At 40.1% G+C, this 1153433-nt stretch overlaps 12 protein-coding genes, 1 long non-coding RNA gene and 2 pseudogenes across 60 annotated transcripts; 11 read left to right on the top strand and 4 right to left on the bottom strand.

Moving 5' to 3' along the window:
* Nucleotides 1-8591: 8591 nt before the first annotated feature.
* Nucleotides 8592-22764, bottom strand: TMX1 (thioredoxin related transmembrane protein 1). Of its 2 annotated transcripts, XM_079912572.1 has the most exons (8): nucleotides 22244-22764; nucleotides 19124-19239; nucleotides 17738-17783; nucleotides 15803-15931; nucleotides 13553-13598; nucleotides 13353-13454; nucleotides 13171-13237; nucleotides 8596-10511 (listed from the first exon to the last, which is right to left on the bottom strand). In XM_079912572.1, the coding sequence occupies exons 1-8, from the start codon at nucleotides 22612-22614 to the stop codon at nucleotides 10330-10332; spliced, it is 1059 nt and encodes a 352-aa protein (XP_079768698.1). In that variant the 5' UTR covers nucleotides 22615-22764; the 3' UTR covers nucleotides 8596-10329. The 2 variants fall into 2 exon arrangements, with proteins under 2 accessions (XP_079768699.1, XP_079768698.1); XM_079912573.1 differs by lacking the exon at nucleotides 13353-13454 and having other exon boundaries at nucleotides 8592-10511.
* A 62235-nt stretch (nucleotides 22765-84999) lies between these two features.
* On the bottom strand, nucleotides 85000-85776 carry LOC307182320 (cleavage and polyadenylation specificity factor subunit 7-like; annotated as a pseudogene). Its single transcript has one exon. The product of its transcript is annotated as a cleavage and polyadenylation specificity factor subunit 7-like (transcript).
* A 49659-nt stretch (nucleotides 85777-135435) lies between these two features.
* On the top strand, nucleotides 135436-245365 carry TRIM9 (tripartite motif containing 9; the record flags this gene model as incomplete). Of its 24 annotated transcripts, none has more annotated exons than XM_079913363.1 (13): nucleotides 135436-136272; nucleotides 197507-197602; nucleotides 199840-199962; nucleotides 213488-213598; nucleotides 214718-214871; nucleotides 222976-223133; nucleotides 224325-224463; nucleotides 236477-236665; nucleotides 239208-239249; nucleotides 239674-239697; nucleotides 240525-240828; nucleotides 243130-243292; nucleotides 245303-245365. In XM_079913363.1, the coding sequence occupies 13 exons, from the start codon at nucleotides 135451-135453 to the stop codon at nucleotides 245363-245365; spliced, it is 2388 nt and encodes a 795-aa protein (XP_079769489.1). The 24 variants fall into 24 exon arrangements, with proteins under 24 accessions (XP_079769489.1, XP_079769479.1, XP_079769502.1 ...); XM_079913376.1 differs by having other exon boundaries at nucleotides 135451-136272; nucleotides 240525-240774; XM_079913374.1 differs by having other exon boundaries at nucleotides 135451-136272; nucleotides 236513-236665.
* Nucleotides 245366-270674: 25309 nt separating this feature from the next.
* PYGL (glycogen phosphorylase L) lies at nucleotides 270675-323840 on the top strand. Of its 2 annotated transcripts, none has more exons than XM_079906350.1 (21): nucleotides 270675-270992; nucleotides 276066-276167; nucleotides 279043-279121; nucleotides 282283-282386; nucleotides 290447-290578; nucleotides 293722-293833; nucleotides 294150-294232; nucleotides 298852-298995; nucleotides 299500-299592; nucleotides 300287-300433; nucleotides 300771-300934; nucleotides 301407-301521; nucleotides 302099-302200; nucleotides 302335-302482; nucleotides 302585-302643; nucleotides 302749-302890; nucleotides 304774-304981; nucleotides 306271-306405; nucleotides 306827-306893; nucleotides 308928-309100; nucleotides 322958-323840. In XM_079906350.1, the coding sequence occupies exons 1-21, from the start codon at nucleotides 270750-270752 to the stop codon at nucleotides 322968-322970; spliced, it is 2565 nt and encodes an 854-aa protein (XP_079762476.1). In that variant the 5' UTR covers nucleotides 270675-270749; the 3' UTR covers nucleotides 322971-323840. The 2 variants fall into 2 exon arrangements, with proteins under 2 accessions (XP_079762476.1, XP_079762477.1); XM_079906351.1 differs by lacking the exon at nucleotides 270675-270992 and adding an exon at nucleotides 271276-271512.
* Nucleotides 323841-334859: 11019 nt separating this feature from the next.
* On the top strand, nucleotides 334860-376984 carry LOC307182257. Of its 2 annotated transcripts, none has more exons than XR_013827158.1 (5): nucleotides 334860-334978; nucleotides 336221-336328; nucleotides 347436-347507; nucleotides 347629-347751; nucleotides 376521-376984. It is a non-coding gene; the product is annotated as an uncharacterized lncRNA (long non-coding RNA). The 2 variants fall into 2 exon arrangements; XR_013827159.1 differs by having other exon boundaries at nucleotides 347629-347744.
* A 1315-nt stretch (nucleotides 376985-378299) lies between these two features.
* On the top strand, nucleotides 378300-483326 carry NIN (ninein). Of its 10 annotated transcripts, none has more exons than XM_079914966.1 (32): nucleotides 378300-378426; nucleotides 378930-378983; nucleotides 387129-387332; nucleotides 398051-398132; nucleotides 409802-409971; nucleotides 428657-428696; nucleotides 430331-430521; nucleotides 434354-434500; nucleotides 434985-435152; nucleotides 435629-435765; nucleotides 436103-436243; nucleotides 436498-436672; nucleotides 439452-439562; nucleotides 439936-440025; nucleotides 443344-443482; nucleotides 445343-445464; nucleotides 446596-447101; nucleotides 448024-450168; nucleotides 451467-451592; nucleotides 451701-451770; nucleotides 453768-453983; nucleotides 456742-456855; nucleotides 459984-460106; nucleotides 462466-462579; nucleotides 463384-463530; nucleotides 464789-464968; nucleotides 465985-466134; nucleotides 467091-467138; nucleotides 468842-468943; nucleotides 472973-473173; nucleotides 477054-477167; nucleotides 479257-483326. In XM_079914966.1, exons 3-32 carry the CDS (start codon nucleotides 387150-387152, stop codon nucleotides 479464-479466), a joined length of 6462 nt encoding a protein of 2153 aa, XP_079771092.1. In that variant the 5' UTR covers nucleotides 378300-378426; nucleotides 378930-378983; nucleotides 387129-387149; the 3' UTR covers nucleotides 479467-483326. The 10 variants fall into 10 exon arrangements, with proteins under 10 accessions (XP_079771092.1, XP_079771095.1, XP_079771098.1 ...); XM_079914969.1 differs by having other exon boundaries at nucleotides 465985-466074; XM_079914972.1 differs by lacking the exon at nucleotides 472973-473173.
* A 39774-nt stretch (nucleotides 483327-523100) lies between these two features.
* On the top strand, nucleotides 523101-552083 carry SAV1 (salvador family WW domain containing protein 1; the record flags this gene model as incomplete). Of its 2 annotated transcripts, XM_079914282.1 has the most annotated exons (5): nucleotides 523106-523585; nucleotides 526646-527089; nucleotides 541812-542082; nucleotides 544798-544941; nucleotides 550645-552083. In XM_079914282.1, exons 1-5 carry the CDS (start codon nucleotides 523492-523494, stop codon nucleotides 550844-550846), a joined length of 1155 nt encoding a protein of 384 aa, XP_079770408.1. In that variant the 5' UTR covers nucleotides 523106-523491. The 2 variants fall into 2 exon arrangements, with proteins under 2 accessions (XP_079770409.1, XP_079770408.1); XM_079914283.1 differs by lacking the exons at nucleotides 541812-542082; nucleotides 550645-552083 and having other exon boundaries at nucleotides 523101-523585; nucleotides 544798-544940.
* A 510-nt stretch (nucleotides 552084-552593) lies between these two features.
* Nucleotides 552594-641559, bottom strand: ATL1 (atlastin GTPase 1). Of its 2 annotated transcripts, XM_079914280.1 has the most exons (14): nucleotides 641472-641559; nucleotides 631118-631287; nucleotides 592075-592322; nucleotides 589931-590065; nucleotides 589361-589465; nucleotides 583991-584041; nucleotides 581806-581862; nucleotides 566094-566186; nucleotides 564857-564995; nucleotides 560821-560948; nucleotides 559626-559682; nucleotides 558745-558816; nucleotides 556677-557108; nucleotides 552594-553547 (listed from the first exon to the last, which is right to left on the bottom strand). In XM_079914280.1, the coding sequence occupies exons 2-14, from the start codon at nucleotides 631149-631151 to the stop codon at nucleotides 553437-553439; spliced, it is 1662 nt and encodes a 553-aa protein (XP_079770406.1). In that variant the 5' UTR covers nucleotides 631152-631287; nucleotides 641472-641559; the 3' UTR covers nucleotides 552594-553436. The 2 variants fall into 2 exon arrangements, with proteins under 2 accessions (XP_079770406.1, XP_079770407.1); XM_079914281.1 differs by lacking the exons at nucleotides 556677-557108; nucleotides 641472-641559 and having other exon boundaries at nucleotides 631118-631415.
* MAP4K5 (mitogen-activated protein kinase kinase kinase kinase 5) lies at nucleotides 641457-780650 on the top strand. The gene is made up of 32 exons (XM_079914284.1): nucleotides 641457-641927; nucleotides 642135-642351; nucleotides 664585-664642; nucleotides 698477-698567; nucleotides 699048-699112; nucleotides 702028-702083; nucleotides 706795-706842; nucleotides 707260-707302; nucleotides 708075-708147; nucleotides 711571-711702; nucleotides 713842-713904; nucleotides 716138-716219; nucleotides 717381-717497; nucleotides 729692-729770; nucleotides 738949-739007; nucleotides 740509-740576; nucleotides 742003-742045; nucleotides 742680-742833; nucleotides 743764-743861; nucleotides 744030-744071; nucleotides 744960-745044; nucleotides 750253-750332; nucleotides 750633-750693; nucleotides 753999-754113; nucleotides 754487-754545; nucleotides 756997-757100; nucleotides 758932-759109; nucleotides 766849-766917; nucleotides 769333-769425; nucleotides 771951-772021; nucleotides 774658-774713; nucleotides 777108-780650. The coding sequence occupies exons 2-32, from the start codon at nucleotides 642244-642246 to the stop codon at nucleotides 777193-777195; spliced, it is 2538 nt and encodes an 845-aa protein (XP_079770410.1). The 5' UTR covers nucleotides 641457-641927; nucleotides 642135-642243; the 3' UTR covers nucleotides 777196-780650.
* A 14516-nt stretch (nucleotides 780651-795166) lies between these two features.
* Nucleotides 795167-864245, top strand: CDKL1 (cyclin dependent kinase like 1). Of its 2 annotated transcripts, none has more exons than XM_079913232.1 (10): nucleotides 795167-796295; nucleotides 805319-805606; nucleotides 839963-840084; nucleotides 850477-850549; nucleotides 852924-853014; nucleotides 853603-853803; nucleotides 856663-856745; nucleotides 860345-860401; nucleotides 861551-861706; nucleotides 864118-864245. In XM_079913232.1, exons 2-10 carry the CDS (start codon nucleotides 805439-805441, stop codon nucleotides 864223-864225), a joined length of 1059 nt encoding a protein of 352 aa, XP_079769358.1. In that variant the 5' UTR covers nucleotides 795167-796295; nucleotides 805319-805438; the 3' UTR covers nucleotides 864226-864245. The 2 variants fall into 2 exon arrangements, with proteins under 2 accessions (XP_079769358.1, XP_079769357.1); XM_079913231.1 differs by lacking the exon at nucleotides 795167-796295 and adding an exon at nucleotides 804218-804727.
* A 3075-nt stretch (nucleotides 864246-867320) lies between these two features.
* On the bottom strand, nucleotides 867321-877407 carry DMAC2L (distal membrane arm assembly component 2 like). 2 transcript variants are annotated; one of them, XM_079913234.1, is made up of 5 exons: nucleotides 877322-877407; nucleotides 871508-871619; nucleotides 870014-870222; nucleotides 869258-869429; nucleotides 867321-867477 (listed from the first exon to the last, which is right to left on the bottom strand). In XM_079913234.1, the coding sequence occupies exons 2-5, from the start codon at nucleotides 871612-871614 to the stop codon at nucleotides 867363-867365; spliced, it is 603 nt and encodes a 200-aa protein (XP_079769360.1). In that variant the 5' UTR covers nucleotides 871615-871619; nucleotides 877322-877407; the 3' UTR covers nucleotides 867321-867362. The 2 variants fall into 2 exon arrangements, with proteins under 2 accessions (XP_079769360.1, XP_079769359.1); XM_079913233.1 differs by lacking the exon at nucleotides 877322-877407 and having other exon boundaries at nucleotides 871508-871800.
* A 77-nt stretch (nucleotides 877408-877484) lies between these two features.
* L2HGDH (L-2-hydroxyglutarate dehydrogenase) lies at nucleotides 877485-927274 on the top strand. 5 transcript variants are annotated; one of them, XM_079913225.1, is made up of 10 exons: nucleotides 877485-877695; nucleotides 884174-884289; nucleotides 884970-885121; nucleotides 890299-890430; nucleotides 904930-905092; nucleotides 906368-906402; nucleotides 914788-914955; nucleotides 915850-916007; nucleotides 917110-917241; nucleotides 925263-927274. In XM_079913225.1, the coding sequence occupies exons 1-10, from the start codon at nucleotides 877556-877558 to the stop codon at nucleotides 925456-925458; spliced, it is 1392 nt and encodes a 463-aa protein (XP_079769351.1). In that variant the 5' UTR covers nucleotides 877485-877555; the 3' UTR covers nucleotides 925459-927274. The 5 variants fall into 5 exon arrangements, with proteins under 5 accessions (XP_079769351.1, XP_079769352.1, XP_079769355.1 ...); XM_079913226.1 differs by having other exon boundaries at nucleotides 877508-877695; nucleotides 905002-905092; XM_079913229.1 differs by lacking the exons at nucleotides 884174-884289; nucleotides 884970-885121 and having other exon boundaries at nucleotides 877543-877695.
* LOC307182103 (histone PARylation factor 1-like) lies at nucleotides 910223-912135 on the top strand (annotated as a pseudogene). The gene is made up of 2 exons: nucleotides 910223-910813; nucleotides 911192-912135. The product of its transcript is annotated as a histone PARylation factor 1-like (transcript).
* Nucleotides 927275-933747: 6473 nt separating the features above from the next.
* SOS2 (SOS Ras/Rho guanine nucleotide exchange factor 2) lies at nucleotides 933748-1034603 on the top strand. Of its 2 annotated transcripts, none has more exons than XM_079912198.1 (23): nucleotides 933748-933974; nucleotides 960956-961081; nucleotides 963742-963873; nucleotides 964809-964973; nucleotides 973704-973907; nucleotides 978062-978205; nucleotides 981123-981233; nucleotides 984849-984947; nucleotides 999396-999523; nucleotides 1000007-1000662; nucleotides 1000759-1000840; nucleotides 1002242-1002364; nucleotides 1006598-1006701; nucleotides 1008527-1008749; nucleotides 1012126-1012245; nucleotides 1012422-1012584; nucleotides 1016774-1016891; nucleotides 1017855-1018027; nucleotides 1021172-1021288; nucleotides 1022547-1022808; nucleotides 1023342-1023383; nucleotides 1031516-1031625; nucleotides 1032634-1034603. In XM_079912198.1, the coding sequence occupies exons 1-23, from the start codon at nucleotides 933888-933890 to the stop codon at nucleotides 1033141-1033143; spliced, it is 3999 nt and encodes a 1332-aa protein (XP_079768324.1). In that variant the 5' UTR covers nucleotides 933748-933887; the 3' UTR covers nucleotides 1033144-1034603. The 2 variants fall into 2 exon arrangements, with proteins under 2 accessions (XP_079768324.1, XP_079768325.1); XM_079912199.1 differs by having other exon boundaries at nucleotides 1000448-1000662.
* A 182-nt stretch (nucleotides 1034604-1034785) lies between these two features.
* On the top strand, nucleotides 1034786-1042524 carry VCPKMT (valosin containing protein lysine methyltransferase). 2 transcript variants are annotated; one of them, XM_079912213.1, is made up of 6 exons: nucleotides 1034786-1035248; nucleotides 1035345-1035455; nucleotides 1035623-1035695; nucleotides 1037519-1037638; nucleotides 1038606-1038710; nucleotides 1040821-1042524. In XM_079912213.1, exons 1-6 carry the CDS (start codon nucleotides 1034872-1034874, stop codon nucleotides 1040833-1040835), a joined length of 801 nt encoding a protein of 266 aa, XP_079768339.1. In that variant the 5' UTR covers nucleotides 1034786-1034871; the 3' UTR covers nucleotides 1040836-1042524. The 2 variants fall into 2 exon arrangements, with proteins under 2 accessions (XP_079768339.1, XP_079768338.1); XM_079912212.1 differs by lacking the exon at nucleotides 1040821-1042524 and having other exon boundaries at nucleotides 1038606-1039981.
* The last annotated feature ends 110909 nt before the right edge of the window (nucleotides 1042525-1153433 follow it).

A 1153433-nucleotide genomic window follows, 5' to 3' on the forward strand; every position in this document is an offset into this window, starting at 1 on the left:
ACACAACCCCACCCATTAGCAGAGAGGCTGCCTAAAATCATAATAAGGCCACAGACACCCCAAAACACACCACCAGACGTGGCCCTGCCCACCAGAAAGACAACATCCAGCCTCATCCACCAGAACACAGGCACTAGTCCCCTCCACCAGGAAGCCTACACAACCCACTGAACCAACCATAGCCACTGGGGACAGACATCAAAAACAGCGGGAACTACGAACCTGCAGCCTGCAAACAGGAGACCTCAAACACAGTAAGATAAGCAAAATGAGAAGACAGAAAAACACACAGCAGATGAAGGAGCAAGATAAAAATGCACCAGACCTAACAAATGAAGAGGAAATAGGCAGTCTACCTGAAAAAGAATTCAGAATAATGATAGTAAAGATGATCCAAAATCTTGGAAATACAATAGACAAAATGCAAGAAACATTTAACAAGGACATAGAAGAACTAAAGATGAAACAAGCAATGATGAACAACACAATAAATGAAATGAAAAATACTCTAGATGGGATCAATAGCAGAATAACTGAGGCAGAAGAACGGATAAGTGACCTGGAAGATAAAATAGTGGAAATAACTACTGCAGAGCAGAATAAAGAATAAAGAATGAAAAGAACTGAGGACAGTCTCAGAGACCTCTGGGACAACATTAAACGCACCAACATTCGAATTATAGGGGTTCAAGAAGAAGAAGAGAAAAAGAAAGGGACTGAGAAAGTTTTTGAAGAGATTATAGTTGAAAACTTCCCTAATATGGGAAAGGAAATAGTTAATCAAGTCCAGGAAGCACAGAGAGTCCCATACAGGATAAATCCAAGGAGAAATATGCCAAGACACATATTAATCAAACTGTCAAAAATTAAATACAAAGAAAACATTAAAAGCAGCAAGGGAAAAACAACAAATAACACACAAGGGAATCCCCATAAAGTTAACAGCTGATCTTTCAGCAGAAACTCTGCAAGCCAGAAGGGAGTGGCAGCACATATTTAAAGTGATGAAGGAGAAAAACCTGCAACCAAGATTACTCTACCCAGCAAGGATCTCAATCAGATTTGATGGAGAAATTAAAGCCTTTACAGACAAGCAAAAGCTGAGAGAGTTCAGCACCACCAAATCAGCTTTACAACAACTGCTAAAGAAACTTCTCTAGGCAACAAACACAAGAGAAGGAAAAGACCTACAATAACGAACCCAAAACAATTAAGAAAATGGGAATAGGAACAGACATATCAATAACTACCTTAAATGTAAATGGACTAAATGCTCCCACCAAAAGACACAGACTGGCTGAATGGATACAAAAACAAGACCCATATATTTGCTGTCTACAAGAGACCCACTTCAGACCTAGAGACACATACAGACTGAAAGTAAGGAGATGGAAAAAGATATTTCATGCAAATGGAAACCAAAAGAAAGCTGGAGTAGCAATTCTCATATCAGACAAAATAGACTTTTAAATAGACTATTAGAAAAGACAAAGAAGGACACTACATAATGATCAAGGGATCGATCCAAGAAGATATAACAATTGTAAATATTTATGCACCCAACATAGGAGTACCTCAATACATAAGGCAAATACTAACAGCCATAAAAGGGGAAATCGACAGTAACACATTCATAGTAGGGGACTTTAACACCCCATTTTCACCAACGGACAGATCATCCAAAATGAAAATAAATAAGGAAACACAAGCTTTAAATGATACATTAAACAAGATGGACTTCATTGATATTTATTGGACATTCCATCCAAAAACAACAGAATACAAATTTTTCTCAAGTGCTCATGGAACATTCTCCAGGATAGATCATATCTTGGGTCACAAATCAAGCCTTGGTAAATTTAAGAAAATTGAAATCATATCAAGTATCTTTTCCGATCACAATGATATGAGACTAGATATCAATTACAGGAAAAGATCTGTAAAAAATACAAACACATGGAGGCTAAACAATACAATACACTACTTAATAATGAAGTGATCACTGAAGAAATCAAAGAGGAAATTAAAAAATACCTAGAAACAAATGACAATGGAGACACGACCCAAAATCTATGGGATGCAGCAAAAGCAGTTCTAAGAGGGAGGTTTATAGCAATACAATCCTACCTTAAGAAACAGGAAACATATCAAATAAACAACCTAACCTTGCACCTAAAGCAATTAGAGAAAGAAGAACAAGAAAACCCCAAAGTTAGCAGAAGGAAAGAAATCATAAAGATCAGATCAGAAATAAATGAAAAAGAAATGAAGGAAACGAGAGCAAAGATCAATAAAACTAAAAGCTTGTTCTTTGAAAAGACAAACAAAATTGATAAACCATTAGCCAGACTCATCAAGAAAAAAAGGGAGAAGACTCAAATCAACAGAATTAGAAATGAAAAAGGAGAAGTAACAACTGACACTGCAGAAATACAAAAGGTCATGAGAGATTACTACAAGCAACTATATGCCAATAAAATGGACAACCTGGAAGAAATGGACAAATTCTTAGAAATGCACAACCTGCCAAGACTGAATCAGGAAGAAATAGAAAATATGAACAGACCAATCACAAGCACTGAAATTGAAACTGTGATTTAAAATCTTCCGACAAACAAAAGCCCAGGAACACATGGCTTCACAGGCAAATTCTATCAAACATTTAGAGAAGAGCTAACACCTATCCTTCTGAAACTCTTCCAAGATATAGCAGAGGGAGGAGCACTCCCAAAGTCACTCTACGAGGCCACCATCACCCTGATACCAAAACCAGACAAGGATGTCACAAAGAAAGAAAACTAAAGGCCAGTATCACTGATGAACATAGAGCAAAAATCCTCAACAGAATACTAGCAAACAGAATCCAACAGCACATTAAACGGATCATATACCATGATCAAGTGGGGTTTATTCCAATAATGCAAGGATTCTTCAATATACGCAAATCAATCAATGTGTTACACCATATTAACAAATTGAAGGAGAAAACCATATGATCATCTCAATAGATGCAGAGAAAGCTTTCGACAATATTCAACACCATTTATGATAAAAACCCTGCAGAAAGTAGGCATACAGGGAACTTTCCTCAACATAATAAAGGTCATATATGACAAACCCACAGCCAACATCGTCCTCAATGGTGAAAAACTGAAAGCATTTCCACTAAGATCAGGAACAAGACAGGGTTGCCCACTCTCACCACTCTTATTCAACATAGTTCTGGAAGTTTTAGCCACAGCAATCACAGAAGAGAAGGAAATAAAAGGAATCCAAATCGGAAAAGAAGAAGTAGAGCTGTCACTGTTTGCAGATGACATGACACTATACACAGAGAATACTAAAGATGCTACCAGAAAACTACTAAAGCTAATCAATGAATTTGGTAAAGTAGCAGGATACAAAATTAATGCACAGAAATCTCTGGCATTCCTATACACTAATGATGAAAAATCTGAAAGTGAAATCAAGAAAACACTCCCATTTACCATTGCAACAAAAAGAATAAAATATCTAGGAATAAACCTACCTAAGGATACAAAAGACCTGTATGCAGAAAATTATGACACTGATGAAAGAAATTAAAGATGATACAAATAGATGGAGAGATATACCATGTTCTTGGATTGGAAGAATCAACATTGTGAAAATGACTCTACTACCCAAAGCAATCTACAGATTTAATGCAATCCCTATCAAGCTACCACTGGCATTTTTCACAGAATTAGAACAAAAAATTTCACAATTTGTATGGAAACACAAAAGACCCCGAAGAGCCAAAGCAATCTTGAGAACGAAAAATGGAGCTGGAGGAATCAGGCTCCCTGACTTCAGACTATACTACAAAGCTACAGTAATTAAGACAGTATGGTACTGGCACAAAAGCAGAAAGATAGATCAATGAAACAGGATAGAAAGCCCAGAGATAAACCCACGCACATATGGTCACCTTATCTTTGATAAAGGAGGCAGGAATGTACAGTGGAGAAAGGACAGCCTCTTCAGTAAGTGGTGCTGGGAAAACTGGACAGGTACATATAAAAGTATGAGATTAGATCACTCCCTAACACCATACACAAAAATAAGCTCAAAATGGATTAAAGACCTAAATGTAAGGCCAGAAACTATCAAACTCTTAGAGGAAAACATACGCAGAACACTCTATGACATAAATCACAGCAAGATCCTTTTTGCCCCACCTCCTAGAGAAATGGAAATAAAAACAAAAATAAACAAATGGGACCTAATGAAACTTCAAAGCTTTTGCACAGCAAAGGAAACCATAAACAAGACCAAAAGACAACCTCAGAATGGGAGAAAATATCTGCAAATGAAGCAACTGACAAAGGATTAATCTCCAAAATTTATAAGCAGCTCATGCAGCTCAATATCAAAAAAACAAACGACCCAATCCAAAAATGGGCAGGAGACCTAAATAGACATTTCTCCAAAGAAGATATACAGACTGCCAACAAACACATGAAAGAATGCTCAACATCATAAATCATTAGAGAAATGCAAATCCAAACTACAATGAGATATCATCTCACACCAGTCAGAATGGCCATCATCAAAAAATCTAGAAACAAAAAATGCTGGAGAGGGTGTGGAGAAAAGGGGACCCTCTTGCACTGTTGGTGGGAATGTAAATTGATACAGCCACTGTGGAGAACAGTATGGAGGTTCCTTAAAAAACTACAAATAGAACTACCATATGACCCAGCAATCCCACTACTGGGCATATACCCTGAGAAAACCATAATTCAAAGAGTCATGCACCAAAATGTTCATTGCAGCTCTATTTACAATAGCCCGGAGATGGAAACAACCTAAGTGTCCATCATCTGATGAATGGATAAAGAAGATGTGGCACATATATACAATGGAATATTACTCAGCCATAAAAAGAAACGAAATTGAGCTATTTGTAATGAGGTGGATAGACCTAGAATCTGTCATACAGAGTGAAGTAAGTCAGAAAGAGAAAGACAAATACCGTATGCTAACACATATATATGGAATCTAAGAAAAAAAAATGTCATGAAGAACCTAGGGGTAAGACAGGAGTAAAGACACAGACCTACTAGAGAATGGATTTTAGGATATGGGGAGGGGGAAGGGTAGGCTGTGACAAAGCGAGAGAGTGGCATGGACATATATACACTAACAAACGTAAGGTAGATAGCTAGTGGGAAGTAGCCGCATAGCACAGGGAGATCAGCTCGGTGCTTTGTGACCGCCTGGAGGGGTTGGATAGGGAGGGTGGGAGGGAGGGAGACGCAAGAGGGAAGAGATATGGGAACATATGTATATGTATAACTGATTCACTTTGTTATAAAGCAGAAACTAACACACCATTGTAAAGCAATTATACTCCAATAAAGATGTAAAAAAAAAAAGTAATCATACTCTTTGCATGTCCGCAAAAAAAACCTTCAAAAATAGCTCAAATTACAATGCAAGTTACATAGTCTATTAAGCAGTAGGGCTATTCAACTGAAATCCCCTTTCATAAACATTAGATTAAGAAACATTCCATATTGAGCTGTTTGCACGTGCTAAGTTATAACTGGCATTTTCACATACATTATCTCATTTAATCTTGACAATAAACAAAAAATAAACTAAAAAAAAAAAACCCACATATTTCAGAAGACATAAACATACCTCAGCCTTTACTTCCTCCTCAAAGGGGACAAAATGGCAAAATAATTCTTCCTTACCACCTTCAAATTTACACTGCTCCCGTTCTCAGGAGAAGACTCAAGTTACTGTCAAAAGGACATGTAAGATTTTGCATACTAAACACAAAATCCACATAAAATAGGATTTAAACTTGCCCCTAGTAAGCGAGGATGGAGTCAAGCTTCCCCTGAAGCACAGGGCTGCAAAGTAATGCAGAACTTAAAATCTGGGTTCTGGTGTGAATGATGACACCAGTGCTTACCATGAGAGTAAAGGCAGAAGAGTTTTTCTTTTCCTGCTCCCCCATCTCAGTAGATTGAGGACCCAAGTGAGTTCCTAGTGACACTCACACAGCTTACTGTCAACATTAATAGCTTTACTATTTGACTGTCTTCCTTCACAAGGAATTAATATTCTAGGAAACTTGCCCAGGAAGCTAAAGTTACAAATAACTTTAATGTTCAAGAATTTCCCCAAAGTCATTTATCTGAACACTAGACTACTCAACTTTCCCTCATTTCATAAATATGAAAATCAGTGTCCAGAGAGGCGGCAGTTGCATTCCTGTTCAGGGGTGGAGACAAGATTTGAAGCCAGGTCCCTTGACCTCTGCCCAGAAGTCTCCCCCCAACACTACACTTCGTATCAAACTAACAATAAGTTCCAGGCCCCAAAGAGTTGACAGTCAGCTTTTCGAGACAACAGATGAGAGCAAGGTTTATCTTGTTGAAGGTAGAGAACCTCAGAAATCACTTTACTCACAAATCGAGGCCTAGAGATGTATTGTGGTTGCTCCATGTCCGTTAATTGGTATAATAAATGCAAGAAAAGAAATATTACAAGATAGTATATGATTTAACTGCCAGAGAATGGTAAAAACCCACAAAATAGTTTCTTTCTGAAATAAATGACTGTGGGCCAGAAAGGACTCACAGGATTTGAGCTGACTCTTGAAGCAACAGATGGAATGAGGCAGGCTCAGAGAACAACAGTTCATTTGTTAAAGTAGTTTCAGGAACACTAGTTGGGTTGGGGCTGGAAAGATAGGGTTAAGAGCATTTACAATTTCCAACCAAGTATACACTTGATTCTGTGGAAACAGAAAGACTAAAGTTTAGAGAAGGTTTCTTAGGAATGCCTGGGTAGCAATATGTTGAAACTTCCTAAGTACTTACTTGAGTTGATACATTCTAACCCACTAGCAACCTTCTTTCTACTACATGCTTTAGTAAAGCACTGAAGCTTAGGAAGTTTAGAAAAACACTTAATTACTTAAGTTATTCTTCCAAGTGAAGTATCAAGATAGTTTCAAGGAATTTAAAACATAACTCTCTCAATTATGCTTAGATTTAAAAGAAGTTTCAGATAAATCAAACCTCTATTTGCTCAACTGACTTCTTATATTTTCATTTTCAGGATACAACCAGTCTGAGTTGTGATACTACAATGGGAACAGGCTTATAAGTAGTGTCACACATAGCCAAATGGGTAAAAAGGAAGGACAGCTGATTTCATTAATGGCCACAATACAGTACTGATATTATCACCATTTGTAATGAATGAATCAAAACTAAAAAATCATTAAAGGAGAAGGAACATTTTAGATGTTTAGTTCAAGTATGTAACTGAATCTTACTACTTATAGAGTATCAAAGTTCCAATTTAAACTTATGTTTTTCTAATTTCAATGGCTCTAAAACAGGTGCAAAAGTTGCTGGATATGAAATACCAACATATCTAAATCTGCAAGTAGGATATTCAATTTAAAATTTACTTTTAGAATTACACAATTATACTCAGTATGACCACTCATTTAAATTCCAACCCAAAACAATTATGATTAACAAAATACCCACATCAAAAGTAATTTGTCAATCATACCTCAGTAAAGCTTGGGAAAAAAAATTATCGAAAGAATTCTAACTTAAATTATGCAATGAATCAGAATATCCTAGGTAACTTTAAAATGAGTTAAAATGTTCATTCAAAAATGTTTATCTAATCACGAGTCCAGTACTATGCCTTTTTATGCATCGGGCTCAATAAGAACACAACTGACTAGAGAGAAAACTGCTTTCAAAAGCATCATTTATGGTAATAACCTCGATTCTTTATGCAGTACCCAAAACACAAGACTGCAAGTACTGAATTCTGGTATTTCTGAATATATTTGTTGCAATATCTGATAAGAGTGAAATTTTTAAATTTATATTGTAATTTCATATATAAATTGCTAAATCTGCAGTACTCGTGCTGAAAAAAAAAAAGCATGATTTGAAATCTTGTGGTTTCTGATTGTACCTATTTCTGCCCTAGCTCTCTGAGCCTGTTCACATGTAATGCTCAGATATCACATACTGTAGTCAGACTAAATGAATTATTACAGGAAAAGAGCACAGCTCCAATACTCAATGAATGAAGAATGTTCCCCATGGAACCTTCATTCAAACTACTGTCAGTCTTGCTCATTTAAGTATTTAGGCAATACGTGGTAGAATACTGCATTTTCTAGTGGAGTGATCAGATTTCAATACTTTAGTGCTGGAGCTGAATGACTGAGGCATCCTGGGGAGCAGCGTTCTCCAGGATGCTGATATTGCACCTTATTCCCTCCTAGATGATCTGTTGCTAAGCTGCCATGTGGAGCCCCTTTAAACCAATGCAGAAACAAAAGGGGTCTGTTAAAGGTAAAATGATCCCAATATAGTTTCTGTAAGCCTCTGGTGTGACAGAAAATTGATTATTCAGATGTCTACAGTGACAATCCTGAAGACACACAAGATCATCTCTTTTCTGAAATATCAAGTCTCTACATGTTCAGCCTACTTGTAATCTTCTGTATATATTGTTTTTAATCACTTAAAAACTTAAAACTATATTGTCATGTATACAAGACTAGAAAAATAGAACGCTTAATTAACGAGAAGCATTTCTCTGTCATCTCAAGTGACAGAAACAGATGTGTATGACTCTAGCCTTTTGATTACACATATCAAGTATATACACAGTGACACAAATATTCACTTGAACACTGTAAAATGCAAATTAATTAAGCATCGTTAAATATGCAACTAGAAATCACACTTGCCTTCAGCTTCAGTGAAGTGCTTAGAAAAGTTTATTTTGTGCTTAGATTATTTTTCTAAAGCATCACAAAGTTACACATCCAAACTCTTCAATGGTAGAATATTTAATATTCTAAAGGAGAGGCCTTTAAAGAAAACTGTTGTACATTATGATATTGTAAGTCTAATGGATTCACACAGCAGCAGAACCTAGATGAAAGGGGACATTACAGAAATTGTCTATTACCATAATGGAGAGGTGATCCATTCTAAATATTTATGCTTTTTCCCCTTCTTGTAGCTAACACAGTTTTCTACTGCTGCCGCACACATCCGCCCACCCCCTCTTTTGCTGTAAGGTGAAAACTCTTCAACTCTTCAAGGAGTAAAAATATATTAAATGTCCCACCTTGCTGATACCCACCTGTGAAATAACACACAACAGAAAGTACAGTAGAATACGGAGTCTGTCTTTTCAAAAACATAAGCCTTTTATGAGTTTAAGACATCAGGCATACATTGACTTTGTAAAATCAATTAAGAACTTTCTGTATGAGGACAAATATACATTGAAAACATACACTACAAGATGCTTTTTCCTGAGTAGAATGCTAACTTTATATCAAATTAAGCTTCTGTGAATTTTCAAAATGTAAAATACCAAGGCTTTTCCACAAAATCAAGTAAAAATCAGGAATGTTCACCTTCACATCCAAAAAAAGTTCAAGTAGAGGTTCAACAAGAATGATGTAAAATCTGAAACAAGTAGCCAAGATTTTAAATTATCAGTAGATGCCTCTTCACTTTTAAGGATTCCTCAGTAAACTTCAGTTTGAAACAATTTATTAAAACATGAAAAACATTTCCAGGAAATTATCCAATTTGGAAAATGAAAAATGTAACTCATGGTAAGAAAAATACAAATCATACACTGAACAGAGGAGAACAAAAAGGCAACCAACCTTTCATAGGAATCAAGACAACATCATGGGCTTATAAAATCTTCCTAAACATATCCTGTATTATCATATGTAGAAAACTGTAACTAAAGTAAGGTAGCTTTTATTAGTTGCATACTCTAAAGCTATGACTACATTTTGGAATTTACCTCTAAAAGGACCTCACAGTTGTCACTGAAATACACATTTCTTGAGACAATGGGCAAAGTTCCCATTTATGGGAAATATGTTCTTTTTTTCACACAGTGAAACTGAGAAAAATTATATCAAATGAGAAATCTTTTTCTCTAAAGTAATCTCCTTAAATACCTCAATAATGCAATACTTGGGAAATGTAATTTTTCAACTCAGACTTGAAAAGGTTATTATGAAACAAACATACAGAAATCTTATTGCTTGGCACCAGATTTTTCAAAAATTAAACTACTGTTTGAACCACCATACTGTTCTCAAATCCTGATTTTTCAAATAATGCTACTTTTATTTTCTGAAGGTAGACTGTTCAACCTAATGACAATCTAGACTGAACCCTGCAATGTACAAGCAAGTCACAGTTCACTTCAAAAAGAAATGATCAATCTTCTGTTTTTGTCAAAATCATATGAATATACTTGTACAAATTAACTAGATTTATCTGTGGCCAATGAAGGAGCCACAGAACGTTGTCTTATGGCATTTTGTGCAAACTCTGTGTTTATTCCTTCTTTGCTTTCAGGTTCCTCTTCTGAAACATCTTCTTCATCAGCCTCTTGTTCTTCCTCCACTTTTTTCAGAGGTTGAGAAGATTCTAGTAATAATTTTTCTTAAAGATAAAAACCAGAAATGTTCTTTTGTTGATGTATTAGAGTTGTGTTAAGAGTACAATCAAGACACAATTCATATGCCCATAAATTGCTTTGGCACTTATTTATCAATCATGTTTGGATTTCCAAAAGGAAAAAGCTATCTTCAAGAACAAGTGATACTGTAAAAATAACTGGTTTGGAAGATCCATTTTACTTACCAAATTCATTCTTATTATCCACCTATTCATAAACTGAACTGAAATTAATGAACCAGAATTAATGCTGTGCATATTGTTGTAAGAAAACAGACTGCATTAAATATAACTATCTTATATTAACTTGCTATTAAATCTTCTAGCTAAGAAGTATACTAAGACAAACTTCAATACCACCCTTGTTTCAGCTCCCAGGAGAACAGGAATCAGACACTTAAGTTGAAGGCTATTTTCCTAGCTATGTTTTTTTCAAGTGGTTTCATAAAGATGCTTCCACTTCTCCACATATGTAATTTTATTAAGGTGTAATTACAAATAATATAAGATACATATCTTAAGTATACAGCTCAATTAATTTTTTAATATACACACACACCACATATACCCCCCCCTCCCTTTGTTAATAGGGACTGTTGCTAGTTAACTTAAACTTAGAAGACACCATGTTACTGAGATCCAGAACACAGAATTTGGCCAATAAGCTTTTGTCTGTTCAGTGATCCGAGACTGTCCCTAATCCTAGGCAACCCGGAATGGAGCGGGAAGAACACGGGGGTGCAAGGTAGAAGAAATTACGGGAAGGAATTACCGTAAAGTGGACAATCTGTTGTTTGGTCTGTCTAGCATCCCTTTTCCTGTTGGGTTACCCCTTCCCTATGCTACATCCCAGGTGGCTGTGGTGGACACAAATGACAGTTTAGAGCAGTGGTTCTCCACCAGGGGTGATTCTGCCTCCTAAGGAACACTTGGCTATGTCTGAAGGTATTTTTGGTTGCTACAACAGAGAGGGGTGGTGCTACTGGCAACCAGGGGGATGCTGCTGAAAATTCAATAATGTACAAAAGACAGTTCATCACGATTAAGAATTATCCAGCCCAAAAGACCAATAGTGTCAAGGTTGAGAAACTCTGGTTTACAGTGACTGTTCCAAAAACTGAGCCCTCTATACAAGTGGAATACACCAGAATTTTTCCAGAAGATAGGTGAGTACAGGGAGAAGTATATTTCCTTCTTACTCTGGGATTATGAGCTATAGCTTTCTATAGTCATTCTATTCTCAGGACTAAAAAGAGCCCAAAATGGAGCAAGCAAAGTTATAGAGAACTGAGCAATTCAGAAACATAAAAACATTTGAGCCCCAGGATCCAATCAACTCTGCCCTCAGGCTTCCTGACTATGTGAACCAATAAATTCTGATTTTGCTTAAAGTTAGACTCAGTTGGATCTTTTCCTAGCAACTCAAAATCTAAGCCAAACACACATAATGGAAAACAACTCAAAAAAATCCTGTAGCCTGCTGTAGAAGGGGTAATATCACATTAAAGTATGGATTAGTATCAGCTGTGTCACAGATTACTTGAGACAAATCTGTTATTAGGTTTAAGGTTTTTGAAGCAAAATAAATATAAAAGGTACATTCACTGACTTAGTTGTCTTTTAAGTAATCTGTGCTTATTATATTTTTTCCTACAGGTCAGTGACCCTTGGTGGATAAAATTATTCCCTCCCCTACCTGTGTTCTTCTTAGCATCAATGCAACTATCTAAGAAATTTTTTAAAAACACTATCAGTTGTTCGACAGACAAGGAATACTGTAAATGCAATCTCCACTGATTTCATTTCAGGAGTTCTGACCTCAGTTTAAGTCCTAAGTCACGAAATACAACAGAAATGTCAGGCCAAAAGTCTGGTTTAGGTTCTACTCTCAGCTCTGTCATTTCTGTGTGAACTTGGAAACACAGTTCATCTCTCTCAGCTTTAGTTTCCTCAACCACAAAATGGGAAGAGTATCACTTATGCAGTCTACCTAAAGAGCTGCTGAAAAGCAAATGGGACGACAGAAAGTGAAAGCTCTTTACAAACAGCAAATAAGAGGGCCTTCATAACAGTATGATTTTCAAGATTAAAAATAAATGATTGGTAGGTAATCCTATTAAGATAAACAGCAGTGAATATTCTAATTCTATAAACCCATCGTGTAGTAAAATACAATGGCAATGAGAATCCTCAAGCAGCTACAGGATTTGCTTTTCCCAATAACCTAACAGAAAAACTCAGACTTGACCAGCATACAAAGAAAAAGCTTCAAATGTGGTCACTATACCAATGAAAAGACTTCAAGAGTGGAATATATTCAACTTTTTTTGACACAAGTATATTCAAATGGATCCATGAATATCATGGAATTTTCAAACAAGCTGACATCAGGTCAATGGTTATCAAATATCTATAAGTTATATGCAGTGTTAAAATTCTCCACACTATAAAAACCAAAAAAAAAACTATGTTTCTAAATCCAATGGGCTGTCATTCTTACATGAGATATACATCCCTCTTCCCCCACCACTCCATATTTAGAAACCTAAGCTAGAAAGGCAACCTGTTTTATGTGTGATTGTGTTTATTACAGAAATCAATGGGATTATAGTGAATAAAAATAAACATTTAAAAATATACTTACTGGAAGGGTATGGCTGTGGTCTGCGCCTTTTTGAAGGACAAAGGCAATCTGCCACAAATATCATGCACTGCAAAAATAAACAGAAGAAGTATGAATGTACAATATAAAGCCAGTGAAACTATATTGAATTATGAAATTCTAAAATATTTTTCTTCCCAGTACTCTGAAAATGAAGTGCTTACAAGTCCTAATAATAGTCCCGAAAGCAGAGTTGCTAAAGCAAACACTGTATATGATCCCCAAACCGGTAATCCAAGGTCTTCAATAAAATAGTTATGGTAAGTCTAAAATCAAAAGAAAAAAATAAACTAAAAACATGGTCATTTCTTAAAAAGTGACAGTGTCAAAATGTTTAAAATAGAAATAAAATTTTAGCCCATACCCTGATCCACATAGACAGCTGAAAGAGTGCTGACATACTACTCATCCTAAAATAAAGAGACAAGTGAAAAACTGAATCAGATACACAGCTTTGAAGTAGAATACATGTGTGTTACCTATATCTTCTATTTTTCACTCTATAACTTCCCCAACACAACAGATTTTATTGCTGATGTTACTCAAGATTAGTGATACATCAGTGATTTCAAGCCCATAATAAGAAGGCTTATTAATGGAAATTAACAGTTTCTGAATTTTTGCCACTATGTGATATCCTCATAAACAAAACACTTGATCATTTTTTTTTTCCTTTTCTCCTATTGTTTTGACTATAACCTTTCACCTGATGATTTCTCCAATATACTTTGAGTACAGGTTACAAACTCTATGGAACAAACTGGTTTGAAGTTAGGCACACTGTAAGCAAATGGCAACTCTTATTCACCCTTAAAATCTTCCAAAGAAGTAGAGAAGGGAGCCTGAAGGAAGACTGGGAGCACTTGCTGAGTTGATCCTTCCCACCTAAGAATTACCCTCCTTTTGTATTAAAATTAAACTTACAACAGCATTAGTTTGATATAGTTTAATGATATACAAAATAATCACACAAGAAATAAATGCTAAGTTACCATATAAGTAAAATGGTAAAAGTAAAAATAACAATTTTCACATAATTAAACCCAAGTAGCTTTGATGGGCAGTTAGAAAAGAGGCCTGCTCCAAAACTTAGCTTTGTGGGTTCTCTCTAGCAGAAGTGGGGCCACTTACACATAAACTAATTCACACACAAGCCAGAGGTCCTGCATGCAGGATGGCCTAATCCAATCACTGATCGCTGGGTGGATGAACCTGCCAAGCTGACCCTGGAAGCGCCTCTTACTCAGTCTACCAATAAAAAAGGTATGGACTGCTGTCCGGAGGAGTCAGCGGAGACTTACAAGCGACCCCCACTTCCTCGACCAGAGAGGGGAAGAATCATTTATGACATGAGATTTCAAACAAAAATCAGATACATTTTCAGTCCAACACAGACAGGTACATTAACCATGTTGCTTCTGTTCTTTAAAACACAAAATAGGAATAGGAACAAGGAACTGAAACATGAATCACTGTGTTGTCTCACTGTAGTCTGTGCTGATTAGATTCTATCAGGAAGAGCAGGTGCCTTATTTGGGTTGGGCATGGTGGCTCAGTGGGGGAATTCTGACAGTTCAATTCAGAGGTGTAAGGAAAAGGTCCTAAAGATGAACTTTCTTTTTCAAAATACTGCTTAGGGATGATCATGCCCCCACTCCCAGATCCAGAGCATTATCGCTTACACTCTCCATCCTCCAAAGGCAAGTGTGGTAAGAGGACAGGAAGAGACAGCTTAGCCACACCAGGATGAGCCCATGGTGGCCTCAGCAAAACTCAGTATTCCCAGAGGTCTCTCAAATGACCCGTGAGGCCTTGCTCCCCAAGAGAGATTCAGAAAATGTGCTAGTTATGCCCAATCCTACTGCTCCATAGCAAGCTGCTCTGGAGAAATGTACCCTCTACCTACATATAAAGCTCAGTGGTTAGTCATGTCATTAGGCTCATTGTTCATCCATACTATTCGTACAAAAAGCTATCAGACAGGTGGAATAATTCAATCACATTAAATCAAGAACTTAAATCTAAAGGTAGCATGAGTAGGCATATGGTTGCGGCTTCTCATCCAAATGCTAAGCTCAAATGATAGGGACTTCCCTGGTGGTCCAGTGGTTAAAACTCCACACTCCCAATGCAGGGGCCCTGGATTTGATCCCTGGTCAGGGAACTAGATCCCGTGTGCCGCAACTAAGAGCCCATATGCCTCAACTAAAGATGCCACACACCGCAACTAAGACCTGGCACAGCCAAATAAATAAATATTTAAAAAAAACAAAACCAAAAACAAACAAAAAACCCCTCAAATGATAGTTTTACCTATTGTATCGCTCACACTCTTAGGGGGATTTATTAGTTTTTGATGATACAAATGACCATATTTACAGAACTAAAATATTCCTAAAAAGACTTAATTCTATAGAAAGCCTCCTTCTACATTAACAAGGATCACAGTATCCACTGGACTTAGAAGATAAAGTCAAACTGAAAATATCACATAGTAAATCTGAACATATCTTAAGAGTCCTAGAATTAAAACTAAGTAAATATGCTTTATTTACATGAAATATATGTCCCAATTAATCCTGAAATAAATAAGAGAAAAACCCCTCATACTTACAAAACAGAACCTGGACCAACCCATGATGAAACAGGTTCAATACTCTTCCACTCTTTTTCACTTATAAAGTTTATGAAGTCCTTCTTAGTCCTTGGGCCCTGATAGCGCCTAAATTCACCATTTTTACAACTAAAGATCACAAGTAAATATTAATCAGCACCAAATAAATAAACTTTGTTTTGCTATTTCTATAACCCCATTTTACAATCAATCCTAATCTTCAAAATCATCAGCAATGCAGAAGTAGCAAATTACACTAATTACCTACCCTTGACATCTTAGCCCCAAATTTAATTAAACACTGAGGTTATACTTTTAAACAATCGTAAGTCTTAAGACTGTTATTGTTACTCTTCCAAATAATAAAACTATGAAACACAGTAAGTAATTATATGTCAATTATGTCTCAATAAAAAACTGGGGAGAAAAAGAAATGCAGTACGTAGATATATCTCAGAAAATCACTTTTAAGCCACAATACACACATTAAAGAGATGACTTCATGAAAAAGCAGTTAGAATCGCGTCTGACATTTATTATTTATTAGCTATTGTTAAAGAACTTTCACAGCCATCATGGTTTAAGTCGCTGGAGGCATCTGATGCAGTGACATTCGGCTTTGCGTTCTTCCTGACACCCACCTCCTCCTTCCCATTCCTAATGCATGGAGCTCTGTCATAGGATCGTAAGTGCTCTCCCTGTTCCCACATCTTCACCATTTCTAAATTACCTTAAATAATACTGCCAGTCTAACTCTACTTAATTAACACTTCAATTTTTATCACTTTAAGCACAAAAACTTTCCATAGCTCCCCACTACCTACAGTAAGATCAGAGGATCCTTTATCCACCCAGAGCCAAAGACAACAAGGAAGCCCCCACTCAAAAACCCAAAGTTTTGCGGAGAAAATGACATTTGAGCTGTTTTTGAAGGATAGGTAGGATTTCAGCAGGCAGAAATTAGGGGAATGAGCATGATAAACAACGTTACTAAAAGAAAAAGGCAGGAAATTCCAGAAAATTTCAGGGGTTGTTAAGACAAGGGGGAGACTGACTAGCCAGTTAAGGGGCATGTGGAGAAAAGGACTGAGTAAAAACGGAGAGAAGCACTTACAGAGACAGAGAAGAGACATTTAAACATATACAAAGGGAGTCGTGGCAAATAAAAAGGTACAGGGAAACAGATACAAACATGAAAAAAAGACAAGGAAAATCAAGATACACACAGAACCGCCAACTTCTTGTTTGTGTAACTTTTAAGTGAAGGAGAGAAGTGCCTCCTGGCATTCAACCCACCAGCTAGATGAACATTAAGGTTCAGGGCAGATACAGAGATTTAAGATTTCTTATGGCCAGTTCAGAAGATAAAGACAAACTAAAAAACCTGACACTGAACACTACATAATCTTGTTTATTCTGACTTAACAACCATTTCACCTACCACTGTCCCCAAGGCTGAGCTACAGCACTTTCTAATAGCTAATGTTTGAACATACCATGATCCTAATTATAACTGTTTATGAGACTGTTCTCAGGATGGAATGCTTACTCTGCACTCTTGAAAATGCTACCTCCAAAGTTGAGTTTAAACCGCATATTCTCCAGGAACCAGTCCAAAGCAGCGATTTTTTTCCCTTACCAAATTTCCTACAGTACTTACCACAACTCTGCGCTCATAATCACTTACTAGCTGAATGGTATCACACCATTTCTCGTGCACATCATCTTCTAAAACAATTACAAATCTTTGGGATCACAGATTGTTTCATGCATCATTCATCTGTCTAAAGGCACTTAGAATAGCACTAAGCAAAGTAAGCCTTCTAGTAAACTTATTGAATATAATGCTCTTTAAACATGATCTAGGCTGGAGGTCTACTATTCTGATTACACTATGATTCATCTTTCATAACTACAGAATCTTCAAATACTTACTGATAAACAGTAGGAAGAGCACTTATGATAAATCGTCCGCTTAGTCCTACAAATGATAAAGAAAGATTAGAAATAAATACAAGAAAGAACACACAGCAGGTTTTATATGGGCCAATCACTTACCACTTAAAAGCTGACTCTGAATTACTTGAATACTAATAGGCAAAGAATATGAAATTATACCTAAAAATAGTTGAGCTCTGTAATATAAACAATGAAAGAAATTCCAATTACGTACTTAAAGCAACTGAAAAAAACCTCTACTATACATTATCTCCATTTAAAAGTATGTAAAATCTGAATATTGAAGACATTTGTGAATATATATGTATAAACATTTGGTCAATTATACTACTATAAGATTACTAGCTGAGTCATGGGACAGCACAATATAACTGCGGTCTTAGGTCTAAAATCAAATGAAACTGCATTTGATAATCAAAAAGCAAACACAGAGTTTCTAAGGTATTGTTAAAAATGGAAAATATTATGAATCTTCCAAAAGGTGGGCAATAACAGCATCAGCTAACATTATCAACCATGTGTTAAACACTAAAATAACTAAGAACCAATCTATGACTCAGTTTTATGATCTGTAAAACGGGGATACTATCTATCCCACAACGTTGTACAAGGACTACATAATAAATGCAAAACACTTGGAGCAGTACCTGTAACAGTAAGTGCTCACCAAATATTAGCGATTATTACCATTTGGGATGGGGCAGAATCAAGAATCCAGGTTTACTGTGACCAAGAACAGGTAAGAAGAAGCATCTGTAAGGGCAGGGCCTGACACTTCTCCAGGGGGCCAAGTCAGGAGGCCACAACCATGAGGGCTTTGTAATTAACAGCCAATGTTCTCAAATCACAGTTAAAGGATTAAATTTGAAATCCAATTGCAGAGATTTAGACGACTCACACAGGGAATGTGACCTTGACTCTACAAAGAACCTCAACCACATGCTCCTTATTCTGAAGCTTGGTACATTTGCAAATGCTGGGTTAACCAATGTCCACCTGAGCCACAATATTCTAGGGCTTCTCACAGACGTCTTACATACTAGTCTGGGGCCTGAGATGCAAAGGAAAAAAGATCACAGGCAGTTATGTGAGGGAAGAGTGGGGGGAGGGAGATGTCTCCAAGGTCCCTTAGAGCAATAGAGAAAAGAAGTAAGCTGCCATACCCAACCAGGGAATCCACTTTCTGCGGCACTTCACACTGAGCCCCCATCAGGGAGGTGGGTAAGTCAGCCTAACCAGCTGAAGACAGTTCTGTTTTTAAAAACTAGTGAAAGGTAGAGTTAAGATCATGCAATGTGGAAAACAGACCAACAGATCATCCCAATCTGCAACGAAACAAAATTAACCAAAGACTTACAGTACCTGGCTGCTCTGTGACATCTACTTTTGCAACATTAACCTCAAGATCTTCTCCCCATTCGGCAAAACTTTCCCATTCTGGTTGAAGATTCTGACAAGCAGGACACCATGGAGCATAACTAAGAAATAGTTTTTAAAAAAGTTAAACACTCTAATATGATCATATTGGGATAAAAATTCTAAAATGTGTAACTTGTGAAGAATATTTTATACTAAAAACAAGATAGCAAAGTGCTTAATTTTGTGAAGATGAAAAGGTTTTAAGTGTGAGTCGAACACTCTGGAAATCAAGAACTATGAATTGATAATGCTAATCACAGAAAAGTAATTCTGAGAATAAGTTTTTAAGACACAAGGCCTTTTTCAAGTGCAAAACAGCTCTTTAAAAACCTTTGGGGGCTTCCCTGGTGGCGCAGTGGCTGAGAGTCCGCCTGCCGATGCAGGGAACATGGGTTCAGGGGACACGGGTTCGTGCCCCAGTCCGGGGAGATCCCACATGCCGCGGAGCGGCACGTCCGGAGCCTGTGCTCTGCAACGGGAGAGGCCACAACAGCGAGAGGCCCGCGTACAGCAAAAAAACAAAAAACAAAAAACCTTTGGATTTCTCTTATTATAAGGTGGGCAGAAAGCTCAAAGCCAAATTTGGAGTTCATCAGTTTTAACAATGGTATGTGCAGGAGTCACAAGTGCCAAGGTGCTAGTAAAAAAAGAGGAAGCACCCACGGCTGTGGTGAACAGGAAACACGTGCCTCATCTTAAGGAAGGAAACACTACATAGCTTGACAGGTCCAGGACAGCTGGCCCAGTGCAGCAGGCTATTCCAATTTAAAAAGAGCTGAAAATCTGCATTTTTATGTAAAAATGCTACCTCAAAACTTAACCCAGACACAAACACTAGGCCGGCCAAATGAAATTCTCTGCCCAGACCTTGGTCAATCTCGGGTTTATAAATCTGTGGCCAAGCATATTAGCATTTTAATTACTCTTCTGGTATTCATTCTTAAAAGGCCCTGAATCTTTCCTAGGATTTGATTTTTCCCATTTTATTGTATATTATCTCATAATTTACCTCAGTTTTTTTTAATGGAACCAGGAAGAATAAAGCCTGTACCTGTTAAACACAAGAGTACAGTTTCTGTACTTCATTCTATTTTCTTGACTTATTTTATGAAAATAAAATTCCTAAAAGTAATATGCATTGTGGAACAAGACTAGTACCATACACAAAAGCCAAAGTCCGTAACAATAAATTGAATTACAATGAAAATATCTCTGTAACATAACTCCTGATCAGGGCAGATTTAATGCAGATAACTAACTTGTAGTAAGAGCTGACTATCATTAGAAATACTACATCCTTTTTCAAGTTTCTTTTGTTTCTTCGGTGCTTTTTAGAGACAACTTCATATTCAGTAGGCTAGGGGAAAAAATACTACGGTATGCTCTTAATTTCATACAGATGCTCTAATTCAAATCCCCAAATACTTCACTTCTGACTGCTGTATTGATATAGTTTGATCAAATGAGTTAATAAAAATCTCCTTGAGTAATACTTGATTTAATTTGCATAAAAGTTCATAATCACAATTGTTCAACACATTATTTATGAAACTGTGAATATTTTATGGGCACTATCTAAAACAGGGTACTGAGGACAATGAAACCCAAATGCTGTCCCTGGTTATATTTCCTCTCCCCTGCACCTTCAATGGTGCCTGAAAATTCATTTCACTGAGTTACAGATTATATGCATACTATATAAACATTTCCCCTATTGTATCCTGCATATAGATGTTCTATGCCTTGTTTGACTTTATGACTCAGGAGTTACTGATGTGACCTTGTGGGTTCTCCCTTGGGGATGTCCACCTCCACCTCCCTCCTTAACTGGCAACCCAACCACCCAGAAAAACACCCGCCTGAACCCTGTTAAGGAATGGGGTTATTCTAACAACATCTACATGTCTACTCTGTGTTAGTTTCTGGAGACAAAAAGAAAGCCACTATGGCAATACCTGGACATATTAATTAAAGCTTTTAGATATGTCTCTCATCTGTAAAATGCGGGAAATAATACCTATCTTATAGAATTTGTAAAGAATTAAATATGATAATGTATGTAAAGAGCTTAGAAGTGTTTAGTACAGTTAACAGTCAGTAATGGTGTTTTTTACTAATGAATAATGACTAGTACCACTAATAATACTGCCACCACGGTCACCACCACCACCAATTTAGTGACTAAAGCAAAGGCAGACAGTTTATTATCTACCGATGCAGAAGGGACGTTATTATAACGGAATCACCACAGACACATGGTTTTATCTGAACAATAAGTGACGAACTGACGCTCTTTTAAGAGTTTATAATCACACTCATACATTAATTTTTTTAATGCAATACCATTTAGAGAGGCATAAGAGTAATAACCCAAAACATTCAGTACTTTGCAAAAACACACACCCAAAAGAAAAATGAAACGTGGGAAAAGAAAAAACAACAAATGATAAAGGGAACGCAGATATTTAAATAACGCAACTTGAATTTACTTGGCATTTACAATAAAAATATGCCTAATCCATAAAATAACATTTAAAATAAACTAAAAGAGTCTCAAATTCTAACACTGTAAGTGGACTACTTTTTAAGGATAATGAGACAAAAAGAGAGGAGAGGTTCACTCAGTTTCCTCCTTTGTAGAGTTTGGTGAAATAAGTCTGTTAAGTCTGTGAAGACTCATTCCAAAATGAATAATTGTATAGGAACTAGACAGACCAACCACCCTCAACCCCAAAGCCATGAAGAAAGAGAATTCAAAGCTGAAAGTAACCTCACAGGCGCACCTCAGTCCTAGCAACCGAACTAGGGTGCACACTTTAGAAGAAACTTAACAGAGTATCCCCTGGTCAGAAACGAGGAGGGGGTGGGACCACGGCTGCGGAGGATCCCAAGAGGAGTTAGGGGATCGCGAGGAGTCGGGGGCTCCCGCCCCGCGCCTCAGAGTCGCAGTCCCGGGTAGTCTGGGACTCGCATGAGACGAACGGGGATGAAATCGGGGGTCCAGACTTGGAACTAGGACCCCGGCCCCCCGAGGGGGCCCCGAGACCACCGCCCGGCACTCACAATTCTATCATCCACTCTCCTTCCAGCAACTCTCTCCAGTTCTCGTCCGTGATGATCCGCACGTCGCTCCGCCGCCCGTGGGTCCAGGGAGCCCCCCAAAGCAACAGCAGCAGCACTGCCACGGGGATCCTGAGACTCCCGGAGGGCGCCATGTCGGCCGCTCGCCCACCCACAACGAGCGCGGCAGCCCTCACTTTGCGAAGCGGCTCCGCACTTCCGCCCGCGCGGGCTGATCGGCTCGTGCGCATGAGCGCGGCGGCGCTCGCGCGCGCGCGCGCGTCTTGAGAACTCTCAATGCGCATGACGAAGCCAGGTCCTAGTGGGTTGGTGGAGCAGAGAAAAGGGGAGCGCTCCTGTTCCCTAGTGCGCATGACAGAAAAGGGTCTCTCGTCCTGTCTTCTGCTACGCTCTAAACCGTTTTGGAGGAAGAGTGAACGGAGGGCGTGGTATAGAAAGTGGGGCGGGACTTCGGAGAGGAACGGCTTAAAAATTTGCCTCAGGATTTTGGCGCCGAATGATTGGCATTTATACTTAACGAAGGCAGTGGGTAAGTTTACACTAAAGCAGTTTCCAGTTAAATGCCCGTCAGAGTTTTCTTTTGTTTCCTTTGAAAATTTTTGTTGGGAAGCTAATGGATGTTTATGAGTCCGAATATTGGTTTACTTCTGGGGGATTACAGACTGTAAAGGGGTACAAGAGAACCTTATGGGTTCACTTTGTATTCTGTATCTTGGTCTGAACCATGCTTACACAGGTCATACCTAAAAAACCATTGAGACTGTATAGCTCAGGGAACTCAGTGCTCTGTGGTGACTTAAATGGGAAGGAAATCCAAAAAAAGAGGGGATATATGTATACTTATAGCTGATTCACTTTGCTCTACAGCAGAAACTAACACAACATTGTAAAGCAACTATACTCCAATAAAAATTAATTTAATCAAAAAACACACACAAAAACGTTGAGCTGTACGTGTTTAGTGCACTTAGGATGTGTATTACGCACTTTAGGATGTATATGATGCCTCAGTTTTTTGTAATGCAGTAGTTACAGAGATGCTAAATCAGAAATTCAAAATGGAACAAGACGCAGGCTTGTAACGAATATTTAAGGGGTTTTTTCCTCAAGCATTTGTAAATACAAATGCAAATCAAAATGTGCAGTCTTTAGAAAGTATTAATCAGTCAAATGAAAATAGTTGCCATTACACCTCCTCACTTCACATTCTCTCCTAAACTCAATCCAGTTGGCTGATTTCCCCACCCCTTCGCTGAAATGACCTTTCTAGGACACTAGTAATCTGCGTGTTAACATTATTTTTACTTGACTGCCAGCAGCATTCTGTCACCACACCCTTCTTGAAAGGCACAGTGTGGTGCCTCACTTGCTTTTTTTTCTCCTCACTAGCTGCTCCTTCTGAAATTCTTGGCCGTCCTCCCGTACTTGACTTCCAGACATTGGCTTTCCCCAGGATGCTGTACTGGCCCCCCTCCTCTTCATATCCACATGCTCCTCCAGATAACCTCAATTCTGGCTTTAAAAGCTATCAATATGCCTGTCGTTCCAGCCCTGACCTTTCTGGGAACTTCAGACATGTATGTGGTTAAAAAACAAAAGTCAACCAAGTAAATTGAAAGATCTGATTGTCTTGGGACTTCCATGGCGGTCCAGTGGTTAAGACTTCGCCTTCCAATGCAGGGGGTGCAAGTTCGATCCCTGGTTGGGGAGCTAAGATCCCACATGCTTGTGGCCAAAATATCAAAACAAAAAACAGAAGCAGTATTGTAACAAATTCAATAAAGACTTTAAAAATGGTCAACATCAAAAAAAAATCTTAAAAAAAAGATCTCATTGTCTTTATTTGGTGATTCATGAATCAGGCAGCATCCCATCTAGCAACTAGAAGGGCTCTCCTAGAGGTTATACAGAATGGAAGGCTTTTATAGGAAGAAGGGTGAGGTAAGGGAGTTATTAGCAAAAGAAAATAAAATTATTTTTTAGGAGAGGAGAACTGGCAAGGGTTTTATCATGAGATTGCCTCTTCTTTAAGTCTGGATTTGCTCTCATGGGGGGCAAATTACTCCATTTTAAGACTGTTATTTCTTTTTTAACAATATTCAACCCATGGCTGGACAACTCTTGGATATCTAATAGGTAGCTTAAACATAACAGCATCAAAAAATAAAATTCTTGATTCTCCCTCTCCTGGTTTTCCATCTCAGTTAAGAGCCCCAAGGTCCATCTGGTTGCTCAAGACAAAAATTTACATTTTAATTCTTCATTATTGTTCGCTCTTTTCACCCCCTCTTCATGTACTCCATCAGCAAGTCCCATGAACTCTACCTTCTCTAATTTCCATCTCCACAGCCAATACCCTAGTCCAAGTTTCTATCATCTCTTGCCTCGACAATAATAGATTCCTAACTGATCACCCTGTGTCCTCTCTCTTGCTTCTCTAAATAAGATCTAGCAATTTCTCCTTAAAACCCTCCAAGAAGTTCCCACTGCACTAAACATTAAAACCAAACTCCTTAAGCTCATTACTATGGCTTAAAAAGTCCTACATGATCTGACATCTGCCTAACTGCTACCTCGTGTAGTACTGGCTCTCCTCCTCCCTACCCTGCTACACTCCAGGGGGTTCCTGAATAAATCAAATTCATTCTCACACTAGAGAATTTGCATTAGCTGTTCCCTCTGCCTACACTACTTCCCCGCCAGTCTTCACATCACTCCTTTATTTTTTTTCTAATATCACTAGACCATCAGTACTTTATTAATATTTTTTTAACATCTTTATTGGAGTATAATTGCTTTACAATGGTGTGTTAGTTTCTGCTTTATAACAAAGTGAATCAGTTATACATATACATATGTTCCCATATCTCTTTCCTCTTGCGTCTCCCTCCCTCCTACCCTCCCTATCCCACCCCTCTAGGTGGTCACAAAGCACCGAGCTGATCTCCCTGTGCTGTGCGGCTGCTTCCCACTAGCTATCTATTTTACGTTTGGTAGTGTATATATGTCCATGCTACTCTCTCGCTTTATCACAGCTTACCCTTCCCCCTCCCCATATCCTCAAGTCCATTCTCTAGTAGGTCTGTGTCTTTATTCCCATCTTGCCCCTAGGTTCTTCATGACCATTTTAAATGGAATATTTTAATACATGGTCCTTTGTGACTAACTTCTTTTATTTAGCATAATGTATTCAAAGTTTGTACATGTTGTAGCATGTATCAGTACTTCATTTCTGTTTATTGCTGAGTCACATTCCATTTTATGAATATATCTGTTTATCCATTCATCAGTTGATGGACATTTGTTCTGCTCTTTGGCTGTTTATGAGTAATGCTACTATCAACATTCACAAATTTTTGCAGGAACATAATGTTCTCATTTCCCCTGGGTACACACCTTGAAATGGAAATGCTTGTGGTGTAGTATCTAAGAAACTGACTATTGCCCAATCCAGGGTAACTGATGTTTTTTATCTAAGAGTTTTATAGTTTTATCTCATACATTTGTGTCTTTGATCCATTTTGAGTTAATTTTTATGTATGGTGTGGGATAGGGGGTCCAACTTCATTCCATAGCATGTGGATAGCCAGTTGTCCCAACACCATTTGTTGAAAAGACTATTCTTTCACCATTGAATGGTCTTGGCACCCTTGTCAGAAATCAGTTGGCCATAGATGTTCGAGGGGGGTTATTTTTCCCCTGACTTTTCAGTTCTATTCCATTGATCTGTGTGTCTCTCTTGATACCAATAGCACACTCTCTTTGTTACTTTAGTTTTGAAATTGGGAAGTATGAGTCTTCCAACTATGTTTTTTTTCAAGATTATTTTACCTATTTCGGGACCCTTGATTTTCCATATAAATTTTAAAATCAGCTTGTCAATTTCTATTAAAAAGTATGTGGGGATTTTGCAAGAGAATGCGTTAAATCTGTAGAACAAATTGGGGAGTATTGCCCTTTTAACAATATTAAGCCTTCCAGCCCATGAACATGGGAAGTCTTGTCATTTATTTGGGTCTTCTTAATTTTTTTCAGCAATGTTTTATAGTTTTCAAAGGCTAAGTTTTGCACCTCTTTTATTAAATTTATTCTTAAGTATTTATTCTTTTTGATGCTAATGTGAATGGAATTGTTTTCTTAATATCATTTTTGTTTTGTTCATTTCTGCTGTATAAAATTACAGTCGAATTTGGTATTTATCTGTATCCTGCAGCTTTGCTGAATGTGTTTATTCTAAAAATTACTAGATAATTTTTAGTGGATTCCTGAGGATTTTTTGTATACAAGATTATGTGATCTACAAGTAGAGATAGTTTTACTTCTTTGTTTCCAATTTGGATGCCTTCTATTTAATTCTCTCACCTAATTTCCCTGGCTAGACCTCCAGTCCAATGTTGAATAGAAGTGGCAAGAGTAGATATCCTTGTCTTGTTGCTGTTCTTAGGGGGGAAGCATTTAGTCTTTTATTATTAGTATGATGTGAGTGTGGGTTTTTCATAGATGCCCTTTATAAGGTTGAGGAAGTTTCCTTCTGTTCCTAGGTGGTTGTGTATCCTGAAAGAATGTTTAATTTTATCACATGCTTTTTCTGCATTTATTAAGATGATCAAGTAGTCTCTGTCCTTTATTCTATTGATATCATTTATTAATTGACTTTTGAATGTTAAACCAACCTTACATACTGCTCACCATATGACAGGCCAGTAAACCTAGAGATGAATTGTTGGGGCACAGAATAGTGACTTTATTTGGAAAGCCAGCAGACTGAGAAGACGGTGGACTAGTGCCCCAAAGATGCTAGTTTCTTTTATAAACAAAGATGCTAGTTTCTTTTATAAACAAAGATGCTAGTTTCTTTTATAAACAAAGAGGGGGAGATGAGGAGGTAAAGTAAAAAAGGTAATGCACAATAAGTTGTTGCAATATTTCCTGGTTCCAGCTAGACTCTGGAGGAGATGCGGTAATTTCTTCTTCCCTGCAGCAATTCACAGGTGAGCCTGGTCAGGATTTTTCCTGTGAACTTAAACAAAGGTATTTTTGCTTGACGTTCAGGCATGGGCGGCAGGGTACCTGGAAATGGGCCATTATGTATACTTTAAGCTATAGGCAACATCCCTTTAGTGATTAACTTGTATTATAGCAATAACAATACAATACAAAGGTTAAAGTAAAAGAAACAGACCCAATATGGAGTCAGATCTGTTATTCCCTATTACAGTTATGGTGTTTAGTTTTTTTTGTATATTGCTAGATTCAGTTTGCTAGTATTTTGTTGAGGATTTTTATATCTGTATTCATAAGAGATACTGGTCTATAGTTTTCTTGTGATGTCTTTATCTCATTTTGTTATCAGGATAATACTAGTTTCATAGAATGAGTTGAGCAATGTTCCCTCCTTTTCTATTATTGGAAGTATTCGTGAAGAATTTCTTTTGTCGTCTTCTTTAAATGTTTGGTAGAATTCTGCAGTACAGTCATCTGGAGCTGGGCTTTTCTTTGTGGATATCCAATCTCTTATAGATTTATTCAGATTTTCTATTTCTTCTTGAATCCGTTTTGGTAGTTTGTGTCTTTCTAGGAATGTGTCTATTTTATCTAAGTTATCTAATTTGTTGGCCTACAAGTGGTCATAGTATTCCCTTATAATCCTTTTTATATTTGTAAGGTCAATATTAATGTCTCTTTTTTTTTTTTTTTTTTTTTTTTGCAATACATGGGCCTCTCACTGTTGTGGCCTCTCCCGTTGCGGAGCACAGGCTCCGGATGCACAGGCTCAGCGGCCATGGCTCACGGGCCCAGCCACTCCGTGGCATGTGGGATCTTCCCAGACCGGGGCACGAACCCACGCCCCCTGCATCGGCAGGTGGACTCTCAACCACTGCGCCACCAGGGAAGCCCTAATGTCTCTTCTTTCATTCGTAATTTTAGCAATGTGAGTCTTCTCTCTTTTTTCTTGGTCAGTTTAGCTAAAGGTTTGTCAATTTTGTTGATCTTTTCAAAGAACAGACTTTTACTTTTGTTGGTTTTCTCTATTGTTTTTTAATTCTCTCTTTCATTATTTTTTTCTTTTTGCATGATTTGGATTTAGTGTGCTTTCCCTCTCCCCCTAAAGTATTTTATAGTAGAAGACTAGGTTATTGATTTTCTTAATGTAGATTTTGAACCGCTGAGTTTCCTCTAAACACTTCTTCAGCTGCATCCCATAACTTTTGTTATGTTTGTTATGTTGTGGCCCTCATTTCATTCATGTCATAGTATTTACTAATTTCTCTTTTGATATCCTCTTTGTCGGTTATTTAGAAATAACGTGTGTTGTTTATTTCCATATATTTGTGAATTTCCCAAATTTCTTTGTTATTAATTTCTAATTTCACTCTATTGTGATCAAAGAGCACACTTTCTGTGATTTCAGTTCTTTCTAATTTGTTGACACTTGGTTTATGGCCTAACATATGGTCTATTCCAGAGAATGTTCCAACCCTTGAGAAAAATTTGCATTTTTCTGTTGTTGGGCAGAGTGCTCTATAGATGTCTATTAGGTCTAGGTGGTGTATAATGTTGTTCAAGTCTTTTAATTCCTTGCTGACCTTCTGCCTAAGTGTTGTATTATTGAAAGTGGGGTATAGAAGTCTCCAACTATTGTCTCTTCAATTCTGATAGTTTGTATTTCATGTATTTTGGGGCTCTGTTTTATGTATGTTAATAATTGTTGTATATTTCTGATGGATTGACTCTTATAAAACTTCCCTCTTTATATCTAGCAACATTCTTTGTTTTACAGTCTATTTTGTCAGATATTAGTAGAGCCACTTGCTCTGATTTTATTAAATTAACACTTGTTATTAGAACCCTGGGGTGTCAGATGGATAGCTGCCTTCTGGCAAAAGACCACCAGGGAAATTGAATAGAGAAGTTTATTACTCACAAGTCCTGAAGGAAGTATACAGCATGCCGTGAGGGCCCACACAGGGAGGGTGAGGGAGGGTGCAGGCAGAGAGAAGCAGGACTTGGGGCACATGCCTCTCTTAGGGTCAGTGGGTGGAGTGCTTTGGGGTTCCTGGGCAATTCAAACCAAAAAGAGCAGGGTTTTAGTAAGCTTCTCAGGGGTCTTATCTAAGGGGTGCACAGAGTGAAGCCCCTGAGAGGATGAGGGGGACAGTTTATCACAAGGGCCACTGGGGGAGTCATATCAGTAACCTACATTTACTTGTGACCCGCGGGGCTGTTACCTAGGGCATACACTCACAGGACGGGCTAGAGTTAGTTCAACGCCCCTGCAGGCTGCTGGGTCACACAAAACGTATGCTGAGGCAGCAATATTATAGAGTAACTTAGCTAAACTCTCCGAGAACTACACTAACAGTAAGATAACATCCTCAGATGGTCTCACAGCTCTTTAAGCCAAGATTAGGAAGATTAATTATTCTCTTCTCCCATTTGGATACAGCAAGGCAAAAGTAAAGATCATTCTAAATGTATGAGGTTGGCTTTAAAATTTAACTTTAAAGACGCTTATTAAATATTTTATAATGTTCATGCATAAAATATTTAAACCCAGCTAGAGAAAAATGTAGCTTTTCAAAGGGATACTATCATGTGAAACCCTAAATTAGAGTTAATAAATGAAGATTTGGCCATCTGAAGGGTTACTAATCACTGACATAATTACTTGGCAAGTTGCAAAGTATTTGTAGCTCAAGGTTAGCTTAATATATGTTATTGCAGTTGTCCAAAAGGCACAAGCAAAGCTAAAGCTATAGACACCAGAGTTAAATTCGGAAGTCTGGCCAATTGTAGGAGGAGAAAGAGAAGTGTGTTCACTTAGCATTAAAATCTCTGACACAAGTAGCAGCTCTTCCCACACAGATGGCTCAAGGCATAGAAGAGATCATAAATGATGCAGAGTCAGGACAACAAGAAATGCTTGAACTGAACCAGGACAGAGATGGTTATCTGAGCACACCATGGGTCTCACAGTTTCCCTGCCCATGAGAGTTGGCAGTTAATACAGAGCAACATTGCATCTTAACTTATTTTTACCTATTATATTAATTATAGTAGGTTAAATATCAAATTTTATATATGAATAGATATACCATACTTATATGTAAATATGTCTCTGAAATTCAATAATTATGGAAAATGACCCCTTAATTGTTGTTATGGACTGAGTGTGCCTCCCCAAAGTTCACGTGTTAAAGCACTAAGCACCACTACCTCTTCCCTGTTCCATGCAGTGGTATTAAGAGGTGGGGCCTTTGTGAAATAATTTGGTTTAAATGAGGTCATGGGGATGGAACCCCCTTGATGGAATTAGTACCCTTATAAGAAGAGGAAGAGAGACCAGAGCTTCTTTTCTCTGCCATGTGAGGATAACAGCAAGAAGGCAGTCACCTGCAAACCAGGAAGAGGACCGTCACCAAGAACCCAAACTGCTGGCACCTTGATCTTAGACTTCCCAACCTCTGGAACTGTGAGAAATAAATGTCTATTATTTAAACCACTAAGTCTGTGGTGTTTTGTTACAGCAGCCTGAACAGACAAGGACTGTCATTTAAAAAAAATTAAAGGCAGCAAGTCAGTATGCTTTTGTTTTTTTGTTTGTTTTAATTAATTTATTTATTTATTTTTGGCTGCGTTGGGTCTTTGTTGCTGCGCGTGGACTTTCTCTAGTTGCGGTGAGCAGGGGCTACTCTTCATTGCAGTTCTCATTGCAGTGGCTTTTCTTGTTGCGGAGCACGAGCTCTAGGCACACAGGCTTCAGTAGTTGTGGCTCGCGGCCTCTAGAGCACAGGCTCAGTAGTTGTGGCGCACGGGCTTAGTTGCTCCGCGGCATGTGGGATCTTCCCAGACCAGGGCTCGAACCTGTGTCCCCTGCATTGTCAGGCGGATTCTTAACCACTGTACCACCAGGGAAGTCCCTGCTTTTGTTTTTTAATATTTCCATTCTAAATAATATTTGGACCCAATAGCATAGTAGTATCTGTTTTTACAAAAGCCTAATATATTAGTTATCTATTGCTTCCTCAAATTACTTCAAGTTCAGTAACTTAAAAACAATAAACATGATCTCTCACAGTTTCTGTGTATCAGGAATTCAGAAGTGGCTAAATTCCTGGTGATTCTGGCTCAGTCTTTCATGAGGTTATTGATAATGGTGCAGGAGGTAACATTCAATAACCATTGATAATGGTTATTGATCAATGGTGCACCATTGATCATGGTGCAGTCATCTGAAGGTTTAACTGGTACTGGAGGATCCACTTATCAAGTGGCTGTCTGTCATGTGCTGGCAAGTTGGCGCTGACTGGTGGGATGCTCCAGCACCTCTCCACGTACGTCTCTCCATAGACTGCTTGAGGTCTTCATGACTCCAAGAAAGCAAGCCAGAAGCAGTGATGCCTTTTATGACCTAGTCTCAGAGGCCACTCGCCATGAGTCACTTCTGCAATATCCTACTGGTCTTAAAGGTCAGACCTGTTCATTGTGGTAGAGGATCATACAAGAGTGTGATACACATAGACAAGGATCACTGGGGGCCATTGTGGAGTCTGGCTACCATACCTAATAGCTCCATTTTAATGGTCATGATGGCTTAGGTCTGGTGGCCAAGAACCTGGTTCTGGTGTTAGGTAGACAAGTATTCCAGTTTTAATTGCACTACCTACTTACTCTTTCTAATCCTCTGTTTCCTCATCTGTTGTATGGAAATGGTAGATCCATCTCACAGGTTTGCTGTAAGCATTAAATGAGTTAATGGACACAGAATAATCCTTTCTGTCAGATCATGTCATTTCGTAACTTAAAGTCCTCCAGTTGCTTCCCATCAGACTTAGAATTCATCTGGTCTGACAGATCCAGACCTAGCTACTCACTGACTTAGACACTACTGCTACTGCTACCACTATCATTACTACTACTAGTACTACTACTACTACTACCACTACTACTACTACTACTACTACTACTACTACTGCCACCACCACAACCAGCACCACTACCTAACCAGCTCTGATATGGTTTCTTCTCACTGTCTCCCTTCCTCACTCCACTCTATCCACTGGCCTCTTTTCTGTTCAACCATACTAAGTTCCCTCCTACCTCAGAGCCTTTACACTTGCTGTTCCCTGTACCTGGAACATCCTTTCCCTGTGTGTTTTCATGGATCATTTGCCCACTTCATTCAGGTCTCTGCCTGAATGTTACCTCCTCAGAGACCTTCCCTGGTCATTCCTTTCATCCCTTTATCGCTCTTTGTTTTTCTGTTTATAGCTCTTATCACTACTTGACATTTTATTATGTATTTGTTTGCCTATTTTGATTTTTGTGGCTCTCCTTCATTAGTGTGTGAGTTCCATGAATACTATGTCTCCTTCACCACCTTATCCTTAGGGCTTAGAAGTATGCCTGGCTTATAGTACACGTTTCATAAATATTTGTTTGAAAATTAAAGAAAGCATGCAAATTACTCAGCACATTGCTTGACCCACAGCATCATGAGGCGTTCAGTAAATCTTAGCTGACTTCAACCTCATCGTCATCTACATCCTTCCCATCTTCCCCAACCACCCTAATATCTCAAATGTATATGGTGCTTTACAGTTCTCAAATTCTTTTGTCGTTTATAGAGAATAGGTAATAATACTTTAAAGCAAAGCTGTAATTGTGTAGCTATAATTGAAATGCTCTGACAAGTAATGAAACTGGAAAGTGCAGGGGGAGGATTTGTCTCCTATAAACAGCTTTTTTTTTTTCAAATGGCCCTGCCTGAAAATTGGTCTTTTCCCACCAAATGAGCAGGCTTTCCTGAGGACAGATCAATGTATTATAAACTGGTCATCTTAAGTTCATTTAAGACTTGACTCTTCAAAGAGTCTTTAATGGTTGAGCAGTGGCCTGGATCTTTCTAGGCCAAACTCTGAAGCAGAGGATCATGTCTTATGACTTTTCAACTTTTGGAATTCTCCTGGAAGGTTAGTCATTTCTTCCACATGCTGGCCTGCTTGCCAGTCTGGTGCCTTCACATAGATTAAGAAAAGGAAACCTTTCCTCCTGCAGGGGACTTGACTTGGCAGAGATAGCGGCTGGGGCACAGGGCACTGTCTACAGACAGTGAATTTGAGCCTCACTTACCCCTTGGCTGGAGACCTCGGAGCACAGTGGCGGGCAGTGGAAGTCTCTGCTTCCTTTGTGCTGCCCACAGGCCGCCCATCTCCGCTGTCATCCTAGGAGATGACTATCCTGCTGAATCCTACTGAGTAGAACAAGTCTTGGCTGAGTCTAGCCCAGTGGGGACTGTACAGCAAGGTGCTTAAGAGTCAGGGTTCTAAAGTCAGATTCCTGGCCTTGAATCCTGCCTCTACCAATTAGTGATCTGAGAACTTAGGCAAGTTATACAATCTCTCTGTGCCTCAGTCTTGGGCTGTTGTGAGGCTCATGTGAGTTAATATATGTAATGCATGCTCAATACACATTATTTATTGATATAGAGTGGCCCAGAAAACCTAGGAGCATTGTTCAAATAGTGCATCCTTGTGCATTTTTGAGCAGCTGGATGAAAATATAGTAACATCTAAGAATGCTTCATTTTGATGCCTTCCACTCACCCTTTCTGGAGTCAGAGACTGGCATTGCGTTGAGTCATTCAGCAAGCATTTGAACACTTCCTGTGCACAGTGGTGGACAAACACATTTAAAGAGATAACCCCCACCTTCAAAGTATGTTCCCTAATTCTCAAAAAGTGAATCAAACTAAGAGAACACTACTGTCCTAAAACAAATGTGACCATATCAGGAAACATGGCATATTCTGGTTTACCGGCATGGACTCAGGCTTTAGAGATAGATCATCTTTCAATTCAAGCTCCCTCACTTATTGGTTGTGTGACCTCAAGTAAGTTACTTAACTTCCACGAGCCTCAGTTTTCCACTAAGTAAAATGAGGCGGGGAAAGTTTCAAGGGTTACTGTAAGGATTGAGATAATATTTAGAACGAAAGGGGTCTGGTACACAGGAGATAATTATTCACTGGTAGCTTTTGTCCTTATCAATCATCTAATTTCCATTGTAAAGATCTGTGATGGCTTCTAATATCCCACAGGTGAAAGTCCAGATACATCCCATTCCAGGCCTTTGGGAATCTGGCCACACCTACCTTTCTACACACTACTTTCACCGTGAACCTTACAGCCCAAACACATGGAACTACTTACAGGTTACAGAGCCTGCCGTCACACATACCCTGCCTTCTTCCAAGGTCCCCTCTGTCTAGACGACCCTTCTTGCTTCTTTTGCCAGTGAACTTTCATTCTTGTGTAAAACAGATACATTTAGTTTAAAGAATAATAAAAAATAAACATGTTCTTACCCCCAGTTTAAGAAATAGAAATAGAAGGCACCTGAGCACTCCACACTTTTAAAAAAATCAGCACTTGTGATACTTGTATTTTAAAAGCAGAGAAGATGAAATCCTTATGTTTATGTACCACCTCTACCATGAAGACACCAGGGAACTCACCTGTGGCCTAAAAGCCGTAAAGGCTCCCTCCCAGTCACTCTGCAGAGCTGCTGTTAGCAATTAAATATTGAAATACAATTTGATTAATAGAATATTATGAAGAAAAAATAATATGTTAAATTTAAGCAGTTTTTTGCTACCATGTATAACTTCTTTTGAAAATCTACGGCATGATTCCTTTGTTAAATATGGTGGCTTTTGGGGGGGATTTGAGGGTGTCTTTTTATGTTTTCCTTGACTGGTCATAAGGAGCCACTAGGTGGCAGAGGACACGTCTTTAGATTACAGTGAGAAAACATGAAAATATTTTCAGCTGGAAACAGGTTTTGGAAAACATAAAAAGCATCACTTCAGGGCTTCCCTGGTGGCGCAGTGGTTAAGAATCCGCTTGCCAATGCAGGGGACACGGGTTAGAGCCCTAGTCGGGGAAGATCCCACGTGCTGCAGAGCACCTAAGCCTGTGCGCCACAGCTACTGAGCCTGCGCTCTAGGGCCCGCGAGCCACAACTACTGAGCCCGCGCGCCTAGAGCCTGTGCTCCACAACAAGAGAAGCCACTGCAATGAGAAGTCCACGCACCGCAACACCTGCGCACCACAGCAGAATAGCGTCTGCTCGCCACAATTAGAGAAAGCCCGTGCACAGCAACGAAGACCCAACACAGCCAAAAATAATAAATAAATTTAAAAAAATAAATTTATTTTTAAAAAAAAGCATCACTTCATAGGTTAACGTGTTGCACTAGTATCCCATGGCCCTGCAGTTAGCAATTTTGGCCTATTGCCTATATCGTAGTAACAATAACAGCAATAATAATATCAAGACCACAGTATTTATTGTACAATAACTGTGTATGAGGCACCAGATGAAGAGGTGTCCAGATATGATGCTGTTTAATTTTCACAGCATCCGGAGGAAGCAAAAGCTGTTAATCACCTTTTTGCAGATGAGAAATCAGTCTTGAAAAGAGAAGAAACAATATACCCAGGACATTGATAAGCAGCAGAAGCCAGATTCAAACCAGGTCTGTCAGATTTTAGAGCCTCTGGGGGATTAACAACTTCACAGACTCTCAGAGCTGGGAGAACATTTAATTGTTTTTGGAAGGATTAACCACTGTATGATATCATGTTTTGGAAGTCATGTTAATATCTGTGAGCCTAGTCCTTAAAGGCCTTATCAGATAAAGAGTTTATTAGGCCTTATCAGGTATGTGGGCCCAACCTCTTATCTCTTTCCCCATTTAGTGACCATTTGAACCCAATTCCTAATCATCATGTTTAATCCGTTCCCTCAAAATCTTTCCATTGTGCCTGTATGTCAAAAAAAAGGCAATTTATGAATGAAAGCCAAATTTTCCCCAGTATTTTGAAGATCTTTCTCTAGTCAAAAAAATTTTAAGTTCCTTGCAACAGTGTAATTGACAAGAATATTATAATGGTGTCAATATACACATGTAGATAGTAAAGTGAAATCAAACATCATTAAAAAATTAGGTTTTGCAATCCAGTGTGCTCATCTTCAGAAAATGATACCATGTTCTAAAGCCTCAAAGTAACAGAAGACATCCATTATAGCAAAGAAGCATTTTTCTTTATTTCCTAAAAGCACTGAATAACAGTCTTAAAGGTATAATGGGAAAAGTGAGAGATTATGGAGACAATACTGGTTAATGTTAAGCTTTGTGGCAGTGTGTGACTATTTTATAAATCTGAAATGGGGCAGCGATTACTTAGAAATATCACAGGGCTACGTGATTCATAGGGCTGGTCCTTCTTCTAATTGATAAAGTTTTCCTTAGTGTCTTTATACTTGTGTTTCCTTTCTATTTTTTTACTTTGGGGAAAAAAAATAAGGCAGAGGGGTGGAGGGAGTGAGGTGATAACCTATACTTGCATAGATGTTAATTGAATAAGAGAGTGTCTCCAAATGTTCATGTTCCTGGATGTGAATGTGGGAGCGTAGGCTAATAGAAGGAAGCTTAAATCTCATGTCTTTACTTGTTATGACATTGTCCTCAAATCATCTAGATTGAATGATACCTTACACTAACTTCATATTATGCTTTATAGTTGAGAAGGTGCTTTCAAAAACATCAGCTTATCCTTTGAAATAAAGAGAGGAGAGAAGTGCACAGATTAGAATGGCGATGGGTAGTTCATTAGATGTTGATAGTTTGTTGGATGTTAAATGTGATGCTTATTTGTATTTTTAAACTAGATTGTAGTGTTTTTATTTTTGTTTTGAAGATCAAATGATAGTAGGCAAAATTTTTAAAAAATACTCCTTTATTTGGTTTCCTTTTAAATATTCAATCTTTATTTTGGTCACACTTAAATGTCTAATATGGCTGTACATTTTTTTTTCAGCAGATTTTTTTTTTAGTTTTCTTTTTTCTTTTTTAATTTTTAAAAATATTATTGAAGTATGGTTGATTTACAATGTTGTGTTAATTTCTGCTGTACAGCATAGGGACTCAGTTATACATATATATATATTCTTTTTCATATTCTTTTCCATTATGGTTTGTCACAGGATATATATTTTTTAATATATAAATTTATTTATTTATTTTTGGCTGAGTTGGGTCTTTGTTGCTGCGTGTGAGCTTTCTCTAGTTGTGGCGAGCAGGGGCTACTCTTCGTTGCGGTGTGCAGGCTTCTCATTGTGGTGGCTTCTCTTGCTGCGGAGCACAGGCTCTAGGCACGTGGGCTCAGTAGTTGTGGCTTGCGGACTCTAGAGCACAGGCTCAGTAGTTGTGGCACATGGGCTTAGTTGCTCCATGCATGTGGGATCTTCCTGGACCAGGGCTTGAACCCGTGTCCCCTGCATTGGCAGGCAGATTCTTAACCACTGCACCACCAGGGAAGCCCTGTCACAGGATATTGAATATAGTTCCCTGTGCTGTACAGTAGGACCTTGTTGTTTATCGATCCTATACATAATAATTTGCCTCTGCTAATCCCAAACTCCCAATCCCAAACTCCCTCCTCTACCCTCCCCTCCTTGGCAACCACAAGTCTGTTCTCTATGTCTGTGAATCTGTTTCTTTTTCTTTTCTTTTTTTTTTTTTTTTGCCGTATGCGGGCCTCTCACTGTTGCAGCCTCTCCCGTTGCGGAGCACAGGCTCCGGACGCTCAGGCTCAGCGGCCATGGCTCCGCGGCGTGTGGGATCCTCCCGGACCGGGGCACGAACCCGCGTCCCCTGCATAGGCAGGCGGACTCCCAACCACTGCGCCAGCAGGGAAGCCCTGTTTCTATTTCTTAGATCAGTTCATTTGTGTCATATTTTAGATTCCACATATAAATGATTTCATATGGTCTTTGTCTTTCTCTTTCTGACTTACTTCACTTAGTATGATAGTCTCTGAGTCCATCCATGGTGCTGCAAATGGCATTATTTCACTCTTTTTATGGCTGAGTAATATTCCATTGTATATATGTGCCACATCTTCTTTATCCATTCATATGTCGATGGACATTTAGCTTGTTTCCATGTCTTGGCTATTGTAAATAGTGCTGCTATGAACATAGGGGTGCATGTATCTTTTCAAATTATAGTTTTGTCTGGGTATATACCCAGGAATGGAATTGCTGGATCATATAGCAACTCTATTTTTAGTTTTGGGTTTTTTTTAATATTTATTTATTTGGCTGCGCTGGGTCTTAGTTTTAGGAGGAGAGATCTTTGTTGCCCACATGTGGGCTCCTTTAGTTGTGGCATGTGGGCTCTTAGTTGTGGCATGTGGGATCTAGTTCCCTGACCAGGGATCGAACCTGGGCCACCTGCATTGTGAGCGCAGAGTCTTAAACACTGTACCACCAGTGAAGTTCCTCTATTTTTATCTTTTTGAGGAATCTCCATACTGTTTTCCATAGTGGCTGCACCAGTTTACATTCCCACCAACAGTGTAGGAGGGTCCCCTTTTCTCCACACCCTCTCCAGCATTTGCTATCTGTAGACTTTTTGATGATGGCCGTTCTGACTGGTGTGAGGTGGTACCTCATTGTAATTTTGATTTGCATTTCTCTAATAATTAGCAACGTTGAGCATTTTTTCATGTGCCTCTTGGCCATCTGTATGTCTTCTTCGGAGAAATGTCTGTTTAGGTCTTCTGCCCTTTTTCTGATTGATTTGTTTGTTTTGTTGTTGTTGAGTTTTATTCGCTGTTTGTATATTTTGGAAATAAAGCCCTTGTTAGTCACATCATTTACAAATATTTTCTCCCAGTCTGTAGGTTGTCTTTTCATTTTGTTTATGGTTTCCTTTGCTGTGCAAAAGTTTATAAGTTTGGCTTAGGTCCCATTTGTTTATTTTTGCTTTTATTTCTATTGCCTTGGGAGACTGACCTTAGAAAACACTGGTACAATTTATGTCTGAGAATGTTTTGTCTGTGTTCTCTTCTAGGAGTTTTATGGTGCCTTGTCTTATAGTTAAGTCTTTAAGTCATTTGGAGTTTATTTTTGTGTATGGTTTGAGAGTGTGTTCTAACTTCACTGATTAACATATGGCCATCCAGCTTTCCCAACACCACTTGCTGAAGAGACTGTCTTTTCCCCATTGTATATTCTTGCCTTCTTTGTTGAAGATTAATTGTCCATAGGTGTGTGGGTTTATTTCTGGGCTCTCTGTTCTGTTCCACTGACCACTATGTCTGTTTTTGTATGGCCGTACATTTTTAATGTGCCAATAAGTTGTGCATGTATATAATTTAAAACTTTTCTAAAAACAAAATAGGTAAAACTTTCAAGAATCCAATTTCTTAAAAATTTTGGAGTAACAGTTGCTATCACACTGATCGTAAATTTTACTGACAAGCAGTTTTTAATATTATTATTTCCTTAGGCTAAAGAAATAAACAGAAGTATGTTAGGGATTAGCAATTTAAAGCTGTTAAGTGTCACTTTAATAATTAATTGATTTTTTCGTAAATGGTTTACTAGCTCCTTTTTTTCTGTTGTTTTGTAAAGAAGTTATATTTACCTATAACAATTTTGAGAGACTTCTTGTCAAAAGAGATCTCTCTTATAACTTTACAATTTAAACTGCTGTTCATTTAGAATGTAATTATCCTGTATAATATTATTTTAGCCTACTTATTTCTTCTAGCTGTTGGGTAATATTCTATTTATCCGTTCATTGTTTAGGAAGAGATTACTGCCTGTATTTTTATGTTTTGCATGATTTGTATATGTATTGTCATGCAATAAAACCACTAAAAGTCAGATGTTTTATATATTTGTACCTTTCTCCCCTTCCCTGAGCCTTTGTAACAATTTTTGTTTTCCTACTAAAAATAGCTACTTTTTGGTATCTAAGCATCAAGGGTCATCACTCCACTGAAAATGGTAGTGTAGTTTTAACAAAAAGGGGGCAGCCTTGACAAAGGCATCAAGGAGAAACAATTTCATATTGTATAAAACTGCCTCCCCTACCCCATTGTACTAGAGTAAATAAGGCTAGCTGCTGTGACAGTCAAATCTCAAAATGTCAGTGGCTTAACACAATAAAAGTTTATTTTTGCTCTCCTGTCAAGTCTGATGAGGGTGTTCAGGGCTGGAGGACAGCTTTCAGTGTGGTCATTCAGGGTCTCCTTCCCCCATATGGCTCTAATTTTGCTAGGATCTCAGACTTCTCTGTTGGATCCTCTGCCTCCAACTGGCAAATAGGGACTGAGAAGATACAGAGAATCACATAGGAAGTTTGCATGACAGGCCTGGAAATGGTCAATATGGTTTGCCCTTGTTTCGTTGACCATAACTCACTCATGTGCAAGGGAGTCAGGGAACTGTGATTTAGCCGTGTGACCAGGAGGTAAAGGAAAAGCTTTTGTTGAACATGTAGTGGTCCTTGCCTAGCTAGTGAATTCTGTTACTGAGAAGTCTCAAATGGTACATGGCTCTGGAAGGCTTGAAAGCAGACAGTGGTTATGGATGGGCATGAAAGAGGAAAAATGGACATGCAGCAGCTGAAGCCAGACTCAGATTTACCTGTGTCCTCTGAGGGCACTTCCCAGATGCCACAATGAGAGCTCTACTGCCATCTTTCCAGCTCTCCTTTGAATTCACTTTCCATTGCCTTTAGCATGACCTGGCCTCCACCTCTGTCAGCCAGAGAACTCATAATCAATCAATGTGGCCAATATTCATTAGTAGAATGAAAACTGAAAACCTGAATAAGAAAATTAATGAGGCTATGGGCTCATTAAGCAAATGTATTAGTGAATAGTTTAGTGATATCTGAACTAGATTACAATGTTGTTTTTATCCTTATGCTATGAAGGACACTTGTGCCCAGCACTGAATTTGGTAATTGTGTTGTTCGTTATTGAAAATGACATTCAAGTGTATTGATCACCTTTTTAATCTTTGAAGCTGACTGAATGTAAATTTGATTTGATGGTTTAAATTTGAATATGTCATAAAAGGGCCTTAACCCCTTTTATAGAGATTAAGAGAAACCTCTTCCCATTAACTTGTTTTATTTTTGTTACCATGGAGACCACAAGAGGCACAATCTTCATAAATTCATAATGCAGATGAATTAGCCTCCAAGTAATGAATGTTTGTATACATTTATTCACTTCAAATAATGTTTGAAGTGATTTACATTTATGTCAAAAATGAATATGGATTTTTTTTACTTTCTTGAGTTTCATAAATATGCAGTCTAGGATCATAGGTTATGAATATAAAATTAATTCACTGAGATACCCACTTTATGAGTCTAAGTTATTAATTAGTTCATCACAAAATGCCATAGCAAAAAAGCAGTTTAATGATATAAATTGCTTTTATCAACTACAGATCATTAAAATGCACAATTATAATGAAAAGAAAATCTTATACATAATATCAAGCTTAACATTAATACTCTATTCTAAAGTATCTAGTATTCTATAGGATATATATTTTCTGTTCTAAATTTTGGAATAATAATTATTATTTCAAAGTATATGCATAAAATTGGAATTACCAAAAGTCATGAGCGAAAGTAATTTGCTGCTGTCAGTTTAGTGTTAGTAATGGTTATGACCAGCAGTATTTACCTAACTCTCATAACAAACTCTTTGCTTGAATGGTAACATTTCCTCCCTCACCCCTAAATAATTGTGTCTTTCTCACTGAGAGTTACGACCCTCTCAGAAATCTCTGCGAGGATTCTGGAGAGAATATGGATTTAGCCCAAATGGCTGTTATAATTCTATAAATTCATTCATCTTAGCCAGAAATGACATCTCATGTTTACGTTAATTTAAGAAGAAAAGTTCTGATATTGTCCTCAAAGAACATTCAACAAGATTCTGCATATTAGCTTGAGTTCAGATGCAGCCTCCTTCTGGGGGCAGAGGGAGGAAGCAGCAGTCTTTTTAGCTTGGTGGGGATTCCCTCTCACCAGCCTTCAGCCATCCAGGCTAGAGTCATCTATCCCTTCCTAAAGCTACTCTCCCCACTAGAGACCTACAAAATAGTTTTTCCCACAGCCAGTAATTAGCATGTAGATAGAGATGAATTTTGGGTCACTGGGGGCTGTTTTGTCTACACTTCCCCAGAAGAGAAGCAGAAAAACTTTGGAGCCTCAGTTTGTTACCTCAGCTCAGGCATTCACAAATTATGGAAACTTGGTCAAATTACTAAACTTCTCTTTTCCTCATTTTCCTATTAACGTAAAATGGGGATAATAAGAGTACTTGCTTCATAAGCAGTGGTGTGAGGGCTTGTATCTGCAAAAGCCAACTGTTAAATTTTCAGGAATTTTGCACATCATTGTTAAATATAGCCCCTATTAAAAATTAAATTATATAATTTAATAATAGGTTATATTAAATCAGGTAATAAATAATCAAAACTCATCACTTCCTAATTATTTGACTACATTTTACTATTATCTATGGTTCTGAGATTATTTACATCTGTTGAATCTATATGGTGCAAATAGCATATAATGGTGAACTACTGTGAATTTCTGCCCAAGCCCTACGTTCAGTGACATCAGATTGGTAGCTTGAAATTGGCCATGGTGGCAATGTAAGTTCTCAAAATGCGTTAGCCATTAGTATTTCTGAGGTGTGTTTATTTCATTTTTCGCATCTCTGTTCTTTCCAACCTTTCTCCTTGAAAGGTCTCTTCTTTTCCTCTTCCCTCTTTCCCTTCCTCCACCCCCAAGCCCAAAGCAGGGGGTATGGGGAGGTATGACAGTAACTGGAAACCATTCTAGGTCCCTTTCCGTTTCCTTTCACCTCTACTGACTTGACTTTAAGCTCCGCCTGCACCAGATCACAGTGTATATCTGACTTAACAGTGGATCTCCAGAACCAAGCAATGAGCCTACCCTGAAGCAGCCCTCAAATAATCCCTGCTCTGTAGATCCACCTGAGGACAAGGAGGGGGAGTGTTGTAGAAGCCCTGCAGGACACACGTTTGCAGTCTTCTTTCTGCTCACTCTCTCTTATGACCCTTTTGGTTCTAGAAAGTCAAAGCTATAGCTGGGAACTGCTGCTTTTCAACACTGCTGCCCTCCCCAGACCACTGCCAAGATGAACTAGAAGGGTTCTAGAAGATGTTCTAGAGAGTATATTTGATTAAATGACCTCAAGCAGCTGTAAACAGCAGTAGACTAGGCTGTGAAGAAGTATGCAGAGATAATGACTTACTAAGGTTTTCATTTGTCCCCAGTTCTGGAAACTTCATCTTTGCCCTTCCTCCTCTATTTTATATGCCTAGTCAAGAGCTTTCCTATGTAGCAATTGTTGTCAAATTGGCTCTGGTTTTGAGAATCAGCTATTCATCCTGTTTGTCAATTTAATGACCTGCTTTGGTTCATTTTACAGTTAAGTATCCTTCTGCCCCATGGCCTAATTCAGTTTTCATTAATTTGCCTTTTAATGAAGAACTTTGAGATTTAGTTTTACCATGTCTTGGCTGCGTTCTATTTTAAATTATAGGTTACCATTTTGCCCTGATTCAAACTACCGGTAGCACCTGAATTTTGAGTTGCAGTTGAGCATGTAAAAATAGATTTGCTATGGTATAACTACCTTTAATTATACTTTTAGTAAACAGAGTCAGTTACAGATTCCAAAATTTAGAGAACTATCCAAGGGATTTTTTTTCCTCGGAGGGATTTTTATGACTGACTTTTGCTGCAATCCTCAGTGATCTTCCTAGTGCTTTTCATGATCAAAATAGTTCAGGGTTCTGTAACTGGCCCTTTTATCTATGCCACTGGGGCTACTTTATCTAAATACGTACACTTGTATCTTCAAATAATTGTAGATAAAAAGATGAAATTCTAAGTAAGACCTTTCCTTTAATGACCTAGTCCCTTAAAAGTTTTTTGTTTTTTTTTTTTAATCGATTAAACACTTTCTCTCAAGATTTTGCCGCCCAGATCATCTTAAATAGGCCGTGGATTGGCATTAACCCACCATCTGGGGCAATTTAGTAGTTGCTTTTTAGGTTAAAGGTGGCCTTCTTCAGGGGCAAGTTAATTGTCTAACCAGCACCTGGTATTGTCCCAGCTGCAGAGCAGATGGTGCAGTGAGCAGAGGGCAGCTGCGGGGCCCACCCCATGGTTTCACCTGCTTGCAGTCCACAACACACTCTCTGTCTCTCTACTGGGGGCTCAAAAACATTCTCTTCCATCTCTGCCTCCTCAACCCCAGCAGAGTTCTGAAATAGAAACTGTCTTTTTGTGTAATAAAAGATAATGGAATGACTTCCACAAGTGTTGCAAAAAATTTCTTTGAGTTTAGGGAGGAGGCCTGGGTGAGAAGTTCCCTAAGGAACAGGTGTTAGGATGTGTTTGAATAGTGGGCCATCTGCTAGGCTGTGGCAACCTGCTGGGTGTAGCTGGCTGCCTGACACATCAGGGTGTCACTGATTAATACATCACATGTATTAACACCATGCTTGTAGGGAATGATGCCCAGTGTGGTATGAAACTGAAATTAAAATAATAGATCTGTAACCTGTTTGTTCTGCTTGGGGTGGCCTAATGTGTGATTTAAAGTATATCATACTTGGGAGTATAATAAGATTTTCATTCACTTACTTAGTAAAGCTATAAAACCTGTTACTTCTTCTTTTATAACAGTAAGGTCTAATGGCATGAATCTTTCAAAATGTAAAATATCCTTCTCTACAAAATATAATGCAATCAAGCAATATTCTACTCAAAAGCACATCTCCCAAAGATCAGATTATCTCTTTAGTAAAAGGTTCTTCCGTCCTAATCCAGAATTTTTTAGAGTATTACCAGAAGTTAATATTCTCTTTCGTGAATGTAGTATATATCCAAAGTGTATTACTTTGTCTTGACTTCCGTTGAATGACATTTCTGTCTCATAGAAGTTCTTGTTCATATTTTCAAAGGGAGTAGGTGTATAACCATTTGCAGCCATTATATAGCTTTTGAAATATGTTATGTGTTATCTGGGTGATCTGTCTGCTACTCACACATCTTTCAGACAGGCTGGCAAATTACTAGTAGCTCTCTCCATCTTGAAATACAGTTGACAGAAACTGAAGGAAACACCTTACAACTACTGGAGAAAATCTTATAATTGGGTTATAATTTTCCTCTCTGAAGGGAAAATACCATTTAGACATAAGAAATAGGCTGGGAAATATAAACTGAGCTTAGGAGCAACTAGCTCTGTAATACATAGACAGCTTTTGGTAATCCTCAGTGAAATTAGAAAATCTCTTCTTCGTGATGGAAGTCTTACATGAAAACAGAGCACCGTTTTCTGTGTTTTCCTTTGTCGGATCTCTCCAGTTCTCATAGGAATTATGCAGGTAAATAGTAATAATGTGCTAATAGTCCTAGACATCAGAAGCATCATTGGTTATGCTGTTGGTTTGCGAACATCTATTGCAAGTTCCATCTCGAAACTCAAGTCATAGTCTCAGGCTTTCCTTCTCCCTCTAGCAGAGGGCACAGGATCTGGGATCAGACCCCTGGGGTTCCGGCAAGTTGAGAAGAGTGTTTTGCCCATCTATTTAAATGCTCTGTGGGCTCCAGTCTGGTCAGCCTGGACCTTAAGACACAATTGGTCTGGGCCTTCAGGAAGCAGCAACTGGGATGGAGAGAGAGGAGGGAAAGGAGAGGGAGACAGGTAACATGGGCCCAGCAGCCACCATCCACGGGAAGAGTCCATCCTGATCCTGGACAGGAGTGAAGGGCAGTTCTTGCAGTCAGGCCAAGTCTACAGAACAGGTGTTGGAACATTAGTGACTCCCTGCATGAATTAAAACCCAAACTCCCCAAACTAAAGACATGCTCATCTTTATAAAGTGCAGCAATCTGCCAGTGCATCGGTGGGCTTCCTCTTGCAGCATCAACCTATGATGACAATCAACATTCAAGACAATTATTATTCATAAGAAGTAAAATAACATTTTAAGGATTTGTTAGCTGCTCCTTTGTTAGGTAAAGTGATTCTACAGAAATTCTGGTTCACCCTGATGAAATGCAAGGATTATGAAAATTAGACAAACTAAAAATACTTCCAACAACAACAAGAAATTAAGTTTAAGATGTTGTATGCATCTAACTAAGAAGAACAGAAATCTGAGCTGTGTTCAAAGGAGGTATCTTTTACAAAAGTAGGGGCAGATATAAAAATAGAAATTTGAGCAGTGGCTCACAGCCAATTTTATATCATTTGGGTTGAGAACAAATGGTACCATAACATCTATCATTAGAAAAGAACATATCCTACCCAAACAGAGAATGGGAGAAAGTGATTTATGAGGTGCTTTTGAAGAAAACATGCCTTCTGGAAAGCAAATGAGAGACAACCAATGAAACAGCTGTAAACAGTGACTACTAAAATTCAGGAACCAGACCAATATAAATTGAAACATTAGTGTAAGATGAATAGGTAAGAAAGATACCTTAAGGTCAATACTCACCTCAGGCTCTTTGTATTCAAATGACCATAACTAATTAAGTCTCTGCCCTTTTATTTTCCCAACATATATAAATGCCACCAATAACCTAAACTTAAAGTTATGTTGTCTTCATATGTTTTCAATATATTGAAGAGAAACAATAAAAAAAAATCACCCACTAAAAGGAGGTCTCTTAGCCACCTAGAACTTTCAAGTTTGGAAACACTGAGTCATCTAAATTGATGTTCAAGGACATGGTAATTTTCATTAATCTGGAAGCTGGATTCTAAGGTAAAGGAGGTACCATCTACTGGCACTCACTTCTGGGGCAGCACAAGAGTTATGTCTCTGATGTTGCATCAGCAGTTTAACATAGGAAATGCAGAGCCCATCCCTGTTTTTTGAGTAAGACCTTGGTGGCACATTTCCTGGACAGAGTGGACATGTGATCCTTCATCACTTCCCTCATCTTCTCTTGTCTCAGCCTTCTTCTCTGCTACCACCAGCCCATGTGGCCACAGCAGAAGGAACTAGCTCCAGCAGAGAATGGGAACAAAGCTGCTTTTTGTCATAGGATCTGCCTCTACTCTTGACCTGCCTTTGGCAAGTCTCCTTCTGAAGGAGCGTGGCTGGACCAGGGCAGCAGGTGACTCTGGACCTCCCACCCCTCTGTCATGTGTACTGGATGGGGGGAGGTGGTCATCCCAGGAGAGGAGCACATTGTTCCCTCCATGGCTTTAAGAGGTGTTCACTTTTCCACATTTCCACTGAGAGGGGACTGCTGAGCTCAGGTACCACTGAAACCAGGGAACACACACAGCTAGCTATCAGCTGACCACCACAGACTTGCCATGCCCGAGAAGCCAGCATTTCTGGTTTAAAAAAAGGAATGCTGTATGCAAAATTGTTTAGCCAAGAAAAATGAGTACTATTTCTTTCCCATTATGGTAAAAAGTGCTAGACTTCAAATGTGATAAATACATGAACTGGCCCAACCATTATTTTTTCTTAAATGACATAGGAAATTTATCCAGATTAAACTTAGTTTTCATTGGTACTTCTTTCTGTTTGGAATTTTCATAAAGAAGTGAAATTTATTTTGTACTTTATATTTATAAATGCATTTCATTAAAATTTTCAAAAGTTCCTAATATAAATGGTACCATTTTCTATAAATATAAAAAGTATAATAAAATAATATCTCTATACATAAATACTACAAAATAACAACAGTGACAGACACCAATTAAATTAATCAAAAGAAATATAAGTATGGTAATCATCCTTTAGTGAGATACAATATAAGATATTGTATCTTTAGTGAGATACAGTATTTACAAATTGCTTTCAATCCAAGTGTATAGGGGGACTCAATTAAAGGTTGAATTTTCAAGAACAAAAATAAAGGTAACAAAAGAGGAGTAAAACAAAATAAAGACTAAATAAGATTTTACATATCAAAACCGAGTGAGATTATTTAGGAATTCCAGACTCCCTGGTCACAAAAGCCAAAAATCAACCTTTCTACTACACTAATGTTCGAACCTATATATATATATATATATTTTTTGGAAGTATATGGGGAGAAATCCCACATAAATTGTTTTTGTAGAGCCTCAAACAACAGTTAACTGATGACAATTATCAATAATATTGGTATACCTTAGAATTCAGTGTCTTTGTGGGGGAGAAGGAAAATTGTTTAACAGCTTATTGTACCATTTAATGCCACAAAATTAGAATACTTTAGTAAGGTTATGTACATAAAAGAGCTCTAACTTAGTTAATAGGAAGAAAGGATCCTGTGTTTTATGTTCAGTAGATTATGCTGCATACTTTCTAAAGTTTTTTCTTAAACTTCTGCAAGTTATGATCAATGAAAATAATACAGTGCATGCATGTTGACAGAGTCTGTGGAGGTCTATCAGCCATTTGAAACTTAGTTTTGAAAGACTTTATTAAGCTCACCCACACTTCACCTCACCAGGGGTAATTAATAAGTTCTACGTTCACCCACTTGCCATTTTTGCTGGGGTTTTCTTTTAATAAAGTATGGTATATATTGTTTAGAGCAATGTTCCCTCTGGAAATAACATATGATAAATAGTCAGAAATTATTAGCCACAGGGGAGTATTGGATTATGGATAGGAAAACTTGGAGATGTAAAACCTTCCATGGGGACTAAACTCCCAGGAGACACAGCCACCTCCAGCATCTTTATTTCCTTCTGTCTCTTCCCACAGGTTCTGCTTTGCTTCCATCAAGAGAGTCCTGCTTGGCCTCCTGTGTCATATAGATGGGTAAGAAAGTCCAAGTTTCAAGTTCAGTCAGAAAACTATCAAGCAGTTTTGAATGTGGTCTCATACGCTGCCTACAGCCATGCTTTACCAAAGTAATTCTTGAAAGAAGCTAGAGAAAGAAGGATTCAATGATTACTGAAAAAATTCAAGCTAAACATGGAAAGAATTTCATGGAGATTGATGATATACTGGAAGTGGATATTGAACAAGGTCATGAGATAGCTACCTAATAAAAAGGTCTTTTCTTAATATAACTTGTATTATGACAATATGACAATCTTTTATGACATAGTAGCAATTTGACTAAGGCAGAACACTGGATAATGGGTTATCAGTTCAAAAATGTTTTCTACAGTACCTATGATTTTGTAAGAAATATCTCTGATTTCACTTTTTCAAAAAGCCGGTAAAGCATTATTCCTGTGTTCCTAAGAGACATTGTAAGCATAAAGCATTTGGACCCCGATGTACCCATTGACTGCTGGAATATATGGAACAATGGATTTCTCAGACTGTTTTCCAAGCATACTAGATTCAAAAAGGAAAATAAATCTCCTTTTTCCCATAGGCAAGAACATCTTGCATTCTTCAGACTTAAATTTATTCCAATCTATTTTCTATTCATCTAGTCCATTCATTTGCCAAAGAATTATTTCCTAATACACCATAAAGTATGAAATGAATGGATGAATAATGGAGTGAAGATAACTAATAATTATACCTCATAATATCTACAGTAGAAATTATAAAAGTCACAGATTTAAAAATCCCCTGCAAGATAAATATTCTTTCTTTCTACTCTGCGTTCTAACATAGAGAAAGTTAGCATTTTGGAGTTAGGTTGCTACTTGAATCATGACTGGTGACATTTTTGAAAAGGAAATGCCAAACTGTTTTAAGATTTCAAACAACAGAAGAATCAAGGGATTAGAATTAAAACTGGGGTAGAAAGAAATCCCTGTCACTTAGAGATTGACGCTTTCATTCATCTTCTAATTATTTCACTCAGAAATGTCTTCCATTATACACTGCCTTAGTCATCCCAGTTATCACTGCTCTGGGATTGAACCCTAAGTCCCTCCTACTCTTTTTCTGCACACAGCCATCCATATATTACTAATTTTATTCCTGATGGCCTTTCAATTACCCATATTCTTCCCCATGAAGGAATTCAAGGTGAGTACTGTTCCCAAGGAGTTATCTGGTTCCAGTCTGTTACCTTCAGGTAAGTAAATAATGAAAGCAACCATCTAAATACATCGTGATCTTCTCCACACTAACAAGCTTTACACCTGGAGAACAATATTAAATTTGTTCCAGGATAGAATCTGATGTTTAAAATTGTCCTAACATAGCATGCTATGTTCCAGTATAATCAGCTTTGGTAACTTCTAGTTCGTTCCTTCCTCAAGCCCAGCCATTTGGTACATTTTTAGAATCATCAATTCATTCACCATCTTGTTTAATCAAGACACTTCAGTGTGCCTGCTGTAATTCAACAGGAGACTTATAAACTAGTGTTTCTCAAGTATCTGTGATAAAGGAGGATTTTTTTTTAAATTTCCCCACTGTTGCAGACAAATTGTTTGGTAAAAGACAATGAAAATGAATTACTAGAAAATGATACTGGATATCAGCAAAATCAAATTGCTATTAAAAACCATCTAAGACTTGACTCTCAATTTCTGTACTTGTCACAAATCAGCCTCAGGGCATAGCCCATGCCTTCCTTGCATAACACTATTCCCAAACATTCTTGTTACTTTATCTCAGGGTTTTGTTCCCATGTGTGAATCATTATCATGCCAAGAACAGGGAGGTGGGAGCAGACCACCTGGGCACATGCAATAGGAAGTTGTATTGTCTGTAGACAATTTTTTTATCTTTCTTTTTATTTATTTATTTTTTGGCCATGCTGAGTGGCATGTGAGATCTTAGTTCCCCGACAAGAGATCAAACCCGTGCCCCCTGCAGTGGAAGTGCGGAGTCCTAACAACTGGACCACCAGGGAAGTCCCTGTAGACAATTTTTAAACAATCATAAAACTGAATAAAGACCAGAGTACAGACAGCAGAAGCAAAAAGAACTACAATTCTGCAGCCTGTGGAAGGAAAACCACATTCACAGAAAGATACACAAAATGAAAAAGCAGAGAACTTTGTACCAGATGAATGAACAATATAAAACCCCAGAAAAACAACTACATAAAGTGGAGATAGTCAACATTCCAGAAAAAGAATTCAGAATAATGATACTGAAGATGATCCAGGACCTCGGAAAAAGAATGGAGGCAAAGATCGAGAAGATGCAAGAAATGTTTAACAAAGACCTAGAAGAATTAAAGAAGAGATGAACAATACAATAACTGAAATGAAAAACACACGAGAAGGAATCAATAGCAGAATAACTGAGGCAGAAGAAAGGATAAGCGACCAGGAAGACAGAATGGTGGAATTCACTGCCACAGAACAGAATAAAGAAAAAAGAATGAAAAGAAATGAAGACAGCCTAAGAGACCTCTGGGACAACATTAAATGCAACAACATTTGCATTATAGGGGTCCCAGAAGGAGAAGACAGACAGAAAGGACCTGAGAAAATATTTGAAGAGATTATAGTCAAAAACTTCCCTAACATGGGAAAGGAAATAGCCACCCAAGTCCAGGAAGTGCAGAGTCCCAGGCAGGATAAACCCAAGGAGAAACATGCTGAGACACATAGTATTCAAACTGACAAAAATTAAAGACAAAGAAAAATTATTGAAAGCAACAAGGGAAAAACGACAAATAACATGCAAGGGAACTTCCATAAGGTTAACAGCTGATTTCTCAGCAGAAACTCTACAAGCCAGAAGGGAGTGGCATGATACAGTTAAAGTGATGAAAGCAAAGAACGTACAACCAAGATTACTCTACCCGGCAAGAATCTCATTCAGATTCGATGGAGAAATCAAAAACTTTACAGACAAGCAAAAGCTAAGAGAATTCAGCACCACAAAACCAGCTCTACAACAAATACTAAAGGAACTTCTCTAAGTGGGAAACACTAGAGAAGAAAAGGACCTACAAAAACAAACCCAAAACAATTAAGAAAATGGTCATAGGAACATACATATCAATAATTACCTTAAATGTGAATGGATTAAATGCTCCAACCAAAAGACACAGGTTTGCTGAATGGATACAAAAGCAAGACCCATGTATATGCTGTCTACAAGAGACCCACTTCAGGGCTTCCCTGGTGGCGCAGTGGTTGGGAGCCCGCCTGCCGATGCAGGGGACACAGGTTCATGCCCCGGTCCGGGAGGATCACACATGCTGCGGCGCGGCTGGGCCCGTGGGCCATGGCCGCTGAGCCTGCGCGTCCAGAGCCTGTGCTCCACAACGGGAGGGGCCACAGCGGTGAGAGGGTCGCGTACCGCAACAACAACAACAAAAAAAAGAGACCCACTTCAGACCTAGGGACACATACAGACTGAAAGTGAGGGGATGGAAAAAGATATTCCATGCAAACGGAAATCAAAAGAAAGCTGGAGTAGAAATACTCATATCAGATAAAATAGACTTTAAAATAAAGAATATTACAAGAGACAAGGAAGGACACTATGTAATGATCAAGGGATCAATCCAAGAAGAAGATATAACAATTATAAACATATATGCACCCAACATAGGAGCACCTCAATACATAAGGCAACTGCTAACAGCTATTAAAGAGGAAATCGACGGTAACACGATAATAGTGGGGGACTTTAACACCTCACTTACACCAGTGGACAGACCATCCAGACAGAAAATTAATAAGGAAACACAAGCTTTAAATGACACAGTAGAACAGATAGATTTAATTGATATTTATAGGACATTCCATCCAAAAACAGCATATTACACTTTCTTCTCAAGTGTGCATGGAACATTCTTCAGGATAGATCACATCTTGGGTCGCAAATCAAGTAAATTTAAGAAAATTGAAATCATGTCAAGCATCTTTTCTGACCACAACACTGAGATTAGAAATCAATTCCAGGGAAAAAAAACGTAAAAAACACAAACACATGGAAGCTAAACAATACGTTACTAAATAACCAAGAGATCATTGAAGAAATCAAAGAGGAAATCAAAAAATACCTAGAGACAAATTACAAAGATAACACAACAATCAAATCCTATGGGATGCAGCAAAAGCAGTTATAAGAGGGAAGTTTATAGCTGTACAAGCCTACCTCAATAAACAAGAAAAATCTCAAATAAACAATCTAACCTTACTCCTAAAGCAATTAGAGAAAGAAGAACAAAAATCCCCAAAGTTAGCAGAAGGAAAGAAATCATAAAGATCAGATCAGAAATAAATGAAAAAGAAATGAAGGAAATGATAGCAGAGATCAATAAAACTAAAAGCTGTTTCTTTGAAAGATAAAATTGATAAACCTTTAGCCAGACTCATCAAGAAAAAGAGGGAGAGGACTCAAATCAATAAAATTAGAAATGAAAAAAGAGAAGTTACAACGGACACCACACAAAGCATCCTAAGAGACTACTACAAGCAACTCTATGCCAATAAAATGGACAACCTGGAAGAAATGGACCAATTCTTAGAAAGGTATAACCTTCCAAGACTGAACCAGGAAGAAACAGAAAATATGAATAGACCAATCACAAGTAATGAAGTTGAAACTGTGATTAAAAATATTCCAGAAAACAAAAGTCCAGGACCAGATGGCTTCACAGGTGAATTCTATCAAACATTTAGAGAAGAGCTAACACCCATCCTTCTCAAACTCTTCCAAAAAATTGCAGAGGAAGGAACACACCCAAACTCATTCTGTGAGGCTACCATCAGCCTGATACCAAAACCAGACAAAGATACTACAAAAAAAAGAAAATTACACACCAATAACACTGATGAATATAGATTCAAGAATCCTCAACGAACTACTAGCAAACAGAATCCAACAACACATTAATAGGAACATACACCATGATCAAGTGGGATTTATCCCAGGGATGCAAGGATTCTTCAATATACGCAAATCAATCAATGTGATACACCATATTAACAAATTGAAGAACAAAAACCATATGATCATCTCAATAGATGCAGAAAAAGCTTTTGACAAAATTCAACACCAATTTATGATAAAAACTCTCCAGAAAGTGGGCATAGAGGGAACCTACTTCAACGTAATAAAGGCCATATATGACAAACCCACAGCAAACATCATTCTCAATGGTGAAAAACTGAAAACATTTCCTCTAGGATCCGGAAGAAGACAAGGATGTCCATTCTTGCCACTGTTATTCAACATAGTTTTGGAAGTTCTAGCCACGGCATTCAGAGAAGAAAAAGAAATAAAAGGAATACAAATTGGAAAAGAAGAAGTAAAACTGTCACTGTTTGCAGATGACATTATACTATACATAGAGAATCCTAAAGATGCCACCAGAAAACTACTAGAGCTAATCAATGAATTTGGTAAAGTTGCAGGATACAAAATTACTGCACAGAAATCTCTTGCATTCCTATACACTGACAACGAAAGATCAGAAAGAGAAATTAAGGAAACAATCCCATTCACCATTGCAACAAAAAGAATAAAATACCTAGGAATAAACCTACCTAAGGAGGTAAAAGACATGTATACAGAAAGCTGTTAGACACTGATGAAAGAAATCAAAGATGACACAAACAGATGGAGAGCTATACCATGTTCTTGAATTGGAAGAATCAATATTGTGAAAATGACTATACTACCCAAAGCCATCTACAGATTCAATGCAATCCCTGTCAAATTACCAGTGGCATTTTTACAGAACTAGAACAAAAAATCTTAAAATTTGTGTGGAGACACAAAAGACCCCGAATAGCCAAAGCAGTCTTGAGGGTAAAAAATGGAGCTGGAGGAATCAGACTCCCTGACTTCAGACTATACTACAAATCTACAGTAATCAAGACAGTATGGTACTGGCACAAAAAATAGAAATATAGATCAATGGAACAGGATAGAAAGCTCAGAGATAAACCCAAGTTGACCTATGGTCAACTAATCTATGACAAGGGAGACAGGGATGTACAATGGAGAAAAGACAGTCTCTTCAATAAGAGGTGCTGGGAAAACTGGACAGCTACATGTAAAAGAATGAAATTAGAACACTCCCTAACACCATACACAAAAATAAACTCAAAATGGATTAGACACCTAAATGTAAGACTGGACACTGTAAAACTCTTAGAGGAAAACATAGGAAGAACACTCTTTGACATAAATACCCCCAAGATCTTTTCTGATCCACCTCCTAGAGTAATGGAAGTAAAAACAAAAATAAACAAATGGGACCTAATGAGACTTAAAAGCTTTTGCAAAGCAAAGAAAACTACAAACAAGACGAAAAGACAACCCTCAGAATGGGAGAAAATATTTGCAAATGAATCAACGGACAAAGGATTAATCTCCAAAATATATAAACAGCTCATGCAGCTCAATATTAAAAAAACAAACAACCCAATCCAAAAATGGGCAGAAGACCTAAATAGACATTTCTCCAAAGAATACATACAGATGGCCAAGAAGCACATGAAAAGCTGCTCAACATCACTAATTATTAGAGAAATGCAAATCAAAACTTCAATGATGTATTACCTCAGACCAGTTGGAATGGGCATCATCAGAAAATCTACGAATAACAAATGCTGGAGAGGGTGTGGAGAAAAGGGGACCCTCTTGCACTGTTGGTGGGAATGTACATTGATACGGCCACTATGGAGAACAGTATGAAGGTTCCTTAAAAAACTAAAAATAAAATTATCATATGACCCAGCAGTCCCACTACTGGGTATATACCCAGAGAAAACCATAATTCAAAAAGACACATGCACCCCAACGTTCACTGCAGCACTGTTTACAATAGCCAGGTCACTGAAGCAACGTAAATACCCATCGACAGATAAATGGATAAAGAAGATGTGGTACATATATACCATGGAATATTACTCAGCCATAAAAAGGAACAAAATTGGGTCATTTGTAGAGACATGGATGGATCTAGAGACTGTCACACAGAGTGAAGTAAGTCAGAAAGAGAAAAACAAATATCGTATGTTAATGCATATATGTGGAACCTAGAAAAGTGGTACAGCTGAACCTGTTTGCAGGGCAGAAGTAGAGAATCAGATGTAGGTAACAAACGTATGGACACCAAGGGGGGAAAGTGGCGGGTGGTAGGGGTCGTGGTGTGATGAATTGGGAGATTGGGATTGACATATATACACTGATGCGTATAAAATTGATGACTAATAAGAACCTGCTGTATAAAAAAATAAATTAAATTTTAAAAAAACTGAATAAAAATCAGTCTGCTTTTGAAGTCACTGTGACTGTGCTGGTCTTGAACTAAATATCCACAATTTCCAGATGGTGTGGCCAGCCGAATTATGTAGTGACAGGTGACAAGTATCAGAGATCTTTAAATGGCATTCCTTTGAGGATTAGCAAATCCTGTCTTCTCAAATTCACCAGTATTCTTTTTATTTGTACTTATTACAGGCTGGATACATAGTAAGAAATCAATAAGTTCTTTTTTTTTGTTTGTTTGATTAAATTTTTCCAATGTGTAAACACACACACAAAAAATCAGTCTGCTTTTTGTTATCATCATTCAGTCATTGACAATTCTAAACAATGTCAGTAATAAGATCTTCTCCTTGATAAAAACACTCTTCTCCCCTCAAAAAAATCTTTTCCACACACACAGAACCCACTATGTGCACTTTAATCAATTTTGTTGCTGTACCCTACATGGTCTCTAGTTTCTCCACAAACTCTGTTATCAAATAGGACACACTATTAAGAGTCTGACCAACTCAGAAAATAATGGAAGACCTATTCTTAAGTGTTCAGACATTAAATTTCTTCAATATATCTCTGTTTTTAACAATATTTAAGCAATAGCACTGCCATTGCTAGTTGATATTTGGCTTTTGAGATCAACTGTACCCAGTTCTTCTTTTCTCTAGTGTTTAGTCTTAAGCTACACTTCTGTATCTTAAATTTTCTATTTGAGGAGATTTTTTTTTAATTTCCCCTAATTATACCATGGGATCCTTTTCCTTCTGAAATCTGCCCATTGTTGGATTAGTCTTCCAGTTGGTTTAAGTCAACTTAAAAATTGTTCCCGCCTCCTAGAATCAGGAAGGGCACAGTCTTAAGTTAGTTTCCCTAGAAGCAGAGCCTGCAGTAGGGATTTAAGGTGTTTTATTGAGGGACTGGTCTTCAGAAAAAGGGATTGGGAGCTGAGTGAGGATGTGATCTCAGTGGTCTAGCCTTGGCCTGAGCCACTGGGTTGTGTGTGCCTGTATGCGGAGGGTGCTCTAGGGTAAAAATCACAATGCAGAATCATCCTGCCTGTAACAGACTATCATTGTCTGTCCCCAGGAGGGAAGTATATAACCTCCCAAGCGTCCTAGCCATGGGACTTGAAGAAGATGGAAGATATAGGTCTGGTTCTAGGTTATGTGGGGGGAGCACCAGCAGCATCTACTATATGTGCAGTGCTCAGGTTCACTGGCTTCCCACATTCAGTTCACTCCATCTAGATACAACCTCTCCAGGATTCTAGTTGGTCACAATTCCTGGGGAAGCTTGCAAGAGGAAGGTTAGAGGAAGAAGGTAGATTTCTGCTGTGGCAGTTGGTCCCAAGGCTATAACTAATGTTATTACTGCCTTTTTTTACCACCTGGCACAAGGAGCCTTAAGTGACCACATGGCAGCCACAGAAATAAGTGTAATAGGTATCTTGATGCACCACCTGTTGGAAATACCCCCCTTTTGTGAACCAGGACTTCTAGACCCACAGGGCCAAGGGTTGTGAGAAATGGGAAGCACAAAGTCCCCGAGTGGGTCACTGGGAATACCGGAGAGCAGTGCTACTCCTATTTCTGTCCCTTGGTTCCCCAGTCCATGTTGTTCTTCCACCTGTTTGGGCCATAGTACCATAATATGGCTTTTGGTCTACATCTTGAAGGATAACACCCCCTCCTCACAGGGTGTCTACCTCCAACTCGGCATGTCAGCGGTGCCTTCAAGTGTCCTTTCCACAGCTCTATCAAGCTGGCAACTTCTGGATGATGAAATATGTGATAGAGCCAGTGGATCTCATGTTCTTGTATCTTTTCCCACACTGGTGGTCTTTGCCATGAAGGTTCACTTAGTCCAGGGTGGTGTTTTTCAGGATACTGTGTCAGGTTATCAGGCAATCTGTGAACATTTGGATAGTGCTGCTGTACTGTGGGTAGGAAAAGGCAAACCTATACTGAATTATGTGTCAGTCTTGATCAGTGATGAATCATTGACCTTTGCAGGGTAGAAGGCACCTGATGGAATCACCCTGCCGTCACGTTGCTGGTGTGTCTCCTCAAGGCTTGGTACAATATCAGGGGGGGAAGTTTGGGTTTCTGTTGCTAGAAAGTGATACATTCAGCAGCAGGAATGGCTCCATGTTCTGTTGTGCCCAGACAGGGTCTCCACATATGCCTCAGTGGCTATTCTGTTCTTGAGCCCAATAAGTAAGCCCCGGGGTGGCCAATGACAGAGGCTGGCTGCCATCTACTGACCAAGTCATCTTGTCTACTTGTTTACTTAGTGTTTCTTCTACAGTGGATGCTCTCTGGTGGGCATTATTGTGCAATATGAAGATCTTACACTTTGTTCCCACTCTAAAGTTCATTCACCTGCCTCTTTCACAGAACACTTTTGTTCCCATACCCTCTTGGTGGGCTGAGCTAGGGTATATATATACACATATTTTTATATATATTTGGAGAGAGAGAGAGTGTGCATTATAGTTATAGTTATATATATAAATCTATTAGTTTACACCAGTATCTCTAATTCAGTCCAATATCCGGGTGATAATTCTAGTTTTCTCCCTTTCTATATTTGTAACTCCCTTCTCCAACATTGAGAAGTCCAGTTCCCATTTTCCTTAATAAGGTTATTTATAGGAAATTTATAATTTCCCTATATGTAATCTATCTCATATTGCCGTTGTTGCCCCCTACCCATTATGGACACCCTCCTCACCCTGCTTGGGCTCCAATACCTGACACCAGTTCTTCCTTCCAAATGGATGCCTTCCTCATTCTGCTGAGGCTCTAATACCTCATGCCAGTCCTGTCCTTCTGCATGTCCTTCACTCTATTCCGACTTTGACACCTCTCAGAGGGAGGTAGCGGCCTCACACAGTCCCCAAGTCTGAACCACATGGTCCAAACCGTCTTTACCAGAGCTTGACAGTAGAGACATTGGTTCAGATAATGAGGTAGAATTACCTTGTTTTTTTTCATTATCTTTTTTCTTTGTGTAAATCTCTCTCTAGACTCACCCATGAAGGGGACAGGGCAAGAGGAAAGGACTGTTAGCAGGGCAGAATTGGAGAATTTCAATACCCTCAACTATTAGGTTTCTAAACTCAGGCCCAATAAGTGATGAAGATGTAAAGATAAAAATGGAAAAGTATAGAAGTATCATTGTTGTGTGCCAGTATATGAGACATATTAATTTTCTTTGTTGTAACAGACACTATACAGAACTCCTTGAATGCATGTCAAAATATTCAGATTAACAAATTACAAGGTAATCACAATGGCCACATGCAGTGGATGAGAACTGCCTTGAGTAACAGCCTTTTAATTTCCATCTACCACTTAACACCATAAAATTGCCCTCTTAATTTTATTATTCCACATACTCCTGGAAATGCTTCAGTTTCAAAAGATAAAGGCAGGGGAAAACTTTCTCAAATGAAGTACTTCTTGCTGTAATAATTGTATTTTCACCATAAATGATGAGATCATGCCTATATCTCCTTGGCCTTAAGAGCTGGAAATGGACATTGAACTGCAGTTATTGCTGGTAGGTCAGTCACGGAATAAAAGCAAGAGCAGATTTTGAAATGTGTTAAGACTAGGGTCACCAAATAAAATACAGGTTGCCCAGTTACATTTGAATTTCAGATAAGCAAGGGATACTTTTAGGACAAGTATGTCCCAGATATTGAATGAGGTATACTTATACTAAAAAATTATTTTCTATTTATCTGAAATTTAAATCTAACAACATGTCCTGTATTTTTATCTGCTACATCTGGCAACCCAAGATGAGAAGAGAAGCCCAAAAATTCTAATCTATTTGTTTTTCTAAAGCCGTGGAACAATTTCAACCACTTTACTCAATAAAAAGAATATAACCCAGAGAAAAGCAACTGGCACTAAGCTGGGAGTTTTTCCAGATGTTACCAGGATTGAAATTAACTGGTAAAAATGGAAGAAACAGACTAGGGGAATATCCGAATCCTAGGAGAAACGGGGAGAGTGAAAGAGGGAGAAACCAAGAAGGCAGAAGGAAATATAAGGAAGAGAAAAGAGAATAAGAAAGAAAGAAGACAGAAGGGGAGAGAGAGAAACTACTAGGAGAAGGAAGGTGGAGCCACAGAGGAGAGGGCGTAACCATTTTCACCAGCTTAGCAGAAGCAGAATGGAGACAAAGTCCACCATGGGAACCCCATGGCCATTCCGTCTCCAGCTCCAAAGCAAAGATATCTCCCATCTCAGAAATCATGATGAGATGCATATCAGATGAAGAATATAGCCAACTTAATGTCCCAGCCCCCAAAGGGACAAGCAATTATATCTGTGCTCCAGAGTCAAGCCATAGGCCCCGAGTGATTTCTTATTATGAAAAATGCTTCTGTAACATCTCCACATATCCACTTTCTTCAAAATGAGCCTCTCTAAATATGTAACAAACATCCTTTCTTATTCATGGCTTTGGAAATTATTGCAGTAAAATGTACTGGAATAGAGTCATAATAACATCCCAAAAGATCCTACCAAGAAATCAGATATTTTGATACCACATACCACAAACAATATCCTAGAACTTAGTTTTCTTACATAGTAGAAACTTCTAACATTGTGTTTACATTGTAATAGTAACAAGATAGCATTATAATTCTGGCTGCAGAGTTTAAGCAAATGAGGAAACTGAAAAATATCATGGAAGCTTTAGAAACTATCTGATCCAAATATCTCTCCCAACAGATGCAGAAATTAACTATTAGGTCAACATCTCATCTAAGTTGAGTTTTAAGAAGTCTAGATCAGTTACAAAGTAATGGTATCAGACACTCTGGTGTCCCGCCCATAGTTCCCACCCTCACCAGGTTACTCTAGCATGGTTTCCAACTGCCAGCACCATCATATATTTGTCTGAGAACAAGAACTCCTGCTGCTGGAACCAGCAAGATAAAACTTTACTGCCATCACTTTGTGATGGTCAGTGGGTGGGAAAATTAGCTCTTCCTGGGATCAGCCCTCAAGCACTCCCCTATTCCTTAGGTGAGATAACTGAGGTGTGCATGAGATCCAGGCTGGCTCCACACGTTCCTCCAGTGGGATCAAGCACAATCTCCCACATGGATAGCTCCCTGGATAGCACCCTTTATTGGCTGACTTCGCTTCTTTGTCTCATTTCTTCACTCTTTTATCGGTGCTCTTTTCACCTCCCAAATCAACTATCTGCACTTGAGTCATTGTTTGCTAGTGGGGAACCCAAACTAAGGCAGTCAGACTTCTAGAAGCCTGTTGTATCTCCAAATTTCTGATCAACATGATAGGTTATTAGAATGCGTTTGGTAAATAAATCATTTTATTATACTTTGATAATATACTATTGTGCATAATAACAACAATAATTGCTACTTGGATCACAATATTTTCAAAGAATTTATATAGACATAAGTATATATTGCTAATTCAGTATTCTTTCATTCATTCATATTTTTTCTTTTAGATGAATTTGTGAATTAGTAAAATATCAAAAAGAAAAGTGAAACTTTACTATCAGTAGATAGAAATCATTAGGCCCTTAAGATAAAACAAGAAGAAAAACATAACTGCTTTAAAAAAAAAAAAAGTGAGGTGAGGCAGACAGAGAATGAAGTCCATCTAAACACTCTGGCATCATTTAAGTTGCTAATTATTTCTTATAGCAGCTAAATGGGCTAGGTTACCTTTGTCTGTGACCTACTAGATCAGTCTAAAAACTCTAGAATTAGAAAGTTCAGAGGTTTCTTTGAACTCTAAACATTTCTTCTTAAGTAGCCTCAGGAAAGTCATCTCAGTGTTTCAAGCACTCTACTTCTCAGGCAAGAAAGGATTTAAGAAAATTAGGAGGAAAGAGACACTTTATTCAAGCCCCCATGGGGTAGACAGTTGATATATTTTGGGCTGCCCTACTCTTGGATCACCCTTCCTATATTGGGAAGTTCTCCATCTTTTGAGTCCTGTCCTTCCCCTGACAGAAGCCAGAAACGCTTTCCCACCTCCCATACAACTAGGCACCAGCATGTGATAGGGGCCTCCCCAACCAGACCTACTCATGCAACACCTCAGTTCAGAGACTGGTGACCCACCTGAGCTAGTGCTACACAGATTCATTCTGGGGAAGGTGAATTGCAAAGACATGGACTTCCAGTGGCAGAGAGGGCCGAGGTTCAGCTGCAAGCTACAGCTTGTTTTGGGGGGCAGCAGTGAGCTCTGGTCTTGCCTCCATCTGGTGACTCCATGGGACCGTACTGTGCGATGATTTACGTGTTGCTCCTGAGACTGCACACCTCAGATGAGACTTGAACCCAGCCAAAATTCACATTGGGACTGGAACCCACAGGCTGGGACTCAAACCCACTGTCTTTTAATTGAGATTGCACACCTGGTCTCAGGACTTAGTGAAGCTCAGGTTCTTTATGTCTCAGTGCAGAAGGAATTCAGAGAGAGGCAAAGTGATTGGTTAGAAGTAGATTTGTTGAGAGAGAGACACGCTCCATAGACAGAGTGTGGGTCATGCGGTCCATCTCAAAAGGCGAGGGCAGCCCCGAAATACGGGGTGGTTAGTTTTTATGGGCTGGGTAATTTCATAGGCTAATGAGTGGGAGGATTATTCCAGCTGTTCCAATATTTCAGGAGAAGGGGTGGAGATTTCCAGGAATTGGGCCACTGCCCACTTTTTGGCCTTCTATGGTTAGCCTCAGAACTGTTATGACACCTGTGGGTGTGTCATTTAGCATATGCTAATGCATTACAATGAGCATATAATGAGGGTCAAGGTCTACGGGAAGTCAAATCTTCCGCCATCTTGGACCTAGTTGGTTCTAATCAGTTTATGTTGTATCCTCAACGGCTCTGACATTCTTTTAAATGTGCCCTGTCCCCTTCCCTCCTATTTCATTCTGGGCTATATAATCTTTAAAGCTGATTCTCTGGTCCTTTGGAAGAGGCTTTGTGCTATCAAAATCACTTGCTACATTTCTTTTATGCTTAAACTAGCTAGAGTTTGCAACTCTGTGGCCTGAAACTAAGAACTAGCTGACATACCCTTTATAATATGCAAAGCTACAATGCAGGAAATTTGAAGGTGAATGGAATCTTTTCCTCAAGGAGTTTATATAGCACAGTGGAGAGAAAAAAAGCAAGTGACCACATGTACAGTAGACTCTGAGAAGGCAGAAGAATATTGTAGGTAGACCAAACCCTTTGGAGCCATACTGCCTGGGGTTCAAATCATGGCCCCACCATTGTTAACTTTGTTTCAATGGACAAGTTACTTAACTTCTCTGTGCCTCAGTGTTTTTATCTGTAAAATGGGGATAATAATATAACTATTTTATAGGATTTTATCATGGAGAGTCCTGAATGTTTTCTCACATCCATTCTCTCCTTTCTGGGCACGTGGCCAATCAACTAAAGATTTTATTTTCAACCTCCCTTAGAACTAACTCAATGCAGCTATGTCACTAAGTGTTAACCACTGGAATGAGAGCAGAAGCAACGTGCAGTACCCTGGCTCTACTTGGTTAAAAGGAAATTCGTTATCCTGGACTTACTTCCCTTTCCTCCGTTTGAAAATGTTGATTACGGGTGATGAATGGTGATGGTGAAACTTAATGTTGAGGATGGGCCATCCTGCTTGTCTGGGTTCATGGATGACTCTGTGGAGCAGAGCAACCCTTCTACCATCATTGCAGTGTTATAAGAGAAATCAATGGCTGTATTAGTCAGAGTTCTCCAGAGAAACAGAGCCAATAGGAGATAGTTAGATACATACATACATACATACACACACACAGAGAGATAGAGATATGTTAGAGGAGATTTATTATGGGAATTGGAGGCTGAGAAATGCTGTTGTTACTGAACCAAACTTGGGTCTGCTCACCTGCCACACAGCAAAGCCAGTCTACTGACACCAGGGTGTGATGAAGGAAAGTACAGTGTGTATTGCAGATGCCAAGCAAGGAGAATGGGAAGCTTACGCTCAAAAGATGCAAACTCCCCAATTGCTTTCAGGGAAGGGTTTTTAAAGGCAACGTTAAGGGTGAGGGTTGCAGGGTGCATGATCAGCTCATGGACTTTCTTCTGATTGGTTGGTGGTGAGGTAACTGCGTGATGTTTTGGGAATCTTAATCATCATCCTTCTGGTTCCAACCAGTCTGAAGTCTATGTGCTTGTGGTCAGTATGTAGTCATCATCATCCGCCTGGGTAGATGTATTAGTTTCTGCAGAACAATTCAAAGATATGTGTCAGATTGTTATGTATATCCCTTGAGGAGAAACTAGGGGTCCTGTGATTCTGCTTTATCACTGAACTATTGTTTAAAGTATCACTGCTTTTCTGGCTTGATCGCTTTTCCTTTATTTCTGCATTCCCTCACTTCCGTAATCAGTAACTTCTTGTGTCTGCTGTTTGGAACTCAGGGAAGACCTAGGAGACTAAAGCCTTTTTCTTTTTTTTTTTTTTCCTTATTGGCTTTTTAACAATTTGTTGCTTATTAAATATTTAGCAAGACTGTGAGGAACAGGGCTATGGTATCATATGAGTGGCTTTCAAACTTTTCTCCATAAAGTTGAAGAGTTCAAGGTGATCCTACATGACAATGATGCCCCAAAGAGTTAAGACTATAAATATGCAAAGTATAAAGGACTTGCCGCTGAAGGGCCAGAGAAGGCATATAGGAAATGCACTACAGTGCAATAGTTTTGTGTACTACTAATATCATTATTTATAGGTGAATTAGTTTTTCATTTCATTACAAAATGCCATCATTAAGTTTCAGTAAGTTCTAAAAGTGAAGCCTTTTTCTATAAACAAGAAACAGGGGACATAGAGGGACTTTTATATCCAGGAAGGCCCCACAAGGTGCTTGAGTTCATTGTTTGCAAACCGGAGAACCAGTTTGCAGTAATTCAGTCCAGATCTGAAGCCCTGAGAATGGGGGTTGGGAGGATAAAAGGTGATGAGGGGACACACTGGTGTAAGTCCAAAGGCCTAAGAACCAAGGGCTGCTGTGTCTGAGGACAGGAGAAGACAGACATCCCAGCTCAAGAAGGGAAAAAGAGAATTTGATCTTCCTTCACCTTTTTGATCTCTTTGGGCCCTCAAAGGATTGGATGATGTCTACGGCCATTGATGAGGGCAGATTTTCTTTATTCAGTCTACTGATTCAAATGTTTATCTCTTCTGGAAACACTCTCAAAGACATACCCAGAAATAATGTTTTACCCGCTATCTGGACATCTCTTAGCCCCAACACATAAAATTAACCATCACAATGTCTTTACTTTTTAAGCCTTTGCATCACTGGGGCTCTTTATCACAGCAACGCTGGCTTTTACCCTAAATACTATAGTTATTACAAGGATTACACGTTTTACCTGAGCTTAGAACAGTACCTGGCTTAAAGTAAGCACTATATACATTTTGCTTGTATTAGCCCCATTTTTTTTCATGTGAAGATATTGAGGCCTAGATAGATTAAGCAATTGAATCATGGCTATACTCAAAGTGTCAGAATTAGGATTTAAACCCAATCTGTCTGCTGTAGAATGATGTATAAGTTTCAACTTATAAATGTCTTTGTTATTTAAACAAGTTTCATGCTTAAATAAAAATATCAAGGTCCTAATTGATATTGCCATCCCTGAGAATTTACATTTATTAGGTTCCCTTGAAGATCAGGAGGGGGCCTTTCTATCCCAGGCTTCCCTTATTCTCTTATGAACAATGAAATGAGTCATCAGGGGAATAGTAAGTGAGTGGCAGTGTCTCTAGAGCTGGCGTCCAGGAAGGTGATCATGAGAGAAGGATTCTAATTCTTACTGAACAGGCTCTCCGTGGGGTCTAGCTAGGAAGGGAGAAAGTAAGGGTAAAAGGACCAAGGGGGGGTACTTCCCTGTTGGCGCAGTGGATAAGAATCTGCCTGCCAATGCAGGGGACACGGGTTCGAGCCCTGATCCGGGAAGACCCCACATGCCGTGGAGCAACTGAGCCCGTGCGCCACAACTACTGAGCCTGCGCTCTAGAGCCCACGTGCCACAACTACTGAAGTCTGCACACCTAGAGCCCATGTTCCACAACAAGAGAAGCCACCGAAATGAGAAGCCCACACACTGCAACAAAGAGTAGCCCCCGCTCGCCACAACTAGAGAAAGCCCGTACACAGCGACGAAGACCCAACGCAGCCAAAAAATTAATTAATTAATTAATTAATTTTTTAAAAAAAGGACCAAGGGGCTTTGAGCCCAGGTACCAGCTCTGTGTCCCTCTAGGGATATAAAGAACAGGTGAAGCACAGGGAAGACTGGGAAAGACAGAAGGATGAGAAGTAGCAGTCACACAGGGTATTTCAGACCAAGCATAAAGACTGTTTCAGCCTTTGCCTTGATGGTTTGTACAAATTTGGTTTTCCCCTCCATTTTTTAAAAAATAAATTTATTTATTTTATTTATTTATTTTTGGCTGCGTTGGGTCTTCATTGCTGCGCACGGGCTTTCTCTAGTTGCAGCGAGCAGGGGCTACTCTTCGTTGTGATGTGCAGGCTTCTCATTGCGGTGGCTTCTCTTGTTGCGGACCACGGGTTCTAGGCACACAGGCTTCAGTAGTTGTGGCACGTGAGCTCAGTAGTTGTGGCTCACGGGCTTTAGAACCCAGGCTCAGTAGTTGTGGCGCATGGGCTTAGTTGCTCCGCGGCATGTAGGATCTTCCCGGACCAGGGCTCGAACCTGTGTCCCCTGCGTTGGCAGGCGGATCTTAACCACTGCACCACCAGGGAAGCCCTCTTCCCTCCATTTTAATGGTCAATGAGATCTCCCTATCATCTCATTGGGAGAGGTATTTCTTTTATGTTAACAGCTCATATCATTTCACTATATCCTGCTTGCAAAGGATTTAGTCATTTAATGGTTCATTTGCTCAGTCTGATGATTGAAAACCTATACAGATTGCTTCTCACAGCTTGATTGCATATGGATCTAATGTGACTTTTGATCAATAGCCCTACTGTACAGCAATAGTAGGGGACTGCCAGGATTGCAAGGGAAGGAAAGGAGAGCTAGAGTTTATTGAGCACCCACTATGTGCTTGACATTTTAAGCATATAATTTTCTTTACTTTTACTACCTCATGACATTTTATCATCCCAGTTTTCAGACATGAGAAACCCAGGTTAAAGAGGTTACATAACTTATATGTAACCAGGGTCACAAATATAGCAAGTGGAGGAAATGGTGTTCAAACTCAACCCCCTCTGACTCTGAAGTCTGTGCCCTCCACTCTACTCTGCACACACCCGTGAGGATGCTACCATTCAGACTGAACTGAATTTTCTCTATAAAATGGGGAGGATAAAGTTACTTACCTCATGTAACTGAATAAAATGAAATAATGTATGCAGTTAGCATGGTGCCTGGCACATAGTAGATGTTGAATGTGCTTGGAAACACGTACTCATTTTCTGTATGTGACCATGAATTGATAGAGTTCTAATGGCATTTCATTTTGCATTGAAATCTATGAAGCTGACTGATTTGTCATCTTGATCTGCCTCCCTAAGCTGTGAGTGGACCCTTGGGCTAATTGTTCCATTTGGTAGTAAATGACGTATTATCGTATGAAGACAAAAAAATAATATGGTAGTTGAGTTTTCTTGGTTGCTGCAAAAGGTAAACAAAAGCAAATGGGTGGAAGTTATAGAAAGGCGGACTTCAACAATATTTAGAGAGAGAAGTCCAGTTGTCAGATGTTTCCTAAGGAAGTAAAGGCCACTGAACATGTCCAAGCTGACTGGGGGACTCCCTGATGAAGGTCGTGTGTGACAGCATCCTCTACTGGGCAAGGCACCAGACTACAATGTCTCACCCAGTGTCTTGGCCAAGTTTCTATTGCTTTTTTGTAGGTTGCAAAGAACAGTTCCTGGGTGATTTCAGGACATCTCAATCTTGAAATTTATATGAATTATGCTTGATTGAAGACTTTTCTTCTTCAAAAGTCAGTTTTCCCATTTGTTTTTCCCCCGCTGCACCTTTTGAGGGATGAACTGTGTTGAGCATCTGCTCCCAGATTTCTGTCCTGTCCTCCAGCTATGAAGAACACCCCCGTTCCCCTGTGGGCGGGAGGCTTGGCTCTCCTTTTAGAAATTCCCTTCTGTGCTGCGCTAATCACATCCTCAGTACATTTTACATCTTATTTTTAGGAGCAAAGTATAAAGAATCCTAGCACCAACAGCAGTTTCTGTGGCAACCTGCATCGCCCCCTTGCTTGTCCAGCTGTGCAGAATTAAATTCTAAAAGAGGCCATTTTACATCATGTAAAGGAGATCCAAAGTGAGGGTGCTTTTTAAATGCAGGTTTTCTTCTAAGTTAAGTGGGAACCAGCCAGGAATTAGGTTGGGAGGTGGGTGGGTGAATAAAAGAAACAGAACCTTTACTTAGAACTAGAACTCTTATAAAGTGCCAGGTGTTCACAGGCATGCCCTAGTTGCCCTGATTTTTTTCCCACAGGACATCATTTTAGATACAGAAATAGCATTTAGAACAATGAAAACTAGGTTTGAATATTTATATCTGGGGAGTTTGTTGCTAAGTCCTCCCTCCTCTTCCTCCTCCTCTCGTGGGGTCTGCCTGCATAACCTTCCAGGTTAGACTTGATTAGAAAATGACACGCTTTTCATGTTTATCTTGACTAGCTCTTTCAAGCCAGCTATCCAAGCTTCCAGGAGGCTTTCACCAAACTCTCCCTTCCTGACACAGTCAAAACAGGTTGAGTCCCCCTGGGCCAGGCCGGAGGGTGTGCCTGTAAAAGTTGTGCCCTGAGAATGTGATTCAGGGGACATGGAAAGACCACCCATCCAAAATAATCTCCTCCAAGGCCAACTGATGTCCCAGATTATCGTAATAACCACTACTTTGTGTTGTCATTCGGTTCCATCTGATTCTGGGAAGTTACAAATATGATTCTGGGAGGAATAACATATTCTAATGAACATAGTATTTTACATTCTGTTTGCTTCTAGGAAAACATGACGTGGCCCATAATTAAAAAAAAAAAAAAAAAAGACATTTCTCCTAAGACCATTAGTTTAGAGACCACAAAAAAGAAAAAATAAATATGCCCCAAACTTAGACTATGCTTAAACATTGATTGAACTCCAAGTTTCCTGAATTCAAGTGAGTGTTTTAATTATGATTCATTACATGATTATCACCTGTTAAAAGATACCAGTTTGTCAGGAGAGAGACATTTTTCTGATACAAAATACTTTTTTTAAATTAATTTTTATTGGAGTATAGTTGCTTTCTGATACTAAATTCTTAAAAGGGATGCTTCTATATAGGAAACAGAAAATTAACTTTTTTAACAATGATTTATGAAAAGATGCAAAATCATTCTCCACAGGACCATTTATAATATTGACCTTTGATAAAATCTGAGGTTATAACCTAAAAGTAAAACTCAGTAAAGCTACCAGTGTAATTAATGCATTAAAACATTTTACAGTCAAAATATATTTTATCCTTGAAGTGTTTTTCTCTCCATTAGGTACAGATTCATCAAAGGACAGGGACACATTTTATCCATCTTGGCATCCTCAGTACCCAACACAATAGCTTACATACAGGTGGTACTTAGGACATATTTGTTGAATGAACTGATAATAAGACCAGTTCTTCAAAGTATAACCTGTAACATCCCAGAAAAATTTACCGTGGCACTGGATTTAAAGAGTGTTACTCTTTCTAACGGGGACATGAGAGAGGAGGGGAAGTCTTATTTCTGCATCTCCATCCCCCTCGCCATGCCTGCCCCAGCAGCTGCTCAGCTCATGTCAGCATCCTCTTATTTGGCTCTATGGATAATTTGGGAGTTTGTGTAATCTTTTCTGGTAAAAGTCGTTGAGGCTGGGGAGATGACATCATAACAGGTGCCGGCATTAGGAGGAAGTCCGGCCAAGTGGCCCCTGAAAAAAGGCATGGCCAAGACTGGAGTGAGTGACGAGAATGCTGGCATGCTTCTTCCGGCAGCACAAAAACAGAACAAGCTCAGAGAAGCTCAATGACTGAAGGCTTCCTCACAGTTTCTGAGAATGAGAGTTTCTCCTTTACCCATCACTGGAATCATGGGTCCTTCTCTGTATTTCTCTAGAGTTCTTCTCAGTATCCATAAGATACTGAAGCATACAGTTTTGTATTAAATGTAAGGGAATGGTAGAGGCAACAGTGTGTACTAATCCGATGATTTACAAGCAATTGAACCCATTCAATTGAACTTGGCATGTGTTCTTCGGTGGAACCTATGTTTAGGTCACTTCTCCCTCTCCTGCACCTGTGTGGCTCCAAGGATATCTCACCAACGTGCTCTTTGGCTCACTGAAGAAGCAAAGGCTGCTTTCCCTCAGTCCCTTACTTTTCAGTTGAAATGATTTCTGATTTTCATAGTCAGTTTCCTAACATCTACCTGGGATTTTGCACACAGAATTTCTTGAAAGTAAAGTTCTCCCTTTCCTGGGAAGATTCCTTTTTTTTTTTTTTTTTACAATATTTATGTCCATAGTTTTATTTCTGCGTACATACTTTTTTCAAATATGAATTATACTATATATTCAGTTTCATAATTTGTTCTTTTTCTTTTAATATTCCTGGGAAGATTCTATCCACACCAAGTCTCTTCTGTTGTTGCTTCTCTGAGATTCTCCCACTCTTTATCGAAATGCCCCAAATTCCCTAACAATTCCAGCTTGACTCATTGTCTTACCTGACGAATTTTCACATATTTAGTGGAGGACTTTAGCCCACTCACATTTATTTTAACCACCAGTATATTTAGTCATATTTTTTACTTTATATTTTAAATTCTCTTTTTCATGATTTCCTGTTTGCTTTGTTTGTCCCTCTTTCCTGATCTGTACTGGATGGAGTTTTCTTTTTCTTTCCCTCTACAGCAGGGATACTTTTTCTGTTATGGGCCAGATAATAGATATTTTAGTCTCTGTAGGCCATACGGTCTCTGTCACAGCTCCTCAATTCTGGTGTTGTAGTGTGAAGCAGCCAGACAATACACAAATGAATGAGCATGGCTGTGTTTCAATAAAACTTTGTTTACAAAATAAGCAGCAGGCCAGACCTGGCCTGTGTCCATAGTTTACTAACCCTTGTTGTGGAGGATTAGAAGTTCTATATCCTTCATTTTTAACAGACATACCTTGCATTTATTAGAATATACATTCAAATTCTATGAAAGATAATGTAAATAATATGACTTAAACAAGACAGTTTATTTCTTTAATTATATGTGAGCAGTCAGGGGCTGCTTTGGCAACACTGCAGTTTTGGCACCCAGGATTCTACCTCGTTGGTCCTAGTCACTGAGGTGTTGCACTCACCTGTACCTACATCATCATCCACATTTCAGCCAGTGGAGAGGGGGCATGGGAAGTGGAGGACACGGCCCTTTTCTTTAGGGGGCACAGCCCTGAAGATGCACAAATCACTTCTACCTGCATCCCTTTGATTAGAAATTTGTCATAGGTCACACCTGGCCTATAACGGAGCCTGAGATATGTAGACAAACTGGGAGGCCATGTACCCAGCTACAAATCCTAAGACTGTAGAAGATGGGGAGGATAGATACTGGGAGGCATCTGGCAGTCTCTGCTGAAACTAAAATTTTGATTTTCTGACTTGCTTCAAAGATTAATTAGAATCTATAACCCCTCATCCAATCAAAACAAGACCTTTAGCATATATTTATTTAGCACAGTTAAAATCCAGTTGTGTTTTTACTGCTGTCATCTCGCTAGATTTGGGTTCTTCTAACTCCCTTGGGAGTTTTTGGTGCTCCATGCCCCTTTTTTAATAGATGTGATTGGTTTCTCAATGATCCTTTTCTAAGATCTTACCTTTAAACTTTCAGGACAATTATTCCACACATCTTTCTCTCTTTTTTTTTTTTTTTTTTTTTTTTTTTTTTTTGTGGAGAAAGAAGAAGCAGTACATGGGAAAGCCTTAATATTTTTGCTTAGAAAGACCTGGGTTTTAATTACCGTAATTTACATATGAGTTTTGTGTTTAGTGGTGGACAGTGTGAAATGAAATATCTGCTAATGAGACATGACACTAAGGGAAGGAACAGCCCTCCACAGACAACATGTCGGTGAATTAATTCGCTTCTGTCGTATCTCTTCTGAGAACCTCAGTCGTCATCCCCCGTTATGAATAATTTTACATTTGTATGTATGGGTGTCTGACAGTTTGTTTACATGAACACTGGGAGGAAAAGCCAAAATTATTTGGCTTAGCATCAAAAGCTGCCTCTATTTTTGTTGTCTGCACTGCTCTGATTCAATGCATTTTAATACGTTTTTAACAATGCATGAATTTGAGTCAGAGGAACTGGAGGAAAGGCTAGGATGACACATTACTTATTACAGGCTATAAAGGGATGAGACGTCATCTATTGCTTGCCATGCCAACAGCGCTTAAATTAATGCCCTTTCGCCTTCAGAACTGAATTGTTCTCATTACGACCAGGCATGAGCAACTTGCCATGATTTGGTGTGTTCCTTTAAGAGGTTTTAAATCTGAAGTCATGCTTGAGTTAATCTCCAAGTTCTATGTCACCTAGATTTTATCAGCTTTCTTCAAGGTCCAGGCTTTGGAAGATTTCTTCCCTACATGACCATTAGACGTTTGTAGTTCGTCATGTGGGAATATATCTTAACCCATGCAAAGGCAGACAAGAAATGCAGTATTGTTTTCTTTAGAAGCTGGAGGAATCCCTTTTTCTGCATGCTTGCCCTCCTGCTCTTTGGCTTACAATGTTGAACCAACAGTGTAACAAACTAAAATTTAAAAGCATTGGGGTATTTTAGTTTTTTTAATAGGTGAAAAAGTAATTTGGACTCTCTTATTTAGTCTTACTGAGTAGCCCCTGTATCAGGGACAAACCAGTATTGTTAAGCTGCCTGCAGTTTCTTCCTGTTGCTAGAGGTAGAATTTGAATTTTAACTGAAAGCCTGCTATCTGGGGGTTCATAACTAATTTCTGAATATTAAAATGGAAACAGAAGCTATTCTGCAGGCAAGCCCTTTTTAGGTTTTGCATTGTGGATAGATGTAAAGCAAATAATTCCATATTAATTTGGGGAAAGCCCTAAACCACTGAAATAATACAAATATAGTTGCCTCAGACTGGAATGTTTTCATTCAGTTTAGAAATAGGAATGTGATGTGTCTTTAGTAAGACTGTGTCCTTGTGGAAAAACCTCTTTTTTCTAAATATATATTTGAATTGCCCTGAATGTGTCCCAAAAGGATAGTTATTTAGGACTGAATAACCTACACTTTGGTTAATATGTTGCCTATTATTATGATTGCCTTGCAGTGGAGGGAGTAGGACATCAGACCACACTGACTTTCCACCCCCCGCATTAGTCATAAATGGGGTGGAAAAAAGAAAGGTGGGCTTTAAGCTGAGGGAAGGGGAACTCTCTCTCCTAATGGCTGAGAGAGATGGGGAACTAAGCTGTTGGAGAAAGAACAAGGAATGAGCTATTTGTGGGGCATAAACAGGTGCCTGTATATAGCGGCAGATCTGGAGAAATGATCTGTAGGGGACCTCTGTGAAGGGGCATGGACCATGGGCTCTACTTAAATTTTTTAGCCCCAAATTTCCCAAATTTATTCAAATAAGGAATCCTTCTGTTGCATAACACTTGTTAACATGTCTTAGAATACTTTCCTGAAGAATACACCATGGGAAATAGCATTAGTCAGACAACCTCGTAGCATGTGTTGGAATCATCCAGATGGCTTGTGGGAACACAGATTTCTGGCCCCACTCCCAAAGTTTCAGATTCAGTAGGTCTGAGGTGGGCCTGAGGATTTGCATTTCTAAAAAGTTCCTGGGTACATGCTGATGCTGCTGGGTCCAGGAACCACATTTTGAGAGTGAATCGCAGACCAAAATGGTCTGGTTCCTTCTTTCTCTTTCTAGAGTAACACAAATCAAATCAAGAAGTAGTCACTGAAATAAAGACCACAAATATGAAAAGCCCACATCTAACATTATAGTTAATGGTAAAAAACTGAAAGCTTTTCCTCTAAGATCAGAAATAAGGCAAGGAGGCACACTCTTGACACTTCTATTCAATATAGTACTAAAAGTTTTAGCCAGAGCAATTAGGCAAGAAAAGGAAATAAAAGAGATGCAAATCAGAAAGGAAGAAGTAAAATTGTCCCTCTTTACAGAAGACATGATCTTATATGTAGAAAACCCTAAAGACTCCACAAGAAGACTCTTAGAACTAATTAACTCAGTAAAGTTACAGGATACAAAATCAACATACAAAATTCAGTTGTGTTTCCATACACTAACAGCAAACAATCTGAAAAGGAAATTAAGAAAAAAAATCCCATTTACAATAGCACCAGAAAGAATTAAATATTTAGAAATAAATTTAACAAAGGAGGTTACTTGTATAGTGAAACTACAAAACATTGATGAAATAAACGAAAGAAGACACAAATGGAAAGTCATCCCATGTTCACAGTTTGGAAGACTTAATAATGTTAAAATCCTCATGCTATCCAGAGCAATCTACAAATTCAAAGCAATCCCTATGAAAATTCCATTGGCATTTTCTACAGAAGTAGAAAAGCAATTCTGCAACTCATATGGAATCATAAAAGGCCATGAATAGCTAATTAATCTTGAGAAATAATAAAATTGGTGCCATTATACTTCCTGGTCTTAAAATATATTACAAAGGCTATCATAATCAAAACAATATGGTACTGGTATAAAGACAGACCTACAAACAAATGGAACAGAATGGAGAGCCCAGAAATAAGTCCACACATATATGTTCAACTGATCTTCAACAAGCACACAGTAGGGAAAGTTTAGTCTCTTCAGCAATTCGTGTTGGGAAAACTGGATATCCATATGCAAAAGAATGAAATTGGACTCTTACACCATACAAAAATCAACTCAAAATGGAATACAGACTTGAATGTAAGGCCTGAAACTGTAAAATTCCTAGGAAAAAACATATGGGAAAGCTTCATGACAGTGGTCTACACAGTTTCATAAATACGACATCAAAACACAGGCAACAAAAATAAAAATAGACAAGTGGGACTACATCACACTGAAAAGCTTCTGCACACCCAAGGAAACAGTCAACACAGCAAAAAGGCAATGTACAGAACGGAAGAAAATATTTAGAAACCACATATCTGATAAGGGGTTAATCTCCAAAAAATACAAGGAACTCCTAAAACTCAATAGCCAAAACACTAATATACCAATTTAAAAAATGGGCTAAGGACTTGAGTAGACACTTCTGCAGAGAAGACATGTAAATCACCAACAGCTATATGAAAAAATGCTCAATGACATTAAACATCAGGGAAATGAAAATCAAAACCACAGGGAGAGAACTGCTGAACAATCATCGACAGGAAGACACTGGAACTCACCAAAAAAGATACCCCACATCCAAAGACAAAGGAGAAGCCGCAATGAGACAGTAGGAGGGGCGCAATCACAATAAAATCAAATCCCATAACTGCTGGGTGGGTGACTCACAAACTGGGGAACACTCATACCACAGAAGTCCACCCACTGGAGTGAAGGTTCTGAGCCCCACCTCAGGCTTCCGAACCTAGGGGTCCGGCAATGGGAGGAGGAATTCCTAGAGAATCAGACTTTGAAGGACAGCGGGATTTGACTGCAGGACTTCGACAGGACTGGGGGAAACAGAGACTCCATTCTTGGAGGGCACACACAAAGTAGTGTGCGCATCGGGACCCAGGGGAAGGAGCAGTGACCCCATAGGAGACTGAACCAGACCTACCTGCTAGTGTTGGAGGGTCTCATGCAGAGGCAGGGGGTGGCTCTGTCTCACCATGAGGACAAGGACACTGGCAGCAGAAGTTCTGGGAAGTACTCCTTGGCGTGAGCCCTCCCAGAGTCCTCCATTAGCCCCACCAAAGAGCCCAGGTAGGCTCCAGTGTTGGATCGCCTCAGGCCAAACAACCAACAGGGAAGAAACCCAGCCCCACTCATCAGCAGTCAAGCGGATTAAAGTTTTACTGAGCTCTGCCCACCAGAGCAACAGCCAGCTCTACCCACCACCAGTGGACTGGACAGCTACACGTAAAAGAATGAAATTACAACACTCCCTAACACCATACACAAAAATAAACGCAAAATGGATTAGACACCTGAATGTAAGACTGGACACTATAAAACTCTTAGGGAAAAATATAGAAGAATACTCTGACATAAATCACAGCAAGATCTTTTCTGATCCACCTCCAAGAGTAATGGAAATAAAAACAAAAATAAACAAATGGGACCTAATGAAACTTAAAAGCTTTTGCACAGCAAAGGAAACCATAAACAGGACGAAAAGACAACCCTCAGAATGGGAGAAAATATTTGCAAACGAATCAAGGGACAAAGGATGAATCTCTAAAACATATAAACAGCTCATGCAGCTCAATATTAGAAAAACAAATAACCCAATCCAAAAATGGGCGGAAGACCTAAATAGACATTTCTCCAAAGAAGACATACAGATGACCAGAAAGCACATGAAAAGCTGCTCATCACTAATTATTAGAGAAATGCAAATTAAAACTACAATAAGGTATCACCTCACACCAGTTAGAATGGGCATCTTCAGAAAATCTACAAACAACAAATGCTGGAGAGGGTGTGGAGGAAAGGAAACCCTCTTGCACTGTTGCTGGGAATGTAAATTGATACAGCCACTATGGAGAACAGTATGGAGGTTCCTTAAAAAACTAAAAATAGAACTACCATATGATCCAGCAATCCCACTACTGGGCATATACCCAGAGAAAAACATAATTCAAAAAGACACATGCACCCCAACGTTCACTGCAGCACTGTTTACAATAGCCAGGTCACTGAAGCAACGTAAATACCCATCGACAGATGAATGGATAAAGAAGATGTGGTACATATATACAATGGAATATTACTCAGCCATAAAAAGGAATGAAATTGGGTCATTTGTAGAGACGTGGATGGATCTAGAGACTGTCACACAGAGTGAAGTAAGTCAGAAAGAGAAAAACAAATATCATATATTAACGCATATATGTGGAACCTAGAAAAATGGTACAGATGAACCGGTTTGCAGGGCAGAAATTGAGACACAGGTCTAGAGAACAAACGTATGGACACCAAGGGGGGAAAGTGGCTGGGGGTGGTGGGGGTGGTGTGATGAATTGAGAGATTGGGATTGACATGTATACACTGATGTGTATAAAATTGATGACTAATAAGAACCTGTAGTATAAAACAAACAAACAAAAAAATAACAACTAATGCTAAGCTTTCTTTGGGTTATTTGTATGGAAATATGTTAATATAAATGTTTCAGACATCACATGAAATTTCGAAAAATCTTATTTGTTCTCATATAATGTTATAAGTCATAATTCTAGTTATTACTTTAAAATCTATATCTCAGAAATTAAAAAAAAGAACCTGCTGTATATAAAAATAAATAAAATTTAAAAAAAAAACCACAGGGAGATATCAACTCACACCTGTCAGGATGGGTATTATCAAAATAACAAAAGACAACAAATGTTGGCAAGGATGTGGAGAAAATTTTAACACTTGCACACTGTTGGTGGGAGTGTAAAATGGTGCAGCCACCATTTTATGGAGATATGGTTATATTTTATAGAGATACCTCAAAAAATTAAAAATAGAACTACCATATATCCTAGCAACCCCACTTCTGGGTATTTATCCAAAAAAATTGAAATCAGGATCTCAAAGAGCTATTAGTACTTCCAGGTTAGCAGCACTATTCACTGTAGCTAAGATATGGAAACAACCTAAACGTCCACTGACAGATGAAAGGATAAAGAAAACGAGGTCGGAATTCCCTGGTGGCGCAGTGGTTGGGAATCTGCCTGCCAATGCAGGGGACACGAGTTCGATACCTGGTCCCAGAAGATCACACATGCCGCGGAGCAGCTAAGCCCATGCGCCACAACTACTGAAGCCCGCGTGCCTAAGAGCCCGTGCTCACAATAAGAGAAGCCACTGCAATGAGCAGTCCGCGCACCACAACAAAGAGTAGCCCCTGCTCGCTGCAAGTAGAGAGAAAGCCTGCGCACAGCAAGACCCAACGCAGACAAAAATAAATAAATTTATTTTTTTAAAAAAAGAAAATGTGGTATATACATACAATTGAATTCAGCCTTAAAAAAGAAGGAAATTCTGCAATATGTGACAACATGGAGAAACCTGGAGGACATTATGCAAAGTAAAATAAGCCAGTCACAGAAGACAAATACTGCATGAATCCACTTATATGAGGGATCTACAATAATCAACTTAATAGAATCAAAGAATAGAATGGTGGTTGCCAGGGACTGGGAAGAAGGAGAATTACTAATCAATGGGCATAAAATCTAATTAAACAAGATGAATAAGCTCTAGAGATCTGCTGTTCAACACTGGCTATAGTCAACAAGAATGTTTCGTAATGTTTTGTTAAGAGGGTATATCTCATATTAAATAGTCTTACCACAATAAAAGAAAACAAAACAAACAAAAAAGAAGTAGTCATTGAACTTGTCATTGAACTCATAGCATAAGCAGGGCATATAGGATTTGTTCTGCCCCAGAAACTCAAAAGCATACTGGTGAAGAAGATCCCAGAGACAACGATTTAAAATACAGTCACCCCTCAGTTATAGCAAGGGAATTTTAAAAATTAATAAGCACTTACTACATTATCCACACTTCCTGGCTATTTTGACCATTTTATAATGCAATAGTGTTTTGTTTCAAGTGTAAAATAATTGAAAGGAGTTTTACTTATTAATATTAGCTATAGTGAATTTTCTGCCATCTTGCCACCTTAAGAGCCATTTGGGCATGCTGGCTTATGTTGTCACAGCGGTCCAAGATCTAGTCAATTAAGTCTGAAGAAACCCAGTTAGTCATTAGGTGATTTGGAATTATAACAGTAAACAACTGGCTTTGTTGATTGCTTTGGCTGAATTGATTAAATGCCTCAGAGATATAGTAGAAACACTTCAGTTTGTGTGACAGCATTGCATTTCTGCTTTCCAGTAATTATAGCCTCTGTTGAGCCAATATTTCCAAAGGAAATGCTGTGAAATATTCTGAATTGGCGTCTCATTTTCAGTATATGATTATCTTTACTATATTTACCTGAAATAGGGAATTAGCAAAACAAAGCCACAAATAAAGCAGAATAGATGAGCTTCCTGTCCCCAGCCAAAGTTCACCTGGAGAAGTTAAATATAAACACAGTATTTCTATATCTGTGAGGCAATTAGAAAGTGATGTGCACTAACAGCCCACAAATGCAACTTGGGCTTTCCTCCAAGTTGCTTTAGGCATTGCCTCTTGGCACATCTGTCTATAGTGATGAACTTTAAGAAAATGTCACAGGGCTTCCCTGGTGGCGCAGTGGTTGAGAGTCCGCCTGCATAGGCAGGGGACACGGGTTCGTGTCCCGGTCTGGGAAGATCCCACATGCCATGGAGCGGCTGGGCCCGTGAGCCATGGCCGCTGAGCCTGCACGTCCGGAGCCTGTGCTCCGCAACGGGAGAGGCCACAACAGTGAGAGGCCCGCGTACCGCAAAAAAAAAAAAAAAAAAGAAAAAGAAAATGTCACAGTCACTCATTCTGTGTTTCAGAGACTTAGGGCACCATTCATCTATCCATCTTGTAACGTGCATCTTAATGACTGTGGTGACCCTGAACTTGTGCTGCTCAGATAGCCACTGTGATGGGCATAACTGAGTGTGGCCCTCATAGCTGCCCCTCTGAATGCACCACCACATTTGTGCCAAGGTCGCAATTCCCACAGGCTGCTTCCAGTCAGTGACTGAGCATGATGAAGATACAAATGTGTTCTGTTCCTAAGAAACGCAAGACTCCTCCAATGGCTAACTTAGCTCGAGGACTTCCCGTTGGCTTGGCTGAACCTCTGGGAGCCACGCTGCAGGCTGAGACTCTTACCACCCAACCTTCCTACCCCTCTCCTTCCACAAGAGTCAGACCTTTGTTTCCATCTGAAAGCTCTTTCTGCCTTTTCCTGCTCTCCCTTCCTTTGTCCTTCACAGCTGTTACCCTCTCTTGCACATCTTACCCCATCTTGGCATCTACTTCTTGGAGGACCCGAACAAACAATGACCTTGATTTTTATGCTGTCACCCAAAACAAAATCAAGAAAACCTGTGGGAAAAATAATGCTGGGCCTAGAGTAAAAAAAAAAAAACAAAACCAGAAACGAACAAATAAACAAAAAAAACCAACCAAAATCTAAAAGTTTAATAGTTTCCTTGTGAGAGCCACAAATTCTCTGTAAAACCAGTTGATATTTTCTGATGTTACTTCCTTTGTATTTTGCATGTCAAAACTATCCACAGCAGCATGTTACTATGAGAAGAAAGTCTGGCTTCTCCTGATATGCACTCTCTCTTATTCAAAGACTGATGCAGAGTTATTGAAAACGATCTTTCCTGCTTAAAAATTTTTCCCGTTAGAAAATCATTATGAAAAGTATAGAACACTATTTTTTAAAAAATTAAAATCACCAGCTAGTTCCAGCATCCAAAGATACCCATAGTTACCATTTTAGTATGCTTTGGTCTGTGTTTTTTCTATGCATGTATTGATGTCTACGTAGGTGAGATAATACTCTCTATATAAATTTAGTATCCTGCTTTTCCCCATGGTATTAAATTTTTTATGGAATACTTTTTTTTTTGGAATACTTTTAATGTCTCACAATATTCCATTGTACATTATCAAATGATTCACTTAACTATTATCTTACTGTTAGAATTCAGATAATTTCTAATTTTCTGGCTATTATAAACAGCCTATAATGAATATATGTGTTCATAAACTTTAGCCTACATCTTGGGATTTCTTTCCTCTGTATAGATCCCTAGAAGTGTTCCCTGGTTTCCTGATAAGCTTGCAGCTTGAGGAGAATCAACAAGTCTACTCCCCACATTCACATAACATGTTAGAGGGATACAGGCCTAGCAGTCAGAAGACTCACTGCTGGGCCTGTATCCTTCTAACAATACCAAATCTCTTTACCTCAGAGTCCACAAGTGTAAAATCAGGGAGATGAATTAGATAATCCCCATTGTTCCATCCATATTTAGTATTTCTTAAACATTCAATTAGTGGACCTAGCTCCTATCCAGTGCCATAATTTTTCTTATACCTTTTAGGGCTGTATAGACACAAAAGTACATGAATGATAATAATGGATCTAGGGTATTACTATATTATTATCTTTATACCATAGACAACACTCCTTTATATAGAAATATAGTTGGCTCTATAACTCTGTTCTCTCCAACCCATATAACTTATAGCTATCTGTGTGTTTTTAAATTAATTTTGGCTTCTAAGTATTAAGTGCTATATTATAGCTATGTGAACCTACTCACTGAGCCTTTTACTATTAACCCAAGCAAAATTAGATGTTAAAATATCACATTTGAAATTTTTCTTTTGTGTTCCCTAAATTTACATCTGGCTCCACCTTCATAAAAAAGACTGTATTGGGCTTCCCTGGCACAGTGGTTAAGAATCCGCCTGCCAATGCAAGGGACATGGTTTCAAGCCCTGGTCCAGGAAGATCCCACGTGCCGCGGAGCAGTTAAGCCCATGTGCCACAACTACTGAAGCCCACGTGCCTGGAGCCCATGCTCCAGAACAAAGAGAAGCCACCGCAATAAGAAGCCTCCGCACCACAACGAAGAGTAGCCCCCACTCACCGCAACTAGAGAAAGCCCATGCGGAGCAACAAAGACCCAACGCAGCCAAAAAAAGAGACTGTATTAAGTGTTTCTCTGTGCATGACCTTATGCTAGGAACTGAGTTATAAAGATGTTATTTTTGATGTCAAGGGATTTCTAATTTAAAAACCACAACACTGAGGACAAAGGAGCATCTAGCAACCAGTCTGGATCTCAGTGCCTGCCAGGTACTGAAGGCCTCTCGTGGGAGGTCAGGAAAGGGGGGCTCTGAGGAATTCTGGGTTTCAAGAGGCTGGAGCCGGTGTAGTATTGTGCTCCTCAGAGAGAAGATCTGTGGAGGAAATGGGATTCTGGAAACTTTTCAAACTGAAGTGGTGAGGTTTGGGGTTTGCCAGAGAGAGAACATTTCAAGATCTGGGATCTAAATCAGGAAAGATTATTTTTCCTGATAAAGGTGGAAACAGAGCCATCTAATGTTTTACAGATTGAAAATATGTCAGATTCAGAATAAACAGGACTGTTAGTAACTTAGGAAAGGCAGGTCTTAGCAAATGACAGTGCAAACAAGCAATGAGAGTGTGGAGGATTAAGGCTGAGCACTTGGACACACTGAAATGCTTACATAAGAAAATGCAATTACTTTCAGGTGCACTAGACCTAATTGGGTCCCCTTATTGCTTTTAGTAACAGCTGCTCTTTATGAAATACAGTAGTTCTGGCGATTCGCTCATACATTGTATTGTGAGCTTTACCTGGCTCTGGCTCTGCCATCGAGGACTGCATGAGGGGTATGGGGAAATGTTTTGTGGGAAAAATACTGCCCCTCCCCTAAATGGACTTGGGGTGGAGAGTGAAATGTACTTTCGAGAATGCTAATATTACCAATCATCATTTAATTCTAAGCTGGGATATGTTTTCCAAGTGAGGAGAGGCTAACTGATGCCCAGTGTACTGTGCTACCCATTCATGAACTCTAGGAACTTGAAGCTCTAGCACAGAAGAAGAGCCTTAGATGGGGCTCCCCTGAAAGCAAAGTGTGAGACACAGACTGGAGTGTGGAGTTGAACTGGGAGGTGACCCCAAGGAGTGGGAGTGAGGCTGCTGAGAGAGGGAGACAGAGCAGGAGAGAGAATAATGCACAGTGACTTTTGACGTTGGAGGAGCCTGTATCTGAGGCCAGTAGAGGGAGAATTTTTACCGCCATGGACGGCAGGTACTCATCTCGCCACAGGCCCTCAGAGGAACTGTGGCCAATGTGTCCCAGGATTATCCCGCTGAAGGACAGAGAGGTGGGGGGATTCATTCACTAACTGCTCGTTCCTCATTCCCTGAAGTTTGTCCCCTAAGGCATTAACACACCCCACTTCCACATCACGTCCACGTGGACTGAGCAGACTTTGGAGAAAAGCTTCTGGACCCTCTTTCCGCGGAACATAGTCACTGGTTAGCTTCTCAGTGTCTGTCCTATAATAAACCAGTACAAACATGCCCTTCTGGCTCTTCTCTCCACACTTTGCCCAAGCAGTTGTGGCATTTCTGCCTCATTTGTTGTAAGTTATTTTCATGTCCAACCAACAAGAACCCGGCCAGCAACTTATTAAGTGTCCCTGCCTGGAAGTTAAATCCTGAGTCATGGGAGGGTGCTCCCAGGTCAATAAATGCTCACTATACAATGCTCCCCCTTCACACTCCACCTCCCTCTGTCCATCACCCTCAAGATCCACTCCCACACTTGTTTCCATGTTCCTGTCAGTACATTTTAGTCCTTCCCCTAAGAAGGCTGTCTGCTCCTGCAGCGGGGACTGCTTGGGCAATGCAGAGAGCTGACCCAAATTATTAAAATCTGATGGCATCCGTGTCTTGACTACTGATAATAATGCTGCTCTGAACATTGGGGTGCATGTATCTTTTCAAATTAGAGTTTTCGTCTTTTCCAAATGTATGCCCAGAAGTGGGAGTGCTGGGTCACTATGGTAGCTCTAAGCAACCTAAGTGTCCATCAACAGATGAATGGATAAAGAAGATGTGATATATATATATATATATATATATATATATATATATATATATATAAAATGGAATATTACTCAGCCATAAAAAAGAATGAAATAATGCCATTTGTAGCAACATGGATGGACCTAGAGAGTATCATACAAAGTGAAGTAAGTCAGACAGAGAAAGACAAATTATCATATGATATCACTTATATGTGGAATCTAAAAAAAATGATACAAATGGACTTATTTACAAAACAGAAACAGACTCACGGACATAGAAAACAAACTTACGGTTACCAAAGTAGAAAGGGAGTAGGGGAGAGATAAATTAGGAGCTTGGGATTAACAGATACACACCACTATAAATAAAACATATAAACATCAAGGACCTACTGTATAGCACAGGGAACTATATTCAATATCTTGTAATAGCCTATAATAGAAAAGAATCTGAAAAAGAAGAGATATATCTGCAGACACATATATATATATACATATATATGTATAACTGAATCACTTTGTTGTATACCTGAAACTAACACAACATTGTAAATCAACTATACTTCAATAAAAATAATCTGATGGCAACGATGGAAGCTGGGGTCAATCTTGAAAAGGACAAGTATCATCTTACCTCTGCCTCAGGTAAAGCCCTTGTGTCACCTGTTGGCAAAGGGGGTGCTGCTCTTCTCTAGCAAGATGGAAGGGAATGTTTCTTCCCACTCAGAGGAATCCAGGGCTTCAAAATTCTCAGATACATCCACCTACATGCTTGATGAAGGTGAGGAGATGCAAGTCCATTAAAAAAATTTCCTTCCAACCAGACTCCTTTCTCAATGGTGCCAGTCCCATTCTTTATTCTGGTATCTCTTGGGCTCCTGGTTCCTTTCTTGGAAATAATCATCATGCTGATCTTCATTAAGGAGCAGGTCCTGGTGCCTCCTGCTGCTCTCTTGGGACCAGCTAGACAATCTCTGAACAGATGTCTTTTTCTGGAAGAGCTCCTGCTGGCACCCACACTGTAGGACTTGGCTTCAGTGCCATGAAGCTCTTAAGCTGGGAGATGAGGGCACAGCAACACTCATCACTGACGACCTGAGACTGTTTGATAACAGTAATAGCTGCAAGCATCGTCTCAATCAAGTCACTGTAATCCCCTGCACGGGCTCCAGAAATCACTTTGGAAGTGGCACTGTTGGAAATTGCTCTGTTTTGCTTCATGATCTCTCCAAATTCAGCTTCACTCACCATAGAGGGTGGAAAGCCCAAATCTTGGCTGCAGCGGTGGATAGAGGGGCCAAAGGCCTTCATGTAAATATCTGGTGGAGGCCCCACTGTAGCATTTGGTGGGGGAGAGAAGGCTGGATCGAGGTAAAGGCGGTGGGATGACCCAGGAGAAGGTACAGCTAAATAAGGAGATAATGGAGGGGCATGAGATGCTCATGGTAGATGCCAGAAGGAAGAGGAGGGACTCCAAAGCTTGAGGAGAGAAGTGGTAGGGATGGAATTGGGACTGGGACCAAACCCATCAGGTGAAGGGCTGAAGGAGGGCAATTGAAGTCGGGCAGCACACTGAGGGGCTTATCCATGTGGACGAATGAGAGTACAAGTTGCTCAGAGTGTGGCCCATCCACCAGCAGAACCACTAGAATCTCGGTCATGGTCCCATGGAGCTTTTTCCACTCTTGAGACTCAAATACATTCACCTTCTGAGCCCCTGCCTCAAACTGTGGCAGGTTCTGCCAGGTGGCTGACCTCACATCCACTTTTTCTCCATTAAGCACTTTTCTGGCAAGAATTTCCAACAGTTTTGCGGACAGTTTTCAGAGGCTTCCACCTCCTCAGCATACCCCCTTGGACTGGCCATTTGCTCCATTCTCTGTAAATTTCAACTCCACCACACCACAGACTCCTACAAAGTGAATAACCTGGCTCAGCTGCTTGTCTGTGGTCCAGCAGGAGAAGCTGCTCACATAGACAGCAGTTTGTCTGTTACTCAGGCCACTGTAGGTATGCAGAATTACAGGGCTTATTGGGCTTCGAGTTGACTCCTGGTGAACAGGAAGAGGTGACTTAGTACTGCTGCTTCTATCATGTGAGGGCTGTAAGGTGGACATCAACAAATGGGATTGCTTTTCCCATAACACCCAAATTGTGATGTGGTTTCTGCCGAAGGAGGCACGGCAACAGGGTCCTACAGTGCCCACGGAGGGATGGTACTTCTGCCCGCACGGCAAGCTGCATCTCATATGAGAAGGGATGGGGCATATAAGGTGAGACTTGGCACGTGAGAGGTAGGGTCACTGGAGACCTCTGGCTCAGCGGTGAGAGACTGAATTGGACTGAATTCTTCCTCTGTTCTCTGGACATTTCTAACATAGCCCTTAATCAGTCACTGAGGGAGTCTCCCCAGGGTCAGAGAGGCACATTGCCTTGGGACAGAGGCTACAGGTTGTAGCATTTTCCCCCCATCCCCCAACCCTAACCCGACCTCCCCTCAGAACATGACAGCTGTCCAACCCGTCCAGTGGTAAGTGATGTGCTTATCCTCAAAGGGCAGTTCTGGGTGTCTTTAAAATGTAGAGATAACAAAATAAGGTGATAATTTGAGGAAAAGATATAGAATGCCAGAAGAGCCGTTTACCCAGAGAATTTTGTCTCCCCATTTTTATTTTGTTTTTACTCAATAAAACAACTTTTAGCTTTAATTACTGAGAGCAAACAGAAAAAAAAAGTCTTGCCCCTCTGTTGTCGGTTATTTGTTTATCTTTCTGGTAGGTTGAAAACTGTATAAGAAACTTGATGCTGTCAGTGTTTTATACTGCACTGTATTTTTTTCCTCTTGCAACAAAACATTTTAAAATGAGAAATGAGGTATGAGCTGTTAAACAAAAACTAAAAGACAAATGTGTGATTCCACTTATATGAGTTAACCTAAAGTAGTCATATTTATAGAAGGAAGACTGGTAGTTACCAGGGGCTGGGGGGAGGGGAGGGTGGGGAGTTAGTGTTTAATGGGTGCGAAGTTTCAGTTTGGGAAGATGAAAAGTTCTGGAGATGGTTGGTGGCAGTGGTTTCACAATGTGAATGTACCTAGTACCACCAAGCTGTACACTTTAAAATGATTAAAATGATAAATTTAATGTTGTATCTATTTTACCATGATACAAAAGAAAGGAAGAAAGGAAAAAAGAAAGAAGGAAAGAGGGAGAGGGTGGACGAACCCAGAGAGGAGACAAACACTTATCTGTAGACAGAAAAAAATTCCTCTCGCAAATCAGGATCACATCTTTCAGTCATGGAAGGGATAAAAACAAGATAGACTCCTACCAAATCTGTACCCAAGGGCAGCCCTTAACAGGCTCCCTCTCTGATGAGTCTTTCCTTCTGGAACAGAAAGCAAAAAAACGAGTATTAAATTGGATTTTTATGCCGTTCGATATTTCAGACTCTGGGTGCGGTGTGATTGCTGTATTTACTGAATGCCTGCAGCGAACCAGACACTCTGTAAACTTCAGAGTCACTCCTATCAGATAGATCTTATTATTCTCTCTCTCTCTCTCTTTTTAACAGATTAGCAAACTGAAACTCAGAGAGGTTGAACCACTTCCTGAGACCTTAATGGTCTATTAGGCTATTAACGGACTAGAAGCAGAATTTAGTCCTGGCTAGGCCTGTCTCCCAAACCCCACCCCACCACCCTCTCTTTCCTTCAGTAACACTTGCAATGCTCTTTGCTGGCTGGACTCATACCAAGAAGGGACATGGTTCAGGAGGGTGCAAATTTAGTTCATTTCAACAAATGTGACAGGATTCTGGTCACTGTGCTAGAAATTGATAAGTGGTGTGTGACCTTGTATTATGTATTTCCATATAGTCTATAAAATGCCCTTCTGATTGTGACAAGAAAACTAAAGTGGACAAAACATTTTGAAGGAGCCAGCTCAAAGGTGTTGCCACTGGCCGTATGGAATATCATTTGGAAAATCCATGATACCCCTAGTGTTACTCAGAGAGAGAGATAGAAAAAGAGAAAAAAGGAAAAGATCTTTATAGAAGAATAACTTAGAGAGAAGGAGATAATAAATAGAAACAAAATGATCTCATTAGAAATCATCATTTTGTAACCCTTATATAATAATTGATTCGGGCAAGGATTAATAAAGGATGCTAAAACCACTGGGTGAAAGTTTGTTGGAGAATAAGATAGTTATATTATTCAAATTATTACCCCACAGATTCTTCTTTAATCAAAAATGAAAAAATATGTTTACAGTGAAGATATCTGGCAGACGCGCCTTAACCAAGTGATCAAACTTGTTTCTCAGTAATAACAGAACAAAATTTACATTCTGTACCTCTTTCTCATAAGCTACAGGGGGAAATACACAATGTCATTTATGTAGTTGTCTTGCCAAAATGTTTAACTTGAATCTTATCATTAGGACCAATCCAGAATTGTGGTAAATCTATAAGACAGTAACTCAGCTTCTTCAAAATGTCAGTGTCAGGAAAGAAAGAAGAAAAGGCAGAGGGATACTATTCTGCATTAAAGGAGACGAAAGAGATGTAACAGCCAGACATAATGCATGAATCTGGATTTCATCTTGGATTATTTAAAATTATTTATTTATTTTGGTTGCACCAGGCCTTAGTTGCGGCAGGCAGGCTCCTTAGTTGCAGCACATGGGTGCCTTGGTTGCAGTCTGCAGGCTCCTTAGTTGTGGCAGTCGGGCTCCTTAGTTGCAGCACTTGGGCTCGTTAGTTGCAGCATGCATGTGGGATCTAGTTCCCTGACCAGGGATTGAACGAACCTGGGCCCCCTGCATTAGGAGCTTGGAGTCTTATCCACTGCACCACCAGGGAGGTCCCCTCATCTTGGATTTTAAAAATATGTAAATGCCATTTTGAAGATAAGTGGACTGTATGTTAGATGATATTATCAAGTCATTGAAAGTGTCATTTGGGGTGAAGTGTCATGATATTTGCAACTTATTTTTAAATGATTCAAAAAGTATGTTTTTATATATTATATGTTATATAAATATAAAAGTTATATACATATATAAATATATAGAGACAGACAAAGGCAGAGACTGAGTAGAAACAATGACCTACCTATTAGCAATGAGCATCACTAGGGCCCACACTGTGGTCTTGAAATACTATTTCTCACTAAAAGAAACCAGAGCCTCTGGAAAAAATGGCTAATTCCAAGTCTGTGGCAGAAAATGACAAGATGAGCCTGGAATATCTTGTCTATCAAATACCGAGGAGGTTACCAAAGACTTTTAGGATCACCTCAAAACATTTCACAGCCCACCTGAAGAAGATTTCACTGGCCAAAGATGAGAGAACTGGAGCTTCAGTCATGATAATAGTAATTTTGATGGATTAAAACAAATCAAATATGTTTAAATCTATGAGCTCAAAGAGAATTGATCACCTTCAGAATGTGATAGGGCATCAATTCATTATATTGAAAAATGGTTTAAATAAAAACAAAGAATCTATCCTGCCTTTCTATATGAACTATATACCACTGGGTAACCAAATAATAGATTGGGGGAGTATCTCTTTATAATAGTGTTTCAACTAACAAATGAGTAGAAATTATTAAAATTAGAATATCTCCATTCTGCAAACCAAGTGAACTACTAGATAACAGGCAATAATAATCACCAATGGCTGCTGACATCACACCGAGGAGACAACCAGATGTGCCTACTACAGAATTGCCCGACACCTGCTTGCCTTGACAACAGGATCAACGTGATCCAGCTGCCAATTTGCAGGAAATACATAGGACAGAGAACCTGTTGAATTACACCATGAGCATGCACTCAACAGAATCCAGGCTGTGGGAAACTCTGCCAGTCGAAGGACGCAGATAAAATGTAAGGGAGAGAAAGAGATCATTAAGGTAAAACTTAAAATATATTTTGTAATAGGCAAGACTAAATTATAATGTCCAGGGACATTTGATCACAATTGGGTGATAAAACTATTTGCAAAGCAGCAATTACTGTAAAAGTAATTGGGGAAGAAAGTGTTCATCATTGGAATGAGGCTCATGGACAGAGCTTCTGAAGTGGAAGCCAAAGTTTTATTTTCTGACCTGGGTTGTAGTTACAAAGCTGTTCACTTTTATAAAAATTAATTGTCATACATTTGTTTCATGTAGTTTTCCATATCTTTATTTTATATTCTAATAAAATTAATTATTTTGAAAGAGAGAAAGAGGGGACTTCCCTGGTGGCGCAGTAGTTAAGAATCCGCCTGCCAGTGCAGGGGACACGGATTCGAGCCCTGGTGCAGGAGGATCCCACATGCCGCGGAGCAACTAAGCCCGCGAGCCACAGCTACTGAGCCTGCGCTCTAAAGCCCGTGCTCCACAACAAGGGAGGCCGATGCAATGAGAAGCCCACGCACCGCAACGAAGAGTGGCCCCCGCGCACCGCAGCTAGAGAGAGCTCGTGCGCAGCAACAAAGACCCAACACAGCCAAAAATAAAAATAAATAAATTTTAAAAAATAAAATAAAATAAAAGAGAGAAAGATACTTTAGGAGACACAGCAACCAACTGCAATCTGTGGACCTTGTTTGGATCCTAATTTGAACAAACTAATTATAAGCTATTTATGAGATAATCAGGCAAATTAAAACATTGACTAGATCTTTGATGATATTTAGGTATTATCGTTTAATTTTAGATGTAATAATGCTATTGTGTGTTTTAGAAAAAGAGTCATTATTTAAAGATACACACTGAAATATTTTAGATAATGCCTAAGGTTTACTTCAAAATAATACATTGGGGGTAGAAATGGCAAGTAGATGTATAAATGAAACAAACTGGCCAAAGTTGATAACTGGTGAGACTGGTTGCAGAGTACATGGGGAGGGGGGTCATTATAGTATTCCCTCGACTTCTGTGCATGTTTGAAATTTTCCATAATGAGAAATTTCTTTCATGATTTGAACGAGTAGTTTATAAGCAAAAGAAAGCTGGACCCCTAAGTTCTGGGTGTGGATGGCTCAAGCAGCTCCCTCTCTCTTCAGTGAACTGCTCTGAAAATTCTCCCTCCATGGAACAGTTGCTTAAGTCAACCAAAACTTCAGGGCCAGGTGTCATTTGTCAGATAAAATGTCCCTCCGTACTGAATATTCCCAACACTTCTTTCAGATCAGACTGGCCAAATAAAACATGTTTTCAGTTCTCTGTGGAGGGCTGAGGACTGTGAACCACAGCCTCTCTGCAGTGTGCATCCTGTCTAGGAGCTGAAACCCAGATTGGTACCTTGTAGGACAGAACCTTCCATTCCATCCTGCAGAATTTCAGGTCCAGACCCAATATCTGTCTCTGAAGTGCCTCCCACACTTGTTGAACAGCTGCTCAATCTCAAGTTAGCACCCAAAGTAAAACATAATAATATGGGTTGTTTTTTAAGGCCTCGCTGCCTCAATTTTGTCATGCTGACATCAGCACCATATGCCTACTGGTGTGGCAAATTGAGAAGAAAGTGTTTCTATGGCCATGCTGCTGATTTCAAAAATAGCATAGCTAATGAGCCAGCTGTGGTTAGACAGAAAAACATTAATAATCATTTCTGCAGTTTCTTTCATCCTAAACAGTTCTCACATATTCCTCTCTATCTTTTCAAAACTGTAATACAGATGTCATACAGATGGCCCATTTGATGGGTTCTATTCTAAACAAGCCACCTGGGAGATCACTGTTTTTATCAAAAGGTAGGGAAAATAATTTATCCCAGGTCAAATGGGCAGCGCTAAAAGTAAATTATGATTTTGACAAAATGATGTACGTTTTATAAGACAGTGTTATCAGTTCATGAAGATACAGTGATGTGTCCCCCTGGAACTTAAAACTGAGGGAAATAAAGATTCATTTGAGCATTAAACAGTGCAATCAATATATAGTGATCAGAGCTGAGAATATAAATCTGCTTAGAGACCAGACAGCTGTCAGGTCAGCAAGACTGGGCTGTCAAAGAATGAATATATTATGATACCTAAAGAGTATGTTCACCCAAAGTGTGTGTGGCGGGGGGCGGTGTGTGATGTTGGTCCATCAGAGAAATACAGGAAAAAGTGTCACTCAGACAAGTGTTGGCTGTGTGTGTCTAAACATTGTTCAGGGGACGGGAGCCTTAACCAATGGCTCTGAATTACTTGAGTCTTATGGCTCAAGATCATGTGAGCCGGATGCATCAGGCTTTGGAAACTCAAGGCAGAGGTTGCAAACTGGAGTACTGGGCACCTAACCTCGCTTACAGCTGGATTCGTCTGGCTCTGTTAGGTTCTTTTTAACTGGAAACTTTTTTTTATTGAAAAGATTTTACGTAAGATTATCCTTTTATTACTTTTATTGAAAAATCCCACATTCCCACATGGCAGCAGTCAGCTAGAGCTGTGTAAGAGCTGTCCCCTGCAGACGGCTCTCTGCTGTCCGCAGCCCACACCAGGCCCCTTCGCTCAGCTCGCTTACGTCCCTGGCCCCTGGACACATCTGCACTGGCCACCCCCAGCTTAATACCTTCAGCTGGCCTCATTTCCTGTGTTTTGAATCCATGCTGCTCACAAAATCTTCTTTTCCGGCCTGACTTCCCTTGTTGGTCTTCTACAGGGAGAAAATGAGCTGGTCATTCAATGTGAGGATTCCTGACTTTGTGACAGTTTTATGTTTCAAGGCTCAGTAAGACACTGGCATTTTGATTTTACACATCAATCTCCGATAAGTCAGCCCTAGAGAGATGGCTCCAGTCTTGGTGTAACAACAAAACCAAGTGTCATTCTCCAAGGCTGACAATCAAACTTCTGTTGCTGCTAAACTCCCTAATGCAGTGACTTGGGACTAAACTATTCAATGTCACCATATGGAATCCTGCACAAAGAAGACATTTTCCAATTTTTACTTTATTTAGAAGATACTGTCTGGTCTAATTTTGTTTTATAAATCACATTTGCTTACACTATACTTTTGTATGTAAGGGTGTGTGTGTGTGTGTGTGTGTGTGTGTGTGTGTGTGTGTAAAATCCAAAAATGGGAGATTAGGTTAGTGGAACAGCATACAAAATGAAAGTTTTGGTTCAAAAAATACAATCTTTGCCTTTCTAGCACTTCTTCCTGCAGAGTGCTGAGGGTATGTTTTTGCTTCCTTTATCCTTTCTGTTAGTATCACATTTCATGACTCTATTAATTGTGAAAGAATTAGTGCTTTTTCGAACTCAAACCTTATCTTCTCCACTTTGAATGCCATTGCCTCTGCAGTCACCCACTAGCCGCCTATATTTTATAATTTAGAAAATGTCCACCTACATATTGCACTTCCATTGTGTCATCTGGCAAAAAGCAAGATGATTGGGAAAGAAAATCTTAAAAGCACTTCCTACACGTTCACACATTGCAGAGGCTTTACATCATAGGCATTTGGGAGTCCCACTATGTCTGAAAGAACTTTGGAATGATTCGTGCAGGAAATAACTTGGGAAAAGATAATTCTGAAAGATTCTCCTTAGCATGAGTACTGTATTGCTGACTCATGTAACAACTCTGAAATATTTAAGATCCTCCAACTCTTTCCCATTTCAGCCATAAACATAGACATCTCATTCATTCATTCATTTAAAAAAACAAAAGGTTACCAAGCATCTACTATGTGCAGGTAATTAAAGATATATCTAAAGCCAATAGAAAGCAGTTTTCCTAGACTTAGTATCAAAGATCATAATAATGATGATAACAATAAAACAGACAAGGACATTTTTGCCTTTATAACCATGTGAGTGGTTTCACTTGTTCTGTTGTCTGTACTTCAGGCTAGAACTGTTTGGCAGCTTACAAGAACTTCCAGAAAGTGCCAAGTGGTTCTACACTTATGACTTCTGTTTTCCTCCCATAAAGAGGTATCTTCGGACATCAAACTGGAGTTTGCTACAAAATGTAGGCTGAAGCCGGCAACTGTTTAGGGAACATTCCTTTTTTCTTTTAGTTTTTTTTTCTTTTTTTTTTTTGCCCGCGCCACTCAGCATGTGGGATCTTAGTTTCCTGACCAGGGATCGAACCCGCACCCCTGCATTGGAAGCATGGGGTCTTAACCATGACCACCAGGGAAGTCCCAGGGGAATATTTCTGAGTATTGCTTCTAGATAATTTTTAAAACACAACAGAATATCAGAAACTCTTTTTCTATCGATCTCTGTCCCTCCTATATCATTTCTATGTATCACTTATGGTGGAAGCATCTAAAAATGAAGTGAATATGTGGCATACTGAGAAACAATAACTAAACATATTTCTTAAAATTATGTTTTTGGAATCACAGATGCATTTGCTTAATACATTAGTCACACATAAAAAGATCCTAACTGAGTAACTTCTCAGACCTTTCATTTCTGCAAAACGGAGCACTTCAAGGCTGACCGTTCAATCTCTAAAATACATCTTCAACGACAGGAAGAAGTACTTGGGTTAATTCTTTATCAGGGTTACAAACTCAAGTTTGTTTTAGATCTTGCTTTCTAAGAATCAAAGAGAAGAATGGAAGAACAGAAAAATGACCACATTTTTGAAGGGCTGAATATTGATGTATTAATTACAGAATTGACAGTCCAGCTCCAGTAACTCAAATAAAGCATCTGGCATTGGCCTGGGAATGGGTTTTATCCCATAAAGATATTACATTTGTTGCCTTTAATGAGTACATAGAATTCAGATAGAGATAGGAACATCAGAGATACAATTTTAATGTAAACATTAATGTAAGTGGGATCTATTTTTTTCCTAAAATAGATCTACTTGACTAAAAAATTGTTTCCTGTAAACTCTGTCAGCAATAAATCAAGGAATTTAGTCACCTAACAAATAGTGGTCTGGAAGCTATGTGAGATTATGTGTTCTTAAAACTTTTAAATAGCAAAACGTAGTAACAAAACTATGTTTATCATAGTAACAAAACAATGACTCTGTGAGTTTTATGTGGGAACCCTGCAATTAATTTTAAAACTGCCTTAGCAACCTGGAGGTAAGCTTAGTGATGTGACAGTCAATGAAGACATTTGATGGCCTCACAAGAGTGGATTTGATATGGTATTTTATAACAAAAGGGGAAAAAATATCAAGCTGAATGCCAAGTATGACGCATTCTGTAAGTTACCACAGAATGATAGCATTACATACATTGCATACATATTTACCTGTACTACTCAAAGCCACTGCCCAGCTGCTCTAAACATGAAGGACAGAAGGCAGATGACTCCCCTGCCTGGTATTTACTTTGCAAAGCAAGGACGGCAGTGAGTCTAATCTACTCCAGAATCTTTGGCTTCAGAATTAGACACTTAGGGTCTTTGTGACCTTGGCCAGTTTCCATAACCTGAGTTTAAGATTTTTATATATAAGATTAATAAAGTGAATCTATAAAAATAAAGAGAAATACCTTTCCTGCGAGACTGTAAGAATCAGATGAGATAACGTACTTAGCAGGGGGCCTGGTACATAGTAAGTGCTCAATAAGTGAGAAGACTTTATATTACCCTCTCTATGCCCTGTCTGCTACTGCTGGAAGCAAAGAAACAGATTTGCTTTGCTTTACCTCATAGATGTGGTCACCACAGCTGAACTGCAGCAGCTTCTGGTTTCTTCCTAGAAGAAGAAAATTTTATATTAGCAATATAATGTGTGTTTTCCTGAGGAGGATTGACTGTGGGGTGAATATGTGTATCCCCTTCCATGTGGCAGTGTGTGCCGGCCTCCCAGTGTAATTGAGACAGCCTCTTGGTTACATGGGAGACACAGGTGAAGACCATTTTCTCATTATGAATGGGATTGAACTTTTCCCTGATGGGTATTTCTCAACTCAAGTGTTGCTCAAATATCACCTTCTCTACAAGGCCTCCTCTGACCACCACGCTGAAAATAGCAGCCCACCTCCCCATATTGATTCTCCTTGACCTTCTTCATTAGTCCCATTAATCTAATGGGAAATATTGTTTTCAAATTTATTACGCCTATGGTTTATCATCTGTCTCTTCCAGTTAGAATGTCATCTTTCAGGGGACAGGAATCTTTCTCTGTTTTTTGCCTGGAACACTTGATAATTTGTTGAATGAACAAATAAATCAATAGATTTATTCATATTTGCTTGTATATGCACAGAGAAACTCCGGAAACTTTCCTGAGAAAATAACAGTTGTTACTAGGGCAGCGAAAGTGGAAGACGTGGTTTGGATAAATTGGGGATGGAGTGGGAGGGAGATTCCAATTTTTGATTTTTGAACCATGTGAATTATATATATATAATAGATATATAAATCAGACATCACTATTTCTAAAGTTGCCTACCATCTCTGATAGGCCTTATTTCCTTCTCTCCACTGTCTCTAAAGAGACCTCTCTCTCCCATCTCCTTTTCCTGCACCCCCTTAATTTCTCCGTTAAACCTCAAAATAACAAATTTTCTTCCTGCTACATATACATATGCGTCTGTACGTAATTTTTCTATATAAATGAATGTTGTAAGAAAAGTGTGAAGTTGAACTTCAGTTTCAAAACAGAGATACTCTACTCAAATACAGAATATGACCAAGTAAAGGTTTGCTAAACAAAAGCAACAACAAAAAGTTGAATCCAAAGAGGAAGGTCAACCAGGAAGAGTGATGGTGACTTTAGAGAGTTTGATAAACACATGGTATATGATGCTTTGCGTGCATCCGCCCTTGATCCCAGTGGTCACGTGGTGGATGTCCACTGTGTAGTAGGTGAAGTGACCTCTGTGCTGGGAGCAGGTGCTCTGAGATTCTCCCTGAGGCCAGATATCTGCTTCTGGGCCGCACGCTCCACCATTCTGATCAGAGGACTTCTTGGTGTTGGGGCATCTGAGGCAAATGTCCCAGAGAGACTGAGGGAACACAAACAAGCAGATCTGCAACATGATGCAAAGAAAACAGAAGGGGCACGTGAGTTGGCATGTGTTAAGTGTTATGAATCCATTTACATAGTCACCAGCGGAAGCAACATAATCCAAAGTTTAGATGAAGCCAAGAGCCTTGCCTTCCTTCAAATCTCCAGGGAGTCAGAATATAAGTAAAAATTTTAAATATAGATGCTTTCTTCTTCCCTTCCAGCCTCTTTTCCACCTCCCTCCCATGTTTTCCAGCCAGTTTTAGGCAAGTGAATTATTATTCTAGCCAAATTCCTCTAGGAAGGAAAGAACAAGCTCAATCCATCTTCATTTCTCTCTTCTGACAAAGTAGGTAAGACAGTGATGACATCAGTCTTTTAACTCAAGGGATTTTGTTCACAGGGATTTAATGAATATTCGTTAATACGCTGTGATAAGCAATGCAAAAATATGAGGCACAGCAAAATGATAAAAGCCACAAATTACAAATTCCTAAGCCCTTATTATGCAGAAAACTAATTTCTTCTTACTACATTAGGTCTGACCATTCTCAGACCCAGTGCCTTTTATGTACTTCTATGAATTTTAATTATGTATAAATGAAAACCTGAAGAAAGGAGTCATTTTAAATATAAAGATCTATTCCTAATTTCTTACAAAACCATTTTTCTTTACAAAAAATGTTAGTGAACAGTGGTCCTCCAGCATCGACAATGGTCAGAGTCACATGCCACAATGACTTGTAAATATTGTGTATTAAAACGAAGTCTAAAAAGATGCTTTAAATCCACTTCTCAGATTGTGCATTCTATTTAATCCACTAACCTAGAAAGTCATGTTAATGAAATTGGAAATTGAAATCAACATTTTCTAAACTGCTGCTTGATATTTTTCAGTGTTGGCTATTGCTTCTATCCTGAAGCACTATCATGAGAATCTCCCCTCAAAACTGTCACATGATGCCAGAGAAGCACATCATTCAGTTCTTTGCTTTTTCCCCCTACTTACTCACCACCATGGCTGTAGTTATTTTTCCACTGTGGGAGTCACACAGTGGGTTAGGAGCAGGCCCCGTCTCATCTCCAGGTTACATAAGCACCCCCCCAAAAGGGGCAACCCAGATCCTCTGAGGAGCACCGGCAGAGAGAGGGCTCAGACCCCAAATAGCAACTTCTGCGCTGAGCAGCGAAAAGAAGACACAATTCCAGTTATGATGTTCAGAGACTGCAGCGGTCTTCAAAATTGGGCTTTCCTAGAGCACTTAACAGAAGTCACACTTCACCGTCAAGTACTGGAGGAAGGGCCAAGACAGCACCAAAACCTCCAGCAGTTGCCATGGCAGCAGCAACAGGACAGGTTTCCAGAAGCAGGTCTGTCTCAAGAGTTTATAACACAATCACATGCTGTCTGTGTTTAGCACAGGCCGAATGAAGACAGATACAGTCTGTTTTCCAACTCCCTCCGTCAGTTTGCATTATGATTATGTGGTGAAATTCCGGCAAGGGAAGTGTGATGCATCCTCTGACCTGGGTCTTCAGGTTTGCCTGCAACAAAGAAGGCTCAAGCCTTTCTCCCCAGCTTGTGCAGGAAATGCAGCATAAACCAATCACTGACTTGGGCTTAACCTGGTTGGCTGAAATTTCTGGTTATACTGTAACATTTACCGGTTAATGCAGTGTTTGATCTAATAGCAAAGCTGATTCTACCACTATAGCATTACTTGGAAATATTAAGACCTAATCCAGATGGTACAAGGAAATGTTCTTTGAATCTAAATTCATTTCAGAAAAAGCAACAAGGAGTTATTTCTTTTTCTCTTTGTTCCTAAGTAATTTGCAGGGAAAATTAAGCTCTGATTGCAGATGTTGACTCTTCCCTGGGACAAGAGGCCAGACCCTCAGATGTGGATCCTTTCTGTAGATGAATTTTACCCTTCCCCAATCCCAGGGAGACCAAGTTGCTTTTTTATCGTGGTAAAATACACATAACTTAAAATTTATTGTCTTAACCATTTTTAAAAATTTATTTTTATTTATTTATTTTTGGCTGCATTGTGTCTTCCTTGCTGCGCGTGGGCTTTCTCTAGTTGCGCTGAGCGGGGGCTACTCTCGGTTGCGGTGCACGGGCTTCTCATTGCGGTGGCTTCTCTTGTGGAGCACAGGCTCTAGGCGCGTGGGCTTCAGTAGTTGTGGCACGTGGGCTCAGTAGTTGTGGCTCGCGGGCTCCAGAGCGCAGGCTCAGTAGTTGTGGCTCACGGGTTTAATTGCTCCGCGGCACATGGAATCTTCCCGGAACAGGGCTCGAACCCGTGTTGGCAGGCGGTTTCTTAACCACTGCACCACCAGGGAAGTCCTGTCTTAAGCATTTTTAAGTGTACAGTTCAGTGGCATTAGATATGCTAACAAAGTTGTGTAACCATCACCACTATCCATTTCCAGAACTTTTTCATCATCCCAAGTAGAAACTCTGTACCCATTAAACAATAACTCCCCACTACTCCCTCCCCTCAGCTCCTGGCAACCACGATTCTGCTTTCTGTCTTGATCAATCTGCCTATTCTGGATACTACATATAGCTGAAATCACATAGTATTTGTCCTCTTAAGTGTCTGGCTTCTTTCACTTAGTATAATGTTTTCAAGGTTCATCCATTGTTGTTGCATGTATGAGAAGTTCCTTTTTAAGGGTGAATAATATTCCATTGTATTTATATTCAACATACACACATTGTATGTATATTTTGTTTTTCCATTCCTCTGTTGATAGCCATTTGAGTTGTTTCTACCTTTGGCTACTGTGAATAATGCTGCTATGAATATTGATGTTAAGAACCTATTTGAGTTCCTGGTATCCGTTCTTTGGGGTATATGCCAGAAGTGGGATTACTAGATTGTATGGTAATTCTATGTTTAACTTTTTGAGGAACCATCAGACTGGCTCCCATGGTGGTTGTACCATTTTACATTCCCCAAAAGTTCTCCCTTTTAATACCTTTGAAAAGATATAACCTCTGTGTTACTTTCCCAAATTTCAAGGCACTGGGGAAAGATTGCCAGTAGAAGCATCACTGTCGACAGTACATTTCCCTGATGTCACGCTGAAATCCTAAGTTAAAGTCAGTAAACATTCGTTGAATGCCTACTATGAGCCAGGTAACAACGGGCCAGGCATTAAAGATACAAAGAGCACAAAGCTTAGTGAGGAAGATAGACATTTAAATGCAAAAGTATAGTGTGATGAATCTAATAATAGAAGGATATACAAGGCAATAAAGGGGCAGGAAAAGCTTTGCAGAGGGATGACTGAGCTGGGTTTTGAATGACGAACAGGAGTTTGCCAGATGGGAGGAAGGAGAATAGCCCAAGCAGGGAATAGTAAATTCAGAGAATATCCAAGAGAACATGACACTCTCAGGGAACGAGGGAGAGTTCATTATGGCAACAGCTTACTGCTTTTACTGGTTTCTGGCCTATTGGTGTCCCCTCAGAAGTTCTGTGGACAGGGAAGGAAGACATGCATATGTGTGAGCATATGTTCATATATGTACTTGCATCTGAGGGTAGGAAGAGGTGGGACTTTACCAGGTGGTATCTGGAGTCTTGTGATTTGTGGCCCATAGCGATGCTGAGTGAGGAAGGTGATTGCAGGGTGAGAGCTGACACTTTGAGGCATTGAAGTGGTTGTTACCAAACAAAACATTAAGGCCCCCAGAGATAGGATATATGACTTAGAACTTTAGAAAAATCCACTTTTGACTGATCCAGTTTCAGCAATATGGCAGACTAAGAAACCTGAAAACCCTCCCACTGCAACCCCTAGAAAGGGTTTGTAAAATACAATAAAAATTGTTATAAATGCAAAGCCAAATTAACGCACACACAAAATAGGGACATCTCCTGGTGCCAGAAAGGAGGTCAGTGGAAGCCAGAGCAGTGACCTGAAACCATTACCGTGGGGACAGGGATGCAGGATGCATGGTGAAGGATAGGCAAAGTTTCCTTGCTCCTATAAAGCCAGCAGGAGAGCAGGAGTGAGAGTCAACAACAAGGAGTGTGATCTGATGTAATGTAACACAGTCATGGGAGTGCCAGCCCATCGCCTTTGCCATGTTTTCTTGGTTAGAAGCAGGTCCTGGGTCTCACTCACAAAGAGAGGGGATTATACAGGCCATGAATATCAGAAGACAGGGATCATGGGGGACCACTTTAGGGTCTGTCCACCACTGTCCACAGACCTTCATTGGTGCCACATCCCAGGAGTATCTGTCGAGACGTTTCTACCAACATCAGAGTTCAGACTTCCTATGCCACCTTTGGGACGCTAAAGACATACTTTGTCCCATGGCCATTGCCTATAAGTGTTGAAGAATACAAGATTTATTAGTTTTTATTTATTTTTGAAAATACTACATGGTTATGGAAACATTCCAAACAGTGCAGACAAGGATAAGTACAAAGGACAGATTCTCATCTTCCTTTCCATTCACAAACCCCATACTACTACTCAGAAGTTATCTTTGGAAATGGTTTCTGGATAGTGTGTGATATCAAAACTATCATCATTTCAGGAAAACAAAAGCACCATCTGTCCAAGAGAAAACTGGAGTTGTCCTGGAGTTGTTCAGCTATTTAGTTTTTTGAAGTTCCCAAGGTGAAGATGAAAGAGTAAGAGATTCATTAGAGGGGCAAGAGGGGCGACAGGGCAGCTGCAAAGGTGGCCTCCAGTCTGCCCTGCTGTCCTGTGACTTAAACAGTAAAGTTCAGTGGTAGGTTAAGAATAGAGTGCAACCAAAAGGTTACTTATAAAATAAGAGAATTAAAAATTAAAAGGAATGAAATAAATAAATTTACATAGAAAAAACCACAAGAGATTATTTTGGAGTAAAGACAAAAAATATTAACATGAAAACAGTACAAAGTATAAAAGTAAATAAAGGTCAAAAGTTAAAAGATACCACATTGAAAGTTAAAAGCCAAAGAATTACAAAAGTTAGGCGTAATTTTTTTTAGAAAATATGGGTGAAAAGATGAACTGACAATTTACAAAGAAACACAGATGGCCTGTATATGTGAAAATATTATAATTTAATCTTCCTTGTAACCAAAAAATAATAATAAAAATCACAATATACTATTTCTCACATATTAGATTAGCAAAGATTTAGAAGTTTGATAACATTCAGTATAAACATGATGAAAACAGTCCCATACACTGTTGGTCAGAATATACATTTCTATGAACTGTTTAGATGGCAACTTGACAATATCTACAAAAATTTACTTAGCTACTTGAATTAGCAATTCCATTTCTAAGACTGTATCTTAAAAGTATATTTGCGTGGTGTGTGTGTATAAATACATAAGATAGATAGATAGATGCATAGATGCATAGATTCATAGATAGATCATCATTGATTGAAACAGAGAAATGGTAGAACAACCGACATGTCTATCAATTGGGAATTGGTAACATAAGTTACTATTATCTCCATTAAATACGATTTATTCCCACAATATAGCTTTCTCCCACCTGAAATGGGCTTCTCTTCATTCTCCTCCTTCAGGAAGCCTTCTCAAATTATTCCATATCCAGTCACCAATTTGGGGGGTTCTGATTTCTCCCAATCTATCCCAGTTTCAACAGTGGTTCAAGACCTCAGTTGACACAGAACTGGTTTCAAATCCAGGAGAAAGAAGTATACCTGCAATCAATTATCCATGGTAAGGGAATTTTTTTTAAAAAAAAGCAGGAACCTGTCAGATTGAGATGAACATGGCTTTATTTTGATCTTGAAAAAATATCAAGCAATTGATTTGTGTGACACAAATTGATTTAACTGTCTGTCCTCACTTTTATACTTTTACACTTTTATACTTAAAGCCTATGGAAAATAGATACTACAAAAGGAGAAGATGCCAATGTTAACATTTTAAATCCCTAACTTTTAAATCCATCAGCTTTTCTTTCTGCTTAGTGCCTTTTCTAGAATCTCATCTTTTCCTTGCATTCTGTTTTTTTTTTTTTAACAGTCTTCAATTTTCTGAAACAAAGGAGGATTGATTAGAACCTTCATTCATGCTTCAGGTGCCCCATTCTTGGAAGATGTGCTTCTTCAAAAATCCTTTCTAAACAAGCTCTCAAGTCAATTACTCTCCTCTTTTGGTGATGTAAAACAAAGTGTACCATTAGTCATTTAGCAAGAGCAAAATGTCTCCCTTTGTGAAAACCACCAACCATTTGGTTTAAAAAACTAAAGGATAAATCAGTTCTAATGGGTGGAACTTGATAATTTTTCCATACGTTATTACTAAAGTTGACATGGCCGAAGTTGCCAAGAGGAAGCAATAAGCAGTAACACTAGAGAAGGAAGAATAGTTCTTGAATCCTCATTAAATGTATCTTTGTTTTAAAGTTTGATTGTTTTTCCACCATGAAATTAATTGACATTTTCACGTATTATTTTTACTTACAACTAAACAGCTTGAAGAGAGTGGTTTTCAAAATACTCTTCCCAAAATCAGTCTATGGAAAAAGTAGCATTCCCAAGTAACTTTTTATGACACTTGGTTACCAGTGAGACTTATCCACGTGCCCTTTTTATACCTAGCAAAGCAACAAAAAGATGCCCACATCTGCATCATTTGTCTTCTATGATAGTGGACCTTGGCACGAGTAACATCAATTACAGGAAACTGGAATCTCCCAGAGCAAAATGATCAAAGTTCACATTGCTTTCTCTGATTCCAGCCTGGATCTCCTAAGGTCATTGCCCATATTCAAAACATACACTCCTTTCTCCTGGCAATTATGCTGTATACCAATGGAGCTTCCTCTGAGAAGCTGAAAATTCTATTAATTTAATTCAATCTCTTTTTTGCTATTTAGCAATGGTTTCCCAAAAAAATTAATTGAAAAGGCTGTAATGGCAGCCAAAAGCCACTCTTACTGGATAGCAGGATGCCGTTATTTTATATATATACATATATGTGTGTGTGTGTGTATATATATATATATGTATACATACATATATATGGGGAGGAGAGTTTTGTTTTGTTTTTTTGCCTCACTAGTCTCCTTTGTTTTTGTTTTTGTTTTAAGATGTTGGGGGTAGGAGTTTATTAATTAATTAATTAATTTTTGCTGTGTTGGGTCTTCGTTTCTGTGCGAGGGCTTTCTCTAGTTGTGGCAAGCGGGGGCCACTCTTCATCACGGTGCACAGGCCTCTCACTATCGCGGCCTCTCTTGTTGCGGAGCACGGACTCCAGACGCGCAGGCTCAGCAGTTGTGGCTCACGGGCCTAGTTGCTCCGCGGCATGTGGGATCCTCCCAGACCAGGGCTCGAACCCGTGCCCCCTGCATTAGCAGGCAGATTCTCAACCACTGCGCCACCAGGGAAGCCCCTGTTTTTGTTTTTTAAGTAGTTTTTTGTTTTGTTTTTTTTTACCTATCTGGACAGGTCATGACAGAAGACTGTTTCTTTTATAATAAAATTACATTCATGTTGTGGTTCTTTGAGTTGTTGAAAAATGTCCCCTTTTATATCCACTAAAGAGAGGTGTGATTCAAACAGAGGGAAGTATAAACTAATTTAGCAGTAACCATGAGCCAGGTGCTTTACATATGTTAGCTTATTTAGTCCTCCTAACCACTCTGTAATTTAGGTGTTATCATCTCTGTTTTCTAGTTGAGGAAATTAAGTCTCTTTAATAGATGAGATAACTTGCCCAAGACCATGTGTGGAGTCAGAATGTGATCCCACATGGGTCTGATCCCAAAGCCAGAGCTCTACCTCTTTCTTATTATCCAGTCATATTTTAATACAATCTATTTGAATGACACTTATAAGAAGCCACCAATATTCATCTACTTTAATTTCTATATCTATGATTATTTTCTCCTGTGTTTTATTTAGTCTACTACTTGCTTATATTTGACCCTTCTCAGTTGTCCAAAATGTAGGTATACAATTAAACTACAGTCCCCTATTACAAAACCCAAAACTTCCGTGACTTAACAGGCAAGAGAGGCAAGCTCTTTGCACAGACTCAGGACAAGCATCATGGTTTAAATTCCAGGCCCTGCCATCAGGCAGGCCTATTTCAAATCCTCAGGGCTTTTTTGAGGACTGAACAAGATCATGTATTAAGCATCTGTTAGATGTACAATAAATAGAAACTTAATTTGAAAAATACAGAGTGGCAAACAAAGCAGACCCAATTCCCACCCCTATTAGACAGGCCATGGAAGGGGAGAAAAGGAAGGAAAGGTGGAGGGAGGGGAGGAGGGAAACAGGAAAGAGCCTTAGGGCATGGAGCTCAACCAGCTGAGAACGCAAAGACCAAACCTTCCACTTTACAAAGTGAAGGGCTGTGGCTTTTAATTGTATCTGGGGCTTGGGAAAGCTTTTTTCTCCCATTAGAGAACCTTCGCATTCCCACTTGAGAGAGGAACAATCAGGCTTGGCAGATAACAAGCCTCCCTGTGATGACCACAATGCTGTAACATCAAACCTGTTGACAGAACAAGCTGACAGGTTCATACCCTCTATGCGGGATTGCGAATTCTCAGATGTGTTTTGCCACCTTCAAGTATGGACAGATGTATTTGGGGAAAAAAAATGACTTTATAGCAAATTAGATTTTTCATGTATTGCTGAGCAACCCCTACAGTTTCGACAGGTGCAAGAGAGGCAGCAGAGGTAGGTTTGCAAATCAAGCCACGATGCCTCCCCCAACTGTGCGAGGTGAATGATCAGCAGGATATGCGTGTAGGTTCCTGCTGGTATTTGTTCCATCAGGATAGACGTGACGAGTGCTGCTTGGAAGAAGCCTTCCTAGCTAAACTCACCCCACGTCCATCTTTCAGCCTTTGCGGTACATTCTTTTAGGGAGCTTCCTGTGTGCACGCACTGTTCTAAGTGCTGTATGTGTAATAAATCACTTTATCTTCACATCAGCCTATGAGGTAACCACTATATTATCCCCTCTTTACAAACAAGGAAACAAAGCCGTTAAATAGCTCACTCCCAGTCACACACCCAGGGCCTTGTACTGAGAGGCTGGAAATGCTGGGATTCAGTCCTGTCTCGCTACCTCCTCATAGCGAAGGCTACATTCATCCAGTTCATGTTGTGGTCCCAGCCCTGTGCTAAGCATCTTCAGTACATTTATCATTTAGTACGACACCTGTGGGAGGTAAACACTATTGTTAACCTTACAAATGGGGAAACTGAGGTTTAGAAGGGGTAAGGAATTGGAGTTGCAGCCAAAAATAAAAACTCAATCTGTCTGACTCCAGAGTCCAAGGTCTTAACTACTACAGTGCTCTGCTTCTGCCCCTTACTAATTGTCTTGAGTATCTGATCTCTCTCAGCCTCAGTGTCCTCATCTGTGAAATGGGGATACCATCAATAACTATCTCAAAGGACCAGTGTGTGGGTGAAACAAAGAAAGGTATGTGAAAATGATCTAAGAACTATACTGTGCTATGCAGTCTTAGTTACTATCATTTTTTCTGCATTGCTCTAGATTTGCTCCTTAGCTCTTTCAAATACTTATCCAACCATTCCCCCAACTAAATGCTAGTTTCTCAAGGGTAGACACCATGACTTCTCTGCTTATAAGTTTATCTCCCATAGAATTTGGCCCTTTCTGGGTACATAGTTGGGGCCTGATAAGTGCTCCTTAAATAAGCACAGGCATGTGAAACAGCAATGCCAGAGGTTCTGTCTCAGGAGGAAACTTGGTTAAGCCATTTTGCAAAGGTTAATTCAGGCTTTTAGCCAAGAATTGTCCTATTTATAATGATCACGAAAGACGTATACATTCCTCTACTTTAAAAAGTACATAAGCTAATGTAAATCAACCTCAAATCAATGTTGGAAAAGACTCAAAGAAAAAAAAAGCTCTGTCATTTCACTAAATCCCTTAACCTGCAGCATCCATCCCCCACAGCTGTTCCAAAGGGTCCTGTGCTTAGGACAAGGAGAGTCTACTCTGTGGAAGGACGTGATTGATGTAGCAGGACTAATGAAAATGACTCCCCTTTTCTTGACTCTTCTAACCCATTCTCTACAAAGATAAACTTGTAAATCATGTAAATAAAGGTATTCTACTAGTAGTTTTAATCAGTGTGTGACCATTATATTATCAATTCACACTTTCTACAAGGCATGTGGTAATTCATACTCTTCTCCAACCAAATTAATTCAATCCTTCCCAAAGCTGAAGGCTTTGGCACCTGTGACCCCTCATTGATTTATCAACATGATACATTTAGAGCGTGAAAGGGAGAAAAGAGGAGGCAAATCCCTTGCCTCTGTCTCCCCCACCAAGTGGTTTTGTGCAGGAGAACCCCAGACAATCCCTGTAGCACGGCCATGTCTTTAGTCTTGAATGAGGTAATAGCAAATATCTGAGCCTTCCTTCAGACACGACAAGTTCCTTATATCAGGGTCTTTGCATTTGCTACTTCTTCTGTTTGGGGGTGCTTGTCCCTAGATTTTCCTTAGCTGCCTCCTCCCCATCTTTTTGGTCCTTTCTCAAGAGGCCTTCACCCCTGGCTAAAGTAGCCCTCCTGACTCAGTCCCACCCTATAACCCTGATTAATCATCTCCACAACATTTCTCAGGGTCTGACGTTACCTTATTTGTTTAAGTTTATTGGGCATAAGCTCTCTTGGGTATAAGCTCCTTGAATGCAGGAAATGCTGCTGCATCCCCAAATGCTTGACACAGAGTAGGTGCTCATTAAATGTGTGTGGACTAACTATAGGAAGACAAGTCCTCCTCTCAGAAACCCCACCTTTACCTCCATCCCCATCTGTAAGCCAGAAAGGAGGTACAGAGGACATATCTAAGGAAATGGCACTCCCTGGTCCTTGGTGGTGATTGTCTGGTGGTGATTGGAGCACCATGGCTCTGCCTGTGGCAGCCTCGGTTCAAATTCTAATCCACACATTTGGTGTATTGTTTCAAGGAGTCTATGTCATGACTGCCAGGGTGCAAATTCCTGCTCTGGTTCTAACTAGCTGGGTGATCTTGGGCTAGTTATTTAATCCCACTATGCCTACATTTCTTTACCCTTGCAAAGGGGGGATATATCACCTATCCTGCAGAGTTGTGAAGGTTCACTAAGATAATGAATGTACCCGGCTGAGCCCAGTGGCTGGCACAGGGTCAGCACACAATGAATTGTAGCTTTGAATTTATTAATGATGGAAGCTAATTTATACTTGTGCCACTAGTCTCTCTCCCATAGTAGACCTCACTAACTGATTATGCCATTCCTTCTTTTAAAAAATGGCCTCACAACCTTCATATAACACCACCCTCTCCTAGACAGTCACTACCAATCAATCATTTGGAGTTGGCGTGCAAACTGAAACCTATTAGCCCTTCCTGATTCAGGAAGCTCTTAAAAAGCTGTCAAGCAGGGTTATTAACATTGAGCTTGGTGTCCAAAAGTAAATTGGTAGTTAATTTTGCCACTGGAAAAGTGGCAAATTCAGCAGGATACATCCATGGGCAAATTCACTAGCGTGGGAGAAGAGAGAGTCACGGGAGAACCCACTCTTGACAGATGAGGATAGAGGGGAAGGCCCTGCCCCTCCCATTAGGCTTGGTTCCCTAGAGGTTATTGAAATCAGGGCTTTTGGAAGGCAGGGTGCGAGCAGTGCTCAGATTTACTCTCTGATATATTCCTTTCCATGAAACAGCTCTGCTGGAAATTGGGAGTTCACCAGGAAAAAAATCATCCCTCATGATTGGCTCCCTTTGAATTCTTATTAAATATTCCAAACACCTCCTAACAATTTCTGGATTCCAATCAGTATCAACAGAAGACTATAATGTTTACTAACTTATTTTTAAGTGATAGTCTAGCAGGTTATTACTGGGGTGTGTGTGTGTGTGTGTGTGTGTGTGTATGTATGCATGTGTGTACCATTTTATAAGTGACAATGAGGTCATTGAGGAGCTTTTCCAAGAGCTAAGGAGCCTGCCAGCTTGGATGGATAGCAGTGACACTTTCAGAAAAGAAAACAAAGCGATAAAGCTGGAATATAGAAATAAAAACAAAGTAACTCTTGTGTTTGTTTAATTTACTTCCATAAATCTGGCTCTACCCAAGGTAGCAAACTAGGGCTTCCCTGGTGGTGCAGTGGTTGAGAGTCTGCCTGCCGATGCAGGGGACACGGGTTCGTGCCCTGGTCGGGGAGGATCCCACGTGCCGCAGAGCGGCTGGGCCCGTGAGCCATGGCCACTGGGCCTGCACGTCCGGAGCCTGTGCTCCACAACAGCAGAGGCCACAACAGTGAGAGGCCCACGTACCACAAAAAAAACACAAAAAAAGTAGCAAATTAGGAGAATGCCAGCTTTCTAGCATCCCCGGGTCCCCTTTCTTGCTCATTTTTCTTCATTCTCTAAAGGACCCAGTGCCCCAACTTTCTCCATTAGTTTCATCATCAAAATCTTTCTGCAGGAAATTAGTTGTAGAAAAACTATTTCATACCAGAGTAGAAATGACTAGTGGCTTAATATTTCCTCTTATAGGCAATACACAGATTTTGTGACTTAAAGACATGGGCTAAATTGTGTTCACCCAAAATTCATTATGTTGAAGTCCTAACCCCTGGTAACTCAGAATGTGACTGTATTTGGAGAAAGGGTCTCTAAAGAAGTAATTAAACTTATATGACATCATTGAGGTGGGCCTTAACCAATATGACTGATGTCCTTATAAGAAGAGGAAATTAGGACACAGACAGGTACTGAGGGAAGACGATGTGAAGGCACCGGGAGAAGACAGCTATCTACCAGCCAAGGAGAGAGGCCTTAGAAGAAACCAACCCTGTTCACACTTTGATCTTTGACTTCTAGCCTCCAGAACTGTGAGGAAATAAGTTTCTGTTGTTTAGGCCACCCAGTCTGTAGTATTTTGTTATGGCATCCCAAGCAGACTAATACAAATAGCTTAGAGGAGTTGGTAAGACTTGTGTTAGAATCGCAACTTTTCCATTTAGGAACTGTGAAATCTCAGTCAGTTAACTATCTGAGCTTCAGTTTTCTCAACCATAAATGGAGATGATAATGCCTGTCTCATGAGGTGTGTGTGAGGATTTTTTTTTTAGTTTCTATTGGAGTAGAATTGATTTACAATGTTGTATTAGTTTCAGGCATACAGCAAAGTGATACATATACATATATATCCACTCTTTTTTAGATTATTTTCCCATATAGGCCATTACAGAGTATTGAGTAGAGTTCACTGTACTATACAGTGGGTTCTTATTAGTTATCTATTTTATATATAGTAGTGTGTATATGTCAATCCCAATCTCCCAATTTATCCCTCCTCCCCCTTTCCCCCCTGGTAACCGTAAGTTTGTTTTCTACATCTGTGACTATTTCTGTTGTGTAAATAACTTTATTTTTACCATTTTTTTTAGATTCCACATATAAGCGATATCATATGATATTTGTCTTTCTTTGTCTGACCTACTTCACTCAGTGTGACAATCTCTAGGTCCATCCATGTTGCTGCAAATGGCATTATTTCATTCTTTTTTATGGCTGAGTAATATTCCATTGTATATATGTACCACATCTTCTTTATCCATTCGTCTGTTGATGGACATTTTGGTGTGAGGATTAAATGAGACAATATACATTATTGGTTAGCACAGTGTTGGCATGGTACCTGGTACTTAGCACTTCATAAAGTGCTAATTACTATTATTACAGTAGAATTTTAACTTGATACAAAGTACTGACGAAATCAGTACTTCTGTATATCACTTGTCTTTACACCACAGATACTCAAAAAATATCTGTTACTGGATCACACTGCAATGGTGGCTTCTCACTACTAAGTGGCCCTTAATTCCCATACAGTTGGCATCAGAAGCTACAGATGTGGTCTTGGTCTCCAAAATGTAGACAAGAGTTATGGGAAAATATAAGAAAAATCCGTACTGCAGTAAAAGAGGCAGATAAGAGTCTACTAACAAATGAAATAAAATTTAAACTTAAAGAACAGTGAGTAATTATGCTAAAACCACTAGTTTATTAAACCATTTATACTAATAAGTAAGTAGCTTGTTTCTAATTAACTTTCTAAGGAAGCCTCTTAAGTGTAGGTTCTCAGGTAAATGTCTTGACTTGGAGGACAGTTATCTAATAACTGTGGTTTCAGGCCAGGCACATTAAATTTCAAATAAGCATTCTGCATTTTAACACTTAAGTTATTTTTAGTATAAATGGTTACTCTAGCAATCAAAACTCCCTACATGGGAAAGGAAGACAACACTAAAACTTATACCATTCTCCTGCCCCACAGTTTTACAAAAATTGTTATGAAACAGATCACTGAAAACTATTTTCCGTCAAGGCAATCTACACAATCAGTATAATATGTCCGGTTGCCTTGCATCCCTCCAGGAAGCAGGAACAGAGCCACTTTGGACCTCTGGGTTCTGGGATTTTAGAGGTGAGCACATTAGTATCCACTGCATATTTTGAGGCTTTTCCTGTGCTTTTATCTATAAATGGAAATAAAGCTGAGGTTGAAGCAGCCAGGTACATAATGCCAAAATATAAAGCCAGATGTAGGGCTTCCCTGGTGGCGCAGTAGTTAAAAGTCCACCTGCCGATGCAGGGGACACAGATTTGTGCCCCGGTCGGGGAAGATCCCACATGCCGCGGAGCGGCTGGGCCCGTGAGCCATGGCCGCTGAGCCTGCGCGTCCAGAGCCTGTGCTCCGCAACGGGAGAGGCCACAACAGTGAGAGGCCCGCGTACCGCAAAAAAAAAGAATAAAATAAACAAACCAGATGTAGCCTTCTTCTGAGTCTTATTCCCAGTGTGCACAGACTACCCCTGGCCATTCCTCCTCAGCAGCAGAAAGCTGCTCTGTCTTCTCTTTGTCTCTGTATCCCAACTCTGGCATGAGATGTCTCCATTCATTAATCTGGAGTCCATAATGTTACCCATCCTGCAGCTCTGTGTTCTATTCTGTCCTCCTCACTCCTCTTGCCAGGCCCACTCATTTGTTCTTTGGTACCCAAAGCCCACTACACCTCCCCTTCTGACTTAGCTATCTATCTCTTATCTATTTCCCTGTGCAATACAGCTGATTGCATTGTGCAACAGACGCAAGAAATCCTGAGTAGAGAGGCTGAGTACCAGGTCCCATTCTTACATCAGGCCTCTGGAGCCTGGCTATTAAGAGTGTATCATTAGCCTGATAATTTAGCATCTCCCCAAATTCAAAATTCACCCAAAACGAATATATATTAAAATATTTGGAGAAGTAGCCTAACAAAAGAAAAATAGAGAAAGGTTTGATTTTCTAGACTTCTATTTTCTCTTCAAGAAGAATGTAAGCAAGTAAACTCCTTTTGAATTGAAGTGAAATTCTCTGTTGTAAATGGTTCTTTATGTGAGCCTTGCAGAAAACCATTTCTCAACATCTCCATCAGAACAGAAATGACCACAATGACACATTCCCTCAGCTCCTGTTAGCCTGACACCTCCCCATTGTCTAGCAGAAGAGAGAAGAAAAACTGACTTGTGGTTATTATAAATGCTATAACTGAAACTTTATTGCATATATATTTTCGCTCACTAAATTGCTGAACCCAGTAAAGATGTATTTGTTTTCTGCTTTTCTTAAGTAATGATGAATCAATAGGTCTATTTAGCTCAGCTTCTTTACATTTAAATCCCCTAGTGAAACATGAGGGTGGAAGACAGGACCACACTTGATTTCCTTTGTATTACATTCTTCTATCTCCGAAAAGCTTCTCTGACTGTTCAGGTGACCTCACTCCCTAGGCTGGCTTAGCTATTCACAGGTAAACTTGGTTTGCAAGTGCACACCCATAGTCTTTGATTCACTGATTCCCCACATCACTGATTGTGTGTCTGACTGGACTATGCTGTCTCTCCTTTCATCACATTGTAATTTGTCAGTCAATTTTATCAATCAGTCAGTGTGATTTTTATTTTTTTAATTCTTTTAGGCTATACTAATGAAAGGAGACAAAAGCCATTAATGATTTAATCCTCTGAATTTTTTTTAGTGGTTCACGGAGGAATTTGGATTGATACAACTGGATGTGACAGCTTCCACAAATGTCCTGCAATGCCTTTTGCAGGACCTGATAAAATCTTCATATGCTCTCACAAGCAGATCTATTATCTTGTACAGGCAAAAGAACCCACTAGAGAATATAATTATGACTAGTTCAATCACAGAATTCCCTTAGAATAATAATTAAAGGAATAAAATGAAATTAAAAGCAGCTAATATAATGTAATGCTCCCCATAAGCATTTAGTAGATACTCATTAACAGACAATGAGACAAAGAAGATACCAAAATGTGACTCGAGTCTGCACCTTCACAGAGTGCAGTCACTGACACAACACAGACACTTATGATGCCAGGCTTAATCGTCTCCTGCAGCAGGTGATGGAGGCTTGAACTGGGGAAGTGTCATTTAAAAGGGAATATTTTTTTTGTCTTTAGCAGTGGTAACATCGATGGAACAGATTCTTTTTTGTTGTTGTTTTTACTGAAAATCTCCAAACTAAGCAAATACTCACCTTTGTTTGGTGGAAAACTGCCTTGTCAGCATTAACTAGACTGCACATACTTCCAAATGAGATGTTCGGTGTTCAGTTTAATAATGTATTGGGTCTATCTCTGCCCTTAGTAGCAGGAGAAGAATTTTTTCCCTATTTACTCCTAAAGGGAATGGATGTTTATCTGTCAGTCTCCTGGGACAGGAAAGGACAGCTCACTGCCAGTCATCTTTGAATAGGAATGGAGGTGGGTCTTGCAATGAGGGTGGGAAAGGACTTTCTCTAGAGCCAGAGGTTGGACTGGCAATCTAAGGTATGGTGGTGGTTGGAGATTTTAATTTTTAAGGTTGAGCTAACCTACTACTACTCAGAGGCCTATCCAGCCATGGGCCTAACAGTAGCCACTTTTGTGGGTGTATCTAAGCTATTCTCAAAGGTCGATTGACCTACACAGGCAAAGCCTGGCTATTTCTTCTTCTTTATCACTTGCAAATCTTATCCTGAGTCTAAAAACAGAATGAAGTTTCTTATTTGCCATTGTATCCCCTAGCATCTAGCATAGTTCTTGGCCCACATTTTATTGGATTGATTTTGTAAAATTCAATGAAATTACCAGTACAGGAGTTTTATCTATATTGAATAAAAGGAGCTAGTCCTTTAAGTGACTTATTTCTAACTTGAGCTGCATTTATGGACAAAGTCTAGATCAACTGGCCTGCTTTCATTTTTGTAAAACTAAATTCATTGGTCATGTCATTGAAAACAGGTGAACCCACTGGTGCTCCCAGACAGACACAGAGGAGAGAATCACGGATTCGCCCTACTGTCGCTCTGTGCCTTGTCTCCATTTCTCTCAGCACAGGCTGTGGCTGAGCCAGCATAAAACATCACAGCCAATACTGTTTCTTTTTCTAATCCATGGAAAGAGCACATTTTCATGGGGCTCTTGGGCCTACAGATATTAGACCACATATTTTTAAAAACCAGATGTACAGTCATAAAAATAAAAAAGTAATTAATGAATGAAAGATACAGTTAGTACATCTTGATCTGAAGATGGAAAGAAAGTCATGTGTTTAGAAACCTGGTACATGAAAGATACTGTGTTAGAGGATTTCCCCAACATTTTCTTATTTAATTTCTCAGTACGACTCCTTGAGTTAGGTATTATGTTTCCCACTATATTAATAAGGAAATTGAGGTTCAAAAGCAGCATTAATTTATCCAACAAATATTTACAAAGCGCTCATTATATCTCAGGCACTGTTCTCGGTGCTGGAATATATAGCAATGAGAAAAACAATGTCCTCATGGAATTTATGCCCATGTTCTTGTGGCTAATAAGTGGGTTTACATCCAGATCTGTCTGATCCCAATATTCACGCTTTTTTTCACTGCACATGGCAGCTGGAATGGAGGAACTCAAAGAGACAATTACAATATTTGTGTAACCTGAATAAATTCTATGTGACCCTGCCTTGGCTCTACAATAAAAGAGCTAGTGTACCCAAAAAGTAAAAGTACTTCAGTTCTTGGTTCTAAGTTATTTATTCTTCTTTTTATGACTATTATTTTTTAATTTTATTTATTTATTTTTGGCTGCGTTGGGTCTTCGTTGCTGCACACAGGCTTTTCTCTAGTTTTGGCGAGCAGGCTTCTCATTGTGGTGGCTTCTCTTATTGTGGAACACAGGCTCTAGGCACGCGGGCTTCAGTAGTTGTGGCACGTGGGCTCAGTAGTGTGGCTCGCGGCCTCTGGAGCACAGGTTCAGTAGTTGTGGCACACGGGCTTAGTTGCTCCGCGGCATGAGGGACCTTCCCGGACCAGGGCTCGAACCCATGTCCCCTACATTGGCAGGCAGATTCTTTATCACTGTGCCACCAGGGAAGTCCCTAAGTTATTTATTCTTTTAAACGATTAACATATACTATTTTTTTTTTTACTTAAAATATATTGTTAAATTCCCTTTTTCCTGTCTAGACTCTGGAGAGTATCAGATTTTTGTTAGTTAACAAGGAATTATTCTGACTCTTTCAGAGGATGCTAAGGCTCATGGACATGTTTCTGCCCTTTTGGAAAAAGTCCAGCTCCTTCTTCCATACATATGTTCTTGTGTCCTATACACTAAAATAATAACTCTGGGTTGATTCCCTTTACGACAAATTTTGTTTTCAAAAGACCCCAAACTCCAACTTCTCTGCTTACTATGTTCGCTACTAAATGTTCTTCCCAACCCTAACTGTTTCTTCTGAAACCCAGCCCATGAAGGCTTCATAACCTCATCCACACATGCTCCCTCCTCTGACCCCCATGACACTATGGAACACATTTATGGCACTCACAGTCTTATACTGTGATCTTGAGGGATTTTGTCTTATTCTCTAATAAACATTCACTCTGAGAGGGCAGAGATGTGTTCCTTTAGTCTCTCATAATCAACAAATGAGCAATAAATATTTTTAATTGATTGTGTTATTTTTAAAAATTTAAGCCCATAATTATCTCTACCCAGATTTTTTTAAACTGTCATTTTAGAGAACCATCTATTTTCAAACCCACAAATAAACATGCCACTCAAATAAAAGCCCATGTTACAGTTATTGAATCTGTAAGAATGTAAAAGAGGATTTTTCATTCAACCCATAAATAATTATTTGTCCTCTACACTGCACAAATAATAATTCCAGGATAATTGGAGGTTGCAGTGAAGAACCATATGTACATCCAAATTTGTGAAGTGTTATAAAATAATTTAATAGCCAATCAATTAAGGGGTGATTGCAAGCAATTCAAAGAGATTTGAATTATGGAGTTGGAGCAAGAAAAATGATCTTACTCATTCAGGCTCTCATCAGAAGTAGATCAGGAAAATTGGAAAATCTGGGGCTCAAAACCCAGCAATAAATGAAACTATCCTAAGATCTACATAAAGGCCTTCTAATACACTATCCATTGGTGGCATCAAGGAAGAGAAATATGGAGCAATAAATATTAGCCACTTCATAAAAATAGCACCTCATTTTCTATGTTACTACCCTACAGATATCATTGAAGCTGAGAAAACATTGCGTAAGACAACGCTACTATTAGAAATTATGACAACAAAATATTCCCTTACAAGTTGGTTTGGCTACTCCTATGTATGAACTGAATTATAGCCCAATGCCATCTGCATGACCCTGGGCACGCCACTTAACCTTTAAGAATCTCTGTGTCTGTAAAGATAAAGTCACTTACCAGGATTATGAGAACCAAATGACATCTAATACATGAAAGTGTTCATGAAAAATGGGGTATCATACCAAAGGTATTATTTCTTCTCTGCTTAAATATTAAATCAATATGTTTACTACATTAAACTTGTATTTTATTTTAAGGCATAAATAGATATTTTCTGCTTGATATTTGAGTAAAAATTCATACCAAAGAACAGAAATTAATAATGAAACGTCTAGTAGTACTACAGCCATATTTTAGCAATTTTCCTCTCCCAAAAGAGTTTGAGCTCTATTTAATCCTATTTAGATGTCATCATGTAGCAAGTGGTTCTGACTTTTCACTTACTGCAAGAACTCGTACAGGATGCTTTAAGTATTACGTGTTCCCCAGAGCCTATTCTCATTCTCAGTAAGCCTGGGGAGAAAATGATATGAAACATTTTTTCCTTGAAGACTATAGGACACATGCTCTTCCTCCTCCTCCTCCCCATCCTCTTCCTCCTCCTCCTCCTGCTCCTCCCCCTCCTCCTCCTCCTCCCCCTCCTTCTCATCCTCCTGCTCCTCCCCCTCCTCCTCTTCCTCCTCCTCCTGCTCCTACCCTTCCCCTCCTCCTCCCCTCCCCTTCCTCCCCCTCCCCCTTCCCCTCCCCCTCCTCCTCCTGCTCCCCCTCCGCCTCCTCCTACTCCTCCTTCTCCCCCTCCCCTTTCCTCTCCTCCTCCTCCTCCTCCCCCTCCCCCTCCTCCTCCTCTTCCTCCTCCTCCTGCTCCTACCCTTCCCCCTCCTCCTCCCCCCTCCTTCCTCCCCCTCCCCCTTCTCCTCCTCCTCCTCCTCCTGCTCCCCCTCCCACTCCCCCTCCTTCTCCTCCCCTCCCTCTCCTCCTGCTCCTCCTTCTCCTCCTCCCCCTCCCCCTCCTCCTGCTCCTCCTTCTCCTCCTCCTCCACCTCCTCCCCCTCCACCTCCTCCCCCTCCCCCTCCTCCTACTCCTCCTTCTCCCCCTCCCCCTCCTCCTCCTCCCCCTCCCCCTCCTCATCCTCCTGCTCCTCTACTTCTTCTTTATCCCGTTCTCTTTTGCCTCCTCCTTCTTCCCAGAAATATAATTTGGATATGAAAGCCAGAGTTTCATAGAGCTTCAAAGGACCCAAGGAACCATCCAGGCATTCTTAAGACTTGGAAATTTGGGACCCACATGGTACAGGACATGCACAAGATCATATAGCTCAAACAATCCTGAGAAATCTAATTTTAGAACTGTAATCTGTGCTTTCTTCTTCAAAGAGCAGCCAAGTTGAAAGAATCAGTCCATTCAAGTCTTCACATTCAAGTCCAAGATCTTTACAAATTTCCTTAACTTGTTCTCTCCCTCACCAACATTAAGCAGTATGTAAACAATAATTTTATTCTTGTTTTTCTGATAGCTCAATGTAGGGGAAAGAGAATTGGACCAGAAGTAAGAAGTCCTGGCTTAATGTCCTGGCTCTGCTCCTTAATTTTTAACCTTGGATAAGTCACTAGATTTCTTTAAGTCCCTGTTTTTGTACTTGTAAAACTAAGATGCCTGTCTTAATTACCTTACAGAGTTTTAACAAATTAGAAGGTGAATGTGAATACCTTTTATTCTATTAATATATCTCTTAATGTGAATATCTTCTATTAAATTATACAGTTCCGAGTGAACACGGGCACTTTTAGTATTTATTATTTGATCTCCTGGAAGGTTTCTGAAGATTAAAAGAGAAAATTTTATGGGGCAGAAATACAAACCACTTAAATGCTCTTTGTAAAATGTAGGATAAGAATGATGTCAGATTCTTGAGTTGATTGTCCTATGAGGAGCTTCAGCGCACGTCCCAAGCTGAGGTGTCGGCTCAGCCGTTTCACGAGGAACTCTGGTCTGAAGGGCTGGGGGCAAGGCCTCTGCATGGGGCCCGTTATGAGCAAGTGAAACAGACTAAGCACAAAGGGAAAAAAGGTGGATGGGCTAAGCCTGAAGTGAGATTGCCAGATTTATGTCCTTTCCAAATGAAATGTGGACCCTCTAGCAGCAGGAGGTGTGAAGAGAGAGGACCTTCAAGATGGTGCAAAAGTAAGATGTGGAGATCACCTTCCTCCCCCAAGATACATCAAAAATACATCTACATGTGGAACAACTCCTACAGAACCCCTACTGAATGCTGGCAGAAGACTGCAGACTTCCAAAAGCCATGTGGCTGACAGGGTCTTGGTGCTCTGGCCAGCTGTCAGGCCTGAGCCTCTGAGGTGGGAGAGCTGAGTTCAGGATATTGGACCACCAGAGACCTCCCAGCTCCACGTAATATCAATTGGTAAGGGCTCTCCCAGAGATCTCTGTCTCAACACTAAGACCCAGCTCCACTCAACAACCAGCAAGCTCCAGTGCTGGAAACCCCATGCCAAACAACTAGCAAGATAGGAACAAAACCCCACCCAAGAGCAGAGAGGCTGCCTAAAATCATAATAAGGTCACAGATACCCCAAAACACACCACCAGATGCGGTCCTTCCAACCAGAAAGACAAGATCTGGCCTCACCCACTAGAACACAGGCACCAGTCCCCTCCACCAGTAACCCTACACAACCCACTGAACCAAACTTAGCCACTGGGAGCAGACACCAAAAACAATGGGAACTACAGACCTGCAGCCTGCAAAAAGGAGACCCCAAACACAGTAAGTTAAGCAAAATAAGAAGACAGAAAAACACACAGCAGACAAAGAAGCAAGGTAAAAAGCCACCAGACCAAAGAAATGAAGAATAAGTAGTCTACCTGAAAAAGAATTCAGAGTAATGGCAGTAAAGATGATCCCAAATCTCAGAAATAGAATGGAGAAAATACAAGAAACATTTAACAAGGACCTAGAAGAACTAAAGAGCAACCAAACAATTATGAACAACACAATAAATAAAATTAAAAATTCTCTAGAAGGAATCACTAGCAGAATAACTGAGGAATAAGAACAGATAAGTGATGGGCTTCTCTGGTGGCACAGTGGTTAAAAGTCCGCCTGCCGATGCAGGGGACACAGGTTCGTGCTCCGGTCCAGGAAGATCCCACATGCCACGGAGCAGCTGGGCCATGAGCCATGGTCACTGAGGCTGTGTGTCCGGAGCCTGTGCTCCACAACGGGAGAGGCCACATCAGTGAGAGGCCCACATACCGCAAAAAAAAAAAAAAAAAAAAAAAAAAAGAACGGATAACTGACCTGGAAGATAAAATATTGGGAATAACTACTGCAGAGCAGAATAAAGAAAAAAGAATGAAAAGAACGGAGGACAGTCTCAGAGACCTCTGGGACAACATTAAACACACCAACATTCGAATTATAGGAGTTCAAGAAGAAGAAGAGAAAAAGGGAATGAGAAAATATTTGAAGAGATTATAGTTGAAAACTTCCCTAATATGGGAAAGGAAAAGGTCAATCAACTCCAGGAAGCGCAGAGAGTCCCATACAGGATAAACCAAAGGAGAAACACACCAAGACACATATTAATCAAACTATCAAAAATTAAATACAAAGAAAAAATATTAAAAGCAGCAAGGGAAAAACAAATAACATACAAGGGTATCCACATAACGTTAACAGCTGATCTTTCAGCAGAATCTCCGCAAGCCAGAAGGGACTGGCAGGACATATTTTAAATGATGAAAGGGAAAAACCTACAACCAATATTACTCTACCCAGCAAGGATCTCATTCACATTTGAAAGAGAAATTAAAACCTTTACAGACAAGCAAAAGCTAAGAGAATTCAGAACCACAAAAACCAGCTTTACAACAAATGCTAAAGGAATATCTCTAGCAGGAAACACAAGAGAAAGAAAAGGTCTACAATAACAAACTCAAAACAATTAAGAAAATGGTAATAGGAACATACATATTGATAACTACCTTAAATGTAAATGGATTAAATGCACCAACCAAAAGACGTAGACTGGATGAATGGATACGAAAACAACACCTATATATATGCTGTCTACAAGAGACCCACTTCAGACCTAGGGACACCTACAGACTGAAAGTGAGGGGATGAAAAAGATATTCCATGCAAATGGAAATCAAAAGAAAGCTGGAGTACCAATTCTCATATCAGACAAAATAGATTTTAAAATAAAGACTATTACAAGAGACAAAGAAGGACACTACATAATGATCAAGGGATGAATCCAAGAAGAAGATATAACAATTGTAAGTATTTATGTACCCAAACATAGGAGCACCTCAATACATAAGGCAAATGTTAACAGCCATAAAAGGGGAAATCAACAGTAACACAATCATAGCAGGGGACTTTAACACCCCACTTTCACCAATGGACAGATCAACCAAAATGAAAATAAATACGGAAACACAAGCTTAAAATGACACATTAAATAAGATGGATTTAATTGATATTTATAGGACATTCCATCCAAAAACAACAGAATACACTTTCTTCTCAAGTGCTCATGGAACATTCTCCAGGATAGATCATATCTTGGGTCACAAATCAAGCCTTGGTAAATTTAAGAAAACTGAAATCGTATCAAGTATCTTTTCCAACCACAATGCTAAGAGACTAGATATCAATTACAGGAAAAAATCTTTAAAAAATACAACCACATGGAGACTAAACAATACACTAATAAATAACCAAGAGATCACTGAAGAAATCAGACGAAATTTTAAAATACCTGGAAACAAATGACAATGAAAACACGACGACCCAAAACCTATGGGATACAGCAAAAGCAGTTCTAAGAGGGAAGTTTATAGCACTACAATCCTACCTCAAGAAACAAGAAAAGTCTCAAATAAACAACCTAACCTTACACCTAAAGCAATTAGAGAAAGAAGAACAAAAAAACCCCAAAGTTAGCAGAAGGAAAGAAATCATAAAGATCAGATCAGAAATAAATGAAAAAGAAATGAAGGAAACAATAGCAAAGATCAATAAAATTAAAAGCTGGTTTGTTGAGAAGATAAACAAAATTGATAAACCATTAGCCAGACTCATCAAGAAAAAAAGGGAGGAGACTCAAATCAACAGAATTAGAAATGAAAAAGGAGAAGTAACAACTGACACTGCAGAAATACAAAGGATCATAAGAGATTACTACATGCAACTCTATGCCAAGCAAAATGGTCAACCTGGAAGAAATGGACAAATTCTTAGAAAAGCACAACCTTCCGAGGCTGAACCAGGAAGAAATAGAAAATGTAAACAGACCAATCACAACCACTGAAATTGAAACCGTGGTTAAAAATCTTCCAACAGACAAAAGCCCAGGACGGGGTAGCTTCACAGGCAAATTCTATCAAACATTTAGAGAAGAGCTAACACCTATCCTTCTCAAACTCTTCCAAAATATATCAGAGGGAGGAACACTCCCAAACTCATTCTACAAGGCCACCATCACCCTGATACCAAAACCAGACAAAGATGCCACAAAGAAAGAAAACTACAGGTCAATATCACTGATGAACATAGATGCAAAAATCCTCAACAAAATGCTAGCAAACAGAATCCAACAGCACATTAAAATGATCATACACCATGATCAAGTGGAGTTTATCCCAGGAATGCAAGGATTCTTCAAGATACGCAAATCAATCAGTGTGATACACCATATTAACAAATTGAAGGATAAAAACCATATGATAATCTCAAGAGATGCAGAAAAACTTTTGACAAAATTCAACACCCATTTATGATAAAAGCCCTCCAGAAAGTAGGCATAGAGGGAACTTATCTCAACATAATAAAGGCCATATATGACAAACCCATAGCCAACATTGTTCTCAATGGTGAAAAACTGAAACCATTTCCACTAAGAGCAGGAAGAAGACAAGGTTGCCAACTGTCGCCACTGTTATTCAACATAGTTTTGGAAGTTTTAGCTACAGCAGTCAGCGAAGAAAAAGAAATAAAAGGAATACAAATTGGAAAAGAAGAAGTAAAACTGACACTGTTTGCAGATGACATTATACTATACATAGAGAATCCTAAAGATGCCACCAGAAAACTACTAGAGCTAATCAATGAATTTGATAGAGTAGCAGGATACAAAATTAATGCACAGAAATCTCTTGCATTCCTATACACTAATGATGAAGAATCTGAAACAGACATTAAGGAAACACTCTCATTTACCATTGCAACAAAAAGAATAAAATACTGAGGAATAAACCTACCTAAGGAGATAAAAGACCTGTATGCAGAAAACTATAAGACATTGATGAAAGAAATTAAAGATGATACAAACAGATGGAGAGATGTACCATATTCTTGGATTGGAAGAATCAACATTGTGAAAATGACTATAATACCCAAAGCATTCTACAGATTCAATGCAATCCCTATCAAACTACCAATGGCATTTTTCACAGAACTAGAACAGAAAATTGCACAATTTGTATGGAAACACAAAAGACCCCGAAAAGCCAAGTCAATCTTGAGAAAGGAAAACGGAGCTGGGGGAATCAGGCTCCCTGACTTCAGACTATACTACAAAGCTACAGTAATCAAGACAGTATGGTACTGGCACAGAAACAGAAATATAGATCAATGGAACAGGATAGAAAGCCCAGAGGTAAACCCATGCACATATGGTCACCTTATCTTTGACAAAGTAGACAAGAATATACAATGGAGAAAAGACAGCCCCTTTAATAAGTGGTGCTGGGAAAACTGGACAACTACATATAAAAGAATGAAATTAGAACACTCCCTAACACCATACACAAAAATAAACTCAAAATGGATTAAAGATCTAAATGTAAGGCCAGACACTATAAAACCCTTAGAGAAAAACAAAGGCAGAACACTCTATGACATAAATCACAGCAAGATCCTTTTTGACCCAGCTCCTAGAGAAATAGAAATTAAAAGCAAAAATAAACAAATGGGATCTAATGAAACTTAAAAGCTTTTGCACAGCAAAGGAAACCATAAACAAGATGAAAAGACAACCTTCAGAATGGGAGAAAATATTTGCAAATGAAGCAACTGACAAAGGATTAATTTCCAAAATATACAAGCAGCTCATGCAGCTCCATATCAAAAAAACAAACAACCCAATCAAAAAATGGGCAGAGGACCTAAATAGACATTTCTCCAAAGAAGATATACAGATTGCCAACAAACACATGAAAGGATGCTCAACATCAGTAATCATTAGAGAAATGCAAATCAAAACTACAATGAGGTATCACCTCACACTGGTCAGAATGGCCATCATCAAAAAACCTACAAACAAAAAGCTACAAACAATAAATGCTGGAAAGGGTGTGGAGAAAATGGAACCCTCCTACACTGTTGGTGGGCATGTAAATTGATACAGCCACTATGGAGAACAATATGGAGGTTCCTTAAAAAACTAAAAATAGAACTATCATATGACCCAGCAATCCAACTACTGGGCATATACCCTGAGAAAACCATAACTCAAAAAGAGTCATTTGCCACAATGTTCACTGCAACACTATTTACAGTAGCCAGGACATGGAAGCAACCTAAGTGTCCATCAACAGATGAATGGATGAAGAAGATGTGGCACATACATACAATGTAATATTACTCAGTCATAAAAAGACACAAAATTGAGTTATTTGTAGTGAGGTAGATGGACCTAGAATCTGTCATACAGAGTGAAGTAAGTCAGAAAGGGAAAAACAAATACCATATGCTAACAGATATATATGGAATCAAAAAAAAAAAAACTTGTTCTGAAGAATCTAGGGGCAGGACAGGAATAAAGACGCAGATGTAGAGAGTGAACTTAAGGACAGGGGGATTAAGAAGTGTAAGCTGGGACGAAGTCAGAGAGTATCATTGACATACATACACTACCAAATGTAAAATAGATAGCTAGTGGGAAGCAGCCACATAGCACAGGAGATCAGCTCCGTGCTTTGTGACCACCTAGAGGGGTGGGATAGGGAGCATGGGAGGGAGACGCAAGAGGGAGGGGATATGGGGATATAAGTATATGCATAGGTGATTCACTTTGTTATACCGCAGAAACTAACACAACAATGTAAAGCAATTATACTCCAATAAAGATGTTTAAAAAGAAATAGAATGATGTCAGAAAGATAACAGAATAGGAAGCTGCAGCCTTCGTTCCCACACAGAGACACTGACTCAACAATATATAGACCAAAATGCCTTCACAAGAACTTCAGAAACGAGTCAAGATGTTGCAGAACGCCAGGTGAGTGCAAAGCCAAGAACAGCTGCGCTGAAATGAGTAAGGAAAGCCATTGCATTCTGTCTGCATTTGCACCTCACCTCAGCTGGCACAGCTTGGCACAATAGGGAGAGATCACCCAACTCGTGGCTTCTCCCTTGAGAGGGAAAGAGAAGCTTGGAATGTGCATTCAACATTCTGGCTTCTCAGGGGCTCCCCAAGGGACTGACTTCTGTCTTCCTGATATTTTGAATGCCTGGGGGTCATGGAGAACAAAAGAGAACTCTGGGACTTGTTGCAGCACCAAAGAACCTGCAGTACCACAAACAGAAAGCATGAGATAACAAGCTCCTAAAAAGTAAGCCAGCAAATCTCTCTGATTGGGAAATTATCTGCATAAGCCCACAGAAGATGGGTTCCCAGGAAAGGCTTGAGAGGTCCCCAGAATCTCTGGCCTGTCTGATTGGTGAAGGTCTTCCCTTGTACAAAACTGTTCCATAAAGACTGGAAGAGGTGGCTATTTTTTCAAATATCCCACTCTCAGAGGAAAAAAATTACAAGGCATACAAAGAAACAAGGAAACATGGCCCAATCAAAGGAACAAAAATAAATCTCCAGAAATTGACCCTGAAAAAACAGATGTCTATGAATTACCTGACAAAGAATTCAAATTGGTGTCTTAAGTTCAATGTGTATAGAACACAAACAAACCACTAAGTGAAATCAGGAAAATATGCATGAAAAAAATGAATCATAAACAAAGGATGGAAACTAAAAAGGAACGAACTTAAGATTCTGGAGTTGAAATTAGGTAGTATAAAAGGCAGAATGGGTCGAACATCACAAAAAATGGGGGAAAAAATGACCATTTCATGAGATGAAGATTCTCTTCATTGCCTTCTTATGCACACAAAATGGTTATTTTGGTTTGGAAGCACATCTGGAGACATGAATTTAAGTGCAAGTATTTTATTTGGGGGATGATCCTAAGGAACACTGTTAAGGAATTGAAATAAGAAAAGACAAGAAGGTAGCCAGTAAAGGGTGAGTTATTAAGGCACTTTGGGCAACTTGAGCTGATCCTACTGGGGAACTCTGGGAGGCAATGTGGAAAAAGTCTCAAAATTATCTCAACCAAGAGATGTTAGGAACCTAGTTATTTATCCACCAACCCCTCACCTACCCAGCATCACTTGTTGGGGGTGCTTCCAGGGGCATTAATTCTCCAGGCTTCCCCTGTGTCTTGACTGAGCATGCTCCTTGGCTAGAAAAATCTCTCAAAAACTCACAGTTTTTTGCACTAAGTGGCCTTTGGCATGAAGAGGTACATGCTAAAGAAAAGTGGACAGAGCACCAACAGCATCTACGACAATGCAGATCTCACCATCTAAGTGATTAAAATGTGACTAACTGAATAGTTTGATTTTGGTCTTTTGATTGGAAGGAAAGAGAGCACACTTCAGCTAACCAAGAAAAGTTAAATGTATTGTAAAGATACCAGTAAATTTGTGGCATACCAGTACAGAAACCAAAGTAATGCCAGGTCTAATGGGAACTATAACAAATAAACAGGTAAGAAGCAACATAGCTACTTTGTCTCTTTTAAGGGCTATACTCATGATTTGTCTCTGCCTATCTCTTCCATTTATCTCTCTTTACTACTATATTAGTCAGGTTAGGCTGTGCTGTGTTACAGTAACACAGAACCCTCACGTCTCTGGCTTAACACGCAAAAGCTAATTTTCCTCAGTTGTTCTTCAGGCAGTGAATCACCAATTCTGATAGCTGCTTTCTATGTGCAGATTCAGGGATCCAAACAGCTTTGATCTATGGTTCAACAAAATCTCAACACATTTTCCATAACTTTGTGCAGGAGATTTTCATTAACTCAGTCTGGAAGTAACACACATTTCTGCACACATTTCTATGGCCAGACCTGGGCACAAAGTCTTGCCTAACAACAAAAGTTTGCATAGTCTCCCATACATACGCCCAGGAGGGAAAAGATATTGCTAAGCACTGATAACATCTGCCACGCCAGACATGTTCCTTGAAACTTTAGCTTCCATATAACCATACTGGCTAATTTGGCCTCTAGTACACTTCATGAACTTTCTGGTTTGCACCTCCAATCAGTTTCCCAAATTCAAAATCCCAAGAGAAGAATTCCTATATTCCTATATCCTATATTCTCCTGTATTGGTCTCCCAGCATTACCAAAAGTAATAACAACTAAATTTAAAAGAAATTGTGAATGACTCCTGACTTTGAGACTTAAACAGAGAAGAGCTTGGGGCAATGTTTACTGAACACCTACGGCAAAAGAATTCTGCTGTCAAGTTAATTTTTCTAGCAAATTATCTGCTTCTTAAAGGCAGGGAAAAAATATTTGAAACCTTGTAGAAAGTAGAGAAATTCACCAGGAAGACAGCTCCAGAGAACACTCTAAGGTGCAATGGCATGGGAACTGTACTGGGAAGCTTAAGAAGAAACTAGCTCTGGTTTCCTATCAGGATAGAATACATGATATATTGTCAGATTAACACTGTAACAGCATATGTAAAGTAGAATTCCGAAATTTCAGATCAGAAACATGAGATGCTTTTTAATTCTGGCATGTAACAATGAAGATTAGATAGGAGAAAGGGAATTACAAGTAACAGTAGTCACACTCCTTCAGAAATTATTTCAAAATTCTTGTAAGAATTATTTTTTAGATACTTTTCAAGTTATAACACACTTGTAACACGTTTGTTACAAAAAGTGAAATAACCTAGAACAAAGTGTATAAAGGCTAAGCCAACATTTTTCTTTGCTTTTTGAACTTTTTAACCTTATTGATGTTTGTTTTTAACTTTAATAGATGTTCCCACACAGCTTACTTAGAATCTTTATTTACCATTAATTGACCATAGATATATGAGTCTATTTCTAAACTCTATTCTGTTTCATTGATATATATTTCTATCCTTAAGCCACTAACACAACAGGTTAATTACTGTAGCTTTTTAGTAAGTCTTAAAATCAGTTAGTATAAATCTTGCAAGTTGGATCATTTTCAAAATACTTTTGGCTGTTCAAGCTTCTTTGCATCTTCAAGTAGATTTTGGAATCAGCTTGTCAATTGCTTACCCTCAAAAGCAGCCTTCTGAAAATTTTCATTGGAATTGCATGGAATCTATAAATCAATTGGGGGGAAATTGCCATCTAAACACTATTGAGTCTTACAAATCTATGAACATGGCATATCTCACCATTTATTAAAGTTGCTTTCATTTCTCTCTGAAACATTTTGTATTTGTCAGTGTATAGATCTTATACATATTTTGTTAATTCAAATTCATGAAATTTTGATGCTGTTATAAATGGTACAGTTTTAATATCGGTTGCTAATTGTGCATTGCTAATATATTTTTGTATATTCGATGCTTCCTCTTCATTCCGGCTAAAGAGAAAATGAACGATTCCTGGTCCTACGTGTGCTCTGAGAATTGTTTATATTACAAATCCAATAATTGCTCTTTCCTCAGAAGTTGTTATTGCCCATTCTTGTGGAGAGTAACCCTATACATTTACACCTTGTGTTCAAGCACTCAAGCAAATCCACGTGCAGATTCCTTGAAACTGTCTGTCTGATTCTTTCCTCTCTCCAATTCTAGCTTCCTTCACCTCCCCAAAATTGAATCTCTTTCTCCTCAACTCAGGGAGATTGGTGGGCTTGTTTGGATTCCTCCTCTGTATCACAGTCTGGAAATTACCATTTGGTCAAAAGCCTGGTTGAAGGTAGGGCTCACCTCTTTGTCTGCCTTCTCTCAGGAATTATAACCCTACACTGTCTGTTATCTGGTGTCTGACAATAGTTGATTCCTATAGTTAATCCTGCTTTTTAGTCATTTATGGAAGGAGGATTATTCCCATATGGCCAAAAGAGGGAATTTTGCCCCTTTAATTTTTCATGTAATAATTCGTGTTGATAGTTTACCTGACACTCAACCATACTAAGATTCCTGGGGAAATCCTAAGATCCTAACCTTTTGCTACAGCGTTGAAATCTGTTTGCTAATATCCTGCTTAGCATCTTTACATCTATTACTTAGGTGGTTTAGGTCTATAGTTTTTGATTTATTGCATTCTCTGTTAAGTATATTATTATATTGTGTTCTTAAACTTATGATGACTTTATAAAGTGGACTAGGGAACACTCTATATTTTTCTTTAATTTAGGTTATTTCAATAACATTAAAATTACTTGTTCTTAAAAAGTTAACTAGAGCTCATCTGTACAACCATGCTATCCTTTTTAATGATAAATCAAAACTTAACCTTTCAAATGTCTTTTATGGAGGTTGGTCTATTTAAGCTTTCTACTTTGAAGGATTAATTCAGTTAATGTAGTATTTTGCCAGGAAAGTATCCATTTCTTTAAGTTTAAAATTTGTTGTCATTGAGTTTCACATAGTACTGCCCCCAGGTTTGTTAATTGTGAGTTATATTGTACTTTCCATTATATTAATAGTTATATTTCCTTTCCCAGGCCTCATAATGCATGCATATATTTACTCTTAAGTGAAAAAGAAAAGATAATAAGTAATCCCTCCAACAAAAATATTCTATTTCTCACCTATCTTTTCACATTTTTTCTCTCTCCCCAATTCTTAGGTCCTCAGAATACTTTTACTTTCCCATCATCTCCTTACGCATCTTGTGGACTCTAAGATTCATTTGTTATTTAGTTTAAAATCCTTCTCAAGTATTTTTCTTAGATGGAATATGTGAGCGCTGTATTCTCTAAATTCTTGCAAAATCTTTTTTTAACCTGACAAGTGATCTCTTGGCTGGCTATAAAATACTTAGACGTCTTCTTTTACTTCTAGTAGGCTGTAGACTTTATTTCACATTCTTCGTGCCTTCAGGGCTGCAAAATAGAAATCCAATGCCAATCTGATTCTTTTCTTTTTATAATTAAGTTGTTTCTGTCTGAGAGCTTGTAGATGTTCTTTTTTCCTTGGAGTTCAAGAATTGTATCTGTATGTGCTTGAGTCTTTTTTTTAAATCAATGTCATGTATAATTCTAAAATCCTTTCAATCTGTAATCTTATATCTTATATCAGGAAAATTATTTTTTTCAGTTGTGATCTTTCCTCCATCTGTGCCTTTTCCTCTTTCTAGGATTCCTATTATTCACAAGTTGGGTCTCCTGGATTTATTCTCCAGCTGTTTTACCTTAATATAAGATTCATTAAATTTCCATCTTCCCAGATTCTCCTGTCTACCCTTTCCAAAGTACTAGTCCCATATTACTCGTAGTTAGAAACAGTATTTGAATAAGGTCATGTTCCAGTAGTACTAAATGGGCAAAACACTCTTAATTTACTGTAATTATTGCATAATTAAAAAGAAAAAAGAATATCAACAATAAATAAATATGCAAGTTATTAAAGGATGGCACAAACATCACAAGTTTAAAATTAAATATTAATGGGTTAAGTTACCCCATTAAAAAGTTTCCTAAAATTTCTTTTGAAATAGAACATCACCTCCATTATTTTCAAATAATGCAATTTTTACAAACCACATTCAACAATACCCTTAATCACAAAATAAATACAGAATATGTTTATCTATTTGTCAGAGAATCTTAAAGTGCCAGAGCCTTTAATCAGCTCCTTTCATGATTCCCCCCGCCCCCGTACCTAAGGATTGATGGCACTAGAAGAGAACGTGCGGAGAAGAGAGAGAATTCTTTCTCCTCTGAGTGTTCATTCTTTAGAATCAGAGACAGTTATGTTAATAATCAAGCACTGTAGTCAAAAGTAAATAGGAAAGCACCTAAATTTTTCATTGGAAAACACTTATCTTTAAAAAAAATGGAAAAGCTGCTAGTACATTTTAAGTTTGCTCAACTTATTGCTAAAGAACATCATTTGGGTGAATAGTAAGTTTCAGAGGCACTTTACACAAATGAGAACATCTACAGTCACTCCAGGAATGATAAAATTGCAGGGCTGTCAATCCTCATGCTTCAGGGCATGGGCTGATCTCCAGCTGGAAGAGAGAAGATAGTCCCTATAGTATTTCTATAGTATCAACTACATTCAGATTTTTATTTCCTTTAAATACAACTCATTGGAGGGTTGTAAAGTACATTATGGCCAAATACTGCAACATGAGGGGAAAATATAAAATATTTTAGAGAAACAAATTCAAGAAAATGCTAAACTATCAGAGAAGGTAAGCAGAATAAGCATAGAAGTTAAAAGAAGATCATTTGGTTTACAAGCAGCTCATGCAGCTCAATATCAAAAAAACAAACAACCCAACCCCAAAATGGGCAGAAGACCTAAATAGACATTTCTCCAAAGAAGATATACAGATTGCCAACAAACACATGAAATGATGCTCAACATCATTAATCATTAGAGAAATGCAAATCAAAACTACAATGAGATATCATCTCACACTGGTCAGAATGGCCATCATCAAAAAATCTAGAAACAATAAATGCTGGAGAGGGTGTGGAGAAAAGGGAACACTCTTGCACTGTTGGTGGGAATGTAAATTGATACAGCCACTATGGAGAACAGTATGGAGGTTCCTTAAAAAACTACAAATAGGGCTTCCCTGGTGGCGCAGTGGTTGAGAGTCCGCCTGCCGACGCAGGGGACATGGGTTCGTACCCCGGTCCGGGAAGATCCCACATGCCGCAGAGCGGCTGGGCCCATGAGCCATGGCCGCTGAACCTGCGCATCCAGAGCCTGTGCTCCGCGAGGGGAGAAGCCACAGCAGTGAGGGGCCCACGTACCGCAAAAAAAAAAAAAAAAAAAAAAACAAATAGAACTACCATATGACCCAGCAATCCCACTACTGGGCATATACCCTGAGAAAACCATAATTCAAAAAGAGTCATGTACCAAAATGTTCATTGCAGCTCTATTTACAATAGCCAGGACATGGAAGCAACCTAAGTGTCCATCAATAGATGAATGGATAAAGAAGATGTGGCACATATACACAATGGAATATTATTCAGCCATAAAAAGAAACGAAATTGAGTTATTTGTAGTAAGGTGGATAGACCTAGAGTCTGTCATACAGAGTGAAGTAAGTCAGAAGGAGAAAAACAAATACCGTATGCTAACACATATATATGGAATCTAAGAAAAAAAAATGTCATGAAGAACCTAGGGGTAAGACGGGAATAAAGACACAGACCTACTAGAGCATGGACTTGAGGATATGGGGAGGGGGAAGGGTAAGCTGTGACGAAGTGAGAGAGTGGCATGGACATATACACACTACCAAACGTAAAATAGATTGCTAGTGGGAAGCAGCTGCATAGCACAGGAAGATCAGCTAGATGCTTTGTGACCACCCAGAGGGGTGGGATAGGGAGGGTGGGAGGGAGGGAGACGCAAGAGGGAAGAGATATGGGAACATATGTATATGTATAACTGATTCACTTTGTTATAAAGCAGAAACTAACACACCATTGTAAAGCAATTATACTCCAATAAGGATGTTAAAAAAAAAAAAAGATCATTTGGGGTATTTATCACACACAGAGCCTGACAGAGAGTAGAGCTCAGCAGTTGTTGAATGAATGAATGAACAAAGAAAGAAAGAAGTCCCAGCCTCACCAATATTTGACCTTCAGAAATTTGCTTATCCTCAGTTTACTCATCTTTAAAATGGGGATAATTATACCCATCTCTTCTTGTTATTACAGAGATTGAACTAGGTATGCATGTAAATAAATTAACTTACGTCCTGGAACAGTGTGAACACTAAAAAAATGATACTCATTTAAATCTCCTGGGTTTGATTTAGCTAATCCTGACCAAATAGATCTAACAAATCATCTCAATATATTTCATATTTCATAGATTTCATATATATCTGTCACAGGTCTAGAGACTGGGAAGTACAAGGTCAAGGTGTTGGCAAATTTGGTAACTGGTGAAGATCCTCACAGTGGTGGTCTTCTCATGGTAACCTTACATGATGGAGGGGACAAGGGAGATTTCTTGGGCTACTTTTATAAGAGCACTAATCCCATTCATGAAGGTTCTGCCAAGGGCCACACCTCCTGATACCATCACCTTGGGAGTTAGGATATCAAGATAGGAATTTTGGGGCGACACTTTCAATCCATAGCAGATGTTATACTGTGATAAGCAAAGTTCAAACTCATAAAAAGAGTAACAGCTGCACACCTTGAAATGTCCAAAGCACTGGCTCAAGGCTACTACAATCAGCCAAATGCATATAAAAGTCATTTGAAGGATTGTAAATTATGAGTGGTACTGACGCTCCTTTCTAACTATTTATTAATTATTAACTACTTGTTATTAGCAAATTCTCTTGGGACCTATAAATTAGATGTATCCTACAAATAGATAATGTTCCAACCTCGAAGAAGTTCAATGTTTATAAACAGAGTACATATGCCTTTGGATGCTCTGGACTCAACTAGTTAAAAGCTAGGTTAAAAATAAATCACATAGAAATCAACTATACTCCAATATATATATTTTTAAATATCACATAGTATTTGTAATTAACATAACTTAAAAAACAATGAGAAATTTTTTCCCCAAATAATGATCAGGTGCTGTTTTTACTGCAATTGAAGGTGGGAAAGATAACCTAGTTTACGGACTATTTCTCCAAGGGCAGGGTTATAAAAAGTACTTTTTTTTTTTTTTTTTTTCCTGCACAGTAGAGTGATTTAAATGAGCTGCATATAATCAAGTTATCTCTTTTTTGGAAGGCGGAAAATTGGAAGATTTGTTAAAACTTGGAAAGAAATTTTGTCATTTACTTCATGAATCACTCAGCAAAACAGCCATGTGCAACTTCAAATAAGTTATTACCTCAGAATATCACTAAGTCACTTAACCTAAATATGAGTTTTTTGTTTTTTGGATTTTCTTGTTCGCCATCATCAAATCAACAGTTCTGCAGGCAAGGGGCAGGACCAATTATCTCCAGCGATGTTTGGGGAGAGGGAGAAGAATGGAGCTTAATATATGAGGACTAACACTAGAACTAGGCCCCCACCATCACCATCACCTCTCGCACTTCACTAGAAGAAACAGAAAGAATCCATCATTCTGGAAGCTGTGGTAGATGCTCGGGCCACATTACATTGAATAAAGCTATTTGGAGTCACACACTGAGACTCGACAGTGACACAGTGATTCATCTACAGAGCTAGTTTACTAAACTATGGGCACTCAGAAATAAGCAACCCATTCCTGCCTCAACTGAACCAAAGGTTCTACTGGCCTTGTGAAAGCTCAGCCAGGTGCTGAGAGCCCCGGTGAGAGGACAGCTTTGGGGGGAGGAGGACTGAAGAGGGGACAGAAGCTCTTTTACATGAAGAGGGGATATAGAGACACGTTCACACCGCAAGGTAAGAAGCCTCTGGGCCAAGCCTGAATTGAAAGCGTGAAATGAAGGGGGCATAGATTTTAACTAATATATTGAGCCTTTACGTGGGTCGCGTAGTTTAAATCTCACAGCAACACTAGGAAATCGATACTGTCAATCCCCTTTTAGACACCAGGAACAGGGAGAAAAAGAAGCAAGAAGGCTCTTGCCAGGCCTGCGCCGTCAGACCCCCGGGATGCAGGAGCGCAGGGGCCGGCTTCCGCGGGTTCCTGAGCGGGAGAATGGCCCGGCTCGGGTACAGAAACCTAGGCCTGGGTGAGGCGCCAGCAGCGGAAGAAGGTGGGGGTCTCCCGCGCGGCGCAGCACTGGCGAGCGGAGATCGGAGCGGAGACTACAGCTGCAAGCCAAACGCAGACGCCGGCGACAGGCACCAGCCCCTCTGCCAGCCCCCTCGCAGCGCGGAGGGGTTTCTCACGCCCCGCTCTTGGGCGACTGAGCCGGAGGTCGGAAGGAAGCGGGGCGAGGGATGAGTCATCCCGCCTAATCCCTCCTTCCCGGTGCCCTCGCCCCCGCACGCCGGCCCCCTCCCGAGATTATGCAGCCCGAAACGAAGACTCCCCTCATCCTCAGAATCCTCCACCAAACCCCCCGTGGCCTGCGGAGGAGAGGAGAAGGACGGGGCATGTGGCCAATGAGAGCTTTGCTCTCTCGCCCGCCGTCCAATAAGCCGCTGCTTACAGGCTGGGGCGGGACTAGAGGGGCAGGAGGGGGCGGTCCCGGGTTGGCGCTCGGCGCCGCGGTTCGGTGGCTCACAGAGAGAGCGCCTCACAGGGAGTCGGCGCCTAAGCGACGCGGGAAGGCGCCACTGCCAACGCCACCGCCGCCGCTGCTGGCCAAGGTGCTGGACACGACAGGCCGGCCGGCCACCTCGTCAGTTCAGGATCCAGTTGCAGCCGCCGCTGCTTCGCTCCCAGCAAGGTCCCCATGGAAGAGATGGAAGAAGAGTTAAAATGCCCCGTGTGCGGCTCCTTCTATCGGGAGCCCATCATCCTGCCCTGCTCTCATAATATATGTCAGGCGTGCGCCCGCAACATCCTGGTGCAGACCCCGGAGTCGGAGTCGCCCCAGAGCCGACGGGCCTCGGGCTCCGGGGTCTCCGACTATGACTATCTGGACCTTGACAAGATGAGCCTGTACAGCGAGGCGGACAGCGGCTATGGCTCCTACGGGGGGTTCGCCAGCGCCCCCACTACCCCGTGCCAGAAGTCCCCCAACGGCGTACGTGTGTTCCCCCCGGCTATGCCGCCACCGGCCACACACCTGTCACCGGCCTTGGCCTCGGTGCCCCGCAACTCCTGTATCACCTGCCCCCAGTGCCACCGCAGCCTCATCCTGGATGACCGGGGTCTCCGCGGCTTCCCCAAGAACCGCGTCCTGGAAGGGGTAATTGACCGCTACCAGCAGAGCAAAGCGGCGGCCCTTAAGTGCCAGCTTTGCGAGAAGGCACCCAAGGAGGCCACCGTCATGTGCGAACAGTGCGATGTCTTCTACTGTGATCCGTGCCGCCTGCGCTGCCACCCGCCCCGGGGGCCCCTAGCCAAGCACCGCCTGGTGCCCCCGGCCCAGGGCCGCGTGAGCCGGCGGCTGAGCCCGAGAAAGGTCTCCACCTGCACAGACCACGAGCTGGAGAACCACAGCATGTACTGCGTGCAGTGCAAGATGCCCGTGTGCTACCAGTGCTTGGAGGAAGGCAAACACTCCAGCCACGAAGTCAAGGCTCTGGGAGCCATGTGGAAACTGCACAAGGTGAGTCCTAAGAAAACCCACCCCTAACTCCCCGCGCCTCCGATCCTCCGGTTTTGCAGCAGACGGTCCCCCTCTTCTACGCACAGAGCCTCCAACTGGGGCGCAATGCAGGTGCCTCCAATATCTGCTTCCCCCGTCTGGTGCATTGCAGGAAGCGCAGGGGACCGTAAACGGCGCACAGGGGAGTTGAACCTCTCCAGAGAGTTGAACCTCTCCAGAGAGTTGTTTCGGGGATGCGTAGAGCGGGTCTCCCGGTGCACGCAGCCTGCGAGCCAGCCTTAGGGCGCCCCCTCCCCGCCGCGGACGTGCAGCTCTCGGCGGCCACCAGCGTGCGGAAAGGCGATGAGTAGCTGGGCCGATCCGCGACTGTGCTCAGGGCCGCCAGGGAAGCTCCAGGGCAGAGCCGGTTGTGGGGCTCCGGCCGTGGTCCCCGGGGAGGAGGTGGGCGCGGCTGGGCGGCGCGGACCGCTGGGTGCTGGAGCTGCTGGATAGGCTGGAGCCTGGATTCGCAGAGGGGGCGGGGAACACGCCGCGAGCTGAATGCTGATAAGTCGGCGCTGGCCCAAGCCCAGCGGCAGCGCGGTAAGGATGCGGGTCCGGGTGCTTTGCGCACAGAGGTGTGCGAATGTGGAGTGGGGTGGAGAAAAAAAAAAAAGAAAAAAGAAAAATCCTGTAGTCGCCATGGCAACACGGCCTGAAGGCTGCGGCCCTGACCCTCGCGGAGGGGATCTAGGCTGGAGTAGCAGGACTGGAGGTTTCTGCGCGGTCGCGGCCTGAAAGCTAGGCAGGTGCATCTCCCAGTCTCCCAGGGTAACCCCCTCCTATCGATCACCCACACACCCATTTGTCCAGAGTCCAACCCTTTTCCTCACAGTCAGTAGTTGTCTGTGAAAATTTGGGGACACCTGTTACCAAATTTATCTTTCTGATGTCATTTGATGGTACCTCCGCCAAAGCTAGCCTCCAGAACAGGGCCTTTAACGACTTGTTAGGTGATGCCACTCCTCTGTTCAAAATCCTCCAATTGCCCCCCGCGTTTCTTAGACGGTCCTTAGGGTAGTCCACCAGGACCTCACATGACCTGTTCCCACTTGGCCTCATCGCCCTCATTTCCTCCCATTCCCTCTGCTTCAGCCACGCAGTCCCTCTTGCTGTTCCTCCACCAACACCAGGCCCCTTCTGAACCCGGGGCCTTTGCATTTGATGTTCCTTCAGCCTGCATCTGAACAGTTCACTCTCTTGCCTCCTTCAGATCATTACTCAGATGTCACGCTTGCAGTGAGACCTTTCTGAACCCCTTGGTTCCCTCCCCGCTTTATTTTCCTCAGTAGTACTTACCACTAACTGGGATGCTATATATTTTAACTATCATGTTACTTTTGTATTTATCTATTGCCCCCCCCCCCAACATACACACACAAAATAAGCTTCGTGAGGAAAGAGATCTTTATAATGTTATTGCCCACACTGCTTAGAAGGAAGGGAACCACTCTTGAGGAGATGTACATGGATTGGACTTTTACTTTTTAAATAATCGACTTAGTTGGGTGTGCAAAGGGCAAGGCAGGGGTTCAGGACTCTTGTAGGGAGGTTTTCTTCACATCATTGAGTTGCAAGCCCCAGGATGAGGCAGGGCAGTAGAGATGGTGTTCAGGCATCAGCTCTGCCCCACTCAGGGTTTCCTGGCATTCCTTGGAGACCAGAAAGGCTAGCCTTTGAGAGAGGCCTTGGGGTTAAGGAGGGGAACACTGATATTTTATTTGCAGCAAGAAAAAATAAAATAAAATAAAATAAAACATCACCATATTCAGCAATCAGGGAGCTCAACTCAATACTGAATGGGATCCATGTTTACAGTCATTTATGTTCTCACATATAGTCTATTAAACTGTATTAGTACTGATGGAGAGACTTAATTCAGCACAAATTTGAGCTCCCCTCCTAGGTACATGCCACTATTTTTTAAACACTTCAGTTTGTTTAAATGATGTGTAATTTTGAAAGTTTTCAGAACTTTAGTTCATGGCCAATTTTTTCTTCATATTATGATTTCACTCTTAAGCTTCTAACTATAGCCTATGTTAAATTGCCCTACAAAACTCTCCTTGGAACTAAGAAACTAATCACCTGTCTGGAAAAAGAACTTAGAGGCACATGCTAATTAGGATGGTCAAACCACTGCATTATTCTTCTGTGAAGAAGAGCCTATACTTTATCCATTAAGACCAAAGGCAGCCTTTAAATCTCTGCCAAGCCCTGTGTAGATTTGAAATGTTAAACCATTTGTTTTATCGGTAATGGACATTGTGAGTAGACACTGTGGTGTGGACAGGGTTGAAATTTGGATGTCTGCTAAAAAAGAATAATGTAAAGCCCTTCAGACATGACATAAGTAGGCTAGGAAGGGAATATTGGTTCATTTTTTAAAAAGACCATTTCTTCTCTGATCTTTTGCACATTTTTTCAAAAGAGTAAATAGTTATATTTTTGTTCAGTCAATATCAAGATTATTAAACTGCCAATAAATATAAGGCAGAAGGATGACAGATTTTAACATTCACTTATCATCTGTTAGATGAACAACAAACATTATTCCCCCACCTTATCTCCTTAATAAGGTAATGTGATAATGTGCGATTTTCTCCTATGTCTATTTATCTTCCATCCTCACAAAAAGCTTATGGGCCAGAATTTCTATGTCCTTCAAAACATAGGAGAGCAAAGAATTACACTAAGTAGTTCTCCCAAAGTTGGGCAGTTAGTTATCCACACAAGTTATCACCAGACCTGAAAGTTTTCATTAATATTTAGTCATTTCCAGTGATAAAGAAAATCCTGTAAATAACTGTTTCCCTCAGAAAGTCATCATCTTACACATTTAAGACAAAATGGCTGAAGTTTATCTTTTAAATGGTATTAAAAACAACTAGTTGAAATTCATTAGTCGTCAATTGACTAAATTAAAATACGTTTCAGATATAGATGGCCTTCAAAATCCATGCAAAATAATGCAGGAAGTGGCCTTATAGGGCAAATATCTGGTGACACTTTTTATTTAGTATCAGCACTTGCTCTATTCCTTATCAAACTTGGGTTGGTATAAAGAATTGCTACTCACACAAAAAAAGATTTTGTAGACATTTTCATATAGGCAATTGGAAACACTATTATTACTTTGTAATTTTGGCAATTCGTATTTCTAAATCTAACATTATCCTTGAATTCTTGGTGTATTTTATCAATCACTGAATCAGTAATACATTTGTAACCGTTCCTTTGTGTTTGTACTGTTGAGCAAGAATTTTCTTTTCCTTTGTACTCTAAACACTGACTATTCATTCTGAATCTTGTCTCAAATGTTATTTCTCTATTACCTTCTTTTTTTTAAACAAAGATTTGCAAGTTAAACATTTTAAAATAAATCATCAGTTATTATGGTTTCACCTTCAAAGCCTTCTGGAAAAAATACCTGCTTTGTAGTATGGTGGCATCTCATCAAAAATTTGTGTAGTAAATGTGTTATTTAATGTAACCAAAGTGGTGTTCAGTTTTATATATATATATAAATATATATATAATATATATATTATATTATAATTATATATTATAATATATATATTATATATATTATAATATATTACATATAATATATGTAATATATATCAGCAGTAAATACAATATAATCTAGATGTCTGTATGGTAAATGTAACAGGTAACATATGTTCATGTTTTTAACTTCTTAAAAATTTACTTTTAGTATAATCAGAACGTTCTGTGAGCACTGTAAATATTATTACAGGTATTAAGGAGAATGTTACAGAGGAATGAATTGTTCCTCTTTGTGCTGAGGCAGAAATAGAAAGAACTAGATGAGGTTCTGGGTTCCAGACCTGATGCTGCCACTTACTCGCTGGTAATTTTAAGCAAGTCTATAACCTCTCTGTGCTTCCTACACACAGGATGTAAAGCACCTAAAACTATATTTGCAAAAATATTTTGAAAAAGTAATTTAGATGTTTATAACTTACTAATTTCAGTTTGGTAAAATAGAAAGTTTTTGCATAAAACGGAAGTTATTGTCTCACTAGTCAACAGTTACTGCATAAAAATCTCATCCCCCAATTTGGGATAATTTGCTTGCTCCTTACAGAGCACAAGGTGCCATACAAAGGCTACTCTTAAAGGTGGCCTAAAAGAGTGAGCCAGATCCTCATGCGTCCTCAGAGAATAGTCACTTGAATTAACCCCAAGGAACAAGGACACACACAAAGTTTTATTTGTTTTTTTGCGGTACGCAGGCCTCTCACTGTTGTGGCCTCTCCCATTGCGGAGCACAGGCTCCGGACACGCAGGCTCAGCGGCCATGGCTCACGGGCCTAGCCGCTCCGCGGCATGTGGGATCTTCCCGGACCGGGGCATGAACCCGCATCCCCTGCATCGGCAGGCGGACTCTCAACCACTGCGCCACCAGGGAAGCCCTTATTTGTATATTAAACAAAGGTATTTTGTTTTTCAATTACAAAGCTAAAATGATAACTGATATGATTCAGTTTTGAAGATATTATCACTTTTGAAGCAGCAGAAATTGTTCTTCCTGTATATACCATGAAAAGATGCTATTAACTGGAATTTCAGATCAATTCACAGTTTTCATAAAATTAGAGAAAACTGTCACAGCCATCTGTCATTGAGTAATAAATATAATGCACAGGCAAAAATTATCCTTACCATGAGTACAATAAATTGCACTTCTCTCACCTAAGCACCTTTCAAAGTGTGTGTATTCGTATAACCTAGCCTTGGCACAGAGGAGGCTAGAACCTATTCTATGATAAATGTTTAAGAAAAAAATAGTTCTAAATAATATTGTTTTTTATCAGTTTTATCAGAGGTTGTTGGTAGTAAGGAACAGAAACCCACTTAGGGGATCTCAGAGGATTTCATGGGAAATAAAATCAACTCAAAAGGAGACTGGAACTGGAAATCTAGAGATTAAATTCACATCTGTGTATCAGTCAGCTTGGACTAAGTTATGCTGCAGTAACAAACAATTTTTTTGTTTTAAAAAACAAAAAAATAATTTTTTAATTAAAAAATTAATTTTGTAAATTCTCAATGAATTACAACAATATCATATAATTTCTTACAATAATACCCACTGAAAGTCAGCTCTGGCCCTTCTCCACATCCTCCTTATTCTTGAACTTAGGCTGAAAGAGCATGTTTGGAACACACCAACCTTAGGGCAGAGAGAAGGGAGTAGAGCAGAACCACTCAATAGCACTTAAAGTTTCCACTCAGACATTGCATGTCTCTTCTGCTTACATTCCATTGGCTAAAACAAACCATGTGACCAAGACTGACATCAGTGCTACAGGAAATTCACTCTTCCAACAGAGAAAGGCACCGAGAAGAGCCTTGTAGAGGAGGACAGAGAACGTTTTGAACAAATAATACAGTCTGGCATATGCCTAACTCTCTCATGCCTGCTTCTCTCTCTGGATGGGTTTCCTTGGGCTGCACGAGGCCTGACATGACTCCTCCAGCCCCAGTGCAGCATGACATTTCTGTTCAAGTATCCACTCTCATCTAACTACTGTCTCTGTGTCTCTTAGGCCACATTTTGAAGTTTAGAGAAAGAATGTGATTGGCCCAACTTGAGTCAGGGGTCTACCGATGACTGCCTAGGTCACAAGCCTACCCCTTTAGTGAGGTGTATGCAGAAGACTTGGGTGAGACAAGTGAGGCACTCACCTTGGGTGAAAAACATAAGGGGGTACCAAAAACTCAGTAATCAGGATAAAAAATATTGTAAGGCAATATCTTAAAAAACAAAGATGAATACAAAAAATCCATGATGAGCAGAATATCACCATTTTAAATGTTGATCAGTAACAGTGCCATGCTAAGCCATATTGGAGCTTGAGTATGAAGGGAAAATCAGTACTATTGATCCTATCTTTGTTTAAGATTTTGCTCTTCTGTTCATCATGTATTTTGGGGCATTCATTTTTATTTTTAAAAATATTCCATTAAAATATTAGTGTTGACTACTGAGATTTTTTGGCACCCTTTTAAATTCTGCATCAAAGGAGAGTGCCTTACTCCCCTCACCCTAGTCCTGGCCCTAATGAACAGATACTTGATACAAACCTGGCCCCTGGTTTCACTGTTCAGCTGGAGGAAAGCCCAGGGCACAATGCCTTTGTGAGCAGCAGGGACAGGGAGGCACTGACCGGCGCCTCTTGTACAGTCTAAGAGGAAACCATTCTGAGTGCAGAAGAAAGCCTTTTTGCTCTCCCTGGATCTTCTGCATTTTAAATACAGCACTAATTTCTTGAGATGCTTCAAAAGTGGAGCAACAGGGGCTTCTCTGGTGGCGCAGTGGTTGAGAGTCTGCCTGCCGATGCAGGGGACACGGGTTCGTGCCCCGGTCCGGGAAGATCCCACATGCCGCGGAGCGGCTAGGCCAGTGAGCCATGGCTGCTGAGCCTGCGCATAAAAAAAAAAAAGTGGAGCAACAGAGTTGATGAAGAAAAAGAAGACAGAAAAGGGTAGAGAACACTGATAGCTATAGCTCAGTGCTTCCTCTCCCCAGTAATGCTCCACCACCAAGCAGTTTGTGTGGTTATTCCTACTGCTATTATATATTATGGTAAATGTGGCCACCTAAGAGCAAAGTGATCCCTCGCTTGGCTTGTGTATGAGTGAAGGAAGGAGGACAGAAGGTGCCAAAACACAATTTTGCACTAACTTCAGGTGCCTCTTGAAAAGTATGTGATTGGGTTGGGAGTGGGGGGAATCATATAGTTTCATTTCAGTAATTCCATCTATTTGTTAGAAGAAAAGAGTGTATAGCAACCATAGAGTTTAGTGTTTTGTGTTGTTTATGTTTTGGTCTCATAACAGCAGTATTCTTCCTACTTAGTTAAGTGCTTCCCCACACCACCACATTCCTGCCTCTGCTCAGTCCTTGTGATTCTGGTGGGCTGCCAATCCAGTGTTCTGCCTTACCTGGCCAAGTGGGAGGGCATGTGACATAGGCCTGACCAATCGTCACACCCTATCCCACTGGCCAAAGTGATTAATTCAAAAAATGAGCACATGAAGCAAGCCAATCCAATCAGAGTCCTCTTCTGAGGTTTATAGATACTGAATCAGGGACAGAAGAGCATTGCTTTCCTCTGGGCTTGTTGCAGCTAGAATAAAAGCCAGAGGTGTCTGTGTCCCTGCCTCTTCCTCTTCCTCTTACCTTAGTAGAAGAAAGTAAGGCAATCCCCAGAGTTACAGAGGTAAGAAACAGAGACTTCTGAGAACACTGTTGAGTCCCTGGAACCCTTTATAACCCCTTTCTACCCCCTCCTGCCTTTCCAGTTAAGTGAGTCAGCAAATCTCCCCCTCCTTTTTCTCTTTGGCTAGTTTGTATTGGTTTTCTGTCACTTTCAACTGAGATTTAGCACGTATAAACATTTGTATCTGAAGATACTAATTCTTATTCATTTTAAGTATTATCTCTAGAATACTATAGTTGGAAGGCTGCATTCTGATGCCATAAATACAAAAAAAGCAGTTTTGATTCAATGAAGCAGAAATTATATAATATTTAATCTAACTCTGTCTACTCGTTGACCACTGTGTAATCTTCACTAGTTTTTGGCTAGTCTCTATTCTTATTGAGAGATTGCTTACAAAGAAGCCTCAGGGATTTTTTTTTAACCAATTCTAAATTACTTGGCATATACGGTGACGTTACGGTTAAGACCAACAGGCTGGACAAGGAGGTTCTGAAATCAAACTTCTGCCCAAAATCAATGTTGTTTGTTTTCAAAGGCAAGAAACTTCTGAAGACACACATGTTGTTTGACCCATTCTCTAGGTGGGAAGTTTTTAAGTGTATTCCCTCGAAGTTTCCATAATTAAATAAGTTTGAGACTCTCTACTCTACACATGCTCTTGGTGATCCACACTCTGCATTGATATATCCATATACCGATCGATCCTGAAACAAAGAAACCTGCTTGGTTCAACCTAGAATTTTCCAAACTTTTTGACTTTGGAAACTCTTTTCTGTTTGTTCGTTTCCTTTTTTTTAGCTTTATTGAGACGTTATTGATATATATATAAATTTAAGGTGTACAACATGATGATTTGATACATGTATATACTGTAAAATGATTACCACAGTAAGATTAGTTAACACTTCCATCCCCTCGCATAATTATCATTCTTTTTTTAACTTTCAAGTATATAATACAGCATTTTGAATTATAGTCACCATGCTGTATGTTAGATCCCCATAACGTTTATCCTATAGCTGGACATTTGTACCCTTTAGCCAACATCTCTCCACTTCCCCCCACCACCACCCCACCCCCAGCCCCTGGCAACCACCATTCTACTCTCTACTTCTTTGGGTTCAGATTTTTTAGATTCCACATATAAAGTGAGAACATACAGTATTTGTCTTTCTCTGTCTGACTTACTTTACTTAGCATAATACCTTCGAGGGCCATCCATATTGCCACAAATGGCAGGATTTCCTTCTTTTGATGACTGAATAATATTCCATTGCATGTGTGTGTGTAGGTGTGTGTGTGTGTATATATATATACCACATTTTCTTTATCCATTCATCTGTGGATGGACACTTAGGTTGTGGAAGCTCTCTTTGCTTCCACACAAGTTTGGGAGACATCATTCTAGGCAATGACTAGCCAATAAGTCAGTAAGGAGGTCAGTGTTCTTAATTTCTTGTGTGTGCAGAGTAGACTACTCTAAAACTCCATCCTGCTGATAAATGTCCCTAATTAGCCTATCCTTAAATCTTATGTTAAATCTAAAATATTAAAAGTTAAATTTATGTTATTCCTTAAATATTAAAGTCAAAGACAAAGAGGTAAAGCAATTATATAAATTTTGTAGTATGTATGTACATATATTTAATATATGTTGCTTCTCTTTCTATTATAAACAACTGAAAAATGATTTTGGACATCAGTAATACTAATGTAATATAATTAAAAATAACTGCTTTGATCTACTTCTGACTGCTTTTACACTTTGTATACATGATACCCAATGACTGGCTTGATTGAGTTTTTCATTAAATTGTGATAGAAATAGATTGTTTTAAACATTCTTTTATAAAGCAAAAAAGGACAATTTTTGCGCGCAGGCTCAGCGTCCGTGGCTCACGGGCCCAGCCGCTCCGCGGCATGAGGGATCTTCCTGGACCGGGGCACGAACCCGTGTCCCCTGCATCGGCAGGCAGACTCTCAACCACTGCGCCACCAGGGAAGCCCAAAAGGACAATATTAAAAGGTCAAAACTGGTGCTGCTCTTGGTAACAACAGAGCAGAACAATGTGTGAAAGCTAAGAGTAGTACTGTAGTACTTTGCCTGTTACATCCCAGCCTTCCTAATATTTTCATATTGACATCCAGGATCAATTTTTAACCTTGGAAAAGGAGCTAGTATAAAATGGCCACCAGCAGAGAACCTAGATTATCAGAGACCATCTAGATTTTGTCAACAGCATGTCTAATTCATCCCCCAAAACATCTCAAAGCCAAAAACCACTGTCCTGGGGTGTTCTCACAGCAGTTTTATCCCTAACCTGAAACTGGGCCCCTGTCTTAAACTGAGAACTATCTCAGAGTAAGATTACTAGGAAAAACCCAAGCAGACCGCACAGAATGCACTTAACATCATTGTCAGGGAAATTGTCATTTCACTTCTGTTTGGCCCAGACTTTGCCATCTTTTTAACTTTTCTGGTTTACGTTGCAGATACAGCCATAGTCCCACCTGCCTGTCTAGGTTACCTCTTCCTTCTTGACCTTCATGGCCTTCCAGCTTCCCCACCAGCCCTCTCCCGGTCCACCAGGCCTCCCTCCACCATTTTCTTAGACTAGACCTTCAAATCACCCCACTAAGCTTGCCAGGCGCAGCTCACAGGAGCCAGCCTCAATAGCCTTGCCCCAGGGCAGCATGCCCGCCGGGAACCTGGGTGCAGCTCTGCGTTCCAGCAGAGCCTCTCCTGCACCAGCAGAACTCCCACCCCAGCTGGGTTTAATTACAGACACTTTTTTTCCTTAACTGTAGAAAGAGTTTTCTTCATTTTGACTGACTGATTTTAAGCTGAAAGAGCAAGAAAACTCATCTTGAATTTCTAGTCATGAATAAAGAAACATCACTGACTTTTCTGTTCTCAACACACCTGTCTCTAGAGACTCATCTACCCCATGGCTTCAACTCCCACTTGTATCTGCATGTCTGGAACAGAACCGGTCATTTCAGTGCCCTGCCCGTTCACAGTGTGGTCCCAAACTCTGTTCTACCTTCTGTGCGCCCCACCCACCAACCCCCGCAGAGCTCCCATCTTTGTGTTCTGACACTGAACATCCTCCCACTGTATTATAATTGCATATTTTAGAATCTCCCATTGGACCCTAATAACTCAAAGTCATAGACTTTTCTTATATATCTGTTTTCCCCCATTTCTGCACTCAGAAGATGTTTTAAAAAGGTTTGTTTAATGAAAAAAATAACCAGTACGAAAAAGATTAATGATTAGCAACATATCCTAATATTTTGTTTCTCATACAAGCCTGACTGTAATAATTAGACTTGAAAACCTGTATTTCACACTTTTTGTTAAAAATGTACTGAACACTGGGACTTCCTCGGTGGTCCCGTGGTAAAGAATCCGCCTTACAATGCAGGGGACATGGGTTCGTTCCTGGTCAGGGAGCTAAGATCCCACATGCCGCGGGGCAACTAAGCCCACGTGCCACAACTACTGAGGTCTTGCGCCTCGACTAGAGAGCCTGCGTGCCGCAAACTACAGAGCCCACGTGCTCTGGAACCTGCGTGCCACAACTAGAGAGAGAAAACCTGCAGGCCGCAACTAGAGAGAAGCCCGCACGCCGCAATGAAGAGCCCGCGTGCCACAGCTAAGACCCAATGCAGCCTAAAATAAAATAAATAAAAAATTATTCTTTTTAAAAAAGATGTATTGAGCCCTTACTACATGCGAGGCACTGTTCTAAGCCCTTTCTAGCCACTTTCTCATTTAATCTCCAGAATTCACATATTTTCCTCTGAGAAAACTGAGGCACTGGGACTTTAAAGGTTATAAAGTCGTACCGGTTGTAAGAGGCAGAGCCAGAGTTTGAATCCGGGCTAACTCCAGAGCTCCTGTGTCGAACTGCTCTTCTGTCCTACCTTCTGATAATCCCAGGAAACATACGACTGCAAAGCACAGTTTTATGTGCTTACAAATTCAGTGACATAACTGAGATCTTTTAGTTCTCATGTATGAAAATTAGTGAGAAATTAAAAGTCATTTGTCTCCTAAGTCCCCTTGTGACAAAATAAATTTAAAGAGGAAAATAGCGGGTAGAGGGAAGGGAGAGACAAGTACGTTGTGTGTTCCATAGACCAGATCATCGGAAGTGTGCTGGATACCTCGGCCTTGTCAGAACCAAGCAAGCGACAGATAGGCAGAAAGGTTCTATCAGCTCAGCCAGGGGTTCATTGTCCTCTTCTAACAAAATAATCATCTTAAAATTTATAGGCAGAAATGATATAAAAGAACAAGTATATTTTTTTGGCATTTTAAGTATATTTCTGTAAATCTAAAACATTTATAAGTCTATCCTGGAAAACATCAAAATGCATTCAAACCTGTAAGCAGTTATTAATTCTGTTTACTTTCAGTTTTTTCTTGCACCTTTTGCCAAGATGGTTAAAAAAAATTATGTGTATTCCTGTTCAGGAAAAGACCTAACCTGCCTTTTACCATAAATATAGAAAGGAATATGTGACCTGGAAAAGCCTATTGTTTAAGAATGGATTAAAGCACAACCAAATAAAATGGTTTTTCATAAGCCTTGCACATTTTATCCTAATAGCTCTGATCAAAAAGAAACTGTTCCTTAAAAAATTATCTTGGGAAGTAGAATGCTGAACCTTGTGCTTTGGTATGGGAATAACTACCTTCTGTCATTAGCCAGTACACATAGATGGTTAATCCTCATCTACTGCTGATTTATTCATTGAAGCTGACTGAGATTTTTCTTTATCCTCTCTTTACTCTTACTTTCCTTGCAGCTTGCATGTTAAGAAGCAACTGTTTGACACCAAACACTTATCACTCTCTGCCATGCTCCAGGAAGAGCCTGTGAGAGGGCCGTGCTGCTCTGACCTGTGTGGTATATCAGTCTAAGATATTATCTAGTCTCTGAACAAAGCCAGTTGCAGAGAGAAGTAAATGTGAACGTGGGGGATTAAACAGTTTCTACCTAAGGCAGGTCTTCATAACAGGCTTTTTGATTTTGTAAGGAGCAAATGCTCAGAAGGTCAGATATACACAGATTCAGTTATAATTATAACTCACCCAAAGCCAAAGGGAAGTGACTTTATAACATAATCTACCAGTTTTGATCATCTGTACTTTAATTTCTTTTCATCAGTGCACATAATCAACAGCTGATTTTACTATAGATGTGCTACTTACTGAGGGTATTTATGCCATCACCCAGACACACCAATTCATGAACTTGAGAAGATGGTGTCACTTGTGCTGTGCCATCCCTACCCCCACGTCTGTGACATGTTATCCCAGGAGCATTAGTCGCATAAAATCAAATGTAATATTGGACTTCCATCCAATCTAATAAATCTTACATGGCACAGATAAATCTGTGGTGCTTTTAACAAGCAGTTATTATTGATTTTATTGACCATCAATCATCTGGCCCAGACTCAGCAAGGAAGTACGATAAACAGCTTTTAGCACACAGTCAGTGCAGTGTGGAGAAGCTCCGTGTTTACATTCAACTCGTGTTATCTGGCTACCTTCTGCCACTATGGAAGCAAATCTCCCGTTGGTGGAACTAAAATATTATTCAGAAGTTAATAAAATTTTCTCTACATTCTACTTGGAGGAACAAAAAATACGGAATATAGGAACTTGTATGAGCACTGAATTTCCAGGCTAGCTTCAACAAGCATGATAAGCAAGTGTACAGAGTGTAACTACCATTCCCTTACCATTCAAAACTGACACGTTTCCACGTGAACAAAGAATGGTTGCTCTGGTCACTGTATATAGAAATTTTGTGGAAAAGTTTGACTTGACAGTAAGGTCCTGCTATGTAGGTTAAAAAACATATTAATAATTATTGGTATTAATTGGAAAGTCAACACACGAATATTTTACATTAATTTAAAAAAACAGCAAGACAAAGAGAAAATTAATGCTTCCAGCATTGAGAATATCCTTGATTCTTGTTTTCCAAAGAGGCTGCATCATCTTACATTCCTACCAGCAATGGATGAGGGTTCCAATTTCTCCATATCCTCCCCAACACTTGTAATTGCCTGGCTTTTTGCCTAGAGCCATCCTAGTTGATGTGAATGGGCGTCTCATTGTGGTTTTGATTTGCAATTCCCTAATGACTGTGATGTTGAACATCTTTCCATGTGTTTACTGGCTATCCTTATATATTTTTAAGAGAAATGTCTATTCAAAGCCTATACCCATTTTGAAATTGGGTTACTTCTCTTTTATCGTTGAGTTGTAAGAATTCTTTATATGTTCTGAAGTTTACTCACTTTTTGAATGAAAGGAACAGAGGTGTGAGCCTCTCATCTCTCAGAGACACAGGAAATAAAAAAAAAATCAGACACAGATATGAGTGGGAGAAAAAACTTGTCAAGACTGGCCTACCAGGACCTACTGCTGCTTCTTTACCCAGTAACCTCTATCAGCCGGTTCTGAAGCAGAGCTCAGATAGGCTCTACCAGGATTGGCTCATGACAAATAGGAAACATGGAGAAACATGTTTCTCCATGGAGAAACATTCTCCATGGAGAAATCCAAAAACATGGAGAAATCCAAATTATTTCCTCCAAGGAGGAAATAATTCCGTTATGAAAATCCCTGAATATGATGGCTGTGCCTCCTCTTTACTTCAAGTGCCACTCCTCCCGACGTTAGTGATGGAGTTCACTTTAGTACAATATCATAAAGTTCCAGTGGTTCTGCGGTTCCTGTTACTTACAGGTTACCATTGTGGTATTCAAACAAGTCACTTCAGGGTGTCAAAGTGGTGGACGTTTCCCCTGTATTTGAGAGTTATAAAATGATAGAATCGGGATCTTTTGCCCAACCCCCTCAACAGTCAGAGAAATAAATCCCAGAGCACTTCAGTAAATTATGTACAGTATGTATTACCAAAAATGCCTTTGATTTCTTAGAACTTATATTAATTGTTCTGAACAACCAAGGACCTATTTTCAGTTGCTTCTGTGTGTATGTGTGTGTGTGTGTGTGTGTGTGTGTGTTTGCACGCACATGTGTGTGAAGCTCAATTGAAACACCTTTTCTCTCTTTTGGAGGCCTTCTTGTGCCCCCAGACAAGCATAATCACAGTTTTTTTCCCACACTCCATGACTACAACTATCAAAGTTTACCTTAACCTTGTTGTTCTCTCTTGAAGGAGAGATTATATATGTCTATACTATTGAATAATGTTCCTTCATTATAAATGATAGTCCTTTTTTAACATTTGCCTTCAGTACGCAGTGCCTTTGCTCAAAGCATCGATCTAATGGTAGGAATTTCAGCATAAAGGCCGGAAAAGGAAGAATTTGTAGGCAACAGGCTTTCCTTTGTCCCTCTCGCAGGGAGAACTGCTGCATTACAGCATGGCTGTCCCCTGATTGGCTCCTGCCCTGGCCAAAAGCACAAAAGAAGTTTATGAGACGATGCGAAAGAGTCTCCTGTTGCTCCTCTCCCCCTTCTGGTGCACTGCTTGCCAGCTTTGTTGGCACCTTACTGGCCACCACCCCTTTCTACTCCTCCCCGCCCCACTCCCACTGTGGTCTCCTGTGAATCTCCTGGTTTCCGCTCACCTGTCTGCGGGCCCAGCTTTGGTTTCAATGTATGCCCCTTCCTTCCACCCATCTCCATGCCTTGCTCTGACCAGTGTGTTTCCAGTCTGCTCATCTAGCTTCAGACCCTTGATAGCAACTTCCGGGGAGTCTCTCTGCCCAGCCCATCTGGCCTGTGCACCCTCTGCCTCCAACCTAACACTGACTTTCCCAGCCCTGGCTTCCTTCCCAGTAAACGTCCCAGTGCTGACAGCTCCTCAGCTCATACCACGTGGGTAGCAGCTGCAGGGCCGGCACTGATCCCAGCAAAAGATTACTGTAATGTACTTGGCCGATCACCTGTAATGTTAAAATAAGATTACAACGTATACATCTGGGTTGTATACAAATGAACTCACATGACACTTTTCTTTTGAAACATGCCATAAAATGATTTAACTAGATACAAACACAGAATCCATTGACTTATAGCCACCACTGAAATGAAATATGGCGCTGTTTAGTAGAACCTGGAAGCTCTGCTTACACTGAAGGCAGGAATTAAAGAATAATTTATAAATTTTATCTGCAAAACTGGGAAGGAATGAATTAGTAGGTAGAAGATTATTACCCAGTTTGGAGGCTGGCCAAAGACGGTCAATTACTCTCTTCTGAGTGGAGCCAAATAGTTCAATTATATTAAAATTTCACTCCCTTAGGTCTTATATTTACTTTTATAAGAACAAAGTCATCAATTTACAATTCACGTTATTTAATTTGCATGTTATGAGGGCTTTTGGGTTATGGTCAGTTATTAAGTTTTTTAAAACTATGTATAGAAGGTTATTATCGTGAGATACAGCCATCAAAAATTAACCCAGTGTTTTTAGAGAAATTCTATAGTTAGTATATCTGAAGGGATTGGTATAAAATTTGCATAAATATTAGATTTGAAAATTAATTTCATTTAGCATTTGTTCGTATCACATGATTTTCTTCAGGGATTAAATCGTATTTATCAGTGGTCTACTAAACCCACTACGTTCCTACTGTTCTTTAATCTTCCCAGCCATGTTAAGGAATTTAGATGGTCTGTATTCAGAGCTCAATCCTCACTGTAACTTCCTCAAGGCCTAGTGTGGGCTGAGTGAGGACCTTACTGTTGTTGAATCAAGTTCAGGATACTGATGGTGCAGCGTGAGACCACTGGCTGTTTAGCCAGCTCTGAGCTCCGGGTTTATTCAGCTGCTCAACTGGGGAAACTCATACAATGAGGGAGATTTCCAGTTTGATCATAAAAACAAAGCACTTTTATGTACGCAGAAAGAGGAGTGGATAATGGTTACACAGATAATGGCGTGTGACCATTTTAACTCCCAAGCACCTCTGAGAAGAACTGGTTCTTGTAATGTATTAAAACAAAGGTCACGGAACAGTTGTTGCTAGAACAGGATTTGCTGTGTGAACTGTGCTATGAGATGTGATGTCGCATCAGTGTCTTTTCCACCATGAACTATTTCTTTGATTTAACAGTGATCATCATTATAACTGGGTTAGGAGGGCTTCATCCATGTTGAAGTTGAGACTCAGGGCCAGGACTAAAGTCTGACAGCTCATGATCACCTTACCTCAAACCTTAAAATACCCTATTGAGGCCACCATGTCACCTACCAGAAACATGAGACTCCTTCCTCCCCACTCCTAAAAGCAGTTGACCATGTATGCCATTGTGAAGTTGCCACATCAGTGCCTTGTTGGCTGAGAGCAAATGATGGCAAGCATTTTAAAACTATATATAAGCTAGAAGAATCTGAGTTGCACAGCAGGAATTCAGGTAACAGACAATAAAATAGGAGAAACAGGAAATAGAATGAGCATGGCGGAATGTAAAAACTAGTCTCTGGTTAAGCCCTTTTATAGTAAGCGCTGTAACGAGAGTTAGAACCAAAGGACTAGAGCCCAGCTGAAGAGGCCTTTTCATGATAAAGCTGTAGTGGAAGTGCCTGCATGGTACTGGGCCAGAAAAGTTAGTATAGGGCCAGAAGAGCTGTGTTCTGTTCCTGGGTCTGCTATTATTCAGGCAACACATGGAGGAGTTAAGAACACGGACCTTGAAGCAGACTGCCTGGGTTTAAACCCTAGATTTTCTACCATTTAACTGCATGAACTTGGGTAAGTTACTTGACCTCTCTGTGCCTTGGTTTTCTCATCTGTAAAATGGGGATAATAATCAGATTGATCTCCAAGGATTGTTGTGAGGATGAAAGGAATGGTAGATACAACACCCTTGGAACAGAACCTGATCAGAATAAGTGCATGATTAATGTGAGCTATTGTTACCTGTTAAATAGGACAGGAAATAATAATAAGTCATATATGTATATGACTTATTTTTAGGAATTGGCTCACACAGTTGGAGGCTGAGAAGTCCCATGATCTGCCAGCTACAAGCTGGAGACACAGGCAAGCTGGTGGTGTAGTTCACTCTGAGTCTGAAGGCCTTCGAACCAGGGGAGCTGATGGTGTTATTCCCAGTCTGAGGGCAGGGGAAGAGCAAGGTCCCAGCTCAAGCAGTCAGTCATAGAGACAAATCTTCCTTTCCTCCACCTTTTTGTTCTATTCAGGCCCTCAGTGGATTGGATGATGCCTGCTCACACTGGGAAGGGCAATCTGCTTTACTCAGTCTACCAATCCAAATGCTGCTACTCTCATCCCAAAACATCCTCACGGGCACACCCAGAAATAATGTGTAGCCAAATAGCTGTGATCCAGTCATGCTGACACATAAAATTAACCAGCACATGGGGTTAGTCAGAAGCTGGCCAAGAGCAGTGAGAAATTCAGGTAGGCTTGAGAGCGAGGGTAGCGCAGCCATCCACATTGCCGTCTGCTCTTCCGCAATGGCTGCTCCAAGGATTCCTGACTCTCACTCACCTCTGGGTGTTTGTGAGGAATTCGGGCCAAGACTTCAAGGAGGACAGCAAAAATGGAAAAAAAGATTGACAGGCAACAAGCTGCTAAGGACTGCTTCCAAAATGCAGCCCCAAGTGGGCATGTGTTCCTGTAAACTTCATGTAAACAAAACCATATTTTTAAAATTTTTTTTAATTAATTTATTTTATTTTATTTATTTTATTTTTGGCTGTGTTGGGTCTTTGTTGCTGCGCGTGGGCTTTTCTGTAGTTGCGGCGAGCAGGGGCTACTCTTCTTTGTGATGTGCGGGCTTCTCATTGTGGTGGCTTCTCTTGTGGAGCATGGGCTCTAGGCACGCGGGTTCAGTAGTTGTGGCTTGCGGGCTCTAGAGCGCAGGCTCAGTAGTTGTGGCACACGGGCTTAGTTGCTCTGTGGCATGTGGGGTCTTCCTAGACCAGGGTTCGAATGCTATCCCCTGCATTGGCAGGCAGATTCTTAACCACTGAGCCACCAGGGAAGCCCAACAAAATCACATTTTAAATGTACTAGAAACATTTCCTACAAAGAAATCTCCGGTATATATTTTTCAAATGTAAATATCTGTTGTAAATCTACATTGCCTAGATTCTAGGACACCAACAAGTTAATAACAGGCTTTAATTTATTTTTAGGAAAAAAATGATAAACAAGAAAAAGAATTTTAAAAAGAATTACAAGGTACATCCCAAATTCAGAAACATTAACATGGGCTTTCCTGGTGGCGCAGTGGTTGGGAGTCCGCCTGCCGATGCAGGGGACATGGGTTCGTGCCCCGGTCCGGGAGGATCCCACGTGCCGTGGAGCGGCTGGGCCCGTGAGCCATGGCTGCTGAGCCTGCGCGTCCGGAGCCTGTGCTCCGCAACGGGAGAGGCCACAGCAGTGAGAGGCCCGCGTACCGCAAAAAAAAAAGAAACATTAACATGGAGTAAGAGTGGGGGAGAGGTCCATCAGGAATTTATGAAAGTGATAACCAAGTCCCAATATAAACAGAAAAAGCAAGAGACACAGAGTTAGAGGTCCCTGTTCTGACCTCTTGGGCAACCCACTTGGCTTCTCTGGACATCCAGCTTATGTATAGAATAAGGATGTAAGATTAGATGAGAGCTAGAGTCACCGTCAGTGTCAAATTTAATTGGGATCTAGATTTATTGATGTTTCTCTGGTTCATTTCCTGACAAGAGTTTCTTGGATAAAACTCTCTGCTGCCTGCTGCTTGTGCCTTTGTGAAGAGACACTTTAATTTTCCTACTGTTTCAAGTTTCTCAGTTGGGGGCTTCAATATTTGGGGATCAAAAGAAGATGGACCGGGTAGCTGCAGCATCTTCCGTTCCCCTCATATTACCCTGGCCTTGGAAGTGCCCCAGGGGCTCCAGAGCCGTGTGAGAGGGAGGCTGACAGCACAGGGTGGAATGGGCAGAGGCAGCTAGGTGGGGAGAGGGGAGCACGCGCCACCCAGCTTTGACTTCTGCTTCTCTATCCTGGGTGGGACAACCCACTGGCGGGTCTGTAATGACCCCTGTCTACAGATGACACTCACTGTCACCTCCTTGCAAGAGAAAGAAAAGGGCAGGGCGGAGGGGGGTGGTCAAAAAGGAACAAAAAAGCTACTTTGATTATTTACTTCCTAAAATGAGAAGATTTGATTGAGAGAGATAAAAGATGAAAACAAAATGGGTAAATGTGCTTTAGCCTTCTCCCTTACCCACCATGAGGATTTTGAAGTTTGAGTCTTGATGTGGAGTTCCTTATCTCAGTGCAAGAGCCACTAATCTTCTAAGGGGAATGTTCATTTTAGATGCCAAATTTCTTCAATTTCAAGTGATTATTATTTATGCAGAAGAAATTTATCACTGCTGTGGTTCAGTGGCACACTGGAAAAAAAAAAAAGTAAAGCCCTGATTTGTAGGGTTTGCCATGTCTGACTTCAAGCTATCCTGATGTGAAAGCAATGACCTTGGAGCTGGGATGAGAGTCAGAACAAGCCAGCTCCAGCACACCACCACTCATTGTTAGTGCTTTTGCTTTATGTCAGACCCAGGAAGTGCCAGATTGCAAGTTTTCTGAAATTACTTCTAAAATTATTTGAGTCTGCAGCTGCAAAAAAAAAAAAAAAAAGGAAACGTTACAGCAAGTTTTAGTGGAGAAATCGTGAATGTACAACTCAATGAATTTTCACAAACTGATCACACCTGTGCCTGCCAAGGGTCCAAATATCCTGGCTTCTGACAGCATGTTAATTGTGCCCGGTTTTGTATTTCACGTGAATGTAATCAGACAGCACACACTCCAGCATGGCTTTTTTTTTTTTTTTTTTGCTTATCTTTATGTTTGTTGGATTCATTCGTATTGTTGCCTGTAGTTTTAAATCATTCATTTTCATTGTTTTATAGTATTCCATTTTAGGAATATTCCACAATGTATCCATTCTACCATTGGTGGACATCTGGGCAGTTTCCAGGTATTGGCTATTACGAGTAGTGCAGCTGTAAACATTACACTACATGTCTTTGGGTGTACGCACGTAAGCAGTTCTGTGCGTTATATCCCTAGGAAGGGAGCTGCTGGGTCATAGTGTACACATAAGCTCACCATTAGTCCATGCTGCCAAACAGTGTTACCAGGTGGCGGTGCCCTAGTGCGTTCCCACCAGCAGCACCCCCTCATTCTCACCAACACTTGCTATTAATTGTGTTTGCATTTTAGCTATCCTGGTAGGTATATAGCGGTATCACAGTGTTGTGATAGCCAATGGTATTGAAAAGGTTTTCATATGTTTTCTGGTCATTTTAATTCTTCTTTTACATGTAGTCAGCTAAGTAATTTGCCCACTCTTCCACTGAGTTGTCTGCCTTCTTATTACTCACTTGTCTTTTAAATTTCTTTTCTTTCTTTTTTTTTACTCACAGATACTAAAAGAACCCTAATTCTGAAATAAGCTGCTTTTCCTTGGGGCCCACAGGTGCTAATTAGAAAAGATTTGCCACCTCTGCTTTCTCTACACTGTACATCTCCCTATCAAGTCATCAGATTTTGTGCATATTTCATAGTGTCACTTAGCAGTATTATGAAGCAATTTAGGGAGAAGGGCGTTTTAAGAGCAAACAGTGCAAATGCAAATACATTTTCAAAAGAGAACAATTCTTTCTTAAATAAAAGTAGAGCTATTCAAATAGTCTGTTAGAAAAAAATGAGTTGCAACCTAAATAATCTCAAAAAAGTAATTCTGATTCCATATTAAATATGAATTTTTTTAAGTTTCCAGAGGTAAGGCTTCTTTTTCCTTTCCATTATCTCAATAGAAAGGCTTTGTTCCTTATCCTCAGTCTTTTTTTTTAGAACCTTGTCCACTAAAAATTGAATTCCTCTTACCTATTGTGTGAGCTGTCTTATTTTTTAAATCCTTATTTAGGTATGGGAGTGCAATCTATTCACCCATAGCGGATTCTATGGCAAGAATATAGAAAATTATAAAGAATAGTTCACTATTTCAGAGCTTAGGGAACTTTCCTTGGATGGCTGGATGTGGGACAGATATACCAGCAGGTTTGCCATAGAAGCCTAATTACTTTATCCTCCTTCAGTATTTTTTCTCATGTAATAAGGCAAAGTATGAAGATAACTATTTTGGAAGTGAGAGTTAAGTTTCCCTATGAGAAGGCAGAAATAAATGTCTTGAAATATTTCAGAAAGAATTGGGGATATTCCCAGTAATTTGAATTGGATCATAGACCTAAAAGTATAAGTTGGAACCGTAAAGCTTCTAGAAGAAAACGTAGAAGAATATATTTTCAGTTTTGAAAAAGCAAAAATTTCTCAAAGAGGACACAAAAAATGCTAACCATAAAAGAAAAAAATATAAATTAATGTCATCAAAATTTATAATTTTTCTACAAATCAAAAGGCATCAAGATGTAGACTAGGAGAAAATAAAACATATATCAAAGAATTTGAATCTGGTATATATATTCCTGCAACAAAAAGCAAACAATCCGATTTTAAAATGACAAAATACTTGAATAGACACTTTACCAAAGAAAATAGAGGAATGGCCATTAAGCACATGAAAAAGTACTCAGCATCATTAATCATTAAATAAATGTGAATTAAAACCACAATAAGATACCATTTTATATTATATTATACATTATAATTATTTTTACATTATATTTTATATAATTTTTATACAATAAAAAAGACTGACAATACCAAACACTAGCAAAGGAATGAAGCAACTAGAAATTTCATCCATCACTGGTGGGAGAATAAGTGATTTTTGGAAAGCTGACAATTTCTCATAGATTTAAACGTGAATCAATAATGAATTTATCACTATTACACTATGAATCAATAATACCACTCTTAGGCATTTACCCAAGAATAATGAAAACATATGTCTACAAAAGACTTGTGCAAGAATATTTATAGTAGTCGTATTCATAATAACCTAAAACTGGACACAACTCAAATGTCTATGAATAGGAGCATGGATAAACAATTGTAGAATATCCACATAGTGGAATACTACTCATCAACACAAAGGAATGAGCATGCAACAGAACGAAGGAATCTCAAAAACTTGATGTTGAGGAAAAGCAACTGACACAAAAGAACATATACTGTATGGTTCTATAAAAAATAAGAAGAGTGTGATATGTGCAGAGAATGTTATGATGTTGACCTAAGAAGTAATGAAGGAATAAAGAGGTTGGCAAGGTGGTAACAGGAAGATTGGCTGATATAGGACTTTGAAGGGTAGTCTAGAGAATGAGAATTGACTAAACAAAATAATAATATTTAGACTCTTGACAGGTAAGTAATATGATAAAAATGCTTTCTGAAGACTATCCTACCAGTCAAGTGCATTTTTCTTTATAGAAGAAAGAAACAGAAAGCTAGAAAACCCATTACAGATTCTGAAGTTTTCCAGGCAGGAGGTGATTTGTCTGTGTATTCCAGTTTAGTGGAATTTTTTTTTGAGTGAAAGAGCCATAAAAATCTTGAAACTGGGACAAAACATTTCTTTTACAGAATTTATTCCACATTTTCCACTTAATGAATTATTTGGAACCTGGTTTTAGAGCCTTGCTAGTAATTATTCTAAAGAACCTACACTGATAGCGGTAGCTAGAGGAATATTAAATTCCCTAGTAAAGCTGTATTGTTTTCCCATTCTTCTCATTGTGCCCCCAATTCTATGTCCCCAATTTGTGGTGGACAATCGAAAGTAAATTTTGAAAGACAGGACTACCCCATCGTGTATTTTTAGCAGATGGCCTGTAACTTCCTATTACTAAGGAAGGCACCTGGGTAAACACTATGCTTATGGGGTCCACTATTGCTCTTTCTGTAGAACTTAATTCAAAAGGCATGTGGTAACCATTGTAACATCAGGCAAAGTTGTAGAAGAGGTGATTAGAGGAAATGAAAAATCCCAGCCCTTCTTATCTCTGATTTTCTGTGCTCCACTCTTTCCCTCCTTGGAGGAAAGAGCTGATTTCCCAAAAACCATTATGGGGAGGATGGGCATTGGGCTGGTCCTAGGCCTAGCCAACTTAGCCTCCATTTCATCACTTCTTCCTTAAAAACACATTCTGGGGGACTTCCCTAGTGAATCAGTGGTTAAGAATCCGCCTGCCAATGCAGGGGACATGAGTTCGAGCCCTCGTCCGGGAAGATCCCACATGCCGCGGAGCAACTAAGCCCGTGTGCCACAACTACTGAGCCTTCACTTTAGAGCCCACGAGCCACAACTACTGAGCCCATGTGCCACAACTACTGAAGCCCGTGCGCCTAAAGCCCGTGCTCTACAACAAGAGAAGCCAACACAATGAGAAGCCCGCGCACCACAACGAAGAGTAGCCCCTGCTCGCTGCAACTATAGAAGGCTCGCGGGCAGCAATGAAGACCCAATGCAGCCAAAAATAAATAAATAAATACCTTTATTAAAAAAGAAAACAAACACATTCTGACCTGCCCTACAGAACGTGGAGACCTGTGCAGTCAGCCCATGAGTCCCAAAATCCTTGTTTCCTTCTATGAGCTCCAAAGAAAAATGCAAATCATCACGAGAATTCTTACTTGTATGTGGAGAGCTAAGAATATAATTTTTAAGCTTAAGAAACAGCAATATTTTTCTTATTCTTTAAGCATCTTATAACAAATCCCAACCAGAATTTTCAGGGCATAGGTCATTCATATTTAGTGTGATTGGGACACACCACATGCAGCTGAATTGAAGGCACTTAAACATGATGGAAATTTTCTTCTTTTACATAAAAGTCTGAGCTGAGTGTACCTGTTCTGCTGAAGGAGTCATCAGGAATGTAGGTCCCTTTGGTCTTGCTGCCATCATCCTCACGGCCCAGGATTGCTCACCACCACACCTGCATTCTCACCACCACCATGGCCAGAGTTAGTTCTAGGGCGACACCCAGAGGCTAGGAAATACAGTCTTCATTCTCGTGGAAAGAATTCACATGCAGCTGAATCAATAACCTAATACATACGTGATCTCATTTAGTCTTCCCAACTTGTAACATTGATAGAATAGGCAACGCAGGAATAACTCTTCCCATTAGGTGGATGTGAGACTCATAGCACCTCAGTAACTAGCTCAAGGGCACTCAGATAATAAGTTGTTATGTCTGGACTAGACTAGCATTTCAGCTCTGAGTTCCAGTGCAAGACTGTGTTGTGCTGTAAGTCCAGGACCCTCTCAGCCGTACTGAGGAAAGTTGAAATGTGCTAGCCCAGGCCCCTAGATCACCATGGGACTTTTCTTCATTTTCACTTGTTTTTCAAGTCTCTTTACTAGGCTATCAATTGTTGCCTCTTGCTGTAATCTGTTTATAGAAACGTTACTTTCAGTGAATCGTAGACTTTGAAACAAAACAATCAAGGTTGTTAGAATTTAATTTAAAATCAGAGTAAATTGTCTTGGAATCAGGGCCCAACTTTCTCTCCTTTGAGTAAATTATCTTGAATTGATCTTTAGCAGATAAATTTGTGTATCAACTTGGCCCTGTCGACATCTTTTCCAACCCACCTCTTCTTTCTTACTGAGTTCCAGAGAGATGCTTTAGCCTTGTACAAATGTTTTGGTCTCAAAAGAATTTTTTTAATTTATGGATTTTATAACCTTGGTGATTTTTTTTAGTCAACAGAGTATATTACTAGAAGAAAGATGAGTAAATTCAGATTAAAAGACCATGATTTTGATTTTATAACAAAAATAAAACATAATTTTCATATCTTCTGAAATTTGCTGATGTGCAATGCTATTCTGCCCATGTACTGTATGTCATATTTTCAGTGGGTCACGAATGAACAGTTGACAAGCAGATTTTAAAGATAAAATCTAAGAAAAAAATTTCAAATATGACAAAGCAGTATTTTTAATTTAATGTATTTTATTTTAGCAGATAGAATATTACTCTAAAAGATAGGGGACTCAAGTTTTAATAATATTAATTATTATGACTTCCCAGAAAACAAATCCCTTCATCTTTAAGAGGAAATAGTGTGACTTGCATTATAACCTTCCTGAAGACAGATAAAAGAATATTTGTAAATTTCTTTGGGTTATTTTAGAAAACAGAAACATTTCAATTCTGTAATATGAGCAGCACTTCTAATAATCAGGCTAATAACAGTAATAGAACAATTCATTAGCTCAGTCATTTGCTGTTGAGACCACCCAAGCAATTTGCTTCCCATTGAAAGTGTGAGCAGCAATTTCTGTCAAAGTGGGGGGTGGTGGTTAGGGTGATGAAATAAGGATCAGAAGACTTAGAGCACAACATCAATGGCCATGCGGGTATAATATGTCTGAAACCCCATGCTGGCTTCCCAAAGAGCCTTATCAATAAGTGCTCCAAAAAATGAACGTCTCCAGAATGATTCTGTTAATGAATGGGAAGTGGGTTCATTTACTCATTTTTTTATCTGATGGGCAGAAGCTAAGCCAAGCCAGATGAATATTAAGGTACAAAATATTGCCTTAAATCTCTATTTCACCGTAATAAGTATTTGCTTTCTGATCCCAGAAGCTGGAAACACTGACCTTCGATTTGAAGAGGATCAGAGAAAGGGTTGGGAAAATTGCCTTGTGTATGACAAGACAACAATGATAGAGGAAACAAAGAAATAAAAAGAAAAAAACTGTTGGCCAGAAAAAACAAGATCTTGGCCCAGTTACAATTAAGATCCTTCCTGGAATTGTGAAACTTGAAGGATAATGGCATAAGAATAACAAAAGAATAATTTTCTTTGATGGTTTGCTGAGCTGGTGCTCCAAACCAATGCCTAGGTCATCTATTTTGTATTCAGAGTACTGTGCCCCCTGAGGGATAGCTCACTGTGTCCAGATGAGGTGACATTTCCAAATTGCCTGAAAAATGTTGGACTCATTTGTTTAATGTCAAGGTTTTATACATGAGATTATGAGATCTGGGATCTAGAGTGTAGTAGACCTGGTGCTGGGGATTATGCAAAGATTAGTTTGTTTATTTTGTTTTTAGAAATTCAGCTTTGGATTTAGGTAGTACAGTTGCAAATTATACATTTGTATAGAATGAATGTATTATGTGCTAGACTGAGGGCTAACACAAAGAATTTGATATTTAAAAATTTTTGAAACCAAATAAATACCAATTAATGTTTTTCATTCCATTACATGATAAAGATTCACTGACTAAAAACTAATATCTGATCTGGTTAGAGAGGTTTTAATACTCTGGAATATTCTAATGTTTTAGCTGGATCAGTGATTATGAATGCATAGGCATTATTTTGTCCCATTGTAAAGGGTTTTTTTCCACGTCTGTAATAAATAGAAGCGAGCAAAACATCAGAGACAAGTGAAATGTTGAGTAGTAAGGTTGATTCCTGAACGTATTTATCTGAATTTATACATCCTAATGAAGGTTGTCCCCTATGGGAAAGGAGTGCATAATTAATCTTTTCAGGCTTGTCTAAAATTGTTTATGAATAACAATTGATAAGTCTCACGAATTTATATATCTAGTAAAATATAAATATTATAATTTCAAATTTGTACAAGTTATATTCATGGATTCTAAGATGTACATTGTATTAGCTTCCTATCCCTGCCATAAAAAAATCATACAAACTCAGGAATTACCTGGCAGTCCTGTGGTTAGGACTCCGCACTTGCACTGCAGGGGGCACAGGTTTGATCCTTGGTCGGGGAACTCAGATCTCACATGCCGCACGACCAAAAAAAAAAAAAAATTAATTAAAATAAATAATAAACGACAACTCACTAAAAAAAAAATTATACAAACTTGGTGGATTGAACAAACACAGGTTTATTACCTTTTACAGTTCCATGGGTTAAAAGTTCGATACAGATCTCTCTGGGCTAAAATCAGGGTGTCAGCAGGGCTGCATTCTTTCTGGAGGCTCTAGAGGGGAATCTATTTCCTTGGCTTTTCTAGCTTCTAGAGTCCACCCACCTTCTTCACTCATTGTTCCTTCCTCCATCTTCAAAGCCAACAACCTTGCTCCTCTCTGACGATTCTTCTGTAATTACATCTCCCTCTGACCCTTCTGCCTCTGTCTTCCACTTCAAGGACCTTTGTGATTATAATCTGGAATAATCTCCCCATCTTCTGATTGGCAATGTTAATTCCATCTGCATGTATTCATCTATATGAATACCTAACATGTTTGTGGGTTCTGGAGATCAGGTTGTGGACATGTTTGGGGGCCATTATTCTGCCTACCACACACATTTTTTTTCACATTTTATCATTTCTGCAATCAGGATATGACTTACAATCAATGTGATTTTTAACAATTGCTTCATAGTTTAACTGGCAATGCTTTTCTTTCTTACTGGAACATAAAATGATGGTGCTTTTTAGGATCGATGGCATTTAGACCTAATGAAATAACTTATGGTAACTTCAAAGTAATATGCCAAATGAGTACAAGTAATGTTTAATCCTTTCTTTTCTGTGTGAGTCATAAATCATACTCTCAAAATGATGTCAAACTTCTTTCTAGAGAAAGATGAACTAATTCTGTGATGGTCCCTGGACTTCAATTACTAAATTTTAAGATAATGAATTTTTAAAATTCAGGTTGACCATTCATCTATCTTTAGAGATGATGGCTGATTAAATTGACAACTTCTTTTATTAAAGATTTTAAGAAAGCAGATGCTTGTAGATTCATTTTTGCCCATAAATATTTCCTGTACATTTGATAGTCTTTATCTTCAGGTGATAATTTGTAACCCCTGTCATCCCTAAGAGTACTCGTTCTGATCAATCTTGCAGTTGAGCTTGTGTGTCTGAGAAACTCCCAAAGAGTGTGAAGTATGAACTACAGACTGAGTGTTGAGTGAACTTTTCTGCATTTGAATTGAATGAAGCCTCATCCCCTGTTGTCAGTGTGTACAGGGCATCGCTTCTCATCAGTAAGAGCATCCCCAGCTCCATAAAGACTAAGGTCTTTAAAAGAAAGTATCAGGAAGAAACAGATGATTTCCCTCAGGACTTTGGGAGGAAATGGGCTTGACAACTTGACTCATCTTGGGACCCTTAGGAGTCTGATAAATAGTGTGAGAGTACCTGAAATAAAGCTCATCTAATTATTATTAATAAAACATTTCATAAATATGAAATGAGTGCTCAGTGCAAGGTATTTTTCAAGATTCTTTTCAACTCTTAGTTTTTTGTTGGTTTGTTTAGTCTACAGAGAGTAAAATGACAAGTTCTTTCCATCAGTGTCAGGAATGAGGTATGGGGCTTATACTGTGCACCAATAAAGTGATGTGACCTGTGAATCCTAACTCTCAACACTTAGAGATTTACAGCCAACGATGTCTGTATCTGGGGTCAAAAATGAGGGTTAAAGAGGAATCTGCTTAAGTAATGGAGTCTGAGTGCATAGTGGCAGCTGCTAAACTGAATTATAGAATCTTGGCAACCTCTGTGCCTATGTCAAAACTCTGCTTTGAAATCAGGGACTTGTATCAATTGAAGAGTGTTGACATGTCGGAGTACGCTGCTTCAGGCAACAGAATCAGTGTCTCCTTACCATTCAAAATAAAATCCATAGGGATTAAACACAAATTAAATGTTGCTAATAGCAACGATAGCCAAAATACTAAGGGACGAGACTGTTGATGATTAAATTTAATTCTCCTGAGAAGAGGAATTCCAGCAGACACACAACAGGGGGTAAAAATGTTTTGAAGACTCTTTATTAACTAAAAAGCAATTCCTAATCTTTTTCACAGGCCTTGGCTCTTTTGTTATTTGTATAGTGTCTCCTCAAGTGTTAGGGAGTTGGCAGTTTGCTTTACAACATTTATAGGTCTTTTTTCCACCCTACTAATGATTTTGGAAAAATACATGTTGAGAGAATTAACTTAATGACAAGCCACATAAGGTATTAATAGAATTCAGTAGCTGGATCATTGTGCCTATTAGATAAAAAGACCGTGAGTATGGGTTGTTTGCTCCATCTTTTCTTCAGGGAGCCTACGTTTATACCTCACTAACAGTCCAAGTTTAGGATGATTTAGCTATTTGCATTCTACTCCTCTGCTAATTACACCCACACTGGCAAGCTAGGTGAATGCATCTCTTCCTGGGTGTTTTCTGTAAAAATCTCTCACTCTCAATGTGCAGCAGAGGCCTGCCTTCACCTCACCACCCCAAATTCCTCTTCAGTGCTTTCCTCACAGCGGCGGTTTGGCTAAGAGAATCACAGCTCCCCTGAGTGCCACTGGGGAGGCCAAGGAGGGAGGGAATGTGAGTAGTTGAGAGAAAGGAAAGGAGCAACAACAAGGGAGAGGGGCATTAAAGAGAGAGCACAGGTGAGAGAGATGACATAAAGAGGAGGAAGGAGAAAAGATAGATACATGTTCAGGGACAAAGAGGCTTTCCTGTAGTTACCTGGTTATGATAATATTTTTTTGTAACTGGCAAATCAGAACATATCAGTTCCTTACTAAAAACCTTCCAATGACTTTCCATCGTACCTAGAATTAAATCCAGGCTCCTTACCATGACCTTCAAAGGCTTACATGATCTAGCACTTAGTGACACCACTTAGTGACTAAAAGCAATTCGTCATCTCTCACAGTTTCTGTGGGTCAGGAATCAGGAGTGGCTTGGCTTCGTGATTCCGGCTCAGAGTCTCTCATGAGGTTGCAGTCAGATGTTAGCTGGCACCAAAGTCATCTGAAGGCTTGTGTAGGGGTGGAGAATCCATACCCAAGGAGGCTCACTCAGATGGCTGGCACATTGGTGCTGGTTGTTTGCGGGAAGCCTCAGTTCCTCTCCATCAGCTTCTCCAAGGGGCCTGGGCTTCCTCACAACCTGTCAGGTGGGTTCCTATGGGTGAGCATCTCTGGAGACAGGGAAGGAAGGAGGGAGAGAGAGAGGAGAGAGAGACGGAGAGAGAGAAGAGAAAGAGAGGGAGAGAGAGATTGGAAGCGAAGCAGAAGGAGGCTTTATCCTCTTTATGACCTAGCCTTGGAAGGCACATAAGATCACTTCTGTCACACTGCAATGATTGGGACAATCCCAAGCCCTCTCTAGCTTCAAGGAGAGGGAACATAGACCACTTCTCTTGGCGGGTCACGTTGTTAGAAGTACATCTAGGAAGAGATAAGTATATAGATACGGCCATCTTTGAAAAACACAGTCTTCCACGGGGAGGATTCCCTGTGGTTATATGGTTATAATAAGTATTTTATGTAAACGGTAAATCAGGTAATATCAGTTGGTCTAATGGCTCTCCATCAGTTACTTTCAAGAACTCCTTACCTACAAAACCTTACATGACCTAGCCCTTCACTGTGAACCCTTCTTCTACTCCCCTTATCCCACCCACACCCCTCTCCAGCCACGCTCATCTTTTTGACACTTCTCACACCTGCTAAGCACATTCCCTCTCCGCGGATTGGTTTTTTCCCAAATTGTCACATGATTTGCTTCCTGGCTTTATTCAGGTCTCTGTTTAAAGGGTACCTTCTGAGAAAGGCCCTCCCTGTGAGCCCCTCACTACATGCCCACGTACACACTCACTTTCTCTCTCTCCTCTCTTTCCCCTTACCTCACTCTATCTGTCTTCAAGGCACTTGTCACTACCTGACATCATGGATAGAGAGATAGATGGATAGATGGATGGATAGATAGATGGATAGAAAGAGAGAGAGATCTATATCTATATAATGTCATCTATTAGATACAGATACTGCTTTGTTCTCTTGCCTCTCAGCAGAATATGTGTTCGATGAGGGCAGGAACTCATTTTGTTCACCAAATGAGTTCCAATACACAGAACAGTGTCTACCCCAGAGTAAGTGCTCACTCTGTGCGTGTGTGTGTGTGTTGAATGAGTGAATGAAAATAAAAAGGGATGGCACCTGTTCCTGAAGGCCATTCCCAGGTTCCTCTGATCAACGTTGGCAGCACCGTAATGAGTGTGTCTGGGAGGATCAGGAAAGGCAGCGCTCCACAGCATGTACACCTTCTAGCTGCTAAGTCACAGTGAGACCCAGTGTAATCTTTTCAGTCTTGATGAAAGAATAAGAAAAGCCCATCATGGTGCTTACATTAAACTAAGTTAACGTAAATGATAAGACTGAGACGGGATGACTTTTAATTTGTGGATTCAGAGTCCAACCCAGCCCTTTGCTTTGCTTTTGCATTTGTTGCTTGTGCCAAAATCAACAATCTCTGAGGCTTTTTGAAGTAGTGGAGCACTGTCTTAATGATGATATATCAAAGAGTTAAAACTTCAGGGTAAGTAGCATTCCGTAATGGATTTTAAAGGCAGGCTTGCCTAGTGTATCACTGGGTTCAAGGGAAATGGTACGGCTAAGGAGCTGAGAGTTCAGACCTTTTCTGAAAGCCAGCAGAATAAAAGCAAGAATAATGCCTATGCTTACTCATTTAAGAAATTTGGCAACAACTTGATCAGTGATGGTTCTGCTTACTACGGGAAGCAGAGAAAGCATCAGGACATCTCTGGACCAGATCTCCTCACTGCTGTGCTGCAGCCATGCCGAAAGGCTCACAGTTCCCAACTAAGCCGGGCCATCTTACCCCTCCACACCTTTGCTCGCTGGGAACGCTACAGCTCTTGAGCTTTACCTCCTGACGCTCTCTTAACCCACACCTTCCAAAGTAGAACCAGGTGCTGCATTCTGTTAGGTCCACAGTAGCCTGACGCACACCTCTCACGGCACCATAACACTTTTTTTGCATTTATGTAAGTTCGCATGCCTGCCTCCTCTCCTGGATCACCAGCTTCTCCAGGACAGTCTGGGGTCATGCTGGTCTTTGTGTCCCTACTAACTAACCAATGACTTTGACATAGGACACACTCAGTAGAAGGATTTGATGGATGGACAGGCAGACAGACAAGGGCATGAACTTTCTTAACAGTGCTCTGTTGAGAACGGCTCTTGAAAAAATGAGGGAAGACGTGCTCAGCACCCTGCTGTCATTCTCACTGGGGAAAAGCATTAGTGGCTCTCTTCCTAGACTGTCACACTGAATGTGGCTCCTGTCTGTAAAGTCTGTGAGATGAGAATTCTCAGGACAGGCCTTCGGGGACAGAGCTGCCCGACCTCTATATCACCTGCAGTCAAACCTTCACGCGGCAGGGACTGCCCATGTGATGATCCTTCCCTAAGCTGCCAGACATCCAGTTTAACCCTGAAAACCTCTGCATGTGCAACAGTTGGAGAATTTAATTTGGTATAGCTAGATATTCATTTTTCTAACATTAATGATAGAGCCTTGTAGGAGTAAAATTTAGGAAATGGCATCTTGGAGCAAGCTATCAATCAGGAAGGAAAATATTACCTTTCAGGGCCTGAATGAAGGCATGGACTGTACAATGATAAGATAGCTAAGGGGACTTTTTAAAAAGAATAAATTATGTAAGAGCATATGTATGCGAAATAGATTGTTCTTTTAGGTGTTTCTTTAAATTACAACGAAATATAAATATTTGTTAAAAGCTATGTATTTCCATTGAAAATATTTTTATATGAAATGTTGCTAAAAGCTATATACTTCAATTGAAAGCTTAGTTCTTGTTCTCTAAAATGTGTTGCATTATTCTCACTTGGGGGAAAAAAAATGAATCTCTCAAGATTTTCCCATAGCAATTGGTTGGTACCCTTCTTTGGCCATTTTTCTTACCAGATACAGATCATATGTGCAAGTCTTGCCTATACTAGATCTCATGTCCCTTGTCCTGTTTGTGTTTGTACAGCAGGGCCTAGACCAGTGCCTTGCACATGTTAGATGCATCCGGAATATTTTAATTAATTACCAATCAAATAACTTGCTGCAGAGTGTTAATCGTCCTCTCTTGCTTCCTAACTTTGCAACACTGCTGGTAAGAAATCAGTCCCATGATTTCATCATCCTACAGGATGGTTTTCTAAGCATTATGTTCATTCCTCAATATTCAGCCATTGCCCAGTGGGCCTGACCTTGCCATCAAGGAGCTCCGGTGGGGACACAGCCATGGAAGAATGAGTGCTGAGGCAGGGGTAGATGAAGGTGCTGTCTGAGTGTAACTGATGGTCTCACCTGGGGCAGGGCAGTCAAGGACAGCATCTCAGAGGAGGCGATGTTTGAGCTACAGGACTCAAGAGATAACACACTATGCAGACAAATGATGCTCCCAATGTGTGCCTCCCCAGGGACATTCCCTTCCCCGTTATCGGAGGTGACTCTGTCCTGAATTTGTATTTATCATCTCCATGCATTTCTTTATAGTCTTACTATAAATATACGTATCCCTGTTTTCCACCTTTGTATGTGGTACCATAGTGTTCATGCAATAAGAACCAATGATTTACTAGGCACCTAAGATATGCCAGCACTGTTGTAAACACTGTACATATACTGAGCCAGTTAATCGTCACAACAACTTGATGATGTGGGTGCTATGGTTATCCCATTTTTACTAAGAAAGAAACAAAGGCTCATAGTCTTCCATTTGTCCAGGGTTTCACAGATAATTAGTGGGAAAGCCAGGATTCAATCAGGCACTTGTAAGAAGTAATATCGAGAAATCCCTTCTACACTTTTTCCAGTTTCCTCAGTGGTAACATTTTGCAAAACAGTAGTACAATATCACAATATAACAGGATATCGGCACTGATACAATACACCAATTTTATTCCGATTTCCCAATTTTACTTTTACTTTCGTGTGTGTGTGATTTCTATATAATTTTAGCACTAGTATAAGTTTGTATAGACACCACCACACTCAAGATGATCAATAGGTTGGACCCCACAAGTCTCCCTCCTGTTGTACTTTTAAAACCACACTTTCTCTCTCACCATCCGACCCCCAACCTTCTCCAACCCTCACCTCTAACCCCATTCCTAACCAGTGGCAACCTCTAAACTGTCCTTCATTTCTAAAACGTTAGCATTCCAAAGCCCAAATTTTTAACCTCTCTATTATATTACAATTTGCTTTTTTTCCAATGAATATTTTATTTTCAAGATTGATACATTGTTTTTTTATTCTCTTGTTCATTCATTGTAACTGTGGTGTGCATACTCACTGACTTACTTAACTTTTCTTCTGTTGATGGACATTGAGGTTGGTTCCAGGATTTTTTTCACCAGTATGAACAATTCATGAATATATCTCCTTGTGCAGACTGTTGCTTCTTCACACTTGAATTGGGGTCTGCTTTTGATGACCAAAGAAAGATGAATGAGAAAAATTATTTGTTACAGATAATGCACCTATTTGTTATAATCAAACTCACCAGAACTGTCTTATCAGAGTCATTCGCTGTCCTCTTTCTCACAAATATCCAAATTACTAGCTCACTTCTAATGAAGGTGTTTGAGTTAAGGCAAACAATGTCACAATACAATGACAGTAGCGTCACATGTCCTCTATTTTAATGGGGATTTATGTTACAGTCTCCTTAGTCTGGACTACCTGGAAGGTCCATCTAGTTGGAAGGGACCTTCCAGGTAGTCCAGACTAGTTAGGTCTTGAATGCCCTCTACAATCTTCCCATCAAAGCTTGACATCCTATACCAAACCTCCAGGGTCAGGTAACTCTGCCCTTCTCCAGGCAGCCCATCACACCTCCTGATAGCTCGGAGAGTCAAAAGTTCTATTTGACATTAAAATGAAATCTGTCTAGGCGCAGCACTGCCATCACCGCAGCTGTCGGCGCCGGAGACCATGGCTCCACGCAGGCGGCGCTCACGCCTCTGCTCCCTGGCCAGCCCGCGCCCACCCAGCTGCCAGGGCTGTCTCCAGGCTCCCACCACTGCTGCCGCATGGTCAGCGGCACCGCTGCCGCCACATGGTCAGCAGCGCTGCTGCTCGCCTTCCAGTCAGTAGTGAATCAGGCTTCTGACACCACCCATTACAGATAATATTCTCAGAGGACAAAAGTGTCCTTCTGGCAGCCAAATCCAATGTCTTAGAAGCAAGAAGAACTATAGTCCTGCAGCCTGTGGAACAAAAACCACATTCACAGAAAGGTAGACAAGATGTAAAGGAGAGGGATATGTACCAGCTAAAGGAACAAAATAAAACCCCAGAAAAACAACTAAATGAAGTGGAGATAGGCAACCTTCCAGAAAAAGAATTCAGAATAATGAAAGTGAAGATGATCCAGGACCTTGGAAAAAGAATGGAGGCAAAGATCGAGAAGATGCAAGAAATGTTTACCAAAGACCTAGAAGAATTAAAGAACAACCAGACAGAGGTGAACAATACAATAACTGAAATGAAAAATACACTAGAAGGAATCAATAGCAGAATAACTGAGGTAGAAGAACAGATAAGTGACCTGGAAGACAGAATGGTGGAATTCACTGCCACAGAACAGAATAAAGAAAAAAGATGAAAAAAAAATGAAGACAGCCTAAGAGACCTCTGGGACAACATTAAATGCACCAACAGTCACATTATAGGGGTCCCAGAAGGAGAAGAGAGAGAGAAAGGACCCAAGAAAATATTTGAAGAGATTATAGTCAAAAACTTCCCTAACATGGGAAAGGAAATAGCCACCCAAATCCAGGAAGCACAGAGAGTCCCATACAGGGTAAACCCAAGGAGAAACATGCTGAGACACATAGTAAACAAACTCAAAAATTAAAGACAAAGAAAAATTATTGAAAGCAACAAGGGAAAAATGACAAATAACATACAAGGGAACTCCCATAAGGTTAACAGCTGATTTCTCAGCAGAAACTCTACAAGCCAGAAGGGAGTGGCATGACATATTTAAAGTGATGAAAGGGAAAAACCTGCAGCCAAGATTACTCTACCCAGCAAGGATCTCATTCAGATTCCACGGAGAAATCAAAAGCTTTACAGACAAGCAAAAGCTAAGAGAATTCAGCACCACCAACCAGCTCTACAACAAATGCTAAAGGAACTTATCTAAATGGGAAACACAAGAGAAGAAAAAGACCTACAAAACCAAACCTATAACAATTAAGAAAATGGTAATAGGGACATACATATCGATAATTACCTTAAACGTGAATGGATTAAATGCTCCAACTGAAAGACACAGGCTCGCTGAATGGTTACAAAAACAAGACACATATATATGCTGTCTAAAAGAGACCCACTTCAGACCTAGGGACACATACTGACTGAAAGTGAGGGGATGGAAAAAGATATTCCATGCAAATGGAAATCAAAAGAAAGGTTGAGTGGCAATACTCATATCAGACAAAATAGACTTTAAAATAAAGAATGTTACAGAGACAAGGAAGGACACTACATGATGATCAAGGGATCAATCCAAGAAGAAGATATAACAATTATAAATATATATGCACCCAACATAGGAGCATCTGAATACATAAGGCAACTGCTAACAGCTATAAAAGAGGAAATCGACAGTAAATAATAGTGGGGGACTTTAACAGCTCGCTTACACCAATGGACAGATCATCCAAACAGAATATTAATAAGGAAAAACAAGTTTTAAATGACATATTAAACAAGATGGGCTTAAATGATATTTATAGGACATTTCATCCAAAAACAGCAGATTACACTTTCTTCTCAAGTGTGCACAGAACATTCTCCAGGATAGATCACATCTTAGGTCACAAATCAAGCCTCAGTTAATGTAAGAAAATAGAAATCATATCAAGCATCTTTTCCGACCACAATCTTTTCTGAAATCAATTGCAGGGAAAAAAACATAAAGAACACAAACACATGGAGGATATACAATTCGTTACTAAATTACCAACAGATCACTGAAGAAATCAAAGAGGAAATCAAAAAATATCTAGAGACAAATGACAGTGAAAACATGATGATACAAAACCTATGAGATGCAGCAAAAGCAGTTCTAAGAGGGAAGTTTATAGGAATACAATCCTGCCTCAAGAAACAACAAACATCTCAAATAAACAATCTAACCTTACACCTAAAAGAACTAGAGAAAGAAGAACAAACAAAACCCAAAGTTAGTAGAAGGAAATAAATCATAAAGATCAGAGCAGAGGAATTCTCTGGTGGCGCAGTGGTTGAGAATCTGCCTGCCAATGCAGGGGACACGGGTTTGAGCCCTGGTCTGGGAAGATCCCACATGTCACAGAGCAACTGGGTCCGTGAGCCACAACTGCTGAGCCTGCGCATCTGGAGCCTGTGCTCCACAACAAGAGAGGCCACGGCAGTGAGAGGCCCGCACACCACGATGAAGAGTGGCCCCCGCTCGCCACAACTAGAGAAAGCTCTCACACAGAAACGAAGACCCAACACAGCCATAAATATATTAATTAATTAATTTAGAAAAAAGAAAAAAAATATCAGAGCAGAGATAAGTGAAATAGAAACAAAGAAAACAATAGCAAAGATCAATAAAAGCTGGTTTTTTGAAAAGATAAACAAAATTGATAAACAATTAGCCAGACTTATCAAGAAAAAGAGGGAAAGGACTCAAATCATTAAAATTAGAAATGACAAAGGAGAAGTTACAACAGACGCTGCAGAAATACAAAGCATCCTAAGAGACTACTACAAGCAACTCTATGCCAATAAAATGGACAACCTGGAAGAAATGGACAAATTCTTAGAAAGGTATAACCTTCCAAGACTGAACCAGGAAGAAACAGAAAATATGAACAGACCAATCACAAGTAATGAACTTGAAACTGTGATTAAAAATCTTCCAAAAAACAAAATTCCAGGACCAGATGGCTTTACAGGTGAATTCAATCAAACGTTTAGAGAAGAGCTAGCACCCATCCTTTTCAAACTCTTCCAAAAAATTGCAGAGGAAGGAACACTCCCAAACTCATTCTCTGAGGCCACCATCACCCTGATACCAAAAACAGACAAAGTTACTACAAAAAAAGAAAATTACAGACCAATATCACTGATGAATATAGATGGAAAAATCCTCAACAAAATACTCATAAACAGAATCCAAAAACACATTAAAAAGATCATACACCATGATCAAGTGGGATTTATCCCAGAGATGCAAGGATTCTTCAATATATGCAGATCAATCAATGTGACACACCATATTAACTAATTGAAGAATAAAAACCATATGATCATCTCAATAGATGGAGAAAATGCTTTTGACAAAATTCAATACCCATTTATGATAACAACTCTCCAGAAAGTGGGCATAGAGGGAATCTACTTCAACATAATAAAGGCCATATACGAGAAATCCACAGCAAACATCATTCTCAATGGTGAAAAAGTGAAAGCATTTCCTCTAAGATCAGGAACAAGACAAGGATGTCCACTCTCACCACTATTGTTCAACATAGTTTTGGAAGTCCTAGCCATGGCACTCAGAGAAGAAAAAGAAATAAAAGGAACCCAAAATGGAAAAGAAGAAGTAAAACTGTCACTGTTTGCAGATGACATGATACTATACACAGAGAATCCTAAATATGCCACCAGAAAACTACTAGAGCTAATCAATGCATTTGGTAAATTTGCAGGATACAAAATTAATGCACAGAAATCTCTTGCATTCCTATACACTAATGATGAAAAATCTGAAGGAGAAATTAAGGAAACACTGCCATTTACCATTGCAACAAAAAGAATAAAATACCTAGGAATAAACCTACCTAGGGAGACCAAAGACCTGTATGCAGAAAACTATAAGACAGTGATGAAAGAAATTAAAGATAATACCAACAGATGGAGAGATATACCATGTTCTTGGATTAGGAGAATCAATATTGTGAAAATGACTATACTACCCAAAGCAATCTACAGATTCAATGCAATCCCTATCAAATTACCAGTGGCATTTTTTATGGAACTAGAACAAAACATCTTAAAATTTGTATGGAGACACAAAAGACCCCGAAAAGCCAAAGCAGTCTTGAGGGATTAAAAACAGAGCTGGAGGAATCAGACTCCCTGACTTCAGACTATACTACAAAGCTACAGTAATCAAGACAATATGGTACTGGCACAAAAACAGAAACATAGATGAATGGAAGAAGATAGAAACCCCAGAGATAACCCCACACACCTATGGTCAACTAATCTATGACAAAGGAGGCAAGGATATACAATGGAGAAAAGACAGTCTCTTCAATAAATGGTGCTAGGAATACTGGACAGCTACATGTAAAAGAATGAAATTAGAACACTCCCTAACACCATACACAAAAATAAACTCAAAATGGATTAGAGACCTAAATGTAAGACCGGGCACTATAAAACTCTTAAAGGAAAACATAGGAGAACACTCTTTGACATAAATCACAGCAAGATCTTTTTTGATCCACCTCCTAGAGTAATGGAAATAAAAACAAAAATAAACAAATGGGACCTAATGAAACTTAAAAGCTTTTGCACAATGAAGGAAACCATAAACAAAATGAAAAGGCAGCCCTCAGAATGGGAGAAAATATTTGCAAACGAATGAGCGGAAAAATGATTAATCTCCAAAATATATAAACAGCTCATGCATCTCAATATTAAAAAAAGAAACAACCCAATCCAAAAATGGGCAGAAGACCTAAATAGACATTGCTCCAAAGAATACATACAGTTGGCCAAGAAGCACATGAAAAGCTGCTCAACATCACTAATTATTAGAGAAATGCAAATCAAAACTACAATGAGGTATCACCTCAGACCAGTTAGAATGGGCATCAACAGAAAATCTACGAACAACAAATGCTGGAGAGGGTGTGGAGAAAAGGGAACCCTCTTGCACTGTTGGTGGGAATGTAAGTAAATTGATACAGCCACTATGGAGAACAGTATGGAGGTTCCTTAAAAAACTAAAAATAGAATTACCATATGATCCAGCAATCCCACTACTGGGCATATACCCAGAGAAAACCATAATTCAAAAAGACATATGCACCCCAATGCTCATTGCAGCACTATTTACAATAGCCAGGTTATGGAAGCAACCTAAATGCCCATCAACAGATGAATGGATAAAGAAGATGTGGTACATATATACAATGGAATATTACTCAGCCATAAAAAGGAATGAAATTGGGTCATTTGTTGAGACGTGGATGGATCTAGAGACTGTCATACAGAGTGAAGTAAGTCAGAAAGAGAAAAACAAATATCATGTATTAACGCATGTATGTGGAACCTAGAAAAATGGTACAGATGAACCGGTTTGCAGGGCAGAAGTTGAGACACAGATGTAGAGAACAAACGTATGGACACCAAGGGGGGAAAGCCACCGGGGGGGGGGGGTGGTTGTGTGATGAATTGGGTGATTGGGATTGACATGTATACACTGATGTGTATAAAATTGATGATTAATAAGAACCTGCTGTATAAAAAAATAAATAAAATTAAATTAAAAATTTTTTTTTAAAAATGAAATCTGTCTTGTCATAAACACTCATTAGCTAGTGTCACCCTCCTAGGGCCACACACAAAAATTTGTTGTCTTTGAATATTCAGAGACAACCTTCATGTCCCGTTCCATCATGTATCCCCCAGTTCTTCTCAGAGCATAATATCCAGAACCAAACCTGGTGCCCAAGGTAGGATGTGGATGATGGCAGGGAATGAAACTGGTTCCTCCCCACGGACCTGAGCTCATGAGCTGAGCTGGGGCTCGCAGACTGAGACCAGCAGATGAGTCTTGAAAAGCCCCAACAGGGTCAGCCAACACAGTAGTTAAGAGTTTTCCATATTTTCACATGATGACAATCAACAGGAGGTGAGAAGCAGCCACTCTCTTATACAAATGAATTCTCTAGTTCACCACAATCCTCACCAATCCCAAGTATCTCTCCGGTGCAATATTAGGCTAATGTTAGAGATAGCCTGGATTTTTCTTCCTTAAGCAAAACCAAACAACTACTACTATTAATAGAAACTTCCATGTGGCGGAGATAATAGAGAGTGGCCAAGTAGCAGCTACTCACCTAACCCATTTCATTCATTTTTCACAAGTTAAGATTGGATTTAGCCACATAATAGTAAACAAGATTGGATTCAATAAAATAAAATTTTTTCTCACTTGCATAATATAAACACAGAGACAGGTAGTCAGCTTATGGTGGCTACACTGTCATCAGAGACCTATGTTCCGTCTATTGTTCTGCTCCACCATCCTTATTGTGCAGCTTCTACCCTCCAAGTTGCCTGATAGTTCAAAATAGCTGCTAAAGTTCCAGTCATCGAGGTCACGTCCCAGACAGGAAAAAGAAGAAAGGGAGGAAAGGGCTAAATGGCACCTGAGTCAGTTCCCATTAAAGAACTTCCTCAGAAGGCCTCTCAAAAACTTCAGCTACCTCTCATTGGCTAATCACAGCTGCAAGGGAGGTTCAGAAATAATTTTTAGCCAAACACATCGTTGCCCCCAATAATATAGTGATCTGTTAGGATGGAAGAAGGAGGAACTGGCCATTAGGAAAGCAATTAGTAGCCCCTGGAAGAATTTGAATTGTTGACCTTTCTAAAGATGCAGCTCTATATCAATGCATCCTGATTTTTTTCCTGCATTCACATCATTCTGTGACCTCTGCTGAACCTGTTTTCTAAAATTCCTAAACCACTTTTTTAAAATTAATTTTTATTGGAATATAGTTGCTTTACAATGTTGTGCTAGTTTCTACTGTACAGCAAAGCGAATCAGCCATACATATACATATATCCCCTCTTTTTTGGATTTCCTTCCCATTTAGGCCTAAACCACTTTTGACATTATTCTGCAAAATCACATCTTACAATCTTGGACTTGCGCAATTTTTTTTAGATTTTATCAAGGGCAAAGCATATAATCTGGTTCAATTCAGACTGTGGCTCCAATCAGAATCTCTTTGGATCCTCAGTCTGTCTTTTAAATTAAGTATATGCAAATATAGTATCCTCTTTGCTTTTAAGCCATCCATACTCCATTGAAATCTAAAAGATAAACCAAACAGGACCAACATTATGCCTGAACCGTGCATTATACCTTCAGAAATCTCCCTTTGTTATTTAAAAAGTTACGCTCCACCAGCTAAGTAATAAGCTAGCTAAATTTTCTTTTTCTTTTCTAGAAAGATATCACACTAGATTCATTTAAATGCCTTTTAAAATCATACTATCAAGTTGGTTTGACAGTACTTACTTCCTGTGAACCATTATTGGCTTCTGGGGATCACTGTTTTCCTTCTAAGTAAATACAACCCTACATTTAATAATTATCTTGAAACTTCATGATTTCTATTAGCTTATACTGAAAATAGAATTGCCTACATTTGAAATTTTATTTAGATTTTACTGCTTCATTTATCAAAAAGACTTTGAGATTGATTTCTTAAGCAGTTGCTTTATTGAGATATAATTCACTCACCCTTTTAAAATTCACCATTTCAAAGTTTACAATTCAGTGGGTTTTAGTATAGTACTCACAGACTTGTGCAACCATCACTACAATCTAATTCCAGAATATTTTCATCACTCCAAAAAGAAGTTCTGTACCCATTAGCAGTCACTCTCATTTCCCCCTACCCCAGCCACTGGCAACTACTAATCTATAAAACTTTCTGGCTCTACAGATTTGTCTATTCTGGACTTTTCATAGAAATAGAATCGTACAACATGTATCCTCTTGCATCTTGCTTCTTTCACTTGGCATAGTGTTTTCAAGGGTCATCCATTTTGTAGCATATGTCAGTACTTCGTTCCTTTTTATTGTTGAATAATAGTCAGCAATAATACTGCGTAGGTATAACATTTCATTTATCCATTCATTAGTTGTTGAACATTTGGATTTTTTTCACTTTTTGGCTTTCATGAATAATGCTGCTGTGAATATTTCTATACAAATTTTTGTGTAAACATGTTTTCAATTCTCTTGAGTATATAGCTAGAAGTGGAATTACTGGGTCATGTGGTAACTCTATAACTTTTTGAGGAACTGCCAAGCTGTTTTCCAATGTGGCTGCACCCTGTTACATGCCCACCAGCAATGTATGAGGTTTCAATTTCTCCATATCCTCCAACACTTGTTATTGTCTGTCTTTTTTATTATATTCATCCTTGTGGGGATGAAAGGGTATCTCAATGGGTTTTGGTTTGCATTTTAATTTGATTTTTATACGCACAGCATTCTTAGCATTAAAGAAGACTTTATTTGCTTACTCTAGAACTAAATGTTTTTCAAATCTTTCCCTTCTATATCAGCCAGGGTTCAATCAAAGAAGCAGAACCACTAGGAGATATGCCAGTTAGTTAGTTAGTTAGACAGACAGGGGGATTTGTGACAAGGATTTGACCTCACACAATTGTAGGAGGAAGTGATTAAGCAGTCTCTGTAAGGCTATTATCTGCATTCATATCTGACCCTGGAACTTGAAGTCCACAGGGCAGAACTAGAGGAGACTGAAACACACAAGCGCAAGCTGGAGCTCATGAGGACGGACCGAAACCCATGTCAGTTCTTCTTGCTTCTGACCTTGGTGATGTGATGCAAGTGTCTTGCAGAATCTGGGGCCTTTTATCATAGAACTAAACCACACACACACCTGGCCCAGGAATTGGAGAAGCTGGAGGGTCCAGGGGAAGGTGGAGCGATTGCTGGCTCAGTGGCTGCCTCATGCCAACTAGTTGAACCAGCATATAAGTGACAATGTGTGTAAGTTACCAAATGACTGATAATTCCCTCCCCCACTCCAAATCTCCTTCACGGATCTCTCTTGTGGCCCACCCTAACTGGACATCCAGGAAAGGGAATTCTGGAGAATGCAGTTCTACTTTCCTTCACACATTTCAAAGCCACCACCGCTTCTCAGTTTCTTTCTACAAGAAGAGAACTGAAAAGTAGTCATATAATTAGTGAGATGCCTAGTTCTATTAACTCTGTATGCACATCCTATAAAAACAGGTAAAGGATCTCTAAGTTATAAATCCTAATATTTGGTTTCCTGACCAAATTTCACATAAAACTTCTGTAGATAAGTGTCCATCATCGGATGAATGGATAATAAAGATGTGGCACATATATACAATGGAATATTACTCAGCCATAAAAAGAAACGAAATTGAGCTATTTGTAATGAGGTGGATGGACCTAGGGTCTGTCATACAGAGTGAAGTATGAAGTAAGTCAGAAAGAGAAAGACAAATACCATATGCTAACACATATATATGGAACTTAAGAAAAGAAAATGTCATGAAGAACCTAGGGGTAAGACAGGAATAAAGACACAGACCTACCAGAGAATGGACTTGAGGATATGGGGAGGGGGAAGGGTAAGCTGTGACAAAGCGAGAGAGTGGCATGGACATATATACACTACCAAACGTAAAATAGATAGCTAGTGGGAAGCAGCCGCAAAACACAGGGAGATCAGCTCGGTGCTTTGTGACCACCTGGAGGGGTGGGATAGGGAGGGTGGGAGGGAGGGAGACGCAAGAGGGAAGAGATATGGGAACATATGTATATGTATAACTGATTCACTTTGTTATAAAGCAGAAACTAACACACCATTGTAAAGCAATTATACTCCAATAAATATGTTAAAAAAAAAAACTTCTGTAGATGGAATTGATCAAGAATGCTTCTGAGTCAACAGGCATTTCAACACTACCCCAGATGGTCTAGTATTTGATTCTAGCTTGTTCTCTATCTTCTCTTTCTACCTTTCTATCTTGTTCTTCTCTCCATCGTTCCCACCATTCTCTGCCTTCCCCTCTCGGATGCCCCCCCACAAGCTTGATGTCTCTGCTGTGCTCTGCCCATGAGACCACATATTCTACCCACTCTGGTTTCTTCCTTCCCCAACACCTCTCCTCTCTCCATACTTAACTCTAATCAATTAGCCATCAGCATACCAGAGTTCTGTCACTTTAAATATATAACTAGAAATAGACGGAAGATGATATTCTAAATATAAGACATTCAGGTAGACAATTCCCATAAAGCTGATTCACTCTAGTAATAACATTCTCAGTCAGAAATTCAGAAATTTCTCAGTCAGAAATTCAGAAACACTATAGGAGTTACAATGTATGCATTTTAGGACCTCATATAAGCAAGTTAAGCTGTTACCATTATTAACCATGAGCTTAATATTTTATGCTGGGAATATATATGTGTGATATATATGTAATTAGAAGTGGCAGAAGAAGAGACCAGCCCTGTGTTCACCCAGAGAAGGTTGAGGCCAAGTCTAGAAGAAGCAGGCAGGTCTGTAGCAGAGCAGGCTTGGCTCAGCTCCTGGGAAAGGCTCACGATGAAGGGACACCAGTTCCTCCACCCACACCTGCCAATTGGACCAGGCCCCCAAAGGCCTCAGAGGGCTGCTCTTACCCTAAGGAGGAAGATGCCCAATGGGAGGGATGGGAGGAGAGGAACTTTATCCTAAAAAGATCATTTCAGGTTTGCCTTTGTGGCCAGCACATTTGTAAAACTAATGTAACTTCAAGGTCCCCTTTCCTCATCAAAATTCTTCCCAGTTTTCTCAACATTACCAAAAATTCCCTTAACTACAAAGTCTTTCATTTGACAACTAGAAATAAAAGATTTAAAAGGGAACCCTTTGGTTTAGATAAAATTTTAATGTGAATGAATTTCAATGACAGGATAATGGCGTATTTGGTCGATCATTCAATCATTCTTAAGTGACTGGTATCCTATCCTCCCCAAGCTATGAGAGGAAGGAGAAGAATTGACATCAGGGGCAGGCTGAGAGGACAAGGAAAGTGCACAACACAGAGAGGCAGACTTTACCAGATTTGGCCATAATTATCTTCTGCTGGGTGGGGAGAATGACAGGTGGGATACTGAGGAATTGCTGTGTAATACTTGCAGTGAAATTTAAAATCCGCTTAGCATAATGCAGCTTAGGCTGGGGAGGGAGGGGTTGATTTAGCTATCAAGTTCACACTTTGCAGAGGGTCCTCATCACAGTCTTGAATAATCAGCATCCTTATTCAAAGCTGCATACTCATTCCCTTCTCAGTTCTCTGCTGAGGACACCACCTCACTCCAACAGAACTTCCTGCTCCAGCAGTGAGTCCCACGGTTCAGAAGGAAATGTGGCTTAATGAATTCAGGAATGGAATTAATGGAATTCGCTTTGTTAATTATATACTGCTAGATTGGTGGCAATTTTTTTCTTACAAATCAGAATTAACCATTATGAGTTGTATAAATGTTATTAGGAAAATATGTTTATAAAACATTATTTGAAACTCTGAACAATAGGTTTTGAAATGAAAATAAAAAACCTGAAAATGTTCCTACATATCTTAACATATAGAATAAATAATATATTTTAAATTATTTTTAATTGATAAAATAAGATTACTAAGAAGGGGAAATGATGGTAAAGAGAAAAGAGTATTCTTGGACAATAGCAGCACCTTATTTTAACAGAGATAATAAGCAACTAAATTCATATCATACTTAAGAACAGCTCCGGGAATCTCGTCTTTTCAAGAACTAATAGTTTCTGGAAATAAGAGGAAAGACATTTGGGGGTGAGCACTTGTCATTTGCTGTGAGGTGCTCTAAAATCTATTCCCTCTACCTCGGATGAAAACATCATTGAAATTCACAGGAGGGCTAGGCTGTGCAGCCCACGCTTGGCGGGTGCAGAACGCAGCGAGCTGCAGCTCCAAACAGGCCTCTCCCTGCACATTGCTCTGTCTGCGTGATGTCACCTCACATAACCCACCCTTGCTCATGCAAGCTTTTAACAGGCTTTTCTTTGGAAATGATTGCACAGTTATTTAGTCGTTTACAAAATCAACCAATTCCCATGGTGAGATTTATTTCTGCGGGAGTCAAATCTTAGATTCTAACTAGCAGAGCGAAAAGCTGTTGTCATGGAAACCATTCCCATTTCACTAGGCAGGAGCTGCAATTCACTTGCCTGGAGATGGATTGACAAAGACGCAGAGGGAAAGGGTAAAAAGAAATCAGACGTAGCTTAAATCCATTTTTCTGAACAATATTGATGATCGCTACTAATCTTACTTAGGATGGAAAATTGACCTGTAAATACTGGATCCTAACAAACCTTTCAATGCTGGGGGGAAGAAAAATCGAAGTATGTTTTAGAAGCTATTTAAGATAACCCAAAGAGTTTCTCTTTTGTCAATGAAGAGGATCATTTATTAGAATAATAAGATTGTGTTTTAATTTGTTCTCAGAATAATTGAAGCCATGGTAGTGAGAGAGAGAGTTATGTTAAGGATAATTCAGTGTCCTTATATTTAGGCTTTATAAGTTAAATGTTAGGACTGTCAGAGAAGTAATATGTGGATTTATCATGAATATGAAAGGATCGCATGCATCTCAAACTCATAGTCAAACCAAGCACGTCTACACACAAGTTCTTCTTCCTACAAACTTATGGCATCATGAGTTGACCAGAAAGGACATGTGTATTTCGAGCCTTATGATATTCATGCCTTCCTAAAGGACGGGACATTTCTAAGGGTAGGTGGAGGTACTAGCAGAGGTGGTGTGAGCCATCCCATTTTGTACTCCATGGGCCCAATCATTCCTCCTCCCTCTGAGAAATTACCACTTTTCAGATTAGGCATACATTTCCCCCTAAAGGACCTTCAACCAGACACATCCTTTATTTTATTTTATTTTTTTATTGAAGTATAATTGATTTACAATGTTGTGTTAATTTCTGCTGTACAACAAAGTGATCGTTATACATATATATGCATTCCTTTGTATATTCTTTTCCATTATGATTTATCAGAGGATACTGAATCTAGTTCCCTGTGCTATACAGTAGGACCTTGTTATTTATCAAACCAGACACATCTTTTAAATTACAATGATGTCATTGTGAGAGGGCACACAGATCAGAGTTAGCGGATGCCATGTGGCCAGATTTCAGGTGCTGCTGGGTATCTACAACAGAAGTGAAGTGACAACACGGTCAGAGGAAGGGTTGAGAGATGACGGTCTTCATCCAAGGCAGCAATAGCTCCCAATATCAAGTATTACAGAAAATTGAGTGAAATATTTCTAGTAGTCAACTATAAGATCCTTGAGGGTTTTGTGGGTATCTGTTTAAATTCAGAGATTCAGTTGAAAGACAAACAAAGTCATCTGAAAAAATACTAACCCCACAGCATGGGGTCTTAGTAAACAAAGATTAATTATATACAAGGAGTATTTATCCTTGGGGAAAAAAATGTTCATTTTAAAATAAAAAGCGTAAAGTATCTCCAGTAAAATATACAAACCTTAAATTTACAGCTCGATGAATTTTTATATATATACAAACTTTTACACTTATATATATGTTTCTACCACCCAGATCAAGATGTAGAACATATCCCTACACATAACACTTTCACCATTTTCCTGACTTCCATTATCATGGATTAGTTCTGCCTTTTCTTAAACTTTACATAAATACAATAGATATATTTTTGTGTCTCACTTCTTTTGATCAGCATAATGTTTTAAAACTCATTTATGCTTCGCATATATCATTATCTTGAATGTGTTCATTGCTAAGCAGTATTCTATTGTATGAATATACAGAATTTATTTATCCATGTTACTATTGATAGACATCTGGGCAGTTTCCAGCTTGGGGCTATTATAAATAAAGCTGCTATGAACATTTTATCTAAGTCTTTTGTGGACATATGCTGTCATGTAGCGTAGCTGTATATTTAACTTGCCTAGAAAGTGTCAGTTTTCTCAAGTGGTTTTGCCATTTTAACTCTCATTAGCCTCTGTGAGGCTCTCCAGCCGCACCAGCACTCAGTGTTGTCAGTCTAGTGGGTGTGTAGTGGTCTCTCTGTGTGTGCCCTTTTTTCTAAAGAAGCTTTTTAAAGAAGCTGTGCTAATATCTGCCTCAATGTTATAGGAGGGTCCTGAGGTCAGAATAAAAATTCAGATATTGTGATTAACACTTCCCAGCCTCCCAATGACCCCATGACTTTGAAAACTGTAGCTTTTCCAAGATAAGTAAAATTTCAAGTGAGCTGAGATTTCAGGGTATATATAAACTGATGGTCATAACAGGTTCAAGTGGAAAGGAACACTGGTATCCAAAACACACGTCAGTTTAGGCTTGAACAAATAGCCACTTGCTCTGAAGAGACCAAAAATCTGTTTCCGGTCCCTGTTTTAAAAAAGCTGAAATTCAATAGCTGACTCCAGCCTCATGGGGAAGCTTCGCCCTTGGTGATTAGCCGCAGGGCTATTGAGACAGCTCAATCTCCCAGAATTTCTAGTTTATGAGGAGGTCAGGTGCCTCAGATACTTCACATGTGTATGAAAGGGCTGAATAGCCAATTACGGTTCCTTAACCTTGAAATGTGTCCGCAGATTTCACTGGGCCAAATTCTTTGTGGTCATTCTCCTTTTCTTTGGAAGCTAGTCCAATGTCAAAGGGAGAACAGAGAATGCATATTCTAAATACATTTACAATATATAAGATGAAGCAATCTGGCCATTGCCCAAGGGAGTGAGCCTCCAGCTTCTAACTGACTGCCTTCTCAGGTGTGTTAGGTTTCTATTACCACAACCCTTCATGACTTAAAACAATGCCGATTTTTTAATCTTATAGTTCTGTAGGTTAAAAGTCCAACACACAGGGCTGAGTCCCTTCTGGATACTCTGGGGAGAATCAGCTTCCTTGCCTTTTTCATTTTCTAGAGACCACCTGTGTCTGTTGGCTCATGGCCAGCTTCAGAGCCTGCAATGTGGCTTCTCCCTGATCCTTCTTCTCTCGTCACATCTCTCTCTCATTGACTGTAGCCCAGAAGGTCCTCTACTTTTAAGGACTGATGTGATTAGAATGGGCTCATCAGGATAATCCAGGATGATCTCCCCAAACCAAGGTCCATAACCTTAATCACATCTACAGAGTTTTTTTTGCCATGTGAGGTAAGATGACACAGGTTCCAAGGATTAGGGCATGAACATTTGGGGAAGGGGCATTATTCTGCATACTACAGCAAGAAATAGAATCAACACCCAGGGATTGAACCTGGTCACCCTGATTCTGATGGCTGAGCCCTGCTCTCAGTGACACTACTAAGGCACAGGTGCTCCCTTGGAGTGAACATTCATTAATGCTGCGTAATGGTGTAGATTCCACAAGTGTGACTTTTATTCCTCCCAAGGTGTCACAAAAGCTGAAGAATAGATGGTATGACACCTCTTGTATTTGTTTCCCAGTAAAGTTTAAAGGAAACTTGTGACTTTAATCTCAGTTGCAGGATTGCTTAGCTGTGAGCTACTCTTTGATGTTATGAAAAATATTTTTAAAAGAGTTAGAGACCACTGTATCTTGCCATGCAACTCATAACTTAATACTGGAAAAAAAGACACTGAAATTATTGAATGTTCAGAACATAAGAAGAGTCTGCCAGAGCCATCCTGATGTAAGCACTTAAGTGCAAAAAAGCCTCTTCTTTCTTTTATGATCTGGCCACCATTGTGATTTACCTTTGAAAGTATATTAGAGTTGGGAAGGATTCTATTCTGGGTCTAGGAGGTACAGGATAGGGAGAAGGGAAAAAAGTATTGCTGGTTTTCCAAGTTCCATCTAAGAACAATATTTCTAGTAGGAACAATGTTATAAAGAGTATGTGGGTTTCCTACCTCACCCAAATAATCATATTTTTGACTGTAATATATTTTCACAAATTATTTCTCCTCATTAATATCTAGATAAATTATAAATTCAGTTTCAGTTTCCAGTTTGATCCAAGGATTATTTAGAACGGTATTTTTTAACTTCTGAGAGATACATTAAGTGAAGCATTTGGGGTACTGTAGTGGGAAAGGAGAGTCCAAGTTATTAGTTAATTTTGACTCAGTAATGGACAAATGTAGGTTTACATGTGATGAAGATGGGAAAGTAGCAGCTTGCAAATGGAAAAACATAGCAAAACATCCAAATTAATTGGTGAGTGTGATTAAAATATTGAAAGAAATCTGATAAAGCCACACATTTTTTAAAAAGGAAAAATGGATTATAACAAAGAGAAATATAAACAATATTGATGGAATACAGTCAACTATATCAATTAATACCATAAGTGTAAATAGCCCAAATTTCCCTATGGTAATAAAAAAAAGTCAGATTGAGTTAAAAACAAAAGTAGTTTTAAAATGAAAGATGAGCAAAATTTTACACGAGAGACAGGAGGGTATATATATAGTAGTATCATATGAAATTGAATTCAAGGCCAAAAGAACTAAGTGAAACATAGAAGGATAAGATCTAGTGTTAAAAGGTATAAAGAAGATATAACAAAGAAGAAAGCCACAGATACAGAAAGGAAAAACTCCTAAAAATAAAGGAGAACATGATCCTTGTGGGAAATTTGATATCTATTTGTTTTAGAAAATTATGTCAAGTAGACAGATAATGAACAAAAATATAAAGTATCTTAATAACCCAATTAATAAGTTCAAGTATGTTTACAAATATGTTACAAAGGTTTATATTATGCATATCATCTTTATATTATACATATCCTGTCCTGTAAGAAGAGAGGATATTCATCTCTTATGCCTGTTACATGTTTACCAGAAGCTATCATGTACTTGTATCTGTCCGCAAAATAATGATTATAAATTCGAAAGAGTAGAGATTTTGTGAACCAGACATTCTGACCATAATCTACTAAAACTAGCAACCTACGACTTCACTTCCTCTCCAACAGGCAACCTGAATTTTCCAGATCTCTTGGGGACCCTAAGGTAAGCAAACACGTGTGGTGAGGCCAGCCTTGTCTAGTCATCAGCAGTGGGAAGAAACTAGCTTCTGTAATTAAACACTTAGGTAGCACCCCATGGACGAGGACCTCTTCTAAGGGCTTCACAAATAATACCAGTGAGAACTTATACCTTAACTAGGAAAAGATCGATAAGAAGCTTTTGAAAAAAACCCACCCACCCACGCTGGTAATTTTAAAATGCAAATTTTAAAAATGAGGTTCCATTCTTTGCCTATCAGATTACAAAGATAGATACAAATTATAATATTTAGAGTGAGATATACAGACAATAATACTTGCCTATATATTACCTTCAGCAGGAGTGTAAATTAGAAGATTACCTAGAGGGACCTTTTGATAACATGATTTTTAAAACCTTCTAACTATGAAAGTTTGCTGATCAAGCAATTTCACTTTTGGAAATAATCAAGAATGTGTCCAAATACTTCCTACACGAATTTCATTTTGGCTCTTTGCAACAAAATGGAAACAAACTAAATATCCTAAAATAGGAGATTATTTAACTAAATTATGATGCACCTGCATAGTGGGTTACCCTACAGTTTATCGGTGAATAGCACAGATTCTGGCCACAGACTTCCTAGGTTTGAATCTCTGCTCTGCTTCTTAACAACTGTATGACTTTGGACCACTTAACCTCCCTTGCCTTCAATCTCTCACCTATCAAAAATATGAATAATAATAGTAACCACCTTTGCTGGGTTATTTTGTGAAAAAGATGAGTTAATATGTGTAAAGCTTTGTGAGAAGTGTCTGCCATGTAGTAAATGTTATCAAAGTGTTATATAGCTATTATATAGTCAGATAGATAGTGTACTTAGTCAGGTGGAAAAATATTTATAGCATATTAAATGAAAAGATCATATTTCAAGACATCAATAAGTATATGACTTGATCCCAATTTTGTTGATATACACTATATGGAGACATATGTAATTGACTATAAGTGTATACAAAATTTCAAAAGATAAACATCAAGGGTTCATTATCAAGGCTATTAGTAGTATGTCTCTGGTGAGATTGAGGGTTTTCTTTTTTCCTTCTAAGTCTCTTTATTCTCTGATTTTTCTGAAATGAGCATATTCTGCCTTTGAAATAAGGTGGGAAAAGTTTTTTCTTAAAACAAATAAAAAGTCTTGCTCTTGCCAATTCTCCTCACTGGAAATTTGAAGGGGTGAGTAAGAAGTCATTCCTGTTTTGAGCACTTAAAACTTGAGTCTCTGAAAAAGCACAAAGCGTTTCTATATGAAAAATAGTTCAGTGCTTTTTTACCTTTTCATGTATATTTCTAAGATCATGTTTTAAACTATTTAGTGAAAAGTGCTTATTTTAGAACTGAGAGTTTCTATCTGAGGTATTTAAATACTATTAAGAACTGAAAATTTATAGATCTTAAATCTGTTTTGCTTGTCTTAAAACAATTCCCTGGTAGTAGCAGACAAAGCAGAATGCTGTAATACCACCTGGAAGAACATGATGGACCAGTGTGGACGTGAAGGCAGCCAGGGGGATCCACAGAGAAAATAGCTTTCTGGAAAATCACTCAGAGCCTGCTGGTTGGGGCCCTAGAATTCTCCTAGGAGAAAAGGCAACACACACACAAAGGAGATCTATCCTGTACTCCATCTCCAGGATGTAAAATCCAATATTTGCACGAAGGCTTAGCCCAAGGAAGGCATATTTCTGATTCTTGGCTGTAAATACTTAGTAACTGCCTAACGACACACATGTGGTGGCTTAGAATATCCACAGAAAGGCGAGCTCTGCCTTGGGAAGAGTGGTGTTGACCTTACAGCCTGTGTGCCTGCTACTTTATTAAAGTTTCAAGCCTTCAGTCACAACAGTTTCTGCATGAATTCTTTCACAGCTTGCAGCACTCTGAGCAAAAGCCATAGAGACATTGAAAATCAATTTCCACCAAGAAACTATGAACGCTGGGGTGAGGCAACAGTTATTTTGCTTTGCGATGAGGTAAAAAGTGGCTCCTCTATTTCATTGCTGAAAAAACCTTCAGTGTTGATTTGCATCTCCATTTTGAGTGTTTTCTGTCTAAGACAGAGAAAGATCTGAAGTTTAGTGGATAAAGGCTGTGCAGAGAACCTCTGGAATCAAACTCTGGCCAGAACTGGCTATGTCTTACTAGGAAAGCAGATACTTCTCATTTTCCCTGAGAAGTGGAGAAGCTACATTTCTGTTGTTAGTTGTTAGAATATTCCAGCTTTCTTCTGCTTTATTAGAGAGCCTATGGGAGAGAACTTTTAAAGGGGACATTATTAAGCTCAGAATGGTGGAAGTTTCAATGCAATGATGGTTCCTTGAGGCAAGAGATTATGTCTACTGTCTTTATTATTGTTTTCCTGGCATGAATCACTGTGCCTGGTCCATGGTAAAAACGGAAGGTTGATTAAATTAATAAATCATGAAGGGAAAGTTATAATTGCTATCTGTATTAATCAGTTTTGCTGCAGTAACAAACAACCCCCAAAATCTCAGTGGCTTATAAACCAAAGGTTTATTTCTTGCTCATATTATATCATAGGAAGTAGTCTGAAGTTCCATTATACATGTCTTCTTTCTAAGGGCCACAGCCACCATGTGGGATATGCCCTGTGGCATGCTGACCTGACTTATACCAGCCCACAGCTCAAAAGAGTTGATGGTGCACATCTCTCCCCAACTCTGTTCAGTGATGCCATGTTGGTGGCCTAAAATTAACTATGTATTTACAACATGGGAATTGGCAAACACTGCAAATCAAAATTTGTTTGTTTCTTGGTTTTGTTTTTTTAGGGCCAGTTTATCAATACATCCCTGGATCTGTGTGACAAAGAGCAAAAGAGCTGGTAGAAAATCACAAGGCCTCTTTAAGCTAAAGCAAACCACATGGCCAAGGGTGACAATGGGGCAAGAATACATGCTACATCTACAGGAGGTCCTCCAAGTCCTGTGGCAAAGATGGGGAGGGAACAAACAATTGTAAATACTACAATATACCCAACTGTCTAGATAATTGTAATTGACCAAACCCCACATTGGGACATGTGGTATGACAAAGTGTTTTAATGATTTATGTATGTGTATTTTAACATAATTCTCATTGTAAAAACAATACTATTTATTAAATGCTTATAATATGCCATGTGTTGTATAGAACTTTATATAGTACATAATCCTCATCACAGTACTATGATACAGGTACCGTGATTATCCACGTGTTGCAGATGAGGAAACTGAAGCCTAGAAAATTGTTTTTTTAGATAGAGTCCGCTGGACACAGATTCAGAGAGTTGAATAGGGATGGTTAGCTGCTCAGTGGTCTCCATAGATCCACCTCCAAGGAAGTGAGAAGGCCAGGATTGAGCAGAGGGAGGAGTTGACCTGCAGGAGCCTCAGCCAATCCTGCAGGGAGTTCTGGAGCTGGGATGACCCTTCAGGATTATTCTCAAAACAAGGTAAGGGGGTCCCAGCTGATCCCTATCCATGGGACATCCCTGAAAGGAGGCATAGCCTTGAGCAACCCAGTTTGCTATGGCCAAGAGCAATTCCTAGCATAATTTATCAACAGCAGATAGTCCCAGCTGGAAGAAGGGTGCAGCAGCCTGGAAAGGGAACCTGGGCAGAGCACCAGAGAATGCACTGTGGTTAGGTGATATGTCCAGGGCCACACAGCTAGTAAAAGGCTAGGATTGAAACCCACATCCACCTGCAAAGGAGGCAAGAGTATACAATGGAGAAAAGACAGTCTCTTCAATACATGGTGCTGGGAAAACTAGACAGATACATGTAAAAGGATGAAATTAGAACATTATCTAACACCATATACAAAAATAAACTCAAAATGGATTAAAGACCTAAATGTAAGGCCAGATACTATAAAATTCATAGAGGAAAACATAGACAGACACTTTAAGGGAGACTAGGGTCATCCCAGGGATGCAGTCTTGAGCTATTAGAAAGTATGTTAGTGTTTGTTCAAGTCTTTGTAGGCCAAAATTGAGTCCTATAAAGTAAACAAGAGGACTCAGAGGAGCCTGGCTAGATAGAGTTTGGTCAAGGAGAGACTCTTTGTCGCAACCAATTAGCAATAAGCAGCAGTTTAGTGGACCAGTGCCCTACCCTTAAGACCACTGTGATACAAGCCTCATCCAAAGCTAAGGGCCTCCCCATACACCACTGACGAGATAGCTCATACACACACAGTCACATACTCTCACACACTCTATACTCACATTCACACTCACATATACACTCACATTTACATACAATCACACGTAGGCTTTCGCACACACATATGCATACACACTCACATACACAGCCTCGCACACACATGTTCTCACACTCACATGCGCTCACACACACACACTTGCCCCTGGACTGTGTGTTTCAGTTCCCAGGCCCAGCTACTCAGTTTGAAGATTGCAGCCCCAGCCCTGCTGTTAAGTAAGAGACAGGGTGGCAGCTCCAAGCAGGCCAGCCTCTGAGGCCTCCCACCCATCTAACTACCGTGAGCTGGGGCTGGGATAGATCCAGGATCTCCCACCAACAGACCAGAGGAAAGAGCCCTTCGTGGGGGAGGAAAGGTACAGGCAGGAACTGAAGTTCTAAGTGGAAGGAGAATCAGGCCCCTTGGGTAGCTCAGCTTGGAGGTTCCCCAGGTTCTACTCACTTTTCTCTTCCTTGATCTCATTCCACACTCAGCCCAGTCCCTGCCCGAGATCTCAGGTCAGTAGGTGATAAAGCCAGCATTGGACCCCAAACTAAAGCTTCTGGCCCTCTCCCATGAGACCCCTCTCTTTGACAGGGGTCCTTTTTAAAGTCACTAAAAATGCTTTAGGAAGGAAAAAAGTTGACCATTTCATAGGGTAGCTAGTCTTGCTGTGGTTTACATGTAAGCTGACTGTTAAGCATAATCAAATTCCCTAATAATCATAATCCCCTCCTCAACTCACATTCTTTCGTTTTACATACTCTCACCATGGGTTGTTTCTGTTTCTTCCTCTGTGGGTGGGGCAAGAACTCTCTTCTCAGGAGGCTGGAGCAAAGGGCACAGCTTTGGAATCAGACTAGGGTTTGTGTTCTGGCTCTTCCTTGAACCAGTGAGTGGTAAAGCCTTAACTCAGGAGTATCCACACCTTTGAACCTCTGCAAAATGGCAGGGAGGTGATTGGGGTTAAATAGGACACCTGATAAAAGCACCCATCAGAGTTCGTGGCTCATAAGAAATGACCAATATGTTGACACCATTTGAATTTCTTGTTTTTACTTTTTAATTATATAATGTCAGTAATGTAGTGAGAATCAAAAATCAGTATTTCTTCAATAAAAATTGTTATTCTCCCGGTGGGCGGGGGTGGGCGGCGGGGGGCGGGTCCTTCTGAATCGCATTGCATCGATCCTCACTTTTCTCCTGTGTTTTGTGGTGACCTTGGTATCTGGCAAAGAGGGGGCGTGGGACACAGTCCCAAGCGGGGTGCACTATGTCAGAGCTGCCCAGGGTGGCAGCAAGGTCGTTTGGGGGCCATCAAGGTGCCTTTACACATTTGCCGCCTCACCTATTTTGTACCAAATCTTGGTTGACCCTTTTTGACCCATCTCGTGGTTATAACTTCAGATCCCAGACAGCAAGGAAGCTTCCTTTCATTTGTTCCAATTTGTCTCCATCCAGTATTTGTAGTAAATTGAGGGGGGGAAATGACAGAAGAATAATGTTCACGGCAGGGAAAGGAAAGAAGACGGACTTTCTGTCTGGGAAAGCTTGGTATCTAGGAGGATGCACTGAATCCGTTACCGGTTTCCTGAACCTAAATAATAGTGGTTCTGAAACATCCTCCACAGGGGCTCCCAGACTGAGCTCTGACCTCTTATAACATACACTCCTTTGCGAGGCTAGGGGAGCCAGCCAGGGTAGAAGCTGGAGGGGAAAAAGCCCGGGAGAAGGAAGGGAGGAGGTGGAGTTCTTTGTTTCTCTCCTTCAAGCTCCAAACAACTTGCCATCTTTCTGGGCGATCTTGGTTATTCCGAGCATTCTCTGAGCTCTGGACTGGAAATTTGTCAGTGCTTCTTTGGCTACATCATTGTCCCGCTCCCATTCACTTTCTGATCATGACATCTTTTCAAAAGTAAATTGGAAAACAAATATCCAAGAAATCAGGATGTCATTGCTTAGGCATTATAAACAGCTTCTGATGGCTACAGGTACAGCCAAAGATGCCAAAATGAAAACACATACTACGTATTTTCATCTTCAGTGTTCTGGTGTAAATTTACAGGGCTGCTCTGTGGTCCTAAATACAGAACATCTCTGTTAGCATAGAGCAGGAATGTAAATGCTTCTGGGAAACAAAATCAATCAAAAATAATGTTCTTCTACATCAGATGTGGCTTATAACTGTAATCAAAAGACTGTCCTATAAAAGCAACGCACATATAAATCCTTACAAGAAGAGCATTGTCTAGTGATAGATAGTTTCCAGGATTTTTCATTGTCTCCTGCTCTGTTTCCACAAGGTGGCAAATCTTAAGAGAAAGGTTTCTAGATCTTTATCTTATAATGCAGTTGTTTATCAAATACCAGAACAATCATCAGCCAGGTAGAAGGCCTGCACATAGACACAAAGGGAGGAAATCCACAAATAAATTGAGTTTTGCAGTTTATGTACTGCTTTACCGTATAAAATCCAGGGAATGGTTGAGGCCAGCACTCTTTTTCTACTATAGTATAATCTTCTTCTAAGTATATAGCAGCACCTGGTCAACAATGCTTATTGGGTGTCAGGTCTGACTTCCATTATATACACACACATTTAGTTGCAAGGCTGGACTGTAAGAAATCAGGTAGCTCCAGTTCTGTGCAGCTGAATGAATTTGACGTCTCTCCTCAAACCTCCAAATGTGGTTACTAAGGCATGGGTTACAATAAAAGGGGGAAGAAAACTGTGGTAGCCCAGCCAACTCTGACTCATTTAGAAGAAGAGAGAATATGAGTTCTAAAGTCACAAGAACAAACTTTTTCCTTTAGAATATGATTCTCCTTCTATTGCTCACTCTTCCAAATAAGACTCTCTTTACCTTTTTCATCCCCTGGGCTCCTGAAAAAGTTCTTGAGACAACTTTTAACCCAAGTTATAGTGCAGCTGGGACCCAGTAATAAATCATTGAGTAGCCCTTTCAGCAACTCACTGTAGGATCACTTTTTACTTTTTCTTTCTGGGCTGCATCGGTTTAGACTCCCAGGGTTTGAGTACCTCGATCAAAGTACAAGTGATGAAGGGTATCCTCCTGTGCCAGGAACCTGCCCTGTGAATCCCACCCCAGTCAGTTCACAGGTGTTTGTGGGCAGGAAGGAAGAGGTGAGTAAGAGTTAATAACAGCCGACATTTATTAGCATGCACCGTGTGCCAGCAGGGTTCTGGACTTTAGATACAGTATCTCATGCCGTGCCCACAGCACCCAAGAATCGTAGTGTTCTTCTCATTTATGGATGAGGTCAAACTATGTGTAAGATATGAACAGCTGGTAACTGACAGCATTTAAGAATTTGGAATAGTTCCCCTAACCACTATCCTTTATTAGCAGGAGCCTTCAGGCTGATGAATGCCTTAAGCCTTCACAGTAACCCAACTACAAAATATTATTATTCCCACTTTTTCCATTGGAGTAACTCAGGCAGAGGTCACTTTCTCAAGGTCACGTTTAGAAAGGGACAGAGCCAGAATCTGAACCCTTCCAAAGTCTGTGCTCTTACTGCCTCCCCACAGTGCTTGCACCAGGCCTGTGGCATGCACACTTTTAAAGAGATTCAGTGCCTGACTGCATATGTAATAATGCAAATATAAGTGAAAAACATCCATAGGACCAAGAGATATAATTTTAAGATTCTGCCCTTTAGCTGAAAGGACAGAATGGATGAGGCACTGTGTTGGCAAGGAGGAGAAAGGGCTTCAGTGTTCAGAGAAAGTGTTGTGGGGAAAGGCAGCATGTCTCTGTAATTTATAGGAGGGATGGAAGGACTTGCCCAGTCTGCCAGGAGCAGGAATTTTGTACCAAGTACAGTGGTAATGGCTGCAAGTAACGGTAAACTCCAGTACAGGGATTAAACTCGGAGGTAATTTTCCCCCCACCATAACAAGAAGTTTGGTGGTAGGAGACTTCAAGTGCCGGTTCAGATGCTCAAAGATGCCATTGGAACCCAAGCAACTTTCTCCTTTCACCGTCCTCCCTTACCACGTTGGCCTTCTCTTCTTGAGAGTCACAAGGCATCTGCCATAAAGTCAGCAGCCAAAGGGAAAAGGTTGCACCAGCCACAATGGTCCCATGTTAGCAGAAAAGCAGAATCTTTCTCAGACCCCTCCAGCCCCCATCCAACTTCCACTTAGGTCTCGTCAATCAGCAACAGAGATTGGGAGCCCGTGTGGAGGATGTTTCAGAACCACTATTATTTAGGCTCAGGAAACTGGTAATGAATTCAGTGCATCCTCCCAGAGACCAAGTGCCACCCGCCAGCAGCAAGTACTTACCTGGACACCTGGGCCCCCCCAGCAGAACTGCATCCGCATGTGGACGGGGTGGTGTGGAAAGTCAGAAGAGAGTGCACCTTGCTTTAGGAGGCTAGTGTGGAGAGGAGCTGGGGCAACAGGGCTGTACTTGAGAGAACGACGAAGACGCTGATGAGGAAAAGCATCATCCTGCCCTCTGTATCTGTCGTTACATTTAAGTGACCCCCGAGCATGGCACAGGCTCTCACCCTTTCTTCCCTCATCGTGTTCTTAACTGTCTTCATTCTTTCCGCCCTAATCCCAGATCAGTAGCACATGGAGCTAAATAATATTGATAAGTATCAGATCATCTGACTCACTGTTTTTTTTTTTAATTAAATAAATTATTGCTGAATTAAGTAATTAATGAGATGAGGAACTTCCAGGCAGATATCAGCTGGGGAGGGCCTTTGACTGCGATGGCCAGAAGTTTTCACCTTGTCAGAGGAGACAGTCCTCAGGGGCCTCTGGAAGGAGTCGGGATGCCGTTATTACCAGCATCCTCAAGTACAGATGTTGGCTCAGTGGCCCAGCTCAGACAAGAGGAATCTGAGGAGGGCGAGGTCTCCTGGGTCTTGGATGAAAACCACCCTGTGCGGCCTTGTGGCTGCCTCCTATGATGAGAGCTCCATGGTTTCCTTCTTCGTCTCTGCAGAGCCAGCTTTCCCAGGCGCTGAACGGGCTGTCGGACAGGGCCAAGGAAGCCAAGGAGTTCCTGGTGCAGCTGCGCAACATGGTCCAGCAGATCCAGGTATTGGCAGCACTGGAGGCGGAAAGCACGCCCCGCGGGTTAAGATGTAACTGTGGGGCGGGCAGGGAGGGGTTGTCTGTCTCTTTTATTTTCTGTTTTGTGGGAAATTTCCTATGTATTTTTTTCCTGATCTTTCTCTTCTAATACATACGAACACACATACAGGCCAACTTCAAATATACCCCTTCTCAAGGTGGTTACGTTTCCCCAACAGGCCAAAGACACAACCCCGTTTTCCAACTGGTTCCCATCTTCCACACTGACCTCCTAATTCTCTGCTGCTGTGCAAAGAAAGATACCTATTTCTTTGTGAATGCAGTCATTATTGTTAAGTTTTTTTAATTCTATAGGTTCCCAAAGCACCTTGCAATCATTATATCTTATCTAACGGTAGCCAACAGGTCACATTTTCTTTTTTTCGTCCTTCTTTCCTTCCTTCCTATCCCATAATAATGCTTCTCCTCTACTTAGATACTTAAATGTTTTTCAACCGTGATCCCCTGGCAACTAGAATTTGCACAGTGACCAACGGATCAGCTGACATTTGAGAGCTGTGAGCTCTCTACTATAGCTGAAGGGGAGAAGCCAGAAATTGCATGAGATGCTAGAATAATGACCTTCTTCACTGTTTACTGTTCTTATGTTTTGAGGTTTGCCTCACAGAAATAACCTTAGCTCTGGCCTCCAATAGATTGGCGTTCTGAGTTAATATTTAACCTGTGTCAAGGCAGAAATGGCTTTTTAAATGTAAGCCTGGCTTCCAGAGCATCTCACACTGATTTCTTTGCCTTTAGCTGGCGTGCAGGCCCATGTTAAAACTTTTGATTCCCTAACAACCTAACAGTTGTACACTTCCTCCTGTTTTCCAGAGTAGTAGAGTTGGTCCTTTCTTTGCTTTTGCTGGCATAAAGTGTGCAGCCGCAGGCTTGCCTCTGCACCTCACCTCTTCATCAGAGCAAAGCTTTCTTTCTGCTTTAAATCAGAGCCTGTATGAAGACAGCTCCCCACTCCCTACCAATACTACCCTGCTTGGGACACAGAGAGCTCTTCAATGATGTTATCCAGGAGAGTTCTGTGAGAGCTCAAAAGCAGTTGCTACGAAAACCAAAACCTAACATTTGTAGAAGCCATTGCTGAAGCAATTACAAATGCACACCTTATACAGGCGTGTATAAGACCTTGCATTTGAGACAGTGGCTTAATACCTGTCCATAGATCCTTATATTAGGAGACACAGTTCTTGATGACTTTGGGAATAAATTAAAATTTGATAGGCTAAGCTGTTCCTTCCTTTCCAGCCCCCCAAATTTTACTCCGTTTACTCAGTTGACTGCTATTTTTTCAATACTGTTACTGTATATGTGACGAGTATTCAGCTTTCATTTGCTGTAAATTACAATTGTTTTCCAGATTATGGTTTGAGAATCAAAATTACATATGTAACTATTGAAAGGGTTACCTTTAATTTAGGGAGAGAATTGCTTAAAAGAAATGTCTGTAGCATGTGCAGATTTAAATCACGTAAAAAATTTTAGATCCAACGTTCAATTTAAACGTCATGGGAAAGCTATGATCCATTTCGAACATGCTTACTGTTCCCCACAAGCTGGTTGGTTCACATCTGATTTTTACAGCAGGCTGATGCCTGTTACGTATACCAGTTATTCTTCACTGCCTACATGCACTCATGACTTGCTTTTTTAATGAGAGGAGCAAGTGCTTTTGCCCATGATTATTCTGTTGTCATTGGATTATTGTTCAATATCGAAGACGATTGCCATCCGCTTTCTTCTTTGTCCCCCTGGATTCGATGATTCTTTCTCCCTCATGCCTCAACAATACCCCATTCCCCCAGCAACCAGCCTTTCTGAATGCCACCTTCCACCATGCACAGCTGGGCGCGTGCCAGCCCTCAAAAGGATTCATGTTCAACTCTACAAACTAGAACTTTATTTTACTTGATATAAGTCAAACTGTGGAGATGATTTCCTTCTGATAAGAATAAATGTATGAAGTAACATTTATTCCTTTGAATCTAAATTTAACGTGAAACACTACCACTGTGGAACAAAATTTATTCCGTTATTTATAAAAAGCAAATGTGCACTGTGGACGGGGCTCCTCTTCCTTCCCTTCAGCAGGGATTTCCACCCCACAAGTGGACAGGGGTTCTGCTGTCTCTGGCAGCCCCAGGTGCCCAGGCGCCTCGCGGTTGACAGCTGTGCTCTGTCACGCAGGAGAACAGTGTGGAGTTCGAGGCCTGCCTGGTAGCTCAGTGTGACGCCCTCATTGACGCCCTCAACAGGAGGAAAGCCCAGCTGCTCGCCCGTGTCAACAAGGAGCACGAGCACAAGCTAAAGGTGAGCGCTGCGCACCGGGGGAAGCAGAAGGCCCGCAAGCCCGGCTCCCAGGCTGGGACAGGCAGATGTACGCCCGCCCGCGCCTTGGATGGCCAGTAGCCCGGCCGGGGAGAAGCAGGCACGTCCCTTCATTCACCACTCACTCCCTCCTTGACATCACCGATACTCACTGAGTGATTTCTCTGGACCAGGAATTGCTCTGGGTACAGACATAATAAATAAATAAAAATCCCTGCCCTCCTGGGGCTTATGTTCTACCAGAAGGGATAAACGGGAAGCAAGATAAGTAAGTAAAATATGCAGTATGTTAGTAAAAAGTGCTAAGAAAAAATAAGGAAAAAGGGATGGGGAATACAAAGGATGGGGGTTGAAATTTTAGACAGAGTGGCCAGAAAAACCATGCAGAGGCAAATGTATTTTTGAATTGGGAAATGGAATCTGTACTTTCCAGAAAACAAACAAGATTTGTCTTAACTTCTGAAGCAAACTATGCAACTGAACAGCTGTACAGACTTTGGTCATCACACAGTAGAAGCAATTGGTTGCAAGTCTGGGGCCCTATCGGCAGGAGGACTGATCTTCCTGGAGACATCTGATACCCCATCTATTGCCCCCTTGGAGCAGGGCAACAACACGTGAGAGCAGGCTGGATAGACATAGACGGGCAGCGGCCAGCCGAAGGAAGCAAGAAGTAGACCATCCGGAGAGGGCCACATACGTGGCCAATAGCCTCAGGGTGGCTACCAGTGGGTAGTGGGTGGGCAGTGTGCCATGTTGGCCTGGCATTGGGGTGGAGGGAGAAGTGAGGTCTGACCATTGGTTCTCTGTTGGGGTCAGGCAGTCAGCATCAGGGAGCTTCAGTACTGGGCAAGAGTGAGTAGACACAGCCTCGGGGGAGCTGGGGACTGGTGAGCAGCCCAGGAAGTGGCAGATATCCCCAGCAGGCTTGGAACAGGCTTTAGTCCCTGAAGAACAAAAGGAGATCCCATTTCTAAAAGAGTGGGATTCCAGTAGGAGAGCCAAGGGAGAGTTTCAAAATGAAGAACTAAGACAACAGAGCTTACAAGATTTGGGGCCAAAGCTTGGTGGCAGGGAAGCTTCAGACAGGGCCAGTGCCCAGTTCATGGTTACTAGAAACAAGGCAAGAAACTAGTTGCTAACTGGGGCACGAGACCTCAGCAAGACCTGCAGCAAGACGGCAGTGCTGAGCCCTGAGCAGCAGAGTCACCGTCCTTAATCTGCGCCCAGCACACAGCAGCACCCAGGGCCCAGGGGACTCTGCTGTGAGCATGGGGAGCTGGGCAGCATGAAAAGAGAAACATTTCCCCAGGGAAGCTTAACAGATCTCTCCAAAGTTGAAGGAAACCCCAACTCTATCTTCTTCCTTAAGGTTCCCTCCTCTGCTACCCACCTGCTGCTCCTCAAAACGCATTTAGATCCACATACCCACTTCTTCCTTCCCCAAAGCCAGGGCAGTGATGTGGCCGGAATATAAACCTTTCTCCTCTGCCTTTGTGACTTACCCACCTGTCACTCTGAAGGTGCCTGTGACATGGAGGCTGAGCTGCGACAACAGGGTCCAAGCCAGAAAGGGCCTGTGAGGGCTGTGCCCTACAATAAAATTGGCCAGCCTGACCTCACCGGTGCTGTGTCAGGGCCATGTCCCTTTGAGTGTTCCCGATGTGACACAGAAGAGCAATTGCATCAAGGAGAGGCACAGCAGATTCTTTGTTAAAGAAAATTGCATGTCTCGAAGTTGGAATCTGAACCAGGAGTTAGGAAAGAAGAGTGCCCAGGGACTGAATGTTCAGAGAGCCCCGGTCTGTTGGCTTGGACAGCAAACCAAGGCTGGGGGTCTTACCGCTTCTTCCAGAGAGGCTGTTGCTGTTTTGGGGTGGTGGGCCTAACTGGAAGACCCTCTCAGTTTCATCTTAGAATGAATACAAGCCCCTGAGGGGCACCACACCAACCCCAGCCCTGTGGAGCCTTCGCACTGAACTGCAGGTGATCAAGAGAGCCCTGGGTTTTCCTCGGGAGACACCCACAGTGACCCGGGTCATGCATGACTCACAAAGTGCTGACTCAGGGCGAGTTTTACTTAGACGACTTTCTCTAGCTCATCAGTTTCCAGGCTCCTGTCCCTTAGTGTCTGTGATCAAGTTTTTTGCTTTTGACTTTTGTAAAGGGCCACTGGACTGTGTGTGTGTTTCATGGTAACATATGTAGTCATTGCTAAACTGTGCGGGAGACAAGTGTGGGTGTATTAAAGATGCTGTTTTTTTACCCAGAAAGTTCTCTGAAGGTTGTACCATGTGGATGCTAATCTTATACATTTAGCCGCAACAACCTGGGAAATGGGTTTAAATCATAAGCATCTTCATCCAAGGTAAGTTAGGCCTAAGTGAAAAATTCTTCTGGAGTCACCTTTTTTTTTTTTTTCTTGTGGTACGCGGGCCTCTCACTGTTGTGGCCTCTCCCGTTGCGGAGCACAGTCTCCGGACACGCAGGCTCAGCGGCCACGGCTCACGGGCCCATTCGCTCCGCGGCATGTGGGATCTTCCCAAACCGGGGCACGAACCCATGTCCCCTGCATCAGCAGGCAGACTCTGAACCACTGCGCCACCAGGGAAGCCCTGGAGTCACCATTTTTTATCTGAATTAAAATCTAGAAGTGCTGTGAAATGTGATTCTGTAGTTACCCAGGAGCAACGCAGAATGAGCATCCTTGTGACCAAGCCCTGGCTTTCATAACAGCAATAGCTGACGTTCGGGGATACCTTCTTTGAGGCAGCACTATACAAACTGTGTTACAGGAATCAGCTCCTCTATTCCTCACAACAATTCTGCAAGGTCATTATTACTATTATCCACATTCTAGAGATGAGGAAACCATGGCACCATGACATTAAGAACTGGTCCAAGGATCCAGAATTCCAGTCCTGGCAACCTGGCTTCAGAACCCAGAATGTGGACCGTGGCCCCCTACGGCCTCTGGCTGTTAGTACAATGCAGAGAGAAGGCATACGGGGATTGACCTAATCCGTTCACCAGTCAGCCAGCACCTACCTAATGCACACCTGCTAGGAGCAGAGTGCTGGGCACAGGGGCAGGGGGAGGGGGACACAAAGGTGACTCGGGATTCTGGGGCTTACAGTCCTGTGGATGAGCTCAGTCACACCCACAGATGACTCCAGCACAGGTAGAAAGTGAGTTTCCAGGAGAAGGTGGCCATGTCGTTAGAGTTGTGAGGAGGGCAAAGTTACTTCCAGCTAAAAGGGTCACAGAGTGCCTCATGGAAAAGCTGGCACTGCAGGAGCCCAAAGTCTGGGAGGCGTGTGTTGATGGCGACTTGCATTCTTGCCTGCAGGGATGGGCCAAGCTGTGCGAGAAGAAGAGGGTGATCAGCACAGTGCACCCTGGTCTTGGTGAATCCAGTTAGTCATGAGGACCGATGGGTGCTTTCTGCTTCCATCTCCTGCTCTAACGCTACTAAAAGCATTATCACCATAGCCCTTCCTTTTATCACCCTTTGGAAACCCAGAACTTTTATTGTTATGGTGGAACTTAAAATGTCATTTGAACCACATAGAGTAATAGAGTATCTAAAATAAAACCACAGCTGTCTTCGGGCAATGAGCTGGACAGCTGGGATTTTCCCTCTAATAGTGGACCAACCGTTTTAATACGTAGCCATAAAATTTTAACTTTTTCCTTAACGGACGTCTCTTTTGTGAAACGTTGCGGACACTTTCCTGGCATCTTTAAACAGAAACTGGGAACAGTTTGTGTTAAGTCATAGGGTGACGATAGTGGCATCTCCGGGTTTTCTATATGGGAGAGATGTAAGGGCAGCAATCTGGACAGATAGGGGATCAAGGATTGAGAAAACATCATTTATCCATATCAAAAAATGCAGAGCCCCCTGTCTCCCTCTCCTTAGTGCTGCCTCTGCAGGACGGGACTGTGTGGAAATCAGTTATAGGCTGTGCTGTGGGGACGGGTGGGGATGGCACAGGAATAGCCGGAATGCATCTCGAGGACCCCACGTCCAGCGTCAGTTCATCGGTGCTGGTGATCTGACTGGCCAAGCACACTGATGCACTCAGGGACCACTGAGCAGAGGCAGCTGCCTGCCCTCATTACACCCGGGGTGGAGTTCCCTGCCCCAGATCCCAAAGGGCTACTGAAACGAGAGACAGGTGGCTGGCTGTGGCCCACGGCAGCAAAGCTGTTCTGTCTTCTGTCTCGAGTGATTTGTTTCTCTGCTGTTTTCAGCTGATTGTATGTCGCTGCTTCTGAAAACAGCCAGCAAGGTCGACACCGCGACTGCTGATGTCAGCCTCCGAATGTCTCCCTCCCTCTGTTTTTCTCCTCCTGCCTCTTCCCTTTCTTGTCACTTCTGTTGCTCCTCAGATTTGTGAGAAAAGACTGGCCTTTTATAGACATCGCTTGCCAAGCACAGTACTTCTTTCTGTCTTTGTTGGCTAGCCCATCACTCACGGTCTGGCAGGGGTAATCTTATGGTCTTCCGCTTCCCTTTGGCAGAGTTCTCTTGGGGGCCTGCTTTTTGCTGACAAAGAGGAGAGTTGTATGTGTGTGTTTTTCTGGGAACTTTCTCTTCTTGAGCCATGCAAAAGACTAGGGGAGCTGGAAAGCAAGTGTGCATAAAGGCAGTCTTTATAATCTACTCATGCCCCTCTCTGAAAGCACTGATTGCTTGAGCAGATTGAACAGTTCTGGTTCTGAGGCAAGATGGAGCTGAGGGATGAGAAGCCCAGATTCTGGGTCATAGAGAACAGGGCGTGAGGACAGACTTTATCACTTACTAGGTCTCTAACCATGGACAAGCCTACAGCTCCATTTCTTTCACGTGTGCGTAAAATAAGGCTAGACGTAGTCGACACCTCACAGGGCATTGTAAAGCACTTAGCACAGTACTCAAGGTATTAGCTTTATGGTTGCTGTCATTGGAAGACTGGAAATATGGTCTCACTCAGCACACTGAAGAAGTGCTCCTAGGGACTCATTTTCCATAATACCAGAGTTCATATTGTAAAATTAGCCTATGTGCTGGTGTGATTGTCTCTGAACCTAGGAAATTCTTTAGCGGCTTGAGTATAATTGATCATCGCATAAAATAGTGCACCAAATTTGGTGAGCTATTTTTAAAAGCTGAAAAAAAGGCTTTGAGGCATATGCAGATGTGACCATATTTTAGGAACACTGTCTGAAATATAAATTATAGTTAATGCTGTCCTGTGGTTTGAAAACACACTGGGAGCCAAATGTCTGTTTTCAGGGTGTGGTAAACTAATCAAATGTCAGAAAGCTACTGGAGGGAAAAAGTGCTTTTGAGCTTTCAAAAACTATCACTAACTCACATTTGGTGCTACTTGGGCAATATTCCCACTATCAGCAGAGTCAGCTGCGTCCCCAGTTTTCTTGTATGAACTGTGTATTTTGTCAGTATCCTTCCCAGGTCTTCCTTAGCTGAGTAAATATCTTCATTGCCTGTGATCCTCAGAGGGAATTTGTGACAACACTTAAAATGTGCCATTAATGAGATCTATGCTTTTTTTCAGGAACTTTACAAATGTCATTTTTCTTTTGGTAAGCCCAAAGAAATATCTGAGAATTATTTTCATGTATGTAACATTCAGAATTTGAAATAATTCCACAATCATCTTAAATGTGTTCTCTCCCCAATATTTTAGAATGAATTCATGTGTTGAATAGTACACAACTATGATGATAGGTGATAAGTGACAGGTGTCTTCTTGGTTTCTTGGTTCCCTTGCAACTCTAGAGCCTCTGAAAGAAAAAAAATAATTATAACTATTCAAATATATTCTGAGAAAATCTAATCTTTAATTTCCATGTGTGGTTGGTAAATTAACATACCAATGACATTACTCAGTGAGAATGCTGAGGGAGAATCATAAAGCTTACTGTTTTCCAGAGCTTTCACGTTTACAGAGGGCTTCCATGTCCCCACTGTAGTTATCTATGGAATGCTTGATTTTGAATCCAAGTGTACCATTGGGTTTTGTTAGATTCATTATCACGATTGGCACTGTTATCTTTGTTATTATTTACCATGTATTGCCTGTATGTCCCCATCATGCTAGCAAAAACATTAGTTATAGGGCCATATCATTAAGAGTAGAAATTTACACTAGGGATATTACTGGCTTACTTAAGCCATTTTGCCAATGCTTCATAACAGGCAAGTAATCCTTTGATTCAGGTTGAGAGAGAAAGAGAGAGAGAGAGAATGGAAGAAAAGGAAGAAGGTAGTCAGGAAGGAAGGAGGGAAGGAAAGACGACCAAGCTCACAAAGAATTTAAAAATAATTAGATAGGATTTGACTGTTACAGTCATTTCTAGAAAGTAAAGCAAAAACTAGAAAGAAAAAGTCAATAACCCACTCAATTCCCATAAAACTACTGGCAAGGAGTTCCATTAGTTCATTACAGTGAAGACATTTGGAAAAATTAGGCACACTGGAACACTTGAAACCTTTGCCCTCAGCAGAAGTCTTTTGGGGGTCAACTTTCATAATTTAACCACAGTTATTATTGATTACAAGCCTATCACTAATGGGGAATTCATTCGGCAAATTCTGTGGTCCTCTGCTTCCCACCGTGTAGGAGCAAAAGTCACAGAGGGTGTGTAAGGAATAGAGTGCCCAAGGTGCCTGTGGAATCGTCAGGATGCCACCACACACAGTTGGAACTCACCAAGGTTAGAGGACATACCTTTAAACACCCTCAACCCACTCTGGCAATGCCAATGAAGCATAGTCACAGAACTTGTTTAATGCCCTTTGCCTAAACCCATATATGAGTGACACTCTTAGCTCCAGAAGACACTTAAAGCACACTTTGAAGATGATGGAATAATCCACCGTATCTCACATCTTACAAAACACCATACTGGATGCATCACTTTCATTGCGGAACAGCATAAATTGTAAATGTTCTCCTGTGTGGGTGGGACCACACCAGGATGCTTCTCTCTCTCCAAATACCTTGTATTTCTTCCTTCATTAACTTCTCTGTACAAGGATACAGTATTCTATACACTAAGAGCATGCTTTGGATATTCCACTCAATGTTTATTGGTGAGGTTATTGGCGTTCACACTTCTGAGATAGAAAGTTCACAGTTTTACTGTTAAAATCTCAAGCCTTCCTCAAAACAGGTATGTGTTTTATTTATTTAATAGGTCTAAATGATCCTTTTATTTTATTTATTTATTTTTGCGGTACGCGGGCCTCTCACTGTTGTGGCCTCTCCCGTTGCGGAGCACAGGCTCCAGACGCACAGGCTCAGCGGCCACGGCTCACGGGCCCAGCCGCTCCACAGCATGTGGGATCTTCCCGGACCGGGGCACGAACCCGTGTCCCCTGCATCAGTAGGCGGACTCTCAACCACTGCACCACCAGGGCAGCCCAATGATCCTTTTATTGATTAGAAACTCAAAACCTCAGACTTGTCTTTGAAATAATTAGTTGCCAATGTGGTTAAATTAATAACACTAGTACAGAGGATGGTATCTAGAGAATGGGGGAAATAGCTGCCGTATTTCCATAAACCATGTGGGAGAATGGTGGCATGTGAGACATTAAAAATGTTCTTCCTTAATTTAAATGCCTCTAAGTTTCAATGAATGTAATAATATAGGAGATAATATTCTACTCTAGGAGAAGATCAAGAGAATTATTTATTTTACTAGATGAATCTAATGGTCAAAGTACTTCACCTGTAACTCACCAATGAGTTAATTCCAAGTATCAGTTGGGCATCTTGCTTCAGGACATTATGGGACACATAGAAAAAACTATCCCCACTGACCAAAGGGACCTGTGAAGAATAGATTCTTCAAGACTGTATCTTGAAAGTACTTGTATCTTAGAAAAAAAAAAAAGAATTGCATTATACTTAGAGGAAATTGTTTTAAATGGTGATGGAAATGTATAGATTCTATTTAAGAAAGAATATCTTGAAATATGAGAGAGAGAATGTTAGTATTTACTTAGACTAAAAATTCATTAGTCTTATCCCTCCAGACCCCATGATGAGAGAAAATACTATGAGAAAAAGTATTTATTAAAAAGAAGATTTAAAGAACAATTTTTAAAGAGCCACATGTAAGAGGGAGAGGTGAATGGAGGTGGAGGAAAGGTGTCAAGGTCAATATTGGATAAAATAATGAAATTCCCCTTAATTAACCTCAGTTCTTGCTGCTCTTTGTATCACCTGAGCTGAGTGGCGAGAGATTGGCCTGTTCAAGATGTGGCGGGAAAATGTAGTTGTGGATAGGCAGAATGGAATTTCACATTTGTACTGTATAAGGTCTCGTGGGTTACTCTCTGACACTAAAAAAGTCTAAGCATTCAAAGGGGCACAGCAGTCTGTTCTCAAATTCTCCTTTTCCGAAAAGGTACAGTGTCATATCCTGACCCAAGAAATGACCTTTATAAATTTGCCACTCAACAAAATAAAGCTCTTCAAGTGATCAGTAGGATTTGCCATCCAGAAGAGATGGTGACTGCTTATAAAATTGTGGAAGCCTTCTCTGAAACTGTGGACCACGGATTAATTGTCCCCTGAGAGCTGGTTTAGGCTTTAACGCACATGAAAACGGGAAGATTGTTTCCAAGTTCCTATTTGTGTCACTCCCGCAACTTGTACATTTCCTTCTTAAGAAAAGAAAATCCGGACTTCCCTGGTGGCACAGTCATTAAGAATCCGGCTGCCAATGCAGGGGACACAGGTTCAATCCCTGGTCTGGGAAGATCCCACATGCCACGGAGCAACTAAGCCCGTGTGCCCCAACTGCTGAGCCTGTGCTCTAGAACCTGTGAGCCACAACTACTGAGCCCACATGCCACAACTACTGAAGCCCACGGGCCTAGAGCCTGTGCTCCGCAGCAAGAGAAACCACCACAAGGAGAAGCCCCCGCACTGCAACAAAGAGTAGCCCCCGCTCGCCGCAACTAGAGATAGCCTGCATGCAGCAACGGAGACCCAACGCAGTCAAAAAAAATTTTAAATAAAAAATAAATAAATAAAAGAAACTACTTAAATCCAGCCAGCTGCAAACATGGTGCCAAGGGTTTCTCCAGAGCATCAGAGCCACTGCGCAGAAATGTGGAACTCAAAGAAAAAGTGATATGGCCTGGCTTCCTAAGAATTGTTTTTCATAAAAAAATATAATGTAGAAATAAATAATAATAATGTGGTAGAAATAACACAGAGTAAAGAAGGTAGCAAGTAAGAAAGCTGATAAAGACACTCAGAGAGGGACTTCGCTGGCGGTCCCGTGTTTAAGACTTCGCCTTCCAGTGCAGGGGGTAGGGGTTTGATCCCTGATCCGGGAGCTAAGATCCCAAATGCCTTGTGGCCAAAAAACCCAAAACATAAAACAGAAGCAATATTGTAACAAATTCAATAAAGACTTTTAAAAATGGTCCACGTCAAAAAGATCTTTAAAAAAAAAAGGGGGGGGCTTCCCTGGTGGCACAGTGGTTGAGAGTCCGCCTGCCGATGCAGGGGACGCGGGTTCGTGCCCCGGTCTGGGAAGATTCCACATGCCGCGGAGCAGCTGAGCCCGTGAGTCATGGCCGCTGAGCCTGCGCGTCCAGAGCCTGTGCTCCGCAATGGGAGAGGCCACAACAGTGAGAGTCCCGCGTACCGCAAAAAAAAAAAAAAAAAAAAGACACTCAGAGAAAAAAATATTTATACTCTTAAAAGATTTAATTATCTGGCTGATTTCCATAAGATGGGAAATCTTGCTAGATTAATTAATTGAGAAACTAAAAGTTAATTATGAGGGACTTCCATGGTGACGCAGTGGTTAAAAATCCGCCTCTCAACGCAGGAGACATGGGTTCGAGCCCTGGTCTGGGAAGATCCCACATGCCGCAGAGCAGCTAAGCTCGTGCGCCACAACTACTGAGCCTGCGCTCTAGAGCCCGTGAGCCACAGCTACTGAGCCCACGTGCCACAACTACTGAAGCCCGTGCACCTAGAGCCTGTGCTCCACAAGAGAAGCCACTGCAAGGAGAAGCCCACGCACTGCAACGAAGAGTAGCCCCCACTCGCCACACCTAGAGAAAGCCCGTGCTCATCCACGAAGACCCAACGCAGCCAAAAATAAATAAATAAATATATAAATAAATAAAATTTTTTCAATCTTATAAAAAAAATGTTACTTATGAAACACCCAAAAATGCTGCTTCTGGGAACCCCACTGTTTAATTTTTAACAGTGATTTTTATCACAGGCTACTGTGATCATTGCGAAACGGTTCATTAAAATGCTTTAAAAATGGACCAGCATCCATTGTGGCAACAGTGGGAGTTGAGAGCCAAGAATTTAGGGATGTTGAGTCCTTCCAAGAAGCTTGAACCATGGACTACAGGAGCCAATGGCAAACAGCCTTGAAACTCACAGACTCTTGGCAGTGCAACAGTGAAGCTTCTTAAGAGTAGTCAGAGCCCCCAACCCTCCCACAGCTCCCGTTGCACCAAGAAACCTTGCTTGAGAAGGAAACTTATAGAGGCAGACATAGAATTTTATGAGCCCTGAGTAATGTATTTATTTCAGCACATTGAGGTTGTAAAATTATCATTGAGCTGAATGTTCTGGAAAGTAAACACAATTCCGTCTTTTTTGCCTCAAAAGCAGACTTACTTTGGGTTACAGCGCTCAGATCCAGTCTGTGCTTGTTGTTTGGACTTTCAGTACCAGTCAGTTCTGCATGGTCTAGAGCAGATGCCATTTGGATAGTGAATGGTGACTGCTGAGGTTTCTGCTACCTAGCAGCATTGATGCACAGGCAGCTGAAATGAAAAACATTTTCTGGGAACAATTTAGTCAAGCCTCATATAGCAGAGAGGAGTAGCGTATTAGCTGTAGGTCACCTGTGTTGCATTTTTAAGGGTTTAACCTGTGGGTGTTTTTTTTCCCCTAAGAAGCAGAAACTTAACCTTTCTTTACTTTCCGATTTTAAAGTAAAATAATAAAATATAGTAATTTGCATTCCTTGAGCCCAGACCAACAGACGGTGGTGGTAGTTTGACAGAAACATACTAGATGTCAGAAGAAAATAAATCAAACAGTGAATTTAAAATTTGATCTCTCCACCCCCGCCAGTCAAAATCACAAAACAATCCCCACATCGAAGTTGGTTTCTTTCACCAATTCCGATAAAGAGATTTTAAAGCCTACATTTTATTTTTTATTTTAATTATATTAAAAGTTTAAAAGCAATAACAAATCAGCTGTCAAAATATTAGGAGACTCCAAATAGTCAAAACAATCTTGCAAAAGAAGGGCAAAATTGGAGTTCTCACACTTCCTAATTACAAAATGTACTGCAAAGCTATGAAGTATAATACTGGCATAAAGACAGACAAAAGACCACTATTGAATAGAGCCCAGAAATAAACTCTCACACATATGGTCAAATGATTTTTGACAAGGGTTCCAAGACCATTCAATGGGAAAAAGGAAGTTTTGTAACAAATGATGCTGGGGAAACTGGCTATCCTCATGCAAAAGAATGAAGTTGCGCAGGTATAAAAATTAACCCAAGGTAGATCAAAGATTGAAATGTAAGAATTGAAACTATAAAACTCATAGATGAAAACAGGGCAAATGCTTCATGACACTGGATTTGGCAATGATTTCTTGGATATGACACCAAAGGCACAGGCAACAAAAGAAAAAGTAGAAAAATCGGACTTCATGAAAATTTATAAACTTTGTGCATCAAAAGATAGCAAGAAAACCAAACAATCCAATTTAAAAATGGGCAAAGGACTTGAATAGACCTTTCGCCAAAGAAGATACACAATAAGCACATGAAAAGATGCTCAAGGCCTTCCCTGGTGGCGCAGTGGTTGAGAGTCCGCCTGCCGATGCAGGGGACACGGGTTCTTTCCCTGGTCCGGGAAGATCCCGCATGCCGCGGAGCGGCTGGGCCCATGAGCCATGGCCACTGAGCCTGCGCGTCCGGAGCCTGTGCTCCGCAACAGGAGAGGCCACAACAGTGAAAGGCTCGCATACCGCAAAAAAAAAAAAAAAAAAAAAAAGTTAAAATAGTAAGTTTTATGTATATTTTATGAAAATAAAAAAATCAGAAAGGAAGATCAACAATAATGAATGGATGAACTGTCAAAAAATTAGGAAGAACTTTGTGTCAAAAAATAGGTTAAATTATGATAAGCCATGCAATCAGATATTTATGTAACCAGTAACATTTATTGATGACGGCAACACGGGAAATGCCTATGATATGGTGTTAAGTGGGAGGAGATAAAACTGTCACATACTATAATTGCAGCTATAACTAAATCTAGCTCGGAAAGAAAACTGAAAGGAAATATCAAAATGCTTTAACAATTTGCATTGGAGTGGTGAGGTGATTTGCTTTTTTTTTTTTTTTTTTTTTTTTACCTATTTTCCTATTGTTTTTGAAAGAGGGTGTCATAATCTTTCATGGAAAATAAATTTATAATGAAAACTGAAAAGAAGGAACAAGGAAAAGTTTTAAAATCATTGTTATTAAAACCGCTTTTAGTTATTACCCATAAAATCCAGAACGGTGGTTATTTTTGAGGCTTTTGCCAAATAGTATAAATATAGAGGATGAGTAATTGAGGTTCCTAGAAAACCCTTGTTCAGCTCTATGCTTCAAAAACTGCTTCAGGATTTGGGTCACTGAGCAGAGGACACAGAAGATGAACGTTTCTAAAGAAGGAAACTTTTCAAGGACTGCCATGCCCTTGACACTGGGCAAAGACAACTTCCTGGAGAGAAAAACTGCATGTTCAGAGAGATGCCTCTCTAGGTTAAGGTAGACTCATCTCTCGGCAAATTGCCTTTGAAACTGCTTTCCAAAGTGAAGCAGTGAGTGTTGCTAAGTGGATTATAACTTGATTCTGTATCCATCTTTCTCTGGCATACTTGCTGTCATTAGCTCATTGTCTTTCAGCAAGTTCCACCTCTAGCCCTACTCTACCACCCACCCAGGGGAAAGAGAATTGGAACAAGAGAGGATCTGTGTTCAGATGATGTCTGCTCTTTAGAAGGGACGGGTAGAGGGCTTCTGTCCCAGAGCAGAAGCTGCAGCTGCACCTCAGGTTACTCAGCTCCTTGACAGGCTCTCCATGACCTCCCACTTAGAGCAGCTCCCGGAAGAGGGGAGTGAGGGGGACCTGTGGAAGATGTCCCTTGAGGCACCAAGGTAACCCGCTTCCCAGAGGTCCAACATCTGCGTGCCTTTCTGATGGGTCCGGTTGTTATAAGCCCCTCCCCATAAGAGCCATTATCTAATCAGTCTTCCAGAGCCATTGTCCACAGCAGACATTGCCACGCCACAAATACTCTCATAAATTTAGTTCCATTCCATGATGCTCTTGGATTCTGGTTGAAAGAAGCTTTCCAAAGTCCCAGTTTGCTTTCTTTTCTACCCTCTGCCATTTTGGACCATTCTGTTGTCTCATCAATCCTAGGTGGTTCGAGATCAGATCTCTCACTGCACAGTGAAGTTGCGCCAGACCACGGGTCTCATGGAGTACTGCCTGGAGGTGATTAAGGAAAATGATCCTAGTGGCTTTTTGCAGGTAAGTGTCAACTAGCTTCTGCTTCAGATTCTCAATGCCCCACGAAACTGAGTCTACGACGCCAAGGCCAGACTCCCAACGGCCCTGGCTGGGCATGGGCCCCTGCACATCAGAACCCACCTTTGTGTGGCCGTGCGGACATGGGTGCCTGCAGAACTTCACTGGCTTCTCAGAAGTCTCTGCCACCACGTGCTACAAGATTGAGAAGTGCATGGGCTTTTAAATTTGTTTTTGTTTGATCATGAAAACATAATTCCCTCTAAGTTCCTCCAAAACAGAGTTATTGCCTTGCTTAAGAATTGGGTCCCTTTACTAATATCCTGGACAGTTTTGTCAGCTAGAGATGTAATTATACAAGGTTTCTACCTTTTTTGACACCTTCTGGCCAGTAAGTCAGTGATTTCGCAAATAAGTTGAAGTTTTTTCATTCCTTGGATGTCTCATGATTTCTTCAGAGTTGTTTTAGTGACATGTTATGATGTCAACTAAATTTTACTTAACTTTTGATCCCAGTGATTAAGGGACCTTTTATTAAGGAACGTGTAGATTCCTTCCAACTGACATTCTACCAAACTGGCCAAGAACAACAGAGGGGACCTAAATATAAGAAACAAAATAGTTCTCTACCAAAGAATAAAGTCATACATGAAGATGATGTGCTTAAAGTGTAGGAAATTCTATATTACAGGTTAGCATATGCAACCTCTCTGAACTATTTAATAAAACTAATTTCTAAGTCTTGACAGGATACCCACAGCTCATATCAGAAACTTAGGGCCATTGGTTCTAGTAGATTTAACTAATTGCTAACATATCATTATTTAATGTTGTTGGCTTTTAGTTGATAAGTCATAAACAGCATGATCATGTATCCAGATCATATATTAGAGCAGTTAACAGCAGCTAATTATATAGAGTGCCTCCCTCTGACTCCCAAAAGTGTTCAGATTCTCATGATAAATCACGGGTCACCCTCGTCATAAAAGGCTCCTTGCTGCCTGCACAGAGACAGGAAGGGTGTGAGTCCCAAGGCACTCGGTGGGCTGCTCTGGGAGAGCCGAAGAGCTCTGTGTCCATTGTGGGGATGTATTTCTTAGGCTGTGGTCTTTGTTGTGATAGATTTCTGACGCCCTCATAAGGAGAGTGCACCTGACTGAGGATCAGTGGGGGAAAGGCACGCTCACTCCCAGGATGACCACGGACTTCGACTTGAGTCTGGACAACAGCCCTCTGCTGCAGTCTATCCACCAGCTCGACTTTGTGCAGATGAAAAGTGAGTGCCTGTGCCACCCCCCTGCCCAGTCATAGCAGTACCCCAAGTGGATCCTGGTGCTGGAAGCAGGATAAAGGCGGCTTGCCAGATTGCAGCAAACAAAAGGTAGCCTCCAGGTTTATAAATCAGCTGAGAGGTGGGAAAGTCCACACACACACACACACACACACACACACACACACACACACACACACACACCTCCCTCTGGTTAATGTTACAAAAATCTGGAGTGGCTCCTCTCTTATCATGTAATAGAAATGTACCCTTTTAGCTGGGTGACCTGCCTCTCAGAAAGTCAGATAAATCCAGATCAACTCAATGCTTGCGTCTTTGAGAATCTTAGAGATTTCACGTGCTCAGCATTAGAGAATAGCTGACATAAAAAGAGGAAGAAAGAGAGAGAGCTGTACATAAAATCTTGTTACAGATAGTAACCCAGATATATTGATATAAATCAAGGGAGTTAGAATTGAGACTGCTTCCACAGGAGTAGAGATAGTGGCATACAATTGAGTGTAGATTAGCGGGAATTTGAGAGGATCACTCAGCCTGCCTATAGTGGTCAGGAAAATGAGACCCTGGACACAGAAGGAAAATGAAAATATGAAATAAATTTTAACTTTTTAAACATTTTGGTCCATGCAATTAGGGGATATGGCAAGATCTGTTTGAGATTTGGGGTGGCTGAGGGGAAGTACAAGTACTTAAAATTATCTTAAGGAAAATAACTCTTTGAAAAAAAGCTAAAAACTCAAACCAAACATGCAATGATATTTTTATGGCAGTGTAAGTAATAGCCCATTTGAAAAATATTTCTGATTTTTTTAAAACTTCTTATTGTGAAATAATTATACATTCACAGGAAGTTGCAGCAATATTAAGGAGAGGTCCCCTGTACCCTTCAGCCAGTTTCCATCAGTGGTTATATCTAGCGTTTAACTATCACATAATATCAAAACCAGGAAATTGACATTGGTACAGTGTGTGTGTGTAGTTCTGTGCCATCAGGTCACATGTATAACCGCCTCTGCAATCGAGATACAGAACTCTTCCATCACCACAAAGATTTCCCTCCTGCTGCCTCTTTTAGTTACACCCACACGCCTCCCCTCCCCCATCCCCAATCCCTGGCAACCACTATCTATCCTCTATCCCTCTAACTTTGTCATTTTCGGATCTTTTTTTAAAACTGAAGAAATTGATTTGCTCTTTGCTTCTCCCAATTTAAGCATCCGTGTAATAAATAACTTAGAATTCAGTGCTTTAACATTTTTGTTTCTTAAGAAAAACCTGCATGCGTCCTTTTATTAGACAGAGAGAGCCATATAACCCAGCGAGTGTTAGGGCTGCAGACTACATCATGCAGTTACACTCATCCCTGTCCCTGGTACATGTACTTCCCTCATTTTTTTAATGGATTTTGACCCTCTTTTATTTTCAGTTTTCTCATCTTTTTGTTTCATCTGTATTGCTTTGGGATAATGCCTTAATTTTCGAAGTAAGTAGTGTATAGATGATAAATAAAAATGCCTCATTGTAGTAACAAAAATAGTTAGCATTTACTGACTGCCTACCAAACCAGACACACTCCTAATTGCTTTCCATGGATTAACTCATTTTATTCGCACAATCCTAGTAGGCAGCTGAGAAAACTGAGGCACAGGAAGACTGGGTTACTTGCCTGAGCTCACCCAGCTAGCAAGTGGCAGGGCCGGGATTCAAACGCGGGGAGCATGTTTCCAGAACCCACACCTACAACTTCTGGTTTGTGCTGTAAAGTTAATGCCTTACTAAGTGGCTTCTTCAAGGAATAACTGAAGTCTTCTCTTAAACTTAAGAAATTTAACTTTTTGTTGCAGCAGTGCTTTCAAGCTTTAAAATTTTTTTTCTTTAACCTACACAGTAGCCTGTGATGTGTCACCATCCAAGTAGTATAGAGAGCCTGAGGTAAAGCCCTCTTGATCAGCCTCTCTCTTTGCCCAGTTCCTTCAAGGAGGTAGAATCATTGAAAGGTTATGTCATAAGTAGCTCAGAGGAGAAAATGTGTCCCAAAAGGGCAATGTAAGGGCTTTTGGTGGAAGAGAAAAAAAAAAAAAGAGCCAATCCAATTAGCCTTGGTGATGGGGCAGGAGGAGGGGCTGGTAGAGGATAGACGCCTCAGGGCTTTCAGATGGTTTAATCAGCTGGAGAGCCCTCTCCTCCCGCATCCGTCCTGAGTCATGTCCATCTGCCATGGTGGACTCCAGGCCAGCTGGCACGATGGTAACTATTGTACTGGAGTGAACTGGCCCTTCATCTGATGTGGGAACTGCAGGTTCACGTGTCGTGCATCACAGACCACATTCCTAAAGCATTCTCACTTGGCCATTTAGGGCTGCACACAGGAGTTAAGTGTGGACACGACTGTACACACAGGAGAGAATGTCACACACACTAAAGGCCAAAACGCAGAGAGCTCTCGCAGCAAAAATTCACCTGGAACACAAAATTATCCAGAACAGTTATTTATGAATTTAATATAGCAGGTCATTTGGTATGAGAGTGGATTATTCCATTTTCCTTTTCAACACTTCATGTTAATTTAATTTACTTCTGTTAAGTATCCCTCTGCAGAGTTCATTTATAAGCTTTGCTTTGTGCTCATTAAGTTTAATTAATTCAGTGAGAGCCCAGTCCTCTTTAGAATCTGAATAATTTTTATCTGTCATGCTTTCAATGGAAAGAAAAAGCCAAAAGGTATGACACAGTAGAACTTGATTGACGGTAGTTAGGACTTCTCCTACTGGCCCCTTTGATATCTGTTAGTATATACACAACCTTGCCTTGTGTAGTGTTGGTCTTTTTATTTTCTTAGGGTATTCATAGTCAGTTTAATAAACTGTGCTTTCACAGCTTGTCAGTAAAAATATCTCAAGAAATTACACCCCAATATCCATGTACAAATGGCCAAATTTAAGTAGCATTTGGAATGGTGTTAATCTGACCATTGTGAGACTAACAATACTTTAATTTCAATATATGATATCTAATTGTGCGAAGTGGATTAGCAGAAACTTTAAAATATTTTCAAAGTTACTAGAAATATGTATTTAAAGCTATGATTCAAACTTACAGCTAGAATATCTGTTTAATGCCTGACTCAAAATCTGAGCATCTCTCTGGTTTTGAAATTTCATCTCAGGTGACTTTTTTTTTTTTTTTTTTTTAACGGTACGCGGGCCTCTCACTGTTGTGGCCTCTCCCGTTGCAGAGCACAGGCTCCGGACGCGCAGGCTCAGCGGCCATGGCTCACGGGCCCAGCCGCTCCGCAGCATGTGGGATCTTCCCGGACCAGGGCACAAACCCGCGTCCCCTGCATCAGCAGGCGGACTCTCAACCGCTGTGCCACCAGGGAAGCCTGCCTTTCTTTTTTTAATATCAAAGAAGATAGGTCTGTGGTTGGTTTTTAAATATTTCCACTTAGGCCAGCTGCTACTCAGCTAAAATGCATTGCCTAAAATTATTCTCTTATTAGTTAAGGATTTAACTGATCTGCTCTTTCTGATTCCATATCAGCCTCAAGCAATTGAGATTTGAGTAGAGAATGCTGGTACCCTCTTTGTTCAAATATTCCTAAATTGTGATGGCATGTTTTCCAGTTGCATTTTGATTAGAAAATCATCTTACCCTCTTTCCAGACTATGGGAGTTGTGCTTGATCTCTCAGGCTTTTCTTTTGTAGAAAACAACTGATTAAACTTTGTTTTCTGTTTTTATTATGGAGTAATGAACACGTTTTTCCTTAATTCTAAATTGCTATTTTCAACGCTTACCAGGTCATGGGAAGGAAATTTTAATGTTTTTTTTCCTAGTCTATCAAGGGCTCTGCTGCTTGGCTCAGAATAGATTTCAGACACCTACCCTCTCCCAGAAAAATATTACCCCAGAATTGCCTAAGTACACAAAGTGGTCCAAGGTTCATGAGTCAGTGCTGAAATGAAACACCAGTGTGTTCATTCCAGCCCAGGATGAAACATTGACCTAATGGTCTATCAAGCGTTTTTAGCACATAAACCAATGGCTGTTAATCCCTTGAGTGCCTCTACTCACATAAGGACACATTTATCTTCATTAACTAGTGTTGAATGTTAAAAGCCCTGAGTATGCACCAAGGTCATGGGCAAGGACAGTATGATCTGAACAGACCCTGCTATAAATCATGGAGAACGAATGCACAGAGCTTTGGCAGTGATGGGAATGAGCACGCGTGCGGACTTGTGTGGAAGCTGTTCATGGTCTGAGGGCCTGGAATTTGTGTCCTCAAAGCCCGTGTTCACATTTATCCTTAGCAAAGTACTAGTGATAGCTTTCCAGAAACAGCCTGTCCTTCCTCTAAAGTCTAAACTTTCCTCAGATGCCATTTGTATTATTCAACCACCATAAAAAGGAAAGACAGTCTACAAAGGAACCTTCAGAGAACATGACGGAGTAAAATTGCTTTCCCAACCACCATAGCTCTTAAGGTGAAATGTTTCTTTAATCTATACCAGCAATTCTTGAGAAGCTTTATTGTTCACATTATAGGAACCAAAAATGTTTCATTCTCTTGGAATTAGGCCTACACTTTCCGTCTCATTCACTATTACTGAACCCCAGACTGGACAGGCAATAAAAACATCCAGCCCCTGGAACCAACCAGCTGGGCATCAAAACCCAGCTCTGCCACTGACTAGTGGTGAACTCTTTCTGTGTTTCAGTTTCTTTCTCTAAAATAGGGATAATAACAGTACCTACCTTGTGGGGTCGTGCTGAAAATTAAATGAGTGAACACATGTAAGCCTCTGCCCACAGTCTGGCCCTCAGCAGTGTTTCCACAGCACGGGATCTCTTTTCTCCCATTGTCCTCACCACACTCCTGTGAAACCTCACAGAGGAATTCTGGATGGTTGTGAGCGCTCTCAATCTGAAAAGTACTGGGAAGAGGGAAAAGTAAACAAATGTGAAAAACGTGAGAAATAATTTGAACTAGAATGGCCTTTAAAAGGTAAGACATTTAAGGGCTTCCCTGGTGGTGCAGTGGTTGAGAGTCCGCCTGCCGATGCAGGGGACACGGGTTCGTGCCCCGGTCTGGGAGGATCCCACATGCCGCGGAGCGGCTGGGCCCGAGAGCCATGGCCGCTGAGCCTGCGCGTCCGGAGCCTGTGCTCTGCAGCGGGAGTAGGCCACAACAGTGAGAGGCCCGCGTACTGCAAAAAAAAAAAAAAAAAAAAAAAAAGGTAAGACATTTGAAAACCTTGGTATAACAAGCCACTGTGGCAGAATTTAATTTTGAGATGAGGCTCCACCAGACCCCAGGGAAGTCAATAAGAACACCTACCCTCCTGTGTCAAAGAGAATTTTTAGCCTGAAGCTTGATTTTACAGGCTAAAAGGATGCTGAGTACTAGAATTCTGATCAGGTCAGGGGAAACTAGTTCTTTAGGAAAAATAAAGATGTCCAGGAATGATCATGAAGGAGTTAAGATAGTTATTGTAGCTCCAACTATAGGAATTTCAATAAAATAAAACCTTCTCTCTCAGAGTTCAGCCCAGGAACTGTAATGCTGTCCATTTCCAAAACACAAGAGATAAATCAATTTGAAAATACTTTATATTCTTGTAGGTCATTTATTTTATACCTAATAAAGTGAAAAAGGGTAATAATAATATAACACCCAGTATAAAATCCGTTGTTCTGAAATGCCACCCTTAGTCTTTGCTAATGAGGCTGTAATTATGTCCCATTTCCTTTTATATGCAACATCACTTTGGGGTAAATAAGGAAAAAGAAAAAATAATTCTCAGCACATTGAGAAATAGATTTAGATACATGCAAATGTTTCTGGGTTCCTTCCTTCTCTCTCTTCCTTTCTCTCTCTCTCTCTGTCTCTCACTTTGCTTTCTTTCTTTGCTTGTTTGTTTAAATTTGGGACACTGTTAAGATCTGAAGATTAGTGACTGGTTAGACTTTTTTCTCTCTTCTTGGCCTTTTAAAGTGTATCCACTGAGGACTTATGAATGAAGTTCACATGCTTTAATTATATATGACACCATGTATTTCAATTAATCTTTTAATTATACCTATGTCTATATGGGAAATTTGAGGTTTCTTATCAGAGACATTGCAAGTATTTGTATGATTCAAATTGAAAACATCTTGTGATCTTATTCTTTGATTTTAAAATGGATGAAATGTAAACTTGCCTGAAACATGAACAAAGGGAAAATGAAGACTGATAGGGCACATAATGAAATAGAGTCCAAGAAATTGTTGTTTTATGGAAGGCTGTAACCATTAGGCACAGCTAAGAGCAAATGTCCCCAGGGAGAATCGTTCCATGTCTCTAGAAGCCCTTTGAAGAATGGTTTGCTTAAACTTGTCAGATTTTACTCCACTGTTGATATGTTAAGATGTATTCTGTTTATACGGAAAAAAATTTAAATGACAAAGTAAGTTCCTAACTGGAATAACGACCTTAAGTTAACCTCCAATTACAACTCCTAGATGATACCTGTTACATGTAGATGGTCATTAGAATCATTCGAAGCAGTTCTGTCTTCTGTCTCCTCTTCCCAGCCAGTCCTGTAGTCTATGTATTGAACAAGGCAGTGCATTTATTTCCTTTCCTCCAATTCCAGATTTCCTCTGAGGCTGCAGAGCCATTGTTCCCTGATAAGATCCCACCTGAACCCTGTGCAATTGAAACTTGAAACGTTATTTCCCTTCCTAAACTGATGACCTCCAATTACCTGGTGGTAATTTTGATTTAATTATGTTTGATCTGGTAACTCAGGCATGGTTTTCTTGTCATGTACCAGCCTTCTTAATTATAAGATAATAGACCTGCTTCACCTTCATATCACTTATAGTCACTTACAGTCACTGCTTTTGTTAGGTAATCCACCATAGAACCTGTTTTCTAAACTGCTGTTAAATTAACCATCTTAGTCAGGGTGACTGGCAAGGAGATTTAATTCAGTGCATGACACTCCAAGTCCAGTTTTGGTACAGCATACCAGGTGTTCCACAGTTAACATTTGTTCACCTGAATGTCCCTGGACGTGGTCCACACCATTCTCTCCTGTGTTAAAGTCCTACAAAAATAAATTCATGTTCTGGTGCTGAAAAATAATTTTAAGCAGTTAGTAAAAACACTGCTCCCAGATACATAAATTGAGTTCATATGTTAGGAGCTAGGATTATTCATTCGCTGACATTTCTATGTCTGTATGTCTGAAGGCTCAACTAATCTGCAGTTTTAAGTAATACAAGACTCAGCACAAAATGGGGGGGGGGGTGGTATTGTGACTAGTAACACTGTGACAGATTCTCACAAGGTCACAAGGACACTCTGACCTTCCCTGCCAGGCCCCATCTGTTCCCATACTCCTCTCTAGGTTCACAGTTGACTGCTCTACACCTACAGAAAGAACAGACTTGAGCTAGTGCCATTTTCAAGGTATAGCTGCTTTGAAAGAATGGTGTCAAATTCCTCAGAAGTTTCAAAACTGAGAAATCACTGTTTGTATCACTTGGTACCAAATTTTCAAAAATCCAGAGCTATAGCTTCTTATGTGCACAAAACCTTGAGTGGAATCACTAATAAAAAATGATGGAACCTTAGAAATATAGTGGTTTCAGAGCTATTTCTCAGCATAGGCAGTTCCCATTTTATTAAATGTGGTTTAAGGCTCAGAATAAACTCTATGATAAATTCATCAGCCATGTTATGGGGGTGAAACAGGCTTCAGTGGGCTGGACGGGACATCCATTTCCTACGTGAAACACTTCTCTTAGGGGTGATGTCTTCGGTGCTCAAGGGGGTGAGAACAGAGCCATTGTCTCCCCGCCAGGTAAGGTAGGAAGTACCACCATGAGCTGGGAAAAGGCAGCGCAGTAGACCAGAAACCACGGCCACTCCTGGAGACTCTAGGAGGGATCCTGTTCAGGCGCCCCCCACCTCCATACACCCCAGGCTAGCTGCTTAGCCCAGCCACTTGGCCTAAGGAAGGGCGTGCTTCTCATTCCTAGATACTGAAAATGTTGGCAGCTCGACAGAAGCCAGTGTTACACTAATTTCTGTTTAGCTTCCTCTCCAGTCCCAGCGACTCCCATCCTACAGCTGGAGGAGTGCTGCACCCACAACAACAGCGCTACGCTGTCCTGGAAACAGCCGCCCCTGTCCACGGTGCCCGCCGAAGGATACATTCTGGAGCTGGATGACGGCAATGGTGGTCAGTTCCGGGTAAGTGGAGAACCTACGGCTTGTCAGCCAAAACCGGTGACGACCTCGGAGGACCCACTAGGGAGTCTCCGACCCATCCCGGCAGGGCCTGCCTGCTCTTCATCTGAGGCCTGCTTTCTCCCTGTCCCATCAAAGAAGGACAAAGGAGTCCCTGAATAGAAACTGCTCCACTCTTCTGAAGAGAAAATATTGATACGTGCAGTACTGCCAGCTCTGGTGTCAGATTGCCTGCATTCAAGTCCCAACTCCCCCACTTGGCTCTGGGACTGTGCCCATTTCCCAGCTCTCTGAGCCTTCAGGTCCTCATTTGTAAAAAGGGGATGACAATAATATGTACCTCGTGCACTGTTGTTAAGAGCCACTTAGATAATTCATATAAAATTCTTAGCATACTGCGATCTCAGACCCCGGTCTACTGAGTATCCCACTGACAAGTTGTCATTTTAAGGCTGTGCTTTTGATGCGAATTATTTTTACTCATTACATCAGCATAATGTTGCAACGTGTACAGCTAAAGAGAGAGGCATCTGCCTAACCTATGCTAAGGATGCATTATGCTAGGATTTATTTTAAGCTTTTGAAATGTCATTCTTCCTCCCTTCCCCGTTTCCTCCCTCTTCCTTCTGTACTGTGGTGAAAATCTGAATACTCATGATTTCCCTTCCTAAACTTCAAAACTCCTATGCTTTGTGACAGTTTCTGAAGTTATCAGTGGGTTATAAACATAGCATAGAGACCACTGCATGTTTTCAAACCTGTTTTTTACAAATCATACTGATGAATAAAGAGCTCAGTAGGTATAATATACTGAATAAATGCCAATAATAATAATAAGCATAATGCTAACTGTAAGTACCCAGTTTTCATCTTTTAAGCCCTATCTGCTAATAACTAGCATTCCGTAAGCTGCCAGACCCATGCTAAACACAAGGCACTACGCTAGTCAGTTTGCACGTATGACCTCATATAATCCTCACACCAGCCTCATAAGGTAGGTATTTTTGTCCCCATTTTACAGAGAAGGAAACTGAGGCTAAAAGAGGTCAGTTCAGTGCCCAGTAGCTCACAGGATGAGCTCAGATCAGGCAGACCCCAAAGCACCTGCTCCTGTCCACCCTGCAACATTGCCTCCTGACCAGCCCCGGGCAAGGGTTGGAGTTAAATGGTGGCCTGTTCTTTTCTGCCCCTCAGGAAGTGTATGTTGGAAAGGAGACCATGTGCACCGTGGACGGTCTTCACTTCAACAGCACATACAATGCTCGCATCAAGGCCTTCAACAAAACAGGAGTCAGCCAGTACAGCAAGACCCTGGTCCTCCAGACGTCCGAGGGTAAGGCCCTTCAGCAGTATCCCTCAGAGCGAGAACTGCGAGGCATCTAGAATGGCTGGCAAGCCCGGAGGTAACCCCACCACTGCCCACATTCGCAAGTGTTTCCATGACTTGCCCTGCATTCTGGCACAGAGCCGCTGTTTCTCTCCTGCCTTTAGCGAGCCCATGGTATGTGGACGTGATCAAACCAAAGAGTCCACAGCGGCAGTTCCAATGGCCTTGGCCGGCGGCTTCCTTTGATAACGCTCTAAATAAGCTGCAGCGGAAGAAGCTGAAAAGTGAAGGCCTCAATGTGCCGCGGTGTGTGAGACAGATGTATGTAGGCTCTAGGGCAGGCTCCCATTCTCCACGATACACACCACTGGCCAGTTTTGCCCAGACGATTCTCAATTGCTTTGTAGCACTGGCTTGTGTCTGAGGGCGGGGCTGAGGTCCTTTCCAGCTGCGGATTTATCTGACTGAACGTGTTTCCAAGGGGTGTGGGGCGCAGGAGCCTTTCCGAGAGGGCCTGTCGGCCACTCCTGGCTTAACCAGCAAGTTCCGTTTCACACGCTGGGACCGAGGCTCCCCGTGGGCACCAGCCAGGAAGAGGCCAGCGCCTCTGCGTTACCTCGCCATTTTCACCTTTGCCAGTCCCTCTAGGCTTGGTTAGGCTGCCCGGGGCCTCCGCACAAGGTCCATCTCCAGACAACTTTCGCTTCTTGGCTATACTGTAAATATTTTGGCCATCAAAGGCAAGCCATCCATGTCAGGAGAGGGGCTTGCATTTGATGGCCAGGTATAACCTCTGAGGCTGTTAACATTTTCACTCTAAAAGCAATTGCAACACATGAAATGAAACTTATGACGAGGTATTTGTGGTCGGTGCCAAAGCATTTTCAGACCTTCTGGGTGTCACTTTAATCATAGAAGCCACCCCCATCCCATGGCATTCTCCGTAACTTCCCTCTGCAGAACTGATTATGTTGATTTTGCTCACATTCAAAATGTTAGCAAAAAGAACTGTGCTCCGCTTCCCACAAACCTCAGCATGTGCCAGTCACCCCTAAAATGGTTCACATGGTTAAAAATAAGCACAACTTCAAATCCCACAGCAAGGTTGAAAGGCCCCTAGTTGTGAAAACCACACTTGGGGAGCACTTGTAAGTCTGAATGATGCTACTCAAAGAGAAGGATCTGGTGAAGGGGAAATGCCCACATACCTATCCCGCTTTGGGTTATAGGGATGTGGCGGCCGAGCCTCCCCTGGGATGATCATTTTAGCAACTTCTCTCTGGGAAGAGACCTGTCAGCTGAGAGCAATTGCCTCTTTTCCCAAAGCACCATGCTAGATGCTAAAGTCCTCCAGAAGTGTTCCTAGGTGCAATGCAGAAGGCCCTTGATGGGGATGGCCTTGTTTCCCATGTGTGTACAAAGCGGTTTGATTGAAGAGTGAAGTGCATGCTATCAGAGCAGGGTGACAATCTGCAGCAGCGTTGTTAATCTGTGTCACCAGACCTATGGGAAAACTATTTCTATTCATAATGCATCATGGAAATCATACTATTCTGCTAAAATCAGTTATTAGCATAGCAGCCTGAGCACTTATGTCTCTCTTTTCATCCTGCAGGAGGATGTAGTTTCTAAGTTTCGATTAATGTTCATAAGATTATGGTGTCTAATAAATTACAGGATTGGAACTGCGATCCTTGGTACCACAGTCACAGAACTGGGGGTCATTTTCTAAAAGAAACTAACGGAACAAGTCCTCTTCCAACAAAGAAACTGTACTGTAGAAATTAATTTCCTCCATGAATTTTATATATTGTGTACAAATATAAGGTATGTATCTAAATACAAAGAAAACCCTATCATCGTGTAGATATCAGTATTCTCTGTTACTGCACAGAAGTGATTTTCTCATGATGAAATAAAGTTCACACACATACTTTCTCCATAACTTTGGTTTGTTCTATTTGTTTCTCCCTCATTCTAATTCATTCCAACAGTGAGACAAGATTTAGAAAGCAAGAAAAAATATAACGAATAGCTTATTAGGAAAAAACAGATTTGATCGATCTGTAACAATTGAGAAAGCCTGTAGAACTAAAGAATTATACCTCTTTTTTTTGTTTTTTAGAAAGCAATGAGAAAAATGCCATTAACAAGAGTTTTAATAAGTTAACTGAACTTATACTTTATTAATCTTATTTCTTACCATTCCTGGAAAGATTTGCTTTGGAGATTTTTTTTCTTTGCTACTGTTGTGGGTGATGGGATGGTTGGTTTGCTTTCTACTTTAATAAAATCTTTTATGTTCTTTTTAGCAAGAGTTGACCCCTTTCCAAGGTTCAAAATAAAAAGTCTGTATCACAGAAGGGTACGATCTCGTATGTGTTAGCAAGTCTAACTCGTATTTACATGCATTTAGTCCAAGGTTTAAATCACCTATCACTTATACTCTCTGAACTATTAGAGAACCTTCTGCTGACCTAAAGGTAACTTTATGCAGGGGAGATCAAATGTCCACATTGTTGTGAATTCTGACCTTTTTTTTCAAAAGCAAATTTGTTTGTCTATTTGTTGGGCAGTATTTGATAAGTGTCTGATATGGGTATAGAGTGTTGAGCAGAGGTCACCCCAGCTGTCACGGAGCTCACAGTCTAGGAAGAGAGGCAGGCCTTAAAGAAATAGACATGTAAATATTGCATACTTACAAATTACGATAAACACTGTGAGAGAAGGAAAAGGGACCGTAAGGAAGACATAATTTATATAAGGGAATCAGTCAGGAAGACAATGAAAAATAATTTAATGCAATGGAATTATAAAGAATGTGTTATCAAAAGAGAAAAGGAAAGGAAAACAAATTAGTATATGAGTTCAAGTTTGCTTAGTTCCCTGAAAGCAAAGTTCTTGGGAATGTACCTAACACAGCCATGAGAATAAGGCCAGTTGCAGATCTCAACCAAATTACCCTGACTTAAGAAGAAACTGAACTGTAAGCAATGAATAATTTTAATGAAATTTTAAAATAAGGCCCACAACCTGGTTGTATATATCTTTAAAGTAATTCATTTAATAGCTGTGATGGCTGTGTCACGGTCTCTGAAACCAGCTACAAGAGTATTTGTTTAAAATATTATGTGACAAGGCCTTGTTAATACATAGAGTTCTAGGGCTCATTCTGTGTCTGGGAGACTATCCTCCTGACCCCCACCCCCAAAGAAAAATAGACATGGGTGAGAATAGGACGGAAAAATTTTTGTTCATTTTTCTCTATTTTCCTTCTACCTACCTAAACAGACTACTTTTTTTTTTCTTCTTTTCAAATCTGGAGAAAAAATAAGATAGACCAAAGATAATATTCCTGGTGCTCAGATAATTCACTGAGACTATTATCTGGCTGGAGAAAGGTCTTTCTCTGACTTCCCTCAGCTCTCAGAGCCAGGCAACTGCTTCACACAGCCTTCTCAGCACAGGAGGAGCTGCAGCTCACCAATCCTTCAGGGGAATTAGAACACAGAGGGTTGCACCTTCTGTGCAAAAAATACTCTTTAATCCAAATCTTTGTGAAAAAGATCATTTCACTGGACACATTCTTAGAAGTAGAATCACTAGACTAAAGAGTATGAACGTTTTTAAGCCCTTGATCTATGTTTGCAAATTGCTTTCCGGATAGATTTTACACCAGAAATGTATGAGCCGTTCCATTTTTAATATCACCTTAATTCTACTATTTAGAGTTTAATTTCGACTAACAAGCAGCCTCTTCTAAAAGTAAAAATGTTTCTAACAGAGGGTTTTTTAATTCGTATTTTCATAGACATAATATTCTGATTGTCTTACATCTAATAGCTACATGACATACAACACACTACAGGGAAAATGAACATGATCTAAAGGGAAGGAGAGACTTCTCAGAGAAGGGAGAGAGAGAAATCCTAACAGAGGGAATAACTGTAGGTAAGGTAAAAACGTCAAATTATGCCTTGAGCTGACTTTGCAAAGGAGGCCTCATTCACTCACAAACATTAATTGAGCGAGCCGATTTGACGCTCACAGCGATGCATACAGCATGGCCCTGCCCAGTGACTATGGGCTTTACTCTTCCTCCTTCCCTGAACTCCATGGCACCTGGCTCAGAGTGCCTAAAACTGTGGTACCACCTTACCCCTCGAGAACTAAGATTTCCACCCTACAGTGTAGGCAGTCATCTTACAGTCAAGATGGAAGCAACAATGACCTGTGATTGGTAGGAAAAGGAAGGACAGAGTTCAGGCACAGAAGCTCCTACGTTGTTCTCACGGCAGAGCCCTTGGTGTCACTCGGCTCTCCCTCTTTTTGTGCACAATTCCGCTGAGCTCATTGACCCATTTGCAAAGATCACAGCAGACCGGAAACCTCACATTAGAAGAGAAAGGAATTTGGTATAGAAGTGAATTGAGGCTGTTGGCAGTACTGAGCAAGGAAGGTAACTGGAAAAACTGTGAACAATCCAAAAAAAAAAAAAAGGGGGAGAGAAAGAGAACGTTCTGTGGCATATGCTCAGAAAGTCAGAAAGTCTATAATGCATTTTAGAAAGATTTCCACCTAATACATTTAAGAGTCAGTATATATTCTGGAACTCTTGATAATGGAGTATTAAGTATATCAGAAGGCTTTATGGAATTACAGTATAAGTACCCCCCCCCAAAAAATACTATGGTAATTTTGTGTAGAGCTTCCAAGAACTTTCTTCATTGCCCATTAAAAGATTCCATGAAAAAAGACAGCAATTTGAAAGCCGGCAAATATTTTTAGGGTACTGAAATCCAGCAGAGGAATTGTATAAAAGCTATCCATTTACTATAAGGTCCTAAAAATAGGGATTCTTTTCTCTTCACCCTAAGACTGCTATATACCTCTGTACCCACTGCTATTGTTTAAACCTCCCTTCTGTTCTGTTGCTGCAACATTCCAGATTTGCCCTATGTATTACTTTCCCATTGCTGCTTTAACAAATTACCACAAGCTTAGCTGCTTAAAGCAACACAGATTTATCACCTTACAGTTCTAGAGATCAGAATCCTAAATGGGTTTCACTGGGCTAAAAGTGAGGTGTCAGCAGGACTACGTTCCTTGGAGGTGGTTCTAGGGGAGAATCTGTTCTGTTTCTTTCCCAGCTTCTAGAAACCACCGGCATCCCTTGGCTCACGGCCCCTTCCTCCATCTTCAAAGCCAGCAGCATAACGTCTTCCAATCTCTTTCTGACTCTAACCCTCCTGTTTCCCTTTTATAAGCATCCTTGTGATTTATTACCTTGGGCCCACCTGCATAGTCCAGGATAATCTCCCATCTCAAGATCCTTAACTTAGTCACATCTGCAAAGTTCCTTTTGGCATTTTAGGTGCCATAGTCACAGATTCCGGGGATTATGACGTGGAGATTTTTTGACGGGCCATTGTTCTGCCTACCGCACTCTATGAGGAAAGTGTTATTATTATTATTCCACTCTACATATGGCAAAACGGAGCCTTCCCTCTCCTATCCTGGGAGAGGATAAATGACGTGCCAGGTCTGGGCCTTTCAGCTCCTTTCAGCCCAGCACAGTACACTTTGATGCTGACATTAAAACAGTGCTATTTGCACTCAACCAAAAAGAGGAAAAGAGGAAAAACTACCCTAAGTCTGTTTGCTAGATGTCTGAAGACAGCTTGTAGAAGCAGTACTGTGTAGCTGCCTGACATGTTCATCCAGAAACCCCAGGCAGAAATTGGACTTTAACACTTTCAGTCATGTTAGACTTTTGCTCTAAAAACAATATTCCTGCTTTAAGAAGGAGATGTGAGAATGACTGTCATTTCCAGTATCCAAGCACGTCCTTGGGTCCTGTCCTTTTTCCATGTCTTCCCTCTGGCTCCCCAACCCCCCGGGTTGAGCTTCTCTCCAACGTGGACACTTTCAGCTGGCAGTGATGGGTCACTGCCTGGGAAGGAAAAGGATGTCAGAGCCACATCTTCGAGGTCCTTGAAAGACCCCACCAAGTGAGGTCTGGGACTGGGAGCCCTGCTTGGGTTGAAACCACAGAGTTATTTATTCACAGAAGCTCTCAGCCCTCCAGATCTCAACTGTGAGGAAAAGTGGGAAGCATAATCAGGGATCATGAGAGAATCAGGCTGTAGATAAGGCTGTAAATTGTAGCATTCTCTGCACACAGGTGCTCAGAGCACTGAGCAAAAGTGCTCTCAAGCATTGTCTTACTTGAACAGCCGTAAAAGCCATCTCCCCAATGCTTTCCAGGACTGTTTTATCTAATGACAACAAAAGGGTTGGGACTCTTGAAATCACATCTTAGAAACTGCTTTCTAAAAGGGGACATAGAAAGTGTTATTCATAAAGATTAAAATGCCTTTTTCTTTCGCATTAGGCTCTCAGCATCACAGCACCCTTTCCAGTGTGCTAGCTTCTTGTCCCACACATCACAGAAAATAACCCAGAGAATATTCAGTGATGCAGGCAGAATACAGGCCCAGAATGACCCCAGATGCATCTGTTCAAAAGTCTCTTTGCAGATATTTTATAGTGATTTGGGGCCAGGGTAAGTGCTGTACTCTTAAACCTTAATGTACTGAGACACACGCCCACCCTACTTCCCACCAGAGAATATGTAACCTTGTGGAGGGAAAAGAACCTCATCTGATCTCAGCCTGCCCACCTTGTGTGGTCAGAATCCCAAAGGGGAGGGTGACGTATTTGCCTTTCAATTCCTAACCACCACAGTCCACGGAATCACTCTATATAGACAAGAAAGATTCATCCTCAGTATAATGCAGGGTGTGGAGAATGATAATTAGGTCCTCCACACAATCCTTGGTCACCCCTGAGACCACTGAAATGTGCCCCATGGCCTATAGCATCGACCTTACCTTTTATACGTTTCCAAGGCACAGAAGAGAGCAATGGCCTTGTCAGCCCCCAAATTTTATCTACCAGGAATTGATGTGCCTGGGGCCCTTATCCTGTCCCATCACAGGTGGCAGTGTGACTTAGATGTGTCCCTTAATCTCTCTGGACTTCACGGTTTTGTTTGGCGGGGGGGGGGGGGGGGGGATTGTTTTGTCTCTAAAACTATAAACTTAGAGCAGATGACCTCTAAGTTTTTACAGTTAATACCCCCTGGTTTTCTTCTGTGGCTTCTCTCTTCAAAATCACGGCCGAAAGCTGTTACTATTTCAGGAAACGCTATGGACTGGCGTAGCCGCCTCCTACTTGCCCCAGGGGTTCTAGTGGGTCTCAGAGGTTGCCTGTGACACTGAAAATTCAACACTAGTAGGAAGTAGCCGGTAAAGGATCACACAAGGAAAAGCGTATGGTCCACTCTGCCTCGGCTGTAGTTTTCATGACTCCGAGCACCAGAGCCGTCCCTGCAACCCCAAATAAAAGTATCTAGTTAGAGGGATATGCATTTCCAGGACAAATTCCTCAAGGTAGGTAAACCATACCTGAACAAATCCAGGTAGATTTTATGAAATCCAAGGTGAGAGGCATCGTGACAGCTTTCAGAGCCCAGAGAAGAGGTGCTTTGCTCTTTCTAATTTTGACAACATGCACGACATCCCAGAGAATTGCCTGATTTTCCATAAGACCGAATTGGATCCAAACCCTGTTTTCGCTTTTGGAGAATGTGCTTTGCACTTGACACTCTGGGGAGCAGTTTGGTCCTTTGGAATCTTTTGTATCTCTTTGAAATATAGGAATTTTCAGTTCTTCTGATGATAGTTCCTTATGAATCATGCCCTGGTGTTCTAACTTGGAGTGGAGGACTTGGTGACAGAGTGTGCAGCTGTCCCAAGGGTGGAAAGAGCCTGTTGCCTTTCTTCTTTTAAAAGGAGCTTTTCAGAACGGAAGTGTTTCTCACTTCTCAACTGCAGTTCATGCCACACTTAAGAAAGATTATAATACCACCTTTCACTGTAAATTATGTACCAGTGGGACATAACTGTGACTTTGGATGCTCATTAGATCATTTAAGGACACTCAACCCCTTCATTCATTTCTTTGTCTCTTTTCAAGTCTTCCCAACAAAAGCAAATTATTTTACAGCTGGTTTATAATTGAACTGAAACTCATCTTTAACGCTGCTCGTGCAGCTCTTAGTGACATATCTTGCCTTACTGTACTCTGAAATACAACCATCTTGTTGAACCAGCACCCAAGGACTGCTTAAGTTATAAAGCTGTTCACTACCAGACAGGAAGATAACCAAGAATTCTACCAGAGCACAATACAAGCTGGGTTAGCCTATGGAATCCCTGTCAGTTTGCCTTTCCTCTTTGAATTCCAAAAATAATACCTCAAAGACTGTACTTTACATTTCCAAATATTCCACATCTGTAGAAATCTTTAGTGCACTGTACATGTTGGAATCAGTCAAGAAACTCTACCCTCAGAAGTATAAAAACCAATTAGTAGTATAAGATACAGATTTTCTCTAAATACGGTCAGTTCTCCTCCCAACTTCATGCGTCCCATTTCCCAGCTGCTCAGGTTTAATGCAATGTCTGCTAATGAACAAATAAAATAAATATACAGTAAGGCAAAAAAGGAGCACACCACTTAAATATTCTTTTTTTGCCTCAAACCCAAAAGTCAGTAAATAATAAGTGTGGTCCCCAGCCAATCTTTGCTTTGATGATTCTTGATTACTTCTTCCAAGCAGAGGCCCCAACTCCAGAGTCCGGCCAATCCAGGTGGGAAGGGAAAGCAGTCCAGGCAAAGGCAAGAGGAGAGTGATGGTCACTGACAGAGTTGAGGGAAAGTGTGTCTCGTCACACTCCCATTATAAACACTGTCCTCATCCCAGAGTTACTGATATGCCCGGAGCTGCCACACCAGTATTCCGTTGGCGTTCTGTTTCCCGTTGCTCTTTCCTGCTAAACTGCTTTTTGCTCAGCAAAGCTCTTCAGCAGACAGGATCACTGCATGTGATGAAACATGACAAAAAAATTAAAGATCTTTGAAGGGGCTATTTTTCTTCCTCCAGCGACCTATACGTGAAAAATTAATAATAGTTATCCTGGTTATTAGCTATGACCTGAAACATAGCTTCATATCATGTATTCTGAAAAAAGCACTAACCCAATTCCTCTTTGTCGTGACTGACAGAATATTAATGGCTGAAAAGCCTTCTCCAGATCTCAGTAATTGTGCTTTGAAGGAGAGGTAAGGAAGTGGCATGTACATCCTTCCTGCATCCTGGGTATAACACAGAATACACTCTTGGGTAGCTATGTGTAGGCTCAATGTTAGTTGTGTGATTTGGCTAAACATGGGTGTGGCACCACTGTTCCCAATGTTGTCTTACTGTCTTTGGTTCATGTCTTTGAACATGTCCAGAGGGGCACGATGAGGAGAGTAAAGATTTGAAATCCACACCCTAGAAGAAAGGTTGGAAATCGATTCTATTTATCCCAGAAAAGGGATGATTTAAAGGGGGCCGGTGACTGCTCTCAAATATTTGAAGAACTAGCGCGCTGTTCTGTACGGCCCCAGATAGTAATGGTACGATTAAGGAGTCGAGTTCCCAAAGAGATCTATCCAGACCCATGTCAGCAATGACTACAAACAGGAGGGGGCTGCCGGAGGCCATGAGATCCTCAACCTAGGGGACTTCAAGGGGAAGCTTGTGATTGCTGCTCAGATGTTATCGAGATAAGTGTCTTCCCTCTTAGACTCCTGCAACCTAAGGTAATATCAAGTGACTTAGATGACCTGTAGGCAACTGACCCAACACTTGCACCATGTGCCCATGGGGAAGGGCACAGAGAGTCTGCTGGGATCAAGTGGAAAGTGCTCTCTTGCAGTTCATTTGGACAATTTTCATGACAAGGTAGGAAGTTTTTTTTAGGAGCTTCTTAGAGAAAATGGGGTAAGAGCCCAGCTGGTAGGGTATGGGAGGCCATAGGTGGGAAAAATTCAGAGACAGAGATGGAGTGATTGGGTAACATGTATATTAAATAAGCTTGCTTGAATAGAGAGCATGGTTCAAGACTGAGAGGAGTCAGGGACAATTGGGTCATCAATAAATAACGGATCTACATAAAAGGATAGAAAAGCTAACCATTTTAGTGTCAAGTTATTAATCCCATGAATAACCATAGCTGCCCTCAGCCCAGTCCCGCAGAGTGGTACCATCACCAACTCCAAGTGCTTCTTCCCGGTGCTGAGAATAGAAAAGGGGAGTATGATGGGATTGGATATGCTCCCTGAGTCTGGATGCAGTACACGTCTCTTCACTGGTTTTCAAATGATTACTCGAGAGTTCAGTATACCCTGAAATTCATTCTACTGTATGTGTCCTTTCCCTTAATTTTCAGGGCAACAAGTATTTTAAGGATAATGAATTAATTATTATTACTTGGTGAAAAATACATTTCCAAGCAAATTCTTGTTAAAAATGTTTTACTGAGAAAAATATAATTGTAAATTCTCTCCCTAAAAGAAGCCCGTATCAGTTTGTGGTGCTGTGCAATTGTCTTTCAAATTTTTCCATTAAACTAAAAGACTAATTCCCCCCTGAGATCATTATAATGTAAATCATTTCTGAACAAGGAAATGATCACACATGCCAAATTACCCGAACCATCTGAAGTTTAGGTAGAAGAAAATTGGAATGTATTATTATTGGGAACACAAAGCCTTAACTCCATAAGTAGCCATTTCTTTTCTCTGAAAATCTGCTTTACACTTTTCTGTAAAAAAGTAAAAAAGAAAAGAATTTTCCCCAAGGATAAGTCTAAAGCCTGAAAAGCTAATTTTGATATGTTCAGAAATGAAAATGAGACCGGGTTGGCAGTATTAAGCTGAAATGCTCCACCAATGCCCTTGCTCTGAGCTCTTCCAATAGAATCCCGTTCTGCACACACGTGCTCCACTGAGCACGCGCAGAATAGCGTTTGGATAGGATAAGGCTGTGTTCAACACAGAGGAACATGCTAACAGACTCAAACAGAAAAATATTCCCAGGAACACTCTCTGGCCACCAAAACAAAATTATTTTTTCAATGAGAAGCAAGTTCCTTGGTGGTTTTGGACATAGAATACTACCATCATGCCATCTGTATTTCCTAAATTATTATTATCAAACTAAGCTCTAAGAAGGCCCCTATTGGTAAAACATCTGTCTCTGACCAGATAACCCTACTGCATACAACCACCTATTGTTCAACAAAAGAGAAAGGAATGATTTTAGTAATTTAGAGGAGCTACCTCTAAATTACTCTAAATGTTAGAACCAAATCAAGTAATTGATATGTCCTTACTCTGGGATAATAGTGATCTTCATGCAAGACCTGACTATCTGAAAATAAAGACGTTTTTGCCACAAATGCACCTCACCACTGCCCATGGTCTGTTTATTGTTAGAGAACCAGAGATGTTCAAGGGCATCGTTAGGGTCTCATCTTAATGCAGAGACAAAGGTAAGGCTCCTTCCCTGATTACTTGTTCAGCCCTATCTTCCTCTCCTATTCAAAGAGCAAGTCTTGAGTGTGCTGGTATAGAAAAACCACCTCGTCCATTTAGAAACGGAAAAAATAAGAGACAAAAGGAAAACTATGGAACAGCAAAGAGTTGGTCAAAATCGTCACCTCCTAAATAGAAACTCTTTAAGAGGCCATCGTTGTACAGGTAGTAACATCCAAGGGAGCTGGAGAGGGTGAAGTATTAATCTTCTCTTGGTCATCAATGGGTAAAATTTACCTCTAAGGTTTCTAAATTCAACTCGAAAGATATTTAATTAAACGGAAACTTCCAATACCTTCTCTACCACTAAAAATTGGGAGAAGAGAAGACAATTGTCTGTGATATTTGAAGTATCCTCTGGTCATGGGTTCCGACCTGCCGAGAATTCCCTCCCAGTCTCAAACCACATTGGCAACTACGGGGTGGATGAAGCTTTGTGAAAATGCATTCGTAAGGCAGGTCTTGGGGAAAACTGTGCCCAGCAGGTGGCAGATTTCTGATCTCTAGTTTGCGTTGATCTTACATTTAGACACAGATTCAGAAGAACAGACAGTCCCTTTTCCAGTGCCTTCGGAAAGATTGCCGCTCCGTAGAATGAGTCCTTTCTCCTCCACCCTTAATCTACAGCCCAGCTTCCCCAGGAGATCCTACTTTGATTTCCGATCCTCACCCCATCAGCTGAGCTTGCATTCCTCTTTACAGTCTCTCAATGCACCGGGTGAGCTGAGCTCGTCTGACCTTTCCTCTTGATCTCTGTGCCTTGAAGGCATCTCTGAATACCTGTTTCGTTCTTGGCGTCCATGTGCGTGCAGAGGGGGATGAGCTAGTCTCTGTGTCTGTGGCCTGCTTCCGGTATGAGGAGCATTTGGATGAGGGAGCTTTGTGGCATCCTTGTGTGTGTGGTGTGAGGACCAACCCATCGAGCTGTGGTCAATGTATATAATGGTGTCGGAAAGTGATGAGTGAAGTTGTTCTTTTTGCACAAGCTGGTACCACCATGGGAAACCTGCTCTGTCATCACATGCAGTGGCATAGCACGCGCAGGTGCTGGCTGAGTGGAGGCTGTGGCCTTAGTATGGAGGTTTGCAGCCCTGCTGTATCCAGGAAACCAGCTGTGTCTGGGAGACTGGATCAGTGCACCCAGCCTGGAGTGGTCTGATTAAACATAGACTCAAGAGATCTTTATTGAAAAAATAAAAGTAAAAAACTTGCCGACAGCAGAATACATCATACAAAGCAGACACACCAGAGAGCAGCAAGTGAAAGTATTTCCTGCCGAATCCTGCGCTCACTGGTCAGAGAGGGTCATGGCTGATTTTTTTCTAAGCAAAGGGGAGGAACCACCACCAGCTAAATCAGAAACCCTCAACTAGCCTAAGGCCCAAAGATGGGAGTCACTGAAAAGTCTGGCCTCCCCAAGTTTCCCACAGCTAAGAGGGTTGTGACACGGCTTCAGGCTGATTTCAGGAAGCTGGACTAGTGATACTATGCCATGAACTCTGTCTAGCCAATAGAATCTTAAAATATCTAAACTGCAGTCCTATTTGATCTCTTCAGGACTATATTGTAATCAGGGATACTTACGATGCACATTTCACATTTCCAAAGGTTTCTTTTGTTTGTTATTTTATTCTGTTTGCTCATCCCACATCCTGGAATGAAGAAGCCCACAGCATGACAGTGCAAAAAGGATGCAGGGACTTCAAGCGCTCTTTAAAATGACATTTTTCTTTGTGCTTTTATGTTTCTTAATGTTTTTCTGTGCGCTATTGGCTTTTAGACATGCTTTGTTATGGAAGCCTTTTCACTTGTGTCTAATGTACTGAAATATTGTTATAGTCTTTGTAATGTATATTGTCTCAAGAATAAAATATGTGGGTTTGGGGATATCTGATGGCTGTATTTGACACCATTGTTCTAGTTGTATCGTTGAAACTTAAATGTACGATGGTGTGTTTAAAGTAGTGTAAAAAAGATTTCAGAAAACTTGTTTTGAAAAAGACTTGCACAAGGCATGATTCATTTAAAAAATTTAAAAGCCCTATTCAGATTCTACAAATTTATGTCCAAAGCTGGATATCAGATTCAGTTTTAAAACTCCAGGTGTTCTGTACTCACTAAGTTCTAACCTGTGAATAGGAATTGAAGTGATAATTGATACAAACTAAACATAAGTATTCAGCCATGAGTTGGAGAAAATGATTATTCTGCATATCAATTCATCCTAGAGGAAAAAAAAAAACCAAAAGTAATATCATAATCCTTACATTTTGTTTTTAATTCAATCATTAGTCCTTTCTAAGGTGCTTTCTTAATTCTTCTAAAATTCTTTTAATTCAGTGTATTATCCTTTATTTAGCACATAAGGGCCTTACTGAATTGAAAAAACATTAAATGATCCTTTCTAGGAGATACCCTGGTGCTCATCAAAAACACATTTCCTAGATCAGTCACTGACAGCACTTGAAATTGTAGTTCACACACCTTTGAACATTTTAAGACTAGACGGCTTCATCCACCCTGATGAAACTTCTCATGGAGTAGGTAAGGGGATGTTAGGGAAAGAGGGAGACGGTTGCAAAAGTCGCACAGGTGATTCCAATACATCTCTGAGGTCACTCCCACCCCCTTCAGCACCATTTCCCCCTCCCTCCCTTAGGTGAAAAGGACTCATGTAGTAAAACAATCTAAGAAAGAGATGAGGTCATTTTCATATTTACGACATTTAATTCATGTCATTATTAATAATTACCAGATGTATGTATTAACATAGGGATTACATTACACATCTAGTTATATAATTATCATGTGACTTGAGCCCAAGTAACAGCAAAGGCTTCTGGGCCTAACCAGAGTTAGAAGTACATGGAATAGTGATGTAGAATGGAGTTTTATCAAGATTCAGTGATTTCTCCATTTCAATTGGATGAATTTTTCTCATTTTCTTCTGAATACGGAAACTTTAGTGGAAAAGATTAAACTCGGAAGATGATGAAAATTTAAGCCGTACAGTTTAGAAACAATTGGAGGAGATTTTATTAAATGAAAAAAAAAAAAAAAAAAAAGATGTACTATTCATTTTGAAAGAGCAGAGAGGCAATTTTTACCCAGGCAAGTAAACTAATATAGAAAGGGCTTTGGTTTTTCATGAATCAGGCCTCTGGTGACTCTCTTCAGCTGGTGCTTTTTACATGTATACAAATAATTTTTATTGACCTGGTTGTTGTTTCATAGCTTTGATGTGTAGTATCTCTTTATAGGATGCAATTTTGAGACACAATCTGCACCTTACTCTCAATTAGGCAAGTATACCTATTGTAATTGTTATCTTTTACATATGTGCTTGATGTGCTCCACTCCCTTCACAAAATAAACGGTGGCAGCTTATTCTATGTCAATAGAATTGTCTAATTGTCGTTCAAATCCCATTATAGCAGTTTCTCACGTGCGCAGAAAAATGAGTCTGTATTTTGAAATCTTATGCCTCAGAGAGGATTACTTTTCCCCCAGCTTTCTTGTACATCAATGCAAAGCACTCTTTATAAGCAGAGCACTTGTGGGCAAAGGTACTAATCAGACTGATACAGTTTCAAACTGAGTAGTGTATGCAGTTTTAAACTGAGCCCTTTTTTGGTATGAGTCTATCAAGAGAGACATGTTTTCTTATCAATGTCAATTTTGCTTCCTATTTCTCTCTCCCATGCCTTTCACTTGGAATGACAACAGTTGATATTAAAAAGCTGTTGGCAGGTATGGAATAACCTTATTCTGTTACAAATAGCAAAGACCAAAGTGCATGTGTGGTGGCTCACAGATCTGATACATCAGCAATTTCGTCTGTCCAGAGCAAGTTCTGGGCAGGTGACATTTAGAACTCGGGCACAGCGCTGCGTACAAAGACGTCATTCCATCTGCACCTAAGGTCCAAAACATTTTACACGGTAGTTTTAGGAGTAACACGGAAACTGCATTTGTGGTGAAGGAAGCAACCTGTCTTACATCCAAGTCACAATCACTCATGAAAATTAGTTTCTGTTGCTGATAGCTTCGAAGCTTTTGAGCTTTCGCTAACACTGAGGAAATTTTCAAAACGAGTAGACCTGAGCACTTCTGCAGAAGGGACATTTCCTTGTTTCACTGAGTGTGTTTTATCCCTCCTCCATCTAGGACTCTAGCTCCTAGCCTCCCCGTCTCAGGGTTACACAGGCATCTTAGCGCATCCCTCTCCCCTTATGTCTCTGGTGTACTGTTCTGCCAGTCACCGGGTGAAGGGACTTGCACCTTCCAAAATCGATGCCACTGCGCTTCCGGATCACCCGGCTGGGAGTGCAGGCTGAGCCGGGTAACCCCTGCTGAATCGGTCGTGTGTCCTCCGTCTGCTTCTGGGCGCAGAGAGCCCTAGCTCCCAGGAAGTGCCCCCTGTCTGCTCACTCACAGCCCCTTCTGGCCCTGGACACCTCCTTCCCGCATGGAAGCATGAAAACGGGACAAGACGCTCCTCTCCGGCCCAGGAGTGCGTTATGGCGTGAGCTCAGTGGGTCCGTCTTAGTAACCGCCCTCCCTTCTGTTGTTCCCAGTGGCCTGGTTTGCTTTTGACCCTGGCTCGGCGCACTCTGACATCATCTTCTCCAATGACAACCTGACTGTGACCTGCAGTAGCTACGATGACCGGGTGGTGCTGGGGAAGACTGGCTTCTCCAAGGGTGTCCATTACTGGGAGCTCACGGTGGATCGCTATGACAACCACCCAGACCCTGCCTTTGGTGTGGCTCGCAACAACGTGATGAAGGATGTGATGTTAGGAAAGGACGACAAAGCCTGGGCAATGTATGTGGACAACAACCGGAGCTGGTTCATGCACAACAACTCGCACACCAACAGGTACCCTGCAGCCCCTACCCCCCAAGCAAGCCTTCTTCACGTTGGCTTCTGGTCGAGAACGAGAGCCCGAGTTCAGAGACCTGTTAAACAGACAACATGAAGGAAGACAGGCAGGCGATCTTTATGAAGTAGAAGTCTTACTGCTCTTGGCTGAGTCCCTCCTGGAGTTTTATTTTATTTTATTTGCATAATGACAGAGACATGAGTACTTTCCTAGGTCCCTCATTGCTACGTTCCACCCAGGGCTGGAAACTAAGAATCCTCATGCATATGTATTATAGAAAAACATTCCCGGATTCTAAAATCCAGACTTACAACTTCCCAGAGAAGCACTGTTGGACAAGAGACTTAGTTTCTCTGAACATCGGTTTCCAAATCCACCAATTAGGAAAATCATGTTTTTCCATGCATAAATGTTCCCGTGATTACATGAATCATGCAAAAATGCCTCCCATCCACCTGAAAATAGAAGCCACTGTTCTTCTTATTATGATTATTATCAATGCCACTTCTCAGAATAGTAGCCATTCATTAAACGAAGTCGTGTGGATGCCAATTTGGATAGTTTTGTACTTGAAGAGCTCTCTTATTATTGTATGGACTCAGAGTACCCAGTTTGCTGGGGAAAGAGAACAAAGGTAAATAAAGGTTTTCCTTTAACACCAAAATATAGGCAAGTATAATGTAACCCATGCTATCATATTTTTTCTAGACCTCCTTTTTCATACGGTGTGCGTTTTCTTCCTCAAATGTATTTGTCACACGTTTCCTAGGTAGAGAAGTGTCTTTTGTGGATCCTAGTCCACCTTATTCTCAAAGATTTCCCCAGGATACATTCATTGGTGTCTCTGGGAAAAAAACAAAAATACAGTTGTCGTCAATTGGATCACAAGGAAAGTGAGTCAGGCAGTGGTAGGCAGTGGACTCCACTGTCTCAGCTTTTTCTGTATGCTCATCACTGCCCCTTTTCCAGCCAGTAGGACTCCTAGGTCCTTCACTTCCTGTCCCCTTGGATAGTTTCTATACAACTGCATTCAGTTGTGTATTATTCACCATCACTTGAAGTGAGCACACATGCCATTCCAGCCTGATATCAAATCCTACTAGATATATATAAGCCATTGTCTTCAGTAATTCACATTGGGGGGACCCTCTGTCACCAGATTCCCTGATGCCATGTACCACGCTTACTTTTCCCTTTTAGCTTCTTTATTTTGGAGTGAAGGAGTGAGTAATAACACAACTGCCACGCTATGCAGAGAAACACTTTCTTAAGGCAGAGCACATCTGCTTGCATGCAAACTGCATGTCACCAGTGCCCTCATTGCCGAAGCTGTGAATTTCCAAGATGAAATTGACACCCCTGTGTTTTAACCACTACGGGCAGTCTGTGTTCTGCGTGCCGGGGGGAAAGAACAACACTCTAACATTTCTGTGCTCTGCTGAGATGAGGCTGAAGTTCAGTATTGCTAGCTCTCAAAGAGGAGGAAAAAGGCAAATCTGATCATCCATGCTCAATGGCTTCTGTGAAACCATCAATGGAAGCGTAAGACACAATTCGTGGTCAAATGACAGTCACTCCACCTCCTACAGTATAATTAATGATTTCACCTTACAGAGAGGAGATTCCTCTTCTCCGGTGTTGGCGTTTTATGAAGAGCCTCCAACTTCTCCAAATTCAGCATGCCCCAAATTACCATCTTTCTGGAATGAGCTTTTCTGTTTCACGGAGAGCAGAAGGGCCCAAATCCAATTTTTCATGCATGTGTTTTAGGTTCAGCTTAAGTGCTTCTTTGACTTTCAAATTAAATCATTTTGTATTTAATGACGCTTAATCCACACCATATGTGCAAAGCGTGAGACCCAGCTCTAGGCAGAGCTCTGATAGCCCAGAGGCTACTTTTTGCTCCTGGCCTTTGATGCTTTGTTTTCTACTAGACGACAGCCTGTAGAGACCCTGTATGAAGGAGTTCGCTCTCGGCAACGGCACGGTGAACCTATACATTCTCAACAGGGGAGTGAAAATTGGTTTTCCAGGGAGCGAGCAAAAGATCTTACTTCTTATATATATAAAGCACAGATATACGTACAGCCCATCAGCAGATACACAGTATATCTGCGGTATTAAAACTGTAAGTGAGGAGGGGCGATTAGGGGGAAAAATGTTTTAAAAGGCTCCTGGGGTGGGGATGAGGAACAATACTTTTAAACAAGTTAAAAAATACTGGTTTAACCATACAAAACGGGAAGCTTCTAGAATGATGACAGGCAAGTGAAACCCCATGTTTTCTTTTCCCACAGAACTGAGGGAGGGATCACAAAGGGGGCCACGATCGGGGTCCTCCTAGACTTAAATAGAAAAACCTTGACATTTTTTATCAACGACGAGCAGCAAGGTCCCATCGCGTTTGAGAACGTGGAAGGGCTGTTCTTCCCGGCAGTCAGCCTGAACAGGAACGTGCAGGTGAGCTGCAGACTCTGCTTCTGAGGCTGCCCACGGGCAGCGAACTCAGCCCCTGCCCACCGAAGGCCCAGACCGAGACACGGAGGAAGGGGGGGGGAGGAGCGCCGGGTGGGATGGACGTGACAAGTGAGATGATTCCAGATTGGCATGAGCCCCTCGGTTATATTTAGACACAATCTAGTGAACAGCAGGTGGGAAACTGGGATTCTCTGCGTGGCTGGCTAATTAATGATTGTCCCTCTGAGCCCTAGATTCCTCTCTAGTAGAAAGGAAACTCTTGAATCAGCTGGCATGAAAACAAATGAAATGACTGATGCAAAGCGCCGTGAGTGCCAGAGAAGTGAAGGTGCGAGCCTGAAGTGCTAGCATGATGCTCAGAAATTTGGGGCGATTTCTGTGCACTCTTATCAGTTCTGTCAGGCGCTTCGGGGACGGAAAACACATACTGATGATTTACTGTAAATAAAAACAACAAGTTCTTCTCATTCATTCATTCAACAAATATCTATTGAGTGCCTTTAATATGTCAGGCACTATTGAAGTATTATGAGTATTGGTGTTTACCAGTGAAAACAAAACAAAAATCTTTCCCTCTTAGGGCTCACATTCTAGTTATAGGAGACAGACAGTGAATAATAAGCACAACTGCTATGTTAACTATATAGTATGTTAGAAGGCGATATCCAGTGGAGACAAGACCGAGGGAGGGCAGTGGCCATCTTAAGCAGCGTCGTCAGCATAGGTGGACCTTACTGTAGTCACAGGTGAGCTGAGCCTTGAAGGGGGTGAGGGAGTGAGCTGTGTGGGGCTTTCCAGGCAGAGGGAACAGCCAGGGCAAAGTTTCTAAGGCACGAGGGGCCTCACTTAAGCAAGGAAGGGCCAGGAGGTGGCAACTGGGGCAGATGAGGGGCAGTGGGAGAGAAGATCAGAGCCATGCGGGAGGGTGTGCCCTGCCAGCCTCTGCCGGGACGGGACCTTTCACTTCCGTCCTGAGCTAGAGCTCATCATCGACTGTGACCCTCATTCAGCAAATGGCTGCCTTACGATAGGATACATAGGGCTTGAGAATCAAAACACTGCTGGCGATTTTTGCTCTATATAAAACCACGTCTTGGAAGCTATTTTAAAAATCCATTGTTGTTTATCAGTATGTGCAGTAGAAGTGATTGCAACCCAGTGACCTCTGCCCTTCTGTCTTGCTGCAACTAGATGGGTTTTTCTGGATGGCTGACATCTAATCAATCAGAGTGCAGCCCCTACATTGGACAAAAGAAAGCTATAGATTTCCCTAGAAGTGTGTCTTCGAAAACCCTCATTCAAAGTTTTCCACATTTTCAGCTTTTTCCCTTGCAAAGAATATTGTACTCGACGCTCTTCAGGGGTTTCTGAGTATCTTTAGAGAAAGACTGTTGGGCTGGGGAAGACAGGGACAAGACAAGAAGGGGAGAGATGACAGACAGCAGTGCATGAAATGGTTCTAGCCTGGTCCGTGCAGCTCAAGTATGAGGTTGGACAAAATTCAGTGAAATATTAAATAAGTGCCCACGTTTCTTCATACCTGGCAATCATGTAGTCCATCCCTAAATGAAAGGCTTATCCTAACTGGAATAACTAGTGGACAAATAACAGGGGAAGAGTTGTCTGTGCATCTGCTTTCTGTCCATGGACATGGCAGTGATCACCGCCGTGTGGCCAACAGGCTTTTCTACCTTCATATCCATGCCTGTGTCTTCAGTCATAGGAACACAATCTCCCCAGAATCCTTTGAAGAAGCAAGTGGCTGCGAACCATATTATCAAGTGTCTCCAAGAGTGGGGAGCCCAGCATGGTGGCCAGGTTCTTAGCACAGGCTGAACTCTACTAGAATTCTCTTCAATGCCTGCTAGAATAGATGTTACAGAAAACTGAACAGATCCCCTTTTGAGTGAGGAACACACCCGCTGTGCTCTGGGGAAGGGGTGCAGGGGGGGATCCTGCAGTGCCTTTGGGACTCACAGTCTCTTCCCACAGGTCACGCTCCACACGGGGATCCCAGTCCCCGACTGCTACTCCAGCAGAGCATCAATAGCCTAAAGATGTGCTGTGGAGGCGCCAGCTGCCTGTTCTTACCTCCACCTGAGAGCAACAGCAAGGAGCTCAGCCAGAGCTGGAGGGAGAGGGAGGAGGAGAGAGATGCTGGTCCTCGCACCCCGCAGCCCCCCTTTCCCTCCAGCCTCTCTACTGCTGTAAAGCCTGCTTTCTCTTCCATGTTCAGCAGTTCTAACCAACGGAAGACCTAGACAACCCACCATGTCACTTTGTTTCCACAGCCAGATTTTGCTTTTAGTTACATTGTTTTTTTTACGTAGGTGAGTTATCTTTTCTTTCTCCTTTGATCATGTCATTGGTGACTTACTGACCTGGCACTGCCAAGAGAAAATTCTCCTGATAACTTTTTTCTTAAACTTTCTGTCAAGGAGGTAGGTAGTAGGGAGAGGTAAGGAAGAATGAGCTAAATTCGGAGCTTGCCGTTTAGAACGTTCTTGAGTGTTCTTACCCTGCGACCTCTCATGCAGCGTTAGCTCTGCAAAGCTAGTCTTTTCAGCAATGAAAAGTTTTACTATCCACTAAAGCACAAAGATATCAGCGACCCGACTACACAAAGACGAAGGGGTAGAGGCTCACAGGACAGCTAGGTCATTAGGACGGGCCAGAAACCCTGGTCGCTGAATGAAATGGGAAGGTCTCTAAATAGAGGCAGGGCAGGGGACTTCATGATCTGGTTCATTCATTTAATACAAGTTTTTAATTGAAAACCGACTCTGGACCAGGCACTGTTCTAGACAATGGAGACAGAGTGGTGAATACACAGGTGTGGTCTCTGCCCTCCTGGAGCTTATATGGTCCTAGGAGAACAAACCAAAAATAAAATTATTACAAATTGTTATTAGTATTAGGAAGGAAATAAACAAGGGCCAAAGAGGCTCCTTGGTAAGATCTTTCAGATCCCCTAGAATGATGCTAAAAATCCATGCATTCTGGCCACAGCACCAGAAACATACCAACTCAATGCCTTTTCAACTGTGCTATTTTAATGACGGTACTTGCTGCCCTTCACCACAGAGTCCTTTTTCAGTAGAAACGATGTCAGCATTCTTATTTGTTAATACTGCGGTGATACTAAGCCTTAAAAATAAATGTGAAAAAAAATTAATGACCAGAAGGAGGAAGACTCATTGTCCATAACGGAGGATCTTAAGTTGCAGTTCACAGCATTCACATTCTCAGGATTAATGCGCTTGTCTCCGTGTAGACTCACTATCTGTGCCTGTTACAAATGAACAATCCATCCTCTCTGCTGCCATTCACAACCCAACTTTCTGGAATTGTTCAAATAATGTTTGGGAGGAAAGGAAATTGTAGGTCATTGCTATGATGGATAGCAGAATACTAAGCTTATTACTTCCGTGTAGAGATAGACTTATATAAGCTACCCTTCCGATCCTTTTGTTTGACATGAAGTTTTAGAAAATGTAGCACCTAGAAGGAGGTTCTGGTTAGTTGTCTAAATATTTGCCAGGGAGCCAAGAAATTCACCATGGAAAAAAAAAAGAAAAAGAATAACAAAAGGGAAGAGGTAGGATGGGAAGGCTAACAAATTAAAGTTTGGGCAAAAAGTAATATATGTAAATAGCTACTAATTTACTTTTGGGCTTACTTGATTTAGATTATTCCTATCAGCTGTGGTGTTTTTCTAGTTAAGTGTACCTGATTTATTGAATGGGTGCTATCCTATTTGTGTCCACCTTGGTTTTTCTTGGCTACAGAAACATTCTGTTGCAGGCCAACACTAATTTGATATATGATTTATTCTCCAATGAGACTCGATGGCTGGGCCGCTGTAGACTCATAGTTCCTCTTGTTCCTTATTAAATTCATCCTGCTAATTAGATTTCTAGTGACCGGTAACACGTAGTTTACACAGAATTGCAGTTATAGATGCATACAGCTACTGTACTAGAACAGATGGATATTTCTGGTGTGCCAATAAATGATTTTTATGAGAGAACATCCTATGTGTCTTTAGAATTTCTTAGTGTTTGCCTTTTGGGGACGACAGTTCGCCTTTGTCAGAGCAAAGTGTCATGGGAAGGTCCCGCAGAGCTCGGGAAAACACCTGCCCTTCATTCCATCTCCTCAGGAACCTTGCACCGTCGCCTAGTGGTGCTGACCTCCTGAATCCTAACTCAGTATGAAACATTAACAGTGAGATGCTGTTGAGGGTCTGCCTCCAAACACTGGGCACTTACCTTAACAAACCTGCTCCTAGAAGCTCCACAAACTTGTACTGCAAGATACAGTGTCACTGACTTTTTCTAACCTGGTTCCTTCACCACTTCTTGGAGTAGCTAAGCAATACGATTGTTTTTAAATAATTACAACAACTAGCCTTTTCAAATGAACAGCCTCGGTTTTATATTAAAAGGAAAACATGACCTAAAAGCATATCGAAAGCACGGGTTAAATCCATTTCACCTGCCTTCCCGAATCTAGGTTGTTTTAGGACCCGGCTCGCAGCCTGAACTATAAGATGTTTGAGGGAGTGGTTTTCCAGGAACTTGGCATCAGCTGTGTCTAATTCCAGCTGAGCTGATTAAGACTGGATAGGATTACCAACCCCTCAACTGGGCATGCGTGAGTGTCCTCTCGGTGACCTTCTGAAGGCGCAGAGGCCTGTAATTAGTTACAGCTGGGCAGAAGGACACTTACCGCACCTTTTTCCAATCAGCTTTCCCCATGCCCCCCACGCGCCCCACGAGCCCCATACCTCAGACCAACCTGCTTCCTTATGCAGTTATCCCATAAATACCCCAGCCCCTTGCCTTGGGTGGGGAGGCGGGTTTGAGATTTGTTCCCTCCTCTGTTTGCTTTCCTGGAAACCTCAGCATCCCAGCGTTTTGGTACGCTGTGCCATGGGCAAAACAAACCTGGTTCAGAGCTTCCCTGGTGGCGCAGTGGTTAAGAATCCGCCTGCCAATGCAGGGGACATGGGTTCGAGCCCTGGTCCGGAAAGATCCCACATGCCACGGAGCAACTAAGCCCGTGCGCCACAACTACTGAGCCTGTGCTTTAGAGCCCACGAGCCACAACTATTGAAGCCCACGTGCCACAACTACTGAAGCCCCGTGCCACAACTACTGAAGCCCATGCGCCTAGAGCCCGTGCTTCGCAACAAGAGAAGCCACCGCAATGAGAAGCCCACGCACCGCAGCAGAGTCGTCCCTGCTTGACACAACTAGAGAAAGCCCACGTGCAGCAACAAAGATCCAATGCAGCCAAAAATAAATAAACTAATTAAATTAATTTTTTAAAAAACTTGGTTCAGTAACAATATGATCCAGGTTGTAACCTGAGTGGAACCTCAGGCAGTTGTTAGGAGCTGCTGCTCTGTGTCCGTCCAGGTTTCTGCACTCTTCTTTCCTCACCGCCTACCCTGATATTTTGTTCTTCTTTCTCTATTGGCCCCATCTTCTGGTTTCCTTCTCTTCTGTTTGCTACCTAATGGGACACTTTAGCCATGTTTTCCTCTTCCCGTGGTGTTGAGGTGAATAGAACTTCTGATCCCCCTCGAATTTCCTCATAGTAGTGACTAAGTGATTTGCAAGAAATCACCCTATTTTCTGGAAATGAGATCCTCTTTTTCTGCCTCTAATGTGTGCGTTCATCTTTTGCCCATCTATTCAACTCACTGATAAGAAAGGAGGGCTTGCCATTGAATCAGAATTTCTGATTATGGAGCAAAGAAACTATAGTAATTAAAGAAGATCTTAGATCACACTACCTTATAAGTTTTATGAACATGCTAAAGATATCTGCGTATATTCTTCAACTATATGAGCCAGCTACTTCCACTTAGACTGGTGTTTAGGGAACCTTGGGTCTGACATAATACATCACACATAACTGAGGCTCCTTAAATCGTGTCTTTTTCTGAAGAACCAGTTTTGGGGATACATACAGAATTGAGGGTATCAAATAGGAATGAACAGTTGGAAGCACCTAATTAAATACACAGAAACATCAGCCTGGTCATTTGGACTCCTTATCAGCTCCACTCTGCCACAGCTGTGCTAGGGAACGCTGCATGTACAGAATTAGATAAAACAGAATTAGATAGTGGCAGTGGTTGCATAACCTTGTAAATATATTAAAAATCACTGAGTTGTACACTCTAAAGGGGTGAGAGGCCATGTTGGACATGACCAGGGCTCTCCTTACAGCCTTTATCAAACTACTTAATAGTCTGTTCCTATTTCCCCAAACCTGTCCTCTGAAATAAAGCCTAAGGCAGAGACGGAGCGGTATTGAGGACCGAGGCGCTGACCTCCTGGCTCTACCTTTTCTTCCTCTTCCCATATTCCCTTAGTCAGTGGAAGGACTTTGGTTTGCTTCCTCTTCCTGTGTGTTGAAGACCGCCTCTACATTTCGTCCTTGGCCTTCCTATCATGGACTTTAACCCGCCCCTTTCCTGAGGGTCATAGTGGTGGAGAGAGTAGAAAACCTGGCTACCATTAAGGAAGCAATTCAAAATAGGTCTTACATCCCCCCAGTGGGTATGAACCTTGCTCACATCTTTTTTCCTTCTCCCACCAGGTAGAAATAAACATTCACCGTGAAATCTAAAAGGGCTAATATTTTGGTTTGTGTTCTCGCCCTTTTTCCCCCAATATTTTTTCCTAAAATTCTCTAAGCAATGAAGATAATAAATTATAATTCCACTAATAAGCATGGCTGAATGTTCAATTACCTGTTAACTTACAAAACGTGTTTTGCTGTATGGCCACGATTTTTAATGTGTATGATGAAGGAAAGCATAAAGCTAAAGAAACCACCTTGGGCTTCCCTGGTGGCACAGTGGTTGAGAGTCTGCCTGCCGATGCAGGGGACACGGGTTCGTGCCCCGGTCCGGGAAGATCCCACATGCCACGGAGTGGCTGGGCCCGTGAGCCATGGCCACTGAGCCTGCGCGTCCAGAGCCTGTGCTCTGCAACGGGAGAGGCCACAACAGTGAGAGGCCCGCGTACCACAAAAAAAAAAAAAAAAAGAAAAAAAAAGAAACCACCTTGATGAGAGAAACTTCATGAAGGTATAAACCAGTGAGTCATTCTCCACCCTGGCTAAAACTCTCTAATAAGAGCAATATGTCCAACTATGCATTTATATATGTTCTGCACAAAGAAAGGGGCACAAAGCAAAGCATGTAAAAGTGCTTTGTGCAATAGAGATGAAAGACATGTTAAATATAATTATTAAGTGACCTCTACCCTCTGCACTGTCAGACAACCTGAGAGTGGTCAGGTACAGCAGCTGAGAGCACAGCATCTGTTGGTGACCGTCTGAATTCTGGTCCTGGCTCCAAGGTGTACCAGCTGCACGCCCTGGAACAAGCAATGAAAACTCACCCACAGTTTCCACATCTCTAAAGTGGAGGTAAAAACAGAATTGTTTTGAGGGTTAAACCAAATAATAAATGTAAAACACTCCGAACCGTACCTAGCCCGTAATGAGTGTTATCAACTGTTAGGTATTATTCTTTTCTGTGCCATCTGTTGGTGATGTCAGTTCCATCCCTTCCCTAAGATACCAACTGAGTGTCAGTAATGATTCTTACCGTCATCTTCTTGGGTGACAATGCCTGTCTTTAGAACTTAACAAAAACTCTTTGTCAAATTCTTCCAATTTGTAGAATGTAGGCAAGGAAATTCTGAGAAAAAGCAGTAAGTTGACTTATATGACACATTAAAATCTATTTCAAAGCCACAGTAATCAAAATGGTACTGTATTACTAAACTCAGCTATAACTCAGAAATAGATATTTCAATGAATGTTGAACACGGAATCACAAAGGAAGAAATGCAAATTATTCCAAAATGTTGAAAAGTATTATCTGAAATTTAGTGAACTATTTGGAAACTATATTTTTAATCATATCACATCTCAGATATTAAGATGTTAAACATGAAATATTTAAAACTTTAATAAACCAGGAGACAATGCAAATATTCATCTGATCTTTCTCAAGGACGCTTAAGTCACTGTGGATTACTTTATGCAATAGGTTTATCAATTTTCTAAAACTCCTCTCCAACTTATATTTTATGTTTTAAACCCTCCTTTGTTATTCCTGCCTATACACCATAGCCATCTGTCTTCTTCTTTAATGAACTGGGCCCATCTTTATCCTGTCTAAACCCACTTTCTAGTACTATAGATTTATTGAATGTATTGATTTATTGTTATGCTGCCATTTAACAAACTACTTTTAAGGAAAGATGGAGTTATTAAATATGAACTACTCTACACTCCGTTTCTGGACTGTATTTTCAACCTAACAGTTAATGAGTTTCTAATGAGCAAGTCATATGAAGTAAATGAGGATCCTAATTGTTCTTCTGTAAAGGCTGATTTCCACATTTGATCTGTGAGAAGACTACTCCACTCAATATATTTTCCTAATTGCCTGGTGAACAGCGTGGCTGTCAGATGTGAAGAAATAAGTCTCCAGGCTTATCGGTTGGTAGGCTTAAAATGATGAGCAGGTGAAGGTTAATTGCAGCGTCTCAAGAGGTTGGTTTCATGCTTAGCAATAAATGGGCTTTGCAGAATATGCAAACTTTATCTAGGTATAGTGATGCTCTCAGACCTGCTATGCCTGCAGAAAAAACGAATCTCAAATATCTATCAGAAAGAAATCAGTTAATCTTAGAAACTCCTGAGGATCAGTCAAAACTCCATGCCACTATTAAATTCCCTGTCTTCAAGATTTCAACTAAGACCAAGAATTAAAACAATGTAGTTAGGTATACTGTGTGTGTTAGTTGTCCATCATCCAAGTTGAGGGGACACTTTTCCTTGATGTTGAGAGAATCTGAGCATCTGCTCTCCATGGCTTGGGGAGAGAGAATCCCAGCGGATCAGGTGAAGCACTGAGAGCTAGTTCAAGGGCAATCAGGATGCCACATCAGGGACCCAAAGGGAACAAGAGAGAACAGGATACAGGGGCACACTCAGCAACAAGGAGATTCGGATGCATTTCACATGTGCATTTTTTTTCCTAGAGGTCTCAAGTGTTAGGCTTCATCCTTAAGCCTCTTGTCGAGCCTTTGGCAATAACCATTGGAAACTCAATCACTGGGGCATATTCCTAGTAGAAACTTTCAAAGATACTATAAAGGACAACAAAGAAACATCGGTTCTTCCACCAAGTGGGTCTGACTCAATATGATATTTTTCATGGTCTGAATCATCTCGGGGCTAGGCTAATAATAACATCATCATAATAATACCCTATTTTCTTATTTCTTGAATACAAGGGTGGTTTGTTTTTTTATTTTTGTTTTCCACACTTTAACATCTCTGCAATGAAGATACAGCTCACACGTATCAAAAGAAATTCACCACTGGTAAAGTGGTGATTCTCAACCTTCGCCACGCAGTGACGTCATCTGAAGGACTTTAAAAATACTGATACCAGGCTACTAATTTAATTGGCTTGAGATGCAGCCTGGGAATGTGGGCTTTTTGAAGTTCCCCAGGTGATTCTAACATGCAGCCAGGGTTGAGAATGAAGGGGTAAGGGATGAGGGGGTGGCATGCACTCAGAGACAGTTTTTATTGCCTGTACATTTGGGAAATTAATAAGTTGTGGGGATGGGGAGACCATCAGTTCATCAGTCTGTTACTTCTGTGGAGTTATTTGCATTGATAACTTGTAAACTTAAATTCACATCATAATTTCCACTTAAAAGATCTTCTAAAAGATCCCACTACAAGGCATTCCCTGTAGTGTAGTTAGGGCTCCACACTTCTGCTGCAGGGGGCCCGGATTTGATCCCTGGTCAGGAAACTAAGATCCCTCAAGTCACGTGGAACGGACAAAAAACAAAACAAAACAAAAAAACTCACTACAATGTAGTATAGAAAAGAAAAAATATATTGTGTGTACACAAAATTAATCACATACTGGATAATGCAACTGAAGGCAATAAAAATAGCCAAAATTCTGAGACCAGATCACAGCTTTTCAATTGTTGGGACCAACAGATGTGTTAAAAAAACTATCCTTCAGATGTCCAAATCTGTCAAAAGCTTCCAGCTACTTTCCAAAAAGTCTCTTTACTTTAGTTATGTGTAATTCAGTTAGCAATAATACAAACAAAATAGCCAAGAGGGAAGTACAAACAAGCAAACAAACAAAACCCTACAGAACGCACAGTGTTCTTTGGTATGTGTTTAAATTATTCTGCAGCATCACAAAGATGCTGACAAGGTCCAGATCATCAGCAGGGGTGACCTGACCGTTACATGTAGCTGCCAGTAGCCATAATTGAGAGATAGGCATTCTAGACCCCAACTGTGATTGTCATTCTGAGGAGGAAAGTAGCATGTATTTGTGGGTATAAATATACACTGTGGTAAATTAGATTTTTTTTTTAAGGTTGTATACATTTTATGTTGTATTTGGTTTTGTCCAAAGAACTGTCAATAATATTGTCAGTGGTGCATCTTACGATCTATAACAAATTTTCTTACAACTGAGAAATACTCTAATAATATAGTAGCTATATATTGGATCTCATTGTTTTCCATGCAATGCCCAAAGGCTTTAAGTGAATCATCTTACTTAATCTTCATCTTACCTACATATTTTTATTATAACCATTCTAGAAATGAGAAAATTGAAGCACAGAGCGGTTAAGTAACTTGTCCAAAGTCACACAGCAAGCAAGTGCCAGGATTTGAACCTAGATGGCCTAACTTCAGGGCTCACGCTTTTAACCACTTGGTGATAGGGCACTGTGATTGCTGCACATAGGGTGTACCCCATACAATACCTTCAGTAAGTAGTTAATGAGCACGTATTAAATGCTATAAACATTGTCATAACAACTGGAGATACTAGCGAAGAAAATAGTCAAGGTCTCTACCTTCTTAGAGCTGATATTCTAACAGGGAAATGCAAATAAGTAAATAAAGCTCAAGGTAATTTTAGGTAGTAATAAATACTATATCAGAAATTGAACAGGCTGATGAGATGGAAGGTTTTGGGGTGGTCAGCAATGGCTTCCCTGAGGAGATGACGTTTGGGCTGAAGAGGCGGGGGTGGGGACGGGGGGCTGGGGGGTGGGCACAGGGGGCAGGGGGGTGGATTGGGAACGGCAGGGGCAAAGGCCTTGGGGCAAAAGGAAGCTTTGTGTGTCCAAGGAACTAGAGTCAGTTCGGCTGACAAGCAGTGAGAGGAGGGGAGAGAGAGAGGAGCGCAGCACCAGGTGTGTGTGTGCTTGGGGCGGGATTGGGCCAGACCACTGAGGCTCCTGCAGGCCAGGTGCACCAGCTGGGAGTCTGGTTACAAAAAAACAAACTTGACTCTGGCTGACCTAAAGACACAGAAGGAAGGTACTGGAATGGCAGGGAGCAGCTCAGAAAGATGGGATCCAGGGCAGCTCTAGGTATCAAGGGAGCAGGAACTGATGCGCAACGGCCTTCTCCAAGCCCCCGAGACCGTATACTCCCGCAGTGCCTCATCTCCTAGTCTCTGCTCAAGATTTGATTCCAGAAAGACAGTGTCCGCTTTGGCTTCGCTCCAGTGTCTGCCTCTTAGCTGACGTCAGGACCTAGAACCCCAACTACTGCATCCGATCTGTGTGCTGTTTCCAGAAAGGTAGGGGACGCGTGCTGGCACCCAAATGAACAAAGCAAAGGGACAGGTTCTATCCAGGTCATGTTTTGAATGAATGAATGCTGCTTACGTCTGTGCCTTCAGTTTCTGGGATGCAGGGTCGGGGGTGGTTTGGGGGGCGGGCGGTGTGTGTTTACAAAAGCAAATGTTTTAGAAATGGTAGGAAGAGAGGAGGCTTAATTTCAATCTCTGCAGAGAATGAACAGTGAAGGGGGATGTTCTCTTCAGTACTGACTTTATATCTCAGGATACTAAACGCTCACAACTTATTTAGCTCAGAAAACAACAGAGCTTCTATAACTCAGTCGAAACTGGGACCACAGCCAATTCTACCTAATAGAAATTTCCAAGCAATGAACACAGAAATCGTTGCCTCTAAGCTACTCAGAACTGAGCTGGGAATTTTTCTCGTGGCATAAAGAGTCACACGGTCGAGTTTTAAAAATTATTCTTTGGGTCCTGCTCATCTGAAAATCTGCCTCAACATGAGCTGTAAAGTCACAAAAACCAGTTTCCCAGCCCACATCAACCACTTATTAGATATAAGCTTAGACACGTTAATTAACCTCCATCAGCCTTAGTTTGTGATAAACTGGAGATAATAATGCCTACACCATAGGGTGATTGTAAGGACGGAGTTAGAAAATACGTTGCGTGCCTAATACAGCACCTCTTTGGGATTCCTCTTGATTAAGCACTTGTTGATCCTTGCCGTGAGAATGCTCTGCATACAATTAAAAAATGCATTGCTAGGGGCTTCCCTGGTGGCGCAGTGGTTGAGAGTCCGTCTGCCGATGCAGGGGACACGGGTTCGTGCCCCGGTCCAGGAAGATCCCACGTGCCGCAGAGCGGCTGGGCCCGTGAGCCATGGCCGCTGAGCCTGTGCGTCCGGAGCCTGTGCTCCGCAACGGGAGAGGCCACAACACTGAGAGGCCCGCGTACCGCAAAAAAAACCACCATTGCTAGTATGTTTACATTAGTGTGGATGTGGAGGGGGAAGAAAGTTGACGCAAGGTTTTGGCCTTGAATAAATTTAAAAGATTTACATTCCTTGGGAATATGGTTCATGCCAATGTTTCTTAGGACAAGTAATAATAATCATCGTTACTATTACTTTAGTGCTCACAATGTCCCAGGCACTATTCTAAGCACTTCATATTTATTTACTTATTTAATCTATACAGCAACCCCATGAGGTTGGCCTTATTATTATCCCACATTTTAAAAATTAGAAAGCTAGAACAAATAAAGTTTGTGTATGTGCCCAAGGTCACACAGTTGGTGGGTGACAGAGCTGGGAGTTGAACCCCTACGTGTTGGTCCTGGGGCCTTCACTCCTAACCATTCTGCTTCACTTTCCAAATAGCAAAGAAGCACTAATCTACACACTACCTCACCCATGGGCAACTCCCTCCTTTGCATGCAAGTTGTTCCATTTGGAGTAACAAATTAAGCCTCCAGTTATAAAGTTATGTGTGTTGCATGGATCCACAAAGAAATCAAAGAATGGAATGGTGGTTGCCAGAGGCTGGGGGAGGTGGGAATGAGGAATTGCTAATCAACAGACATAAAGTTTCAGTTAAGCAAGATGAATAAGTTCTAGAGATCTGTTGTGCAACACTGTACTTATAGTTAACAATACTGTATTGTGCACTTAAAAATTTGCCAAGAGGGACTTCCTTGGTGGCACAGTGGTTAAGAATCCGCCTGCCGATGCAGGGGACACGGGTTCGAGCCCAGGTCCAGGAAGAGCCCACATGCCGCGGAGCAACTAAGCCCGTGTGCCACAACTACTGAAGCCCACACGCCTAGAACTACTGAAGCCCGCACCTAGAGCAACAAGAGAAGCCACCGCAATGAGAAGCCCACGCACTGCAATGAAGAGTAGCCCCTGCTCGCCGCAACTAGAAAAAGCCCACGCACAGCAACAAAGACCCCACGCAGCCATAAATAACTTAAAAATAAATAAATAAAAATAATAATTTGCCGAGAGCATAAATCTCATGTTGTGTTCTCATCCCAATAAAACAAAACAAAATAAAATTAAGTAATAAAATGAGAGGTTTATGCCCAGGACCTGGAGGAATTCTGAAGGAAACCTGGTCTCCCTGAAACCTGGCCCTTGGCCTTGGCCTCCTCGGAGGATCGCTAAGCTATTGTAAAGATGCTCTCTTCTCTAGGCTTTATTGTCCTATTTCGTGTCCTGGAGGATAGAGGACAAAGCCAACTCCAGGCAAAATTCCGAAGTAAACAAGGTGTCTCTTTGACACATTCTCTTTCCTTTCTGTGTCCATCACTTCTCACCAGGAATACAGTATCCAAAGCACTGAAAATTTCCAACAGTGACAACTTACCCCATGCCTCAGGAGCTCAATCTCTTTTCCATTTCCCTCATTTATCAAATCTCCCAGTCTTCAATTTCCAGGTTATTGCTGTGACAGGGTAATAAACTCCAATATAGTTTCTTGCAACTTCCTACTAAGATATCCATAGAAGCTTCTTAACATATAAAAGTTTCAACAGCATTAAAAATCCTATCAACCATCTGACAGTGCCTAAAAAGAATTCACACCAATGTCAGCATAAAGGGGGCTGACAATTGTGGCCAAAATGCAAAAGGAATTTATTGAAATAAACAGGCTTTACCCCCTGGGACAGAGCAGCATGGTCACCTGGGAAGGAGAGAAAAAGAGGCTTGAGTCACCCCACTATCAGCACCCAGCTCAGGAATGCAGGTCCTGCACAAAATAACACGCAGGGACCTACGCCCTGCTGCAGCCAAGAGGGGAACTACCTCTTTTTTTTGGTTTTTTTTTTGTTTTTTGTTTTTTTTTGCGGTACGCGGGCCTCTCACTGCTGTGGCCGCTCCCGTTCCGGAGCACAGGCTCCGGACGCGCAGGCTCAGCGGCCATGGTTCACGGGCCCAGCCGCTCCGCGGCATGCGGGATCCTCCCGGACCGGGGCACGAACCCGCGTCCCCTGCATCGGCAGGCGGACTCTCAACCACTGCGCCACCAGGGAAGCCCGGGAACCACCTCTTTTGTATGCATTCACGACTATACCTCTCAGCGCACCCATGACAGCTGTATGCAGACAGGATGCTCTGCCGGGGAGGTGATGCTGGCACCTGAGGGCAGGGGCAGAAGATCTTCAGAGGCAAGCCATGCTCAGGGTGTTTTGCTAATATTCTTGAGGACAAAAATGATCTTCCTTAGTAAGACAGAATGAAAGAGAAGGAGTTAGGAGCAGGGAGACTAGAGAGAAAAGAAGTTTTTAAGCTGCAGCCATTGCTGGCATTGAGGACACTGTAAACAACTGCTTTGGGTGAAACTGCTTTTTTTCTTCTTTTTTCCCCCTTTTTTGTTAAAATGCCTTAAAGGGACCTCTGATTATACAACAGGAAAGCCCCAGCCCATCCCAGTAGGGGTGGCTGAGAGAATGCGGAGCTAAATAGCTCTCTGCAGTAACGTGTTTCATCTTTGTGCAGGTAAGGTTTGGGGAGAGAGGTTTGTTTGCTTCATTTTAAAGGACTTCTTTTTTTCTCCTGGCGGCCCAAAGATTACACTTGGTGGTCCCAAAAGAAAGAGGAGATGGAAAAAGCCACTCTAATCGAAAAGGGTGGTCTCTAGGAACATGGAAGCAGAATAGGACCCAAGGAAAGAAACAGTCAGTAAGGAATTCCCTCTGACACCGTTTGTCTAATGGTCTCTGGCCTCGATGCTGTCTAAACTCTGATTTCAAGATATCTCCTGTGTTGTGACATAATTCTCTTCTATTATCACCCTCCCTGCCGAGTCTTTAGAGAAGCCTAACTTATATAACCCAGTGCCAGTTTTAAGCGAGAAGTGCCTCACTGCTTGAGAGTGAGTGATCTGGGGATCGGAGGGTTAAACTAAAATGCCCGGGAATGACTGAATAAGCCAGCACCCAAGTAACATGTATAGTGATTCTTCCAACACATGTAGTGCACTCAGTAAGGAGGACTAAAGAAATAAAATTTTCTTAATTTTATTACATATTTGTACTTATTTTTAAGTTTCCTTCTGTTTCCTATATTAACTCTTTTTTGATTGTGTGTCAGTTCTGTCTGTTGAATCCATGCGTGTCAATCTGTTGGCTTTCCTTAAATGTTTCGCTGTATTTGTGTTGAGGGTATGTTGAACTATACTGGCAGCAGCATGTTGTTTTTGCTTTCATACCAGTGAGACTGTTCCCCTGCAGTAGAATTGTTCAGGGCAGAGGAGGCTGTGGATGGAATAGGTGGCTCTGCCTCAGGAAAAGCATTCCCAGCCCTCCTGTGGCTGCAAGGTACCTGGGACATTAATCCATTTCTCTTGCCCAGATCTCCACTCTTGGAGCACGTTTGAGGAGACTCACTCCAGGAGTTATATTCCCAGCTCTGCCCTAAAGGTCACCATAAAAGTATAGGTAATGACTCACCTGGTAATTTCATTTCCCGGGGCGGGGGGCGGTCAGGTGTATCAGGTGTCCCCCAAGACCAACCTCATGTTCAGTGATTTGCTAAAAGGACTCAGGACTAAGAGGTAGTTATACTCACAGGTACAGCTTATTGAAATGAAAGGATACAAAACGAAACCAGCAAAGGGAACGGGCGCATGGGGCAAAGCCTGGAGGAAAACAGGCAGAAGCTTTCCAGAGTCCTCGCCCAGTGGAGTCGCACAGGGGGCACCTAATTCCTCCCATGGCACCGTGTGGCAATACTTGCAAAGTGTGTCTGCCAGGGAAGTTCACTGGCCTCATCGTCGAGCTTTTTATTGGAGGCCGGCCATGTACAGACCCTCTGCCAAACACGTGTCAAAACTTCAGACTCCCAGAAGGAAGCAGGTGTTCAGCATGAACATATTGTTTGCACAGTCTAGACACAGTAAACTGTCCTTATCATTAGGGAATGGTGGGAAAACTCCTGAAATCCAAGTTCCCAGATGCTAGACAAGGGCCAACCTTGCAAGCAGGGCTTGCTAAGAACAGGTGTCTCAGGGCTGCTATGTCAACTATTTTCTGCACAGTCTCCCAGAGGCCCCTCTCCCCAGCCCCCAACACCTCTGATCTTGGACTTGTTCCGGATTCTGTTGGGTAAGCTCAAGTCTTGGAAACCCTGTAAGATCTCAGGATCTCTGGTTTTATTCAGTTTTGCCATTAGTACATAAGAAGCTCTCAAAAACATGTGTTACATAAATGCGTCATGTAAAAAGAAAAAAATTGGATAATTTAAAACCTGAAAGAAAATACTCTGAAATATATTAACAAAGGAAAATGCTATTACATGAGACTTTTATTTGTCTTTTGTTTTTTGTTTTTTTTTGCGGTATGCGGACCTCTCACTGTCGTGGCCTCTCCTATTTGTTGTATTTTTATATGCCTTCCAAATTTTCTAGAATAAACACATACTATTGCTATAATTACAAAACAAGTAGAAATAAATGTTACTTTCCAACAAATCTGAGTGTTGGTCCTGTAGATTAGATGCAGAATCTGCAGGGATGGGCCTAGATCCACTGGATAACTTTGACCTCAGGGATATTTTTGGCCACAGGCATTCTGAGCGAGGCCCACATCACAAAGCATTTGTCCTTTGGGACTCAAACTTAGTGTTGTTCTCTTCCATTCAGTCTTCATAAATAAACTTGGAAAATACAATGGTCAACACTTAAAGAAGATTTGTCAACTGATAAACTGAAAATAAAAAATCAGAAGATCCACTGATGTTTCTCAGCTTCCAGTGGCAAATGCTACAACCTATAGTGATGCAATCAACTTTTAGCAATCTCCACTGATGGATGGAAACAATTTTTTAAAATTTTTAATTACTTTCCAAGCATATCTTCCTAAGGTTAATATTAAAACTTAGCTTGTAGGAGGAGGAATCCTAAACACATTCTAGGTAGCAGTGGGAAACGATCCTAAATGTTTTTCAGTTTGGCATCAGCAATACAACAGTTTACATTGTTACCACTTATTATGACTTATGATAACCAGCAAGGATTCAACCTTAAGTACCCAATTTGTCAATACCTGGCTACTCTGAGTAATGCCAACTCTTTATTTCCCCCCTCGTAGATGAACTTAGTTTCTTCATCACTTCAATCCCTTTACGGCAAGAGAACTGTACATCTATAGCTAAACTACATTTTCCACAATGGGAAGCAAAAAATGTCATTAAAACTATAGATCAGATCTAGCAATTATATTCCCAACAGAAATGGGGGGCCTGTGTGCAGTAAAAACATGTACCAATATCTTTATGGCGGCTTTGTTCATAATTACCAAAAACTGGATACAACCCAAATGTCCATCAACAGTGGATACATAAAACATGGGTAACTAAAAAAAGGGATAAAATTGTGCTACATTCATATAACGGAACACTATACACCAATGAAAAGCAATGAAGTTTGGCAAGAACACAAAACGTACAGACATAATGTTGAGTAAAAGAAGTCAGGCAAAATAGAGATGCGCTGTATAATTAATTCCATTTATGCAAAGTTTAAAACAGGCAAAAGTAATTTGCAATATTGGAAATCAGGGTAGTGATTACCCTTAGAGAGGGAGACAGGGAAGGGGCACAAGAGAGGCTTCTGAGCTGCTCGTAATATTCTGTAGCTCCGTCTTGGTGGAGTTTGCACAAGTTATTCATTTGTAAAAATTCACTGTGATAAAAACTTAAGATTTATACATCTGTCTGTATACTTTACTGCTATAAAAATATTACTCATGGGGACTTCCCCGGCGGTCCAGTGGTTAAGGCTCTGCGCTTCCAATGCAGGGGCATGGGTTTGCTCCGTGGTCAGGGAACTAAGATCCCACATGCTGCGTGGCGTGGCCACAAATAAATAAATAAATAGATAAAATTGTAAAAAATAAAATAAATATTAACCAAAAAGGAGGGTTTTACAAAGAGCTTATACATCAAAAACAGACATAGTAATTACGGTTCTTTTAGTAAATGTTCAATAACTCTAAGAACCTGACCAACAGTATATATGTAATGCCTATTTCTCCAGACTTTATGCATCTTTGAGTCGGAGGAATCTCGTTAACTCCAGCGCAAATGTCTGGGTCTTGCTCCCATTTTCCATAGCAAACCTCCACGCCCTGTGCACCAAGTCGTGTGTTTCTGGGAGCCTCCACGTGCTCCCAGTCATGCTGGCAATTCCTCTGCCCATTGAGCCCAGTGCTTCCTCCAGACCCTCTAAGCTGTGCAGAAGTGAAGCACAAGAGATTGAGTCCCCTGCTCAGGTGGGATGTTAAAACAGTGTTTCTTGGATCTGAGTATTTTTTATAAAGCTCAGTGAGAAAACTCTTTCAGTTTTTACTGACGGCCTTCTACGTGCTCGTGGAAATCATGCGTCTAGATACTTAGACCAGGGTATCAAGAAACTGCTACAGTGCCCCAATCAGACTTACTGCTCCCCTCTGACAGCTAAGGTTTCTTGCTGGCTCAAGCTCATCAGCAGATTCCTTCTACCCTTAGGGTGATTTCTTGCCCAGGAAACTCCTCAGCCTCCAGCAGCCTCCCACAGCCGGACATGCCCTCACCCCAGCAGCGGGAAGGGCATGACTTCTTTCCCCATGATTCCAACCTTCCCTGGGTGTATTGATGTCACTCAGGCCTGTCTCACCAGTTCACTGATGTGCTCAGACAGGCCTGAAAACCTGTGATAGACCCCAGATAAAACAGTGTAGCAATCCCTCTACTCTGCTACTTTAATATTTGCAAACTCAGATGCTTGACCCATATGGGAGCCCAAGCCACCAGTATACCCAACTCTGAGTGTGTTCTAAATCGAGCATAAGAATGTTAAGATTCTTAAAGACGCAGACATAGAGAATGGACCTGAGGACACGGGGAGGGGGAAGGGTAAGCTGGGACGAAGTGAGAGAGTGGCACTGACATATATACACTACCAAATGTAAAATAGATAGCTAGTGGGAAGCAGCCGCCTAGCACAGGGAGATCAGCTCGGTGCTTTGTGACCGCCTAGAGGGGTGGGATAGGGAGGGTGGGAGGGAGGGAGATGCAAGAGGGAGGGGATATGGGGATATATGTATACGTATAGCCGATTCACTTTGTTATACAGCAGAAACTTACACAACAATGTAAAGCAATTATACTTCCATAAAGATGTTTTAAAAAATGTAAAAAAAGAAAAAGAATGTTAAGATTCTTAACAGAATGTTAAAATCTTCTTTTTTAAAAAGACTTCTTCAATGTTCTGTGTGAGAATAAATTATTACTTTAGATGTCAATACATCTACATCTAAGATTTTGAAAGGGAGAAAGTACCACCTATTTTATGCTCTGGCTAGAGGGATGAAACTAATCAATTTTGATTCATCTTCTTCAGAATACAGGTAATTTTTGTTTGCTTGTTTTTCTTTTATTATAGGTAATTTTTTCAGAGTGCATAAATATCTGGAACAAAGAAAGAGAAATAAGGCAATAATTAAAATTGCAATCACATCCTTTGCTGAACCACTGGATGGCCTGAGATGTTGAGTTCAAATAGCAAATTCCTCCACCTGCTGGTATAAGCTTGACTCTGCAGTTCTCACACTTAAATCTCAAAAATATAAAATGATGATTTGTCATGAAAATTATGGATGGAGTGAAACTTCATGTTTTCATCTTCAACTGGAAATGTATTGTGATCCCATGACTAATATACTATGATTCAAGGGTGTGGAGGAAGAAATAGCACTTCTAAGAAGAAAGAGAAACAGCTGTTGTCATTTGGCTTCAAGACGAATACAAGATGCTCTTTCCTTCCTGTGAACTGAGCACTTAAGTTCTGGGCTAACTGTTTTTTCCTTCAGCATATACTCTGCCTTGTATTTTCATGTGAGTGTGGTGCCTTAACCTAGTTTAAAAGTTCTTGGTAAGGCAGAGACTGCGGCCTGTATTTTTTGTACCATTAACAGTGAGCACAGTTCCTTGCATACAATGGGTGCTCATTCAATGATTGATTTGTTGACTTTCCAAGTTGGTCCATTCTTCCAGTTCCTTCTTTCACCGGGAACAGACCAAAAGGGAGTCCTCTATAGTCATTGTTGTAAAATGACCACTCCCACGATATACTTAAGTATAAAGGGGCGAGGGGAAGCAGATAAAGAGAGGGAGTGAGTTCCCAGGAAACCAGGGACTGGGGAAACAATGTGCCTGCCTACTCTGTCATCAGTTTGGTTCACTGATGTATCCCAAGAGCCCAGCAAAAGGCTGGACACATAGTAGTTTCTTAACAAATATTTTTAAAATAAATCAATAAATTAAAACATTGAATTTGAAAAACAGAGATAGGCTATGCTATGCGAACCTATGCTGAATGAAATCTAGTACAAACAAGAAATACAAAAAGAAAAGCCTGACATTTGTGCATGAGATCAGCTTTTAACACATCATCCAGACTCCCAGGCTCCATCCTTGAAAACATTAAATGGAAAGGAAGCTATTTTCTTCTCTGTAATATGTTTTAAGCTGATAAATGTTACCTCAAATCCAAGCATCCTATTGGTTAGAGCTTTAAAGATGGATGATTAACAGCTCAGAGAAGTTAAAAGTGTTTGCATTTGAGAACCTGGTGTTTGGGATTCCTTCAGTTTACTCCTTAAGAGAACAAAATTCTAAAGAACAGTAATATTTGTATGGCAGCTATATGTTTTATAGGTAGTCCCCGCAATAAATCTATTACGCACGAAGAACAAGTGAAAATGTGGACCAACTATGGTCAGCACGACAAAGGCCCTGAGACAAGGTGGCAGGGAGGCTGTCTCTAGTGCACGTTGCATCCTGATTACCTGCTGAAACCCTAGGCTTAGCACACTTCTCATTTCCCTTCCTCTGTCAGGATTTGTTCATATCTCCTTGCAAAACTTTCCCAGAATTTATCTCCTATAAATGTTATTCATTCCCATAACAAGGTGAAAACTTTTTCGGAAACATGAGTCTTGTTGCATTAGTAATAATACCAGAGGGTAAAGCAGATACAAACAGTATGAAAACTCAGGTGTGTACAAAATGCAGCTTTATTTGTTATATATAATTTGAATTTCTAATTGGAACACTCATTCCTCCAGGAAAGGGAAAACGTGATCTCACTTAATTGGCCCATTCACTCCAAGCACCAGTGGCAGGGGATTGGGGGTGGGAAGCCCAGGCCTTGACAAGTCTCCCCCTGGGTATTTTCTGAGTCAGCCTTCGGCATCCGGTCTTCACCCAAGGGCTGCCCCACGCCTCCCTGGGGATGGGGAGTCTCTGTGATCATGTCTAAGCCCAGCCTCCTCCCTGAGGTCCTGCTACTTCCCCTGGATCTTCCAGACAAGCAGGGCCACACCCCAGGCTGCTCCCTGGGGTTTCTGCTGCCTCCCCAGGGAGGCAGGCTCCCTCCAGGCTCCTTGCTCCAAGATCAGTGACATCTCTACTCCCCTCATACCCACTGTGATAGCTTCTCACTCCTGTGAGTCTTCTCAGACCCCTGGCTCTCATTCAGCATTTCCCAAATGTTAACCTAGACCAGCTACAAACCAGGAAGGCTACGTCCTTCCTCAGCGAGTAGGAGCACAAGGTAGAGTGGAAAAGTAAACCACCAGGAGAATAAGGGAAATGCTGACTAATATTTCAAAACATAATCCCATCCTGGGCTTCCCTGGTGGCGCAGTGGTTGAGAGTCCGCCTGCCGATGCAGGGGACACGGGTTCGTGCCCCGGTCCGGGAAGATCCCACATGCCGCGGAGCGGCTGGGCCCGTGAGCCATGGTCTCTGAGACTGCGCGTCCAGAGCCTGTGCTCCACAACGGGAGAGGCCCCAACAGTGAGAGGCCCGCGTACCGCAAAAAAAAAAAAAAAGGCCAGAGAACAGTATAAAACAAACTAAGGGGACAGGGTAAGTAGGTCAGCTAAAGTGCAGTGAGAATTCATGCTTACTTAACAGATCCCAAACCTGAAAACAATATGCAAATATTTGAAAACCTCTTCAGCCTCTTACCCGTTAAGTGATCTTGAGCAAACTACTTAACTTCTCCAAGCCTCGGTTTCTTCATCTACAAAATGAGAAGAAAAATAGAACTTGCCCTACAGAGCTGATAAGAGGATTAAATGAGGGAACACACATTAAGAGCCTAGCCAGAGCCCTTGGAAAATGCTAGCTGCAGATTCGATGAATCTGAAAGTGGTGTGCCAACACAGTAAGCCCTACTTTGGAACATAGTGGCTGTTAACCTATGTTTGTTATCTGATATCTTTCTGGTGGTTACCAGAATGGGCCTCATAGACCTCCAACTGCAGGGAGCATAACTGACCAAGGGCCACGGATGTCCTTGCTGGGCTTGTGAAAAGGCCACGCCTCCCCAGGTTGCTCCCAGCAATGGCTAAGAGAGCATGGTGACTTCTCTGACGGTTGGCTTTGGTGCCAGAATTGCCAGTGGCTTTGCTGGATCTTCCTGGGACTGAGGGCAGTCTGGGATCGTCCCTCCCATTGTTCCCCCCCTCTCTTCTTCACTGGGGGTCAGACTTGCATCATAGCCTGAAACTCTACCAGGCTAACTTGGCTCCTTCCCCATTTTCTTGCCCGCAGGCATTGGCCCTAACAAAATCCTTGCATGCTGAATCCTGTCTCGCCATCTGCTTCTCTGAAGACCCGGACTGACACGCTTTCCCACGTTCTTTTCTGAAGTGGCCAACTTACACTTGTCTTGTGAGGTCTGCACAGTTTGTTCAGCTATTCGCAAGGGCCATTTCATCAGAGCAGCCATGAGGAAGCCACAGCTGAGAAACAGGAATTAACAGGGGTCATCGTTGCACAGGCTGGTGTAAACAGAGGTGAGCCACATAAGGCTGACACTTTTTCAGGGAACCACAGTTTTGGGTGTTTCTAGTCAGGGAGAGGCTGAAGGAACGGTTTTTAAAGATCGTAATCTTCTTGGTCAAGTAACTTAACCTCTCTGGGCCTCAGTGTCCTAGACCAGTACAGAATGAGCGGATGTTAGCTTTCAAAGGGACCTGGGAGACCATAAGCTCTGTGTTTCCCAAACTTTAGTTACATTTGTACACTTTTAGGCCAACCCATGTGCCACCCAAATGCCAACTTTTCTTCAGGTAAATTCACTTTAACTTAAAATTTAAAAAGCGAAGTTTATGTCAGAGTGTTAACTGGAGAAGTATCATTCACCGTAAGTGGAAGACAACGTTATTAAATTCTTGTTAGATGCTAAAACCTGAAGAAGGTGTAGAGTCTGGGCCTGATTTCTGTTAAAAATATAGATTAACAAGTGTTAGAGACCTGCTAACACCAAATACTTTCTAGAAAGAATGGAAGAGAAGTGAAAAGACTATCCGACAATGTGATTCATTGTCATTCAAGACTAGATCTATGCCACACTCCTAAGTCACCTAAGTCACCCCTTTCACATGGGCTTGGACATCCCTCCCCTCACGCTGTAGTTTGGACATTCTACCATTCACAGTTTTTCCACTTTGAGAGATGTGCAACTCAGGGGTGTAGGTTTACTAACTGGCTACAGAATCAAGCAAATAGTGTGTTTATTAGTTCATCATTATCCTGGGTTTCCGACAAGAACTTAGTCCATCTAAGTAGATAGGGGGGCTAGGATCCACCTATTTGAAATTTTCTTAAACGAAACTAAGAAGCAGCGAGTTTGCCTTTGGTGGCTTCCATCTCTTCTTTTGCACCCCCTAATTCCTCACTCCCCATCCAAGTACCCAGACAATTCTTTTGCCTTTTGCTGTTCAGGCCTCCCTGGGAGTAAGATCTACTCAGACCTAGCTTCCCCTCATCTCACTGCTCTACCCTATTTTCCATCTAACTGTTGAACTATTTCACACCAACCTGTGACTGACCCACAACTGGCTTAATGCTGTGACCATCCTAGAGGTATTCAAAATTGCTTTTAGAAACATATTTGTTATCATCTAATTTGTCAAGAGACCTGCCCTTTCAGCCTCCCCTCAAATTTTACCATAGAGACCTGGTTATTTTAAGATCAACTTTTTTTTTCATTTATTTAATTTATTTTTTATTTAAATATGGTTGATTTACAATATTAGTTTCAGGTGTACAACACAGTGGTTCAACATTTTTATAGATTATCCTCCATTTAAAGTTATTACAAAAGAATGGCTATAGTCCCTCTGCTGTACAATATATCCTTGTTGCTTTTTTTTTTGGCTGCGTTGGGTCTTTGTTGCTGTGCGCGGGCTTTCTCTAGTTGCGGCGAGCAGGGGCTACTCTTCGTTGCCGTGCGCGGGCTTCTCATTGCAGTGGCTTCTCTTGGTGCAGAGCACGGGCTCTAGGCACTTGGGCTTCAGTAGTTGTGGCTTGCAGGCTCTAGAGCGCAGGCTCAGTAGTTGTGGTGCATGGGCTTAGTTGCTCTGTGGCATGTGGGATCTTCCTGGACCAGGGCTCGAACCCATGTCCCTGCATTGGCAGGCGGATTATTAACCACTGTGCCACCAGGGAAGTCCCTCATTGCTTATTTATTTTATACCTAGCAGTTTGTATATCTTAATCCCCTCCCCCCCCTTCTCTCCACTGGTAACCACTAGTTTGTTCTATCTGTAAGATCAACCATTTTGACGCTGCTCCACTCTCACTTTTAATTCAGGGTATTTCTGGCCTCATCCAGATGGCCAGACCCTCATCCTTGTGTCTCCTAAATGCTTTCCTATGCAGGTCATCAGTACTACAGGCACTGCATATTGTAACTCAGTCCTGGCTCTGCCCCAAAGGCCTAGAGTCTAAAGCCCTGACATTGGGAGGACAAGGGGTCTGGATATTTTGCTAGACCTATGAGATCTGAAGTTTTATTTTGATGGTGAGAGCTGCATTTAGCCTGAGTCAAATAATCCTCCCCCACACACCACATCAACTCAAAATAATCAGCTTTGGTTTACTATTAACAGTAAAGTCCATTAATAAGTTGCACTAAGATTTTTTGGGGGGAAATTCAATTCTGGCAATGGACTGTTTCTAAAATAATAGATTAATACCACATCCTACTGAAAAAGAAAAAGCCTCTGACATCCTTTGCCAATGTTTAAACACACACACACACACACACACACACACACGCCAATAAATACCACCTACGCTGGAGGTGAATGGTGCAAAGATCAGCCTGTACTGCAGAGTAACACAGACTGCTTTGTTTCCTGTAAACGAGGCAACCAGCCCAGTGAGTTATCCCTTCATTTTACAGGACACACCTTTCTTTTTTCTCCTCCCTCCACCCTGCCTTCGGTTAAACAAGAGGCCAAAGGTGAAAGCCCCTGCCACCTAATCAGCCTGAAGGTCCAACTCAGAACTTCTGATTCTCACTAACTTGTCTGTACAGATGAGCAGTAGGATGCTTTGACAGGGCAAGCATGAGTCTAAGAGTCAAGAAGCCCGAATTCCTGACTCCTCAAAAACTAAATGAAAGCAAACGGGGTGCCCTGGCTTTCTTTTCTGATCCTAGATGGGGGGATGTCAAGGACTGACAGGGACATGGGACAACCGAAGTAAAAGAGTGCTGACCCTCCAGGATCCCTTCCGAAGCTTGTGGTAGAACCCATTCCAGGTGAGAAATAATAGCAATAATAATAGCAAATAAACCTCCGTAAAACAAAAGTTTGCCAGCAACCTGCTGTTACCTGAAAACTGGGTTCGCCTCTTGGTGGGTGTCGAGCCCAGAGACACAACCAAGCCAAAGATCGGGAGAAGGAAGAATTTATTACTTGCAGCAAGTAAGGAGAACACGCGGAATCCTTCCCAAAGCAGAGTCTCCCTGAACAGCAAAACTGGGGATGTTTTAAGCTAAGGGTACATGCATATTCATGAAAGGGCTGGAGGAGAGGAGAACTCAGCAAAGAATTGGGGCAAAGGTAGACAGAAGCCAAGCTTTCCTTGACTTAAGTCATTAGGGTCAACATCATCATTGCACCCTCCGCCTGGCTGGGGGGCCTTAGTTCCTGCAGACCTCAAAGATGGGTATCAGATTGCTATGTATATCCCTTGAGGAGGAACTAGGACTCTGTTTTTATCACTGAACCATTATTTCTTGACTGCTTTTCCTTTGTTCCTGCATTCCCTTACTTCCCTTAAGATCATTAATCACTGAGACCTCTTCAAGGACAAGCACCGTGGCCAGGCTTAGATCACAACATGGCTTAGGCCAAAAATGCCTTCTCTTATGTCAAGAAAGCCATGCAGGTGGTTCTCCCATCTCCAGGGACCTTCCCCCCCTGCCCCCCATCTGCTTACAACGCTTTCACACCAGACATCCTCCTTCTACCCAAGACTCTAGAGTGGGGAGGCAGGACAAATTCCCTCCTCTACTCACCCCCCAGCCCCATTCCCCAGATCCGAAAGGAGGCGTCAGAGTGTCCACGTGAGTCACCAAAGGTCCCACCTTCAACTGCCAAGAGGATTCAGCCCAGGTCCCTGGCCGCCAGCCCCCCACCTCCACCCCCTGGCATATCGGGTGCGCAGAGGTCGCGACAGGTGCTCTCCCACCGCCCTACGCGCCCTGCCCGACCCAGAGTCAAAGGGAGGGGCCAGGGTTTCCCTCCGCCTCTCAGGAGGGCGGGCTGCAACCCCGGGCGGCGCCGCACCGAGGGGCGGGCGTCAGACTTTTCGCCGACTCAAAAGCGGCGAGAGGCGCGGGGCGACTCCGCCCCTGTCCTGCCGCCGGGCGTCCGGAGCCGCACGTCCTGCTCGCCGCCGCCATGGCCAAGCCCCTGACCGACCAGGAGAAGCGGCGGCAGATCAGCATCCGCGGCATCGTGGGCGTGGAGAACGTGGCCGAGCTGAAGAAGGGCTTCAACCGGCATCTGCACTTCACGCTGGTCAAGGACCGCAATGTGGCCACCCCCCGCGACTACTTCTTCGCGCTGGCGCACACGGTGCGCGACCACCTGGTGGGGCGCTGGATCCGCACGCAGCAGCACTACTACGAGACGTGCCCCAAGGTACGCGCCCGGGCGCCGGGGGGAGGGGAGAGGGGGAGGGGGGCTCCTCGCCGCCCCTCGCCGGGTCGTGCCCTTCCGGGACGGCGCGAGTCCAGCATCCGGGCGCCGGGGCGGTGTCCGCGGCAGGGGTGGGTGGAGACCCCGGAGTGACCTCTCCTCACCCCGTTCTTGCCCCACGCGAAGTCCGGCGTAGAGCGTCTGGGCGGCGGGTGGGCAGCCCAAGGGGCAGATGCGGCCCTCCGCCAACACCCCGTTCACATCTCGTGGGCCTCACTGCGCTTCCTGCCCCTGGGCACCAACTGGAGCCGACGCCCAGGCCTCCCTCGCCTGTCCACTTGCTTCACAAACTTTTTTGGAGCATTCCTCTCAGCGTTTACTCTGAGATGTCGGGCGGCTCCTCTCTGTATGCCAGACACAGTTCTCGGCCCCAGGCAGTCGACCCAGAACAAAACGGATGAGAACCCTGGCTCGGGGAAGCTGAATGTTTAGGGAGGGAGACAAATGCAAAGGTCGTCAAACGGTAATAAGAATTAAGGGGGGGTAGGTGGGGAAGAGTGGGAAGAAGGTGCTTCAGAGCCCATAGAACTTTTGGAGGACTAGATGGGGGTTTCGCGGGAGACCCGGGCTTGTCGTAGGTACTGCCCGAGTGTGGTGAAGAGGGAGGGGTAGAGGTCCCACCCCATGGTCAGAGCTCTGAGCGACCCCCGGCCCCTCGCCCAACACGCAGTTCCTAGGAGTGGGTTGTGGAGCTTCTGGACTTCCTTGATTCCTGCGGACTGGAGACCGAGGGCCAGGCCACCCGGGAACTGCTGAGGAGTGCTGTTCACAGACCACCCCTACCCAGTGCGCGGGGGCTGGAGTGGACGCTGCTGGGCGCACGGAGGAACACTATTTCCACCTGGCCAACCTGGGAAGGCGGGGTGGGGAGGACTGAGTAGGACTTGGCGGCCAGAGGGATTGTGTTGTGTAGAGTGCGGGTGAGAGAGCAGCTCTGGCAGCAGCCGTGAGGATGGTTGTGAGTGTTGAGAGAGGAAACTGGAAATGCTGGCTGGAGGCATATTGGAAAGGGTGAATGATGGGAATATCCTGGAGGTAGTGGGAAATACACATAAACATTTATTAGGATTTTTTAAAATATGTAAAGCATGAAAAAGAATAGCCCATATTCCAAGTGCTCAAAGAACCCCTAAGCAAAACAGTCCTCAGAGTGAGAAATTGCAGCTGTAACAGAGCTTTCAAATGGAAAGTAACTTCCCCGCCCCTGAGGCTTAGGCCTCTACCCAGAGGTAGCAACTGCTAAACTATATCCTTAGAAAACACTTTATGTATACATGTATTTACCGTAATTTTTATTTGCATAGCGGGGACTGCACCTTACATTAAAAATTATGATTTAAGTTTTTAAGCTGGAGAGTGAGATGATGAGCCATATTTTAGGACCTGCCCCCCTCCCCTCCCCACACACTTCCAAAGCATTTAGTGCCATAGAACATAGTTGCCTTGTACGTTTCTCCTCCAGTGACTTATCTGGTACTTTATGGTTTTCTTGTTCTCTTGTTAGTTTCTGCACTGGGCAAGCATTTCTTACTTACGCAGGTATAAGCCAGGTATTCTGATAGTGATACAAGTGAACAAGATCCAGTCCACACATGTTCATAAAGTGTCCACTCTGTGACAGTCATTCATATAACAGAAGGTCCCTGCCCTCAGCATAGAGTGGAGCCAGTAGGTGTGTCCAATCTTCTCTCCCACCTCCCCTACTTTCTAGTAACTGCAGATGAATCCCAAATCTGGATCTCTAGTCTCAATTCCTTTTCTGGCTCCATTCCTACATTTGTAAGTGCTCGGTAAACATACCTAGATCTCACCTTATTCCCTTAAACTCAGCATGTTAAAAACTCAAATCCGTCATCTCTCCGGATCCTGCCCTCTCTTCTGTGTTTCTAATGTTAATAGCATTGTCATCCTGACAGTCACCCAGACACAAAACTTTAGTTTCGCCTTTGATTTCCTCCTGTATTCCCCGTTCAACAAGTTGCCAAATTCTGTTGATTTCTGCAGTTTGCCTTGAAAATACCCACTCTCCTCCGTTCTCACTTTTCTGCCTAACTGAGGCCCTGGCCTCTGGTCTTCGATGAAGTAGATTTCTAAGTGTTTACCTTGCTTCCCAGAAATGGTTAAACTGGCTGCATGCAACTGAATATGGCTAGCAGACTTATTTTATTTGGTCGGTTAGACATCTTTAAGCAGTTTTATTTTCCGTACCTTCGGGCAGGACACTCCAGTTCTTGACCCAGTACTCCTCATTGTTTTTTGTGACTGCCTTTACACACTTATTTTCTGTCTGGCTCCTGAAGGCATTTGAGTTTGCAATCCCATCTCATTCTATGCATTATAGTCTGATTAAACCTCTTAAAGACATCCATCTTGCCCTCTGCTCAGATCTATATCACTGGCAGTGTTGCTTTCCACAGTCCTTAAGCACCGAAGGCCCTCCTCAGCCCAGGTGAGCCTGTCCCTCCCATTACCTTGCTCTCCCACCAGGCCAATTTGCCGTCCCCATCCATGCCCTGTTCTCCCCACTTCCGGGCCTCTGCCCACACTGCACCCTTCACCCGGAATGCCCTTCCCACCACGTGGGACTCTGCTCAACTCTTGCCTGCCCTGCAAGTCTCAGTTGTGTTGCCGCCTATTCCATACACCTAGGAACAAATTTAAAGTATTTTAAAAATATTGCTTATTGTTATGTCTTCTTTATTTTATCTATACAAGCCTTTTGAAAATTTCTAATTTTTGTAAAATAGACATAAGATATTAGTAATAGTAGTATTACTACTATTATGCATGTAATCTATGCATGTAATCTATAAGCTATACTGGAGATGCTCAGATATTTTACTACCAGAAGTATGTTTAAATGTTTAGGGACCGCTAACTAAGACGACGAGGGAGATCAATTTTTTAAGGTCTTTTATACCCCCAAATATAAGGTGCTATCCCCCCCAAAAAAATTTATTTGTGGGAAAATAGGAAATCACCTTAAATTCATGTCCTTGGAAAATCTGTCATGGAACAAGATGCTCTCTATCAACTACTTTATTTTAAGCAGCAACATTTTTTTAGGAAGACCTTGAAATGTCTTAAAAACTCTTAAGTCCATGCTAATTTAGAATCCTTAAAAGGGAGACAGACTTAACACAGATGTTGTCATTATTCCTGGGGCTATGACCTCACAATTGCAAGTGTTGGATATATATACTGTATTTATAACCAAGCTTTTTATAGATCACTAAAAAGTAAAAAGCAATAGGTAGTGCTTATATTATAGAGATCATGAAAATGCACACAGGGAAGAATGAAAAAAACTGCCCTGATGTTATGTAAATGTATATTTGTGGCTTGAGATGCTCTTTTTTGTGATGCATTGGTACAAGGGCACCGTGGGGGGGTGGTGAGTCACACCTTGCACCTCTTTGGCCTGAGTCTGCCCCAGGAAAGATACCTTTTCCCAGCTCACAGAAAGGTATCTAATAAACTAATGAGGGCCCTAATGACAGCATTATAGATATTCAAACAACTTGGATAAAAATAATGATGATGTGCTCTGGAAACTAGTGTTTGATAACATGTTGACTATCCATGGGAAGACTTAGAATTCAATTGTTTCATAAAATGAAAGTAGGGAAAAGTAAGATTTCTGAATTGACATTTTCATATAATATTTTAAGTATATATGTGTAACTAATGACTTAAATATCATAATAGGCATTTCTTATTTCTTTCTTTATTTATTTTTATTTATTTTTTAATTTTTTTTGCGGTACGCAGGCCTCACACTGTTGTGGCCTCTCCCGTTGCGGAGCACAGGCTCTGGATGCGTAGGCTCAGCGGCCATGGCTCACGGGCCCAGCCGCTCCGCGGCACGTGGGCTCTTCCCAGACCGGGGCACGACCCTGCGTCCCCTGCATCGGTAGGCGGACTCTCAACCACTGTGCCACCAGGGAAGCCCCTTTTTTTATTTTTATTATAGGCATTTCTTATATTGAACTATATTCTTTTTTTTTTTTTTTAGTACTTCCTGGTTGACCAAATCCTTTTCTTTGGCGTTCTTCCTATTGAGAAATGGGGAAGTCCCTAAAATTTGAGGTGACTTTATATTGATACTGATGCATTTACAGATTTTTATTGTTTTGTTTTGTGTTTGGTGAAAAAGAAAAGAGGAACTGATACAGAGAGTAAGATATTTTATAAGAGGGTGATGAAGTTACTGACCCTTTTTGTTTTTTTTGACTAGTAAACTGTGCTTGTATTTTAAAGGGTTTTAGGTAAGTCTGAGCTTTGCACCTTTTGCTTTCAACTCTGATTACTATTGATATTTGCTTGGCTTTTACTATGTCAAAGGCAAACAGTTTCTAACCTGATAGAGAAATGTCCTATTTCACCAAGAACAGACACCAATAAACCTGAGGCAGTCTTTTGTTATACAGAAGGAACTATTGCCAGTTCATAGACTTTCTAGGATAATTTTAATTCTAAAATATTTAATTATAATATTACTTGCAGTAACAGTTAAGGAGGAATACTTTGTAGCCATTGGGTGTATCTTGAAGGAGTTAATCTCTGTGTTTCTTGGATGACTTGAGATGCTCACAGCCAACCCCACCTGACCCTCATCCTATAAACATTTTACAGATGAATGATGAGCTATGTCAGTCTGACTTCCATTTACCCCAAACATATGTTTTTTCATGAGGCTCATGAACAGGAAGAAAAAACCCACAAAATTTTGAATCTAATGAGTTGGATGAGTTTGCTTTTTTTCCCCTCCCTGGGGGTAAAAGATATATATTTTTTAAGTATTACCACCAAAACCAGGATATGAAATGGTTTTTCCAAAGCCAGTAAGTTATCAGAAGTGCTTTTCTTTAGCCCTTCATGCATCTATAGGAGGCTCATTTGAACCTGAGTTAAAGTAGTCCTGCCTGTTTGTTTCTTATGGGTGACCTTGTGTTTTTATGTTGACAAGTAAGGTTGGCCTCATAGCCGTTAACATGACCTCTCTCTTTGTTTCAGAGGGTCTATTACCTCTCTTTGGAATTTTACATGGGCCGAACATTACAGAACACCATGATCAACCTTGGCCTGCAGAATGCCTGTGACGAGGCCATTTACCAGGTACATTGTCTCCATATTTCTCTCATTCTCTCCCTTTAAATTTCAAGTTCAACTCAGGAACCTTGGGGATATAGCCGCCCCCCCCCCCCCCCCAAAAATGGTGAAAAATTGCTTCTATAGACATGGCTATTACAAACTATTAGAAATCTAAACTATAGTACTCCTGATCTCTGGGTGAAGAGGAACAAAGCTAGAGAACTAGTTTTACCTCATGAGAATTTTGTTCTGCAATCAGTTTTTGACGGCATTATGCAACAAATTACATTTTAGCAATTAGCATCTGAACAAGCCTTGAAGAAGTACTTGAGTCCCTGCTGTCGGAATCACAAGCTTTACTTTGGGCTCCCATATACTTTTTTAAAGGGATCAAAGTTTGACTGTTATTTGTATATCAAGGCAATACGTGAAAGTAATAAACTTTTAAAATTCTGTTGTCATACTTTCTCTGTTGCTTAATGAGATGTAAAATACACTTCCTCTTTAAATGAGGAGCCTGAGGTCTTGAACCTAATGTGCTAATTTGTTTGAATGAACGTATTTAACTGTTTCTCCTTTGACCTTCAAGCATCTTCATACCAAAAATAGTCCTTAACCTTTCTGATGTGGTTAATAGGAGGAACGAGTATTTGCAGAGGTGCACTCTAAGTAAGAGACTGTTCAAGTCGCTTTTGGCCTGGCATAGGGTTGTTGTCCTCCCCTGTGGCCAGCTGCTTGTCACTAGGGCTGGTTTCCTTTGTGTGGGTTTAGTAGAGCATTTCGTGCGAAAGAACCATTGCAGCTCCTCTCTGCTTCCCTTTTCTTTGCTTCCCCTGATATCAGCTGAAAAAAATATACCTCCTTTGCACCATAATCTAACCAGGTGGAATGAAGTGACCCATGTCTCCTTGCTCAAGGTTTATAGCCTACTCTAGACTCACACGTTTAGAGTGTTAAAAATCCTGAGCATTAGCATTAGCAGTTGATGTCACAAGGACCCCAGTACTCTAGTCACCACGGAGCAAGTTTGAAAGCCCTTTGAACAATGAACAGAAGCAAATCCATTTTTGAACTCTTAGAAGATTTAGTTATCAGGACTTGTGTCAGAAAGCAACTTTTGAATAAGGGTAGGGATCCAAGCAGGTAACCCCATGGCAACTGGGGCATCCACTTCAAGTATAGTTACATCTTGTGCGTATGTTTTCAAATGTGTAAATTATGTTTCCATGTAAAATTCATGGATTGCATCACTTTCAGATTAAGAATGCAGTCACTTCCCAATGGACCATTATTAGCCAGGCATGGGCTAGATTATTATCTAGTCAGCAGAGGACAGGTCGTTTAGTTTATCTGGCCATCAATTTCCTCATTGTAAGATGAACCGTCCAAAGTGACCTCTACAGCTGCAGAATTTTGATATGAGTCCACACTGCTGCTAGTGACCTCTGGCTGTGCGGGTCCCAACACTTTGTGGCAGGGAGCTGACTGGCAACCAATTCCATCCATCCCCAAGGTCACAGATGCTCCTTGGCCTCCCACAGTCTCTCTTTTTTTTTAATTGACTATAGTTAATTTACAATGTTGTGTTAGTTTCAAGTGTACAGCAAAGTGACTCAGCTATATATTCTTTTTTAGCTTCTTCTCCATTATAGGTTATTACAAGATGTTGAGTATAGTTCCCTACGCTATGCAGTAGGTCCTTGTTTTTGTTTTTTTTAATAAATTTATTTATTTTATTTATTTATTTTTGGCTGCATTGGGTCTTCATTGCTGCGCATGGGCTTTCTCTAGCTGCGGCAAGCGGGGGCTACTTTTTGTTGCGGTGCGCAGGCTTCTCATTGCGGTGGCTTCTCTTGTTGCAGAGCACGGGCTCTAGGCGCGCAGGCTTCAGTAGTTGTGGCACGCGGGCTCAGCGGGCTCAGTAGTTGTGGCTCGTGGGCTTAGTTGCTGTGTGGCATGTGGGATCTTCCCAGACCAGGGATCAAACCCATGTCCCCTGCATTGGCAGGCAGATTCTTAACCACTGCACCACCAGGGAAGCCCAGTAGGTCCTTGTTGTTTACCTATTTTATATACAGTAGTGGGTGTATGTTAATCCCACCTCCTAATTTATCTCCCCCTCCCACTACCCCCCCACAGTCTGTTATCTACCCCAGAGAGAAGTAGAGGATTTTAGGCCCATCCAGCAGGACCACGGGGCTGAGGTTTCCCTGACTGCTGTCTGGCCCCTGGTGTCATGGGCAGTGACTCACTAACTGGTTTTGGGTTAACAACCTTTGACCTTACTGAGTAAATATGTTGTGGCCATGAAAAGATGAACTGTAGTCCATGCCGGAAAATCTGACCTCATACCTTTTGGTCATTTTCAAAATTTAGTCCAGTTAGTATCAACTTGGTACTGGACTATTTCTGAGGTTTTACCCTGGCAACAAAAAATAATTTTAAGAAATAGTAATAGCCAACATTTATCGAGAAATACCTACCCAGGAATCATTCTGAATGCTTTGTTTGTATAATCTCATTTAATTCACAGCCCTAAATGAAGTAGATACTATTATCCTCATTTTTAAACGAGAAGTGAAAGGCATAGTGAGATTTACTACCTTGCTCAGGTTCATATAGCTAAGAAGTAACAGGGTCGGTAATGGACATTTAGAGCCCATACTCTTCTCCAAGCTGCTGCCGTGCCATCTCGGACAGTTTGCATCTTCAGTCACCAGCATCCGCAGCGGGTATCTGATGCCAGTTCAAGCAGTGAGGGACCTGGCAGGATTGAGTTCACAGATGAACCTGAAGACCCAACCCAGAGCTTTAGGAAATGACTGTTCTCTCTGAAGTGGCCTGTTTGTATATCTAACGTTTGTATCCACGTCCTGTGTTGTTTTTCTTTCATCAACAGCTTGGATTGGATATGGAGGAGTTAGAAGAAATTGAAGAAGATGCTGGGCTTGGCAATGGTGGTCTTGGGAGGCTTGCTGGTAAGTGTGCTATTGTCTGGCCCTTGACGCCATCTCAGATGCCATGCACAGCCATGCTTAAAGAACCAGAAGACTGTCTAGAAGTGCACAGTGTGAGCCGGTTGTAGCTGTGTTTGTTTCTGAGTCTGCACGGTGGTTTGACCGGTTCTAGACAAACAGTAGAGAAACGATCTTTAACAAAAGAGACATTGCTTAAAAAGTTCGGAGACATTGCTTCAAACCCCAAAGCTAACCAGATCCTTCCTGTTCACTTAAGGGTTTCCAAGGTGGCCCCTTCACTTCACTGTTATTTGTTCACAGCTGCTCAATTCACATACTCGTGTGGAAGCACCTAAGTTGTTTACCCATTGTGTTATCGTCCTGTGCACTTAACAGTTTGCTTTTTGACTAACTAGTAGGCAGTGACACGCTTGTTATACTATTGGTATGGTTTAATTAATGAGTATTTTTGTTTTGTACGGATGAATTTTGAGTTCTTTGCTTTATCCAGGAAATGATTTCTCCACAAATATAGAGGAAAACATTAAAAATATAATACCAATGCCATTAAATTAAAAATATGCATCCTTACCACCAAGCAATTCTACTTCCTGATATCTACCCTAAAGAAACACTCCAACATGTACATAAGGAGGCATGTGAAAAAAATTGCTACAGTATTGTCTGTAAAAGCAAAATTTTAGAAATAACCTAATGTCCATTGATAGAATAGGTAAATAAGTAGAGGAACACCATGTTACAGAATAATATGTGTCAACTTAAAAGTGAACTGTTTGTACTTCCCTGCATAGACCTCCAAGAGGTGGGGGGCTGGGGGCAGAGGAAACAAGTTGCATTAAAAGCCACACAGTGTGATACCATTTATGTTTTTTAAAAATTAATATTTTATGTGAGAATATATGTAAATCCATAGAAAAAGTCTGAAATTTGAAATACTGAACTGCTCCTTGTGACTTTCTGTAGAGAGGAGCGCAGAACTGGGGGTGGCAGTCAAAAGGGATGCTAGCCCTGTGGGTAACATTTTATAGTGTTTATTTATTTTTACTTGTTGACAGTTTGCTTTATTTATTTATTTATGGCTGTGTTGGGTCTTCGTTTCTGTGCGAGGGCTTTCTCTAGTTGTGGCAAGCGGGGGCCACTCTTCATCGCGGTGCGCTGGCCTCTCACTATCGCGGCCTCTCTTGTGGAGCACAGGCTCCAGACGCGCAGGCTCAGTAATTGTGGCTCACGGGCCCAGTTGCTCCGCGGCATGTGGGATCTTCCCGGACCAGGGCTCGAACCCGTGTCCCCTGCATTGGCAGGCAGATTCTCAACCACTGCACCACCAGGGAAGCCCTGTCAGTAACGTTTTAATTGTTTTTACAAAGAGGATGTTACTATATTATTTACTTGTGAAATTTAAATTTAATAATAGAATGTACGACCACACATGTATGTATCAGATCGTACTCTATGAAAAATAAATACCTACGTCTTCTCTTTTAGAAATGATTCCACAATCTCTTAATTTTACACACAGTTTCAAATGACTAGAACTCCATTTGCATGTGTTTCATATTGTTTATTCCTTACTACATGAGTGGCCCTGTGTTTTAACGTTGCAGTTAGCCATAGAAAACGCTGCCTTTGGCATACTTAGCCACCTTGAGAAGTTAATCATCGGGTAATTAGTAGGCTTTCCATGGAGCTATAGGAAGATCAGCAGAGCCAACGGCATGCTCGTCTAAGACTGACAAGGTGGGCTGCCTTCCTTTTATGTAAAGTCCCAGGCCTATTTTTTGGCAGCGTTCACCCCACTCTGGGTCTGACAGGGAAGGGGTGAATGAGGCTGAGTAATTCTCATTAGATGACCTCATCTCTTACCAGACTGAAAAAACTGGGACCCCCATTCTGGTGAGGCTCTAAGGATAATTTGATCAGGACCCAGGAAAAGACAAATCGCCACAGCTCCGAGAGAGCAGGAACCGGGACAGAGCTAGGCCACATGAGCACAGGGACTGGAAGACCACTGTGATGTTACAGTAACTTGAAGGTCTTGGCCATTGGCCTTTGTGGATCTGTTTTAGGACCCCACCGTGAACCTAGCTCAGTCTCTTCCTGTTTGATCTGCAATTTTCAATGTTCTTTTCAGTTTTAGATCCTACTATATTTTCTCATTCTCTGTATATTTCTCAGTTCAGATTCCTGAGAGGGGCACCATGCTTAGCGTAACCCCTAAAATTCCTCCTGACCACAAGATAGATCCTACCCAGCCTGTTGATCGGCTGCTCTAGATCAGGTGCTCTGTCATTAAAGCCGTTGGCGACAAGAAACAGAAAACCTAGCAAAAGCTAGTTCCGCCAGCAAGGACGTGTATTATCACAGAACGAGAACTTCAGAGGTTGGCCATTTTAAGATTAATTTTTTCAGCAGACAATTCTGTCAGGACTCTGGGTCTCTATGGTTCTTTTGACTTTACCTTCATGGAAGAAAGACGGCAGCAGTAAGGAAAATCTTTCACTGTACCCAGCAGGCTTTCTAGCACCTCTCATTGGATTGAATGTCATTGAATGCTCATGCCAAAACCCAAACTGGTGAAGGACATAAAATTACTATGATTAGCTTAGAAGTTTAGTCAAGATTCAGTTGGTCCAGCCTCCCTGAAGCATAAGGCCACCTGATAATGTGAACCACACTGGAATTCCATTAGCCAGAAAGAGAGTCTGCCCCAGATGTCCAGCTAGTCAGTCAATTTACATGTAAATTATACACGTCTTTTCAAGCAGGGGGACATGGAGTCCGCTTCCCCTAGAAAGGGCAGTGTGAGGAACAGACATAATAAAGGAATTTCTAGCATAGACATAATAAAGGACATTTCTAACGTAGACATCTGGCATTTCTCAGATGAAATGCCAACACAGTGGTTATTTCTGGATGGTGAGGTAATAAATGTTTGTTTTCTTCTTTCTACATGTTGTATTTTCTACCTTTTCTATAGTTTATTCTATAATTAGAGTGTTATTTTAAAAACTTAATACCCGCTGTGCTGCAGTCTCCGCTTTAGGATACAAATATGGTTTCTCATAGAGAAATGTTTTGTGGCTGCCATGTTTTTTAGAGAAAGACAGAATTTTGAGTAACCTTGGTGACGCTGCCTGTGGCCTGTGCTCTGTTTAATTTAGCCTGCTTCTTGGATTCCATGGCAACTCTGGGGCTTGCAGCCTACGGCTATGGCATCCGATATGAATATGGAATCTTCAATCAGAAGATTCGAGATGGATGGCAGGTACGTGAGACATATTTTTTCATTTTGTCATTAAAGTCCTTTGTCTTCATGGTGTTCTGGATGGTTTATAACTTACGGACATTTTACGTAGAGCTTTACTACTTTCTGTGGCATTTGGTTGACATCAGTGAATACTGTCAGTCTTCCCACTTTGAGGTGTAAGCTCCCTAAGAGCGGAGAGCCTGCTGGTATCGCCAATATCATTCACCACCAGGTCCGTAGCATCTTGTACGGTGCCAGACTCACAGGGGTGCTCTAAGATAGTTATCACTGATTGCCTGCATGTGGACTACCTATAATGTGCAGTGTCCTATCTCTGCAGCATATAAAATGGAGGAGCACATCTTTTAGCTCATGATTTCCCCAATAACTTTTTTCTTTTTTTAAAAATTTATTTATTTATTTATTTATGGCTGCGTTGGGTCTTTTTTATTATTATTATTATTTATTTATTTATTTATTTTCGGCTGCATTGGGTTTTCTTTGCTGCGCGCGGGCTTTCTCTAGTTGCAGCAAGCCGGGGGCCGCTCTTCGTTGGGGTGCGTGGGCTTCTCATTGCAGTGGCTTTTCTTGTTGCAGAGCACGGGCTCTAGGCGCGCAGAGGCTTCAGTAGTTGTGGCTCGTGGGCTCTAGAGCGCAGGCTTAGTAGTTGTGGCACACAGGCTTAGTTGCTCTGTGGTATGTGGGATCTTCCCCGACAAAGGCTCGAACCCGTATCCCCTGCATTGGCAGACGTCTGCTTAACCACTGCGCCACCAGGGAAGTCCCCCAATAACTCCTGATAGTAGGAAGCATGTCACCATTTTTGTAGGTGAGAAAACTGAAGGTCTTAAGAGGGGAAGTCACCTCAGATCACACAGCTGGCAAATAAGGCTGTATATCCCCAGATTTCCAGGTCCACATTCAGTATTCTTTTCTACACTCAGAGTCTTGCCCTCCTTAACATGCCTATCTTACAAGATATGTAAGCTCAGTGTTCTAATTTTTTTTATAAGACGAAAGCAGGCAGTCCTGTTAACTATTATATTAAAAAACTCTGGCACATATGTAATATGTATAATTATAGTGCTCTGTAGAAAACTGCACAAATAGTAATGAATCCATACAAATGACTCTCATTTTATTTTTATATAACCAAACTAGATTCTTAAGTATCTTTTTATCTTTGGTAACTCTTTGAACTACAGTCAGCCCTGGCATGGACAGTTTTCCCCGATGCTAAGTGTGATTGAGGTTTTTTCTCTCCGTATCTTTGTCTCATACACACACATCATTGGCAAAAGGATACTGGATATTCAAGAAGCCTGAGCTCTCTGAGCCTTCCCAAGAGTCAGTCCAAGGTCAGCGTGATCAGGCCTTGGGTTGAGGGACCTAGGCTGGAGCTGATCCCAGGGGAGAGGAAGGATGAGAAGCTGAGTGTCACCGCCATCCACTTTCCCCTCCCTCAGTGTTTGGACACTCCGGGCCAAAGAAGGAGGGCACTAAAAGATTTGATATAAGAGATTGCACCAAGGGAAGTCCCAGGAGGAGAATACTGGGAACATATTGAAAGACAAACTTCCAAATTTTGTTAAGAACCAGTGTATCTTTAGCTACTCCTAAATCAAGTAGGAGGCAGCATTGGGTAGGAAAAAAATTGGGCCCTAATATGAGATCTAATTTCTAATTTGAGGCCTAAGTGCAACTCATTACCCTTATGAAGTTTGTTGTCTTGATTAGGTTACCTAGCTTCCCTGACCCTCACTTTTCTTGTCTGCAAAATGGAGATGCCAGCTTCACAGAACTATGAAAATATGTAAAATGTCTGTTGCACAAATAGGCACTCAATGAAATGTTAATTTGGCCTAATAAAAGGAGGATAATTTTTTTAATTGTGGTATTATATAATAAAATATTAATGTAACTATTAATATCATGTTTTTAATTAATTATAATGAAATGGGAAATTGTTTATGACAGCTGAAAAAAGGAGGTATAGGATCATTTGGATAGTATGACCTATCCAAAAGAAACCAAAAAGATAAAGTGCTAGAAAAAAAAAATAACGTCAAAGCTTCAACAGTAATTGATTATCTCTGGGAGATAAGATTATGGGTGACTTTGACTATCTTCTGTTTGTTCTCCTACATGACGCATATTTCATAAGAAATGTGTATTTTAAAATCATAAAAAGATATAAAAACGGGGCTTCCCTGGTGGCGCAGTGGCTGAGAGTCCGCCTGCAGATGCAGGGGACGCGGGTTTGCGCCCCGGTCTGGGAAGATCCCACATGCCGTGGAGCGGCAGGGCCCGTGAGCCATGGCCGCTGAGCCTGCACATCCGGAGCCTGTGCTCCACAACGGGAGAGGCCACAACAGTGAGAGGCTCGCGTACCACAAAAAAATAGAAAAAAAAAAAAGATGTAAAAACAAAATAATTGGTTCCCTTCCACAGTGAAGTAATATAGGGTTACATGGTGAGAAGCCTAGCTTGGCAGGCATTTCCAGTTGGACCAAGATTTTAACACAACCTGACCAAGCGATACATGGTATCCTTTCTCAGTCTTTGTATCCTGTATGGTACTCATTATACCCCAGGATGTTTAAGGATTTTATTTCTTACTTTTCTGTGAAAGATTTTTTTTTAACTCAGCAGATCAGTCTCAAAAAATTGTCTTTCAAGTGCATTTTCCCCCAAAGTCTTATGAAAGGTCACTCTTTATTAATCCCACCTATGACCTTTGCTACTTTTAAATTGGCCTTATTTCAGGAAACCATCCCTTCTCTCCTGTGAGACCCAAGAAGTATATATGCTAGTGTTTTTAAAGGGAAAAGAGAGACCAAGTGGCTTTTGCTAGTCTCCAAAGCTAGCTTTACTACATCATCACTTCTTTCATTACAACTGAAATTGAGTCAGAAGGACACCTAATTTTATCTAGCATAGCCATTGTTCACTGGGATGGGATTTTAAAAAGCAAACATAAAAAAGAAACTGTTTCCGTGAAAAACAAAAAATATCTTCCAGGAAAGCAGAATGCCTTTTGGTCACTGCTCTACTCACATCAGCTACATGGTTGCTCTTACAATGGAGAAGGCTGATGAAAATTGCACAATCTAGGAAGATTTTTAAAGGTTGATAGACTTTCAGTTTTTGAAGGCTCTCTTCAAGGAAGATTTGCAGTAATAAAGTGTGTGTTGTGAACTCCACCCCACCCCCGAAGGAAAACAATTTTATTGCTCAAATGCTTGACTTACCTCGAACTCTAATGGGGATCATTGAGACCTTCTCAGCATAGTCCTCTGAAAATGTCTGGCCACTGGGAGGAAGAGGGGGAAAGGCAGTTGCGACAGCCTCAAGTTAAACAGTCACACGCTAAAGTTCTGAGTGGAAAGACGCTGATAGAAATCTCAGGGTTGAATCAAGCAGTCTGCTGGAACATTCTTCCTCTTAGAACCCTGCTATACCTAGCCATGCACAGTTCACATTACCCAGCAAGCCTCCCTCTCCTGGCCATTGTTGAATTCCTGGTGTTCCCCAGAAACATTTACCAATGACTGGTACCATCAGAAAGCAAAGTTTGTTGACAACTCCTGTTGGTTGCTCACTGGTTCTTCATGTCCCGTGTATCCCACAGTTGAGGGGAAAAGCGTTTCTTCGAATTCAGTCACTCACAGAGGCCCTGAGCTGACCTCTGCTTCCATGCTGGCTGGAATAGATCCCACCGAGTAATCTCTCTAGGAAGACCCCAGATCCAGCTGCCATGCATCCCCCCACACACACACCACCACTGCCACCACCACCCAGGCGGGCACGCTGCTCCCCACGCCACAGCCTCCTGCTTGCTTTGTCTCAGCTCCTTTTCATCTGGGATGTTCAGATCCACACAGCCCACTTGTATATAAATGGAAGCTCTCCTCCCGTCTGGCCCCTGCCCTTCATATGGCTCAGCAAGTTAGTGCACTCAGGGATCACTGGTTACGTGGAAATCTAAATTTACAGACCAGTTTGTTGATTTGTTGGAAGAAAGCAAGATAGAAAGGAGGTTTATCACCATCCTGCAGCCTCTGTGGATTGAGCTGGGGTGGCTGGAGGCAGTTCTCTCTTTCTCCTCTGATCTGCTCAGACCAGCTTGCTTTTATGAAATATCTATTTTTCAATTTACCTTAAAAACAGGCTTTGCATAACTGAGGGAAGTGTTGGCTGATTTCTTGCCAAAATCAGGAAGAGACTCAATAAAGAGCAGCAAGCTAGGAGTCCTATTCTCCTACAGAACTTGTTAACCCAGTGGAACGAAAACCAGCCATTATTTGGCAGGAAAAATCAGACCAACATTGAGAGTGACTGGCTGACTAGTCCCTTGTTGCTTAACAGCGTGTCCTCAAAAGAGCAAATGCAGCTTCTGATTTGCAAAGGAGGCCAGGAGGGGCCGGCCAGTGGTGGGAAGCCCAGTGTTCAGCCTCTCTTGTACGGGCATTTCACAGTGCTTGAGGGGAGAAGAGTCTGCTTCTGCTGCATTTTGCAGCAGAAAATATCTTGTCAGCTCACCTGTGGACATGATTTTTGAGAGGAATGCTGTTTCTGCCTCCTCGTCCTCCTGGTTCATGTACAAACTTAAGGTGTATTTTACAACAGTCCTGAATGCTGAAGTGAGGCAGATAGGCCGTAAGGTTCTTTCCTGTTACAGGAAGCATTGTGTGTTCACATTGACCAGTAATTTGAAACCCAGAACACTGCTCTTGCCTAAGTGCAGCGTGAAGTGTTTTGTAAGTCAGGATGTTTGATCTTTGTGCATATCCTCATTTATTTTTCATAGAGTTTCTAGTTATTAACACGAGCTAGAGGACTCTAACTTAACCAATTTCTTATCAACTGATAAAATTCAGTCCTTTCCTTGTTAAATTTTAATTGTATTTTTGTTCTCTTTATGAATGGGATAGCCGAAGTCTCAATTCTGAATTACAGTTCCTGACTTTGTATCGCTGTGTAGCTCCCTGCTGCACTGTGTACCCGCCGGCTACATGTTAAGATGTAATTTTTTTTTTTTTTTTTTTTTTTTTTTGCTGTACATGAGCCTCTCACTGTTGTAGTCTCTCCCGTTGCGGAGCACAGGCTCCGGACGCGCAGGCTTAGCGGCCATGGCTCACGGGCCCAGCAGCTCCACAGCATGTGGAATCTTCCCGGACCGGGGCACAAACCTGTATCCCACGCATTGGCGCCACCAGGGAAGCCCCAAGATGCAAATTTTTAAATGGAAAATTTAAGACCCCTCCCCAGACTGCCTGAGACTCTGCATTTTAACAAGGTGCATTGTACTGATTAGCTCACATCTAGGTCCAGCCTTCCCTAGGCTTCATCCTGCATCTGCTACACCCTCCTGCAGCTCTCTAATTCCAGACCTTCTATCCGAAGATGTTGTTTCTGTGTGTCCCCTTTTCATTCATCATGATGCTGGTAGCTCTTGTTAATGGGCAGCTTACTAGCATTCCCAATATGATCAATGTTTGAATAAATGGATGTGTGTTTGCTTGTCTGGTTGTTGACATTAATGTTTTGTCTAATATCTCAAAAGATAGCTGTGTTTGTTTGCCTCTCTCCACACTGTGCCTGGGGCAGACACTGAACTCATACATAGGTGATCATGAAGGATCCAGCATTGTGTCATAATTCATCATTAATATCTTTTTAAACTAAAGCTGAGTTTTCTAAGAGGGAAGGATGAGGAATCAGGTAGGTAAAATAACCATATTGGGGGTAATCTCATTGACAAGGGAGCTTTGTACTAAAAACCTTACCCCTCCCTTCTTGCCAGAACACGATTGCATTTTTTAATGTATATGGAATATTTTAAAGGTTTCACTCATAATACCTTTACTTTAAAAATGCAACCCCAGCCCCACCATGTGTCTTTTGTTCTTGTTTTGGCATTTTTATTTGTTTCTTTATAGAAAACAAAATGCATTTGATGTCCAGGATACCCTAAATACAAATTAGATTTTTAAATTTTTATGAGAAATATTTTGTTATAAATTGACATAAATACATGGGAAAATGTTGTAATTGTCAATAAAAGAAATTCCTTACATTTTAGTATATGTCATTTTCAAAACGAATTAGAAATAATAGTTCATGGGACTTCCCTGGTGGTGCAGTGGTTAAGACTCCACGCTCCCAATGCAGGGGGCTCGGGTTCCAGCCCTGGTCAGGGAACTAGATCCCACATGCGTGCTGCAACTAAGAGTTCGCATGCCGCAACTAAGGAGCTGGTGAGCTGCAACTAAGGAGCCCCCCCACCCACCCCGGCTGCAACAAAGGAGCACACATGCTGCAACTAAGACCTGGTATGACCAAATAAATAAATAAATAATAGTTCATTATCAGATCAAAATTCCATAAGGATTCAATTAAACAAAGACTTCAAAATGTGTTCTGTTGATGGGAATGTAAATTGGTGCAGCCACTATGGAAATAAGTATGGACGTTCCTTAAAAAACTAAAAATAGAACTACTATATGGTCCAGCAATTCCATTCCTGGGTATATATCTGGAAAAAATGAAAACGCTAATTCAAAAAGATACATGCACCCCAGTGTTCATAGAAGCACTGTTTACCATTGTCAAGGCATGGAAGCAACCCAAGTGCCCATCAACAGATGAATGGATAAAGAAGATGTGGTGTATATATATGCAATGGAATATTACTCAGCAATAAAAAATGAATTAAATACTGCCACTTGCAGCAACATGGATGGACCTAGATAATATTATGCTTAGTGAAATAAGTCACACAGAGAAAGACAAATACTATACGTTATCACTTATATGTAGAATCTAAAAAATAATACAAATGAATGCATATGCAGCACAGAAACAGACTCACAGATATAGAAAACAAATTTGTGGTTACCAAAGGGGAGAAGGAACGGGGGGAGGGACAAATTAGGGATATGGTATTAACAAACTACTATGTATAAAATAGATAAGCAACAAGGATATACTGTATAACACAGGAAAGTATACCTATTATCTTATAATAACCTATAATGGAATATAATCTGCAAAAATACGGAAACACTATGCTGTACACCTGAAACTAACACAATATTGTAAATCAACTATACTCCAAATTAAAAAATGAAAAAAAAAGTAATAGTGTTCTGTGCCTATACTGAAATAAGCCTTATTAAGGGAGCTTTCTATGAGTAGTTTTTCTCAACCGATTCTGTGCTTTCAAGGCACAAAGCTCTTGACAGAAACCATAATGTAGGACCCATCAGGTCCAGGTATCCAACAATAAACATCCCTGGGAAGCCTCTCTCTTTCCCTCAAGCTAGACAATTGGATTCACAGATGTTAAGACACAGGCTTTAGAACTCACAGACCTACCATCAAATCTTACCTGTATCATTTACTATCCGTGCAACTTTGAGCAAGTTACAATTTCCTTAACAAAGGGAGAAGCCATAGCTCCCTCCTATATTTGCTATGAGGATTACATGCAATAATATGTATAAAACATTTAGAGCAATACTAGCCAGTATTGTTGTTGATTTAGGCTGTACGACAATAACAAAGATGAACTGAAATTGACAGAACCAACATCTTTCTTGCCAAAACAGTATTCTTGAGTTGATTCAGTCAAAAATATATATATATATTTTTATAAATTTATTTATTTGGCTGCGTTGGATCTTTGTTGCTGCACACGGGCTTCCTCTAGTTGTGGCGAGTAGGGGCTACTCTTCGTTGCAGTGCGCGGGCTTCTTATTGCGGTGGCTTCTCTGGTTGCAGAGCACGGGCTCTAGGCGCATGGGCTTCCGTGGTTGCCGCTCACGGGCTCTAGAGCGCAGGCTCAGTAGTTGTGGCACATGGGCTCAGTAGTTGTGGCTCGCGGGCTTAGTTGCTCCGAGGCACGTGGGATCTTCGTGGACCAGGGACCGAACCTGTGTCCCCTGAATCGGCAGGCGGATTCTTAACCACTGCACCACCAGGGAAGTCCCCCCAAATATTTTTAATTTGATATAATTGAAGGGCTAGGTCCACCGCTCCTGAAAAACAAATTCTAAGCCATGTCCTTTTTGCAGATAGAAGAGGCAGATGACTGGCTCAGGCACGGAAACCCCTGGGAGAAGGCCCGCCCCGAGTTCATGCTGCCTGTTCACTTCTACGGGAACGTAGAGCACACAGAGGCCGGAACCAAGTGGATCAACACGCAGGTATTCTGAGAGTCCTCGCGCTGAGCATTGTATAGAGGATGGCACAGCGTGTGACGTGTATGTGGTGTTGAGTATAGTGTGTTGTATATTGAATAATAAAGTATATTTTTATAAATAAATCTGTTACGTCTCTTGGTGAACCCACTCATTTTGGAGACCAGGGAGCTGAGGCCAAGAGAGAAGTGACTTCCCCAAGGTCAAGTGACTTACCAGGGTCATTTTGTCATCTGGTTTATAAGAAATTAATCAATTCTAAGCATTCTATAATGCTTAGCTCTCCAGTTTTATATAAAGCTGTTGAAACCAAGATTGAATAAAGTTAAATGTCATTCCTCACCCCACTGCCATATGTACATTGACTTGTAAATTCTAAGGGGTAAATATTTTTAAAGTGAAGTATTTATTCAAAGGATTACCAGAGTTCTTCTTCATTACAAAGTCAAGAAAAACAATGCAAAATATTGCAAAATGCACTCTGTTACTGTGTGCCAAATCACTTCTAGAGAAATAATGCTGGTGTCGGTCCAAGTGTGCTTAATTCACGGCCGTGTATTTATCCTGCCACCACATTCGAGTGTTACCCTGCTACTGAACAATTTACTTTTCAGCTCCTCTAGGGGTGGTTTGTGCTTTGCTGTCTTCATACGTCCTGATAAATAACCCCTAAGAACTACTGGATTGCACTGTCCAACCACTGGAGGCTCCACTTGAGATATCTGTTTAGTAAATATAGTCTTAGGCCAGAAAAGATGTCTCACTGGCCACTTTAAAAGCTTAAAGAAAATGGTAAAGACCAAGGAAATGCTGTTCTTATATGGCAAAATCAGGAACAAAATTCAGTATCATAATGCTAAATGCAGTTGGTTTGCGGACTCTAGACCCATGTTATAGTGGACTTCTAAGCTGATGCTTTATTCTGCTAATCCATGCAAGGCTATTCACAGTTCACAAAAGAAAGACTGCTTTTGAAGTTTTTCCTATCTGAACGTGATTTTTTCAGCATATGAAATAATGGATTAGAAGCTAAAATCGGTCATTATATATAATAAGGAAGAAACTAATACTGTAATTTCAAGATGTTTCCCTCTATCCACCACTCCCCTTTTATTTTGGTTAAACAATAGACCACAACTGAGTTGCAGTTGATTACAAATATGACCATAAGAACTGCAACAAATCAATTGTTAATATGCCTAAAGAATTCTCACATGTTTTGGGTATTAATCTAGCAAGTATTTGGTGTCTAAAACTTCCAGTGGCTTCTGATCTGTTTAAACGTACGCAGGTTATACTCCCAATCCTGGAAGCATTCTGTTTACTTCATAAGTCCCACTGATGACCTTACGATGACCTGATGATATATTTACAAAGCACCTCTAGACATTTTCATAATACATCCAGAAATTCAATTAGGGAGAGTGTGTTTTTCTGTGCCCACAAAGGCAAGTTTATGGGGCAGATGTAATAAAGGGTGAGCTGACCCAACCTGTGCAGAATTTTATGGATTGATGCCACTGCCTGATCAGCCCCAGATTTGTAGCTAGTGAGGTCAGACCTCATGTATGCCTGCTGTGAAGGCTTCCAGTAAACTGAGTTACTTGTTTCATTTCTTGTGTCAGTTCAGGTCCTCTGGGAAGCAGACAGAAGGGAGAATTAGAAGTACAAGTGATCTATTGCAGAAATGCCTGTGAAAGATAAAGGGAAAGGGGACGGGAGGAGGGGGGAAGTCGTTCAGACTGCAACGCAGGTGTGACACCTGTGAAGAGAGAGAGGGAAAGAAGGATTCTCAGGAAGGAGCCTCACACTGCAGTGCATCTCTGAACAAGTGCCCAGGCTGATGGGACATTGCTCATGAGGGGAGTCCTGGCTCTCATGCTCCCACCACGATGGGAGCATCCCAAAGAAAGCACAGCCTCGTGTGAGCTCTGAGGTGGCAACTTCTCCCTGAAGTTCTCTAAAGGGACCTCCAAGCCATGTGCTTCCCCAGCTGCCTCAATTATGCTTTGAGGGTCAGAAGGACAAGTCATGTTTGGACCCAGACTCAGAGTCCCACTCTGTAAGTGACTTCTCCTGATTGACCACAACTTGCTCTTAGAACTCCAGAGATCTTTATTTCCTAGTAAAAGATATTCACATAAATGTGATTTATTACTCTGTGGTTATGATGTTCATGAAAGCATGACTGAATGTATGTGACTGATATAGGCTAGAGTGTTTCATTCCTTCATAATTCAGCAGACCAAATTAAAGAGATCTGTGGTTAGGTTTCAACACTACCACTGACTATGACCTTGGGTAAGTCACTTCTCTCGCAGCTTCATTCCCCTCATATCCAAAACACCTTAAGTTGCACTAGATGATCTCTAGCATCCTCCAATTCAATCCATCTGTCATTCCCCTTCCTTAGAGCTTGATTCTGATGAGGCAGGGAATAGAAAATTGTCTTCTCCCACATAAATTTTAAATTCATGTGAAACATGGTTCATCTTCCCGTTCTTCTCTATTTCCATGACTGTCACAAATATTGAGCTAAATTTTCCAAAGCTCACCTCTTAGACACATCTCAGCTAATTATCAGCTTATTTGTTAGATCACTAAAATAACTCTTCTTCGTGCAACTTTGAAAAATCCAGCATAGCATTTTAAACATCATATGTAATATTTATCTTCATAAATTTCCTATTCTGCTAATTTTCACCATATTTGAAATCAGATCATTGAATAGCCTACATGAAACTTGTCTTGATTACTGTTTTTTAATGGGTACAGATTCACATTTACCACTTTGCATATCATATTTTGCTATCTTTAGAGCAATGGCTTGATCTTGAAACATGAAAGATCTGTGTCCAGATCAGGGCAAGGGACACAAAGGGAAGTCAGCGTGGAAATGATGTGGAGGACCATCTGGGACCATCTGTCTGGGTCATTCCAGCCATCCATATTGTTCCAAGTGGGAGGAGGACCAACATGGCCCCTAATACCACCTCCAGCCTTGGGACCCTTAGCTTGGTTTAGGGATCATACAGTTTGAGTTGGTGATGGAGCCAGGAACCAAATTCCAGCTGCTGTCTCCCACCTCTGTTCAACCTCCTCCATCCACATGGGTAACAGTAAGTAGCTGCTTTGGTTTCACCCCGCAGGTGGTCCTTGCTCTTCCATATGACACCCCGGTGCCTGGATATCTGAACAACACGGTCAACACCATGCGCCTCTGGTCCGCTCGCGCACCCAATGACTTTAACCTCAGAGACTGTGAGTACAGCGTGGGCTCCCTTTCCTCATGTGTACCTTTAATCTTTCTGTCCAATAATTAGAGCCAAGTTGCACTGAGTTTCTGATCCAAACTCTTTAGTGACTAAAGCATTATATGGAGCAGGTATGGGGCACATGGTTAAATCAGTCCTTCAGTCTAGACTGTCATGTGAATCACAGCATGAAGGTTTGCTGAAATCTCTTTGGATTTTTAGGAATCCCACATGGTACCCAACAAGCATCAGGTGAGATCAGGGGGCTTCTGAAAACAGTGGTTGGCTCGTCTGTTTATTCATTTTTCTAACGTTTCCCTCAGTTAACGTTGGAGACTACATTCAGGCTGTGCTGGACCGGAATCTGGCCGAGAACATCTCCCGGGTCCTCTATCCCAATGATAATGTGAGTGATCAAGCTTGCTTTCTCAGTGGAAACAGAAGCAGCTTATTTCAGAAGCACCTATTCAGTAGCCATAAAGCACATACTTAATACTGAGTTTTTTCCTTCAGTGAGGAATAATCACCATATCTCTTCCTGACTTGTGTAGATTTCCCCTCCCACCCATGTAAGGAAAACGAATTTGTACAATTCATGAAGTCAGAATTGGTGTTTCGCCCTTGATTAGTGACCCCATCACTAATTGGGAGGCTCTGTACATGTATTTCAAAACAAAACCTGGCTATAAAAGATGAGGTGCAGTACAGGTGAAGCACTCCTTCCTTTCCAAACAGAAATTTCATCCACAGCATCAGAAGTCCCTGGAGGTGTCTTGCCTGTCCTCTTCCCCTCACTCATGGGTCTCCTCTGACCCAAGGCAAGGTGGGGTCATGGACCTCAGAATAGACCCAGGAGCAGACACTTGTTTCTTATGCCACTTATTTATCTCATTAAACTTTTTCTTATAGGTGATCATTCCAAAGTTTACACGAAAAATAACTTAGTTTAAGAAAAAAAAAAAAAAACACTTGGAACTGGATCTCAGATGCCTGTTACGGATCTTTTTTTTTTTTGCCGTATGCGGGCCTCTCACTGTTGTGGCCTCTCCCGTTGCGGAGCACAGGCTCTGGACGCGCAGGCTCAGCGGCCATGGCTCACGGGCCCAGCCGCTCCGCGGCATGTGGGATCTTCCCGGACCGGGGCACGAACCCGTGTCCCCTGCATCGGCAGGCGGACTCTCAACCACTGCGCCACCAGGGAAGCCCACGTTATGGATTCTTAGTGGGTTAAAACATACTTAGCTCTAACTTCTCCATGAGTAAAATAATTTTCTGGACGCTATAATGATTTTTTTTTAAATAATAATCTCAGAAGTAACCAAACTAGTACCCTGCTCCACAAAGATGTCCACAAAACAAGGATCTTGGGGACTAGGACATAAATGATCCTAAGACCAGATGTCCACTTAGTGTTAAACCCATCTCCAAGGAGGATTAAGTGGATTTGCTGCAGCATTTTTAGGAACTTAATGGTATGTGTTATTTTTCCTTTGGGAGAAACGATGTGGCTTCAGTACCTTAAAAGAAATCTGTAACGCAAAAGCAAAAGACTGTTCTGTTTCAAGGTCAATTAAAGTAAGAATCCTTCCAAGACTGGGGCCACACTGCCTAGCCAAACCCAAGCCTGCAGGATTGTTTAACTAGAAGGGGCTTGAAATTCATCCTCCTATCTTCAGTAGGGCCCAAACCTAACTTTACTTGGAAATAATCATCCACAACAATTGATAACACATACTAGGTTAGCATGGGGTGCAAAGTTGACTAAATGCATTGGGCAGAAAAGGTAGCTCTCAGAGTTATGCTTGTTTTTAAGTAGAAGTTGATAAATCTTTTTCGTACTGTAACCACAAGAACAGACTCATTCCCTCTCCCCAACTTGGCCATAGCCCTATTTGTCTGTCTTCCAAGAGTCTCGCCCCCTGTCCTCACTCTGCAACTAATGAGATTTTTTTTTTTCCTTGCTTAAAATTCTTTAAGGCTTTTGCTTACCCCTAAGAGAAGTACAGAATCGTAGGTGTATCTTCATCTATGTGGTCATCAGTTCTGACACATCCTCTGTGATCTTGGCCTAGCAATAGGTCCCAGCTGTAGAGGATTATTTGCCCTGTTCTTTCTAACCTCCATGCTTTGCCCAGGTTTCCTCTGCGTGCAGGGAATACTCTGCGCTCACCTCAAATTCCTACTTAGCTTTCAGGGCTCAGATAAAGATATCACCTGAGTATTCAGGTCCCCAAAGTACTGTGTATACACTTAAATACAACATAAATGTTTTTAAAAACTGTCTTGTTTGATTTCAAGCCTTGATTATACATCTGTCTCTCCCCAGTAGTTTGAACTTAACTGAGGTCAGTGATTGTTTAATTAATCATTTATTTCTAGCACATTAAAAATTCCCTAAATAAACATTTAAATTCATTGTGGATGGATTCATGTGCTTTTTTTAGAATAATGATTTCATTATATTTTTTACTATGAAACATGCTATTAGAAAAAGAAATATAAGCAATATAAAAAACTACCAAGTAAAAAAAAAAAATTCCAAATTCTACCACCTATAAATTCCCATTGGTAATATCAATCCAGACAGTTTCCTGTTAATGACTTTAAATTTTTCTTTTGGTTTTTAAACTTTTATCAAAGTTGTACCTGCACATAGTTTAAAGAGAAAAGCAGCTCTCTGAGGCTTACTATAAAATCAGTCTCCTATTTCCCACTTCCCCAAAGCAACTACATCCCCTTGCTTTGAATTGCTTTCCTGGATACTTACCTCCATATTTCTAACAACATGCTGTTACTGCTGCTTCGTGATTTCCTCTTTTTACAATATTGACTCCCCGCTACTGAAGATGAGAGTTTAGCTCCCTTCCTCCCATAGACTTCCACCCCCACCACAAAAACACGTTTTCTATGCCCACTCTCTCAACATAATTACATGGTGATTTGCACTAGCTCTTCAGCTAGTGTTTACATTATTATGACGCTGTCAGTGCTACAGACAGCTGATCTGTGCACAATACATGTCATCGTCTCTTGATTATTTTTCCTTTCCTTAAAATGTTCTCCTTTCCTGGAGTTAATCATTGTTTTGTTTGTTTGCTTGGTTTTCTGAGTACTTCTCCCTAATTTAGCCTGCACTCTACCCCAGTCGTAGAAATTTCCTCTCAATATATTCAAACACCTTAGGTGTTCTGTTGACTCAGTCTTCTTGAAGTCTCTTCTGGATCTCTTCTGGTTGGCTGCTCCGCTGTCATCCTGGGATCTACGTTTCCCATTGTTCTGAGGACGTCTGTGCTCATATACTCTCGGGGATCATTTGTTTCCAGGATCCCACGTCTTGGTTTGCTCCCTTGTTTTGGTAGTACACATGCCTGGGGCTTCCTAGGAAAGGGTGCAAGTGAGGTCGGTTTTTTTGAGACCTTGCATGTTGGAAAATGTCTTTATTTTTCCCTCTCATTGGGAGTTTGCCTGGATACTGAAGACTCAAAGTTTTTTTTTTTTAATCTCCTAGTTGTTGGTGTTGCCGAAAAGTACAGTGCAATTGGATTCTTGATCTTTTGTTTGAATTCTGCTTTTTTCCCCCTTTGAAAGCTTCTAGTCTCCCTCTCCCTCTTCCCCTCCCTCTGTCCCTCTCCAAAACGCCTCTCTCTGAGTGTACTAAAAGTTTTGGGGGGTGTGCTTTGGTGTAAGTCTGCTTTCACTTATCACGCCTGGGTACCCTTTCAGTCTGGGGACACAGGACTACAGCTCTCTGAGAAACAGTCTGGAATTGTTAAACATCCTCAACTGGTTCTTTAGTCTTCTTACCTTTTTTCTTTTATTTATCATCTCTTTGTCTTCCTGCTCACGTTTTGGGCAATCACAACTCTCTCTTCCAGTCTTCCTATTGGGTTTTTCACTTTGGCTGTCATGTTTTAATTTCCACGTAATCTTTTTTTGCTCTAGATATTTTCTTGAAGCATCTTATTCGTATTCCTTGAATACAATATCTAATCTATCTGAGGATACCGGTAGTATTCTTATAATCATTCTTTTCTCTAATCTCTGTTACCTCTAAGTTGGCTTTTATTATTTTAACATGTTTTAGAAGTTTTTCTTAGCTGTCTAATGGTCCTTAGCTGCCCACTGAAACTTAAGAGAAAGGTACCAACAAGTTTTGGGGAGCTCTGTACACTTGTTTGGGATTTATCTATTTGGTTTCCCTCACCTGTGACCTGCTGGGGCCGCTTCCTGGTGGAGTTCCTCATGTCCATGTCTTTAGGTCCTCCCTCCTGTGCTGGTCGAATTCCCTAGAGAAGACGCTTGCAGCTTCTCTCCTGGTGGAATTAACACTGGCTGCCTGTGTTCTCAAATTCAGTTGGGAGATGAAGACTGAAAGCATCAGTATTCAGTACATAAACTTTCACTGAGCCTCTTCTCCCATTTTTAGTATGGGATGGTACCCCTGCCTCCGACTTTACCTGCTGCCCTCCAGTCCAGAGACCCCTGTTATACCATCTCCAGAGAACAGACCTCCAGCTTCTGCCTGAGTTGGCAAAGGAGATTGTCCAGTTGAGGGAATTGGAGAGGAGGTCTGAGGCCAACTGCTTCTTAGGCTCCCCACTAACCTTTTACCCCCTCTTCACCCCTACTTCTGGAGGCACCCAATGCTGACACTTCTTGGGCCTTTTGGGAGCTCCAGTGTATACACTGGGTTGTTCCTTTGGCTTTTCTCCACTACCAGGTCAGGATGCAGCTTTCCTGGGTCTTCTGGTTCAGTTTACCATTTATCCATCTGTTTTTCAGCTTCTGAAAAGTTGTTGCTGTTGTCTTCTCTCCATCCCCTTCATCCTTTATCATGCCTTTTTTCAATCCCTTTACTGTCATTTTAGTGGAGTTTCAGGAGGCTGATGCTTGGCATTCGACCTGCCAGCTTCCACCAGACATCCCATGGGCTTTAGCCTTAAAGTCCCCTGGTAGGGGACGCCACCCATGTTCTGGCCACTCCTAGCAATGTGAGCCCTCTCACTCAGTCTCTCTGGCTTGAAGTTTTTTGAAGGGAAGGAGCTGAGACTGAAGCAGGAGTACTTTGTGGTGGCTGCTACCTTGCAAGATGTCATCCGACGTTTCAAAGCCTCTAAGCTTGGGTCCAGCAGGAGTGCCGGAACTGCGTTCGATGCCTTCCCAGATCAGGCGAGTATTCAGCCCGAACGCAGGCGGGAACAACTGAGGGCATCAGGACTTCCATCAGATTTACTCCTCTGTCTCCATGCTAAAAAAAATCTGAGTGTCTATATACCAATCAGAAACAGACTCACGGACATAGAAAATAAGCTTGTGGTTACCAAAGGGGGTGGAGAGAGGCAAACTAGGAGTATGGGATTAACAGATACACACTGCTATACATAAAATAGATACGCAACAAGGATTTCCTGTGTAGCACAGGAAATTTACTTACCTATAATGGAAAACAATCTGAGAATATTTATATATTAACTGAATCACTATGCTGTACACCTGAAACTAACACAATATTTTAAATCAACTATACTTCAATTAAAAAGGAAAACTGAGTAGCTACAGGATACTTAAAGCCTTCCGTAGAGGGCAGACGTTTTGTTTGGTGCACGTGTGAGGCACGGATGAGAACAAGGGCCTGGGCCGTTGGTGACCTTCACGTCGGTTTTCCCCTTGCAGGTTGCCATCCAGCTGAACGACACTCACCCTGCGCTCGCCATCCCTGAGCTGATGAGGATTTTTGTGGACATTGAAAAATTGCCCTGGTCCAAGGTCCGGATGCTTTGGCTTCTTTTTCCTTTGACTGGCCAGAATATCTGTGCTTAAGAGATTCTGCCCAAAGCGCCTTTCACAGTTTTTCAAAATAAGTCACTGTTGCTAACTTCCAACAATTAAAGGTAAACTTTGCCCTGGCGCTGACATGTCTCAGCTCTTACTGCTTTACAGGGAGTAAGACTAAGAAATAAATAAACACATTGCTAATGGGACACAGCTCAGTGGCTATATTATTAAGGCTTATATTGTGTTTGCCATTTTTGTGTCTAAAAGGATTCGAAATTAAACTCTCTAGCCTCAGAATACAGCTAACTGAAGGTGTCTCCACCGATTTTAAGCATACTTGGTACTTTCTCAGAACATTACTGAAGTTTTATTCCTCAAGTTTTGTTTGTTTAATAAATGAAAGACAAGTTAGGATACTAGAGAAGATTTATCAGCATATGCTGTCCTAAATTTTATCAGACAATTTACTGCTTTTCCTCCCCCTCCCCCCCCCCAAAAAAAACATGTTCCCATTACCTGGACCATCCAGGAACCTAGCGGAATTGTGTCTAACTGTATACATGCAGATAGAATTGTCCTGTTGCTGACGGGCAGGAGTTGAGGAAGTGTTTGGCCTGCAGGATGGGGCACACCTGCAGGCCGCCTTTCCTGCAGAGGCAAGCACTGAGCCCCCCTCTCCCCGCAGGCATGGGAGATCACCCAGAAGACCTTTGCCTACACCAACCATACAGTGCTCCCGGAAGCCCTGGAGCGCTGGCCTGTAGAGCTGGTGGAAAAGCTGCTTCCTCGACATTTGCAAATCATTTACGAGATGAATCAAAAGCATTTAGATGTAAGTCACTTTGACAGATTCATAACCCTTTTGAGAAGGAGGTCTAGAGATGTTAAGGGTGGCTGCAGTCTTCCCTCTTACCAAACCTGAGGCCCAAACATCTTTCAGTCATTGATACATCAAAAGCACTCAAGTCCGGGTGGGGCTCTGTTAATGACATCCTTTTGAAAATACTAACCTGGAGGGATGGCATCTCCCTAGGCATCTTCACTCCTCTCTGTGGGAGTGAAGTCTTACCTTTGCTCCATCAAAGGTTTTGGTTGGGAAGTGAATAACGTTATCCCAGGGTTGCTGGAAACCTGAGTGACCAGTAAGGCCTTTCTCTTCCTTTGCCTAGAAAATTGCCGCCTTGTTTCCTAAAGATGTCGACCGCCTGAGAAGGATGTCTCTGATAGAAGAGGAAGGAGGCAAAAGGATCAACATGGCCCATCTCTGCATTGTGGGCTCCCATGCTGTGAACGGCGTGGCTAAAATTCACTCAGACATCGTGAAGAACCAAGTGTGAGCCTCCACCCCCGTCGCAGCGGGTCTCACATTGCTCAGGAATAGAACGGTGCTAGCGAATGCAGGGTTGCGGTTGGAGATGAGGAGAGGCCCCGTGAAATATTTAAAAGTAATGTCTTCTATACAAAGAACCCTTCTCTAAAAGGAAAAGCCCTTCCTCTCTGAACAGTCCTAATTCTAGACTTACAAGAAAAAAAACAAAACTCTTCTGTTCAAAAGTCTGATATATATGTCAGTGCTGGGAAATCATATGAAGGTGATTAGATTGGATTTTTTCTTGTAATTATTTTGAATTGCAAATGGATTTCTATTTAGAATGACACCCATAGCTGCTGTCAGCCCCTCTCTCCACTTTTATTTAACCTTTCTAAGCCTACACTCTGCTCCTTAGATCTAACCCTGAACTTCATCCAGCATGCGGAACCTGCCGTTCCAGCCACGTTTAGTGATGTGTCTCTTCCATCTCCAGATTCAAGGACTTCAGTGAGCTAGAGCCAGACAAGTTTCAGAATAAAACCAATGGGATCACTCCAAGGCGCTGGCTGTTACTCTGCAACCCAGGACTGGCAGAGTTAATAGCAGAGGTAACCGGGAAGTGCCGAGGGAAAGGGGGTTTCTGACTGGAATTCAAGAGGCAGAGAGTGCGCTTATAACTTGCAAATCCAGTCTGCAGCAGGGCCTGCTTCATCCCCAAGCCAGTGGCCTGTGCAACCCCACAGGGCTCCGCACTGGTTTCGTTCTCCGCCGTAGCCAGCTTGAAATTCTTGATTTCAGAAAAAAGAGACCCCACGCATTACGCAGCTGGCCCTGGTGCACAGTGCTCATATGACACACAGATGGTACCCCTGTTTAATAAAAGAGGATAACAGAGGTCCTCTAACAGGACCTTTGTTTGTCCTCTAACAGTAACTAGTAGAACCTGGGTTATTTGTCACTCTTTTTAGGTAGATTTCCTGTTTTTAACACTTAATACCACCGAAGGTATAGCAAGTGTTCTTCCCACACGGCGTTTTCAGCATCTCCTGTGAATGAAGCCATTCTGTGTGCTGTGGGGTGCGAGTGTTAGGGGCATGTGAGCCCTTGCCACAGACTGATAGAAACTGCTCATGTGGGCTTGACTGCCTTCCCTGATTCGAGTCACCTTTTCCTTTAAACTGAAAGAAAATCGGAGAGGACTATGTGAAGGACTTGAACCAGCTGACGAAGCTGAACAGCTTCCTGGGCGACGACGTCTTCCTCCGGGAGATTTCCAACGTGAAGCAGGTGAGGCTTCCCGGTGTGGGTGCTTTGCCCGGCGGCACTTGCTTGGAGGGTTCATGCCCAACTCTTTAAAAACAGACCACCCACCCAATGCTCCTGAGTCCAAAGGGCCCTGGCCCCATGCACTGTCTCAACAGGAGAACAAGCTGAAGTTTTCTCAGTTCCTGGAGAAGGAGTACAAAGTGAAGATCAACCCATCCTCCATGTTTGACGTGCAGGTGAAGAGGATCCATGAGTACAAGCGGCAGCTCCTGAACTGCCTGCATGTGGTCACCATGTACAACCGTGAGTCAGCCCTGCAGCCCCCGACCAGCCCCCAGAGGTGGCGCTCTCACCACCCTGGCCATCCTCCGTCCTCCGTTCCATCCCCTTCTCCATCTTTTGCAGGCATTAAGAAAGACCCGAAGAAGCTATTTGTGCCCAGAACAGTTATAATCGGTGGCAAAGTAAGTTGCTTCTCTTCCCTGGGTACTTGGGGGCTCTTGTCTCTTTGGCCGTTTCTCCACTTCATCATGCCTGCATTCTGTCATGTGTCCACACCCTTCCCCAAGGCTGCCCCAGGATATCACATGGCCAAACTGATCATAAAGCTGATCACTTCAGTGGCAGAGGTGGTGAACAATGACCCCATGGTTGGAAGCAAGTTGAAACTCATCTTCCTGGAGAACTACAAAGTGTCTCTTGCTGAAAAAGGTAGTGCTGTCCTCACAAACCATGCGGGGCCAGGGCACATGCTAGGGATGGATTACACATTATAGAAAAATGGAGCAGCTGACCTCGGGAGCCAGTGACTTAGGATAGAAGGTGTCACTCTTAGGCAGAATACGACCCTAAGCTAAGAATGTTTAAGGTGACCCAAGTGACACTGAGATGACTGTCCCCAGACTCCACATCAGAGGTTACATCTGCAAGCACATTTTCCTCTTCTCAGCTGCTCAGGGCTGGGTGTTGGAGGAGGTGGCCCTGAGGTTTTGGTAAAGTACAGAGCATGCTCTACAAAAGAAAAAAAAGATCTTCAGTTCCCAGCCCCAGTTCTGCAATAGAACACCAGTGCCCCAATCCCCGGATATTCCTCTGGTCACTCCATGGAAAGAAGGGCTGTCATTTGTTCATGTGGCAGCAGGGAATGAGGGCAGATGTCAGGCTGCCAAAGCCCTAGGCTTAGACGTGCCTCAGACAGGCGCTCAGAGCAGGCGTGGAGTTCCCATGTGGGGACAGGCAGACTGGCAAGAAGCCAACATCCCTTTCTTTTCTTATTTGCGTCACAAAGCACCACCCACATGCAAATGCCAACTGTGTGTTCGCCCTTTTCCCAAATTGAAAAGGGACCTTTCTCTTTCTGAGGTGTTTTTGGGTCCTCTGATGTTACAATTTAAGAACTGTCTGCATAAAGAAAAAAAGAGCCAGATTTTTATGGGCGCAAATGAAGATATGTCTAATCCACAAATAAGCTCTCAAAGTAAAGCAGGTCCTGTGCTTTGTAGCGGAGGCACCGGAGGGATGCTGCAGGCAGCAGGAACTTCTGTGTGAATCAGACTGAAAGGTCTGCCCTGGGCACACCTCAGTTGCCTGTGGCTTATTTCCCTGCAGTGAAAGCGGAAGGAAGGTGGTAAGGAGTGGAAGGAATGGCACAATCCAGTTTCCTCAGATTGCAAAAGAGGGGTCAGGGAAGATTCTGAATCTTAAGGATCAAGAAAGAGAAGTTTAGATACATTTTATAAAGTTATGAAATAGAAGAAATAAAAATAAAACCATAACAAAAACTGAAAGGAAGAAGGGGGAGAAGAGAAGTGTAAGGTTGATAAAAAATTAATCAGCCCATCCAAGAAAGAAATGGAAAATTTTATTTGAGCCAAACTGAGGATTATAACCCAGGAACAGCAGATCAGAAAGTTCCAAGAACTATTCCACCCATTAGAAGTCAAAGCAGTTATATAAGTTTTTCGAGACGGGGCTCTACATTAAATGCTGTATTGTTGACAGTTTACAGAATCCAGATCTTCAGGTACAAAGTGGTGGGTCATTGTGACCCCTTACAAGATCAAGAAGGAATGTTGTCTTTTAAGGAGTTGTCTTGTTGGTGCCAGGAGAACGTTGCTCTTTATGGCTGAGTAGATATTTCTGCTGATGGAGAGGTTTGGTCCATGCCTAATGCAGATACACAATGCACAGGAGAAGGGAGAGAGGAGGCCAAAGGGCAGGGAAAAATTTTCATGTTTAACTTTTTCTTGTCTGGCCATAAAATAGGAATTTTACTTCACAGTAGCGTCGACTTTTATAGCAGAGAGTCAATAGATGCTCTTTAACGTTTCTAGACCAAGGAAGAGTAGTGTAAGCATAGAGTTATTCAGCACTGTGGCCATAACCACCAAGAAGCACATCAGAAAGGGGCAAAAGTGGTTGCCAGAGTCAAGGGGAAGCGTGAGATCCATCCTGCACCATTTGAATGTTTATCTTGATGTACACATTACTACTTTAATGATTAGAACAGGCCAGCTAGGTGAATGCTTGGGTACCGTACAAGCGGATCCAGAGAGACGAGATCACTAATTCTGTCACTAATGCCTTGCTTGCAGTCATTCCAGCCACAGATCTGTCGGAGCAGATTTCTACCGCAGGCACCGAAGCCTCGGGGACGGGCAACATGAAGTTCATGCTGAACGGGGCCCTGACTATCGGGACCATGGATGGGGCCAACGTGGAAATGGCCGAGGAAGCCGGGGAAGAGAACCTGTTCATCTTTGGCATGAGAATAGAGGACGTGGCTGCTTTGGACAAGAAAGGGTGAGAGAGCACTCCTGCTTGTTGAGCAGGTATCCCCCCAGGAGGGTACCTGCCCACCCAGGTGTCCCATTGAGGCAGGTCCCATGAGAGTGACAGCAGAACATCTCCCATGAGCCAGGGGACCCTCCTGACCACAGATCAGTCTTATTACACGCAGCAAGTGAAAGTGAACGGAGCTTGGGCACAGGTACGTGGGCTCGTTGCTATTTGTTATCAGCCATGGCAGAGCTGGCCTCATGAGCTATTCACTTCTCCACATCTGTGATCTCTACTTTGATCAAAACACTGAACCAGTGGGTAGTTGAAGTTTTTGCCTATTATTTAAACCATCGAGTGTTCCTTTAAGACCTCAAAGAGATGGACTAAAATGTGGTAGATGATAGGCCTGGTTGTATAGAAGCACCCAGAATACTTGTTCCACTTACTATCTGGATAGGTTTATTAACCTGGATTCAAATAAGAAGTAAAGAAAGATGCTGCTCAAAGGAGCCAGAGCAATCACAAAATCTGGAGGGTGTCGAATATACTTCCCAACCCTTGGAAGTAAATTTTTGTTCAGTAGCAACAAATTTGGGAATCTGTGGGACCAAAGAGCAACTGTCGGGGACCTCCCTGGTGGTCCAGTGGTAAAGAATCCGCCTTACAATGCAGGGGATGCGGGTTCGATCCCTGGTCAGGGGACTAAGATCCCACATGCTGTGGGGCAACTAAGCCCGCGCGCCACAACTGCTGAGCCCGTGTGCTGCAAACTACAGAGACCACGAGCTCTGGAACCCGTGCACCACAACTATAGAGCCCAAGCGCCCTGGAGCCTGCACACCACAGCTGGAGAAGAGAAAACCCGCCTCCACACTAGAGAGAAGCCCACAGGCCACAATGAAAGATCCCGCGAGCCGCAACTAAGAGCCGACGCAGCCAAAAATAAATTAAAGAAAGAAAGAAATAATAAATCTTTTTTTAAAAAAGCAACTGTACGACGCTTGTTTAGAGCCATAAAGCCTGCTTTGAAATGAATCTTACTGTATTTTACCAGATTAGACTATCGCTCTGTGACTAGGATTTTTATTATCTACTGTCCTTAGTGTCTTTGGTTACAAGGAACTAATCAAATTTAGTTGGGAAAAAAGATGTCAGGATCTAGTTAAGTATCATTTATACCCTGTTGAACTCTATAGTGACTTTATAAATGCCATATTTCTGAATGCATTTTTCACAGCTAATGTAGCGTCCAGTGTGTCATTAACAAACATTAACAGAACCTTTTCTCATCCCCCGCCCCGACCCTACAGGTATAAGGCAAAAGAATATTACGAGGCACTTCCAGAGCTAAAGCTGGCCATCGACCAAATTGACAAGGGCTTCTTTTCTCCCAAGCAGCCTGACCTCTTCAAAGACTTAGTCAACATGCTATTTTATCATGACAGGTGAGTTCCCACAAGAAGATGGTGCTGTTTGGGCCGTGGAAAGGGGATGAGAATATCTTAAACCAACTGCAACACATGTAGATTAGCATAGATCTGTGATCTGATAAGCTAACGTAGACTTGGAAAGGAAAATTAGATATTCTCCACTAACAATGCAAGGAGAAGACTTAAGAATAAGACCCACAAATTTGGTATTCTTTTTCTCCTTCCACGGGTGTACCCAACTTTCAGATGCATCCGTGTGATAACATTCTCACGTGTGGGAAGAAAGGTTGAGGGCTGGTTGAAACCCTTGTGAATAGAAGTGTCAGACTGGTAAGCCAGCCATGCCTGACATTAAGCAAAAGAGAATTTTAAATGGAATCTTAGCACACATCTATTAATGAAGCTTTTTGTCTTTTCCTTCTAATCACAAAAAAAGGTTTAAAGTTTTTGCAGACTATGAAGCCTACGTCAAGTGTCAAGAAAAAGTCAGTCAGCTGTACATGGTGAGTACATGGCCGAGACTTACAAAGGAAACCAGTTTACGGTTCATTAAAATTTTGGTTTCTTTTTATTAAATCTAAATAACAGGGCCCCACCAACCAATCAAAAATGGGAAGTGAGGCAGCTCTTTAGGTTTTTCAGATCAAAACTTAACTGTTCCCGAATTCAGGCAAAGGTTGGCATTTGACATTTCAGTTGCAGTTGTAGGTTTTTTAATATCCAAGTAAAAAGTCACAAATAATTCAATATTTATTGAGCACCCACCATGCAGCAGGCATATCCTAGAGACTAAGAGTATAAAGCGAAATTAAATACTCACTTTACCCACTCATTTATTCAACAGAGAGGCACTGGGGCATTGGGTGCCTCCATGGCAGGCCATGCTGGGCACTGAGGCCCCAGCATGGACAAAGCCAAGGCCCCTCCAGGAGCCTATTTAGGGCTGGGGCCCTTAACCAGAAGTGCATCAGAATCACCAAGCAGTTTTTTCAAAGTACAGATGCCCACCGCCCTCTAAGAGATTCTGACCCAGTAGCGGGTGGGACCACCATCAGCATTTGAAAAATCTGCTAAATTGCCCGGAGATGGAAACAACCTAGGTGTCCATCATCGGATGACCCATGCTTGTTATGTAGAAAAGCTGTATAGGAAAAGAAACGGAAGTGAAACAGAGCAGGAGAGGAAAATATGAGTGAGGGCATGCACAAATGTGAATGTTGGTTTTGCACAATGGTCCCTTCTGTTAAAATGATGGCCCTGATCCAAAGGATGCCCACCTAGAAGGCCAGCATTCTGTTCCATCTTCCTTGTTCATTAGTGCAAACTGCAGCTTTTACTCTTAACAATAATTGTATTGTTGAAGCGTAGAAAACATGGCCCACATGGTCGGAAAGTCTAGTCATTATCCCTCTAAATAAAGAACATGAAGAGAGGAAGCTTTTATTCTCTTCTTATTTTAGTAAGTTTCCAAAGTCTGAATAAACTAATTTCAGACTGTGTGTTAGTTTTTCTTTTAAATGTTTACAATTCATTGCTGATTGTTTTCAAATAACATTCTGGTCATTTCCATAGAACTCCTTCTTAGAGTTCTTTACGAAATCACGAGGCTCTAAATAGATGCTCAGCTGCATAGCACAGGGAGATCAGCTCGGTGCTTTGCGACCCACCTAGAGGGGTGGGATAAGGAGGGTGGGAGGGAGACCCACCAAAAGGGAGGGGATATAGGGATATACATACGCATACAGCTGATTCACTTTGTTATACAGCAGAAACTAACACAACACTGTAAAGCAATTATACTCCGATAAAGATGTTAATAAAAAATAAATAGCTTCTTATACTTTTTACATAAAATTATGAGAGATATATATTTTATTTAGATATATAGATGTATATTTTTTATTTAGGATAAAACCTTAATTGGTCCTGTTTTCAAACCCCAGTGGAGTATTTGGGATTCAGTGTAAACCTATTGGAGTATCTACCTTCTGAAAAAAACAGGAAAAGAGAAGTCGGTGAATAAAGTCTCCCATGGGACTGTTTGCCCGCATGGTAGCTAATGTTCTAGAGTAGTGTTTTTCGAGCTCTGGCTGTGAGCCACGGGATAAATTTCTTACGTGGCATCTAGCAGACAATGAATGTTAGTCTCTTCCTTTTCCCCGTAGTTTAAAGGGAGATGAGGTATCTTCGTTCAAAATGAAGCATGGGAAATAAGGCTTACATGCCAAAACATTGTAACTATGGCAGAAATTACCAATTAGCGTTTCTGTAAGAGTGAAAAATACTTTCTTTTTCATTTTAGAGAAATATAATCTAAAACAGGAGAAAAGCACAGTCTGCCCTGTCCAGCTCCCAACTGTGGAACAAATGTATTTATGATTCATTACAATTTACTCCTGTCACTTTCCCCATAAATTGCACTTGGATGTGCTTGGCCTGATGTTTGTCATACAGCTTGTTGGGCACTCAGGCCCTGAGCCTTAGATGCACGTCAATTTAATTTAATTCAATTAAACAAGTATAATTCTTGTTTACAGAATCCAAAGGCCTGGAACATCATGGTACTCAGAAACATAGCCGCCTCAGGGAAATTCTCCAGTGACCGAACAATTAAGGAGTATGCCCGGGACATCTGGAACATGGAGCCTTCTGACCTAAAGATTTCCCTGTCCAGTGAACCCAGCAGTGGGGTGGACAAAGCCAATGGAAAGTAAGTTGTAAAGTGTCCTGAGAAAAAATAGCTTCTTACTGGACTTCAACATTTTCACAACATTCTTTGATTTTGTTTTGTTTTATTAAATAATAATCTAGTTAAGTATCTCTGGGAATTGGGAGGGAAAGTGTATGACTATATTAGGGCTAAAAATACAGTGTTAATTTCCAAAGGCTACATGAGTGCCGAATCTTACTATTTTATAGCAGATTGAATAGCATGCTAGGACTTTCCCCAATGCTATTCAGAAAGCTAGAAAACAGCTTGGAACTTTTTAATGCCATTTCAATTAACTAAACTGAAATACAAATTATTTAACTACATTGGAGCATCTTTCTTGCTACTGCTTGCTGTCTAGGTGCAAATCAAAAACCACCTTATCCACAGATATCCCCAGAATGTTTGGTAACTGTACATTTTTAGATGGGATCAAATTTTTACCAAATTCTGATTCTCCACAGTGAAGTTTTGGCATGTTCCACAAAGTAGACTATGACAAGCTAAACAAGAACATTCCATAATGCCCAGCGTCTGTGCTTTCCCTTACTAAAATGGCAGGTGACTTGTAGAAATGTCAGTAACTTCAGCTCACCCAAGCAGCCCAGTACAGTTTTACATAAGAAAGATACACCACAAGTGGTGTTTGGACCAAGTCTTTGCTCTCCGCTGTACTCAGATGTCACGCCCACTGCTGGCTCAGGAAACCTCTGCAGGAAAAGGACTTAGGTGAGCTCACATGCGTTCCCCACCTCATGGTCTAAGTAAACCAGAGCAGCCCTCATTGCATTTAGCAAAGCAGATCTTACCTCACGGTTTTTAACCGTGTGGTGCCTTTACACAGGAAGGTGTGTTGGAGGCCAGGAGGAAAGATCACCATCTTCACCCTCTCTTTGTTCCTATATGCATTGTGTGCAATTTCACAGAGCTGCAAGGGGCAGAAAGACAAGGACTCAAAGGCTGATCATTGAAGCAGCTGTTTTCCTAGTCTACTTTTCCTAAAAGGGTATGGAAACAGCCAACTTAAGGAGTTAGTCCCATTAAGTCAGAGATACGGGCACCCTGCATATCCCTGAGTGGTTGCCTCTACAACCAAGGAGCTGAAAGCTGCATAGCTCATGGAACAGTGGCAACAGTGTATTGTATACACCAGGCGGCACAGCAATTCAGGGGTGCAGAGAACCCCTTATAATGTCAGAGACCCTTCTTTAGGCCCTAATCAAAGTCTGGCTGGCTGAGAAAATGGTGAAATTAGTATAGTATGTTTCTGTCAGCCGCTGAACTTAGTTTACCTTTTTTTCCAAATTCCAAAGGCACCGTTTTGTCATCCTCACCATGTATGATAAGAAGGGGAGAAGACAGGAATTTAACACTAGGAACAAGTGGAAGAAAAGCTTTCAGTTCAAGAAATATACATTGAGAGTTCTCCTCTTCTAAGTTAAGGCTTTAGCAAAACATGAGGTTTGCCCAAAATAAAGGAATGCTCTTTCCATCCCTCCCAGGAAATACAACTTCATATATAATAAGCTTCATATAGTGACTTTTTTTTCCTCCAGGCAAGATTCTTCTGTTTACTCATACAATTTACTTAGCTTATTGGATTTAATTTATTCCTATGTGATTTTTGAAAATAAGGAACAAAAACATTGAATTTGTACAGAATTAGCAGAACCTCAGAACCTTTTCCTTATTCTGCCTTATTTCATAATATCTGGAATGTTTTAATTAAACGAAAACAAAGTAAGTCAAACCAAAAAATAACAAGAACTACCACAGGACCAAGGAGAACGCTTTGTAGCAATTTGTTTACATTTCCCCATAAATGTACAGGATGGACATGAGATCAATAGGTTTGATTAGCCTCCTGGTCAACTTCCTGTCTGGTAATTCGAAAAGGCTATGACATGAAGGATGACTAATAGTACTTCCCTGTCCCCTTCCAAATTCTGATACCATCCACCCCTGCCACAGTGACTCGCTGTTACTCCTGAGGATGTTAGATCCCTCGAGTGTGCTGAAAAGAAAAAATACCGATAACGACTGCCTATTTGTAGGCACTCGAGACTCTCCAGCTGTGAGAGGCTGACTTGCCAGATGCTCGTCACTGGACTTGCTGTTGGGGTATTCGGCTGGATGGTGTACGGATTTTGGTTACATGGGGAATAAGACCTAGAACTCAGAGATTCCTCCAAGGAATGCTAGGTTAGACCGTACAGGACCTTTCAAGGGTCCTGAAACACCCTAAACCTACAACTCCCTTTATAACTTCAGAGAAAGTACTGAATTGGTAAAGTCATTAAATTAGACATAAGGATAATACCAAATACTAAAAATTTGTAGATACTGTAGATACCTTACCCCAAATCCTAGTGCCCATCTAAGAATTCTCATCTACTCATTCAGACTGGTCACCTCCCCATTCAATAAGTCACATGATAATTACCCACCAGAATCCTACAGATATAGTAATAATGGACATCTTTACGTCATTAAGTTACTTTTCATCACTGGGGAAGACTAGTTCGTCTTTCCTCAGGGCATCCATAACCGTGCTTAAAAATCCTGGAAGTTTCCAGTAAATCTATTTTTTAAAAAGGAAAAAAAAATTGAAACATGGCCTATAGCTATGTCATTTGTTATAGTTTCCCACTATGAACTGTAGTAATATAGAGAGTAGTGAGTTTCTAAATATAATAAACTTTTTTTTGGAAATATAACTTCTATGTTTTAAAAGTAATTCATGTTATTGTAGGAAATTTGGAAAATAGAAGAAAGAAGAAACAAATCACACATAATCCCACCATCCATAGGTAATCACATTAGACATTTTGTGGTTTTTACTTATGTTTTTTTAAAGTGCAAATAGCCCCACTAACTTATTTCTTCATACTCATAAAGGAGCAGTGATACGCATAATCTAAACATTGCTTCTACAATGAACTGCAGAATAATTAAGTGGTTTAGTTGGGGAAAAGAATATTCTGATTAGTTAGAAATTCTGATAAAGTATACAATACAGAGATAATTGGTTTTAAAGGATTTGAACATTACAAACTCTATTGAATATGATTTAATATTGCAATGTTTTAAAAAGGCATTTCAGGTTTTAATAATGACCATAGGACTCCAAATATAACAATTATCATTCTAAACATACTGAATTTCCTCATTAATGGAAAATTCCAGTAAAAAGAATGCTAGTTAAATCAGCTCTTGCCACATTTTGATTAAGTCGAAAGGTAAATTAGCTTATATGCCCTAAAAACATCCATTTCAACTGAAAATGAGGAAAGGACATAAACCCTGAGCAATACTGCACCTTCCTCAAACTTTTAACCCTGCCTCTAAACTACTCCCAAGGCCATTCAGTTTTCTCCATTTCCACTAATCACCCAGCCTAACCCAGCCCTCATCTCTTGCTTGGATTACACCAACAGTCCCAGGTGGCTTCCTGTTCCACCCTCGCCCTGCTGTAACCCAGTTCCCACAGGGAAACCAGAGTGATCATTTTAACATGCAACTCTCATCACATCCCTCTTTTGCTTCACATCCTTCAAAGGCATGTGGATTAAACCCAAGCATCACCTTGGCCTTGGAGGCCTTACAGAATCTGGCTACAGCCTCTGTCGCCTATCACTAAGCCCACTCCTCTCCATCCCCAGGCCCTGCTGTCTTCTGCTCCTGGAACACGTCAGCCTTGATCCCACTGCAGGGCCCTTGCCTTTCTCTTCCCTCAGCCGAGACCTCCAGATTCTGCCATGACTGCTGGCTCCTTGTCATGCAAGTCTCAGTTTAGATGATATTTCTTCAAAGAGGTCCTCCCCTAACTAGCCATCGAACCTTGTCCCCCCCATCACCTCCCAGTCATTCCTTTCACATCATTTTATTACCTCTACAGCACTTCTCACTATTCAAAATCCTCTTATTGCATACTTGTCTTCTATGTGCCTCTCCAGCAACCATACAGACTTCATAGGAGCTTAGACCACAACTTTCTTATTCCCTGTGGTATCCCCAGAACCTAGAAAAGTTCTTGGTACCTAATAGACACCTGATAAATATTTGCTAAAGAAGGAATGTATCGACTGTGCAAATATCCCTGATGTACACTTTAAGCTATTATCTGTTATTTTCATCTCAGGGTGACTGAATTTCATTCAGAGTTTATTCCTTGGAACAGATTTGCAAAGAGAAAAGACCAACAAAGTATATTATGTGTATTCCTCTGCGGTGCTGAGCAGGGAGGGGGGTGCAATGTAGTAAGTGGGACATTGCCAAGGGAAGGGAGTGGGTACAGAATAGGTAGGCTGGGGCCATAAATGCAAACGTCTGCTTCGCAGTTTAAAAAGAAAAGAATTATGTTCAGGTTCAGTGTAGAAGCAAGTTTTAGATTTCTGCTTGTCACTGCTCCTTTATGAGTATGGAGAAATAAGAGTTAGTGGTCATTGCCCCAGCGCTATAATATGTCATTTGCTGTAGTCTCCCACTATGAACTGTAGTAATAGAGAGAATAGTAACTTTCTAAATATAAGGACCTTTAAAAAATTTTTTTTTTCCTGATTATAAAAAGGAAATTCATGCCTGGTAGGGAATTTGGTAGGGAAATGGGTACAGAATATGCAGGTCGAGGTCAGTAACGGCAAACTTCTTCTGCTTCACAGTTTTGACATGGGCCTGCTGCTTGCAGAAACCTGCGTGGTTTCCCAGGGTCTGTCTGGCCTGCATTTTTTGCGTGGTCTCACAGCAAATGACTCGCATTCGGGGACAGTCTGGAGATCCCAATACTGCTTCTCTTTCCCTTCCTTCCTTTGCCCTCCTCTTACCGTGCTAAGGGCAAGATTTCTTGGTTTTCTCTTTCCTTTGTCTTCTGGTTCTGCTACCCCTGGAATGAGGACTCCTCTGAGGAGAATTCAGTAAGAGAAGCCCTTCAGCAATTCATCTCAAATTCTGAAGGCATAAGGAGAAAGCAGGCCCCAGTCAGTCTACTCCCCTTATCCCTCACTCCTCTCCAGCCAGAGGTGCCCCTCGAGACTCACAGGTCAGACCACCCCTCCAGCCCAGACCACAGCGAGTGGCTCCTAATTGGTTTCCCTGGCTTCAAATTCCGCCAGATAAATATCCTTAAAATACCAGTTACCTGAAATCTGCTGTTACAAAGCTTTGGGAGTGGAACACTATCTATTTAAACAGACAAAAATCTCCTATCTTGGCTGTAAGCCCATCCGCATCCGGCCACAGTCTTGCATCCCAAAAGCTGCGCACCTCCATCTGACTGCCTGGAGTTAGGAAATGCAGGATCGAGTCCCGTTTCCTCTCTATAGGGTATGGGGCAATTGGGCGAGCCTTTAAGCCTCCATTTCGCTCAGTGGAGGCAATGGTGCCAAACTCAGAGGTGCTGTGAGGATTTAAAAGAATGACGAGTGTGAAAGATCTTATATAGAGGTCCTCCGTGACTCTCAGGTATTTCATAACATAATCACCCCATTCTGGCCCCGTGCCTTGGCTCACATTCTCCCCTCCTGTCTGTGTTTTCTAACTGCTCTCCCTCGCCTTCAAGACATGAGCTTAGATCCTGTCTCCCTGTAAGTCATCATTGATCACACCTGCACACAAGACCCTTCTCTTCCCTGAATTCTCCCTACCCTGATATTATTGTTCTGGGTCCTCCCCTAACACCTAACTTAGTCTACTGTATTATAGAAAGAGTGGAAAAAAGGAACAAGCCTTTGTTGAATGCCCATATTTTTGCATGATTATTTTACTTAATTCAACCTTCACAACAACCCTATGCAGTACCAACCTCATTATAGAAATAGGAAAAATACAACAAAGGGAGATAATTTACCAAAGTCATAATTGGTTAGTGGCAGAGGCCAAATTTGAACCCAAATCCAAATCTGTCTAGCTTCATAGCCCATGGTCTTTTTCCACTGTGCTGAGTAATGAAATCGACTCCCAAGTGATACTCGGAAATCCACATCATTACTTTATACCCCCCGTTAATTTCCTGTCTCCCCAACTAGACAAGAAACGTCTTGAGGGTAAGGACCTATGCCTTTCACTACATCCGTGTCTCATCCCACCTACACTTTTTTATTCAACAGTACTGTTCAGAGTTATGGCACTCCACTGATAATAAAAATAGCTAACGGCCATTGAGTGCTTACTCTGTATCAGGCACTATCATACATGCTTTTCATATGTGAATCTACCACAACAATCTTGAAAGGCTGTGATTACACCCATTTATAGATGAAGCATTAAGAACAGTTAGTCCAAGATTACACAGCTGTTAAGTGACACCCCTGGGGAAAAAAAACCAGAAAGACTGACACCAGAGCGATGGTTCTTAAAGAAAATATTTTTAAAACGTTTCTGTGAAGGTATCAGAGACCTACCAAAGTAATGAGGTCTTGAGTGGCCTGGATCCCAGAGAGAAGGGAAGCCCAGAGAGGTGAGCCTGACACTCAACACACTTTTCTCCTTGAGACAACTGCCAAGTCAGAAGAAAGCCAGAAGGTAGAGGCAAAAGAACACAGAACAGATGACACAAATAGAGAACAGAGAGTAGATTTAAGCCTAAATAATATCATAATTACATTAAATGTACACAGACTAAATACTACGATTAACAGACAACGTTTGTTATACTGAAAAAGAAATCAAAACTGTACTATATGTTGCTTACAAAAGATATATATTAAATATAAGATTTCAGAAAAGTTGAAAGTCAAGAAAGAGAAAATGATATATCATGCAAACACTACTCAAAACAAACGTATATTAATATTGGACAAAGTTGACTTTATGTTAAGAAGCATTGGGACTTCCCTGGTGCGCAGTGGTTAAGAATCTGCCTGCCAATGCAGGGGACATGGGTTTGATCCCTGGTCCAGGAAGATCCCACACGCCGCGCGGAGCAACTAAGCCCATGCGCTACAACTACTGAGCCTGTGCTCTAGAGCCCATGAGCCACAACTACTGAGCCCACATGCCACAACTACTGAAGCCCATGCGCCTAGAGCCCATGCTCCACAACAAGAGAAGCCACTGCAATGAGAAGCCCACGCACTGCAATGAAGAGTAGCCCCCGCCTGGCGCAACCAGAGAAAGCCTGCACGCAGCAATGGAGACCTAACACAGCCAAAAATTTTTTAATTAATTAATTAATTTTTTTAAAAAGTACCCTTAAGATGCTTTCCAAGATTAATTGACGGTTTACAAACTTGGGCCATATGTCCCCTCTAAGAATCTTACCCACCCCCCTCTCATTTGCTAACATTTCTATGGAGGTATGGCTATAAGCAATTGAGCATCAGACATGGAATGAAATTATAAAATTAGGATCATATATACAACAGATTAAAAAAAAACACATCTTGTCAGTCAATTCTTTATCTTCTTGGAAAGATCATCTTCTCTACCTGGGATGCTGTGTAAAACCATTCAGCAACTTCCTTGAATTCTCTAGAGACTTCCTTCTCATAAAATAATGAAAGATGTGGTTGACATTCATAGGGCTGAAAATGATGTATGAGAGGTTTGTTTTCACTTTAAAAGGAATAATAAATAAACGAACAAACCTAAGTCAAGTCTATCTATGAAAAAATTATAAAAGATACGAGGTACAGTTAGTTAATGGGGAAAAAAAGCTTTGGCTCAATCTATTAGAAGGAAATAAAAGGACTACAAAATCCAAAAGCCGTTGTGCCCCCCTTTAATAGCAACTGGCTAATAACCTATCACAAGTTAGAATAACTTAGAAATATATAAAACTAGTTACGAAAAGGAAAACTGTTAATAAACGTGTGTGGAAACAACCTACACTTTGACATCTTGTAAAGATCTATCACTCACCTTTAACAAGGGATAATTGATACTTGCAACCCATATGTTGGTAAATGGAGCCTCCAAGATAATAGCATCAACTGGAAATCCTTGAAAAGAAGAAAAAAGAAATAACTCCCCTATTATATTTCAATACTGTCTTTCCTAAATAAGGGATCTTCAAGGTCTTGTACATGAACTACCTGCATCAAAATCAGTTGTGAATCTTATTAATAATGCAAATTCATGAACCCACACCAGAGTCCAGTCAGAAGTCAGTATCTAGGGGGTGGGGAGTGTGAGAATGTGCATTTTTAACTAGCACCCTCGCTAAAGAGATTTCATTCCTAGGTACATGATAATTGAAAACCACTACCTTCTTCTAAAACACAAGCAGATTTTCATGACTTGGATAATTTAAGAAAGCAAAGTACTACAGGAAGGGAGAGTGTTCAGCAGAGGCTGACGAGGTTGTTTTGGCCAACACTCCCTCTGAAAACAAAAGAGCTAAACATTGGAGTTACTGTATATGTACTTTAAAATAACTTACTGAAAATAACAAATGGTAAAATAGTGAAATATTTATTAAAACTTATTGTTAAAGAAAATTTCGTATGATATATTGAACAGGGTATAATGTGTAAAATAGATGTAAATATATTTAAATTAGAGCACAGAGAGAAAAGTGTCTGGAAAACTCAGAAAAGAACACTGGAAACATATAAGACATGGGAACAGATATATATATATATATATATATATATATATAAAATTATAGTCCCAGATAAAGAGAAGACAAAGAATGGAGCAGGCATAATCTTTGAAGATATAATGACCAACAATTTTCCAAAATGGATGAATATCAGGCCACAGTTAAGCAGGATAAGTACCAAGAACACCTAGGAGAATCAGAGTAAAAATGCTGAAAAACAAAGAAAAAAGAAATCTCAAAAATAACCAAAAGAAAACATTATCTTTAAAGGAGCAACAGTAAGACTGGCAGCTGACTTTCTAATGAAACTGTAAAAGCAAGAACAAAGTGGATGACATCTTAGAAAGGTTGAAATAAATGACTGCCACTCTAGAACTCTATGCCCAGGAAAAATTGCGTTCAAAAATGAAGATGACATAAAGACATTTTCAGACCAAAACATTTTCAGACCAACAGACAGGTGGAAGAAAAATCCCAGATGGAAGCACAGCGATGCTGGAAATAATAAACAGCAAAGAAAAGGGTAAATCTAAATACTGACTTTATAGTATGAGAATAATCATTTTTATGGAGTATGTAATATAGAGAAAATTAAAATACATGGTAGCAAGAGTTCATAAGTTGGAGACTTAATGTAATTAAAATGTTCTAAGGTAATTGCATTATCCAGGAAGTGAAGTATTCATTTATGTGGGAATTTAATTCAGGTAATTCATTGTCAACATTGAAGGAGCCATGAGAGTTTAGAGGACCAATGAAATGACATTTCTTTTATTTCCATAAGTAATTAAGATTGTGTATAGCAGGTGACACACTTTAAAATGTTTACCATAACTCACCCTCACCTGCATTGCCAAGTAAAGTTTAAGATATACTGCAAGTGATTACAAGCTTTTAACACGTATCAAGATCACCTGGTCTTAGTCACAGGGATTCCAGTTTATGAAGACAGCTAGGATCCACCTAGCTGTCACCTGTGTTTCTAACAAACACCCCCTGCAGATTCTGACAAAGGCAGTTCTCAGAACACTTTGAGAAACACTGATATAAATATTATGTAAGGAGGGCAGCAGAAAGCAAGTCCTGCCTATTACTTCATAACGTATTATTTTCCTCCCCTGTAATCCAGATTACTCCATAACAACACTTATTATCACTTCACAGTAAGGGCTCTTTTAAGGTAATTTTAACTCTTTCCTTAGTATTTACTTTTAATTTCATAACTCTGAAAAGCAGGTATTGTGTATATTAAATAGAAAAAAGAGAGTTTATTAGACTGTCAGGAACTGTCTAAAGTTGGGGTGCTCCAGGTATCTCTGTGTTCAGATTGTACACAATAGTCTCTTCACTGTTTTTCTTTTCCCACATCAAGCCAAGAAATTATACGATGTAAAATAAGCATTTTATCTTACCTTTCTCTTCTAGAACTTTTGCAGCATTTGTTGCAACTCTGTAAAGCAATGAAAATTAGTACATACGCGAAACAGTGACTTAACAGTCAAGTAAACAGTACAAAATGCAACATCCAGTATGAGCATCTGATGAAAGCTCTTGACCCTCGAATGTGCACAGATACAAAATTTTGCACAGGATGTCAAGGGGTTCCACTGGCCCTAAACAAGAATGCTTTCATTTAAAACGCTCAAGGAGAGTTCTGGAATGGGCTTCAGTGTCATAGACAGCCGGAGAGCTAGACCCTCCCTTGTATTACAGACAGGCATGCTGAGGTGTAAGGTCACTAGCCCCATGTGGAACCTGAGAGAAACCATCTCCTAGCTCAAGGGTCCTCCTGCTGCCCACTGCTGCCTATAATATGACACTAACGCCCCAAGGACCCACCTCAGCACCCATCTTCAGACCCCACTCACCCTGTTCCCAGACAGTGGCCCCAGAGACACACAGGGGTGGTACCATTTCTCGCCTCGGTCCATTCATAGACACAGACAGCATCCGCAGTCAGCCCATCCTCCGTGGGTTTACCCGCCGAGTCCCCGAACCCTGGCAGCAAGGAAAGGCAAACACAATATCACTGCCTCCAAAATGAGGGCTATCAAAAGGCCCCTTCTTACTGAAAAATCTTTGTACACTTTTCCTAACACATACCTCCGTAGTCAACAGACAAGACATGAAAACCACTGTCACTCAGCACCTAGATGACAAAGGAGCTGTTATCACTTTAATTGGGAGATGTAAACAGAAAAGGTGGTCTCACCTCCTCAACACTTCCATAATCCTGGTTATGATGGCTTAATAGGTAGGGAAAAATGCATTTCTGAAATCTGGTGTTTGACTTCAAACTTGAGAAGATCAGGCTCAACGGGAAAGAAGGAAAGCAGCATGGCAGAATAGGACCACACAGCCTGGGTCACACCCTGGCTCTGTCACTTAGCAGCTGTCTGACCTTGGGAAAGCCACTTAACATCTAACTGTGTAAATATAGTCTGCGAAGTGAAAAATAATACCTTCAGGATCGTTGGAAGATTGCATGAGATGATGTAGTACCTTGGTACATAGTAAATGCCTTTTTTTTAGGAATTCCCTGGAGGATAAGAACTCCACACAGAGTTGTAGTAGAAGCAAGCAAATAACGGGAAGATATTTATATTAAGTGTGAACAGATAAAGAGTTAATATTGATCAAAAATAAAGAGATCACTTGGTTACATGAAACCACTGCCAGCCCCAAATAGATAAATGAGAAAAGAATATAAAAACATAATTTTAAATGAAAAAAAATTACAGTGATAGACAAAGAGAAGGGGGATAGAAGGGGACAAAAATTTACTGTGCAGGCACTTTTAAATCTTTACTTAATTCTCACAACAGTCCTACAAGGTATGTGTTCTCCACATTTTACAGAGAAAGAAACCGAGCCTTGGAGAGCTTAAGTAACTTGTTCACAGACACCCAAATGGCCAGCAGCAGAGCCAAGATTCACACCTGGGCCTGCCTGTGTCCAAACATTGTGCTTCCCCTACTACTGCATAGATGTGAGAGACTGAACTTTAAATACAAGCTGAACTAATAATGAGGAAGTAAATTAAACTTTTAAACATGTCATATTATAGGCAGCAGTGGGCAGCAGGAGGACCCTTGAGCTAGGAGATGGTTTCTCTCAGGTTCCACTTTTAAACATGTATTTAAACTACATTCCCTCCAAACAAGTTATCCAAGACACAGGGCAGTTCAGCATCCAGGGAAACGGGAACATCCATGTGTTTTTTGTGGTGCCATAAACTGAAGAGCCCCTTGACAATGCAACTCAAGCAACAGATCCTACTCCTAAGACAATGCAACTCAAGCAACAGATCCTAATCCTAAGACAATGCAACTCAAGCAACAGATCCTACTCCTAAGACAATGCAACTCCTAAGACAATGCAACTCCCAAGACAATGCAACTCAAGCAACAGATCCTAATCCTAAGACAATGCAACTCAAGCAACAGATCCTACTCCTAAGACAATGCAACTCCTAAGACAATGCAACTCCCAAGACAATGCAACTCAAGCAACAGATCCTACTCCTAAGAATTAATCTCCAGGAAAAAAAATTCCAAAAGAAGAATAAACTAACTGCTTAAAGTTTTCCATAGCAATACTATTTTAAAAGAATTTAGGAGGAAAAAAAAAACTTGTATTAAATAGCAGTGAAATATTTAAGTAAATAAACAATTGTCTATAAATATAATGGAGAATGATCACCCTTTAAATTGGTAACTATGATGACTGTGGAAAAACACTGAAGAATATTTTTTAAATGGTATTAAGTAAAAGAGCACAACGTAAAGTTATACAGAGATACAGTCAGTAACATGAAAAACTTTATAGAGATTAAAAACTAGGTGGGAATGCAAATAAATGAAAATAGTTTTGCTGGGTGATTGAAGTGATGAATGAATGAGAAAGGGGGAGAGAGGGAGGGAGGAAGGACAATTTAATAACAAAGTTTTAATTTTTAAAAGAAACCGCCTATCCAAAGGAGAAAATGAAGAGCTAGGGAAGTTTGGTCAGGCTGGGAAGTATGACTGTGGTGTGTGGAATCCAGAACCTGCCTGGAGGAGGAAGTCTTATCATACCATCCCCACACATCCCACACACCACAAGGCTGATCTGGCTACTTTTCACACCTACACCTACAACTCTTCTTCCTGTGCACATCGAAGACATACAATTCACCTTGGCCAACAGTAGGAGGGGAAAAAAGTACACGTTCCCACAGACCTCAGCACCACACCATCCCACTTAGGGAAGTACCAAGAGTGGAGTTCAAGGTGGAAAGTAAACCTAAAAATTAATAGACATCATCACCCCAGGCAAAACTGCATCCAGCCCACCACTCCTTGGAGTGATGAGAGAGGGGAGTAGACAGGAGAGGATGGCCATGTCTGAACAGGGGAGGGAGGATGAAGAAGGTGCTGGGGTGCTGGGCCTGGCAGGATTCCGGGCCCCACTAATGCTGTGAAATCAGGAGAGGGCTCTGGAGTGGGAGCTGGCTTGTGGGAGGAGAGACCAGGTCTTGGGATCGATAACTAGACAAGCAGCTGAATCACCTAAGGGAGAGATTACTGACTACCTGAGGGGAGTGTGGGAGGGCATAAACAGGAGCCCGCCAGCCAGCTGTCAGTCAGATAAGGCAAGGTGGAGAGCCTGCCATCTTCCTCATGCTGGGAGATGCAGGGGCTGCCCCCCAAAACTGGAGTCTGTAGCAGGCTGGTGAGGACACCAAGGTGTGGCCACCTTCCCTCGGCCCAGCCTCTTATGGGGCTGAAGAAGGGCCTGAATGACTTAAGAGAAGACACTCTACATCTTTATCCCATACCACCAAAAAGGTTGTTTCTGGTAAGGAGTGGTTTTTGCACTTAATATATTTTCTCAACCCATCCCCTAGCCCTTAGAAAAAGCAAATAAATTCAACTCCATCTGGTGATGAAAGGAACAAATTCATTAAAGTGTTTGGGACTCAGAGATGTTCACATCTGTTTTGATCCCCCAAGGTCAAAGCTGGAAGAGAAGTCTACTCATGGGACTTTAGGCCCAGACACCACAAACCCACCCTCACCTCCAGGAGCTCTCAGGAGATAACCATGCTGAGGGCGGAGGAAGATCTTAGGGCTGTAGCCCAGAAGAGAATAAATGGAGACATAAAATCGGTGCCTTGAGGCCCCTTCAGACATACCTTTACTAGCTCAAGTCTATGAGGAGCTGCCCTGTAGAGGAGGTTTAAAAAAAAAAGAGCAAGAATTAGGAATTACAATGACAAGTTCAACAAAAATCACTAGCATGCTGCTGGCATCTGATCTCACGCCTTTCTTTTTCAGGTTAGACAAATAACCAGGAGAGAGGGCAATGCTTCTTGGTGTCATAGCCCACGCGCCTGTGTCAGGGTGAATGACCCACAGCTCCCCTCTGCTGCCGCCTTCCCCCAAGTGAGCACCGGCTGCCCGGACCGCTAGCGCTTCTCAACGTAAGCATTTGATTGAACTGCTGGCAACCCATCTCCTTTCACTGCTGCACAGCAAAACCTATTGCTAAGAATACTTCTAGAAGCTAAAGGAAAATAAGTTCCAGAAAGTGGCTTTTCAGAAAAAGGGATGATATAATCAAGTTCACTAAAGGAAGATCTGCCTGCATCCTGTCCACTGTGCCATGAGGTGCAAGATGAAGTGAAGGAGAGAGACTCACAGCCCTGGAGGTACAAGAAATACTTTTTTCCAAAAGAACCACAGCCTACTCTGTATTAACCACATAAAAGGGAGATAAAGATGATTCAAAAGGCAGAGGATTCTTTAAAAAACCATTTGAATTTGTTTTAGAGCCAAGTTTCTTAAACCTTAGTGGGTCATGGAACCCTTTGAACATGTAATTAAAGCTATGGACCCGCTGCCCCGAAAAATGTATCCACTCTTCAAATTTTGTGTACAATTTTGGGTTGGGAGTTCATGGACCCTCTGGGGCGTCTATGGATCCCAAGTATAGAACCACTGCTTTCATCAAGGTTCCCTGTGATCTGTCATTTGGCCTCCTTCCAGCTCAGTACTGCTGAGAGCAAGCTGAGACTTTCGGGCAGGAGACAGAGGAAGGTGCAGCTGACCCCAAGTCAGGAAATCTGGGATAACTGAGGGCAAGAGCGGATTCACTCAGAGGGCAGACATGACTGTGTGATTCACGTGACCCTTTAAATAAAAATGCATTGTAACACCGTGCCCAAGTTTACACAATCAGAACAATGTTAAGCAATGTTGAAAAATGTTGATTTCACAGGGAATCTGTGTAAATGTGACTCTGAAACATACACCTCAAGAAAGCCGCTTGAGCAAAGGCAAGTCTTGAGAAGGCCATCTTCTGACACAAAAAGACAGTGAGTAAAAGAGACAGAGGCGGGGAGCCAAGGGGCAGATTCCAGACCTTGTCACTGAGTTTGAAGTGTCCTCCCAGAGACAGAGCGAGGTCTGCGGGTCTCTGAGGCACACCGCCCCTCCCCCATGCTGAGACCCGCAGTCACAGCCAATACTCGTCACCCACCATAATGACACAGGCCCACAGAGGGACTGGCAGTGCACCAAAGGACAGCCAGCCTCCTGGGAGGTGCTCTTGGTTACCAAGCAAGGTTGGGACCACAGAGAGCAGGCCGAGGCATCAGCATTCCAGACTAGAATTAGTCAGGTGGCCCCCAGTAGCCGTGATCAGAATTCCAGGTGGTCTCTCCTAGGGAATCCATACTTTTGATTAATAGGATTCATGCCAAATAAATGAATCTCCATGTGGTTCTGGGAGAAGACCACTGATGTGGAAACTGCTCTTCCTCTTCTCCATACCTCATGCCTACTCCCTACCCAGTCGTCCATGGGTTTGATCCATCATTTCCGACACTCTTGGGGAGTAAAGGAACCATTGCCTTCTTTGAAATCAGTATCCAAATTTTGGAAGTTAGTTTCCCTTTCAGTTAAGGATCCACATATTCTACATATAGAATATATAGATTTTTTTAAAAGAGAAGCCTATTGCCAGAACACCCTCAAATTTCAACAAAGGGAAAAAAATATGTGAAGGGATGCTTACAGACCTAAAAACTGAGCTCTGCCTTACATGCCCCCACAGGGCTGAAATGCTCTTTCACTCTGTAAAAAAAAAACAACATCCAAGCAAAGGCAACTGACTTGTGTTCTGCATGCCATGAAGATAAACAATAATTGGGTTGCCGTCATGGAGGGCTGCTTCATAGCAGCTACGGCCCTTCCCCTTAGCATCCTCCCCCCACCAGCAGCTAGAAACTGTGTGCCTGAAAAGCAAGGAAAGGTTTCGGCCAACATGGACAGAGAGAAGACTTCTCTATCCTTGCCAAAGTCTGAAACCTCCTTATGTCAATCAGATACATATTTATATGTTTATATACTATTAGAATATATAATGGATTATTATACGTAAATAGTCAATATATTTACATACAGATATGTATCTGCTTAATATATATGCACATGGTAAAAATTAAAATATAATGCCACAAACGTCTTATAATGAAAACCACTACTGCCTTACCCCCCCTCTCCCATGCCGAGATAACCCCTTTTAACCATTTACTGTTTTAGTTCTTCTGACTCCTATACCAATCATGCTTCCAAGACTGCAATTCTTAGGTGTGGTTTGTTGAAATGCAATCCACTGGGTGGAAACAAGTAAAAGATAATAGATATCTGCCACCTGCTATTGGTTTGGCTGAAGAAACAAATTGGAAACAAAGGGAAACCAGTTTAGGTAGGAGAAAAGAACTTGAACATGAAATTAAGCTATTCTACTCAAGAAACCCAGTGACCTTGTGATTTTAAACACCTGAGTGAGCTCCAGTTCCTGCACCTTGTTAAACCAATGAATGAACCCTGCTAACACGAACACTGCCATATGACATGTCACCAGGAGACCTGGAGAACTGGCCATGTGATGATAAATCTTCAGTCCCTCAATCTTTTTTTTTTTTTTTTTTGGTCACACCGCGTGCAGCATGTGGGATCTTAGTTCCCCAACCAGGGATCAAACCCATGCCCCCTGCAGTGGAAGTGCAGAGTCCTAACCACCAGACCACGAGGGAAGTCCCAGTCTCTCAATCATTTAGAGGCAAAAAGTCTGACATCAAACCCCAAACCCCAAGTCTGTACTGCGAAGACGGGCATTGCTGCCATCTAGATAAGCTAGTCACGAGGACAGCTGACTCACCAAACAAGGACTGATGGGGCAAGAGTAAAGAAGAAAGATGTTTTCAAATTCCAACACTATTGGTGGGACTGTACCCTGCAAATTAGGAAGAAGTTATGTGAACCCATCCATATTGGCCCCCAAACATTCTGTGATCACATGTTTAAACTCAGGGAGATGAAATATAAAACAAGGCACGGGAAAACTGGCAACCACGAACAAGTAGGTGAACCAAACAGAAGAAAATATTGAGATCAGAGCAAAACAGACAGTAGGATGCTCACGGCCTTGATGGACAAGTATTTATGGAGTGCCCTCTGCCAAGCACTGTGCTGAGCAATGGAAACCCACCAACAAAGTCCCCCACCTATGAAGTTACTGTCTCATAAGGAAGACAAACATTCATCAGATAATCACACAAGCATTTATTCAATTACAGTGGGGATAAACGCAGTAAAGGACAAGCACAGGTTGCACTAACATATGCCGAAAATGGGGGCGGTGAGGAAAGGGTTTCCTGAAAATTACCGTTTAAAATGAGACCCAAGAGATGGGTAAGCAGTTAGTTAGGCAAAAGGAGGGAACAGAGGGAGCAGAGAGAGAGAAAGAAATGCAGACAGAGCATGGCTTCTATACACGGAGGCCAGTGGGTCTGGAGCAGGGTGGGAAGGGGGTGAGGCATAAGGCAGGGAAGAAGACAGACCCAAGGCACCTGAAAGACTCCAAACTCCAACGTAAGATTCCTGAAAAGCAAATGCAAGCAAGTCGAGCGTCAATATAAAGGGAAGCTGTGTGGAACAGCTTCCTCCAAGGAACACCGACCTCTCCCCAGGCAAGTAACACAGCACTGCTCACCTCTGCCCTTGTGACCTGAAAGCCACACCCACCAAGCACCCCAGGGTCCAATCAGTGCACTCACCATGTTCCCAGAATCACCCTAGGTTCACCTTTGATGTAGAAGCTCACTGTGTGAGGAATCTTTAACTCCGGTTTCTTTAAATCCACAAGAAATGGTGCTTTGACTGGAAAGGAGAATTCATTGTCAACTCCCAGAATCGAATTCCACGTCTCTTAATCACAATCAAAAAAAGTAATTAGCCTCATGATTGACATGTTTCTAAGCTGCAAGCTACTACACTCAATTCCAAGCAAAGTATTTTTACTTTATAAATTAGGACTACCCCGCAAAAGAGTTGCCCCCCCCAAAAAAACTAAAGCTAGACTTAAAAATACCACCAGTGCTATATATAGCCTCTAATGGAGTTTATTCAATCTTCATCCCCGTTTCAAGCGAAAAGCAAAGGAGACCATTCACCTAAAAAGTAAGAGGGTCTAGAAGAAGGTAGTGAGTATTTTGCTACTTAAGTCATGAGTTACTTTTTGCACTAAGTAAAACTTAGTCATTAGCCATAAGCCACTAAATGTCCAAGATAAACATACACCTGGAGACATGCAGGTGAGAGCATCACCTGTGCTCTAGAAGAACCGTGTGTCGCACTGACTAACGCAGCACTTGGTAGAAAAAACACGGGAAAATAGATTTCTCACATCAACCTGTCTCTCTCTCAAGGGATACAGGCAAGAAGAGGAAGAGAAAAGGCACAGAATACAGGAAGCAGTAAGGTATACAGATTAATAGCCAATTTGAAGACTGAGCTCCTGAATTGAAACTCTACCCGCAAGGCCATATTTTTCTATCTATCCCAACAGTTTGCAAGGATTCATCCTAGACCCCAAAGCCAATATTAAATAGGTTTCAGACCATTTAAGTCTAGCCATAATTTTATAACTGACATATCTTTTTCATTATGCCATAACTGTAAGGGCAGTAAGTTCTCTATTTGGGAAAAAAATATATAAAGGCAAATTCACAAAAGGTACATACTCACAAAAGTTGAAAAAAATCACCATGTGCATCAGAGGAGGGAAAATATGTTCGTTTAATGATTTAGTTGTAAAGCTGTCACACAGAGTGGCAATTTTTCTTCTGAGGGTTGAACAGGAGTATGGGAAAGAGCTGTAAGATACTGTGAAGCAAACAAGGTATTCAAAATCAGCCCAAGTGTTGTCTCGGTTTGTTTCTCCTTTTAACCTCCAAATTGAATTTCACAGACCGACACTGGGAATTACAGGCAGGTTGGCATTTAAGCAAAAATCCTTTACAGAACTGTATGTAATTAGGGCAGATCCAGATCCGGCACGAAGGGAGAACCAGGAGAGGAAAGCAATAAGTCAGGGCCCCTACCAGCTGCTCAGAAAGCCCAGGTGTGACAGGACAGGAGGGGAGGGGACACGGATGTACTCGCGTCAGACTTGTTTCCTCAGTGTACCCCACAGAAGGCCAAGGCTGGACCCTGAAGTCACCAGGAAACAGGATTCAGACTGTTTTAACAGTTGCCACGGTTTTCAGTCACATCACAGTTCAGTGCTGTATGTGCTAGCTACTATTAGTACTAGTCTAAAGCAGTGAATGAATAATCGTCAGATTCCCACCGCCCCTTCTGCCTGGGTCTTGGGAAGCAATGAGACAAAACCCTCACATCTGAGGTGACATCCCTGGTGGGCGGGGCCGTGAGGAGCAGCCTGGGGTGCAGGGGGGGACCTGGAAGCTGGACGCAGCAGGGCCTGGTCAGGGAATGGGACACGGGGGGCCACGCACATCTTGTTCATTCTACTGCCCCCTGTGACACGAACCATCCAAACTGGGGGCCACCAGCAGACAAGTTATGGTTTGTCCATGAGGGCTCCCTCAGGCTACCTCTGTCTCTAGCCACATCTCCCATGAGGACTGTCTCCTACCTTTGAGAAACGAGGGACACAGGAGGTCAGTGTCACCACCTGCTGCTCCCAGTTTTTGTCCACATCGTCCATGACAAGAGTCCCTTTCCCTACTGTGAACGGTCAGTGTGATCAAATCGTGAAGCTGTAGGGGATGGAAAGCATTTCTGATGCGCTGTCTCCCCTGCCCTGATTCCTCTGCTAGACCAGAGGCATCTTAGAAGACAACTGTTATTACCTCTGCTTTGCAGATGAGGAGGCTGAAAAGTTAAGGACCCTTCCCAAGCTCACAGAGCCAATGAATGGCAGAGCCACGTGAACCCAGGTCTGTACAACCCCAGAGTTCCCTGGTGATCTCCAGTGAGCTGTCACAGTCCTGGTGAGTTCTACTTGTCATCCTTGAAGCAAAAATGAGCCCCAGGAACAAGGCTGGGCTCTGGTGAAATTCAGCTCTTAGAGAGAGTTGTTTCAGGATCCTTTTCTCCCCTTCTGCACCCTTGCTCCTCTCAGGGTCCCTCCTTCCTCCCACTTTCTTCCTTCCTGCTCCCGTATCCTCAGAAGATAGCCAAAGGCATCAAAGAAAGACCTCTAAAAAAATTCTCCCTCAAGTGTTAATAACTTAAAAATCAGGGCACTTACACATGTTTGGAAAAGGCATGGAGGCAGAAGGTAATGAATCTCTGATGAATTTCCAGCAATTCTGCTGGGAGTGGAAAAGATAAGCAGGCTAAGGGTGATGGACAGCTCTTCAAATACATCAGCCATGGGCAACTGCCTACACATAAAATCAGCAAGAAAGAAACGAAAATGATTGTTTCATACTTTAAAATAGCCTCCATGAAGGTGGTCGGAAGCGGAGGATATGGCTGTTCTGATTTTAGAGATAAGAAATCAAAACCCAGAGGAGCCACTTTGAGCCACAGATCACGCCCAGACAGATGAGCAGAACTGAATTCTTATGCTCCCTTCCAGTTGGCTGGCTCTGGCTTTCTTTCTCCTGACTCTCTGAACTCCCACTACCCTGCCTGTTAGACTCCCGCTAAGTTACCTTTTGCAGGTAGCAGGGTGCTTGGGAAGCTGGGGCAAGAGAGGGAAATATGTTTCTGTTTTTAAAGAATAATTCATACAGGACCCTTCTCTCAAATAGCTCAAGGCACTTCTGTGAGAATTGCTGCGGGAAGAGAACAGAGTGACCACATCCCTCACAGCATCAATAATGCACAACGGCTCCTTTGAACTAGGGGGCTGTCAGTTTGACTTCCCCTAGATCAATAGGGGATCAAAAGTCACCAGTGGCTAATAGACCTTATTTGAGCAGAGGATGCAGTTTCAGCCCGGTCCTCGCTCGCGGCCAGCACATCAAACAGCCACCTTGACGCTTCGGTGTTCTTCGCCTGCCCTTTGATTAGCCGTGGCTGTAACTGCACCGCATCCCACAGGGGCTACAGAACCTAACTGGATGATTCTTACTGGCAAAACCTCGTGGAACCAGCTGCTCCAGGGCGAATCATTTCTCCTTCATGCTCAGAGGTACCAGCTTTGGGAAGCCCAACTCTGACCACATTTGGCAAGACAGCGATTCCAAATATTAAGACATGCCACACATCCACCCTGTGCCCATTCATCCCGCCAACATGTATTGATCACCAACTCACCAAGCACCAAGTTACATCTGTGTTCTCCTCCCTTCTTTCCTCGCAACCAAATCCTCCCTTTCCTTCACATCCACTCAAGTGTCCCTCTTTTTTTTTTCAAAGCTTCTCTAGACAGATCTTCTCATGGTGACTTTTCCTCTTTTCACCCCTCCCACTAATTATAATCGGGGCCTCAGTTTGACCCTTAATTGTTTTCTGATTGTTTTCCCACTATGAGTCCTGTCTCCCCAGTGACAAGAACCACGTGACAGATAATACTGCTTTTACATTCCACTCTGCCTAGCACAGGGCCGAGCTCCATAAATATTCATTGAATGAAAGGTTGAGAACAGAAAGAAGAGTGTATTTCTTTCATAAAGGAGAAGGAAGCAAGGCTTATTGGTAGCTTTGGGGGACAGGGGAAGGGATTCCTTCTCTGTTTTGAATTATTGATACAACTGAAAATTAATCAATGTGAGCTCCCCAAGAGCAGGGGTTTTGCCTGTTTTATTTATGGTTGTGTGCCCGGGGCCTGGATGAGTGCCTGATAGGGAGTGGGATGTCCAATACTCTGGTGAGGATGGATACGTTTATCAGCCTTCTCATGGGGATTTTCTAAGCACTATCTAGAAAAGTAAAAACTTGGGATGAAATAGGGAGAAATGAAGAGGAAAACAGCCCTTTGGCTTCCCCCAACTTCTTTCCTGAACATGGTTTCCATTTTTCTGATTTGAAGAAGATCAGTTGCAAGTGGAGATTTACTTTCCTGGGCCCATCCATCTTCAGAAGCAACTACATCTGATGAGACTTTTGTAAAATAAATAGATCCCCAAGGCATTAAAAAATAATCACTGAAAACAACATGGTTTAATGTTCTCCCTGAGTTTCACAACATATCACAATAGATCCACAGCTACAGGCTGTTCCAGGTGCACAGCAGGCCCTCCATGAATGTTTGCTAAACTCACCAGCTCCAAGGAACAAAAAGGACTCGGGATGCTGGATATCAGTCTGTGCCTCAGCACGGCCTAAATTAGATCAGTAATTTTCTGCTCAGATGAAGAAATGCCCAAGTATTTTATTCTTTCACGGAGCATCTCGATAATTATTTTTAGTAACTACGAAGGCAAGTAAGGGGCCCCAAATCCCCATCTCCTCTCCACTATCAACAAAGTGGGCTGTTCTCTGAAAGCGTGAACTGCAGCTTTGATTCTCTACCAAATAAATGTTAAATAATCAGCCACCCACTAAAAGGTGGTAAATGCTAGCTTTCCCAGAACAACCGTATCTGGGAGGTAAGGCCCATGATGGTGAAAAGTGCAGCCAGTCAGGACATTCTGACTGGTGTTCAGATCCAACACAGAAAGGGGGCTCCGGCCTGCACCGCTGGGCCAGGAGAGGGCCACTCTCTGCCTCCTGCCTTTGGCCACAGCAGGAAGAAAGGAAAGGAGATTGGTGTTTGTCTTCACCACTCAGACATCCCAAAGTGAAGTCTCCTGTGCCTGGATATGATTTTTGGATATCTTGTAATCAGCAAAAATTTAACAAAGCAAAACAAAGGAATAGAAAGAAGCAAGGTAAACAAAACTACCAATACCTTCCCACACCAACAAGACAAAACAAGACACGCAGTCTTTTGGGTCCAAGGTCTCCAACCAATACCTGGCTTCAACGCAAACAAGACAGTCAGTGCATTGCTGGTCGACTGAGGTAGTCTAAGATGACTGCTCAAGCCAAGGATTCATGGAAGGAAGAAAATGAAAAACCTGTGCTGACCTACACATTTCACATTTGAAGGATATAAGAACTAGGCACAGGCAGTGATGCCAAGTTATGGTTTCAATGTACCATGCATCTCTAGCATTATGGAGAGGCGTTCTTCACACGCCAGACGCTTCACACTCAGGGAGGTGGGCTTCCGATCCTTCTCCATCTACACAGATAGGCCCTTGACCTAACAGAATGCCTTCCAAGACCACAACACCGATTATTATTGCCACTATTATTATTTTTTAAAATCCGTCCTGCTGTTAGTAAAATGTCAAGGCAGATAAGAGATTGGCACAGGAACCTGAACCAGCTTTCTGGAATCTCTAGTTCAGAAGCCCCAAAGGGATATAGGTTCCTGAAAAATCAAACGTGCGAGTGTCGCCGGCGCGGGTAGGAGTTGGGGCTGAGGATACAGCCGTCCAAGAGCTCTGGGGGCCTCCGAAGCCCCGGGAGTCAGCGCTCGGCCACCAGCCCTGCGTCACCGCCCGGCGGTACCCCCACTGCCGCATTCCGGGCGGTCGGAGCCGGCGGGGCGCTGCCGGGGCGCACAGGGCGCGGCGTGCACTCACCTCAGGTTCCACGTGACCATGTGCCACCACGCGGGCACGCAGCCCTGCTTGTCTGTCTCCATCCCGCGTCGCGTCTGGATCGGCCGCCGCCGCCGCGGGAGCTGCCGCCGGTAGCCCAGAGCCGCGCCCCGGTCGCTCTCCTCCCCCGCGGGTGTGGCGACCCGGGGGCCCTGCGGCGGGTGGAGCGGGGCGTCTGACCCAGCGCGCGGCTGGGCGCGGCCCGGGGGCGGGCTGCCCTAGCGCCCCCGACGCCACACGCACTGATGATGTGTGATGGAAATAAGTGCCCTACTCTTCTAGCTGGCTACGCGCAAACTTATTTTCTGTTTTAGTCTATACATCTGTGTGTGTGTGTGTGTGTGTGTGTGTGTGCGCGTGTGCGCGCGCGCGTGCGCGCCCTGCGTGGAGTAAAATACATTTCTTACTATGATAGTAATAAAACAAAAGTCTGAGAGTTGCAGCTTTAGAAGATCCTCCTGAAGGACATATGCTTTCCTCCACTTTAACCCTTCTTTTTTCTTTCTCCCTTTTGTTTTTCCCTTTTTCCCTGAACCTTCCCTTCCCAACCCCCATCTTCTTCCTCTCTCTCCCTCTCTCCTCTCTCTCTTTCCCTCCCTCTCTCTTTCTCTCTCTCTGTCTCTCTCACACACACACAAACCTGTCATCATTACTGTAGTAAGAATTTCTTTAGCTCCCTTTCATTGATTACTACTTTATCTGTCCACAGGGTTATGAACTACACAATTACTCCATGTGTCCAAATGCACCACCTTTTTGGTGTTTTGTTTACCTAGCAGCAGGTAGCAGAAACCTCCACCTCCACCCCCCCTTGTATCAGGAGTTCAGGCTTCGAAAGGTTTGGCAGCGATGCGCTTACATCGTGCACTGTCTTCTGGAGCAGAAACCGTCCTTCACCAGAGCTGTTCCAGGGAAGCCACGGGGCAAAGTGTGAGGGCAAAGGGGGACAAAGGGAATGAGGTTCCATTTGGAACCAATTTGATGCCAGCACCAAGACTGCATCTGGGAGGCAAGGTACAACCTCCCCAGAGGGAAAAAGGGGTCTCTCATGTGCCTGAGCTGTTGGGCATTTGCCAGCTGAGCAGAGGGCCTAGCAAGGACTGCCAACCCACAGAAAGTGCATAGGGATGCATCACCTGGGGGCAACTGGCCAGTCTAGAGGAAAGCACCAACACCTTTCAAGAAAGGGCAGTTCCCTTCGAGAACTAGGCCATTTCAGATAACTGGTCAGACAAGGGGGAATTTTGTTCACCTCTTCTTGTCATTTCTCTAGGAATGTCAACTTTTGGATGCACATCAAGATAGAAGAGGAATCAGGTGAGGAAGGACCAGAGGAATCTGAGCCCGCCTGATGAGCCAGCTGCAGCTGGGTCACACCCTGCATGATGAGAAACGTTAAGCCACCGTCAGATTCCACCCCCGGAGTCATCCGTGAAATGGGTCTGGAATCTCACAGAACTTATTCAGGGGAGCTCCGGAGGATACCCTGGGCCATGCCCCGTGGAGGTGGAGGGATCCGAGACAGCAAGAACAGGGGGAGGAGAGAGCAGCAGCTGCGTTTGGTCCCAGCTTCTATTTCCATCTGTTTATTCAGGTTGAGAGGTCAGAGGCCCACGTGCTGGTTGAGCAAACAAAGTTGTAAGTCCCAAGTCTAAGGAAATGGTTGAAATGCTCAGCAAAATCTCTGAAGTTAGAAATAACTATGGCCCATTTTTTTTTTTTTTAAAGACTGTATAAATTAAAACTCTAGGAGAAATCTTTCCCCAGCATTAATAGCCCCTTTTCAAACGGCACATCCTGGAAATCAGAGAGCAGAGTCTCTGAAATGATTTTGCAAAACCTGAAAAACAAGTGATTCATTTATTTTTTAAGCACCTATTTCCTGAGCACATTTTGGGTGCCAGGTACCACATTTGGCTCTACAGGGATACAAAGCAGGATCCTGCGTGGTAGAGAGACTTACCTAAAGAGAAATGATAACACAAAATAGGGATGGAAGAGTGCCCTCGGGACAGAAATCAAGTAAGATGGTGCGGGGGGCGAGGCTGCCAGGGCCTAGATGTGGAGAAACGGGGTGACTACAAAGGGACATTTTAGGGTGATGGAAATAGTCTATATCTCAAGTTTGTCGGTGATTACATGACTGTACGCGTTCACCAAAATTCACTGAATTGGAAACTTTCCAAAGGTGAATTTGACGAAACATAAATTATACCTTAACAAAGCTGAGTTTTATAAAAGTGACCTGGGGGGGAAGGGGTGGGGTCAAGATGGCGGACTAGGAGGACGCAGAATTCGCGTCTCCTCACAACTAGGGCACGTACCAGGCACCGGTGGGGGACCACGGACACCGAAGGGGACGGGAGGAACCCTCAGCGATCGGGTAGGACCTGGGGCATGGGGGGAGTGAAGGGGGAGGAGACGTGGAGGCGGGATGGGACTGGTGCCCCTGAGGGGCGGCTGGGGGAGGGGAAGGGATCCCACGCCCGAAGAGGGAAAGTGGGGGACCATTGAGAGGGCAGAGGATCAAAAGGGAGAGTGGCCAGGTTTCCCCTGCCCACTTGGGCCCCTGGGAGCCTGCTGAGATCCCGGGCCTGATCCCCTGTCCACCGAGGACCCTTCCAGCCACTCGGGTCCTGAGGGAGTGGGAGGGAGGGAGGGAAAGGAAGAGCAAAAGTAAAGGCCAGGGCTTCCCTGGTGGTGCAGTGGTTGAGAGTCCGCCTGCCGATGCAGGGGACACGGGTTCGTGCCCCGGTCCGGGAAGATCCCACATGCCGCGGAGCGGCTGGGCCCGTGAGCCATGGCCGCTGAGCCTGCGCGTCCGGAGCCTGTGCTCCGCAACGGGAGAGGCCACAAGAGTGAGAGGCCCACCTACCGCAAAAAAAAAAAAAAAAAAAAAGTAAAGGCCAGACCAAGGGGACCAGCACCCCTGAGGGGCAGCTGGGGTAGAAGAGGAGTTCCTGCACCCAGGGGGACCCACCCACGGTTAGGGGTCCAGCAGGACAGGGGAGGCCCTCGTCCTCGTGTTACCGTATGCTAACACGTATGTATGGAATTTAAAAAACTGGAACTGATGAACCTACTGGCAGGGCAGGAATAAAGACGCAGACGTAGTGAACAGACTTGAGGGCACGGGGGTGGGGGGTAGGGGGCAAGGGGAAGCTGGGATGAAGTGAGAGAGTGGCATGAACTTATATATACTAACAAATGTAAAACAGATAGCTAGTGGGAAGCTGCTGCATAGCACAGGGAGATCAGCTCAGTGCTTTGTGATGACCTAGAGGGGTGGGGTAGGGAGGGTGGGAGGGAGATGCAAGAGGGAGGGGATATGGGGATATATGTATACGAATAGCTGATTCACTTTGTTATACAGCAGAAGCTAACACACCATTGTAAAGCATTTATACTCCAATAAAGATGTGAAGAAAAAAATAGAAAAGTGACCTAAAAAATGTACAGATAAACTGCATAAACAAACATGTCCCTTCTGATGTCATAGAAATGGAAAGACAAAGCTGTGGGTACAAATCCGTCAGAAACCAGTAGTTGAATGTTATTTGCGCTTCTAGCAGAAAAAGAGATCTCATTAGAGACAGATTAATTTTACCACCTCAAATTATTCTAGAGAAAACGAACTGGGGACAAGAACAGCTGTCTCTCAGCTGCCGTACAGCTGTGGAGGTAAACCAGTGGTGATAGAGCATTTGAGGGACGAAGAACTAGCAAACAACAGGTAACTGATTTTCCATTATTTGGAGAATGTTTTTTCTTGAAAAGAGAGTATTTATCCACCTTGAATTTTCTTCTTTTTTATTGAGATATAATTGATATATAATATAATATATTAGTTTCAGATGTACAACATGATTCAATATTTTTATATATTTTGAAATGATCACCATATTAAATCTCATTAATATCCATCACCACACATAGTTACAATTTTTTTTCCTGTGATAACTCTTAAGATCTACTCTCTTAGCAATTTTAAAATATAAAATACAGTGTAATTAACTATAGTCAAGCTGTACATTACATCCCCAGGATTTATTTATTTTATAACTGGAAGTTTGTTTTGTATCTTTTGACCCCTTCACGTATTCATCTATCCCCATCCCCACCTCTGGCAGAAACAACCAATCTGTTCTCTGTATCTATGAGTTTAGGTTTTGTTTGTTTGTTTTTAGATTCCACATACAAGTGAGATCTTTATCTTTTGTCTTTCTCTGACATTTCACTTAGCATAATGCTCTCAATGTCCATCCATGTTGTCACAAAAGGCAAGATTTTCTTCATTTTATGGCTGAGTAATATTCCACTGTGTATATATACATATATGTGTATCACATTTTCTTTATCCATTCATCCATTGATGGTCACAGCTTCTTTCCATGTCTTGGCTACTGTAAAGCTACAATGAACATTGGGGTGCATATATCTTTTTGAGTTAGTATTTTTGTTTCCTTCAGATAAATACCCAGAAGTGGAATTGCTGGATCATATGGTAGTTCCATTTTTAATTTTTGAGGAACCTCCATACTGTTTCTCATAGTGGCTGCACCAATTTACATTCCTAACATCAGTGCACAAGGGTTCCCTTTTTTCCACATTTTTGCTAACACTTTATTTGTTGCCTTTTTGATAACAGCCATTCTAACAGCTATGAGGTGATATCTCATTGTGGCTTTGATTTGCATTTTCCTGATGATTAGTGATGTTGAGCACCTTTTCATGCACTGCTGGCCATCTGTGTGTGTCTTCTTTGGAAAAATGTCTGTTCAGATCCTCTGTCCATAGCTTTATTGAAATATAATTCACATATCATAAAATTCACCCTTTGAAAGTACAGTTCAGTGGTTTTACTATATTCACAGAGTTGTGCATTTATCACCACTATTTAATTTTAGAACACTCTAATTCACCCCAAAAGGAAACTCCATACCCCTTGCTGGGTCATACGTTAATTTTATGTTTAATTTTTTACGGAACTACTAAACTGTTTTCCAAAGTGGCTACATTGTACAGTCCCACTAGCATGAGCTCTACATAAACTACTGCCTTGTGTTTTTCCATTCTTGTCCTTTTCACCCTTTTTTCAACTTTCCATACACAGATGTGGGATATTGAAAACAAAACAAAACAAAAACACAAAAAAACAAATGCTGTTGAGATTGAAACGCAACATTAAAGGGAAGTTTGAGGATAGTTCCAGAAGACAGGGAGTGAGTCAGATAACTTATTCAGGTCATTTATTTTTCTATGTTGTTTAGGTTTTGTGTTGTCTTAGCCTATATCAGATCTAATTTATAGTTACATATATAACTATATATAGTTATATAGTTAGATTATAGTTATAAGCATGGATGTTGTGGTGTTCTCATGGTCTTGGATTTGAGCATGTTGATACGGGCTTCCTTTTAACAAAGGAGGTGATTTCTTTGAGAAGAGACAGTGATGAGAGTTGGACTAGAAGTGCCTGAGTGCCTCCTTTCTTCCAAAGAACCCTGCACTTTCCAAGACATAGCCCAGAGGCTCTCTTGTTCCTTGGCAAGAGATGGAAGTTGGTTTTCCCATGTATCTGTGGAAGGAGTGAGCCAGGATTAAAAGCCAGGGGTGAAAACTCCCTCCTACATCTCTGGATGCTCCTTTTCAAATTCCTCCTGCCAGTCCTTAAAAGTTAGTTGTCCTGCAGGCTTCCTTCATAGCCCTGCTTCTCTTGTGTTATATCAGTGTGTCCATAATCATGTTCAATTATTTGGGGAGCTCTAGGCTACACACAGTAAAATAAGTTCCTTTGTCCAGGATCTGACATCTCAAAATCGTTACTTGGCTAATGTTCTTTGAGGATCTCGAAGAAGGAGGTATAGAATGCAGCTTGTCACTAAATTCACCTCGTCCCCACCCTCCTCCAAACCTGTTCCTCTTGCAGGATTCTCTCTCTTGAAGAACAGCATCATCACACACCAAGTTTCCCAAACCACAAACTTGGGACTCACTGTTGATTCTTCTGCTTCCCTTAGGCCCAGAATTCCCTATGGATGATTTCTTGCTGTGATATCTGTTTATGTAACAAATATTTACAGAGCACATTTTATAAAGTATCTGGCTTGGGAAGCTTACACTCTAATTGTAAGGACAGGACAGGATCTACACAGATGAAAAGCTAAATACCAACATGAGATGTGTCACCAGATAATAAATAAATGTGTATTACAGATAATGTAATGCTGCAGGCTCAGGGAGAAACATCTTTTTAGGCTGAAGAGGTCAAACAACGAGTTCAGGGAAGTACTGTTCTCTTGCTTAGAAACAGCTTTGGCGATGGGAGATTATTTTATTATTTTTTAAAAATACTATTCATTTATTTTTTAAAGTATATATTTTGTTTTATTTATTTTATTTTTTAAAGTATATATTTTATTTTATTTATTTATTTATTTATTTTATTTATTTATTTGGTTGCGCCAGGTCTTAGTTGCGGCAGGCGGGCTCCATAGTGGCAGCTCGCCAGCTCCTTGGTTGTAGCATGTGAACTCTTAGTGGCGGCATGCATATGGGATCTAGTTCCCTGACCAGGGATAGAGCCCCGGGCCCCCTGCATTGCAAGCATGGAGTCTTAACCACTGCACCACCAGTGAAGTCCCAGGAGATCATTTTAAATGGCTATCCAAAAGGACCCATAGAATGTTCAAACTGGAAGATATAAAGCAGCCATTTGCCAATACTCTCATTTTACGTAGAGGAAATGAGACTCAGTGACACCAAATGATAGATGTTAGGCTGCATTCATTCAGTATTTATTGAGCACCCACTGCATGCAAAGGCACAGAATGTACTACACTTACTCAAAACAGCAGGCGAGGTGAGGCTAATTCTCCAAGGGCACCTGGATCTTGTAGGAAACTAAACCTGTGTCAGAGTGTCCCAAGGGGCAGGGCTGTGATGGCAAAGTGGTGGGACCAATTGATAGTTGTAAACTGGGTTATTGGTCCTTCCACTAACCCTTCAAGATAAAAGAATTAAAATAGTTAATCACGGGTTAGTTATTTCTGCTTTGTGAGCAATCAGGGTGAAGGAATTTACCACCACCTACAGTGTCCTGCTGTCTCATTAGATATCCAGCTAGGAGATTCTGAAGCAATCTTTACTCTGTCCACTGGAGGGAAGGTGACAGCGGAGTTCTTGTGAAGTGGAAACACTGTGGTTGATTTCAGGATGATACAGACTGGGAGGTGCGGAGAGTCTCATCATCAAGGATCTTTTTTCCTTCTACTTGCATTATTTTTTAAATGATCCTCTAACGAATTCAGAGTAAGGGCAATTCATGGTCCACGTTCCAGCCTTAGGGAAAACAGTGACATGGGGCTTTTACTCCAGAGGAATTCATACAGGAAAAGCTAAAAGCTCGGGGAAGAATATGTAAAAATATCTTCTTGAAAATGAAGGCACATGCATGGAGAAAGTGTTGACAGGAAAAAAGTCACAGCTGTCGAGAAATAAACAGGAACTGACTTTCCAGTCCCAGAAGACTAAATGTTTCCAATTCTGGGCTTTCTGGATGCCAGACATTAGTTTGACATCATCTATGCCTCAGTTTGTAGAATCTCCAAAGACACAAAAAAGCCTCACTTCCTTAGTTCCCCTGTTCATGCCCTGAGTGTATGTGTGCTTTCAGCACAGCTTGAAATTAGCATATTTTTCCATCTTTGCCTTTAGTTTTTTAACAAGCAGGGAGAGACCCAAGGGGACCTGGACTTGCGTGCACCTTGGACTGCAAAGCCGTGTCGGGTAGCCTGAGGCGGGTCTGCATTATCCTCAACCGAGCTGGGCATGCGTGGAACAACCCGCCCCTAGAAAGGAGTTTTAAAATCATATTATGTAGTGTGAAATGAGATCATAGATATGAAAGCTCTTCTTTGAAGTTAAAAAAATTTTCAGCCCACAAATGCACAGTATTGATATTGTTTATTAATGAATGTATTTGATACTCTCTTTGTCCGGTTCCTAGCCATATTCAAATGCATTCATTTAAAAAGACAGTCATCAGCCTTATGGCTTACAGACTAACATAGAAATTTAATTACTAATAAATACTAATATATACACAAATGTACTCTCTGAGGAGGCCACGCAGCCACTCTCTTCTACTTCACCGCCAACCAAAAGGAATTAAAAATTGATGTCAGCAGGAGATTCCCTCCCTTCCTTATAGTGTGTGAGACAAAGGAATGTAAGAGGTTGTGGGTGGGGGGTACTCCTCAAAGAGGATAGGAACTCCCAAAGGAGCCCACCCCACCCAGCAGTCACAAATGACTTAGTAAACACCAGCTCATTAATCCAGATGTGACTGTGAGTAGTATTGTGAGGTGGCCTGAGAAACAATTTTTAAGCAGAAAGGCTATAGTGTTTAACAGGCAACCCTATAGTCTTGCACTATAGGAATTAGGAATCCTTGCGTTTGACGTTACTTGTCCAGTTTGGAACGAAATATCATGCACGCAGGCTACATGTATCCCCAGCACCTAGCATAACACCTGGCACAAAGCAGGGGCTCCTAAGTAAATGAAGGAGTAATTGAATAATTGCAAAACTTGAATCTATCTGTACAGCAGCCAGTCCAGTGCCACACAATTCCAATCTTTCCATCGCATGTATTCTCGATAGGCCCCCTGGCATCCTCTGATTCAAATCTATAAAAGTCTGAACTGCATGATGATAGGAAGGAAGAATCCAGGACTGGAAGGTCTACTGTGGAAGCCGTCGCAGGGTCCACTGCCTTGTTCTCACCTTCCCCACCCGGAGCCAACTTCCCAGCTCAGTGTAGCCATCATGCCCTGCACTACCTTTGACCCCTCTGAGGATTCGACAGGTATTCCTTCTCTTGTGCGATCCCACTCCACGAGCATTCATCAAATGCCAACTGCATGTATTACACCCTGCTAGGTACTGTGGGAGTACTGCTAGGTACTGCTAGGTACTGTGGGAGTACTGCTAGGTACCGCTAGGTACTGTGGGAGTACTGCTAGGTACTGCTAGGTACTGTGGGAGTACTGCTAGGTACTGTGGGAGTACTGCTAGGTACTGCTAGGCACTGTGGGAGAGAGCAGAAATATAAGATCAGGCCCCTGATCTCAAGAACTAACATTAAGGTTAGGGAGACTCTTCATTATTCTTCATTTATTCTACAGACATTTTTAGCATATGTGCTTAGTACCATTCTAAGTGCCTGGATTCAGTGTTGACAAGACAGATATCTTCCTTGCTCCCATGATACTGACATTCTAGAGGGGGAAGACAAAAAAAATCATATAAACAAATAAATACATGACGAAAATTCAGACAAGTGCTACCAAAATGAAATCAGGTCATAGAGAAACTATTTTATCTGAGATCTTAGTGACAAGACTTGAGAGCAGACTTCCAACCAGAGGAAATAGTAAGTTCAAAGTCACCCAGGTGAGAACACAAGCTTGAGTGTTCAAGACCCAGCCGGAAGCCCAGCGACAGTGGGAAGAAATAGGAGACAAAGTCGGGCAGGCAGGGGCCAGCACATGGAGGCTGTGTCCTTTACTACTCAAAGTGTGGTCCATGGACCAGCAGCATCAGCATCCCCTGGGAGTTTGTTTAAAATGACCCCCAATCTCAATTTCCTTTCTTTTACAGCCAAAGGACTATCAACTTTTAGATGGCATATATCTGCCTGCAATAAAGACCACTTCTCCAAACCTCCCTTGCAGATAGTTGTGGCTGTGTGACCTAAAGGGAGTGATAGATGTGGCTTCTGGAAATGTCCCTAAAGGACATGTTTTCTTCTTTCCTGCTCTCTGGATACAAATTTAAAGGCTACTTCTCCAGCAGCTATCTTGGACCATGAAATGTCTTTGAGGATGGAAGCTACCCAAGGCCAAACAGCAAGCAGAGAGCCCATGTCCCTGCCCTGAAAAGGTCTTACCAGCCCTGAACTGACTACCTGTCAAACTCCTGAATATAAGAAAGAAACTTCCATTTTCCTTAAGCCACTGGTTTTTTGGAGTTTTCTGTTACTTCCAGCTGAACTCAATCCTAACTAATTCACACTCTTTATCATTATTTCTCTTATAGAACTGTACATTTCCCCCAACCCTTAAGTAAAATCAAGAATCCAAGAAGATATACTACATTTATCCTGTAGCTTCAAGAAACTCCCACTAAGCCCTGACCCACCCCTGCTCCTCTACAGTCACACATACAGCAATCGAAGCAGCACAGTCCCAGCTGGACGGTGGCAGGGAGGGTGGACACAGCAGAGGGCAGTGGCAAAGGAAAGCACAAGGCCAAAGGTCAGCTTGAGCTCCAGGTCCTCTGCTGCTTCCCTCCTGAGGACACTGAGGGAAGTGGACCCCTCCAGGCTGAGCTGCTAAGCCTCAAGTCTTGGTGGCATTGGCCTGCCTACTCTGAAACGTCTAAAATTGTTAAACAGTCAACAGATCTCTTGCTCTGTTGAAGCGACTTCAACCTAGACTGATGAGACACTTCACACCAGGTCTCTATACATAGAAAGAGCCTAATATTTGAAAACTTGGAGGACTGACCAACTGCTTCTCTTCAATGGCAGTTCAGTAGGCAGCTCCATCAACAGCCCCCAGAGGCACCTCCGTTAAAGGCACAATTAAAACAGTGCTTAAAGGCAAATGCCATCTCAAGACATGCCCTCCGGCACTCACATTCAGTCAAAGATAGTTACCCGAGAGCTCCTTCTATATAGAAATCTTGGAGCCTCTGCTGCCGGGGTTCCCTGCTGCCTTTGCAAGACGTTGCCTGGCGCCTTGTCTCTTACAGTTTAATGTCTACAGATGCACCAAAACTGGATATCACAGGAGATATAGGATAGATTTTGGCCAGAGCAACTTAAATGGCCCAGAAACATTGGACTTGTATCTCAGTTTGTATCCCATAGTTTCTGCCTTCCCCTCCAGGGAGCTAAAGCTGATCTAGACCTTAGTTCACAGGATCGGTGAGTGAAGGAATTACGAAACGATGAACATTCCACCAACAGCTCTTTTTTCAGTAACCCTGGCTGCCCATTCAGACCATGCCTTTCACAACTTTCCTTTGGGGGTAGACATGGGCTTGGGTCTAAGAGAATCTGCCCCAGTGTGTCCTAGGTGGGCACTGAATTTGACCAAACTTGTTTGATTGTTTTGAAGGAGGTAAAAGCTGAGCCCACTCCCTCAGAGCTATACCTGGATTAAACAGTGAACGATCAATAAGATTCATGGATATGCACTCAGGAACCCCAGAAGGCTGCTTTAGTAGGTGACTTTGGGAAGTGACACCAAGGCTGCCATTGCAGTATAGGAAGATTCCGGGATGAGTATTGGAAGCAAGTGGCCATCTCCTCCATGCAGGTTGAGGAGGAGACTGTTGCAACCTTTCTGCAAAAGGTAGCAGCCTCTTAATCTATTCAGGATGGAAGGCATTTTCCAAATTCCACCCACGGCAACATGATATTCTTTATGGCCCTAGTTTCTATGAAGCAAGAAGCAACTAAGATAAACTACATAAATGAACCAGAAGCAGGAAGAATTGGTGCTTAATACAAACCCACAGAGGCAGCCTAGTCCACATCAAAATGGGGATCCAATCTCTCCACTGAAGACAAAGGTACCAGGTGAGCACAAGGAGGTTGCACTTTGATGTATGTTTGTTTGAGCCCTGTATCAGAAATTATCTCACATCGGAGACTCTTTATGCAAACTTTCCATCATCCTGAATATAGGATTTCTATTGAACGCTATAAAATAAATCTATGCACATCAATAAATAAATCATTTGGTTTCTCTGGAAGGGGGTTTCCTTAGTAGGGCTTATATCGCTAATATAATCATAACCACTCCCTCTAAGGATTAAATTTATCCCTTCAGCAAAGGCACAATGAATTAAAAAACAGAGAGAGAGAGAGAGACTATATAATGATGTCTTCCAAAATGAAAGACTTGTTGGAAACTCACCTGGGTTATACAGCTCTCACTAACAAGCTAGAACATTGCTTTAATTCTGTACCGTTTATTGTCATGGGATCAAACCGACTGGTGGAGGGTTTCCACCATCTACTTGCAGAACAGAAAATTGTGTTGTGATGTTTAGATAAGACACGCGGGGGCAGCAGTGAGCTGATGAGGAGACATAGCAATGGTGACACTTTTGAACCACAAAATTTGACTCTAGACATTGAGATGCTGCCAAGCTCTATTTAAAATCATTTAAACCAAACAGAAACACTTTTTATTTAACCTTAAAATTAAATGTAAGGGCTTCCCTGGTGGCGCAGTGGTTGATAGTCCGCCTGCCGATTCAGGGGACACGGGTTCGTGCCCCGGTCGGGGAGGATCCCACATGCCGCGGAACGGCTGGGCCCGTGGGCCATGGCCGCTGAGCCTGCGCGTCCGGAACCTGTGCTCCGCAACGGGAGAGGCCGCAGCAGTGAGAGGCCTGCGTACCGAAAAGATAAAAAAAAAAATATTAGAAGAATTTACCCTCCTGGCATACGTTTTCTGCTCCCCACGAGTGCTTAATATTTTTCCTTCCCAAATGTTTTTGCTTTTTCAATTGACAATGATCTTTTTCAATCCATTTGGGAGTTTGATAATTTTAAAGCTGAGAAACTTCCTCCTGACCAGTCCAAGTTGAAGCCGGGGAGGGGGTGGTGGCGGAGCAAGATATCCCAACGTCGGGGGCACAGAAGGCAAGCCCTGGGTGGTGCGGAAGTTCACAACGTCCGCCTGCGTGGAGAGCCCACTGTGGCCTGGCGCTGACGTCGCAGAGCAAGCCGGTGGCAAGGGCTTTTTTTTTTTTTTTTTGGTACGCGGGCCTCTCATTGTTGTGGCCTCTCCCGTTGCGGAGCACAGGCTCCGGACGCGCAGGCTCAGCGGCCATGGCTCACGGGCCCAGCCGCTCTGCGGCATGTGGGATCTTCCCGGACCGAGGCACGAACCCGTGTGCCCTGCATCGGCAGGCGGACTCTCAACCACTGCGCCACCAGGGAAGCCCAAGGGCTCCTTTTAAAGTAGGGGGACGCGGCGGCACTTCCTCTTCTTCTCCAAGGACAGGTTCATTTCATCCCCGTCTATCTGAAACCAGAAGAACAAGGATCAGTACCGGGTTCGCTTTCACACCTGGAAGGAGATTTTGTAAACAAAGGTACCCCAGCCAATCCACCATCACACCCCAAAACGGGGCAGCAGTGAGACAGGCCTATAAGCAAAGCCGGAGATTGCAGGAGTGTTTACTGAGGGCAGGCTGGTCTTCCCGAAGGCGGCGTTGGGGAATGGTGGGGGGGAGGAGGGGGGGGAGAGGAGAGTCTGGGCTCTTCCCCACGTGGCCCCAGAACAGCCTGGCCAGGAGCCGCCAGGACAGCCCCTCTCGCTGTGCCCGACAGGAGGCCTTTGGCAGGCTGTCAGGCCGGGTTTTATTTTTAGGCTCAGCCGGGGCTGCCCTCCTGCACCAGGGCTTCCCCCTCGCACAGCTGTTGCTTCTGCTTTCCAAAGCCCAAGCCTTGTTGTGCTTCCCCTTGCCTTTGGCCGTCACAAGTTGGAAGAGTGATGGTAGCTTTAAAGGGGAGGGGGGGAAGAGGTTGCAGGGGGCTGAGATTCCTGCTCCCCAGCCCGGCCTTGCAGCAGTCAGCCCTCCATCCTCCCCTGAGGATCTCCAATCCAGGCATTTCTAAACCAAACCATGGGGACTTCCCTGGTGGTCCCGTGGTAAAGAATCCGCCTTGCAATGCAGGGGATGCCAGTCCAATCCCTGGTCAGGGAACTAAGATCCCACATGCCTGCAGGGCAACTAAGATCGAGGGCCACAATTACTGAGCCCACATGCACTGGAGCCTGCTCACCACAACTGGAGAAGAGAAAACCCGCAAGCCACAACTAGAGAGAAGCCCGTGCCACAATGAAAGATTCCCACATACCGCAACTAAGACCCAACGCAGCCAAAAATAAATAAAATAATAATAATAAAATAAATAATAAATAAACCTTAAAAAGAAATAAACCAAATGATCTCAGGCCCAGGCAAGGCGGCCTCATTTTCTTGAGCATCCTGAGATGCCAGGCCCTTCTCACTACTCTGAGTATGGGGCATTTCACCTGGTTCTCACCTGCTGAGAAGCCAACAGGAAGAGCAGAACCTGGACTCAAACTCCAAAGCCTGCTTCCCCTCTGCTCCCGCACCACAAGCCTTCTCAGATAAAAAGGGTTCCTTGTATGTGTTCTATTTTCAATAGTTTCTTTCTTCCACTATTAGAAGCGGGGGGGAAAAAAGCATGTTTATTGCAGTATTTCCATCCAGTATCTCTCTGGGCAAATCTAGACCTATTTTACGATTCTGCTTTTTAGAGCATGGTTGCAGCCCTAGAGACGTGTGACTGCCTGTGTCCCTGTGTGTATTTTAAAATCTGCATGGAAACAGAGGTTACCTGTGGGGAGTAGGACTGGGGGATGAGGCTGTTTTGCGTTCTTATTTTCTACCCTTCTGTATTGTCTAATCTTTTCCCAAGAAGTGAATTATTTTGTAATGCTCAAAAAGAAAAGAATGAGGACAGCTCTCACTACAGTCAAGGCCGTTGCCTTGTTGGCCATGCCCTCAGGCAGGACTCCACCCAGTAGGGTTTTTTCTTCTGTTCTTAAAAATATGCTTAAATTCTTGCTCCTCCTGTTGAAGTCCCCTTTGTTAAGAGTGTTAAATGGCTCTGGTGTCCCTAGACACCCATTTCCTGAGAGCAGGCTGAGGGCTTCCTTCCTCCACCCAGCATTCCGCACACCCCTCCCACCCATACACTACTTTTTCTCTTTCTTTTTCAGAAACTCGATGCTATCAGGCCCAAGAATTGGCCAGGAAAGGTCTCAACACAGACAGGATCACTCAGAGAAACAGTAAGATAAGTCTGTGTGTTGTACAATACTTTGAAAAGCAAATTGTCAGGAGAGAGGAAGAGAGCCAGCTCTTCTTTAACTCTTTGTCCTTTGATTTGTATTTGCTCTTTAATCCATTCAGCCTCCAAACGCTTGCTGAACAGCTGCCCTGTGCCTGGCTCTAGACAGTTCCTGGGTTAGAAGGGAAGGAGCCATAGTCCCTGCAGGGAGGACCACACATTCTCGACCAGAACAAAGGCAAGTGGTGAGTTTCGGTGAGACAAGCAGGCGGGGGGGCGCCATAGAGCCCAGGGCCCAGCACCGCCCAGCCCTGGTAGTGAAACTTTCCAGGACCTGGAAATGCCCGAGCTGAGTGTTAAAGGACCAGATGGAGAAGCAGAGAACAGGAGGAAGGATATTCCCCATGAAGGAAAAGTGAAATAATAACAAGGTCCCTCTGCTATTGAGCTTTTAGGTACACCGTGGCCCTGCTCTGAACCTTTCTCATGTATATCACTTAGGTCTCACAACCTGCGGGGCAAGTACTCCTGTGGCTCCATTTTAAAGCTGAGGTCCCTGAGACACAGAAGGGTGGTGGGATTTTTCAAAAGCCATGCAGTGAAGGGCGATGGAGCCAGGATTTGAACTGAGGCTCCAGAGCCCTCGCCTCTAAACCTTGGTAACCTTGGGTGACTCAAGAAGTGAGGCGGACGTCCCGCCCCTGCCTAAGTTCCACAACTCCCCACCACAGCCTAAACTCCGCCCCCGCCCCCATAGCCAACGCTTTTTTTTTCTTTTCTTTTTTCCTTTTTATGTTTTATTTTTTTTATTTTTTTTAACATCTTTATTGGGATATAATTACTTTACAATGGTGTGTTAGTTTCTGCTTTATAACAAAGTGAATCAGTTATACATATACATATGTTCCCATATCTCTTCCCTCTTGCGTCTCCCTCCCTCCCACCCTCCTTATCCCACCCCTCTAGGTGATCACAAAACATCTAGCTGATCGCCCTGTGCTATGCGGCTGCTTCCCACTAGCTATCTATTTTACGTTAGGTAGTGTAAATATGTCCATGCCTCTCTCTCGCTTTGTCACAGCTTACCCTTCCCCCTCCCCATATCCTCAAGTCCATTCTCTAGTAGGTCTGTGTCTTTATTCCTGTCTTACCCCTAGGTTCTTCATGACATTTTTTTTTCTTAAATTCCATATATATGTGTTAGCATATGGTATTTGTCTTTCTCTTTCTGACTTACTTCATTCTGTATGACAGACTCTAGGTCTATCCACCTCATTACAAATAGCTCAATTTCATTTCTTTTTATGGCTGAGTAATATTCCATTGTGTATATGTGCCACATCTTCTTTATCCATTCATCCGATGATGGACACGTAGGTTGTTTCCATCTCTGGGCTATTGTAAATAGAGCTGCAATGAACATTTTGGTACATGACTCTTTTTGAATTATGGTTTTCTCAGGGTATATGCCCAGTAGGGGGATTGCTGGGTCATATGGTAGTTCTATTTGAAGTTTTTTAAAGAACCTCCATACTGTTCTCCATAGTGGCTGTACCAATTCACATTCCCACCAGCAGTGCAAGAGTGTTCCCTTTTCTCCACACCCTCTCCAGCATTTATTGTTTCTAGATTTTTTGATGATGGCCATTCTGACTGGTGTGAGATGATATCTCATTGTAGTTTTGATTTGCATTTCTCTAATGATTAATGATGTTGAGCATTCTTTCATGTGTTTGTTGGCAGTCTGTATATCTTCTTTGGAGAAATCTCTATTTACCTCTTCTGGATTGGGTTGTTTGTTTTTCTGTTATTGAGCTGCATGAGCTGCTTATAAATTTTGGAGATTAATCCTTTGTCTGTTGCTTCATTTGCAAATATTTTCTCCCATTCTGAGGGTTGTCTTTTGGTCTTATTTATGGTTTCCTTTGCTGTGCAAAAGCTTTGAAGTTTCATTAGGTCCCATTTGTTTATTTTTGTTTTTATTTCCATTTCTCTAGGAGGTGGGTCAGAAAGGATCTTGCTGTGATTTATGTCATAGAGTGTTCTGCTTATGTTTTCCTCTAAGAGTTTGATAGTTTCTGGCCTTACATTTAGGTCTTTAATCCATTTTGAGCTTATTTTTGTGTATGGTGTTAGGGAGTGATCTAATCTCATACTTGTACAGTTAAACCTGTCCAGTTTTCCCAGCACCACTTATTGAAGAGGCTGTCCTTTCTCCACTGTACATTCCTGCCTCCTTTATCAAAGATAAGGTGACCATATGTGTGTGGGTTTATCTCTGGGCTTTCTATCCTGTTCCATTGATCTATCTTTCTGGTTTTGTGCCAGTACCATACTGTCTTGATTACTGTAGCTTTGTAGTATAGTCTGAAGTCAGGGAGCCTGATTCCTCCAACTCCGATAGCTCCTCCAGCTCAAGATAGCTTTCGCTATTTGGGGTCTTTCGTGTTTCCATACAAATTGTGAAATTTTTTGTTCTAGTTCTGTGAAAAATGCCAGTGGTAGTTTGACAGGGATTGCATTGAATCTGTAGATTGCTTTGGGTAGTAGAGTCATTTTCACAATGTTGATTCTTCCAATCCAAGAACATGGTATGTCTCTCCATCTATTTGTATCATCTTTAATTTCTTTCATCAGCGTCTTATAATTTTCTGCATACAGGTCTTTTGTCTCCTTAGGTAGGTTTATTCCTAGATATTTTATTCTTTTTGTTGCAGTGGTAAATGGGATTGTTTTCTTGATTTCACTTTCAGATTTTTCATCATTAGTGTATAGGAATGCAAGAGATTTCTGTGCATTAATTTTGTATCCTGCTACTTTACCAAATTCATTGATTAGCTCTAGTAGTTTTCTGGTAGCATATTTAGGATTCTCTATGTATAGTATCATGTCATCTGCAAACAGTAACAGCTCTACTTCTTCTTTTCTGATTTGGATTCCTTTTATTTCCTTTTCTTCTCTGATTGCTGTGGCTAAAACTTCCAAAACTATGTTGAATAAGAGTGGTGAGAGTGGGCAACCTTGTCTTGTTCCTGATCTTAGTGGAAATGCTTTCAGTTTTTCACCATTGAGGACGATGTTGGCTGTGGATTTGTCATATATGGCCTTTATTATGTTGAGGAAAGTTCCCTCTATGCCTACATTCTGCAGGGTTTTTATCATAAATGGGTGTTGAATTTTGTCAAAAGCTTTCTCTGCATCTATTGAGATGATCATATGGTTTTTCTCCTTCAATTTGTTAATGTGGTGTATCACGTTGACTGATTTGCATATATTGAAGAATCCTTGCATTCCTGGAATAAACCCCACTTGATCATGGTGTATGATCCTTTCAATGTGCTGTTGGATTCTGTTTGCTAGTATTTTGTTGAGGATTTTTGCATCTATGTTCATCAGTGATATTGACCTGTAGTTTTCTTTCTTTGTGACATCCTTGTCTGGTTTTTGTATCAAGGTGATGGTGGCCTGGTAGAATGAGTTTGGGAGTGTTCCTCCCTCTGCTATATTTTGGAAGACTTTGAGAAGGATAGGTGTTAACTCTTCTCTAAATGTTTGGTAGAATTCACCTGTGAAGCCATCTGGTCCTGGACTTTTGTTTGTTGGAAGATTTTTAATCACAGGTTCAATTTCAGTGCTTGTGATTGGTCTGTTCATATTTTCTATTTCTTCCTGATTCAGTCTTGGCAGGCTGTGCATTTCTAAGAATTTGTCCATTTCTTCCAGGTTGTCCATTTTATTGGCATACAGTTGCTTGTAGTACTCTCTCGTGATCTTTTGTATTTCTGCAGTGTCAGTTGTTACTTCTCCTTTTTCATTTGTAATTCTATTGATTTGAGTCTTCTCCCTTTTTTTCTTGATGAGTCTGGCTAATGGTTTATCAATTTTGTGTATCTTCTCAAAGAACCAGCTTTTAGTTTTATTGATCTTTGCTCTCGTTTCCTTCATTTCTTTTTCATTTATTTCTGATCTGATTTTTATGATTTCTTTCCTTCTGCTAACTTTGGGTTTTTTTTGTTCTTCTTTCTCTAATTGTTTTAGGTGCAAGGTTAGGTTGTTTATTTGAGATGTTTCCTGTTTCTTAAGGTAGGATTGTATTGCTATAAACTTCCCTCTTAGAACTGCTTTTGCTGCATCCCATAGGTTTTGGGTCGTCGTATCTCCATTGTCATTTGTTTCTAGGTATTTTTTGATTTCCTCTTTGATTTCCTCAGTGATCACTTTGTTACTAAGTAGTGTATTTTTTATCCTCCATGTGTTTGTATTTTTTACAGATCTTTTCCTGTAATTGATATCTACTCTCATAGTGTTGTGGTTGGAAAAGATACTTGATACAATTTCAATTTTCTTAAATTTACCAAGGCTTCATTTGTGACCCAAGATATAATCTATCCTGGAGAATGTTCCATGAGCACTTGAGAAAAATGTGTATTCTGTTGTTTTTGGATGGAATGTCCTATAAATATCAATTAAGTCCATCTTGTTTAATGTATCATTTAAAGCTTGTGTTTCAGGGCTTCCCTGGTGGCGCAGTGGTTGAGAGTCCGCCTGCCGATGCGGGGGACACGGGTTTGTGCCCCGGTCCAGGAAGATCCCACATGCCGCGGAGCGGCTGGACCCGTGAGCTTTGGCCACTGAGCCTGCGCTCCGCAACGGGAGAAGCCACAGCCGTGAGAGGCCCATGTACCGCAAAAAAAAAAAAAAAAAAAGCTTGTGTTTCCTTATTTATTTTCATTCTGGATGATCTGTCCATTGGTGAAAGTGGGGTGTTGAAGTCCCTTACTATGAATGTGTTACTGTCAATTTCCCCTTTTATGGCTGTTGGTATTTGCCTTATGTATTGAGGTGCTCCTATGTTGGGTGCATAAATATTTACAATTGTTATATCTTCTTCTTGGATCGATCCCTTGATCATTATGTAGTGTCTTTTTTTGTTTCTTCTAATAGTCTTTATTTTAAAGCCTATTTTGTCTGATATGAGAATTGCTACTCGGGCTTTCTTTTGGTTTCCATTTGCATGGCATATCTTTTTCCATCCCCTTACTTTCTGTCTGTATGTGTCTCTAGGTCTGAAGTGGGTCTCTTGTAGACAACATATATATGAGTATTGTTTTTGTATCCATTCAGCCAATCTGTGTCTTTTGGTGGGAGCATTTAGTCCATTTACATTTAAGGTAATTATCGATATGTATGTTCCTATTCCCATTTTCTTAATTGTTTTGGGTTTGTTATTGTAGGTTTTCTCCTTCTCTTCTGTTTCTTGCCTAGAGAAGTTCCTTTAGCATTTGTTGTAAAGCTGGTTTGGTGGTGCTGAGCTCTCTCAGCTTTTCCTTGTCTGTAAAGGTTTTAATTTCTCCATCAAATCTGAATGAGATCCTTGCTGGGTAGAGTAATCTTGGTTGTAGGTTTTTCTCCTTCATCACTTTAAATATGTCGTGCCAGTCCCTTCTGGCTTGCAGAGTTTCTGCTGAAAGATCAGCTGTTAACCTTATGGGGATTCCCTTGTGTGTTATTGGTTGTTTTTCCCTTGCTGCTTTTAATATGTTTTCTTTGTATTTAATTTTTGACAGTTTGATTAAGATGTGTCTTGGCGTATTTCTCCTTGGATTTATCCTGTATGGGACTCTCTGTACTTCCTGGACTTGATTAACTATTTCCTTTCCCATATTAGGGAAGTTTTCAACTATAATCTCTTCAAATATTTTCTCAGTCCCTTTCTTTTTCTCTTCTTCTTCTGGAACCCCTATCGAATGTTGGTGCATTTAATGTTGTCCCAGAGGTCTCTGAGACTGTCCTCAGTTCTTTTCATTCTTTATTCTGCTCTGTGGTAGTTATTTCCACTATTTTATCTTCCAGGTCACTTATCCGTTCTTCTGCCTCAATTATTCTGCTATTGATCCCATCTAGAGTATTTTTAATTTCATTTACTGTGTTGTTCATCGTTGCTTGTTTTTTTTTTTTTTTTTTTTTTTTTTGCTTGTTTCATCTTTAGTTCTTCTAGGTCCTTCTTAAATGTTTCTTGCATTTTGTCTATTCTATTTCCAAGATTTTGGATCATCTTTACTATCATTATTCTAAATTCTTTTTCGGGTAGACTGCCTATTTCCTCTTCATTTGTTAGGTCTGGTGGGTTTTTATCTTGCTCCTTCATCTGCTGTGTGTTTTTCTGTCTTCTCATTTTGCTTATCTTACTGTGTTTGGGGGTCTCCTTTTTGCAGGCTGCAGGTTCATAGTTCCCATTGTTTTTGGTGTCTGTCCCCAGTGGCTAAAGTTGGTTCAGTGGGTTGTGTAGGCTTCCTGGTGGAGGGGACTAATGCCTGTGTTCTGGTAGATGAGGCTGGATCTTGTCTCTCTAGTGGGCAGGTCCACATCTGGTGGTGTGTTTTGGGGTGTCCGTAGACTTATTATGATTTTAGGCAGGCTCTCTGCTAATGGGTGGGGTTGTGTTCCTGTCTTGCCAGTTGTTTGTCATAGGGTGTCCAGCACTGTAGCTCGCTGGTCATTGAGTGAAGCTGGGTGTTGGTGTTGAGATGGAGATCTCTGGGAGATTTTCGCTGTTTGATATTATGTGGAGCTGGGAGGTCTCTTGTAGACCAGTGTCCTGAAATTGTCTCTCCCACTTCAGAGGCACAGCACTCACTCCTGGCTGCAGCACCTTTCATCCACACGGCTCAGAATAAAAGGGAGAAAAAATAGTAAGTAAGTAAGTAAGAAAGAAAGAAAGGAGGGAGGGAGGGGGGGAGGGAGGGAAGGAAGGAAAGAAAGAAAGAAGATAAAGTAAAATAAAATAAAGTAAGATAAAATAAAGTTATTAAAATAAAAAATAATTATTAAGAAAAACCAAAAAAAAAATTTGAAGGAAAAAAATAAAAAGGACGGATAAAACCCTAGGACAAATGGTGGAAGCAAACCTATACAGACAAAATCTCACACAGAAGCATACACATACACACTCACAAAAAGAAGAAAAGGGGAAAAATTCATGAATCTTGCTCTCAAAGTCCACCTCCTCAATTTGGGATGATTCGTTGTCTATTCATGTATTCCACAGATGCAGGGTACATCAAGTTGATTGTGGAGCTTTAATCCACTGCTTCTGAGGCTGCTGGGAGAGATTTCCCTTTCTCTTCTTTGTTCTCACAGCTCCCAGGGGCTCAACTTTGGATTTGGCCCCGCGTCTGCGTGTAGGTCGCTGGAGGGTGTCTGTTCTTCGCTCAGACAGGACGGGGTTAAAGGAGCAGCTCCTTCGGGGGCTCTGGCTCACTTAGGCCAGGGGGAGGGAGGGGCACGGAGTGCGGGGCGAGCCTGCGGCGGCAGAGGCCGGCATGACGTTGCACCAGCCTGAGGCGCACCGTGGGTTCTCCCGGGGAAGTTGTCCCTGGATCCCAGGACCCTGGCAGTGGTGGGCTGCACAGGCTCCCGGGAGGGGAGGTGTGGAGAGTGACCTGTGCTCGCACACAGCCTTCTTGGTGGAGGCAGCAGCAGCCTTAGCATCTCATGCCCGTCTCTGGGGTCCGCGCTGTTAGCCGCGGCGCCTGTCTCTGGAGCTCCTTTAAGCAGTGCTCTTAATCCCCTCTCCTCACGCACCAGGAAACGAAGAGGGAAGAAAAAGTCTCTTGCCTCTTTGGCAGGTCCAGACTTTTCCCCGGACTCCCTCCCGGCTAGCTGTGGTGCACTAACCCCCTGCAGGCTGTGTTCACACTGCCAACCCCAGTTCTCTCCCTGTGCTCTGACCGAAGCCCGAGCCTCAGCTCACAGCCCCGCCCACCCTGGCGGGTGAGCAGACAAGCCTCTCGGGCTGGTGAGTGCTGGTCGGCACTGATCCTCTGTGCGGGAATCTCTCCGCTTTGCCCTCCGCACCCCGTTGCTGTACTCTCCTCCGTGGCTCCGAAGCTTCCCCCTCCGCCACCCGCAGTCTCCGTCCATGAAGGGGCTTCCTAGTGTGTGGAAACCTTTCCTCCTTCACAGCTCCCTCCCACTGGTGCAGGTCCTGTCCCTATCCTTTTGTCTCTCTTTATTCTTTTTTCTTTTGCCCTACCCAGGTATGTGTGGACTTTCTTGCCTTTTGGGAGGTCTGAGGTCTTCTGCCAGCGTTCAGTAGGTGTTCTGTAGGAGTTGTTCCACGTGTAGATGTATTTCTGGTGTATCTGTGGGGAGGAAGGTGATCTCCGCGTCTTACTCTTCCACCATCTTCCCTACGATCTCCTCTCCATACTATTTTCCATAGTGGTTGCACCAGTTTACATTCCACCAACAGTGCAGGAGGGTTCTCTTTTGTCCACACCCTCTCCAGCATTTATTGTTTGTAGATTTTTTGATGATAGCCATTCTGACCTGTGTGCAGTGATGCCTCATTGTAGTTTTGATTTGCATTTCTCTAATAATTAGTGATGTTGAGTATCTTTTCATGTGCCTCTTAGCCATCTGTATGTCTTCTTTGGAAAAATGTCTATTTAGGTCTTCTGCCCATTTTTTGATTGGGTTGTTTGTGTTTTCAATATTGAGTTGTATGAGCTGTTTGTATATTTTGGATATTAACCCCTTGTCAGTCACATCATTTGTAAGCATTTCTCATAGGTCTTTTCATTTTGTTTCTGGTTTCCTCTGCTGTGCAAAAGCAATTAAGTGTGAATAGGTCCCATTTGTCTATTTTTGCTTTTATTTCTTCTGATCAAAGAAAAGTAAGAGAGACTGATCTAAGAAAATATTGCTGTGATTATGTCAGGGAATGTTTTGCCCATGTTCTCTTCTAGGAGTTTTATGATGTCATGTCTTATATTTAGGTCTTTAAACCATTTTGAGTTTATTTTTGTATGTGGTGTGAGGGAGTGTTCTAATTCCATTGAGTTACATGTAGTTGTCTCGCTTCCCCAAAACCACTTACTGAAGAAACTATCTTTTCTCCATTGTATATTCTTGCCTCCTTTGCCATAGATTAATTGATGGTAGGTACGTGGGTTTATTTCTGGGTTCTCTATTCTTTTTTTTTTTTTTTGTGGTACATGGGCCTCTCACTGTTGTGGCCTCTCCCGTTGTGGAGCACAGGCTCCGGACATGCAGGCTCAGTGGCCCTGGCTCATGGGCCCAGCCGCTCCACGGCATGTGGGATACTCCCAGACTGGGGCACGAACCCGTGTTCCCTGCATCGGCAGGCAGACTCTCAACCACTGCGCCACCAGGGAAGCCCTGGGTTCTCTATTCTGTCCCAGTAATCTATATGTCTGTTTTTGTGCCAATACCACACTGTTTTGATTACTGTAACTTTTTACTATAGTCTGAAGTCTGGAAGGGTTATGCCTCCAGCTTTGTTTTCTTCCTCACTTTGCCTTTTGGTTATGCATTAAAAAGCATTACTCTGAGGAGCAATCCAAAGTCTTTACCGTATTGCCAAGAGGTTTAATGATGAAAAGTTTTAAGAACACCTGACTTAAAGCTAAAATAAATAATGCTTGTTAATGATCAAAGAGGAGGAGTGAGGGGGAAGGAGGAAAACAAGGAGACTCCAAGAATACCTGGCTTGGGCTTCCCTGGTGGCGCAGTGGTTGAGAGTCCACCTGCCGATGCAGGGGACACGAGTTCGTGCCCCGGTCCGGGAAGGTCCCACATGCCGCGGAGCAGCTGGGCCCGTGAGCTATGGCCGCTGAGCCTGTGCGTCCGGAGACTGTGCTCTGCAATGGGAGAGGCCACAACAGTGAGAGGCCAGCATACGGCAAAAAAAGAATACCTGGCTGAGTGACTGGGTGATTGACGGTGACACCTCCCACCACAAAGAACAAGGAGGGAGGAGACGTTTGGAGAGGATGATGACGAAAGTTTTCATTTGTGAAGATGCTGGGTATGAGAAGCCCATAGTACAAGCAGTTGGAGCTGTCAGGTGGAGAGTGGGAAATATGGCTACAGAGTTCAGGAGTAACCATGGGAACAGACTCATTTCAGAATCAATGGCGTAGACTCATTACAAAATAAGCACGCATATCCCTCTCAACTACTATGATTGAATAGCCAAAAGAAGAGAAAGAACTCAACATGAAAAGAAAAAAAAAGAATAAACAAGCATATCCAGGCAGATTATGTGTAAGGCGGTATGTACGGGAACTGAGGAGGGAGAGGGGGTGGCGAAAGAGAGCAAGGTCAAGTGGTCAGAATGGAGGGAGGAGGACTGACTTGAGGAGCCAGGGCAGAAAGGATGCAGGAGAGAGTTGTGTCAACATTGTCAGACGCAGCAAGAGGCCAAATCGGACTCAGACTATTCTGAGGCCATAGAGTCAGGCAGTGGTGACTGTATGGGAGAGTACCCCAAAGCTGTGAGGAGCCAGATCTCAGAGAATTGAGGAATGAGGATGTAGGAGCCATATATATGGGCTTCTCTTTCAAGACATTTAGTTGGAGGGGGGGAATAGGGGGAGGAGTTGGGAAGCCTCTGAGAAAGAGGTAGGCAGGGAGTGGTGTGGCCAGAATCAAGGGATGACATTTTTGAGCATGTCTCTGGTCTGACAGGGAAGACCCAGTGGAGAGGAAGAGCTTGGCCATCCAAGGGTGGGGAGGTCAGTGGAGAGACAGAATCCCGAGGTGGGGGGGGAGGAGACCAGGGGCCACGAGGGCACAGGTGGATAGAAGGAGAAGGGCCATCTGTTCCTCTTCCATGAGAGGCGATATTGACTATAACAGAACGTACAGCTGAGTCTGGATGAGATGAGAAGAAACAAAGGCATTCCCTTATTCCTCTTTCCTCCAGACAGAAGTGGATCCACGGCTTGTGGACCTGAAATGTGTGCAGTTTGTGGGGAGGGCCTGTTTACAAAGAAGAACACAAAATTCACCAAATCAAAAGTAGGGACAAAGTAAACATTTATTTAGAACGAGAAACGAAATCACACAAATTATACATTTTTAAAAAACAGACAGATACCACAAACCCTATAAAATTCAGAAAACAATATGGTTTATAGTTATCAACTGGCACACTTCTGCAGTACTTTTTTCCCCTATATATTTGGCTATAAACTCTGATCATCTCTATGAGAATACTTGTGTAATATTTCCTAAAGAGAGAGTAGAAGGATACTTCAATATTTCTTCTAATGTGGTTGGTTGAATTTGTTTTTTTAATATTGACTGGTGGGATACGTAAAGCTTGCATCTTCACACACAGACTTACCTGCTGTTTGTAGTACTGCTATAGGATTCTGCTCTGCAAATTCAGGAATTATAATTTTATCTAACCGAATTCCCATTAAAAAAGAAAAACAAAACACCTGCGTAATGTATGTTTTAGCTGACTCAGGCTACTATAACAAAATACCATAGACCTAGTGGCTTAAAGAATAGACGTTTATTTCTCACAGTTCTGGAGGCTGGGAATTCTGAGATCAGGTACTAGCATAGTTGAGTTCTGGTGAGAGGCCTCTCCCTGGTTTGCAGATGACTGCCTACTTGCTGTGTCCTCACATGGCTGAGAGAAAGCAAGCAAGCTCCCTGGTATCTTCTTATAAGGTCACTAATTCCATCACGAGGACCCCATCCTCATGACCTCATCTAGATCTAATGACCTCCCAGAGGCCCCATCTCCAAATACGATCACATTGTGGGTTAGGGCTTCAGCATATGAATTGAGGGGGGACAAGTATTCAGTTCATAACAGTGCATTACTAATTAATTAATGCCACATTATCTAGTATGTTCCTGACAGGGAAAAACTTCTGTTTTGACTATGTCCTGAGAACCAAATCCTCTACTTATTTTATATATAAGGGGATTACAAGAACTTTCCACAGACTAACTTCTGGCTTTGTACATTTCAAACCCTGTTTCCCCCTCTGTCCCCACACCCCTGCTGCCAGCCTCTAATGGGACACATTCCTGTCACCATGTCCTGCTTGCACAGATGGCACAGCGGGTGGTAGGAATCCTGGGAGCTCCTTCTACACCAGGATGAACAGCAATAACTGAGATCAATATGGGAGCGACCAAACCACATAGATGTTCCCCACTAAATCCAAACTAATGTCTTCAACTTCCTCTCCACTGGATCCCCAAATGCCGACAGCTGCTTCCAGGCTACCTGACACAAGGGGAACATATGGAAACAGACAGCATCTTAACCAATTGCTATTAAAATACCTTACTTTTGCAAACTTGACAAAAGCACCACATGAACACATTGCTAGGGCCTCTCTCAGGGCTCAGGAAGTGACGGGCTTTCCCTTCATGGTGAACCTATTTCTGCCTCTAGTGCATGGGCTGTGAATGTGAGGGTGGGGGCAGTGGTGAGACAACTATATAAAATAAAATCATTGACAATTATGTAGTGCTTACCAGGGGAAATGCTATGTGTGTATTAAGTTCTTTAATCCTCATAACAAACCTATGATGTTTGCACTATGAAATTCTTCATTTTATGGGCTGGGTAACTGAGTCACAGAGAGGTTAGGTAACTTGCCCAGGGTCACACATGTAGTGAGTGCCAGACCTCGGATTTGAATCCAGGCAGTCCAGCTCATGCTTGCCCCTCGTGCACAGAGCAGCCTTTCCGTAGCATACCCCCCAGCCTGCACAACCACTCCAGGACTCTGCAGTCCCACCTGTCACTTTCTGACACAGTATAATTTTACTGATTTGCTTGTTTTCTGTCCCTTGCTACTAAAATATAGACTCTATGAGGACAGAGTTGTTTATTTTGTTCACTGCTGCATCCCCAGCGCCTAAAACACTGTTTGGCACACAGTAGCTCTGTAGTAAATATTTTGTGATCATCTGAAACTCTTTAATACTCCTCTAAACTCTTTAATCACTCCAAGAGGAGATTTGTAAAATGCAAAAGAAAACAAAAATAAGAGGAAACACAAACAAGTGGGGAAATTTTGGCTCACATGAAATCCATGGGGAGAAAACGAACTTTATATATTTTGAATAAGAAGTTGACGCCGTGCTAAGTGTCTGTAATTCATGTTATCCAGTCCTACATGTCTCAGATCAGGTAGATTATACAGGGAACCACCTAGGAATGACCAAAGAACTCCAGATGGTCTTGTGCACTCAGCTGAGGTTTGAAATCAAAATTTGTGTTAGCACCTGACTGCATATTTATGCATTATGTGATCTTCTCTTGTAATACTCAAGGGCCAAAGAAAACATACAGATGGGTGGATGCAAGACTGAGGATTTGTTGATTGGCTGTGCCAGCACGTCAGAGGAGTGGGGGGGTTGTGTCTCATGAGGAGAGTACCCTTAAAGTGTCCTTAAATCCAAGAGGGCTGGGGGCTGTTATACAGGCAGATTGAAGGCCGATGCCTTGGTAAGACTGAAGGTGGGTGGGATGAAGGTGGAAGGGAAGGAAGGGTATAGAGTTGAGGTCAGAGTGGAATTTCAGAGTTCAAGATTTCAGAGGTGAAGCAGTTCTAGGTGATGACAAGGTCTTGTAACAAGATAGGAGATATTGATGGCAACTGAGTAGAGCTCTCAGATGAGTCATAGGACATGAGAAAATTTGATATTGTGTGGGTTAGGCACTGATGCATACATTTATCATCTTGGGTGATGATTTGGAAACTGCAAAGCCAGCTTTAAATATCACATGATGTTTAAGTATCACCTTCTCCAATAGTCTCCTTTTGCTTGAAAATACTTGACTTATAATAACTCTAAAATAATAATCCTCCCCAAATTAACAAACCAGGATTTTAGTATCATTTCAATTCAGCAGGTTCATAATGTTGGGGGCTGTGAGTTTTGCTTGCTGAAGGTTTGATTCTTTTTTTCCTTAATATTTATTTATTTATCTATCTATTTATTTATCTATCTATTTATTTATTTGGCCGCGCTGGGTCTTAGTTGCGGTCGCAGAATCTCCTTTGCGGCATGAGGGCTCTTTAGCTGCAGCGTGCGGGATCTAGTTCCTTGACCTGGGATGGAACCCGGGCCCCCTGCATTGGGAGGGCGGAGTCTTAACCACTGCGCCATCTGGGAAGTCCCTGAAGGTTTGATTCTGTTCAAAGAATAATTTGCAGATAAACACACACCAAAGGAGTGCCACTCTATAGCTCCAGATTAAAGTCCGTTTTGAGATGATACTGAAGAATCCATATTCTATTTGGTGCTACACACATCATAAAAGATCTTGAGTCTCCAGAAATCCACATTCTAAAGCTACAAGACACTCAGTAAACACATAAATACCATGTTAAACAATGGTAGGATGGATAAAAGCACTTAGATCTCCCAGACACCCAATCCACGAAGTGCTCCAATTACAAATATAACAGGCTGACCTTCAGAGAAACAAAATCTTTACTAAGCATTCTCTAATAGCTTTTAAAAAAGATAATAGAAGCTTGAAATTGGATGTAATGTCCAGTGAAGAGTAAGATTTCAGCTTCTTTCACTGTCAGGTGCAGCTGGGGATAGGCAAAGAAACGTTCTGTTTTGTTTTGTTTTTCGAAGTTTTTTATCCAGTACTAAGCGTGAAACATTAAAGAAAGATATCAGAAATCCCAGATCAACCGTAGCCAGCAAGTAAATTGATTATATTCTTTTTTAAGGATATTCATAATAAAAGAATCAATCCACATGTTTAATTGAATTCACCTAAAATGGTAAGAAATCTTACTGAAGTTGTACAAAGTAGAGATTGTGTAAAAGGCATTCAACCTTGCAAACTTTCTAACCAGGGAGTAACTAAACAATTTCTCCTTTCCCCGCTTGGGAAGGTTGAGTGCCAGGTACCTGGATAGTGTGGGAAAGTTCTAACTGAAGGAATCCATGCTGTAGATTTTACATGTGAAGTCATTTTTAGACATTTTGTAGAGCTAGGGAAACAGTTTTGCCCTTTCCATTTTTCCCCTACCAAGTTTTCCATATCTTCAAGACAGATGGAGCAAATGTAACAAAACCAACCCGATGCAGAGGATGCAATCTGGGATATTAAAAATAAAATCTTTTCCAAATCTTCACAAGCTCCTTTAAAAACACTTCCAACCAAGTGTTAAAGCAGCTAACAGAGGTGTCTAAAAATGGAAAAAAGAAGAGGTGCTCCAAAGGGTTCTTTTTTCAAAACCAGTCAACATTAATATTTACTTCTCAGAAAGAGCTCTTTACACAATCAGCAGATATGACCAAATTTAGTCATATGTGAATTGAAAATGATTATATCCCAGAGGGCTCTCCATTGACAATCTTTAAATATAAAAATGTTGAATCAAATCCAGAAATAAGACAAATAGTCAAATGCAATTAATACACAAGATAATGTTAATATTATATTTTACTTTATTTATTTTTGGCTGTGTTGGGTCTTCGTTGCTATGCGTGGGCTTTCTCTATTTGCTGCGAGCAGGGGCTACTCTTCGTTGTGGTGTGTGGGCTTCTCATTGCAGTGGCTTCTCTTGTTGTGGAGCACAGGCTCTAGGTATGTGGGCTTTAGTAGTTGTGGCACGCAGGCTCAGTAGTTGTGGCTCATGGGCTCAGTAGTTATGGCTCACAGGCTCTAGAGTACAGGCTCAGTAGTTGTGGCACATGGGCTTAGTTGCTCTGCGGGATCTGGGGTCTTCCTGGACTAGGGATCGAACCCGTGTCCCCTGCGTTGGCAGGCGAATTCTTAACCACTGAGCCACCAGGGAAGTCCCAGTATCATATTTTAACAGACTCCAAATAAACATTCAGCACCATTGCATTATTCAAAGAAATCAGTAAAGAAAATATGGTTAGGTAGATTTTGACATTGTATTCTTACCCTTACTAACTCTAAGCCCTTTATTATAGAAACATTGTAGCTTATATTTTACGTTTTCGTAATATTTAAATTTTATATTTTCATAATATTTAAAAATAGGAGCCTATCAATCGTGACTCCTGGATTTTTAATTTTCTATGTAAAACTAATTTATTCTGAGCCATATATAACTTCAGATTTTCTAGCAAGAGATTATCCGCACAAAATTGTGTTCAAATGTTACTCTCCCATTGCCATCGTCCAAAGAATGCATCAATATTCAGTTAAATGTAAATAAAATTAATCTTTCTTCTTTTTTCCACTGGGACATATAAGTAAATTGTTTGAAATGTATTACTGGTGGAAATTAAATGTAAATTACTTCTTAATTTATGGAGCCTCAGTGCACTGGGAACTGATCTAGGTGCTAGGGATACAGCCATGAATGAGGCAAACAAGGCCAATTCAGGCCAATAGGGGAGACTGGCAACAGCCCTATAAACAAGCAAAGGCACAAACAAGACCATTTTGGATAGTGATGAGTTTTGTGAAGCAGAGGGAATCCGCCAGTGGCATGGAGGGTGGCTGAGAGAGCATGAGGGCCAGGGAACAGGTCAGTTGGGAAATCAGAGAAGGCGATGTTTCGATCAAGACCAGAGCAGCCGAAGGAGCCAGCTGTGCAAAGAACAGGGGGGGAAAGCATTGCAGGCAAAGCGAACAGCTAATGCAGGGAGGAGCTTGGTGTGTTTGTATATCAGAAATGCGGCCAGTGGGGGTGGACTGGGGCGCCGGGGGTGGTGGTGAGAGATGAGGTCCAGGTGTTAGGCAGGGCCAGATCATGGAGTCAAGATTTGGGGGTTATTCTGAGAGTGAAAAGAAGCCACAGTAATTGATTGCATTTTTAAAAAAATCACTGTCTCCTGTGAGGCAAATGGAAGGGCAAGGACCAGAATAGAGGCAGGGAGACCAGGTTAGACCTGCCAGGAGTCTGGGGGAGGCACAACTAGAGGCCCTTAGCAGGGTGCTGGCAGTGGCCACAGCGGGGAAGGTGAGAAGTGCTCAAATTTGCAATATATTTTAGAGATACAGCCTAAGGGACTTTCTGGTAGTGAATTGCAACTCCTCAAACTAAGTTCTCTCTCTTGAACTACATTTCCAAAGCTTTTCTGATACAATTTTAGATCCCAGCCCCTTGCGCTCACCTCCCTACTCCTCTGCACATCTGTGCGCCCCTTTCAGACCTCAGAAAAATGCCCCCTCAAACCTCTTAAATCACAGTTGGTCCCAATGGCTTATCCAGCCACCCATTCCAGAAATGGCTCTCCAGACAGCCTTTCCCAGGTCCTATCACCTTACAATCCATACCTTCCAAAGGACCCCCTAGAGAAATCCTCAAACAGTCATTTCACATTTTTACGTGACTCCCCGCATACACAAGACTTCTGCACCCTCTGGGGATCTGTCCTAGAATGTTACAGCAGCCCCAGTCACATTCAGAGGGTGGTTTTGCAGGCAAGCTCTATACTAGGGTCTTTGCCTGCCTCAGTTACCTTGCAGGGGACAGAGCTACCAGTAGCGCCTTCTTACAGTTGAGGAAACCAGGATGTAGATGTGTTTTGCAAGTTGCAAAACAACACCCAGCTAGGATTTAAGTCAGGTGAGGCTCAGCTAGGCTCTTTACCTCGTGCTTCTCTAGGAACTGCTTCCCCCAAAACAACACCCCTCCCCACCCACTCTTGGTGAAGCATCATGGTTAGAACACTTTTAGGAGTGTTAGGAGCCAGATTGCCTGGACTAAAACCCCAGTGTCATTACTTTTTAGTTGCATGACCTTGGATAAGACACTTAACTTCTCTGTGCCTGTTTCCTCCTCTGTAAAGGAGCGATAACGATAATACCTACCTCATAAGGTGAGGATTAAGTGAGTTACTATATATAAAGTGCTTAGAATGACATCTGGTTTAGAACAAGTGCTACATAAATATGAATTATCATTGTCATCATTCTCCTGTCCCCCACTGACACGTCACCTTCACTTCATATTTGTGCCACAAAACTTCAGCTACGTGATTATCAAGCTATTCCCAAAAGACTCCTAGGTAGGTGTCTAGGTAAGGGGGTTGTTAGGGGAGTGCAGAGTGAGGTCATTATAAAAAAAACTTGATGGGCAAAGTGATGAGGCAAGTGTCAGGGAGGCTAAAGAGACACTTAATACGTTGTGATTAATTTACTCTGAATAATGCATTGAGGTGAAGACATTTTTAAAGCATTATTTAGATTAAATGACTTACCATTCTGAGGCTCATCTCACGAACCAGGAAGTGTGTGGAGCAGGCAGCGGGGAGCCTGTTCTCTCCAGTCTTGCATTACCTGGGGTTCAGGGCCTGCATCTCAAGCTCTTGCTTCCACTTCATTGTTTTTAGTCACTACAATGTTTAGGATGTTTACCAGTCTAAGTAGACTGGGTTTATCTGTGGGAACAACAATAACAGCACATTTCATCAGCTCAGTGATAAGGTTTATTTCTTGTTCCTGCCACAAGTCTGTCACAGAAGGCCTACTTATTGTAGTCATTGAGGAACTAGGCTGGCAGAGGCTCCATCTCAACATGCTTCCCTGACCATGGGGGCAGGGGAGAGGGAGCATGGCAAGCCACACACATGGCTCTTGAAGCTTCTGCCCAGAAATGCCCCATCATGCTGCTCATATTAACTCCACAAGGAGTTAACTGAAAGTGAACAGAAAACCCAACTAAAAGTAGCTGGAACAATAAAAAGGGGGGGGGGGGAGGGTATTTTCTCACCCAATAAGAAGTCTGGAGGTGGATCAAGGCCCAAGTCTGTATATCCAGCAATACAAGGAGGGCTTCAGGGGTCCACTTTATTCCCATCCTTAGGGTGTCAGCAATATCCCCCCTCAAGGTCACAAAATGGCTGCAGCAACACCAGCCATCACATGCATACCAACAACGTCTGGAGAAGAATAGTGATGTTTCCTCCCATTAGCCTCATATTATTGAGAAAATGTTTCCCAGAACCCCCAGCTTCCTTGGGTCCCACTGGCCAGAATTAAATCATATGGCTGTGTCTTAGCCAGTCACTGGCAAAAAGAATTAGACCACTTCCTGGTGTGAGAAAAGGCCTGTTTTCCCTTTGCCCAAACAACTCTGACTTCTGTAAGAAATATGCCACCGAACATAAGAAATCAGGAAAACGTAACCTAGTTTCACCAATAAGCTCCTTTATTCAGAGTGTAAATAAAGAGGGACCACGATGACCCCTCATGAAAAGCCTTCATTTGTGCTAACGTAATTATCCACAGTGGAATAACTATGGGCAAATAAAGCAAGCAAAACAGGCATTTAATAGGGAGGGATCATTTACCTAAGGGTCAGGGAAATAAGAAACTACTTTGGGTTGATATTACATCTGTCTCAAAAGAGTTGACCGAAAGAATTCCCCACTCCCTGCTTTGTGATCTCCCACCATAACCTAAACATACCTTCTTCATCATTCCACTCACCACACGTTATTGCCTTTATCTGTGTACCTGTCTGTCTCCACCTGCAAGACTGTAAGCTCTTTGAAAGATATGGTCTGTTTCATCTATTTTTTTCCTGTGTGTGCTAAAAATAACAATGGGTAACATCAGTGGATTGCTCCCTGTGTACCAGTGCCCATTCTAAGTTCTAAATGAATTAATTCTTGTAATGTTAACACCTGTCTTGTGAGGTCTGTGCTGTTATTATCTATATTTTATGGATGAAGAAGAGACGAAGGTTAAAAAGGTTAAGTCACTTGACCAAATGTACACAACTATTAAGTGAGAGAGTTGAATTTCAAATGGAGGCAGCCTAGCTGAGTCATGCCTCACAGATGTGCTCCACAAATGGGTCAACCTAATGTACTTGAAAATGCAATGTGAAGGTGAGAGAGAACAGGAGTGAAGAACAAGTGAAGTTATCTTTTATTGACATGTGGAATCTGAAATCAAGTATGAGAGACCTAAATTCTCTAACGGTAGAGATCATGTGTGTTTCCCCTGTTCAGTATGGTATCTCTGACTTCTAGTAGTCCCAGCACACGGTAGGTCCTCAAGTATTCCTGGAAGTGGGGGAGGGAGGAGGGGAGGGACTGAGCCAGGGAGGAAGAGAGGGAGGGAGGAAGAGAGATTAAATGAATAAACACAACTAATGTCCTCCTTCCTCTATATTTTCTACCTTCTCTTCCTCTTACTTCCATGGGTAACTTGGCTTCTGTTACCCTAACATCCTACCTAGGAGAGGAGGAAGTATTGTTTCTAAGTATTGTGTTCTCAAAGAGAAGAGTTTAAGTGTAACATTGTTACAGAGTACTGAGGCCTCTCTGCTGCCCTAAAATTCATTTGGGTTTTGAAACAATGTATCTTGTATAGAGTAGACTTTTCCTCAAACTGAAACATTTTTAAAGAATTTGGACTTGTGCTTGTTTTCTAATTGTGTGCTGCTTGAAATAATGCAAGGCAGGGATGCCAGTTTCCACGTGGACACATTGATTTATTTGTAAAAAGTCAATGCAAGTCCATAAGCAAATGAACAGCAATAATTAAGGGCCAGGAAATGGCCACTCTCCGTTGATGGAACTAGTACTCCAGCAGTCCCTCCACCAGCAATGTGTCACATTAGGTAATAGGCTGCGAATGCTAAAGGCACTTTTTTCTTCTTTCAGCACCATTGTCTTAGGACTCTGTTTTCATGGTCCATAGAATTTCACAGTCCATAGAAAAAACCATACAAATGTAACATATCAGATCTAATCTTTAAATCATATATACTCCCCACTCTAGTTTTAATCATCAAAGTAAAATCATACTGAAACTGAAGCATTGCACTGTTGTCGCAAGTGAATTTTAAGTGTTCTTATTCGTAGAGGGTGTCCAAGTTTCTGTTGTTGATTTTCTTGTTTGATTCTTATCCAGAGAGCTAATTTTTAAAAGTGTCTCTTTGGTCTAACCTTGAACTGGAATTTCATGGGTCTCTGAATATCCCAAAATTTGTTTGTTCTTTATTCTCAGGTTACTTTCCGATTTCATTTAAATGTCTTTGAGTTATTAAGGATTTTTTCTGGTGTCTCCTTCAATTTCAACACATCCAAAAATGAGCGCATTGATTTCTTCCCCATCTGGCTTTTTCCTCTGTGTTCTGTCTCTTGACTGATGGTACCATCCTTCACCCTCTGATCTAACCCAATACTTTGGCCACTCTTGATCACTCTGATTTTCCCACCTAGAGCCAGTTAGTTGACAAGTCCATTCGTCTAATCTCTAGATCCATCCTTTCCTTTTCATTCTCACACCCACTGCCCTAAGTCAGTCCCTCATCATTGTCACGTGGAATATTGACCCCCAAAGTGGTTTCCATTGTTTATCTCTTATCCCTCCAACCCATCCTTTATATTTCCATTCAATTCTCTCCTAAAAGAGAAGTGTATCATTTCTCCCCTGCTTGGAAATCGAAAATGCCTCACCCTGACCAATTTTTAAAAAGCCCAAACTCTTTAATGACACTGAAGGCTCTTCAGTTACTCCTAGACTGCTTTGTCAGCCTCATCACCTTTCACTCCCCACCATCACCTTCCTTATCCCTGCACGTGTATGTGTTTTCCCCAGATTTACCATGACATTCCTCAATTCCATCTGCCTGGCAAAATCCAAATAACCCTTCAAGGCCTAGTTCAAATACCCCTCCTTTTATGGAAAGGTCCTTGATCGCCAGGCAGAATTAATCCCTCCTTCCTGCTCTCACAGCATTTTGTTTATATCATTATGCCCTTTGTCTGAGGTCAGGTTCCCAGAAGAAGATCCTGAGAGGAGCATTTGTAGGCAAAGGTGTTACTAAGGCGATGTTCCCAGAAGAGACTGGCAAGTGTATGAGGGAAGTAGGACAGGGAAGGAAAAGAGACAGAGCGAATGTAAGACAAGGCAAAGTCCTAGGAGTAGCTCGGCCTGATCTGGTAGGGAAAGCCTGGACATTAACTTAAGTCCTTCTCTAAGGCAAAGGGAGCTGGGCTTTTTTTATTCCCACACTGAGCAGTCACTGCTAGGAATTAAGCTCCCCAGCACTTGCTGCTCTCTAAATTTGTACATAGTACCCTGGGGTAGCAACGGAAGAAGAGACACTAGTTCAGCCCAGTGGAAGCAAAAGCACATCAGCTGATGGAGGGGCACAGAAATGGTGACAGGGATCCCCGAACATCCGGGAGGAGGCAGACAATGTCAGCTCTGCTCCTTAGTATAGGCTGACCTGGTTCCGTCTAAGCATCCCCAGCCCCTGGATCCCCAACCACTTGGGGGCAGAGAACCCTTCTTAGTCATCCTTACGTCCCCACAGCATGGAGGGTATCACTTTGCACCTCGAAAGTGCTTAAATAACATTTGTTGGTTCAAATTGAATACTCCTTTCCTAGGTCTTGTGCAACATTTTGCTGCTACTAATCATACTGATGAGATGGGTTTTTTCCCCCTAGCTGGTTTTAGCTCAATAATAGAAGATATGGCTTCTGGGGTTTCAAAACCTATGGTTCAACTTTTCACATTGCGCTTTTCTTCCTGGGGCAACAACTTGCTGAGCACATCTCTTCCTAAATTCCAAGACAGGCTGCTTGCTCTGCTCAGTCAAGACTGCCAACTCAAGAAACATTTTTGAAAGATCACAGTCAGCATCACTGCCAAGAGAAGAAGTTCTTGGCACAAAAAGGACCTGTTTCAATATGAGATGCCAGATGGTGATTTCAACTTCAGCTAAATTCCTGCTGAAAAAAAGTGTTTGAGCTGCAGATGAGAAAAGCTTCTATGACAAATTTCCAAGTGTTAGAAGCTTCAGAAGGAAATGGCAAGTGTTGATATACTCCCCTCCCAACCACATGCACACACACCGTAGAACTACTACCTGCATCTGGTAGCTAAGATTCCTACAAAGATGCCTTTGCTTTTTAAGAAGACTTTCAGCCCTGATATGATTTTTACTAATATTAAAGTATATTATCCAAATCCATGAAAATAAAATACTATTTGTTTTTTGTGCAGTGTTTTTTCTAAGTATGTGTCCCTTTAGCATCTGCTGTGAGCTTTTTTGGTATCTGGAGGCAATGCTTTCCTCTCCACCAACAACTCCATTATTAAGCCAATTTATAAACAGTGTGTCTCCCCTCTCTAAATACTTTCATGTGACAAGGGATGTACGTGAAGTGTACATTGATGGTGCTCTGCCTGGATGCCCTTGGGTCCCTGACTTACTGGTGCAGGAAATAGAAAGCCCAGCTCCTCTAACTCAAGTCAGGGCAAACTCTGAGGTGCAGTTTATGCTCCAGAGCTCCACTCAAGATTAGGCTGAGGTTGGGACTTTGCCTGAAATTTTGCCCTTGGCCGGCTTCTTCTTTTCTGCTCTCCGTGTCTTCCCCCTCCCCCTCCCCCTCCTCCACCACCCTCCCCTACGGGTTTCTGCTGGAGCATTTCTTTAATAAAACTCATGCACACAAATCCTCATCTCAGGGTCTAGTTCTGGGGAACCAACCTAAAATTATGGACAATAGAAAAACTAAAGGCATTTTGTGCTAACAGAGGGAAGACAGTTTTTTCTGGAGCAAGGAATGTATGCATACCTCCTTTATCAATCAAGGTCTCAGAAGGAAATAGTGGATAAGCTCAAATTAGGTATTTGGAGGATAGTTAATAAAGGGACTACTTACAAAAGGGTAGGTCGGGTGCAAAGAAACAAGGATAGTGCCTGCCTGGGAGCTGATAACAGGGGTGCCATTACCAAGCCCAGGCCTGAGTGGCAGAACGGATGACTGAGAGTTGTGTAGCAAAGGCTGTGCCACAGAAGCTGTGATCTTAAGGGAAGCAGCCGGCCTACAGAGACCCTATAGGGGGCAGCTGGCTGAATAAATACCCCAACCTCATGCTCTTTCCACCTTCCAATCTTTTGCCAGTGACCCTGTCAGCCGAACCTAACGGGATGCCAGGTGCAAAGGAGTCCCTTAACGCAATACATTTTGATGGCCTCTTAGGGAATTGAGCAGTAGAGAAGGGTAGAGGGGGCATCTGGAAGGACAAACAAGCACACCTACCTGTTTTCACACACACACACACACACACACACACACACACACACACACACACAGACACGTTTGGCCCATTCTTGACTTTGCTTTGTGACCAGATTCACAGAAATAGGCACTCATTTTTCTCTCTGCTGATTTCCCTCCTTCCCCTTTTATCTTATTTGTACTCCAGGGGATCCAGAAATAGGCTGCATGATGTTGGGGAAGAGACCTCAATAATAAAAAATCAGACAAAATGCTTTTTCTGTTAAAGTCTGAGCATGGCATCTGGGCATCTCAGCATAGCCCCCAAACCTCATCTCCAAGATGGCTTTTTTTTTTTTTTTTTTTTTTGGCAGATTGAAATATGACTCACAGAGCTCACTGCCATAAGATTTATCATCACTTTGACCTCAGTATTTTGGCACAAAGGGGTCTAGATTATATCCTTAGAGAACCATGCCCATTCTGTCCAAATTGAAAACAAAATGCAAATCAAAGATTTATGTCACTTTTGGTAATGAAGGATCTAATCGCTTTCTCATCAATCCAGATGCGAAGATGCCCTCATTATTCAGTTTAGACCCAAATGTCCTCATTATTGGAAATGATGCTGTCTTCTTATTGGTTTCATTTTCTGTTTCTGAAATGGTCATTTCCCCTGCATTCACCTTTGGCTTGGTTCCGAATATAAAGCACTGCAAAATGTGCAGAGTGGAAGACAAAAGGTCACCCAGTTATTTCAAGGCCTTTGAAATTAATCATGGAAAACAACACGGCTCCTTAGGATGCCTGCAGTAGCTGATGTGGGCGGGACAGAGGATAGAGGATGGAGCAACGCCCCTCCCACTCATCCTTAGAGAACAGGCACACACAGCAGTGACTGCCCTCTGAGCCTCCAGCCCTCTCTCTCTGGGTCCCCTGCAGGTGCAGATACAGCTGAGCAGAAAACAGGTAGGCTGTGAGACAGGTATTAACAAATGGCCTGCAGGGTTGTCATGTCTAAGTATTAAAATAGGGTACACTGGGCTATTTTCTCCTGAAATTTTATTTTTTTAAATACTTTTGGGGGGTCCAAAGGTTTTAGAGGGTGGTGGCTTTTAAGAATACTTAAAAACTCTGTGTTTCATTCCAAGAAGGCTGTTTGCATCACCCATGAACCTGCATGGGAGGCGAGTGTGAGTGTAGATGAGCCCAGCCCAGGGGACTGATACGTGATCTTGAACAAAGCACCAAACCCTCCTGAACCCAGGCTCGTTGTCACAACAAGGAATTGGGTGGGATGAAGTAACAACCCTCTTCTTGTTCTAACATTACACTCCCTGAAACACGAGCCAGCAGCCATAGGCAGCTAGTCTGAGGGGAGATGAGCTACAAAATACACACACAATTTCAGACTTAGTACAACCACTCATGTAAATCGTATCATTCATAATTTTTATATTGATTACATGTTGAAATGATAATATTTGGGGTATATTGAGTTAAATAAAATATAAACATTTTACTTGTTTGCTTTTACTTTTAAAAATGTGACTACTAGAAATTTTTGAATTGCACATGTAGCTCACTTTATATTTCTTTCAGACAGAACTGTTTATTTATTTATAGGACTATTTTAAAATATGTTTCTGGGTTCCTCTTTTACGTGTGCATCAGATTCTAGAAAACTTAAAGTAGTCTTGCTTGGGGAAAAAATGTTACGTCATTTTCCACTCAAAAGTCTTTCTTTTTTTTGTGTGTGGTATGCGGGCCTCTCACTGTCGCGGCCTCTCCCGTTGCGGAGCACAGGCTCCGGACGCGCAGCCTCAGCGGCCATGGCTTACGGGCCCAGCCGCTCCGTGTCATGTGGGATCTTCCCGGACTGGGGCACAAATCCGTGTCCCCTGCATCGGCAGGCAGACTCTCAACCACTGCGCCACCAGGGAAGCCCCCCCTTTTTTTTTTTTTTTAAAGGTAAAGATTTCATGTCATGTTGGCTAAATGTTTAAGAAAGTGCGAGGTGAAGGAATACCAATGCTTCTTAAACTAGAATTTTATTTTCTTCTGCTTTGAAGCAAGCTATAAGTGTCCGTCTTTAGGCACTTAAGTCTTTAGGACAGTAGAACATTTCCAGATTCCAGACACATGAAAAAAGGTATTTCCAAAAGTGAAGAGCAGCCTCCCCGTGCTGCCGTGCACACACATGTGACATCTCTTCTCCACGTAAGGGCCAAGTATTTGGAAAGCACCTCATAGCTCAATCCGTGAGCTCCAAAAGGCTCATGTTTCTGCTGTGCAATAACTGCTGGGTCAAATAAAGAACAGTGGACAGAGACAGGGCATCGGATATACCTTCAGACTGATGATCTGGGCAGAAAGAGCAGCAGAGGGAAGCTGCAGAGGCAGTTATGAGCACAGTGGAAGGAGGGTAGGTTGTCTGCAAACAGTGAGGATACATATATCTGCATGGATCAAGCAGGGTCTTGAATGTCAGGAAGGAGATCTAGGACCTGATATGAAAGGCAATGGGCTGAATGACTTGATAAAAGCCATGTTTTCAGGAAATCACACCTCTCTTCTCTGTCATGCTATATATGTGTGTGTCTCCCAACTGGAGGACCTGACTGGAATCCAATGCCACCTCACAGTGTTCCCTCACTCTCTCATGTGTGCATAGTTTTGCTTCCCCAAAGGAGAGTAACACATTCCTCAAGGGCAAGGACCCAGGTTGATGTTTCTTTTGAACATCTCATGACTCCCAGGATAGTAATGGGCACAGAGTAGGTGTTTAATGCTTATGTTAAAAAAAAAAAGTGCTGAATCCCTGTTTCTTCTTCATTCATATATTTCACGAGGGAAGATGGAGAATCCTAATTCTTAATAGAGGTCCTTCAGGGCAAAAGTGTAAACCTGTTTGCTTTCTGTCTTGTTCCCATTCCTCTTCTGTGTTTTTCTCATTTCCTGCTGGCATCTTCTTGGGTTCTTACCATAAGTATTTTGTCACTGAAACTCCTAGTCTTTGATTTGCATGTCTGGAACCCAGAGTTCCCCCTTCCTCCTGTCACCATTTCCTTAGGGCCTTGGGGAGAGTATAATGTCCTTTTCACCCAGACAGTCCCTGGGCTGGATTATTCCCGCTAATCTGCTTTATCTATTTGGTCCTCCCTGATATAGCTCTACAGCTCACATGAACACCGTTCTGATTAGTTCAAATCACCAGAGAAATAAGAAAGACACTTATTAAAGAAGTGTAGAAGGAGCTGGGAGTTACTACATAGTGATAGAAGAATTTTTTTTGACTATTCTGTGATTAAGAAATAATGTATACCCAACTATGACTTTGAGGGAGAGTACACTGAGTTTGGTTAGAGGTCTAGCCTTTCTTTAACCAGAAAAAGATAACTCTGCAGATCCCAGGAAATTCACGAAGCCTGAATTTCCCTCTCTCTCCTCACCCCCAACCCTTAAAAAAGTATGTTTATTTATTTATTTTTGGCTGCGTTGAGTCTTCGTTGCTGTGCATGGACTTTCTCTAGGTGCGGTGAGCAGGGGCTACTCTTCATTGTGGTGTGCGGGCATCTCATTGTGGTGGCTTCTCTTGTTGGGGAGCACGGGCTCTAGGCGCACGGGCTTCAGTAGTCGTGGTTCGCGGGCTCAGTAGTTGTGGAACACAGGCTTAGTTGCTCTGCAGCATGTGGGATCTTCCCGGACCAGGGATCGAACCCGTGTCCCCTGCATTGGCAGGAGGATTCTTAACCACTGTGCTACCAGGGAAACAAAGAATAACTTTCTTTTCCCTGGATGATGATTATTTGTTAACTTTTTACAGCTTTTTACCAATGGAAGAAAGCCAGTCCAGTACTGGAAAATGTAGCAGAAAATCCATTTAAAAATTTCGGCTATAAACACCTTAATGATACCGGGTCCCTGAACAAGGCTTTTTTTTAGGTGAGAGCTGATATCAGAGGCAGATAAACTGCAACAGATAAGAAATGTGGCTTGTAAAGGGTATGAACTCTGGGTATTTACATTTCTTTTCATTTTTTTCTTATATTGCATATAATGTAGTATTGGAGCTTGGCTACTATTTCTGCTGTTATCTTTATTTTTTGTTTAACAGAGAAAAGCTCAATTGATAGCTTCTAAGGTAAATTCCTGCTTTCTTCCAGTAGCTCAGTCTGGACTAAGACAAACCTTTCACGCTGTATAACCTAAATTGCAGGCACATTGTGTCAAATTATCTGAGTTAGCAGGATTGTTCGTGCAAAGCTACACTGTGAAGTAGCCATGCTGCACACTTTCCCCTCCTTTGTAGGGAAGCTGGAAGTTATATGTAATTTCCAGCATTAACTCCACCCCATTAACTCCCCTCATGAAAGAGTATCTTGTGTTTTTGAAATTACACAATCCCCACCAATTCTGATCTTTCTCTATAGGGAACATCTCCTGGCCCCCAAGAATCACTGCTTGAAACTAATGACAGTCTCATCCTTAAGGATTCTTGCAGGTTAAAAAGGGATGCTTGGAGAGAGAACTTGTAGGATGAGGTTCCCATGGCAGAGACTAGCTGAAACAAGAAAAAAATCTGTAACATATATAAATCTAAATATATATATTCTTTTTCATATTCTTTTCCATTATGGTTTATTGCAGGATATTGAATATAGTTCCCTGTGCTATACAGTAGGATCTTATTATTTATCCATCCTATATACACTAGTTTGCATCCGCTAATCCCAAACTCCCAATCCTTCCCTTCCCTACCCCCCTCCCCCTTGGCAACCACACGTCTGTTCTCTATGTCTGTGAGCCTGTTTCCGTTTCACATATATGTTCGTTTGTGTTGTATTTTAGATTCTACATATAAGTGATACCATATGGTATTTGTCTTTCTCTTTCTGACTTACTTCACTTAGTATGATAATCTCTAGGTCCATCCATGCTGCTGCAAATGGCATTATTTCATTCTGAAAAAAAAAAAACCAAACTCTTCATTCTTACCTTCTAAGACTGTTGGCTGTTTTAGTCCCCAATGAACATATTCTCTTATTTATAAGATGACACCTATGTAAGGATTCTGGTAACAGGTTAGCTATTCCCATAACAAAGAGTGTGTATGTGTGTTGTGTAATTATTACTAGACTGAACAACCACGCATAAAGTACATGAGTGTGTGTGTGTGCATGCTTGCATGAGATTGTTAAAAAGCGGGAGAGAGGAGCATGAATCTCTCCTTTTTCTTATTCTCCAGGTGCATTGTGTTGAAGGAATAGAATTTGGGTTCTAAAAGAAGACTGACCTTCTTGGGGCTTCCCTGGTGGTGCAGTGGTTGAGAATCCACCTGCTAATGCAGGGGACACGGGTTCCAGGCCTGGTCTGGGAAGATCCCACATGCCGCGGAGCAACTAAGCCTGTGCGCCACAACTACTGAGCCTGTGCTCTAGAGCCCGTGAGCCACAACTACTGAGCCTGCGTGCTGCAACTACTGAAGCCCGCATGCCTAGAGCCCGTGCTCCACAACGAGAAGCCACCACAATGAGAAGCCTGCGCATCACAAAGAAGAGCAGCCCCCGCTTGCCACAATTAGAGAAAGCCCGTGTGCAGCAACAATCAAGACCCGACACAGCCAAAAATAAATACATTTATTTAAAAAATAAATAAAATAAGACTGATTTGCTTAAAAAAATAGCAAACAACCCCCCCAAACTTTGAGTTAACTGTAGATTCACTGTTATAAGAAATAATACAGAGAGATCCCTTATAGACCTTTTACCCAATTTTTCCCGACGATAACATTTTGCATAATTGTAGTACACTATCACAACCAGGAAATTGATGTCAATACAATCCTAGGGCTTTATTCAAATGACACCAGTTTTATGCTCACTCATTTTTGTATATTTTGTTCTATGCAGTTTTGTCACATATGTCATCTGGTTTTGAATCCCAGCTCTGCCAACTAGCTGTGTGGTCCTGAGGAAGCTCCTTAACTTCTCTAAGGCCCTAATTTGCAAAATGGATATAATAAAGTCTGCCTCCCAAAGGTGGTGTGAGGATTAGGTAAGATTATTCCTGTCAAGTTTCCAGTACACTGGATTCTCAATAAATGCTAGTTTCCTTCCCGTCTATCCCTTGTTCTTTCAGTAGCAAGGGAGCGTTCTCCAGTTTCCTGCTGAAATAACCAGACTTGTGTAGAAATGTAGAGATGGGGGAGTGAGAAGCGGAGACTATGGGGGAGCCCATGGAGTAGGGGTGGGGGGGAGGAGGCGGTAAACACCGAGCAATCATTGGCCTGAGCGGTACCGACTCCAAGGAGTATCCGTCCCGCGTGGCTAGTGACGGAGGGTTGGATGCACCCACAGAAGCCTGGATGGGGGTGGGAGCCTAAGAAGACATGGTGGGCAGGTGCGGAAGTCAGTCTAGACCTGGTAGGAGGGACGCACTCGCTCCATAGGGTTCAGAGTCAAGTCTGGAGCTCTTCAGCCTCCTGGACCCCTCTTCTAATGACCGCCAATGGGCGCTCGAGGGCTGAGAAATCCAAGGCCGCCTGGGGGAAAAAGAGGCACCTGGATCCCCACCTTCAGTCCCACGGGCTGGAGGCGGGGACTCTTCCCCGACCCGGAGCCGTTGCAGGCCGGGTGTCCTAGGCACAGAGGGGTTTGTGCAGGTGCCTTTGGAAGGAAGGAGAAGCTATCCGGAAGGGGGTCGACCTCTGCTGACCTCCTCCATATGCGCCCCGGCAAGCACCGGAGCTTCCAAGTTCAAATCTCCGAGGCGAGCGCCCCAGGGTCACAGCCAAGCCGGGACCGGACTCCTCCGTGGCTCCGGCCACCAGAGGCGTGGAAGGGGTGGAGTGGGGGGGACGGACCCCGCGAGGGCCCGGGCGGCGCCCAGCGCTCCTCCCTCAGCGGCCCCAGCTGCGCGGGCCGCGGAGGAGGAGCCGCGCCCGGGCCGGCGTCGCCCTGGCTCCTCCTCCCCGCGCGGGCCTGGCCCTTCCTCCCCTGCGTCCAAAGCTTCGGGTGGCCGCGGCCGAGCCGGGAGCCGAGCGCGCTGGGCGCGGCCGTCCCGCTGCAACTGCCGCCGCCGCCTCCGAGCCCCGAGTGCGCCCGCGGCCATGGCCCCCGCGGCAGCGCCAGGCGCCTGAGCCCCGGGACGCGGTAAGCGCGGAGCCCGCTCCCGCGGACCCCCGCCCCGCGGCCTGGGGGTGCGCGGAAGCCTCTTGCTGCCCCCGCGCTGTGGGCGAGGCCCTGCGCGCCCTGGCGGCCCAGGCACCGGAACAGGCTGGGGCTTCCCCTGCCGGGCTGGGGCCGGGCGGTGGTTGTCCCCGCGGGCCGGGAGCAGGGGGCGGCAGCGAGGAAGCGGGTGGCCCGGCGGCCAGCTCGGGCCGGGGCGCTCCAGGCTGACCCCGCGGGGAGGGGGCGGTGTGGGAGGCGGAGGAGGGGTCGGTCCGGGAGAGCGGGCCGGCGGGCGGGGAGGATGCGCACCGCAGCCCCCAGGAGCCGCGCTTTTGTGAGCGCTGGCCCCTTACAAATGGAAATGACGCTCGCGCGGGTCCCCATTCGCGTCCTTTTGAAGGACGCCCGTCCTGAACCCCGGCGCCGACTGCGAAGTATTGTCCCGCTTCTGGAGCCCTAACAAAGCGTCCTCCCCCGCTTTGCAGAGCACTGGAGGCAGGCGGCCGGCTGTTCGGGCGCAACGGAGAGGCCGACAGAAGGTAAGCGAGGACGGTGGGGGCCGAGAGAGCTGCTGCCCGGGGACACAATGGGGTGTCTGGGGTTTCCGGGGGTGGCGATGGGCGGGCGGGTCGGGGGCGCATCTGCATCACGCGTTGCCGGGGACCTGGGCGGCGCGCCCGCGCTCCAGCCGCACGTCGCCTCCCGGCTTTGCAGCGCAGCCGGCTCTGGGCACCTCCGCCACCCGCGTTGTCCCCGCCCGCGCTGCCAGCTGAAGGCGGCTACTGTGTGCTGGTCCAGGAGAGGACTTGAGTCCCGGGGTGCGGGGGAGGGGAGCAGAAAGGGTGGTTGTTCTGTTGCCTTGTGCCATCCAGGCACCCCTGTGACTGGGAAACTGGAGAGAAACCTGCCTGGGGAAACCCGAGGTGTTAGTCTGGGCTGTCTGAGTAGCGGAGAGCTGTTTGGACCCATTGTAGAAGGTGTCAGGGATCAAGGCACAGAGAAAGACTTTACCCAGTGCGACAACTAAGAAAGAAACAAAATGACGCTCGGCTATTGCCTGAAACCCTTGACCGCCAGACCCACGGAATGGAAGTGTGGAGTGTCGCGGCAGAAGCTTCCAGGGTTCCAGGGGCTGGGCTTCTGCAGCTACCAAACCGGTCTCTGACAAAAGGACAAAGCTGATGGAAACAGTTTACTGCTGAAAGCTCTTTCTGTGAAGCTGAAAGAGATAGAGATAGGAAGAGGCGATTTCCCAGCCTCAGCCCTGACAAACCGGGGCTAAGTTGGTGCAAGTAAAATGGAGCTGGAAAGATTGTCCTACCATGCACCTTGTTTCTAGACAACTTAGCTCTTATGAGATCTTCTGCTTTCTTTACTTGACTGGGGCAGATCCCCTCCTGGTGTTGAGGAATTCCTGAGATGAGCTTGCCATAGAACTTAACTCCTGAATTTGTGAAATCAAAACGGATCGCATGGTTGTCTTTTGTGACTGAGGTGGAAGCATGTTGTAGGATTAGGATCCTAATAAAGTCAACCGAGGCACATGGGCTAAGCTTCTGAGACCATGGAAGGTTCTCGATCCCGCTCCCTTAAACACATTAACATAAATGTATATATGTTTACTTGTTTCCTGAGGATTGACAATCTGCAAGGATATGTATTTTTTTCTGTGTCAGCTTAATTCTGAGTCTTCCCTAGTGGCTAACGTATTGGTAGCTGACCTGAAATATTGGCAGGTCTTGCTGTGGAGTTGAAGAGGGATGTGGAAATTCCCAGACTGTGTGTAACAGTGACATGACAGGCTGGCTGATTAAACAGTTTGCTGTGGTCTCCTCAGCTGTTGTCAGTGTCCTTAGAGAGGTGAAGTAAACTGCTGGGGAGTTTCTTTGCAGATGTGTTTATTTTCACCTGGTCTCTGGTGATTCCTTAGAGGAAAGCATTCTGAACTGCAGTATAGATAAAGTGTAGGACTTACGGATGTTCCAAATGGGTTGGACATCAGCAAAGATATTGCCAAGGCAGGAAAAGGCTTTACAGGGGGCAACGGAAAGGCAGCCATCGCAGGCACGGTCTTTGCAGTAAAATGTCAAGGATCAGTCATCTTAATAGACACTTACTCAGAATGGCATGGGTGTCTTTTTTCTTGCTTTTTTTTTCATTTTAGATATGTGGTGACCCTTAATATCAAAAGATGTTAACTGTCAGAGGGAGAGAATAGGGCTCCAGTGAATTTTGAACAGTCAATCTTAATAGACAACGTTCTTATCATAAGTCAAATGTTCAAATAAATTGTTTTAAGTGTCACTGCAAATGACTTTGTATACTATCATTTCACCAATCTTGGTGCTTCCATTTTATGTTGATAATGAAAATACATTTTATCAGTCTTACATTGATAAAGGGTTGGCACATTTAGCCAGATCATTTTAGAGGGATTCAAACAGCCTAAAGCTTTTTCAGGAGGTTTATTTTTATAGGTGCCAATTCATTTGTAAGCCAATAAATTATGTGGTTTGAATTCTGGCTATTGAACTTACATCTGTTGGGCAGGGTCTTCTGGAGAGATTTACTGAAGCTTGCAAAAAGATATTTTTATCCTATTCACAAATAAAATAGAATTTTTAAAAGATTATGAGAATATGCAAGTGAGCAACTTTATTTGAAATCAGGACACTTTATTGCAATTTATATCAGCAATTAACCATTTATTCAAGCTTCTAGATACAAAAATGACGAACTATTTATGACCTAATCCTCCCTTAAAAAGCAAAGTTGGGAAGATACTGTTTATAGATATAGAGAAGTGCTTCATTTTTATACCCCAGGGAACGGTAGTCAGAGCTGCAGGCATTCTAAATTAATTAGAGTAAATATGGCTCAAGAAGTGAAAGTTGTTACAAGCTGTCTCTTTTAAGAAAGTAGCAAAAATGCAGCTGTTTTCTGCTTCCGTAATTTTACTTAGTAGCTGATTACAGGTTATTGAATCTACCATGTGCTAACCTAATGATTTTATTCCTCCAGCCATCCTGAGTTAATGACTTGATTGGGTAATCCACCTAGCTATTAGGTTTAACAAAAGCTTGGGTTTGCTACATCATTCAGGGTGGTAAAATACTAAAGCTTATTTATGTTTTAGAATAAATGCTAGTGGGATACCCTTAGTTAAATTAATCTTTTCTGTAGCTAGCAAAGGTTGTTATTTTCTTTCCAATTTAATATGATTCTTTTCCGGTGTGGTGGCCTTTAAGCTTTTGTGTTATATTCTTACACTCTGATTTTATTCTTGCTGATACTCTTGTGCTTTTAGTATCCAGCTAGAAGTGAGGTGCTATCTGAGCAGAGAGGAGGCTATCTGACAGTAATCAGTTTGATGGGCAGCAGTTTTGGGCAGAAATATTCTATTATCAACACATAAATGGGGACAATTGCTTATTCTATTAAGCTTTTGCTAAACTTGAATTTATTCTCGTCACTATTTCACGTTGTGCGGAAGTTAGTCCAAAACGGTAAGCCTGGAAATCTTTGCAGCAAATTCAAGTGTCTGCAAAAAAGAGAAGAAAAAAGAAACATTTTATTTTGACTATTGGCCTTATGAGGCTCTGACCTGCCAAACGGTGAAAGCTAAAGGCGTGAATGAAAAGCTTTGCCAAAGCAGAGTTTGTCCACGTTCATCTCTTTAGTTATAAAGTAAATTAGTCACTTGGTGGTCACTGCCTGGACTGTGGACCCTCAACAGCTATGTCTGAACACAGATCCGAAAGCATCTATTATGATACCCAGGGAAAGCTGCTGAGCCAGGAGGGGCATCCAGACATTCCTTGTAGCTGTTCAGCTGCTAGACCATCTGGAGGGGAAATAAAAGGCCTGGGCTAGGGCTCTGGCATTGTGTTCATTTTATTATTTGGTTTTTCCTTGCCAGACTTTGTCTCCTTTTCACTCCCTTTGGCCCAGAGCAGACGTCCCCTTTGGCTGGTCTGCCATTCTTAGAAGCTCCTTTCTATACCTTGGATGCTGGAAAGTTCACAAGTTCATGGATCCACTTCATGTGGACCTTATGTTGGGGACTTCATTATCCCAGCAGCACCTCCACCTTGCTCTTTTCCGATCCCAGTTGGCACTGTGATTTCATCAGCCAGGGCTGCCAAGGGGAGCACAGTGACACCAGTCTCTGATGGACTTCCCTGTCAGGGTCTGCTCATTCTGGCAGCCTTGTTTTGAGTTATCTGGAAGGAAAATACTCTGAATAGTTCTTATTATGGGCGGTTGTTGGGTGGTAATTGTTATGATTAATGGCCCTTTGCATCTGCCTCTTATTTAACCATCCCTTGTTAGAACTCCAAAATATTGCCCACACTGGCCCTTTTATTCCAAAGGAGTCACGAAGCCTTCTGGCAACTTGACTGGGAAGGTAGATGGTGATGAGAGGCCCAGGTTTGTGGCAGGCTTTATAAAACTGGAATTGTCCTTGGCAATTTGAAGGACGATTTATCATTCAAAACCCAACTTCCTTCATCTCTAAGGAAGATTCGTGTCACTGGTGAGTGTCAGCTAGGCTCTGACTCTGGAAAGCATTGAATTGCACAGATTAGACATGCTTAAATATTTGTGGGGGGAAGTACTTTAACAATGATCAGTTTCTGGACTGTGCCCATTATCGAAGACACAGGACTCTTCATAATCATATTTATGTAAAAGTGCTTGTCTTCTTTGCCTTTAAATCCCAAAGCTACTTTAGAAAAAAGAGAATGCTTATTCTGTGTATCCTTAGTGTCTCATAGGCTATAATTAGTCAATAAATGAATCAAGGCACATAGGGAGGAAGGAACCCCACCCCTCCTCCTTCCATTTTGGAGGAGTTTAGTTTATGGCCACCAAGTGTTCCATGGTCATTTCTAGTTCTTGTTACCGTTCAGCTGGTTAACGCATAAAAGTGGAGCTAAGTGATTTGTCAGTGATACCGTTCCAGTGGTCCCAGTCACGTGTTCTGTGTGCATGTGTAGGACTAAGAGATAGTATAGAGTCAGACCAGAGTTCAAGTCGCGGGTCCATGACCATTATTAGCGTTGTATCATTGGACAAGTAGCTTAACCTTGCCAAGCCCCAGTTTCTACATATTAAATGGGAATGTGAGATCTACTTTAAAGAATTAGGAGGATTAAATGAAATCATTTATGCTAAGTACTCAGCATAGGCCAGACTTAGAGTAAATGCTCAGAAGTTTAAAAAAAAAAAGTGTCTTCTGAACTTCCAACTATATTTCAGGCTTTCTGCTTTAGTTTGACATTAAAGTTATCAATAATCTGCCTTTGAAGACTGAGGAAGCACTGAACATTACCTACTACTGTTACCATTTAGTAATACGATATGGCTTATGTTTATAATATGTCCCTCGCCCATTCTTGCTTTCTGGGTTATGGCGTTCCACAGCTCCTGTTTTGCTTCTAGGAAGGCAGATCTATGACCTGTTGATGTATGTAAGTTACCCCTCTTCAGTTTACCCCTCCTTTGCAAATCGCAGGTATTTTCTTAGTTGTTTTCTCAATTCCCCTCTTGTATCAGCTTTCTCTGGGATTAGCCGCTCTTGCTTGCCATATTTAACCCTGAGAACAACCTTCCAGATGGGTATTATTCTCATTCTATAAACAAGGGGACTTGGGAAAGTATTTTAATACAGATTCTCCTCCAAAGTCATATCCCATAACAACAACAAAAATGCAGCTGAAAATTGAATCCACTGGCTTAATGACTAAATCATAGAATCAAACTTCAGATGGCTCTACGTGGTACAGTCTGGCAGTGGGTGCTCGCTTTCTACTTATGCCTGGATATGTCTAAGACTGAAAATGCCTTTGAAAAGGGGTTGGATGGGGAAAGTAGAGGTATGCTTGTGGAAGAAGTAGGTGTCTCAAAGTCTTCCTATGCTCATTTCTGTAGCGTTCATTCAGGGTAAGTTTCCTTGTAAGGAATCTGCATATCCTAAGTCAGTCCATGATGCTTTACTGAGTCCCTGGTGTGAAGAACAGACTGTACTATGCATTTGGGGGAAGCTATAAAAGAAATTGAAATTGTGAACCTTGCCCTTCAAGAAATTTCTGCCAAGTGGGGAGAAAAATAATTCTTGCACATGAAATTACTGATGAACGTTTGGGGAATAAAATCAGCCAGTAAAAATGCCTTCTGCGCTAGAAGAGTACTGACAACTTGTCACCATATGTAACGTCTTTTGGATGTTTCCATATGATCATTTGTTCTCCAGCGGTGGGGCCGTTTTCCCTGTTAAGTCAAAAGAATGTTTTACTAAGCACAGTTCTTGAGAAGCAGGGAGATGAAATAAAGAGATAACAAAGGAAAGTTGCTGTGAAATGAAAGAGGTTTGATTTAGTGGAAATCCAATGACCTCCCAGAGAGCAGGGCATGATAGCGTATCAGATTCAAAGCCGTGGATAAGATTGGGACTTCTCAGTACGTTGTGAGACTTTTTTTTTTATATTGAAGTACAAATGAACTTATTTACAGAACAGAAATAGACTCACAGACATAGAAAACAAACTTATGGTTACAGTTACCAATGGGCAGATAAATTAGGAAGATGGGATTAACAGATACACATTACCATCGTGACATTTATGGTCCTCTTTCATTGGTTTAGATGGACAAATCCCCACCCCTTAAAATAATTATTAAAAGGGTAAGTGTTAGAATTCTTTCACTTTTGAGTTTTTCTTTTTCTTGTTTTTTTTTAAATGTAAAGTCAAGCAGAAGCAGAATAGTCTTGCTTTTATGACGTTGGTCAGATTCCAGCCCAGGGGACTGTAGAACTCAGAGAGTGAGTCTGAGAGCTGTGGCAGCCCTGAAAATCCCAGTGCATCTTGGGGATTCTCAGCAGATCTTAGGTGATGATGAACTGGGTGGATGCCAAGTGAATCTCATTAGCTAAGCCTTGGCCTTGTCTAAATTCCTAACTTTTGAGGCTTTGCTTAACACCTTGGCTTTTCATTGCGGATGCTTTGATGTTTATTTAGCACTCTCAGGTTATTTTGTAAACATTTACGTGGTGATTAGTTAACCCAACAGACCAACCCTGGGAAGGCAGCCAGAGCTAGCAGCACCGTAATAGAAAAACTGATAATTAGGAGAAGAGACCTGGGAGGCCAGGAGCCTGGACCAGAACATTACCTCTTTGCTTTAATGAGTGGCCCAGCTGTTTGGATCCATATTCTGACTTCACCTCATTCTGCTGAAACCCTTGGGATAGTCGTTGGCTCTGTTTTAGCTCGTCATGTTTTGAACAGTTGTCTCTGAAAAGAAAGCAACCCAGCTTAGAGCAGCACTGATGTGTTACAGAAGGCTCGCTTCTTTTCAGGTCTGGCCGCGTTCAGCATCTTAACGTGTGTGGTTCCCGTGCTGTAATGATCTTCCCTATAACATCACCTCTAAGTTAAGAGTTTTCTGACCCAGGACTCGGTTTAGTTAAAGGTGTGCTTTTAAAAGTAGAATGTTGGTTGCCAGGGACTAGGGGAGGGGAAATGGGAGTTGCTGGGCAGCGGGTATAGAGTTTCAGTCATGCAAGATGGGAAAGTTCTAGGGATCTGCTGTACAGCAGTGCGTGTGTAGCGAACAAATACGGTACTGCATACTTAAACTGTTGTTAATAGGGTGGGTTCCATGTTATGTGATTTTTATCACAATAAAAAATTATATTGGCAAGATAAATACTTTTTTAAAAAGGTGCTGCTTTTTATAGTCAAGGGGCTGGTTCTGCGAGCCTTGTTTGAGCTGGCTGAGGTCACCCTCTCAAGGGCATATGTTCTGTCTGGCTTCCATTGCATCATTGTGAAGGTACCTTCACATGCGAAGGTTTCAGGCTTCCGTTGGAAAACCCAACACATTAAAAGTGAATTATTGTGCAAGCAAAAAACCAGATTTCATTCTTCAAGTATTGAGGGACCTAGAATTTTATGATATATATTTTTAGCAAACAAGATTCTGAGAGATATTGATGACTCTGTGTTTTCACAAATCCCATGAAATGTGGAAACATGGAAAGTCTGGGGTTAGGGTGGATCAGAGAGATGGAAGACCTATTAACCAGGAGTACAGAGGGGAGACTGTCTAGGTAGTGGAGGGTCCTGAGATTCTGTGTGATTCACATGTGGTCTGTGGCTCCTTCGAACCTCATTGAAAGGCTGCAGTTGTGTTTTCCCCTTTCTCTAGGCAACTAAGCATTACCTAAAACTCCCTGGGGCTGAAGCGAGCCTCAGGGAATACTCTTCCTGTCACACCTCATGTAATTGCACCAGTGAAGTTAATTGAGTTGTTTTTTGAGGAACTCATGTAAGAAGTGTTTGATCTTATGTAAACAGGGAGTGGTTTTCTATCAGAAGTATTCATGCAGTGCCTCTTTGCTGCAGCCCTCCAGTCTGACTACGGTGGGGGGCAGTAGGCTGAAGAAAGAGAAGGGAAACGCCTTGGCAAGTTGCAACATCTGGCAGGTCCTCTGGAGCGGGAGGTGTAGTGTTACCTCCCCTGCTGACCCTCACAAGGTCCCGATGGACCAGCATGAGGGGACCGGGACACACAGAGTGTTCTTCCCAAGGGGCTGGCAGGGGTAGGAGTGGCTAGTGGAGGGGCGGTGGCAGGACTCCAGCGCTGCCACCACCCATCCCCCTCTCTGTCCCGCACAGGTGAGCGCTGTGGGCGATGGGATGGATGAGGCGGAGCAGGACCAGCATGAGGCCCGACTCAAGGAGCTGTTTGACAGTTTTGACACGACGGGCACCGGGTCCCTGGGACAGGAGGAACTCACCGACCTTTGCCACATGTTGAGCTTGGAAGAGGTGGCCCCGGTGCTGCAAGAGACGCTGCTTCAGGACAACCTCCTGGGCAGGGTAAGGCCTGGGAAGAGGCGGGGTGGGGGTGGGGGGTTGGGAAGTGGGTGTGGTTTCTGCCCGGGCGCTGGGGGTGGGGCGAACCACAAGTGTTGCAACTTGTTTCTAACATCCTGGAGGTGTGTGCTCTTAGCTGTTAACCTGATAAACAGAAAAAAGAAAAAGGAAAAAATAAAAAGTAATGGGTGTGACTTAGCAGCGAAGTTTGCTCGGGTGATGAGGGCCCGCTTTAATTTGTGCTCTGGAATGAAGGTGTCCTCTGAGCCTCTCAGCTGAAAAGAGAAAAAGGTAACAAGAGGATGTTTTCCGGTGCTTTCCTTATTCTTTGTGTATCATTTTATGGACTCCACACTCATCAAGAGAGGGGGCTGAGATTTCCATGGAAGTGAAGGAAAGTACAGTAAGAAAACTGCCATTGCCAGGAAGAGCAGCTTGCTGTTACGACTTTCACTCCCCGTAAAGCTATTTCTCGTGAGGATTGTTCCTAGGGTAAAGCATTAATTAAACCTTTCACCCAGAAAATAAGACAGGAGGGTAAGTGCAGTTTTACTTAAAACCCAGCACGACTTGCTTCCAGCAGGGGTGTGCGTGTGTACTGATACTAGCTTTTACATACGAAAACAAATAGTCACGTTCTCCCCGTAGATCGAGTCACAGATGAGTAAGACGTGAGAAGGGGTCCTTTTTTCCCTCTTGCTGTTAGTGGGAAGGATGTCTTGACCTGACAGTGTCTTCAGTTCTCATAATTAAAATTGAGAGCATCATTTGTATGGCTTTGAGTTGAGTCTTGCTGCTGGTGTTTTGCATGAGGAGAAGGAAAAATGGGCCGTACTTTTTGAGCTCTGTTGCTGCCATCGCTGACACTTTGTAGACGTCCGTTTTTATCACGTGGTATAAATTGAGGAAGCAGCTGTGAAACTCAACTTTATTCCAGTGACCAAACCTCCTTTTCTTCATTTCATTTTCACTGTCTCTTAGCTGAAGCTTTGGGCAGGTGGCCTCAGATACAGTGCAGTGTATTGGCTCTCTGTGATGTGAGATGGACGGGAGTGGCGATCATCCTGAAGGTGAATGATGTTCTTGGGGGCCTGGCACCGTGGAGGTGGCATTTAACAGGGCTCACACTTAAAGAAAGTGTGAGTTTTTGTAAAATTAGAACCATTTTTGGTAACTTTGGGGGCATTAGCTGCTTGTGAATACACGTGATCCCTAAAAAAATGCTAAAAATCTTGCTTTGAAAGCAATAGAGATGGGAGCTTTGAGAATTAACCGACTTGCTTCTCATCATGTAAGGCACTCAAATGTTTTCTAGTTCTGCCTCAATCTCAGAGACTTCGGGGAGCCAACAGAGTAGCGTTTCTCCCTGTCGTCCTTGGGGATCTCAGTCCTTTGGGTATCTGAGGAAGAGTATCAAAGTGGGGATCTGTTTTCACACCTATTAAAGCCGAAGAAGACATGATACAACTTCAGGTTTCCTTGAGAGCCAGTGTAAATGTGGAACCCGCTGCTGTAAACAGATTGCTCCCTGGCAGCAGATCGACAGCTTGCTCTCCAGATGCTACACATCCTTGCCCTCCTTTGGCAGACTAAAACAGGGGCCCAGTTATCGATTGATTCGTTAATGACTTGACACTACCAGCCCGCCTTTACGTTTGCTCTTCGCCTGCGAATAATGAATACCTAAGTGGTCTATAGCCTGATATTTACTTAGTGAGCCAGTGATAAAAGTTAAATAGATGTATGCATATAGATTTCATGGGGGAGGTCCCTGGTGGTTGTCTTGAGAGCAGGGTTGGCATGAATTAATGCACTACTGTTAGATTTGCATTTTCTGTGAAACTGAATTATTCTCAGATGATCACATAAACTGGGCCATATGCTGTTAAGATACTCTGTATGGTCTACAATTTTAAATTATAAAGAAAAAAATTTCCTTAGACTTCACTGGAGAATTCCGAGTTCTACCATCTTGATATATGGAAGAGGAATCATAAGTTGTAACATTATAAAATTGTAAGCTGTTTCTAATACCAGCCGTCTTTCTTCTCTTTAGATGGTATTTATAGAAAAATATGTAAGAGTTAGCAGTTTGGTTTCATAAAAAAGGAGAAAGAAATAACAGCATGACAAACCTAAATATATTCATCGATTCGTTAATTCAAAAAATATGTATTGTGTATGTCCGGTATGTCAGCATTCTAATGGTCTTATGGTATGAGTGCAACTTATGTTTATTGTAAACTAAAGTTTTCCATTAAATTGACTTTTGGAGCACATTAGTACCCATCAGCCTCCTGGATGCTTGTGGTTTTAATTCTGTCTTTTATATCATAACAAGTATAATTTTTAAATAAAAGAAAACATCTGAGTTTTACCTCCTTTGGTATTAAGCTGAATTAATCTTTTTTGTTGAAAAAGAAATAAGGTAAAAAGCGTTTTCTCCCTCAACTAAGAATATTATCTGTTTATTTTTTATCTTAAGATCCATCTTTCATAACTTCTTGTCCTTTTTTTTTTTTAAAGCCTAATGTTTCTTATGACAGTTGTCAAGGAAAGTAACTTAAATCGACTTGCCATTTTCATGCATTTTACTAATGGGCCATTTACCCTCAAATTAATCTGTCTGATCTTGCTTTATAACTTGAAACCATATTCCCCTGAGCATGGTGGTTACCCTGTAAATGTTTGAAACGCCCAAAGATTGCGGATCACTGATATAAAGGAAAGGGGACATTGCTGGTAGGTGTTTCCTACTAGGTTATCAAAAGAGCTCCATTCATATCTTTGTCATCAGTTAAGCACCTGTCATGTGGGTCAGACCCCCAAGACAAGGGATTCCTTGAAACACTGAGGAACTTATAGTCTGGTCAGGTAACATTCCTGGCAGGTGAATTGTACTGGGAGTAAATACTACAAACATTTAAGAAAGGGAACCGGGCTTCCCTGGTGGTGCAATGGTTGAGGGTCCGCCTGCCGATGCAGGGGACACGGGTCTGTGCCCCGGTCCAGGAGGATCCCACGTGCCGCGGAGCTGCTGGGCCCGTGAGCCGTGGCCACTGAGCCTGCGTGTCCGGAGCCTGTGCTCCGCAACGGGAGAGGCCACAACAGTGAGAGGCCCGTGTACCGCAAAAAAAAAAACCAAAAAAAAACCAAAGGGAACCATGTTAGCTCACTTATTGAACGAAGTTTCCACCCAAGCAATTAATTCCAGCTGTAGTTGCTTCCTGTTTATTGTGCCTTTTAAAGGAAGTGTTTCCACATGCCTCTCTATTTCCTTTATTAGAAATCAGAACCTAAAAAAAAAAAAAAAAAGAAATCAGAACCTAAAGGTGATAATTTACCTTGGTTTTGTTGAAGCCTTTATTTAGTTAGGTCCAGCTTTAGAAATACATTTTCCTTTCCTTATTGAGTACACTAACTTTGAGACAAAGCTGCCCCCCCATCCCCTGAGCTTCCCTGCTCTACTCTTTAATATGAATCTAGATGCTGACATATCTCATGTTCTTGACACTCTTTAGAATCAGAACAAGCCGCGTGGTAGCAGAACTTACCATTGGCTTCCAAAGAGTCCCATAGGTGTGTGGACTTTGGTCATCAAAGGCACTTTGGAATTTTTTGTATTAAAATTTGATAACTGTACAAGTATATAATTCCACTCAGCTTTTGCAGTTTTCATTTTCAAGTGCTTGTGTTCTTTTATAAGCATCACGATTAATTGTATATGGCCATTTGCTGGTTTGTTTCCACTTCATTCAGCTTTTTAAGATTTCTTTCACTTATATACATTTTAACTGTTTGAAAAGTGAATCAGAAGTACAGCAGTACTTTCTGGTGGTGATTATTTGTACTTGTTCTCTATGTGCAAAACTACCCTTGATCATCAAACAGTGCCTGTTTATAACCACCGCATGTTCATACTCCTGTTTCATATTATTGATCTGGGCTTTTTGAATGAGTTGGAGGGAAAGGTGGGAACATTTCTCATTACATCTCTTAAATGTCTGAACCTTTGCCATCTATCTTACTGTTTAACCTGAAACAGTGAGGGATATTTTCTAATTCCATTTTGGTCTTGTGACTCTGTGGGGTTGATTTGAACTCCTAAGGGTCTATAGTTCACATTTATAAACAAAAAGACCTTCTGATTAAGAGGCTGCAAGACTTGCATCTTTTCTTTATTAACACTTTCTTGTCAACCTCACTGCAAAATTGACTTTGGTGTTGTATACTGTGAACCTCGCAAGGTATTTAGTTTGACATAAAGCAAGGGCAAAGGGGAGGGCTGGCCTTCCAGCAGCCTGTTGGGAAGACCTTCTACTCTCGACAAGAGGTATGAGCAGGTGCTAAATGGCTGTTCTTCTCTACCTACTTTATTTCGTAATGACTGTCACTCCCACCAGAGAAAGTATGATCAGGAATGCTCATTAGATTTCTGCAGTATTCCATTTATACTTTTATGAGTAGCTTCTTGTTTGGATGGAGGGGACTTAAAGTTCTTCAGTGTCCAGCACAGATTTTAGACTTCAGTGTTCATCTGTATGACAGAGAAACCTAGAACCCAGAACTTGGAAAAAGATGGTGACTTGTCTGGGGTCAGGCAACTCATTTGAAGCAGCATCAGGATGGGAACCCAGATTTCCCAGTCCCTGAGTTTGAATGCATGTCTCCACAGCCTCCTCAGACTCCACATATGCAAATATGGATCTCATTCTCCATCCCCCGCAACCCACCCCCATCCTCAAACTCCCTCCCCCACCACATGGATGCCGTATGCTATTGGAGCAGTCTTTGAATCAGACCTGGATTCAAGTACTGACTCCTGCCACTTTTTAGCCATGTATGTACATTATCTTAAATACTCTGAGCCTCAGTTTCTTCATCTCTATAATGGGAAGAATAATACCCTCCCTATAAGATTGGGATGAGGTTGACTTAGAGCATGTGTATCAAAGGCCATCTAGGAGCCAGGAACACAGTTAACTACTGTGTCCTGTGTCTCCCTGTACACTGCCCCCCTCCATCTCTTACACACTGAGAGTGGGTTTTCGATAAATGGTGACTTCCCAGGAATGATTTTCTGAGAAAGCTCATTAGAGTAGGGAATGGATTTGCTAGCAAGTCTCTTGTGTGGCGGTGGTTTGCATCTGTTTCTATCTGTAGGCAGGGCTCCTTGGGTCCATCTTGGAGTACAACTTCACACAGTCGCTTTAGGTTTTACAAACCCACCTCTTAAAATGGCCTTTGCCTCTCTCCACGTTGTCTGCAGTAAATGACTACTAAGCTGCAAAAACCTAAATGCTGTATTTAGGAGAAAACATTTGTAACTGTATCTTTCATTATGAAACCATGTCTCTTTGTTCTTCTGTGTCATTTCTCTTTGCATAATGCTGTCAGTTATTTTCCTCTACATTGCCCTTCTGGTGAGTCCATATTTCTATACCCATTTTAGCTACCACTTAATGTTTTGAATGTCCTTTCTTTGATTTCCCTGTGTATTAATGGCTGCAAACCTCCTAAGTGTGATGAGAGTTACGTGGGCCTTTGTCTGGTCTAATAAGCCCACTTTGTTGAACACTGGCTTGAGCCCTCTCATCTCAGGTCTGTTTGAAGTGCTCCCTGCACACATGGGGAAACCGTATGCATCTGATCTCCATGATTGCTCGAGATGATTTTATGCAACGTTAAGTTCCTCATTCTACTTCCTGTTACAGGGTTTTTGGTGCGTGGTTTGAAATAGAATTTGTTTCTTATGCTGTGCTTAAATTATTTTTTCAGAAAGGCAAATTATGTTTCTCAAAAAGCATTCCTATGAAATTTGGGGAGGAAAAGTGATGAGGTAAATTTCTATTAAGCGGTGGTGACACATGACAAAAAATATCAGATTTAACTAGTCTTCCTGTTAATTTAGTTTAAATGTCATGTGTGTTTTTAGTCAGTCATGTAATTTTCCCACTGCTGCAAACTGCCCTTTGAGGCATACAAGGTATAGGAATGCTTGTAAAATGAATGGCGGCAATTATTATTCAAATGAGGGGATACCAGCCGAGGTACACATGGCTCTCGCTGGTTACCATGTGAGATTTAATCGCATTGTATATTTCTGAAGATTTCTAAATTTTAACAGAATACAGTAGTAAAGCTCCCTTGGAGGAGAAAAAATGGTACTTCAAAATTACAGGGACTGAACTGAGTGAGCCCACTGACGTGCATTTCTTCACAATAAGGGCGTTTATTCACGTTTTGGTTCTGGGTTGTGCCCTGAGGGGCTTTTCTGCCCCATCTGTATTCATGAGCATTGATGGAAAATAGTAGTCACCGGCCTCTATTAGAGAACTCTCTTGAAAGATGTGGAATTTACTGCTATTTACAGCAGAGGGTCCGGTGTCTCTGCCCTCACAAGAAGGAAAATAAAGGGCAGTTTAAGACTTCAAGCTGCTCCAATTGTTTTTTGATCAGCTTGCCAGGTTTTCTGTTTTGGATTTTTAGATTCTTTTTGTGGGGGAAGAAGGGTGTCACCCAGATAGGCATTGCTGGATTGTGAAGAACCCCTGAGTTAATAATCATGTTTAGTTTTTTGTTTGTTTGTTTGTTTGTTTTTACGGTACGCTGGCCTCTCACTGTTGTGGCCTCTCCCGTTGCGGAGCACAGGCTCTGGACGCGCAGGCTCAGCGGCCATGGCTCACGGGCCCAGCCGCTCCGCGGCATGTGGGATCCTCCCGGACCGGGGCACGAACCCGTGTCCCCTGCATCGGCAGGCAGACTCTCAACCACCAGGGAAGCCCCCGTGTTTAGTTTTTTATAGATTTTTTCCTTCTAAAATGTGGCTGATTTAATACATCCTAAGTCCATTTGGAAACCTTTAAGCTCTGCCTGTGAACATCTTGGAGAAGTCAGATGTCACAAAACTGTCCCTCTTTTCCTCCCTGCTGGCCTACTAGGACATGCTCATTTATCAGAGGCCCCTACCAGCCTTTTCTGTCTCTCTCAAAGTATTTGCTAGGTTCTGCCTTGTATTATAGTTACTAATCAACTTTCTTCTCTTCTTCCCCATTCCACCCTCCCACACTCTAGAATCTTATATATTCTCTTGCTCTTGTGTCCTCTGAGTCCCCAGTGTCCTACTTTGTACCTGGTGACATTGTGTAAAGTTGACGGTTTGACCTGGAGCAGCAGAGGGATTTCCCTGAGAGGTCAGACCAGGAGTGAAGAGGGCCTGGGGCAGGCAGGGTGGCTGGACTTTGATGAGTCCATTCAGAAGGCCTCAGTTCTCCCGGTAACTCTATCACTTCAAGACAGGTGGCCTTGGGCAAGGCACATGCTTCCTCTGAGCCTCTCTCCCCTCAGTTCAAAGGAGGGACCTTGACCGTCTCTCATGGATGTCGTGAGATTCAACTGGCCAGATATCCAGGACAGAATGAGCCTACAATAATGCTCCCAGAACTCTCATTAATGTAATTTTCTAATAACTGGATCTCTTACCCCATTTAGTGGCAAACTTTAAAAAAATTTAAAAGGGGTTAACCATTGGGGATTGAGAAAATTTTATTAAAGTTTTACCCTACCAAATAGTATAATAAACATCATGAGGTTATTCTTGATCATTTAAAATCTTCTTGGTCTGTCAGTTATTCTTCTGTATTATAAGAACAATACCCTCAGGATTTATTTAGCAGCACGTAGATCCTTGCCTCAATACTAAATAGCCCCAGCCTATTAGGTTTTGAGTGCGTATGTCTTTTAAACTTCTTTTAAGTATAAAAAATTATACTTTACTTTTGTTCGAGGGGGTATAGTTAATGTCTTCTCTCAATCCCAGTATGTCAGTAGCTACTTCTTGTACTTACCTTGAAGTGTCTCTGTCTTTTAGTTGCTGTTTCTAATCTGTAGGGGGTTGGGAAGCAGGAAAATGAAGCTGATAATAATGATGTAGAGTGAGAGGAAATAGCTTCTGAGTCGGTTCCAGGGCATATTCTACAAGAAGAGCGAGTGGGCTTTACGACACCTTCCTCAGCTTTGCACACCACGTATCTGCTTCCCGATTGTCTGCCATGCTCTAGAGGACTGAGGCTGAGAGAGGAGCAACCTCTATGTCCGTGAGGTACATACTGTCTCAGAAGTGGGTGTGTTTGTATGAGGCCTAAGTGTCCCTTGAATCTGGTATAATAAAGTCTTAGAAGTTGGTTAGAATTAACTTCCAGGTTATTGACGTCTTTGTCATGTTTGGAGGTTGGGGGAAGTAAACTTGAGATCCAGAAACCCCTGAGTTACCTGCATGGCTAATCCCCGCCGAGTTGAACTATGTTAGGACTAAATTCCGAAGGGCTCTTTCCAATGACCTCTATCAAAACTGACACGTTGAAGAGACCCAGCAGAGACCCACAGAGTCAGATATAAAGGTTGTGAAAGTCTCAAGGCAACCACATCCCTTTTGAAACAGGAGCCTCCTTCTGTTCAACTCATTACTGTGGCAGTGAGGGACTCTGCTTTCATTTGGGTCGTGTCCACTGATACCCTAAGGGAGAGGAGAATCTCGGAGTTGGGGTCCCTAGACACAGCAGACCGGATCCATTTCTCTGATGCTGGCCAGCTGCACAGGTCCTGGGGAGAGGCAGGCTCCTGGGCCTCCTGCTGTCACCCCCGCCCTACCACTTGGCTGGTTGGGTCACTCTCATGGCCAGTTGCTTTGCTTGAAATATGGCCCTGTTTCTCTGTGAAAGTGGTGAGAACAGTCACCCCCATTACTAGTCCTGTTAGTAGTGTTAACTACCACTTGCTGACTACCTAGCAAGTCCCAGGAAGTTCTAGACACTTTACATGACTCTCATTTTATCTCCCTAAAGCCACTATGTTATTTATGTTAAATAACATAAAATACATGCAGTGCCCTTAGCAGTACCTGCCTGATTCCCTGTGACAGTTCTTGAGACTACGCGCTCCATGGCGGCTCTATCACCGGGGCCTAGGATAGGGCCTGGCCCATCGCAGCGGCCCAATAAATATCTGTTGAGCGAATCATAAAGATGAGTTGTTAGATAACCCATTTTTCAAGTGGAACAAACTAAAACTTGGAGAGGTTTGGTAATTGAGCCAGTTCACAGTGGCTGAGCCAGAGTCAGGACCTAGACCCAGCTGCCCCAGCTTAGAGCTTTCACTCCTCACCCTTCTCCTGCCCACCCTAAGAGGAAAGCCTGATTCTGGTAGGAAATAGTAGATGCCAGGGTGGGAGATGCCCCTGAGCGGGAGAGGCTTGGGTAGGTGCTGTTTGTGGGCCGGCTGGTTGGGAAGATGGCCTCGCCCCCGGTAACTGAAGCTGGATGCCACGGTGCCTGAAGCCCATCCCTGACTCTGGCGGAACCTAGTTCTCCTTCCTCCCCCAGGCTTTTCCGTGATTCGTCAGCTATGAAACCTAATTAGCACAGTTTATAATTCTGTAATCTTTTAGTCCTTCACTGATTGTACCACCCTGGCTCTTTAGCAGATGCCCTCCCTTCCTGAACAGACTTCTGCTCTGGCTGCACAAATCTGCTGACTTTTAGTCTGTGTGATCTAAAGGAATATGATTTTAGAAAGCAATTTCAAGTAATCAAAATGAATGTGGTAGAGAAATCACATATTCTTTGGGAGAGAGTGGTAAACTGCAAGCATATGCTATTTTATGACATATGAATCTCAGTGGATTCCTCTCCTTTGCACTGATTTGCGTGAATAGGACATATGATTGGTTTCCTTCGTTGTTTAGATAACTAACAAGGTTTGCTGCTTTTCCACATTTAATTCAGAAGTGGTTTTTATCTGTCACTATATTTAATCTCCTAGGCAACGTTTTGTAATGATGTCTAAAGAGACCCATAGCAGCACAAGTTATAAATTTACCAACTTTGTATTTACATACAGGGTTCTGTATAAATAGGCACCACGTTATTAAACTATAATTATGATGAGAAGAAATACCATCTCTCCCTTCTGCCGCATGGTGAGATCATGTAAATTTAAGTTATAGAAGAACGTACTTGACCATAAAGAAAACTATTTTATCCCGTTAACCAAAGTAATATCCCAATTCTGAGTATTCACTTAAGTGAAACTCAGGTTCTTTCCTACTTCAGTCAAGGTAATTGTATTTTTAAGAATTCGGGAGAATGCTTCCCAAGGTTCTTTTATTCTTTGTGTTTGCTATTGATTTCTGTTTGTTTATAGAATTACAGGGGCCTTGGGAGATAAATATATAACATATTCCTGCCTCAAGGAAGACTGTATTTCAAGTCATCTTCGAAAGGTAGTTTCCCCTCTTCTAGAATATCTTAAGAGATGAAAGCATCTTTGGGACATTGTTACAGAGGATCATTTACTTGGAAAGTTTTTTCTAGTACCTAACCTAACATCTTTCTCTTCCGGTCTTGTTTAGAAAAATTAAAGGAGCTAAGAATTCAAAACCTATCTTTTTCTGAGTTTATAAAGAGGGTTTTGCTGTGTAGTTTTCCCCCTCAGGGTTGAATAAGTATTGATATTAGTGTTGGTGACACTGGCGTGTAAAATGATCAGCCTATTTTCCCTTTAGTGCTTTAGAGAAATGAAGAAAAAAAGGAACAAAAACAGGTTATCTGACTCACTTCAAGGCTGTCAGATGCTAACAAATGGTTCTGGAACCTTGTAGATGGATTTGCTTCCTTAAGGCTGTGGAAACTATTTTGAATTTCTTTTGAATTGTTTATTTTTAGGTGCATTTTGACCAATTTAAAGAAGCATTAATACTTATCTTGTCTAGAACTCTATCAAATGAAGAACACTTTCAAGAACCAGGTAAGGACACTAACTTTTCCTCTCTTCCTTCTGCTTTAAAAGTTGTCCAGGGAAGAATCTGGGGACCTTGAAGCATGTCTGTGAAAGCTTTGGGGCATCCGCCTCCCACAGATTGAGTGGGTATTTTTGGTCTTTTGACATGGTCATAAAAGCCTTGCAGCTGTTGCACACTAAGATGAGCCTTCTCTACCACAGCAGCGAATTGTGGAAGAAATCACTGGATTGTTCCTAGGAGGTGTGTCAGATGGTGTGGCCAAAACTCATTCTAGGAATGAGCAGAGTGGGGCTGAATGGTACTTCCTCCCTCCTCATTTCCTGTGAACGAGGAACAGTATGAACTGGGGGGGAGTTTTGTCTGAAAGAAGAAGGTTGGCCAATGAAGAGATAATTTTATTCAGTCCTACTGAGCGGATAGCCCTCTGTTACAGACCTTATCACATTATATTATAATTGTTTTTCTATCTCCTCTCGAGTGATAGTTCCTTATGGTCCACGTTTGTTCGTTTTTGTACTTTTAGTGCCTAATAGGATGTTTAGCACATAGTAAGTATCCAATGAACGTTATGAAATGAAAAACTTAATATTATACTTCACTGATTTTTTTAAAGGCACCATAAATTATGACACAATTATTTTATATACCTCTAAAAAGAAAAATTATTCTCAATTATAATGGTAAAATGCCATTGTTTGTAAGACACATAATAATTTCAAAATATTCTAATCTAGGGGTGTGTGGGGGGAGGTTATGTCTTAAAAGCAATGAAATATGGTAAATATTTAAGGGGAAGTCTAAAACAGTGTTGGAATTTATATTATAATACAGTCTGGTTTTATAAAAAAATAATCAGTGGTTATTAGGGGCTAGGATTAGAGGTTGACTATAAAGGGGCACAAGGGAATTTTGGGGGTGATGAAACTGTTTTATATCTTGATTGTGGTGGTGGCTACAGATCTTACCAGTGTGTGTAACCCATAGAGTTGCTCACTAAAAAAGAGAACACTAAAAATATAGTCCAGTGCTGAGACTGAGGAGAAATCATTGACATTTTGTCACTGTAAGGAGTCACTCAGTGTGACCTATTTAGAAGCAGGACAAGTGGGAGCTCATGTCTCATCCTCACTGGTGATCTAGTTCTTCATCGTATCTTCTGAAATGCCCCAGATGTGTGTCATATGTATGAACTCTGCATTTAGCAGTGTTTTGGATTCCAGATGGAGTCTCCCCCTTTTTGCTAAGATTATTGCCAACTCTGAGGCTTTCCAGAGCTCTCTGCAAGCCCCCAGTGGGCCTAGGAGGGAGGTTATTGCATTCTAGAGATTTTCCAGACAAAAAGTAGAATTTCTGTAGGTGACCACTGCTGGAACATGGACTGTTGTTCTTATGGGGTCTCACATTTTATTGGCAGTTTTACTTTTTTAAAGTTGTCATCTTGGGAATTCCCTGGCAGTCCGGTGATTAGGACTTGGCGCTTTCACTGCTGGGCCCCAGGTTCAATCCCTGGTCAGGGAACTAAGATCCCGCGGCCAAAAATAAATAAATAAAAATTTGAAATCAAGGTTGTCATCTTTTTTTAAAAAAAATTTATTTATTTAATGTATTTATTTTTGGCTGTGTTGGGTCTTCGTTGCTGTGCGCGGGCTTTCTCTAGTTGCAGCAAGCAGGGGCTACTCTTCGCTGCGGTGCGGTGGCTTCTCTTGTTGTGGAACACGGGCTCTAGGCACACGGGCTTCAGTAGTTGTGGCACATGGGTTCAGTAGTTGTGGCTCGCAGGCTCTAGAGCGCAGGCTCAGTAGTTGTGGCGTGTGGGCTTAGTTGCTCCGTGGCATGTGGGATCTTCCCGGACCAGGGCTCGAACCCATGTCCCCTGCATTGGCAGGTGGATTCTTAACCACTGCGCCACCAGGGAAGCCCCAAGGTTGTCATCTTGATGACAATAGTGCAAGATCTAGGGACCCTGACTAGAGCTATGGTGACATTACCACATCTGTTTTATTTCATGTAAGCATAGGTAACGTAAGCTTAAGTTCAGTGTTCTTCTGTATTACCATAATATGGGTTTGGAACAGGCAGTGCTACCACTAGTTCACGTGGTCCTTTTGCTGCTCTTTCTTCAAAACCTCTCCTATCACCTGCCAGAAAAGTGTCATCATAAATGTAGAGATTGATGTGACCACAAATGTGAAGGGTGCCCCATAGAGGGCTCTGAATGATGGGGAGGTAGACAATGGCTGGCTGAGCTTGGTAACAGCTCGGAAGTAAGGTTTATGAATTCAGCTCCAGGCGGTAGTTTCAGAGTTATGTATATGCCTCAGTGCTGTGCAGGCTGAGGCCATCATTTGGACAAATCTTCCAGGGGGACACTCAGAGGGATTTTTATAGGTCACCGCGTGCTCCATCCTTTGGGTGGGCTGCAGCAAACCTTTGTTACTGAGCTGCCCCAAATCAGTGTAATGAAGCAGCAAAGTAATTATAGCATTTCATCCAGCGTGTATGCGACTTCCTAAGGTTTGGCCTGGCAGCGTAAAATCCAGGATTGAGCCTGTGCCTTAAGAGTGTTTTATCTCATATGAGGCTGGGAGTCATTCCTTCTTTGTTCCTGAGAATCTCTGCTTCTTCTATCTTTTGCCCATCGCTCCCTGGCCCTTCCAGTTGTTTTGGGGATCGTGCAGCGCTTTCCACTCAGATGTTCTCCCACCCACTTGAAAATGTGACTCCACCCCCATAGGCTGTCTGGCTTGGCTGGGGAAAGACAGAGAAAGAAGAATCAGGACTCAAATGCTGTATATCGAGAGGCCACTTGAGTTCGCCCCCTCCTTCCCCTTTATGAAAATAACTCTCCCTTAACTCATAGACCATATGATTGTAGGGCTGGAGCAAATGCTGCCATTTTATTCATGAGCAAATTGAGGCTCAAAGAGGGATGTGGCTTAATTGAAGTCTCACAGATAGTAGCAGGGGAGGATGCTGACACTGTATCACCAAGGAATGGGACTCCAGGAGGCTTTGGCTTGAGGATGTTAACCCTCAGATGGATGAGCTGGGGGCAGCAGTCCTCAGTCAGTGCAGCCTGGCCCCAAAGATTCTGACAGGTGGCCAGAGGCAGAAGGAAAGAGCAAATAAGAGCAGGTTTCACCTGATCATTAGTGACATTATTTGGCTGTTCAGGACTTAATTCATCTTCTGCCGTAAGGGGCCAGGGCTGTTGTATTTTTGTCTTGCCTTTTCAAATCAGTGGACCTCCTAGACTTTGAGGGAAAAGGTTACTCTTCAACTATGGAAGGTGACTGCAAAAATAGGAGGGCCATGGTGCACAGCCTTAGACATTGAGTGGGTCATGAATTGATATTTTATAACATCCAAGATTTTTATAGGTTAAAAATATCAGGTGTTGCACCTGACTGTAATACAGAAAATCCAGCTTGATGAGGTAGAAAGACCCTTGAACCAGGAGTTACAAAATACCGGCCCTGCTCCTCTAATCTGGTGGCCTTATACGTCACAACCTCTGTGGTCTTCAGTTGCCTCGTATGTGAAAGTAGTTGTGCTGGAAAATACTTAAAATCCATTCAGCTCCAAGATTCAGTTGTGTTGTCTCCTAATATCTAAATGACATCTACATTTAGCAGAAAGCTAGCTTTGTGTTTCTATAAAATTTCACCCAACATAAGTTGACACTATAAGGGTCTGCTTCCTAAGGACAAATGCCCAGTATAGTTCATGCTTTCATATTCTTCTAATAAAAGGCAGTTGTATATAAATAATACAAACACAGAGCTATAATAGGATGTCAGAGGAGATGGAATTAAGTCATTATTTATGTAGTCTTGGGTTGTGCCATTTGTAACGTCTCTGCGGTACAGTGTCTTTATTTTTAAAATTAGCGGGTACGAACTAGATGATTTCCAGCATCTTTTTAATGCTGATGTGTATGATTCTAAGACTCCTAGGAGAGAGTTTTTTCCCTAAACAACAATAGTACACAATGAAAAGTACTGAAATTCAGATAAGGTCAGAAAAATGGGTTGGGGATGTAGAGAGTCCTTTGTAAATTCCAAACTGATTAACGTCACCGATGGCGTCGCTCCCTCATGTCTATGTGTACAATTTAATTTTTATAATGGAGATGCTGGCACAGGCTCTAAGTTACGTGGTACTAACATGCTGTCTGGATCTGTTCTCCAGAGATTTTGTCCTTGTTTGATGCATCTTACATTAGATTTGTGTTCTGTAGTAGATGTTAGCATAATGCAGGAAGCTCTTTCTTTCCCTCATGCGGTTAATGTAAAATATCTCTCCTTTGTTTATTTGGTGAGGGAAAACTCAGGTTTGGAAAAACCAAATCATTAGAAAAAAAGGCACGGCAGATGATTGTTTTTTTCTTTTTCTTTTTTTTTTTTTTTTTTTTGGTAATAAACATTACTGATTCCAGAAACTGCCCTATTTCTAGTTATTTTCCTTATATTTTGGGAAGCTATAAATATAATAAACAAATATCTCTTCATTCACTCAGCAAGGCAGGTCTCATGGCCAGACAGTGGGCTAGATCCTGGTTTGCAGTGATTGAAGATTTGTGTTTGCAGCTGTATTCAGAGTTGAACTGAACTCTGGCTGAGGACCCTGTTTTTAGGAGATATACACAGATGGCCCAACAGGCATGTTCTCTTGTCCTCTCTCTGGTTGAGTAAGGGCTTAGTCCTCGGTTCCTTTGGTATGTATGAGATGCTAACAGTGAGCACCAGAAAATTTCTCCAAAAATTAAAAGTAAGGTAAAATCACTACCACTAACCACCACCACTATCAAAAGAGGGTGTGAGGACCCATTTCCTAAGGTCAGAGGGAATTGGAAACATTCACGCCCACTGGTGGTCATGTAAACTGATAAAACCTTCCTAGAATCATGTAAAACAATACCATAAAAATGCCTTTGGCCAATCAATGCCACTCTCAGATTTTATGCTATGGAAATAATTATGGATGTGCATGAAGATGTGTGTGTAAGGATAGTCATTTAAAATAGTAAAAAAAAAAACAAACCCAAAACTATATATATATATCTCAAGAATAAATATTTGACAGTGTATTTTGGTTAGGCAAATTATGATGTATCTGTGGAATCAAAGACTAAGCAACTATTCAGCTGTCCTATAGAAGAATACTTATTGTTATGATTTTACAAGGAGTAAGAAGGCACTCTTTTAAAAATATGTGTATGTGCAAAAAAGATACTCCTGTTATTTAAAATTAAATAAATAGGGCTGGTGCGAATGTTGATAATGAAACAGTTTGCTTGGGAGTTGTGCTGATGTAAGTTTATTTCAATTCCAGTGTATGAGAAGGTTTCCAAACTGGGGACATGAAAATGGTAGTTTTCTGCAGGGAGTCTTAGAGAATTGGTGTGTCCTCTCATGTCAGCCCATTGATGAAGGGAAAGGAGATGACAAGGAAGAGAAAATTAGGGCATGAATGAGTCGGAGGCAGCCTCAGTTTCTGAGATGACAGACTGGATGTCGTCACTGTGTGTTCGCCAGTAATCTCACCCATGGCGACAGATGAGGTCAGGGAATCTACTGCGGGACTGGGGGCTGTGAGGCTCTCCCTGACTCTGCTCTGCTGGCTTTGAGCCACCGCTGACCCCCAGGAGTCTGGGTGGGAGGACACTACCTGACAGAATAGTGACCTTGCCCCACGGAACTCCTGTTGTTTTCCCTTCCTCCGGATGAGGAGACCAAGCCTCAGGACGTTAGGTCCTCCTCACCTTGATAAGGACAGAGGGTCCAGGTCTGTTTGAATTCAGAGCCCACAGGCTCTTTCCATGAAGCACTGCTGCCCTGGAAAGCATTCAGTCCAGCTGGGTAGGTAATTCTAACATGTAAGATGCTTTTAGAAAAATATGACCGTGATCGTTATTAAATCGGGAGCTGTCAACAGTATGGGTCGCACTAAATTCACAGAAAAAAACGTTCCGTGAAACTTGTGCCAAGCAGTTACTTGAAAGAAATGAGTTTTGAGTTGAGCCTTGAACGATGGGGAGGACTCAGTTAGGTGATAAGTGAATCTCTGCCTTTATCCCCCAAATGGCTCAAGATGCAGGCAGGCCGATCCTCCTGGGAAGAAGGTTGGGGAACAATCACATCATCATTATCAACTCGAAGAGTTTTTCTTACTGACGGACCTTCACCTGCTCTAGGGCTTAGATAGACCATCTGATCAGACCAGTCAGCCCTGGGGGTTGCCAGACCACACCCATCCACCATCCTCAGCACCCTTGCGGGGTGCTAACCTTCCCCTCAATGCTTCCTTCCAGGCAGGGCTAATCAGAGCCATCTTATTACCTTTGTGCCCAGAAGCCCCTGTGTTCGTGCAGGAAACATCACTCAGATTGGTAAGAAATGATGTGAAGACTGCTCCTAAAATTCTGTCATTGCATCCGGGGAGGACCTGAAAGCTCCAGTTGACCTCTGCATCTCGTGTGAAGATTCTGGAAGAGAGGCGTGATTGGGGAGTGGGGTGCTAGTGGCTGGGAAGCAGCTGCCTTGGCAAGGGCTGTGTGCACACGAAGTGTTGGGGTGGGGAGCCTGCCTGCTGACGGTCCCTGCAGAGGCGGGGCACACTGGGAGGCAGAAGGAATGGCCGATAGTGTCCAAAGGCTTTCCGGGTGTCTCTTTTTATGTCATTCATTCTCTCTTGGCTTCTCTTCTCTCCTCGCTTCCTTGGGACATCTCCCTCCCCATCCCTTCTTTCTACTTCTCCAACTCACCTCCACCCTCCTCTCCTCTCCTTCTTGGCCCCTCACTCCATTCTTCTCCTACCTCTTGGTCCCCAATCCATCAGTTCCTCCTGCTTCCCCTCCCCCATCCCCACATAGGCCTCCAGCTCTCTGCCTGTCTTCTGTCCCTCACCCCCTTCCCTTGCTATTGGTCTCAATCTCTCTGTCTCCTTCTGTGTTGATAATTTGATGATCAACAATTGATTTGATTCTTTTCTTCCCTTTTCTCTTTGATTTGATTCTTTTCTTCCCTTTTCTCTTATTTAGTATCAGGTGTGGGTTTGCACTCTGACTGTGTAAGCCCTGTGCAACGGTGCGTTCAGAGTAGGCGAGGAGGTGGCAGGTGCAGTGGGGCTGGTGGTGCTCATTTGCTGCGTGACTGCCTCTCGTGGGGGGCTTGTCCTGAGGTTTACACGTGCTTCATTTTTGACTCCTTATTTTCAGAGGGGTTTCAGGAATCCCGTGAGTTCAGCAGAAATGTAGTATAGACAGGGCCTCAGATGATCCCCCGTGCCCAGGTCCTTTGGAAGGGGGTGGGGTCTCTGGGAATGATTTCCCAGGTTAACGAAATGGGGCAGGAAGGGAAGTAGAAAGCAAGGGGGTCTACATGAGCAATTCCAAAACAGGAAGATCAGGCACCATAAAGGCAGGGCTTTCTTCTTCACCCTGGAAGCATCCTCAGGTCAAACAGGGAAGTTTGAATCAAAAAGTGTTACAATATCCATCTTATCCCTCAACAAGTATGATAGAATGCTTTGCCCACGGCAGGTGTCTGATAGATATAAGTTAAATGAATCCACCTAATACTGGAGTGCATCTTTGAAACTCTCCTGTAACTTCCCATGTATGTGCTGAGGATGGTACCTCATCCCATGTCCTAAGCCTTGTGTTTTTCAAGAAAAACGTTGATGGAATAAATAGTGTTGAGGTTTTTGGGTAACGATTTCACCTTCCTCTTGGGTCCTCATTGCTTCGCCTTTGGTCATTGGAAGAACTGCGTGTTCCAAGTGGCCATCCACATCACACAGGTGGCTGGGGCAGTTCTGGGAGAGAGTACAGAGTGTGAACTGCCCTGCTCAGTTAGAGGGGGGAAGGGAGGGAGAGGCGAAGGGACAGGTGGGGGGCTGGTTGTTTTCCCTGGCTGCAGCTGGCCCGTGCCAAGTGGTCATTCTCATTAACATTGAATTTCAATTTTTCTTTTATTGTAAGTGCAAGACCTTCTGGTCACAAGTCATACATGTGCACTGTGGTTCATCCTCGTTCTGGAAAGTGAACATGATCACACCTCTGGAGTTTCTCTTCTTGGTGCACCTCATTGTGAGCTCGCCAGGGGCTCCAGGAGTCTAAGACTCCTCTGGGCAGGCCGGGCCTGTCTGCTTTCCTTCAAAGCTCATTTGTATTTTTATGTAGTGATGCCAAACAGGGAAAATGGAAAATAGGAAAGAAGGGGAAATGGCTCAGAAGCTTGACAATCTAGGTAGAATCATAAATATACATTCAAGGAAATAAAATACCGGAAGTACAAGCAGTCCTTTATATCTCGGGTTTTTTTTTTTTCCGCTGGCATTTCATGTCCCTCCTTGGAGCTTATGATCGGTGCAGTTACTTACACTTATGTTAAAGGAAGCTGTGTGTAAATAATTTCATTTCTTAATAAATTAAATAACCCTATATTATCTGGCATAGATAAAATTGTTCCAGGCTAAACCCCTGAAATACATACATCACATCTAGATGTGCCCATAAAGTAAAGACACTTTGCCCCAGGGCTGTGGTTTGGCAAGTCTTTGTTGGGCATGGTAAGGGAGGGGTAAGGCATTCTTTAATTTGGGTGGGCAGGGGTGTCTTGAAATCCCCACCAAGGCCTCCTGTTTGGTGGACTGCTGCTGAGCACTTGTAAAGCCCTGCTTGAAATTCATCAGGAGAACGCTGGAGTTTTCAAAGGCTTAGCACAACAATGGCTGTTGACCATGAATGTTCTCTCTGGATCTCCTTACTTTTAATGCCTTTCTTCCCCTTCTTATCTTGTAAATACAATGAGGCTGATGCTCTAAATAAAAGAAGGCTGTAGGAGTGTGTTCACGTCTAAAATATAACTATTTGTAATTGGTGTGATTAGTCTAATTCTTTATTGTATGGAAGTGTTGTGAAATTTCTTACGAGGAAACTTTAATGCCCCATTTTTCCTTTGTGCTAATATCTTTATTCAAGAAGATTCTACATTTTAATAGATTTCTCTAGAAATTGACTTTGTGATGTATGCACATTCTGTGAAAGATATTAACTTCGAGTTTTAAGAATTAATTTAAAGTTCCTGGCAATGCAAAAATAAGTAAGTGTATAAATAAACCAGAACTCCACAGGATCCCTAATGTTTCACAGTCTGTTATCTTTCATTGCTTAGAAAAAGAGCTATTTCAAATCTACCACTGCTCCCTACACAGCATGAAACATTTAGTAGTAAATATTTCATCCACAGGTGGATTTTGGATTAAATCACAGTGGGTTGTGGTTTTGTTTGTTTGTTTGTTTTAAGACTGTGGCTTTTCCCCACTGCTTTTTTTCCTCTGAAAAAGTGCGGCATGCATTCAGAGTTCCTCTGCCACTTCCTTCCCCAGACCATGACTTATGTTCTCATACCGGGAAAATCCCACGTTCCATTTTCTGACGTTATACATTTTCCCTTTAATCTTTTCCAAACCCCCATCATCACTAATGGTGTATCTTGTTGTCTGCCACTAAAATGTAAGAATATGTAATAAATTAAGGATGGTTCTACATTGCCTTTTATCTGACTAGCATCTGTGGGTGTCAGCTGCCAACAAGTAGCTCGGGTGTCTGGGCCGCTCCTGAACGCTCACAAGCTGACACACTGTCTTCTGATAAAAGGTACCTTCAAATATGCATGCGACTTTCAATATAACTTTTGTATGCTTGAACACTTCCTGTAAGAGAATCGCTCGACCTAATAAAATGACTTGGCTGGGACTTTGGATATAAATATTGCTAGAAATTATAGAGCAAGCATAAATACTTCACTCTGAGCTCTGCCGAGCATTTTCAGGATGTTTCTGACCACAATTGTGAAACCTAAGCTTATCCCAGAGGAAGGGCATGGGAGCGGGGAGGACAGAGTTAGTCACGCAGGATCACCAGTCCTCCCAGGGAGACTACAAAGTAATAGCTACCCCCAACATGGTTTCAGTGGTGATAAAGGAAAGGTTTTGTTCTTTTAGTTCTTATCTAATCAGTTACCCTTGTTTTGATGATCTGTGTACAGCCCTCATCTAAAAATCTACATGTCTGAGTTCAGACATACCTTGTTAAGACTGTCATGTTCAAACAGAACACATATTATGTTCTCCAGAGAGACAGTATGTCCATGTGGGTGATAAGAACTGAAATCAAAGCATTGCCAGTTTTATATTTTAATGGAATATTTTGTTCTCCTGATTCTGTTCAAGGTGCTAAAAAAAGTGTGTCTCTAAGCTGACATTTCTAATGAGTGAAGTATTTATTTTATTGCTCTAAAGCTACCATTGTAGAGAAAGGTTAGTATGTGGTGGTTGTGGTGATGGTGGTGGTGGTGGTGATGTTGGTGGTGGTGCTGGTGATTTTGGTGGTGGTGATGGTGGTGGTGATGGCGGTGGTGGTGGTGATGGTGGTGGTGGTGGTGGTGATGGTGGTGATGAGTGTGGTGGTAGTGATGGTGATGGTGGTGGTGATGGTGGTGATGATTGTGGTGGTAGTGATGGTGATTGTGGTGGTGGTGGTGGTGGTGGTGGTAATGGTGGTGGTGGTGCTGGTGATTTTGGTGGTGATGGCAGTGGTGGTGATGGTGGTAGTGGTGGTGATGGTGGTGGTGGTGGTGGTGATGGTGGTGGTGGTGATGGTGGTGGTGGTGGTGATGGTGGTGGTGATGGTGGTGGTGATGGTGGTGGTGGTGATGGTGGTGGTGATGGTGGTGGTGGTGATGGTGGTGGTGATGTTGATGGTGGTGGTGATGGTGGCGGTGGTGGCGGTGGTGGTGGTGGCGGTGATGGCGGTGGTGGTGGTGGTGATGGTGGTGTTGGTGGTGTTGGTGGTGATGATGGTGGGGTGGTGATGAAGGCTGAACCTGAGACATGTTCTGCTGAATGCTGAAGTCCTTCAGGGTCAAGAGATGACTTTCCCCTTATACACATTCCTTTTATTTTGTACAACACAAAGCTCATGAAGAGAAAAGAACATAATATATTATTTTCTTAATGCAGTTTTGCGTTTGCTATTTTATTCCACAGCTTTTAATTTTATAATGAGATCTTGATGACAAGTTTCATATGAACAGTGAGCTGTCATTAATTGATTAGGATCCACTGTGTCAGTTTCTTTGTTCTGTCTTCCTGCTTGTCTGATGGATCAGAAAGTGGGATGGTTAACAAAGGACTCACTAAGGTACTAGAGGGGTGTGTTCCAGACTAATTGGTGTGAATGCTAACTTTACAGTGCTGATAAGGTGTTCTTTTTAATCATCATTTTCCAACGTGTCTCTGGTAGTATGATCCTTCCCTCTCCTGTTCCCTCTGTCTGCAAAACAGAGCTTAATAAACAGAAGAACACATATGACCGCTTGCTTTGTCCTGATCTTAATTCCCTAGTTTTAAACAAATCCCTCACTGCTGGCTCCTCATCTCTCCCACCACATGCTGAGATATACTCGGGGTGCTATAAATCATTCGGAATTAGAAGCTGTGCTCTGCATCTGACTTACTGGCTCATATACGCCCACGTCCACCGCAACTGGCAAACGGTGGTGGTTTATTTTGGGGCTGGTATAAGAGGCTGTGTCCGAAGGCTGTGCGTCAGATAGGGGCTGAGATTGTCATGTAATGTGGCCTCAACTCTTGTCTCCTTGCCCAGACTGCACTCTCGAAGCTCAGCCCAAATATGTTAGAGGTGGGAAGCGTTATGGACGAAGGTCCTTACCCGAGTTTCAAGGATCCGTGGAGGAATTTGCAGAGGTGACAGTGATTGAGCCACTCGATGAAGAAGCAAGGCCTTCACACATCCCAGCCAGCGACCGCGGTGAGGTAAGAAATTGGACAGGCACATCCTTCTGGATCACAGGTGTGGATAGCCATGGATAGCCACATCACAGTGGTGCAGAGACAGGAGAACTGAGGGGTTTGTGGCTTTTCTCAGCCATTTTTTTCAACTACTTGCTGATCTTATTACTTGCCTTTTGGATATATGTGACTACTTTTTCTGTTGTTTATACGTTTCATCTGTTTCAACTTTTGGAGAGCTGACCTTTCTGTGCATGCTTTATGTTTATACATTTTTGAATTCAGTTATTTTTATACTATCTGAGGTCTGTCACTTCTAGCTCTTCTTGGGAATATCTCTCTCCTCCACAGCACTGTTATTTTTAGTTACGTAAAAAGCTAACCAGCTCCTTCCCCGCAGACTATAAGACAGCCGCCGTGACAGGTAAGAAATGAAGGCAGTGTGGTTAGGCATTTCAAGAGCCAGCATCTTGTCTTCTGTGGTGGGACGAAGCAGCTCTGCAACTTCATCCTTGTCCCAGTGCCCGGCAGTTACCAGGGTTCTTAGTGGTTCTGTCCCACCTGGCATGTCTGGCTCCCTAGCAGTCAGAGATTACCCTGCCTCCTTCATCTCCCTTCTTTCCATTTGACACGGTGCTATAATCTACCAATTAAGGAGAAGCAGTGACATTTTCTTGTTTCTTTACGGCTCATTTACCAGCATACCATTTATAGAACATGACTGAAGGTGCCATGCTGAGAAAGCTCTAAATATTTCTTGTAAATCCCAGCTTAGACTGGGGATGCAGATACTTCAGATGCTCATATAAGCTGGGAAGGAGACAAAGTGCCTCAAGTTTCTTAAAGTAGTCTGTAGATCGTAGGTTGATGGGGGGGAATGAGTGTTTGTTGCTGTCTCAAGTCCATGTTCAGCTTGCTGAAATCTACAAGAAGCTTGCTCCAGTAACGTCCCCAGCAGTCAGACATCTGGCATCTTCACAAACCCAAAGATACCTACAAACCCCACAAACTCAAAGGTAACTGGAAAGGGCTCAAGTATTGAGCAAAAATGAAAACAACCGCAAGTACTGCGAGTTAGAAGACACGTGACTGGTCTGCTGATCAGATCACCTTTTTTTTTAAAATCCAGTGATACCTATCCTCACAATAGAAGTAAAGGAGCACTGGCAGAAATGTGAGTGAGAAGAGAGGAAGAAAAGCAGCTAGAGGGGAGAAGGGAGACAGAAACCACAAAAATGGTGTGAGTGGTGCGGGTGAGAAGTGACAGCTGAAAACAGAAAGACCATGAGAAGCAAAAAGGAAAACATTGCCTAGAACATCACAGCACTGGGGACCAATGGGTCTGGGGCAGAGGCTACTTCCCATCTTGGTTCAGTCGGTTTGAGACCCTTTCTTGGGTCCCTTTGAGAATTTAGGTAGGGCCCTTTCCCCAGAAAACACATAGACTCACATGCACAAAAGTGTTATATGTACTATTTCAGGGAGGCAAGTAATTTGCATACTTCAGTTATTGCAGTGTTCATAATATCTTGCTATCAGGAAGGGTATCATTTTATAACATTAAATCTGTTTCATAACCCTAAAGAGTAGAATGTATCTGAGACATTTCTCTGTGAAAAAAATGGTTAAAATAGGTCTCAACACTTTACGGGGGAAGCTTTTCTTATACAGAAAACACCTTTAAGTCTAGTATCTCCTTTCTCCAACTATTTTCAATACCTGAGGCACTGTTACTTGGTGCTCACAAATTAAATGGTTGCTTGTTTTTTTGAGAAGAGAGTTTCTAGTTACCACCTGGGGATACTCAGAAATCTTCTTGGGCAGAGCTGATTTTGTTGCTGGCAGGATATTTCTTATATCCTTATTTAATCTTATTTACTGATTTCCAGGGAGATGTACTGTTTAAAAAGTGAGGCTTTGGTTTTATGTGTAAATAAAATGAAGGGTTGAGGCCTGAGTCTGGGCAAAATCTTGCTGCTTTTGTCTTAGTGAGAGGGTATGTTGGGAGAATCATTTCACCCCCAATGAACTTCAGCTTCCCTAACTCCTCCAGAAACCTCTTAGGTGTGACCTTTTTTTTTTTTTTTTTTTGCGGTACGCTGGCCTCTCACTGTTGTGGCCTCTCCCGTTGCGGAGCACAGGCTCTGGACACGCAGGCTCAGCGGCCATGGCTCACGGGCCCAGCCGCTCCGCGGCACGTGGGATCCCCCCGGACCGGGGCACGAACCCATGTCCCCTGCATCGGCAGGCGGACTCTCAACCACTGCGCCACCAGGGAAGCCCAAGTGTGACCTTTTGACACTATCCACAGAAGCTTTAATGTAACGACCCACCATCAGTAGAGAGCAAATAGAGTGCTGTAGAGAGTCATTTATCTCTGTGTCTGCTCTCCCCAAGGACTCTACTGACTTGACTTTGAGAGTCTGTTATATCCCAACCAGAAAGCCTATAGTAGAATCACATAACACATTTTTACCCCCCCCTTTTTTTAATTGCTGAAAGTGGACTCAAACCAAAGTTCATCCAGCTGCTTTCTTGCCTAAAAATGAAGTGTTTTGCTAGCTGAATGGAGCCTGTCAGTTTTCAAGTTGATTCATCACTTTACAAAGTTAATAGAACCATGTGTGATGTTTTTGATGTTCCTCTGGGCAGTAAGAAGGGCCAGCCCCAGCTTCATGCAGTAACCATGGCCATGGGTCACATGCGCTGCCCTCACGGGCTGTGGCATAGTTTCTTCAGCGTCGGTCTTGTTGCATCCTGTTGTGTCAAGATAGCGCTCCTGTTTCCTGGCCAGTTTCTGCAGTAGCCTCAGCGGTTGAGGGCCACTCAGTTGGCCAACACAGTTCACGCTCTGGGCAGCATGGCCTTGCCGTAGAAACCCTCCTCCCTTCTACAGAAGCTGCCTAGGGCTCAGCGGAGTGCCAGGTCATCTTCCCTATTCTAGAGTGGCCCTCAGGTGGGGAAGATGAGGAGAGCAAGATTCTCAATGAACTGTGGGATTTATTTGTTCTTAACTTACAAGGAGTTCAGAACCTGTCAGGAGTTCTTTATTGAACTTCTGGCTTTTTTTCTCCCTTTTGGTTGCTTCAGGCCCATTTGTCTCCTGCCCATGGGTGTTAAGAATTTCTTCCTTGGGCTTCCCTGGTGGCGCAGTGGTTGAGAGTCTGCCTGCCGATGCAGGGGATACGGGTTCGTGCCACGGTCCGGGAAGATCCCACGTACTGCGGAGCGGCTGGGCCCGTGAGCCGTGGCCGCTGAGCCTGCGCTCCGCAATGGGAGAGGCCGCAACAGTGAGAGGCCCGCGTACCGCAAAAAAAAAAAAAAAAAGAATTTCTTCCTTGGGTGTGTTTGTGATCAGGGACTCATACCTCATCTCAGTGCTGCTGGGCAGTATTGAAGGTGGGAGGGGGCTGGGTCTCCCATGACATGAATATTTCATGAGGAGTAGTGAGATGGGGAGCTGGAGACAAGCCTTCTTGGTTTGATTGTGGGTTTCTTTTGACTCCTGGGTCCTGGCTTAGGGGGTTCCTAGCTTGCCCTGAGACTGCAGTTTCTCCTGTCCTCAGACAGGCCTCATTTTTCCTGAAGACCAAAGAACCTGAATCTGTTGTCAGAAGGTCTGTGGAGAAGTCTGGCTGTTGCTACCCAACAGGAGACTAATTTCAGCCCTAAGATGAATCAAGTAATTATCTCATGTATCTGAGGACTTGGGAGGGGTGCAGTGCAATGGAATGGTGTCACAAGCCACCTATACAAGCTGTCCTCAGGGTGGCTCGCTTCCTTCTAGGAACTCATCCTGTAGGGATATGTGAGCAGACAGTCATCTGAAGGGATAAAAGAGTAATCCCTTCCCTGCTTCCCTCTGGGGTTGTTCAAGAGTTGGGGAATTGCTAAGAGTGGACATTTCATTCCTAGGCTCCTGGACTAGTGGTTCACGATGTTCTTTATGCATCCTTGTTTGGAAGGCCTTCTCCCACATGTACAACAAATTTTTATTTATTTATTTTATTTTGGGCTGTGTTGGGCCTTCGTTGCTGTGCACGGGCTTCCTCTAGTTGTGGCGAGCAGGGGCTACTCTTCGTTGCGGTGCATGGGCTTCTCATTGCGGTGGTTTCTCTTGTTGCAGAGCATGGGCTCTAGGCTCCCGGGCTTCAGTAGTTGTGGCACGTGGGCAGAGTAGTTGTGGCTCGCGAGCTCTAGAGCGCAGGCTCAGTAGTTGTGGCACACGGGCTTAGTTGCTCCGCGGCATGTGGGATCTTCCCGGACCAGGGCTCGAACCCATGTCCCTGCATTGTCAGGCAGATTCTTAACCACTGTGCCACCAGGGAAGCCCATGTACAATAAATTTATAGGTAATTCTCAGTAGTCATGATTCTCTGTAGTCTACATGTAACTCCACCATTTCTGTCTCATCCAAGAAAACAGAAATGCAGGCAAGTAAGAGTGATGCTATTGTAGAGATTGCTTTCAAGCACCTAAATTTTTAACGTAAGTTCCATGTGAGTATCCAGTCTTCTTTAGTTACAGCAGTTTGGAACTCCCCCCATGACCATTCATGGTGCACCATTGTGATGGCTTGGGTGAGAACCCATGTTGTGACTGTGGGATCGCAAGTGCTTCACGCTTTGGCCTCATCCGCTGAATAGAATATATAAGTCTTAACCTTGTTAGGTGGTTGTGTTCGACTTTTGTTTCAGTCTGCATGTTAAAGCCCTAACATAAATTGTAAACATTTTAATCATCTCCACCCTCCCCTCCCCCCGTCTTTATTCAGTCAGTTTCTTTCCTGATGAACCAGAAAATATCTAACATAACTATTAAGTGTGTCTCCCCTACCAAGTTTACTTTACAAGGCCATAAAGCCTTTGTACAGGGAAAGACCACTGTAATCTTGCTAAATTTTCAGCACTAATATGTGTATTTCAGAATTTCATTTAGAAACCCCGAAGCAAAATGTGCTAGTTCGCAAGTGACAGGTGGGTTCCACTGTCTGGCTGAAATGTGCGTTCACCTTCCAATTTACTGTGTTTACCTGGCAAATGGATCCCTTGGGAGTCTGACCTCTCATCTGGGGTGGTATTGAAAGGAAAGTGGTGATTTTTCTTTGTCTGTGGGATCATTTTCACTCAAGGCAATTCAGTTAGACATTCTATTCTGGATTAATCCAGACTAACAAAGGGCACATTCTGGAGTTTTTAGACTCTGAAGAGTATATATTCCCACCCCCCATATATGCAGTGGCTACTGAACTGACCTTGAATTTTATAAGGGTTTCTTCTAAGGGTAGCTGGAAGTCGGGGACAAAAACAAAACTAATTCTTGGTTTCATTCTGTATTACTCAGACGTGCTAGGAAAGGTTGACAATGAATACAATTGGGGCAGGGCCACTTTGCTTTCTGCCCTTGTTCAAAACAGGGGACACCTTGTTAACTGTTTTCCTCCACAGGGAATAAATTGGGTCTAGTAAGATTCTTATCAAGAGCCAGAGGCTTTAAACAATGATTTCTTCAACTGTAGACAATAGTAGTGTAAGCCAAAACCATGCAGTTTAAGTGAGGACCTGAGAGAAAAGTTAAAGCCAATTGCTTCATTCAGCGGAGAATGGACAAGCAAACCAAGCCCTTGTGTCGGACTGTGAGGGTAGGAGGATGAGTGGTCGTTATTTAAAAACAAAAACAGAAACACAAAGAACCCCCAAACTGATTTTACTGCCCTCCATAAAATCAATCTTCTTCCAGAAGTGCGAAACTGACTTGTGTCCCCCTTATTTCCATTTTCATATATGCATAACTTTGCGGTTGAACTTCATAAATTATTCATTTACATTGTATAGAGTAAAGATTTCATTCTGGCGCAAACTTCTTAATGACTGAGAGAAGTTTTTCTAAGAGCTTTTGTAGTTGAAATGCACCTATTTTCCAATTACTCGCCCGTTACATTTTTTGTTCTAGTCCTTGACAAAGTAAGCAATTTCATTACTGATGCCATTCGTTTCCATCAAATAATATGACATCATCAGGATAGGTTTTTTATTAATGGAATTCCAGTGTTTCCCTTTATATTTCTTGAGTATTATTAGATCATCTCTGGCTATTCTCAGAGATGAAACACTCATTCAAGAAGCAACTATAAATCACTTGAAAGTGATATAAAGAAGCCCCTTCAAAGCTAATAAGATGTTTTCATTCTAACACAGATTCAGCTTTCAGACTTTCAGCCTTTGCTGTTCTGCTAAGTCCTCCTGACTTGGCCCCAGAGGAAGTTCCCTTGGAGTCTAGCCCTCATTCTCACCTCCTTGCAGGTCAACAATTTCTAGTATTTATTTTCCAACTAGAAAATAACATCGACAACACATCAAAAGTGAACAAGTTAATTTTAATGATAATAGTAACATTTTCCAACTATACCATTAAGTATTTTTCAAATAGGAGAGCAGTATTCACTATCTGTTGAGAGCAACTCTGATAAGCAGGATACCACAAGCAGATGTACGAAAGAAGCCCTTTCCTTTAAGGACTTTAAAATCCAGTGAAACAAAACCAGTCCCCAACCTTGGTAGAAGAGGCTTAAGGCTCAGATTTCTTGAAATTCAGCATTTCTTCACACTGGCGGTACTGAAGGCTGTTTGGCACCGTAGCGGGACTCATCTAAATGTGTGTGCATTTAAAAGTCATACATCGATTCTTGTTATCCCCAACACTTACTTGTAGCTCTTAACTGCTTTTAAAGATAAAGGAACTGATTTGCATTCTAGTCATGACAGCCCTGCAACTGAGCAGCTTGTCCCTGGGTTCAGAATAGAGAGATCAGGAGCGGGGCTGTCAGGCCCCCTTTCATCGCCCCTTTGCCTTCCTTCACATGCGGGAGAGGTGGAGATGAAGTCCTAAGAAGCGTGTCGCTGCAGAAACAGTAGCCAGCCTTGCTGGGTGCACTTAGCTTCCCTGCCCAGAGCACGGGCTTTATCGGTATTTAGGATTGTTAGTTAACTATGCGATAGATGCTGTGTTTTTAAAAGTCCTAAGGTTTCCATCGTAAGTATCTCCTAAACGGATCCTGTTTTTCTGCAGAGACTTCCTGTGCTTACTTAAGTGCGCTGCTCTTGTAAAATGGACACCATGGGGGAGCTTTGTTGCTTTAATAAATTTCTCTTCTCTCTGGGCTTGCAAGACTTTCCCTTTTACAAAAAAAAAAAAAAATCTGCTTAAGGCTGCTGAGATCAGTTCAGCAACCTCTGCTGGGAAAGAATAGCCCCGTGTGCGCCCCCCGTAATCGCTTTAATTAACCGAACATTCTGAGGGGCACAAAGGTCTGCGCCGGAGCAGATGGCTGGTGGGTCTGTGGCTGGGCTCTTGTGGGAAGGGGCTGCACCAGACCCGCAGTCTGCAGATGCTGGCCCGGCCTCGGGGCTGGAAGCCCCGGGATCCAAGAGGCTCGGGCCATCTGTTCCGCCATCCAGCGAAGCAGGTGTCCCTCCAAAGAAAGCATTCCTGAAAGCAGTGCAGCCCACAGGTGCAGGGCACCCTCGTCCAGCTGTAGGACAGCCCGAGAGTTGACCACAGTGGCCAGCGTGACTGAGACGCGCAGCCCACGGCGGTGGTGTGTGGGACTCCCTTTGTCAGCCTACCTGGCGGTGCTGGGCACTTCTTTCTGCAGCAGCCTTTTTAGGACCGGGCAACCTCTGACCGTCTCCCCTCTGTCCGCTCTCACGGGGCCTGTTGGCCAGCACACATAGCATGGTGGGCCCTGACAGATGTGGCCACCCAGGGGACACTGTCCACAGCGCAGAGGGCCCCAGGGGAGGCCCTGCTCCTACGTTGAATCAAAAGTTGATTGCTTCATCAGAACTAACACACTCAAAGCTGGAGTTTCTACAGAGTTTCTTCTGGGTTTGTTCTTAAAGCTGGCACTGGTCTGTCTGCTGTTTCTTTCCTCTGCCCTTGTCCTAGTGTTGAACACCCAGGTAGTAGGAATAGTAATTATAAAATTTATTTACTTAACAGACAGCACTTAATTCGCAGCAGGCACTGTTTCAAGTGCTTTCCAAATACACCCTCGTAGGTAGGTATTATTCACTTACCCCCGAGGAAACTGAGGCACACAGGGATTAAGTAACTTGCCCAAGCTTGCACAGCCAGTAAGTGAAGAGTCCGGCTCTGGAGTCTAAACCCTTAACCACTTCATTGTTCTGGCTGAAATAATAACAAGAGCTAACATTTCCTAAGAGCCAGGCATATGCCTCCGTGTCCCTATCAGGCGGGTCACTCCCACTTTGCAGATGAAGTAAGGTGTCGAGGGGTCACACAAAGTGGCAGGGCCAGACTTAACCCCGGTAGTCTCCCCCGGCTACCATTTTGCCTCCAGAGTCAGGAATTGCTGAATGATTTTTAAAAACTTATTCATATCCATTCTTTCTCCAGTGAGAGGCTACATAAGATTTCAAAGGGAGAAGTTGAAAATCCTTTCACTCTCCTTTTATGAATAGTATGGAGAACACATCCCAGCAATTGCCACCCCCTTCCTCTCCCACTTTTCCAGAGATGTTCGTGATCGCCCCCCTTCCGGTACTCATGGCTGATCTGTGTCCAGAGGCCACCTGCCAGGCTTTCACTGTGCTGGGTAAACCCTCAGCAATTAAAAGACCTTGTTCCAGAGTGATGCCTCCTTTTATTGGTGGTGTTCCAGTAGCCGAATGATCAGATCCCCCCCCAACCTTCTAACCTGCCTTCCCTTCCCTCTCCCCCTGCTTTTTAATTGGAACTACTGGCCCCAGGCAGTGAGAATGAAAATAAAAGAGCTGTGAGTGAATTGAATCTGCTCCCACCCACCCCCCACCCCACCGAAAATGCAATTTAATAACGAACATTCAGCCACCCATGTGCTTACCCCTTCTTAAAGGAATAGGCCCTTGGGGGAGATGGGGAAGAAGCATAGCAAAACATCTGGGTGGCAAACTCAATCTCCGGTTGAAGTGGTCTTGGAATGAAAATGTAGCCCTTAGCATAAGCTTGCTTCTCCTTCTAGCAGGGCTGGTCTTAGCTGGATCTAGGCTTCTTACACAAGGCCATGGAGAAATGCTTGGGAAATCGTTACCCTTGGAGATGTTAAAATAAGTTATCCCTTACCTTGCCACTACTTGCCCTAAGAGTTCGTGTGAAATCACTTAAACTGCTGTACCTGACGCCATTGGGTTAGGCTGTCTGAAGAATGCCTCTTTGGATGGCTGTGGTCACAGTCCCTAAGGCAGGTCTCAGACGAGTGTCCTTGATCTTCCCACACTCTGCTAAGTTTAGGAGGCATTGGCACAGAGCAGCTTTCACCCTCCTGAAAGTGCCTGGACCTCCCACCAAGCATGGTCTCTCCATCACAGGTCACAGTACAGGAGGACGTGGCTGACTAGCAGAGTGGTACATACCAAGGGGACAGAAGTTTCCCTTTGTCCCCACCCCCAGGTCACAGGGAATTCATTTAGTGAGAATTCAGGGGCAGGTGGGCAAAAGAAATAGTGAAGTTGTACCTATTTATATGGTATAAACAACATTTATAACAGTAAAGGAAATAAAATGGTTTCCCATATTCCCTCAACCAAGTGTATATATATATATATATATATATATATATATATATATATATATATAGTCTCTGTTTCCTTCCAGTCTTTGTCTAATTGTATAAATATTTTTTTCCAGTGGTAATCATAGTGTTGATGACATTTTTGTTGTGATCTTTCATTTAACATTTCATGTTTTTCATGCTCCTACATGGTTTTATAATTATACTTTTATCGACTACATTATGATGTATCATTATACTTTAGGCCCCATTGTTGAATATTTAAATTGTTTTCAGTACTGTACTTTTACAAAAAGTGCTAAATGTACATATTTACATATATACTTTTTTTCTTTCTTGATTTTATTGCCATCAGAAATCATATGAAACTGGATCAAAGAGCATGAACATTTTCATGACTTTTGATACATAAAGCCATTTTCTTTACTAAAAGGGTAATATCCATTTACATTGTTACCAGTAACATAAACAGACCTATTTTAAATCATAACCTTGTTGGTAATAGGAGTTATATTCTTAAATACTTTGCTAATTTAATGGGAACAAAAAGATTCTTTGGTTTTAATTTATACTTCTTTGATTGCTATTGAAATGAACCTTTCCCCATATCTGTTTAATTGTGTTGCCTCTTATGTGAATTGTCTGTCTGTATTCTTTGCATATCTGCTGGATACTTGGCACTTTTCTTACAAATTTATATAAATAACTGGTACTCCCCAGCGTCACTCAAATTAATGCTTTAAGTTTGAACATGGTAATGAAAAAAACCTGCAAATATAAACTTAATATATACTACATAAACATGTGTCCAAGAAAAATAATATCAAAATTTATAGTGCTTTTTAGGTGCCAGGCACAATTCTAAACATTTTACCCAGCTCTGTGAAATATGTACTACTTTATTCCCATTTTATAGATGGAGAAACTGAGGCAAAAGAGGTTAAGAAACTTATCCAAGCTTAACCCAGTAAATAAGCCAGGATTCAGAGCCAGGCAGTCTGGCTTCCACCCTCGATTTCTTACTAGTTAGAGGTGAGAATCAGGGCAAGAGGGCATCCGGGAAGAGTGGATCAGATAAGGCACCCAGTTGCATAAACTCATGAGATGTTGGAAACAGTATATTGGAGCCTCTTGCTCCTTTGAACTAATTAATTGCTCACTAGTTTCAAATGAATCAAGAAGTAGGTGAGCAAATATAAGAAATAAACTTTTCTGTAGCAATATAACCTTGTTGCTTTCTTACCAAGGATTTTTTGAAGGTATGTGTTTGCATTTTTCCAGCTGTGTATCCCAGCAGGGGCTTGTCCAGTGATGCATATTCTCCTGCCATTTCTCATGTCAGCTTGTGCTGTTAAAAATCATCCCCTACTAGTAATTTGGTAGGTTTTATCTTGATGGTTCTTAGATGATAGAAACCTATTTTTTTTGTTTTCTTTAAAATTTTATTATTTTTTTTTAATTGAAGCATAGTTGACCTACAATGCTGTGCCGATCTCTGCTGTACAGCAAAGTGACTCAGTTATACACATACATTCTTTTTTTAACATTCTTTTCCATTATGGTTTATCACAGGATATTAAATATAGTTCCCTGTGTTATACAGTAGGACCTTGTTGTTTATCCATCCTATATATAATAGTTTACATCTGCTAATCCCAAACTCCCAATCCTTCCCTCCCCCTTTTTTATGGCCGAGTAGTATTCCATTGTATATATGTACATCTTCTTTATCCATTCATCTGTCAATGGACATTTTGGTTGTTTTCATGTTTTGGCTATTGTGAATAGTGCTGCTATGAACATAAGGGTGCATGTACCTTTTTGAATTATAGTTTTGTCTGGGTATATGCCCAGGAGTGGGATTGCTGGATCATATAGTAATTCTATTTTTAGTTTTCTGAGGAACCTCCACACTGTTTTCCATAGTGGCTGCACCAGCTTACATTCCCACCAATAGTGTAGGAGTGTTCTCTTTTCTCCACACTCTCTCTAGCATTTGTTATGTGTAGACTTTTTAATGATGGCCATTCTGACTGGTGTGAGGTGGTCATTGTAGTTTTGATTTCCATTTCTCTAATAATTAGTGATGGTGTGCATCTTTTCATGTGTCTACTGGCCATCTGCATGTCTTCTTTGGAGAAATGTCTATTAAGGTCTTCAGCCCATTTTTCAATTGGGTTGTTTTTCTGTTGTTGAGTTGTATGAGCTGTTTGTATATCTTGGAGATTAAGCCCTTGTCTGTTGCATCATTTGCAAATATTTTCTCTCATTCCATAGGTTGTCTTTTCATTTTTGTTTTTGTTTTCGTTGTTGTTTTTATGGTTTCCTTTGCTGTGCAAAAGCCTGTACGTTTGATTAGGTCCCATTTGTTTATTTTTGTTTTCATTTCTATTGCCCTGGGAGACTGACCTAAGAAAACATTGGTACAATTTATGTCAGAGAATATTTTGCCTATGCTCTCTTCTAGGAGTTTTATGGTGTCATGTTTTATGTTTAACTCTTTAAGCCATTTTCAGTTTATTTTTGTGGATGGTTTGAGGGTGTGTTCTAATTTCATTGATTTACATGTAGCTGTCCAACTTTCCCAACACCACTATTTTATTTGTGTTAGGTGGACTGACCGAATGGATTTCATTTTAGGGTGTTTCCAACTTATATACTGAATTTTCACCATTTTGGGTGCCAAAGTAGTACGAGCATTTCAATCATTTGCTTTGTTGGGTGAGGAAATAAATGTGGAGGGACAGACAGGATGCTTTTATTAGTGGGGTTTTATTGACTTAAACTTTAAAAATAAAAACAGGAGGGGACCTTCAAGATGGTGGAGGAGTAAGACATGGAGATCACCTTCCTTCCCACAAATACATCATAAATACATCTACACATGGAACAACTCCTACAGAACACCTACTGAATGCTGGCAGAAGACCTCAGACTTCCCCAAAGGCAGGAAACTCCCCACATACCTGGCCAAGTGGCTGACAGAGTCTTGGTGCTCCGCCTGGGTGTCAGGCCTGAGCCTCTGAGGTGGGAGAGCCGAGTTCAGGACATTGGTCCACCAGAGGCCTCCCAGCCCCATGTAATACCAAACAGCAAAAGCTCTCCCAGAGATCTCCATCTCAACGCTAAGACCCAGCTCCACACAACAACCAGCAAGCTCCAGTGCTGGACACCCTATGCCAAACAATAGCAAGACAGGAACACAACCCAGCCCATTAGCAGAGAGGCTGCCTAAAATCATAATAAATTCACAGATCCCCCAAAACACACCACCGGAGGCGGTCCTGCCCACCAGAAATACAAGATCCAGTCTCATCCACCAGAACACAGGCATCAGTTCCCTCCACCAGAAAGCCTACACAACACACTGAACCAGCCTTACCCACTGGGGGCAGACACCAAAAACAACAGGAACTACGAACCTGCAGCCTGTGAAAAGGACACCCCAAACACAGGAAGTTAAGCAAAATGAGAAGACAGAGAAATACACACCAGATGAAGGAGCAGGGTAAGAACCCACCAGACCAAACAAATGAAGAGGAAATAGGTAGCCTACCTGAAAAAGAATTCAGAATAATGATAGTAAAGATGATCCAAAATCTTGGAAATGGAATGGAAAAAATACAAGAAACGTTTAACAAGGACGTAGAAAAACTAAAGAGCAAACAGACAATGATGAACAACACAATAAATGAAATTTAAAATTCTCTGGGAGGAATCAATAGCAGAATAACTGAGGCAAAAGAATGGATAAGTGACCTAGAAGATAAAATAGTGGAAATAACTACCACAGAGCAGAATAAAGAAAAAAGAATGAAAACAATTGAGGACAGTCTCAGAGACCTCTGGGACAACATTAAACGCATCAACATTCAAATTATAGGGGTCCCAGAAGAAGAAGAGAAAAGAAAAGGGACTGAGAAAATATTTGAAGAGATTATAGTTGAAAACTTCCCTAATATGGGAAAGGAAATAGACAATCAAGTCCAGGAAGCACAGAGAGTCCCATACAGGATAAATCTAAGGAGAAACACGCCAAGACACATATTAATCAAACTATCAAAAATTAAATACAAAGGAAAAATATTAAAAGCAGCAAGGGAAAAGCAACAAATAACATACAAAGGAATCCTCATAAGGTTAACAACTGATCTTTCAGCAGAAACTGCAAGCCAGAAAGGAGTGGCAGGACATACTTAAAGTGATGAAAGGGAAGAATCTACAACCAAGATTACTCTACCCAGCAAGGATCTCATTCAGATTCAACGGAGAAATTAAAACCTTTACAGACAAGCAAAAGCTAAGAGAACTCAGCACCATGAAACCAGCTTTAGAACAAATGCTAAAGGAACTTCTCTAGGCAGGAAACACAAGAGAAGGAAAAGACCTACAATAACAAACCCAAAACAATTAAGAAAATGGTAATAGGAACATACATATGAATAACTACCTTGAATGTAAATGGATAAATGCTCCAACCAAAAGACATAGACTGGCTGAATGGATACAAAAACAAGACCCGTATATATGCTGTCTACAAGAAACCCACTTCAGACCTAGGGACACATACAGACTGAAAGTGAGGGGATGGAAAAAGATATCCCATGTAAATGGGAATCAAGAGAAAGCTGGAGTAGCAATTCTCATATCAGACATAATAGACTTTAAAATAAAGACTATTACAGGAGACAAAGGACACTACATAATGACCAAGGGATCAATCAATCCAAGAAGAAGATATAACAATTGTAAATATTTATGCACCCAACATAGGAGCACCGCAATTTATAAGGCAAATGCTAACAGCCATAAAAGGGGAAATTGACAGGAACACAATCATAGTAGGGGACTTTAACACCCCACTTTCACCATTTCATCCAAATGAAAATAAATAAGGAAACACAAGCTTTAAATGACACATTAAACGAGATGGACTTAATTGATATTTATAGGACATTCCATCCAAAAACAACAGAATACACTTTCTTCTCAAGTGCTCATGGAACATTCTCCAGGATAGATCATATCTTGGGTCACAAATCAAGCCTTGGTAAATTTAAGAAAATTGAAATCGTATGAAGTATCTTTTCCAACCACAACACTGTGAGACTAGATATCAATTACAGGAAAAAAACTGTAAAAAATACAAACACATGGAGGCTAAACAATACACTACTTAATAACCAAGTGATCACTGAAGAAATCAAAGAGGAAATCAAAAAATACCTAGAAACAAATGACAATGGAGACACGACAACCCAAAACCTATGGGATGCAGCAAAAACAGTTCTAAGAGGGAAGTTTATAGCAATACAGTCCTATCTCAAGAAACAAGAAACGTCTCAAATAAATGGCCTGACTTTAAACCTAAAGCAATTAGAGAAAGAAGAACAAAAGAAAACCCAGAGTTACCAGAAGGAAAGAAATCATAAAGATCAGATTAGAAATAAATGAAAAAGAAACGAAAAAACAATAGCAAAGATCAGTAAAACTAAAAGCTAGTTCTTTAAGAAGATAAACAAAATTGATAAACCATTAGCCAGACTCATTAAGAAAAAAAAGGGTGAAGACTCAAACCAATAGATTAGAAATGAAAAAGGAGAAGTAACACCTGACACTGCAGAAATACAAAGGATCATGAGAGATTACTACAAGCAACTGTATGCCAATAAAATGGACAACCTGGAAGAAATGGACAAATTCTTAGAAAAGCACAACCTTCCGAGACAGAACCAGGAAGAAATAGAAAATATAAACAGACCAATCAGAAGCACTGAAATTGAAACTGTGATAAAAAATCTTCCAACAAACAAAAATCCAGGGTCAGATGGGTTCACAGGCGCATTCTATCAAACATTTAGAGAAGAGCTAAAACCTATCCTTCTAAAACTCATCCAAAATATAGCAGAGGGAGGAATACTCCCAAACTCATTCTACGAAGCCACCATCACCCTGATACCAAAACCAGACAAAGATGTCACAAAGAAAGAAAACTACAGGCCAGTATCACTGATGAACATAGATGCAAAAATCCTCAGCAAAATACTAGCAAACAGAATCCAACAGCACATTAAAAGGATCATACACCATGATCAAGTGGGGTTTATCCCAGGAATGCAGGATTCTTCAGTATATGCAAATCAATCAATGTGATACACCATATTAACAAATTGAAGGTGAAAAACAATATAATCATCTCAATAGATGCAGAAAAGCTTTTGACAAAATTCAACACCCATTTATGATAAAAACCCTCCAGAAAGTAGGCATAGAGGGAACTTACCTCAGCATAATAAAGGCCATATATGACAAACCCACAGCCAACATTGTTCTCAGTGGTGAAAAACTGAAACCATTTCCTCTAAGATCAGAACAAGACAAGGTTGCCCACTCTCACCACTATTATTCAGCATAGTTTTGGAAATTTTAGCCCCAACAATCAGAGAAGAAAAAGAAATAAAAGGAATCCAGATTGGAAAAGAAGAAGTAAAACTGTCACTGTTTGCAGATGACATGATACTGTACATAGAGAATCCTAAAGATGCTACCAGAAAACTACTAGAGCTAATCAATGAGTGTGGTAGAGTTGCAGTATACAAAATTAATGCACAGAAATCTCTTGCATTTCTATACAGTAATGATGAAAAATCTGAAAGAGAAATTAAGGAAACACTCTTATTTACCATTGCAACAAACAGAATAAAATACCTAGGAATAAACCTACCTAAGGAGACAAAAGACCTGTATGCGCAAAACTATAAGACACTGAAGAAAGAAATTAAAGATGATACAAACAGATGGAGAGATATACCGTGTTCTTGGATTGGAAGAATCAACATTGTGAAAATGACTCTACTACCCAAAGCAATCTACAGATTCAGTGCAATTCCTATCAAACTACCAATGGCATTTTTCACAGAAGTAGAACAAAAAACTGCACAATTTGTATGGAAACACAGAAGACCCCAAATAGCCAAAGCAATCTTGAGAAAGAAAAACAGAGCTGGAGAAGTCAGACTCCCTGACTTCAGACTATACTACAAAGCTACCGTAATCAAGACAGTATGGTACTGGCAAAAAAAAAAAGAAATACAGATCAGTGGAACAGGTTAGAAAGCCCAGAGATAAACCTACACACGTATGGTCACCTTATCTTTGATAAAGGAGGCAAGAATATACAATGGAGAAAAGACAGCCTCTTCAATAAGTGGTGCTGGGAAAACTGGACAGCTACATGTAAAAGAATGATATTAGAACACTCCCTAACACCATACACAAACAGTAAACTCAAAATGGATTAAAGACCTAAGTGTAAGGCCAAACACTATTAATCTCTTAAAGGAAAACATAGGCAGAACATTCTTTGATATAAATCACAGCAAGATCCTCCTAGAGAAATGGAAATAAAAACAAAGATAAACAAACGGGACGTAATGAAACCTAAAAGCTTTTGCACAGCAAGGGAAACCATAAACAAGACGAAAAGACAGTCCTCAGAATGGGAGAAAATATTTGCAAATGAAGCAACTGACAAAGCATTAATCTCCAAAATATACAAGCAGCTCATGCAGCTCAATATCAAAAAAACAAACAACCTAATCCGAAAATGGGCAGAAGACCTAAACAGACATTTCTCCATTGAAGATATACAGAATGCCAACAAACACATGAAAGGATGCTCAATATCACTTATCATTAGAGAAATGCAAATCAAAATTACAATGAGATATCACCTCACACCAGTCAGAATGGCCATCATCAAAAAATCTACAAACAGTAAATGCTGGAGAGGGTGTGGAGAAAAGGGAACCCTCTTGCACTGTTGGTGGGAATGTAAATTGATACAGCCACTATGGAGAACAGTATGGAGGTTCCTTAAGAAACTAAAAATAAAACTACTATATGACCCAGCAATCCCACTACTGGGCATATACTGTGAGAAAACCATAATCCAAAAAAGTCATGTACCACAATGTTCTTTGCAGCTCTATTTACAATAGCCAGGATATGGAAGCAACCTAAGTGTCCATCGATAGATGAATGGATAAAGAACATGTGGCACATATACACAATGGAATATTACTCACCCATAAAAAGAAATGAAATTGAGTTATTTGTAGTGTGGTGGAAGGACCTAGAGTTTGTTATACAGAATGAAGTGAGTCAGAAAGAGAAAAACAAATACTGTATGCTAACACGTATATATGGAACCTAAAAAATAAATGGTTCTGAAGAACCTAGGGGCAGGACAGGAATAAAGATGCAGATGTAGAGAATGGAGTTGAGGACACGGGGAGGGGGAAGGGTGAGCTGGGACGAAGTGAGAGAGTAGCATTGACATATATACACTTCCAAATGTAAAACAGATAGCTAGTGGGAAGCAGCCACATAGCACGGGGAGATCAGCTCGGTGCTTTGTGACCACCTAGAGGGGTGGGATAGGGAGGGTGGGAGGGAGACACAAGAGGGAGGAGATATGGGGATATATGTATACGTATAGCTGATTCACTTTGTTATACAGCAGAAACTAACACACCATTGTAAAGCAATTATACTCCAATAAAGATGTTAAAAAATAAAAAAAGTAAAAACAATTGAATTCTGCCCAGAATCAATAGTAAGAAAATCTAGAGTGCTATTTCCTCCATTGCTCCCTCCCCACCCTCACACCTCATATCCATCCATCAGGGTTGAGATATGTCTTTATGGGGAAATGTAGCCTGATATAATTGTAATCACAAGCAAGTAAAAAATCACACTGTGCACCAATTCACCTTCCATAGATATACCATGTATATTAGTGACTTTCAGTTGTAATCTGAATGAGTTGTAGTGAGCTAATATATTTTGAATTATAGCCTTTTTAATGTCTCTCTGTGGCAAGAATAATTTATCTCAGTGCTGTCAGTCTGGGGTTTCAGCTTAGTGTGGCAAAGTTTGGTGAACGCTTTGAACTGGTGCTGTCTTCAGTATCTTTCTGAGTGAAATACAGAACTGTGAAATACAGAACCGTGAAGGCACTGAAGGGTCCCGAATCATGTGACTCCCTCAGATGATGATTTCAGAGCCAGAGAGTGATCGGGTCTTGGAGAACAGAATTAGTTCTAAAACGCACTCATCTTCTCTTGCCTCCTCTAGAACTGGAAGACGCAGCGCAGCGAGGAGTATGAAGCAGAAGGTAGGAATTGAGTGTGCGTGGGGCCTGCCTGGGAAGGAGGGGCTGCCATTCACAGGGCACTCTCCACATCCCCTTCCTGCATCCCTTGCCTTCTTACTAACCACCTTGCCTGCTGGAGGCCAACTGAGAAATAACCTGAAGAACAACAGCAACAAAAAATTCATTCCCAGTTGAGAGCTCATAGTTTTAAATCCTTGCATTTAGCATCATGCAAGATGTGGCAAATAAGATGTAGAATTTCACTTATGGGTTAATTACTCTCTTACATAGACTTTCACATTAATCTATGAACAGTCCAAAACTAAATAGTTACCTATTAAAATGTATCCCTTGACAGGGCTTCCCTGGTGGCGCAGTGGTTAAGAATCCGCCTGCCAGTGCAGGGGACACGGGTTCGAGCCCTGGTCCGGGAAGATCCCACATGCCGCGGAGCAACTAAGCCCGTGCGCCACGGCCGCTGAGCCTGCGCTCTAGAGCCCGTGCTCCGCAACAAGAGAAGCCACTGCAGTGGGGAGCCTGCGCACCACAACCAAGAGTAGACCCCGCTCGCCACAACTAGAGAAAGCCCGCGCGCAGCAACGAAGACCCAACGCAGCCAAAATAAATAAATAAGTTTATGTTTAAAAAAATGTATCCCTTGACAAGTTTCAGATGTATTTAAGATAGATCAAAACACGTTGATCTTCTGGCCAGCAGATGGCACTGTGGTTCAGCTGACGGAACCTCAGCCCACTTCACAGCCTACCCTGGATTAACTGTACTTAAGTGTAATTACACGTTCTCTAGGTTTCCAACCTGTAAAGACACAGCGGTGATGGGCTTAATGTCTTTGATTAATAGTAGGGGTAGCACTAAATGCTCTTCTCAACTCTCTGAGGTTCTTCCAGGCACACACAATCTTGTCAGTAATTAGCTCATGTTTAAGTAATGACTTTACAGAATCTCTAATATGGAAGTAAATTTTAACTAGAAGTGAGAACTTTTAATAGAGGATAAATAAATTTTTATTTTTAAATAAGTAGTTTGATCCTTAAATCTTCAAATAGAACTTATCCTTAATATACCAGTAATTAATAGCTTGCCCTGGCAAACATTTATTCTTTCAAGTTGGAATCCTTATAGGTCAGAATATTCGTATGTGTAAAGATTTGGAAACAGGCTAATCTCGCCTTTTATAATCATGTTATGATATTTATCATGAAATTATTTCCTTCGCAGTAGAAGCAGAGCTTAGACTAGAAAGAAAGTGGAGATAATAAAGTCTGGTAGCTATAGCTGAGGTAGGGCATATAAAGCTCCTTAGAATGGCTCTCAACCAGCCTTCCTTCCGATCACACCAAAGCCTAAGCCTGTGCATATTTTCCTTTGGAATAAAATGAGCCTAGAACCTTGGCATTACTGCACAGGAGATGGTATTTCTTACATAGGTATGGCTGCCAATGAACAAAAAAGTGTCTGTTGGCCCTAGCTGCAGCCTAAGAACCAGTGGTTCCACTTCATTTGAACTTCAGGATCAAATCAAATCAACATCTGTAGTCTCTTTATTATAGCATTTATTTTCAAAAAGCACATTTTTCTTTGAGAATAGGCTCTCAGTTCCTTTAGGGACAACACACTGTATGCTTTTATTTTAGGCCAGTTAAGATTTTGGAACCCAGATGATTTGAATGCCTCACAAAGTGGGCCTTCCCCTCCCCAAGACTGGATAGAAGAGAAACTGCAGGAGGTTTGTGAAGATTTGGGGATCACCCGTGATGGTCACCTAAACCGGAAGAAGCTGATCTCCATCTGTGAGCAGTATGGTTTGCAGAATGTCGATGGAGAGGTAAGCCTTGCATCATATTTTTATTCAGGAATAGTAATCATGATAAAAGCTAAACTGGCCACAGGCTAGGAATAGCCATATTTCGGTTTCCTGCAGCATGTTACAGAGACTCCATTCTCTTTTTTTCCTGGGAAGTCAGCCATGAAGATCCTGTCTCTGAGGACCTCATGTTGTATTGTGGAAAAGAAAAACTGACAATAGCTGACGCTTACTGAACCCGTACTGTGTGCCCCTCACTGTGCTAAGCACATTACCCCACATTACTATCAGACACCAGTTCAGTGTAGCATGATGTCAATCTGTGTAGATGTGGCATTCACGGAGCAAAATGTGGGAAAGGTGTCGAGGAAGGACGGAGAGGGGAGTTCAGGAGATTTGAGTTGGAATATTTTGAAGGCCAGGCTGATAAGTTTAGTTTGTTGGAGAGAAGATCTCAGTATCACCCCTGGGTTCTTAAGCAGATTAAGTAATAGTACGTAGGAAAAACTTACTTAATGAGGGTGGTCTGAACTTCTTTTATGGGGTATAGTGGTGTAAAGAGAGCCTTAGATTAGGAGACCAGCCAGGAGCCATCACAATAATCTGGTCATGAGGAAAGGGAAAAGGGTAGGTTGGTGGTTTTGAAAATGTACAACAGAAGAGTCCTGAAGGAGCCCCCGGAAGACTCTTGCTCGGTAAAATTCTGAACTTCACGTTTTCTAAAAAATTAAGAGGGGTGGCAGGACTGGGTGCGTGAACAGCCATGAAACATAAGAATGTAATTAATTCCAAGATATGTCTTTCAAAGAGCTGAAAATAAGGACTGGAGGGACTTAGAGGTTAGGGCTACAGTTGTAGCTTTGGGAAACTTTGATTATAATGATATTTGAAACCATGTTATCTGCTTGCTCAGAGGATAAGTAGTATTATTTTCCTAAACCAGAAAGAGGTTTATTATCAAAAGCTTCCAAGTAGTGTAGCTTGCAGAAAAGTTCTTTCCCCCCCTTCTCCCTTGTGTATGTGACCATTGCACACCCTCTGACTACATTTCAATGGCTCAGTCGTCATTTATTTTTCAGGGATGGCTGTTGAGTCATAAAATTAAATTCATCCTCCTAAATTATAAACCAGCGCAGTATGCAGAACCTTGGGTTGTTCTGCCAAGAAATATTGCACAAACTTGGATTATTTATCTCAGAACAAATCTTGGAATAAACTTAGCTATTTGTGGGGAGTTGCATTTTCTTCTGTGGTGGAGACTCCAGAACCCAGGAAAAGAAGCAGCACATTTATTTTCTTCTGATGTGAGGATGAGTAAAGGATTGCTAATTGAATGTAGCTTTGACTTAGTGTTTTTCCTCCCCACCAAAATCATGAAACACTATAGTACTTTGCATTACTAGCTCTAGACCACAGCGGAGCTGAAAGTTCAAGATGATCTCATCAGCATACAACTTGGAATCCTAGAATTTTACGACTGAAAGCAATTTTAGATCTAGTCACCCCTCATTTTATAGATAAAGAAAGAGATCACTGCTGCCTGTTGCCATCATCACGAAGGGAAACTAGATTCACTGTCTTAAGGCTAAAACTAGTGCCCTGCTTTCCAGAGGCAAGGACGACTGTAGGGCAGGGATGGCAAACTGTCACCCTAGCTGCCACATGTGACCTAAGGGCTACGTCGCCTACCCAATGTTTAAAAATTGAATTTTTTGCTATACTTATTAAAATCAGGAGATTTTTCTAAAAATCAGAAGATTTGGCTCCATTTTGCTGGCAGTGAGAAGCAGCTAGCCCCTTTGGACAGGGCATGCACTCGTGTTCCATTCGCTGGTTTAAAAGGCACCACTTCCTAATGTCTCAAGACCATCCTGCCTCATTTATTTACATCACCTTCCTGGCCCCTCGAGGTATTTGTGATCCCTATTCTAGTGCGTTATTTCCCAACTTACACATTGGGAAATCAACCATCCAAAGACCTGGCTGGTGATGGGGAGTAAGAATGTCCTCAGGGTTCTAGATTCAGCTCCTGCACAGACTGCAGGGGGTGCCCTAGTTGCCCACTGACTTGTATTCTTGTCAGCCCAGCCCTGCCCATCCACCCTCTTCTGAACCCACATCCCTTTATTCACTACCTGTCCACTCCCCCACGTACAGTAACTGGCGGGATTTACTTACTCCACCACTTCAGATGGATCAGGTGATGGGTGTTTAGGCGGTCAGGAAGCTGTGCATTGATTTGGCCAAGGTCACAGGGCCAACCCACGTGGAGCTAAGGTTAGAGCCAAATATGCTGATTCACTTCAGTCAGCACACTTGGATTTTACTGTGACTTCTGGTTTGACAGTCCTGAAAGCCTAGTCCTCTAAGAAAGTGTTCTTTTGGTTGATAAGAACCAGACGGAGAAGCTAAGGGAGCTTGGCAACTTCAGAATTTTGCCCCAACTACCTTTCCATCTGTTTCATCATATGCTTCTCTATTAGGAACTGTTGCTTCTTCCCAAGATTTCCACTCTTTAGAATGATTTTCTTGTTTCAGAGTCCTCTCCAGAGGAAGTGGTATAAAAACAAGAATAGAGACAGATGTTTCCTATTGGGTATGAATTGGAAAAAGAAGCATTGGATAAAAGAAATGCCTCAGGCACTTAGATGAAGGATAAAATCAACAATTATGAGATGACAGGAGTCCTAGCCATAGTCCGGACTTAAGAAGTGAATATTGAAAATTTGAGGATTTGTTACAAAGAGGCCTTTGTGAGAATGGAACCAGGTGTAGGCTCAAATGCAACAAGAGTAAGTTTGTTGCTTGTTCTATTCCTTGCCACTCAGCAAACTGGGCATCACCTTGTTAGAAATGCAGAATCTTAGGCCCTACCCCCAGATTGAACTATATCAGAGTCTGCATTTTAACAGGATTCTCAGGTGATTTCTATTTTGTACACTGGGGGCATGTCCTATAGAAAAAGTTTAGCCCCCCAAATAAAGAGGAAGCCGACTGTGAGGGTGGAGGTCTTCGCCTTCCCTCCCTGTTTTGCGGTATCCATGATTCGTGCTGCTTATTCCCTTTTCCATTCCTCTGTTAAGCTAGGGAACAAACCATCTCCTAGGCAAGCCTCTAGAAGGGACTGTATGTGGTGAGGACTACTTGATTACTGTCACAGGGTGCAAAGTAGTCAGGCAAAATTCCCTTCTCTTTACATCTCTTGGAGGGACCCTTCTATTGCATACACATGAAATCCTTCCTATCCAGTCCTCACTTCTCCTGTGCTAAAGCATTAAAAGAAATAAAGACCCCAAACACGCAGTGCTGTTCCAAGTAAAGTTCTAAATCCCAAGTCATGGGTTTCAGACCCCAACTATTAGATCATTGCCATCTGTCCCAGACCCAATTCTGCCGTGCTAACGTACCAATTTCCAAAATTCAATATAAGCAAAATATCATGTGGAGTCACCGTAATATAACGGCTTAATGAACGTCTAACTATTTTCTGTTGTTACAACACTGGGAAGCTATATCTTTATATTTTTAAGTAATTCTTTAATTCGCAAGAATAACGTGTAGTAACATTAAAGATTACCCGTTCTAACAGTGTGAGCAAAAGAGAAAACAGTTAAATACTAAATTGCATAAAACTATGAAGGTGTTGAAAATGAATTTTATTTAGTTTATGTGAGGGGGAAGGACATATTACTAGAAAGGAAAAAAATTCAGTCAAGTGAGAATAAAGGGACATGTTATATTTCTGGAGTCCTGGGATCAAGAGTGGTGCCAAGTTCTGTTGGCTGGAAGTGTACTCTGGGCCTTTGGGGTTTTTTGAGTGAAATAGTTAAAATATATGGTTGCCCTTTTCTAGATGCTTGAAGAAGTCTTCCATAATCTTGATCCTGATGGTACGATGAGTGTAGAAGATTTTTTCTACGGCTTGTTCAAAAATGGAAAATCCCTTACCCCATCAGCATCTACCCCATATAGACAATTGAAAAGGCACCTCTCCATGCAGGTAAGAAATAGGAAGTGGTTTCTTTGTGAGTAGAAGTTAAAATCCATTTGAATAATTTCTAATGAATTAATCTGCTGTCTAAAGAAAAATACTGAGGAGAAAGAGAGGCAAAAGAAGAGTAGTAAAGAAAGACTGAACCATTGGGGAAGGAAAAGCTGGGTTTGAGAAATGACCATAAATTACAGTAGGAAGACCACTAATTATGCCCCTTCTTGTTGGCTGTAGGTCAGAAGAAACCTGGTGTTAAGTAGAGGCACATTTCATCTGTATGAAGGAACTCTCGGCCAGGTCAACTGTTGATAAGCTTTGCATTCTAGGCTGACTTAGGAAAGGGAGATCAAAGGGGCTGCGTGACTTCTTATCCTAGCAGTATAAATTAGAGAGACACGCCTTCTGCTCCTTGTGGTCAGGACTGACCAGTTTTGGTCTTGACCAACACCATGTTGCAATGCCTGAGCTTGCTTAAGTCTCTTTCTTCTTCCAGTCTTTCGATGAGAGTGGACGACGGACCACAACCCCGTCTGCGATGACAAGTACCATTGGCTTTCGGGTCTTCTCCTGCCTGGATGATGGGATGGGCTATGCATCAGTGGAGAGAATACTTGACACCTGGCATGAAGAGGGCATTGAGAACAGCCAGGAGATCCTGAAGGTGTGGCAGCTAAAATGAGAGAAAAATGACGAATTGGGGCAGGGTTGAAAAATTCCATTTTTTTGAAACTGTGATTTGATTCGATTTCTCCTTAATGATTCTTCTATTCACAAGATCTCAGACGTAAGAGGTAACTTTTCCTACCCACTTCAGCCAGGATTATTGATAACCTCTTTCCATGTTTTTAACCCCTAAATTATTGATAAGAAATTTCTTAGCTGATCTCTGGTTGGTAAAGATTAGAGTTTTACCGTTGTGTTTATTTACGGTGCCAGAGAGCAATTTTTTTAAACATGCAAATAATCACGTTATGTTTTTCTTAGAGAGAGCTTAGTTATGCTGTGGATTGAATATTGTTTCTAAGCAATCACTAAAGAAATGTAAGCCTCCAGCCTGGAGACTGTAAATTCAGCTTCACATTTTCTGCTTTCACAGGATAGAACTTGTGATTGTCTTGAACTTGTTCTGATTTCTAGGCCTTGGATTTCAGCCTTGATGGAAATGTTAATTTGACAGAACTGACGCTGGCTCTTGAAAATGAACTTTTGGTTACCAAGAACAGCATTCACCAGGCAGCTCTGGCCAGCTTTAAGGCTGAGATCCGGCATTTGCTGTGAGTTAAGCAGAAGGTTCACCTGCTCTATTCCCTTTCCTACTTGTCGAGCAAGTCATTCAGATGCCTGTGGCATACATTCTTCCATCCTGTACGCAGTTGTGGCTAATCGCCTGTCATCTCACTTCTGTGAAAATGAGGTAGAGCTTAGATTTGCATGTAGTCTGTTGAAGAGGAATGTCTCTTCAATGTCTGTGTGGAATGTCTGTGTGTTTTTGAAGGGTTTTGGTTGTCTTGGTTTTGTGTTTGTATTGAAGCAAGCCAGAGGAGAGCTTTTTGGGGTCTACTTGTTGCTTAGAAACAGTTTCCCTCATACTTGGTTTCTTTCTGATTCTAGGGAGCAGGTTGATCAAGTGGTCAGAGAAAAAGAGAAGCTACGGTCAGATCTGGAAAAAGCTGAGAAGCTCAAGTCTCTAATGGCCTCAGAGGTGGACGATCACCACGCAGCCATAGAGCGGCGGAATGAGTACAACCTCAGGTACGACTGGCTGGGCCAGGACCCTCCTTTCCCACCGCCCTGGCCCAGGGCAGTGGGGCTCAGCCTGCCTGCCCGCTTGGCCACACCTGGCCGGAGTGACTTAGGTGTGGCCAAGCCTCAAGGAAAGCAGGATTCACTAGACACTTTCTCAAGGAGCTTCCCATGTCTGTGACTCTGTGTTTCCATTTTTGGTGGATCCACGTAGGGACCTCTGAGGGATCTGATGGCAGCTTGTCAGTCTTTCCTCCTCACAGGAAACTGGATGAAGAGTACAAGGAACGAATAGCAGCCTTAAAGAATGAGCTTCGAAAGGAGAGAGAACAGATCCTACAACAGGTGGGCAAGCAGCGTTTGGAACTTGAGCAGGAAATTGAAAAGGCAAAAACAGAAGAGAATTACACCCGGGACCGCCTTGCCCTCTCTTTAAAGGTAATTATCCTATTGGTTGTACAGTCTGTGTCCCTGCTGGGAATACACATGGAAAACCACAGCTCTGTAAGAGGACAGGTCTGCACGGGGCTCATAAGTCTGCCCAGCTGGGTCATGACCGGACATGGTAGAGCCCCCACTGGGAGCTAGATTTCAGGGGTGTCTAGGCTTCTGGTTTGCCAACAGCGTATCTTGTTCTTACCCCCGGAAGTTACACTGGGTCCTCAGGGCTCTTTGGCTCCTGGTTGATGCTCTGTTCCTTCCTTGCACTCCCCCTTCCTCATTCTTAGCAGATGACTTTATTTCCTGCCACACAGAGGCCATCAGCTTTGTTTCTTTGCTTCCAAATGTACCTTTTCCCTTATACATCCTCCTGTCCTTCCCTGTGCCTCTGTAGAGGAAGTGATCCTTCTCTTTATTGGACTCTGACACCAGATAATATGGTACAGTGTTATCTAGAGATAAAGGGTGGGCGGGGTAGGAGGGGGTCTGGCCTCAAGACTGCCTGCTTCCAATCTGGATACCACTACTTACAGAAAACCTTGATCAAGTTACTCAAACCTGTTTCTTAATGCACAAAAGAGGCACCATCGTAATACCTACCCCCATAGCATTGATATGGAGATTAAATGAGTTGCTACATATTACAGTATCTAGAAGGTAATAAGTACCTATGGAATATTCACTACCGTTGAAGTTATAAAAGGTTCCTGAAACTCCACACATCAAAAACTGAGCTAATTCTCACTTCCTAACCATCAAACTGCTTCCTCTCTGGAATCTTCTCCCTAATCTACATCACCACCTGTGCTGAAAGTCATAGAAGCTAAAGTCCTCAGTCATCCTTGATTATCAGTTTCTGAGTCCCGTTGATGCTCTGAAATGCTTCTCAGATTTATCCCATCTCTCCATTTCCACAGCCTCTGAAGAGGTGCACAATTCATCACGATTTCTCAGCTGACCTACGTGCATCCTTTTTTCCATCTATCCAACCTCCATATTGTCACCAGAGTTACCTTTCTTAAGAACACTTAAAATCATGCTGTTCCCTCTATAAAAGTGCAACATGGCAGCACTGAAGGGCCCTGAAAGGGAGCTTGTCCTCATGCCTTTCTAACCTCAGATCCTGCCAGCAACCCCCAGGGCCATGCCCTCAACCCTGCTGCACCTGCCATCAGCTGTCTCAGTTCCTCAGTAAGCTTTTAGGCTCCTTCACTGCTTTCTCCAACACTGCAGGCCAAACTACTTTTTCATTCCCATTACACTTTTTTTTTTCTTGCCAGAAGATAGCATATTTTCTATCACATCATAGATAATTGTATCCATATCTGCCTCCACGGCCGTGGTCCCGATTGTGTGTTCCCTGTGGTCAGCAACAGAAGCTGATTTGTCAGTTTCCAGAGCATCAACACAGGCCCGATAGTTGCTCTTGATCGGTTGTTTTTTTTTTTTTTTTTGCGGTACGTGCGTCTCTCACTGTTGTGGCCTCTCCCGTTGCGGAGCACAGGCTCCGGACGCGCAGGCTCAGCGGACATGGCTCATGGGCCCAGCCGCTCCGCGGCATGTGGGATCTTCCCGGACCGGGGCATGAACCCGTGTCCCCTGCATCGGCAGGCGGACTCTCAACCACTGCGCCACCAGGGAAGCCCTGCTCCTGATGGTTTTAACATCTAAATTTAGACACACTTAGGAAGATTAGAGTTGTAGAACTTGCATTTTGGGGGAAGGTAGTACTTTTCAAAAACACTTCAGGCACATTCTTTTTCACTCCATGTTACTGTGTGAGGGTGTGAACAAGAATGTATTTAAGATATATTGGCTCTATATTCTTTTGGCAAAATATACTTTGAAAATAATGTTCTTCCAATTATCCTATAGCATTGGAATAGAAAATATGTCAAATGGCACATTTATTTTTTTAACAAATGTGGGTGGAAATCTTACAAGTGTTTTATATACAGAAAAACCCCACCTTTTGTGGACTTTGGTTGATATGTTATTTTATTATAATAATTCAAAATAAAAATTATGAAAAACCTGTATGTATAGCTTTTACATCTTTAAACCAAAATAAAATTGCAAATTAAATATAACATATCTATATCATCATTAAATGAAAATTGTTAGAGCTATCCTACTTTTTAGAGTTTTTTTGAGTTCTCTTTTGCTGTCAGATGAACAAGGTATTCTGCAACCAGTCTTTCATCTGACAGTTTATTGAGAATGTTTTTCACGTCATTAAATTTTCTACTGCAACGCTGTCGAATTGGAAATACAATGCAAGCCATATATGTAATTTCAAATTTTCAAACAGGCACATTAAAAGGTAAAAAGAAACAGGTGAATTTCATTTTAAATCATTTTTATTTAATCTAATATCTCCAAAACAGTATCTTTTTGACTTGTAATTCATCTACAGAAATTATTACTGTGTTTTTGTTCTAACTCTTCAGTATCTGGTGAATATTTTATATTCACAGCACATCTCAGTTTGTGCTGTATACGTTTCAGGTGCTCCATGGTTACCTGTGACTGCTTGTGACCACTGTTGGGCAGCATGGTTCTGTAGGATCAAGAAAAGCATGCCTCCAGGAGGCATGCTTTGAGGTTATAAGATAGATATCAGTTTTTTCATATTTACTTTTTCTGCTCTCATGTACTGAAACTTTCAAGATGAACACATTTTCTCGATCTAGAGCATTGATGTATGTGTGCTATAAAATGGTACAACAGTTTATCTCTTAATCTGTGCCCACTTAATTTCCCCAAATTTCTTCAGGAAAACAGTCGTCTAGAAAATGAGCTTCTGGAAAATGCAGAGAAGTTGGCAGAGTATGAGAATCTGACAAACAAACTTAAGCGAAATTTGGAAAATGTTTTGGCAGAAAAGGTAAGTCTTTAAATTTGATTTCCTGATATGTAGCCCCAAAGTGTAGTTCACTCAAAAGAGCAGAAGCTATGCCACCAAGAAAATTTCTTCTATGGAATTATTTATGTGACTAAAGGAAGCTGTCATTTTTGCAGGGATTTAATTTATACGAGGGAAACATGGCGTGGCACTGAGAAACAATCTCTGCTTTGACTGAACACATCACTCTAGAATCTTCTCCCCATCATCTAATTGATGGTGTTTCTGCTTAAATGTCACATTCCTTTCATACTCCAGACACTGGGTGAACACCAGAAACTTGGGTCTTTGGTACATTATAGGTCAAAGAAGGACACTTGGAAAAAATGACAACTTTGCCCTTTTCATTTTCTAGTTTGGTGACCTTGATCCCAGCAGTGCTGAATTCTTTTTGCAAGAAGAAAGGCTGACACAGATGAGAAATGAATATGGGCAGCAGTGCAGGGTGAGTGACTGAAGAGAACTTAGCGGAGGAGTGCCTGGGTTCAAATACTGCTTCACCATTTACTAGCTGTGTGGCCATGAGCACATCACTTAATCTGCGGGTGTTTCAATTCCTCACCTATGAGATAGCAAAAATAAGAGTACCCACCAGATAAGGTTGTTGTGGAGAGTCAATGAGTAAATATATGTAAAGTGCTTAGAACAGAGCCTGAGACACAGAAAACACTTAACCTACGTGCTGGTTGTTAATGTTATTGTTTAGTATCCTGAAATACGAGAGAATCATGCAAACTGCATTTGTCTGCTTTATCTGGGTCGGAAATTGCCAGTAATTGGAGGAAAATAAAGTTTTATTCTAAGAGAAGGAAAACGTGGTCATGTTGATGTGCTTATTCCAAAACTAGTCTTTCCTGAGCGATCAACACTGATCGCTGATATAATTTGCTTTTGTTCTGTGGTTTTTTTTCCTGAATACAGTCCTTATTTTATTTACAAAATTCAAATGGAGCAGAAACCACTCAAGTCTTTTAAGTAGTAAGTTATTACAAATTCCTACCAGAGGACACAAAAACATCCTTATAAATAATAGGAATCTTTGATTTTTTAAAAAAGTAACTCTCCTAAGCTCAGGAATGTGGGCTTTTTTTTTTTCCTTAAGCCACAGACACTTGTTTATTTTAACAAGGTAGGCATAACTGAGTTCTAACTGCTTTGGGTGAACATTGTGCTTGGGCAAAAATGAAGAAAACAATCACCTCCTTATGAGGTTGTTCATAGCCTGCCTTCTCAGGAAATACACATGCACACTTTGAGAAAAGAAATGAAACATTTATGCCACCCTTATAAATAAGTTATGGCTCTTGACTCTAATCAAGTACAGGTGTTTTCTGCTGTGCTTTTAGTTATTTCATCAGTAAAATCTGTCAGCTCTACCTCCAAAAATTCCCCAAATTTGTCCACTTATTTATTTTTTTAAACAGTTTTTCATAACCATACAATTCACCCATTTAAGGTGTATAATTCAGTCTCTTTTAGTATATTCACAGAATTGTGCAACCATTACCAGAATTCATTTTAGAACATTTTCATCACCCAAAAGGAAACTACCTCTCCACCTAGCTGTAATCTCTCCCATGACCCCCAGCCCTAGACAACTAATAATCTACTTGCTGTCTCTTTGGTTTTGCCTATGCTTTACATTTCCTATAAATGGAATTATACAACATGTCATCCTTTGTGACTGGCTTCCTTCATTTGGCATACGTTTTCAAGGTCCATCCATACTGTAGCATGTATCAGTACTTCATTTCTTTCCATTGCTGAATAATATTCCATTATATAGCTCTACCACATTTTATTTAACCATTCATTAGTTGATGGACATTGGGTTATCTTGAATATTGTGAACAATGCTGCTGTGAACACTTGTGTGCAAGTTTGGTTTTGTTTTGTTTTTTTTAAACAGAAACAGACTCACAGACTTAGAGAACAAACTTATGGTTACCAGCAGGGAAGGGTGGGAGGGAGGGATAGACTGGGAGTTTGGGATGGACACGTACACACTGGTTTATTTATTTATTTATTTATTTATTTTGGCTGCTTTGTTGCTGTGTGGGCTTTCTCTAGTTGTGGTGAGTGGGGGCTACTCTTCATTGCGGTGTGCGGGCTTCTCGTTGCGGTGGCTTCTCTTGTTGTGGCACACGGGCTCCAGGCACACGGGCTTCACTGGCTGCAGCACACGGGCTCAGCAGTTGCGGCACACGGGCCCTAGAGCATGTGGGCTTCAGTAGTTGCAGTGCGTGGGCTCAGTATTTGCGGTGCGTGGGCTCAGTAGTTGCAGCGTGAGGGCTCTAGGGTGCGCGGGCTTCAGTAGTTGTGGCTCATGGGCTCAGTAGTTGTGGCTCATGGGCTCTAGAGCGCAGGCTCAGCAGTTGTGCATGGGCTTAGTTGCTCCATGGCATGTGGGATCTTCCCAGACCAGGGGTCGAACCCGTGTCCCCTGCATTGGCAGGTGAATTCTTAACCACTGTGACACCAGGGAAGTCCTGTGTGCAAGTTTTTGTGTGGACATACGCTTTCATTTCTCTTGGGTATGTACCTAGGAGTGGAATTCGTGGGTCATATGATCACTGTATGTTTAACCTTTTGAGGAAGTGCCAAATTTTTTCCAAGATGTTTGCACCATTTTACATTCCCACCAATATGAGAGCTGCAATTTCTCCACATCCTTGCCAACAGTTGTTATTATATGTCTTTTTAAAAAAATATCTTTATTGGAGTATAATTGCTTTACAGTGTTGTATTAGTTTCTGCCGTACCACAAACAAAGTGAATCAGCTATATGTATACCTATGCATTCCCACCACTGGGCATATACCCTGAGAAAACCGTAATTGAAAAAGAGTCACGTACCACAATGTTCATTGCAGCACTATTTACAATAGCCAGGACATGGAAGCAACCTAAGTGTCCATTGACAGATGAATGGGTAAAGAAGATGTGGCACATATATACAATGGAATATTACTCAGCCATAAAATGAAACGAAACTGAGTTATTTGTAGTGAGGTGGATGGACCTAGAGTCTGTCATACAGAGTGAAGTAAGTCAGACAGAGAAAAACAAATATTGTATGCTAATGCACATACATGGAATCTAAAAAAATGGTACTGATGAACCTAGTGGCAGGGCAGGAAAAAAGACACAGATGTAGAAAACGGACTTGAGGACACGTGGGGGAGGGGAAGCTGGGCCGAAGTGAGAGAGTGGCATGCACATATATACACTACCAAATGTAAAATGATGGCCAGTGGGAAGCTGCTGCATAGCACAGGGAGATCAGCTCAGTGCTTTGTGACCACCTAGAGGGGTGGGATACGGAGGGAGGCTCAAGAAGGAGGGGATATGGGGATACATGTATGTCTTTTTTATTTTAGCCATCCTAGTGGGTATTAAGTGGTATCTCATTGTGAGTTTGATTTGCATTTCCCTGATGGCTAATAACACTGAGTATCTTTTCATTTGCTTATCTTCTTTGGAGAAATGTGTCTTCGGATCCTTTGCTGAATATTGAAATGTGTTATTTGTCTTTTTATTATTAAGTTGTAATAGTTCTTTATATATTCTACAATCAAGTCCCTTATCAGATATATAATTTACAAAAACTTTTCTCCCATTCTGTGGGTTGTGTTTTTACTTTCTTGTTGGTATCCTTTGAAGCACAAAAGTTTTTAATTTTGATGATGTACAGTTTATTTTTCTTTTGTTGCTTGTGTTTTTGACATCACATCTAAGACTTGTATTGGTTTTTAAACTCCAGCTATTACAAGACCAAGTAGATGAACTCCAGTCTGAGCTGGAAGAATATCGTGCACAAGGCAAAGTGCTCAGACTTCCCTCGAAAAACTCACCATCAGAAGAACTTGATCTTAGCAGTGGTTGCGTCGAGCCTGACCAGGGTAAGCCATTCAGATGCCATCTTTTCAGAGTCTCTGCCTTTGACTTTTGTTTTTAAAACCGTGGTTGAATGTAGAATTGCAAAATGTTGGCAATCCCGCCCCACCCCAGCCCGCCCCCCGTCAAAAAAAAAGACTTTGGCAGTGCTATTTTCTTGAGCTGTTTCACTTGTGGTCTGTTTTTTCATTTGTCCTTGAAGTCTTTATGAGAATATTTCCATCTGATTTTTATATGCATCAACAAAGAAATGGAAAAATCAAACCACAAGGATATTTGCTTCGTTTAAAAAAAAAAAAAACTGGCCACAAGTCTGAGAATCCAGGCCTTGGGAGTGTTAGAATTCAGTCACTGAGTTATTGCTGAATCCTCCCTTTCTAAAAGAGTGCCTAACTGGTATGACAGTGTTTTGGAGAGCGAGCCAGCCAGAAACCACAAAATTTGATTTCCTTATGCTGGCTGTGCTAAATGTCTGCAAAACAACAAATAAGATAAATAAACCTTGGTTGCCTGTACCTTTGAGGAGGATTTTGAGTAGCAAGGTTGGAAGGCAGAGTCATTTGGGAACCCTCCTACATTCATTATCAGCTCTTTTCCTCCCTCCTGGCATCCTGCCCCTTTCCTCCAGTGGGTTGAATTTCAGTTTCAGAAAGGGTTTATAATAAATTCTTCATCATAAGTAGTTTTCCCCACTGCTCCTTGGAACAGGAGTACAGGTTCTTACAAGGGTTGTTTATTCTTCTCCTTACCTATTTATTCTGGAATAAATAAGGGATTGGGGAGGGGACAGGGACAGGCTTGAACATCTTTCCTCTGATTCTAAGTGTGTACTCTGTAGCCTTACTGTGGTATAAGAATGGAGCCCAACTGATATGATGTATCTCAGAAGCTTTTCTGGGCTTTTCCATAGATGACCAAGGGCTGGGAGTTCTCCTCATGGGTACATGAGGCTGTGTCATCTTGGGGTGGTTTACACCCCAGGTATCACTTCTCAGTTGGGGATGTGCCATGATAGATGAAGAGAAAGCCCAAAGCAGGACTGTCAATTCCAGATGCTAGACTTACGCTCTTTCTTGCATCTGCCTGTGTATCTCCACATGAAAAGCTTTTTTGTGTCCCCTGCCTTAAGAGATTTCTACGTAGTAGTAGATGTAATCATTTTGTCTTTGTACTAGCTCAGCCCTCAGCCTATGCTTCACATTTCAGTGTCCTTCTCAGTCATCATCATGGGCAGTTGCAGAGGTGAACTCATATGAATGAGTCGAGAATTTTCTATCGAATCTGCCTATATCCAGGTTCCTAACCTATGCCCTATTCTTTAAAAAATTTTAGCTGATAATTTAAGGTAAGGCCCTATCTGCACTACAGGAAATTAATATTACAATACTGAATCTTTTGTAATGTTGAGGGGTGGGTTGGATATCTTGACCCATGAAGTTAACACCTCAAAGCATAGCAAGTATGCTGGCCGTTCATTCTCCTGCCACATTGCCCCTCTGCTAATTTGTCACTCAGTATTCATTGGATGGAAAGAAGGCTGGTTGGTTTGACCTAACTACCTCACTCTGCAGGATTTTCATTAGGAGGAGGTCACCTTTAAGCAACAATTTCCACATCTACTCCCACCTCCTATTTTGTTGGATTCTATTAAGGTCTGGTACATTGCCTGTACATGAAAGAATCTGTTCACCTTCACTTTTTCTTGTTTCCCCTAATACTTGGCTTCTGTTGTTTCCTAGTAGATCTCATCTGTAGTAATTTAAGCTAAAAATTATTCCTCAATTAAACTGGATATCCTTCCTTAGATGCCAGTTGTGTTATTGAAAGAACCTGCTGCAGGGTCAACAGATCCGATGTGTTTTCAGGGCTTGGTTCTGAAGAATGCAATCCATTGAATATGAGCATCGAGGCGGAGCTGGTCATCGAACAGATGAAAGAACAACATCACAGGGACTTGTGTTGCCTGAGACTGGAGCTTGAAGATAAAGTAAGACCTTTTTATCAATCCTGTTCTCCGATTTCTTTGAGCTCTGACAAGCGTTTGCATGTAGGACATTCTCAATTCTTTTTCCTCAAAGAGCAGCACTTTCTATACATTTCCTTTTGTGTCCTGTTGGCTACCAGGAACGCACTACCTCAGCATGGTTTCACAGGCCAAGGGTGAGGCCTTTTCCTCATAGGAGAGAGTTTCTTAAAAATGTAGTACCTTCAGTCCTAGCAAGCATGGAACTTGCAGATGATTACATTATTTCCAACTCACTGAAAGACATCTTAATAAAACTAAAAAGCCCTTTGATATAGCATTACTTCCTAAATTAGGTACAAATTCTGAATCTTGGCCTTCAAAACCCTTTACCGTGTTGCTTTAGGTTATATTTCCAGTCTTCTCTTTTACCATTCCTTTGAGTTACCTTATCTTCCAGCCAAACTAGGTAGTTTGCTGCTCTTCATCAAACTGTCCTCTTTTGCTCATGCTATTACGTGCTGTGTTATTATTTCTTTCTACCTCTTGAAAATCTACTTAACCTTGAGAGTTTATATCAAATGCTACCTCTTACATTCCTGAATTCTTCCAACCAAATGTGATTTTTCCCTCCTTTGAATCCCAGGTTACATTGTAACTATTTTTCCTATATGTTTTATTCTGACTTGTAGTATATGTTTTATATGTTTTATTCTGACTTGTAGTATACTTTTTTGTAGTTGTCATGAGCATGTCTAGAGTAGTTTTTCCTTAATGATAGGGGCTATGTCTTACCCAACTTTGTGTCCCCACGAGGCCTGCAGGGCACCTGACAGGTGTTAAACAAATACTTAAATTTAATTAACTATGTTAAGGCCCTGAGTTTGCCCGTGGAGACAAATGGTATCTCTGTGAAGGTCTAGTCAGTTTTAATAGAGTTGTTCAGAAACTAATAAAATTCAACCAAGTTAAAAAGGTAATCAAACCATGCCTGACTTAAAAATATCTTATTTAATGTGTTTTTGAATTGTTACTTTAAAACAAAAAATGGGAAAACTGAGGAATGTCTTGTAGGAGAAAAGTAATTACTGCCCCATCACCTTTCCATGGCCTTGAGTTGAATAACATTGGGGTGGTTTTACTTTCCGGCTTTAGGTGCATCATTATGAAAAGCAGCTAGATGAAACCAAGGTTGCCTGTAAAAAGGAGCAGGAGAACGTGAAGCAAAAGTATGAGAATGAAGTGCACATCTTGGAAGAACAAATAAGTGACCTTAAAAATGAAATTGCAGAACTTCAGGGCCAGACAGTGGTACTCAAGGAGGTACAACACACGGCTATCTGCAGACATGAGGAGGAGAAAAAACAACTGGAAATGAAGTGGGATGAGGAAAAGGCTCACCTGCAGGAGGAGTTGAGGCTGGAGCATGAGATGGAGCTAAGGGCTAGGCTGCAGCAGGCAGAGGAAAGCTTTAATGAAGAGAGGGAAAAACTCATTCAAAATGGTGCCTGGACAGAAGAGAAGGTGAGAAGCTTGACTCAGGAACTAGAACAAGTTCACCAGGAGCAGCTGAAAAGCCTGGTGGAGAAGCATACTCTTGAGAAAGAGGAATTGCAAAAAGAGCTCTTGGAAAAACACCAAAGGGAACTACATGAGGGAAGGTAAGAAAATGAGGGAAATGGAGGAACCTGGGGCACCATTCCTTGGGGGCACCAGAAATCCCAGTCAATTAAGGAGACTTTGAAAAATCAGAAGACATAATAGCCCACTGACTGACTAGATTCTTTTTTAGTTTTTCAGATTGTTTTGCCGTTGTTTAGATATAAGCCTACCTTGGGGTATTGAAACTTTTTTTTAGAAAGAGGAAAGTATTTTTTGTATCAGGCATGTACTTTTTAAGGTTCCAGATGAGGATAAGATTATCACAAATGTGATTTCTTCCTAGTTCAGTCTTGCTGTTTTCTGGGAAAGGCCATTTATAAGCTAGATTCTGGGCAAAGTTACATTTCCTTCCAGAGTTATGAAACACCATTTCGTGCTTACTTTCCTCACGTGAAATCTCAGGTACTTTTCAGGGCTTCGGTGCTTCATACTTTAACCCGGTGCTACTTTATTAAATAAAAAGCAAAACATAATGAATTTGTTAATATGTGTGGTTTATATGACTGTTCATCCACCAATGTCTACTTAAGTAAAATGGAAGAATTTTATGTATTTCCCAAATTAGGGTTTAGGCTAATATGCATTTGAACATTTAATGTGAAATATCAGCCTACGTTTTTGCTAAAAATCCATAAACAAATACGTCTGGGAGTAAACCAAAGAACTGGGTTTCTAAATTTTCCTTCCAAATGCAGAGAGAGGTAAGTCAGTCTTTTAAATTAATTATGGCTGCCAGCACTGGCTCTCAGAAATGAGATCCCTTCTCAGTATAACTGAATCACATAGGAATAAGTGGAGACCATGTTTAGAAAATATTTGAATTGTTTGCTTGGCTGCTTCTTCTATGCATGGGAAAATGTTTTTTGTTTGCTTCTGGAGTTGATGGCAGTTTCAGTAATGCTGTATGTTGACCACATTTAGGGAAAAAATGGAAACTGAGTGTAATAGAAGAACCTCTCAGATAGAAGCCCAGTTTCAGGCTGACTGTCAGAAAGTCGCTGAGAGATATGAAAATGCTCTGCGAAGCCTGGAGGGGCACTACCGCCGAGAGCTGAAGGAGGTCCTGGAACAACAGCGCGAGGAGAGATCCCAGTGGGAGTTTGAGAAGGATGAGCTCACCCAGGAGTGTGCAGAAGCCCAGGAGCAGCTTAAAGAGACTCTCCAGAGAGAGAAAGCGACTTCTCTGGTCCTGACCCAGGAGCGAGAGATGCTGGAGAAAACATACACAGAACATTTGAATAGCATGGTTGTTGAGAGACAGCAGCTACTCAAAGACCTGGAAGATCTAAGAACTGTGTCGGAAAGTCAGCAAAGTCTGCTGTCCAGCCAGATACTTGAGCTGAAGAGCAGTCACGAAAGAGAACTGAAGGACCGTGAGCAGGTCCTGTGCCAAGCAGGCGCCTCGGAGCAGCTGGCCAGCCAGAGGCTCGAAAGGCTCGAAAGGGAACGTGACCAGGAGAGGCAGGAAATGATGTCCAAGCTTCTGGCCATGGAGAGTGTCTACAAAGCGACCTGTGAGAAAGCAGATCGAGAGAGGGCTGAGATGAGCACAGAAATCTCCAGGCTTCAGAACAAAATTAAGGAAATGGAGCAGGTGGGATCTCCTCCCTCCAGGCTTCAGAATGGCTGCCAGGCAATGGGAAGGGAGGAAGTGGAAGGAAGTGGAGCCATGTCCCTGCTCCAGCAAGGAGAGCAGCTGTTGGAAGAGAACGGAGATGTCCTCTTAAGCCTGCAAAGAGCTCATGAACGAGCAGTGAAGGAAAATGTGAAAATGGCAACTGAAATTTCTAGGTTGCAACAGAGGCTGCAAAAATTAGAGCCAGAGTCAGTAATGTCTTCTTGTTTAGATGAGCCAACTACTGGGTTTTTTGGAAATTCCGTGGAACAAACAGAGCCATTTTTACTGCCAAACCGAATGAAACAAGTAGAAGGTGGAACCATGCAGCACGTCCTAAGTGACCTGCAAGGCGATGAGGTCCGGGATCTGGAAAGTACGGGGACAAGCTCTGGTCAGAGACAGGAGGTCAGAAGAGAGGAGTCTGAAGCATCAATAGAGAGTTTTTCTGAGCTTGAAAATAGTGAGGAGACCAGGACTGAAACCTGGGACCTAAAGAATCAGATTGGCCAGCTTCAGGAACAACTAATGATCTTACGTGCAGACTGTGATCGAGCTTCTGAAAAGAAACAGGACTTACTTTTTGACGTTTCTGTGCTAAAAAAGAAATTAAAGACGCTTGAAAGAATCCCTGAGGCTTCCGCCAAGTATAAATTGTTATATGAAGATGCTAGTAGAGAAAATGAGTGTCTTCAGGAAGAGCTGAGAGTGATGGAGACGCGGTACGATGAAGCACTAGAAAATAACAAAGAACTCACTTCAGAAATGTTCCGATTACAGGATGAGCTAAAGAAAGTTGAAGAAGTGACTGAAACATTCCTTAGCCTGGAAAAGAGTTATGACGAGGTCAAAAGAGAAAATGAGGAACTGCATGTTCTGGTTTTGAGACTTCAAGACAAGATGGAGAAGCTGCAAGAAAGAGCAGTGCTGCAGTATGACTGCTTCTCCTTATGGGAAGCCCATTTAGATAACCTGGAAGTCGGACCTGATGAAAAGATCCTGGAACTAAATCAGACGCCGGAAGAGTGTGTACCAAAGATTATGAATGTACACCATATTATAGAAGAACACTGTCAAGAAAACCAGTACCTAGAGCAGGAGAATACAGAGCTCTTAGAAAAAATAAAGGCACATGAAATTGCCTGGCTACATGGAACACTCCAGACACATCAAGAAAAGCCTGGAGTACAGAACCAAGTAATACTGGAGGAAAACACCGCTCTCCTCAGCCTTCAGGACAAACATTTTCAGCGCCAGGCCACAATCACAGAGTTAGAACGGGAGAAAAAGAAGCTGCAGGAGCTGACTAGAAAGTTGAGGGAAAGAGTCACTGCTTTAGTTAAGCAAAAAGATGTACCTTCTCAAGGAGAAAAGGAGGAAGAGCTGAAGGCAATGATGCATGACTTGCAAATCACGTGCAGTGAGATGCAGCAAAAAGTTGAGCTTCTGAGGTAATGTATGTACCTTCTACACTTCACGGAATCCCACAGAGCACCTCACCACATCTAACTTGGCTGCTTGCTGTGCCTAGAGAAACTAACCTGTTAGTCTTCAAGAAGAGAGCAGTACTTTAGACTTCCTTCTGCTTCTGTGTCCTATTAACAAGTAGAATAACCCTGCCTAGGAGGCACTGCTTCCTCTATAGGACATAAATGTCGTTCATTTAGGGTGTGAAAGTTCATGACGGAGAGTGTTAGTTGTTTAACCATGTGCATCATCAATGTATGTCAAGTCTTTAACTCTTCTGTAGCACTTCATTTGGATGGATAGTTTTGGTGGGGTTTTTTTGGCTCAACGTTGGTTATTTTCTTCATTTTGATGAAACAAGTTATATGAGAATGAATGCCTTTCGTGTATCATTAACTCACTTGGTAGATAAGGAGTCTCTTCTTACACTAATATAGAAAAAAAGTGTTGTGTCTCATGGCTTATAGTTTTTCACTTATATCACTTGAAGTGCAGGCTGATATTCTGTAAACATTGGAAATTTATCTTAGAACATATAATTTTTTGAGGAGCTATCAGATTCTAATAAACGTGCTTGAAGAACAAAGACAAAAATCATACTAATTTGAACCACTGCTCACTCAACTTTATAAAATATGATTGCAATAGCCTTCTAACAAATTTGGTTCCAAAAAAAACTTGTAAAATACTACATCATGTCTGAAATATCTTAAAGATATGAAAAAACAAAATAATTCTCGGCGTAGTTTTTCCTCGTTTTACTTCAGACCATATTTAGTTCTAAAAACCATAATGAGAGGAAAGAAATCACAAAGTAAACATTAGTGTACATATTTTGACATGGCCCTTTCATTTATGTAGTGCATCTTCTTTCTCTAGGTACCCTGGGGTTTAAAACTGAAGCTCATACAGCTTAGTAATATGGCTTTTGTCTTTTAGGAGCAGGCAGGACTTCAGACTGAAATAAATAATTTGCTCAAAGCATATGCTTGCCACTGAGAAAGTCAGCAACTAGGATGGGCATTGAGTCTCCTTTCTGTCTCCATGCTCAGGTGTTTCAGTCGCACTTCCCTAATGTCTTTTAGTGAAATTCTTACATCCCAAAAGCAATGAGTCAATATGTCGTAGCTTGATTTCCAAGCACCAAGAGACTACTAATTTAGGCTTTTCTTTTTAACTGGCATGGAGTACGTGTTTAATTGGAAGTTACTATAAAGTATTTTCCAAAGATGCCAGATGACTGCCTTGTTATAACTATTTTTTAAAAATCTCTGTACTTCAGATATGAATCTGAGAAGCTTCAAGAGGAGAATTCTATTTTGAGAAATGAAATTACTACTTTAAATGAAGAAGACAGCATTTCTAACCTGAAATTAGGGAAATTAAATGGATCTCAGGAAGAAATGTGGTAAGACATATATTTAAATGTTCTTAAGGCATTTTTGTGAGGACTAAAGCTATTTTACTTCAACTGTTAAAGCCTACCTCTTAAGTTATATTTTCATTGTCCCTTTAGGCAAAAAATAGAAACCGTAAAACAGGAAAAAGCTGCAGTTCAGAAGATGGTTGAAAATTTAAAGAAACAGGTAAGGAGAGAATATTTCCCAATGTTTCCTGATTCTAAAATTTTCTTTTTTTAAATTTGAAATTTACAGCACATGCTACTGGAAACATAGCTAATAATGGTAAGGTTGTAAATCCTGAGTTTCAAAATGGAAACTCACCTCATGCTAATTCTAAACTAGGTTTCTGTTTTTTGTGAATATAATAATATATATATTATTTCTAGACTCTGGTGCTGAATACTAGCTTTATAATCAGTGGGAGTGGGGAGGTGATAACCTCTAAAACCGAACCTGTGAAATACTAGCTCTATGTTGGTTTTGTTTTGTTTTGTTTTTAATCAGATTCAGTTGTGCTCTTTGTAGCAGATGGCTTTTTTTAAAAAAATATTTATTTTGGCTGCACCAGGTCTTAGTTACAGCACACGGGATCTTTGTTGCCAGCATGCAGACTCCTTAGTTGCAGCATGCATGCATCTAGTTCCCCGACCAGGGATCGAACCAGGGCCCCCTGCATTGGGAGTGCACAGTCTTATCCGCTGGACCACCAGGGAGGTCCCCACATGTGGTTTTGATTCATGTTAGCTCCTTCCTCTTTCCTCACCACAATTAAAAGCAGAAAGTTAAGAACAGCATTTTACAGATATAGAATACTAGTTAATCTGTGTATATTTTCACAGAATTATGATTTATTTAGATAGCTTGTGCCGTTCAGTGCCCAATTTATATAATCTCAACAATATGCAATTGTGTGGGGAAAAGCCATTTGAGAATCTATCTGAAACAGTCAAAAGACAAGGACATCCTGGGAAAAGACTATTTTCAGCACTTGAAATAGACAAGGTGTTAACGTCCAAAATATATTCTGTACTGTTACAAACAAATTGCAAAATGGAGTAGAAAAGTGAATAATTTATATGATTGGTCAAGTCAGAAAAAAAGAAGAGAACATATAAAAGGATGGTTAGCCTCATTAGTAATTAGGGAAGGGCAAATTAAATGAGTCTCTTTTTTTCACCTGTCAGATTAGCAAAAATTAAAGATTGATCTGGTCTAGTATTAAAAAGGGACTGAGGAAACAAATATACTCGTACATTGTTGATAGGACTATAAATTGGTAGTCTGTGAGGAAGACATTGTGGGGATATCGATCAAAACAGTAATGTATATGCACGCCTTCTAACCCAGCAGCCCTACTTCCAAAAATAAGATCCTAAATACAAAATGCTACCATGTGTAAATGAATTTTCCAAAAGATTGTTTTCTTTCTTCATAATTAAAAGAAAAAATGATAATAAACCTATATGTCTATCAGTGTGGGAATGGATAAATACAGTATGGAATGTCTTGATACATGGAATACCCTATAGCAGGGGTCCCCAACCCCTGGGCCGTAGACCACTACCGGTCCGCAGCCTGTTAGGAACCGGGCACACAGCAGGAGGTGAGCGGCGGTTGGTCGAGAGTGAAGCTTCATCTGCCGCCCCCCATCACTTGCGTTACCGCCTGAACCATCCCCCTCCCCTGACCCCACCCACCCCCCACCCCTCCCCAGCCCAGGTCCGTGAAAAAATTGTCTTCCATGAAACTGGTCCCTGGTGCCAAAAAGGTTGGCGACCGCTGCCCTATAGCCACTAAAAATACAGCATGTGGTGGTTTCTGAATGCACCGATTTGGAAAGATAAGAGCCTGTAAGATATTATAAGTGGAAAAAGCATGTTCTAAAGAAGGAAAAAACTACACGTATATAGGTCTGTGTATGCATAGAAAACAATCTGTAGGGATACGTACCCAGCTGTGAACAGTGGCTACCCCTGTGGAATGGGATTGGACAGAGTGTCTGTCACTTCTTCATACACTTCTGAACTGATTGACTTTGTAATAATGAGTATGTATTTTTTCTGTTATTAAATGTGTGTGTGTATAACTTTACATAGAGAAAGTAAAACAATTAGTCTCTAAATATATTTTTAGCAGAAGTAGGATAACTAGTTTTTAAGACTTATTTCAATTTTAATTAGATTTCAGAATTAAAAACCAAAAACCAACAGTTGGATTTGGAAAATATGGAGCTTAGCCAAAAGAATTCTCAAAATCAGCAAGAACTGCAAGAAGTTAATCAACGTCTGGCAGAAATGCTAAGTCAGAAGGATAAAGAGCCAGGACACAGTACATGTGAGGAATGGGAACAAGAGAAGTCTAATCTAAAAGAAGAACTGGAACACTGTAAAGTGCAGGTATGGTCTACAGCCACTCTACAGCCTTGCTGGAGGAAATCCCAGTAAATAAAAGAAATGCTTGTATTTAATTTCTTATACATAAAGTCCCAATTATTAAAACAGTGTGGTGTTCGCACATGAATAGACAGATAAGTGGAAGAGAAAGTCTAGAATTAGACCCAAATACATATGGAAACTTAGTATATAACAAAGGTAGCTTCTCAAATCACTGGGGTAAAGATGGAGTTTTTAATAAGTGGTGCCTAGATAACTGGGTAGACAACTGAAAATAAAATTAGATCCATATCTTATACCATACATAAGGGTAAACTCCAATTGGATTAGGAGTCTAAATATAAAAGGTAAAACATTCAAGTACTAGTAGAAACTGGGCAAATTCATCTTTAGGCTTGGTGTAGAGAAAGGCTATGTAACTATGACTCATAAACTAGAGGCAAAAAAATGACCTGATTAAATTTTTTAAATTTTTGCATGACCAAGAAAATACCATAAACAAAGTCAAAAGACAGCTCACAAACTGGGAGAAAATATTTGCATCATATACCACCAAGAGTGGAGCTAATATCCCTACTATGTAAAGAACTCTTAAAAGTCAAAGGGCTTAGGAGCAAAATCTGATAGCCAAATAGGAAAAAATGCATGAACAAAAATTCACACACCAAAAAAAGAGATAAAAATGGCCCTCAAACCTTGAAAAAATATTCAAAATTACTCAGAATTAGAAATGCAAATAACGCTGATATCTCATTTCTCACCTATGTGATTGGCAACAATTTAAAAATATAACAACATATTCTGTTGTCAAGGGTTTGGGAAAACAGGCACTTTCATACATTGCTGCTGGAATATAAACTGATACTGTATTTATGGAAGGAAATTTGGCAAATCTAACAAAATTTCATATGTACTTACCTTTTGTCCTAGCAATCTGACCTCTAGGAATTTACCCTAAAGATATTCCTCTAAAAATATGAAAATTCACCACAAAGCGTTGGTTATTCATTGCAGCATTGTTTGTAACTGCAAAATATTGGAAACAACCTAGATGCCCATACATCGGAGAGTTGTTGGATAAATGTGATGGGTATAGCCACACATGGAGTAGTATTATACAGCTATAAAAAAAGAAAAAGAAAGAATGGACAAATGAGAAAGATCTCTTCGTGTGAAATGATTTCCAGGACATACTGTTAGGTGAGAAAAGAAGAGCGCAATAGAGTATCTAAGATAGTATGTCTCCGTCCATGTAAGAAAAAAGGGGATATTAGGCAATACACATGTATTTGTGTAAAAGAAATACAGAAATTTATGTAAAAGAAATATGGGAATGATAAACCAGATAACTAAAGAGATGGTTACCTATAGAGGGCGAGTGGGAAAGGGATGGAAGAGAGGAATGGGAATGTGGTAGAAGGAATGAGGAAGGGAGTGACACTGCTGAGAACATTTGCACATAGCTCTGATGCTTAGAACCATAGTAATGTTTTACATACTCTTCGCATACCCCCTCAAATAAACACACAATTAAAACCAATCCAGAAAACAAAGATGGGGGGGTACCAAAATGGAACACAAACACTAACAAATGAACCTAACTGTATTGTAAATGGATAACATAGCTACAGTGTGGAAGAAAATAAGTAATTTAGAAATTAGTATCTTGACTGTATACAGTAGGGTTAAGACAAAAAGAAGTGTACATAAAGGCAATAATAATCTAGTGAGTAAATGTGTTTCTCATGGGGGTGTATGTTAGTAATTCTGGAACTACTCTGTGTATACTAGAATTGAACAGATAAGTAAACGTAGTGTAGATAATAAGAACTGTGTTTCTCATTTTTGGAAAAGGAAGTTGCAAGTGGGGAAACTGAGAAGGCTAAAATGAACCCTCTGATATTGGATTGGAATTTGAGGTATTAGTATAAACTCGTATTTCTTAATATATAGACAGATAGATAGATACAGAGATGTAGATGTGTGTATATGGATCGAGTACCCAGATCTTGGTTTCTAAACACTATTCTCGTATAAGAGGAGCCCGGGCTACTTGGAAAAATGGTTGCTCCCAAGGCTGGGGCAGGGTCAATTCAAGATGAGCCTGGAACATCTCATGGTGTCAGAAAGAAAAAGGTGCCCCCCAAAAGATGGGGTATGTCAAAAGGACAGGGCACAACCTGAAGAAGCTCTTAATGGCCAAAGCTGGAATAATTTGATCAATAAAATAAAACATAGCATAAAAGAATTATAAAATGCAAAATAAAATAAATATCTATAGGTCCATACTGTTATAAAAAATTGAATACATAAATAATGGGGGGAGAAATAACAGCTCTTCCTTACAAGAGAATTCCAATTAATAAATGTATGAAGAAGGAAATAGAAAGTCTTCATTAGGCAAACACCAGAGTAGTAATTGTGTAGATAAAATCCACTGATAGACACTAAAATCAATAAGCAAAAGCTTAAGGAAACACACTATTTGCATGGTCTCAAAGCATCTCCCCCCAGAGAAAGATAGTAACTTTACAGTGAAGAAATCTTCAAAAACTTAGAAATCATGTTCATGCCATTTTAGTGGAAAGTCTATTAAAAGATAGTTTTGGTTAGTTCCATTGAGTATAAGGACAAATGATATTAAACAGTGTGTCACTGAATTGGTACTAGTGTTTCCTTAATGCTGCCTTTTGTGAACTTACTAAGTTTCCCCAGGCTAAATGAATATGTGTATTATATGACTTTTTAAATTTTTTCTTAGTCTTCCACTTTAGTGTCTTCTCTGGAGGCAGAACTTTCTGAAGTTAAACTACAAATTCATATTGTGGAACAGGAAAACCTCCTTCTCAAAGATGAACTGGAGAAAATGAAACAAGTAAGATCGTGTGTTGCTTAGGTGGGGACAGGAGGTATGGGGGGGCTCATAGAATAATATGCACCTGATGGTCTGACTTTTCTAGCCACCAAATGTCCTTTTTACTGAGTCCTGTTAACTAGCTTATTACTTAGTAAAGTTGAGGGCTTGCAGTACAAGTCTATTTATAAGGGCTCCTATTGCTAATTCTCTAAATGTTGTTCTAGTTATGTAACTTACATGTTGTAGACTGACATTCTGTAACTATAAATGAACCATAACCACTTCAGTTTAAGAAATTTGGGCTTCCCTGGTGGCTCAGTGGTTGAGAGTCCGCCTGCCGATGCAGGGGACACGGGTTCATGCCCCGGTCCGGGAAGATCCCACATGCCGCAGAGCGGCTGGGCCCGTGAGCCATGGCCGCTGAGCCTGCACGGCCTGTACTCTGCAACGGGAGAGGCCACAGCAGTGAGAGGCCCACGTACAGCAGAAAAAAAAAAAAAAGGAAATTTGTTGCTCTACCTTCTCCCGGCCAGGTGTTAAATAATATAAATTTGTCTAAAAAGATGGTGACTTTCTTACTCATAACTTTAATAACTATTCACCCAGATTTGTGAGACACGGGTGAAGCTGGTCCCTCATCATCCCTTTTTCTCATAGTGAGTTTGAGGCATCTGTCTTGGGCAGAAGAGTAGATTCTAGAACATTATCAGGGATGCAGTCTCACCTATGAATTTGGCTTTAAGAAGCACATTTCAAAGTTTCAAACAAAGACCTAATTTTAAGTATAAAAGAGGGTTCACCTTAATATATTCTGAATGTTGTCCAATTTTATTCTTTATTCTGAATTTTTCAATGAGCACATGAATCCCTCAGTTTGAGCAATCCTGATTTTCACTAGGAGAATTTAGTTTTTCCATTTTATTTATTTGCTTCACCAAAGGATTACTTTAATATTATGATATCCTTAGATTATAAAATTCTCTTATACCTATTCAGCCTATGAGCATAAAGGTGTCCTTCTCTGAATGCTGAGTCTGTACCACTGAGTGTGTTATGTTCATGTTGATTCCTAATTGACACCTGTAAGTCTTGATTTCCTAATAGGATTATAAGACTCTCAGGGAATTTGTATCTCTTACAGTGCTTAATACAGTACTGGTACCCGACAGGTGCTTTATAAGAACCTTTTCAAGCCAGATGCTGCTATGCAAAGTTTATCTGTTCTGCCATAGCAGAAGCTGTCTGTCCATATAAACGTTCCAGAAGTTAAAAGGCTCTTCTGTGGTGTATAAGTATTCCAGAGCTGTTATTACTAAATTCATCCTAATTAACTTGGGCATACTTTTCTCCTTTATCATTTTCTGTCTGTTGTTCAACCTTTCAGATGATAATGGTGGATTCCAAATCCATAGCATGGGAAATGTATGCTTTGTGATTTTGCCAAGCTAGGGATCAGAAGAAAAGGAGCCGAGTTGGGAGTAAAATAGTACGATGAGGACATCATTTGGCACATTTTTATTGCATATTTTTTTGAAGCATTGATGTAAATAGTGAGATGGAAAAACAGTGAGCCCTTTTGCTTTTGGTGGGCAGTTGTTCAAGGCACCTGGACTCTTGGATCACAAGGGTTAAGGTGGTGTCAGCCCATTGTTGCTTCCACACAGCTTGGACCTAGAAAGCCTGTGCTGCTCTGTATGACATAATAATTTCTTGTTCACAAAACATTTTTATTTGTATTATCTGTTGCATTGAAAAGAAACACGAATAGCATCAGCAGTAGTCACATACCAGTCTGTAGACACCCAAAATGGTACCAGGCTTTGTGAGGGTCTGGGGATGGGGTAGTGAGCAAAGGAAAAAAGGCCTTTGTTAACCAATGCCCAGGTTCTTTACACTTTCCTTCATCCTTCTGACTTGTTTAGATTTGTAAATTATGCTGGATTTGTTGCCAGTTGAAGACAAGATTCAATCCTTAAAGTCCATTTTGTCATACTATTCCTAAAGCTAAATGTAAAAGAACTTTAGGTAAAAAGTTGAAAGATGGCCGTAAGATCATAATGACAATAAATAACTGAAAATTGAAAGCCAAGTGAAGTAGAGGGAAATTGAAAACATATGAACTATGGGAAGGGTTAAGAAGTGTAAGAAACAATCAGTCTCCTTAAAGCAGTGGTTGTGGGGAGGTGGAAATTGCTCCCCCACCCCAAGACGTTTAGCAATGTCTGGGGACATTTTGGGGTTTCACACCCAGTGTATGGGGAGGCAGGCTGTGCTACTGGAATCTAATAGGTAACACCAGAGATGCTGCTAACCACCCTACAGTGCATAGGACAGTCTCCCACAGCAAGGAATTACCTGCCCCAAAAATGTCAGTAGTGCTAAGGCTGATGATGAAAAGGAACAAAAAGTTTTCCGTTTGTCTTGATGCCATAAAGTGCAGAGGACGAAGCCAGTGTGTACATACCAGCAACCTTTTTCTTAGCAAGTCAATTTAGGCATCTTCCAAAGGGAAGGGTATGCAGAACGTGCTGAAAAACACTGCTTGATTTATCTTTAAACTTGCCCTTGGGACTTCCCTGGTGGTCCAGCGATGAAAGACTTCGTGCTCCCAATGCAGGGGGCCCGGGTTCGATCCCTGGTCAGGGAACTAGATCCTACATGCCGCAGCTAAGACCCGGCACAGCCAAATAAATAAATAAATATTAAAAAAAAAAAAACTTCCCCTTTTGTTGGTTGATACATTGTACTTGGTTGATGCCAATTCCATAGTCTTGATTGAAAAAGATGTTTTTCTAGTTAAAAAACATGGGGAAAATGTTTTGTGCTATATGTGTACAAGTTAAATTCATGCCAGAATGGAAGTATGTTATTTATTTTATCCTGAAGGTAAAACAGAAAGCTAGGACCATTACTTAATGTCTGGTTGATTTTGTCCAAGCAGACATTTCAGCAGTCAGTTGAAGAATAGAGAGAAGCCAGCAGGGAACATTTTGTTAAAGTTAATTATAGTCCCCTAGAGTTTATATGTCCTGGGAAATATCTACAGATAGGGAAACAGCAGCAGCCATGAAAATGTCCTGTTTATAAATACATCTTTTTAAATACAACCATGAGACGTGATGGGTGGGCTTGTTTATCTCTTACAGCTGCACAGATGTCCCAATCTCTCTGACTTCCAGCAAAAAATTTCTAGTATTCTAAGCCACAATGAAAAACTGCTGAAAGAAAAGGAAGCTCTAAGTGAAGAATTAAATAGCTGTGTTGATAAGGTAGTAAAAATAAGACTTTTTTACCATCATTGGACAGTGTGTACCATAATGAGCATTTCTCTAACACCAGTGGCACGTGGGGGGCTACATGTTAACCTAAAAGTCTCCTAGAACAGCATTTTGTGACCTTAGAGCTCCTGAAGCCATGATTTTTTTTCTTTTATTGAAGTATAGTTGATTTACAATATTGTGTTAGTTTCAGGTGCATAGCAGTGATTCGGTTATACGTGTATGTGTGTGTATGTACTGCTTTTTTCCCATTCTTTTCCATTATAGATTATTACAAGATATGGAATATAATTTCCTGTGCTATACAGTCAATCCTTGTTGTTTATTTTAGATATGGTAGTGTATATCTGTTAATCGCATACTCCTAATTTATCCCTCCCTCCTCCTCCTCTTTTGGTAACCATAAGTGTGTTTTCTATGTCTGTGAGTCTGTTTCTGTTTTGTAAATAGTTCATTTGTACCATTTGTTACATTCCAGATATAAGTGATATCATGTAATATTTGTCTTTCTCTGTCTAACTGACTTCTCTTAGTATGATAACCTCTAGGTCCACATTATTTCATTCTTTTTTATGGCTGAGTAATATTCCATTGTAGGAAGGAACACTTAGGTTTCTTCCATGTCTTGGCTGTTGTAAATAGTGCCGCTATTAACATTGGGGTGCATATATCTTTTTTAATTAGAGTTTTTGTCTTTTCTGGATATATGCCCAGAAGTGGGATTGCAGGATCATATGGTAACTCTATTTTTAGTTTTTTAAGGAAGCTGCATACTGTTCTCCATAGTGTCTGCACCAATTTACATTCTCACCACAGTGAAGGAGGGTTCCCTTTTCTCCACACCCTCTCCAGCATTTATTATTTGTAGACTTTTTGATGATGGCCATTCTGACTGGTATGAGGTAATCCCTCACTGTAGTTTTGACTTGCATTTCTCTAATTACTAACAATATTGAGCATCTTTTCATGTGCCTGTTGGCCATCTGTATGTCTTCTTTGAAGAAATGTTTGTTGAGGTTTTCTGCCCATTTTTTGATTTGGTTGTTTAGTGTTTTTGTTTTTTTGTTTTGTTTTGATATTTAGTTGTATGAGTTGTTTGTATATTTTGAAAATTAATCCCTTGTTGGTCACATCGTTTCTGCATGTTTTCTCCCAGTCTTAAAGTTGTCCTTTTGTTTTGTTGACGGTTTCCCTTGCTGTGCAAAAGCTTTTAAGTTTAATTAGGTCCCATTTGTTTATTTTTGCTTTTATTTCTTTTGCCTTGGGAGACTGACCTAAGAAAATATTGCTACGATTTATGTCAGAGAATGTTTTGCCTATTTTGTCTTCTAGGAGTTTTATGGTGTCATGTCTTATATATACGTCTTTAAGCCATTTTGAGTTTATTTTTGTGTATGGTGTGAGGGAGTATTCTAACTTCATTGTTTTACATGTAGCTGTCCAGCTTTCCCAATGCTGCTTATTGAAACACTCTTTTTTCTCCATTATATATTCTTGCCTCCTTTGTCCAAGATTAAATGACTGTAGGTGTGTGGGTTTATTTCTGGACTCTCTATTCTGTTACATTGATCCATATGTCTGTTTTTGTGCCATTACCATACTGTTTTCATTACTGTAGCTTTGTAGTATTGTCTGAAGTCTGGAAGGGTTATGCCTCTAGCTTTGTTCATTTTTCTCAAGGTTGCTTTGGCAATTTTGGGTCTTTTGTGGTTCTATATAAATTTTAGGATTATTTGTTCCCGTTCTGTGAAAAATGTCATTTGATAGGGATCACATTAAATCTGTAGATTGCTGAAGCCATGATTTTAACAGGAGGCTAGATTAGTTGTTTAGTAAATATTAAGTACGGTAATATAAAGTTTGTCTTATTTTAATAAGTAACTATGCTACTTAATATATATAATTTAAATACATCACAATTCTACTTATATATAATATAAATAATATAAATATTATGTGTTTAATAATCTGAAATCCATTACATAGACACTTTTTTTTTCTACTGTATTTTCCCTAGCAAATCCAAAAACACTGCCTTTGTGCCACCTGCCTTAATAGGCATTCCATATTTTCCTATTATGGCACACTCTTGGGATTTCTAATTGCCTTCCAGCCCACCACGTCTCACCCAAAAACATGAGGCAATGAGAAGGAAAAATTGAAATCCCCAAAGAGAAGAGACTCCTCAAAATTAAAGGTACAAAGGGAGTCAAGGAAATGTCTTTTACCTTGTCTTGATCCCCTTTGTAGAGAGATGGTACTTGATCTTTTCAGTATAAGTGAAGGCACGTGAAATGAGGCTAGACATGTTTGTAGAAATGCTGTTACCTCTTTTCTTTTCCTGAATCAGTTGGCAAAATCAAGTCTTTTAGAGCACAGAATTGCTACTATGAAGCAAGAACAGAAGTCTTGGGAACACCAGAGCGAAAGCTTAAAATCACAGCTAGTGGCTTCACAGGAAAAGGTATGTGGACAATTCTTATTTCATCTGCACAGTTAATATTTTCCTATATCTCCCAACAGAACTCCAAGTGGAAAGAATGTTCCAGGTGGATGTGGTCTAAGAGGGATCAGAATGATTCAATTTAACTAATATTTGACACCTTACAGTATAGTAAAATAATTTGAACAGTGTTTCTCCCAAAGTTCATTATTATGAAATAATCATAAGATTATCTCATCATTATGAGATTATTTATTTATGAAAGCTTGAGAATAGTGTGTAAAAATGACTGCTTATTTCTAATTTAGAATTAGGATTTCTAAGGCAGGTTCATGCCCTATTATAGTTAAAGCTCTCTATTAACATTCTGTTTACCAATTTAAATTTTTTAAAATTGAAATATATATGAGCTGTTAGCATGGAGTAGGGTTCTACAAAGTATGTTTTTATTTTCATCTAAGAGGTCCTTTACAAACCAACATCACAGTCTAAAACGTAATTTCTACGAAGTTCAGTAAAATCATCTGTCGTGATGCCTGTTGGTATTCCTTGGTTCTGTAAGATATCACTTGGTAATATACCAGATGACTATACCAGCAATACCTTGCTCTAGGCGTAGTTCATTATTGTCCTAAATATAGCTTAACATCCTGTAAAGATACATAATATCCTAGATTTGCACTGAGCAACTGAAAAGACCTGGATATAGTAAGTAGAACCAGAAGGGACCTTGGAGTTCTCTTGTCTTAGCTCATTCATACATGGACATGCTATAGGTGAGACCATGAGGATTTGTCGCAGTGTATGACTGTTCTCATGATGCAGGTTCAGAATTTAGAAGACACCCTGCAGAATGTAAACCTGCAAATGTCCCGAATTAAATCTGATCTACGAGTGACTCAGCAGGAAAAGGAGGCTTTAAAACAAGAAGTGATGTCTCTACACAAGCAACTTCAGAATGCTGGTGACGAGGTAATTTCTTTTCTTCTTTATTGAGATCTAACTTTATACAGTAAAGTGCATAAATTTTAACTCTATAACTTGATTGTTTTTATACACAAATATGTATGTATATGTAAATATACACAGTTATAGGTAAAATATATATGTATGTTTGTCTTTGTGTAACCAACACCTAGCTCAAAATAAAGAACATTTCCAGCACCCAGGAGGCTCTCTTGTGTCCCCTTCAGTTGATAACCTCAAGGGAACCACTTCGCTACCTTCTGCCACCATAGGTTAGGGATGCTTGTTTCTGAACCTCACATAAATGGAACTATAGTGACAAGGTAATTGTGCAAGTCAGAAGACCATGGCTGAGCTGTTTTGTAGTAATAAAAACATTTTGATGTTGTAGAAAGTAAGTCTCGTTTTAATATTATCACAATGCTGTTTCATCTATGTGCAAATAAATTAAGAACAATGTATGTATGTCAGTCTTGGGTAGATGTTAAGACTTTGTCCTACCATAAAAGTAGGCACTAAATTCAGCTACTTTATCTCTTGGTGATACTTTTTTTTAAACTGTGTTTTTTTAAAAAAACATAATAGTTGCTTCCATTTTTAAAAAATTACTTCTGGGCTGAAAATTTTTTCAAAATGAGATTGTACCCTTTTTTTTTTTTTTCCTTTTCATGTTTTGGCTTAAAAGGCAAAACGTGAAAAAGAAAAAACCCTAACCCTAACCCTTTTTTTACCTTTAAAAAAAATTTTTTTAAAGCATTTTTCAGGATCCAAAAAAATCACCGTGGTAGCTTAAAGCATATTCCTGAGTTCAGGCCTCAATTATGTGGATGATACGTGCTTTGGATTCTAAAAAAGGATATGATTGCATATGTGAAAATGAAAGTAGAGTTTAGCAAGGGAAATCTTTCAAGTTAGCAGTGCATTTCAGAGTTCTCTGTGTTCTCTGTTAACCAAAAGAATAGTTATTTGGGTTCAAAGCATAACTTCATAAGAATGAGGTAATTTTTAAGGTCCCCAGTCTCTATGCACTTGGGTCCTATATGGAACTGGGACTTGCCCTACAATCATCTTTGCTATTAGATTTGACGGGACTATTTTGCCAAAGATCATTTTAAACAGAGAGTTTCCAAACCTTTTTTTTTTAAATCAACGTTCAAGAATATTGTTTTACTTATATCTAGATATACGTGTGCTCACTCTCATTAGATGCTCAAAAAAGAAATCAGCTTGTTTTTAAGGCTTAACTCTACAATTCTCTCTTAAGAACTGGGCCCCAGAAATAGGCACCCATCCATCAGGATTCCATAACCAACAGCAAAGGCTGTCCTGGGACAAGTTGGATCACCTGACGAATGAGGAACAACAGCTGCTTTGGCAAGAGAATGAGAGACTCCAAACTGTGGTACAGAACACCAAAGCAGAACTCATACACTCCCGGGAGAAGGTAACTTGAAAAGTTGTACATGGTGGCATATGTTTGTAAATGAATGTTTGATACAGTGATTCTAAGGTATGGATTTGAGTATTCTGGTGTGGCAGACTTATTTTAAGAATGTATAATTTATCATTTACTTGCAATATAATTTTATCATGCTGTGTTTATATAATATTTTTCATTTTGTATAAGCAGTTCTAAATTAAAATCTGTGATCTTATGAATGGAAATTATGTTAACCATATATTCCTCATTCAAATAGGCTAGCCGCCAAGACTGGTAGTATAAAAATGGCAAAACTAAACTCAGTTCTTGTGGGTCTAACTTCTTGTAAGAGAAAAGGTGCCCCTTTTAAAAGACAGCATTTCAAGGCTAGAATGGTCTTTAAAGATCATCTTTTTCATCACTAAGCTGATGTTTAAATTCTTTACCTCTGCTAAGCAGTTGACCAACTATGTTTAACCTATGCTTAAATACCTCTTTTGAGGAGGAACTCTCTTAGGAGTCACAGATATTCATTTAGAACACCTACCATGTGCCAGAAACTCTGCTATCACTGAAGTTGCAGTGTTGAACAGACTAAACATGGTTGCTGTCCTCGTGGAACTTAGTTGATGTAAATGCATTGTTTCAGGTGTGAACAGTCCAATACAAAGTCAATGGGACTGTCACCCCCTTCACTCCTAAAAGTTATGCTCATGTCAGAGCAAAGGTGCCTACAGACTATGTTTTTTTAGCAGCCACGTCACACTATTGACTCCCAGTTGTTTGGCTGAGCCAGGAGTCCCTTTGTCCTTCTCTGATCCTCAGTGTTGCATCAGACTAAAAATAGATTTACCTAGAAAGGATCTTTTGAAATCCAAAAATGTAATAAGCTTCAAGAATTGGCAGACTTGACTGGAAAAAGTTTTCTTAATACAACAAAACCCAAGCACTGAATACAAACTTTCCTTATGTTCGCTTTTTGTTTTTCCTGGCTGGGTGGTTATATTAGCATTTCTTCCTCTTATACTGGTTCTTGTTAGGTCCGTCAACTGGAATCCAACCTTCTTCCTCCTAAGCTCCAAAAACATCTAAACTCATCAGGTACTGTGAAGCCCACAGAGCAGGAAAAGGTGAGCTTAAAGAGAGAGTGTGAACAGTTTCAAAAGGAACGATCTCCTGCTAATAGGAAGGTGAGTTTTTGAGAGTTAATACCAAGTGGCTGTGTTCTGACTATGATGCATCCCTAAGTGTATGTTTCTTCCCCTGCATGCTTCCAGGAAATGATTACAATGGCATATTTTGGTTCTTCCTTATATCTATGCTTTTGTAATCTTGTCAAAACAGTATCATGGTTCTTTTTGATTGAGTGACCGCTAGAAAGGAGCAATTTAAGTTTTTATAAAGAAGATGGTTAATTATCTTCATTAGTATCATAAGCTTCTATAAGTTAGTAAAACATATATAGCCTGAATATTAGGAACATCTTAATATGGTCTGTATTAGTTAACTATTGCTGTGTAATAAATTAAAACAACAAACATTTATTGTCTCAGTTTCTGTGGGTCAGGGATTTGGAAGCAACTTAACTGAGTGGTTTTGGCTTAGGGTCTTTCCTGAGACTGCAGTCCAGATATCAGCTGAGACTGCATTTATCTGAAGGCTTCACTGGTACTAGAGAATCCGTTCCAGATGTATTCATATAACTGTTAGGAGGAGGCTTCTGTTCTTCGCTAGCTGATTGCCAGAGGCTCAGCTCCTCACCACCTGGGCCTTTTCTCAGGCTGTGGCAATGAATGATCTAAGAGAGAGAGGCCCCAAAAGACCAAGATGGAAGCTGTAGTAGTTTTATTTGCTAATCCCAGAAGTCCCACACAATCATTTCTGCTGTATTCTATTGGTCACACAGACTAATCCTGGTGTAGTGGGGAGGGGACAAGGCAAGGGTTTGAATACCAGAAGACAGGGATCACTGGGCACCCTCTTGGAGGCTGGCTACTACGTGGTTAAACCTCTGTAGCATGACTCAGTTTGTTTTCTATTCTTGGTTCCATGAAGTTAGAGTTCTAGGCCAGTGTTACCGTGGGAGTTCTTGTTGTTACTTGTTTTCCTTTCTTTTTCTAAACTAAACTCAGAGTTTTCACTACAGGCACACCTTGGAGATATTCTGGGTTCAGTTCCAGACCACCACAATAAAGTGAGTCACACAAATTTTTTGGTTTCCCAGTGCCTATAAAATTGTTTCCACTATACTGTAGTCTGTTAAGTATGCAATAGCATTATGTCTAAAAAAACAATGTACATATTTTAATTTAAAAATATTTATTGCTAAAAATGCTAATAACCATCGTCTTCAGCAAGTTGTAGTAGTAACATTGAAGATCACTAATCACAGATGACAATAACAAATATAATAATAAAAAAGTTTGAAATATTGTGAGAATTATGAAAATGTGACAGAGACACAAAAATGGCACCAATAGACTTGCTCGACACAGGGTTACCACAGACCTTCAATTTGTAAAAAACTCCATATCTGTGAAGCACAATAAAAGCGAAGTGCAATAAAACAAGGTATGCCTGTATTACCTTCCTCTTCTGAAAATTATGGTTTGTTTAAAAATCTGGAAAGAATGATGAACAGTCATTTCCTTTTGTTATAAATATTTCAAAAAAATTTTTTTAAGTTTGTGAAAGTTACAACCATTGGCAGTAAAGAGACTGGTTGTGCTCTAAAGCTGAAATGTCATTTAAGTTTAGGTACATTCAAGTAAACTTTTCAGAAAGACATTGGGTTTCATCTAGCTGCTTACCAAAGGAAAAGTCTAATGATAGGTTTTAAAATAACAGTGAATTTAAATGTACTTAGAAAGATTACACTTAATTCCATTTAACAATTCTTGCTACCCTCCTCAGTTTTTTGTTTTTTTTTTTTTTTGCGGTATGCGGGCCTCTCACTGTTGTGGCCTCTCCCGTTGCGGAGCACAGGCTCCGGACACGCAGGCTCAGCGGCCATGGCTCACGGGCCCAGCCGCTCCACGGCATGTGGGATCTTCCCGGACCGGGGCACGAACCCGTGTCCCCTGCATCGGCAGGCGGACTCTCAACCACTGCGCCACCAGGGAAGCCCCCTCCTCAGTTCTTTTTGATAGAAACAAAAATCAGCACTCTAGAACAGTGTCATATGTTTTCTACTTAGCAATATTCTGAGTCCCAGTGTCCTCTAGCTCATTAGATTCTCATAAGATTCTGTAATAAAGAGAATTCCAAAAAAGGATACTCATAAAAACCTTCAAATTTCTTCTTTAAAATTGAGAAAGGAGTTAAATCAGGTTTTATGTATTCTCAGTTCTAAACCTTTAAACTTTGCCTTAAGACATGTTTTTCCCTACTGCAGATCCATAGTAGAGGATCATGAAATCAATCTAGTTAAATAGCAGCATTTTAAGTTATTAAATTATACTAGAAAATATCAGAGTGCATGGCTCATGGTAAGGATAATTTCATGAAATTTTTCTCTTAGTGATATATGCTTATAACTGATTACGTATATATATTCATACACACACACACACACACACACACACACACACACATATGTGGGTGTGGGTGTTTGTACTGGGTTGCAAGAGAAAATGTGCTTCTTACAGTGAGTGGCATTGAAGTTTGAAAGCTACCTGCCTTTGGAATCTGTTCTATGTGAGGAGTGGTGATTAAAACTAGACTACCTAAATATAATCAGTACACTGAATTAATATTGTTTGTTGTTTTCCCTTGATGAATGAACTCAGTTTTCTTCCAAGAGTTGAGATTTGTGACTAGCGTAATTTCGTCAAAATAAAGTAGAGCAACTCAAGTGTTTTGTTTTTGGTTTTAAGGGAGTTTTTTGTTTTTTAACAGGTTAGTCAGATGAATTCCCTTGAACGAGAATTAGAAACAATTCATTTGGAAAATGAAGGCCTGAAAAAGAAACAAGTAAAACTGGATGAGCAGCTAATGGAGGTAAGTTTTTAAGCAAATGGCCTTAGCTATGAAGAATATTTTAATCCATGAATGAGCCATTTGTTGAGAGAGACTAGCATAGCATTAAATTCCTATTATGAAAACAGTGAAAATCTAAGTACATTGCCAAGCTGGATTCTTTGGTCTGTCTTACCAAGTTTGATAGATATTTTTGCTAATTATACAGCCATAGGAATATATACTGCTTCACAGAGGATGGAATAATGTTGACTATCCTAAAATGCAAGGACCTGTACCTCAACAAATTCAAGTGGCAGGGACTCTGTTCAGTACTGACCAAGAGGCTCAGAGCTCTCTCGCCATTGCTGTGGTTTGAACAGTTTCCTGATACCTCCCACAGTGTAGTGTTTTATAGATGTGATTGCTCTGTAACAACCTGCTCAGTTGGGAAATGCATGCAGGGAATTTAAGAGCATTAGCATTTAGAGGTTTAATTTTCAAGGGCTGCTGTTGTTCATTACTATATTTGTAACTCAGCACTGCCTTGGGAGAGGTACATCTGATAAATATAAAAGTGGATTTGTAAAACCTGTCAGCTTGGCCGTTGAGTTTCCAGTCTAATAGATTGCTTTCTGAATACCAAGCACAATTATAGGATGTAAAACAACTTATGTAAAATCCTCCTTAATAAGTAAAAATTTCATTAAGATACTTTGCTTTGGGTAATGAAAATATTAATTAATCCAACATTTAATGACCTGTAAAGTTTATATAAGGTATAGAGGCCTGGGTAGAAAATGTCTTTCTGTGCTCTTAAAAAGTACTATGTATACAAATATTTTTAAGCCAGAATTATAGGAAGGAAGAGAGATATGTAAATATTTTCTTTCATGAAGCTGGATACATGCAAAGGTAAGTTTCAGTAGATGCTCGGTTTTTATATATGAAATATGGGCAAACATATCACATTGACATTTAAATGACCGCTAAGGTTTCTGTCAATTTTATGTTCTCTGATTTATCCACTAATAGGGAGATTAGTGAAACTATAAAGAGTGAAATCCAAACCATTTTTTATTTCTCTGACAGCGTATAATAAATGTGTTTAAAACCTTGGGCTGCAGGCTGTGTTTAGATGTAGATATGCTTTTCTGATGAAATAATTATATACTCTAATGAATAAGATATCTGAAGCTAAGCGTGACATGTCTGGTACCTGATTGAAAAGTAACAGGGTATACTTAATCACTGTCAGATTCTCTCCAAATGCTCTGTCAACAGGCCAGTTCTTCTCCCACCATTCTCTCTGGCCTCAGAAGCCCCCTTCTCTCCCAATCCTACCTTACATGATTAATCATCATAAGCAATTTCCCCTCATTACTCTTCTCCCTGATCTAGTCGTAAATATTTGCTAATGGATGAGGGAAATTGAGTGTTCTTGGCCCTGGAGCTGGAAAAAGAAAAAAGCATGAATTTTTAATTGGAACACTGAAAAGAACATCTCATACACTATTCTAATTAAAGTTTCATTAGAAATAAGACTGAGCTATGAATTCTGTACAGACATATAAATTCGATTCTTCAGCAGCTTTATTAAATGTAACTCACACACTACACAATTCATCCATTTAAAGTGTCTAATTCAGTGGTTTGGGTATATTACATTATTTTAAAAATTGTGCTAAGTATATAGATAGATAGATATAAATGGTTAAAATGACAAATTTTGTTAAGTGGCATTCGGTGGCATTAATTACTTTCACAATGTTCTACAACCATCACCACTGCTTCCAAAACTTTTTCATCACCCCAGACAGGAACACTAACCATTCGCCAGTAACACTCCATTCCACCTTCCCACCAGACCTGTAAATTGGATTTTTATTTATGTTATGATATCTATAGATTAGGCCAAATTTGAGGATGAACAGTGGTTTTCACACCATTTTTTGTGCCCACCTGACCTGAGGGATAGGTACATGCCTCTCACTCTGGCATTGATTCTCATCGGGTTTGGGGGAGAGGCAGTAAGTAGGCAGGGAGATGTTCCTACATCAGAATCTTTGGGATCAAGAAATTTAGGGAAAGCTTTCTAGGTGATTCAATCTGATGTATGCACCCCCTTGGGGGAAGGGGTTTCTCCTCATCCCTATATGCCAGTTTGAAAGTCACTGATGTAACATAATACATAGCCCTACCCCAGGGTAATTAAAGATCCCAAATCACTAGACAAGAATATGGAAGAATCTGCCTCCCACTCCAGGGTTTTTTCCAACTGTGTGAAGCAGGGTTCTATAAGCAATTCATTTTGATCACTCAAAAACAGGGTTATAGACTGTTAGCAATTCTTAAAGTCTGTTGTGTACCTCTTAGCCAACAGTTCAGACACTTGAACAACAAAAATGTTTTATAGTTTATATTCTGCATCTCCACATGGCAAGGTGTTTAACATCAGGTCCATTCCATAGTGGACTTGAAATCTTCTGAATTATTATATTGGGATGGGTGGAGGTAAAGGTAGCAAGCTCGTAAACCAACCAAATTGCAATAGATGAGAAAGTGGCTGCAGAATTAGAGCTGTGAGACATTTTAATATCTGTAAAATTTATATACGGAGAAATGTAAATGTTGGTTCTAAGTTCCTACTGACTAGAGCACATGTGGTCAGGTATATAATATACACAATTTGTACTGTTCTTTCTCTTTATAACTCATATTTTCTTCCTCTTTGTATAACTCCTTAATTCTCTTTTGTTTTTGTTTTATCTGTGGCTAACCTGTACCTAGAACTCTGTGGTTGGAACTAGCAGAGAAGGGTGCAGTTCTCTGCCTGAGATAGTGTGTGAAGGTAGAACATTCTTTCAATGAATTTCATGGCATGGAGACATCTCATTAAACTCCTTGTTCATGTAATCATTTCTGCCACTATGACAGTTAATAAATACTTAAGGTAAGAGCCAATATTCATTTTCATTTTGCTTTAATTTTGGAATATATCTGTTTACATTTACATCAGGATTTTCCTTAGTATTTGAAGACGTGTGTGAAGAAAATCATCCCACTGATATAAAATCAGGGGATCATAGTTCTCCATATTCTTTATTCTTAAAAATAAAGTGGTGGGTTTTCTAAATCTATAACTAGAAATATTTCAAAATGGGTAACACCCCACCTCAGAAATTTAGATTTAAGGAAATGGATAGTGGCTCTGAAGTTTCATGATAACATTTAATTATAGATGTGTCTTAGAGGGCCTTTTTCCCTTCTCACATGCCTGGGGGTGCTTCTTCTTGAGCTTAGTACTTGGTCATATTTGTTGCATGTCTTCCATTGAGCTCTGTGTCTGCTGAATGTGTTGACAGATGTGAAGTGGCATGCTTCACTAGCCAAATGCAGTGCCTTCTCCTTTCCCTCGCCCCAACTTTGATTGGCTTGCGATACACATACCATTTCCTCACTGTCTTGAATAAATACTTTCATTCCATGTACTTCAATTCCCAGATGTTCTGGGGTATCACCTTATGCCCCGGAATTGCCTGTCTGATAAACTAAGATAGGTTAAAATAATTTGAGATGCAAGATGAGAATCTTGAAAACAAATTGCTAACTTGGAAAAAATGTAGTCATTGAACATTCACTCTTAAGAATCTTTATGAGTGGTAAGTGGCAAAACTCTAAAGCATGACCTCATTCTCCCCTTTGCCTATTCCAACCATTTTTTTTTTTAAAAAAGAGGGATAATTAAATGTTCTAGTGTAAGAAGAAAAAAGGAGAATTCAGACATATGTACATCATGTACCTCATGTCTTATAGTCACTTAAGAATGAGGAAGTACAGTTTAAGTCTAAAACTTTTAAGGCCTGCTTATGCATTAAATGTATTATCTCCTAAGCAAAATGATTCTTTATTCTTACTCAGGATCATGTGCTGCCTGTTTTCAAGTTACCAGTGAGTCTGAGAGGCCATTAATGAATTCATAGACTTCATTACTCTCTGCTTGCCACTTTCAAGGGCAACTCTCTGATTGAAGGCACTGCAGCTGACCAGGGCTTTGCCCTTATCCTCTAGATGCAGCACCTGAGGTCCACTGTGATGCTTAGCCCATCCCCTCATGCTTGGGATCTGCAGCTGCTCCAGCAGCAAGCCTGTCCAATGGTTCCCAGGGAGCAATTTCTGCAGCTTCAATATCAGCTGCTACAGCCAGAAAGGATAAACCAGTGCCTGCAGGAGGAACTTGAAAACAGGACTTCTGAAATCAACACACCACAGGTATGAGGATCTTTTTCTAATAGTAAACTCAGATCACCTAATTTAATTTTACCTGCTTATTTGAAAGTTATACCAGTTCACATGTGGGGATGAAGAACCTAAATCTTTTGTCAGGCAGTTACACCTTACCTGAATTACAAATCCACAGAACTGCAGTGCTGTTTTGGTTTTGGTTTTTTGCAGTGCTGCTTTTGAGCTCTCAGCTTCTAAGCTAGGTAATTAAGTGTTCTGGGTCTCCTTTGCACATTTGTAATCGATGATGAAGTCTCAGGATCACTTCAGCATATTGCACAATTGACCTAACATTCTTGTCTAATGCCAAAGATATTACAGAATTCAAGTGCAACTCTAGGATATGTATTACTAACAGAGCATCCTGGGTTTTCTTGTACCAGAGGAGTATAGCCTGCTGAGTTCCATGGAATTCACAAATGGGCACTTTTCTCAACTAATAAAGTAAAATGTGTCATCAGTGACTTTTTTAGTTGACATAGTTCATTTAACTTATTTTTTTAATGATCTAGTTTGAAAAACTCTATTTTTAAGAAAATAAAGATCTTCTTCCTCTTCCCTTTGAATTAGCATTATCCCAGCTCACTACCAGACACAATCTTATATTACCTAGGTTTTCAAATAGTTATTTCTCTTTAGTGCTTCATTCATGATTCTCCTCTTTCAGAAGTCTCTTGACTCTTTGGTCTTGCCCATTTATTCAGAATTAGGAATAAAATTAAAACTACTCCTTAGTTTGTAGAATTCTAAATTAGTTTGTTCTAGTTTGGATGCTCTTCTTCTGTTTTCAAATACCTTACTTTTCAGTTGACGTTTGACAAGGAATTTCCCACCTCTTTTTCTGTAATCCCCTCACCCTGGCTTTGCAAAGTCACATTAGCACCATAATTATACATTGTAACAACTTGGTTTTCTTCTCCTACTAGTATATATCTGTGCTTTTGCATGATGTACTTCTGTCATCTATTCTTTCTAACAGAGGCTTAAAATCCATGTTTTTGGAAGCTTCCTACACTCAATTTCCAAATACTAAAATTTAATTCCAGAATTAAAATTGTGATGGTGGGTGTTGGACAGATGCTTCAACTCTTCATTAAAAACTGAGTGACCTCAGTTTTTAATGGACATTTAAAACCAAATGATTAGACTAAGATCCTACTCATTGCTCTTTCATATACACTATTTTCAAAACATGCTCTTCCCAACCCACCCACCAGTGTTTAATCCTTTTACTTCAATTATTTGAGGATTAGATAGACAAAATTTAAGACTTTTGTACTTAAAAAAAAAGAAAGAAAGAAAGAATTTCTCCAGATGGCAGGGTGGACTGCTTATTGCTCTCACTAGAATGCCATGGCAGGCTCTCCTGTTTCTGGTAACTAAGCTGACACTAATTTTAAGAATATAGAAAGCTATTAGAATCTGCACGTTGTCTGTGTGTGTGGAGTGATGTGATTTCTTCTGCCTTGTGTTGCTTTGCTTGCATATGTAGTATTGATGTTTGCTTTTAAAAATTGTTTGCATTATAAATGTGTGAATTTAGACTCCCCCAAAAAACATAATCTTGACATCAGGGTGAAGTGTACCACTTGCCTTCTTTCTCTAGGCCTTGCTACCGGAGCAGCGAGCAGTGCATGCAGATTCCTACAGAAGGATTGGGCACCTGTGAACACTGGGCTGTTATTGCTGGCATTTCTTACCATGGCAGATACTCAAATGCACACACCCACACACACCACACAAACAGAGACATAAGCTGAGAAATGTTTTGGAATCAAGTGCTCTTTTAAGTTTATTATTATTATTGTTGTTGTTAAGCCTTTGCAGTATTATGTTTCCTATTTATGTAGAAATGACAGATTTTGTGAATCAAATTCACAAATTTCAGCTTGTTACACGTAATTATTTATACGATTTAAAGAGTGTGGACTTGAGATTCTTGAAAGGATGTATTCTATATATTTTCTCATTCCATATGTTGTAACTATTTTTAACAAAAGGTACTACTTTTATATGTGAAATTTGAAGAAAATCAGGGTTATTTATACTGTTTTATATAAGATGTATAATACTTTTTTGACAGGAAAAAGGAAATTTTTGATGAAATAAAATAAATTTTAAATATATGACTGCTTTTGTTTTTCCTCTTTCCCCACTCTTTTGCCATGCCCCGTGTTCTTTGAATTAATTATCTGGGGTTTTTTTTGGTTTGCTTAGCTTTTTTTTTTTCTTTTAAGGCAAGTGGAAATCTGGCATTTTCCATTTATGTTTGAACTTTAAAAAGCCATTATAACTTTTAAAATATAGGATTTTTAGATGTTCTTAAGACCTGGTTTCTTGAAATTTTGCATTACTCTTTTGCCTACTACAATTTTTCTCTTCAAATTAGTCTTATGGCTTAGTTGTTTCTTTTATGCTTGAATAAATGTTATTATTTAATATCCAAACACATGTTGGCTTTCCACTCACATTTGGTCATTCTTTTTGTGCTTTTTAAAGGACACCTTTTTGGGAATATTTTTTTATTTTTTTATTTTATTTTATTTTATTTTTTTTTTGCGGTACGCGGGCCTCTCACTGTTGTGGCCTCTCCCATTGCGGAGCACAGGCTCTGGACGCACAGGCTCAGTGGCCATGGCTCACGGGCCCAGCCGCTCCATGGCATGTGGGATCTTCCCGGACTGGGGCGCGAACCCGTGTCCCCTGCATCGGCAGGCGGACTCTCAACCACTGCGCCACCAGGGAAGCCCCGGGAATATTTTTAAGGACAGGTTATGCCATCAGCCATTAATACCTGAGTCTTGCTTAAACATTTGAAGAACCTTTTAAAATCTGAAATTCTTTTTTTTTTTTTTTGGTACGCGGGCCTCTCACTGCTGCAGCCTCTCCCGTTGCGGAGCACAGGCTCCAGACGCGCAGGCTCAGCGGCCATGGCTCACGGGCCCAGCCGCTCTGCAGCATGTGGGATCTTCCCGGACTGGGGCACGAACCCGTGTCCCCTGCATCAGCAGGCGGACTCGCAACCAGTGCGCTACCAGGGAAGCCCTGAAATTCTTTACGTGAACATTTTGGTGGACTGGGAGAAAGGGCCGTCAGTTGCACTCTAAATCTTGTTCCAGGTCACTCTGCGCTCCAAAACCCACACACTCCTTAATCCATCACTGTTGTATGAGGAGAGAAGGAGAAGCCAGGGTCCTTTTTCTGCCCTATTGTTTTGTCTAGGAGTTTTTTTATGGGGAGATTTTCAGTTTTAAATCTGTTCTAATGATAAACCCATCCTCCAATTCAGATATGTGCTTCACATTGACAGGTCAAATTAGGAAACCAATAACCAGAATAACTAGCAGGAAGAGGCTATTAGAAACACTAACACCCTCACAGTAATCAGCCATTTCAAAGGAAAAACAGACACATATTGCAAGCTAATTGGAAATGTTAGGTGATCCTAAATAAACTCAGTTTTTGATTATTTTGTTGTTGAGATGCCCACAGTATTGCAAAGACCCAAATCACAGATGAAAGGTTGAGAACCATCTTTTAATTTACTTTGGATACCTATTTTACTATAATAAGTACACACAGATCTTAAATTATGGGTTTTAAGAATTTTGCTTTATCTCAGGGGAAGATGGTAACACAGGTAAGATTCTTCTTTTGTCTTTGATTCTTTCTCTAATAGGGTTACTTTTCTAACATGTGCAACCCATGCAGTGTTCAGAGCTCCCATTTCATCAGAAATCCACCCTTCCTGTTCAAAGGCAAACATTTGCTGTCCTTTCTCTAGGCATTTTATGGGGAAAATTAACTATTAGTGCTTTTGTGTGGCATGATTTTTAAATGATAATACAAATTTTTTTCTTTCCTTCAGGGAAACCAGGAACACCTGGTAACTGTCATGGAGGAACGAATGATGGAAGTTGAACAAAAATTGAAACTGGTGAAAAGGCTTCTTCAGGAGAAAGTGAATCAGCTCAAAGAACAAGTGAGCCTCCCAGGTCATCTCTACCCACCCACCTCATATTCAACTTTAACTCCAATTTTACATTCCTCTATTGCTATTAACTTGTTAACTTTTGTTGTCTAATAAAAGCAAATTCTATTATAAATGTTTAGAAGAATTTAGGAGTCACTCTTTCCCATATCATTTCAAAAATATGAATTCTGTATTCTACATTGTTTTTTTCCAAAGTTCTTTTGAGTCATACGTTTGTCTACAATTTAAAAAATGTATATTTGCTAGCAGTGACTCTCATGGACCTAAAGCATTTCTAATGAGGTTCAATTTAAATTGAAATTTTATAGATTTTTTTTTTCCCCAGAGAGGAAATATTCCTATTTAAATAAAAAGAAATTTTATATTGGTAAAAAATTGGGGGATAATAAGTATAACTTTAGCTTTCCTGTTTGCAACAGCTATGACAGCCTCAAAAACAACCTTATGGCTATAGCCAGACCCCAAAAGGTTGTGTTTTGAATTAGAATCTGGACTCTTGAATTCAGGACCACTAGTTAGCCTGATCCTTTTTTCCTGCTGGTGGCAGGTGTGGCCTCAGTGCTTAGAAATTATTTGTGCATCCACTGAAGAGACATACAAGAAGGACTACTTTCTAGGAAAGTTTTATAACTTCTCTGGAATCTGAGATTGAGACAAACTGTGGCGGGAGTGGGAAGGTGGAAATTGCCCAACCTGGTTTTTCAGATATATAAAATCCAAGAAGAAGAATTCCAAGGGAAAGTCTAAATGCAGAGGTAGACAGGAACTTTCCTCAGCCCTATATCTTAATACACAAAATGGAGAGAAAGACCTGTATTTACATTTATTGATTCAATCCTTTAATCCTTTATTCAACACATAGTTACTACATGCCAGGTTCTGTTCTAAGCACTAGAAATACAGCAATGAACAAAACAAAATCCTGCCTATATGGAGTGTAGTTCACTTACTACAGCTACTAGTGTAGTTCACAGTACCAAGCATTTGGCCAGATAGCAGTTTCAAAAATAAAGAAAATGGGTAACACGGGGTGTGGTCATCTACAAACACTGGCATTAACTGTTCATCCTGTCCTGGGAGAAGAAAAAGAAATGAGAGATAGGGAAGAGCAGACAGTAGAGGGTCTTAGTGCTAAGCCACAGAGTTTGAATTTCATTCGGTAGTAGATAAGAGTCATCAGAGTGTTTTTTAATGGCAGGAAAGGAGGAAAGTTTGTATAAAAACAGTTCGATAGAAAGTATGTTAGTATTATGTTAAACTTGCCAGTCACTTAGGTTCTGGGCTTCAGTGTGATAGTCTTTATCATTGCCCTTTGAAATGCTATTATGTAAATTAATTAACCACTCCTTAGTTTTCTTTACTCCCTTAAACCTTTATACTTGTAGATGCCCTGCCTGAAACTGGGTGTAAAATGAGGACTTAAAGGTATAATGAGGGAAAGGAGATTATAAGATATTAACTAACAGGAGCAATAATAAAATTATCCTAATGCTGCTGACAAGTTTTCCTGCCCTAACCAAGACTGTATATTCTAACAATAAAGATTAGAATATCTCTTCTAGACAAGGTTTTATACAAAGAGGGAGAGTTAAGGAAAAGTAACCGCCAAATCTTCTCTCTTTATTTTAAAATTTGGCTCATGTATTATAACAATCAGTAGGTTGTATGTGGTTATGAATGGGAAACTCAAGCACCTATTGTTAATAACAGTTAAACACAGTTCACACCCTCAGAAATTTAAGTTATAAAAGTATTTTGGTATTTTTAGAGAATGAATAAAGAAATAATACCTAATTTATTAGGTTGAAAAATACCTTCATTTTCGAGCCCTCAAATATCTATTTGTTCTTTTTATTAGTGACTTCTACAAACATATTATGCAGAGAAACAGCTTGGAATAAGTGGATTTGCTCTACTTGTATCCCTGGTGCCAGGTCTGATGTTAAAGCTGTATTGTAAAATGAAGGAATATAATTGATAGAAGCCATTTGCCTTTATAAACAACTGTCCTATGTCAGACCTTAAATTTAAGAGAATTACAGAAATGGAGTCAAGATGTTTCTGGTTCTGTTTCTAGCTCTGCAAGAATACTAAAGCAGATGAGATGGTGAAGGATTTGTATGTGGAAAATGCCCAGTTGTTGAAAGCTCTGGAAATAACTGAACAGCGACAAAAAACAGCAGAGAAGAAAAATTACCTCCTAGAGGAGAAGATTGCCAGCCTCAGTAATATAGTCAGGAATCTGACACCAGCACCATTGACTTCTACACCTCCCTTAAGGTCATAGCCAAGCCAAAGGATAAACACTCATAGTTGTGCACTTTACTGAAATGGATGGAGCATTTCAGTATGTTCTCTCAACCGTTGTTTTTTGTGGGGTTTTCTTGGGTTTTTTTTTAAACTTTAATGGCTTAAAGTTAAGCCTAACGTAAAACTTCCAGCAACAGAATTAAAATCTCCATTCATTGTAATTAGTTTTTCTAAATAGACTATAATGGAAGTTGCAAACAAATACATATTTCACTGTTTGAATTATTCCCAAGCTTTGAATTTTTAAAAATATTCTAATAGCCATCAAGAAGGTGATACAAAAACAACTCAAGAATCTTAAAACCCCAGTTTTGAATGAATTTTTAAAAATTACTATTATGTATAAGTTTATATGTAAATTGCAGATATTTAAAAGTTGAGAAATTATTAGCTGGCTGTTTTGATCTTTATTTTATAACCAAATGTACATCTTCTCATACATTTACATATGAAAAAGTCATTCCGTTTCTAATAGTTCTGGTTTTTTGAATTAATTGTTAGACTTTCTGTTTGGTAAGAGAAGCTGGTATTAATACCACTGAGGTCAGAAATGCCAGAGTCCATAGAACTCTACCTTCTAACACCTATGACAGTATTACCACTCTTTATGTATTACAGATCTAAAACTCATTTACTCAACTGCACTGTTAACTAATGTTAAAACTTCACCTTCTTTAAACAGTCTTTTTCTTTTTTTTTTCCTTCTTAGAAGTTTCATTTGGGAGCTTGTCTTCTAAGAAATGGATAAAGCCACATTCTTAAAGCATTTGAACTATAGGGTAAGCACTGAACAAACTGCTTTGGAGTAAACAGCTACTCCTAGAAGAGAGAGAAGTAAACCATGTGGGTTTTTCTCTCTCTAAAGTCTTGGATTTCATGAACTTATATTTGGGGTTGCCTCAAGAACTCAGGGAACAATACTTTAAGACGTCTTCCTGAAATACTGTAGGGCCTCGTTAAGAATTTGAAATGTATAAACCATGTGACCTTATTTATTTGTCATATATTTAGAGCCATAGTGGGATTTTTATTTCTACATTTTTGGTGAATTTAATTTTCTGGAAAAAGGCCTTGATTTTAGAGTTAAAAACCTCTTCTAACATATGGAAGAGTTATTGTTTGCTTGTTTGTTTAATATAGGTCAAAATTTCCATGCTTCCTATTCCTCTGCACCTCAAATCTGATAAGAATTTCTTACTGTGATAAGCATTCGCATGCCATCTGAGGTAAAGGAGTGCCAAATAGGATTTTTCCATTCAGTCTCAAGACTAGAACATTATAGAACAGTAAACATTTTGAATAACTTTTTTCCCCAGGTAAAATCTCTGCTTCTAGCCTACTTCAGCCAGGAGTTGGTTGGTAAAGAACTTACTATGTGGGACACAAACAGAGCTCATCACAGCCACCTACAGAGCTCATCACAGCCACCTATTTGTTTTTGTGGAAGAGTAATTAGATCAGAAAAATTCACTTTGATAAATTCCAGGAAAGCCAAGCCCATCAATTTATAAGAGGTGTCACAGGAAAATCAAACACTGCCTTATGGGCAGGAAAAAAAGATGAAGCAAACTGCTTAAGAAGCCACGTCAGAAACTCAATATCAACAAAATAATTTGCATTAAGGAACTTTAGAGTTCCTTGGGCCTAACCATATACTATTAGTCCTACCTGCCAACACAGGAGTCCTTGCTACAAGAGCCCTGACAAGGCAAGGTCATTTGTGGGACTGGGAGTTCATGCTTCAGAAGCAGACTTTCTCACTTTTGAACAGCTCTATTATCAGAAAGTCCCGATTTTCCCCTGGAAAAGAATTAATTTTAATCCCTCCCTACAATTATACTTCAAAACATTTGATATCTGCTGTCATGCCTCCCCTAATCATTTTTCTCCAGTGCAAACATTACTAGTAAACTCAACTACTTGTATGGCATTGACTTTAACACTTAAAACTGTGGATAGGCCTAGGTTAAGGTCATAAATAAACTAAGCACCTGTGGTATATTTATGTGATATGCTTTAAGTTATTCAAGGTTTTTGCCATCAGAACTGAACACCAAGCACATTTCTCAAATAGATGGCTTACCATATGATCACACATGTTGTGTTTTTTATCTTTATTTTTTACATTATGAAAAGTATAGATTAATTTGTTTCTTATAAATCTGTATGTGTATATAAAGTGTTGTACAATGAATGTAAATATGACTTCTGGAAAATTTTAGACTACATTTAGAATCCCTTTATCTAAAATCAAAATGCTGCTCAAATGAAAGTTAATTTAACTAACACCTCGGTGCTTACTTCTTGCTTCACTGCACTCATAAAATTGGAAAAAAGATCAATACAAGAAATATATAGTTACCTTAAATTATATATTTGTGCAGCAGATTATTTTTGTAGACTAGAGTGGGAATTTAACTGGCAATTTATAATATAGCTTACAGCTTTTAAAAGGCCTTTTAAAGAGATTAAATGTAAACTATTAAATGTTTAGATTTTGCTTTCAGACTTTATAATAGAACTCTTTACAGTCACCTTATATATCTTATAGGCATTTAACTCCTCATTTATTAAAAGTACTGGTTGTTAAATTCTCTTGATTTCTTAAGAACAGTTATTTAAATAAGTCTTAGGAGATAGGATCTTCATTTCAAGGAAAGAAAATCAAGTTTGCCTTTGTGATAATGTTACCCTTAGAAAAGGAAAGTGTGGATAATAAAACCTACATTGTTCTATTTTGCTTTCTTCTGCTTTTTAGAAGCCTGAGCTATTAAGTTCAAATTTGTGAAGGAAGAGAAGTAGAAGAGGAGGGGTAGAACCAATCACAGTATTTATTTTTCTAAAACTTAATAAACCCAGATTTTTTTAAAACTATTTTAAATATGAATTCTTCCCAGAAGCTTCAAATGCATTGTTTATATATTTAACCTTAAACATAAGTAGATCACAGTCATAGGCTTTCAAGGTTTATGAGGAGTTCTTACAGGTCTAATATTTCAATAATGTACCAATACCCAGGGCAGGTATTATGATGAGGAACTTTTGTTTTTTTAAGAATGAATAAGAGTTTATGGTGGACTTTAACGTGTGAAGATGATTTTTTTAGTTTTGTGATTTCTTTTTTCTGAGTAAAGGAAAAGAGAAATGTGTTGCTATTGTCAGCATCTTAAAGGTAGTCTCACTCAAGGCAAGGCTAAGTGCTTCGTGATAGTATTAAGCAAGTCTTGTTTTGAACGGATTACCTAATGACTCACTAGAATGATATAAATTATACAAGTTATGCCAAAACTAAGTCAAAACCTAATAACCAAAGCATTCGTTATTTAAAACTTATTCACTATATCATGTTTGGACCTATTCAAACATCTCAGCCCTGTAAAACAGTTTTGGTTTTATGACATATGGATAGTGGTTTAATAATAAATCCAAGTTAGCTATTTGTTTCCCAGCTTTTTTTGAATGATATTCATTAAATCTGTTCTTATTGGAAGACATTATCACAGCATGATTGAAGGGAACATTGGTTTTATAAAGGAAAACCCGAGTTCACCGATAGCCATCACTAAGATTCTTTTCATGTAAAGATTAATGCTTATGTGTTTATATCGACTTTGTATATTTCATCTTAGCCATTCTATCCTATAAAGATTTTACCATGAGCTTAAGATGTAAATAAATAATTTTGCAAATATGGCTCTTTTTTTCTATACACCTTGAACTTTTATAAACAGTTTCAGTATGTTTATCATTGGTTTTTAGAGTGAAAGCATCAAAACATTGCACTAAACATATTTTATAAATGCAAAATCTCTGGAGCATTCACTCCAGACCTACTGAATTAGAGTCTGCATTAAAAAAAAAAATCCCCAAATTATGTGATTTAGAGCACTGGGACTCCATTTCTGTAACAGAATTGATGACTTTCACACCAGCCAGTTTGAGATCCCTGTACCCTGTGGTGGTTCATAACTTACTTCTAAAATCCTGACAAACTCAGGTGAGGCCCTGCTTGGGAGTTTGGGAGCTTCAGAGGTGGCTTTATTTCACTTTGCCGTATTTGTGGGTGACTCAGACTATTTCAGTTGAGCTACTTGTAAATGATGAGATATATGCAACTATTGGTATAAAAGTTAACCTAAAAGCACATTAAGTTAATATGCTGAGTACTGAAATTTAGAATGGAAATACTGGCCAAACTAGACTTATCTCACAAGGCTTGTTTTATTTGCAAACCTTTTATACCAATCTCACACTGCCTTTATGAGGCAATAACTATTATTAACCCCATTTTACAGATGAGAAAACTGAAACTTAGCTAAGTTATGACTTAATCAAGGCCACAGAGCCAGCTAAGTAGGGGACTCAGGACTCTCTGAGCAGGTTTGTCTGTATTAATATGTTGCAACAGGTATCCATTTCTCTTTCCGGCAAACAACATTTAATTGGTGCTATTGAATACTTATCTTGTGCACTGCACTCTAAAGAAAAATATTTAAAATTCTTGGTTTTCTGTTTACAGACTTGGGTAGAGCAGTGAGATTTATGCACAAGAAAAAATTAGAAAAAATTACATCGATACAGAAGACAATCAAGTTTTATTGATGGACTCAGTGCTATAGGCACTAAGATATGGAATATTAGTGCCCTCAGGTATTTTAATACAGGAAATGGGAAAAGTTCTTAACCTAGCATTAAGTATAATTCTGCACTTATTTGAGATTAGTGTAACCTGTTTGTTTTGTAGTCTCTTTTATTCATTTTGCATTGAAAAAGTCTTATTTTTCTAATATATACCTGATATACATTTTCCCATAATAATGGTCAAATTTTGTCCAAAAGATCAGAATTTTGACCTAATGCAAAATATCTATAATCTGTAAAGTTAAATTTAATATAGTTAATATGTTATAAGTCACAAAATTGTTTATTCTTTGTTTGGTTTTGCCTCTTTTGCAATCAGGAAAAATGGCTAATTTTGACAAATGGACATGTTAAAAAAAATTAAAACTTCAAAAAAGGAACTATAAACTGAATCAGTGAAATGCTATAAATTAAAGAGTAGGCAACAATGTAAAAACAGAGCTGGAAACCCTTAGGTTAAAATAATATTTAATTCTGAGAAATGATTACATGAGATGTGCTTTACTAGTTAAGGCAAAGTAAACAACTCTGAACAGTCCTTACAGCCCAGATGAGCATTTACCAGTCATTTTTCTTTCCTGTTTGAGTATCTGTCTTTAAGCTCTTAAGCAATAAATAAGCATTAGAATATGGATGGTAGATTAGAAAATAGTATTGTATCAATGTTGATTTACTTAAGTCTATAAGTACTGTGTTTATGTAAGATTATATTCTAGGGAAATACACACTGAAGTATTTAGGGATATGTAACCGTAATGTACGCAAATTATTCTCAAATGATTCATAACAAAATTACAGAAAGATGTAAACAAATCAATGAAGCAAAATGTTTTAAAAAATAGGTAATGGGTATGCAAGCATACTAAGTGTGGTACTAGGCACTTAACTTTACCTTCCTTACCCTCATAGCAATTCTGAAGAGTAGACGGTATTTCAATGGTACAGAAGAGGAAACTGACTAGAAACCATTTATGGCAGCCTATCTGCATGCCTGTGGTCTATTATGAAAAGTTCAGCATAATCAGACATTTTTCCTATTTCCCTGGGCATGTAGAAAATGGGGAAACGGGAAACTGAGGCAGTTGGCAGAAGAGGTAAATGCCAAAATGAAGCATTAAGGGGGCGCATAAGGAACAGGAGGGGCTGTTAAGCAAATGAATCCCACACACACATGCAAATGACAGTCATGAAGCAACACCTAAAGGTCCAGTGGGGGCTCAGGATATCTCTAGTATACACTGCCCCCTCCTCTATCTCTACACCTGATAGCACACAAGTATTTTTCTTGAGGTAAAAGAGACACTTTATCCATGTCTTTTACTCTGTTGCTACCTTAGGAAGAATTTGACAAAGAAACAGAAACCTGTTCTGACTAGTCTATGTGAAAGGGGAATTATATAATAAAATAAGGAATTATATTTGGTTCATGGAACCAAAGGGCAGGAAATACAGACTTCATGAGGCATTAAAACAAAGACCTTTGGTGCTCTTCCCTACTCTCCCCCTCCTTCTGTATCCCTACTTCTCATCACTTGGTCTCTTGTTTTTCCTTCTCTGCACCTGTTTGTTGAGGCTGGCAGGGTTGGGGGGTGGAGTTGTTGTTTGTTTTTCCTGTCTTATCTCACTTTCTTGTTTAAGTGCCAAATGGAGTCCAACAATTACTTCCAAGTCACAATTCCAAATTCTCAAGGAATCTGATTGACCATGCATAGTCTTCCCATAATCCAATCAACTATGGCCAGCAAGGGTCATGATCTTGGGATACAAGCTGCAGAGGCCACCACATCACAGAGAATACTCTCACAAATAAGGGGCTGGAGCAGTTAGTGAGGGAAATTTAGACTCAAGATGTGTAGACAGTAGATAAAAATGGCTTTAAAAGGTAGGATCTCAAATAAAGATTTTCATGTTTACTCACATTTTTATGGAAGTATACTATCTATTCAAAGAGAAGCACCATTTTAAAATGCTGCCTGGTGACAAATGTCACTAGTACTCCTGTTACCCTATCTTTTGTCCTTGTCCCTTGCCCATACTCCTTTGTCCTGATTCCTACATATTCTCTAGATATCACATATAGAGTTTCATCAAGGTGTCCATCCAAGTCACAGTGGGTATAATAAATGCCACCCATCATATCCTACTTAAGTGGCATAATCCTGAAGTCACTTATTTCAGATATTGCCAGAGAAGGTAAAAGTTAGAGGTCTTTTGAAAAATATAATTAAAAGAGATTTAAATTTTGTATTAAGACCATGAATAAAAGAAATTCTATTGAACTTTTTCAAGATAGCTTCCCTTACTCTTGAAGAATGGGGTAGGAGCCCCTACTATGTGCTCGCATGAGCACCCTGCACATTCCCAGGTAAAGCAGATGCCACTCCGTGTAACTGCCTACTAACTTGTCTGATCTCCATTAGACTCACCTTTTAAGACAATGATTGCTGTCTTATCACCATGCTATTCCCAGTTCCCAACTCAATGCCGAAAACAAAACTGGTGGTCAATATTCATTATACAGATGGAAGAGTATATACATTTCTATTTTGAGTTTGTCATCCTGTAGTGGCGCTCACAGGAGAGTATGTATGCTAATTGTTTTATGCATATAATTTAATGTTTTCAGTCTTTATTATTTTTTAAAAGATCAAAAAATTTTAAATGTATTAGCAAGCAATTGAAGAAATTTTTCCAAGTAATTTAAGGAAACATCATCTTTCAGTGTGATAAAAATTAAGTGCTATATTCTAGCAGTTGAAAGAGTATATATACCTTTTGGGCCCATAAATCACAATCTAATAACTCTGACAATAAGTACTACAAGCTCATGATATTTACTCAGATTAGTGGTTTGTAACAACTGCAACAAATTAAATATGACATTTTCTAAAGAAAGAGAACAAAATTCTTGTGGCTTTTTTTTGGTAGCGGTGCTTGGCTTATGTTATCTCATATAACGTGATGTTTAGTTTTTGCTATTCAATAAATTCCAACATTATCATTTTTTCTGGTGGAAGCAAAAACTTGAAAGTTGATTTATTTTCCGATGTCAGGAAGTGGGATGAGCCTCTGCCTCTAGGTTTGTGCCTAGATGTGATTCAGATGTCTTCCTACAACAAATTTTCACCCACTTGCTTAAATCTAATAATCCCATGGTACAAGAAGACTAAGTCACTTCCCATCTGCTCCTTATTTCTGTTCTCCTGCTCATTATACATGTAGTTAAATTGAAGATAAGGCAAGGACCAGAGCCACTTCAGAACAATCCATTAAAATTTTCTCCCAAAATGATAAGTAACTTTGCATCTTCCTAAATTCAAAGATGACACATATTTTGAAAGAATATTCAAGCATTTAAAAAGAGCACTATAAAAAAGGTAAAGATTACCCAAAATCCTACCACCCAGTGGTAGCCACTATCAATAGTTCGGTGAACTCTCTTCCAGACATAATTTTATGCTTACAGACACATATACACACATTCACGCTTAACACAATTTTATATAAATGATAGCATACACATACATGTATATACATATTTACAGACATGTACATATAGTTTCTTCCACAATGGTTTTCCTCCCCCTCCCTCTATGTAAAGAATGTCACATTATTTCCCTTAACTAGTATAAATCTGGCTTCAAGCTCCTCATTCTGATATCAGTGATTAGTCATAATTGAATAGTCCTTCTCCTCTTTAAGACTGTACAGCAGTCCCATCTCCTAACCTTTAGGCTATCGCATTCCTTTACCCCCATTTATTGAAGAGTTTAGCACCTGGGTCACTGTATTCTCAACTAATATTCCTATCATTATCCTTGGTGACTTCAATTTGCACATAAATGACAAGAGCAGAGGAAGTAAAGAGTTTAGGCAGCAAATAAGTTGGGCTGTGAAAGGGAGGAGGGAGAGTAGGTGGTAGAGGGAGATACGGCCTAGAGAAAAGACCTGTTTTTCAGATAGGAGATGCTTGAGTTTAAATGCTGTAAGAAGATGCCAGTGGAAAAGGGGGGAATAACAGAAATAATGGTCATGATAAAGAGAAAAGGACAAGAAAATTAGAGATGTGTCCAGGGCAGAGGTTTAGTGAGGAGCATGGAATCTAAGCTAGGTAAAGAGGGCAGTGAGGACAGGAGTTGGATATGGGTAAGTGGTTGATATACAGAGGGCCAACTGTAAAGGAGGTGAGCATCTATAGATTTTGGTATCTGAGGAGGGGTGAGGGAGTGTCATAGAACAAATATCCCGTGGAAACCGAGAGATGACTGTATGCTGAGAAGTGATAGAGCCAGTGTTTTGGAGTAAAGACTTTGAAGTGAGGGTGCTAAAGTAGATGAGTTTGGAAGGTAAAAAGTGATGTATATAAGACTTCTGAGGTGGTCTACATAATGGTGGTAAAGTGGGTAGAGGAAAAGATCAGGAGAAATGAGATCAAGGGTCTGAAAGGCCAAGATTTGGGACTGCTTTCTTCTCAGATGCCTGTCCCCATTATTTCACCAAATCTGCTTGCCAATGTCACCATGAATCTTAAAGTTACCCCACTCCAACCTGTACTCCACACAGCCTCAAAAAGTAGTCCTAAAATAAAATTGCATGTCACACTAATGTTTAAAGTCTTTCAGTGGCTCCCCATGTCCTCAAGTTCAATCTCTGTTCTTTAATATGACTTAGGGCAGATCATCCAGACAGAAAATCAATAAGAAAACACAGGCCTTAAATGACACATTAGACCAGATGGACTTAATTGATATTTATAGAGCATTCCATCCAAAAGCATCAGAATACTGTATTTTCAAGTACATGTGGAACAGTCTCCAGGACTGATCACACACTGGGCCAAAAAATGAGCCTCAGTAAATTTAAGAAAAATTGAAATCATATCAAGCATCCTTTCTGATCACAATGCTATGAGGTTAGAAATCAAGTACAAAGAAAAAGCTGTAAACACACACACACACACACACACACACACACACACACACACACACATGGAGGCTAAGCAATATACTACTAAGCAACCAATGGATCACTGAAGAAATCAAAGAATATGTTAAAAAAATACCTAGAGACATATGAAAATGAAAGCACAACAATCCAAAATCTATGGGATGCAGCAAAAGCCGTTCTAAGAGGGAAGTTTATAGCAATACAAGCTTACCTTAGGAAACAAGAAAAATCTCAAACAACCTAAGCTTACACCTAAAGCAACTAGAGAAAGAAGAACAAACAAAACCCAAAGTTAGAAGGAAAGAAATAATAAAGATCAAATCAGAAATAAATGAAATAGAGATAAAGAAAACAATACAAAAGATCAATGAAACTAAGAGCTGGTTCTTTGAAAAGATAAACAAAATTGATAAACCTTTAGCCAAACTCATCAAGAAAAAAAAGGGAGAGGGCTCAAATCAATAAAATTAGAAATGAAAAAGGAGAAGTTACAGTGGACACCAAAGAAATACAAAGGACCATAAGAGACTATTACAAGCAACTGTATGCCCAAAACTTGGAAAACCAGGAAGAAATGGACAAATTCTTAGAAAGGTACAATCTCCCAGGACTGAACCAGGAAGAAATAGAAAATATAAACAGACCAATCTCAAGTACTAAAAATGAAACTGTGATTAAAAAAACCTCAACAGGGCTCCCCTGATGGCACAGTGGTTGAGAGTCCATCTGCCGATGCAGGGGACACGGGTTCGTGCCCCGGTCCAGGAAGATCCCACATGCTGCGGAGCAGCTGGGCCCATGAGCCTTGGTCACTGAGCCTGTGCGTCTGGAGCCTGTGCTCCGCAACGGGAGAGGCCACAACAGTGAGAGGCCTGCATACCGCAAAAAAAACCAAAAACACCCTCAACAAACAAAAGTCCAGGATGAGATGGCTTCACAGGTGAATTCTAGGAAACATTTAAAGAAGACTTAACACCTATCCTTCTGAAACTATTTCAAAAAATTGCAAAGGAGGGAATACTCCCAAAATCATTCTGTGAGGCCACCATCACCTGGATACCAAAACCACACAGATACCACAAAAAAAAGAAAATCACAGGCCAATAACACTGATGAACACAGACACAAAAATCAACAACAAAATACTACCAAACAAAATCCAACAAAACAATAAATGATCATACACCATGATCAAGTTACAAAGAAATGGAAAGATACCCTGTGCTCTTAGATTGGAAGAATTAATGTTGTTAAAATTGCCATACTACCCCAAGTCATCTATAGATATAATGCAATCCTTATCAAAATATAACATTTTCACAGAACTAGAACAGTTATTTTGAACAAATAATCCTAGATTTATATGGTACAAGGGACCCAGAATTGCTAAAACAATCTTGAGAAAAAAGAACATACCTGGAGATATCACTCTCCCAGACCTCAGACCTTACTGCAAAGCTACAGTAATCAAAAGAGCATGGAAATAAGGAAACACAAGCTTTAAATGACACATTAAACAAGATGAACATAATTGATATTTATACGACATTCCATCGAAAAACAATAGAATACACTTTATTCTCAAGTGCTCATGGAACATTCTCCAGGATAGATCATATCCTGGGTCACAAACCAAGCCTTGGTAAATTTAAGAAAATTGAAATTGTGTCAAGTATCTTTTCCGACCACAATGCTATGAGACTAGATATCAATTACGGGGGAAAATATGTAAAAAATACAAAGACATGGAGGTTAAACAATACACTACTAAATAACCAAGAGATCACTGAAGAAATCAAAGAGGAAATCAAAAAATACCAAGAAACAAATGACAATGGAGACACGATGACCCAAAACCTATGGGATGCAGCAAAAGCAGTTCTAAGAGGGAAGTTTATAGCAATACAAGCCCACCTTAAGAAACAGGAAACACCTCGAATAAACAACCTAACCTTGCACCTAAAGCAATTAGAGAAAGAAAAACAAGAAAACCCCAAAGTTAGCAGAAGGAAAGAAATCACAAAAATCAGATCAGAAATAAATGAAAAAGAAATGAAGGAAACGAGAGCAAAGATCAATAAAACTAAAAGCTGGTTCTTTGAGAAGATAAACAAAATAGATAAACCATTAGCCAGTCTCATCAAGGAAAAAAGGGAGAAGACTCAAATCAATAGAATTAGAAATGAAAAAGGAGAAGTAAAACTGACACTGCAGAAATACAAAAGATCATGAGAAAAAAAAAAGATCATGAGAGATTACTATAAGCAACTCTATGCCAATAAAATGGACAACCTGGAAGAAATGGACAAATTCTTAGAAAGGCACAACCTGCCAAGACTGAATCAGGAAGAAATAGAAAATATGAACAGACCAATCACAAGCACTGAAATTGAAACTGTGATTAAAAATCTTCCAACAAACAAAAGCCCAGGACCAGATGGCTTCACAGGTGAATTCTATCAAACATTCAGAGAAGAGCTAACACCTATCCTTCTCAAACTCTTCCAAAATATAGCAGAGGGAGGAACACTCCCAAATTCCTTCTACGAGGCCACCATCACCTTGATACCAAAACCAGACAAGGATGTTACAAAGAAAGAAAACTACAGGCCAATATCACTGATGAACATAGATGCAAAAATCCTCAACAAAATACTAGCAAACAGAATCCAACAGCACATTAAAAGGATCATACACCATGATCAAGTGGGGTTTATTCCAAGAATGCAAGCATTCTTCAATATATGCAAATCAACCAATGTGATAAACCATATTAACAAATTGAAGGAGAAAAACCATATGATCATCTCAATAGATGCAGAGAAAGCTTTTGACAAAATTCAACACCCATTTATGATAAAAAAACCCTGCAGAATGTAGGCATAGAGGGAACCTTCCTCAACATAATAAAGGCCATATATGACAAACCCACAGCCAACATCATCCTCAATGGTGAAAAACTGAAAGCATTTCCACTAAGATCAGGAACAAGACAAGGTTGCCCACTCTCACCACTCTTATTCAACATAGTTTTGGAAGTTTTAGCCACAGCAATCAGAGAAGAAAAGGAAATAAAAGGAATCCAAATCGGAAAAGAAGAAGTAAAGCTGTCACTGTTTGCAGATGACATGATACTATACATAGAGAATCCTAAAGATGCTACCAGAAAACTACTAGAGCTGATCAATGAATTTGGTAAAGTTGCAGGATACAAAATTAATGCACAGAAATCTCTTGCATTCCTATACACTAATGATGAAAAATCTGAAAGTGAAATCAAGAAAACACTCCTATTTACCATTGCAACAAAAAGAATAAAATATCTAGGAATAAACCTACCTAAGGAGACAAAAGACCTGTATGCAGAAAATTATAAGACACTGATGAAAGAAATTAAAGATGATACAAATAGATGGAGAGATATACCATGTTCTTGGATTGGAAGAATCAACATTGTGAAAATGACTCTACTACCCAAAACAATCTACAGATTCAATGCAATCCCTATCAAACTACCACTGGCATTTTTCACAGAACTAGAACAAAAAATTTCACAATTTGTATGGAAACACAAAAGACCTCGAATAGCCAAAGCCATCTTGAGAACAAAAAATGGAGCTGGAGGAATCAGGCTCCCTGACTTCAGACTATACTACAAAGCTACAGTGATCAAGACAGTATGGTACTGGCACAAAAACAGAAAGATAGATCAATGGAACAGGATAGAAAGCCCAGAGATAAACCCACACACATATGGTCACCTTATCTTTGATAAAGGAGGCAGGAATGTACAGTAGGGAAAGGACAGCCTCTTCAATAAGTGGTTCTGGGAAAACTGGACAGGTACGTACGTGTACAAGTATGAGATTAGATCACTCCCTAACACCATACACAAAAATAAGCTCAAAATGGATTAAAGACCTAAATGTAAAGCCAGAAACTATCAAACTCTTAGAGGAAAACATAGGCAGAACACTCTATGACATAAATCACAGCAAGATCCTTTTTGACCCACCTCCTAGAGAAATGGAAATAAAAATAAACAAATGGGACCTAATGAAACTTCAAAGCTTTTGCACAGCAAAGGAAACCATAAACAAGACCAAAAGACAACCCTCAGAATGGGAGAAAATATTTGCAAATGAAGCAATTGACAAAGGATTAATTTCCAAAATTTACAAGCAGCTCGTGCAGCTCAATATCAAGAAAACAAACAACCCAATCCACAAATGGGCAGAAGACCTAAACAGACATTTCTCCAAAGAAGATATACAGACTGCCAACAAACACATGAAAGAATGCTCAACATCATTAATCATTAGGGAAATGGAAATCAAAACTACAATGAGATATCATCTCACACCAGTCAGAATGGCCATCATCAAAAAATCTAGAAACAATAAATGCTGGAGAGGGTGTGGAGAAAAGGGAACACTCTTGCACTGCTGGTGGGAATGTGAATTGGTACAGCCACTATGGAGAACAATATGGAGGTTCCTTAAAAAACTACAAATAGAACTACCATATGACCCAGCAATCCCACTACTGGGCATATACCCTGAGAAAACCAAAATTCAAAAAGAGTCATGTACCAAAATGTTCATTGCAGCTCTATCTACAATAGCCCGGAGATGGAAACAACCTAAGTGTCCATCATCGGATGAATGGATAAAGAAGATGTGGCACATATATACCATGGAATACTACTCAGCCATAAAAAGAAATGAAATTGAGCTATTTGTAATGAGGTGGATAGACCTAGAGTCTGTCACACAGAGTGAAGTAAGTCAGAAAGAGAAAGGCAAATACCGTATGCTAACATGTATATATGGAATTTAAGGGAAAAAATGTCATGAAGAACCTAGGGGTAAGACAGGAATAAAGACACAGACCTACTAGAGAATGGACTTGAGGATATGGGGAGGGGGAAGGGTGAGCTGTGACAAAGCGAGAGAGAGAGGCATGGACATATATACACTACCAAACGTAAGGTAGATAGCTAGTGGGAAGCAGCCGCATAGCACAGGGATATCAGCTCGGTGCTTTGTGACCGCCTGGAGGGGTGGGATAGGGAGGGAGGGAGGGAGGGAGGAAGATGCAAGAGGGAAGAGATATGGGAACATATGTATATGTATAACTGATTCACTTTATTATAAAGCAGAAACTAACACACCATTGTAAAGCAATTATACCCCAATAAAGATGTTAAAAAAAATCACACCCCAAAGAATAACATATTTAGGAAAAAACCTGATGAAGGAGGTGAAACACTTATACACTCTGAGAACTACAAAAAATTAATAAAGGAAATTGAACACAATTCAAAGAAATGGAAAGATAGCCCATGTTCTTGGATTGGAAGTATTAATACTGTTAAGATGGCCATACTACCAAAAGCAATCTACAGATCTAATGCAATCCCTATCAAATTATCCATGACATTTTTCACAGAACTAGAAAAAATAATCCTAAAATTTATAGGGAACCATAAAAGACCCACAATTGACAAACAATCCTGAAGAGAAAGAACAAAGGAGGAGAGCTTCCCTGGTGGCGCAGAGGACAAGAATCTGCCTGCCAATGCAGCGGACACAGTTCGTTCCCTCGTCCAGGAAGATCCCACATGCTGTGGAGCAACTAAGCCCATGTGCCACAACTACTGAGCCTGTGCTCTAGAGCCTGCGAGCCACAACTATTGAAGCCTGCACACCTAGAGCCTGTGCTCCACAATGAGGAGCCATCGCAATGAGAAGCCCACGCACCACAACGAAGAGTAGCCCCTGCTTGCCGCAACTAGAGAAAGTCTGCGCGCAGCAACGAAGACCCAGCAAGCCAAAAATAAATAAATAAAAATGTTAAAAATTAAAAAAAAAACAACAACAAAGCAGGAGGCATAACCCTCCCAGACTTCAGACAATACTATAAAGCTACAGTAATCAAAAGAGCATGGTATTGGGAATTCCCTGGTGATCCAGTGGTTAGGACTCTGTGCTTCCACTGCAGGGGGCACAGGTTCAATCCCTGGTTGGGGAAGTAAATCCTGCAAGACATGTGGCCACTTGGCATGGCCAAAACAAACAAACAAAAAACAAGAAAACAAAACAGCACTGTATTGGCACAAAAACAGACATATGGATCAATGGAACAGAATAGATAACCCAGAAATAAACCCACACATACAGTCAGTTAATCTTCAACAAAGGAGACAAGAATATACTATGGGAAAGACACAGTCTCTTCAACAAGTGGTGTTCGGAAAGTTGGACAGCAACATGTAAATCAATGCAGTTAGAACACACCCTCTCACCATACAGAAAAATAAACTCAAAATGATTTAAAGGCTTAAACATAAGACATGACACCATAAAACTCCTAGAAGAGATCAAAGGCAAAATATTCTCTGACATAAACTGTACCAACGTTTTCTTAGGTCAGATCTCCCAAGGCAATAGAAATAAAAACAAAAATAAACAAATGGGACCTAATCAAAGTTACAAGCTTTTGCACAGCAAAGGAAACCATAAACAAAAGGAAAAGACAGTCGACAGAATGAGAGAAAATATTTGCAAATGGTGAGACCGACAAGGGATTAATTTCCAAAATATACAAAAAATGCATACAACTCAACAGCAAAAAAAAAGCAAACAAACCCAGTAGAAAACTGGGCAAAGACCTAAATAGACATTTCTCCAAAGAAGACATACAAATGGCCAATAGGCACATGAAAACATGCTCAACATCACTAATTATTAGAGAAATACAAATCAAAACTACAATAAGGTACTACCTTACTCCAGTCAGAATGGCCAGCATTAAAAAGTCTACAGATAACAAATGCTAGAGAAAGTGTGGAGAAAAGGCAACACTCCTACAATGTTGGTGGGAATGTAACTTGGTGAGGCCAGTATGGAGGTTCCTCAGAAAACTAAAAATAGAATTAACATATGATCCAACAATCCCACTCCTGAACATATATCAAGACAAAACTATAATTTAAAAAGATACATGCACCCCAGTGTTAACAGCAGCACTATTCACAATACCCAAGACATGGAAGCAACCTAAATGCCCATCGATAGGTGAATGGATAAAGAAGATACGGTATGTGTGTGTGTGTATATATATATATACATAAAATTATATGTAAAAGTAGAATATATATGAAATATATATAATTTATATATATAAATTTATATATGTAAAATATATAAAATGGAATACTACTTAGCCATAAAAAAGAACAAAATAATGCCATTTGCAGCATTACTGGATGCAACTAGAGATCAACATACTAAGTGAAGTCATTAAGAGAAAGACAAATACCATATGATATCATTTATATGGGTCATCTAAAATATGATACAAATGAACGTGTCTATAAAATAGAAGCAGACACATGGACATAGAGAACAGACTTGTGGTTGCCCAGGGGGAGGGGGCTGGGAGAGGGATGGAGTGGGAGGTTGGGGTTAGTAGATGTAAGCTATTATACATAGAATGGATATACAAGGTCCTAATATACAGCACAGACAACTATATTCAATATCATATAATAAACCATAATGGAACAGAATATTTTAAAAAAGAATCTATATATGTGTGTATAACTAAATCACTTTGTACAGCAGAAATTAACACTATATTGTAAATTAATTATACTTCAATTAAAAAAAATAACAGAACAGAAGAAATATAAAAACAACAGAAAACAAGTAACAAAATTGCAGTAAGTACATACCTCTCAATAATGACTTTAAATGTCAATGGACTAAATGCTCCAATCAAAAGACATAGGGTGGCTGATTGGATAAAAAAATAAGTCCCACCTATATGCTGCTTAGAAGAGACTCACATTAGAGCTTAATGACACAAACAGATTGAAAGTGAAAGAATAGAAAAAGAAATTTCATGCAAATGGAAACGACAAGAAGGCAGGGTAGCAATACTTGTATCAAAGTAGACTTTAAAACAAAGTCTATAACAAAAGACAAAGAAGGACATTATGTCCTGAGAAAGGGATCAATATAAGAAGAGGGTATAACATTCATTAACATATATGCACCTAATACAGGAGCACATTAATATATAAAGCAAATATTAACACACATGAAGAGAGAAGTTGACAATAATAATACAACGATAGTAGGAGACCTTAACACCCCACTTACATCAATGGACAGATCTTCTAGACGGAAAAATCAGTAAATACTGGCATTAAATGACACATTGGATCAAATGTACTTAACAGATATACACAGGACATTCCACCCCAAAACAACAGAATACATGTTCTTTTCAGATGAAAAGGAATGTTCTCCAGGTCAAATCACATGCTAGGCTACAAAACAAGTCTCAACAAATTTAAAATGATAGAAATTATATCAAGCACTTTTTGCTAACCACAACAGTTATAAAACTAGAAATCAATTGCAGAAAGAAAAATGGGAAAAGAAACCTGTGAATGCCAAACAACATGCTACTAAAAAAGAAAAAAAAAAAGGGTCAATGAAGGAATCAAAGGAGAAAACAGAAAATACCTTTAGACAAATGAAAAGGGAAACACATTCCAAAATCTATGGAATGTGGCAAAAGCAGTTCTAAGAAGGATGTTTGTAATAATACAGGCCTTCCTCAAGAAACCAGAAAAATCTCAAATAAACAACCTCACCTCCCACCTAAAGGAATTAGAAAAATAACAAAGACCAAAGTCACCAGAAGGAATAAATAATGAAGATCAGAGATGAAATAAAATAAAGAAAAAAAAACAATTTAAAAGATCAATGAAACCAAGGACTGATTTTTGAAAAGATAAAAACAATTGATCAACCTTTAGGTTCACCAAGAAGAAAAGATAAAGAAACCAAATAAACAAAATAAGAAATGAAAGAGGAGAAACAACAAAAAATACCACAGAGATAAAAAAAAATCATAAGAGAATACCATGAACAGTTATGTGCCAACAAATTCTAACAACGTAGAAGAAGTGAACAGTTTCTGGAAACATACAACTTTCCAACAGTGAATCAAGAAGAAATAGACAATTTGAACAGACTGATCACTAGTAGTAAAACTGAGTTTGTAATTAAAAAAATAAAAACCTCCCAGAAAACAAAAGTCCAAGACTGGAGAGCTTCACAGGGAAATTCTACCAAACATAAAGTAGAACAAATACTTAGACTTCTCAAACTATTCCAAAAAAATTGAAGAGAACAAAACACTCCCAAATCCATTCTATGAGGCCACCAGTACCCTGATACCAAAACCAGACAAAAACACCACACACACACACACACACACACACACACACACACACACACACACACACACAAGAAAAAAAAGAAAGAAAGAAAAGAGAAGAAAAGAAAATGACAGGCCAATATCTTTGATGAATATAGATGCAAAAAGCCTCAACAAAAAATTAGCAAACTGAATCCAACAATATATGAAAAGGATCATACACGATGATAAAATTAGATTTATTCCAGGAACTACAGGATGGTTCAATATTTGCAAATCAATCCAAGTGATACACTACATTAACAAAAGTAAGGACTAAAATACAATCACATGATTATCTCAATAGATGCGGAAAAAGTACTTAACAATATTCAACATCGATTCATTATAAAACTCACCAAAGTGGGTAAAGAGGAAACATATCTCAACATAATAAAGGTCATTTATGATAAATCCACAGCTAGCATCATACTCAACAGTGAAAAGCTGAAAGCATTTCCTCTAAATTCAGAAACAGGATAAGGATGCCTACTCTCACCATTTCTATTTAACAGAGTATTGGAAGTCCTAGCCACAGCAATCAGATAAGAGAAAATAGATAAATAAAAGGCATCTAAATTGGAAGGGCAGACGTAGAACTGTCACTATTTGCAGATGATATACTTTCCACAGAAAACCTTAAAATCTCCATCAAAAAACTATTCCAACTAATAACTGAATTCAGCAAAGTTGCAGGATACAAGATTAATCTACAGATACCTGTTATTTTTCTATACACAAATAATGAACTATCAGAAAGAGAAAGTTTAAAAATATCCCATTTAAAATTGCATCAAAAGAATAAAATACCTAAGAATAAACTTAACCAAAGAGGTAAAATTCCTATACTCAGAAAATTATAAAACACTCAGAAAGGAAATTGAAGATGATACAAAGAAATGGAAAGATACCCTGTGCTCTTAGATTGGAAGAATAAATGTTGTTAAAATTGCCATACTACCCCAAGTCATCTATAGATATAATGCAATCCTTATCAAAATATAACATTTTCACAGAACTAGAACAGTTATTTTGAACAAATAATCCTAGATTTATATGGTACAACAAGAGACCCAGAATTGCTAAAACACTCTTGAGAAAAAAGAACATAGCTGGAGATATCACTCTCCCAGACCTCAGACCTTACTGCAAAGCTACAGTAATCAAAAGAGCATGGAAATAAGGAAACACAAGCTTTAAATGACACATTAAACAAGATGAACATAATTGATATTTATACGACATTCCATCGAAAAACAATAGAATACACTTTATTCTCAAGTGCTCATGGAACATTCTCCAGGATAGATCACATCCTAGGTCACAAACCAAGCCTTGGTAAATTTAAGAAAATTGAAATTGTATCAAGTATCTTTTCTGACCACAACGCTATGAGACTAGATATCAATTATGGGGGAAAATATGTAAAAAATACAAAGACATGGAGGTTAAACAATACACTACTAAATAACCAAGAGATCACTGAAGAAATCAAAGAGGAAATCAAAAAATACCAAGAAACAAATGACAATGGAGACACGACAACCCAAAACCTATGGGATGCAGCAAAAGCAGTTCTAAGAGGGAAGTTTAAAGCAAAGAATTCTACCTCAAGAAACAAGAAACATCTCGAATAAACAACCTAAACTTACACCTAAAGCAATTAGAGAAAGAAGACCAAAAAACCCGAAAGTTAACAGAAGGAAGGAAATCATAAAGATCAGATGAGAAATAAATAAAAAAGAAATGAAGGAAATGATAGCAAAGATCAATAAAACTAAAAGCTGGTTCTTTGAGAAGATAAACAAAACTGATAAACCATTAGCCACACTCATAAAGAAAGAAAGGGAGAGACTCAAATCAATAGATTAGATATGAAAAAGGAGAAGTAACAACTGATACTGCAGAAATACAAAGGATCCCGAGAGATTACTACAAGCAACTATATGGCAATAAAATGGACAATGTGGAAGAAATGGACAAATTCTTAGAAAAGCACAACCTTCCGAGACTGAACCAGGAAGAAATAAAAAATATAAACACACCAATCACAAGTACTGAAATTGAAACTGTGATTAAAAATCTTCCAACAGGGCTTCCGTGGTGGCACAGTGGTTGAGAGTCCGCCTGCCGATGCAGGGGACAAGGGTTCATGCCCCGGTCTGGGAAGATCCCACGTGCCGCAGAGCGCTGGGCCCATGAGCCATGGCTACTGAGCCTGCGCATCTGAACCCTGTACTCTGCAACGGGAGAGGCCATAGCAGTGAGAGGCCTGTGCATCACAAAAAAAAAAAAAAATCTTCCAACAAACAAAAGTCGAGGACCACATGGCTTCACAGGTGAATTCTATCAAATATTTAGAGAACAGCTAATACCTATCCTTCTCAAACTCTTCCAAAATATATCTGAGGGAGGAACACTCCCAAACTCATTGTATGAGGCCACCATCACCCTGACCCAAAACCAGACAATGATGTCACAGAGAAAGAAAACTACAGGCCAATATCACTGATGAACATAGATGCAAAAATCCTCAACAAAGTACTAGAAAACAGAATCCAAAAGCACATTAAAAGGATCATACACCATGATCAAATGCAGTTTATCTCAGGAATGCAAGGATTCTTCAATATATGCAAATCAATCAATGTGATACACCATATTAACAAATTGAAGGAGAAAAACCATATGATCACTTCAATACATGCAGAAAAAGCTTTCGACAAAATTCAACACGCATTTATAATAAAAACCCTCCAGAAAGTAGGCAAAGAAGGAACTTATCTCAACATAATAAAAGCCATATATTACAAACCCACAGCCAACATCATTATAAATGGTGAAAACTGAAACCATTTCCTCTAAGATCAGAAACAAAACAAGGTTTCCCACTCTCACCACTATTATTTAACATAGTAGTGGAAGTTTTAGCCACAGCAATCTGAGAAGACAAAGAAATAAAAGGAATCCAAATCAGAGAAGAAGTAAAGCTGTCACTGTTTGTAGATGATATGATACTATACGTAGAGAATGCTAAAGATGCCACCAGAAAACTACTAAGGCTAATCAATAAATTTGGTAAAGTTTTAGAATACAAAATTAATGCACAGAAATCTCTTGCATTCCTATACAGTAATGATGAAAAAACTGAAAGAGAAATTAAGGAAACACTCCCATTTACCATTGCAACAAAAAGAATAAAATACCTAGGAATAAACCTACCTAAGGAGACAAAAAACCTGTATGCAGAAAACTATAAGACAATGATGAAAGAAATTAAACATGATACAAACAGATGGAGAGATATACCATGTTCTTGGGGTGAAGGAATCTACATTGTGAAAATGACTATACTACCCAAAGCAATCTACAGATTCAATGCAATCCCTATTAACTTAACACTGGCATTTTTCACAGAACTAGAACAAAAAATTGCACAATTTGTATGGAAACACAAAAGACTGAATAGCCAAAGCAATCTTGAGAAAGAAAAACAGAGCTGCAGGAATCAGGCTCCTGGAATTCAGAATATACTACAAAGCTACAGTAATCAAGACAGTATGGTACTGGAAAAAAAACAGAAAGACAGATCAATGGAACAGGATAGAAAGCCCAGAGATAAACCCACGCACATAGGGTCACCTTATTTTTGATAAAGGAGGCAAGAATATACAATGGAGAAAAGAAAGCCTCTTCAATAAGTGGTGCTGGGAAAACTGGACAGCTACATGTAAAAGAATGAAATTAGAACACTCCTTAACACCATACACAAAATATAAACTCAAAATGGATTAAAGACCTAAATGTAAGGCCAGACACTATCAAACTCTTAGAGGAAAACATAGGCAAAACACTGTATGACATAAATCACAGCAAGATCCTTTTTGACCCACCTCCTAGAGAAATGGAAATAAAAACAGAAAAAAACAAATAGGACCTAATGAAACTTCAAAGCTTTTGCACAGCAAAGGAAACCATAAACAAGACAAAAAGACAACCCTCAGAATGGGAGAAAATATTTGTAAATGAAGCGACTGACAAAGGATTAATCTCCAAAATATACAAGCAGTTCATGCAGCTCAATATCAAAAAAATAAACAACCTAATCTGAAAATGGGCAGAAGACCTAAACAGACATTTCTCCAAAGAAGATATAGATTGCCAACAAATGCAAGAAAGGATGCTCAATATCACTAATCATTAGAGAAATGCAAATCAAAACTACAATAAGGTATCACCTCACACCGTTCATAATGGCCATCATCAAAAAATCTACAAACAATAAATGCTGGAGAGGGTGTGGAGAAAAGCGAACCCTCTGGCACTGTTGGTGGGAATGTAAATTGATACAGCCACTATGAAGAACAGTGTGAAGGTTCCTTAAAAAACTAAAAATAGAACTGCCATACGATCTAGCAATCCCACTACTGGGCATATACCCTGAGAAAACCATAATTCAAAAAGAGTCATATGCTAAAATTTTCATTGCAGCTCTATTTAGAATAGGCAGGACATGGAAGCAACCTCAGCGTCCATTGACAGATGAATGGATAAAGAAGATGTGGCACATATACACAATGGAATATTACTCACCCATAAAAAGAAATGAAATTGAATTATTTGTAGTGAGGTGGATGGACCTAGAGTTTGTCATACAGAGTGAAGTAAGTCAGAAAGAGAAAAACTAATACTGTATGCTAACACATATATATGGATTCTAAAAAAAAAAAAAAAGGTTCTGAAGAACCTAGAGGCAGGACAGGAATAAAGACACAGACACAGAGAATGGACTTGAGGCCATGTGGAGGGGGAAGTGTAAGCTACAACGAAGTGAGAGAGTGGCATGGACATATATACACTATCAAATGTAAAATAGATAGCTAGTGGGAAGCAGCTGTTTAACACAGGGAAATCAGCTCGGTGCTTTGTGACCACCTAGAGGGGTGGGATAGGGAGTGTGGGAGGGAGATGCAGGAGAGAGGGGGTATGGGGATATATGTGTATGTATAGATGATTCACTTTGTTATACAGCAGAAACTAACACCACATTATAAAACAATTATACTCCAATAAAGATGTTAAAAAAATAAGTAAATAAAAAAAATTAAAAAAAAAAAACAACAAATGGGACCTAATTAAACTTAAAAGCTTTTGCACAGAAAAGGAAACCAACAAAACAAAAAGACAACCCACAGAATGGTAGAAAAAATTTGCAAACAATGTGACCAACAAGGGCTTAATATCCAAAATATATAAACAGCTCATACAGCTCAATATCAAAACAACAAACAACCCAATCAAAAAATGCGCAGAAGGGCTTCCCTGGTGGCGCAGTGGTTAAGAATCTGCCTGCCAATGCAGGGGAGACAGGTTTGAGCCCTGGTCCAGGAAGATCCCACATGCCACAGAGCAACTAAACCCGTGCGCCACAACCACTGAGCCTGCGTTCTAGAGCCCGCGAGCCACAACTACTGAGCCCGTGTGCCTAGAGAGCATGCTCTGCAACAAGAGAAGCCACTGCAATGAGAAGCCCATGCACCTCAATGAAGAGTAGCCCCCACTTGCTGTACCTAGAGAAAGCCCGCGTGCAACAACAAAGACGCAATGCAGCCAAAGATAAATAAAATAAATTTTTTAAAGAAATTATAAGAAAAAATGGGCAGAAGAACCAAATAAACATTTCTCCAAAGGAGACACACAGATAGCTAACAGGCACATGAAAACATACTAAACATGGCTAATTACCAGAGAAATGCAAAACTACAATGAGGTATCACGTCATAGCTGTCAGAATGGATATGGTCAAAAAGACCATAAAAAACTCCTAGGTATATTTCCAGAAAAAAGGAAAACACTTATTTGAAAAGATAAATGCACCCCAGTATTCACAGCAACAGTATTTACAATAGTCAAGATACGGAAGTAACCCAAGTATCCATCAACAGATGAATGGATAAAGACTTGGTGTGTATGTGTATGTGGGGGATTAAGAGATACAAACTAATATGTGTAAAATAGATAAGCAACAAGGGTATATTGTACAGCACAGTGAATTATAGCCATTATTTTGTAATAACTTATAATGGAGTATAGTCTATGAAAATACTGAATCATTATGCTGCATACCTAAAACTAATATAACACTGTAAATCAGTTATACTTTAAACACACACACACACACACACACACACACACACACACACACACACACACACACAATGAGGTATCACCTTAAACCTATCAGTATGGCTATGGTGAAAAAGACCACAAATAAGGATGAGGATGTGGAGAAAAGTATACTGTTTTCGTTTTTTGTTTCTTTGGTTTGTTTGTTTGTATTTTTATACTGCAGGTTCTTATTAGTCATCAATTTTATACACATCAATGTATAATGTCAATTCCAATCACCCAATTCAGCACACCACCATACCCCCCCCCACTGTGGTTTTCCCCCCTTGGTGTCCATACGTTTGTTCTCTACATCTGTGTCTCAACTTCTGCCCTGCAAACTGGTTTATCTCTACCATTTTTCTAGGTTCCACATACATGCGTTAATATACGATATTTGTTTTTCTCTTTCTGACTTACTTCTCTCTGTATGACAGTCTCTAGATCCATCCATGTCTCAACAAATGACTCAATTTCGTTCCTTTTTATGGCTGAGTAATATTCCATTGTCTATATGTACCACATCTTCTTTATCCATTCGTCTGTTGATGGGCATTTAGGTTGCTTCCATGACCTGGCTATTGTAAATAGTGCTGCAATGAACATTGGGGTGCATGTGTCTTTTTTTTTTGAGGTATGTGGGCCTCTCACTGCTGCGGCCTCTCCCGCTGCGGAGCACAGGCTCCGGATGTGCAGGCCCAGCGGCCACGGCTCACGGGCCCAGCCGCTTCACAGCACACGGGATCCTCCCGGACCGGGGCATGAACCCGTGTCCCCTGCATCGGCAGGCGGACTCTCAACCACTGCGCCACCCGGGAAGCCCGCATGTGTCTTTTTGAATTATGGTTTTCTCTGGGTATATGCTCAGTAGTGGGATTGCTGGATCATATGGTAATTCTATTTTTAGTTTTTTAAGGAACCTCCATACTGTTCTCCATAGTGGCTGTATCAATTTACATTCCCACCTACAGTGCAAGAGGGTTCCCTTTTCTCCACACCCTCTCCAGCATTTGTTGTTTGTAGATTTTCGGATGATGGCCATTCTGAACAGTGTGAGGTGGCACCTCATTGTAGTTTTGATTTGCATTTCTCTAATAATTAGTGATGTTGAGCAGCTTTTCATGTGCTTCTTGTCCATCTGTATGTCTTCTTTGGGGAAATGTCTACTTAGGTCTTCTGCCCATTTTTGGATTGGGTTGTTTGTTTCTTTAATATTGAGCTGCATGAGGAAAGTGTACTCTTGTACACAGTTGGTGGGAATGTAAATTGGTGCAGTGACTATGGAAAACAGTATAGAGGTTTCTCAAAAAACTAAAACTACCATATGATCCAGCAATTCTATTTCTGGGTATATATCCAAAGAAAACAGAAACACTAACTGGAAAAGACACATGCACCCCAATGTTCACAACAGCATTATTTATAATAGCCAAGCTACAGAAGCAACATAAGTGTCCATCAATGGGATAAAATGTCCATAAATGGATAAGGATGTGGGAGATACACACACACAACACACACACACATACACACACACACACACACACAAATCACACCTACAATGGAACACTAATCAGCCATAAAAAAGAATGAATGAAATTTTGTCATTTGTAACCACATGGATGGAACTTCAGGGTATTATTCTCAGTGAAATAAGTCAGATAGAGAAAGCCAAACACTGTAATGTTATCACCTATATGTGGAATCTAAAATATAAAACAAAGGAATGAGTTTAACAAATGAGAAACATACAGTGAACTAGTAGTTACCAGTGGGGCGAGAGAAGGGAGGAGGGGGCAAGATAGGGCATTAAGATGTATGAACTCCAGGGCTTCCCTGGTGGTGCAGTGGTTGAGAGTCCGCCTGCCAATGCAGGGGACACGGGTTTGTGCCCCGGTCCGGGAAGATCCCACATGCCACGGAGCGGCTGGGCCCATGAGCCATGGCCGCTGAGTCTGCGTGTCCGGAGCCTGTGCTCCACAACGGGAGAGGCCACAACAGTGAGAGGGCTGCGTACCATAAAAAAAAAAAAAAAAGATGAACTCCTATGTATAAAAATAAATAAGTACAGGGATATGTTGTACAGCACACAGAGTATATCCAATATTTTATATTAACTTTAAATGATATATTAACTCTAAATGGATTATACTCTATAAAAAACATTGAGTCACTATGTTGTAAAACTGAAACCAACATTGTAAATCAAGTATACTTCAATAAAAATTTTTTTAAAAGGAAATGTGGTACATATATACAATGGAATATTATTCAGCCATAAAAAGAAGGAAACCCTGCCATTTTTGACAACATGAATGAGCCTTGTGGGCCTTATACCTTGTGAAATAATTTCAGACAGAGAAAGACAAATACTGTATGATCTTACTTATATGTAGAAAAAACTGAACTCATGAAAACAGAGAATAGATTGGAGCTTGACAAAGGTTGGGTAGGGATGGGATGTGTGGAGGAAATTAGTGAAAGTGGTCAAAGGGTATAAACTTCCAGTTATAGATAAATACCTTCTGGGTATGTAATGTACAGCACAGCAACTATAGTTAACAATACTGTATTGTATATTTGAAAGTTGCTAAGAGAGTAGGTCTTAAAAGTTCTCACCACTTGTACCTATGTGAAACATAGGTACATATTTGTACCTATGTGAAACAAAAATTGTACCTATGTGAGGTAATGGATGTGGTAACCTTACTGTGGTAATCATTTTGCAATATATACATGTAACCTATCATCACATTGTACACCTTAACTTACAATGTTATATTATATATCTTGTTTATATCTCAATAAAGCTGAAAAAAAGAATGATAGGAAAACTATAGTTATTCAGATCTGATATCTGGACGTTTTCTTGAAAATGAATGAAGTGAACCTATAATTTCAAGAACAACTGACTATATTGTCAGTGACCAAATTTAAGCTTTCAAGAGAAAGTTAGAATTTTGAAAAACTTGTATCTGCTGTCTGACTTTGATAGCTTCCGAATATTTAAAGATATTTTAGGCTAAATCAGTGGTGATATCTATGAATGTGATTTTAAGATATTGTAATGATACGCATCAGCAGGTAGAAGACCTGCATAACTCAGTATCAGTAGTTTCCAAATGACCAATGCATGGTATTATAAAATCATGGGTAGATAAAAGATACAAATTCCAAGATAGTCCAGTGGGTATTAATGTAACAGAGTACAAAAAGTTCATTGGTATCGTTTCAGATTCCACACTACAACCTACCTTTGAGAAACTACAATTTGTTGTATTCGGTTTAGTATCAATAAATAATATCTGTAATTAACTGAAAAAGATATAAAAATATTCCTCCCTTTTCTAACTACTTACCTATGTGAGGCCAGGTTTTCCTAATATTCTTCGAACAAAACAATACAGACATACAACAGATTGAATGCAGAAGCAGAGGGAATAATTCAGCTATTCTCTATTAAGCTAAAGAGATTTATTTATAGCTCTTCTCAACAGATAATTTTGTTTTGGAAAATATGGTCATTTCACAAAAATATGTTATTTGTACTAACATGTAATGGGCTTATTATTATTGTCTTAAATAATACTTTAAAACTTCTCTCAGTTTGAAATTCTAACATAGGTAATGTTGATAGATATAAGCCATGTAAGCAAAATTTCTTTGAGGTTCTCAATAATTCTTAAGACGGCAAAGTGGTCCTGAGACCAAAAAGTTTGAGAACCATTATTACATGTTATATACTGTTAGCCTACAGACAAATCTAATTTTGTCAACCTGATGTTATTTTATCCACTTTTCATCAAACAATACATTTTTATGGTACCATAAACCATGATTTATCAATCTATATTCCACTCATTTTTCTGCAGCAAGAGAAAAAGACATATTACATGGAGAGTAACAAAATCTAAAATGACAGTGGAATTTTCAAGAATGTAAGTAAGAATATACTGGAATAACATCTATAAAATATTGAAGGAAAATAAAACTACTAGCCTAGAATTCTTTACCCAATGAAAAAACAAACAAAAAATTGTTAAAATAACAAAAAGTGAAACAAGGACTTTTTCAGACATAAACAAGCTGAAATATTACATCACCAGTAGACCTGCACTACAAAAAGTGTTAAAGGAAAGTTTTACATCAATAGAAAATTATACCAATTGGAAATCTGGATCTAAACAAAGAAAAACAAAATGAAGAGCACTGGAAATTCCAACTACATGGGCAAATATATTATTTTTCTCTTGCTGCTGTAACAAATTAGCACAACTTCAGTGGCTTACACAATACATATTTATCTTACAGTTCTGTAAATCAGGAGTCCAACACAGGTCTCATTGGGCCAAAAATCAAGATGTCAGCAGGGCTGCATTCCTTTCTGGAGCCTCTAGGAAAGAATCCATTTCTTGATCTTTTCCAGTTTCTAGAGGTCACCTACATTTTCTGGTCATGAATCTCTTTTTCCCTCTTTAAAGCAAGCAATGTTGAATTTCTCTGACCCTTTTTCCATAGTAAGTTTCCCTCTGATTGTATCAGGGAAGGACAAATCTGACTCCATATCCGATCTGTTTCTTTTACATTAACTTTTGTATTCTATTGTTTTTGCTACAAGTTAATCACTAAAGGAATGTTGCCTATAGCTTAAAATATATTGCATAATGGCTCACCCCCGGGGACCCTGCCTCCTGTGCCTGAGCTTAAGCTAAAATACCCTTATTTAGCTCATAGGAAACATCCTGACCAGGTCCACCCGTGAATAGCTGCAGGAAAGAAGAAATTAACACATTCTCTCCAGCGTCTCTCCAGAACAAGGAAATATTTGCAACAGCTTATGGCCTTTTTCATGGTACCTTCTCACCTCCTCCTCTTTGCTCTATACAAGAAACTAGCATCCAAACCCAGGCAAGATGGTCCTTTGGGACACTAATCCACCACCTTCTCAGTCTGCTGGCTTTCTGAAAAAGTGCTATTCCTTGCCTTAACAGCTCGCCTCTCGATTTACTGGCCTGTTGTGCAGGAGCAGTATGAGCTTCGTCTTGGTAATGTGATTACAGCTGGGGAAAGTTCTTTGCTGTTAAGGATCTGTGATTAAATTGGACCCATCTGAACAATCCAGGATAGTCTTCCCATCTCAATACCCTTAACATGATCATGTCTTCAGAGTCCCCTTTGCCATGTAAAGAAACATATTCACAATTTTGGGGATTAACACATGGATATCTTTGGGGATTATAAGTGTGCCTACCACAGATGTAGAAGACTTGAACACTATCAACCAATTTAAACTGACATTTATGGAACATCTCACCCAACAACAGCAGAATACACATTCTTTTCAAGTGCATATGGAACATTTACCAAAATAGACCATGTTCTGAGCCATAAAACAAATCTCAATACATTTAAGAGGATTCAAGTTATACAAAGTAAATTTTCTTTTAAAAGATTTTTACCAAGTATGATGAACTCTCAAAACTCAACAATAAATAAACCCAATAAAAACTGACAAAGGGGCTTCCCTGGTGGCACAGTGGTTAGGAATCCACCTGCCAATGCAAGGGACATGGGTTTGATTCCTGCTCCGGGACGATTCCATATGCCACAGAGCAACTAAGCCTGTGTGCTGCAACTACTGAGCCTGCACTCTAGAGCATGCCTTAACTACTGAGCCCGCATGCTGCAACTACTGAAGCCCATGCGCCTAGAGCCTGTGCTCTGCAACGAGAAGCCACTGTAATGAGAAGCCTGCGCACCACAACCAAGAGTAGCCCCCGCTCACCACAACTAGAGAAAGTCCATGTGCAGCAATGAAGACCCAAGGCAGCCCTCCCCCCCCAAAAAAAACTGACAAAGATTTGAACAGGCACCAAATAAGATATAAGAATGGCAAATAAGCACATGAAAAAAATCTTAATATCATTAGTCATTACAGAAAGGCTAACTAAAACCACAATAAGATATCACTACATACCTACTAAAATGGCTAACGATAAATGAGTGAACAAAACAAGTGTGGGTAAGGATGTAGAGTAACTGAAATTCTCACACACACTCACTGATGGTGAAACTGTAAAATGGTACTTTGGAAAACAGTTTGGCAGTTTCTTAAAAAGGTAAATATATGTATACCTTGTCATTGCTTTCCTGATGTTTAACCATGAGAAATGAAAGCACATGTTCATGTTAAGGCACGTACATGAGTATTCATAGTAGCTTTATGATGGCCAAAAACTAAGGACAGGGCTTCCCTGGTGGCGCAGTGGTTGAGAGTCCGCCTGCTGAGGCAGGGGGCATGGGTTCGTGCCCCGGTCCGGGAAGATCCCACATGTCGCAGAGCAGCTGGGCCTGTGAGCCATGGCCACTGAGCCTGCGCTTACGGAGCCTGTGCTCCGCAACGGGAGAGGCCACAACAGTAAGAGGCCCGCGTACCGCAGAAAAAAAAAACAAAAAAAAACTAAGGACAGCCCAAATGTCCATCAACAGATGAATGTACAAACAAACTGTGGTATGTCCATAGAATGAACTACTATTCCAATAAAAAGCAATGAGTTATCATACAAACAACATGGATGAATGTCAAAATAATTATTTTGAGTAAAAGAAACCAGAAAATAAGAGTACATATGTATAATTTCATTTATATAAACTTCAATTACCTGCAAACTAATCTGTAGTGACATAAAGCAGACAAGATGGAAGGTTGTGGGAAGGACTGGAAAGGGAGAATACAAAAGAGGACAGGGAAACTTTTGGGAGTGATGGCTATGTTCATTATCTTCATCACGGTGATGGTCTCTCAGGTTTTATAACACATGTTAAAACTTATAAAATTGTATATTTTAAACACATGCATTTTATTTTATGTAATTTATACCTCAATAAAGCCATTGAGAAGAAAAAAATGAAGGGTAAGCCTGATAGAAACTTGTGTTAGAACGCAGATGAGAAGAAAATATGGAAGAATGTGTTAATCACAATCTATGCTCAGGTGTATATAGACCTGTGTAGTATATTTATATTTATTTCCTATAATTGTTTTTCCAATTGCTTGTCTCATTTTGGTAACAAAATAGCATAGTGGGTCTGCTAAGCTTGCCCTTTTACCACGAGATAAGGGATTTCTGATACTTTTATACCTACTACTTGATGCTTTTCTTTTCTTTTCTTTTCTTTTTAACTCTAAAACACATGATATGATACTCAACCTAACTCAGAAGACTCAAAGTGGAACTTATTTCTTCAAAAAAAAAAAACCAATTCAGGTCAAATTTTTCTTCCATGCCTTCTTACTCTACTGAAATGCATTAACATTGTTAATATATACTTTTGTGGATCTATCGGGTTCAGGATACTTGTGTGAGATGAAAAGAGAGGTAGAAGATATAACCTACACCCTAGCAAAGTTTACAAACTACTGATATGAAAAGGGACATGAATAGAAAAAAGTAGAGATCAAAGAGAGACACTCTCATACACTGCTGATGGGAAATTTGGCAATTAAAACCTTCAAACTATTTGCAAACTCTTTGCATTAGTTTCTTATTGCTGCTGTAACAAATTACTACAAATTTAGTGCCATTAAACAACACAAATTTATTACTTACAGTTTTGGAGGTTAGAAGTTCAAAACCAGTCTCACTGGGCTAAAATCCAGGTGTCGGTACAGCTAGTTCCTTCTGGAGGCCCGGAGGGGAGAATTCATTTCCTTGGCTTTTTCAGCTTCTGGAGGTTACTTGCACTCCTTAGCTCATGGCTCCTTCTTCGAATCACTCCAAACTCTTGTTTCCATCATCGAATCACCTACTTCTAATCTTATACGTGTTGCCAGAGCCGCTCCAGGCCTTTGCTCAAAACCGCCAACCCCCACCTTAGCAGGGGTTAACATAAATCTTTAAGTCAAATGATCCAGAAATAAGAAAGCTACAAACAAACAAAAAACCCCAGATGGAACCGGCTGAGACCAAGATGGCGACGAATGTGTCTTCCAACAGACCCCGAATCTCGCATTATACATTCATTTTACTACATTAACATATTAAATGATACACCTACCGGTAGCCATGACCAGACATTAAGGACCAAAAAAAGGATTAAAGCGGGTGGCACCTCACTCCCTCGAAAAAGCACTGCCCCCTTCCCTGGTAGACTAATGTATATGCCTCCTCATTAGCCTCACGATCCTCCTCCGTCTCTACTCTTTAAAATTAAAACTCTCTTGCCAGGTGGGCGAGAAGTTGATCTGTGAACTTAGTTCCCGCTTCTCCATTCTTTGGCCACGAAATAAAGCTTGTGCTGCCTCGATCTCAGCTTTGGTTTCGTTATTGGCTGCTTGAACCCAAAAAGAAAAAGAACCCTCCCCCCTGAGGCGCAGAGCCTCAGGTGAGCTAGGGCCCCAGCAGAGTCCGTATGACTTAATTAGGTAACATAGAACGCTTACGATTAAATTGGGCCCACCTGGAAAATATAGCCGCTCTCCCCATCTTGAGATTCTTAACTTATTCACATCTGTGAAGTCCCTTTTATTATGTTAATGTATTCACAGGGTCCAGGGATTAGAGTGTGGACATCTTTGGGCTGCCATTATATAGCCTACTACACTCTTTGACCTAGATATTCTGCCTCTAACAGTTTAATCCAAAGGAAATTTGCACAGGGATTCAATTATAGGAGTATTCACATGAGGGACCAATCACTGATTTGATCCTAGAAGAAGGAATTTTCTCCATATAACAAAAGCTACAGTGCTTGTATTTATCTGAACTGTTCTGGCCATGGATCCTCATATTACACTCAGTAGTGTCAGTACTACAAATATTAGTTACTAACGTTACTATTAATAATATTAGTTATTAATATCAGTATTACAATAAAGTTTAGTACTTAGATGGGAGCAGTTTTGTAAGAAATGATGTGTGTGTTTATGGGGTGAAAGAAATGGAGACAGTAAAGAAAGGCTGAAATTTCTTTTTTCCCCCTATATTCTCAGTCATTGTAATCCCAAATCAAAAATACCATCAAAGTTGTCATTGGAAAGACTGATGATACTATAATTAAGAAAACTGTCTTGCAAGGGCTTAACTTCCAAAAAATACAGAGCTCATACATCTCAAAAACAAACAAACAACCCAATTGAAAAATGGGCAGAAGACCTAAATAGACATTCTCCAAAGAAGACATACAGATGGCCAACAGGCACTTGAAAAGATGTTCAACATTGCTAATTATTAGAGAAATGCAAATCAAAACTACAGTGAGGTACCACCTCACACCAGTCAGAATGGCCAGCATTAAAAAGTCTGCAAATACAGGGGTGGGGGGAGGGATAAATTGGGAGATTGGGATTGACATATATACACTACTATATATAAAATAGATAACTAATAAGGACCTACCGTATAGCACAGGGAACTCTGCACGGTACTCTGTATTGGCCTATATGGGAAAAGAATCTAAAAAAGAGGGGCGAGGGTTTCCCTGGTGGTCCAGTGGTTAAGACTCTGAGCTTCCAATGCAGGGGGTGTGGGTTTGATCCCTGGTTGGGCAACTAAGGTCCCACATGCTGCACAGTGTGGCCAAAAATAAAAATAAAAACAAAATAATAAAAAAGAGTAGATATATGTTTATGTATAGCTGATTCATTTTGTTATACACCTGAAACTAACACAACATTGTAAATCGACTATAATTCAATAAAACAAATTTTAAAAAATTAAAAGCTCAAGAAAAAGAAAAGAAAGTTGTCTTGGCTGCCAGATATGATCATTCCAGTCTTCTAACTAATCATGTATGAAACAATCAGGCCCTTGCATGCAAGTCCATACATGCTCTAAATTTGGAGGACACTATTATGGAAATCCCGAACATTAATTTGTTTAGAGGCCTAATAGCACTGTGAATTTAACAATGAAGCATATCAGTGAAATACAATGTTTTAATGGTATTATTAAGTGATTTGGAATAGAAGTTCCCAAAAAACTTCTCAATAGAAGTTCCAGAATTTAGAGGCCTCTGAGTAATACATGAATCATAAGGAAGCAATCTGTTATTTTTATGCCTTTTATTTATATTATCCTGGGACATTCCCTTCATCCTTTTTCAATGGCTCATAGTTTGTTTTTTACCATATTCCATGTCTCTGACATGCTGCCTTCACATTCCTTAACTTTCTCATTTCCATCACTTCCACCTCTACTACATATACTGGCTAACATGGTCATACTTACTATCATTTAAAACTCTTGAAATTCCCCTCTGACCGCAACCTCCTGTTCATGCCGTCCAATTTGCTCACTCCACCGAATCTACCCTTTGTCTGCAATGTTGTTAGTTCCTCAGTCCTGATCAGCATGAAGTAAACAGATCACTAGCCAAAGGCAGAGGATCTTGATATTTAGTGTCCTGTTCAGACCTGTCTTGACTAAATGCATGATTTGGGTTAAGTTTTTAAAGACATTAAGCTCTTAAGGAAAGAATTTTAAAGACATATTGACATGGGAAAACCCAAGGCAAAGTCTGCTTTCTTTAAAAATCTTGATTCCCACAATTGTTTAGGCTTTTCTATATTAAAGCGCTTTTAATATTTATCACCAGTCCATTTTCAACTACTCCTCCAATCCCAAATTTTAAATTTTGACTAATCTTGGTTTGTTGGATTTCATCCTCATGCAAGTCTTTTCAGAAGGGTCACAATGCTGTATTCCCTCAAGTTTTTCATGTTTCATTGCCTTATTTCCTTGAATGGTCAGCCTTTATCATCTTCTTAATTTGTTCCAAATTGTACAGATTTCTTAAGTTCCATCTTTTCCTAGGTACTTCCTCCTAGAATCCTCGTAAATTCCAATCTGGATTAATTGAGTTCCAGCTGTGCAGCTGTGATACTGAGACAAGTTCATTTCTCTCCTGAGTTAGAGTCACTATTTCTTTAATCTCCATTTTCCTAACCTTGTTTTGTTTGTTCTTTGTGGTGTGAGAATTATAACCTCATTTTGTTAGAACTTATCTTCTGGTAACTTACTAGGATATTTTCCGAGTCCCTTCATGCCCCAAAATGTCTTTATTTTCCCCTAGCTTTTGATTGCCCTTTTGGGTGGATATGGAATTGTAAACTAAAACTGATTTTCCCATATTTATTAGAAGGCATTGTTCCATTGTCTTTTAGCAGTCCCTAATGATTAAAAATATGATGCTAGTCTGATTCTCATTCCTTTATAATTGACCTTTACTTTCACTGGAAGCTGTTAGGATCTTCTCTTTATCCTTGGTCTGAAATTTTACAATGTCACAGTAAGACATGGATCTTTTTCCATTATTTTGTAGGGCACTTGGGAAACCCTTTCAATTGGGAAATTCCTTTCCTTCATCTTTTTTTTTTCTTTCCTTCATCTTTGAAAAAATATCTTGTATTCGTTTTTGATGACGCCTCTCCATTTTCTCTATTATCTCTTTCTGGAACTCACATTTTCAGGATACTGGGCCTCTTATATAGAACCTATTTCTGTTATCTTTTCACTCACATTTCACACCTCTGTCTTTTTATTCTGTGTTCTGGGAGATTTGCTCAACCTATTCTCCTAACTTTCTTCTGAATATTTTACTTGGCAACCCATATCTTTAATTTCTAAGAGCTCTGTATTGCTGATTGTTCCTTTTTAATTTTAAAAATTTATTTATTTAATTTATTTTTGGCTGCTTTGGGTCTTTGTTGCTGCATGCAGTCTTTCTCTAGTTACGGTGAACAGGGGCTACTCTTGGTTGCAGTGCACGGGCTTCTCATTGTTGTGGCTTCTCTTGTTGCGGAGCACAGGCTCAAGGCACGCGGGCTTCAGTAGTTGTGGCTCGCGGGCTCTAGAGCACAGGTTCAGTAGTGGTGGCGCATGGGCTTAGTTGCTTCACGACATGTGGGATCTTCCTGGACCAGGGCTCGAACCTGTGTCCCCTGCATTGGCAGGCGGATTCTTAACCACTGAGCCACCAGGAAAGCCATGATTGTTTCTTTTTTACAGCATCCTGTTGTTGACTTAGGGATGCAATATCTTTTATCAAATCTCTCTGTTGATGGTAGTAAGTATTAAAGTAGTCATCTTACCATACTCATCTATCCCCTGAATTATGTATTTTCTTTGGGGCCTATTTTTCTGTTTATCTTGCTATCACTTATGTTGAAAAATTTCCTAAAATTTTTAGCAATCCTCAGTTGTGTATTTATATTTAAGAGCAACACATTAAAAAAAAAACACTTGGGAGTCTCTATGAGGGATCAGGGTCCATCACCTGGCAAACTTCCCTATGAGATGAGTTGGTTGTTTTGTTGCCGGACCTACAAATGTTAGAATGTCAAGAACTTTGTGTTGACAAGGCCATTTGATTTCTCCAGAAAAGAACCCTAAGATCCCCTTTCTGGGAAGTTTGACTTTCAATTAATGCCTTTTTCCAGCTCCACATTTCTTTACTTTTTAAAAAAAAAAAAAATTTATTTATTTATTTGGCTGTGCTGGGTCTTAGTTGCAGCATGCAGGATCTTTACTTTAGTTGCAGCATGTGGGAACTAATTCCCTGACCAGGGATCGGACCCAGGTCCCCTGCATTGGGAGCATGGAGTCTTAACCACTGGACCACCAGGAAGTCCCTCTTTCCTAACTTTCTTAACTGAAACAGTTACTTGTGCGTCCTAAGTCTCTTCTAGATCTTTGGCTGTTAGGTGCTTTCACAAGTATTTTAGGCTGTGGCTTCCTCTGTCCTCCTTCCTTTGCTCTCTTCAACCTCTTTTCTACCTTGCCTCAATCCCATCACTCTGTAGTTGAAATTCATTGACGTCATGTCTACCAGTGGCCCATCCTGTGTTCTCATAATGAGTTCATTCCCCTTTTATTTTTTCATTGTCATTTAAGTGGGGTTCCAGGAGGGAGAGAAGATATATTTATGTGGCCAGTCTCCATATGGAACAGGACAGTTCCATTTTGTTTCCCTTAGAGCTTTGCATTCTGGCTCTAACTGCAAGAATTCTACTTAAACTGCTTTCTTGAAAATATTTCAAACAAGTGTATTTTTCTTTCCCCTCTTCCCCATAAATATGTTTACCTTGCACCCTAAGCCTAAGCTTATTGCCCCAGAGAAAAAGATCACTGGGTCCTTCAAGAAAGCAGGCCACAAGATAGGGAAGAGGTGATATAGAAGAAGTTCCCACAAGACATGAAATGGAAGTAAAGCGATTTTGGCAGGGAGAAGAAAGATTTTGAGCACAGAAAGTAGGTCCCAGGCTTGAGTAAGAGATGGTAGCATTAAGAGTCTAGTGAAATCCGCACAGCTATTGAAGACAGAGGAATGCTTTATCTTGATTTCCATTTGAGACTCTTGAAAATCATCTTTGCAGGGGGCCTCTGCATCAGCCTGGAATGGTCACAGCAAAAAAGAAATAGTGGTGTGGCCTGTTAGATGGTATTTCTGATTATCCCTTGGCTCCCATGTGGTGTAGAAGGGATGCAGGTGTTTCCACAGTAGATATACATCAGTAGACCCCTCAGAATGAGAACCCTGGGTGAAGTTTTACTGAGTTCTCAAAAAAAAAAAAAAAAAAAAAACTTACTAAAAGCCAAGTAAATATTCATCATGGCAAAGAGTAGTTAAAAAAACAAAGTTGAAAGTGACTGAAGACATGGCCAATGTTGGAAGAAAGATAAAGGTTTCTAGGGTTAGAGAGGCAGAGAGACAGAAAGGTCTATAAAGACAGACAACTGAAGTCAAAGGCTAGCATTGCCAAGCATAAAAGATTCATTTTGGCTACCTATCACAGTTTTAGAGGACCTCTAAATCCAGGCAATAATAGTATATAGGAACCAGACCTAAGGTCAGTAACACTGAATCTCCTAGCTTGACTCCTTTTGATCAGACTTGTGATACTAATTTTCTACATTATTTGGGGGTGGGGGATGATTCATCAGACACTAGAAGAGTTTGGGAACCCAACTTAGTTGTTAATACTAAGTATATATTTTCAGAGCTGTATAGACATCACAAATCCTTCTCCTTCATAGGGAACAATTAAAGCTTCTGCTTAAAAGGCTACTCAGGAATTTACCTTCCCAGATTTTAAGAGTAAAACTTTGGAGGCTTGAAGAGCCCTATATTCTAGCATAATCATTACTTCTTCCTGAGACAGATTAAGTTTATCTTGTTATATGACCAGGAAGAGTGGGTTGGAGAGTAGAAGATCCTCTTCTCTTTTTTTTTTTTTTTTCTGAAGAGGCTCCATATATAGGGCTTATTTCCACTTCCACTTGGTTCTTTCTTGGACAATCCTCCATTAGATAGTTCACCCTTTTAAATTTCACATGCTTCTAGAAAGAGAAAGTAAAAATAGGATAACAACTTTGGCTCTCTCTCTTTTTTTTTAATGTTTATTTATTTATTTATTTTCTTATTAGTCATCCATTTTATACACATCAGTGTATACATGTCAATCCCAATCTCCCAATTCATCACACCACCACTCCCTCCGCCCCGTTTGGCTCTCTTTGAAAGTAGCAACTTGGCATAAAATTTTATTTTTATGCTAATGATGACTTTATATGATGCTGATATTTTAACACTTGCTTTAACAGTTTTTTAAATTTACTTTTAATTAAAAATTAATTAATTAAAATATTTTCTTTATTGCTATGGTTTTATCTAAAAACTGTTATTTAATCTTTTAAATAACAGTTTTTAGATAAAACCATAACAATAATGATAAATATATATATATATATTTTTTTTTTCCCCCTTTTTTGGGCACGCGGGCCTCTCACTGTTGCAGCCTCTCCCGTTGCAGAGCACAGGCTCCGGACGCGCAGGCTCAGCGGCCATGGCTCACGGGCCCAGCCACTGCACGGCATGTGGGATCCTCCCGGACCGGGGCACGAACCTGCGTCTCCTGCATCGTCACGCAGACTCTCAACCACTGTGCCACCAGGGAAGCCCAATGATAAATATTTTTAAAGAAATCACCTATATCCCTATTATACTACTAGGATAATTGTTTTTATTTTTGTATATTTCCTTCTGCCTATGTGGCACAAAACTGTAGGCCTGAAAGACACTTTGGAAAACAATTAGTTCAAATTCTTAATTTTCATGTGAGAAAACTAAGATTTTCTCCATAGAGAATGCAACTGCAAGGGGAAAAAAAATATCGCTATTATGTAATATAATATTAGCCTTCTCAAAAGCTATGCCTGGAGAATTAGAGCTGCAAAATCTAGATTCCTTAATAAAAACTACCAGAAATCCAGGAATTTCTAGAAAACAGATGTGAATTCAAAGTGTCTGGATTTAAGGATTTGAATTCAAAGTTCACATAATGCTACTGCTGATGCTGTCTGCAGACTGTTGATCTTGGAATGCACCCTCCTTGATAAAAAGGCAAATTACAGCTCTTAAAAAGAGCACCTAGTTGAGGCTTTCTCTCAATTCAAAGAACTGTAATAACATTGAAAAGGGGAGTTCTTTGTTTGGAACATGAATGGCTTTCAAAATAACTGTTAGAAACTGGACTCGCATTAGTGGGACTCTTCATGTGCTGTAACAGGAAAAGGTCCAAAATGGGAATAGAAAACTCCAATCCTGAGATGTGTTTGCTAATGACCAGGAATAAAATCTGAAGCAAATCACTTAATTTTTCTAGCTTGGTTTCCACATTAATAAAGTGAGGTTAGCCTAGCTGATCTAAGATTCTTTTCTAACTATAAAATCCTATATTTTTTCTTACATAAATGTGAAAGGCATCCTGTATTTCAGTCTCTAGGAAAACCACAAGTGTGAAGAGTTGGCTATATTAACGAGGTCTTAATATGCTTTTGTTCTCTTATCCTTCTGAAGTAAGCCCTAGGCAGAAACCTGGCACTTCTTTGGCTCCCCCTTCCCTCCCTTCATCTCCTGACACCATACCCTATCTGTAACAAAACCCCATTGTCTCGCCATTTATGTTTCAACACTCCTCTCCATCCACACGACCAACACTTTCGTACTGGTCCTATCTGAACAACAGGAACAAGTAACTGCTTTTCTGATGTTCCTCTCACAGTACAATCTGCTATTCTGTTGAGATTCTATTCTATTCTTTTTTTTTTAAATTGAGATACAGTTGATATACAATATTATACGTTATAGGTACACAACATAGTGATTCACAATTTTTAAACGTTATACTCCATTAATAGTTATTATCAAATATTGGCTGTATTCCTTGTGTTGTACAATATATCCTTGTAGCTTATTTATTTTATACATAATATTTCTGTTCTATTGTTAAGATTTACATACCCACAGGAGTGATCCTTGATTTCTCTCTCTCTCATACTCCATATTCAATCTGTTAGCAAATCCTGTTGGCTCTGTCGTTAAAATATATCCAAAGTCTGACCACTTCACATCATCTCCACTGCTGTTAGCCTGGTCCAAGCCAGCAATAGCTTTTGACTGATCTCCCTACTTTTACCCTTGCTCCCATTCAGTCTATTTTCAACACAGCATCCAAAACCATCCTATTTAAATACATTAAGTTAGATCATGTCACTCCTCTGCTCAAAGTGAAATTCCTTACCTACAAGGCCCTAGGTGCCATTGTTACCTCTCTAACTTCATTTCCCACTACTCCTCTGCTCCAGCTACACAGACCTTCTTACATTACTTCAAACTGCCAGGAACATGGTAACTTGCAGTGACTTTGCACTTGCTGTTCTTTCTGCCTGGAATATTCTTCCTCCAGATAGCTGCATTGCCAATTTCCTTTGTCACTTAACTCCAAAGGCTCCTTCTCATGAGCTAGTCCCACTAAAATCACAAACTCTCTTTTTCTTGTTTAATTTTCACCTCAGCACTTATCACTATGTAGCACAGTACATTTTATTTATTTTTCTTCTTTATTGTCTCTCTTCCCCATGAGAGTAGGGATTCTTTGCCTGTTGCTATATCCCAAGCACCTAGAACAGTGCCTAGCAGAGTGGGTGATCAATAAATATTTGTTGGTTATTGAATGAATTGTGAGAGATTTGTACCAAGGGACCATAACAATATGCAAAGATGGAGACAGGCACTAGACAAAATGTCTTATTTGCTTGTTCATGGCAAAACAAAATTTGAACAGCTTCCTAACCTTGTATAAGTAGAAAATTCCTTGCCTTTTGTTAACTGTTTACATCTCTTGTAGGATGTTTCCTATCTCAGGGAAAGCACTTTCCATTGTCAAAGCCTCAATTTGGTCACTTGGGGGTGGATCCCATCTTATTTTCTAAATGTTATCCTGTACATTTTGCCCCTCTGCTAGGTTATATAGAAGAAAGTAGGGTCTATTTTTGATTAAAAAATCCCAGGTCTTGACCTTTAGTGCTCAAAATTCTCAAAAAATCTAATACTGGAATATTTAAGAAAGAAATGTTCACATATTGAGGTATAAGGAAGTCATTCTGGATTACACGAGTTAACTTTATGCTAGCTAAAACAGCCTGTGGCCTATCAAACACACATTGTACATCTGCTTTAATTATTAAAGAAAAGAGCTCACTTACCAAAACTAAAGAATGTCCATGTTAAAAATAAAAATTAAATGCCTCCCTTGCTGGGCCACCAATGCTATTGCTGCTTCAATGATAAGACTCCCTTCCCAGGTGCTAAGGCCATACTGACTCGCTGTATTCCAAACTGATACATTTTTTGGAAACCTTGAAGGAACGCATCCCTGACTTGTTGAATGTTCTTTGTTCCCACTAGACACAAACCTACGGGGAAAACTATGCTTCCCCCAGCACTTCCTTAGAGTTATCTGAGAAGCTGTCTTCTGGGCTTATACTTCCCAGTTTGGCTCAAATAAAACTCTTTTCTATGCCTATTGTAGATTATTTATTGATTTTTTTCCATTGACATCTCCAAGAGGAAATATGTGGTTAGTTCGTATAATAATGACAGTGGTGATTAAATAAATTATGCTAATAATCAAATTTATCTTACATCAAAGATCGTAGAAACTCCATTTTGGCCTCTTCCTCCGTTTTATCCTTTATCAGAAAGATGCACACTCCCCGGCACTTGGGAGACTACAGATTCATACTGTTTAATTAGTATTAGCCAGACTAATGTTTTCAACAAAAAGAGGGCTCTAGATTTTTTTTTTGGTGCGGCACTAGCCTAAGCGTGGTGGTGTTCCTTCAACTCTACTGGCGTTCTGTGCTATCACGGACTTGAATTTACCAGCCCAAAAAACTCCAAGAGGGACGTCCTCTTTCGTGGCCGGGGACGGGAACGCATCTTGGGGGCGTCACCGGCTCCCTCGAGGTCCTGAGAGAAAAATCTGCGGGTAGAAGAGGCTCCTTTGCAGGAGCGTGCCACGGCCTCCCGCGGGAGGGTTTCGTCCTTCGTGTCCGCGGGACCTGCTTCTCGCCGAGGGGTAGTGAGGGCAGCCGCTACCCCTCCTGCAGACAGCGGGGCCAGCCCGTTAGCTAGGAGCTCGGCAACCATCCGGCAGTCCGAGCCGCGCCCCGGAGCTGGTGTGGGGGAGGGGCGGCGGCGCTCGCGCTGCGTCGAGTTTCCCAGAATTCCCAGCGGCCGCGGGGAAAGTTTACGGGACGTAGGCGGCGGCGGCGGCGGCGGCAGTCGTAGCGGCTATTAGGCGGCCCGCAGCGGACCATGGCCCTGCGCGGGCGTCCCTGGCCTCTCTTCCCTGAGTTCTCGGGCAGCATCGCGGAGCGGGCAGACTTCCGGGAAGGAGCGGACGAGAGATTGAGTGGTGGCCGGCGCGCTTAGCGCCCCGAACATGCGGCAGTCCCTGTGGGCGACCCCGGGCTGCGGAGAGGCGGTGGCGACGGCGGCGGCGGCGGCGGCGGCTCGGGAGGGAAGGAGGCGGCGGCGCCGGCGGAGGTGGCGGCGGGGACGCCCGGCGCCCGGCGCGGAGCCCTAGGGCGGCTGCTTGGTGTGGCCTGGGGCCTCGTGGACAAGGATGCTGTCCCGAAAAAAAACCAAAAACGAAGTGTCCAAGCCGGCCGAGGTGCAGGGGAAGTACGTGAAGAAGGAGACGTCGCCTCTGCTGCGGAGTGAGTGTCGGGCGCCGCGCCCACACCTGGCCGGGGCGGCCATGGGCTGCGGGGACCCGGGCAGGGTGCCGGACGCCGCTCCCCGCGGCTTCGCATTCCTTTTTGGTCTCTGTGGAATATTGGTTTTTGTTTTGTTTTTTAATTTTATTATGCCTGGAGTGGTGTTCGTTGTTTGAAAGCTGATAAAGAATAAGAAACTTAGATTAGTCCACCTCCGCCCCCCTCCCCCCAAATAACCACAGACTTTCCGGTCCCCTTGTGGCAGTGTCGTTGGTTTTGATTACGGGAAGAAAGAGGTTCTTTAGGAAACACTTAAATTGCTGATCCCCTGATTTTATAGGAATTAAAGTGATTACACTGGGGCACATGTTTTTCTCTTCTCGTTACGTTGAGATTTGCCTTGTGTTTGTAAACATTGAGGGTGTCACTCGCCCGTGCTGGAAGCCGTGCGAACGCTTGGGTAGAATTCCTTAGCCCGTCAGCTGTTGGATGCCGAAGTAAGGAGGTGAAAGCTGACCGTCGCTATTGTAGCCACTACCCAAAGCCTCATCAATAGTAGATCTCAGGGTGGAGGAGCCAAAATTACATGTTTGGCTGTGTTCGTCGTGAGAATTGCTTCAAATAAAGCACCCTAGTGATCCCAAAAAGAAAGTACTCAAATTCTATCATATTTCAGGGTATATTACGAAAAAGTTTTTTTTTCTGTTTTTTAAAAAAAATTTAATAGAGTGCATTTTTCTTCCCGCTGAACACTGGCACTTTTCTAATTTTCAATTTAAGTATTTGACTCTGATTTTCCGGCGGAGTCTTTTGAATTTTTAATTCTTGCTTGTGTGTTCAGAACATTTGTGAGCTAAGGAGCTAATTTTTTGGTGCTCATACTGCTGGGTCCTTTGTGTAAGTTTCCTTCTTGGAAGCTGGTGACTTTGTGACTTAAGCATTACCTCATATTGTAATTGGGAAAGCTTTTCATAGAGGTTCCTAGTAATATTTGCCCAAGATCACACAGAAAGGTGTGGAGAGCATGTTTTTTCCATTACAACCACATCATCAACTTTCCAGATTTATCCTTGTATTTGCAGTGCTTTCTTACAGAACAGAAGAGATCAGATGGGTACATCAGTAACCTGAAACTTGATTTTTAAGCCTTTTTTAATATTTTGATTTTCGGTTACACATTCTCTTAGGATTTTGGCTAAAATAGCTTGCAGTTTGCTGCGCAAATAAAGTTTATTGAACATTACTTGAAATCATGAAATACATTTGCCACACCTTTAAGCAAATAACATTTGATATAGTACTTTTTTAGTTTCATCAAATGTTGAGCCTTGTTTATTTGGATACTTATTTTTGTCTAGTTAGCTTAGTTAGCTTCTGTTGCATATTAATATGAGTGCTCTTTGATACTGTTAATGAACTAATAAAACAGTCTCCAAATCCAGTTTTCTTCTTGCTATAAAGGTATTTGCTTTCTAACCAGGAATACCTGAGCTATTTAAGTTCTGTGTTCAAAAGTACTGTATCCTGGGCTTCCCTGGTGGCACAGTGGTTAAGAATCCGCCTACCAATGCAAGGGACATGGGTTCGAGCCCTGGTCCGGGAAGATCCCACATGCCGCGGAGGAGCTAAGCCCGTGTGCCACAACTACTGAGCCTGTGCTCTAGAGCCCAGGAGCCACAACTACTGAGTCCATGTGCCCCAGCTACTGAAGCCTGTGTGCCTAGAGCTTGTGCTCCACAACAAGAGAAGCCACCAAGATGAGAAGCCCGTGCACTGCAACGAAGACCCAACTCAGCCAAAAATTAAAAAAAAAAAAAAAAAAGTACTGTATCCTTAAAGCCATTGTTCTTCTCTTATCTTCTGTTTTGAGTTATAATTGTTCTTAAAGGAGCCATAGTTTTAGACTTGGTGTTTTTTTGAACTGGTTCAACATTTGTGTGTCTCTTCGAAATGAGATTCTTTTTTTTTAAGATTTTTGGCCGCACTCTGTGGCATATGGGATCTTAGTTCCCGGACCAGGGATGGAACCTGCGCCCTCTGCATTGGAAGGCGGAGTCTTAACCACTGGACCACCAGGGTAGTCCCAGAAATGAGATCTTTTTTATTTTTTAATTTTCATAGTTAAATTTTTAGTTTTTCCATGTTTTGATTACTGTACTACTGCTACATAATTCCAAGAGTAGGAAGGCCAGGTTAATAATATTAAAATCTTTTTAGAGGAATTCACCTTTACGTGTTTGGGAATAGCATTATGTTCTGTTTTATTTTTTAAATCGTGTTTGCTTGAAGAAGGGCTTGGGGAATTTTGAAAATGAAGTAAAATCAGCAAAACAAACTGAAATGTTAAGTTATGCTGGTTAACTCTGTATCCATTTGTTAGATCGCTTACATGTTTATTCATGAGTGTTTCATTAATGTGTATTTCATAGTTAAGCTTATTGACGTTTAATCATATCACGTATGGTAGTATGCAGAATACGTCCGATTCTGGCAGAGCTTACATATGACATGTTTATACAAATTATAAATCATTTGAGTGGGAAGACATCAACCAGCCTCAATTTTTAAATACCCAGGGACTTCCCTGGTGGCGCAGTGGTTAAGAATCCGCCTGCCAATGCAGGGGACGCGGGTTCGAGCCCTGGTCCGGGAAGATCCCACGTGCCTCAGAGCAACTAAGCCTGTGCGCCACAACTACTGAGCCTGCGCTCTAGAGCCCGCGTGCCACAACTACTGAAGCCCATGTGCCTAGAGCCCGTGTTCTGCAATGAGAAGCCACTGCAATGAGAAGCCCGCACACCGCAACCAAGAGTAGCCCCCGCTTGCCGCAACTAGGGAAAGCCTGCACGCAGCAATGAAGACCCAACGCAGCCATAAATAAATAAACAAACAAACACAAATACTTTCCTAAAATTTTAAATTGTGTTTTCTTAAGTCCAAATTTTAAATTGTGTTTTCTTAAGTCCATTGAAATTTTTCATTTTGGGGTGATAGATATAAATGAACAACTTTTGAAAAGTGTATTACTTACTGGTCATTTTACTCTTTGTTCTGTTATAGATCTTATGCCTTCATTTATCCGGCATGGTCCAACAATTCCAAGACGAACTGATATTTGTCTTCCAGATTCAAGCTCTAATGCCTTTGCAGCTTCTGGAGATGGAATAGTTTCAAGAAACCATAGTTTCCTTAGAACTCCAATTCAAAGAACACCTCATGAAATAATGAGAAGAGAAAGCAACAGATTATCTGCACCTTCTTACCTTGCCAGGAGTCTAGCAGACGTCCCTAGGGAATATGGCTCTTCTCAGTCATTTTTAACAGAAGTTAATTTTGCTGTTGAAAATGGAGACTCTGGTTCCCGATATTATTATTCAGATAATTATTTTGATGGTCAGAGGAGGCGCCCACTTGGAGATCGAGCACACGAAGACTATAGATATTATGAATACAACCATGATCTCTTCCAAAGAATGCCACAGAATCAGGGGAGGCATGCTTCAGGTAACTTAAAATTAGTTTGTATTTAGGTTTATTAACACTTCATTAAAAAGATGTTCTGTTTCTAGATTTTCTTGGGAAGCTAACAGATACTCTTAGAGAACTACTACTCCATTTTGCCAGTCTTGCTAAGCCTGCTTGCAAATAATTATTAACCTACATGGAGGGAAAGAATTTTGTGTCCATTAACTCACCTAATTATTTTGTAAAAACTTGATACGTATCTGAATTCTATCTAGACTGTTAACAGTATGAACCTTGAAAACTTAGAGAGATTTTAATGTCTGTAGTTGGATTGAATCTATGTTTAGATTTAGTAGAATGGGACGGTTAGGGATTCAGAGAAACTGGACTTAAACCTGGGAAAGGAAAGGCAAATAAGAATTGTGCATGGTAGATGATACCACGGGCAACTGCATCATTACTTAGCTAACACTTGCACTGTTTCTTTTTTAACAGAACTGTTTTTGTAGTTAAAGAATTATTTCCCTAGTTTAAAAAGACTTATTGTCAAATGATTAATTGTGTGTTAAGTGTGTCTTTTTGTTGTTGTGCTTTTTGCAATGAGCAAAAATATTTGCCATATAATTTTCAAAAATCTGCTCTCTATATTTCCTGACTTTGGGATAATTTTCCTGACAGGGAGCAGAAGAGATAGGAGAAATGCACAGTTTTACTTTATTCCTAAAGTACTAGATTACACTAGGTAAACTGAAGCAAGCTGAAAATTAAACTTTTTAATCTGATTGTTCTTTTTCCTAGTAAGTTGTAGGCTTTAAATTTTGGCAGGATAAAAATAAAAAATACATGAGACATTTACTTTTTTAGCCCATGAAACTTCAAATAAAGTGACTTAAAAACAGTTTGGTGTATAAGCGTTTTGAGTGTAGAAAACATTTCATTCACTTAGTATTAATCGTTTATGTGTCTATCATTTTCCCTTTTGGTATCTGACTTCTGGTACCTTATTTGGGAGAACAAAACCAATATATGAAAAATGATGATAGACAGTTGTTATACTATGTGGTACTGATTGAGTGCGATAGGGAGCCAGAAGAGAGAGAGATCAGGGTAGGCTGGAATACTTAGAGAATGGTCCATGGAAGAGGTGGGACCTGAACTATTTTTATTTGCGCTTGGACTGTAGATTGACACGGGATATAGGAAGGACATTTTAGGTGAAATAATCAGTGAAAACAGCAGACATGTAAATCCAAGTAACTGTGTAATTCTGTCTAATTTGAAGAAATAAGTTGTAAGATGGAGTGGAGATTAGTGATGCAACAACAGGCTGTAGGATTTAAACTCGAGTCAAGCAGAAGCCATTGCAGATTTCAAAAGGACAAGATTTTCATTTTATGAAAGCAGTGTTCAAGATTAGTTTACTAGCTGTACTCAGGATAGGTTGCTAGAGAAAAGAGAACCTCAGGTACCAGTGGTAGTGCAAATCTATGATGCTTTTGGAGGAAAAATGAGACTTAATTATGGTTTGGGGAGAAAGTAAATCACTGAAGTTTTGAAAATAGTATGGCACAGTTGGCAAGAGCAGCTTATTTTGTGAAAGCTGACATTCAAGTCTCACTAGGATATTGAAGAGGAGAGGTTTTCTAGGCATATAGAAATACTGTAATGAAAATAGGTGAGAGCCTTTTTTGTTTTTAAATTCTAGGTTAAAGGATTAGACAGTTGCATACTTCATTGTTTCTTTTGGCTAGTTCTGATATCGTGTCGTTTTTTTTGTTGTTGTTGTTGCGGTACACGGGCCTCTCATTGCTGTGGCCTCTCCCATTGCGGAGCACAGGCTCCGGACGCGCAGGCTTAGCGGCCACGGCTCACGGGCCCAGCCACTTCGCGGCATGTGGGATCTTCCCGGACCGGGGCACGAACCCGTGTCCCCTGCATCGGCAGGCAGACTCGCAACCACTGCGCCACCAGGGAAGCCCTATCGTGTAGTTTTAAACCTCAGAAGTGATTTGTTATCCAATCAAAATAGTATGTTTTAAAAATAAAGTTCATTTTTATATATTTTTTAGAGTAATACCTGCTTATTATAGGAAATTTGCAAAATGCAGAAAAGTAAAGGTAAAGCACTCATTATGCCAGAGATTCTTTGTATTTAGTTATTTCCTTCATCTTTTTCCATGACATTTCTTTTTAACATTGTCGTGATTATACTCTGTACAGTTTCATATCCTTGCTTTTTTACTTTAATGAGTTTCTGAATGTTAAACACTATTTATATGTAGTTTCAAAGCTCCATAGATTTCCATTTGGTGCATGTCTTATGGTTAATATTTTAAATGTTAATGAGGATTTGACCTAGGCTGGGGACATTTGGAAAGGGGCGAAGTGAGACGCATCTGCATTGATGGGCCTTGGCCAATAATGGGTATTGAGGATGAGGGAAAGAGAAGAGTCAGATAGGATTAGCAAAGCACCTGATTGTATAAGAGGTGCTCTAAAAATAAATGGTTGAATAAGTGAATGGATCCACAGATTTCAAGTCTGGAGTCTTAAGACATTTTTGATAGCCAAGGGGTAGCGGGAATAATAGCTTATAACAATCTTTTTCATTAATACAGATTGCTGTTCTTCGTACTTACGTTTCCCATGTATATTTATGTTGCAACCATCACTGATAGCTCATGACACTTTTATGCCTGAAGTATGAAGAAATAATGATACCAGGTTAAAAATCTTATTTTAAAATTCTGATTCGCAAAATATCTTTGAGGAAATACTGTAAAAACTAAATTTCTACGGATCCTCTCTTAGAACCCTTTTTATGCAATTTGATATAGTTTTTGTAATTTTAATGACAGACTTTAAAACAGCTTTCCCCAGTCATATTTTAGAAATAAATAAAATACAAGTTAATTGGATACTTTTTCAAATTAAAGAATGTCATTTAAAAAAAGATTTGCACTTATTACGACAGTGATACATGCTTGAGAAATTTCACTTAACATTAATTTATATCAGGGCAATAAGATTAATGTTTTACCTTTCAGAAAAAAACGGAACTTCTTTGCAGGGATCTCCTAAGTGGCAGGGAAGGATTAACAACCAATTATTAACCAAACAGAAAAGCCTAACAGCTGTCTTTTCCAGAAGAAAAACAATCTGAATATGAGACAATAGCTGGAAGTTTCTTGAATTCATCTTGAAAAGACTTGAAACTTCTTATATTTTCCAGATTTATGCTGGAGAGAGTTCAGGGAATTTGAATGAATGGAAAGGAGAAAGTAAGTTTGTGGGAGAGTAAGGATGTGCTGTAGACAGATTTATTTTCACAAGGTTTAAATTTCGATTTGTTACTAATGTAATCATAAAAAAGGTATGAAAGAAAATAGTTTTGTAATGACTTGACGGTAGTAATTCCTGCCAATTAGTTATTACTTAGACTTTTAGGAAACGCCTTATCTCAGGGGTTAATTTCATCTTACTGTATTTAGCAGAAGTACAAAAAACAAATTGTATAATATCTTAACGGGTTTTACGGCCTAGCACGTTCTACATTTAGCTGTGAAATTTGACCTTTAACATTTTGGCCTACAGGCGGTTACTGTATGTGCCAGAGGAAGGAATTCTGCTGTTAACAGGAAGTCTTTAGTTGGAATACTAAAGGCAGATTGAATTCCTTTGTTCTGCTCCTAAATAATTTAGTTCTATGCAATTGTAAGTAACAAACTTTTAACTTTTATTTTTAAAGACAGCTAAAGAAATCAAGTAATAAAGATCAAATTAAAAAGTTCCAGGCCTTACCAAAAAAAAAAAAAAAAAATTACTGGAGTTGTGTTTGCTCCAGGAAATGCATAAGTATTAGTTAACCAGAATCTTCTTTTGAGGAAATGTTAATAATCCTTAGGAGCACAACTTTATTTGTAGTTATTTTGGAGAGGAGGAAAAAAAGCAGTTGGTTTAGTTTAATCCTTATATCTTTTTATCAGCATCTTGATTATAACATGGGCTGTAATGTTTAGTATTACCCTGGAGGTTGTAACCTTCATTAGAGTTCCATATTCTATTTTATTCTCTGTAGCCACTTCAACATTAGGAAACTAGAATTTTTGAGCTTGTCTCTAAGGACAGATCTTGTAGGTATCTGCCACCTTTGTATGACAGTAAGTTCTTTGGAGGCATATCTAGTGAAAGCTTGGTGGAGAGACAAAGTAATACTTTATCTGTGTCTTTGGGAAATCGTGTATGTAGCTTATTAATGTTCTAGTTTATTTTATGTAAGTGGAAGGTGCTTGTGCCATTAATTCCTGCAAATGGAAGTTATTTTGAAGATTATGAATGCCACTCATTCTTTTCTGGGACTAATAATTGAAATTATGGAAAACTATTTTTTCCCTTGTAGCTCAGAAACAAGTTCAGAATTATAGATTGCATTTTCTTTTATTAGTGGCAGTCATAATTTCTTTGAAGAATTACAGTTGATCTTTTGGGGTAAGATTACGTGGTTGGTAATAAATTTGTCATTTGACCTTATATCATCTGTGTGGCCTTTGGTAAAATAACTTACTTGAACCTTTGTTTCCTCATCTGTAAATTGGTAATGATACCACTACCTCATAGCGCTGATTGAGTATGAAATAGTACATATGGAAAGGGCCAGGGACAGAGTAGACATTCATAATTGTTAGTGCTCATGTTTTTTGTAAGGTATCATATGCTCTTGTATGCTTTTTCCAGATTTGGCATGTTTGGTTATTGAAGTTTCAGCTTTCTAACTGAACTTAAGAGTGGAGGTCTGGTGTGTTAGAGCTTGATATAGCTTTTTTTTTTTTTAAGTCTGCTAGACTTATTTTATTACTGATAATATTTTATGTTTTAGATTGGTGGTTTCCAGTCTTATTGTACAGTACATTCATCTCTCACTAGTTTTATAGAATTATCCAAATAATAGTTTGAAAAAAATTTAGTGCACATGGCAGCTTCAGAAAGTGGGGGGGGGTGGTTTGTCATTGAAACTAAATAAACTGTCGTTGAAACTAACTAAAAAGGTTAGGAATCATGGTTTCACATGGCATTGGTAAAGCTGATGAGCCTATTTGGGACTTTGTGGACTTCATGGCTCCCTTATCAATAACTTGCAAGGTTTAGTTCCTGGACACAGAGGTTTTCCAGAGAGGTCTTTGTGTTTCCTCTAAACGTGAATTTCAAGTTTATCATGGTTTAAAATCTGGTGTTTGGTACCTACTATTGTTTACATGTAACAGTACATGTGTTTCTAGATTTAGGCAAGTTCAGTATATGGAAATTTGGATTTGCTAAGCAGATGAATGAAATTGTCACAAACTCTCTAAGCCTGTACAGTTTTAAATTACTATAATAGTTTTTTGTTTTTAACGCTACATTTAGAAATCTGTGTGTTTCCAGGGGGACCTCTGTTGGGCCCGAATGTTATGGGTCTTATCAATAACTCAATACATTGAATTGATTATAATTCTTTTAAAAAATTGCTATCCTTGGTTGTGGCTAGTACTACAACATTTTTAGTGATGGAAGTATGAGAAAGTATAAAGCCACTGCATGCTTGAACAGCATGATTTTAGTTATTTGCTATGTGTTTGTCTTTAGTACACTGGCTTATTTCTTTTGTCTTTAAATATTTTCTCTTTAAGTACTGAAGTTGCTTAAGCTACACTTACTAAATAAACGTTCAGTTGCAGGTGACAGAAGCCAAAGTCAGTTTCACCAAAAGACTTGTTAGCTTTGTTTTGTTTTATAGTCACCATATGTTTTAGAAATGTATGCCTTTCTTCCCAAAAGGTACTGAGCAAGAGTGATTTTGTTTTCTTTCTTGCATTTTCCGTTCTGCCAGAGTACTTCATAGGTGGCGTTGTGTACATTCTATTGCATCAGTTCCAGACACACATAATGACTGATTTCTCTTTTTGTGATATTAAATTTGGTTATGGGATCAGAAGTCATACCAATTCATCATCATGATGTTGTCCATCAGCTTTTCACCTATTGATTTGGAAGCCATTAATCATTATTGGCTAGATCCAGTATTGCTATTCATATAAGACAGAATAAATGGTAGATCTTTTCCTTTACTTACTATTTTTCAGAATAGTCAGTTGATACCCTAACCACCTCCAGAGGTAACCAATGAGGTTTATTTTTTTAGTGTCTTTATGAACTCGAGGATTTAAAAAAAATTAAATACCAAGCTTTATTTGGATTTCACCAGCTTTTTCCTTAATACTCATTTTCTGTTACAGGATCCAGTGCAGAGTGCCACATTACATTTAGTTGTCATATTTCCTTAGTGTTCTTTGGTGTATGACAATTTCTTAGTCTTGTCTTTTTTCTTTTTTTTTTTTTTTTCTGCGGTACGCGGGCCTCTCACTGTTGTGGCCTCTCCCGTTGCGGAGCACAGGCTCCGGACGCACAGGCTCAGCGGCCATGGCTCACAGGCCCAGCCGCTCCGCAGCATGTGGGATCTTCCCGGACCGGGGCACGAACCCGTGTCCCCTGCATCAGCAGGCGGATTCTTAACCATTGCGCCAGCAGGGAAGTCCATGGGGCAACATTTTTTTGAATGTTCTTTTTTAATCAACTTTGTACCTTTTTGCCCCTTTAATTTTTTTTTATAGAATTGATGTTGTGCTGTCCTAATTATACATTATTGAATAATTAGGGTTTTTCTCTGCCAGTTATTTGAAATTGGCTCCTGTGGTTGCGAGGGGTGTAAGGGGTTGTGTAGGGAAAAGGAAGAATTACCAGGGTAGTGTTTTGGGCTACTTGGTTTTGCGCAGTGCTGTGTTCTTATTTCCACTTCTTTCTTTACTGTTCTTCTAGCCCAGCTGCTTTTGGCAGTTTTTGTATGTATATTAGATTTAGGGATTATACCTCTCTAATGTTTTTTTGAAGTCTAGTTGGTTTACAGTATTGTGTTAGTTTCAGGTGTACAGCATAGTAATTCATTTTTTGCAGATTGTATTCCACTATAGGTTATTATAAGATACTGGGTATAATTCCCTGTGCTATACAGTAAATCCTTGTTGCTTATCTATTTTATATGTAATAATTTGTAACCGTTAATCCCATACTCTTGATTTGTCCCTCCCTTCCCCTTTTGGTAACCGTAAGTTTGTTTTCTATGTCTGTGAGTCTGTTTCTGTTTTGTGTATAGACTCATTGTATTATTTTTTAGATTCTACAAATAAATGATATCATATAGTATTTGTCTTTGACTTATTTCACTAAGCATAATATTCTCTATCCATATGTTGCTGCAAATGGCAATATTTCATTCTTTTTTAGAGCTGAGTAATATTCCATTGTGTGTGTATGTGTGTGTGTATATATGTGTGTGTATACATATATATATGTATACACACACATATATACACCATATCTTCTTAAGCCAATCTGTTGATGGGCACTTGAGTTGATTCCATGTCAACTATTGTAAATAGTGCTGCTATGAACATTGGAGTGCATGTATCTTTTCGAGTTAGAGTTTTCCTCTTTTCCAGATATATGCCCAGGAGTGGAATTGCTGGATCATATGCAACTTTATTTTTAGTTTTTTAAGGAATCTTCATACTGTTTTCCATAGTGGCTGCACCAATTTACATGCTTACCAACAGTGTAGGAGGGTTCCCTCTTCTCCACACCCTCTCTGGCATTTATTACTTGTGGACTCTTTAATGATGGCCATTCTGATCAGTGTGAGGTGATGCCTCATTGTAGTTTTGATTTGCATTTCTCTAATAATTAGCAACATTGAGCATCTTTTCATGTGCCATCTGTATGTCTTCTTTGGAGAAATGTCTACTTAGGTCTTCTGCTCACTTTTTGATTGGGTTATTTGTTTTTTTAACATTGAGTTATGTAAGCTGTTTGTATATTTTGGATATTAACCCCTTGTTGGTTGCATTGTTTGCAAATATTTCCTCCCATTCCATTGGGTTGTCTTTTCATTTTGTTTATGGTTTCCTTTGCAGTGCAAAAGCTTGTAAGTTTGATTCGGTCCCATTTATTTGTTTTTGCTTTTTTTTTTTGCCTTGGGGACTGATCTAAGAAAATACTGCTACGATTTATGTCAAAGAATGTTTTGCCTATGTCATCTTCTAGGAGTTTTATGGTGTTATGTCTTAAATTTAGGTCTTTAAACCATTTTGAGTTTATTTTTCTATATGGTGTGAAGGAATGTTTTAATTTCATTGTTTTACATGTAGTTGTCCAGCTTTCCCAGTGCTGCTTGTTGAAAGAGACTGTCTTTTCTCCATTGTATATCCTTACCTCCTTTGTCATAGAATAATTGACTGTAGGTGAGTAAGTTTATTTCTGGGCTTTCTATTCCATTCCGTTGATCTATGTGTGTCTTTTTGCACCAGTACCATGCTGTTTTGATTACTGTAGGTTTGAAGTATAGTCTGAAGGCTGGGAGACTGATACCTCCAGCTTTGTTCTTTTTCTCAATATTGCTTTGGCAACTCTGGGTCTTTTGTGGTTCCATATAAATTTTAAAATTATTTGTTCTCATTCTGTGAAAAATGTCATGGGTGTTTTGATAGGGATTGCATTAAATCTACAGACTGCTTTGGTAGTATGGCCATTTTAACATTTTAACAATATTCTTCCAGTTTAAGAGCATGGAATATCTTTCCATTTCTTCGAATCCTCTTCAGTTTCCTTTATCAGTGTTTTGTAGTTTTCAGCATATAGGTCTTTAACCTCCTTGGTTAAGTTTATTCCTAGGTTTTTTTGTTTTTGTGTTTGTTTTTTTGGGGTGAGGTTTTAAATGGAATTGTTTTTATCTTTACTTTCTCTTTCTGATATTTCATTATTAGTGTATAGAAACGCAACAGATTTCTGTATATTAATCTTGTATCCTGCTGCCTTGCTGAGATCGTTTATTTGTTCTAATAGTTTCTGTGCAGAGATTTTAGGGTTCTCTATATAGAATATCCTATCTGTGAATAGTGACAGTTTTACCTTTACCCTTCAATTTGGATACCTTTTATTTCTTTTTCTTGTCTGATTGCTGTGGCTAGGGCTTCCAATATTGTATTAAGTAGAAGCAGGGAGAGTGGGCATCCTTGTCTTGTTCCTGAATTTAGTGGAAAGGCTTTTAGCTCTTCACTGTTGAGTATTATGTTGGCCATGGGTTTGTCATAAGTGGCTTTTATTGTGTTGAGACATGTTCTCTCTATACCCACTTTGCTGAGTTTTTATCATAAATTGTTGTGGAATTTTGTCAATAGTTCTTTCTGCATCTGTTGAGATGATGATATAGTTTATATTCTTCAACTTGTTAACGTGGTGTGTCACGTTGATTAATTTGCAGATATTGAACCATTCTTGCATCCCTGGGATAAATCTCACCTGGTCATGATGTATGAGCCTTTTAATGTATTGTTGAATTTGATTTTTATATTTTGTTGAGCATTTTTGCATCTATGTTTATTAGTGATATTGGCTTGTAATTTTTTTGTGGTGTCTTTGGTTTTGGTATCAGGGTGATGCTGGTATTGTAGAATGATTTCATGATCATTCCTTCCTGTTCAATTTTTGGAATAGTTTGAGAAGGATAGGTGTTAACTCTTCTGTAAATGTTTGGTAGAGTTCTCTTGTGCAACTGTCTGGTCCTGGTCTTTTGTTTTTTGGGAGTATTTTTTATCAGTGATTCAGTTTCATTACTAGTAATTGGTCTGTTCGTATCTTCTATTGAATATTTCTTCCTGGTTCCATCTTGGGAGATCGTGCATTTCTAGGAATTTGTACATTTCTTCTAGGCTGTCCATTTTATTGATGTGTAATTATCCATATTAATCTACGATCCTTTGTATTTCTATGATATTTGATGTAACTTTTCCCTTTTTTTCCTGATTTTATTGACGTTAGCCCTCTCTCTTTTTCTCTTGATGAATCTGGCTAAAGATTTATCAATTTTTCTTACCTTTTCAAAGAACCAGCTCTTAGTTTCATTGATCTTTCCTATTGCTTTTTTTTTGCGATACGTGGGCCTCTCACTGCTGTGGCCTCTCCCGTTGCGGAGCGCAGGCTCTGGACACACAGTCTCAGCAGCCATGGCTCACGGGCCCAGCTGCTCCGTGGCATGTGGGATCCTCCTGGACCGGGGTAGGAACCCGTGTCCTCTGCATCGGCAGGTGGCCTCTCAACCACTGCGCCACCAGGGAAGCCCGTTTCCTATTGCCTTTTTAGTCTCTATTTCATTTATTTCTTCTCTGTCCTTTATGATTTCTTTCCTGTTAGTAACTTTGGGTTTTGTTCTTTTTTTCTAGTTCCTTTAGGCATAAGGTTAGATTGTTTATGTGAGATTTTTCTTGTTTCTTGAGGTAGTCTTGTATTGCTATAAACTTCCTTCCCTTCCTCTTTTGTTCTCTTCTCTTGTGATTTGATGACTAACTTTAGTGTTGTGTTTGGATTCCTTTTTCTTTTTTGTGTGTGTATCTATTGTAGATTTTCGGTTTGTGGTTACTATGAGGTTTGATATAGCAGTCTATATATAAACAAGATTGTTTTAAGTTGCTGGTCTTTTAATGTCAAATGCATTTCTAATACCCTGCATTTGTGTTCTCCTTTTCTCAAAATTGCTGGTTTTGATATACTTGTATGTGAATGATTTTCTAGCTTTACTGTATGTTTGCCTTTACCCGTGAGCTTTTCCATTCATAATTTTCTTGTTTCTAGTTGTGGTCTTTTCTGCTTAGAGAAGTTCTTTTAGCATTTGTTGCAAAGCTGGTCTGGTGGTGCTGAATTCTCTTAGCTTTTGTTTGTCTGTAAAGCTTTTCATTTCTCCATCAAATTTGAATGAGAGCCTTCCTGGGTAGAGTATTCTTGGTTGTAGTTTCTTCTCTTTCATCACTTTTAGTATATCATGCCACTTCATTTTGGCCTGCAAAGTTTCTGCTGAGGAATCAGCTGATAACATTATTGGAGTTCCCTTGTATGTTTTTTTTGTCACTTTTCTCTTGTTTTAATATTTTTTCTCTTTAATTTTTGTCAGTTTGATTACTGTGTGACTCCGTGTGTTCCTTCTTGGGTTTTTACTGCCTGGGACTCTCTGTACTTCCTGGACTTCGGTGACTGTTTCCTTTCCCGTGTTAGGGAAGTTTTCATCTATTATCTCTTCAAATATTTTCTCAGGTCCTTTCTCTTCTCTTCTCCTTCTAGGACCCCTATAATGTGAAAGTTGGTGTATTTAATGTTGTCTCAGAGGTCTCTTAGACTGTCTTCTTTTCATTTTTGTTTTCTTTATTCTGTTCTGTGGCAGTGATTTCCACCATTCTGTCTTCCAGGTCACTTATCCATTCTTCTGCCTCAGTTATTCTTCTATTGGTTCCTTCTAGTGTTTTTTTTTTCGTTTCAGTTATATATTGTTCATGTCTGTCTGTTCTTCAGTTTTTCTAGGTCTTTAGTAAACATTTCCTACATCTTCTCAATCCTTGCCTCCATTCTTTTTCCAAGATCTTGGATCATCTTCACTATCATTCTGAATTCTTTTTCCCGTAGGTTGGCTATCACCATTTCACTTAGTTGTTCTGCGGGTTTCATCTTGTTCCATCATCTGGGACCTAATCCTCTGCCATCTCCTTTTGTCTAACTTCCTGTGATTGCTGTTTCCTTTCCACAGGCTGCAGGATGGTAGTTCTTGCTTCTGCTGTCTGCCCTCTCATGGATGAGGCTGTCTAAGAGGCTTGTGCAGGCTTCCTGGTGGGAGGGGCTGGTTCCTGCCCAATGGTGGGTGGAGCTGGGTCTTATCCCTCTGGTGGGAAGGGCTGTGTGTGCTCAGGGAGACTTTTCAGCCACTTGTCTGCTAATGGGTGGGGCTGTGTTCCTGCCCTGTTGGATGTTTGGCCTGAGGTAACCCCAGCACTGGAGCCTACAGGCTGTAGGGTAGGGCTAATGGCAACCTCCAGGAGGGCTCACACCAATGCATACTCCCCGGATCTGCTGCTGCCAGTGTCTTTGTCCCTGCCATGAGCCACAGCCACCCGCCACCTCCGCAGGAGATCCTCCAGTACTAGGCAGGTAGGTCTGGCCCTGTCTCATATGGGGTCACTGCTTTTTTCCCCTGGGTCCTGGTGAGCACGAGACTTTTTGTGTACTCTCCAAGAGTAGAGCTTCTGTTTCCCCCAGTCCTGTGGAAGTCCTGCGATCAAACCCCTCTATGTCTTTTGGTTGGAGTGTTTAGTCCATTTACATTTATAGATATGTACTTATTGACATTTCTTAATTGTTTGGGGGGTTGTTTGTAGTTCCTTTTGTTCTCTTCTTATGTCATTTGATGACTATTTTTAGTGTTATATTTGGGTTCTTTTTCTTTTTTGTGTATTTATTATAGATTTTTGGTTTGTGGTTACCATGAGGTTTATATATAGCCATCTATATGTGTGTGTATATATATGTGGTTAAGTTGGTGATCTCTTAAGTTCAAATGCATTTTAACAACCCTGCATTTTTACCCCTCCCCCCGATATTTACCGGTTTTGTCATGTTTTACTTCTTTTTGGTTTGTGTATCCCTTAACTTCTTATTGTGGATATAGATGATTTTATTACTTTTGTCTTTCAACCTTCCTAATAGCTTTATACTTGGTTTTCTGTTGGGCAGAGCCATGTCCCAGGGTCCCTGGATATAGGGCCCTGTGGGGTCCTGGAGCTGGTGTTGGCCTGCAGGTGGGTGGGGCTGGTTCCTTATACAGCTGTCGACATGGTCCTGGCAGTCCTGGAGCTTGTGTTGGACCACTGGTTGGTGGGACCAGATCCCAGGTTGGCTGCCTAAATTGGCTTAAGGTGTCCCAGATCTGGTTTTGGCCTGCTGGTGGATGGTGCCAGGGCCCAGGGGGTCCTGGGGCTGGTGCCATCCTGCTGGTGGGTGGGTTGGGTCCTGACAAGCCAGGCTGCAGGGCTGTGGTGGTCCTAGGGCTGATGTCTGCCTGCTGGCAGATGGGGCCGGGGCTCAGGGGATCCAGGGGCTGGTGCCCACCGACCAGTTGGTGAAACCAGGTTCTGGGACTAGTGCCAACTCACTGGTGAGCGGAGCTAGGTCCTGGGGTCTCTGACTACAGGGCCCTGGGGGTCCTAGAGTTGTTTGTCAGCTTGCTGGTGGGCAGGTTCAGGTCCCAGGGGGTTCTGAAGCCAGTGCCTGCCCACTCGTGGTTGGAGCCAGGTTCTGAGTTATCTGGCTGCGGGGTCCTGGGGATTGGACTAGTGCTGGTGCCCTGGTGTGTGGGTCTTGGTACTAGGCCGTCTGGTGAACAGGGGCATATCCTGGAGTGGCTGCGGTCACAGGGGGTTTTAAGGCAGATGGCCTGCTGGTGAGTGGGGCTGTGTCCCAGCTGGGCTAATTGCTTGGCTTGACCTGTTGTGTCCCAATACTGGTGCCCATAGGCTGGTGGGCAAGACCAGGTTCTGGTGCTAATAAGTTAGAGGGAGAATTCCAAAACAGTGCTTGCCAGCACCCAGTGTCTTTGTGGTGGTAGAAGAAGCTCCCAAAATGTCTGCCACAAGTGTCTGTGTCCCCAGGGTCAGCTCCAGTTTCCTCCTGCCTCTCTGGGAGGCTCTCTAAGATTAGCAGGTGGGTCTGACCCAAGCTTCTTTAAAATTATTGCTTCTGCCCTGGGTCCCGGAGTGTGTGAGGTTTTGTGTGTGCCCTTTAAGAGTGGAGTCTTTATTTCTCACAGCCCTCCAGCTCTCCTGAAAGTGAGCCCTGCTGGCCTACAAAGACAAAGGTTCTGGGGGCTTGTCTTCCTGGACAAGGTCCTTCCTGGTGTAGGACCCCTGGGTTGGGGAGCCCAGTGTGGGACCTGGGCCCCCTTGCTTCTTGGGGAGAATCTCTACAGTTGTAATTATCCTCCTGTTTGTGGGTCGCCCACGTGGGGGTAAGGTTCTTGACCATACTGTGTTTCCACCTTTCCTGTAAGTCTTGTTGTGGTTCCTTCTTTGTATTTTTAGTTGTAGAAGATCTTTTCTGCTGGTTTCTAGTCTTTCTCATCAATAGTTCCTCTGTAAATAGTTGTAATTTTGGTGCGCCCAAGGGAAGAAGCAAGCTCAGGGTCTTCTTATTCCATCATCTTGACCACACCCATTTCATTTCTTTCGTCATTGTTTTGTAGTTGTCAGCATACAGATCTCACAATTTTTTTTGTTAGATTGATGTGTAAATATTTAATTTTTGGGAGCTAAGTGGTATAACTTATTTTTAATTGTTGTTAGTATAGAGATATTAAATTGATTTTTGTATGTTGACTTTATACTGTGTTATCTTGGTAAACTTACTTAATAGTTTTATGGTACAGCCAGGTTATTTTTAAGAAATTACAAACTGGGAATAGTTTTATAAGTTCATTTTTGCTGTTTTAGATGAAATGTCAAATCTTAAATCTTGAATGAGGTGAATTTTTCTGTTCCTCACTTTTTCTTAAGCAGTATACGTATAATATTTACTTATTAGCTTTGTTAGTAGTTAAATATTTGTATGGCCTGGTGATGGAAGCATCAACCAAAAAAGACTGATTTCAAAGAGGGAGCCTAGTTTCTCTCTTCTTTTGTAATTAAATAATAGTAACACTGGCTAGTTTTATGAAAAATTTTATTTGCAACAGTAAAATCATGATTTTTTTTAACAGGAAGAGTACGATTGGGATAGTTAATTTTGTAAGTGTTTTTCATATGGCATATTTTTTGGCTATGAATAATTGTCCTATTTCTTCTCTTTTTCTCTTTCTTCTCAGGTATTGGGAGAGTTGCTGCTACATCTTTAGGAAATTTAACTAACCATGGTTCTGAAGATTTACCCCTTCCTCCTGGCTGGTCTGTGGACTGGACAATGAGAGGGAGGAAATATTACATAGATCACAACACAAATACAACTCATTGGAGCCATCCTCTTGAGCGAGAAGGACTTCCTCCAGGATGGGAGCGAGTTGAGTCATCAGAATTTGGAACCTATTATGTAGATCACACAAATAAAAAGGCTCAATATAGGCATCCCTGTGCTCCGAGGTAGACTATCAACTTTATCTTAACTCTTTGTTTTGAAATTGTCTAAAGTTAGATTTTGAACTCATATTTCATCAAAGATTTTGAACTCATATTTTCATCAGAGAAAGATGTCCTGAAGTTTGATTTGAAAACTTTATTTTTCACAGCTTATGAGATTTTTTCCTCTGGACTTATATTTAGTAATGAATGACTTTAATAATTAAAAAACAACTTTTAAACAAACCTCAAAAACAGGATCAATATTCTTATGATCAGATTCTGCTTTAATATGCCAGAATGCTTTTGTTAAAGATACCCAGAAATTAAAGTAAATAAATAGAATATCTGCCTCTTTACATTTAAATTTCTATAAAAAATACACATCTACCTTCTAATGTGTCAGAATATATTTTGAATTTTGTTTTGCTGATTTTATTCAATTTACAGATATTTTATGTTTTTTAACTGTTGCCACACAAGAAAGTGAAGATTATCTATTTTATTTATTTATTTTTGGCTGCATTGGGTCTTCGTTGCTGTGCGTGGGCTTCCTCTATTTGCAGTGAGCGGGGGATACTCTTCATTGCACTGTGCGGGCTTCTCATTGTGGTGGCTTCTCTTGTTGTGGAGCACGGGCTTTAGGCACGCGGGCTCAGTAGTTGTGGCGCACAGGCTTAGTTGCTCCATGGCATGTGGGATCTTCCCGGACCAGGGCTCGAATCCATGTCCCCTGCATTGGCAGGCGGACTTAACCATTGCAACACCAGTGAAGTCCCTACATTTTAATATTATCACCCAGAAAACTAAGCTTTGTCATTATTGTGCTGTTTTAATCATTTTACATATTTGGATTTTTAATTCAAGTTTGAAAAAGTTTTTTTCCAGTGATTCCATTTAGTGGCACTCAGTGTTCATTGAGCAAGTGAGGTTGTCATCCCTTCAAAAGAACCAAGTCAGACTCTCTGCCTGTGTTGGGCTCTGGCCCCTTTGCCTGCTCTCCTTACCATCTCAGGCAAGCTGCTGCTCTCCCTGGCTTCAATTTGCCGGCCTGTGACATAGGGGTAATTTGTAGCCTCCCTCCCACCTGATCACAGCCCTTACCCAAGGGCAGGGATGAGTTCCACGTATTCCTGCTGTGTCCCCGGCACCAAACACAGAGACACACACACAGGTAGATGTTTTGTTGAATGAATAAATGATAGAAATGCAAAAAAACCCACAAAACCCTAAAAACCCCCAACAAAATGTGGTTACAGTTTGCTGTCACTGGATCTCAGAGGCTTTCTGGTCCATATAACCAGATTTGAGAGTATATTGAGCCTAGTTTTCTGTTTATCATCATTAATTTTATATTGAATATTATTATAGAATTTTATAGTTTACAAAGCATTTTCACAATTAGTTAATTTGCTTCTCTTAGCAACTCTGTAGACTTTAAGCAGGAGAGAATAAACACCTTCCTTAAGCTCAGATAGGTAGTATTAGCATCTGTTTGGTTGTCTGTATTATGCTAATCCTTATACAGAACTCTTGACATATATTAGGTCATTTAATCCTTAGAAGAGTCATTTTTGGTATGAATTTATTCTGGTTTTACAAATAAAAAGGCTAAGGTTTAGAGAAGTGAAGCAGTTTCGCTTACATTCGTGCAGCTTGTAATTGGCCAAACTGAGGTTAACCCGCACACCCCCCAGGGTGTATCTGACTTCGAAGCCTCAGTTCTTTCCCACCTCCCAGTTGTGCTATCAAGGAATATTTCACTTTGCACCTACTTATGAAAGAAGAGTTGAAGATAAAATTCAGTGCCATTTGCACATTGATCTTTAAATTGTTAACTACAGTCTAATCCAACAGTTACTTGAGTCCTGGTTTAGTATTGGAATGATCTTTCCTGATACACACATAAACCTTTATGTTTGGAGGCAGGCTCTTCCAGTTTTATCTCCAAGTCTGGAATAGGCCATTATGGTCTCCGGGAATTCAGTCTTTAACCTTCAAGTGCGTCAGTGCTTTCCTTAGCATCTTCCCATTAAGAGCCCTTACCCCACCTTGCTGTTCTTTCCTTCCCCCCTCCCCCAACTTATAGGCTGTTAGAACTAATTAAAAGCATGGTCTTTTTTTTTTTTTTTAAGTCTCTGACTTAAAACAGGTTCTAAAAACAGGTTCTAATCAACCCTAACTCCCATATGCTCTCTTAAGGTGGTAAAAGTAGAAAGGAAATAGTATAGTTACGTGGATATTTCAAGCACAGTACTCACTCCTACTGTAGTACCTGTTCCAAACCCCCTTTTCAGCCTAAAGGAGAAAGAAAATATCCATTCTTATTTTGAGAAAAATTATCAACTTTTCCAGTATAAATTTATAGCTAATTACTAGTTATTACTAAAATTTGATTCTAGTTTTAAGCCTCTGTATAAAGATTATAACTTAGCTCTGACTTTTTAAATAACCTTCTTTAAAGTTGCCCTTGAAAAGAATAAATATCAGCCAGATGAAATCTCTTAAAAATATGTAAAGATTTAGCTTAGTTTTATATCCATCACTAGTGACATACAAGTTTCCAAGAGAAGGTGCATTTTACTTCCCCTATAGTATGGTTTAAAAAAAAGCCAGATCCTTATGTTTTTTAGGTGGTAGAAGTTTGGGCAAGAGGCACATTGAAAAAAAATATTATTCTTCTATTTCATGTTTTATTTAGGGCCTTTATCCTAATGAACATTGATTGTTTCTTCTTAGTGTACCTCGGTATGATCAGCCTCCTCCTGTCACATACCAGCCACAGCAAACTGAAAGAAATCAGTCCCTTCTGGTACCTGCAAATCCTTATCATACTGCAGAAATTCCTGATTGGCTTCAGGTTTATGCTCGAGCCCCTGTGAAGTAAGTGAATTTACAGCACAAATTTTTGTTGAGTGGTGAGTAGAAGCCTGAATGGAGTCTCTGGGCTGCTTAAAGCACACAGCACCATTTTTAAAAATATTATTTAAAAGCCCATTGTTATTTAAAGAAGGGATATCACAGCTTATAAAGTTGAAAAGTCATTGATTAGAAATAGAAGTTTTACAAATATTTATTGAATCTTCACTTTCTATTGTGTGCAGACCTAGGCTATTACAGGGATGCAATAAAAAGCTTACATTCTCATAGGGGTAGAATAACTTGTAAATAAGTGATGCAATACCTGTGATAAAAGGAAGGAACCAGGTAAGTCCTAGGTACATAGGTGAATCAAAGCGGGACACAAGGGTGTTGAGGAAATAGTATGTGTGGTGGCTCAAGTTCTGCGAGGAGGTGATCTGTGTTCACTGATAGCTTTGTTACCCTGGGAAGGGTGCTTAACTTAGTTTTGTTTTCTGTAAATTGGCGATAGTAATAGTACCTTCTCTTAAGGTTATTGAGTATTCAATAAAATAATGCATCTAAAATATGTATCACAGTGTCTTGCACATTGAGAGAGCTTAGTAAATGGTTACTGTTATTATTGTGGGTAAAGGTATAGAATAGTGGTTAAGATCACTCAGGAAGGAAACTGTCTGGAAGGAAAGCGTGATTTCTGTCTCCATCACCTACTTACCGAATGACCTTGGGCAAGTTATTGAACTTAGTTCTAAGTGTTTTTCCTCTACTGAAATACAGGGGATAATAATCTTGTCTACTTTACTTGGTGTGGTGAGGCTTAAAAGTGATCATGCTTTTTTTTCTTAAATATTTATTTATTTTTGGCTGCACTGGGTCTTAGTTGTGGCATGCAGACTGTAGTTGCGGCATGCATGCGTGATCTAGTTCCCTGACCAGGGATTGAACCCGGGCCCCCTGCATTGGGAGCATGGAGTCCCAGCCACTGGACCACCAGGGAAGTCCCTGATCATGCATTTTAAATCAAATGGCACAGTGGCTGACTTGAGTAAGCCCTTAACAATGGTTTCTTACTATTATGAGTGAGCAAAGAAAGCTGCACCAAAAGGAAACTCCATGCACTAGTTTTTAAAGATGGCTATGAGTTTGCTAGGCTCATTGAGGATATTTGTTGGGTGCCATAGTAGGCACTGTTCTTGGAATATAGTCATGAATAAATGAAATATTTGCCTCAAAGAGCGTCTCTCTTCTGGGAAAACAGAAGTAGGTACTCAGATCAATAATCCAGTGCGGTAAGGATCAGTGACAGTGGTATATACAAAGTGCTATGATTTCAGAAAAGGGGATGTCTGAAAGTAAGTAGTTATTGATAATCCAGTGCTTCCTGTACCATACTGTGCTAAGTTTTTACATATGTTATATAATCTTCCCAAAACCTATTTTACAGCTGAAAAAAACTCTGCTAAGATCACACAAATATTAAGTGGTAGATTTCAAACCTTTCTCTCTAACTTCAAAGTTCATACTCTTAACTTTTGTCATTACTACTTCTTATTTAATAATAATTATCACTTACTAAGTATCTATTTAAATTCCTGGTACTTTGCTACGTATTTTACACATAATAATTGCATGTACAGTACTGTTAACAATTATATAAGGTGACATTTTGCAGCCTTACTCTTAATATTCCATTTGTATTTCAAAAACCAAAACTATCAGCACAAGATAGCCCAAAGAAGAGTTTTTAGAAAGTTTAAGATGATTGTACAATGAATTTCGAATAAAATAATTAAATCTTATAAAGTCACTGGTCATTTACTATGAACTATTTGCTAATTCTTGGCCAACATAACATTCCCTTACATTCCCTCTGATCTTTTCAGTCTGTAAATTCATGGCTGTTGATCTGTGTGGCCTGATGCAGAGAGACAAGATGATATTATGAGGGTTGTAGTCTAAAATCATCAGTTTTTTTTTTCCTAAGTCAAATTTAAGCCTTGTCAGTGTAATTTTTAAAATGGTTTTAATTATAGATATTATACAGAGTATAAACAGTGCTTGTCAGAAGTTTGTTTTTAGTTTATTTGAAATTACGTAGACATTCATCCATAAAATTAAGCATGGCTTGGTGTCTTAGCTAACCTACAGAAACCTCTTTATCTGATAATATCCATATACTGTAGGAATAGGATGAGGAATGATAGCAGATGGACTTTTCTTCCCTTTTTCCCTCTCTTCCTTCACTCTTGATACCACTTGATCTACTGCTCTCTGTGGCCTTTGTTCATATGCTGATCCTAAGTCATATGTAATATGTGCATGTATTTATATTTCCTTAAGTCTGGAAGAATATGTGCCTAACTGTTAACCTTTGTTATTTCTGGGAGTTGATAAGATTGAGTAGGGTTATTCTTTCTTCTTTATGTTATTTCTACTCTATAGCCGTTGTTAGAAAGAAATAACATAAAAAGCTTTCCTTCTTGGGGGAAAAAGATGGTACTTAAATGGAATTCTTTGCTTCTGATGAAAAGAAACAGACTCCTAAAGATTACAGTCCCTTTCAACTCTGGCTCTGTGAGCTAACTATAGAACTTTAGAAAACTAGCAACTTAAGTTTTTTTCAAATAGATCAGAACTCCTCCCAGAATGGGCCAGTGAGAAAAGAGAGCAAGTACTTCTTTGCTGCTTAAAACAAGAGGTCTAGGTCTACCTTTTAGTTGATACTAAATTTTTGTCTCTAAAGAGGATTGGAAATGGTTAATATTGTTCTATCAACAGAAGGTGAGTTGTTATCCATGAATTAGATAATGGAGAATCAATTACTTATCCAAAAAATTAGCTTCTTTCTTCCTTTTGTTTAACAAACAATTGACATTATCTAGCTTTCTAAAATGCTTTATTTCTATCTCTAGCAGTAACTTACCAAAATAATTTTTGCATGTACTTCCAGAACTGACTTAGAACAGATAATGTTCTAAATTATTTATTAATTTTAGTAAAGGTATGTTTCTAAGTTTTCTCTCAAAAGTCTGTAACGTATCATGCACCTGTAAGCAAGCTGAACTATAGGATAAAATTAAAAGATTTAATCTTTAACGGGAAAAAGACCATCAGGAACATGTTTACTTTCCATTATTCCTCATGCCTGCCCCATTCCCCAACACCAGTCCCCAAAAGCATTGTGGCACAGACTCTATTTTATCCCTGTGTCTGTGATCCTGCAGTATCACTGCTGACTCACTTCTGGGTGTAGGAGGAAAGGAAGAATGGGCATACTGTTACATAAGACAGGCACAGGGAACTTGGGCTACATTACAATACCCGGGGCTGGAATAGCAGTACTTTTGGCTCCTGAAGGCAGCATCCACTGGAGTGTGAACAAGGTTTTTTGGTAGCATTACAGCAATTGTTGTTTGCTTATATGGGTTATTTATAAGTACTGTTTGAATAGAATACTGCTGTAGGAAAAATACAGCAAGAGAGATGCTATGAGAAAAGGATACTGGAGTAAACAGCCGATTTTCTGAATGATTTACCTGTATATTTAGAGTGTAGTGGCTAAGAAGTTAAACTGAAGCAGATTATTTGGCTCCTTAAGAAGAAAAGAATGGGAATTACATACTTTTCTTAAGAAAAGTAAATGGCAGGCATAAGCAGAAGGGAAGTCACTATATAGAAACAGCAGGGGCAAGGATTTGGAATGGAAATGGACACATTGCATACTTTTCTCATCTGTGGTTTTCCTTAGAGTACTTTTTCTTCTTCCCAAAGTATTTTCACTAAATATTCTGATTTTCTTGCTTCTACACACAATTCTATTCTTGATGCTAAATGCTGTGATTGGGAAGTCAAAATTGTCTGAAGCTTTTTTCTTTTTCCTTTTTTAAAAAAACTTGAATGCTTATACAGAATGATATTCATGTGTTACAAACAAGTTTGATATTTATCAATATTACCATATTCTTCTCCCTTCTTTTCCTTGCTAGAATGTCCCAGATGATAAATGAGCTTTAACGTTCTTACAGTTTACCTGGCATAAATTTATGTATCTTGAATCAGTAGACATTGCTGAAATGCCCCTTAGCAATGGAATTCAGACTTGGGAAGATTAAGGTTTTTTGTTAGGAGTTATGAATTTGTTTCAAGCAAATAAAATCTTAAGGTACATGAATGGCAGAGGTTCTAGGAAATACCTTGCAGTTGTTTCTTCATGGAGGCTCATTGAGTATTTCTTGTAGTATTTCTCCAATATATGTTGGCAAATAGTTGGAGTTTCCCACTAAAGAGAATATAAAGCTTTCTGCCAAGTATATCTTTTAGTAAATTTGCAGTGCTCAGTAAGTAAATTAGTAAATTTGGGATCCAACAAAATACGTTTACCTTGTGATTTTTGTGTACTGTGCTGTGCTTTTGGTATTCCTGGAACACATAACCAGGTTGTTCAGAAATGTATGTCAACATACCAAGCACAGTCTGTAGCTCATACTGGCTGCTCTGTATTTGTTTACTGTTTCCCTTTTTTAAAAAATATTACGTGATCCCCTTGGAATAAGATGGTAAATGAATTACCAAACAAAGGAAATGGGTAGGAAATGGGTAGGAAATGTTATAAATGATTATTAAGAATAAATTTATTAGAATTTACAACTAAAGTTCTTCCTATTATGTCTGTTGTGCAATATGATTTGAGAAGTATAACTTTAATATAGGTATATGCCTTGCTCTATAAAAACTTGTTCAAGTTTTTTCTCTAGTCTTAGTAGGTATTATCATTCAAAACTATTACTGTGATGTGCCTTAGTCCATATAGTTCTCTGCCTTTCTGATCTTTTAATCACTAAACAATTTTGCAAGAGATATGTATATAGCCTCTTTAGGTTTCATCTATAAAATGAGAAGATTGGAGTAGAGCGCTGTCTTCAGGTCTCTTTCAATTCAAAGTGTAAATTACTGCTTTAGTAGTTTGTTGTATACTTCATCTCAGTATGTGATCTACTTACCATTGAAGAAGGACTAAACACCTTCTGAACTGTATATAAATAAAAACTTATGTGAGTCCGGCCCCACATGGTGCAGTCTTCTACAGTCTGTTTATTCTGTCATTTTGAAAACAGCTTATTCTTTCCTTTCTGCTTGAGTTTTTCTGTATTTTTTGTTGTTTGTTTGTTATATTGTATACTCAACCTCAGGATTATTCAGCCCACAAATGATGGTTCCTTTTCCTCTACCTGTTTAGTTCCTTGTTTGCTGTAGTAAACAGTATGCCTCAAAAAGCTTTATCAACACTAATGACACAGATGATCTTGCCTATTTTTCTATATTATTCATTGCAGGAACAATGTGGTCTAAAGTATTCTTACCTTCCTGACAATTAACTTTGGATGAACTTATGAATAGCATGGAATATGTTCTTCAGAAATTATAGAACCACAGTGGTTTGAAATCTTCATTATTATCTAGTATTAATATTAGAATAACTGATACATAAGATGAATGGAAATGGGTATTTTTAAACTTAGATTGAAATGAAGTAATATTAGTAGTTTTCTCCTCTCCCTAAAAAATAGTGTATTTAACTAGCAGTTAAAAACTCAGTTATTTTAAATTGAAATTTATCGTTTAGTTATAATAAAATTGAAATTTATAAAAATAGAACAGTTTATTGTTATAAATACATATTTATGAATATGTTGTGAACATATGTCTGATTGTGTTTTCAAACAGATATGACCACATTCTGAAGTGGGAACTCTTCCAGCTGGCTGACCTGGATACATACCAGGGAATGCTAAAGTTGCTTTTCATGAAAGAACTGGAACAGATTGTTAAAATGTATGAAGCCTACAGACAGGCTCTTCTCACGGAGTTGGAAAATCGCAAGCAGAGACAGCAGTGGTATGCCCAGCAACATGGCAAGAATTTTTAAGTTAATTTTTTAAAAATAAAATTTAAGTTTTATTATAAGGGCTTTAAAATATTTTCACAGATTAAAAAAAAACTGCAAACAAATACTTTGGTTAATAAAGGCAGCTTACTTTTTTTGAAATTATAAAATTCTAATTTTACATGTATTTTGTTATTAAAAATATTCTTTTATTGAGAAAAAAAATGAGTTTATCATTTTAAGAGCCAACATGGCAGACACTTCTAAATGCTGTATATTTGGAAACTGCTTTGAATATTCTCGATGGAGACAAATGCAACAAGAAATGTCATTTAACCAGATATTAAATAGGAAATGATCAGTTGGTAAACTCTCACAGTAGCAGTACCTTTCTTCAGAAAACAGAGAACGAGAGAGATAACCTATGCAGTATTTAAAAAAATGTTTACTGCTTTAGTGTGGAATATTGTCTGGAATTGGATGGTTTAAATATTACCATTGTATAGTGCAAAACATAAAATGGGATTTGGGACCTTTATTGTGATAAATTTTTATATGTAACGTATGGAGTCACCTTCCCTCCCCCTCCCCCGAATGTAAAGAACCCTTTTAAAACATGTTGAGAAAGTATTTTTTGGTATGAAAGGGTGAAGGGTCTATAATGTTTCAGGAATAAATTTAGGTATAAGGCCTGTGTGGGAAAGGTGTGCACAGCACTCAAGAGTTGCTAACATTACAGTACTTCCTTACTTTGGACCAGGGCTTTTATGGCATTTAGTAACATGGTGCTGATGAGACAGTGGAGGCTTTTCAACAGCATAGCACGTTGCCATCCCAACAGACTGGGTTGAACTGCCAAAAATGACAATCAGGGATTCATTAAGAAATCTTGGTCATTAAATTGATTCTACATATCTTTTATCTTCTAAGAGTTTGTCACAGAACTTTAAAACCCAGTATTTCTCTCCCAGTTTTTTTTCCTTTGGTTTAATAGTTATTAAGACATTGTTCATAATTAGCACAGTACGTTTGATTGCAGGCAAATTTATGGCACGTCTAGCCTATAAATCTCTAGAATTCTGTGAATTTCAAAACTTGTTGAAATAGCTCTTCAGTTATATTTACATGTGTTGTAAATATGTAAATAAATTTTTAGTTTAGGTAATCTTCCAAAATATAAAGCACTCCCAGTTAGATATCAGTGAATCTGAATTATTGATAAAATGTTGAAAATGTTAAATGTTTGATTTTATATAACAAGCTTATTAAATATATTTTTGTGGAAACTAAATGTGTTGCGTTTGAGTCCATGTTTTATGCATAGCACTTATATGTATTCGATTTTTCCATTCAGAGGCCCATAGGCAAAGGAAGCAGTATAATGAAAGGGGTATTCCAAAATGAAAATAGACTAGTTGGAATGTTATCAGTGGGAAAAGTTATTTTGCAGGGCATGTGATCAGACTTTCCTAAGATGTGAGCTTAAATATCTTATGAACTCTCACACACTCTTCTGTTTTAATCATTCTTTACTCCTTACTAAATATTACCATTTTATTTAATTAAAGCTTAGCCATTTCTAAGAAAGTTAGAAATTACTCTGTTTTAGAGCTCCCAGATAAGAGGCATTACTTTTTTTTTCATTACCACACTTTTTTTTCCTCTAGAAAGTAAGCTCAATGAAATTCCACTACAGATTTTAGTAATTATAAAAACAATATAGAATCACTGGTTTAAAAGAATTGGAAGATACCTAAAAGGGCTTAGTGTACATTCCTTAAAATGGAAACCTAAATTTGTAATGGTGTCAACATGAAAGAAAATGCATTTTGAATTTAAAAAAAGAGATAGAAATCTTCATCATTCTATATCATCACCTCCCAAACATTTCCAAATTCAGTTGTTTTTAATATTGGGAACCAGAGTAAACTTTAATAATAGTTCACATGTTAAAAGAATAAACCTATGATGAATACATTTCTTTGTGTACCAAATGAAAAAATATACAATGCAGTGAAACTCAAATACATATACAAAGTGATTTTTTGTGCATTTTTGATCAAGAGGTTTATATTCTATATTAAATCATGATAGAAAAGCAATATATAGTTTTTGATAAAGCAACTGAAAAGCTCTCTTATATGTCTTTTATAATAAGAGCTAATGGTATATGTAAGATGGTATAGATTGAATCAAGCCTATTGAGTTATGATGCTATGTTTTAACAAATGGCTGTGTGAAATAATTTAAAAATTCTTCTGTAGAAATTAAATGAGCATATCCAAATGTGGAGTAATATTACTACATGGTTTAACTATAACCCGGTAGTAGAATTTAGTAAATTCAAGCAGAACACATGTACTGTTATCATAAATAGACAAATTCTTTAAATTATAACAGCATATTTGAAGACAAAATCAGGAAACTGTACATGTTAACAAAATAAAACCATGCATACATACATCTGCTTATTAAACACTGAAATAAAGGAACTAAACCATTTTGCAATCTTCAGAGGTGCTTGGTATTTTACCCTGTTCTGATGGAAGCACTTTGAATGTTTGCATGGAGATGGAAAACAATATTTAACTGACAATTTGGTCATGCACACCTGTATTTTTGAAATTTTGGATTAAATTTTCTTCTTTTCTGATTGTTCAGTAGATTCTGACTTTGGTGCAGGAAAAGCTTGATGATACAGATGTCTGTGGGTTGCTGCTGCACTATAAAGCTTGTATAAAGCCTAGAAATAAAAGAATCAAGATTATAAAACATTGTATAAATACACAGATATAACTTTTTTCCTTCTTAGTGTAATTAGTTTATGGTATGATATCAAATTTAGCATGCTAAATTTGGAATCCTTATATCATTAATCTGTATGAGATATACATTAATAGCTATTATCTTAGAACACAAAAGTATTTTCAGCTGTCCAATGTGTGGGTCGATCTTCATGGTAAATGTTCTATCCTCAGACTGCATTTTCTTTTACCTTTCACACCTTTTGGAGCAGAGCTTCCTAACCACTGTGCCCCAGGGGTGTGTTGAAAACTCATACTGTGAATATTATTAGTTTTAGAGGAATTATAGGAGCTCATAACTTCTGACTGCCAATAGCTACTTTATTATACATAGGTAGACCACTTGCTATTGGAGCTTCCTGATAGGTTTTTCAAAAAGGGACCACTTTTATTCTCCATGATTTCCTGCTATGGTCATGCAGATAAGCAGGTGTGTTACCCTCTCCCCTGCCACACTGGGCTCTCTCAAACATGCTCTCTTGCCATTGTTTCCATTCCATATGTAAGTTCATATCTTACAAAACGTTATTCAGAAACATTACGTCAGAGAGTCTTCATTAAAACTACCTCTGTCATTGTCTGTTTAAGAGTGTTTGAATCACAGGAATTTATTGCTTTATGTGTCCATAAATATTTTTATGTTCTTTTCTTTCCCCTCAGCTAGTGTCTAAGATTCATTACCTCCTCTAACTTTCACATAATGAACACTCAGTTAAGGCCAGTTTATCTGATGTAATTCTGAAGTCTGTAAAAAGTCTGAATATTTTTAGAAGTTGGATAAAAGCCTGATATCCTTAAATAGTAATCAATCCCCAGGAAATTCCATTCATTTTTATGTTTTTGAGTCTGCACGGCTACTTTCTTTTGATTTTCTTAAGTCTGAATTGTACTATCATCAATTCTATGAATGCATATTGGTGCAACCTTAGTTCTACTGTATTATGATTCTAACACATTCAGTTTAATCCATGTTCTCTTAAAAGCTTAGATGTTTTTCTTAAGACTTGATTTACAAAGTTGAAATTTGTTTTTACCTTTTTAGTGAATTTATTTTACTGAATCTTACATGAAATAATTCCTTGTGACTTGTAAATATTACATGTATCCTTGGTATTTGATTGGAGGACATAATCTAGTTATATATAACAGCAGAAACTGAGGAATTATGTGCTATCTCTGTAGTTGTTGAAGATCAGTTTTGCTTCCTGAAGATAATGACCTAAATGATTCCACAGAGATAATTTTTCTTATGTAACAAGTGATTCCTTCTTAGAAGCTTAGATTTTTCTTCAGATATGGAGTTTTGTACATGTGCAGTGGGAGAAGTGAACACTAATTTACAGGAAAGTTACACTGCATACTGGTCTGAAACCTTAAAGTGGTATAGGTAACTCAGAAGCCAAAGTTAAAAACAACTTCTAAAGATTGTAGCTCCGTTTACTCTCCAGTAGTTAAGTTTCCTGAAGATTCATAACTGTACTTGTTTCACTCTGCAGTAGAGCAAAATGCCCAATGTTGGAGCTTAAGAATTTTGAAATTTTGTAAACATTCAGGAAACAAAACATAAAATATTCATGATAATCAATTCTTATGTTTCATATGCAGATAAAATCATATATCATGTCCAGAATAAGTTAAGTATTTTAAAACCATTGCCAAAAATCACAATTAAAATTGTAAATGCTAGAAGAACATAGGAGCTGTAGTCACCAAAGATTTTTTAATGTACATTGAGATATCCTTTAATGGCTACTTGGTTTATAAAATAAGAATATCATAATGTTTATAAATACATGCTCTTAATTTAACAAGAAATTTAACTTACCTCATTTGTACTTCCCTGTGGCAAAGGCAGTTTAAAAGGGAGAAAAGAAAAGTATATATCCTGCTTCATTAATAGCATTATGATAATCAACTTTGTTTACAGTAGTAATTTGTGAGCATTTAAGAACAAATAACCCTGCAGAGTTTTTCAGTTTAGATTACATATTTAATGTGAATCTTTTGAAGAACCCAATTCTATATTCATCACCGGTTTCAGCATCATATTCTAGGTGGGCTTTGGGATTTACCTCAAATAGCCTCTCTTCATCTTTTGAGGTTGAAGGGCTAGTTGAGGCAGTGGCTCAGAGGATCCAATTTTAATTCATTCTTTTCCCGTAGTGTTACCATTTATTTATCTCAACTAGATTCTTCAAAGACACACGGCAAATCCATCAGTTACAATTCTCTTTTTAAAGAGTATGTATAATTACACTCTTAATGCTGGGAGAACTGTAGCTATTACTTGCTACCTGGAGACCATAAATATTCTTAACTCCAAACTTTTATGAAGAATCTCAACTTTAGCTTCACTAAATTCCCCTAAATTTAACTGAAGACACTTCCAGAATGACATAGTGAGTTGATGATTATTCTAGGCGTGTTTATAATTGTCTCCCCTATCCATATTCAATTATTTGAACAGTGGACCATGGTGACCCTGGGTTGGTTAAGTGGACCATAGAGGACAACTGATCCCTAAGCAGCTGATCCAGAGGTTGACCTGGACTCATGCCAGGGCCTGGTACAAATGTAAAGTTCAAATAGAGACAATGTGAAGTGATCAGATGCTGTGTTTAGGGGTTTTACTAAAAGAGACAGTGCTATGACTTCAGATGGTGGTTTATATGTGCTCCTAACAAAGCCAGTGCTAGTCAAATGATAGGTTGTAAGTATGAAGTAATGAACACATAATCGAATCACAATCAGCTAAATAAAAACTTGATTGTGTTTTCTCACTTAACAGCTTTAACTTTTAGGATAAGAAAAAGTGAAAACACTACCTAATCCACGTATGTTTGAAAAATATTGAAATGTTGACTGGAAAACAGTTGTGTAGGACTTTACATGTTATATTATAGTTAGCTGTTTGTATCTGGCCATCTTGACAGATTCTAAAGTTCTTGAAGACTGGGGCCCAAGTCTCCTGTTCTCCTGTATATTTACAACATCTAACATAGTGTCTGGAACATAGATAGCATTCAAATGTGTGCTGCATTTAGTTGAAGAGAATTAAGTGTTCCTACCTGGTCCCACAAGGCTGCAGCCACTTGGTCTATTACAGCACCCAGCTCTCGGTATTCTCCAGAGTACCGGATGTATGCCCAGGTGCACAGAGTAATAAGCGTCAGTCCCATTATCATATTGCATAGGCTAGCTATGATGTCCAAACCAATGAATCCAGTCACACCAGCAATCACATATGTGATAAAGATGACAACAAACAGTGTGGCTGGGGTACGAGCTGCATGGAAGATATTTTTGCTGTCATTGTGCTTGATGTACTGGATGTAAAGTTCATCTATTTCACTCTCCAACTGTTGTAGGTAGCGCCGGCTAAATTCCTCCCCACCCATCTTCTTCACCCCTCGGAATAGCTTCACAGATTCTTCCTTAAGTTCCAGATGTTTCGTCTGTAGGTCATTAGGGGCCAGAAATGGTTTGTCACCACCACAGATCTGTATCGGATAGAGAAGTATTCACGCAGTGCACAGTACAACTAGCAACTGTATCACAATTTTGCACTTAGCTAGTTGAATTTGTTAGAACACATTACTAATCCGAAGGAGCCTGCATTATGTTTTGTCAACCCACATCTTTCCATACTCCATTTCTATCAGGCGGGATTATAAGTGGGACTGGTACTTCATAGGTGACTTATATAAAGCCTTTCTTAATTTGTATTCTCTTTTCGACATGGGAAGGAATATCCATGACTTAATCCAATTTCCTCAAGATGTGGAGGTGAACTGCAAACTCAGTTCATTCATAGAATGAATCCAAATTTAAGAAAACTACTTACAGTCAAGTTCCTGTAGGAAATTTATTCTAACTACACTGAACTAATTTTGACCAAATGAAGTTTAATTTAAAACAATGAGCAATGCTATAAAGCCCTAAAGTAAAACTGTGAAAAACATTTCCTTCAGCAGTTTCACTGATTTTTGTTTGGAGCCCATTCGGTATTTTCTTCAAGAGACTAAATGGAAGCATATTAAGTGTTCTTGGACCAAATTTTCAACTTTTTTTTCAAAAGTTACATGGGAAATCTCTGTTACCCATACCATTCACTTCCGTTATTTGTGATTTAATTATATAAAGGAGACTCTCATTCCACTTCCCCTTTAATTATGTTGTGAACACCATTCCATATACTATATTTCTCTTGATTCTAAGACTCTATCAATTTTGGATGCAATTTTGATTTTATAACATTTTCAGTGGAAAGAAACCTCATCACATTAGTAGATACCATAATCATTAGATGCCTCCTAATTCAGAATGTTAAAAAGAGGAAATATAGTACTTAGAAATATTGGTCCTTGCAGTTTATTTTTTTCTAACAGGTTTTTATATTTAAGATAGAAATTGGACTGTGGAATGTAGGGAGGTATAGTGGAGAGGGTAGCATATGTTATTTTAGCCACTAGATCTTATAAATAGTGGGAAAATCTGTACCCCTCCACCCCCGCAAAATGTGTGTGTTAGAAAGAGATAATTCATTTAAAATACATTTAAATTGTGCACACATCATGTTCTCTTCTTGACTTGTTTTTAAAATATTTTAGGAATACCATAAAAATGTGATACACACAGTTTGAGAAAGAATAAGTGAAAGCCACTTCTGCATGTGTATACAGGGTAACTTGGAAGAAAAAAGAATGAGCTCATGGAAGAAATACTGATTTTATTTGAAACATCATTTAAGGGACTTTCCTGGTGGCGCAGTGGTTAAGAATCCGCCTGCCAATGCAGGGGATGCAGGGGACATGGGTTCGAGCCCTGGTCCGGGAAGATCCCACATGCTGTGGAGCAACTAAGCCCGTGCACCACAGCTACTGAGCTTGTGCTCTAGAGCCCACGAGCCACAACTACTGAGCCTACGTGCCACAACTACTGAAGCCCGTGCGCCTAGAGCCCCTGCTCTGCAACAGGAGAAGCCACCGCAGTGAGAAACCTGCACACCAGAACGAAGAGCAGCCCCCACTTGATGCAACCAGAGAAAGTTCACACACAGTAACGAAGACCCAATGCAGCCAAAAATCAATCAATTAATTAATTAAAACATCATTTAAAATACTATTTAATTCTTACCTCTTCCATTTTTTTATTGTATGTATCCTTGGCAGTTGCCACGGCTGCTAAATTGTTAGCTTCTGCTGTGGCCTTTGGACAAAGTACAAAATATGATGTAAAATGGAATTCATATTTTATTAAACTTCCACAGGCAGTTTTCATATATGAGCATTATGTGCAAGAAATATGCAAGAACTCAAGGTCATCACATAATTTGAAAAGTGTTGAAATATTTCTACTACATCTTTTAAAATTAGTAAAATTAAAACTTCAAAATGCATAAAATATAGTTTACTCAATAAACCATAGTTCTAAAATGAATTTTCATTTAGAAGATTATTCCTCTTTATAAATATTTTTAAGCCTTTCACCAAATACTGGGGGATCTATAAATCCAAACACATGGGAAATAATATATAGTACATTTTATATACACTAATATATATAAAAATATGTCAACTTTAAGGATTACTGATAGAACAATGTATCACTGATAACGAAAAGAAACCATCAAGAACTTAAGAAATTTAAGAAATAAGTATGGAAAAAGTGAGTTTTTCCTTTTCTAAGTATAGAGGCCACTTGTTTAAAACCTGCTTTTCTACTTCTTGTTACATGTGTGAATCTAAACCACAGTCTGAGTCTTCTCTAAACAAATTTAGTACAAAGACAATGCAGACTCTTGTATCTCAGCATGCTAAGTGAGGCTGCTATATGTGTATGTGAAAATGTTTAGATGAACACACAAATGGGTAGTTACTAGAAAAATAATCTTCCAATAAGTCATTCCATCTACTATTTTTATTTGGTGATTTCCAACAGCCAGATTGGAGCATATCGTTAGCTTAGCTTTAGTGACAGTATGTTTTAGAATGTCAAGCCTCCTGATGAATAAATACCTGTAACATGGATTTGGGATGTGGTAATTCTTCACCTTGATAGATCTTTATATAAGCCTAAAAAAAAAAAAAAGAGAAAAAGAAAAAAAAAGACTCATGTTCAAGTAATTGCGTTCAATATTTCTCTAAGCCTGTTAAATTGTATTCTAAGGTCTAAGGTCTTGACGGTTCAAAAAAAAAAATAAGGTCTTGATAGTTTCAGGAACTGTTATCTCTTTCTCATACTTTAATTCCCTCTTTCTTAATTCTTGTTCCCTTTTCTGAAAGGTCCTCTTCACACATCTCCACTTGCCAATCCCACCCTTCTTAAAGGCTTAACTCGATACCACCTCCTTTAAAACTTTCTCAGATCCCTCTGCTAGGAGTAACATTTCTTTTTCAGTTACTCACAGGAATTTGTACCTGCTGCTGCCACAAGCTTTATGGGCCCTGAGTCTCCTACTAAATTCTAAGCTCCTCCACAGTGTTTTATGCACAGCAAGAATTCAAATTTTAGATAAATAACATGTCATTTATTGCTGAAAGTGGTGAAGGTAAATAGTCACACAGGAGACATACAACCACATTTTAAATGACAAAACGTGGATTTTAAAAATTGATATTTTAGTCCTTGGAGCATCAATCTAAAAATTATATTGGTAACCGAAATCTACTACATATGTGTGTTGGTTACAAAAAAAAGTGTTGTATTTGGGGCTCCCTGAGGTAAATAGGTAAATGCAAATTAAAATAGTTCCACTTCACATTGGCCCTTGGTGCAGAGAGCAGGAAGTGTGGAAGAATTTTCTCCAGGAGGAAGGCAAAGTATAGCCTGTTAGGGAAAATCTTCAGAATGAAGGTGAAATTCAGTATAGGTCATGACTGAAGACTAAGTGGTATGAACCCTGGGAAACACCTCCTCCCCCAAAAAGAGATAGACTTTTCCAACTCCAGGATACATTTATGTTTCAAAATATATTTCCCTCAAGATGAAAGGCGATAGTAAAGTTACCTCAAGGAGTTTTCTCAAAAAATAATTTCAGAAAGCAAGCTCCTCTTGGGAGTCTAACCTTTTTAAAAATCATTTCTGTATATTCCTCATGCCTTTGCCCCTATATTACAAAGTCTATAATTTTTTGTTGTTTAAAACAGGAACCGCATTCCCAAACATGTCAAATCTAAGTACTCACAACTTCTCTAGAAATGAGAGTGATACCTTGAAGTACTCCACCAGACCTCGGCAGGTGATTTTGTTCCCATTGATCTCTTTAATGTCTAGGCTCTCAGGACTAAGTAGCCAAGGAATGAGTATTTTCAAGTTTTTGATGAATTCTTCATCTATTTCTACAAGTAAAAGCAAATTCATCATTATTTTAAAAATCCTATCCAGTCCTCCATGCCATAAAATAAAACATCCTTTGATTTCCTCTGTTTCTTCCACAGTGATAAAGCTATTACTTACTTTCCCATCATCTAAATTACTCCCGAAACCCACTTTTCTCAGGGTGAACGATACTCCTCGCCCAAACTCCTATGGCTGATCTTTCTTATCTTCACTCCAATTACTTATTTATCTTGTCTTCCACCTATAAAATAGCTTTCTTGATATTAAATGCTATACAAATGTTTTACACCCCATTCACATAACCAGTTCATGTATTCTGATGCCTTTAAGTCCTGTTCACGGTTCATGGTTTTATATATATAGGGTCATAAAGGGGGGAAAGGGTGGATATTTACTGCTTTATAAGATGTATTCCCTCCAGAAAATGTATCCAAAAGTTGTTCTGTATTTAGTGTGTCCACCTTAGGACAAGTGTATAGAAGTGGGTAAGGTGTGGTTACTACGACTCAAGTTCCAAAAGATAGTGATGCTGCTGCTGCCTCTAGTAGTGAAACACAGCAACACAAAATAACATTGAAAAAGGCTGGGTTTCCCTGGTGGCGCAGTGGTTGAGAGTCCGCCTGCCGATGCAGGGGACATGGGTTCGTGCCCCGGTCCGGGAGGATCCCACATGCCGCGGAGGTGCTGGGCCCGTGAGCCATGGCCGCTGAGCCTGCGCGTCTAGAGCCTGTGCTCCGCAACGGGAGAGGCCACAACAGTGAGAGGCCTGCATACCGCCAAAAAAAAAACCCAAAAAAACCCCAAACATTGAAAAAGGCAATGGAGGCCTCATAGCTAGTGGATCAGAGGTAGTCTGAGTTATTTGGTACAATTGATTGCCCATAACCCATTTTATAGCATTAGGTTCAAACTTAACATTACAGATTTAGCACAGTAATACAGAAAACAGATCTTCAGAGAAGTCTTTTGAACACAGCAATAATTTTTTTTTTAGCAATAATTTTTTAAATCATTATTTCAAAACATATAGAAAACTACACAAGAAGCAAGATATGTCCAGAGACTTGGTATCTAAGAAAATGCAGTAACTGCCTATAATTTTTTAAATCTGAATTTCAGCAGAGTCACTGAGTTTTCAGGCTTTGGGATTGGTGATTTCTGAGGTCTTAAGGATAAAGATTCAAACCTTATGATTGTGTTTGCGTGTTCCCTGCTTGTTATTATGACCCCAACATACACTGAAATACTAGTTTACATAAGAATTTATGGTTCTCTTCTCTTGCTTACTGCTTTTATGACATGTATGAGCATGCCACTGGAAATTCTTCCAACTTTTTTGCTTCATGTTTTGTACAGCTTTGAAATTTGTGTCCATATTTCATGAGGACTTGGACAGGAGTTTATTCAAATTTATTTTTCTGTTTGCACTGTACCAATTTTTACTGATAATTGTGCTTTGTATTAGTATAGGTTTATTCAAATGTATTTATTATTGTGGTTTGCTTTTAGTTACCAATTTTCACTGAAATACTGGTATTTGTATTATGTTACTATGTTCCTTTGTTGTGTTTTGTTGCCAACAATGTATTCGTATTCACTGATGCTAACAGTTTTCTTTTTTGCTATATGATTTTATGCTTTTTTTCAACATTAGTAGAATATTACTATATATCTAGAATATATGAATTCTTCCTGAATTTCTGTATAAAACAAAAAGATTTCTCCTTATAAAACCACTTTAAAATCACCTTCAAAACATGTACTTAAATTCCACTCCCCCCACAAATTTCCTTATAAAATTGTTAATGGAATAAGATACAACCTGTGTGTCTAATGCACCAACAACTGTGTTAATTATCATCAAAGCAACCAGTGTCACAGCATACATTTGGATTAAAAATGTGTTCTGAAGATAGCATTAGCCATAGTCTATTTCTACGAGTGTGCTGAAAGAGTATGTGAGAAACTATCATCAAAGAATTTTTGCACAATTGTTTGTTCAAAGACATTTCTTCCCCAGAGGCAACCACTCAGATGCCAGCCCTCTGGAGAACAGCATGGCCAGCAGACAAGACATCCTGGATAGAAATAACACCACATTATAAGATTCAGGATGGAAAAATAATGTAGATAGCAGACTTTCAAAACTGCCCAAAGAAACACTGAGGCAAAGCAGAACATTAGGGCACACAGAAGGATTTAGCAGCAGTCCTATAAAGCCTCAATTAAAATGGAAATTTGATGGGCAACTAAAGCTGCCTTTCATTTCTCTTTCTCTCGGGCTAGCCACTTTGGTAAACTCGCAACGTACGGATAACTGTAAACCAACTGTATGAGTCAATATATGTTTAGACATGTGAGTAAAATTTGATGGAGAACAAATCTATTAAAAAGTACAATTTATATCTGCATGATTTGTCTTAAACTCTCTCCCTGAGTTCTTTCATTGCAAACTGTATCCATTAATTTAAGAACTGTAGCTGTGTACTACAGGAATGAAACAAGGCAGAGTACTTTTTTGTCCCAGTAAAGGACTGTTGTTGAAGGCCTGCCCCTGCTCTGCCTGTTTATGGCTCTCCAACCCCCAGAGAAGAAAGAAAGGCCTTGTGGGAGCCCTCTCTTTATGTAACTTATTCAAAACACATTGAAGCCATTAGGTAATTGCACAGTATCAAGAGGTCTGTGTGCTCACTAGCGGGTTGGAATTCGTAAGTGACAGCGAAATTGTAGGATCCTGGAATCCATGCGTTAATATGTGCCTACAGCTGTCTGTTCTGTTGTATAAAGAAGAGACAATTTAAAACATGTATAAAAACAATGCTGATGATCGAGAAATTGGGGGTTCTATTTATGATATTAGCTGCCATAGTGAAATATAAGGTATCTGAGAATAAACGCCATGGATACATGGGGAAAACAATAGGTTTGCTTTTCAAACTTGCCAGTTGCATAAAACTGGACACAATGTTATGTTGTCCTTTTTAAAAGTAATTTCAAAGCCCTTTGAGAACAACTGTGCTTCAAAGCTTGTTATGTCACTGTCTCATCACCCCTGGCACAATGCAGAAAGGCCACAGTAAATTAAGCAAATGTCCAAACTCAGTGGTGTACTCAATGCTAGGCTTACAAGTAAAAAAGTCAGAAATGTCTTTGTACCACCTTGTATCAACTGCAAAGCAAATATCTAAAGACCTGGTGATTATTAGGCAAGATTAGCTTCTGCTTCTGCAGACCCCTGCCTCCACCTCCCACTGCCCACCCCCGCCCCCGTTTTTTTTTTTAACAATTTGAGTTGCTTTGGAATCTTTAAACATTAGTCATGCCTCTGTTTAAGAGATAATTACATGCTGTTAGTTTGAAAAACACTCTGGTGCTTTTGGTTTTTTAAGAAACTGGTCCTCATCCAGAAGAGGATTTCATTATTACTGAAGTTTTTAATGATGTATAATTAAATTCTTTAGCAGCAGTTTTAAAGAGCTTCACTTCAGTACTATGCAATATTTCTATCTCTAATTATATAACTTAACACAAACATTCCAATAATATAGGCATCTATTTTCCTATTTCATGTAAATAAGGAAAATTAAAAAGGAAGATATTAAGGAGCATTTCTCAATACAGAGGTGAGCAGGAACCTAGGAGAAAGGGCGAGGGTTACTGCCTCCCAGGTGAATGCAGGATTTAGCCTATTTTCTCAGTGTATGTATTCAGTACCCACAGAATCCCATAGTTCACCGAGGAGGTACTCTAGCCTGAGCCCGGGATTCCCAATCCTCCTGAAAATTTCCAATCATCAGCCTCACATCAGTGGATAAACGAAACTAGCAGCCATAAACCCAACGGATAAAATGACATTTTTGTAATCAGACTAAGTGACATAAACAAATACATTAAAAGACAGACAAACCTTTCAGTTTTCCATCAAAGTTTGGATTGGTAGCTACTTTTAAGCCAGGATGAGGTAGCAGAAAACAGGAAATTTTGGTGAAACAGGAATGGATGTGTTTTCTAACATTCTGTAGTTCTTCATGCTGGTTCCCCGAGACCTGCAGTAAATCATTCTGAAGTTTAAACTACTTTCAACACAAATTGAACTCCAAAAGAATTCTGTGGCATTTATATTTGCTGTGTCTGTCTGGTCACAATGATAAAAAAAAAAATGACATGACAGGGCTGATACTAAATAAGGAAAAGTTTGGGGTGAATTTGCCACATGGCCATATCTAAGTATAGCATACATGTGGCATTATTACAATTAACAAATGTCTACTCTTACGCTAACTTAGATGGGCCTTCCCATTTTTTAGTATAAATCAGTGGGGTTTTACTCTAGCTAGTTCCTACAAATTCAAATTTTAAATCAAAGTACTCACAAGAGACATGAGTAGATCATAAGATATTCCTACCTTCTTTTCAGGAGGTGCTCAAGACAGCCTCTTGTCACCTGGTAGGTATACATTTAAATTCTAGAAAGGCATCTGGATAGTTGGATGTTTACTTAAAAGCTAAACTGCCCCCTTTTTTCACATGTATTTGACATTTAACAGTACAAACTACCCTAAAAGTAACCATAACTTAAAAAGGTAAGCTTAGAGATTCTGATTGTCGAGGTAGATTTTTTAATCTCCATTTTTTTTTTCTGATTACTCAGTAGGTATTTGGGGAGATATCCGTTCAGTGTAAATAATTCACTCACTATTGAACTATCATGACACAGCAAGTGGAAAGCCTCCTAATATCACCTTTTGTGAACTGCTAGCAAAATGTCCTAAGATTGACTTTGGGGATTTCAAAAATTAAATATTTCTGTTAAATTGACCTTAAACCTCTACTAAAACACGAATCCATATATTTGTACTGTCAGTCTTGAACAGATTTAATTCTTCAAATTAAAAGTTTTATCTTTAGGAATAAATCATGGTTTTATAGATATTTACAAAAGAACTCTTTTTCTGTATCATAATTATTGATAATGTTTACAGTTGTAACTCTGACATTATTTTAAGTATCCATCTTAGTTTGTTCATAGAGATACTATGAAGGTCAAATGAGATTGTGGCTACTGAGTATCTATTCAGCAAATCATTCAAAAATACTTTAGGTTACTATTAGCGAAATTTCATGCACCTAAATAGTTAACAAACCTTGAGGCGTTTTTCCAAGAATTTGGAGCCACCGTCAGCTCCGTACGAAAATTCGTATGGGAAACTCCAGTCTCGAACAAGAAATATCAGACTCTAAGAAACAATAAGAAGAAAAGATTGTTAAAGGAACTCTAAATTTCCTCCCTCTGTTTTTTATTGAAATATATTAGATATTATTGTCATTTGAATAGTGTTCTTCTCCACATAATGGAATTAATAAGCAAACATAAAACCTAAGAAAGTTGTTTCTGAGCAATCTCCCCGCTCTGAGATCATCCTCCCTGTTTGCACTGAATGTGAACAGAAACCTGCTCCCAAACTGATTATTAAAGTTACATAGTGCCATTCAGCCAGTTTGGGGCATGTCTGTCAGTTTTCAGGAAGCTTTTTATGAAGATTCAAGTTTTATTTGAGGAAAGTTTTCTCCTTTCATCTGTCTAAATATTTTTCCTCTATTACATTTGTTCTACCCTCTTCTGCAGGGGCTCTCATTATGCATATCTGGTAGGCAGAGGGGTGAGAATCCAGGTTTTGTGGGGCCCTGAAGGTTATACAATCTGGGTCGGGGGAGGGCTCAATAGGAAAAAGGTACAAAAATGGGCTTGAAAGTTAATATTTGTTTAGAGTAAGATACCTCTGTAATACTTTTTTTCCCCAAGTTTTCAGCTGCAAATGCTTTGATCACTTCTTCATATGATAGTTTTGAAATATTTTCTGTTGGAAAGCTAATTCAGTCTTTCCTCTAACAAGGGCAAAACTTTTTATTATAAAAATGTTTTTATTATTAATAGTTTAGAAATATTTCAGCTTCACAATTTGTTATTTGTAATATCATATACATTTTTAGTTTCTTCATCTGTCAAACAGAAATAATAATGGAACATGTCTCACAGGAATACTAAATGAGATAATATATATAAGGCATTTTGAACAGCGCCAGGCACCTAATGCTATGTTAGCTATTTGATTTTGATTTCAGTGGCCACATAATATTTTCGTACACGGATAGGCCATAGTTTATTTTGCCATTCTCCTAGATGTCTTCCAGTTTTTCTATTATTCTAAGAAATACATTGATAAACATTCTTGAAGCTGAATATTTGTTCACATCCAGAAGGATTTTATCAGGAACTGTTTCCCAAATTAGAGTAATCATTAGAATCATTCAAGAGGCTTCTAAAAGTACAGAATTCTTGGGTCCCACCCCATACCTACTGAAACCAAAGTAAGAGTAGCTTTCATTTATTGAGTGCCTATTATAAGCCAACCACAATACCAGAATTATATACATGGTATTTCATGCACTCCTGCAACAGCCCCAAGAGAGGTTATAATTTATTATTCACCTTAAAAGAGATATATAAAGATCACCTCCACCCTCACCTGACATTAAGTAATATGCCCAAAGCCACATAGCCAGAGTGGAAGAGTTGGCATTTAAACTGGGGACTTATTCAAAATCCCTGCTGCACTGCCTCAAAGTTAAGTATAAAACATATAGTTTACAATCTGAGACATTAAAGCACTCTTTTATAAGTTAGATTAAGTTATACTTCAAATTTTAGTTTCTGTAAAAACGTAGGAAGTTGAGAAAAAGTAAGAATATGTAATGAAATTAGCTATCTTTAAATATTCTAAGAGTTTACATCTTTGGGTTTCTAATTGAAGCTTTTAGTCTTCCCCATTAAAATTTATTATCTCTTTTAAGCTATAGGTTCCTTTTTCATCCCTTTTTTCCCTTTACAGTTTATCTGTTGAAGAACCTGGGAATTTGACATGTAGAGATTCCCACAGTCTGGACCTTGCTGACTGCATATTCACGGGGCAGTTCAACATGTTCTTTTGTCCTCTGGATTTCCTGCAAATTGGCAGCTGGATGCAGAGGCTTGATCTGACTCCGGTTTTATTTTTTTGGCAAGACTACAGGAAGCAGAGTGTTCTTTTATTAGGAGGCACATAGTATATGATTATTTCTCCTTTGGTGAAGTTATGTCATCTTTGCTTAACTGAAGCTCATTCTTCAGTAGATTTCTCATTAAGGGCTCATGGAAACAACATTCTTTGTGTTCTTACACGCTGGTAACACTTTGTGCCCTTTATAAGTGAAAGTCAGCTTTGCTGGATATAAAATCCTTGGCTCACATTTTCTTACCTTAAACAGGGACACTTCTTAGTTTGCATTATGGATATTTCTTGTTTCACTACAGTGAAAGCCTGACCCCCCACCCCTCTCTCCCTCTCTCCCTCTCACCCCTCTCTCTCTCTCTCTCTCTCTGTCTCTCTCTCTCTCTCTCTCTGTCTCTTTCTCTCTCTCTCTCTCTGTCTCTCTCTCTCTCTCTCTCTGTCTCTCTGTCTCTCTCTCTCTCTCTCTCTCTCTCTCTCTCTCTCTCTCTCTCTCTCTCTCTCGTGTGTGTGTGTGTGTGTGTGTGTGTGTGTGTGTGTGTGTGTGTGTTCTGTGGATTCTTGTGGGGAGAGGAGAGGTTCTTGTGGAGAGGAGGCTTTTAAAACACCTATATACACTATCTTTAAATAGTTCACACTATCTTTAGATAGATGGCCATTCTTTTGTCAAAATATGATAATTTGTATCTAGAACACTTCTACCTAAAACATGCATTTTGAAAACAGAGGTTAGCTAAGAAGCAACTTTTGCGAAATAGAGGCTCATGAACCAGGATAAATGAAACCAACTATGTGGATTTGGCAATTTTCACATTTTTCTTGGGAGCGTTTAGTTTCATTTCTTGGTCTTTTTCACTGGGCATCTTCCCAAGTCAACATAATGAGGACCATGTGTAGAACAGGATCAAAGATGAAGTCTTATTTTCTTAATAAGCAATCTATATTCTATCTCCCTATAGTGTCAAATTCCAAGTTCCCTGCCTAATGGTCCCATCCAGTGACGTGCTGGTGTAAACTGGCTCTCCAGCAGCAGCAACATGCCTTGATTTGTAGCATTTGACAATTTCTGTTGTGCAAACCTGCCTACCATGGCTGATGTCAAGCTACTAACAGTTTAATACTTGGCTTCTATAATTCCTGAATATTTACTAGTTAGCTCTCAAAGTGGTATGAGCCAGCTACAGAACCACCACTGGCCCCATCCCCTCCCAAAATAATTTGTATGCTTTACATTTATCCTGTGTGGAATGCTATAAATCTCAGTTCTTATTTCAAAAGCCATTCATTTTTCCACACTGCTGAATTTTGATTTGTTCATACATATAGGTAGAGATAAAAAATCAAGGATACAGATTACCCTAATTTGCTCAGATAAGAATATCTGAAGTCATACTTTTTAAAATAAATTAAATCCAGTCAGGCAACTGGGGCAAATGATGGACCTACACCATGCGTATCCTACAAATGATCATATTTTTTAAATCATGAAAAACATTATAACCTTTGTTTATTTCCCTTTGGAGACCATAGCCTTTAGGAAATTATTCAAAAGGAGTGCTATAGCACTACTATTAGTAGTAATGAAAATGGAAAAAAAAACCCAAATGCTTAACAATTAATTGGGAATGGCTATACAAATTATGGCATATTAATATATTACATAGCTATTAATATTACAAAATGTGGAATATATCAATACATGTGTTGATTATATCAGTATAAAAAAGCCATGTGGGGGCTTCCCTGGTGGCGCGGTGGTTGAGAGTCCGTCTGCCGATGCAGGGGACGCGGGTTCGTGCCCCGGTCCGGGAAGATCCCACATGCCGCGGAGCGGCTGGGCCCGTGAGCCATGGCCGCTGAGCCTGCGCGTCCGGAGCCTGTGCTCCGCAACGGGAGAGGCCACAACAGTGAGAGGCCCGCGTACCGCAAAAAAAACCCCCAACTATATAAAACAATGTTATTCGAATTATAATGCTAAATTTATGTACACATCCATTATAAATACATGAAAATACTCCCAAACTCCCAGGAAAAAACTCTTGTAGAGCCATGTAGCTAGTAAATACCTAAACTGGTTGTAACCTGTTTAATCAATCAATTTCAGTTTTAATTTCAGTTTCGGGTAATAAGTAAATACTATAACTTGTTTTAAACCCATCTAATTAAGTAACAACTCACTTCAATCAACAGCCCACTGAAAGCCAACCAGTGACAGCTTCATACTTTAAAACTCAGTCAAGTAGCAGAAGACTTGCTCCAGAAAACTGACTGAGGCTGGTGTCAACCCGTTTCTCACCTCTATAACCAACACGAAACATGCTTCTGTGTACGACAAAAAATCATTCAAAAACTGATGTCAACCCATTCTTGTTTCTTTAAACCATGAAAATCCAAAACAAACAAGCCCCTAAATCCTGCATATAATCGTTAGTTTGTTATGCTCAATGAGACTGCGCCTCACAAGCATAACTCTTTTACTTAACTCGCCAATAAATTCAGCTTTGGTTTTTGTATCAGATTTTGAGTGATGGTCTCATCCTCTGGCAATTCTAGAAGTTCCACTGAGACAGTTTTAAGTGCCCTCACTTGGCAGCTTTCCCTATGACCCTCAGACTAACATGTGCATTCTCCCTGTCCTTTGTTCCCAAATTTCATTTGTCCTTCAAATTTACTTGCAGGTGAATTTATCTCAACAACGATCTGATCTGAGTTCTGATTTGTTTCACTGAGCTCTTGTTGCTAATTTGTTATCCTAGGATTTTTGTTATAAAGACTCAGTGGGTCTTTATATGGGTCATTAGTTCTAAGTCTTTGTTTAACCTTTAGTTTTGGAAGTATACTCATTTTATAAATAATTATACCTAATTTCTGTATAAGGTTATTAGAACTTTTGGTTTAGAGGTATACTATTTAGGAAATATTTTTGCCATTAATCTGTTTATGGTTTTGCTACTTGCTTTACCTTCTTTTGTTTGAAAATTTGTACAAAGTCTTGTCTCATGGATTTTACCTTGAATTGTCTTTTGTCACTGAATGTACAAGGAAGTGCTCTATAAAGGACAGATAGAGGCAAAGGCCTAAAAAGTCCCCAGATTAATCAGGATGCCCCAAAGACTAATGGCTGGAGGTCGGTTAAACTAGCAACAAATTTATGCAGAAATAATTAGTCAAATTTTTCCTTGGTTCCTCTAACAAAGCTTTCAAGAGGACACTCTCACTCTTGTCAATTTGCGAGTCTCTTTGTTTACTCCATAATGCAGGATCAATGATTGTCAGATTATTGATCGTACAGCACTGTTCTAACCTCTCATTGCTTGAGGAACCAGATGCTTTTCATAAACACACAATTTGACCAACTTGTTTGTTATAGGCTTGTATATATCAAAGTTGCAATCTCCTCCTGGAAGAATTTCTGCTTCCTATTTGCATTGCAGTATAAGCCTAATATTTGCACTTACAATAATAAATGATCTTTCAAAAAATTTAGAATAACATTGTGTTGAGCTTTGGACACGTCAAAATAAATAATTAATACAGTTTAGAGGTGCTCTATAAAAATGAAGAGAAAATATCAAACGCTCATTAGTTAGCTTCTTTGATTAGTAAACTGAGGCCTCAAAACAAACTGCTGACTCCCAAATAATCTCTGTTTGATTCTCTAACTTTCTGAAATTACCCTCCCGTATCTCTCTCTACTCAGTTTTGTCTTCACCAATCACTTCACCCCTTCAATTCCTTCTGCTCCTTCCCCTGACCTCCTAAACCATTTCCTAAGGAATTTTTGCAGGAAAAAAAGTAGTCACATTGCCCCAAACTACTTAAAATTGCTAGACCAGAAGGCTGTTGTAAAGAAGCTGAATTTAAACCCTGGTCTAGAGTTCAGTTTTAAGGAATTTCTTTTAGCCCAGGAAGACAGAAATTTGCTGCAGAATTCAGGATTTTGTTACTTACTGTCCTGAACTATCAGTTATTTTCCAACTAGTTCACTTAATTGTTAGTCCCTCAGGTGGGAAAAAATGGTTAAAAGCAGTAGGGTAAGAAAGACCAGAAGGACATTTAAATAACTCAGGTCATTACAAAAAAATTTTTTAAATTAAAATTTTTTAATAGCCTTTCAAGGGCAAGAAAAATAGAAAAAACACCACACAAGGCCGTTTCAGAAGACTTTCTCTTCAAGATGAATTGGACATAGATTCAAAATTGTGAACAATATAAGAATGAATCAATAGGAAACGTTAAAAATAGACTTCAGGAGATTTTCAAACAATACTCCAGGTACCTAAATAGTCAAAGTAAAGGGAACCTTGTCTTCTCTTTCTAAAATGTGCTCAGACATAAAATACAGGAATCAGAAAAAAACTTGAATGAGAAATTATCAACTTAGAAATTTCCAATTTATGGGTGGCTTTTCAGAGGGGCTTGGATAATTAACAAGGTAGAAATAAAAAAAATTTGTGGCCCTCCAGATAAAAACGACCAAAATATCCTCTGTTCTCTAAGACTCGGGGAGCCTGTCCATAAGGACAGATATTGCAAGCAGAAAATCCACTGGAAGAAACAAAGTTTCATATTAGCTAAAGATACCTACAGTGTTTATGATTCAGAAAGAAACTGAAGAATCTCTTTGAGTAAAAGTCTCTAAGGATATAGACAGAAAAAGTAGAGAAGACTCTATAAGAGTCCAGATTAACCCCTTTCAAATTATCTTAAATCTTTCTTTTTTATATACACAAAAAGATTAGGTCATGGTAGGTATTAAATCAGCAACACGGTCAACAACAAAGACTCATTGCCTTTTATGGCCTATTCCTTGTTTCTGTAGCCAAGGCTTATCCTCCTTGCCTCAGAGCAGTTGCAGCCTTGTTAATTACTTGAAGCATCTACAAACTGTACTAGCACCACCTTTAAATCTGATGGTACAACATACAATCACTATTGCTAACTGAAAACACCTCACTTTTTTCTGTTCGTCTTAACTAATGAAATGTGTTGGGTTTTTTTTTTTTTTTTGGTATTACCATCCATTGATTTAATACTTTGAATTCAGAAACTCTACTAACTTTATCCACTGAAAAATAATTTCATGATGGTGTTTCTGCAGTTCAAGAAGGGCCATGGCACCTAGTATAAATATTTTGGACACTCTCACACCAATTTATGACTTACTCTTTCTTAAAAATGTAAAGAGGTAATACTAGGCTGGATACATAATAGCACACCAAATCCTGAATCCACGTATTTCAATTTTGAGTCCAATGAGTTTACTTGTATAAAAACTATACACAATCCTAAATATGCATATAACACCATAATTAGCAAATATTAATTGGACATCTGCTGTATGAAAAGTAGGTGCTCTAGACTAAAAAAAGTAAACTACAAAGCTCCTGTTCTTAAGATATTTATAATTTAGTTAGTGGGATGGGATGTGCACATTCAAATATAAGACCACAGCTATAGCTCAGTAAGTGCCTAGGATTAGGAGGAGGAAGAGAGACATTAAGGGGTGGTGGTGAAGTGCAAGGGCTTTGAGCCTGTGGCCTAGGTTGAAGGCCAGCTCTGCAACTTAAGGATACATGTGACCAAGGACAAGTTTCTTAATTACTTTAAGCCCTGGTGTTTCCTCATCAGTTAAAAAACAGAAAGAAAAGAATAAAAAGGAGTAACAACATTACTTATTTTATATAACTATAATGAACATTCATTTGAATCATGTAAGAAACATATTTAGGGCTTCCCTGGTGGTGCAGTGGTTGAGAGTCCGCCTGCCAATGCAGGGGACACGGGTTCGTGCCCCGGTCCGGGAAGATCCCACATGCCGCGGAGCGGCTGGGCCCATGAGCCATGGCCGCTGAGCCTGCGCGTCCAGAGCCTGTGCTCTGCAACGGGAGAGGCCACAACGGTGAGAGGCCCGCGTATCGCAAAAAAAAAAAGTGCTCCATAAATTATTACTATGTAGGCCTTCCAGACATTTCAGGTACCTACCTGTGGCCATTGGGAGAATCCTGGTCTACACTGCTTACCTAATTCTGTGTAACCAGATGAATATTTTATTCTAATTTCATGTAATTCTCAGATCACCTAAATTGCTCTCCGAACAGAACATGGGATAAGGCAACTTTCTCAGACAGAGAGAAGGCTTTTCCCTTTCCTCAGCCCTACCAATGTGTCTTTTCCTTTCATTTACAGCCCAAGGAGCCAAACAACAGCTTCTCATTTTCTCAGTGAAATCATGGATTTCTCTGGTATGACTTGGCAGTTGCAGTCATCATAGATATTTGACCAAGGATGTTTTGTTTCAAAGTCACTGAAATCACTATCAAAGAATTTTATTCTGTAGAGGAACACTCTTAAATCATGGGAATAAGGGTCCTTAAATATAATTAAGTAAACTAGTGTAAAATAATTCCTAATTTGCCATATGTAGGCCTAATTTGAATGGGAAATTGTGAGAAACAGGTTTATCCTAATATAATAGTACATTATTATATGCTTCCTCTACTATTATTTTCTAGCAATCTTCAGTTTAACCTTAAAACTGGCATGGACTAGCTCCTCTCAAATAATACAAATCCACTGAAAAGAACATGAAGAATTGAGTTTCACTCTTATCTCACAAAGAGAATTCAGATCTTTTTTTCCCACTTTTTTTGAGATATAATTGACATATAATACACTGTGTACATTTAAGGTCTGCAACGTGATGATTCGAGATACCTATATACTGTGAAATGATTAACACAATCAGGTTAGCAAACACCTCCATCACCTCACATAGTTACCATCTGTGTGTGTGTGTATGTGGAGAGTCAAATCTACTTCTAAGGTTTAGGGTACTGGTGGGCCTTTAAGTGTATAAAAATGGTTAATAAAAATGCTATGGGAGGGCTTCCCTGGTGGTGCAGTGGTTGAGAGTCCGCCTGCCAATGCAGGGGACACGAGTTCGTATCCCGGTCTGGGAAGATGCCACATGCCGTGGAGCGGCTGGGCCCATGAGCCATGGCCGCTGAGTCTGCGTGTCTGGAGCCTGTGCTCCGCAATGGGAGAGGCCACAACAGTGAGAGGCCCGCATATCGCAAAAAAAAAAAAAAAAAAAAAAAAAAATGCTATGGGAGAAAACTGGGATGAATTAATCCAGGAGATGGAATACTTAATACTGAGAAGATGAAAGAGAAGAGAATAAATGTAATTAGTCCTAAAACATATGCTCAAGAATCTTTCATTCTTGAGCATAGGCTTCTAAGAGAAGGGAATTCAAGTTTGTGTGCAAGAGAATTTTTTTAGGGTTTATTCTTTCTGTTACAGGCAAATCTTAATTTACTAACTACCTGTGCATAGAACTGTACATATAAATGGTACCCTATCTCCCTGCTACCAGAACCTCCCCTATCATAGATATCCTCTGCTGGGGTGTGCCCAGTTGCTAATTCAGTCCCCAAATATCATGTACCTAAGAATGACCTGGCGAGGGGCTTCCCTGGTGGCGCAGTGGTTAAGAATCCGCCTGTCAATGCAGGGGCCACGGGTTCGAGCCCTGGTCCGGAAAGATCCCACATGCCGTGGAGCAGCTAAGCCCATGTGCCACAACTACTGAGCCTGCGCTCCAGAGCCTGTGAGCCACAACTATTGAGCCCACGTGCCACAACTACTGAAGCCCACGTGCCAAGAGCCCGTGCTCTGCAACAAGAGAAGCTACAGCAATGAGAAGCCCGCGCACCGCAACAAAGAGTAGCCCCCGCTAGCCGCAACTAGAGAATGCCTGTGTGTAGCAACAAAGACACAACACAGCCAAAAATAAAAATAAATATAAATTTAAAAAAAAAAAAGAATGACCTGGCGAGTAATGATTCCCTGGTCCCAACACAAGGATCTGATTCAAAAGAACTGGGATACAGCTCAGAAATCTAACTAATAAGTTCACCAGGTAATTCCAATCTACGTGCTCATAAAATCTTGCTCTGTGTCTATCACCAAGGCTGCAGATCTCATTAAAAGCCATCTCAGCACACAAGCTAAATACTGACAGCAGTCTTACCAACCTATCTCAGGGCTCCATGCCTCAGAGAGGTGCAGGAATTATTGGATATATTCAAGGCTCTGGCTTAAAGGGACCAGGATTGAGGAATAGGACAAGGATTGAGGAATATTATGGCTAGTATTTAAATTTACTTGAGATTAAACAGGCTTTTGTAGACTGGCTTATAAAGATACCCACCATACAGAAATACCACTGGGAAATGTACTGACATCTAAAAAATTGGTTCAAGTGAAGCTTGAGAATATACTTCAGTAAATTGGGGGATGTAGCCTATATAATTAGAGGACATGAAATGGTTAAAGAGTAAACTCCTGGGCTGCTATAACCAAAAGGCACATTTAATGACATAAAGGCTTCTTAGAGTCCACTTTCCAGCATATTGGGGAATCCTTTTCAGCTCAGGCCCAACAGCAAACTTACTGTTATCACCACATTATTGAACAAGTGGAAACCCTCTCCACTACCTCAGCCCAGCAGAGTTGAGAGAACATGAATGACAAGCACACAGAGAGAAAGCTGTAGAGCCACACAATGGAAAAGGAGCCTTTCCCAGCGTAAGAAGTAACTAATGGCTGACCATTTAGCACAGAGCATTAGAGGAAGACAGTCTTGCTTGGTGCTGAAAGACAGTCTGTAAATGAAACAGTTCATTTAAGGTGCACTTCAAATAAGGTCTAACAATCTGAAAAACTCCTAATAAGGATTTTGTAATAAGTAATAAGGATTTCGACACAAGGATGTAATCATCTCACTGTAGAGCTATGTGGGGCCTTATGACCAAGGAAGAAAAATTCATAGACCCAAATAGAGACAAATCTCCTACCACACCTGATGAGATATTTTCACCAGGTCCTTAGAGCAAATTGGAAATTATTACCTAAAGTCCTTGTCAAATATGTATGGGTATTACATGTTTAAATTAATGGAAATGTATTCATTCTCAACCAAACTTCTTGATGTCCTAAGGTAGAGAAGCTAAAGAACCTAGTTATTTTTAAAGAAGAGTTATATTAATGAGGTAGCTCCTAGTGGATCATTATACTTAAGATTCAAGTGCTCATAGTGAGCAAAGCAAGTGAGAAAATAAGTAATGTCACTCAGAGAACGCTATATTATGTCTTAATTTGGATTATACTTCTGGAGTGTAGTTTACAGCTGGCTTTTACTTAAGGCTTTTACTTCCTTGGAAGACAAGGAAGGAAGGAAGGAAGACATTACAGTTTGAGGAATATTACAAATCAGGTTTGTAAACAAGCTATATAGCATGTTGGTAGCTTGAAACTGGCCACAGTAAAAGTATTTACACCACAGAAATCAGCAAACGCTACAAATCAGACCCACCTCCCCTGCTTCCCTAGTCAGTTGTAAACATTAACCAGCACACCACTGGCTAAACTTAACACTTCAAAATCACTTTTAAACTGAATTCACTTAGCTTTTAGTTCTCTTTTTTTAAATATAGTTTTAAAATACAATTACAGATATTTTGTTTGCTTGGTATAAATTGGCTTTTGGTTTAAGAATCCAATTAATCTCTTAATTCAGCTATTCATTTCATTGGCTAATTGCCCTCACTTTTGCTGCCTGAGACAGATCTTGTTTATTATTTATAATTTCACTCTGTTTCAGAGTTAAGAATTCTTCTATTTTAAATTTGTTAAATTTAGTTTTAGTAAAAATTATTATTTTAAAAATATTATTGCCCCTTACTTCATTTTCTCAGGCAGTATTTAAAATTTCTCCACAATTTTATCCAAATAAATAAAACTATCTTCTCAGACAGAAGAGAGTAGAAACTGACCTGCTGAAAGAACTGCTGAAATTAATTAAATTTTTATTTAAAAGTTATTTTATTTTGTAATTTTTTCTAATTTAGATGTGAATTATTTTGCTGATATCTTAAATGTTGTTCTAAGATTTAAGTATATTTGCATTTTATCTTTTAATTTCATGATGTGTAGTATTTTTGTCTTGAATTTGGTTGCTTTAATTTTAAATATTATTTTTTTAAATAAATTTATTTATTTATTTTTGGCTGTGTTGGGTCTTTGTTGCTGCGCACTGGGCTTTCTCAGTTGTGGCAAGCGGGGGCTACTCTTTGTTGCAGTGTGCGGGCTTCTCGTTGCAGTGGCTTCTCTTGTTGTGGCGCATGGGCTCTAGAGTGCAGGCTCGGTAGTTGTGGCGCACGGGCTTAGTTGCTCCGCGGCATGTGGGATCCTCCCTGACCAGGGATTGAACCCGTGTCCCCTGCATTGGCAGGGGGATTCTTAACCACTGCGTCACCAGGGAAGTCCCTTAAATATTATTAAAGTAGCTTTGGAAGCTACTTTTGCTACTTAACGAGTTTCTCATTTCAATTTCAGATACTTAGATTTATAAGTCCAAACCTGTTCAGGAGTCACTGTTGACTCATTCAGTCAAAACTTTTTCTTTTCATTGACATTTGTAACGCCAACAGTTTACCAACAAGTAGTGATCTCTTAAAGTTTTTTCTATTGTTTTCAGTTTGTTGTTTTTTGTTCGTTAGTTTAGTTTTGTTTTGTTTTACCGAAGGCCTGTTTGCCTGCCTATCTATCCATCTATCTATCAACAGAGCACTGGTTTGTCTCTTTTGGTTTTAGTTTATCTAGCAAAGTATAAGAAGCAGTGACATCTGCTGGTAAGACTGAAAACTCCTTTCCAGAATTTACTCTGGAGTTACCCAATCTATGTCAATGAGTCCTGAGGTAGCAAGTTCAGAAAAGAGAAAAGTCAAAGCAAATAGCCTAATCACTATACAACACTTCAACTATCAACGTGATGAATGATTTCTAAAAAAGACAACAGAGTCTAACGGGTATTGTAAACCACACAGAAGATGGTATGCAGGGACTTATTTCATTCTATATCAACTCCTCTCCCCACCTGCTTCGCCAGATGTGAGAGGAGAGATTCATACTCCTTCCGTCACAACACACCAACATCTCTCCATGCAAAGGTCCCTTTCTTGTTTTACTTTATCATATTTTTTCCCAGATTCCCACTCCCATTCCTCAACTGTCTGCTCTCAACCACACTTATTCTAACATATATTATTTTGTGTATGTAGAAGTTTTAAAATCACACATAGTATCATGCTATAGAACTCAAACTTTTCCCCTACTTAATTCAGTATTAATTTTAACACTTTACTCATGCCACTCTATACTTTGGGTTCATTGCGTTTGGATGTTGCAAAATATTTCAGAGTATGCTTTTCACCCTATTTTATGTATCTGTTCTTCTGGTGATGGACACCTAAGTTGCCCACAACTTCCTGCTACTACAACTCTATCAGTGCCACAGTGAGTATCCTTATATATTTGCCCTGCTCCACAGAATGGTTGCTCCAATCTGCACTTTAACCAACAGGGCTTGAGTGTTCCCATTTACTCAAATCCTAGCTATCATTTCATATTTATCCCCATGTTCTACTTTTTGCCTATCTAATGAGTATAAAGTGGTATCTCATTGTTTTAATCTTTAACTGATTATCAATAAGACTTAACATCCCTTAGAAAATGTGTTAGCCATTCAGGTTCCCTTTCTGTTAATTGTCTATACATCCATTGCCTAATTTTTTTTATTAAGTTCAGTTTATCATTTGTGAATGGCTTGGGATTTTTTTTTTTTAAATATTTATTTATTTGGTTGCACCGGATCTTAGTTGCAGCAGCCGAGCTCCTTAGTTGCGGCACCAGGGCTCCTTAGTTGTGGTGTGCGGGCTCCTTAGTTGTGGCATGTGAACTCTTAGTTGTGGCATGCATGTGGGATCTAGTTCCCTGACCAGGGATCGAACCCAGGCCCCCTGCATTGGGAGCACGGAGTCTTATCCACTGCGCCACCAGGGAAGTCCCAGCTTGGGATTTTTTTAAGACCTTCTTTTAGTAAAACTGAGAGGAAGGTACAAAGGTTTGCCATATATATACCACCTGTCCCAACACATGCATAGCCTCTCCCACTATCAACATCACTCGCTAGAACGGTATATATTTTTTAAGCAAGAATGAACCTACATTGACATCATAATCGCTCAAAGTCCATAGTTTATCTTAGGGTTCACTCTTAGTGTTGTACATTCTATGGGTTAGGACAAATGTATAATGACATATATCCATCATTATAATATCTTATAGAGTATTTTCACTGCCCCCCAAATCCTCTGTGCTCTGCCTGTTCTTTTCTCTGCCCCTCATGCTGCACCTTCGGCCCACCCCAAAACCACTGATCTCTTTATTGTCTCTATGGTTTTGCCTCTTCCAGAATATCATATAGTTGGAATCATACAGTGTGTAGCCTTCTCAGATTGATTTCTTTTGTTTAGTAATGCGCATTTAAGATTTCTCCATGGCTTTTTGTGGCTGATAGCTCATTTCTTTTCTTTTGTGTTGAATAACATTCCATCATCTGGATGTACCACAGTTTAAATATCCATTCACTTACTGAAGGACATCTGGGTTGCTTACAAGTTTGGGCAATTATGTATAAAGCTGCTACAAACATCTGTGTGCAGATTTTATGTGGACATAAGTTTTCAACTCCTTTGGGTAAATACCAAAAACACAACCACTGGATTGTATGGAAAGAGTAGGTTTAGTTTTTTAAGAAATTACCAAACTATCTTTGAAAGTGGCTGTACCATTTTGCATTTCCACCAGAAATTTATGAGAGTTCCTGTTGCTGTACATCCTTATTTGTGGAGCATGTGGTGTTGTCAGTGCTCTGAAATTTGGCCATTCTAATAGGTGTGTAGTGGTTCCTTTGCCTATTTTTGATGGGCATCCCAGTCTTATTTGCAAAACTTCCTTGCACATTCTATATATTAATCCCTTGTTGACTTTTGACATTGTCATTATCTTCTACCAATCCAGTTACTTTGCTTATAGAGTCTCCTGATAAATAGAAATACTTTATTCTGATATAGTAATATCCATCAATTTTTTACTACATTTTTTTTTAGTGGGGGGGGGTCTTAGTGAATAACTGTTTCTTCACCCCAGGTCAGAAGGATATTCTCCAGTATTTTATTCTATTAACTTTATAGTTTTAAATTTCATATTTAGTTCTTTAATACAACTGGAGCTCTCTTCCACATATGGTGTTCAGTAGAAATTCAACTTTTTCTTCAAAAAGTGAATTAGTTTTTCCAAACCCCAGCTATTAATCCATCCATTTCCCACTGGTTTATGACATGACCTCTACTGCATACTAGGTTTCTATATATAGAGGGATATTTCTGAATTCTGTTTAGTTTCATCTGTTTTTCTCTTATCTGTGCAGAATCACACCATTTTCATTGCTATGGTTTTCTAGTATGTATTCAATCCCCCAATTTGGATTTTCTTTTTAAAAACTGACAGATCAAAAGAGAACTTAATTTTTCCATATAAGTTATAGAAAAATGTGTTGAATTTCTCAAAAAATCCCGTTGTAGTTTTAATTGGAATTACACTGAGTTTATTGGTTAATCTGGGGAAAAATAAATTCTCTACAACATTAAATCATCCTGTCTGGAATCATATTATATCTCTCTGGTTTGTATAAATTTTCCTTTATGATCTTTAATGAAACTTTGAAAATATTTTCTCCATAAAGGTCTTTATATTTTGGATTTTGGTAGTTAACTATCAAAGCTTTTTTTTCTTTTTTGCTATTGTGAATGGAGAAAGAAACATGACCCTCTTAGTTAGTATACCTGGTTATAATCTTCAGGAAACTCTAATAAGAATTTATCATCATTTTATACCCACTCACCTGAAATGGCTTCAGGAATGTTTCCTCCATTGCCAGTCTGCCATACTCAGTGAAAAGCTACAAGGAAAATCACACACACACACACACACACACACACACACACACACACAGAAAACTTCAGTATCTGCAAAGTTTTACTTCTTGGTTTTCTTCCACTAATTTTTTTCTCTAGCTGTAACGTAATACTGTATTATTAAGATTAAAATAATCATTTTAAGTAACTAAGTATTAGATAAAGCAGAGCTACAGTAATTATATATTTTAAAATTAAGGACATAAAGTACATTTTAAAAATGAAGTTTCCATTTTAAAGGTAACACCTTTTATATCTAAAATGTAGGACAATTTTTTTTGTGGGGAAGATGGGGGACAAAGAAACATGTTAAATGACCTTTCAAAGCAAAACTTTCATAGATTAGACCAGAGAGCTATAAACTAAGTAGGATAATTTACTGTTGTTGCCAGAGGAAATTTAACGTCCCAATGGTCTTGATCATTACAAAGACATACAGGCATTTGGTTTAAGAAGTGAAGAATCAAATACACCAACTTCTTTTATTTTTTTATTGCTCCCAATTGAGAGGTACCATATCATTTTGTGTTGCCAGAAATGTAAGGTTTTGGAGAACATAGACTTGAGGGGGTGACTGTGATTGGGCCTCTGGTGAGAGTTCCGTCCAGACTGGCCAGGTGGATTTCCCCATATGTACACAGGAAATGCCGCTTCATCACACGAGAGTACCAAGCCACAGAGGCTTCTCAGAGCTGGGGAAGGATGCCGACACAGAGGATTCCCCTCCTTTGCCCCTTTAGAATAGCCCCCAAAGTACCACACTGCCTCCCCTGTGAAAACTATGGAAATCTAGAAAGCAAATGGTAATAACTAGGCATCTGATTAGAGTGATTAAATGAAAGTCTAGAATATGTCTAAAAGGCAGCAGGTCCAGGGATTAGAATCATTACTTATTCTCATTAGAATCATTTACTAACATAATTTGAATTCACAATCTTTTTTGAGGAAGGATGAGGTGTTGTCATTTACAGGAAAATTTTTAAATGATCTCAAAAACTATCACTTAATATCAAAGCCCCAAATCAGTCCTTTTTAAGAAATCCTAAACTGGTATTGAACAGTGCCATGTCATTAACTTGGAAAGCAACTGGCTAGGTTATGACACATGCCTAAAGAAGCAATTGCACTCATTCTAGGAAACATCTAACAATTTGGCATATTGTCTATTTGTCATAAATGGTCAGTGTGATGTACTAGAAACATATTTGGGGGTAATGCTAGATGTGAACTCCAAATGATATTTCCACTCTCACAGATCACCCTGCATTATCATCCTTTGTTATTTGTTAAACTGCACAGGGCTCTTATTGGCAAGATAAAATAATACATTGAAAGCAAAATTTTCTATAAAATATGCAGAGGAAAACTATCAGAGAAACAATAAGTTTTTCTATGTAGCCAAGAATAACATGAATTGAAAAAGAGTAGACAGAGATGCAAACTATCTTTAGGAAACATCTAATCTTCTACTTATTTGAGATTTAAATGCTGCTTGGAGAGTGGAAGAAGCACCGAGTCCAATCAGATGATCAAATTTCTATTCCCACTCTGCCACTTACTAGCCACATGAGTTTAGGCAAGTCATTTTTTTTTCAGAAAAAAATTTCTCATCCATAAAATATTAAGGATAAATTAGGTGTCACTGAGATCTTTTTCAGATCTAAAATAGAATTCTATGAGTAATCATCAGGTAGTCCCCCATAGTTCTTCGCTATAAAGCAGCCCACAGGGAAAAAAATCTGGCATACAACTGATATCATACTAACAATTATTAAATCCCTGACCATAGGACTTCAACTTCACATTCTGGGTCATTTTTAAACCAAAGGTTCTTTCTCCACTCTAATTTGCCATATATTTTTCCATATACAGGGTTGACAGCAAATAGCTTTACTGAAACAAAGGACTTTGAAAACTGAATTAGAAAGAATATAATCATACAGGGCTAGAACTAGAAACCTGGAAATGGGACAACCTCCATTTGGTTATGTTTTTAAATCTTTCTGACTGTTATGTTTTCCAAGTACAAAAAGACCCCCCAAAATCCTAAAGTTCTGCTGTACATGCCCAAAAGATTACTAGATATACAAAAGAGACTGTGAATATTGTTACCTGAAGGTGCTGAAGATCATCCTCCTGCACATTTTGAGATAAGTTATATACCTTGATTAAGAAATAAAGTCAAAATGAGAAAATAATTAGTAGCATACTAAGCACTTATTTTGTTATTCTCTATTTTTTGAAATATCAATTTCACAAAATCAAACTCTCTCACATATATTTATAAGACCTTGAGAGAGGAGTAAAGAAAGCCTGAGAGACAATAAATAATGTACAATGATCATAAAATTTTTCCAGAAATACAGTAGCTACCTGATTTGGAGACAGAACATTAAAATTATTTTATGAACCTAATTCAACAATTAGTAATAAAATAATCATTCTTACAAGCATATGAAAATAATAATGATCTAGATCTTAATAACCCATATATAAAATTTTGTCTTGAAAAATTATGTTGGCTTCTTTACAATCAATTATTTAAGTCTATAGAAAGCTCCATCACATGGAAGTTAAGTTCTGAATATCATGCTTACATCCTCAAACATATGCATTATTGCTTCACGAACAGATCACAGCATTAAGGTGAAATTCTTTTTTTCTAAGGAGGAGGATTAATATCAGTAACTTCAAAGAAAAGTTAATGATGTTTATATGTTTATGTACTGATACAAACAGTATACTTTGTGTACTTATTTAAATAACAGACCACTTCTCAGATAATAACAAAAAATAGTCATTACAAAGGACTTAGAGTTTTCAGCAAAAATATCTAATGTCTCCAGGAAAAATATAAATAATAATAAATATTTAAAAGGCAAAATCAATCTGGTTTTAATTGACTTGTGTAAATTGCACATACTGTTGACTATGAAGAAGTTAGATATTAAGTTGGTATTTTAATGGCTAATTAAATTAAGAAGTATATTTTTAAAAGTTAGTCTTACACCTACATTAATGAATAGATCAACCAGACAGAGAATCAATAAGGAAACACTGGACTTAAACAATACATTAGATCAGACTGACTTAATATAAAGATCATTCCATCAAAAAGCAGCAGAATACACATACTTCACAAGTGAACATGGAACATTCCCTAGGACAGATTATATGTTAGGTCACAAAACAAATATTAATAAATTCAAAGAAGAATGAAATCATATCAAGCAGCTTCTCCAACCACAATGATATGAGACTTGAAATCAATCACAAGGGGAAAAAACGGGGAAAACCCCACAAAAATGCTGAGATTAAACAATGTGCTACTGAATAGCCAGTGGACCATCAAAGAAATCAAAGAAATTTTAAAAAACATAAAGATAAATGAGAGCAGAAATACAACATACCAAAATCTATGAGATGTGGCAAAAATGCTTCTGAGAAGGAAGTTCATAGCAATATAGGCCTACCTCAAAAAAACAAGAAAAATCCTGAATAAACAATCTAACTTTACACCTAAAAAGACTAGAAAAAAGAACAAACAAAGCCCAAAGTTAGCAGAAGGAAGGAAATGATAAGGATCAGAGCAGAAATAAATAAAATAGAGACTAAAACAAAAAATAGAAAACATCAATGAAACTAAGAGGTAGTTGAAAAAATAAAATCAACAAGTCATTAGCTAGACTAACCAAGAGAAAAAGAGAGAGGGCTCAAATAAATAAAATCAGAAATGAAAGAGGAGAAATTACTACTGATACCACAGAAATACAAAAGATCATAAGAGACCACTATGAACAGTTATATGCCAACAAATTGGACAACCTATAAGAAATGGATAAATTTCTAGAAACATGCAATCTTCCAAGACTGAATCATGAAGAAAAAAAAGTCTGAATAAACTGATTATTAATAAGGGATTGAAACAGGAGTCAAAAATCTCCCAACATGCAAAAGCCCAGGACCAGATGGCTTCATTGGCAAATTCTATAAAACATCCAAAGAAGATTTAATACCTAGCTTTCTAAAAATATTCCAAAAAATTGAAGAGGAGGAAAATCTTCCAAACACATCTTACGAAGCCAGCATTATCCTGACACCAAAACCAGAGAAGGACACCACAAAAAAGGAAACTACAGGCCAATATTCCTGATGAATATAGGTACAAAAATCCTCAACAAAATATCAGCAAACTGAATCCAACAATACATTAAAAGGGTCATACACCATAACTACGTGGGATTTATTCCAGGGATGCAATGATGATTTAACATCCACAAATCATTCAACACAACACATTACATTGAGAAAATGAAGGTTAAAAATCATATGATCATCTCAATAGATGCAGAAAAAGCATCTGACAAAATTCTTCCATTTATGATAAAAACTCTCAACAAAGTGGATATATAGAGGAAATGTACCTCAACATAACAAAGGCTATATATGACAAACCCAGAGCTAACATCATACTCAAGGCAAAAGGCTGAAAGATTTTTCTCTAAGATCAGGAACAAAACAAGGATGCCCACTCTTGCCACTGTTATTCAACATTGTGTTTGAAGTCCTAGCTACAGCAATTAGGCAAGAAAAATAAATGGCATCTAAACTGGAAAAGAAGAAGTAAAACTGTCACTGTTTGCTACTTCATGATACTATATATAGAAAACCCCGAAGACTCTAACAACAACAGAAAAACCTGTTAGAACTAATAAATGAATTCAGTAAAGTCATGGGATACAAAATCAATATACAGAAACCCGTGGCATTTCTATATACTAATAATAAACTATCTGAAAAAGAAATTAAGAAAACAATTCCATTTACAATTGCATCAATAAGAATAAAATACCTAGGAGTAGATTTAACCAAGGAGATGAAAAACCTGTACACTGAAAACTATATGTCACTGATTAAAAAGTTAAAGACACCAAAAAATGGAAAGATATTCAGTCCTCATGTATTTAATGTTGTTAAAATGTCCATACTACCCAAAGCAATCTATAGATTCAATGAAATCCCTATCAAAATGCCAAATGCATACTTTATAGAACTAGAACAAATAATTCTAACATTTGTATGGAATCAAAGAAGCCCCTGAATAGTCAAAACAATCTTGAGAAAGAAGAACAAATCTGGAGGTATCACACTCCCTGATTTTAAACTTTATTACAAAGCTATAGTAATCAAAATAGCATGGTACTGGCACAAAAAAGACACATAAATAAATGGAATGGAATTGAAAACCCAGAAATAAACCTATACATATATGGACAAGTAATCTATGATAAAGGAGCAAAGAATGTACAAAAAAGAGAAAGGACAGTCTCTTCAATAAATGGTGCTGGTAAAACTGGACAGCCACAAGCAAAAGAATGAAACAAGATGACTATCTTACACCACACACAAAAATTAACTCAAAGTGGATTAAAGACTTGAATGTAAGACCTTAAACCATAAAATTCCTAGAAGAAAACACAGGTGGTAACCTCACTGGCATCTGTCTTAGTTATGCTTTTGTGGATCTGATTTGAAAGGCAAGGGAAACAAAAGTTAAAATAAACAAATGGGACTATATCAAACCGAAAAGCTTTTGCAGAGTGAAGGAAACGATCATTAAAACGTAAAGGCAACCTACTGAATGGGAGAAGATATTTGCAAATCATATATCCAATAAGGGGCTAATATCCAAAATATACAAAGAACTCATACAACTCAGCATCAAACAACCCAATTAAAAATGGGCAGAGGATCTGAATAGACATTTTTCAAAAGAAGACATACAAATGGCCAACAGGCACGAGAAAAGATGTTCAACATCACTAATTATCAGGGAAATGCAAAACAAACCACAATGAGATACCACCTCCCACCTGTTAGAATGGCTATTATTGAAAAGATAAGAAATAATACATGTTGGAGAGGATGTGGAGAAAAGGGAACCCTCATACACTGTTGGTGGGATTGTTAATTTGTGCAGCCACTAGGGAAAACAGTATGGAGATTCTTCAAAAAGTTCAGAACAGAACTACCATATGACCCAGCAATTCCACATCTGGGTATTTACCTGAAAAGCATGAAAACAATATTCAAAAGGATATATGCACCCCTATGTTCAATGCAAAATTATTTACAATAGCCAAGATATGGAAACACCTTTAGCATACAACAATGGATGAATGGATAATGAAGATGTAACACACACACACACACACACACACACACATACACACACACACACACACACACACCGGAATACTACTTGGCCATAAAAAAGAAGGAAATCCAGACTTTGTGACAACATGGATGGACCTTGATGGTATTATGCTAAATGAAATAGATCATATGGATAAAGACAAATACCATGTGATTTTACTCATAAGTGGAATCTAAAAACAAAAACAAAATGAACAAATAAAATAAAAATGAACTCATAGAGATCAGATTAGTGGTTACCTGGGGAGAAGGGGGGTGAGGGCTGGGCAAAATGGATAAAGGGGGTAACTGTATAGTGATGGGTAGTAACTAGACTTGTGGTGGTGATCACTGTATACAGATGTTGAACTATAATGCTATACACCTGAAACTTATATAATAATTTTTTTAAAAAGCTAGGTAATCATAGGTTATAATCATGACTTATTTTAAAGTCCTTTACAAAAAAATTCAGTCTTCCTTCTATCCATCCTTTCACTGTCCTAACTACACATAATGCCCTGGTTGCCGGTTCACTAGCTCCATTCTCCCCACATACTTATAATTTCAGCTTTGACTTACTCATCCTAACCACTTTGCCTTTCCTACCGTTTAAAACTATTTTACCTTTCTTTGATGGTCTGCTTCTTGGTTACTGTCTCTTCTTGCTCTTTCCGGTGAATAGAAAATCTAAAAATTGTCTTAAAATTTTTAGGCTATGTGTTCTGTGATCATAGTAAAACCCTCAAGGACTTTCAGGACAATTTATAAAGCACACAATAACTTCAAAAACAATACTTAAAAAAAGAGAAAGGAAAAAAGGAAAGAAAGACATTTACTTTCCTAAATGCACATTAAGATTCTATAAAAAGTTGTGAACATATATAAATGTTTCTACTGGCTATATAAAACAAAATTTGCATTTATAAATCTTATTTCATTAAATGTAACTAATAATAGGTAGTCTCAGTGTATCTACATACATTATAAGATTTAACATTATTGACTTTATTGTAGGCTTGAAATAGAAAAAATTATCAATAAGACAATATAACATTTTCTGACTAAAGCAGGCAATTTGAAAACTGATCAGAAATTAGATTATAGTAATAAAACAATTCCACTCTTAAGGAAATCATAAGAACTGGTATGCTAATTGAGTCAAATAATAGATATAATTTACCATTTCTGTTGTTTGTCTCACTACCACATGTATATAGAAATACATATATTCATAATTTTTATTTAAAGAAACATCCATCAAAATGGATTTATTTTATTCCATACCTGTATTGAGCTGATCATTGTGCTAAGGGCAAATACTGTGGCCGAATCTCTCAAAGTTGACTGACTATCAAAGGTTCCCTGAGTATCCATCAATAGCACTGCAACCTATAGGCAAGTAGAGTACATTATTGATATTTTATAGAACATGCAGGGTATTAGGGTTACTACAAAGTTAACACCATAAGAACTAAAGCAAACCATTAGCAATGAATACTTAATAGGTAATTTTTCACATGTGCCATGAATGCCACTGAAAATAAAAATATTAATTACCTGCTGACTAGTATAATGATTAATTTTCACTGGTAATCCAACATAACAGAAATAGCACTGAAACAAAATATAGATGTTAGCTAGCTGATCTGCTGTTCTATTGTCCCTATGATTTTGCCTTCTGTGATCAGTAGAAAGGGAAACTGGGAACATGAAATAGGATGCTACCCACTTCCCTTTTAAACTTCATGTCAAGCGGTCAAAATTAGTTTTCAAAAGAGCATTTTGGAGGATCCTGAAAAGTGGTAACTGTTGGCAAGTGAAAACTCAATTTTTTTTAAGAAGTTCACACCATACCTTTTTACCGTCAGGTTTATTGATAAGGAAGATTTCACTCCATATCTGGATTCCCGTGGTCTCTCGTTCAGACCCACCTCTCCACGAAAAGCCAGTCAATGGTTCATTGTAATCTCCAACCCAATCAACTGATTCCTATAAATTAAGAAAGTCTATGATATTGAACTAGATATGTAGTACAGGTTCTTCCACTCATCCATACCAGTTTGTATCCCTCTCCAACTCTAGACAAAAGGAAACAACGTATGCACATCTATTATATTGATACAATTACTTTATTTACTCATCCAAAAAATAATTATGAAGGAGCAACCATCTGTCACATTTTATGCTACATCCTGGGGATACAAAGATATCATTCCAGATAAGCGGAAGCTCAGAGCCTAACAGGGGGACAGACATGCTAACAAACCATTATGATGCACTATATGCATGCCAAAATGGGCGTGTATATTAGATATACATGGAAGCATAGGAAAAGAAACAACTAACTCTTGGTCAGTTAAGACTTCATAGGAGAAGTGATATTAAAGCTAAGACTTGAAGGATGTTTAGGAACTTTCCAGGTGAGCAAACTCAGGGAGGGCATTCCAGAAACAAAGAAATAAAGGTATGAGAGAGCATATTATGTCAGGATATACACAATAATAATATACACAAATGTTTTGCTATTGGGAGAGGAGGGAGCGAACAGCAGGAGGAGAAGCACCTAGTAAAAAAAAAAAACCAAATCTGTTACACTTTAATCTGAGCAAATGCTATTTAACATAAGCAACATGACAAGCGTTATTGAGTATTTCATTGTAATGTTTATCGCACAGCTAAAATTATGAATATGCCTAAAACTATATAATCCCAAAGAATGGAAAGTATACTAATTTTGTTCACTCAATTTTCCCACCTACGTTAAGTGTGTACTAATGTTGGTATGATAGAAATAGAAAGTGGTAAGAATTTTGTTTGCTTTCAAAGCCTGGAAATATTTTGGTTGTTTTGTTCTTAATTTGTTTGGACTGAGGCTAGAGATAGAAGATGTTAAAGCTAACATTACCAAGTTGTTCAAAAATACCCTACCTATAAAAGATCAATCCGAAATGGATAATTATGATATAAATGCATAATACAAAGTTCCTTTGGGTAGTATGTCTATTCTGCCTCAACATTCATATTGGCACCCGAATTACTAAGGGTAAAAGGGTAGAAAAAAAATACTGGTGTGCTCTCTACTCCTCACCTTCTGTTCCCCGACTGTAATCTCCTATTTATTCTTCTGCTTTTGGTTGATCCTAGGCCCCTTAAAGTCTCCTTTCTATGCCACACTATTGTCTCAAATGTTATGACACTGTTGGCTGCCTTTGGGGGTGGGTTAAGGGTGAGACTGAATGGGAAAAGATAACAGAACTTTGTGGGATAACAGCAAGATACACTTGATAGGTTTTGGGGCTACCCAGGTATTTACATTTTCAAAAAAAGCAAATGTACACTTCAGATTGGTGCATGTAACTATATGTGAATTTTACAACAAAAGAAAAAAACTAAATAAATACTGAAATATATAATAATGATGTATATTGTAATATTTATAGGGAAGCATACTGAAGTCAACAATTTACTTTGAAATGAACCAAAAAATAAGATGGAGCAATGGACTGAAACAGGGAAGAATAGCTGGAGACACATGTGATAAAGCAAGAATATTAATGTTAATGGTAGAATCTAGGTAGTGCATATCCAGGTGTCTACGGTAAAATTCTTTTAACTCTGCTGCATGCATGAAAAATGTCATAATAAATGTTGGGGGGAAAATGATTATAATAAAAATTATAACAAAAGTTATTTGACATTTTAAACAGTATTTAACATGTAAAGTTTATAACCGTATCACTGTACTTGTCTATTTTCAAAGGAGCTTAAAAAATAAGTTACGTTCTAAGGGAAATGTAGCAAAGTGGCTTCAGACGAAAGTGGCCTATATAGTTTGGTGCCGACAGCACCAAAGTTGGAATGGTTACACGATAGCATTTTTAAACTAGTTCATCTTTAGGGAACATAATAATGGAAATATTGGACACTACTACTAAATAAAAACACAAAGTCATAAAAGCACAGAAATCAGAAAACTTTTCAAAGCACCTCTTCCCTACCTGCTTATACATGTATCTCAACATGAAGTCCATCAGGAATGATTTTCCTTTTCTAAATGCTCCAGCAACAGATACAGCAACGACCTCCTTGTCCCTGATAGCCTCTGAGAGAAGGATCCGATTTAGTGCAGTTTCATCTAATTCAAAGGAATGGTCATCTCTGACAATGAGGACTTGGACTGGTCCTGCCTTTTTCACTGGCTCTTCCTCTTCAGAGCTCCATTCATACCCCTTTTCTGAAAAGCCGCCTATTGAATAAAATAAGAATTTATTCAGCAAATTATCTCAAAACACAGGAAATGTATATGTACCTCTCAACATTCAAACCTCTGAAACAGGAGCACAGTGGAATTAGAAATGTTCATTTTATTGACATATATTGATGTCATTTACACCACATCTCCAACTTACATCTGGTCTTTCTGATCAAGTGGCCAAATCAAACAGAATTTTATTTTTAAGAAAGCTCTAAATCAGTGCAGAGATTTCTGTTTGCTGAGTAAGAAAAAAAAAATCAAAGCAAAGGACTCTACTTTTGGAGAAGAATAAAATAGCCTTAGTTTACACTTAATCCCTTAGAAATAAGTTTAGTTATTCACATGAAAGATCCTTGCAATACTTTTTAAAGCTGAACATGCATATGCGGAAATACACAGAGGGACTCAAAATCACATATTCTTGAAACTGGAATAAATCTCTAAAGCACCCAGTTCAGCTCCGTCCAATGCATGCAACCCACCTACAAAATCCTAGACTCTTAATTGTCTAAAATTATATCTTGTAGCAATGGAAGTTACAGATAATTAAATTGGGTAGGGCCAGATTACAGAAGACCTTCAAATCTATGGAAAAGAGGTCTGGATATAATTCAATAAAAAAAAAAAAAGAAGCTTTTCGAAAGTTACTTTGTGTGGAGAGCTTATAAAAAAGGTTTGTGACTCTGGGAAATTACTAAATCTCTCAGTTCCTCCAACTGTAAAACAGAAACTATTAATAGTACCTATTTAATAGGGTTGTGGAAAAGATTAAGGGAGGTACTATATGTAAAGTGTTGAGAACAGTGCTTGGCACACAGCAAGCTCATAAAGGTTAGCTATTATCATCATCATCACCACCACTACCTTGGGATTATAAACTGAACTAAGTATTCCCAGAAGTTTCTGCCTATTTTCTATAAATTTATATGTGTTTGTGTGTGCATGTATGTGTGTGTTCACATGTGTGTGTTTTCAGAGTTTTCTATTTAATTGTCAGAAATACTGTTTTTGACAGAGGTCCTCTTTTAGAAATCATCCCTAATATACAAGACTTTTAGAACGCTAGACCTTGGCATTTGCAGTATATTACAAAACAACTTCAATGTGTCAAGTGACACATTCTTATATCCATAGCCTTCTTAATGTAACTTTGTAATGTCCTCCCACTTTGACTCCGGGGTCAGCCATGTAATTTGTTTTAGCAGACATAACGCAGCAGAGACTTGAAAAAGCACTTGTGTGTTTCCATTTTGCTCTTTTGTCTCTGCCATTCATCATGAGAGTATTCCCAGACTAGTCTGCTGCAGGATGAGAGACACTTGGAGCAGAGGCAAACTGCCCAGGTCCAGCCAAGGCCCACAGCAAGCCAACCCCCAGCCACATGAGGGAGCCCAGTCAGGATCAACAGATTTGTCTAACAACCATTTCAACATGTGACCAATAAATACTATTTTTCTATGCCCCTGAGGTTTTGTGACTATTTATTATGCAACATAACAGGCAATAAATAACTGATACACCCTACAACCCCTTCCTCTAGAAAGGCAGTATGGTGTAGTGGTTAAAAACACAGGCTCTGGAACCAGACTGCTGAGATTCCAATCAAGACTTCCCCATTTCTTAGCTGAGTAACCTTAGATAAGTTGTTTAACCGCTTTGTGTCTACCTCATAAAGTTGCTGTGAATTAATATATGCATGTAACACACTTAGAACACTGGCTGGCATATGCTATTAGCATTATTATAGATTTACAAAACTAAAGCGAAATATGTAACTGACTTTGCCCAAGGGAAATAAATGCAATTTCTATATCAGGCAACCTACCATGGATGCCTTCTTGTGTTATTTATTTATTGCTTTCAATATCGCAGCAAGGTATTTATTATTATCTGTATTTTTGACACATGAGGAAGAACTAACTGGATTAAGTAACTTTCCCAAGATCACACCCACTAGAGTTCACATAGTAACTGTCAATTTCGGTTTAGATCCCAGGTAATTAAACTTTAATCTCAGAACTTTCCACTATAATATTCTGCCTCTTTAGTGGAAATCAAATAACTTTTGGACAACACATAAATGGGCTCATTTGCTTTCTATCAAAAGAACAGAAAGTCAAAACATACATCAATTAATTCCTCAGATCAGATATATGACCTAGCCTCAAATCAACCCTTAATAATATTAATTTTGAAATAAACTGGGCTCTTAAATAACCTTTCATCCAAATTTTTGAAAACATATTTAAATAGACATTCTTCATTATGTCTGTCTGATAAGAAGTCTCATAACTAGAGAAAAACAAGGCAGTTATATTTCTCAGCATAATTTTAAATGAGTTTTCAGATCATATTGATGTATGTATACACATATATCACATTGATCACTACATATATTGCTGTTCATCTATAAGGTAATGCCATTGAAATACTACAAATCTAACACATAATTTTAGTTTTTCATTAGTGGAGATAGACATACACCATTACTTTCTGAGCAACAGTATGAAGCATCTGCAGACAACAAAACCACTGCGTTAGCCATGAATCACAGTTGTTCTCTCTGCAAAGTTAAGAAAAATTGATTTTACATCTAACAGACAATAGCTTCTATATTGCCATATCACAGATGCTGGAGTCAGAGTCTTTGTTTAAATCCTAGCTTCACAACTTACACATATAAGAAGTTGTGTAAGTTATTTCACCTCCTAATGACTCACCATCTTCCATATGAAAAATGAGATTAAGAATGGTACCTACAGGACTTCCCTGGTGGTGCAGTGGTTGAGAATCTGCCTGCCAATGCAGGGGACACGGGTTCGACCCCCTGGTCCAGGAAGATCTCACATGCTGTAGAGCTACTAAGCCTCTGTGCCACAACTACTGAGCCTGTGCTCTGAAGCCTGTGAGCCACACCTACTGAAGCCCGCGCACCTAGAGCTCATGCTTCGCAACAAGAGAAGCCACTGCAATGAGAAGCCCGTGCACTGCAACGAAGAGTAGCTCCCGCTCACCGCAACTAGAGAAAGCCTGCGCACAGCAACGAAGACCCAGTGCAGCCATAAATAAATAAATAAAAGAATGGTACCTACATCCGAGGCTTTGTGATGATTAAATGAAGTAATATTTATTAAATGAAGACCAAAGAGCTTGATAAATATTACGTGCCTAATGATGGTGACCACCTAATATTGCTATTATTTATTACCTATTCATATTTTATTCCAGCATTACTTACCCATCTAATTTCAGCCTCAGTAAAAGGTCCTTTCTGAGGGCAACAACACACATTCTTTGATGAACCTCCTTACCTATGGTGTAGTTTTAATCTGCATATACAACTGATGTGAGTCAGGAAGGCTGGCTAGACATAATATTTTGGATAGAAAAACATCTTCAGAGTTGAAAACTAGATCACAACTTTCCACAGACTGAAATAATTCTCTAAGATTGCTTGTAGCTAACTACATATATGCAAGAGGTACTCTGAATGGAATTTCTTGGTTGTAATTTTTTTCAAATATTCAACTTCACAACGTGTTCAGAAATTTTTTCTAAGTGGCTGTAGCAAATTCTCACTCCGCACCCACTCCCAGCAGTTTATTAGACAGTCTATTGATTCACATTCTTTCCAACACTCGGTTTTGCCTGACTTTTAAAGTTTTGTCCATTGGATAGGTATAAAATAAGTAAGTGGGGCTTCCCTGGTGGCACAGTGGATGAGAGTCCGCCTGCCGATGCAGGGGACATGGGTTCGTGCCCCAGTCCGGGAAGATCCCACATGCCGTGGAGCAACTGGGCCCGTGAGCCATGTCCGCTGAGCCTGCGCGTCCGGAGCCTGTGCTCCGCAACGGGAGAGGCCGCAACAGTGAGAGGCCCGCGTACCGCAAAAAAAAATAATAAAAATAAGTAAGTGGTCTCTCACTGTAGTCCTGACGTACATTTCTCTAAATGCTAATGAAGTGAGAACATGCCTTTTGTTCATTTTTTTCTATTAGATTGTCTTTTTCTTAATGATTTATAGTGGTTCTTTATATATTTTGAATGCTAGACCTTTGTTAGTTATGTGTATAGCAAAAATCCTCTGCTTGTCGTTTCACTTTCCTTAAGCTGTTACTGATGAACAGCAATTATTAATTTTGACATAATAGATTTTATTATTTTATCATTAGCACTTTGTATGTCATGTTTAAGAAATTATTCCTTACAAAATCATAAAAGACATTCATATATATTGTTCTAGTTTTTAAGTTTTGCTTTTGATATTTAAGTTCTTAATCAACCAGGAGCTGCTAACTGTATAAGAGGTGAGATAGAATTCCAACTTGATTTTTTCAATACGAGTAACAAAATTTTCAGATTTCTATTTAACAAAGAGTCTAGTGGTCTGCCATGTCATAGTTAAGAGTTACACACACACACATACACACACACACACACACACACACGGACCCAGAAAGAGACAGGGAGACAGAGAAAGAGAGACTTTGTTTCTGACCTCGCAATTTTTTTTTCTTTTTTTTTAACATATTTTTTTAAACATCTTTATTGGAATATAACAGCTTTACAATGGTGTGTTAGTTACTGCTATATAACAAAGTGAATCACCTATACATATACATATATACCCATATCTCCTCCCTCTTGCGTCTCCCTCCCACCCTCCCTATTCTACCCCTCTAAGTGGTCACAAAGCACCAAGCTGATCTCCCTGTGCTATGCCGCTGCTTCCCACTAGCTATCTATTTTACATTTGGTAGTGTATATATGTCCATGCCACTCTCTCACTTCGTCCCAGCATACCCTTCCCCCTCCCCGTGGACTCAAGTCCATTCTCTATGTCTGTGTCTTTATTCCTATCCTGCCCATAGGTTCTTCAGAAGCATTTGTTTTTTAGATTCCATATTTATGTGTTACCATATGGTATTTGTTTTTCTCTTTCTGAATTACTTCACTCTGTATGACAGACTCTAGGTCCATCCACCTCACTACAAATAACTCAATTTCGTTTCTTTTTATGGGTGAGTAATATTCCATTGTATATATGTGCCATATCTTCTTTATCCACTCATGTGTCCATGGACACTTAAGTTGCTTCCATGTCCTGGCTATTGTAAATTGAGCTGCAATGAACAATGTGGTACATGACTCTTTTCGAATTATGGTTTTCTCAGGGTATACGCCCAGTAGTGGGATTACAGGGTCAAATGGTACTTCTATTTTTACTTTTTTTAAGGAACCTCCACACTGTTCTCCATAGTGGCTGTATCAATTTACATTGCCACCAACAGTGTAGGAGGGTTCCCTTTTCTCCACACCCTCTCCAGCATTTATTGATTGTAGATTCTTTGATGGTGGCCATTCTGACTGGTGTGAGGTGATACCTCATTGTAGTTTTGATTTGCATTTCTCTAATAATAAGTGATATTGAGCATCCTTTCATGTGTTTGTTGGCAATCTGTATATCTTCTTTGGAGAAATGTCTATTTAGCTCTTCTGCCCATTTTTGTATTGGGTTGTTTGTTTTTTTGATATTGAGCTGCATGAGCTGCTTGTAAATTTTGGAGATTAATCCTTTGTCAGTTGCTTCATTTGCAAACATCTTCTCCCACTCTGAGGGTTGTCTTTTGGTCTTGTTTATGGTTTCCTTTGCTGTGCAAAAGCTTTGAAGTTTCATTAGGTCCCATTTGTTTATTTTTGTTTTTATTTCCATTTCTCTAGGAGGTAGGTCAAAAAGGATCCTGCTGTGATTTATGTCATAGAATGTTCTGCCTAGGTTTTCCTCTAAGAGTTTGATAGTGTCTGGCCTTACACTTAGGTCTTTAATCCATTTTCAGTTTATTTTTGTTTACAGTGTTAGGGAGTGTTCTAATTTCATTCTTTTACATGTAGCTGTCCAGTTTTCCAGCCCCATTTATTGAAGAGGCTGTCCTCTCCATTGTATATTCTTGCCTCCTTTGTCAAATATAAGGTGACCCTATGTGCATGGGTTTATCTCTGGGCTTTTTATCCTGTTCCATTGATCTTTCTGTTTTTGTGCCAGTACCATACTGTCTTGATTACTGTAGCTTTGTAATATAGTCGGAAGTCCAGGTGCCAGATTACTCCAGCTCTGTTTTTCTTTCTCAAGATTGCTTTGGCTATTCGGGGTGTTTTGTGTTTCCATACAAATTGTGAAATTTTTTGTTCTAGTTCTGTGAAAAATGACATTGGTAGTTTGAAAGGGATTGCAATGAATCTGTAGATTGCTTTGGGTAGTATAGTCATTTTCACAATGTTGATTCTTCCAATCCAAGCACATGGGATATACCTCCATCTGTTTGTATCATCTTTAATTTCTTTCATCAGTGTCTTACAGTTTTCTGCATATAGGTCCTTTGTCTCCTTAAATAGGTTTATTCCTAGGTATTTTATTCTTTTTGTTGCAATGGTAAATGGGAGTGTTTCCTTAATTTCTCTTTCAGTTTTTTCATCATTAGTGTATAGGAATGCAAGAGATTTCTGTGCATTAATTTTTTTTTTTTTTTTTTTTTTTTGCGGTACGTGGGCCTCTCACTGCTGTGGCCTCTCCCATTGCGGAGCACAGGCTCCGGATGTGCAGGCTCAGTGGCCATGGCTCACGGGCCCAGCCGCTCTGCAGCATGTGGCATCTTCCTGGACTGGGGCATGAACCCATGTCCCCTGCATCAGCAGGCGGGCTCTCAACCACTGCGCCACCAGGGAAGCCCTGTTGGAAGATTTTTAATCACAGTTTCAATTTCAGTGCTTGTGATTGGTCTGTTTATATTTTCTATTTCTTCCTGGTTCAGTCTCAGAAGGTTGTACTTTTCTAAGAATTTGTCCATTTCTTCCACTTTGTCCATTTTATTGGCATATAGTTACTTGCAGTAATCTCTCATGATCCTTTGTATTTCTGCAGTGTCAGATGTTACTTCTTTTTCATTTCTAATTCTATTCATTTGAGTCTTCTCCCTTTTTTTCTTGATGAGTCTGGCTAATGGTTAATCAATTTTGCTTATCTTCTCAAAGAACCAGCTTTTAGTTTAATTGATCTTTGCTATAATTTCCTTCATTTCTTTTTCATTTATTTCTGCTCTGATCTTATGATTTCTTACCTTTTGTTAACTTTGGGGTTTTTTCGTTCTTTCTCTAATTGCTTTAGGTGTAAGGTTAGTTTGTTTATTTCAGGTATTTCTTGTTTGTTGAGGTAGGATTGTCGTGTTATAAACTTCCCTCTTAGAAATTCTTTTGCTGCGTCCCATATGTTTGGGTCATCGTGTTTTCACTGTTATTTGTTTCTTGGTATTTTTTGATTTCCTCTTTGATTTCTTCAATGATCTCTTGGTTAATCAGTAGTGTATTGTTTAGCCTCCATGTGTTTGTATTTTTTACAGATTATTTCCTGTAACTGACATCTAGACTCATAGTGCTGTGGTCATACAAGATACTTGATATGATTTCAATTTTCTTAAATTTACCAAGGCTTAATTTGTGACCCAAGATATGATCTATCCTGGAGAATGTTCCATGAGCACTTGAGAAGAAAGTGCATTCTGTTGTTTTTGGATTTTCCTATAAATATCAGTTAAGTCCATCTTGTTTAATGTATCATTTAAAGCTTGTGTTTCCTTACTTATTTTCATTTTGGATGATCTGTGCACTAGTGAAAGTGGGGTGTTAGAGTCCCCTACTATGATTGTGTTACTGTCTATTTCCCCTTTTATGGCTGTTAGCATTTGCCTTATGTACTGAGGTACTCCTATATTGGGTGCATAAATATTTACAATTGTTATATCTTCTTCTTGGATTGATCCCTTGATCATTATGTAGTGTCCTTCTTTGTCTCTTGTAATAGTCTTTATTTTAAAGTCTATTTTGTCTGAATATGAGAATTGCTACTCCAGCTTTCTTTTGATTTCCATTTGCATGGAGTATCTTTTTCCATCCCTTCACTTTCAGACTGTATGTGTCCCTAGGTCTGAAGTGGGTCTCTTGTAGACAGCATATATATGGGTCTTGTTTTTTTATCCATTCAGCCAGTCTATGTCTTTTGGTTGGAGCATTTAATCCATTTACATTTAAGGTAGTTATCAATATGTACGTTCCTATTACCATTTTCTTAATTGTTTTGGGTTTGTTATTGTAGGTCTTTTCCTTCTCTTGTGTTTCCTGCCTAGAGAAGTTTCTTTAGCATTTGTTATAAAGCTGGTTTGGTGGTGCTGAATTCTCTTAGCTTTTGCTTGCCTGTAAAGGTTTTAATTTCTCTGTTGAATCTGAATGAGATCCTTGCTGGGTAGGGTAATCTTGGTTGTAGACTTTCCCCTTTCATCACTTTAAATATGTCCTGCCACTCCCTTCTGGCTTGCAGAGTTTCTGCTGAAAGATCAGCTGTTAACCATACGGAGATTCCCTTGTATGTTATTTGTTTTTCCCTTGCTGCTTTTAATATTTTTTCTTTGTATTTAATTTTTGATAGTTTGATTAATATGTGTCTTGGCGTGTTTCTCCTTGGATTTACCCTGTATGGGACTCTCCGCTCTTCCTGGACTTGATTATTTCCTTTCCCATATTAGGAAAGTTTTCAACTATAATTTTTTCAAATATTTTCTCAGTCCCTTTCTTTTTCTCTTCTTCTTCTGGGACCCCTATAATTCGAATGTTGGTTCATTTAATGTTGTCCCAGTGGTCTCTGAGACTGTCCTCAATTCTTTTGATTCTTTTTTCTTTATTCTGCTCTGTGGTAGTTATTGCCACTATTCTATCTTCCAGGTCACTTATCTGTTCTTCTGCCTCAGTTATTCTCCTATTGATTCCTTCTAGAGAATTTTTAATTTCATTTATTGTGTTGTTCATCATTGTTGGTTTGCTCTTTAGTTCTTCTAGGTCATTGTAAAATGTTTCTTGTGTTTTCTCCATTCTAGTTCCAAGATTTTGGATCATCTTTACTATCATTACTCTGAATTCTTTTTCAGGTAGGCTGCCTATTTCCTCTTCATTTGTTTGATCTGGTGGGTTTTTACCCTGCTCTTTCATCTGCTCCATGTTTCTCTGTCTTCTCATTTTGCTTAACTTACTCTGTTTGGGGTCTCCTTTTTGCAGGCTGCAGGTTCATATTCCCGTTGTTTTTGGTGTCTGCCCCCAGTGGCTAAGGTTGGTTCAGTGGGTTGTGTAGGCCTCTGTCTATGTTTTGGTGGATGAGGCTGGATCTTGTCTTTCTGGTGGGCAGGACTGCATCCAGTGGTTTGTTTTGGGGTGTATGTGACCTTATTATGATTTTAGGCAGCCTCTCTGCTAATGGGTGGAATTGTGTTTCTCTCTTGCTAATTGTTTGGCATAGGGTGCCCAGCACTGTAGCTTGCTGGTCATTGATTGGAGCTGGGTCTTAGCATTGAGATGGAGATCTCTGGGAGAGCTTTCACCATTTGATACTCCATGGAGCCAGGAGGTCTCTGGTGGACCGATGTCCTGAACTCAGCTCTCCCACCTCAGAGGTACAGGCCTGACACCCGGCCCAAGCACGAAGACCCTGTCAGCCACAGGGCTCAGAAAAAAGGGAGAAAAGAAGAAAGAAAGAAAGTAAAGTAAAATAAAATAAAATCAGTTATTAAAATAAAAAATTATTAAAAATTAAAAAGTCATAAAAAAAGGAAAGAAGAGAGCAACCAAGCCAAAAAACAAATCCACTAATGATAACAGGTGCTAAAAAGTATACTAAAAAAACCCCCCCCAAAAAACAGACAGAACCCTAGGACAAATGTTAAAAGCAAAGCTATACAGACAAAATCACATAAAGAAGCATACACATACACACTCACAAAAAGAGAAAAAGGAAAAAATATATATATATATATTTTAAAAAAGAGAGCAACCAAATCAATAAAGAAATCTAGCAACGATAATAAACTCTAATTACTAAACTAAGATAAACATAAAACCAGAAACAAATTAGATGCAGAAAGCAAACCCCAAGTCTACAGTTGCTCCCAAAGTCCACCGCCTCAATTTTCGGATGATTTGTTGTCTATTCAGGTATTCCACAGATGCAGGGTACATCAAGTTTTTTGTGGAGATTTAATCCGCTGCTCCTGAGGCTGCTGGGAGAGATTTCCCTTTCTCTTCTTTGTTCACACAGCTCCTGGAGTTCAGCTTTGGATTTGGCCCCGCCTCTGTGTGTAGGTCACGTGAGGGCGTCTGTTCCCTGCCCAGACAGGATGGGGTTAAAGGAGCAGCTGATTCGGGGGCTCTGGCTCACTCAGGCCGGGTGGAGGGAGGGGTAAGCAATGCGGGGCGAGCCTGCTGTGGCAGAGGCCAGCGTGATGTTGCACCAGCCCAAGGCGCGCTGTGCGTTCTCCCCGGGAAGTTGTCCCTGGATCATGGGACTCTGGCAGTGGCAGGCTGCACAGGCTCCTGGGAGGGGAGGCGTGGATAGTGACCTGTGCTTGCACACAGGCTTCTTCGTGGCTGCAGCAGCAGCCTTAGCGTTTCATGCCTGTCTCTGGTGTCTGTGCTGATAGCTGCAGTTCGCTCCCATCTCTGGAGCTCATTTAGGCGGTGCTCTGAATCCTCTCTCCTCACACACCCCGCAGCAATGGTCTCTTGCCTCTTAGGCAGGTCCAGACTTTTTCCCGGACTCCCTCGTGGCTAGCTGTGGCGCACTAGCCCCCTTCAGGCTGTGTTCACGCAGCCAGTCCCAGTCCTCTCCCTGGGATCTGACCTCCGAAGCCCGAGCCTCAGCTCCCAGCCCCCACCTGCCCCAGCGGGTGAGCAGACAAGGCTCTCAGGCTGGTGAGTGCTGGTCGGCACTGATCCTCTGTGCAGGAGTCTCTCTGCTTTGCCCTCTGCACCCCTGTTGCTGTGCTCTCCTCCGTGGCTCTGAAGCTTCCCCCCCGTCTCTGCCAGTGAAGGGGTTTCCTAGTGTGTGGAAACTTTTCCTCTTTCACAGCTCCCTCCCAGAGGTGCAGGTCCTGTCCCTATTCTTTTGTCTCTGTTTTTTCTTTTGCCCTACCCACGTATGTGGGGAGTTTCTTGCCTTTTGGGAAGAAGGTCTGAGGTCTTCCGCCAGCGTTCAGTAGGTGTTCTGTAGTTGTTCCACGTGTAGATGTATTTGTGGTGTATTTGTGGGGAGGAAGAAGATCTCCACATCTTACTCCTCTGCCATCTTGAAGGTCTCTCTGACCTCTCAATTCTGATCCATTCACGAATTTGTCTATACCAGCACCAACAGTACACCATCTTAATCAATAGCTTTATAAAAATTCGTTATATATAGTAGGTCCAGCCCCTCTTATTCTTCTAATTATTATTGGTTTTGGCTATTTTGACCCTTCCATATAAATATTAGAATCAATATGTTAGTTAAATTTTCTGAAGTTACATTAAATTTATAGATCAATTTGGAAGGAATCAATACTGTTATGGTATTATCTTCAAATCCACAAACATGAGATATCTCTCCATTTATATTTGGTCTTTTATCCCCTTGAATAAAATTTTTATAATTTGGAGTGGTGGGGGAGAAGGGATATGTTACATTGATGGCCAGAAACATTAGTTTTTGTTGCTAACTATAACTGGTTTCATTGTTGCTTTTTTTAAAAAAAAGAATTATTTATTTATTTATTGGCTGCATTGGGTCTTCATTGCTGCGTGAGCTTTCTCTAGTTGCAGCGAGCGGGAGCTACTCTGTTGCGGTGGCTTCTGTTGTTGTAGAGCATGGGCTCTAGGCGTGCGGGCTTCAGTAGTTGTGGCTGGCAGACTCTAGAGCACAGGCTCAGTAGTTGTGGCACATGGGCTTAGTTGCTCCACAGCATGTGGGATCTTCCTGGACCAGGGCACAAACCTGTGTCCCCTGCATTGGCAGGTGGATTCTTAACCACTGCACCACCAGGGAAGCCCCCATTGTTGCTTTTTGAATTACGTTTTATAGTTGTTGCTTGAGTAACGAAATGTAACTGACTTTAATACATTAGTCTCATGTTGCAACTTCTGCTAAACTATTATTTCCTATAAATTTTGTGTAGATACTTTTGGTTTCTTTAATGTAGAAATAGAAATAATTTTTACAAATAATGAGTTTTATTTCCCCCTTTTTAATTCTTATGTATTTCTTTTCTTTTTCTTGTATTATTGGACGTTCAATACAATGTTGAATAAAAGAGGTAGTAGTGGGCACAACTTCCTGATTTTAATGCAAGTGCAATATTTGAGGTTGTATTTGTTAGTTTCATTGATAGATGCACTTTATCTTATCAGGTTAAGGGAGTTCTACTTCTAGTTTACTATTGATTTTTAAAAATCATAAATAGAAAATAAATTTTATCAAATGTCTTTTCTGTATCTATTGAGATGATCATATGGTTTTTCATCTCTAGCCTGTTAATGTAGTGAGTGATATATCTTTTCACTTTTGTATGAACCTAATATTTTCAAGGTGCAGTAGCTTAATTACACACTATTGGATGCAGTTTGCTAAGATTTGTTTAGGCCTTGCACGCTATATTCATAAATGAGTTGAGTCTATGACTTTCCTTTCTCATTTTGTCTTTGGCTGGTTTTATTATCAAAGTTACATTAGCTTTATAAAATAAATTCGCAAGTTCTTCCTTTTCTATCTTCAGAAAGAGTTTATAGTAAAACATTAAATCGTTTTTTGAAATTTTGACAGAACTTGCCTGTAAAACCATCTGGGTCTGATATTTTCTTTGTGAGATAATTTTTAACTGCTACCTCAATTTTATTAATACTTATGATGCTATAATTATATTAGTAGTAATAAAGTTTTGTATTTCTTCTTGAGAAGCTTTTGGTACATTATATCTTTCTAGGAACTTTTCTCCATCCTCTAAAATTTCAGACAATATGTCAGTAAAGATATAGATTTGAACAGTATCATTAGTCAATCTGACCAATCTGACATCTAATAATTATAGAACCATGCATTCTTTTTAAGTTCATATGGGACATTTACCAAATAGACCAGGTACCAGTTCATAAATCAGATTTCAGCAAACTTCAGAGTATTAAAATAATACAAAATATGTTCTCTGACAATAGACAAATTAAACTAGAAATCAATAACAAGAAGATATTTAGAAAATTCCTGAATGTTTGGAAATTTAGCAGTAAATTTCTAAATAACTTATGAATAAAAGAAGGAATCATAACAAATTAGAAAATGTTGTAAACTAAATGATCCAATGAATGTTCTGATCCATTCATCAATCTGTCTATCTACAGCAGCAATACTACACTATCTTAATCAAAATAGCTTCAAGGAAAGTCACTATATATAGTGGGCAAGCCCCTCATATTTTAAAATTATTATTGGTTGTAGCTATTTTGATTCTTTCCATATAAATATTAGAATCAATATGTTGGAGTATAGTATCTTATATAGAAATAGAGAAATATGACATGTTGGAAACTTGCTTAGAGGAAATTAACACCTTGGAATGCATTTAGTAGAAAAGATGTTTGAAAAATCCTAATCTGATATCCATCTCAAGAAGTGAGAAAAAGAATGGTAGACTAAATGCAAAGAAAAGGTAGGAAATAAAGATAATGTCAGAAATCAATAAACTAGAAATACAGATTAACATGATTAATTTAGTAATCTAAAACTAAGCAAAGAAATAAAAGAGAAAAACCCTATAAATTATCAATATCAGATATGAAAAAGGGATATCACTACAGATCCTACAGATATTTAAAAGATAATATTATGAATAATTTTATGCTAACAAATTTGTTAACTTTAATGAAATGGACAAATTCAAAGAAAAACATTTATTTTAAAAATCACACAAGAATAAATAGAAAATATGAATAATCTTACATCTGGAAAATAAGTTAAATTCATACTTTAAAATCTTCATGCAAAAACAAAACAAAAAATAAAACTCCAGGCTCATCTGGCTTGCATGGTGAATTCTTCCAAATATTTAGAGAAAAAAATAGGCATCTTACACAAACTCTACCAGAGAACAGAAAATGAGGGACCATTCTCAACTTGTTTTGTGATTTCAGAATAACTATCATACCAAAAAGTGATACGAACATTAAAAAAAAAGAATATTATAAGCCACTGTCTCATGAAGATAAACACAAAAATTTAAAAAAAAATAGCAATTCAACTCCAAAGACAATAAAAAATATAATACATCACAACTACACAGTATTTATTATTATAGGAATTCAAGGTTAGTTTAACATTCAAAAGGCAAGCAATATAATTGGCTACATTAAGTGAAAGAGAAAACCATATCATCTCAATAGATTCATAAAAGCAGGTATGAAAGTGCAACATTTATTTCTAATTAAAAAAAAACTCTCAACAAATTAGGAATAGAAGGAAAATTCCTTAAATTGATCAATGGTATTGACAAGTACAGCTAATATTACACTTTTTAAAAAAAATTTTATTTTTTATATAGTCATCCTAGTGAGTTTGAAGTGGTATCTCATTGTTGTTTTGGGGGCCACACTGCATGGTATGCGGGATGTTAGTTCCCCAACCACCAGGGAGTGAACCTGTGCCCCCTTCAGTGGAAGCGTGTAGTCTTAACCACTGGACCACTATGGAAGTCCCAGGTTACACTTATTTTTGAAATACTGAAAGTTTTCCCTGAAATTGGAGATCTGACATGGATCACTAGTTCTAATCAATATTATATTGGAAGTCTTAGCCAGTGCAATAGGGAAGATAATTAACCAAAAATAAAGGATTGGAGAACAAGAAATCACATATCATTAACACAGATGACATGATTATGTATGTAGAAAATCCAAAAGAATATACAGATAATTATTAATAAATTTAGCAAAGTTTCCAGATATAAAATTGACTTTTTATTATATTCTATTCTTATATACTTGCAGCAAATAATTACAAAATGAAATTTAGAAAAACACTCACAAATATATAGTCAATTGACTTGTTCTTGGTCAATTGACTTTTTGTAACAGTTTAATTGGGATATAATTCACATACCATATAATTCACCCACTTAAAGTCAAAAATCCATTTGATGGCCCTGGTCCGGGAAGATCCCACATGCCACGGCGCAACTAAGCCTGTGCACCACAACTACTGAGCTTGCGCTCTAGAGCCCACGAGCCACAACTACTGAGCCTATGTGCCACAACTACTGAAGCTGTGTGCCTAGAGCCTGTGCTCCGCAACGAGAAGTCACTGCAATGAGAAGCCCGCACACCGCAACGAAGAGTAGTCCCCACTTGCCGCAACTAGAGAAAGCCCACGCGCAGCAACGAAGACCCAACGCAGCCAAAAATAAATAAATAAAATAATTTAAAAAATCCATTTGATGGTTTTTAATATATTCAGAGTTGTGCAAACCATCACCCTGATTAATTTTATAACACTGTGGTCACCCCCCAAAATACCCACACCCTTTAGCAGTCATCCCCATTCTCCCTTACCCACCTCCAGCCCTAGGCAACCATTAGTCTGTCAAAGATTTGCCTATTCTGGACATTTCATATAAATGGAATCATACAATATGTGATTTTTTGTGACTGTTTTCTTTTACTTAGCATAATGTTTTCTAGGTTTATCCCTGTTGTAGTATGTATCAGTACTTCATTTTTTGTGGCCAAATAATATTACATTGTTTGGATATACTACACTTTGTTTATCCATTCATTAGTCGATGGGCATTTAGGCTGTTTCCACTTTTTGGCTAAAATGAATAATGCTGTTATAAACTTAATGAACAAGTTTTTGTGTGGACATATGTTTTCATTTCTCTAGGATGTTCAGTTGATTTGTGACAAAGATGCTAAGGCAACTCAATGGAGAAAGAATAGTCTTCACAACAAATAGTGCTAGAACAACTGGATATCTAAATGCAAAAAAGTAAATTTCAATATATCACACTCATATAAAATATTAACTCAAAATGGATCATAAATCTAAAGATAAAACCAAAACTATTAAATTTTTGGAAGAAAACATAAAAGAAAAGATTTATGACCTTGGATTAGGCAATGATTTCTTACATATGATGTCAAAAGCATGACCCATTGTTTTAGTCTCTTCAGGCTGCTATAACAAACTACCACAGACTGGGTAGCTTATAAACAACAGAACTTTATTTTTCACAGTTCTAGAGGCTGGAAGTTTTGAGATTAGGGTGCCAGCATGGTCAGGAAAGGAGCTTATTCCAAGTTGCAGACTTCTCATTGTATCCTCACATGGTGGCAGAGACTAGGGAGCTCTGTGGGAGTCTCTTTCATAAGAGCATTAATCCTATTCATGAGGCTCCACCCTCATTTCCTAATCACCTCCCAAATGTCCTACTTCCTAATACCATTACATTGGGCTTCAGGATTTCGACATATGAATTTTGGGGAGATTCAAATATCCAGACCATAACACCGATAAAAGAAAAAATTATAAACTGGACTTCTTCAGTTAAGAACATCTGCTCTTTGCAGAGGGCGACTGCCCCACCCACTCAGGCCCCAGGAGCCTGCTGAGCTCCCAGGCAGAACCCCTGCCCTCCAAAGTCCCCTCCAGGTCTGGTGTGTCCTTGGGCATAAGAAGGAGGCCGGGGGGATCAAGAGAGGCAGGCGGGAGAGGCCCTCTGGGGGGAGTGGGAGAGGAGCGGAGGGCGATGGTCCCGCTCACTTGGGCCCCAGGAGCCTGCTGAGCTCCCAGGCCGATCCCCTGCCCTCCAAGACCCCTCCAGGCTGCATGGGTCCTTGGGGGCATAGGAAGGAGGCCGGGGGATCAGGAGAGGCAGGAGGGAGGGGCCCTCCCAGACCCAAGACTGGAGGAGCAGGAGAGGAGAGGAGGGCATTTGCCCTGCCCACTTGAGCCCAGAAAGCCTGCTGGGCTCCACGTGAGGTCCCCTGCCCTCTGAGAAGAGGGGTGGGGGGCATGCCTGGGCCCCTTCTGTTCCTTGAGCCTAAGTTCCACCTCCCACAGCCCCCAGGGCCTTTTTTGCCACCCAACGTGGCTTGCGGGCGGAAGCTCCTGTGGTGGGAGCTCAGAGTCTGAACGACTGGACTAACAGAAAACCTCAGACCTCAGGGAATATTCATCAGAGTGAGGTCTCACAGAGTTCCTCATCTCAGCACCGAGACCCAGCTCTACCCAATAGCCTACAAACTCCAGTGTGGGAAGCCTCAGGCCAAACAACAAGTAAAACAGGAACAGAATCCTACTGGTTTTTTTTTTTTTTTTTTTTAAATGAGATGGCAAAAAAATACATCACGGATGAAGGTAAAAACCTACAAGACCAAATAAATGAAGAGGAAATGGCAATCTACCTGAAAAAAAATTCAGAATAATGGTAGTAAAGATGATCCAGAATCTCAGAAATAGAATGGAAGCATGGATTGAGAAAATACAAGAAATATTTAACAAAGATCTAGAAGGACAAACAAACAAACAACCAGAGTTGAACAACACAATAACTGAAATGAAAAATACACTAGAAGAAATCAATAACAGAATAATAGAGGCAGAAGAACGAATACATGAGATGGAAGACAAAACGGTGGAAATAACTGCCAAGGAGCAAAATAAAGAAAAAAGAATGAAAAGAATTGAAAACAATCTCAGAGATCTCTGGGACAACACTAAACGCACCAACATTCGAATTATAGGGGTCCCAGAAGAAGAAGAGAAAAAGAAAGGGTCCAAGAAAATATTTGAAGAGATTATAGTGGAAAAATTCCCTAACATGGGAAAGGAAATGGTCACCCAAGTCCGGGAAGCACAAAGAGTCCCATACAGGATAAACCCTAGGAAAAACATACCAAGACACATATTAATCAAACTAACAAAAATTAAATTCAAAGAAAGAATATTAAAAGCAGAGGGGCAAAACAAAAAATAACATACAAAGGAACCCCCATAAGGTTATCAGCTGATTTTTCAGTGGAAACTCTGCAGGCCAGAAGGGAGTGGCAGGACATACTTAAAGTGATGAAAGAGAAAAACCTATAACCAAGATTATTCTACCCAGCAAGTATCTCATTCAGATTCGATGGAGAAGTCAAAAGCTTTTCAGACAAACAAAAGCTAAGAGAATTCAGCACCACCAAACCAGCTTCACAACAAATGCTAAAGAAACTTCTCTAAGCAGGAAACACAAGAGAAGAAAAAGACACACAAAAACAAACACAAAACAATTAAGAAAATGGTAATAGGAACGTACATATCGATAATAACCTTGAATGTAAATGGATTAAATGCCCCAACCAAAAGACACAGACTGGCTGAATGGATACAAAAACAAGTCCCATATATATGCCATCTACAAGAGACCCACTTCAGACTAGGGACACATACAGACTGAAAGTGAAAGGATGGAAAAAGATATTCCATGCAAATGGAAATCAAAAGAAAGCTGGAGTAGCAATACTCATACCAGATGAAATAGACTTTAAAATAAGGACTGTTACAAGAGATAAGGAGGGACACTACATAATAATCAAAGGATCAATCCAAGAAGAAGATATAACAATTATAAATATTTATGCACCCAACACAGGAGCTCTTCAATACATAAGGCAAATGCTAACAACCATGAAAGGAGAAATCGACAGTAACACAATCATACTAGGGGACTTTAACACCCCACTTACACTAATGGACAGATCATCCATACAGAAAATAAATAAGGAAACACCAGCTTTAAATGACACAATAGACCAGATAGATTTAATTGATATTTATAGAACATTCCACCAAAAAGTGGCAGAATACACTTTCTTCTCAAGTGCACACAGAACATTCTCCAAGGTAGATCACATCTTGGATCACAAATCAACCTCGGGAAATTTAAGAAAATTGAAATCGTATCAAACATCTTTCCTGACCACAACACTGTGAGACTGGAAATCAATTACAGGAAAAAAACTGTAAAAAACACAAATACATGGAGGCTAAACAGTGCACTACTAAATAACCAAGAGATCACCAGAGAAATCAAAGAAGTAAAAAAAATACATAGAAACAAATGACAACAAAAACACGATGACCCAAAACCTATAGATTGCAGCAAAAAGAGTTCTAAGAGGGAAAGTTTATAGCAATTCAATCTCACCTCAAGAAACAAGAAAAATCTCAAATAAACAATCTAACCCTACACTTAAAACAACTAGAGAAAGAAGAAAAAAGAAAACCCAAAGTCAGTAGAAGGAAAGAAATCATAAATCAGAGCAGAAATAAATGAAATAGAAATGAAGAAAATAGCAAAGATCAATAAAACTAAAAGTTGGTTCTTTGAGAAGATAAACAAAATTGATAAACCTTTAGTCAGGCTCATCGACAAAAAATGAGACAGGACACAAATCAATAAAATCAGAAATGAAAAAGGAGAAATCACAACCGACACTGCAGAAATACAAAGGATTATAAGAGACTACTACACACAACTTTATGCCAATAAAATGGACAACCACGAAGAAATGGACAAATTCTTAGAAAGGTACAATTTTCCAAGACTTAACCAGGAAGAATTAGGAAATATAAACAGACCTATCACAAGTAACGAAATTGCCATAATTAAAAATCTTCCAACAAACGAAAGTCCAGGACCAGATGGCTTCACAGGCGAATTCTATCAAACATTTAGAGGAGAGCTAACACCAGTCCTTCTCAAACTCTTCCAAAATATAGCAGATGGACAAACACTCCCAAATTCATTCTACGAAGCCACTATCACCATGATACCAAATCCAGAAAAAGATATCACAAAAAAAGAAAATTATAGACCAATATCACTGGTGAACACAGATGCAAAAATCCTGAATGGAATACTAGCAAACAGAGTCCAACAGCACATTAAAAGGATCATACATGATCAAGTAGGATTTATCCCAAGGATGCAAGGAATCTTAAATATATGCAAATCAAGTGGCTTCCCTGGTGGCGCAGTGGTTGAGAATCTGCCTGCTAATGCAGGGGACACGGGTTCGAGCCCTGGTCTGGGAGGATCCCACATGCCGCAGAGCAACTAGGCCTGTGAGCCACAACCACTGAGCCTGTGCATCTGGAGCCTGTGCTCTGCAACAAGAGAGGCTGTGATAGTGAGAGACCCGTGCACCGCGATGAAGAGTGGCCCCTGCTTGCCACAACTAGAGAAAGCCCTCGCACAGAAACGAAGACCCAACACAGCAAAAAAAAATAATTAATTAATTAATTCCTACCCCCAACATCTTAAAAATTATATATATATATATACGCAAATCAGTCAATGTGATACACCATGTTAACAAATTAAGGAATAAAAACCATATGATCATCTCAATAGATGCAGAAAAAGGTTTTGACAAAATTCAACACCCATTTACGATAAAAACTCTCCAGAAAATGGGCATGGGCATAGAGGGAACCTACCTCAACATAATAAAGGCCATACATGACAAACCAACAGGAAGCATCATACTCAATACTGAAAAACTAAAAGCATTGCCACTAGGATCAGGAACAACACAAGGATATCCACTCTTGCCACTCTTATTCAACATAGTTTTGGAAGTCCTAGCCACAGCAATCAGAGAAGAAAAAGAAATACAAATTGGAAAAGAAGGAGTAAAGCTGTCACTGTTTGCAGATGACATGATACTATAAATAGAGAATCCTAAAGATGCTACAAAAAAACTACTAGAGCTAATCAATGAATTTGGTAAAGTAGTAGGATACAAAATTAATGCACAGAAATCTCTTGCATTCCTATACACTAATGATGAAAAATCTGAAAGAGAAATCAGGGAAACACTCCCATTTACCATTGCAACAAAAAGAGTAATATACCTAGGAATAAACCTGCCTAAGGAGGTGAAAGACTTGTACTCAGAAAACTATAAAACACTGATGAAAGAAATCAAAGATGACATAAACAGATGGAGATATACACCATGTTTTTGGATTGGAAGAATCAATATTGTGAAAATGACTATACTGCCCAAAGCAATCTACAGATTCAATGCAATCCCTATCAAACTACCAATGGCATTCTTCACAGAATTAGAACAAAACATCTTACAATTCGTATGGAAACACAAAAGACCCCGAATAGCCAAAGCAATCTTGAGAAAGAAAAACGGAGTTGGTGGAATCAGGCTCTGTGACTTCAAACTATACCACAAAGCTACAGTAATCAAGACAGTATGGTACTGGCACAAAAATAGAAATATAGATCAATAGAACAGGATAGAAAGCCCAGAGATAAACCCACGCACATATGGGAACCTAATTTACGACAAAGGAGGCAAGAACAAACAATGGAGAAAAGACAGCCACTTCAACAAGTGGTGCTGGGAAAACTGGACAGCTACATGTAAAAGAATGAAATTAGAACACTCCCTAACACCATACACAAAAATAAACTCCAAATTGATTAAAGACTTAAATGTAAGACCAGACACTATAAAACTTTTAGAGGAAAACATAGGAAAAACACTCTTTGACATAAACCACAGCAAGATCTTTTTTGACCCACCTCCTAGAGTAACAGAAATAAAAACAAAAATAAACAAATGGGACTTAATTAAACTTAAAAGCTTTTGCACAGCAAAGGAAACCATAAAAAAGACAAAAAGACAAGCCTCAGAATGGGAGAAAATATTTGCAAGTGAAACAAAAGACAAAGGATTAATCTCCAAAATATACAAACAGCTCATGGAGCTCAATATCAAAAAAAGACACAATCCAGTTAAAAAATGGGCGGAAGACCTAAATAGACATGTCACCAAGGAATACATACAGATGGCCAAGAGGCATATGAAAAGATGCTCATCAGCACTAATTATTAGAGAAATGCAAATCAAAAGTATTACGAGGTATCACCTCACGCTGGTCAGAATGGCCTTTATGAAAAAAGCTAGAAACAATAAATGCTGGAAAGGGTGTGGTGAAAAGGGAACCCTCCTACACTGTTGGTGAGAATGTAAATTGATACAGCCACTAGGGAAAACAGTACGGAGGTTCCTCCAAAAACTAAAAATAGAACTACCATATGACCCAGCAATCCCATTACTGGGCATATACCCTGAGAAAACCATAATTCAAAAAGAGACATGCACCAGGGCTTCCCTGGTGGTGCAGTGATTGAGAGTCCGCCTGCCGATGCAGGGGACACGGGTTCGTGCCCTGGTCCGGGAGGTTCCCACATGCCGTGGAGTGGTTGGGTCCACGACCCATGGCTGCTAAGCCTGCACGTCCGGAGCCTGTGCTCCGCAATGGGAGAGGCCACAACAGGGAGAGGCCACAACCGTGAAAGGCCCGCGTACTGCCAAAAAAAAAAAAAAAAAAAAAGAGACATGCACCAAAATGTTCACTGCAGCACTATTTACAATAGCTAGGACATGGAACCTACCTAAACGTCCATCGACAGATGAATGGATTAAGAAGATGTGGCACATATATACAATGGAATATTACTCAACCATAAAAAGAAATGAAATTGAGTTATTTGTAGTGAGGTGGATGGACCTAGAGTCTGTCATACAGAGTGAAGTTAGAAAGAGAAAAACAAATACTGTATGCTAATGCATATATATGGAATCCAAAAAAAAAAAAAAGGTACTGATGAACCTAGTTGCAGGGCAGGAATAAAGACATAGGCATAGAGAATGGACTTGAGGACATGGGGTGGGAGGGTGAAGCTGGGGCGAAGTGAGAGTAGCATCGACATATATACACTACCGGATATAAAATAGTTGGCTGGTGGGAAGCAGCATAGGGAGGTCAGCTTGGTGCTTTGCGATGACCTAGAGGGGTGGGATAGGGAGGGTGGGAGGGAGGCTCAAGAGGGAGGGTACATGGGAACACGTGTATGCATATGGCTGATTCGCTTTGTTGTGCACCAGAGACTAACATGGTATTGTGAAGCAATTATACTCCAAAAAGATCTATTAAAAGAAATATATATATATATATATATACTTGATTTATAGTTTTGTGTTGATTTCTGCTGTACAGCAAAGTGATTCAGTTATACATATATACCCATTCTTTTTTAAAATATTCTTTTCTATTATGGTTTATCACAGGATATTGAATATAGTTCTCTGTTCTATACCATAGGACCGTGTCATGAATTTTTTTTTTTTTTTTTTTTTTTTGCGGTACGCGGGCCTCTCACTGTTGTGGCCTCTCCCGTTGCGGAGCACAGGCTCGGGACGCGCAGGCTCAGCGGCCATGGCTCGCGGGCCCAGCCGCTCCACGGCATGTGGGATCTTCCCGGACCAGGGCACAAACCCATGTCCCCTGCATCGGCAGGCGGACTCTCAACCACTGCGCCACCAGGGAAGCCCATGAAAATTTTTGATAAGTATGTCAGCTAAAAAAATATTCACGACCCCAAAAAAAAAAAGTGTCTGCTCTTCAAAAAATATTGTTAAGAAAATGAAAGGACAAGCCATAGACTTGGAGAAAATACTTGCATATCTTATATCTAGTAAAGAACTTATATAAGGAATTCATAAAGAACTCTCAAAACTCAATAATAATGAAATAAATTACCCAATTAAAAATGGGAAAAAGACTTGAACAATTAAGGAAAATATATGGATGGAAATTTTACTGTATGTATATTATACCTTAATTTTTTAAACAATAAAAACACCAGTTACATGTCATTATAAAACCTGATACATCTAATAATAAATTTAAATGATGTGCTGGTAGATATTTAACAACCAGCTCTTAGAGGTAGGTGGGTGTGGAAAAGTCCTGATTTGTAGCATTTGCCAATTTCTGTGATATAAATACTACCACTATGACCCCTTTCAATCTACCGGTGTGACTCATGGAGTGTGCTGCTGGGTAAAGATGCACCTATAAGCTGGCTCCAGTGTGCCACTGAAATCTAATGACAGATATTTAAGACTTGTACAGAAATATACAAAACATTATTGAAGGAAGTATATATTGATACATGCTCTCAGATTAGAAGGCTCTCTGTTATAAATGTCAATGCTCTCCTGGATTCTTAATTTGGTTATAATACCAATCAAATTCTCAGCAATATTTCTAGTTGATTAACAAGTTTATTTCTTTCTTGTACAAATCCTTTTTATGAAGATTTACTAGCTCATATGGAAAGGCTAAGAGCCAAGAACACAAAGACCACCTTAAAGAAGAACAAAGTTGAGGGATTTACACTAACAGACACCAATAGATATTTTAAATCTAAAATAATTAAGGCAGGGTGATACTGTCACAAGGATAGACAAGTACACGAATAGAGAAGACTAGAGATTTCAGAAACAGACCCACATAGACACAAGCATCTGACTTACAACAATGTGCAATTGCAATAAATGAAGAAAGGATGATCTTCAATAAAGGATGCTAATTAACTTGGATATTCATATAGGGAAAAAAAAATGAACCTTCATCCCTAGCTCTCACCATAAATAAAAATCAATTCCAAATAAAACTTAGATCCAAATGTGGAACAGGAAAAGCGGACAGAGGATACGAACAAGCAACTGACAAAAACCACAATATCAAATGGTTCCACACATAGGAAAAGATCTTCATTCTCATGCAAATAAAAAATGAAAAAATATATTGATACATTTTTTATATATCAGATTTACAAAGATCAAAGATAATTCCTTTCATTAGTTGGAATGTGAATCTGTATCCTCAGACGCTGCAGAATTTAAATGGATTCAGCACCTTCAGGCAGCAATTTGGCAAATAATTATCAAAAATACAAACATACATACTCCTTGACCCAGCAATGCTATTTCAAAGAATTCATCCTGCAGACAGACTCATACACGTGCAAAACAACAGAAGCAGTGTTAATGCCCATCAACAAGGGACTGACTAATAAACTATGGTTCATTCACCTATGAAATACAAGGTAGTTACAAAGAATAAGGAAGCTCATTTGAAATAACTGCCGATATATATTATGAAAATATAATACAAGGTATAAAACAGTATGTATTGTATAGTATAGTATCACTGGGGAAAAAGTGTGTAGGAGAGTGTGTTTGGCATATTTGAGGAACAGCAAGGAGTATGGTATGGATGGAGCAGGTTGGGAAGATTATGAAGGGCCGGATCATGCAAAGCAAGACAGGCCCAATCTGAAAGGATTTTGGATATTGAGGGTGAGGGAAAGAGAAAAGGCATCAGTGGATGTTTGTATATGATTATCCTGTCCAACTCTACCTTTATATGGTAGGTGTGGATGAGACACATAACTTTGAACTTTCAGTTTAGATGTTCAAGGTCTTTGAAGAGCTACCAACAGGCTAAATGAAGAGGAAGGAGATTATATGTTAAGTGTGATATAAGTATACTGTAAAACAAAACAAATATCTGAGTTGTGACTTTAAAACAATGAGAAAGTTTACAGGAAAAAGTCTCATGACAATGTAAGCCAATTACCATATTAAATATTCCTTTTTGGTAAGGAAACTTTTAAAAATACAGAAATATTTTATTATTAATAGAATGAAAAATGGAATCGAATTAATCTATGGAATATTCATAAATATATAATCATTAGTTTGTATTTCATCTAAAGTTAAGAAAGTTTTTTCCTATCCAAAACCTATTGCTACCATCAATCTCTACATATATTTATGGTAATCAATATTTACATATAAAACTATTTAGATAAGCTAAACCCAGACGTCTATCAACTGATAAATGGAACAACAAATGTGGTATACCCATACAACGAAATATTATTCAGCAATAAAAAATGCAGAACCGGGCTTCCCTGGTGGCGCAGTGGTTGAGAGTCCACCTGCCGATTCAGGGGACACGGGTTTGTGCCCCGGTCCAGGAAGATCCCACATGCTGCGGAGTGGCTAGGCCCGTGAGCCATGGCCACTGAGCCTGCGCGTCCGGAGCCTGTGCTCCACAACGGGAGAGGCCACAGCAGTGAGAGGCCCGCGTACCGCAAAAAAAAAAAAAAGAAAAAAAAATGCAGAACCAATACATGTTAAAACATGGATGAACCTTGAAAACGCAATGTTAAATGAAAGAAGCCAGTCACAAAGGACCACATACTGTCTGATTCCATTTATATGAAATGTCCAGAATAGGCAAATCTATAGAGACAGAAAGTGAATTAGCGGTTGCCTAGGACTGGGAAGTGGAAGGGGATTAGGGGGTGATGGCTAAGAGGTACAAATATTCTTTTGGGGGCTAATGAAATGTTCCAAAATTGTGGTGATGAGTGCACAGCCCTGAATACACTAAAAGCCATTGAATTACACACCTTTAAGTGGGTGAATTGTATGGTATATGAATTATATCTCAATAAAGCTGTTAAAAAACTATTTAGAAAAACTTCAGTTTCTGTAAAAAACGTCAAAATTGAAAACACAGACTGAAAATATCTGGAGAGCAGAGATTGTCTTACTCATGTTTCCATTTCTTAAAAACTTGTAACAGAAGCTTACACAGTAGGCACTCAATAAATATTTATATGAATTTAATAGAAAATAACTGAAAAGTATTAGAATATACAGGATAATCAAGAACAAATATTTTGAGCTTGATTCATTATTCGTAACTATATTTTATCTAAGCAATAAATATTATTCTTGCTCTAAAAGAATCCAAAAGTCCATTGGAATGCATGCCAAATCTCTTTAGCGCCAGATTTCTACCTTCTTAAATATGTTTTGCTTAAACTAAACTTAGTTTCAATTCCTGGAGCACTATGTAAATGTTTAAAAAGCAGGAAACAGGTCAGAAGCAAATCAGATGGGAATTAGCATTTTACTATGGATAATACAAATGTATAGCTTACAAGGAGAGAACCAAAAACTATATATCGTTTCGCCTTTTTAAATACTAAATCTTATATTCAGTAAAGGGATTTTAGGGACTTTTCCATTCTATGTGGTGTTTTAAATCACTGGAAGCTGGCCACTCGGTTACCGAATTAAGATAATGTTGAAAGGAAATCTTCAAAAACTTATAGATGGAGAATAATCATTTTAATATACTGGAAATGCTGTGGGTGTATATTTCTAATTTTAATTGTAAACTCTGTAAAAATAAAATCTATACTTCATGTCTCCAGCAAAAATTAAACCTCACAAGATGACTAACTCTGAGTATGCTGAAGCCTTTATAGAGAAAAAGACATAGCACCTAGGAAACCGTCTCTTGGCAACTAAAATATTATTTCTCCTTAAACTATTATGTCTCTTTCTAACAGAATTTGAAGAATGACAGAGAAAACATTGAATGAGCACCTGAGAATGACTTCCAAAAACACATCAAAAGGGAGTGTATACAGAAAGGGACAAATAGAGTTGAGGAAACAAAAACAAAAGATTAACTCATAAAACGAATTTTAAGAATGTTTCAACAAGAGTAGAGATAGAAGTTACAATGAGATGATTACACATAGCAGACCACAAAACACTACCATGCAGACTCTCAGATTGTTCTGCTGTTAACAACACCCTTGAGGAAGAGGGTTAAAAGGAATAATGCAGGTCCTGCAACTTCAGAGCCTTGGAAGAAACAAGTAAATCATTTGGCAGGCTCTTTATTTATACTGAATCCAAAAGCATTCCATAAATGGTTAAATGATGCCTCTAGAAGAACAATGTCATCATGATTAGGGCACTGTGTGTATATATATATATAAAATATACATACACATATATTTCATATGTTCATGTATATACATGAAAAGACTTCAATAGAAAGATAAGTAGCTGATAAAAAGAAGAAATACTAATGGTTAATAGACACGGGGAAAAGTTAGGTCTTCTCAGTAATTAAAGAAATAATGCTAATTAAAAGGAGATAAACTTTTTAGCTTTTATAACTTGCAAAGGTTAAAAAATATATACACTCAGAGTTGGAAACATTAAAAAACACTAAAAAAATATACATACCCTTTAATGAAACAATTCAATTTCTAGGAATTTATCCTAAGGAAACTATCAGGATTGTGCACATGCATTTATCTACATAAAGGTTCATTACAGCCTTATTTATATAACAAAAAATTGGAAACAATCTAAATCCCTAACTCTAGGGTACTGTAAATAAATTATGTCACAGCTATACTATGCAAAATATGGAGCCATTTGAAAGCATGTTATAGAAAAATACCTAATCATGAGAAAATATGTTCACATATTTTAAGAAAAAAAAAGCACATGGGAAGTGTAGTCCCCATTAAGGAAAACAAATCCTCATGCAGTTATAGTATTTGGTTTCTAAGGAACTGTCTCATCCTTTAATCATCTCTGAGTCAGCTATTTTGAAAATGGGTGGCTACTCTTTCTGCTGAATATTGTCTGTGTCATGCTCAGGTCTATCTCCACCATTCTCAGCTCTTCTTTTTTTTTTATTTAGCCACTCTCTCTCTTTTTTTTGATTATTATTTTATCTTTATTTATTTATTTTGGCTGCATTGGGTCTTTGTTGCTGTGTGTGGGCTTTCTCTGGTTGCTGGGGGCGGGGCTACTCTTCGTTTTGGTGTGCAGGCTTCTCATTTCAGTGGCTTCTCTTGTTGCGGAGCACAGGCCCTAGAGCGCGCAGGCTTCAGTAGTTGCCGCGTGTGGGCTCAGTAGTTGTGGCTCGAGGGCTCTAGAGTGCAGGCTCAGTAGCTGTGGTACATGGGCTTAGTTGCTCCGCGGCATGTGGCATCTTCCTAGACCAGGGGTCAAACCTGTGTCCCCTGCATTGGCAGGTGGATTCGTAACCACTGTGCCACCAGGGAAGTCCCTCTAAGCTCTTCTTTACATTGCAGAGACTGGAAGTGTGGAAACTACAGTACTACAATTCTTACAATCCCTTCTTAGCAGGGTTCTCATTTAGATTTTGCCCATGAAAGGCACTCATGACACTTGGAGGCAAGAGTGAAGATGAAAGCTTTACTGCCTTCTAACAGAGTGGACAGATATGTGACCAGATATGCGAGCACCTATGAGGCTTGCAGCACATGCCAAAAGGAACAGAACTGCAACAATTCACAGACAGTAGCCAACATTTTGAAGGTACTTTCAAGAAGTATGTGCCTGGACCTGAGAGTGTAAGAATATGTGGTCCCATGTGAATGCTTACCAAGGGGCATTTACTGTAGAGGAAGCTCTCAAAAATCAGATGGACAAGGTGACTGACTCATTTTGTGAACGTCAGTTAGCCTCCTACTCCAGCCACTCCTGCTCAGTAGGCCCACAGACTAAAACAGCAAATGACATATGAAGCATCTATATTAGTATCAGAAAAAATAGACTTTGGGGCAAAAAGCAGTACTCAGGAGAAGAGGTTCACTACATAAAAATAAAAGGCTCAGTTCATCAGGAAGATGTAACAAGTCCACATTTGTGTGCACCTAACAACTTAGCTCAACGTCCATAAACAAAGCTTAAGGGAATATTAAGGGAAAATTGGCAAACCCACTGTCATGTTTTAAAACATCTCGCAGAATTTTAAAGTATCTATCAGATATCAGTATCTGGTAGATCAAGCAGTCCAGAAATCAGTTAGAGTTTGAAAGATATGAACAATACATTTAATAAGCTTGAGCTAACAAACATATATAGCACACTGCATCAAAAATTAGTAAACAAAAAGTGCTTTTCAAACCTACATGGAATATGTGTAAAAAATTAAACACGTAGTAGGGCATAAAACAAGTTTCAACAAAGTTCACACCAGGTATTCTATAAACCTGAACTGCCTAATATTGCAGCCACTAGCCACATGTGGCTGTTCAAATTAATTAAAATTAAATAAAATTAAGTGTTTGGCCCTCATTCTCACTGGCCATACTTCAAATGCCCAAAAGACACATGGCTAGAGGCTAACATATTGAACAGTATAGATACAGAACATTTCTATCAGCATAGAAAATGGTGCTACTGTACAACATATTCTCTGACTAGAATAAAATTAAGTATGAAATCAATATCAACAAAAATATAATTTAGAAATCCATACTTTCTGTATATTCACAGGTAAAGAAAGAAATCATTGTGGACATTTAAAATACTTCAAACTGATTGAGATTGAATCTACTGCATAACAACACATATAGGATATAGCAAAATTGATATTTAGAGAAAACCTATAGCCCTAAATGCATATATTAGAAAAAGGCGGCAAGCTCAAAATAAATGAGCTCAGTGTCCAACTTTTTTTTTAAGTTAAAAAGAGAATATAGAATGAAACCAAAGAAAGTACAAGAAGGAAATGATAGAGATAAACAGAAATTAGGTAAATATAAAAGAGAAAAAGGAGAGATTAACGATAAAAGATATAATAAGGAAGATACAGATAAAATTCAGCAGAGAAAATAATAGAAAATTAAGAACCATCTCATGCCAAGTTGACAAAATGGACAAATTCCAAGAAAAATATAAACTATTAAATCTGACTCAAGAAGAAATAGAAAGCTTTAATTGTTCTATAACCAATACAGAAGTTGAATCAATAGTTCAAAATTTTACTAAAAGAAGACAGGAGGTCCAGATGGTTTAATAGACTATTTTTCCCACACTGGATCATTCTAATCTCATATAAACACTTCTAGAGAATCAAAAAGAAAAGAAAAAAAATTTCTCCCCACTCATTTTATAAAGTTAATATAACCCTGATACCAAAGTCAGAAAAGAAAAGTATAAAAAAAGAAAATTAGTTGTAAACGTGCTTGGAAATATCTTTAAAAGATTAGCAAATCCAGCAATGTATTTAAAAAGGTAATACAGTATGTCTAGCCTCGGTTTATTCCAGGAATGCAAGATCACTTCAACAAAGAAGATCTTATAATTAAACATATTAAAAAATTAAAGAATAAAAGCCATATGATTATTTCAATAATTACAGAAAAAGCAGTTATTATAATTCAATATGCAGTGATGATTTAAAAAAATATATTACTTAGGAATAAAGGAGAACATTCTTAATCTGATTAAGACAGGAAAAAGACATAAAAGACAAAGATTAAAAGGAATGAACAAAGCAATAACTACTGCAGATGATAGGTTTCTTTATGTAGAAAACCCTAAAAAATCAACAGGCAATTTAGCTGAATTAATAAGACAGTTTAATTAGGTTCCTAGATATAAGATAAATATGTAAAAGCTGACTGCATTTTATATACTATTAATAGCCAAATATATATAAATATAAATATAAATATATATATATATAGACAGTTGATACTTGAACAACAGAGGTTTGAATTGCACAGGTCCACTGACACGTGGATTTTTTTCAATAAATACACAGTTGGCCCTCCATGCTGGCAGGTTCTGCATCAGTGGATTCAACCAACTGTGAATCATACACTGTGTTTACAATTCGTGGTTGGCTGACTCTGCCTAAGCAGAACCCACAAATATGAAGGGCAGACTATAGGACTTGAGCATCTGTCAGTTTTGGCATCTGCAGAAGGTCCTGGAACGAATCCCCCACAGACACTGAGGGATGATCGTAATAGAGGAAAATATCATAACAACAAAAAATGTAAGGAACATAAGAGCAAAACTAACAAATGATAAGCAGGCCATTCAAGGAGAGTTTTTAAACTACTGCAAGACATCAAGAAACAAAAGCTAAATAAATGAAGGAATGTGCCATGTGCATGGATAGGAATAATTAATATAGTAAAAATCTTGATTCTATCAAACTAATCTACAAATTGGATGCAAGTTTAATTTAAAAAATCCCAACTGGGCTTTCCAAAGAACTTGAAAGCCAAAAGCCAAGAATAAAGAACAAAAAAAGCTATAAGGCATATAGAAAATAAATAGCAAAATGACAGAAGTAAATCCCTCCTTATCAGTAAGTTACATTAATGTAAATGGATTAAGCTCTCCAATCAAAAGACAGAGACTGGTATAATGCATAAAAAAAATATGATCCAGCTACATGTTGTCTACAAGAGATTCATTTTGGATCCAAAGACACAAATAGGTTGAAAGTGAAAGGATGGAAAAAGATATTCCAATTCTAATGGTAAATGCGGACAAAATAGACTTTAACTCAAAAAGTCGAAACAAAGAGGGACATTATATATTAATAAAGGTTCAATGCATCAAGAAGATATAACAATTATAAACATTTATACATTTAATAACAGGCCATCAAAATATGTGAAGTGTTAAGTTGGAGACTTCAATACCCCACACTCATAATGGATAGAACAATCAAACAGAAGATAGGCAAGGAAACAGAGAATCTGAACAACACGGTAAATCAACTAGGTCTAACAGACTTAAATAGAACATTCTACCCAACAACAGAATACACATTCTTCTCAAGTATATATACGACATTCTCTAGGATAGATCATATGCTAGACCACAAGATCATATGCTAACCATAAATTAAGTCTCAGTGGATTTTTAAAAGACAGATATCATATAAAAAATATCTTCTCTAACCCACAGTGGAATGAAGTTAGAGATGAGTAACAGAAGTAAAACTGGAAAATTCACAAATCTGTGGAAATTAAGCAGCACACTCATAAACATCCAATGAATCAAAGAAGAAATAAACAAGAGAAATTAGGAAATGAAATGTAAATAAAAACTACAATGAGATACCACCTCACACCTATCAGGATGGCTACTATTCAAGAAAACAGAAAAGAACAAGTGCTGGTGAGGATGTAGAGGAATTACAACCTTTGTGCACTATTAATGGGCAAGTAAAATGGTACAGCCACTGTGGAATACAGTATGACAGCTCCTCAAAAAATTAAAACTATAACTACTATATGATTCAGCAGTTCTACTTCTAGATATATACCCAAAGAATTGAAAGCAGGTCTCAAAGAGATGTATTTGAACACCCATGTTCATAAGAGCATTATTTACAGATGCCAAAATGTGGAAGCAACATAAGTGTTTATTGACAGATGGATAAGCAAAATGTGGTATATACAGTCAATGAAATGTTACTCAGTTTTAAAAAGGAAGAAAATTCTGACATATGCTACAACATGGATGAAACTTAAGGATTCTATACTAAGTGAAATAAACCAGTCATAAAAAGACAAATACTTGATTCCACTTATATGAGATACTTAGAGCAGTCAATATCACAGAGGCAGAAAGCAGAATGATGGCTGCCAGGGGCTGGCGGAGGAGGGAATAGGGAGTTAGTGTTTAATGGGTACAGATGCTTTGCAAGATGAAAAGAATTCTGGAGATGGACGGCAGTGGTGGTTGTACAACAACATGATGTACTTAGCACTACTGAGCTGCACACCTAAAAATGGTTAAGATGGTAAATTTTATGTGTATTTTACCACAATTTTAAAAAAATGAAAAAAAAGAGACATGCAAAATTTTAAAACCAAATATTATAGGAGAAAATTTTATAACTTTGAGGTAGAGGAAGATTTCTTAAAATACAAAGAGCACAAACCATAAAGGAAAATATTAAATTAACTATTTTTAAATATAAAATTTCTGTTTACTAAAATATACCATCAAGAGAGCAAAGTCACATCACAAAGTAGCAAAGGACAAATAACCTGACAAAAGATCAGCAAAGGGCAAATAGGCAGAGTAGGAAATAGTAATGGTTAATAAATGTATGAAAATATACTCACACCTCATTGGTAATCAGTAAAACACAGATTTAAACCATAGTGAGATATCATTTCACATCTATTATAATACCAAGTGTGGGTATTATAAGTAAACAAAATACTTTGTGGAAAAATGTATACGCTAGATTCCATTTATTTTAGGGTCTTAAAAATGTAAAACTAAATAATATATAATTTAGTGATATATGTTACATATATACACACATACATATATATAATATATATATATAAAATGATCAGGAAATGAGAAACACCAAATTTATGGAAGTATTTATAATGAGATGTTGCCATAAAGGAGGGGCACACAAGCAGTGTCAAAATATTGATAAAGTTCTATTTTTTCAGCTGGGGAGCGGGGATACAGGTGCTCATTATTATACTTTTTAAAATTGAACATCTGTTTTACTTTTTTGTATATATAGACATTTTTATAGAATAATTTTTATGTAAAAGAGCCTCCAACTTTAAAAATATGCAACTATGTTTTATGACTAAAGTTTCTCACAGTAAATCATTTTCCCGATGATCACAGGTTACACTTACAGTCTAGTCACTGGTTTCTAAAGATAATAAAGGCTACAGAGTTTGAAATGGAGGAAAGATATAACCCAAGGGCCATCAAGACAAGGTAAACAGATATAAAGTATAAAATATATATATATGGGGGCTTCCCTGGTGGCGCAGAGGTTGAGAGTCCGCCTGCTGATGCAGGGGACGCGGGTTCGTGCCCCGGTCCGGGAAGATCCCACATGCCGCGGAGCGGCTGGGCCCGTGAGCCGTGGCCGCTGAGCCTGCGCGTCTGGAGCCTGTGCTCCGCAACGGGAGAGGCCACAACAGGGAGAGGCCCGCGTACCGCAAAAAAAAAAAAAAAAAAAAAAAAAGAAAAAAAAAAAATATATATGAAAAATATATATGAAAAAATATGTAGGGAAGGCAAATTAAATTAGAATAATGTGGAGGGAAGAGTCTGTAGGGGAAGTACATGTATGACCCAATAGAAATTTTATTTTGTTTCAGGAGGAACAGATATATAGAAAATGAGGCAAGACAAAGGGACAAAGGGTCTCATTCCAAGGAAAACAGAATACAGTCAATTGGAAAAGAAAGATCAGGGGATTACTATAATCAAGATTGTTTTTAACCTTTCCTCAAAAAACAAAAACAGAAACCTAAAAATTAATTTTCAGCAAATGCCTTTTCAACAAATAGACGTTTCCTACACTTACTGTGAAGCTAGAGTTTTTTTTAAAGGGGCAGGAAAAGCTGACACTTTAGTGCAAATATTCTTCTTCTAAAGCAATATTGCACCAACAGTTTCTGTTACATTGCTGAAAACTCAAATTACCAGGTGGCATCCCAAGTTTTTAAGCAACTGTGATTAACAAAACCAAATAAATAAAAACGGGTACACTTCTGTTTTGTTTCTGGGAGTACTTAAACTCTAAGCCCAACATTGAAAGACTGCTTTCTGGGCTACTGTTTCTGATATTCATCTGTCTCCTTTGTCTTCCATATACTAGCATATTCTTTGCCTTCTTTTCTAGTCCAAAGCGATCAAGTTTATAGAGCATTGATTTCTCATACCAGCTTAAGCCTAGACAGGCTTGTTGTGGCACCTATTGGATTCTATTTTAATTCCTTGTCCTTATCACACGGACCCGGTAAACAAACAACCCTAAATTTAAATCCTAGGTCTATAACATAAATTATCAAACTTCTGGGAAGTTATACTCTCTGTGTGTCAGATTCCTTATATATTAAAATAAGGATAATAATGCCTACCTTTTAAGAATTGACTTTTTTTTTTCGGTACGCGGGCCTCTCACTGCTGTGGCCTCTCCCGCTGCGGAGCACAGGCTCCAGACGCGCAGGCTCAGCGGCCATGGCTCACGGGCCTAGCCACTCCGCAGCATGTGGGATCTTCCTGGACCGGGGCACAACCCGTGTCCCCTGCATCGGCAGGCGGACTCTCAACCACTGCACCACCAGGGAAGCCCAAGAATTGACTTTTAAATGCTTAAATTTATTCAAACTTCTAGTTCAGTGTAGATCCAGGTACAGGTGGTGGGATTCTCAGTTTTGGAAGCACGGATTTGCTTCCCAGTTGTATGTATGGGTATGATCCTCAAACACCACCCAACTCTGGGTGTCAGCAGAGATGCTTTTCTGTTTTCTAGCTTCCATGGCCCCTGTAGGACCTAACAGCTCTCTGACCACTCAGATAAAAATAATACCTGTTATTGGTCCTATAGGGCCCTTATCTGAACTTTAGGTCCCCCTTACAAATTTTGCAAGTATCTCTCTTGCACTTTTCTTGGAAATCCTGTATTTTCCAATTCTGGATAGTTTAGCTTTCCCCTCTTCCCTTTGATTTCTAACTCGTCTGAAAAATATGTATTTAGCTAGATGATAAGGTCAGTTTACTGTCTTCCTTTCTAAGCTATCACCTGAGTTTTTTTCTCATCAGAGACCTCTGCCTTCTATGAGGGCCTGTTTTCTCTATTAACCTCACACCATGCCCCATTAAACATAAAAACATTCCATAGCATTATGTTATAGAAAATAAATTAGAAGACAACTCTAGGTTCTAATCTCAGTCCTTTAACTTACTAAATACTATGTGACTTTCACCAAGTTATTTAACCTACCTGAGACTCAGTTTTTTCATCTGCAAACAGGGAATATGTCTTGACAACTTAGGAGGCTAAAGATCAAATGCAATAAGGCAGATGAATGTGTCTTGAAAACTATAGTTCTAAACAATGCAGAAAGTATTATCCATTCAACAAAATACTGGTGATGGCAAAAGAATCAAGTCAAACTGCCAGAGTTGGAGTCCTAGCTCTATTATTTACCTTTTAATATGTAAAATGAGGATTATAATACCTACTTCATATGATATTAGTTCAGTGATGTTAGTTGTTATTATTAAATGCCTATTACACGTTAGGCATTGTACTGGTAATAAAATGGAATCAAGACAGACATGGCTAACATCTTTGCCAAAAACTTCTACTATGTCCTACTCCATATGCTACATTTTCTAAGTCATTTATGTCATATACACTTTACAGCAAAGAAAAATCTGAGTAGTAAAGCATTTCCATAGAACATCAAGATAAGACCCCACAATTCCACTATTTCTTTTCTGTGAAATTTCCAGTGAACACATAGTAACTGTGGTATTTATTTTCTTAATTCATCACTTGACTCAAAAGTCTTTTCATGACTTCTGGGTAAACTGCCTAGAATACATTTCTATCAAATGTAAATAAGACAGTGTTTCTGAAGGTAACATCCAAAGATGATCTGCTTCTCAATCACCTAAAATGCTAATAAAAGGCAGATTCCTAGACCTTATTTCAGATGTATTGAGGCAAAAGCTCTGCCTGGAAGATGTGGGAATCTGCATTTCTAATAAGTTCCCAGTGTGATTTTTATGCAAATCCCATTTGAGAACCACATTCTCAAGAAAGAAAAAACCTCCACTACATAAGAAATTTGTAACCAAAGGCAATACTGAAAAATAATGATCCAAAGCTTCGTGAAGGAGAAAAATTTTAATCGTCAGAATAAATTTTCACATGCCTGTCTCTTAACAGGGTTGAGTCAACAGTGCACAGAGATTAAGACCAAAATTGACTTGAACATACACACCTTAACTGTCACTATTCAAGAAACTCCTATTCTGGAGGCCAAGGGAAAGGACGGAAAGGGGACACTCTGAAAAAGTTTACCCATATTTCAGAAGAAGCAAACAAAACGGTGTTATTGCAGTAGTCACGCCTACTAAAATTGGGATTTGGTGATATCAGAAAATGGAACCGATTTCTCTTGAACTCGGACAACTAAAGACAGACCTCCCTGCTCCAACTCCCCGCATCTACCATAAACGTTGGATAATCTCTCAAATGTAGACTTTGCCTACTTGGGAGTTAAGCTGGTCCTGTGACCAATCAGAGGCAAGGAAAAATATGATCTTTTGATAAAAGATAATCAATTTTCATAAAAGATAACCAAAATAACTAATTAAAATTTATACCTCTCAATCTGATGGGCAGTTATAGAAGAGATCTCACTGAGACACGGAAGAGAGTCAATCAAGGAGCCCTGAACTCCTAGTGCCTGTAAACTTTCCAAATAACAATTCAAAGCTAATGAACAAACTACTTCTCTGCCCACTAAGCCACACTGGTCTGAGATCTGCTCTGGTGCAGATAATAAAATGCCCTAAGATGGCAGTGGGTTCACTGTGGCTGGAAGAAGTCGGGAGCCCAAAGAGGAAAAAGACGCCCAACCTGCCCACACTAACCGTCCGTCCGCACCCAGTCTGGAGCAGCAGAGCGGGCGGGGCTGCGATTTCTCCTGCATCACTGCGCCCTCTCTTCTCCGCCTGCGTGAGCACCGCCCTCCCACTCGCGGCGTGAACCCACTGGGCCTAGCCTCTCCTTCCCCCTCCCCTCGGCCTGATGCTGAATCATGAGCCCTGCATCTCCAAAAGGTAAAATCTGAGAACAATGCCACCCTTAGGGCTGGCCTGAATGGGGTACCAGGTCGGGGTGGGGCGGAAGACTGGAAACCACAACTTTGCTCCCCTTCTTCCCAAATTCCCCACCCAACCCCCAGATGAAAATGAGTACCGCAGCCTTAGGGGATTCCCAAGCGGCACCCCTTCTCAGGCGTCGCTCGGGTTGGCAAAGGTCAGACCTGGGCCCGGCGCGCTCCGCCTCATTGTTCCAACGCTGCCTACCAGCCTGCCCGCCAGCCAGGAGTCCGAGCCCTGCAAGGCCGGGGAGCCCGCAGCTCGTGGGGAAGGGGTGGGCGATCTCCGCCCCTCTCCTGTAACCACCGCCCCTGCCCACCACCCTCGCCCTTCCTGCCCACCTCCTTTCGCTAAAGCGGAACCGGCGAATCCCCCGGAGGCGACCGGGTGGGTGCTGTCCAAATGCTGGGAGGAGGAGGACTGGGGTGGGGTGGGGTGGGGAGGGTGGGGAGAAGCGGGAGTCTCCGGCCTGCGCTTGGCTGCAGCCTTCGCCCCTTCGCCCCACAGCCAGATGCCGGTTCCACGGGTCCCGCTCGGCCACCGTTCCTCCCGTCCGACAGGGAGCCGCTCGGCGGTGGCCATCTCCCAGCCCTGGATGCTGGCGCCGAGCAGCCCTTGGCCCTCCTCGTCTCCAGAAGCAGAAGGCGGAGGGCCCGTCCCCGTGCAGGCTGCAGAAGTCACCATACGCTACTCACCCCAACTGTTTCTGTCCCTGCGGTTCTTGGCCATGGTGGTCCGGGAACTGGTGGCTGTGGGGCGCTGTCACGGCGCTCGCTCTTCTCCCGGCCGCAGGTTGCTGGCGGTGGGAGGCTCTGTGCCCGCGCTGGGCGCAGTTCACTCAGACTCTGAGGATGTTGCTGTGGCGCTGGTGGGAAGGAGTGGGGAGGAGAAGGGAGGAGAAAGGGATGAACCAAGCTCAGCATCACAAGCCCAAGTTCACACAAATACCAGCGTCACACCCTCCCTACCTCAGCCCACCCCCAGAGCCTGAAGACAGTGACAGACAATGTACTGCAACATTTTCGATGGAAAAAACATACAAATAAATAGCACCCCCTTACACACTCTCAAAGAATTTAACAGCATTATACAGTCAGAAATAACACAAACCAGTATACTGCATGATTCTGTATGTTCAAATACCTGTTTCCTAGACCAGTTACAAATTAGTAGAAACATGCTGGCAACATTTACATAGCCAAAGAAATTTTAAAAATCTGCGTTTATCTACCAGGTACCATTTCCCCCCTAACTTAAAAGCAAGGTCACATTAGTAAAGAGGGTATCATGCATTTTTGTACCTGTATACTGAACAGGCCTGTCTTAAAATTAGGATAGCAAATTTAGATTAAGATCAAGATAAATGAAAGCTGGAGATTCACCATAATCTGTAACTAACTCCATTCTAGTGGGCAAAATTTCCCACTACATTTGCAGAGATATCACCTGGCGTTATACTGACAAATATTCTAAGTAAAGTCATACTATATAATCTGGAAGAGCCTTGGCAGTAACAAAGGTTGCAGACAATTTTGAAAGCAAAAGGCAGTAAATACTTAAAAAAAAATTCTCAATCTCTCCCTTTTCACTGGTTTCTTCCTCTTTCTAGGACATTTTCAATGTCCTAGAAACACTGTCCCTTCATGCTACCTGACCCTCAAGATACCATCATCCCATTCCTCACACAGTTTTCACCTGCATGTGGTTGTTGCCCATACTCTACACAGATCAGTTCTGCCTAGGAGATTACTGCTAGCTTCTTAATTACCAGATCCTTGGTCTCTGTTTACTCCTCATCATAAGCAACTCTTCACTCTGTGTCCCCTCAATGTAATTTACTATGATGGCTTCAGACAGGACCTCCATCCATGCTGTTGATTCCCAAATCTCTCTTCTAGTCTCAAGCTCTCTTGAGGAGAGATAATCATCATTCCAGAGCTGAATTTATAACTGCCTGAGGTCATCTTCAGTTTGTTTTCCTACTGACACTTCAAAATCAATATGTCAAAAACCAAAGTCTCTCACTCACCACTGCCAAATCTTATGCATTTCATATTTCAGTTAATGGTTCTATGACCTCAGATCACTGTAAACAAAGTTTACATTATGGTTTTAAAGGGGACTGTGTTCAACAGAGTTGCATTCCCTAAACACTAATGAGACAACATAGGAAGATAGAAATTATCTCACCCCATACCTACAAAACAAATTCATTGAATAAAAAGAAGCGTGTTCTGCTTTTCTTGTATTTCTTTACTATAATTCTCAGCTCACATTCTAGCCTGAAAATCCCTTTCAGGTGAATCCCATTAAAAAAGAGTACAGTAGATTCCACCCCCAAAATGTTATATATGTAATTCAGTATCTATTCCTAATTGAAAAAGAAACTTATTTTCAAAAAACCCTTTTTCTGCTGTAATTAATAAGTAATCTGTGAGCTAATACTTGAGACTGTGTGAATGTCTTGGCCAAGAACTTTTTCATCCAATGGTTTTTAGCATCCACTGACATCCTTGCATGAAGTGACTTTATATTAGTGATTTTAAAATAATTATACCACTTCTTTTACATTCTACATTTAGTAATTGGCATTTCCTCTGCCACCTTTGTTTGTTGAGTACCACTGTTCACTTCATGGATTCATAAAATCTAAAAAAACTTCACTGTATCATTTACCATCATTATTCTTTCTAATGCTCAAATTGCCCTAAACTTGACCAATGGTAGCTCCTTCAAGTTAACACCAGTGTCCTTTTAACATGTCCTATTTGTCTTTGATCATTTTCCTTGTTTTCTGGCACAAGAAAATGTTTCAAGTTTCCCTTGTATTTTCCCTGCCTCAGAACTAGGATTAACTGTTCCTCCAAGAAACTCTGGCTGCTTTTAATGAGAAAAGGAATTTAGAAACCAAGATCTGAATGCTAGTTGTGCTCACTGCTAGCTGGAATTTCACTGTTTCAAGACTCTTTCAGTGGACATTGTTAGAACACATTTATTTTTTAAAACCATAAGTTTAATCTACTCTAAAGAAATACCTCCAACAGTATGAAAATACATACATACAGAGTAATTTATTGCAGCATTTTTGTTATTGCAATATATTGGAAATAACCTAAATGCCCATATATAGGAGAGTGGTTAAATACACTATAATACATGTGCACAATGGAATACTATGTAGCTATAAAAAAGAATACAGAAGATCTTTATGAACTGATACATACTGAATTCCAGAATACATTGTTAAATGGAAAAAAAAAACCCAAAGCACAAATGCTTAACCCATCCTGTAAGAAAGAAAAGCATATAAAAAATGTATGTGCTCATCTGTGCAAAAGAAATACAGGATAAACTAGAAACCAATGAGATAAGTTATCTACAGGAGATGAGTGGGAATAGGATGGAAGCAATGGAAGAATGGGAATAGGGTAGTAAGGATTAGGACGACTGATGCTTCTCTAAGCGTAACCTTTTCCTAAAGCCCTGACTGTTAGAACCATGGCAATGTTTCACATTCTCCAAAATAAATAACTAAAATCAATCATGGTGGGATGAATTGGGAGATAGGGATTGACATATATACATTAATATGTATAAAATAGATTAATAAGAACCTGCTGTATAAAAAATAAATTAAATTAAAAAAATAAAATAAAATCAATCAGGATATGGGGCTAGGGGTGGAAGGAACTCAAAATGGAATTACAAACAGTAAAAAAAAAAAAAAGTGAACCTAACTATATTACAGGGGAATAACATAACTACACTGAAGTGTTTTCTAAACTTGAGGAGCTTTAGAAAATAGTATTTTGATTGTATGCTGTAAGACTAAAGACAAAAACTGTATACAAGTATTGCTCTTTAGTTCATAATTTTTTTTTCTCCCAGGACATACGTGGGTTAGCAATTCTGAAATTATTTATGTTTGCACTAGAGTTGAACAAATATATCGTGGGTAATCAGAGCCAGATTTCTTGTTTTGGAGATGAAGTTATAATAAGGAGAGGGAAAGGACAGAATGAACCCTGTGGTGTTGAACTGGAATCTGAGGTATCAGTATGATACAGTAAAAACACAAATAGCTAAATTAAAAAAAAATGGGCAGAGGCTCTAAATAGACATTTCTCCAAAGAAGATATACAAATGGCCAAGAAGCACATGAAAAGATGATTTAATGTTTTTAGTCACTAGGGAAATGCAAATCAAAATTTGAAAAACTGCAATGAGACATCACCTCAGAATGTAACCAAAAAGAAAGACAAAAAGTGTTGGTGAGGATGTGGAGAAACTGGCACTGCTGGTGGGAATACAGCCACTTTGGAAAACAGTCTGGCTGCTTCTCAAAAAGTTAGATATAGAGTTACCAATTGGCCCAGCAATTCCACTCATAGATATATACCCAAAAGAAATGAAAAACACATGTTCATGCAAAAACTTGTACAGAAATGTTCATAACAGCATTGTTTGTAGTAGCCAAAAGGTGGAAACAACCTAAATACCAATAACTATCAATGGATAAACAAAATATGGTATATATCCATACAATGGAATATTATTTAGCCATAAAAAGGAATGAAGTACTGATAAATGCTACACCATGGATGAACCTTGAAAACATTATGCTAACTGAATGAAGCCAGTCACAAAGACCACGTATTGTATGATTCCATTTATATAAAATGCCCCCAATTGACAAATCTATAGAGACAGATAGTAGATTAAAGGTTGCCTAAGGCTAGAGAGGGTGGGTGGGAGGTTGGGGAGAAATTGGGGAGCAATTGCTATTGAATACAAAGCATCTTTTGGGGGTAATAAAAATGTTTAAAAATTTTTATTGAAATCAATTCTGTTCAACTCTGTGAATATACTAAAAATCACTTAGTTATATAAATTGGTGAATTATATGGTATGTGAGTTATATCTCAATAAGGCTGTGTTTTAAAAGTCAAAGTCAAGTTTATTTTAAATCAGAAAAAAAGAGGAAAAGGTATTTGTACTTTAGTACTCTAGATCCTCTCTCCTCCTGACTCCTCTGGGATATTACTCCAAAAATTATTCCCTCCCTCCTATAACCTCAATTATTTTTTCTTCTATTGGTTCCTTCACCATGCTCATTTTCCCCCAAAAAACTCTCAATCAGGAGTTTTTCAGTAATCGATGATCCAACTTGCTCCTTCCCTCTATAACTAGCAATCCTGTTAAAGTATATCAGTTAGAACGCTTTTGGCTATAACTCAAAATGGCTTAAATAAAAGGACATTTACTGTCCTAATTTTTTTGAAGACAGGTTGGTTTTATGGTGGTTCATTCATCAGTGCAACATCATCATGGATAAGTTAGGATAAAGAATTGGCTGCTGTAAAAAAAAACTACAGTGGTTTAAGACACTTATTTCTCTCTCATGAAATAATCTGAGTGTAAGCCATCCAGGACTAATATAGTGGCCTCTTTATACTTTCTTCCACCCTTAACTTGGGACTTCCATCATGTAATCCAAGATGGCTGCTTGGACATTCACATCCTCATTCCAGCCATGTAGAAAGGAAGAAAAGGAAGAAGTGGATATATCCAATCTGCAGGTACAACTCAGAAGTTGCACACATCAGCTCAACTCAAATACCATTGACCATACATGTCCCACGCAGTTGATAAATATACCATGTATTTAACTAAAATTTGGGGAATCTAATACCACAGAAAGAAGAGAAATGGATACTGAAGAATACAAGCAGACTTTTTCACTAGGACCAAGATTGCATTCTACCATACTGTGTGTGGGCTTATTTTCTAATGCAAGCTCCTGCCATAGTTCCAAAACGGCATCTGCCATTCCAGTCATCAGAGGCACACAGCCATGCCTAGAGACAGAAAAAGGCATGTCTATGTCTTGTGTACCTTGTTAAAAAGCACTCCAGCAGACTTTTCCTCATGTGTCATTGTCCACAATGGTCTAAGCCTAAACCATCCCCTTAACAAGAGGAATGAGGCTAGGCCAATCGATATTTACCCCCTAAGACTGGGGAAGGTCTCAGTGTCCTTTAATGGACATAGCCACTCAGAAAAGGTCCACAAAATTGTGGTTCTGATAATACAGAAAGAGGATTGTTTCTGAGCAGAATGCCCAAGGTCGTAATCATAGCTTCCATTTCCCCCTCACCCTCCACTAGTATCTCAGCTGGTAGGGTGATCCAAACTTTACTCCCATAGGATCCAAGTCCTTACTGGTCTTATATTTACTGGATTGCTGCAGTTTCCCATTGTTCAGTAATTGTGGACATATGAAAACCAAGAGGTACCCTAGTGTATACCTGGGGTTCCAGATATAGTCCTTATTCTCTTTGTCGAGCAACAACCAATTTCCCCTTGGTAATTAAGACCAATCACCCCAACCAGTACAATGAACCCCTCTCTAACTGTTGGCTCAGTGGTCTGAACACCTCATATAGCCCGGGTGGTAGTGTCAGCTTCCTATTTAATGGAACTGTGACTGGGTTATCTGGGGAAAGTATCTGTCCCTTGCACACCAGGGCCTTCAGATCCACCAAGCCCAATGTTTTAGAGTCAAAGTTGTACAGACAAAAATTCTTCAACTGAATTATTAGGAATAATAAAAGGGTCACTCCTACCTCCACCCCCTGGTTGCTCGGCCCATGCATTCTGAATATGGGGTAGATGGCAATATATATTGGCTACTGAGTTAAATCCTATATCATATCCTCATAGGGGTTATCTCTCAGCCAACGGATCCTTCAGCAGGACTTTCCTCCATTGTATCATACTAGATGCTTCTAAGTGATGGGTTTGAGGTAAGATCAGTTAATTTCATGGGCATGACTCCATTGCCACACTTCCTCATAGTAAGATGAGTTTCTTGCTCAAATTTAACGTTGTTTGTGATACATAGTGATGAAATAAGGCATTCTGTAAGTCCATAATTGTGGTACTAGTAGAAGCTTTCCAAGCAGGGATGGTAAACCTGTATCTGGACTATGTATCTATTCCCATGAGGACAAATTGCTCTTCCCTCCATAATCAAAGGGACCTGGTTTAATTAAACTGCCACCAGGTAACTGACTGGTCTAAGGAATCGTACCTTACTAGGGTCACTGCAATGGCCTCTGCTATAAGGAAGCTAAATACACCATAGAGGCAGTAACCGTATTACCCTTGGCAAGTGGAAGCCCATGCCACTGAATCTGTGTTTAGCCTCCATTCCTATTGCCACATGGCCCCACTGAACTAGTACTAAGGTAACTAGGTAGAGGCTGACTGACATCCATAGGACAGATCATCTTGTATACCTGATTACTGGGACGGATGCCCTCTTGTGGGCAGGCAAATGGTTCACAGACATTTTCACATTCCGGGTCAATTTTGAGACTCCATCCATAATACATCTCCCACTGACTTCCTTATTTCTGATCATCTTCTTTCCAAGTTATTGCCAGCTTATTAATTACTGTGCATAAATCAGTATAGATCCATACCTCAGGCTCTCTTTCATTCCTAACACAGAGGACAACCAGATGTTTTATTCAAAATTATGCCCTCTAGGAAAATTTCTCTTCATCTCTATTTTTCAGGACCACTTTACTATGAAGTAGGGCCATAATTCAGTGGCTCTGTGCTTCTAGTTGGTGCTAGTACATCATCCAGACCATTAATAAACCAGGCCCAAGCTTTTCCTTCCTCTGCTAAATGACCATGAGCCCAAAGACAGGGTTCAAAAAAAGGTGGCAAAGAAGTAGGGGCAGGTACAATGAAAGTTAGTCCATGTACTTTACTTGTGCCTTCCAGATCAGCTCAGGCTACCCCAGTATATACCTTTCCATTTGACAATGGAATTCTGCTGCCCATGTTCAATTTATGAGTCATCAGATAAAATCCAGTTCCTAAAGAGCAGTTCACAGCACAAAATCACTTAGAATCCTGTGGTCAGGTGTTTAGTATCTGCCGAGCCCTGGTAGCAAGCCAAGAGTTGCTTTTCAACTGAGCTGAATACAGGAACCCCTGTATCAATTCTCATATAAACTTTAAAACCACCCTGGGGATCAAAGTTACATATCAGATGATCAATTCAAGCTGGATAAAAAAAGGATGTGCACTGCCTTCCTCAACTCTTCTTTTGAAAACTCCCATTATAATGACCTGATACTGATTCTGAATGAGACACATGTTCTACTGCTCTCCAGAACAAAACAGAATTCTCCTATACTTTGAAAACACAGTTTTGGCCTCAACAGACAACTGATCCTCATTAGTAACAGAAAGAATAGTTTAACTATTTCAAAATCCAAATGATAATTATGGCAAATGCCTTCCAATATTTAATTGATTTATATTTAACAAACCTATAAAGCTCAATCACATAAAATTACATTTTGCAACTAGCTTATGTTGGAAGATTCATCAGGAAATTATATTGTTTAAGCCTATATGTTCCATACTAAAATTATTGTCCTCATGCTCTGTTTTGTCACACTTGAGGGTTTTAATTAGCCATTCTGTCTTGGTTACTAAATTGTGAAACTTACCTAGGTAGAAGTTGAAAAATTTTATGTCCTTCATTTGTTTTCTGTTTTTTTGGCTGCACTGTGCTGTATGCGGGAACTTAGTTCCCTGACCAGGGATCTAACCCATGCCCCCTGCAGTGGAAGCGCAGTGTCTTAACCACTGGACTGCCAGGGAAGTCCCCGTGTCCCCCAATTTTAAAAAATTAAGCCTCGGCTAAAATTGAAACAAAAGGCCACAGATTATAATTAGCATTTTACTAAAGAACTTGGAAAGAAGGGAAAAACACTATAAAGCATAGAGCAAACCATAAAAGGTCGTTAGGTAGATAACAGGAAAACATGGAATATATTTACATGTCAGATATTATGAAGACACAAAGAATATATGACAGTTATATCAAGCCATACTTATTCAATACCTTGGCATTATGAAATTTGGTAGTTTGTAAGAAACTCTTCTGTGCTCAGTTGAAAACTTTTTATTGTTATGTTACCTTCAACCTTGAAACCATGTGCTTAATTGTTTAGGACATAAATTTAAATTTATGCACTGTATGTTTATTTTATGGAAATTGAATGTGAATTTCTTTACTAACCATGAAATATTTAACAGACAAGCTATGACGTCACTGATCTTGATAAAATTAACTCAACCAGTATTTAAAAATTCTAAAGATTCTCTTGGAGTTAGTATAAAGCAGATGTTTTTTGCTTGCAACAACTGTGGTACAAGTAAAAGAACGATTATGGCAGACACTTCTTAACCACCACATAAAATCTTGACTTTTTCCATGCTAGCCACCTCTGGGTTGATGATCAAAGCATGTGGATCTGCCATTACTGGCAGCATAAAGTATCTGCACTCCAGGGTCTTGTTGAAGCCTATGACCTCAAACTTTTTATTGCCTAATTCAAATCAAACATTGTGTTTCAAGACTAACATGCTTAAAGGAGTATCAGAAAAACATTTATCCTTGTTTCAAACTGGGAATTCAGAGTTTTCATTTTAGGAAGGCGCATGAGGTAAGTTTTCCTAAACTCTTAGTATCAGGAAAAGATGTAACTCTCTCTCAATTAACTGGTTTACTGTGATCTCAAAAACACTATAAAACCCTCTGCTTTGGCCAATTTGCTGTATTGTTCTGCTTTCTTATTTTTCCTTTCTTTAACATCATACCTATCTCCTCATTTTTATCTTATGTTATAGTATGCATTTTCTGTATGCTGCCTCAAATTCTCTGAGGAATAATGTAGGTATAAATAAGTAAGGATAAATAAATTTCAGACTAGAAAAAGAATCAATGCTTATAGGATCAAAGGGGGAAAAAAAGAAATCTATGACAGTAAATAAGTACTAGGATACCAATAGAACATTTGAAAAGATTTTGAGTCATTGAAGCCAAAAGTATTTGCCCACCAAAACAAGTGCCAAGAAGCTCTGAAAGAAGGAACTGTTCTTCAACCATTTTTTCAATGCAGCAAACACATAGGCTTTGTCCATAGAGCATGTTAAGTCTGAGCTTACTTATGTTCCCTAAATAAGTGCCCTTTGTGCACGGAGCACAAGAAAATACATATATTCCCTGTCCTGTTAAGGTGTGAATTTAATTTCTACATTATGCAATTGATTACAATGATCAACAACAAGGAGTACATTGCCCAAGAATGGAATTGAATTGGATGTTCAAAGCCGCAAGCCAACAACTTGCTCTTTTGTGATTTTTTTCAGTCACTAAATGCAATGGCCAAGTGTTAGCTGGCTTTTTTGTTCAAACCTTCACTGGGCTCTAGAAATAACTTTGCCAGTGTACAAACTGGCAACTTTATTTCTACCTTCAGAACAAGACTGGAACTGAAACTGCAAAACAGCTTGTTAATATCAGCCAAATTACTTCCCTAAACTCCTGTTCCATATTCTGTGCATTATGAAGTATTTTACAACCTTTTATATTTTGAGAACCCTTTTTATAATCCTGTAAAATGCTTTATAAACACTTCCGGTGTCTAATGCAAAACCTTATCCTTTTCAAGCTGCAGATAAGGATACGGAGACATTGCCAAATACGATGTCTTTCTTGTCCCAGATCACATACTGAGGAAGTGGTAGAGCCAGAACCAGGTTGTGGTCCCTGACTTTGTTTCAGGTTCTGCAGAACTCGTGACCCAAGGAGCGATACCCGCGTTCAGACACCGCGTGTGCCCAACAGGGATAAAGGCCATCGAGACTTCCTAGGAATTCAGACTTTCAGAAATGTCTTGGGAAAACTCAGCAGAAGACAGGTTGCGCAGGCGTGCAGTGAAGCCTCAAACTCGTATCACCGAGAATGATTTGCAAAACAGGACGGTGCAGTAGGGTGTGCCGCGACTTAGTTAATCTGGCACTCCACTCCCCCACCTCCTTCCTTGGTGCCCCACTGCCAGGTGACTTCTCACCTGGCCCAGTGCCCTCAACGTACCTTTTCTGAACTGAGAGGGCTGCGTTCCCTTCGCCCTCGTGCCCACCCTTCTCCCTCTAGCCGTTACCTTCTAAGATTACCTGACAAAGCGGGGGGCGGTTTAGCGGAGGCGCTTCGGCCCACGAATGCCCGGGGGCGTCCCTAAGCCCCGAGGGTGGGAAGCAGAGCCTGGGCCCGGAAAGGACGCGCCGGCCCGGGGGGCGCGGCGGCCCGGCCGGGAGAGTGTCGTGTCCCGAGCAGGCCTCAGGGCGGCACTCTGGCCCTGCGGCCGGCGTACTCGGGCGGGCAGCTGGGCGCCGACCCACACTGGCCGGGAACGTGTCTCCCGGTGACGCAGCCCCGGGTGGAGAGCGTGGTGCGGCGGCGGCGACGGTACGCCCCTCCGCCGCCCGCGAGAGAACGTGCGGTGCAGCGGGAGGCGGAGACGGCGCCGAACCTGGAGCGGCCGGCGGGCGCCTGGAAGCAGGACGCTGGCGCCGGCGAGGAAGTAGGTCCCAGGCGCGGCGCTCAACAAAGAGTGGGGCCGCTCCCCTCAGGTACCCAGCCGGCCCCGGGCCCCGGCGGGCAGGCAGACCCGGCTCGGCAGTTCGCGGGCGGTCGGGGAGGGGGGAAGGGCCGAGGCCGGAACGCGGCGACTAGGCGCCGGGGACCCTTTCAGGCCCGGTGGTTCGCTGGCCCCGGCCGGGCGGAAGGGACGGGGCTGGGCCGCTCGGGGTTGTAGCCTCTGCTCGTTCCTCGTGCAGGCGGAGCTGCGGGCAGAGGCTCCATGTTGGGAAGCGGCGCCGCTCGTCCTTGTTAGCGGGAATCGGGGCGCCGCGGGCAGAGCCGGCGGGAGCCGGGCCCTGAGCGAAGATGGAGGCCCCTCTGCGGCCTGGCGCGGACATCCTGAGGCGGAACCCGCAGCACGACTACGAGCTCGTTCAGAGGGTCGGCAGCGGCACCTACGGGGACGTCTATAAGGTGAGGCAGGCCGGGCTTTCTCCCTGCGGCCCGCTGGCTCCCGGGTATAGGGCCACTTTCTGGGGAAGTATGAGGAGGGGGGAGGATGCTTTTATTGTTGCATCTTGGAGATGCCGCGGCCGGGTTCAGTGTACTCGATTCAGGGCACCTTTTATTCACTGCTTGCTCTAATCGCTCCAACAAGCAGAACTAAACACACCTTTGCAAACTACCGTAGTACTTTTTTGTGGTGTAAAGGGTTTTTAACGCTTATTTATGGTATCCAAGGGAGTTCGAATCCGCTTATGGAGTTGCCCTTGAGGATGTTCTTGTCTTAGCATGGAAAAATGCTTCCTGGAAAACAGTAGACCAGAAAGTATGTTGACATTCCGACATTTGCATAAAAAACTTTTTCATGGATAATCGTGGTTTAAAAAGCCCTATGAAACCCTGTCTCTCAATTTTAAGTCTAATACTGGGTCAGAGTGACTTGTGCACAAACATTACCCAGTGAAGAACGATGCTTTTCCCGGCAGAAGTTTCATTATTTGTATCCGCTTGATGATTCTTTTTCTACTTTAGCAGTTCCTCTCTTTGAGATTTATAACATACCATGACCAAGAGTGGTTAAGAGCTGCTGTATTTTTATTATACTCGTTTGCTTTATTTGAGACAAATGATGAGGATGAGTTACTCTTAATTTGAGATTTAAAAAAAACATCATAGAGAAGCAAACCCAGGTCCCTAAATCCACTGAGTTCTTGAAGGATGAAGAGGAAAGATTGTTTTAGATTGCCTTATGCTTTTTGTTCTCTGTTCCAGAAAGGGAGCACTAATGCAACTCACATGGGTATATCAAGGGAAATTTCCTTTGATTCGGAACAGCTTTGTTTATTGGATTTAATGATGTTAGGTATCCCATTATTCCAAACAGCACTCCTTCATATACCTGAAATGGCTTTGTGTCATATGGGTAATTAACCAGCCTTTAGGGTATGTTGTTTTTTACAGGTAATATGGTAATATGGAAGAAAAAACATCCCTTCTTCCTAACTTTTCTGTTTTTGTGTAATATCCTCCCTATTAATAGTAACAATTTGAGGTTGTGTTATGACAGTTCTAGCACTGTTTGATTCTATTGAGATGAAATGTAATGGGTAGGCTTTTTATTCTTTAAACAAGCATTTGAATCTTCTGTACTAGGTACTGTTCTGTATGGGATGTTGAATTGGGAGGACGGTTCCAGCTTTTGCCTTGTGAATAATTTTAATTCAAAGTAGGTAATTATAATAGAATCCTCTTCTTTATGTAGAATTAGGGGTAGTTAACTCTTAACTGTTTATTCATGGATTAGACATGTTGTGGAATGCTTTTTAAACAATGGAAATTCCTATTTGCCTTCTCAGTCCCACTTTTTAGTTACCTTCATCTTATGATTCACTGTGTATTACACTAGTTCATGTTAGTCACACAATTGGTAATTAATTCAGTTCATGTTAATAATACAATAATCTGAATTCCAATTCTTGTATATTTTCTCTCCTTCCTACTACACGAAAATTTAAAATGTTTTCCCCACAAAACTCCCAAGGTCTTCACCTTTTTTCTTTATAAATATAACAACTAAAGCAACTGTCTGGAGCAGGATTTTATCCTTGCCGGGGAAAGCAAAGGGTTATATTAAAGGGACAGCTAATGCTCGGCTTTTACCCTGGTGCCTCCCTGCCCTATCTCTCTCTTCAACAGCTCCTAAACAGAGGATCAAGACAATATTTATCATACACCACTTTCAAACACCCTCCCCACAAATGATCCCCTTCCCTCATATTCATGCTCCCTTACTTTATGTGTATCCTCATTCCACACCAAGCCAGCCTCTAATTCCTAAATATCCTCAAAACCCTGGTTCTTTGTCTTTTCCTTTGTTCTAATTACCTGGAATTACCTCCCACCCCCATTTCCAACTGTTACATCCTACCTTACTCAAAGCCTCCAGGAGGCCCCAGCCCCTCCCCCTTATCTCTCCAACCTCATTTATCACTCTTCACCCTCCTTCATTCTCTTCTAGCAACACTGGACTGCTTGCTCTTCCTTAAACATAAGGAAGAGCAAGCAGGCCAGTGTTGCCATCTTCCTACCTTTGGGCCTTTGTTCTGGCTATTGCCTCTGCTCAGAATGTTTTTACTCAGCCACATGGCTTGCTCCCTTCCCTCCTTGCTTTTATATCCTCTCAGTCTTTTTTTCCTACTTCTTTTATCTTTGCACTTATCACCATCTAATGTCATTTAAAAAAAATTTTACTGGAGTATAATTGCTTTACAATGTTGTGTTGGTTTCTGCTGTACAATGAAGTCAATCAGCTATATGTATACATATATCCCCTCCCTCTTGGACCTCCCTCCCCCCCACTCATCCCACCCATCTAGGTCATCACAGAGCACCAAGCTGAGCTCCCTGTGCTCTATGGCAGGTTCCCACTAGCTGTCTGTTTTACACATGGTAGTGTATTTATGTCAAACCTAATCTCCCAATTCATCCCACCTTTTTACTTATTTTTTCTTGTTTATTATCTATCTCAATCCACTAACATACTCTCTGAGGGCAGGAATTTTATCTCTTTTATTCACTGCTCTATCTCTGATAGTTCCTAGAATTATGCCTGGCACAGAGTAAGTACTTTCTGAACATTTGAGGAATGAATGAATGAATGAATGAATGGCTATCAGTCTTTCTGTCCCCTAATTCTCTGGGCATATACCTTATACTTTATACTTACTGGGCATATCTGGGCATATACAACACTAAGTTAGCATTTAATATTCTATATATTCCTGTAATGCCTATTATGATATCCTGTATATATATTTTTACAAATTTCAATTATTTGAGTCCTCCAGGAAAAATATTTCTGGAAAACTATTTTATAGCATATCCATTTTCAGCATTCGAAGTCCTACAGAATTTTATCAGTTTATATTTGCTCCTTAATATGCCTAAAAACATGTAACATTCAAACTGTAGTGCTGAAGTTTTTAACTCAGAGCACTTAATTTTGTTATTTATCACTGTGTTTAGGATGAGCTGAAAATCCTAGGAAGTTTTAGAAGAATTTCAATCTGTGATGTAAACTAGCAAAATAATTACAGTGAAGAATAATGCAGGTAAATTAGTTGCTGTTCTAGTCAGATATTATCCCTACTTCTTTTTTTATCTTATGGAGCTGGAGCTTTAAAAGTACCACAGCCTTGAGATTTTTTGTGAATTATTTTCATGTTTTTCAAAAACACAGATCCCCTTTGAATCTTTGAAAGCGCCTGTCTTCCCTGAGACTCCTTAAGAGGGCAGAGCTCAATCTTAAACTGGCTATTCCCTGGTAGAAAGAAGAATGCTATTTATCTATAAAGCTTCTTTTAGATAAATAGGGTAAATCATTGAGGGTGAAAGCAGGAAATAGTGGAGGGGAAAGAAACACAAAAGAGAAAAGAAATGTGGTGGAAGATGAAGGATTAAGTTTCAACTGAGCAAATTTTATTTATAATTATCATTAATTTTTAAATCTTCTAACAGGAAGAGGAAGCCTGCAGATTTAGTGCCTCTACTACCTTCTGTCCATAGTGATCTGGACTGTTGTAGTATCATGATACGGTTCACAATTAACAGTACAAGGCATTTGGGTGGTCTTTATCCAAATATTTAGATCAAAATTGTCCCCAGTCTGGATTCCAGAGAAGTTTTAGTAATCTTTTTTTATTTTTTGTGGGTTATAAATTTAGAGTGGGCAATCTCATGTATTTTTTTCTAACCTGTATTGCTTTTTCCGATTGATTATAAAAGTGTGACATGTTTAGCTCCAGGAGGACAGGAACAGATGTCTCCTGCTTTTCACTGTACAGTAGCAGAGAGATAGATGCTCAATAAATATTTATTAAATGATATTAGTTGTAGAAAATTACCAGAGATGAATACTGTTAATAATTTAATACAGTTTATTTCAGGCTTTTTTCCTAAATGTTTTTAAACCAGTATGTTTAAACATGGCTTTTATAAAATTGGAATCATGATGTATCTCTTTTTTCTACTTGATTGGAATGGCCATCATTTTCCCTGGTCTTTAAATAGTCTTCAAAAATACCATTTTTAAAGGATCCATTGAACAAACTCTCATTTAGTTAATCGTTATGAGTTTCATATTTGTTTTCAATTTTTAATTTTTACAATTTTAAATGTTATAATTTGTGTAGAAATCTGTGGCACACAGTCATATCACTTCTGTGGGTTCTTTGGGTGCTGGATGAACTGGGTCCACTGTAATGAATCCCTTTTTAATATATGCCCTCCCTCTCTCTTCCCCAAGCCAAAAGTCACAATTCTGGAATGGCTTTTGATACTTTAAAGCCTACCCCAGGATCCCATTGTACAGAGACAAAGCTTGTTACATCACAACACTTCTGTAAACGTTCATTTATTCAAGAAATACTTATTGAGTGCCAACTGTATGGTAGGGTATGGGGATGCAAACACGAGAAAGAGAAAGTACACTATCAACATACAGGAACATATAATGTAGTCAGGAAAACAGACATGTAAACAGTCATAATTTGGTAAGTGCCAGAATAGAAGTGAAGTGGAAGATATGCCCAACTCTGTTTTTTGTGGGGACTGGGGAAGGGAGGAAAGGAGAGAGAACTATGATGTGAACCAGGGAAGATTAAAAGCGGAGGGGACATTGACTGGATTTTAAAAGAGTGCAGGGTGATTTCCAGGTGGACAAGGCGGGAAAGAAATTTTAGGCTGTGGGAATAGGGTGTGCAAATACCTGGTGGCTTGAGAAACCATAGTGAGTCTTGAGGGATCTGCTTCTGCTTTCCAAGTTTCGTGTGACCAAATCTGGCAGGGATTCCATAGATGGCAAACAAAAGCTATTTTCTGACAGAAAAGGACCAGATAATGGACCTTGTATGTCATAGCAAAGAATTTGGACTTCTTCCTGTAAACTGAAGAAAGACTTTAGGAGGGAATCTCTCATGGTGTAGAGGCTTCATTAGACAAAGTTTCTGGAACTATAGGGATGAAAGGAACTGATAGATTTAGATGATCAAATATACGTGGTGATGAGTGAGGGACAAACAGGTAGTCAGTGGCATTCAGAATTTCTGCCTTGGGTGACTACATTGGTGCCCTCAGCAGAATTAGGAACTACCAGATTTGTGGGGTCTGGATCTTGTGTTTGGTTTTGGATGTATGACAGTGTATAGGTGGTTATGTCCAGTGCATGGTAGGAAGTTCAGCTCTGTCCTTAAGAGAGCTGGACTGGGGATACAGGTTTGGGAGTCATTGTCACTTTATGGGGTGGTACCTGTGTAGTATAGGTGAGGTCACCCAGGAGAGTACATTTGTAGGAGAGCTGAGTAAAGGCAGTAGTCTTAGAGTAGTGGCAGAAGAAAATAATGTATTGAAGGTGTCTGAGAAGAAACAGAATGTTATGATGAAGTTCTTTCCATAGAAATCAAGAGTTTCAAAAACTCTTCTCTATCATTTCCTGTGTTCATTCTTGTTTCCTCCCACTCTAGTAAGGCAAATGTTTTCATCTTCCAAAAAATATAAATCTGAGGTTTTGTGTCATTCCCTTTTATTCTCCTTGTTCATAGAATAAAGTCTTAGAATGACATGGCTCTTAAGGCCCTGCCTGTCCTGAGACTAACCATACTGAATTTCCTTCGGTTCTTTATATGCACTCTACTCTGTCCTTCAGGTTTCTGCAGGTACTATTTCCTTTAACTAGAACAGTCTTCCTCTTGTCTTTCATCTGTCTTCTACTGTTTGCATTTCTCTTTAAACATTGCATTTTCAGTGAGGCCTTTTCTGTCCTTTAGATAAGGTCATATCTGTCTGCTGTTTGACTTCTTACATAATACTTACCATTTGTCACTCATCATTGTTGCTGTCAGTCTTCCTTCTCTGCTCAAACTGCAAGACCTGGGACTTGTGTTTACCACTGAATCAGCTAGCCTAGCCTAAGTGCCTGGCATATAATAAGTGCTCAATAAAAATGTTTTGAAGGAGTGAGCAACATAGTGGTCGTTTAAGTAAAGAGTTGAAAGGGTTCATTAAGAGCAGACGAGTTGAGGTTTGAATGGTCAGTAAGGAAATAGGAGAAATGTAGACCACTTTTTGAAGCAGCTTAGCTATGAAGTGGAAAAGAAATGAGACACACAGATGTTTTTTCCACTGTTTCTGTTTTTTTTTCTTCCATTGAGACTGATCATAGTTTTCCAGTTGTTATTCTTTAAAATTGTCTTATCACTCAGTTGACCAGGAGTGTTGCTGAGTTTAGAGAAGGAATTTCACAGAGAAGGCAATCAAGACAAAGAATTTGGGAGGAATTGAAAATTTAGGAAGATTAAATATAAAAATTTAGGATGGAATTGTTGGGGACCAAGGTAGGGGATAAATTTAAAACCTCCTTCCCTCCCTTTCTTTTTCCTCCCTCTTTCCCTCTCTCCTTCTCTGAAATAGAGCCTCCATTGATTTCCAGCCCCAGTTGTTCCCCTATGGGTATGGTTAGGATGAGGCACATTGATGAACGGGGAACTGGAATGTAGCCGGGGAATGACAGGGTGGAAAGGAGTATTTAAGATTCAACCAGTATTTATGGAGAGCCTCTGATGTGCCAGCCACTGTTCTGGGGTCTTGGAATACGCCAGTGAACGATGTAGACAAAGATTCTTGCCCTCAAGCAATAAACATAATAAATAAGTTGTATGATATGTTAGAAGGTGATTAAAGATGTGGAAAGAAGAAAACACTGAACAAGTTAAGGGGTTCAGGATTGCCAGGGTGGGATGGGGAAGGCAGGTTGAGGAATTATATTGAGATGGACAGGGTAGGCCACATTGAGAAGATTAGATTTGCTCAGAGACTAAGGAGTTGGCCAAGTGGATATCTGGGTAACCAGAGGATGTCTTAACTCTCTCTCTCTCTTACTGAATCACCTGAACAGCTAAATTGTAAGCTTAGGGTTAGGAATTAGAACTGAGACACAGTCATTGCCACCATTGCATCTCATTGGCTGGTGCAGGGCTACAAGTCATTGTGATTTTAATTAAGTTCAGCAGTTGTATGTAAGTTACCCATTTCTATGTCATTTTTAAAATTATTTATTTATTTATTTATGGCTGTGTCAGGTCTTTGTTGTGGCATGTGGGATCTTCGTTGCTGCACACGGGATATTTTTGTTGCAGTGCATGGGTTTCTGTCTAGTTGTGGCATCCGGGTTTTCTCTCTCTAGTTGTGGCGCATGGGCTCCAGAGTGCATGGACTCTGTGGTTTGCAGCACACAGGCTCTCTAGTTGATGTGCGTGGGCTCAATAGTTGTGGCACGTGGGCTTAGTTGCCCCGCGGCATGTGGGATTTAGTTCCCTCACCAGGGATCAAACCTGTGTCCCCTGCATTGTAAGGCGGATTCTTTACCACTGGACCACCAGGGAAGTCCCTCTGTCATTTTTTAATAGCATGATTTTGCAAGCAAAGGATATGTAGCTGCTTCTACTATATCTTTCCCCACTGGTGTTCTCTAATCTTTAAATGCTAATAAAATAGACATGCCCAATGGCCCCAAATGTGAAGGTGATAGAGGATGGATGTATATTCTGCTTGTACTTTCTCTGACATTTGATATCAAAACATCACCCACTTCTTCTTCTTCTTTGTTTTTTTTTTTTTTTGGATTCTAACACAGTTTGTGTGAATATACTATCCTTTCTGTGTCCTGGTAATCTGACATAAGAGACTGTTCGGTTGTCATGTTAGGGTGAGGGAGAGTGAATAACTTGCAAAAATAGGTTAACAGCGGGAAATAAGAATCTTATTTAAAATTATGCTTTTTATTAAGCTAGTGGATATCTTATTAAAAGTTATTTAATTAGATATTATGTTAAATATTGTGAAAGGTTACTCTGAAAATAAAACATGTTTTATTAGGATGAAGTGTTCTGTTATGGATGTTTACTGTTTTGCAAATCATCTGGTTAAACTCTTATTTTGTATTTATTATTATTACTGTGTAGAAGTAGGCTTTTGTTACGACTGCCTGGAAAAAGACCATGGTTCTGATGGTGGATGTGAAGCTCTGGATCATGGTTAGAGGCAAATAATTTAAAAACGCCTTTCTACTTTCATAGAAATGTTCTGAAAACTATAAAAGTCTTAAATACTTTCAACGTTGTGAAAATAGACATAAAACAGTGCCATCACTGGTGCAGGTATATAAATTCTAGTTCCAAAATTGACTTTTAGATACAACCTCTGCCTTAGGCTTATAATGTATCTAGTATTATTTTTATTTTCATAGGTTCAGTATTTTCACTTTAACCATCATTTCCAGTGTTTTTGATGAAGACAATGGGATAGAATGCAGATGGACTTAGATTTCTTATTCTAGTTTTCCTTTCAGAATTTATAAAAGTTTCACTCTTAGCTTAAAATTGTGGTTTCAGACCAAATACACAGGAAGAGAAACATGTGATATTTATTAACTTATAAACAAGTGATACTTGTGTTTTCAGGGCTTTGTTTTCAATTTGAGAACTTAGTCCTAGATCAGATAAATTGGAACAGGCACTTTTTCTTGGCTGCATCGGACTATTTTGAGTATTTGTACATGTTTGAATGTTAGTAGAAGGCTATTGCTTTTCAATTATGTGAAGTACTATAAGTTAGAGAGTGTAGATAACTCTTTGAAAAAGGCAAGATGAATTTATGTCTAGTGTAACCATGTCTGTTAAATGTCATAATCTCCCACTGAGATTTTGAGAAGATGATGTGGGAAGCCAGGCTGATAGCCCAGTCTATCCTTGGAGGTGTTTGGGCCCATGAGTCATATAGACCCCCACCTTCTAACATTTTTATAAAAATGGAATTGGATTAAAATGAATGAGTGACTAATGTTTGTTTAGCTCTTTCATAATCAGTATATTACTTGTTTCTCACAATAATCCTATGAAGTAGGTGGGACAGATGTATTATCATCTCTAGTTTACCCAAGAAGAAGTTGTATGATATTTGCGTGTATCATAAGTTGTATGTTATATATTATGTTGTATCATAAGTTGTATGATATTTGCTCTAGATCTCACAGATAGTAGGTGGCACTGTGAGGACATGAATCCGGATCTTCTGACTCTGTAATCTCTGTTCTTTCCACTATACCAAACTGCCTCGGGACTACATCTTTAAATTCACTGCTGTATACATAGCCCTTAACACATTGTCTAGCACATAATAAGCTGTAAGCAAATTATGGGCAGATGGTCAGATGAGACTTGGCAGCCTTACCCCTCTGCTGAGAGGTGAGGAGTTTTTTGGATTGATTTGAATATGCATATAAGCTTCAGGTCTCAGCACCAACTTTCAGAAGTACTATTTCCTGGTTACCCACCTGGTCGTTACTCTTACCCTTAAAACTTCCAAATTGGAGCCCAGGCTTGACTTGCTTTTACTGTGGAGATGAACTTATCAATAGCTCATAGCCACCCTACAATGTTAATAAGTAAAAAGAGAAACTTTTTTTTTCTTGGTTGTTAGACACCCTTCCTGATGTGCCTTCTCTTGTGCTCATTTTGTTGGAACTTTAGACTTATTGTTACCTAAGATAGCTGAGTCCCATAGACTAGATTTGGTAATGCTATTCTAAGTTAAAATAAACAGAATGCTAATTCTTTCAGGCAGTAGAATAGCCTACCTTCTGTAGCATTAGCTGGTTACTTCTGTTTGCCTATGTCTAATTTGTCACAGTTTGAGAAGGATGTCTTGTGATCCAATGTGTTACCCCTCACATACATGCACCCTCTTTTCTAGGTGCCCTGTGCCTTTTTGTCCTTTTTTAAACCTACCTCTTATCAATATCAGGAAGGATCCAATGTGGGCATGACAGTATATTTTAATAGACATAAGTTGCAATAAGTTATTAACAACGTTTGCATTTTAAGCTTTTTAGCCCCTAATTGTAATACTGGAGATGCTTGGGTCCCCTATAATGTTTTTTATCCATGAATAATTTCCTATTCTTTCTGTAGATCCATTGGTAGGACTTGCCTTCCTATTTGCCTCTCTCGTCCTCGCCTCAGAATAGATAGCCTTCTTTCCTACCTTTTCAAAAAATACATTTTAAATAATATGTGCTTATTTTCGAAAACTTGGATATAGGAATAAATGAAAAATTACATGTACCTCTTTTACCGAAAGATGAACATTTTTGTATATCTTTCAAGACTTTTAAAAAGTCATATTAAGGACACATACATAGATCATAATATATATTATATAAGCATATATTTAAACATACTATATATAGTATATAGCATATATATTTGATAAGGTACTTTTTTCATTTAACAGTATGTCACAAACAACTTCATGTGAGTAGATATACACGTTTAATATTTGTGTATTATTTCCTTGTATCATTGTACAGTGTTTAATTCATTATTGTTGAACAAGCAGATTATCTCCAGTATTTCCTTATTATAAGCATGCTGTGATCCGTATCCTTGAACAAATTCTTTTCACATATCTAATTATTTCTTTAAGTAAATTTCTAGAATTAAATTTTCTTTTTTTCCTTGTGATGAGATTTTTATCCACGTTGTTAATTTCACACTGCATGAAAATGTGGCTGCACATGGAGCAAGAGATGCCAATCCTGGGGGAGTCCTTCTGGCTAAAGTTTCAGTGAATTTGACCTATTATTCCCCTCAATAGTTGCACCCACCAGCAGTGATTGAGAGTTTACATATTTCTTACCTCTTTATTATTAATAATGTAATGTAATGTATTTCTGTTACCTTATTTTACACTTATGTTTTCGTGTTTGATTTTTCCCTACCACTTTTAATTTTAACTCAAGCCCTTTTCTCCTTTTGCTTTGCCATGAGGGCCTCCAGATAATTACAATTTAAGTAATCCTCTAGAAGGAATGCTCCCTTTAGTAAAATCAATCTGTATTAGGAGAGGATTAGAAAAATTCTTTTCAAAGGCAAGTAAGTATCCTAACATACTAAGGCTTTAGTGTGTCCTGAGATATAAGTCATCTGGACAGATTTGGGGTCACCCTAACAGTCAGGCCTTAAACTCTGAATATGTCTGCCTGGTAGTGGGGCAAACCCTGCAGTACAGCCTCCTTCTGTGGGAGAGGGAGCACCTGTCTAGATCTGGAAGGCAGCTTGGAAATAACTTGCTTCACAAAAATTAAGGAATTTGGGAGCTGGCAGGGACCTCTTACACAGTACATATGTCCCCTACCCTATCCTTGACAAAGGGTCAGTTAACTTATTTAAATAATGATATACTAGAAGCAGTTGGTTCCTTTTTAAGCTATAGAAAACTTTCCTGTTTGGATCTAAAATCTGTCCCATTGAAACTCAAACAAGGCAGATAAATCTTTAATTCTTTGCTGTCATCCCACCAGTACTACCCTCATACCTAAAGTACCTGATGCATAAGGGATGCTGAGTAAATGAAAAAATAATGAATGACTAATCTTTATATTAAATTTTCATGTGGAGGATATGCTGTGTGGCTCCACCCTTATTATATTTTGTTGACATAAATTTGATAATCTTAATGGAAGTGGTTTCCTTGAAATTTAGATAATTTATATAGTATATAATATGTGTTTACGACCTCCTGTTTTCCCAAAAAGATTTATAATAGAATGTAAAATGAAGCACTTTACTCTTACCACAGGATAAAGTACTGCATTGTGTTTGAATATAACACTTTCAACATATATTTTTAAATTTTAAAAATATCATAACTTTATAGAAATTTGAAGAAAAAAGTCACTTATAACATGACTTTTGTAATGAATCTAATATTTTAACTACTATCATTTTTGTTGGACATCAGACTTTGAGCACATAGGCAAAACACATAGTAATCAGAATGGTGGTAAGGGTCTGGAATCTGTATGTAGCATGTTGAAGAAGTTAGCATGTTTCATCCATAGATAGAAGGGAGCTTTTATGTTTCTGTCTGAGGAGAGTTAAAATTAGAACTAGGTCCCCTAACGGCCATAAGAATGGCAATACATACTTACTGAATAAATCAATACATACTTACTGAATAAATCAATGAATTTAGATATCTGAAATTTGTCATAGGAGCAATAGACTCAATCAGCTTTATCTCACAGACCAAAACTGGGACCATTGAGGAGAAATTATAGGAAAGTAGATTTTGCTTATCATAAAAAGTCTTTATACAACTAAATTTATCCTACAAAATGAATGTATGAGATTGATCAAATGACCTCCATAAACTAAATAGAAGAAAATTGCTTTTTTAGAAAAAAGATTGAATTAGATCATTACTAAAATTTCCTCCAAACTGAGATTCTAATAGAACAGTATCTCTAGAGTAGTTGTAGTTTTAGTTTTGTCTGTTTCCTTCCTTCCTCCCTTCCTTCCTTCCTTCTTATCTACCTACCTACCTACCTATTTTTTTAATTTTTATTGAGGTGTAGTTGACTTACAGTATTATATTAGTTTCACATTACAACAGAGTGATTTGATATTTTTATACATTACAAAATGATGGCAGCAGTTAGTCTAGTTACCATCCATCACTATACAAATTTATTGCACAATGTTATTGACTCTGTTCCCTATGCTGCATATTACATCACTGTGACTTATTTATTTTATGACTGGAAGTTTGTACCTCTTAACCTCCCTCACTTGGTTTTACTCATCCTTTATCCCCCTCCCCTCTGGCAACCACCAGTTTGTTCTTTGATCTGTTTCTGTTTTGTTTTGTTAATTTTGTTCTTTAGATTCCACATACAAGTGAAATCATACAGTGTTTGTCTGACTTATTTCACTTAGCATAATACCCACGAGGTTATCCACATTGTCACAAATGGCAAGATTTCATTTTTTATGGCTAAGTAATATTCCTCTGTGTGTGTGTGTGTGTGTGTGTGTGTGTGTGTGTGTGTGTGTGTATCTCCACTTGGGTTGCTTTCATATCTTGGCTATGGTAAATAAATCTGCAGTGAATAGTGGCACACATGTATCTTTTTGAATCTGTATTTTTGTTATCTTCACATACATGCCCAGAAGTGATATTGCTCGATTATATGGCAGTTCTATTTTTGAATTTTTGAGGAACCTTCATAATGTTTTCCATAATGACTGCACCAGTTTACATCCCACCAACAGTGCATAAGGGTTCCCATTTCTCCACATCCTTGCCAACACTTTTTATTTGTTGTCTTTTTGGTGATAGCCATTCTGATAGCTGTGACATTGTGGTTTTGATTAATATTTCTCTGACTAGTGGTATTGAGCATTTTTTCATATGTATGTTGGCTGTCTGTGTCTTTTGAAAAGTGTCTGTTCAAGTCCTCTGCCCATTTTTTAATCTGGTTTTTTTCTTTTTCTTTGATGTTGAGTTCTATGAGCCATTTATGTATTTTGAATATCAACCCCTTATGGGATATTATGTTTGCACATATCTTCTCCCATTCAATAGGCAGCATTTTTGTTTGTTGGTAGTTTCCTTTGCTGTGCAAAAGCTTAGTTTGATGTAGCCCAGTTTTTTAAATTTTTCCCTTACTTGAGGAGACATATTCAAAAAAATATTGCTAAGACCAATGTCAAATAGTGTACTGCCTATGTTTTCCTCAGTTTTATGGTTTCAGGTCTTACATTTAAGTCTTTAATCCATTTTGAGTTTAAGGTATATGTATATGGTGTGAGAAAGTAGTTTAGTTTGATTCTTTTTCATGTAGCTCTCCAGTTTTCCAAGCACCATATCTTGAAGAGGCTGTCTTTTCCCCATTATATATTCTTGCATCCTTTTCCATAGATTAATTGACCATATAAGTGTGGGTATTTCTGGGCTTGCTATTCTGCTCCATTGACCTGTGTGCCAGTACCATGCCATTTTGATTACTGTAGCTTTATAGTATAAATCAGGGAGTGTGATACCTCCAGCTTTGTTCTACTTTTTCAAGATTGTTTTGGTTATCTGGAATGTTTTGTGTTTCCATATAAATTTCAGAATTATTTGTTCTAGTTCCATGAAAGATGCCGTTGGTATTTTGACAGGGATTGCATTGAATCTGTAGATTGCCGCCGGTAGTATGGTCATTTTAATAATATTAACCTAATTCATGAACATGACATATCTTTCCCTTTGTTCCTGTTGTCTGCAGTTTCTTTCATCACTGTCTTACAGTTTTCCTAGTACAAGTCTTTTACCACCTTGGTTAGATTTATTCCTGTGTATTTTATTCTTTTTGATGCAATTGTAAATGGGATTGTTTTCTCAATTTCTCTTTCTGATAGTTAATTACTAGTATATAGAGACACAATAGGTTTCAAAACAATCTTGAAAAAGAAAAACAAAACTAAAGGTATCATACTCCCTGATTTCAAACTATACTATAAAGCTACAATAATATATTAATTTTTATCTTGCAGTTTTACTGAATTCATTTATTAGTTTTAATAGTTTTTTTTGTGGCATCTTAAAGATTTTCTCTCTATATAATATAATGTCATCTACAAACACTGACAGTTTTACTTATTCCAGTTTGGATTCCTTTTATTTATTTTTCTTCTCTGATTGCTGAGGTTAGGACTTCCAAAACTGTGTTGAATATAAGTGGGGAGAGTGGACATCCTTGTCTTGTTCTTGATCTTACAGGAAATGCTTTCAGCTTTCCACTGTTAAGTATGATGTTGACTGTAGATTTGTCATATATGGTTTTTATTGTGTTGAGGTATGTTCCCTTTATACCCACTTTGTTGAGAGTCTTTATCATAAATGAATGTTGAACTTTGTCAAAAGCTTTTTCTGCATCTCTCAAGATGATGATATGATATCATAAGTGAATGCTGAACTTTGTCAAAAGCTTTTTCTGCATCTCTCAAGATGATGATATGATTTTTATTCTTCAGTTTATTAATGTGGTGTATCACATTGATTGATTTGAAGCTTTTGAACCATCCTTACATCTCTGGGATAAATATCACATGATCATAATGTATAATCCTTTTAATGTATTGTTAAATTCAATTTGCTCATATTTTGTTGAGGATTTTTGCATCTATGTTCAGTGATATTGTTCTTTAATTTTCTTTTTTGTAGTGTCTTTGGTTTTGGTATCAGGGTGATGCTGGCCTTGTAGAATCAGTTTGGAAGTATTCCTTCTTTTTCCATTTTTTAGAGTAATTTGAGAAGGATAAGTATTAACTCTTCTTTAAATGTTTGGTAGAATTACTTTTCAAGATATCTGGTCCTGGAATTTTGTTTGTTGGAAAAAAAATTTTTTTACTGATTTAATTTCATTACTGGTAATTGATCTGTTCATATTTTCTGCTTCTTCCTGATTCAGTCCTGAGAGTTTGTATGTTTCTAGGAATTTGTACATTTCTTCTGGGTTGTCCATTTTATTGGCATATAATTGTTTGTAATATTCTCTTATGATCCTTTGATATATGTTATGTCAGCTGTAAGTTCTCTTTCATTTCTGATTTTATTCAGGTCTTCTGTCTTTTTTTCTTGATGAGTCTGGCTAAAGATTTATCAGTTTTCTTCATCTTTCAGAGAACCAGCTCTTAGTTTTATTGATCTTTCCCATTTTTAAAAAATTTCTATTTTGTTTCTGCTCTCATTTTTATTATTTATTTTCTTCTACTGACTTTTGGTTTTGTTTGTTCTTCTTTTTCTAGTTCCTTTAGGTGTATGGTTAGATGTTTATTTGAGATGTTTCTTGTTTCCTGAGGTAGACTTGTATTTCTATAAACTTTCCTTTTAGAACTGCTTTTGCTGTATCCCATAGATTTTGGATGGTTGTGTTTCCATTTTCATTTGTCTCCAGGTGTTTTTTGATTTCCTCTTTGGTTTCTTCAGTGACCCATTCGTTGGTTAGTAGCATATTGTTTAGCCTCCACGTGTTTGTATTTTTTGCAGTTTTTTTTTTCTTGTAGTTGATTTCTAGCCTCATATCATTGTGGTTAGAAAAGATGCTTGCTATGATTACATTCTTCTTAAGTTTATTGAAATTTGTTTTGTGGTCTAGCATGTGATCTGTTGTGGAGAGTTTTTTTCCCTATCCCTTAAATGTGGGTAATATTCTAGGATTCTGCTCTTGAATCTCTTTTCTTCTAACTCTACATACTTCTCTTAGGTTATGTCATCTACTGGCCTGGATTCAATAATATTGATGATGCCCAATCTGTCTCCAATCCATGTTAGCTCTTGAGCTTCAGGAGCTATTAAGTGGCTTACCAGATATCTCCATATCTCCAGTTAGTTTTCCATAGGAACCTAAATGTTAAGTATGTTCGAATCTGAGCCCCTTATCTATGTTCCTTCACTGTCCTTCCCCTCCACCCATAAAATGTGTTCATCTTCCTGTGTCTGTCATCTTAGTGAATGGAATCACAGTGTGTATTCACTTGTACAATGTAGAAACTAGGGGTTATCCTAGACTTGCTATTCCTTTGCATTCACATTAGCTTGCTAATTCCTAATGGAGACAAGCTGGACTAGAGCATAGCAGAGAACATAGAGGAAAGTTAATGGATTTGCTTTATATTTTTAAGCCATCATTATTTGCTGAGATATCAGATGTGAAGAATGTGAAGGAAAGAAATGAAGAATGACCTTGGGTTTTGTACTTGAGCAACTGGCTGGCTGCAGTAAATTTTATTTAGATTGGGAAGATGTGAAGATGAATGGGTTTATGGAGCAGAGAAAACTGAGTGTTATGTGTTAGGCATGTTAGGGTTGACATGCCTGTCAGGTTTCCATGGATTTAGGAGTCTGGAGCTGGGTGAGGAGAGATTTATCCTGGAGATGGTTGTTAAAGCCATAGGACTGCATAGGACAATGTTAGGTAAAGAAAAGGTGAAATTCTGTGTTAGGATAGGTAATAGAGGAGTGAGTAAACAGAGGCTTAGGCATTATTGAAGGCTTTAAGAGAGAGATATAAAATATTCTTTTTGAAGAGTAGAAAATCAAACCTAATGGAGAAGTTGTAGTTTGTAGTTTGAGGTTTGTGTTTTGATTTGAAAATAACACCAGTTAGTCTGATTTTATACATTTTTTCCCGGGTATCATTTAGCTATTCAATATCAGTATGGAATTAGTGGATAATCAAGTTTAATCAGATTAGGATTTTGCTAGGCTAGTATGACAGAGGATAAGAGGAGAAGGAAGTTAAGGTTGTTTGTAAGGGAGTGATTATAAATAGAGTGGTGCACCATGGAACCCTGACAGTTAAGGGAAGATGTGAGGAATTGAGAGATGTAATTGGTAGTCATATAGGAATGCACTGGATTGATGAGGTGGAAAGATCACTGGAATGGAAAGACTAGAGTAAGTGAGCTGAAAGGGTAGGAAGTCATGATCAGGAATTACGATGTTTGAAGTCAAGATTCAGATAGGAGGCTAAGGATTGAAAAGTCAGAGAGTAGATCTGGATGTTGAAGTTTCTAAGAATGGTACCAAGAAAAGAGGTGGAGAGGAAGACTGTGAGCCAGGAACCATAAAGTCCTGAGTGAACAAGAAGGGATGACCAAGAAGTTAGTAGATGATGGCTACAATAGGGTAGTGGGTGATACTGTCTTTCCTGAGCTTCAGAGGAATGTTGTCTCTCACCATCGTCTCTTTACACTCTTATGTTGCCCTTAATACAAGATAATTTTACTACTTTGAAATGACCATGTTTTTTCCTATCTTTACACCTTTGCCTAGAATTCTGTTATAATCCCTTACCCCACCCCACTCTTCCCAGGAAAGTCTCTCATAATATCCATGTTTAGATTTACTTTTTCCTGGAAGCTTTCTCCAACCAGCTTTGACTTGGCTCAGAAGCCTCCTGTGTTGTCTTGTATCACCTTTGAGAGATTTGTCACACTTCGTTGTATTTACTATTCACTGTGTCACCAACTGATAGAAAGCTTCCTAAAGACAGCACTGTTTTGTTTCATTATATCCCCAGTTTCAATATCAGTGCCTGGCACATATTTGTTAAATAATAATATTTGGTATTCAGTGTTTAGTAATATTTGTTGATTGAATGAACCTGTAAAAAACAATGTTCCATAAAGAATCAGCTATAGAGGTTTTACAACCTATGACATAATTGACTGCTTCTTTTGTGGGCAGACCAGCTACTTGGCTTTCTTCAAACTTTACAGATGCTGTGTTACTACTATTGTATCGTAGTTCATATTCTTAAGTCTGGGATACATAATTTTGACTCTGAGAAGTAGTCACTAGCCACAAGAGATAGCTTGTTAAATATTGAGATATCTGGATTCTCTATTGTTATATTAAAGGATATTTTTGGAGGAAGGGTGTATATTTGAAATTGATGCCCCCAGTTGGCTTCCTGGAAAAGTTTTGTGACCCTAAGAAATGCTGGAAGGAAATTACCTGGGGATAGGATGAGGGGCCTAATGTAAAGAACAGTGAAGTGGCATACAAGAGCTGATCTCATTTATCTTCATGGTGACCACCTTGGTTGCTATAACTTTTAGATGACTGTCAATACTTGCCAGTTACCTTTTTTACCCCTGTTAAAAGAAATTATCTTCCAGCTTCCTCACTACTGAGAGGTACTGTGCCTTAAGTCATATCTTTCTATTCTTTGTTGGTAACTCAAGACTTTTCCTTTAATTATTTTTTAGTCACATTAAAAATTTTACAGCATGTTGGAAAGTTCATGGCTTATAAAACTGGCATCTGCATAATATTGTTGAAATAGAAATGGATAAGTTAAGAAGATAAACATCTTTAATTTTTTTTTCTTGGTGCAAGTGGAAATTTAACTTCTTACTATGAATTAAAAATCCAGACAGGAGAGTTTGAGTAAAAATACGTCTCCGGTAGTAAATTGACTTGGAAATATTAAGAGATAAGGGAAACACCTTGGCAATGAGAATAGAAACTTAATTTAAGTGGAAAGGCTGTTTTATGGATTTTATAGTGACATTGATCCCATTTATTATTAGTTTATCTTTTTCCACCTAATAATTTTAATTCCTGATTAATAAAGAATTAAATAAGAGACAAACTATAGTAAAATATTTTATTGGACTTCTAGGTGTTCAGTATACCCTTAAGTCTAAATATTAGTGTATAGCAATAACCTACTAAAATAAATAGGAATCAGAAATATATTTAGATCTTTTGGTAGAGGTGCTGTGGTATTTCTGTTAGTTCCTTTTATAAACACAGTGCAGGATCTTTAAATTCTTGTGTGTTAAAGTTAAAAACAAAAATACTTGAGAATATCACACTTAATTTGTTGAAAGGAAATGTTGGGTTTCAAAAACTAGTATTGCGTATGACTCCACTGGATTATAGTGTGAAATTGTATAGTTAAATTTCTGAAAGATCTCTTTAGTAAATTGAATCTGTAAAGTCTCTGTTTAGATCTTTTTTTCTGAAAGCCTCTTTGCCTTTCATTATAAAAGAGCCTGGTACTGCTTTCTGTTTTAAAAATCCAGCTGGAAAATTACAGAGTATGAACATTTGCCCATCGGTTCTTCATTTGGAGAGAACAGAAATAATGTCTTCAAAATGGAGACTGACACTTAAGTGTTTACCCTGTCAGTGGGAGTTATAGCTTATATTCTTTTTTTTTAATTTCTGTAACGACATATAGTATATTTTGGCTTGTGCATGGTGTAGCTGAATTTTAAAATACTATATATATTTTATGTGGTTCTGTGATTGTTCAAATCTTCCAGTGATCTGTTCCTTCCCGAGTCCCTCAGAATCTCTAAAGAAAGGTGTCCTTGGTTCTTGAGTCATTTTGGTTCTGTTAAATTGAAATTCAACATATTTGTGTTGATTCTAATCATAAAAATCGACTCAATATGTCTGAAAGTATCAGTATACTTAAAATTTAATTTTATGTGTATTCTTTTAAAAATAATTAATACATTTAATTTTATTATAGCTTTATATTTACAGATTAGTTGAGCGGATACATAGAGTTACATTCATCCACACCTCACCCACCCACCTATGCAGTTTCCCCTTTTATTAACATCTTGCATTAAGTGTGGTATATTTATTACAATTATTGAACCAGTATTGATATATTATTATAGTTCATAGTTTACATGAAGGATCACTCTTTGTGTTGTACAGTTTTATGGATTTTGACAGATACCTAATGACGTGTATCCATTACAGTTTCATACGAGAATAGTTGCACCATCCTAAAAATTCCCTGTACTTCACCTGTTCATCACTCTTCACCCAGACCCCTGGCAACCATTGTTGTTTTCACTCTTTCTATGCTTTTGCCTTTCCCAGAATGTCACATAGTTGGACTCATGTAGTATGTAGCTTTTCCAGACCGGTTTCTTTCACTTAGCAGTATGCATTTACGGTTCTTCCATATCTTTTCATGGCTTGATGGCTTTTTATCACTGAATAATACTCCACTGTATGGATATAAACTGCTGAAAGATCTTAGGAATGGGGAAAAGACCTGAGGCGATTCTTTTGTCACAGGCAAGGAAGAGGAGAGGGTAGGAATGGTGTGAGGCTTCTGGCTGACCTTTTCCCATTTCTCTAGATGCCTTTGCAGTTGGGGGAAGGGTAACCATGGATGGGGGGAGTTAAAATGTTTGTTTTCTCTTCCTGAGACTCCTCCTTACCCTATTTACTGCAGTAGATGAGGAAAATATGAACTTCTCATCACAAAATATTTGAGACTGCTGCTGTAGAAAAAATCCTTTTTTCTTCTACCTTTCTGTTTGTGACTTTTCCTCTGCATCCCTCTCCCCCATTCTATTATTTTTCTCACCCTCTATATGTCATTTCTAAAAATATCCCTTCTGAGGCTCTCTTCCCTACATTCTCTGTCATTCTTTTCTGTTTTATCATATGCTCCTTATTTATGCCAAGTGTGAAAATTCATATTCAAATCTAATATACTAAAATGAAAAATGTTGTAGATTACTAAATAGCATTTCCACATAGTGTGCCACACTGGGTGTAATGAAAATGAGCACTCATATTCGTGTTGACAGTATTATGGCACAGTGCTTTTAGGCTCTTTTGGCAGTATGTGTTGATGGCCTTAAATGTTCATATTTATACCCTTGACCTAGTAATCTCATACCTTAGAACCCATTTGAAAGAAATAGTCTTAAATAATGAAAAGACTATGTATAACATCCTTAATATCTAACAGTAAGGGAGAATGATTATATGAGCTATTATATAGACATTTAAAATTATGTAGAGCACTGAGAAAGTACATGATTTTGAAAAAATAAAATAAAAATCTGCACCTATAATAGAACTTGGCAGACGTAGATTTAACATCTAAGGTTGGTGAGAGTGTGAATCCCCATAATTTTTTTCAGAGCAATATGGCAGTATGTCCATTTTAAATCCACATACATTTTAACTTAACAATTATGTTTATAGGTTGCCTTACTGATAAACTTTGATATGTGCTAAAATATTTGCAGTGATAATCATTGAAGCATTAATTATACTAAGTCTATCCATGATATTTTCTTAAGTGGTAAGTAGTGTCTCTTCTAGGAATTTACTTGAAGGAAATAATCAAGGCTGTGGATAGATATAAAGCTATGAGGTATATATATTCCTCTATTTATAATTCCAAAATAATATTAAAATCCTAAGTGTCCATTAATAGCCAATAAGTTAAATAAATTATACCATCAGTGGAAAATTAGGCAGCATTGCACATCATGTTGTCGAAGACTGTGATGGCACATCTTCTATAACACGTACACACTTGAGCACACATACACAGGGCAAAAAAGGAAATATGTACACTAAGCGTTAACTTTTTACCTCTGGGTAGTAAGATACACATGATTTGGTTATTTATTTTCCTTTAATGGCCTAGGACTATATTTATAAAATATAGAAAAACCATGAGTATTTTTTTTAATTAAGAAAAGTAAGTATAAGAAAAGACTTGGAGGAAGGACACCAAAATTTTAAACAGTAGTTGTTTTTTAGTGGTGGGATTAAAGAGAATTGTGTGTGTGTGTGTGTGTGTGTATTTTTTCTATATTTTCTTTATTGGGAAAATGAGTATACTCATTTCACTGGAAATAAAGATTTTGTTTTTCAATTTTGTTAAAAGCCTGATTGATAAGCAACTAATGAACATAGTACCAAGTAACTTTTATACAGTTGACAGACTTTTTTAAAGTTTTACTTTCATTTTTATTTTAGGCCAGAAATATACATACGGGAGAGCTGGCTGCAGTAAAAATTATCAAATTGGAGCCTGGTATGTATTAAAACTCTCAAGACAACTTTTGAACACTTTTCTTGTGCAGTTCATAAATATATCACTTAAAAGCATTTTCCATATTTCCTTTCTTGTTTCCCTTCTTCCAAAAGAGTCTTATGTTGTCATAAAAAGGGTATCTCCTATATGGTTACATTAAATTCCACTGGAGGTTGTTGGTTAAAGACGAATTTGATGCAGTAATTTTGTTGCTGAAGTCTGAAATATGCATATTCAAAAATTGAAAGACACATTGACAAACAAAAAGTAACGTTAAAATAATGTTAAATTAATTTTCTTTTAAGATGATAGTGAAATATTTGGACTTCAATTTAAGCTTTTATGAGAATGTGATTAGTAAAGTATTCATTGATTTGGGGGAATATTTGGTGAAATTCAGGATAATTATATTTTATATGTCAGCCATTCCCTGGCTGGTTGATAGGTTTAATAATTCTGGTCTTAGCCTAATGCTTATTTTTTTATACTTCTGTCTGTGCGAAGACTGTTTATTTTAAAACATACTGAGTAACTTGCTTTGAAAATAAAACAACTGTATAAAACCTGAAACTATTTACTTATTTTGATGTCCTAAAAGTTTCTAATGAGAGCAGTAGTAGCTTTCTTTTTTCTCCAATTTCTGTTTTTTTTCTTTCTTTCCTCTTTCTTTCTTTCTTTCTTTTTACTGTGGTAATGTACACATAACATAAAATTTGCCATCCAAACAATTTTAAAGTGTACAGTTCAGTGGTATAAAATACATTCATAATGTGGTGTTACCATCACCACCATCCATGCCAGAATTCTTCTATTTTTATTGTTTTGGAGGACCACCATACTGTTTTCCACAGTGGCTATACAGTTTATATTCCCATCCATACTACACAAGTGTTCCAGTTTCTCCACATCCTTTACAACACTTGTTATTTTTCTGCTTTATTTGTTATAACAACCACCCTAGTGGAAGTGAGGGGGTATCTCATTGTAGGGTTTTTTTTGCATTTCCCTAATGATTAGTGATGTTGAGCATCGTTTCATGTGCATATTGGCCATTTGTGTATCTGCTTTGCAGAAATATCTATTCAGATCCTCTGCCCATTTTTTTTTCACATCTTTATTGGAGTATAACTGCTTTACAATGTTGTGTTAGTTTCTGCTGTACAACAAAGTGAATCAGCTATATGTATACATATATCCCCATATCCCCTCACTCTTGAGACTTCCTCCCACCCTCCATATCCCATCCCTCTAGGTCATCACAAAGCATCGAGCTGATCTCCCTGTGCTATGCAGCAGCTTCTCGCTAGCCATCCATTTTACGGTTGGTAGTGTATATATGTCAATGCTACTCTCTCACTTCATCCCAGCTTCCCCTTCCCTGCTGTGCCCTCAAGTCTGTTCTCTACGTCTGCATCTTTATTCCTGTCCTGCCACTAGGTTCATCAGTACCGCTTTTTAAAATTCCATACATATACATTAGCATATGTCATTTGTTTTTCTCTTTCTGACTTACTTCACTCTGTATGACAGATTCTAGGTCCATCCACCTCACTACAAATAACTCAACTTGGTTTGTTTTTATGGCTGAGTAATATTCTACTTAATATATGAGCCACATCTTTATCCAGTCATCTATTGATGGACATTTAGATTGCTTCCATATCCTGGCTATTGTAAATAGTGCTGAAATGAACATTGTGGTACATGTATCTTTTTAAATTATGGTCTTCTTAGGGTATATGCCCAGTAATGGGATTGCTGGGTCATATGGTAGATCTATTTTTACTTTTTTAAGGAACCTCCATACTGTTCTTCATAGTGGCTCTATGAATTTACATTCCCAGCAACAGTGCAAGAGGGTTCCCTTTTCTCCACACCCTCTCCAGCATTTATTGTTTGTACCTTTTTTGATGATGGCCATTCAGACTGGTGTGAGGTGATACCTCATTTTAGTTTTGATTTGCATTTCTCTAAGGATTGGTGATGTTGAGCATCCTTTCATGTGCCTGTTGGCAATCTGTATATCTTCTTTGGAGAAATGTCTATTTAGGTCTTCTGCCCATTTTTGGACTGGGTTGTTTGTTTTTGTGACATTGAGCTGCATGAGCTGCTTGTATATTTTAGAGGTAAATCCTTTGTCAGTTGCTTCATTTGCAAATATTTTCTCCCATTCTGAGGGTTGTCTTTTCATCTTGTTTATGGTTTCCTTTGCTGTGCAAAAGCTTTGAAGTTTCATTAGGTCCCATTTCTTTATTTTTGTTTTTATTTCCCTTACTCTAGGAGGTGGGTCAAAAAGGATCTTGCTGTGATTTATGTCATACAGTGTTCTGCCTATGTTTTCTCAAAGAGTTTGATAGTGTCTGGCCTTAGATTTAGGTCTTTAATCCATTTTGAGTTTCTTTTTGTGTATGGTGTTAGGAAATATTCTGATTTCATTCTTTTACATGTACCTGTCCAGTTTTCCCAGCACCACTTATTAAAGAGGCTGTCTTTTCTCCATTGTATATTCTTGCCTCCTTTGTCAAAGATAAGGTGACCATATGTGCGTGGGTTTATCTCTGGGCTTTCTATCTTGTTCCATTGATCTATATTTCTGTTTTTGTGCCAGTACCATACTGTCTTGATTACTGTAGCTTTGTAGTATAGTCTGAAGTCTGGGAGCCTGATTCCTCCAGCTCTGTTTTTCTTTTTCAAGATTGCTTTGGCTATTCAGGGTCTTTTTGTGTTTCCATACAAATTGTAAAATTTCTTGTTCTAGTTCTGTGAAAAATGCCATTGGTAATTTGAATGGGATTGCATTGAAGCTGTAGATTGCTTTGGGTAGTATAGTCCTTTTCACAATATTGATTCTTCCAATCCAGGGGCATGGTATACCTCTCCATCTGTTTATGTTATCTTTGATTTCTTTCATCAGTGTTTTATGAGTACAGGTCTTTTGTCTCCTTAGGTAGGTTTATTCCTAGGTATTTTATTCTTTTTGTTGTGATAGTAATGGGATTGTTTCCTTAATTTCTTTTTCTTATCTTTCGTTGTTAGTGTATAGGAATGCAAGAGATTTCTGTGCAGGAATTTTGTATCCTGCAACCTTACCAAACTCATTGATTAGTTCTAGTAGTTTTCTGGTGGCATCTTCAGGATTTTCTATGTATAGTATCATGCCATCGGCAAACAGTGACAGTTTTACTTCTTCTTTTCCAATTTGTATTCCTTTTATTTCTTTTTCTTGTCTAATTGCTGTGGCTATGACTTCCAGTACTATGTTGAATAATAGTGGTGAGAGTGGACATCCTTGTCTTGTTCCTGATCTTAGAGGAAATGCTTTCAGTTTTTCACCATTGAGAATGATGTTTACTGTGGGTTTGTCGTATATGGCTTTTATTATGTTGAGTTAGGTTCCCTGTATGCCCACTTTTTGGAGAGTTTTTATCATAACTGGGTGTTGAATTTTGTCAAAAGCTTTTTCTGCATCTATTGAGATGATCATATTGTTTTTATCCTTCAGTTTGTTAATATGGTGTATCACATTGATTGATTTGAGTATATTGAAGAATCCTTGCATTCTTGGGATAAACCCCATTTGATCATGGTGTATGATCCTTTCCATGTGTTGTTGGATTCTGTTTGCTAGTATTTTGTTGAGGAATTTTGTATCTAAGTTCGTCAGTGATATTGGTCTATAATTTTCTTTTTTTGTGATATCTTTGTCTGGTTTTGGTATCAGGGTGATGGTTGCCTCGTAGAATGAGTTTGGGAATGTTCCTCCCTCTGCAGTTTTTTGGAAGAGTTTGAGAAGGATAGGTGTTAGCTCTTCTCTAAACATTTAGTAGAATTCCCCCTTGAAGCCATCTGGTCCGGACTTTTGTTGAAAGATTTTTAATTGCAGTTTCAATTTCATTACCTGTGATTGGTCTGGTTATATTTTCTAATTCTTTCTGGTTCAGTCTTGGAAGGTTGTACTTTTCCAAGAATTTGTCCATTTCTTTCAGGTTGTCCATTTTTTGGGCATATAGTTGCTTGTAGTAGTCTCTTATGATCTTTTGTACTTTTGCAGTGTCTGTTGTAATCTCTCCTTTTTCATTTCTAATTCTTTTGATTTGAGTCTTCTCCCTTTTTTTCTTGATGAGTCTGGCTAATGGTTATCAATTTTGTTTATCTTCTCAAAGAACCAGCCTTTAGTTTTATTGATTTTTGCTATTGTTTTCTTTGTTTCTATTTCATTTATTTCTGCTCTCATCTTTATGATTTCTTTCCTTCTACTCATTTTGGACTTTCTTTGTTCTTCTTTTTCTAGTTGCTTTAAGTGTAAGGTTAGATTGTTTATTTGATATTTTTCTTGTTTCTTGACGTGAGCTTGAATTGCTATGAACTTCCCTGTTAGAACTGCTTTTGCTGCATCCCATAGGTTTTGGATTGTCATGTTTTCATTGTCATTTGTTTCTAGGGTTTTTTTTTTTTTGCAGTACGTGGGCCTCTCACTGTTGTGGCCTCTCCCGTTGCGGAGCACTGGCTCCGGACGCGCAGGCTCAGCGGCCATGGCTCACGGGCCCAGCCGCTCTGCGGCATGTGGGATCTTCCCAGACCGGGGCACGAACCCATGTCCCCTGCATCGGCAGGTGGACTCTCAACCACTGCGCCACCAGGGAAGCCCTGTTTCTAAGAATTTTTTTATTTCCTCTTTGACTTCTTTAGTGATCCCTTGGTTATTTAGCAGCGCACTGTTTAGCGGCCATGTATTTGTGTTTTTTACTGTTTATTTCCTGTAATTGATTTCTAGTCTCATAGCATTGTGGTTGGAAAAGATGCTTGATACAATTTCAGTTTTCTTAAATTTTCCACGGTTTGATTTGTGACCCAAAATGTGATCTGTTCTGGAGAACCTTCTGTGTGCACTTGAAAGAAAGTGTATCCTTCCATTTTTGGGTAGAACATCCTAAAAATATCAGTTAAGTCTCTCTGGTCTCTTGTGTCATTTAAAGCTTTTCTTTCCATATTTATTTTCTGTCTGGATGATCTGTCTGTTGGTGTAAATTTGGTGTTGTCCCCCACTATTATTGTGTTACCATTGATTTCTCCTTTTTATGGTTGTTAGCATTTGCCTTATGTATTGAGGTGCTCCTATGTTGGGTACATAAATATTTATGATTGTTATGTTTTCTTCTTGGATTGATCCCTTGATCATTATGTGGAAAGATGGTTTGCAAATATTTTCTCTCATTCTGTGGGTTGCCTTTTTACTGTGTTGATAGTGTCTCTAGGTGCACAAAATGTATAAATTTTCTTGAAGTCCAGTTTGTCTGTTTTTCTTTTGTTGCCTGTGCCTTGATCATTATGTGCCTTTGGTGTCATACCCAAGAAATCATTGCCAAATCTGATAACATGAAGCTTTTGCCCATGTTTTCTTCGAAGAGTTTTATAGTCTTAGGTCTTTGATCCATTTTGAGTTAATTTTTTTGTATACGGTGTTAGGTAAGGGTCCAACGTCATTCTTTTGCTTATGGATAGCCACTTTTTCCTAATATCATTTGTTGAAAACACTGTCCTTTCTCCATTGAATGGTCTGTTTTTTGTTTATTTGTTAATTCTTGTTGGCTGCGTTGGGTCTTTGTTGCTCTGCGCAGGCTTTCTCTAGTTGCAGCAAGATGCAGCTACTCTTCATTGCAGTGTGCAGGCTTTTCGTTATGGTGGCTTCTCTTGTTGTGGAGCACAGGCTCTAGGGCGCACAGGCCTCAGTAGTCTTGGCATGCGGGCTCTACAGTGCAGGCCTAGTAGTTGTGATACATGGGCTTAGTTCCTCCATGGCATATGGATCTTCCCGGACCAGGGATCGAACCTATGTCCCCTGCATTGGCAGGAGGATTCTTAACCACTGCGCCACCAGGGAAGTCCCCTGTTGAATGGTCTTATTAGCACTCTTGTCAAAAATCATTTGAACCGTATATGTGAAGGTTTATTTTTGGGCTCTCTGTTCTATTCCATTGGTCTCTATGTCTGTAGAGTACCTGTATCACACTATTTTGATTTTAGTAGCTTTGTAGTAAGTTTTGAAATCAGGAAGTATGTGTCATTAGTTCTGTACTTCTTTTTCAATATTGTTTTGGCTCTTCAACATCCTCTGAGATTCCATGTAAATTTTAGGATGTGTTTTTCTATTTCTTCAAAAAATGTCATTGGAGTGAGGAGTAGTAATTTTTGACCAGGTGAGTGAATATTTGATCTGTTCATTTGCTGCTTCATAAAGTTAGACATGTAGAGTAATTGTGTCACCATAATTATGCCAGTTTCTTAATTTGCATAGTTAAAATGGTTTTACATTTCAAATACAATATTTTGATCATTATGTGTATGATTCATTAGGGAGAGATTACTGAGGTAGCATATGCTGCAACACTTTAAAAATAAGCTTCAGATATGGCACAGTATCTTTTTTTTCCTGGATAATAGAATTCATTATAATAATACCCTTTTAGAGTCTTCTAGTTAAGTTCCACCTAGTAAGTGTAGTATGGTCTCCAAAATGTCATTAACGCACATAGAAGAGACTATAATATAACAGAACTGCGCAAGCATTTGCCTCTTCTTGACTTACTTGAACAAATAAATATTTAAGTTATGTTCAAGGAACAGTTATAGTCCAGATAATGAATGGGCTGTTTTTGCAGAGGAAACAAAGAGAAAAACTAATAACGTATGCTAACACATATATATGGAATCTAAAAAAAAAATGGTTCTGATGAACCTAGGGGCAGGACAGGAATAAAGACAGATGTAGAGAATGGACTTGAGGACATGGGGAGGGGGGAGGGTAAGCTGGGATTGAAGTGAGAGAGTAACACTGACATATATACACTACCAAATGTAAAATAGATAGCTAGTGGGAAGCAGCTGCAGAGCACAGGGAGCTTTGCGACCACCTAGAGGGGTGGGATAAGGAGGGTGAGAGGGAGATGTAAGAGGGAGGGGATATATGTATGCATATAGCTTATTTACTTTGTTATACAGCAGAAACTAACACAACATTGTAAAGCAATTATACTCCAATAAAGATGTTAAAAAAAAGATGTTTATCCCTTATCTGCCTTCAGCAAGTATACTGGGCTCATCATAGCACAGTTTCAGTTATTCTATTTAAGGGCATGGCCTACTTTTGATTATGATTCATGTAATGAATTAATGAATATATTTTTAAAATCCTACAATTCTGACTTCTCAAGAAACCATAAGAAAGAAAGTGCACCATTATATGATGTTATTATTTAACAGATAAGGATTAATTGCTGGGACTGTAAACTAAGACTCTTTGAAAGGTTGGAATTTCTCACTGCTTGGCTTTTTAAAGTTGCTGCCTTTATGTTAGAGTTCACTCACATACGAAGGTTGACTAATGTTTAAATTCTTCCACCCCAAAAGAATCACATAGAAGTCCAGTAAATGCTTGATGATGCAATTTTAATGCCTGGCCATTTTAGTATTGTTAATTGTTTATAGTTATGCTTTGTTCAGTTCTATAAGGTTATTTGTTTTTTAATTGATTTTTAAATTTTTTTATTTTTTAATACAATTTTTAAAGGTTACACTACATTTACAGTTATTGCAAAATAGTGGCCATATTCCCCATGTTGTATAATACAGTACATCTTTGTAGCCTATCTTACACCCAGTAAGTTTGTACCTCCCACTCATCCACCCCTATATTGCTCTTCCCCCTGCTTAACTGGTAACCACTGGTTTGTTCTCTGTATCTGTGAGTCTGCTCCTTTTTTGTTATATTCACTAGTTTGTTATATATTTTAGATTCCGCATATAAGTGATATCATACAGTATTGGGCTTTCTCTGTCTGTCTTATTTCGCTTAGCATAGTGCCCTCCAAGTCCATCCATGTTGCTGCAAATGGCAAAATTTCATTCTTTTTTATGGCTGAGTAGTATTCTAGCGTGTGTATGTGTGTGTGTGTGTGTGTGTGTGTGTGTGTGTGTGTATGTATGTGTGTGTATACACCCCTACATCTTCTTTATCCATTCAGCTGTTGGTGGACACTTAGGTTGCTTTCATATCTTGCTTACTATAAATGTTCATGTATGAAAGATACATGCACATTGGGGTGGATGAGTGGGAGGTATCTTTTCAAATTAGTGTTTTTGTTTTTTCAGATATATACCCAGGTGTGGAATTGCTGGGTTATATGGTAGTTCTATTTTTAGTTTTTTGAGAAACCTCCCTACTGTTTTCCGCAGTGGCTGCACCAATTTACATTCCCACCAACAGTGTGCGTGGTTCCCTTTTCTCCACATCCTTGCCTAACATTTGTTAATTTGTATTCTTTCTGATGATAGCCATTCTGAGAGGTGTGAGGTGATATCTCGTGGTTTTGATTTGCATCTCCCTGATGATTATTGATATTGAGCATCTTTTCATGTGCCTGTTGGCCATCTGCATATCCTTTTTAGAAAAAATGTCTGTGCAGTTCTTCTGCCCATTTTTTGATTGGGTTGTTTGCTTTTTTGATGTTGGGTTGTATGAGTTGTTTTTAAATTTTGGATATTAATCCCTTGTCAGTCATATCATTTGCAAATATTTTCTTCCATCTGATAGGTTGTATTTTCGTTTTGTCAGTGGTTTCCCTTGCTGTGCAAAAGATTTTGAATTTAGTTAGGGAGAAAATGGATGCACAGAGTGACAAGTTAAAAGTTTTTAACAAAGAGAAAATATAAAGAAGAAACAGACAGATGAAGAATACAATAACTGAATGAAAAATACACTAGAAGGAGTAAACAGTAGAAAAATACACTAGAAGGGATAAACAGTAGAATAACTGATGCAGAGGAATGGATCAGTGAGCCGAAAGACAGAGTAGTGGAAATCACTGCTGCTGAAAGAAAAAGGAATGAAAAGAAATGACCATTTAGGAGACCTCTCGGACAACATCAAGTACATTAATATTCACATTATAGGAGTCTCAAAATATTTGAAGGCATTCTAGTTGAAAGCTTCCCTAACCCAGGAAAGGAAATGGTCACCCAACTCCAGGAAGCAGAGAGTCCCATACAGTATTAACCCAAAGAGGAACACACCAGGACACATTGTAATTAAAATGGCAGGAATTAAAGATAAAGAGGGAATATTAAAAGTGGCAAGGGAAAAGCAGCAAATAACATACAAGGGAACTCCCATAAGGCTATCAGTTAATGTTTCAGCAGAAAGTCCTCAGCCAGAAAGTAGTAGCATGATGTATTTAAAGTGATGAAAGGGAAGAAAATACAACCAAGAATACTGTATCCAGCAAGGCTCTCATTCACATTTGATGGAGAAATCAAAAGCTTTACAGACAAGCAGAAGCTAAAAGAGTTCAGCACCACCAAACCAGCTTTCCAATAAATGTTAAAGGAACTTGTCTACGCAAAAAAGAAAAGGCTGCAACTAGAAACAGAATATTACAAAATGAAAAAGCTCATCGATAAAGGCAAACACGTAGTAAAGATAGGAAATCATCCATACACAAAGCTAGTAGGGAGGTTAAAAGACAAAAGTAATAAAACCATCTACATCCACAGTAAACAGTTAAGGGATTCACAAAACAATTAAATGTAAAATATGACATTAAAGACAGTAATCATGAGAGGAGGAGAGTACAAATGCAGGGGTTTTTAAATGCATTTGAAATTAAGAGATTGGCAACTTAAAACAATATTTTATATATGTAGACTGCTATACAAAAACTACATGGTAACCACAAACCAAAAATCTTCAATAGATATACATACAAAAAAGAAAAAGGAATCCAAACACTAAAGATAGTCATCAAATCACAAGAGAAGAGAAGAAAGGAAAAAAAAGACCTACAAAAACAAATCCAAAACAATTAACAAAGTGGCACTAAGAACATATATATCAATAATTACCTTAAATAAACAGACTAAATTCTCCAACCAAAAGACATAGACTGGCTGAATGGATACAAAAACAAGACCCATATATATGCGCCTACAAGAGACTCACTTCAGATCTAGAGACACATAAAGACTGAAAGTGAGGGGATGGAATAAGTTATTCCATGTAAATGGAAATCGAAAGAAAACCAGAGTAGCAATACTTATGTCATACAAAATAGACTTTAAATTAAAGACTGTTACAAGGGACAAAGAAGGACACTACATAATGATCAAGGGATCAATCCAAGAAGATATAACAATTGTAAATATATATGCACTCAACATAGGAGACCTTAAATATATAAGGCAGATATTAGCAGACATAAAAGGAGAAATCAACAGTGACACAATAATAGCAGGGGACTTTAAGCCCCCCACTTACATCAATGGACAGATCATCCAGATAGAAAATCAATAAGGAAACAACAGGCCTTCCATGACACATTAGACCAAATGATCTTAATTGATACATAGAGAGCATTTCATCCAGAAGCAGCAGAATACACATTCTAGTGCACATGGAACATCCTCCAGGATAGAACACATGCTAGGCCACAAAACAAGCCTCAGTAAATTTAAGAAAATTGAAATCATATCAAGCATCTTTTCCGACCACAACGCTATGAGACTAGTAATCAACTATAAGAAAAAAACTGCGAAAAACACAAACACGTGGGGGCTAAACAATATGCTACTAAACAACCAGTGGAACACTGAAGAAACCAAAGAGGAAATTTAAAAGGTACCTAGAGACATATAAAAATGAAAACAGGATGATCCGAAACCCATGGGATGCAGCAAAAGCAGTTCTAAGAGGGAAGTTTCTTATTGATTTTTAGATGCTGTTTACATTTTGCAAATAATGACTTTTCATGTGTTTTAAAAGTTTTCTTCAGTTTGTCTTCTATCTTTGTACTCTGCTTATGGTACTTTTCTGTGTGGAAGGTATTTTTTCCCTCCTAGGTAAATTTGGTGGTTCTCTTTCTCTATTCCTCTCTTCCTCATACTTAAGCTTTTTGTACTGGTCAACTCTAAAGATATTTAACTGCAATTTCTTCAAGTTTTTTCCCCCTTCCAACATTTAAATATTTGCTCCATCAGGGACAGTTTTGTTCTAAGATGTGATGGAGATCTTTGGTCTGTTCTTTTTCAAATGGCTAGACAGTTTTCCAAAGCTGTTTATTCACAGGTTTGAAATGCCTCACTTGTCATGAACTGAATTTCCATGTAAGTATGAGTTTTGTTTTCTGTTTCAGTGATTCTTTTCCCCCTCCCATTCGTACTTCAGGATTATCCCGTTTTTGACTACTCTGACTTTTCATTGCATTTTATAATCTTCATTGCTTTTATTTTTCAGTTATTTCCTTTCTGTTATAATAATTTTCTCCCAGGAGAACTTTAAAATCATTTTTATCAAAGTAAACAAAAAGCTTGTGAGAATAATTTAGAAGACTTAGCATTTGACAGTAGTAAGGATTTTTTCTTATTTAGGTCTTCAGGAAAATATTATAGTTTTTGCCACAGGCCTTCATATTTATGGTGATTTCTTGCTACTGTGAATAGCATTTTTCCTCCTCTTATACTTTCTAGTTGGTTACTGTTGATACTTATGTATCATTGATTTTATTGGATTTATTTTCTCTGTGACAGTCTTACAGAATTCATATTTTTTCTGATAGAATTGTTATTTTTAGTGTTCTTTGATGCTCTTTTTGCTTTGAATATAACTTTGTCAAACATTGCTATTGCCAACCCTCCTTTCTTTTTGTTTATATTTGGGTAGCATATAACAAATGGATAATGCTGTTATATTTGGGCCTATCATTTTACTTTAATCCTTTCTGGATCATTGGTTTTTAGGGTTTGTCTTGTAAGTAATTGTATTGAAATTTTATTTTACAACCCAGTTTAAATCTTTCTCCTTTTAATAGATAGGTCAGTCACTTTATTATTGGTTAGTGAGATGATTAATCACCTGTTACTGTGGGGTTTTTTTAATGTTTTTTGAAGGTTTTAAACAAAAAATGGTTAGAGGTTTCTTTTATTTTTATTGCTGATAATTTGAAAGATACACAGTCCGTAGTTTTATCAGAGGATGGCTTCTAAGACTTTGAATAATATACTTAAATTTGTGTTTTTAACTTACCAACTTAAGAAATGAAACAGGCATTAACTTCCTAGGCTTAAAGATGTTGAACTTTATACTGCTGCCTCTTCATCTCCCAGTTTTCAGATGTTTGTTAGTTTATTTGGAGGTTTTAGTCTGAGAATTTTTTGATTATACTGGGGCATGAGTATGCATTTAATCTGCGTCTTTTTTTTTATAAGATACCAATTATTTAGACTTAGTTTTATATTTAAACAGATTCACTGCCGACTGTTTGTCCTTTCATTCCGTGACCTTGTCATTTTGAATGACTTATTTTGTATCAGTTGTTGATAAGTTGGATCATATCATCACATTGATTTTCCTATGAATATCAGGAATAATATAATTTTGAACCACAAGTTAATTGTTCTTCTCAAACTTGCTCTTCCCTCAGTCTTCCCCATTTTGCTAAGCAGTTAGCCAAGCCAAAAATGTAGGCATTGTCCTTGATTTCTCTTTCATTTGCACTCCAGAGTCAGTCTGTCAGCAAGTTCCTTCAACTCAACCTCCAAAACATATCCTGAATCCATCTACTTTTCCTAATTACCATCTTTACCCTCTCGTCTCCCTGTTTCTTCTCCCAGACCTCCCATCTGCCACCGTCTAGTTTCCACAAAGCCACCGGAATGATCTTTTTAAAACACAGATCAGATCGTAGTGCTCTCCTGCTTAAAACCTTTGTGGAGCTTCCAAATTCCACTTAGAATAATATTCAAATTTTCAGCCTTGCTTATAAAACCCTATGTGATTGGCCCTACTTCTCTGAACTCATTGTGTATCTTTTTTCCTTCTCTACTCCTCTCTTCTTTTTTCTTCTTATTTAACCAGTCCAAGATCAAACTGGCTCTTGTATTCTGCCTAAAGTACTGTTTTTCACAATCTTTGCCCAGAAGACCTCCTGGTCATTCAGATTTCAGCTTAAATGTTATATATATATCCTTGTAAAGACCCATTTCTGACTACCTAATTTAAAGTAGTCAACTAGGCCCTTGTTATTTTAGTTCTCTGCCTAGGACATGTGACTGCCTGACGCTTTTCTTATTTATTTGTATTTGTTTGTTTAATGTCTGTCTCTCCTAGAATGTAAGAACCATGAGAATAGTAATATGTCTTTACTGTTAATATTTCATCACCTGAAACAGTTTAGGCACATAGTGGGCATTCAATAAATATCTTTGTACAAAAGGAACATTCTGTTGCCTTTGAATGAGAATGACCAGTTGACTAGATATAGAATTAGTACGTCATGCATTCTTCTGTCCTCAAAAAATCTGTAGACGTTTTCTTCTTTGAATATTGTTAGAGAAAACTGTAAGACTTGCCTGCTGTTTTTCCTCTTGTAGGTGACTTGCTGCTTCTGCCCTATTGTCTGTGGCACTAATACTGCATATCGTCTCTAATCTGTGATGTTCAGAAAATAAGGTCTTAGTATTTATTATGTCTTTAGATTTCAATTCACCCTTAATAGTAATTGTGATTTTAGTAAATAACTATAAAATTAGTCACCTGAGAAATAAGTTTTTCTTATCTTTAAATATATATACATTTTTTTAGTAAATAGTTTCATTTATTTTCATAATCTATGTTTTAGAATTTGAGAAATTGGTCTTCTCTTTGTGACAGTGATTTTATTCATTTGGGTTGTTTCATTACATTTTATTCGTGGATTTGTTTTGTTTTGTGTCTTAAAAAATGTTTTCTGTATTGATAGTAGATTTTTATACTATTTTTTTTCTTTTTTAGCATTTTCAGAAAAGCCAAAGCAGATGGTGGTTTTCACGTTTTTGAAACAGAGTTAGGGGAGTTTTTATGTCAAAAATATGATGGTATAGTAATGAATTTTGTCAACATTCAGTTCAGATACCTCAAATAATTCTGGAGACAGCTGTATTTCAGAATGAATTCTTGACTGTACTCAGCAGCTTTTTAAAAAATTGCACTAAAGCCAGTATAGTGCAAAAGTGCTTCCTTGTATTTATTTAACAGATGAGCTGGTTTAGAATTTTATTTAGACCTGAGAAGATAATCATTTGCCAATATGATGTAGAATATTACAGTATTACAGATTTACTGACTTGTTCCTGGTAATTTAATTTTATAATATTATATTTAAAATTTCACTGAAACAGATTGCTTTTGAGACTCTTCTAATATTTATAAAATTCCTAAAGTGAACTTAGGGTTAGGAGCAAAAATAGATTAGCACAGAGAACTGTTTTTTTAATTAACCACAAAAATAATTGATAAAGAAAATGAGTGGGTATTCTTCCCTATATTTGTTGCCGTTTGTATATATACACAAGCAAATTATTATTTTCAAGAGTGATTTAACCATTTCTCAATCTCACTTTTATAGTATATACTTATTAAATATAGGTACCATTTTATAAATGGTGACATTTAAATAACGTTTGACTTACTAGTGAGTAGTATTGAAAATAAACAATACCAATGATACCATTTTGAGTTTTGTTATCTCTTTGGTCAGGCATCAGGACTGCCCTATAAAAGTAGGCAGATATTATGATGATGCGTGTCACCATGTTTTCCTGTCTGTGTCTGAATTTCAGCCTACCCTCTAACTCATTTTACAGATGCTGCTTTTGCTCAACAAGTCTGTAGCTAGTGCCAGCCGACAGTCAGAACAAGATCAAGCTTTCCTGGGAAAGCTGATCATCAGAATCCTAATTTGCCTTCCCATCTCTTCTCTCATCCCATTATCCCCTTATTATGGTGGAACTACATGACAGTACTTTTAAATTTTGCAAATTATCATTTGTTTAAAACTGTGAGCCTTGCATACAGGGATGGAACTTAATAAAATCATTGCCCAGGGTGATTAATGCAATACTTTTTTTGTTTGCTTGTTTGTTTTTTAAAGTGCTAAATTGGAAATATTCATGAAATAGTCTGATATTCATGAAATAGTCCAATAGTCCAAATATTGATGAAATATTTTATTTTTAAATAAAATAACAAGTTAAATGTATTTTACTAGATTAATCAGTTTTCAGAGTAAGTGGGAATCTTTAAAAATCTTTCAATAGGTGTTTAAAACTTTTTTCAGTTTTACATTATGATATCTCATCTTATTTCCTGGAAGTATAAACGGAGAAAGTAAAGTTTTTTAAAGTCAGAAAGTATATAAAGATATAAACAGCAATTAATTTGCCTTGTTAATGTTCTTGAAACAATTCCCAAAGTAGGAGGTTTAGCCAAATAGGACAAATGTCAGCTGTGCTGATTAAGTGGTATGTTCCTGCTTTTCAGTATTTACTTCTATTTTAATGTGTTCGTTGTTTTTCTTTTTAATAAATTTATTTTTGGGTGTGTTGGGTTTTTGTTGCTGCACACGGGCTTGCTCTAGTTGCGGCCAGTGGGGGCTACTCTTTGTTGCGGTGCGTGGGCTTCTCATTGCGGTGGCTTCTCTTGTTGTGGAGCACAGGCTCTAGGTGTGTGGGCTTCAGTAGTTGTGGCACACAGGCTCAGTAGTTGTGGCTTGCGGGCTCTAGAGTGCAGGCTCAGTAGTTGTGGCGCACAAGCTTAGTTGCTCCGCAGCATGTGGGATCTTCCTGGACTGGGGCTGGAACCTGTGTCCCTGCATTGGCAGCTGGATTCTCAACCACTGCGCCACCAGGGAAATAATAGATGCAGAAAACTAATAAAGGCTAAGCAGACATTTTCTGCCATTTAATAGGTAAAAATCACTTGTAATGCTAGAGTACTCTGTTTCCCTTAGATTCCAATTTCCTTCTGAACACAAGATAAAATAGAAGTGAAGATACTTTTTGCTACAATATATAGAAAAGGTGAACTTCAATGTCGGATTCTAATTTAGAATCGATAAATAGATATTTAATCGAATTTAAAACTGAGAAGGATTTTCTGTCTAGGTGAGTTTTCGGAATCTAAGATAGGCATTCTTCCAGAGAAAATGTTTTGTTAGAAATGACTTTTATTTATATTTTATATTCATTTTGCTCAATGGAAAACATTCATGAATATTTCCTTATTTGCAACCAAAACAGTCAGATTGACAAGTTGCCACCACTATATTTTTCATGGACATTTGAAAATTAACTGACAGAATATTTAGAATTGGACTAATTAATTTTCTGAAGATAATACTGACAATTTATTAGGGTACAGTAAAATCAGTTTTCACTTCAGAATCTATTTTTAACATTGATTTTATTTCATAAACTTCACAAATGTATTTAATACTTAGTGCAGAAATCTTTTCCCAGTGCTTGATATTGTAAATATATATATTTTTATAAATAGAAATCCATTTTAAATTTATTTTATTTATTTTATCTCTGGCTGCATTGGGTCTTTGTTGCTACACGCAGGGTTTCTCTAGTTGTGTGGAGCTGGGGCTACTCTTCGTTGTGGTGCACAGGCTTCTTATTGCGGTAGCTTCTTTTGTTGCAGAGCACGGGCTCTAGGCATGCAGGCTCAGTAGTTGTGGCTCAAGGCCTCTAGAGAGCGGGCTCAGTAGTTGTGGAACATGGGCTTAGTTGCTCCATGGCATGTGGGATCTTCCCACACCAGGGCTCAAACCCGTGTCCCCTGCATTAGCAGGCGGATTCTTAACCGCTGTGCCACCAGGGAAGCCCGACGTTGCAAATATTAATTAAAAGATCTACTTCTTGCATTGTAGTTTTGCTATATATATTTATATATATATATATATATATATATATATATATATATATTGGAGTATAATTGCTTTACAATGTTGTGTTAGTTTCTGCTGTGCAACAAAGTGAATCAGCTATATGCATACATATATCCCCTCCCTCTTGGACCTCCCTGCCATCCACCGCCCCCATCCCACCCATCTGGATCATCACAGAGCACCGAGCTGAGCTCCCTGTACTATACCACAGATTTCCACTAGCTACCTGTTTTACACATGGTAGTGTATTTATGTCAAACCTAATCTCTCAGTTCATCTCACCCTCCCCTTCCCCTGCTGTGTCTACACGTCCAGTTCTCTACATCTGCATCTCTATTGCTGCCCTGGAAATAGGTTCATCTGTACTATTTTTCTAGATTCCACATATATGCGTTGATATACGATATTTGTTTTTCTCTTTCTGACTTACTTCACTCTGACAGACTCAGGGTCCATCCACATCTCTACAGATGACCCAATTTTGTTCCTTTTTATGGCTGAGTAATATTCCATTGTATATATGTAACACATCTACTTTATTCATCTGTTGATGGACATTTAGGTTGTTTCCATGACCTGGCTGTTGTAAATAGTGCTGGAGTGAACATTGGGGTACATGTGTCTTTTTGAATAATGGTTTTCTCAGGTATATGCCCAGTAGTCGTATTGCCAGGGCTATATATTTTTTTAAAGAGTATTTTTTTAAGCTTAAATATTCAACCATAGTGAAATGGTTAAATAAATCTGTGTTTACATAATTTGAAATTATTTTATATTACAGCAAAAAACATAAGCTTTACCATCTTGGCCATTTTTAAGCAAATGGCTCAGTAGTGTTAAGTATATTTACACTGTTGTGAAAGAGATCTCCAGAAAGTTTTCATCTTGCAGAGCTGAAATTTCACATCCATTAAACAACTGTTCCTCTTTGAACCCTCCCCCCAGCGCCTGGTAACCACAATGTACTTTCCATGTTTTTAAATTTGACTGCTTTAAATACCTCATATAAGTGGCTCATATAGTATTTGCCCTTTTCTGAGTGGCTTGTTTCACTTAGCGTAATGTCCTCAAGGTTTATCCATGTTGTAGCATGTTACAGGATTTCCTTCCTTTTTTAAGGCTACATGGTATTCCATTGTATGTGTACACCACATTTGATGTCTCAATTTCTCTGTTGATGAACATTTGAGTTGCTTCTTGACTATTGTGAATAGTGCTGCTAGGAATATATATATTCATAGTGCCCACTTACATGGGCATGCAAATATTTCTTTGAGATCCTCTTTCAGTTCTTTTGAATATATACCTAAAAATAGGATTACTGGATCGGATGGTAGTTCTATTTTTGATTTTTTGAGGAACTGCCAGACTGTTTTCCATAGTGGTTGCACCATTTTATAATACCACCAACAGTGTATCAGTGTTCCAACTTTTCCACATCCCTAACACTTGTTCTCTCTCTCTTTTTTTTTTTTTTTGCGGTACGTGGACCTCTCACTGTTGTGGCCTCTCCCGTTGTGGAGCACAGGCTCCGGACGCGCACGCTCAGTGCCCATGGTTCACAGGCCCAGCCGCTCCGCGGCGTGTGGGATCTTCCTGGACCAGGGCATGAACCCGTGTCCCCTGCATCGGCAGGCAGACTCTCAACCACTGCGCCACCAGGAAAGCCCTCTCTTTTTTTCTGATAGTAGCTTTCCTAATGGGTGTATCTCATTGTGGTTTTGATTTGCATTTCTCTGATGATCAGTAATGTTGAGCATCTTTTTATGTATTTGTTAGCCATTTGTATACCTTCTTTGGAGAAATGTCTTTTTACATCCTTCGCTTATTTTTTAATCAGGTTATTTGTTGTTGAGTTGTAGTAATTCTTTACGTATTCTGGATATTAATCCATTATCAGTTACATGGTTTGCGAATATTTTCTCCCATTTCATAGGGTGCTTTTTCACTCTGTTGATTGTGTCCTTCGATGAACAAAAATTTTTAAGTTCGATATAGTCCCATTTATCTATTTTTGCTTTTGTTGCCTGTGCTTTTGGTGTCATATCCAATAAATCATTTTCAAATCCAGTGTCATGAAGCTTTCCGTCTTTGTTTTCTTCTAGGAGTTTTATAATTTTGAGTCTTACATTTAGACCTTTAATCCATTTTGAGTTAAATTTTGTTTATAGTGTAAGATGAAGATCTAACTTCATTCTCTTGTGTGAGGATATTCAGTTTTCCCAACACTTTTTGTTGAAATGACTGTCTTTTCTTCATTGAATGGTCTCGACACCCTTGTGGAAAATGATATATATGTGGGTTTATTTCTGGGCTCTGTGTTCTGTTCCATTGGTCTGTATGTCTGTCTGTAAGCCAGTAGCACACCATTTTGATTACTGTAGCTTTGTATTATGTTTTGAAATCAGGAGGTGTGCGTCCCCCAACTTTATTCCTCTTTTCAAAATGGCTTTAACTGTTTGGGTTCCCTTGAAATTCCATATGAATTTTAGGATGATTTTTTTCTAGTTCTAAAAAAATGCCATTGGGATTTTGATAGAGATTGTGTTGAGTCTGTAGATTACTTTGGATAGTATGGACATGTTAACAATATTAAGTCTTTTAATCTGTGAACCTGGGCTATCTTTCTGTTATTTGTTTCTTTTTAAATTTCTTTCAGCAATGTTTTGTAGTTTTCAGTGTAAAAGTCTTTTACCTCGTCAGTTGAGTTCATTTCTAAGTATTTTTTTTATCCTATTGTAAATGGAATTGTTTTCTTAATGTCCTTTCTGATTATTCATTGTTAGTGTATAGAAATGCAACTGATTTTTTTGCACTGATTTTGTATTTTACAATTGACCCTTGAACAATGCAGGGGTTAGGGGCACTGACACCCTGTGCAATCAGAAATCCAACTACAACTTTCAGCTCCCCCAAAAGCTAACTACTAATGGCCTACTGTTGACCAGAAGCCTTACTAATAACATAAACAGTTGATTAACACATATTTATATGTTACATGTATTATATACTGTATCCTTAAAATAAAATAAGCTAGAGAAAAGAAAATGTTATTAAGAAAATCATAAGGTGCTGTACACCTGAAACTATCACAACATTGGTAATCAGCTATACTCCAATATAAAATAAAAAGTTAAAAAATTAAAAATAAAATGCACATTCCGATAGAAAATCATAAGGAAAAGAAAATATATTTATAGTATTGTACCATATTTATCTATGCTATAAGTTTACATCATCTGTTTACAAGATGAATTGTCATCCATAATGACATCAATATTCTCTTTTGTGGTACAAAACACTGCAGATGTTTTATGTATTTCTAACCCTAGACATAAAAAATGAAAAGATAATGTGAGAAAGAGTTTCATCTTTATTTACAGGTATAAAAATTCATGCATTGATAGTGAAGAAACAGCAATAAGATTGCTTTATGGTAGCCTAGTGTAATCAATACAGTTGCTTCATAGTAACCTAGCCTATACACTGATGAGTGAATCATAAAATTTTTATAGCAGACAGTATTAAGGTTATGTAATACAGTCTTAAAAACATTGTTACATTTTTTAATAAAAAACACTTACCTGTGATAATAAGCTGATATGTACTTTCTCCATTTATGAGGGAGAGAGGCACAGGGTACAGTAGTGTAATTCTTTGAAAGCAAAGTTATAAAATAGTAAGAAAACTAACACATTGTTAATTTTATGTTAAGTATCACTTATGCCTATGTAAGTAGACCCACATAGTTCAACAACCTGTGTTGTTCGGGGGTCAACTGTACAGTTTTGCTGAATTTGTTTATTAGTTCTAACAGGTTTTTTGGTGGAATCTTTAGAGTTTTCTACATAATAAGATATGTCATCTGCAAACATAATTTTACTTACTCCTTTCCAATTTGGATGCCTTTTAAATGATTTTTACTTCTGATGAAGTAATATTTGAAGAAAGAAATGGATATAGTGAGGGAGCAGGTCAAATGGATACCTAAGAGAACAGCATTCCAGGCACTGGGAACAGCAAGGATAAAAGCTTTAAAGCAGGAGTGTGTCTGGCATGCTTGAAAATAAAAAGCGCAGTGTTTCTAAACTGAACCAGAAGGGTGGCAGAAGATAAGATCAAAGAGGAAGTAGAAGGCCAGATCAGATATGGCCTTTTCAGCCATCGAAAGGACCTTGGATTTTATTCTGAGCAAGACGGCAAACCTTTGAGAGTTGTGAGCAACAGAGTGTAGTATCTTACCTTAGTATCAGAACGATTGCTCTGGTTGCTGTGTTAAAAACAGGTTCAGGGCTTTCCTGGTGGCGCAGTGGTTGAGAGTCCGCCTGCCGATGCAGGGGACGCGGGTTTGTGCCCCGATCCGGGAGGATTCCGCATGCCGCGGAGCGGCTGGGCCCGTGAGCCATGGCCGCTGAGCCTGCGCATCCGGAGCCTGTGCTCCACAACGGGAGAGGCCACAGCAGTGAGAGGCCCGCGTACCGCAAAACAAACAAACAAACAAACAAACAAACAAACAAACAAAAAACAGATTCAACGTAGTGTACGGAGTGGGAGGGAGAAAATAGGGGAAGTTGATATCAAGGTCTAAAGCAGGAATATCATGACCATAATTCATGCTAGAGTTCAAGTGGCTTAGACCAAGGTGGCAGCAAAGGTGTTGAGAAATGAAGAGTCTGGATATACTGTCATCCCTTGGTATCCATGGGGAACTGGTTCCAGGACCCCCTTAATTTTATGTAATAGTTAATAATAGTTAAAAAGTACTTTCTAGCTGTCCTAAGGAGTTTGTTTTGTATTCCTCATAATATAAGCAACAACATATAGCTTTACTCAGTTCTCCATTTTCAGAATTGACATGTTAAAAGCTATAGTATAAAATAATTGATTAGATTTCTCTTTTTAATTGCTCAATAGCCAGTTACCTTATCTAAATTTACTATTGCTGGGAAAAAAAAACACAAAGTGATGGATTTAAATTTTTCTAATCTTCTGAAATACACCAGGGCAGTAGAAGTGATAATAACAACAGACACGTATGTGGTACTTATATATATCTTAGAAATATTAACTTAATTCTCAAAGTAATTCTCTGTGATTTTATTATATCCTCATTTGTAGATGAGGAAACTGAGACACAAAGCAGTTGAGTGTTTTGGAATTAAGTAAGGAATAATGAAATGCTAAAACCTGGAGAAATGGCCAAGGTATTGAGGCAGGCTTAAATCTTGAGGAAACTGTTTACAACCAAATAAAATTGTGATTTGCCTTTTAGATCCTTCACATAGGGCATAAAGGATAGGAGACAAAGTCTAAGACCCATCCTAGGTGAAAAGTCACTACCCTACAAAAAGCTGGACCACCCCCAGAGGCCTTTTACGTGGGAAAACTAGGAATAAATTAGCCCATCCCCCAACCAGGGACTACAAAAAGTAATGCTTGTCTTGAATTGCAGTCACGCTATTTGTTTGGCTTTAAAAACATTGGCTTTTTAGTAGCAAATATCTCCTAGGGTAGCACATCCAACCATCTAGCAGAAGCTAATGTAATCTCTCACCTTTAACTCGCGCTTCAAAGAACTCACATATATAAAATTCTAAGCAATAAGAGCTCGGAGTCAAAAATTGCAGAAGACAGCAGGTGCCTTGAGTAAGAGTCAGCAGAAACAACAACAGAACAGAATCATGAAGACATCAGATTTTGGAATTACATACTCTATATATGACAAAATTAGATAAATAAAAGAGTGATTTGAAGCTATGAGTGAAAGGTAATAAACGAAAGAAGCAGATTTGAAATATCTATGCAGATTGGCCTTCTAGGTATGAAAAATAATTATAGATTAAAAATTCAGTAGATATAGCAAGTTAAATGTTGTTAACTTGGGCAAAGCCAATATTTGAAGAATTTACGTTGAAAAATTTTCCAAAACTGATAGAAAATACCAGATATTTAAGAATTCCAGCCAGAATTAATAAAAAGAAATGTGCATGTGCATATGTCATAGTGAAACAGCAGAATACTACAGACAGAAGACCTTGAAATCGAGTAGAGAAGGATGACATTACAGAGAAGGACTATTAAGACTAACAGTGATTTAAAAAGCCATGAAGGAAGAAGGCAGTGGATATCTTCAAAGAGTTGAAAGAGGACTATCAATGAAAATATTTTTCAATAATGAAGGCAAAGTAAAGGCATTTTCAGACAGAAACCAGTGTTTTTGGCACAAGTAGACCCTCACTAAGGAAATTCTAAAAGATAAACATTAAACAGAAGGAATATGATCCCAATTGGTAAGTCTAAAATGCAAAAAGGAAGGAAGAGCAAAGAAAATGATATATTGGGTTGGCCAAAAAAAGTGCCTTTGGTTTTTAAATTAAAAAAAAAAAAAAGCCACGTTTTTCATTTTCACCAAGAACTTTATTGAACAACGTATTCACCCTTTTGTTCCACTACCTTCTGCCACTTTTCAGGCAACTTCATAATTCCATCTTCCCAAAACTTTTATCTTTTTGAGTAAAGAACTATTACAGGTGCCTTTTACAGTCTTCCAGAGAGCTGACATTTTTTCCAGAGAATTTTGTGAAGACCGAAATAAATGGAAATACAAAGGTGCAATGTCTGGTGAGTATGGTGGTTGAATCAGAACTTCCCAGCCAAGCTGTAACAGTTTTTGCCTGGTCATCAAAAGACATGCGGTCTTGCGTTATCCTGATGGAAGATTGTGTGTTTTCTGTTGACTAATTCTGGACGCCTTTTGTCACGTGGTCTAATGGGGAGCAGTACTCGTTGGAATTAATCATTTGGTTTTCTGGAAGGAGCTCATAATAGAGGACTCCCTTCCAATCCCACCATATACACAACATCACCTTCTTTGGATGAAGACCAGCCATTAGTGTGGTTGGTGGTGGTTCATTTTGCTTGCCTCACGATCTTTTCCGTTCCACATGGTTGTACAGTATCCACTTTTCATTGCCCATCACAATTTGTTTTAAAAATGGAACGTTTTATTTATGTTTCAGTAGAGAATCTCATGTGGAAATACAGTCAACAGGGTTTTTTTTGCTTAACTTATGTGGAACCCAAACATAAAAGAGATTAACATAACCAACCAGGTGCTAATGATTTTCAACAATTGATTTGGATATTTTGAGTATGTCAGCTGTCTCCCATGTGGTATAACATTGATCTCAATTAATGTCTTGATTTGATTGCTGTCACCCTCAGTTGGTCTACCCGACGGTGGAGCATTCTCCAGCTCTCCAGCACTAAACTTCATAAACCAGTTTTTTTTTTTAACATCTTTATTGGAGTATAATTGCTTTACAATGGTGTGTTAGCTTCTGCTTTATAACAGAGTGAATCAGCTATACATATACATACGTTTCCCCATATCTCCTCCCTCTTGCGTCTCCCTCCCACCCTCCCTATCCCACCCCTCTAGGTGATCACAAAGCACCGAGCTGATCTCCCAGTGCTCTGCGGCTGCGTCCCAAGAGCTATCTATTTTACATTTGGTAGTATATATAAGTCCATATCACTCTCTCACTTTGTCCCAGCATACCCTTCCCCTTCCCCGTGTCTTCAAGTCCATTCTCTACGTCTGCCTCTTTATTCCTGTCCTGCCCCTAGGTCCTTCAGAACCATTTTTTTTTTTTTAGATTCCATATATATGTGTTAGCATACGGTGTTTCTTTTTCTCTTTCTGACTTACTTCACTCTGCATGACAGACTCTAGGTCCATCCACATCACTACAAATAACTCAATTTCATTTCTTCTTATGGCTGAGTAATATTTCATTGTCTATATGTGCCACATCTTATTTATCCATTCATCTGTCGATGGACACATAGGTTGCTTCCATGTTCTGGCTATTGTATAGAGAGCTGCAATGAACATTGTGGTACATGACTCTTTTTGAATTATGGTTTTCTCAGGATATACGCCCAGTAGTGGGATTTCTGGGTCGTATGGTAGTTCAATTTTTAGTTTTTTAAGGAATCTCCATACTGTTCTCCATAGTGGCTCTATGAATTTACATTCCCACAAACAGTGCAAGAGGGTTCCCTTTTCTCCACACCCTCTCCAGCATTTATTGTTTGTACATTTTTTGATGATGGCCATTCTGACTGGTGTGAGGTGATATCTCATTGTAGTATTTTGTGTTTTTTTTTAATTTATATTTATTTTTGGCTGCATTGGGTCTTCATTGCTGCGCACGGGCCCTCCCTAGTTGTGGTGAGCGGGGGCTACTCTTCGCTGCGGTGCAAAGGCCTCTCTCACTGCAGTGGCTTCTCTTGTTGCGGAGCACAGGCTCCAGGCGTGTGGACCTCAGCAGTTGCGGCACATGGGCTCAGTAGTTGTGGCTCGCGGGCTCCAGAGCACAGGCTCAGCAGTTGTGGCACACGGGCCCCGCTGCTCTGCGGCATGTGGGATCCTCCCGGACCAGGGCTCAAACCCGTGTCCCCTGCATTGGCAGGCGGACACCCAACCACGGTACTACCAGGGAAGCCCCTCATTGTAGTTTCGATTTGCATTTCTCTTAAGTATTAGTGATGTTGAGCATCCTTTCCTGTGTTTGTTGGCAATCTCTATATCCTCTTTGGAGAAATTTAGCTCTTCTGCCCATTTTTGGACTGGGTTGTTTGTTTTTGTGACACTGAGCTGTATGAGCTGCGTGTATATTTTGGAGGTTAATTCTTTGTCAGTTGCTTCGTTTGCAAATATTTTCTCCCATTCTGAGGGTTGTCTTTTCGTCTTGTTTATGGTTTACTGTGCAAAAGCTTTGAAGTTTCATTAGGTCATTTGTTTGTTTTTGTTTTTATTTCCCTTACTCTAGGAGGTGGGTCAAAAAGGATCTTGCTGTGATTTATATCATAGAGTGTTCTGCCTATGTTTTCCTCTAAGAGTTTGATAGTGTCTGGCCTTACATTTAGGTCTTTAATCCATTTGGAGTTTCTTTTTATGTATGGTGTTAAGGAGGGTTCTAATTTTATTCTTTTACATGTAGCTGTCCAGTTTTCCCAGCCCCACTTATTGAAGAGGCGGTCTTTTCTCCATTTTATATTCTTGCCTTCTTTATCGAAAATAAGGTGCCCAGATGTGCGTGGGTTTATCTCTGGGCTTTCTATCCTGTTCCATTGATCTATATTTCCGTTTTTGTGCCAGTACCATACTATCTTGATTACTGTAGCTTTGTAGTGTAGTCTGAAGTCTGGGAGCCTGATTCCTCCAGCTCTGTTTTTCTTTCTCAAGATTGCATTGGCTGTTCGGGGTCTTTTGTGTTTCTATACAGATTGTGAAATTTTTTGTTCTAGTTCTGTGAAAAATGCCATTGATAGTTTGATAGGGATTGCGTTGAATCTGTAGATTGCTTTGGGTAGTATAGTCATTTTCACAATGTTGATTCTTCCAGGCCAGCACATGGTATATCTCTCTGTTTATATCATTTTTAATTTCTTTCATCAGTGTCTTATAGTTTTCTGCATACAGGTCCTTTGTCTCCTTAGGTAGATTTATTCCTAGTTATTTTATTATTTTTGTTGCAGTGGTAAATGGGAGTGTTTCCTTCATTTCTCTTTCAGATTTTTCGTCATTAGTGTATAGGAATGCAAGAGATTCCTGTGCATTAATTTTGTATCCTGCTACTTTACCAAATTCATTGAATAGTTCTAGTAGTTTTCTGGTAGAGTCTTTAGGATTCTCTATGTATAGTATCATCTTATCTGCAAGCAGTGACAGCTTTACTTCTTCCTTTCCAGTTTGGATTCCTTTTATTTCTTTTTCTTCTCTGATTGCTGTGGCTAAAACTTCCAAAACTATGTTGAATAATAGTGGTGAGAGCGGGCAGCCTTGTCTTGTTCCTGATCTTAGTGGATATGGTTTCAGTTTTTTACCATTGAGAACGATGTTGGCTGTGGGTTTGTCATATATGGCCTTTATTATGTTGAGGTAAGTTTCCTCTATGCCTACTTTCTGGATGATTTTTATCATAAATGGGTGTTGAATTTTGTCAAAATCTTTTTCTGCATATTGAGATGATCATAGTTTTTCTCCTTCACTTTGTTAACATGGTTTATCACATTGATTGATTTGTGTATATTGAAGAATCCTTGCATTCCTGGGATAAACGCCACTTGATCATGGTGTATGATCCTTTTAATGTGTTGTTGGATTCTGTTTGTGAGTATTTTGTTGAGGATTTTTACATCTATATTCATCAGTGATATTGGTCTGTAATTTTCTTTTTTTGTAGTATCTTTGTCTGGTTTTGGTATCAAGGTGATAGTGGCCTCATAGAATGAGTTTTGGAGTGTTCCTCCCTCTGCTATATTTTGGAAGAGTTTGAGAAGACAGGTGTTAGCTGTTCTCTAAATGTTTGATAGAATTCGCCTGTGAATCCATTTGGTCCTGGTCTTTTGTTTGTTGGAAGATTCTTAATCAGTATCAATTTCAGTGCTTGTGATTGGTCTGTTTATATTTTCTATTTCTTCCTGGTTCAGTCTCGGAAGGTTGTGTTTTTCTAAGAATTTGTCCATTTCTTCCAGGTTGTCCATTTGATTGGCATAGAGTTGCTTGTAGTAATCTGTACTAGAGCCTGCTTGCGCACAGGCTTCTTGGTGGCTGCAGCAGCAGCCTTAGCGTTTCATGCCTGTGTCTGGTGTCCACACTGATAGCCGTGGCTCGCGCCTGTCTCTGGAGCTCATTTAGGTGGTGCTCTGAACCCCCTCTCCTTGCCCACCCCAAAACAATGGTCTCTTGCCTCTTAGGCAGGTCCAGATTTTTTCCCGGACTCCCTCGTGGCTAGCTGTGGCGCACTAGCCCCCTTCAGGCTATGTTCACGCAGCCAACCCTAGTCCTCTTCCTGGGATCTGACCTATGAAGCCGGAGCCTCAGCTCCCAGCCCCCGCCCCCCTAGCGGGTGAGCAGACAAGCCTCTCAGGCTGGTGAGTGCTGGTCGGCACCCATCCTCTGTGCGGGAATCTCTCCGCTTTGCCCTCTACACCCCTGTTGCTGAGATCTCCTCTGTGGCTCCAAAGTTACCCCCTTCCACCACCCACAGTCTCCGCCCGCGAAGGGGCTTCCTAGTGTGTGGACACTTTTCCTCCTTCACAGCTCCCTCCCACTGGGGCGGGTCCCGTCCCTATCCTTTTGTCTCTGTTTATTCTTTTATCTTTTGCCCTACCCATGTAGTTGGGGTTTTCTTCCCTTTTGGGAGGTCTGAGGTCTTCTGCCAGCGTTCAGTAGGTGTTCTGTAGGAGTTGTTCCATGTAGTTGTAGATGTATTTCTGATGTATTTGTGGGGAGGGAGGTGATATCCACGTCTTACTCCTCTGCCGTCTTGAAGGCCTTCCTCGGAACACAGACCACTTTTGACACATTCATTCAGTCACAGCACTGTCTTCATACACTGCACAAACCTTTTTTGTGTGTTTTGGTTGTGTTTTTACCTTTCTTGAAATAATAAAGCATGATATGCCGAAAATGTTGCTTTTTTTCTTCCAACTTCAGTATTAAAATGGCTACACAAAAATTCACCAATTTTGATGTCTTTTTGTAAATGCATGCTGATATGACAGCTGTCACATACAGTCTAACAAAATTGCTTTGAATGAAGTTAGAGACAACTAAATGCTACTAGAGCCATCTTATTGAAGAAACCGAATGAACCTTTTGGCCAACACAATATATGGGTAAATCTTCAAAAAGGAAGATATACCTATATAAAATAATAATGAAAATGAAGATGATGTTTTGTGAGGTTCTAGAAAAGAAGTAAAATTCTGACCAACAATAGCAGGTGAGTTGGGAAGGGGTAATAGAGTTAATGTATTCTAAGGTTATTGTATTATTTGAGAGGAGAATAAAGATATGAATTATGCGTAACCTTTACCAAGGAAAGTATGTGTGTTAAAATTTCTAGGGTAACTTCTGAAGAATAGTGATAGAGGTTGTCAATTCCAAACTGGTTGTGGAGGAAAAAAAAAAAAGACAAAAACAAACCAAACAACAACAAAAAACTCAATCTAAAAGAAGGTAAGACAGGACAAAAATAAGTATAGAATATGGAACCAATAGAAATCACAAAATAAGAGGTAGATAGTTATCCATATATTTCAGTAATTACTAGGGAAAGAAAAAATATTTAAATGACCTAGTTGACAGAAAAAGATTTTCAGACTAGAGTACTGTGTTTTGTTAAAGTAATGTTCATGGTGTTTTTGTTTTTTAAATCAAACCAACACAGAATGGTTTGAAGTGGAAAATAAGTTCTCCTGGCTGCAAGTCTTTATTCCCTTTCACAGAAGTAACTACTGTTTTTTTCCATTTCCTTCCAGACATTTTCTATATATTGTTCTCCAGACTTCTTTTTTTGTCCTCTCACTTTACAACTGTTTGAACATTTTGCATGTTAACATATATTGCTGTTATTTGTTCTTGTTAATAGCTGCAGAGTATTTTGTTGTACAGAGGTAACATTCATTTAATCCCTTATCGATGTACATTTAGGTTATTTCCACATTTTTTTGCTGTTGGAATCAGTGTTGCAGTGAACATCTTTGTATGTATTGTTGGATATATAAAGTTTGATTAATAGTGCCAAATCACTTCCAAAAAGCATGATCAGTTTTTCATTTTCACAAGCAGATTTGAAAATGTTTCTTAATACTGTCTCCAAAATATATATTACTGGGAATTGTAAAACTTCTGCAAAACTGATGGGATTAAAAAATAGCTTTAATTTGTGTTTCTTTAATTTGAGAATAAGCTTCCTTTATAAGTTTATTGGCATTTATATTTCCTTTACTATGAAATACCCATCCATCCTCTTTTCTTAGCCTGCTTTTGAAGGTGTGTATGAGAGTGGGGTTATTTGTGAAATACTTTTTGAAAGATGATTTTGAAATTCCAAGATTCTTCTTTATCTCAGGATAATTTTTTATTATTTTTATGGAGTGCTTAGAAGTGTCTGATGGAGAATACTAGTACTAGAAATTAGTTCGTGCAGTCCAAAGGATTCCTTTCAAAGACTTATATAGCCAAGTTCAGAGATCCGGAATATGACATTGGTGTCAGTTGTTATGTTTGGTTCTTCTTGGGCTAACATCCATAAAATGGATGTCCAGAAAGTCTACTCTACCTTTGACTATATTCCATAGAAATCAGCAGTTCTTTCTGGATTTAATCTCTTTCTTGCTCTGATTTTGTTTATTTTTTAGTCCATGCTGTGTTGGCATTCTAATCATAGGCCACATCTCAGTAAGGTAGTTGTTCCTCTTTTGCTGGAAAGGAGGACATAGTAGTAAGTACTTTGCCAGGGTCCTGGGAGTTATTCAGCCTCCTCCCAGATACTTGCTTTCCAGTTGCCAGGATCCTTTTCTTTTTTTTTTTAATTGGCTGCAGTTGGAATGTCAGCTGGGGTTATGATGCGGCAACTCCAGAGATCACTTTCTGATTTTGGTTTAGGCTTCATAATGATGCCGTTTCCCTTTATGTCTTGGGCCAGGCATTCCAGAAATTAGGATTGTCCTTGCTGCACACTGCCCTGTTGTTTGAAGCACTAAGTGACTCTTCCACACTATGGCTCATTCTTTAAGCCCTTTAAATTGATCTAGGTCAGCAGCTGTTTATGTAGTTATAGATATTGGTTTAATTGATTAACCTCAGTATTAAATTCATGATCTGCTACCATATTGTTTCAGGGAGGGATATGATGAATCGTATGGCTGCCTTTCATTTTGCCACAATCAGATTTTTAATACCTAGGACCCTTTTTGTTGTTGTTAAAATCTGAGAGGCATATTGCTTTTAGTCATTTCCCAAGTACTATTTTTTAGGACCCATTTTATTACCAAAACCCTTAAGAGGATATTGAGTCCAAGTGTAATCCAAAGGACCCTTATTATACACGAGGGGTGCAACCAGCTTACTTCAGTTCATTCCCAGAGTGTGAACACTTAAGCCCTTTATGTCAACTTGCCAATAGTATCAAAAGGCCCTACAGTTCCAGTCTCTTACCTTCCAAGACTTCTACTCTTTCCTTATTATGTTTTTATAAATGTCTTAAGTGTGGCATTATTAGAGTCTATCTTAACGCTATTTTGGTGTACTGATTGTAGCAGAAGCAACTGGTAGCTAAGTAAACGCTGGCATTGGCTAATTGTATCCAGAGCTAAGAAACTGAAAGCAAAGACCAGACTGCAGTTACCCCAGATACTAAGCCATATCTTATAGAGTAGCATGTTTTGGGGAATGGGCTTCCTACTTCAGTTAAAAATTGTAGTTGAGGGTTGCCGTGTGCTGCTAGAAAGGAGATGGCTTAGGAACAAGGGACAGCGGTGGAGTTTGTCCACCTTTAAAACTTGGTCTTCAGAATCTTGTAGTGCTTGTTACCCTTATTATTAGCAAATCTGTCTCTGAGTGTTAGCCTTGAAACACTGTGGTGAAGACTGGGATCACTGAATGTGCCAAACTTAAACCCTAATACAGTGTTTTTTTCAAAAAAATTTAAAACATAAATCCCTGTGTCAGTACCATCTAGAGGGACTTCCCTGGCGGTCCAATGGTTAAGACTCTGCACTCCCAACGCAGGGGGCCCAGCTAAGATCGCTGGTCAGGGAACTAGATCCCGCATGCTGCAACTAAGAATCCCGAATGTGGTGATGAAGATCCTGCATGCCACAACTAAGACCCGGCACAGCCAAATATAATAAACAAACCATATAGAACTCTATAACTAATGCTGCATTTTTCAGTTCTTTTTTACGGCTACCTCTCAGAGCTCAAGCCAGTCTTAAAAGCACTGAAAATCTGGCCTGGTTCCACTATACCATCTCAAACACAGAGCTACTGTCTCTCTTTCTTCCCTATGGATCACCTTTCTGGCTGAAGTGGGGGACACTTGTTTTTTTCTTAGGACTATCAGGTTGAGTTCCCTAACACACAACTGCCCTTATCAGAGAAGAAGGGCAAAAACACCCACACATTCTGTCTCTGGTGGATTTTTCCCTTCCTATATAAGGACATACTCATCAGCCAGGTTTTTAGTAGGACATTTCTAGGAACCTTAGCCACAGTCATTCATGGATTCTTATTCTAATATTCTACTTTTAATGTGATTCTCCTGTAACTAACAACTGACTCAGTTTTCCATGCTTCAGGTTTTCAAGACACCAAGTGTGATTGGCTCATCCCATTTTTTAACATCACTTGTCCCACCTCAGTGCGTTCAGCAAGTAGAAAACCACAAGGCACACACAGTAGGTCCTGTTGCATGGAGGTGGATTCTCTTAGGAGGGCTGTGGTCAGGCTGGCAGTGGTTAGTCCTTTAGAAAAAAGTGCCATTAGCACAAGTAGGAAAGTCCAAATAGAAAATTGGTGTCTGAGACAAAAGCATCTACTCTGTCTTTGTATTTCATATAAATTAAATATATGTATAAACCACATCAGTAATGACTGGTTTTTTTAAAAGGTATTTTATGGCATAGAAAAATATTTAAAGCTTTGTTTTAGCTCTGAATTGAAAGTTGTAATATAAGGGGAAAATATCTCTGATTTGTGTGAGAATTTTATTTGTTTATCTAAGGCCTAATTTCTAAGTTTTTCCTTCTTGGCCTTGTATGTTATTCTAAGATGACTTTAAGTTAGAGCTAGAGCTTATCTGGACACCACTGGTTTTAAACGTGATGTTGTTTTACAAAAGACCATTACAAAACACTATCTAATAAAAAATATCTTATGGTTATGTCCTAAAAAGGAACACTTTTGTTTGTATCTTTCTTGCCTCCAACATATAATAATATTGCTGTTGCATTTATTCTGTGTCAAATATTGTATTAAATGCACTACATACTCTTTCTCACAGCGTTCCCAGCGGAGGGACTTGCATAAACAGAAGCTTAGGGGCATGAGAATCTATTACAAAAATGGCCAGCTGGGTCTCCCTGGTGGCGCAGTGGTTGAGAGTCCACCTGCCGATGCAGGGGACACGAGTTTGTGCCCCGGTCCGGGAGGATCCCACATGCCGCGGAGCGGCTGGGCCTGTGAGCCATGGCCACTGGGCCTGCGCGTCCGGAGCCTGTGCTCCGCGGCGGGAGAGGGCACAACAGTGAGAGGCCCGCGTACCGCAAAAAAAAAAGAAAAAAAAAAAATGGCCAGCAACTGGTATTACCAAAATGTAGGGAATGTTTCTGGAAAGTGGTAGATAAAGAAGCCAAACAGGTGGAATGAATTCAGATGATACTTTAATGGATTCAGCTGTGATTCAGAAGAGTTAGATTGCCCAAGGTTACATTGCCAGTGAATGGCTGAATCGGCACTTGAATCCAGGTATGTCTAATCCAGACCTCGAGCTCTTCTTCATTATATTGCATTTACATAATACAAATGCAATCATTTTATCAACTTCTAAACTCCTTTTACTGGAGTAAAACACTGTTTCTATGCAAAATGAAGTTCAGTGATGACAATGTCATTCTAGGCAGTATTCCCATATTAACCATAAAATTCCCATAAATAACGAATATTTTATTTGAATATAACTTTTTCTAGTTAAACAACCCAAATAGGTTTTTGGTAGACAATTGGAAAATACAACTCAAAAAAGAAGAAAGCAAAGTTACTTTAAATTTTAATACCCAGACATAAACATAGTGTATGTTTTTGAGACTTTTTTTTCTGTATACATATGTACTTATATAATATATATGTAATATCCCTTCTTCACTTAATATATCATGAACAAGTTTTCATATCAAAACATGTTTTAACTGTGTTGTAATTTCTATGACTGTACCATAAGTTATTTTACCATGCTTTCATTATTAAGTAACACTGTAGAGAATATCATCTCTGCATATCTCAAGAAAATAAATTTTGAAGTGAAATTATGAGTTCTAGGATTTTATACATTTTTAAGGCTTCTGGCTTTATAGAAAGAATGTACCAGTGTACATTCCCATTAAAGTATTAAGAATGTCTAATTCCTCATCTCTGATACTTACTGTAAAGTTTTCCTTCTTATAGATAGAGACACAAAATGTAACATGGTGACCAAGTTATTATCATTTTGTTTTTCAGGAGATGATTTTTCTTTGATTCAACAAGAGATATTTATGGTTAAAGAATGTAAGCACTGCAACATTGTTGCCTACTTCGGGAGCTATCTCAGGTAAAAAACACAAAAGCATCTACTCTGTCTTTGTATTTCCTATTTCTTTGCTCACACACCCCCTCCCTTTCATGTAAGTGCTATTTTGTATATAAATTTTAAAAATTATTTGTCTGAAGTTCTAAAATTTCTCAGGTCTTCTTATTGTCTACTCTTTTATATTAATAATGACAGTTTCATTTATGCATTTATACCTTATCTGGCAACCTTAATGAAATACTATGAATGATTACAAGTAAGTGTTTTAGCTTATAAAACTGAGCACATTCTAAACCATTTAAGGTGGGAACAAAGCTGAAATTAATATGCTTTTCTGTATCCTGAAGGGCAATTTCCTGTTGCAGTCTATCCTAAACCTGCAATGTATCCTAAACCTGCAGTGTATCCTAAACCTTTGTGTGCTAAAGAGTGACAGCCTTCAAAATATGTCAGTTGTTGAGAATTACTAACTAATATAATTTTGTTTCTCTTTCATGTTAGTCGGGAAAAACTATGGATTTGTATGGAATACTGTGGTGGTGGATCACTTCAAGATATTTACCATGGTACTGTTAATTTGACTCCACATTTTAAAACTTTGACTTTAATGACTGTTATTTGACATTTCTAGTTAACAAGGGATACTAACAGGTAGATTTACTGTTCTTCCGTCCTGCTCCTGGAGTATTGCGTAAAAGAAACCTATATTTTGTATTTTGTTGGTTATTCAGTTAAATTGCTGGAGCCTGAACTGAGAAATCGGAGAGTACTTGAACAATCCAGATTTAACTTTTCAGACGTAGTCTCTAGGAAGTCTTATGTAGTCTCTAGGGAAGTATTTTATCTACAAACAAAGCTGCCTAAACTTCCTTGTAAATTAGAATTGAAATGTAAAGGGTGACTCTCACATAAAGCAAATTACATGTCTATCTTAATAATAACTTAAGCTGCTAACTAGGAAAACGGTTTAGTTGTTGCTATAATATTTTTGTATTAAAAATATATAATTTTAAGAATTTGGAGTATTTTATTTAGCATTATGTTAATTTAGACAACTTTCTGAATTGAACTTTCCCTTATAATACTATATTAGAATGACTATTCTCTTTTATTTTACCCCTGTTGTTGATTTTTAAAAATTATTGGTAGAAAACAGCTCTGTGCCACTTGGTTTAAAATTCTTTTCTGTGGGACTTCCCTGGTAGTCCAGTGAGTAAGACTCCATGCTCCCAGTGCAGGGGGCCCGGGTTCGATCCCTGGTTGTGGAACTAGATCCCGTATGCATGCCGAGACTAAGAAGCCCACAAGCCGCAACTAAGTCCACATGCCGCGACTAAAACAAACAAAAGATCTCGTATGCTGCAGCTAAAGATAACACGTGGCACAACTGAGACCTGATGCAGCCTAAATAAATATTAAAAAAAATTATTTTCTGTGATTTTATGAAGAATTATGATCTTTTATATGAAGAATTTTTATCTAATATCAATATTTATAATTTTTATCCACACTTTCACAGAATGAGAACTCAAGGATATGGATTAATAAAACTATGCAGTGGGCATTTTTAATTTTTTACTACTTACCCTTTTAAATTGAAAGAATTATTTTGAGACATTAATTTTATTTCTTTATGAAATTTCTGCTTTCCATTATTAAACCTGCTATTTATTGAATTAAATTGAATCTAAAAAGTATTCATCCCTGTAAATATACTAGATAGCATAGTAATCAAGAATAACTACACCTATAATAACTGTTAATAAAGTGGTTTCAAAACCCTTCTATTACTCCTATTTTATCAAGTTACTGTGAATCAAAATTTTATGTTCCTGAGTAGGTGTAGGGAATCAGTGGTTAAAATATGTAGTAAAATATTTTCTTAAGTAAAGATTACATGTAAGTGTATCTGATTTTGATTTCACTGTCAGCAAATACCACCCCGGATTTCAAATATTTTTTCATGATATTGGAAGGCATATTTCAAAAGCCCCTAGTTGGGTACTTGCAGAAGGGTTTTATATTTCATAGGGAGAGATTTGGTTTTCAGAAGTGACCTAATTGCTTTTTGGATACTTAGGTAAGGTATTGGATCAAGCTCCTTGTTTCGATAGATATAGTAAAGAATTATGCTAAGGAAATGATATCTTGACTTTTAAAAAAATAAATGATGCCTTCTAGTATATTTCAACAGTCGATCCCTGTATGGTCCTCTAACTTGTGTATGTAACTGTAATTAGTTATATATGTTTTTCTCATTTGGGGGCTTTATTGTTTAAAATATTGTTCAGGATTGAGATCATGTCCATTGCTTTGTATAGAACATCCTGTGATGTCCAGTACTGTGCTTTGCACATTATGGGTGCTTAATATTTTCACTGTCCAAAGTTGTTATGGAACAAATCTTCCATTTTTTTTTTTTTAACATCTTTACTGGAGTATAATTGCTTTACAAAGTTGTGTTAGTTTCTGCTGTATAACAAAGTGAATCAGCTATATGTATACATATATCCCCATATCTCCTCCCTCTTGCTTCTCCCTCCCACCCTCCCTATCCCACCCCTCTAGGTGGTCACAAAGCCCCGAGCTGACCTCCCTGTGCTATGTGGCTGCTTCCCACTAGCTATCTATTTTACATTTGGTAGTGTATGTATGTCCATGCCACTCTCTCACTTCGTCCCAGCATACCCTTCCCCCTCCCTGTGTCCTCAAGTCCATTCTCTACATCTGCCTCTTTATTCCTGTCCTGCCCCTAGGTTCTTCAGAACCATTTTTTTTTATTCCATATATATGTGTTAGCATACGATATTTGTTTTTCTCTTTCTGACTTACTTCACTCTGTATTACAGTCTATGGGTCCATCCACATCACTACAAATAACTCAATTTCATTTCTTTCTATGGCTGAGTAATAGTCCATTGTATATATGTGCCACATCTTCTTTATCCATTCAGCTGTCGCTGGACACATAGGTTGCTTCCATGTCCTGGCTATTGTAAATAGAGCTGCAATGAACATTGTGGTACATGACTCTTTTTGAATTATGGTTTTCTCAGGGTATATGCCCAGTAGTGGGATTTCTGGGTTGTATGGTAGTTCTATTTTTAGTTTTCTGAGGAACCTCCATATTGTTCTCCATAGTGGCTCTATGAATTTACATTCCCACCAACAGTGCAAGAGGGTTCCCTTTTCTCCACACCCTCTCCAGCATTTATTGTTTGTAGATTTTTTGATGATGGCCATTCTGACTGGTGTGAGGTGATACCTCATGGTAGCTTTAAATCTTCCATTTTTAAAGTACATTTAAAAATTTTCAACTTTACTTTTTTTTTGTTTCCTGATTATAAGAATAATATATGCTCATGAGGAGAAGTCACCCAATGATTTATACAGAAGTTTTATAATTGTTTCTCATTTTTAAAATGTTTTTAATCTGTTGTATTGAAATGTGTAACGATGTGGTCTCTCTTTTTCTTTCTAGTTACAGGACCATTATCAGAATTGCAAATAGCCTATGTATGCAGAGAAACTTTACAGGTACTATGTTTGCTTATGTAGATAGAAATGCAGTTCTAGTTTCACAGTTGAAAACAATAAAATGGTGATCTGCCCAAAAGAAAAAGAGTAAACCAAATTTTTCTGTTAACCTCTGGTAATTCTGTAAGCCTAGTTATTTCTTTTGTGAATGAGTCTCAGAAATTCATTTAAGTTGATGCTGGTATACACAGTGGTGATGTTTGGTTCTGCTTTGTAGTGCTTAGCCCTCAATTGCTGCAAAGCTGAGGAAAGCCATAGGTGTGAATTGTTTTTCATGAATGAATCACCAGACCTCTCAATTATAACACCTTGTCTAAGCTTTCCCTTCAAGTTTTATGGCAGTAAAAGGAATCCTTTTGCAAAAGACATGAGTTCTTTTACCATTTCTCCCAAAATGAGAGTAAAGTTGCATAACAATAACCCAGAATATTATCTGGAAATCTTTGTTCTGTGTAATATGAATAAGTGCTATCGTTATCAGAATCCTTTTTAGAAGCTTCTAAACATCGTATTAAGTTGAGATTTCTTTACTTCCTTATTTCACATCCTGTGAGAGCTTTTAGTATGTTAAAGTAGGTTATGAATCTTCAATAGGTATATAGAGTATGCAGCATTTCTTCCAATTTATTTTGTTAGTTCCTTGAAAGATTAGTGGTTGAAAAAATTAGCAGTTAATAATTTTGTTCATATACTTTAAGGCATTTAATTTAAGAAGCAAGATTAAGTAGTAGGGACTGTGTTTTTTATTTTGGCAATTCACAACTGATACTTGTTAATTGATGCTTCTATCTCTATATTTCCTAGATTGTGTAATTTGTTTAGAAGTGAAATTGATGTTCTATATGTTATTCTTCCATATATTAGAAATTGGGAATTTGACCTGATTTAAGGGAAAGTTCTAGTCATTTCCAAAAGAGTTGGTTTCCACATGCTTTAAAATTTTATTGTTAGATATATGAAAGTAAACATATATATAAATAATTTATATTTCTGTAATATTTACATAACAAAGAAATTTGCTTTTTTTATATCCATATAAAATAGAAACCTAATCATGCACTCAGAGCAGAAAATTATTGACAGTGTTGTTTATGTTTTAATTTCCAAAGATCACTGCCTCTTTAAGTAATGGAGAGAGTACTGGATGGAGGTAGAAAACAAAACAAAAACTTGTGTTTGCAGTCTGGCCCTGGTATATGACCATGACCTCTCATCTATGGTTGTAGTTCCCCAAGTATAAAATGAGGCTCTAGAAGGGATGACCTCCAAGATATTAGTTCCAATTTAAAAATTCTCTTATGCTGACAAAGTTCCACATCTAATGTCTGTCAACCGGTGAATGGATAAAGAGGCACGGTTTATAAATACAGTGGAGTATTATTCAGCCACAAAAAAGAAAATCCTGTCATTTGTTACAACACAGATGAACCTGGAGGACATTATGCTAAGTGAAATGAGCCAGGCACAGAAAAACAAATATTTGTATGTAGAATCTCAGTTATATGGAAAATCTAAAAAAGTTGAACTCACAGAACAAAATCCTCAACCTCCACCTTAAGAAACTAGAAAAAGGTGATCAAACTAAAGCCAAAGTAAGCAGAGGACGGAAATAATAAAGATCACGGTGGAAATCCGTGAAATAGAAAGCAGAATAATACAAGAAAGATCAATGAAACCAAAATCTCATTCTTTAAGAAAATCAATAAAATTGATAAACCAGATTATCAGGAAAAATAAGAAGAGAAGATGCAAGGTACCAATATTTGGAATGAATGGAGGGACATTATGACAGAATCTACAAATATTAAAAGGATGACAAGGATATTCAGTAGCCAAGGAGTATTATGAACAACTTTATAGCAAAAAAACCTGCAGTTTAGATGAAATGGAAATAGTGTCCTTGAAAGGCACAAACTATCATAGCTCAATTAGAAATCATCTGGATAGTCCTCTATCTATTCCCACAAAGAACAGTCCAAGCCAGATGATGTCATGGATAAATTCTACCAAACATTTAAGGAAGAAATAATGCCAATTCAACACAAACTCTTCTAGAAAATTGAAGAGTAGAGAATACCTCCCAGATCATCTTATGGGTCGGCATTGATCTGAAACCAAAATCAGACTTTACAAAAGAACAAAACTGAACTAATATCCTTCATGAACGTTTAATAGGTACAAAAATTGAAAAGGAAAATACAAGGTTAGCAAAGGTAGTCCAACAATATTTAAAAAGGTAATACATCATAAACAAGTGAGTTTTATCCTAGAAGGCAGTGTTGATTTAACATTCAAAAATCATTTCAAGTAATTGATTATATTAGCAAACAAAAAGAGAAGCAAAACCATGTGATCATCTAAATAGACATACAGAAACGCATTTAGCTAAATCCAAGATTTATTTCTGATAAAAATTCTTAGCATACTGAGAAAAGACAGGAACTAATGCAGCCTGCTAAAGAGCACCTGTGGCAAACTTATGACTAAATCATATTTAATGGTAAAAGACTAGATTCTTTCCCACAAAGATCAGTCAAACAAAGCAAAGATGTCTGCTTTCACCACTTCTTTTTAACATAGTACTAGGAGATTTAGCCAGGACAAAAAGCAAAAGCAATGAAATAAAAGGCATCTAGACTAGAAAGTAAGAATTAAAACTGTCTTTATTCACAGATCACATAACCATCTTCGTAGAAAATGGAATAGAATCTACAAAGTATCTACTAAAACTAGTGAGTGAGACTAGGAAGTTTGCAAGATTCAAGATCAATATACAAAATCAATTGGATTTCCATACACTAGCAACAATCAGAAATTAAAATAAAAAGTACAATTTATAATAACAAAAATATGACATTCTTAGGGATATATATGACAAAGATGCATAAATAACTATATACTAAAAACTATAAAACTGCTTAGAGAAATTAAAGAAGACCTAAGTAAACTGAGAGCTTTGCTATCTGTAGTATTCCTATATTCATGGATCAGAAAGTTCAGTAAAGATATCAGTTCTCCCCAAATTGATGTATAGATTCAATGCAGTTCCAGTCAAAATCAAAGGAAGCTTTTTTTTTTTCCTTCTAGAAATTGACAAGCTGATTCTAAAATTCCTACAGAAACCCAAAGGAACTGGAATAGTCAACAATTGTGAAAAAGAACAAAAAAATTTGAGGGCCAACAGGAGCAATTTCAAGACTTATAAAACTACACTAACAAAGCGTAGTAGTAAGCATTGGCATAAGGGTAGATAAGTAGTTCAGTGGAACAGAATAGAAAGACCAGAAGTAATTCCATGCATATATGGCTACTGATTTTTGACAAAGGAGAAAGGATAGGTTTTTCATTAAATGGTTCTGGAATAATTGAACTTATTATTATAACTTCAGACATGTTAACTTTGAACCATATACAGACACATGAACTTTGAACCACGTTTCATACCATGTGTAAAAATTAACTCAATACTAATCACTTAGATCTAAATGTAAAACCTCAAACTAGAACTTCTAGAAGAAAACATAGAAAATTTTGCAATCTTGAGTTAATAAAAGCCTTTTCGGACATAACATAAAAAGCATGATCCATAAAAGAAAAACTTGGCAAATTTGACTTGGTCAAAATTTAAAACTTCTGCTTTTCAAGACACACTGTTAAGAGAATAAAAAGACAAGCTACAGGCCAGAGGAAGATATTTGCAAAGTATAAATCTGATTAAGGACTTGTATCCAGAGTATATAAAGAACTCTCAAAACTCAATAATAGGAAAACAACCACCAAATAAACAAATGGACAAAAGATTTAAACAGATGCTTCATCAAAGAAGCTGTATAGATGGCAAATAAGGACATGGAAAAGATGCTCAATATCATTAGTTATTAGAAAAGTGTGAATTAAAACTACAGTGAGATACTACTACACACCAGTTAGAATGGCTAAAATTAAAAAGACTGACCTTTGGAAGGTTGGTGAGAATGTGGATTAACTGGAACTCTCGTACACTGCTAGGTTCAGTGTAAAACAGTACAGCTGCTTTGGAAGACAGTTTGGCAGTTGCCTAAAAGTTTAAACTTGTACCACCATCTGATCCAGCCATTATACTCCTAGGTATTTACCCAAGAGGGAAAAATCATACAAATACTTGACATAAATCTTCAAAGCAGGTTTATATATAATAGCCAAAAGCTGGAAACAACCCAGCAACCCAAATGTCTATCAACAGGTGAATAAATAAACAAATTCTGTAATATCTGTACAGTGGAATGCTACTCAATAATAAAAAAGAGTGAAATATTGATAACACATTAACAGGGAATGTCAGATTAATTATTGTGAATGAAAGAAGCCAGATAAAAAGAATATACTGTATGATTCCATTTACATAAAACTCTAGAAAATTTTGGAAGTATTTATAGCAACAAAGTATATCAGTGTTTATGTGTGGGAGGAACTTTTGGGAGTGATGAATATGTTAATTATCTTGATTGTGGTGATGGGTGTTATAGTAAAATATTTCTGATTTTTATCAGAAAATGAATTCAGAAGTCTTAAAATACAGTAAACATTCATTAATAAGAAGAAACACATCTAGGTTTTTTCCCCTCGAATAAAGGACATTCTAGTTTTTCTTATTCAATAAGATCTTTAAGTAGAAATTTAGATGTGAAGTTTGTAGTTTTGCTAATGCATACATTTTTATTTTAAACTTCAGGGTCTTGCCTATTTGCATACTAAAGGCAAAATGCATAGAGATATCAAGGTAAGTTTATTTAACTCAATTTAAACTCAATATGTTTAAGACTCAAAGGCATAGAGAACAGAGCTGTGGTTGCCTAGGGGGAGGGGGGTGGGGGAGGGGAGGACTGAGAGTTTGGGATTAACAGGTGCAAACTATTGTATATAGGATGGATAAACAAAGTTCTACTGTATAGCACAGGGAACTATATTCAATATCCTAAGATAAGCCATAATGGAAAAGAATATTAAAAGAAAGAATGTCTCTATATGTATAACTGAGTCACTCTGCTGTACAGCAGGGATTAGCACAACACTGTAAATCAACTACACTTCAATAAAAGAATAATAATAAAAAATAAATTCAATATGTTTAAATTGATAATTTTATTGAAAGGAATTTTATGATGCTAATTTAATGGTATTTGTATTTGTGTTTTAGGGTGCAAATATTTTATTGACAGATCATGGTGATGTAAAATTAGGTATGTTATTTCAAATTCCTAAAATTTTTTTTCAAAAAATTTTAGTATAATTTTAAATGAGAATAACATTATACAAATTTAATATTCACATGAAGAGCCACAATAATGTTCATCTTTTGACCCAGTAATTTTACTTTATTCAGTTTAAGGAAGTTAATCCTAAAGATAAAAAATCCATATTTGCTAAAGTATTAATCATAACATTATTTATAATAGGGAAAAAATGGAAACATAGGTCTAGCAGTAGAAAAACTTTTAAACTGTGATAAATCAACTTATGGAACATTATTCAGTCATCAAAATTAATAGTTAATAAGAATAAGAGTAAAATCCCCTAATGTGTTAAATGACAAAAATGAACTATGTGAGTCTTTAGTTTTTTATAACCATGTTTAACAGCAATAAAAGAAGTTTATACATAGAAAAAGGAACTTTTAAAAATAGCACCAAAATTCTAACCTGGTTGTGTTAGAATAAAAGCAATCCAGGTGGATTTTTTTTTTCCGACTTAAGGTACTTGTAATGGAAATTTTTTTATTATCTGTGTTCTTAATAAAGTATGTTTTCATTCTAATAAAGTACCAATAAGTTATTTTCTTTCAATGATTATGTTTTGAACTAAGCAAGAAGAGATTTAGGTATTCAATATATATACATTTCTTTAGTATTACTATCTGAATTATTAATAATGGCATCCCTGAGTGTAAAATATAGAAATGGTGGTGGTTTTATTGAAAACCAAAATTTTCTGTTTTGTTTTTTTCCCCACCAGCTGACTTTGGTGTGGCTGCAAAAATAACAGCTACCATTGCCAAGAGAAAATCTTTCATTGGCACCCCTTATTGGTAAGATATTATTATAATTGAATTTTGTGCATTTTTATTTCTTCAAGGTTAGTGATCAGCATTGTTGCTTAGTAATAAAATTCGTGCTTGACTGGAGTCTGGACACTTGCGTGCTCCTTGACACTATCATAGGTCTGATTGGGTTAGGGAATTTTGATACACATTTCCATTGTCCAGCTTTCCCTGTGTTAAAGTGCTAATAATTCCTACTGTCCCTCAGATGCTGTGTTGAGAGGACTCATAGGTAGGAGATTTTCAAAAGAAAATTGTATTACAATCTTTTGTCATTTTATTACCCTTTCTTTGGTATTGCTTGTATTTTAATCTAGGACTTCACTTTCTTGTTAAAACTCATGCATCCTACACTACCATTAGTCCTCACCAGCCACCCTACTTCTAATGCATCCTACCAATTACTAACAAAATAATCTTTCTAAAACACTGCTTTCATTAATGAAGTTAGATAATTGAAATATAATAAAAAGCCTAGTAATAAACCTTAATGTGTAAAATACTGAGTATTATAAAAAGTGACATTTAAAGTTTATGTGAAAGATTGGATTCTTTAATATACAGTGCTTGGAAAATTTATTATTTGGAAAGAATTTTAGAGTAGCTCCATACTTCATACCTAACGCCAAAATAAATTGTAGATGGAACCTCAAAGAGTTATTGATCAGGGATGATATTTATACTAGATTTGATGTGTTCAGTCTTTTTATCTCATTAGCAAATTTTTATATAAAGGTTTTTTGTTTTTTGGGGGGGCTGTGTTGGGTCTTTTTTGCTGTGTGTGGGCTTTCTCTAGTTGTGGTGAGTGGGGGCTACTCATTGCAGTGCGTGGGCTTCTCATTGCTGTGGCTTCTCTTGTTGCGGAGCACAGGCTCTAGGCACACGTGCTTCAGTAGTTGTAGCATGCAGGCTCAGTAGTTGTGGCTCGTGGGCTCTAGAGCACAGGCTCAGTAGTTGTGGCGCATACACTCAGTTGCTTTGCGGCATGTGGGATCTTCCCGGACCAGGGCTCGCACCCTCCCCTGCATTGGCAGGCAGACTCTTAACCACTGCACCATCAGGGAAGCCCTATATAAAGTTTTAAAACTCACATTGCTAATACTTTTTCTTTAAAAATAAAATCCACAAGTTATACAATAAAAATCCTCACTTCGAGTTTCAAAAGTTGTGTATGGAAATAGTTAAATATAAAGATGAAACCAAAAGAACTATCAGTGACTGACTGCTTCAAGGGTCGAGTAAGCCTTTCTTGGCATAAAAGTATAAAACATTGCTAGATTTGTTTGATAGATTTAACTACATGAAAATTTAAGGCTTCTATATGTCTACCAGCTTAAACAAAAGTAAAAGGCAAGTAACAAATCAAGAAAGAAAATATGACAAATTAGGTTTTAATATCGTTAATATGTAAGTTCTTAACAATTCAATAAAAAGAATGTTTCTGCTAATTAGAAGCAGTTATTAAAATATATGAGATCTCAAAAAAATATATATGAGATCTCATAAAATATGAAAATTGTTTCCCCCAGTGATGACCCAAACTGTACATTAAATAAACAATGATATTCTTTTCTATCAAATTAAAAAATATTTGGAATCATGGATAATACCTATGACTATCAATAAATATTTGACAGTGAAAGTGGAAGTTAGTAGAACAGTTTTGAAGGATAATTTGGCAGTAATGTTTTTCAAAAACCTTAAGCAATGTTTATGTTCTTTAGTCTCAATTCTGCTTGTTGTAATTTATCAGAGAGCCATGAATTGATATATGAAAAGCTTTATCACATTTCTTTAATAATGAAAAATTGAGAGAAAGTATGCATATGTAACAGGAATTATAAGGAAATTATGTACAGTCATTCAAGTCAATGGGATAAGTTGCTGATATTAAAAATCATGTTGTAAAAGATGAATGGTCAGTGCATGACTGTTGACAACAGTCCTGGTCAATTTGGCGCTCAGTTAGCCACCACTGATTCTAGTGGGCACAGGAGATGAAATCTGTATGTTTTCTCTGGATTCCAGCTCAACTTCCTTACTCTGTAATCATCTTGTTCCATGGTGATCATTTTCTTCTCTTTAATCCTGTACCCATTATTATGTATGTAGTACTTGCATGTAGCATTTTTGGTATAGGTGTTTTATATCCTTAACCGCACTTAAGTTGAGAGACATTGTGTTATATAAGTTTGTGTAACCTAAGTGCACATAAAAACAACTTCTACCTTGTTGATATTCAACATAAATAAAAAATAATTTAAAAATTATAAACATTCAAAAAATAAACGAGTATTTCCCCTGAGCAATATCACCTATGCTTTTATAACTTCAGATGCCATCATTATACACCATTGACTCCCAAATAGGTAACTCGAATTCAGCTACTCAGTTGACCTTCAGTCTTATATATACTCAACAGTTGTTTGATAATAGCACTACTTCAGTATCCACAAGCATTTTATACTCAAATCAATCTCTTCAGTCAGCCCCTTTCATTCTATGCCCCCTGCCACTGCCTTTGAAAAGTCCTTTATTTTTCCCTTGTGTTTTTCAGATAGTCTTCTAACTCATCTACCTGATTCTGGTTTCACCTCTTCTCACACTATCCTTCATGTTGCCATAAGTTTTATATCATAATTAAATCTTTCATTTTTTACAGTAAAGTCTAAACTTCCTTATATAATCATTCATTATCTAGCCTCTGTCTCTGAGGTTTATTTTCCAAATACGTTCTAAACCCTCTCAAACTGTGAAGAATGACCTTGTTTTATTTTTTTTCATTTTCTGTCCATCACAGACTAATACATTTATAAAATAAACTACTAAAAAATTGATCATTTATCTGGATGAGAATACCTGCTCTCAGTTTCTGCACTTATCACAGACTGATAACAAGCTGTTTATGGCCCTATACCTGTGTGTAGATCATATATTGAGTAGCACTGTCCTATCACCTTTCCAGGTGTTCCGTGCTCTCCTGTCCCCCTGCATTTGTACTTGTTTCCTCTGACTAAAATGTCCCCTTAGCTCCCTGCTAATTCATTCTATAAATCTCTCCTCCTTTGGGAGCTTTTCTCTGACCTTCACAGAGATTTAGGTGTTCTTTTTCTTTTCCCATGTTATAAAACAAGATTCACAAGACAGAAACTAAAGTAAGACAACACAGTTTTTCCTCAGAGCAACAGTATTCAGAGAAGGTTCAAGATTTTTAAATAATAAGTTTTAAAAGAGTGTGTGTATCTGTGTATATATGTGGTCTTATATTAAGTCTTTTCTAGTAAAGTTTCTTCTTTCCTAGTAAATGCCTCTCAGCCTCTTTCCCTCCAAGAAGTCTAGTGAATATAACAAAGAACAGATTTCATATCATTTTTTAAAAATAAAAATGTTATATTAATTGATTCCTTCTAGGATGGCCCCGGAAGTTGCAGCAGTAGAAAAGAATGGTGGCTACAACCAACTCTGTGATATCTGGGCAGTAGGAATAACAGCAATTGAACTTGGAGAACTTCAGCCGCCTATGTTTGATCTTCATCCCATGAGGTGTTCTCAGTATTTACAATTATGCAGTTACTAGTAAGGGCTTCAGGGAGAGTGAAATACTCATAACTTGGGTATTCCAAGCTCATTTTAAAGTATGTTGAAATAGTGAAAGTGTTCTGAGGGACTTAGGGATAATCTCATCTAAAACCTGATCTCTCTTGTATTGCTACTTCTAAGACAACATAGAGTGAATCATCTATACTGTCTGAAGCGTAAAACAAATTTCCTTTAGAAATCATACTAGGTACAGCAGTTATCATTAAAAAAGTCTTTTTAAGTCTTTGTTTATTCGTCTATTAATTAAAAATGGGCTTTTTTGTCCTAAGTGGATCTATAAACAGATGATAGAATGCAAATGAGGTTTTTTTCTATTCTCATTTGATTTTATTTCTTTTTACTTTGTCTAGGGATAAGGAGCAGGTAGATGCTTAGTATAATCATTTATATTTTAGAGTATATTATCTCAGAAAAAAATATTTGAGAGACTGTGAAGGGGTTTTTAATATTTTCAGCCTAGTTTTTTTTTTTTTTTTTTTTTTGCGGTACACGGGCCTCTCACTGTTGTGGCCTCTCCCATTGCGGAGCACAGGCTCCGGACGCGCAGGCTCAGCGGCCATGGCTCACGGGCCCAGCCGCCCCGCATCATGTGGGATCTTCCCGGACCGGGGCACGAACCCACGTCCCCTGCATCGGCAGGCGGACTCTCAACCACTGCGCCACCAGGGAAGCCCAAAGGGGTTTTTAATATTTTGAAGGAAAAAATAAATTGGGCTAAAATTTAAACTTTTAATGTAAATAGTATAAAGTTAAAAAGAAAATCAACAAAATACAGTATTCTCCTAACATATGTTAGACAGCAGGTTACTATATATTACGTAGATAACTCATTCAAAGACTCTTAAGAGCAAAAGATAAATTGTTTATGAGCAAGTACCAGATACTAAAGAAACATGGAAAACGATTTAACCTCACAAGTACCTAAAGATATATAAGTTAAACGATATCTGCTTTTAGCTGAAATGCTGTTAAGTACAGGCCTTTAGGAAAATAATTTAGATGTTATTTGTTATGGGCAGTAAAAATGTTGCACTGATTCCACTATTGGGAAAGTTATACTTAGGAAATAATTCAAGAAAAGAAAAAGCTAAGAATTATTCAGTTAGGGATTACAGGGAAAAATCTAAATGTCCATTCGTTGGTGAATTGTTAAGCAAATTATTTAGCAGTTAAGGGCAGCTAATATATATATAAACCAAAGCAACATGGAAAATTGATTATTAGTGAAAAAAGCAGAACAGAATATTGCCTATTATAATTATAATAAGTTAGTAATTGGTTAATATTTAGATAAAGACTGAAAAGAAAAGCAGAACATTTTAAATAATGTCTTAAGGTGGGAGGAATCAGACGTTTTTTCTTTTAAGGTTTTCCTTTATATATGAATCATTTAATTTTTAAAAAGAGAAAATATCTTTGGTATTTAAAAAAAAAGGCTAAGGCGTTTACTTGGAAATATGGGGTTTTGTAGGAAATACTGAAATAAAACTTCCTTCTTAAATCCTCCATCCGTCTAGCCCCATAGTCCATTAAAAAAATTGGTCAAAGGTAAGTTCATCGAGAAGGAAAGTCCTCTTGTAGGTTGATTTCTGTATCATTCCTAACAAGAGAATGTGGAAAATTATTGTCCAAAAGGGGACAGACTAGGAAGTGGGTATAATTTGCCTATTCACCCAAAATAATTGTAGAGGCTAATCTTTGGTTAAACATACAACCTAATGTTAGAGTAGCATATCATCTCTGTGTGTTACAGAATGATACACAATTATATAGACTTGTGCTTAAGATATAACACTAGTTATATATGTAATGGTATGGTAATAAAAACCTTCTCAAACATTTGGTGCTTCGCCATGTGAATAAGAGCTTGTTGGAAACTTAAAGATCCTTTCTGTAACCAGGAGCAATTTTTCATAGGGTATCCAAAATATAAAATATTAATTTCCATATTCTATACCAGTTATCATGAGTACCTACATATGTAGTAATCTTGCATAAGTTCATTATAGAATATGATTCTGATTATTAAATGTAATAATTAAAGTGTTTTGTATTGCTCTTTAACTGAAATTTTTATTCCAGGGCCCTCTTCTTAATGTCAAAAAGTAATTTTCAGCCTCCGAAACTAAAGGACAAAACAAAATGGTGAGTTATAGAATATATATAGATTTATAGCATTTTATGGCTGAAAGGGACAAAGGTTCAATTCCCTTATTTTATTTTATTTTATTTATTTATTTTTGCGGTACGCGGGCCTCCCACTGTTGCGGCCCCTCCCGCTGCGGAGCACAGGCTCTGGACGCACAGGCTCAGCAGCCATGGCTCACGGGCCCAGCCCCTCCGCAGCATGTGGGATCTTCCCAGACCAGGGCATGAAGCCGTGTCCCCTGCATTGGCAGGCGGACTCTCAACCACTGCACCACCAGGGAAGCCCTCCCTTATTTTAAAAGTGGTGAAACTGAAACCCAGAGGCATTAAACAGTTTCCCTGAAGTTACACATCTAATTTACTTGCAGAGCTATTGCAAGGATCTAGGTTTATTTTCTGGTCAGTGTTCCTTTATAATGTACTTCTCTCATAAAACTCTGAGCATTTTATTAGTTTTTGGCAGCTTGAATAGGAGGTGTGGTGAGGAAGTGATTTGAAATGAATATATTAAGATTTTGGAGATTCATATTTTGCCCTGTATTCCTTTACTCCCATTAATTACATGTTGACTTCCATGAGAAGTAATAGGAGAAGGTTTCCCAGATACAGTGACATTTAAGATCAATCCCTACTGGCTTTTCTCTACTTCTTTCCCTAACATTCAAAAGGTTATTACTTATTTGCATCCTAATCTTTTGTTTCTCGTACAAAGTAAAGCAGTTTGCCTATTATAGTCCGTAAAAGACGTCTTCAATTAAATGGGAAAAACTGAAAATTGTTTTTCTGGTAATGTCTTTCCATACATTTAATAAAAGAAACCGTGGAAATAAAAGTTTCCAAATTCTTAAATTCAGTAATTCTTCATCTAGATTACATGGATCTCTTGGGAGATCTTGGGAAATACATGAGCCCCCAGAATTCTTTATGTGTATTCATTTTTTCTGGGGAGACAGTCCATATCTTATTACCGATTCTAAGAGGCCTGTCCCCAGTACAAGTTCTAAACCACTTTTTTATGATTATTAGCCTGTCTGTATGTACATAGTATTATTTAGGAGCCAGGCCATTCTGGGGATAATGCCAGGAATGAAAGGCAGATCACACTGTGGAAGTAAAGGAGTTTATATCCTTCTGCTAGCTGTATTCCTTTGTATTGACGTGGGTTTCTTCCTATTCGTTATTAGCCTAAGTTCCTAAACAACTGGAACTGGAGGACTTTGTGGCAGGAATGACTGAATATTCATTCAGGAATGAATGACTGTTAGCTAAAACAGCTGCGTTCGTAGTCAGGTTCCAGAACAGTCATTACCATTGGAGTACCTTTGCCAATCTCAGGTGCCTTCTCACTCCGTGATATGTGTGCCACAAGCTACCAAACGTGATGTAGTGATTTGATTTCTCTGAAGAGAACTGCTGTGTCGTTGCTGTCATTGGTAATGATTAAGGTTATTCTCTTTGGTTCTTGCCCAGTCCCTTCTCCAGTGGAATCTCAGCAGTACCTCTCTTTGCCTTTAGTTCATAATCAAAATATGATTTCCTTAATTAATTAATTAATTTTTTGGCCGCTCAGCTTGCGGGATCTTTGTTTCCCGACCAGGGATCAAACCCAGGCCCACGGCAGTGAAAGTGCCAAGTCCTAACCACTGGACCGCCAGGGAATTCCCAGATTCCTTTAATTTGTATCTTCTTCCTTTCCCCATTTCATCAATACAGGTAGCAGGAAAACTCATCTGTTTACAAAGATCGCTCCCTCTTCTTTGACCATGTTCCTGAGAAATTCAGTGACTTTTTAAGGGTTTAAACAGTCTCTTACATTACTCACCCTACCTCATGCCACCCAACAATTTGGATATAACAAAACATTTACATACTGTATAAATTAGGCAATGAGAAAAGGTCATTTTGACTCCTAAGTCGTACCTAAAACACAAGGTTATAAACCTTAGAGATGACACACCTACCCATTTCTAGTTTTTAGTGTATGTTTTAGAGATTATATATCAGTGTTCTGTTAACTTATTGCATTTTACTTAAGAGATGAAGCTGGTATATTCTCCAAGGAATATACTGTGCTTTGGGTTTAGTTTTTTGGCTTATATAGAGCTAAGAGGCCAAAGGAAAAAATCATGTGTTTCAGTCTTTCTAACTGCTTGTAAGTTAATTTTATTTAGTAACACCAAAGAACTAATATTAGTGAAATATTTTTGTACATGTCTCTTTTTATTTGAAGGTCATCAACATTCCATAATTTTGTCAAAATAGCACTAACCAAAAACCCCAAAAAAAGACCAACCGCTGAAAGACTTCTGACTGTAAGTCATTGAATTTATAGGAGTATTTTCTGTAGTCATGCAGTAATTAGACATATCACTGGAACAATAGTATTTAGATTTTTAATATAAAAATGTTAGTGATCTCTTACAGCAGGGGTCAGCAAACATTCTGTAATGAGCCAAATAGTATATATTTTAGGCTTTGTGGGCTATACAGTCTCTGCTGCATCTCCTCAGTTTGCCGTGGTAGCACAAAAGCATCCATAGACAGTATACATGAAAGGTATGGCTTTAACACCCAATAAAACTTTATTTACAGAAGGAGGCAGTGCACCAAATTCTGCCCATGGACGGTAGTTTGCCAACCCCTGCCTTGGAGAAAACTCTTAAAAATGTTGCTTTCATCTAAAATTAATTGCTTTAACCACATAGCACGGGGAGATCAGCTCGGTGCTTTGTGTCCACGTAGAGGGGTGGGATAGGGAGGGTGGGAGGGAGATGCAAGAGGGAGGAGATATGGGAATATATGTATATGTATAGCAGAATCACTTTGTTGTACAGCAGAATCTAACACACCATTGTAAAACAATTTACTCTAATAAAGATGTTTAAAAAATAAATACATAAAATTAATTGCTTTTCTTGGCTTCTTATGTAAATTTATAGAATGCCCTTATGTGGGCATGTCTTTATAAAATACTTTTATATTAGAAAAAGTTGATGATTATAACAATCTAAGAAAACTTTATTTAAATATTATAAAATTTAATTATGTATCTTACTACATTAACATAATTTTATTGAATTAAATATATGCAAATATAGATGCTTTTTTCTTATTGTGATATGGACTGTACCTCAGTATTCATTTGCATATTATTATAATGACATGCATTAAAAATGTCATTGTTATAGCCAAGGTTGTAATTTGACAACCTAACATGGATTGGTTAACTTTAAATAGAGAAATTATTCATGTTATAAATTTACCTCACAATGGTTCTTTAGCTTTATAATATATAATTATGAATTCTCTGATTAATATTTTTACTAATACATTCTCTAGTTTATTTGCATTAGTAGGCTTCCATATGCTTGTCTCTGATAGTTACTGAATGGAAAAGAACAAATAGCAATTTCTATGAGCCATAGATATAAAAGCATACTCATGAAGTTTTGTTTTGTTTTGTTTTTACTTAGCATACATTTGTAGGACAGCCAGGTCTCTCTAGGGCCCTAGCAGTTGAACTGTTGGACAAAGTGAATAATCCAGACAACCATGCACATTACACCGAAGGAGATGATGATGACTTTGAGGTAAGGAATGCTTGCAGTCTAATATTTGAAAACACATGTTTAATGTAGCCTTAGACTTTGTTTTTTAATTCACTCTTTTAAGTTAGTTGAAATAGATTTAGTAACAAAGATTAATTAGCAGTGTAAACTACACTTGTCCTGCTCATAATTACCAATTGATACTTTTCTTAATCCTAGTTTTGGGAAGGAACTAGGATTACTGTTCTTCTTAGCATTATAACATTTTGTTTTCTTAGTTGGTTTGCTTAAAGTTATTAAGAGGTATCTACAATTAGAATCACATCTGTGCCTTTTTCCTCCCAAAATCCACAAGTGTTTCCTCCCTAGACCTCAGCTTCTGTAGTGAGAGTTTGATCTTTTCCAAGACAATACAGGTTTTAGGAGCATTGCTTTGCACTAGGAGAACACAAGTTTAGCCAGAGCACATGTACATATTATTTTTCACAAAAGAGACTCCTTAGAAATCCATGTGGTCATTTTTTTTTAGTTTCTCTGTTACACAGATCATTAACAGAATACAAATCATTTTTTAAATTAAGCTGAGGTTCCCATAGAAAAAGCTATATTTTCTAATACTTATTCAAAACTATTATTTCTTATGTAATTACATATAGAGCTATTCATAACTATGCTTGTCTTCTCTGAAAATATGTAGAATTATTTTGAATATATTTAACAACACGACTTGTAAATCAGGAATGAGGGACTTCCTGCCCATTTTTGGATACCTGTTTATGCCTCTCTATATATAGCATAAATGTATTTTTTCACTGGTATCTCTTTCTCTCTTTTATGATTCCTTTTTATTTCTGTCTCTTCATTTCTCTTTATGCCTTTATATCCCTTTATACCTCTGTCTTCTTCTGGTAAGACTATAGGACTAAACTTTATGTGTTATTATTTATTGAAGGAAATTTTCTACTTCAGGTACTTAAGTTTCAAATTATATCGTATAAGTATCATGATAACTATTAACATTCATTGGGTAGTCTTCATGTACCAAGTGTTAGGCTAAATAATTTCCATGTTAACTCATCTAATACTCAAAATGGTCCTTGGCAATATGTACTATTACTATCCCCATTTTACAAATAAGAAATGAAGGAGAAAGAATAGAAGTAATTTCATTTGCCCGAGATCATATGCCTAGCAACTAGTGGAACCAGGATTTGGATCCAGGCAAACTGACTTTAGAACCTACTCTTAGTTAATATACCATCATTTCTATATATATACTTAATAGAAATTGTCATTAAACAGTCTTTACAAACTAATCATTGTCTAGTATATAACATAGTCTTGTCATGTCGTAAGGTACCCAGTGAATATTTTATTGAATGTTAAGTGAACTTTAATTGAAAATATTAAATAAACCAGCCATACATAGATTTCTTTTTACTTAAACCATCATTTGCAGACTTGTAATAATAAGATTTTAATCTCTTAAAAACTCAAAATTGTTCAAATTGTTTTAGTTTAAATGAAGCATTAGATATTACTTGATTCCTCAATTAGTGTTTCACTGGTTATGTAAATAACCAAACTCCTCTTTCATTCCCCACACAATTTTGCCAGGCTTCCTAAATCCACTCTTACATTTGGAATTCTCTATTTCTGTTTAATGATATCACCATAATTTTTAGTCCTTGAAATGCAAAACCTTGTTCCAGGCAGTTGGAGACACAATAATGGGTGAGATTGACATGATCCCAATCTTCAAAGAACTTACAGAATGGTCTCAAAGGAAACTTAGAAATACCAACAAATAATTTACAAGTGTGATAACTGTTACAAAAAGGGAAAGACAGGGTGCTATGCAGGCATATTTTAGGGACAGGAAAGGACTCACTGTAGAAACAATATGTAAGATGAAAGCCTGAAGGATAAATAGTAATTAAAAGAAAAGACCAGTCAGAAGTGTTCTGAGCAAAAGGAAGAATAGCATGTTTGAAAGCCCTAGTGATAAGAGAGAGTGTGGTATACTTGAGGAATTAAAGAAAAGTAAGTCTGTTAGAGCAGAAAACAAGGAAGGAATTTGGTGGGAGATTAGGTCACAAAGCTAGACATTTCAAATGAAAAAAAATGGGGGCTTTAAGGGCAGTAGAAACCATTAAAGGGTAAGGGAGTGATGTAATCAGATGTGCATTTTTTTTCTTTAAAGATCTCTGACTTCAGAGTAGTGTTTTCATTCCTAAAGTCCTCTTAAGAGACTGTTGAAGTTATCCAGGATATAGATACTGATGTTTTGTAATAGGATGGTAGGGAAAAGATGGAAAAAGTGAACTAATTAAAGAATTATATGAGAGAGTTGGTGATTGGATGTAGAAATGAGGGAGGGGCATGATAAAAGGGTTGCTCCCAGATTTTGACTTGAACAGCTGGGTGGATATAAAAGTGCCACTTGTTGAGATAGAAATACTAAAGATCAGATTTGGGAAGAAAGGTGAGTTCAGTTTTGTATATGGTGATTTTAATGTTGCACCAGATTTCCAAATGGAGAAGTCTTATTAGGAGTTAGATATGTGGTTATAGCTTGGGGAGAAAAGTTTGGACTAGAGATATAAATTTGAGAGTTATTAGATATAATGGTTGTAGTTGATACCTTAAAGAGTAAATGTGATCATCCAAGGGAAGCATGTAGAATGAGAAGAAGGCCTAGGACAGCTTTTGGGGGAAATTCCTCCCCAAAATTAAAAAATCTGGTACCCAAAGAGGAATGGCAAAGGATTAATAAAGAACATTAAAAGACAGTAGGAAAGTTTCAACAAGAATACTGCCTAGAAGTTACATTAAAGAAATCTTTGGATTTAGGTGTTGGTGTTTGATTACTTTAAAGGGATAATTTAGGGACTTCCCTGGTGGTCCAGTGATTAAGAATCCACCTTCCAATGTGGGAGACATGGGTTCCATCCCTGGTCGGGGAACTAAGATCCCACATGCTGCAAGGCAACTAAGCCCGCATGCCACAACTGCTGAACCTGTGCACTTTAGAGTCCGTGTGCCACAATTAGAGAACCTATGTGCTCTAGAGCCTGGGCGCCACAACTAGGTAGAAGCCTGAGTGCTGCAACGAAAGAATGCATGTGCTGCAATGAAGATCCGGCATGCCGCAGCTAAGACCCAATGCAGTCAAATAAATAATTATTTTTAGAAAAGGATAATATAAAAATACTAGAGGTAAAGCTAGGCTGGAGTGGTTTGAAAAATAAATTTATTTATGAAATTCAGTTGTGAAAGAGGGGGATAAGATAGAGCAGTAGTTGGAGGAAAATGAGTTGACAGTGGATTTGTCTGTCTTCTGTCTCTCTATTTTTTGGCTATTGATTGATTTTCTTTTTTTATATGGGGCAAAAAAGTTTAAACAGGATGCTTATGAAAAGGATCCAATAGTTAGAGATAGAAGAGTCAAGAAGCAAGGTGAATAGGCAAAGTCCTTGAAAAGAAAGGAGAAGGTGAGATCTAGATTATAATGAGGGATTTGATCTTAAAGAAACACTTCTTGAAAGGCTTTCTTGGGAAATGTGGCATAGATGGTGCCTTGAAGACCTTGAGCTCACCTCCTCCAGTGGCCACACCAAATTTCAACTATCTATGAGAATGACCTGAAGACTAGCATAAAAGACTTTCCACAACTGAAGACATAAATAAGGAACCACAATGAGATGGGTAGGAGAGGTGGAGACATGGTATAGTCAAGACCCACCTCCCTGGGTAGGTGACCCACAAACAGGAGGATAATTACAATTGCAGATGTTCTGCCCAAGGAGCGAAGCATCTGAGCCCTGTGTTGGGCTCCCCAGCTGAAGGGTCCTGCACTGGGAAGATGGGGCCCCAAAACATCTGTCTTTGAAGGCCATCCTGGGCTTGCATACAAGAGAGCCAGAGGGCTGTAGGAAACAGAGGCTCTGCTCTTATGAGGCGTGTGCAAAATCTCACATAGTCCAAATCCTAGCACAGAGCCAGTAATTTGAAAGGAACCCACCTGCTGATCTTGCAGAACCTCTTGGAGTGGCAGGAGACAACTGGTAGTCCCCCTAAAGATATAGATGGCGACAGCTGTATTTGAGAGTTTCTTCTACCACTAGGACATCAATGCTGACAACCACCATTTTGGAGTCCTCCCACTACCCTATTAGTGCTGGGGGCTTATCTGCCCACCAGTGTGCTGGCACCAACCCTGAGCTTCCCTGATCCCCATAGCTAGCTGCCTTTGAACCTGGCCCTGCCCACCAGGAGACCAGCACCAGCCCTGGGACCCTGCACCAGTAAGGTCCTAGCAACCAACTGGGCCAGAGGCCATGCCTACCCACCAGCACACCCACAGTGGTCAGCCTTGCCACAACAGAAGGACCCACACAGCCCACATAGGGGGCATCCCTAGAGCATATAGCTCTGCTGCCCAGAGGGGTGTGCTGTTGTATCCCATAGGATGTCTCTTACATAAGGCCGCTCCTCCCAAATTCAGGAAACATAGCTGATCTACCTAATACTTACAAATAAACACAGAGAACTAGGCAAACAGAGGCAGAGGACTATGTTACACAGTCTACTGATAAAGAGTTTAAGGTAATAATCGTAAAGATTCTCAATGAATGCAGGAGAGGGATGGAAGAACACAGTAAGAATTTTAATAAAGAGTTAGAAAATATAAAGGAGAACCAAACAGAGCTGAAGAATACAATAACTGAAATTAAAAACACACTAGAAAGAAATAATAATAGATTTGGTTATATAGAGGAACAGATCAGTGAACTGGAAGACGGAGTAGTGGAAATCACCTAAGCTGAAGAGGAAAAAGAGAAAAGAATTTTTTAAAAGGGTGGTTTAAGAGACCCCTGAGACAATATGGAGTGTACTAACATTCACATTCTAGGGATCCCGGAAGAAGAAAAGACGGAAAGGAGCAGAGAACTTATTTGAAGAAATAATAGCTGAAAACTTTCCTAACCTGGAAAAAGAAAGAGAAACCAAGGTTCATACCAAGACCTATTATAATAAAAATGTCAAAAATTGAAGATAGAGGGCTTCCCTTGTGGCGCAGTGGTTGAGAGTCTGCCTGCCGATGAAGGGGACACGGGTTCGTGCCCCGGTCTGGGAAGATCCCACATGCCGCGGAGTGGCTAGGCCCGTGAGCCATGGCCGCTGAGCCTGTGCGTCCGTAACCTGTGCTCCGCAACGAGAGAGGCCACAACAGTGAGAGGCCCACGTACCGCAAAAAAAAAAAAAAAAAAAAAAATTGAAGATAGAGAATCTTAAAAACAGCAAGAGAAAAGCAACTAGATATGTACAAGGGAACTTCCATAAGATTCTCAGCTGACTTTTCAGCAGAAACTCTGCAGGTCAGAAGGGAGTGACACATTAAATCCAAAGTGATAAAGGAAGAAACCTACAACAAAGAACACTCTGCTTGGCAAGGCTATCATTCAGTTTTGAAGGAGAGATAAAGAGTTTTACAGACAAGCAAAAACTAAGAGAGTTCAACACCACTAAACCAGCTTTCAAAAAATGTTAAAGGGACTTCTCTAAGTGAAAAAGAAAAGACTACTATTAGAAATACCAAAATTACAAATGGAAGAATCTCACTGGCAAAGGCAAACATATAGTAAAGGTAGTAGACCAGTCATTCATAAAGCTAGTATGAAAGTTAAAAAATAAAAGTAGTAAAATCATCTATATCCACAGTAAATAGTTAAGGTATTCACAAAACAAAAAAGATGTAAAACGTGATGTCAATAAAGCATTAAACATGAGGCAGAGGTAGGGGGTAAAAATTCAGGGTTGTTAGAATGTGTTTGAACTTGAGAGATCATCAGGTTAAAATAATTTTGTGTGTGTGTGTGTTGTTGTTGTTGTTGTTGTTGTTATTATCTGTGAACCTCATGGTAACCCCAAACCAAAAACCTATAATAAATACACCCTAAAGAAAGAGAAAGGAATCCAAACATAACACTAGTAATTAAATCACAAGGTAAGAGAGCAAAAGAAGAAAGGAACAAAAAAGAACTACAAAAACAACCAGAAAACAGTTAACAAGATGGCAACACATACATACCTATCAATAATTACTTTAAGTGTAAATGGACTAAATGCTCCATTCAAAAGACATTGAGGGCTTCCCTGGTGCTGCAGTGGTTAAGAATCCGCCTGCCAATGCAGGGGACATGGGTTCAAGCCCTGGTTAAGGAAGATCCCACATGCCATGGAGCAACTAAGCCTGTGCACCACAGCTACTGAGCCTGTGCTCTAGAGCCTGCAAGCCACAACTACTGAGCACACGTGCCACAACTACTCAAGCCCACACACCTAGAGCCCGTGCTGTGCAACAAGAGAAGCCACTACAATGAGAAGCCTGCGCACTGCAACAAAGAGTAGCCCCCACTCGCCGCAACTAGAGAAAGCCCGCGTGCAGCCAAAAATAAAAAAAAATAAAAGTTTTTTAAAGAAATTTTTAAAAAAAAGACAGGTTGGATGAATGGACCCAAAAATGAGACCCCTATATATACTGCCTACAAGAGACTCACTTCAGATCTAAAGACACACACAGACTGAGTAACGGGATGGGAAAAGGTATTCCATACAAATGGAAATCTGTAAAAAGCTGTAGCAATGCTTATATTAGACAAAATAAACTTTAAAACAAAGACTGTAGCAAGAGCCAAAGAAGGACATTACACAGTGATCAAGAGATCAGTCCAAGAAGATGCAACAATTGTAAATATATATGCACCCAATAGGAACACCTCAATATATAAAGCAAATGTTAATAAATATAAAGGGAGAAATTGACAGTAACACAATAATAGTAGGGGAATTTAATAACACCACTTACATCAATGGACAGAAGAGCCAGAAAGAAGGAAACACTGGCTTTAAATGACACATTAGATCAGATGAACTTAATAGATAAAATAGAACATTCTATCCAAAAGCAGCAAAGTATATAGGCTTTCAACTGCTACCTTCTCCAGGATAGATCACATGGTAAGCTACAAAACAAGGCTCAATAAATTTAAGATTGAAATCATACCAAGCATATTTTCTCACCACAATAGTATGAAACCAGAAATCAACTACAAGAAACAAACTACAAAAAACACAAACATGTGGAGGCTAAATAATATGCTCTTAACTAACCAATGGGTCACTGAAGAAACCAAAGAGGAAATCAAAAAATAACTGGAGACAAATGAAAATAGAAACACAACCATCCATCCAAAATCTATGGCATTCAGCAAAAGCAGTCTAAAGGGGAAGTTTTTAGAGATAGATGTCTACCTCAGGAAACAAGAAAAATCTCAAACATCTGACCATACACCTAAAGGAACTAGAAAAAGAAGAACAAACAAAACCAAAAGTTAGTAGAGGGAAAGAAATAATAAAGATCAGAGCAGATATAACTGAAATAGAAACTTAAAAAAAATGGGAAAGAACAATGAAACTAAGAGTTGGTTCTTTGAAAAGATAAATTGATAAACCTTTAGCCAGACTCATCAAGAAGAAAAGAGAGAGGATCCAAATAAAATCATAAATGAAAAGAAGTTACTACTGACACAACAGATAATCTAGGGAATCATAAGAAAATAATACAAACAATTATACACCAATAAAATGGACAACTTAGAAGAAATGGATAAATTTCTAGAGACGTACAAACTCCCAAGACTGAATCAGGAAGAAATAGAAAATAAGAAGAGATGGATTACCATTAAGGAAATAGGATCAGTAATACAATAAACTTCCAAAAGTCCAGTACCAGTTTCACAGGTGAATTCTACCCAACTTTTAGAGAAGAGTTAATAGCTATCCTTCTCAAACTATTCCAAAAAATTGCAGAGGAAGGAATGCTTGTGAATTATTTCTACAAGGTCAGCATTACCCTGATACTAGAATCAGACAAGAACACCACAAAAAAAAAAGAAGAAGAGAAAGTTACAGGCCAATATCACTGATGAACATAGATGTAAAAATCCTCAACAAAATATGAGCAAATCGAATTCAACAATACGTTAAAAGAATGATACAATACAATGTACAATAATACAGTACAATACTATGATCAAGTGGGATTTATCCCAGAGATACAAGAATGGTTCAGTATCCACAAGTAAATCCATGTGAGACACCACATTAACAAATTGAAGAACAAAAATCATGATCATCTCAGTAGATGGCAGAAAAAAGTTTTGACAAAGTTCAACATCCATTTATGTTAAAAACTCTCATCAAAGTGTGTATAAAGGGAGCATACCCAACATAATAAAGGTGCTATATGACAAAACTACAGCCAACATCATGCTCAACAGTGGAAAGCTAAAAGTATCTCCTCTAAGATCAAAAACAAGGCAAGGTTGCTCACTCTTGCCACTTTTATTCAGTATAGTATTGGAAGTCCTAGCCATAGCAGTTAGACAAGAAACATAAGTAAAAGGAGTCCAAATTGGAAAAGAAGAAGTAAAACTGTCACTGTTTGCATATAACGTGATAGTACATATAGAAAATCCTAAAGATGCAGTAAAAAAGAAAAACAACAACTGTTAGAACTAATAAATGAATTCAGTAAAGTTGCAGGATACAAAATTAATATACAGAAATCTGTTGCATTTCTATACACTAAAAATGAGCTATCAGGGAAATTAAGAAAACAGTCCCATTTACAATTGCATCAGAAAGAATAGGGACTTACCTGGCAGTCCAGTGGTTAAGGCTCTGTGCTCCCAATGGAGGGGGCATGGGTTTGACCCCTGGTCGGGGAACTGAGATCCCACATGCCACATGGCACAGCCAAAAAAAAAAAAAAAAGGAAAAATATACTGTGCTCATGGATTGGAAGAATTAATATTGTTAAAATGACCATATTGCCCAAGGCAGTCTGCAGATTCAGTGCAATCCCTATCAGAATACCAATGGCATTCTTCACAGAACTGGAACAAACAATTCTACAATTTGTATGGAAACACAAAAGACCCCAAATAGCCAAAGCAACTTGAAGAAGAAAAATGGAGCTGGAGGAAGCAGACTCCCTGATTTCAAACTGTACCACAAAGCTACAGTAATCAAAATAGTGTGGTACTGGCACTACCACAGACACATAGATCAATGAAACAAAATAGAGAGCCCAGAAATAAACCCACATTTATATGGGCAATTAATCTATGACAAAGGAGGCAAGAATATACAGTGGTATACTCCCAATAAATAGTATTGGGAAAACTGGACAGCTACATGCAAAAGTATCAAGCCGGACTACTTTTTCATATCATATACAAAAAATAACTCAAAATGGATTAAACACTTAAACGTAAGACCTGAAACCATAAAACTCCTAGAAAAAGAACATATGTACTATGGCCTTTGACATCAGTCTTAGCAATATTTTTTTGTATATGTCTCCTCAGGCAAGGGAAACAAAAGCAAAAATAAACAAATGGGATACATCAAACTAAAAAGTTTTTTGCACAGCAAAGAAAACTCAACAAAATGAAAATGTCACCTACTGAATGGGAGAAGATATTTGCAAATGATATATCCTGATAAGGGGTTAATATCCAAAATATACCAAGAACTCATACAACTGAATATCAAAGGAAAAACAACCTAAATAAAAAATGGGCAGAGGACATGAATAGACATTTTTTCCAAAGAAGACACACAGATGGCCAGTAGACACATGAAAAATGCTCAACATCACTAATCATAAGGGAAATGCAAATCAAAACCGCAGTGAGCTATCACCTCACACTTGTCAGAATGGCTAGCATTAAGAAGACTGCAAATAACAAGTGTTGACACTGGTGTGGAAAAAAAGGGAATTCTTGTGTTATTGCTGGTGGGATTGTAAATTGGTGCACCCACTATGGAAAACAGTATGGAGGTTCCTCAAAAAATTAAAAACAGAACTGCCATATTATCTAGCAATTTCATTTCTAGGTATTTACCTGGAGAAAACAAAAACACTAATTTGAAAAGATACATGTACCAACATTACTCACAGTAGCCAACATATGGAAGCAACTTAATGGATAAAGAGGATATGGTGTATATATATACAGTGGAATATCACTTAGCCATTAAAAATGAAATCTCATTTTTGACAACAGGGATGGATCTAGAAGCTATTATGCTAATTAAATAAGTCAGACAAAGACAGATACCACATGATCTCATTTATATGTGGAATCTAAAGAATCTAAAAAGCAAAACAAAATAAAATGAAAATAGACTCAGATACAGAGAAGAAACAGGTGTTTGCCAGAAGGGAGGCTTGTGGGTGTGGGCAAAATAGGTGAAGGGTATTAAGAGGTACAGACCTCCAGTAATATAATAATTAAGTCACAGGGTTATTATACACAGCATAAGGAATATGGTCAGTAATATTAATTTTGTATGGGGACAGATGGTTACTACACTTATAGTGGTGATCACCTCTTAAGGTATACAAACGTCAAATAATTCTGTAGTACATCAGAAGCTAAAATAATATTGTGCGTTAAATATTTTTCAGAGTAACAATAAAAGAAAAATACTTCTTTCTTTGCATTAAAGAGGAAGATAGTTTGAGAGTATAGCTAGAAGTTATCTTCTATTTGATTTCTGTTTTCTTTGTGAGCTAGGTGGCAATGTCATCTCCTGAAAGTGTGGAGGAGGTGGGTTTGAAAAGTGTGGTGAAGCTATGAAATAGTAATTGAGGAGAATGGATGGGTTAAATGACTAGAGAAGTGTTTGTGGGCAAACTTGAAGGCTCAGATGAGATTAATTTTCAATGTGTAATTTTCCTCCAGCAGTGATTGGTACTTCAGATATTAACCAAAGGTAGTTAGTTTAAGTCTTCCAGGGTTGTCATTTTGGTATACCATTGTACAGAAGGATGGCAGGGGTTGGGGAGGGGAGGCAAATCAAATTTAGGATATATGCAAGGGATTGCTTGAAATTATGGGCCACCAACTCTAAACTGGATAGGAAAAAAAGTGAAGATCAGAGAAATGCATGTGGAGAGTGAGAAAGTAATTGATGGATGGACTTGAGATTTCAGTGTGAGCATTTAAAACTTATTGGAGTAAATGAGAGAGTAAGTTCAAAGGATGAGAAGTTTGGAGTATTATGTGAATTCATATATCAGAGCGGATGACAGAGTCCAGGATATGATTTTAGTAGTGTAGAGTGCATTGAAGTATGGTAGAAGGTCTTCAGAGATAAGGTCAGAAAACTTAAATCCAGAGCAATGGTCTTTTGAAGTCCTTTGGTATGATGGTGGGTCTTAAAGTAGAGAAAAAGACATCTGAGCCCCTGTCCGAGTCATCAGTGAATGAGAATGAGTCATCAGAAATTTGGTAGATAGGGGTTGAGCTGAAGGCATTGTTTCAAAAGATCAGGAGCTTATACAAAAGGGTGGAAGTGGTAAGCTTTCTCCCTTAGTTTACTACAATACTCTTACTCAGTCTCCCTCCATATAGTATTTCTTCTCTCCATACCCTCTTACATACTTAATCAGGTTACTCTTAAAGCTGACTCTTGTGACGGCACTCCCTTTCTGTAGAATCTCCAATAAATTCTTTTGCCAAGACATTCAGAGCCTTTCATGATGTGGCTCATCCTCAAGTCTGTCTTTCCAGCTTTGTCATCTCTTCACTTAATGTTCACTGTAGTCAAATAATAACCAACTCCAATTCCCCTAAACACTCCACAATTTCCTTTTTTTCTTGTATCACTTTGTTCATATTCTTTGTGCTGTCTGAAATGCTTTTCCCACCTTGCTGCACATTCAATGCCTACTTGTCCTTCTAGGCCTCACATAAGATTACAGCTTTGTCATGAAGAATTTCTTTACCCTTTCAGGTGAAAGTCATTTCTTCTTCCCCTGGGCATTAATAGTAATCTTAATGAATGCCACTTATCATTTTCTAATCTTATAAGTGTTTGTGTGTCTTACCTTCTTAGAGTATAAGCTCTTTTGAAGGTAACATTTCCATCTGATTTGCTTTGCATCTCTTCAGTATTTTATACAGTATAAACATGGACTAAATGAATACACTTTTAAAGTATCTTAGTGTTCATTTTTAAAAATATTTATCCTACAATTTATTAGTAAGTAGTCATGCTTGTCAATAAATAATAATTTAATTAAAAAGAGAAAGTTTGACCTTCTAACTTTGTCACTGAATTTTTTTAAAGTATATGTATTATGTTTATATTCACAGCCCCATGCAATCATTCGTCATACCATTAGATCTACGAACAGGAATGCCAGAGCTGAACGGACAGCTTCAGAAATAAATTGTATGTGTTTGGTATACATTTTCAATTGGTGGTTTTGGAGGGTTGAGCTGGGTGTTCTTATGGAATTTTTTGGAATAATAAAGTCTCACTAACTGTGGCTACATACTTTAACATAACAGGATACCTCTAAAATAAAGGCTGCTTTTCTGGCTTGTAATGGAATTCTCTTGGTTTTATAATTAAATAGTTTTGATTTTCTAATTATAAAGTCAATATATGTCTATTGCAGAAAATTTGCAAGAGGAAAAAAGTAGAAAATTAACATTGCCCATAATCATATCACCCAACACCAGCCCACAGATAATATTTTGCTGAATTTCCTTCATGTTTTTTCACGTATAGTTTTACATGACTGAATTTATACTATACATAAAATTTTGCTTAACATAGTCAAAAGTATTTTCTATGTATTCGCCTAGGCTTTGTAACCATTATGTTTAATGGTTTTATCCTCTTTTATTGAGTTGATGTATTGTAGCTCCTATTGTTGGACCTTTGGGTTGGTTTCAGTTTTTTAAGTCAAGTTAACAATAAGGTGAATATTTTCTAAAGTGCATATTTAAAGGGGGAAATTGATTTTTATTCGATAAATCATTGACAAAAATTTTATATTAACAATATTTGTCATTTTAGCCACATTAATTTGGAAGAACAGATTTGCAAAGAATTTTTAGGTATAAGTATATTGACTTAAATGCATAATTGTTTCAAAAGAGATTTAAAGTAGTTTACATTAAAATAAGCCATAAATAAAAATTATAAACCACAATGGAGGAAGATAATTTATTATATATTTAGGCTAATTAGAATTATTGCAGATGAGCATTTTGTTTTTTTGAAACCAGACATTTCTAGCTTTCTGGATACAGCTTTGGAAATCTAGGTCATTGGAGAGTTAGAATGTCCTTCCCATATCAGTTGTTTTAGTCAGATCTTTTCAAAGTTACACCAATAATTCGAGATTTTCTGTGTTTGTTAGTCCCAGATTGCTGATATGTTCTTATGCTATCTTCTTATATAATCCCCAGTGAACTCTCTGGGCTTCCAATACCAGACAGAAAAGTAGCAAAGTTATATTCCATTAAAAGCTATTGTGTTTATTTTATGCAGCTGTATAGTATTCAATTAATGTAGTCTAAGTGTATCTTTTCTTGTATAGCTTTTGTCTTCTGTGTCATATTTAGTAAGGTCTTCCTGATTTTAAGGTTATAAAAGGATTTTCCTATTGTTTCTTCTTGTATTTTTACAGTCTCATGTTTTTAATATTTAAATGTTTGATATAAGATATTAACTTATTTGGTAGAAGGTATGAAATATGAATTCAACTTCAGTTTCATTCTAAATATCTACCCATTTGCCTCAATGCTATTTATTAAAAACTTGATATTTTTGCTAATAGATTTGATATGCCATCTTTATTATGTACTAAATTGCCACATATATTTTAGGGCTTTTTCTGGAAATTCTATTCTGTTACATTAATATACCTAGTCCTGTGCTGGTCTCATACTTCTGATTATTATCTTTATAATACCTGTTAAAGTGTGATAGAAATAATCCTCCTCCTACTGTCCCTCACCCTCTCCACACAAACACACACACAAACACCATGTTGCTGTCTTTTTCTGTTATGATATTTGGCTATTATATTTTCGCTACATAAATGTAAGAATCAGCATACCAAGTTAAAAAAAAATCAGTGTTTTTACTGAGATCTCATAAATTTGTACACTAACTTATAAGTGTCTGGAGTACTGATACCTTAATGGAGTGAATCCTATGTGCTTCATGTACCAGACAGAAGACAGTAGAATTGAAGTTCATTTTATTGGTCGATTTATCTTTAAATTCTCCCAAGTCGTCTTTTGTGTCCATCAGGATTGTTTTATAGTTTTGTTTTTGTTTGTTTGATAGATTTCATGCATACCTAGTTAGTTCTATTCTTAGTTTTTTGTTTCAGTTTTTTACATTGATCTGATAACTTACATATAGTAAAATGCTTAAGTGTACTGCACAATGAATTTTTAAATTTGTATACACTCATGAAACTACCACCCAGATCAAGATATAAAACATTATCAGAATCTTTGAAGGCTTCCTCATGCTCCTTCACAATCAATACCCTTCCATCTTCCTGTATCCCCCTGCCCTCCCACTGCCCAGGCTAATCACTATTCTGATCTCTGTCACTGTAGATTGGTTTTTACCTGATTTTGATCTTAAGATAAATAGGATAAACCAATATGCACCTTTTTTGCCTGATTTCTTTTGCTCAACATTATGTCTGTAAGAGTCATTCGTGTTGTGTGTAGCAATAATAGTTTATTGTTTTCATTGTAATGTAGTATTTCATTGTATGATTATACCACAATTTATCCATTCTTTACTTGACAGGCATTTGATTTGTTTCCAGTTTGGGGCTATTAGGATTATTATAATCATCCTTACTATGTGTTTTTAGTTGATATAACTAATTATGATGATCCTGGCCTGATCTAAGACCACCAGGGACAAATGTATAGTGCAACAAAGTCAGGTTTATTGACTCCTTGCAATGAGGGAGAACACATACCAGAGGAACCATGGAACATCTCATTAAACAGGAAAAGAAGAGTTAGAGCGTTTTTGGAAAAAGTGGAGTTCAAGTGAAATTTAGGTGAAAACTTAAAGCAAAGTAGGGATGTGTATGAAAGAGTCTATACTGTAAAAATAGACTCAGAAGCCTGTTTCCTTGGAAACTTGGAATGTTGTATTCAGTAACCCCTTTATTTGAAGCTCTGTATGTATGTTGGAAACTGAGGCTGCTTCTCTCTCACTGACTTAAGTCTTCCAAGCAAGAATGGAATGGTTCATTTTAATGAATATGATTTCATACAGCAAAGTTTCTGACAGTCTGTGATTTTAGAGAATGATGTTTCTCAGTAAGGTAGCATTGGCAATTCAGAGGGGGGGTCATCATGTGATACTTTACATATGCAGCATAACCTTGGGAGAAACATTGTTTCTTCTTGACTTTGCATTTGGATTTGTGTCTGTCCTCCCAGTCTGATGAATAGCAAGGCAGATTACTTTCTTATTCTGATCCAGATATGGGTGTGTTACCTAAATTCCCTATTTTTTTTTAAAAAAAGTTTTCATCTGAAAAGTCACCTTTTGGTTGAGTCCAGTTGATGCCGAAAGCTCGGCCTCTGTGCACTGGTGCCAAATCGAATCTCGGAGACAGAGTTTGGGGTAAAGTAGAGAAGAATAGCTTTATTGCTTTGCCAGGCAAAGGGCGACAGAGAGGGCTCCTGCCCCTAAAAAGTATGTGTTCCAACCTGGGAGGATTTGATGAGGAATTTTATAACAACCGTTCAAGGGTGGCGTTGCTGATAAAATTAGAGTATGTGAAGGGCCTCCACTCTTCTAATCTGGCCTCAGGTAATCTTGATGAGCTTCTCTGGTTCTTTAATGTAGCCTCAGGTGGTCTTTCTCTGGTATGAAGAATGCTGACCTCTTAAAAGAGCTTAAAGGCATTGTTATGTGTATCCCTTGAGGTGGAACCAGGACCCTGCCCCAAGGCTGCACTATTGTCCCCTGGCTGCGCCTCCCTTGTCTTTGCAACCCTTCCGGGATTAGCAACAGTTCGATTCTACCCTTTGGAATTCAAGGAAGGTCATGGAGGCTGGAGTCAAGAGAAGGGACAGAAAGGGTCCATGCCCAGGAGCCCCATAGGGTCCTGTTCGGTTTCACAGTTACCTAGGAAGCCAACTAATTACAAAGAATTGGCACCAAAGGGATATGAGAGGTATCAACAAAGAAAATGACTACCCAACTGTCAGTTTAAGTGTGTGATTTTAGCTGACTCACAAGTAAATTTTAGCCAGGTATTTGGACTCATACCAAGGACTCACTAAGGTTACACAGAGCAGTATTAAGAATAAAGACTCTACAGGTATCATGATTAGGAGGTAACAAGTCTGTCAACAATCCAAAAGTTTCAACTGGCAAAGGAAGAAAAAATGTAGCTCAAGAGCTATAGTATGCACATTAAAGTATGATAATCAGTGTCTTCGGTCATCTTTTTCCATGGGTCTTGGGCAAATGATTCATTTCATGTCGTCATCAGCTAGATTCAGTAGACTGTGTAGAAACTGATTTTTGCAGTCATCTATTTCTGAAGATTTTTTTTCATCTCCAGTTTGAGATGTCCTACTAAGACAATCTTGCACTGATTTAAATTGGCCCATGTCTCTATAATTAAGAGACAGGAATACAAGGATCATCACCCTGTTTTACTGTCGTGTTAGTTGTTAACAGTACCTGGCAAGATTCTATTTATTGAGGTTAGAGAGAAGTTTTCCAGAAGGCAGTTTCTGAGTTCTAAATGAAAAGTTTATTCAGAGGAAACACTTCTTGGACATGTTTGAGTATAAAACTGTGTGTACTGTACAAGTCTCAGCTGTATTAGTCTGTAATAATGTAGAAACTGGAGTTGGGGGCAGTATTCCCAGATGTATAAGACGCTCAGTTTTGGGTTCATTGGGAGAGAGTTAATGGGCTTCTAGGGAATTGACCTCATTTTCTTTCAAGCCAAACAAATAAAGAAGCAAAACCTACTTTAGGCTAAGGAGATCTAAGAATTTCTGAAAGTTTACCCAACTTAAGTTTGAAAATTCCATTTGTCCCTTTTTATTTCATGTGAAGACGGCAATGATAAAGGTGATAGAGATTTTGAGATGTATTGTCTCACAAATCTCCTTACTAACAGTTCTAGAGAAGTGAGTGTTTACTAGGTAAGTAATTAGAGCTCTCCCAGGTAGGAAACACAAACTCAAGCAGCATTTTTTGGCCATTGTTAAAGTTGAGCCTTTTTAAACAACCTTTGATCCATCCTAGAAATAGATATACAATAACCAAAAGTATTTGTTGTCAGGAAAACTATTTATGAAAAATTATCTGAAGTATAGCATACCCATATGTTCTTCTACATTGGTATTTTTTAAGCTGCAGGTTGCAACACAAACCATGACATCAATTCAGATTCTTTTTTAAAGGCACAAAATAGCAAGTATTTAAGTGCACCAGTTGGATTCTTAATAGGTACTATACCTTGAAACTTTTGTGGATTTTTTTTGTTTGTTGCTTTGTTAGTAATTTGACTGTGATGTGCCTAGGTGCATTTTTCTTGTTGTTTGTTCTATTTAGTGTTTATTGAGTTTCTTAGATCAATGAATTGATATTTTTCATCAAATTGGGGACACTGTTTCTTAGTTTTTCTGTCCCAGATTCCCTCTTCTCCTTCTGGGACTCCAGTTACATGTTAGACCACTTGATGTTGTTTCATAGGTCACTGAGGCTCTGTTCTCCCTGACCCCCATAAACACACATAAGATGTTTTTGTTCTCTATACTTAAGTTTAGTTTCTGTTGCCCTAATTTTAAGTTCATTGACCTTATTTTTTGTAGTGTTCAGTCTGCTATTTAAGCCCATCAGTGAATTTTATTTCAGATATTGTATTTTCTGGATCTAGACTTTCATTGAGATAGATAGATAAGATAGATAGGAAGAAAAATGGATCGATGGATGGATGGATGGATGGTTACATACATATATAATATACATACATGTATAGTTTCTATCTCTCTACTGATAATTTCCATCTCTTTACTTATTGTGTCCATCTTTTCTCTTAAATCCTTGAATATATTTATAATAGATGTTTTAAAGTCCTTGTGTGCTAATTTTAACATATGTGTCATCTCTGAGTCTATATCTATTTTTTTAAACTGGTTATGATTTTTATTTTTTTTCTACTTCTTTATTCATTTTTTATTGTATCTTGGATGTTGTGATACAACATTGAGTGTCTGGATTTTGATCTCTTTATTTTAGAGTGGTTAAAGCATAAATTAACTGGTAGGTCATTGCAGTCCTTTCAAGGCCTATGTCAGGTTTTACTACAATATTCAGCTAAGTCTTTCCTCTGGGTGGAAACTCATTTCTTTCCTGGTACTGTGTGATCACTAGAACTTGTATTTAGCTTACAGCACTGTGTTAGCTGTTTTTCTGACATACCTTGCATAGTCTTGCTTCGCTTGTGGGCAATTTAGTATGCAACCAAAGACTTCTCTAAGGAGACATAGTTTTCTCATTTCTGGCCCTCTGCCCTTCAAATTCCCACTGCCTAAGCAGCCCCAAACTATAGTCTTTCTTTCCTGCACCCAGTGAAACTCTCTCTTTGGGTTCTACTTTCTTGGAAAGTACCCCCACGCAGAAATCAGGGGTGAGTGGGGGTCTTAACACCATCTTTCAAGGATTACAACCCTGTGATATCTGTTAACCCATTGCCTCAAAATAATTGCTTCATATAGCTTGTATGCACACATGTATTTGTGTTACATGTTGTAGTTGTTTATAGCAAAAGGGTAAGTCTAATTCCTGTTACTTATTATACCTATAATTATTATGCCTATAATAAGTAACATCTTTTAGAGATAAATGAGGATGTATAATAGAAGACCTCCCCATCTTTGTATTTTTATAAGCCAAAGACACACCCAAAGGTACTGCCAGGATTTTCTTTAAAGCAAAACAAAACAACATGGAGTCCATTCTTGCACACAGAACAATGATACTGGAGACTCTAGCATTCTTTGCCATAAAGCGTGGCTGTAGTAATTTTAGACTTGTCATAAGGAATTTGATTTTTTTTAAGGAATATTTTTCTTACATGTTAAAGTAAAACATCTTAAATGTTTATGCTGATATAAAAGAAATGAAATTGAAATTTTTATTTTCAATCATTGATACTGGTATGGATGGGTGCAGTTGATATTTTACTATATGTTTAATTGAAATTTATGAGCTCATTTTTCTCTGGTAATTTTTTAAGTCTTGAAATTTGCTGATTATGTAATTATTGAAAATATTTTCTTTCTTTCCTTTCCATATTTATGCCTTTTATAATTTACCTTTAGACCTGCTTGCCACTATTTCTAGTTGTGATCAAAAAAAAAAAAAAATCTTTAACTCATCTTTGTCTCAAATGAGTGAAGTGGTTCTTTGTGAATTATAGTAATGGCTCTTGAATTAAGATGTTTTTAAATTATTTTAAGAAGTAAGTCATTAATGAACAACTTCTTTTTATTTTAGATTATTTTTGAAAAGTAGATACTATATTTTATGGAATGTCTTTGAAAATTTTATGCTGCTCGCTTCGGCAGCACACATACTGAAATTGGAACGATACAAAGAAGATAAGCATGGCCCCTGCGCAAGGATGACACGCAAATTCTTGAAGCAGTCCATATTTTTAAAATTTAGTTTGACAATAACAAACACCTAATTAACGTTTCTAAATATAATACCATCCCTCCTGATGCGTTGTGGGTATTGCATACACTAGCAACCATTTTATTAAAACATTAATTGCAGTTGGATTTGTTTTGGGATTCATGCATAATCCATTTAGTACATAGCAGAACTAACTCATTTTGAAGGAATTATAAATGAAATCCTTCATTTATAAGGATTTATAAGGAAATCCTACACAAGTCTATCATTTAATTCACATTGTAGTCAAGCAAGGGGAAAGTTTGCCTTCAGAAAATTCTGTGGCTCTTCTGGGATCTTTGATGTGACCCTCCCTCGCTCTCTCCCTCCCTCCCTCCCTTCCTTCCTTCCTTCCTTCCTTCCTTCCTCCCTCCCTCCCTCCCTCCCTTCCTCCCTTCCTCCCTTCCCTCCTTCCCTCCCTCCCCTTCCTCCCTCTCTCTGGGAAGGTACCCAAAATGTGTTCATGCCGTGTACAGACAAAAACTGCAAAACTCAATCAATCAAACTTACATTCCTGGCTGCATTGGAAATTGGCACCCCTATTTTGGAAAAGTGAAAGCATTTCCTAGAGCTGAATACTTGTCTACCTTAAGATAGCAGTTCTACTGCCAGGTACACACAGAAACATACCCACATGTTCACCCACGAGACACTTATTTGAATGTTGGTTGCTGCACTATTTGTAATAGCCCCAAACTGGAAACTACCTGAATACACACCACCAGTAGAATGGGTAAATAAATTATGGCATATTCCCATAAAGGAAGAGTGTACGGTATAGCAATGAGAAGGAACAATCTACAAAGCTCAGAAACAAGCAGAACTAATGCATGGTGCTAGAAGTCAGGAGAGCAGCTGTCCTTGGAGTGGGGAGTAAATGGGAGCGTTTGGGGTCTGGTAATGTTGTCTCTATCTGGCTTCTGGTTATGTAAGTGCTCAGTTTGTGAAAATTCATTGATTATAACAAATGCACTTTTATGCATGTTATATTTTAATAAAATTTGCGAAACAAACAAAAAAAGAAGGAAAATTTTATGACTTAATGTTTTTATTTAGTATAATAAATTATATAAGTACTCTGTATTGCTTTACAAATCTTGGTTTTAGGAATAAAGACAACTAGATACTTTTTGAAAGTGCTTTTTTTTTAGTGTATTTTGTTTACCAAGATTGTATTTAGGAAACTTGTATCTCTATGATGCAAGTGTATATTTTAATTTTTAGTCACGTTATATCTTAGAATTTTAAAATTCTGTGTACTTTATGAGTAGATAATAAGCCATCCTTTTCTCTGATTTACAGACTATTTCATATAAAAGAAGTTACTCTTTGATTATTAGGAATAATTCTAAAATTGGTCTCATTAGGCCAAATAAAATATACATTTAGGAAAATACAATCTTAGATTCCTGAATGCCATAGTAATATTTAATTTGACAAATATTTGTTCTTTTTAGATAATTATAGGTGATTTGTCAGGGCGGGGTGTTCATCCTACCATAAAGTTGTAGTTTAAATTAGTCTCAAGACAGAGTCTATAGCCTAGATAGAAACATCCTTAAAGTGTTTGTTTAGTCACCTACTTTTAATTAATTTTTAAAAATCTTTTATATACAAAATTGCAGTTTAATTTCCTGATTCCAACCAAGAATTAAATAGAATTGTTAGGAAGATACCAAATTGTTACTTTCTTTTGGCGAACATAAAGGAAGGGGTCCTCTGTAGTAAAAAATTAAGAGTTTTTGTCTTTTCCTCTTCTCTTCTCCTCTCTGCCTTCCCCCCTCCCCAGTACACATGCTTCTCATCATATTTCCAGGATTGATCCTTTAAGATAGAATTTGTGAATATATGTTATATTTTACAGTTGACAAATTACAGTTTGAACCTCCTCTGAGAAAAGAAACAGAAGCACGGGATGAAATGGTAGGAATAATGACTTTTAAAGAATTTTCCATATTAAAATTTGAGAAAAGTTATAGTCAGGTGTACTTTGACTAAAGAACAAAGTAATATACTCTTCAGAGCATTGATTTTTTTTTTTTTTTTTTTTTTGGTGGTATGTGGGCCTCTCACTGCTGTGGCCTCTCCCGTTGCGGAGCACAGGCTCTGGACGCACAGGCTCAGCGGCCATGGCTCACGGGCCCAGCTGCTCCGTGGCATGTGGGATCCTCCCGGACCGGGGCACGAACCGAACCCGTATCCCCTGCATTGGCAGGCAGACTCTCAACCACTGCACCACCAGGGAAGCCCCAGAGCATTGATTTTGATAACGTATTTCACACATTAAAGTTTGAAAAAGCTTCTGGTTAGGTGTATTTTGACTAGGGTACAGTGTATAATATACCATTTTAACCATTCATTTTGACACTTCTGAGTCTTTTGAAGAATTCATATGAATTTATTAAGTATATGGAATTTGATGCTCAGCTTTAAGCTCTCAGGATCTTTTTACTTAATGATTCTGTTAGATTTGTAGTATGATTTTGCATTGCCTTACTGTTTTTAATATTTATTTGTTAATATAGCTTCTTTTTTTTTTTTTTTGAAAATTTTTTTTTTTTTTTTTTTTTTTTTTGCGGTACGCGGGCCTCTCACTGTTGTGGCCTCTCCCGTTGCGGAGCACAGGCTCCGGACGCGCAGACTCAGTGGCCATGGCTCACGGGCCCAGCCGCTCTGCGGCATGTGGGATCTTCCCGGACCGGGGCACGAACCCGCGTCCCCTGCATCGGCAGGCGGACTCTCAACCACGGCGCCACCAGGGAAGCCCGCTTCTTTTTTTTTTTTTTTAACCATTGCTCTTATTTTGAGATTACTATTTGGTTAACCCTTTCCTTAACTAAAAAGAAAGAAACAATAGATTGAGCAAAATATTATTAGAGTCAGCCTAGATGTTATCCTAACATCTACTTTATTTTTAACTGATAGTAAATATAGTTTTTAGAGTAATTGTCTTCTGTTAATGGATCTCTTCATTCTTAACATCTGCAAGTGGTGCTCTTCCTACTGTATGTGTTGCTGGACAATAAATTTTCAATTTCCATGCTAGTCAGAAAAAGTGTGGCACCAGTAAATTAAAGGTGATTGAATAATACAGTGTTTAGTTCTCCATGCTAATGGAGTAGTGATGCACATAATTCAAAGTTAACATTTTTGTTTTGCTTTGGAATATACTTTACCAATATATTGGTAAAGAGGGCTTGTCACATTTTAAGCTGTAAGTATGTTTATAGATTCTGTTAAGTTTAAGTCATCTAATAATGAGTTATTGACGTAAATGTGTCAAATGACAGCAAATGTAGCTAGAGATTAAACTGTTGAAAGCCAAGATGATTAATAATCATGACAATGAGTATGTTCTTGAATCAAATAAAATGAATGATACCTGTTATAAGGTAGCATTTTAAACTCTTTTTTACCTTCACAGGGAGTATCTTCAGACCCAAACTTTCTGTTACGGTGGAATCCTTTTGTTGATGGTGCAAATACTGGCAAGTAAGTTGTTTTTCTAGCTTAACTTTATTTTACTTAATTATATAAGAACAGTATTTGATGGGGAGTGCTTTATTCTAATAAGCTTTAATTTTTTTCTTATAAAAGTTATACTATGCCTTTTGTCAGTGAAAAGCTTCTGACTTCTTTAAATTGCCCAAAGGCATAATGTGTTGATCATTAAGGCTTTGTGGTTTTGTTCTTTAAATCAAAATACAGTATGTGTGGTGTTAATATACTGAAAGATGAGCTACATGATCTCATGGGAAAAAATACGATAGTAGGAATCAGAAAGCCCCAGTTCCGTCTCTGCAATGTGGTTACTTCATATTCTAGACCTGTCTTTCCTCAACGATTAAGTGACAGGGCTGACCTAGATGAGTTGTTCCAAACCTATTAGTCCATTGCAGTGCCTAGAGAGCTCTTTGGAAATACAGATTCCTGAATCCCCACATTAGGCCTATGGATCTGGGGTTAGCAGAGTATGGCCTGTAAGCCTATAAACCAGATCTGGCCCAATGCCTATTTTTGTACATCCTACAAACTAGAATGATATTTACATTTTTTAATGTTTGAAAAAAAATCAAAAGAAGACCACTGTGACCACTATATGATTCATAAAGCCTACAAAGTTTACTGTCTAACCCTTTATAGAAAAAGTTTGCTAACCCCTGCTATAGAATACAGTCTTTGGGAGTGGAATTTAAGAATCCTGAAAGCTTCCCAATTGATTGCAATGACTATGGATAAATGTGTGGAACCAGTGGGCTAGATGAGTGATTCTCAAGTTTTGATGTGCCTGGAGGATCACCTGGAAATCTTGGTAAAATGCAGATTCTGATTAAGTAGGTCTAGAGGGTGCATTTATAAAAGTTTCCATGGGAATTCCCTTGCAGTCCAGGGGTTAAGACTCTGCACTTTCACTGCTGAGGGCCCTGGTTCAATCCCTGGTCGGGAAACTAAGATCCTGCAAGCTGTGTTGTGCAGCCAGAAAAAAAAAAAAAAGTTTCCAGGTGATACCAATGTTGCTCATCTGTGGACCCCACTTGGAGTAACAAAGGGTTTGATGATCAGCCATTTGAATCTATGATTCACTGTGGATTCCACCTCTAAAATTCTGAATCTCTTTTTCACTACTAAGTTTAATTTCATTTTTATTACATATTAAATGTTGCAAAGCATAACGGTAAAGTAAAAAATACTTCATATTCACTTTATAAAAACTCTATTTTATAGTCATACTAATACAGTTTGACAGAATGAGATCTTAGGTCTTCCTGTAGCTTTTAAAAATACTCTGTACCATGATCTAATTGTCTTTTATATCCCCTGAATAGAAGCAGATTTTAATGCAGATGTAATGCTCTTTCTGTGTTTTATGTTATTGTCATTTATCACCATCTAAATTGCATTTTTCTCTTTGTATTAGATCAACCTCAAAACGTGCAATACCACCTCCCCTACCTCCTAAGGTGAGCTACTTAAAGATTTTCAACAATATATCCTTGTTTAAATAATAAAATAAATTTTTAAAATAATTTTATTGAATTTATTCAAAATTCTCTTAAACATATTTTAGGGTATAGTTTTCCTCACGAGCATTATTATGAAGATGTAAAAATATATTAAAGAAGATTTCATGAGAAATATAATATTTTTATAGCTATTAGAAAAAGGCAAAGATAGGTTATTACTCATTTGAAGCAATACTTGACCACATGGAGGGGAGTTTATCATTTGCAGTCCTCATTTATTACTACAGTTGGACAGTGCACTAGAGTCATACTTTATTAAGTCACTTTCCTTGCTTGTTTGTAGTTACTAAATATTTTGTGGATTATGTATGTGATTTAATTGGTTATAAAAACGTTATCAGTTTGGGGTTAGGGCTGCTTAAAAGTCACATGGCAAGTTCATAGTTGTGTTGGGATAGTAACTCAGCTCTTGCTTGCCTTGCTTACTTGGCCCAGTGAATTGAACTATACAGGAGAAAGAAAAAAAGGCATATTCTCCTCCCCCTAAAGTCTTTGATGCATAATAATAACAAAGTGTTAATGTTTTATGTCCAAATTTATTAAAGTACTTCCGTGTCTTACTATCAACTAGCCAAGGATAAGCAGTTACCCTGAAGACAACCTCCAAGATGAAGAAAAATCATCAACTGTAAAACGTTGTCCTGATTCAGAGAACAGAGCTCCCCAAGTTCTCAGAAGACAGAGTAGCCCAAGTTGTGGTCCTGTAGCTGAGACTTCCTCTATTGGTATGGCTAGCAGTATCAGCAGGCCTGGAGTGCATACAGCTAGATACTGTGATCTCGGTAAATAAATCAAAGTGAAGGCTGAAAAGAAAGCCATTTTGTTCATATTTTAAAGAATGTCTTTTTTCTTTAGTCAATCTTATTACTGTTTGAAGCTTTGTGAAGGTTCTTTAAAGTTCCACATGGGTGGACTATAAATAGATTCAATCCAATTCAACCCTAATTTGATCCCTTACTAAATATTATAGGATCTAGAAAGATGAATGGATGACCCTGCCCTCTGGAAGTTCAGGGTCTATAGCAGAAGTTATACCAATGTGCACATAATATCAGACAAGACATTTTGTTTAAGTGTCTCCTACAGTAAGTAACTATACGTAACAATGCAAGAGATCTCTGAGGGAGATAAGGATAGGGAACAGAGGAGGTAGGCCCTTGCAGAGGTTTAAAGGGCTTGGTGAGCCTTTAATAGGTGGAACCAATACTGACAGGCATTCTTAGAGAACAAGAAAGAATGAACAAATGCACTGAAGCAGGAAAATCTAGACTGTATTGGAAGTACAGTCTAGTATGGTCGAAGTGTGAGCTTTTGAAGGGTATATACTGGGAGATAGGACTTAAAAAGGTAGGGTGAAGTTAAATTATGAAAGGCCTTGAATATCAGGATTAGTAGGTCAGATTTCATTTTTCTCACAATATGGAAAGACATTTGTTGTTTTCATGGATTAAGACTACTGCTATAGATGCAGTGCTGCCTCTACATGAGCTAGAGAAAGGCACCAGAGATACTTTAACTCATCTGACAGTAGAGAATATTTCCCTATAAAGGAACACCCAAATGGAAAACAAGTACTGGGGGGGAAGGGGAAATTATTTTTCAAGGAAAGTACTTATTTGTATGGTCATTCAACTTTTAACCATGATTCTCTTTAGGAAATGGTGATGGTATTTCAAAACTCATTAGTGAAAACACAGAAGGATCAGCGCAAGCACCACAGTTACCACGAAAAAAGGACAAGCGAGATTTCCCTGTAGGTATAACAGGTGTTTGGTGATTAGTTGTAAATAATACTGTATTTATCATATAAAGGGCATAGTCTGTTTAATTCAAGAGTTTGAATAACTGGATTTCTAAATGTATAAAGTTTTTCTTAAGGCTTTAAGAGGTCTTACAGTATTAAAAATCACTTTTCCCACAGAAACCAGTAATCAATGGCCTCCCACCCACCCCAAAAGTGCTGGTAAGGAATATTTTTATGTGAACCACTTGCCAATTTTTCTCTCTTTAGAAGCAACAGAATATTGTTTATTTGCTATCAAGTATCTTGAGCCATTGAAAGGAAGGATTCATAAAATACAAAGGCATTAAATGCATTTGGATATACCATGGATCAAATCATGTACCCTAATTTGAGTGAGTTAGTTAGAATTGTGTTAATTTCACTTTTTATAAATACGGACAGTTGGGTTCTCTGATTAGCCTACAGAGGCCAATTTAATTTTAATGTGATGATATTACTAGTACTGTGTCCTCTTCATTATGTTGGTTAAATATCTTTCTACCCCTGAAGCCATTTTTACATTGAACTATACACAGTGAAAAGGAACAGGGAAGCTTCTGTTAATTCTTGTTCTCTGGCCCTTCAGTAGAACCTACCTAAGGTAGTTCAGCCAGTCATATGAATGGGTACCTTATAAATTGTACCTTTTTGTACAGTAAAAGTTTAGTGTAAATATCAGTCTTTTGTCTTTTATCACTATTATGGAGGTATACTGCAATTATAATCACTATGATGTTACTCAATAAAATCATTCATTGTTTCCCATTATTAAATGTTAGTCCTAAAGATAAGTAGTGATGTAAAATTCCTGGAATGTATCATTGACATATGTAGACGTTTTGATAAATTTGATATTTTTGCTGTAAAGTAGTGGATTACACAAGGAAACAGTATAAAACTCCCTTCATAGAAAGGGTTAAATTATATCAAAATATGAATTTTGTAATGAGACCATAAATATATGCAAATAAGAGTCAGTTTAACATTTCATAATAATCTTAGCTATTTTCTAAGAATGTATAAAATTATCTAATCAAATAAGTCAACATTTCTTTCTTTATAAATAAGATGGGAGCATGTTTTTCCAAAGTCTTTGATGGCTGTCCTTTGAAAATAAATTGTGCAACATCCTGGATACATCCTGATACAAAAGGTAACATTTCTGAATTTTTATGTATATCTCCAACAAAATATTTATTATCAGAAAAGATCCTTATGATCAGTGAACTGAGGGCTTTTTACTTTAAAAGTTCAACTTAGAGACTAAGGAGTGTAGGTATTATACTATTTAGTGTAACAACCTAAATAGGTAAATAGTTTTAGTTTAAGGCATCAGAATTCAACAGCGAGTATACAGGAACAGTTCCTGCATAAAGGAGACTAAAGAGACATCACAACTGATTGCAACCATGATTTTGCATTTTCATTTATGTAAAAGGACAATAATACTGAGACGATAATCACTTTCAGTAAAATCAGGATATTAGAAAATAGTATTGTTTCAGTGTTAATATCCTGATTTTGATCATTGTTGTGTCGTTGTATAAGACCTTTTTATTTTTTTTAAAGAAATGCACACAAATATTTAGGAATAAAGGGGTATCATGCTCATAACTTAAACAGTTCAGAAAATGAAAACAAAAATGTGTGTACAGAGAAAGAAGGATAAAAACAAAAGTAGTAAATGTTAACTTTTTTTGTATATGTGTAATCATATGGTGTCTTTCTTTTATTTTTTTAGAATTTTATTTATTTTTTATACAGCAGGTTCTTATTAGTTATCTATTTTATACATATTAGTGTATATATGTCAATCTGAATCTCCCAATTCATCACACCGCCACCACCACCCCCACCCGCCACTTTCCCCCCTTGGTGTCCATACGTTTGTTCTCTACATCTCTGTTTCTGTTTCTGCCCTGCAAACTGGTTCATCTGTACCATTTTTCTAGGTTCCACGTGTATGCGTTAATATATATTTGTTTTTGTCTTTCTAACTTACTTCACGCTATATGACAGTCTCTAGATCCATCCACGTCTCTACAGATGACCCAATTTCGTTCCTTTTTTTGGCTGAGTAATATTCCATTGTATATATGTACCCACATCCTTATCCATTCATCTGTTGATGGGCATTTAGGTTGCTTCCATGACCTGGCTATTGTAAATAGTGTTGCAATGAACATTGGGGCGCATGTGTCTTTTTGAATTACTGTTTTCTCAGTGTATATGCCCAGTAGTGGGATTGCTGGGTCATATGGTAGTTCTATTTTTAGTTTTTTAAGGAACCTCCATACTGTCCTCCATAGTGGCTGTATCAATTTACATTCCCACACCCTCTCCACCATTTCTTGTTTGTAGATTTTGTGATGTTGCCCATTCTAACTGGTGTGAGGTGATACCTCACTGTAGTTTCGATTTGCATTTCTCTAATAATTAGTGATTTAGAGCAGCTTTTCATGTGCTTCTTGGCTATCTGTATGGCCATCTGTATGGCCATTTCTTTGGAGAAATGTCTGTTTAGGTCTTCTGCCCATTTTTTGATAGGCTTGCTTGTTTTTTTTAATATTGAGCTGCATGAGCTGTTTATATATTTTGGAGATTAATCCTTTGTCCGTTGATTCATTTGCAAATATTTTCTCCCATTCTGAGGGTTGTCTTTTCATCTTGTTTGTAGTTTCCTTTGCTTTGCAAAAGCTTTTAAGTTTCATAGGTCCCATTCATTTATTTTTGTTTTTATTTCCATTACTATAGGAGGTGGATCAAAAAATATCTTGTTGTGATTTATGTCAAAGAGTGTTCTTCCTATGTTTTCCTCTAAGAGTTTTATAGTGTCCGGTCTTACATTTAGGTCTTTAATCCATTTTGAGTTTATTTTTGTGTGGTGTTAAGAGGTGTCCTAATTTCATTCTCTTACATGTAGCTGTCCAGTTTTCCCAGCACCACTTATTGAAGAGACTGTCTTTTCTGCACTGTATATCCTTGCCTCCTTTATCATAGATTAGTTGACCATAGGTGCGTGGATTTATCTCTGGGCTTTCTATCCTGTTCCATTGATCTGTATTTCTGTTTTTGTGCCAGTACCATACTGTCTTGAATACTGTAGCTTTGTAGTATAGTTCAAAGTCACAGAGTTTGATTCCTCCATCTCCTTTTTTTTCCCTCAAGGCTGCTTTGACTATTCAGGGTCTTTTGTGTCTCCATACAAATTTTAAGATTTTTTGTTCTAGTTCTGTAAAAAATGCCATTGGTAATTTGATAGAGATTGCATTGAATGTGTAGATTGCTTTGGGTAGTATAGGCATTTTCACAATATTCTTCCAATCCAAGAACATGGTATATCTCTCCATCTGTTGGTATCATCTTTAATTTCTTTCATCAGTGTCTTATAGTTTTCTGCATACCGGTCTTTTGCCTCCGTAGGTAGGTTTATTCCTAGGTATTTTATTCTATCTGTTGCAATGGTAAATGCGAGTGTTTCCTTAATTTCTCTTTCAGATTTTTCATCATTAGGGTATAGGAATGCAAGAGATTTCTGTGCACTAATTTTGTATCCTGCAACTTTACCAAATTCACTGATTAGCTCTAGTAGTTTTCTGGTGGCATCTTTAGGATTCTCAATGTATAGTATCATGCCATCTGCAACAGTGACAGTTTTACTTCTTCTTTTCCAATTTGTATTCCTTTTATTTCTTTTTCTTCTCTGATTGCCATGGCTAGGACTTCCAAAACTATGTTGAATAACAGTGGTGAGAGTGGACATCCTTGTCTTGTTCCTGATCTTAGAGGAAATGTTTTCAGTTTTTCACCATTGGAAATGTTTTCAGTTTTTCACCATTGAGAATGTTTTCTGTGGGTTGGTCGTATATGGGCTTTATTATTTGAGGTAGGTTCCCTCTATGCCCACTCTCTGGAGAGTTTTTATCATAAATGGGTGTTGAATTTTGTCAAAAGCTTTTTCTGCATCTATTGAGATGATCATATGGTTTTTGTTCTTCAATTTGTTAATATGGTGTATCGCATTGATTTGCATATATTGAAGAATCCTTGCATCTCTGAGATAAATCCCACTTGATCATGGTGTATAATCCTTTTAGTGTGTTGTTGGATTCTGTTTCCTAGTATTTTGTTGAGGATTTTTGCATCTATATTCATCAGTGCATTTGGTCTGTAATTTTCTCTTTTTGTAATATCTTTGTCTGGTTTTGGTATCAGGGTGATGGTGGCCTCATAGAATGAGTTTGGGAGTGTTCCTTCCTCTGCAATTTTTTGGAAGAGTTTCAGAAGGATGGGTGTTAGCTCTTCTCTAAATGTTTGGTAGAATTCACCTATGAAGCCTTCTTGTCCTGGACTTGAAAGATTTTTAATCATAGTTTCAATTTCATTACTTGTGATTGGTCTGTTCATATTTTCTATTTCTTCCTGGTTCAGTCTTGGAAGGTTATACCTTTCTAAAAATTTTTCCGTTTCTTCCAGGTTGTCCATTTTATTGGCATGAAGTTGCTTGTAGTACTCTCTTAGGATGCTTTGTATTTCTGCGGTGTCTGTTGTAGCTTCTCGTTTTTCATTTCCAATTTTATTGATTTGAGTCCTCTCCCTCTTTTTCTTGATGAGTCTGGCTAATAGTTTATCAATTTTGTTTATCTTCTCAGAGAACCAGCTTTTAGTTTTTTTGATCTTTGCTGTTGTTGTCTTTGCTTCTATTTCATTTATTTCTGCTCTGTTCTTTATGATTTCTTTCATTGTACTAACTTTGGGTTTTGTTTGTTCTTCTTTCTCTAGTTCCTTTAGGTGTAAGGTTAGATTGTTTATTTGAGATTTTTGTTGTTTCTTGAGGTAAGCTTGTATTGCTATAAACTTCCCTCTTAGAAATGCTTTTGCTGCATCCCATCAGTTTTGGGTCATCGTGTTTTCATTGTAATTTGTCTCTAGGGATTTTTTTTCATTTCCTCTTTGATTTCTTCAGTGATCTTGGGTTATTTAGAGAAATATTGTAGTACAAGAAACTCCTATATACTCAGAATAATCAGTTGTTTCTTTTTTTTACACCCTCACCATCAGATTATTTGTTTTTTTATTTTAGTATAGTTGATTTACAATGTTTTGTTAGTTTCAGATATACAGCAAAGTGATTCAGTTACTCATATACATATATCTCTTCTTTTTTAGATTCTTTTCTCATAGGTTATCACAGAATATTGTATAGCATTCTCTGTGCTATACAGTAGGTTCTTGTTGGTTATCTGTCTTATGTACAGTAGTGTGTGTATGTTCATCCTTTTGCCACATTTGTTTTACTCTTTTCTGTCTATATGTGAATTTTTTTCTGAATCACTTCAGAGTGAGTTGTGGACATCATGCTCCTCTTCCCATTATACTTCAGTTTGTATTTTCTAGGAACAAGAATGATCTGTTACATAATCACAGTACATTTATAAACATTAGGGAGTTTATCATTGATATAATACTGTCTTTTAATCCACAGTCCATATTTGAATTTTATTAATTATCCCAGTAATGTCTTTTATCATCTTCTCCCCCCTTTTTTCCCCAATCCAACGTGCAGTTCAAGTTCATATGTTGGATTTAGCTACCATGCCTTTAGTCTGCTTTAGTCTGGAACAGTTTCTCAACCTTTCTTTCTCTCTTGATCTTACCATTTTGAGGCTGCTTATTTTGTATAATGTCCCTTAATTGGAGTTTGTCTGATGAGTCCTCATGCTTAGATCACGTTATGCATTTTGGGCAGGAATATCAGACAAATGTTTTTGTGCTCTTCTCAGTCCATCATATCAGGAGGCACATGGTATCAGCTTGTCCAAATACTAGTGATATTAACACTGACCAGTTGGTTAAGGTGGTGTTCACTAGCCTTCTCTTCTGTCAAGTTCCTATTTTTCCCTTTCTAAGTAATTGTGTAATTATTTAATTTCCCAAAGTAATTAACACATAATTAGTGTGAAGACTCACTGAGACTTCATAAATATCCTCTTGCTCATTAGACTTTCACTGACTAGTTTTAGCATCTGTTGACAATCCATTGACATCTATTGACAATTTCCCTTCTTTCTCATTTATTCACTTATGTTTGAATAAATGACATGTAATGAAAATTGTGTTTTAAAAAAGGATTTTATAGTAAGATAAAGCAGAGTTAGTAACAGAAAATATATCTACTTTTAAAAAATAAAGAGTTGGGGAAAGAGGTAAAGAAGGTAGCATGGGTTTTAGAAAATAACTTTTCTTTGGATTGGTGGGTGGCTATCTAACTCTTAATACCATTAAAATATAGGGCCATTATTTTAGTGAATGATTTCGGAAAATGATAGTAAATTGTGGTGATTTATCTCAACTATTTTAGATCAGTACATTATTTTTGGAACTGAAGATGGTATTTATACATTGAATCTCAATGAACTACATGAGGCAACGATGGAACAGGTAATTCAGGAGTTTTAACTCAAAAAATTAGTTTGAGTCAATTGAATAAAGTAAATATCTTAATTTTAAAGCAATTTATATGGGCCTCAGTTTTAATTTTTATGATTTAAATATTTAAAGGGGTGAAATTGTACTCTTCACATATTCATGTTGAAAGATTTTTTTCCATAAGGTTTTGGTAATTTACTGAAAGGTAGAAAATGCTTATTTTTCTACTCTTTCAGACTGTTGCAGTTTGGAAGTTAAGGGGTAAGGGAATGAAAATTGGAGAGTTTTAATTACCTTTTTTTTTCTTAATAGTTATTTCCACGGAAATGTACTTGGCTCTATGTCATCAATAATACTTTAATGTCACTGTCAGGTATGTATATGATAAAAATGATATGAAAAATAAACAATGGACGAGCAGAGAAATGTAATTTTAATACACATTACTTTAAAATGTTGTTAATCAGGGTAATTATAATCTAGTATAGTTAACTTTTGAGACTTGCAGGTATTTTTTACAGTTGTAGAACTGGAAGAAACTTTGAGAAGGAACCTTGTTGTCAGAGCAGTACTTCCCATACCTGCCCAGGAACTACACAGTTGGAGAACATGACAGTGATTGTTCCCTGAGGCCATCCCCTTCTCCACAGTCTCTGTTACTATCACCTCCCTGCCTTCCACTGAGAATCAGCAGTTGAAGGGAAAGAATCAGAGGATCCAGATGCTTCCTTTCTTTGTAATCTTGAGCCAATCACGGTCTCTTGTCTCTCAGCCTCAGTTTTCTTTTTTTTCATAAATTATATCTTCATTTTTTAATTTATTTTTTATTGAAGTATAGTTGGCTTAGTGTCATGTTAATTTCTGCTGTACAACAAAGTGATTCAGTTATACATATATATACATTCTTTTTCATATTCTTTTCCATTATGGTTTATCACAGGATACTGAATATAGTTTCCTGTGCTATACAGTAGGATCTTGTTGTTTAAACATTCTGTATATAATAGTTTGCATCTACTAATCTCAAACTCCCAATCCATCCCTCCCCCACTCCCCCTTCCCATTGGCAACCATAAGTCTGTTCTCTATGTCTGTGAGTCTGTTGCTGTTTCGTAGATAGCTTCCTTTGTGTCATATTCTAGATTCCACATATAAGTGATACCATATGGTATTCATTTTTCTCTTTCTGACTTACTTCACTTTAAGTGTGATAATCTCTAAGTCCATCCATGTTGCTGTGCCCAGTTTTCTTAATTGTAACATAATGATGATGGTAACAATAACAGCCTCACAAGATTGCTGTGAGGATCAAGTGAGATATCCAAAGTACTTAGAAAACTGTGAAGACTTACAGATGCTTGCTGGTGGAATTCATGTTATTCTGGACCACATATTTATTAATGAACTTGGACCAATGCTTTCAAGTCTTATAAATAATCAAATAGGTTCCAGAACAACCTATTCTAATTTTGTTGTTTGTATTTTTCTTTTTTCGTTGTTGTTGGGGGTGGGTGGGTGGTGTTTAGGCTTTTTTCCCCTAATTGTTACCTGCCAGAACCTATTTTCTTACATTTTAGATTTAAGTGGCTACCTAAAGGCTTGCTGCTCGCTTTCATTCTGATAGTAGAGTACAGTTGGCCCTCTGTATCTGCATGCACAGATTCAATTCAAAGATAGAATTTTTTTTTAATTCCAGGAAGTTCCGAAAAAACAAAACTTGAATTTGCCAGGCACTGGGTCACTATTTACATGCATTTACATTATATTAGGTATCATACATAATCTAGAGATGATATAAAGTATGTGGAAGAATGGGCATAGGTTATATGCAAGTACTACACCATTTTATATAAGGGACTTTTTATAAGGGACCTCACATTTTGGTATCCGCAGGGGGTCCTAGAACAATACTCTGGTGGGACCACTATACAAGGTAGTTAATTATTTCTCTCTGTTCCTTAATCCTAATGCTATCAACTATTTAAATAGCATTTATCCCTTTCTCCACTTTGAAAAATTATTTCAACATTTCTTAAATTTTTTTCAGTTTTTTTGTTTGATACTCTTTCATGCTCTGTATCTCAATAGATACGTGATGATTACATCCTAGCTCTTATTTACTGTACTGTCAGGCTTTTCATTATTAAGTGTACCTTTCAGCTACTTATGCTTTAAAGCATCAGTGCTGATATAGTTTTAACTCACTGACAGATCATTATGAATTGTGGCCTAATTTAAGAAATGCCGTTTTCATAATTTTAAGTATGTGTGTGTGAGTGTGTATAACTTAAACTCGTCTACTAACCATCGCCTAGTAGAGAGTCTTCAGGAATTTGTATGTATTTGAGCTGATGACAGTGTATACAAAGAGCATATTATTTGATTGTCTATAAATGTCTTTTAAAAAACTGGGGTCCTCAAAATATTTAATCTCTTTGATTTTGATTATGTTTCCCCCAGTTTTTTTACTTTTGTTTAATAAAATATTAATATATCATATTACTATTATGAAAATAAACTTAAACCCAGATCTGTTTGAATTAACAATTCTGAGTTGTATTCATATAGAGTCACTTTCCTCTAACTCTCTTACTGCTTTTATCCCTATTTATACCTGTCTTTGGGAATAAGCTTAAAAGCCACACAGAGTACATCTTGTATATTTATAAAATAACTACAGAAAGGCAGGGAAAAATTAGCCTATAAATTGGTTCTTTCCAAATGTAGTCAAAATGACCTGTGGAACTGAATGAAGATAGGTAGCAGTGCTCAATAGGAGAAAACGTTCCGTTTAAGGGTCTGCATTTCTTTGCAGGTGTGCACATACATGCACATGTGTTAGCTGCTTGGGTAGCTAGTTATATATAAAGTGGTACTGGAGAAAGGAAGGATGGTATAATGTTAGGCAGAATGTTTGCATTTTGAGAAAATACAGAAAATTTTGTTGAGGGTAAAACCATTTTTTTTTCATGTTTTCCAGTAGTAAAATAATAAAATACTATTTTGGGTTGTTATAGTACCATGTGATGTATATAATGAGTCAGAAAATGTTTACCATATATTCCCCTTTTTAATACAGCTGTGGTTTTGATTATATGGAAATTGTAGCTCTATTATCCCATATAAATTACAGGATATAATTGTAGCCCTACTGTATCCTATGATAGTTCGCTTTATTTTTCTTAGTATTTCAGTGTTATCTTTAAGACTTCATTCACAAACAGTTCTTAATCCAAGGTAATGTGGTAGATTATTGATAAATAGGACTATCTGAGAAAGATAATGTGGTATAGTTATATAATTTTCCATGTTGTACTGAAATAATCACATGTACATCATTGTAACTCACTCTGTTGTACAGTGTTTAACAATTTCTTTTCCTATGTTGGCTTCATTAAGGTTTACATATATTCTGCCCAGATCACCTGTTAGTCAGAATATATCTAATTTATGTACTGGGAAACAAAATTATCTACTTTGTTAAAACTCATTTTACTTATTGTCTTTCAAAATAGTATTAACTAGGTTTTTTTGTTTGTGTTTTTCTCTGTTTTGCTTGGTTTTTTGAACATGGCTGGACTCATCATTTTAGAAGGTAATTATCTTTTCTTTTGCTTGAAAATAGTATTTCTCTGCTTTAAATAATTCTAATAAAAATAACATGTTTCTCTTTTATAGGAAAAACCTTTCAACTCTACTCTCATAATCTTATAGCTTTGTTTGAACAAGCCAAAAAACCAGGACTAGCTGCCCATATTCAAACTCATAGGTTTCCAGACCGCATACTACCAAGGTACAAAATATTTTGATTCTCCTGGGAGTGAGGGGAATTATGTTTATTTTTAAAACAGCCAGTCTTCCTTGCCCACTAAAAAACTTCCTTTGTCTTAATTTTGAAAGGTAGTTTACACTAAAGTAAATGTCATCTAGAATTCAAAAGATAAGTGTCTTGTAACTTGACTGTCCATGTCAATCATCCATAGAAGTTTTATAATATAGATTCCCAGGTCCTGCCTCAGTTCTACAAAATCAGATAGTTTGGGGTCAGAGTTTAAGACGGTGGTTCTTAGAGCTCCTTGACTGGTTCTGATGGAACTGATTCACCCATCACTCACTGTTTGGGAACCACTGCAGTAGAGTACATTTATGTTGTCTTACGTTTTCAGAAAGTTCGCTTTAACAACAAAGATTCCTGATACAAAAGGCTGCCACAAATGTTGCATAGGTGAGTAAATGCTGTTTCTCAAACTGGATGATTAGAACTTTTAACATCTTCAAAATTATCTGTAGAGTCTTATAGTATTAAGTGAAGGAAGGTAGGCTTTATATTTGTTCTAATAAGGAGTTAAGGGGCCATTGAAGCTCAGGAATGTATAGTTGGACATAAAAATGCTTGAAGATAATTGCTCTGATGCTTTCTCAGAGCATAATGTTCCTCGAATTTTTTAACCATAGTCCGTAAGGCTCTATCTCTGCTGATATCCTAGCTTTCATTTGACACTTACCATTTATTTAACGGTTATTGCTTAGTGTTTTATGAACATTATTATTTCAGGACTTTGGCCAACTATGAAGTTAGAGGGAAGAGTCCACACAAAACCACTCACTTCTGATACCAACTACAGGTTTGGGGAGTTCCCCAAACCACCTTCAGGTTCAATAATTCACTAGAAGGACTCACAGAATTCACTGAAAGTGGTTATACTCTGGTTGTGGTTTATTACAGGGAAAGTATATAGATTAAAATCAGCCAAGGGAAGAAGTGCATAGGGCAGAATCCAGGAAAAATGCCAGATGTAGAGCTTCTGTTGTCCTTTCTCCATGGACTAATAGACAGCGTATGGACAGTGTTACTTTTCTGACAGTGATGTGTAACAATACACACAGAGCATTGCCAACTAGGGAAGCTTACTCAGCAACCTCAGTGTCCAGAGTTTTTATTAAGGCTCTATCACATAGGCATGCTTGATTGCCCACATGGCTGGTCTCAGTATCCATCCCCTCTGGAGGTCAAGTGATATTGCCTGACCCAAAGCCCCTACCCTAAATTACATGGTTTGTCTTTCTGGCATTACTGTCCCCCACCCTGAGACTATCCAGTGTCGCCAACCCCCACTCTAAATCATATTGTTACAGTATACGTTGACCAAGGCCCCAGGCAAACAAAGACACTCCTGTCAGGCATGACATTCCTGAGGCTTAGACATTAACTCCCAGAAGAGAGGACAAAGACCAGACCTCTTTTGGGGCAAGGTGAAATTCTGTGCTATATAATTATCTTCTCTCACTTAACCCTTAAACAGCTTATGATACTTATGTCACTAGTAGCAGAACCTGGGATCACACCTGGTCTGTGGCTTCAAATTCTGGGCTCCTAACTTTCTGTTTATTATTGTTTAATCAGTGAGCCTAAACATTGATCTTCATGCTGCATTAGGTCCACAGCATACTCTCTAGTTATAAGCAGATTTCACGAGCATTTTTCTAGGGAGATGCAGGTCCATTTCTGTTATCAGATTCCCAGTATCTCTGACTCGGGAAAGGTCTCGATGCTTACAATCTGAGGTATAACTCATAAATATCTTAAGACAGAGCTTACTGCAAATAACTACTCTTATAATCAAAACATTACTGTTGATGGGAATCAAATTGGGGAGAAGGAAAGACCAATGTGAATTTCTGTAGATTTGAGTCAAGGAAGTTACATCTTTATTAAGTTGTAAAATAATTATTTTCATCTTGTCTTAAGTAGACAGCTGTAAACTACTATACCAAAAATGGAATCATAGGACTTCCCTGGTGGCACAGTGGTTAAGAATCTGCCTGCCAGTGCAGGGGACACAGATTTGATCCCTGGTCTGGGAAGATTCCACATGCCACGGAGTAACTAAGCCCGTACACCACAACTACTGAGCCTGCGCTTTAGAGCCCGTGAATCACAACTACTGAGCCCGCGCACCACAATCACTGAAGCCCGCATGCCTAAAGCCCATGCTCCACAAAGGAAGCCACCGCAATAAGACCGTGCACCGCAACAAAGGGTAGCCCCCGCTCACTGCAACTAGAGAAAAGCCCCTGCACAGCAATGAAGACCTAATGCAGCCAAAAATAAATAAATAAGTTTTTTTTTTTTTTTTTAAATGGAATGATAGATTTCAGTTGCCTTCTAGACCTTTTTATTCACTAGACCTAGAATTCACTCTTTTGGTCCATTTACTTAAGCAGCTCTTTAGATTGTAAAATAGTTTAGGTGTTTTGGTGCTTAAAATACTGTTTTTATGTTTAAGAACCTAGTATATTAAAGATGTTTAGAAGTAAATGTACACAATTAAAATTGAGATAAGAGAGTGAAAAGGAAAGGGTATAACAAAGCCAAAGGAAAAAGATATCATCTTTCTTTACTTTCTGCACTCTTATCATCCTAGTGAACAGAAACAATAATTATCCTTTATCACCTAAATTAACAGTTCAAATGATTATTCTTCCATTCATAGTTTGGTATCAGTGGCAGGCCACATTTAATTGGTTTTTCCTATGTATCAGCACTGCCTTTATACAGAAAGCTGGGTTAGGTTTTAGGTGAGTATAACTTAGTAATTGCTTTTAGCTAAACGTTGTTTTTATATAAAAATATTCAGTGTTTTGGGTGTGTCTGTTTTGTTTTGTTTCTTTCCAGTCAGAAACCCTTACACAGGACATAAATACCTCTGTGGAGCTTTACAGTCTGGAATTGTCTTACTTCAGTGGTATGAGCCAATGCAGAAATTCATGTTAATAAAGGTATATGTTACTTTGTTTACATTTTTTTTATTTAGAAAACACTAATGTATAACTGAGCCTGAAATTATAAGACCCCAATGCTACCATCTAGGGTTAGCATGTTTATAGTTATTTATAGGTGTTTATTGGGTTTAGGGATTTTTGTGTTCTTAAGATTTTATCTTTAACTTGTGTTAATAAACTTCCAGAAATATCACAGCCATAAAGAAGAATATGGCCAAGTCTCTAAAACATATTTTTATGGAAAACTGATTCTTATCATGATATTTAAAGGTAGTCCTTTTTTTAATTGAAGTATTATGGTATTGTGTTAGTTTCAGTTATACAGCAAAGTATTCAGTTATTATTTTCCATTATAGGTTATTAAAAGATATTAAATATAGTTCCCTGTGTTATACAGTAAATCCTTGTTCCTTATCTATTTTATGTATAGTAGTTTGTTAATCCCATACTTCTTATTTATCCCTCCCCCACTCCCTCTCCTATTTGTTTTCTGTCTGTGAGTTTCTGTTTCTGTTTCGTATATATATTCATTTGTATTATTTTTTAGATTCCACATATAAATAATATCATACAGTATTTGTCTTTGTCTGACTTCACTAAGCATAGTATTCTCTAGGTCCATCCATGTTTCTGCAAATGGCAATATTTCATTGCTTTTATGGCTGAATAATATTCCTCTGTGTGTGTGTGTGTGTATCAATCACATTTTCTTATGCCAATCATCTGTTGATGGGCACTTGGATTGTTTCTGGTCTTGGCTGTTGTAAATAGTGCCGCTGTGAACGGCATGGGGTGCGTGTATCTTTTCAAATTAGAGTTTCATCTTTTCTGGATATATGCCCAGGAGTGAGATTGCTAGATCATATGTTAGCTCTATTTTTAGTTTTTTAAGGAACCTCCATACTGTTCTCCACAGTGGCTGCACCAATTTATATCCCCACGAACAGTGTAGGAGGGTACCCTTTGCTCCACACCCTTTCTAGCATTTATTATTTATAGACTCTTTAGTGATGGCCATTTTGACTGTTGTGAGGTGGTACCTCATTGTAGTTTTGATTTGCGTTTCTCTAATAATTAGTGATGTTGAACAACTTTTCATGTGCCTGTTAGCCATCTGTATGTCTTCTTTGGGAAAATGTCTATATAGGTGTTCTGCCCATTTTTTGATTTGGTTGTTTTTTTGATATTGAGTTATATGAGCTGTTTATATTTTGGAAATTAACCCCTTGTCAGTTTCATCATTTGCAAATATTTTGTCCCATTCTGGACGTTTTCTTTGTTTTGTTTATGGTTTCCTTTGCTGTGCTAAAAGCTTTTAAGTTTGATTATGTCCCATTTGTTTATTTTTGCTTATTTATTTTTATTTTTTTGCCTTGGCAGACTGATCTAAGAAAATATTGCTATGATTTTTGTCAAAGAATGTTTTGCCTGTGTTCTCTTCTAAGAGTTTTATGGTGCTATATCTTATATTTAAGTCTTTAAACCATTTTGAGTTTATTATTGTATATGGTGTGAGGGAGTGTTCTAACTTCATTGATTTACATGAGGCTGTCCAGCTTTCCTAACACTGCTTGTTGAAGGGACTGTCTTTTCTCCATTGTATATTCTTTTCTCCTTTGTTGTAGATTAATTAATCATAGGTGTATGGGTTTACTTCTAGGCTCTCTCTTCTGTTCCATTGATCTATATGTCTGTTTTTGTGCTGATAAGAGGTAGTCGTTTTTTAGATTTAGATCAATTAAGAAAATGAAAGCCTTTCTGTTGAATTTATTCAACAATATGAATGAGGAGATTGTTTCTAAATTATACATCTGTTTATTTTTTGCAGCACTTTGATTTTCCTTTGCCAAGTCCTTTGAATGTTTTTGAAATGCTGGTAATACCAGAACAGGAATACCCTATGGTCTGTGTAGCTATTAGCAAGGGCACCGAATTAAATCAGGTAGTTCAGTTTGAGACAATCAATTTGAACTCTGCATCTTCATGGTTTACAGAAATTGGTGGAGGTAAGTGTTTTTTACTTTATGTTAAAATATTGATGCTTTTGCCTGCAAAAGAAGCAGAATAGGTTCAACCTGCGTGGGCTCTTTCAAATAAAGATTCAGAACATAGTTTCCCAAGTAAGCCCAGAGGATCATGTACATATAGTTTATGATCTCTATTTGCCTGAGGCAATTTGATACAAAGTATTTTACCAAGGAAAATTTTAATGAGTCCTGACATTTAAAAGTCTTAGTTGTTATCAGTTAATCTTTGGACTTACTAAATAATTAAGTTTTCTAAGATACTTTTCAAATTTTATCAGCTTCTCAAGCAAAGAAATAACAATTTTTTTCCTATCGGTTCTTTCGCCCCACACTTCTTAAAATCATTGAGTTCTGGTACTTTTCATACTGGAATAGAAACTTCTCATGTGTGGCCTCCAAGCTTTACCATTTAAAGATACAGGAAAATATCTCTTGCATTTTCTGAGAATGGTTTGTTAGCCTAGGATTTTATCAAACATATCTCAGTGAAAACTCTGAAAAGGTTGAGAAGTTTATTTTCAAACTTTAAAATTGGAACAAATCAATCAAGAATTCATGTCAAGGGAATTCCCTGGTGCTGCAGTGGTTAAGAATCCACCTTCCAATGCAGGGGACAAGGGTTCAATCCCTGGTCAGGGAACTAGATCCCACATGCATGCCGCAACTAAGAGTTCACGTGCCACAACTAAGGAGCCCATGAGCCACAGCTAAGGAGCCCACTGGCCGCAACTAAGGAGCCCACGAGCTGCAGCTAAGCCCGTGAGCCACAACTAAGGAGCCTGCCTGCTGCAACTAAGACCCAGTGCAACCAAAATAAATAAAGTTTTAAATTTTTAAAAATAAAATATTAAAGAATTCATGTTAAAAATTAAGTAAAATGAAGATCTTCATTTTGCCAGTTTACTGTTTTTGTTGTGCTAGTGTATTGTCAGCCAGATTTATCAAGCGATTTTTATATATGAAGTCAAGTAAGCTTTAGTTATAACTTATTTCTGACCACTGTTACATTCTTTATCACCTCGAGAAGAAGTCTGTTAACAAGTATTATAAGTTTGAAGGTTCTTATTAAATATCTTTGGCTTTTGATCATTTATAGGCTAAACTATAAGAACTCTTTTATAAAACCCAGCTACTTAAGTTAATGTAGAACTGCACTAATATCATTTTCAGAATCAGTAGTAAATGTTTAACAATAGACTCTTGGGTGCAGAGAAGCCTGGTTTGTAGCAGTTGCCTATTTCTGTGGTATAATACTCCCACCACAGCCAATTTCAGACTACCAACTTGATGTCATCTGGCTTGCAAAATCTCTGAAAATTTAGCAGTCCAGTACAAGCCAGTTCCAGCATGCCCTGGACTAATATCACTGTCTTTGTAGACCAAATCATAATTTCCAGTAGAATAAAGTAGGAATGTGTTCTTTTACCCTCCCACCCCACCTGCACCCACGTTTCTTTCTAATAATGTTTTTGGTTGAGGTAGATGCATATCTTCCTGGTATAGCTAACAGAAAGGTGGAAATGACATTTATTATGAAATATAAACAGCCCAAATAGAAACGTGTTCCTATCATGTAATTATTGCTAAAAAGAAGAGTTTGGGGTCAGTTTATTTAAAAACCAAGATCATGTTTGGCAGACAGCCCCAACTTGTTTTTATTGGTTAGTATATAATAATAGTGTAGAGAAAGTCATTTCATATGATTATCTAATGTGAGCTTTCAAACTACTATCTTCTGATGTATTAGGAGGTTACATTGCTTAAGGCTGGGCATTCAGGGAGTCCTCTTGTGAATTTGCAGGGTTGAGGGTTGAGGGGTTTTTGTTGTTGTTTGTTTTGTTTTTTAATGCCAGAGGCAAACTGTTCTACCCACTTTTAACATTGTCTAGGCTAAAATTAAGGCAGACCCAAAATTACTACCTAAGGAGAGCCAGGACTCTGAGGGTAAACATTCAAATCACCCTAAAGCAGAGACTGCCTTTATTAGGCTTTTCCATATTCACAAATGATTGCTAAACTATCTCCCAGGTATGTTGATTGTTGAGGCCATGCCTTGAACTGGCAACAGCTGTAACAATTAAAATGAACTCCTATTCCAAGACTCTTTTAGTCATAGTTTGATGTATTATTGCAGTATCCTTTTCTCCAAGGATGGTGCTTAGCACTTATCAGCACTCAATAAATATTGAATAAATGCACGAACATACCTTTACTGAGAAGAGCTATTTTTTGGAATGTTGCCAAAGGACACCAGTTTACCAATTCTGTACATCTGGATTCTTCACTATATATGAACTTTGGGAGGTCCACCAAAACCCAAAATAATAATTGTGTTTATGCTCAGATGTGCAGTTTTTAAGGGAGAGTATCTATGAGTGTCCCAAAGAGATGTAGTTAAGAATGACTGCTCTGAGATTACAATGGCAAAGGATGAATGGGAAGTAAATAAACAGAGACAGCAAATGTGGACATTTTTTGATAGCTTGAGTGGGAAGAACAAGAGAAAAATGTTAGCTGAAATAAAAAGAGAAATTTTTGAAGTGCAGTTTGCAGGATCTTAGTTCCCTGACCAAGGATCAAACCCTGGCCCCTGGCAGTGAGAATGCTGAGTCCTAACCACTGGTCCGCCCTGGAATTCCCAAGTGTGTCATGAACACAAGACATAAAGTATATTCATAAGAAGCTTCAAGAGGAGAAGCAAGAAGAACTACAATCCTGCAGCCTGTGGATCAAAAACCACATTCACAGAAAGAGAGACAAGAGGAAAAGGCAGAGGGCTATGTACCAGATGAAGGAACAAGATGAAACCCCAGAAAAACAACTAAATGAAGTGGAGATAGGCAACCTCCCAGAAAAAGAATTCAAAATAATGATAGTGAAGATGATCCAGGACCTCAGAAAAAGAATGGAGGCAAAGATCGAGAAGATGCAAGAAATATTTAACAAACACTAGAAGAATTAAAGAACAAACAAACAGAGATGAACAATACAATAACTTAAATGAAAACTACACTAAAAGGAATCAGTAGCAGAATGACTGAAGCAGAAGAACAGATAAGTGACCTGGAAGACAAAATGGTGGAATTCACTGCCACGGAACAGAATAAAGAGAAAAGAATGAGAAGAAATGAAGACAGCCTAAGAGACCTCTGGGACAACATTAAACTCAACAACATTCGCATTATAGGGGTCCCAGAAGGAGAAAAGAGAGAGAAAGGACCAGAGAAAATATTTGAAGAGATTATAGTCAAAAACTTCCCTAACATGGAAAACAAAATAGCCACCCAAGTCCAGGAACTGCAGAGAGTCCCATGCAGGATAAACGCAAGGAGAAACACACCGAGACACATAGTAATCAAATTGGAAAAAATTAAAGACAAAAATTATTGAAAGCAGCAAGGGAAAAATGACAAATAGCATGCAAGGGAACTCCCATAAGGTTAATAGCTGATTTCTCAGCAGAAACTCTACAAGCCAGAAAGGAATGGCATGATATACTTAAAGTGGTGAAAGGGAAGAACGTAAAACCAAGATTACTCTACCCAGCAAGGATCTCATTCAGATTCGATGGAGAAATCAAAAGCTTTACAGACAAGCAAAAGCTAAGAATTCACCACCACCAAACCAGCTCTACAACAAATGCTAAAGGAATTTCTCTAAGTGGGAAACACAAGAGAAGAAAAGGACCTACAAAAACAAACCCAAAACAATTAAGAAAATGGTCGCAGGAACATACATATCAATAATTACCTTAAACGTGAATGGATTAAATGCTCCAACCAAAAGGCACAGGCTTGCTGAATAGATACAAAAACAAGACATATATATATATATATATGCTGTCTACAAGAGACCCACTTCAGATGTAGGGACACATACAGACTGAAAGTGAGGAGATGGAAAAAGATATTCCATGCAAATGGAAATCAAAAGAAAGCTGGAGTAGCAATACTCATATCAGATAAAATAGACTTTAAAATAAAGAATGTTACAGGAGACAAGGAAGGACACTACATAATGATCAAGGGATCAATCCAAGAAGATATGACAATTATATATGCACCCACCATAGTAGCACCACAATACATAAGGCAACTGCTAACAGCTATAAAAGAGGAAATCGACAGTAACACAATAATAGTGGGGGACTTTAACACCTCACTTACACCAATGGACAGATCATCCAAACAGAAAATTAATAAGGAAACACAAGCTTTAAATGACACAAGGGACCAGATAGATTTAATTGATATTTATAGGACATTCCATCCAAAAACAGGAGATTACACTTCTGTCTCAAGTGCACACGGAACATTCTTGGGTCACAAATCAAGCCTCAGTAAATTTAAGAAAACTGAAATCATATCAGCCATCTTTTCTGACCACAACGCTATGATATTAGACATGAGTTACAGGGAAAAAAATGTAAAAAACATGAACACATGGAGGCTAAACAATACGTTACTAAATAACCAAGAGATCACTGAAGAAATCAAGGAGGAAATAAAAAATACCTAGAGACAAATGACAAGGAAAACACAACGATCCAAAACCTATGGGATGCAGCAAAAGCATTTCTAAGAGGGAAGTTTATAGCTATACAAGCCTACCTCAAGAAACGAAAAATCTCAAATAAACAATCTAACCTTACACCTAAGGGAACTAGAGAAAGAAGAACAAACAAAACCCAAAGTTAGCAGAAGGAAAGAAATCATAAAGATTAGAGCTGAAATAAATGAAATAGAAACAAAGAAAATAATAGCAAAGATCAATAAAACTGTCACTGTTTGCAGATGACATGATATTATACATAGAGAATCCTAAAAATGCTACCAGAAAACTACTAGAGCTAATCAATGAATCTGGTAAAGTTACAGGATACAAAATTAATGCACAGAAATCTCTTGCATTTCTATACACTAATGATGAAAAATCTGAGAGAGAAATTAAGGAAACACTCGCATTTACCATTGCAACAGATAGAATAAAATACCTAGGAATAAACCTACCTAGGGAGACAAAAGACCTGTATGCAGAAAACTATAAGACACTGATGAAAGAAATTAAAGATGATACCAACAGATGGAGAGATATACCATGTTCTTGGATTGGAAGAATCAACATTGTGAAAATGCCTATACTACCCAAAGCGATCTACAGATTCAATGCAATCCCTATCAAATTACCCATGGTATTTTTTACAGGAGTAGAACAAAAAATCTTAAAATTTGTATGGAGACACAAAAGACCCTGAATAGCCAAAGCAGTCTTGAGGGAAAAAAACGGAGCTGGAGGAATCAGACTCCCTGACTTCAGACTATACTACACAGCTACAGTAATCAAGACAATATGGTACTGGCACAAAAACAGAAACATAGATCAATGGAACAAGATAGAAAGCCCAGAGATAAACCCATGCACCTATGGTCAACTAATCTATGACAGAGGAGGCAAGGATATACAATGGAGAAAAGATAGTCTCCTGAATAAGTGGTGCTGGGAAAACTGGACAGCTACATGTAAAAGAATGAAATTAGAACCCTCCTTAACACCATACACAAAAAGAAACTCAAAATGGATTAAAGACCTAAGTGTAAGGCCAGACACTATAAAACTCTTAGAGGAAAACATAGGAAGAACACTCTTTGACATAAATCACAGCAAGATCTTTTTTTGATCCACCTCCTAGAGTAAGGGAAATAAAAACAAAAATAAACAAATGGGACCTAATGAAACTTAAAAGCTTTTGCACAGCAAAGGAAACCATAAGACAAAAAGACAACCCTCAGAATGGGAGAAAATATTTGCAAATGAATCAACAGACAAAGGATTAATCTCCAAAATATATAAACAGCTCGTGCAGCTCAGTATTAAAGAAACAAAAAACCCAATCCAAAAATGGGCAGAAGACCTAAATAGACATTTCTCCAAAGAAGACATACAGATGGCCAAGAAGCACATGAAAAGCTGCTCAACATCACTAATTATTAGAGAAATGCAAATCAAAACTACAGTGAGGTATCACCTCACACCAGTTAGAATGGGCATCCTCAGAAAATCTACAAACAACAAATGCTGGAGAGGGTGTGGAGAAAAGGGAACCCTCTTGCACTGTTGGTGGGAATGTAAATTGATACAGCCACTCTGGTGAACAGTATGGAGGTTCCTTAAAAAGCTAAAAATAGAATTACCATATGATCCAGCAATCCCACTACTGGGCATATACCCAGAGAAAACCATAATTCAAAAAGACACATGCACCCCAATGTTCATTGCAGCAGTATTTACAATAGCCAGGTCATGGAAGCAACCTAAATGCCTGTTGACAGACAAATGGATGAAGAAAGTGTGGTACATATATACAATGGAATATTACTCAGCCATAAAATGGAACGAAATTGAGTCATTTGTTGAGACGTGGATGGATCTAGAGACTGTCATACAGAGTGAAGTAAGAAAAACAAATACCGTATGTTAACGCATGTATGTGGAACCTAGAAAAATGGTACAGATGAGCCAGTTTGCAGGGCAGAAGTTGAGACGCAGATGTAGAGAACAAACGTATGGACACCAAGAGGGGAAAGCCACGGGGGGGTGGGGATGGTGGTGTTATGAATTGGGTGATTGGGATTGACATGTATACACTAATGTGTATAAAATTGATGACTAATAAGAACTTGCTGTATAAAAAAATAAAATTGAAAAATTTTTAATAAAAGCTTCAAGAGGATTGACATATACACATTACTATATATAAAATGGATAACTAATAAGAATCTATAGCACAGGGAACTCTACTCAGTACTCTTTAATGACCTATGTGGGAATAGAATCTAAAAAAGAGTGGATATATGTATATGTATAACTGATTCACTTTGCTGTAGAGCAGAAACTAACACAACATTTTAAATCAACTATAGTCCAATAAAAATTAATTTTAAAAAAAAAGAATGACTGCTCTTAAATTATCTAAAATGTTTTCTTAGCTTCATCTAGACCGTTCACACCATCTGAGTGGCTAAAATAAATTGTTTTACCAAAAATGTTCTACAAAAATGTCATGACTTCTATTAGCAGATGTTAAGAGAAGTAGCACTGTGATATCAGCAAAGTGATGAAAGTTGCTTCCTGCAAAGATATCGTTGACAGTATTGTTCATTATGCTACCCTGGTGTCCTGTTAATACAGGAACTCCTCCCTACGTGCGTACACCCCCACACACACACCATTCCCCCCCACAAATACCAGGAAAATTTCTAATAGTTTCGTTAATCCTTTTGCTTTTTCTGAATTACTGACTTATTTTTATCTCAGGGACACTGTGATGCACGTAACTGATCTTGTTTTCATCTTCCCATTGGCTACTGCAAAATGCAAAGCAAAATCTAGTCACTGTATATAGCATGCATCTTACTTTCTTCCCCATATTTACCATTTGCTTCATTTTATTTTTGTAACTCATCTTTCTAGAACTAGCAGAGGTATTAACTAAATGTAATATTGAGCCTTTCTCAGCTCAGTTAGCCTTGCATAGGACTTTGTTCTTTTAAATTGACTTACATACAGTTTTTGACAAGACAATTACAAAATATAATTTCTGTGTTTATTTCAAAGGCTAGCTTAAAATCACAGAAAAAAATCATAATTTGTGTTTCTTTTCTAAGTTCTAGTTTTTAATGCATGTTATATAACTGTAACCTTGTTTTTTTCCCCCCAAGGCAGCCAACAGTTAGATTCCATTCATGTAACACAATTGGAGAGAGATACTGTTTTAGTGTGTTTAGACAGTAAGTATTATTTTAAAGTTTATTCTAAGTATACTACTTGATATAACATACCTTTTCATGGAATTGATTCTAATAGAATCAGTAAAGTAGATTTGCAATTTTCCACCTTAAGTGGCATTGTTTTATTGATGAAAAACCTAAATTGGCTACAGATGTACTAACTAATTGATCTGTTTGTCAGACTGTCCTCTGTGACCTTTTTCTTTATTCTGTTTGGCCTACTTGGGAACATCACAGTCAGCCCTCTGTATCTGTAGGTTCCACATCCTCTATTCAGCCAACCATGGATTGAAAATATTTAGAAAAAAAAATTCCAGAAAGCTCAAAAAAGCAAACCTGAATTTGCAAGTGCCTGGCAACTATTTATATAGCTTTTGTGTTGTATTAGGTATTATAAGTAATCTAGGATCTACTGTGTAGCACAGGGAACTATACTCAATATTATGTAATAACCTATAAGGGAAAAAAAGAATCTAAAAAAAACTATATCTACATATATATACACACACATATGTATAACTGAATCGCTGTGCTATACAGCTGAAACTTATACGATATTGTAAATCAACTATATTTCAATAAAAATATTTTTAAAAATTAAAGTCTATGGGAGGTTGTGTGTAGGTTATATGCAAACACTAGGCCATTTCATATAAGGCACTTGAGCATCCATGGACTTTGGTCTCCGTGAGGGGTACTGGAACCAATTCCCCGTGGATACCGAGGGACAACTGTATTAGAATAGTTTGCCATAACCTTGGGGTAAAATTCTGTATAAAATTATTCTGTATAAAATTCTGTATAATTCATTGTAATTAATGAAAAAATAGAAGGTTATACTAATTTGGTCACTTGTAGTCATATAACATGAACTTTTGGAATCATGTCAGTGTGATATTCTAATGCACAAATAGATTTGACACCTTTACCTGCTAGTAGTGATTCTTTTGATGCAGCGAGAGGTGTTACTGATAGATGTGTGTTGTACTGTATATGCAGTGGAAGAGACAGAAAAACTTTAACAACAGGTGTTTTCAATTTTGCAAACAAAGCACTCTAATTCTTAAAATCCCCCTTACTTTAATGCAGTGAATCCTGCAAGTGAAGTTCACCCAGACTTGGCATTATATTTGAAATTTGGCAATATTTGCTGTGGTTTGATTCATTCCAATATTTTAAAATTACTAGACCTGCCCATAGATGTTTAGGGTTATTTTTAAAATTGTTCCACTACTTAATTTACCTGTATTTTTGTCTTAATTTCTGTTCTCTAAAGTGTTCCCTAGTGGATTTGCCTTATGGAATCATAAAGATCATCTAATATTATAGATAAGTAAACCAAACCCAGAGTGTTTCATTTGCCCATTATCCCTTAAGTATTTTTGATTCTTTGAATACTGATAAGATTGGCATGTTGTTTGGTTACTCTTAAGTGAATTTGATAAATTATTTTTTACCCAAACAAGTAGAAGACTCAGTACTAATTAATGAAATAAACAGATGATCAGAATTTAATTGTAGTAGTATTGAACCTTTAACATTAAATGCCTAAATACCTTCTGAGTCAAACAAGGAAAATAAATTGTACTTAGTTTTCATTTTGTTGATTTATTTATTTTTAAAAAAATTTTTTAAACCTTTGATTAATTAGGACTTCCATTTCCCAGCTATTCATGGTAAATGGAAAGTTGACTTTCTTCAGTTGTTCTTTTTTTCTTAGGGGAGCAGTGTAACACTTCGAAAATTGTTTGTCAACTCTATGGTATAAATCAGTTTTACTAAGCAGCAATGGAGATAGGTGTGTAATCACGATAGGTGTGTAATCACAAATAATGGTAGACAGATGAGAAAGTAATGCAGAGTGAAGATATCTTCCAAGTCAGAGCTAAGATGGTTAAATTAAAAAACAAATGGACAAAAGGGAAATAGAAATATTCACATATACTGTCTATCCCAGAGTTTACTTATAAAGAAATTCTGACTTTTGAGAGTACTATTTTTTCCTCCCTTGTACTTCTGTAGAATATTAGTTACATACTAAAGTTAAGAATTACTGCAAATATTACTTATCATATGTTATGTAATTTGTAAGGGGGAAAAAACCAACTCCTATTGCTGAATATTTAGGCAGCAAGTTAACCGCTATTAAAGAAACACTTCACTTTTTAAAAAGTGAGAACGTAAGTGTTCAATATAAACTATGAAAAAAAGTACTGGTGGAATTGCCATTTACAACGGAGGCCTCACTCTTATAGAATCTATCAGTGACAGTTTTTCACTGGGCATACTTGAATCAAGGGAAATAATTGAACTTTATTAATATTGTTATATATCGATGTAAAATCCACTTATCAAGTTACATTTATTTTAGCAAATCTGCATTTCCAGTCTTGACTTGTTTTTTCTTTTTTTAAGAATTTGTAAAAATTGTAAATCTACAAGGAAAACTAAAATCAAGTAAGAAACTGGCCTCTGAGCTAAGTTTTGATTTTCGCATTGAATCTGTAGGTAAGTCTCCTTTTATTAATAATGCATTTAGAGTACTTGGTTTTTTGTTCATTCTGTACTTAGGGTTATCTAGACCAGCACTGTCTCATAGAAGTTTCTTTGATATAGAAATGTTCTCTGTGTTCTTAAATACAGTAGTCATTAACCACACTTGTTAAGTACTTGAAACATGGCTAGTGCTACATTTTAATTTTAATTAATTTAAATTTTGATGTAAATAGCCACACAGGGCTAGTTACTATAATATTAGACAGTGCAGGTCTGGACCGTAATAAATCTTTTATTGTCGTTTCTTGAATATTTAAAACATGAAATCATTTCTTCTATTCATTGTTCCCTTTGCTGCATCAAGTGAATTATACTTCTTCCAATTCTTTCCAAATCATGAAGGTATTTGTGTGATGTGATTAACAATGTTAGATATGCTAGAATTCTTTGCCGTGTAAGATTCTGGTTGGTGTGTGTTGATGGTTTTTGCTTTTAGGTCTATTTAAATATAAATACTTTCCCACAGAATCTGGAAAATACTATGCCATTTGAATTTGCTTCCTTGTCAATGAGTGTTTTACTCTGTAATATCATTGGTATTATGATAAAAATTATTATTGTTTGCATCCTCACTGATTATATGTCAGTAAGTATTTTCCTCAAGGGTGATAGAACTTATGAAAAAATACTATGGGTGGAAACATTTTGAACAATTCATGATATGGTTCTACTTTAAGTCAAAAACAGTTAAAATTGGTGATTTTTATTTGGGCTGTAAAAAATATGTGTATTTTATAATTAAATGTATATACTTTTAAAAATGTGTTTCTCACTGTTTAGAAAGTTTTCTGTTGATTTTTTTAAAATTTAATGGTTTCTCAAGTGGAGTTTTGCCCTATTGCAAAGAACATTCATCCCTCTGGGTAACCCTCTTACATAGGAATAATTTGCTTATGATTAGAAATTTTATTCAAGCAGAAAACCTAAACTTTCTGTAGATGCCATGACAAAAGGCATTTTGGAAATATTTTCTTCTTTTAGTCCTTTGTATGCTGGCTGTTGCATGCCAGTTTCTAAGATTTAATATTTTCAATAGAGATTCCAATATACAGATCTTTAGGTCCTCTTAATTTTAACTGAAACACACTAGTACCTCAACTTTTTCATATATGCCAAATTTTTTAGGATATTTTCGTTCTACGAAAGTTTGTTCCTCCTAGGCTACCATCTCTTCTTTCCAGTGAACTTTGGAATAATTTCAAGGATCCTCCTGGGTAAAAAGAGTCCCTTTAAGTCACCTTTAAAAACAAAGCCAGTACTACCTGTTTTTTTATTTCATGGCTAGTGAAGCTTGTATGATTGGTTATTGCAAAATACTTTAATGTTTATTGAGCTAAATTATGTTTCCAGAACATTCTTATGTTAACTTTTTACAGAGTCAGTATTCTAGTAAGAAATATAATAAATTTCAATCACTTTCTCCCATCATCTTTACTGGTATAGGGCATATGGCTAACTCTCCAACAATCAAATTGGTTTTCTCCTTCTCTCACTGTGCTTTAGTGACTCTAGCCTCTGGCCAGGAAGGACCCAGAGGCCCTGCTGCCTCCCCCCCACCCCAAAATTGGGGGCCCTGCCACTCTGTTTCTAAACCACTAAGTGACCCCATATGTGTGCTTCAGTGGGCCCAGCACAGGCAGGACACAGAAATGGACAAGGCACAGCGAGAACAGGTTTTCCTCCAAGACCCTCAGGCCACGCCGGGGGATCGTGGGAGATGGGTGGGCAGCAAGAGGGGATATGGCATGTCATGAGGTGGCCACACTTTGGGGTCACGGTCGTTCCTGATTCCAAAGCCATCAAGAAGTTGGGCAAGCTTGGCTCAAATCTGTGACCACACTTGTGAACAGTGGGACCTGCAAGGACAGGGCAAAGGCCCGGTGGGCTCTGGAGCCCTGATGGGGTTGGGCAGCAACAGTGAGTACGATAGCTGAGAGCCCCTAGCCCCTCCAAATAAGAATTGGTTCACAGATCAGAAATATTCAGTGTGTGGTTAAATTTTAGATTACAGGACAGGTTTATTTTTAAAAATTAATTTTATAATAGGGAATATGTGAACAGAAATAAAAGATGCTTCCTTAATAGCTACTTCTAAATATATCACATTATTTAAATGATCATGTTTTTAATCCAAAAAACCAGTTATGTTTTTATTACTTTATTTACCTAAGACAAAAGATAGTATATGAAAGAAAAATTAATATGCTGATGTCCAGCTCATCAAAAGTTAGCTCATTTTTAAATAAATGCCTGTTATAATGTATCTTTGAAAACTTCCATGACCCTGCCTCAATAAATTATTTGAGCTTTGTCATGACTTAGTCACAAAAATGTTGGGAACTAATGGTCTAGACAGTGGAATTTTGCACCAAGCACTTGAATAGCCTTACATTATCATTTATTAAAGACAGTTAAGGAAAATGTATAATGCACTACTATGTGCCTTATTTTAGTCCCGTTCTCCCTTATCTTTTTAGTATGCCTTCAAGACAGTGTGTTGGCTTTCTGGAAACATGGAATGCAGGGTAAAAGCTTCAAATCAGATGAGGTAAGATTTCTCTAATTACCTCCAGTGATTCCCATTAAAGATTTTAAAAGTTGAAACATTCGTTTTATGTATTTTCTTTCTGAACCCACGTTGCTATGTTTAATGCCTTTAATGCCGGTAGAACAAAACTGCCAGTATTTTCCCTTCAAATAATGTTCAGTTTTGTATTTATTGTATTCTCAGTGGCCTCAGTCCTCTTATTTGTAATTTATAAATATGGTTGCTAAACTTACTAAACTTTTCTAAAGGTAATAAGCCTTTTCCATAATCTATAAATGTGCAGCTTCTTTTTTTTTGTATAAATTTATTTATTTTTATTTTTGGCTACGTTGGGTCTTCGTTGCTGCACGCGGGCTTTTCTCTGGTTGTGGCGAATGGGAGCTATTCTTCGTTGTGGTGCACAGGCTTCTCATTGTGGTGGCTTCTCTTGTTGGGACCACGGGCTCTAGGTGCTCGGGCTTCAGTAGTTGTGGCTCACGGGCTTACTTGCTCTGCGGCATGTGGGATCTTCCCAGACCAGGGCTTGAACCCGTGTCCCCTGCATCGGCAGGCGGATTCTTAACCACTGCACCACCAGGGAAGCCCCTGCAGCTTCTTTTTTAATGTTATATTTTAAATTCTGAATTAATATGTATTGGATCACGGGACTAAGGAAAATCTAAGAAAATTAATTCGTTTACTAAATATTTATTGAGTATCAAATACATTTAGGACACTATTCTTATTATAGCACTGAAGACATAATGAAGCATAATTATAAATAATATCAAACCCTTACGATGTCTATCTTCCAGGCACTTTACAAATGCCATCTTATTGAAGGCTAATAATACAGTGGGGTTTAGGTACAATTCAAAGTAAAGTTATGTACTATTCATATTCCCGATTTTACAGGTACAGAGTGATTAAGTAACTTACCCAGAGTTACAGAACTAGTTAAGTGACAGAGCCTGGATGTGAAGGGTCTCCAAAAATCACTTCTACTGAGATAATCGGGATATATTTCATGTAGGAGGTGGGACTTGGGCTCCCACCTTGAGAGGTGAATCCTAACAGTTAAGAGAATACTAACAGAGACATTTCCCATTTGTGTGAGTACCTGTGTAATTCTTGCACACCAGGGCCTCACAAATATATGGACTTATTTTGAAGCTTAAAATCTTCTATTTGAATTACCTTTACACTGTTATTTAGATATAACTATTTCCACCTCTTATATGAATGCAGAAATAGAATGCTTCCAAGTAAAAATGATGTAAATCAGTGGAATTAGAATGCTTCCAAGAGAAAATGACGTAAATCAGCTTGTCTTTGAAAGCGTCCGTTTAGTTACTGACCCATGTCACTAAATGTCACCAGGCCCCTGCATTTAATGAAGCCTACAGTCCTACTTACTGCCATAACATTAATTGTCCTCAGATGCTGTTTTCACTGTGTCACTCCTGTGGTTTGAAATCTGTAGAAGTTACTTGTTTACCATATCAAGTGTGAATTCTGCCTCCTATTTTTAAGTCATCTTGCTTACCTTTTTCTTTCTGGTTTTGTTCTCATCCTTCAATTTGGGCCTACCTATAATGTTCATAATGTAAAAATCAGCCATTCTAGTCCACAAAGATTGGAACATTTCTGAACTGAATACTCTGAAAATCAGCTGCATTTAGTATAGCACCAGATTTATTTTCTGGTTCAAGTTTGTTAACTCCATCTTCTCAGCTAGACTGCAAACTCATTGATAGCAGAGTATTTTTATACTTATTTTATATCCACACTGTCAAGAGTTTGTGTTCCTCCAAAAGCTGACCCTAAAACAAGGACTCAGGTCCTTGTTTATTTGGGAGTAGATCCCAGAAAAACAAGTGACAGAGTAAGGAATGTAAGATGCAGAGGGACAAAAAGCCAACAAAGAGCACATTAATAAACTGCTTCTCACTATGGGCAACGAGGGCTTAATCCTATAGGAACTACTGAGGAACAGTGTGGAGCACACCTCAGAATTGGCTCATCAGAAGGTGGGGAGGCGGGTGCATTTATACACCAACTGCTGTCCCTGGTAGTTAAGGGTTTCCCCCAGAGGTGGCAACTCCCCACACTTTGGAATAGTACCTGTGCACGACTGAGTACCTTCTTTCTTTAGTATTGGAGAAGACAGAGCAGAGGAATACCCCCAGTACACAGATGTAAGACACAGGTGCATGGGAGTGTCTACCGCAGCTCTGCTGAAATCAGGTGGGCTGAGGGGTGCCACCTCAAGCATCTGCCCTATGACGTAAAGGAAGGAGTAGGGGCTGTGCAGTCCAGCAAACCTGTACTCAGATCTTGGGTCTACTAGTTATATGACCTAAAAGTAAGTTACTTAACCTCACTGAGTCTTAGTTTTCTCTTTAATAATATGGGAATGATAATACATATCATAAAAAGTTCTAAGGAAAGTGCTTGACCCAAACAGATGTTCCATAAATGTTGATTTGTTTCTACTAATAAGCAGTCAAGAAAAACCTTACTAAAATCTATTTAATTTGAGGAATTGAGTCTATCAAAAATTATCATTCTTTTTAATACTTGCTCTATCTAAATGATTTTTAAATTATAATTTAAATAATATGGGGACTAATAATATGGGATATTTTCTTTCATAGGTTACCCAGGAGATTTCAGATGAAACAAGAGTTTTCCGCTTATTAGGATCAGACAGGTAATAGTTTGGTTGTTTTATTACCAAAGGAGTTCAAGAATTGTATTTTTAATTATACTGTCAACCTCTGACTGTGTTTCAAACACTTATTTTTCAATATACTTATATTGTTTCAATATATTTATTTATATTGTTCAATAGAAGTAACATTGGTTTATAACATTTATATAAATTTCATGTATACAGTGTTATATTTCTAGTTCTATATACCCTACAGTGTGCTTACCACCAAAAGTTTAGTTTCCTTTCATCACCACACAATTAACCCCCTTTACCCATTTCACTCTCCCTCCACCCCTACCTCTTCCCCCTAGTAGCCACTCTGTATCTACGTGTTTGTTTTTGTTTGGTTTGTTCATTTATTTATTTTTATATATGTTAAACAAAACTCTTAGAGGCTTCAGAATCTTAGAGAAATTTCCCTGTATCTTTATTGAGAGAGAGAAAAAATATTTTAATTAGTCAATTAAGCAAGCTGTTGTCAGTGTGAGGATCATGATTCCAGAAACAGTTATACTCAGCCAAGACAAAATGTGTTAGATGGGTGTTTATGTCCCTAGTATCATGACATATTTCAGGCTCCTTTGTTTTCATCATTTCTCCCTGGCATGTTAACTTCTATTAACTGTTACTGTATATATCCAACAGAATGTGCACCTCCTGACATGTACTTTTATATCACAAGATATTTGACTGAGTCTCTGAGGTCATTCTAAATTAGAAGGAATTATGTGGTCTCTGTGATCAAAGTGAAAGATAAGTTCCAAAACTATGCTTTCTCATGAAAAAAGAATTATAGCTTTTGTTCTTCAAAGTCTATGTTATCTGCCTCTACAATGAATAAAATACCTATCCCTTCCTATTTTCCAAAAGTTGTTACTGCAGCAAAACTGGCTATAGTGGTATAGATTAGTCCTGAGGCAAGGATTGAGAACCTCTGATCTTCAAGTTCAGTCTAGTCACAAAACCATTGCTTAGATATTACACACTTAAGGAAGTCGGGGAGAATTGGAGTTATGACTGCATAAAAACTTTTTAAAGAGACTTTTGTGAAGAGAAAAAGGATTTTTGGAAAATGGCAACTACCCATTGCCGTTGAAAAGGCAAGCCCAGAGAGCATGGCAACCTAGTAACTAGTCCTGCATAAAAGAGAATTGGAGGACCACCTGGTAAATGACTGTAGAATGGGAGGCCCTTTGCTTCTCCAGGAAGGGCTGACAAAAGAATTGTAGATCATTCAGTGATCCTGCACAAATAGCACTCTGGTGAGACATAGTATGAGAGATTTCTGCTTGATAGAGGGTAGGCATCAGAAGCCATTTCTCTTAGTTACTTGTTTCCTTCCAACTCCTTCCCCCAGAATTTTCTCTTTCATCTATCCCTTCTTTGTTTGTATTGTTTCTCCATTCTCTGTCACTCTTGCCCTAAAAAACTACTTTTTTCAGACCATTGCCTTGTTCTGATTATCTTCTTACTTGGGCATCTCCTTGATTTTAAGACATATATCTTAACCAAGGCTTTTGTTTTGTCTTAATTTTTAAAGTGATTTGTTAAATTGTATTGTTTAAATATAGGTATTAATGTCTAGGAGGAAAGAAAACTATGTCAGAATATTAATAATGGTAAACTGGGCAGTTGAATTATAGGTAATTTTATTTTCGCCTTCTACTTTTCTTTAATGCATGCTTTAAGTATATATTACTTTTTTGTTTTCATTTCAAAAGTAATAATATGCTAGTTGTAGGAAATTCATACACTAGAAAAATATAAATTATTTATGCAACTCCCCCCACCTCCCATTTCCCCTTCTAGACTTTTTTCTCTGCAGTGGCATATTGTTTTTTATTTTGTTCTCAAACCTATCTTCCCACAGTGTAGATCCTATGATATGACACTTGATTGGTTTTTCTTCCTATTGGTCCTTTCATTGAACTCTTAACCCTGCCTTTGTTCCAGGGACAAGGGAGACGGCCCCATTTCATACTTTACTATTTATTTGCAAATACCTTGAAGAACAGTGTGAGTGGGTGCCTCTTAAAATCCTGTTTTATTGTCTCAGCCCTTCCTCCATCCCCTTCTTGTTCATGTATATTCTAAAGCTTTATTATACCTTTTTTTGGTATATATGAGTAAAGCAAATTTGTTTTTAGTTGGAATAAGATGAGACTATCCTGAAATGTTTTTAATATTCATAAATTCATCAATTCTTATTCAGTTTTGTTTTTAAGCTATAAAATGTAAAGCTGAATTTGACTGTGCATCTATTAATGTGATCTCTGTGTAATTTTATGTGAATGTGAACAATGATATTCTTTCCTGGTTTGATGTTAGTATTTGAAGATGAAATCTCTGTTTCTCCTCTTTAACAAGACTTTTGTTTTGATTTAATTGCAGGGTTGTTGTTTTGGAAAGTAGGCCAACAGAAAATCCTACTGCACACAGCAATCTTTACATCTTGGCTGGACATGAAAATAGTTACTAAGCAACAGAAATTGGTCTCAAATGACAGGAAAATGAATACAGTCCATTGAAAGCAAAAATATCTTAAGGAAATTCAGTACAAACTACACTATGATTTGCTTTAATTGTTATGGGTTATATCTCAAATGATCTGTACTTTAAGGTAGAATTCAATATTTTCTGTAGCTGGAAACAGCTATTCTATCTCTTGCCACTATGTGGTGGTTTTATCAAGTTTGCTTAATAAAAGCTATGAGACAGATAGTCCTCTAGTTCCAGGAAACACAGTCTTTTTAAAAAAAATGTTTGTAACAAGGATGCCATGATATTTTTAGATAACAACTCATGTGATTATCTTCAGAGAGGTAAATTTAGTGACAGTTTTCTCATTTTATACCATGTTTTATTCCTTCTTAATGAACATAATTTGATAAAGAAATTATCAGGTAAGCCTTTCACTTTTACATTGGCCATTCTGTATGTTTTTGTAAAATAGAATATTTAATCCTTATTTATTAATCTCTTGCTGGAGTGGTGTAATGTATCTAACTTTTAGCAAAGGAAGGTTGCAGAGCAGCTTAAATTTTTTTATAATATATAAAAATTTTGTTTACCTTTTAAGACTAGTACTTTGAGGGTTTAAAGGCTGTGTTTGGAGGTTCAATACATACATGCAATATTATTTAATGCAAGTATTTTGTAATATAATATCATCCAGAATTGCCTTAAAAGAGAGTTTTGTGTTTTCAACTACATATAATTGTAGGGGGTCATACAGAAGATAATGATGATGGTTGAAATATTGTTAGAAGGAGTGTGTATTTCTAGATGTGACTACTGTGTGTATGTATTCTTGACAAGCAGCATAATATACCTGTGATTTTTTTTTTTTTTTACATTAGGGATAATGCATAAGAAATTAATCTTCATATATATTATCATCCCTAATGTAGGGGGGAAAAGTGTTTAACTGCCCATGATATGTATTTTACTTATACTATACCAGAGTGGAAATTGTAAAGCAACTACATGTGTATTCTTGGGTTTTTCACATATATAGATCTTCATTTTGAGTAGGTTAAAAAAAAAATCTTTAAATGAAATTTAATTCCTGATGGGATAGTATAAATAAGTATTATAAAAATCAGTATTCTAAAGATAAGTAAGGATTGGGCCATTCTTGAGTTTTCTTCCTTTCTGCTATTGTTAGTATTCAAACTGAAAGCATCACACTGGTACCTATTGTCTTAATGCATTTAACAGTTATTGAGATGATGAACAAAGGGGTGGCAAGAGCAGACTATAAATTCATTTTCAGCAGTTCCTTGAGAGAAAGACAGTGTAACTATCTCATTCGGTCTTTAGCAGTCCTGTATAGTAGGTATTATCATCATCTCCTTTTTTTAGATGAGGAGATAAGGGGTTAGCAAGGTTAAGAGACTTAACCCAATTCACACAGCAAGTTAGTGGTTGAGTCAGACCATGAGTCTTGTGACTCTGTTCTTTTCACTATGCAATATGCAAACAATAAAATATTATGCAAATGAGATATATAAAGTATTGTCCTTTAAAAATGCTATGATTTCAGTAAGTGTGTTGCTGTTTATTTTGGGTATTTTAAATGGGGCCTCTGGACTGAAGGACACTGGATACAATAGATGGCAGGGGACCATACTCAAAACAGGAAATATTTACATTCTGGATACAAAGACCAATCTCCTCCTCCTCCTCTCTGAATCCCGGCAGCCAGATCTTCCCATCCTAACAACACTGGAAGAGTCTTCTCTGTGCCATCTGGTCAGTGCAAGTGGAAAGACCTAAAAAGATCCTGACATCAGAAATGTCCTGGCTAAACTGCCCAGCTGGATAACTCCCAGTTGAAGATAATAAAATACCCAGTGAAAATCGTAATGTGCCCACCACCCCATGCATGCATCCAGAGCTTACAGTTAGTCTTTTAGTCCTATGCTATTACAAATGATTAAACATGAGCTTCCCTGGTGGCGCAGTGGTTGAGAGTCCACCTGCCAATGCAGGGGACACAGGTTTGTGCCCTGGTCCAGGAAGATCCCACATGCCACGGAGCGGCTGGGCCCGTGAGCCATGGCCGCTGAGCCTGCGCGTCGGAGCCTGTGCTCCGCAACGGGAGAGGCCACAACAGTGAGAGGCCCGCGTACCGCAAAAAGGAAAAAAAAAAAAAGATTAAACGGACTTCCCTGGTGGTCCAGTCAGTAATACTCTGTGCTCCCAATGCAGGGGGCCCGGGTTCAATCCCTAATTGGGGAACTAGATCCCACATGCACGCCGCAACGAAGAAGCCCGCATGCTGCAACACATGTCACAACTAAGAGCCAGTGCAACCAAAATAATTAAATAAATAAATGTTTTAAAATAATAATAAAAATAAAAATGATTAAACAGCCAGGAGTTATGAAACATCTGAGGAAAGCCTCTTACAGGAAAGAGAGAAAACAACAGGGGAAAAAGCACCTAACAGAAACAGACTATGCAGAATGAAGAAAATGTCAAAAGAAAAAGTATCTTTGCAAAGAAGTTGCAACTATGAATAGGAGTAGGATACTAAAAAAGGAGCTTTTGAAAAAACAGAGCTATTAGAAAAAATATAGCATAGCTGAGTAATTCAATAGATGATTTAGAATATAAAGTTGAAGAAATTTCTCAGAAAATAAAAAGAAATGAAAATATTGGAGAAAAAAATTAAGAAAATTAACAGGCCAGGAGGCCCAATATCCAATCTCCCAGAGTTCCAAAAAAGAACAGAGAAAATAGGGAATCAGTAGAGTATTTCAAGGAATATTCTCACTACTAAAGAACTTCAGATTTTAGATTGAAAGAACACAGTGGACGAAAAAAATCTATTATGAAATTTCAGGCATGTCAGGGTCAAAGAGAAGATCTGTTATGTTTTTGAAGAAAAGGGGCAGGTCACAAGGAGTAAGAATTGGAATAACTTCAAATTTCAACAGAAGCAGTGCCTTCAAAATTCTGAAAGAAGTTTCCAACCTAAAATTCTGGATTCAAACTATTAATTGAACCTAAGGTTATAATGAAGACATTTTTATTTGTACAAGGTCTCACAAACTTCACCTTTCATATAGTCTTTCTCAAGAAGCTACCAGAGGATGTGCTTCATAAAAATAAGGTCATAAACCAAGCAATATGAAGACATAGGTGCAAAGACTGGGATTCAGCATAGGAGAGAGATGAAGGAACTCCCCAGATGATGATGATGAGATATCCAAGGATGACACCACACCAGACATACAGAACATAGGAAGCATATCAGAAACTCCCAGAGAGGCTTTTTCAGAAAGATTAAATAATAAACTACCTGATGCATCTCCCAGACCCCAAAAAATCAGAGTGAGGGACTTGTGATACTGAAACGGAGAAGGAGGAAAGGTCAATGTAAAGGTATATTATTGAGGTCATTGCTGTGTAGACAATGGCAGCTTGATCCACCAGGTCTTCTGTGAAGCTCTGTGATAGTTCCTACAATTGTCTCCTGAAAGACAAGTGGCTGGACCATTTATCTTGACACGCTCCTCACTAGGTGAGTTGCTGCCGGGACATCACCTCCTGAAGTACCAAGTTGCAGCTTGTACTTGGACCATGTTGGCTCCTTCAGTGTCAGAGAAGGCCCTGAGGCAGAAAGCTGGAAGAGTAGGAGATAAATCTGAGCTCTCCCTCTGTGGCTGAAATCAGACATGGGAGGAGGGATTCAATCAGTGATGATATTCTTTCTTTCTTTTTTTTTTTTTTTAAAGATTTTTTTGATGTGGACCATTTTTAAAGTCTTTATTGGATTTATTACAGCATTGCTTAGTTTCATGTTTTGGCTTTTTGGCCACGAGGCCTGTGGGATCTTAGCTCCCCGACCAGGGATCAAACCCTCACTTCCTTGCATTGGAAGGTGAAGTCTCAACCACTGGACTGCCAGGGAAGTCCCAATCACTGATGGTATTATTTCTAAGCAAAAACTTACCTAAGGTTGAACCAGATGGCTTCATAGGCAAATTCTATCAAACATTTAGAGAAGAGCCAACACCTATCCTTCTCAAACTCTTCCAAACTATAGCAGAGGGAGGAACACTCCCCAACTCATTCTACGATGCCACCATCACCCTGATATCAAAACCAAAGATGTCACAAAGAAAGAAAACTACAGGCCAATATCACTGATGAACATAGATGCAAAAATCCTTAACAAAATACTAGCAAACAGAATCCAACAGCACATTAAAATGATCATACACCATGATCAAGTGGGGTTTATCGCAGGAATGCAAGGATTCTTCAATATATGCAAATCAGTCAATGTGATAAACCATATTAACAAATTGAAGGAGAAAAACCATATGATCATCTCAATAGATGCAGAAAAAGCTTTTGACAAAATTCAACACCCATTTATGATAAAAACCCTCCAGAAAGTAAGCAAAGAGGGAACTTTCCTCAACATAACAAAGGCCATATATGACAAATGCACAGCCAACATCGTTCTCAGTGGTGAAAAACTGAAACCATTTTTTCTAAGATCAGGAACAAGACAAGGTTGTCCACTCACACCACTATTATTCAAAATAGTTTTGGAAGTTTTAGCCACAGCAATCAGAAGAAAAAGAAATAAAAGGAATCCAAGTTAGAAAAGAAGAAGTAAAACTGTCACTGTTTGCAGATGACATGATACTATACATAGAGAATCCTAAAGATACTACCAGAAAACTAGAGCTAATCGATGAATTTGGTAAAGTAGCAGGATACAAAATTAATGCACAGAAATCTCTTACATTTCTATACACTAATCATGAAAACTCTGAAAGAGACATTAAGGAAACACTCCCATTTACCATTGCAACAAAAAGAATAAAATACCCAGGAATAAACCTACCTAAGGAGACAAAAGACCTGTATACAGAAAACTATAAGACACTGATGAAAGAAATTAAAGATGATACAAACAGATGGAGATATATATTATGTTCTTGGATTGGAAGAATCAACATGGTGAAAATGACTATACTACCCAAAGCAATCTACAGATTCAATGCAATCCCTATCAAATTACCAATGGCATTTTTCACAGAACTAGAACAAAAAATTTCATAATTTGTATGGAAACACAAAAGACCCTGAATCGCCAAAGCAATCTTGAGAAAGAAAAATGGAGCTGGAGGACGCAGGCTCCTGGACTTCAGACTGTACTACAAAGCTACAGTAATCAAGACAGTATGGTACTGGCACAAAAACAGAAATATAGATCAATGAAAAAGGATAGAAAGCCCAGAGATAAACCCACACACATATGGTCACCTTATTTTTGATAAAGGAGGCAAGAATATACAGTGGAGAAAAGACAGCCTCTTCAATAAGTGGTTTTGGGAAAACTGGACAGCTACATGTAAAAGAATGAAATTAGAACACTCCCTAACACCATACACAGAAAGAAACACAAAATTGATTAAAGACCTAAATGTAAGGCCAGACACTGTAAGACTCTTAGAGGAAAAAAAAAGGCAGAACACTGACATAAATCACAGCAAGATCCTTTTTGACCCACCTCCTAGAGAAATGGAAATAAGAACAAAAATAAACAAATGGGACCTAATGAAACTTAAAAGCTTTCACACAGCAAAAGAAGCCATAAACAAGGCGAAAAGACAACCCTCAGAACGGGAGTAAATATTTGCAAATCAAGCAACTGACAAAGGATTAATCTCCAGAATTTACAAGCAGCTCATGCAGCTCAATATCAAAAAAACAATCCAGAAATGGGCAGAGGACCTAAATAGACATTTCTCCAAAGAAGATATACAGATTACCAACAAACACATGAAACAATGCTCAACATCATTAATCATTAGAGAAATGCAGATCACTTCACACCGGTCAGAATGGCCATCATCAAAGAATCTACAAACAATAAATGCTGGAGAGGGTGTGGAGAAAAAGGAAGCCTCCTGCACTGTTGGTGGGAATGTAAATTGATACAGCCACTATGGAGAACAGTGTGGAGGTTCCTTAAAAAAGTAAAAATAGAACTACCATACGACCCAGCTATCCCACTGCTGGGCATATACCCTGAGAAAACCATAATTCAAGAAGAGTCATGTACCACAGTGTTCATTGCAGCTCTATTTATAGTAGCCAGGACATGGAAGCAACCTAAGTGTCTGTCGACAGATGAATGGATAAAGACGATGTGGCACATATATACAATGAAATATTACTCAGCCATAAAAAGAAACAAAATTGCGTTATTTGTAGTGAGGTGGATGGACCTAGAGTCTATCATACAGAGTGAAGTAAGTCAGAAAGAGAAAAACAAATACCGTATGCTAACACATATATATGGAATCTAAAAAAAGAAAAATGGTTTTGAAGAACCTAGGAGCAGGACAAGAATAAAGACGCAGACATAGAGAATGCACTTGAGGACACCGGGAGGGGGAAGGGTAAGCTGAGACGAAGAGAGAGTGGCATGGACATGTATACACTACCAAATGCAAAATAGATAGCTAGTGGGAAGCAGCTACATAGCACAGGGAGATCAGCTTGGTGCTTTGTGACCACCTAGAGGGGTGGGATAGGGAGGGTGGGAGGGGAACACAAGAGGGAGGAGATATGGCGATATATGTATATGTATAGCTAATTTGTCATAAAGCAGAAACTAACACACCATTGTAAAGCAATTATGCTCCAATGAAGATGTTAAAAAAGAAAAAAAAAAACTTAAGGTTGGTTGAAATCAAACAAAAAACTGCCAGATATTAACTCCAGGAAAGCAAAATGTTGTAAGAAAGAAAAGGAAACTATGACCAGTGGTTGAATGCCATAAAAACGTTAACAGTAAATAATAGTCTAATCAAAATCACAGCATAATTATATTGAGAGAGGATATGGTGAGGTATTAAAAATACCTAAATCCTCATCTCTACAGTGTGAAATCAATGAATAATACCTAAGAATTAGAAATCAAGAAGTAGCTTATTAGTGACATGGAAATAAAATAATCTGCTAAAAGACGGAAAATGGTTTTTGAAGTAAGAGAGATGGGGGAAGAGCATGCTCTTTTTGTTGACAAGCCTTATAGGACTATTTGGTTATGTGTGTGCCTACTTTTTTTTTTTTAATGTAAAGGAAGACTAATTAAAAGCATGTTTCTGTTACATGACAAACAATATGAACAAACATACAAGTTCAGCTTTTTATACTGTACCTTACACATAGTAGGCATTCAATAAATGTTGATTATAGCTAAGGTATGCATAGTGTGGAAGAAGGCAGAGTAATTGGGGGGTGGATGGGGTGGGGAACTGGTTAAGTAAATCCAGAAGAGCTTGTGAGAGAAAGCATTTTTTATCAAGCTCCTTTTTTTTTTTTTTTTTTTTGCTAAACCTACATCCCAGCCTTCTCTCCTAATACTCCCTGGAACACCAGCACATAAAGGCCATGATCATTCCACCTTCATTGCTTGACTCATAATGGCTCTCCCATCCTGAAATTCTGATTTTTCACCAAAAATTTAAATCCTTTACTTCACTCAAGGTACTTAGTTTACTTCACTCAAGCTGTAACTTTTACATGACATCTCTGTTTATTTTCTATTTTCTGTTTTCCAGAATTTCTACAGCACATGTAGATTACACATCTCAATGTGATGCTCAGTTGCCACCTACCGGCCAAACCATTTAGCCCTTACCACTTACCTTAGATAAATTACTCAACCTGTCTAGGCGTCCATCTCATCTGTTGATTGCAAATAATGGCCACTTCATATGGTTGTTAGGGTTAAGTGAGGTTGTGAGCATTAAAGTTTCTTGCTTATGGTGAGAAAAGAAAACTGTTGGCTCCTTTATTTTTAACCAAAAAGTTCATTAAAGGCATAAAGTGCATTTTTATTCTTTAGTTGTTCCTTTCGGTATGTCACACATGGGTAGACTTATCGTGGGGCTTTTTAAATTCTGCTTTTTTCAAGTTCCTTACATGCCTTTTCATTAGAAAAATAACTGATATCTTGTATCAAAGGTCCAAGAAGCTCTTCCATACCAAACCTAGCAGCAAGGATCATTTTAGGTTTTACTGAGAATTTCAGATTGTCCTAATGGATCTTACTTAGGAGAAGAATAAGAAACATTTGTTAAAAATCTACTATATTGACATCAGAAATGAATCAAATATTCTCACTCTCACCGCTTGTTATTCATTGTACTAGAGGTCCTAGTCAGTTCAATAAACAAAGAAAACTAAGAAAAAAATAAAAGATTAAAAGATTAGAAAGGAATAAAAATGTCATTATTTGCAAATAAACTGTTAGAAATCGTAAGTGAATTTGGAAAAGCAGATGGATGCACTGTCAACATAAAAAACAATTACATATACATATACCTGCAATAAACAAAATGAAATTTTACAAGTATGCCATTTACAGTATAGAAAACCATTAAATATCTAAGAAAATGAGATGCAAGATCTCTATACTTAAAACTATCACTGAGGACTCCAGGGGCATGCATGGAGGAAAGGCCATGTGAGGACACAGCAAGAAGGCAGCCATCTACAAGCCGAGGAGAGAGGCCTCAAGAGAAACCAACCCTGCTGACACCTTGATCTCAGACTTCTAGCCTACAGAACTGTGAGACAATAAATTTCTGTCCTTTACAAAAATAAATAAAAAATAAAACTCGGTGAAAAAAAGAAGACCTAAATAAATGGCAGATTATGCCATGTTAATGAATTAGATTTGATGTTGTAAAAATGTTAGATTTAAAGATTCTCTGTAATCCAAGCAGATATTATATGAAAATTGACAAGTTGATTATAAAAAATAAAATGCAAAGGGCTAGGGATACCAAGGCAATCTTGAAAAAGAAACCTGGGAATCTTAGGTACCAGATTTCAAGAGTTATCAGTTAAGAAATGTGACACTGGCATGAAGATAGACAATGAAATACAATTGAGAGTACAGAAACAGACCCATGCTTAGTCACCTTATGTATAACAGATACACTGCAGTGTAGTAAAAAAGAAGAATAGCCTTTTCAATAAATTCTATTGAAAATTTATTGAAAACTAATGGAAAATCAAATGAAGCTTGACTGCAACTTCACTCAGTAAAAATGAATACCAAATAGATTGTAAATAAATAAATCTAAATCTATAAAACTATAATGCTTTTAAAATAAAACATAATATCTTTATGAACTTGGGGTAAAAAAAGGTTTCCTAAACAAAACATTAATACTTTGACTATAAAAGAAAAAGTTGGTAAAATTGACCTAATTAAAATTAAGTTGCTCTTTTCACCTAAGGACACCTTTACGAGAATGGAAATACAAGCCACAGAATGGAAAAGAGGCTTGCATTACCTATATCCACAAAAGACCTACTCAGAAGATATAAAGAATTAAGGCAGACAACCCAGTGAAAAAATGGGCAAAGGATTTTGAATAAGCACTCCACAAAAGGTAACATCCATGCAGTCAATAAATATGTGTGAATGTATTCACTTCCTTGGTTATCAGAGAAATGCAGATTAAAACAAAAATCCTGTACTTTGCACACCCACTAAAATGACTAAAATGAAAAAAAAAGATAAAACCAAATATCTAAGATTGTGTAGAAAGTGGGGTGCTTGCACACTGCTAGTGGGAATGGTGCACACTTTGGAAAAGTTTGGCAGTTTCTTAAAAATGTTAAACATAGATTCACCATATGACCCAGCAATTCCACTCCTATGTATCTGCCCAAGAGAAAACATGTCCACACAAAGACTTGTATGTAAATCTCCACAGCAGCATTATTCATAATGGCCAAAGGTAGAAGCAACCCAAATATCTACCAATTGGTAAATGAATAAAATGAGTCATATCTACGCAGTGGAATACTATTCAGCAATGAAAATAAAGTACTGATGCATGCTACAGTGTGGATGAACCTCAAAAACACGTTAAGTGTGAAAGAAACCAGTCACAAAAGATCACATATTGTAATGATTCCATTTATATGAACTGTTCAGAAAAGGTGGAATCTAGAGACAGAAAGTAGACTAGTGGTTGCATAGGGCAGGGGTTAAGAATGAAGAGTGACTGTAAATGGGCATGAGGTTTCTTTTTGAGATAATGGAAATATTTTAATATTAGACTGTGTTGATAGTTGCATAACTCTGTAAACTTACTAAAAATCATTTATCTACAGACCTAAAATGACAGAATTTTATGGTATGTAAAATGTACCCCAATAAAACCAAACAGAGAAAGAGAACATCCAAGGGGTCAGTAAACACTTTGAAAGGTATTAACTTCATTAGTTACCAGGGAAAACCAAATTAAAATAAAAATGCTGCTACAAAATGAATCCACAATACAGTGCTATTGCACATTCCCCCAGAATGACTAAAATGAAACAGGAGGAAAATATGAAGCTTTGATGAGGGTATGGAGCAACTGGAACTCTTATACACTTCGTTGGAGTGTAAATTGGTACAATATACCTTTGAAAAACTGAAGGTGAACATGCACATACCTTATAATCCAGCATTTCCAATTCTAGGTCTGCCCCTAAAACACGTGTTCACCAAAAGACACATAAGATTGTTCACAGCAGCATCATTCATAGTCACCAAAACTTGGAAACAACCCAAATGTCCATCGAGAGTAGAAAGAATAAATAAGTTGTGGTATATTCACAGCTCAAAAATACTACAGTACCATCAAAAAGAATAAACTCCTACCAACAACAACATGGATTTCAATCCTCAAGAAATTTAAGTTCTTTGTAAGAATTCAGACATTAAAATTACACTGTATAATTTCACTTAAATGAAGTTCAAGAACAGGCAAACTATAGTCTTAGAAATCAGGATGATGGTTACCTTTGAGGAAGAGTGAGGGAATAAAGATTGAGATGGGGCATGAGGGGGTGCTTTAGAGGTGCTGGAAATGTTACATATTTTCACTTCTCAGCAAGCTGTACACTCATGATTGACACCTTTTTTTCTGTATGTACTCATATTGATACTTCAATAAAAACATTTATTAGAATCTGTGCCAAGACCTGTACTGGGGAGAAATATTATCTAATTTTCACATTAATCCTATGAGATAGTAGGGTTCGTATTTTATAAATGAGAAGACCAGAGGTTAGTCATTGTCATAGATTGGGTTCTCTAGAAGCAAACATCAAGATGGAATTAGAAGTGCAGGAGAGTTATTTAGGGAAATAACCTGTGTGGAGAACAAAAGGAAGTGTGAACAGGGTAAGCAGGAAGACTGTCAGTGCAGCGCTGGCACATGTGAAATGAGAAGGGGAGGAAGGAGGGTTGCATAGAGCCTCAGGCTGCAATGCAGCTCTGCGAACACCTTGGCCAGTCAATGGGGGAGCTCCAGAGCAAAGATTGTCCACTAAGGAATCCTGAGTTGGAAAGGAATGGCTCAGCTTTCAAACCCATACAGAAGAACTCAGTCGTTAGCTGGGAGCAGCCCAGGGAGAACTTGGCCAATGCTGAGGTGAATTCTGAAGGTTAACTAATTTCTTGTAGCAGGTTCTCTCTTGAAGGGAGATCTGACCGACGCATATCCACAGCTGCCACACTCACATATTAAGTTGTTTGGAAAGTTGGGATGAATCTGTCTGAATCCAGACAGTCTCTTTATGACTACTTAAATGGAGACCTATCAAGTGTAGCTCAAATATCTATATTTCTAAAGGAAAATAATATTTGGAAACATAAAGAAGGGAGTAAAGGGCATTCCAGGCAGAGGAAATTGTATCTGAAATAAACATAGTTGAGAGTTAAGCTCCTGTATCAGGGTTCTTTGGCTGTTCTTTGGTTGTTATGGATTAAAGAAAAAGCTGAAAACTGGGTTCAGAGAAGACCTAAGGGCAGGAGACAGTGGAGAGTCCCTTTGGGCCCTCAGAAGGAATCCACTCCAAAAGGCTTCTGCACTGTTTCCTTTCACTCAAGAGCCAGGTTCCTAGGGAAGAGAATCTGCCTGGGTTTGGTTATTCCTTGGTCATGGAGGGTGCAGTACCTTGAACAATAGTCCCACTGAGAAACCCAAAGCAGAAGAAGGAATGGATATTGGGCTTTTGACAAGAAGGAGAAATGGATGCTGGGCTGATAAAAGAAACAGATGTCCTGTATAGTTATAAACCGTCACTTGATGAAGCTTAAAAAAACAAACCCATTCACCAAGTGTGAGTGAAGTGGTTCACTAAATCATTATGATCTTCAACCACAAGTTCTTTCCTCGGTAATTTTGGTAAGTGTAAGATTTAACACGTTCTAAATATGATATTTAATTTTGGGTATATGACTTCATCCTGGTCATGTTTCTCAAATCTAAATCTTCCTGGATTAGTTAGTTCAGTGTGATTATCTTGTGATAACTAGAGGACACAGAGAATCCTGTCATCTGCATTGAGCACCTGCCTGGGCATCTCAGCCATTTATTTGACCTTTAGATGCTCCATATAAAGCACTGACTCTGTATCAAGCTTTCAAATATATATTTCTCAGTTTATGGTTTCTGAAAACCCACAGTGGATACCAATGTCCACTTAAATTCCTTAAAGCCCAGTTCCAAAGTCTCCTCGAGGATCCCACACCTCTTGTGCATCCTTGATTAAAGCTCCTATTGCTAAATAATAGATAGGTATTTCTATTCTCTCTTAAGGGTAAGAGCAATGACACATTTGCATCCCCAGCGCCTAACAGTTCCTGACACATCATCGGTGAATAGTAAATGCTCGTTGAATCAAACTACAATAAGATGAACATTGTGAATCAGTAATGGAGTAACTCGTTCAGTGGTGTAACTTGTTCATGGGTGTAACTCTAAGAAAAACTTGTTGCCTCTTAGAGTCTAGCTCGTCCAAAACGCAGATACATTACAAGAACCTGCCAGTTTTCTGAAAGTTAGGCAAGTTGTGTGGGTAAATCATTTTAGAATATTGAGCCTAGGTATCCAGGCTCAGGGTCTAGGCAACCAATTATTTAAAACCATTGAGCCTAGGTACCTAGGCTCAGAATCTAGGGTCAGTCAGGGTCTAGGCAACAAAACAGAAAACCACAGTAGTTATTTTACTAGAGGAGAATCAAAAGAATTAATATAGGGGATTGTAACAGATGTTGGAGGACTGAAAGAGCAAAAATAAGACATTAAGACAACTCAGAACAACTGCAGGAAGCAGTTACCAGCAATAGGGTTGGAGGAACAGAAGGGTAGAGTATGGGATCTCCAGAACCTGGGGGCCCAGAGAAGACCCACCATATTAGAGCTCCAGTCCCAGGAAGGGTCTGCTGCGTGGCTGCCACAGCTCATCAGGCACTCAGAGGAAAGGTCCCGTGAAGATGGGGCTCAGACCTTGAGGAGAGGAGCTGCCGCTGGTTCCTCTGAAGGTGTGTGGTAAGGCTGGTTCTGGAAGGGCTAAAAAGCTGGAGTTAAGGAATAGCAAGAAACAGGCAGGAAGCTTTTTTCTCTTCCTCTGCTATCCATTGTCCTAATGTCTCCAGTTGGTCCACCCTAATTGGAATGGATTCTGGAAGATACAGTTTGCAGACTTCTAGCCCCAGTATAACAGAACAGAATATAAAAGGGTTAATTTGGAGCTGAAGGACATTAAATAGGCAAATAATATACTTAGGGGCATTGTTTGACCTAGATTGTTATGTAGGGATCACTTTAAATATCCTCAAAAGAGGGACTAACGTGCCATCTAAATGCAAATGGCAAGAATGTCACCTATTACATCAGTGTCACATTCCCTTAGCAATTTCTTTTTTTTTTTTAATAAATATATTTATTTTTTGGCTGCATTGGGTCTTCGTTGCTGCGCGCGGGCTTTCTCTAGTTACTGCGAGCAGGGGCTACTCTTCGTTGCGGTGTGCAGGTTTCTCACTGAAGCGGCTTTTCTTGTTGTGGAGCATGGGCTCTAGATGCGCGGGCTTCAGTAGTTGTGGCACGTGGGCTCAGTAGTTGTGGTGCACGGCCTTAGTTGCTCCGCGGCATGTGGGACCTTCCAGGACCAGGGATCGAACCTGTGTTCCTTGCATTGGCAGGAGGGTTCTTAACTATTGCGCCACCAGGGAAGTCCCAGCAACTTATTTTCTTATATCAGTAAAGTTGGAATTTTAAAGACACTAAATATAGGTATAATTGTTTTACATCCATTTCACTGAGGCCCTTTATCTAACCAGCTTTCTAGTAAGACTTCATAAGGGAAGACTCGTATGATATTTATTGGCAACTAATATCTAAATAAATTCTCTGCAAATTACTTTTTCTTTATATTTCCACATAATTCTCTGTACTTCTATACCACTAAGTTTTAGCAGAGCAAGTTAGAAATTTTCAGTATGTGGTAAAGCAACAATAAATTAATAGTCTTGAAATATATCTTACAATTGATGAAATATATCTTACAACTGATGAAATATTATCTAACCCACTCTGATTAGCCAAAATACAGTGACTCAGTCTACTTTTTCATTGTGATTCCCGTAAATTCGGATGATAGGCTTAAACTGCCTGAGTTTAAGATAGGCTTAAACTCAGCCTTTGAAAATGCACATGGATTCTAATTTCTAGCATATGGCATATCCTTTGAGAAAGCCTTCCAACATACAGTTTAATTCAGCATATTCATATCAATCCCCTACTAAGGGTATGGCAGTGAACCACAGACTTGGAGAGATGTGAATATGAGTAAAACAAAGTCAGTGCTCAGTGAGCACAAAGTCTAATTTGAGATGGACATAGACAAAATAGCTGTAAAATTGGACAGACTGGCAGTGTAGTGGAGATTGTCTCCAGCTGGAAGATCTGGTAGGAAGTTTTGTACAATGTGGCATTAGACCTGGGTCTTAAAGTTGGTTTCACTTTCCTTCCTGAGAGGAGTTGAAGAATGCTTTGCCAATGTCATCTCAACAGTCTTAATATTTATCGAACATATTATGGTTCCCATTATATTAAAAGCTAAATCTTGTCTTCCCAACTTGAAACAGTGTTTGTGTGTGTGTGTGTGTGTGTGTGTGTATGTGTTAGATTAACACATATGTACTCCCCTTTATCAGACTGTCTCTACTTGATCTTAAGATAGCAATGATGGGAACGAAACCACAGAAACCTTGCAGAAAATAAATTTATTTTTTGGCTGTGCCACACCGCATGCAGGATCTTAGTTCCCCAACCAGGGATCAAACCTGTGCCCCCTGCAGTGGAAGCACGGAGTCCTAGCCACTGGACCACCAGGGAATTCCCCAGAAAATTTTTTTTAATTGTTGGCATTTCCATACATAACTCTCCAAAATGCAGATAACTTAATATAATACCACAGTCTGTACTTGCTTCTATTGACTTGCCACACTGTATTCTAATTATATTTCTAAATAATTCTAATTATAATATATTCTAATTAATTCCCTCTGGAATTAATCCCTGAGAACAAGGACTGTATGTTAACTTTGTATCTAGTATGTTACGGGAAACGGTTACTCAATAACTTTCTATTTCTATGACTATTTCCCAAGAGAGAACTTCAAGATATTTCAGTAATCCACAAAATCTTAACTTTTCTGCCACTTATTCTGTAATGTTTTTACTGAGTCTCAGCTTATCACAGCCCTTCTGGTACAGGAAACAGCACCCCTATCTCCATCACTTTGCTGTCCTTTTGTGTCCTTTTCTTCCCCAAGAATCCTTTTACACTCCTTCAAGGGACCAGGGCATTCCTGCTTTCTCCTGTCTGCTCCAAATCAAAAACCTGCTCTCAAGAGCCTCCATTTATGGCAGCATGATACAACAGAGCTAGATGGTGGTTCAGTACCTCACCCTCCTTTTAGCAGAGAGAGGCCCAGAGAGGGTAATCAGTTGCTCAGAATTGTACAGTTAGTTATAAGGAGATGGGATTTGGACTTAGACCTCTTAATGGCCAAAAGAGTGCTCCTTCTAACATATAATGTAGCCTTGTATTAATATGCCATTTATAGCCTAAACTAGCACTCCTTTTTCAGATATTTGCCGCCTTTCAAGATCAGAACTTAAGCTAAATTAATAACGTGGAATTTTATGTTCAATAGGATATTGGTGGGGGGGTGTCATAGAGCTCTTTTGAGGTTCCTAAAATTGTATCATACAGCTGCCTACAAAACAGCCTTATGTCACACAGGAAGTAACTCACAGGTTACATTTTATTGAGAGAAACAAGGATAACATCATTGGCATCTGCAATGTGCCAGAAACTGTTACAAACTTTACATGTGGGATTTCATTTCATCTTTAAAACAAGTCAATGAGGTAGCTATTATCACCCTATTCATATTTATAAATGTATATACTCATAAACTTTTTATAATATAAAAAGTTATATATTTAGAAATAGGGTAGAAAAGTACAGTAGGTATTTCTCATGCTTTGTGACTGTCTTTGAAAACCCTTCCTACATCAGAGTAATCTCCCACATTGTGAATCTGGACTCCCCAAGGCAGAAGCCCAAACTCTCTTGCTCAGCACCTTGGCAGCTAGAGTGCAGGCTCTCCCAGGCAGGCGTACTCACACAAGTCTCAGTCAAAAAAAGAGCAGCATGAGGAAGCAGGTGCTGTGTTGACTCCATTTTTTCTGGCTTGGGTGGTGACGAGGAGTCCGGTCTTCAGTGGCAGGAATGGTGGAGCGTCTTGTGTGTAGTGTCCACTCATCTACAGCACCAGTGGCAGCAGCACTGAGGTCTGGCTGAGGCAGTCCCGCACAGTGGTTTTGATATTGTTTCTGGCTGCGTAGGCTCCAGATCTGACTCTCCCAGAGATTCTCCAAACTATTTAATATCCCTTAATAAATCCTTACACTAGCTAGTTTAAGGAACTAGTGGCTTCTGTGGTTGGCAAGTAAGATCCCAGTTCCCAAATCAAAACCACAATGGGATATCACCTCAGTCCCATTAGGATGACTACTATGAAGGAAAGAGGGGGGAGGAAGGGAAGGGAGAGGAAGGGAGGGCAGGGAAGGAAAAAAATGTTGGCAAGGATGTGGGAAAATAGGAACCCTGTGCACTGTTGGTAGGAATGTAAAATGGTATAGTTGCTGTGAAAAACAGTATGGTGGTTCTTCATAATTACCACCATAATTCATAATTACTTAATAATTACTTCATATGACCCAGCAATCCCGCTTCTGGGTAGGTACCAGAAAGACTGAAAGCAGTGTCCTGAAGAGATATTTGTGCACCTATGTTCGTAGTAGCGTTATTCACAGCAACTGAAATGTGAAAGGTACATACAGTAGTCAAAATCACAGAGAAAGCAGAAGGGTGGTGGCCAGAGGCTGTGGGTGGAAAGAAGGGGAAGTTATTCTTTAATGGGTACAGAGTGTCCATTTGCAAGATGAAGAGGGTTCTGAGATATATGATGATGATGGTTGCACAACACTGAAAGCACTTAGTACCACTGAACTGTCCACTTAAAACTGGTTAAGATGGTGTGTTGTGTGAATTTTACTACAATTTTTTTTAAAAGGTTGACAGTACCAAGTGCTTGCCTGGATCTGGAGCAACTGGAACTCTCACATATTTCTGATGGGAATGCCAAATGGTATGGCCATTTTGAAAAAACATATGGCAGTACCTCAGAAACTTAAACATACATTTACCATACAATCCAGCCGTTCCAATTCTCAATATGTACCCAAAAGAAATGAACACATATGCCCACAGAAAAATTTATTCACAAACAGGTGTCAGCGATGGAGGAAATGGCAACATGAAGGATACTTGTAGTGACAGAACTGTTCTGTAGCTTGACTTTATCAATGTGATATCACCCAGTTGTGATACTGTACTATAGTTTTGCAAAATGTTATCATTGGAGGAAACGGGAAAAAAAGTTTATGAGATCTCTACGTGAATCTAGAATTATCTCAAATTAGAAAGGTTAATTTTTTAAAAACTTTTTAAAAAATTATTTATTTATTTTTGGCTGCTTTGGGTCTTCATTGCTGTGCACGGGCTTTCCCTAGTTGTGGCAAGCGTGGGCTCCTCTTTGTTGCGGTGCGCAGGCTTCTCATTGCAGTGGCTTCTCTTGTTGCGGAGCACCGGCTCTAGGCGTGTGGGCTTCAGTAGTTGTGGCACACAGGCTCAGTAGTTGTGGTTCGCACGGGCTCTGGAGCGCAGGCTCAGTAGTTGTGGCACACGGGCTTAGTTGCTCTGCGGCATGTGTGATCTTCCCAGACCAGGCCTCGAACCTGTGTCCCCTGCATTGGCAGGTGGATTTTTAACCACTGAGCCACCAGGGAAGTCCCTAGAAAGGTTAATTCTTTAAGAAAACAAACAAAAAAATCCCAGACCAATACACGAATTTTCCTGGTTTCACACAACCAAAAAAGCATATACCCCAGAGATGAACCCAGGTCTGGTTCGTCCTCCATCACATGCTGTCTCCTTTCTTAGAGATCATCCCATGGGAAGCATGATGTGGTGGGAAGAGTGTGCTCTGCCAGTGGAAAGTGCTGGCTTCCTGAGTAGAAACCCTGGGAGTGTTTCTTAGTTCTCTGAGTGACGAAAAAGATGTTTTTCCTTGATTGATAGGTGTTAAGTGAATCTATAAATGTACATATGTTGTCAGTAAAGTATTAAATACATTTTAGTGTAAATGAAATTCCCACCTGAAAAGAAAACAGTATACAGAGATCATTAGTATCATAACAATAATAACAATTAAAGCTAACATGATTAGAGCACTCATTTATGTTCACAACTTTAAGAGGTAGCTGATTTCTAGGTTGCAGATGGAACAAATGAAGCCTAAGGAAGTTGAGTAACTTGCCTCACAGATGGTTCAGAGCAGAGCTGGATTTGATCCCAGGCAGTCTGGCTCCAGAGTTCATCCTCTTAATGGAAACCTCAGGTGAGATGATATTGTAGAAAAAGAAATATGTTGCTGGTGAAGGATTTCTTATCATTTAGCGGGAATATTGTTTAAATTCGTATTTTTTACAGGGACCTACATGTGGATTCACTTTAGATGCTTCACAATAATATCTCACTACTAATATTTGACAATGAGCCATTCTTATGAAAGCTATTTACAAGAACAGGATTTCCCATGTGGTGGTAACTATGATCTTCATTTAATCCTTGGCATGCATGCAGCTTAAAGATGACTTTATGAAACTATTTAGATCTTTTGGATCAATGGACGCCTAAAAATTCAATGTGAAATGTATCTAGGGTGGGTGCCAAAAATATTCTTTACTTATTCTTTAAGTAAAGAATATTTTTAAAATGCAAATAATTTCTACTTCCTGCCCTCCTCCTCCACCTTGTCACACACGTGAATATTTGTTTTGATACTGGGTTTTCTTTTTTTTTTTTCCGCTGTACACGGGCCTCTCACTGTTGCGGAGCACCGTTGTCCGGAGCACAGGCTCCGGACGCGCAGGCTCAGCGGCCATGGCTCACGGGCCCAGCCACTCCGCAGCATGTGGGATCTTCCCGGACCGGGGCATGAACCCGTGTCCCCTGCATCGGCAGGAGGACTCTCAACCACTGCGCCACCAGGGACGCCCCAAGTAAATTGTTCTTTCTTTTTTATTTTTTGCGGTATGCGGGCCTGTCACTGTTGAGGCCTCTCCCGTTGCGGAGCACAGGCTCAGCGGCCATGGCTCACGGGCCTAGCCACCCCGCGGCATGTGGGATCTTCCCGGACCAGGGCACGAACCCGTGTCCCCTGCATCGTTAGGCGGACTCCCAACCACTGCACCCCCAGGCAAGCCCTGATAACTGGGTTTTCTTAAGGCAGATTTACACTTCTTTAACCATGTAATTAGAGCTATTTAATTTAAAGCCACAGTGTGGTACAACAGGTGGAAAGAATACAACTCAGAATTGAGACACAGGTTCTAGCCCTGTTTGTTGCCTAGGACAATTTTTTTTTTAACATCTTTATTGGAGTATAATTGCTTTACAATGGTGTGTTAGTTTCTGCTTTATAACAAAGTGAATCAGCTATATGTATACATATATCCCCATATCCCCTCCCTCTTGCGTCTCCCTCCCACCCTCCCTATCCCACCCCTCTAGGTGGTCACAAAGCACTGAGCAGATCTCCCTGTGCTATGCGGCTGCTTCCCACTAGCTATCTAGTTTACATTTGGTAGTGTATATATGTCCATGCTGACAAAGGATTAATCTACAAAATTTGGTTTTTTGACTCCTAAAAAGTCATTTAGATTTTTGGTAGCTGTTTCCTCAAATGCCAAATGTGCCCTCTCTCCTTCACAGAACGTGGTGAAGTGTTTTGAGAAGCAAAAAGTACAATGTGAATTCCAGCCCTCCAAGGTCTATCTCACTTCCTCCAGGGAAGACACTCGCTGGGAGGGGAGGCAGGAGAGCAGGCTGTGCACGATGACACAGTGCTTGGTCTCCGGAAAGTCTCTTCTCAGCCTCCAGAGCCCAGCGTGGTATCTGACCCAGGTCAGCACCCAGCAGAAGTCTGCTTTCCAAACAGCTATTTCTGTGCCATGGCTTTAAGCTGAAGTTCACAAAGTAATTTATGTTCTTTCTTATTTATTGTCTCATAAATTTTTTTTGACATTTACCTTTTCCCTAGAATGTAATGATTCAAAAATCATACAAGCCCAGAAATGTACATAGACTGTCTACAATTAAGTGTGGTTAGCAATCATCTGTCCAGAGTGGCAGAGATGTACACCATGAGATCTGGAGACTTGTCTCCTGAAGAAGGATCACCGTGTACATTGTCTCACACACTGGTGGCCCAGGGCCAACCACATAAACCCTCCGGGGTTTCATGTTAATCTTGCTGAGCCCTCACAGTATTTGGGTTCGTTGGCAAAAGTACCGGGTGGTTGTTTTAAAATCTGAAGATGCTAAAAAAGTATTGACGTTGTTAAAGGTAGACTCAGAAACAAAGAAAGCTTTTAGAAGAAGAGGTGCTTTAAAAGAATGGCTTATCATATATAAAATGCAATGAGTACCTAAAGGGAAAAATACACACAAAATAACTAAGGTTATGGTGATTAGGGATGAAAACACTTTATTCTGTTTTTGGTTGGGTCCACATAGAAAGTCAAGGATGACTTTTATTTAAATTGACTTTCCAGTATTTACACTGATTCACCTTTACTATCTCCAGATAAGGGAGAAAGTTATTTACACACACCCGGTTTTGTGACGTTTAAGCAGTGGCTGTTCAGGAAGAACCTGTCTGACACTTGGCTTCTCTTTAAGTTGTTCACAAGGTGTTCTTAGTTGTTGTAACTCCATTCGCCACTACAGCATGGGCTTTGGAAACAGGTGGAGTCGGGTTTGAAACCTGCTGTCGGCCTGGGATAGCTGGGTGGTCTTGACTACGGGGACCAACCTCTCAGAGCCTCAGCTGCTTCTTTAGTAAGATGGGGTAGTTAATAATGCCGACCAGTTAACAAATCCAACCATATAAGATTGTTATAAAGATTAGAGATAATAAAGATATTGAGCCTGAAACGTAAGTACCCCTACAGGGTAGTTATGAACTCTTTTCTGTATGTGCCCTGGAAACAATTTCTAAATCCACTTAAAGCAGAGAAAGGAAATTCAAGTATTTCCTCAAGCGGCTGTATAGCGTCATTTTAAGATCACAGCGACCAAGCTCACTTTTCCTTACAGGAAGCATAATTGGGGGTGGCGGGGAAGCTTGAACCATTGCCCTGGTTTCAGCACTCAGATGAGGCCCCAGGATTCTGCCCAACCTCACAGAAGTTTGCTCTTCAGAGTTGGGAACTGCACACAGAGGAATTTGTTGAGCCACTGTGATAAGGAAGCGTAATGACAAGACTTACCTTCCTGGCAACTTAAAAAAAGGAGGGTACTACATTGCGTGTAATATGTACTTTGGGTCAACTCCCAATGTCCTATACATTAACTCAAGAATCCTGACAACCACTTCTACTGTGTTAGGTAGTACTAGCAAACGGGCTAGGAGCAAAGGGTCTGTAGTCAGACTGCCTTCATTCCTGTCCCCACTTCACAACTCGCTAGTTTTGTGTCCTTAGACACGTGACTTATCCATTCTAAAACTCACTTTCCTCATCTGAAACCCAGGATAATATTGATGCCCATCTCCTAGGGTTGTTGTAAGGCTCATACATAAATATTCTTAGCTTAACGCCTGCCATGAAGTAAGCACTAGTTAAATAATTATTGCTGTTGTTGGTTGGCCAACAGTCCCTATCTTGCACAAAATCAAACACCAGTAAGAAGGTAGAAGTGCTGGTCTTCTGACTCCAAATCCCAGGCTCTTTCTCTTACCATGTGTTACTCTACTGAATGTTTATTGCTTTCTTAAATGATTAAAATACCACAGTGCTGTTTGTGTTATCCAGGGGCACTGAAGTATTCTCTCTAATTATGCAGAGGTGCAAATCAAAGATCGCTCCAAGTAGAAAATCATAACATTGTTTCGCTGTTCTTTGCGCTTGCTTGAGAAAAAGAACCCACGTATCAGACCATTTCTCACCCTCCCAGGAACTCTGCTTCCTGGGAGTTACAATTCTTTGATATCAAAACCAGTTCCAGTCGTGCCAGCTGAAAGGGCTGACTGCATTTTGACAGCGTAGAGGCCATAGCATTCTCTCTGTTTGGGGCCAAGTGGTGACGTCAACTGTTTGTCTCCCTTTCAAAGTTGTTCTCTCGTATTTTGCTCCAACTTCCTCCAAATACGACTGGTACAACTGCAGGTGCCACCAGCTCTCTGGCTCATTGCTTAGTTAGGCTTAAATGACTGTGCGCTTGCTCCCTGCTTCCCTACTGGGCTTGGCACAGCTCCAGGCTGCTTGGGTACTGAAGCCTGTGAAGTCCATGAAGTTGGTTTTCCAGACTAACTTTAACCTGGAATGAACTTCAGACAAGGTAGCTCTGGAGAAATTCATATTGACTTTCCTACCTCATTTACAAATAATTTTTCAAATTGTCAAAGAGAAACATTCACCGACATAGACCATACCCTGGGCCATAAAACAAACCTCAACACGTTTGAAAGAAGTTAAATCACACAAAGGGATTTCTCTGAAAGCAATGGAATTAAACTAGAAATTGATAGCAGAAAGATATCTGGAAAATCTGTTTTAAAAAAGTTGGAAATTAAAACAGCACAGTTCAGAATAGCCCATGGTTCAAATAGGAAGTCATGAAGGAAATTATAAAATATTCTGAGCAGAATGAAAATGAAAGTACAACATATCAAGATGTCTGGGATGCATTTAAAGTCGTAGTTAGAGGAAATTTTATGGCATTAAAGGCTTATATTAGCAAAGAAGAAAGATCTAAAATTAATGATCTCTGGGACTTCCCTGGTGGTCCAGTGGTTAAGGCACCACGCTCCCAATGCAGGGGGCCCAGGTTCGATCCCTGGTCAGGGAACTAGACCCCACCTGCCACAACTAAGAGTCCGCATACCGCAACTAAAAGATCCTGCATGCCACAACTAAATATCTCGCATGTCGCACGAAGATCCCACACGCGGCTATGAAGATCCTGCGTGCCGCAACTAAGACCTGGCACAGCCAAATAAATACTTAAAAAATAATAATAAAATAAAATTAATGGTTTAAGATTTCATCTTAAAAAACTAGAAAACGTAGCTAAAAGCAAAGCAAGGTGAAGGAAGAAAATAATAAAGAGATGAAATCAGTGAAATTGAAAAACCACAGAGGAAATCAATTAAGTCAAAAGCTGTTTCTTTTAAAAAATCAACAAAATTGGTAAGCCTTAGTCAAACTGATCAGGAAAAAGAAGGAAAAAACCCCCCAAATTACTAACATCAAAAATGACAGAGAGGAGGGCTTCCCTGGTGGCGCAGTGGTCGAGAGTCTGCCTGCCTATGCAGGGGACGCAGGTTCGTGCCCCAGTCCGGGAAGATCCCACATGCCGTGGAGCGGCTGGGCCCGTGAGCCATGGCCGCTGAGCCTGCGCGTCCGGAGCCTGTGCTCCGCAATGGGAGAGGCCGCAACAGTGCGAGGCCTGTGTACCCCCGCCCAAAAAAAAAAAAAAAAAAGAAATAGATACCCTGAATAGTCCTATATTTTATATAATAAAGAAGTAGAATTTGTAATTAAAAACATTTCAAAAATGAAAATTCCAGATGGCTCTACTGGCATATTTTACCAAACATTTAAGGAATAAATAATACCAATTTAATATAAACTTCTCCAGAAGATAAAGGAGAAGGAAACACTTGCCAACTCATTTTATGAGATCAGCATTACCTTGATACCCAAACCAGACAAAGTCATGAAAATTAAACTATTAATATCTCTCAGAAACAATGTAAAAATCCTTAATAAAATATTATTAATAAACTCCAGCAGTGTATCAAAATGATAGAACACCATAACCAAACTGGTTTTATCCCAGGAATGTAAGGTTGGTTCAACATTTTAAAATCAATCACAGTAATTCACTATATCAACAGACTAAACAAGAAAAGTCATTATTTCAATAGATGCAGAAAAGTATTTGACAAAATTCTCCATCCATTCATTATTAAAAACAAAACAAAACAAAACAAAAAAACACCTTTCAGCAAATTGCAATTAAAAAGAACTTTCTCTGGACTTCCCTGGTGGTCCAGTGGTAAAGAACCTGCCTTCCAATGCAGGGGACACGGGTTCGATCCCTGGTTGGGGAAGTAAGATCCCACATGATGCGGGGCAGCTAAGCCCACGCGCCACAACTACTGAGCTCTCACGCCTCAACGAGAGAGCCCGTGTGCCACAAACTACAGAGCCCACATGCTCAGGAGCCTGCACACTGCAACTACAGAGCCCATGCGCCCTGGAGCCTGCGTTCCACAACTAGAGAGAGAAAACCTGCACGCCACAAATAGAGAGAAGGCTGTGTGTGCCACAACGAAGAGCCCGCGCCACAACAAAGGATCCTGCACGCCTCAGGGAAGACCCCGCATGCCACAACTAAGACCTGACGCAGTCAAAAAATAAATAAATATTAAAAAAAGAACGTTCTCAATCTAATAAACAGCTTCTGTGTTAGTTCTATATTGCTGTGTAACAGCCCCAAAACATAAATGTCAAACAATGATTATCTCACAGTCTCTGGAAGCTGGGAATCTAGGTAGGACTTAGCTAGGTGCCTCCGAATCAAGGTCTCTTACAAAAGTGAACTTATGTTGTCAGCTACGAGCTCATCTGGAGACTCACTGGAGCAGGAGCAGGGGTGGTGGTAGGGAGATCCACTTCCAAGCTCACTCACAAGATTGTTGGCAGCATTCAGTTCCTCACAGAATACTGCACTGAGTGACTATGTTCTTCTTGGCTGTTGGTCGCCTCAATTCCTTGCCATAGGGCAGCTCACAACATGGCATCTGGATTCCCTCAGAGGCAGTGAGCAAGAGAGTACAAGAGAGTACTCACGGCAGAAATCACAGTCTCTTTGTAACCTAATCTCAAAAGTGATATTCCATTACTTTAAACATATTTTATTCCTTAGAAGCAAGTCAGTAGGTCAAGCCTACACTGAATATACAAGGGGAGTATACAGGGCATGAATACCATGAGGCAGGGATCATTAAGGGCCATCTTATAGACTGCCTACCACAACCTCTACAAAGAAATCTAGTTAGTGCAGGATACCTAGTGGTGCAAGATTGAATGTTTTCCTCCTAAGATCAGTAATAAGGATGTCTGCTCTCACCACTCCTATTTGATATTACACTGGAGGACGGACATACCAAGTGCAATAAGGCAAGAAAAAGAAAGAAAAGGCATACCAGTTAGGAAAAACTAAAACTGTCCCTATTTGTAGATGACTGTCTACATAGAAAACCTCAAGGAATTTACAAAAACCTTCTAGAACTTGTAAGTAAGAAAACGCAAATCAGCATATGAAAAACTGCTCAATGTTAGTCATTAGGGGAATGCAAATTAAAACCACAAGAGACCATTACCCACCTTTTAGAATGACTGAGTCAAAAGAACTGAATACCAAGTGTTGGCAAAGAGGCAGAAATTGGAACATTGCTGGCAGGAATGTAAAATGGTACAGTCACTTTGGAAAACATTTTGGCAGTCACTTACAGTAACACATACTTAACATATGACCCAGCAGTACTCCTAGGTATTGTTTTCCCAAGAGAAATGAAAACATATGTTCACACAAAAGACCATTCATGAATATTTACAGTGGCTTGGTTTATAATCACCCAAACTGGAAACGACTCAAATGTTCTTCAACTGGGAGTGGATAAACAATATCCATACAATGGAATAGTACTCAGTAATAAAAAGGAATGAACTACTGATAAATGCAACAATATGGATGAATCTCAAATATATTAATACTAAGTGAAAGAAGATTAGCCTCAAAAGGCTACATAATGTATAATTCCATTTATATGACATACTGGAAGAGGCATAACTATAGAGACAGAAAACACATCAATGGCCGCCATTTGCAAACCATTTTGGGGAGGTTCACCTCCAGCCCATCCCTGGACTCCATCTATATGCCACTCCATTTTCAAGGCAGCCACCAATCTCTCTCCTCCCAGCTCCAGCTCCTTCCTGAACCCTATCCTGATTTACATTTAGTGGCATGCTGCTTGGCGCAGGATTGGTCCCCGTTTAGTAGGCAGTATGCAAATTTTCTCTCCTTAGCTATTGCTTCCAGGCAACACCCATCTCAATGCTGGACATATGGAGTGGGATAGATGATAAAGTACTGAGGCAATCTGCCCAGTGGCGAATTACCCTATTTCGTGATTTCCTCCAAGCCCGTTAATTTTCCATCATTGTGCTCCGTTCGACCTGAGCGAGTAGGAGCCAGCCGGGAGAAGGATGTAAATAAGGAACGTAAGGTAGGGCAGGCTCTGTAAGCCTCCATCTCCCACATTATAAGCCCAGCTCTAGTGGAAGTCAATGGTCAAGCACCGCCCCACCCCACCCCACCTCCCAAGCTAGTGGGGGTACGTGCAGACTCTAACCAATTTCAGTCATCGTACTGTCATCATACTTCCTCTTTTCCTCTCCCCCTTTCTCTCATTCATTCATTACTGGCTGCTACAGCACTGACCAGGAGAGACACAGAAGCTGCCCTCAAGGCATTCACAGTCTCGCGGAGAATACAGGGGAGTAATCACAGTTATCACACGGTGTGGCGCAGGCTGCGTGGGGTGAGGGGCTCCTAGCGCAGGCGTCTTCCCGGCAGACTCTGCCAGAGCTGCGTCTTCCACGACCTGCTGGAGTTTGCAATCTTGCAGGCCTCCTCTCCCCGGCAGAGGGACGTGCAGGGACCCGGGCCCACGTCCAGAACAGCTTCTCCCGGGCTCCGAGGCAGCCCACCACAGGGCCTTTCGCCGCAGCAAGGACGGCGACCGGGTCCGGGAGGGAGGCCGGGGCGCTGCGGCCCCGCCCTGGCCAGGCCGGAGCGGGGGGCGGTCCCATAGGGATCGCGGGCCGGCCGGCCGGCCGCGACCGAGCTGGGCGGGAGCCGGCGAGGCAGGAGCTAGCCGGCCCGACAGCTGCGGCGCCGTGAGTCCTGGGCGGGGAGGGAGGCGCGGGCCGGGCCGCCACGTGGCGCCGCTCGAGGCTGCGCGGCGGGGGCTGGGGCGCGGGTGGAAAGCCGAGGCGGCGCTGGCGGGTTTCCCCGCGGCCGCGCAGCAGCGGCGGGGCGGGAGAGGTGGCCCCGCCCAGCGGCGGGACGGCGCGTCCCTGCTTCCCACAGAGCTCCGGGCCCGCCTCAGGAGGCGCGGGGCGCGGGGCGCGCGCCTCGCAGGGCTCTCCCCTCCGGCGGGGCCTCGCCGCCGCCGCCCGCGAAGGGAAATGAAACCCGATATTAGAATCGGGGAAGCCCTTACCCTTCCCAGTCCTCCAGCCAGCTCATGTGTCTTAGATCGGATGAATTTACCATTAAAAAGATAGATTGTCTTACAACTCAGTTCGTTTTAGGATGACGGGTTACATTTTAACTTGCAGGGTATATAACAGACGATTAAACTTGAGTTATCAAAGGCAGCTGACTCCAGGCTGTCACCCTTGATCAAGTGGCCACGGCTGAGGGGCGAGGCTTTAAGGGAATGGGTCGGTTCCTAATTCTGTAACGAGTGCCGTCTTCTGTTCTAGGTCCTTGACAAAGACCCATCGCTGAGTGAAGCTCTAGTGCAGTGTGTTCATGCCAAGATTTTATAAGCGACATTTTCAAACTATGTGAAGATCCATTTAAAAAAGATTTATTCTTCTGTGATGGAGAAGTATGAAAAAATTGGGAAAATTGGCGAAGGATCCTATGGAGTTGTTTTCAAATGCAGAAACAGGGACACGGGTCAGATTGTGGCCATCAAGAGGTTTCTGGAATCAGAAGATGACCCTGTCATAAAGAAAATCGCCCTTCGAGAAATCCACATGCTCAAGGTAATGGATTTTTTTTTAATTAATTTATTTAGGCTGTGTTGGGTCTCCATTGCTGAGTGCACGCTTTCTCTAGTTGCGGCGGGGGCTACTCTTTTTTTTTTTTTTTTAACATCTTTACTGGAGTATAATTGCTTTACAATTTTGAATTTGAAGTGGATCAGCTATATGCATACATATATCCCCATATCCCCTCCCTCTTGTGTATCCCTCCCACCCTCCCTATCCCACCCCTCTAGGGGCTACTCTTCGTTGAGATGCACGGGCTTCTCCTTGCAGTGGCTTCTCTTGTTGTGGGGTACCGGCTCTAGGCACTCAGGCTTCAGTAGTTGTGGCTCGCGGGCTCTAGAGCGCAGGCTCAGTAGCTGTGGCGCTCGGGCTTAGTTGCTCTGCTGCATGTGGGATCTTCCCAGACCAGGGATCGAACCCCTGTCCCCTGCATTGGCAGGCAGATTCTTAACCACTGGGCCACCAGGGAAGTCCTGGTAATGGATTCTTTAAAGTGAAGCTTCAGGGACTAACAAAATTAAAGTGAGTCGTGTTATGTGAAATAAATGCCTTGAGATGTGGCCACATCTCCTTCCTTCACGGACTTCTGTCCTCAGTGACACAAATGGGACATCTGTGCGCGAGTCACCAAGTATATAATGAATTATAAAGTGGAGACGTTAAGTGCAGGGAACGATGGTATTCACTTTCAGACTTGCTGTGGAATATTTTATTTTTCTTCCCAGTGGCTTCTTTCCCATGTCACCTGTAGATCTGGTTCATGAAAAGCCATCAACTTTTATAGTACAGGAACTTTCCATGATTTTTAAACTTCTAGACTAGCTTCTGTTGATGTTCTGAGTCCATGAAGAGAATTAATCATTCACCTGTTTTCAAACAGCTAGAAAGCTGACAGGTTTTCATTATGCCTCACATCTACCTACGGCTGACCTTTATAACGTCTTGTCTCTAGAAGAAGGATTTTTCTCAAAAAAGTGAAATGATTGCTTTAAAAATGTTCATCAGTTAACTCTTGGAGACCATGACATGGGGGGGGAGGGGAGTTGTTTATTATAAGCTGAAAGTATTTTTTTCCTGGAATGGAAATGAAGAAGGAAAGTATCTTTCCTTCTTTTCTGAATTTCTGTGAAGATGAAACCCAAATCCTACCCTACGTAGAATGCGTCCTGTAATGAATGCAGTGTGGGTTAACTTTCAACAGATTAACTTTCTCTGTAGGGGTTGGTTTTAAACAGTTAGGGCCTCTGTGTTCTGACAAGTACAACTAACTATCCAACAAGGAAAGAGCAACCTCGTGCGAGCTCAATGGAACATCCAGGGGATTTTCTATCATCTTTGCTTCTCCAGACCTCTCTAAAAGTCTTCTTCTCCCCATGAATTGCGTGTGTGGGGTTATCTCTGGATAAGGACCCCAAATGGGAAGTGGAGGGCTTTGGATAAGTTAAAACGGGTGGGGAAGACTTTCTCTATTTGGGTCTAGGACATTCTTTACCAACTGGATGTTGTCAATTCTGAGAAGACACTTCCAAAGCCCCTGTGAAGTACTCCCCTAGGAAAGCGCGAGACAAGCAGTGTTTGCCCATCCCACTGCCTGGTTGCCCTGCCCTCCCCACTCTCTACACAGGGAGAGAGAGGGTCTCACTGTTTCTCTGGCGCCCATGGATGTTTTTCACTTTCTCAGGCTTTCCCTAGCGGAGAAGGTGATAATTGTATTTCAAAGGGCCCATTTACTCCAAAGAAAAGCCAGTCTGTTTCTAGTGGAGAGATGCTCTTTTTCTGATTCTGAAGGTCACCTGCGAGCACCTCTCTGAAACCTCTCGCTATTCTTTAGCAATACGGTGTTTACGAGTTTAGTCCCTGAATTACTTCAGTTCCCCCAGGATGGGGACCTCGCCTCTAGATCTCTGTATCAACCACTTGGCACGTAATACCAATAAATGTTATTGTTGGATTGAAAAAAAGATGTTAACAAAATAAACTCTTAGGAAGGGTAGATGTTGCCAATAAGTTAGGAAGTCAGATGTGTTCTCATGAGTAACTGAATATTGATGTCCTCTGAAGGATACAGTTGAGTGCACAGGAGCCTGAGTACAGAGCACACAGCACTCCATTCTCCAAAATCAAGTGCACAGCTGAGATGCCCCTGATCTGTATCAGGTGATAGGACTAGATTATCAGTAGAGCCTGTCCCATCAAGCCCTAACTTTTCAGAATTCTGTGATATTCCTAACACATAATGGGTGCTTAAATATTTGCTGGATAAATGAATTGAGGGTTTGTTAAATGAAGTCATACTTTCTCCACTTACTTATTCAGCAAATATTTATGGAGCTCCATTGTACCTAAAACAATGTTTATGTGAACTTGTACATCCTGTCTTTCAGATGCTTAACCAGTGGAAGATGAATTTCCCCTCAGCTCTTACACCCAATAGACTGGGTTCCTAATGGGCAGGGCCTGTGTCATTCACCTTGTCTCCCCGTGCCTGTCATGAACCCTCTAAATAAAGTGTTTGGAGGCTTGCTTGAACTAGACTTTGAAATGTTTAGGGAGACATGGAATAAGAGATAAGGCATTCAGGGCAGACAGTCTCTCCTAGGGAAAAAAGAAGTGCATAAGTGGAAAACAGTATATTGAAGGAACACAGGTAATAACCCCAAAGTCTTAGCCAAGATGCTGCTGGGCTAATAGGCCTGAGAGAAAAGAGAAGGAAAGGAAGCCAGCGTGCATTAGGAGGGGGTGTGAGGAATTTCTTGGAAAACAGGTCTGGCCCTGGGTTAAGTGATGATTAGCACATAGCTTCACCTTGGTCCCAGGTGGCCTTTGGGGTTTGGAGCCTGCCTTGGGGACATGTTGTTGTCCCTGAGAACAGGAAACTGCTGAGGTCTAAGCTAGTGTTTTAGGGTCCCATCTGAGCTGCATTCAAGGCAGAGCTCTAGGGCCCATGGAAGGGGAATACTAAACCAGAACCAAGCACAGTTCCATGGGCCCAGGTTCACGGGCTCAGGGGCTCAGTGAGTGTGAGTTCCTAGGAATTTCCTTGCATACCCCTCACAGAACTGGGGCTGTTAATGACCCCTGCTAAGGTCAAGAACTAGGAAGACTGAGGCTGAAGGTACCTCAGTGACCTTAGCAGGTGAGAACAAGCAAGGGCTGAGGCCCAGACTGCTCTTATTATGATAAGGAAAGCAAGAAAGGTAGATGAAGACCAGATGTAGAAGGCTTTGAATGCCAGGCTGAGGAGTCTGGCTTTCACGTGAAAAGAGGGAAGCCAGCCAAGATTTTTTATTAGAAAGTTATCATTTGCAGACTTTTGAATTTCATGGATCAGTAAAATTTCCAAAAAAAAATTTTTTTGTTTAGATTGGTCGGCATTTTAAGAAGCTGGGTATCATCATCACTTCATAAATGAAAGGATGTTTTAATATTTTAGAAAAACTAGGAAAGACCCAATTTTAGGAAAAAAGCAGTCTTCCTGAGAGAGTAGTTGACAACTAAAACAACATCTCTCTATATATACATTTCTCAGGTGTGTGAGAGTGTATGAGTGTAGGGGTGTGTGTGTGTGTGTGTGTGTGTGTGTGAGAGAGAGAGAGAGAGAGAGAGGGATCATTGCCCTTATTTTTCTCATTTCACTATCCATTGATGAAAATGAAGACATCAGCTGTTTTGCGCAGCCTAAATTTCATGAAAGTTAGTACTATATCTGCGAACAAAGAGACTCCCCAGATCAGATGATGTCCTACTTATAGGATCTATCTGATACAACGAAATACTAATACCACAAAAGAACTGAATGGTCCCTTGGATTTTTTTTTTTTTTTTTTTTTTGGCTGTGTTGGGTCTTCGTTGCTGCACACGGGCTTTCTCTAGTTACAGCAAGCAGGGGCTACTCTTCGTCATGGTGCATGGGCTTCTCATTGCGGTGGCTTCTCTTGTTGCAGAGTGCGGGTTCTAGGCAAGCAGACTTCAGTTGTTGCAGCATGAGGGCTCCGTAGTTGCAGAACGCAGGCCCTAGAGTGCATGGGCTTCAGTAGCTGTGGCACGTGGACTCAGTAGTTGTGGCACATGGGCTTAGTTGCTCCGCGGCATGTGGGATCTTCCTGGACCGGGGATCGAACCTGTGTCCCCTGCATTGACAGGTGGATTCTTAACCACTGTGCCACCAGGGAAGTCTATTAAGTTATAATAGAATTTGGCATGTATCTGTCCTCAGAGAATTGCTTGTATGTTTTTTAAACCATTAAATGGTTTAAACCATTTAAACCATTTTTAAAGCATTCCAAGCAAGGGGAAGAGTAAGAGGCCCCAAGGCAAGATCAAGTGAGGTGTTCTAGGTGTGTTCTAGTGTGTTCTAGGAGGAGCAAAGAGATGAGTGTGTCTGGAGCAGGGGAAGTGAGAAAGAGAGCCATAGGAGATGAAGTTAAAGAGATGAAGGGGTTAGATGTGAGGGCCCTGTGGGCCATGGTAGGGACTGTGGATTTTACTTTGAATGAGATGGGAGCCAGCAGAGGGTTTTGAGCAGAGGGGTGCCCTGGCATGACTTATACCCTAGAAGCGTTCCTCTAGCTGCTGGTTACTCCAGCTCCATGAGCAGGAAGTTCTTTTAGAAGACTGCTGATGTGATCCAGGTGTGAGGTGATGGGGTTTGGGTCAGAGGGGCAGCAGTGGAGGTGGTCAAATTCAAGATTTATTCTGAGAGAAGAGCGCATAGGAATCCGATGGTTGGATGAGGAATCACGAATGACTCCAAAGTTCTTCAATTGAGTACCTGGAAGAATGAAGAGATCATTCACTGTGATAGGGAGACCCAGGTGCAAATCTGGGGGAAAGGAAGTCAAAAGTTCTGTTTTGGATATGTTATATTTGAGGTGTAAACCCACTGTAAAGTGGGCAATTAAATGCACAAGTCTGGCATTCAGGGAAAAGTCCAGGTTGGAGTTACCACCATGGGGAATGGAGAGACAAGTACCAAAGATTGAGCCCTGGAGCTCCAACATCTGGAGGTCAGGAAGCTGAGGAACCAGCAAAAGAGGTAAGAAGGGGTGATCTTCAAGGCAGGAAAATCCCAAGAGCAATGTTCTTAAAAGCTGAGAGAAGGGAATTCCCTGATGGTTCAGTGGTTAGGACTCCGCACTTCCACTGCAGGGGGCCCAGGTTCGATCCCTGGTCTGGGAACTAAGATCCCATGAGCCGTGTGGTGTGGCCAAAAAAAAAAAAAAAAGCTGAGGGAAGAAAATGTTTTGAGAATGAGGGGGTTGCTCAATGGTGTCAAAGGTCACCTTTAGTACAGGCTTGAATTAGCCATTGGCTTTGAAAATATGAGGGTCATTTGAGACCTTAATGAGAGCTATTTGGGTAGAGTGGTAGGGATGAAAGCTTCATCAGAGAGGGTTCAAGAGAGGATGAGAAGAGCAAAGTGAAGACAGTGATAAAGGCAACTCTTCTGAGGAATTTTATTATAAAAGGAAGCCAAGAAATGGGGCAGTGTGTGCTTGAAAGGATGTGGTGTCAAGAGAGAGTTTTTGAAGTTGTTTTTAATATGGAGAAATATGTATATTTGTATGCTAATGGAGGGAGAGAATTCCTGGAGCCATGACCTTGAGTTACCAACCTAGACCATGACCCAAAATAACTATTATAGCATACTAAAAGACCAGTTCATGGACCAGTTAGGAGATTAGGCCACCTCTTCTTTATTTGGAATGTTGCTAGGTTCTCTCCACACACTCTTCTTAGTCTTTATGTAACAGGACCCACAGGTGTCTTAAAGCTATTGGCCTAGAACTTCTTCTAGCGGGGTGTACGACATCTGATTTGTGTTGTGAGCCATGAACCCTTCAGGAGAGGGTTCAACCCTTTTCCATAACTAGGGTTCAAGCATATAAAGATACATTTTCCTAATTAATTAATTAATTTTGGCTGTACTGGGTCTTTGTTGCGGCGCTTGGGCTTCTCTAGTTGTGGCGTGCAGGCCCTGGAGCAGGGGTCCCCAACCCCTAGGAACAGGGCCGCACAGCAGGCGATGAGCAGTGGGCGAGCAAGCAAAGCTTCATCTGGCGCTCCCCCATCGCCAGCATTACCACCAGAAACACCCCACACCCCACTCCCGGTTCGTGGAAAAATTGTCTTCCACGAGACCAGTCCCTCGTGCCAAAAAGGTTGGGGACCGCTGCTTTAGAGCGCGGGCTCAGTAGTTGTGGCACGCGTGCTTAGTTGCGGTATGTGGGATCTTAGTTCCTGGACCAGGGATGGAACCTGGGCCCCCTGCATTGGGAGCATGGACTCTTAACCACAGGACCACCAAGGAAGTCCCAGGCATATAAAGATATTTTGGATAGGAGGAGCCATGGTCATGACAGAAGCCAGGTTACAGAGAGAGAGAGAGAGAGAGAGAGAGAGAGAGAGAGAGAGACAGTCCCTGAAAGGAAATCATCTTAAATCAAGAAGTCTGGCATCACAGGCCTGTGGCAAGAAGTGGGTACTGCTTCTGCATAAAGCAGGTGGCTGTAATTGAACCCAGCCCCCTGGGGAATATCTGTGTGTCCAGCAAGAAAAGAACTGTGTGGTTCAAAACAAACACAAGCCAACCAACCCAGAATCATTGTATTTCTAAGGTCCCAAGCCTCTATGCTACTGAACCTTCTCTCTGTGGGATGCAAATGGTAGAACTATTGGAAGAGGAATCAAAGAATTCCAGCCAGCAGCTATGAGGTTCCCTGGGCAGATGTTGGGCAGCGAGGCAGACGGTACAGGGGCCTTAGAGTAGATCAGACCAACATCAGTCAAAGTTTGACTATCCTCCTTCCATAAGATGAGAAAAGCAAGAGCAACAACAAGGAGACGGAATCATATTGCCATTTGGTGACTCAGTGGTCTTGGGTGAAACGCCAAGGATTGTTACCTAGGATGCACTAACTACGCTTACAAACCTTAGGAGGTGTGTCTTGTTATCCCGTTTTACTAATGGATGTAGGATGGTCGATGACTTGTCATGGCCTCCTGGTTAGTGACCTGGATACCGACACAGTTCTGTCTGTCCCCATGTCCATGCCCTGCTGCTCCCACACCTCAGAACCATCGTGGTACACCAAACGCTGTACTCTTTCTTAAGTCTCCCAGAGACTGGTCCTCAGGGCTTATCCCGCCCTTGCCTCCAGCGGGCCTTAGTGCTGAGACTCATGGCTTTTGTGGAAGCCTGGGGTTCTTACTGGAATATCAGTTTTTTCCAATTCTTATTCCTTAACTCTATAGATTATTTTAGCAGGCACAAGGTTATGGTTTGCTACCAACAAAGGTGGAGATAAGCATGGGGGAAAAGGTCCATTTAAAACTTTACTATAAACATTACAATAAAGTTCATTCATTCTTCATGAGAGCAGTGTCACCCCCAAGAAGATGAAAATTGGTTCTTAGGAGTTGGGTCCTAACATTTTTATTGTATAAAGCACAGATATACATATAGTACATATACATATATACAGTATATTTTTGGAATTAAAATTTCATTGAGAGATGATTAGGGAAAATGTGTAAAAAGACTCTTTTGAGTGACAGATATGAAAAAAAAAGGTCCATGGGGTATGGGAGGATGAGAATGTTGAGTGTGTACTGTGTGCCAGAAATATGCTCTCATTTGACTGTAATTAAACATGAATAGTAGTAACCTGCTGAATGTTCAGAGCAGTCCCTGTTTTCCTACTGTCTCCTCACTTTCAGTAACTTCCAGCGAGGGCTTCCCTGGTGGCGCAGTGGTTGAGAGTCCGCCTGCCGATACAGGGGACACGGGTTCGTGCCCCGGTCTGGGAAGATCCCACATGCCGCAGAGCGGCTGGGCCCGTGAGCCATGGCCGCTGAGCCTGCGTGTCCGGAGCCTGTGCTCCGCAACGGGAGAGGCCACGACAGTGAGAGGCCTGCGTACAGAAAAAAAACAAAAAAAAATTCCAGCGAGGCTGTGGGCTGTGTGACTGCTCAGGGACAGGAGCCACAGTTAGGAACTGCAGTTTCTGATCCGGCTCAAAGCTGTTGGGTGACCTTGGGCAAAAGCTCCAGTGCCCGCTGGAACCTGGCCCACCTTATTGCCATGATTTATGTCTCTGTTTGGCATTGCTTTGCTGACGTTGCTGAGGGTAGCAGGGTGCTTTGGGGACAAACACCGAACAGCAGTCAAGCAGCCTTAAGGATGCCAGGGCAGGAAAGTAGAGGGTCCAAAAGAGCAGTAGCAAAGGAGAGAGGAGAGAGGAGGAGACAGGCGGAGCAGTAGAGAAAGGAGAAAGAAAGGCACAGGTGGGAAGGCAGACAGGTGGGGTTCCAAGGGGAGGAGGTGGAGGTGAAGCACTTCACGTGGTCTCCCCCGTTTCAAAATATCAGACCAGAAACACTGCTGGGCATATTACCATCCTGGTGACGGTAATGTGCCGCGGGAAGCAGGACTGTCAAGGTTCCCTGTTTTTCAAAGCATTTATGTAGTGCTTAATACCACGTGCTCTTGTGTCAAGGCCCCATTCCATGGAATGCTAGCAGAGTACCATGTAAATGCTCCCTAGCATTAGAATCTAAGCAGAGTTTTCATAATTTCTGGAGGCTTCGTCTCCCCTAGTATTAGTTGAAGGAATATTTCCCCCGTATTAGTTGAATAGCATTTCCCAACTCAGTAGACGTCTCCAGGGGAAATCCTGTGACATCTTTAACAATTTAATCTTGCTGTGCCATTTCTAGGTCCCTTTTCTTCGTATTGCTTAATTGGCTTATTGAAACATAATAGATTAGTAACATATTTCTGTAACTTGTTTTAGCCATGTGCAGCATTCTCTGTTATGGTTTATGTGGGATTACAAACTCAAAAGTCTGTGGGGAATCACAATGGTAACATAAATGATTGGAGTAGGCTGAATGCAAGACAAGATGGAGCAGTGGAGACTAGGGCAAACTGGAGACTGTCTTGTGGGAAGTGGGTGGCCACTGCCCACCCAGCTCACAGGCTACAAAGGGGCTAGACTTTCAGAGTCTTTTTTTTAAAGCCAGAGATCAAAATTTTGTGTAAAATCTCCTGGGTTTTCCCCCATAACTCTTGTTTTGAAAAAAAATTCAATATATATGCACACAAGAGGAAAGAATAATACAATGAATACCTACATATCTTTAACTAGATTCAGTAATCTAGTTAATTCTGATGTTAGAATTCTGCTTCATTTCTTTTCTATCTCTGTCTCTGTCTCACACACACACACACACACACACACACACTTTTTTGGCTGACACACACACACACACACACACACTTTTTTGCTAAGTATGCAGCATGAATCTCCTAGAATGTCCCAATGTCTCAATAATATATTATTATTATATATATTATAATGTATATGTGTGTATATATGTATATGTGTATATTTTAATCCAGGATCTAATCAGTGAGCATACATTGCATTTAATTGCCATGTTTCTATCGTCTTCTTCAATCTAAAACAGTATTCTAACTTCTTTTTAAATTGAAGTACTGTTGATTTAGAATGTTGTGTTAATTACTGCTGTACAGCAAAGTGATTCCGTTATACATATATATACATTTTTAAAATATTCTTTTCCATTATGGTTTATCATAGGGTACTGAATATAGTTCTCTGTGCTGTACAGTAGGACCATTCATCTGTCGATGGACATTTAGGTTGTTTCCATGTCTTGGCTGTTGTGAATAGTGCTGCTATGAACATAGGGGTCCATGTATCTTTTTGAATTATAGTTTTGTCTGGGTATATGCCCAGAAGTGGGATTGCTGGATCATATGGTAATTCTATTTTTAGTTTTCTGAGGAACCTCCATACTGTTTGCCACAGTGGCTGCACCAGCTTACATCCCACCAACAGTGTAAGAGGGTTCCCTTTTCTCCACACCCTCTCCAGCATTTTATTTGTAGACTTTTTAATGATGGCCATTCTGACTGGTGTGAAGTGGTACCTCATTGTAGTTTTGATTTGCATTTCTCTAATAATTAGCGGTGTTGAGCATCTTTTCATGTGCCTGTTGGCCATTTGTATGTCTTCTTTGGAGAAATGTCTGTTTAGGTCTTATGCCCGTTTTTCAATTGGGTTGTTTGTTTTTTTGTTGTTGAGTTGTATGAGCTGTTTATATATTTTGGAAATAAGCCCTTGTGGGTCACATTGTTTGCAAACATTCTCCCATTCTGTCAGTTGTCTTTTCTTTTTGTTTATGGTTTCCTTTGCTATGCAAAAGCTTATAAGTTTGATTAGGTCCCATTTGTTTATTTTCGTTTTTATTTCTATTGCCTTGGGAGACTGACCTAAGAAAATGTTGGTACGATTTATGTCAAAGAATGTTTTGCCTATGTTCTCTTCTAGGAGTTTTATGATGTCATGTCTTATGCTTAAGCCTTTAAAACCATTTTGAGTTTATTTTTGTGTATGGTGCGAGGGTGTGTTCTAACTTCATTGATTTACATGTGGCTGTCCAACAGTTCTCTAACTTTTAAATTCTTTTTTCCGTCTTTCATGGTATTGACATTTTTGAAGAGTCCAGGTCAACTGCTTTGCAGAATGTGCCTCAACATAAGTCTCACTGTTTCCACATGATTTGATACAGGGTAAATGTTTTCAGCAAGGATACACATGGATGAGGCTGTGTCCATCACACTAGTTCTCTTCGGGAAGTACATGATATCATTTTGTCCTGTAATTGGTGCTCTCAGTTTTAATCTCTTGGTTAAGATGGGTCTGTCATATTCCACAATTGTAAAGAAACATTTTCCCCTTTATAATTAATAAGCAATCTGTGGGGTGATACTTTGAAACAGTGTGACTGCCTTGCTCCCCAACAACTGTCGCCCAATGATCCTTGCCTGAATCAATTATACTAAGAGTTATTGTACAATGGTGATTTCAACAATTCTTTCTACATTCATTAGTTATAATTTTTCTGTAAAAAGAGCTTTTTCACCCATGCCCTTGCCCCCAGTACACACAGATTTTAGTGTCACTGTGAATTATGGATTTTTAAAAAATTCACCGTGTTACAGATCATCACTGTCATTCTTTTTGATTCTCAAATTGTCACACGTTTGTCCATTTGAGGCTCCTTGGACCCAGCTCCTTGGTCTGACAGGTGCCTGTCATTCCTTGTGTACTTCTTTACTGTGGGGCACAATGAAATGCTCCAGGCTCATCCTGCCCCAACTCTAGAATCAGCCGTTTCTCCAAGGAGCCCTGGTTCCTTTTAGTGAGAATGCAACATGATTTTAAAGTGTTGACAAGAAATTAAAAAAAAAATTTTTAACACCATTCAGCCCAAACAAAACACATCAGCAGACAATGTTTGACCTGTAGGCTCAGTGTGGGACCTTTCGATTATACAGCTTTTATTGTATGCAGATGTTCTCCCTAGAGACTGGCAGATCTGACCCCTCCAGGTTCATTGCTAATGTATGTAGGTGTTGGGAGTTTATGGAAACTGGTTGTCAATTGGAGGACAAAGGAAGCATTCCCTTGCCCACAATGATAGAAACCAAACAAAACCCGTTATCATCCTCTCTCCCTATTTGTTCGACAAGTGGAGACCTGTTTGATTTTATTTTTACAAGATAACATACTAACTGCAAATAGTAACAGACTGTTTTGTTTGTTTATTAGAGGATTTTTTAAACTTAACTCAGAGTGTGTTTGTCTAGAAAGATTGTTCCCGCTGTGTAGTGAACGCCTAAGAAATAAAGCTGCCATGCTCATACTTCAAGCACAAAAGAAGCAGAAATCAACAAGCTGGCCCTTTACCTTTTTAAAAATACCCAGTTTGCAAGGAGATTAAGCGCATACCATCATCTGTCAGTGCTCTAAACGCCCTTACACACATCCTGCCACACACCTTACTCTAGAAAATAAAATATCATAGAACAGGAGGAGGCTGAATAAATGATTCTATAGTGCACTTGATAAGAAATATATTCTGTTGCTTTCTTTGCCACTTAATTTTTTTTTTTGCGGTACGCGGGCCTCTCACTGTTGTGGCCTCTCCCATTGCGGAGCACAGGCTCCGGACACGCAGGCTCAGCGGCCATGGCTCACGGGCCCAGCCGCTCCGCGGCATGTGGGATCTTCCCGGACCGGGGCACGAACCCGCGTCCCCTGCATCGGCAGGCAGACTCTCAACCACTGTGCCACCAGGGAACCCCTTTGCCACTTACAGCAAAAATGATTTATAGGTAGACAACTATGTTACATATAGTTATTATCAAATATTCAAACCACACTAGAAAGTAGTACTTTTTACATGCAATAAAATTTTTTTTTAATGGGCCAGGCTCGTATCTTTCATTCTTACTTTTTTAATGTTTTAATTCACCTTTTTGTTTGGCAGGATTGATGTTTTAGGCCATAAATTTGCTTTCAACAGGCATATTTTCTTGCTAATTATTAATCTTCTTTGTTACTTATTAACTTTAAAAAGCACTGTAGTAAAAATGCTTTGGTGTAAAATTGCCCTGTTGAAAAATCTTTGAACTCCATTTCTCTTTTTGTTAGAATAATGAAAGGTGAGTTTCTGAACAACTGACACTATCAACCAAACCAAAACCCTAAAAACCAATCTAATCATTTGTTTTATAACTATCAGTAAGTTGCTGCATGAATATTTGGCCGTGTCATTGTTAATTCTCATTTTGATCTCCTTTGTACTATTGCTTCTTTCCTAGTACTTTTCATATACTTTATTAGTCAGTAAAACAGTTTAAGCCTCCGCTGTGTACATCCACATCCTGGGCTGGGTCTTGAGAGGAATCCACAAGACATCTCAGCCCAGGTCTCTGGCCAGAGGACCAGCCTGGCACGTTCTGTTCTGTCCATGTTTTCTGTTGCCGACCTAAAATAAATTAACTTCACCTCTTCACCTGTAACTCCAGGTTTTTTGATACTCCTCCCCTCTTCTAGCCATCCCCAAAACTAAGCCATTAGCCAGGGTGTCTACCACGGGGTTCTTGGCATTTGGAGAAAATGTGGGATCAAGGCAGCTTTTCTTTACCAAACGAGAGTGTTCTTCCACTCCTGGTTCCCAAACCAACAAATCAGCCACTGAAGACGCGGCACCGTGTGGTGGCTGCTGGTTCAATGCATATACCCTTGAAGGGCCGGGGTACAGATCCCACCATTCCATTAGGCTGGCTGGTTGTAGATGATGAGGTAGGTAGTAGAACCAGTGGATCCCATGGCCGTGTGCTAACTGTCATGCCTCCTTTGCTGTAAAATGGGCCCCTGGTCTGATGTTGTGTGGACTCCCATGCCAGTAAAGCCCTCGGATTGTGGTGCTGGCGGAAGAGGCAAAACCCATATCTAGAGTTATATCAGTTCCAGTAGGGACAATCTCTACCCGCTCCGAGTAACAGCTGGTTTCCTTAAAGGACAGTGCAGATCGCTGCCTCAGTATCTGTTTTCTTCTATTGGCAGGTTGGATACTCAGCAGCAACAGTATCCAGATCAGCCTTGGGGAGAGAAAGCCAGTGCTGTTGGGCCACGTATAACCACCATCCCTGCAGCTGTGGCCACTCTGTTCATAGGTCAATCACACAAGGGTTGGGGCGGCCAAAGACAAAGCAGCCTGACCCCTGAAAAGACATCCTCTGCCTGGTTGCTCAGTACTTCTTCTGCAGTCGATGCTCTTTTGGTGGGTATTAATATGAAGCCCAAAGATCCTCAAGCTCTGTGCTCACGCCCACAAGTACAGTTTATGCCTCTTCTCCAAATGATCTTTCAGTCTCGCTCCATCTGGACTCTTAATCAACTAGGTGAGCTACGTGCCCCTGCCCACAGGTCCATGCATGTCTCAGGTCCTTTCTTCCTCCGTACAGAGTGAACCATCCAATGCACTGCTTGAAGCTCTGCTCAGGGGGAGGATTCCCTTTCACCATGTCCTTCGAGGCTCTGCCAGGTGGGGCTATAAGTATATCGGCAGTCCGTCTTTAACTAGGTGACAGGGGAGAATAGGCCACCTATTATTTGTAACTTGCTTGTTCCCTCCAGACCTGCTTAAACCGGATAACAAATGAATACTTTCCATAGTATAGTGGATTGCTGTTGCATCCATGCGGTCTTATGACAGTGGATCTCTATCACCCAGTTCACAGTGGGCAGCTCTGGATCACATAGTTGCTTGATGTCCCATGGTCAGGTGCTCAGTCTCTACTAGGGCTCAGTGACATGTCAGGAGCTGGATACCTCTAGCATGATTGGATATACAGAGTCATATGGCCTGAGTGGTAGTGTAGCTTTGACCCACTGTAAAGTTCTGTCTTGCTTTGGGTCCTACTCAGTAGTGGCAGCCTTCCAAATCGCCTGGTAAATTAAACAGAGCAGTGTTCCCAAGGACTATATACGCTGCCTCCAAGATCGAAAGAGAACCACTAAGTGCCATGCCCCCTTTTTAGTGGCAGAGGATACAAGGTGCAACAATTTGTCCTTTCCTTTCGAGGGGATGTCTCAGCCTGCCCCAGGCCATCGGACCCCTAGAACATTACCCGCATGCCATGCCTCAGAGGGTTTTCTCCCACGCTCTGGCAGACATGTGTCTTAATTGGGCATTCAGAGTACTTGTCATTTCCTGCTCACGCAGGGGGTCCGATTAGCTTGGTGTTCTCAATGAAGTGGATCAACTTGGTCTTCTGTGGAGTGTCAAGATGATCAGGGTCCCTGTGGGCTTTTTGTAACAGGGAACAGAGGAGTTAACCTAGGCCTTGAGCAAGACAGTGAATGTGAACTGTTATCCAGTCCACAAAAAGTGAACTGTTTGATCCTCCGTACTGATAGGGATTTGAAAGAATACATTCATCAGATTAGTAGTTCCATGTCAAGTACCAGGGACTGTGTAGATCTGCTCCAGGAGAGAGAACCATACCTGGCTCAGTAGCTGCAACGGGAGCTACGATTTGGTTGAGTTTAGAGTCGTCTCCCAGGTGAACTGAGTAGGGGTATGATGGGGACCACCAATCCTGCATCCTTTAAATCTTTGATGGTGGTACTAATCTCATCAGTTACTCCTGGGATGTGGTTTTGCTCCTGATTTACTGTTTTGGCCAGGGTCATGTTGTGGGCTGTGCAATTTCAGGCGCTTCTGTTTGGCCCTTTCTGCCATATTGGTTCTTATTCACAAATCATGGAACCAATGTGTATCCATCCCAATTATTCACTTGGGAGTAGAGGAAGTAATCTCAAAAGTGGATCCATGGACCCTTTAGGCCCACTGTGTGGCATTACTCTAACGTGGGGCCATGATAGCTTTTTGGGTCCCCAGATATCAGTGCCACCTTGGACTTTGTAGCCACAGCTCTTGAAAGGTCTGGGTATTTCCCTTTCCTCAGCTACTCTGGTAAATGGCTACAGTTTGCTTTGGGAAAGGATTGAGGAGTACTTGTGGTAGCATTGCAGGATCCTTTGGCAAGGTGACTCAATCAACAGCACTTTTTGGTCTACAAACTTGACTTAGATCTAGAAACTGGGTGAGGACTGCAGTTTTCTAACAGTTGACATCAACTTTCTGCTCGCCATGTCTCCATTTCTTCTGGTAAGACAAACCTAGTAACACCTGCCAGCTGCCCTTCTATTTTACCTATAAGAACTCCATGGTGAGTTCCTATCTGTGCATCAGCACAGACTTCTGGGAAATAAGGCAGCTGGCCTTACTTCCCATAATGGTCTCTATGTACATCTTGCCACTGTCAGCACCTGGTCTCAGCCACTCCAGAATCTTATCACTCCCATTGGAACCAGAGAGCCTAATTCCATGGTAGCATCTCTAGCCTACAGATGACAAGCCTGTCCACCCAGCCTACAAAGGACAGGCACCACTGAGCTTCTCAAAGATGCTGGTGATCTCCTTCCCTGTGCCTTCCTTACTACTTTAGTGCAGGGAATATTCTCCTGGCCTCCCAAGGAAAGATAATGAGGATGTGGGTTTTGCAGTGTCACCTAATAGGTCCACTCTAACATTTCCACCTCCTTGATCTCCCAGACCCCTTCCTCAATACTCTGCTGAGGCAGTTCCAGCATCTCCATCTTACCTATTGAAAGGCCAAGTTTCAAATACCAGCAGCATATTAAAGATTGTCTCCAGGTGTCATTGTCAGGAAATAAGTCCCAAGTTACAGGAGAGTGCTTCATGTCAACGAACCCTCCTCCCCGCATCCAGCTGTATATTTCACTCCTTTCATTGTCCAACACCCTCAAGATGCTGTTACATATGAGCCAGGTCTTGAGTACAGTTATTTCCTCCTGGAGCAAGAGCCGTGCTGCCCTGCTCAGGTGCTGCTATAACCTCATCCTAGTTACAGGTCTGTGTGCCCTGGGAGGAGGTGGGGATAGAACCTAAGGAGGATGCGCATCATCTTCTTAAAGAGGCACTTTCCTCAGTGCGGTATTTTCAGGGTCTCTGTGTGAGAGGAAGTGTTTCACTTTGGCAAAAGGGCAGAAGTTGCTTCTCCCAGCCCAGAGGGTTTGGGGAAATTTGAGAGTTTAAGAGTCTCAGGCTCATCCTCCTAAACGTCCCTATTCCAGATCTCAGCGTCCCTCTCATTACTCACCAGAGCCCTTACGTTGGCCTAAGAGACCTGTTGAGGCTGGACGTTGTCTCCTTTGTATCTCCGCTACTCTTATTAAAGTCCTGAGCCTGGTTTTAGCACCTTGTGTCTGCAGGAGATCAATGTCTCTCTAAATACTGCCTTTGAGGCCTTCTGATTCCTGCAGTTGACCGGTGGCTAACCCAAACCCGTCATTCTTCTCTCTTCTCTTTTCAACAACATAAAGGTGTTCACAAAAGTCAGCTCACTCAATAATCCCTGTCGTCACCACTGCCCCACACCACGCATGTGCACTGCCATTGCGTGAGCCAAACCTGCACCTCATTCAAAACCAGCCTAATGGAATCTTAGTGATTGTGTTGCTGCAGCTCCCCAGGGCTTCTCTTACCCCACTTACCACCAGCAGAGGGGTCCTTGTTGCCATCAGCCTGGCGATCAATCCAGTTCCAGAATCGCATTCTGAAGATCCACTGGCTAGCGTCACTTCTGGTACCACCTGTCTTAGCCTGTGTATCTCCCAGAAAGTAAAGTCTGAGACAAAGGATTTCTGTTCCAGGATCCCATCTAGGACACCACATTACATTTAGTTGTCATGTGTCCCTAGGCTTCCCTTGGCTGTGACACTTTCAGACTGTCCATGTGTTTGATGGCCGTGACACTTTCGAGGAGTACTCGTCAGGTATTTTGTAGGCTGCCCCCTATTGGAATTTGTCTGGTTTTTTTTTTCATGGCTAGACTGGGGTTATGGGTTTTGGGAAGGAAGACTGAATCACATCAAGTGTACATACTGTCACTATTGATGTTGATCTTAATCACCTGGTTGAGAATCACCTGTTTGACTGTCTTCTCGCTATAAAGTTACTCCTATTCGACTTCTCCACACTGTACTCTTCTGGAAGGAAGTCACCATATGCAGCCCACACTTAAGGAGTGGGGAGTTAGGTTCTCCTCCTTGATGACAGAGTATTTACATAAATTATTTGGATTTCTCTTACATAGATTTATTTATTCTCTCCATTCGTTCATTCATTCAGTATTGACCTATGGATATTTGTGTCCCTTTGACGTACCCCCGTCGATGCAGGGTTTGTTTTTGTTTTTGTTTTAGCACTGTCCTTTCTGGCACTGCAAGATACTTCCCGCCCTGTCTGGAATCCTCCATTTTCTTTAAGGAGCCCTAGTTCCTTTTATTGGAGGATGGTATTAGGAACTAAAGTCTGAACACTAGGAGTACTTGTTGCTACTGGATGTGGTTGTTTCTAGGTCCTCGCAGCTGAGGAAGCAAGGTAATGTATGTGTGCGTACTAACCTGTGTATATACACTTAGCTATAGTTATTCCTATTTGTATCTGTATCTGTCTTAAACTAAACATGACTTTATACTGGTGCCTCCAACTCTAGTCCATGCATAGATTGGATCATGAGTTACACTAGCCTCCTCTCCTTGCTTAGATGTAAAGTCCCACGCTAACAGGGAGAACCTGGCTTCCCTATCCGACATTCATTTACTTCATTGTTCCATTCCAACATACATGTATAGCATTATCAGAATTGCTAATTCCTATTCCCACGGGAAACAGCTTTATCAACAAGAGTATAAGGCTTATGTGTAGTTCCTTTGGACTTCTGTCTTACACTGTCTACCCATTTCCAAAGTTACTTAGGTCAGCACTTCCTCCCCCAATCCTCTTCAGTGCGGTGGTTTCATTTGTAATACAGTTAGATTCTTTTGTCACATTCTGCATTCCCTAACCTCCTAAATGATTTTTTAAAATTTGCATACATTAAGGTTCACTCTTTGTGCTGTAAAGTTCTATGTGTTTTGACAAATGTGTAATGTCACATATCCGCCATTGCAGTATCACACAGCGTAGTTTCAGTGTCCTAAAAAATCCTGTGTGCTTCATCTGTTCAACCCTCTCACATATCCTTTGAACCCCTGGCAACCACTGACCTTTTTACTGTCTCCGTAGTTTTGCCTTTTCCAGGGTGTCATAAAATTGAAATCATACAGTATTTAGTCTTTTTAGACGGGCTTCTTTCACCTAACAATATGCATTTGTTTCATACATGCCTTTTCATGCCTTAATAGCTCACTTCTTTTTATCACTGAATAATATTCCACTTTATGGATATAGCACAATTTACCTATAGGAAGACAATTTGTTTGCTTCCAGTTTTTGGCAATTATAAACATTCGTGTTCAGGTTTTTGTGTGAATATAAGTTTTCAAATCATTTGGGTAAACACCTAGGAGTGGATGGCTGGACCTTATGGTGCAACTGTGTTTAGCTTTGTAAGGAACGGCCAAAGTGTCTTCCAAAGTGACTGTCCCATTTTGCATTTCCACCACCAATGAATGAGAGTTCGTATTGTTCAGTATCATCACTAGCATTTGGTGTTGTCAGCTTTTTTTAGGATTTAGCCATTCTAATAAGTGTGTAATGGTATCCCACTGTTTTTGTAATTTGCAATTCTCTAATGAAAAAAGATGTTGATCATCTTTTCATATATTTATTTCCCATCTATTTATTTTCTTTGAGGAGGTGTTTGCTCAGATATTTTGCCAATGTTTTTGGGGTATATTTTTTTTTTAACATCTTTATCGGAGTATAATTGCTTTACAATGGTGTGTTAGTTTCTGCTTTATAACAAAGTGAATCAGTTATACATATACATATGTTCCCATATCTCTTCCCTCTTGCGTCTCCCTCCCTCCCACCCTCCCTATCCCACCCTTCTAGGTGGGCACAAAGCACCGAGCTGATCTCCCTGTGCCATGTGGCTGCTTCCCACTAGCTATCTATTTTATGTTTGGTAGTGTATATATGTCCATGCCACTCTCTTACGTTGTCACAGCTTACCCTTCCCCCTCCCCATATCCTCAAGTCCATTCTCTAGTAGGTCTGTGTCTTTATTCCCGTCTTACCCCTAGGTTCTTCATGACCTTTTTTTTTTCCCCTTAGATTCCATATATATGTGTTAGCATACGGTATTTGTTTTTCTCTTTCTGACTTACTTCACTCTGTATGACAGACTCTAGGTCCATCCACCTCACTACAAATAACTCAATTTCGTATCTTTTTCTGGCTGAGTAACATTCCATTGTATATATGTGCCACATCTTCTTTATCCATTCATCTGATGATGGACCCTTAGGTTGCTTCCATCTCCTGGCTATTGTAAATAGAGCTGCAATGAACATTTTGGTACATGACTCTTTTTGAATTATGGTTTTCTCAGGGTATATGCCCAGTTGTGGGATTGCTGGGTCGTATGGTAGTTCTATTTTTAGTTTTTTAAGGAACCTCCATACTATTTTCCATAGTGGCTGTATCAATTTACATTCCCATCAGCAGTGCAAGAGGGTCCCCTTTTCTCCACACCTTCTCCAGCATTTATTGTTTGTAGATTTTTTGATGATGGCCATTCTGACCGGTGTGAGATGATACCTCATTGTAGTTTTGATTTGCATTTCTCTAATGATTAATGATGTTGAGCATTCTTTCATGCATTTGTTGGCAATCTGTATATCTTCTTTGGAGAAATGTCTATTTAGGTCTTCTGCCCATTTTTGGATATGGTTGTTTGTTTTTTTGTTATTGAGCTGCATGAGCTGCTTATAAATTTTGGAGATTAATTCTTTGTCAGTTGCTTCATTTGGAAATATTTTCTCCCATTCTGAGGGTTGTCTTTTGGTCTTGTTTATGGTTTCCTTTGTTGTGCAAAAGCGTTTAAGTTTCATTAGATCCCACTTGTTTATTTTTGTTTTTATTTCCATTTCTCTAGGAGGTGGGTCAAAAAGATTTTGCTGTGATTTATGTCATAGAGTGTTCTGCCTATATTTTCCTCTAAGAGTTTGATAATTCCTGTCCTTACATTTAGGTCTTTAATTCATTTTGAGCTTATTTTTGTGTATGGTGTTAGGGAGTGTTCTAATCTCATACTTTTACGTGTACCCGTCCAGTTTTCCCAGCACCACTTATTGAAGAGGCTGTCTTTTCTCCACTGTATATTCTTGCCTCCTTTATCAAAGATAAGGTGACCATATGTGTGTGGGTTTATCTCTGGGCTTTCTATCCTGTTCCATTGATCTATATTTCTGTTTTTGTGCCAGTACCATACTGTCTTGATTACTTTAGCTTTGTAGTATAGTCTGAAGTCAGGGAGCCTGAGTCCTCCAGCTCCATTTTTCGTTCTCAAGATTGCTTTGGCTATTCGGGGTCTTTTGTGTTTCCATACAAATTGTGAAATTTTTTGTTCTAGTTCTGTGAAAAATGCCAGTGGTAGTTTGATAGGATTGCATTGAATCTGTAGAGTCATTTTCACAATGTTGATTCTTCCAATCCAAGAACATGGGATATCTCTCCATCTATTTGTATCATCTTTAATTTCTTTCATCAGTGTCTTACAATTTTCTGCATACAGGTCTTTTGTCTCTTTAGGTAGGTTTATTCCCAGATATTTTATTCTTTTTGTTGCAGTGGTAAATGGGAGTGTTTTCTTAATTTCGTTTTCATATTTTTCATCATTAATGTATAGGAATGCCAGAGATTTCTGTGCATTAATTTTGTATCCTGCTACTTTAGCAAATTCATTGATTAGCTCTAGTAGTTTTCTGGTAGCATCTTGGGGATTCTCTATGTATAGTATCATGTCATCTGCAAACAGTGACAGCTTTATTTCTTCTTTTCCGATTTGGATTCCTTTTATTTCTTTTTCTTCTCTGATTGCTGTGGCTAAAACTTCCAAAACTATGTTGAATAAGAGTGGTGAGAGTGGGCAACCTTGTCTTGTTCCTGATCTTAGTTGAAATGCTTTCAGTTTTTCACCATTGAGGATGATGTTGGCTATGGGTTTGGCATATATGGCCTTTATTATGTTGAGGAAAGTTCCCTCTATGCCTACTTTCTGGAGGATTTTTATCATAAATGGGTGTTGAATTTTGTCAAAAGCTTTCTCTGCATTTATTGAGATGATCATATGGTTTCTCTCCTTAAGTTTGTTAATATGGTGTATCACGTTGATGGATTTGTGTATATTGAAGAATCCTTGCATTCCTGGAATAAACCCCACTTGATCATGGTGTATGATCCTTTTAATGTGCTGTTGGATTCTGTTTGCTAGTATTTTGTTGAGGATTTTTGCATCTATGTTCATCAGTGATATTGGCCTGTAGTTTTCTTTCTTTGTGACATCTTTGTCTGGTTTTGGTATCAGGGTGATGGTGGCCTCGTAGAATGAGTTTGGGAGTGTTCCTCTCTCTGCTATATTTTGGAAGAGTTTGAGAAGGATAGGTGTTAACTCTTCTCTAAATGTTTGATAGAATTCACCTGTGAAGTAATCTGGTCCTGGGCTTTTGTTTGTTGGAAGATTTTTAATCACAGTCTCAATTTCAGTGCTTGTGATTGGTCTGTTCATATTTTCTATTTCCTCCTGGTTCAGTCTTGGCAGGTTGTGCATTTCTAAGAATTTGTCCATTTCCTCCAGGTTGTCCATTTTATTGGCATAGAGTTGCTTGTAGTAATCTCTCACGATCTTTTGTATTTCTGCAGTGTCAGTTTTTACTTCTCCTTTTTCATTTCTAATTCTACTGATTTGAGTCCTCTCCCTTTTTTTCTTGATGAGTCTGGCTAATGGTTTATCAATTTTGTTTATCTTCTCAAAGAACCAGCTTTTAGTTTTATCGGTCTTTGCTATCGTTTCCTTCATTTCTTTTTCATTTATTTCTGATCGAATCTTTATGATTTCTTTCCTTCTGCTAACCTGGGTTTTTTTTGTTCTTCTTTCTTTAATTGCTTTAGGTGCAAGGTTAGGTTGTTTATTTGAGATGTTTCCTGTTTCTTAATGTAGGATTGTATTACTATAAACTTCCCTCTTAGAACTGCTTTTCCTGCATCCCATAGGTTTTGGGTCATCGTTTCTCCATTGTCATTTGTTTCTAGGTATTTTTTGATTTCCTCTTTGATTTCTTCAGTGATCACTTCGTTATTAAGTAGTGTATTGTTTAGCCTCCATGTGTTTGTATTTTTTTTTGTATTCTTTTTTTTTTCTTTTTTTGCGGTACGCGGGCCTCTAACTGTTGTGGCCTCTCTCATTGCGGAGCACAGCCTCCGAACACACAGGCCCAGTGGCCATGGCTCACAGGCCCAGCTGCTCCGCGGCATGTGGGATCCTCCCCGACTGAGGCACGAACCCATGTCCCCTGCATCGGCAGGTGGACTCTCAACCACTGAGCCACCAGGAAAGCCCCTGTTTGTATTTTGTACAGATCTTTTCCTGTAATTGTTATGTAGTCTCATAGCGTTATGGTCAGAAAAGATACTTGATACAATTTCAATTTTCTAAAATTTACCAAGGCTTGATTTGTGACCCAAGATATGATCTATCCTGGAGAATGTTCCATGAGCACTTGAGAAAAATGTGTATTCTGTTGGTTTTGGATGGAATGTCCTATAAATATCAATTAAGTCCATCTTGTTTAATGTATCATTTAAAGCTTGTGTTTCCTTATTTATTCTCATTTTGGATGATCTGTCCATTGGTGAAAGTGGGGTGTTAAAGTCCCCTACTATGAATGTGTTACTGTCGATTTCCCCTTTTATGGCTGTTAGTATTTGCCTTATGTATTGAGGTGCTCCTATGTTGGGTGCATAAATATTTACAATTGTTAAATCTTCTTCTTGGATCGATCCCTTGATCATTATGTAGTGTCCTTCTTTGTCTCTTCTAATAGTCTTTATTTTGAAGTCTATTTTGTCTGATATGAGAATTGCTACTCCAGCTTTCTTTTGGTTTCCATTTGCATGGAATATCTTTTTCCATCCCCTCACTTTCAGTCTGTATGTGTCCCTAGGTCTGAAGTGGGTCTCTTGTAGACAGCATATATATGGGTCTTGTTTTTGTGTCCATTCAGCCAGTCTGTGTCTTTTGGTGGGAGCATTTAATCCATTTACATTTAAGGTAATTATTGATATGTATGTTACTATTCCCATTTTCTTAATTGTTTTGGGTTTGTTATTGTAGGTCTTTTCCTTCTCTTGTGTTTCTTGCCTAGAGAAGTTCCTTTAGCATTTGTTGTAAAGCTAGTTTGGTGGTGCTGAACTCTCTCAGCTTTTGCTTGTCTGTAAAGGTTTTAATTTCTCCATCAAAACTGAATGAGATCCTTGCTGGGTAGAGTAATCTTGGTTGTAGGTTTTTCTCCTTCATCACTTTAAATATGTCCTGCCACTCCCTTCTGGCTTGCAGAGTTTCTGCTGAAAGATCAGCTGTTAACCTTATGGGGATTCCCTTGTATGTTATTTGTTGTTTTTCCCTTGCTGCTTTTAATATGTTTTCTTTGTATTTAATTTTTGACAGTTTGATTAATATGTGTCTTGGCGTATTTCTCCTTGGATTTATCCTGTATGGGACTCTCTGTGCATCCTGGACTTGATTAACTATTTCCTTTCTCATATTAGGGAAGTTTTCAACTATAATCTCTTCAAATATTTTCTCAGTCCCTTTCTTTTTCTCTTCTTCTTCTGGGACCCCTATAATTCGAATGTTGGTGCGTTTAATGTTGTCCCAGAGGTCTCTGAGACTGTCCTCAGTTCTTTTCATTCTTTATTCTGCTCTGCAGTAGTTATTTCCACTATTTTATCTTCCAGGTCACTTATCCGTTCTTCTGCCTCAGATGTTCTGCTATTGATCCCTTCTAGAGTTTTTTTTTTTTCCTTTGCGGTACATGGGCCTCTCACTGTTGTGGCCTCTCCTGTTGCAGAGCACAGGCTCCGGACGCACAGGCCTAGTGGCCATGGCTCACGGGCCCAGCCGCTCCATGGCATGTGGGATCCTCTTGGACTGGGGCACGAACCCGTGTCCCCTGCATCGGCAGGCGGACTCTCAACCACTGCACCACCAGGGAAGCCCTAGAGTATTTTTAATTCATTTATTGTGTTGTTCATCATTGCTTGTTGCCTCTTTAGTTCTTCTAGGTCCTTTTAAAATGTTTCTTGCATTTTCTCTATTCTATTTCCAAGATTTTGGATCATCTTTCCTATCATTATTCTGAATTCTTTTTCAGGTAGACTGCCTGTTTCCTCTTCATTTGTTAGGTCTGGTGAGTTTTTATCTAGCTCCTTCATCTGCTGTGTGTTTTTCTGTCTTCTCATTTTGCTTATCTTACTGTGTTTGGGGTCTCCTTTTTGCAGGCTGCATGTTCATAGTTCCCGTTGTTTTTGGTGTCTGCCCTAGTGGCTAAAGTTGGTTCAGTGGGTTGTGTAGGCTTCCTGGTGGAGGGGACTAATGCCTGTGTTCTGGTGGATTAGGCTGGATCTTGTCTTTCTGGTGGGCAGGTCCACATCTGGTGGTGTGTTTTGGGGTGTCTGTGGCCTTATTATGATTTTAGGTAGCCTCTCTGCTAATGGGTGGGGTTGTGTTCCTGTCTTTCTAGTTGTTTGGCATAGGGTGTCCAGCACTGTAGCTTGCTGGTCGTTGAGTGAAGCTGGGTGTTGGTGTTGAGATGGAGATCTCTGGGAGATTTTTGCTGTTTGATATTACGTGGTACTGGGAGGTCTCTTGTGGACCAGTGTCCTGAAGTTGGCTCTCCCACCTCAGAGTCACAGCACTGACTCCTGGCTGGAGCACCAAGAGCCTTTCATCCACACGGCTCAGAATAAAAGGGAGAAAAAGTAGAAAGAAAGAAAGAGAGAAAGAAAGATGATAAAAGAAAATAAAATAAAGTAAGGTAAAATAAAATAAAGTTATTAAAATAAAAAAATAATTTTTAAGAAAAAAAATTTTTTTAAGGAAAAAATAAAAACCGACGGATAGAACCCTAGGACAAATGGTGAAAGCAAAGCTATACAGACAAAATCTCACACAGAAGCATACACACTCACAAAAAGAGGAAAAGGGTAAAAATCATAAATCTTGTTCTCAAAGCCCACCTCCTCTATTTGGGATGATTCATTGTCTATTCAGGTATTCCACAGATGCAGGGTACATCAAGTTCATTGTGGAGCTTTAATCCGCTGTTTCTGAGGCTGCTGGGAGAGATTTCCCTTTCTCTTCTTTGTTCACACAGCTCCCGGGGCTCAGCTTTGGATTTGGCCCCGCCTCTGCATGTAGGTCGCTGGAGGACATCTGTTCTTCGCTCAGACAGGATGGGGTTAAAGGAGCAGCTGATTCGGGGTCTCTGGCTCACTGAGGCCGGGGGGAGGGGGGGCATGGAGTGCGCGGAGAGCCTGTGGCGGCAGAGGCGGCATGACGTTGCACCAGCCAGAGGCGCGCCGTGCGTTCTCCCGGGGAAGTTGTCCCTGCATCACGGGACCCTCGCCGTGGCGGGCTGCACAGGCTCCCGGGAGGGGAGGTGTGGATAGTGACCTGTGTTTGCACACAGGCTTCTTGGTGCCAGCAGCAGTAGGGTATATTATTTTGATAAATTTTGCTAAAACTTTCCCCAAAAGTTGTAGCAGTTTGGACTCTAACCAGCCATGTGTGAGAAGATCCATTTCCCTGTACCCTGGGCAGCACTGGATGTTACCAATTTTGGAATGTTTGCCTATATGTTAGGAAAAAACGTCACATCAAGCTGTTGCTCTGATTTGCCTTTCTCTTACTACTAGTGAGATTAAGTATCTTTTCATGTCTCTCGATGGTTTATATTTCCTTTTCTGTGTGTTACCTATTTATAGCTTTTGCCCGTTTTTTCCACTAGGTTGTCTTTTTCCGCATAGTACATAAAACTTCTTTGTAATATTAGAGCTATCTTAGAGCTATCATTCTCTATTTGTCATAACTTTAACAAACATTTCCCTGCCAATTATTTGTCTTTTGACATGGTTTATAGTGCACTTGTTTTTTTTTTTTTTCCTCTTGCAAACCAACATTATTTTATTTTTTTATTATGGTAAAATATACATATCATAAAACTTACTGTTTTAACCACTTTTAAATGTACATTTCAGTGGCATTAAGTGGATTCACATTGGTATAGAACCATCAGTTCAACCATCTTCAGAACTTTTGTCATCTTCACAACATTATTTTATTTTTATGTAGCTAAACTTACCTATCTTTTTTTTTTTCTTCTGGAACTCTTGTGTTGTTTTTAGGATGCTTTCTTCCCAAGCTATGGTCCTACAAAGTTCTCCTAAATTTTTTCTACTATTTATATTATTTTATATTAAAACGTTTAATATATTTATATTAAATGTTTGTAAATGTTTTAATATATGTAAAATTTATTCCTGTATATAGGGTGATGAGATATGGTTCTAATTTTCCTGATGAGTAGCCAGTTTTCCCAGAATCATCATTATTATTATTATTATTTTTTGCGGTACGCGGGCCTCTCACCGTTGTGGCCTCTCCCGCTGCGGAGCAGAGGCTCCGGACGCGCAGGCTCAGCGGCCATGGCGGCTCACGGGCCCAGCCGCTCCATGGCATGTGGGATCCTCCCGGACCGGGGCACGAACCCGTGTCCCCTGCACCGGCAGGCGGACTGTCAACCACTACGCCACCAGGGAAGCCCCCAGAATCATTATTAAATAGAACACATTTTTCAACTATATTGAAGTACTACCTGTGTCATATGTTAATTTCCCTTACGTATCTGGATCTAATTCTAGACTCGGTACTGCTTCTGTTTGTTCATTTCTGTGTCTGTAGTCTTCTGGGCTGTTGATGATGATGATGATGATGATGACAATTACAGGTGCTTTATTGAAAATTTAACCATTTGTTAAAGCAAGTTGACCCAATTTTCTCCTTGATGATTTTACAACAGTTATAGTTCTATATGAACATAAAAGCCATTTTATCTAGTTAAAAAGATCCTTTTTGTATTCTGATTGGAATTGCATTACATCCACATATTTTTCAGAAGAACTGACATTTTTATGATATGAATTCTTCACTGGTATCATTTTATCAGGACCATACTTGTACTTCCAAAGTCCTAAGTCCTTAAATGAGGTAAGGGTAAAATTGAGAGCTTTCTTTCTGAATCAAAACTGGAATTGGGTGCTGCTGCTATTAACTGTGACACTGAGTTGCATGATTTAGTTGAGAGCATTCATCCGGCTGAGAAGGAAGAACAAGAGGAAATATGAAGAACCTTGATTCTTTCTTAGTTTAGACAAGCTCTAAACCTGGCTGGGTCTCAGTTTCTTGAGAGTGTTATAATATGCTGATCTGGGAATCCTTGGGAAGTACCCAGGATTAATTATTATAAAGGAGGGGGACATCACTTTTCTCCATTCTGGGTGAGTGTTAACTGATAAAAGATTCTTGCAGAGGGATCTTTGACCAAGAGTTGAGTTCAAAAATTGTAAAGGCTTGTGAAAAACATTTTACCAAGACAGCTCTCAACTTTCTAAACTTTAATCCCTGTTCTTTTTTTATTTACCACAAATTTGTGGGAAAAGAAGAATGTTTTTGAAAGGAAAACAAGATATGATCCTTGAGAAAATGGTCTGTTTTCCTCTAAAGCACAGTTCAGGATAAATATCCCCCCATGCTCTGCACAAAGAACAGAGACCAGAGAATCCTTAGCACTTGAGGGATAGGGGAGACCACAGACGTAATGGTCTGTACACTGGTCAATCCAGTAACGTGTGAACGCTGAGGCGTCCCTAGGGTAGAGGCCCCAAACCCAGTACCTACAGGGGCCAGGCAGGTGTGGGAGAAATGATTCACTCTCACAAACAAATATATTTTTTCTTATTTGTCTTAAAATATGCAGTTATTTCTATTGCTTGTATATTTTCCCACTTTTGATAGAGATATGGGCACATTAAATATGTCACTTTTAACTTTAAGAAAATTAATACCGGAAGAGTGATGATAAAGGGCAACTTTCATTTAGCCTTAGTGTCAGGGAGTGGTAGGGCGTGTTGGGTACTGTGATGAACTCACGTACCCAGCCTTATCCACCGTGGACAGCTGCTTCTTAGTCCCAACCCGCTGACGCCACAGACTGCAGGCCCAGGATTGCTAGATTGCCAGCGTTTTCAAGAGGATCTTGGTAACCAGGGTTTTAAAGTAACATTTCCCGATCTGAAGTGTTGGCAGCTGGGTCAAAAATCCTTCAAAATGCTAAGGCCAAACGTTTGACCTTAGAGGATGTAGAAGCCTGAGCTTATCACAACGGATAGGTGGGCAGTGAGGACAAAGGGCCGGTGACAGGGTGGAGGCGCTGCCCAAGAAGCATGTGTAGCCCTCTCAGCTCTGCGGCGGAAACCAAGCAGGGCTCAGGTTAAATTCGGTGGGTGAAAATAGCATTCTTTTTTTAATGTCAGAGAAAGTGCTTCGCTTCGCAGTGTAATAGGAAACATCCATATTCAAAAAGCAGAGAAAATAAAAAGGAGACCAAAATAAAATAGGAGCAGCAAAGGCAGAAACTTTATATAAGAGACACTAAATCTGAGTCTGAGGCGGCCCAGGCTTCTAGATATAGAATAACTGGAGGATGGTGAGTGGCCTGGGAAGAGGCACTGACATCCTCCAGATTGAGCCAGCACAGCTCAGAGTGCTGAGGAATAGGACCGGGCCTGAGGCTTTGGTTTCACATACTCATAAACAGGAAGGAATTAGAATTAAAAGAGCCCTGAACTCCATCTTTGTAGTACATATGGTAGTTTAGTCTGTTCTAGTAAGACTCCTGTGTATAATAAGCATGTTGAGTAAGCCTGTGGACGGTCCGTCCATCACGTTGCTTGGTTCTTCTCATCTAATTCCTCCCAATGCCCCTAAAGGAACCCATTCAAGGTTGAAGAAGAAACATCCAAACCTTCGTCAATGCAAACATTCACAATATCGGAGCCTTGATCAAGACCTCCAGGCTACCAATTGCCGACTGGATTCAGGACCAGAGGTGTCCCTCTGAGCTCTGCCCCTGAGGTCAGGGGAGTCAACAGAGAAGAGTACGGTTTGGGGTTGCTAAATCTGCCACATCTGGCTCCTGATCTCACCACTGCACTGACGCTGCTTCTGGTGAGGTCACACGAACCCCTTTAGGACGCCCCCCAGGTGCCTCTCAGGCTTCTTCCCACTTGACTCTTCAGCAGCAGCATCACCGTGGACCACTTCCTCCTTCCACGATATCTCTGTAGTGTCACGTTCTGCTGTCTTCTCTCTTATCTTGGGGGACCTTCTTCCCTTTCCCCTCCTCTGCTTCCTCCTCATCTACCACATACCTGGGTGCTGGGGTTCCTTGGCCTCTTCCTTCTCACTCTTCTGGGCAATCACTTCTAGCCATGGCTTTGCTTACACTCATGCTGACTCCCCGGCTTTTACCTTCAACTCAAACCCCAGCTGACCTGATGACTGTATTGGTACCTCGGAGTCCCTGTCAACCCAACGTGCCAGAACAGTAGTTCCTTCCCCCCAAAACCTGCTCCTCCTCTCAGTCATGGCACCACCATCCACCCCCATTATACAAACCTTTGGTCATTCTTGATACCCTCTCCTGCATCCCTCACCTCCAGGCCATCACCACATCCGGACTATTCTAATCATAAAATCTATCTCCAAACAGTGCCTTTCTTGCCATCTCCCCTGCCTCAGCGCTGGTCCAAGCTCTCAGCTATCAACAGGTTCTTCACTGGTCCCCTCTCACCATATTGTCTCCTCTGAGCCGTTCTGTATCCTGCCACCATAGTGAGCTTTTAAAAACCCAAATGGTAAATTACCACATCTTGATAAAATTCCTTCCGGTAGCTTCCCATTGCACTTAGGATGAAACGTAAATTTCTTAGTATGTCCTGCAAGGCCCCACAGGACCTGCCTTCTGCCTGTCTCACTGGCATCAGTTCCATGTGCTTGACACTCAAACCACACCATCCTGCAGTTCCTTAAGTGGCGTAAGTTCCCTCCTGGGTCAGAGCCAGTCCTCTGCCTGGAAAGCCACCATCTCTCTACCACCACCCCTTCCTTTGGTCTGGTCAGACCTTTCTCACCCTCCAGGACTCAGTTCAAAGTCACTTCCTAAGGACAGTTTCTCTAAGGCAGCCTAGCCTTTTATATATGGAAGGCTCTTCATGGCATTTCTTTGCTTAATGTCCGAGTCCTCCGTCCCATTCACCAGTGTGTCCCTAGTGCCTTGAATAGTGCCAGAGGCTGAGCAGACACTCTCAGATCTTTGTTATAATATAACAAAGAACACGGCCAAGACAGGGACTGGCTCCCGGATATCTGCTGCCCTGGAATGTTTTCAGGTCACCCAGAAGCCTGGCTACCTACAGAGAGTTAATAATTTATTTTAAAATATTTATAATTTAACGTTTGTAAGTCCTAATTAGAATTTAGTCTTAGCAATTGATTTTTCTAAATGAAGAATTTTCTGGAAATCAGTTGAGAAATAAGTTATTGGCTATTTGCAGCTACGTAAAGGTTGTCTCATGGCAGGGGATAGGAGAGACAAGTGGTTTAAGTGTCACGTGACATCTTCCTATGTTGCCAGAGGCATTGGAAGCCCTCGCATTTGACGATAAACGTCACAAGCCTTCAATGTCTATATGCGCCTCAGTGGTATGGTGAAAATTACTCTCACACTCCTGGCAGAGGTGTAAGTATGTTTGATCCTTTTGGAAAGCAGTTCGGCCATATCTGTTTAGAGCTTTATGTTGTACTCCTGGGACTCTAAATGGTGCCCAACTAACTTCTTAAATGGCCACCTTCCCCAAGGAGATCTTCCCTGGGCCACTCACTACCCTCGAGCCAGGTACCCTTTCCTGGGGGCTTTTTGTAACACTCATCACGTCTGTAATTACTTGTTCCACATCTGTCTCCTCTCCTAGGTTCTAAGCTCCTTGAGAGTATGGTCAAGTACTTGCTATGTCTCTATATCCTTAGGACTAGCAGAGTGCCTTAAGCACATTAAGATAGATAAATACTTGTTGAATAAAATGAATTGAGAAAGCCTAAATAGAAATAGATTGAACCCCCAATAACAATATTAACAGTTACGCTTCCTGGAGAGAACAATGTGGCCTGACACTGTCTCGTGTGCTTTGTGTTATGAAGCTGTCACAGTAGCCCTTGAGCTTCCTGCTCTCACAGATGGAAAACTGAGGCCTAGAGACATTAAATTAAATAATTCAAAGTTAAGGTCAGCTGGTTAGTAGCTTGTTCATCAAAACCTTATTTACAGTACACAAAAATTGGAGAGACTCTCTCTGTTATTTGAATAGAATATGCAGCAATTATTAGAATCTAGGTTTTCAAAAGGTGTGCAGTAACAGGAAGATGGGTGTAATATCATATTTACAGTCCCACCCGGTTCAATGGATCCTGCTGTGACAATGCTCTTTTCCTGCTACATGGTCCCCATGCTTGGGTTGCAGAGTTATAGCTCTTTTAGTTCATACCAGGGTGTCGGGTGGGGCAGAGGCGGGCCAGACGTAGAAAGTGACATCTGGAGGATGAGAGTGTTTCAGAGAGAGAACTGGGTGAACAGGTCCTGAAGCGAGAGGGAGTGTGAGCCTTTGAAGAAGTGAGAGAAATTCAGTGTGTCTAGGGTTTAAGAGATGGGCCTGCAGAAGTAAGCAGAGGTCAAACTGAGAGGATATTTGGGTTTTATCCTGAGGCAGCAGTGCCCCTGGTGATCACTGCAGGTATGGATGGGACAAGTTGGAGGTGCCAGTCTTGGCATCTGAGACGGTCCAGGTATTTGTTTTGGTAGAATTGATACATTTGCACTTTTGCTAAAAAAGTTGGCTGAAGATGTGAGGACTACATATGGAACATGGAAAATGAAAAGAATCTAAGATTTGAGGTCTGGGCCTTCGGACAGTTATTTTTCAGAGGCTGTAAGAAAATCTCTGCTTTCCGCTAATTGTCATAAAGCTGCTATTTACCCCCTTTAAACTTGGTCGTTTGCTTTCTGTTTGAGACATCTGAGCCAACGCAATTCTTTGGTTTAAAACAGCAGGCAGTTCTGTCCTCCTATATCTGGAAAGTGTTAGTTCAGGCTAAAAGTTTCCAGCTATGGGAACGTAAATCTGGGGCTTTAGAGCTTGGAGTGCCTTCTGTTCTAAGGCCCAAATGTGGCTAATGGGCTTTAGAGTGTCTTGGCTGTTTCATATTTGTTTCATCAAGTGTAATCGCTGGAGCAGGAATTTCACATCTTGAAGATAGAGGGGTTTTACAAAGAAAATGAGAAAATAATTGTCTTCTTTAGTATTTCTCTTGCTGACTGTTTCTCTTCTCACTATCTATACAAATGTGCTGGAGTGTGCAGTTCAAGAACTTCAGTTTTTCTCCTGTCTTTTATCATTTATGAAATATCTGTCTACCTATGATTAATACCTCCGTCTACATATCAAATCACCTGGAGAATTTGGGGAAAAAAACCAGATGGCTGGGCCCCTGTCCAAGACCAATTCAGGATCTCTGGGGGTGGTGCCGGGGCATCTGCAGTTTTCAAAAGTTCCCCTGATGATTCTACTACAGGGTTATTATCTAGTGCTGCATGAACAAACCTCCTCAAAACTTAGTAGCTTAGGCTTCCCTGGTGGCACAGTACTTGAGAGTCCGCCTGCCGATCCAGGGGACGCAGGTTCGTGCCCCGGTCCGGGAAGATCCCACATGCCACGGAGTGGCTGGGCCCGTGAGCCATGGCCGCTGAGCCTGCGCGTCCGGAGCCTGTGCTCCGCAACGGGAGAGGCTGCAACAGAGAGAGGCCCGCGTACCGAAAAAAAAAAAAAACTTAGTAGCTTAAAAAGGCATGATTTCTTACTTCTCACAGGTGTGCTTTGGCTGAGTGCTCCTTCAGGGGTCCTGCGTGGGCTCGCCCACGTAGCCGAATTAGATGAGGGCTGGCAGGGGCTGAGCGCAGCTGGAACACCTGCGTCCTGCTCTCCTCGTGGTATTTCATCCGGGGCTGGATCTGGAGGGTGGATCTCATGATTGCTTTGACCACTAGAATGAGGCAGAAGTTATATCACCTGATTCCTGAGACTAGGCCTTAAGAAGCCTTCCGGCTTCCTCTCTTGCTCTTAGGTCACTGCCCAGAGGCCTTCAAGCCCTAAAGAAAGTTAACCATTTTTGCTCTCTTCACAGTAGTTTGCGTAGTTGTAGTGTTTCCAGTAGGATCACGGACAGGAGGGGCCAGAAAGCTAAGTACAAGATTTATCTCTGTCAACACTGACATTCATTCCTGCCTGTGTTTCCTAGATACACTCCTTCAGGCATATCAGATTGGAGAGTCTTCCTCATTTTTCTCTTTTAAAAGGTTTCATCAGCCTAGGAAACCTGATTTACTCATTCATTCACAAATAATGATCGAACGCCTATTATGTGCAAGGCCCCATGCTGGGAATACAACATCATTCTGCGTAAACAAGAGAACACAGACCCTGATGTTTGTCATGGTTCTTATATTCTGTAGAATGTATCCATTATATCTGTTGGCAGCAGAGGACATTAAACAATCAATTGAACAATTAGTAGGTTTGAAGGATTCCAAAGGATTCATACTTCAGGGGGGCCACGAGGGACACTGAACCAGTCTAGGGAGATCAGGGAGATCTCTGTAGGAGGGGACATTTTCATTCTTTTTTCCCAGCCTTCTCATATCTCTCCTTACCTTCACTAACCACCAGGATCATGATCATTTTTCACTTACAGGCTGCTAACGAACAGCTCATCAAGTGAAGAAAGATAGTGCTATCGACAGCCTCCGTCAATCCAAGACAAGAATTTTTCTAAAGGACAAATTGCTTTCTTCTGTTGGGCCAAAATTAGAGAAAACTGTCTTTCACACTTCCACTTTAGCACCTTGCTTTTCGTGTTTTCAGCAACTCAAGCATCCCAACCTCGTCAACCTTATCGAAGTCTTCAGGAGGAAGCGGAAGCTTCACCTGGTGTTTGAATACTGTGACCACACGGTGCTCCACGAGCTGGACAAACACCAAAGAGGGTGAGTGACCTGTTGTTTACAAACAAAACACAGCAAAACACACTAGGGTTTGCGAGGGAAAATGAGTTATGACCCTTTTTCACAGTAGGCAAGGGCAGCCAGTGTTTGGCCAGCATACTCTGCTGCTGAGGGGTTACCAGAAATGTTGAGAAAGAAATCATAACTCATCATTTTCATGACGAAAGCAACAACTACATTATTCGGTTGAACTTGATTTCTTGGTATATTATCTCTGCATAAATGCTATGTCAGTCTCTAGGAAAGAAAAGGAGGGATATTAGTTATTCTGTGCCTGCCTAGGGAAGCCTAAGGACTTGGAGGTTGAAAGATAGAGTTCAAAGACAATGGCTAATAGGAAGTTTAAGGCTAAAACAAATGTGGTGTTTTATCTGAAGCAACCCAGGTATCTGGTCTGCTCTATTGGTCAGAACTTTTTTGGTTACAAATGACAAAAAACCCAACTGAAGCCGGGTGTAGGTGAAAAAGGAAGTGGTGGTGGCTGTGATTGGAGAGGTGACTCTGGAGGTCCCGCTGATCTTATAACACATTTCTAGCACAGGCAACGCCTTTGTGTGCAGCAGCAGAAGGCTCGGTGAGCAGACAGAGCCTTTGTTTGAAAAAAAAAAAGACGGGGTGGGGGTGAGATCCCTTCCTCTGAAGGTCGCTCCTTGCCAGGGTGAGCAGAATGCAGGCTGGATTTTGGCTCCCACCCACTCCTCAGCTGGGTGTCTTTAAGGCAGAGCGCCTTAGGTGGGGCCGTTCTCTCTCTCTCTGTCTCCCTCTCCCCCGCACCAACGACTCCCAACTCTTCCTCTCTGTGTTGGCTTCATTCTGCCTTGGAGTTGAGTCTCCTTTACAGGGTTGATTTTGGAGGGTATGTGTGTGTGCTGTGAGATGGAAGCAGTTAGGAAGGGTAAAGTGTGAACTAGAAAGCATTGCCACAGGCTTTTATCAACCTGTGTAGCCATTCTAGAAGAAAGGAAGTTCTAGAAGAAGGTAGCGTCTGCATACAAAGTCCAGTAGAAGACTGATTGGCTCAGCTCAGGTGATGCAACTACCCCTGCAACCAGTCACTGTGCCAGAGGGAGAGGGTAGAATGATTACAAGGTCCTAGAAGATATGATTCCAAGTGGGTCAATCAAAGAAGACTTCATGGAGGAGGCGACCTTTGACTTGCAAGATGAGGAGACTCCAGAGAAGTCGAACAGGGAAGGATATCTCCTCTTCTCTGTCTTTTGCTGTGTTCCTGGGAGCCCAACTTTGGCTGAAGACGCTATGTAGAGTGCACTGGAGATCAGAATGATGGAACGGCACCCCATCCTGGCTCACATTCGCACGCCAGTGGCTGGAGGCTGAGGCTCTTTCAACAAGGCTTTCAAGCCTTGGCCAAGCGCTTGCTCTGCCATGTGGTGGTGGTTATGTATGATCTGCCATGACCTCCGGGCAGATAGGATGAAAGTGGTTCACGGTTCATTAGTGACCATGGCACAGGCTTTTCTTGTTAATTTACACAGCCAGAGAGAGCCAAGAGAACAGACACCTCCCTCCTTTCAGCAAGTCATTGATACAGAGAAATTATGTGTTCAAGGGAGAAAACATTGACTATGTTGATATTTGCTCTTTTGACAGCTTGCTAGTGACACTTCAATTAAACCTACTAGTATAAGTTACTCGTGCTACGTGGAACTAGGGGGTTGTTGCAGGGAGTTTGATTAAGCATGTTAGATTGAGTCACTTAGAAACACTGATTAGTGGGGGGTTGCAAGCAATTGGGAGTCAGTTCTTTTTTAGCATATAGTTTAAGCAGAAGAATAAAAGACAGGATGAGGAGTGATTAGAGGCTTGGAAGCAGATTTTTTTAACTCCACTGGCTAAAATCTGTTATATATGTTCCAGAAAATACTTTAATATAGAGGTGGGTTAGAGAAGGGAAAGACTGGTAGACACGTGTGTGGTTAAGTACAAGCAGCTTCATTTCCAAATGACACTGTGCCATGGTTTGTCAAATATAAGATTGATTTAAGGAACACTAATAACTGAGCAAGTTTGAAAAGTAAGATTTATTCTAAGTCAGATCATATGCATTTACTTTGACGTTTAAGGATGTGTGTGTGTGTGTGTGTGTGTGTGTGTGTATGTGTTTTAAAAATAAAAGTTACTTTCCATTATCCTATTTGGATTCTCCGATCCTTTAAATGCTATTTCAGAATTTTGCTTGTCATCATTAAGGAGTAAACGTCATTAACTCTGTCAACCAACGATTTTGAAATTCATAGGAAAACTTTATGTTTCAATGTAGAGATCTACAAAATAAAGCTATACTATAAAATAAAACTTTGTGTATTCCCAGTAAAAGTGGGTCAGCATCACCTGTGTGACCTTTAGCAAGTTGCTTACAGGTGTCCTTACCTCTAAAAATGAGAGTTTAGTACCAGGTAAAATTTAAGAGAACTTCCAGCTCTACAGTGCTATGAGTTGATGATCATAATACCTAGAGCTCAGAAGACTGCAGTTCTCTTTTAGTTTCATATGTGATCTGTTAGACAGTATCAACAGAAGATAATGTGCTAATGCTGACGTTTTTCCTGCCTGATGGCAGGTTGGTCCTCCTTAGGATTGTACATTTACCCCAAGAATGTCCTGTGATCACTATATTTCCAGGTACAAATTTCTAAAATATAAAGTGGATCATGCCACTCCCCTACATAAGTCATTTAATAGCTCCTCAAAGCTTACTGGTGTGGTAAAAACCCCTAGCATGGGATACAAGATCTCACTTACTCGCAAGAAACACCCCATTTCCCACCAGTTTTCAATCCCATGGAATCATTTGCATCCTAGGCTTTAGAACACCTGGGTTGCCCTACCTTCCGTTCTCTGCCTGGCAAACTCCTGCTTGCCCTTGGATACAGCTCAAAGATGACCTCCTTATGATATCTACCTTAGGAGACTCGGGAGTTCCTTCCTGTGGTATCCATTACATCTTCTGGAATTATTTATGTTTGCCCAGTAAACTATAAAATCTTCAAGGGCAAGAGCTGTGCCTTCCTCATCTGTGTATCCCCAGTAATTTTTAGCTTAATTCTTGGCACTTGGTATATTCTCAATACTTGCTGTGGAGTGAGTGAGTCAGCAAACTGATAAATTGATCCTTAAAGATGATTTTAAAGAAGAGTAATCATAACAATGTTTTATTTTTCATTTACAAAGAGTTACTTTGATTAAAAATTTCTAAAACCTAATATTGTCCAAGGAAATTATTAGTACACTGCTAGAGCAACCTGTCCAGAGGGCAGTTTGGCAGTGGGTCTACTTCTGTTAATTTACCACAAGAAAATAATTGAGTATGTGTGTAAATATTTAGTTTAAAAAGTGTCTACTGTTAAAGTATTGTTTATAATAAAAAAATTGGAAACAACTGAAATGTCCCATGATAGAGGATTGGTTAAGTAAATTATAGTATGTCTTTAAAATGGAATACAGTGGAGCTGCTAAGAATCATGCTTATAAGATAAAGCAAACATTGACATAGAGAAATGTTCATGAGTGTTTGCAAAATGAAGAAAAAATGCTATAATAAAAAAACATATTTCACTTTCATAGAATTTATATATAGGTAGAAAATAAGAAAAGTAATTAATATACATGTTTTAATAGAGATTATCTCTGAATGATGGTTGTATAGATATTTTCCACTTTGTTTTTTTATATTTTCTCCATGTTCCATTTATTACTTTGGCAATGTTTTAATTATTAAAAATAATTCCTGCTAAATCAGACTCAAAGACTTATCTCTACTTTGAATCTGAAATGCATACTAATTTATCTCCTTGTAAGATGTTGGTAACTTCTTGAACTCCTTTGGAAGGCTTTTGGAGAAGATTCACATTCATGCTGCTACTAACAAGCAAGTTTATGCCAGAATATATCCTGTCATAGTGGCATAAATACGTGTCCATTATAATTCCCAGTGCTGTGTTCATGTTGCTTATATTTGCTCTCAAACAAGCATATTCCTTATCTTCTGTAGGACTGAATAGGCCTTGTACTTATTATTCTATTAACTATTGGTCTCTCCTCTGTCAGAGTTTCATAAACAACTGGTTTAGGTGTTCTCTCCTCATTTTTCTGTCCCTGTGTAAGTGCAGCCAGACACTTCACCCATTTTTTTCCTGTGCATATTCCATTACCACCAGATCCTCCTCTGCCTCTCATATAGTTTGTTCAAAGAACATCTGGTGGGTAAAGGGCATTACTACAAGTTTTCAGTTTCTGACAATGGAATTCCAGAACTTTTCTAAAACTCTCTTTTTTAAAGTGATGCATTGTTTGTTGTAAAAATGTCAAGCAACACAGAAACATATAGAAATAAAGTTTGAGAAATGGTTTCCTAATTATTTTTCTATGCATATATGTATTTAAAGAGATTGAACTCTACATACTGTTCATTTTGTAAGTGTGTTTGGGAGCTGTCTCCCTATTCATACCTACATCTCTACTTTTATATTTTTTAAATGGTATCGAATTCCATGGTGCAAATATACCATGGTTTCTTTATTCAACCCCCCCATTGATAAATATTTAGATTGTTTCTAGTTTTTCTCTAATAATAAGGCTACAGTAAACATAAATATTTCTATAAGATAAATTTCAAAGAACATATTATTTCTATAGGAGCTTGGCCAGCCCTTTCGTCCCCATCTTTGTTGTAACCTTGTGTAGAAATGAAGCTTGAATGGATGTTGATTGCTTGACTTCTTGTAATGTGACAAATATTAGAGGAGCAGTGGTGGAAAGGACCGTTACTGTATGGAGAACCTGGGAAGAGATCCATGGTCTTTCTTTGTCATCTCTCTCGTCTCTCTTATTTCTGAAGACGTGTTTAAAATGCAGTTTAATCTGTTCACTTTCACACAGCAGTTGTTTAGGTTTCTCTCTGTTCATTTCAATTTTGTTATCAGGACATTAGGGTCATAGTCCATCCGTTCCAAAACTTGGAAGGAGAGACAGAAGTTTGCTTTCTGGGAGTTATTTTGTGAAACCAACACATTATGCATCAGGGCAGAGATATGCAAAGCATCCTTAAAGGGATAGGAGGCTGCAGGCTGGTTAGATGTGACTGATTACACACATTTTATCTAAGGACGACAGCTTCCTAACTTGGAGATGGGTGCAACTAAACTGTCTCAGCATAAAGGCAATAACCAGTCAAACTGTGTACTTTCTCTCATTCCAACTCTTTGCTCACCAAACACCATTCTCATTAGAACTTGAGTTTCTCTATGGAATTGCCTACAACGAGAGCATAAGCTGGCACTCAGTATTTAAAGATGGATGAATAAATTAGCATTCTGGCTTTACATATCAGGCTAGTAAATTTGTGTAATGTTCGCCTGCCCCTTTGAAATGGATACTGTCTGGGTGTGCTGACAAAACTAAGTGTCTGTATATGAAAACCTGAAGACCATTGTAAAAGGAGCCAGGCTGCTGGCCGCCCTACCAGACGAAGCAGCACATTCTCCGTGTTGCTGTGATGAAATGACTTTTCCCCCCAATTCTGTTCTTCACTTAATATTTTCTCATATGCATTTCTCTCCACCACGCCCCACCCTCCTGCCCGCCTCTCCTCTCGGCAGGCATGTGGGATCATAGTTCCCAAACCCAGGATCTAGCCTGCGCCCCCTGCAGTGGAAGCACGGAGTCTTAACCATTGGACCACCAGGGAAACCCCTCATGTGCGTTTCTAAGTATGTTGCAGTATAATTTTTAGATCTATTATTAACTATAAGATATTACATCTAGTTACATTACCATCTAACTGTTCCTCCATTGTTGAATATTGAGGCCATTTTCAGTGTCTTGTCTGATAAATGATTCTACTCTCAAAATCTTCCTACAAAAAGAAGATTTTTCTTCTTTTGCACTTTTTCTTTAGAAGTTCTCAAAATGGGATTATCGGCTCATAGGGTTTGTCAAACTGAACCAATTCACCTTATCACCAATGATGTGGATTTATATATATTTTTTCCTTATAGTCATGCTACTTTGGTTTCTATTATTAAAATATTTGATGAATGAATTCCTTCAAACATACAAGGTAGAAATAATAGCAATCCTACACAAACTCTTTCAGAAAATATAGCAGGAAGAAGTACTTTCCAAATCATATTGTGAGACCACTATAACCTGATACCAAAACTAGATGAGGACATTTCAAGGAAAGAAAATGACAGGTGAATATCCCTTGTGAACTTAGGTGTAAAAAACCTTAGCAAATTAAATCTAGCAATGTAATGTAATAAAAATAGTGATGTACTGCTATTTCTTGATGTATTAATTTTTAGACATTTTTAGACATTATCTACAGACTATTCTGATAGATGAGGATTTCGCTCTCTTACACCATTATTTCCTCTGCTTCCCCTTCTCCCCCCAAGTAGTTACATTAAAATTTTATTAATTCAGCATTCACTGTTCCCAGCCTGTAAATATTACTTATAGCTGAGCATTTTACCATACTAGGGTTTCTTTTTGTATTTTTTCTGCAAATTATATTTGCCTTGCTTTTTAAATTTGCTTGGTATTCTATTGCTAACTTTTTCCACTCTTTTTAATAGTCTCTCAGCATACTTTTCCACAGGCTAATCAAATCAGGTAATCCATTAGTTCACTTTTTTGCCCCCTTGGTGATATCCTGCCTTTAGACCCCCATTCTCCATCTGTTTGGCTTGCTGTTCTCCAAGCCCGCTGACCAGCTGTCCTCCTGGGACTTCCCTTTGCTGTCATCCTTTGAATCCCCTCTTGGAATTTCTCTATAGTTTGATTCACCACTTCCTGGATCTCCGGTCTTCCTCTTTCTGGGTTTGCTTACTTAGTGTGGCCAAGGATCTCTGACTCCAATTGGCTAAAATGATGGTACAGTCACACAGAAATCTAGACCACAGATATTTCTAATGATACCCCCTTACTCCTTGGAGGAGTAACATAAAAGGAAGCTTTTATGTTCCTGGGGGTGAAACAAAGTCCCCAAAGCAGGCAGGAGGAGTGCCGTGAGGTCACACTGGTGGAGGACCCAGGAGTGCACTTCTCCTGCACCTCTTCCCACGAGTGGAAGATGGATTCCATTCCACCCTCCCTGGAGGGAGTACCTCTGTCAAGTTGGACCACAGCTCAGTGGGCTCCAGAGGGACAGCTGTAGCTCTCACCTGCTGTCACCATGTCTTGTCTTGTACTTTTATTTTCCCAAAGATACTATAAGCTGCCTGAGGGTGAGATGATGTCTTATTATATTTAGATTGAGCTTCAGTGGCGTTCTAGTTAGGTTTTAGGAGAGAGTGAAATAGATGGGTGTGTTTAATCCACCATCTTAACCCAGAAGTCCTTTGAAGCACTTTTATCAGTTGGCTTCAGTGACACTGTGTTCTCTTGAGTGTCATCTTAGTTCACTCGGTGTTCAACCCCAGTCTCTTGCTGGGTCCCCCTCCTCTTTCTGATCTCTACATGTTGCAGGGCCTCAGGGCTTGACCTTCTCTTCTTTTTTCTGGATTCATTCCTTAGGTGGCTTCATCCACTCCTAGGCCTGTAAATCCCATCATTATGCTTATGCTTCCCAAATTTATCCCTCTGGACCTTCCTTCTGAATTCAGAACTCCTTTCCCAGAGTTTTCCCTTGCATGGCTGAGAAGCATCTCACCCATCCACCCTCCCTTCCCCTCCCCGGCTTCTCCCCAAGCATTCTCCACAGTAAAGGGCCCCACCATAAACCAGCAACTTAGGCTAATTACTTGGTGTCATTCCTTGATTTCTCTCTGAATCTCACATCCAATCTCTCAGAAAATCCTGAAGACTCTATTTTTAAAATATAGTCCAAATTGGGCTGCTTCTCATCACCTTAACCACTCCGTCAGATGTTGTCCTAAGCAGAAAAGCTTTCTGGAGCATGTGTATAAGATAGCACCCTTTTCAGCACAGCGCCCTCTGTACATATGTGAGTATCCAGTCCCAGTGAGGCGCCACAGAATAGATTCTATTTTTCTTCCTTTCCATATCCGTAACTCCCTCCACCAACAGTGAAAAACCTGGCTCCTATCATCCTCAGCTAAAAGGGGTCTTAGAGATAGAATCTGAGGCCCTGGCATTCCAGAGCAGAAACAGAGTAATCAAGAAGTGAAGTGAGGGGCTTCCCTGGTGGTCCAGTGAGTGGGACTCCGTGCTCCCGATACAGTAGGTCCGGGTTTGATCCCTGGTCGGGGAACTAGATCCCTCATGTGTGCGCAACTAAGAGTCTGCATGCCGCAACTAAGAAGTCTGCATGCTGCAACTGAAAGATCATGCATGCCCAGCGAGGATCCGCTTGCTGAAGCTGAGACCGGCTCAGCCTAAATAAATAATAAAATATATATATAAAAAAAAAGTGGAGTGAGTAGCTGACCCAAGACGATACTAAGTAGCTTGAACAGAATTTTTACGTTTGAAGACTGTAACAAGGTGCTTAGTGTTAGAGGAGCGCTAATGGTACGCTATTATAATTTACTTTTAAATGCTCTTTTTGCGTAATTTCTTTTTTTTTTTTTTTTCCTGCGCCACGCGGGCCTCTCACTGCTGTGGCCCCTCCCGCCGCGGAGCACAGGCTCCGGATGTGCAGGCTCAGCGGCCATGGCTCACGGGCCCAGCCGCTCCACGGCATGTGGGATCCTCCCGGACCGGGGCGCGAACCCGTGTCCCCCGCATCAGCAGGCGGACTCTCAACCACTGCGCCACCAGGGAAGCCCCGTAATTTCTTTTGGGAAATGTTCTTAGAGACTACAATTGCCTGGTACTGAGTAACCTTATATTAATACTTAATTCATTACATAATCAACATATATTCTATTTTTTTCTGGGTAAAAAATGGAGGCTGGGGGAAAGCACGTCCCCTGAAATGTCCTCTTCTTAGTTGTATCTTTCTAGGCCTTCTTTCTAGACAGGTGAGATTTTCTGGCATCTGTACCTTTATGTCACTAGAATAAGGAAGGGAATTTGGAGAAAAGCTACTTCAGCCCAGGAATGTCCCAGCTCTTCTTCATGGAAGTGGCCTCTTCATTTCCTCCACATTGTCCCACTGTTCCAGCTTCCCCTTATCTGCTTGAAAGGATTTCCTGAACATCTGGCCTGTGACAACAGTGGCCTCATAGCCCCTCCCGGAGGCTGGAAGTGACTTTTTTGGGTCACCTTGACACAAGTACTCCAGAGCTTCCTCCCTGGTGTACATATTAGTTCTGGCTGAGGATCACAACATTGTTTAATGTTTGATTTGTAAAAACAGTTAAGTCTAACTGGTGGGCGGGGGTCTTTGAAAATAAATGTACTCTCTCTGTAGTTCGTTTTGCTCATTGCCTAATATTTTTTAAAAAAAATGCTCTCAGAGCAGGTACCGTTTTCTGATTCACACAAAGGACCTACTGGGGCCACTGTTTGCCCTGGTTATGTAAGCTTAGAGTCAGGGAGCAAGTGCTGGGAGCAGTGGCATGAGGTTTAGATGCTGTAATAGAGAACAGGGCAGGGAGATGTGAACAGGATGCAGCCAGCTACCAGAGAGGAATGGTGTGAGGAAAGAACCAAGATGCCTATGTGGGCGTCTACTTATTATGACCTTCTGTTGCCTGGTGTGCAATGTCAACCTCTTCCTTACCATCAGTAAAATCTTCATTACCTTAAAAAAAAAAAGTGCTGGGGCTTCCCTGGTGGCACAGTGGTTGGGAGTCCGCCTGCCAATGCAGGGGTCACGGGTTCAATCCCTGGTCCGGGAAGATCCCACATGCCGCGAAGCCTAGAGGGGAGTCCGTGTGCCCCAAAGAAGACCCAATGCAAGCATAAATAATAATAATAAAAGTGCTGCCTAGGGAATCTGAAGAAACCATGTGCCCACCTGTGGAAGATGAGTTCTGCTTCAAGGCCATCAGTTGGGGCAACTTGAAAAAATAAACAGCATCTTTCATGCTTGATATTTACTAATAACGTGCCATCAACAAAAAGCTCCTTTTTTGTTACCTGCCTGGTAACTTGAGACGGAGCTCAAGTCACCAGGCAGGTTCCCAGTGGTGCCACAGATGTTCGAGGTAGGTGGTCTTAAGTACTCGTTGAAATCCCTGTGGGTCTTCCTGGTCCCTCCCTATAGACGTAGATGTTACATTGTTGTTACCTTGCTGTCCCTGGAATTCAGCAGTGTTCTGATCATGTGTTCTCTACACTTTGGACCCCTGGAATGCCTGTCGCATGAGTTAGATGACTGTATGTGTGACCTAGGATTTTCCACTACTTAAGCCTGTCTTGGTTTGCTTTTTTCTTTTTTTGAGCTGAATTCCATGGCAACACTAAAGAATGTGTCTGTGTTGCTTTTTTTTTTTTTAATAGGGTACCAGAACATCTTGTGAAGAGCATAACTTGGCAGACATTGCAAGCCGTAAATTTTTGCCATAAACACAATGTAAGTCTCATGATCTCCCTCTAAAAACCAGAAGGCTGCCCTTAAGCTGAGGTGGAGCCTTTGTACAAAGTTTATATCATACTTTTGTGGATAGAATTTTTTACCCAAATCTTCGTAAGCCTGGTTGGGGTAAGTAGACGCTAAAAATGCCAACCTAGCTAGTCCTTCTTGTTCAGGTTTTAAAGATGCATTTTTATGATTTTAAGAAAGTAGTTATTTTTACGTTGCTTAGGAACTGCTCAGATTTAAGGTAGAATCCCATTCACTTGGAGTCCGTGTTGGTCTGGAACCCTCAAAATACTCTGAAATTGGGGAGGGGAACCCCAGGTGGCTCATGCTTGTTGAGGGCAGTATGTGGAGTCTCAAGTGCCATGCACACGTACTAGTGTCTGCGTTGGTGAGGTAGAGGTGCCAAGTCTGCAACAAAGCAGCCAGTGGAAACCTCTAGCACTCCCAGCCACAGCGAGGCTGGCGGGAAGCACAGTGGACCGCTGCCCAGGTGGTGTGACTTCACAGATGCTGGGAACCCTGCTGTTCCTTCCAATACAACATGGCCCAGTCCCTGTGCACAGAAGCCAGACTCCAACATCAGAGCTTCATTTTGGCCACAAGGGCAATTTACCGCAATATGTCATCCTGACAACAGCCAGGGTCCAATTTCACTGGTGGGGCTGAATCCCCTTCCTCACGCTGTTCTAAATGGTTTTTTTTTCCCTGAAGCTGCCTTCCCAGAGAAGCAAATATGAGAGTAGGCGGCACTTCTCCCGGCTGTTCCTCCACCTAGCTCACGGCTACAGTCCTTGTCCAAATGCATGCATAGCAGGGGGCGTGGACACCTTATAGGTACTGCGAGTGAGGGCTAGCAGTTTCCTGAGAGCAGGTTTTAGGATGGGGGAGCAAGAGAGACTGCAGAAAGGCCCTGGTGGGGAAAAGCAGAGACACTAAGAACAAATATATCCGCATACCACAGTTCCCTGGAGAGCCCCTGAAGCTGTTTGGCCACATGTGCATGGGGGGGAGGGTTGTAGAAACTTGTAAAGAATTCCCAGAGCAGAATAGGAGCACATTCTTGCTTACAAGTACTTCTGACCATCTGTCATCATGATATTCAGGGGTGTACCCATTTATAATAATATTTGAAGCCAGTGGTAAAAAAAAAAGTGGAGATCTCAGGGCCATTATTTGCTGAGAATCAGATAGATTGTAATAGAATAATTCAGTTATTTCCCCCCAGTTTTTCCAGAATAATAAATACCCATGGGGAAACACACTGAGGTCTCACCCCGAAGATCCTTTGGAGTGAGAACTAGGCCAGGCCCAAGAGGAAACTCTGTCATCTCTCCAGATTCTAGAGAGTCAAGATCATCCCAGGGTATCAGCCGCGAAGTCTCCAACATTCTCCTCCAGAGAGGAAAACACTTGGAAGAAGGGAAGGTTATTAGGAACCTGAACAGTACTATGGCCCCACGGTTGTTTTTATGTAATTTTAATTAGGTTGTTGATTTGTTCCTTGCCAAAAAATTGTTATTTAATAAGAAAATCATGTGAAGATTCTTAAACATTCTTCCAGCATCACCCTGTTAAGCAATGTCAGCTGTAGTCTGGAAACCACAGGTGATTTGTGTCTAAACTCTGGCATGGGGACTACATCCCGTGGGGTGGAGGCACAGAAAGAAGGCTGGATGTGTGTGGGACGGAGCTGACATCTAGCGACTCCCCAGAGGGTGAGCACTGCCTGCTCTTATTTATCTGGTGGGGACGAATGTCAGAGCTGGAAGGGAGGTGTCTTGGCAAGCTGCTGCTTCCCGCCCTTCTCTTTCCCAGCTTATCTCAGTAGGCCCAGGGCTTGTCCTGTTTACCAGGCGGAATGTGTTCTGTTCTCAGTTAAACAACTGGATTGTGAATTCTGCTTAGGCACCAACTTGCAGCTCCTGCAGCCATGCTGCAGGCCTCACCCAGAGCCTTTTAACATTTTCCCTGTCACCTAAGGTAGCCAGATTAAATACAGGACACCCAGTTAAATGTGAATTTCAGGTGAACAATCATAACACTTTAGTATAAATATGTCCCAAACATTGCGTGGGGCATACTTATACTAAAAAATTATTTGTTGTTTATCTGGCTACCCTACTTTCATTTTTCCTTTCACACTTGTTGGTCTTTAGGGACCCTTCAGGAATCTGGGCTGACTCAGGCTGTGATGGGTATGGTACTAGGTTTATTTTAGGCTGCTGTTCTGTAGTCTGTTTTCCAAAAGGCCAGTGAGAGGTTCAAACGATTTCTCAAATATTTGCTAAATATTCATAGGTTTTATTCAGTCCATGTATTGTAGTTGCTCCTTTCTAATCTGCTTTGGTTTGGTGTTTGTGATTAGTGCATACACAGAGACGTAAAGCCAGAAAACATCCTCGTCACAAAACATTCTGTGATTAAGCTTTGCGACTTTGGATTCGCTCGGCTTTTGAGTGAGTATTGAAGTTTTCTTTAGTTAAGTGTCAAAGCTGGAAAGATTTTTAATATGATAAAGAATCTAAATGTTACAGAAAGCTGGTTCCTGTATATTTAGGGCATAAGCTTGCTATAAATTACACGTCTGCAATTAATTGAAAACATGTCGATATACACTGGTTTAAAATGTATGCTATCTGTAAATTTTACCACAGTAAAGTGCTTATTAAAAAGTATGTTACCCTCCTGGTTTCTACCATGTTTTGCTAAAATAGTACATTTTAGAACTACTGTTTTAGAAGAGTGGTTTTCAACCTCGGCTGTAGATTAGAATCATCTGGGAAACTATAAACTCTTAATTATAAAAACTATACTGATACCCCTCCAGGGATTCTGGTTTAATTGGGCTGGGGGGGGACCCAAACATCAGTAACTTTTAAAATACTGTATTCCAAGTGATTTTAATGTGCACCCAGTATTGTGAACCACTGATTTAGGAAAGCCACAGATGGAACACAAGCTTGATTTCTCAGGTCTTCCCCCTCCTGGTTTTGATTCCTCGCTTGCACTGCTCTCTCTGTTTTCCATGTCCCATCACTGGCCAGCTGGACCAAGTGACTACTATACAGACTATGTGGCCACCAGGTGGTACCGCTCCCCAGAGCTGTTGGTGGGGGACATGCAGTACGGCCCCCCAGTAGACGTTTGGGCAATTGGCTGTGTCTTTGCTGAGCTGCTGTCAGGAGTGCCTCTGTGGCCCGGAAAATCAGATGTGGATCAGCTCTATCTGATTAGGAAAACCTTGGGTAAGTGGTGTTTCTGTCCCGCCTTTTGGAAACTGGATAGTTTTACCCGTGTCAGTGCTGGGCAGAGCCAAGTTCCTAGTCTCATCTAATGCCCTTTACAGTCACAAAGAGGGAAAGTTTCAAGGAAATGGCTCCATTAAAGGTCCAGGTTTGTTTTAAGAAAAAGAATCAGCGATTTTGAGTATGTTCTAATTGTCCAAAAAGACACAAGATTCTCTCTTCAACATAGTTTGGATCAAGTTAAACTCCGAAGAATGATGATAGCAACAATGAAAACATACATTTCTATAAGGGCCTAGCAGTCTACAGAATGCTGTTGTGTTTCGCTTCATTTATTATGATGTGGTAATTCATTCTCTGGATGTCCTTGACTCCAGCCTGTCGGGCTAGTTCGGATTATTCAGATGCTATTTAGAAGATGCTCAACCTTCTAAGTGTCGGGAAGAAAGCCTGGTTCTTCTTATGTCACCCTTCTTGTTTTACTTTCCCACCCCCAAAGTCCTTTCCTTTGTTTCTACTCTTGGGGAATAGGGGGGAGGAGAAGAGGGGGAAGCAGGGGACAGATGAACAGATCTGTGAGCAGTCATTGATCCCTTCAGAAGTCAGGGAGTTGAGCTATGACTCCCAGTTTGAAGCAAACTTTTTTCCCTTGAAACTCATGTAGCATCTGCTGTTGCCATGTCTTGTCTTGTACTTGTGTCTTGTGCTTGCATCATTCCAAAGGTGCTGTAAGCTGCCTGAGGCTGAGATCCTGTCTTTTATTTCTATTTATCCTCCACCAACATCTGCACACAGTAGGCAGTAAATATTTGCTGGTAGCTTTTGCTGAGTGACATGTAAGTCACCTTGGAGCCCTGCCAGGGGCACTGTGTTTTCCCAGTGATTTTTGGGCACTATGTCCATGTCCTACCCCCCAGCTCTCCGGTGGAAGAAGGTTATTAAGGTACAGACAATGTGCTCATGAGGAAAGGAAGCTCACTGAGACCTGGGACAAGGCATTAGAGAGCATATTTTGTCTGCTCGTCCAAAATGGGCAAGGACAGCAGTTTTTGGATTTGAGTGAAAGGTAAAGTTCCGAGACAAACTGGTAAATTTAGCCAACTTGATACCCTGAGGTTGGAACTCCAGCCCAGTCCAATAGCAGCGTTCCCGGGGCCCTGGCTGGCAGGCTTTCACTGTTCACTCTGCTCTGGGAAGTGGGCCTGGGTGTGCCAGGGGTGCCCTTCTGAGCATCTCCATCTGTTCTCTGAACAAAATTCCTCTTCAGGTGTCATATCCCTGGAATTTTACATGAGGGCGATTTTAGCTTATTTGGCTGAAATGTGGGCAGGTGAGCCTCACATAATCCCCCAGAATATGGAAATGCTCCTTTTGTTTTATTACTTCACATCTTTAGTGCTTCTAGACAGTACATAAAGTGGGATTTCCAAGTGATTGCTATTTGGTAAAACAAGTAAAGGTGGTTCCAATTTGGAAACATATTCCTTCTAGCTAGATCTTTCATGCTTTGTTTCCTCCCTCCCTCCTTCCCTTTCTGTGCTCCTTTCCAAACCCTAACCCTTCCTTTCTCAGATATTTATTGAGTGCTTGCTACGTGTCAGGCACTGTTCTAAGCGCTAGGCCAATACACTTTTATCTCGACCCATCAGTATTCAGTGAATATGATTTTGATTTGTGGTTGTTGCACTTTTGCTAATTTTTAAAATTTAATTTAATTTATTTTTTATGCAGCAGGTTCTTATTACTTATCTGTTTTATACATATTGGTGTATACATGCCAATCCCAATCTCCCAATTCATACCACCACCACCACCACCCCCCGCCGCTTCCTCCCCTTGGTGTCCATACGTTTGTTACATCTGTGTCTCTATTTCTGCTCTGCAAATGGTTCATCTGTACCATTTTTCTAGGTTCCACAAATATGCATTAATATACGATATTTGTTTTTCTCTTTCTTTCACTCTGTATTACAGTCTCTAGGTCCATCCATGTCTATACAAATGACCCAATTTCCTTCCTTTTTATGGCTGAATAATCTTCCATTGTATACATGTACCACATCTTCTATATCCATTCGCCTGTTGATGGGCATTTAGGTTGCTTCCATGTACTGGCTATCGTAAATAGTGCTGCAGTGCACATTGGGGTGCGTGTATCTTTTTGAATTATAGTTTTCTCAGGGTATACGCCCAGTAGTGGGATTGCTGGGTCGTATGGTAGTTCTAGTTTTGGTTTTTTAAGGAGCCTCCATACTGTTCTCCATAGTGGCTGTATCAATTTACATTCCCACCAACAGTGCAAGAGGGTTCCCTTTTCTCCACACCCTCTCCAGCATACTTTCGCTATTTAAAAAAAGCCATTATTTGTTAGTGTGTGTATGTGTGTGTGCACGCACACGCTTCTGAGTTGTTTGGTTTGGACTCCTCAAACATTTTGTGAGCCTTTGAGGGGCAAGAACGTTGCAGCCTTTAGTTTCCGTTCATGCCTTCTCTGTGCCTAACACAGTACTCCACCCACCGTGGGTCTCGGCACAGTTTGTTGAAAGTTCCCTCAGTGCCTCTCCCTCTGATTGGAGAAGCAGATTGCAGCCTTTGTAGGTATAGGCACTGACCAACATAGCACCAGTGGAAGGAAACCATAGAGCAGTGCTTGCTAACTGATCTAATTTTCTTTGAGAGGATGAAAAAGACTTTATTTTCTATTTATTTATTTTTTGTGGGTTTTTTTGTTTTTTTTTTAAATTTTTATTGATGTATAGTTGATTTATAATATCATGTTAATTTCAGGGAGCTATACTCAGTATTTTGTAATATATACAACCTATCTAATTTTACCTTTCTCTTTCTTCTTGTCCAAAGGAGACCTCATTCCTAGGCACCATCAAGTATTTAGCACAAATCAGTACTTCAGTGGGGTAAAAATTCCAGACCCTGAAGATATGGTGAGTGACCCACTTTGGAAAGAGCTCTGCATGTCAGAGCTAAGGTTACCAGGGTGTTTAAGGGGGATCATTCTCACTCGATGAATGTACATGAGGAGTTGCAGGCTAACTAGGTTTTGGTAGTTATGCACCAGCCTGAGCCCCATGGTCCACTTGGCAATGGAAGATCAGTCTAAGAGTAAAAAAGAAAACTGGGACAAATTGACTAGCAAGATCATGGCCTTCAGTGCTAAGTTACAGATTGCTGATAGAGCTTAGCCAGCATCTTGGACAGGAATGCAGAGCTACCTGCCCCAGCCTCACCTGTCCTTCATCATTTTCAGCAGTGGAAGCTATGAAGCTCAGAGCCAATTAACTTTTAGACAATGACTCATCCAGGGAAAATCCAGCGTTGTCCAAACCCCCGACTCTACTGCGCTTTCACTCCCAGACTGGGGGAAAACGGTGATGAACTTGCTTGGCCAGCCTTACTCTCATACCTGTCCCCTATGGCCAATGTGTGGAAAACACAATTTTCAAAAACTGAAGAAAATTTAAAACATGCATATCCTAACCCACTTTCAAGAATTTATTCCAATGAAACTATTAGACAAAAGCATAAAGATATGACATTCTTTTTTTTAATTGGGGTATAGTTGGTTTACAGTGTTGTGTTAGTGTCTACTGTACAGCAAAGTGGAGTTCCCTGTGCTATACAGCAGGTTCTCATTTTATACATATTAGTGTATATGTGTCAATCCCAGTCTCCCAGTTCATCCCACCACCACCCCTTTTCCCCCTTGGTGTCCATACGTTTGTTCTCTACATCTCTGTCTCTGTTTCTACCTTGCAAATCGGTTCACCTGTACCATTTTTCTAGATTCCACATATATGCGTTAATATACGATATTTGTTTTTCTCTTTCTGACTTACTTCACTCTGTATGACAGTCTCTAGGTCCATCCACATCCTACAAATGACCCAGTTTCATTCCTTTTTATGGCTGAATAATATTCCATCATATATATATATATACCACATCTTCTTTATCCTGTCATCTGTTGATGGACATTTAGGTTGCTTCAGTGACCTGGCTATTGTAAATTGAGCTGCAATGAACATTGGGGTGCGTGTGTCGTTTTGAATTGTGTCGTCTCAGGGTATATGCCCAGAAGTGGGATTGCTGTGTCATAGGGTAATTCTATTTTTAGTTTTTTAAGGAACCTTCATACCGTTCTCCATAGCGGCTCTATCAGTTTACATTCCCACCAACAGTGCAAGAGGGTTCCCTTTTCTCCACATCCTCTCCAGCATTTATTGTTTGTAGATTTTCTGATGATGCCCAATCTAACCGGTGTGAGGTGATAACTAATTGTAGTTTCGATTTGCATTTCTCATGACATTCTTTAATAGAAATCATTTCCTTTAGTGTTCCATCAGTGGGGAATTAATTAAATAAGTTATGGTATGTCCTTACAATAGAAGTACCACATAGCTAATAAAAATAGATTCGTATGTAATCACCTAAAAAAATGTCCGCAACATATTGCTAAATGAAAAAGAAAGTTACAAAACAGTATATATAATTTGACATAAAATTAATAAATATTTAATAAATATACACATTTACATGTATAAATATAAAATAATATGACAACCTCTGGAAAATCAGGCAAAGATTTTTACGTTAGTGAAATAAATGGCTGCAAAGATATATACCAAAATATTAACAGTGAATGTCTCTTTGTGGTGGGATGATTTGTTTCTTTCTTTATGGTTTTTTAATATTTTCAAAAGTCTTCTAATGAGCCTGTATTATACTCAGAAACATTCTGAGCACAGTTAAGGTCTGTGAGATCCTGAGTTCCTACTGCCTAAGGAAGGTACTTTCAAACTGAAACTAACCCTTCTCCATTACTCAGTTTCCAGATGGAAGGTCCATCCAGTTCCACTGGAGCTGTCTGTTCTCCCAACCTCTTGGCCTGTCCTGCAGTGAAGTCTCCCACCTCCCACTTCCCCGCCACCCCTGCTCCTGCAGCGCTAGGAATAGGAAAAGTGGGGCAGCTGGGAGCCTGCGGGGCCGCAGAAGCAGGAATGACACCTGACATATGGGAGGTGACCCAGCCGGCTCCCTTGTGACCTGGACGTTCCCAGTTTCACGCTAAATATCCCTTAGCGATTTCCTGTTCGCTTTTCTACCGGGGAAGCCTCCGAAACAACCCAGGTTTCATCAGTTTCATCAGTGTAAAAGGCTTCCTATGGTTTCCCAGAGGTTGTGCTGCAGGGGATTTCCTGTTGACAGAAACACAGGAAGAAGTGGGGGGGCTGTGCTGGTTGAACATCTGTGCCCCAGTCCCTCTGCGGGTCAGCAACCCTGCCCCAGAGAGGCCTGCTTGCTTCTGGGGCAGGGAAACCGGCTAAGCAGGCGGGATGGGCCCATCCTATCACAGCCAACCAGCCGGCCTCGTCCCAGGCGTCCTTGCTGAGACAGCAGGGCTCAATGTCAGCAATGTCAAGGCAATCCCCAGAGGTGCTCAGATTCAACACACAGAAATAGCAAGAGAAATAGTTTAGCTATGGGGGTGGAGAGGGCCGCTCTCAAAGGCTGATACAAACCCGCTTTAGGATTTTTTTTTTCCCTGTTGGTCTGAAGAGCCTCAGTTTTGGAGTTTCCTATCTCTTATTAGTGATGAATAACTGCACACTCAGGAATTGGTTGTTGTTGGCTGGTTCCCCTGTCCCAGGTAACACTGTGCTCTTAATCTTGATGGCAGCACCAGGGAACTGCCATCTTTAAACACACAACACACCTGGTCATTTATTTGACTCCGCTTGGCTAGCTCTTAATTTCTCAGCTCCCCTCCTCTTTAGCCTCTTTATCAGCTGTATATCTCTTTAACTGGCCTGTCTGCCTGACATAGGCATTCCTTCTACTTTATAGTGTTTATTATTCCTGATTGTCTCCTGCCTGTGACTGGAGCAAAATAGCCTTAAAGGGCCAAAGGGAGATTGATGAATTGTCTGCTCGGGAGACTCTTTAAACAGTAGGATGATCAGGGAAACAGCAGGCTCTTGTGGGATGAGAGAACAGTGTTTATTCCAGAAAACCAAGAAACATTTTCTGGGTCGGGAAAAAAATCTATTTTGTAGCTCCCTTTATGTAAATGTCAATAAGTGCAATAATCAGAGCCCCTTTCTATAAATGCCAAGATAAATGCCAAAAATTATTCTAAGGCAAGGCAAGTTATATAAGTTGAGGCAGAAAAAAACGAAATAACAATTGCTTGACGAGTGTTTTGGGTTTTTTTCCTCTCCTTAGTATTCCCTCACAATTTGCTACCTGCATCAGTTCTTCAGGAAGTGAAGGGGGTTAATGGTTAGGAAGAAAATTTGGAAAAGCAATTTGGAGGTGGGGAGAGAAGGAGCTTATAAAACAATTTGGAGGTGGGGAAAGAAGGAGCTTATGAAACAGACACAGGGAGGTGGGGTGGGCAGAGAGTGGAAGAGGCGAAGAAGGTGCCAGGAAGATGCTTCTCTCACTCAAAAGAAATTCAATCTGGGGTAACCTTATATTTGAATATATGCTGTAAATAAAATCCCTGTTTTCTTTTCTTTAACAGGAACCACTTGAATTAAAATTTCCAAACATCTCTTATCCTGCCCTGGGGCTCTTAAAGGTAAAATCATGGCTTCCAACAGACCTGGAAGCACACGGCAGCTGCATCACTAGGGAATCTGAATGATGTATGTCAATCCATGGATTGAAAAGTGTTCCTTTTAGAATTCTCCTTCTCCTTTGAAAAGTATACATATTTTCCATTTTTTAAAATGGGTCACGTAACAGTGAAAACATCTGAAAGTATTTTTCACTTTAAATAAACTTAAACTGTATTTGAAATCTAAATTAACACAAAATAGAAATTTAAGATTGGGGTGGTTTGTTTTACAAAAGGATCCTTTTCTTCAAAAAAATGTTTAGCCATAGGATTCTTTTAAATAGCCAACTCCCTAGTATATTGGAAATAGGTTTTGATTTTAAAACTTGATTTATATACACATTTTCAGAAATATAATAGCCCTTATGTAAAATGAGGTACCAATTAAAATGTTTGCAAGTTACAGACAAGGTCCCACCCATTTCAAAAAGTATTTAAAACATTTACTGATGCATTTATAATTTTAAAAAATGAGACAGTTCCTTGGGGTATGTAATTGTCAGATTTAATCTATCCAAGTATGAGCCCTCTGGCCTATTTACTGGCAAAGCAAATAGTTAAGAATGATGTAACATAAAGAGATGTATATTATGCCTCTCCTTCCTTACATATACATAGATACTTGTAATGCATGGGCTATTTCTGGAAGAATATACTTACAATAACTGATTTTAGAAGGGAGAATGGAAGAACTAGAGTGCTGAAGAGACTCTGCTACATGCTGTATAAATTTTATTTTTACTATGTGTGATTTTTTAAATAAAAAACTAGTTTTTACTAAGTACAGGCAAGGAACCAAATGGGTTAGGTGGATTATTCTGGTGAGACACTGAGGTGAACTCAAAAATCGTATCCTACTCCCTCAGGGCAGAGCGCCAAATGCCTCAGGAACAGAACAAGGTGGAGAAAATGATTTTTTTTGCTACTACTCCTAGAAACTATTTATTAATTCATTATGTGGTTACCCATGAACGATTGTGGAAGGAACGAAAGTTTTCCCCCCTTTTGTTCCCAACTGAAGAGTTTAATCTTTCAAAGAAGAAAAAAATGACTTCAATAAGTTAATGCAATTTTAAAGAAGTAAGGAGAGGTTATTTTCTGTTCTTTCAGGGCTGTCTCCACATGAATCCTGCTGAGAGACTGACATGTGAGCAGCTGTTGGGGCATCCGTATTTTGACAGCATCAGAGAAATAGGGGATTTGGCAAAAGAGCATGAGAAATCAACAGGGAAGACCCTAAGACAGAGCCGAAAGCACCTGCCGCGGGTAAAGATGGGGCACTGCTTTACAGAAGCATCCAAGGTCGTAATTTCAAATGAGCTCATACCTTCCACCTGGTGCGGAGAGTCTCAATCTATACTTGAGGTGGCAATTGTGGCTTGCAGCTCCAGCACCTTTATCCCTGCATGAGGACACACAGGTCACAAGATCTACCAACCAGGGTCCCAAAGACATCTGCCCGCTAAGGGCCCTTCTCGCAGAATCCTAAAGGTGACCTTGCCCAGCAGCTCCCTGCTGCCAGCCAGGGGCCAGGGCTTTTGGTGTGCATGAGCACAGATCCCAGCCAGGGACAAGAAGCGTGCTTCTTATGCTTTGGAAAACGAAATCAAATTTATCCCGGTTAGCTCTCTGTCATCATGTTTACCTTCAGTATTGATTGACATTCCAGGTGTATCTAAAAAAGGAACTGTTTTCCTCCCTGATCCATTAATCATCAGAGTTGGCTAGTGTAAATGTGGTGACGAGTGCTTTCAGTGGGAGCAGCAGAACAGTGCATTTAACCAGATCACAGCATCCAAGCTGCACACTGGGAGCCTGTGGAGAATTGTGACTGGTGTAAAGTGGCAGAATGGCCTTACATTAAGTGTCTTGTCATAAGCCAAAAGCTGTAATAATTTAGGATGGACTGTAGTTGGAACCACAATTAAGATGAGCTGGCTGCTCCTGGTTGCTTCCGGATCTGCTTGGGTACCCCTTAAGCTATAGATTATCTTGTCTTAGTCTTTCCCTTTGCAGCCTCCTCTGCCCAGTATGCTGAGTCGCACCTGGGTGGTGTTTGTGAGGTTTGGAGGAGAGGAGAGGGTGGACAGTCCATTATGAACAGGTACAGCATGAAACCCAGGGCCCTAAAAGACCAGAGTTATGAAATTAAGAATGCTTTTAATGCAAAACAGACTGGAAATAGACTTTCCCCTCAGAGTTACCCCTTATCTTGCTGTTTCTTTGTGTTCAAGAATCTTAGAACCCTTGAATTACAGGGGATTTTAGAAAACCTCATCCCTTCTTTTAAAGAAACTGGAATTAAAACTTTAAAAAGTGGGACTTAGGGCTTCCCTGGTGGCACAGTGGTTGAGAGTCCGCCTGCCGATGCAGGGGACACGGGTTCGTGCCCAGGTCCGGGAGGATCGCACATGCCGCGGAGCGGCTGGGCCCGTGAGCCATGGTCGCTGAGCCTGCGCGTCCGGAGCCTGTGCTCCGCAACGGGAGAGGCCACAACAGTGAGAGGCTTGCATACCGAAAAAAAAAAAAAAAAAGTGGGACTTCCCTGGTGGCGCAGTGGTTAAGAATCTGCCTGCCAATGCAGGGGACATGGGTTAGAGCGCTGGTCCGGGAAGATCCCACATGCCTCAGAGCAACTAAGCCCATGCGCAACAACTGAGCCTGTGCTCTAGAGCCCGTGCGCCACAACTACTGAGCCCCTGTGCCACAACTACTGAAGCCCATGCGCCTAGAGCCCATGCTCCGCGACAAGAGAAGCCACCGCAATGAGAAGCCCGTGCACCACCACAAAGAGTAGCCCCCGCTCACCGCAACTAGAGAAAGCCCACACGCAGCAACAGACCCAATGCAGCCAAAAAAAAAAAAAAAAAAACTTAAAGTGGATTGTCAATGGCAGAAAGTGAGACTTGTAGCAGAGTTGTGACTAGAACCTCAGGATGAGCCACCTGCCCATAAATGCTACTGAAATAGGCACCAATTAAAAAAAAAAAAAAGAGGGTCTTGATGGAAATATTTTTACTTGAAAGACTAGGGGAACCCAACTAATTTGTGTGTTGCTTGTAGGTCCCAATTGTTTGATTTAAAAGTACTTGTTTTTCAGATACCTAAGGCCATATAGTACTGTACAAAAAAAAATGTGTTCCCTTGCTTTCATTTGACATTGACAATAAATTCAAACATTTTCTGGCAGCATGAAAGGAGCAGTTTTGCCTTTTTAACTAAGGTAGTAGGTGGGCAAATCACCTGAGTGCTCCAGACATCAGTTTTCTTCACTACAAGACAAGATACTGGCTTAAATGATCCCTAAGGTCCCAGCAAGCTCTTAACCCCCATGAATCTATGCTTTTTCCCAGTAATGTTAACATGTAGATTTTCCCTTCTTTTTCATAGTCTCTAAATTGCCTTTAATGTGCATGTTTTGCTTTATAATAGAAAATAAATATTGAAAAGAAAAAACAAGAGACCAAATTTATGGGAGGGGGTGAGCTCCACATCCTTCAATTCCACCCCTGAGCAGAGACCAAATTTAAACATTTTGTCCTTTCTCAGATCCTGGATTCTGTGCAGAAAAAGTATTTCTGTGCTGGAAAAGTTGTTTGTTTACCTCTTTTGGATGTGTTAGCAATAATGAAAAAAGTGTACGGCATTGAACGTAATTCTGTGTTTCATATTTTCAGTTGCAGTACCTACCTCAGCTGACTAGCAGCAGCGTCCTCCCAGCTTTGGATAACAAGAAGTACTACTATAACACCAAGAAACTTAACTACCGTTTCCCAAACATTTAAAGAGCTTGGAGATGGATAACAAAAAAAGAATTGATCATTAATTTGAATAAAACATATATTTGATTGAAAGCAATCACAATGTTGAAAAAAACATCAGGAGAAAACATAACTAACTGGGGGAGGCCACTTGGCAAGACGTGAAGGGAAATTCCAGAGGCAGTGTTCCATGCTTGACGATGGTGTCCAGAACAGAAAGGAAAAACTTCTTTGGATTTTCACTTTTATTTTTGTTGTATCTAAGTAGCTGAGCTTATGGACAGAATATAAATTATCTACTGCACTCGCCCATACCTCCAGCAAAATTAGAGATAAAAAAATTTATGCTTCAATTGCACCATACGCAACAAGTGAAAAAATGGATTACAGAATGCCCATATATGTTTCCTTGGATCTCTGTTGCTTTGAGTCCTATCTCCTGCCTTTTCAGATTTTCTCATCGTATTTAAGGAGAGTTAAGGTTCTTGAAACCAAAATGTTTAAAATTCCATTTCCTGCTTGCTCTAGCTCTTGATTTTTATATATTGAAACTTTTTTGAATATATGAGATGTTTAAAATATTTAAAATCATATGGATTATCATAAAAGACTATAATTTACATGCTTATATATTTAATGATATGTTTATAGACATTTCTTACATATACTTTGGTCTTTACCTTTAGTAAAGGATGCATCTTAGTCATTTTTGCAGGCAAGATGGATTTACTATAATCCATCTACACTTGTTCACCCAATTCCCCTTGCAAACAATGGCATGAAGCTTGGCAGCTGACCCAGGGGTAGAACAAGATCCACAGGCTTCACAGGAACTGGGCCTGCCAGCCTGAAAGTAATTAGTACTTCATTCTCTCCAGCTCAGCCTCAGACTTGGAGACAGAGATACTGGCAGGACTATAGTGATCTGGGTTTTGGAAGAAACTGCTTATGAGCTTTTACTTGGGTCATAAAAGACATAAGGTTATAAGCTGATGTTTTCCCTGAAATATCTTTTTACTGTGTATGTGTGTATATCTGTAGTGCACACACATATATATGTGTGTGTATATACCAACCTAACAACTAAAAGTTAACTAATAAGAAAATAGACCAAAATGATATTATTGAGAATTCCTAGCTTTGTACAGTGATACTTAAAATGACAATATATAACTAGCTTTGATTTGGCCTATTGCTCCTATTCAAAAAGCTTTTTCATCCTTGTCCCCTGGACACAAGGGCAATATGAAGCTGATGTCTGCTTCTTATTGCTCAACCCCATTTTTGATTGATGTGCTGCTATTTCCTAGCAGTCCTCAGCCATGGTTTTTGAAGATGTATTTTACTGTATCTTCAAAACCTTTCTTCTGCATTCTCAGTTTACTGCTATGTTAATTTTCTTCATGAGAGCATTTGACCTTATTCACTTACTGTTAAGTAATCCACCAAATTCTGGCATCTGTTCAATAATTTTGGCTACCCCAGCCAGTTTAGTGATATCCTGAGGCTTCCTAATGTATGTAGCTTCTTGCATAGAGCTGATAGCGGGTTAAATACTAGTCACAGTATAATCTACTTCTTGTTATGTAGACTTGATTCAAATGACAAAGAAGGACATCCAGCTTCTGCTAATAGTTTACATTTTGTGTTTTTTCCTTTTTTCCTTACCCCCAACTGTGTACCTGACGAGGCAGATGACTATAACTCCCTAATTTATCCAGTAGTTTTAAGGAATACCATTCAGAGTAGAAAAGTAGCTCCAGACTAACCTGTGGTCAATCAGTTGCTTCATCACATAGTAATCAAACAAGGCTGAGATAGAAGTGGTCATTTGTTTCTAATGAGTTCTATTAAATATATGCTTATACTTAATTTAACCATATCTGTGATCTTTTCTTCAGCATGGAATCACCACTGTTTCACATGAGACTGTTCTACATCCTTATCATTTTTTTATTTACTATTTTCTGATTTTTAGAATGACAGTGGCAATTATGTTAGTAAACAGTACATCATTTATGGTATGTGCTATCTACATAAGCTGGTTCCTAACACAAGTAAAATTCATTTTTCTACTTTAATGCTGCATCACAGAAAGTGTTTATTTTAAAATTAACTCCAGTCAAGGTTATATTCAACAGATTAATATTCAAACCAAACATACAGAAATCCACAAACAAGTTGGCATATAACCAACAATAATAGAATCAGGACCATTTGAAGCAGATAAAAATAAAGATCTGTTTATACCTATTTATGATATTCTTTATCACTGCTTTCTAGATGTAAAGTGAATTTAGTGCTTATACTTCTTATGATGTCCCTTGAGCTCATGGGAAGTACTATCCAACATATATGAGGGAATACAAATTAGTTTCTAACTGACATGTTAAATTTTTCTGTTTGAAGCAGTTTTTTAATTTAAGCAGAAAGTAAGTATAGCTCTGCTGGCCTTCATCATTGTTTCCTCTGTTCTATTGCAATCAGCAAAGCTATTTAAATCCAGCCAGGTATTCATGTCTAGTTTTAATAAGACACTAGACTAAGCCTACAAAATAGACAAATTAGCCAGAAACTGTTCATTCAGAGAAAGGATGTATGGTATAAAGAGCACAGGAATGCAGGATCATGACAAATGCATGCGAATCCTGGGAAGCAATATGAATGCCCCAGCAACCTCTGACTACTTTGCATAATTGACTCCATCAGTGAATCTGAAATTTAGCTTTCAGTTTTTCATAATTGTATATTTATAGTAACATGCTTCAAAAACTTTAAAGTAAAATGTAACAAATTACTGTTAAAAATAAAGAATATCTGTGTTGTACATTTAAATCATTTTAAAGAACTCTTAAGTATCTACATCAAGAGATATTTATATAGGATTGATATAAAATAAGGAATATATAAGAATTAAAATGGTACCTGGTTTGCATTTTTCTTAAAATGATTTAATGTACCTAAATTCTCACTTCTAACTTAGTAACTTTAGTGAATCACATCTGAATGTTTATTTTCTACATGATGGACTCTGCTAGAATGTTGTGGTATAACATTCTTATAGTTCTGTTGATGTTTATGTAATATTTGTTGCTGTTTAGGATCAACAATTGCACATGATACTTTATATTGAAATAAGACACTTACTGAATATTACTATTTTACTTCAAGTCTAATTTTAGTTCCAGAGAAGGCAGTGATGTTTTAAAGACTTGGACAATTTTTTCTTTTTCTTTTATGCCAGGAAGATCACTTAAAAACAAATACTTGAGGTTTCTGGAAGAGAAATTTTTTAAAGTTAATTTAATTTGGCCTTTACTCATAGCATTAAAAATAAACTTGCTTTATTGACTTAAAAAAGCTACACACAGAATGTGTTCATATCATCCTACACTTTCAAAATGACTTTTAGAACGGTAGTCTTAGAGTACTACTTTAAATGAAATTCTTGCTAGGCACTAAGCCAGACCTTGGACAGTTTAGTTGTTCTGAATTACATCAATAATGCTGCTGAATTCTTCCAAATATTTTATGTATATTATGGCATAGAGCTCCTTTGTATGTTAAATATAAAATATGACATCACTCATGGTGATGATTTTTTGCATCTGACACTAAAAGCAAAAACAACTAAAGCAAAAATAAACAAGTGGGACTTGTTTCAATCAAATTGAAAATCTTATATACAGCAAAGGAAACCATCAACAAAATGAAAAGGCAACCTACTGAATGGGAGAAAATATTTGCAAATCATATATCTGTTAAGGAACTAACATCCAAAATGTATAAAGAACTCATACGACTCAATAGGAAAACCCCCAAACAATCCAATTTTTAAAATGGGCAAAATATCTGAATAGACATTTTTCCAAAGAAGACATACAGATGGAGAACAGGTACATGAAAAGATACTCTACATCATTATCAGGGAAATGCAAATCAAAACCACTATGAGATATCACCTCACACTGTTGTTAGAATGGCCATTATCAAAAAGACTAAATAAGTGTTGGTGAGGATGTAGAGAAAAGGGAGACCTTGTGCACTGTTGGTGGGACTGTAAATTGGTGCAGTCATATGTAAAACAGCATGGAGGTGCCTCAGAAAATTAAAAACAGAACTACCATATGATCCAGCAATTCTACTTTTCAGTATTTACCTGAAGAAAACAAAAACACTAACTCAAAAAGGTATCTGTACCCCCATGTTCATTGCAGCATTATTTACAATAGTCAAGATATAGAAACAACCTAAGCGTCCATTGATGGATTAGGTAAAGAAAATGTGGTATATGTATACAATGATGTAGTATTCAGCCATAAAAAAATGAAATTCTGCATTGGCAACAACTTGGATGGACCTTGAGGGCATTATGCTTAGTGAAATAAGTCAGAGAAAAACAAATATTGTATGATGTCTTATATGTGGAAGCTAAAAATAAATAAATAAGCAAGCTCATAGATACATAGAACAGATTGGTGGTTGCCAAAGGCACAGGGTGGGGAGTGGGAGAAATGGGTGAACGGTTTCATGTTTTTGTTCTTAGTTTAGGTAAATTGAATTTTAAAAATATGAATCTTAACCTAGGAAGGAAAAGAAATTGGGAAAGTTCTTAAAGGAACCAAGTGTGTATTAAAAGGTGAAGCTTTAAAGCCTCAACTAATGTAAGAGATAAACAATCTAGTACTTTTGGTTCTAATGTTTAAGATTTCTCAGACTTCTGTGGTGCTGAGGTTACTGGCAGAACATAGGGGAAATTAAAAATAGGGAGGAAGTATAACAGCTAGTGCTTATTGAAAGCTTTCTGTATTAGGAACCCTGCTAGGTGCTTTATGTAGGTCAATTTTTTAAAAAGATGCTCCCTAAAAAATGCAATACAACCATAACATATTAAGGGTGATAATTTAAACTTTTAAAATATTATAGCTGACAGTTAAGTCATTTTCATAAATTATATTTTTCAGAATTGAAAAAAAGAGACCACCTCTCAACTGTTTTAAATTCCGATTATTCACCTTAACATTATCAAGTTTCCATTTTGGCACTGACCACCTACCTTAAATGATGCAAAGCAATGACACCTTTGTCTGTGACATTCCCACATGAAATTATTTCCATTTCCAACATGCTTTTTTGTAAATTTTCAAGTTGACTAAGTCTCTCCAAGCAGTCATCCTCAATATAGTGACACTTGCATAGCCTTATTTTTTCAACATGCTGTAGGCCTTCTGGGGGAAAAAAAGTACAGTTTAAGAACCTGCTTTACCATTAAGATGATCAACTATCCTAGTTTGCCCAGAGTTGTTCTAGTTTTAGGATTGGAAGTCCTAGGAAACCTCTTAGCCCCAGGAAAACAGTAACGATCAGTCACCCTATTAACCATACAAGGTATTCACTATACAGGTTGTGCTGATGGACAGGGCCATTCTGCAGTCAGATGCCCAATGCACTGGAGGAAAGAAATGCCCACACAAGCAGAAGCTGTGTGGATATAATTATTTCTACATTCGTGAGCGTTTCTCAATGACAGAAGTTTGACAAAGAAAATTTGACAAACAAGGCCTTGAATTTTAAGTCAATAAAGCACAGAATAAAGGCATGTAGAGACAAGCTTAGTGCAGGGAGAAAGGAGAGGAAGGTATTTGTAACCTCTATTTAATTTAAAAATAAATATCATACGCAGGAAGAAACAAGCTGGATTGGACTGAAAAAGGCAAAAAGGACACACCTATGACTATAATAGTGAGTCAACTGCAACCAAACGTCACTGCAAATCACCTGCATTTCCCATAACAAATGATAGGGCAGTTACCCATGTGATCAAATCCAATGCTCATGATACAAGAATCAGTGGCATCAATTGCCTGAATCTTGTATTTGTCCAGAGGGCCTGTTGGGAGGTGGTTGTAGTCCTTCTGCCACCTCTCCTGGCCGTGGTAGCGCACCAGAGCCCCACAGCGCAGCAGCCACTCGGACGCTGCCCTGTCAGGGCCAACATCCCGGATGCGTTCATGATCCACTCTGTTGGCAAGAGAACAAAAGCCGGTAGCTTTTACTATAGTCACTAGCTTCTTAACTATGTTCACCAAAGTAAATACAGAATAGCAACCACTTTTCACTTCACATGATGAGGAGGGAGATAATATATTAGTGAAATCCATGTAAAGAAAACATTCGATGGCTCTACCTGCTACCTTTTTTGCTTTTGTTTTTGTTTTCAAGTGAACTCTGTCAAGGCATGTTATTCTTATGTGAGTTTATCAGGCAGACATTGAGTCTTCATTGATTCGTATGTAGCACAATAGCTTCACACCAGGAGGTACTCAGTATCTATGTTTTGAATGAATGACTACACTTGGTTATCATTTTTATTAATGACAAAAGATTAAAAAGGGAATAATTTTGAACCTTTGTTCAAATGAATGTCATTAAGTGATATTCATTAATTTTAACATATGCCCTTTTCTCTAGTTAGTGGTATTAATGCTATATTGAGCAACAAGGAGGTTAGTTTTGTCAGTTTCAAAATGATATTTCTAAGCATGCCACCAACTTTTTATTTATTTTATTTTATTTTTTAAAATAAATTTATATATTTATTTTTGGCTGTGTTGGGTCTTCGTTGCTGTATGCGGGCTTTCTCTAGTTGCGGCGAGCGGGGGCTACTCTTCATTGTGGTGTGCAGGCTTCTCATTGCGGTGGCTTCTCTTTGTTGCGGAGCACAGGCTCTGGGTGTGTGGGCTTCAGTAGTTGTGGCATGTGGGCTCAGTAGTTGTGGCTTGCGGGCTCTAGAGCGCAGGCTCAGTAGTTGTGGCACACGGGCTTAGTTGCTCCGTGGCATGTGGGATCTTCCCGGACCAGGGCTCGAACCCGTGTCCCCTTCATTAGCAGGCAGATTCTTAACCACTGCACCACCAGGGAAGTCCCCCAACCAACTTTTTAAAACCTTGATTTCCCTTGATAGTATTCAAAAGGTTAACTACATCCCTTAAGAAGCCATAGAATAAAATATTCTAAAATTACATTTACTGAGCTTTTCTGATTACAAAAGTAATAAATGTTCTTTTCAGAAAACTTGAAAGGCATTGAAAGGATGAATAAGAATCACTTAAGTCCTGTAACCCAGACAGTTAATAGTCTGTAATCTATTTTTCTGATCTTTATTCAGTGCTTGTATGTTTTATTTGGGATCGTACTGCATGCACGACACGAAAAACATTTGAAACACAAGAAATAACCAAATTAGCTACTGGGAACTCATCAAGCTGTAACAATTCCCACGTTTCTTCACTTTAGTTAAACTTACTTATTAAACACTGCATTCAACCAGCCCCAGAAGTATCGGAAGTCACGTGACCTTGGGAGTTTCTTTAAGCCACAGAACTGCTGGGAAATTTTTCCAGACAGCATCATTTGATCTAGACACATAAAACAGTATTCATATTAGATCATCAGCTGGGAATCAGAGTCCCATACATACGGCAACTGACTTTACAACTTCAGAGTCAGTGCTCTTGTGCTGATAAAGCTGATGACTCACTTGCCACTCAATAGTTATTAAGCAAGTTACTCCTGTCTGTTTTTTGGTTTCTTTTGCTGCAAAAATGAGAGGCTGAATTGAATGGTCTCTATGGTTCCTTCCAGCTTGGACATTGTTCTTTCTACTTGTTCACTCCTCAATTGGAGTCAGCCTGCAGTGGTGCCACCTGGTGTCCATGCAGGCAGTGCATCTACAAATTTACTGAAACCAGCTCCAGTCCCAATCTACATTTCCAGTACCAAAATGACAAACTAAAATCACCTAAGGAGCAATGTGTCAAGATTAAGACACTTACGTCCAGAAAAGGAGAGGAGTCGTGGAAACAGATCTTCCTATCACAAGGCTGCAAGTAGTGTCCCCAGAACAGTGCAAAGCAAGAGCTGTACAGGGCAGCTGGGAAAGACTGGGCAAGTAACTTCACCTCTCTGACCCTTGGTTTTCTCATTTGTAAAATGAGATGATTTGCTCAGATGATTTCCAGCTGTAAAAACCCATAACTATGAGTTGAGAAGGCGATTTTGGAATTGGGTCTCAACCTGATTTATCTCAATTCAAGTTTCTCTGATAGTGTGCCAGGTGGGGAGAAAACAAAGATAAATGAAACATGGTCTCTGCCTTTGAAGAGCTGACAATTTAATGCAGGGTGGAGTGAGCTAAAACAAGTTACCAGGTAGTTAAAATAAATGATAGAACCTGGAAAAGACCTCAAAAGAGTTAAAGACACACAAGGATTTCAATAGACAAAGATGCCAGGAAAATGTAGGTCAGGTGATAAGCTGAGGCAGGAACCTTTAAGGCATGTTGTAGTTCAGTTGGCTCAGCACATGGGGGTCATGAGAAGAGGAGGGAGACAATGTACACAGTCACATCGGGAAGGGTCTCCCATGATCAGCCAGAAAGTTTGTCTTCTGCAGGTGGCTAGGAATCATTGAGACTTTAGCACAGAGCACTGGCATGGTTAGAACTATGCTTCAGGAATATTAGACAGCAGCATCAAGATTGAGGGTCATTTAGAGATGAGGAAACTTAAGCCCTGATAATAAGTAACTTGCTGACACCCTAAATCCTTTCTGGAACAAGGTGGGGTATTAATAAATGCATGTGTTTAAAGGGACCTGTCCAATGTTTCATGGTTAATTGTTAGCAGTGCTGAAACTGGAACCTAGTTTTCTCTCTTATTAGTCCAGGGCTCTTTCCTCAGTCATTGGATGGTTCTAGAACTCAGGAAAAAGAAGAGGACTAGAAAGAGGCCTGAGTGGGAACTACCTTAGAGCTGAGGAAGTGCCCAAGGATGTTGGGTTGTAAAACAGAGAGAGCTGAGGTCTGAGGACAGAACCCTGGGGCCATCTACTAGCCTCTTTATCCCTTCTCCATCATCACTCTGCCTTCATTACTGCAAACTTCTCCCCCTGCTACTTCCTCCCACATTTTGGTTAAATCTCTCTCCACCTGTGCCCATCTCAGTAACTCCTTTGGCTGCCAACCTTGTTTACAAATCTGGGCTTTCCAGCTTCAACTCAGGCTGTTCCCTCCATTTACCATCCCTCCCCGCCCCCCAGAATCCTATGGAAATCTTCCCCAACCTCAAGACCTTACTCAAATGCCATCTCCATCCATCCATTCAATCATGCAATAAATATTGAATGTCTGCTATACTTAGTGCAAGAGATTCAATGGCAAGACAGAAGCAAAACAAAACAACACAGGAGAGAGACCGAGAAAAACATGGTTCCTGTCCTCATAGAATGTGTAGTATATATACCATATATGTATAGATGACATATAAACAAATGAATAACATGCAACACGATGTCTTAATGGAGGTATGGACAAGTTCTGTGAGAGCTTAGAGAAGGGAGTGAGGGATAGGCTTCATACTAGAGGTGTCTTCTGAGATGGGTCTCAAAGGATGATTAAGAGTTTCCAGTTAGGCAGAAAAAAGAAAAGTATGAAGGGCAAAAGAAAGAGCAAGAATCACATATAACTCATTTCCATTTTTCTTAGCACCTAGCACAGCACCATTCCCTAATGCAAGTTTAATAAATATTTGGCAATTAATAATCTTCAATGGGTGATACATTTTCATGCAGAAACCAAGGAAACTCATTAAGTGGGTAAATTAGAGAGGTTTGTGAAAATTGAAGTACTTTCACTTGATTCATTTTGGCCCACCTTGTATTTCTGCTTAAGGGAAGGATTAAACCAAATTTACTTCAGCTTATGATCTCTAAAAATATTAGATATTATATTTAAAATAATTTAAACATGAAAATTAAGTTTTTATTTAGCAATAAATTAAAAAAACTAATTGGTAGGTTTTTGCATTCTCAACTGCTACTTTGTTAATTGATATTAGGAATTTCAGATGAATTCAAGCAGTTACCTCTGAGAATGCTTTCTAGAGGGAAAGAGGAGACCTCTGGTGGTGAGTTGATGAATTTAGCTTTAATAAATTAAACAAGTGAAATGCAAGTTAAAAAATAACCACTACTAAATTACCGCTGTGATAAATAATTTAGGAATTAAAATTATTTTTAAAATTCTTCTTACTATCATAACACAGCTTAGAGCCATAAGTTTGTAACAGATGTTTCTAAAAGTTGCTATATGTTCACGACTTAGAGAAGACCAGACCTCTAATGTGTGACTCAAAATAGGATATGGAGAGTCCCCCAATTTGCATATAAACAAGTTTTTTTTAAAAAATGGAAGTTCTTTTTTTACATATGAGACATAATTACTTAGGTGGGCTATTCAAAACGTTGGCTATTTTAGTGGTCAAAAAGACTGAACTAGCCAACTTGTTCTTGAGGGCAGTAAAAGTGTGAAGAGAGGGGTGGGTGATGTCAGAACTGGGGCATTTTTACTCCCCAAATTATAACCCCACTTCACTGCAAATTCATCCATTATTGATGCCAATTCTTATTCCTGAGGTGTCTAGAGTCTAGTGAAATAGAACAGCAGAGCAATTGCTTAGGAATGAGAAGCAAAGTTTCCAAAAGCCACTCTTAGGCTAATATTGCTTGACACTCATTGAACTAATTTCACATAGGTTCTGACCTAGATGGAAGATGAACACGAATTCTTAGCTGAGGAGGGTGGTGGCTAGAACACAAATGTCTCTAGCCAAAGACATTACAGGGTGAATGAATGTAAGGTGAGCTCTTGATGTGAGATTATCTAAATGAAACAAATTAATGTACAGTCAAGCCTAGGGGAGAAGGTAAGCAGAGAAAATTTTACAAAAAGAGCATGTGTATTTTGAGTTCTTTCACTTTGCTAAACTCAGAAGCACGTGCTCAAAATCACAGAGTAGTAAAAAAGTCACTACTCTGGGCTGACCCATGAAAGCCTGACCACAGACCCTAAAACTGTATAATTCTGTACTCAACCTAGTAACAAATCAACTACATCCCATGCAACGGTTAAAATAAAAAATAGTGATAGTACCAAAAGTTGGTGACACTGAAGAGGAACTGAACTGGATCACTCAACATTGCTGGTGGGAATGTAAAATGGTGCAGCCACTTTGGAAAACACTTTGGCAGTTTCTTACAAAAGTAAACATGTGCTTATCATATGACCCAGAAATTGGACTCTTAGGCATTTATCCCGGAAAAACAAAAACAGGCTCGCACAAAAAGCTGTACACTAATTTTCATAGCAGCTTTATTTGAAATAGCTAAAAACTAAAAGTAACTCAGATGTCCTTCAATGGGTGAATGGTTAAACATGCTGTGGTACATCCATACCATGAAACACGTCTCAGCAATTAGAATGAACTATCAATACATGCAACAATTTGGATGGATCTCAAGGGATTATGCTGAGTGAAAAAGTCAATTCCAGAAAATTACATACTGTATAATTCTGCTTATGTAACATTCTTGGCATGACAAAATTTTAGAAAGGGAGACTAGAACGGGGAAGAGGGTGCCCTGCAGGAGAGAAGTGTAGTTATAAAAGGACAACCGAGGGATCCTGGTGGTGATGGAACTGTGCTGTAGCTTGCCTGTGGTGGATACAAGAATCTACACATGGGGAATTCCCTGGTGGTCCAGTGGTTAGGACTCTGAGCTCTCACTGACAAGGGCTGGGGTTCAATCCCTGGTCGGGGCACTAAGATCCCAAAAGCCCGACGGCGCGGCCAAACAAAACAAAACAAAACCTACACATGTGATAAAAACTATACAGACCTAAATACATGCACAAAGGTAAAACTGTGGTTATCTCAATAAGATCCATGGGCTGTGTCAATGTCAATTTCCTGGTTGAGTTATTGTTCTATTCTTTTACAAGATGTTACCATTGGGGAAGACTGGGTAAAGGGTACACAGGATCTCTACTGTTTCTTACAACTGCATGGGAATCTACGATTAGCTTAAAATTAAAAAGTTGAACTAAAAAAATAACCATTTCTTATTTTTTTCATTTGTGATGAACAAGCAGGCAACATTCCACATTATTTTCGCAAATAAAGAAAATATGTACAACTGTCCAGGTGATAAAACCAATATAAACATAATAAAAGCCATCATTTTATCGAGCACTTTACTGTGCTAACATCTGATGAGCCTTATCTCGTGTAATCCACATGAAGGAGATCCTGCTATTACTCCTAGTTCACAGAGAAGGGTCTGAGGCAAAGAGGTGAAGTGACTTCCCCAAGCTACCCGACTAATAACTGGAGCCAAATTCACACAGGCAAGAATAAGTCCTTCCAGCAATAAAGTTAAATGATTCTATTTTTGTTCAGCTGTCCTGACCCTAAAAATTAAAAAACTTCCAACAAGCAGAGAGAACAAATGTTAGTTAAACATGGTGATAAATGTTAGTTAGGCATGGTGATAAAGGATCACGTAATTTAACACAGGTTTTTCATACATTACATGGTCCACTTCCCTCATTTTACAGATAAACAGGGGTGAAGTGACCTGCACAGGTGAGTCGCTGTTCCCAGGCCCGCACAGCATATTTAAAAGTATATCTCGGTCCAGGATTTTTTTAAAAAAGGAAATAGATTGCTAAATGATGTCAGAGACCGAGACGTCTGGTTCATTTAGGTGCTCAATATTTACAGGACCAATAAATGAATGAATGGCACGTCAGGAGCCACATATATGGAAGTCCAGAAGACTGCAGGCTATCAGGCGTTGCCATGACAGAGCCTCCGTCCGGAGAGGGCTAGGGCTGGACAGCGAGCGCCCCTCCAGTGGCCACTCCACTGGGTGGGAGCCGGGTTGGAGATCGCGGTGCCCTGAAAGGAGCCTCGAGTGACGCGGGGCGGGTCTGAGGGGGGCGGGGTTGATAGGGGCGGAGCCTCGAGTGACGCGGGGCGGGGTCGAGAGGGGCGGGGCCTGGCGGGAGGAGGGGAGGCAGCTGGGCTTGCCCAAACGACAGTTTTCACCATAATCATCCTGACTTTCTTCCGCGGCCCCGAGTCCGCTCGGCGGTGAAGATCGAGGACGCCCGACTCGGTGGGCCAGATTTTCAGTCAGCCTAGCGATGGGAGAAGGGAAAGGGCAGAGGCTAACCACCACCCTAGACCCGCCCCACCCGGGGCCTAGCTCCTCTACTCACAGCGTCAAAAGGAGGGAGCGAGTTAGCGTCCCCAGCGTCTACGGCGGCGCCGGCTTGCCCTTCGCCCTCCGCCGCGCGAGTCCATTGGCCACTGGCGGCTGCTCTCACGTGGGGCGAAAGAGCGCCCCTCATTGGCCTCTGTCTGGGGGCGGGGCTAGAGAGCGCCTGGACCTGGGCAGTGTAGGGCTCAAGGGCCGGCTCCTGGGGCTTGAGGCAGGGGAGGAGGCGCAGGCGATGGTGCCAGCGCTACGTTACCTAGGCAGTGTCTGCGGACTGGCCCGCGGGGGGTTTCCCGGGGGCTTCTCCGCGGCGTGCGCGCCCGCGCCGGGGAAGCCCTGGCTGTTGTGCCAAGGTGGCCGCAGAGCCAGCACCAGGTGAGTAGCCGCTGGCCCGACCCCCCCCCCCCCCCCCCCCGCGGTCTGCGCTGCTTCTCTCAGAGGTGCCTCGTGCTGGACCTCTGCCCCTGCGCTACTTCCCTGTCCTCGGCGTGGGAGAGGGTCGGGATCCTGTGAATCCCGGGCTCCAACCTATGGTGCCAGGAGCTACCTGCTTGGATCATCTGTAGGTTTGTGGGCGAGAGGAAAAGAATAAGAAAGGCAGTGTTGAGTAGAGGTCAAGAACAGTTCTGGCTCTGAATACCACCCCACCACTTCCTATTCAACTCTGGGCGGGTTAGTTAAGCTCCTTAAAAGCTCAGTTGTGAATAGGATCCTAGTATCGCGTTAAGTGGTTGTTTTGAGGATTAAAGGACCTAACACACTGTAAGCAACCAAATATGCTGTTTATTCGCTGGCCTTCCTGATGTTACTTGGAAGATCTAAAACCAGTCCTATATCAATCAGTTCCTGGCACACGCATGCTGCATAGAGTTGCCCCTGTGAGAAGCAGCTCAGTTAGTTGCTAATTAAACCCCGCAAAATTCAGCGCCCTGTGATTTGAAGTTTGGAGACCACATTCGCCACTACTGTTTTTCTCTGCTCTCTGTAAAGGGAATGGTTTATGCGAAGGTTTCAAAGCTGGAAAGGTCTTGGCTGTTTCGGGAACTAGAATGTGGGCAAGATGAGTGTGACTAGAGCTTAGCGGAGCAGAGATGGTGTGGAATGACATCGGAGAGGGGCTACATCACAGCACAGTTTTTGTTTTAAATACACGTGAAATTTTATTCTAAGAGCGCTGGGAGGCTTTTAAAGGGTTTTAAAGAAGTGATTAAATGTTGATGTTTCTGAAGTTGATTCTGGCTGCTGTGTATTAGTGGATTGGAGGGGGATTAGAGTGGGATAGGATTTGTGATTCATCGTGGGGGTTTGTAGACAGCTCTTTTGGGAACCTTTTTTTAAGGGAAGAAAGGTAAGGTTAGTGAAGGTTTTGTTTATACTTTTTATTTTTTCTTTTTATACTTTTTATTTTGAAATGATTATAGATCCATAGGAAGTTGCAAAAGAACAGAGAGCTCTCATGTACCCTTCTTCACCCAATTTACCCCAGCAACACCTTACATAACTGTAATAACAGTATCAAACCAGGAAATTGACATTAGCACAATCCACCGGCCTTATTCAGATTTTCATCAGTTTTAGAAGTTTTGCACTTGTTTGTTTTTTTTAAATTGCTTTACTACTTATAGACCTTTATTCTATATAACATTTAGTATCTTAAAATATTATTTTGAAAATATTATTGAAATTAGGTAGATAGATTTGGGGGAGATTTACTTCTTTATAATTTTGAGTTTTCCCATCCATGAACTTGGCATATCTTTTCATTTATGCATACTCTTTGTTACTTAAAGTTTATTTATTTGTTGATTTTTTGGCTGCATTGGGTCTTCATTGCTGCGCAGGGGCTTTCTCTAGGTGCGGAGAGCAGGAGCTACTCTTTGTAGCGGAGCACGGGCTCTAGGCCCGCGGGCTTCAGTAGTTGTGGCGCACGGGCTTAGTTGCTCCGCGGCATGTGGGATCTTCCTGGACCAGGGCTGGAACCCGTGTCCCCTGCATTGGCAGGTGGATTATTAACCGCTGCGCCACCAGGGAAGTCCCTCATTTGTTATTTAATAGAGTTTAAAATTTTTCTCTGTGAAGTTCTTTTTTCTTAGGTTAATTCTTTGATTCCCTTATTGCTTTGTTGCTATTGTAAATAGTATCTTATTTTATATTATTCTTTCAGTTGGATCTTACTGGTATAGAAGCTTCTTTGTACTTCTTATCCAGTTTTGGAACCTGGTTCATATGTGCTTCATAAAATGAGTTAGGGAGTTCTCAACCCTTTAAATTTTTCTGGAATATCTTTGATGATAGAGATTATCCGTTCCTTGAAAGTTTGGTAAAATGTATGGGTGTGTGTGTTTAGGTAGAAAGCTTTTGATGACTATTTTAATTTATAGTGATTGATTCAAAATTTCTGTTTCTTTATGCCTCAGTAATTTTGCCCGAGGAGTCCCCCACCCCGTTTCATCTATGTTATCAAATTTATTAGCATATAGATCTCCATGATACTCTTTGATTATGTTTAAGATCCTTGTTGTGTCTTTACGTATTTTTTCTTTATTATTCTGTTTTATTTATTTGTGTCATCTCACTTTTTCCCCCATTACTCTTGCCAGAGGTTTGTCTACATTATAAATCTTTTCAAATAAAAGATTTTTCTTCTTTATTATATTTTGTTATATATATGTTTTATATATTATATATACATGTTTATTTTTCTTTATTATATTTAACTTCTTGAGTTGTTAACTCATTAATTTTTGGTCCAGGAGTATTTTTAGGAGTGTCTCTTGCATGTTAAAGTTCCTGTAGCCTTGTTTACCCAAGAATAGCTTTATTGAATCCTCATATTTAAATGGGATAGTTTGGGCTTCCCTGGTGGTGCAGTGGTTAAGAATCCACCTGCCAATGCAGGGGACATGGGTTTGAGCCCTGGCACGGAAGATCCCACATGCCGTGGAGCAGCTAAGCCCATGTGCCACAACTACTGAAGCCCACACGCCTAGAACCCGTGCTGCACAACAAGAGAAGCCACGACAATGAGAAGCCCGCACACCGCAACAAAGGGTAGCCTCCACTCAACGCAACTAGAGAAGGCCCGTGTGTAGCAACGAAGACCTAAGACAGCCAAAAATAAAAACAAATAAATAATAAATAAAAAAAATAAAAGAGATAGTTTAATTCTAGGTTAGAAGTCCTTTTTTTCTCCTTGAAAATAATGCTCCATTGACTTCTTGATTTCAGTGTCACAATTTAGAAATCTGATTTCAAGTGAATTCATGTTTCTTTAAATTTATATTTTATATTGGAGCATAGTTGATTAACAATGTCATGTTAGTTTCAGGTGTACAGCAAAGTGATTCAGTTATACATATACATGTATCTATTCTTTTTCAAATTCTTTTCCCATTTAGCTTATTACAGAATATTAAGCAATGTTCCCGGTGCTATACAGAAGGTCCTTGTTGGTTATCTGTTTTAAATGTAGCGGTGTGTACATGTCAATTCCAAACTCCCTCTCTCCCCCGACCCTGCCCCCTGGTAACCATAAGTTTGTTCTCTAAGTCTGTGAGTCTGTTTCTGCTTTGTAAATAAGTTCGTTTGTATCATTTTTTTTAGATTCTGTATATAAGCAATATCATATGATATTTGTCTTTCTCTGTCTGATTTACTTCACTTAGTATGATAATCTCCAGGTCTATCCATGTTGCTGCAGATGACATTATTTCATTCTTCTTAATGGCTGAGTAGTATTTCATTTTATATATGTACCACATCTTTATCCATTCATCTGTCGATGGACATTTAGGTTGCTTCCATGTCTCGCTATTGTAAACAGCGCTGCAATGAACATTGGGGTGCATGTATTCTTTTGAACCATGTTTTTCTCCAGATACATGCCCAGTAGTGGGATTGCTGGGTCATATGGTAGTTCTATTTTAGTTTTTCAAGGAACCTCCACACTGTTCTCCATAGTGGCTGTACCAAATTATATTCCCACGAACAGTGCAAGAAGGTTCCCTTTTCTCCACACCCTCTCCAGCAGTTATTGTTTGTAGATTTTTTGATGATGCCCATTCTGACTGGTGTGAGGTGATATCTCATTGTAGTTTTGATTTGCATTTCTCTAATAATTAGTGCTGTTGAGCATCTTTTCTTGTGCCTGTTGGCCATCTGTATGTCTCCTTTGGAGAAACGTCTATTTAGCTCTTCTGCCCAATTTTTGATTGAGTTGTTTGTTTTTTTGATATTGAGTCACATGAGCTGTTTGTAAATTTTGGAGACTAACCCCTTGTTGGTGGCATCATTTACAAATATTTTCTCCCATTCTGTGGATTGTCTTTTCATTTTGTTTATGATTTCCTCTGCTGTTACATGCACTCATTTTTGTGTGTGTTACTATGCAATTTAACCGCGTGTGTTAATTTGTGTAACTGCCACCACAATTAAGAAACAGAAATGTTCCATCAATACAGAGATTGTGTTACCTACCCCTTTGTATTCACATCCCATTTCTCCACCCTTTCTAACCTTTGGCAACCACGAATCTATTTTTCAGCTCTATAATTTTGTCAGTTTGAAAATGTTATATAAGTGGAATCACACAGTATGTAACCCTTTAGATTGGCTTTTTTCATGCAGCATAATGTCCTTGCGATCTATCTAAAGTGTTGCCTGTGTTGATAGTGGGTTCCATTTAATTGTTGAGTAGCAGTCTATGATATGGATGTATTGCAGTTTGTTTAACCACTCCCCAGTTGAATGGTATCTGGGCTGTTTCAGTTTTTGGCTATTATGAATAAAGCTGCTATGAACACTTATGTACAGATTTTTGTAGGAACGTAAGTTTTCATTTCTCTGGGATAAATGCCAAAGAGTGGAGTTGCTAAGACATGTAGTAAGCACATGTTTAGTTTTTTAAGAAACTGCCATACTGTTTTTCCAGAGTGGCTGTACTATTTTACATTCCTACCGGTAACGTGTGAGTTGATCCAGTTCCTCTCATCCTCACCAGCGTTTGTTGTTATCATTTTAAAAAAAAAAAAAAAAGCCATTCTGATAGGGGTGTAGTGATGTCTCATTGTAGTTTTAGTTCGCATTTTCCTAATGACTAAAGGTATTGAACATATTTTCATATACTTATTTGCCATCTATATATCTGTCCTCTTTGATGAAATGTTTGTTCATATCTTTTGCCTATTCTCTAAATGACTTGTTTGTTTTAATAAATTTATTTATTTATTTATTTATGGCTGCGTTGGGTCTTCATTGCTGTGCGCGGGCGTTCTCTAGTTGCAGAGAGCAGGGGCTACTCTTCGTTATGGTGCGCGGGCTTCTCCTTGCGGTGGCTTCTTTTGTTGCAGAGCATGGGCTCTAGGCACGCAGGCTTCAGTAGTTGTCGCACGCGGGCTCAGTAGTTGTGGCTCGCGGGCTCTAGAGCGCAGGCTCAGTAGTTGTGGTGCACAGCTTTAGTTGCTCTGCAGCATGTGGGATCTTCCCGGACCAGGGCTCGAACCCATATCCCCTGCATTAGTAGGTGGATTCTTAACCACTGAGCCACCAGGGAAGTCTTGAGTTGTTTATTTTTAGAGTTCTTAATATATATTTGAGAAATGTGTCCTTTGTAAGATATATGGTTTGCAAGTGTTTTCTCCCAGTTTGTTCATTGTCTTCTTATCCTCTTAACAGAGTCTTTTGCAGAGCAAAAGTTTTTAATTTTGATGAAGTCCAGTTTATCATTTTTTTTTTCTTTTATGGGTCATGGTTTTGGTGTGAACTCCTCAAGTAGCCCTAAATACCAAAGATTTTCTCCTATGTTTTCTTCTAAAAGTTTTATCGTGAATATTTGATGATATTTAAAAACTGAATTTTTTGGTTAGAATAATGACATTGTGTGTGTTTTTTGTTTTTTGTTTTTTTTTTGCATTATGCGGGCCTCTCACTGTTGCGGCCTCTCCCGTTGCGGAGCACAGGCTCCGGACACGCAGGCTCAGCGGCCATGGCTCACGGGCCCAGCTGCTCCGTGGCATGTGGGATCTTCCTGGACCGGGGCACGAACCCGTGTCCCCTGCATCGGCAGAGTGGACTCTCAACCACTGCGCCACCAGGGAAGCCCTGTGTGTGTGTTTTTAAAGAGCCATTTTAGAAATAACATATTGAAATATTTACAGATGATGTTTAAGATTTAGATCGAAATAATATAATGCAGGAGGGGGTGAAAAAAAATAAATGGGGTGAAGAAGCAAAATAGGCCACGTTCCTGTAAAACCTAGATTTGTTGACCACGAGATCAGTGCTTGTGGTAATCTTTTAAGCTTCTCATTTTAGATTTAGATAGACTATACATACCCTTTCTAATTTTTTAAATGATTATATAATCAGAGTTATGGCTAAAACTGGTTCTGAGCCCGTTTCTGGACCACTTATTTCCTTAAGTTTGATGTTCTCACTGACTGTTTCCTTCTGAGCAGAATAAAAAAATTATAAATTTTTGTACACTAGGTGTTAAAGACTTAATGTTAACTTATCCTCAAGAATATTGCACCTGAATTTTTAACTAATAGATGGCAGAGGAGAGAGTGTGATAGTTAACAGAGTAACCACTGATGTAGCCAGGTTGGGCAGAGTATTATAGAGACTTAGAGCAGCTTGGGCAGCTAGCCACTCTGCCTGCTGGCTGTAGCTGATTATACATGCATGTGACTTTTAAAGGTTTCTTCGTTAGTATAAAGCCAAATGTCACAAAGCCCAATAAACATTTGATTTTAATGATAACTAATTAATACTTTGTCAGTTGATGATGAAACTGTCAAGTTTGATAAAGTCTGTTGTAAACATGCATTACTTTAAAGGTGGCTTTCTCTTAAAGCTCATTTGATGTAGTCATTATTGGTGGCGGAATTGTGGGGCTTGCCTCTGCCAGAGCGCTCATCCTGCGACATCCAGCTCTTTCCATTGGTGTTCTGGAAAAGGAGAAAGATTTAGGTATGTATGTTCTCAGTGTTGCTTAACCTGAGCACCTGCTCATTTTGTCAGTTCTACATCTTTCATGCTGAATGTCGATGTTAGTGTCCCAGTTTGGATTCTTTAGAAAGCAGAGTCTAGGACTAGGATTTGGGTGTAGGTGATTTTTTTCAAGGTTATTCGAGGAGGCAGGAGTGAGGAGGTGGGGAGAGTAAACAGGGAAGGAGAAACAACCTTGTGAGGGTGCGTTATCTAGGTTGCAGCTGTGAGCTTAATTCCACTGAGCCCTCGAGGAGCTACCTAATGTTTCCCAGGATTGTGCTCATTTATCCATCAGCTTCTGTCCCTTTGGTTGAGGATTGTCCATAGGGTGTTGAGTCCCTGTGCCCCCAAATATTAGAAAAGGCCCTGGAGCAGAAGGCAGAGAGCTGTAGTGGACCCTTGAAGCGGTTTGCTTGTGGTGAGGGGGGCGGTTTGTGCACCAAAGTTGTAGCGGAAGTCAGAGATGGGCTGGAGGGATGTGACACAGACACCATGGCTGGCTGCTACGGGAGGCTAGAAGTGCTCTGACTATAAGAACAAACTCAGACAGAATTTTAAATAGCGGTCTCTAATAGCTTCCACTGTAAGTGTATTCCCCCACTTCTTAAGTTTTGAATGAGTCATGTAGTTTCTCTTAACCTGTTTCTCTTGTTCCATAGCTATTCATCAGACTGGACATAACAGTGGTGTCATACATAGTGGAATTTATTATAAACCTGAATCTCTGAAAGCTAAGTTATGTGTACAAGGCGCAGCCCTCATCTATGAGTACTGTAACCAAAAGGGAATTTCCTACAAGCAATGTGGCAAGGTATGGCATTTTACTAGGGCCTTGACTTATTTATAAATAGCATTTACTTAGTAATCTTAAATGTTGATTTAAAAAATGCCTGGCTTTTCTTTCTCTGTATTCATGTAATTTGCAAAATCTAGATGTTTCATATAAATGGGATCATACAATATGTTGTCTTTTGTGATTGGCTTCTTTCACTTGGCATGGTGTTTTCAAGGTTCGTTCATCTTGTGGCATGAATCAGTACTTCATTCCTCCTTACACTCCATTGTATTGGTAGACCACATTTTGTTTATCCAGTTATCAGTTGATGGACATTTGGGTTGTTTCCATTTTTTGGCTACTATGAATAATGCTGCTATGGACATATATGTACAAGTTTTTGTATGGACCTATGTTTTCATTTCTGTCAGGTATATACCTATGAGTGGAGTTGCTGGGTCATATGGTAACTACATGTTTAACATTTTGAGGAAGTGTGAAACTGTTTTCCAAAGTGCTGTACTATTTTACATCCGCATCAGCAGTTAATGAGGATTCCAATATCCTCACATCCTCATGAACACCTGTTATTGTCTCTTTCATTTTAGCTATCCTAGAGGATGTGAAGTGCTATATCATTGTGGTTTTTATGTAATTAAACATAGTAATTAATGATGTTAAGCATCTTTTCATATACTTATTGGCCATTCATTTATCTTCTTTGGAGAAATATCTATTCAAATCTTTTGCTCATTTTAAAATTGAGTTCTTTGTCTTTTTATTGTTGATTTGTATGTGTTATTTATATATTCTGGATATATAAATATCCCTTATCAGCTGTATGATATTTACTAAAATACTACTAAAATATTAAAATATATATATATTTTTAAATAAAATAATAGCAATTGTAATGATCGTATTTTAAATATTACTAAATATTTTCTCCCATTCTGTAGATTTTCTTTTTTACTTCTTGATGGTATCCTTTGAAGCACAGAAACTTTCAATTTTGATCAAGTCTAGTTTATCTTTTCTTTTCTTTTATTGCTTATACTTTTAGTATCATATCTAAGAAATCATTGCCTAACTTTAGATCATGAAAAAGTGCTCCTACATTTTCTTCTAATGTCAAAGCCTTAGCTCTGATGTTTAGATCTGTGATAGTTTTTTTCCCCCAAATGAGTTGGTTTAATTCTGAGTGTTATAGAATTGGAGCTAGAACAAAGACTGAAGAACAGACTTTGGCAGGATTCTGGGCTGGGTTTACTCTGACCTCACAGCTAAGGTAGAAATGGCCGAATGAGAAGAACTAAAGAGAAGAGGAACCACTGTATGATTTCATTTTTTTAAACTTTAACAAAAGTTTGTTCTTAAATTTATAGCAGGTTTCAAGACAGCACTTCATTCTAACTATAGGTGGCAACAGATGTTATGGCAGGGAATCCAGTTATTTAAACAGGAATGGAATTAAGGATCACCATTGCCTCTGGCACAAGGAACAGCTTACTTTTTGACAGATTTCTTAATTCCAACTGTCGCCAGGAGGGCCTTCCTTGCAGCCTCAAGTTTCTTTTGCTTCTCTTTTTGTTTCTGCTTGAATGCCTTATCATCCTCATCCAACTTCTTGGCCTGCTTCTTGGGCTGCTTCAGGTGCTTCTTACCACCTTTTCAGATGGCCTACTGCCCCTTCCCCAGACCCCACCACCAGAAGCAGAGCTTCTACCCCTACGTGTATTCCTCCAGCGTAGGTTCACTTTTTTTTTTTTTTGCGGTATGCGGGCCTCTCACTGTTGTGGCCTCTCCTGTTGTGGAGCATAGGCTCCGGACGCGCAGGCTCAGCGGCCATGGCTCATGGGCCCAGCCACTCCACGGCATGTGGGATCCTCCCGGACCGGGGCACGAACCCGTGTCCCCTGCATCGGCAGGTGGACTCTCTACCACTGTGCCACCAAGGAAGCCCTAGGTTCACTTTTTAATTAATTTTGGTATATGGTGTGAGGAAGAGTTCCAACTTCATTCTTTTGCATGTGGATATCCAGTTGTCTCAGCACCATTTGTTGAAAAAAATATTCTTTCTACATTGTTTTGGCACCTGTATCAAAAATCAGTTGAGCATAAGTGTAAGAAGGTTTGTTTAGGATTCTCAATTCCATTCCATTGATGTGTGTCTATCGTTATGCCAGTACCACACTATCTTGTTTACTGTAGCTCTTTATTTTTTGAAATCAGTAAGTGTGAGTCCTCCAACTTCGTTCTTTTTCAAGAGTGTTTTGGCTATTCTGGGTCCCTTGCATTTCCATATGAATTTTAGGGTCAGTTTGTCAGTTTCTCCAAAAAAGGCAGCTGGGATTTTTGTTAGCGAGCGATTATATTGAATCTATAGATCAGTTTGGGGAGTATTGCCATCTTAACAATATTAAATTTTGCAAACCATGAACTTGGGATATCTTCCCACTTATTTAGATCTTCTTTAATTTCTTTCAACAATTTAAAAACATTTTTCATTTTACAGGTCTTGCACTTCTTTTGTAATTTTATTCCTTGATATTTTATTCTTTCTGATGCTTTTGTGAGGGGAATTGTTTTCTTAATTTCAGTTTGGTTTATTCATTGCTAATGTATAGAATATGATTGATTTTTGTGTATTGATCTTTCTCCTTCAACTTTGATGAACTCGTTTTTTAGTCTAATAGTTCTTCGTGTGTGTGTGTGTGTGTATTCCTTAGGATTTTCTATATGCAGGATCATGTCATCTGCAAATAAGATAGTTTTACTTTTTTTCTTGCCTAATTTACCTGGGTAGAATCTCTAATACAATGTTGAATAAAAGTAGTGAAAGTGGATATCTTTGTGTTGTTCTTGATTTTAGGGAGAAAGCATTCAGTCTTTCACTATTAAGTATGATAGCTGTGGGTTTTTTGTGGATGCCCTTTATCAGACTGAGGAAGTTCCTTTTTACCTGCAGGTTGTTGATTTTAATCATGAATAGGTGTTGGATTTTCTCAAATGCCTTTTCTATGTCTCTTGAGGCAGTCATGTGGTTTTGTCCTTTATTCTATTAATATGAATTTATTACATTAATTGACTTTTGGATGTTAAATAGATCTTGCATTCATGCAATGAATCCCACTTGGTCATGGTATATAATCCTTTTTATATGTTGCTGCACTCAATATACTAGTATTTTGTTCAGAATTTTTATATCAATACTCATAAGGGATATTGATATGCAGGTTTGTTTTCTTTTGATATCTGTGTCTCGTTTGAGTGTTAACTGGCCTTATAGAATTAGGAAGTGTTCCCTTCTCTTCTGTTTTTTGGAAGAGTTTATGAAGAATTGGTATTAATTCTTCTTTAAACATTTGGTAGCATTCATGAGGCCTGAGCCTTTACAGTTACTAATTCCATTTCTTGTTATGGGTCTATTCAGATACTCTTTTTCTTCTTGAGTCAGTTTCAGAAGTTTGTGTCTTTTTAAGAATTTTCCCATTTCATATAGATTATCTAATTTGTTGCATACAGCTGTTCATAATATTTCCTTATAACTCTTCTTCATGTAATTTTTAAGAATAAAAGTTCATTGTCACCATTAAAGATGCTATGAAGATTTTTTTTTTAATGATGTGGGAAAATGGTCCTGATATAGTGTTAAGTAAAAAAAGCAAGATATAAAACTGTATTTACAGTTTTTATGGTTGAGTTATGAGGGTTTTTTTTTTTTAATCCTTTAAGCCAAAGGAACCAGACAACATCCATAACATCCACCATTGAGAAACATACCATGCCCCATGCCTACCCATAGGATGATTTTGAGCTCTGTAACCCCTACTTCTTTCTGGAGCCTTGAACACTACTTCATATTCCCTCTTCACATCAAATCACATCATTGCTTCTAATCCATCTCAGCTCAGCTCCAGGTGTTAATTTACAGATTGCTGCTTCCAGGCCACAACGGTGTCAATGTGACTTAATGACCTGATTTCAGAGTTTTCCTGGTTCAGTCACTGATTTGTGCCTCTGAGTGTCTGCCCCTCCCCAACTTCTTTTTTTTTTTCCAAGTTTGAAGTCCTTTTATTTCTTTAAATTGAGGTATGATTAACATATAATATTATTATTAGTTTCATGTGTATGTATTGTGAAATGATCACCACCATAAGTCTAGTTAACATCTGTCACCATTCACAGTAAGAAAAAGTATTTTTTTTCTTGTGATGAGGACTTTTAAGATCTATTTTCTTAGCAACTTTCAAATATGCAATACACAATTATTAACTATAGTCACCATGCTGTACATTACATCCCTATGACTTGTTTATTTTATATTTGGAAGTTTGTACAGAGTTTCTAAAGAGTTCTTTATATATTCTGCATATTAGAGCCTTATCAGCGATAATGATTTACAAGTATTTTCTCCCATTCAGTGGGTTATCTTTTCACTTTCTTGATAGTGCCCTATGATTCCACGTATATTTTTAAGGTTAATTATTTGTTGATTTAAATAACCTTTACACCTTGATTAAAAGTATTACTTTATGGAGTTCGGTTGACTCCTTGCTATGAAATAGTGATTTTTGAATTCTGATGTACTTGTGAATATTATCTGTGCTTTCCTTTGCTGGTAGCTGTTAAGTAAGAAACTACCTCAAACAGATACTTTGCCCAGAAATAAACAGAAAAAGAGTCTTGATGAATTTTCTGTTTTTCTCCTCTGCAACAGAATACATTAGTAAATACTTTGAAATGTACTTTATTCCAAAACATAAAATAGTTTTCTGTTAGTGATATTCCATTATACTGAATATTGCCTGTCTTTCTGATGTACTGGTTTTTGTTTAGTTTTGTTTTGCTTTTGTTTTTTGTTTGATTTTTAATGTAACGACTAAGCAACCTGTGCTTCTTTCCCCTCTGGGATTGAGGGAGTGATGGCGATACTTCTGGCCAAGGTGCATGTAGCAACTGTCATAGCAGATGTGACAATTGAGGCTACATCTCACCTTTGTTTTAATGCAGTCTTAAGACAAATTTTTTTGGTGGAGGAAGAAAGTGAAGTCATGAAGAAAGTGAGAAGTAGATAGATGAAGCAAAAACAGTTTAAAAAAATCAACCCAATTTGAATCATACACTAATTTATGATTTTCTATTGATTTTATCTGTCATAGCTGATGATATATTTAACTCTATTCATGTTCTTTATCTTTTTTCTTTTTAAGCTTATAGTAGCTGTTGAACAAGAAGAAATTCCCAGACTTAAGGCCCTGTATGAGAGAGGCCTGCAGAATGGTGTCCAGGACCTGAGGCTGATCCAGCAAGAGGACATAAAAAAGAAGGAGCCATATTGTAGGGTAAGTGATTCACTAACCCCACACACAGGCTCACAGGGATAGGGCTCAGTCCTGTGACATGGAGGCTGAGGGTGAGTTTATAGGAAGCAGGAATCATAGAGACAGTTAAATAATCCTGTTACAGAAGCATTAAGGTGCCAGACACAAGAGGGCATTGCCACAAACTCTGGACACCTGATTTCTTCTTTTCCTACAAGAAACTACCAGGTCCTGAAGAACATAGGCAAAAGCAAGAGGAGGTCTGAGACTCTATGGCATGTTTGGAAACCACTGAGTGGTGAGATGTGGTTGGATCATAGGGTGTGTAGTAGGAGATAATAGATGAGACTGGGAAGGCAGAATTAGCCCACATAAAGGGCTTGATATCATATCCATGCTGATAACTTTGAAGTTTATCCAGTAGGCATAGGTAGCCACTAAAAATTTTTGAGGAGGGTGGCTACAATATTGGATCTGTTTCAGGAGGGTAGGTTATAGAGTTTCTGGCTTAAAACATGCTGTGGGGAAAACCAGATCTTCTTTCTTGTATTTGTGATAGAAACACGAATAATAATATAATAGTTACTCTGCATATCAACTTCCCTTGATAGCCTTTTAGAGGCTATCCGTCCAACTTTCATTCCACTGACTGTTCCAATGAATTGCTGTATCTCCTGTTCCCCATTCCCCAGTGTTTTAATGACATATTCCAATAGCTGGACTGTGGGTACCTGTCTTAGCGAGTGTGACCTTGAACTCACTGTCAGGCAGTGCTTATCAAAAGCTTGCTTTAGAGAAACACTATTTAAGGGAGACAGCCTGGGTGATATGTAGACCATTCATCCTTGTACATCTCTCCAGACCATCAGATTGTAGTACACCTACACTGTAGTGTTTTTCTCTCCCCATCCTACTTCTTGACCCCAGATTACTCTCCTTGAGTTGTGTTTTGGTTTTATGGCATCAGCCTATGGAGAAAGTCATTGTGTCACTCACTGAGGCCTCTACTATAAGGAGGTGGTTGAGGACATAAGTTCACTGTCAAACAACATCTCTCTGAGAACACTCAGGAGAAATTTCAGACTCCAGTTCTAAGAATAATTTTGTTTTTCCTGAGCACAATTGGCTTGTTTTTATCGATGGACACTGAATTCTTTAACTGTATTGTCCTGTTTGCCTTGGCTCTAAGCAGAAACACATTTGTGCCCTACTCTTGCCAAATATCTAGAGCATTAAGCATACATTTTTATTTTCATGTACTAAATTTGCTCTTTGTTTCATCTTATCTTTCCACCTTTGTTTTCTATATGCTCTGATTTTTTGGAACTTTTTATTGAATCACAGCATACATCCAAAATCATAAATGTATACAGCTTGATGAATTTTCGTTAAGTGTGATCATCCAGATCAACAAACAGAACATTACCAGCTTCTCAGAATTCCCCTCATGCCCCCTCCTAGACACTACCTTTCCCTTAAGGATGACCACTGTTCTTTTACATCATAGATTTTTGAATTTTGTGTAAGTAGAATCATATAGTGTGTGCTCGTTTGTGTCTGGACTTCTTTTATTCAGTATTGTTTATAAAATTCATCCATATTATTGCATGTAGTTATAATTTGTTGTCATTGCTGTATAATAATCCTTTGTATGAATATAGCATGGTTCTTTATACTGTTGTTGGGCGTTTTGGGTAGTTTCCAATTTGGAGCTCTTGCAAATAGTGCTACTAAGAACATTCTAGCACATCTATTTTGGTGAACAGACGTACACACTTTCGTTGGGGATATACCTCGGAGGGAAATTATGGTCATAATTTATATATATGTCTGGCTGTGGCAGGTACTGCCAAAGAGTTTTCCATAGCATTTGTCCCAAGTAATACTCTTATCAGCAGTGTATGAGAGTTACAGTTGCTCCTTATCTTCACCAACACTTAATATTGTTTGTTGTTTTCATTTTAGCCATTCTGGTGGCTATGTAGTATTATAATATTATAGTTTCCCTGTTGACCCATAAAATTGTACACCGTTTCATATGTTTACTGGCCATTTGGATATTTTCTTTTGTGAAGTAACTAAGTCCTTTGCCCATTTTTCTATTGGGTTGACTGTCCTTCTTAACAATTATTAATTCTTATTAATTTTATAAGTTCATTATATAGTCTGAATATGTGTCTATACATATATATACACAATAGATATCTTCTATGACTCTGTGGCTTGTGTTTTCACTCTTAATAGTGTCTTTAGATGAACAGAGGTTCTTAGTCTTAATGTAATCATTCAATCAATTTATGCATATATTTCTCTTTTATGCTTAGTGCTTTTTTGTACTCTGAGAAATCTTTGCCTATTTCAGCATCAGGAAGATATTCTCCTATGCTTTTTTTCTAAAAGCTATGTTGTTTTACCTTTCGCATTTAGATCTACGATCCATTTGGAATTGATTTTTGTTTATGGTATAAGATAGGGGTCAAGGTACACTTTTTTCCCCTCATATGTAGATGTCCAGTTAGCCCAGCACCATTTATCAAAAAGACCATTATTTCCCCACTGCACTGCAGTGTTACCTTTGTGATACCAGGTGACTATATATAGGTGGGCTCTATGTCTGGACTCTCTTCTCTTCTGTTGTCTCTTCTTGTACCACTACCATAATGTCTTAGTTACTATAGCTTTTCAATAGGTCTAGACATCCGGTTGAGTACGTCCTTCAATTTTGTTCTTCTTCAACATTGTATTGCCTATTCTTGGATCTTTGCATTTCCATATACATTTTAGAATTAATTTGCTAAAGTCCACAGGATAACCTGTTGTGATTTCGATTGAGATTGCCCTGAATATGTAGGTTGACATATTTGCAGACAGTTGACATATTTACAATATTGAATCTTCCAATCCATGAACATGGATCACTCCATTTATCTGAATCTTTAATTTATTGAAAAAAATGTATTACAGTTTTCAGTGTAGAGGTCTTACATGTCTCTTAGATTTATTTCTAGGTATTTGATTTTTTATACTCTCATAAATAGTATTGTTATTTAAAGTTTATTTTCTACTTATACATTACAGATATATGGAAATCAAATTGATTTTTGACCATGTATTCATCTTGGTTGTTGAATTCACTTATTGATTCTAATAGTTTGTCTATAAATTCTTTTTTTTTTTTTTTTTGGCCATACCATATGGCATGTGGGATCTTACTTCCCCAACCAGGGATCGAACACATGCCCCCTGCAGTGGAAGTGTGGAGTCTTAACCACTGGACCATCAGGGAAGTCCCAATTCTTTTGTATTTTCTATGTACAATCATGTCGTCTGCAAATAATAACTTATTTCTTCCTTTCCAACCCATATACTTGTCTGGCTCAATATTTAATGCTAGCATATATTGTTTTGTATGTGTTTCTTGTTTGTTTTTACAGGCTGCTTCAAATCCTTTCACAAAAAGACAAGATAGAAATAGATTTTTTTCCCTTAAGTTATCTGTAGTTGTGCAGTTAAAGTTAGATCAAAATATTTGATTTTATTAATTAGTATAAAGTTCCCAAGAGACTAGGAATCCAAACAGTGTTAAATGAGTTCTTCCTGCAGAGAAAGTCATAGCATCTTCAACTCCAGAAAACCTCACCCTTCCCTCCCCTCAGACTCAGTCAGAATAATCAAAGTGTTTAACTTGTGGGAGTAGGTCTTCTTCTCCCTTTTCCTCTCCCCATGCATTTCTTATCTCTCTGAGATGGTGAATGAATGACTGATTTTTTTTTAAAAAAAGAAGACACCTTCACTGAATATCTAATTTTGGCTATTTCTTTCAGGCTTTGGGCAAATGCTACACGGTCTTAAGCCAGGATTGGCAAACTATGGCCTGTGGGCCAAATCCAGCCCACCACATGTTTTTAAAGACCTATAAGCTGTTTTAAATGGTTGAAAAAATTAAAAGAAGAATAATATTTTGTGACACATGAAACTTATATGAAACTCAAATTTCAGTGTCCACAAATAAATTTTTATTGGAGAACAATCATACTTATTCATTTATGTGTTGTCTATGGCTGCTTTTGTGCCAAACAGCCAACTCGAGTAATTGAAACAGAGATCCTAAGCCTCACATGGGCAAAAATATTTACTATCTGGCCCTTTACAGAAAAGATTACCAGCTCCTGATCTAACAGGAGGGAGCCACTGAAGGATTTAGGCAAGAAAATGATATGCAAACTGTGCTAATTTAGGAAGGTTAATCAAGTTCTGGTACATAGGATGGAATTGGACATGGGAGAGAGGGGAGCCTTGAGGTGGGAGGTCAAAGCTATTTATATTTATTATTGGAAGGCAGCTATGCTCACCATGATACCATCAACACCACTTATTTATAGTTACTTTTAGACTACCTGATTTCTTTCTGCTACTCTTGAATATCATAGGTTAGTAATTTCTAGACTTCAGGGAATTTTGACATATTATTCTTTATTTTATCTCACTATATTCTGTCTTTTTTTTTTTTCTTCCATAAAGTAGGATCTGACATAAGGTGAGCAGCAGAATGTGGTGGCTGAGAAGCCAGACAGACATAAATTTAAATCTCATATCTGCCTATTTAACAGCTGTTTACCTTGAGTGGGTTAAAATTGTTCTAAACCTCAGACTCCTCATTTGTAAAATGCAGGTCATTCTGAGAATTAAATACAGTGATATATGTGAGGCATCCAGCATATGTTAATCCTCAAGAAGTGGTAGATGTTATTTTGGGCTTATTTAAGCAGTAATTCTAGTGAATTCAAATTGGTTTTGTTTGAGATACTTGGGGACTTTTCATGAAATCTGTTAAGATAACTTAGTTATGTTTGTTCTTTTCCTCCTGCTTTACATTTTCCCCCTTTCCTGATGCTTTGCTTGTAACTCAATATTTTATTCTGTTTATTTCCTTTAAGCCATATCAATTCCTCTGCAGAGTAAAATAGGCTATTTAAAAACATTGTAGAGAGGTCCTAGGATGTCTTCAAACCAGGCTTGTGAATAACTCATATAAGAGCTTGTTTTAGTCAGTTGGGGCTGCTGCAACAAAGTACCATGAACCAGTTAGCTTATAAATGTCAGATATTTATTTCTCACAGTTCTAGAGGCTGGAAGTCTGAGATCAAGGCTCTGGAAGATTTGATGTCCGATGAGGACCCACTTCCTGGTTCATAGACCATCTTCTTGCTGTGTTCTCACATGGCATAAGGGGTAAGGGAACTCTCTGGAGTTTCTTTTATAAAGGCACTAATCCCATTCATGAAGCCTCAATCCTCATGACCTTATCACTTCCGAAAGGCCCCACCTCCAAATACCGTCACATGGGTCATTAGGTTTCAACATATGAATTTTGGAGGCACACAGACATTCAGTGTATAGCAGAATTGGTTATTTAGACTGATGCCATACTTAAGGGGGAAATACACTAGTATTAAAGAGATTAGGAGATTGGTTCAAGATGGCAGAGTAGAAGGACATGCTCTCACTCCCTCTTGTGAGAGCACTGGAATCACAACTAACTGCTGAAAAATCATCGACAGGGAGACACTGGAACTCATCAAAAAAGATGCCCCACATCCAAAGACAAAGGAGAAGCCACAATGAGATGGTAGGAGGGGCGCAATCACAATAAAATCAAATCCCATAACTGCTGGGTGGGTGACTCACAAACTGGAGAACACTTATACCACAGAAGTCCACCCACTGGAGTGAAGGTTCTGAGCCCCATGTCAGGCTTCCCTGGGGGTCCGGCAACGGGAGGAGGAATTCCTAGAGAATCAGAATTTGAAGGCCAGCGAGGTTTGATTGCAGGACTTTGACAGGACTGGGGGAAACAGAGACTCCACTCTCAGAGGGCACACACAAAGTAGTGTGCACATCGGGACCCAGGGGAAGGAGCAGTGACCCATAGGAGACTGAACCAGACCTACCTGCTAGTGTTGGAGTGTCTCCTGCAGAGGTGGGGGGTGGCTGTGTCTCACCGTGAGGACAAGGACACTGGAAGCAGAAGTTTTGGGAGGTACTCCTTGACGTGAGCCCTCCCAGAGTCTGCCATTAGCCCTACAAAAGAGCCCTGGTAGGCTCCAGTGTTGGGTCACCTCAGGCCAAACAACCAACAGGGAGGGGACCCAGCCCCACCCATTAGCAGACAAGCAGATTAAAGTTTTACTGAGCTCTGCCCACCAGAGCAACAGCCAGCTCTACCCACCACCAGTCCTTCCCATCAGGAAACTTGCACAAGCCTCTTAGATAGCCTCATCCACCAGAGGGCAGACAGCAGAAGCAAGAAGAACTACAATCCTGCAGCCTGTGGAACAAAAACCACATTCACAGAAAGGTAGACAAGATGAAAAGGCAGAGGGCTATGTACCAGATGAAGGAACAAGATAAAACCCCAGAAAAACTACTAAATGAAGTGGAGATAGGCAACCTTCCAGAAAAAGAATTCAGAATAATGATAGTGAAGATGATCTAGGACCTCGGAAAAAGAATGGAGGCAAAGATCAAGAAGATGCAAGAAATGTTTAACGAAGACCTAAAAGAATTAAAGAACAAACAAACAGAGATGAACAATACAATAACTGAAATGAAAAATACACTAGAAGGAATCAGTAACAGAATAACTGAGGCAGAAGAACGGATAAGTGACCTGGAAGACAGAATGGTGGAATTCACTGCTGCAGAACAGAATAAAGAAAAAAGAATGAAAAGAAATGAAGACAACCTATGAGACCTCTGGGACAACATTAAATGCACCAACATTTGCATTATAGGGGTCCCAAAAGAAGAAGAGAGAGAGAAAGGACCTGAGAAAATATTTGAAGAGATTATAGTTGAAAACTTCCCTAACATGGGAAAGGAAATAGCCACCCAAGTCCAGGAATCACAGAGAGTGCCATACAGGATAAAACTAAGGAGAAACATGCCAAGACACATAGTAATCAAATTGGCAAAAAAACTGGCAAAAATTAAAGACAAAGAAAAATTATTGACAGCAGCAAGGGAAAAATGACAAATAACATACAAGGGAACTCCCATAAGGTTAACAGCTGATTTCTCAGCATAAACTCTACAAGCCAGAAGGGAGTGGCATGACATATTTAAAGTGATAAAAGGGGAGAGCCTACAACCAAGATTGCTCTACCTGACAAGGATCTCATTCAGATTCAATGGAGAAATCAAAGGCTTTACAGACAAGCAAAAGCTAAGAGAATTCAGCACCACCAAACCAGCTCTACAACAAATGCTAAAGAAATTTCTCTAAGTGGGAAACACAAGAGAAGAAAAGGACCTACAAAAACAAACCCCCCAAAATTAAGAAAATGATAATAGGAACATTCATATTGATAATTACCTTAAATGTGAATGGATTAAATGCTCCAACCAAAAGACACAGGCTTGCTGAATGGATATAAAAACAAGACCTATATATATATATGCTGTGTACAAGAGACCCACTTCAGACCTAGGGGCACATACAGACTGAAGTGAGGGAATGGAAAAACATATTCCATGCAAATGGAAATCAAAAGAAAGCTGGAGTAGCAATACTCGTATCAGACAAAATAGACTTTAAAATAAAGAATGTTACAAGAGACAAGGAAGGATACTACGTAATGATCAAGGGATCAATCCAAGAAAAAGATATAGCAATTATAAATATATATGCACCCAACTAAGGAGCACCTCAATAGATAAGGCAACTGCTAACAGCTATAAAAGAGGAAATCGACAGTAACACAATAATAGTGGAGGACTTTAACACCTCACTTACACCAATGGACAGATCATCCAAACAGAAAATTAATAAGGAAACACAACCTTTAAATGACACAATAGACCAGGTAGATTTAATTGATATTTATAGGACATTCCATCCAAAAAACAGCAGATTACACTTTCTTCTCAACTGCACATGGAACATTCCCCAGGATAGATCACATCCTGGGTCACAAATCAAGCCTGAGTAAATTTTAAAAAATTGAAGTCATATCAAGCATCTTTTCTGACCACAATGCTATGAGATTAGAAATCAATTACAGGGAAAAAGATGTAAAAAACACAGACACATGGAGGCTAAACAGTACATTACTAAATAACCAAGAGATCACTAAAGAAATCAAAGAGGAACTCAAAAAATACCTAGACACAAATGACAATGAAAACATGACAATCCAAAACCTATGGGATGCAGCAAAAGCAGTTCTAAGAGGGAAGTTTATAGCAATACAAGCCTACCTCAAGAAACAAGAAAAATCTCAAATAAACAATCTAACGTTACACCTAAAGGAACTAGAGGAAGAAGAACAAACAAAACCCAAAGTCAGCAGAAGGAAAGAAATCATAAAGATCAGAGCAGAAATAAATGAAAAAGAAACAAAGAAAACAATAGCAAAGATCAATAAAACTAAAAGCTGGTTCTTTGAGAAGATTAACAAAATTGATAAACCATTAGCCAGACTCATCAAGAAAAAGAGGGAGAGGACTCAAATCAATAAAATTAGAAATGAAAAAGGAGAAGTTACAACAGACACCGCAGAAATACAAAGCATCCTAAGAGACTACTACAAGCAACTCTATGCCGATAAGATGGACAACATGGAAGAAATGGACAAATTCTTAGAAAGGTATAACTTCCAAGACTGAACCAGGAAGAAAGACACTGTTAAAAGAAATTAAAGATGATACAAACAGATAGAGAGCTATACCATGCTCTTTTGTTGGAAGATTCAATATTGTGAAAATAACTATACTACCCAAAGCAATCTACAGATTCAGTGCAATCCCTATCAAATTACCAATGGCATTTTTTACAGAGCTAGAACAAAAAATCTTAAAATTTGTATGGAGACACAAAAGACCCTGAATAGCCAAAGTGGTCTTGAGGGAAAAAAATGGAGCTGGAGGAATTAGACTCCCTGACTTCAGACTATACTACAAAGCTACAGTAATGAAGACAATATGGTACTGGCACAAAAACAGAAATATAGATCAATGGAACAGGATAGAAAGCCCGGATATAAACCCACACACCTATGGTCAACTAATCTATGACAAAGGAGGCAAGGATATACAGTGCAGTAAAGACAGTCTCTTCAATAAGTGGTGCTGGGAAAACTGGACAGCTATGTGTAAAAGAATGAAATTAGAACACTCCCTAACACCATATACAAAAATAAACTCAAAATAGATTAGAGACCTAAATGTAAGGCCAGACACTGTAAAACTCTTAGAGGAAAACATAGGAAGAACATTCTTTCACATAAATCATAGCAAGATCTTTTTTGATCCACCTCCTAGAGTAAGGGAAATAAAAAACAAAAATAAACAAATGGGACCTAGTGAAACTTAAAAGCTCTTGCAAAGCAAAGAAAACTACAAACAAGATGAAAAGACAACCCTCAGAAAGCGAGAAAATATTTGCAAACAAAACAACAGACAAAGGATTAATCTCCAAAATATACAAACAGCTCATGCAGCTCAATATTAAAAAAATAAAAACCCAATCCAGAAATGGGCAGAAGACCTAAATAGATGTTTCTCCAAAGAAGACATACAGATGGCCAAGGAGCACATGAAAAGCTGCTCAGCATCACTAATTATTAGAGAAATGCAAATCAAAACTACAATGAGGTATCACCTCACACCTGTTAGAATGGGCATCATCAGAAAATCTACAAACAACAAATGCTGGAGAGGGTGTGGAGAAAAGGGAACCCTCTTGCACTGTTGGTGGGAATGTAAATTGATACAGCCACTATGGAGGTTCCTTAAAAAACTAAAAGTAGAATTACCATATGATCCAGCAATCCCACTACTGGGCATATACCCAGAGAAAATCGTAATTCAAAAAGACACATGCACCCCAGTGTTCATTGCAGCACTATTTACAATAGCCAGGTCATGGAAGCAACCTAAATACCCATCAACAGATGAATGGATCAAGAAGGTGTGGTACATATATACAATGGAATATTACTCAGCCATAAAAAGGAACGAAATTTGGTCATTTGTTGAGACGTGGATGGATCTAGAGACTGAGTAATACAGAGTAAAGTAAGTCAGAAAGAGAAAAACAAATATCGTATATTAACACATATATGTGGAACCTAGAACAGTGGTGCAGATGAACCAGTTTGCAGGGCATAAGTTGAGACGCAGATGTAGAGAACAAACGTATGGACACCAAGGGGGGAAAGCTGCGGGGTGGTGGGGATGGTGGTGTGATGAATTGGGCGATTGGGATTGACATGTATACACTGATGTGGATAAAACTGATCACTAATAAGAACCTGCTGTATAAAAAAAAATTAAATTCAAAAAAAAAAAAGACACATGAACCCCAGTGTCCATTGCAGCACTATTTACAATAGCCAAGACATGGAAGCAACCTAAATGCCCATCAACAGATGAATGGATAAAGAAGATGTGGTACATATATACAATGGAATATTACTCAGCCATAAAAAGAAACGAAATTGGGTCATTTGTAGAGATGTGGATGAATCCAGAGACTCATACAGAGTGAAGTAAGTCAGAAAGTGAGAAACAAATATCGTATATTAATGCATGTATGTGGAACCTAGAAAAACGGTACAGATGAACCGGTTTGCAGGGCAGAAATTGAGACACAGATGTAGAGAACAAACGTATAGACACCCAGGGGGGAAAGTGGTGGCAGGGCTAGTGGTGTGATGAATTGGGAGATTGGGATTGACATGTGTACACTAATACGTATAAAATGGATAACTAATAAGAACCTGCTGTATAAAAAAAAAAAAGAGATTAGGAGTCTGTACATGTGGGGGGCAGGAAATATATGGGAAATCTCTGTACCTTCTGCTCAATTTTTCTGTGAACCTAAAACTGCTCTAAAAAATCAAGTCTACTAAAACAAAAATGAAGCATTTAAACTCACATCTAAACAGTGCTTTACAAAAATTATTGAGCACTTCCTGAATATAAAACAGCTAAACCTGTTGCTGTTTTGTAGCTTTATGTGATTTTGATGGGATTTGGTTGTGAAATTAAGATGTGAGAATCTCGCTGATCTGTATCAAGTATTACCTTGCCATTTGAGAATAAAACAATTTATAACCTCCCCCAGGAAGGCATGCTAATTTTTAACATGTGTTTTCTCTTTTTATGTACTAACGAAAAGCTCTTTCACACTTCAAGGTTGGTGTAAAAAAATAAATAAATAAAAGCACATATGAGCCCCTGACCCCACTGTGGATTTAGTCAAGATGTAAAAACAATATTGATTGTGGAGTTTGGAAAACAGGATTATTGGTTTCGTGGCAGTACTGAAATCTGGAGTATATGGAAGATTCCAGCTAATCAACTGGAACAACAATCGTCTGTCATGTATCCTTGTCAGCACTTTAAAGATAGAAAAAAAATAGAAACATGGACCCATGGTTCTTTATATCATGCCTAACTGTTAAAAAAGAAACAAAAAACAGAACAACTCTTCATAAGTCATAAAGGTTCAGGATGAATCTGGATATTGTTCTGTGTACCTGACCGTGTGATCCTCACGTGTCTTGGAATGAGGTGGATGAAGTATGTGTGTATAGATAATCAAATTATGTATGCATATTTTTGTGTCTTATAAGTGAAGAAACTGGTTAAGGTAATTCTCCAAGGTCGTACAACTTAAAGAGTCCCCTCCTCCCAGATCTGACTCAGAACTGGTATGTTTCTGTTCAGTTTAACTGACATTTTCTTCTTTACTATGTGCCGAACACTATGTTGGGCACTGCAGATATGAAAGTGAGTAAGACAGAGTTGTCATCCTGAAGGAAGTTGTAGTATAGCAGAAAATACAATTTTAATACAGTGATAAGTTTTCTGATAGAACTGATACTCTGTCTTGTGCCAAGGTAAGGGAGAGCTTTTAGCTTACTCTGAAAGTCTAGGAAAATCTTCTCAGAAGTGAACCCCTCACTTGAAACATGAATAAATAGTGTAACTCATAAAAGAGGTATATCCTACTTTTCTCTGAGTCCTCTGCAGTAGTGATCTGCTTTATAGAATGCCACATTATATTTATCAATGTCTAGGTGTATTGATATTTAGGGGTGGCAATACATAGTAGAAAATATACTCTGGTTATTTCATAGAAGTGTCTTGAGTAAATTCCTTCCTTTTCCCCCAACTTCACCACCACTACCAAGAATGGGTGGCGAAATTTCCATGGTATAGGGTCACATCTGTTTCTTCCAGGCCCTCCAGAAAGAAACAGTTTGTCAGGGGAACTCGGAAAGGGCTTCTTGGACCAGATCTCTTTAAGAAGAAAATTAAGTGCCCCTAGGGGAAGTATCTTGGAAAATTTTAAACTGCCTCTGTAAACTTTGAAGGATAGCTCTTGACAGTGCTTGCTGTGGGTAAATCCTGACTGCCTCCTCTGACCTTAGCTGTGGTGATCCGCCTGCCTTTTCTTTAGCACTATTGGTCAGGCACACGTTCCTCTGTTCCTCTAGCCTCCTGACTGACTTCCAGCTCCCAACTTTCCCTGACCTGCTTGCCTGGTTCTTTTCCAGACACCTGACCTGCCGTAACCTCAGATTCATCCTCTGACCTGCTAACCTGGACAGTGCACGCCCAGCCTGCCGGCTGACAGACACAGTCAGCCTGTCCCCCAACCCTGCCCTGGGCCAGAGTGTCTGACTGCTGGGCAGCAGTGACTCGCTCCACCTTCCCCCCACTACACATATAGGCGGGGCACACCAACATCTCATGAGGATGGTCACAGCCAAGGCTAGAAAGGGAAGGAAGAAGGAAAACCTGTTAGGGAAGGTCTGGGGCGGGGGAGGAATCTAGTAAGTTTAAAGACAGCCCTCAAAAGTTCAGTCAGTCAGTAAATAGTTGAGTGCTTCTGTGTGTCAGGCATGTGCTGGGTTATAAGAGTATAAGATGAATAAGGAGGATATTTGGGATTATAAAAAACTATTGATATGAAACACTTTTACAGCATGTTTTTATCACCCTGTTATCATACTTGTCACATAGTTTTTATGCTACGTAAGGAAGTTTTTTGTAACTAAACTCTTATTTTTTGTGGCTAAACTCTTAGTATTATCCTAAGTTAGCTTCCAAGGTTATTGTACCCCAAATACCATTTGTAGTTTAAAGTTGAATTATACTTATTTGACCTGCGAATTTAGGGATTTCAGGCAATGTAAGTTCTAATGTAAAATCTTACATGTGATTGTATTGAAACAGAAGGAATGATTTCCTGTTCTTGGCAAATGCTGTCATATTCTGGAAGCAAGACTGTCAGGAAAATGATGAAGTTTGCCAAATGTTATGTTCAGTTTGTGAAAAGAGGCTGTGAGGCATTTTGTGAGCCTTCACCTTTAGTGTCATCTGGCCATTTGGAAGCATTGGTCAGGGATGGGTGGCAAAGTCAAAAACTTTTAAAGGCCAAGCAGGTAAATGCACTGAGGTAGGGGTGGAGCAGTGAATACAGATGAGATATTTAAAATAATATTATCAGATATCATTGTAAAACTGCAACAACAGTGCAGTCCTGGCCAAACAGGAGGATAGAGCATTTACCTGTCGTGCTCAACTTCTGGGTGCCATTTATCCTGGGAACCAGGCTACGCTCTTAGGGGCAATTGATTGGGAGAACTGATATACTCTTATATACAATAAGGCAACAGAAAATGGTGCCATTTCCAAGGATTCACCAAAATGTAGTCAATACTTTGTGAAATGCTACTTGTTTCCTTTTCTTCAGAATTAGAAAAGCCAATGCACATTCAATACTTATTCCAAAAAATTAAATAGGTATGGTTGTAGATCATTCATTTATAGAGTTTAAACATGTTTTGAGTGACAACACACACACACACCCCAACATAGCAACAAAAGACCCAGGCTATTAATTTCTCATATTACCTGAAGAGAAAGTTTGAATTGACCACATAAAATCTCCATTCAGTAGTTGTAGTCTTGAAGATAGATTCTGCAGCAAATCAAATCAACACTCGGCAAACACTGTGAACAACTCTGAGCTCTCACTGAGTGTGCATGACATCTAATATACTACTGGGAAAAATCTCTACAGTTTGTTTAAAATATAATTGGTGATACACTATTTGATTCACAATCAGATATGAATCAGAATCAGATAGGGTAAGGTATAAATAAAACAGAAAAACTCATTGTAGCAGCTGGAAGAGCCTGGAAAAATTAACTCCCCTAAGGAGGAGAATTATTTCCTGATTATAGAGGTTTTCTTATTTAGCTAGTATTATTTCTTTTATCTGTTAGACAAATTATATATGTATTCAATTTCAAATTTAGGCATTGAATTGAGCACTTTTATTTTTCTTTAAGACTATCAGATGTTTGCCAGGAAAGGCTAATTGTGTGTTATCCATCAATATAAACAATAAAAAAATTCAGCCAAAAATCAAATTTATCGCACAACCTATGCTCAGTGGTTTTTAATTGTATTGTCTTGCTTTTTTCACAATTCTGTGCCAGGGTCTAATGGCTATTGATTGTCCTCATACTGGCATTGTGGACTATCAGCAGGTGGCTTTGTCATTTGCCCAGGATTTCCAAGAAGCAGGTGGCTCTGTTTTGACCAATTTTGAAGTAGAAGATATTAAAATGGCTAAAGAAAGTCCTTCAAGAAGTAAAGATGGTAAGCAATCCTTGTCTTTTCTTTTGAATACTGAATTGACTTCTGAACAAACTTGGGACTGTTTTTGGCTAGGGTAGTGCTGGCAAGAGGGCCACCAGAAGCTAGGCTACAGTAAGGGCCCAGAGCTGGAGGCAGGTACAGAAGGGGTGAGGGTGAGACCGGATATGGGAGAACTGGGACTTCTAGTGAGTCTTGTGCTGATAGAACTAGGCATTGATGGGACACTTCTGACTAGTGCTAAATCCCGAACTGCCAAGGCTGTTTATGGAAAGTTAGCCTGCAAACACTTCCCTATCCAGGTTAGTCAGAATCCCCTGGGAGTGCTTGTTAAAAATGCAGATTTTAGCATCACCCAGTCTTACTGAATCAGACTGTCTGGGGATAGGACATGACTCAGCCATTCTGAATTCCCCCTCCACTCCGCGCCCCCCCCACCCCAGTTCCTTCATTGTAGCCTGTACTTAGAGTTTGTTTTGTTTTGCTTTGGGGACAATTTTTTTTTTTAAACCAAATGAATTAGTTTTTAAGCCTTAAATTCATTGTTGGGAAATTTGAAGGAGAAAAAAAGTAGTGTTCAGTTCATTCTTTCTTGACAGGTTTTTAAGGAGATCTGGGCTATCAGAGTCATTCTCCCAGTGTCCTTTTAAATTCTAAGATGATGAGCAAAATTGTTAAATAATTGAGATTGTTAGACAGGTAGCATAATCAATCAAATCTATGATATAAGTAAGTAGATCATATTTTTTTTACCTGCTGTACATATGCTTTATAGGTCTTTGAGATCACATGTATCTGATTGGGAACTAATTTTATAAATAGTTTATCATTGGAAATTCTGTGTTGTGATAACTCTTGCTTCTCTATACAACTTAGAATCCGCAAGGATTCAGATAACCAAGACTTGAACAAGTGTCATAGCATTAGTTCTGTGAGAAAATGCATACTGATTTATGATGATCCGTTTTATAGCCTGTTTTCTAGGATTGCAGTTCACAGAAAAGCTGGGACTGTCTATTTTGGAGCTGGGGTGGGGAATGGTTTATAAGTATAGATTAAATGAATTAAAATAAAATATGCTAAAAACATGCCAGAGTTTTGTATATTGTCAAATATGAACTAGTTTAATCTTGTTACTTGGTAAAAAACTTTAGAATGAAAAGTAGGAGGCAATAATGGTTATGACAGAGACAATCCTTTAAATGATTACTAGAATAATGTTTACTTAATGTAGGCTTTCTTTTGCTAAAAATAAATCTTTCACTAATTTTTTTTCAGGGATGAAATACCCAGTTGTTATAAGGAATACAAAGGTAAAGATTCTTAAGCAAAACTACTTTAATCTACTTTATCTACGGTCATCTCCTTTCTTAAAAAGCTGAATTAACCACAGTGCTGTATCTTATGTCATTGAATGAAATTTGTCTAATGTAAAAGTTATTCTGAGAGAAATCCTGTGAGAGCAGTGTAACAGCTTTCATTCTAAGAAGGGTTTCAACTTGGAAATGTCTTCATGAAGTGTTTGTGCCAGCAAAGGATAGGATTATAAGCACTTAGAGTAATAAAAACTGATAGCTTTATTGCTCTGCCTACTTATCTACATTAACTTATTAACTGTCTGCTAATGAGAAGACTTTGGGGGCAGGGAGCAGGTTGTGCAGAGAGAGATGGACTACTTTTCTTCATCTTCTCATAGTCTAAAACAAGAGTTATTGAATGGCATAGAAGCATTTCGTTAGCTGTATGTTCATTGAACGATCAGAGTTCAGTCAGGAGAGTAGAGTCATCAATGAGTATATTATAGGAATTAGGCCTTACACATTTTTTAAAAATATTTATTTATTTAGTTTGGCTGTGCCGGGTCTTAGTTGCGGCATGCGGGATCTTCACTGTGGCATGCGGACTCTTAGTTGCGGCATGCATGCGGGATCTATTTCCCTGACCAGGGATCGAACCTGGGCCCCCTGAATTGGGAGTGTGGAGTCTTACCCACTGGACCACCAGGGAAGTCCCCTTACACAATTTTTAAAGGATCTGGGGAAGTGCAGGTTCAGAAGGGGAGTTGGTAGATCAGAGGCATCTCCAGCCAGTCTGAGAAGCCACATGTGTCTAGCTGCTGAAGTGGGAATGCAAGCAGGAAGCTCATGAGGAGATATGGGGGGCTCTTGCCTCTGTCTGTACCCAAGCAGTGGGCTGGAGCAGTGCCTGATCAGTAGGAGCAGTAGTTGGGAAGCTGAATGTGGAGCTGTAATTTACTTTGCAGTGGGTGTTTGTCACTTCGTTGGACTAGAATGACCTTCAGAGAATAGTGGCTGCTGCTGTACTTCTGCCTGCCAAACCATATGCAATTCCTGTTTGGTCAGCTTTAAGCTGGAACCGTATAGGGAAGAATTGTTCCCAGCTTAACCAGATCGACACAGTATAACCCCCTGCAGTCCATCCCTTTTCAACTTGGCATCCATTCACACCCCTTATAACCATATTTAACTTCCAAATGAAGAGAGTAGAAAGATTATGCTTCCATCCAGAAGGTGCAACTATCTTCCATACACCTGAAGACATGCTTACTCTCCAAAAAAGATACGAAGTCTACTTTATTGATCATGAATGTTCATTTCTTTTCTAGCTGAGTCACTCTCCTCCTTTGAGATCCTGCAACTTAAATACTGAGATAAAAGGTTAACCACAATTTAAGCATCTTATATTAAATCAGTAGTTCTCAACGGGAGGCAGTTTCTCCTCCTAGGAGACATTTGGCAATGTCTGGAGACATTTTTATTGTCACATCTAGTAGAAGGGGGGCAATGCTACTGGCATTTAGTGGGTAGAGGCCAGGGATTCTGCTAAACATCCTACAATGTGAGAGACAGGCCCCCAGAACAAAGAGGTATCTGGCCCCAAATGTCGATAGTACTGAAATTGAGGTGTTAGACAGTGGGGAAGTGACAGAGATGGGTGTGTTAGTCGTCTAGGGCTGCCTTAACAGAACACCACAGACGGGGTGGCTTTAACAACAGAAATTTATTTTTTCACAGCTCTGGAGGCTAGAGATCTAGGGTCAAGGTGCCATCAGGGTTGGCTTCTGGTGAGATCTCTCTTCTCAGCTTGTGGATGACTGTCTTCACACTATGTCCTTACGTGGCCTTTTCTCTGTGCGTGCACATGTGCAGAGAAAGAGCAGGAGAGAGCAACCTCTGGTATCTCTTTGTCTTATAAGAACATCATTCCTATTAGATTAGGGCTCCACTTTTGTGACCTTATTTAACCTTAATTACCTCCCTAAAGGTCCTGTCTCCAAATACAGTCTCGTTGGGCGTTAGGACTTCAACGTATGGATTTAGGGGAGACACAATTCAGTCCATAATAATGAGGATAAAGAAATAATTGGGTAATTTATAGACAAATATATTTATTTCAAAATAAGGAAGAATTACCCATAGCTACTACACTCCTCATTTCTGTCACCAGACATGTGGTCATAGCTGATATTTATAATTTCCTTCTTCCACTACTCATTCCATAGTCCCTTTGCCCTTGGCAAGCATCTCAGCTGGTCATGGTTCCTAGTTTGGTGGGGTAACTCAAACTTTCATTCCTGAAGTGTCTGTGCCATTCGAAGCCCTGCCTGTTTTGGGTTGTGGTACTTTCCATTAAGTTTTATAATAATACATGGGAAAATTAAGGCATGTCCCAGGAGAGCTACATTCCAGATGTACTCCTCTTTATCATCCCTGAGCCCTCTCTGTGGTAGCAACTCAGTTTCTCCTTGAGAGTCAGAATCAATTACCCCACTCAGTGCAGTAATCCTCTCTGCCTATTGATCACTGGCAGGGGGAACCCAAAGTGGCCAAGTGTGGCAGTATCAATTTCTAACTTAATGCAACCATTGCTTATTCTCTAATGGAAGCCTTTTTCCCTTGGGAACTAAGACCTCTAGACCATCAGAGCCAAAAGTTGTAGGGATAGGAAGCAAAAAATTTTACTGTAATAGTAAGGAGCTACTCCCATTTTCTACCTCTTGATTTCCAGACCTGTGAATCCTGGCTATGGGAGAAACAACACCATATATTAGTCACTGGTTTAGAGCATGTAGAGAATCCTGGAAGACCTTGCCCCAGGCCTGTAGGTGTTGCCAGCCAACTAGTGCTGTTATTGAATCTTCAAAAGCCCATTCTACTTTTTGTCACCCAGCAGCTTCAGGATTGTGGGGAAAATGATAAAATCAGTGCATTACACAAGCATGAGCCTATTGTTATACTTCATTTCCTGTAAAATAAGCTCACTGATCAGAAGTAATTCTTCTAAGTAAAATACCATAACAGTGAATAAGGCATCCTATAAATTCACAGATGGTGGTTTCCATAGAAGCATTGTGGGCAGGGAAGACAAATTTATATCCAGAGTAAGTGTCTATTCCAGTGAGCACTGAGTGCTGCCTTTGGTTTTTGATTGAAGTGGTCCAGGGACCATATCAGTGGCTCTGTTGATTCCGCTGTTGGCAGATTGAACATTCAGCAGTGGTTGTAAACAGATCAGCTTTGGTGAGTAAGTCCATGTTGCTGAACCCTTGCATTACCTCCTTGCTGCCATAACCATTTAGTTTATGAAACCATTGGGTAAGGACAGGGGTACCTGGGGAAAGAGGCTAGCTAACGTCCACAGAGCAGGTCATCTTGTCTACTGATTATTAAAATCTTCCTCTTCCATGATCACTCTTTAGTGAACATTCATATAGTACTGAAATATCTTTTTTATCTGAGCCCGTTTGGAGAGGTCCATTCACATACCTTTTCTCCAGAGCTCCCTTTTCTGACCATCCAGCAAACCATTAGTCATTGCACATGAAGCAGTGTAAATCCATACTTCTAGCCATCTCTCCTTCTAGGCAAGATAAATAACCAAGTATAACGTTCAGTGTTCTTCCCCCTGGGAAGATTTCCCTTCACTGCCGTCCTTCAGGGCCACTCCCGAGTGGGGCTCTGGTGCTGTAGCTGTTCATTTTCAAGTGGCGCCAGAATGTTGTGCAGAACCATTTGTAAACCAGGCCTGTATTTTTTTCTTCCTTGGTCAGCTGGTGACAGAGAACTTTCCATGGGGCCATGGGGGCAGGCTGAGAGGGAGGAGATGATTTAGCAGTAGAGGTCATGGGAATTTGAGCCACTTGCCTGCGCAATTTATGTGTGCCTATAGGACCTATACAACCCTTATCTTGTATATTCCACTTCCTCTTGATGACAGAGTGCTGTGTACACACCCAATTTTGCAGCTTGGTGAGTCAGACAATACCTAGTTCATAATGGGTAGTTCACATGGTAACTTGGTGACCTGTGGTCGAGTGTTGAGCCAAAGGCAGAAGCCTCCTTTTGAGGCTAATTACCTGCAGAGGATGGTATGACTTTCCTCCAAAATCCTACGGTTCTGTACTGATTCCACCTCTAGGGGCCTACCATGGTCTCCGTAAAACATCACTATCAGCCACACACTTCAGTTACCATCAGAGCTGCTGGATCATGTGGCCCGAGTGGCAGAGCAACCAGGGTCTCCATTCAAAAAAGGATTAAAAAGCAGAATGGTTGGCAGCGGTGGGAAGTGCAGGCCCAGCGTGGAGGAGCAACAGTGTGAAAAAACATTTGAAGTGAAGGAGGAGTAAATCCTGTAAAGCTGATGTCTCCAGTGACTTTAGAAAAGAAATAGAAAATCATCATAAGCTTTCTCTGCCTGAAGATTTCTTTTTTATATATATAAATTTATTTATTTTATTTATTTATTTTTGGCTGTGTTGGGTCTTTGTTGCTGTGTGCGGGCTTTCTGTAGTTGAGGTGAGCGGGGGCTACTCTTCATTGTGGTGCGTGGGCTTCTCATTGCAGTGGCTTCTTTTGTCATGGAGCACGGGCTCTAGGTGCGCAGGCTTCAGTAGTTGTGGCATGTGGGTTCAGTAGTTGTGGCTCGTGGACTCTAGAGTGCAGGCTCAGTAGTTGTGGCGCACGGGCTTAGTTGCTCTGCGGCATGTGGGATCTTCCCAGACCAGGGATCGAACCCGTGTACCCTACATTGGCAGGTGGATTCTTAACCACGGCGCCACCAGGGAAGCCCTGCCTGAAGATTTCTATCACTTCTGGAATTTCTGTGAAGAACTAGATCCTGAGAAGTCAGCGGATGCACTTTTCTGCAAGCCTTGGCCTTTGATTAATGGGTCTTTACAAAGTATAAAATGAACAAAAAATCAGCAAGCCCAATATTAACCTTCACTGGAGATTTTACTATGACCCTCCTGAGTTCCAGACTGTTATTACTGGAGATAATAAAATTCAGTTCCATGTGGGGTATTTCAGGGAGTCTCCTGATGAACCTCCTGTATATGTTGGTACAGATGGAGCAAAGAAAAATTGTATAATTGATCAAAATGGAGATAATGTGTTTGCCGCAGTCAAATTTGTTTTGATGAAAAACTTAAGTAACATAAAAAGAAAACTAGTCTCTTGAAAAACATAGATGAAAACTGCACAGAAGCAGCCAGAGCACTGGGTTACTCATTGGAACAGAGAACCATGAAGATGAAACATAGAGATGAGAAAGTCAAGACAAAGACTTTTCATGATGCAGGCTTAGTTGTCCCAGTAGATGAAAATGATGCTGAGTACGGAGAGCTCCCTGAAACGGATGCCAACTTCAAGGGAATTTGCAAGACAATTTTTGAAGCACAAAGTGATGAGAGACTAAAAGCTTTTGCTCTCATTCAGCGATGACTTTTGTGCAGTTTGCTAGTGATGAATGTGATTATGGGATGGGGCGTAAGTGGGAATGGACTTCCTTGTTATGGTTCAGACTATTGTCATAAAGTTACCTGCCAACTTTTACCTCTTACCTATACTCTGTTGAAGAGAAGTCTCTTTGCAGAAATTATTGAAGATTTTCTGGTAAACAGGAGTAAAGAAAACACAGACCAACTTGCAGCATGAATGAGAATTGGCTTTCTTTGGTATATAATACTTTAAAGCATTAATATTAAACCTGTGATTTTTTTTAAGGAGTACATAAAATAAACTGATGGAAACGTTTACTAAAAACTTTTATAAAGCTAAAAAATAAAAAAGATTAAAAGTCTGCTTCTGCCCCTGCCCTCATCTAAGGAACATTTTCACTAGAGTACGGCATCATGTGATGCAGGATATGCAGGGGCCTATGGGATACCAGTGGATATGTATTTCACCCAAATTTGCTATAGTTGTTGCTTTTATTTTGACATTTTCTTTTAGTATAGTTAAATAATATAATTTAAAATATAATTTTAATATATTTTTTAAATTATAAAATATAATTTAAAATTTTGAGGGACTTCCCTGGTGGCGCAGTGGATAAGAATCCGCCTGCCAATGCAGGGGACGTGGGTTCGATCTCTGGTCCAGGAAGATCCCACACGCCGCAGAGCAGCTAAGCCCATGCGCCACAGCTACTAAGCCTGCACTCTAGAGCCCACGAACCACAACTACTGAGCCCATGAGCCACAACTACTGAAGCCTGCGCACCTAGAGCCTGTGCTCCACAACAAGAGAAGCCACCGCAGTGAGAAGCCCATGCACCGCAACAAAGAGTAGCACTCGCTCGTCGCAACTAGAGAAAGCCCGCGTGCAGCAACGAAGACCCAACACAGCCAAAAATCAGGTAAAATTAAATCTTTAAAAAAATAAAAAATAAATTAAAAAAATAAATACATGGAATTGTTTTAAAAAAATGAAAAAATAAAAGTTTGAGTCAACTTATCAAGTTGAATATTTACGCTTTTATGACAGGTTAAAAGAAAATGAATTTTTAAAATAAACTTTTGGGGAGAGGATTTGCAAACTAAAGATTTATAGATTGCATATGGGGAAAAATTCTTTCACTTATGAAATAGCAACAGTAATGCATAGTTTATTTTTTTAAAGAAATTTATGTTTGAACAAATAATTCAATGTAAATTCAGTATTTCAATTTTGGGTGTGAAATAAATGTGTTATTGAATTTAATAATTGTTTCGTGTATAGCATAAACTGATTTCAGAGATGTATGACGGTTTTTAATAAATTTTTTCTTCAGAATTTTTCCTTGAGCTTTTTTTTTTTTTTTTTTTGGCTGTGTTGGAGTCTTCATTTCTGTGCAAGGGCTTTCTCTAGTTGTGGCAAGCGGGGGCCACTCTTCATCGCGGTGCTTGGGCCTCTCACTATCGCGGCCTCTCTTGTTGCGGAGCACAGGCTCCAGACACGCAGGCTCAGTAGTTGTGGCTCATGGGCCTAGTCACTCCGCGGCATGTGGGATCCTCCCAGACCAGGGCTCGAACCCATGTCCCCCGCACTAGCAGGCAGACTCCCAACCACTGCGCCACGAGTGAAGCCCGTTCCTTGAGCTTTTAAGAGAGAACTTCTAGGTTATTGCATTCTGGTACCATTCTATAAATTCTCTTATCTTTACATTTATAAAGCTCCTCTTCAACAAAGAGTTGCTGAACTTTAAAGTAGTAACTAGAAGATTTATATCACATAAAGAATTTTTTTGTACTTCTGGTATATAACTCTAGATGAACAGGAAAGATACCAACCTACTTCTGTTTTTGTTGACATGGTCCTTTGACTTCAAGCGTCTTAAAACTTTCATGGTTTAGTCTAGCTAATTTGAATTCACTATAAACAAGTTTCATCTGATTTTTGTCATCAGTGTGACTTGTATAACTCATGAAAAGATGCTTATCTTGGTAGCTAAGCAAAAATAGGAAGCACGCGGAGATAAAATAAGGCTGAATCAGTAAGGGCTACAAAGAAAGAAAGAACGTTGAGGCAGGTGAGAACTCCAAGACTTCAGAAATAGGTCCTCGGGGAAGGAGATCTAGGAACAAGAAATTACCTGAAGCAAGAAGGTGTTAGTTGTCTCCTCTGTAAGAAATAAAGCGATAGAAATTAGAGTGTGGTGGTGAATTAGAGTTAAATGAAATCATTTAGGAAATAAGAGTTGCAAATTGGCTAACCCTGGCAGAGTAAACCTAAAAATATGCAGATGATAATCACAAAATAAAATTTATGAGAAAACACAGCCTAAGATTAGCAGTCTCCTAGTCATTAAAGCAAACCTTGACTGTGGTGTGCGTTCTCAGTAAATGCGGGTTGAATGAATGAGTTTTTGAAAGTAGCTTCAGTTTGCAAAGTAGATACTGATCAGGAAGCAGAAATTGGTTGGTGGGTAGGTTACAGTGGGAATTGTGCAAGGTTATTGAGTAACAAGATCAATTACTCCTACCTAAGACAGGAGAAGCTATCTGAAACACAAAGGAAGCCAAACTGGTTGGGGCCACCTAAACGAAGTTTACTACTTCATGCAACAAGTAGTTAAGTTCCGTGCTAGGTGTTAGTAAAATACGGGTGTATGTGTGTGTGGCTTGTTGGGTATCCTCACTAGGTCAACCACTGTATCTCTAGATTAAAGTACAAAATTTAAGGTACATTCTCTTGTGTGCCACTGCCCTAAGCTCCTACCTGCCACCTAAATGCTGAAGAACTTATTTTGCTGATACTTGTTTTAATTTCCTCTTTTAAAAGGAATAAAAAGGAAGAAGTCCATATCTGTGCCCTTTATTGTCTTTTCTATCATCTATCCGCCCTCTCCCTCTCCCCCTCCTCCACCTAATCTTTCTACTTCCCACAAGTCACTGTTCTTTTCTCTTGCACTAGGGAGAGGAGGTTCGATGTCAGTATGTTGTGACATGTGCAGGACTTCACTCAGACCGTATTTCCGAGTTGAGTGGCTGCAATCCCAATCCGCGAATTGTACCATTCCGGGGAGATTACCTGCTCTTGAAGCCAGAAAAACGCTATCTTGTAAAAGGGAATATTTATCCAGTAGGTAGTACTTCTGCCTTCTCAAGATGGTTGTGGGCAAAAAGGGGAATGAAACAAAAACTTTTCCCGGGGTGAGAAGTAAGATATTTTGAAGGGCTTTTGGTGCAATCATTCCACCTGTTTCTCTTGTGGTCGAATCCCCAAATCTTTATTCCGATATCATAGTCATTCAATTATAATGACTTGCCCACAAGTACAGGAAAGCTTGAGTGCACCATGGGAAGGGCTGTGAAGAAAGAACCCAATTCTTCCACTTCTCTGGTGGAAGGAGTACTCATAACAGAACTTTTCCTTATAGCATGCCCAGATGCCAACCCTCTTTCTCAGTTCACTGTCTATAAGTGCAGAAAAGGGGATTTGGCCACTGTGTAGTTTCATGGCGTAGCGAAGACAGAGCCGTTTAAATGAAAAGCTCATTCTTCTGTCTGGAACTACTAGGTTGAACAACCAGTATTCAGCTATTTAATGTTTTTGACCTTGCCAAAACTTCCATTTCATCTGTTCCAAGTATTGCATTCCCACTTTACAAAAGCCTGTGCTATGAAGGTGTGTTTTTTTCCAGCAGCTCTGATTTTATTTGCCACCCACATATATCCCTACTTGGGGAGGGTGGAGGTGGGGAATAACCTAAAGTAGGACAGTTGTTTTTTTTCTTTACCCAGAAAGAGGAATAGATGGGACAATGTACCTTATTGTCATAGCATCAGGTTTCCTGTGTGGCATTTCTAGGCAGAAGCATGTAAATAGAAAAGTATTATCTGAGTACAGATCAAAAGTAATGCAAATCAGATGCATGGGAAGAAACTGTTTTATATTACCAGTTGAATGTTTGCATGTGTAATAAAATGCAGTATGAAATGGGGCTAATAGTTCTTTGCTCTGTTAAATCCATAGGTCCCAGATAGCCGATTTCCTTTCCTAGGAGTTCACTTCACACCAAGGATGGACGGCAGTATTTGGCTAGGGCCGAATGCAGTTCTTGCCTTTAAACGAGAGGGTTACAGACCCTTTGACTTCAGTGCCAGAGATATTATGGATATAATTATCAAGAGGTAACTTTATTTCCTTAAAAAAATGATTTTATGTGCTTATATTTTTAATATGGGAATTTTTTCTTTCTCGATATTCTGTTTATTGGATAAATTTTCATATTTGTGATTGGTATATTGGTTTTTTAATTAATCTAAATTAAGAGCTTTGTGGAATAAGCATAACATTTTAACTACTTCAAGAACACTCTGATGAGCCAGGGTGAGGTTGTGGTTAAAAAGAACAAGACCAAGAGCCACGAGCGATCGCACATCTGAGAATCCAGATCTTGTTTTGCTAACCTTCTAGCTGAGCTTGGAAAAAAAACAGAAGTTTCTCTCAAAATCAGTAGATGGTTTGCTTTGATAAGATCATTTCAGGCCAGTCACCATGATTTTGAAAACCTCTGGAGAAACTGCTGATAAGCAAGTTTGTTTCTTTTTGTGGAAGACTAACAGTACTGCTGTGTTGACCTGGAATGCAGCGTGTTTACTATTGTAAGAAATAACCCAGTGAAGTATTTTGTCCTTTTAGCACTGTTGCTCTCTAGAGGGTTTCACATCATCAAAATCACTAGAAAGCTTTTAAAGCTATACTTGAGTTTCACCCTGCACAGATTCTGAAACAGGTTTAGGATGGGGCTTCCTAGCACGTATGCTAGGAAGCATACGTGTATTGTAAAAATACAGATGTACATAGGCTCCCCAGAGTCTCATGTGAGAATCACTACTAGAGCGTCTCACCTCTGGCTGACTAAAGAAAAGTAGGGTAAATGTCCCACATGTTTAATGCCATGATTTAAAGATCTTTAATGCCTTTTGAAAGCACATAACATTGAATTAGAAAGCCTTGATGTTGGCAGGCTTTATCCTAGTTTGAAACCAGCATTCCCTGGGAATTTGAGTTTGAATGGTGTTTACTTTTAGAGTTGGGAAGGTATTCCTTTGATGAAGTTTCCTTCTTACGTCGGCCAAAAGCTGATTTTCTTTTAATATGTGGTTTTTCTGACTTTGCATAGATTTCTGTGATGCCACACCCCACCCCCAAATCTAATAGCTGTAAAGGTGTTGTATGATAATAAAGAATTCCTTTCTTTCATAAAGATTTTATTTTCTTTGCTTTCAGTGGCTTGATTAAACTGGTGTTCCAGAATTTTTCCTATGGAGTTAATGAAATGTACAAAGCCTGTTTTCTCAGTGCAACAGTGAAGCACCTTCAAAAGTTTATCCCTGAAATTACTATCAGTGACATACTTAGGTAAGGAAAAGCCGTAAGGGTTGTAAATACAGTCATGTCCTAGGTGAACTTGGGAGGTGGGTCTGACTTGGTGACTTGTAAGCACACTTTCAATCAGTGTGTCCACTGAATTTTTGTGTGCTCTCTCTCAACAAGTTGTTCATTCCCCTTGCAGTTTGGGCATTGCTGCATCATGGCCCTTAGTGCTTGAACTAGGTCCATTTATGATTATCTGGACTACCTTACAGCATTAAGCTGAAATCTCCATTTCAGTTGTGTTATGATGCCACCTTCACCTTTGTGTCTAGCTTTCATTCATGATAAACATCTCACCTGAAGTTTTTTTAATCTCCCTGGCCACTTACTCTTGTGATTCCAAAGCCTTCTGACTTTTAATTCTGTATAAGATCATTGATCACCATGTTACCTAATTAGGTAATAAGCATATTAAAACATTATACTTTGATTGATTCTTAAAAGCTTTTAGAAACATACTCATACCTGGCATCTTACCTTGCTTCCTCTGTACTTATTTTGTTCTTTCTTGGATCCTACTTCCCTCAAGGACTATTTGTAGAACAGAAGTGGGAAATAGTATGGTAGCAATCAGTCTGAGTCCTTGCTGTGGGGGTGTGGGGCAAAGGAAGGATTACTTAAAAAAATGTTTTTTTCTTAAAGATAAAAGGCTTTCTGGACTTGATCTATACCTTGTCCTAAATGCCACACAAGCCTATTTTCTTTTTGGTGATATTTTTAGGGTGCTCATCTTTTCCCCTGAACCAGCCATTTGTTAGGCCTAATCAGCAGTGGTCTTTGAGATCCTCTCCTCCCTGAATCCATCCCGCAATGAATCTCTAGAGCACTAAGTGTCTGTCTCCTCAGTAACAGCTGCTGAACTTGCCTGGTGTAATATATCAGCAGCTCGACTCTGTATCTGGGAAGAGAGCAGTAATCATGTCAGCTGTCTCCCTCAGGGGAGCCTCCTGGTCTAAATCTGATTCTCATGTATCATTCTCAGACCAGCCTCTTTGAATCCTTAGAAGAACTATTAAAACCCAGCTAATGTTTTTAACTCTTATCTCTCTCAGCCCTCTACTCACCTTCTGAAATAGAAGGGATAAAAATATCTAGGCTTTATGTTCTTTCACTCACCTATAAATGAAGGCTTTTATGTTTTCAGTGGTCTGCTTTAGCAGACTTGTTATGTTTTATATCTGAAAATAGATTGGTCAAATCTAGTGTCTTTTACTGCTGTTAATATTCCTTGGAAAACACAATAGGTGGGCATAGTGAATTCTGTGTATAAATAGTTGCAGTGAATTCACTATGCAGATTTGATTACCACTCTTTTGTAGAAGCCTGAGGAAAACTCTTTAGACCAGTGGATTTCACATGGTAGAACTGAACCTTGGGGCTTGTGGGTTTTGGTGAATACCCTTGTCTCTGGGTGGAAAGGTGTGAATTTCAGTTACCAGTTTCATTACCAGGTAGTAGAAAAGGGCACACAACACTGTAGGCAGGTGGATTTGGGGACAAATTCAACCCAGTCACAGATGAGTTTCTTTCTGAAGATGGAGAAGCTGAACATATTCAGCAATTCCATTTGATTCCTGTAGCTCTTAAATGCAGGAAATTATCAGTAACAAAAAGAAAAGTGTAGAAGATATGTTTGATACCATTTATATGTTTATACTGTGTATGTATATGGATTGCACATGTAATGTGAAAATAAAAACAAACACGAGAGTGATAAACACCTAACTGAGGAGAGTGTTTATCTCCGGGGAGACAAGAGAATGGGATGCAGAGAGTTTGACAGGGGGCTTCTATCATATCTATAATGCTTATTTCTTAAGCTGTTTGGTAAAAAAAATATTGATGTTCATTATGTTATTCTCTGTACCTTGTTATATGCCTAGAATCTTAAATAATAATAATAATACAAAAAAATAATGTCAATAGACTTCCCACATTTTGAAGCCTAAGTCCTGTTTGCAACCAGTATAACACCATAAATGCCCTATCATTAATATTGGGGAAGAAGCATATTAGGTAGTTCTGGATAGTAAAAAAGAACCAAAGCAACACTTTTAGTGGAATGTTTAGCTCAAGATGGTGTCCTTTAGTTGCAGTAGCTACCAAAAGGGATCCAGTTGGACTTCTCATTGCCCAGCCAGAGTATCTTGGGCAATAACTTACCAGTGAACATTAGATTGGAATGTAAAGTTATAACCTGTCAAATGTATGCATTAGGTATACAGACTTCTCATTATTAAATGATGATCTCTAAGGTTCCTAATTTTAGCTCTAAAGTCCTTTAATTTGTTCTGTGATTAATTTTGACATGGTAATCTAACAGTAGTTTGTATCTGTTAGCATTGTAAGGATGTAAAATATGACAACATATTTGCCAAGATCCCCTCTTTTTCCCACACTTCATTTTGAAAATATATTCTTGGGGGAATTCTGTAGTAAATTTTCAGACAAGATGTTTTCATTGTAAGTGATAGCTAAAGACTACACTACTGTGAAATGCAAGGGTAAAAGCCAAAAATCCTGCAATAAAGGTGATCTAGACCCTTTTGCAAAAAAGGGTTTCTCATTCTTGGTACTGTTGACGTTTGGGGCCAAATAATTCTTTATTGTGGGGGACTGTCCAGTTCACTGTAGAATGTTTAGCAGCATCCCTGGACTCTACCCACTAGATGCCAGCAGTACTCCCCTAGTATGACAACCAAAAATGTCTCCAGACGTTGCCAAATATCCTCTGGGGGCAAAGTCTCCCCTGTTTGAGAGCTACTAGTCTAGAGAATTTGGTAACCCTCACACTGCAAAATACTAATAAGAGAGTCTGGAGAAAATATAATAAAAATCCCTTGAAATGCTTATAGCTGAGAGTGCAAGAAAATAAAGGCATCCCAGAAACGAAAACAGAGAGGAAATTGAATACCCAAGAACTAGGAGGAATTAGTGCTGATGCTGACTTGGAAAGGTAGGGAGGATTTTCTGATTTTGATGTAAATATAACTGAGTTTTGTTTTAATCTGTGATTTACAGACAATAAAATATGCAGATCTTGAGTGCTCAATGAAGTTTGGAAATTGTATAAACTCATGCATCCACCACACAAATCAAGATATAAAACATTAGGGACTTATATTTTAATTGCTACTCAAGTGCTGGAAAGGAAGCCTTGGGTCTGTAAAAGGTAAAAAGTTGGAACTGAGATCCCTTTGTAAAACCAGGGACTCTGGAAGGGCTGTACCCTCAGTGAAGAGGAAGTCTAGAAAAAAATCTCCTAAAAATCTAGAACCCTGGGCCTTCCCTCACAAGTACTTGGAGTTTCAATTTGTACCACTAGTTTGATCTAGGAACTTTAAGCTGAGAAATGGATCCTGCTTCAGACTAACACTTCTGCCTCTCACTCTCTCACTTTAAACAGATTAGAGTGAGTGAAAATCAGGGTAATTTGACCACAGACTGAATATGGTTGATACTAAGCAGTTAGTAGTTTTGTATTATTATTAAGAATCCTTTTAAGAGAAATATACATTGAAGTGAAATGATACGCCATCTGGGGTTTGCTTTAAAATAATCCAGTGGAGAGAGGTAGACAGAGTGGGGATATAGATGAAACAAGATTGGCTGTGTGTTGATTATTACTGAAACTGGGTAATACATACATGGGAGTTCCTTATACTGTTCATTTTACTTTTGTACATGTTTAATATTTTCCATTAAAAAAAAAGGTGTTCCTAGAATGGTTATACACCTGGAGTGTCTGACAGAAGCAAATATAAAACCTCTGTGGAGGGACATAATTTCAACCCAACGCCCCCTGCTGAATAGGAACTCACCAGCAAAAGTTCCAAAGCACTATAAGTGAGAGTAAGCAGATAGAATAAGTACTAGAATTAGACTCTAACAACTTTGGATAATAGTAATATTAGAAACCATAAAGTAAGTATGCTCCAATGAATTTTTTTAAAAAGGGAATGAAAAAAACTGAAAAAGAATAATAATTTAAAAAATACCCTAGGCAAATTTAGAAACCAAGTAATCAGAATTTCTAGAAATGAAAAATATAGTTCTTAAATTTTAAAACTCAAATGATTAAGTTAGACAGCTGGTTGGACCTCCCTTAAGAGAAAATTAGTAAATTGGAAGGTAAATCTGAAGAATTTAGAGAACAATGTTGTAAGCTAAAGATGCATCATGTGCAAATTAAGACATGGAGAAGATGAGAAGATTCCAGCCTACATCTCATAGGAGTTCCAGAGAAGTTGAGAAGAGGCAATACTTTGAAGAGAAGTAGTTGAGAATTTTCTGGAATGGACAAAAAGACATAAAATTCAAGATGTACAGTGAGTCCCATCTGAATTAAAAAACTAAATACAAGAATGTAAATAGATTATATAACTTCCAAATAGTAGAGGAAGAAAAAAGAATGTAGAAAACTCAGTAAGTCAAGAAAGGAGGTGGGAAAACTTCAGAAAAAGATCGGGTTAAATAGCATAAAATAATATAGTTGAAATCAAATATCAGAAATTATAATAAATGCAAACGTGTTAAGACAGAGATTATCAGGTTGGATTTTAAAAGTCCACCTATGTGTTAGGCAAATGCTTATTCGAAGAAAGATGAGTCCTAGGTTCATTTTAGATAAAAGACACTTTAAGGTAAAAAATTATTGTTATAAATAAGGAGGGTCACTATAAATCTGTTGCATATGATAACAGAGCTAAGAAATACAGAGAACAAAAACTGACATAACTGGAAGCAGAAATCAAATCTATAATTGTGATGGGTGATTTTAAGACATGTCTGTTGATAGATGATAGCTCAAGCAGATAAAATATTAGGTTTGAGGGGAATTCCCTGGTTGTCCAGTGGTTAGGACTCGGTTCACTGCTGGGGTCCAGGTTCAATCCATGGTCGGGAAGCTAAGATCCCCTCAAGGCACTCGGCATGGCCAAAAAAAAAAAAAAAAATAGATTTGAATAACACAATTAAAACACTTGATTTAGGGACTTCCTTGGGAGTCCAGTGGTTAAGACTCTGTGCTTCCAAGGAACTAACATCCCACGTGCCGTGCAGCATGGCCAAAAACTTAAAAGACCAACAAACAAAACCACTTGATTTAAGGGATGCATAGAACTCCCTCACCCCCGTTATAGAATACTCATGTTTTTCAAGCCCTCACAGAACATTTACTAAGGCTCAAAATGATCTAAGCCCTAAACCAGTTTGTCAACAAAATTAAAAAACTGGGCATGGAAAAACCATGTTCTCTTGTTGCAATCCAGTTTGGTTGAATATTAATAACAAAAATACCCTTTCTTCACATTTGGAAATTAAGATGGAATGGTTGACTTGCCCTATATCACCACTCCCAATTTAAATATGCTCCTGTGAACTTCTGTTTTTAGATTAACAGTAGATCCCATGTGAGTTTTATAAAATACTAAATTGTCCTATTTGGAACTGTCCAAAGATGTCAGTTGTAGCCTGTCATAGCTGTTTTCTAGCCCACAGGATTATGCCTGCCACAGAATAATAAAGCAATAAATACAACACTTCTCAGAAGAATGAGTGCCGTTAGTTACATATTTACCTGTTGTTTCTAGACATATTTAAGGGTCTAGGCCTTGCATTTCTATTAAATTTAGCTACAAATATGGCAAAATATGTGGCTACAAATACCATTAAACAGTTAAATATAGCTAAATTCACAAATATTAAATTTGCTGAATCATTTATTCTTTCAGTTATTAAAATAGAATTTAAAAGTATTGAGAGTTAAACAATTAAAATTTTCTATCCCTATTGAATACTTCCTATGTACACAAGTCTAGACAAGGGGGCAAAATAGGGCTGTTGTATAAGATTCAGTTCTGGCCCTGAAGATGTTTATGGTTTATTTTACCTGAAATTTCAAAATTATAGTATTCATCTCAAGCTGAGATATTCTGAGGGGGAATGCCTATATGTAATCATGCAAAGAAAAACCCTGAAATTTCATTAAGTGCTGAATAGGGAGCATGAAGAATTTGGTAATTTAAACATGCCATGTTAAATAGTTACTTTAGTTTGAACTAAAGTGAGTTTCTTAGAAAAAGTTAATCTTGTATATTTTTTTTACAGTTTAGATTATAGGTTTTGAATACTTGGGCAGGACTGTAGGGGATGTCGAGAACATAGTTGGTGTTTGTAAGAGGAATAAATAAATATAGACACATTTTTAACTGTAGTTAATCAGTACTAACTTCTATTTGCTTAGAAAGAGTAAGGAGAATATACTAACTAAGCCTTCATGGAGAGGAAAGTTTTTATTTTGAACACTCAACATCAGTAGGTAGTCATGCCACTGTGTGTCCCCTGCATGTTGGCTTTCTGTGAGATAAAAGGAGAAGGACAAGAAAACTCATAGAGATGCTCACATCAGCAATAGGAGCATTATCCAAGAAAAGAGAGGAGAAATGCTGTTTTGATTGGTTGAGAGAAGCTACAAACACAGAATGTACAAAGTAGACCACACACTGGCTAATAGGCTCTTATGTATCCTTACCCTAAGAAATTTCAGCTTCAGTCCCATTCTGTCTTTTTGTGCTGTATTTTTTGTGGTACGCGGGCCTCTCACTGTTGTGGCCTCTCCCGTTGCGGAGCACAGGCTCCAGACGCGCAGGCTCAGGGGCCATGGCTCACGGGCCCAGCAGCTCCGCGGCATGTGGGATCTTCCCGAACCGGGGCACGAACCCGTGTCCCATGCATCAGCAGGCCGACTCTCAACCACTGCGCCACCAGGGAAGCCCTTTGTATCTGATTCTTCCTTGGAAATCCTTACAGCTCAAAAATCTCCTGTCCAGATTCCCTGCAGCCTTCTATATTACAGATTACTTTTATTACAGAATCTTTCACCCCTGTTGTTGTAATTCTTATTTATCTCTCTACAGATGAACTGTATAGCTATGTAACTTCAGGCAAGTTACTTAATCTCTCTATTTTCTTTGCTGTTAAATATAAACTATAAACATATCAGCCTCTTAGAGTTGTTGTGAGGATTAAATGAGAGAATTCCTAGCATGGAGTAAGCACTTGGTAAAAAAATAGCTATTATTATCATGATCTCTCCTCAGCCAGGCTGAGGTCTTAGAGGGCAGTGCTCTCGTATTGTTCTTTGTATCTTCCTCAAGTGCTTATCTGCATCTGCCCAGAATCAATAAAAAGTGTTTAATATTGTTGCCTGATTTCTTGAGTCTTGCTGGTGTGTATAAGGCAACTGTTTGCAAACTGGGTTTTCTTAAGCAGTTTCAGTGGAGGCACTTTTGGACTCCAAAATTATTTTATCCAGATTTTATCTGTAAACTTTATTTTTAAAACTAAAAAAAAAAAATCTAATTTGTAAACTCAAATGTTGTAAAACAGAACTTTTAATGTTAAAGGCTCTTACTGTATTAACATGCTGTTAATTCATTTTTGTGCTTTTCCTTTAATTAAGAGAGTGTGTCATTTCTCTTTAATTAATTGAAGGTTATCCTGATATTAAATGCTAAACAGTTAAAAATCAAAACAAACTACAAAGCCAGAATTTGCTGCCATTTGCAAATATTTTTTCCATAACTTTTAATAGTGTACAACCAAAACATAAAAATACTTAGAATTCTGTAGCGTATGTAGGAATGTAGCTGACACACATAATTCTTGCTTTCTTTACTTTGTATTATCTTGCTTTCTATTCTAGTGATTGATTGTATAATAAATTCATTTTGTAAATTTAAATAAAAATACATCTATTCTAATTAAATATGGATTTATCTGCTAATTTTGGAAAGAACCCATTTGTGTATTTTAGGGTAAGGATATATGCTTGACAGGCTACAACTGGCAGCCTTTGGCTAAACACAAACCTATTGGGTTTTCACATAATTGTGCATTTAGAAGAATAAAGACTTTATTGCTTTAAGAATACTTTGAAACCACTGACACGTATGTAAAGTGTCCTGTCACTTCTAGTCAGATGACTACCACTCTCGCTTTTGCAGAGGTCCAGCTGGAGTAAGAGCCCAAGCCCTGGATAGAGATGGAAATCTCGTAGAAGATTTTGTATTTGATGGAGGAGTTGGGGATATTGGAAATCGCATTCTTCATGTGAGAAATGCACCTTCCCCTGCTGCCACTTCTTCCCTTGCAATTTCTGGAATGATTGCAGATGAAGTACAACAGAGATTTAAATTGTAAATAATGAAAGGAGCTAGGTATGCATTTTAATCTCCACATTCAGCAACAAGAATGTACTAACTACATTCTTTAAGTTTCATTTAAGAAAAATGGTTTAAAATGTCATTTTAGATAACCACTGAATTTTTTAAATTATGTAATGTGGAAATAATGATTTTTTAAAGTCCATGCTCTTTAAAAAGGTACAGTTGTATCTGTCCTGAATTCTTGACTTTGTTAATGACCTGTCCTCACCAACCATGATCTAGAGATTTGGCTTTTTTGGAATTTCTGGGAACTATAGCATGAAAAAGTGATTATTCCCCTAACTTTTTGACTTTATAATATCTAAGCTTTTTTGTCTTTCCTAGACAAGAAAATATATTGTAGGTTGCAAACCTTTTAATTTTGAAGAGTCATAGAAAAGCTCACATCATTTAGAACAACAGTATTTGTATTTGGGAATTTAAAATTGTTGATTCAAATACATGAAATTTCACATTTTGAAGTAGTTTGAATAAGATTCTGTCTTATCTACATTTGTAAGAAATAACTTTGCAAAAGAAACTCAAAGCATTTATTATTCCCAGTTTCTTTATAATTCACTTGGTCTGGTGTCATCCTAAATCTAAACAGCAGTCCACAATGAGTATTTTGCCTACTCTTCAGTCTTCTGTGGTTGAGAAACTAAAAGAACTTAGAATCCTGACACTGACATACAGAACTTTGTAATTTAAAATAGTATTTATCTCTTATATCTCTGTTCTTCAGTCATACCAAGGTTCTCAGATGTTGGCCAAGATCACTAATGATTCATGCCTACTTGACTTTTCCAGAATCCTATAAACCTTTATGAGGATATTTCTTCATTTGGGGGAAATACCTAATTTTGAGGCATTCACTTTTGTACACCGCAAAAGTGCCTTACAATCGTGTATTTCATGAGTATTTTAAATTGTTTAAAGTGCCATACTGTATACTATGTACTATATATATACGTGTGTGTGTGGTATCTGTTGAAATGATTCTTGCAATACAGAATGTTGGAAAATAGAAATATAAATGAAAATATGGTATAACGTGGGGAAACTTATTGCAGAACCACCATTTAGGTGAGAAATTTTCATCCATTCCCTCACATATGCTGTCTCTGGATTAATCTTCCAGTCTTCATTTTTTCTTTCCTCTCGTCTCTCCAAAACTGTGTGAAGGATGAGTCAGAAAGATGAGCATTTTGGTTGGTAGCAAAACTTACCAGTTTTCTTCCTTTTCACTTTAAGCCAATGATTACATTGATTGAGCTACCTCATCAATTAATTTGAAAGGCTACACATCATCAGCTCATGTTACAGAATAGCACATCTCAGGTGAATAGATTAGACAGTTCTTCAGCACTTGGGATGAGAATACTGAAAGCAGTTGGAAAGTATTCACAGAGGAAACAAGCCCTAATGGTTCTTCATAACAACTGATTCTTCCAAGAAATGTGATACACAGGGTATTTTCTGTTTCATTGCAAGACTATTAAGAGATGGAAAATATTACAATTCTCTATTTCATTAACAGTAAGATTGCATATACACTAAGCTGTGAAAGACTGAAGTTATAAAAATAACTACCCTAATTAAAGCAACCCCCATTCCATTTGGGTCTTTACTATACCCCAAAAAATACAAGTGAAAAAATGATTGAAAGCATTTTGAATGTGTAGATTATTCTATTTGTAAAACGTTTTTATTTATGTCAATAGAGTTTTGTTGTGGAATAATGCTATAATATTTAAAAGTTTTGTGTATTTCTAAGAGAGAAGAATTGTATATTAATATTAAAAATATTTTAATGAGCTTTGGTGTTGTGAACATAAATTTTAGTTTCATAAAAACTCTGATTCAGTACTTACCTGGGAGGGGATATACCATGATCATGAAGGTGGTTTTCCCAGGGTGCAGCTCATGCATTGCACTCCGGATGTGCTGACCCCTGCAATTTCCCCAAATGTGGGAAACTTGGCTGCATGATTTGTGGTATTGGGGAACTGTGTTTGCGCTTTCCCCTGTTTTTTTCTGTTTTAACAGTAGAGATCCTTCAAGACCATTTTCTAGGGGTCCAGTGGTTTGTGTTTATCTAATACTGAAGAGAACCTTTAGTGTGTCATCCATTTAATGTGGGTACTGGATGGTGGTTAATATGACACAGGGATATGGAGAAATAAGGATTTTTTTAAAACTCTGATTCATATAAATTTTGAGCTATCAATAGGCTTTAAATAGCAGCCAATCAAAAGAAAAAAGCTTGTATTTGTGTATAATGTAAAAATGAGGTAGAGTAGTTTATATTTTGGGTAAAAAGTGGAACACTAGGGACTTCCCTGGTGGCGCAGTGGTTAAGAATCTGCCTGCCAATGCAGGGGACACAGGTTCGATCCCTAGTCCCGGGAGATCCCACATGCTGCGGAGCAACTAAGCCCGTGAGCTGCAACCACTGAAGCCCACGCGCCTGGAGCCCATGCTCCGCAACAAGAGAAGCCACCGCAATGAGAAGCATGAGCACCGCAACGAAGTGTGACCCCCACTCGCTGCAGCTAGAGAAAGCCTGCGTGCAGCGATGAAGACCCCACACAGCCAAAAAAAAAAAAAAGTGGAGCACTTTCCTACTTACAAAAAATGGCTTTCCATTTGGTAGTGGTAGCAATATCTGGATGACTTCAGTGTCATCCTCATACCCAGAGTACCAGGGAACATTATTTCTGTTCCATAGTAGAATGTGTATAACATACCAATACACAGTGCTTTTTCCATGGAGAGGAAGGCAATAAGTAAATCTTTTGGAACTTCATACAAAATTATTGTTCCTCTTGGGAAGACATTTTTGGTATGCCACCTCTTACACGGGGTTGGGGTTCTGGGCATGAGCCTCCCATATGGGTTATAGGGCAAATGATCTATCTGAGTGCCTGCTCCAATTTCTTTCCAGCAGGTGGACTGTTAAGAGGACCAGAGTTAGCTACAGCAACGGACCATGAAAGTGAGTGACAACAACATTTATTGTTTCCTGTGGCATTGCTTTGGTTTGCTACTGACTGGCAGCACTTGTAGCTTTAAATAAATGGAGGAAGTAGGAGAGAGTAAATGCGAGAAAAGTTAAGTCCTTCTTGAAAATGTTTTTCAGTGAGAGAATTTTTTTTTTTTTTTTTTTTTTTTTGCTGTACGCAGGCCTCTCACTCTTGTGGCCTCTCCCGTTGCGGAGCACAGGCTCCGGACGCGCAGGCTCAGCGGCCATGGCTCACGGGCCTAGCCGCTCCGCGGCATGTGGGATCTTCCCAGACCAGGGCACGAACCTGTGTCCCCTGCATCGGCAGGCGGACTCTCAACCACTGCGCCACCAGGGAAGCCCTGAGAGAATTTTAGTGGTAAAATTTTTACTGCCTTTTAAAATTTGAAATGTGCTTGGGTCATTCAACTTATCTCCTTAAAGCCATTCTAAATTCTAAAAAGACAAGTAAAATTAGAATGAGGTATCACCTCACACCGGTCAGAATGGCCATCACCAAAAAGTCTACAAATAACAAATGCAGGAGAGGGTGTGGAGAAGTAGGAACCCTCCTACACTGTTGGTGGGAATGTAAACTGGTGCAGCCACTATGGAGAACAGTATGGAGGTTCCTTAAAAAACTAAAAATAGAGCTACTATATGATCCAGCAACCCTACTCCTGGGCATATATCCAGAGAAAACCATAATTCGAAAAGATACATGCACCCCAATGTTCAATGCAGCACTATTTACAATAGCCAAGAGATGGAAGCAACCTAAATGTCCACCAACAGAAAAATGGATAAAGAAGATGTCGTATATATATACAATGGAATGTTAGCCATAAAAAAGAATGAAATAATGCCATTTGCAACAACATGGATGGACCTAGAGATTATCACAGTAAGTGAAGTAAGCCAGACAGAGAAAGACAAATATCATATGATACCGCTTATATGTGGAATCTAAAAGAAAAACAAAAAAGACACAGATGAACTTACTTCCAAAACAGAAAGAGACAGAGACAGAAAACAAACTTATGGTTACTAAAGGGGAAAGGGTGTGGGGGGAGGGATAAATTGGGAGACTGGGATTAACATATACACATTACTATGTATAAAATAGATAACCTACAAGGACCTACTGTATAGCACAGGGAACTGTACTCAATATTATGTAATAATGTATAAGGGAAAATAATCTTAAAAAGCATATATATGTGTGTGTGTGTGTGTGTGTGTGTGTGTGTGTGTGTGTGTGTGTGTGTGTACAACTGAATCGCCGTGCTGGACAACTGAAACTTATACGACATTGTAAATGAACTATACTTCAATAAAAAATTTTAAAAATAAATTCTAAAGACAAGTAAAATTATTATCAAATTCTTAGTATGATAGCATATTAATTTTAACTCAAATTTATGATTGAGTTTTTGTTATATATCCATAGGCCCTCTCTCTCATGGTATCAGTGTGTTTAATACTTCTATTTTTCAACACTTGAAGCGTGTGTTTCTAATGAGGTTGGAGTTTTTCATTTAAAAAAACAGCTTTTAATTAATGTTTTGAATAAGTACAACATTCATATAGTTGAAAATTCAAAAGTCATAAAAAAGTACACAGTGGCAAGTCTCCCTCTCTCCTCTAGCCTCCCAGTTCTTATCCCTGAGGCAACAAAACTTATCAATATCTTGTGCAGCCTTGCAGAAATATTTATATATAATAAAATACTGTCTCCATTTTTTTTTACACAAGTGGTAGCATACTCTGCATACTGTATTATACATCCTGCTCTTTTCGCTTTGTGGTGTATCTTGGAGAATGTTCAAGTGGCCTGAACACAGTGGTCTGGTTCTTTTTAGATGACTTTATAGGTTCCATTCTCTGGATTTATTATTTGTTGAACCAGTCCCTTATTCCTACTGATGATTATTTAAATTGTTTATTTCTAGGGTGTTTTTTTGTTGTTGTTTTGCTGTAACAAACAATACCGTAATGAATAATACTGTGCAAAGTCATTTCACATATGAGCAAGCATACCTATAGGACATATTCTTAGAATTTATCGGGTCAAAGGGTATATGCCTTTGCAACTTGGATGTTGTCAAGTTGCCCTTGATGGAGATTGAACCAATTTACCAATCTCACCAATAATCTATCAGAGTACCGGTTTCCCCATATTCTCACCAACATAGTATATAATCAAACTTTCTGATCTGTGCTATTCTAATAGGTGAAAAATGATAACAGTATTATTTAAATTTGCGATTTTTGTAATATGAGGTTGTGCATCTTCAATATGTTTGAGACATTTATATTTCCTTTTCATATCCTTTATCTCTTTTTTCTTATTAAGTTTTACTCTTATTAATTTGCAGGAATTCCTTTAGATGTTAGGGAGATTAACTGTGTAGGAAATGAGTTGCGAATATTTTTTCCAGTTTGTTATTTGCCTTTTGGCTTAGCTTGTGGTGTTTTTCTTTGGTATACATTTTAAAAAATAGAATTTATCAATCTACATTTTATATCATAGTAGAAAGGTCTTTGTACTCCAAAGTTATAAACAGATTATTTTATGGTTTTATTTTTTACATTTAAATATTTGACACATCTTGGCTTTAGCCTAGTGTAGAGTATACAGTATTGATCCAACATGTTTTTCTAGGTGGCCCATTTGTCTGGTTGGGAAACTTTTTACTGGTGTCATTCCTGGATTATCTTCCACATGCACGTGGATCACATTTCTGTTTGCCTAGCCCACAGATCACAACTCAGATGCCTGTAGAGACTAGGCAGGTTACATAAAAGGGTGAAGAGTGCCAGCTGGGGAGTATAGCCAACTGGAAACGGGATGGCATATTTTTCTAAAGAGGCAGCCACTACCCCACTGCCTGCTGATTATTCCCTTGCAGGAAGCATCAGGGCCCAGTGTTGCCAGATCTTTGTCAAGAGAAGCTGAAAATCCAGATTTTTATATGAAATCTCTTAATTTTAAAATATTAACAACAGTTTAAAAAATTTAAATATAGCTTTGGTTAAACAAAATGTGTCTTCAGACCTGATTTGACCCAGAGAAGGCTTCTAACCTCCTTAGCCAAGAATGAAACTTCCCATTAACAACTTTACTGTCCTACAAGAAAATACAATCACAGTCCAGTAGTTTGACAGCCTAGCAGTTTATAGCTGGAGTTCAGGAAGAGAGAGAAAAGTAAAGACACTCTATATAAGCCAAGATCTTTGCCCTCACTGATGGAAAGATTGGAGAGATACAAGCATTTCCCTATCTTACCTTTATCCCAAGTATTGTACGTGGGAATGTGGGTGTGGCCATTTATTTTATATGTGTATATATATATATATATATATATATATATATATATTTTTTTTTTTTTAAGTACGCGGGCCTCTCACCGCTGTGGCCTCTCCCGCTGCGGAGCATAGGCTCCGGACGCGCAGGCCCAGCGGCCACGGCTCATGGGCCCAACCGCTCCGCGGCACGCAGGATCCTCCGGGACTGGGGCACGAACCCGCGTCCCCTGCATTGGCAGGCGGACCCTCAACCACTGCGCCACCAGGGAAGCCCTAGAGATATTTTTTTAATTGAAGTATTTCTGATTTACAATATTAGTTTCATGTGTACAATGATTCAATATTTCATGTGTACAATGATTCAATATTTTTTATATATTATGCTCCACTTAAACTTATTGCAAAACACTGGCTATATTTCCCCGTGCTGTACAATATATCCTTGTTGCTATCTATTAGAAAAGATTCTTGATTCAGTGGATACTTAGATTAGAAAAATGGTTGAGTGGATACTAAATTTTCCAACTCTGCCATTATCATTTTGCCAAAATGACAAAATGGTGCTTGTTTTAAGGTAGGATAATTGCTCTGCTACTGATCTGGAACTGAAGCGTGGCACAGACTTTTTTTTGGCAACCTGTTCTTCCTTTCCCTTCCTCACTGCTAGTGGCTGGGAACAATGTACTGTAATTCATGTGTGTTCTCAGCGTCTTTAGTGGGATGAAATTTATGTTAATGATAAAGTTTCCAGAGTCTTCAACTCAGGAAAGCTTAAGGTCTGGGGATCTTTTTTGGGCTGCTGATGAGTATGGCTGGCCCCAAGGGCAGATCCGGGTTTTGTGGCGCCTGACACCTCCACACCGCCACAGTTTGGAGGACACCATTAAGAAAACAATGCAAAAATATGGGAAGTTTTACCAAAACGGTATGAAATTTTTGTGAACACATAGGGGCTCATGCAAGTGAAAGACCTTTAAGTTCAAGCTTGATTAACGTTGCCATCTGCCTTTTTTGGCCCTACTGTGTGCTAAGGGCTTCCCACTCCTCACTTCCTTCAGTCCCCACAGCACCAAGCTATGAAATTGTTACATATACAGAATAGCCATGTAAACACAAATACATTAAATATCTTGTCCAGCCGGAAAGCCCCTTTCTCTACAAATCCCTATACTGCTTCCCATGACGGAGTCCTGGGGCTCGAGGAGTGGCATCGAGTCAGGATTGTCTCGGGAAGATCGAGAGGAGGGAGAGTGTGTGTAAAACGCAGTCAGTGAGTTGCGGAGTCTGTCTGGAACGTGCACCCAGCAAGCGCCCAGGAGACGCGCACTCCTGCGAGGAGGCCTCCGCTCCCGGCCAGCCCCTTTGCCCTCTCCGCGGCGCGCATGCTCCGTGCGGGGCTGCTCCAGCTACACGGGATAATGAGCGCGGGGCGGAGGGGGGTGGCCGAGCCGCGCTTGCTGGGACCCGGAGCTTGGCGGCGGCCCTGGGGCGCTGTGCGCGGCTGCTGAAGGGGCGGCGGCGGTGGTGGTGGCCAACGCTGTGCGCACCAGTGTGGCTCTCTCGCCCGACGCGCGCGCCCGGTCTGTCCCCAGGGCCCTCTGGAGGTGACTCGGGTGGGCCGGGCAGGGCGGCGTTGCCGGTTGGGAGGGCGGAGATGAGGCGATGAGGAGACAAGCCGCCGCCGCCGCCGCTCTCTGCTTGCCGCGGCCGTAGCGGGAGTCCGAGGAGGGGAGAGGCCAGCTGTACCCCCGTCGGGTTGCGAACCCAGACAAAGGAGGAGGAGCCGCCCGAGAAGCGGGCCAGCGCCGCCGGGAAAGGAGGCCACCGCTTCGGTCGCAGCCGGGGGCCGTCCGGGTTCACGGGCCGCCGCGCTTCCTCTGCGGACTCTGCACTAGGCGAGGCCGCGGGGCCGAGGAAGCCGCCCCCGGAGCCCCCGCCCGCCCGCCGGCGCCGCCTCCGAGCCGCCTCGGCCGTAGCCGCGGCCCGGGCAGGAGGAGGCGGCGGCGGCGGCCGGCGAGGCGAGGCGGCCCGCGCCCTGTCTGTCAGGCCACCGGCCCGGCCCGTTTCGGCCCGCGGGCCGCCCCCGATGCGGAGGCGCTGCCGCCGGGGCCATGCAGCAGGCGCCGCAGCCGTACGAGTTCTTCAGCGAAGAGAACAGTCCGAAATGGCGGGGACTGTTGGTCTCGGCCCTGCGGAAGGTCAGTGCTGGTGCCCGTGCGGCCGCGGGGCCCCCAGGGAGGTGCCGGGGCAGAGGCGGGAGGCAGGCGGGCGGGGCGCGCGGGCCGCGGCCCCTCGGACGCTCTTACGGGGAGCTACACGCCCTCCCCGCGCTCGGGGCCCGCAGGCCCAGCACTTTCTCTCCGGCCGGCGATGGGGGCGCGTGATTGCCTGCTGCGTCCAAAAGGACGTTTTCTCAAGTTCTTGCTTGGCCCCGGAAGGAAGGTTTTGTTATGATCATAAAACTGGATTTCACGTTGCAGTCATTTCGTCAGGCGACTTCCGCCGTTGACCAATTTGTTGTCCTCAGGCTGGATTCGGGCAAGAGAAAGTCCCGCTGGTATTTAGACAGTTTCTAAAACAAAAGCACATTTCTAGCCTGTGTAATTACTTTTAATTAAGTTCCTTGGGGCTGTTCCCTTAGTCGATTTGCTCGTGAAGGGTGTCCACTCACCTAAGAGGTGGTGACTTTTTTTTTTGTAAGATGGATGTGTTTCTCGAGAAATGTCAGTGAGCCATGATATTGCTTTGAACAATTCTTGAGATCAACTTAAAGTGCCTCCTCCCTTCCTGCAAAAGGCGTCCCCCCTGTTTACGAGAGACTTCCCTTGTAGAATTCGGTCAGTTTCTTCACTGAGTGCAGTTTAGCACTTAGAATCATTTTAAGGGGACGAAAAAGGAGCAGCTCATAAAAATCTTTTAAGTTTGGGTGCATCACTAGGGTGCATCTCTCCTGTAGATGGTGTGAGTTTTCGTCTGCATTTAGGTAATAATCATACTATCATTTTTATAATAAAACCTTTTGTAAGGTCAAGGCATTTAAAGAGTGTAAATGGGTGCAGGAGAAGATACCATACCTACTGAGCGTGGGTTTTCCTTGCCAGTGATTCAAACTTAGTCCCTTCTACCTTTTGTGGAAAATAACCAAGAATAAATTTTAAAATAATAAAGAAAGAATAAACATTAATTTAAAAGGCTGCCCTTGGAAAATAAATCTTCATACGTTAAATTTCTACAAGTGAAAGGAAGTAGTATATTAAATTAAAAACATTTTCCTCATTCATTCAGAGTTTTAGATTTGCCATTATATTCATAATTCTTATGAAGAGATACTGCCTCCCTTGGGCCAAACACCAGCTAGTATCTTTTTAAAGAATTTGGTGGAGGTGGCTAGGAGCAGCTAGACAATTATCATTTCACAGGTATATTAGGTGTTAAAAGTATTAAATTGACCTTCCTTTTGTGGGCAGCCCGATTCTATAAGGAGAGGGAAAGAAATGGAAAGTGTGCTGAGTGGTGATAATGAAAAGCAAAGGGGGAAATGCTTAGATAGTAATTAAATCTTCCACCACATAGAAAGAAGTGTTGAGTACGGTTATCAGGTAGGCCTGTATTGTTGGCAGTGTGAAGTAGGTCTCCACCTACTAGTATTTTCTGGTAGCAAATAGAATTTGATTATGTGTTGCATAACTTATTCAGTAGGTAGCTTTGACCCTAATAATCCGTCATGCACAAATACAGATTTGTATCTTCAGGTTAGCCTGGAAACAAAGCCAGCATTAGCATCCAATCCTAGTCCATTGCTTTGAGTCTGGTATTTTGCATTTATGTGTTGTGCTTGTTTTCTTGGAACTCAGATGCCTTGTAGATCTCTATTTTCTTATTCCACAGTTCTTGTACATCCTTTGCTTATGGAATAAATACAGCAAAGAAAATCTGGTCTTTTGAGGTGAATTCAAGAAGCAGTTTCTATTTAACTTATTAATTTACTGTTATTCTAGAATTGAGGTATATTCCTACGGAAGACACTTTTTATGTTTTTGGAAAGTTTTTGGTGTTCATAATTCAGATTATGTTCAGTTTTGTGGTATTTGTGGTATTGCAACATGTAGGTTTGTAGTGCTTGCTAAGAGTTTTAGTTCTTAAAGAGCTCAAGGTTCACTCTTTGAAGGATGAGTTAAATTCTGGTCTATACTTGCCACCCTTGTCTTTGTACACTGAGAATTCCTGCCACTTATGGGGAGGCTCTGTCTTCACATTCAAGGCATCTAGAATTTGGTTTCCTTCTACCAGCTGACCAGATTGTTACAAAGACTGCTAGGATTAATAATAGATGCAGCAATAGTATTAGACTACTAATATTTTTCTCCTCCAGTTGGTGTTGCCATCAAACATGTGTACGCTAGTTTCATTTAACATTTATTGAACACATTTTAGGTACTTGGCACCAAGCTGGATCCTAAGAATACAGACATGAATAAATGTAAAGGCCTTGCTCTAAAGGTGTTTACCACCTAGACTGAAAATTATAAACTTTGAGGTTTTGGTTTATGTAAATGAGATAGCAGTTATGAGCTCAAGGTTTTGTAAGGAATATCTCTGTGTTTGAAAAGAACAAGGTTGTTTAATTAACTCTGTGAGGTTAGTTCACTTGGGCATCTTGATGGAACCTCCAAAACTGTTAAAATATAATTTTCAGAAAGGTAAAGTCACAACTCTCATACCAATGTGAACGAACATGTATCAGTAATTTTGATTCAATTTACTACTTAATGAGGGAACTCATGAGATCTTAGAACCACTTCAGATGAAAATTGGAGGAGGTAGGTATTTATAGGCAACTTAATAAAAGAATATTAAAGTAAGATTTTGGGGTTGGACACAAAATTTGTTAATGTCCTACAAGAACATAAGCAGTAAATTTGGGATTGTCTTTCCTGCTGATTAGGTTTTGCATTTGTACCAGACAAAAATCTCTAAGTTAATCTGATCAATTTGTAAAAGAGCCCAGTCAGTAGAAAGTAATCAAAGGTTCAAGCGTAGCTTGAACTGTGCTGAAGAACACCTAGTTATCTCTTTTGCTTATTTTCAAGTTTTGGCTGATTTTTCTGGAAACCAAAAAATACATATATTTGACCAAGTTACTATTACTGACTGAAAACGCAAGGGATTTTTTTAAACCAGCATTAAATATTCATTTCACTATGTAGAAGAAACACGAGCATTGGGAAATAGATTTAAGAAAAAATAATTTTGGAAATAGAAATGTGTTGTTCTTTAACTTTTTGTTTTGTTGTGCTGCTGTTCTTTAACTGTTAAAACAGAACTTCACCTAGGACATTTAAGTACATACAGAACTACAAAGGGTAAAGTAGAGCTAAATGACACTGCTAATGGATAATACATGCATTGTTAACATTACTGCTAAATTATGTATCTTTCCTAAAAGAGCCAGAGACATAAATGCCTTCATCACTATTCCCGGAGAAGATTGAAGCTATCATATTACTCGGAGGAAAAAAGAGTGTGGGATATATTTGTAAATGCAGCTTATTACCTGTGTCTTTGAAATGCCTGTGGTACTTTGTGCATGTGCTATTCGATTGTATGCTGAGAAAAATCAGTGTAGGCATTCTATATGTGGGAAACATGCCTTAAAATCATTTTAGCAGGTATTTTAGTCCCTGGTATTTCCGTGGTAGATGCCTTTTCTGTAAGGCCTTATTCACCAGGCTAGCCAAGGAAGAGAAAATGTCTGTCGTTATTATCTGTAGTTACAAATGTCACAGAGAACTAGAAAGAATTGGTAGAGTTACCTTGTTCCTGAGTCTAATTTCATTCAGGTTAAATATTGACCTCCCACCTCAACCATTATAGTTTGCTCTTAGATATCTGTTAAAATTCAAGAGGTGTGAATGTTTGAGTTAATTAATAGCAGTCTGTGGCGGGGTGGGGGGGTGGGGGAAGAAGGTTGAGGGTTTTGATTCAGAACTGCTTTTGTGAAATCTGAAAGAGTCTAGTGTTTATGCCTTTGTACTAATATCTCTTGGAACTATTTTAGAAGATTGTGCTGGATCTTTCCTGGGGCCCAGAAGAAAAGCCTGGGGGTCCTTTGAGAAAATGAAATTGGTGTTACTGATATAAGAAGGTCAAGGAAGGCTTCTTTAAGGAAGTGACATTCATGCTGAGCTCTGGAGGATATATTCAGATATTTATTGAGTGCCTCCTGTGTGCCAGGTGCTGTTCTTGGTACTGAGGTTGTAGCAAGGCCTTGGTCTCATAAAGCTTCCATTCTAAATGGCTGTGGCAGAGAGGCCTGGGAGAGGCAGACAGTAAAGAAGTTAATTATCTGAAAGATCAATAGGAATTAACAAAACAAAGAAAGGGGAGAAAGGATTTGAGCCCTAGGGAAAGGTAGGAACATGACTTGATTTAAAGAACCAAGACCAAGTGAAAAGGAGATGAGGACTTCCCTGATGGCGCAGTGGTTAAGAATCCGCCTGCCAATGCAGGGGACATGGGTTCGAGCCCTGGTCTGGGAAGGTCCCACATGCCGCGGAGCACCTAAGCCTGTGTGCCACAACTACCAAGCCTTTGCCCTAGAGTCTGCAAGCCAAGCTACTGAGCCTGTGTGCCACAACTACTGAAGCCCGTGCACCTAGAGCCCATGCTCCACAACAAGAGAAGCCACCACAATGAGAAGCCTGCGCATCACAACAAGCCTACGTGCAGCAACGAAGACCCAACACAGCCCAAAGTAAAAAAATAAATTTATTTTTTTTAAAAAAAGGAGATGAGCTAGTTGAGAGACTCTAGTGTAGACCCAGGTTAAAGTCTTTACCTGTGAATAGGAAGGCCTATAGGGTTATTTATGTGACAAATTAATTAGATGAACTTGATCAAACTTGCTTCTTTGAAAAGATCACTCCAACTAAAAGGAATAGGAGAAACTATGATTTTTGTGACATGAGGCCTGTTCTGGATTTCCTAAAGCCACTGAATATAACAGTAGAACTCTAGGGAGTCATTTGGAATTATTCCAAACTAATAATGACCCAGACTGACCCAAGGGGTTCAGCCAGAACTGGATGAGCATTAGGAATGCGTTTTAGCTTGCTGCATTTAGCTTCGTCTCAGCCATGATTTAGTAGTCTTCTTCTATTTTCAGGTTAATTTTGGTATGGTATATTTGGAGCAATAATATTCCATTAAAGTGTTTTATGCTGAGTATCCAAAGCATTACTTGTGTTACCACTTGACATAAATCAAGTGTATATCTTTTTATTAACCATGGCCTTTCTTTCAAGGGAGCAGTAGTTTGATTATATCCTCTGTTAGCCTGCATATTCGAATCAGGAAGGAATTTTAATGGAAGTAATGGATTTAGCATTGTCTCATGGAATCATGTTAAAAATTAACAACCTAAAATTCTTTTCTTTTTTTACATAAGAACATATAGTAAGTAGAAAGCTTTTGAAATGTGTAAAGTGTTATACACTTTACATTTTAATGTGTAAGCAACACAATGAAAATAACATCAAGATCTAGATATGAGCACTACTATGATCTCCTCCAAGTAAAGTTTTCATTACCCCAGTTTTCTTCATTAAGACACTTTGTAAACTCAAATACTGCTTCTTACTTACATAACACTTTGTAATTTTTTTTTTTTTTTTTGCCGTACGCGGGCCTCTCACTGTTGTGGCCTCTCCCGTTGCGGAGCACAGGCTCCAGACGCGCAGGCTCAGCGGCCATGGCTCACGGGCCCAGCCGCTCCGCAGCATGTGGGATCTTCCCGGACCGGGGCACAAACCTGTGTCCCCTGCATCGGCAGGCAGACTCTCAACCACTGCGCCACCAGGGAAGCCTCTGGTAATTTTTTCTTAATGGACCCATTAGCAGCATTTAATAGTTTATCTCTTCCTCCTTTTTGAAATCTTTTCCTTATTTGGCTTCCAGGACACCAAACGCTGCTGGTTTTCTCCCTCTCTGACTACTCCTCCTAGTTCTTCTCCTTTGTTGATCTCCTCATCTTCCCATCTACATCATCCTGACCTCCCTGGAGCTTAGTCTTTGGACTCCTGTTTCTATTTACAGTAGATTTCTTGGAGATCCCACCCAGCCTCATTGCTTCACATTTCATCTCTATCTGATGGTTTCCAATTTATAATTCTGGCTCAGGTGTCTCTCCTGAGTTTGGATATCCAGTTTCTTTCTTAACACTTCCACAAAGATGTGTGATAGGCATCTCAACTAATACTGAGCTCTTTCTCTTCCCCTGAAAACTTGCTCCTTTTGTAACATTTCCAACATTAGTAAATGGCTACTCCATCATTCTAGTTGCTCAAAATATTGAGTTATTCTTGAATCCTGTCTTTCTTTTATAAACCATATCTAATCTGTCAGCAAATCCTTTTAGCTCTACTTCACACTATAGCAATATTCAGTCACCATTTCTCACTCTTCCACTTCTACCACCTGGGAACACTCTGGGAGTATCAAAGTAGCCTCTTAACTGGTCTCCTCTCTTCTACCCTTGCCCCATTCAGCCTTTTCTCAACACAATAGAGATAAGTGGGATCATGTCACTCCTTTGCTCAAACCTTGTTCAGTGCTTCTCAGAATAAAAGTCGAAGTCCTCCCAGTGGCCTGCTAGGCCCTCTGCAGTCTGGTATTTCCCCCGCTTCTCCTTTTACCTCACTGACCTCATTTACTACTGACCTTTTTTTGCTCTACTCGTGCACCACACTGGCTTCCTCGTACCTCCAACACATAGACATGTTCTAGTCAGGGCTTTTGTATTGTACTTGGAGTTTCTTCTGCCTAGAACAACCTTCCTGCAGATAAAAACATGAGTGGCCCTTTTACCTCCTGTAAGTCTTCAGACAAACATCATCTTGAAGAGGCCTTCTCTTGCAGCCTATCTGCACCTCCTGCTTCCTGGACATTCATATGTAAATGTTCACAGCATGTCCCAATCCAAGCTTATTATCATCTTCCCTAAACTTAACGTCTCCAGTATAAATGATACAGTACTCAGTTCTCAAGCCAGAAACCTAGGAACCTAGGCATCATCTGTTCCTTCCCTCTCACACCAGGTTCATGTCTAATCAACACCGAGTCTTGATTCGTTCTCTTAAAAGGAGTTTTCTAACTTTTTTGCTATGTATCCCAAAAGAATTTTTGAAAAATTTGTACATTTTTATGCTGACATCTAAAAATTTTCATCTTTAAGTTTAGTTTCAGAAGATATAGTTTTATATGTTTTGTAAATACTGATGTTTTAAAATAAAATAGTCCTGTTAGTCTTTTAAATGTACCCAAAATACACTACCAAATGTAAAACAGATCACCAGTGGGAAGCAGCTGCATAGCACAGGGAGATCAGCTCTGTGCTTTGTGACCAACTAGGGGGTGGGATAGGGAGGGTGGGAGGGAGACGCAAGAGGGAGGAGATATGGGGATATATGTATACTTATAGCTGATTCATTTTGTTATAAAGCAGAAACTAACACACCATTGTAAAGCAATTATACTCCAATAAAGATGTTAAAAAAATAAAAGGGTAAGATAATTTTAAAAAAATGTACCCAATGAAATACACACCGTTCATCCTTTTAAAATACACGACAAAGTGCTTTTTTAATGGTTGGAAATTTACATTGTTCTTTTTTCTCTGTGAACTTTTCATTCTAGTTTCCCCACATAATTATATTCTAATATAATATTTATTTTATGTTTAAAAGTCTTTGATCCCTCCTTTGTATTTATACTTCTTTGCAACAACAAAAATGTCTATATACTGAATTTTTAAAAATTTCCCCAATGACCATAAAGCTTTAAAACTTCCTTTTGGGTTGAGTTATTAGTAGTCCATAGTTGATCAACAGAACATAAATGTCATGAATTTTGAAAAATAATAATCATAAAGCACCTGACTTGAAAAATGACTTGTTACCTGATCTTTAGAGTTATTCACTTTTTCATTTTCTAGATTTTCTAGGACTTGTCAAATGACTGATTATTATTACTGCTACTTTTTCACTTTTTTTATTTAGAAGTACCTTGTTTAGTCCAATATATCCAAGAAAGATTGGGAAAATAAAAATAGTATTAACTTCAATATACCTTAGCCATGACAATATTTACTCATAAGATGTATTTTACCTTATCACACTTTTTTGTTGTTGTTGTTTGTTTGTTTGTTTGTTTTTTGCAGTACGCGGGCCTCTCACAGCTGTGGCCTCTCCCGTTGTGGAGCACAGGCTCCGGACGCACAGGCTCAGTGGCCATGGATCATGGGCCCAGCCGCTCCGCGGCATGTGGGATCTTCCCAGACCGGGGCATGAACCTGTGTCCCCTGCATCGGCAGGCGGACTCTCAACCACTGTGCCACCAGGGAAGCCCTACCTTATCACACTTTTTAAATACATTTTCATTGAATCCTTGGAGCTGTAGATCTAGCTTATTGTATTAATTTTCTGTTGCTGCATAAGAAATTATCAACAACTTGGTGGCTTAACACAACACACATTTATTATCTCACAGTTACTCTAAGTTAGAAGTCCAGACATGGCTTAGCTAGATTCTCTGCTTTGGGTCCCATGGGCTGAAATCAAGGTTTTGGCTTGGGCTGCAGACTCATCTGAGGCTCAGGGTCTTCTCCCAAGCTTATGTGATTCTTAGCAGAATTCATTTCCTTTCAGTTTCCTGTCTGAGGCCCTCAGCTCCCAGAGGCTGCTGCCATTCCTTGCCATATGACCCTCCCTATAATATGTCAGTTTGCTTCTTCAAAGCCAGCAGAACTGCATCTGCTGCTGTCACTTGTCTCACACTTCTAGACCCTCTTTTGAAGGACTCACCTGATTTAGGTCTGGCCCACCCAGGGTAATCTCCCTTTTGATTAACTCAAGATCAACTGATTACAGACCTTAGTCACCTTTGCCATATACGGTAATATTATCATAGGAGTGATATCTCACCCTATTCACAGGTCCTGCCCACATTCAAGAGGAGAGGAGTGTACAGGGCATGTATACCAGGGGTGGGAATCTTGGAAGCCAGCCACCTTAGAATTCTGCCTACTCATTTTATGGAAAATATCCCCACATAACCTAATTGGTAAAGTCAATTTAGTTGTCAAGCCAACCAGCCTATTGTATTTATCTTGTTCAAAGTCTAACTTAATTTTTCAGTTCAAATGAATGTGTTAATACATGTCACATGCCAACCATCTCACTTCTGAATTCAAATTGTAAGATAGAAAGATAGATAAGGTGTGAAAACTTGCTTTGAATTTTTTCTCCTGAATGAAATAAGGTGATGTTGCCTGTATTTAGTTTTGTTTGTTTGTTTGTTTATGGCTGCTCTGTGCAGCACTTGGGATCTTAGTTCCCTGACCAGGGATCAAACCCATACCCCTTGCAGTGGAAGCGTGGGGTCTTAACCACTGGACCGCCAGGGAAGTCTTATTTAGTACTTTTTAAATATGCTTTCTTTTCTTTGTTCTCATGAGCTTTTCCCTGCATTATAGTGTATTTTTTGACAGTAGGCTAGGGGATAGAAAAAGCAAGGTTAAATGAAAAATATTTATCATTGTCTCCTTGTTTTGTGTCATAGAATTTATTTATTTATTTATTTATTTATTTATTGTACTGCAGAGCAATGCACCATAATGAGATTCAGGATAAGTAGGAGATCTGCCTTTCTTCAGTTAAGTGGGAGGAGGGCAGTTGTGGAGATGTGGGAAAGGAGAACCTCCTTTATTTACTCCTTGAGTGCAAGTACCTTGCCGGCAGATCTTCTTTAAGAAAGAGTGCAAATAGTAGTTTTGGTAGTATGCTGAAGGACATGGGCATTTGGCCCAGGGAGTCTTAAACTTTGACTGAATACTTAGTGATCTTTTCCCCAGGTCACAGGAAAAAGAGCCACTATTAATTTTTTTCAGTTTTATTTTTTTCTCTTAAGTTTTTCTTAGGTCTGTGGTACGTGCTGCAGTTTATCTGCTAATGAGTAGTGCAAGATTGTAAAGTAAATGAACAAGAGATATAGAGGTTTTACAGGGAGAACTGCTTATGATACTTTTTGTTTTTACTTACAAACATGTGCCTATAGTTTTAAGTTTTATAGTCATTTTTATTAACATTCTTCTTGCTTACTATGATGAAGTGTAAGTATCTTAACACTTCATATTCTTCTAAGAGCACTGTGACTTCCAAATGCTCTGCCACTGGAACAAGTTGGGAACCATTGATCTAGCCTGTACCTCCTTGGCCTGATTGTATGGGAAGGTACTTACAGTTCATTTGCCATTTCATTCCAATCAAGGAAAATTTTAATGACAAAACTTTCAGTTTCAGCTAATAGTCTTTCCTGTATGTTTTGATTGTTTTATGGTAAGCCCTTACCTAATATTAAGCTAAATAGAATGAGATTCCTGGCCTGTAGTTTCTGTATTTTAAGTAAACCCACCTTGGGGACTTCCCTGGTGGCACAGTGGTTAAGAATTGGCCTGCCAGTGCAGGGGACACAGGTTTGATCCCTAGTCCGGGAAGATCCCACATGCCGCGGAGCAACTAAGCCCATGCGCCACAACTACTGAGCCTGCGCTCTAGAGCCTGCAAGCCACAACTATTGAGCCCGTGTGCCAACTACTGAAGCCCGCACACCTAGAGCCTGTGCTCTGCAACAAGAGAAGCCATTGCACTGAGAAGCCCGCACACCGCAACAAAGAGTAGTCCCTGCTCGCTGCAACTAGAGAAAGCCCGCGCAGCAAGGAAGACCCAATGCAGCCAAAAGTAAATCAATCAATCAGTCAATCAATCAATCCACCTTGAAAACCTGTCAAGAAAGCACCTAATTAAGAACACTAAATCTAAGTGGGAAGGGAAGTGAATATTAATAGACAGTGGGAATAGAGGAACATACAGTGGGAATCCCCTCATTTATAATGTTATATGGGATAACTGAGTCTTCAGGTACATATCCAATGAAATAAAACCAAAGTTAATGGACTTCTTAATTTTTCCCAGTCTCTGAATTTCAGCAAGTTCAGGGAATCTGTTTGCTACCATGAATTTATTTAGCAGCTGTTTACTGAGTGCTTGCTTTATGCAAAGCATGGTGCTAAATTACCTTTGTGTTAGGAATAAAGGAGTGGGGAAATAGGAAGAGACCAAAAACATAAGAAATAGTTCCTGACCTTAGTTTATAGTGTACAACTGTGGTTTCAATTCTTGATTATACACCCTGATCAGAAAAATGCTACCTCAGAATATTGATTTTTATATTACTTTAAATAACTTATTTGAGAATTAACATACAATAAACTGCACATATTTAAAGTGTACAGTTTGATAAGTTTTTATGTATGTATACTTAAGTGAAACATTCATAATAAAGATAGTATAGCCTTCAGCCCATAGATTTCCTCTTGACTCTTCGTAATTCTCCCTCCCATCCCTCCTGACCTCTAATCCACAAGCAATCACTGATTTGCTTCCTATAACTATAGATTGCTTTTTCTAGAGTTTTTTGGTAATGGAATCACACAGTATATATTGTTATTTTTGCCTGGCTTCTTTCACTCAACATAATTATTTTGAGATCCATCCATGTTGTTGCATACATCAATAGTTCATTCCTTTTTGTTCAGTAGCATTCCATAGTGTGGATATACCACTTTTTTTTTTTTAAAGATTTATCATTTATTTATTTATTTTATTTATTTTCGGCCGTGTCCAGTCTTAGTTGCAGCATGCAGGATCTTCGTTGAGGCAAGCAGGATCTTTTGTTGCGGTGTGCAGGCTCTTTGTTGTGGTGCACGGCCTTCTCTCTAGTTGTGACGTGTGGGTTTTCTCTTCTCTAGTTGTGGCACACAGGCTCCAGGGCGCGTGGGCTCTGTAGTTTGTGGCACGAGGGCTCTAGTTGAGGCGCTCGAGCTCAGTAGTTGCGGCACGCGACTTTAGTTGCCCCGAGGCATGTGGGATCTTAGTTCCCTAACGAGGAATCGAACCCACATCCCCTGCATTAAGGCGGATTCTTTACCACTGGACCACCAGGGAAGTCCCTACTTTTTTTTTTTTTTTTAATCCATTCACTTGTTGATGTACATTTGGTTTTCATATCTTGGCTGTTAAAAATAAAGCTGTAGGGCTTCCCTGGTGGCGCAGTGGTTGAGAGTCCGCCTGCCGATGCAGGGGACGTGGGTTCGTGCCCCGGTCTGGGAGGATCCCACATGCCGCGGAGCGGCTGGGCCCGTGAGCCATGGCCGCTGGGCCTGCGCGTCCGGAGCCTGTGCTCTGCAACGGGAGAGGCCGCAACAGTGAGAGGCCCGCGTAACGCAAAAAATAAATAAATAAATAAAAAAATAAAGCTGTAAACATGTGTATACAAGTCTTTGTATGGGCATATAGTTCCTTTTCTCTTGGGTAATTATCAACGAGTGACTGGATCAGGTAGTGGGTGTGTTTAACTTTTTAAGTAACTGTCACACTGTTTTCTATTTGAACTGTTGTACAGTTTTACATTCCCACCAGCAACATATGAGAATTCCAGTTCTTCCTGCCAGCACTTGGTATTTAAATTTATTTCTAGCCATCCTAATCGGGTTATTATACTGGTATCTTGTTTTAATTTGCATTTCCCTGATGATTAATGATGTCAAGCATCTCTCCTGTCCTTATTTGCCATCCATATATCTTCTTTGGTGAACTGTTTGTTCAGATCCCTTGCCCTTTTTTGTTAAGTTGTTTGATTTCTTATTGTTGAGTTTTGAGGATTCTTTATGTATCTAACTATAAATCCTTTATATACAAAGATTTTCTTTCAGTCTGTAGTTTTTTATTCTCTTAGTATTACCTCTTTAAAAATAGCAATAGGGGCTTCCCTGGTGGCGCAGTGGTTGAGAGTCCGCCTGCCGATGCAGGGGACACGGGTTCGTGCCCCGGTCCGGGAAGATCCCACATGCCGCGGAGCGGCTGGGCCCGTGAGCCATGGCCGCTGAGCCTGCGCGTCCGGAGCCTGTGCTCCGCAACGGGAGGGACCACAACAGTGAGAGGCCCGCGTACGGCAAAAAAAAAAAAAGCAATAAATCTTTATTGGGATTTTTTTAACAAAATAATTTTAAAACAAAAAACCCAACATGTAAACAAGAAAGTAAATAAAGTTAATTGGCATTATTATATATATATATATACATCCAAGGATCAAAACAAATTCTGGGTTGACATTGCATAATCCAGTAAAATGTTTTGAACCATCAATGTTCAGGGTAACTGTATTTAATACTATCAATAATGATACCTTATCTTTGAATACTATAAAATAGTTTATGGATTATAAACTATATAGTTTAGGTTTTCATTCTTCCCATGAATCCATATGCCACATGTATACTAGTCCTAAAATGTATTTATGTTGTCACTATTAGTCCAAAATATCCATCATCCCAAATTAACCAGGTTACAATTATCCGATCTCCAGAATTTTTATGGTGAGATGTGCTAGAACCCATATATGACAACTTCATTTTTCGAAACCTAATTCTAAATTCTGTCTAATCTGCAACTTACTCATTTCTTCTCACTTTCTATATATACATTAAATACTATAGCAACTTCACCTTAGAAAGTATAGTTAATACATTAATACGCATTTAGTCAATAATTTCTGACAGAGTTATAGCTTATTTACCAAGAGAAAGTGCTAATTTTTGTTTTAAAATTTAGTTCAAGTATTGTCATAGTAGTGTTATTTAATTGAGAATGATGGCTTCAACTTAGAGCGTTCAATGTACACATTAATATAGTTTAAAATTAAAGAATTAAATTATTCCTATGGAGAAAATCTCAGTTCTTGAAAGACCAAAATATATTGTTTTATTACTATAAAATGTTATTAGTTCATTGTCTGATTCACTGATTATATTCAATTCACTCTTAATATTATCTTTTGAAGAGCAAAAGTTTTAAATTTTTAAAACTTTGCATGAACGAGCAAAAAAATCATTTGTCTGTATTTGTGTTTTTATTTCTGGATTCTCTATTCTGTTGCATTGGTCTTTTGTCCTATCTTTTAAAAATTTATTTATTTTATTATTTATTTATTTGGCTGTGCAGCATGCAGCATCTTAGTTCCCTGACTAAGAATCAAACCTACGCCCCCTGCAGTGGAAGGGCAAAGTCCTAACCACTGGACTGGCAGGGAAGTCCCTATTTTCGTATCTTTACATCATTACCACACTATTTGGATTATTGTAGCTTTATAAAAAATCTTGGAATCAGGTAGTTTTAGCCTTCCGACTTTGTTCTTTTTCAGAGTTGTTTTGGTTATTCTAAGACCTTTGTATAGCCATAGGAATTTTAAAATTAGCCTGTCAATTTCTACCAAAAAAAAAAAATCCTGGAATTTTGTTGAATTTATAGATTATTTGAGGGAAATTGACATCTTAACAATATTGAGTCTTTAAACCCATACAGTTTAAATTTTCATTTATTTAGGTTTTTAAAAATTTCTATGAGCAATATTTTGTAGTAGTATATCTTTAGGATGAAATTTGCCGCTTTTTCTTTTTAAATTGAATTTTAACTCTTACAACAAACAAAACTTACAGTATTCTTAATTGGTGTTTGAGGCACTTGCATCCTTGCAGAAATCTTAGCAGTGGAATAAAGAATTTGACATAAGTAAATACACAGACTGTTTATCCAGAGGGATTTATTTCTACATTGTACCAGAAACTCAAATGATAGTTGATTGAACAAGTGCACTAGCAAGATTTTTTTATTTGATTGTGAGTATGGGGGACTGAAAAAATATATATATTAGGAAATAGCATTTCCAAAATTTGTCAAACCTAGTATTTATCAATTTAAAAAATAAAGTTTAATGCTTTTATATGTGTCTATGCATGAATATATAGTATTATGACTATTCTGTTTACAGTGTGTGTATAAGGAAGTACCTTCTGGCAATTTGAAAATACGGTGTAACTAAAATACAGGTCTGACTTGTTAATCTACTGTTAAAGATTGAAAATTATTTTAATTGCTCTTTTTCTGACCAGTCTTTCAGAAAAATCTGAAAATGAGTTTGTTCTGATGTGGTAATTTTATGTTGATTGTCTCTCAGGGTGCTGAGGTAGTAAATACTGTGAAAGTACAAAATATGGTTATCTTTCATTGTCATCTTGATGTCCTTATTAGTATTTATGTCTGGGATTTTTTATTTTTGCGATACGCGGGCCTCTCACTGTGTGGCCTCTCCCGTTGCGGAGCACAGGCTCCGGACGCGCAGGCTCAGCGGCCATGGCTCATGGGCCCAGCCGCTCCGCGGCATGTGGGTTCCTCCCGGACCGGGGCACGAACCCGTGTCCCCTGCATCGGCAGGCGGACTCTCAACCACTGCGCCACCAGGGAAGCCCTATGGCTGGGATTTTAACACTGTATATTTGTTTTTATGACTTTTCATATTTGCAGTTTAACAAGTTTAGTATAAGAAACTCAGCTGCTCAGTGTTAAGGTTGCTTTGTAGGTTATTTACTAAAATCATAATCATAGAAAAAAATCCATTAGACATTATCTTAATTCTCATGCACAGTCATTTTTACTGATTAGGGCCCTTGGCTTTTATGGAAGGGTGTTATAACAAACAGCCTTATGAACTCCAAGCTGAACTTCCAATATAAATGTTTATTTTATATTTTTTAAAATGTCTGTTGATCTAATAGAAATACATGGTAGGATGTAATTAAGTTTCTTCTTATTATATGAAAGAAGTGCAGGTTGTAAGAGGAAAGATTTATTTCTCCCAAATCTATTTGGAATTTCTAAAGAAATATAAAGCCAGGTTTTTTGGATGTTAGTCCTATATGAATTTCTAATTGCCTTATTTAAACTCTTCTTATCCAGACTTCTTGAAAAAGTAGTTTTTAATTATTGTCTCCAGTTTCATGTGTCCTTCCTCTTTCTCACTTCCCCACTTATCATGTTTCCTTGTAAATTTCTTTGTATTTTATCAAAATTATTCACGGAAAAAAAAAAGATAAATAGCTCTATAAGGCTTGTTACGAAAAAGAGCATTACCTCCTCACTATTCACAACATTTTTTGCTTCCTAGAGGCAGTCCCTTTAATTTTTCAAAATGATTCATTTCAGTATTCTGTGTCTCTAAGGAAAAAAAGTGCTTCTATCGCTACTTATGACTTTTCTGTTTTGGGCATTATATGTTGATTTCCTACTCTGGAAGGTAAGGATTTAATATTCTTCAATACACATATACATTCCCCCTCCAACCACATATACTTCCTGTCTCTCCTCCCACCCCATGGTTATATCTTAATTTTGGTTGGATCAGTATTCAGAGTTTATAGTATTATAACCATAAATAATGACCATATACTATACTATATGTTATTTATAGTTAAACCACTTTTTCTTACTACCTAACCTTTTACTGAAGTTAATAATTGTCTTGTTTTCTTGTTTGTGTATTTTTTGTGTATTTATTAATTTAAGCTCAAACTCTCTACCAGTTGTTTAAATATCCTCTCAAGAGTTTTAGATCCATCAGTTACTCTGATAATTTCATCTTCTTGAGATAGCTTCTCTTAGAGCCTTCTGATCTGCTCTTATCAGACTGGTGACCTTTATGCCTGTTGTACAGCTCTCATCTTATAATTTTCCCTTACTTCATCCTGGGCATTCCTTTGGCTTTTCTTCTGTATTGGTTCCTTTGTTTTTTTTTTCAGAACTGTCACCACTGTAGTTCTTTTTTTTTTTTAATAGATCTTTATTGGAGTATAATTGCTTCACAATACCGTGTTAGTTTCTGTTGCACAGCAAAGCAAATCAGCCATATGCATACACATCTCCCCATGTCCCCTCCCTCTTGAGCCTCCCTCCTGTCCTCCCTATCCCACCCTTCTAGGTCATCGCAAAGCACCAAACCGATCTCCCTGTGCTATGCTGCTGCTTCCCACCAGCCAACTATTGTACATTCGGTAGTGTATATATGTCGATGCTACTCTCACTTCGCCCCAGCTTCGTGCTCCCTCCCCATGTCATAAGTCCATTCTCTATGTCTGCCTCTTTATTCCTGCCCTGCAACTAGGTTCATCAGTACCATTTTTTTTTTTTAAGATTCCATATATATGTGTGTCAGCATACGGTATTTGTTTTTCTCTTTCTGACTTACTTCACTCTGTATGACAGACTCTAGGTCCATCCACCTCACTACAAATACCTCAGTTTCATTTCTTTTTATGGCTGAGTAATATTACATTTTATATATGTGCCACATCTTCTTTATCCATTCATCTGTAGATGGACACTTAGGTTGCTTCCATGTCCTGGCTATTGTAAATAGTGCTGCAGTGAACATTGTGGTGCATGTCTCTTTTTGAATTATGGTTTTCTCAGGGTATATGCCCAGTAGTGGGATTGCTGGGTCATATGGTAGTTCTATTTTTAGTTTTTTAAGGAACCTCCATACTGTTTTCCATAGTGGTTGTATCAATTTACATTCCCACCAACAGTGTAGGAGAGTTCCCTTTTCAACACACCCTTTCCAGCATTTATTGTTTCTAATTTTTTTGATAATGGCCATTCTGACCGGTGTGAGGTGATAACCTCATTGCAGTTTTGATTTGCATTTCTCTAATAATTAGTGATGTTGAGCATCTTTTCATGTGCCTCTTGGCCATATGTGTGTCTTCCTTGGTGAAATGGCTGTTTAGGTCTTCTGCCCATTTTTTAACTGGATTGTTCGGGTTTTTTTGATATTGAGCTCCATGAGCTGTTTGTATATTTTGGAGATTACTCCTTTGTCTGTTTCATTTGCAAATATTTTCTCCCATTCTGATGGTTGTCTTTTTGTCTTGTTTATGGTTTTCTTTGCTGTGCAAAAGCTTTTAAGTTTAATTAAGTCCCATTTGTTTTTATTTCTGTTACTCTAGGAGGTGGATCAAAAAAGATCTTGCTGTGATTTATGTCAAAGAATGTTTTTCCTATGTTTTCCTCTAAAACTTTTATAGTGTTTGGTCTTACATTTAAGTCTTTAATCCATTTTGAGTTTATTTTTGTGTATGGTATTAGGTAGTGTTCTAATTTCATTCTTTTACATGTAGCTCTCCAGTTTTCCCAGCACCACTTATTGAAGAGGCTGTCTTTTCTTCATTGTATGTTCTTGCCTCCTTTGTCGTAAATTAGGTGCCCATATGTGCGTGGGTTTATCTCTGGGCATTCTGTCCTGTACCATTGATCTATATTTTTGTTTTTGTGCCAGTACCATACTGTCTTGATTACTGTAGCTTTGTGGTATAGTTTGAAGTTGGGACGCCTGATTCCTCCAACTCTGTTTTTCTTTCTCAAGATTGCTTTGGCTAGTTGGGGTCTTTTGTGTTTCCATACGAATTGTAAGATTTCTTTGTTCTAATTCTGTGAAGAATGCCATTGGTAGTTTGATAGGGATTGCATTGAATCTGTAGATTGCTTTGGGTAGTATAGTCATTTTCACAATATTGATTCTTCCAATCTAAGAACATGATATATTTCTCCATCTGTTTGTGTCATCTTTGATTCCTTTCATCAGTGTTTTATAGTTTTCTGAGTACAAGTCTTTTGCCTGTTTAGGCAGGTTTATTCCTAGGTATTTTATTCTTTTTGTTGCAGTGGTAAATGGGAGTGTTTCCTTAATTTCTCTTTCTGATTTTTCGTTGTTGGTGTATAGGAATGCCAGAGATTTCTGTGCATTAGTTTTGTATCCTGCAACCTTAACCAAATTCACTTAATACTTCTAGTAGTTTTCTGGTGGCATCTTTAGGATTTTCTATGTATAGTATCATGTCATCAGCAAATAGCAATGATTTTATTTCTTCTTTTCCAATTTTATTCCTTCTCAATTCCTTCCAATTTGTAGGCTTTCTCTAGTTGGGGCGAGCGGGGGGCTACTCTTCGTTGTGATGTGCGGGCTTCTCATTGTGGCATCGGCAGGCGGACTCTCAACCACTGCGCCACCAGGGAAGCCCGGCAGGCGGATTCGTAACCACTGCACCACGAGTGAAGTCCACCAATAATGTTTTTTATGAGCCTTCTTGTACATGTCTTCTGGTAAACGTTTGTGCTTATTGCTCTAGAGCAGTGCTGTCCAATTGGAATATAATATTAACCACATATGTAATTTAAACTTTTCTCATAACCACATTAAATATATACGAAGACACAGATGGAATTGATTTAAATAACGTATTTAACCCAATAAATCTAATCATTTCAGCATATAGTCAACATAAAAATTATTGAGATATTTGACATTTTTTGTGTGTGCTAGATCTTTGATGTCTGGTATGCATTTTACTCTTATAGCCCATCTCCAGTTCAGTAGAACTACATTTCATGTGCTCAGTAGCCACATGAGGCTGGTGTCTACTGTATTGGACTGTAGAGTTTTAAAGGATATAAAATATTGAGTAGTAGAATTACTGGATCATAGGGTATGCCTATCTTGAACTTTAGTAGTTGATGGCAAAGTTTTCCAAAGTGATAGAGCCATTTTGCATGCCATTGGTAGTGTGTGAGAGTTCCCATTTTTCTACATAATCAACAACACTTGGTATTATCACACTTTGGGTAATAATTTTTGTGTTCTGTTTAGTAAATCCTTTTCTGCCCTGAGGTCATGAAGATAATTATCTATTATCTTGTTTTATATTATCAGAACTTTATTAGGGCTATTTATTTAATAGGTCTAAAATCAACTAAAATTGATTTTTGTATCGAGTGTGAATAGGAGTTGATTTCATTCTTCTCCGTATGGGTATCCAGTTGTTCACTATTCATCGACTTGCCCCAGTGTCCCTCAACAATCCTCCCCCTGCCCATAATGCCACCTTTGTTGTACATCAAGGGTCTGTATATCTGTGGGCTTGTTTCTGTACTCTCTGTTCTGTTCTTTTCATCTGTTTGTCTATCATTATATTAGTATTACATTATTAAATACTGTAGCTTTGTAATAAATTCCAATAATAATTGGAGCAAGCACTTATATTTCTTTAAGAGTATATGACTGATTTCTTAGCTTTTTGTATTTCTATATAAGTTTTGAAATTATCTTTTCAATTTTAACCAAACATACTCTTTGGTTTTGACTGTGATTTTATTAACTCCATGGATCAGTTTGAGGAGAATTGATATATTTACAATATTAAGTCTGATAATTCATGAACATGGTATTTTATTTCATTTATTTAGATCTCTAATTTTTCTCATAGTCTGGTTTTTCTCCCTAGGAGTCTTGTACTTCTTATCTAAGATTTATTCCAAGATACATGTTATAATGTTTATTCTATTGTAAGTGATGTTATTTTAAAAATTTATTTTCTAACTTTGTTGCTGTTACACAGAAATAACATTTTATTTTTATGATTTGAAATAATTTATGTGTACCATATTTTTATTTTCCTTCATGGGTGTATTAGTCTGGGATCTTTAGAGAAACAGAAATACACACACACACACACACACACACACACACACACACACTCTTATAGAGACAGAGAAGTGCAGATCTGCAGTCAGTAAGCTGGAGACCCAGGAGAACTGATGGTGTAATTCTAGTCCAAGTTCTAGTCCAAAAGCAAAAGAAGACTGAAAACCTGTCAGGCAGAGAGAGAGAATTCTTTCTTACCCAGCCTTTTCTACTATTCAGGCCTTCAGTGGATTGCATGAGGTCCACCCACTCTGGGGAGCGCAATCTGCTTTACCCAGTCTACCAGTTCAAATGTTAATCTCATCCACAAACGCCCTCAGAGACACCCTCAGAAATAATATTTAACCAAATATCTGGGTACCTGGTGGCCCAGAAGTTGACACATCAAATTAACTATCACAGTGGGCAATCAAATCATCTGCAGATTTGTTTCTTCTTTTCTGATTCTTATACTTTCATTTTTCTTGCTGTACTTCACTGACCAGGACCTCCAGTACAATGTGGAATAGAAATCATAATAGCTAGTATCTTTGCCTTTTTCCTAATCTCAAAAGGAAAGCTTTCAGTGTTTTACCATTAACTATGATGTTTCTTGTAGATTTTTGTAGATATCTTTTACCAAATTCAGGAAGTTCATTAAGAGATTTGATTATGAATGAATATTCAAAATTTTATGTGCTTTTTCTACATCAGTTTAAGATCATATTATTTTTCTCTCTTATTTAATCTGTTAACATGGTGAATTACTTTGCTTGATTTTCCAATATTAAGCCAACTTAACATTCCTAGGATAAATCCAGCTTGGTCATGTTGTATAATTTTTTTTAATATATTACAGAATTAAGTTAGCTAATAGTTTATTTAGGCTTTTGTTTCTAGGTTCATGAGTGAAAACGAGCTGTACTTTTCATCTTTTTGAGTTTTTATATCAAGGCTAGCCTCAAAATAACTTGAGAAGTCTACTTATTCTTTTACTGTTTTTCAAGAAAGCTTGCTTAAGATTGTTGCATTTCTTCCTTGAATGTTTGATGAGTTTGTCAGTGAAGCCATCTAACGCCATGCAATGAGCTATAAAAGCAAGTCTTAACATATTTCAAAAAAATTGAAATCATAGAAAGTATTTTTTCTGACCACAGTGTGATTATTCTAGAAATTGATAAAAAAGATAACGTGAAAAAAAACCCCCTGTGTTTAGAAATTAAGAAGTATACTTAAAGTATTTAAGTATACTTAAATTCTAAAAGTTAAAGAAGATACCATAATGGAAATTAGAAGTTATTTTGAAATGGATGACTGCAAAAATATTCCATATAAAAATCTGTGGGTTTTTTACAAAAGTAGTTCTTAGACAAAATATACATATTGCACAAGAAGAAAGGTTGAAAATAAGTATCCATACCAAGAAGTCAGAAAAAAAGAATAAATAGCAGAAGAAAAAATGGAGATGAAACATATAAATGAAATATAAAACAAACATAAAATGGAGAGCATCAACAAAGCCAAAAGTTGGTTCTTGAAAAGATTCATAAAATTGATAAACCCCAGAGAGACTGATCAAGAAAAGAATGGACACACAAATAACTGATATTAATGAAAGAAAAGAATTCACTGAAGTTTCTATGAACTTAAAAATGCAAGAGGCTATAATGAACAATTTTATGCTAAATTTTGAGAATTTAAATGAAGTGGTCAACTTAATGCTGTTTTCTTTGTGGGAAGATTTTTTTTTTTTTTTCCTTTCTGTATGCGGGCCTCTCACTGTTGTGGCCTCTCCCGTTGCGGAGCACAGCCTCCGGACGCGCAGGCTCAGCGGCCATGGCTCACGGGCCCAGCCGCTCCGCGGCATGTGGGATCTTCCCGGACTGGGGCACGAACCCGTGTCCCCTGCATCAGCAGGCGGACTCTCAACCACTGCGCCACCAGGGAAGCCCTGTGGGAAGATTTTTAACTACCGCATCAGTTTTCCAAAATAACTATGAGACTATTTAAATTTTTTTCTTATTATGTCAGTGGCATTGATATCCTCCTAATACCATGCATTAGAACAATACTTTTCTCTTAATCATTCTTTCAGCAGATATTTACATGACACCTACTATAACGCTAGGCACTATTTTTTACCTTCTTTTTCCTCATATTCAGTTTGACTGGATTATTTTTTAGGACAGATTACTAGATTCTAATTTTAAGAAATTTAACAACAGGGACTTCCCTGGCAGTCCAGTGGTTAAGACTCCGTGCTTCCACTGCAGGGGGTGCAGGTTTGATCCCTGGTGGGGTGCTAGGATCCCGCATGCTATGCGGTAAGGCCAAAAAAAAAAAAAAAGAAATTTAACAACAAAAGAGGCTCAGCACAGCTGTGTGGCAACAGAAAGCAGCATATACCATTGTAAAAGAAATCTGACTAGCACCTACTTCATAGAGCACCTCTGTAACATGTAAAGTAGTATGATTATTCAGGGCTACCTCTGTTGCTAGGGTTCATAGACTTCTAGTAGGTTTATTTTATTTATTTATTAACTTTACAGCAGGTTTTTATTTTTGCTTTATATCTATTACAGTGTTTGAAACCTAAAGAAACACATTTTCTCTTCAAATTTGGATGTGTATATAAGTATCATTTGTCTGGATTCAGCACTCAATGCCTTGGTTTCTTGGCCTATATCTGCTCTGAAATCATCAAGCTGTGTCTGCCTACCCAGGGGCCCCGAGAACAAGAAAAACAATAGCCAGAAGTTTATAGTTCTTAAAAGCAAATAAATTTGGAAAGAAAAATGTGAGGAAAAAGGTTTGATTCACTTTCGTAGAGTCTGTAGCTAGGAACCCGAGCTGTTTTTGAGGGATATCTGGTCTGTCTTGGGTAGCTGGAACCTCATACATACCCCCTTTGCTTCTTTAGTGGTTCAATCAAAGACAGTTCCCACAAAAGCTGGCTAAAAGAGCCAGTACCCAACTCCAGGGCCTGAGGGTTCTCGGCATGGCAGTTTTCTCTTCCCAAACCCAGAGGCCAAACCTCTGACCTACATAGGGGAGCAGGGCTAGAGTTCAGCAGAGGGGTTCAAGTGTGTGCTAATGTGGACATTGGCAGTCAGGCTGGCCCAGAGTAGTGAGGTGGGCCCAGACGCACTGAAGACCTTTATGACATACTCCACAATCCTTTCTCCCAGTGTTCTGGACCCCAAATTTAATGGTGCCTATTCTTTTTTTTAAAATTTATTTTTGGCTGCTTTGGTTCTTCATTGCTGTGTGCGGCTTTCTCTAGTTGCGGTGAGTAGGGGCTACTCTTCGTTGCAAGTGCGCGGACTTCTCATTGCAGGGGCTTCTTGTTGTGGAACACGGGCTCTAGGCACGTGGGTTTCAGTAGTTGTGGCACGTGGGCTCAGTAGTTGTGGTGCACAGGCTTAGTTGCTCCACAGCATGTGGGGTCTTCCCTGACCAGGGCTCGAACCCGTGTCCCCTGCATTGGCAGGCGGATTCCTAACCACTGCGCCACCAGGGAAGCCCAAATGGTGCCTATCCTAACTTACAGCCAGGTTTGATTCTGCACATAGCCCAGGCCTGATGCAAAATGCCCTCCCAGAGGAAAACTAACAGCTTTAATTTACAGACTTACTTGGTTTGTACTGACCTCAAAATTCTTCCCTCCCCATGGTCTTCACCTAGGTGTGGGGCTAGGGAACAGACAATGGGATGAACGAATCCTTTATGAAGGCCTTGACCAAAGAGCAGTTATTGCCTACCACATGGATCCCCCCGTAGGGCCAAATTCTTGACTTGTTGGCTTAACAAAAAAAATACAAAAGTTAAGACAGGAAAAATACTGGACAAGATTGGTCTAAAATGTGCAATCCTACAACAGCTGTGGAAAAAACCTACTCTGAGCAATTTCTCCATCTCACACGCACTTATTTCCAGGATAGCCCTACCTGGAAGATACTGCTACTAGTTGTGAGCCTTTCCTGTGGTTCAGTAAGCTGAGGCTTGCACCCTTCACCAGCCTGCCAGGGAGGCAGACAGGCACATACATTCCTAGGCCCCCAGCCAGCCTCCTCTCCCTAAGTGTCCCTGTGGTGCCTGCAGGGAGCCGGAGAATCTGGCTCCTTGCCTTCAACTGAGAGCCCAGAATCTGAGCCCACAAGATGAATCTGCTGAGGAATATTCAGGATGCTGGACACCAAGCTGAGCGAGAAGAGCTTGGGGAGGAGAGATGTGGCCTGAACAGCCGAGCTGAGGCCTTCAAAGAAGGGCATGGGGGAGGAGGGGGAAGTATTGCTAGGCATGCATCTCCTTCCCTTCTATTTTGCTAGAAACAGGTAACTTTAGAGTATAGGGGGAAGACAGGTAGACATGAGAAAATGGAAATCCAGTTCCTTCTGCTAGAGTTTTCATTTTAAACTGGTTTGGCTTGAGAGAAGTTGAAAGTTCGTGCCTGAGGGCCTTCTTTCTCTCTTCCTTGACTAAGTATGATAGCAGCTATAATCTGTGCAGTTCAGCTCTAAAAAATAGGGCTCTTGGAAAGAGGCTTCCAGGGAGAAGAGAATAGGAGTAGTCTAAGGGTTCTAGGTAAGGGGGAACACAAAGGGTCCCTGAATGCTGAAGTCATCAACACCTGTTCCTTGGAAGGGTCACTTGCACCTACTGGCCCAAGTAACCAGGCTGGCCAGGTGAGGGTGGAACCTGTGTGGTTCTAACAGAAGGTTGCAGCCAATACCAAGGCCAGTCAGTTACTTGGGATAGCTCGGAATTGAAGGCAGGCTTCTAAGACCAGAGATCCTGTTAACACTAGAGAAGATGGTGTGGCGGTGAGATGCCCAGAAGGGCTGGCAATAAAGAGTAGCTGTCACTGTTCAAAACAGTATTTGAAAACTTTAGCTAAGAAAAAGACTCCTTGTCCCTTTAACCCACACCTAAATATCTCAGACCCACCAGAGATCTTAAAATGGACGTAGCCATGTGCCAAAATATTAAGATTCCAAACACATGTCTTCTCAGGCTATTCCCTACAGCAGGTTGGGGAGCCCTTCCATCCCTGTAATATCCATTCAGAAATCTGTCAGAAAGCCTCTGACTTCACTTAGGCCAGGGTCTGGAGTCCAGATGGGGGCTGCCCATGAAGAGTGGCTGTGAAGCCTGGGCTAAAAGATAATATTTTGCTTCCCAAGATGGCCAGAGGAGAGGAGGAGATGCAAAAGATGATGTTACTGCCTCTGTGGGCTGGGAGAACTTCACCTGTTGACTGAAAAGGGGGTCAGAGGAATATAATGGGAAAACATGGTCTGAGGAAGACACTAACAAAGGAAAGCTCCTTGAGGCCACATTTATCTGATGAGAAATTTGTCCTCATGTTGTGCCCTGGGAGACTTCATTCTTTGGAGTCCTTGTAGAAAACAGGCTTCAAGCAGTAGCTGATGATCAAAAAGTCTTCTATTTGGTACCCGGCCCAGATCTGAAGCAAAAGTAAATTTGGGAGGAACAGTTGGGGAAGGCCGGATGAGTATGTACGTCTCACAATAAGAATTTGGCCCCAATGTCAGGGACTTAACTGTTGCTAGGGATGTACAAAGTAGATCTCACTAAAATGCTCTGCCCTTTGGACCAGGACAAGGGGTGGGGGTGGCTTGCTTTTGAACTGTAGGAAAACAGTTTTGTAATGGAGTCGGCAGGCCAAGTGAAGAGGGTCCTGCGCCTTGCTTACCTGGGAGAGTGAGGTTGGTTGATACCATGCCCAGCCTGCAGAGCAGCATCTGACTCACTTAGGCGGTACAGCACTGGCGTCACTTTTCAGTGATAGCCACCAGCCCCAACCACCTTTCTCAGAAAATGCCTCTGGAGTGGGATCTCATCACTGGAAAGAGAGGGCAGATTCAAGACCAGTGGCCAAAAGCATCTGAACTTTTTTTCTGTAAACAGTGGCATGGCTTTCACCTGAGCCAGAGGGGGATGTGTAGGAATGGGAGCAAGAATGGCATTGTTTCTGGGGAAGGGAAAACGCAGCTTGGAGCAGGGCACCTCTGCCCGACCTCTGTGGGGAAGCAGGGACAGGGCAGATTGTGCCTGCAGCTCCACCACTGGCCTACACGCAGCCGACAGCTTCCTCCACCCCACCCCCAGCACCTGAGCTTCACTGTCACATGTAATCCACTGACGCATGTAGGCAAGCCACTGAGGCACTGCAGTAGCTCTACTCAAAGGGGAGAGAAGCCATTAGGATTATAATTGTCACAGGAAGGGCAAAACCCAAACCATGTACAGGTTATCACGTAAGTTATCACAGATGGCTGCCTCTCCTCTTACCACAGAAATTTAGCAGCCTCACGACTTTTGTGAGAGTGATTGATATCTTCCCTGGTTGGGACCTTGGTACATAGTAGGTTTAGTAATTAACTTCAGGGTATCCATGCTTCCTTCGAAATTGTGTAGAATATTTTATGTGCATATGCTTTTTTGGTGGTAAGGATGAGGGGCCAGTGGCTTTCAGCTGATTTTCAGAGTCTGGAAAAGATTAAGAACCACTACTCTGAGTTAAGAAAAGTTTACAGAGACCAACAAATACAGTTTTTCTTCATTTTTTGTTTTATATCTGTATTTGAGTAACCATTCTGGTAAAATACTATAAATTATATATAAGATTCTCTGACTTTTGTTTAATAAATACCATTTTGCCTGTACTTAAATTGAGAACTTTTTTTTTTTAAAGGTTCAGGAGCAAGTACATCCCAATCTCTCAGCTAATGAAGAGTCTCTCTATTATATTGAAGAGCTGATTTTTCAGCTGCTTAATAAATTATGCATGGCCCAACCAAGGACTGTTCAAGATGTGGAGGTAAAAATTATTTTGTTATTTCAAAAAGTCATTGAACCACTGTACAAATTAATTTTTATATCTAAATCTATATCATTCTAAATTATTATGGAAGGTAAAACCATTGAAATCATAATGGGAGATATATGGTCAGTTCATTCTGAAAGGGAAGTTTTTCAGCAAAAAAAGTGCTAAAACAACTGGATAAATTTATGGTGGGAAAAACCCTTGAAACCTATCTCACACAAAAATTAGTTCAAGATATATCATAGTCTTAAACATAAATGCTGAAACTATAAAGTTTCTAGAAGAAAATGCGGGAGAATATCTTTATAAGCTGGTGTTAAACAAATGTTTTTTTGCAGAGGACTCAAAACACTGTAAATATCAAAGAATAAAATTGATGTGAAAATACAAAAGGTATAAGTCACAGACTAGGAGAAAATGTTTCAATATGTATTCCTTACAAAGGAATTGTAAGGTAAGGCTTGTATCCAGAATATGTTAAAACAAACAAACAAACAAACAAAAACTCCTACAAGTCAGTAATAAAAAGATACCCTGCTCACCCAGGTGGGCAAAAATCTTGAACAGATACTTCATAAAAGAAGATATACTTATGGCCAATAAGCATATGAAAAGGTACTCAAGCTCATAATTCATCAGGGAAATAGAGATTAAAACTACGATGAGATACTATTTCACACCCACTAAAAGGGATAAAATTAAAGACTGATAACATGGAATATTGATGAGATGTAGAGCAACTAGAACTCTATACATTGCTAGTGGGAGTATAAAACGGCAAAAGTACTTTGGAAAATTGTTTTGCAGTTTCTTATAGTTAAATATATATCTAGCCTATGACCCAGCAATTTTACCCCTGGGTATTCAACCCTAGAGAAATGGAAATATATCTTCACAAAGAGACTTATACATGAATAGCCAAGCAGTTTTATTCATAATAGGCAAAAATCAGAAACAACTAAAGTTTCCATCTACAAGAGAATGGGAAAACAAATTGTGATAGATTCATAAAATGGAATACTACTTAGTAGTATTGTAAACTGAAAGAATGCACTATTGGTATACGCAATAACATAGCTACAATCCACAGATATTATATAGAGCAAAATGAGACATACCCCAGAGAGTATGTATTATATGATTCCAGTTACATAAAAATCAGAAATAGCTAAAAGTAATGGTGATAGAAATCAGGATGGTGGCTGCCTATGAAGGGTGAGATTAAGATGATAGAAATTTTCTGTAATCTTGATTAGGGTGATGGTTATACAGATGTAAGCATTTTTCAAAACTCATTCAATGGTACACTTAAGATCTGTACATTTTTTTTTTTTTTTTTTTTTTTTTTTTTTTTTTGTGGTACACGGGCCTCTCACTGTTGTGGCCTCTCCCGTGCGGAGCACAGGCTCCGGACACGCAGGCTCAGCGGCCATGGCTCACGGGCCCAGCCGCTCCGCGGCATGTGGGATCTTCCCGGACCGGGGCATGAACCCATGTCCCCTGCATTGGCAGGCGGACTCCCAACCACTGCGCCACCAGGGAAGCCCAGATCTGTACATTTTACTGCATATAAATATTACCTCAATAAAGGACTAGTATAGAATAAACATTTTACTCATTGATTAAAAGTATATATATACATACATATACCTCTAAAAGATCGTGTGTAATTCAGAGCTGAAATATTTGTTTTGGCTCAGTTACATGGGAGTATTTCTAGATTTTTAGAAATATCCGTCAGTATAGCTTTTAAAAGTTACTTTGGCATTATACTGTTTATATCACCTTTCTTTTGAAGATTGTTTCTATAACAAGGCAACAACTTCCAGTGTAGGGATAATCTTAATTTGGAGTAATAGACCTATTAAGATTTTCAGGGACTCTCGGAATTAAAGCATTTGTTTCCCTGTTCTCTGCTGTAAGAATTGGACATAAGTAAATAAAATAAAAGTATACTTTTCAGAAGCTAAATATGTTAGAAGCTGAGAATATAATTTTAAAAATAGGAAATCCTGCTAAATTGGAGTTTCATTCATTTATCATTACTTCTCATTATTCATGCCAATTACTGGTTACATTTAAGATTAGATGAACAAAATAGTAACGTAAAAGGCTTGGATTGTTTTTGCCAAGAGATATATTTCTTTAAACCATTCTGAGCTCTGCCACACACTTGATCCTTTAAGAGGTACATGATATTTCTTCTTTTAAAATTCTTCTCTATAAAGCTCTGAGATTAGCAGGAGAGAGACTGCATAGTAATTATTAATAATGAGTTAACTTCTGCTAGGTAAACAGTTTTAACCCTAGAAATCTTGACCTTAAAATCACTGATAGAGTATTTTATGTTTGCTTTAATCTCCCCTAATATTATTACTTTTTCCTTTTTCCATTTTATCTTAATTATGCTTACACTTAAAGCTTTCTGTTTAAACTTCACCTTTTTCCTCACCCATGGGAATTATGTGGAAGAATCTTGATAGCATGTTGATCTTTTTTTTTTTAAACAAAAAAATTTCATTTATTGCAGGAATCAGAATATGCTATGTTACTATTAGCTGCTGGTGTTATGGATGATGATAAAGTTTAATTTTGTATGAATTTTCTGTTTATGAGCACTTCTATTAACAGTAGTTCTGCTGTGATCTGAACAGGAACGAGTTCAAAAGACCTTTCCTCATCCAATTGATAAATGGGCTATTGCTGATGCACAGTCTGCCATAGAGAAACGAAAACGAAGAAATCCTCTCTTACTGCCTGTGGACAAAATCCATCCTTCATTGAAGGTAGAACAGACAAGCAAACAAACAAAAAACAGACACAAAAAAGCATTGGGGAGGTTATTTTTAACAAATAATACTTTATATAGTATTTGTGTATTTATATAGCATGGTCTTATTGTGTATGTGCACTTGAGTGTGTGTACACTTATTTATACACATACATGCATATATATGTTTCTTAATATGTGTAAAAAACAAAAAGAAGTATGCTTTGATGAAATCATATTGCTTTTCAAATAATATTAAAGGTTAATGATAAGAAATAATGCATCTTTGTGGCATCTTCTAATGATGGCTACCCCTGATTGACTTCCAGCTTTTTGTTGATTAATAAAATATATAATGCGAAAGCTCCTGTGAGTTCAGAACTGTTTTTAAATCTGTATTTATCACAGATATTTTTCTATACGTTAGAAAAGTTGTCTAGGGAATATTATTTAGTCTGTAGAAAATAATTGGTGTACATGGATTTGAATACTATTTGGTAGCAATTTCAAGACTCCCCCTCCCCCCACCCAACACACACACACACACACGCATCCTCCCCTTAGTAGAAACCATTGTAATTTGGGGATATTAATTAAAGCAAGATCCTTGAAGATAGCAGATACTTATCAGATGGGTTTCAGATAATGTATCAAGAGGTTTTCAGGGAAGTCCAGTCCAAGATTTCTGTCTTAGAATCAATCATCTCTTCTTGTTTGATACTGAAGGCAGATTTGTTAGATTACGTGTCTCTTAAAAAAAGAGAGAGACAAAAAGAAACCCTGATACTGAGCCAACAGCTCATTTTATATCCTGTGGTACCTTTGAGTTTAGATATTTGGTTTACAGAAAGTTCTTTATAAGCAAGAATGTTAAATAAAATTTTTAAGTGCTTAACTGCTACTTGACAGTGCTGCCATTTTTTGGAATTAAATTGTTTATTTTTTCCACAGGAAGTTTTAGGGTACAAAGTGGACTACCATGTGTCCCTATATATTGTGGCTGTACTAGAGTATATCTCAGCTGATATTTTGAAATTGGCTGGTAATTATGTTTTTAATATCCGACATTATGAAATATCCCAACAGGACATTAAAGTGTCAATGTGTGCAGATAAGGTAAGTGTTAAAAGGTATTTAAACTTAACCTGAATGATAGAGACTATATGTCACTTATACCTCTGTTTTTTTAATATATATATATATATATATATATATTTATATATATATATATATATATATATATATACACTTTTTTTTTTTTTTTGAGGTATGTGGGCCTCTCACTGCTGTGGCCTCTCCCGTTGCGGAGCACAGGCTCCGGACGCGCAGGCTCAGCGGCCATGGCTCACGGGCCTAGCTGCTCTACGGCATGTGGGATCTTCCCGGACCAGGGCACAAACCCATGTCCCCCGCATCGGCAGGTGGACTCTCAACCACTGTGCCACCAGGGAAGCCCTATACCTTTGTTTTTTAATACATGATTATATTAGTGATTTTTATAGTGACTGGTGTTGGAAGACAGAAAAATGGTGGCTTTACAGACTAACAATGATATTTTCGGGTTTTTTAGCATGTGACAGGATGAGAATCTCTTTTTTCCAGCAAGAATTTTTTACCTACAGGAAAAAACATCCAAAGCCTCAAACCAGTTTAAGAAAAGTAGTTTGAGTTTTGTATTTTAAGAAAGAGAATAAATACAGAATATTCAGATACGTTTAAGAAGTAATTTTGAAAAACATGCTTTGATTTCACAGCATGGGTCATTGGGGCACAGGTAGAGAGAAGACTTTGCCATGCCAGAGTTACTTCCTTTTGATAATTTTTTGTTACTTATCTTCTTCCTGGCTGTAAGCTACTGAGGAAAGAAATTGAGTCATTTCTTTATTTTCCTCTCTCCTCCTTTTGTTCCCTTCCCACTTTCCCTCCTTTTTTTCTTACTTTTTAAATCAACATTTTTGAGTACCTCTTATGTGTCAGTCACTGTCCTGAGCATTGAAAATACAGCAGTGAACAAATCAGCAATCCCTGTGTTAGAAGGAATTTATTTCAGTGGGAAATAAAAGTATTATAACCAAATAATGGCAGCACAATGTAATTAAAACTATTATACAAATAAATCAAAGGTGGTGGAGAAAGTGAGTAACTCTGGCATAGGGGGGACCAGGAACATTTCATAGAGAAGATACCTGAACTAGACCTCTAAGGGTGAATTACCCCAGGACCTGGCACATGCCAGTGGTTCTCCACTTTGCACATCAGAATTACCAGAAAGCTTGTAGAGAATACTGATGCCTGCATTCACCCCCAGAGCTGATTTACTTGGCCTGGGATGGGCCTCTAAGCATCAGAATTTTCAAAATTTTTGAAACTATCACAGGTGATTCTGATGTGCAGTTATGATTGAGAGTGATTGTACTATGCTGTAGTCCCAAAAATGATTTTTCACTTAAATTTCATAGTAGAAATTCCTTGTTATTTCTATTTTGACTTCTGAAAAAATGAAAAAAATGATTACATGGTTTTTTTAACTTTGTTTCTAGCTCAGACTTTTAGAAAAGTTGTATGTACAATAAAAATACTCCCCTGTACCCTAAACCCCTTGAGAGTAGGTTGCCAACATAGTTTAGTGTGTCCTACAAACAAAAACATTTTCCTGCATAACCACGGTATGACAATCAAAATCCAGGAAATGAATGTGGATACATTATATTATGTAATCCTTAGACCCCGTTCAAGTTTTGCCACTTGTCCCGGTGATGTCCTTTAGAGCAAAATGATCCAGTTCAGAATCACGTGCTGTGTCTAGTAGTCATGCATCTTTTTTCTCCTTGTTCATTCTGGAACAGTTCTTCATTCTTCCTTAACTTTTATGACCGTGACGTTTTTAAGGATTATACCTGTTAATGTTTAAAATGCCCCTTCCTTTAGTTTTTTCTGATGTTTTCTCTTGATAAGATTTAGGTTATGGATCTGTGGCAGGAATATCATAGGAGTTCTTCTCATTGCATTTTCTTACACAACATACAATTTCACTGTATCCCATTACTAGTGATAGTCACTTTGATCACTTGATTAAGGGTTCATCCTCTAGGCTTCTCTACTTTAAAGGACTCCTTTCCCTTTTGTAATTAATAAATATTTTGTGGAATATTTTAAGGCTATGTAAATATCTTGTTCCTCATCACAGGTTAAATTTATTTATTTTGTTTATTTTAATATGGACTCATTGATTCTTATTCAGTGGAACATAACCTGTCACTTCATTATTTAATATTCAGATTGTCTCAGATTTGGCCAATGGGAACTCCTTCAATTTGGCTTCTCTGTCCCTATCATTCTTTGAACACATTCTTTTGACACAAGATGCTCCAGGTTCAACTTGTTCTTTACCTGCTGCTCAAGCCTGGAATTAGTTGGTTTCTAAAAAATCCTGGTTCCTTTTAGTGAGAATGGTATTTAGAAACCAAGATCTTCGTGCTAGATGAGCTCATTGATATTGGAGTGTCACTGCTCTGGTCTCTTAGAGGGCAGAATTAGGGAGTGTGTGTGTGTGTGTGTGTGTTTTTGTGTATACATATATACATACACATTTATATTTATTTCTCATCTTTCTTTATATAAGTTCACAGATCTCTTCAATCCACATTCAACACCACAGGATTCATTTTAGCCTCCCCTTTTTACACTTGTAACTCCCTTATCTGATAGTGAGAAACCTGGCTCCTGTTTTTCTTAATACATTTATTTATTTGATCAATCCTTCTGTATGTGACCAGTCTCCCAGCAGGCCTCTCTCCCCCCACTGGTGTAGGCACCCTATTTTGGCATAGAAACCCTTCTTCTCTGTATACATTCTCCATACTCCACTCAAGTTCTGACAATCCCATGTTGCACCACTGCTGCTGCTGGTCCACCGTCCCGTGCAAATAACCCTTCTTATCCACGAGGGCTCCAGCACCGTGAATCAAGCTGCCCTATCATATGGATAGTCTCTTTACTCCGAATGATCTCTAACGTCTTGTGCCAGGTTGTGAGCCCCCGCCCCCCGCCCCCAGTAAACACCCTCCCTACTCCTCTCAGGAGCTAGCACGCTGAGGCGGGCCCCCTCACCTTTTCCTCACACCCTCGGGTAGGGATTCCTACCTTATTTGCCCTATTCCTCCCCTCCCCCTGCCCTCAAACAAAGTACAAAGTGGCCTTGTACAGGATTATTGAGGGACTGTGGGAAGGAGAGACTTTATTCCATATCTGAGTCAGTTACCTTTTCCATGACTCTTTTTAAAGGCGAAAGTAGTTAAATTCTAAACAATTACACAGTCTCAGAATTACAAGAGACCAATCCACACAGGTTTATCACAGGATATTGAATATATCAGTAGTTCCCTGTGCTATACAGTATGACCTTGTTGTTTATCCATACTATGTACAATAGTTTGCATCTGAATTTCCTATTAACTTTCATTCACTAATTCTAATCTCTTTTCTGGACTACATTAGATAAGACCAAACTGTTTTTCAGAATAAGTCATTCTGTTATTTAAAGCTTTTTTCCATGTACTAAAATTTTACCTTTTGAGACTTTGAAAACCAATCTTTTTGTGACATGATTTTCAGATCTCATTATTGCATTGCTCTTACACTGATTTCTAAAACTAAAGACAACAGTCTAGATTTGGTCTGACCAACACAGAGTACAATGAAAGGCTCACCTCCTTTATTCTATATGCTGTTCTTTTATAATTTCAGCATTAACTTTTTTGGGCACACATATCACTCTGTTTGCTTAATGAATTTGCAGATGTTTCAGCTCCCTGGGACTTTCCACATGAGATACTCTTATATCTTTGATTTCTTACAGCTTGTGCTGTTGATATTTTTTCATCTAAATTTGAACTCAAGTTTTTCTCTATAAAACCGTAATGTTACTGAGACTATGCTCTAGCATATCAAGATACTATAAAAATCGAATTTTGTCACTCATCATTGTAGATATCATACCAGCTTTTTGTAATATATGCCAGTCTGAGAAACTTAGTTTGTTTTAGTTGGAATTATTTGTTAAAAATATTGGAAAAGTTTAAGAGATGAGACTTCTCATGTATGTTATTAGAGGCATCCTTCCAGGTTAATAAATGACCACTTTTTTTCACTATGGCCTTTTCGTCAGCTACTGTTTTACCTCTTTGTCTAATTCAGGGGTCAGCAAACTTTACCTGTAAAGGACCAGATGGGTGGCTGAATATTTTAGGCTTTGTAGGCTATACGTCTTTCTTAGAACTACTCATCTTTGCCTTTGTAGCAGAAAGGAAGCCATAAACCAATGAGTGTGGGCTGCGTTCTAGTAAAACTTTATTTACATAAAGGACAGTGGGCTCACTGTGGCCTATGGGGTGTAGTTTGCCCATCCTTTTCTTTTCTTTCTTTTTCTTTAACATTTATTTATTTATTTATTTGGCTGAGCCAGGTCTTACTTGCAGCACGCCAGGTCTTTGTTGCCGCCTGCGGGCTCTTAGTTGCGGCATGCTGGATCTAGTTCCCTGACCAGGGATTGAACCCGGGCCCCCTGCATTGGGAGTGCAGAGTCGTAACCACTGGATCACCAGGGAAGTCCCCTGCCCATCTTTTTCTACTGTGATTCCAAGTTTGTCATGAGAGACTGTCCTAGGTTTAGCTGAGATACAGATGACTTTATTTGTGGGACTAGTCATGTGAATGGATTAATGAGATTAGTGTGACATGGTGTGGTCTTAGTAAACCTAAACTGATTTCCTGTGATCACTATTTCAAGAGCTCACAAACCATCTGTTTAATAAACTATTCAAATAAATGCTTTCTAGGAATCTGTGTAATTTCCTAGACAAGGTCGTATAATTTGATAGAGAACTTGAGAACCAGCCTTTTTTCTACACTTAAAAATAAAAGCAGCATTTGACTATATGATGTATTCTGGCACATCAAAGATTGCTGAGAATAGTTAGATGGTCATAGGAAGGAATTTTAGAGCTCAACCCCTAATATACTTGTAACTATTAAGGAAAATAATATTCAGACTGGAAAAATAGAACATACATGCTTAAGAGGAAAATTCATGTTTAAGAAAGGCAAGAGAGAGTAAGAGAGCACAAAGCTGCTCTGAAGAAGTTTATTTCTGTGAGCCCAGGTGTTATAGAAGTTGAGTTCTTCTGTATTTTTTCTTTTGTTGTAATATTACTCCATCTGTTCCAAGAACCAATTCTCCTTTATTATTCTTGTTTGGAACATGACCAAAAAAATGCTTTTATTGTCCTAACGTTTATTCTGATCTTTAACTCACTTGGGCTTTAGCCTTTCATTACAAGTCTAACAGTTTACAAACATAAAATGCATATGTGCTCTTTTTTTAAAATATATATATATATTTATTTATGGCTGCGTTGGGTCTTCGTTGCTGCGTGTGGGCTTTCTCTAGTTGCGGCGAGCAGGGGCTCCTCTTTGTTGTGGTGCACGGGCTTCTCATTGTGGTGGCTTCTCTTGTTGCACAGCGTGGGCTCTAGGCACGCAGCCTTCAGTAGTTGTGGCGCGCAGGCTCAGTAGCTGTGGCGCACTGGCTTAGTTGCTCCACAGCATGTGGGGTCTTCCCAGACCAGAGCTCGAACCCGTGTCTCCTGCATTGGCAGACAGATTCTTAACCACTGCGCCACCAGGGAAGCCCTACATATATGCTCTTTAAGTAAGTATCTTTTGTGCATTTACTGTGTATCAAATACTGTGGATTTTAAGATGAAATCATGGCTCTTATCCTTAGAAATGTCAATATAAATTAGGTGCTTATATAGAAAAGAGAGAGAATTGCTAATGGAGGACTGAAGCCAATGGAAAAGATTTTGATAGAGTTCAGGGAGAGTTGGGAAAAGCTATACAAAGACAATTATATTTTAGCTAAGTGATGAAAATGGCTAGGGATTTATCAGATGAATAAATGTGAGGGTTGGAAGGAAAGAGAAGTAGGAGCAGACATTCTAGACAGGAGAATAGAAGGAACTGATGAGATTTAAGAGCTGTTTCTGAGTTGGAGTTAACAGGATTTGGGGACTGATTTGGTGTGGAAGTTGGAGACGTGTTAAGTCTAGGGTAGTGACAAGTTTTCTGGCTATGACAGCCAAGGAGATGATGCTGTGATTAGTGATTCTGGAGTAGAGTGTACATGTATAGGTTTGTCAGACAGAGATATCTAGCAAGCTTCTGGTAACACTTGCCTAGGGTCCAAAGAGATGCTGAGATAAATGTTTAGGGAGTTATTATCTAGTAACTGAAAATCGTTTAAGAAGATGAGCTCACTCAGGAGGAAGTATAGTAGATGTTTCAGATTGGTGGCCTGATAGTGAATAAGGACTCCAGGTTTATTTCTTAAAATTTTGAATTATTTGCAGTCTGTTTATATTTACAAATATGAAAATTCTTCATAAAATCTATATTCCAGACTCTTCTTGAGAAAAGAAAATGAAAAGGCCTGACAGAATAGTTGGCATTGAACAGTGCCTTTCTTCTTTAGGTGCATGCACCTTCTAGTTTGCCACATTCCCCATCACCTCTTCTTATGTATTAACATGATATTATCTACCTGACTCCTATAGCATTTACATTCGGGATTTTGGGTGTTGTGTGACCAAAACAGTTCCAAAAATGGAACCCTGCAGTGGATGTTGGAAAAGGTGAGTAGTAGAGAAGGAGGCCTCACTGACCGAATGGTGTATGAGAAGCCAAGGGAAGAGAAAGTTTTAAGAAGTTCTGGTCAGCTGTGTTAATAACTAGAGAAAACAAAAAGATATTCAAAGGTCATTAGTGAGAGCAGTTTCAATAGAGTAGTGAGCTTGAGAAGTAAGAAATTAGAGCAAGTACAGACTACTTTAAAAGTATCTCTGGTGGGGAAGAGAAGACTGTTCTGTGTCATACCTTCCGTTCTGTCTGCTTAAAATCAGATTTCATTAGCTAATTCTCTGTGCAGCCCCAGTGGTTTCTTCAAAGGTCTAATGTGGCTGGGAATCAGAGGTAATGATGGCAGGAGGGTAAGTTTCGTGGAGGGGTGGGCAATGAGGAGAAGATGGATTTTAAAGTATCACAGGAGATGAGGCTAGGGAAGTGGGCTGGGATTAGATTGTGAATGGCCTTTATCTTCATGAAATTAGAATTGTGTGCTGAAAGCAATGAAATCCAGTGTCGTTGACAATGGGGCTGGGAAGAAACCAGTGGCAGGGAGATCATATTGTAAGACCTTTTAATAGATGTGATTGCTTAACAGTCTGATTTTAAGCATGGAGGGGAATGGAGAGAATTGACCAGATTTAAGAAATATTTTTGAGTTAGATTTAAAAGAAGATCAGGAGGGCAGGGTTCATGTTTATTTTGCATATTGCTGTGTCTTACTAACATCTGGCACAATTTCTGGTGATCAATAGATGTTTTTGAGAATGAATGAATGAATATCTCATACTGTATTGTTAGAATTTCCTCTCATCCCCTTGAAATTGTTTTACTTTCTGGAGCTTCCTTTTTGGGATTGTGCCTTTTTTTCCCCCTAAACTCTAAGAAAGTAGTTTTCAGTCAGTCTGGAGTATATACTTAAGTAGGTCCAATTTTTCTTTTCTTTTAAAACTATTTTTAATTCTAAGAAGTATGGTCACCTTTTTCCTGTTGCTTTTGATATACAGCTAGTTCTTGCCTGTTGGTTGACTTAAAAACATAGTAGCAATTTTCACTATTTTCTGAAAGGGGAAATTGTCACTATAGCAATTTAAGCATCTGTAGAGTGCTTGATTTTTTTTTTAAGATTTATATATTATTTATTTATTTTTGGCTGCGTTGGGTCTTAGTTGTGGCACATGGGATTTTCATTGAGGCATGTGGAATCTTTCGTTGTGGTGTGCAGGTTTTCTCTCTCTAGTTGTGGCACGCAGACTCTGTAGCTATGGTGCGTGGGTTCCAGAGCACGTGGGCTCTGTAGTTTTGCGGCACGTGGGCTCTAGTTGAGGCGGGCAAGCTCAGCAGTTGTGGCACACGGACTTAGTAGCCCCGCGGCATGTGGGGTTTTAGTTCCCTGACCAGGGATGGAACCTGCATCCCCTGCATTGTAAGGTGAATTCTTTACCACTGGACCACCAGGGGAAGTTCCAGGAGATGCTTGATTTTAACAAATGTACTTAATAGCAGTTGTTGATGTAGTGAATATGCATCAGAAAAGCATCACGCTGTTAATACATTTTGCGTATCATTTCACTTTTCTCCTTTAAACTCTACTCAAGTGCACATAAGCATCCTTACAGTAGGACAAAAAGCTACCATTTTGAATGCCTACTGTTTGCCAGACCTAATAGTATGCGTTTTATGTCCATTACTTCATTGAATTCTTTGATCAGTTACATTTTACAGATAAGGAATCTGACTTTCAAAAGAATAAATAACTTGTCTGTAATCACAGGTAAGTGGTAGAACTGGAATTTTGGTTCAGATTGTTGTTCTCCAAATGTGTGCTCTTTTTGCTATTATATATTTTATGTTTATGTGTGCGTATGTACCTGTATTTATATACACACAGACATACATGTATATATGTACATATATGTATATATATATTTCACTATTAGATTTATCTTATTTTCATAAATATTTATTTCTCCATATCCAGTTTCATTTGAATGTTATCTCACTTCAACTTTTCATGTTTCTCTTATTTTGGATTTTCTCTTACAATTTTAGCCTGTAATACACACAACTCTCATTGTTTAATAATGTTTTAATTCCAGGTACTTTGAGATGGTCTTATAACAGTAAGGAAAATAAATTTATCCATTACTGATTTATATTTCTTAGGTTTTGATGGACATGTTTGATCAGGATGACATAGGCTTGGTTTCTCTTTGTGAAGATGAACCTAGTTCTTCAGGTGAATTAAACTACTATGACCTTGTCAGAACTGAAATTGCAGAAGAAAGACAGTATCTACGGGAACTAAATATGATCATAAAAGTGTTTCGAGAAGCTTTTCTTTCTGACAGAGACCTGTTTAAACCTTCTGTAAGTACCTTTTTGGGTTTGAAATTCTGTCTACCCCAAAAAGTCATATAGTAGCTTAAAATCATAAATAGTAACTTCATATACTTTATGAGTATGTAGAAAAAATATTGTTTTATATAGTATTGTGGGGTTGTTTAGCTTTGTCTATTTTTCATTTTTTTCAGATTTTTTGTTGAAGTATAGTTAATATACAATATTATATGAATTAAAGGTGTACAACATAGTGATTCACAAGTTTTAAAGGTTATACTCCATTTATAGTTATTATAAAATATTGGCTATATTCCCCAGGTTGTACAATATGGTAAGTCCCCTACATACATACCTTCAAGTTGCAAACTTTCAAAGATGCAAACATGCCCCTGTATTCCAGCTGTTGTACTGTACTACTGTACTTTTCAAGGTACTGTACTGTAAGATTAAAAATGTTTTCTTTATATTTTGTGTTTGTTTTTTATGTATTATTTGTGTGAAAAGTATTATAAACCTATTACAGTCCCGTACTGTATAGCCGATCGTGTTAGCTGGGTACCTAGGCTGACTTTGTTGGACTTATGAACAAATTGGACTTACGAAGCTGCTCTCGGAACGGAACTCGTTCGTATGTAGGGGAATTGCTGTACATCCTTGTAGCCTATCTTACACCCAGTAATTTTTACCTCCCACTCCCTCACCCTATATTGCCACCCACACCCTCTGGTAACCACTAGTTTGTTCTCTTTATCTGTGAGTCTGCTTCTTTTTTGTTATATTCACTAGTTTGTTGTATTTTTTAGATTCCGCATATACTTGATATTTGTCTTTCTCTGTCTGACTTAATTCATTTAGCCCTCCAAGTCCATCCATGTTGCTGCAAATGGCAATATTTCATTTTTTTTCTTATGGCTGAGCAGTATTCCATTGTGTATATATACCACATCTTCTTTATCCATTCATCTGTTGAGGGACACTTACCTTACTTCCATATCTTGGCAGTTGTAAATAATGCTGCTATGAACATTGGGGATATTGTGTGTTTTTTAATATGTGAATTGTTATACTAATATATAATAAGTGCAGTGACAATGAAAATTAGACACAAAATTAGGGGGATTACACTGGAATAAAATCTTTTTCGGGCTTCCCTGGTGGCTCAGTGGTTAAGAATCCACCTGCCAGTGCAAGGGACACGGGTTCGAGCCCTGGTCTAGGAAGATCCCACATGCCGCGGAGCAAATAAGCCCGTGCGCCACAACTACTGAGCCTGCGCTCTAGAGCCCGTGAGCCACAACTAGTGAGCCCACGCACCCTAGAGCCCATGCTCCGCAACAAGAAAAGCCACCGCAACGAAGAATAGCCCCCGCTTGCCACAACTAGAGAAAACCCGCACGCAGCAACGAAGACCCAACACAGCCAAAAATAAAAAATTTTAAAAATAAAAGATCTTTTTCTGCTGTGCAGTATTTGAGATTTATAGTCATTCATTTGAAGATGGTGAAAGAAATGTATGGTCTAGAGAAGAAAGACTTATGCTTTTTCCTGTCTTTTGGTAAGTACTTTAGGGTGTAGTTTAAAGTTTTACTAGTGGAACTTTTGAAGAATAAAAGTTTATACAGAATGTCAAATAAGCAAAGGCAGAGCTCCACTGTTGGAAGACAGCATAGGAATGGGGTGAGTAGGATGGGGATCCAGGGAGACTTGTCCATGTTTTTCCTACCTCTCTAGGTTCTGAAGTCCACTCTAAGGAATCTAGCTAGACAAATACTGTTTTGTTGGGGGGGGGGTTAAATTTAGATTTATTTTTCTTTCCTTCATTTCTCATGTGATCTGTTTTTTCTTAGATGTCTGAGTGTCTTTCACTTTATTTTTTTAATGACCTTTAAAATTTTTATTTATATTTTTTATTTTTGGCTGCATTGGGTCTTCGTTGCCGCGTGCAGGCTTTCTCTAGTTGCGGCGAGCGGGGGCTACTCTTTGTTGTGGTGCACAGGCTTCTCATTGCAGTGGCTCCTCTTGTTGAGGAGCACAGGCTCTAGGTGCACGGGCTTCAGTAGTTGTGGCGCATGGGCTTAGTTGCTCCGCAGCATGTGGGATCTTCCCGGACCAGGGCTTGAACCCGTGTCCCCTGCATTGGCAGGCGGATTCTTAACCACTGTACCACCAGGGAAGTCCCTGAGTGTCTTTCACTTTAAATATTTGGCTTTTCTCTTACTTCCTGACTTCCTCCACCAAATAACTATTACATGAGTTAATAGAAGTGATGCTCAGACACAGCTGGCCGAGTGTTTAAGATTAGGAACTGATTTAGCTTTTTTTTCTTTTTAAAACATTTATTTATTTATTTGGTTGCACTGGGTCTTTGTTGTGGCATGTGGGATCTTTAGTTGTGGCATGTGAACTCTTAGTTGCAGCACGTGGGATTTAGTTCCCTGACCAGGGATTGAACCCGGCCCCCTGCATTGGGAGCATGCAGTCTTAGCCACTGGACTGCCAGGGAAGTCCCTGATTTAGCTTTTTCATTCTTAAGGTGTTTTTAATTGGCTTTTATCCTTTTTTAAAAAATGCATATTTAGTTTAACATTTGATAATAACTCCTACTGGACACACTGCCTTAAGTAGTCAACATTTTATGTTTTTTAAAGTACTCTCCTATTTTGTGTGACCCTTAACAATTCTCTGAGATAGGTAGGACAGGTATTATCATTTCTAGCTTACCGGTGAGGAAATTGACATAAAATAGTTATGATAAGTTATGGAGGTTGAACTTGAATTTTGGTTCTTTTATACCACAGTATAATTGGGTTTTGTCTATAGTGGTGTGAAAAATTAAAAGCTTAACAAATGCTGTTAGCTAATAACAATTGCTACTAGCTAATATTATCCTCGTTGCCGTTTCTGTGTCCCGTCAGTTTTCATTCCTCAGGAATTAATTTTTATGGGTCTCTTTTCACTGAATTTGTGCTGATTTGATAGAAAATTTTTATTATAATACTGAAGGATCAAGGGAAAGAGAGAATCCCTTTTCTCTATCTCTATATCTACTATATTTTTTCAGTATAGATGAGACTGTAAACTTTTGAAATAAAGGCCATCTAAGGTCAGAGCATAGAACTCAGTAAATATTTGATAAAAGAATGAATGACTCTTGATCTTAATTTACTCCTTTGGGCCCTACTCCTATGTTTTCAGAAAGCTCACATTTGTGGAAGGCCTAATATATGCCAGGAGCATTTTATAGAAATCATCTCATTTAATCCTCTTAAGAACTTTATGGGTAGGTATTAATATACCAGCTGTGTGACCCTGGGCAAATTACTTAACTGCTCTGTGCCTGTTTCCTCATTCGTAAAATGAGGATGATGATAGTATCTATCTAATAAGGCTGTTTTGAAATTACATGTCAAGTAATCAATACTTACAGTAGTGCCTGGAACATAATAACAAGAAATGTAAACTGTTATAATTGTCATTATTGTCCTAATCCAGGGTCACTCATCTAGCAAGTAGTGGGGCCGGGATCCAAACTCAGGTCTGTCAGGTTCCTTAATCTGTGATGCTTTCATTACAAGATGCAGAGTGAATAAAAATAGTTGGCCATAACCTGGATAATCAGTCATATGGTCTTTTTGTTTCCAGAGGACTTAACATGTTTTAACCCAGATAAAAGTCACACCTGAGAGCTTGAATGAAATCTTTAATTCCTCCTCAAATTCAAGAGACAGGCCACATATTGTGAAACCAGTTTGTGTCTGGATTAGGAGTCAGATCTTCATTTTGATCCCAGCTTTTGTCATTAACCAGCTCTGTGAGACCTTGATCAAGACTTTTAGCACTTAGCCAATTTTAAAATACTCAAATGCCAAAATTCTTTATGTAAAGAGTTGCTTAAATCATCCACCATATGAGATTTACAGTAAATTTACTGGAAAATATAGATTCTATATAGTTTTGTTCAATAATTCTAAATCTAATCCAAGAGGTTTTTAAATTTCTCTTCTTTATTCATGATTGACTTTTGCTGTAATTTGGAATATATTCAATATTTTATGTCTTGAAATATACTGGTATGTGATTGGGTGAAAATAATATCCTTAACACTTACATTACTTATATTTAGTAATTCTTAAATGAAATTCTCAAACTGACATGCCTTACTTAACCTTCCTTTTTTTTAGGATATCGAAAAGATTTTCAGTAACATTTTAGATATACATGAATTGACCGTGAAACTTTTAGGTTTAATTGAAGACACAGTTGAAATGACTGATGAAAGCAGCCCTCATCCCTTAGCTGGAAGCTGTTTTGAAGATTTGGCAGAGGCAAGTTTACAAAACTGTTTTCTCATTAAAATCCTAACTGCTGTATTAAGATATTGGTAAGATATTATTTGTGAAAATTAGAAGACACTGCTGGCTGCTATAAAAAGTACTTATGATTTAACCAATAGCAAACTAAAATTACATTGTCTTTATGGTGACACTTTATAGTGTAATTATGATAATATTTATAGCAAAAGTTGATAGACTAGTAATGTTTAAGATTTTTTTTTTTTTTTTTTTTTTTTTTTTTTTTTTTTTGCTGTACGCGGGCCTCTGACAGTTGCGGCCTCTCCCGTTGCGGAGCACAGGCTCCGGATGCGCAGGCTCAGCGGCCATGGCTCACGGGCCCAGCCGCTCCGCGGCATGTGGGATCTTCCCGGACCGGGGCACGAACCTGTGTCCCCTGCATCGGCAGGCAGACTCTCAACCATTGCGCCACCAGGGAAGCCCAAGATTTTTTTTTTTTTTTTTAATGGCAAGTGCATTTAAGGTGAAAGAAAAGAAATTTTATTGACCATAGCTGTTTAGCTTTTGTGGATTTTAGTCATAATTTCCAAAAATGAAAAAGTAAGTTTACATTTTTTTGCCAAAGTGCAAATCATATTTTTGTTCTTCAAATGATTATAAAAATAATGTAGCTCATTGTAAAAACATTCAGAAAAATATAGATGAATATAATAAGACAAAAATAACTTCATTTTGTAATACCTAGAGATTAGTTATCTTTATAAGATTTATTTATCCTTATGAACATTTGTCTACATATTCATACAAACCTGTGTATGTTTACAAAAATAGGATCTTACTATTTTATAACCTGCTTTTTTTCACTCAATATCTTGAATATTTTCCATGCCAATAAATATACTTCAACACAGCTTTTAAAGTCTGAAAGTACCATGTTCTATGGAGACACTATATTTTAACTATTATTATTAAGCATCTAGGTTTTTTCAGTTCTTTTTGTTATTGTAAACAATACTGTAACAAACATATTTGTATAATGCCTTCATAGCCTAGTAATTATTTTAGGATGCAGTCCTAGAAATGGAATTGTGGTACTAAAGACTAGGTACATTTTTAGAACTTTGAAACATTTTGCCAAATTTACTTCCAGATAAGTTCCAGTATATGCAGGCCCTCTTTTTACCCATATCTTCACTATCCCATTAATTTTTGTTATTACCCCATTAATTTTTGCTAGTCTAGTAGGAAAAAACAATATTTCATTGTTCTTTGATTTTTCTTTTTTTTTTTACACTAATGATGTTATACATCTTTTCATACTCATTGGCCATTTTTATTTCTTCTGGAAAACAGGTATTAAAAGTGCTTTCTTCACATATCATCTAAATTTGCTAGTTTTATAATCTGTTCCTAATTTTTCTGAAAATGTAAGTCACTTTAATTACATCCATTTTGTAGACAATGGAACTGATAGTATAGAAATACTCAGTTACTGATGCCTAACCGAGATATTCAGGCTTACTCTGAAGTTTTTTAATATTGTGATATCGTAGCATATTAATTTGTAGTCCGGTTGCTTGTTGTACTCTTAAAGATATCATGGTTCAAAAACATGTATTAAAAAATGTATTTTCTAATTTTTATTTTATTTTTGTGGTAAACATATAACAAAATTTGCCATTTTAACCATTTTAAGTGTACAGTTTAACAGCATTAATTAAATTCATAGTATTATACAACCATTACCACTATCTATTTCCAAAACTGTTTAATCACCCCAAACAGAAACTCTACTCATTAAGTAATAACTCCCTATTCTTCCCTCCCACATAACCCCTGGTAACCGCTAATCTATTTCTGTCTCTGTGAATTTGCTGATTCTAGATATTTGATAAAGGTAGAAGCATTACAATATTCTCTTGTGTCTGCTTATTTCACTTAGCATAATGTTTTCAAGGTTCATCCATGTCATACCATGTATCAGAACTCTCTTTCTGTGACTAAATAATGTTCCATTGTGTGTATGTACCACATTTTGTTTATCCGTTTATTTGTTGATGGACTCTTGTGCTTTTTCCACCTTTTTGGCTATTGTGAATAATGCTACAGTAAACATTGGCATATGAGTATCTGTTTGAGTCACTGTTTTCAGTTCTTTTGAGTATATACTTAGGAGTAGAATTGCTGGGTCATATGGTAATTCTTTGTTTAGCTTTTTGAGGAACTGCCAAACTGTTTTCCACAGGGGCTACACCATTTTGCAATTCCCACTGGCAGTGGACAAGGGTTCCAATTTCTCTGCATCCTTGCCAACACTTGTTATTTTCTGAAAAACATACTGCATTTTTAACATACAAAAATGAAACAAATCTTAGTTCTAGCTAAACATTGGAGATGTTGATTATTATAAAATAATAGGAATTTATTTCAGTATAAACATGGACAAAATATGGGAAGTTTCTGTTTTGTTAGTTTACTGTATGTTAGTCTTTGCTTTCTTTTTCTAATTTTGAAAAAGTGGAGAGTGGATAAAACAGTGGGAATATCACTTTTTGCTTCCTTTGAAAATAATCCTCAGTGTAAACTCATTTCAACCTAGGTAAACCTAACTGAAATTTCAAATCCTGGCCTTATTTTACTAATAAGTACACCTTTTGTTTATCTGGGGTAAATGTGCGTACACATTTTAATAGTTTGATACTTGTGACCACAAATCAGTGACCTAACTTAAGACCAGTAGCTTCTTGTCATCCATTGCCCAGGGTCATTACTTACATTTATTAAACATTTCCAAGTTACAGCCATAGTCATTATTTGTCCCTGAAATAAAAAAAATTCTGAAACCTAATGGAGGACTTAAATAAAAATTTGCCATTAAGTAATCTGTGCCATATTAGTAGAAAAGATGTTCTTTTAAACCTAACACGTTTTCCTTTTTAAAAAAAAATAGGAACAAGCATTTGATCCTTATGAAACATTATCACAGGATATTCTTTCACCAAAATTTAATGAACATTTCAGTAAGTTGATGGCCAGACCTGCAGTGGCTCTACACTTTCAGGTAAACTTAAATTGAATGTTATTTTTAATAAAGCAACTAAAGAAATATTTCACCAGTTCTTCAAAATCTGTTAATTGTAAGCCTATTCTAGGTTGTTTTCTGTTTTCTGTCTTGAGTTTTTTCAGTTTGTCCTTAATGTGGAAACCTTTTATAGAATACCATCACAAATACTGATTGACTAGAAAAATCTGGCATATTCTGGATCTGAGATGTAGAGATGAATATGGAGAGCTATTTCAGGATCTTATTCCCTACAGGAGATAAAACCAAAATCATGAAGAGTGGAGAATATCCTCACATATATTCATACAGATTTCTCTATCAGGCCTGTCATTTAAAGGAGATAGATATATTAATGGAGAGTATGCAAGTTAATTGGTTCAGTAATGCAATTAGATAAAATGAGAGTAAGTGGAGAGAGAGTAAAAATTATATTTTTACTCTCTCAACACTTAAAGAAGGTAACATTGGCATTGATGATCCTTGACTACTACTTCCTGCATTTAGACTGGCTCTTCTCCCTTAGCATATGAATATGGTCAAATCTTTATTGTCCTAAAACAAGCGAATAAATAAACAAATCTTTGTCACTCTAGCTCGTCCCCTTTTTGTTTTTTCCATTTGTCGCCAGTTGTCTTCATATTACTTTTTATCATTCTCCATCAAACTGCTACCATCTGTGTTCTAATCAGGATGTAACACTAAAAACTGCCCTTCACAGTGAACTTAACCACCAAATCCTGTGGATATTTTGATTTCATATTTATGTCTGTAGTATTTATTAGTACCCCTGTTGTCCTTTTTGACTCCTATGATACTACTTACACCTAATTTTCATCTTCTCTGGTTTCTTCTCAGTCTCCGTAGTTGCAGGTGTTACCCAACTTCTGTTAGCAGCCCCTGCTGTTCTATTCCTCTGTACTATCCTTCAGTGACTTTATCCATGCCCTTTGCTTTCACCTATATGCTGGTGACTTCCTATTTGTATTCTCAAGTCATAACTTTCTTTTGAACAGTGGATGTATGTGTGTGTGTGTATGTATATACTTTCGTATAACCAGCCGACCTTTAAACTAATTCATTTGAATATCCCACGAGGACTTCAAATATAAATGTTCAAAACAACTTACCTGCCTCCCTCCTTTACTGTGAGTTCCCATTATTATCATCTTCTACTTCTACTCTACTCAAAAACTTGTCAACTTGGAATAAAAGGTACACTTAATTCTCAAAATTTACTTAATTGAAGGAATAATTCTTTAAGTTAAATCTTATATATTCATATAAACCATGAAGTAGGCATTAGTTAAATGGAAAAATCTGCTTATAAAATCTTTGCATACTCATCAAAAGCACTCACAACATTTCTTGTTTTATTCTTACTTTACTAGTAATTCTTACTATGGGATTTGAATGGGATTTGAAATTTGAATTTAAGACCCAATTATTTAAGCTGTTGTTCCAGATATTCAGTAAAATTCAGAGTTAGATATAAAACCCCTTTTCAGGCCAAACTCACTTGTACTGTATTAACTTAAAACAGATTCTTCATTTGTAAAATGAAAAAGTAATGTTTTCTCAAAAAACTTTAATAAAAGTTTTTTATTAAAAAAACACAACAAAACTTCTTTAGAAGATGTAGGCATACTTTAAGAATATGAGCTTTGGAGTCAGAACTTCTGGCTTTGAGCCAATTAATAGTTGTCTTACCCTGATCAAGTCACTTAATCTCTGAGAATCATTTTGCTCATTTGTAAAATGATGATGATAATGTATACCTCTTACGGTTATGAAAATTAAACAGGAATACACTAAGCACATTTGGCACATATTAAACAGTCAGACATTAGCTTGTGTTGTTTTTAGAGGACTCCTTACTCTATAAACACATTGCATTAATATTTTAGAATGCACTTTAGTAGCCATTTCAGTGCTAATTAACAATACAAATGATTTTTGTAGGCTAATTTTAAAGTTTCATCTTGGTTCCACTTAAAGCACTGTATATAAAATATATAAAATTATTTCTAGCATAATCTGTATCACTATCTTAAATGATAAAAGAAATTAATTTCTGCATATCCTGGTAAAAGTCTGTTGAACAAATTATAGTTTACTTGAGTTAACAATAGGTGAGAGTTATGGGAGGGTTTACCTATGAGTATATATTTTAAAAGCAGCATCTCGAACCCTTTCTTCACTTTGTATATTGCTTCTGTCTGTATTTACCTGATGAGGAGAAATACCACTTTAAATAAGTCAGCCTTAATGACATTTAAAATCAACATGAGTAACTTTTAAATGCCTTATAAATTTTAGAAAATCATTTATTCTGCAGACTATTAGTTTTCAAAACTGGGATATACCTAACCCTAGCTATACACTAAGATTTTCCAGGCAATATAAGGGTACAGATATATTTAAGGGAATTAGTTTCTAGTCTAACCTTGTTTGTGTTGTTGCATTCTCTTCCAATTTTTCTTACACATTACTTCTCGTCATATTGAATTTTTCATTATGCATTGATCCAAGGTGTAAAAACCTCCAGGGTACCAGCCAGGGAAAAGAAAAAAAAAAAAAAAGGATTGCTCCTGAAGGAGAGTTTATTGAGTGCAAAGCAAAAAGGGTTCCAAAAGCAGGGGATGGGGTGATTGTGTTAAAAACTCTCGGTAGTTGAAATGTCATATGTACCTTTGTCTTGTCATGTTTATCTAAAAATTAAGAAATGAGAAGTTTGTAACAAGGGTGAATATTACCTTTTTTAAAAAGTGCTTCATCATTCATTGGACATTGTGATAAAGGAGAGGTGAGGCTTGTAAAGTTCTCATACCTGCATGTTTTATGTTAGAAACAGTTAGAGGTTCTTCCAGATGCTTGCTGTATGTAAGACTGTGACATTAACATGTGTATTTCAAGTTAAGAATGAAGTCAGACTTGTTGCAGAAATTTAGTCTGATCTGGCTATTTTGACAGTGAAGATTGGCTTTATCAATTAAGTTATATAACAGACATTTTTCATAAATTAAATGAGCCAAATCTGAAATTTATTTGATCATTGTTTGGTGAAATATATTTAAATCACATCTACAATGTACCACATCCCCCAAAACACATTCTTTGTAACTACTTAAAACATTTTTAATAAAATTGACATAAAAATGTGTGAGACAGTACATAGCTTTTCGGCATTCCTTTAGGATATGTGGAAGCCAAAACTTTTGAAGAAAAGCTGAGAAGAATATTGTTAAAGTTATTTTAGCCATGAAAGATGAAATGTATATATTTAATTATCTGATAACTTAAAGGAGGAAAAAACTTGATTTACAGCACTTCAATTTCAATATAGAACATTCTTCCTGTTATAGTTTTGTTAGTCTGTATCTTGTATTCTTTTTTTGGGGCGGAGTGGGGGGCACACCGCGCAGCTTGTGGGTTCTTAGTTCCCTGACCAGGGATTGAACCCGGGGCTCCGGCAGTTAAAGTGCCAAGTCCTAACCACTGGACCTCCAGGGAATTCCCTGTAACTTGTATTCTTAAAATCTGCTTCTGTTAGGCACTACTGTTACATAACCTTGATATCAGAGATATACTGTTTTTTGTCTTTTTGCTTTGCAGTCCATTGCTGATGGTTTTAAAGAGGCAGTTCGTTATGTCCTTCCACGCCTTATGCTGGTGCCAGTATATCATTGTTGGCACTATTTTGAATTATTAAAGGTAAGATGAAAGCTTCCTGAGGCAAAAAAATAGTTGCATTTATGAGGCTTAAAACCTTTTTTTAAATCTGATGTTATTTTCCATACTTTTTATTCATAAAAGTAAAGTATCTTAAATGTCTCCCTTCTTTCCACAGACCATAGAGAAACGCCTATATTTTTTATCTTCATGTCATTTCCAAGTGGTAGATAGAGTAAAATGTATCTTTATCATTTGATAATATAAATTCTCAAAGTAATAACATCATAAAAATGTTGACTTTTTAAAAATTATATTTTGGAGACACAGCAACAATGGTTTAACTCTTATTTTATATAAGTAATTAATAACTTTTATGTATAGCATTGTTCTAAACTTCCATCTTGTTATAACTTGTCAAGAAAAACGCTTTAAAGTTGACACCTTTTCCACATGCAGTATGCAGTGTAATAGCTAGAAACCAAGCAACAAATTAAAAAATAAAGTTATGGTAAAAGTTGAACTCTTTTTAAATATCAGTACACATAAAAATATATTGAATTCCTAAAGTTCTAATATGTAGTATAAACTTTATTATGATATATACATAGAGAAAAGTATAAAAACATAAACATGTTTTATAATAAATAAATGTAATGCGTAAACACACCAGAGGTAAACCACTACCCTGACTTTAATGGTAATTACTTTTTTGCTTTTCTTTACTTTAACCACCTATGTGTATATCACTAGAAATATATGTAGCCTGTTTCTGAACTTTTTAATCAATTGGATCAAATTATATATATTAGTTTGTGTCTTTTATCTTCTTTCAAAGTTATATTTGTATGATTCATTGATGTGGTTGTATGTTGTTCTAGTTTAATTTTCTTCCATTGTTTGAATAAACCATGATTTATTTATCCTTTCCTGGTTGAACAACAGTTTTTTTTGTTTTTGTTTTTGTTTTTTTGCGGTACGCGGGCCTCTCACTGTTGCTGCCTCTCCCGTTGCGGGGCACAGGCTCCAGATGCGCAGGCTCAGCGGCCATGGCTCACGGGCCCAGCCGCTCCGCGGCATTTGGGATCTTCCCGGACCGGGGCACGAACCCGTGTCCCCTGCATCGGCAGGTGGACTCTCAACCACTGCGCCACCAAGGAAGCCCCAGCACAACAGTTTTTTGCTATTACTGATAACACTTGCTATGGACATTCTCTTTATATCTCTTGGTACACATGTGCATGCATTTTGTGTCTCTAGAGTATATACTCAGGGTTGGAATTGCTTGGTCATAGGGTGTGCATATTTTCAGATTTAATAGATGATGTCAAACAGTTTTCCAACGTGGGTTTTACAGTTTATACTCCTACCAGAATGCAGGTGATGTCTCTTTATGCATATTTTCATATTTTAAAATTTCTGTCATATGGTGTATTTATAATGGTATGCGGTGTTTTTAATTTGTATTTTCTTGATTATTAATGTGGTTGGGTATATGTTTATTGGCCTTTTTGATAACCTTTTATAGGGTTATTCAAATCTTTTGCCACTGTAAATATCTTCTGTGACTTGTCTTTGCATTTCATATTTCTATTTGTTTTTCTTGTTGTTGTGCATTAATTAAAACTTAGTATATTCCATATTTTTTCTAAGAGTTTAGTTTCACTGATGAGATCTATTGTGTGTAGGCTTCGTACGACTAATACATTAGCAGCCCCAGATGTATATTTAGATTCCTAAAAATTTTTAGAGAATGTTCATGTCTAATTGGAAGTCCTATCATTAGTCTTAGAGTTGCCTTCTAATATTTGCCAACATTTAAAAATCCCGGCTTGACTATAATTGAAGCTTACTTTTTTCTCCTATCTGGATGATTGGTTTTTAAAATCTCTGAGATCTGAATCTAAAATCAGACATTGACTATGATGCCCTGACTCATCCTGAGGCCACAGCTACTTTTACTACCAATTAATTACTGGACTCCAAGTACTCTTAGCCATTGTGACTGGGACTAGTAGTTGGTCAGTTAATTAAAAATAAGGCAAAGAATCATAAAAAAGAAATATGCATATTTTATTTCAATAAATACATACACACAAAACCCCTACAAATGAACATTTATATGTATTTATATGCTAATCTGTTGACTTGGGGTAAAACTTTTTCTTTGAGTATGAATCTTGCTTAAGTACAAAAAGTATCTTCTATGATTTCTATTTTCCCTTTCTTTTAGATGGTACATAAACTTGAAGATGCTTGTAAAGCAATCTGAGTGCAGATATCTTTTAAGTATTTATAATTTTTCCAAATCTTTTATGATTATCTTCCCTATACCTTTTTTTCTTTCTTTCTTTTCTTACTAGTCATGCATTTTATGCACATCAGTGTATAAATGTCAATCCCAATCGCCCAATTCATCCCACCCTCACCTCACCCGCCACCACTTTCCCCCCTTGGTGTCCATACATTTGTTCTCTACATCTGTGTCTCAATTTCTGCCCTGCAAACCGGTTTATCTCTACCATTTTTCTAGGTTCCACATATATGCGTTAATATACGATATTTGTTTTTCTCTTTCTGACTTACTTCACTCTGTATGACAGTCTCTGGATGCATCCACGTCACTACAAATGACCCAATTTCATTCCTTTTCATGGCTGAGTAATATTCCATTGTATATATGTACCACATCTTCTTTATCCATTCGTCTGTTGTTGGGCATTTAGGTTGCTTCCATGACCTGGCTATTGTAAATAGTGCTGCAGTGAACATTGGGGTGCATGTGTCTTTTTGAATTATGGTTTTCTCTGGGTATATGCCCAGTAGTGGGATTGCTGGGTCATACGGTAATTCTATTCTTAGTTCTTAAAGGAACTGCCATACTGTTCTCCATAGTGACTGTATCAATTTACATTCCCAGCAGCAGTGCAAGAGGGTTCCCTTTTCTCCACACCCTCTCCAGCATTTGTTGTTTGTAGATTTTCTGATGATGCCCATTCTAACTGGTGTGAGGTGATACCTCATTGTAGTTTTTTTTTTTTTTTTTTTAATAAAGCATTGATAACAAATACCTCATTGTAGTTTTGATTTGCATTTCTCTAATAATTAGTGATGTTGAGCAGCTTTTCATGTGCTTCTTGGCCATCTGTATGTCTTCTTTGGAGAAATGTCTATTTAGGTCTTCTGCCCATTTTTGGATTGGGTTATTTGTTTTTTTAATATTGAGATGCATAAGCTGTTTATATTTTTTGGAGATTAATCCTTTGTCCGTTGATTCATTTGCAAATATTTTCTCCCATTCTGATGGTTGTCTTTTCGTCTTGTTTATGGTTTCCTTTGCTGTGCAAAAGCTTTTAAGTTTCATTAGGTCCCATTTGTTTATTTTTGTTTTTGTTTCCATTACTCTAGGAGGTGGATCAAAAAAGATCTTGCTGTGATTTATATCAAAGAGTGTTCTTCCTATGTTTTCCTCTAAGAGTTTTATAGTGTCTGGCCTTACATTTAGGTCTTTAATCCATTTTGAGTTTATTTTTGTGTATGGTGTTAGGGAGTGTTCTAATTTCATTCTTTTACATGTAGCTGTCCAGTTTTCCCAGCACCACTTATTGAAGAGACTGTCTTTTCTCCATTGTATATCCTTGCCTCCTTTGTCATAGATTAGTTGACCATAGATGTGTGTTTGTGTTTTTTACATTTTTTTCCCTGTAATTGATTTCTAATCTCATAGCGTTGTGGTCAGAAAAGATGCTTGATATGATTTCAATTTTCTTAAATTTACTGAGGCTTGATTTGTGACCCAAGATGTGATCTATCCTGGAGAATGTTCTGTGCGCACTTGAGAAGAAAGTGTAATCTGCTGTTTTTGGATGGAATGTCCTATAAATATCAATTAAATCTATCTGGTCTATTGTGTCATTTAAAGCTTGTGTTTCCTTTTTAATTTTCTGTTTAGATGATCTGTCCATTGGTGTAAGTGAGGTGTTAAAGTCCCCCACTATTATTGCGTTACTGTCGATTTCCTCTTTTAGAGCTGTTAGCAGTTGCCTTATGTATTGAGGTGCTTCTGTGTTGGGTGCATATATATTTAAAATTGTTACATCTTCTTCTTGGATTGATCTCTTGATCATTACGTAGTGTCCTTCCTTGTCTCTTGTAACATTCTTTATTTTAAAGTCTTTTTTTTTTTTTTTTTTGGCGGTACGCGGGCCTCTCACTGTTGTGGCCTCTCCCATTGCGGAGCACAGGCTCCGGACGCGCAGACTCAGTGGCCATGGCTCACGGGCCCAGCCGCTTCGCGGCATGTGGGATCTTCCTGGACCAGGGCACGAACCCGTGTCCCCTGCATCAGCAGGCGGACTCTCAACCACTGTGCCACCAGGGAAGCCCTAAAGTCTATTTTATCTGATATGAGTATTGCTACTCTAGCTTTCTTTTGATTTCCATTTACATGGAATATCTTTTTCCATCTCCTCACTTTCTGTCTATATGTGTCCCTAGGTCTGAAGTGGGTCTCTGGTAGGCAGCATATGTTCGGGTCTTGTTTATGTATCCATTCAGCCAGTCTGTGTATTTTGGTTGGAGCATTTAATCCATTTACATTTAAGGTAATTATCAATATGTCTGTTCCTATTACCATTTTCTGAATTGTTTTGGGTTTGTTATTGTAGGTCTTTTCCTTCTCTTCTGTTTCCTGCCTTGCGAAGTTCCTTTAGCTTTTGTTGTAAAGCTTGCTTGGTGCTTCTGAATTCCTTAGCTTTTGCTTGTCTGTAAAGCTTTTGATTTCTCCATCGAATCTGAATGAGATCCTTGCTGGGTAGAGTAATCTTGGTTGTAGGTTCTTCCCTTTCATTGCTTTAAGTATATCATGCCACTGCCTTCTGGCTTGTAGAGTTTCTGCTGAGAAATCAGCTGTTAACCTTATGGGAGTTCCCCTGTGTGTTATTTGTCGTTTTTCCCTTGCTGCTTTCAATAACTTCTCTTTGTCTGTAATTTTTGCCAATTTGATTACTATGTGTCCCGGCGTGTTTCTCCTTGGGTTTATCCTGTGTGGGACTCTCTGTGCTTCCTGGACTTGGGTGGCTATTTCCTTTCCCATGTTAGGGAAGTTTTCGACTATAATCTCTTCAAACATTTTCTCTGGTCCTTTCTCTCTCCTCCTTCTGGGACCCCTATAATGCGAATGTTGTTGTGTTTAATGTTGTCCCAGAGGTCTCTTAGGCTGTCTTCATTTCTTTTCATTCTTTTTTCTTTATTCTGTTCCGCAGCAGTGAATTCCACCATTCTCTCTTCCAGGTCACTTACCTGTTCTTCTGCCTCAGTTATTCTGCTATTGATTCCTTCTAGTGCATTTTTCATTTCAGTTATTGTACTGTTCATCTCTGTTTGTTTGTTCTTTAATTCTTCTAGGTCTTTGTTAAACATTTCTTGCATCGTCTCGATCTTTGCCTCCATTCTTTTTCTGAGGTCTTGGATCATCTTCACTATCATTATTCTGAATTCTTTTTCTGGATTTCATTTAGTAGTTTTTCTGGGGTTTTATCTTGTTCCTTCATCTGGTACATAGCCCCCTGCCTTTTCATCTTGTCTGTCTTTCTGTGAGTGTGGTTTTAGTTCCACAGGCTGCAGGATTGTAGTTCTTGCTTCTGCTATCTGCCCTCTGGTTGATGAGGCTATCTAAGAGGCTTGTGCAAGTTTCCTGATGGGAGGGACTGGTGGATGGTAGAGCTGGCTGTTGCTCTGGTGGGATTAAAACTTTAATCCCCTTGACTGCTGATGGGTGGGGCTGGGTTCCATCCCTGTTGGTTGTTTGGCCTGGAGCTCTTTGGTGGGACTAATGCCAGACTCTGGGAAGGCTCATGCTAAGGAGCACTTCCCAGAACTTCTGCTGCCAGTGTTCTTGTCCCTTGGTGAGCCACAGTTGCCTGCTGCCTCTGCAGGAGACCCTCCAACACTAGCAGGTAGGTCTGGTTCAGTCTCCTGTGGGGTCACTGCTCCTTCCCCTGGGTCCCGATGTGTGTGCCCTTCAAGAGTGGAGTCTCTGTTTCCCCCAGTCCTGCCAAAGTCCTGCAGTCAAATCCCAGTAGCCTTCAAAGTCTGATTCTCTAGGAATTCCTCCTCCCGTTTCCAGGCTCCCAGGTTGAGAAGCCTGATGTGTGGCTCAGAACCTTCACTCCAGTGGGTGGACTTCTGTGGTATAATTGTTCTCCAGTTTGTGAGTCACCCACCCAGCGGTTATGGGATTTGATTTTATTGTGATTGCGCCCCTCCTACCGTCTCAGTGCGGCTTCTCCTTTGTCTTCGGAGGTGGGGTATCTTTTTTGGTGAGTTCCAGTGTCTTCCTGTTGATGATTGTTCAGCAGTTAGTTGGGATTCTGGTGTTCTCGAAAGAGGGAGTGAGAGCATGTCCTTCTACTCTGCCATCTTGAACCAATCTCCCTATAGCTTTTAAAAAGACTTGCTTTAAAATTATTTGATTTGAGTTTTCATATAAATATTTTATACTCATATTTCTTTAACTTATATAGAAATTAAATTACATAATAGCATAAGCACAAGTGTCATACATGTTTGGAAACATGTACTACTGATTCTTGGTAAGTATATGACTCAATTAGTGGGATCAGAAGGACCTTATTCTAGAGGTATTCTAGAGAGTGACCCACTTATTTATAGCATTATTGTCCTGTGGGAATCAGTCTGTATGTTATACAGTTGGAATAATCCATAGTCAGAAATACATTCATGTGAATTGTACATTTACTGCATTTCTCACACTGTCACATTTTACTTCCAATCAGTTCAAAGTAGTATAAGTGAAGACACGTTCTTAACATTTTTCATTGCCTAGAGTAAAAAAAATTGAGATATATACATGGTTAAAGGCACTGAAAATATTGGCATTTCTTTCTCAATTTTTGAGGCTTGGGGTGAGGAGAGTGAGGGTGATAAGTGGAAAGAATACCTGCAAACATCCTCAGATGTTACCCACCTTAAAGGGCTGTGTTTAAACTTATGCTCCATATTTTATTAGGAGGGCTACACTGGAAATTTCACTTATCTTTCCTTAATTACAGTTTTCTTACATGGGCAATATTAAGGTTGCTAATTAGTGATGTTTTATGAGTTATAATATCAATTTCCATGTATATACATATATTTATATATGTTAATTTATGTATGTATATTAAATTATTATATATGCATAAACAGTTATATTACACTTACAATGTTTAAACACAAAATTTTTAGAATACAGTATGTCAGGCACTTTGGTTATATGTTAAAATATATCTCAATATGAATTAACTTACTGTTTTCCCAAATAGAAAAGCCTTTGAAAAATGTAAGTGAATAATTGAATAGTTCCCAGAACTTAAAATTGCAGAGGAGTGTCTTGAGTGCTATATTGGGAGCGTTGGTGAATAAAGGATGCAATGATAATGGTATATGACAAAAAAAAAAGAGAGAAGAAACACATTAAGCATCACGATGATGCTGTATACATGCGTGTATACACACACAAGAAACAGAAAGTGTTTTGAAACACTACTTAGCATTTCATGCAGTATATTCATGTACTATATTCTGTTCTATTCTGTTTCTTTCATTTTTAAAGAAAGGATTCGTTCATGTCATAATTCAATAGATTATGACATGCATTTTGAAAAATACAAAATAAGGACTAATTCTAGATAGAAGCAAAGAGGATTATCACATGGTCAGATTAGAAACCGCTTTTTACTTTTATATCTGTTCTGACTGTTATACTGTTCCTTTTAATAACATTTTGTTTTTAATTGTGGTAAAGCATAACATGAAATTTACCATCTTAACAATTTTAAGTGTACGGTTCAGTAGACTTAAGTATATTGCTATACAGCCAGTGTTGGACACTTGGGTTGCTTCTACTTTTTGGCTTATGTAAATAATACTGCTACAGATATCGGTGAACAAATATGTCCTCGAGACTCTGCTTTCAATTCTTTTGGATATATACCCAGAAGTGGAATTGCTGGAGCATAGGGTAATTCTATTTTTAATTTTTTTTTTTTTTTTTTTTGCAGTACGTGGGCCTCTCACTGTTGTGGCCTCTCCCGTTGCGGAGCACAGGCTCCGGATGCGCACACTCAGCGGCCATGGCTCACGGGCCTAGCCGCTCCGCGACATGTGGGATCTTCCTGGACCGGGGCACGAACCCGTGTCCCCTGCATTGGCAGGCAGACTCTCAACCACTGTGCCACCAGGAAAGCCCCTATTTTTAATTTTTTGAGAAGCACTGTACAGTATTTCATAGCAGCTTTATACCATTTTATATTCCCACCAACAGCACACACGCATTCCAATTTCTCCATATCCTTGCCAGCACTTGTTATTTTCAGTATTTTTGTTTTTTGATAGTAGCCATCCTAATGGATGTGAGGTGGTAGCTCATTGTGGTTTTGACTTGCATTTCCCTATTAGTGACGGTGAGCATTTTTTCATTTGCTTGTTGGCCATTCGTATATCTTCTTTGGAGTAATGTCTGTTCAAGTCCTTTGCCCATTTTTAATTTGGGTTGTTTGTATTTTTGTGGTTGTATTATAGGAGTTCTTTATATATTCTGAATATTAGTACCTTATCGGATCTGTCATTTGTAAATGTTCTCTCATTCTGTTGATTGCCTTTTTGTGATACTGTTTGGGCTCAAGTACTCATCCAAAGGAAACTTCATTTCACGTTGAACTTACTTTGGGATGAGAACCTATAAAAGAAGCCTCAACCAGTGTGACTTAAGGCTATCATAGTCTTTTGGGAATAGAAAACGCAGTCCTGCAGCAGTTTTAAGCCAGTTTTAATTTTAAATATCTGCCCCAGTCATATACCAAGGGAGATTTATTTGTGGACATAATATTTAAATATTATTTGAGTTTTATTTCCCAGAATCAGATTTTATGATAAGCAAGATAGAAAAACACAAAACAACTACATAATGAGAAATTAGAGGATATCATATATAGTTTTCCTGAAATTATTTTACAGTATGTTGTTGGATTATTATTATTTTTTAAAATCCTTATTTATTTATTTGTTTGTTTGCTTTATTTATTTATTTTTGGCTGTGTTGGGTCTTCGTTGCTGTGCGCAGGCTTTCTCTAGATGCAGCGAGCAGGGGCTACTCTTCGTTGCGGTGCATGGCCTTCTCATTGCGGTCGCTTCTCCTGTTGCGGAGCACCAGCTCTAAGTGCGCAGGCTTCAGTAGTTGTGGCTCACGGGCTTAGTTGCTCCCCAGCATGTGGAATCTTCCTGGACCAGGGCGCGAACCCAGTGGATTCTTAACCACTGCACCACCAGGGAAGTCCTAGATTATTATTATTTATAGCAATACTTTAAAGTTCATTTTACAGGTAATAGGTTTCTTTTTTTGGCCTTTTCCAATTTAAACCCCTCTGGGGTTACTCATAAACTACTTTCATTTTCTTTATTTTTCTCAGATAAATTTTAGATTTTTTCCTTAATATGTATTTCAATCCTTATGTAAGAGGAAGAAGAAATAACAAATTCATTTCCTGATTTATAAGTATCTTTATAATACACTTCTTATATTCTAAGAAAAAAATCTGTGTTTATCCTTCTGTTACTAAGAACATACTGACTCTCACTTAGGAATTGATTTATTCAAAGCTAAGTAACATTCTTTTACTCTCTAACTCTGGTCATTCTCTGGAAATTTAGTAATGGAAAGAATAAAAATTCGCCTCTCGAGAACTTAATCCATCTTAATTTAGTTTAAAGCTTAACAGGAAGACCTATTATTAATGACTTCAGTGAGGTTCATTGGGAAAGGTAAGCCAATATTTCAGTGAGACAATTGAAATTGCTTCTTTAGTAATACTTTTTTTTAACCTTTTACTTTGAAAAACATAGAAAAAAAGTTACAAAAATGGTATAGTAAACTCCCTTCATCTAAATTTGCTAATGGTTAACATTATGTAACAATTACTCTGTCAGTTTCTTTGCATTCCTGTGTGTGTGTAAATGTATTTATAACATCAAGAACTTGAGATAATGTCTATTTGGAAGAAATGTTCGGACTCTTGAAAAAAACGATGAGGAATATTTTACTGCATAATATTTACTCTTTCAATACTGAAACATCACTCAAGGACATCTAAAGGAAGATAATACACATTTTAAAAGATCACATAAAGAAAAGTGATAGGTTTTAATGAGCTGAATTTCCCACCAAATTACTAAAATTCTATTTTTATGAAAATCTAGAGAGAAGTTTATTACTATCAAAAGAGAATTGATCACATATATTTCACATCTAAACTGAATTCCCAGCATAATGAATTTGAGACAAATTCATAATTTATTATAATTTCCCTTGCTTTAGGCACACATGTCTATAACAGATACAGCATTTTATAGAAATTCAAGAGAAACATGGTAAGTATTTCAGTGAAGTCTCATAAGAGTTAACAAAAAACTTACGTGAAGTGCAGGGTACACATATACACAACTAAGGAGAATAATGATTATCAGTTAAGCAAGGAATATATTCTTCAGTCAAATTCATAAGGTACTACACATTAATGAAAGATCACTTCCACTTTACTTAGCTTAAGCATATATTGTAAGGGCATTTATTCTCTTTGACCTCTTTTCCAAAGCACACTTACTTCATTTTATTTCTTAAACTGTGTAATTACCCAGTTTGTTTTTAAGGTAGAGGGGATCTCCTTTAACTCGCGTTCACCAGATTTTGTCATAGTTCAGTATTTTGCATAATTGTGTTTTGTGTCATTGGAGAGAGGCGGTGTAGTAGTATGGCAAAAAGCCTGGACCCTGGAGTCAAAGTTCCTGGGTTTGAATATAGACTCTGCCACTTATCTTGGGTGTCTCAGTTTCTTCATCTGTGACATGTGTATAATAATAGTACCTATCTTACAGAGTTGTAACAGACATTATATAAGCTAATGCATAAAAGAGCATGCACAGAATAAGAACTTAATAAATGTTCATTGTCGTTATTTGTCTGAACACTTAACAAAATAATAAGTAGTTATACAGCAGTCACTCTTTCTGATTACCCTATTGGGTACTTACCATGTGTGGGTACTGTACTAAAAATGAATAAAATATATCCCCAAGCTTTAAGGAGTTCATGGTTTAGTAAAGAAGATGAACATCAGACAAATAATGGCAATATAATAAGTGCGTAATAGAAGTAGTTCAGTGGGATTACTGAGTCAGGAGTAACTAACCTCTGTCTAGGAAAGTTAGAAAAAAATTTATGAGTGTTGGGTATGCAGAGGTTTATCCTACTATTCTGGTGTGTTGGTGTTATTTAATTGGGGGAGCCATAAAAGGCAAATGCTGAGGAACTACTACAGATTAAAAGAGACAGTAGAAACATGATAGCTAAGTACACACTGACTGCATCCTGTATTGGGGGGGAATTGCACTAAAGGACAGGATTGGGACATTAACTAAATTGGATATGCACTGTAAATTAGATTACAGAACATTACTAAAGTTAAATTTCCTGAAGTTGATCACTATACTGTAAAAGAATTTTTGTTCTAAGACACATTACTGAAATATCAAAGGAGTAAAGGGGAATAACACTATTTGAGAGTAGTTTGTGATATATTTGAATTTTCCTGATATTTCGAAACCAATCTCAGAACCATTTAGCAATGGTTCACCTTCCTCAGCAAGGAACTGAGAGGACTGTATCACAAACTACTCTCAGATAGTTCAGGGGGAAAATGCACATACACTCACACACAGAATGATGAAGCCTATGTGGCAAAGTGTTAAAAACTGGTGACTCAGGGCTTCTCTGGTGGTGCAGTGGTTAAGAATCTGCCTGCCAATGCAGGGGACATGGGTTTGAGCCCTGGTCCGGGAAGATCCCACATGCCGTGGAGCAACTAAGCCCGTGCGCCACAACTACTGAGCCTGCGCTCTAGAGCCCGCGAGCCACAACTACTGAGCCCACGTGCTGCAACTACTGAAGCCCGCGCGCCTAGAGCCTGTGCTCCTCAACAAGAGAAGCCACCACAATGAAAAGCCCGCACACTGCAAGGAAGAGTAGCCCCCGCTGGCCGCAACTAGAGAAAGGCCGCGTGCAGCAAAGAAGACCCAACGCAGCCAAAAATAAACAAATAAATTTATTAAAAAAACAAAAACTGGTGACTCGAGTATACAGCAGTTGTATTACTTTTATAGCTTTTCTACAAATTTGATATTATTTCAAAAGAGAAAACTTAAGGGGGGAGAAAAAAGGAAAGAGCTTCATAGGGAGGAGGCATTTGAACTGTATCATAGAGGCTGAATTCACCAGGTAGATAAGGAGGAGCAGAGCCAGATAGGTAGAAGGCCACAGCAGTGTGAAAGAGCATGACTTAACTTGCAAGGCAGTTCAGTGTGGTAACTTCCGTGTCACTGTAAGAATACATTCTCTCAGACAGCTATAGAGAATTAGCTTGGATATTCATTAATCTGTTGTTTGTTGAATCTCACTGCCAAAAATTCAAGAAACGTTTAGCAAATTATTGGACTACATTTACGCCAAAGAAAGCCATTGTTTTGTATACTTGTATCACCAAGAAATCATCCTGAAGGTTTTTTTCTCTTTGACAGCCTGTAATTCTTCATGGATATTTAGAAATGACAAGGCCATTTATGTGGAAGAGTTTGAGCACTCTTAAGACCAAGTAGACAGTAGAAATTTAGTATCCTCATACATGTAAATTGAAAAGCAGTTCTCATTTTGGTAGAATCTCATTAGTGATAATTTGGAAATTTGGATCAACAAAAGCAATAAGAATAAAACTATAATTAAGCATTTTATATCATCAGTGTCCGTATTTACTAGGGAAGTATTTTAGAGTGGAGCTGAAAAGAATCTTTTTGTAAGAAATCTTTGAAACAGCAAAATAAGTGATTTGGTAGTAATTTTCACCTTTAGAAGTCAGAATGATTGAGTGAAGATCATTTTTCAAACTTCCTGTGGTTTTTTGTCTCTTTTTCCTTTTAAATTTTCTGTTTCTTAAATCTAGAGGATGAAGGTTTTACTTCCGATGGTAGTCACTTAAATTATTTATATTGCAAATCTTTGATAGCAAGACTTTTATATGTATCTTAAAAAATATCAGATGGCTCTGTGCTCTATATAGAGAGAATTTTGTTTTTTAGAGAATAATTTCTAGACATATAAATGAAAGTTAATGGACCTAGTACTTAAACAGTATCCATTCAGTTCCTTGCTGAGGAAAGGGAACCATTGCTGAATGGTTTTCAGATTGTTCTTGGAATATAAGGAAAATTTGTCATAAAATTTCTAGTGAGGTAGTTTAAGATCATGAAATACACTTAAATTTTTTAAAGTTTTCTGAAGCAATTGTAATTTTTCCATATTCTCACATGATTTTTCCATATTCTCATGTATTCTCATATAAATTTGTATCTGCATAATCTCTGTATAATGCTCCACTTTGAATTCTTCTGTCAAACAAATTAAAACACTGGCGCGGGCTTCCCTGGTGGCGCAGTGGTTGAGAGTCCGCCTGCCGATGCAGGGGACACGGGTTCGTGCCCGGTCCGGGAGGATCCCGCATGCCGCGGAGTGGCTGGGCCCGTGAGCCATGGCCGCTGGGCCTGCGCGTCCGGAGCCTGTGCTCCGCAATGGGAGAGGCCACAACAGTGAGAGGCCCGCGTACCGCAAAAAAAAAAAAAAGAAAAGAAAAGAAAAACACTGGCGCATCATCCAATCTGAATTATTTATTATAAGATGAATTTTCTTCCATTTTGAGACTGAGCTATGGGAGAAGTTTTTGGTTAAATGAAATAAAGCCAGAGTTGTTAGGATGAATAACGCAATTTGTAATTATAAATCTTATTTCTAAGATCAGTAAGATAGGATATTAACTTTCATGGTTTCTTGATGTTTACTAGAATAGTTGAACTTTACGATGTAAAAAATATCAGTTGAATCTTTGTGTGATGCTGTTTGTAGGAAAGTTTATGGTAGATTGAATTGCTAAAGTTAGCATACTTGATTATGTTGTATAACAAAGACATGCAAGCTTTTAGAAATCTTTAAAACTTAAGAATTTAGTCATTAGAGAATGTGGAGTAGTACGTGTTTTTCTCTGTTCATAGTTACTCATAAATAAAATAATTTGTAAGTTTCATGCTTTGCATGTTTTAAACTATTTTGATATATCTGGAAAATGTCCAAATAGTTATCACAGTTGCTTTTTTTTTTTTTTTCCTGATTGTAATGGTAGTAATATCTGTGTTGTATTTACATACGTAGAAAGAGGGCTGGTTGAAGGATCAGGAGGTATATACATAATTATATAAAATTATAGTTGTTTTTATTAAGTGTATTTAAAATTCTTTTGAGAGTTCATAATATTTGTTGCTGCTTCCTCTAATTATGAGAAAGGGAAAGAATTGACCAATGCAGGTTTAATTTTTCTTTTTGGTTTTTCTTAGCAATTGAAAGCATGTAGTGAAGAGCATGAAGACAGAGAATGTTTGAACCAAGCTATTACTGCTCTTATGAATCTCCAAGGTAGTATGGACCGAATTTACAAGCAGTATTCACCTAGACGCCGACCTGGGTAATTCCAAACTTTTGAAAATATGAATGCTTATGTCTGGTTTTCTAAAGAAGTGTAACTTACAGTGATAGTTGCATTCTTGAAAGTTATAGTTTTGTTTTACATTTTTCTTTTGTCCTTTAGTCTTTTAAAATTGGCATTGTTAAGATATATTTAATAAAATTTTTAAAAGATACATTAAATAATTTTTGTATCATTTATATAAGAAATTTAGTGTTATTTTCATTTTAATTCTTATGGCATTAAGAATGATATATAGAGCCTCTGCTGTTTCTCTTTCACAATAATGAAATTGAGGCATGTATTATTTAGTGGCAAAGTTAGAAGCGAGTAAATGCTGTGTGCAAAATCTAGTGTTTAGTTATTTAATATTTTTGTCACTTGATTTGAGGTAGTTCATACCTAAGGCAATTAAGGTTGCTTAACCATTGAATAAGCTAAATTTATCTGGGTTTTTTGTTGTTGTTGTTGCTGTTTTTTTAGGGATCCTGTTTGCCCTTTTTATAATCGTCAATTAAGAAGCAAGCACCTGGCTATTAAAAAAATGAATGAAATTCAGAAAAACATAGATGGATGGGAAGGCAAAGATATTGGACAGTGTTGTAATGAATTTATTATGGAAGGCCCATTGACAAGAATTGGTGCTAAACACGAACGGCACATTTTTCTCTTTGATGGCTTAATGATTAGCTGCAAACCCAATCATAGCCAGTCACGCCTTCCAGGATACAGTAGTGCAGAATACAGATTAAAAGAAAAATTTGTCATGAGGAAAATACAAATATGTGATAAAGAAGATACTTGTGAGTGCAAACATGCTTTTGAATTAGTATCCAAAGATGAAAACAGCATAATATTTGCTGCTAAGTCTGCTGAAGAGAAAAATAATTGGATGGCAGCACTTATTTCTCTTCATTATCGTAGTACTCTAGATCGAATGCTAGATTCAGTATTACTGAAGGAAGAAAATGAACAACCACTTAGATTACCGAGTCCTGAAGTGTATCGTTTTGTGGTAAAAGACTCTGAGGAAAACATTGTTTTTGAAGACAACTTGCAAAGTAGAAGTGGAATCCCCATTATTAAAGGAGGAACTGTGGTGAAATTAATTGAAAGGTTAACATATCACATGTATGCAGGTATGTAAGGAAGGAACCCCTCCAAAATATGGTACTTTGAATTAATTAATCTGAATAAATTGAATATGCAACCTGTTTTATGCTCTATCTTTTCAGATCCCAATTTTGTTCGCACTTTTCTTACTACGTATCGTTCATTTTGTAAACCACAGGAATTGCTAAGCTTACTGATTGAACGGTAAGAAAAATATTTCATTTATATTTAAATTTTTTTTAAAGTTAACTGTTTTGTACCTTGCAAAGTGCTAGGTATCTAGTATGTCCTCAGGTAGTTTTTGAACATAATTTATTTGACATTAAATTTGCAGTATTACTATTCTCTTCAAGCAGCATACTTACTGAAATCCCTGTTTATAACAGATCTTTTCAGATCTTAGCAATATTTATAGTGGTAATCAGAAAGACCCATTTTTACAGGATAAAAAAACTATGAATTTTAATGAAATTTTTTCTATTCAATAAAACAATACTTCCTTGAAAGAGACTTTTTACTTCTGAAACAAACTTTTTACCGTGGAAAATTTTAAAACATAAACGAGTAAGTAGAATATAATAAGCCCCATTTATCAATCATCCAACTTCAATAATTATCAACTCATGTTTCATCTGTTTCCATACTGACTTGAACACCCTAATTCCAGGATTATTTTGAAGTAAATCCTTGGCAACATATTTCATCTGTAAATATTCCCATTTTGTATTTCTAAAAGATAAGTGTCCTTATTAAAACCATAATACAGTATCATTATTAGACCTAAAAAAATTAAAATTTCCTTTATTATGATTAATTTTTTAAAATTAAGTTTTGGATTGACTTTTTTTTACTGAGTATGTTAGTGGTACTTTAAATGCTTTATAGGTTGAATGATAGTATATGGACTTCAAAATAATTTTTGTTTTACATTTTCAAACTTAACTACCAGAATTTTATCTGGACCTCTATCATTATGTTGTTCCATGAAACTAAGTATAGCAGACTGAGTTAGTATAATGTGCTATGAAGATTTACTTAGCTGCCTTTCCATGTCCAAAATAAGGAAAGCACGTGTTAGACATATTTTAGCTATATTTCCTATGGTTGGGGAAGGTTTTTTTTTTTAACTTTGATTTTTTTACCTTATCCACTTAGTTATGTTTTTTAAATAATATTTAAAATTCAGAGTGGGACTTCTCTTTGGATTTATGTTCACTTATTTTAGGAAATTTACTTTCATTTTAATAAATTAAATATTAAGGACAGATTATTAGATAAGGTATCTCTGTTATGTGCTTTAAAGAGGTCATACTCTTCATAGATTCTTTTCTTGGATCTTTTCCACTGACCTTTTGTATGTTGGTCAATGCTAGTTATTAAACTTTTTTTTGATAAAAGTAAGAATATAAGTATTTAGTACTATAGACAAAGGGCAGTTTTTTGTAGTATGTAATACTTCAAGAGAAGTTTATCAGTAATTGCACTTTTCCATAAATGGTAGTAAAGAAGGTTGGTTAGTTAAAATATTTTTTCTGCTGTATTTGAAATCTTTCTCATTTCTGTATGAACAACAAAAAATTTCTCTCATTTTGCTTTTCTTCTTAGATTTGAAATTCCAGAGCCAGAACCTACTGAAGCAGATAAATTGGCAGTAGAGAAAGGCGAGCAGCCAATCAGTGCAGACCTTAAAAGGTTTCGCAAGGAATACGTCCAACCAGTACAACTTAGGTTTGGCCTGAATATTATATTTTTTTATGTGCCATTCAATTTTCAATACATAGTTAGCACAAAAGTTTTTACCTCTTAATTCAGATGTAGGTATTATTAATTTCATAGCAGTTTAAATTAAACTTCCAAAGTTCTTTTTATGTGCAGCTACTCTTAATTCCCTGAAGAAATTTAATTATTAAAATATACTGTGTTATATGCATCAGATATCTCTAGCATGTGATATGTTATGCTTGCAGATCAGGGTACCTAATAAATAAAAACTATAAAATTTCATATGAAAATTTCATTTGCCTATTGTCAATCCCCCCTCCCCCTTTTTGTTTTCGTTGTCTCATTGTGATCATTTAGTAATTCTGGGCTTTTTTACCATTTATAATATTTATGAAAGTTCTAGTTCTTTCCTCACTCTTTTCCCACAAGATACATAGACATTTGTTACTTATCTAAAAAGTGTCATTTCAATAATTTATTTTTTTCATGCTTTTTCTTTTTAAAAAAATTTTTACTGAAATATAGTTGATTTACAATCTTGTGTTAGTTTCAGGTGTACAGCAAAGTGATTCAGTTTTATATATATATATTTTTTTCTTTTTTAGATTCTTTTCTATTATAGGTTATTACAAGATAGTGAGTATAGTTCCCTGTGCTATGCAGTAGGTCCTTACTGGTTATCGGTTTAATAATTTCTAAAAATGTATCTGATAATAACATCTGCTGGTTGTTAGGTTACTCTGTGTGCCTAAGTGCTTTATCTTTTTTATCTCATCCTCACAACACAATTACTATTTCCACTTTGTTTAAGAGAAAATTGAAACTTAACAGGATAAAGTAGTTTGAGATAGGTCATATGAAGGGAGTGACAGGAGAGGATCCATATCTGACTTTGTAAACCAGTGCTTGTTTGTTTGTTTCAGTGTTCACTGAGCATTGAAAATTGGAAGCTCCTTTGATTAGGCTTATTTATAGTCCAAGTGAAAACCAAAGTATTATCTACCTTTTTCCATGGGAAAACTGAGATATCTTATTAACTGTATATGATCTAAATATTTTTTCCCTGTAAATGTTAAGTTTCCTTGATTAATATTAATGAATAAATTGACATTTTGAAACTGAGTATATTAACTGCTTATTTTTCAGGATGATTGCCACAAATAAATGCAGTTTTAGAGGAATGATAGTGCTCCCAACTATATGTCTGTCAGCCAAAACTTTTAATATGTCATTCTTTGCCTAAGAAGATGAGCTTATTTACCCCTGAACCATAAAGAAGTAATTAACTTTTTTCTACTAGCTGTGATGCATTTGTACTAATCCACACTCAAATTAAGCCCCTTGACATGAGGCACACATTTATGAGGTTGCTATATTAGAGCAGAATATAATATTAGACTCTCAGTCATATATGTTCTTTAAGTATTTATTTCTAAGCATTTTCTGTGTTCTCAGTCCTGTACTTGTAACTATAGTGAATACAGAAATAGCATAGAGGAACTTCCCTGGTGGTGCAGTGGTTAAGACTCCATGCTACCATCACAGGGGGCACAGGTTCGATCCCTGGTTTGGGAACTAAGATCCTGCATGCTGCGCTGCGCTGCCAAACAAAAAAACAGAGCATAGAATATCCTCTTTGCCACTGTGATATTACAGTTTTATTGGGGAAAAGGGATACATGAAACAGTTGTATATTATTCTACTTTAAATGTCAAGTGTTTAAGTGGGTTAGAAAGATACAGCCTCATAAAATTTCAGGAAAAATTAGGGAAAGCATTTTGGAAGAGGTAAAATCTGAAATTGCTCCCAAAGGATATGTAGGATTTAGATAGATAGGCAGAAAGGTGATTGTTGGTATTCAGAGTCGTGAGAAATAGTATGAACAAATGCAGGAAGGCAGAAATGAGGGTAGTGTGCAGAGGAAATAGGTAAGGAAAATGACTCAAGAGGAATGAATTGTATTGCAGGTAGTAGTAGATGAGATTACTACATGGAATGGGCGGAGTTGTCAGTGGCCTTGAAATCCATGCCAAGTTATTAAACTTGGCCTATGAGCATTAAAGGATTTTTAGCAATAATAGTAATTTTTATAATGATAGTAACTTTTTCCAACATTGTATTACAAAATTTTTACATAACGCAAAGGTGAAAGAATTTTACAGTGAGCTGTACCACCTAGGACTCTACCACCTAGATCTACTGTTAGCAGTTTACTATCCTTACTTTATCACAGATCTATGGATTTATCATCCTTCTCTTGGTCCATTAATCATCTAATTTGGGGGACATATTTCAAAGTACATTTCTCTTTAAATACTTCAGTTTGTATATAATTAACAGTTCAGTATTTGTTTATTCTGTTGTTGTAAAATGTGTATATAATGAAACACACACATCTTAAGTGTACTTTGAATTTTTAACAAATACATCTCTATAATCCACACTCCTGTCAAGGTGTATAAGATGTTACTTTCACCCGGCAAAGTTCCCTAATGCCCATTCTAATCAATTTTTGTTCTCATTGCCCAAAGCAGCTTTCAATTTCCTATATAGATTACTTTTACCTGTTTTATACTTTCATGTAAATGGTTTTGTGTATTATATACTCTTTTGTGTCTGACTTCTTTCACTCAACATGCTTTTGAGCATGTTGTTGCTTATATCAGTGTTTGTTCTATTTTATTGCTGAGGTGGTATTCTATTATATGAATATACCACAATTTTTTTATTCACTTTCCCACTGAAGGACACCTGGGTTCTTTCAGTTTTTGATTATTATGATTAAAGCTGCTATGAAGTTTATAAGTCTTTCGTGAACATGTTTTTTCATATATCTTTTGTAAATAATTCAAAGTGGGAGACTGGGTCATAGGGTAGGTGTGTGCTTAATTTTAAAAGAAACTGCCAAATCTTTTCCCAAAGTAATTGTACAATATTATACTCTCACCAACACTTTATGAGAGTTCCAGTTGTTCCTTATCCTTACCAGTATTTAGTGATGTCAGTGTTCATACCTTAGCCAAACAGGTGGGGTATAGTGATGGTATCTCTTTATGATTTTAACTAGTATCTTTTCAATGATGCAATGTTGAGAACTTTTTATTGTCTGTTATTGGCTATTCGTATTTATCTGGTCAAGACTCTATTAAAATCTTCTGCCTATTTTTTATTGAGTTGTCTTTTCATTATGGAGTTGTAGTAGTGTATTGAGTAGGATTGGATGCCAGTCTTTTGTCAGATAAATGTTTTACACATACTTTCTCCCCGTCTTTGGATTATCTTAACTTTTCTTAATTTTGGTGAAATCTAGTGATGAGATTTTTTTTTCTTTTACATGATAATAATTTTTAAATTACATTGGATTCTGTAGAAACTAGGAAGTAGAAAGGATGGAAGCAGAGTTATTTGAAAACTAGTGTTAGCCTAGAAGCTATCAATTTTGTGATCATTTGAAACACTCGCTAAGCCACTGAGCCAACCAGGCACTTAAGGTTGTTTTATTACAAATACCATTAGTAATTTAAAATAGTTTCTTAGTCTGGGAAAAAAACTACTGTCTGACAGTTGCTGCGGTCGCGGGCAGTGGGTGGGAAGATAAACTAGAAATATTCATTGAAATAATGAAGGAAAAATGCTAATGTAATTAATATACAGTATCTGTATCTTCGTGATGGAGAATGGAATGTTTTATTTGTATAGATTGCTTAAATCTCTATTACTTAAATCTCTGTAAGTAATTATTTTTGAGGTACTGTAAAACAAAATAGCTCTCTGTCAGAAATATTTTTGTCTTTTGAAATAAAAGAATGTGAACCTACCTGTAAATTACATAGAAATTTGATGATAGCACTTGAATTTAGAACCAGATACACTACATCTTAGTTGGTTTTCCATTTTATGTGGAAAATATAATTGAAGAACTTAAAAGTTGCTTTTGTATTGGACAGAGTATGAATTTTCTACATATAAATAAAGAAAAAGTACTTTTCCAGAACATAAATGGATAAGTATAGAAGCCACGATTTTTATGCTTATAAATTTTTTAAAGTATAATTTTTGAATAATAAACAGTTCATATTACTGAAGCACTTAAGGTATTAGTTAAATAGAAATTAGAGACTCTTTTGAGTGTTATACTGGCCCTAGTATATAGAAGTATCACCATGGCATTAGAGAAGTGAAAGAAGTATAATTGAATGCTTGGGTTTCACTAAAATGTGTTTCTTTTCATTTTGTCAGGATCTTAAATGTGTTTCGGCACTGGGTTGAACACCATTTTTATGACTTTGAAAGAGACTTGGAGTTGCTTGAAAGACTAGAATCCTTCATTTCAAGTGTAAGAGGTATATTATTTGAAGATTTGATTGGATCTTCTGTCTCATATGAGTTTTTTTTTTAATTTATGACTTTCAATTTAAGAAGCTAAACTATTTTTCATTTTTAAAAGGCAGAAATAACATTTGGAATAATTTTTATAGATTCTAAGGAGCTCACATGTGTTTAGAACCACCTGAAGTGTTAAAATCTTGCCTTTTGAAGTTTTTGAGGAGAATCTTTTTTTTTTTTTTTTGCGGTACGCGGGCCTCTCACTTCTGCGGCCTCTCCCATTGCGGAGCACAGGTTCCGGACGCGCAGGCCCAGCGGCCGTGGCTCACGGGCCCAGCCGCTCCGCGGTACGTGGGATCTTCCCAGACCGGGGCACGAACCCACGCCCCCTGCATCGGCAGGCGGACTCTCAACCACTGCGCCACCAGGGAAGCCCTAGGAGAATCTTTTTTTTTTTAAGAAGTCAGAAGTCCTCTTTAGTAAATTTAAGCCCTTTAATGTTATCTCATTTCATGGTTGCCATTCCTTTAAATAATTAAATGTTTGTGTAATTTAATTTGTTTTCTTCTCCTCCTTAATCTTATTCTTCAGTTTTGAATGGTTAACAGATTCTTAAATAATATTTACTTCCCCTGGAAAAGTTTTTGGTGTATTTTTGACACCTGAAAGATAGGAGTTTCCTACCTGAAGTTTCAGAACACAGCCCATGAAATGAAACTCTAGGTGGTGAATATTAAACAAATGTACATATCAAATGTATGCTGTTGAATCAAGAAAATTCATGTTTTCTCTGATAGTATAAGGCATTAATTAAGAATACCATAATTAAGTCTAGCTTCTTTCATCTCCTGCTTGTTCTTCAAGGCAAATTTTACTTTAAATAGAGAATGTGATTCCTTTGTTTCAGTTTTGAGATGTTTAAAACACATTTTTATCATGTGTGCTTTAAAATTGTTTATAGTACTAAGTTAATTTTTAACTTAATGTTCTTAATGAAGACACTAGAGTATATGTGATCTAAGAAGCTTCGAAAATACACACACATATTAGAAGAAAGCAAGTAAATGATTTTGTTTAAAGGCCTTTCCTATACAAGTTATACCTCAAGATAACTAAATAGTTGATGAGGGAAAGTTTTTAAAGAAGCATTGCAACTAATAAGTGAAGAAGGAATGATAGAATGAGAATATTACCATTTCTCAACTCCTAGTAACATAAAAAGAGAGACATTATATGCCTCTTATCAGAAATAGTCTTGCAAGTATTCATGTCGAAAGTTTATCCTGGACCAGATCAAATCTGTATGTGTTGATTTACAGAAGATACAGGGACAGAGAAACATGGCAAATGATACCACAGAGATGGAATTGGCAAAATTCAGACTTGGAAAACTCCACAAGTGATTGAATTTCAACAAATAAATTGCAAGCAAAAATGAGAGATGAAAGGGGAACCTGTAGATGAAAGGAGACTTGACACATACTGACTCAATGCAATATGTAGATCTTGTTCAGATCCTATTTCATACAAACTAACTGTAATAAAACATGAGATGATCAGGGAAATGTGAATACTAACTAGATATTTGATGATATTAAGAAGATATTGTCATTTTTATACGTGATGATGGTATTATGGTTATTTTAAAGTTTTTAACTTTTAGATAATACTTAAATATGAATGAAATTATATGATATCTTAGATTTGCTTTGAAATAACATAAGGAGTAGAGGGCGGACATGAGTGGGGTTTCATGAAGGTGCATGAAAGTTACAGATTATATGAAGATTTGCAGTTATATCTGTCAAGTAAAGGGCATTTTTGTTTGTGTTCTTTTTCTAGGGAAAGCTATGAAGAAATGGGTAGAGTCAATTGCTAAGATCATCAAGAGGAAGAAACAAGCTCAGGCAAATGGAATAAGCCATAATATTACCTTTGAAAGTCCACCTCCACCAATTGAATGGCATATCAGCAGACCAGGACAGTTTGAAACATTTGATCTCATGACACTTCATCCAATAGAAATTGCACGTCAGCTGACACTTTTGGAATCTGATCTCTACAGGTAGACAATTAACATTAATTCGCTGCTCTGTTTTCAAAAACTTTGAACAGTTCCATCTATTTTCAGAACATTCTGAAAATTATTCATGTGTGCTTAAAAATACTTCATCTATTCTTGTGGGCTGGGAAGAAAGTGCATAGGACAGTTTTTAACTATAGTCTGTTCTGCAGGTGAAAGTCATAAATTATTGCTCTTCAGGCCTAGATTAGGTCCTAGCAATCCTTCACAAGAGGAGTGGCAGAGAGAAGACTAATGCAGTACAATAGCAACCACTTTATAGACAGTCACCCAGCTCCTATTCCTAATACTTTCTCATGGCTTTAGTTTGAGTTGGTTCCGTTAAGACAGTATGGATGCTAGGCTCTGGGCAGCTAAGTAAATAGAATATTGAGTGAGATAAGCTTTCTTCTTTTTTTTTCAAATATGTAATCAAAAGGTTTTTTTCAATATGTAATCAAAATTGTAATGTGGGGCTTGACTGGGTTAGGTTTGCAAGGCAAATGAGTAACAAAATTCTTAGAAGAGTAAAGATTTCTTCACTTCTTTTAAGGAGTCTCAAATACTTTAGGTATTTGAGGTCAATATTCACTTTAAAGAAAAGTATATTTTTGAAGTAGTGTGATGATGAACCATACTTAAAACTTCTGAGCCATTTTCTTTTGTTTATAAGGATCACTAGAAATATGCTTGACTATTTTTAGCTGTATCCCATCATTTGTCTTTATATATAAAGCAGTTCCTGCCTCTGTATCCACACAGATCACTCATTTACAACCTAATCTTTTAGCTTCATGGCTTTATCACTTCCAATGCCATTCTTTACTCCAAATCAGACATTTCCTATGGTCATATTCTGAATCTTGTCATCACTCCAAATTTTATTCCAGAATTACTAACTCACACATCTCATACCTTCCTAACCACAGTTTTTTCTCTTTTCAACTTGCTTTATCAACTTATTCCTCTGTCATTTTTTTTAAAACCACTGTCCTTCCCAGTACATTAGCCTCTTTCTGTCCTATCTCCTACCTCATAATTTAAGCTTTCTTCTTTCATTTACAACCCAGGCTCCTGTGAAGAGTAGAGGCCTTGCAAAAAAAAAAAAACCAAAAAAGCAGAGTACAGGCCTTACAGGTAGTCGCCACCTGCCAGCCCCATCCAGAAAATAAACCCCTACCACTATCATTCCATCAAAAACTTTTCTGCATTCAGAAGCCGATTTTAAAATACAAACACCCTTAAGAAGTTATCCTGATTAGCAGCCATTGTTTTTTTTAAAACTGGGATTACACAGGGAAAAGCAAGAATATATAAAGTTTAGTGTAAATGGAGAATGTGGGAAAGCACCAGATATAAAACTTCACCTTCTTTAGAGTTGGGTTTCTGATTTGCCCTGACTGTGCTGTTCAGAATTTAGCACACCCATCAGAGTTTGTTACCATCTCATTCAGAGTGTCATGTTATATTTTAAGTAATTTGGAGTTCAGGTGGTTTTTGTTGATATTGTAGGATTTTTTTTGTAGGAAAACACAGTTTTTTAAATTGAAGTATAGTTGATACACAATATTATATTAGTTTCAGGTGTACACTATAGTGATTCAATATTTTTGTGGCTATTTTATTTAAAGTTACTATAAAATATTGGCTGTATTACCTGTGCTAAATATCTTTGTAGTTTATTTATTTTATACATAGTACTTTGTTACCTCTTAATTCCCTCCCCCTATTTTGCCCCTCCCCCTTCTCTCTCCCTACTGGTAACCACTAGTTTGTTCTCTATATCTGAGTCTGTTTGTTTGTTCTATTCATTTGTTTGTTATATTTTTAGATTCCATATATAAGTGATAACATACAGTATTTGTCTTTCTTTGTCTGACTTCTTTCACTTAGCATAATATCCTCTAGGTTCATCCATGTTGTTGTAAATGGCAGAATTTCATTCTTTTTTATGGCTGAGTAATATTTGTGTGTGTGTGTGTGTGTGTCTCACAAATTCTTTATCCATTCATCTGTTGATGGGCACTTAAGTTGCTTCTTTACTGTGGGATTTGTGATAGGTGGGAATGAAGGGACTTATTCCTTAGATAAAGCAAATAGTACAGAATCAGGTTTTTCCTTATAGTGTCACATGAATGGACATCAGGAATAAGGGAGCACTTAGCTCTATGTGGACCTACTTTCAGAACATAGAAATACCTTTGTTAAGTGATATGTGTATTATGGAAGAAGGGTACCATATGTAAAATACTGACACTCTTTGTAAACTAATTTCTGGTGAAATAATAGAACCACTTAAGAAAACTTACTTCCAAGACTGTTCAGAGTACCCATTTACACTCAAATCTACTGAACTTTTTAATTATTATAATAGCCAAGTCTGTAGGACAGTGATGGCAATGCCAATGGTCAATTTTTTAAAAATTATGTAATCCTGAATCACTGTATACAGTGATTTAATCTGCTCTTCCATCTGATTTTTTATTAAGTATTTCAGGTATTAAAAAAATATAGAAGATAATACAATGCGGGTGCATCAGCAACAAAAGCATTACAAATAAAATTGAAACCCTTTGTGTAATTCTGTCTAATCCCATTTCTCTTCTTTCTTCTAAAGGATAACCACTATCTTGTATTTGATATTTACTATTCCTATGTATGTCTGTATAATTTATACACATACACACATTCATAAACAATATGTAGCATTATTTTGCACATTTTAAGGTTGTTTATACTGATATATCATTCCGTGACTTGTTTTTTACTTAAATTGATTCTAGCATTTGTTGCTGAGTATAGCTCTAGTTTGCTTATTTTAATTGCTATATTGTATTCCATTGTATGAATACTCCACAGTTTATCCAGTCTCTTGATGAGGAGCCTTTAGGTTGTTTGGGATTTTTCACTCTTGGAAACAATGCTTGACTGAACATTCTTAAAAATGTTTTCTTATAAACTGGTGTATCTAGAATGTATACCTAGGTGTACAATTGCTGGGTGATCTAGTATGTATATTTTCAGTATTATGAGATACTGCCAAATTATTTTACAAAAGTATCAAATTTTACTTGCACATCAGTAATGGAGAGTTCCCTTTTTATCCACATTTTTACCCATTTGGTATTACACTTCTGTTAGTGTGATAGGAATAAAATGGGATTTCCTTGTGGTTTAATGTTCTTTTCCCTGAGTAAGAGTTAAAGTATTTTTTCATGTTCGTTGGCTATTCAGTTCTGTTTCTCTGTGAATTACCTGCTTCTATGTTTGTTCCTTTATCTTTTAGACTTGTCTTTTTCTTATTAAGTTTTAGGAGACCTTTAAATAATTTTGATACTAATCCTTTGTAGGTTAAGTGCATTGATTTTTGCTTCCACAGGAAAGTTCAACCTTCTGAACTTGTAGGGAGTGTATGGACCAAAGAAGATAAAGAAATAAATTCTCCAAATTTATTAAAAATGATTCGCCACACCACAAATCTCACTCTCTGGTTTGAAAAGTAAGTTTTTATTTACTTTGTCTTACTACTTCTTAATGTTATACTTCTATAATATTAAGTCATATATAAGCAAAAATTGTGGCTGAAAATATATTTCTTCTTTTCTGTGTGGAACAGGGAACTTGCTTTCTAAGCCATGATTTTCTGTTTTCTTTTTTTTTTTTTTTTTTGGTTAGGTGCATTGTGGAAGCAGAAAATTTTGAGGAACGGGTGGCAGTACTAAGTAGAATAATAGAAATTCTGCAAGTTTTTCAAGATTTGAATAATTTCAATGGTGTATTAGAGATCGTCAGTGCAGTAAATTCAGTATCAGTCTATAGACTAGATCATACCTTTGAGGTAAGTTTTAGGCTTAAATAGTTTATCCTTTTGTGGGGAGATAAAATTAATGTGAAAGAGATTCCTTCTACCACTGATCTTTTTGAGTAAATCCTTTATAAATCCATCTTACTCCTTAAACACAGTGATATCACAATATTAGAAAATACATCAATATAAGTGAGCCTAGAATTCATCAAAGAATATGAATTTTGGGGCTTCCCTGGTGGCGCAGCGGTTGCGAGTCCGCCTGCCGATGCAGGGGACACGGGTTCACGCCCCGGTCCGGGAAGATCCCACATGCCGCGGAGTGGCTGGGCCCGTGAGCCACGGCCGCTGAGCCCGCATGTCCGGAGCCTGTGCTCCACAACAGGAGAGGCTGCGGCAGTGAGAGGCCCGCGTACCGCAAAAAAAAAAAAAAAAAAAAAAAAAGAATATGAATTTTGTGACTGTTTAATATGCTTACCTAAATGTAATGAAGTTCCAAATGGATTTTTTCAGTGGTAAATTGATTGTTTCAAATAAATGACAAAGAATTTTAAATATAAATGTACAAATTACTTTAATCGCCTGTAGTATATAGTCAAAGAAAAACATGGAGAAAATGCTTTGTAGAACTTAGTTTTTTTTAAATTATAAAATTGTGTATGTTTAGTGTTTATCATTGAAAATTCAGAAGATATAGAAAGTATAGAAAAGTTAGAGACTCAGCCACGCAAATATATTTGCCTTTGGGAATGTGAACTTTTACAATGTTACTAGAAAGTAATCTGGCAGTATATGTTAAAATACAAATACTTTTGGACCCAGAAATAAAAGCAGTGGACTATAAAGTTAAGGTACAAAGATCTAGTTTCTGCAGCAGTAATTGTAGTCGCAGAAAACTAGAAACAACCTGTGTCCATCAGTAGGAGAATGATTGAGTATGTTATCCTATACCTATGGCGTAGAATATTGGTTAGCTACAGAAAAAAAGTGAATAGAATCTGCGTATATTGTCTTGGAAGAATAGTTGTGACATTTAGGGGAAAATCCATTTTAAAAATCTTTAGAAAAATTAATATGATTTCATTTTGATGGAACAAAACAGAACAAACTGTAAACGTGTAAGTGAGCTGCACAAGCATTGAGAAGAGTGTGGAAGGATACATACTCTTCTTTTCACATCGGTTCTTACCATGGGTTGTGATTAGAGGGGAATGGAGGGTTAGACTGATTTCATGTGTGTGTTTTTCTGTTTGGGTGTTTGCATGTTATTGATTTGTATGGACTTACTTATATTAAAGATATTAATAGTCAAATATTGCCAAATAATCTATCTAATGGACTAATAATTTCAGTTCTCATTTTGAAAACTCTGAAGGAGTGTATTCATTTTGAGACGTTAAGCTTTAGTTTCTTAAAGTGTTGAATATTTATATTCAACAATATTTATAAAAATAGGTATATGGTATAAAGAATAAAAATACAAAGAATACCTGTTTACCTGGCCTCCAGTTTAAGAACCCCTCCCAATCCATCTCCTTCCTTGCCCCTTCAGAGCCAGCTACTATGCTGAATCTTGTGCTTATCATTCTCTTGCTTTTTTCTATAGTTTTACTATTTGTATCTCTAAACAGTGTTGTTTCATTTTGCATGTTTCTTAATTATATATGAATATAATTCTTCTAAGACTTTTTTTACTCAACATATTATATTCCTAAAATTCATCCATATTGTTTCTTTTAACTATAGTGCATTCTTTTTTTATAGCTGTAACATATTATAGAAATAACTTTACCAAAATTTATTTCTTTATTTGCTTATTTATTTATTTATTTGTTAGTTAGTTAGCTGATGGTCATTTGGATTGTTTCTAGTGTGGCACTATTATCAGTAATATTGCCATAAACATTTTCTGCATCTATCCTGGTGCTTACATGCACAAATTTCTCTTAAGTTGTATACCTAGGAGTAGAATTATTGGATGATAGAATAGATAAAATAGATAATGCCCAATTGTTTTCTCAAGTATTAATCGTACCAGTTTATACTCCCACCAGAAGCTTGAGTTCTGGTTGTTCCACATTCTCGCTAACACTTGATATTGTCAGTTCTCTTTATTTGTCTAGTCTTGTGGTGTGGGTTTATAATTCCCTAATTTCTAATGAGTTTGAACCTCTTTTAAGATGTTTTATTGGCTCTTTGTATTGTGGAAATTTTTTTACTTTTTTGGTTGAGTTTTTCTAATGAATTTGTATGAGTTCTCTCATATACTGGATTTTAATCCTTTGTCAGTTATGTGTGTTGTAAATATCTTTTTCCAGATTGAAGCTTCTATTTTCACCATTTTTTATGATGTCTTTTGATGAACAAAAATTCTTAATGTCACATTTACTTATTTTTTCCTTTGTAATTTGTGCTTTTTGGTGTCTTGTATAATAGATCCTCCTCTGTTACCTTAATGTTTTATCTTTCTCATTAAGTCCTTAATCCAGCTGGAAATGAGTTTTGAGTATGGAATCTAATTTCCATTTGGCTAGCCAGTTGATCTCACACATTTATTCAAAGTCCATTCTTTCTCCGTTGATCTGTAGTGTCAGCTGTATCGTAAGTTGAGTATCCATAAATGTGTGGGCCTGTTTTTGGTCCCGCTATCCTGTTCTTTTGATGTATTTGATTATTACTGTGCTAGTGCCACATGTTTAAATTACTGTAATTTTATACTAGTTCTTGATACAGTATAGTAGGGCAAGTCCCCACCAATCATTCTTTTTCAAGAGTGACTTACTCTTTTTTTTTTTTTTTAGTTCTCTGACCAGGGATTGAACCTGGGCCCTGGCAGTGAAAGCGCCAAGTTGTAACCACTGGCCTGACAGGAAATTCCCAAGAGTGACTTACTCTTGACCCCTTGCTATTATATAAATTTTAGAATCATTTTAAGTTTAATTATTTTAAAGGTTGGGGTTTAAAGAACCCCAAGAACCAGTAAGAATTATACTGGTTCTATAAATCAGTTATGAAGAACTGACATTTTTACAATAATGAATCTTCCCAACTATGAACGTGGTGTATCTCTCCATTTATTTATTTATTTAATACAGTTTGTGGTTTTATTGATGAAGATCTCACGTCTGTTTTGTTAGATTTATATTAGAATATTTTAATAATCTTGTTTTCTTTGTTGATGATATCTAGAAATGCAGTTGATTTTTGCCTGTTGGTTTTATATCCAGCAATATTGCTACATTCTCTCATTAACATTCTATTTGTAGATTTATTTCATGTCTTCACAGACAATCATTTCTTCTGTGAATACTGACAGTTTTTCATTTCAATCCCTAGTCTTTTATTTATTTTTCTTGTCCATTCTAGTTAGGACTTCTGTATAGTACTGAATAAAAGTTACAATGCAGTCACCTTTGCTTTTTCCTTAAGTTAAAGGAAATGAGTTGAGGGACTTCCCTGGCAGTCCAGTAGTTGGGACTTCGCCTTCCAGTGTGCGGGGGGTGAGTGAGTGGTCCCTGGTTGGGGAGCTGGGGTCCCGCATGCCTCACAGCCAAAGGGCTGGGGCGTGGAACGGAAGCAGTGTTGTAGCAAATTCGGTAAAGACTTTGAAGGTGGTCCACATCAAAAAAAATCTTAAAAAAAAAAAAAAAAGGAAATGAGTTGAATCGTTTTCCATCAAGTATAATGTTTGCTGTCAATTTGTGTGTGTGTGTATCTATCAGGTTTAAAATAAAATAATTCATTTTTAATTAAAAAATGTAATAATGAAATATAAAATAAATGACTGCTTACTTGGTTTACTACATTTTTGTTCAGTTCTTGTCTCCCTCCCACAGCCTTCTCCTCTTTACCAAAACCTTATTACCCTTAGCCCCAAAAGATCTTTCAGTGGAAAAGTATTTGAATGCCATGGGATTATATTTTTCTCCAACAGCTATAATTTGAAACTCTGGCTAATCAGGATTATAACTAATAATATCCTGTGGAAGATTTTTTTATTGTTTAATCCTCTAATTTATATTAGAAAAAAATAAGTTTTAAAGTTTTATATTTATAGATAAGAAATCATTTCCAGCAAGTGCAGATAAAAATAGTACTCATCTCTTAATTTTAAAAATTGTTTTTCAAATATTTGCAAAATTTTAAAATTGAAAGCTCTGCATCTATAAAATATGATTGAATTGTAAAAAAGCAAATTATGCTCAGTTTATATATTTTAAAGGCATTGCAGGAAAGAAAAAGGAAAATTTTGGATGAAGCTGTGGAATTAAGTCAAGATCATTTTAAAAAATATCTATTGAAACTTAAGTCAATCAATCCACCTTGTGTGCCTTTTTTTGGTAAGTTACTAAAAATGGATTTATATTTTGAGGGAGAGTTTGTTATATAGTGAAAAGAGACTAGCCTCTAGAAGCAGATTGTCCTGATTTTATATCTGAGCATATTTGCTTTTATTAGCTTTCTATATTGATAAATAAAACCTAAACTCTGTATGTAAACTCTATCTATAAAGTGAAGATTCTAGTAATTACCTTGTAGAGTTGTAAGGAGCTCTGTGGGATCTCTAAGACCAGTAGTCTCATTCATGAGGGCACCTCTCAAAGGCCTAACCTCCTCATTCTATCACACTGGGCATTAGGATTTCAATGTATGAATGTTGAACATTCAAACATTCAAACCATAGCATGCACCAAAAATGTCTCCAGGCATTCCCAGATATCTATCCTCTGGGGGACAAAATTGCCCCCAGCTGACAACCACTGATTTAAATGAATCAGTAATTATGCATGAAAGAGGAACTGAAGATTTTCTTCCTGTCCAAAACTGAAGAATAATTCTTTTCTATCTAATTTACAGGCTTTGGGAGGGCAGAATTAATTTATAAATTTGTAGTCTTATTAACCAGAATTGGCTTAAAATTAATATATTGATCAGTAATTAATATATTGATCATTTAAGATCATTGGCATTAAAGATTTATAAGAAATATTAAAATGGCTAGAATAGATTTAACACTTACAATTTAGACTTTGTGAATGAATCCTCCCTTTTATTTTAGGCTATTAGACTAAGAAATGGCAAATTAAGCTCTTTATAAACCCTAGTTTTCTTTCAATTTTAAATTGTTTCCATCCATGTAAAAAAATTCTTAATGTAAGATTGATTATTAAATATATCAGAGATTTTAGTAGTTAGAACTGCTGTATTATAGGATGTCTTTTGACTTTACTAGATCAATTGTTTTCCCAAATGGTTAAGTGACCAATTTTAAAACTTTTCTTCAAACACTTTTTTTTTACTAGGAATATATTTAACAAATATTCTGAAGACTGAAGAAGGGAATAATGATTTTTTAAAAAAGAAAGGGAAAGATTTAATCAATTTCAGTAAGAGGAGGAAAGTAGCTGAAATTACTGGAGAAATTCAGCAATATCAGAATCAACCTTACTGTTTACGGATAGAACCAGAAATGAGGGTAAATATTTTCTTTGCTTTTCTTTAAAAAGAGGACACGTTAAATCCTCTGCCCTCTCTAAGATATGGCATAACCATACATTATGATCTTTATTTTGCTATGAAAATAATATGGGTTAATTTATCAATAGATAGGAGTGGTGAATAGTAGATATTCTGCACTAACAGTCTGCAGTTATTAATATTATTAGGCACTTTGTCTTGACATTGTTGTTTCTTTGTGCAGCTGGTTTAAGTAGCGCTTTCAAAAAATGAATGACAAAGTGGAATGAAAGAAACTTTCTGATATCCACACAGTAAAAAGAAAATCCACTACCAGTACTATCATTGATTGATAGACATTTTAGATATTTTATATGTGCCAATGTAACATTAGGTAATTAATCCCTTTATAAGAACATTGCATTTAAATAGGGGAAGGGGTTGGGAGAGTGGTGTGTATATATGCATAGTAAAAAATGATTTTTTTAAAACATTTTCTCACTTGGTATTCTGTTTTGAGCAATAGTTCATAATACTGATTCTGTGGTACTATAAGATGTGAAATATCTTCTAAATTAGAGTAAATTATGGTATTATGTTTATAGTGAGTTTTATTGTATTATACTTATTTGAAATTCAGAACATATGATAACTATCAGAATAAATTCACCTTTCACATTAAAAATTGTGCTACACTTTCAGATGTAGTCTGCAGGCTGGGCATGTTGAGTGAATATGGTCACTATCATTCCCATTCTCCTAAATTGTAAGATGGTAACTATTCTTTGTTCCCAGTTCAAAACAAAGAACCCTAAAGTCCTAAGAAAAAATGACCTGAAGTATGCACCATTATGAAAATATAGACAGATACTTGCTCTAAAGAAAATTGTCACCTATTTCATCCCCTTCTCTCACTATTTAGCCAACCCTCTGTGATGTGGTGCTTCATAGGGCTAAAGAAATGTTCTTGAGGAAATTCCCTGGTGATCCAGTGGTTAAGACTCTGTGTTCTCACAGATGAGGGCCTGCGTTCAATCCCGGGTTGGGGAACTAAGATCCCACAAGCTGCGTGGGGCAGCCAAAAAAAAAAGAAATGTTCTTGAAGCCCAGATTAGAGTTCACACTGTATTTCCTCCCAGAAATAATGTTACATTGTAGCTGGGTATAATTAAAATAGTAATTTTAGCATTCATATCTCAGTAATTCCTAATAGGTTTCTGTGATACGATCTAGACATCCTACTGTTGTTTAAAGCATTCTTTTGGGGATTAGGGGCAGAGAATGCTTTCTTTATAGATTGACTCAAAGTAAGTTTAAAAAGTAGATAAAGTAGCTAATCACTTTCAAAGCATAGTTAACCAAACGAAATAGTATTTAAAAAAATAGAGCAAAGGATGAGAAAATCACAATTATAACTTTATAAAAGTCTTTAAATTACTGTTGGTCCATTTGATTTAATTTAGCTAACCTGAATATAAGAATAAATTGTTTCAATATTGTTAAAAGAGTAATATCATTTTCTTGAAATTGGCAGAACGCCTGAAAAATGGAAGAATTTTATACTAGAAATTCTAAAGCTCATTTTGCCTACTGCTAAAGCTAGAACCCAGAACTTATTTGTATATATGCTTCTAAGCTACTTCAAAATTAAATAAAGCTAAATCCAGTAATTTGCTTCTAAGAAATTTTTCTAAGGAAGTCATCAGAAATGCACAGAAAAATTTATGCACAAGGAGTTGATAATAACAATAATTATTACTATAATAGCAAAGAATTAGAAAACATCTATGTGGGTTACTACCTATATGGAAATTGGTGAAATAAATTCTGGAACATCCATCTGATGAAGTATTATATAGTTAAAGTTTGTATAATTTAAAGTAAATAAACCATACAGGAAAAATTTAATTGAATACTTTCAAAAGGCTAAAAATAGCTATGTGGTGATCCCAATTTTGCAGGAAAAAAATTACAATATATGTATATGTACATATATTCACACACAGAGTTAAAACATTGGAAGGATATTCCAATAGTAAAATGTTAACAGTGAGATCTCTGGTTGATGAGATTACTGTTTATTTTTCTTTTTGTACCTTGTTAAATCATCTAAATTTTTTACTTAAAAACTTGTATTTTATAAGCAGCTCATGCAGCTCAATATCAAAAAAACAAACAACCCAATCCAAAAATGGGCAGAAGACCTAAATAGATATTTCTCCACAGAAGACATACAGATTGCCAACAAACACATGAAAAGATGCTCAACATCACTAATGATTAGAAAAACGCAAATCAAAACCACAATGAGGTATCACTTCACACCCGTCATAATGGCCATCACCAAAAAATCTACAAGCAATAAATGCGGGAGAGGGTGTGGAGAAAAGGGAACCCTCCTGCACTGTTAGTGGGAACAGTGCTTTGTGACCACCTAGAGGAGTGGGATAGGGAGGGTGGGAGGGAGGCTCAAGAGGGAGGGGATATGGGGATATATGTATACATATAGCTGATTCACTTTGTTGTATAGCAGAAACTAACACAACACTGTAAAGCTATTACTCCAATAAAGATGAAAAACAAAATTTTAATATATGTCTGTTTTATAAACTAGTATATAAATAAATATTTATAAATAAACTAATTTATAAAACAACATGTAAGCTTGGAAAATATTTTTTTAGTAAAGACAAAAAAGTTACTTTGCTAGAGGCTAACATAGATATGTTTATATAATTGTTCTTGAAATTACTTTTGAATAGACTTTAATCCAATTTATCTCTATTTTTTTTCTGATCATCAAAGTTTCATCATGGATTATAACTATAATTCTGTTTTAATCACTTTTGACAGCTTATTACTGATGATCATTTTGTTGTTATAATGAGTAGGAATGTTAACTGAGGGATACTGAGCCATTAAGATAGTAATAAGTGAAAAATCTGTTCATCTTCTTAGAAGAACTTTAAGACTGGAATATACAACTTACATAAAAACTTTATACTTTTATCCGAAAATAGAGAGATTGGAATCAGCAATTCTTGAGGACTTTTCAGACATTAGGATCTGTTAATTTGTTGATGATATTTTTGTATTAAACTGATGAAGTAAACGTTTTAATAAAATCTAAAATATGTACTCGTGGATATTTGTTTAATTCCAGAGGTTCTTTGAAAACCTTAACCCCATGGGAAATGCTTCTGAAAAAGAGTTTACAGATTATCTGTTCAACAAGTCACTAGAAATTGAACCCCGGAACTGCAAACAGCCACCTCGATTTGTAAGTCCATTACAGTTTTGGAAAAATTTGTTTTTTAAAACAATGCTGTCTTTAGTTGTTCAACAGACTATTTCCATTAAAATTGTACTTTGCTTGAATAGCTGTTTTTAAGTGTTTTGTTTTGCAGTGTTTATACTATTTCTAAAATTATATATACTGTGGGGGAAAAGTTAGCATTTTGATAAAATCTGGTTCATCCTTTATCTTAGTACCACTTGTTTATCTGTCCATTTTTGATCCTTCTTAGTATAAGGGGAAAAGCTGTGAGAAAGTGAGAACCTAAATGGCAGGTAGCTAGTGGAACAGGAAATGAAAAGACCTGGGAAGGAGTAAGGAGAGATATCAGTTCTTCTGACGTGACCCTCGCTCCTGCCATAAGAGCACCATTGTCCGTAGTTACCACTGGAACCCACCTCTCTCGCTAAAATTTGCTGCTATACAGTAGTTCCTTTTATTCCTGGGGTTCGCAGTGACAACAGAAGTAGTAGAAGACCAATTCTAAGTAGCTGAAAGTGAAGCAAGGTGTGGAAGGAAGTAAAAACATTTGTGATACACCAACTTCGAGCCAGGTAGTTTCATGTTACCTCATCTCCACAACAATTGTATGATATTGATCTTACTCTCATTTTACAGACATGAAAACTGAGGCTCAAAGGAGTTAAATAACTTTTTCAAGGCTTACATAGCTAGATATGGGCACACTTGAGGTTTTAACTCAAGTTACCTGAATCTGAGTTCATGTTTTTTCATTAGGTTACCACTGGGAGAGGTTTTAAAAGGGAGTAGAGGTTGAAGGTGGGAGATAATGATAGCAATTTTTTCCAAAGACTGAAAAGTATCATTGTGGAGGTTGGTCATTTATTATTAGGGAGGGGGGAAAAAACGGTCTTTTTTTCCTAAAGCACCTAGCATAATATGTTGCATATATTATGTCTACGGTGAATATTTGTGAAATTGATATCAGTAATTTGAAGAAGTTTAGGCTCAAGTGTTTGGGGAGCAAACAGTTGTTTTCACACAGATTTCGCAGTATTTTATTTCTGTAGTATGAAAAGAGGTTTACTTATACAGTATTCGAGTCAGTGTTAAAATTAAGCCAGTCAAATCCCAAAGCGTTCCACTGGAATGTTACAGACTGTCCTTGCAGACTGGTATTTATTGTACTCTCTTAACTGTATGCTAAGAATTAATAAGGTAATCCTAAGTCATAATAAAGTACATGCGAGTTTGTAATCGTAATTATATTTGCTTTTCCTAGCCTAGGAAATCAACTTTCTCTTTAAAATCTCCTGGAATAAGGCCTAATACAGGCCGACATGGCTCTACCTCAGGTACTTTACGAGGTCATCCAACACCATTAGAAAGAGAACCATGTAAAATAAGCTTTAGTCGGATTGCTGAAACAGAGCTTGAATCAACAGTGTCAGCACCAACCTCTCCAAATACACCATCTACTCCACCAGTGTCTGCTTCTTCAGACCTTAGTGTGTTTTTAGATGTGGATCTCAACAGTTCCTGTGGTATGTATTTGATGTAAACTATTTGGCAAAAAAAGGAATCTTGTGTTTCAGTTAATTCTTTTCATCATTTTAATTAGGAAACTGTAGAATCCTTTGCAAACTATATTAGTGTGAAAAGTGACATCTATATGTGAAAATAGTGACTAACATGGGAGTAAAGCATTATTTGTGCATTGTTTATGCATATTATTTTCTAATTTATTCATTCAACAAAGATTTATTTAGAACCTTTTGACCCCCAATGCTACTCTAAAGGGGAGCAGTAGACAATGAAAAAGAAAACAAAGCAGATAAGTTTTGTGAAGGAAATTTGAAAAGAGACTGAGAGGGAACTACTTATGCTAAGAAAGGAAAAACATTCCAGGTACAAAGAATACCAGGTTCATTCTTTAAAAACTAACATGGCCAAAGAGGATGATAAAATTCTGAACTCTGTGTGTGTTATTACGTATGTTACTTTATGCAAACATATTTTAAAAATATAACCGTACATATTACCTTCCTTTTCAAATTGATTTTTCTCATTCCGATAGGAAGCAATAGCATCTTTGCTCCAGTCCTCTTGCCTCATTCAAGTAAGTAAGAATTTGAGTCGATTCTAATGAAATGACTATAAAGATAATAATTGAATTGATAAAATTTGTATATGAATAGTTTGGGTTTTAGCAACATTTCAAAATTTTAAGAAATGAATGAAATTCTTATAAATAAATCAAATTATTTTCTTTCAACTGGGTACTATTTATACTTTACTACAGTTTATTTTCATCATTTTACAACCTATCTGTGTTCTAGGGGCTGTATGACATTGAACAAATTACTTAGCATATCCAGTTTGTTAAGGGTCAGATGAGATAACTATTTAGAAGCAGCTAGCACATTACTTGGCACAGGATGAGCAGTGATTTCATATCAGTTGCCTCTCCTCTTCCCCACTCCTTCCAATTCATTTCCTATAGGAATAATACTAAATGTTTATCAGGTTCCCAGGCCAACCTTGATCACTTATTTCTTCTCATGAGCTTTTTTTAGTTAAAGCAGCATTTTAAGTAAAATACTGTCACCTTTCTTTCTATGGTCATTTGTTTAAAACAAAATAACCCAAAGGGACACAGCAGCTTCAGGAATAATTCTCCCAAGATAATCTAGAGGACTTCTGCTTCTATCATAGTAAAATGTGAATCATTTAGATAGTAGCAAGAGAGTTTCTGTCTTGTGAGAAAAGTAAAGTTTTTCTTTTAAATGTTCAATTCTGTACTTTATTTTAATTTTTAAATTTTTATCAAGGTGATATATGCATAGAGTTTTAAAAGGTAAATAGTGCTTAAAAACACAAGATGAAATTAACAACAGTTCTACCCGATGGCTCCCCACCCCTTGTTTTCCAGTGATTCTTCCACATTTTTAAATGATGTTTTTATATTTTTCTCTCTCTTGAATCATTCATTTTAGACAGTGTTTACTGATTTCCTATTATGGTAGATGAAGATTTCACCCTTTACCTAATATACTTAGCGCATTTGGGGAAAATATTATTCACTGCCAAGTCAAGGAGTGTATACTCTGATCATGCTTCCTTTCTTGTACAGCTCTGTTTCCTGAAGTTAATAATAGCTTCATTAATGTTTAGGATTTTTTTTTTGTTTGTTAGTTTTTAAACATCTATTGCTACATCTTCCCACACCCTTTTACAGCACAGTTTTCCTTAAAGTCAGACCAGTTAGGGAAGTTATCTAGGATTTTTTGTTTTGGGGGTTTTTTGTGTGTGTGCTTTTTAACTTGGAAACTTCCTTCCTGATGCTCTTTTGTCCTGCTCCAGTTGGGACTGGTTGCTGTCTTGGCCTCTGACCCAGCTGAAATCCTAGAACTTTCTTTTGTTGTCATACTAGAAATTCCCTTCATCTCTCTTGTGTTGGATTCTTGTTTTTTGGATTCCTTGTCTTCTTTCTTGATATGGTTCCTTATTTTGGTAGGGGTACATCTTTAGTAGCTACCTGAGAAAGGATACATAGGATATAAATTTTTAAGTTCTTGCATTTCTGAAAATGTATTTATACATTTAGTTGTTAATAGTTTGGCTGGGGGAATTCCCCAGCAGTCCACTCCACGCTTTCACTGCCAAGGCCCCGGGTTCAATTCCTGGTCGGGGAACTAAGATCCCACAAGCTTCATGGTGCAGCCAAAAAAAAGTTTGGTTGGGTATGGAATTTTAAATCATTTTCAGTCAGAATCTTGAAGACAGTTTCCCACTGTCTTCTAGCTTTCATACTTGCTGTTTAGAAGTCTAATATCATTCACGCATAATTTTTAAATGCCTGTTATATGCAGGTACTGTTGTAGGTGTGAGAAAGTGGCACTGAACAAAATAGACAAAAATCCTTCTGACAGTGATGCTACATTCTCTTTTTTTTTTTTGCGGTACATGGGCCTCTCACCGCCGTGGCCTCCCCCGTTGTGGAGCACAGGCCCCGGACACGCAGGCCCAGTGGCCATGGCTCACGGGCCCAGCCACTCTGCAGCACGTGGGATCCTCCCGGGCCGGGGCACAAACCCGTGTCCCCTGCATCGGCAGGCGGACTCCCAACCACTGTGCCATGAGGGAAGCCCAGTGATGCTACATTCTTAATTATTTTTTTGAAAACTGGAGTTTACTTGCTGTAGCAAAGAGACCCAAAAATACAGTGTCCTACATGAAATAGAAGTTTACTTCTCAAAATAGCCAGAGCAAGTAAACAACTCCTCTCTATAAGGTTTTCAGGCTAGCAGGGCAATTCAGGATTCTCAAAATTTGGCTTCCATCTCTTGAGTCTTGAGCAACTGATTTGAGTTGTTACCATTTTTCTGCCAGCAGGAACATGGAGGGCAAGGAGCTTTGTTACAAAAAGTGATCTGGGAGTTGCAGGTATCACTCCTGCTCTCATCCCATTGGCCGTAACTTAGTCACATGGACACAGATGCAAGGGAGGCTAAGAAATGTTGTCTGTAACTAAACAGCCTTTTGTCTTGCTAAAATTCATGGAATTACTAAAAGGAAGAAAGGGACAGGTGCACTGGGGGACAATTAGCAGTCTCTGCCACATTAAATTCAAGAAACTTTTAGGATCTTCTGTTTATTCCTAATGATCTATACATTCACAATGATCTGCTTTGATGTGGGTCTTTTTTTCTTCTTTCATTTTGCTGTCTGTAATGAGCCCTTTAAATTTAGAGATTCATGTATTTGATTTCTAGAAAGTGTTCCTTGTATCATTTTTTTAATAATTTCTTCCCTGCCATGTTCTCTGAGTCCCTTTTTGGAGCTTCTTTTCCATATTGTACATCCTAGATTCATCCTCTGATTTTCTTTTATCTCCTCTTGTCCATCTCTTTATGTGTTCTGTTTTCTGGGAGATTTCCTTACTTTATTGCCCAGCTTTTCTATTTTTTTTTCATCTATCATGATTTTGAATTTCTAAGAATTCATTCTAAATTCCCTCTGATCATGACATTTTTATATCATCCTAGTCTGGTTTCACTATTCAATTTTTGAAAAAAATTAATTTTGTTTCTGGTATGGTTTCTTTTCTGAGTTTCTTCTATTAGTTGTGGTCTTTCATATTGGAGGTTTTTCTTTCTTGTCTGGGATCCTTAGCTTTCTGTTCATATTTTAGAGTGAGGCAATATAAACTGATAGGAAGTGCGATATCTGTGGGCAAAGCTTGTTGCCTTGTAGGTTTCACTGTTAGACTGATAGAGTGATGAGAATTTTTTTTTGCTTAGGAAGTCCCCAAATTTCAGAATCTATGAGGCATTTTCTCTAAGAGTGTTTAGTTTCTCCAAAGAAAGATCTTTGAATCTTCTGCCTGGGAGATCTCTGCATTTAGTATGAAAATCTGTGTTTTCAGCACAGACTAGTGTTCGCAAATCTGAAGTTTAGATTCTCCAGAGAATAAAAACCCTCAGTCTCCTGCAGTGGTGGGAATGTGGTAATTGCCTGGCCTCACTAAGTGGAGAATAGGATTTGGGGGTTCTCACTGGCCCTTGTATAGACGTAATCATATCTTCTATTTTGACGTCCATGCCTTCCATTATACCAAGTGCCTTTAATTCCTGATCCCTCCTTTGGTTCTCTGGGGGCAAATTTGCTGCTGTTTGTCAGTCCCACTCACTATAGACATTTGGGTTTCATCTTCCTCCATTTGTCTCCTTCATGTACATTGTAGTCCACCTTGATGCATTGAAGCTTCAGGATCCAGATGTTTCCTGGCTTCATTGGAGTTTGTGCATGTTTCTTATTTTCCTGGTTGTTCAGCAGTGGAAATGTATTTACTACATATATTAGTTTCTAGTGCTTCTGTAACAAAGTGCCACAAACTGAGTGGCTTAAGGTCCAGTTCTGGAGGCTAGAAGTCTGAAAATCAAGGTGGCAGGGCTGTGCTCCCTCTGAAACCTGTACAGGAGAATCTTTCCTTACCTCTTCTGGCATTTGCTGGCAATCCTTGGCATCCTTTGGTTGGTAGATACATCACTTTAATCTCTGCCTCTGTTGTCACATGGCCATCTTCTCCTTGTATCTCATTTTCTCATCTCCTGGTTTTTTTTTTTTTGCGGTACGTGCGCCTCTCACCGCCGCGGCCTCTCCCGCTGCGGAGCACAGGCTCCGGACACGCAGGCCAGCGGTCACGGCCCACGGGCCCAGCCGCTCCACGGCACACGGGACCCTCCCGGACTGGGGCACGAACCCGCGTCCCCTGCATCGGCAGGCGGACTCCCAGCCACTGCGCCACCAGGGAAGCCCTCATCTCCTGTTTTTATAAAGACACCAGTCATACACAATTCAGGCTCACTTTCATCCTAACTTGATTACATATCTGTAAAGACTATATTTACAAATACGGTCACATTCATAGGTGCTGGGGTTAGGGCTTCAACATAACTTCTGTGGGGGGGACACAGTTCAACCCATAACAGTATGCCATTTGAGAACCAGGAATTCTAGACATTATTCTGGGTGGTAGTAAAATACATTTTCCATATGATAAAGAAAATCATGTTTTGAATTTTAATAGAAAATATTGAGAATAACTGCATAAAATTCTGAACATCTTAAAATCCTGAAAGAAAAGTATGAAAAGTGCTCACATAAAATGGGAAAAACAGCAAGACTGCATTAACAATGGGCATGAATAGACAGTTTACATCAAAATATGAGCAAGCCTATGTTAAAAGATACTCATATATTACTTATCCCTTGTAAATTGATATATTAGTATGATCCTTTTGGAAAGAAATCTGAAAACAACGTATCAAACCAAAAAAATGTTCACACCCTTTGGTTATTCATTCAGTAGAGAATTGAGTACTTGGTACCAGCTACTCTGCCAAGTACTAAGGATTCAACAGCAAACTAGAAAGACAAAGTCTCTGCCTTCATTAATACTGAATACCAAAAAATTTTTGTGAAGAAATCACGTACATGAAGATCACATTGTTCATCCTGCTTCTGTGGTTTTTCTACTTTACTTTTAGCTCCTTAGTCTCTCTTGCTGGTTTCTCTTCATTTTCCCAACCTATTAACATTGGAAGGCCCTAAGTCTCTGAATCTCTTTTCTTCTCACTCACTTGGTGTCTCGTTCACTGTTACATCATCTATATGATGATAATTCCCCAATTTTTTTTCTCTGCCCAGAACCTGTCTCTTGACCTTTAGGCTTATGTATTCAGTGACCTGTTCGACATCTCTATTTGGATATCATCTCCTCTAAAGTTGTTCTTCCCATTGCCGCCTCTTCTCAGTTATAACCACATTTGTCTAATTGCTGAGGCTGAAAATATTAGTTATCATTACTTCTTTCTTTTTCTCATACCCCAAATGTGATCCGTCAACAGGTCTTATTTACTTTCAAAATATATCCAGGATCTAACCATTTCTTTACTGCTGCCACCTTGGTCCAAGCGACCACCATCACTTACCTGGTTTATTATAGTAGCATCCTAACTTCCCACCTTCCACACTTTAGTCTGTTTTCAATACAGCAACTAGGTCCTTTTAGCATGTAGGTTAGACTCTTCTCACCTGTACTTAAAGCCAGTGGCTTTCCATCTTAGAGTAACAGCCAAAGCTCCTTCAAAAGGACCCGTAAGGTCCTATGCAGTTTGGCCTTCTTTGATCTATCAGACTTCATCAGCTACTCTTCTCTTCTGTTGTTTACTCTGCTCCAGCTACTGTGCCTCCTGAACAAAATGGACAAATTCCCACATCAGGACTTCTGCTCTTGCTCTTCCCTTCGCTTAGAGTGCTCTTCACCCTTCTGGCCTCATGGCATGCTCCCTTGCCTCCTTCAGGCTTTTGCTTGGTGTTACCTGAGTGAGGCCTTCCCTGATCACCCTCTTTTAAATTGCTCCCCCTTCCCTACCTAATATTTCTTCTTTTAACTTATAGCCATTCTACTTAATTATCATGTTTATTCTCTCTTATCAACCTAGAACATAAGCTCCAGAAGGACATGAATTTTTGCTTCCTGTTCACTGCTGTATCACTAGTGCCTAGAAGAGTGCTGGCACTATAGCAGATGCACAATAAATACTTGTTGAGTGGATGGACAAGTGAATGATAAAAAATTGGAAGTAACTTACATAGCTAGCTAACATTACAGAAATTGTTAAGTAAATTATCCTACATTCACTGGTTTGGAATACTAAGGTTATTTAAAATGCTCACAAAACCTGTATAATCTTGTGGAGAAGTGCTCTTAATAGAAAATAAAATTGAAGTTGAACTTCACACTTCAACGAGGGTTACTGAGTGCCTCCTATGGAGAAACATTCTGCATTTAAGTGGTTAAGTGGGCTGACTGTAGAGTCAGACTCAGAAACTTTCACAGCTATCCCATTATCATTAAGGTGTTTTCTGCTTCCATGAGCGTGTGTGTTTCTGTAAGGAAGAGAAGACTCAACTAAGTTTGCCTTAAGCAGTAAGAAAGCATTCTGACTCAGATAGCTGGAAGTCTGGAGGAAGGCTGCTTTAAGACTGGTTGATTCAGTTATTAATGATAACTTTAATGATGTTATTAAGGACCAGATTTCTTTTTGACTCTTGGTTGTTTTGTCCAGATTATCAGCTTTATCTGAGGCTGTTTTTCCTCAAGGTCATGAGAGTGGTGGCAGGAGTATTGGTTATGTGCTTCCTTGTTCAGTCAAGTGAGAAAGAGAGGTACAGAGAAAGACTGACAGACTGCTTTTCCAAAAGAGCAAGGAACTTCCTTTTCAGTAGCCTCTTGCAAACCTCCTTTCAAATTTCAGTAGTCTGAATTAGTTCATGTGTCGACAACCAGTTACTCTGGCTGAGGGAATGGTCTAATCAGGCCCCACCTGTGGAGCTAAGGGGTAAGATCAGCTTTCACTGAAGCACACAGCTGTATGCGTAAAAGAGAGGCAGATAAAAATCTGATCAAGTTAAGAAAGTGAGTCCGTTGTCTACTTCTTGACTGGAATTGGGGTGCCCTGGGCAGAATTGGCTGACTGAACCATATGGGATGGATTCATCATCACCAAGAGACAAAGACAGGGCAAAGTTTGCTGGGCAAGCAAAAGGAACATATTCACAGCAGGTACTGCCCTACCTAACCTCCTCACACCATCTGCCAGCACCCCATAGGCATAATTTTTGTTTCTGCTACTGGCACGGTGAGCCATCAAGATACTCTGAGGTGACTGCAGAATCACGTGATCAGGACAGCAATTTTTGACATGGAGTAATGAGTGACATCTTTACTTGGATGTCCCATAAGCAGTTCACACAAATTCAGTGTGTTTAAAATTAAACTCACCAACTTCTTTCCCAACTAGCTCCTATAAACCCAATCTCAGTATAATGATAAACAAGCTATGATCACTATCTTTACACCAACTGTGTGTGGAGATATTAAAATAGGGAGTTGGTCCATAATTACAGGTATTTTTTTAACCATATGAAAAAGACAAAAGAAGTGAACGTGAAAATCGTTCTTATTCTATGTCTGGTTGGCATGTTTGGGGTAATTTTTCCTCTAATACTTTATTATTTTGTAAATTTCCTTTAATGCAGTTGTGTAATGTTTCCATTATCAATGAAAGACTTGCAAATAGAAGAGTCCTATGATACAACCCTACCCTATGGTCTCCTAGATGAAGGTTTTATTACTTGTGTGGAAATGTATCCAATAATAGCTGCTTCAGAAAATGCATGGTATTTTACACTGAGAATACTGTTGATTAGCTAAGGATTTAATTTTTGACTGTTGTCTAAAACCAGTCATCTACACTGCATGTTTATGTAAGTTAACATGATGTTAAAATAACAAGTAAAAATAATGTTCACTTCGGGAAAAAAAAGCATGGTCTCTGTTTATGGATGATCTTTCTCTGGAAGTTAGTACAGTTTATACAAACAAAAGGCTTTTCAGGGAGCAGAATCTCCTTATTAATCTTAATTGAATAGTATATTTTCATTTAGCAGTAGTACCTAGTATGTGCCAGGCACTACCACTGTGTTACATGCTACGGATATGAAAATAAATACACACTGCCCTCAGAAAGCTTACACCTTAATGGAGAGGATAGCTAAACCAACAGTCAGCTACAGTACAGTCTGACAGATACCATAGCAGAGGTGATCACAGATTGAAGTAAAGTTTTGTCTTATGATTGCATTGTGACTTGTGGTTAAACTAATCTTTTTTACCCCCAGAGTCTTTCTTTAGTTCGTGTGGTAGTTTACATAAACTAAGTGAAGAGCCACTGATTCCTCCTCCACTTCCTCCTCGAAAAAAATTTGATCATGATGCTTCAAATTCCAAGGTAAGGAATTCCCTGGTGGTCCAGTGGTTAGCTGCGGGCTTCCACTGCAGGGGCACAGGTTCCATCCTTGGTTAGGGAACTATAGATCCTGCATGCTGCGCCTTGTGGCCAAAAAACAAAAACAAAAAATCAAATTCCAAGGTAGTCCACAGGACTTAGGTTTGCCTCAACTTATTCAAAGTTGTGAATCTTCAAAATAGTGCTTGTTCTTATAAAGAGTCTGTCAGTTACAATTTGGTCACCCATTATGGCTTTTAAATATTTAGGTTGTTTTATTTAGAAAAATACCTTAAATAATTGTTTAATCCTCATAATAATTTTTCTAAAAAAAGAGGCTGGGCAGATTCACAGATGCTCAGAAGTACTTTTATTTCTGGTGGAGATGGAAAGAACTGTAGTATTCAAACCATTCTCCAAACTTTCAACTGGTGCTTCTCAAACTTTAGGTTGCGTCAGAAGCACCTGGAAGGCTTGTTAAAACTAGATGGCCAGAGTTTCTGATTCAGTAGGTCTGGGGTGGAGCCCACGAATTTGCATTTCTAACGAGTTCCCTACTAGTGTTGATGTTGCTGATCCCTGGATCACACTTTGAGAACCACCACTGAGCTTCACTAGGGATAGTAGAAGTAAATGGCCAAAAAGCAGAAGCTGGATATTAAGTCCTCTTGTCCTTTCGTGTCCTTTCATGTTTACAAAGCTATATATTCTTTTTACTCACTTGCCCATTATTATAAATAAAACCATATATTTATAAACTGTATATATAAGGCAAGATAATCTGAGGCTTTATAAGATTTCAATTAAAACATCTCATATATCAAAATATTAAACTGGGCCCTGAGTGAAACTGGGAGTAATTTACTCATAAATCTGATCATTAAACCAGATTAACCTGTTTTGAGGCTGTGGATTTAACTTAACACATAAGAATTCTTTAGTCTTTTTAAAACTTTTTCTTACAGATTTTTCAGGAGAACAGAGGTATAATTTAATCTTTTTGTTTTTGAGGGAACTATGAAATCTGATGATGACCCCCCTGCTATTCCGCCAAGACAGCCTCCTCCTCCAAAGGTAAAACCCAGAGTTCCTGCTCCTTCTGGTGCATTTGACGGGCCTCTGCATAGTCCACCACCGCCGCCGCCGAGAGATCCTCTTCCCGATACCCCTCCACCAGTTCCCCTTCGGCCTCCAGAACACTTTATAAACTGTCCGTTTACTCTTCAGCCACCTCCACTGGGACATCTTCACAGAGATCCAGACTGGTTCAGAGACGTTAGTACGTGTCCAAATTCTCCAAACACTCCTCCTAGCACACCCTCTCCAAGGGTACCACGTCGATGCTACGTGCTCAGTTCTAGTCAGAATAATCTTGCTCATCCTCAAGCTCCCCCTGTTCCACCAAGGCAGAATTCAAGCCCTCACCTACCAAAACTGCCACCAAAGACTTACAAACGGGAGCTTTCGCAGCCCCCATTGTATAGACTGCCTTTGCTAGAAAATGCAGAAACTCCTCAATGACCCTAGCCATATGTAGTCATTGACACTGGAATGGTATTTGTAAAGTTTTTTTTTAATTTATTCAAAAAAGGCATAGTATTTTAGTACTTTTTAAAAATAATGCTCTTACAAAAATGCTACTGATCAAATAAGCTTTTAAAAATTGGAAAAATAAAAATACAGAAGTCCTTTACCATTATCCTCAGGTGATCAGTAGCATTGCCTTGTCTTGGATCCTCAGTGCTGCCCAAAGGCCAGTATAAAGAATTTATATTTGCACTGTAGACTCTGCTAAAATATGGTTTAAAGTGACATTGATTGCACTGAAGGGGGATAGTGCATTTGTGGAATTTTTCAAATTTGAGTAACAGATGACTTTTTAAGGCAGTGAATTTATACACATATAGGGGGTGCGTGGTGATACTGAGTTTTAAGCCTCTTTGACCATCTTCTAGTTTTTACATTTAGGAAGATCGTGAATAACACCCACTGTTCTTAAACTCTTTAATGCCATGTCTTAAAAGCCAGAATTTGCTGCTGAAGACAAAAGTGAAAAATAGAACGAAAATAATAGAATGCACTGTTTATTGTTTTGTCGAAATGTAAACAGACTACCTAACCCAATCATAGAGGAAAAAAGGGCATATATCTTATACAGATGTGCCTTTTTGTTTTTGCAGACTATGGTGTCTTTAGCTAACGAGTTGCCTATTATTTTGGAAAACAAAGTTAATATGCCATACATGTACAGTTTTGTTTATATTGTACATTTAAAGATAATGCTAATAACCTATATAAATTTATGTGACTCAAGGCCTATAATACAGTCTGCTACTTTACTAATTCATAAAGCTGGAGGATAAGTTTCTTATGGCATAGGAACCAACTGCATTGCCTTCAAAACCAAGTAACTTTCTCTATAAATCTCGTGTTAACTAAAAATTTTTGAAGTATTTTTTTAGATTGGTAATATTTAAACCAGCAGACACTTAAAGCTTTATTAAACTTTTTAATCAGAGACGTGATTAAAACTTTTATTTGCCATTTGTACTCCTTCGTTCTAAGTGATGAAAAGGCGTGTTTTCCTCTTAGTGCCGTAGCAGCAGTTGTAAAGTAGCCAAAAGCCACATTGTTTATTTACTGGTCTGTGGCCTTTTACTGTGCTTTGTATCAGAGTTCCTAACAAGATTAATAAATCACCCCAGTCTTAATTTTTAAAAGACGTTTAAAATATGTGTTTTCATTATAAGGAACAAGGGGGTAAGATTGTTGAGTTCTGTAGAAGTAATATATACACACATTTTCAATAATTTGTGCAATTTAAGTTCCATAATCCCAAAGAATTTAAGTGATGTAAACTTCAGAGGGATAACTTTTTCTTCACCGTTAAACGCAGTCACAAGCTTCTTGCAACCATTTTTACGCATTCTGAAGAAAAATTAGGAGCATGTTAGGAATTCTCTGTAAGCAGGATTATAGCCATCCTTGGTAGGATCTTGGAAGCTGCCTTGATTTAAGGCCAGTAATAAAAAAAAAAAAAAAAAAAACAGTGTGAATCAACCTCCAACTAGATAAAAACACTCAGGTTGGCTTTGTCCGGAAAAGTAATTTCAACTGCCCGTTCGTTGAGGCCGACTTGTAATTTAGGGGAGAACGAGACGGTTCCGCGCGCAGGGTAAACCTTGGCCTGCGGCTGGGCCACGCCGGTGGAACGTTGCCTTCCGGTCTTTGTGTCTTCGCGCACGCGCTATGGCGCCAACTCCGCCTCCTGGAGGCGCCGGGCCCCTTGCAAGGCGGGGCCCGGGGCGGTCTTGTGGGTGTGACGTCACTGCGCTCGATACTCAGTGTTGCCGGGCGGCGATGGCGGCTTCCCTGGAGTCCTCCGGGGAGGAGCAACTGCGGAACTTTGTGCGAGTTTTGGAGAAGCGAGATGGCACGGTGTTACGACTACAGCAGTACGGCTCCGGCGGCGTGGGTTGCGTTGTTTGGGACGCTGCCATCGTCCTTTCTAAATACCTGGAAACGCCCGGGTTTTCCGGCGATGGGGCCCACGCGCTGAGCCGGCGGTCGGTGCTGGAGCTGGGCTCTGGCACCGGGGCCGTGGGGCTCATGGCTGCTACACTCGGGTAAGAGCTTGGCGGGAGGGGACGCCGCTTTTCGGGAAACCCCGGTTACTGGCTTCCCATCCTTGTGCCTACACCTCAGGCACCGTTATTTTATAGGGCAGATGTCATAGTCACCGACCTAGAGGAATTGCAAGACTTGCTGAAGATGAATATTAATATGAACAAGCATCTTGTCACTGGTTCTGTTCAAGCCAAGGTACTGAAATGGTTTGTATGGCCTTTCAGCTTGTTTTAAGATAACTGTAGTTTGCTTTAAATTGTGTTACACTAAAAGCATGGTTAATACGAAGGGGACTTTCTGGGTCTTGTTTGTAAAACAGGAATATTTTAAATTAGTGAAACAACAGTTTAAAATATTGGTTGACATTTTTAAGGGGGGAAGAAATAGAAGACTTTCCTTCTCCTCCAGACTACATCCTGATGGCCGACTGCATATACTATGAAGAGGTGAGTATTTAATAGTGAAGGCTCTTCCTTTAGAAGATTTAAACCGTATTTGGTGGATTCTAAAGCACGCATTTCTTCGCATTTTAACATCTCTGAATGCAGGATATTTGTTCCATAGTTGATGACACAGTAAAGAGAAAATAAAGGTCACCAGGAACTACATATATATACACTCATGATTAACATAGAGGTCCATGAAGCATATCGAGAAAAGTGTTATGTGCATTTTGCGAGAGGTGTCTGTAAAATTTTTAAAGGATTTTGCCATTTGGATCTCCTGTAAAAGACTAAGATTTCTTTTTTTTTTTTTTAGTTATTCCTAGTGAATGTGTTAATCACGACATTAATAATTAAGTTGCATCGTAAAGAATTCATTGTTCTGTGGCAAGATTTATTATATTTATATAATGATTTTTTTTAGAATATCAGTTTGTGTAGTGTTGTGGGCATCACTCATTTTTTTCAATAATGAGCATTGAACCAACTTATGTTCTAGTTAGGGTTGGACTTGCTTTTGTAGGTAAATTGTTGATTGTTTAAATCCCAAGTTAAATTATATTAAATTAAATTTTAAGAGTGCAGTCAATTTCATTTGCTTACCCATGGGGACTCCAAAATGCAATCACTTGAATCCTTTCTCTGGAAACTGAAATTAATATGATGGTTGATTAGTTAAGAAGAGTTTACTAATCATCAGTTACAGAGCTGTAACTACGTTTACTTGTTTGGATTGATTCAAAGATGGATGAATTGCCAAAGAAGATATACAGAGTGCCAACAAACACATGAAAGAATGCTCAACATCACTAATCATTAGAGAAATGCAAATCAAAACTACAATGAGATATCATCTCACACCAGTCAGAATGGCCATCATCAAAAAATCTAGAAACAATAAATGCTGGAGAGGGTGTGGAGAAAAGGGAACCCTCTTACACTGTTGGTGGGAATGTAAATTGATACAGCCACTGTGGAGAACAGTATGGAGGTTCCTTAAAAAGCTACAAATAGAACTACCATATGACCCAGCAATCCCACTACTGGGCATATACCCTGAAAAAACCATAATTCAAAAAGAGTCATGTACCAAAATGTTCATTGCAGCTCTATTTACAATAGACCAGAGATGGAAAGAACCTAAGTGTCCATCATCGGATGAATGGATAAAGAAGATGTGGCACATATATACAATGGAATATTACTCAGCCATAAAAAGAGACGAAATTGAGCTATTTGTAATGAGGTGGATAGACCTAGAGTCTGTCATACAGAGTGAAGTAAGTCAGAAAGAGAGAGACAAATACCGTATGCTAACACATATATATGGAATTTAAAAAAAAAAAAATGCCATGAAAAACCTAGGGGTGAAACAGGAATAAAGACACAGACTTACTAGAGAATGGACTTGAGGCTATGGGGAGGGGGAAGGGTAAACGGTGACAAAGCGATAAAGAGGCATGGACATATATACACTACCAAACGTAAGGTAGATGGCTAGTGGGAAGCAGCCACATAGCACAGGGAGATCAGCTCGGTGCTTTGTGACCGCCTGGAGGGGTGGGATAGGGAGGGTGGGAGGGAGGGAGACGCAAGCGGGAAGAGATATGGGAACATATGTATATATATAACTGACTCATTTTGTTGTGAAGCTGAAACTAACATACCATTGTAAAGCAATTATACTCCAATAAAGATGTTAAAAAAAAAAAAAAGATGGATGAATTGTAGGGAAATTATAATTACCCCCCCACCTCCCCTACTCCCTTTTATAGTAAACATATAAATTTTTAAAAGTCATAAAAATCATATTCCTTTTTGAACAGTCTTTGGAGCCACTGTTGAAAACCCTAAAAGATCTCAGTGGATCTGAGACTTGTATTATATGTTGTTATGAACAACGAACAATGGGAAAAAATCCAGAAATCGAGAAAAAATATTTTGAGGTGAGTACTGTACTAGATCTACCTTTGTAGTGATTACCCTTCAGAGAGGCTATATGTGACTTTGTGTTAAAGTGTATTGTGGTAATTTTGAGTAGGGAAAACATTCTGCTTGTATGAACCCAAGGAGAGGATCAGGATCCTTCATAGCACACCATTCTAATAACCGCCAGCCTCCCTCCCCACCGCCTTTTTAATCTTTTCTGGTTATTTATTTATTTTTCTTTTCTAACTTGTCGATCTGTAAAACAATGTAAAATAATAATGTGACACCCTTGTCTTTCCTGAGAAAGTTTTCAGCGTTTCTTTATGAAACATGTTGCTGGCTTTTAGGAACATGTTAATGATGTGTATATTATTTTTGGAGATGACATCATAGAAACATGACATGTGGTATCTTTTTATTTTAGTGTTTTCCACTGTATTTTTATGACCAGTGTATCCTACCTATTTCGAGATTTTTCTTTTTTTTTTCTTTTGAAAGAATTAAAGACCCACAGGAAGTTGCGGAAGTAGTACATAGAATCCCATTTATCCTTCACCCATCTTCCTCCAGTGGTCACCCAAGCCCTTTTTATGGGCAAAAATCCACCACATTACAAGTGACTCCTCATAAGGGTCCATCTGTATAGCCTTGCAGTTTTATCCTCTGAAAGGGTTACTTTGGGTAAAGTGACTCTTCATGACTCTGCCTCAGATATATGATGAAATGGTTTTTTAATTTTATGTTTTTCTTGAATATGAAGAATGTTAATAAACTTTTGAAATAATGTATAATTGAAAATTTTATTTTATTAATCAATTTCAGTTGAGTTAAAACATGTAAAATGCACATGTATCAAGTGCTTAGCTGAGTTTTTCATGTGCCCCTCCCCAGTCAGTACTCCAAAGGTAACCACCATTCTGATTTCTGTCACCACAGGATAGTTCATATTATTAACTATAAAGTATATCTTTTTTAAATTTATAGCTTCTTCAACTAGACTTTGACTTTGAAAAAATTCCTTTGGAAAAACATGATGAAGAATATCGAAGTGAAGATATTCACATTTTATACATCAGAAAGAAAAAATCGGTAAATACATATTTGGCTTTTCATCCTCTGAAGCAATTTCATTAGCTGGACACTGTCTCTGAGCTTGTGTGTGATGTAGATGTTAATTTTCAAGTGGGGAAACAGCTTTGATGAGTCACTGGACTCGGGCACTAACTCTCAGTGTTAAGATTGCCTAACCTACCTGGCCTCAGGTTTTTCCTCTAAAATAAGGCAGGCTTCTTTTGTAAAGGTCTTTTCTAGCTGTAAATTATATAGCTTTATTATTGGGCATTACCTCAGACAAGGAACTTAACTATTTATAAATTTCTGTTATCTGTTAGAGGTTTTAAAATGCCAGTTCTGTCCTTCGTGAACTCTCTCCAACTATTCATATGTTTTTTAATGGTCCAAGTAAACTATAAAAAGGTAGATCTGTCCAATAAAGAAAAATGCATTCAGTTAAGTAGAATTTATATATGTTCCCCTTTTTGGTTGCTTCCTTTACCTGTTATACTAATTACATTTTATGCACATTGCCTCTCTGATGCCTAGAATTTGAACCTGTAGAAAGGAAGAATTGTATCTCATCCATTTTTGTCCTCCAGCACCTTCTATATATGTGACTGGTATATGGCAGGGGCAAGATGAGTTTTATGAATTGAGAGTGCTAAATTTACTTAGTTCCATTTGTTTCTATTATCTTTCCTTTGAATTTGTGATGAAGTTTTCTGATTATGTGAATTCTTGCCAAAAGCAAATAATGTGTAATTTTTGGAGTCAAGACTAGGTGTTGAGACTGTAAGGAAAGAAGAGCTGTAGGATTAGTAATTCAGATCAATTATTATGTGGCATGGCGCTAGAGACAAAAAGACAAATTTAAAATGTTTTGTGCCTTAAGGGATCTGGTTTTAGCTGAAACCGTTGTATAGTTTTTAAAGTAGATTTTTTTTTTTTGAAGCATAAAGATTTTGTGTTTCCTAAATATGAAGGCTTTTTTTTCTTCAGAGAATCATTTGTTTCTTTAACTTGATATAACTTACATACTATAAAGTTTACCCTTTTAGAGTTTACAGCGATTTTTAGTATATTCACAGAATTGGACAACCATCACCACTTTTTAAACATTTTCATCACCCCAGAAAGAAACCCCATACCTGTTAGCAATTACTTCTTTATCCTGCCTCCCCCAACCCCTGACAACCACCAGTCTGTATCTCTGTGGATTTGCCTGTTCTGGACATTTCATACAGATGGAATCACACATTATGTGGCTTCCTGTGTCCGGCTTCTTTCATTCTGCAGTGTTTTCAAGGTGCATCCATGTTTTATAGTTGAATAATATTCCTTTGTATAGATATTACCACATCTCATCCATCCATTGATCAGTTGATGGGCATTTCTGTTGTTTCCACTTTTTGGCTCTAGGGAATAATGCTGCTGTGAATATTCATGGAAGAATTTTTGTGTGGCACATGTTTCAAATCTCTCCAGTGTATGTATACCCAGAGTAGAATTGCTAGGTCATACAGAAACTCTACATTTAACTTTTTGAGGACTTCCCAAACTGTTCCAAAGCTACTATACCATTTTCCTTTCTCACCAGCAATGTCTACAGGTCGCAGTTTCTCCACATCCTCACTAATACTTATTGTTGTCCATCTTTTTTATTGTAGTCATCTTAGTAGGTATGAAGTGGGTTTTATTTCCCTAATGACTGATGATGTTGAGTATCTTTTTTTTACTGACCTTTTGTACATCTTTACAGAAATCCTTTGCCTATTTTAAAATTGAGTTGACTTTTCACTGTTGGGTTGTAAACATTCTTTATATATCCTGGATACTAGACCCTTACCAGATATATGACTTCCAAGTACTTTCTCCCATTCTGTGGGTTGTCCTTTCGTTTTCTTGATAGTGTGTCCTTTGAAGCACAGAAGTTTTTAATTCTGATGATGTCCAATGTATCTGTTTTTTCTTTGGTTGCTTGTACTTCGGGCATCAGCAAAGACCATCTCTAAACATTATGAATGGCTGTTCATTTGAATTGCATTAGCCATTACTAGGAATATTGCCTAGTATTAAGTACCCAGTAAATACTTAATTTATGATAAGAAATCAGTGTTTTAAGGTTTCCATTTTTTTCTTATAGAAATTTCCGTCGTGAAATCTAGTCATCTTACCCAAGCCTCTAACAACGTGGGTAAGCTAACATTGTGAATGGAGCATGTGAATACAGCATGGGAAGATTGTGTTCACAGATTTTTCCAGCATGTCCTTAGGGATCCGATATATAGACAACCACCACGGGCTGCCTGCATTACGAAAAATGATTGACTGACTGCCTACCTGCCAATGGGCCTGAAATCCAACTTAGTTTACTTTTAGCTCGGCATCAAGTTCTGCTTAAAAGAAACATGTTTCAGTCACTCCTCAAATAAAAATAGGTACTGAGGTTAGCCTAAAGTCTGCCAAAAATAGTGAAAGTAGCATGGCTGACTTGGCGTATTTTCAGGAAAGTAGAGATAAGTTGATCCGGTTTCTAAAGAGAGGTGTCAATTACTATTTAATAATGTTTAAATTCAAATCAGTAAATTTTAGCTTGTCTTCAAGATAAATTTAAAAGAAGGTTTTTATTTTAACGTATTTATGCAGTGGTTTTTATCGTTAAGTATCTTCCACTTCATTGCTTTTAAGATAACTTTAATACTTGTGTTCTTTTACTTAAAAAAAAAAAAATGAAAATACTGTTTTGTGGCCAAGTTCTGTGCTTTTCCTTCACCACACTGACTACAGTATAATTTACTATGGGAGTTAGATAGTAGATTATACCATAGTCAGTTGATAAAGATGAAAGTAAGATATTGGGAGATTGGGAGGGAGGAAAAGGTATCTTTACAAAATTGTTTATTTGAGAATGGAGTGAAAATAAAAAGTCCGGCTTCAGGCTCTTGCATTGATGTGGCTCCTGCACTTTTCCTCACGTATAGCTTCCAGGAAAATGCGGCTAAAGTCACTGGTGTTAACTTGTTTATATGAAACAGAGAAAAGTATTTAAATGACTACAAATGTAGTTCTGTATACATTTATCAAATGATTTTGATTCTGTGTGGTCTCTGTTTTATGTTCTCATGAGAATCATCTGTTCACAGACTGATCTATCAGGACTTCAGTCGCATGGTTCCAAAGTGTAATGGTAACCAGATGGAATTCTGGTACTTACAGGCATTGGTGCTAGGTGGCACAATGTATATGTTAAAATAAACATTGTTTTTGAGATCCTGTGACTTTGAGAATGTTTCAGAAATAGCTTTTGAGAAAATGAACATTTAAAGACGGTGACTGGTTTCCAGAAAGAGCAAAAGCAGCCCTAGAGAAATTAAAGATTGACATCAAGAGAACAGTTCTTTCCTTCAGGCTTGCTTCAATCTTTAATGTTTGTTCTGCTGTTTTGTTTTTTTTTTTCCAAACTGCTCTTAGCATTTCATTAAGCAGTTTACTAAGCAGTTAGTGTAACCTAAGTATATGATACTTTTTTAGTTACAAATAATACCAGGTATTACTAGTGAAGTCTTAGAACAAACGACCACTTTCTGGCTTGTTTCATAACATTATAGAACTTGGTAGAAATTAGTTTAACATTCACCAGCAATAGTAGTCCATCCAGATTCCTCAGATACCCTTCACCCTCCTCCCATTTTCACTGTACTTCTAAAAAGAGTCGCTGTGGGTCTTCGCTGAAGTGCCCTTGACAGTCCTGTAATGAAAGCCCAGCTCCTTTACCTCAGACAGGTGACCATATACCAGAACTTCCTGGAGGGGTTGGGCTGAAGTCAGCCTCTTTGCAGCTTAGCCAGAATCACACCCTTGCTTGTGTGTGCTTCCTCTTCTTTCATGTCCTATTCCCACTCCTTTACTTATCACCTCCTTAATAAGTCACTTGCATACATTCATTGTCATCTGTTTCTGGGGAACTGACCTAATGGTACTGACTACAGAATTAAGTAATTTGTAACAGAAAGTCAAGTGAGTTTTATTAGCTTATTCTGGAATAAGGCCAAAGCAGAGGTTAAAAGGTGCCAATCCCCACGTTCTAGGATCAGAGAACCACGGTGATTAGGACCAGTAAGCACTGCAGGGCTTACTGAGGGGTGCCAGATCAGATAACACGTGCTATCACTAACCACCATCCCACAGACACCTGGGGAGGCCTGGGAGAGGTCTTCTTCTGGAGAAGTGCAGTGTTGGGGAAAGGGATTTAGTCCTTTGAGCTCTCATGAGGGAGGGAACGGAGTGCATCTGTACTCAGAAACCACAGGAGGGAGACCTGAGGGAGTAATTCAAGACCCAGGATGCCTCCAAGAAGGGGAGACAGCACCTTTTCCACCTGGTGTGGTTTGTCTTTACTCAGCAGATGAACACATCTGTTTAATCCCAGAGCGTGGGAATGGAATTGGAGAGGCACTGCGGGGACTGTCAGGCAGAGAGGCGTTAGAGATGGATCGTGCCGGCCTGAGGACTTGCACAGCAGCATGGGGAGGTTAAAAGGCAGGTGATGCAGCAGATGAGTGAGGCGTGATGCCACTGTCTGGGGGTCAGCCAGAATATAGGCAACTTTGAAATCTCAGTGGACTGCCAGGACCAGGAGGAACTGCTCAGTAGTGGGCCTCTGGTCTTCCAGGCGAGTGGGGGTTGCCGCTGTGCACAATGAAACACATAAGCTGCTTACCACAGTGCAGTGATGGCCAATTAGAAAGCCACCCCCCAGTAAGGCGGTGCTTCTCAAACTAGCTGTACATGGAAAGCTAAAAGCAAGCAGACCATGTCCAGGTCCCATCCCAGTCCAGTTAAACCAGAGGCATGGTATTTTTTGGTGAAGGGCTCTGGATGGTTTTAATGTTTAGCCTAAATTGAGAACTACTGCAATAAAGAAACCTCTTCTAGCATCTGCCTCCCAAGAAGGGAGCGAAGAAAAGGAAAGAGAAGTCTAAAAACCATCTGTGATTAAAGTGGGTCTATACTTTAAAGGGAGGGAAAGAGCTTTGAATCCGATGTGGCATTTTCTATGAAATGGTTTTAAAATAAACAGGGCTGAGTTTTAGAAACTAAATAGCTGAAAGTTTAGAGAATCTGGCCGAGAGGGTAAAGGTGATGCTACTCAAGAGTAAGGGGGGATTCAAGAGCTGGGAAAAGAAAATTGTTACAGGTGTAGCCTCCAGTGACTATATATCAGTTATAACTTTGAAGTCTTTTAAGGTTACATAGCTTTAAATCTTAACCTTCTACAGTTCATTACCAAGGGTCCACGGATCATATGTTTGGTGAATTTGGAAGTGAAGTTAGGTTATTTAAACTTATTTTAAAAAGTGTTAATAATCCAGAATGACTGTTAGTACAGCTTTTTACACAGCATACCTAGTTTCCTTGTTAAATGATGCCACATACAGTATTAACTCAGACTACAGACATTGTATTCATTTAAAAAAAAGTATGGGTCATAGAAATATGACTGTTGTTCCTAAGGTTCCCTGTAGATGGCATTGCTTGACTTTGTCTTTAAACAGTTTATAGATAGGAAGTTGTTAAAATAGAGTATTTTGAAATGGAATCACACTTGCATTTTAAAGGTGAAGTAAATTAGATTTTAAACAAATGTACCTATCATGAGTTGCTTTCAGAATATTATGTGGTTGTCTTAGTTCGTTTGGGCTGCTATAACAAAATACCATGGACTGGGTGGCTTATAAACAACAAATTTATGTAACAAATTTATTTCTCACAGTTCTGGGAGGCTGGGCAGTGCAAGATCAAGTTGCCAACTTCCTCCTAGGCAGCTGTATTATTGTAACCTCACAGGACAGAAAGGAGAAGGAACTCCCTGGGGTCTCTTTTATAGGGCACAAATCCCACTTATGAGAGCTTCACCCTCTTGACCTACTCGCCTCCCAAATGCCCTACCTCCAAATAACATCACACTGAGGGACTAGGTTTCAATATATGAATGGGAGAGTCGGGGGGTACAAACATTCAGGCCATAACAATAGTGTAAGTGAAAAGGGATTTTTTTCTTATAAAATTGTATTTATGTTTTTATTGCATTTTGATACACCTTTTGAAGTTTTGACTGTCATTCATATAGCTGCATACATTGCAATTCATAAACCATTTCTCTGCTATTGGTATCTTCCATGAGAGACGACATTGCAAAGTTCTAAAAATTAAATTCACCTTGAAAGTACCTTTTATATAATGCATGATCTTACATCTGAGGTACTTGAAACTTCTAATTAATTTCAATTAGTTTTTCAAACCAGTATACCTTCTTCATTAGAGTAGTAAGTAGCTTTTACATCAAAAGACTGAAGCTCTGTCTTTGGCTATATCACAGTTCTATAACTGATATTTGACTTTCAGTTTTAATTTTTCCTCAAGGAACATCAGGATTTGAAAGAGTTTTTGATTCACTGATAATAAACATTTTAGAAGTGGAATATTCAGTTTTCATACCATAGAGACCTTCAGGCTATATTTGAATTAGAAAAAGTTGGTGGCAACAGAATTTTACTGAAAATTAATCAGGTAATGGAAAGACAGAGTTTTCACTTTAAATGATTTTGGGTAGGAAAACAAATTCTGAAATCATTTTCACCAGTTTGGTTAAAACTGTTAGGTGTTTGGGGTCATTTAAGACATTGTCTTAGGTCCTTTTGTGTTGAAGTTCTGGTAAAGATCTAGTGAGTCCATCAACTGTGAGATACATTTTATGTAATTCATTATTAATAACATAGTTTTCAAATAATAGGTTTTAAAATATGTTAGAGCAAATTATCTCTATGATAATGTTTTTCTCACAAGCATTCTGAAAACTATCAGCACAAGCCTTGAGACCAGATTATCTGGATTTAAATCCCAATTCCGCCATTTACTTAGCTCTGTGACTCTGTGCCTCAGTTTCCTCCTTTGTGAGGTGAGGATCATAATAAATTGCCTCATAGTTTGCCATGGGGATTAAATTAGTTTAATACATGGAATATCTGGCACACAGTAAGCCTTCAATAAATGTTGTGATTATACTAGAGATGGAATTACTTTACATTAGGGGATGGGAAAATGTAATAATACAAGTCTGTGTTGCAGTGCGAAATCTGGGCTTTTTTTTTTTTTTTTTTTTTGCCTTACGCTGGCCTCTCACTGTTGTGGCCTCTCCCATTGTGGAACACAGGCTCCGGACGCGCAGGCTCAGCGGCCATGACTCACGGGCCCAGCCGCTCTGCGGCATGTGGGATCTTCCTGGACCAGGGCACGAACCCGTGTCCCCTGCATCGGCAGGCGGACTCTCAACCACTGCGCCAGCAGGGAAGCCCTGGGCATCTTTTTTAGAGTATAGAGCCCTTATGAACATCACTGCCTCATCATGGTGGGAATGGCACCTGGGGTGGGAGGAGCCTGAGAACACTGTTGCACGGTACTGTTAGTTGAACAAGTAAGCAATTTAGAAAGAAGGAAAAGGTATAGTGGAAGGAAAACCTTTGTTTGCTGTTCATTTTTATGGTTTTAAAGCAAGTGCCATGAGCATTCAGAGGCCAACAAAAACAGAGGAAATCCTCATTTCCAAATAACGGAGCCTGGGCTTGCTGGCTGGAGCTCCAAGATTCCACCATCCTGGACCCTTAGCGAATTTTTCCTTCTGTGGTTCTTATCTGTATTAAACTGAGACCAGATAAGTAGTAGATAAGTGGCACCAGGTCATTTTTCTGAAGTCTGGGGCTTGATATATCTGCATAATTACTTTCGGAGTTTAGATGTGTTCATTCTAAAAGAGCAAGGTGACTATGAAGTACTTGTGTAGCAGTTGCCTCCTGGATAAACCGTCTTTTACCATGTAATCAGTATATACGATGGGTTGCAGGAGCTTAGTTTAACTAATCCCTCAGGCTGACTATGTCTGTACCAACAGATAAGAATGAGAGTCAGAACCGTGAATTGCATCTGCTTCTCCGCCAGCCAGAGTAAAATAGCACAAGTGCTTAACTGCATTATATTAAACTTTCAAGATCTTTTTGTTTGCAATTGATGGAAAAGATTGTCATGAACACTAGATAGCTGGCCTTAATTTTTAGAAACATCTATTGCTTACCTGTAATACACTTACTTTGGTGAAGGATAAGTTCACACTTTAATATTCACAAGGTTAGAAACAATGATATTTCTTCTTTGCAAAACAAAATTAAGTCTTTTGAAAAAGAGCTGTTCTAGATGCAGTCCTTACAGGGTTAAATGTTGAGTACTTAGCAGATTTCCTTCATGTCATTAGCTCTAATGAAGTACCGCTGGCAGTCTGTTAAACCCTTGACGGGTCAGTGCTTTTAAAAACTCTTGAGTAATTTTTTAAAAGTTAACTTTTATTCCAAGTTGTTAATCTTCTGAAGTCCTGGCATTTAACAATCTGAGTTCCAGGTTCCTGTGTTGGCTCATTGGTGCTTTGGATAAATCATTGCCAGAGTTATGTGCATATAATACACACAATCCCATGTATCTACATTCAGTACCTGACTTTGTTCTTTTAGGAACGTGTCCTGAAAACCTGCTTGCACTGCGTGCACAGTACAGTTGCATATTGGGGCGCACCAAAATAAATAGCACGTTTTATCCAGAACTTAGATGGAGAAGCTTGATATTTACATTCCAAGTGAGTGTAAAGAATAATCTCATGGCATGTAAGGGACATTGAACATAGGCCCGGTTTCTTGAAACTTAGAAACAGGAAAAACAAGTTTCACACTCCCATAAATAATAAATGTTTAACCAGAGAATGCCTTTAGGTTTCAGTGACATTTATGAACATAGGTACGATGTACTTTTAAAATAGCTATCATCTTTCTAAATCTTGCCACAAGGATTTAAAAAAAAAATTTTGTCGTTCAAAACTCCTTTCACTCTCCAGCATATCTCTGACACCCACATTCAGTCTGTTACTCTCTGTCTGAAATAAGTGTCTGGTTGTTAACCTTAGATTCCAAGGAAGAGAGAACAGTGGAGGCTTAGTGTGGCTGGTAGGAACAAAATTCCAAATTAGCTCTGGAAGACAGCCCCAGATCTGTTCTAAATCCACTCACCTTCCCTTTATGCACCCAAGCTTGAACATTCTGTTTTTCTCCTAAGGAGAAAATGGCTCACTTGACTACCACCGAATCTAGCTCTATGTCCTTGAGCAAGTTAGTTTCTCTGAATGTTAGTGTCCCTCTCTGTAAAGTGAGAATGACATCTACTGGACAGCACTGTGGTGATAGTTAAACTAGATAATATATGTGGACAGGGGTAGGGAAGAAGGCATCTATCTCCCCAGCATAAGCCTCAATTATTTGCTCTGAGAGTTCAGACTGATAATCTCTTGCAAACTAGAGGTGCGATAGAAGTCATCCTAAGTAAACAACGCATAGCCTGGGCCAGAAAGAACAAAAGCCTCTATTGTCGGAAAGGCGGGATTCCCAGTATAGCAGCATGCCTGTCATTTACCTTTACGCCCACCTGACTTCTTCACCTTCTCTTTAGACTCTGCCTTCTTCACAGGAAGGGAGTAAGGAGTCACAGGGGAGATCTTGCAATTCTCTTGATTCTAACTGCAAGCCGATTGTAGGTTCCCACTCTCTGGCCCTCTAACTCTGACCCCTCTCCTAAGCTCTGGCCTCGCCTCTTCAGCTGCCTGCCTGATAGCTTCCTCTGCTCACCCAGCCAGCAGTATTTTTGTCCTGTCTTCCTCCCCTTCCTCTTTTTACTGCTGTCGCCTAAGGCCAGGCCTCATTACCTCTAATTTATGCTCCTGTAATGTCTCCCACTTGCAATACCTCCCCACACACCTGTGCAAACAATGGTGCCCCAGCACTCTCCTGACTTGGAGTTCCAAACGGTTCAACGTCCTGCTCAAAAACCTCCCCAGAGGCTGCCAGGTGACGTAGAAACTCCCATGCTGGGTATTTGATACCCGCTTCAGTGTAGCTCCTTTTGCTTCCTTCTTGCACTCTCACCAAAAACTGACTTTTCAGGATGTACACAGTGTGCTTCATTGCTTCTGTTAAAACAGAAGCATGATCTTTTTGTGTAGTGGATATTTGTAGCAATGACTTCTGTCCTCCATCAGACCTTCTCCCAACTGACTGATGAAGACTAAATCTCTGTCTGAGAGCCCACTGCACTGACCCCTCTGCCTGCCCCATGACCAAGCCCAGCCAAACAGCCTCATGTCCCCCACCACAGTGTAGGGGTGGGTGTCATGTGACCGACACTAAACCCCCCCACGGAGCCCTCCTGGGTAAGAGGCACTTCCTCTTTTCCAGGGTAGCTAATGCTAAGGATAAAATTAAGACTTGAGCTGCCCCAAAATAAAAATCAACACAGACGAAATCAGAACCTAGGTGCAAAGAGAGAAATCAGAACACTGTCCTGATGATTCAGTTTGAGCCTCTGAAACCAACTGTGCCTGAAGCCACCTGCACCCCTGGACTCCCAGTTGTATAACCTAGTTAACTTTGTTCTGCTGGTTTGAGGTTGGGTTTCTCTTCCCTGCCGTGGAGCAGGTCCTAACTGGTAGGTCCTTCAAACTTTTCTGCCTTTCAAACCCTACCCCTATCTTATGATCCTTCTCAACCACTACTTTTCCCAAGAAGTGATGTGCTTTTTAAGTCTTCATTTTGTCCATAATCCCAGCTAAATCATCCTAGCAATTGATTTACAAGCTTCCTAGAATAGTGTTGGTTGCTGATCATACTGTGGAAATCTTAACCTATGAAACTACAGAAGTAAACGTCATAAAACTACTCAGAAAGCAAAGGTGAAGAAATAACCCATTGTGAGAGCGGTTTAAGTGTGTTACAAAAGAGCAAACCCACTGCCTTTGCACCTGGAAAATGTTCAGGCCTCCCCCACTCCATCCCCATCATGGGGTTGTTACTTAGCACTGAGAAAATGAATTGTTGAGAAAACGAATTGCTTCAGAGAGAGTGGATTCTGGGGTAGGAGTAACCACTGTGTTTAGGGGGGCTGCCTGAAAAGTGGAGGGAGAATTACAGCACGTATTAAGTGAGGTCTGAGATCCGGAAAGCAAGAGTAGGAGCAGCAGTGTCATCTAAGAAAGGTTAAAAAACTTCCTTGCTGCTTCTCATGGGTTACAGGGAAAGCCTACATTTAGTGTGAAGTTTTCATTTCTTACCTCTTTTAATTCCCTTTAGTTACGCAGCTTTCAGGAGAGTCTCATACCTGGGTCGAGCCTATATGTGGTGGCAGAAAGTGAAGAGGCCAGTGTAAGAAACATACTTGCCCCACCTTCACCCTGCAGGGCTACCCATAGGAAGGGAGCGGCATCCTCTGCATGGAGATGGGTCTGGAAGGCCCGGCAGAGCTCACCAGCTGGACAGGGCAGAGCTGGAAGGGCCAGGGAGGGTCCCAGGGCTGCATGGGCCACAGAGAGTGATATAAAAGAAAACCTCCCCTTCCCAGTATATGCTAGTGCAGGGCTCTGGAATGGAGGCAGACCCTTGGGGTGCAGATGTTACATGCAATAAACATTTTACTGAACTTTAGGTGTAATCGTCATGAGCAGTCAAGGTATTTGGAAAGATGGAAGTGAACCTAATTTTTTTTTTAAGTATCACCAGATTTGAAACTGTCAATACAGTTTATACTCACATCATGTTATTCCAAATAAATCGGTAGGGTAGTTTTTAGAATTAACTGTGACTTCTTGTATGGGATACCTGAGGTCCTTATGTTGTGACTATACAGCATCCTAAAACCAAGTCGAGAAAAAAAAAAACTAAAGACATGAATTTAAGTTTCCAGAATGATCCCTGACTCTCATAAGGGCTAATTTATGAAAGACATAAGACAACCATTCACTTATTATTCCCACAATAGAGACCTGGGTTAGTTTTAAAGGCAGCTTTGATGATTGACAGATGATTGGCTGCAGTTGTAGCAGAATTAAATTACCAACCAGTAGGAAACCAGATTAATGTTGGCGTTGCATATGGGTGGGCTTGGGACTGTCAAATTTGATGTAAGTTCTACCTTGTGTGATCATGCTTAATGTGATCAGGGCTAACATAAGACCCAAGCTAATAGCTAATATTGCCACTTAGCAATTCAGAGCTTTGCTTTAGATAAAGATCTCTGCCCAAGCCTGTGAAATGTGAGCAGAGAGCATGATGGGGTGGGGGTGTGTGTGTGTGTGTGTGTGTGTGTGTGTGTGTGTGTGTGTGTGTGTGTGTGTCGAAGGGTGGAGGCTGTAAGTAGGTTTGTAATTAATTGATAAAAGCCTGAAAGAGAAAAGCAAATACCGTGTGCTAACACATATATATGGAATCTAAAAAAAAAATGGTCCCGAAGAACCTGGGGGCAGGACAGGAATAAAGACGCAGATGTAGAGAATGGACTTGAGGACACGGGGAGGCGGAAAGGTAAGCTGGGACGAAGTGAGAGAGCGGCATGGACATATACACATTACCAAATGTAAAATAGATAGCTAGTGGGAAGCAGCTGCATAGCACAGGGAGATCAGCTCTGTGCTCTGTGACCACCTAGAGGGGTGGGATAGGGAGGGTGGGAGGGAGACGCAGGAGAGAGGGGATACGGGGATATATGTATACGTATAGCTGATTCACTTCGTTATACAGCAGAAACTAACACACCATCGTAAAGCAATTATACTCCAATAAAGATGTTTAAAAAAAGAAAAAAAAAAGCCTGGAGGAATTCTACGGCTTTATATTTCTTGCCAGTGTCTCTGGAGCACAGGTGTAACTTGCCAGGTAGCCTTGAAAAATGTGACCGTTATTCTTCAGCAAAAAGAATGGCATTGTTTGTGCTGTCCTGCCATGAGGACTCTAGCAAGGAGAGCGGGCTTCCATAAAGAGCCCAGGACTCTGGCCTGCTCAGCCTCCCCTAGCAGGGATGGGGACAAAGTGGCTCCAGATGGCAGATCTCCCCAGAAACACTTCTCCGAGCACAGGAGAGTTCCCACGACTCTCTGGACTCAGCTGTGAGCTCCCAGGGCGTTTTGCTACCACCTTTCCAAACAATCAATGCCAAGTATTGACTGTGGTGGCCAAGTATTAGGACAGTGGCCACGCAGACCCCCTCAGGTCACCCTGTCCCTCTCCTGATTAAAGATGTGCCTCGGCAGTGTTTGGTGGAGATGTCCTGGGCTCAATAGAAGTCTGAGGGTGAAGGCTGAACTCCAGCCTCTGCTGTTGACTAGCTGTGAGTCCTCGGGCAGGTCCCTGGGTCTGAGTTTGTTTCTTCATCTGTCAGATGGGGATTGGGATGGTGGTGGTGACATGTGTTTTGCCCACTCACAGAGTCCTTAGGATGCTCACACAGGAAAATGGATATGAGAGCCCAGTGTCGACCTGAAAGCTGGATGGAGATACGAGTTACTGTGTTTGGTGCTTACGTCTGACAAAAGGCTTGAGCTTGATCCGTTTTCCCCCTTCTCAGCCAAGTGTGTGCCATTCTAAAATAAACAGAGGGGATCTACTTCATCTCTAATGAGCAGGGGTCTTAGCCAAAGGTCCACAGAAGGGAGGGGAGACAGACTGTGGATCAATCCCCCTTGGTCTCTCAGTCTTTCTTCTTTTCACACCCTAGTTGATCTTGGGCCATATCTTATCAATTGTCCCCCTCACTCTCTCATCACAACAGACATACAAAGTCACCATCTCTCCTCATTTGTGTTCAATGGGCCAGGCTTGTGGCAGGTGCTGGAGACACCTGTGGGTTGTGAGTTGCTTGCTGTCATGGAAAGGAGGAGGTTCCTAAAAGGAGTGAGTACTCTAGGACAGGGCCCAGAGCGTGCCGAGCATTTTACAAATACTTCTTGTTGTTATTGTTACTCTCACTATGGGAGCATAGATGATTGGCCTGGTTTTGCAGATGTGTTTCCCTCGACTCCTCCAGCCTATCAAATGGAAGGACTCCTCAACTCAACACTGCCATATTTCATTGTTCTTGAAAGCATCTAGGGTAGCAGGTCTGCCCAGGCAGGCTGTAGACACTGCTTGGCTTGTGGGGCTCCGGGCCTGATTTAAAGCTGCCCAGCCTTGGGAAGCCTGCCATTTGGGTCCTCAGAGCCCTGAAGCCTGATGCTGGCCTATGCCGGCATCCCATGCATTCTCTACTGCCTTCCTCCCGCCAGGGACACTCCTTCTCCACAAGAGTGTCCCCAGTCCTGACACTGTGCCTTCATTCTCTGTTACCCCCAGCTGTGGCAGGGTGGTCGGGGGTCCCTTTGGACCTTGCTGCTCACTGTGAGTTCATTGATTCGCACTCACGGAAGCCCTCAGTGAACACACAAGGGTGCTCTTCTCCCGATGCCTCCATTTTAAAGATTCTCTTCTGTTTGTTTCCAGTGTGGCTCTGGTGACATTTTTTTCATGTTTCTACCTTGTCTCACTAACTCCTTGGCCCCCTCCTTGAAGACAAGAACAGAGTCTTCTTTACACCCTTCATGGTCCTTGCACATTTCACTCGAAGAATATTCCATTAACCCAACTATCTTTTCTTGAGCGCCTGTGATGCTTGTGGTAGGTCCTGGAGGGAATACAAAAATGAGATATGAATAAAAGTGACAGTGGAGAAAGTGAAAGCAGTAGCTTACTTCATAGAGTTTGGTGGGAATGAGGGGAGAGTCAGGGTTGAAAGAAGGCTTGTACAAAAGGATGAGAGAGGAGAGATTGTGGCTGAAGATAAAGGGGGGCTTGAGGGGGCGGGGGGCAAGTGGAGGAGCCCACAGGCAGGTAAACTGATTCTGGAAAGAAGAGGGTCAACTCTTCAAAAAGACTAATGGAAGGAAGGAGGGAAGAGAAGGGAAGGAGGGAGGAGGGAAGATGTAGCTAAATTTGGACATGGGTGTGGGGGGAAAGAGGTTCACCACTAATGTCCTGGGTTTTTACTGTTAACTGAATGAAAGAGGGGACTTGGGCCTCCACATTAAGGAGCTTAAGCTGCGAAAGGATCCATTACTGGGGTGACTTGGAAGTGGCATCTGTGGCACAGAACTGCCCTTGTGGCCTGATTGGGGGAGATCTGGGGAAAGGGGAGAAAGAAATGAAAAGTTGAGAAACAGGAGTTAACTCTAGGGTCACCCTTCTCTCGCTCCCCCAGCCCATCCCATGTACCAGGATCTGGAGGCTCCCAGGGGAGCACTCTGCTGAACTGACCTTCCCTGGGTTTGGAGGTCCCCCCACTCCTTCCTCCCGCAGAACACCCCTTCCTGGCCTCCTGTCAACCACCTGCTGCCCTTGTTTCAGGAGGTGATCATGGCTTTGGGTGCTTTTCTCTTTCAGGTAACAGTGTGATACTCTCGGGGGTGGGGAGGTCCCAGTAGATTGTGGTTCATACAGGCTTTATATCAGCTCTGGATCAATATGCCCAATTGTTAATTCTCAGAGAGACTACTGAATAAAATATCATTTCACCATATGGCCAGCTTGTCAAATGTACCAAAATAAACCAGTGTACTGAAAGCTTGTTTCAAAGAGTCTCTCTGTATGAATATATTCATGCATATATTTTTCTCAAATATAGTCTGTGAAGATAAATATATTCTTTATGCATAGTCAGTGATTCTGAAGATGTCCAATAAATAGGAATTTGTTTTTAATGTGAATATAGTTAATAAATATATATTTGTTTTGGGCTGAATTGTGTACCTCCAAAATTCATATGTTGAAGTCCTAACACCTAGAACCTCAGAATGTGACTGTATTTGGAGATAGAGCCTTTAAAGAGGTAATTATGTTGAAATGAAGCCATTAGGGTGGACCCTAACCAAATATGACTGGTGTCCTTATAAGAAGAGGAGATTAGGACACAGGCAAAGAGGGAAGATGATGTGAAGACACAGGGAGAAAGCGGCTGTCTGCAAGCCAAGGAGAGACCTCAGAAGAAACCAACCCTGCTGGCACCTTGGTCTTGGACTTCTAGCCTCCATTACTGTGAGAAAATAAATTTCTATTGTTTTAGCCACCCCGTCTCTGCTACTTTGTTATGGCAGCCCTAGCAAACTAACATAATAATCTTATATTTTTAAATATGAGATGTATTTCATTAGTATTTTAAGGAATGTTTGATTTGCCAAAAAGCTTTGAGTTATAGCATGAATTAGATTTCTCATAAATATATTCAAGAAGAAGATATTCATGTAACATATTAAAAGTCTTAACAGAAAAAGCAAAGAATTTGTTCAAATTCACTGACTCTTTTCAGGAAGAACACTTTTTTTTAATTAATTAATTAATTTATTTATTTATGGCTGTGTTGGGTCTTCGTTTCTGTGCGAGGGCTTTCTCTAGTTGCGGCGAGCGGGGTCCACTCTTCATCGCGGTGCGCGGGCCCCTCACTATCGCGGCCTCTTCTGTTGCGGAGCACAGGCTCCAGATGCGCAGGCTCAGTAATTGTGGCTCACAGGGCTAGTTGCTCCGCGGCATGTGGGACCTTCCCAGACCAGGGCTCGAACCCGTGTCCCCTGCATTGGCAGGCAGATTCTCAACCACTGCGCCACCAGGGAAGCCCGGAAGAACATTTTTAAAACTAGAATTTGATAAATGTGGCAGATTGGTCATTGATTTCCAGCAAATCTGGCTGCTTCCCTGCCTGTATGATCCAACTGTCCTCTGTGCACAGGGGCTGACAGTGCGGGACCTGGGAGTCTAGAGTGGAAATTCTTGTTGCACTGTGAGCGCATGCCAGACACTGTGCTGGATGCCTCCCCAAATGTGATTCCCTGAATTCTCACACCAGGATGAGGAGATGGACAGGTATCCCATGGTACATACAAGAATGTCAGAACTTAAAGCAGGTAAATAACTCCCCCTGGTCACAGAGCTAATCATTAGGGAGAACATTCCCTAAATTCTGTTAGATCTAGGTACAAGTCCCAGCTCTGCTGCGTCCCACCTGTGTGACCTAAGGCAAGTGGCTTAACTTCTTCATGCCTCAGTTTCTTCATTTGTAAAATGGGATCAATACTGCTATCCACCACATGGGTTGTTGGATGGAGTAAATGAAATCATATATGTGCTTGACACAGAGCCTGGCACATATGATGTTCTCAATTGTTAGCTACTACTGTGAGTTTAGGAAATATGATAAATATAACACCAGACATTATATAGTATTATATAGTTTACAAAGTGCTTTCAGTTTTTCAGATGAGGAAATCAAGGCTGAGAGAAGTTGAGGGACTCAGTTGGGAGCCCCCCCAAATCTTTTGTTCTCTTTAGGCCTTCAGCTGATTGGTGAAGCCCACCCATATTAGGGAGGGGAATCTTTTTTTCTGAAAGTCCACCAATTTAAATGTTAATCTCAAATGTAGGTGAACATTTTTTTTTCTTTTGTCATTTCTTTTGATATGGCTGTAAATGTTTTAATAATATATTAACTATAAGCTTGCATTGCAACTTAATGAACCAGGGGGAAAATGTGTTTATAATCCCTTATTTAATTATGGTACTTGATTAAGGTTTGCTTAAGCATTGCTCATTTAAAAAAAATAATTTTATTGCAGTAGAACTGATGACTTCAAAAATAGATTTTTAAAATAGTCTATATGTAGAGATGGTATAAAATGAAAAGCTAAATACTTCATAAACTGAAGTATCACCATCTTGAATATCAAGGAAAGGACACACCTTGGAGACTGGTCTGAAGTGCAGGGCAAAAATCAGGCTCTTGGGACTTCCCTAGTTGTGCAGTGGTTAAGAATCCACCTGCCATTGCAGGGGCACAGGTTCGATCCCACATGCCATGGAGCAACTAAGCCCATATGCCACAACTACTGAGCCCACGCGCTACAACTACTGAAGCCTGCACACTGTAGAGCCCATGCACCACAACTAGTGAGCCCACACACTGCAACTACCGAAGCCTGCGTGCCTGGAGTCCATGCTCCGCAGCAAGAGAAGCCACCGCAATGAGAAGCCTGCACGCTGTAACGAAGAGTAGCCCCCGCTCACCTCAACTAGAGAAAGCCCACGTGCAGCAATGAAGACCCAACGTGGCCAAAAAAAAAAAAAAAAAAAAAATCAGCCTCTTAAGCGTTAAATCTATAAAACAGAAACCGTAAGGCAACAGCTTTGTGGCAGTGTTAAAATTAGGTAAGCTTGCTAAGGTCAGTAAGTAGAAATTCTCATCTATTAATGCAAATTATAATACTGTAGGAATACTCAGCTGGCCAGATACCTGAAGCATGTCGAGAGAAGGACTCTAATAAAAACTAAACACCTTATGTTTATATGGCACTCTTAAGATTTTCAAACATCTTTCATTTACATTAATCTCATTTGATCGTTGCAAACTACCCCATGCTGCAGGAAGGCCAGATATCATTCTTCCCCTTGAGACTCACAGAGGTTCTAGGTTATATGGCTGCAAAGTGGCAGGAAAGAGACCAGACTAGATGGGCTTTCTTCTGCATCATAATCAGTCCAGCTTCTTTGTTGGGTGCCTGGGATGCACAGCCAGGGTACAGGGGTGGGTGGAGGAGAACAGTGGACAAAACACAAATCATGGTCATTCTTTCTAACTGGCCCACCTCAAAGAAAACTAGAGTCAGTTCAAAATGGCATTGCCTATTTTGATTTTGAGACTTGGCATCATATAAATGTGCAGGCCTGCCCAGAACTGGTAAAGGCAGAAGAAAAAAAGAGAAGGAATGAACACTTCAACACAATTTACAGGCTACTGCCTTTCTCACCAGCAAAAAAAGTCTCCCAAGTCTGGAGGAATGGAAGTGGAGGAGGGTGAGGGAAGGAGCACCACTGGTGACAGGTTTTATCCCAAGAGAAGGGAATCACACCCTTGGAGCTGTGAAAAATGAATCATGTCTTTTCTATCAAGACTTCACACAGATTTTCTGGGAAACTTGTCATTGAGGATACAATAGAGACAACTGTCCTTTTTGGTAGTGTAGCATTTTCTGGAGGGAACTGTGTAAATCATTCTGGGGATTAAACAGCAAATTAAAATGAAGATTAAAGGTGTGTCCTGTGGCTTTGGTGGGCTGTGTTCACCTTTTCTGGAGGTCAGTACATCCATCTAATTGAAAGAGAAAATGTCACATTTAGTTGCAAGAGTGTAAAGGGGTGACGTTTCTCGTCCCACCTTTCATGCTAGGATCAAGGTCTTCTCTTCAAAAGAGCAGTAAAGAGCATCTATGCAGCACCTTTCGGTTTACAAGGCACTTCCATGGGCATCGTTATACTTAAGCGTCACTAAAGCAGATTTATGGGGCCTGTCTTCTAGGTGAGATAGCTTAAGGCCACAGCTGAGGGCACACATTAGTGGGCTTCTAGCTCAAAGCCTACACTCTCCACTTCATCACAAGGTGGATCCACTCAGTCTGTAGACAGGGGCAGAGTGATTGATGTGCTTTCTTGTTGGCACCACGTTAAGAAGATGAACAACCATCTCAATTTGCCTGAGACTGAAGCATTTTCCAGGACATGGGACAGTCCTGGGCAAATTGGGACAACTGGTCACCTTACATATTATGTCTCCAGAAGTCCTCATAGGAGATTCTTCAAGAGTCACAATGAGTGCTAAGATGTTTTAGGAGGACACAGCTATATATGCATGGGATTGGCATATCATTTCCTCCTACTCAATATTTGCAAGCATTTTAAAATTTAACATTTTGCTGTTCTCCGAAGATCGTCATTTTGACCACTTTTTCTCCCTCATTTTTTCTTCCTTGTTGTCTCAGATCCCAAGGGGTGTATGGGGAGGAGGGATGGAAACAGGGAAAAAGTAAGTAAAGAAAGACATTGGCTCCCATTTTTAAAATGTGGTTTTGGTTACAGTTTGTTGAGGACTAATTTGTAATAGTAATTCTCAAACTTGAATATGTTGGTAGACAGCCTCTAAGACGGTCCCCAGTGATTCCCGCATCTTGGTGCGGATGATCTTGTGTAATTCTCTTCCCTTGAGTTTACTGTGGATTTGGATTTGTCTTGCGGAGTCTGTGTGTGTGTGTGTGTGTGTGTCTGTCTGTCTGTCTCTCTCTCTCTCTCACCCCTAGCTCTGGGAAAAGCCAGCAGCCCATGTGGTGAAGAACTGAGGTTTCCAGCTAATAGCCAGAAAGGACCTGAGCTTGGCAGCAGATTCTCCAGCACCAGTGCAGTCTAGAGATGTTTGCAGCCTGAACCAACACCTTGATTTCAGCATCACGAGAGACGCTTAGCCAGAATCACAAAGCTAAATCAATCCCAAATTCCTGACCCATATGAACTGTGAGATAATCAATGTTGGTTGTTTTCAGCCTCTGTGTTTTAGGGAGATTTGTGTGGAAGCGATAAACTAGTACAAATGTGCATCAGAATCACCTAGATAACAACTCGATAAAATGTATATTTCTGGGTCTTACCCCTGGAAATTTTATTCAGTAGATGTGGCCTGAAGTTTCTGCTTTTTCATCAGGAATCCCAGGAGACTCAGAACTGAACAAATACCTGCTTGAGAGCACATAGCAAGAAAAAACACTCCCTGTGAAGACTGTAAAGGGGTATGGTTGCCAGATAAAATACAGGGCACCCAGTTCTATTTGAATTTCAGATAAATAACAAAAAAATGTTTTAGTAAGCATGCCCCTTGCAGTACTGGGGACATATGTATGCAAAAACATATTTGTTATCTGAAATTCAAATTTAGCTGGGTGTTCTTTATTTCTCTTTGCTAAAAAACCATCCAAAAGGAAAGCCCCACCCAGGGAATGGCCCAACTGGAAATAAAGTAGTGCCTTCCTTTCGCAGATGGCAGGATTTTAGTCCCTGAGGGGCTGACGAAGGGACCGCAGGTGTCTGGTTGGGCCCTGCCCCTCTCCAACCCCCAGGGCAGGCCACAGACTTTGGGCTCTTAACTCTTTTCTTTGGAGGATTTGGGGGGGGAGTGGGGGGAGGAGGGGGAAACGGGCAGGGTGGGGAGCTGCTCAGGAAGTCCGCCCACAGGGCCCCGCCCACCTCTGACAGGTTGTGTCCGGCCCCTTGCTGCCCCAGCTGTGGGGTAAGGAGGCCCAGTGCCCCCCGCTCCCTGGAGAGGCTAGACCCGCTGTTGTGGATGCTCCTGTCTGGTGGGTACCACACTCGGCGCTGGGAACTTGCTCCTTTGGGTGCTGATGGCATCAAGCTTTTCCAGAGCAGTGAATGAATGCAGTCTTCCCCCACACCCCTCCAAGAACTCAGACGAATGCAGCTGCTCGTAATAATGTGTGCGTTTCTCATTCTGAGTATGTCTGAGTCTCTGATGAGTTCTATTTATTGTAGCTCTCAGCCCTGTAAAGAGGAGGATGGTTCCAAAGACATTTCTTAACGACTGAGGTTTTAAGAACTCTGGTTTCACTTCTGTGTATGCTTTCTTGTCACAGGGAACCATCTTAATTTTGATGTGTTTATTTTCCACTATGAAATATTTTCAAAGAGATCAAGAATGAATGAGAATATGTATGTGAGGGAGAGAGAGGGAGCTTGGCTGGGTAGACCGAAATGCTTAAGGCAGGGATGGAAGATAAAGGCTCAGAAAACGTACAGCTGCAGTAGAATCAGAGACTTAAATTATGTGCTTTGAAACCAGACACCGAAAGTGAGGTCACATCACTCTGAGCTCCGGTTCAGCCTTGCCCAGCGGCCTGACACAAGCTGAAAACCCACAGGAGGAGAAGTCAGCGGAATCTCTCTCCTGAGTGAAACTGGAGGGGGCTGAGTTTTTGAGAGGAAGGGAGGCGGTTTGGAATCAAATGTACAGCATCTCTGTCCGCCGTAGAGGCTCTCAAGGGCCCTAGGAGATCTCCTTTTGTGCTGCTTCGTAAAACCAGCACGGCCTACACAAAACAGACTCGAAAAGTAGAAATCCAAGGGTGATGGTGCCGTTTCACACTTTGTACCTCAGGAAGAGCCCCACAGGAATTGCCCAGTCCTAGGACTACCACCTCAAGTGTGGCTAACTTGGAAGGCTTGAGAATGCAATGAATCTAGACATATAGAATGGTCTAGAGCTGGAAGGGGCCTCAGTCACCCAGCTCAGGTTCCTCTTTTACAGAGAAGAATCTAGGCTCCCACTTTGGCCTTCACCGTGGCCTCTCTGGGTTTCTGAAAACTTAATAGCTACCTCAGAAGTTTATTGTGAGCTGTCGTGTAATGATGTATATAAAGCACTTGGCACTTAGCACTCAATACATGGGAGCTTTCATTATTATTTCACCGTGTTTGTGTATTTAGGTGTGTGGTGGCAATTTGGGGGTCAGAGGGGAGTATTTTAGTATAGTTTAAAAAAAAAGAGCCCAGATTCCTAAGGCAGAGTTCATATCTACGTAGGGTCTTCGGACTGGAAAGAACCACTACACTATTTAATTCAATCTCTTTGTTTTAGAGATGATGAAACTCAGGTCCAGACAGGTGAGGGCTTGCTCAGGATCCCACCTCCTTTTCTGGATCCCCCAGTCCTGCCACCAAGGTAGGGAAACTTCCACACACTCAGCCTAGAAACTCCATTGAGATGGTATCTCTTTTCTGCAGCAGCAAATGGGAATTTCTAACACATCGACTCAAGTGCTCTGTTGGACTCTTTCAGACACCACCACTGCTATCACCACCACCACCAAGGCGGGCACCTAAACATTTTGTAAATGAATGAAAGTGCTACAGTCCCGACTCCTGAGAGAAGAACTAATAATTGTGTACAAAGGCAAGTCTGGGTTTGAAATTAATGACTGTGGGATTCTAAAATGATTTTGAGATAAAGTGAATAATTTACATTAATTTGCATTGCAGTAGACAACACTGCTTAGGAATAACTGCTCTGTTGAATTTAGGAGACAAAGATCAAGTCTGTTATTTTAGTTCATGGCCTCGGGGAGCTTGGATAGGGGACCGGGCAGCGAGGAGTTTGAAGCTTTTAATGCTTACTGTGCAGAAATATGATTTTTTTCTGAAATAGATTAGCTTTTAAGGATGTAGTAACATTGGTTAAGTACTTGGTATGTATTTTGCCTGTGTTTACTTTTTTAATCATCATGAAAACCTTAGGCAATAGGTGCTAGAATTATGCCCATTTTATAGATTAGAAAACTAAGACCAGAGAGTAACTTATTCAAGGTCAAATAGCTAATAAATGGCATCACCAGTTCCAAACCTTGGAATCTGGCTGCAGAGCCTTGCTCTTACCCACTATATTCTACTGCCTTGAGAGAGTTAAAGTACCAAACCCAAGACACCAGGAACTATTTTGACATTCCTTATGAGCATATAGTTTTCATCACATTACTATTCCAAGGTTAAGTGTATGGAGCTGAATCCTGTGGTCCCTAATGCTCTAGTCCAGCTGCCTCCACCATACTGTTGGTCTGGACATTCCCTGGAAACATAGGTGGGGATTTTTTTTATATATAATCTCCAGTATTCACCCCTTACTTTACACTGCTGGATGAAAATCAGAACCCAGCTCTGCTTTTCATTTCCACAAATGGCTTAAGAGACCAGCACCAGGCTCAGTAGTATAGATTTTTCAAAAGGACACTTTACATGAACCCACCCCCAAGAACCCACCAACACCAGCTTAAAAGGAGCAGGATATTTCAGTGAGGAGGCTAATGAAGAGATGCGATGAGACCCAATCTATTCCATTTTTTCCCTGGGGGTATAAGGAGACACCTAGATCTTAATCTCCTTTCTCGTCATTTTGATTCAGAGATGATGGCACTAGGGCTTCTTAGAACAAGGTAAGTTACATGATAAGTCTCCAGAAATCTATAATAAACTCAATAGAAGTAAATGCATGGAGAAAGAGGCACTTACCAGTAATTTAATCTGAATAAGTGAATGCTTTGGTATCCTTTTTACGTACAAGGAGGCATACTACATACTACACCTGCTATACGCTCTATACCCACTCCTCTGCGCCTTTTACACTTAACGTGTCTTGTAGCACATTCCTTATTCAATATTATCACGTAAAAATTTACCTCATTCTTTCTTATGACGTCATAAAATTTCATTTTTGGATGTATCAGAATTTATTTAACCATCATCTATTAAAGAACATTGTAATTGCGTCTAATTCTATGCTCTTACAAATAATGCTGAAAGAAATGTTTATACACACGGGTGTATTTTTGTTTTGGCTTGGTTTTGTTGTCATTATTATCCATGGGGCTGGGGTTGGGGGGGAATCCTAGGAGTGGAACTGTTAGGTCAAAGGATATTTGTATTTAAATTTTAATCACTGTTTCCAAATTATCCTACAAAAAGTTTGTACCAACTTGCTCTCAGTGAGAAGGAATTTGAAAGGCTGGGTCTAGCACCCTTGTTACTTGACTAGACTTTCATATAAAATACAGCTTTGCTGTGTGGTATGACAGGTAAGTCAGATGATGGTGAATAGTAATAGGAAATGGAATGGGCTCATTTATCAAAATATTTTTAATTGCTTAGTGGTCAGCAGGGTGGACCCCGGCAGTGACACTCTCATGCAAAGAAGAAGGATCAGGTGTGGTTTTCGTGTCTGGTAACTGGCAGGTGGTCACTAGTGCAGGATATTTACCATATTTCACTGGGACCTCCTAACACCATACTCTTCTGTCTACACCCAGGTTGGTAAAGGTAATATACATGATGCAAGCTTGTACACGTTCCTGATTACATCAGATAAGCACATAGAACTCATCTCTATAAAATCCATTCCTCTCTGAAATGTACATCTTTTTTTTTAACCATTTTTTAAATTGAAGTATAGTTAATTTACAATGTTTGTTAGTTTCAGGTGTACAGCAAAGTGATTCAGTGTATATATATATATATATATATATACACACACACATACACACACACACACACACACACACACACACACACATATATATTCTTTTCCAGATCCTTTTCCATTATAGGTTATTACAAGATATTGAATACAGTTTCCTGTGCTATATAGTAGATCCTTATTGTTTATCTATTTTATATATAGTATTGTTTATATGTTAATCACAAACTTCTAATTATCTCCCCCCTTTCCCTTTGATAACCATGTTTGTGTTCTATGTCTGTGAGTCTATTTCTATTTCATAAATAAGTTCATTTGTATCATTTTTTTTAGATTCCACATATAAATGATATCATATGTTTGTCTTTCTCTGTCTGACTTACTTCACTTAGTATGATACTCTCTAGGTCCATCCATGTTGCTGCAAATGGCATTATTTCATTCCTTTTTACGGCTGAGTAATACTCCATTGTATATTTATATATCACACCTTCTTTATACGTTTTCATCTGTTGATGGATATTTAGGTTGCTTCCATGTCTAGGCTAGTGTAAATAGTGCTGCTGTGAACATTGGGGTACATGTATCTTTTCAAATTAGTGTTTTTCTCTGGATATATGCCCAGGAGTGGGATTGCTGGATCATACGGCAACTCCATTTTCAGTTTTTTAAGGAATCTCCATACTGTTCCGTGTAAGTTCCATCCTCATCCTTCATTACTAAGAATGGTAACAAGTCACCTGCATTACTAACCTAGTCTGCACCTCTCAGGGTACCAGCAGGTGGTGCCTAGCCTAATCAAAACTCATATTTAGATGCTAGAAAATAAGTTTCCTGTTGCACCAGGCCCAGAGCATTCTATTACAAGATATGCTGAGTGTCTACCCCACATCCACTCCTGGGCCAGGCACTGTGGGAGACATGAAAGAAATAGAAAGCGTTGGACACAGGCAGATTGTTGCAGAAAAGAGTAGTTGCAGAGAATAGCTGGGAAGCTGTTTCTGCTATTCAGGAAGGAGATGGTAAAGGCCTGGACTAGGCAGCGCTGGCAAAAGCAGGAGAGAAGCAGCAATTAGGGCGTCACCAAAGAAAGCATAAATCAGGCTGAGCATCACTGCAGAGTGCAAAGAGCACGGGCTGGGTCTGATCTCTACCTCACAGCTGCGTGGCCCCAAATCGTTCTGAACCTCAGTTTTTCACCTGTGAAATTAGAACAGTAACACCGTCCCCACCTCACTGGATTATTGAGAAGAACCATGAGTTAGCATCCAGCCCCTGGTCTATCTCATCGTGGTGAGTGCTCAAAAATGTTTGTTCCCTTCCTTGTCTACCCACCTCTTGTCTTGTGGTAGGAGATTGACCATAGTGGAGAGAGGGGAGGAGAGGGCCGAGCAGTGACGTCTGCTTTCCAGTTGGTGTCATTAAGCAGATGGAAAAAGTTAGAAAGGGGAACTATTCAGAAGGGGAAGATAGATTGATTTTTTAATTGCAGAGTTCAACGTGATGGTGGGATAGTCATGCTGATGGCTGGAAACCCAAGGGCTGAGAGCTGGCAACGGAGGACAGGAAGGCAGGAGTCCTGAGCTGGGAGAGGCCGGGGTCGTTCAGGCCACACGTGACTCTGAATTCCTAGAAGAGGCTGCAGCAGCCGTGGCTAAGGTGAGCAAGCAAACCTGAGACTGCTGGGCTCAGGAATGAAGGCCCTAAGGATGAAGCTGACACATCCCTGACCAGACCACGTGGAACCCATGGAAAATTAGACCTGAAGTTAACAGCACCCACGCCAGTCTCCTGGCTGCTTGGTTAGAGATTTTCATCCATTTTTGAGTTGACAAGAGCAGGGAGACTGGTGTCAGAACCCACTGCTTCTGCTTCACTGTACATCAGAGTGTGTCTGTGGGTCCCCTGGATGGTTAAATTCATGGAAATAAGTGTATTTTATTCGACTATGTATATCAAACAGGTTTCCTGCTGAGCTAGAGCCAAAGACAAACAGAAAAATCATTCTATTCACATTTACTGAGTTCCTCCCAGAGGCCAAGGGCCTGACAGGCACAAGGCTCTCTGTGTTTGTAGAACTGGCATTGAAGGAGGTCATGGGAAACTGAGAGAGAGAAAGAAGTGACCAGACCATCTGCCAGGAGCTTCTGGTGATAAGCTGTCTGGCACGAGGCTGAATCTTTTTTTTTTTTTTTTTTTAACTTTTTGGCCATACCGCGGGGCACGTGGGATCTTAGTTCCTGGACAGGGACCGAACCTGCGCCCCCTACAGTGGAAGGGCAGAGTCTTAACTGCTGGACCGCCAGGGAAGTCCCAAGGCTGGATCTTGATTACACCACTGGTCTCAGGTAAGAAATCCCCAGCCCCCCACTTTGCTGAAGACAATCGGGCTAAGTCACGACTCCTGACAGCAGCTGATGCCAACAGAAGGGGCAGCGTAGTTAGAGTTGGGGGACCACCCCTTCCTAGCTCTGGGAGCTCAGCAAGTCCCTGAGCCTCAGTTTCTCCTTTATACAGTAGCACAGAGAGATCTCGGCTCTGCGACAAGGCCTTGGTGAGCTCGCAGGAAAGCAACTGTCTGATGGAGAACTCTGTGCAGACAGTCAGTAGTGCTGAACTCCAGGCCCACCACGTTTGCCCTGAGGGAAACAGAGGTTCCTCAGGTAATCTCTCTGCTCAGAATCAGCCTTAGGGAAGGCTGCTGTGAGAAAGCGGAATTTGTTTCCCATTTGTAGTGGGTTGAATTGCAGCCCCCCAAAGACACATTCAAATCCTAACCTAGCCACCCCACACACACACCTGTGAGTGTGACCTTATTTGGAAACAATCTTTGCAGATGTGACTAGGTGAAGGATTTTGAGATAAGATCATCCTGGACTTAGGGTGGCCCCTAAATCCAGTAATGGTCCTTATAAGAGAAAGGAGAGGGAAAATTTGAGACCCAGAGGGGAAGGTCATGTGAAGACAGAGGCAGAGATTGGAGCAATTTGTCTACAAACCAAGGATCCCCAAGGGCTGCCCGCAGTGATGAGAAGCCAGGAGAGAAGCATGGAACAGATTCTCTCTTAAGCCTTCCAGGAGAAACCAACCCTGCCGATACCTTGATTTCAGACTCCTGTCCTCCAGAGCAGTGAAAGAATAGATGTCTGTTGTTTTAAGTCATGAAGTTTATTAATTTGTTACAGCAGCCCTAAGAAATTAATACAGCATTCAAGTGGAGAGGCCTTGGCCGGTGAGGTTGCCACGTGCTGGGTGACCTCGGCCGTCCAGCCTGGTCTGTCTGTCCCTGAGGGCCATGTTCTCCCTCAGCTGCTGACACTCCCTTTGGCAGCTTTTGGTTCACAGTAGCTGAGTAGCATCATCATATTTCGATAATGCTGTTCCCCTGCTCAGAAGCTACACTGAGTTCCAGTTGATTCCAAATCTCATTTAAAAGCATTCTCACATGCCTTGAAGTTTTGGTCTTGGGGGAAAAACCCGGACAGTCTCATTGCCTGGGACCATCAAATGTATCTTACTTGGTAATAACATAGCGATTGTGTGACAGTTGACAAAGCAAACCATGGCGCCTGAGGATCTGTCTCTAGCTTGCTGCTAAGAGCGGTGATTCTCCAGCTTAGGGCACAGAGAATTGAGTGGACGGCTTGTGAAAATACAGATCACTGGCCCCCTTCCCTTCACTCCCCGCTTCCCTTCACTCCCCCCTCCCCACAAGTTTCTGATTCAGTAGGTCCGGTGTGGGACCGGAGAGCTCTCAGTTCTAACACACGCCCAGGTGATGCTAATGATTCTGGACCTTACTACACGTGAAAACAGCAAGAGCTCAGAGCCCTGGTTTTCAAACTTTGCTGCCCATTAGGATTACCTGGGGAGCTTCTAAAAACCCCATGCCTAGGCTGCAACCCATACATATTAAATCAGAATCTCGGAGAGTAGGACCCGAGCAGCAGTAATTTTGAAAGCACCTCAGGTGATTTTCATATGCAATCAAATTGAAAGCCAGTGGCTTAGAGACACTCCCTCCCTCCCCGGGACCCTCCCTTGCAGCCAGGCCTGGTGCCTGTCTCTGGGAGGGCATGAAGGAAGGAGACAGAAACCGGGGTCCTAGGGAAGCATTACCTCCCTGTGGCCACAGCCTAAGAACTCCATCCAGGACCCAGCAAGAGATCTTAGCTGGGATCTATAGCTGGGATCCCGAAGGCCTGGGTGTAAAGCCCTATTTCTGGCACTTTACTTGCTTCATGAATTTGGTCAAGTTGCTTAACGTCTCTTGGCTCTCCTTTCCTTATCTGTAAAATGGGGGTAATAAAAATACCGACCTCAAAGTGAAACTGTAAACGATTAAAGGAGAAAATACATTTGCAGTGCCTGGCCCAGGTGCTATAAATGACAGACTCTCAGCCAATGCTCGTTTCCCTCTCGCAGGCTTCCTTCTCACCTCTCACCTGAACTGGGTGGGAGAAACAGGCCAGGCCGCTCTCCTTTCGTTTCTACTTTTGCTACCAGAGGTCAGGACCTGACATCTTAGTCACACTATTTTTAGCATTAAAGGAGGTCTTGAGGACTCCTTCTTTTTTGTTTTTTTATTTTTCCAGGATCTCTTTTAAATATACATAGCTACCCACCCCATCCCACTTTCTAAACAGTATACCTTTTTGTCCACTTTGCTTTTTTTCGTTCAACTGTACGTCCTGAAGATGACTCCATAGCAGTGTTTGGAAATATTTTTTCTTCCTTTACAGAGCTGCAGAACGTTCCATCATGTGTGTGGATATATTTAGTAGTAGTTTATTCAACCAGTTTCCTATTCATGGCCACTAGGGTTGTAACTAGTCCTTTGCTGTTACAAGAGTGCAGCAGTGAACACACCTGTGCACGTTTTTCATATTTTGCCACCATGTCTTCGGGAGAGACTCCTAGGGTACTCCCCTGCTGCGGCCCCATCCCCACGACTGTTCTGGTGCCCTCAGCCTGGGCATGGGATGCTGGAATGCTAACTCCAGTCTCCACACCTCCTTTCCATTCGATTGATTGGCCAGGCCGGTAGAAACAGCAACAGGAAGGCGGTCTCCCTCCATTTTTGTCCGCCAGTCTCATACCACAGCATCTTACTGGGGGGAACGTGATTCATAACCAGAACTCTAGCTGGAAAGGAATCTGAGAAGGGCAGTTTTCCGCTTTCTTGTCTCTACCGCACAGGACCGCTTGAAGAAGTGGGTTGGGTGCCAGTCACCACATCCAGCTCCCCACTTAACTCCTTTGGTTCACAGAAGAGGAAACTGAGGTTTGGGAGGGGTGTGTTATTAGCTGAAGATCACTAAACTGGTTCGTGGCTAACAGCCCGGCCATTTCCTCCTCACGTCCCTGCCGATGGGAGTCCTTGTGAGTTGGAGTTTCACTGAATCAAATAACTTAAAAAGGCAGAAGCCACTCCATACGCTATGAACTTGTACTTTTCTTTGTAAAACAAAACAACCGTTCCCCAAGCCTCCTTCTGGAGGTATTATAATCATTTAGCAACTGTTATGGTTTGACCTGTGTCCCCCTAAATTTATATGTGGAAGTCCTAACCCCCAGTTCCTTAGAATGTGACCGACCAGTTTGGAAACGGGGTCTTTAAAGAGGTAATTAAGTTAAAATGAGGTCTTTAGGATGGGCCCTAGTCCAACACAACTAGTGTCCTTATAAAAAGAGATCTGGCCACAGACAGGCAGAGGAAGATGATGTGAAGACACAGGGAGAAGGCGGTTGTCTGCAAGGCAAGGAGAGAGGCCTCAGAGGAAACCAACCCTGCCCGCACCTTGACCTTGGACTTCTAGCCTCCATTATAGTGAGAAAATAAATTTCTGTTGTTTAAGCCACCAGTCTCTGGTACTTTGTTACAGTAGCCCTAGCAAACTAACATGGAAACTAAGTTCTGGTAAGAAAAAAGAAACATGCTTTGGAAGCAGACTAATTTGGTGTCTCTGGTAAGTTGCTCCAGTTGCTAAGTATGTCTTGCCATATACATTTCTCCAGCTGCCTTACATCCTGATGCTTCTGCCAAGCCAGACCCTTTCTGGCATCTTTCCCTGTGAGCTGATGTCTCTTGGGAAAGTGCTGCCTGCATCTTGCACACTTCAGGAGTCTCTGGGGTGGTGAATTGGCTGCAGCTTTGATGGTGACAGAGCCACCAGCCTCCGCAGAAAGACCACCCAAGCTCCTGAGAGCTTTCACCTCATTGGGCACTCAATGAAAACTGTCACTCACTTTTCTAACCCACCCTCTCGGGGAGCGGTGGCAATCTCACCCGAAATGTATTTTCCCCCCATTTTCATGGGAGGTAAATGTGGCATGCAAAATGTATTTTTAATGACTGAGATCTGCATTTAAGCGTATTTCCCATCTTTGCTGGGTCATTAAGCCTTTAAATCTGTCAATATTTTAATGATTTTTATAGCCCAGTGATGTATAGGTTTGTTCAAGTTTTCATTCTCTCCACACTCCCTTACCCATAAGATGCTCCAGCGAGAGCTCACCAAGGGGTAATTGAACACATGTGCTGCTCCGAATGGGTTCTTTCCGGGCAGCCCATACCCTGTGCTGGCAATGATCACAGCAGAGCACATCACACCCAGGCTCAGGTTCTAAAGACTGGGAGGATGATCCAAATGACCCTTGGAAATCCAGTCAGAAGTTGCCGTGGTAGAGACCATGACACTATTTCTCACTAAGTGCAACAAGACCAGCTTCCCCTCCAGTGTTGGGACAGAATATTACCTCTTCAGTGGAGCCCCAGGTAAAGGATTGGCCTGCGTCTAAGGGCTGTGCTAGAGCTACACAAAGCCTGACTAGTTCTTACACAATGAGAAGGAGGCGGGAACCAAGACCCACCGGGAACAGCAGATTCATAGCCCTTCATTGAGTGGAATGGCAGGCAGAATTGCCTGCACTATACAAACAACTCTCTGTCTTTCTGTTAATTTTACATTTGCTGAACACATGGCAATTTACAGCATGGCTGGATACAATATGGCAGACAGAGAACACCAGACTGGGCTTGCGAAGTCAGTTCAGCCACAGGCATTTTGAAGAATGCTAAAGCGAAGGGACTTAGGTCGTAGACTTTTTTTTCTAATTGTTTCCATTTGGTCCAGGGCTTGGGTTAAAAAGCTGCCCAGTGGCAGCAGAGAGAGGCTCAGGCAGAAGCCCTGACACCAGGGTGATGCAGAGGGGCTCCTCAAAGGCTGCTGGGCTCCGGAGGCTCCAAGTTCGTTGTGCTTAAGGGTGAGCCTTTTGAAGAGCTCCTCGCCCAGCCCCCAACTGGGGCGGAGGTCAGTCAGGTGGCCACCCATCTTCTTGATGAGTTTCACCGGCTCATCTAGGTTGCCGCTCTCCAGGAAGTCAGAGCTGGGAGTCTGCGTGGCAGAACCCAGGGCATGCAGATCCAAAAGGACCGGGTTCAGGTTCTTCTCCACGACCATGGTGGCTTCCATGACGTCTGGGTTTTACCCCACTCATCTTTGGAACAGCTTCTGCATATCCTGGAAGAGGGCACAGCCTCTGAGCTGGTTTGGCATCTTCAAAAGATGCTCAGTGCCCTTGCGCTTGTCCTCTGCCAACTCGAGGAAGAAGTGGCCCAGGCCCTCCAGAGCCACATCGTCGCTGTCGAAACAGACGCCCAGGGAGAGGTAGGTGTGGGAAGCCCACAGATATGTGTTGACCAGGCGGTTGACGGCGGCCTCCACCTTGGCAGAATAATTCTGATGAATCCCGGGGCTCATGGTTGATCGGCAATAAGGAGCTAAGCTCAAAAAATGGTGTTGGCTGGTCCGGGGAGGTGGGCAGAGGATGTCTAATTGGTTGGTTCCAAAGGTTGCCACTGGAAAAGAAGTTGGAGGGTGGCCGGGGGCTGGGAGAAGGGGCATCTACGGGTGTGTTCCACCCAAACACTGTTGAAGCAAGAGACAGATCTGTGGGACCGCCGAGCACACTGCAGGCCATAGATGCTTACAGCAAATAGAAATCATTACTTTCTCGGAGGTTCCGTTTCCTCACCCATAAGATGCGGGCTTTTGGGTGGGGTGATCCCGAGGTTGAAGGGGTCTCGGGATTGACATTGGTGCGTTCAAGCTCAGGGCTCTTGGCCAACAAATACTGGCCACCTAGGATCACCCTCAATAACCCAGTGGCCTAGAAAAGCAGCAGCCCCTCCCTGCTCCGCCTGGGAATGTCCTAAGGCAGAATTTATTAAAAGTAAGAACAAAGGTGAGAAATAGGTCCCGTAAGGGAATGCCGGGTTGTTCACACTGCTTGTCTCCAGTGTCTCTTCAGTTCAGCAAATCTGAATTTATAGCACCTGGTAAAGACAAAACAGGTGCTCTGTGTTGGAGAGGTAAAGACAGATAAACTGTCCCTGACATTGTGGAACTCCCAGTCTTGGTATAATTTTGAGTGGTTTATCACAAGTGAGAAGGCCGAGCATTTGGGCGGCGAGGGTTGGCAGAGTGGTGTTGAAATCCATTGGTAAAAACTATGGTGTATCAGAGTGCCTTTTGGCCTTTAATTCCTAGATTCACGTCTTCAGGGCTGTGGTAATCGTTAGTGCTGTTCACCAAGTATTTCCAGGTCTCCTTCTACTGAGTGTATAGGTGGGCCATATTTTCCTAAGCCACTGAAGTTAAGTGTGGCCGTGTGACTTGCCTTATCAATGAAATGTCGATAGCGTGATATATTTCACTTCCCGGGCAAAAGCCTTAAGCACCATGAGATGACTCCCCCATGGTTCTTTTCCTCCCACGGTTCTTTTCCTCTGCCATGTAACCAGCAATACCCTGGATAGCAGAAGCTCGCTAGTCTGTGCCTCTCAGCGAGGACAAAGTGGGAGTAGAGAGCTGACTGATCCATGATGGGTGTGTAGTAGGAGCAAGAAACAAATTTTTGTTGTTTTAAGCCATGGAGATTAAATAAAAAATGTTTATTATGGAAAATTTCAAACATATGAAAGCAGAGACAATAGGATGTTGAACCTGCTCTACCCATTGCTTTCACTTCAACAATTATCAAGATATAAGCCTCTGTGATTTGGGGCTCGTTTGCTGCCACGGTACAACCTAGATTAATCCTGCCTAAAACAGAGGGAAAGGGTGTTATTTCCCAGAAATACTAAATGAGTGACAAGTAAAAAGAATGGAAACACAAGATATGAGATTTTCTTTTGATGCCATAGTTTTCTTAAAGTTGTTGGTGCTTTTAGGGATACAGGAGAGCTGAATGGATTGGCTGGAGTAAAAGTTGCTGGGCCCTCAGGATGGGGCTGCTTTGTGGAATCTGTCTTTTGGCTCAGACTCAATCCATCTCCTTTTCGGCTTGGCCTCCGGCTCCTCTGGCAGGTGGAGCTCACCTTCTCGTTAGCGGAACAATGCTTTTCACGTGGGGAGAGCTGACACCCTGTGGCTTCGTGTGCTGCCCTGCCTCAGCTCTGCATGCCTCCGCCGCTTCTTACGCCTCGCATCTTGTCGCTGCTGCTGACTTTGGAGGGCAGCTCTAGAACGTTAAGCCTGTAGGACGTTAAGGGCTGTCCTCACCCCAGAGCCAGTTTCATGTAGTTCATTTTGAGTCATGCAGGGACCTCAAGGTACTGTTATCAAGGCTGTTCCTCAGGCCTACTTGTTACCATGGTAGCAGGGGAGCAGAAGATCCCAACAAAACCTTAACTTGGGGCTAACTCCATTGAGAAGGTGTGACATTATGTGACATTTCGATATGTATGTATATACATACGGTCCACGGATGTGTTGCCGTGTTTTCTACTCTGCCCCACTGGTCTGTGTGTCGCTGAGCCAGTACCATGCTGTACTGCTATGCGTCTGCAGCGTGTTTGATTGAGCAAGTCTCCCTTCTCTACTCTTCTTTTAGAAACATTATTATTTCTTTATTTATTTATTATTCCTCAAAAAGCAATCCAACTGGAGTTTTGAGTGGGAGTGCCCTGAATTTGTAGGTTGACCATGAATTCAATTAGGTCTTTATAGAGTCATCCAAGACAAGTCATCCTACATTCGGGCATCCAGTCCAAAAGCATGGAATGTGCTCTATTTACTCAGGTCATTTTCTGTTTCCTTTATTAGAATTAAAAATTTTTGTATAGCAGTTTTGGATGTTCTCAGTTAACCCCCAGATATTTTGTAATTCCTGTTGCCGTTGTTGTTCTTTGGCCGGGCAGCTTGTGGGATCTTAATTCCTCGACCAGGGATGGAAGCACAGAATCCTAACCACTGGACCCCTGGGGAATTCCTTCCTGTTGCTGTTGTAAACGGTATCTTTTTAGTAATATTTCCTAGCGGCTCTTGTAGTAGGGGGAGAGATGCTGTTGATCTGTGCAGGGAGATCTTGTGTCTGGCAAACATACTGAGCCTTATTAGTTCTAATTTGTTTGAGCCTTTGTATTTTTCTAAGTTGACATTTTGTTTTTCCACTGCTGCAGTAAGAAGCTCCCCCCCCGCCCCCCGCCATTTAACGTCTGTGGTAAGGGGGTGGCAGGGGTTGAGGCGATGACTCAGTAGAAGGAGGGAAAATGTTTCCTCTTCCCCCTCCTACAGGGAGGGGCCAGACCTCTGTGATGTGAACATGTAGGGTCTCCACAGCTTCAGAGACTTGTAGTCAGGCCAGTGGCCACCATGACGGGAGAAAGGGTGGCCTAAAGTTCTCTGGTAACAGGAAAGGGGAGGGGAGGGGATGCTACCAAAAAGAGAGAGGGAGGGGTTTGGAGAGGAGGAGGAAGACAGAGAAAAGGGAAAGACTCTCTTGAGGGGGACTTTGATGGAGCAGGGGTCGGTCTGGAGAAATATCAGGGACAGTAGAGACTAAAAGAGTCTTCAGTTCCAGAAGAGTAGGTGGACCACACACCCACCATCTGACAGTGTCACCCAAAGAAGCCCTGGGGTCCTTTGGTCACCTGACATGGGGCTGGGGGAGGAGCTGGGGCACCTGCAGCCCCTCCCAGCACCAGCCCATGCTGACCAACTGCTGGAGTCCCCACCCCACGTGGCCCTTGTCACCTGCGCTGCTGTGACCCTAACACCCAAAACTGGGGGGCCTGGGAATTCCCAGGGTCTGGACCTCCTACATCCCCAGAACTCCCACGAGTCAGAGCTAGATCCACAAGGCGCACTGAGTTGGGGTCCCTACACTTGGTCCTGAACAGAAGTTCACTGAGGGAGGGTCAGGAGTTGAATGTTTTAACCAGGCAGCTGGTTTGCCTTGTTTGATGAATAACTGTGGCTGAGTAGTAAGGTTGCTTTGGTTTGGAAACTTCTCTGCACACCTGCAAGGTGGGGAAATGGGGCTGCCTTCTGCCCTGAACAGCATTTAATGGGGCTGCTGGGGGCAGGATGGGGAGGCCTTGGTTCGCAGCTGTGGTTGGTGACCCCAATTTCAGTTGCTGGTAGAATAACTGTAAAATCAGGAAGTGAGGGGGCCCCCTCCCAGCCCCTCCTGCCAGGGCTTCCCCGGGATGGGCTGATGAACGGGCAAGTGCAGCTGGTCTTGGCTGACCTCTGCTCCCCTATGTGCCCCTTTACTGCCTTTCAGGGCCCACACCTCTGACCTTAAGGAATCGCTCCTAGAACTTGCTTTTTTCACACAGAGATCGTGATAAGCAGAGGCATCCAGGCTGGTGTGTTCATGCAGAGAAGCAGACAGATGCCCTCAGATCCGATCCGATGCCTGATCCTTTGGGTCTTGGAGGGAGACGGCCTGGCACTGCTTGTAAACAAGCCGTGAAGAAGCCAGACTTCCCTTGGAAGTTTATAACGCCAAAACAAAGCAGGCTATTTTGGAGCAAAGAAGCCAGAAAAAGGGTCAGTGAGATGAGAGAGGGAAAGCCTGGTCCGGAAACACAAATGCCCTGAGCCTATCAAGGTGTTTCCAAGAGTGGAACAGCCGGGCTGGACCCAGGGCATCCCCCAGGCCTGTGCGAGGGTGAGGCCCCTGTTTCTGGGTGGGTGAGGCCCCTGTTTCTGGGTGGGTGAGGCCCCTGTTTCTGGGTGTGCTCCTCATTTCCTGTTATGGCCTGTCTCCACATGCTGAGTGGCTGTGAAGCAACGGCTGCAGTCACTCAACTTTATAAATAGGACATCTACAGTGAAGATGGTAGGAAATTCCCAGAGACTTCTGCCTGGGCTTATTATGAGGGTGCAGATTACACAAGTGAAGTCCCAGCACCCCCTCCTCCAGCCCCCCTCCCTATAGCGTCCTGGGGCGTCTGATTGGAGGCCCATCTCTCCTGCTCTGTGACTGGAAATCTCCCAAGGGTGGTCCGAGAGGCACAGGGACTGGAGATGTCCATCTCTGACCTCGTTCACACACTTCTGGGGGAGAACAGCTGAGCCTGGTCTCCCGCTCCCCACATGCCATGCGCTGTGCCTTATCTTGCCGACGTTCACTTACGCCCAGGAGGAAGGTGCGTCATTATTCTCATTTGGTAGATGGAGAATCTGGAATCCAAACCCACGTCTGACTCATTCTGGATCTCAAGGATTAACCATGGACTCAGATTCCCCTGAACAGAGAACAAGAATGAGAAAGGATCAGAGTAAGGAAAGGGGAGCCCTCCGTTTTCTGGAGAGAAAGAGAGGAGAGGCTTCCTGTACCCTGGGCCTTTGGTTATATTTTCCTTTCCTTCTTTCCCCTCGTGACACATTTCTAGGCTGGTGGCTATTTCTGGAAAGCCAGACTTGAGCTTTGAGTGGCTGATGGGCCCCTGCTGTGGCTGGGTTTGAAGGAGATGCGGACATGACTGCTGGCACCAGGCAGGAGGCCCTGCAACTGGGAGGCTCAGGCCATTACAGGTTTAGGACTGAAATGCTGTTCAAATATTTGCCCAGCAACTTCCAGTGTGCTTTGCAACAGGTAGCATAAGCAGCCTTCGCAAAGTCATTGATGGCCTCACACCTAGCCAGGGTCTCTCTCACCCATCTGTTGAGGCCCCTGTGGTTGAAGAGTTCCCCTGTCCTTTTCTGTATTTCATGATGTTGATATTTTTATGGCCTGTCCCTCGGTTTGGATTAGTTTTTCCTCGTGATTAGAATCAAGCTATATATTTTTTAACAAGAAAGCAACAGAGTTAGTGTTGGGCCTTCTCAGGGCATTACATTAGCGGCTCATGTCAATTTGTCCCATTATTGGTTGTGTTGTTTGATCCCCTTGTAAAGGTGGTATCAACCAGATTTCTTTAGTATAAGCTATCATTTTCCTTCCATACCTGGGAATGGCTAAATAAGTACATGTTTTTATGGGGATTTCCTGAGCTCCAGTTCCCACAGGTCAATGCAAAGAGAGCCAGGTGACACCTGAGACTGCAGTGGGTTACATTACAGGGGAGGAACCCTGAAGTTAGGGAACCCGAGTATTTTATAATGGTCCATAAGTCCTGACCTCTTCTGCCAAAGGAAACATTATCTTTATTGTACTGGACACTCAGCATGCCTGCACTTTGTTCTATGGGGAGACACTGTCTTCCAAGACTATTCGCTATACAAACATCCTTGCAAAGATAGTCCAGAACAAAGGCAGCTGGTGCCTCTGTTTATAGGACACCCACAAATGTGAGAGACCCATGGAGAACTGTCTCCCAACAGATCTGTGAAAATTGTCTTTCTACATACAATCTGGTCATGTTATTCCGGTCATGTAACCAACCATGCTGTGGCTGGTTGTTCCCCAATATCCATTCTCTGCATGTTCAGTAATGGAACCCCACTTCCCCACAATAGCTGAGCACATGGCTTTTCAGGATGACGTCTGCATTTCCCATCTTCTCTTGCAGCAAGGTGTGGCTGTGTGACTAAGTTTTGAGCAATAGGCTTTAAGTGTAGTGTGTAACTTCTGGAAAGTGCCCTTAAAGGACGGGAACGTGCCATTTTCCTTCTCCTTACTCCATCCTACAACATAAAATAGAAATCTCCCTCTTCCATGGTGTTCCCTAATCCTCTCCTCTGCCTTTTTTTAAATCTTCATAACACATAAAACCATGGACATACTATTTATTTTGCTTATTTTTTATATTTTCTACCTCTTCTGTAATGTAAACTCCACGAACAGTGCTGATCCATTACAGTATACTTGTACCAACTGTTAAGATATACTGAAATATTTCTGTACCAATTGGTGACTAGCCACTGCCCCAAGTCCCCGTGTACTCCCCTATGGCAACTCCCAGCTACCCAACAGTGTTAGCTCAGGCTGCCATAAGAAAATTCTATAGACTGGGTGGCTTTAACAACAGAAATTATTTTTCTCACTGTTCTGGAGTACTGAGAAGTCCAATATCATAGTGCTGGTCAAGTCAGTTCTTGAGAGAGATTCTGGAAAGGGTACTCTTCCTGGCTTGCAGAATGCTGCCCTCTTGTACACCACACACACACACACACACACACACACACACACACACAGGAAGGGAGGGAGAGAAAGAGAAAGAGGAAGACAGAGAGAGAACTCTCCTGTGTCTTTTTTCCCCCCTGAGTGGCTTGCGGGATCTTAGTTCCCCAACCAGGGATTGAACCCAAGTCATGGCAGTGAAAGCACTGAGTCCTAACCACTGTACCGCCAGGGAATTCCCTCCAGTGTCTTTTCCTATAAGGGCACTAATTTCATTGGACCAGAGCCCCACCCTCATGTCCTCATCTAACCCTAATTACCTCGCAAAAGTCCCATCTCCAAATACCATCACATTAGAAGTTAGGGCCTCAACATATGAATTTTGGGGAAATACAAACATTCAGTCCATAACAGCAACTAAACAGGCATTGACTCATGTAGTAGGAGGCTTGCACATCCTGCTTGTGCATTAGGGCCAGTGACTTCCTGGTTAATCAGTGCCTAGGCTATGCCCCTGAGGTGCTCCAAAAAGACCTCCTGATTGAATGCATGCTAGATTCTATTATAGGATGGCTCCAAGCCTTTCCATTGTCCGTCTCGAACTCAAGAGGAGCAGGAGTCAGATTTTTCAATAAATAAAATTGGGGAAAATACCAAGCAGCAACTTTCTGCTATTTTAAAACAAAGGACTTCTTATACCTTTTCTCAAGTCCTCCTGTTCCCATCCTGCTCTCTTCCCAGGTGAAGAGAGAGCGACTGAACAGAAACAGAGAAAGGGAATCATTCTTTTATTTTTTTTTCCCTTGAGATAAGTAATTGCCAGGACCTTCCCTATGTCCACCATGAGGAATCAGAGAAGGTGGGAGAGGCAACAGCAAGTGTGGGGCTGGGAAGGGAACTCAAGTCCATCAGTCAGCTCAGAGCCATACACATCTTCTCACTTACGTTGCCTCCCTGGAGGTCCCCTCTGTGCAAATGAGTGGTTTAAAGGCATGTATCAATTACCCTAAGAAATGTGCAAGCCCTGTGAACCAGGCAATTCCTTCAAAGTGTGATATGAAGAAAGCAAAGAGAGGATAACAGGTTTGACCTACTTTGGATAGGAGGAGCAGGGCAGGATGATCTGAGGAGGTGGTCTGTGAGCTGAGACCTGAAGGATGAGAAAGAATCATCCATGGGGACTTCCCTGGTGGCACAGTGGTTAAGAATCTGCCTGCCAATGCAGGGGACACGAGTTCGATCCCTGGTCTGGGAAGATCCCACATGCCGCAGAACAACTAAGCCTGTGCGCCACAACTACTGAGCCTGCTCTCTAGAGCCCGCGAGCCACAACTACTGAAGCCCGCACACCTAGAGCCCATGCTCCGCAACAAGAGAAGCCACTGCAATGAGAAGCCCACGCACTGCAGCGAAGAGTAGCCCCCGCTCGCCACAACTAGAGAAAGCCTGTGCGCAGCAACAAAGACCCAATGCAGCCAAAAATAAATAAATTAATTAAAAACAAAAAAGAATCATCCATGGAAAGGGCGGTCTGGGCAGCAGCCCAGAGAATCTCAGAGGCAGAGCTGGCTATGGAATTTGCTAAGCCCAGTGCAGGGGAAAATGCAGGCCCCCAGCCGGGGGTGGGTCAGTCAATCTCCCCTCCCTGGGGGCGCCCCTCCCCAACCCACAGCAGATGGGAGATCCCAGAGAAGCACAACCTCTGTCCCAGGACATGCTTGATACCTGGATCCAGACAGGGAGAGAGACCCCTGTTATCACCCGTTAAGTGTGCTGTGGGACTGCCAGCCTGGGTGGAGATGACATCACATCAGCTGCCTGTCTCCAACCCTCCCTGCCACACTGCCCCGCAGTGAAGGGCAACAGCAGAATGTGTGCCTCGCCTGCCAGTGCACCTGATCACTGCTCCTGGCAGAGGGAGGCAGTGGCCACAGGGAGGAAGGGGAGGCCAGGTGGGACCGGGGATCCAGGGAGCAGGGTGGAGGCAGGAGGTAGGACCAGAGGAGAGCTGAAGCTCTAAGCCCTGTGCAAAGGGTACGCTCCGTTGTCCCATCAGACTTCACTTGTAAAACACAAATTCAAAGATTATTACTGGGAGTTCCCTGGTGGCCTAGTGGTTAGGATTCCAGGCTTTCGCTGCTGTGCTTGGGTTCAGTCCCTGGTCAGGGAACCGAGATCCTGCAGGCCGTGCGACACAACCAAAAAAACAAAAGAGACCCAAGATAATTACTAAGAATTTCCAGATGGCGACCACAGGGCTGCACTGGTCTCAGACCCTTGAAGCCAACCCTGCTCAAAACTGACCGGCAGCCAGCATGACCCATCCCAGCAAGCAGTGGGAAGCAGATGAGGGGCAGGGGCCACATAATGCCAGGATCTGTGGGTCATTGTAAAGACTTTGGAATTTGGTCTTTGACCAGTGAGAAACCACCAGAGGGTCCCAAGCAGGTGAGTGACATTTTAAGGTCACAGTGGCTGTGGTGTGAAGAGTGGGTTGTGAAGAGTGGAAGTGTGGCTGACCCGTCCAGGCAAGATATGATGGGGACTGAACGCTGGCAGAGGCCGTGGAAATGGAGAGAAGTGGATGGATGGGAGACGTTTTTTGGACATAGGGTCAAAGAAATGGGAGACAAAGACATCAAGGAAACGAGAGTCCAGGGAGTGGAAAGTTTCAACCAAGCAGCCGTCAAAGCCACAGAGAAGGAAGACACATACTGTAGCGGGGAGGAAGACCGCAAAAGCCAGTGCCGGGTCCGTCGGAGACCTGCCTCTAACCCTGGGTCTCAGGAACCTCAGTTTTGCAAATGGTACTTGGTTGCGTTGTTCTTGTATCTGGCTGAGCCAGGTAGAATGAAGCGAGGTCTTCTCTGTCCTCCTAGCATGATGGACCTCTCCAACCCAATCTTTTCCAGCAGACACTAGCCCAGAGGCCTCGGCTTGTCAGCTTGCAGGACGTCTTGCCTGGGGAAGCCAGCAAAGGCTGAGGGTGCCTGCCCTTCCCTCCCATGCCCAGCATGATGGCCTTGCCTCCTAAAACCCACGTACAAGAATGGGAACAAAGGTGAGCCCACAGGAGGGCCAGGGATGAAAGGAGAAACGGTAGTTCTATCTGTGAAATCAACCTGAGCCTTGGTTATCTTGAATGTAAAGAGTGGCCTTCCCACCTGACCAACCCCTGCCCTGTCTCTGTGGCTCTGAGGACCTGCAGGAAGGCAGGACCAGGCTGTTCTCCTAAGCAGAGGCTACGGCTGGGTTGCTACTTTCATTCAAATATCAGTGACTAAGAAACCTCAAGGTCTCCTTTTTGTAAACTGCTTAGAGATGTCGGAAAACGAGGGAAGAGGCACAGAGGAGAAGTGGGGGTGGGAAGACAGGAGGATTAGGGAGGAGGAGAGAAAGGAGAGGCTTGCCAAGCTGAGCACCTGGTGAGCTTGACGCCCACCCGCCAGGCTCCGGGCAGGCTGTCAGCTTCGGAGAAGCGGCCTCGGGAAGCCCTGAGGAGAGCGTGCTCACAGGCTTTGCTGGTGCTGATGCAGTTCTGGCTTGGCCTAACCATCGGTCCTTCTTTAATCCTTATTAAAAGCCGTCATTTTCTCCCTCCCTGGTGGCCAGTTTAGTGGTAAGAAATTCAACTAAAAGTAAGGCCTTAAACCTATTAATTTGGAATGGCCCAAAAGAAGGGGAGCCTGCCCAAAACAGAAAACGCCAAAGGAAACTCTCTCCTTCACATTACTGAGCGGTTCTTCTTGTCCCCCAGCATTTGCATGGAGCGCTGTCTGGGTCCAAGGCTGTGCTCAGAGAGCTCAGGACGGTCCTTTAACTGAGAATAAACAGCAAGGTGAGATTCAGCTTTTCTCAGCATACCTGCAGGAAGTGAATAAGAACTCCCAGGAAAAATAAGTTTGGGAAGCATTGGGTTCAAAGAAGTCAAGTGGGTTTTTATATTATATTTCTTAATATAAGAAAGAAATATAGTTAAGAGCCTTAAATGTACGCATGTGCAATGTGGCTCTCCAAGAAGGGTTTGAAAGAACCTGTTGATTTCCTTCTCAATACACTTCCCCACCCAGTCCCAGGGAGGAATGCTGGTTGGTCTGAGCCATTCCCCTGGATGGTGTTTGTTTTATTAAACATGAGCATGTGATGCAGCCCTGACCACAGGTGGTAAGGCTTGGGGACTTCCAGGAAGGTGTTCCTTGCTCTCAAAACAGAACCCAAGACAGTACTTGACTGTTCCAGGCTTTGGGCATTATCACAGGAAGAGGTGAGCTTAGAGCTGCTGCAGTCGTATTAGGGTCATGAGGAGAAGGCCAAGAGCCTCCAGAGATGCTTATCTCTCTCCCTGGTGTGCGATTAAGCTGTTGCTTTGACTCTTTGGGTTTATTTCTTCCTTGTTCAGGCCTTGGGTGTTCTGTGTTTTTCAACTCACAGCATCCTGAAACCAGTGAGGACACAGCATGCAGACATTCTCGGATTCCTTTGACTACAGATGGTCCCTCTGACTGGTGTTTACTGAGAATGCTGTGGGAAAGTACACCAGGGTGAGGGACGTGGAGTTGGGGGTCAAAGGCTTCGGTTCTGCTTTAGGTTCTGACAATCACATGAGTTCCTGGGCCTCAGTTTCAACTCTGTGAGAAGACTACCTAACTCAAGTGCCTAATACTCTGCCAGGTACATAGTAGGTATGTCACAAACGTTGTTGTTTAATAAAACGGGGGAGGAGGAGAGGAATAGTCCAGTTTCAAATCTCATTTCTGCCTGAGAGTACTAACCATTTCAAAAGTAAAACCTGTGTTTTCTGGCCCCCTACCAGCTTATAGCACCCCCTAGCCCTGCACTCAGCAGGCAAAAGATAAAACAGGGACCATAGATGTCCCAGGTGGGCACCCTAGGTCTGGGGCCACAGCCCCTCACTCTTCTGCTAGAGCAAGCCTGGGTTCTTCTGGGCAATGCCCCCCGAAGGCCGTGTCCCTCTATGCATGCTAATGGCTGTGGGACCCTCCTCAGTGAGACCTTCCACGTGTACTGGTGGCCCTACCTGCCCCAGAAGGACAGTCTCCAGTCTAGACACTCATATGGGTGCCAAGGGATTGAGTTCCCCCTTGTCCATGTCTCTGGCTGAGACTCAGAGCGACAGCTGGCAGACAGCTGACCCGGGCTTTGCTCGCTCTCTCTCTCTCCATCTCTCGTGTCCATTGGGACCTTTTATTTGCATGTAAGTGTTACATCCCTAGAAGAAGAATCCCAGGATTTTCCCTCCTGTGTGTTTTCCTCCATGATGCCAACTGAGGTCATCACTACAGTGAAACCAAAGAGATAGGGACAGATGGTCCTGCTGTGACCAAATGCACATTCATGTGCCTGCTGCATAGTGAGGCCAAACAATCGGAGTTTGGAGCAGAGAAAGGTTTACTGCAGGGCCAAGCAAGGAGAACAGGTGGCTCGTGCTTAAAAATGCTGAACTCCCTGATGGTTTTCAGGGAGAGGTTTTTATAGGTAAAATTTGGGGTGAGGGCTGCAGGGTGTGTGACCGTCCTCTGATTGGTTTGTGGTGAGGTAACAGGGCGGTGCTCCAGGAATCTTGTGCTCAGCCTGAAGTTACCATCCTCCTCTTGGGTGGGAGCCTTAGTTCCTGCAGAAAATGTCAGAGATATGTTGTCGTGGACATTCCTTGAGGAGGAACTAGAACTCTATTTTACTGCACTATTGTTTTTTTTGACTGCTCTTTGCTTCTGCATTCTCTCCCTTCCCTGATTAGCAACTGTTTGAATCTGCCCCTTGGAACCCAGGGAAGGTACAGGAGGCAGAAGCCTTTTCCTACAAACAAGAAATGGGAGACACAAAGGCTTTTGTATCCAGAAGGGCCCCACAGGGTCTTGCTTGGTTTCACTGCCATTGTTCTCAATCTTTGAGTTGCACATCAGATCTGGGGCTCCACCCACACTTGTTTAATGTGCCCGTGAGGTTCATAAAAATGTTCCCAGCTCTGTGACCAACGACGATTTCAAAATTGCCAGTGTAACCATGCTTCATCATCATAGTTAGAAACCAGGCCATGACTGTAGAGCATGACCTTAAAAGAACCTGGTTTTGCCTTTCTTTTTGACATTGTTGATGCTCTTGAGAGTATCGGCCTGGACATTATGGCGGCATGGAAGGATGATGGAAAGACTGGGGCTTTGCTCTGTTGGGTTTGGGCCAATGAACAGCAGGGAGAGGGAGTGACAGTGTGTGAGTGTGTGTGTGTGCACTCGCGCGCATGTGCGTGCACACCCAGACACAGTCATGGCTCAGTAGAAACACCTCATGGAAGGAGGTGTTGCAGGAAGGGGGACCCCTTCCAGAGCCCGAGAGTGGGCTCTTGTCTAACACTCAGAAATGAATTGTCCGCGGGGACACACGTGCTGACAAAGCAAGAGGCTTTATTGGGAAGGGGCGCCCAGGCAGAGAGCAGGAGGGTAAGGGAGCCCAGGAGGACTGCTCTGCCACATGGTTCGCAGTTTTATGGTGATGGGGTTCGTTTCCGGGTTGTCTCTGGCCAATCATTCTGACTCAGGGTCCTTCCTGGTGGCACGCGTATCACTCAGCCAAGACAGATTCCTGCACTGAGGATTCTGGGAGGTTGGTAGGACATATGGACTGACATCTCCTCTCCCCTTTTGACCTTTTCCGAATTCTTCCCATTGGTGGTGGCTTGTTAGTTCTGTGTTCTTACCAGGACCTCCTGTCACATAATAACTCATGCAAATGGTTACTGTGGTGCCTGGCCAGGGTGGGCGGTTTCAGTCAGTGTTTCCCCTAACAGAGTGAGGTAGACCAGGCAAGTATTATTATTCATCTTTTACAGACCAAGAACTAGAGGTTCAGAGAGGTACAGGGGCTGCCCAAGGTGACATACCAGTCAGTGGCAGAGCCGCTTGTGAGAACAGGCCTCTGGCTCCCAGGCCATCTCTCTTCCCATGTTCTGTGAAGAACACATTAGGTGTTTGGCCATGAACAGGACACTCGCTGTTCAAAGATGGAGGAGGTGTGGGCAGATACATAGAGAAGTATTTCTACCGCACCCTGGGGCTCTGAACCCACCAAGAGAACTGGGCACCACCTCTTTCACTCCTTCTACCTGCCCCGCTCTCTGAGGGGAGAGGAGACCATGCCACATGGCCAGGTTCTCAGGAGAAAAGCAGAACTGCATCACCCAAGAGGCTGGGTGAGGCAGGGGACCTGGTCATTTCAGGACCACCACCAGCAGAGAAGAAAGAGGAGAGAGGTACCAAGACAGGGGTGTTCCCCTGACTTTGGGGATACTTGGGGATTGAAATTACTCTTTGGGCAACACTTTAAATATGACAGTTCTATGCCACTGGACTGTGGGAGTCCTGACTTATGAACTGTTACAAGTACATGGTAGTCATGCCTAGTGTTAGTTTGGAGGAATGCTTGATGGGAGTGTGTCAATCTAGGAAGGCTTCCTGGAAGACGTGCTTCTTGAGCCAAGTTATAGAGTTGTGCTTCTTCTCTGAAGTGCATAGGAATCACCTGGGGTCTGATCCAGTAGGGCTGGGGTGGAGCCTGCAATTCTGCTCTTCTTACAAGCTCCCAGGTGGTGCTGAAGCCTTGAGTAGGAAAGTTACAAAGGTAAGAGTTACTGTTACCGAACTGACCTTGAGTCTGCTCGCCTGCTGCAAAGCAAAGCCAATTTACTGACCCTGGGTTGTGGTCAAAGTACAGCATTTACTGCAGGTGCCAAGCAAAGAGAACATGCAGCTCACGCTCAAAAGACCAGAGCTCACAATGGCTTTCAGGGAAGGGTTTTTAAAGGCAACATCTGCGGGAAGGGTTGCAGGGTGCGTGACTTTCTTCTGATTGGTTGGTGGGGAGGTAACGGGGCGATGTTTTGGAAATCTCAATCATCAACCTTCAGTTTCCAACCAGTCTGGGGTCTACAAGCTCGTGGTCAGCATGCAGACACCATCCTCCACCTGGGTGGCGGGTGGGGGGGGGGGTCTTAGTTTCCATAGAACAACTCAAAAATGTGAGTCAGACTATTATGTATATCCCTTGAAGAGGAGCTAGGACTCTGTTTTATTGCTGAACTATTGTTTAAAGTATCATTGCTCGACTGCTTTCCTTTGTTTCTGCATTCCCTCACTTCCCTAATTAGTAACTGCCTGTGTCTGCTCTTTGGAATGCCGGGAAAGCCTAGGAGATTATAAAGTCTTTTTCTGTAAACAAGAAGTGGGGAACATGGAGGGGCCTTCATATCTGGGAGGGCCCCGCAGGATCCTGCTCGGTTTCAATGCTCCCTTTTCTTTGATACTCCTCAATCCTGAGGGGAACAGGGGCGGAACAAGAAAGGGAATAAAGTTTTGGATAGAGAGGTTAATCATAAACTTGGCAGGGGAGCTCAGTTTTAGGGGGACTCCGTTTCACGAACTCATTGAAAAGACGAGTCATTCAGAGAGGACATTTCTGGAAATAGGCAAGATATAACGAAGGTCAAAGATGAGAAGTACCTTGGAGAGCAGGGTGTGTGGAGAAGGGGGTGCGTGAGGCAAGGAGGTGCCTACGACCTCACTTAAGAAGGCTGGGGATGCTGGAAGGGCCAGGTAAAGTGAATGAGGAGCTTGGATTCCTCCCATGAACCACACTCTTCTTGGGGTGGACCTACCTGCCCTCTACCTGAATCCCTGGGCACTAAGAATGTTAAGAATGTTTATCCTTTGGCTTCACACAGCAGATCCTGGTTTCTTCGGGTCTGGCTAGGGGCTCAAATCTACATTTTAAAGAAGCTCTCAAAATGATTCAGATGCAAACTAAAGTTTGCTAACCTGTGTTGGGCAATTAGAGGGTTTCAGATGGGGGAGGGACAAGATCGAATTTGCATTTCAGGTGGATCCCCTGAAAACCAGAGGAGGATGGGCCGGGAGCAGGGAGGCTGGTGAAGGCTGGTGGTTGTACAGGCCAGAGAAGCTGAGGCCTTGGACCAGGATTCTGGCAATCAGAAGGAAGAAGAGGATGAACGCAGATATTCATCGGTGACTCATCCGAGAGTTACTGCTAGATTCCCAGTCTTGGGTATCCAGGAGTAGGAGAGGTGATGAGTTTCATTTTAGACCTGCCAAGTTTGGGGGGCCATCCAGGAAGAGAAGTCCATCGGGCACTCGGATTTCAGAGTCTGAAGTTCAGTGCAAGGACCAGGTCTGGGTATAGATTTGGAAGTCAGCAACTGTAGTGTATTTACCATTAAACATCACAATGAACTTGGTGTTGGCAGCAGTAGGCTTTTCAGACTTTCCCAGGGGAAAGGCAATCTGAGTACTAATTTTGCCAGACATCAATACTGTTATCAACAGTGATGTTGATACATTGTATGTACAGAGAGCAGACTTCCCCGAGAACCTTGAGTACAGAGGAACGTAAGTTCTCCCCTCTTTCAAGTGGTGAGTCTAACCTCCCAAAATTGGTCTGAGAGAAGGAGGAACTCAGTAAAAAGGATCTATCCCATCTATCGTTCTGCTGTGATTTGACCTTGTAATGCACATTTTCTGACTCCAAGGGCAAATCATGCCAAATAGGATAGCGTCAGCTCTCCTAAATTTCTCACTCCCTTCACTTAGGGAGTTCCAGTCCTTCGGGACCCACACTCAGTGGGAAGAGATAGACAAGGAGGTGGCTATCCATGGTGCCTTGTGTTGAGGGCCCAGAAATCTAAATTAACCTACGTTTTTAGGAAAGGCTTATTGGAAGAGGCGACATCTGTTAGATTTTGAAGGTGGACTAGACGTTAGGTAGACGATGAATAGAGGTGGGGGAGAAGATGTGTTCTAGGAAGAAGACAGCACGTGCCAGGCACCAGATCACGAGCTAGGATGTGATCAGGCAACAGTGAATGATCAGATAGGGCTGGAGCAAAGAGCAGGTGTGGGACAGGGACTGGAAACGAGCCTAAGTGGGGAGTAGAGCCTATGATGAAGGGCTGGCTTACATGCAAAGATACGGAATTTAAGATATGTTAAAAACACTAAGATGCCGTTTAAGGAGGGGCACTTAACTGTGACAGCCGGCTGTGGGGTGCGTTCAGGAGGTTTTGCAGTGATCACCCAGGCATGAAGGGGACCTGAACCGAGACAAGTCTTGGCTCTTCCTGACAGCCCAACCCCCAAACAAATCTCCATTCTTCTCCTCCCTACATCTGGCAGCCGAATGAGCCACCAGCTCCTGGTCCTGGGCTCCACGGTAGCCCCTGACCAGTCTTGCTACTTCCATGCTTGTGCTTCACAACCTGTTCCCCACAGGGCAGCCAGAGTGACCTTTTAACGATGTATCTGTCCCTTCTCTGCTTAAAACCCTTCCGTGGCTTTCCATTGACTGCTCCTGAAAGAAAATCCAGCCTCCTTACCTGGGTGCATTTGATCTGGCCCTTCCTACCAGTCCAACCTCGTTTCCAGTCACACAGTCTGTCATTGTCCACACTCCTAACACCTGGCCCTTTTTTCTTTTCCTAAAACATGCCCAGCTCATTCCCATTTAGAGCTTTTGTGCCAACTCTTTCTCCTGCCAGGATCCTTACATGGCTGGCAATCCTCGCCTTCCCAGTTGCAATTTAAATAGCACTTCCTCAGAGAGGCTCTCCTTGAAAATCCCCTCAAATCTACAGGAGCACAAATTGCTCTGTTTCAATTCTCTGAGCAGCTCTCATTACTCTCAGGCATTTCTCTGTTTATTTGTCCACATATCTATTATCTCCCTCCTCTGTAGTCAATAATCTCCAAAAATGGCCACCGTCAATTCTTCCTCTCATTGTATGTACACTGATCACGAGGTGGGGTCTGATTCTCCTTTCATTGAATCTGGACTGGGCTTTTGACTTCTTATTACTTGCTTTGACTGACAGAATGCAGCAGAAAGGATGCTGTCCGAGTCCTGGGCCTAACTTTTAAGAGGCGTGTGAGCTTCCACTTTTACTCTCGGAAGCTAGCTGCTAGGTAACGAGGCTGACTACCCTGGACCACCATGCTGTGAGGAATTCAGGCCTCCATATGGAGAAGCATGGACGTGCCAGACATGTGGTGTTGCCTGAGTGTAGATGAGTGAGTGATACCAGCTGACACCCAGGGAGGTAGAAGAGCCGCCTAACCTAGCCCTGACCAGTTCCTGACCAGAGAATGCTGAGACACAATAAGTCCTCGTTGTCTGAAGTCACTAATTTTGCAGGTTTGTTGTGCGGCAGGAGGTAACTGAAACGTCTTCCCACTAGAATGAAACTTCACCAGCTTTGCCTGAAAGTACCTGGCACATGCATAGACTCAGTAGATATTTGTTGAATGCATGAGTTTGGGGAAAATGGAGTGGACCATTGACCAGAAGTCTCAGTGAAGCAAAAATGTTGATGTTTGACACTGTGAACGCTGGTAACCAAGTTTAGGGATATTGGAGTTTAACATTTCAGTCCTGAGATTTGAGAACATACAGGATATGGTCATGGTTGAAGTGGTGAGAGGTCAAAGGTCCCTGAAGTTGAGGAGGTGGATAACCTAAGGCTAGGACACCCAGAAGAAAATTAAACTCTCCCAGGATGATGGCAGGACTAGCAGTGGCGAGAGGCCCTGGAAGTTTCCAAATGAGAATTGTAGGAGGCCCATGGGGGGAAGGTGGTTTCCTTGGAAAGATACATTACATTGTCAACCAAGGCAAAAAAGAGTCTGCGCACGGGAGTAGGATGGAGAGGCCGTTCACAATGGAACAGAGGAGGCCAACCCAAAGGAAGGGGTTGTCAGGGAAGGCTGCAGTGGGAGATGGGGCGGGGGGGGGGGGCGAATGGGGGAGCGCGGAGGGGGTGTCAGAAAGCTCTGCTGGCCTGAGAGTCGAGCAGAGCACAGATGAGGCTCTCACTCTGGGCGGAAGTGGAGGATGACCGGGATGAGATCATGAGGGAAGGTAACTGGTCTCAAGATTCTGGCCAGCCTGGAGGTATAAAAATTTGGTTTTCCTGCCAACACAGCCAGAGGATAGATAACGTTTGCTGTTGGCAGTAGAGTCGGCAATCTGAGGATTTGCTCAGGATTCCAAAAGAAATGCGAAAGGAGGCCGGTGGGTGTGGTTAGGCCCAAGTCGGGGAAACACCCAGCGGGCCTGCTGGCTTAGGCACAGCCCCTCTGAGCAGAGAGGGGAGATGTGGGCAGGCTGAGTCCTGGGGACAGAGGGCAGGGCTCACCTGGACTTGTGTGCTCTGCAGAGCTTGGCTTTACAGGAAGGGTTGGCATGGCTGGTCGGAGTTACCTACCTGGACCGGCAACCCTAGTAGTCTGTGGAAAGGGGAACTGGCTTAAGTGGCATCTTTTCAAATCCTTTGAAACAATAAGCTTTATTATTATTCTTTCATAGTATAAAAGTGAAGCATGATTAACGTAAAAACTTTGTTTTCAAATCTCCAAAGCAAAAAGGCCTTCCACCCCACATTCCTCATTCTTGTCTCCTTCTACATACAAAACAATAAGAGATACATTCTTAACATACTATTAAATTCTCGTTTTAATAATGCAGTCACAGTCTCCCTGGGCTATTCTATTTCTTGCCCTGGTTCTCAAGTCAAATGGAACCAAGCGAAGAATGGGTGATAGAACTAAACAATGGATTCCTTCAAGCCCTGCAGGTCTATTACTCAAACTGAAAGGTATTTATTAAGCATGACCCATTAGTCAGGACCGTTTTGATTACAAGTGACTGAAACCCAAGGTAAGCTGATTTAGGCCAAGAAGGAAATTTAGTGGTTTATACAAATGAAAAAAGGAGAAGTCCAGAAGGTCAGCTCAATCAGCTGCTTAAATGATGCTGGCAAGAATCTCTTCCCTCAGTGCCTCATCTTCTCAGCTGTGATTTTTCAAGGTCAGCTCTGTCTCAGCCAGGATTTCCCCAATTAGCAACCCCCGAGGACTCCAGGCGTACTTGCTAAGGACTTAGTAGCACCAGCAAAAAGATTCCTTTTCTCCTACAGCAAAATTCTGAGGTATGGTTCTCATTGGTTGTGCTTGGGTCACGTGCCCTTCCCTGAACCAATCATGACCAGGAGGATGCAGTGCTCTCATTGGCCAGACCTGTACCTCATGCCTGCCTCTGAGGTAGCAGTGGTGGCATCAGTCCCATACCAGCCGCATAGAAACAAAAGCTGCCGTTACCACAGGAAGGGGCGTGGCGTGGCGTGGACAGCTGATGCAAACAACAGCTGCTAACACAGGCCAGCTTCATGGATGTGTGACTGTGCAGTCATACAGGGCGCAGCGCTTAGAAGGACCCTGTGCTTGGTTTAATGTTCTGCTGTCACCAGTTTGAAATTCTTAACCATTTTTGAAATGTGTGACTGCAGATTTTTTCATTTTTCACTGGACCATACAAATTATGCAGCCAGTCTTGATGCTTCACTGCTGTGTGCACTGGGAAGGCTTCCAGAAACATAAGACATAGTCCCCTCAGAGACAAGGAAACACAGGGCACATTTGGGAAGAAGCAGGTAGCCCGTGCTGGTTTAAACCCATAAGGAAATAGTAGAAACTTATTTCTTTCCTTTATTCACTCATTCACTTACTTATTCATTTAAAACCTTATTAAGGAGATCCTGCTACTGCTAAGGAACAGGGAGAGGAAAACAAATGACTGTCAAGACCCCCCAGAAGCTCATAGTCTGTTGGGAGGGGAGGTGTGTACACAGACACAGCACAGCAGAGTAAGGGTTGGGATAAAAATAAGCGTGGAAAGCTGCCGGAGCACAGAGAGGACACCGCCACCCAACCTGGAGGTGGGTACGGTCAGTGTAGTCCCAGGGGGGAGGCATGTGATAGACCACAGGCCACAGTCACAGAGCATGTTAAGCTTCGTGGTTGGCAGTTGATAGGGAAACTCATGCAGATGGTTCCACAGAGCGGGAGACATCATGTACCGTGCTTCCGCATTGAGTTTATAGATGAGCCATCGTGCAGGGTGTATAACAGCCCCGAGGACCACCATCGTCCCCCCAGTCCCCAACCCAGCCACTGACTAGCCTTCAGGCCTAACACTTCCTGCAATCTAGTACCAGACCTAAATGGCAAGACTTTTGAAGCTATCAACTCAGCAGGTAAAATATTTCTTGCATCTCAGACAGACTACAGCAAATGACTTGAATGACCCAATAAGGAGACAGCACTGAAAGAATTGAAATCCTCCGACCTGTGGACTCTTCATGTATAAGAGCCACCTTCACCCTGTTTTAACAAATGAATGACTTATCCCCATACACCAGTTTCATTTACTGACACTTTGGGCACCGATAGACTCACGCTGGGCAGTGTGACGTTTCTCCAGCACACTTGACGCCTTGTCCCTTTTGAGAATCGTCACGGACTTAGGCTTTTCACAGATTCATCTCGTTCCAGTTAGCTATGATCACCGTTTTCTCAAAAAATTACAATTCGCTCAAAAGTTAAAATTGCTCCAAAAATAAAATTAAAATCCAGTCCCTGCCCTCAAGAAACTTACATTCCTTTTGATAAAACAATAGCTAACACACATGGAAAATATAGTGAAGAGAACAAGGCAGCACGTGAATGTCCGAGGCTGTTCTGTCTCGGAGTTGGGCAGTATCCTTCCTACCAGACAATTCTGTGAATGTACTGAATTACTTGGGAGCTGAGAAGTCTCCTCTGGAAAGAAAAGTTGAATTTGGTCTGCAGCTGGGTTCAGAGACCTACAAATGTGTCGGGGGGAAGGGCACACCTGACGGTACAAAGCTGGGGAGGAAGAAGCAGCATGACTGAGGGTCCAGCTGCCGAGGGAAGAAAGGTGAGTGAGGGTCAGTATCACTCCTGAACCAGCGTGAGACCTCCTGCAAGCAACAAGGAAAGGCTTCAAAGCAACAAATAGCTGGAACACTGAGTGACTTAGAATTTATTTTTACTCTTATCACTTGTGGTTCTGGGGGCTGACTGGGGTCAGCAAGGGCCTCTGATCTCCGATTTCCAAGATTATGGTCAGATGATGGCTGCACCTGGAGTCAGCTTTATGCTGACTGTTGGCTGGGCTTTCCACCAGAACACACCCCTCTGGGTGGCCAGGCTCGGGTTCCAAGAGCAAGGCGGGGCTCAAGCCTTGTCTACACTTCTGAAGGCGTGGGGCACCTCTCACCTATGTCCTATTGGTCAGGCAGTTTCAGAGACCAGATTCCAGGAGATTCTAGGAGAGGGGACCTAGAGCACCATCTCTGGTTGGGAGGGGTGTCAAAGAACTTGGGGGCCACTTTAAAAAATGGAAGCACTAAGTTTTTTGTGTGAAGTGTCTTACATGAGTTCCCTCATTTAATTCTCACAACTATGAAGACCATTTTGTACATGAGGAACCAGGCACAGAGGATAGTGAGACCCAGAGAAAGTTAGCCTCTTGCCCAAGACCACACAGCACTTCAGCTCCAATGCCTGTGTGCTTAACTACCATTCTGCTGGGTTCCCAATACCCGGGGCAAGGGGAATCTTCAAGGGGCTGAGACCTGAGTGGGTGGGAGGCCCGAGCAGTGGTAAGCTGGGCTCTGACGTGAGTGTGACTGCATTGGCCCGGGAGGTGTTCACTCAGAGCTCTCAGCATTTGGGTTGTATTATTGCACCGCAGAGCCTTTTCACTAGAAAGGGATTTGGAGCAGAAAAGACCTTGGTCTGGGCTGACCTACCCACGGAGGCCTTTGTGGGTACTTTCTTTGGTTAGGCCTTGAAAGGCAGGGAGGATTTGAGTTGTGGGAAGGAATGGAAAAGAATTATGAAGGTGTTCTTGTCGGCTCTCTCAGGTCCCAGGCTTTGGTCTTCATTTGCTCCAGGGGGGAGCCCATTTTCCCGACACAGCCCGTCAGTATCTCATGTCAAATATAAGTCATTCCGGGCTTCCCTGGTGGTGCAGTGGTTGAGAGTCCGCCTGCCGATGCAGGGGACACGGGTTCGTGCCCCTGTCCGGGAAGATCCCACATGCTGTGGAGCGGCTGGGCCCGTGAGCCATGGCTGCTGAGCCTGCGCGTCCGGAGCCTGTGCTCCGTAACGGGAGAGGCCACAACAGGGAGAGGCCCGCATACCGCAAAAAAAAAAAAAAAAAGTCATTCCTTCCTTATATGTCTTCACTTGGGGGACATGTGATTTGCCAAAAAGACATTAAGTTCAACTAAAATAGCTTTGTCCTACTACACACAAAGCGTCTACAGGGGTTGTGTTAATATATGGTCCCACCACAGAACACAAAGAAGTTTCCACAGCAGGAAACCTCAGTGGCTTATCCTCTCTGTGCGAGGGTCTGTTGAAAAGGGCAGGGAGTCATTTGGGAGGAAAAAAAGATTGGAGTTCCAACGTAATTCTGGCATGATCATGTGGTTGGAGGGCCAAAACAAAAACCTGTAGCCTTACTTTGTGTTCAAAGTTCACTAGGAGAGATCGCATGAGACTCTTTGATCTTGTGGGTCAGGGCACCAAGGCTTCAGGGCTCTTGAGTTTATCTTGTGGCAAAGCTGCTGGATTTCGGAATAAAGACCTATGGTTAGAGTGTAATTTCTTGCCCTGCTCTCTGCAGCGTGGGCAGGGTCTGCATCACCCAGCTCATCTCGAGGGAGAGAGGATCTGTGGCCGCAGTTTTCCAAAATCATCCAAACTGGGAACCAAAAGAAGAGAGTTTTGAGGCCCATCAACTCTCTGAGGAAATCCTGGAAAACATTGTGATCAAAAGACACTTCCTTCACTCTGTATGACAGACTCTGTATGACAGACTCTAGGTCCGTCCACCTCACTACAAATAACTAAATTTCATTCCCTTTTTATGGCTGAGTAATATTCCATTGTATATATGTGCCACATCTTCTTTATCCATTCATCTGTCACATATATATGGAATCTAAAAAAAAAAGGTTCTGAAACACCTAAGGACAGGACAGAAATAAAGACGCAGACGTAGAGAATGGACTTGAGGACACAGGGAGGGGGAAGGGGGGACAAAGTGAGAGAGTGGCATGGACAAATATACACTACCAAATGTAAAATAAATAGCTAGTGGGGAGCAGCTGCACAGCACAGGGAGATCAGCTCGGTGCTTTGTGACCACCTAGAGGGGTGGGGTAGGGAGGGTGGGAGGGAGGTGCAAGAGGGAAGAGATATGGGGATATATGTATACATATAGCTGGTTCACTTTGTTATACAGCAGAAACTAGCACACCATTGTAAAGCAATTATACTCCAATAAAGATGTTAAAAAGAGAGAGAGAAAAAAGGACACTTTCTTCCTTAAAACCAGCGCACTCTTTCAGCAAAACTGAGCCTGGAAGCCACAAGAACTGCTTGGGCATTACTCCCCGTGGTGAAGATCAAACAGATGTTTAACCTTAGGGATGGTGGGGTTTTAGCCCCTGACCAGCAGAGGATCCAAAGGAATTAGGTGGGGTTTTTTGCACATAATACACTTATACACAGAGAGAGCAAGGCCAGCCTTCAAGTTCAAAGGAGACATCCATTTCAGGCAGGCTACTTTAAAAAAAATTTTTTTTTAGCTCAAGAAATATATGCTAATTTCAGAAAAAGCATAAAACTGCAGGGAAAGAAAAAGCCACCTGTAATCCTAATACCAGAAATAATTACTGCTATATTGGTATATTTCCAGACTTTTTTCTATGCATATATATTCATATATAAATGGTTATATTGTTATGTTACTTGCTCTTTTTAACGGAACACTATATCATGAAGGTTTTTCATATCAAGAAATGCACTTCAGTGATATTGTGTCTATCTTTGCTGAGCTGTATTACTTATTTAATGAATCTTCTATTAGGTCTCAGGCTTTGGTCTTCATTATGAATGTTGTCTACAATTTTTTTTTTTTTTTTGCTATTATAATCAACACTGTAGTGACTACTCTTAATTATTAGGACATGTTCCAAAGAATGTAATTGCTAGGTCAACGCTTATGAATATATTTAAGGCTTTTGATACTACATCAGTCAGAATAGGCTAAATGTTGTAACAAATACCCCCCAATCTCAGTGGCTTAACACAATAAAGATTTATTTCTCTCTTAAGTTGCAGTTCAATGTAAGTTATGTGGTTGGAGGTGGAGGGAGCTCTGCCCAGTCACCTGGAAACAGGATTTGTTCATGTGATGGCTCCCCATTTGCCAGGACCTTGGAGTTCTTCCCTGGATGTTCTGATTTCAGCCAATAGGCAGAGGGAGAGGGAGAAAGGGAGGGAGAAAGAGAGCAAGCACAAGTAATCACGTGGAGAATTGCACAGGTGGTTTTAGGGCCGGACTTGGAAGCGACTCATGACTCATATCACGTCCTCTGCCACCTTCCCTTTGTCCAGAACTCAGTCAAATGACCATTCCTAACTGCAAGGGAGGCTGGGAAATGTAGTCTTAGTGTGTGTCCAGGAGGAAAACACAGAGTTTGATGAACACAGAGTATGGTCTCTGCCTCAAACTTGCCAACCAACCAAGTTTTTCCACTTTATATTTCTACCAGAGGATATGAGAATTCCTATTTCCTTACACCCTCCATTATTAAGAGGATGACATATTTTGTGTGTTTGCTTTTCTGTAGATCAATATGTGGCTTTGTTGCTTCTCTGCACCTGTTTCTCTCGTTGAGAGAGAGATTATCTCTCTTTGAGATAATCTCACTGCGATCAGGCCCATATCCTCGGGAGAGACAGGACTCTACATTCCCGACTGCTTTCGGGAGAGCCAGCCTGCATCCCTATCTCCTAGGCTTGTTACTGAACCAAACTCAGGTCTGCTCGCCCAAGGGTGCAGTAAAGCCAACCTACTGACACCGGGTTGTGGTGAAGAAAAGTGCAGCATTCACCACAGGGAACCAAGCAAGGTGTCCAGGGCAGCTAGTGCTCAGAACACCTGAACTCCCAGGTGGTTTTCAGGAAAGCATTTTAAAGGCCAGGTGAGGTGGGGCAGTCACAGGGTACGTGAGCAGCTCGTGCACAATTCTCTGATTGGTTGATGGTGTGATAACAGGGCGGTGTCACATAGGTCTGGGGGCTATGTGCTCCTGGTCATCAAGTAGTAAATATCTTCCATTTGGTGGGGATTTTAGCATCTATAAAACAGTGCAAGAAATGTGTATCAGATACTGTTATCTAATGTGTATCAGATACTGTTATCTAGGTACTTCAGAGAGGAGCTACAGCAAAGGGTATGGGGGAGGGGTCTGTCCCAGGAAGGCCCCATAGTGTCCTGCTCAGTTACAGGCTGGCCTGAGTTTCTGGGTCTTCCTGCCTGTTCTTCCCTCTCCCCTTCCCTTCCCTGCTGTAGAAGAAGGTGTGGTGTGCAGTTGTTTGCAATATAGGTGACCCTGGCAGGGACCCTGCCCCAAGCCCCAGTACAATCCCTGAATGCCTGGCTCACTCAGGGGCACGGGGAAAAGATTGAAGCTCTGCATTTTCTGTGCCATCTGGTGTTTCCAGTTGATGATACATTTTCACAGAATAAAAAGGTTAGAGAATGGAACTGCGAGGTGAAAATAGCAGCCGGATGCTGACTTGACACACTGACCTTGACCAAATCATCCAGTGGCTCGTCCTTAGCACTCAGTGTTCCTCCAGAATAATCTCCCGAGTGAGTGGTGGGTGTCATGAGTAAACTGCTTAGACATCACAGGGGGAAGGCGACAGAATTGTGCAAAGTCTGTGCTCGTCTCTCCCCAAGTGAACCCACATTGCTGAACACCAGCGTACGTCTGAGCTGTGGTTTCCTCCTTGTTCTGAAATATGGTTTCTAGAAGAGAACGCTTGTGAATGGCTTCTTGTCACATCTTCCTCAGGGACTGCTAGCTGTTGCCTGACGACTGTCCGGAAAAGCAAGGTTTCCGTCGAGGTCTTTGCAAAGAGTCTTCACAAAGTGTACTCACCCAGTCCCTCCAGGGAACTGAGCACATGGGCATCAGCACAGCAGAGAAATGCAAACCAAACAAGTCAGAGATTTTCCAGGCAGGCCAAGCTTCTGGGCCTCGGCATTCTGAAAAGCCCAGGACAATTCATGTGTTTTCCAAGTGGCACCCTCTGAACCCTCCCCGAGAGGCAGTCATGGTCTCTGAGGGGAGATAATAGCTGGGCCTCCTGGGTGAGTGAGTCTCGCCAACTGTCAGGCTGGCTTACGACCTAGAAATGGAAACAGGAAGTGGCTTAGCAATATAAAGAGTACAGCTGAGGCAGGGCTGCAGAAGGTCTCCTCAGAGGAGATGGTGTGCCGTGGGCAGACGTGAAGCCTGGCATCTTTTCTTTCTCTCCATCACCGTGATGCCTTCTGGCATCATGGCGGGGCTGAATTGTCTGGATGGGGGATGAGATGTCTTCCTGGGGGTGGTGTACAGGGGCGGCGGAGGGGGACCACTGTGGATCAGTGGCCCCTCTCCGGAGTGAGACCATCTGTGGGATGCCACAGCCCCTTTCCACCTCATCTTTGCAAGTGGGATAAGTTTTGCTGGGCCTTATAGTCTAAACTCTTAAGGCGCTTTCAGTAGTTCTCAGAGGGTACTCTGAGTCCATGGGGGAAGGATTTCTTTGCGTTTGTGCCGAGAATCAAGTTCACTGTCATCCTTTGATTCCCAGAAGAGGATCCTGGCTAGGGAGGCTGCCCCTGCGCTGGGCGTGGCCCTGGGTGATTCTAGCTGCAGGTGGTTGATCCAGGTAGAGAGGACAGTCCCACTCAGGGGTCACTCCATCTACAAAACACCTCCTGAGGACCCTCTTGGGACCAGTTTCTCAAAGTGTGGTCCTTAGGCCACCAGCAGCAGAATCATGGGGTAGAAGTGGTGGTGGGGGGGTGTTAAAAAGGCTGGTGCAGGCTTCCCTGGTGGCACAAGTGGTTGAGAGTCCGCCTGCCGATGCAGGGGACACGGTTTGTGCCCCGGTCCGGGAGGATCCCACATGCCGCGGAGCGGCTGGGCCCATGAGCCATGGCCGCTGAGCGTGCGCGTCCAGAGCCTGTGCTCCGCAACGGGAGAAGCCACAACAGTGAGAGGCCCGCGTACCGCCAAAAAAAAAAAAAAGGCTGGTGCTTCGCCCCCTCTGCAGACCTCCAGATTCTAAATTTCTCGGAGAAAGTCCTAGAAATCTGTCTTCCCTGAAGCGCCCCCTTCCCCAGGTTGACCAACATGGTGAAATTTAAGAACATTTCTTTATACCAATCCTGGTCTCCTTTATTATCCTTTTCATGAAAATAATATTTCCCTTTCAAACTTTTGTGACCTCTGAAAATGAAATCTGAAGCAGAGGGATCTACTTACATAAGAAACATCACCTGGGGCCTTAACTGGCAGGCTTGGATTGCTGATTCTATCAGGGGATTTGAAGGAAGCCAACCTTTGATCATCAGTCTGCCCGTATCTGCTGTTCCACTGACTTGTTACTATGAAAGGTGCCAGCCCAGCTCTTCCTTCTCTCCTCTTTCTGCCAGAAAATGGGTTTCCCATCCTTGGAAGTTGTGCTCTCGGAGTCCTTTAGCATAGGGGCGACTGAAAATAAACTTCTTCAGGTCCCCTGATGGAACAAGAGTGGCATTCATAGGTGTTTCCACAGAAAAAAACACTGACCCCAAGAAAATGTCCAAGGATGACATCACAAAGACGTCAGGAAAACACCAATCGCCCTTAGTGCTGCCCAGCCCTTGGTCCTCCCCTGCCATCTCCAGCCCTCTCGGAGCTCTTCCCATATGAGTGTGTGGCAGGTAAAGTAGCTCTCTGGGTGGGGTGGGGGGGGACCCAAAAACCCTAATTTGTAGTATTTGCCGATTTCCACAGTGTCAATACTCCCACCATGGCAGGTTTCAAGTTACTAATGGTTTCACAACTGACTCACAGAATTCTTGAATATTTAATCATCAGCCGTCCCAAACGAGGAGGAGACAGCACCGAATCCTCTCAGCCCTGCCCGAGAAAATCCCCGCGCCATACCCAGGGCGAGCATCACTTTTCGCTTCTTGGTCAGAAGGAGTGGTTGAAGGAGGCCCAGACTGTGATGACTAAATTTCTTCATGGTGAATGTGGAAGGACAGGAGGCAGGGGCGGGTTTGGGGTCTGTCAAGTTGGAGACAAGTCTTCATTTCTCCATCCTGGTCTCGCCTCTCCCGGGACCGGGGGGCTCGGAGGGAACTGTGTGCTCAGGGCTGCTGGTCAGCGTAAGTCAGTGTAAGCCCTCTCAGGGTTCCCACCTCTCTCTCTCCTTTAAAACCCTGTGCTCCCATGCCAGAGCACAGATTGCTCCTTCCTTAATGGGACAAGGTTAAAATGGAGGGTTTGGGAGCCATTCCGGATGCTGGGTCCTGCCTTTCGGCTTGGGTGGTGGGAAAATGGACTCCTCAGAAAGCTGGCTTCAGGAAGACTCTCTTTCCAAGACCTCAAGGCTGAGCAGCCCGGGCTGACGGTTTCTTGATTTTTTAGGGAGTCTTAAGAATGGCAGGAGTGGGGCAGATAGTTCTCACAAAGCTGAGTGGGACCAAATTTGCCCACAGCCTGTGACACCAGAGATCACACAACCCTTCCTTCCCCTTTAGAGCTGGGGATGGCGTCAGGCCAGACCAAGGGGAAGATGGTGACCTACTTTTCCTCCTCAAACACTGGGCAGCCGGTTACATTTTCAGATCTAAATCTCACCCACACTGCAGCAGTTTCTGTTCCCCTGCCCTCCTGGGTGTGTTTCTGGCTGCCGCGGGCTTCGTAAAGCGGAGTTTAGCCTGGGAGTCCTCGTCAGAGAGGCTGCTCTGACGGCCCTGACCCCATCCCTCCCAGACCTCGGCGGGGGCGCTCTGGTTGCCCAGACCCTGGCAGGTGCAGCGCACAGGAGGAGCTGGTCTTGGGGGGGGGTCAGTTAAAGAAAAGTCCCATTGGAAATGGCCTTGAGTCTAGGGCCTCCCTAGTATTCTAATCACTCAGTCAGTCAGTTAACAAATAGTTATTGAGGGTCTGTGAAGGCGTTCAGAACATGCCACCCCAAAATATGCCGCTTGTATTGATTAATTTGAGCTGAAGTCACCTGAGAAACAGCAGATGCAGGAAGGGCTCTCTGACGTCCCTCTTTCTACCTAAAAGCAGGTCACAAAATTTTCCCCCGAGAAAGGTGCCCTCCCTGCACCAGGAAGAGTAGAACGTTCTTATCACCAGAGACTGGGAGAAGATGCGCAAATGGACCTGTACAAAAAAACCTACTAAAATGACGCTTATCTTCCATATATTTCCTAGTCGCTGGACCACAATTTACTGCCCCAGCCAAGCCCCTTTGTCTTGTCACATCCCCACACCGTATTGTTCTTTGTTTAAAAAGGTGCATGAGCTTCAGGGCCCAATGGCTTCTTCAGGTCTTCATTTTCCTTTTGAAGATTCCTGTGTACATGTAAAAATAGTACATAAAATTATATGTTTTTCTCCTGTTAATCTGTCTTATGTCAGCTTAAGTCTTAGGTCTAGCTCCAGAGCCTAAAAGGGTAGAAGGAAGCACTTCCTCCCCTACACCAGCTATGGAGATGACGGTGGGCAAGGCAGAGCTCCTGCCCTCCTGGAGCTGACAGTGTAATTTACAGGCAAGGTGGTCCTTACACAAGTAACTTCAGCTAATTCAATAATGACTAGGGTGCAAAGGGCTTTGAAGGAGAAGCACAAGGTGCAACGGGAGCATAAGACAAGAGGCTAATGCAAGCTGAGGAGTCCGGGGAGGGTTCCTTGAGGGACTGAGGTTGAAGCTGAGACCTGAGGGATGATTCAAATGCAGTGGAATGTGGGGCTGGAAGGGGAGATCTTATGGGACACAAAGAATTTATGCTTCAGAAATATTTTTTTCTCAAGGGTGAGTTTGGGAATTTAGATGATAACTGTCTTCCCTTAATATACAGTGTGATGGTGGAGATCACTCTTTGCCCTCCAGCATTTCTTCTTCTTTTCTTAATAACACATTCCCAGTTGTTGCTAGGTACATAGCTACCCAGAGAAAATATTATATGGCCACCTTACTAAGTTCCGGCCAATGAGGTGTAAGTAAAAGTAACGTGTGGGGTCTCTGAGAGGCCTTTTCTCTGTTACCTGGAATCTGGATGTGAAGACTGGAGGCCGAAGAGCTATCGGGGACCAAGAGGAGACATGCTAAGGTTGAGGATGCAAAGTTTTAAGTGCAGCCTGGTTTCCTGATGACCACGGGATTGCCATACCGGCCCTGTATTGCCTATCTCCAGACTCCTTTTACGGACAGGAGAAATGAAGGTCAATCTTCACAAAGTCTCTATTACTTTTGGATTTTCTGCTATACAAAGCCAAATATAATCCCAGCTATTACACACAACTGCCTTCCAGCCTAATGAAGAGATCATTTGTATACACTACCCACAAATTATCTATTTTATGGAGAAGTCTATGATAATAGTATCTCGTTTCCCAGCCCCCTTCACCCCCTTTCTTGACCCGTTGTCTGCTCTTTGCTCCGTGCACCTCCTCTCTTTCCTGACTCTCACACCAAAGCTAGGCCTGACCTCAGTGTTTCCGCTTCCATGAATGACAAGCCCACGGCCCAAATGTTCTCGGAGCTCCTGCTACCTTCCCTTCGTGGCTGCCTGGCAAGAGTCCCAGTGCAGAGAGTCACAGGCAGGCCAGGGAGGCAGCCAGACTTCCGTGCTCCTGCACCCCTTCCCAAGGAGGTGTGAAGAGTTAGAATAATCAGGCAAAGCTGAGAACTTGCACCAACTTGGAGAAATCACGAGAATGATTAACAGGACCTCCCTGCATTGAGTTTTTCAGGCTGTGCAAGCTTTAATTGGTCTGTTTCCCCAGACTCTGGCTGAGTCCAAGAGGTTGAGATTCAAAGGGAGAAGGTCTATGTGTCTGTTTATAAACTGGGGGTGCTGGCCAGGGTGAGTGCAGACCTCGGGCCTCGGCCTGCGGAGGCAGATGAGTGAGGCCTGGTGTGCGTTGAATTAGATCCCTTCCACCAAAAACTATGTTGAAGTCCTAAACCCCTGGTATCTCAGAATGTGACCTTATTTGGAGGTAGGATCTTTGCAGAAGTAATCAAGTTGAAATGAAATCATTAGGTTGGGCCCTAACCCAATATGACTTGTGTCCTCATAAAAAGGGGAAATTTGGAGGCAGACAAGCACATAGGGAGAACACCGGGTGGAGAATGAATTCAGAGATGGGGGTGATTTCTACAAGCCAAGGAACTCCAAAGACTGCCACTCACCCACCCTAAGCCAGAAGAGAGGCATGGGACCAATTCTCCCTCACAGCCTTCAGTTTTCAGTAAGCAATAATCACACCTTGGATGAACCTCCTCAGCCACTGTGCAGAGCTCCTCACAGCCTTCAGAAGAAACCAACCCCGTGACACCTTTATCTCAGCCTTCTAGCTTCCAGAACTTTGAGATAATAAATTTTGGTTGTTTAAGCCACACAGTTTGCAGTACTTGGTTAGGGCAACCCTAGCAACTCATACGAGGTCCCCTAAGTGCCAGTAACAAATGCGTTTGGTGACAGCCACTGGTCTCAAACGATTGTCCTGCTGCCTCACATCGGGGTAGGAAGACATTAAGAGCAGCTGGAGTCTCCCTTGGTCATTCCTCTCAACAGAGAACCCCAGGGAGTCCTCTTTCCCGCTGCAGGCAGGCAGGCACTGGCACACGGAGTGAGATCAGAAGAGGCTTTTCTGCTCTCCCCCTGGGAGTCGTGTTAAACAGGGTTACTTCCCAAGGGTGAAGGGCTGACACTAACTGGCAAAGTCTGTTTGTGAATACCTATCTATCTATCTATCCATCTATCTATTTATCTATCATCTCTGTATTTTTTCATTTTCCTGGCAGAAAATCAATATCTAGATGGGCAAGAATCTTGCAAGTTCTGCAGTCTTTTCAGACCCCCACTGAAGTCTTTCTCTGTTGAATGATTCTTGTGTGTGTACAAACACACACATGAAAGAACTGCATGCGGTCTCTCCTGCCCCTGTCTCCCCAGTCACACACACACTTGGCTTTCCACCTGGGGGATTGGAAGGCGGAAGGGATGGGGGAAGAGGAACAAAGGACATCAAAAGGCTCTGCAGAAGTAGGCCGGCCAGCCAAGTAACCACGGCTGGCTCCCCCTGTCCACCCACTGATACCATGTCTTGTCACCACGGTCTAGGCTGAGGCTGCTTTGGGCACATGGGGCATTTTGTGAAGCAGAGTGAGGACTTGTAGCTACTAAGCATCTGTGTTGCTTCTTGTTCTTCTGATAGTCCTTCATTTTTACTCTTTACGCCTCACTGTAAGCAGATGTTAACCCCATTTTTAAGAGACTGAATCTGGGACCCAGCAATTCACCCCGAGGCACCTGAATAAGAGGCTGGGCTATGCGATTCTGAAAAGTTCACTCTGTGGCCCACGGTCCACAGCACACTGATTATGAAGGTCCCAGAAGCCTGTGCTAAGTGGGCATAGAGATTGTTTCCTGGGTAAGGAAATTTGTATTTCCTTTCTCAGTTATTCAACAGTAATGCTTCGCGTTGAGTTTATAGTGTTGGCTACAAAGAAGATGATCATGATAATCAGTCAAAGGTGTGTGGAAATTGAGGGAAAGCCATTTGTAGAATACATATGGTGGCCTGCACTGTGCCAGGCTTGTGGAGAACACAAATGTGTGCCTTGCTTTTTAGGGACCTAAAGTCTAAATGGGAAGATCAAACTAAACTCCTGAGGAACAAGTTGACAACTGGTGTTTCTCTAAACTCAAAGTGGCTTTATTCAGGATTTGCTGGTAATAAACACAGAGACCCCTCAAATTGTCTCAAGGAAATAGGGATGGATTGTAAAAAATCCATGTGGTTGGCGCTAAGGCCTGGCGAGCCTTCTCCGCCCCTCTCATGGAGGGGCCCAGCCCCCTCTCTTGGTGCCTCTGCGCTTTCCCTGCATCTGGCCCCTGCTCCTCTCTCTAATGAGTTCAGTTTCATGTCTGTCCTACCCCAGCTTACCCATAGCTTCCACCTGTTCTGATTCCACCTCAAGGCATCCTTTTAGCTTTAACTACCATCCCAAGCAGTATAGTCTTCCTGTATTTGGTAGTTGTTTGGTGGTTCTTTCTACATTTGATTGGCCCAGCCTCTAGACCTCTGTGAGCCTAGATTTGGTTATCCTTTTTTTTAAATTAATTTTTATTGGAGTATAGTTGCTTTACAATGCTGTGTTAGTTTCTACCGTACAGCAAAATGAATCAGCTATACATATACATATATCCCCTCTTTTTCGGATTTCCTTCCCTTTTAGGTCACCACAGTGTATTAAAGATTTGGTTATCCTCGGATCACTTGCCATCCCTGAAAGTCCTGTCAGCTGTGGCCAGGAGTAGTGAATCACAAGACCACCTAAAGTGTTATGTGCAGATAGACACCTAAAACAATTCCAGTATGGGGGCTATTGGTTATAAAGTCAACCACAGGCCGTAGAAAAGAGAAATCACTCTGAGCTAGAGAGAGTAGGCTTCCCAGGGCAGTGAGATGGCTGGAGTTTCAACACATGGTATTTGCGTCATGAGAGGGAAGGAGAAAGCTGAAGTGAGCGCTGTGGCAAATTGTAGCAGTATTCACAGTTATGTTTCCCCTCCGTATGGAAGGATTATCCATCCCTCCCCAGATGACAGCAGACTTGGACATGTGACACTTTTGCCAATGAAATGTGAGTAAAATGAATGTATGTCATTTCTAGGCAAAAGCTTTGATAACTGAACCATGGTTCTCCATGTTCTCTTTTCCCTTTGCTTTGAGAACATCACTGTCCCAAATAGGGAACTCTCCATCGGCTTTGGTTGCAGCATGAAAACAACTTGGAGCAGAGCCAGAGCAAGTCCATGATGGATATATGCATAATGTAAATAAGATATAACCCTCTCTTGTGTGAAGCCACTGAGATTTTGGAGCCATTTGTTACTGCAGCATAGCATAGCCTAGCCTGACTTGTACAAAGATCAAGTTGTGTGCAGATAAATGGGAGAGAGAGAGCTGGAGGTGAAGACGTGATAAAAAATAGAGACAGGAATCCAGATATCAGAGAAGGAGGACTTAAGCAGGATAGCAGGAGAAGACCTGAAAAGAATGAGGGGACTTTAAGAGCCATTTTGAAGGAAGATGTACAAGGTTTTGGTAACAGATTGGAATAGGGAATAAAGAAGAGTAAAGAGTAAATAAATAAATACATAAACCCTTTATTTAATAGCTTATCACAGTTGAGAATTGGAACCATTTTGAGAGAAAGATATCCTTTTTAAAAAATTTAATTTAAGGGCCTTTCCCGGTGGTCCAGTGGGTAAGACTTCATGCTCCCAGTGCAGGGAGCCTGGGTTCTATCCCTGGTTGGGGAACTAGATCCCGCATGCATGCTGCAACTAAGAGTTCACATGCCACAAATAAGACCCGGTGCAGCCAAATAAATAAATAATAAAATTAATAAATATTAAAAAAATATTTTTTCATTTAATTTAAAGTAGGGTGGACATCTAGCTAGTAATTTCCAGTAGGTACTTCGGATTGGGGTCAGGGCTAGTTGGGCCAGTGAGTTTTTGGAAACTGGTCTTTTGATCTGTAAACATCACAGGTTGTGAGAAATAGAACACAGATACCACATTTGTAGAGAGAAAGCAATACTAGACGCACGGAAGGAAGAGGAGGGACTAAAACCAAGATCTTCCAGAAGCATCACTCCACTGCCTTATGGAGGTCCCAGGATGACTAAGTCGGCCCACAAGAGATTTCTCATCATCTGATCGAGCAGGGCTCTCAGGCAGGCCTGGCATGAAGTCTCACATGGGGTGGGGCGCTGACAAGGCCTCCCCTAGTGACCCTGGGACGACTGGGCTATTAACGTGGTAGATCGCACACAGTTAAATGGAATCCAGAGATGATTTTTCACTTTTCAAGGCTCATTCACATATACTGTCTCATTAATGTCTCACTAAAAAAAACTCATAAAGTATGTATTATCTCCATAAAGCAGATGAAACAGAGGCTGGGGAGAAGCTACAGAACTCTCTGAGGCAGGACTCAAATGACATGTTAGCATGCCACGTCGTCTCTGTGATTCCACCTCAGCTTTCCTCTGAGAAGTCCCAGAATCACAGCACATACCCAGGAGCGCCCATTTGGAGACGTTGCAGAGTTTGGTTTGAGCGCAGTTCAAGGCAAGGGGCAAGAAACCACGTAAAGTGATAATTTCCCAACTCTGAGGAGCTCTTCCTTTTCTGTGAGTTTACTAACAGTTTAGCCTCTGTCCTCGTAAGCTTTCCAGAAGCAAGACCAGAACTGTCTTTAATACTAAGGGGAGACAGCATGGCTTTTGCATTAAGAAAGATTTGCATTGGTTTTGGGGAAACCACTAAAGCACATACTTGCATTTTCTCTTGCTTGGAGAGGTCACCCAAGAACTGGCCTCTCCCCCAACTTTTCTATAGAATCTCTTTTACTGGAATGGTCTTCTCAGATCCCTCAGACTCCAAAAGACTGCATCCGGAAGTTCCCATGGGGAGGTTCTCATGATGGTAGCAGTGTGTGTGTAATTCTATTATATGCTCTTTGAGAGCAGTTGCTGCCATGTGAGAAGCACAATAGCACCCATTGTTCTGTTGTCGGAAACAGATTTCTGGCTCCAACTTCTTCATTTTCTTCTACTTCATGGTCTCCTTTAGAAGACCAAGGAACAACTGGAGAGATGAGGTTTTTGGCTTACGTATAATAGGTCCTGAGAGCGCCTCCAGCCCTGCCCCAGCTATACCAAATGAACTTGGCACTGTGTTGTACAGTCAAGACACCATGCCATTGCAGAGTGAGCACTGCCTGCACCACTGTCTCTAACTGATCCAGGAGAGCCAATCAAGCCCACCCCTCTGGCTTGTCTGCTTCCAGGGTGCTGAATTGAAACCCCTCCCTAGAGGAAGGTGACAACTGTATTCTTGTTGGATCTTTAAAACAGGAAGCTAGGAAGCTTCCCAGAGGCTCTGAATCTGCACTTCAAGGGCAAAAAAAAAAAAAAAGCATTAACCTAGTTTAGCTATATTTTAGGAAACTGGGCACTGGAAAGCCCGTTTTGCTTCCAGCTATAGGTTTTCTGGAGAGAAAACAAGACAAAGTTCACCTCTGAGCACATAGGATAGAGTGCATAGGATACAGCCTGTTGCTTAAGAACCCTGCAGTTTTGGACCCTCCAATGAGTGAGTCTGTCAGAAAGAGCACTTGTGACCATATTCTGTTGAATATATGCATTTGTAGGATGCTTTTGGCTCAGGCCCCTCCCAAAGAGCCTCCTCTCCGGACTTCCCTGGTGGTCCAGTGGTTAAGAATCCGCCTTCCAATGCAGGGGACGCAGGTTTGATCCCTGGTCGGGGAATTAAGATCCCACGTGCCACGAGGCAACTAAGGCTGAGTGCCACAGCTACTGAGCCCATGCACTCTAGAGCCCGAGCACCACAACTAGAGCACAAAAGCCCACGTGCTGCAATGAAGATCTCGCGTGCCGCAGCTAAGACCTGATGCAGCCAAATAAATAGAAAGAAAGAAAAGAAAAACTTATGAAGGTGACCAGATATAAAATAATTTTTTTTTTTTTTTAAAAAGAGCCTCTTCTCTTGGTGGTGTGTATGTGGCAGACAGGGTTGTGCTGGTTTACCACGGAAGTGGATGGGGGTGGGAAGGACATATGAGTGCAGGCTCTGTCTTTGCCGCAGCCTCTGAAAACATCACATGGAAACTCCATCCCAGCTGGGAAGCTAGAATCCTGGGAAATCACCTTTCACTTGAGGGAGCACCCTTGGGCTACAGAGCAGTCGCCAACAAGGAACACCATTTCTACAGCTTTGTCAGGTTTATACATAATGCATTGTACGTGGTTAGCATTTGCAATGGCCACAGGTTCAAAACTTCTATAAAGGGAGCTAGTGCTTTCTAGCAGCCCACCAACAGAAATTCTTTCACTTAGGCCTGGAAACACACTTAGCCCTGTGCCCGTGAGGCTCTTGCCCCGGGCCTCCAGGGAAGCTTCCTCTTTTTTTTTTTCCCTGATTTGCCAGTCTCATCTCTCAATATACTTTATTTTTAGAGCAGTTTTATTTTATTTTGTTACTATTATTTTGTGGGAGCTGTACCACACAGCACGTGGAACTTCCCCGACCAGGCATGGCACCCGTGCCCCCTGCCGTGGAAGTGCAGAGTCTTAACCACTGGACCACCTGGGAAGTCTCCACAGTTTCCTGTCTTAAAGTGGTGTAGGACAAGGCCCTGTTGACTGGTAAGCTGGGGTTCGCCTTCATCTCTTTCTCTGGAAGGGGAAAAGAAAACAGCCAAGAAAAAAAAGCCCAGCGTTTTCTCCTAATCCTGCATAACAAATTACTCTTAAACTTAGCAGCTGAAAGAATGAACATTTATCATCTCACAGCTTCTGTGAGTTAGGATTTCGGGAGTGGCTCAGATGGTGGATCTGACTCATGGCGTCTCTCATGAGGCTGCAGTCATCTGAAGGCTCAACTGGGGAAGGGCCTGCTTGTAAGCTCAGCCATGTGCTTGTCAGCCGGCCTTCGTTCCTCACTGGTTGTTGGCCAGAGACTTCAGTTCCTCACAATGTGAGCGTCTCATAGCCTGTCTGAGTGTCCTCACGATGTTTCCCCCAGAGTGAGTGATCGAAGACAGTGAGAGCCCAAGGCAGAAGCCACCGCCGTTTATAACCTAATCCCAGGAGTGAGTCCCATCTTATCTGCTATATTCTTTTTTTTTCTTCCAGTTCTATTAAAATATAATTGACATCCAGCACTGTGTAAGTTTGAGGTGTACAGCGTAATGATTTGATTTACATCCATCATGAAGTGAATATCATAGGAAATTTACTGAACATCTATCATCTCATATAGTACAAAATTAGAGAAATAGAAAAAAAAATTTTTTTCTTGTGATGAGAACCCTTAGGATTTACTTTCCTAACATGTCTGCTCTATGCTCTTGGTCATATAGACCAACCTCCACCCAACGCAAGAAGGGGCTCTGCCAGCATGTGAATACCAGGCTGCAGGGATCCCAGGTGACCTCTTGGAAAAGAGAGAAGAGGGGAAGAGGGTCATGCACTGATAGAGTTCATGGTGTGAACTGGCTAATGAGGAACTCTTATGTCAACTAGTCAAGTGTCTTTCACAAGTCAGCATCTCTGATCCTCCTCTCTGGGCCCTTCCTGTAAAGTCAGGTGTTTGAACTAGCATGATCTTTAGGTTCTGTAATGTCTGCAATTCTAGTCATTTGAGGTTGGTGAGGAGAAGAGTGAAGAAGGGAAAGAGTAGGAAGAGAAAGGAACCTGGGTCTCATGAAGCAGCCCCAGGGCCTAAGCCCTGAGCTGGCTCTAAGCCCAGGGTGGATGCAAGTCCTACCATTTGCTGAGCATGGAAATGGGAATGGGAAGCTCTAATTTAATGGCTACTGCCCTGTTTCCCTGAGGTTTTTAGACCTACTTCTGTGCAAGAGCCAAACAGAGATAACTCTGAGGGTACTCTGAGCCTGGGGAGAGGGCTCCCCTAGTTTCCAGCTGGTGCTGGTTTGTGTGTAAATAGATGATGGCTCCTTATTGTGTAAATGTATTTCAGAGTGGAGTGCAGCCGCCCTGGTACCTGTCTCCAGGGGAGCGGCTATCGGGACCATCATTGCTTCATATTTCACATCTTGCCCAGCCATTACAGACCCTTCTACCCATGCGTGATGGTTCCACTGGACTTTGGGGAGCATGTCACCCAGTAGGCACCCCGGGAACCTTGACGTGGGAAGGCTTTTTTAGCTTTTCATCACTGAGTATCATGTTGGCTGTGGGTTTGTCATAAATAGCTTTTATTATGTTGAGAAATGTTCCCTCTATACCCATTTTGGTAAGGGTTTTGATCATAAGTGGTTGTTGACTTTTATCAAATGCTTTTTCTCCATCTATTGAGATGGTCATGGGGCTTTTGTCTTTTCTTTTGTTGATGTGGTGTATCACATTGATTGATTTGTATATAATGAACCATCCTTGTGACCCTGGGATGAATCCAACTTGATCATGGTGTATGATCCTTTTTATGAGTTGTTGGATTCAGTTTGCTAATATTTTGTTGAGACTGGGAACCTTGATGTGAAAGTGTCCTTGAAAGTCTTTGATGGGGCTGGTCCCAGTTTGGGGAGCTACCTGCTGAAAGAGCAGGGCCAGGCTTCACTCGATCAACTTGCCTTCCTTTCTTTGGGTTCAGCACAGGGAAATAACAGTTCCTCAGAACCAGATGCATGGACTTTTGCAGTTTTTGAGCTGAAAGACCTGTTCTCAGAGATGAGTTATTCTACTTCAGTAACTGTCTTGGGCATTCTCTGGAAGCTCCCAGGCTGTATGATTACCCATGTAATTTCTTGGCGTGGTTGGTGACACTTGAATCATTCCAGGAGACATCCCAGGTGTTTATTCCCAAATGCTGAGATTTATTCCTCAAGTTTTGAGCTGTTTCTTCGGGAAAGCTTCCAGTTTTGTGGTTCTCGTTATAAAAGCAGAAACTTTCATTGCTTCAGGAAGCCCCCAGGGCTAAGGGGGAATTGTCAAAGACTGTCAGACCTGCAAGCAGATCATCTATACTCCCGCAGAGCTGGGGTAACGCAGCCAGGTGGAGGAGCAGTTGGGTTTCTGGTTAAGCCAAAGAGACGAAATGCTAGGTCCTCAGCAAGCTCTCCTTCTGAGAAAAATCAGTTAAGCCTGTTTGGAAAGAAAGAGCATTATTGAAACAGCCTGGCAACATCAGGCTGTTCTCAGTGCATTCTACTACACTGAGAACATCTGTCCTGACATTTCAGACAAAAGGTCTGGAGCTGTGTCCTGCCATCTGAATTGACTTGGGGTTAAGTAAATATTGTGTTTCTGTATCATGAGTCATAAGGCTCTGTCCCTTGGACCAGAGCCACCCTCATGAAGACCCATTTCCCAACTCTGGATATAGCTCTCCAGGACTGGGACCCCTCATCTGGCCAAGCTCCTCCCAGATTTAACACTCACCTTCTTTCTTTCTTCCCTTCTCTTCTTTTCCCTTCCCTTGCCTTCTTTGGTCTCAAAAGGATATTAAGTGATTCCAGGTTTGGGAGTTTGGAACATGCTTAAAACCAGAATCTAAGACATAAATGGGGTTTTACAGGACATCTAGTTCAGCCTCTCCCCTAGTTCAGAAATCTTCAGAGATCTGGCCTCTGGAAGACACTTTATGATAGGGACAACCCTAGAGCGCAAAGCAATTCATTCTCTTTGGACGGCTCTATTATGGCGGAATCCATTTTCATATTGACTTTCTTATACTGAAGTCGGCCTCTCTGAAACTTACTTGTGTTGACTCTTATTTTGCCTTCTGGGGCAATCTAGGCTACAGCTACTTCTTCTCCATAGCAGCCTTCAGATGTCTGAAGAAAATTGCTGTGAGGCAGGGTGATGTAGCCAAAGTGTACAGTCTGGATCTGGTTTGAGTCCCAGGTCTGCCACTATTGGTTAAGTCCCCTAACCTCATCTGCAAGTAGGGGTGGTACCCACTGTATACAGCGGTATGCTGGAACCAGATATTGAGTGTGTCTCCTCTTACAGCTGTGCCCAGTGATCTCATGTTGGTCGCTTAAAATGAGCCACGGGGGGAGTATTTACACCACGGAAATTGGCAAATGGCATATGTAGCTCAGGGTTTTTTGTTGGTTTATTTTTTGTTTTACCAGCACACCACTGACCATCTCTCGACTTAGTGATAAGGATCAATTAAGATAGTGCAAGTAGGGGCTTCCCTGGTAGCGCAGTGGTTGGGAGTCCGCCTGCTGATGCAGGGGACACGGGTTCGTGCCCTGGTCCGGGAAGATCCCACATGCCGCGGAGCGGCTGGGCCCGTGAGCCATGGCCGCTGAGCCTGTGTGTCTGGAGCCTGTGCTCTCAACGGGAGAGGCCACAACAGTGAGAAGCCCGCGTACCGCAAAAAAAAAAAAAAAAGATAGTGCAAGTAAATATCCTGTGTGAACTATAAAGTCTATAGAAATAATAGATATTATTTATTTGGATAGACTGTTACAAAATAGTCCCCAGTGAATCACACTCCTGAATTCACACTGTTGCATGGTCCCTTTCCACATTATATCTGGGCTGGTCTCGTGATGCGCTTGGTTCAGTACAATGTGACAAAAATTCCAGTCCTGGGCATTAAAGACAAGACAAGACACTTTCACTGTCTTGCTGTCCTGAGAAGCCATGACGCCCAGGCTAGCCTCCTTGAGGATGAGAGGCCTTGTGGAGAAGGAGGATGAAAGAGCTTGAGGGGTGCGGCCAGTCCACAGCCATTCTGACCATTTCAGTTAAGGCGACAGACGCGTGAGTGAAGCAGTCACGGCCCTTCCAACCCCCGTCAACCTGCCAGCGGGCTGCGAATGCATCAGTGAGCCCAGGCCACGCCACTGCACCACACGGGGCAGAGAAAATCTCTCCAACCCAGACTGCAGAATTGTGAGCAAGTGAATGGCTATTGTTGGTTTAAGACACTCAGTTTTACGTGTGGTTTATAAACAGTGATAGATGACTCATTATAGTTACTATCCTATCAGGCCCCTCCATGTCTTCTCTTGTCCGAGTTAAGCTTTCCCAGATCTCTGGCTGGGCTCCATTCACCGCTCCTGGGATGGACACGCTGCTGGCTCCCAGTGCTCTGACCGAGCAGAGGCTGGGCCGCCTGCTCTCTGCTCTGGATCTTAGATAATCATCGCAGCGGAGGGTGAGCCAGAGCTCCTGGCACTTGCAGTTCACTCTGTGAGCTCATTCTCAGCCTTTGCGGTCAACTTAAACCCCCAGGCTGTGAAACTACGCTCTCCTATCTTGACATCTTTTTAAGTACAAGGTTTATAGCCATCACCATTAAACTGTTTCACTTTCGACATTGTTATTTCAGCCTTTCGAAATCTGGACTCCAGTTTGATTTTAAATTTTGCCGTGACTGTAGCCTTTCCTTCCATGCACACATTCACCCGCCACACCCAAACACACATATATCCAGACACACGCAGAGCGAATACACACGAACACACATGCACGTAACAAAAGACAGAAACTCATTTCAGTGTTCACAGCAGCTGCCAGTCTTCCTAACAGTCATGACCCTTCACGGACAGCCTTCTGTCCTCTTCCCAGTCTCATCTCCTCGTCACTCCCTGTTTCAGTAGGAGAATCCACAGCTCTAACTGTGATGTAACCAAGCAGGGATTATTTTTCTCAGGCGACAAGAAGGTCAGAGGTAGGGCCTCCAGGACTAGAACAGAGGCCCCTTGGTGTCATCAGAGATCAGGCTTCTTCTGTGCTATTTTGCCATCTTCACGACATTCTCGTGGTCTCCAGATGGCTGTTCCATGCCTGAGTGTTGCCTACGGGATCCAGGCAGGAATGAAACAGGAAGGGGGAAAGGCAAAAGGCAAAAGGCAAGGGACACAGAGCCTGTTCCCTTTTACCAAGAAAACAACAGCTCTCCTGGAGGCCCTACCCGGGGGACTTCTAGTTACATTCATGGGCCAGAACTGGGTCACGTGGCCACCCCAGCTATGACGGAAACTGGGAAGGCAAATATTTGTACCTGGGCACATGGTCACCCTGAGAAAAAGACCTGGGGTTCTGTCAATAAGAGAGAAACGGAGAATGAATAATGAGTGGGCAAATAGCAGGCTTTGCACATTCTCCCACACATACTAGGAGTTGTCAACTTTGAGCGCCAGGCACATGCCAAGTTTATTGAAAAAAGGTTATGGGAAATGAGGAGATGTGGTAGATTGCAAAAAGCCCTAAAATCCTCCCTTCCTGTGTAGATAACTCTTTTCAGTGAGTCTAGCTTGTCCTGTGACTTGCTTTGACCAGTAGGACGTGGCAAAGTGATGTTACGCGACTCCCTGGCTCACACCAGGGAGTGTGAGCTTTTTTTTTTTAGCTTTTATTCTTGCCCCCTTAGAACTCAGTGCTACAGATGAAGTCTCAGAGCTCCTAGGAGGAGAAGCCAGGTACAGAGAGAGGCCCAGCCAGCACCGACCACCAGCCGTGGGCATGAGGCCATCTTAGACAGGACTGTCCGGCACCCCCCACCCCACCCCCTGCCAAGTATCTCGACGGCAGCTGCAAAAGAAACCCCAGGAGAAGCCCCTTGCTGAGCTCAGCCCCAATGGCTGACCCACAGAATCATGAGCAAATAAGCTGGTTCTTACTTAAGACACTAAGTTTTGGTGGGTAATGAAATGGATCATGCGTTTGTGGCATGCAGGTAGAACGGATATCGGTGGTGGTGTTGGATTCCTGGATGGATTTGGATCCGGTTTTCAAACTTTGTTCTTAGGAGCTCTGCATCGAGGGCAACAGGGCAGCCGATCTAACCACTTCCCATCCCCACCCTCACTTCATCCAGGGCGCCTTGCCTTTGTCTGTTTCGCAGATTTGGATTCTGTGTAATTTTTTTTTTGCGGGGGGGCGGGGCGGGGTGGCCGCGCAGCGTGGCACGTGGGATCTTAGATCCCCAACCAGGGATCGAACCTCTGTCCCCTGCAGTGGAAGCGCAGAGTCTTAACCACTGGACTGCCAAGGAAGTCCCAAGATTTTATTTGTTTAAGGAAGTTTAAATAAGCCCTCAATTGGATCATCTCTAAGTTTCCCTTAACTCAAAAATGTTAAAGAGTTTTTAACAGGCATAGAGTTTTACTTATTTTGAAGTTGTGCTCCCACCCCCTTTCTGTTCCTTCTTCTTTCATAGTATCTCATTTACCACCCATCACATTTCATCATGAGGACACTTGATATTCCTTCGGTCACTTGCACCAAGTTCCCCCAGCCCCAGCACACAACCCTCTCTCTGCCCTTTGCAATCATCCTTAACAGGGACAGGGTCTCATGTCTTATCCTGAGAAACCAAGGATAAACTAGGGGAGGTGGCAGGGTCTGTGTAAGTCTCAGAGAGACACACTAGATATGGTCGAAAGTGAGAGCAGAGGGCTCTGAATGACACTTGCCCATGAGAGCCAGGGTGAGAATTAGCCCTTTAATAGCCAACATTTTCTAGAGCCTTCCACGCGCCATGAGCCATGTTAGATGGTTGCTTATCTCATCAAAGCCTGACAACCTTGGAAGACAGGCCATACTGCCCCAATTTACAGATGAAGAAACTGAGATTAAGAAAGGTTAGGTAACTTGTATGGGGTCTCTCAACTGAAAGGCGGACTTATAAGAACTCAGAGCATGTAAAGAGTGATTATGAAAGTTTTAAGCCTTTTTTGTGTTATTGACTTTGAGCTATTTTGTTGATCCTTTATTGTTTAGTTAATTGAATCTATAATTCTTTTTTTTTTTTTTCAAAAGAGACCCTGAGTCAGAATAGCCCTCTCAGGGTCAGACAATAGTAGAGAGCAGGAAGCCAGGCAGGTGCTGTCACCAGGACTGCTCTAGATGCCCCCGAAGTGGTCATACGTTACCGCTGTCTACCTGAACCACTCCTCCGCCCAGTAGATGTGGTACAGGGCGGCTGTCCGTCACAGTACCCACCTCCCATACCCACCAAATATGAACCACCAGCAGTCTCCTAGCCACCTGACAATGCAATTGGCTCAGGGGACATGCTGGCCTTTCTTGCTGCCTGTGTGGATCATGCTCTGTGTAAACTCCAGGATTTGCTGCCCTTGAGCTGTGCAGTGAAAACGTGCACAGCCATAGCATGGGGTATAGCCATAGCGTGGGTGTACATCCAGAGCCTGTGGGTACTGCCATAGCATGGGGTATAACCATAGCTTGAGGGTATAACCACAGCATGGGGGTACAAGCATGGACTCCGGAGCCAGACTGCCTTGTTTCAAATTCTGGTTCTACCAGTTCATAGCTGTGTGGCCTTGGGAAAGCAGCTTAACTTATCTGTACCTCAGTTTCTTCATTTGCATCGGAGGTATTAATGGAACCTAAATCATAGGCTTTTTTTTTTTTAAACAGGGATAAGTTACTGTTTGTGACCTGCTTAGAACAATGACCAGTTACTTAAGTGCTGGATTCAAAAGAAAACATCTTGCATCTGTAAAACACACAACCCACGTGAGGCCAGCATTCTTTCCTGGGATTGATTTTCAGAAGTAGAGAAAAGCAGCTCTTTTTTCTACTGGGATTTCTAAATTGGGGCTTCTGGTGGCCATGATCCTCACCACGTGGCAAAGGATGTCTGCTGAAAGAGAATGAGGGCAACAGGCAAGGATACAGGGAGACAAGCAGAAAGGCGAGCAGGGGAGAGCCCTGCAGGCTGGAACAGCCGTTGCTGTGGCTCCTACAGTCCTTAGGCGCCTTAGGTCAGGGGCTCCAAATTCAAATGCCAGCAGGAGCCTGGCGGTCCAGGGTGGAAAAATCCCTTTTAATGGCAAAGGGAACACTGAGAAATCTTCCTCGACTGTGAGAAAAACAGTCGTGCAAGTTCAGGGTCAGTAGCACCTGGCTGCATGTGAGGGACGTCTCGGGCGTGGAGCTGAGAGTGAAGAACTGTCAGGCCTGCGCTCTGTGTAACCAGCATAGACCATTTTGCCACGAGAGCCCAGTATAGAATATCCTTGATTTTTTTCTTTTCTCTAAAAGAAGACGTAAATCTGTGACTCTCCGAGTCCATAAACGTTGGATCAGTTTTTTGTTTTTTACAATATTGTGCAACACATCTGCAAGCGAACGTGTCCCCCAGGTTGCTAGTTATCACCGTAGCAGTCCAGTTCCAGGGTCTCTGCCTGAAATCTAAATAGAACCAATGTCCTGGGACTCCAGGTCTGGGGTTCAACCTCTGGCAAAGCATTCCCTGCTCCACCCACACGTCAAAGCTGGCTCTGTGTAAAGGGATTCCCCATAGTCCTACGGATCAATCCATTCCTCCCCACTGTCCTAACCTCCTCCCTTTGGCTTCTTGCCCCCAGGCTGTATTTTTTTCTGTATGGGGGCAGGGGTGTGGTACTGATGGAGGAGGTCTGCCAGCCAAAGGTAAACCCACAGCAGTTGGATGCTCCGGTGTTACTTGGGTTTTCATAGCTCCTGTAGCTGGAACCTGGGTGCCCAGGGCCTACAGCAAGAACATTCAGGGCCAACCTGGCAAGTGACAGAGGGAAGCTTTTCTGGAAGTCTCTGAGGGCAGGTCCATGGTGGCAGCCATCCAAGACCTCTGCTTCTGTCTAGCTGAATCATCAGCCCTGCTCCACTGAAACACTTAGAACAGGACAGAGTAAGGGGAAATGGCTACTTTAATGTGGGAAAAGCAAGTAGGGATTTCGGGCTCTCCTTGGAAGACTCTTTTTCTGCACTCTTCTTCTGGAAAGTGAGCCGTAGGAGGCTCTAGCTTTTGTTGGTGCAGACAAAAGGAACCAAGAGGTAATTCTCAAGAAATACTCCAAGGGTTTTTAGAGACAGGGATTGTTTCTATGTGAAAATGAGAAGAGATCCTTAGACGCCTTTCAGAATACAATTATTATTATTATTATTATTATTTTTGCGGTACATGGGCCTCTCACTGTTGTAGCCTCTCCTGTTGCGGAGCACAGGCTCCGGACGCGCAGGCTCAGCGGCCATGGCTCACGGGCCCAGCCGCTCCGCGGCATGTGGGATCTTCCCGGACCGGGGCACGAACCCGTGTCCCCTGCACCAGCAGGCTGACTCTCAACCACTGCGCCACCAGGGAAGCCGCGGAATAAAATTAGATGAGAGAGGAAGCAAAGGACATGAGCAGTTAATGCTCCGCCACGCCATTTGGAGAACCTAGAGGGGCTTTCTTGGAAGCAGCCTCCAGAGGCTTCCCTTGACGACCCAGCAGCTGCTCTGTCCAGGGCACACACATTTAACTTCATTCACCTGGTGACTCTGGGGGGTGTGGCCCGGTACCTGAGAGGCCAGGTATTCTTGACTGGTCTCACCAAGGCAGACTTCCTCTCATTTATCGCTAAAGGACTTCTGAGATTTGCAAATGCTGAGTCCAGAAGAGAGAGATTAAGGCAGCGCTTGGAACCCTCTAAGGTTTTACCCTAATTTAGAATCAGCAAGGATATGAGCACCTGGGCAGCAGGCTGTTGCTCTGCTCCCTTCTCTCATCTTGATCGGTCTAAATCCCTCACACAGGGCCTGGCTTCAATGCATGCTCCAAGAAGGCTGCTGAACTGAATTGGAGTAAGAGGCGGAGGAAATGAATTCATTCATTCATCTGTTTGTTCATTAAGTGCTTCTGCACGCTGAGCACTGTGCCGTTGGAGTGGTTTCAGGCCCCCAGTGGGAACTCCGTGTGAAGGGCACGCCTGGAGCTGTGCGCCTCAGCACAGCACTGGATTTATGCCCCTCCTTTACTGGAGCAGAAACACTGAGCTCATGGCAAACTAGAAAACTGCAGGTGGGCCCCAGGGATACAGACATTGTTGCTGCTGAGGACACAGCTTCACAGGGGATGTGTCCACGAGTCAGGGAAGTTCAGCCCACCTCCTGCCAGGATTTGGGAGCATGTCAGAGTCTAGGCGGAGCCAGCCAACAATCTAGATTCTTAATTCCTTGACATTCCAGGAAAGTTCCTGTAATTCCTGCAATATTCACCTGCTCTGTATCATGGTCACCTTTTTCCAGGGTCTCAGCCTGCTTTCTCCTTGAACTTCACCATCTCACTCCCTAAGCGTTGCCTTCTGCCCTGCCAGCTTTCCCTGCCTTTTGAGACTATACCAGTCCCTCTTCCTGGTCCTTTTGCTTCTGCTCTATAACTTCCCCACCCGCTCTAACTTCACCCGATAGTGGTGTGGGGAGAGTTGGACCACTGGAACTGTGCTTTCCAGCATGTTCAATTCTTTGCACCCCAGGTCTTACCCCTACCCCTACCAGGGAAATCTCACACACAGCTTCCTGGTTTCTAACTTCAGCTGAGTCCTCAGATCCTTTAAAATAACTAGCGACACTTGGAAGGAGGGACCTAGGATGAGGGGTGAAGTGATGGGAATGGATGAGCTCAGCCAGACACAGAAGAAGGGAGAAAGGGGTGCATGCTCGGTAATGTCAAAGGCTGCAGAAGGACTGGCTAGAATGAGAACTGAGGAACTGAGGAAAGGCTATTGGGATTGACCGTTACATCTCAGATGATCTTCGTAGGGGCTGTTTCTGCAGAGGGTGAATGCAGAAGGCGGACTGCAGCAGGCTGAGGAGTGAATGGGAGAGGAGGAAGTAGACACAGGAAAAGGAACTTCTTGAAAGGAATTTGGCTGGGAAGGGGAGGAGAGTTTTCAACAGCCTGAGTACAAGTGAGGTTCAGAGTATTAGAGGCAGATGAACCTGGAGTGAGCCCTAGTTTCATCACTTGGCAATTGTTTGAGCTTGGGAATGAATGTCACTGAATTCCCTGAAGCCTCGGTTTCCTCATCTATAAATGGAAAGGATATCTCCTACTTCACTGGGTTGGTGTGAGGATTAACCAAGGTAAGGCAGGTAAATCACCAGGCACCTGGCACATAGCAGGTACCCGGATCACCGTCTTTGTCACATGTGCAGGCTCATGGGAAGCAGCCAGTGGAAAAGGAAAAATTAAAGATGCTGGCAGGGGTGGTAATTGGCAGGGTGTGTCCTAACGGAGATGGGAGAGGATGAGGTCAACCTCCAAAATGGAGGAGGAACAGTTCTTCTGAGACAGGAGAGAATGAAAGGATGGAGGAAGATGCAGATCAAAAGTTGATGTGAAGGGACTGGAAGTTGTGATCTGAAGAAGTTGTAGCCTTTCTTCAGTTCTCCGGGCTCCCTTTCCACCTGACCAATCAAGTGTTTGACAGTTTTCGAGTCGGTAAATCAAGTCCATAAATAGACTGAACATCAGTGGTTTCTCACATGGTGTGGTTTCGCACAAATACCATCCTTCTGAGAGATCCTTCCAATATGTTTAAGTGTCTCTTAAAGTGTGGACCCAGAACTGAGCCTAAGCATTTCAGATACGGCCCTGCCCTGTGACAGGGCTCCTGCCTCCCTCTCTAGACACTGTGACTCTGCCAACCCTGTCAACGGCTGTTCGGGCTTCCAGCTGCTAGATCAGACCTCACACGGAGCTTGCAGTCCAACAAAATCTCCAGGCAGCTTCACATACAACACCACCGAGACGGAATTCCTTCTTCTTTCGTCATTTTTTTCCTTTTAACCACTAAGTACAACACTTTACTTTGATTCCCTTAAAATCTTATCTTCATTGTGACCCATCCTTCTAGTCTTTCAGATTCAGTTCCCCTGGCCCCAGAGGAGGAAGTTATATTTCAGACCTGTCAGGTGACTCAGCCGCATCTACACAAAGAGTCCTTGTTAGTTGCAGCCAAGCAGCTCTGATTTCCCCGGGGACAACCCGGGACTGTGCAAAGATAACTCTGGGTCTCCTGAATGCCCGGGAGGCTGTGCAGGGAGACAGGGGTTCACCTGAGCCAGGATGCGTAAGACTTCTTTGGAGAAGTGGGCCCCTCCCTGAGAACTTGAGACATAGCTTTCAGAAAAGGTTGTGAGTAACATCTACTTTCAAGTTCAAAACCACTCTTGGGAAATGAAACTAATTGTACAGAAAGGTCAATACGAATACATACTCTTCCTGGTAGCAAATGGAGGCAAGGTTTCCAGACAGCACCTACTGGTGCTCAGTAAATGCCGAATAAACAGAGAATGAATAAATGAGCCAATGAATGAATCAAATATAAACGTGGGTGATTTTGAAGCCCCTGTTGATGTAGGCTACGCTTTGCTGGGCACACACACTTGCTGTGCAGTGGGGACGAACCTGGCCCCAGGGTAGGGATCGTACTGCCCAACGTAAAGACCGGGAGGACGTGGTGCCCAGAGATCAAAGAGCTGTCTGGTGGCAGAGGAATGGGCTCTGGGAATCGCTGGTCTTTCCCCAGGTCTTCTGGCATCTTGTTTTCCTCTCCCATGGGCATTTTATGCTGCCCTCTGTCCCCTCCCTTATCATGTCACCTGGGAAGAGCTCATGTAAAGAGTAATGCAAAATGAAACAGCCATTTTGAAAAGCCAGCTGTTTCACTCCTACATTCCCAAGAAAGGTTTGATGTCAAACCAGCTCTTGGGAAGCTCCACATGCTTCACAGCTATCACCGCTTTCATCAGCACAGAGTGCAAGGGATGGAGGGAGCTGGGAAGAAACAAATGTAGTTGTTCTCAACTTGGAAAGGGGTAAACTGAGGCAGAGGCTCAGCTAGGGAGTGGGAGGTGATGGGGCAAACAGAAGACACCGTTGCTGCTGTTTCCAAGTGTCTACCTGCAACTCCCCAAGCCCTGACCCACGTGAAGTACATTGAATCCTCACCATCTCTTCCAGGAGACAGACATGGGGATTTAGAAACCAGCTTCTTCAAAGACACTTACACTTACAAATGCAGGAAGCAGGACCCCAGCTTCTTTTGATTATTTTTTATTTTGTTTTGGTAATTGACATGAAATAAACAGTCATGAAATAAAACACAATTCTTTTTTTTTTAACATCTTTATTGGAGTATATTTGCTTTACAATGGTGTGTTAGTTTCTGCTTTATAACAAAGTGAATCAGCTATACATATACATATATCCCTATATCCCCTCCCTCTTGCGTCTCCCTCCCACCCTCCCTATCCCACACCTCTAGGTGGTCACAAAGCACCGAGCTGATCTCCCTGAAAACACAATTCTTATCTTCCCTATTAGACAGTAAACTCCTTGAGGGCAAGGATGCCATCTTTTTCATCTCTGTGATTCTCCATGGCTCTTAGAGCAGTCCCTTATACATAATAGATGTGTAATAAACATTTTTAAAAATAGTAATGATGACGATAATAAGTGCTTTTCTCACCCAGAAGTACTCAGGCCCATATTCTATTAATATTTACTGAGCCTCTACCAAGTGCCAACCAGCATTTTAAGCACTTTGCAAATGTTAAGCAGTGAACGAGGAGGTTGGGTTTCTTCTCTGAGATAGTTAGTTGCTTGGTTGTGAATGACCTGCCAGTGTGGCTGTAGCTCTCCTAAGGTGCAGAAAGAGCTCTGGGATCCAACAGCCTTGCATGGAATGCCACAGTTCACTTATTCATATCAAAGGGTAGTGAAATACATCAAGGAATTCTTCCCACTTAATTTTTTTCACTAAGAAAGCTACTATTGTGTGTTCTCAGCTGAGACGAGGTCAAGTAGGGACACAGCTCCTTTGCCTGTTCTCTGGCTCCCTGAAAGTTTCCTGAGATGTTTCTCTGGATCTAATACCATCATAAGTCCAGCTGTGCTTGAGAAACTGAGATGCGATTTGAGTCCTTATTCCCTAAGGACAGTGACTCCTGAATGGTCAAGACACAGAATGATGGGGAAGGTTTCCCCAGGTGGTCCCAGGCCATTCCTTAGCATTTGTAACAGGAGGCTGTTACACACACAACTGATGCAAATGGAACGAATTATTCTTTTTCCCAGCGGCCCTTGTTACCAAACGGAACTTGAGTCTGCTTGCCGAGCAGAAAAGCCAATTTACTGACACCAGGTTGTGGTGAAGGAAAATACATCATTTATTGCAGGCACCAGGCAAGGAGAAAGGGCAGCTCATGCTCAAAAGACCCTAACTCCCCAGTGGCTTTCAGGGAAGGGTTTTTTAGGCAACATCTGTGGGGAGGGCTGCAGTGTACATGACTTTCTTCTGATTGGTTGGTGGTGACGTAACAGGGTGGTGTTCCAGGAATCTCAATCATCAACCTTCTGGTTCCAGCCAGTCTGGGGTTTCGGCCGTAGTTACCATCTTCCACCTGGGTGGGAGTGGGGGGGTCTTAGTTTCTGTAAAACAACTCAAAGGTCTGTGTCAGATTGTTTTGTATGTACCCTGAGGAGGAACTAGGACTCTGTTTTACTTTTCTTGCTTGACTACTTTTCCTTTGTTTCTGCATTCCCTCACTCCTTGTGCCTGCTTTTTGGAGCCCAGGGAAGGCCTAGGAGACTATAAATCCTTTTTCTAAAAATAAGACATGGGGAACATGGAGGGGCTTTTGTACCTGGGAAGGCCCCGCAGGGTCCTGCTCGGTTCCATTCCCCCCTTTTCTTTGATACTCCTCAACCCTGAGGGGGATGGGGGAGGTGTTGCAGGAAGGGGGACTCCTTCCAGAGCCTAAGAGTGGGCTCTTGTCTAACACTTGGAAATGAATTGTCCGAGGAGACACATGTGCTGACAAAGCAAGAGATTTTACTGGAAATTGTTGCCCAGGTGGAGAGCAGCAGGGTAAGGGAACCCAGGAGAACTGCTCTGCCACGTGGCTCCCAGTCTCAGGTTTTATGGTAACGGGGTTAGTTTCCAGGTTGTCGCTGGCCCATCATCTTGTTTGGCCCATAGTGTGACTCAGGGTCCTTCTTGGTGGTGTGCACATCTCTCAGCCAAGATGGATTCCAGCGAGAAGGACTCTGGGAGGTTGATGGTCTCCTCCCTCTTTCGGCCCCTCCCGAATCGTCCTGGTTAGTTTCCTGGCAGCTGCGCCGTGCTCCTTACTGGGACCTGCTGTTGTGACACAACTCAGGCAAGCGGGCCTGGTGAATGAAGGCAGGTGGTTTCAGTCAACAGTTCCCTGACAGAGGGACAGGAAAGAAAATAAAGTTTTGGATAGAGAGGTTAATTAAAAACTCAGCAGGGGAGCTTGGTTTCAGGGACACTCGGTTTCACCCTCATTGGCATCCCCAGAAGTGGAGCAGTTCCTGTAAGGGGTTTTGCTCTGTCCCATCATAGGGTAACCTATACGGCAGAGACTCCTAGTATCCCCCAGTATCCATTTTACCTTTCTTCCTCAGGAGTGGACCCCCCAATATTTAGCAGGCACAGGGAGTAAAGGGTGTCTTTCAGCCTCCCCTGTTGGTCGTGTCTCTGGGCAATGATGTAAGTGAACGTGATGTGTTGGGGTGGGAGGGAAAGGGGGAGCAGGGGCGGGATAATGGAAGGAATAGGCCGAATGCTGAGGATGGTGAGAAGGTGCCGTAAATAGATACTGGGTTCTTGACAACTTCCTGAAGCCTAAGTCCAGACTTTCTTTACACAAGAGAGAAATAGATTTGTCTTGTTTTAACCATTCAGGGGGTGGAGGGTGGGGTCATTACAAACTGAATCTAAGTCTCACTGGCACCCGGTTAGGGCATGAGGCTGCTTGTCCCACTGAAGGTTTGAAGACTTCTGGAAGTCAAACACTTACTCCAAGAACTATTTTCCAAGTCATAGGGGGGGATCCAGATCTCCATTCCCGCCCTGGCCGCTGCCATCAGCTCAAAACAATCTCAGGAAGGATTCATACCAGGGATCCTTGGGGAGAAAACGTCACTAGGGTCCAAAAATTCTGCATGACCAGAGCAAGTCTCTCAGAGACTCCTTTGCAAGAGTGTGTTGCGAAAAGCACAGTAGAGGCAGATTACATGGTTACGAGGGAGGGAGGGGAAGGGTTTTAATAAGCAGTGAGAAGAAGGCAGCATTTTACAGATTCCCGCCTCTCCACCCCGGTTTCTGTTATTCCTTCCCCCTGCTTCTTTTTTCTCTCCTTTACCTAAAGAAACACATCATCTCCAATTGCTAGAAATCAGTTTACACATCAGACAGCCAGCAGTCAGGTCTCTTTAAACTGAGAGTGAAATAAATTCCAATTCAAACGGACCTAAACACAAAGGAATTAATAATTTATCAGCTCATCTAACTAGAAAGTCCAGGGGCTCCACACGCAGCTGGATTGGGGGTTTAAACTGCGTCCTCAGGACTCTCTCAGCTTTGCTCTCCTCAACAAGGATTCCCCCTCCCCAGGCAGTGGCAAGAAGGCCACCAGGAGCCACAGATTCACCTAGTTCCAGCCTAGTCAGCCCTGCAGAAGGCCACATCCTCCTTTCCAATGGTTTCAGTAAAAATCCTGGGACTAACTCTATGACTGACTTGGGCCTGGGCCTATCTCCGAACGCACTGCTGATTGACGGGCCAGACCGCCTATGCTGTGCGGCCCCGCCCGTGTCACGTGTCAGTCCCGAGCCTGGCTGGGGTCAACCTTCCAGTGAGCAGCGGCGGGGCAATGCTACAAGAAAAGAATCCCGACGCGGCTGAGGAGTCAAAGCACAGCGTTTACATCTGTTACATGCAGGGTCACCTCCTACCCAGGAGGCCGAGCTGGCTTACTCATTTCGGTGCTCTTCATTAGGGAGAGACCCAGCACGGGAAACTAAGGAGGAGTGGGGTGGGGCGTGGAGCTTGTATGGGTAGGAGTTTGGTTTTTTCCAAGCCAAAAGCTAAGAGGGTGGGGCAGTGGCCTTGGAACGAGGTATAAGCCTGTCTTCTGAATCCTAATTGCTTATTTTAAATGACGGCCGATCTCCGTGGACCCAAGAGCGGGATGTAAAGAGCAGTTCGGTGGGGTGAGGATCCTGTGCTGATGTGTCCAGGGGGAACCCCAGCTCCCTGCAGAGCCGGCCCACAAGATGGGCAAGTAGGTCTCACCGCACTAGCTACGCACTAGCTACGCAGGGAGCGCAGGGAGCGCAGCTGTCAGCATCACAACCACCACCTCCCCCAACCCCGTCTCGGGGACTGGAGGCTTCAGGAAAATACCTAGATGCCCCACCTCAAGGAAAGCGCTGTAGCCTCCACCGCCAGAAGTGCACTGTCTGCTTCGGAAAGTCGCCTCAGCCCACATTTATGGATGTAAGGATCAGAAAGGCAACCACTGCCCCGCTCCCTCAAGGAAATCATCCCTAACGACATTCTCTGTCACTGTCGCCTTCTGAAACAGGCATTCACTTGGCTGGCCTAGCCGAGGAGCAAGCTGAGACTTAGACCTGCCCTTTAGGGGATGTGCACAGGGTTGCAAGGACTTTTCATCATTGTGACCACCCCCCCCCCAATAAAAATGACCAAATCTGCCCTTAGGTCACCGGCAGAGAAGCTGGTCCTTGTGGGAGAGTAGCAAATGGCCAGGGCGGCCGCACCACTGCCTCTGCAGACCTCTGTGGTCCAGAATACGGGCAGGTTCAGTTACCCACATGCTCCTGCCCCAAGGCTGCCCCTCTCACCTGCCAGCTTACACCTGGCTGAGCGTGACCCCCAGGGAGAGCAGGGGCTGAGCCAAGCCTGAGAGGCTCATCCCTAGAAAAAGTCACCTCCTTTTCCCTTCTGCCTGCCGTCTTAGGTGCTTGGACACCTGCACCTAGAAACTAGATTGGGAATTTAAGTTTTTCTGCAGTTTGGGGCTAAGAATTGAGGATCAGGTCTATAAGCTCAGAGCACAACCTTTTCTTACAACATTTCCTAAAGTCAGTTAGAATTATGGTCATCGCGTAGAAAAGTTAAGACTGTGGACGCTCCCAGGTCCAACCTAAAGGAGAGAAGATATGTTCTCATGGAATGAATTAGAAATAATCCTGATTTTGAAAAAATCAAGACCAGAAGTCTCTCAACATTTAAACTTTACAGACTAATAGAATCTAAGCTGCAGGGTTAAACATAACAAACAGCGCACGGTAACAAACATTAATGATATAACACAAAAGCATCAGAAGCAGCACTAGAAATTTGCTGAGGTCACCATTTAATTAATCCAAGTTGAACGTATGGCTTTGCTTACATGTGGTTCCAGGCCAGAGGCATGAAAGCCAGCATTTGTGGGAGAGCCAGGAGGAAAAGCGGCCAGTACAGACCATGGAGCAAAGGAGTAGCCTTCCTCACCCCAACCTTGACACCCCAGCTTCCAGTGCCCCCACCTTGGGGTGCATGCAGCACCCATCCTTCTCTTCACCACTGCACTGACCCCACTTATAACGCTGTACTTGCTAGATTGTGAGCTCCTTCAAAGCATGGATGTTGCCCTGTTCGTTTTAGAATCCATGTGTGCTTGTGGAGAGAATGAATGAGTGAATGAATAACCCAGGAGAAATAAATGGAGAGAGGCAGAGGGGAAGGGCAGCTCTAAGCAGGGAAACTTGCTCTTTCCTAGAAAATCCTTGATGAATATGGAGAGAGTTGGCTGAACAAAAGATAATAAAACGTCTGCATTATTATTTAACTTATTAAGTTATTTGAAAAGGTGAGAAAGTGAGTCAGGTCTTAGATTGCAAGGAGCAGAGATCCACTAAGTTCCCTTAAGCATTATAGGGTTTATTTTAAGGCCACACACAGGGCTTCCCTGGCGGCGCAGTGGTTAAGAATCCTCCTGCCAATGCAGTGGACACAGGTTCGAACCCTGGCCTGGGAAGATCCCATGTGCCGTGGAGCAACTAAGCCAGCGAGCCACAACTACTGAGCCCGAGTGCCACAACTACTGAAGTCCGTGCGCCTAGAGCCCGTGCACCGCAATGAAGAGTAGGCCCCATTTGCCACAACTCGAGAAAGCCTGCGCGCATCAACGAAGACCCAATGCAGCCAAAAGTAAATAAAATAAATTTAAGGCCACACATAGATAAGGAAGTAAGGGCCATAGACCAAATGACAGGTCTAATGGCGACCCAGGACAAACAACACAGAACCTGCATGGAGTCCAACAGAGCCCCAGATGTAGTTCAGGAACCAAGAGGTCTTTCAAGATCAAACACAGCCCTAAAAAACTGGCACTCTGTCATCTTGCCAGCTGAGCAGCAGGCTCCATCCATCCTTGCCTTCGTGCTTTGTCAGTGGGGCAACTCCGGGACTCCTTCTCGGCCCCTGTTCTACCTGTTGCTTATTTACATGATTCCTGCTTCAGGACCTCCAATGCCTGCTTTGTCTCTGTCTCCTTTACTAGCAAGTGTTCCCTCTAAGTCTCCTTGTAAAGTTTGCCAAAGAGGATCTCATTGGTCACTGGGCTGAGCCTTCACCGGCCGGCCAACCAGAAGAGGGCAGCTGCTTGGACCAGGTGCAGGGCCCAGGGTGGCGGGTTCATGGGTATGACTCTGTGTGGGGGCAGAAGTTCTTTGCAGGGATTGTAGGTGTAGCAGGTGTCCTGAGGGCCAGAGCCTCCAGCCCCTGATCGTAGACACGGTATGATTAAAGTGTGAGAGGAGAAGGGCAGAGGCTACTTGGAGTAACGTGTCGAGTTTGTGTACTTTTGACGATTCTGGTGTGTTTCTGACAATCATAGAAATTTCTTTTACTCTGAAAAGTTGGTGAACACATATCCCTAGGTCCCCCTGATGCCATGTGTGTGCCCCACTTGGGTCAAAGTATCAACACTGGGTGTTCTGTGTGCCTTTCAAGCGGATGGTGGATTGGTGGGGGCTATAGCGGAAGAGGGACATGAGCCTTGATAGAGAGGGTGAACATGTGCCCGTGATTTCATTTATTTTAGTAGAGAATGTAGAGGGGTGACACAGCTGATTTTTAGAGGATATAGGAACAAAGATTTTGTGCACTAGGAGAACAAAAAGGAATGCTGAGGTAAGAATGCAAAGTTAGATACAAAACTGTTTAATGTCCTACAGGGGCAACAAAACTATAACCTTTGGGGTTATTTTTCCTACCAGATAGAAATCATTTGCATCTCTACTAAAAAGTCATTTACATTTTAACAGTTGCTACATAGCCTCATCTAATTTTACAGTAGTATGCATGTCTGGACTCTAATAATAGTAAACAGTCCAAGTTACCTTCCCCTGGAGAGCCAGATGACCCTCAGATGGGTTCATTAAACCATTGCTTTCATTTAATATGAAAGGTTCTTTTGCCCCTCCCCTTCCCCTCTGCAAGTTTTAATCATTATTTTTGCGGTACACAGGCCTCTCACTGTTGTGGCCTCTCCCGCTGCGGAGCACAGGCTCCGGACGCACAGGCCCAGCGGCCATGGCTCACGGGCCCAGCCGCTCCGTGGCACGCGGGATCCTCCCGGACCGGGGCACGAACCCGTGTCCCCTGCATCGGCAGGCGGACTCTCAACCACTGCGCCACCAGGGAAGCCCAATCATTATTTTTTAACAGGGAGAAACATCAACCACATTTTGCTTCAGTGGGTATTAAAGAGGGGAAAATGATAGAGAATTAATTGGCAGGCCAAATGCTCAAGGTGCGGGGCACCAGGGTTTACTACCTGGCTGGGCATCTCGCCAGTAGGGTGACCTTAAATTTGATTGCACTTGTTCTCGGTGTCCTCGTCTATAAAATGGGGCTTTGGGACTGTACACTTGGCAGAACTTTGCGCTAAAGGTCGTTTTTTAAATTAAAAAAAGGAAAGACACAAAAAACCCCGATCCCGGCCCCCTCCCTTATCACCCACACTAATTCTGAGAGAGAAAGAGGAAGCGGAGAACAGGCCCAGAAGCAATTTACTGGGAGAGGATCGTTGTGACCGCTCCAGAAAACACCACCCAATCATGCATATTTACAGACGGATGAGGGGAGCAGAAATGGGGCTGGTCCTCAAGGAGCAAATCTACAGGCGTTGCTTCTTTCGTTGTGTGTAGGACAGGAGGAGGACGGCGATCGCACTCCTCTATCACAAGTCAGATTGCTTGCGGGTCTCCTCTCCTGCTCGCTCCAGCGGCGGCAAAGCCTGCGCGGCTCCCGGGCGCCGCCGCCGCCCCGCGACTCCACCCCGCAGGGGCAGCGGTGCCGGAAACCCCCCCAGCTCGGCAGAGCTCCGCCGGCCGACCCCAGGGACGACCTGCCGCCTCGTGGGCACGGAGCCAGAATCTCCCTGGGGGACTATCAATGAGCCACCCTTGTTTTGTGAAACACACACTCCCCGGTTTCAGGCAACGCTAGCCGGTTGCCACGGGCGTTTTCTGTTTTGACAGGAGCAGGGACAAACCGAATCCCCCGACTCTGAGTTGCAGATTGTGGACGTTGGAGTCTCCTTTACCCCGGAAGGATGGAGGGCTGCACCCGCCCTTCTCACATTCCTTTTCAAGTCACCTGACCTTGGCTAAGCGCCAGGTGTTTCCGCTCAGGCTTGAGCCACGGGGGCACCCTTTTCCCTGGCAGGTGAGGTGAGGCAAAAGGATTTTCAGGAAGGCGAGCCCCTTCCTCTTTATCCCCCAGGGATAAACCCCCTTGAACACCCTTTTTTCACAGTATATGGAACTGTGGAGCCCTGCCCTCTGCTTGCTTCTATGAGACCCAAGAAAGGCCAAGAGTGAACTCTCTCCAGTAACGCCATGCAGGCATCCCAACACGACGAAGCAAGGAAACGGGCCCAAGCAGATAGCCCGGGGGGCTTTGAACCTGCAGAGGGGGTTTGGAAACTCAGGGCTGAGCACTTGTCCAACAGGGCTGTTCTTGGCTTGGTGAGGCTGGCGTTGCACCGCAGGAAGTGTAGCATCACACACACACACACACACACACACACACACACACACGCACGCATTAATGGTGTGGCACCTCCCTCTCTTTGTAACAACTCAAAATGCCACCACCTGTGTCCAAATACTCCTTAGAGATTATGCATCGTTAGGTTGAAAACCAGTTAAATCATTTCCTAAACTATATTCCAAAAGACATTAATTAGTTCCTTGAGATGTCAGTAGGAACCATATGAAAAGAGTCCATAGTCAATATCAGGCTGAGTTTGGGAAATGACGGGTTAAAAAATAGGCAACAGAGTTCCTGAGGAAAGGACTTCTCAGAAACCTTAATATAAAAATAGGTGTTTTGAATGATCAAGTTTCCCCAATCTAACTGACAGTGGAATTCTTTCTCTTTGGGTCTCCCTTTGGGTGGACACACCTTGGACAACTCTTAGCCACCCCCAGGGACTTTTGTATGCTCCGCAGTGTGAAGCCCAGAGCTGAGTGGTCAGAAGGCCCTTACGTTTTGACTGAATTGAACACCCTCAGAACTCTGGCAAACCAGAACGTGTGAAGCTACCAGGAAGGAGGCCAGAGTGTCTGGAAACCACTGCAAAGATGACCTCACAAAGAAACCAGTGTGGTGGGGCTCCCAGAGTGCTCAAGGGGACGCGTCCTGCCTGAGAGAGAGAAGGTCGCCAGCGCCTTTGGCTGGCGTAGTTCAAGGAAGCTGAAACAGCCCGGGTGATTGGAAGAGAAGTACGTGTGCATGAAATTATTCAAATGCTGACAGGTGGGCTGGAGGTCTCCTCTCCTGCTGGCCTGGCAGCCTCTGCGTGGAAAGCCTCGCCTGGGAGATGGGTCCCGGCCACTCCGGTGAGATGCTGGAAATACAAGCCCAGCAGATACAATGGCTGTGAGTCACAGTAAAGCACCAGCTGTCAAGTACTCAGGGGGGAAGCTGAAGCCAGGAGACTCACTGAGCTGAGCAAGAAGCAGGGCCATCCTGTTGTGCAAAAGACAAAGAGCAGAGTGTTCAGATCCCAGGATCAGGTTTCTCATAATGGAAGCCAGAGCTGTGCGCTGAGCTTCAGGCTGTGCTCCAAGGTCGGGGGACAAAACCCTGCCTCTTCCGTTCCAGGAGGATGCCACCCAAACACACCCATTCCTCCCAGGCCAGGGCCAGCGGGGATCTGCCTCTGCCCGTGAAAAATTGGGTGAGCAGCCCAGCACCTGTCAGGGGCCCAGCACTTCAGCTACAGCCTCCCAGGCTTGGAAATCTGGGCTCTGTTTTCCGAGGGTGCTCTGTGCTAGCAAACCTCTCCGAACAGCTACAAGCTCTTGGCTCCTAAATGTTTCCAGTTTAACTGGCCTGGCCCGTGCCTGAGGCCTTGTGTTCAAGATCCCAGCTCTAAAGAAAGAAAAGAAATGAAAAGGTAGGTGGCCTCCACTTCTCCAGGGCTGGTGGGCTCCGAGCCTCTTGCCTCTCAGTGTGCTGGACCGCACAGAGCGGCTAGGGTTTTTTTTGGCCTGGGCGACTTTTTTGCTCACAGGTCACAGTCAAGCTTCTTAAACTTGGATGACAGTAAACCAATGACTAACTGGGTAATTAAAGCCACAAGTCAGGAGACCTGAGGCCCCTCCTCTGGAACCTCCACCAGTGGCCTGTTCCACAGGCGATGCCCCTCGCTCTTCCCCACAGCAGGAACGTTTTTTGTGAATGTAAAGCCCTCTGCGGTGACCTCCACCTCCTCTCAAGGTCACTTCTCCACTTGTCCATTGCTCCCTCCCCCCTCCCCACCCCACCATCCCTGTCCACTGCAAGGAAGGAGGAAATCTAACCACACGCCCCACCCGCTGCCCCAACGGGAACATGACAGAAGGTTTCCAACTAAAACCAAAGTTACTCCACAGCGCTTCCGCCAGGCTGACATGCTAGAAGGCATGGTGTGCTTCCTCTGCTTCAGGCACTCGAGAGCCTCCCCACTTCCTGGGGAGAGTGGATGAGAACTTCAAAGCTGACAAGGCCGCAGCTAAGAAGAGCTGGCTTGCTTCAAAGACCGTGTCTCCTCCGGGTCTGGAGCTCTTGGTGAATGTCTCTCCCTGCTTCTGAAACAAAATGAAGAGCTGCTGAAGTTTACGAAGTCCCCAGAGACATTTCTGTGTGCGTCGCTCTAACAGAGGACCCCTGCGTCTGCACAGCAAGGTCCCTAAGCTCCCCTTGGCAGGGAGCTCTCTGTGTTTTATGCCTCTTTGATGCCTCTGCCCTCTTTCCGGCTGGCCCTCTGGCTGCCCCTGCATCCTCCGTCTTCTCCACCTGCCCTCTATCCCTCCTGCATCCCTGTTTTAAGCAGCAGCCCCTTTTCCATTGAGGAGACATGGGTGGAAGAGGAGTTACAGTTGGGGGTTGGAGGGCGATATGATTTTTTTTTTTTTTTTTTTTTTTTGCGGCACGCGGGCCTCTCACTGTTGCGGCCTCTCCCATTGCGGAGCACGGTCTCCAGACGCGCAGGCTCAGCAGCCATGGCTCACGGGCCCAGCCGCACCACGGCACGTGGGATCTTCCCGGACCAGGGCACGAACCTGTGTCCCCTGCATCGGCAGGCAGACTCTCAACCACTGCGCCACCAGGGAAGCCCCTATATGATTTTTGTATGCTATTCCAGAATAGGTTTGTGGTTATTTTAATTAAAAAAAAATAATTAATGTTCCCTCCGAATCTTTGAGGATCTTTGATTGCAGGAAGCTGTGGACCATGCTAAGCCCATGGCTCTCTGATGGTTACCCGCCTCGGCAGGCTGCTGCTTACACTGGGATATAACAACCAGGACATGAGAAGCAAGGGTAATTTGGATTTTTACTTTTTAGCAAGGATCTCTTTCCACTGAAACTGTAAAACTCTAGAAGGCAGGGGCTCTCTGACATTGAACCTCATGGTCTTGTGATAATGCCTGGAAAACAGTAACTGTTCTCAGAAGATGTGTGTTTGTTAAGTTCCTGTCATTCCTTAAAAAAAAAAAAAAGATTAAAGAAGTCACTCTGTGTTCTCAAGATGCTGCATGTGTAAGTGTTTAGGCCACATACATGTTGAGAAATTGCACATATTTCGTCTTCATCTCGTATCGCCAAGACCTGATGTTACCAAACCTCTTGTCTCATCCACTGTCTTATCATCTGTGCTTAGCAAACTAAGACATAGCAAACCAGACGAACTTTCGGGAAACCTGCAGACATTTGAGGGCATTTGAGACAAAAAAAAATCCAATAGAGTTCTAAACGGAAACAAGAAGCAGAAAGATGGTCCTGTTGTAAAGTGGCCCCAAGCCTCAGACCTGCCTCGGATGTCACCAAGTGCCTCTGGCCTTTGGGGCCATTGAAGATGCTCAGCTCGGCATCTCTGCTGTGGCTGGACTTCCTGGCCAGCCAGGCCCGAGGGCGGCAGAGGAGGAAGTGCTGTGGGTGAGGTGGGGGGAGCACAGTGCACACCCAGGGGTGACTGCAGGGAGGAGACTTAGGACAGAGGAAAGCACAGGACGGACGACCCCCTCTGCAGAAGCGACTTTCTGGCCCCCTCGTCTCCCAAACACGCCCTCCAACTAAAAAGTATTAATTGTGCCTAATTCTGAAGGCCCACACGTGTGTGTATGTCTATACCTGTGTGTATGTCCTACCATATCTCTTTGTTCCTGGGGAGAAACATAAGCTACAAGCCTCACATGCCTCTTCCTTGCTGAGTTACTACTGCTTAAAAAGTCAGAGAAAAAAAGCTCAGCCCAACCGTCTATGAACAGATAAATTTAAGCAAGAACGGCTTGAGTTCCTGCCAGTTGCTGGTGAGGCAGTTGTTAAGTGTGATGACAACCACCAATTTAGTGAAGGGTCAGTAGTTTGTTTGTTTGTTTGTTTTTAAATATTGAAACCCTCTCAGTTATACTTGGATCCCTTACTTGAAATCATAGCAAATAGTAGCATTATGGTGACAGAAAGAATTCAACCACTTCCTGGCAAGTAATGAGTACTTCATTTTATTCTACTTTTCTAGAGTTAGTTTAGAAGTCACATCAAAGTAAATTTTCGCTGATCATCCTTGAGTTTGCTGATCCCAAGGAGGGACTCAAGGGCAGGATCCCCTGGGATCCACTCTGAGCAATGGGGAGTCCCTGTCCCCCAGGCCATCTGCTGCCAACAAGCCAGGGCACTGGACCTGGAGGGCTGCGTTTTGGTCATAATGAGCCATCTGGCTGCCTGGCAGAAGGAGCCCATGGGAGTATGTGTCTGAGATGTTACTGACATTACCACTGACCTTTGCCAAGGAGTGGCTTTGGTTTTATCCAGAATGGCTCAGCCTGGTGGTAAGAATACATCATCTTGGTCCAGGACACTTTCAGGGATTAGGCTCAAAATCCTCAGCCTCCAAATTGAATATTTTCTTGTAATTATTTTTTTAATTGAAGTATAGTTGATTTATGGTATCACGTTAGCTTCGGGTATACAACAAAGTGATTTGAGTTTGTTTTTTTGCAGATTATATTCCATTATAGGTTATTACAGGATATTGGGTATAATTCCCTGTGCTATACGGCAAACCCTTGCTGCTTATCTATTTTATGTATAGTAGTTTGTATCTGTTAATCCCATACAGCTAATTTGTCCCTCCCTCCCTCCTTTACTCTCCCCTTTGGTAAACCATAAGTTTGTTGTCTGTGCTTTAGTCTGTTTCTGTTTTGTACATAAATTCATTTGTTTTATTTTTTATATTCCACATATAAATGATATCATATAGTATTTTTCTTTGTCTAACTTACTTCACTAAGAATGATATTCTCTAGGTCCATGCATGTTGCTGCAAATGGCAATATTTCATTCTTTTTTATGGCTACTTGAGTAATATTCCACTGTGTATATATACCACATCTTAAGCAATCTTCTGTTGATGGGCACTTGAGTTGCTTCCATGTATTGGCTATTGTAAATAGCACTGCTTTGCATGTCGGGGTGCATGTATCTTTTTGAATTAGAGTTTTGGTTTTTTCCAGGTATATACCCAGGAGTGAAATTGTTGGATCATGTGGTAGTTTTTTAAGGAACCATAACTGTTTTCCACAGTGGCTGCACCAATTTACATTCCCACCAACAGTGTACAAGGGTTCCCTTTTCGCCACATCCTCTCCGGCATTTATTATTCGTAGACTTCTTGGTGATGGCCACAAGTTGAATATTTTGTTGAGCGCTAGGGGCGTATGCTGCACCTGGGTTGTTCTGTGACTTCGTCCTGCCCATCCCTCTACCTATCAAGGAGGGGGGTCTCTACCTATATTGTTGCTCTTCCATGTGTCCTGACCCACCACAATGGCAGGGCCAAAGCCTGGCTTCTGGAGGTTTCCTTTGTTTTTTTAGATAAATGTGCAATTTAAGGATAAAGAGGGTTTGATATATAATGTAGCTTTAGAAGAAATCCTTTAGCTATTCCTTGCTCCCAACAAAATGCCACCCCCAAGATTTTCCCACATAGAAATTCTGGAGCCACTACTCATCTATGGGACGTGTGTCCTGAATAAATTGTTTCTGCTAGAGTTCCAAAGTGCAGAAGTGATTAACCTTTAAAAACTAAATGAAACATCAAGGTTGTCCGTGTCATAAGTTACTCCCATGTTACTTGGGTTTGGTGGTTTTTCTAGGTGGGGGAGGAGATGGTGTTACAGTCTGTATACTGGGTGTCACACCCAAGGAAGTCCAGGGAGTGGGCTGTGTTATTAGGGGTGGTTGGGAGCAGGGCAGACAGAAGCAGAGGGCAGGTGAGCACTGCCGATCCCTGGCCCTGCAGTGGGGGTGGGGGTGGGGGGTGGGGGGGGGTTACACAGCAGTAAAGAAAATGGATTTCGAGGGTCTTAGAAAGCCAGAGAACTTCCTTCCCCTCCAACCAAGAAAATCACCAAGGAGATGGATTTAACTCTTAAGACTTAATAGCCTCCTTTGGGGGTTCTGCTTTTTTGGGGAATAGAATATTGGAGCACAGCCAGACCAGTCCTCTGAGCCAGGTTTTCTACTCAGAGTCTCAGACTGTGGCTAGAAGTTGTGATTTGCTTGGTCTGAGGAATTTTGTAAATTCAAGGTGTCATCATGCTAAAATTGGGAGAATTCAGGTAACACGGAGACTTCTGACTTCTCTAAAGAAGCAGAAGTGTTGGCAACATTAGGCTGTCATTGGTGCACGGCAACAGCAGGCGAGAGCAGGTGCTGGCCGACCCGTTAGCTGAGGCACACCCGCTCCCCCCCTACACACGTACCCGTGCATCCCCCCTCCTGCTTGGGTGCCCTCCAGGCAGGGAGGGTCCTACCATGGACCACCGCACCCCTGTTCTCCCTGCCACTCAGAAGCAGTCTAGACACACACTTCTGGATCAAAGTCAGCCCCGAGAGCCACGATTTATTCCTGCCTCTGCCCTCACACAAACACAAAAGGCTCCTCCCCATTTACGAAAGCCAAAGAATGTCAGCATTAACCCATGATTGAAACTTGTGAAAGAGGAGCTCAAGGCAGCTTCAGCCTTAGCATTCCACAGCTCCTCATTAGAACGGGGACTTTTTGTGACTCTGGGACAGCTGGAGACACATGACGGCATTCAGAATCTCACGCGAAGGGTGCCGGCCTCAAGGACGCAACTTGTGGGATTCCTGACATGCTCCTCGGACTTGGGGCAGGCGTGCTGGGTGTGCTGCACCACAGCACGATGGCGAGAAGGACCGGGCTGTCGGGAACAAGGCGGTGGACAGTCACCGTCTGGGCCAAGGTCCCGCCGGCCCCAGGCGAGGCCAATTCACTGGCTCCAGAGCAGAACCAGCTAAGAAACAGGCACGGCCCCGGCGCCCTCTCCCCCACGCCACGCAAGTTACACACTCTGACGTGCTGGCTGCTCCCCGGGGTACATGCTGACTCTCTCACGGGGCTTCACGGTGAGGGCCGCCGTCTCCTCTGGGCTAAACTGCGTGGAACTGCGCAGAATATGCTCCAGGGGGCTTTGGAGTCAGAGAACACTGGAGCCCCGCGAGGCATCTTAGATAGCATCTGCTCCAGGGTTCCCAATGGAGACTGCTCTTCAGAATCACCTAGAACACAAAACCCAGATTCTGAGGCTCCACATCCCACCTCCGCAGCCTACTCCCCAAAACACACACAGTGATTCTGCTGACCAGTCAGGTTTGGGGAACCGCTGATATCGTCCGAACCCTTCACTTCTGTTTCTGAAGTACAATCCTGGGTTAAGTAAGTTTTCCAAGGTCACACAGCTGGTTTGGCAGGACTGGGCTTAAAGTACGGGTCTCTTGAATATAACCCAGGGCTTTTTCTACAACACACCACCTCCTGGACGTACCCATGAAGGGAACGCCAGACGACCCCAGAGGGTCTGGGTAAGGAAAAGGCTAAGAGGCATAGTCTTTGTGCATGTGAAGTAACCCCAGATGGTTTCCCAAATACTGGCTCCCACTGTGGTTTATGACGCAGATGCCATAGTCTCATGTCATCTGGGCAGGAGATTCTGCTTCTGGCTCTATAATTACCCCAGTTTCACTTGTCCTTTGAGAGGTCAGGGAAAGAACTGTGCATGTGTGTATAGACTTCTCTGTGCCTCAGTTTACCTCTATAGAAAATGGAGAGAATGGCGGCACCCTTACGCCTGCCTCTTTGGAGCTCTGCAGACCTATTGCATGACCACACAAAGGCACCCTGGGATCCCCTAGGCAGAGAAAGAAGCCTTCCGTATCCACACAGAGCTAGTCATAAACTCAAGGCCACTCTTGCCACATTTTAAATAGTTCTATGTCAGAATACCACTGTGACTCCACTAGCTACCCTGCACGCCCTCCAGGAAGGGCTGCTCGTCTCCTCCTGGTCTCTGGAGGGCTGGTGAAATATTTCCTGTGGGTGATCTTGGGAGGAGCCCCAGTTTTGAAGGACTAAACAAGATTTAAAAAATTAGATACTACTACTAGTAGTGAATAGCTGGCATTGAGTTGTTATTAAGTGCCAGGCACTCTGCCAAACACTTCACATGCATTTAATCCTCACTACAGCCCTATAAGTGAAGTGTTATGAGTATTCCCATTTTACAGACGTGGAAAATGAGGCTCAGAAGAGTTAACTTGCCCAAGATCACATAGCTGCTAAGTGACAGAGCCGTGATTCAAACCCACATACTCCAGTCTCCAGGGGCAAAGCTCTGATAAAGGGGGTGGATGAACAGGTCGCTGTCGTCATGAGGTTAACCCTCCACGTGACACTGCCTTGTACTTGCCAGTGGAATGTCACGCCCTAATGCAGCTCAAGCCAAGGGCAGCTTGGGCGCTGCAGCTGTGACTGTCTGCTGGGATGTTCACAGCTCCTTCCGTTCAGGGACTGCCTGACCCAGCCTGACCAAATTAGAGCATCTAACGGGCATGACATAATTTGACATGTACATTGTTAGCTGAACCCCTTGGGAGATGATTTTAAATAGAGACAATACCATGCTGTGAACTATTTTGGGTCACCGAGCCCTTATTCTCTAACTCTTGCAGGAAAAAAGAATTGTGCCATGATAAACTGAAAACCCCCAAGAAGCTGCTCCAGGGTCAGGAGAGCAGCAGGCTAGCTGGATTGGCAGAGATTCTTCCTGAGAGTTGCAGGGATTTCACCCTCATTTCCTAGCACTTTATCCCCCAAACATTCCCAAAACCCTAGTTAAGAACTGCTAAGTCTATCCATCCTCCTCCTAGATTCAGAACCCCAGTCAAAATCCAGCACTGGTAAGACTGCAAAACAGGCACAGCGTGAAGCCCCCATATGCACCCCCCATCCTGCTTTTCCCTTTCTCAGGTGCACAGAACCAGCAGTCTACCCAGGGCCATGCTGAGGGACCACGCAGGTCCACGCTCTCTGGGCATCACCCGATGCCCAACTCCTAGTCATAGCAAGTCTTCCCTGTCCTATTTCCCATGGCCTCATACTTGCTTCCTGACCTTCCTAAAGAGTATGTGCAGCCCTGTGTGCTAGTGCCACTGATACTCATGGCTTAGACCTACTGACTATGACATGTAACCAGCACCCAAGAAATGTTTAGTGTTGAATTAATGAATGAAAGTAAGAGTAACAGTTTCTCTGGCAATCCCATGCCTTACTCCCAACCAGTAAGTTCAATGCTGGTTTTCAGGCTAATAAAAATGAATTTGGGAGCAAAAGACCTTTGCCTTTTAAAAAACTGAAGCCCTTGAAATAACACTACTTGAGAAGGATGACCAGGAGAGATATAGAGCACATGGTGGCCTTCCCATATGCATTTCTTTCTTCCCCTTCCTAGCAGGGCCCCATACTTCCCAGCCATGCACTTGGGAAGGATTAACCTAATTGCAGTTCTCTGGGCAGACCTCGGTCAGTTCAAGCCATCCAGTCGGTTCCATTGTCCTAGCTACCCTAGCCACAGTGATTGGCTTGGGGATGGCCACCTGGTCCAGATATAAGGAGATTTTGCTTTCGTGATCATTAGGTGGGACAGTCTAAGAATAAAACCATGGCAGACTAAGAAGAAATGGAAAGACACTGGGTCTTCACTGGCTTGTCCAGCTACTACATCTGGCCTTACCTAAGCCCACTCAACCTCTGGTCTTCTCAATTACATAAGCAAACAAAGCCTTTTTTGTTTAAGCATAATGAATACATAATACAATAATACATAACCCCTTGATTCCTTTTATGATTGAGCTCAGAGACTATTTTGTCAAGTTACATCACCCTTATCTTACAGCTTATTTAGCTTAGAAAAATAAACATACCAAAAGACAAGCAAATGAAATCCCTAATTTTTCACTCTCTGGTTAAAGCCTTCCAAAGATTCCCTAGACTTGTGATGTCCCAGGTGAAGGAGGAAATAACAGTGGTTTCAATAAGATAGAAGCTTATTTCTCTCTCATACAAAATAAGGCTGGATTCTGGCTGGTATGGGAGCTACAGTGTCATCAAAGTTCCAGGTTTCCTCTTTTTGTTCTGCCATACTTAGCATATGGCTTCCATCTTGAATTCACTTCATGGTCCAATGTGGCAGCTAGAGCTCCAGCCATCACATTGATCTTCCTGTTCCAGGAAGGCACAGGAGGGAGAAGGGAAAAAAAAAAAAAAGATGACATCAGTAGTCTAGCCCCTCTCAAGGCATCTTCACAGAAGATCAACCCAACAACTTCTGCTTGTATCTCAATGGCCAACCCAGCTGCAAATGTGGCTGACAAATGTTATCTTCCAGCTGGGCACATTGTCATCCAGTTTAAAATCTTGGTTGTGTTATGAAGGAAAAAGGGGAGAGTAGATACTGGGTAGGCAACTAGCAGTTTCTGCCCCACCCCACTTAACAACCAAGCCTGGCTTCGGTGTTCAGTTCTTTTTTTTTTTTGAATTTTATTTTATTTTATTTTTAATACAGCGGGTTCTTATTATCTATTTTATACATATTATTGTATATATGTCAATCCCAATCTCCCAATTCATCCCACCATCACCACCCCCGGTGTTCATTTCTGTCGCTCAGTACCTGTTCCTCCAAAGAGACCCCCTGGTTCAAGCTGCAATTACTCTCTCTGCAGACCCTTAACATCCCAAGTTGGTCCCCCCTCCACCCTGCCCTCCACCTGCCAAGGATCTTCTGACCAGCATCTTGTGATTTATCCAGTTGAGAAGCACTTATTGAGCCAATAAATAAGTAAATTAGAACACTTTAGTCTTTCATTAGCATCTTGGCTTCAGTTTAACTCATAGCACACTTGACCTTCTTCTCTGTCTTGCTCTAGTCAGACCCATTCGTACTTACCCTTCTTCATTCACCAGTCTCCCTTGAACTATGTTCTTTCCAACACAGGTCTGCTCTTCAGTATCAGTTTCTAACTTCTTTCTGACATTAACGTTCTCGGTCCCATGGGTAAGAGCCTAGGGCAGCAAGGGCTATGGTCAAAACAGCAGCTGAGTGGGGGCTGGTCTGCAAATCTTCATGGATGACAGGGTGTGATTTTGTCTGGGGACAGGTGACTGAGGCCAGGGCAATGACTTCTTTTTCAGTTCTCCCAAGGCCTTCTGACCCGTTCTTGTACATTTCAGATCCCACGGACAGCATTGCAGGCCTCAGTTAGCAATGAACAGCACACACAAGGCAAATCAAACAATAATAATGAAGTGAATTATTGCCTTGCTAGAGGCAACACATCTGCTCCTCCGTATATCACCTGCACAAAAGCAGAAAAAAACAAGAAAAAAAAAAATCAATGTCTGATAATGCTAAAAAAATGTGTTACCTTGAGTCCTCATATAAAATTAAATTTTTCCATTTTGATTTTAATTATAAACTGAAAGCTATTGTAACTCAAAAATGTACAATCTCTTATGTCTTTTCAAATAGCAACATCATTAGGCAGATGTGAACAATTATCCCCAACTGGATTTTTTTTTAAGTTAAATTCTTCAGAGGAATAGATAGGTTATTCTTTAAATCCTTGGTTTAAAACTAAACCTATGAGACACAATATTATAGGTTTAACCAAGAGGGCTTGACTTTGGATTTAGAAAGTTTAATTGATCCAGTCATCCCTTTTATTAAAGCTATCCATATATTTTTAAACCAAAGAATTGTAGTAATGCATATTTTAGGGCCAGAAGCATTCATCATCTTGACGACCAAGTGATAAACGGTGAAAAGATTTGAGATCTAAGACACTCTGTTACTATATTGAAAGGTCAGGTAAAGAAATTCCAAGGGAAGGTGTCGGCATATGTCCTCTCTGCTTTTTAATTTCCAATGACAGACACTTAATTTCCATTCCAAACACTTCCCATTTGGATTAAACAGAACTTCATTCTCCAGGGAAAACTGGCAGCATAAACTAAAAAGAAATGCATCTTGCTGAAAAGCGAGTCTGTACTCAGGTGTCACACCACCATCAGCGTGACAGGATCCCCACGGAAAAGCAATGCTGGGAGTGACTTCACTCCCTTAGAAGCATGGTCACCAGTACCCAAGGATGTCAGGGGAACTGGTTGGATCTCAGAGGACGTGTCTTTTTGGTGCAGGAGAGGGCATACTGAGGAAGGCAGATGCTGAAATGGACATGGCTTATCTCAGAAAGGTGGAGAGGGCTTATCTCAGAAAGGTCACTTGAAGGAAAATTTACCCAGGAATGACATTCTCCTCTATCTTGGAGTAGAAGACCAGCCAGATACCGGCAGCCCTACAACCTGGGCTTCTTTCCAGGGCTGCAGCTCCCCTACAGGCGGTTGAGCAATGTCACCCTGGCAGCACAGAAACCCTGGACAGGCCTCTGAGACTGGGGCATCTGACCAATAGCTCACTGATGAGAAATTGCACTGTCCTTGGAGACATTGCCTTGCCTAGACTTTAAGAGCCTCCCTTGTTTTTTCCCCTCCAGTATACCACAGCCAGCTTTCCTCTCCCCTTCCTGCTGTAGTATTTTGCTCCGAGGACCTTGAGCCACAAAGCTAAGGGGGGTGTGTGTGCATATCATTTTACACAAGAGGCATAGGTCCTGTACAACTAGCTGTGCGATGTTGGGCAAGTCACTTAACTTCTCTGTGCTTCAGTTGCCACAACAGTAAAGTGGGGATTATGATTGCGTTCACCTGAAACGGCTGTTAACCAGCATTCAGCGAAATCCTACTGGAAAGTGCTGAGGAACAGTGCCTGGCTCATAGAGCTCCACAAAGGCTGGCTGTCACTGCAACTGACAGGGGAGCAGTTTCTCCCTGGGTTTCCACTGCAACACACGTTTGCCTCTCCCAACACGGGACAAAGATGATAAGAAAGTGAAATGTCTCACTTGGTCTAGGAATCCTTTCATTTCGTCAGTGGTTCCTGAGTTATCAAAAGATATCTATGTGTGTGTATGTAGATTCCTTTAATTTCCTAAAGACTATGCTGACTTGGTTACTTTTTTATCTAATGGTGAAAGGCTATGTATTCAGCCGTTAGGGCAGGCTTCAGGAACATGTGGATAAAATGTAACCAGCGTTATCTTGGTTCAAATTCCTTTTTTGTGACCAACTGTTGTCTCAATGAACCTTCGCAGGGTTTTTTGTTGGTTTTTTTCTTAGTTACAGCAGAGAATAAAATAAACACATCCAGGCCTTCTCACACAGATGTAGGCTGACGCCCAATTAGGTCTGTGGAGGCCTCATTTTGGCTCCCCTGGTCACCATGCCGAACAGATTTCATGCATGTTGAAGACAGTCCATTAGTTCTTGGCAAGGAGGATCAAGTTTTCAAAGCTGCTTTCTCTAAGCTCCACTCCCCACCCCCGCTTCTCATACACAAAACCTTGTTGAAGGGGAGAGGCTCTCCCCCATTTGTGGAGAAGAGGGGTCAACCCCATCCAGATCACCCCGAGAGAGATTACCCAGCCAGAGCCTTGACAGTCATCATCTCCAGGACGGCCCTGGACTGTGCTCCATCATTAGATTCCCAGGGTACCACCCAGAGTTAAAATCTCTCCTTCCCGCTCAGGAAAGAAGCATTTTTATTTCAAAATCATACAATGAGAGATTTGAAAAGTAGTTTGCAACCTTCTCTGCCTCTAGGGAAGGCACGTCCATTCACGACCGAAATGTTCCCTCAGTGCATTAGGTGTTGCATTGACTGAGCTTCTGACCTCTCACGGTGCAGCCGAAAAGGAAACAAAGACGTTTTGCCTCTATCTGTTACAATGGAAGTGTAAGCCATGATGATATGGGTTGAGCCAGGGTTCTCAATGGAATCTTTAGACTGGTTCCTGGGAGGAAAAGCCAGTAGGTTTCTGTTATAGTACCAACTGCCACTGGGAGTGGGTTCCCTGACCTAAATGTGCTGTGAGCAAGGCTTCCCTTCCCATAAGGGAGTGAGCACTGTAGTGAAAGGTGCTGAGGTGCTGAGGACCAATATTAACCAGCATTGTGGAGCATGGTTACCATGGTAACACTGTCAGCCCCAAATGACTGTCATGAGGTGAAAAAATTATCTTAAAATAAATGAAACCAGAAAAGGTATATTTATCAACCTCTTACCAAACACCTATCTGTATGCAAAGTAGAACCTCTTCCTTAAGCTACAGATACTAGAAGATTGGGAGAAATTTCATGACATAAACATTTTCTTAAAAGAATTGTTATTCTCACCTCCTAAAAATGGTCGGTAAAAATAACGAATACAGATTTTTTTTTTTAAAACAAGGAGAGTTCTAAGGAGTGATTGGCCTATACACTTAGATATTATGCAGCTATGACATTAAAATTCTTCACTAAACTACCAATAGTTGGTTTGAAATTTGCAGAATGGTACTTGACTGGGAGTTTTCTTCTAAGTTGTACAAATTATTTCTGGCAGGACCAATACATGAAGCGTATGGTAAAATGTGCTATACAATGGGAAAAAGATATCGGTCACACAGCTAAAAACACACGGGCACAGTTTTTGCCCTGCTCTTGCGTAGCTCCATCTGCGCTTGCCTTCCCTTATGAACAGAACCACCCTTTTATTTAGAGCAGCAGTGTGTCCAGCCAGAATGCCCAGTTTCACAGCCTCCCTAGCAGTCAGAGGTGGCCAGGTGATGTGGTTCTGGGCAGTAACGATAGGCAGAAGTCCCGGGGGTGGATATTGTTGGGAGACAGTTCTCTGTGGTCTCTCTCATTTCTATGTACCTTGCAAGCAGAGGCACTTACTGATAGCAGCAGAGTATCTTCCCAAGGATGCTTGCATAGCATACAGCCTTGGAAGATAGAGATGCTGTCTCTCCAGAGCAAAGGGGAGGCTTGCTTAGAACCTTGGAAGATAGGGATGGTGTTTCACTCCAGAGCAAAGGGCAGGCCTGCCTACTGCCAATTGTGTAAGATTTGGGGAACCTGAGTTCAAGGTTCCTCTCCCGTGAGGCAACCCACTGAGTGCACCAGCATTCCTGTGGGCCTATCTCTGCCACCCCTATGGGACTTGAGGGTGAGGAGAACTACAGCAAATCGTGCTGCATGCTGTGTACTGAGTAATAGTGCTGGCTGCCTCTGACCTAGGAGTCTCATGACTTCTGCCAGCAACCATGAAACCATGGCAGGCTAACTTCTTAGCTTGCAAACAGGACGAAACCTCAGGCCCTTCATTTTTCTTGGTTGGATAAAAAAAGAAAAGCCGGAGAAAGCTCTTGCCCAGTGGCCCTTCTCCTTTCTTCCTGCCCTAAGGTACAGCAACCATTTGGGGACCACGAGGTGAAAGCATGAGGACACAGGTCTGCATGCTAAGGATGGCAGAGCAAAAAGATGATGAACCTGGGTCCTGATAGAGAATTACTGTGCCAGCCCTGGATTGCATAACTTCAGGCTTGTTATATGAGATGAATGGGCCTCTACTTACTGAAGTCAGTGTTGTTTTTCTCCAAGCAAAGCATCCCTGGAGTTTGTATCAAATATAGTAATTACATAATAGTAATTGTGTCAAACATACGCAACTTAGGGCACGTATGTTGCTACCTTCCTTACTTCTTGATCCGATTCTACCTTTCTGTATATTAAAATTATTACATATATCTTTTATAAGTTAATTCAAATCGTTTTGGGAAAATCAGGTAAAAGTCAATTCAGTAAGTACAACTTAGTCCTGGGCCACATTTATCCCTGAACTATGAGTTATCCCTTAAGTTATTTGTCAAGAAGGCAGTAAAAACAATAGGACTATCTCTTTCTGGAAACATCTACCACATGCCATGAGGTCTGTTTAGTTACCAGTATGTATCCAGCACCCAGCAAAATGGCTGGCTCATAGCAGGCCCTCAAATTCGTATTAACCAAGTATTCATGAAAGGTCTCTCTTTATCAGATGTGTTGTTTATGCCCCCCCAAAATTAAGATTTAACACAGAGTATTTCAATATATTAGATCTGTCGTTTGACTATAATAAGCGTTTTAAGAAAAGACCACAGGTCAACTTCAAAGAAACAGCTTCTTATCTTTGTTCCTTATGACTATAAAATGCTGCATAACTTAACAATGGAATCCAGAGAATCTGTTCAACCTTGAAAACTGGTGCAATAGGATACCAGAAGTAATAACAATCACCCTCAGAGATTAACACATCTTTGAATGTCATGTACACAATTATTTTTAGAACATTAGATAGAATTTGAAACTTGTGTCAGGGGACTTCCCTGGTGGTGCAGTGGTTAAGAATCTGCCTGCCAATGCAGGGGACACGGGTCCGAGCCCTGGTCCAGGGAGATCCCACAGGCCACGGAGCAACTAAGCCCCTGCACCACAACTACTGAGCCTGCGCTCTAGAGCCTGCGTGCCACAACTACTGAAGCCCGCGCACCTAGAGCCCATGCTCGAAACAAGAGAAGCCACCGCTATGAGAAGCCCCGCACACTGCAACGAAGAGCAGCCCCCGCTCGCTGCAACTAGAGAAAGCCCGTGCGCAGCAACGAAGACCCAATGCAGCCAAAAGTAAATCAAATTTTTAAAAAAAGAAAACTTACCAGAAAAAAAGAAAGAAACTTGTGTCAGGTAGAAAAGTCAACCAGTACATAAGATGAGACTATAGGAGGGCAATTTAGAACTTTACACCAAAAATAGAATAAACCAAAAGATACTGTGCACGATAAGATGAGTTACAAATATCCTAAGTATTATTTTCAGTATATGTTATGATTCCTAGTTTCAGTTCCAAACCTAAATTATATGAAATTATATATGGGTCCTCGGTATGATTTCTGTTTCAGTCTCTCTCCAAACCAAGTGAAATACCATTTCACACCCATTAGGATGGCTATTATTTTTGAAAAAAATGGAAAACGGCAAGTGTTGGCAGGATGTGGAAAAAATGGAACCCTTGTGTGTGCTGGTAAGACTGTAAAATGGTGAGGCTGCTATGGAAAACAGTTTGTGGTTCCTCAGAAATTAAACATAGAATTACCATATGATTCAGCAATTCCATTCCTAAAGAATTGAAAATAGGGACTGAACCAGATATTGCACACGAGTGCTCATAGCAGCATTATTTACAATGGCCAAAGGTGGAACAACCCAACTGTCCACCAGCCTATGAAGGGATAAACAAAATGTAGTAAATGTATACAATGAAATATTATTCAGCCATAAAGATGAAGAAAATCCTGATACATGCTACAACATGGGAGAATCTTGAATATATTATGCTAAGTGAAAAAGGACAAGTACTGTATTATTTTTGTCCCAAACCACAAATATTGTATTATTCCCTTTATATGAGGTCCCTGGAATAGGCAAATTTATAGAGACAGAAAGTAAAATGATGGTTACCAAGGACTGCGGAAGTGGGGATGGGAAGTTGTTTGGGTACAGAGTTTCTGTTTGGATTGATGAAAAAGTTCTGGAAATAGTGGTGACGGCGGCACAACATTGTGAAGGTGCTTAACGCCACTGAATCATACACTTAAACATAGTTAAAATGGTAATTTTTATGTTGTGTATATTTTACCACAAGCAAAAAAAAAAATCTATGAAACAAATTAAACCAAAAAGATGGGTTTTGTTTGTTTGTTTTAGGAAGAGCAAATAGAACAGATTTTTAAATTCCGTGTGAGTTTCGTTTTCTCTGTCTTTGCTTTCTTTATGCCCTGCCTGCCCGTGCTAGGAAGCGGAGTGACGAAGATGCCCCCAAGACATTGCCATGGCCTCTCAGGCTGTGGGTTTGAGTGGTCATGTGCCTCAGAAGGTCTTATGTCTCGTTTGGAACGCTATCTAGTTCGGCAATTTTATTTCAGGGCTTCAACGCTCAGGAGAGCATATCATTGCAGCTCCCCTCCACTGACCCCTCAGGTTTATGTTGGGCCAGAATTTGTTTGTGAAAATATTATTTTAGGATTCCTTCCATTCCTATCATCTGCTTATTTTCCTTCCTGCATATTTCATAATGTAGCATAGAGATTTCTGATTCAGCAGTTAAAACAGTCTGTGCATTAGTTATCACGTCCTTGTGACCCACTTTATACACCATTACTCATTCTGGCATTGAGAGTCCAGATTTAAAAAGAAAAAAAATTCCTGGGACTAAAGTACGTACCTGTTGGAATAAAAAGGAAGGGGAAAGATATTGACTGAATATCTACCAGTAGCATTCAAAGCACCCCAAAGTGGGCTTCCCAACTCAGCCCATTTCCTGTCCCATTTACTCTCCTGCAAAAGCTCTCAAATTACACCCTCTTCAGTTATTCCACACCCACAGTCCCACTTTTTCCACCTCCCCTACTTTCATTTCCTTCCGAAAGAATACATCTCTATGCCGAATCCACCAAACCTTGGTACACAATTAAAATTCAATACATAAGAGCTAATGTTATTCTTATCATTCTAGTTTTGTCTTTAGGATAAATTCCTAGAAGTGGGATTACTGGAACAGGAGTGTACGTGTTACTAAATGGGACATATAGAAACGCTGTGTACAAGTTTCCAGTTTTATAAAAGTGTCTAAATTTGACTGCTAGAGATAAGGATGTTTATTCATATCTGTAACACTAGGTGCTTGGGAGGATATATACCAAGATATTAGCAGTGGTCATCTCTGGGTATTCTCTGTGTTCTTGCTGCATTCGGCCATGGCTCATGGGCCCAGCCGCTCCGCGGCATGTGGGATCTTCCCGGACCGGTGCATGAACCTGTGTCCCCTGCATCGGCAGGGGGACTCTCAACCACTGCGCCACCAGGGAAACCCGAAGAAGCTTGTTTTAATGCCTGGAAGTTAACACTTTTTCTCCCAGGAGACTCCTATTAAAATGCAAATATATTACCTGGGAAAAGCACCACTTTCAACTTGAGATCAGCAGCACACCCCTCCCCCAGGTGATTGATCCTGGCCCTGAATTAGGACAGATGGAAGGACTGGGGCAGGGCTACCATCCCCCCAAGGACAAGTCCACAATAAGAGTGATGGCAGTGGGGGTCCCAAGAGCTAGAAGGCACAGCAAAAAAGATCAGATGCTCAAGGAAAGGAAACCAAAAACCAAAGCTATGAGCAGGTTTCTAGAGGAGTGCTTGAGAGGGAAGGGCTGCTTGCTCTCTGAGATGGTGGATGTTCAGTCTGGGGGCAGAGGAATGAACCAATGGACCTTTTGATACCTCCTGCGCAGTTCTATGAAAAGCCAATTACTGGGTGAAAAGAAAGATCATGAGACTAGAGATTGCTTACTTGCACACACCTGTGCTTCTTGGCATATATTTTAGAGCAGAAGGTTATCGTTTATACAAGTGAGCTCCAAAGGGCTGGTAAGTGAATCACTCTGAAAGCAATTCTGAGATCTCCGAGTAGATAGATGCTACGAGAGTTGGCATTAAACTGACTCAGTAAAATGTTTTCTGTATGCAAACTTTCCTTTTTTGATTATCTTATTTCATAGCTGTATTACTTTTGACCATAGGGCTGCTTTTAGAAGAGCAAAACCCTCTACATTCCCTCCAGGGTACTTTCATACCACAATTGAAATCTATGTTTTTGGAGAAATGCTGTGCGAGACTGATATTTCTGAAATGCAACTTTGTTCTTTTGACTTTTCCAAAATTCTCTTAATTCCAATTTAAGACAGAAACACTTTTTTTTCCTACAGCTCAGAGCCACCGCTGCCCAAATCAGAGTCTAAACTTCAAATCGAAATTCAAATTGTAAGAAACAGAGATTTCCGGTTCCAAAAGACAGGGGCTGGGTAGAAAAGAGGATGCTTAGGTTGTCAATGGGGACAAACAAAGGCTGACACTGTCTTGCATTTATCATAACAGAAACTAAAGGGAGATGGGAGACTGAAGGGAAGGGGCCGACTAGTCTGTAACCCGTCTTACATACTCTTCCTCCACCAGGCCCCTACCTCCGAGGAGGCTCCGGGATCAGCTCTTTCTGGGCTCTGTCCTTGAAGGAGACAGGTCCAGGGGGTGGCTGGGCCTTCTGCTCCCTGGGTGAGGATCTCAATGCAGATCTGGTTGTGGAAGGAGCCTTTCTCTCTGGCCCTTTTTTTTTTTTTTTAAATTTATTTATTTATTTATTTAGGGCTGTGTTGGGTCTTCGTTCTGTGCGTGGTGAGCGGGGGGCCACTCTTCATCGCGGTGCGCGGGCCTCTCACTGCAGTGGCCTCTCCTGCTGCGGAGCACAGGCTCCAGACGCGCAGGCTCAGTAGTTGTGGCTCACGGGCCTAGTTGCTCTGCGGCATGTGGGATGTTCCCAGACCAGGGCTCAAACCCTTGTCCCCTGCGTTGGAAGGCAGATTCTCAACCACTGCGCCACCAGGGAAGCCCCTCTCTGGCCCTTTTAATAATTCTGGAGGGAAAGGAAAGTGATCCCCCAGGCAGGCAAACCTGAACAGCAAATAGAGAATGGGATGCACAGGGGAAGGAAGGGTGGTGGGAACCGCTGGAGCTTCCCTTTCTCTGGCTGCGTGGCTGCTGCGCTCATCTGTCCTGGATCCTCTTTGCTACTCTCCTACGAGCTCCCCATCAGGGTATCTCACCTACCTCTCCAGCTCCAACCTGCCTTAGCGCTGGCGTTTCCCAGATCCAGACTTCTGCATCCACCCTCCACCGGGACATCCCACAGGCATCTCAAACCCGACCTGTCCTGAGCGAACTCTTCACCTTTCCATCTAAACATGCCCTCCACCTGGATCCTCTTATCTCTCATCCAGTGGGCGTGGGGTCTCTGCTCACTTACACCAGAAACCTTGCCCACCCAGCCACCCTCCCCCATCTTGTCAATTACCAAGTCCTCACTGCCAGCTTGACTCCTAAGCCACCCTGACTACCACCTGAGACTACAGGCCACCGTCACCTTTCAGGGAATTGGAGCGGCAGCCTCCTCCTTGGCCACCCTGTCTCAACTCTTGTCCTCCTCAAATCCGGCCCGGATGGTTTTTTGAACCAGCAAATCTGATTCCATTTCAAGCCTCTTTCTATGTTCCCCACTCCCATGCAATATGTTCACAACCTAAACTTGGCATTGGCAGCTCACAATTCTATTCAGAACGGCAGCTTTTTAAAAAGTTACATTATGAACTATTTAAAACCCACAAAGAGGCATAAAGGATATAACAACACCCCTATCCATCCCCTAACTTTAGAGATAAAGCCTTATCTCTAAAACAGCCGAAGCTCCCCATGGACCCCTCCTCTCCCTCCTTTCCCACAGAGGTAACTGCCATTATTCCTATGATGTCTTTGTAATTTTCCTTAACATGGCTTCTTTATTTCATTATAACTTGTCATTCTTCCTTATGAGACTCTCTTGCTGGTTAGATTTCAGTGAAGTCCAGAAAATGCTATGAAGAGACCGTTTAAAAAGTTGTCCTTTCAGGCACATTCTCAGGCTCTCAGGTCATCTCTCCTCCTTGCTGCTCTGCAATGCGAAGCCTGAGTAATTCACTGGGTGGGAGGGGTGTGGGAATTGAGAGGGTAGGAGGCAATGTGCTCAAGTCCATACCACGTTCTCCAGATCCTCACTGATTCCCGCTGTGGGGTGGCTGGACTCAGCCTGTTCAGCTTCCCCTGCCACTCTGACTCCAGGGGTGCTATGCCATCCTCTCTCCAGCCCATGGGAGAGGTCCAGGCTTTGCTGTGGGCTCCCCCTGCTCCCTTCACCACTGCAGACCCCAGAGTAGGCTCTCTGATTCTCAACTCGACCATCTCGCATAAGATATGGGAACTGACGGGGGTTCAAAGAAGCCAAGCTCCATCCCTTCCTCTGCCTAATCACACTACTCTGTCTGTTTCACTCTGATAAGTTGGGGCAGTTTGAGAGGTGTTTTCCTTTCTGATCTCAAATATGAAGCAGGGCAAACCCCCCAGGTCTGGTGTTCACATCAACCTCCCTGACAAGCAGATGAGGTTGTTCCTCATCTGTACCCTTCTTACCTCTGTGGTAGGTAGTCTCCGAAGAGGACCACTATTAATTCATCTCTTCCTGTATGTGCAAACTGCTCCTCCCATCAAGAAGTATAAGCTATTTCCTCTCCCTGACTCAGGGCTGGTCTTGTGACTTGCTTTGATCAACAGAGTGCAGTGGAAGTAATGTTCTGGTACTTCTGAACCCAGACCCTAAATGTGCTGGAAGCTTCCTCTTCCTCTCAGTTGGAAGCCATCTGCCATGTACCGTGAGATCATCATGCTGTGAGGAAGACCTGCCTAGCCACATGAAGAGGCCAGGGAGGGAGAGAGAGAGAGAGAGAGAGAGAGAGGCCCAGCCAGCCCTAGCTAGCTCTTCCGTTTATTCCAGCCAGGCACCAAACTTGGGAGTTAAGAAGTTTTCTTGGGGACTTACCTGGTGGCGCAGTGGTTGGGAGTCCGCCTGCCGATGCGGGGGACAAGGGTTCGTGCCCCGG

This window comes from Stenella coeruleoalba (genome assembly GCF_951394435.1).
Source record: "Stenella coeruleoalba genome assembly, chromosome: 2".
Taxonomy (NCBI): domain Eukaryota; kingdom Metazoa; phylum Chordata; class Mammalia; order Artiodactyla; family Delphinidae; genus Stenella; species Stenella coeruleoalba.

Excerpts from the sequence above, each read along its gene's own strand:
- MAP4K5 (XM_079914284.1), top strand. The coding sequence starts at position 642,244 with ATGGAGGCCCCTCTGCGGCCTGGCGCGGACATCCTGAGGCGGAACCCG. Across the intron at positions 708,148-711,570 it reads TTCATTGGCACCCCTTATTG|GATGGCCCCGGAAGTTGCAG; the intron begins GTAAGATATTAT and ends GATTCCTTCTAG. Across the intron at positions 754,546-756,996 it reads CTGCCACAAATGTTGCATAG|TCAGAAACCCTTACACAGGA; the intron begins GTGAGTAAATGC and ends GTTTCTTTCCAG.
- CDKL1 (XM_079913232.1), top strand. The coding sequence starts at position 805,439 with ATGGAGAAGTATGAAAAAATTGGGAAAATTGGCGAAGGATCCTATGGA. Across the intron at positions 853,015-853,602 it reads TGGATTCGCTCGGCTTTTGA|CTGGACCAAGTGACTACTAT; the intron begins GTGAGTATTGAA and ends ATCACTGGCCAG. Across the intron at positions 860,402-861,550 it reads CTGCCCTGGGGCTCTTAAAG|GGCTGTCTCCACATGAATCC; the intron begins GTAAAATCATGG and ends CTGTTCTTTCAG.
- SOS2 (XM_079912198.1), top strand. The coding sequence starts at position 933,888 with ATGCAGCAGGCGCCGCAGCCGTACGAGTTCTTCAGCGAAGAGAACAGT. Across the intron at positions 1,000,663-1,000,758 it reads AACATATCACATGTATGCAG|ATCCCAATTTTGTTCGCACT; the intron begins GTATGTAAGGAA and ends CTATCTTTTCAG. Across the intron at positions 1,008,750-1,012,125 it reads TTGGAATCTGATCTCTACAG|GAAAGTTCAACCTTCTGAAC; the intron begins GTAGACAATTAA and ends TTGCTTCCACAG.
- ATL1 (XM_079914280.1), bottom strand. The coding sequence starts at position 631,151 with ATGGCCAAGAACCGCAGGGACAGAAACAGTTGGG. Across the intron at positions 558,817-559,625 it reads ATCCCAAATCCATGTTACAG|GCCACAGCAGAAGCTAACAA; the intron begins GTATTTATTCAT and ends CTTTGTCCAAAG. Across the intron at positions 557,109-558,744 it reads ACAATAAAAAAATGGAAGAG|ATCTGTGGTGGTGACAAACC; the intron begins GTAAGAATTAAA and ends TATCCGATACAG.
- TMX1 (XM_079912572.1), bottom strand. The coding sequence starts at position 22,614 with ATGCGCACTAGGGAACAGGAGCGCTCCCCTTTTCTCTGCTCCACCAAC. Across the intron at positions 19,240-22,243 it reads GGAGAGTGGATGATAGAATT|TTATGCTCCATGGTGTCCTG; the intron begins GTGAGTGCCGGG and ends ACTATTTCTTAG. Across the intron at positions 17,784-19,123 it reads AGATGTCACAGAGCAGCCAG|GACTAAGCGGACGATTTATC; the intron begins GTACTGTAAGTC and ends TATCATTTGTAG.
- L2HGDH (XM_079913225.1), top strand. The coding sequence starts at position 877,556 with ATGGTGCCAGCGCTACGTTACCTAGGCAGTGTCTGCGGACTGGCCCGC. Across the intron at positions 905,093-906,367 it reads TCCTTCAAGAAGTAAAGATG|GGATGAAATACCCAGTTGTT; the intron begins GTAAGCAATCCT and ends ATTTTTTTTCAG. Across the intron at positions 916,008-917,109 it reads ATGGATATAATTATCAAGAG|TGGCTTGATTAAACTGGTGT; the intron begins GTAACTTTATTT and ends CTTTGCTTTCAG.
- PYGL (XM_079906350.1), top strand. The coding sequence starts at position 270,750 with ATGGCCAAGCCCCTGACCGACCAGGAGAAGCGGCGGCAGATCAGCATC. Across the intron at positions 302,201-302,334 it reads AGATTTCCAACGTGAAGCAG|GAGAACAAGCTGAAGTTTTC; the intron begins GTGAGGCTTCCC and ends CTGTCTCAACAG. Across the intron at positions 302,891-304,773 it reads AGTGTCTCTTGCTGAAAAAG|TCATTCCAGCCACAGATCTG; the intron begins GTAGTGCTGTCC and ends CCTTGCTTGCAG.
- NIN (XM_079914966.1), top strand. The coding sequence starts at position 387,150 with ATGGATGAGGCGGAGCAGGACCAGCATGAGGCCCGACTCAAGGAGCTG. Across the intron at positions 434,501-434,984 it reads AAAGGCACCTCTCCATGCAG|TCTTTCGATGAGAGTGGACG; the intron begins GTAAGAAATAGG and ends TTCTTCTTCCAG. Across the intron at positions 463,531-464,788 it reads TTCAGAATGCTGGTGACGAG|AACTGGGCCCCAGAAATAGG; the intron begins GTAATTTCTTTT and ends TTCTCTCTTAAG.
- DMAC2L (XM_079913233.1), bottom strand. The coding sequence starts at position 871,629 with ATGTGTCTAGATCAAATGATGCTGTCTGGAAAAATTTCCCAGCAGTTC. Across the intron at positions 869,430-870,013 it reads CATTGGATTTGATCACATGG|AAGGCCTACAGCATGTTGAA; the intron begins GTAACTGCCCTA and ends TTTTTCCCCCAG. Across the intron at positions 867,478-869,257 it reads ATTGCTTTGCATCATTTAAG|AAACCTCAAGTATTTGTTTT; the intron begins GTAGGTGGTCAG and ends TTTCTCTTCCAG.
- VCPKMT (XM_079912212.1), top strand. The coding sequence starts at position 1,034,872 with ATGGCGCCAACTCCGCCTCCTGGAGGCGCCGGGCCCCTTGCAAGGCGG. Across the intron at positions 1,035,249-1,035,344 it reads CTCATGGCTGCTACACTCGG|GGCAGATGTCATAGTCACCG; the intron begins GTAAGAGCTTGG and ends GTTATTTTATAG. Across the intron at positions 1,037,639-1,038,605 it reads TCGAGAAAAAATATTTTGAG|CTTCTTCAACTAGACTTTGA; the intron begins GTGAGTACTGTA and ends TTAAATTTATAG.